The 1,142,589-nt window shown below is 40.4% G+C and overlaps 24 protein-coding genes and 3 long non-coding RNA genes across 40 annotated transcripts; 12 read left to right on the forward strand and 15 right to left on the reverse strand.

The window, feature by feature from the left end:
- Positions 1-11,079: 11,079 nt before the first annotated feature.
- On the forward strand, positions 11,080-51,079 carry col5a2b (collagen, type V, alpha 2b; the record flags this gene model as incomplete). Its single annotated transcript, XM_083988237.1, has 51 exons — positions 11,080-11,087; positions 11,210-11,349; positions 11,957-11,973; positions 12,073-12,105; positions 12,189-12,221; positions 12,529-12,582; positions 17,011-17,103; positions 17,203-17,277; positions 17,359-17,438; positions 17,561-17,614; positions 17,736-17,789; positions 17,884-17,902; positions 18,433-18,486; positions 18,596-18,649; positions 18,751-18,795; positions 19,025-19,069; positions 19,168-19,221; positions 19,893-19,991; positions 20,857-20,955; positions 21,881-21,934; positions 22,025-22,132; positions 22,247-22,300; positions 27,179-27,277; positions 27,393-27,446; positions 27,634-27,732; positions 30,546-30,599; positions 30,702-30,755; positions 30,841-30,894; positions 31,075-31,128; positions 32,520-32,618; positions 33,191-33,298; positions 35,739-35,792; positions 35,882-35,935; positions 36,029-36,082; positions 37,210-37,263; positions 37,394-37,501; positions 37,627-37,680; positions 39,376-39,429; positions 39,533-39,694; positions 39,774-39,881; positions 41,269-41,376; positions 41,890-41,943; positions 42,515-42,622; positions 42,724-42,777; positions 42,886-42,993; positions 43,613-43,666; positions 43,772-43,879; positions 46,198-46,564; positions 48,016-48,206; positions 49,594-49,836; positions 50,933-51,079. The coding sequence occupies 51 exons, from the start codon at positions 11,080-11,082 to the stop codon at positions 51,077-51,079; spliced, it is 4,245 nt and encodes a 1,414-aa protein (XP_083844363.1).
- Positions 51,080-68,499: 17,420 nt separating this feature from the next.
- On the reverse strand, positions 68,500-81,572 carry LOC310998886 (calcitonin gene-related peptide type 1 receptor-like). The gene is made up of 13 exons (XM_083989136.1): positions 81,385-81,572; positions 79,122-79,199; positions 78,363-78,537; positions 77,527-77,634; positions 75,264-75,376; positions 74,744-74,835; positions 73,972-74,086; positions 73,715-73,868; positions 73,566-73,626; positions 72,303-72,369; positions 70,612-70,830; positions 70,358-70,399; positions 68,500-69,025 (listed from the first exon to the last, which is right to left on the reverse strand). Exons 2-13 carry the CDS (start codon positions 79,188-79,190, stop codon positions 68,816-68,818), a joined length of 1,425 nt encoding a protein of 474 aa, XP_083845262.1. The 5' UTR covers positions 79,191-79,199; positions 81,385-81,572; the 3' UTR covers positions 68,500-68,815.
- A 2,267-nt stretch (positions 81,573-83,839) lies between these two features.
- On the forward strand, positions 83,840-91,369 carry zswim2 (zinc finger, SWIM-type containing 2; the record flags this gene model as incomplete). Its single annotated transcript, XM_083988250.1, has 10 exons — positions 83,840-83,989; positions 84,076-84,152; positions 84,246-84,286; positions 85,183-85,420; positions 85,791-86,042; positions 86,169-86,253; positions 86,353-86,435; positions 87,473-87,641; positions 87,865-88,203; positions 91,286-91,369. 10 exons carry the CDS (start codon positions 83,840-83,842, stop codon positions 91,367-91,369), a joined length of 1,518 nt encoding a protein of 505 aa, XP_083844376.1.
- Positions 91,370-92,745: 1,376 nt separating this feature from the next.
- On the reverse strand, positions 92,746-105,486 carry fam171b (family with sequence similarity 171 member B; the record flags this gene model as incomplete). The annotated part of the gene is made up of 9 exons (XM_083988262.1): positions 92,746-94,093; positions 95,437-95,560; positions 95,655-95,768; positions 95,857-96,036; positions 96,130-96,288; positions 97,289-97,381; positions 100,856-101,089; positions 103,136-103,384; positions 105,375-105,486. The coding sequence occupies 9 exons, from the start codon at positions 105,484-105,486 to the stop codon at positions 92,746-92,748; spliced, it is 2,613 nt and encodes an 870-aa protein (XP_083844388.1).
- A 9,714-nt stretch (positions 105,487-115,200) lies between these two features.
- On the forward strand, positions 115,201-119,931 carry LOC311000576 (retinoic acid receptor RXR-gamma-like). The gene is made up of 2 exons (XM_083991314.1): positions 115,201-115,562; positions 119,120-119,931. Exons 1-2 carry the CDS (start codon positions 115,316-115,318, stop codon positions 119,149-119,151), a joined length of 279 nt encoding a protein of 92 aa, XP_083847440.1. The 5' UTR covers positions 115,201-115,315; the 3' UTR covers positions 119,152-119,931.
- Positions 119,932-124,037: 4,106 nt separating this feature from the next.
- Positions 124,038-133,359, forward strand: LOC310999110. Its single transcript, XR_014596032.1, has 5 exons — positions 124,038-124,115; positions 125,510-125,570; positions 128,597-128,668; positions 133,149-133,216; positions 133,313-133,359. It is a non-coding gene; the product is annotated as an uncharacterized lncRNA (long non-coding RNA).
- Positions 133,360-135,420: 2,061 nt separating this feature from the next.
- On the reverse strand, positions 135,421-155,345 carry cep70 (centrosomal protein 70). The gene is made up of 16 exons (XM_083988275.1): positions 154,612-155,345; positions 153,954-154,053; positions 153,735-153,858; positions 152,365-152,545; positions 150,927-151,108; positions 150,781-150,840; positions 149,666-149,747; positions 148,829-148,920; positions 148,579-148,659; positions 147,375-147,414; positions 147,129-147,287; positions 145,666-145,833; positions 144,371-144,539; positions 142,996-143,095; positions 140,191-140,270; positions 135,421-135,831 (listed from the first exon to the last, which is right to left on the reverse strand). The coding sequence occupies exons 1-16, from the start codon at positions 154,618-154,620 to the stop codon at positions 135,770-135,772; spliced, it is 1,689 nt and encodes a 562-aa protein (XP_083844401.1). The 5' UTR covers positions 154,621-155,345; the 3' UTR covers positions 135,421-135,769.
- An 8,051-nt stretch (positions 155,346-163,396) lies between these two features.
- On the forward strand, positions 163,397-170,053 carry LOC310998803 (ankyrin repeat domain-containing protein SOWAHC-like). Its single transcript, XM_083989003.1, has 4 exons — positions 163,397-163,732; positions 164,340-164,735; positions 167,820-168,079; positions 169,163-170,053. Exons 1-4 carry the CDS (start codon positions 163,480-163,482, stop codon positions 170,015-170,017), a joined length of 1,764 nt encoding a protein of 587 aa, XP_083845129.1. The 5' UTR covers positions 163,397-163,479; the 3' UTR covers positions 170,018-170,053.
- Positions 170,054-177,147: 7,094 nt separating this feature from the next.
- Positions 177,148-188,515, reverse strand: dhrsx (dehydrogenase/reductase (SDR family) X-linked). Of its 2 annotated transcripts, XM_083988964.1 has the most exons (7): positions 188,357-188,515; positions 182,911-183,018; positions 182,571-182,639; positions 181,425-181,526; positions 180,463-180,670; positions 178,470-178,677; positions 177,148-177,548 (listed from the first exon to the last, which is right to left on the reverse strand). In XM_083988964.1, the coding sequence occupies exons 1-7, from the start codon at positions 188,454-188,456 to the stop codon at positions 177,375-177,377; spliced, it is 969 nt and encodes a 322-aa protein (XP_083845090.1). In that variant the 5' UTR covers positions 188,457-188,515; the 3' UTR covers positions 177,148-177,374. The 2 variants fall into 2 exon arrangements, with proteins under 2 accessions (XP_083845090.1, XP_083845089.1); XM_083988963.1 differs by lacking the exons at positions 177,148-177,548; positions 178,470-178,677; positions 180,463-180,670; ... (1 more) ...; positions 182,571-182,639; positions 182,911-183,018 and adding an exon at positions 183,449-185,913 and having other exon boundaries at positions 188,357-188,488.
- A 14,389-nt stretch (positions 188,516-202,904) lies between these two features.
- On the forward strand, positions 202,905-217,038 carry cd99 (CD99 molecule). 2 transcript variants are annotated; one of them, XM_083988420.1, is made up of 14 exons: positions 202,923-203,020; positions 203,058-203,171; positions 205,644-205,676; positions 205,784-205,843; positions 206,380-206,412; positions 206,517-206,582; positions 206,668-206,697; positions 206,862-206,909; positions 207,799-207,879; positions 208,495-208,527; positions 208,643-208,669; positions 212,911-213,027; positions 213,130-213,180; positions 216,145-217,038. In XM_083988420.1, exons 2-14 carry the CDS (start codon positions 203,108-203,110, stop codon positions 216,171-216,173), a joined length of 672 nt encoding a protein of 223 aa, XP_083844546.1. In that variant the 5' UTR covers positions 202,923-203,020; positions 203,058-203,107; the 3' UTR covers positions 216,174-217,038. The 2 variants fall into 2 exon arrangements, with proteins under 2 accessions (XP_083844545.1, XP_083844546.1); XM_083988419.1 differs by having other exon boundaries at positions 202,905-203,171.
- Positions 217,039-218,750: 1,712 nt separating this feature from the next.
- On the forward strand, positions 218,751-238,181 carry gyg2 (glycogenin 2). 2 transcript variants are annotated; one of them, XM_083989184.1, is made up of 8 exons: positions 218,751-218,918; positions 220,607-220,745; positions 227,153-227,327; positions 229,937-230,099; positions 231,676-231,802; positions 233,676-233,961; positions 236,420-236,542; positions 237,808-238,181. In XM_083989184.1, exons 1-8 carry the CDS (start codon positions 218,912-218,914, stop codon positions 237,994-237,996), a joined length of 1,209 nt encoding a protein of 402 aa, XP_083845310.1. In that variant the 5' UTR covers positions 218,751-218,911; the 3' UTR covers positions 237,997-238,181. The 2 variants fall into 2 exon arrangements, with proteins under 2 accessions (XP_083845310.1, XP_083845311.1); XM_083989185.1 differs by having other exon boundaries at positions 220,610-220,745.
- Positions 238,182-246,755: 8,574 nt separating this feature from the next.
- On the reverse strand, positions 246,756-262,123 carry mxra5a (matrix-remodelling associated 5a). Its single transcript, XM_083988655.1, has 8 exons — positions 261,894-262,123; positions 261,422-261,631; positions 260,572-260,701; positions 258,943-259,333; positions 254,058-257,873; positions 252,462-253,380; positions 251,493-251,819; positions 246,756-249,727 (listed from the first exon to the last, which is right to left on the reverse strand). Exons 2-8 carry the CDS (start codon positions 261,601-261,603, stop codon positions 248,146-248,148), a joined length of 7,347 nt encoding a protein of 2,448 aa, XP_083844781.1. The 5' UTR covers positions 261,604-261,631; positions 261,894-262,123; the 3' UTR covers positions 246,756-248,145.
- Positions 262,124-287,777: 25,654 nt separating this feature from the next.
- Positions 287,778-333,185, reverse strand: prkx (protein kinase X-linked). The gene is made up of 8 exons (XM_083989205.1): positions 332,497-333,185; positions 323,138-323,306; positions 319,525-319,788; positions 311,050-311,169; positions 301,236-301,331; positions 295,902-295,959; positions 291,007-291,084; positions 287,778-289,349 (listed from the first exon to the last, which is right to left on the reverse strand). The coding sequence occupies exons 1-8, from the start codon at positions 332,666-332,668 to the stop codon at positions 289,224-289,226; spliced, it is 1,083 nt and encodes a 360-aa protein (XP_083845331.1). The 5' UTR covers positions 332,669-333,185; the 3' UTR covers positions 287,778-289,223.
- On the forward strand, positions 331,958-687,495 carry LOC310999124. The gene is made up of 3 exons (XR_014596034.1): positions 331,958-332,021; positions 354,492-354,598; positions 687,430-687,495. It is a non-coding gene; the product is annotated as an uncharacterized lncRNA (long non-coding RNA).
- Positions 507,930-770,924, reverse strand: pudp (pseudouridine 5'-phosphatase). 2 transcript variants are annotated; one of them, XR_014596025.1, is made up of 5 exons: positions 770,827-770,924; positions 769,611-769,829; positions 767,182-767,411; positions 730,520-731,440; positions 507,930-507,969 (listed from the first exon to the last, which is right to left on the reverse strand). XR_014596025.1 is itself a non-coding variant. In XM_083989309.1 (4 exons), exons 1-4 carry the CDS (start codon positions 770,903-770,905, stop codon positions 731,264-731,266), a joined length of 705 nt encoding a protein of 234 aa, XP_083845435.1. In that variant the 5' UTR covers positions 770,906-770,924; the 3' UTR covers positions 730,176-731,263. The 2 variants fall into 2 exon arrangements, 1 of the variants encoding a protein (XP_083845435.1); XM_083989309.1 differs by lacking the exon at positions 507,930-507,969 and having other exon boundaries at positions 730,176-731,440.
- On the reverse strand, positions 567,747-654,449 carry nlgn4xa (neuroligin 4 X-linked a; the record flags this gene model as incomplete). Of its 4 annotated transcripts, XM_083988917.1 has the most annotated exons (6): positions 567,747-568,650; positions 577,021-577,810; positions 582,748-582,933; positions 632,073-632,225; positions 642,278-642,334; positions 653,999-654,383. In XM_083988917.1, 6 exons carry the CDS (start codon positions 654,186-654,188, stop codon positions 567,747-567,749), a joined length of 2,280 nt encoding a protein of 759 aa, XP_083845043.1. The 4 variants fall into 4 exon arrangements, with proteins under 4 accessions (XP_083845043.1, XP_083845042.1, XP_083845044.1 ...); XM_083988916.1 differs by lacking the exon at positions 642,278-642,334 and having other exon boundaries at positions 653,999-654,449; XM_083988918.1 differs by lacking the exon at positions 642,278-642,334 and having other exon boundaries at positions 653,957-654,329.
- Positions 770,925-805,436: 34,512 nt separating the features above from the next.
- On the forward strand, positions 805,437-853,218 carry pnpla4 (patatin-like phospholipase domain containing 4). Of its 2 annotated transcripts, none has more exons than XM_083989289.1 (7): positions 805,437-805,563; positions 848,798-848,978; positions 849,578-849,672; positions 850,653-850,788; positions 851,376-851,441; positions 852,072-852,224; positions 853,020-853,218. In XM_083989289.1, exons 2-7 carry the CDS (start codon positions 848,799-848,801, stop codon positions 853,149-853,151), a joined length of 762 nt encoding a protein of 253 aa, XP_083845415.1. In that variant the 5' UTR covers positions 805,437-805,563; position 848,798; the 3' UTR covers positions 853,152-853,218. The 2 variants fall into 2 exon arrangements, with proteins under 2 accessions (XP_083845415.1, XP_083845414.1); XM_083989288.1 differs by lacking the exon at positions 805,437-805,563 and adding an exon at positions 847,693-847,945.
- Positions 853,219-856,407: 3,189 nt separating this feature from the next.
- Positions 856,408-866,952, reverse strand: sts (steroid sulfatase (microsomal), isozyme S). Of its 2 annotated transcripts, XM_083989043.1 has the most exons (10): positions 866,805-866,952; positions 864,907-865,062; positions 863,806-863,927; positions 863,556-863,678; positions 862,700-863,111; positions 862,484-862,620; positions 859,661-859,798; positions 859,343-859,502; positions 857,981-858,102; positions 856,408-857,160 (listed from the first exon to the last, which is right to left on the reverse strand). In XM_083989043.1, the coding sequence occupies exons 2-10, from the start codon at positions 865,053-865,055 to the stop codon at positions 856,808-856,810; spliced, it is 1,716 nt and encodes a 571-aa protein (XP_083845169.1). In that variant the 5' UTR covers positions 865,056-865,062; positions 866,805-866,952; the 3' UTR covers positions 856,408-856,807. The 2 variants fall into 2 exon arrangements, with proteins under 2 accessions (XP_083845169.1, XP_083845170.1); XM_083989044.1 differs by lacking the exon at positions 857,981-858,102 and having other exon boundaries at positions 856,408-857,018.
- Positions 866,953-883,667: 16,715 nt separating this feature from the next.
- On the reverse strand, positions 883,668-913,316 carry anos1a (anosmin 1a; the record flags this gene model as incomplete). The annotated part of the gene is made up of 14 exons (XM_083988286.1): positions 883,668-883,720; positions 884,799-884,940; positions 885,905-886,131; positions 887,542-887,710; positions 887,826-887,914; positions 889,099-889,206; positions 890,346-890,472; positions 891,135-891,340; positions 892,428-892,557; positions 893,368-893,552; positions 894,939-895,161; positions 896,453-896,518; positions 905,380-905,427; positions 913,131-913,316. The coding sequence occupies 14 exons, from the start codon at positions 913,314-913,316 to the stop codon at positions 883,668-883,670; spliced, it is 1,959 nt and encodes a 652-aa protein (XP_083844412.1).
- A 9,267-nt stretch (positions 913,317-922,583) lies between these two features.
- On the reverse strand, positions 922,584-924,913 carry LOC310997154. The gene is made up of 3 exons (XR_014595928.1): positions 924,812-924,913; positions 924,488-924,610; positions 922,584-922,891 (listed from the first exon to the last, which is right to left on the reverse strand). It is a non-coding gene; the product is annotated as an uncharacterized lncRNA (long non-coding RNA).
- A 1,581-nt stretch (positions 924,914-926,494) lies between these two features.
- Positions 926,495-934,900, forward strand: LOC310995822 (protein NLRC3-like). 3 transcript variants are annotated; one of them, XM_083984972.1, is made up of 14 exons: positions 926,495-926,543; positions 928,389-928,568; positions 928,654-928,755; positions 928,843-928,962; positions 929,060-929,128; positions 929,306-929,372; positions 929,500-929,728; positions 930,062-931,847; positions 931,943-932,116; positions 932,224-932,397; positions 933,007-933,180; positions 933,304-933,477; positions 933,780-933,826; positions 933,911-934,900. In XM_083984972.1, exons 2-14 carry the CDS (start codon positions 928,438-928,440, stop codon positions 934,456-934,458), a joined length of 3,795 nt encoding a protein of 1,264 aa, XP_083841098.1. In that variant the 5' UTR covers positions 926,495-926,543; positions 928,389-928,437; the 3' UTR covers positions 934,459-934,900. The 3 variants fall into 3 exon arrangements, with proteins under 3 accessions (XP_083841098.1, XP_083841097.1, XP_083841099.1); XM_083984971.1 differs by lacking the exon at positions 926,495-926,543 and adding an exon at positions 927,474-927,529; XM_083984973.1 differs by lacking the exon at positions 926,495-926,543 and adding an exon at positions 927,490-927,529 and having other exon boundaries at positions 928,389-928,582; positions 928,665-928,755.
- Positions 934,901-936,317: 1,417 nt separating this feature from the next.
- LOC310998315 (protein NLRC3-like) lies at positions 936,318-941,341 on the reverse strand (the record flags this gene model as incomplete). The annotated part of the gene is made up of 8 exons (XM_083988297.1): positions 936,318-936,907; positions 937,035-937,081; positions 937,194-937,367; positions 937,565-937,738; positions 937,825-939,632; positions 940,282-940,443; positions 940,535-940,610; positions 941,256-941,341. 8 exons carry the CDS (start codon positions 941,339-941,341, stop codon positions 936,372-936,374), a joined length of 3,063 nt encoding a protein of 1,020 aa, XP_083844423.1. The 3' UTR covers positions 936,318-936,371.
- Positions 941,342-943,407: 2,066 nt separating this feature from the next.
- On the forward strand, positions 943,408-958,152 carry gucy1b2 (guanylate cyclase 1, soluble, beta 2; the record flags this gene model as incomplete). Its single annotated transcript, XM_083988309.1, has 18 exons — positions 943,408-943,475; positions 943,576-943,670; positions 944,982-945,142; positions 945,562-945,661; positions 947,163-947,335; positions 947,409-947,505; positions 947,637-947,740; positions 947,842-947,943; positions 948,260-948,353; positions 948,439-948,635; positions 949,549-949,672; positions 950,412-950,560; positions 951,231-951,377; positions 952,734-952,888; positions 953,774-953,952; positions 954,994-955,189; positions 956,343-956,403; positions 957,931-958,152. Exons 1-18 carry the CDS (start codon positions 943,438-943,440, stop codon positions 958,150-958,152), a joined length of 2,394 nt encoding a protein of 797 aa, XP_083844435.1. The 5' UTR covers positions 943,408-943,437.
- Positions 958,153-969,173: 11,021 nt separating this feature from the next.
- On the forward strand, positions 969,174-995,856 carry chrm4a (cholinergic receptor, muscarinic 4a; the record flags this gene model as incomplete). The annotated part of the gene is made up of 7 exons (XM_083989074.1): positions 969,174-969,228; positions 988,233-988,831; positions 989,170-989,324; positions 990,083-990,275; positions 991,513-991,602; positions 992,976-993,245; positions 995,611-995,856. The coding sequence occupies 7 exons, from the start codon at positions 969,174-969,176 to the stop codon at positions 995,854-995,856; spliced, it is 1,608 nt and encodes a 535-aa protein (XP_083845200.1).
- Positions 995,857-1,020,246: 24,390 nt separating this feature from the next.
- Positions 1,020,247-1,032,999, reverse strand: LOC310999062 (midkine-B-like). Its single transcript, XM_083989369.1, has 5 exons — positions 1,032,921-1,032,999; positions 1,024,314-1,024,390; positions 1,023,384-1,023,551; positions 1,021,425-1,021,585; positions 1,020,247-1,020,770 (listed from the first exon to the last, which is right to left on the reverse strand). Exons 2-5 carry the CDS (start codon positions 1,024,387-1,024,389, stop codon positions 1,020,729-1,020,731), a joined length of 447 nt encoding a protein of 148 aa, XP_083845495.1. The 5' UTR covers position 1,024,390; positions 1,032,921-1,032,999; the 3' UTR covers positions 1,020,247-1,020,728.
- Positions 1,033,000-1,041,683: 8,684 nt separating this feature from the next.
- LOC310998602 (diacylglycerol kinase zeta-like) lies at positions 1,041,684-1,119,650 on the reverse strand. Of its 3 annotated transcripts, none has more exons than XM_083988733.1 (36): positions 1,119,580-1,119,650; positions 1,103,303-1,104,527; positions 1,098,785-1,098,893; positions 1,097,671-1,097,766; positions 1,095,524-1,095,601; positions 1,095,145-1,095,207; positions 1,093,867-1,093,923; positions 1,093,042-1,093,110; positions 1,092,837-1,092,908; positions 1,092,625-1,092,741; positions 1,092,441-1,092,512; positions 1,091,434-1,091,532; positions 1,091,248-1,091,330; positions 1,091,113-1,091,173; positions 1,090,741-1,090,854; positions 1,090,515-1,090,652; positions 1,090,228-1,090,306; positions 1,090,082-1,090,137; positions 1,089,632-1,089,694; positions 1,089,473-1,089,546; positions 1,088,405-1,088,516; positions 1,088,161-1,088,247; positions 1,087,940-1,088,052; positions 1,087,129-1,087,229; positions 1,082,455-1,082,534; positions 1,070,853-1,070,919; positions 1,066,017-1,066,057; positions 1,065,790-1,065,923; positions 1,058,042-1,058,131; positions 1,054,029-1,054,085; positions 1,052,620-1,052,672; positions 1,047,670-1,047,710; positions 1,047,439-1,047,559; positions 1,046,638-1,046,674; positions 1,046,168-1,046,267; positions 1,041,684-1,043,151 (listed from the first exon to the last, which is right to left on the reverse strand). In XM_083988733.1, the coding sequence occupies exons 2-36, from the start codon at positions 1,104,352-1,104,354 to the stop codon at positions 1,043,035-1,043,037; spliced, it is 3,903 nt and encodes a 1,300-aa protein (XP_083844859.1). In that variant the 5' UTR covers positions 1,104,355-1,104,527; positions 1,119,580-1,119,650; the 3' UTR covers positions 1,041,684-1,043,034. The 3 variants fall into 3 exon arrangements, with proteins under 3 accessions (XP_083844859.1, XP_083844860.1, XP_083844861.1); XM_083988734.1 differs by having other exon boundaries at positions 1,103,303-1,104,558; positions 1,119,580-1,119,620; XM_083988735.1 differs by lacking the exon at positions 1,095,145-1,095,207.
- Positions 1,119,651-1,119,658: 8 nt separating this feature from the next.
- On the reverse strand, positions 1,119,659-1,123,888 carry LOC310998334 (uncharacterized protein; the record flags this gene model as incomplete). Its single annotated transcript, XM_083988320.1, has 2 exons — positions 1,122,616-1,123,888; positions 1,119,659-1,119,797 (listed from the first exon to the last, which is right to left on the reverse strand). Exons 1-2 carry the CDS (start codon positions 1,122,864-1,122,866, stop codon positions 1,119,659-1,119,661), a joined length of 390 nt encoding a protein of 129 aa, XP_083844446.1. The 5' UTR covers positions 1,122,867-1,123,888.
- Between the last annotated feature and the right edge of the window lie 18,701 nt (positions 1,123,889-1,142,589).

Here is a 1,142,589-nt window from a genome sequence, read left to right on the forward strand (position 1 = left end):
GACTGATATCGAGTCTGAAGTGTTGGCTGACACACAATCTCGATGTGGTTTTTCCCTTTCAATCACATTTTCTAAAATAAAATGTCCCAATGTGATGTGATTCTAGGTCAAAAATACTTCTACCCCCCCTCCTCCTCCTCCTCTTCCTCCTCTCTCTACATGCTGCAGTGCACGCTAAAGAGCGAGCACGGCCTGCTGGGCTATTTCAGTGCGAGGCCGAGGCTGAATGAAGGGGTTCGGAGCTCCACGGCTATAATGATGTGGCCTGCGTGGATGGGACGGACAAAAGCAGGCCACTAATTTTGGTCAGACTTGGGGCCAAAGGCAGACAGGACAGGACACACCCAGAGTGAGAGGAACGTGGGGTTTGAAACGGGCCTTTTTTTTTTTTACCCCAAGAGTGATGCTGGACTACATCCAAGCTACATGGCTGGGTAGGAGATGAGGGGTGGCACGGCAGCCATCTTTAAATTCAGTTGGTCTGTAGTGTGGACTGACAGGTGCATCAGCGCAGCCAATAAGAGATGATACATACCAGAATAACCAGTGACAGACTCTTTTATGATGTGTTATGGCTTCACTCAACAACACACTACTAATTTTACAGCCGCTTTTATTTAAATGCTGTTAATGACCACGGGAAAAATTATTACGTTAGATATAAACAAGTAAGTTAAGATAGTTAAGTTAAGTTAAGTTAATTAAGTTAAGGTAAGACTGGGTAAGGTAAGGTAGGGTAAGGTAAGGTAGAAAACCACATGTATAAACTGCTTTCTGGCCACAGCAGCTGAGGTCACTATTAGTGTCCTGCCCTAAAACTGAAGACTGAGTCTATCTGGCTTTACATTCCCATGATTTTGCAGCTTAATTGTGCATTAAACAATTTGAACGAGACGTATTGTATATGTCAAGACGTCCTCGAACTGCTCCGATAAAAAAAAATCTGTGTAAATCGTCTCCCGGCTCAAACTAATTCAACGAAAAAGACAGAATAAATGGTGCACGTCTGTTCACAGCTGTAACAGCAGCTCTACATGTGTTTACACTGCAAAAACTCAAAATCTTTCCAAGAATATTTGTCTTGTCTTTTATTTCTTGTAAAAAATGTCTCATTTCTAGTCAAAACTAAACTCTATAAGACTCATCACCTAAAAATGAACTTGTTTTCAGATAATTTTCATTTGTTTCAAACTAATTTTCACTTGAAATAAGTAGAAAAATCTGCCAGTGAAAGCAAGTTTTTTTGTGCTTGTAATAAGAAAGAAAAACTTGCTCCACTATCAGATTTTTCTACTTATTTCAAGTGAAAATCTGCTTGAAAGAAGTAAAAAGTGTCTAAAAACACTTAGGGTAAGGTAAGGTAAGGTAAGGTGAAGTAGGGTAAGTAGAGTAACGTAAGGTAAGGTAAGGTAGGGTAAGGTAGGGTATAGGGTAAGATAAGATAAGGGCCAAATTTATGACTGGAGCCAGAGGCCTGTTAGCGTAGCTTAGCATAAACAGTGGAAACAGAGGGGGAAATTAGCCTGTCTCTATTAGAGAATCATAAAATCCACTATAAAGATGTGTAATCCATAAAAAGCACTACTATAATATTGATTTATTGTTGCACAACATTAAAGAAAAGACTCATGTGTGAACTGAGCACAGATGTCAGTCAGTCACTCTGCAGCAGCCCGGTCTCAAACCAACGGGACGACGACTTGTGTGTTTCTAGGCCGCTGCTGCTGCTGCAATACGACCTGTTGTGAAGGGAATTAATATAAAGTATCATCATCTTCAGCTGGTCTGTGTCCGCAGAGAAACATCAGTGTGTTCAGGTGTTTTCAGATGAATCCAGAGGCCGCTGTGTGTGTGTGTGTGTGTGAGCTTATGAAGAAACAGTCTGCTCAGATTTACGACTTTGGCTGTCAGCTTGTTAAGACGCTGACCGGCCATTTAAGAGTTTAGTGTGCTGTTCTTGGCCTCGTGTGTGAGTCTGTGTGTGTTTGTTTAAATGGGAATATTGGAGAGAGACCCAGCAAACCTGGTCTTAAAGGAAATAAGATGTTGAGATGTGATTCTGGATGAAATTCTTCCTTGATGATTGTTATTATCACTTTAACCAAAGTGAGTTTTTTCCTCCTTGGATTGTTTCGTTTGATTGTTAGAGGCCAAATAAGAAGAAAAAACATCCTGTAATTCACAGAAAGAAATAGAAAAATTAACTTTTACTGGAACAAAAGTAAGAAAAACAAACAAAATTTAGTTTTTTCCCCCTTTAAATGTATAATAAAGAGGGATATGGGATAAGAAAAGTGAGAATAGTTCCTCTTTTATTCCATGAATCACCTCAACAAGCCTCAGTCTGTAAACCTTTAGTCTAAGGTGCAGTTTATGTGGTTTAAATATAATAAAATAAATAAAAAGACTGTGTCCAGCCAGAGAGAGGAAGTCGACTCGTCGCCCACAGTCAGTCGAGGTAATTGCTGTCATTCTGGAAATCTGAGCCATAATCACACAAACTACAATCAGCTTCCCCCGAAAATGTATAAATTGTTTAATGTTTATGAATGTTCCGCTGAAAAAAAAGAAGAATAAAAGGTGAAATATTCAAAAAAGATGTGTTGCAGAGGCAGTAACTGAGCTGCAGCAGGTTTTCGCAGCAGGAGGCTTTAGTTTTCTCCGGGTGTGGCACGCAAGGCAAGCCACAAGTTCTACCCAAACCCAACGTATAATACAGCCGCTGTGGTTTCCCCTGAAATAACTCGCCTTTTCTGAGCGCCGAGCGTCTCTAGCGGGAGAGGCCCCACCACATAATTAGTACGTAGAGATGTCACTGACTGAATTGCCTGGGTTGAAATATGCTCGCACAGCCTGCAGCAGGTGGCCATATTTGCTTTTTTTCCTTCTTTTTCTTTTAGTTTTGCATTTTTGTCTGATGCTTTCTTTCACAGTAAAGTGCAGGATTGTGAAATGCGAAATAGAGAAAGTCAGGACACAATTTATAAGAAAATATACAGTAGAAAATCTAAGTCTTTTTTTTCCTGCTGGAATTTATGTAAAACTCCACATTTTTCACACCAGGTAAAGTTAATTCCTGCTCTGTGATTTATCACTCGGTTCATCCAAAGTATAATTAAGATTTATGCGAACATGAAAACTATCGGTGTCTTCTTGTTTAATGTTTGGAGCTGCAGACGGGATGATTGCGCAGACACATTTACTCACAGCCAGGAGCTATAGGGCTCAACCACAGTCTAGTCGCTACCTGGCTGTATGATTGTAGTGCCTCATGTACACTCTTAGAAATAAGGGTTCTAAAAGGGTTCTTCTAGAAAGGCCGGGGTCAGGGCCGTTGTACAGGGGAGAAAGGTGATGATAACTCTAGGGGCCCAGCGCCCAGTGGGGCCCATAAAAAACCCCAGTAGTCTAATCTTTGTATGACTGAATTATTCTGCATAAGACCCTGACTAATACTCATAGTACACTGTAAAAACTCAACATCTTTCCAAGAATATTTGTCTTATTTCTTGTCCAAATGTCTCATTTCTAGTCAAAACTAATCTCTTTCCACTTAAAATAAGACTCATCACCTAAAAATTAACTTGTTTTTAGATCATTTTCACTTGTTTCAAACAAATTTTCACTTGAAATAAGTAGAAAAATCTGCCAGTGAAAGCATGTTTTTCTGCTTGTAATAAGAAAGAAAAACTTGCTCCACTATCAGATTTTTTCTACTTATTCCAAGTGAAAATATGCTTGAAAGGAATAAAAAAGTGTCTAAAAACAAGCTACTTTTAATATGATATGTCTTATTTTAAGTAGAATGATATTTGCATTTTGACCAGAAATAAGACAAATATTCTTGCTGAGATACTTGAGTTTTTGCAGTGTAATGCTGCATTAGCATCAAAACAAGGTAGGCTAAATAATAAATGATAATACATATGTAGTCTAAGAAAAAAAAACTGGAAAAGTTAGGGGGAGGGGCCCACTTTAGTATTCTTTAAGGGGGCCCAGAATTCCTTAGAAAACCTTATATGGTTCTACTTAGCACTTTTATTTCTAAGAGTGTAGGATCAGGTGTAGCAGATTATCTTTACTGTTCAATATTAAGTAAAATACACAAACTTTGGTGATTTGTGAGAGACAGATCTTGACTTTTTGTCTCCAGTAGCCTATGGGTTAAACCTTATATGGTACCTGGACACTACACTTCCCATAATGCAACAGTGCTTACAGCTCCACACCCACAGTTTAACATAGTTTCTCCTGTATAATTGCTGGCTCTTTGCCCTGTAACATCAACAGGATTATTTTTAACGCTCCACAGACACAGACGACATAATGAAACTAATTGACTAATTGACGTGTAAAATCTGTGGAATTCCCCTTTAAATCATGAGCCTTGATTTGATACTCCTGGGTTTATTGGCTTTCAGTGTAATTTATGGCTTTTTAATTTCAATCCTGTCAAAGAAACAAGTCGCTGTGTGAACTGTGACACACAGGGAGGTCGACAGTCGCTCTGTTTACATCAGTTTTACAGATTTGAGGTGGTTGTTCTTTGTATTTTATTCTTCTTTATACTTTTTTACGTCTATATAATCCACATTTACTCTTTATTATTCAAACTATATTACATAAATGCATTGAAACTCAGCAAATAACTGAAAACACACTTTGCTCCTTGAGGTGTTTGGCTGACTTAAAGGGATAGTTCAACATTTTGGCAAATTGGCCCATTGCCATAATCCCTATAATCATAGCAGTAGGTTCGTTACCTTTAATTGTTGGTGCAAGCTGTTTTTAGAACGGCGGAGCAGAGCCGCGAGCTGCTCAGAGCTACGCTACGGAGGCTAATGGGATTTCTTGGTTTCCCTCATCAAATACACAATCCAACAACTCCACAACGCTCTGGTGGACAAGTTGTGACCTGCACATTCACCACACTATGAGATAATAACACAACGTTATGAGACAGAGTTGTTTTAGAGGGAAATACAGAGACTGCTTGATGAAAAACTGCCCCTGAAGGCAACGTGCATCAGCGGTTTTGCATGAATTTCCCTCTAAAACAACTCTGTGTGGTAACGTTGTGTTATTATCTCATAGCGTGGTGAATGTGCAGCTCACAACTTGTCCACCAGAGCGTTTTGGAGTTGGAGTATTTGATGAGGGAAACCAAGAAATCCCATAATGAGCCTCCGTAGCGTAGCTCTGAGCAGCTCACGGCTCTGCTCCACCGTTCTAAAAAGTAGCTTGCACCAACAAATAAAGGTAATGAACCTACTGCTATGACTATAGGGATTATGGCAATGGGCCAATTTGCAAAAAATGCTACTATCCCTTTAAATGTAAAAGATTTTACCCTTACATTTGATGTTATTATGAAAAATAATAACATTTTATGTGTAAAGAAATAGTTTTGTGATGTGGAAAATCACTATGAATGAACATTTGGACAGTTGGAGATCCCCTGCTGCAGACCGCTGCTCTGCTCGACTCCGACGGCTGTAGAGAAAACGGAGAGTTCTACTCCGACGGTCAGATATGGAGCCCGGCGCCGTGTCGCGCGTGCGTGTGCGACGCGGGGACCGTGGTGTGTGAGGACGAGGTGTGTGAGGAGCTAAGTGACTGCCGCACGGCCGTGACCCCCGAGGGCGAGTGTTGCCCCGTGTGTGTCGCCGCGGCACCGGCGCCGACTCACAGCACAGACACTAAAGCAGGTAAATGGACATTAACATTAACGCTGCTGTGCCCTCAGTTTCACACTACACACAGTTTGGCTTCTTTTCTTATTTCTACACTGTTTTACTGCACATTTTGATGCTGGAGAATAGGGATGGGAATTGATAAGATTTTTACGATTCCAATTCCATTTTCGATTCTGCTTAACGATTCGGTTCTTTATCGATTCTCATTTGGAAAAAAAAGGACAACAAACTTTGTTCACGTTTGTACTAGGGCTGCCCCCAAATAGTCGACCAAGCATTATCGACCAAAAAGTCTTTAGTTGACCTACAGTACAGGCCAAAAGTTTGGACACACCTTCTCATCCAATGTGTTTCCTTTATTCTCACTGAAGGCACCAAAACTATGAATGAACACATGTGGAATTAACAAAAAAGTGTGAAATAACTGAAAACACCTCTTTTCTTCTTTGTCTTCTCTTTCTTCTTTTCTTCTTCCTCTCCTTCTTCCTCCTCCTCCTCTATCTCTGCCTCCACCAATTCTAGTTTCTTCAAAGTAGCCACCCTTTGCTCTGATTACTGCTTTGCACACTCTTGGCATTCTCATGATGAGCTTCAAGAGGTGAACCTGACCTGAACATGGTTTTCACTTCACAGGTTGACAGCCTTGTCAGGGTTCATTAGTGGAATTTCAGTGAGAATCTACAATGTAAATAGTCATGAAAATAAAGGAAATGCATTGAGTGTGTCCAAACTTTTGGCCTGTATTGTAAATTTCAACATTTGGAGGCGTGGCTTGTCAAAATTAAGTCAAAATCAATATGATTGAACCATGTGAAAGGTTGAAGGGCTTTTAATTTGAAGGGCCACATACAGGAAGTCGTGACACTCAATCGCTGTCAGTCTTTTTTTTTTTTTTTCTCTACGGCAGGTCCCTGCGGCTGCGATATCGCTGTTTTGAGCAACTTGCCAACTTAGCACTTAGGCGACGTAGGCGATAAAATTGATAAGGGAATCGTTTGCAAAATTGGCAATACGATTCCAAGGAATTGAAACACTGGGAACCGATTCTCAACAAGAACCGGTTTTCGATTCCCATCCCTACTGGAGAATAATATCCTGCAGAAAAAAAACCCATAATGATGCACACACAGGCTCGGTGTCCACTCCACTCCACACTGACACGGCTGCTGTTCTGTTTCATGAAGATACCTGCACTGAAAATGACAAGACCTACTCCAACAATCAGATATGGAGCCCCGAGCCGTGTCGGGTGTGTGTGTGCGACACGGGGACGGTGGTGTGTGAGGAAGTGGTGTGTGAGGAGCTCGGGGACTGCCGGGCGGCTGTGACCCCCGAGGGCGAGTGTTGCCCCGTGTGCTCTGCAGCTTCTGCACCCCCTCCTCCTGAATCTGGTAACACACAATTCAAGGACTAAATGAACATGTTTTTAATGAGTTTGTATAAATGTTATATCCACATTTACATATTGATCCTGTTAGTATGGATTTTTATGTGATTTAAAAATACAGATTTTCATGTTTTGGCACCAGTAGTCACTACAATGCATCATTATGGGAACAGTGCACAGAGCTACACAGGCATGATTTCATTCCTTAGATAATAAATACAATCTTCCAATGGGATATTAATAAATATTCATATAATTATGGTTACAAAAATGCCATATTTTCCCTTTTGTGCAACAGGCTAGTCCATAAATTGATGTGCATCACTAAACTGGGTTAAAGGGATACAGTAGTTCAACATTTTTGGAAAATTGGCCCATAGTCTTATAGTCGTAGCAGTAGGTTCGTTATCTTTAATTGTCGGTGCAAGCTATTTTTAGAACGGCGGAGCAGAGCCGTGAGCTGCTCAGAGCTACGCTACGGAGGCTCATTATGGGATTTCTTGGTTTCCCTCCATCAAACTCATCAAATACACAATCCAACAACTCCACAACGCTCTGGTGGACAAGTTGTGACCTGCACATTCACCACGCTATGAGATAATAACACAACGTTACCACACATAGTTGTTTTAGAGGGAAATTCATGCAAAACCGCAGATGCGCGTTGCCTTCAGGGACAGTTTTTCATCAAACAGTCTCTGCATTTCCCTCTAAAACAACTCTGTGTGGTAACGTTGTGTTATTATCTCATAGCATGGTGAATGTGCAGGTCACAACTTGTCCACCAGAGCGTTGTGTAGTTGTTGGATTGTGTATTTGATGAGTTTGATGATGAGGGAAACCAAGAAATCCCATTAGCCTCCATATAGCGTAGCTCTGAACAGCTCACGGCTCTGCTCCGCCGTTCTAAAAATAGCTTGCACCGACAATTACAGGTAACGAACCTACTCCTAAAACTAGGGATTATGGCAATGAGCTAATTTCCCAAACTGTTGAACTATCCCTTTGAATAATGGGCTGAGCATCATCTTAGATGTGGGTGAAAAAGGATCTAGGGTCCATGAATGTGATGTTGTATCAGCAGACGAGGAACGACCCTGATGTCGGCTGCTTGTTTTCCATAAAGATTCCTGCTCAGAGGGCGGCCAGGTCTACCACAACGATCAGATATGGTACCCGGACCCGTGTCGAGTCTGCGTGTGCGACTCGGGCGCGGTGTTTTGCGAGGAGGTGGTGTGTGAGGATGTAGGTGACTGCCAGGACACCGAGGTCCCGCAGGGCGAGTGCTGCCCCGTGTGCTCGGCCACAGACCGTCACACCGGTAAACTGCTCTGTTACCTGCAGCTTTTCTCTGCGGCTGCATTCTCGGTTGTTTCGAGCCTGAAGCTGAAGCGTGTTTTCCCCTCCGACTCAGCGGCCGCTTCATCTCCTTCATCTGTGTCAAGGACGGTCTGAAGTTTTCCTCTTCAGGCCTCTCCGTCCTGTGTAAAGAAAATGTTGCTTTTTAAAAATCTGTGTCTTTGTGCTGTGAATTTCCCTTTGACTGTTTTATGTAAGTTTGCAAAGGGAATACATGGACTTTTTGGAAAATAAGCTCACTTATTTATCAAATAATGTGTATTCCTCTGGGAAATTGTAAAGCCTCCTCCATCCATGTCCTGTGTTATTGTTTTTTGCACTTTATATGCACCATGACTGTGGGTATTGTCACTTCTGCTGGTGTCTGCTGCCTGTTTCCTGACAAATGAGACTGAATATTGAAATCAAGCTGTTTCTTTGTTTAAAAACAGATGTACTGTTTAAAGCTGCTGCTGTGGGATTTTAAAGTTTGTGACTTTGGCAGCTCCATGTCATTATATTAAGAAAAAAAAACACTACTAAACACTGAAATGACTGCATTAGTTATTTGAAAAACTTTGCAAGATGCTAAAGTCACAAAAAAAAAAAAAATCTACACATGAAGCTTTGAGAAACAGGACTGTGTCTGTCCTTGTGTGTAACTGCTGAAGGTTCAGCATGCCAACGTGTGTCATTACACTGCAAAAACTCAAAATCTTACCAAGAATATTTGTCTTATTTCTAGTCAAAATGTCATTTCTAGTCAAAATAAATTTAATTATACTTAAAATAAGACTCATCACATTAAAAAGTAGCTTGTTTTTAGACACTTTTTACTTTTTTTTCCAGCAAATAAGTAGTTTTCTACTTATTTCAATTGAAAATTAGTTTGAAACAAGTGAAAACTGTCTAAAAACAAGTTAATTTTTAGGTGATGAGTCTTATTTTACGTGGACATAGATTAGTTTTGACTAAAATTGAGACATTTTGACAAGAAATAGGACAAATATTTTGAGTTTTTGCAGTGTAGCAGTTCAAGGAAAAGTTTGACATTTTGAGAGATGTGCTTTCAGTAGTAACACCATACTAAATATGAAGCTACCCTCAGCAACCAGTTAGCTTGACATAAAGACTTTTGAATAAAGACTTTTCTTATTTCTATACTGTGCAAAGCTAAGCTAATCAGCCTCTGTGGTAGCTTTGTATTTAGTGTGCACACATCTTTAAAAAATGTTAAACTTTTCCTTTAAGCTCTTCAGAAAGAAAAACCCCAGATGCTGATTTGATTTTTTGTTTCTCAAAGACACCTGCACGGAAAATGGGAAAGTCTACGCCAACAACGACATGTGGAACCCCGAGCCCTGTCGTATCTGCGTGTGCGACAACGGGACGACCGTGTGCGAGGTCGTCGTGTGCGAAGACCTCGGTGACTGCCAGGAAACCGTGACCCCCGATGGCGAGTGCTGCCCCGTGTGCTTGACTCCGGCTTCGGCATCACCTTCCGCCACCGTCGACTCCACAGCAGGTAACACTACACTACTATGATATCCACTACCATGCATTTTCACAGAGTCAGACCTAACACAAACCTCGAATTTAGCAAAATATTAGGATTCCAGGACTGATATATGGTACAAGGAAGCCAGTGAGTAAGTCCATGGGTCCAAATTTGGATTCTACATAGTGAAAAATGTAATATTTGACACCAAGATCATTCAAATAGGACAAGTCTTTGCGATTGTATTCCGAAATGCCATATTACTGTATATTCAATGGCGGCCATCTTGAAAAATGGCCGCCATGTTTAAATTTTAGGTGGCTAACGGGTTTTATCAAAAGAGCAATCCCCAAGGAGTATGTGTGCCAGTTTTGGTGCTTGTTTCCAGAAGTGAACGATTATTACAGTTATCTGCCCCACTACAAGGGAGATAGAGCCGTATCGCCCGTAATTAGCTTAGCTCAAACACTGGAAGTGTATGGGTAGTGTTAGCCTGCCTCCACCTAAAGTCATCAGAGAAACTCTTCAGCAACTCTAAACGGGCCGATCTTCATCTCAGAGCTGACAAAACTCTCCGGTAAGGCATCTTGAGCGGTCAAATGCCGCTTACGGGACGAGATCGGTCAAAACGGAGGGTTCAAGCAAAGACGCTTTATTTTGGTTCAAGCTAGCTACATCGAGGGTAGGTTAGCTTCCTATTTCAAAGTAAAAGCACAAATTCTATCATCATGGTTTTCTGTATGTAAAGAGCAACGGGTGTTTTATTTTGTAACTGTAACAAGTAACTGGAAGTGTGTTGGTCACAACGGCTAGCTTGAGTAGCGCCGAATTCGTCCGAACAAAATTGTAAACAGCTGGCATTTAGACAAATTAACGACACACTGCTGATCTAAACGGCTACTTTCTCACCTAAACATGTTTGAAATGTTGATAAAGTGATATATTTACAGAGTTTAGAGCTAAAATGAAATCATCTTCTGACTGCTGATTTTGGCTCGGGTAGCAGGCAGGCTAACACTACCCATACACTTCCAGTGTTTGAGCTAAGCTAATTACGGGCAAACGGCTCTATCTCCCTTGTTACTGCACGCACAGTTGAAAGGATGGTGTCTATCTGCTGGTCATGGACTCGGGAGTGAGGCAAGACACGAAAAAAATAAATGTTGGAGTATCCCTTTAACACATCCTCTCCGACTGTGTTGCAGCTGCAGATGGGAATAACACGGAGAGCTGCGCAGTGGAAGGAGAGACCTACCAGCACAACGACATCTGGAAACCGGCGCCCTGTAGCGTGTGCGTGTGCGACAACGGCGTGGCCATCTGCGACGAGGTGCAGTGCGAGCTGCTGCCCAACTGCGAGAAGGTCGTCACGCCCGAGGGAGAGTGCTGCCCCGTGTGCGACAGCTTCGCCAGCGCCAGCAGGGTGATTGGTGAGACAGTCCACATGCACCTGTAAACACACACACACACAACAGTGATGGCACATAATACGATTATAGATTTTCTTGGTACGATTATTGTCAGAGAAATAATCACAATAATAATCACGGTATTACGATTATCACGATTATTATGCATTAATTAATTTCACAACACTATGTATGTGTAACATCAGATATAGTCTAAATAATCACAATGCTCTATTAATAAAGGACCAATTATATTCCCCAGGGGAATTAATTGTCATCTTTACCAAATGTTTAAGTCTATTTTAATAGTTTTTTTTGTTACAAATGACACACAAACTTTTAAATTCTTACCAATTCAATGTTATATTAGGTAAATGGACCAGTATCTGTACATTTACCTTTACTTTGGTGCACATTTGTAAAGATGGTTCTGACATAATCTTTTTTGGAAAGTGACGGTATTTAGGAATCTTTGTGATTAATTAATTGTGGCGTTTAATACCACGATTAATTGTGAAAGCAAGTAATCGTGACATCCCTACACAACAGTGATGTCACATAATAGTTAATATAATATTATAGGAGAGAATATCATCTAATTAGCCTTTTTATTTCTCTTTTCCCCAAGAACTGATGGGCTTCAAGGTAAGTCATGAATCATTTTAACAGAGGTTCATTTAAGCAAAAGTGAAAACTACTGTATTGTTCGTTTTTTAATTAAAACTCATTTTGTTTCCTTTACAGGGACAGAAAGGTGAACCAGGTGATATTCCATATGTAAGTGAACTCAACAGTGGTTATCTCTAATTGCAGCTTCCAGTCGTTTGCTTTTCCTAACACCTATACATGTTTCCTCTTAGGTGGTGGGCCTTCCCGGACCTCATGGACCCCAGGTGGGTTTTTTTTTTTTACTACTTTCACTCTTGCTGTTGTGGTATAATTAAATAATCTATAAATGTAGAGTCTAATTTACATGCAGCAGGTTTTTAGAATGGCTGCAGTGCCCAATTTTGACACAAGAGGGCACCAAATGTCAAGACAAATGTGTGTTTTGTAGCCTATGTGCTTGTGGTTGAGATGCACCCTGGCCCTGCACATTTAATAAAAGATGTGTGCAATGAATTAAGAACAAAAACATCTTGGCTCGTCAAATCATTGAAATTGGATGTATTTATGATGATATTTGTCTGCATGGTTCAGGGGCCTCCTGGAGCTCAGGGCAACACTGGACCAAGAGGCTTCAAAGGCAGACGGGTAAGTCTGAATCACAGCTCACTGATGATCTAATAATAACCTGAAGAAAAACATAGATTAAAATATCCAGGGCATGCTGAGTCTCAATTTTGTACATTCTTGTGCACTGAATCCAGTTTGGCACTTGCCAGCTGTTCAAAATATGCTGTTATAGTAGGGTGATTATTTCATTTATCAATAAAAAATATTATTTTCTGCGATGATTCGATAAATATAAGGCTTATTTTCTTTGCATATACTTACCAGTAATTAATGACATTTCACATGACTGAGTTCCACCCTCCCTATTGATAGCTTTCACTGACGTCACTTCCCAGGGACCTGGCGGTCAAAAAGCAACATTCCAAAGTGGCCCCGCAATGGACTTTCTATGGACAAACAACCGAGTAATGACTTAAATCATCTGCCAGCAGCCGAGAAAGAAAGATATAAAAACAACTTTGACGTTTTGGGCACTTGTGACCCATATTCAACACCAGCTGCTGTATACGAGCTGTTTAAAATGACCAGTTCCCTGCCGAAGCTCCAGTTGGGCGATGTTTATTACCTGGTGGAGAATCCATCATCCTCCACCGCTTGCAACCAATACCTCCGGTGTTATGGCTCAACTGGTTTCTGATTAAAAGCCCCATTTTGTAGTTTTTTTATTATCTTAAAATAATGTTTCTGAACTCATTGAAGTGGTAGAGATGTACCTGTAACCAGGGATGCAAACAGCGCGCCGAAAAGCGAAACTCGCTTTTTTCATGACCAATTAGGTGACTTGTGTGAATCGTTCAGATCCGAAGAGTTTTTGTTTTTTGGGGGGGGGGGGGGGGTCTCAGCTGGGGTCAGTAAAATGTTTTTCTAACAGGCTGACAGTGACAATCACGTGAAACTGAGGCGAACTCATTCATGGTTGTCTCTGGTTATACTGATAACTGCCGACCTCCAATGTTGACGCGCGACGTATCCGCGTGGTATCCGCGTGCATTCGGTCGTTTTTCCCCGTGCATGTCCGTTGCTGTGTCAGGCAGGTGTTTCCCACGGAGCTCTGCCCCGTTTCAGAGGTGAAGGAGAGAAGTCGCCTCCGCGATGTAGAATGTGTTCAATTAAAGTGAAACTAACACATTATATAGGCCTATATGTCCATTACACACTTTTAGGCCTTAAAATGTCTTAAATTTGTTGAATTATTGTGTTCAAGACTTAAATAAGACAGCTCTTAAATTTTCGTATGCCCACCATGGGCGAGCATTTCGCTCGCATTTGCCCCTAAAAAAAAAAAAACATGTGTTAACCAGGAAAATCACAAAAAAGAAAGAGCACAACCTGCGATTGGTCAAAAACTACAAATCCCACAATCCTCTGGCCTCAACAATAACAGTAGTTGTGTAAGTAAGGGAGAGTGGAGCTGTCGGTGAAAAGAGGAAACAACGCCACGTCTGGTCCTGTTCTATGTTGTTCGTTCACACCGTCACCGTTTATTCGTTACGTCCGCGGTGTAAAAGGCCGTGACGCAAAGACGCGATTAGGCGCGAGACGCGGTAGACGCGACTTTTTTTTTTTGCGACGCAATACACCCGATTCTTTTATGGCGACGGGACCCTCGCGTCTTCGTCTATTTCATCGTGTTTGGTGGGAAGACCCAAAGGGGCTTCCCACTCAAACACGAGGAACGCTTTTTTTTTCGCGCGAGCTTTTACGCGCAACCAAACGCGAGATACGCGAGATACGCGAATTAGCGCTCGTTTTCACTCGTTTAAAAAAAAAATTTCACTACAACAATTTTTTTTTTTTTTTCTTCTTTTTCAAAGGAGGTTAAATCGAAAGCAACTGGACTTAGTTATTTACTTATTATAACTAAGTCCAGTTGCTTTCGATTTAACCTCCTTTGAAAAAAAAAAGTATAGGAAGACGTTTCACCTCTCATCCAAGAGGCTTCATCAGTTCATGTAGCATCTGACCAGGCTGGGACTGGTCCAACTATCTGGTGTGGAGACTCAGTATAAGTCCAGTTGCTTTCGATTTAACCTCCTTTGAAATACTATGACCTGGACAAATGAGAATATGCACAGGCCTACAACAACATTTCTGCTCTCACCAACCATGGTTGAGGCGATAACGTGACGCACAGTATACTGTTATGAGACACATTATGCATCCCAACTGTCTTTTTTTTTAGAGGATTTTTTTTTTAACTACTGGAAATAGACTTTTCTGTGATATTGTTAATGGTGAACCCCCCCCCCCCCCCCCCCCCCCCCACGACAATTCCTCTCTTTTTTGGTCCTGACCCGTTTGCATCCCTGTGTAACTTTCCTGTGTGGGAACACCGTCCTGGTACCGCAGCTCCGCTGAGCTCCACAGTCTGAGCTCCAGCCCACTGAGCCCAGGCTCCCTGCTCCTCTCACCCACAAACCAGAGCCCTTAGCTGGGCTGCACGGTGACCAGCTGCCCCCCCTTTACCCCCCGGAGCTTTGCTACGCACCGCTACCGACGGCAACGATGACGGCGGTCCGATAGCAGCAGGACCGGCGGCGGCGGCGGCGATGGTAACCCGGCGGGACCGCCCGCCACCGGACACCGGCAACAGCACCGCCCGCGGCGGCAGCGACACGGTAACGGGGGTCGGGACCGACCGCGGCGCGGCGAGGACGATGACCGGTGTTGTTTAGCGTATTTTCAGAGTGTTTTCCATTAGTTCGTAACTTTAACATGACAGGCTTTGTCATACTGTGCAGTATTGTGCAGACTAGTGAGAGTAGTGTGGCGCTGATGTCTGTAGATTGGAGGAACAGGTTCACTCACAGACGCATATTGGCTGCAGTAACATGTGAACTGCGGCTTTATTTGTGAATTTGTGACAAATCTGCGGACGGAAGTGCAGCACAGCTGTTGTTCGGTTCGGTAACCAGTTAAATCAGACACCAGTTGGGCCATAACACCGGTATTTTTGAAGCAGCAGGGAGCAGTGTGTGTTTTTCTGCCTTGTCCTAATCCGCGGACAGCGGGGAAGTGGATTGTTTTGACCGCCAGGGGGGCGTTCCATACGGGCCGTGACGTCACATGAAAGCTATCAATTGGCTGCTTGCCAATTAAGCATCTGCTGCTGCTGGCTAGCAACTTTTTTCTCTATAGCGACCAATTTAAAAGACTTTTCCAGACGACTACGTTACTTTTTTACGGATTAGAGTAAACAGCAGGGATTGACTTTATAAGTTAGTAGAATAATTTTCTATTTCTGTCCATTTCTTTCTTCAAATACGTGTTAATTATTGTGACGGTTAGCTTTCCTGTTGATATCTACAGTAATGAATTTACACGGCACAGAGTTCAGCTCCACGATTGGCCAATCACGTACCACGTGACTGAAATGGCGCTTCCCCATTGGCTGTTTGCCAATTTAGCCATTAATATGCTGCAAGCTAGCAACTTTTCCCCACAAACAAATGTTAATATTTTTGGACGAGCCGTGGCTACTTTGTACAACAAGAAGTTATTAATAGGTAAGAAAATCAGTTTCTAAATAATGTATAACGACACAGAGTCAGACCAGATACTTAACAGTTACAAAAACAACTTTGTGAGGAATTCTCGCGGTTCTTGTTCCTCCACTGTTGAATGAGAGTTTGGCAGTTGTTTAAGAATTAAACATTTCATGTCTTTATTTATTCAATTTATTTTAATTGTACTAATTATGACTAACGTTAATTGAAGACCTATAATTCAGTATCCCCAAAAATCTAAATATTACAAAGGACCAATAAAAAAAAAGCATTTTTAATAGGCTACAGAAATGTTGGCTTTACTTCTGGAAATTGACTTTTCCATGATATTATAATGTATTGAGATGCACCTGTATATAATTTGTTAATGGTGAGTGTCACCGCCCTAAGCACACACCCCTAACAGGTAACAGGTACTTGATTTGAATTGTAAGCATTTGCCTACTACACTTAGTCACTCAGAAAGTTAAGTAAGAAAATGACAGTAATCTGTTACTTTATAATTAGTTACCCCCAACACTGAAGTTCGACAAGTTACCACTACAGTTGCACCTCGAAGTCGTGTTGGTATTAAAAAATATTGTGACGGTATTAAAAAAGTATTAAAAGGTATTAAATTCAACTTAAGAATTTCTGTATAAACCCTGGTCTTCAATCACGTCCACAAGTTCGACCTTTGACCCCTTGTGGATAGAAATATTTTCTACTCCTTATTGTTTTCAATTCGCTTCTATTGCAGCTCAAAGAAAAAGAAGCTGAAAACACTCACCGTACAAAACACAATTAAATTATGGACATTATCTTTTTGTATGCATCATTTACAATAATCTGTTAAATTTCCTACACAAATCAGCTAAATTAATCAGTTAGAGTCGTTTATTATCGTGTACACAGCCAGATAAAGGTGTCCTCCCTCTCTCATTTCCCATTCAACCTACAGGGATTCCCAGGGCCTCCAGGATTTGACGGAGAACCCGGTGTGCCAGGAAATCCAGGTGAAGCAGGACCTCCCGGCCAAAATGCCGCACCTGGGGTGAGTTGTTTTTTTTTCTCAGTTTCAGTTTGCTTGATCATTGCAGTACCGGTAATTATATATTTTGTACATTTATCCCAATTAAATCTCTATTTAAAGGGCAACCTGGTGTCACAGATGGCTTCAGGTTTCAGTGAGAAGTCTGGCTGGGCTGGGATGGTGTCAGGGTCCAGGGTGAGTGCTGAACAGCTGTACAGATGAAATGACGTATTTTACATTTATTATTAATTTGTTGTGATGTAGCCTACACTACAGTTCAAACTACAGGGAATGAAATGTTGCTATTTCAGGGTGAAGCAGGACCACGAGGACCAGCAGGGCAGAATGGAGCACAAGTAAGTTTTGTCCATAATTAAAGTTCATTTAATTAGATTTGATGATAAACACTTAAACATTTGAAATGTCTGTAACTATTAGTCATTTTCAGAGAAATAACTCTCCCGCTTCACTATGTTAGGGTCCAAGTGGTGGTCAGGGAATCCCAGGAGACTCTGGAGATCCAGGACAAGTGGTATGAACATGTTTATTATTATTTTACACATCCAGTTGATTCTTTAAGAGTTTAATCTAAATTCACCTGTGTTGAGTTTAGAAAAAGTTGTAACACGCTCCCTGTGTTTGTCGTGTTGCAGGGTGAGCCGGGACATCGCGGACCAGATGGGCTACCGGGAAAACCTGGGCCTGATGTGAGTCAAACACAGATTCTAATATAAGTTACTGGTATTGACAACTAGTTGCATCATAATTAGAAACTTTAACTGTCTCATTTGTTGTGCATAGGGAGGATCTGGATCTCCAGGTGCCACAGGAGAACCAGGATTTTCAGGATCTGTGGTAACTAAGCATCTCTCAGTCTTCAAATCTATTGATTACAAACTATTAATCAAAACCCTTTCGCACATCAAATGCTTCTGTTTCCCATAAAATGTAAAATCTATCGTTCTTGTTTTGTTAAAGTGTAAAATGGGAACCCACACGGAAAAAACCTACAGGTTTTAATATAGGGTTGAATATATGTGACATGAAATTGGCCGTTTTTGCTAATATATATGGTGCATATGCAGCATATATGCACCATATATGCACAGATAAACTGCATATAGGTTTCATATGCGCATATATCCTCATGAGGATATATAGGATATACATACAGTATAATTATGCGCATATATGAAACCTATATGCAGTTTATCTGTGCATATATGCACCATATATATTAGCATATATGCGTATATATGAAAACGACCAATTTTATGTCACATATATTCAAACCTACAGGTTTTTTCCGTGTGGGAATTCATGATGGATTTCACTGTTTCTGGTCTTTAGGGTTCAAGAGGATTCCCAGGACTCCCAGGTCTTCCAGGACTGAAAGGTCACAAGGTCAGTCGCACATTTTTTGCCTTGATTTGACTTTTTTTTTTTTTTTTTTTAATTTCCCCTTTAATATCCAGAACTCACCTGTTTCTGTGAATGTGAATCTCTCCAACAGGGACACTCTGGTCTTCTCGGGTCGAGAGGAGAGTCTGGAGCTGTAGGAACCAAGGTACGAAGGTGTCAGCTTCTCAAATTCTCAAAAAATCCACTATGGAAATTAAATATTGGCGAACAAACCTGCATTGTTTCTGTGTGTTTGTATTTTTGCAGGGATCATCTGGTACTCCTGGTGCTATGGGTGCTCCTGGGCCCCTGGTAGGCAACACAACACACACACAGTAAAACCATCAACACAGACGTCAGTCACACACACCGTTACTGAGCCGGTTCTGTGTTTCAGGGACCAGCGGGTCAGCAGGGAGAGAGAGGCCGAGCCGGTCCAACTGGGCCTGTGGTGAGGAAATAAAACCCTCCGGTTGAGAAAGTAAAATGATGTAAAAAGATTTTGCCAGATCGAGACATTTTCCCTTTCCTCCTGTTTTAGGGAAAACGTGGAACTTCCGGACACGTCGGCAAACCAGGTCCTCTGGTAAGAACGAGTATGACAGATCAGAACATGAAATAAGACCACAGTAAAGTGTAAACCACAGAAATTGAGAATTTGTTATGTTATGTATTTAATTCCAGGGTCCACTGGGAATCCCCGGTGTGCCAGGATTCCCAGGCAGCCCAGGAATGAAGGTGAGTGTGTTTACAGCAGGGGTTCTCAACTAGTCTCACTCTGGGCTCCACATCTTCCCATGGTCATTAAGTCACGACCCACTTTTATAGAATTCAAACCAAGATTTTTTTTTTAAAGCCTTTAAAAACTCATTTAGCTCTTTATTGAGCAAAGTGCATTTCAGAGCACATGAATGAAACTGAGGAGTTACCATGACAACTGCATGTACGGAAGTGAAGAAAAAAATATCAAACTGCACAAAATGGAGACCAACAAAACGATATATTTGACTTCTAATGCATCTCTGCATTCAGAGCATGTTCACAAAAGTGAATAAATATCAAATTGCACAAAATAAAGACCCACAAAACAAAACAAGATTCACTGCATTCAGGCCACATTAATAAGAAAGTGAGGAGGAGCATTACAACTGCATGTGTTCACATGTCTCGTGCCTTTCAAAATAAGTTATTTTTCAAAATAAAAGACATGTCCAACATCAGATGTGCATTAAATATTATTTACTTTTTTGACCAGCTGTCCGCGACCCATCCAGAACGGGTCTTTTGGGTCAGGACCCACCAGTTGAGAACCACTCCTTTACAGTGTATAATGTCCTCTGGTGTGGCAGTGTTCACATTAAAGTTGTTCACATTAAAGTTGTCCACATTGACCGTGTCCTCTGGTGCAGGGTGAAGCCGGACCCACGGGGGTGAGAGGAACGCCGGGACGGCAGGGAGTCAGGGGGGACGGCGGACGCGGAGGACCAGCTGGACCAACAGGACAGCAGGTGTGTTGTACACTGCAAAAATTCAAAATCTTACCAAGAATATTTGTCTTATTTCTAGTCAAAATGTCATTTCTAGTCAAAATATATATAATTATACTTAAAAGATAAATAAGACTCATCACATTTTTAAAAAGTAGCTTGTTTTTAGACACTTTTCAAATTTTTTCAAGCAAATTTTCCACTTTAAATAAGTAGAAGAATCTGACAGTGGAGCAAGTTTTTCTTTCTTATTACAAGCACAAAAAAACTTGCTTTCACTGGCAGATTTTTCTACTTATTTCAATTGAAAATTAGTTTGAAACAAGTGAAAATGATCTAAAAACAAGTTAATTTGTACGTGATGAGTCTTATTTTAAGTGGAAAGAGATTAGTTTTGACTAGAAATTAGACATTTTGACAAGAAATAAGACAAATATTCTTGGAAATATTTTGAGTTTTTGCAGTGTAGTCAAACTCTCACTTTTGTTGTTGTAGTTTTTCTTTTCTTATATAATTATTTTATATTTTAGTTTATATTATTATATTATTATTAATTAGTTGTTGATTTAAATTTTGAACAGGGTGCAGCGGGAAATGATGGAGCTCCAGGTGCCAGAGGACAAACAGTAAGTGGAACCAATTATGGATAATTAATATGATGATTGATTGATTTTTCTTTTTTAATTATCGATTATTGATTTTTTAAATTATTGATTATAGATTAGGAGGCAGGGAAAATACTTTGTTTTTTCATCCTTCTCCTTCCCATGCATGGATAGTGTAAATTATAACCTATTGTCATTTTGTCAGTAATATACAATATGAATGGAAAATGTCCATTTATGGAACAACAAAAATGAGATGTGTGGTTGTGTTTCCTCCCCAGGGTCTAGCAGGTGTTCAGGGTCCATCAGGTCTGCTGGGCCCCCCCGGACCCCCCGGCCCCCAGGGAACTACAGGACTACCAGGACCCAAGGGCCAACTGGTACGAGCTCTTATTTAACTTGTTTAACGCAGTGGCGGCTTTAATTTTCATTTTCATTTATTTTTCATGTATTTATGTAGAAGTCAGGACAATGCACATTAATGAACATGTACCATAGTACCTGTAAATGTGCCAGATTTTCCATCTGGAGTCCTCTATCTATCTATTTTACCATCATATATTAACTCTCTAGTATCTCTTAATGCTCCTAAACTTTGGAACAGCCTGCCATTCCCAATCAGAACAGCTCCAAACTTAGTACATTTTAAATCTCTATTGAAAACCCACCTCTTCTCCCTGGCTTTTAACCCTTGACCGATTGTTTTATCATCACAGTTTTATTGTATGTTGTGCTTTTATCCAATGTTTTATCCAATGTTTATTTTATTTATTGTGCTTTTATTATTGTGTTTTTATCTGATGTTTAAACTGTAATTGAAATTGTTTTAATTGTAAAGCACTTTGGTTCAAGGTGCTATATAAATAAACCTGACCTTGACATTGACCTTAATGCAGGTTCCCATTGCACACGCTCAAAAGACTGGCTCACACTGCAGCTTCCCTCTGTCACACACCGAACTTGGAAAGACTAGTTTTTTTTTCTTACTGTTGCACCTTCAGCCTGGAACTCTATGCAAAATCATCTGAAACTTACCTCACTTTTACCAATAGGGCGATTTAAATCCACAATTACATCATATTTTACCTCTAACTGCTCCTGCTGTTAACTACACTTATGTATTCCAGTTATGCTTATGTATGTTTGTTATATATGTATGTATGTCTCAATTGTTTTGTCTTCTGTCTTTATATGTTCTGTGCTTCATCTCGGCTAGATTGTAAATGAGGTTGCTCCTCAATATATCTCTGAGTTTAAATAAAGGTTATGAAATGAAATGTGTATAATGCTGTTAATGTGTTGCAGGGCGACCTCGGCGTTTCCGGATTCAAAGGAGAAGCTGGACACAAGGGAGAGAGAGTGAGTCCCAGTTGGTTTATTGCCTTAAATATTTCAACCGTTTTCTTTATGTTTTTACTGATTATTATTGATTGATTGGTGTGATGTTAGGGAGACCATGGCACTCAGGGTCCATTGGGCCCAATGGGAGAGGATGGGAAGCGTGGACCACGAGGTGACGGTGGGTCCATTGGGCCTCCAGGACCTCCAGGAGAGACAGTCAGTCAATTATTGATTAAATTAAATTATAATTAATAAAAACTATTGAACATTTCTTTCATTTTTCTTCATCAAACCGTTGATTTTTAAAGAAATGTCCTTCATCCGTTGTAGGGAGCTCCAGGAAATCGAGGTTTCCCCGGTGCTGATGGTTTACCAGGCCAGAAGGTGAGTTCAGTTCAGGTCACTTCCAAAGAGCAGAATGCTTGGCAGTATGGCATCATGTGACATCTATATCGAGTTTAAACAAGAGTTTAAGTTAGAAAAGTATTTATTGTGTTCAAACCAAAAGTATAGACAGGCCATCTGCCACTTTAGAGTAAACAATACAAGAATACCAAAAGTTATTGGAAGGTATAAAGGACTCGATACAGAAATACAGTCTGATAAAACAAAAGTTATTAAGCTCTGTGCTTTTCTGAAATGTTGTTCTTCCTCTGTTTAAGTGATAGTTTTTGCTCTGTCCTGGTCAGAGATGTATGTATGTACAAAGTATGTACAGTACAGCCCCACTGCCTCTTGCTATGTCTGATTATTTGTACTGTTTAAGTAAAGAATGAAACTATATCTTGTTAACTACACTGCAAAAACTCAAAATCTCCCAGAGAATATTATATTTGTCTTATTTCTTGTCAAAATGTCTAATTTCTAGTCAAAACTCATCTCTTTCCACTTAAAATAAGACTCATCATCTAAAAATGAACTTGTTTTTAGATCATTTTCACTTGTTTCTAACAAATTTTCACTTGAAATAAGTAGAAAAATCAAAGAAATAAGAAATAAGAAAGAAAAACTTGCTCCACTGTCAGATTTTTCTACTTATTTCAAGTGAAAATTTGCTTGAAAGAAGTAAAAAGTGTCTAAAAACAAGCTACTTTTTATGTGATGAGTCTTATTTTAAAGAGCATATTGCAGGTTAGACCCCCCTTTAAACCAATGCTTCGAAAAATAATGTAGGAACAAGTTTTTATCAAAATTATATTTATAAATACACTATTTAGGCTTTCGGAGCCGTTTTTGTGAGAAAAACGTACTTCCGCATCGAAAACCGCTTGACCGGAAGTGACGTAGGGGGAGGGAGACCAGTCGATTTGAACAATAGAAAAACAGGATTCTGGTGCTGGTTCTGACCCCGAGGAAACTTTAAATGTGTATAATTACAAATATGACGGACCACAACCGTATAACTACGAGTCCATTGTGCACATTAGAGAGCAGAGAGAGACCTGGGGGAGAATTAATGGCCAGAGGAGAGAGAAATTGAGCTGTGGTGTCAGGACAGTCAGTGGAGAGTTGGTCAGAGACCGGTGGCTTAGCAATACGCATTAGCTACGGATATAAATACTGCGCTCACATCACAACATTGTACAGAAGATTAGTACTATCATGTATCATAAATGATAGTTTAAAAACTAGTATTTATTATCTGATACAGGTCGGGGTACTACTTACCAATGACAGAAACTAAAGAGCTTGTTTACGTCATGTCTCATACTCGTTAATATCCGTGCACACTACGGGAGCACTTTACCGTCACCGTCCGTGAGAGAGAGAGAGAAGGGCGAGATAAACACTGTCCTAAATACACCTATTACTTACATGCACTGCAGACAGGAGTATGGACCTCTCCAGGCCAGCAGACAGGAGTACGTTTGAGGCAGACATAGTTTATTACTCTGAGTTCTATTTTATGACTTTCTACTGAATGTTTATTACTGATATCGTGATAGTGTTGTAAAGGTGCAGTATATTGAAAGAAAGTTATTCCTAATATTTTGTTCACTCTGTAATCATAGGCCAGGTGCAAAATATTATTGACTAGTGTCCCTAATATTTTTCACCTGGCCTATGATTACAGAGTGAACAAAATATTAGGAATAAGTTTCAGTTGCACATGTACACACACACACACACACACACACACACACACACACACACACACACACACACACACACACACACACACACATATTTAGGTCACAGACTTAAGACTTTTATTGACATTTAGTACACAAGTGTAACACAACAACATTTTGCAACAGCATAAATATCTTTAAAATACTATTAGTGCAAAAAATAAAAATAAAGGAATACCATTACACTGCATACAGCAGACAGATTGTCCACTGGGCCGAGCCCATATAGGGTTTTCTTTCTTTAACACAAGGGTACCAACAGTCAGATCTGCATTTGATGGTTAAACCTGCATGCAGCAGCAGTGGCAGCAGCCTAAGACTGCTAACAACCATGTCCTTCATAAATGATGTTCTTGAATTAAAGTTAACACAATTAAGCACATGTACAACACATGTTAAGTGTTAACTTACCAAACACTGCAACTATTATGCAGATGTGCCAAATGTTATTAATAATCAAAAAGAAAAATATACCATCTGACCCATTAAAAATATGGGGACAGCTCTCCACTCCGACACACCTCCACTTCGACACCCCGCTGTTCCGAAATACCCCCACTTCGAAACACCGCTACTCCGACACCCCCTCCTCCCCCCCGCAGCTGTCCAAGGTGCTGAACCGCGTGATGTTGTTTACATTCTGCTTTGTGGCTTGTCTGTGAAACGTGCTGCTCAGAGACTGGGCAGATCTGTCCCACTTTCTCCCCGACACAGTAAAAGAAATACACTTTTTTTCTTTTTCTCCACCCCTCTGCTCCGCTCGAGCGCGGCTGAAGCCGGCTTGAGCCCACACGGGCGCGAGGCTGCTGCAGCCGCCGCTCGCGCTGACAGCTGACTGAGGGAGATGCTTTGGTTGGGCTTAGGCAATGAAGAAAGGAGTTGGTTAAGTTTAGTAAAAAGACCAGGTAGAGGCTAGACAGGCTAGAAGCATAATGAACGTTATATGTCATTAATATGAAGTATTTGCTTGTTTTGCAGTTAATTATGCACATGATCCGTTTGACCCCAAAAAGGAAAAAAGGATCAATGCGCACTGCGCACTGGGGGTTTCCCCATAGACTGTAAAAGGGTTTCCCCCACTGGCCTTTTCGGAGTAGCAGGGTCTTTAGAAAAAATAGAAAACCCCGCTATTACGATGAATGGAAGTCTATTGTCGGAAAGACGGGGCTTCGGAAAGGCGGGGTGTAACCTAAAAATATATAGAGTGTTATGAATATGAAAAGCCTCTTGTGAAGATGCCAACAGCTTCCTCCTTGTTGATCTTCTGGATGGATGTGGAAAGGGGAGCAGCAGCAGAGGAGGACAGGACAGTGTTGCACTCTCGTAGAGTCTGTGATGACCTAGAGTATTCCACTCTCAGAGAACCCATGAGGAGCCAAAAACGCTGACAGACCTGAGAGACACATGTGAAAGGCAGAAAATTACAGTACATTAATAACACAAGACATACAAACTAAAATACAAGTTATGATACTTTTCCATCAGAAATCACAATAAGACTCTTACCTGCTTTATTTTTGCACAAGTTCCCTCCTGCGTCTCAAAGTTTCCTTCAGTTTCCCCACAACAGGCCGGCCAGTTAGTAAACAGAGATCAGCTGGGTTTGGCACACTGTCAGCAGCCCTGAAAAAAGAAAATTACCTATTAATTTGAACCATGACACATATTGGGCTGTGCCTGGAAAGCTAGGATAATAGGTAAATGGTTGGTTTACTATACCCTGTCCAACCTGCAATCCCATACAACAGCTCTGTCACAGAATGTATTAAAACTGGAGGTCAGATAAACAAAATGTATTATTATTATTAGATAGTGTTGGAGTAGTACCGCCTGTATGCAACAGTATACATACGTAGCATATATAATTAATTCTCTATATGTGTGATGTTATACTACAGTACCTGTTTCACAATGAGAAGGTCTGAGGCTGCACTGTGAGCTGCAGTGGGGCACTGAGGAGCCAGGGAAAGCCTGTTGCTGCACCTCCCAAATCCTTCAAAATATAACACATTAAAATGCATTAGGGATTTTTTAACTATGCAAACAGGGTCACTGGGCTGTAACTAAACTTGACACTTATTATATTGGCAAACCGAGTGCCTTTTCATAAGATAGATTGAGGCAAGGCAAGGCAATTTTATATTGAGCAAAAAACGTTGCTAACGCTAGCTAGCATCAGTTAGCATTGCTCGCTTATTAGCAAGCTAACGTTAGCTGCGCTGCTCTACAACAACCTACATGTCACGTTGCTTCTCATGAATTAAATCACTACGTTCAGTAAACGGGTAGTTAGCAAATAAAGCAAGACTTACGAGTGGCTGTTGACGTTTATGTCCAGCTGAGTCTCTGCTGATCCGTGTGTCTCCTGCCGGGGGCGGCAGCACCTGCTGCTGCTGCTGCTGCTGCTGCTGACAGACGGCGGTCCGTCCGGATGAGGCTGTCGGCACCGAAGGCACCGCATGGGGGGGCAGATCGCTGGAGTGATAATCCTCTGGTAAAGTGAGCAACAGACTCGTGTTTTCCGTAGCTGACGCAGAGGTGAAGCCCCGTCTCTTCAGCTGTAACTTACAACACGCAGGCAGGCACGAAGATAGCACCGGTTTTTTTCTGTTAGGAAACCGGTGGACTCGGTGTCGTGACAGGCTGGAGCTTGCGAAACCACCACAAACTCAATAATTTACCATGTCCATGATAAATCAACGCAATCCAAACCTGCTGTAAACACACTGACTCACGATAACACGACCACTCTGACAGACAGCCATTTGCTCCCACACTAATCTATGGCAGCGGCTAGCATACGACTCCCTCACGTGATGTAATATGACGCGATGTTGAAAAAAAGACAGTTTTTAGGCACTGTGCTCAAAACCTTCACTTTTTCGGTTAAATTTGTGCCTTTGTGTCTTGAAAAACATTTTAAATCCTCACTCAACTTTTCACGTGGTATTTTTCACACAAGATTACATATTTATTTTGTAAACAAGTAGAACCTGCAATATGCTCTTTAAGTAGAATGAGATTTGTTTTTGACTAGAAATAAGACAAATATTCTTGGTAAGATTTTGAGTTTTTGCAGTGTAATATGTTTTAATGTCATTGTTAATATTTTGATGTTTGGCTTTAACAGGGAGCTCAGGGTGAAAGAGGCGTGGGAGGGTCAGCTGGTGCCAAAGGTTTATCTGGAGATGTGGGACGTCCCGGAGAGCCAGGTTTAACCGGCGCTCGGGTAAAACACACACAGCTGATTATCCAACATTTTCATTATTATTTATTTGAAACCTGATTGAGTCTTTTAAGATATTATTCTAAAACCTCCTTCCTCTGTTTGTCTTATTTCCCAGGGTCTGACTGGACTCATCGGCGCTCAGGGAGCAGAGGGAAAACTAGGACCAGTGGTGGGCGGAAAACCTTTTATCTCTTCTCCTCAACATGTGACAATTTAACCAAAACAACCAAAAAAAGGACTTGTTTCTCTCTCCCCGGGGTCTGGAGCGAAGTATGTGTGGTATTTTGTGCTCTGCGATGGCATGAATTAATTAAATGTTCTTTCTTTCTTTCTTTCTTGTTCTTGTTCTTTTCAAGGGCTCGGCGGGAGAGGATGGCAAACCAGGCCCAGCTGGTTCGACTGGGAACAGAGGTTCAGCTGGACCCATGGGCCTGCCAGGACCGAAGGGCTTCGCTGTCAGTACAAATGTGTTTGAGATTAGCTGACAAACTGTTTGTGTTCAGGCGATAACCAAGCAGAGGACTTAGCATTACCCTCAGAGTGGAGGAACCTAGATGTAAAAAAGCTCCAGAATGACAGTAAGATATAACAGGGTATCCGCAGGGTCTTGAAAAGTATTAAAAGGTGATAAATCAATTTTGTGAAAATTAAGACCCTTAACCCTCTGGGCCCTAGTTTCGTCGACCAGGTGAAGTCTAACGTCGGGGTGTGGCCCAGGTCCATTTCGCAAGTTTGGTGGGCCGCGCAGTCAGACTTACGCCAGCGCAATCCCTCCCCTCGTCCCTCCCACCGGCGCAAACGGCAAAGAGGGAGGAGAGAGGGCGGAAGGGAGACAGGAGGAGGAGAGAAAGGCGTGGAGTGGGTTTGACACAGCCGAGTCAGATCTTCACCAATCAAAGGAGCTCCTCTCCTCACCTTTAACTGCGCGGCGGGTGATGCGCGCTGCAAGTTTGTCATTTTATACTTTGACATGGACGGAGGAAACAGCGACGCCAGAGGCCGAACCTCTCCCCGGAGGAAACAGCTGTTTCCCCGGAGGTCCGAGCTCAGAGTGACCAACAATGAGTTTACTAATAATAATACAAATATCCTTAATCAGGTTTGATCTGATACACTGAGAACCCCTGCCCAATATAAGAAACAACAACTAATAAACTAATAAAGAAACTCACATTTATTCAAACCCTGTGCAAGATGATGAGACAAAGATAAACAAACACCATGCGTAACGGATGAAATCCGCGTAAAGGACGCTCTCTCTCTCCCTCTCTCTCTCTCTCTCTCTCTCTCTCTCTCTCTGTCCGTCTCTTTTTTTCTCTTTTTCTGTGATAGAGATGCTGAGTACTGTAGTAGGCTATATACTGACTGTCTGATACCGAGGCAGTGGTGGTGGACTAAGAGAGATGAAGATTTGTGTTTTGTTTTTCATTACGGCTGCGTGATGCGGTCGCACGCGGTTATGAATTAATAAGTAAATAAATAAATAAAGCGATCATCACAAGGGCAGAGTGGTATCTCAACACGGCAGCGACATGCAGTCATTCACCCTCAGTCCTGCTTTTGGGACATCCACAGCTGCTTTTCAGTGCCAGTTCGTCCCTGCTGTGTTAATTCAGGTGGAGTTTCCATTACGTGTGCCACAGCCTTTGATCTCTGCTTTGATCTGACGTCAGATGTGACGGGACAATCTATATAGATATAAATTCACGTGTTGATTCCATTAGTTGCATTAAATAGTGGTTATTGTGGATATTTATTGCATTGAAATGTGTCTGGAACTGTGGAGATCTGCCTGTGAGGTCTTGGTGACGTGTGTGCACTGCAGGTCAGTCAGTCAAACTTCCACTGCACCTGCTGCGCTCCGCGCTGCGCTGAGAGTAGACCTGGTTGGAGGTGGCGAGCTTTCAGCGCAACTTCGGCGGGACATTTTCGGACGAAACTTCCACTGCACCAAGCTGAATCTGTGACGCCTCCCCCTGCTGCGCGGCCACGCCTATCTCAGCGCAGCGCGATCTGCCAATCTTCCAATCTGACTTTGCGCTAGGCTGCGCTGGTCGAAACTTGCATTAGACCGGCTGCGCTACCTTGCGCCACCTGCGCTGCGCCAGCAAACTAGGGCCCTCTATGGTACCATGTTGCCCTCAGGCAACATACCACTTTTTGGCCTGTCAAATCTCCACAATTCATCCCATTTAATGCTGTTATACTTTAAAAAAGAGAGAAGACCTTAGAGAACCAATAACAATGCTTTAATTTATCACATGACTTTCAAGAAGCCACTGAAACCCTTTTTTTCAGACCTTTTCAAAGGAAACAGGTTGGCCATTTTTGCTCCACTAAAACGGTCTGAAAACATACAGTAACTTCCTGGCCCTTTTTCATCTGGAAAAAAATATATTTACACTAATAGATTAGTAAAGTTTAATTTTTAATAGTTCCATGCAATTTATTTACTTATTACATAATGGAAACTTGTTAAAATGCACCTGTTGCCCCAAAGCAACAACGTACCATTATAGAAAATTGCAGTGTTGCCTTGAGGCGACAGTGAACCATTATGGAATCAACATTGCATTATGAGACTATGGTAGTGTGTGTTTAGGTGTAAATATAATGTTCAAAAACATATAATTCATCATAATTTTGTTTTTTATCCTTAATAAATGTGATTTTCGATGCAGTAAAGTAACATCAGGCTATTATGATGATGATGAGGAAGATGAGAATGAGGCCAGTGAAGGTGAAAGTCTACAGAGACTGGTGTTTCTAATACAGTAGATGATGAACCGTAATGGTACAATGTTGCCTACAGTCAACAAATCCCAAAAACTTCCAAAAATAAATATTTTTTTTTAAATGTCTTTAGATTATGTTTATTTAGTCTATTTTGAGACATAAAAACACTCCAAACATTTTTTCCCCCACTGGCATCATGATGCAGCATACCATAGAGGGTTAAAATAAAATAAATAATAAAAGTTATTGAATATATCTGAATTAGCTGTCCAAGAGTTTGAGTCCTAAAAACATTGTAAAAGTGTGTTAATTTATTCATTTCATTAAAAAACAGAGATGAACCGGTACATAAAAAAAGAAAAGAAGATTTTTTTGCCTTTGATTTATTATTCTAGCCTATTTTGAATTCTGTTGTATTGAGATGGTCTTGAAAAAGTCTTAAAAAGGTATTAGAATTAGCTTTAAGATTCCTGTATAATATACCCTGAGATAAAATATATAGAAACAATGGATGCTGATGTGGGTTTTTCAGGGTGATGCTGGGAAGATCGGAGAGGCTGGAAGTCCTGGAGCTCCAGGTGCCAGGGTAACTAACTATCACGTTTAAAATAATCATTCATCTTATTAAAATAACTATAAAGTACAAATCCACTCATAAATACTGTGTTTTAATTGTTTAATTCTCTAGGGAGTGAATGGAAAAGACGGAGAGGAAGGAGCAGCTGGACCAGCGGGCCCGGCCGTAAGCATCCACACTGTGTTGAGAGAGTTATCACAGATTTTAAGAACATTTTGGATTGTATTTACTGTAATTTGCTTCTTTCCAGGGGACCGCGGGGAAAAGAGGAGAGCAGGGACCTCAGGGACTGCATGGTTTCCAGGTAAACTGCACCCTTTAATTATAAAATTAGATTATTTATATAATAATTTGCTTGATTTCCATTGTTATTCCATCTTGTAGCTAAAACCTAAACTCATTTTCTATACTAGAGTTGATATTCACCTCTATTATTGTCATTAGCATTAATTAAGGGATTCTTCATTCATTTTTCGTTTTTCAGGGTTTGCCGGGACTGCCGGGTGGACCTGGAGAGTCAGGAAAACCAGGAAATGAGGTAAGATAGAGTGACCTAAGGCAGTGGTTCTCAACGTGGGGTCCGGGGACCCCGAGGGGTCCTTGAGAGATTTGAAGGGGGTCCCCGATTTTTTCTTGAAATTTTACCACTTTTTTCTAGAAGTTTTTTTTATTTTATTTTTTTTATTTTACCTCTTTTTCTAGTTTCTTTTTTACTTTTTTTGGAGAAATATTAACACTTTTTTCTAGAAATTTTTTCCAATTTTATTTTTAACATTTTTTACGTGAAATTTTACCACTTTTTTTTCGAGAAAATGTTTACTTTTATTTTTATTTTTTCCTTTTTTTGAGAATTTTTTTTACCACTTCTTCCTAGAAATGTTTAAATGTTTTTGGAGAAATTGGACCACTTTTTTCCAGAAATTTCTCTATGATATTTCCAATAATTCACGCCATTGGCCCTAATTTAAATGTATAAAAAAGAAATGTTCTGGTGTTTACTTCTAAATTTGGTCCAATGGGGGTCCGTGGTCTAATTTGTGTCTATTTAGGGGTCCTTGATGTACAAAAGGTTGAGAACCACTGACCTAAGGAATTATTGAGCTTCAGTTTGGTCTTTGTATGTATCTATGCTGTACAACACTGAGGATAACGTTGCTGTGTTTTTCAGGGTCTTGCTGGAGAGGCCGGTGCTAATGGAGCTACTGGTCCAAGGGTCGGTCCATTGATTAATTGAAAAATAATATTTTGTACATTATTTTTTATTTTATTTAATTATTTTCTTCTCCTATCGTTGGTTTACCTGCTTTTGCTGTATTACATAATATTTTTATGTACCGTAATCTTTTGTTATTGTATCAGATGCACAATGCTTGTCATTATCATTTGATTTGTCATTGCTTTAAAAGGAAACAATTTTTTAAAAAGGGTAACACTTTACTTGAATAGGTATTCATCAGATTGACATAAAAGTGTCATAACCATCAATGAATACTTATGACAGCTGTGGTTAAGTGTCATTCAGTAAGTTATGTCACTTTTGATGCAAAGTTGACATTCTTTGAGATGTTCCTTGTTATGAGAACTTGACATAATGTTTAAAGTTTGTCCATTAGGTCTGCTATGACAGTTTAAATTGTCTTTATGTCAAGTTGTCAGAACAAAAACATCTCAAACAATGTCAACTTTGCATCAAAAGTGACATAACTTACCCAATGACACTTAACGACAGCTGTCATAAGTATTCATTGATGTTTATGACAGCTGTTATGTCAATCTGATGAATACCTATTCAAGTAAAGTGTTACCAAAAACGTATGAATGGAAAAAAAAAAAGACAAAACATATTTTGACCATGAGGAAAATAGAATAAAATAAAACAACACAACAGATAAGCAGTCACTAATCACCTGTGTGTCTTTGTCCCTGCAGGGAGAGCGCGGCCCCCCAGGAGAGAGAGGCGAGGTCGGACCCAACGGGCTGCTGGGACCCAAAGGAAGTCCAGGTTCACCCGGACCAGACGGTCCAAAGGTACGGTAACCATCAGACCAGTGACATGAATTTTTTATTTTTATTTAACCTTTATTTAACCAGGCAGAATCAATTAAGAACAAGTTCTAATTTACAATGATGGCCTGACAAGAGGCTTAAGCTTCTTGAGGGGGAGGGGGAGGGGGGCTAAAATATGCACAACTATACAAACATTCAGCAGAAAACAAGGCATAAAAGTTAATAACAAGGATATTCAAGCATAAAAAGACAAGATTTTTACAAGCATAAAAAGAGTGAATGTCTGTTACAGATATTACAGGATTCTTTAGAGAGCAGTGTGTCACAGAAAGTGGCCTAGGCCGACGGCGGCAGGTATGGGCGTTCAACAAGCAGAAAACTGAGGAAAAGGGTAGTTAAATAGTTAAATAGTAGGGAAGCAGCTGCAAGAATCTGTAAAAAGGTGTGAGATGGCATCTTTGAAGGCCAGGATGGAGATGAAGTTATCCAGTTTAAGGTGTTTTTGTAATGCATTCCAGTCCATGTAGACTAGAAGCACCGGGATGAGAAGAACTCTGCATGTTAAATCTGTGGGACTTTGTCTGATATTCCAGGGAAGCTCTGGTCCAGCCGGTACTCCTGGAGAGCCGGGAGGTCCAGGACTGCAGGGGATGCCGGGGGAGAGGGGCATCCCCGGACCCTCAGGCCCAAAGGGAGATGCAGTAAGTTTATATCACGATCAGAATCAGAAATGGTTTTATTGCCAAGAGCAGTAAAGGTCACATTACAGCACAAAGGAAAGCTTTCTGCTAAATTTTACAATTTTTCAATTTTTACAATTTTTCATTGTCTTTTCTTAACTTTTCTTAAAGCAGAAGTGAGTGATATATTTGTGTTAATATAAGTCTTAAATAGGTATATCTTCCGACAGCAATCACTTACATAGAGTGTTTGGACTGAAACACGGGTCTCTCAGTCCCTCTGCTCTGCTCTGAGCCGAGGAGAAAACATTTATCGTATCCTACAGTTTTTATCCAATGAGGAGAGAGAACGGCATGCAGGGCTGTGTGTGCAGCCAAGGAACGCCGTGAATGTGGTGACGTAGGGACGAGGACTGTTATGGTGCGTTCAAGGAAACTCGGATTTTTCCGACCGTGAAGTGGTACCAGTTCGATCTGGTACGAGTTCACGGGTCGGAAGTTACGAGTGGCCGTTATAGTGACTTTCACCGGTAAAACAGGTCGGAGAAACACGAGTGGGTTGCCTGGAACGCTACAAAGTCGTAAGTCGTGACTTGAAGCTGTAATTTACGATTTCAAAAGCCTGCCTGGAACGCAGCATTAGCGAAAACGACCGGATCACTCACTTCTGCTTTAAGTAGGAAATAGCATAAACACATACAATATTACAACACATTACTAGTACTAATATATGTTAAGACAGTACATTATAAGCATGCAGTTAGGACATTAAAGGTGATTACATGTTTGGTTGGCTCTAAGCCACACCTTCAGGTGGCTCTTAAAGGTAGTCAAGGTAGGGCATTCCTTTATGGGTAAGGGTAGTGTGTTCCAGATTGCAGTTCCTTTCGTAGACAGGGCATTTCGACTGAAAGAGGTTTTCCTGTATGGAACCACACAGTCCCTATTAGTAATTGATCTGGTGGTCCTCGTTTGTTTAAATGCAATAAACTCTTTAAGTGGAGATGGCGCCAGGCCATGAAGTACTTTATATATTAAAGCAGAAGTAAGTGGTCCGGTCGTTTTCGCTAATGCTGCGTTCCAGGCAGGCTTTTGAAATCGTAAATTACAGCTTCAGGTCACAACTTACGACTTTGTAGCGTTCCAGGCAACCCACTCGTGTTTTTCCGACCTGTTTTACCGGTGAAAGTCACTATAACGGCCACTCGTAACTTCCGACCGGTGAACTCGTACCAGATCGAACTGGTACCACTTCACGGTCGGAAAAATACGAGTTTCCTTGAACGCACCATAACAGTCCTCGTCCCTACGTCGCCACATTCACGGCGTTCCTTGGCTGCACACACAGCCCTGCATGCCGTTCTCTCTCCTCATTGGATAAAAACTGTAGGATACGATAAATGTTTTCTCCTCGGCTCAGAGCAGAGCAGAGTGACAGAGAGACCCGTGTTTCAGACCAAACACTCTATAGAAGTGATTGCTGTCGGAAGATATAACTATTTAAGACTTATATTAACATAAATATATCACTTACTTCTGCTTTAAGCATACAGAGGAGAATTTACAAAAAATAGGAAAACTCAGCAAATTATATTTCACTAGAATGTTACAATGATGGTAAGAAAACGTTTTTTTGTCTAAGATTTTGAGTGCTTTTTTATACAGAAGCTCAACTGGTTTCACGATAGTAGAGCCGGTCATGGACCAGCTGGTAATGCAGTAGCTTAAATGAGAAAAAATCATAGAGTGCAGATACTTTTTTTTATATATATATATATATTTCAATCAGGACAGACCATTTACGACAAGAGAGCCAGCCAGGAATGACGGCTGGATGACAGGAGAGAGAGAACTTTAAAATTTTACGCTAATGACTCATTGGTGGAAGGGAAAGAGGATGGCAGACTGTGATTGGCTGAATTGTGAGAATACGGGTGGAGCGAGAGGATAGGGAAAGGGAAACAGGGAAAGGGCTTTGAGGCGTGCTTAAAGAGATAGTCTTCCGGTCTGAACTTTCGCTTCGCTTCATTTTAGTGCAAAAAATACACATATGCTGTATACAATTTTATATTAATACACAATAGAATAAAATTTAATAGAATAAAGATAGATTTATACCGAATACAGAAAAGTTTTTGGCAAATTCCGACTTGCTCATCACATCTAAGTCACTGCACTTGTTTTATTTCATTTCATTGTTTTTTCCTTGGTGCTTTATGCTGTGTTTTTAATATTTTATATGTGCTGTTTTTTATGCTGTGTTTTTTGCAGTATTATTATGAGATGTTCTGATGTTCTGTATGTAATTATTTTCTGTGAAGCGACCTTGAGTGCCATGAAAGGCGCCATACAAATAAAATCTATTATTATTATTATTATTATTAAATTGTTAAAATAAAATAGAAATAAATGAAAGAATCCGATCAGACTGTTGTGTAAAGAAACCGATGTCTTCTAACAGGGTTCAGTCGGAGAAAAAGGACTTGAGGGCAAAGCTGGAGCTGACGGCGCTCGGGTAAGTCGGCATGGAAACGCCAGAACATTTCCTCTGTCAAACCATCATCGATCCCATAATAATAAGTCTTCATCTGTTGATCTAAACAGGGACTTCCTGGTGCTGTTGGACCTGTTGGTTCCAGTGGACCCAACGGAGAGAAGGTGATAAATAAATCATCTGTTACTTTATATTACTACACATGTTGTTGCTGTGGTAAATTAACTTAATTAAACTGCACTGTTCCTTTATCTCAGGGTGAAACCGGCCCACCGGGACCTGGAGGACGCCGAGGCTCCAGGGGAATCGCTGTCAGTACAAGATTTTATTTATTTAGTGACATAAGTGACATAAAATTGACTTTAATGGGAATATTCCTCTTGATAAAGTGTGTTTTGCGTGTGTGTAGGGATGTCACGATTACTTGTTTTCACTATTAATCGCGGTATTAAACACCACAATTAATTGATCGTAAAGATTCCTAAATACCGTCGCTTTCTGAAAAAGATTATATTGGAACCATATCTGCAGCAAAGTAAAGGTGAATGCTCAGATACTGGTCCATTTATCTAAAGTAACACTGAATTAGTAGGAATTTAAATGTTAGCGTGTCATTTGTATTGTGAAAAAAATGATTACAGGGTATCCGCGGGGTCTTGAAAAGTATTAAAAGGTGATAAATCAATTTTGGGAAAATTAAGACCCTTAAAAAGTATTAAAAAGTCTTTTCACAACTTTATAAAGTATTAAATATTGAAGGTATTTTTTTCTGAATTAACTGTCCAAGAGTTTGAGTCATAAAAAACATTGTAAAAGTGTGTGAATTTATTTGTTTTATTAAGAAACAAAGATGCACCGGTTCATAAAAAAGAAAAGAAGATTGTTGTTTTTGTTTTTTTGAGAGTTGAGCAATGTTTTTTTTTATAAACTTTGCCTTTGATTTATTATCCTAGCCTATTTTGAATTCTGTTGTATCATGGTCGAGTCTTTATCACAAAAACTAAAACTGTTGCGTAAAGTGTCACTGATGTAAATGGTTACAGCTTGAAGTGGCGGTGAGGTATTAAAAAATATTGAGATGGTCTTGAAAAAGTCTTAAAAAGGTATTAGAATTAGCTTTAAGATTCCTGTATATACCCTGTGTGCACCAAAGTAAAGGGTAAATGCTCAGATACTGGTCCATTTATCTAAAGTAACACTGAATTAGTAGGAATTTAAATGTTAGCGTGTCATTTGTATTGTGAAAAAAATGATTAAAATAAACGTAAACATTTGGTATAGAGGACAATTAATGACATAAATATTTCAAACACTTCCCCCTGGGGATTAATAACTGGTCCTATAGAGATTAGTAATGTCATTATATTTAGACTTTATTTGATTTTACACATTCATAGTGTTGTGAAATGTATTGATGCATAATAATCGATATTTTCAGGGCTCTCGTGGTGAGAACGGTCCAACTGGTGCTGTTGGTTTCCCTGGAACTTCTGTAAGTACACACACACACACACACACACACACACACACACACACACACACTGGGCAGCTACTGTACATCCAAAATCACCAACAAGATCAGTAATCAATCAGCTGATTTAACCCTCTGCGCTCCGTCTCAGGGTCCTGATGGTCAGCCGGGAGTGAAGGGTGAGACCGGTGAGCCAGGTGCCAAGGGAGAGGTCGGACCATATGGACCACAGGGCACAGCCGGGAAGCCAGGATCACAGGTAGATCACAGAGCAGATATTATATTATGTTATATTTTGTCTTATATTGGCTTTATTGGGACATTTGCATAGAATATATAGTATATAAAATAGTTATCTGATCTAACTTTGTGTGTGTGTTTTAGGGACCTGCTGGTGTAACTGGACTGAAAGGAGGCAGAGGAACCAAGGGACCAACTGTGAGTTACTCAATAATAAAAATGATTTCCTTCCTCATATTACTCATATTACTAAAGAGGTTAAGTCCTGCATCAATAAGAAGAAGCTGGCCTTCAAAAATAAGGACCGTGCGGGCGCGGCTTCCGCACAGAAAGAAATTAACACATTGCTAAGGAAGGCCAGAGAAAAGCACAGGACTACTAAATTAGAGCAGAGCCTGAGCTCTATGAACAGCAAATCCCTGTGGGACTCTATGAAAAACATAACCAACATGAACTCGAATAAGAAACAGCTCGTCACTTTGACTGGGACAGAGCAAACAAGTTCATTTGTCTTCTTCTCAAGGTTCGACTCTCAAAACACTGCCTCGAAGACGGGCGAGGCCTTCGACACTCTTAGTGACTTTTCAGAATGTGTGGTACTGTAATAGACCCTATACTTGTACAGTCCATTTTTAGAAATGTATGTGCTAAAAAATCTAAGGGACCAGACGGGTTGCCCTCCATTATACTGAAACACTGTTCTGCCGAGCTAACAGATGCATGGTGCCCCATCTTTATCAGGTTACTTGAGAGCCACACTGTCCCCATACTTTGGGAGAAGTCAATCATTGTTCCAATACCCAAAGTATCTTGCCCTTCTGATAACAAAGATTTCAGACCGGTAACATTAACCTGTGGGGTCATGAAGTGTTTTGAGAGGGCAATTTTAAACTTGTTAAAACCAGTAATCTCTCTTTATTTGCAGATTTTAGCTCTGCTTTTGATACAGTTCGCCCCCATCTACTGGTACAGAAGCTCATGGACATGAATGTCAATTCTTTAATAATAAAATGGTTTTATTCGCTTTTAACTAACCGGATGCAACAAGTCAATGTGAATGGAACACTTTCTGAGGTTAGGTAGGGGTACCCCAAGGAGCTGTGAGCTCACCTCTCTTATTTACCTTGTACACTGATGAATGTCGTAGCAATCACCGAAAAAATTATGTAATTATTATATATATATATTTTATCTACCATATTTTTATGTATTTGTGTGAATGGGAGAGTTGTGTGTATGTGAGAACTGTGCGAAGAATGTCAAATGTACTTGGTTTTTTATCTGTTTTGCGTACTTATGTAATGCAGTTACTTGCGGCACATGACTGTCCATGACAAATTTCCCTGCAGGGACAATAAAGTTGTATTGATTGATTGATTGATTGATTGATACCAGAAACTTCACTTCTGAACAGGAAAATCTTTTTAAATCATTGACATATCCCAGATTGTAACTATCTCCCCCTGACAATTCTACTTGCATTCCATATATTGGAAATACTGGCACCTTAAATTATAAAACTAGCACTTAAAGCATTCAAATTGGCATCTAAAGGGTTAAATATTTGAAAATAAATTAATATTTGGTAGTTATGATCAGGGCTGACGTGGAATAAAAAGATTTATGGAAAAAAAAAGTGGAAAAATATCTCAACATACGATATTTTTAGAATGTGAAGGGGACAAAAATGTCCTTTTTCTTTAATTAAGGTGGTACTTAATGAAGTAGGCTATAGGATTTGTGTTTGAAATTCAAAAAATAGTCAAAAAATGCACAGCTGGACCAAATATGACAAGGAACACCATATCCAGCATGAAATTCCCCTTTAGTTATTAGGATTAAACTGTGTAATATGTGATACGTTGGACCTAAGTGTGTTTCTTCTTCCTGCAGGGTTCACCTGGTTTCCCTGGGTTACCCGGAGGAGTTGGATCAGCCGGCAACGTTGTGAGTTTGTCATAAAAACGATCATCAGGTGTGTTAACATTCGTATAGTTTGTACATTGTTTCTGAACCAGGAGGCTGTGTGGTTGTGGTTGTTTTCTTTCAGGGAGCTGTTGGTGCCGACGGCCCCATCGGCGCTCCGGGGAAGCAGGGACCCGGAGGAATCAGAGGAGAGAACGGAGCGACCGGACGTCAGGGAGAGGCCGGACCCGCGGGAACGCCGGGAAGCCCCGGAGAGAAGGGAGACTCGGGCGAGGACGGTCCACCGGTCAGAGACAGTCCAGACTGATGTGATGTTGATAAACGAGTCCCGAGCTGATCAAACTGTGTGTGTTTCTCTCTGACAGGGACCTGACGGACCCCCGGGACCCTCTGGCACCGCGGGACAGCGAGGCATCGTGGGAGGACCTGGACTCAGAGGAGAGAGAGGCATGATGGGACTGCCCGGTCCTGCTGTAAGTCTTCATACTGATGGATTCATCTGTGGAGAGTTCTTCAATAACATAAGTAACAGGAGTTGGGTTTCCATCCAAGTCGTATCGAATTTAAAAGCAGATTTTGTGAAAATGCGCAAAAAGCAAATGCGAATTTATGCCCGTTTCCATTCATTAGTGTTTTGCGATTAGGAGGAGTGCACCGTGAGATTACGTCATAAGAGAGCGTGAATGTATCCATGACAACAGTTGACACTCAGCTGACACTCAACATCATGGACAATTTACGTACTTTCCGGACTATAGACGCACCTGTATAAGCCGCACCAGCTACATTTGAAAAGAAAATACATATATAGGCCGCACTTAAATATAAGCTGCAGGTTTTCATGTTGTAACATGAGATATTTACACAGAAAGACAGTAGAGAACTGTCCAAGTCCGCTCGCTTTTCCGCTGTTTTGGTTATGCTCCTCTCCTCCATGTGCATCTGTTGACAACAAAGCCGGCGAAAAATCTATAAATGTAGCGGTGGATAACGTTACATAACGATGTTACGGCGTGTGTTTGTGTCGTCTTAACCGTCATAGACAAAAGATGATGGGTTACGGAGTGCGTTTGTGTTGCGGTGCAGAGAGGAGAGCTGGGACACCGAGGCGTCGCTGGGTGAAGTCCAGCAGCTTCACCCACAAACTCTGCCTCAATGAGCATGATCTGTTTCCATAACAAAAAGTTGCATTTTCCTTTAATCGATACGCTGACAAATCCACCCCCCCCCCCAAAGCGTAAAAACTTTTATGCGTATTTACTGCCTTTTTTCGAATTTCTGGCATTTCCATTCAAGTATTTATTCGCAATTTTTGAAAATGCGAATAAAAAAAGGTGGATGGAAACGCGACTACTGACTGCGTTTACATGCACTTCAGTACCCCGGTTTTAATCGGGTTTTTTAAGTACCCCGTTTTTTGATTACATGAACTTAGAGAAACCCAGTTATTCAGTATCCCTGTGTATACATGATAAATACAGTATCCTGGTTTCTGAATACTGCGTACAGTACATGCGTGTTGTTTACAACAGGAAGCGCAACTACTAGGAAATATGTAGGTCAGAAAATTTGCAAATTAAAAATGCTGCCATGTTATATAACTTAATAAAAGAAAAGACTGATCGGTTCATTGTAAAACATGCATTTATTGATGTGAAAGTGGTGATTTCTGTACACGCGTTAGTAGTTAGTGTTACATGCTCCAGTATCCTGGTTTCTTTCGGAGTTCTCCAGGCAGCAAAATCGGGTTTCTCAAAATCGGGATATGGGCTTATCCCGATTTCTGGAATCGGGAAATGGTGTTTACATGCGCAAACACAAAAACGGGGTACTTAAAAAACCCCCTCCTTTGTTTCTCAGGGTCCTCCAGGAAAAGATGGGACCCCTGGAACTCAGGGCGGCGTCGGGCCTCCCGGGGTCGGTGGACTACCAGGAGCTACGGGACCAAGAGGAGACGCTGGACCTGAGGTTCGTCCTGTAGAGATGTGGGGCGGAGGTTTACGCTCTTTGTGTTGCAATGATACCTGTTCATTCATTCATTCATTCATTCATTCATTCATTCATTCATTCATTCATTCATTCATTCATTCATTCATTCATTTCCCTTTGACTCATCCATGGGGTATAAGGGACAAAAAAAAGAAAACAAGGACAACAGATCCAGATAACGTACACATTAACAGTTCACCCTGACACTTTAGATTTTCTTCAAGAGTTTAAACAAATCTAACAAAACCTTCATCATCATTACAGGATGACATAAGCTTTTTAAATGTGTAAAAATGTGGATTTACGCTATAGAACCTTCTGATGAGCTCTTTTCTGTCTTTATTAAAGAAAGGACAAACAAGCAAGTAATGGTATTCATCCCCTCGGTCAACAGACGAACACTGTTGAGGATTATTATCCCGGTCATATGAACCTGTACCTGTGTTAACAAACACAACGTTGTCAGATTTATTCTCTCCTGTGATTCTTCAGGGTGTTGCCGGAGCAGAGGGCTCTCCTGGTCAAGACGGTCTTGTAGGAGAGAGGGTAAGAAACATGTAGCCTACAGTATGATGTGTTGTTTAGGTTTCACTATTTTATAGGTTTCACTATTTTATTAGTTTTCCTATCAATTTATTGCATTTATCGATTTTTACTGGTTATTACATTTTTTTATTATTATTTTATTTTATTTTGTTCTGTATTCATTTTTACTTTTAATCTTTTTAGTCTTAGCATATTTACGGTATAATTTTAGTTATTTTTTATAATTTCATTTAATTATTTTGTTTTATCCAGTCCCTAGTGTTTCCTCACGGCAAATTGTAGAGTAAGATAGCGCTTCAGTTGCCTTCTTTTAAAGCTTTATAAAGTGTGTGTGTGTTTGTGTGTGTGTGTGTGTGTGTGTGTGTGCGCGCACGCGTGTATCTTTGGGTTTTTATTTTTGCTTTGTTTTGTCTGCTTTTATCGTGTAAAGCACTTTGTGCTACATATCTTTTGTATGAAAAGTGCTCTACAAATAAAGTCTGATTGATTGATTGATTGATTGTTTTGGATAGTTAATTAGTTAGTGATAGCATCAGTGTATTTATTCACTGGCCTGTGTATGTGTCTGCAGGGCGACAGAGGAAACCCCGGTCCCGAGGGTCTGGCCGGTACCACGGGGTCTCCAGGAACTGAGGGTCCAGTGGGAGTTACCGGCGGTCCGGGACAAATGGGTGAAAATGTGAGTTTGACAGACAAAAATATAATTAATTTATATGTAATATGTTATATTTATCAGTAGGCCACAGTTACAAACTGTTTCATCGTTTGGTTTGACTTCAGGGTGCCAGAGGCGCCGCTGGACCTCAGGGACACCCCGGAGTTCGCGGCAAAGCGGTAAATACCAATTTTTCACTTTTTTTCACCATTTTTGACAACAACACTTCATCATTTACATAAATACATAATTTAAGTATTGAATTCTAACCCTTTGTTGGATTTCAGGGCCCTCAAGGACCACAGGGAGAGAAAGGAGCAGCTGGAGAGCAAGGAGAGAGGGGTCAGAAAGGTCACAGGGGCTTCACCGGTCTCCACGGTCTCCCAGGAATCACTGTAAGCAACACATTTGGATGGATGGAGATGGATCTCTCTTTCTTTTTTTACTGCAAAAAACATAATTCTGCACAAATATACACCTCCAAGCCATAAATTAAATAAAGCATTAATTAAAATAGCCCAGGAATATAGGCAGTAGCACGAGACCAAACAGCTAATGTCTCAAGTTTTGCACCATTAACTTTGGCTGTAGAGTTTTCCAACAGACAAATATCATAAAACAATGCAACCCAGACTTTATTCATTACAATACTTGGTTCAAACCAACTTTTAAGAATAGTTTTACTTTTTTTCAGCCGTTGAGGCGGCAAGAATGATTCGTTTCTGTGTATATGGTAGTATTACGTTTGGGTTGTAACCAAAAAGCCAAAGGGCCGGGGCAAAATGGGAGATGTTTATCCAACAAATCTATCACAAAGATCGCTGGCAGTCAGTTTGAGTCTAAACCTACTGTATGTTTGGGAGAGAAATAAACTCTATGAACAAATTTAAAATGAATGAAAACATAATTCCAAATCTTAGGCCAATCCAATTTGAGAAAAAATAAAAAAATCAATTGTCTTTTTATTATGATTTTCCATGGTTCACATTTTTCCTTCTTCTTTTCTGTTTCCAGGGGGCCACAGGTGACGCAGGGGCCATTGGTATTGTTGGACCAGCTGGTCAGAGGGTAGGTGTATATGTATAATCCTGCAAATACAATCACACCTGATAGAAATATTGATTCCTTAATATTATGAATGTAAATCTCTCTTTTTTTAATATCAATACACAGGGACCTCCAGGAGTGATGGGTCCCCCTGGAAAGGAAGGAAACATCGGACAGCCGGGACCCATGGGTGCTCCGGGGACAAGAGGAACCAGTGGAGAAGTTGGAGCACAGGTGACACAGAATATCATTTTATTTCAACCAGCTTTAAAAAACGAAATTAACCAAATTAAATTAGAGTAGATTTAGATTTAGATAGATAGATAGATAATTACATTCACTTTTTTTGTGATCAAATGTTTTATTAGAATTTGAAAGGCATCTTCATACATTCAACAGTGTTAAAAGGATAGTTTCAACATTTTGGCCCATTGCCATAATCCCTATAGTCATAGCAGTAGGTTTGTTACCTTTAATTGTCGGTGCAAGCTATTTTTAGAACGGCGGAGCAGAGCCGTGAGCTGCTCAGAGCTACGCTACGGAGGCTCATTATGGGATTTCTTGGTTTCCCTCATCAAACTCATCAAATACACAATCCAACAACTCCACAACGCTCTGGTGGACAAGTTGTGACCTGCACATTCACCACGCTATGAGATAATAACACAACGTTACCACACAGAGTTGTTTTGCCAAACAACAAACAAAAAGTGTTGAACTATCCCTTTAAAACACTAAACAACATCTACCACAAGAAGTACGTACATAGTTTCCCACATAACTTAGGCAACACATATAATCATACACAGACATATACAGGCCTACTGTACATACAACCACATAGTTACAGTAAGGGATACCGTAAAACTTCAAATAAGGGCCGAGTCCCAAATTGCCGCCGGTCCCAATTAACCGCCGGGTGTAGCAAAATATTTTTTATATTAAACGCCCATCCCAAATAAACGCCGGGTCAAACATTGTTTTTCTGGTTGTCAAAAAATATTCTATGCAAATATAGCGGGTGTCTCGTGACGTTAAAGACGGCCGAGGACCGACGAGACGTCAGCTGGTTGCTCCTGCCCGGTCTGTCCACTCCTCTCATCCGCACTTCAGCACCTGTCCTGGGCTGCACAGTGTCGGCTCGGCTCGGCTCGCTCCTCGTTTTAAATAATAATAATAAAAAAAAGGACGGTGGTGCGAGCCAACACAGGTGCTGAAGTGAGGGAGAGGAGTGGAGAGACTGGGCGTCCGCAGGGTTTTTGCAACTTGCGGCGGATCAAGAAGGGCGGAGGACCGACATGACGCGGGGGTCTCGGTCTCCTGGTACCTGTGCGGGCCAGGACCGCGGAGGTCAGCGAGAGAGAGAACAAGTCCGCCCCGGCCGTATTTACAGTAATGCCTTGAGAAACGCACGTAGCCTATCATTCCACCGCCGCCTGCCGCCACAAAGTGAAGCCTCTTTCCCCAGAAGGAGGTCCAGGTTGAACACTATTAATAAACGCAGGTCCCAAATAAACGCAGGTCCCTAATAAACGCCGGTTGATTTGAGCGATTTAAGCAAATAAACGCCCGGGCCCTTATTTGGTGTTTTACGGTAGTTGAATGAGGCAGCAAAACAGAACAAACTATTTTTTAGATTTCTTTCATTTCAATCTGGGCTAAGTTTTGTGCAAAAATCATGAAAAACAGAGGAGTTTTTCTGTGCTGTGGCTTCACAAATTACAGTAAAGAGGTGAGCAAGGAGCAATCAAGCACATTAATCTGTCAACGTCTTTAATGAGCAGCTACAGTAAGAGAGGAGAACATCTTTTATCTATTAGTGAACAGAGCAGCCTCTGAAAGGCTCTTATTGGTTACTAAAAAGCGATGTAAAGGCTAAAATTGAGGACAGAAAGCCAGCGCAGAATGACATTTCATGATACAATCTCATGATACTTAAAATAAGACTCATCACGTTAAAAAGCAGCTTGTTTTTAGACACTTTTTACTTCTTTCAAGCAGATTTTCACTTAAAATAATCTGATAGTGGAGCAAGTTTTTCTTCTTTATTACAAGCACAAAAAACCTGCTTTCACTGGTTTTTCTACTCATTTCAAGTGAAAATTAGTTTGAAACAAATGAAAATTATCTGAAAACAAGTTCATTTTTAGGTGATGAGTCTTATAGAGTTTAGCTTTGACTAGAAATGAGACATTTTTTACAAGAAATAAGACAAATATTCTTGGAAAGATTTTGAGTTTTTGCAGTGTAAACACATGTAGAGCTGCTGCTACAGCTGTGAACAGATGTGCACCATTTATCCTGTCTTTTTCGTTGAATTAGTTTGCACCGGGAGGCGATTTACACAGATTCTTTGGGAACAGTTTGAAACAAGTGAAAATGATCTAAAAACAAGTTACTTTTAAAGGTGATGAGTCTTATTTTAAGTGGAAAGAGTTTAGTTTTGACTAGAAATTAGACATTTTGACAAGAAATAAGACAAATATTCTTGGAAAGATGTTGAGTTTTTGCAGTGCATATATCAAAAGTAATTTACATTTACTTTTCACCAGGGTCCAGAAGGTGAGCCCGGCCCCCCCGGCCCCCCCGGTCCCCCCGGACCCCCCACCGCGGCCGTGGAGGACCTGCTCTACATCTCCCCGGCCGATTACGACGGGATCGGCGACGTGCCCGAGGCGGCGCACTACTACGAGGACGACGTGGCGGCGGCCGAGCCCCCCCCCCGGCCGGAGGACGAGTACAAAGACGAGGCGCTCCCCAACGAGAAGGCGGCCGCCCTGCGCGCCGACACGGGGGTCCACGCCGCGCTGAAGACGCTCAGCGGACACCTGCAGAACCTCCGCAGCCCCGACGGCAGCAGGACCAACCCGGCCAAGACCTGCCAGGACATCAAGCAGTGCTACCCCCACAAGAAGAGCGGTGAGGGGCCGGTTTCTCTGCTGTAGACCAGCCATAGGCGGACTTACCTAGTATGTTTCAACCGTTTCAATTGAAACGGGCCCCAGCCACCAGGGGGGCCCCCAGCTGCCAGCCACCAAGTAAAAGACAGTACAGTAATTCATCACCTACACTGCAAAAACTCAAAATCTTTCCAAGAATATTTGTCTTATTTCTTGTCAAAATGTCTCATTTCTAGTCAAAACTAAACTCTTTCCACTTAAAATAAGACTCATCACCTTTAAAAGTAGCTTCTTTTTAGATAATTTTCACTTGTTTCAAACTTATTTTCACTTGAAATAAGTAGAAAAATCTGCCAGTGAAAGCAAGTTTTTTTTGTGCTTGTAATAAGAAAGAAAAACTTGCTCCACTGTCAGATTATTTTAAGTGAAAATCTGCTTGAAAGAAGTAAAAAGTGTCTAAAAACAAGCTACTTTTTAATGTGATGAGTCTCATTTTAAGTAGAATGAGATTGTTTTGACTAGAAATAAGTCAAATATTCTTGGTAAGATTTTGAGTTTTTGCAGTGTAGGTTTCACCTTAACATACACACACACACAGGCTACATCCACCACACACACAAACAGCTCTGTCCACCGTGCGGTCACACACTCGACCCCTGATCTGCTCTACAACCACTGATGCGCGTATCATGCCACATCGCGACGGTACTAATCGCTCCTGATTAATAATACGGCAGGAAGTATCAATAACAACTTGTCTTACCTTTGAAAACGGCCCGCAAACTATCAATAGACCCTCGTTTTCCTTCTCTCAGTATTATTCCTTTTCTCTTAGCGTTTCTAATGTCCTTTTGTTTTTCCTGCTTTCCTCCTGACGTGCGCCCAGTTGCGTAACCTGATGATTGACGTCTGTCGATCACTTTCCTCCTCTTTTCTTTTTTTCCTCGGGTTAAAATGCCTCCAAACAGGCGATCTATGAGTAGGCTACGTCCTAACTTAACAGAGAAATAAAACACAGCGAGAGCACAACTAAAATGTGTTATTATTGGCAGCTTATTTACAGATCATTACTTTTGTTGCCAATTCAAATTCAGAATATTGTTAAAGCCTGTAGTTTTTGATTGTGTTAAGATTCCTGTTCATGTCTGAAAATGTACATAATGATTTTGCTTTTTGATGAAAACCAACTTCAGTCCTCGTTTTTTCTGCTAAATCCTGGTTTCTTGCCCTGATAGTGATTTTAACACTTAATGTGTTGTGCATAGCTACCTGGGATGCATGGATAGTGCGTTTACTGTGTCCTTTCAGGGTTTAAAGCTCATAGCTGGCAAATAATGTGATGTTTAACAGGGTAGGGCCTCATATGAGATATATAAACGGGCCCCCAGATGTCTAAGGCCGCCACTGAGACCAGCAGCACATGTGGACCCCAGTGGTTTAGACTCATCCAGGTGTTTTCCCTCCATACAGGTGAATACTGGCTGGACCCCAACCAGGGAAGCACTAAAGACGCCATCAGGGTTTTCTGTAACATGGAAACCGGTGAAACCTGCATCTCGGCCAATCCCGCCACCGTCCCCCGCAAGTCCTGGTGGACCAAGTCCACTCCCACGGTCAACAAGCCCGTCTGGTTCGGGGCCGACATCAACAGTGGAACTAAAGTGAGAAATAAGAGCTTTATTTTATTCTGATGCATGATGCGAGGTTTAGAAACTGCTAAAGCTCAGGTGTTCACAGGTTTAAATTTAACATCACACCAGTTTTAAAGTCTCTGCATTGGTTGCCTGGTAGTTTTACAATCTTCTCTTCCTGGTTCATAAAACTTAACGGTCTTGCTTCCTCGTGTTTATCAGATTTGCTTTTATTATATGAGCCTGTGAGAGCGCTCTTTTAGTCGTACCAAAAGTCAAAACTAATATATATGTTGAGGAATCTTTTTTAATACTATGACCCCTGACTTTGGACTTTGCTACCTGAAGACCTGAGGGCAGCACCCCGTGTACATCGTTTTAAAAGCAACCTCAAAATCCTTTTAGTCTAACTTTTAGCTGAATTTTATTTTACTTTATTTTATTTTATGTCATGCCATTTTACTTTGTTTTTATTTGTAGCTGTATTGATTTTTTCCGTATTTATATATCTATACTCTCATTTATTGTTAGATTTATTACACATTTTATAGTTTTATTTCTTTTGCTTAATTTTAGGGATTACCGGTAGCTTTTATATTTGTTTTTTTTTACTTCCTGTGTTTCCTCATTATGAAGTAGCGACAGAGTTTCCTTAAGTTGGTGATGAAAGCACTGTGGGATGACGGGTAGGGGGTTGTGTGTCTCTGATGTCTCTGTATTAGAGATGTTTGATACCACAAATTTGCTTTCCGATCCGATACTGAGTAAAATTCAGGCTGGTATCGATCGGCGATACCGATCCGATACCGATACTTTGTGCAAATACACCTAATGTGCCTGGTAAATCTAATCTAATAAAAAAAGTAGTGTATTTCAAGTCATAGCTTCCTGATGCAAGACTTCAGAGTAGCCTAACGTATTTATTTTAAACTCTGAACTATATTGAGGTAGTGGCCTCGTTTAGAATATAGCCGAAAATAGTGTTTCAAACACTAAAAAAAGAACATAAGTAAAATAATAAAACCATGAATTAAATAAGAAAATAATAAACAAACATATATTTTTTTTTAATTCATGCATTTATAATATTATTCATAATTTTCCCACAGATATTCCAGACTTCATCTTCACTGTTTGTGGCACTGAAATAGCTCCACACCTGACTCCTTTCCGCTCCACCTACTTTCCATGTTAATGATATGCATAACCACAAATGACTGAAGTATCAAAAGTATCGATATTTTCATTTGAGTATCGATTCTAGAGCATACAGAGGGTTTATCACAAGTATCAATATTTCAGTATCGATCTGCACATCACTACTCTGTATATGTAAAGCACTTTTGGTTACAAATCCCGTATGAGAAAGTGCTACACAAATAAAATCTGATTTGATTTGATTTGATTTGAATTCCAGTTCACCTACGGGAACAGCGAGGAGCAGCCCAACGCCGTGGCCGTGCAGATGAAGCTGCTGCAGCTTCTGTCCCGGGAGGCGCAGCAGACCATCACCTACCACTGCAGGAACAGCGTCGCCTACAAGGACGAGCAGAGCAGCAACATGAAGAAAGCTCTGGTGCTCCGAGGCTCCAACGGCCAAGAGATGAGAGCACAGGGCACCGGCCGCCTGCGCTACACCGTCATCGAGGACGGCTGCTCGGTAAGTGTAGTGTATTTTCCACCTGAACATTTTTGCTTTAATATCTTGAATTATCTTATGTTTTTCATGGTGTTTTCTTAACCTAAAAGTTAAGGGATATGTCAGAGGTAATTCACCATTTGGATAGGAACTTCATTTGTGATAGGTAACAGTTTATAGTTAAATGGAATAAATATAAATAAATTCAGGTGTTACAAGAGAGAAAGGCACAAACATACATTTACAGCAAGATGTTTAGATTAGGTGTCTAGTAGTAGTGTGGAATGTACCCTGAGAATTGTGTTTCTTGTCATCTACCCATCTCTGTGGGTCATAGTTTCTGGGGATACTGGACACTATCTATTCTTAAGTTAGCTTGGTCTAGAGGTTAAATGTCAGAAAGCATAGGTTAGATTCTGTTTTTAGATCCTGTCTTTGTCTGACCATCCTGGTCAGTTATATCCTTCTGTGGGAGAAGGTGGAGTTTTAGAAAACGTATATAAGGTTAGAGCTTTAGGCCAAGAGAGAGAGATCTCATATTGGACCAGAGATGCTCCACGATTCGGCATTTTTTTACACTGTTCACATGAATTTGCCTCAGAAACAACTCTGTCTGGTAATGTTGTGTTATTATCTCATAGCGTGGTGAATGTGCAGCTCACAACTTGTCCACCAGAGTGTTGTGGAGTTGTTGGATTGTGTATTTGATGAGTTTGATGAGGGAAACCAAGAAATTCCTTTAGCCTCCGTAGCGTAGCTCTGAGCAGCTTGCACCGACATTTAAGGTAACGAACCTACTGCTATGACTATAGGGGTTATGGCAATGGGCCAATTTGCCAAAATGTTGAACTATCCCTTTAATTTATGTTTTTGTTTAATGTCCTGGAAACTCATGAAATTCCTGTTTATAATTGCTGCACATATTGATGTTATTCCATTAGGAATCCATTATTGTTTAAACCTCTGATCAAGAGAACCAGGGGTAAAACACCTGTCATAGGCTATCCACCAAATGAAAACATTTGTTTCTTCTCTATCGCCAACAATGAATTTCTCTTCCTTGTACAAACTGTTCTAAATTCTACCTATTAACAAGGTTTTTTTCTTTTTCCTTTAGCAACCAAACGGACAGTGGGGAAAGACAGTGATCGAGTACAGGACTCAAACTTCGGCCCGGCTGCCCATCGTGGACGTAGCCCCCATGGACATCGGAAAGCCCGATCAGGAGTTCGGCCTGGACATCGGCCCCGTGTGCTTCTCATAAAACACAAACACAAGATGGACTCAGACTGGCCTTAGTAGAGGAGTTTTACACCACCAGCAGCAGATAATTATAGCATTATAATTCCTCTCCTCTCTCTGTGAGTATACAAGTCGATACAGATTCTTCACACATGGCTGCATTTCCCACGGGCCGTACGGCGTGCCGCGTGACGGGTGGGACGCTGACGTAATTTATTCACCATGTCAATAGATTTATACAAGTGCTCTACAGGGAAACGCATGTGGGAGGATGAAAGAAAGAAAGAAAGGTGCTAAATAATAAAAAAAAGAAAGAAAGAAAGGATTAAAGGAAGGTGGGTTTAGATTTTAAACTTGCATGAACTGGAAAAACAGCCAATAACTTTAAATCTTAAAGAGATGCAGTGTATTTTTTTTTATTTTTTTTGGAGAGTTTGTTTGCCTAAGAATTAAAGGTTTATTTTCTTTTTTTTTTACTCATGATGGCTTTTTTCCAGTAAATGCACACCCAGAGGCCTGAATAGGGCAACAACTAGTAGTTCTTAATTTTATTAATGGAATAAAAAAACGAAAAGAAAATCATGCTTGAACCTAAATTATTCAGTTCTGTGCAGGAACTCATTTACTTTTACTTTCAACAGGAAAACCTTTGTATTATCCGTTTAAAAGAAAAGAAAAAGAAAACTGTAAATGCAACATATGGCTGTATGTAAATTGCAAATTATGTGTTTGTTGTTGACTGTGGATGTGGAATAAATGTCTCTCTTTGGAACGACTGTGCTGGGAAAAAAGATTTTACTTTGGAAGTGAATGTGAGTGAGCTCATGTCACCACTAGAGGGCGACAGCGTGTTTAGCAGCAGGTATTAACACACAGGTAACTGCTTTTACCAGATGTTTCAGGTGCAAATGAACACACACTGTTGTGTTTTTCTGCATTGGTGGTGACTCAACGCACTGTTTTACTGCTTCATAAAATCTCCTTTTGTGTTTTCCTCCACCGTTGCAGTGTGGGTGTACATGCACATAATGGGTGTGTGAGCCTATAACCAAGATGAAAAAAAAGAAAATAAAGAGGCAGAGAGAGAGAGGGAGCGAGAAGGCGCCCTGACAGGAAGAAAAAGAGCCAAAGTTCAGGCAGCACATGTTTCTGGGTCGACCTCTCCTCTCGGCGAGCGCTGAAAGACGTGACACTCTCGCCGTTTCCTGCAGCCCCGGGGCCTCGCTTCACATCTGTCGAGGTGGTCATTTTTAGCCAGGGCTGCTATTTTCATTTCGGCAACATGGAACAAAAAAAAAAATCTATCTATCAGCGAGGTAAAAGAATGAGCGAAGGAATCTAACCTGTGCTTCTGAGTGAGCTCTGTCTGTGTTACATTTTTACACAGTGCAGCACTTTCTCTTTGCCAAAATGTTGAACTATCCCTTTAAAGTCTTTAGGCGCTAGTTCAAAGATACAACAGTTGAGATTTAAATTTCTTGTCTTATCACATCCAACGCTAGCAAATGTGCAATTAATTTTTGGATTTGAATGCCTTTATTTTAAAGGGATAGTTCAACATTTTGGCAAAGTGGCCCATTGCCATAATCCCTATAGTTTTAGGAGTAGGTTCGTTACCTTTAATTGTGGGTGCAAGCTAATTTTAGAACGGTGGAGCAGAGCCGTGAGTTTAAAGGTACTGTAACAAACCTACTCCTAAAACTAGTATAGGGATTATGGCAACAGGCCAATTTGCCAAAATGTTGAACTATCCCTTTAAATTAAAGACATAAGACTGTTTATTCATCCCACACATAGTAAATGTGGTTGTTACAGTAGCATACAAGTGAAAAAAGTAGGAAAATATGCAAATATAGCAATTTGAAACTATATAAACAAAAAAAAAGGGACATTCTGTACAATTATTTTCCAAAATAAAATAAAATAATACTGTATATACACAGTGTTGATTGTTGTAATGTAACTATTGCACAGATAGGAGGGTGTATGGGATAAAGTGTGCAGTAATGTGAAGAAAAAACATTAATGCTGCTATAATTGTTGCAGATACTTGGTCACTACTCAACTTCGACGATGTACGTACGTCTGAACCAACACGTCCAGATATTTCTAGTCTGGACTAAACCTTTAATGAGCTTCCTGTCATCTCAGAGAATCCACTTCCTGAGGAAATATACAAGTCTAGAGGCTGAATCCTCCTCTTTCTCCTCCTTTCATCCCTCTCGCCTCTACGCTTTAAGGTCACTCTTTCGGTTTTCTGTCACATTACAAGAACGGATTTCATTTGTATAAGTCTAACGTTTATTTTTGGGTCTAAACTTGTCTAAAAGTTGTTGAAAAGGGTGATTTTTAGAGGCTCATCTATTCACCGTAGGGATTTTAAGACAGGTGAAGGTTGTCTTAAAGTTAAGAAAAAAGTAAAGAACAAATTTGAGAACTTTGATTTCAAGAATACCATTTGTTCTTAAGTTTTTTCTTGAGAAGAAACTTAAGAACAAAGTTGAGAAAATACTTAAGAACTTTTTTGGAGAATATGACTTCTTCTCTTTTTTCTTCTTAAGACAGAAGTTAAGAAAAAAATGACACTTAAGAAGATTTTTTTTACTTAAGAACGTTTTGTGAATCTGGCCCCTGGTGTGTTTTAGTGTTTTAGCGCCCGCTTCGCGCCGAGTCTACGACCCTGAGATGACTTGGCAGCGACGCCCAGTGTCTCTCTTGTCGATGAGATTTCCCAGCTACTCCTTTTCCTTCCTGTGCCCCCCCCCAACCCCCTTCAACCCCCCCCCCCCCCCCCCCCCCCCCTCACCCTCAGAAACACTTGAAGAACACGGGGAAAGGACCATGAGAAAGGAGCATGCCAAGCCAAATGCCATTCACCTAAATTATTCTCGCTGGCATCAAACCACAACACAACAGGCCTGAGAACAGATTCTCACAATCGAGGGGAAGACATAAATTCTTCTGGTTATATTATTATGGGATATGTTGGGTCCTCGAAGAACACGCGCTGCTGCCATTCATCATGTAAAGATACACAACATATCCATTCATGACTTTATGGAGCTTTATCACAGATCTTTGGTTCTTTATTTATTTATTTATTTATTTATTTATTTATTTATTTATTTATTTATTTATTTATTTATTTATTTATTTATTTCTTTCTTTCTTTCTTTCTTTCTTTCTTTCTTTCTTTCTTTCTTTCTGTGGTATACCATTAACTCAGGTCTCTTTCTTTCTTTCTTTCTTTCTTTCTTTCTTTCTTTCTTTCAGTGGTATACCATTACGTAACTCAGGTCTCTTTCTTTCTTTCTTTCTTTCTTTCTTTCTTTCTTTCTTTCTTTCTTTCTTTCTTTCTTTCTTTCTTTCTTTCTTTCTTTCAGTGGTATACCATTAACTCAGGTCTCTTTCTTTCTTTCTTTCTTTCTTTCTTTCTTTCTTTCTTTCTTTCTTTCAGTGGTATACCATTAAAGCAGATATCAGCTTCACGGCCGTTTCGGCTAATGCTGCGTTCAAGGCAGGCTTTTGAAACCGTAAGTTACAGCTTCAAGTCACAACTACGACTTGGTAGCGTTCCAGGTAACCCGTAGCTCGTGTTTTTACCATCCTGTTGTCTGTGAAAGTTCCCTATAACGGCCACTCGTAACTTCCGACCCGTGAACTCGTACCAGATCGAACTGGTATGACTTCACAGGAAGGAAAAACACAAAGTACGAGTTTCTTTGAACGCACCATGAGTTAGCAGCCCCCGCCCTTGTCAGGCATCAATTGGTCCTCGTGCTACGTCACCACATTCACGCGCATCCCTTGGCTGCACACACAGCCCTTCATGCCGTTCTCTCTCCTCATTGGATAACACTTGTATCCCACAAGGAAAATTTTCTCCTCGGGTTACAGCAGAGCAGAGTGACGGAGAGACTCGTGTTTAGGCTGAAATACTTCATGTAAGTGATTGCTGACGGAAAATAGGACTATTTAGGACTTATATTAACAAAAACATTCCACTGATATCTGCTTTAACTCAGGTCTCTTTCTTTCTTTCTTTCTTTCTTTCTTTCTTTCTTTCTTTCTTTCTTTCTTTCTTTCTTTCTTTCTTTCGCTCTTTCTTTCTTTCAGTGGTATACCATTAACTCAGGTCTCGTTCTTTCTTTCTTTCGCTCTTTCTTTCTTTCTTTCTTTCTTTCTTTCTTTCGCTCTTTCTTTCTTTCTTTCTTTCTTTCAGTGGTATACCATTACAGTAACTCAGGTCTCTTTCTTTCTTTCTTTCTTTCTTTCTTTCTTTCTTTCTTTCTTTCTTTCTTTCTTTCTTTCTTTCTTTCTTTCTTTCTTTCATTTGTATACCATTAACTCAGGTCTCTTTCTTTCTTTCTTTCTTTCTTTCTTTCTTTCTTTCTTTCTTTCTTTCTTTCTTTCAGTGGTATACCATTAACTCAGGTCTCATCTGCATATACTTTATCACAACTTTAAGCTCATTGTTTGGCTTCAACTTTCTTTCTTTCTTTCTTTCTTTCTTTCTTTCTTTCTTTCTTTCTTTCTTTCTTTAAATGGTATACCATTAGTTCACCAAAGATCTTCTCGGATCAGGTGTGGCATCATTGGATTTACATTGATTTTAAATCTGTGAAATGGTGATACCTATTTGTCATCTCTTGTGAAAACAAGTGGGATAGAAAATAATAATGTGTGTAGGGAAAGTGAAGTAAATTATAGGCTACACCACGTCCTTTTGAGTCAGATAAGAGCTGTTTAATGATTAAATTGACAAATCCAGAGGAGGTAGTCTATATATATATATTAATATAATACTTTAAATTTATACTATGTGTATTTTTCTGGCTTTGGTTTTTCCCACAAGATCCTGAAATCACAAATGAAGTCAGAACTCCCACCCTTCCTCCACACAGAGAGATTAGCTGCACTTGAAAATGATAGTCGAGCTCTTCACATGGGTGCTGCCTCTCTCTCTACACACACACACACACACACACACACACACACAGAGGCGAGGACACACACACACACAGCTGAGGTCGAAGCCGATCGAAGGGGAAATGGGCCTGGGCTCTAACATCCCACCTTTTCCCAGATCCTGGGAGGAGCGAGCGGCCGGTGGCAGCGAGCAGAACAATGGCAGGAAACTGGGAGAGGAGAGAGGGAGTTCCTGTTGGCAGGACGATGCTGAAGACAGGAGCAGCAGCGGCGGCACCGCACCTCTACAAGTGGACACTGGCCCGCTGCCCCGGGCAACAAGGAACTGGGCTCTTTAAAAAAAAAAAAAAAAAAACGTAATAGGCTTATTGTTTGAAATGTTTTGAAGAGTTTTGATTCCAAATGTCTGACGCTTGAAGGGAACGCGTCTTAGATGTTCTGATCTGACAGAGGAGTGTCCCAGGGAAAACTGCTTACAAGGCAGATAAAGTTTTCATGTTTTCACATCCCAGCTCCTGATGTCACGTTTATATGATCAGATATCAAATCAAATCAAAAAAAACTTTTATTTGTCCCGGGAGGGAAATTTGTCATGGGCATATAATACAGCTGCTTTGTACTTGCAAAAAACATACATACACCATACATACATTACAGTAGTAACACTGGCCCACATATGAAAGAGAGAAAAAGTGCAGGGAGTGCAATAAATAGTTTAAAATACTCATAAGACAAGTTCAAATAAAAAACATACTAAAAAACTAAAAGAGAACAAGGGATGTTAAATAATTAAAGCTAATATTAAAGATATATTGATCCTGTAGGGGAGAGTGGGGTAAGATGAGCCACTTTTCCCCTTAGCAAAAAGTGTACTACAAGTATACTCATTTTATACTAAAACTGAGGCAGCATACTTGGAAATGTACTGTTTCTAAACTATATTTTAGTAAAGTGAAGTAGGCTATACTTGGCTTGTACTGAAAAGTATAAAGAATAGACGAAGCCGGCGAGAAAGCAATCTATAGAGCGATAGATAACGTTATGTATCATATACGATGTTACAATTCTCCCTTGTAACAAGCCATTTATTAAACCATCACAATTACTCCAAAGCTGTTTATTTAAAGGGACAACAAGGAGTTTCTATTTGGTTATAAAAAAGTCTCATATTAATGTGGATGAATCTCCGCTACCACTTGTTAATGGTCCATTTTAGATAAATCTATGGTTTTGTCTCTATGGTTATTTTGTTATTATTAGTGGTGGTGGAAATGCTGGGCGAGCCGACCAGCGTTTCTTTACTTTCGGTTTCGTGGCGAGTCATGAGAATAACGCCGCAGAATCTCCGTTTATGGTGGGAACTACGACGGTATGTGATCGTCTTCCAACCTCTGACTTTAATTCTTGATGAATGAAAACATGAGTCTGTCTTGCACCGGTCAAAGAATTTCACGTATAAATGTAGTGTGAAAACACTTTGCTTTTCCAAAACTCCTTGTTGTCCCTTTAAGGTAAAAATGTTGCATAGTTCAGCTACAAATCCTGCATAGTTCTTCTTTAAATATCTAAAATCCTTGACCTTGTTTCTGTTTTAGCAGCCAGGGTGGATAGTGATGAGGTCTACATTATATCTGCAGGGGATATAAATGTAAAAAAGCGATCCCAGACCCAGAGCGGCGTTCGTTCCCTCGAGGTCTTCCTCACCGCGGCCCTGCCCAGCGCTTTGGACATGAACCCTGTGTGTGTGTATGTGTGTACTGTATTCTCACATTTTGCTCCAGAAACAAGTAGATGACCAAGTGTTGACACATCATCACAGCGCGATGAGCTGCTCAGATAATTCATGACCCCGCTGTACTGAGCTCCCTGAAAAAAAAAAAGGGCCGAGCATCGAGCAGCGAGCGGCAGACTTCCTGCTGGTCCCACCCAGACCCGGGTCACATCCATACGGCACCGGGCCACATCGCTCACCCCAACGCCCCCCACGCCCCTGCAGCACGGCCAAGAACTCATTCCATTGTTCTCCAGAGTGAGACATCCCCATGTTCAAGTGGCCACATCATCACAGCTACTGGTGGAACTGCAGATGTGGGGATGGTGTCGGTCTGTCATGCAGAGGTGGGGACTTGGACTCGAGTCCCGATTTTGATGACTTAAGACTTGCTTGATCAAATCAAAAAAAGACTTGGACTCGTTTGGGACTTGATGCCAAAGACTTGAGACTCTACTTGGACTTGAGAGCAAAGACTTGAATTCAAGTCAAGTCACATGCAGCAAGCACAAAGATTAAAATATTTTAAAAAGTGTCACAAGTTTTTTCTTTCCAAAATTAGGCCCTATGTTCCCACATTTCCTTTATGATCAATTTGCATCAGATTTTATCCCCATTTCTCCCAATTTGGTAGTCAATTACACCCAACCTATTATCCAGTAGCAGTTGACTACAGATGTAATGTAGCGTTTAGCTAAATCTGGGAACATACTGTAGGGCTGACCCCTTCCAACACTGCTACTCCAACATAGGGTTGAGTGATGAACCCTTATACCGAAATTAAACTCACCTCCATGAGTTAGTGCAATTTAGACAACAAACTTCTACAGTAGTACAAATAGTGTTAGTAGTAGTAAACAAAGCATTAGGAAGTTTGTAGGTCATGGTGCAAAGGACCCTTGTTTGAAATAACTCCGAATCATCCCTTTAAAATAAAAATGACTTGACTTAGAGTTTCATTTTGAGAAAATTCTTAGAAATAAGAAAAAGAAAAAAGAAATGAGGCAACATAAACCTGAGGGAACATAGGGCTGTGGGAACATAGGGCTGACCCCCTGTTCTGTTATCAGTCTTGGCTGTATAATTAATGCCAACACACTAAAGCCTACCACACACATAAACACATAATCTGGCTGTTTTTGCCCCGATTTCCCCCCTTCCGACCAAAGACAAAAATCACCCGATTATCTTCTAGGCTCTTGAGATTATTTTATGAGATTCTCCTGTAGTGTGTGGTGTTTTAAGATTTAAATTCTCCCGACAATCGACTTGTAAAACGGTCGGCGGCGACAATCGTAAATATTAAACATGTTCAATATTTACGATTGTTGGCCCCAACAATTGTCACGTTTGATCAGGTAAGATTTCTGGCGTGTTACTGTACGTCAATTTTAAATAGCTTTATTGGCATGAGAAGGCAGTGCTTATATTGACAAAGCATATCACAATATAATCGAAAAGAAATCTTAGGACTTGGTTGGGACTCGAAACAAAAATCTTAGGACTTGGACTTGACTTGGGACTTGAGAGCAAAGACTTGAGACTCTACTCGAGACATAGGGACTTTCTTTCTCCCACCTCTGCTGTCATGGCAAAGCATTGTTTAGACAGAGACAGAAGGAACAGAAAGTGTGTGGTTTAACCAGAAATGTGACGCTTTCTACTGAAGTTTACAGGAAATTGATTCAACATGTTTGAAGTTTGAGTCATTCGACCTTAAACGGCGTTAAAAAGTTACAATAATGTGTTTCTCATCAAATTTGCTGCTTTGTTTCTGGTTGTTTCTGGCGCCTGATGTGATGAGCTGCTCCTCCTGGTTGTTTTTTGTATGTTTTTCCTCCCAGAAATCACAAGTCACAGGTCACATGACCCGACCCAGGCTTCTGCTGCTTCTTCTTTCATGACTCTCCCCATGTCAGACCTGACCTCTCCTGCATTCCTCACATACCACATACCACATACCACCCCTCTGCTGCTGCTGGGAAGGTAAAGTGCATCATGGCTTGTGTAACCGAGGGAGGGGGGGGCTTCCTTTTATCAGAAAAGGAAACATCCTTCCACGTCCACATCCAAACCATCTTCCTACGATTACATCTACTAGTTAAAACACTTTAAATCAGTGTAATAGGTATAGGAACCAGCAGATGTAGTAGTGTAGTTTGTACAGGTAACGAGGAGTGCTCTAATTAGGCCGCACAATTGAAAGCACCTGTGTGTTGATTAGAGCAACAGTTAGGTGTTTGGTGTGCACATGTAGCCTCTCCTAACAGGATACTGAAACACTTTTACTTATATACAAGTGTTTTTTTTCTGGTCTAATATGAAAAACAACACTTTTAAGGTGCATTGTGAGCAGGGGTGTTCCTAGACAATCTGGGGGCCCCAGGCGAGAGCAAACCCTGTATCCGCATATAACTACGCGGGCGGGAATACATCATCGTGGCGCGAAAACAAGCTAGCCTGGTGGATAGCAGCAGCAGTCAACGTCGGAGGCTACGGGAAACATTGTGGATATTTGTGGTGAGTGAGGATGTCTTCTTTCAGTTTGTTCAGATGAGAGTGTACAATGTGGTCACTGGAGACGCATATTAATCCGCCATCAGTGTGTGACTGTGTGTATAGTAAAGCGCTATATAAATACAGTCCATTTACCATTAAAGCAGAAGTAAGTGATATATTTGTGTTAATATAAGTCTTAAATAGTTATATCTTCCGACAGCAATCACTTCTAAAGAGTGTTTGGTCTGAAACACGGGTCTGTCAGTCACTCTGCTCTGCTCTGAGCCGAGGAGAAAACATTTATCGTATCCTACAGTTTTAACCAATGAGGAGAGAGAACGGCATGCAGGGCTGTGTGTGCAGCCAAGGGACGCCGTGAATGTGGCGACGTAGGGACGAGGACTGTTATGGTGCGTTCAAGGAAACTCGTTTTTTTCCGACCTGTGAAGTCGTACCAGTTCGATCTGGTACATAGACTGTACAAAAAGACGTACTGGTACGATTTCACGGGTCGGAAGTTACGAGTGGCCGTTATAGTGACTTTCACCGGTAAAACAGGTCGGAAAAACACGAGTGGGTTGCCTGGAACGCTACTAAGTCGTGACTTGAAGCTGTAATTTATGATTTCAAAAGCCTGCCTGGAACGCAGCATTAGCGAAAACGACCGGACCACTTACTTCTGCTTTAATATAAGTCTTAAATAGTTGTATCTTCCGACAGCAATCGCTTCTATAGAGTGTTTGGACCAAAACACGGGTCTGTCAGTCACTCTGCTCTGCTCTGAGCCGAAGAGAAAACTTTTCTCGTATCCTACAAGTTTTATCCAATGAGGAGAGAGAACAGCATAAAGGGGCAGTCCTCTCTGTGTGTGCAGCCAAGGGATGCGCCTGAATGTGGTGACGTAGGGACGAGGACCAATAGATCCATGACGAGGGCGGGGGCTGCTAACTCCATCGGCTGACAAGACGTTATGGTGCGTTCAAGGAAACTCGTAACTCGTGTTTTTTCGACCTGTGAAGTCATACCAGTTCGATCTGGTACGAGTTCACGGGTCAGAAGTTACGAGTGGCCGTTATAGTGACTTTCACAGGTAAAACAGGTCAGAAAAACACGAGTGGGTTGCCTGGAACGCTACAAAGTCGTAAGTTGTGACTTGAAGCTGTAATTTACGGTTTCAAAAGCCTGCCTTGAACGCAGCATTAGCCAAAACGACCGGATCGCTTACTTCTGCTTTAATGCCAGGTGTAAACGGGGTGAATATCCAAGGTGGTTTCAAGTTGTGTCATTGATATGGATGAAATGTAGTACCAAACCTAAGTTCCTTCTGGTCTGTGGAAATAACTCCAGGAGCAGGTGTTATGTACAAGTGTTTTTTTTGTTGTTTTTTTCAGTCTAAAACTACATTTACATCTAAAAATAACAACACTTTTAAGGTGCATTGTGGGAAATGTAGAATCCAGCTTGGCTAAAATCTGGGAAATATTTGCTGCTCTTTAAAACTTTACTGTTGATGGCTGTTACATAAGCTCATACTGGTGTGTGGGAATTACTCCAGGGGTTGGTGTGTTTGTTTTTCTACATCTTTGTGTTTGTGTTTGCAGGACTGTCACCATGCAAGGGGAGCACATGTGTGTGACACCGTGTCTCCATTTCCAGCTGTGTCCTGTGGAAAGAAGGGACTGGGACTCGTCTGTGCATGAAACATCGGCTAAATGCTTTAAGTTTCAGCAGCAGCAGCGATGCGGAAGTGAAGGCAGTAAACAAGTGTTAGTCATGAGACCGAGGAAGTGTTTACTACCAGCAACACAAGAGCCGATGGATCAAGAGTTCAATGGCGATGTATTCTTAGAAACAGGAAGCCTGCAATGCAATGCATCCGGTGTGATTTCCACAGAGGTAAATAAAGGGCGGTGCGGTGGGGTTTATCAGATGCTGTTGTGGTAAAAACAAAACAAAAAACAGTTGGGTTAAAAAATAACCCAATTTTAACCCAACTGCTGGTTCAAATAAAGACAAACCCCTTTTTGGGTTATTTTAACCCAACAGGTTATTGGGTTATTCTTTTTTTACCCAACTTTTGGGTTGAATATTCAACCCAAGAGTTGGGTTATGCTAACTACAACGATGGGTTATTTTTAACTTAACTATTGGGTTGTGTATAAAGCGCTTGCTCGACCCAATTATCCACCACTTTATTTTCCCATGATCCATTGCGTCACACTACAACGGAAGTCGGTTTTCAACCCCGTAGTAGCATTCTAGCGAGCAGCTAACTGGTAGCGCTAGCCACCGGTGTAGGCACCAAATGTGGGGGCTCCAGGCTGCCAAAACCGTTTAGACTAAATCTGATGTTTGTCAAGTCTACAAAACGAATTACCGAACAAACACCACCACTTCTGTGTGCACGCCTCTGCAACTAGTCATGGCTATCGTAGCCGTTAGCTTCGTTGCTGCTGACAGCTAACAGCGGTAGCTAAGCTAACATCAGGACGTCAGCTGTTAAAACCCTCCCGTTGTGGGACACGACATGAAACTACTCCAGTTAGCTCAGTCATGTTGGAACTAGGATATGCGCTGGAAAAAATATTTTTTCATGGGCTGTTTATTGAGTTATTTAAGACACTGCTAACGGCTAACGGTTAGCCCGGCTAACGTTAATCTAAAATGTAATGAATGGAGTGTCATGGCGACACCCAGCGTCGTTCTCCGGAAAGTGGTGGATAGCTGTGGTGGCGGGTGGAGACACACAGAATTGCCCAACCCTTAACCCAACAAACGGGTTACTCACTGAAAAATAACCCAATTACTTGAACAACCCAGAAATTGGGTTAAATTCATAGCCCTATAACCCTGAAAATGGGTTACACTCTGGAAAAATAACCCAAAAATGTAACTCAACACCAATAACTCAGAAATTGGGTTACAGAGATAACCCAACATTTTTTAGTGTGTAGGTAAACAACCCATAACTCTGTTTTTCTCACATTTACAAACTCAAGTTTTCTGCTTTTTTTTTTTTTTTGATCTCTGCTTCAAAGGAAGCGTGTGCCATCGCAACTCACACAGGATACTACACTACACTATCTCCCGTGGCGATGTGACAGGATGCAAGTGTGGTGAAAATATCAGATGTTCAGTTCAAGCGTGTTGTGCACAAAGTGACATGGGGAGGGGGAGGCAGGGCCGTTGTAGAGGGGAGAAAGGTGATGATAATTTTAGGGGCCCAGCGCCCAGTGGGGCCCATAAAAAACCCCAGTAGTCTAATCTTTGTATGACTGAATTATTCTGCATAAGACCCTCAACATCCCTCAACATCTTTCCAAGAATTTTTGTCTTATTTCTTGTCCAAATGTCTCATTTCTAGTCAAAACTAATCTCTTTCCACTTAAAATAAGACTCATCACCTAAAAATTAACCTGTTTTTAGATCATTTTCACTTGTTTCAAACAAATTTTCACTTGAAATAAAATAATAAAAAATCTGCCAGTGAAAGCAAGTTTTTTGTGCTTGTAATAAGGAAGAAAAACTTGCTCCACTATCAGATTTTTTCTACTTATTCCAAGTGAAAATCTGCTTGAAAGGAGTAAAAAGTGTCTAAAAACAAGCTACTTTTAATATGATGTGTCTTATTTTAAGTAGAATGAGATTTGTTTTGACTAGAAATGACATTTTGACTAGAAATAAGACAAATATTCTTGGTAAGATACTTGAGTTTTTGCAGTGTAATGCTGCATTAGCATCAAAACAAAGAAGGCTAAATAAAAAACGATAATACATACGTAGTCTAAGAAAAAAAAACTGGAAAAGTTAGGGGGGAGGGGCCCACTTTAGTATTCTTTAAGGGGGTTTCTGCGATGATGTCGAGCAAAACCGCACATCCCAGAGTCCTCGGTGGGTTGATGTCACGACGTGCAAGTAGCTCGTAACCAGGCCCTTTTTATTCCCAGTGATTAATGAGCACACATGCTTTTGATCATCGGCTGGCACGTTAAGCTCTTCTGCAGCTTGTTGCGTTTTTTTTTAGTTTTTTTGTGTGTGTGTGTGCACTTGATAGATGATGCACTGAGAGGATGGATATAGCACTTTTCCTCTGGGACTTCCTAATTGTACCTGTTAGTCCCTATATGTTTTGGACGAGGAACAGACACCAGAACGCCCTTCTTTGTCTGGAAACAATATTCACTTCAGTGGGAAACTTTTTTTTCCTGAGGTCAGACAAGGAAATCCCACCCTTAATTAGATATGTACGGGAAAAAATACAATTACATAGGCCTATTTCTTCCCTTTGTCTTTGTCTGACGGGAATGAAATAGAAACAGAAAGATGCGATCGCTGCATGGCTGAATCTCAGTTAAAACACCTTATCTTTTATTTACAGAAATATTACGTCAGTATGAACAAGCATCATCAGGATTTTATGACGAAACTATGATACAAAACTGAGAATGAGCTCAAACCTCAGGAAACTATACACATTTTTTTCACTATCAAGGTTCATATATGATGATGACATTTAAATATTTCAGTAGATTAATGTGGAAAGCTATTAAGTGAACCTTGAATTTATACTATTTTAATACAAATATATATATTTTTGTCAGACGTGAGATGTCGCCTCCACATCCGGGCCGACTTTGGTGCGGCTTGTCAGCCGACGTTGGCAGATAACAGCCAGAATCAGGCCAGATGCTGGCCAGACATGGGCCAGAGGACCCAGAATATACTGTGAGTGGAACTTACACTGCAGAAACTCCAAATCTTACCAAGAATATTTGTCTTATTTCTAGTCAAAATGTCATTTCTAGTCAAAACAAATATAATTCTACTTAAAGGGATAGTAGCATTTTTTTTAAAAGTGGGGTTGTATGATCTACAAATTAGCAGTTAGCCCGTTAGCAATGCGGGCTAACTCCCGTTAGCAACGCCAGCCCATAATAGCCCTGCCCAGAGATTTACAACATACAGTGTTGTGAACAGACCCAAAGAAACAGTCTGTTTTCACGGCCTAAAAGAGGTTAAAACACCGTTTTTATTTGGACCTAACCAACTGCTGATTCGCGCGCTAATAAAAACTGTGTTTTTCCTGCACTTTGAGGGGCTGAAAAAAATTATATTATAGTGAACAATGGAACTGTGTATTTTTTTTCAGGTAAAACCTCTTTTAGGCCGTGAAAATAGGCCGTTTCTTTGGGTCCATTCACAACAATGTATGTTGTAAATCTCTGGGCAGGGCTATTATGGGCTGGTGTTGCTAACGAAAGGAGTGCAGAGAGTCTTCTAGTACTTAGGGGCTATTTGTAGATCATACAACCCCACTTTTTAAAAAAAAATGCTACTATCCCTTTAAAATAAGACTCATGGCATTAAAAAGTAGCTTGTCAGACAGTTTTTCCTTCTTTCAAGCATATTTGCACTTGATATAAGTAGAAAAATCTGATAGAAGAGCAAGTTTTTCTTTCTTATTACAAGCACAAAAAAAACTTTCACTGGCAGATTTTTCTATTTATTTCAATTGAAAATTTGTTTAAAACAAGTTAAAGGGACAACGAGGAGTTTTGGAAAAGCGAAGTGTTTTCACACTACATTTATGAGCCTCCGCACCGTGAAATTCTTTGACCGGCGCAAGACAGACTCATGTTTTCATTCATCAAGAATTAAAGTCAGAGGTTGGAAGACGATCACATACCGTCGTAGTTCCCACCATAAACGGAGATTCGGCGGCGTTATTCTCATGACTCGCCACGAAACCGAAAGTAAAGAAACGCTGGTCGGCTCGCCCAGCATCTCCACCACCACTAATAATAACAAAATAACCATAGAGACAAAACCATAGATTTATCTAAAATGGACCATTAACAAGTGGTAACGTAGATTCATCCACATTAATATGAGACTTTTTTATAACCAAATAGAAACTCCTCGTTGTCCCTTTTAAAGCAGAACTATGCAGGATTTCGGCTGTAATTATTGTGGCTCAGAGACACTGTGATGGTAGAGTGACCTGTTATGAGGTGAATGGGGTCTAGGCCAATGCGCTCACCCCCCCCACTGGCTGAAAACCGCACTTGCAAGATCAGTCCTCCGTCTCGGTGTAAATCTCATCAATGGATAGAACTATCGCGAGAAACTGCCTTACGGCAGTACGAGATAAGAACGCAGATGACGTCATGCATGTCATGAATCGTGATTGGTTTGAGTTCGGAAAGTCGGAGGAAACCATGGAAACATGTTTGTACTGATGAAGTTCGGCTTGTGGCTAACACGGAGCTAATGCTAACAGACACACACACACCATGGATCTTTTATAAGATAATGTAATACATCATGACACACACACACACGCCTTCGCGTTTTGGAACCTTTATTCATGTGTGTGTGTGTATGTCTGTGTCTTTGTGTCTTTGTCTGTGTGTGGCCGTATTAGCGTTAGCTCCGTGTTAGCATTAGCTCCCTGTTAGCGTTAGCTCCGTGTTAGCATTAGCTCCGTGCTTAGCAAACACCGCTCTCTACCTTCAGCAGTAAACACAAGCACGTGTAGGGAGGGGGTGGAGGAGGTGGCGGGGCGAGTTTTTTTTTTACGACAGTGACATGTGCCTCCCAGAACTGTGGGGGAGCTCTGGAGAGGGAAAAAAAGAGAAACCAACGAAGGAGCGAGCTATTTCCGGCCAAGTTGCATAGTTCTGCTTTAAAATTGACTAAAAACAAGTAAATTTTTAGGTAATGAGTCTTATTTTAAGTGGAAAGAGATGAGTTTAGACTAGAAATGAGACATTTTGACAAGAAATAAGAGAAATATTCTTGGAAAGAGTTTGAGTTTTTGCAGTGTATCTTATCATCTAACTCTCTGCAAGATTTAATATTATAGGTTTATTTCCAGTAATTTCAAACTATTGATCTCAGAAGAAAAAACAATGCCACCAATCTAATCAGACGCTAGAGCAGAGACAAAGTGACACATACAGTATGTAGCTATGTCCAGTGTAACAAACAGTAAATATCTGACTTGTGTACCCACTGCTGAGCACATCTATAGGTCATATCAGAAGCTTTGAGATATCGAGAGTGTAGAAACGTAGAACTCATCCAGTTAATGATAATCAATAAAGCTAATGCAGGTGTCCTAAACTGTCAGATTAATTGTTAAAGTGATCTATAATTAATTAATAATTAAGTTTGAAGGCTGAAACCAGCAGCGCTTCACTCTCTGTATCTCTGTAGTTAGAGCAGTAGTTCTGGTGCAATGGTTGTAAATGTAAAGTGTCAAACCAGTGAGTCAGTTCCAGCTGAATTTACAGACAAAAAAATAATAATCTAAATCTAAATCTATGTAAAATGAAAAGTCTACATGGCTGACAGTGATGTGCCCCCGAAAATACACATGTGCAGTGTAAATACAAGGTAGATATTTTAGGTTGTGTCTTGTACTGTACTCATACACAATCAACTACATGCACAAACACGTGCACTCTTCCCTCCCTGCTCCCTCTCACAATCATCTCTCCAGCATTTTGGAATAATGAGATATGAAGTGAAAAACAGTGACGACAAAAAAAAAAAAAACCTCATTATTTGTTTAAAGGGATAGTTCAACGTTTTGGCAAATTGACCCTTTGCCATAATCCCTATAGTCATAGCAGTAGGTTCGTTACCTTTAATTGTCGGTGCAAGCTGTTTTTAGAACGGCGGAGCAGAGCCGTGAGCTGCTCAGAGCTACGCTACGGAGGCTAATGGGATTTCTTGGTTTCCCTCATCAAACTCATCAAATACACAATCCAACAACTCCACAACGCTCTGGTGGACAAGTTGTGACCTGCACATTCACCACGCTATGAGATAATAACACAACGTTACCACACAGAGTTGTTTTAGAGGGAAATTCATGCAAAACCGCTGATGCGCGTTGCCTTCAGGGACAGTTTTTCATCAAGCAGTCTCTGCATTTCCCTCTAAAACAACTCTGTGTGGTAACGTTGTGTTATTATCTCATAGCGTGGTGAATGTGCAGCTCACAACTTGTCCACCAGAGCGTTGTGGAGTTGTTGGATTGTGTATTTGATGAGTTTGATGAGGGAAACCAAGAAATCCCATAATGAGCCTCCGTAGCATAGCTCTGAGCAGCTCACGGCTCTGCTCCGCCGTTCTAAAAATAGCTTGCACCGACAATTAAAGGGAACGAACCTACTGCTAAAACTATAGGGATTATGGCAATGGGCCATTTTGCCAAAATGTTGAACTATCCCTTTAACTTAGCATCAAAACATAGTCAATTGAATAGTGGCTATAGCAGAAATTTGCATCTTAGCAACATATTTTTACTTGTACGCTCCAGAGAGATGTGACTTCTCTCTTCTGTCGGCTCGACTGAACAGCTTCTCGTTCAAGTTTATTCCACACGATGTGAAGAAAAAAGAAGAAAAAAAGCATTAATTCCTTATTTTGATGCCGAATATTGAAACTAGTTGATTCATGTGGTCTTCCTCGGGTCCATCAAAAGTCAAACTCCTTCTGTTTCAGTGATTTGATAAAAAAAAAGAAAAGAAGAATGCAACCACTGCACCTTCAAACAAAAGGGCTGTCCGATCTGAATATGTCCGGGTAGCTGGCCTTGCCGTTCAGGTGCTCGGTGTGGCTCTCGATGCTGTAGCAGCGGTGGACCTCGGTGAGCGACGACGCCACGTACGAGGCCGAGCGGAAGAAGTCGGCGTTGGCGAAGGTGCCGGCGAGCTGCATCCGCTGCTGGTTCCAGTGTCTCCGCAGAACACTCTGCACCTGCAACACGAGACAAAAGACACCAAAAAAAAGACTTGAGAAGGAGCAGTAGAGGTCAAAAAGGTCACACAATTGTTGAATTAAAGGGATAGTAGCATTTTTTTTTAAAAGTGGGGTTGTATGATCTACAAATAGCCCCTAAGTACTTTAATTGCAGTAGAAGACTCTCTGCACTCCTCCCGTTAGCAACGCCAGCCCATAATAGCCCTGCCCAGAGATTTACAATGTACATTGTTGTGAACAGACCCAAAGAAACGGCCTATTTTCGTGGCCTAAAAGAGATTTTACCTGAAAAAAAATACACAGTTCCATTGTTCGCTGTGGAATGGAACTGTGTATTTTTTTTCAGGTAAAATCTCTTTTAGGCCACGAAAATAGGCCGTTTCTTTGGGTCTGTTCACAACACTGTATGTTGTAAATCTCTGGGCAGGGCTATAGGACGAATCGCCTTGTTGTTTACAACTACTTCCGGGTAGAAAACCAGCATTCGAATAGTGACGGACAAGAGTTTCGCTATATATATCTAATTTTTCATGTTACTATATCACCGTTTAGACTAATCTGATGTTTGTAAAGTCTATAAAACCAATGATTGGACAAACATTACTATTTATGTGTGCACATTTTTGTAATTAGTCATGGTTATCATAGATTAGCCGGGCTAACGGTTAGCTACCTGTTTAACTTTAATAACTCAGTGACTCAATAAACGCTCCATGAAAAAATATTTTCTCCAGCGGATATCTGAGTTACAACATGACTGAGCAAACTGGAGTAGTTTCATGTCGTGTCCCACAACGGGAGGGTTTTAACAGCTGACGTCCTGCTGTTAGCTTAGCTACCGCCGTTAGCTTAGCTACCGTTAGCTGTCCCTGTCAGCTGAGCCACTGATGCTTTCTAGACACTGTGATTCCCCCAAACTGAATAAATACAACACATAGCAACACAAAACACACACACAGAAACAGTAATGTTTCTTCAATCATTTCAGATTTGTCTAAACGGTGATAGGGCGTGAAAAATATGATATATAGCTAAACTCTCGTTTGTAACTATTGATCTCATTCAAATTACGTGCTGGTTTTCTACCCGGAAGTAGAATGTAAACAACAAGGAGATTCGGTCTATGGGCTGGTGTTGCTAACGGGAGGAGTGCAGAGAGTCTTCTACTGCAATTAAAGTACTTAGGGGCTATTTGTAGATCATACAACCCCATTTAAAAAAAATGCTACTATCCCTTTAACTAAATGTGGCTAATTTCCAGTGGATTTTATCATATAAAATGTTTAAAAATTCACAATCCAATCCTAATAAACAAAGCTGATTCCTCACCTCCCCATTGAAGAAACAGAATATAGTCGAAACCAAGAGACCCTGCATGTGGGAAAAAAAAACAAAAAACATGTGTCTTGAGAAAATACACAAGGGGAGAAAATCGTTTAAGCTCAGACAGCTGCAGAAGTCCACAATATCTCATGCTCATGCTCCTATCCTGAAAATATTTGTAATATTAAACCACTATTGCGTCATTACTGAAGATGTTTCCAGTCTGTTTACAAATGTGAATCCAGATTTCCAGCACTGACCTGGTAGTGCATGAGGATGTTCATGATGTACAGGTAGATCTCCGAGGCCCAGTGCTTGTGGGGTTTGTAGGGAACCAGGACGAACTGGATGCCCAGCAGGGGGATGAGGATCAGCGTGGCCCTCACGGCCCTCATGTAGAGGCTGGACTCGGCCTGGTGCGTCACCCTCAGCTTGGTGATGAGCACCCGCACGATGTTGAGCAGGAAGAAGAGGTTCACCTATACAGACAAGACAGAAGCTGCTTTTAGTTTTTCCACTAAAGCTAAGAAAACAGATAAAAAACCAAATACACACTAAGAACAGTTGGGTTAAAAAATAACCCAATTTTAACCCAACTGCTGGTTCAGATAAAGACGAACCCCTTTTTTGGGTTAATTTTAACCCAACAGGTTGGATTATTCTTTTTGACACAATTTTTTTGTTGAATATTCAACTGTTTCACTGAAAAATAACCCAATTACTTGAACAACCCAGGAATTGGGTTAAATTCATAGCCTATAACCCTGAAAATGGGTTACACTCTGGAAAAATAACCCAAAAATTTAACTCAACACCAAAAACTCAGAAATTGGGTTACAGAAATAACCCAACATTTTTTTAGTGTGTATGAAAGTGAAACTAGAGAATGCATTTCCTGAAGGGATACTATATATTTCTAACATAAAACTTTGGGGTACTCAACATTTCCGGGTTCACAATGGGGCCCTATGGGCTGGCAAGTAGACTATAAGTGTAAAAAAGAGTGTGTAGATATACATTTATAAATGAAAAATGTGAAAGTCCTTAAATGGTTGAGAAATGGTCTGAATTGTTGGAATTAATGAGAAAAAGTTCAAAGTAAAGGGTTAAAGAGGTGGAAAAGGCGAAAGTCAGGACATGAAGAAGCTCCAAATCCTGAAATTTCCATTACGAAAGTGAAATTTTTTCCATTGTTGACGTTTGGGAGGTGAGGGAGATGAATCGATCATCTGTCCTCAGTCCGACTGATAACCTGTCTCACTCTCACAGTGACTGGCCTGGAGGTAAAAACAAGCCAGAGGTGCAAACGGCAGCATACCAGCAGACCAGACTGGGCTGATTACGACTGAGGAAGTGAGTCTCCAGTCTTCGCTCCAAGGCCGTAGGTCAAGTGTTTATTATTATTATGCCCTGAACATGCAGCTGTAATGATCTGTTGTTTCTCAGCCAAGTTTTGCACAATGCTGCTTTTCAGTGTTATAGATTTCTGTCCAGTTTCCAGCTTTTTCTTTTGCTTAGTCTGCATATTGCACTTTAAATACATTGTTGCAACCTTCTATTTATTTTTACTACATGTTTTTATCGTGACCTTCTATTTATTACATGCTTTTCTATTTGGCCTTTCCTGTACAGGGTACTTATATGCATTTGAAATTTCCAGATTCCATACTTTTTCCAGACTTCTCGGTAAAAATGCAAATAGATGTGCATAATATTAAAAAAGCAATTAATCATTTCTTTTCATTATTCTGAATGCCATTATGTGGAGATTGTAGCTAGGTATAATAGCACATATACAAAATAATTAACCCAATTAACTTCAGATAAGACCAACCCCAGATAAGTATTAAGATAAATATATTTCCATACAATAGTTTCCATTTTTAAGAGACAAAATAAAGAAAGGTTTGACTTTCAAGGAGTTTTCAACTGCTTTCAGTTCAGCACTTACCACCAGTGCAGCACAGATGGGGCCATGGATAATGTATAGTAAAGCTGTGTCTGAGCTGACCCAGCATCTGCAGAAAAATGGATCATATCATCACTTTATAGCAGTTCATCCACAATGGAGATACAGTAGCTAGTGAGCACTTAAAGCAGATATCAGTGGAATGTTTTTGTTAATATAAGTCCTAAATAGTCCTATTTTCCGTCAGCAATCACTTACATGAAGTATTTCAGCCTAAACACGAGTCTCTCCGTCACTCTGCTCTGCTGTAACCCGAGGAGAAAATTTTCCTTGTGGGATACAAGTGTTATCCAATGAGGAGAGAGAACGGCATGAAGGGCTGTGTGTGCAGCCAAGGGATGCGCGTGAATGTGGTGACGTAGCACGAGGACCAATTGATGCCTGACAAGGGCGGGGGCTGCTAACTCATGGTGCGTTCAAAGAAACTCGTACTTTGTGTTTTTCCTTCCTGTGAAGTCATACCAGTTCGATCTGGTACGAGTTCACGGGTCAGAAGTTACGAGTGGCCGTTATAGGGAACTTTCACAGACAACAGGATGGTAAAAACACGAGCTACGGGTTACCTGGAACGCTACCAAGTCGTAGTTGTGACTTGAAGCTGTAACTTACGGTTTCAAAAGCCTGCCTTGAACGCAGCATTAGCCGAAACGGCCGTGAAGCTGATATCTGCTTTAAGCATGTAGTGTTATCCTTTTATTTCATTGCATACATTGTGTTAATTGCATTCACTGTTAGTCATCATCCTTGATGTTGATTGGAGTGTTTTGTGTGTCTCTTCACTGCAAAAACTCAAATATCTGACCAAGAATATTTGTCTTTTTTCTAGTGAAAATGTAATTTCTAGTCCAAACAAATCTCATTATACTTTAAAATAAGACTCATCACCTAAAATTAACTTGTTTTTAGAAAATTTTCACTTGAAATAAGTAGAAAAATCTGATAGTGGAGCAAGTTTTTCTTCCTTATTACAAGCACAAAAAACCTGCTTTCATTGGCAGATTTTTCTACTTATTTCAAGTGAAAATCTGTTTGAAACAAGTGAAAATGATCTAAAAACAAGTTAATTTTTAGGTGATGAGTCTTATTTTAAGTGGAAAGAGATTAGTTTTGACTAGAAATGAGACATTTTGACAAGAAATAAGACAAATATTCTTGGAAAGATTTGGAGTTTTTGTAGTGTTCTTGTCTTGTTGCAAAACAAAAGGAAGTTGAAGTCAATCTTTAGTAAAGATAGGGAAGACTCACTTGTCGTTGTAGTAGAAGTGGCGTGATATTGCATGTATCACCGATGGCACGAGTGGAAAACCTGTAACGTCAAATCATCATCAATCGTCATCTGTGTTCATCTACGGTAAGATGTGCATGATGAAATCTGTGCATGAGTCTTTACTCACCCCATCCCAGCAGATAATACCATATGAGATGCTGTTTTTCTGCAAACACGGCCACGACGATGAGAGTGTGCAGGTAGATCCCCTCGCACAGCATCCAGAAGTAGTTACAGCTCATCAGATACATATGGATGAACATGATGATCTTACAGCTCACCTGGGAGGAAAAGGCAACCGGAGCATCTCTTTATTCTACCGGGATATCTGGAATATTATCAGCCTTATTGAGTCAGATGCAGGAAGTCAAAAAAATCACTCACAGAATCGTTGTCCATGTATTCCTGTTTTTTCAGCCACACGACGGTGATGATTGAGTTGAGCACGAATGAGAAAAAGAGGTTTTTGTGGAGCGTTATCCTCTGGCAGCTCAGACTCCTGGGAGCAGCAGAAGAGGAGAGACACATTAAAGACATAACAGGACATTTTATCAGCTTATCAGTCACAGAATTATGTCAAAATTCAACATCAAGCACAAAAAAAGATACTCGAGGATTATTTCAACAGAGGAACCCTTTAGTAAAGGTGTCTCTCTTTTTCTATTATTAAAATGTCAACTGAGTAAGCAATATGACTATAAATAGGTGGTAATAGCCAGAAAGGATTAAAAAATAACCCAATTATAACCCAACTGCTGGTTCAAATAAGGACAAACCCATATTTTGGGTTATTTTAACCCAACAGGTTGGGTTATTCTTTTTGACCCAACTTTTGGGTTGAATATTCAACCCAAGAGTTGGGTTATGCTAACTACAACATTGAGTTATTTTTACACCCTTAACCCAATGAATGGGTTACTCACTGAAAAATAACCCAATTACTTGAACAACCCAGGAATTGGGTTAAATTCATAGCCTATAACCCTGAAAATGTGTTAACCCAACACCAATAACTCAGAAATTGGGTTACAGAGATAACCCAACATTTTTTAGTGTGCACATCTTCTATATAGTGTGTCAGTATTTGGTAAACTACCAAACTTACAGCAGCATGTTTTATAATAAAGTACAATAAAGACAGCTGTGCAACACTTACTTGAAATAGAAGAATATTCCTAATGAAATCAGCAACGACACCAGAGACAGTCCTTGACCAATCATAACCAAGTAGAACTGAGTCATCACTGCCTGCAACACAATTAATACAAGTTCACATCTCTCTTTCCAAACAAACTTCTAGTTTATGCATCTATGCCCTCTTACCAGGGCCGTTGCTAGGAATTCTGGGCCCCCTGAAAGAATACTGAAGTGGGCCCCCCAACCCTGACTTTTTATTACCACTTTTTTCTTGGACTACCGGTATGTATTATCTTTTTTCTTTTTTTTTCTTACTCTATGGGGGTTATTGCTTGGAAAATGAAATGTATTTTCATAAATATTGCATGTTTTCTGGCTTTATTTGATTCTGATGCAGCATTAGTATGAAGATTAATCATGGTTATATCTGCAGAACTATAATTTAACCATAGAAAGATTAGGCTACAGGGGGTTTTGTGGCCCCTACTGGGCTGTGGGCCCCTATAACTGTCATCACCTTGCAGCGGCCCTGCTCTCACCTTCCCGTGATGTGTATTGTTGGTTTTGCAGTTGGTGAAGTTCGTCCACGTCCTTTTGCTCTCCGGGTGGTGTCCCCACTCCCCCTCCTCTGTGCAGACCTTGGTGGCAAAAGCTGTTGACATTTTTTTATTAGAATTAGTAAAGCAAAAGGTAAAAACATGCCGCAGATACAGGGGTCGGTACTCGACAGTGTTGGGAACGTTACTTTTAAAAAGTAATTAGTTATAGTTACTAATTACTTCTCCCAAAAAGTAACTGAGTTAGTAACTCCACTACTTCACTATAATAGTAACTAGTTACCAGGGAAAGTAACTATTGCGTTACTTTTTCTTTCTTTTTTTGAAGTTTAAATATGTCGAAGAATTTGGATTTTTTCTCTCTCATTTTTAAATTGTATTTTATTGTTTTCATATATTTCACTGATCGCAATTATGGAATGCGAGTGTGTGTTTTATTGAAAGCGAGGCTGGTGTGCCTATGAAAATAGGTTACAGTGGGTTTTTTAAGTGCTGTGGCTACAAGCAAATCTCATATTGTCTCTGTACAAAGACAACAAAGACCTTTTTAAATGTGAAAACAGCGGAGACCTATTCAAGATTTGCGTTTAATAACAGGCGAAACATCGAAATTAATTAATTCATGGCCACATTAAGTGAAATTATTAACTTTACCGATTATCCATCTGATTATCTGTCCTGCTGCGAGCGCACAACAGGGTATCTGCGGATCCTTAAAAAGTCTTAAATTCATGTATCTAAAATTAAGGCCTTAAAAAGTATTACATTTATTAGAAAATTCTAAGATGGTCTTAAATATATAATACACAGCATCATAAAATATGTATGCACTTAAACTTTTATATGAAATAACAGGGTATGCGCGCGGGGTCTTAAAAAGTCTAAAATGTGAAAATCTAAATTTTAGGTCTTAAAATGTCTTAAATTTGTTGAATTATTGTGTTCAAGTCTTAAATAATTTTAGACAGGTCTTACATTTTCTTATGCCCACCATGGGCGAGCATTTCACTCGCATTTGCCCCTAAAAAAAACAAACATGTGTGAACCGGAAAAATCACAAAAAGAAAGAGCACACGATTGGTCAAAAACTACAAATCCCACAATTATCTGGCCTCAACAATAACAGTAGTTAGTGTAAGTAAGGGAGAGTGGAGCTGTAGGTGAAGAGGAAACAACGCCACGTCTGGTCCTGTTCTATGTTGTTCGTTCACACCGTCACCGTTTATTCGTTACGTCCGCGGTGTAAAAGGCCGTGACGCAAAGACGCGATTAGGCGCGAGACGCGGTAGACGCGACTTTTTTTTTTTGCGACGCAATACACCCGATTGTTTTATGGCGACGGGACCTTCGCGTCTTCGTCCTTTTCATCGTGTTTGGTGGGAAGACCCACAGGGGCTTCCCACACAAACACGAGGAACGCTTTTTTTTCGCGCGAGCTTTTACGCGCAACCAAACGCGAGATACGCGAGAAATGCGATTTATCGCTCGTTTTGACTTTGTGTAAATTCGCGTCTTCACGAGCCCGCCCATTTTCACTACAACAACATTTCTGCTCTCACCAACCATGGTTGAGGTCACAACGCTGCTGTAGCTGCTCTGGAAGAGTTCCAGCTGATGAGCTACAGAGACTTTAGGGTCAAGAGGAGCAGTGCGTCGCTGTGTCGGACTGTTTGGATTTAATGAAGAAGCTGCACAGAGTCAGGTGAGCAGAAGCTCAGGACAAACACTTCGCTCCGGGACATAATGTAGCTACACCTCACATGTTCTTGTCTTTTACCTCAGGGAGATTAAAGTAATGTCTGTTTCCACTTTCCCTCCGATCTCGGCAGCTTCCCTCTGCTAGTTTGTGTGTGTGAGGCTAAACTGCGTGCGTGTGTGGTTTGTGTACAAACTGAACACTGCCTCTGATTGGCTTAGCATGAAACCTTACTCTGCCTCAACCAATCATCATCACTTATGCGGTTGTCTCGTCCCTCCCTCCTCCCCCCTCCCCTCACCAAAGGAGAGGAGGAGAAAAACAACAGTTTAGCAGCTTCTGTGTCTGAGATGAGCCAAGTCGGAGGACAACGGCTTCACTGAGTAGTTTGTAACGCGCCTCATTTAATTGTCGGTAACGGTAACGGCGTTGTAACGGTGGAAATAGTAATTAGTTAGATTACTCGTTACTGAAAAAGATAACGCCGTTAGTAACGCCGTTTATTTTAACGCCGTTATTCCCATCACTGGTACTCGAGAAGCAATTTACCAGAAGTGTCAAAGTCATCATAGTAGTCCGGGCAGTTCTGGTTGGTGAGGCCTGGTTCAGTTGCGTCCCAGCACAGCCATCCATCCCATGTCCTGTTACACATGGGCTCTGCTGACAACAGAGGGAGCGATCAGTAGCAATAACACTGGGGCTGATGGTTGTTGTATGTGCACCACAGATTTTAAAGGGATAGTAGCATTTTTTTTAAAGTGTGGTTGTATGATCTACCAATAGCCCCTAAGTACTTTAATTGCAGTAGAAGACTCTCTGCACTCCTCCCGTTAGCAACGCCAGCCCATAATAGCCCTGCCCAGAGATTTACAACATACAGTGTTGTGAACAGACCCAAAGAAACGGCCTATTTTCACGGCCTAAAAGAGGTTTTACGTGAAAAGAATTACACAGTTCCATTGTTCGCTATAATATAATTTTTTCCAGCCCTTCAAAGTGCAGGAAAAACACAGTTTTTATTTGGACCTAACCAACTCACGTATCCCTCCGCCCAGGGTTAGCGCCCACCGATCAGCAGTTGGTTAGGTCCAAATAAAAACTGTGTTTTTCCTGCACTTTGAAGGGCTGGAAAAAATTATATTATAGTGAACAATGGAACTGTGTATTTTTTTTTCAGGTAAAACCTCTTTTAGGCCGTTTCTTTGGGTCCATTCACGACACTGTATGTTGTAAATCTCTGGGCAGGGCTATTATGGGCTGGCGTTGCTAACGGGAGGAGTGCAGAGAGTCTTCTACTGCAATTAAAGTACTTAGGGGATATTTGTAGATCATACAACCCCACTTTTAAAAAAAATGCTACTATCCCTTTAAAACGTTCTCCTCACCTATAGTTTTTGACGGCCGGTGCGACTCTTTTATAATGCGCTGGAAACATTCGTACTGGGCCGTGGCAATTTTGTCCCGCGTGGACTGATGCTCCTGATGTCCACCATGTGTCTCATGCTGGTTCTCATGTGTCTCGTGTTGTTTTTCCTCCGGGTTTGCCACCACCACTAGCAGCTGGGAATATTAAAGTGCAATTACAACACTCATGCAATGGTGACCAGGGCCGTTGCTAGGAATTCTGGGCCCCCTGAAAGAATACTAAAGTGGGCCCCTAACTTTTCCACTTTTTTCCTTAGACTACGTATGAATTATCATTTTTTTATTTAGCCTACTTTGTTTTGATGCTAATGCAGCATTACTATGAGTATTAGTCAGGGTTTCATGCAGAATGAATCAGTCATACAAAGATTAGACTACTGGGGTTTTTTGTGGGCCCCACTGGGCGCTGGGCCCCTAGAATTATCATCACCTTTCTCCCCTATACGGCCCTGGTGGTGACAAATTCTACATCTAACAACCTTTGTGGCTTGATTTCACACTTTTGACCAGTTTTGAAATGCAGAAACCCAAACAACTAAAGGAATATATGATAAAATAAAATAACATCACATAACTGAGTAGTTTTAATTAAAACATTGCAATTTCTGATCTAATTAAAGAAATTAAAGTACAAGAATGTCTTTCCTGAATTTGTGAAGGTGATTTGCAGTATACTACCGGGTATGTATTAAACTGTACATTTCATATGCAGCTGTTACCTTATTAAAGGAGCACAACACCAGGAGAAACAGGACGCAGTTGAGATCCATCTGTGCTCTGATCTTCATGATTAGTTTCTAGTTGAGAAGACAAAAAATGGAAAATTGAATATTAATACTCAGTTTTCTGCACTTTGATGACAGAAGTAAAACCAAAACCTGAGGGTCGGTTCAGTCTGTCGTAGGTGTTATTTTTAATATCTAACACAATGTTATTTTTACATGATCTGGAGGAACAGGTAAAGGTTTCAGCACTATCCTGAATAATTTCCCCCAGAGCTCGATGAAAATAACGCTTCCTGATACAGCAGCTGCTGACATGATCCGACACTCGCCGCGTTGACAGCAGCTGGATTCAACCTCTGCTTCACGTGGTCCAAACTGTCACACCCACACAATCTGTATTTTTTGTTCTTTAGAGAATTTAAAAGATTTATCCACCCTTATGTTATATTTTATACAACCTCAGCTTCTCTGGATTTATTAATGTGTTATTTGCTTACAGAAAAATAACAATTTTACTGTCAAAAATGAGGTCCAGTTCTGTGACCTTTGCCCACATTAAAGGGATAGTAGCATTTTTTTTTAAAGTGGGGTTGTATGATCTACAAATAGCCCCTAAGTACTTTAATTGCAGTAGAAGACTCTCTGCACTCCTCCCGTTAGCAACGCCAGCCCATAATAGCCCTGCCCAGAGATTTACAACATACAGTGTTGTGAACAGACCCAAAGAAACGGCCTATTTTCACGGCCTAAAAGAGGTTTTACCTGAAAAAAAATTACACAGTTCCATTGTTCACTATAATATAATTTTAGAAATCTCTGGGCAGGGCTATTATGGGCTGGCGTTGCTAACGGGAGGAGTGCAGAGAGTCTTCTACTGCAATTAAAGTACTTAAGGGCTATTTGTGGATCATACAACCCCACTTTAAAAAAAAATGCTACTATCCCTTTAAAGTTGTGTAAACAAAACAGAGGATCTATGTCTCCAGTCCCATGTTTTTATTTTGTAATGGCAGGTCTCTCCTTTTGTACATGGGGGTTACAGACGTGACCTTCAGCTTCCTCTGCTCGCAGCTTCCTTCCTGCATGCTTATTATGCCTGTTTAAACCAAGGTGAAGCCAGAAGTTGTCAATATGGCAAATAGCCTCCAGTAATAGCATATGCTGCAAACACATTTACAAAGCTTTTTATCAACTCTTTAATGTTTGGATGTAACTGTGTGATGAATCCATAGAGAAACAACACACTTTCCACTTATCTCTTATCAAATTGTACTGTTTTATTATATAAATCTGTTATATAATCACTATATTAAAATTGTAAAGCTCTAAGCCAGTCTCAATTCTGTTAAAGCATCATCTTTTTCCTCATCTAGAAATTAACCTTGTATCCTTGAAGTCCAAATCTATCTAACTTTAGCCACATTGCAGTGTGACAATGCCCCCTAATTCCCTCTCATCTGGAAAGATAAACACGTATAAAATAGGATTGTGACACAGAATAACAATCTTTATTCCGTTCCAGATCCCCTGCCTGTTAATTCAGGAAATCTGTGTCAGTTTATATGCGATTATTATCTTCTTGAACACACCCAAAAAGCACACATTATAGTATCTCCCTAATGGCCCACACAGACACTTAATAACTCATAGGGAAGTTACTCCCTTATTACGTGGGCCATCTATGACACAATATGAGGATTTACACACTTTTCCCGAGAAGTACCCTTTATTAGAAACACATTGGCTTTACTTAGGAAATCCCTAATTCACCGTTTTATCTTAGCCATGTGAGCAGCTTTTTGTTGTTAGGTGTGACAGAACTGTGAGTGGGATGGACTCGTTCCATACTGGAAACATTCTTTAGCTTTTGGGAAAAAGCAGGAAATTTAGGAAGTGTTGCTAACCCTTGATATATTAACACTAGATTCTCCTTACTTTACAGATGGAGTGCCCCGAGGCCTTCATATAGCCTATCATGTTGCTATGTGACAAAGATCGGATCAAGCTGAAGGATATTGCTTTAAAATCTAACTTATAGATGTACTGGTTATTGTTTTTCCACCTGCCAACTTGATATATATATATATAACTGTACAACATATTTTGATCTATGGTTATGTTTCTCTATGTTTGCATTGATTCACCCTGACCTTAAGTATGAAATCTCAATTGAATATGAGACTAAAAAATAAACATGTGACCACTCTTCAGCGCAATCATACGGCCTTCTTGCTGAAAAAGCATTAAAGAAACTTACCTTTGCAGTAGCCTAGTAGAGAATTATTAAATTATCAAAGTGATTAAAACTCAGTATTTGCCGGTGCTCAAAGAATAATCCTCCAGTCTGAGAGTTTGCCTTTGCAAGGAAAAGAAAAACCATGCGTCTTTGTGGTTTGGTCCAGAGTAGCTAGTCCCTAGTCCAGCGTGTGTGTGTTTCGCACCAGAGTCAGATGCAACACTGAGATGTCCTCATAAAAACTGAAGGGGGCTGTGGATGACATCACATGCTTGTCTTTTGTGGAGCCACACAGACAAAAGGACATCCCTACAGAGGAATGGACAGCACAGCACGGAGTGTTGTGAAATAATGCTTTAAATTGTCTATATTTTGTTGAGTTAATCATCTAAATCAACTTTAGTGTCATACTTAAAGATATTTCTGGGGGTCTCAGATCTAGAAAGCAACTTTTTTTATTGGAAAAAGTGACCTATGGTTTCTTTAGATGTATTAAAGTTGCTATTTTAATTTTTATATAGGCCTAACTGCAGATTTATGACAAGTGCAGAATTAAAAAAAAAAAAAAAAATGTGATGCTGACTTATAACTTAAATTTACTCAAACTAGCCTACTAGAAGTTGTTTCTTTGGAGCAAATCAAATGTAATCTGCTACTGTTTATTAATTTTAAAAAAAAGAAGAAAAAAAAGATAACAATGCTATTACGAGTTATGTGTCAGATGCAGAATAGTTATAATTTGCATGTTATTGAGAAAGAAAGAAAAGAAATCGCCTTGTGCTTGTACTGCAAGTAGATATTCAACCATGTTTCTATCTCTTAGCAACGGCGCCCTCTGCAGTTCGAATTCTCCTCATCCTTCTTTTCAAAGATGATGCCCCCTTAGGAATGTCAAATTTGTTGAATATAGTATTACTTTTGGGCAAATACCATATACACTTTTGTAAATGGAAAAGTAAATCCCCGTCAATAATCTGTTTTAAAAATGAACCAAACAAACATTTTAGTTCCTTATATTTACTGGCAGATGGAAATGAAGAAATTAATGGTATGATGGAAATTGCAATACGATGTAATTTGTTCATTTGTGAAGAGTCCTTCAACTTGTGTTATATCTTTTATTTTATTTTTTATTTTTTTTCATGCATTTAAAATAGCTGTTTATTATTCAGTGCCAAGCCTTGTAGATTTAATTTTCTATTTTTTTATTGTAAGAATAGTAATGTCTTTGGAAAAAGAGAATGCAACAGTTTTCCTGTTTGAGAATGAATGTACATTTTGAAAACAATAAAGTTTGAAAAAAAGAAAAAAAAAAAAGTTCGAATTCTCCATGGCAACAGTCAGGTTACCATGACGCTGTACTGTCGTTCCCCAGGCGACAGGGGCAAAACCAACAGTTGCGGCTGGTCTTTTAACTTTAACATGGACGATTTCAATTAAAGACAGGTGTTTTCTTTTCTCAGGTGAGTAACGTTACATCTCGACAGGTTAAATCGATCAAACGGAAGTGTTTCTATCAAACTACTGAACCCGGAAGTTGTCGAAAGTTGTTGGTAATAAACTCAATGGACAAACTAGCAACGGGAAGTCCAACTAAAACGTGCTTTGCTGTGGTTAAAAGTGGATAAAGTAAGTTAACGTTAGTGGATAAACATTTTAAAATGCAGTGTTACATTGTTGATACCGGTCGTTATGAGTAAAGTGGAGTAGTAAGTAGCTATAAGTAGTTAATTAGCCATTCTACCGTCACCTGTTAGCTGCAGGGCTAAAAACAAGGTGTGTTGTGTTCAGGTGCATGCTAAAAGGTGGGATATGAGAAAACTATCTATGTAAGTTAGTCTGCCTTTGTGATATATATAACTAACAGTCTCTTTTTCTTTCTAACTATATGTTTTATCTGTGTTTTTAACGGCATTCTTAACTGCTGTATGTTTTTAATGAAATTTTGCATTTTTACGGTGAGCCGAGGGCAAATTTCCACCATGGTGGATAATAAAGATTTATTGTATTGTATTGTATTGTATTGTAACTTTAGGGGTGTTTTTGTGAACTGCACCGCTGACTAAATTGCAGTTAAATACTTTTATTGCTGTTCATATTTTTTATTTATAGAGTGTAAGTGAAAGAAAGTGGGTGATGGAGAGGGCCACAGCACCTTGTTGTGCTCTCATTTTCATTATTGCCTGTTAGTTAGTTTGATCGTAAATCACCTTGTCAGCACTTTAATCAATATGCAGTAGGCTATGTCTGTGTTTTTCTTCCCTGTTGTCCTTGATTTTTATTTTATTTTTACTTTGTTTTACTGTGTCTGAGGAATGTCTGTTTCCTTTTAATATGTTCTGAGCCACGCCAAAGATGAAATTCTGTGACAAACAGACAATAACGTTTTTCTAATTTAATCTAAACCAGAGCTTATTGATATACAATATTATACATATATATTCTATCTAAACTAATGCACTTCTGCACTGACAGGATGTTCAAGAAGAGTGCCTGGAGGAACACAGTCAGTGATGCGGTGAGTGCCCACCAGGACCAAGCCCTCAACACCACTATATTCCTCCTCAAATCCTACGGCCCCACAGGATTTCTGCTCAAAGAAGACGGAGAGGCCAGAAGCTTCAAGGTAAATCGTTCTGTGATTCAGGATGCATATTGCTCAAATTTCCCCAGGATTATCTGGATAATGTGTTCTGTTGTTCTTATTTGCAGGTGTGCTTGGGTGACCCACATACATGCTCTTGCCCCGGGTTCACCAAGGAGCAGGAGCCGTGCAAACACATCTGCTGGTATCAATAACACACAGAAAGCACCATTGTATACAGTAATTTTTTTTAATTCTTAGTTCTGAGAAACAAAACTAAAATGCATTTTCATTACAGGGTTTTACTGAGGAAATTCAAACTACCCAGAGAGCATGAATGTAAGTTGTTTTGATGAATAGCGTTTCTTCAGATATGAGAAAACTGCAAAAACTGCAGACTTGACAAAAGTATTTCCCATTTTTAAAGGGATAGTTCAACATTTTGGCAAATTAGCCCATTGCTATAATCCCTATAGTCATAGCAGCAGGTTCGTTACCTTTAATTGTCGGTGCAAGCTATTTTTAGAACAGCGGAGCATAGCTGCGAGCTGTTCAGAGCTACACTACAGATTGGGATTTCTTGGTTTCCCTCATCAAACTCATCAAATACACAATCCAACAACTCCAAAACGCTCTGGTGGACAAGTTGTGACCTGCACATTCACCACGCTATGAGATAATAACACAATGTTACCAGACAGAGTTGTTTTAGAGGTAAATTCATGCAAAACTGCTGATGCGTGTTCCTGTTGAGGGCAGTTTTTCGGCAAGCAGTGTCTGGATTTACCTCAAAAACAACTCCGTCTCGTAACGTTGTGTTATTATCTCATAGCGTGGTGAATGTGCAGGTCACAACTTGTCCACCAGAGCGTTTTGGAGTTGTTGGATTGTGTATTTGATGAGTTTGATGAGGGAAACCAAGAAATCCCATAATGAGCCTCCGTTGCGTAGCTCTGAGCAGCTCACGGCTCTGCTCCGCCGTTCTAAAAACAGCTTGCACCGACAAATAAAGGCAACAAACCTACTGCTATGACTATAGGGATTATGGCAATGGGCCAATTTGCCAAAATGTTGAACCATCCCTTTAAAGATTGTTTAAGATTTCAAATTAACACTGAAACATTTGTGTTATAGTCTGTGTATTTATAGTTCATAAAGGCAACTTGAAAAAAAATGTCCCACTCTTGCACATATCCTGCTCTTGACATGTGATATTAAAAATAACTCTGATCCAGATTCATTTCAACATGGACTTGTGGAGAGACAGATCTCAGAGGTGCTCGATGGTTTACACCAAACCAAAGTCAACCGGATGGAAAATGACTCCTCTGCTGCTGCTTCTGGGACCTCGAGCCAACCAGTCGCAGGCCCCGAGGCTGGAAGTGTCTGCCGGAAGACGATCCAAGCCCAGGATGTGTGTCCAATCTGTCAAGAGGACCTGCTGGAGAAAAAACTGCCCGTGTCTTTCTGCAGGTGTGTAGGCGGCCGTGGTCAAGCCGGGGTCGGGATTTCAGACTGTTGTTTCAGTACCGTCGTGTTTCAGGATGTTGTAAAGATGCTCGAGTCAACTTTTGTTGCACTGCTGGCCAGAACACGACCCCATTATATTTACAAGGTACAGAATAATAGTCAATCCCTCTATAGCATGATCTGTTGACAAAGAGCATGTTCGGCGGAAACCACCGGCACAGATTGTAGGAAGTAATAAAATTAGATTCAATTCTCTGGACATTGTCAGAAGAGGACATATCCTTCAAACAGAACAAAATGATGCGGAAAATCTTTATTTCCTGACAGAAATTCTATCTACGCTCTCACCACGTGCTGTCCTCGTTTCTCCCAGGTTCAGCTGCGGCAATAATGTTCACATCTCCTGCATGAAAGTGTGGGCAGATCATCAGAGGCTCTCGGAGAAGGAAGAAGCGGTGAAGTGCCCTCTGTGCAGGGAGGACTTTGCCTCTTTGAAGTCGCTCCAGGAGCAGGTGAAAAATGCAGCAAAGCTCTTCACTGCTGCTGAAAGAGAGAAGCCAGACAGGCACCTGGGAGTTCTCTGTAGCAGCTGCCAAGTCTCTCCTATCACTGGCAAATGTTTTAAGTAAGCTTATGCTAGTTCTATTTGTATTTGATATAATTTAATACATTATAACTGACCATATTTAACAGCCATTTTAGATTTTTTGATGAATAATTCAGTAAATTTCCCACATCTGTGTTGTTTCAGATGCATGGTCTGCAGTTACTTCTATTTGTGTGAGGACTGCAAGAAGAAAGGCTGCCACCCACAGCATCAGTTTGCTTCACGGACTGTAAGATATATGCATTCTGCTGTCAAACACATGTCACAACAGAAATGTTCAAGCATCTCAGATCAGAAAGACACTGAACACGTTCTGTTCTTCACACAGAAAAGAAGAGATCAGTGGCGTCTCGCGGCAGAAGACCTGAGCGATGAACCAGAGGGAGCTGCCTCTCATTCAGCAGATGACAGGTGAGTTGTTGGAGACAAACTTTGCCACTTTAACGCTGAACATTGATGGTTTTCTGAGGGTGATAATGAGATTAGAGAGGAGAAAGGCAGCCTGTTGCTGCAGACAGTCACAACCTCAGACTTTCTGTTTGAAAAAGAACTGTAGCTATTTACTATTAGGGTTGCAAAGGGGTGGAAATTTCACTTTCCATGGGAATTATGGGAATTTATGGGAATTATTGGGAATTTATAGGAATTATCTGGAAATTGTGGGTAATTTAAACAAACTGTATCATATCCAAACATAAATGTAAATATTTTGTTTTGTCATAACATAAGCAGACATCCATGCAAAATAATACAATTAAAAACATGACATTTCAACAGATTTATTTGTGAGTAGAACTTTATCAAGTTTTAATTCTTGTATGAACAATCAATTATTTTACTGAACAACAAAAACATGAATGTTGAGTAAAATATCATCTTTGGGCTCAAAAGTGTGGCCTCCAAGGTTCAAGAAATCATCTGTGCATGTGATGGAGGAATGCACAGTGCACGTGGGGGGCGTGGCCTCAATAGCCCTGCAGTAAGCATGTGATTGAAGAATAGAATAGCATTCAGGTGTACTTGCATTAAATCCGGTTGTTTTAGCCAAGATTATGCTACAATATATTTCCCCTAACTATATATAAGTTCCCTGTTAAGAGCCAACCTTCAATTTTGTAAATTTCTGATTTATTCCTGTTTATTCTCGTTAATTCCCATATATTCCCGTTAAAGCAGAAGTAAGCGGAATATTTGTGTTAATATAAGTCTTAAATAGTTGTATCTTCCGACAGCAATCACTAATATAGAGTGTTTGGTCTGAAACACGGGTCTCTCAGTCACTCTGCTCTGCTGTAAGCCGAGGAGAAAACTTTCCTTGTATCCTACAACCTTTATCCAATGAGGAGAGAGAACGGCATAAAGGCATCATTTTGCAGCCCTATTTACTATCAACATAGTCGTATTTCTAGAAAATATTGCCACTCACTATTTCCCATCTGGATCCCCAGCAGCTTCCTGGTGCCTGCCGACCCTGTACCAGAACATGTGCTGGGCTGTCTTCCCTCTGTGAAGGTCAGATCAGGGTCTCTGCTCTTGGACGAGGGGCAACAGTGTCGACTCTGTCTGCAGACTTTCACCCTGGGTCAACGTCTACGAACTCTGCCTTGTAAACATAAGGTAAGACTGATATTCGGTTTAAAAAAAGGAAAACAATCACATCATAACACAAAATCATAGAAAAAATACTGATAGTGGTTGTTTTTATTTTTGCCAAACATCTGCAAGTGACTAAATTTAAAACCGAGTGAACGAGTGAAACAAATGTAATACAACAACAAAAAAATTGAGCTCCCACTGTGTGTGTCTTCCTTTCGTCCTCACATGCTCACACACACTTCAGTTCCACGTGGACTGTGCGGACGAGATCCTGCGGAAGTTGAACTCCTGCCCTTTGGATGGATATGTCATTTATAATCCTTTGACTTGGAGAACCAGTGAAAGGAAGACATCCCATGATAACTTGGCCTCTTGCCTTTCCAGTGACTCGGCCAAAGCAGGTCGCAGCTTGAAGGACCTGTTTGTCCCCGGAGTGGCACTGCAGGACAGGAACACGAAAACTGCCCCTTCACACGGCTCTCTTAACTTAGAAGTGCTGACAGCCTCTTCAGATACTTTAAACATCCCACAAAAGCTAACAAGCGACCCGTTTGTTGGCCGGGGCTTCACCACGACAGATGCTGTAACAAAGGGAGGAAAGGGAGTGTTGCAGAAAAAGCGAAGTTTGAGTAAATTCGAGTCGGGTCACGGTCAAAGCACCTGTTTCTCCAAAGAGACTTTAACTCAGTGCAGCCCTGTCTCACCTGATATGTTTGTAACTGTGACCAAAATCAGAGAGCAGCAGCAGCAGCAGCAGCAGCAGCAGCAGCAGCAGCAGCAGCAGCAGCAGCAGCAGCAGCAGCCACAGGCGAACCTTTCTGTAGGTTTGTGTAGACCAGAGCAAAGTGACACAGCTACTTTGGCCTGTTCTGCTAGGCGAACTAGACTGCAGCTTAAAAAAACTTCTCCAGTAACTAGTCAAGACACGAACAAGAAACTTACTCCAGAGCTGAGAATGACCGGCGTCTTGATAAACACACACTATCGCAGGAAGACAGACACTTAGCTCAGTGTATCTGCTAAGTTTATATCGAAATAAATCAATATATGAAGAATTGGTATCAAGTATGTTTATTAATTTAGTGCACAAAAAGGCAAGACTAATAATAACACTACCATTATTACAGAGGTAAACACAAGAGGTGCCCATTTTGGAAGAAACAAAAGCCTGTGAGGTTCAATGGCCGGACACAAGAGGAGCACACTATAGAACACATTGAAATCAATACAAATACATTCAGAGATCACTTTGAAAATGGGAGTGGCAGTAGGTTTGATTTGCTTTCGAAAAATTACCAGCACAAAGTGTTTTACAAACTACTCCTCATGTTGCCGTTGAAGCTGGGATATACCGCGTGTTTTCAAGCCGATGGAGAGCAGGAGAAAGTATTTTCATTTGTTAGCATACTGAATGATTAAGTGCTCGACTGGTTGCTACATTTAAAAAATACAAAGCTCGGGCTTGAAGTGGAGTTCACTCCCAATGAAAAGACACTCACTCTTCTGGCTAACCTTAAACGAAAAGTCACATTGATATTTAACACGTCTAAAACAACAGTTGCTTAAAAACTTTGTCATTCAACCATTCAGTGAAAAGCACTGATGGACCTCGCAGACCTTTGCTGATGGAAGAACAACACAAATCAAATTAAAAGTCACAGTTATAATACATAAAATGTTGCCATACTATATACATAGAAACAAAAACACACCATAGTACCATGATGGAAGACTAAATATGGCGAAATTGTTGCTGCAGAGTTTGCTTTTAGATTGTAATTTCTGATAAATATTGCTAGTGTATTTGTTTTCTGGTAGTCATGGTGAGTTTTTTTCTTGCCAAACTTAATTAATCACATAAAGGCAATGATATCAGGTTTTCTTTGTCGTAATCGTTGTGATATTTACACGCTGAAGTTTTTTTTTTTTACAAGTTTCTGGGAATGTTGCGTGCCGGTGTAACAAATGGGCACATATTATTAAAGTGTAATGTGCTTTATTTGACTCAAGACAAAAGCTGCCATATCAGTTAGTAGAGAACGGATATGAAAGGCAGGCATACACGTGACTTTTTTTCTTCTTTTTTCTTACCAAAGTGAAATATGTGTCCGTATAAATAGCTGTTGAAGATGTGTTGGACTACGTGTCGTGTCTACAGCCATGCCAGCAGCTCAGCCAGGCTGTTTTTTAGGCAGGATTGGTGCTTTGAGCTAAATGCTAATGTCAACATGCTAACGTAAGGTTCACCAGGTCTTCTTCCAGCATGTTAGCTTGCAAAACCATCTGCTAATTAGCACTAAACACAAAGTACACAAGACTAAAGATTTCTAGTCTAATGGGAATTAAATATTCACTGAAATTTGTATGATGGTAGCACTAAATGAGATGTAAAAAAAAAACAACAGCAATTCCTCCTGTGTGGGACATGAACAAAATTTGACAATCAATCATGAACCAACTCTACAGCCATATGTTAAGCACAACTGCTTTTTAACTTTCCTTTGAAAAATATGTTCAAAACTATCGTTCTTTTGCAGCAAAAAGGAGTAGCTAAGCTAATCTGCAATCAAAAACGTATATATTTGTTCAGTTTCAGGCGGTCAAAGCAAACTGGAAGGCACCAGCTGTTTTCGTGTCATGTTGTCAAGAAAATAGTTGCAAGGGATTAATACTGTTCACGACAAAGTGTCCAGTAATTAAACACTAAAGTGATAACAATGAGGTTTTCATATTCTTCTTCCTTATTGACGATTGTTAATTGTGAATATTGAGTTTGATGCAATTTAACTGCAATTTAGCTTGTTGTATTTTAGTGCGTGTTCTTGTGGTGCCCATGAATGTGGGTAATAATTTTATTATATTGTATTGTGTCATTCTTGCAGTGAACAATTCCCGGTGTATTATTATTGATGCAATTGTTCCTCTCAATTGGCAGCACAGCACAGCACTGAGTCTCCCTATAGTGAAATGATTCACCCAATCACCAAGTAATCTAACAGCTACAATGACGTAATGTTAGCCCTAAAGGAAACCGCAAAAACATTTTTCATACACACGAGGAAAAACATCCATTGTCATGCATTCTTAAAACAAGTGTAGGCTTACAACCTTGAATATCAAGAGTGATCAACTGGCAGCTTAGCTTTACAATGTACATCGGTGTTTTTACTCCAACATCCATCAGGGGTCCGGGGAGTCAATCAGTCACAGAGGGAAGTGGAGATGAATTATTTTACTCAAGTCAGACGAGTTAGTGAGTTAGCAAATCTGATACGAAGCATTTGATGGCATGAAAGCTGATTCTGACAGTGACATAACTCATAAGTCTTTTCATCGACCTCAGAGTGAAATGAGTCTGGATGATGATAAAAAAAACTAAACAAGATAACCGGGAAAAGCTTCTGTGTCTTATTTAATTTACAGCAGGCATTTATGGTGAGGATAAGTGCACTATACACATTGACCTGTATCTGTGTCCATCCATCCTGCAAACTCGCCAGATTTTTTTTTACTAAATGTCGACAATTACCGTGCCTTATGTAATCACGCTTAATGACCACAGAGGCAGTAAGAAGGCACCCTCTTTAATGCCAGTACCAGGGGCTTATGGGATAACGTGTTCACACGGACATTTTGCTGTGAAGAATCTCGCTGGTGATCTTCAGATTGAGGGGAGGGTGAGGAGAACATGGTGCACGAACTCGTCTAACAGCAGCTACATGATGCTTGAACATGACGTACAGGAGTAGATCCTGCTTTTTTTTTCTCTCTTTTTTTTTCTTCAGCTAGCTTATGCAATCTTTGGCAAAGTTGTACAATCACATAACTTAACAACAACAATGCCTGTGTGAGCACGGAGTGGCAAAAAAACTAATTTGGAATCAGCGCTTTTGACACCGTGTGATGAAGCTGGATGTCAAATGACTGATGGGATGTATCAGAGGTGGGAGAAAGTCCCTATGTTGCAAGTCCAAGTAGAGTCTCAAGTCTTTGCTCTCAAGTCCAAGTCCTAAGATTTTTGTTTCGAGTCCCAAACAAATCGATTATAATTAATGATACGTAAAGATCATGACCACGCCTCAATTGTTATACTCGAATTTCAAGTCAAGAGGGTTAAGTCCAAGTAGAGTCTCAAGTCTTTGCTCTCAAGTCCAAGTAGAGTCTCAAGTCTTTGCTCTCAAGTCCCAAGTCAAGTCCTAAGTCCTAAGATTTTTGTTTCGAGTCCCAACCAAGTCCTAAGATTTTTGTTTCGAGTCCCAACCAAGTCCAAGTAGAGTCTCAAGTCTTTGCTCTCAAGTCCCAAGTCAAGTCCTAAGTCCTAAGATTTTTGTTTCAAGTCCCAACCAAGTCCTAAGGTTTTTGTTTCGAGTCCCAACCAAGTCCTAAGATTTTTGTTTCAAGTCCCAACCAAGTCCTAAGGTTTTTGTTTCGAGTCCCAACAAAGTCCTAAGTTTTTTGTTTCGAGTCCCAAACAAATCGATTATAATTAATGATACGTAAAGATCATGACCACGCCTCAATTGTTATACTCGAATTTCAAGTCAAGAGGGTTAAGTCCAAGTAGAGTCTCAAGTCTTTGCTCTCAAGTCCAAGTGGAGTCTCAAGTCTTTGCTCTCTAGTCCAAGTGGAGTCTCAAGTCTTTGCTCTCTAGTCCAAGTAGAGTCTCAAGTCTTTGCTCTCAAGTCCAAGTGGAGTCTCAAGTCTTTGCTCTCAAGTCCCAAGTCAAGTCCAAGTCCTAAGATTTTTGTTTGGAGTCCCAACCAAGTCCTAAGATTTTTGTTTCGAGTCCCAACCAAGTCCAAGTAGAGTCTCAAGTCTTTGCTCTCAAGTCCCAAGCCAAGTCCAAGTCCTAACATATTTGTTTCGAGTCCCAACCAAGTCCTAAGATTTTTGCTTTGAGTCCCAACCAAGTCCAAGTGGAGTCTCAAGTCTTTGCTCTCAAGTCCAAGTAGAGTCTCAAGTCTTTTTTTGATTTGATCAAGCAAGTCTTAAGTCATCAAAATCGGGACTCGAGTCCAAGTCAAGTCTCAAGTCTCGAGTCCAAGTCAAGTCTCAAGTCTCGAGTCCAAGTCCCCACCTCTGTTGATGTGTGAATGAAAATGTGTATGTGACGATGAGCCGTTCTCTAACTCCTCTTCGTCAGCGGCCTCCCCTCGCGGACGTGCTTGGCGCTCCTCTTTTCCGTCTTCCCCTTCTCCCTCACCTTCCTCAGGCGCCTCGGGGGCGGGGTGCCTCTGGACTCGCTGTCCTCCTGAGCGCTGGACGTGTCCATCCCGTCCCGCTCCTCGGGAATGTTGGGGATGGCCCCGCTGCTCCCGTCTAAAATGTTCCTCAGGTACGGGTCCTCGGGCGTGCAGGTGGCCGTGGTGCCGCTCTCGCTGCTGCTCAGGTCCTGCTCCTCGCCGCCGTACCGCGCCGCCCGGCTGTGGTGGTGCGGCAGAGAGGACGCCCGGATGGAAGGCCGCTCGCGCTCCGTCTCGCGGATGCTCTGCTGCGGCTCGTTCATGTCCACGCCCGAGTCCAGGCTGGTGTCGTTGCTGCTCGGCGGGCGGTGGCGGCCCTGCAGCTCGATGATGGAGTGGCGGACCTGCGCCGCCGGCTTCCCGTCCAACGACACGAACCAGGCCCGCGGGTGGTGACCCGACGAGGACTTGCCCCGGGTCAGCTCCAGCAGCGTGCGCTCCGAGATCCCCTGCAGCTCGCTCGGCACGTTGCTGAACGCCGCCATACCGGCCGCCTCGTTGAGAGTCCCGGGCACGGACACGGAGGACTCCAGGAGGTTGCTGTAGCGACCCCACACCGCAGCGTTGGGGCCTTGGCCTTGGGGAGGCGTCTCCAGAGGCTGCGGCTCATCCTGGCTGCTCTGCTGCGGGTTGCTTCCACCCTGGGAGTGGTGGTGCGGGACTTTGGGTAGCGTCTGCGTGTAGCTGTCTTTACTCGCAGGCTCAGAGTGAGCGTCGTACTCGCCTCCGTTCCTCGGGAAAGTGGCGGACTTGCAGCCCGAAGACAGCTGCTGCTCCTGAGCGCCGAAAAGCTCCGGGGCCTGAATAATGGCCACCGGCTGGTTGTAGATATGCACCAGCTTGTCTTGGAAGAAGTTGTCATTGTTCATGTTGGCGCGGTTTTGCTCCGATTTCTCCCGGATGCGAGCCACCTCTTCGCTGTTGATGTAGTGATGCGGCGGCGCCTGGTGGGGGCCTTTCATGCGGTCCGAGGCGATGTTCTCGTAAAGAGGGGCCACGCCGGAGCGGCTCCCCGGGTCCTCCACGTAGATGTTGTAGTTGTTGGCTTTGTGCCTCGGCGTGGACGAGGGCTCGCACTGGACGCTGCAGGAGGCCAGGCTGTTGTCGCCGGACCTGAAGAGCAAACCTTCCTCCATGTGGGTGGACGTGGTCTGGTCTTTCTTCACCACCGTCAGTTTGGAAAAGCGCGCTCTCCTCCTCCTCCTCCTGGGCTCTCGGTGAGAAGAACCTCTGCGTAACGGGGGAAGAAACAGAGCCACGTCAAGATTTTTTACAGATTTGTTCGAATGATAGGGGTGGGCGATATGGCGATATTAGATCGTGAAGGATTAGAGTGTGTAGACGATCTGCCAAAGTGCAGAGATCGTAGGATCGTCTAGGGCAGGGGTTCCCAACCTTTTCCAACTCGGGGCCCACTTGAAAATCTAAACAATGTTCGCGGCCCACCTTCATCCCTACATTGACCAAATGATGCGTTCTCAGAGCTTTTTTAAATTTAATTTAATGATAAAGATTCAGGACTAAACTGAAAGCAGGGGGCATTTAGGAAGCTCCACAGTCACTACTGTAACACAGCTGATGCTGCCAGTTGGAGGAGCATCCTGACCAAATCCTGAATAACAGAGAAGGCTTCAGTTTGGGAGAGTTCACTTTCATGTTCACTGAGAGTGAGACAGTTCACAAGTCCACAGTTTGGTTTGATTTACATAGTTGTTGTTTTCCTATTTTTTATCTCTCCAGAAACACCATTCTGTTAATTTCATTTTAAAGAATATTCATATTTTATTTTTATTTTATTCTTTTTTTATTATTATTATTTTTATTATAATATTTTCATTTGTGGCGGACTCGTCTCATGTACCGCTCCACACGCACCGTGTTCTAGGCTACTACACAGTCGCGACAGGTGTCTGTCGCATTAATTTCTGCCGTGTGATATCAAGGAAACATGTCCATAGCTGATAATCATAATCGCGGTCCCGATTAGAGATCGTTTTATCTCCCAGGCTTATTTTTTATACATATAATATCTTTTAAAAAAAATTTCCACAAAAATCATACTATTTTGAAAATGATTTGGCGGCCCACTTGCAATACCGGCCCACAGGTTGGGAATGACTGGTCTAGGGCACATTCTATAAATTGCAGTTCTATGCTGCAAAGCGCAAACAAAGGACATTTGCAAAGTTTGCTAAAAGAGATAACAACAGTTACTTTATTTGACCCTTTTCAATCAGCTATTTAGTGTTTTGATATACTTAAAATCCTGTTAAAATGACTGTGTTGAATAAAACAAACAGTAATGTCTTCATTGATATTTTACTTTCATGTTAATTGAAAGCTACCCTGTTTACGTTATTTGCACATGTTGGCAAAACTGCAACTATTTAGATTAAAATCTGTTCAGAAAGGTTCTTTGGCCTAAATTGTCTATTTTTCCTTTTTTCGATTTAAGATCGTGATGAAATCGAAATCGTGACTTCATTTTCAAAAAATCGTGATATGATATTTTTGCCATATCGCCCACCCCTATTGAATGATTTCCAAAATGTAAACTAAACCTGACTTCTTACCCGCAGTGACACAGCAGCAAGGAAAGAAATCCGATTACGATAGCCAGCGTTCCTCCCAGTATTCCAATTAACAGATAGGTGTGGTATGATATGAAATCCATCGTGCTCCCATGTCCAAAATAATCTAAATGGTTAGAATTTGAATAAACAAACATACTTATTAATGAAAATTCCAGCAAAACACTCAACAAACTGTATTTACATGTAAAAAATCGTACCATTTGAGGGCAGTGGTGCAGCAATCCAGTATCCCAGATGGGAAGCGGTGTAGGTCCATACAAGTCCCTCACCAACATTCTTCACTATTCCAAGTCCCTGATTCTCCCAGGCACCTTCAGACAATGAAAAAAAAAAAAAAATTCCATCACAGTAAATCAAATCAGATTAAATGAAACTGCTTCTCTGTGTTCTTCCTTGTACCTGTCTTTAGGTTGAAGGCCCAGGCCGGCACGGTGTCCGAAGCCCGGAGGTGGCTGCTGCTGCTGCTGCGTCCTAGCGGCAGGCTGATTTGAATGGGACCGCGAACCTGGAGCTCCTCGTCGCCCGAATACAACAGGACGCTGACGGCCGCCACCGCCTTCAGCTCGATGCTTCTAAACCCTGGAGAAGAGGTACAGCATTTTCTCTTCTAATTACCACTCAAAAGCCCTTAAACTTTAAGAATAAATGCAATGAGGCCTTATTAACACTTACCTGATTTGTTGCTGATGATGCCTGGAGTGCAGTTGGCGCAGTCTTTTGCTAAGTAGTGCTGTGGTACAGTCAGATACGCTGTCACTGAGGAGATGTTGCTGTTATCAGAGATTGTGAGGAGGCTCTTGGGGAATTTCACCTTCGGTTGGGATGAACTGTCTGTGAAAACAACACGGCATAAGATTAGCAAGACAATAGAACGAATCGCCTTGTTGTTTACAACTACCTCCAGGTAGAAAACCAGCATGAGAACAATAGTGACGGACGAGAGTTTCGCTATATACATCTCATTTTTCATGTCACTATATCACCGTTTAGACTAATCTGATGTTTGTAAAGTTTATAAAACCAATGATTGGACAAATGGTCCATGAAAAAATATTTTCTCCAGCGGATATCTTAGTTACAACATGACTGAACTAACTGGAGTAGTTTCATGTCGTGTCCGACAACGGGAGGAGTTTAACAGCTGACGTCCTGGTGTTAGCTTAGCTACCGTTAGCTTAGCTACCGTTAGCTGTCCCTGTCAGCTGAGCCACTGATGCTTTCTAGACACTGTGATTGCCCCAAACTGAATAAATTCAACACATAGCAACACAAAACACACACACAGATAAATAGTAATGTTTCTTCAATAATTTCAGATTTGTCTAAATGGTGATAGGGCGTGAAAAATATGATATATAGCTAAACTCTTGTTCGTTACTATTGATCTCATTCAAATTACGTGCTGGTTTTCTACCTGGAAGTAGAATGTAAACAACAAGGAGATTCAGTCTATAGTAATTATAGAAATATCTGATATTAATAAAGAAAATACTTAAATTTAAAGGTCCAGTGTGTAAAATGGGGGGAAAACCACGACATGCAGCGTTCAGATTATAGATTGCAGAGCTCGCTCACACTCTGAGCCGTACAAACATGGCAGTACGGTAAAAATAATTATAAGGCTACGAAAACCAAACAAAATTTATTTTATAGCGATTATACACTTGTACAAATATATTCATGGGTAGTATGATTCTGCCAATAAACCTAGCCGATTATTACACACTGGACCTATAATTAATCCACGATCTGTGACATAAGAAACAAAAATAAAATGAAATCACTGGTAATGATGGATGCTAATTAAGAAACATAAATAATGTAAACATACCAGGTAGCTTCCTGGTGATGAGCACTGAGTCTTCAAACAGCCAGACGTTCCCCTGACTGTGAGGGAGCAGCAGCAGCGTCACAGCAGAGAAAACTGCAGGGGCACAGACAAAGGTTAAAGGTCAAACACAAAACAAAAACTGTTGTTTCATCATGTTTTTTTTTCTTTCTTTCTAATTTGCATTATTCATATCTCCCCCTGCTTCTTTATTCTTCATTCACCATATGCCTCAGAATAGACAGATGTAAAACTACAACAGATATAGTGTAAGATATTAAATTATATCCTGTTTTATGAATAATCAGAGATGGACAGAGGTCAAAATTTACTCCGTTTCAAGTAAAAGTAGCTCAGTCCACATGTTACTCGAGTAAGAGTAAAAAAGTATGCTTTTAAAGGTACTTAAGTATCCAAAGGTTCATGCTTTTAAATTTACTTTAAGTAATAGTAAGAGTAAGAGTAAATTTCTTATTTTTCACATCAATGAATGACTCTAATTGTTTCTAAATTAATGTAAGGAGCTTTTAACTCTTGTTTCTGAGAATTAACTCTTTGAAACCACCTGCACTGATGCACCACAATGTTATATAAAGCCTTCAGAAACACCTATAAAAACAAATAAAATGAATGAAATGAATAAGAGGACAGCAGTTGTCATTTTCACGTTTTGTCCAATAGTATTTTAGAAAAAAAAAAAAAGAGCAGACCTGAAAGTAACCAGTACTTTTCAGCCTTCCTAGAAATTAACTCGAGTAAAAGTAAAAAATATTTGTCTTGGAAATGTATTCAAGTAAGAGTAATAAGTACCAAAGAAATCTAATACTCAAGTAAATTTACTTTGTTATTGTCCACCACTGTGAATAATACAGAATGTATCAAGAGACAGAGGTCAGGCTTTCTCAGTCTCTCTGTGTTTAATTTAATTTAATTCAGTTTATTTGATAGGGACGATGCAGGTTAACATAGTGACACTTCCACTCGTTACAAACAAGTCAATGTGACTGATGTTCTGCAGACAGAGATTATAGCTAATGCTAGTTTAGTTTCCAACTCCCGTCCCTAGTTCGGCTTTTAGTAGAAAAAAAGAAGGTAAGAAGAAAGACATCAAAGTTACATACAACACTATAAAATGTACAATACATCTAAAATCATACCAAGTCATGACACATTAAAATGCATACAGTTCTGTTGTTGTTTCAGCCAGATTTTAACTTTTGTATTAAAAATTCTAATGTCTCGGGTTAGTTTTATTTCGGTCGGTAGTGAATTCCACATCTGGGAAGGAACACTTTATAGAGAAGGCTGATTGAGATTTTACAGTTGCCACTTGCCGTACCTCTGGTGATCCTATCACTATTTTGTTTTCTAAAACGACTACACAGCACACCTGGAGCCAAGTTCTGCAAACATTTAAAAACCAGTTTGACAGACGAAAATTTTAAGAAATTGTCAAAACTAAGCAAATTATACTGCTTCAAGATGAGACAGTGACAGTGTTGCAGTGACTTGTAGAGCTGTGTTACCACCAGCAGATGGCAATCACACTTCAAGCCTGCTGTTATAGGGTTCAGCAGCACAAAAGGGAGGCGCCTTTGACAATGCAGAGCCGAGCTGGTCTCGACAGACAGACAGATGACTCCCTTTCCTCTTTAAAAAAAAATAAAACATCCCATGTTACACCTGCTCCATCTTTTTTTCATTTTCATTTTCAGGGTGGTTCAAAACAAGAGGAAGTAGGAGGAAGTAGCAACACAGACAATAGAGTCAGCACATCCAGGCCCCCTCTTTTTCTTTTCTTTTTTTCTTTTTCTTTATTACCCCAACGTGTGGCTAAAGAGCCCCCACCCCCCACTCCCCTCTCTGCCATCTGAGTCCGTGCAGGACAAAGACAGTCTCGCTGAGGCAGGGATACGTTTCACTCGACAGTAACATATAGGAACAATCAATGCGACGCCGCCTATGCAACGCAGCGTTCAGTTACACTTGACTGCACCAGCCAGTGACAAGTTGTATGTTGTTGCAGACACTTCATTAATCTTTAATGAACATAAATAATGCATCAGATCAGAGAGTGTGAGTTAATATGGTAAATATAAGTGCAGACAAATGGTGTTGGAGCATATTATATAGATGTTCCTTTACCTCATTATGCCTCCAGTATACACATCTTTTAGACTGTGAACCATTGTTACATTTTATTCTTAGCTGATTTATTCATTTATTTTTCCTGTTGGCCACTCTTGTGTGTTATTTTGTGTGTATTTGTCAATTACACCTGAGGCCACTGGTTGTATTCTTATTTTAAGAATGACAATGAAGCTTAAAAAATTAAGAGACCACTTGAAAATGATTAATTTCTCTGGTTTTTTACTATTTATAGGTGTGTGTTTGAGTCAAATGAAGATTTTTAGTGTATTCTACAAACTAGTGACAACATTTCTCCCAAAATTGAAATAAAAATATTGTCATTTTAGAGCACTTATTGGCAAAAAGTGACAACTTAAAAAAATATCAAGTCTTTTCAGACCTTGAATAATAAATAATGCAACGAAAACATGTTCTTATTTATTCTTAAATAACACAACATGGATATTTTGACTTAGGAAGTGTTGGTGGGATAATGTCAATGTTTAATCCCAGCAGTGGTTTTTTTAAATCTTCCTATAAAACTAGATGTGGTTCAGGTGACGACCTCATCAGTGTCTCATTAAGTAGAAGGAGTTGTGTTTGTGTTGGTGACTGCATGTAGAGAAGCTTTTTAACCCTAGAACACTAACGTCGGGTGATTTTCACCCATGAAATTATTGTTTCATAATTTTCATGATGTTGCTGTTGTGTGAGTTTCATGGGTCCCTGTAGCTTCATACTGCTCACTGACGTCATTGAAGGTCGGCATGTTACCCTGCTCCCATCCCTAGTTTTTTCAGCAGGATTTCACCCGACGTTAGTGTTTATGTATTAAATCTGGCAACTGTTTCTGGTGATGCTGAAAATGTTTCTTTTTTCTTTTTACTCCACCAAATAAGTCTCAAATGTCCCACAAATGGGTCTGAAGGACAAAGTCCCAGCTCCATTAGTTTTTTTTTTAAGGAAGTTTTTGTTAAAAAAACAAAATAAAATCACAAATTTTGGACATTTTTTTATAGGGTCACTATGATCTTTTTTTCATTTTGTGAAACATTGTATAGTGGAAAATTAAGGAAGTGTACTTCAATTTGCCATGTATTGTTGTATTTTAATATACTTTGATGAGAAATATTTTTTTATGGGTATATTATATCGGGTAAAAAATACCCGGCGTTAGTGATGATGTTACTATTTTAACGTTAGTGTGAAACATTTGTGAAAGTGGACTCTTAATGTTTTTCCACAGCTGTATAGAGAGAGAGTGAAGCTCAATCTACTCGTCTCTATTCAAGTCTCTTCAGGGGGAAATGACTGAGATTTACATTTATATTCAGTTTTCAAAAGAGTTTCTGACTTTTGCTTGTGTTAACTGGTTGTTTTCACTTCACATTGATTGATTGTCGTCCAGTCTAGGGCAGGGTAAGTGTATAAGGGACTCACTTGGTCTCTTGGCGGTGCTCCATGGCAGCGGGCTGGGGACGTAGCCGTCCATTTTGCCCAGCAGCGTCAGACTGAGTCCGGGGCTGTAGGCCACCCAGAGCAGCACCTCGCCTCGATCCCCCGTCCGGTCGGAGCTCCTCAGCGTGTGGTTCACGTAAACGTCCACCGAGGCCCCGGGCACGGGCTGCCGGGTCACCGCGTCCCTCACCAGGACCTTCAGGGCAAACTGGGGCTCTGGAAAGAAGACGTTCGGCAGATCAGGAGGGATATTATCAGGGTTCTTACGGATCCTTAAAAAGTCTTAAAAGGCATTGAATTCATTAATCTAAAAACAAGGCCTTAATTGGCATTAAAATGTCTTAAAAATGTTAACACATGGTAAGTGGTACAGTATTTTATGGTGTAATTAGTCTCAAATCTCAAAATAATTGGTAACAATCCGACATAGAGAAGTTAGTGGCGGCCGTCAACGCTAAATTTCTCACTGCCACCAGCTCCCGAGTCAGTGTTTTGTTTTATCCGGACTTTTTATGCTTTTATTTTGAAAGGACAGCTGGAAAGAGACACAATCCAATGTTCATGTAGCAGTCACTTTACCTTGGATCACATAGGAAAGTGGGTAAAATTGTCTCTAACCCTATTATGTAATTGATGAGGTGTTTTTTTTCTTATTTTTTCTGCATTTGTGTTTATTATGAAGTCGGTCTTAAATTTCATTTCAAGTGGCTTTAAAAAAGTCTTAAAAAGTCTTAAATGTAACTTGGCTTAAGCTGTAGGAACCCTGTATTATGTACATGTCTGAAACACGTGTCTGCATCATGAACTCCACCACATCCTCTCTCTCAGCAGTCCTCGGTAACCTTTCTCTCAGCATGAAAAAGTGATGAGGCAAGCAGCCGAGGCGCTGGGAGAATGAAAAATACATCAAAACCAAGTGGCAGCAGAGAGGGAAGAACTTCACTTCTCCCCTTCCAACGCTAATGATCACTTTAATATAATGTAGAGGCACATGTAGTTAATATGCAGCAGCAGCTCCTTTATTTTTATAATCTAAAATATTCCTCAACTAGTTTCTGCCTTTTCCTGCCTATTTTTTTGTATCATATTTGTTTTCTTATTGTGCATTTTCTTTAAAGATTATTACTGTGTCAAATGACCATACGTGCTCATAAGCCCGATGTAAACACAGCAGCGAGGCCATCAGCGCACACTGACTTACCAGCTGTATCAGCAGAGCAGCACAGGATTACCGCGGTCCCCCATTAGAGCATCACCTGCTCAGGCCAAACAGATAAAAAGCCTAATCCCTCAAACCTCCATAGTATACATCATCCTATTAGTCTGTTGGCCAGACTGGCTGCAGATTATATCCAAATAGCTTATTAATATAAATATGAGACTTATATCTTAACAGTGTGGGAATAAAATTTGATAATTCTTGATTTATCAACTTTTTAAACTTAATAAGCGTTTACTTTCTATTTAAATATCATGTTTCCCGTCTTATTATGGGCCTACGTGGTGATATGAAAGACTGCAATCTTGCATACAAAGCAGATTCAGGCTGTTAAAAATGGGTCATATATTATTAAAGGTAAACACAGCAGGTTAAGATATGATCTAAAGAAATTGCATAGCCTATATATAATTTTATTGCAGAACTATGAAGCCATACATTGGGTTCAGTGTGACAAAAACAAACATTAGCTACATAGACAACACTACCTGATTCAATCATGAGTCACACAGTTCCCTGTGTTGCAGCTCATTCCCATTTTCCATAGCCCTAACAATAACAATAAGAGAGAACAGACGCCGTTGTATAGGGGGAAAAGGTGATGATAATTCTAGGGGCCCAGCGACCAGTATGGGGCCCCAAAAAAACCCAGTAGTCTAATCTTTGTATGACTGAATTATTCTGCATTAGACCGAATAGGGTCATCAAAGAATCACATGATGGCTGTAACACTGAGAACACCATGTGTCTGATAAACACCCAACCCATACAAGTTTTATCAGATAAATTTGCCTTGATTCATTAAACATATATTATTAAAGGTAAACACAGCAGGTTAAGATATGATCTAAAGAAATTGCATACAGTAGCTATATAATTTTATTGCATGCAGCTATGAAGCAACATTGGGTTCAGTGTGACAAAAACAAACATTAGCTACAACACTGCCTGATTCAATCCTGAGTCACACAGTTTTCCTATTTTCCACAGCCCTCTTAACAATAACAATAAGAGAGAACAGATGCTTTCTGGTTGGTAATCACCTGCTGTCGGCGCTGGGGGAGCTGGGGGGTTCTCCGAGGGTCCGACCGCGGCGATGCCTCCATTGTCCCCGGGTGAGGAGGAGGAGGATGGGGGCAGGCCGCCGCCCTGCGCCGCTGCTCTCACCGGCCCATCCGGGCAGCAGAGGAGGAGCAGCGACGGCAGAAGGAGCAGCAGCGGCGGCGGCGGCAGGTGGCGGTGAGCGGCGGGCGGCATGGCGACAGGGGGAGCAGGGGGAGCATAACGGAGCTCTGGAGGGGGGGGAGAACCGGGGAGAACCAGGCGGGGTTGGTTGGTCCTGATCACCACCAAGGCCTCAACCTCATCCTCATCCTCATCCCGAACACGGCTTCTTCTACCTAATCTTAGTGCAGAGAGGAGAGGAGAGGGGGCAAAAAAAAAAAGAAAACACACCACGTAGAGAAAGGATGGATGCGCTGGTGCTGAGGCTGGGCGTGTGTGGCCGAAGATCGTCTTTTGAACAAAGCGATGCGTCACTCTGTGAGAAATTACAATACCCACCCACCCACTGGCATGTGGTCACTTTGCTGTTTTTTGTTTCTTCAGTGTCTTTCAAACAGCCAAACCTTATCCGGCCCACAAATAATAAATAAAAATACTGTATAGGCTTACATAAATAATATTTTACCATGTGTTTCAAATCCAAACTTCAAATTTCATTTAAATGTATAGTGGAGTTCTTCATTTGTGGAATGATCAAAAGTGTAATTTACTCTATCACAATGGCACGGTAAAACACATTTTCTTTATAACTAGCGAAAAAACAGAAATTTCTTAAATAGCTACAATTGTTTTTTGGACATTGCACTCGAGCTGTTTTTGAATCCACTGATGAACTGTGAAAAACAAAAAAACAAAAAAAAAAACCACCCACTGGCCCTCAATGTAGCCTAGGCTAAATAAACTATTATTAGTCAGGGCCATTGCTAAAAGAATACTAAAGTGGGCCCCTTGCCCCCTGACTTTTCCACTTTTTTTCTTAGACTATGTATTATCATTTTTTATTTAGCCTACTGTGTTTTGATGCTAATGCAGCATTACTTTGAGTATTAGTCAGGGTCTTATGCAGAATAATTCAGTCATACAAAGGTTAGACTGCTTACCCAGGGGGGAAAGCAAAAAAACAGACACAGAGCGTTGTAAAAGGTTTGACACCAGAAATGATCTCTAGGAACTTAAAGGATTAAAACCTGGGTGGACAACTGCTGGAAACCCCTCTTCTTGGGTGATTTTGCTGGCAAAATTATGTAAATGCAAATATTTAGGTACTACAATGGCATAAATAGTCAAACAACTATGCAATTTGGCAGAGAGTATCTTGACACACAGGGGAAGGCATGAAAAAAAAGATTCTGGGGTTTGTTGCAACTGGATTTTAAGATATCACCCTCAACATCCCAAAAAAGACCCAAAAAAAAGTACCGTTCGCCTGACAAATTCTTGTGAAAATTATTATTTTTCAGCAAAAATGTCTGGGGCATTGAATAGTATACACTCTATTTCTTTCAGTACGCCACAAAACACCTCTGGTTTTTATTACAACCACGAAAAAATGCTTTGAACAAGGAAATATTGCATTTCTACTTCTCCCATCAGTACTATATCTGTGTTAAAGTGCAACAGCACAGAATTCCCACATTCAATACACTTCTGATTATATGTAACAGTGCAAAATATTAATTTTTGCATCCAAATAGGAAAAGGAAATCCCGCAAAACAATAGAAAAAATTTCATTTCTTGTTTTAATATCTGAACACACCTTGTCTGTGTTTTTTGGGACACAACAGTCACATTGCTGGTAGATTTTATAGCAAAAAAAGTCAATTTTATTAGTTTAATTTGCTACAATTACCATCAAGGGACAAATCAACCATTTGATTGAGCATGTTTAAGAAATATTCAACATTTAATTTGGGTTTTTAGATGATATCAAGTGACATAATTCTGTTTAGTAAGGACTCTAAAACACATATATGTCAGAAAACTATCTGTACCTTTCAAATTTTGACTGAAAACAGTCAACATGATTTTAGTGTTTGGGATTTCCTGGTTGTAGGGGGTGTGAAGAAGAATACCTACTATTTAAGAACAAAGTGGATTTCTTTATCACAGCGTACCTCAACCGAGTGGTGGCTTAACCAGGTTGAACCAAGTTAGGAATTAACTCCTCTCATTGAGATATATGACCCAAAATGCAGGCAGTTAAAGGGTTAATGTACCAGCAAACAGCTTCAGAGTGAGACATCCGTATGTGTTGTAGATCTTTGATGAGACGGGTGATGCTGTTACATCATTGGGGTCTGCATGGGCCCTCTGTCGGTAAACTGACATCCCTATTTTTTTTTTTTTTATCTCCACGGCTCCACACAAGTGTTTTTTTGTGTTGTGATTATCTGTCAATGATTTTATATTGATGTGATCTGTGTTGTGATTATTATATTGATCTGATACATTATTACTACTACTAATTAAACTAGTGTTTAATTTAATGTAGACCTAATGGTGTAGAGTGTATAGCAGTAGAGTTGTCTAGTATCATTGTTTCGGGGTCTCCCTGGCCAACTTTTAAGATCAGAAGTCATCATGAGACATTTTTCTGCTGTTATTATGAGAAACACTCTAACTCTAAATTGCCATTGTGTGTTTTTGGGCTGGATCTGTATTTAAAGCTGCTAAAAATCAATTGTTTTTTGTTTTTTGCCGTTTCAAGGCCGAGCGTTTGGAGCAGCAGAAGAGACGATGGCGGTGGAGCTTCTGCAGGGACAGGAAGAGCCTGTGAGTGAAATTCATTTGCACCCAGGTCCCCAAAAAAACCCAGTAGTCTAATCTTTGTATGACTGAATTATTCTGCATAAGACCCTGACTAATACTCATAGTAATGCTGCATTAGCATCAAAACAAAGTAGGCTAAATAGAAAAGTCAGGGGGGCAGGGGCCCACTTTAGTATTCTTTCAGGGGGCCCAGAATTCCTAGCAACGGCCCTGTTTGCACCAACAGTAAAGACTGTAAACCGAACCACATGATGGCTGTAACACTGATAACACCATGTGTCTTGATTCATTAAATGTCTATTAATTATATATTCAATCTTTTTATGACATGCACCCTTCAATAAAGGAGTGACATATGCTGACTTCCAGACACTAGGAATTATTCCAGTTTCTATAGTCAAGTTGAAAATATATGTCAAAGGTTCTGCAATATGTTCAGCAGCAATTTTCAAGAAGTATGGGTCTAACCCATCAGGACCAGAGGATTTCTTGGTATTTAACTTAATGAGAGCATTGTATACCTCCTCTTTAGTAATGAGAGCAAGATCAAAATCACAAAGTACATTTTCACCAGACAGAGAGTAATCCACTTGACTCGTATCTTGTTTCATTTCCTGCTCAAACAACAAACCAGAAGATATAAAATGCTGGTTTAAGGAATCTAACATACTTTTCTTTTCTGTAATGATCTCATCATTCAGCTTTAAAGTATTCGGAAGTACAGTGTCCCTTGTGCCTGAAGACAATGATTTAATCATCTTCCAGAATTTAGAAGGGTTGTTTGTGCTATCACATATTTCATTAACATAAAAATCTGCTTTAGCTTTACGTATTTGGGAGACACACTTGTTTCTCAGGTACCTAAAATGTTGCCAGTCTGACTTATTTTTGGATATTCTTGCAGTTGCCCAAGCAAGGTCTCGTTCATGAATTAGTTCAGACAGTTGCTCTGAGAACCACGGGTTATCACGTCCTTTAATCTTGTGTTTTCTAAGAGGAGCATGTTTATTTATAATGTCTAACAATAATGATTTAAAGTACTGCAATGCTATCTCGGGCTCTGGGATTAAATTTATTTTGGTCCAGTCACAGAGATAAAGGTCATTTAAAAAAGCTTGTTCACAGAACAATTTAAAATTTCTCTTTAGTATAATGCGTGGTTTACACTTTGGCAACTTTGTGTCTCTCACACAAGCAATTATGCAGTGATCGCTAACATCATTTGCAAAGACAGCAATGGCTTTATATTTCTGCGGAACATTTGTTAAAATCAAATCAAGGAGCGTTGACTTCTCAGGATGTTTATTATTTGGCCTGGTTGGTGAGTCTATAATTTGGGTCAAAAGTGCTGAATCACAGAAGCATTTAAAAGAATCAGATGCAGGAGTTAACCAGTCCCAATTTAAGTCCCCCATTAAAACCAGTTCATTATACTTTATAGATGATAAACAGTCAGACAATGAGGATAAAGTATCCTTTGATGCAGAAGGGGGTCTGTAGCATCCTGCAACTGATATAACACAGCTCTTTGTGGATTCAACTTTCAAAATAAGCAGTTCAAATTGTTTAGGCACAGACTTGGATAATTGTACTGTTGCCTGAAAAGTATTTTTGATATAAATAGCCACCCCTCCACCTTTAGCACAGCGATCAGTACGAAAAATATTATACCCATCCATATATATATAACTATCAGGAGTGGAACTACCCAGCCATGTCTCAGATAAAACCATAATATCAGCATTGGTTGATTTGGCCCAGATTCTAACCATATCAATTTTGGGCAAGAGACTTCTCACATTCATGTGTACAAAACCAATACCGGACCTATTTAAAAAATCAGCAGGGGTTTGCAGAGATATCACATCAGGCACAGGACCTGGGTTAGGCTGCACATTTCCTGACATCAGCAACATCAACATAATAATACATTTCAACATGCGTGTATAATAAAAATGCTTCTTGATTTTCTTAGAGTCACTGCTCATAGTGATTGACCAAGAGCTGTTTGATGGGATAAAACAGTTACTTAGGAGAAGAAGGCTTAGGAGATGTTTAAAGTTTTTGTGTTCTGAAACCAGGCTCATGCCAAACATCCAGCACCCTTGGTTGCCGACATAGTTCTGTGCACAGTCAGTAACCTTTGAGCGTGATGACATGTAACGTGTATAAAACATGGTGTTACAGTCACTCAAAGGGGTCTCCTGGTTAACTTCATACTCTGAGAATGTTGACAGACAGAGCAAAACTAGGAGGGCATGAATAACACTTGCCATGATGGAGTTGGCCCAGGTGTAGAGCTGGGTGGATGGAGGTAGGCCTCAGGCTGCAGGGCTGGATGGGTGGAGGTAGGCCTCAGGCTGCAGGGCTGGGTGGATGGAGGTAGGCCTCAGGCTGCAGGGCTGGATGGGTGGAGGTAGGCCTCAGGCTGCAGGGCTGGGTGGATGGAGGTAGGCCTCAGGCTGCAGGGCTGGGTGGATGGAGGTAGGCCTCAGGCTGCAGGGCTGGATGGATGGAGGTAGGCCTCAGGCTGCAGGGCTGGATGGATGGAGGTAGGCCTCAGGCTGCAGGGCTGGGTGGATGGAGGTAGGCCTCAGGCTGCAGGGCTGGATGGATGGAGGTAGGCCTCAGGCTGCAGGGCTGGGTGGATGGAGGTAGGCCTCAGGCTGCAGGGCTGGGTGGATGGAGGTAGGCCTCAGGCTGCAGGGCTGGGTGGATGGAGGTAGGCCTCCGGCTGAAGGGCTGGGTGGATGGAGGTAGGCCTCAGGCTGCAGGGCTGGGTGGATGGAGGTAGGCCTCTGGCTGCAGGGCTGGGTGGATGGAGATAGACCTCAGGCTGCTGTACTGCTGCAGTTCTAGGCTGAAAACTAGCCACACTGCAGCAGCTCCCAAAGTCTGGGAGCAGAGCTGGGTCGATGGAGGTAGATCTTAGGCTGCAGGGCTGGGTGGGTGGAGGTAGGCCTCTGGCTCCTATACTGCTGCACAGTGGCGTGCACAGGGGGGGGGCAGGGGGGGCGGTCGCCCCCCCTCGTGGCCCAATTGTTGAAAAACGCGTGCTAAAGTGCCCTCTTGGAAGCCAAAACACGTGCTAAAGTGTCCTCATGGGGGGCAAAACGTGTGTTAAAGTGCCCTCTAGGAGCTAAAACGTGTGCTCAAGTGCCCTCATGGGGGCCAAAACGTGTGCTAAAGTGCCCTCTAGGAGCCAAAACGTGTGCTAAAGAGCCCTCTAGGAGCCACAATGCGTGCTAAAGTGCCCTCTAGGAGCTGAAACGCGTGCTTAAGTGCCCTCTTGGGAGCCAAAACGCGTGCTTAAGTGCCCTCTAGGAGCCAAAACGTGTGCTAAAGTGCCCTCATGGTAGCCAAAACGTGTGCTAAAGTGCCCTCTAGGAGCCAAAACACATGTTAAAGTGCCCTCTTGGAAGCCAAAACACATGTTAAAGTGCCCTTGGAAGCCAAAACGTGTGCTAAAGTGCCCTCTAGGAGCCAAAACGTGTGCTAAAGTGCCCTCTAGGAGCCAAAACGTGTGCTAAAGAGCCCTCTAGGAGCCACAATGCGTGCTAAAGTGCCCTCTAGGAGCTGAAACGCGTGCTTAAGTGCCCTCTTGGGAGCCAAAACGCGTGCTTAAGTGCCCTCTAGGAGCCAAAACGTGTGCTAAAGTGCCCTCATGGTAGCCAAAACGTGTGCTAAAGTGCCCTCTAGGAGCCAAAACACATGTTAAAGTGCCCTTGGAAGCCAAAACGTGTGCTAAAGTGCCCTCTTGGGAGCCAAAACACGTGTTAAAGGCCACATCGATGTTTTTTAGTCTTAAGGTATTGATATTATAAAACAGGCCAAATCAACGTTTAAAAAGGCCAAATTTTTTTCCTTTGACCTGTGGTCGCCGGCCAAACACACCATGTCACTACAGTCTCACTCTTGTCATTTTCTGAAACTTGGCAGCCCTGAAAGTGCCCTCTAGGAGCCACATCTAGGAACCAAAACATGTGCTACAGTGCCCTCTTGGGAGCCAAAACACGTGTTAAAGTGCCCCCTTGGAAGCCAAAATGCGTGCTAAAGTGCTCTCTAGGAGCCAAAACGTGTGCTAAAGTGCCCTCTTGGGGGCCAAAACACGTGTTAAAACAGGCCAAATCGACGTTTTTTTAGTCTTAAGGTATCGATATTAAAACAGGCCAAATCGATGTTAAAAAAGGCCAAAATTTTTTCGCCCCCGACCTATGGTCGCCGGCCAAACGCACCATGTCACTACAGTCTCACTCTTGTCATTTTCTGAAACTTGGCAGCCCTGAAAGTGCCCTCTAGGAGCCACATCTAGGAGCCAAAACATGTGCTAAAGTGGCCTCTTGGGAGCTAAAACACGTGTTAAAGTGCCTTCAGGGAAGCCAAAACGCGTGCTAAAGTGCCCTCTTCAGTGGCGAGGACGCGCTATTAGGTGCCCCTTTTTTTCCTTTTCGCCCCTGCCCTTCAAAAAGTCTGTGCACGCCACTGCTGCTGCAGTTCTAGGCTGAAAACTAACCACACTGCAGCAGCTCCCAAAGTCTGTGAACAGGCAGAGGAGGCTATCTATGGTAGCCCATAGTAGAGGCCAGTCCTAGGTACTGACTAGCTTCAGCCCCATGGAGTAGTCAGACAGATCATGATCTATTCAGCTTCATGATGAGCTTTTGTCCACATGCACATCCGGCAGACTTGGTAAATGTTCATCCCTGAGATGATTGTACATGCAAAGTCATTTCCACAGCTCTTTGTTCACGCCGCTGGTTGTGTTTTTTTGCAGAAGAAGCTCCGCAAGGACCCGGAGACTGTCAAACCCCAGGCAGCAGCTACGGTCGTCGGTGGCAGACGGCCTCCTCTGGCCTCTTCCCGGGCGCCGATCTGTGAGTTACCTGCTCCAAATTTAGTCTCAGAATATTTCAGTTTTTCACAAAGACCAGAAAATGCACAAAACATTTCATGCAGGGATTTCTCAGGATTTGTATCTGGTGTTATTCATCTCTGGTAACATTTCAGAGTCGGCACAGTTTGATCTCTTTTATTTCTCCAAGCTTGTATAGTTTCCTTTTATATCAAGATTTCTTTTTGCTGTTATTAAACATGGTTCTCTTCATCTCTTCATCTCCTCGTTGTCCCTTTAATATAAGTCTTAAATAGTTATATCTTCCGACAGCAATCACTTCTATAGAGTGTTTGGTCTGAAACACGGGTCTGTCAGTCACTCTGCTCTGCTCTGAGCCCAGGAGAAAACTTTCCTTGTATCCTACAACCTTTATCCAATGAGGAGAGAGAACGGCATAAAGGGGCAGTCCTCTCTGTGTGTGCAGCCAAGGGATGCGCGTGAATGTGGTGACGTAGGGACGAGGGCCAATAGATCCATGACGAGGGCGGGGGCTGCTAACTCCGTCGGCTGACAAGAAGTTAGACAAAACCACCGGATCGCTGACTTCTGCTTTAACTGGCCACATTCAGATGAATCACCGGGTGTCATCGGTGTTTATTGAATTCAAAATGTGACAGAAGTTGTTTGTGTTTTGGCTCCAGATGAAGATGTCCGTCCAGGAGTCGACTCTGTCCCGGGTGCAGGCGACGCTCGGAGACGCCGAGCAGGAGGTCCGTTCCCTCACCGAGACGGTTGCCCAGCAGCAGGACGAGATTCACGCTGGAGAGATGGAGCGACGGCGGCTCCACAACACCATCCAGGAGCTCAAGGTGAGTCCTCGAGTCCTCGAGTCCGGCCCCTGGGGGGTGATGATGAGTCGTTGTTCCGACGGGCGGGGGGGGGGGGGCGATATAGCTCCGCAGCTGAGCAATTAGCGCGATATAGCGCATTTAGCGTGCGCCCCTGTCTGTGTATCTATGTGTAGGCACAGATCAGAGATCAGAGATGGTGTTTTAAATAACCATGCTACCGTTTCACCAGCTCTCATCTCCGCCAGTCAGCCACTCAAACTGTCGCCTCGCTCGCGTGCGGGCGCACCGCACGTAGACACACGTGAGAAAAAAAAATATATATATATATATATATTTTTTTTTTTTTCTGTGAGAGACTGTGGCGGGCCCTTAATTAATGGGAAACACTGGTGTTTTGAACGTTGTTTCAAACTATGTGGGTTTGATTGAACATCTTTGATGTTTAAATATATATTTATATTGCCGCTTAATATATTGCTTTACTCCTCTTTTTATTGTGTATACCATTTTTACTGTAGGACAGGCTCGGACACCGTTTGTTTACTGTGGTCACTTCCAGGGCCGGCCCTGTACATCTGGGGGCCCTAAGCAGGATAAAATTGGGGGCCCTGCCTCACAATGTATATATGTACCATCAAATATTCATAAGCTACCATATGCAACCCTTGCATATTTTATTGTACCTCTATCAACATGATGGCGAGCAGATATTTTATTACTAATTAGAGTCACTGAAACACTTAAAGCTGTCTAATTGCACTTGTCATTTTTTCTTCTACTTTGTTTTTGTCTGAATGTTAATGTTAATATTGTGAATGGCAATAGGTGGCTCCAAACCTGCAGTATTAAATCACTACTTTTGATGTAGCAGAAAGATAAAAGATTCTACAAAAGATTACAGTTTGAACAGATTTATTTTCTTTAAATTATCTGTACAGCTAAATTCTAGAACCCTTAAAACAAAACTTCAGTTGAGAAGAAGATAGAGGATGTTGGTTGGTCAGCAGCATCATCAGCAGTAACCATTGGAGCTGTGGAGAAGATTAGTAGAATTTTTTTAGCCACTTGTGTACACACAATTTAATTTTCCAACAGAGATAAACATATTGTGGCAACAAACAAGAAACTTACCAACTGTATGACTGGAACCAGCCACAGGGGATGAGGATGTGGCAACATGACATATCTAATCAGCCATTAATAAATGGGTGATTGATCCTTTATCCCCTCACAGGAAAACAGCTGTTATCTTTTCACTGTAAACAGACCTTAAAATCAGCCAGGACATGTGAACTGCAGCAGGCTGGTACATGTAGCAGCTAGCCAGCTAAGTGAGCTAACACAAGCACCGACATGTTTTTCGGCTAAACGTACATCTGGTAAACATAACATTAATTAGCCTTACCTTGTCCTTGTTTTTTTTTCATCCTCGACCTTCTTCTTTTTCCTATTTTCCGCACCTGACGGATACATCCTTTTGGACATCGTCGCTGTCCAAAAGCTAATCACCTCCTCGCAAATCGCGATCTCAGTGAGTGAGTGAGGGAGGGGGCCAGGGGGGAGAGGGGGGGGGAAGGGGTGGTGCACGCTCGTTACCGGACAACGGCCACAGTCTGCGTGTCACGGTCTATGGTCACGTTGCCAGGTCAGAGAGGACAAATGATTGAGCAAAGTTTGGGGGCCCCCTAGTGGCTGCGGGGCCCTAAGCATCTGCTTAGTTCGCTTATAGGGAGGGCCGGCTCTGGTCACTTCCGTCCCTCCCACACACTGTGCTGATTCGCTTAGGGCACCGCCAATCAGAATCGCCATAGCTAGCACACAGCCAATCAGAGTACCCGACGAGTCTACTCTCCCGACGGCCGACGAGTCCCGACTGAGCATGTTCAATCGGTGTGGTGAATGTGCAGCTCACAACTTGTCCACCAGAGCGTTGTGGAGTTGTTGGATTGTTATTTGATGAGGTTAAACCAAGAAATCCCATAATGAGCCTCCGTAGCGTAGCTCTGAGCAGCTCACGGCTCTGCTCCGCCGTTCTAAAAATAGCTTGCACCGACAATTAAAGGTAACAAACCTACTGCTATGACTACAGGGATTATGGCAATGGGCCAATTTGCCAAAATGTCGAACTATCCCTTTAATTTCCTCTAACAACATGCAATACAATAATGTTGAATAAACAGTTTTTATAATGTTTCATATATTCATGTTGAAGCTAAATTTAAGAATTGATACCAAAGTTTATTTTTGACATAAAACACTTTGAGCTGCAGTTTATGTCATGAAAGTTAAAAAGTGTATTATTATAATTAAATATAAACCATCTTTAAAGTAACATTGCGGAGTTTTTTGGCCTTAAAATAATGTTTCCAGACTCATTGCAGTAATAGAAAAATGGTTAATAGGATGAATGGTGCTGCCGCCGCAGCCTGAGCCGGGTCGCGTCGGCTGAAACTGCACTATGTAACTTCCCTGCACGGGTACGAAACACCCCCCTCCATTCATTTCAGTCTCATCTAATATTTATTGTGCTGTTCTCCATGTTGTAGGTATGAAATAAATAAATGTCATGTGTGATTGTGTCATTCACCGTGGCTCCTGTGGCTCTTTCAGATCAACTCGACCGTGTCCATGTCGGAGCTCCACGCCGTGAGCAGCTCTGACGACGTGGAGCCTCCGCTGGGCCTGAAGCAGCTGTCGCCCCACAGACCCGGCGGGCCCATGCTGTCCCAGAAACACCTTTGTGCCATCTGCGGTGACATATCCACTGGTGACCACACACCTTAGATACTACTCCTGTTTTCCTGTTGTTTTATATATATATAAACTAGGGGTGTAACGGTACACAAAAGTCACGGTTCGGTACGTACCTCGGTTCAGGGGTCACGGTTCGGTACGGTTTCGGTGCAACAGAGACTATTGAATGTAAAACTAAAATCTGTCTTGTGTTATAAAAGTAAAAAAAAAAAATAGAATATAAAATTAAACAAGTGCATTAGGAGTGTTATCATGCCATTCATTAATTCTAGAGGGAAAAAAAACTTGCACTTGACAACTGACAACTATTACAAACAAAACAAACCAAGAAACTAACATCAATGTTGGTTTACACAGTTAATTTAGACTAGATGCCAGTTGCTATGGTGATGTTTGTGGTCTGTGTTCATGTCAAGAGGCTTAAAAGCAGCTGGATAAGTTGTTGCACACAAGTTGTCTTTTTTCTTGCACCAGTGATTGACATGTGGGAGGGCGGAGGAGGGCGGAGGAGGGGGGGGGGTGAACATGCGCTAACGTGTTTGATGCGTTTCTAGCGACGCAGTGCGCATCCATGAAACATCACCGACGGACTTTGTCCGGTCGACCAGTCGCGAGCTGCTTTCTATGGTCGCGAGCCGTCGCCATCGGCGTTGTGTTTCATGAGAAGACCGACGGTGACATAGATGAGGCAGCAGCTCCTCTAACTTCACACTCTCAGGACTTCCCTTCCTCGTCTGTTATGACGGTTGCTGCAGCTTCGAGGCTCATTACCGCCACCTAGATTGGAGTGAGGACTCGACTTTTTTTTATTTTTTATATATATTCATTCAGGCGTATTCGTCGTGTGACTGTGTGCACCGAACCGTGACCTCCGTACCGTGACGGCACAGGACGAATACATATACCGTTACACCCCTAATATAAACTGTAAAGAGTTGTGAGATGTGTCATGGCTCTGGTCTTAGTCGTCTGGCTCTTCTCCTCCTCTCAACCTCCAGGTAAATGCTACGGTGTCTACTGCTGCGAGGGCTGCAAAGGCTTCTTCAAGAGGGCAATACGCAGAGAATTGCCCTACACGTGTTCGGGCAATAAAGACTGTATTGTGGACAAGGAGCAGAGGAAATACTGCCAGTACTGCCGCTACCAGAAGTGCCTGGCCATGGGCATGAAGAGAGAGCTGGCGAGAGATAGAGAAGGTGAGCGGCGTGAACCACTCACCCTCAGCCTCTTCTGCTCATTTAACACGGCTTTCCCACACATTGTTGAAGGCTTTAACGCAAATTATGATTTATTTCATGTAAGTAGCTGAGCTCTTTAACTTGATTTAAAAAGGTTATTGCCAACACAGTAGCTGTGGTGTTGTGTGTTTGTTAAGGACAGACACTGAAGGCTCACATTGATTCAGTCTTGCAGCAGCAGCGCTCTGCAGACATAATATACGTCATCCAGAACAAATCAGATTTTAAGATTATCCTGTGGTAGTGGAGGAAAAAAACCCATACCCTGCATCGGTACAAAGTCCCCAGTGTCAGAGTCCCTAGAAAAAGGCAACACAGAGCTCAAAATGTATGAGTCATGTGCAGCTGTATCTCTCAAGATTTTTACCGGCACACTGGTACCTCCCACCAGCGACACACGGCCTTCGGACATGAATGCTGAAAAGTCAGGTCCTCTCCCACACTTGAGCTGCTGAGAAGACACAGAGACAGGAACCACAGACACAGCACAAACACCTGAACTTGACTGGCCCCCGCCATTTCCCCAGCGAGCATTAGCTTCTGGGCATTCAGATTTCCAATGTCCCCTTCCTTTACAAAAGTTACAAACTTTTGAAATGTCAGAATGAAACTGTCCCCTTGTAGTGTACTCAGACTTACCATGGCGTGGAGGCCGTTTCTCTTCCCACTGGCTGGGGCCTCGATACACACCAGACTCAGGAGTTCTGAAGTCGCCCCTGTGTGTCAACACGTACTCATCAGCCAATACAGCGGCCTCGGCGGCCGTCTTCACTTTGTGCTCGCTGATGTACACTGCAATATGGCCGGGAACAGAATCTTTAAATTTTTCCAACACCATCATATCACATAAAGCGCCAAAAGTGTCCACCTCTGAAGCCACGCACCACCGACCAAAAAACGTGACCAGATCCCTGGCAAATTCAACATGGCTTTGCTTGCCCGACTTCTCCCAGGATCTAAATTTCTGGCGGTAAGCTTCAGGAACCAATTCATAAATCTTCAACACTGCAGCTTTAACAGTAAGGTAGACCCTACTTTCCGCCACTGACAGCGCTGAATAGGCTTCCTGTGCCTTACCTGTTAACACACATTGCAGCAAAAGAGTACATTCGGAGTCAGACCAGCCCCTGTTCTCAGCTACACGCTCGAATAAAGAGAAAAAAATGTCAGGGTCTCGTTCACTGAACTGAGGGACCAGACGCAGGCTACCACCAACATCAAATGACGAACTGGAACCACCAACGAGGCCACGGCCATCTCTAGCATGCAACGTCAGCCTCCGCTCGTCTAGCTCCAGCCTTTTCAGTTCAGTCTCACGCTTCAGTTTCTCCATCTGCAGACACAGCAACTCTTTCCTCTGCTCAAACGTCAAAGTCACATCATCACGGTCAGACACAATACTGCTCCCCACAGGACCAGCAGCCGGTGCTTTGAAACACCCCTCGTCAAACAAATTAGCTTTGAGAATGTTCTTCATATTTTCCCTCATTCTCTTATCACCAACATCCAAGTCAAAATGTTCCGCAACACGGATCAATTGTTCACGTGACAAGTCCTCCAACAACTCCTCTGAAGGCTCCCTCAAAAACACGTCCGCACTCGCCATTTCTCATCCACACTCACTTTCACTGCGCCCGCTGCTTAATTGGCCAAAAAACAAAACAAACTCGCAGCACGCGGAGTCCAACACAGCCCAAGCGTCACCGTAGCACCGTCCCTCTAACTGCCTAACCAGACTAGCTAACTCCCCCCCTAGTCTTCAGGCGTTAGTTGCGGTGGGTATTTATGCACTTTTTACCAGAGACCCGGCAGAGCAACCAGTAATTGGCGACCTTACCTGCAGCCTCGGCCGTGCTCCCGAGCCAACTGCTCCAGCCACTTTCACACCACACTACAACCCCCCACTGCGAACACCAAAGGGAGTCCGCACTTCAGCCTAACAGGGACAGAAACAACGGCAACTTACGATGGCCGCGGCTGGCCGTCAGGTCCACTGCCACAAAGAAAAAAAAGAAAAACTGACCAACAGGCCCACAATTACCTTGTTGCAACAAGCAGCGGCTTCACAGACATAACCACTTCCCCTCGTCAAACGCTACTCCCGCGATCAGCTGAGCGTTCACTCAACACTGTAACCAGCAACAGCTGTGTGCTGACGTCACACTACAACCGCTACGGACTTCATTCACAAAACCCACGAAAATCTGCCCACAGGCCTCACCTGCGCTCCTGGGTCAACGAAAATGGACGAGCCCCCACATGTTACGGTCCGGCTCTGAGACGGTAACAAAGGATGGGAGAGGAGACGAGGTTCCAACGCAAGTGATTTATTTTAACATAAACAATGATAATGAAAAAGGTCAGTATCAGTGATCAGTGGTGTAGGCGTGTGTGGATGCATGTGTGCGTGTGGGTGCGGAACAAAAGAGGAAACGAAAGAGCCAGCCGCGCCGTGGCGTCCTCTGGAACGGCGTGGAGAGGAGTGTCCCCGTGATTCCCACGTCGGGTCAAATACGCTCCACCGGGCCCAGGTGTAGCGCATTCCCCCTGATGGCAATCCCAGCTCCGCTGAACCTGGACACAAAGCAGACCAACCAGCAGCCTGCCAAAGACCAGCCCACACCCTAGGGGGCGGGGTCGTCACACCCTCATCAAACTCATCAAATACACAACCCAACAACTCCAAAAGGCTGTCATGGACAAGTTGTGACCTGCACAATCGCCACGCTATGAGATATGCTATGAGACGGAGTTGTTTTAGAGGTAAATTCATGCAAAACCGCTGATGCGCATTGCGTTCAGGGACAGTTTTTCAGCAAGCAGTCTCTGTATTTACCTAGAAAACGGCTCTGTTTCGTAACATTTCATTTATCTCATAGCGTGGCGATTGTGCAGGTCACAACTTGTCCACGAAAGCGTTTTGGAGTTTTGGGATTTTGTATTTAATGAGAAACCAATAAATTCCTTTAGCCTCCGTAGCGTAGCTCTGAGCAGCTCACGGCTCTGCTCCGCCATTCTAAAAACAGCTTGCACCGACAATTAAAGGTAATGAACCTACTGCTATGACTAATTTGCCAAAATGTTGAACTATCCCTTAATCAAGAGTATTTTGCCCAAGTGTGACCAAGTCCAACATTTATGAACTAACACAAATCTAGACTTTTGTATGAATGTGTGTGAATGCGTAGCTCACATGTGGCAAAGCAAGCCACAGACGTTGACATCGACAAACATATCATGAAGTGGGCTCGAACGAGCGTTAAACACAGGTAACAGACTGGAAGCAACTGATTTAAACATCAGTTGCTTCCAGTCTGTTACCTGACTGAACATTTTGAACATCATGAACATTTTCTACTAGGTCTGCAACGATTAATCGACTATTTTTTTTTAAAGAATAAAAAGTCCAAATTCTCTGGTTCTGGCTTCTTAAATATGAATATTTTCCGGTTTCTCTAGTCTATGACAGTAAAGTGAATATCTTTTTTTTCTTCTTTTTCTTTTCCACGTCCAAGGTTCCGAACAAGAGGCTGAGGATGACCTGTGATGATGATGATGATGATGATGATGACCGGTGATGTCACTCTCCCCTCACTGCTACCCCTCTCTACAACCTTCACACATATGGCCAGCAAAGGCCTGGTTAATACTCGTGCTGCTGACGTTAATCACAAAGGCGTATCAAGGATCACAATGCACGCCTCACCCATCTATATGCATACTTAATGCTAGAGACTGTTCCTCCTGGATGAGCTTGCCCTGTTAGCAGGTTAAAGGGTGTCTGCCTTGTTCTCATGTTTATAATCAAAATGTATTCCCTTGTACAACATTTGGAGGGGGAAATTGTTCAAGTTCAAAACAAATGCCATGCTCTATTCAAGGACTGTTCACTTTCTGGATGCAGAAAATTCAGTGAACTTTATTCGATTACAATATTTAAGGCCAGATTACAATTGTTAAATTCAGATTGCCTTAAAGTTGTATGTTAACATGTTTTAAATACTTTGTCAGCAATTGTTGTTCATTCTGTTTACATATGTTTGTGCACTGGGCAATATGTCAGTAGCATGCTTAAGCAGGCAGGGGTGTGTGGGGACCATAAAACAGTGGCAAAAGAGAAATAATTTATTGGTCCTTTTCTGATTTTTCAGGAAATGACACTTTTCTCAAATCAAAACATGATTTTACATGTAAAGAAAGCAGCAGTTTGTAGCAAAACAGTGAAATTAAAAAATAAAAATAAAAAAGAGAGAGAAGAGATTTGACGTGTTAAAAACCAAGCCTATTTTTTAGGCCTTTTCTCAAAAATTGCATATCCATAATAAAATGAGTAGGGGAGACTGGGGACAGTTGCAACAAGGGACGGTTGCAACAAGCCTTATTTCTCCAATCAGAAACATGCTAGAGTGATGACACTCACACTGCACATTCACAGTTAGACCCTCTACCCACCAAGAATAGAAAATACATATTCAGCATCTGCTCCTGCTTGTACTGAGATAAAGTTGTTTTAAGGGTATGAAAGTAGCTTTTTTCATGAGCTGTATTTTTGTCATACTGTCCTGACCTTTTGTATGAATTAATCCAAACATACCTAGTTTGAATCACTGTTTTGTTGACTATCAAATGACATGGTTAGCATGTGTCAGTGTCATTGTGTCTAGCTAGTACAACAGATGTTTTGGCATGACTGACAGGGTGGGGACGGTTGCAACAACTGCCATTTGAATATGGAAGCACATATGCAAATGAAAATGTATAAAATGAAACATTTTTAGCTTAAAATAGGCACAATATATCTATTTTTTTCCACATGATGAACAGAACAGCAAATTATATTAAACCATGAGAGACTAAGATTTCAAAATAATTCCCCAGATAACTTCCTATAATGAAATACGCAATTTGTAGTTGTATCTTATTCTATGGGACAGACGTATAGCCACATATATTTTCCTTTGAAAATTAGAGAAAAGTACATTTATTTGATGTCATACAGTGAATAAATCATCCAAAAGTAGAGTACATGTTTATAAAAGTTTCTTGTATTGCAAATAGTTCCATTCTTCTTGTCTCACACTGAGCTATTGAGTTTTATTACCACTGTTAACCTCTGCACATTGACTCAAGGCCTATGTTCCACGCTGGCAAAACTCCAACAGTTCTCTGATAAATATTACTAAATAACTAAATAATACTATAGTATTATTGTAAGACAATGAATATTTTAGGAATACTATGCTTATTGAGACAAAAATCTAAAGTTAATTAGTGAAATTTAATGTATATTTAATATGTTGCAACCGTCCCTGATCCATGTTGCAACTGTCCCCACCTTTGGGGTCAGTTGCAACGTCTGGATTCTTCCATTCAAATGAATATTGTGATTGATGTGTCATATGTAACCATCTTTAAATGGTATGACTAATTAGCTGACAAATGTATGTTTAATCTATAAAAGTTTGGTGAGCCTAGTCCAAATAGTCTCAGAGTAACTGAGAAAAATGTAAAAAGTGTTGCAACTGTCCCCAGTCTCCCCTATATCTCTGCAACCACAAGGTCTATTTGAATACTTTTGGTGTTATAGTAAAGGGAAAAAATTGAGAAACTGCCGAGATGTGTACATTTCAGTATATGTGTTACTGGTGAAGAGTAAATGAAGACGACACACAGCAAAAATTAAATAAATTAATTTATTAATGATTTTTTTTCTGGGATTCCCTTTTGGACCTTTTGTCTGGCCTCATTTTGTAACTGTGCTTATTCTCTGTGTATCTGTTATGACTCATGACATGAAAAAAAATGTATATATTATATTTATGTAACTTTGTATTTATTAAATTATATTCATTATTATCCTGGCTCCCCCCCTAGCCATAGCTTCAATGCATCATGACCACATGGCTGGTCTTGAACCTACAACCTTCAGCTCCAACAGCAGTTGTGTAAACCTCTCGGCTACCCAGCTGAACTGTCTCTTCTACTGGCTCCTGGTGGATTTGAGTTCCACATTGAAAGGAAACACAGCAGAGAAAAGAAATGTGTACTATATGTACTATAATAGTAAAGCTGTCATCCAGATCAAAATGAAAAAGACAAACATGTTGGTGAAGAACACTTTGACTCATGACATGAAAAGGTAACAACATACAACAATCAGTCTGCACTAGGAGTTGGTTGGTTGGAGCTGGATTCGAACCTCCAACCTCTGAGTCCTCAGACAGGAGCATCTTCCACTAGACCACCACTCAACCTGAGGAGTTGCACTTGGGAATTTCTACTGTTTGTCACTTTTGCTGTGTTTGCTTTCTGCTGCTGTGCTGTACCAGTCGTCACAAGTCCCACATCTTCATATCCTACATCCAGTGGTGGTCTAGAGGATAAGATCCTGACTGTGGACACGGAGGTCACTGGTTCAATCCCTGCTCTTGCCAACTTACTTTTCTCTGCTGTGTTTCCTTTCCATGTGGAGCTCAGATCCACCAGGAGCCAGAGGCAACAACAGCTCGGCTGGTGGCTGAGAGGGTTACACCACTGGTGTTGGAGTTGGAAGTTGTGAGTTCAAAACCGACCGTGCGGTAAATAATACATAGGTAGGAGGAGTCAGGACGCCAGGGTTAGGGGGGGGTCTTTCCCCCCCACACTCCAACACCATAGTTATAGATTATAGTAAAAGCCTAGATGTAGCAGTGATAGTATGTAGATTACAGCTCTAAGATCGTAGTAGAAGAGGTGTTCGCCTGGAGAAGAGATAGAGATAATTCATGGCCGGTCTGGACCCACAACCTTCAACTCCAACACCAGTGGTGTAATCCTTTTTTTTCAAAGCGTAATAATAGTATGTATTATAATAATTATTCTAATAATAATAATAATAATAATAATAATAATAATAATAATAAAATGTAAATTTTATATATATCATATATATATTTATACATATTATATATTTATATATATTATTATAATATATATATATAATATATATATATAAAATATTATAATATATATATATATAATATTATAATATATATATATAATATTATAATATATATATAAAAATATATATATAAATAATATTTATTAAATATTTTAATATATATAATATATTTATTAGAAATTATTATTTTTATATATTATTCAGCTACATACTTATTTTTTTTAATTATATTTTTTGTTATCCATGGTTCCCCTTAGCTTCAATGCATCATGATCACATGGCTGGTCTTGAACCTACAACCTTCAGCTCCAACACCAGTAGTGTAAACCTCTCAGCCACCAGCCGAGCTGTTGTTGCCACTGGCTCCTGGTGTATTTGAGTTCAACATTGAAAGGAAACACAGCAGAGAAAAGTAAGTTGGCAAGAGCAGGAATTGAACCAGCGACCTCTGCCTTCATAGTCAGGAGTTTATCCTCCAGGCCACCACTGGATGTAGGATGTGAAGATGTGGGACTTGTGACGACTGGTACAGCACAGCAGCAGAAAGCAAACACAGCAAAAGTGACAAACAGTAGAAATTCCCAAGTGCAACTCCTCAGGTTGAGTGGTGGTCTAGTGGAAGATTCTCCTGTCTGAGGACTCAGAGGTTGGAGGTTTGAAACCAACTCCTAGTGCAGACTGATTGTTGTACTTTATTACCTTTTCATGTCAAACATGTTGGTGAAGAAGTTCACCAACATGTTTGTCTTTGTCATTTTGCTCAAAAACAATATTATTAACAATGATGACTTTGTTTAGCGGAGCAGCTCTAGGATCAGTCTGATTTTGTTACTCCAAATAAACACTTTTTAATCCGTTTGCACTCTGTTTATTCATTTTTTCCCGGTTACACAGTATAGTTTTTTTTTTTTTAACGTTTTTTTTTTCGCTTTGAGGTACTTACATCTGTTGATGAAATGTTTTCCAAGGGAAATTAAAATGTTCACCAAAAAGTCCAAGTTCTTATCCTTTAACTGTTAGTAGTCCAACCATGATCGACATCCAATTTAATGGGGGCAAAATAATGTGTTTAGATAACAACCAGTTTTGAAATGAAGTCCAAAATTGTACAACACACTCGCATTCAAAGAAAATATGTTCTACTGTTTCAATATCATTCTCACAAAAACCACACATATTATTATTATCCAAATTAAATCTAATATGTAGGAAGTGGTTTGATGGATAAATGTCATTCAGTATTTTAAATGTGATCTCTTTTGTTTTCTGAGGGACAGGATAAGACAAATATCGCTTTCTAATCGTTCTTGCTTCCACAACATTGTAATCGTTCAAAAATACATTTTCTTTTTAGTTGACAAGGGTAATATAAGTGTGACTCTGGACTGTAGTGCTGTAACTTCGCAGTGGTTGTAGCTGGGTGTCTCTCCTCCTCCTCGCCGCCAGGTGGCGCTGCTGCCTGTCACAGCCGCAGCAGCTTCCGCTTCCGGTTCACTTCCTGATTCACCTGCGAGCGGTAAACACACCTGAAGAGACCACCTGAGACGCCGTGAACGTCGCTCAAACTCACAGTAAGTGAGATAAAATAAAAATTAACCTCCACTAGTGAAAAGAGATAAGTTTATGAAGCTGTTGAAACCGCGGAGACGTGTTGACGTAGAAAGAGACGTTAGAATCTGCTCCGTGTCGTCAGCGGCAACGGTCACTTAGCAACTAGCAGTTAGCAGCTAGCAGCTAGCGACCAGTTAGCAGCTAACTGTTAGCAGCTAGCAGCAGGCTGAACAGGAAGCTGTTCCTCTGTCTTTGTAAACTTCACTCAGAGTCAACATGAATTAGTTGACTTTTTTATGTTTGTGCCCAATACGAAAGGAGTGATTTGATTAAACATCTGGAAATGTCTTTACTTTACATTGTTTGTAACGTTAAAGACAAAGAGGATGAGTTCACGATTCAACTCTATACGTGGTTTATTTACGACGCTGAAGTTAGCCTCCGATTCAGAAGTTAAGAGGAAATTAACGTAACGTGCAGTGCGACTGTTTGTACACTGATTGTCTGTTTTTTGTGACACTTTTTGATGTAAAAACATTTTAGGGTAGCCTATAGCATATACAAGTTGGTTATTCACAGTGAATTTGTGTGGAGCAATTTGTTTCCCACCTGCGTTTGTTTCAGGGGGACAGGTGATAATGTGACGGAGTAGAAACAAGTCGTGTTAACTGTGTTTCAGCAGCATGAATGTATTGAGAACTAGTTTCCAGGCAGAAAGAGTAATATTAACTCTCTGTTAGTTTGTTTTACCTCGCCAGTCCAGGTACTAGACAACATAGACATAATACACTGCTCAACTAACGCTTAAGCTACTAACGTAACTAGCTACTAGCTACTGCCCATAGATATACAGTATACTGCCGCTAGCTTTGCTGCTCACTGTGGTTTATTTTGAATATATATAATGCATGAGTATATATATGTATGTTTATGTTTAAGTGAAGGATATTTGACAAGAATATCCCTATAAAAAGTTGATGCTACACAGTGATATTCTATCACGATAGAAGGATGCAATGGTCATTTCTTTATCTCAGACAAAAGCTAACAACAGTGGTGGTTATAGCAGAGAGTTGTCTTGGTCTCATGATGTCAACATGGTGGAGAGAAGAGGAGAGGAGAGGACTAGTGTCTAATTACAATCCTGCTTGTGATGTTGGTGGTTAATCAGCTTGTTAGAGAACAGCATGTTATTCAATAAGGACTGAAACATTGAACAATTGGACGTGTGCATTCAAAAGTTGAGAAGTGAAGTTCACATGTAAAAGGTTCTAGTGCATTGTAGGTGCATTCTGAAATTTAATCCTAAAACCAAACATCCCTAACTTTTAGTGAGTAGCTACACCTGTCACATGTTTGTAAATATTGTATAATATCTTTTAACACTGACTCTGTCTTGTTTCCTTTATTCTAGGAAAAGGTGCAGGACAGGCTGAAGACTTCCACAGTCAACATGCTGAGGAGTTCCATGCCAGGTAAGTCACAGCTGACAGAGCCTTTCACTGTAAAGGGATAGTTCAACGTTTTTGGCAAATGGTTGCTTCTTTCATGAGTCGGTGTTTTATATATTCATTGTCAGTTTTTCTACTATGAATATTGCACTTTAAGATGTTACTATACCCATCCTATATGACGGCTTCTGGTCTGATGGCATTGTTTGGTTAGGAACTTTGTTCTATTGATATTGATATTGTTATTGCTATTATTATTGTCATCCTATTTCATTACGGCCTCTTGTGGCCTGAGGTAAAATACTTTTATATAGTGTTTTGATTGTGTGACACAATGTACATTTATTTATATGCACCGAGAGGTTGCTTGCTGTCTTCTGTGTTTTCTGTTAATTCTGTTAATTCTGACACCTGTAACAGCTGCATGCTATCTTCTCCTGATCAAGTCATGTGACTAGTAGTATTTAAGATGGCTTCTGATAGCTATCCTACTGTCTGACGAAGAGCTACACTGCTCGAAACGTACGTCACTACAATAAATTGACACTGAGTCCTGCAGAGCTGCGAGTGCTCTTGTTTTTTCTAAATTGGCCCATTGCCATAATAGTAGGGAGGTTAAGCCCAAAAAATAGGCCTTTGACTTCAAGTTCCCTTTGGCATGGAAGTACTTTAGGGTCCTACAAATAAATCTATCCTAAGACACAAGTGAGATCACACTTTGTATCTGAAATAAATGCCTTTTTTTAATAGAGAAATCCCTATCTGGGGATTTATATACCTATATAAATCCCCTAATGCCTTCAGCTCCTGGATGTGATTTACAGCTTCTATGACAACATGCAGCTGCTTGTGTGACAGGATATTGGGTTTTATTCATGTAAAAACATTAATAAAACTATACTGATACTGATTTGTTGAACATCAGACAGAGTGCAACAAATATAGCCTACAAGTAGTTAAATATAAGATGTAATTCATATCACAATAGTGTCAGGAAAGACCAATTAGCCAAATATTGTGTTGGTCAAAATATAGGCCTACCTAGAACTAGTTACTGCTTGTGTATGTTGATTTAAAAAAGTTGAATTTACATGTATGACCCATTAGAAGTCAACTTAAAGTCAAAGGAAAAATGTTTTTACTGTTCTCAAATGTAAAAATGGGTCACATTGGACCCTGTACATTATTTAAGGCTTATATAACCTGATACTGAATATATTTAACATTGTGCTCCTAAAGTAAACTGACAGATGTTAGTGTAGAGCGCCCTTAATAAGCAATGTTCAGCTTTTATGTACATATAGGGAAGTTTAGGTTCGCAGCTCCCACATAAAGCATATGATTAGGACTGACTTATTTCACCAGCGCAGTATAGAAACTGGTAAGCTTCATTATTTTGGTAGATTTTTACTTTTGTGAATGCTTGTTAGTGCTCGTCTTATCAATCTCATGATGTTACAGTATCTTTATTTCTTATTTCAAATTAGCCATAATGGAATGTCATGACTGGACTTTATGCTTCTTATGTCAGTCCACCCTGCAGATTGAAAAACATTAGATCCCTGTTCATCATTCAAACTGAGAAACAATCCTGAAATATTGCAATCATGTTACAAATCAGCTGTAGATAACATCCAGGAGCTGAAGTCATTGTAGTTCATAGTGGACATTGTAAATGGAATGTGCTTTTAACATGTGTTTTCTCAATGAAAAAAAGGCATTTTAAAAACGTGTTTATTTCAGATACAAAGTGTGATCTCACTTGTGTCTTTGGATAGATTTATTTATATGACCCTAAGGTACTTCCATGCCAAAGGAAGTACCTTTGCATCATGACTTGAAGTCAAAAGTCATGACTTCATGAAAGGAGTGATTTGATTAAACACTGTTTGTAGTGTCAGTGAGGTCATGAGTTCACGATTCAACTCATACTCACTGTGGTTTATTTTGAATATACAATGCATGAGTATATATATTTATGTAGACTATATATTATTCACAAAAAGTGAAGGATATTTGACAAGAATATCCCTGTAAGAAGTTGATGCTACACAGTGATATTCTATCACGATAGAAGGATGCAATGGTCATTTCTTTATCTCAAACAAAAGCTAACAACAGTGGCTCTAGCAGAGAGTTGTCTTGGTCTCATGATGTCTCCATGTGAACATGGTGGAGAGAAGAGGAGAGGTTAAGGATATTTGACAAGAATATATTGTCTAATTACAATCCTGCTGGTGATGTTAGTGGTTAATCAGCTTGTTAGAGAACAGCATGTTATTCAATAAGGACTGAAACATTGAACAATTGGACGTGTGCATTCAAAAGTTGAGAAGTGAAGTTCACATGTAAAAGGTTTCTAGTGCATTTTAGGTGCATTCAGAAATTTTATCCTAAAACCAAACATCCCTAACTTTTAGTGAGTAGCTACACCTGTCACATGTTTGTAAATATTGTATTTAGAGATGTCATGATTACAAATTTTCTTGGTCCGATTATTGTCAGAGAAATAATCACAGTGTTATGATTATCACGATTATTATGCATTAATTAATTTCACAACACTATGAATGTGTAAAATCTAATATAGTCAAAATATAATTACATTACTCATTGTTTACACAAAATATTTCAAGTATCTATTAATATAGGACCAATTATTAATCCCCAGGGGAAGTGTTTGAAATATTCAGGTCATAAATTGTCATCTATACCAAATGTTTAAGTTTATTGTAATCATTTTTTGTTTTATTTTGTGTTTTTTTTTTAATACAAATGACACGCTAACATTTAAACTCCTACCAATTCAATGTTAGGTTAGTTAAATGGACCAGTATCTGAGCATTTACCTTTACTTTGGTGCACATCAGCCGATATGGTTCCAACATCATCTTTTTCAGAAAGTGACGGTATTTAGGAACCTTTACGATCAATTAATTGTGGCGTTTAATACCACGATTAATTATGAAAACAAGTAATTGTAACATCCCTACTTGTATTCTATCTTTTGACACTGATGATATAACTCTGTCTTGTTTTCTTTATTCTAGGAGAACGTGCGGGACAGGCTGAAGACTTCCACACGTCAACATGCTGAGGAGTTCCTGAGTGACACATGTGGGGTGAGTCACAGCTCACAGAGCCTTTCACTGTAAAGGGATAGTTCAATGTTTTTGGTAAATTGGCCCATTGCCATAATAAGGGATTATCAGCAAGAGCTGCGATCATGTCTTATTGTGCTGTTAGTTGCACTTATGGTTTTGATAAAAATAACAAAACGTGCAAATTTTACAGAATACTGTCAACTCGCATTAATTTGGAGCAATATAATGTGTTAGACACGTTGATTTGAACGGTGATGAAGCTAAATGCCTGCAATGTTTACTATGACAGTAGAGTATTAGATCAGTCATTGCGCTCCGGCATAAATGTGTTGTGTAAATTGGCAGGGCTAATGGTTACCTGTTTAACTTTAATAACTCAGTGACTTGTCCATGAAAAACAAATTTCTACGGTACTTTTATTAGCTATTCTCTAGATTGAATTTTAATGAACCGCACTGGGGACATGGCAAAATTCTGTAACATCCTTTTAACAAAAGTAAATTAAATTTAAAAAATAGAATTTGGGAGCCTGTACCCTTGAATTTATAATAGAGGACAATTGACAATACACCAAAAAGCAAATTGAATGAGTATTTGTCCAACTTTAGTGAAAATACAGCTTAATTTATACCATGTAACAACCAAAAACGTAATAATTTTGGCCATTTTAAATGTAATAAAGCCAATAATGTAATAACGTGCCAATAATGTAATACAACTTTTGAGCTAATAATGTAATAATTTGTTGCCAATAATGGTAATAACTGGTGCTGATACTGTAATAACACATAAATATGACTGCAGTTCTTGGAAATAAAAGGCTTTTTTTGCAGTTTTGTGCAGTTTGGTAATCAAAAATAGGCATAGTAGATGACATAGTCGTCATATTTATTCATCCAAGATGTACTATCTTCCACCTCTCTCTCTCTCTCACTTCTACCATGCTTAATGATATGTTTGCAAACGGAACAAGTAAGCATTGTAGGCTATCAACAACCTCCAAAACATAACCAAACTTGTGTATTGAAAGGTGTCTGCAGCCAGTTTATGTTTCAGTCATGTAGAACTTCCTGCCTCAGATGTGAAGTGTGATAATCCCAGCATGGCTCGGAGGAGCAATGGCATTGATTTGGTTTTACATTCTCTTTCTATTTGAATTTTTTTTTTCCAACACATTGAGCTTAAAGGTCCCATGTTGGATAAAGTGACGTTTCAATGTTTTTTTTTTTTTTTTTTTACAGTGATGATAAAGCAGCTTTAGGTTCTATATTAATACTGTGAAAGTCTAAAGGTAGATGTTTGTATTGCTCCAGACTAGGGATGTCACGATTATACATTTTCTTTGTACGATTATTGTCAGAGAAATAATCACGGTATTACGATTATCACGATTATTACGCATTAATTAATTTCACAACATATGAATGTGTAAAATCAAATACAGTCAAAATATAATTACATTACACATTTTTACACTAAATATTTTAAGTATCTACTAAATCCTCCAGGGGAAGTGTTTTAAATATTCAAATCATTGTCATCTATACCAAATGTTTAAGTTTATTTTAATTGTTTGTTTTTTATCACAAATGAGACGCTAACATTTAAATTTCTACCATGTTACGTTAGGTAAATGGACCAGTATTTCTTACATTTACCTTAACTTTTGTGCAAATCTGCCTCTGTGTTAACAAAATAATCTTTTTTGGAAAGTGACGGTATTTAAGAATCTTTACGATTAATTAATTGTGGATATAGAACCTAAAGTAAAAACAAACAAACATTGAAATGTCACTTTATCCAACATGCGACCTTTAATCTCAATGTGTTGATGTAGTTTTTAATTGCCAAACATGAAAAACAAGGTTAGACGTGTGAAACCTGCAGAGATTTCATTTTAGATCTCCAACAGCTGGTTTGATTGGTGCTGTGAAAGAAAACATTTCTTTGAGAGAGAGGATTTCTGAATGTGTTACATTGGTGCTGCCACTTCATTTAGAACATCAGTTGGATGTTCTTGGACAAATGAGGGCTAAATATGTTACTTTAAAAAAAAGAAATCAATGGTAAAACCAAAGCAACTCCATTGCTCCGAGCCATGCTGGGATTATCACACTTCACATGACCTATTTCACATGGTTTCTCTGAGGCAGGAAGTTCTACATGACTGAAACATAAAAGGGCGATTACTTGTTTTCACAATTAATCGTGGTATTAAACGCCACAATTATGTAATGGTAAAGATTCCTAAATACCGTTACTTTCACAAGAAGTTGGAACCTTTGTGGCAGATGTGCACAAAAATAAAGATAGATGTCCATTTAACTAATGTAACAATTTAACTAATGTAACATTGAATTGGTAGGAATTTAAATGTTAGAGTGTCATTTTTAATTAAAAAACAAAACAAAAAACCATTGAAATAAACGCAAACATTTGGTATAGACGACAATTCATGACCTGAATATTTCAAACATTTCCCCTGGGGTTTAAGAATTGGGTCATATATTAATTTTTGTGTAAACAATGAGTAATGTAATTATATTTTGACTATATTAGATTTTACACATTCATAGTGTTGTGAAATTAATTAGTGCATAATAATCGTGATAATTGTAACGCTGTGATTATTTCTCTGACAATAATTGTACCAAGAAAATGTATAATCGTGACATCACTAGTGGCTGGCAATACACAAGTTTGGTTATGTTTTGGAGGTTGTTGAGCCTACAATGCTTACTTGTTCTGTTTGGTGAAAGATAATACATATTGGATGAATAAATATGACGACTATGTGATCCACTATACCTATTTTTGATTAGCAAACTGCACAAAACTGCAAAAAAGCCTTTTATTTCCAAGAACTGCAGTCATATTTATGTATTATTACATTATCGGCAGCAGTTATTACATTTTCAAAGGTTTTTTTAATACTATAATAATGTAATTACTTATTACATTATTGGCAAAATGTTATTACGTTATTGGCTCAAAAATGTTATTACTTAATTGGCTTTATTACATTTAAAATGGCCAAAATTATTACGTTATTGTCCGTTATTACATTTGTGTTTACAACACATAGCAACACAAAACTGCTTTTCTCGTGCACACAGAAATATAATGTTTCTTCAATCATTTCAGATTGGTCTAAATGGCGATAGTGGTGTGAAACATTTTGAAACTTTAAAAACTTTATTTTTAAACTTGGCTGGAAACAGCTGTGATGTTGCAGGGTGTTCGGATTGTAGTTAAATCTGTTAAGTGAAGTTGTGCAGGGAGTAGGGGGCTCGTTACCTTTATTTGTCGGTGTGAGCTATTCTTCTCATCAAATACACAATCCAACAACTCCACAACGCTCTGGTGGACAAAATGTGACCTGCACATTCACCACGCTATGAGATAATAACACAACGTTACCACACAGAGTTGTTTTAGAGGGAAATTCATGCAAAACAGCTGATGTGTGTTGCCTTCAGGGACAGTTTTTCATCAACAGTCTCTGAATTTCCCTCTAAAACAACTCTGTGTGGTAACGTTGTGTTATTATCTCACAGCGTAGGTCACAACTTGTCCACCAGAGGTGTTGTTGAGTTGTTGGATTGTGTATTTGATGAGTTTGATGAGGGAAACCAAGAAATCCCATCAGCAGCTGAGCAGCTCACCACTCGGCTTGGCCGTTCTAAAAACAGCTTGCACTGACAAATAAAGGTAACGAACCAACTGCTATGACTATAGACCGGATCTCCTTGTTGTTTACATTCTACTTCCGGTAGAAAACCAGCTGTAATTTGAATGAGATCAATAGTAACGAACGAGAGTTTAGCTCTATATCATATTTTTCACGCCCTATCACCGTTTAGACAAATCTGAAATGATTGAAGAAACATTACTATTTCTGTGTGTGTGTTTTGTGTTGCTATGTGTTGTATTTATTCAGCTAACGGCGGTAGCTAAGCTAACAGTAGCAGCTAAGCTAACAGCAGGACGTCAGCTGTTAAAACCCTCCCGTTGTGGGACACCACATGAAACTACTCCAGTTAGCTCAGTCATGTTGGAACTATAGATATCTGCTGGAGAAAATATTTTTTCATGGAGCGTTTATTGAGTCACTGAGTTATTAAAGTTAAACAGGTAGCTAACCGTTAGCCCAGCTAATCTATGATAACCATGACTAATTACAAAAATGTGCACATGTAAAATGTTTGTCCAATCATTGGTTTTATAAACATCAGATTAGTCTAAACGGTGATATAGTAACATGAAAAATGAGATATAGAGAAACTCTTGTCCGTCACTATTGTTAATGCTGGTTTTCTACCTGGAAGTAGTTGTAAACAACAAGGCGATTTGTCCTATGGCAATGGGTCAATTTGGCAAAATGTTGAACTATCCCTTTAAATGAGCACAAATGACAGGAGTTTTTGTATTAGTACAAATCAACAAATCTATCGAATGTCAAGTATAATTGATCTTTTCTTGTCTTTTTTTCCACCAGTCAGAAGCGGTGATTGCAGTCAGAGGAGCAGCGAGGGAGGAGAAGAGCCTTCACGTCAGAGTTTTCAGGTTTGTATTTGTTAGTTTGAGTGATTTGATTTGTTTTAGTGATATTTTCTTTGTGTCACTGTTGTCTAACGTCTCTCCTGTCTGTCTTGTTTGCAGCGCTGTGGCCTGAGCTAAGTGGCTAATGATGGTGGCTGCCCTGCGCTTCATGTGGTATAGTTGCATGCAGCACACATGTTTAGGAAGCAATTTGAGTCCAGTTATGCTTTTAACTTTGAAAGTGTGCAAAACGTTCCATGCTTAGCATGGAAGTAAAGTTCCAAGTAGTTGAATGCTGCAACATGTTTGGGTTGCAGATGGGAATTGTGGAGGTGTTGTTGATTGTGTGGCTGAAGAACAAATGCATAGAGACTTGATGACTGGACATGTGTGTAAAGAGTTGTGGATGTACAGACTGCAACTGTGTTTGGATGTTGTAGTTTGTGGACAAGGATTTGTTGAGCTGCTTTGTGGGCGGCCACCAGCCACTTAGTGGCAAGAAAGGTGGTTGTCGGGGGGGGGGGGGGGGGCTGGGAGGGAGGAGGAGGAGGAGGGGGGCTGGCCCCAATCACCATCATTGGGTGTTTCTGGAAAGCAACTGGACTTAGTTATTTGTCTAGGAAGATGCACCTCTCATCCAAGAGGCTTCATCAGTTCATGGCTGGGACTGGTCCACGCTTGTGTGGGCGTTCACAAGGGTGACCCTTTTTTTTTGTGTGCTCCAAGTGCCAACGACATGGGAAGTTGGTTTTGACTTCGTTCTATTGTGTTCTAACGACAGTCGGAGTCACTTGTTCTTTGAGGCTAGATTGTTGAATCTCCTGGGAGGGATGAGGGGCAGCATTGAATTTACCAAGTGAAGCCTGAACTGGAGGAGAGGAAGGGGGGAAGTGGGGGGGGCTGGAGGGGTGAAGTCACAATCAATCTTATCGGACGACATCTTTCGGGTCCCATCACGCTCCACCTCCCCGACGTTCCAATATGCCCTATTTTTTTTCTATAAAGTCAACCCCCAGATTTTACCCCAATTTTATATATAGTAAGTCAAACCCTTTTTTAAATTTTTTTTTATATATATATTATAAGTTTTTTTTTTTTTTTTTTAAACCCTAACCCCCCCCACACACTTCTCCCAAAACTTCCAACTCTCCCAAACTTCAACTCCCCACAACTTCAACTCACTCCCACTTTGGAGTTGGACTTATAAAATAAAAATAAAAATAAAAAAAATTCTTCCTCTTTCTTCCTCCTTCTTCTTCTTCTTCCTCTTTCTTCCTCCTTCTTCTTCTTCTTCCTCTTTCTTCCTCCTTCTTCTTCTTCTTCCTCTTTCTTCCTCCTTCTTCTTCTTCCTCTTTCTTCCTCCTTCTTCTTCCTCTTTCTTCCTCCTCCTTCTTCTTCTTCCTCTTTCTTCCTCCTCCTTCTTCTTCTTCCTCTTTCTTCTTCTTCTTCTTCCTCCTTCTCTCTTTCTTCCTTCTCTTCCTCTTTCCTCCTGCTCTCCCTCTGCTACTCTTCTCTCTTCTTCCTCTTGCACCCCCTGGTGGTGCCCGCACACCACCCTGTCCTGGGTGCTCTTCCTGCTCTGTGACTGGCTCATGAACTCTGCGCTGCGGGCCCTCAGCACAGGGAACACTTCACCAGCCACCTACTCTACTCTGTCTCTCTGTACCTGCCCCCCACACAGACTGTACCATGAGATGCATTGATGACTTTGGAACTGAACCGCGGGCCCTCAGCCCAGTCTTCAGCCATCAACCCATCAGACCGTCCAGTCTGTGCCAACTAACCTGCCGCTGCCCCGACTCACCGACTGTGCCATGAGATGCATTGATGACCTTGGAACTGAACTGCGGGCCCTCAGCCCAGTCTTACAGTCGATCAACCCATCAGACCGCCCAGCCTGTGTAACTAGTTTGTATCTCGTCACCCTGAGCTCCCCATGGCGGGTCGTGAACCGTGTATCATTGGCTCCGCAGCCTCGGTCACTAACCCCACAGCCACGCTCCGGGTTGCCAACTCTCTGTTTTTCGCTCGTACTTAACCTTCACTTTGACACCAAACGCTCCAAAGAAAAGCAACGCACGACCCACACGCGCGTGGGGGATCGATCCCTCGACCCTCGGCTCCATAGGCAGCAGCTTTACCCACTGTGCTGCTGCTGCTACAGGTTGACTGTGTTGGAACTTCTACTGGCCCCTGTTTTTGTACCAAAGCAGAAAAAAAACACTCCACACACTCACTGGTTTTTATTTACAAGAAAATTACACACTCACACACACATCAATGGACATTCAGAGTCAAAGTAGCAGTCACATGCTGCACTAATGCATTGTGGGACATGTAGGAGCACCTGTGTCAACCTGGAAAGGCAGAAGCACAAACATCCACAGCTCTTTTACTACATATCCAAAGTACAAAAGGACACACACACACAAAGACACTTTTTTGCACAGAGTGGTTAACTGTCTCACATTCACTGGATATATATGGATATTACACTTTGTAGCTTGCAACCAACTCATGCACTTCACACACACTTATTTTAATCATAAAAAACTCTCTCTCTCACACACATACATATCAATAAACACTCTGTTTCAAAGTCCTGACAGCAGGGAGGACGTCGTCCAGGCGACTCACTCCTGAAACACACAAATGCACAACGCAATCCATGAAAAACACATCATCAGGAAGCAACACAACAATCACATCACATGCTCTTCACAACAGAGTGAAGTGTCAAACTGACCCAGGATCAGGAACATGTCCATCATCAGCATCTGGAACGGTGTGAAGAACTCGTCGTGCTGCTTCACTTTGACAATAATGCTGCAAAACACAAAACACAGGCATTTTAGATTTAGTCTTAGTCTTTTTGACCAAAATACTTATTAGTTTTAGTCAATTTGAGTCATTTCTATATGTGATCATTTTAGTCTAGTTTTAGTCGACGAAAACTCAAAAAGGTTTTAGTCTAGTATTTTAAATATAATCCAGCAGAAAAACGACTGACTAAAACTAGACTAAAACTAGACTGAAACTAGACTAAATCTAGACTGAAACTAGACTAAAACTAGACTAAATCTAGACTGAAACTAGACTAAAACTAGACTAAATCTAGACTGAAACTAGACTGAAACTAGACTAAATCTAGACTGAAACTAGACTGAAACTAGACTAAATCTAGACTGAAACTAGACTGAAACTAGACTACAACTAGACTGAAACTAGACTACAACTAGACTGAAACTAGACTAAATCTAGACTGAAACTAGACTGAAACTAGACTGAAACTAGACTAAAACTAGACTGAAACTAGACTAAAACTAGACTGAAACTAGACTAAAACTACACTAAAACTACACTAAAACTACACTAAAACTAGACTGAAACTAGACTAAAACTAGACTAAAACTACACTAAAACTACACTAAAACTAGACTGAAACTACACTAAAACTAGACTGAAACTAGACTAAAACTAGACTAAAACTACACTAAAACTAGACTGAAACTACACTAAAACTAGACTGAAACTAGACTAAAACTAGACTAAAACTACACTAAAACTAGACTAAAACTAGACTAAAACTAGACTGAAACTACACTAAAACTAGACTAAATCTAGACTGAAACTAGACTAAAACTAGACTGAAACTAGACTAAAACTAGACTGAAACTAGACTACAACTAGACTGAAACTAGACTAAATCTAGACTGAAACTAGACTAAAACTAGACTAAATCTAGACTGAAACTAGACTACAACTAGACTGAAACTAGACTACAACTAGACTGAAACTAGACTAAATCTAGACTGAAACTACACTAAAACTAGACTGAAACTAGACTAAAACTAGACTGAAACTAGACTAAATCTAGACTGAAACTAGACTAAAACTAGACTAAATCTAGACTGAAACTAGACTAAAACTAGACTAAATCTAGACTGAAACTAGACTGAAACTAGACTGAAACTAGACTAAATCTAGACTGAAACTAGACTAAAACTAGACTAAATCTAGACTGAAACTAGACTGAAACTAGACTGAAACTAGACTGAAACTAGACTGAAACTAGACTAAATCTAGACTGAAACTAGACTGAAACTAGACTGAAACTAGACTAAATCTAGACTGAAACTACACTAAAACTAGACTGAAACTAGACTAAATCTAGACTGAAACTAGACTGAAACTAGACTGAAACTAGACTAAATCTAGACTGAAACTAGACTGAAACTAGACTGAAACTAGACTAAATCTAGACTGAAACTAGACTACAACTAGACTGAAACTAGACTAAATCTAGACTGAAACTAGACTGAAACTAGACTGAAACTAGACTAAATCTAGACTGAAACTACACTAAAACTAGACTGAAACTAGACTGACACTAGACTAAAACTAGACTGAAACTAGACTGAAACTAGACTAAAACTAGACTGAAACTAGACTACAACTAGACTGAAACTAGACTAAATCTAGACTGAAACTAGACTAAAACTAGACTAAATCTAGACTGAAACTAGACTGAAACTAGACTGAAACTAGACTAAATCTAGACTGAAACTAGACTAAAACTAGACTAAATCTAGACTGAAACTAGACTGAAACTAGACTGAAACTAGACTGAAACTAGACTGAAACTAGACTAAATCTAGACTGAAACTAGACTGAAACTAGACTACAACTAGACTGAAACTAGACTGAAACTAGACTGAAACTAGACTGAAACTAGACTAAATCTAGACTGAAACTACACTAAAACTAGACTGAAACTAGACTAAATCTAGACTGAAACTAGACTGAAACTAGACTGAAACTAGACTAAATCTAGACTGAAACTAGACTGAAACTAGACTGAAACTAGACTAAATCTAGACTGAAACTAGACTACAACTAGACTGAAACTAGACTAAATCTAGACTGAAACTAGACTGAAACTAGACTGAAACTAGACTAAATCTAGACTGAAACTACACTAAAACTAGACTGAAACTAGACTGAAACTAGACTGAAACTACACTAAAACTACACTAAAACTAGACTGAAACTAGACTAAAACTAGACTAAATCTAGACTGAAACTACACTAAAACTAGACTGAAACTAGACTGAAACTACACTAAAACTACACTAAAACTAGACTGAAACTAGACTAAAACTAGACTAAAACTAGACTGAAACTAGACTGAAACTAGACTACAACTAGACTGAAACTAGACTACAACTAGACTGAAACTAGACTAAATCTAGACTGAAACTAGACTAAAACTAGACTAAATCTAGACTGAAACTAGACTGAAACTAGACTGAAACTAGACTAAATCTAGACTGAAACTAGACTAAAACTAGACTAAATCTAGACTGAAACTAGACTGAAACTAGACTGAAACTAGACTAAATCTAGACTGAAACTAGACTGAAACTAGACTACAACTAGACTGAAACTAGACTACAACTAGACTGAAACTAGACTAAATCTAGACTGAAACTAGACTGAAACTAGACTGAAACTAGACTAAATCTAGACTGAAACTACACTAAAACTAGACTGAAACTACACTAAAACTAGACTGAAACTAGACTGAAACTAGACTGAAACTAGACTGAAACTACACTAAAACTAGACTGAAACTAGACTGAAACTAGACTGAAACTACACTAAAACTACACTAAAACTAGACTGAAACTAGACTGAAACTAGACTGAAACTAGACTGAAACTACACTAAAACTACACTAAAACTAGACTGAAACTAGACTGAAACTACACTAAAACTACACTAAAACTAGACTGAAACTAGACTGAAACTAGACTGAAACTACACTAAAACTACACTAAAACTAGACTGAAACTAGACTAAAACTAGACTAAAACTAGACTGAAACTAGACTAAAACTAGACTAAAACTAGACTGAAACTAGACTAAAACTAGACTGAAACTAGACTAAAACTACACTAAAACTACACTAAAACTACACTAAAACTAGACTGAAACTAGACTAAAACTAGACTAAAACTACACTAAAACTACACTAAAACTAGACTGAAACTACACTAAAACTAGACTGAAACTAGACTAAAACTAGACTAAAACTAGACTAAAACTACACTAAAACTACACTAAAACTAGACTGAAACTAGACTGAAACTAGACTAAAACTAGACTAAATCTAGACTAAAACTACACTAAAACTAGACTGAAACTAGACTGAAACTACACTAAAACTAGACTGAAACTAGACTAAAACTAGACTAAAACTAGACTAAAACTAGACTAAAACTAGACTGAAACTAGACTGAAACTACACTGAAACTAGACTGAAACTAGACTAAAACTAGACTAAAACTAGACTAAAACTAGACTAAAACTACACTAAAACTAGACTGAAACTAGACTGAAACTACACTAAAACTACACTAAAACTAGACTGAAACTAGACTAAAACTAGACTAAAACTAGACTGAAACTAGACTGAAACTAGACTAAAACTAGACTGAAACTAGACTAAAACTACACTAAAACTACACTAAAACTACACTAAAACTAGACTGAAACTAGACTAAAACTAGACTAAAACTACACTAAAACTACACTAAAACTAGACTGAAACTACACTAAAACTAGACTGAAACTAGACTAAAACTAGACTAAAACTAGACTAAAACTACACTAAAACTAGACTGAAACTACACTAAAACTACACTAAAACTACACTAAAACTAGACTAAAACTACACTAAAACTAGACTAAAACTAGACTAAAACTAGACTGAAACTACACTAAAACTAGACTGAAACTAGACTAAAACTAGACTGAAACTAGACTAAAACTAGACTGAAACTAGACAGGTCCTGACAGCAGGGAGGACGTCGTCCAGGCGACTCACTCCTGAAACACACAAATGCACAACGCAATCCATGAAAAACACATCATCAGGAAGCAACACAACAATCACATCACATGCTCTTCACAACAGAGTGAAGTGTCAAACTGACCCAGGATCAGGAACATGTCCATCATCAGCATCTGGAACGGTGTGAAGAACTCGTCGTGCTGCTTCACTTTGACAATAATGCTGCAAAACACAAAACACAGGCATTTTAGATTTAGTCTTAGTCTTTTTGACCAAAATACTTATTAGTTTTAGTCAATTTGAGTCATTTCTATATGTGATCATTTTAGTCTAGTTTTAGTCGACGAAAACTCAAAAAGGTTTTAGTCTAGTATTTTAAATATAATCCAGCAGAAAAACGACTGACTAAAACTAGACTAAAACTAGACTGAAACTAGACTAAATCTAGACTGAAACTAGACTAAAACTAGACTGAAACTAGACTAAATCTAGACTGAAACTAGACTAAATCTAGACTGAAACTAGACTAAATCTAGACTGAAACTACACTAAAACTAGACTGAAACTACACTAAAACTAGACTGAAACTAGACTGAAACTAGACTGAAACTAGACTGAAACTACACTAAAACTAGACTGAAACTAGACTGAAACTAGACTGAAACTACACTAAAACTACACTAAAACTAGACTGAAACTAGACTGAAACTAGACTGAAACTAGACTGAAACTACACTAAAACTACACTAAAACTAGACTGAAACTAGACTGAAACTACACTAAAACTACACTAAAACTAGACTGAAACTAGACTGAAACTAGACTGAAACTACACTAAAACTACACTAAAACTAGACTGAAACTAGACTAAAACTAGACTAAAACTAGACTGAAACTAGACTAAAACTAGACTAAAACTAGACTGAAACTAGACTAAAACTAGACTGAAACTAGACTAAAACTACACTAAAACTACACTAAAACTACACTAAAACTAGACTGAAACTAGACTAAAACTAGACTAAAACTACACTAAAACTACACTAAAACTAGACTGAAACTACACTAAAACTAGACTGAAACTAGACTAAAACTAGACTAAAACTAGACTAAAACTACACTAAAACTACACTAAAACTAGACTGAAACTAGACTAAAACTAGACTAAATCTAGACTAAAACTACACTAAAACTAGACTGAAACTAGACTGAAACTACACTAAAACTAGACTGAAACTAGACTAAAACTAGACTAAAACTAGACTAAAACTAGACTAAAACTAGACTGAAACTAGACTGAAACTACACTGAAACTAGACTGAAACTAGACTAAAACTAGACTAAAACTAGACTAAAACTAGACTAAAACTACACTAAAACTAGACTGAAACTAGACTGAAACTACACTAAAACTACACTAAAACTAGACTGAAACTAGACTAAAACTAGACTAAAACTAGACTGAAACTAGACTGAAACTAGACTAAAACTAGACTGAAACTAGACTAAAACTACACTAAAACTACACTAAAACTACACTAAAACTAGACTGAAACTAGACTAAAACTAGACTAAAACTACACTAAAACTACACTAAAACTAGACTGAAACTACACTAAAACTAGACTGAAACTAGACTAAAACTAGACTAAAACTAGACTAAAACTACACTAAAACTAGACTGAAACTACACTAAAACTACACTAAAACTACACTAAAACTAGACTAAAACTACACTAAAACTAGACTAAAACTAGACTAAAACTAGACTGAAACTAGACTAAAACTAGACTGAAACTAGACTAAATTCATTCAGTAAAGGAGGGTTTTACATGTTACTTGTTTCCACCCAATAGCAAATACTTTATGGCCTAATTATGCATCAGCCTACACACAGATAAAGTGGTAACAGTAGCCTAGTGCATTCAGTTTTCCTCAGTCGCTTCGGTGCTTTTCTCACATCACTCTTAACATTTGCACAACAGTTAGTGCATTTCTCTAAACAATTATTACAAACTGTAAAACCTAGTGGATAACCTGCAAAAGCGCGTCACTTGCTCAAAATGGATTGTCCATCCCTCAAAAGCAAAGTATTCATGTCAATGAAACTGTCAGTGTCGTCAAAACGAGAAGTCTTCACACCATCGTTTATGAACAAGATAGAGAATAAACTGTCATAATGAAAACATGACAAAGCCAATGCAAAAAAGTCATGACACTACCTGAAAATACTCAAGACAGCACAATGAACTACTTGTACAGCCATGTGATAAATACAGGAAAACGTTATTGTATTTAGTTAAGTAACTGATACTGAATATGTATGCTTTTTTTTTTTTTTTTTTTTACTGCATATGCTCTTTGCAAATCTGATTTGTTCACAACATTGTGCAAAAGAAAAATACATTACAGTCTAGTGACAGTCTATTGAAGCTGTAAGTCTAAATGTAAAAAGTTCTTGTCCCACTGTAACTTACATTAAGGCCTGACACAATGACAGTAATGTAGTGCAGATTGTTTAGTGCTGAATTACTGTCCAATACAGTCCAATTACCTGCTCTCCCTGAAATGTTTGAATAATTGAATTCACAGTGCTTCTCCCAACATTTAAAATTACTAGTTCAACAATTTTGTATGTAATGACTCAAGCAATGAAATGAGGACTATTAGTTTTATAGGGAAAGACTATTCAGCGTTGATAAGTATAGTTCATTTTGACTGACATGACATAAACAAATGATAATGTTGTAAAACAGCATTTGCAGTTTGTTCAGAGGAAGGAGAAACTGCTGCTATGATGTGGACAAATGAACTAATAGTTATGAGAACTTTCATTCTGATCTGAGAAAAAGCACCAAAGCAATTGAGAAAAAACTGTAACACAACCTGCTGCTCTGCTTCAACAAACGTCTCACAACTCTGTGTGTGTGTGTGTCTCTTAGCTGACCTGTCGATGTCGGCGTCTCCTAGCAACTCATCCACCTTTGACCTGGAGGAAACCAGCTGGGACGCCTGCTGCACCACCTGGGCAGCTGAAGCTCTGCTGTCTGACAAACATCAACACAACAACGCTCTCATTACACACACATTTTTCGATACTTTTCCAAATACAAAGAGAACACAAAAAATGTCATTATTGGCTTTATTTTAATAGAAAATCTTAGAACTATAACATATGTATCAGTAAATCAGTAAACAATCACTGCTGCTGCAGGATTAAAATTGAAATTTCCATCTATATTAATCTGAACTCTTCCTAAATTAAATAATTAGTGGTCTGTTTAAAAATGAATATCAACTTGTTTTCTTTGCATTATTTGAGGTCTGAAAACACTGCATCTTTTTTTGTTATTTTGACCAGTTGTAATTTTTGGGAGAAATTGTTCTCAGTAGTTTATAGAATGAAACACAACGTTCATTTCACCCAAACACACACACACCTATTGTTTCCCATACGTAGACCAATGTGTGGTGCAGCGCCACAGAATCAAGACCAAGACACAAATCGACAAAATGAAAGTACCGGTCCCATCTAAGCGCAGTATAGTATAGTACCTTTTACAGTTTTTCTCAATCACTTTGGTGCTTTTTCCAGATCAGAATGAAAGTTCTCATAACTATTAGTTCATGTAGTCATTTGTCCACATCATAGCAGCAGTTTCTCCTTCCTCTGAACAAATTGCAAACCGTTTTGGACATGTATCAGTTGCTTTCATACAATTCTCTGCTGTTTTATAACATTATCATTTGTTTATGTCCTGTCAGTCAAAATGAACTACACTTTTGAACGCTGAATAGTCGTTCCCTCATTTCATTGCTTGAGTCATTACATACAAAATTGTTGAACTAGTTATCAAAATAAATGTTGGGAGAAGCTCTGTGAATTCAATTATTCAAACATTTCAGTAAGGAAGAACAGGTATGTATGGTATTGGACAGTAATTCAGCACTAAACAATCTGCACTACATTACTGTCATTGTGTCAGGCATTACTGTAAGATACAGTGGGACAAGAACTTTTTACATTTACTGTACATTTAAATGACTTTCGGCTTCACTAGAGAACAGATTTACATAAAGTTGTACCCAAAGAGTGTTTCTTATGTTTGTTGTAGATGACTGTAGTGTATTTTTCCTTTTGAGGGATGGACAATCTATTTTGAGCAAAGTGACGCGCTTTTGCAGGTCATCCACTAGGTTTTTGCAGTTTGTAATAATTGTTTTGAGAAATGCACTAAACTGTTGTGCAGATGTTAATAGTGATGTGAGAAAAGCACCGAAGCGATTGAGAAAAACTGTAAAATGAGGACGTTGTGTCGTACCGAGGTGCAGCAGGTCTCTCAGGTTCTTCATGGCGGTGCTGGTCTCCCCCAGGCAGCTGTACACCTCGTTCATGCGGGGGAACACGCCGCTGAGGGACGACACGTCAAACAGCTTCTGGAAGTGAGACACCATGGACGCCAGAGTGAACTTGGTGGGGCTCCGCAGCACCTGGACAGACACACAACACACACACACACACAGAGTGAAGACGGTCTTGCTGGACTCAGCTCAACTTAAAAACACTTAAAAAGCCTTTGGATAGGGACATTTCAGATGAGATATGGGAGAATTGTATCAAGAATATTCATAACACATAAAGGACTCAATTTTCAACAACTGACCGAAAAACGGTGTGTGGGAGGGACGGAAGTGACCATAGTAAACAAACGGTGTTCTATTCTGTCCTACAGTAAAACTGGCACATAAAAGAGGAGTAAAGCAATATATTAAGCATCAACGATGTTCAACCAAACCCACATAGTTTGAAACAACGTTCAAAACACACACAGCCAGTGTCACAACTAAGCATATCAAGGTAGTACATAGACTACACTATTCTAAGTGTCAAAGTGAAGAAGGGACACTATCCCACTTATTTCACAACTCATTCACTGCAGTTCTACAGCTGTGCCTGTGGGCATATCCAGCTTTATCACCATTCAAACCAACGTATCTAACACGTTATTGCTCGAAATTCATTGCCAATGTAACTATTTTCTCTCTCGTTTGCCTTGAAAGGGGTGCAAGTTGACGCTATTCAGTAAATTTTGCACGTTTTGTTATTTCTATCAAAACAATTAGTGCAACTAACAGCACAAAAAGACACGATCACGGCTCTTGCTGCTCTCTTTCTGCAGGCGACATGCGCAGTAGAACGTCAGTGACGTAGGCTGATAATCCCTCTATAGTTGTATAGCTATTTCCCTTTCTACATTGTTAGCCAGAAAGCTAATTTTACAGTCTTGGAAATCTTGGAAAGTGCTCCTACATTTGAAATGTGGTTGAAGAAAATCAGGTATATTATATTATATTATCTGCCAAAGAGGAAATATTTTTAAAACTCTGGCAACCTTTTTTTCAATTTAATGTCTATAAAAACTGAATTAGTGCTATTCTGCTGTTGTGCCATTTATTTTATACTATACTATATGTCCTGTTTGTCTCATGTCAGAAGAAACTGTCAAAAAAAAACCTGTTCTGTTTAGCACCAGATATAGCAAATATGGATCTATTTTTTTCTGTTAAAAAAACAATAAAAATATAGTTTAAAGTTAAGTTAAAAAAAGAGGTCAACCTTGTCATCCTCAGCAGCAGCAGCAGCAGCAGAGATGTCCTCCAGCATCGTGTCCACCAGCAGCACCATGTCCTCCACCTTCACACCTCCTGCGTCGTCGTGGACGCCGTCACACAGTTGCCCAGGAAACATTCTGGCTGCCAGTCTCCTCAGACCTCGCTGCAGCTCCTGAACACAACACAACACAACACAACACCACTCACTTCTACACATTGTCCACAGAGTCATTGGCTAAATAGTCAAAAACCAACAGTTAAAGTCAGATTGGTCATTTTCTTTGTTCGTGAGTCTTGGACACATTTGTGCCAGTAGGTGGCAGCATCTGCTTTCAAATCTATATACTAGTAGGTGGGTTAATCAGCACAGGCGCGCGCACTGGGAAATCCATACAGTTATTGCCACAAGTCAGTGGTAGTGGCAATAACTGTGTGTTATTGTGATTGTGAGTATATTTTTAGAGTTGGTTGTGTGTAGCCTAATAAATCTGCAACAAAATAAAAGTAATGCTTAGACATTTGCTGTGTTATGCACATAGACCTACACTGGCACGTGTACAAGCCCTTTAAACCACCAGCATGCACAAGCCACTATACAATGTAAAAAAAACTGTGATTAGGATAAGATCGTGATTTTACTGTTAGAAAAAATTCATATGATATTTTTGCTACATCGCCCACCTCTAGTTCTAATATTATAACTTCACCAAGCAAGTTGACCTGAATAACTGAAAGTGTTACTCATTCTGTTGCCCCCAAATAGTCAACCAAGCATTAGCTGACAAAAAGTCATTAGTCATTAAACCACATTTTCATTGGTCAATTGGTCACAAAAAAATAAACCCGAACGTTTGAAGCCCTGTCTTGTCAAAATTACATCCAAATCAATATGACTGGACTGTGTATCAAAGGCTATAGGGCTTTTAATTTGAAGGGCCAGATACAGGAAGTCATTACACTGTCCCTGCAATTGGGGAGGGTCAATTAGTCGACTAAATGCCTCAAATGACAAGAAAATCTTTGGTCAGGGCAGCCATAATAGATTTAAGAACAGTTTCTACCCCAAAGCAGTGACTGCACTTAACACTGAGTAATGATGAGTGGTCAATGTGTGTTTTATGCTTTTTTAAAAAAAATGTTTTTATGAAATTTTGCACTGCAGGAGATGCACTTTTTAATTTCGTTGTTGTGGAAATGACAATGACAATAAACGTATCTATCTATCTATCTATCTATCTATCTATCTATCTATCTATCTATCTATCTATCTATCTATCTATCTATCTATCTATCTATCTAATTGTAAACTAACTATTTAGTAAGTTAAAGATGTGATGCTAATGACAACTTGAAGTGGTGATGAGTGCTTTAAGTTTTTTTGGAAGGTCTTTAAAAAGTCTTAAAAAGGTTTTGCAATTAACCTCAGGATACCCTGTACATATACACATGTGCTTGTGTGTTTGATACCTTGAGCAGGTGCAGCTGCTGGGACCAAACCTCCAGTCTGGGCATCACGTCGTCAAACCCCGTCACATCTGGAGCGACAGCAGCTGGTCTCTGTCTGCAGCGTGGTCCTGATGGAGCGCCGGGGGGGTTCATCACCATGGCGCTGACCTCTGTCAACAGCTGGAGCGACACAGGGGACTCGTGTTCACACAGGAAAGTTGAGTAAAACACACACATGCTAACACACTAACACACGGTGAAGCTTACGTTGTGATAGTGAGCACACAGCTGATCCTCTCTGGACGACCTGCAAACACACACACACACACACACACACACACACACACACACACACAGTCTCTTCATCACCTCATTTCATTTCATGTTCCAGTTGGAAAAAAATTGAAGCTTACATTCATTCATTTATTGTTTATTTGTGACGGGACTTTGCATATTAATGAACATTATAAAAAATGTAAATACACCAGATTTAGCTCAGGGCTCATCACATCACATTCCAACATACCAATTAATTTAAATGCCAAAGATATACTGTTATACTATAATAATAAAGATAATGCAGAAAATGCAACACTTAATTAACCTGATTATTCTAATTGCAAAATTCCACATACATAAAACCAAATTTTCCAAAGGTCGACCTTTCTTTCCTGTTTTTGAAATTGATTTCAAGAACTACCTTGAATGTATTAAAAGAATTGATAATAAAAAATGTACTATACACACTGTTAACATAATTGAAGAAATATTTGGAGAAATGTAATATGTCCTGCAATTTTCTTTCTTCTTTTTATTTAAATTCATTTATTGTATTATTATATTTATGTTACCTATGTAATGACTTATGCACTTCATCCACTTTATGTGTCATACTGTATTTGTTTATTTACTTCCTTGATGCCTGACTGTGATTGGAACTTTTAAATAAAGTTTTGAAAAAATAAAAATAAAAATTCATGTGCCAGTTATAGTTTGAATCTTTTTTTTTTTTACACAGTGCATCATTTCACTGCTGTGTTGTATAACTTAACAGTGTTATTTTGGATTTTGGATTCAGTGTTTTAATGGTATTTCTTATATTTTATCTCTTATATGATCACAATTAGTGAATATTCTATTTATATTGTTATTTATAATAATGCATCTCTATGTCACTATACATACTGTGTTGTATGTTTTTACCTTTATGTGATTCTAGGACCTGCAACCCAAATTGCCCTTTGGGACATGAAATGAAATAAACTCAACTGAACTATATGATTTCAATTGTTTTCATATAACCCAGAAATACATTTGTAGATATATTTTGTGTTATATATTATGTCATATATTCTTATATTTCCTCTTTAATTTACTTTTTTGAATTTTAAACCACATTTCTGTTTTGTTTTTTTTAACAGTGTATAATCAAATAAACAGTGACACCTGAAGGCACCGCTCCTCTTCCCACCTGGTCTTACTTCGTCTCTTTAATCCGTCCACACCGCAACACACCGGGTGTTTGTTCAGCTTGGCTTCCTTCACTGTGGTCCTGCACACACACACACACACACACACACACACACACACACACACACACACACACACACACACACACACTCACACACACACACACACACACACACACACACAGTCCACATCAACACTGACATTAAAGCCACATCGTGCACGTGTTTCAGCAGATGGACCGACACACTCACTGTGTGTGCAGCAGCTCCTGCTTCAGCTGCTCCACCTCCTTCTGCAGCTCTTCTATCTGACCTCTGCTCTCCCTCTGCTGCTGCTCGTACACCTACACACACACACACACACACAATGTGGTGAAACAAATGGGGAAAATGTTATTATTGGGGGAGATTTCAATCAATTAAGAGACCTGGCCCAGTTAAACATTGCTACAGTAAGTCCCAAGTATCCATTGACTTTTTCCTAATATCCAAACAGTTAGTGAGTGTAACTATCACTGCTTCAATTGGTAACATTGTTTTATCAGATCACGCTGCAGTTGACGTGTTGGTGTTAGGTTCTGGATCTTCATCTGAAACTCCTACAAGTCCTTGGAGATTCAGAACCTCTCTACTTCGAAATGAAAAATCCCCTAAGTTCATTAGAGAGGAAGTTCTTGAGTATTGGGATTCGATGAAGGAACAACTTCTAACCCAGGTCTAGAATGGGATGCATTTAAAGCCTGCTTGAGGGGTTGCTTAATACAACACAGCTCCTATCTGAAAAAATAAACTACTATTCAATTAGGCCTACTGGAATTGGAGAAAACGTCACAGGAAGGAGGAGATTTTCATATTAATATTGATGAATCTACATTTGTTAATGGGTCCATTTTCAATAAATACTGTACATTGTTTTGTCTTTATAGTTACTTTGATATTTAGTGGTCAACTCGCCCAGCATTTCCAGGTTTGCAGAGGCTGCATCTTTTGTTGATGCAGTTATGAACCTGTGTGTACAGGAATCAGCTGCATCTCTGCTTCACTCACACACACACACACCACACTCGGCTCTAACTCTGCAGCTTTTACCTTCAGGGCGGTGTGAAAGGATGAAGCAGCGCTGTTGGTCGTCCTCTGTGTTGGTCTGGGATCAGTTTCTCCTCTGATGGACCTGATGGATGGACGGGACATCATCAACACCAACAATGATCAGGGGGGTTTAGTCCTCTTTGGATCAAACACAGTAAAGCTACAGTTAAAGAGGAACTGTCACACTGTGCACACCCCAAGGTACAACAGAGTTTCTCTCATCTAGAGCGGCTTCTGTTTATAAACAGACACAAATCATTCATCAACTGTTGAATGAAATATTAAAATCCTTTTCACAACTTAAACAAATCCATCAATTCAACATTACATCACAAACCACACAGACCAGGACAGTCTTAAAGAGAACTGACCGATATCAAGACTCATTTATGTAGTTGAGCAACTTGTATCAACAGATTTCCAAAAAGTTAAAGCAGAAGTAAGCGCAATATTTGTGTTAATATAAGTCTGTCGAATTTCTACCATATAAGACCATTTCTCACCTCCAAGAAAAGCTAAAGTCTATATGCATGCCATGATATTCTCACACATAAATTATTGTTTTACAACATGGACACACACAACAGAAAGTATATTGAAACCCATCAAGTCTCTCTTCAAAAAGACAGTTAAGATTCTGGACAGGAAACCTCCTCATTTTCATTATTGAAATGTTTTACAAAAGTTTAACATTCTTGACTTAGACAGTTATCAGATTTTTATGGATGTCTGTCTCATTTTCAAAGTTTTAAACGCACTTGCCCCACCACCACTGAATACATTCATTCAGAAAAAAAATAATGAAGGGCGAAGAACCAGAGCCTTAACAAGAGGTGACTGTAATGTACCGAGGCGTAGAACAAAATTTTGTCAAATGGTTATTTCTGTAAAAGGAACTCAGTACTGGAACAAGTTACCACCACACATCAGAAACTGCGACAACTTTAAAGAGTATATACGGTAAGTGATTGCTGTCGGAAGATACGACTATTTAAGACTTATATTAACACAAATATTCCGCTTCCTTCTGCTTTAAACTTGATAGTGAATGGATATAAAGTAAGAAAAACAAACCCTATATATATAAACACATAAACTAAGAAAGAGTTGTGTACCTGAGCTCGTCCTTCAGCCGAGTCACTTCAGCTTCATACACCATCATCACATCCGACAACCTGCACACACACAGACACACAACATGACACAACGCTCTACATTTACCACCAGCTCAGCTCTCTCCATCATGTAGAACAGGTCTCACTCCTGGTCTGCTGCTGCTGCTGCTGCTGCAGAGTTGTGTCGACTCCTCCTCTCCGTGTGCAGCTGGCTGCTCTCGCTCCGTCGCTCCTCTTCCTCCTTGATGGTGAAGTAGAGTTTCCTCTGCAGCTCGGCCGACTTCTCCTTCTCCCTCCACAGCTTCAGCTGCAGCTCCTCGCTCCGTTTCTGGACACAACATCACAAGGTCGGTGTACGGTTTTTATTAACCTAACTCTGTTAACTTAATAAATCCTGGCGAAACAGTGTCACACTTTCGGGAAAATTACGTTTCCCCAAACTCCAAATGTGCAATTTAAAAACATTAAAACATTTAAAAAATTCAACATCCATTTACCACACATACAGTACATAACATAAAAGCACAGATATACTGACAGAGGCCTATATGATGTTGTGGGGAGATAATAAAGTGCAAAGTGCAAAGTGCAGAGCAGCAGAAACAATGGCCATGATACTTTGATGAGATACTTTGACATGATATTTTACACAAGTTGCATCACTTTTACACATCAACTCACCAGCTCAGCTTCACCGGTCAAACCGAGTCACAGTAATAATGACCGCCGACGAAGAAAATACTAGGTATACTGCCGCTGCTAGAGGGCGCTATGAACTCCCAACAATATAAAATAATATCACACTGTACTATATTTTGTTTTCAGTTTGGTTTCGTTGTGTTCCTAATCCGTTCTAGCACAACTCCATCAAGAAACCCTGTCCTGGTTTTGCATTGTTGCATCCTCATCCATCTTATCCATCCCATAAACAGTCGTACATAATGTTATTTCAGTGTACGTCTTTTTTGGTTCTAGTAGTATTTACATAATCACAATTATGTATCACATCTCTTGCAATATCTACACACTCCTGCTTGTGCAACTGTGTGTACGGGCATCGTGCAACACAATCTGGCACTCTAAACCGATGTGCACTTAAGGGCTTGGTTCCCATGCACTGCTGCACTTTAGCACTTGTCACTTTGGCCCGGCACCTTTGCACTTTTGCACTTTATCTCTCAGAAACTCTTTTGGTCCCCCTACCATTGGAAGTGTTGTCTAAATGTCAATGTTTTATTTCATTAAAGTTGTGTGTTGTTGTCTGCATTACATTTGTTATAATACTAAACATAGTATTATAAAGTATAGTAACATAAAAACAGTACAGTGTGTTCTGACACTGTACTGTTTTTATGTTTTGGGACTCCGGATGGAAACTAGCACTAGCTGCTACAATCCGGCACATTTACATGTTTTTATATGTCCATTAATGTGCATTGTCCCACCCAAATAAACCAATAAATAAATTAAATTAAATAAATAAATAGTAGGAGACTAAATAACATGTTTGAAAACAGAAAAACTCCACACAGTCAGACTGGATTCTTCACCAGTCATTTACAGAGCTGTGTGTTGCAGACCGACCTGTTCTTCCTCCTTCTCCTGCTGCAGCTGCTGCATGCGGCTGCCGTGCTGCAGCACCTTGTCCAGGTGTCGCTCCTCCAGCTCCTGGACTTGGACCCTGACCTGGTCCAGCAGCGTCTGCAGCTCTGTGGCTCTCTGAGACTGATGAGCTGCTGCTCTCATCTGCTGCTGGGCCTCCTCCCTGACCAAGCACACAACATCTTCACCTTCATCTACACCTGGCTTCATTACAGCAGCTTCTGTGGAGCTACAATCAGCTGGTTAAGGACCCGACAATCAGCTGGCTGCACATTTCCATACACCTCAGATTGGATGACAGCAGGACAGCTGGCTGCCACTACACTGCATATACATTATTGAATAGTTGCTTCGATGTTGTATCTGATCAGTATATGGGCACAGTGACACTCACTGTACATATTTCAAATTGTCATAAACCTTCCTGCTGATTGATAAACACAATTCCAGCACTTCTAAGTGGAATTTGAAACCCTGTGGACAACGCAAGAACTACTTTCCCCACTCATTTAACCGTGTAAAGTGATAGTTCACATCCTCAGTAAAACAACAACAAAAAAAACCCATCAATACCAGTTTATATTAATGCACTTGTTCAATAGAAAGAGGCTGTAAATGACAGAGCTTTTGACACAAGTGTAAATAGATAAAAAGATAAATTCAACACTTCACTACAGCTGACCAAAAAAAATACCCACAGAGAAAAGCTCAAGTGGCTAACAAGCTACTGTATATTTATCATTTATCTCTAAACCAGCAGCACAATCATCTGAATTTACTGCAGGTAAAACACATCAAACATCCACAACTACAATTTTATAAGATTGAATCAACTCACAAAAAGCATCAGATTTGTTGAAATGTACATTTTTGGATTCATGTTTTTTTTTTAACCATTAGTAAGACAGAAAGCCCTGAAAATGTCAAATGGTGTAACCAGAAAAGAATAATAGATATTAAATATTTTATCCACCTACAGTAGATTTAAGTGGACTTATAAAAATATACTTTCATCTGAAAACATTAAATTGAAATAGATTTTTTCTGTGTTTCTATAATTTGATTTTAATGCATTTTAGCAACTCTGGTCCTAAAAATAAAAGGCTTTTCTTCTAAATAATGTGACAAATGTTGTATTTGTTGTAATAGTGTTGCACTGCAAAAGTGAATTACATTTATTTCACATTTCAGTCCAGATTTACATGAAAAAATACCAGTTACACCACCTGCATCACGTCATTGACCCATTTACAAGTAAAAATTCCATGTTTCCAAATGGATAAATGAGACTAAATGGTTGTATTTTATTCTTAACTCCACACTGTGTTTGTGGTGTGTGTACTGTAGCTCACTTGAGTTCCTTGTTGGACTTGATGAGCTCCTGTATCAGAGCTTGTCTCCTCTCAGAGTCCGTGAGCATCGTCCTCAGCGTCGCCCTGATCTCTCCGGCTGAAGCCTTTCCCAGCAGAACCAGATCTAAACACACATATTTTACAGTGCTCAACATCTCCCCTCAGTGGTATACACATACACAGTCCTATAATGGTTATATTTGCTAAAGACACTCTCACCTGAAAGGTTTTTATTCTCAACAGGATCTGCAAAGCACACCGGTTTAAATCCATGATACTGGAGGAGTTTGTTCACGTCGTCCCACTCCACCTGCTCCTGCTGCAGCACAAACAGTCAGTGTGTTACGTAGGAAAATACAAGTTAAACAAACACGGCAGAAGAGTGTTAACCTGAAAAAATGTAAAATTAAAAGGTTTTCAAGTAAAATTCCTTCTCAGTTAAAATTGTCTAGCCCTGCCTGAAAGAAATGTATTGATTCTTTAGTGTTTGTTGGAGTTATGCAACCCACAATAACCTCTAAAGGGCAATGTTGTAAAATAGAGAACCTCTCCTACCTGGAACTGTCTACATGTCCACAGGTAAACATATGTCTTATCTGTGGACTGTAAAAAGGAAGATCTCCTCTCCATTCCTGTGTCCATTCTTCAAAGTCCTACACACTGACACTACTACACTACTGATCATGACAGGAGGAGGAGGAGGGAGGGAGGCTCATGTGTCAGACTCAGACCCACCGGGGATCAGGTTTCTGCTAGACCCCACACAGCTGACAGGACCAGGACCCGCCCCCCACCGTGTTACAATAACAGCATGGAAGTGTCTGATAACACACCCGCACACAGACACACACCCACACAGTTTGTCAATGTCACTCACCTGCTCCATTCTCCCAGTCTAACAATTACGTTACGTCAGTGACCACACATTTACGGCAGCTCCTCAGCTCCACTGGACAGGTCCAACAAGTCACTGTAGCAACTTGGCTTCAGCCATGTTGTAAACTAATGCAGTTTCTAAACAAGTACAAGTGTCTACAAACTGCAAGCTGCATTAGTTTACAAGATTGCTGACTTACCAAGTAAAGCACATGTCAGACAGGGAAACACGACGAAACTTTATCAAATTATACCCATTTTGGAATAACTACCTTATTCTTGTAACTTCGGCAGGCAGCAAAACAGAGAGGAACGCTTATTTCGAGGGGGAAACAACACAATCGAGAGGCTAACGCTGCTCGGTTAGCTTCTGGCTAACCGTTAGCTTGTGGCTAACCGAGTTAATAGTTGTTGTCACCGCTACAACTACTCGAGTATCGACAACTTCCGACAGTTAATTAGGGACTTTGCACCTTAAAACCCGTAAAAGACACGACGCTAACTACGTAGTAAATGAACAGTATGTGTTATTATCTCCTTACTTCAGCGACAGTGCAAAGCTGCTGCAGCCGATTCATGTTTTGTTTGTTGTTGGTTGGTTGCACCACGGCGTTTCTCTTCCGCAATTCAAAAAGTGCGCTCCTACGTCATCGACGTTAACCAATGGAATGGCTGGATTTGCTGCTCGTCACCAGAGCCAGAGCCAATCATCGCTCTGCTCGTCACTCACGCAGGCTGCTACCGTTCACTACACTACCCACAATCCTTAGCACTGTCTTGTCTTGTCTTCTTTTTACAGTCTATTTGTCTAGCATGTACATGTACACTGCTCAAAAAAATAAAGGGAACACTTAAACAACACATCTTAGATCTGAATTAACAGTTTAAAATTATTATTTAGCTGTTAGCTGCTAAGTTTTAGCTGCTGTCTCTGTGACCGTTGACGCACGGAGCAGATTCTAACGTCTCTTTCTACGTCACCACGTCTCCGCGGTTTCAACAGCTTCTTCATAAACTTATCTCTTTTCACTAGTGGAGGTTTTTATTTTATTTTATCTCACTTACGGTGAGTTTGAGCGAAGTTCACGGCGTCTCAGGTGGTCTTCAGGTGTGTTTACCGCTCGCAGGTGAATCAGGAAGTGAAGCGGAAGCGGAAGCGGAAGCTGCATACGGGTACTCTTGCGGCTGTGACAGCAGCAGCGCCACCTGGCGGAGAGGAGGAGGAGAGACACCCAGCTACAGGAGTAACACAGTCAGACTGGTTCTAGAGCTGCTCCGCTGGCTGTGGACTGATAACAAAGTCATCATTGTTAATAATATTGTTTTTGAGCCAAGACAAACATGTTGGTGAAGAAGAGTTTGACATGAAAAGGTAACAATGAACAACAAGGACTTGGTGTCAAACCTCCAACCTCTGAGTCTTCAGACAGAAGCACATTCCACTAGACCACCACTCAACCTGACGATTCCTATTTGGGAATTTCTACTGTTTGTCACTTTTGCTGTGTTTGCTTTCTGCTGCTGTGCTGTACGAGTCGTCACAAGTCCCACATCTTCACATCCTACATCCAGTGGCGGCCTACAGGATAAACTCCTGACTGTGGACACGGAGGTCACTGGTTCAATCCCTGCTCTTGCCATCTTGCTTTTCTCTGATGCCTTTCCTTTCCATGTGGAGGTCAAATACACCAGGAGTCAGTGAAGAAGACAGCTCGGCTGGGTGGCTGAGAGGGTTACACCACTGGTGTTGGAGTTGGAAGTTGTGAGTTCAAAACCGACCGTGCGGTAATAATACATAGGAAGGAGGAGTCAGGACGCCAGGGTTAGGGGGGGGTCTTTCCCCCCCACACTCCAACACCATAGTTATAGATTATAGTAAAAGCCTAGATGTAGCAGTCATAGTATGTAGATTACAGCTCTAAGATCGTAGTAGAAGAGGTGTTCGCTTGGAGAAAGGTAAAGAGATAGAGATAATTCATGGCCGGTCTGGACCCACAACCTTCAACTCCAACACCAGTGGTGTAATCCTTTTTTATCCTTTTTTTTCAAAGTGTAATCATATGTATTATTATATATAATATTATATTTATATATTATATTATATTTATATATAATAATAATATATATAATATTATATATATATATAATAATATATAATTATATATAATAATATTATATTATATATAATAATATAATATATAAGGATAGATAGATATATATAACAATATATAAAAATAAAAATATAATATATAATATTATATAATATATAATATTATTTATATATATTTATAATATATAATAATATATATAACTATATATATATAATTTATATATACTAATATAACTATATATATATATATAATTTATATATACTAATATAATATATTTTATATATATTATTATATATATATTATTTGCATTATATATATATTATATATAATATATATAATATTATATAATACATATATTAATTATTATTAATATATATAATATTATATATATTATTATTATTATTATTATTATTATTATAATACATACATACATACATACATACATACTATGATTACACTTTGAAAAAAAAGGATTACACCACTGGTGTTGGAGTTGAAGGTTGTGGGTCCAGACCAGCCATGATTTATCTCTATCTCTTTACCTTTCTCTTCTCCAAGCGAACACCTCTTCTACTACGATCTTAGAGCTGTAATCTACATACTATGACTGCTACATCTAGGCTTTTACTATAATCTATAACTATGGTGTTGGAGTGTGGGGGGGAAAGACCCCCCCCTAACCCTGGCGTCCTGACTCCTCCTTCCTATGTATTATTACCGCACGGTCGGTTTTGAACTCACAACTTCCAGCTCCAACACCAGTGGTGTAACTCTCTCAGCCACCCAGCCGAGCTGTTGTTGCCTCTGGCTCCTGGTGGATCTGAGCTCCACATGGAAAGGAAACACAGCAGAGAAAAGCAAATTGGCAAGAGCAGGGATTGAACCAGTGACCTCCGAGTCAACAGTCAGGAGTTTATCCTCTAGGCCGCCACTGGATGTAGGATTTAAAGATGTGGGACTTGTACTGACTGGTACAGCACAGCAGCAGAAAGCAAACACAGCAACAGTGACAAACAGTAGAAATCCCCAAGTGTGACTCCTCAGGTTGAGTGGTGGTCTAGTGGAAGATGCTCCTGTCTGAGGACTCAGAGGTTGGAGGTTTGAAACCAACTCCTAGTGCAGACTGATTGTTGTACATTGTTACTTTTTCATGTTATGAGTCAAAGTGTTCTTCATCAGTATTCCTTTGTATTGATATTTATGGCAAAATATATTTTGAAATGACTTATAAAACATAATAATTCCACATTTTTTAACCTTAATTATGATACGGAATCAGATTATTATAAGTTATGCATATTTCTTTGTGTTGTACATAAAGTAGTTGATTGTGTAATTGCATATAATTTCATTATCAGTCACAGTATGTTATTTGTTATATAAATAGGGTGTAGTAGAATGTAGAATGTAAACAGAAAAAAAATGAACAAACAGAGTGCATATGGATTAAAAAGTGTTTATTTGGAGTAACAAAATCAGAATCAGACTGGTCCTAGAGCCGCTCCGCTGGCTGTGGACTGAAAACAAAGTAGGCACATGAACTCACCACGGCTGGTGACAGGTGTCAGTAGCCATGTTTCCATCCAAAGTGATTCGATTTACTGGGAAATGCGCGTTAAAAGAATTGGTCACAGGAGCTCATGTGGTGATGCTCAACTGTTGTAACATTAAAATACATGCACACCAGGGTGATTATATGCTACTGGCCTGATGAATAAATAACAAATAAAAATGAACTGACTTGCTTTTCCTTATAGTAAGCCTTTATTTTGCCAAACATATTTGTAGCTCATTGAATTGATGAAGCCCAATGGTTCATGTGCAGTAAGACATGTGTGTGGTCTAAAACTGCAGAGTCTCATCAAGGCTAAAGAAACATTTCCACACAAGTTTCTTTGAACCAAACAGTGAAGTTCTTCCTTCTAGAAACCGTCATCCACCACTGAGCCCAGAAGAACATGGAAAGTTCAAGTGTTTAGACTATGCAACCAATTACGGCCACTTGTTCTTTAACTTTCAGACTGAGAAAATGGAGGCAATTGTTTTTGTGAATGAAGTTGTACGTTTGGAAAGACACAGATTAGAGTGAAACACATGAGCCACAGATTTGTCACTTCAGGTTTACTTTATTTTGCACTTTTTGAACAACTTTGTTTTATCCTTGACCCATTCTTGTTTGTGCCAAGTAGCTATTGCTAACATGTAATGTGCTTCTCGTCAGCCATCTTGGAGACTAATGCAGCTTGCAGTTTGTAGACACTTGTATTTGTAGTTTAGAAGCTGCATTAATTTACAAGATGTTCTGAAGAGAAGCACATGACATGCTGGCAGTAGCCACTTAGCTAGCTGGGATCAAGGCTAAAGAAACATTCCCACACAATAAAAGTAACATTGCATCAGTGTCTTTGTGCCAAGTTCTTCTATGGTGGAGTTGCAGCTTCTAGAAGAAACATGGAAAGTTAGTGTTTGAAATGCAAAACAGATGCATGACTAAATTCATTGCATTAACAGCGAGAAAACATGAGGATAGTTGGACTAATGTTTAGTGAAAGAAACAAACATTTGTGTGCATCTTACCAATTAGCGGCAGTAGAAGCACATGGTGGCCTCCATTAGCTGTAGCCAGTTAGCTCAGGGTTGAACACATGCAGAAGTAGAAAGCAGACAAAGATTAGAGTGAAACAAAGTACAAAATAAAGTAACCTGCTAATAAAACATGCTAATGTGGCCATTACCGTTTGTGCCAAGTGGCTAGTACTAGAATATAAGTCTGACATGTGCTTCACTTGGTAAAGTCAGCAATCTTGTAAACTAATGCAGCTTGCAGTTTGTAGACACTTGTACTTGTTTAGAAACTGCATTAGTTTACAACATGGCTGAAGTGCAGCACAAGGCAGACTCCATTGCTGCACTAGCCACTTGGCACAAAACCAGAAATGGACCAAGGCTAAAAAACATTTGACTCAAGAAAAGTAGTGACGTGTGTATGTGTTGTCTTTCTTACCAAAGAGAGGCAGCTCATAGAAGCATATGGTTGTTAGCTGTAACCAGGTACTGTAGCTCAGGATTGAACACATGCAGAAACAGAACACAACGATTAGAGTGAAACAAGTACAAAATAAAGTAAACTTGAAATGAAATACGAGCCAGGGCCAAGAGAGTCGGCCATCTTGAAAGTAATGCAGCTTGCAGTTTGTAGACACTTGTGTTTGTAGTTTAGAAGCTGCATTAGTCTCCAAGATGGCCGACTCCATTGTTAGCACTAGCCACTTGAATCAACACTAAAGAAACAATGAAACTAACTCTTCAGTGTCTTTGTCTTCTTTGAACCAAGCAGTGAAGTTCCTCTGGGCTCAATGGTGGATGGCAGTTTCTAGAAGAATGACGACTAAGTGCAATTAATGTATCCGTCTTTAATAAGAATGAAAATGGCGGTTTCACTAAATGTTTGTCAAAGAAAATGAAGAGTTGTGTGCATGTCTTGCATCTTTCTTACCAAGTAGAGGTATTGGGAGCACATGGTGGCCTCCATTAGCTGTAGCCCATTAGCTCAGGGTTGTAGCCCGTTAGCTCAGGGTTGTAGCCCGTTAGCTCAGGGTTGTAGCCCGTTAGCTCAGGGTTGAAGACATGCAGAAGAATAAAGGAGACAAAGATTAGAGTGAAACAAACAGGAGTCATAAACAGCATTTCAAACAACTTTAAGCCTCCATCCATTACTGGTTTGTGCCAAGTGGCTAATGTTAGCGATGGAGTCTGCCTTGTGCCTCACTAAAACCATCCTGTAAACTAATGCAGCTTCTAAACAAGTACAAGTGTCTACAAACTGCAAGCTGCATTAGTCTACAATACCTGAAGCACATGGCAGACTCCATTGCTAGCACTAGCACTAGCCACTTAGCACAAACCACAAATGGACCAAGGTGAAACAAACATTTAATGACAATAAAAACTAACGTACAGTGTCTTCAGTGTCTTTGTCTTCTTCAACGGTGGATGGACGGCAGCTTCTAGAAGGAAGAACAGGGACAAAGTGTTTAACAAGACTAAATGTAGCCAACTTACTCATGTGTTGGTCCTGTGGTTTAGGTGTCTACCTTGTGTCTTTCTTACCAAGCGGACCGATTAGGGTGGAATACATGCAGAAGTAGAAAAAAGACAAAGATTAGAGTGAAACAAAGCACAAAATAAGGTAAATCTGAAGTGAAATAAAGCTGCTAAGTGGCTATAGTGCTAGCAATGGAGTCCGCCATGTGCGCCACTTGGTAAGTCGGCCATCTTGTAAACCAATGCAGCTTCTAAACTACAAGTACAAGTGTCTACAAACTGCAAGCTGCATTAGTCTACGATGACCGACGTACCAAGTGAAGCACATGGCAGACTCCATCGTTAGCACGAGCCACTTAGCACAAACAAGAAATGGGAAAGTCACAAAACATGTTAACCTGAAGCGAAAGACAGAAGATGAGCAGCAAACTCTCCTCTCATCCCTTCTGCTGCAGCTCCATCAGCCTGAAGGAGAATTTAAAGGCCACTGCTCGTCACCACACACCTGCACACACACTGTGCGCCGACCAATGGAGACGCAGCTCGGCCTTCCTGGGGGGCGTGGCCTCGTTGAGACTGATTGTTGTACATTGTTATTTTTTCATGTTATGAGTCAAAGTGTTCATCAGCATCTTTAAGTTCTACTCTGTTTCCTTTGATATTTATGGCCAAATATATTTTGAAATGACTTATAAAACATAATAATTACACATTTTTTAACCTTAATTATGATACGGAATCGGATTATTATAAGTTATGCATATTTCTTTGTGTTTTACATAAAGTAGTTGATGTGTAATTGCATATAATTTCATTATCAGTCCCAGTATGTTATTATTTGTTATATAAATAGGGTGCAGTAGAATATAAACAGGAAAAAAATGAATAAACAGAGTGCATATGGATTAAAAAGTGTTTATTTGGAGTACCAAAATCAGACTGGTCCTAGAGCCGCTCCGCTGGCTGTGGAAACATAGAAAGCATTAGTTCATACATTGATTGAATTTCAGTGTGAAGGCTAATTGACACCACATTTATCCATTAATGCCATTAATATAAAGCTCTATATAACAATGTTTTTACTATATCAGAGAGTATAACTGCACAACAGGCGCCACATATATCTGTTAGAATTAGTTCACTTCTCATGTTTCAAAGTAAAAGTCTTCAGCTCTGACTCATTCAACAGTTGTAATTGTTGCATTCTTCAGAGGCTTTTACTTTGAAAGTCACTTTGAGTCCTACTTTACTTTATTCAAATGAAATCTAAAGACACTGATTGTGTTGCTCTCTGATACTGTGTGTGGTTGTGTGTGTGTGTGTGTGTGTGTAAAATACAACATTAAAGCATTATGGCGAGTATTATGGGCTGTTGCAGCTTGTGGCCACTCGGTCCGACACACCAGATTCCTGTGAGTGCACCACCTTTCTAAAATACAGACACAGTGAGTAATACGAGTGAATCATTCAGGCCAAAAGTTTGTGTAATGATGTGGTGAAATGATTCACGTGAACGCGCAGCAGGCTTCACGGGTACACTTGTACGCTCTGGTTGCTAGGAGGCGGAGAAATAATATTTCAGGGTTAGGTTTTGTTGTTACACCTTTATTATTATCTTGTTACAAAATGGCAATTCCTGCATTTACTATAGTCTGTTGCATTTACACTGTCCATTGTATTATTATATATATTTTAAAAAGATGTTTATCTCGACTGAACTAGTTCACCATAACTGTGTTTTTTCATTTTTCATTTACCACATAAATGCCATTTACTATTTCTATGTCTATTTCAACACCAAACCGCTGCTGTGAGTGCACCAAAATACAGTGTCATGTGACATGTGTCCTTCCTTCTTTCCTTCCCTTTTCCCTTCCTTCCCTTCACTTCTTCATCCTTCCTCTTTTGATCCAATTGACCCTCCATCTTTCTTTCCTCCCTTCTTTCCCTTCTTTCCCTTTGTCCTTCCTTTCTTCCTTCCCTTCGTCCTCACGTCTTCTTCCTTCCTCTTTTGATCCAATTGACCCTCCATCTTTCTTTCCTCCCTTCTTTCCCTTCTTCCTTCCTTGAACGAATCTGTACCCTCCCTCCGTATTTTTGTCCTTCCTTTTCCCCTTCCTTCTTTCCACAATCCTTTTTCCCTCCCTCCCTCCTTCCCCTCCTTTCTTCTTCCTTCCTTTTTGACCCAATCAGTCCCCTCCTTCCATTTATCTTCCATTCCCTTTTCCCTTCTTTCTTTCCTCCCATGTTTCCCTTTGTCCTTCCTTCCTTCCTTCCTTCCTTCCTTCCTTCCTTCCTTCCTTCCTTCCTTCCTTCCTTCCTTCCTTCCTTCCTTCCTTCCTTCCCCCATGCAGGTGGACAACAGGAGGGTTAAACTGTTTCCCCACTGCAATTCTTGAGTCTGACAGTGAGTAATACGAGTGAATCATTCATGCACAAAAGTTTGTGTGATGATGTGGTGAAATGATTCACGTGAACGCGCAGCAGGCTTCACGGGTACGCGCTCTGGTTGCTAGGAGGCGGCGACGCGCCTGTCGGGTAGAATAAAGAGCGGAGAGCAGCAGCTTTACCTCCCACACTGACCCCCGGTCGGTCAGCTCGGTAACAGCTCGGTAACAGCCGAGAGGTTTAATCCGCTATGAGCCGCTGCGACCGGGCTGTGTTTATTATTCACGACACATTAAAGCAAAAAAGAGAAAGAGTTGAAGTTGAACATGGAGTTTTCCGAGCAGGACATCGTGGAGTTTGTGCAGCAGCGCGGCGGCAGGGTGACAAACAGCGAGTTGACGCAGCGGTTTAGAGACGTTTTCCCCGAGGAGAAGCAGCAGCTCGCGGCGGCGCGGGACCGGTTCAAGAGCTACGTGGACAACGTCGCCTTCGTAAAAACCTCCGAGAAAGGAGTTAAATATGTCTGTCTGAGGAGGAGGCACCGCGGGAAGGAGGAGAAGGAGGAGCAGCGGAGTAACGGTGACGATAATAATAAAGTTTTTTTTTGGAAATGTCCACCTCCGCCTATGGGATTTTTAATGTATTTTTGAAAAAAAAAAAAAAAAAAACTAACAGGTATCACCATGTAACGTTCCAGTTTTATTACTCACATTTAGACAAACATTTTTTGTATTAGGCTACAAGTTTTCTGAAATTTTATGTTTAAATATGTAAATGAGGCGATATCTAATGAAATATGCACTGATTTATCCTACATTTACATTCACAATGTCATAGGCTACATTCCAATTGAACTCATTTGAGGAAAAAAAAAACATTTGCTTGCATTCAAAACAGTACAAGCTTAGGCTACAACATATCAAAAGGGAAAATAAAATAAAAATAATAATTACAGGGGTTGACATTTCAATAGTGCAATAAGAGACTCTGACATTGTTTCATACAACTCATTTATGGACTAGTTTTCCTCCGATAACACCTTTATATTAGGGATGTTATAGCCTATAGGTTTTGATTTCATTCTTAAAACAGTTTATGTTGGGCTGCTTGCTGTTATTCCATTTAATTCTTGTGTATATGATACTTTGCCATAGTGAAAATAATGTTTGGATACCTTTTTTGACAGACCATCCATATAGAGGTGACGATAATAAAGTATGCGGTGAGCAAACAACCACCACCGCTGCCGGGCAACAAACCCTCCCCGGCTCAGGTTACGGAAGTGACAGCCAGGTGAGTTCTCCATGTGACGCCCCCACGGAGACGAAAACACCCGTGTTTGTTTGCACGGTCGAGGAGGTCGAGGAGGTGGACGGCGGCTCAGGTGAGATGGGCAACGCGGAGAGTTTTTGGAAAGGAGGAGAGAAGAGGAGAGAGTCCAAGAAGAAGGAGAAAGAGAAAGAGAAAGCAGCACCTGAAATACCTGAGATCGCAGTGATCGAAGCTTCACCTCTCCCCGTCCCTGCAGAGGAGTCTGTGTTCACCCTGCCTCTGCCCGGGCCTGTACAAACCGGTACTACAGGTAAGATTGAGACACTTTACATTTTTGAACAGACTGCAAAAAAAACAAAAAAAACTATAGCCTACACTGAAAATAAGTTATTTGTTTGCAGTGATGGGAATAACGGCGTTAAAATAAACGGCGTTACTAACGGCGTTATCTTTTTCAGTAACGAGTAATCTAACTAATTACTATTTCCACCGTTACAACGCCGTTACCGTTACCGACAATTAAATGAGGCGCGTTACAAACTACTCAGTGAAGCCGTTGTCCTCCGACTTGGCTCATCTCATCTCAGACACAGAAGCTGCTAAACTGTTGTTGTTTTTTCCTCCTCTCCTTTGGTGAGGGGAGGGGGGAGGAGGGAGGGACGAGACAACCGCATAAGTGATGATGATTGGTTGAGGCAGAGTAAGGTTTCATGCTAAGCCAATCAGAGGCAGTGTTCAGTTTGTACACAAACCACACACGCACGCAGTTTAGCCTCACACACACAAACTAGCAGAGGGAAGCTGCCGAGATCGGAGGGAAAGTGGAAACAGACACTACTTTAATCTCCCTGAGGTAAAAGACAAGAACATGTGAGGTGTAGCTACATTATGTCCCGGAGCGAAGTGTTTGTCCTGAGCTTCTGCTCACCTGACTCTCTGCAGCTTCTTCATTAAATCCAAACAGTCCGACACAGCGACGCTCTGCTCCTTTAGACTCTAAAGTCTCTGTAGCTCATCAGCTGGAACTCTTCCAGAGCAGCTACAGCAGCGTTGTGACCTCGACCATGGTTGGTGAGAGCAGAAATGTTGTTGTTGTAGTGAAAATGGGCGGGCTCGTGAAGACGCGAATTTACACAAAGTCAAAACGAGCGATAAATCGCATTTCTTGCGTATCTCGCGTTTGGTTGCGCGTAAAAGCTCGCGCGAAAAAAAAGCGTTCCTCGTGTTTGTGTGGGAAGCCCACCAAACACGATGAAAAGGACGAAGACGCGAGGGTCCCGTCGCCATAAAACAATCGGGTGTATTGCGTCGCAAAAAAAAAAAGTCGCGTCTACCGCGTCTCGCGCCTAATCGCGTCTTTGCGTCACGGCCTTTTACACCGCGGACGTAACGAATAAACGGTGACGGTGTGAACCAACAACATAGAACAGGACCAGACGTGGCGTTGTTTCCTCTTTTCACCTACAGCTCCACTCTCCCTTACTTACACTAACTACTGTTATTGTTGAGGCCAGATAATTGTGGGATTTGTAGTTTTTGACCAATCGTGTGCTCTTTCTTTTTGTGATTTTTCCGGTTCACACATGTTTGTTTTTTTTAGGGGCAAATGCGAGTGAAATGCTCGCCCATGGTGGGCATAAGAAAATGTAAGACCTGTCTAAAATTATTTAAGACTTGAACACAATAATTCAACAAATTTAAGACATTTTAAGACCTAAAATTTAGATTTTCACATTTTAGACTTTTTAAGACCCCGCGCGCATACCCTGTTATTTCATATAAAAGTTTAAGTGCATACATATTTTATGATGCTGTGTATTATATATTTAAGACCATCTTAGAATTTTCTAATAAATGTAATACTTTTTAAGGCCTTAATTTTAGATACATGAATTTAAGACTTTTTAAGGATCCGCAGATACCCTGTTGTGCGCTCGCAGCAGGACAGATAATCAGATGGATAATCGGTAAAGTTAATAATTTCACTTAATGTGGCCATGAATTAATTAATTTCGATGTTTCGCCTGTTATTAAACGCAAATCTTGAATAGGTCTCCGCTGTTTTCACATTTAAAAAGGTCTTTGTTGTCTTTGTACAGAGACAATATGAGATTTGCTTGTAGCCACAGCACTTAAAAAACCCACTGTAACCTATTTTCATAGGCACACCAGCCTCGCTTTCAATAAAACACACACTCGCATTCCATAATTGCGATCAGTGAAATATATGAAAACAATAAAATACAATTTAAAAATGAGAGAGAAAAAAATCCAAATTCTTCGACATATTTAAACTTCAAAAAAAGAAAGAAAAAGTAACGCAATAGTTACTTTCCCTGGTAACTAGTTACTATTATAGTGAAGTAGTGGAGTTACTAACTCAGTTACTTTTTGGGAGAAGTAATTAGTAACTATAACTAATTACTTTTTAAAAGTAACGTTCCCAACACTGTTTGTTTGTAGCCTATACTAATTGATGAATATAATTAATTATTTGTTTATTTTTTTCCACAATCAGGTCATAAACATGAGGTGCATTTTTACCATCTGTCTCAACCATATCAGGGCCGTTGCTAGGAATTCTGGGCCCCCCCCCTTAAAGGGGTAAACTCAAGTGGGCCCCTATACCCCCCAACTTTTCCAATTTTTTCTTCTTAGCCTACTTTGTTTTGATGCTAATGCAGCATTACTATGAGTATTAGTCAGGGTCTTATGCAGAATAAATAAGTCATACAAAGATTAGACTACTGGGTTTTTTATGGGCCCCACTGGGCGCTGGGCCCCTAGAGTTATCATCACCTTTCTCCCCTTATACAACGGCCCTGACGTGTATAGTTGAGACGGTACCATGGTACAGTTGAGACACCTATTGAAACCCATTAATGATGACTGAACATCAATTATATAACATAAAATTATAACATTAATAGTTTATATTAATACAACACTGTTCAGGTATCACAAATATTAGTTTTTTTTTCATTTTCTTTGTTATTATGACTTCTAACATGTTATCATTAGCCTACACTGCACAACTTGTGTCTCAACTGTACCCCGCTGACCACTTTGTGTATTTCTCTAGATTGTGCAGTGACCTAACATGCTAGGATAGCATGAAATATGTGAGTTTTTAGGGCACAAAATAACGTTTGCAATGATGTAAGTTATGTTTGATGGTCACAAAAGGATAATACCGGTAAGCTATTTGTTGTGGAAGGGACATGGTAAAGTGAAATTCTTACCCTAGTAAAAAGACTTTTGCTGATATCTTTGGACTGGAGATGCTAAAACTCTTCAAATTTCCCACAACCAAAGAGGATGCTAATACGCATGTGCTGAGTAAAAATGGTGTTTCAACTGTACAAATGTCTCAACTATACTCACTCCCTTACAGGACAGGTAGAAGAAGCTGCTCCCACAGAGGCTGAGACTCAGGCTGAAGCCGAGGAGACCGGACACCTCGACCTCGTGGTCCGACGCAGAAGGTCCAAGGAGAGGATTCCTTCTGGGGAACTGGACTCGGACTCGGACGATGAGGAGGGGGGGCGCTTTGGCTTCGACACTCAGAGTGTGGGCAGCGAGGGCAACAACGCCGCCACGCCTAAAAGCAGCCGCAGACACTTCATCGAGCTCATGATGAACTCGTCCCCCCAGGTGAGGCGCAGCACTTCTAACATGTTATCATTAGCCTAACTGCACAACTTGTGACTCAACTGTACCCTGCTGACCACTTTGTGTATTTCTCTAGATTGTGCAGTGACCTAACATGCTAGGATAGCATGAAATAAGTGAGTTTTTAGGGCACAAAATAACGTTTGCAATGATGTAAGTCATGGATAATAAGCTATTTGTTGTTAAAGGGACATAAAGTGAAATTCGTACCCTAGTAAAAAGACTTACTGTATCTTTGGACTGGAGATGCTAAAACTCTTCAAATTTCCCACAACCAAAGAGGATGCTAATATGCATGTGCTGAGTAAAAATGGTGGCTCAGCCTTGCAAGATATTAAAGGGATAGTTCAACATTTTGGCAAATTGGCCCATTGCCATAATCGCTATAGTCATAGCAGTGGGTTTGTTACCTTTATTTGTCGGTGTAAGCTATTTTAGTCTACTTGCCAGCCCATAGGGCCCCCTTGTGAACCCGGAAATGTTGAGTACCCCAAAGTTTTATGTTAGAAATATATAGTATGGGTCCCCAGTATTCAGAAACTGCCGGATGCTAACTTATATATATTGGGCAATTAGCATAACAGACATAATTAGCATAAATTAGCATAATTGCCTATATGGGCAATATTTCCACTAAATTGACTTGGCTGATCTGGGCAATATTGGAGGGGTTTTAGGGGTTATTGATGATGCTGAATCCATTTCTGACATTTTCAAAATCCAAAATGGCTGTCTAAACCGGAAGTGACCAGATTTTGACCGCCAGTTTTTTGATGGATTTCAAAATCTGGTCACTTCCGGTTTAGACAGCCATTTTGGATTTTGAAAATGTCAGAAATGGATTCGGCATCATCAATAACCCCTAAAACCACTCCAATATTATGCTAATTTATGGTAATTATGTCTGTTATGCTAATTGCCCAATATATATAAGTTAGCATCCGGCAGTTTCTGAATACTGGGGACCCATACTATATATTTCTAACATAAAACTTTGGGGTATTCAACATTTCCAGGTACTCATTGTTGGCAAGTAGTAGACTCATGATGAACTGGTCCCCCCAGGTGAGGCGCAGCATGGTTCTCCGCCGGTCGGTCAACTTGTCCTCCAAGAGCGACACCAGTGAAACGGCCTCGCTGGCGTCCTCCAACCCGGACGAGGACAGCGGCCCCTTCGTCACCCTGGACCCCCTGGAGCACGAGTGGATGATGTGCGCGTCGGACGGGGAGTGGTGCAGCCTGCAGCCGCTCCTCGCTAAAGACCCGAGTCTCCTCCTGAGGAAGGACTTCGTCACGGGCTTCACCTGCCTCCACTGGGCGGCCAAACACGGGAAGCCCGAGCTCCTCGCGCTCATCATCAACTTCGCCAAGCAGCGGCACGTTCCCATCAGCGTGGACGTGCGCTCCAACTCGGGCTACACGCCGCTGCACATCGCCGCCATGCACGACCACATGGAGGTGGTGAAGCTGCTGGTGGGGGCCTACAGCGCCGACGTGGAGGTCAGGGACTACAGCGGGAGGAAGGCCTGCCAGTACCTCACCGACAGCGTGAGCTTGGACATACGGGACATCATCGGAGCCTACGAGGAGTCGGAATCGGAGAATGCAGCAGCAGATCGGAGAGAAGGAGGACGATGGAGGTTTTCCAGAGTGATCCAGTCCAACCTGAAGCCTCTCAGGCTGCTGAATCCACCGGCCGACTGTGGCGACTCGGCGGTGGACGGCGGCGGCGGGGAGGGGGTTCGACCCAGAGAGAAGCCGCTCAGGAGGAAGTCGTCGCTCAGCCAGATGAAGCCCAAACTCCAGAGGCTCCGCAAGAGGACGTCGCAGATCGTCCACAGCACCTCGTTCCACAGCGTCGAAGATCTACAGGCCCGGGGCTCCTTCAAGTCCAGACCCAAGACGCATTTCTTTGGATGAAATGGACTTCCTCGATTAAAGGGTTAGTAGCATTTTTTTTTTAAAGTGGGGTTGCATGATGTACAAATAGCCCCTAAGTACTTTAAAGCAGAACTATGCAGGATTTCGGCTGTAATTATTGTGGCTCAGAGTCACTGTGATGGTAGAGTGACCTATTATGAGGTGAATGGGGTCTAGGCCAATGCGCCGACCCCCCCCACTGGCTGAAAACCGCACTTGCAAGATCAGTCGTCCGTCTCGGTGTAAATCTCATCAATGGATAGAACTATCGCGAGAAACTGCCTTACGGCAGTACGAGATAAGAACGCAGATGACGTCATGCATGTCATGAATCGTGATTGGTTTGAGTTCGGAAAGTCGGAGGAAACCATGGAAACATGTTTGTACTGATGAAGTTCGGCTTGTGGCTAACACGGAGCTAATGCTAACAGACACACACACACCATGGATCTTTTATAAGATAATGTAATACATCATGACACACACACACACGCCTTCGCGTTTTGGAACCTTTATTCATGTGTGTGTGTATGTCTGTGTCTTTGTGTCTTTGTCTGTGTGTGGCCGTATTAGCGTTAGCTCCGTGTTAGCATTAGCTCCCTGTTAGCGTTAGCTCCGTGTTAGCATTAGCTCCGTGCTTAGCAAACACTGCTCTCTACCTTCAGCAGTAAACACAAGCACGTGTAGGGAGGGGGTGGAGGAGGTGGGGCGGCGAGTTTTTTTTTTTTTACGACAGTCACATGTGCCTCCCAGAACTGTGGGGGAGCCCCGGAGAGGGAAAAAAAGAGAAACCAACGAAGGAGCGAGCTATTTCCGGCCAAGTTGCATAGTTCTGCTTTAATTGCAGTAGAAGACTCTCTGCACTTCTCCCGTTAGCAACGCCAGCCCATAATAGCCCTGCCCAGAGATTTACAACATACAGTGTTGTGAATGGACCCAAAGAAACGGCCTATTTTCACGGCCTAAAAGAGGTTTTACCTGAAAAAAAAACACAGTTCCATTGTTCACTATAATATAATTTTTTCCAGCCCTTCAAAGTGCAGGAAAAACACAGTTTTTATTTGGACCTAACCAACTGCTGATCGGCGGGCGCTAACCCTGGGCGGAGGGATACGTGAGTTGGTTAGGTCCAAATAAAAACTGTGTTTTTCCTGCACTTTGAAGGGCTGGAAAAAATTATATTATAGCGAACAATCGAACTGTGTATTTTTTTTCCGCATAAAACCTCTTTTAGGCCGTGAAAATAGGCCGTTTCTTTGGGTCTGTTCACAACACTGTATGTTGTAAATCTCTGGGCAGGGCTATTATGGGCTGGCGTTGCTAACGGGAGGAGTGTAGAGAGTCTTCTACTGCAATTAAAGTACTTAGGGGCTATTTGTAGATCATACAACCCCACTTTAAAAAAAATGCTACTATCCCTTTAAAGGAGAGACTGACACAATGAGTTTGGACAAACCTGGCACATTAGATGTTTAAACATATGGTACTGACACCTGTTGATGGTACAAGTCCAAGCTGCTTCTCTTTATCCGTCCACAGCACAGCTGACATGGGACTTTGTAATCTGGATCACTACAAGCAGAGGGTTCAAGCAGCATTAAGCGTCTGTTGAATAGTTTTTTTGTCTTTAATTTAAAGTCGTCCACAGGACATTAAGCACTGTGGATAAAGTTATGTAGAGTATTCCTGTTATGATTCAATCTGTAGTACATCCTGTTTTTTGGATGTTAAAAGGCTAAATCTTAGAACTGGATCAATCCCACTGATGTTTACATATGATTCACAGGGATTTAGAAAAATGTTGTTTAATATAAGTCTAGAAAAGAGGGCCAAGAAATGAAATATATTGGAAAAAATGTAATATAAAATATACATATATCCATAAATTAAAGTTTTTAAATGTTAAGAATGTGTAATTTCTCATGTTAAACTAAAAAGGCCTCTTGTACACTGCAAAAACTCAAAATCTTACCAAGAATATTTGTCTTATTTCTTGTCAAAATGTCTCAATTTTAGTCAAAACTAATCTCTTTCCACTAAAAATAAGACTCATCACCTAAAAATTAACTTATTTTTTAGATCATTTCCACTTGTTTCAAACAAATTTTCACTTGAAATAAGTAGAAAAATCTGCCAGTGAAAGCAGGTGTTTTGTGTTTGTAATAAGAAAGAAAAACTTGCTCCACTATCAGATTTTTCTACTTATTTCAAGTGAAAATCTGCTTGAAAGAAGTAAAAAGTGTCTAAAAACAAGCTGCTTTTTAATGTGATGAGTCTTATTTTAAGTATAATGAGATTTGTTTTGACTAGAAATAAGACAAATATTCTTGGTAAGACTTTTTTTTTGTTTTTGCAGTGTAATTTTGAGTTTTCCAACTGGGCCGGGGTTGGGATGGGAACCACGGGGTTTAGAGCTGGAAACATTGTGTAATTACAGAAACATGGTTGTGGCTTTGCAGCACAGCGGAGTTATTATGAATCAGACATGAAAAAAAAAACAACAACATGCTGCTTCATGTCAGAGAGAAACTTCCGACGCTCCACTGCACAGGCATCTGGTTCTTTAGCCCCTTTGCTGTGTTAAGCACAAGTTAAACCTCTCAACCGTGTTCCTAGTGCTGCTTACTAATGAAGCTCTGACCGTTCAGTATCCTAATCAGTATTTCAGTGTTGTGCCAATCAGTTTTTTTTTGGGTCGTTTCCGTCCGTTCATCTCAGCTTTTGTGAATGCGAGACCTTGAAGAAACTTCTTACAGTTTGTCACAGATGTTCAGTGATAAGCTGAAAAAATGGGTTTTGGTTGAGCAAAGGTCAAAGTTTATGGAAGTTTTTCTGTGCCATCTGAGTTTGAATATGAATTTCTAAGACTGATTTTTTTTAGCATCAAAATCAGACTCTGAATTTTAAAAACCATCAAATTTCTAGCACTGAATTTTTTTTTGCCTCTTGATTTTTTTAAAATGTTGAAATAAATTCAGTGTAAAGAAAATCAATGTCTCAAAATATTCTGTTTTTCAAAATTCGACATGTAAAAAAAATTCAACATAAAAAAATCTGTATTAAAAAAAAATCAGTTTCTAAAAAAAAATTCAACATCTCAAAAAATTCAGTGTCCAAAAATTCAACTACAAAAATTCTTCCATAAAAGTTCAAGTCCAGGGTGACCTCAAAAAAGGGTCACTGTTAGGGCACTGATGCTTTCAAGCATAAATTAATTAATAAAGTTTCACATTCATGTTTACCCAGCACTGTGTGGATTACTATGGTTAAAGATGCAATAATAAACTGATAAACTGACTGATGAGTGGGAAATATCTTGACATGTTAAAGGTCACAGCAGTGTTTTTGTTACAGAGAGTACAGACAAATGTATGTTTACACAAATAAAACATCTCTCACTACAATTTTATCTTAATAAAAATGTTTAAATAATAACCTCTACTTTTTTGTCTTGTATTTTATACTTTTTTGTATAAATATTTGTATTTAGCTCAGAAATTCTGTATCAATTTCGCAATGAATCTGCTCTCTGAACAGTAATAACAGAACAGTGATTGCTTTGTTGTGACATCACAAAGTTACAAAAGTCCTGACGGTCTAATACCCAGGACATTGAATTGTCATTTATACCAAGGTACAAATGAAATTGAAATTGCAAATCCATGTGGTTAAAAGAGACAGTGAAGGTTATCACTTTTTTTTAATTATTGTTTGACTTTTTTTTAGAAATTTTACCACTTTTCCTAGATTTTTTTTTGAGAAACTTAACCAGTTTCTTCTCAATTTTTCTTTTTTACTTGTTATTATTTTTTTCCAAGAAATTTTTACCCCTTTTTGTATTATCGTTTGCCCCTTTTTTGAGAGAGAAATTGTACCACATTTTTCTACATTTTTTTGTGAAATCTTACCATCGCTTTTCTAGAATTCTTATGAGAAATTTTACAATTTTTTTCTCAATATTTTAAAAACCTTTTAACTTTTTTTTTTTTAATTTTACCACTTTTTTCTAAAAAATCTTAAACTTTTTTGTATATTTAAAAAAAATCTTACCACTTTTTTCTAGAAATGTTATTAAAAACACAAAGCAAACAACAATAAAACAAATTCAGTATTGCACAGTCCTCTAAAGAGTCTAATCATTACAAATCCATCACATTCAGTTACGCCCCACTGTTTGTTAGCCAACTGCTGCTCCCACTAGTTACGCAAGAGGAACTACTGTACCGCAAGGAAAAACAAATCACAAAACAAATGTTGATTCACTGACTCACAACACTACAGGTGAATAAACACAAAGCACACCATGTAAACCAAATACAATGTTGCTATAGTCTATATCCCAGTAGCAACACAAAAGACGCAACTAAAAATGATCTGCCATTATTACCGTGACATAAATAGCAACCAATGAGTGACCCAACAAATGTGGTGTGCAGATATATAACAAGTCACATCCCATAAATTACGGTTCACCAAGTAGGAAAAAAAAAGAAACCCACAAGAGATTGACATTAATGTGTTGTGTAAAGTGCAAGATTACAAGACAAACATGTTGCTGCAAGGCCAAGACTGTTATTCCCACACCCAAGTGTAGCTACCACCATAAATTAAAAAAATTAAAAACCAGAGTGGTAAGATTATTTCTACCAGAACAGGAGCAGCCGGGACCCGGGTGGAGCTGCAGCGGAAAGAGAAGAGGGAAATATTCAAACATGTGTTGGTTTGGCCTCACAGCCGGTTTATTAGCACTTCTCCATATGTCAAAATTGTCACATGACTATAGAAGAACCTGCAGGAATAAGGCACCGTTCACATTGATCATGTTCAAAACATTCGTGTGCAATATACAATCAATATTTTTGGACATGTGACAGGAAAACAGTTTCTAACTGAATTGTATACAGTGCATGTGAAGGCTCAGAGTTCACAACAGACCAGGCTGAAAGGTAACACCAGAAAAGGCACAGTACATTCAAATATAAGTAGCTTACAACCGTAATCATTCATAAAAAATAATATAAAGCAGAAATTTTACAGAATCAAGCACCTATTGAATCATATATACAGTGTAGTGTGGAAAATACACAAAATTCATTGGATGTTATAAATGAAATTGATCAACACTGAAAATGGCAAGAGATAAAATACATTACATTATAGACATTATTTGAACATCATATTGTCGACAAATCACATAAAAAGAACCCAAAGCTAACATTTGCTAGTGCATTTGTTGGGGAGCATCAATCACAGTGGAATATTTGATATTGTGCGTGATTCTGTCTCTTTTCATGGAGTTGCCATGACCACACATTTACAATCAATAATACTTGAGATGATAAATAAAGTTGCTCTTAAAGCTTCCACACATTTCCTGTTTTATTTTGGAAAAAAAAAAAAAACGGTTTTCATTGGATGACTGCACCAAATAAAATTATAGCAGAATTTAGGTAATAACTGAAATCTTATAACTCTTCTAGAGTTCAACAATCTTGCACTTTTGGAAACTTTAAATAACCCAATGTTTCATTCATTTCATGTAAACATCACATTAAAAAATGTAAATATGGGGAGAGCAGCAGAATATTAGACTTAAAAGGCACTTCTAAGGTATTTTAAGGCTGCTCAAGATGATATAATATGACCATTCTTTTAGAAATGCTTGAAAGAAAACATGCAGATCACAACTTCAGCAAACACGCAGTGGAAACAGAAACAATTCTCCGTGTGGTCAAAGAGCAACTCACAGTTTGCACTGTATACACTGTTGGCCTAGTGGGGGTTTTGGGTCATGTTGGACTCCCAAAGCCAACACTGACAGAGCTAACTATTTAGAAATCACATTTAGAAATCACACAGGGCTTTTTTCCTTACAGTTTTTCTCGATTGCTAAGACACATTATTTCTCTAAAGCTTCTCTCATTTTCTCTAAACTGTGAACACAAACCACAATTTTCAAGCTACATTCACAAAACCTCAGACTCTTCTTGCAAAACCAAACTTTCACCTCAAAACAGTTCAATCTGCGCCCAAAACTGAACTATGTTGAGTCAATCAAAATTAAAACCACAACTGAGCAGTCACTAAACACTACATAGACAAATAGAAAACACAACGCTCAGCACATGAAGCTGTAGAAATAAATGTTTATCGTTCACTGTAGCTAAATGCATGTTGCAAAACAAAAAACCTGTGCATTTACTGTAGCACTTCTCTCCTTCCCTTTCTTTCACCCTCCTCCCTCCCTCCCCTCTCCACATCCATTTCATCCCCTTTTCCTTCCTTCTTCTTTTTTCTTCCCAGTTCATCCCTCCCTCCCTCCCTCATCCTCTCTTCCTTCACCCTGTCGTCTCTCATCTTCTCCTCTTGCAAAACAAAAAACCGTACAAAAACCAGAAATCCTGTGCATTTAGCACTTGTATACAGTAAGCCTACGTAAAAATAAAGTACAAAAATATAGAAATGAGAAGTGCATACAGTAACTCAGCCACAGCATCATTTCTCTGTACTGGATCAGGCCACAGGACTTCATCCTGAACTGGCTTACAGTATATGTGTCCTCACATCATTAGCCACAAGTGTTATCAATTTTGAGTTGTTGTGTTCAACCGGTGAAACTTGTGCTTTAGTTGTGTTTGACTTTTGCCACCTGTGCTCAGCATTATGCAACACAGGTGCATCACAATGAAAATGTGTTGACAAGTTGTGTCTAAACAGGTGAAAAGTGCTGATGGAAGAGTGACTGGTTCAATCAGTGGGTTCAGGCAACTGAGAATTTGGTTCAGACAACAGGGTTTAGTGTTTTAGCAACTGAGAAAAACTGTAAGAGTTCACACCCTAACCCTAACCCAAGGTTTTTGGCGTTTGCTCCTGAGAAAAACAAAGTAGTCTAGAAATCTGGATCACACTGCAAAAACTCAAAATCTTTCCAAGAATATTTGTCTCATTTCTAGTCAGAACTAATCTCTTTCCATTTAAAATGAGACTCGTCACCTAAAAAATAACTTGTTTTTAGATCATTTTCACTTGTATCAAACAAATTTTTACTTAAAATAAGTAGAAAAACCTGCCAGTGAAAGCTTTTTTTGTGCTTGTAATAAGAAAGAAAAACTTGCTCCACTATCAGATTTTTCTACTTATTTCAAATGGAAATCTGCTTGAAAGGAGTAAAAAGTGTCTAAAAACAAGCTGCTTTTTATGTGATGAGTCTTATTTTAAGTAGAATGAGATTGTTTTGACTAGAAATAAGACAATCTTGGTAAGATTTTGAGCTTTTGCAGTGCACTGAGTGTTGGAATGGGATAAAGCGAGGCGAAGGCGCCGTACAGCATACAGTGTTTGAGTGGTGTCAAGCCACCTAAAGGCCCACCAGCTCGCAGCTCTTCTTCCACAGCTCGGCCTGGAGCTCCGAGTCGTAGGACGAGTCCGAGGACTTCGTCTTCTCGCCGTTGTACAGGTAACAGCCCCCGACACCCTCCATCTCCGAGGCCACGGCGGCGTAGATGGCAGTGGAAGCTCCTTCAGCTGGAGTCTGAGAAGGACAAACACAAGAAGAACTTTAACTATGTTCAGAGACACTGAGGCTTCAACAGTAGACTCAGTAGGTGGTGTTCATCTCTTTCCACTTAAAATAAGACTCATCACCTAAAAATTAACTTGTTTTTAGATCATTTTCACTTTTTTCAAACAAATTTTCACTTGAAATAAGTAGAAAAATCTGCCAGTGAAAGTAAGTTTTTTGTGCTTGTAATAAGAAAGAAAAACTTGATCCACTATCAGATTTTTTCTACTTATTCCAAGTGAAAATCTGCTTGAAAGGAGTAAAACGTGTCTAAAAACAAGCTGCTTTTAATGTGATGAGTCTTATTTTAAGTAGAATGAGATTTGTTTTGACTAGAAATAAGACAAATATTCTTGGTAAGATACTTGAGTTTTCTTGGTTTCCCTCATCATCAAACTCATCAAATACACAATCCAACAACTCCACAACGCTCTGGTGGACAAGTTGTGACCTGCACATTCACCACGCTATGAGATAATAACACAACGTTACCACACAGAGTTGTTTTAGAGGGAAATTCATGCAAAACAGCTGATGCGCGTTGCCTACAGGGGCAGTTTTTCAGCCAGTTTTACCTCGAAAACGGCTCAGTTTCGTAACGTTCCATTATTATCTCATAGCGTGGTGAATGTGCAGGTCACAACTTGTCCACCAGAGCGTTGTGGAGTTGTTGGATTGTGTATTTGATGAGTTTGATGAGGAAAACCAAGAAATTCCTTTAGCTTCCGTAGCGTAGCTCTGAGCAGCTCACGGCTCTGCTCCTCCGTTCTAAAAACAGCTTGCACCGACAATTAAAGGTAACAAACCTACTGCTATGACTATAGGGATTATTATATGGCAATGGGCCAATTTGCCAAAATGTTGAACTATCCCTTTAAACTAGAGACGTACCCTGAACAGCGTCTTGGCCACCGGTTTCTTCATGGCCTGCGCGAGGCTCCACAGGTTGTTGTACAGCGCCGTGTCCACCATGCCGGGGTCGACGGCGTTGGCGACCACGCGGAAGCCGCCGGCCGTCAGCTGCTCCTGCAGGTGGTAGGTGAACAGGACCAGACCCAGTTTGCTCTGAGCGTAGGCGCCGTGGGAACTGTAGCACTTCCTGGAGAGAAAAGAAAAGAAGGGAAGGGTGGTTGAGTTGTCCTGAAGCATTGTACTGTAGGCCTAATGTACTGAATGTGATTCTGGACTGGAGGTTAGTCTGATGGTCACCTGATGATGGCGCCAGATAGTTCACGACTTGGTCCTTTATTGTTAAGTGTTTATTGATATATTTATGGTTTTAACTTTTAACCCTCCTGTTGTCCACCTGGGTCAAGGAAGGAAGGAAGGAGGGAAGGAAGGAAGGAAGGAAAGAAGGAAGGAAGGAAGGAAGGAAGGAAGGAAGGAAGGAAGGAAGGAAGGAAGGAAGGAAGGAAGGAAGGAAGGAAGGAAGGAAGGAAGGAAGGAAGGAAGGAAGGAAGGAAGGAAGGAAGACAGGGAGGACGAAGGGAAAGAAGGAAGGAAGGAAGGACAAAGAGAAAGATGGGAGGAAAAAATGAAGGACAAGGGGAAAGGAGGAAGGAAGGAAGGAAGGAAGGAAGGACAAAGAGAAAGATGGGAGGAAAGAAGGAAGGAAAGATAGATGGAGGGAGGGAACAGATTGGGTCAAAAAGGAAGGAGTGAAGGAAGGAAAGAAGGAAGGAAGGGAGGGAAAAAGCATTGTGGAAAGAAGGAAGGGAAAAGGAAGGAAAGAAAGATGGAGGGAGGAAACAGATTCGTTCTAGGAAGGAAGAAGGGAAAGAAGGGAGGAAAGAAGGAAGGAAAAAAGGACAAAGAGAAAGATGGGATGAAAGAAGGAAGGAAAAAAGGAAGGAAAGATAGATGGAGGGAGGGAACAGATTGGGTCAAAAAGGAAGGAGTGAAGGAAGGAAAGAAGGAAGGGAGGGTGGGAAAAAGGATTGTGGAAAGAAGGAAGGATGGAGGAAGGGAACAGATTGGGTCAATTTGACCCAGAAGGACAACAGGAGGGTCGGTGCAGTTTTAAATCTCCTTGTGGGTCTAGTCGGGGTAGGGAGGGGCAACTCGTTTTGCATTTTTACATTTACCCTTTGACACTTTCACAGTATTAATACAGATCCAAGATAAGATGTGAACAGGGCCGGTCCTAGGATGTTGGTGGCCCCCTAAACAAGGTTTTTGTTTGTGGCCCTGCACTCTAAGCGCAAACACCAAATCACTGGTTAAAACTGAATACAGACGTGTTTATTCCCTCTGAGGTTTGAGGCCATTTTCTCCACTTTTACATATTTTCTTACATTTATCTTTTTAAGATACTTGCAGATGTAACAATACTCAAGTGTTTTATGTCTAAATATTAGAACCTCCGCTGTAAGCACACTGAGGCCAGTTTGTCCTACAACACTGTAGAAAGAAATAATTTAGACCAAATGCTGGAAATTTGAGGTCTGCTTTTTGAAAAATGTCAAATCCCTTGTGAAAACACTCCTTCAGTCATGAGAATGAACTGTTTTGGTGCTTGAAATAGGATATGAATACAGTAATAGATCAGTGTAGAAGTGCTTTTTGCTTTTTGAGCACAAATGTTGTCATTCTGCCGTTCTGTTTTCACCAAATGTCTCAAATGTGAGATAAAAGAAGCTGAATATTGACTTCACATTACATATAAAGCTCATAGCTGCACGTGCAGACCTCAGGATGTTTAAATGACTTGATGAACCCCGGTACCTTTCTGATCCTGTGGCCCCCCACCTAACGGCTGTGGCCCTAAACAACCGCATAGAGGGTTTATGCCAGGGACCGGCCCTGAGTGGGACCCTTGAAATAAATACTTCCCAGAGCAGAAGAACACAATTGGTAGGATTTTAGACCTTCACTAGTCTTGTACCTTCTGTTCAAGTCTTCCATGTCCATGACTCCTGCGTAGTGCGTAGCGGAGGACATGTTGACGATCCGAGAGCAGCTGTCCTGCCGTCCCGACCTCTTCATGACGTCCAGCAGCAGGTTGGTCAGCAGGAAGTGGCCCAGGTAGTTCAGCCCGAAGTGGAACTCGTAGCCGTCCACTGTCTGCAGCTCAGGAACCAGCATCGTCCCGGCTGAATGATGATGGAAAACACAGAGAGAATCTTTAGCAGATAGCTCGACCCTTTCAGACGTGTAATGTTAAAGGGATAGTTCAACATTTTGGCAAATTGAGCCATTTACATAATCCCTATAGTCATAGCAGTAGGTTTGTTACCTTTAATTGTCGGTGCAAGCTATTTTTAGAACGGCGGAGCAGAGCCGTGAGCTGCTCAGAGCTACGCTACGGAGGCTCATTATGGGATTTCTTGGTTTCCCTCATCAAACTCATCAAATACACAATCCAACAACTCCACAACGCTCTGGTGGACAAGTTGTGAGCTGCACATTCACCACGCTATGAGATAATAACACAACGTTACCAGACAGAGTTGTTTTAGAGGGAAGTTCATGCAAAACCACTGATGCGCGTTGCGTTCAGGGACAGTTTTTCAGCAAGCAGACTCTGCATTTCCCTCTAAAACAACTCTGTCTGGTAACGTTGTGTTATTATCTCATAGCGTGGTGAATGTGCAGCTCACAACTTGTCCACCAGAGCGTTTTGGAGTTGTTGGATTGTGTATTTGATGAGTTTGATGAGGGAAACCAAGAAATTCCTTCAGCCTCTGTAGTGTAGCTCTGAGCAGCTCACGGCTCTGCTCCGCCGTTCTAAAAATAGCTTGCACCGACAATTAAAGGTAACAAACCTACTGCTGTGACTATAGGGATTATGGCAATGGGCCAATTTGCCAAAAATGTTGAACTATCCCTTTAAGTAGAAGCACATACCGTTGTTGACCAGGACGTTGAGGTCGAGGCCTCGGGATTTGAACGCATGAGCAAACTGTTGCACCGACTTCAACGAGGTCATGTCCACGAACACAAACTCAACTGTGATAAAAAGATGATAATGTTTAATAACACAAGTCACAGACACTCAGTAAATATGATTTCATTTGATTTGAGTTTTGGTTTTTAAAGACTCAAGAGGAACTTCACACTATATAATGTAACATGTGAGTTTATTATGAGATTACATGATTGTGCGATCATTTTGGAGGCTGCAGTTTGTCCTGCTGTGCAAAGTCAATGATGCTTCAAGTAAGCACGTTCATATCACACAAAGTTAAATGGATTAGTGCGGCTTCGATATTATTTAGAGGACAATTTAAGGGTAAAACCAGCAGACAAGAGGGATATTATTTCTAACCATCTGTGCTCAATGTGGCCTCCGGGATTAAATCCTTGAACAGCTTTGGATCTACAATGTGCTCTTTGTGTAGTCTAGTGCTGTCTTTGTCTGTCGAGCTGCTGCCATGTTATTAGGAAACCCCTAAGCACTGCCTTTGGTTTTCTGAACTGGCCACTCAAGCACCAGATTGAATCAATTGAACCGTGCTACTGTATATGTTGAGGAAGATTCTTTGGCCTCAGGAGTTTACTACTCAGTACTTGGAATTAGTTTTCAAACTAATCTCTACTAGATGTTTACACACAGTGGTCAAGTCCTTAGGGGGAGTGTTACAGCTGCTCTGAACAAATCGCTTCAACTCTGACCCAAAGAGCCGTGTGTTTCAGAGTTACGTCCTCTAAGAATTTCACCACTGTATATATTACTTCATAATGAATCGCTGTCTTATCTAGGTTACTTTCGTGCCAAAGAAGTTCAAGCATGATGGAATTTTAATATTTAAAGAAGATTATTTGTTTATTCCACCAGATTACCACCTCAAATATCGGTAAAGTGTAAGATTTGGGAGTTTTAATTAACTTTTTTTAATCTATGTTTTCTAGAAAATACTGGAGAACCAAATCTGTGCTGTACCAGCTTGGACTTGGCCCAATGACAGGATGTTACTAGAATATTTTAGGAGCTAAAAAAGTTGTTAAATTGACAAACAGTCAAGAAAGTAGAGGGGACATTCTTATAATTACCTTTCCCCGCGCATCCTTCCTCTTGAATCTTCCTGGCTGCTGCTCGGCCTTCTTCTCTCTCGTTTCCAGCTGGAGATGATGAAGATCAGAGAGACTAAATGTCATCTCTGTCACACTTGTAGGTCTTACAAATACTCCACATAATTACTATTAACTTGAAAAAAAAGTAACTACTGTAATCAAGCTTTCTGGCTTTAATCAATCCAATTTTAGATATAGAGGGGAAAAGCAGTATAATTTATTGAAGCTGGACTGCAGAGATGCATTAAGATGGACTAAGAAGGAAAGCAGGATGTGTGATACAGTGAATAACTAACATAATATTGGACAAGACGCCTACCTATGATAACATGCATGCCAAGGCTTGCCAGGTGTTTCGCTGTGGCTAAACCCATTCCTCTGGTACCCCCCGTCACAATGGCAACCCTTCCATTTTGCTTGGGTAAGACTGTGTGGAGGAGAGAGGGCACCACATGAGAACATAACACAATCAAATCAGTATCAATATGTTGTTTAGAGTAGAGTAGCAGCACCAAATCCAGGTAGCGAGGCCTTATCGGATGCAGTTCCTTTTAAACAAACAGTCAATTCAAATGGGCCAGAACTTAAAGCAGGACTAGTAATAAAGATATGTTGCCCCTGTGTTAGACAAACTATTCTCAGAAAATAACAACATGCATATTACTGAATTAATATCGCAATAAAAACATGGTCTAAGCATCACCCAGTAAGGCAAAAGTCTTTACTTTCACAAAGTTATTTTACATCAAATAGCACACGAGCCAGTGTTATGCAGAGTAATACATCTTAACATAGAGTCTCCAAGCCTGATATTAGATATGGCCAAAAAAGATAAAGACCTCAGCACAGGTGGAGTTTTATAGAAGACAAGGATAAACAGAGAAATATATTACTGTTTCAGTATTATCATATGGCAGATTTGTTTGATCCAACCGGAAAATATCATGACTGCATTTGTTGTTATGTTTATCACAATAAACAGCACTTAACATACATTTTTTACAAAAAACAACTACTATAGGAGTTACCCGGCAAAAGTAAAACACATTTTTTAAATAACTATTATAACACCCTTACATCTTTTTCTTGATATTGGGTTTAAAAGATTAATATCACTCCCAGTTTTTTACAGTAATTAGTGAAGTGCTTTGATTTTTAATGCTTCAACAGGTCATGCATGTGCCTGTACACGGACTTTATACATCCAAAGTCACTCAAGAGGTTGGCTCAGAGTACAGCTTCCTTCCAAAACACTGTCCACGTCATCCTCGCAGGGTTCTCCTTCGTAGTAGCTCCGCGTGTTTTCGTACAAGAAAATCTGCTGATCTACTAGAGCCGGAGCGATGCGGTTCCTCTTCCCACTCAGAACGGTTCCAGAGGAGCTGAACAGCCTGTGACAAGGTACGCTAGTGGCTGGAACACACCAGTACTTCTGCAGGACCTTAGGCAAGGTGGGGAACAATGCCGCATGACTGGTCCACCACAGTAAAGGGTCTTCGTTCAGACCGAGGACCCTCTGAGACTTATAGTTGCTCAACTCTTCGACTACCTGGGCATGCAGCTCCTCTTGGCTCTGGTCGGCATCAGATTGACAAAATATGGCAGCCAGAGGGTTGTCTTGGGTTGTGCTACTACTCGTTGAAGCTCCTCTTTGGGATGCTTGTTTTTTGGCAGGAGGCTCCTGAGCCAACAGGGAGAAATCGTCGAGGCACGACTGGTCCGACGCCTGCTTCTCGAGGATCGCCTTCGCCTCCTCGATGATGATGCTCTCCACTTTGGAGCGTTCCTGGGTGGACAGGAAGGGCAACTTCTTGTACCTCGGGTCCAGGAACGTGGCGACGTTGAGGAAGGTCGAGATCTCTTGCGACGGCTGCAAGTTCTGGGAATAGGTGCTCGACAGAACCTTAGAGATGACCTCTTTGGTCATGCTGATCTCTTTCACATCGCCTTCTCTGACCTTGAGGTTGGTGTTCAAGAGCATATGGAGGATTGGCCTCACCATGCTAATGGTTGGGTACTTACAAGAAGTGATCATGTTTGCTACAACTTTAAAAGGCTGGAGCACGTCAATCAAACCCTCCAATAAAGTCCAGTCAGAGCCATCAAGGCTGAAATGATAGCTGTTGGAGCTCTCTGAAAGCGTTGCGGTTACAGCAACCCGTTGCTCCTTCAGCCTTTGCAGCATCGCTAACGTGGCCAACCAAGACCTACCCCTGTCTGTGATGAGTTCACACTGAGTGAGACCGTGCTGCCTCTGTTTTTCCCGCAGCAGATACAGCGTAGGTTCTTTGAAATGATCGACAATTTTGCGGCAGCACCCCAAGAAGCCGTCCACGCGGGGCATCCCGAAGGCTTCGTCCATCGCGCGATTGACGGTGTGTCCGAGGCAGGGCATTTCCACCGACAGCTCCAAGAGCGAGCACGCTTTGACGATGTCCACCGAGCCGTTTGTGGTCGCGCCGCTGACTTTATGAGTTATACCCCACTCGACGAAGGTTTCATACATCGCTCTGGTGATATTCTCGGCCGTGTTTTCCTCTTGCACTTCAAAAGTTTTGAGGCACTTGTTGGTCATGGAAAAGCCACTTGCACTGCTGTAATTCACTGAATGAATAGAGAGTGAGATGTATGTTCTGTTCTGGGTTGGACTTTGCCAGAGATCTGTAGTAACACCGCAATTCACGACCCCGGTAAGCTCACTAAAAACCTTGTCCCGGGCACGGCAGTACATTTTAGGAACCATTTTTACAGCCAGTTCGCTCCGGGTGGGTGGAGAGTACCCGGGGTCGATGGTACTCATTAAAGTCTTAAAGGTACGCTCCTCAACTACGGATACAGGGTGCAACCCCTCACAGATGAAATTGATAACGGCTACGGTAAGATCGTTGTGTCGCCTGCTGTCGTAGTCTAAGCTCTGCCTTTGTAAGTTTGTGTCCTGGGGTTGCTGCTGCGGACCGTGGAGACCTACTACAGGCTCAGATTTGATCCGAGAGAACGCCGTGGCGTACGCCTCGCGCATCTGATCCGTGTTGCTCTTCACAAACTCGCTGAACTCCCCCGGGTGGTTCTTTTCGAGGTGGTACGACAGATTGGAGGTGTTCCCGGAGTAGGCGATTTGACTCATACATACGCGACAGTATATCCGTTTCCAGTGCAATATGCAGCCGTCTTCATCTGTGTCAAAGCCAAAGTATTTCCACACTTTGCTTTTGGCTCGAGGGTGTGCGACCAGATTGAGGCCAGAGCACGACGGTCCTGAACTTTTACCCTCCATTGGTTCCTTTGGCAGTGATCCACTTCGATGCCTTCAATTAGTAAACACCTAACAAGAATAGTGAAATAAACATTATATCTACAGATCAACGAAACCAACACAGCTATTTGTGAACCTACAATTTTGAAACCTTTTAACATCAGTTCAATCCTACCAGGTGAAATATCTCATTCCTGTACAATGCTTCAAGACAGATTGCTGTGAGGGATGAAATAACCTTATTACCTCACATTAAATAAGTCTTAAGGACAGCATTCTCCTACCTGTGCATTATTAAAAATGAGAGACAACCAAGGATGCTGAAAAATAAATCTATGCAACTGTTAGCTCAACACAAGACTACCACAATTTATCTATTATCAAGATGCCCCGATAGCTCCCTATAGCTTCTCTGTTTGGGTTTCTCTCCATATCATAAGGTCTGTAAAACACCTTCTGGTAATTAAAAGGTGTGATTTGGTGCTTTACAAATATAAGTTTCAAATATTTTTATTGTGAAGCAGACAGTATATCAAATATACATCCATCTTTGGTTTATGCAACGCTTCAATATTTTGTAATATAAGTAACAAAGGTGTCCTAAAAACAATAGATGGGAGACAAATTAGAAAAATATACAAAAATAAGGATACATTAATTGAAAGCTTTACAAATATAAGTTAATTGGATGAATCATGAGGCAGTCTGTGTTTGTTGTGGTGCTGGACACTCAAGAATCAAGAACAGGAATTTAGCAAATCCCTGCACAACCCACTAAATGGCCTACATTCTTTGAGAGATAATAAGATTATAACTCCCTTTTACGGTCTTGGAGGCATAATCAGCTCTTTGTCTCCAAGTACAATGTATTATTTCTCACACTCGTGTCACATGCTTCAACCAAAAAATTCCATTTTTGGTTCATAGCTGTAATTCTAACAATCAAAGACTATTGACTATTGACAAAGAGCACTACAAAACAAGGGGATGCAACTGTTTCCACAGCTTTTGAGCACACCCTGTGGTTTGCAGCAGATTGTGTTAAACCAAATCGATTGAGCAAACTCCTGTAAAATAGACACGGAGCTTTTTGTTTTCAGCAGTTTCACACAAAATTGAAATTTTACACTGAGCGATTAAAATAAAAAAAGGATTAATGGGACAAGCCACCCCTTCCTGTGGAAAGTCCAGAGTTGGAATTTCCTTTGCTTTTCCCCATTTTAAAAGACAAACAGTGAAATCCCACAGATGAATAATAACATCTATTTTGGATGCTTAATGCAGGGGAATTTCCTTCAATGATGACGTTCACACTCACTTGACGGTTTGATCAATGGACGGTATTTAAAAAGAGGCAATGAATCAATGAATCACACTGTGGGTTGTTCAGCTCCAAAGTCTAATGATAAATGATATTGATTAATTGTTTTATGAGCAAAGCAACACGTGTCAAGGGGTCAAATCATTGAACAGTGATGATAGCAATGATATAACCTCATCCTACAAGGATAAAGCTCTGAGTCAGGTTAGACACACTGAGAGATGCACACTGAACTCAGATCATCCACTTCTAAACACCTTGATGGACCAAAAAAAATAAAAAAATAAATTAAAACAGCAAACATGGATTACTCCTCCCTCTGCGCTACAAGATGGATACAGAAGATCCTTCATACCTTCTTCTGCAAATGGTAGAGGAGCTAACTTAACAGACAGAGATTAATTTCTCTATGAGGATTAGGCTAATAAAGTCATTCTTAAATATCTGAGATTAAAATGAATAATTGATGAGGAAACCGTGATTAAACCTTATTTTTCTACACAGTTACACACATTGCACATTTTCTTCTTGCACTAAAATCAACGCTGCCAATTTGTTTTTGTAATTTTGTACATCACATTTTATCTTATTTGCTATAGCTATTCTATTATGTAGCCTATAGTTTGTTCTTTATATTTTACTATTTTATTATCTATAGTTTATATTCTTATACTATATGTTGTTATCGTCACTGTGTGTCTGTGTAATGCTGCTGCTGCACTGTCATTTCCCAGATTGGGATCAATAAAGTCTATCTATCTATCTATCTATCTATCTATCTATCTATCTATCTATCTATCTATCTATCTATCTATCTATCTATCTCATCATATAACATCTCAGTTCTCTGGCTAACTTATACAGATACACACATGCAGCATTTATTTTTTAATACATTCAATATCATTCTGAAATGTCACCTTCGCTGGTTAACTAGAGCAACAACCAAAACCAACCTAACTCCATCGGATATAGGCTATTACCTTTAAATTTAGCGTTTCTGTTGTCATTTAGTGTTTACACAGTGATCTGACTTCAGCTTTTTCACTTTTGTGCATCAATTTAATTTAATGCTGAACTGAGCAGAAGATTCAGACGTTTACAACGACGGAAGCCGTTTGTATCAATGTGAAATTCGCCTTTAAATAACACTGTTTTTTATGCAAATGGCGAAATATAAATAAAGCTTACCGGGCATAGCGAAGGAACTGTTGAACATCTGATAGATGAGCACTTTGATTCCGCACAGGTAGAGCCTGAGCAGAGGCACCAACACTTTCTGCAGCCACATCTTTCTTTTTCTGTCTTTGCGTCCCACTGAACAGCTTCCGAGTCCCGCGGTGCTGCACCGAAATGAGTCCGGGTCGGTGACGGCCGCAGCGAGATAATAAGTCTCTCCGTGGGTTCCGCCCCCCTCGACGAAAACTGCGTCATAAAATCCCACAAAAATCCCACAGATTAGCTGTTAAGACCAGAAACAGGGCCGGTTTTAGCTATGGGCAATATGGGCGACCGCCCAGGGCGCAATCTTTGTGAGGGCGCACAAGCGCTCTCCAAACAACAAACAAAACTCGCCGTCAAGTTAGTGGAGTGGTCGCTGGGGCGCCCCTATGTCACGTCAACTTGCTGCTGAGAGTCATAGGCCTACTACAGGTTGTGTGTGTGTCAGGAGAGGCGAGGGGGGAGGGGGCGGGGGGTATCAACTTGCGACTGCTGAGGTCTCACGTCGGATGCTCCGCCGGCCCAGAGGGCTCTCATGCGGGGAAAGAAAGGAGGGTTAAGCGCTAAACTCCTCGCCCTGAAGTTGGCTTCATTTTGGTAATGTTGCTATGGGATGCCCAGCAGCAATATTCCTCTTCTTCCTCTTCAATGTCCGGTCTCTGGTAAACAACATGAATGAACTGTGACAGGATCATGTGTTAAAAAGGATCCTGGACTGTCGTGATGTTTCTAATGAGCTGGTTTAACAGCAACGTCACGCTGTTACCAAAACCACACCGACTTCAGCAGAGAAGTGAGTTTATGCACATTTTTAGTTTAGCCTACAGATGGAACAGTGGTTCCTTCCTGTCATTATTTTATATTGAAAATATCATCATGTTGCTGGCCCTACACTCACAAACAAAAACTATTTTAAATTGTGTATTTTTTTTAGAGGTTCAGAGGTAGTCAAGCTGCTCAGTTTTAATATAGCCTAAGCCTATAATTTTATGTGATTGGCTATTTTAAAAAATCATTTAAATATGGCTGCATGATCAATAACAAATTAAACTGTGGTTTGACAAATCAAACACATTTATTGATGATTTAATTTAAAGGAACCACGGTAGCCTATAAAATCATGTGTAAGATCAAATTCAGTGTTAAAGGCGCTCAGGCAGGTGATTTTGAAATACGCTAAACGTAGTAATCCAGAAAGTACTATTAGTATTACTTTACTTGAGTAATCGAAATGCATTACAGATGACAGATTTTGGGACATGTAATCAGTAATCTGTAGGGGAAGACATTTTAAAAGAAACCCCCCCAACACTGATTATAATATATTCTTGTGTTTGTTCGTTGGTGTGTTTTTTTTTTTTTTTTGGGGGGGGGGGGGCACCAGGGGATGGTTTCGCCCAGGGCGTAAAACTAGCCAGGACCGCCTCTGACCAGAAAGCTTGGTTTTTTTTGTTTTTTGTTTGGAGGGAGACGCTGTTTAGTAATGTATTAAACCTTAGGCTAAAACTGTAGGTTGTAACAGTACAGACTGTAGGCTAAATGTAGGGAAAACTAATTTAACACACATTTGCACAGCTATACAGTAATATCTGCGTATTACAGTGGTTTTCAACCTTGGGGTCGGTTTGAATAAGTAAATAAATGAAACACAATGGGAGAAAAATTAGAAAAATTAGAAAAATATACAAAAATATACAAAAATATACAAAAATAAGTAAATAAATACATTAATTGAAAGCTTTATAAATATAAGTGTAAAATTCCAGGCGACCCTGCCTGGAATTCAAATGGGGTCGTCTGAAATGTCTAGTAGGCTAATTGATAAATAAATAAAAAATACTGCTAAAAAATGTTTAAAACTAATTATTACTCTTTTTAATTATGATTAAAAACACCATGCACAATCTTTAACAATAGTATTCTATTCTTTCACTTATATAGCCTATATCGTGTTCAAATAAAATGCAACATCTAAAAATAAATCCCTCTCCACTGGTGTAACAGATTGTGTATAGATGTAGTGTGGGGGTCTTCATAAAGTGCTAACGAGTCCTAAAACCTGGAAATACAGATCGCATTTCCCAATTGTTCTGTTGGATTCTTTTAGGGGGGGGAAAATAATTATTGTTTTTGGTTTATTTAGGCCTATATATGTTTAAATCACATCTGTATATAATGTTGTTTATTGATGTGTGAGCTTGATACTACAACTGAAAAAAAAAGACCTAAATTAACTCACCAAACTAAACTATTTCTTAATTGTAGCACCTTCCAATAGTCTGCATATGAGGCATTTAGGGACCAAAGGGGCACCAGATGCTCATGAACCTTCAGTTTCTAGTAATTTCTACATCTCTCAATAAAAATACGTCACAAATTCGGTAATCGTCAATATATCATCTTCCCATCTGATTTCCTACACGATAAAGTGTAATGTTTTCCAGTTAATAAACCCCGACTCTGAGAAAAGGAACGTAATGAATCAATACTGAATCCTTTGAGTGGGGTCTGTGTTTAGGCTATATGGCATGTCTAATAGATAATTCGCTTATAATATCAAGATCAAGTCTCTTTTATCGAACAAATGAAGTGCTTCATTTATAGAATAGATACCAGAGGGAGGGATGGAGGACAACAGCTCGTTGGTTGAGATTTGGGAAAGGATAGTTCGGTTAAAAATAAAGAGGGTGAAGTCACTGTACTTTTTTATGTTAACAGCCCCAGATTGTTCAAAGATAGATTCCCATGTCTTGATTATAAAGCAGGTCCTTTGTGAAAACTTTTAAAGAATAAAAATAAGAGGTTGATAGTATCCAAGAAGGTTTAAGGTTGACCATATGTCCTTTTGGTGCATATATATATTATATTATATTATATAAGCTATAGTTTTGTGGTGGGAAATGTACATAATCAAAATTTCATCCGCTTTCATCTTCTAAACTCGCCAAAGTCTTAACTTCCTCAATGCAGCCACGACGAAAGGACAATCCCCTATAGCCAAATATTAAAATGGTGGTTGGGAAATTCCAATTACAAGCTCGTTATCTATTCGACATGCTCCCAAATGTCAAATGTAGCCTAAAAACATACATGATGCCGCTTGATCACGCATCTTTTCCAGCTGACCTCAAGAATTCATGTGCTGCCATTGGATCACGCCATGACCAATGATTGAATAGCAGACATTGATTCATCCGGATGGACTGTACGTTCTTTTTTTGGAGAATCTACACTGCAAAAACTCAAAATCTTACCAAGAATATTTGTCTGATTTCTAGTCAAAACAATCTCATTATACTTAAAATAAGACTCATCACATAAAAAGCAGCTTGTTTTTAGACACTTTTTACTTCTTTCAAGCAGATTTTCATGTAATAAGAAAGAAAACCTGCTTTCACTGGCAGATTTTTCTACTTATTTCAAGTGAAAATCTGCTTGAAAGAAGTGAAAATGATCTAAAAACAGGTTGATTTTTAGGTGATGAGTCTTATTTTAAGTGGAAAGAGATTAGTTTTGACTAGAAATGAGACATTTTGACAAGAAATAAGACAAATATTCTTGGAAAGACTTTGAGTTTTTGCAGTGTATGTGGCATTCATCCTGGGAGATCTACAATAGAATAGAATAGAAAGCCTTTATTAACATTATACATCAGTATATCAACGAAATTATGTTGCTAAAATAATAATTCAAAGAACTCAAAGAAACATACCTACGCCAGAAACTGTCCTTTAAAGCAGCACCAATCAAGTTTTCAATCAAGAATGGTTCAAATCGATTAATCAGTAAATCATTGTGATTGGTTTGTAGCTCTATAATGTATTATTTCACAATCGTATCATTATAGTTTAGTAATTATAGCCTGTCATTGGAGGTCTTAATCTTTATTTTCCTTCTCTGGGAGGCTCCTGGTTATATTACAGTAAAGCAAAGCAGACATAATATTTACCTCACTCACCACTAATTGCTCAGGAATCACAGGAGGGTTTAAACTAATCACCTTGGTTCAGGTTGGTTGAAAATATGATTTTGCAATGTATCTAATGTAAAGCCGGACGGACACACCCAGGCTGTCTTTAAAAGCTGCAGGACTGTTGGTGCTGCTACATAGAAACTTAATTCTACTGTGGACATGATGGAGTTTGGTCTGAGGGTCGTTTTGTGTCTGCTGCTGGTCTCTGGGACAGTCACAGTCAGAGGTAAGTGTAGTGTCGAGTTACCTTTTTGTGTACTGTTGCCCATTAAGTTGGAATAATTTTGTTATATACACTTTATCAAGAATAAATCACATTGCCACAATCATTTCATGAGAAGAGGTAAAAAATAATAATTTATTCCAACTTTATGGGCGTATTGCATATTGTATTTTATTTGCTTCACCTGACTAAATCTGTTTTTACCATGGCAGCAGATAACTGAATATAATAAGCAACAAATAATAAGGAAAAAAAATGGTGGCCAAAGTTCAAGAAATGGTTTCACAAAATAAAACAAAAATATAATAAATATATTTTTTGTGGAGCAGATATTTATAATTCCAAGCTATTATAATTTAATTTCACTCATTGTATTTCTAATATTCTTAATTAATGAATATAATTTAATGAACATTTTGACAAAGAGCATCCATCCAGTATAGTAGCCTACAGCATATTTGGATATATATTATATCATTAACACAAGCTGTTATTGCAGTGTTTTTCAACCTTGGGGTCGGGACCCCACGTAGGGTCGCCTGGAATTCAAATAAGGGTCACCTGAAAAGAAATTACTGATAAAAATATTTTTCTAACAAATTATTTTTCTTTTTAAATTATGATTAAAAACACCACACACAATCTTAAACAACTGTATTCTATACTTCCACTTTATCGAATAAATCATAATGATCATAAGCCTTTATTAATTTTTATCTACTTATTTTATTTATTAGTTATAGGTTACCTTTTTTGTGTGCCTTGTCGTGTATCTCTATTTGCTGCTGTGACAAAGTGAATTTCCCCCTTGGGAGGGATATATATAATAAAGTTTTATTCATTCATTCATTCATTCATAAATAAAGTTCAAATTAAATATCTGAGCTAAATCCGAGAGCGCCTGTTGTTATGTGAAGTAACTATGATTGTTAATGTCACAACACAGCCTCACTGTCACATGGGTAGACTGCAGCGTTTCACAATATCTTGGCTGAGAGCCGAGGTGTTTCCCTGTTAGGAAACGACTCATAGCTTCTCAAATTATCAGTCAGCGTTGCCATAGAAACCAGAAAATAAATAGGCTATATCCCTACTGTACAGTACGACGACTCCCTGTGTTGTTATAGCGTCCTGTTGCTACCTGTTTTTCTCTGCAGGAACTGATCCGTCTGATGCCAGCGATGACCACGGTGAGATTTCTACTTCAACTTAAAGGGATAGTAGCATTTTTTTTAAAGTGGGGTTGTATGATCTACAAATAGCCCCTAAGTACTTTAATTGCAGTAGAAGACTCTCTGCACTCCTCCCGTTAGCAACGCCAGCCCATAATAGCCCTGCCCAGAGATTTACAACATACAGTGTTGTGAATGGACCCAAAGAAACGGCCTATTTTCACGGCCTAAAAGAGGTTTTACCTGAAAAAAAAATACACTCCATTGTTCACTATAATATATTTTTTTCCAGCCCTTCAAAGTGCAGGAAAAACACAGTTTCTCTGGGCAGGGCTATTATGGGCTGGCGTTGCTAACGGGAGGAGTGCAGAGAGTCTTCTACTGCAATTAAAGTACTTAGGGGCTATTTGTAGATCATACAACCACACTTAAAAAAAAACGCTACTATCCCTTTAAAGACACCAGGTCCTGGAGGGTGGAGGATGTGGATTCCTATTGTGAAATGGAGAGATTACCGTCGCTCATTATTAGTGTGAATCACACTGTTCACGGTCCTGCTCTCTGGATTAGAAGAAGTTACATGGAAACCTCCACTGTTGTTGTGTTGTTGTTAGCTAGCGGGGTTGCTAAGGTTAAAGGTTAGGGTGTTTTGTAGAACTGCAACAATTAATCGATTAATCGCACAATAATCGATTATTGAATTAATCGTCAACTAATTTGATAATCGAATAATCGGTTTGAGTTGTTTTTTAAGAAAAAAAGTCAAAATTCTCTGATTTCAGCTTCTTAAATGTGAATATTTCTGGTTTCTTTGTTCCTTTATGACGATATTCTGAGTATCTCTTTGGTATGTGGACAAGACAAGACATATGAGGACGTCGTCTTGTGGTTTGGGAAACAGTGATTGACATTTTTCAACATTTTATTGACCAAACAACTAATCGATTAATCGTTTAAATAATCAACAGATTAATCGATAATGAAAATAATCGATAGTTGCAGCCCTAGTGTTTTGAACCTGAAAGTAGCTCCTTATGAATTATAATGATAAGTTAAGTTATGATGATAAATACTGTGGGTAAAGCTGGAGTTGTTGGTGCTATACCCAACGCCCCCCAGTAATCTTTGTATGACTGAGTTATTCTGCTTAGACCCTGACTAATACTCATAGTAATGCTGCATTAGCATCAAAACAAAGTAGGCTAAATAAAAAATGATAATACATACGTAGTTTAAGAAAAAAAGTGGAAAAGTCAGGGGCCCACTTTAGTATTCTTTAAGGGGGCCCAGAATTCATAGCAACGGCCCTGTGCGTAGTGCAAGTAGGCCCAACACTGAGATTATTATGTGTTTGTGACATCACAAAGTTAAAACGTTTTTGTTTATACCTGAATCTGACAGTTGGTACAGAGTATGCCTTAGTAAAACTGCTTTCTGTTCTTATTTCTATGCTCACAAATCCCCATCATGCACCAGCTGTGAAGAGACCAAAACGCTGGAGTGGTGAGTTTGCAATTCTTTTGATTCTTTTCTTCCCCTTCCCCATTCACAACATGCTCAAATTTAGTCCTGGGTCATTTCATTGTTGTAAATCTTGATGTTTTTCTCAAACAGGACTCAGTGTGTTTGATTCCCTGCGTGGCAAAGGTCAGTGAGTAGGAATATTAGAACGTTTCACTGTCTGAAAAACTCCACCTGCAACTATTTATTCATCTTTATCTTCCAGGAACCCCCTCTTCCACTAAACCCCCGGCAAGAGGTAAATGTTCAAAGCTGAACTGTATAAAATCAGTTAAATAATCGGGAAAATGTGCATTTAAAAAAAAATATTCTACCTTTTTAGATGGTGCTGGATTCAACCTGGAAGATGCTCTAAGTAAAACCTCCAACCCCTTTTTGACTTTTGGTTTTCTGCTTTTGCTAAATTACACAAGTTACACAATTATTATTCATAAAGTTATATTATGTTTTTGAATCTGTCAGTATGTTGCATGTTTAATATTCTTTCTATCAAATCCATAGATCCCAAACCTGCCAAGCCTGCTGGAGGAGGTGAGTCCACAGAACCTTAGTATGTTAATGTTATGTAAGATGGGTGACAATAAAGTTTTAATGATAATTTCATGTTGAATGTTTTACTCCTAGATGATTCTCGATTCAATCTGGAGGATGCTCTTCGTCCAGGTAAATTAAATCACTTATTACCTGATTGGCGATGCAACACATGTCTATATACTGCCTTAGAAATTGCATAAAATCTATATATTGACATAGATGTCCACTGAACTAAATCAAGAAGACAATGCATAAATAGGCTTTTCTACTAAATCCAGTGGGAACTGGTGATACATTAGAAACAGGACAAGTTAAGTTTCATTATCGTTACTCTACAACTCATTATTGCCATGGACAAACAGACTTGTGCTTTTTAAGAAATTAACTTTAACTTTTCTGGTTTCCTCAGTGGTGAAGCCAACTGATAAACCCAATGGAGGAGGAGGTGAGCCAACAAAAACCCAATACTCCCGTCTTCTAGATGATGATAGAATTTTTCAACAGTTTTAGGTTCAACTTAACTTAACTTAACTTAACTTAACTAATATTGTGACCTACCTCCTCAGAGTGTCAGGCGAATCTGGTCCAGAAACTGGGCACGGTCATCGAGAACCAGCGTCAGCAGATCGGCCTCCTGCTGCAGCTGATGGCCCGGTCGCCTTCGGCCACTTCTCGCTTCATGCGCTCTAAGTGAGGTCTCTGGGATCCCTAGGTGAGGATGGAGATAAAGGAAAAGATTTAGAAAATAAAAGTAGGCAGGTGACATACAGTACATCCTCTTTTCGTTTTACCTGACTCAACCTTTGTTGTTTTTTTCAGGTATGGAGGAAGTGGGTCAACGGCTAGAAACCTCTGAACTTATTAATCCTTTTACTAACCAATAAACATTTATAAAAATACTAATGTTTAACGGGTAATGAGACTCTGATGATACTCTGTGAATCAATAAAGATTAATCCTGACTCTTGTGTTGTTTTATTTGCATTAACTTTAATAATGCAGAGACACAGCAGAACTTTTCCAGATGTAACGCAGCAAAGACAGGAAATGACTGTCATTGCTGCATTGTAGAGACACTTTTCCGTAGGTTTCGACCTCCATGGCGATAATACAGAATCAAATTTGGCCATTGAATTATTCACCGACGCAGCTCCTTTTGTGGGTTTTGGGGGATTCTTTGATAACTACTGTATTTCTTATTTAAATGGATTACATTTATTTCCAACTCAGATAGCCACCTTTGCCGGTGTGGTCGTTTTGGGAGGTTTTCTTTGCTGCTGCGCTCCCTGCTTATGCCGTTCATGATGGCTCATAAAGGGCAGGAAGGTGGAAGAGCAGGGGGTCCCAGAACAGTAGTACCATACCGCCAAATAAAACTTAAATAAATATTATTTGGACAAAGTGTTAGTTAGTTCTGGCAGGCCACGATGCAGAGACACTTTAAATTGCGTCATTAGTGAACGGAGTTCGGAGTCAAGCTACCTCAAAGACGAAAACTTGAGTCGACCTAGCATAAGCTTTATGAAAATATGCGCATGTTATTGATAAAAAATAAAATTTTAAGGGGTTAATTTACATTCTTGGGGCTGACACACCCAATGTTCTTCCCTGGCAGTGTTGACTCATGCAGTGTAAGACACCGGTCTGGACAAGAAGAAAACCTTATCCATTAATCGGCTACCTGCTGGCTACACACACACACGTGAAAATTAAAACTCAAGCAGCTACGCAGATAGAAAAGAAAAGAAAAGAGTCACCATGAAGTTTTGCTTGAGGATAGTTTCACTTCTTTTTCTCGTTTCTGGGATTTTAACAGACTATGATGGTAAGTGACAAATCTTTTGACTGTTATCATAAACTTACATTTCGTGTTATGGCTATATATGCTGCGTATTTTTGTATAATAAAAGGTCGCCGCCAGGCTCGTGTCTAATTTAAGAAAAAATAACGTATTTCATGGGAAGATGGTTGCAAACTTTCCTCGAGACAATTTCTTTGGAGGGAACTGCTTCTAAACTTATGGAAAAGTGTAATGAGGAACAGCTCTTATGGAGAGAAATAATTAATATGATACGTAGGCTACCCTTTTTCCAGAATTAAGTGCCTTAAGGTTGAGTTTGAGCTCATATAGACTCTATACGCCTGGTCCTCAACTGCCTACAAACTGTTTTTTTTTCTTTTGGACAAGTTGTGACCTGCACATTCACCACGCTATGAGATAATAACACAACACGTGGTTGTTTTAGTGGCAAAAGCAGAGACTGCTTGATGAAAAACTGTCCCTGAAGGCAACGTCCATCAGCGGTTTTGCATGTATTTCCCTCTAAAACAACTCTGTGTGGTAACGTTGTGTTATTATCTCATAGCGTGGTGAATGTGCAGCTCACAACTTGTCCACCAGAGCGTTGTGGAGTTGTTGGATTGTGTATTTGATGAGTTTGATGAGGGAAACCAAGAAATCCCATAATGAGCCTCCGTAGCGTAGCTCTGAGCAGCTCACGGCTCTGCTCCGCCGTTCTAAAAATAGCTTGCACCGACAATTAAAGGTAACAAACCTACTGCTATGACTATAGGGATTATGGCAATGTTGAACTATCCCTTTAAGGTGTTAATCATGTGTTTAACACTGATCCTTGTGTCTTTTCCCTCTCAGGTTTTGATCTGTCTGACACCCTCTTCGATGATTGTGAGTGACTTTCACTATCGTTGCAGGTTTAACAATCAAATAAAGAACTGTGTTTATTTAAAGGAGTGGTAATACTGATGTACCTTTGTGTCTCTTTGTTCCTATATACAGTAGCACCAACAGACTCATTTCCTGCAGGTGATCTCGACCTTCTAGATCAGGGGTGCTCACACTTTTTCAGCCTGAGAGCTACTTTTAAAGTGACCAAGTCAAAATGATCTACCAATTTTTGGTCGTCCAGTTGGTCGGACTATGCGGCGGGGGGGGGGGGGGGGGGGCAGCTGCATTTACCGTGCGCCCCTGTCTGTATGTGAACCTGGTCTGCACGTGCATAATTAAGTAGCCATGTGCGCTCTGGAGCGGCAACAAATTAACAACAAAGACAACGGGCGGAGAGCGTGATTCACCCGGAATGATGCTTCGGCGGACCTGCCCTCGCTTTTGAGGTCGGTTCTTTTACAGTCTATGGGTCGGTTGTGAGAAAAATGCCTGCTGTCCAGACAACTGTGTTTTTAATTTTTTTTTTTTGTTCTTCATCACGCGATCGACCCAAATGTCTTCGCGATCGACGTAATGAGCACCCCTGTTCTAGATGCTTTCGGAGATGGTAAAATAGACTCTTTTTTTGCAGTTTTGCATAAAAAGAATGTTTAGGATTCAACCAGATTGCTGGATGTCATTGATGGCACAAATATATCTTTCCATCAGATTTGCCACCGACTAAGACACCAGAGAAACCAGAGAAACCAGAGAAACCCAAGAAACCAAGTTCTGGAGGTTCTGGTAGGTTGTTTTCCTCACATAACTTTAGCGTTTTTTGATTTTAGAGACGAGGCTTATCACGTGTTCTCATTCTCATGTGTTACAGGCCTCGACCTGGAGGACGCACTGGGTCCAGGTAAAGCTGACGGCGACTTTTTTTTGTTGTTAACTATGTGTATGTGTGTGTAACTATGGGTTTTCAAGCTTCAGATTTCCCCACATGGAGAAGTTATCTAGTGAAAATGATTCAGCATTATAACGATAATGTCTCTGTGCCCACAGACCCCAACCCAACTGAAAAACCTGCTGTCAAGCCACCAAAAAGTGGAGGTGAGTGAGTTTCCAGAGGTTTACTTCCTATTTCTCCGACCATAGCCTACATTTCTATATTTTTGCGTCCATTAGGCTCCTCTAACCATAACCGTAACCCTCTAGAACAGTGGTTCCCAACCTTTTTTGGCTCATTACCCCATTTTGACATCCCAAATTTCTGGCGGCCCCCGTCAATATTTTATATGTTGCATTTTATTTGAACTCGATTTATATTTGCGAATGTGAAAGTATAGAATACAGTTGTTTAAGATTGTCTGTGGTGTTTTTAATGATAATTTAAAAAGAACAATAATTAGTTACAAAAATGTTTTTATCGTCTTTTTACATTTTTTTTTATCAATTACTAGACATTTCTGGTGACCCCATTTGAGTTCCAGGCGACCCCACGTGGGGTCCCGACCCCAAGGTTGAAAAACACTGCTCTAGAATAAGTCGGATGGAACTTTATGCCCATTCATATGGGAAACAGCTGAGGAATACAATATAACGTACGGTACAGTGTATGTTAACTTTCTATACAATCTCTTCTTCATTTCTCACAGGTGGTGGAAAGCTTGATGACTTGGACTTATTCGATATTGCAGGTGGGGACTACAAACCTCATTGGGGCAAGTCAGGAGGTAGGTATCTTCTCTTCTGATTGGCTCGTTGCTGTCTCTGTAATTGACACAGAAAAGTATTAGAATATCAGGCACACACCTCCTACAGCTTTGTGTTAACTGTCCGATTAAATTCTGTGCTTTTATTCTGAAAACCACATGCATTCCTTCCAGAATTTTAAAAAGAACAATAATTAGTTACAAAAAATATTTTTATCGTCTTTTTAATTTTTTTTCCCCATTAATTACTAGACATTTCTGGCGACCCCATTTGAATTCCAGGCGACCCCACGTGGGGTCCCGACCCCAAGGTTGAAAAACACTGCTCTAGAATAAGTCGGGTCGGAGAAATGGGCGGTTGGACTGACGTATTCTCCCCTTAAAGGGCAAAGCTGGAGATGTTGGATATTTAGCAGGGCATCAAACCAACAAAAAAAGTCTTGACTAGTGATTATTCCTCCTTTTCAGGCGTTGTTTTTCCGCAAAAACTTTGCAATTTTGCTGAATCAGACATCTTTCATGCAACTAAATCAAGAAGACAAAGCATAAATAGGCTTTTATACAACATCCTACATTAGAAACAGGACAAGTTAAGTTTCATTATCGTTACTCTACAACTCATTATTGCCATGGACAAACAGACTTGTGCTTTTTAAGAAATGAACTTTAACTTTTATGTTCTGGTTTCCTCAGCGGTGAAGCCAACTGGTAAACTCAAACGCAAAGGAAGAAGTGAGTCAACAAACCCAATACTCCCCTCTTCTAGATGATGATACAATTTTTCAACAATTTTCGGTTTAACTTAACTTAACTAATATTGTGACCTACCTCCTCAGAGTGTCAGGATAATCTGCTCCAAAAACTGGACATGGTCATCAAGAACCAGCGGCAGCAGATCGGCCTCCTGCAGCAGCTGATGGCCCGGTCGCCTTCGGCCACTAAGTGAGGTCTATGACTGGGATCCCTAGGTGAGGATGGAGATAAAGGAAAAGATTTAGAAAATAAAAGGCTCCGATAAGCCTTTCAGCTACAGTGACATACAGTACATCCTCTTTTTGCTTTACCTGACTCAACCTTTGTTTTTTTTCCAGGCATGGAGGGTTAATACTGATGTTTGACGGGTAATGAGACTCTGATGATACTCTGTGAATCAATAAAGATTAATCCTTGTGTGACTCTTGTGTTGTTTTATTTGCATTAACTTTAATAATTAATAGTGAGGAGCAGAGCCACAGCAGAACTTTTCCAGATGTAACGCAGCAAAGACAGGAAATGACTATGATTGCTGCATTGTAGAGCCACTTTTCCGGGAAATAAACCATTCATAATAATAATAGTAGCCTCTCACATCCTCAGCTCTTGTTTTGCACATTAGATTTTGACCCAAAAATATATAATTGTGGATACAAGCAGCTGAAATGAGCTTTAAAATATTAAATTTATATTTAATATTAAATATTAAATATGTTTGATAGGACAACTAACCAAAAAGGGGACAGCAAGCTTTATAGGATACTGATAGGAAGGTTTCTAACCTACACTGGACGACAGCCATCTTTATCAGTTCTCCTTCACCTCAATTCCTCCTTCCTCACGCTCATGATGTTTTCTGTCATTATCAAGGAAATGTGAAGGACATTAGATTGTTTTTTCTTTACTTATCAGAAGGGATTGTATTTTTTTTTTACTTTGGCAGAACTGCAGGAAGGAATTTAATCTGTCATCTGTCAAGAACAGGGATATGATATCTCTTTAAATTGGAAGTATTTGAGTAAACCCCTCCCCTGTTTTTTCCCCCTTTATTTAGCATGATTAATGCTACAGTAATTGCCCATAAACGGAAAATGATTAGTTCAGTGGTGTCTGTGAGATAAGATTTGAGTGTGAATGTGATAAGATTCATGGACACTAGAGGGCGCACATGCCTCGCCTGAAACTGTTCTCTCTACTGACTTGAAGCTTGAAACCTGAGACAGGCTTGGACTTCTTATAGCCTACACAAAATTTCCATTGTTGTGAGTTTAATAACTTTATTTATATTAGGCCTAGTTGATAAGGTGTAGACTATCTCTCCTCTAGCATTTCAGTTTTAGAAAGGATTAAAAGGAATTGCATATGACAAATAGGCGAGGCGACCATTCAAATAACAGGCTACTGTTAAAGGATGCTCTTCCTCTTCTTAGCATCCACACCCCATAGGAAATAGGATATCTTTATTAATAATATTAATGTGGAAGCCCTGCTGGTACATTCGGCTAACACCTAAGCTAATTTAAATGGCGGGTTTTTGTTTTGTTTGTATGTTTTACAAAAGAGCAACTGTTCGCTAAAAAAAAACATGAGAATGAGTTACATTTGATTTTTTTTATCGCACTTTTTTTTGTGGAAAATATGATTTAATCATACGCCGAAATGACTAACATATGTGTAGTTAATATGTTTACTGTTTTTTTAAACAGTGTTATGAGGTCTGTGCTTTTGCTCACGCGCAGAGAGACTTTAAATTGCGTCATTAGTGAACGGAGTTCGGCGTCGGCGTCGACCGAGCTACTTCAAAGACGAAAACTTGAGTCAAATTAGCATAAACTTTATGAAAATATGCGCATGTTATTCATAAAAAACAACACTTTAATGGGTTAAGTTACATTCTTCTATAGAAGGGTGTGTAACGCCCCTCTGACAGGCTGCTGCTGCTGCCACACCCAGGCTGTTCTTCCCTGGCACTGTTGACTCATGCAGTGTAAGAGGACACCGGTCCGGACAAGAAGAAAACCTTCTGCATTAATACCTGCTGGCTACACACACACACAGACACACACACACACAGACACGTGAAAAGAAAACTAAAGCGTAGCGTTTAAAAAGTAGCTTCACACTCACGCAGCTACGCAGATAGAAAAGAAAAGAGAAGAGTCACCATGAAGTTTTGCTTGAGGATAGTTTTTCTTCTTTTTCTTGTTTCTGGGATTTTAACAGACGATGGTAAGAGACAAATCTTTTGACTATTATCATAAACTTACATTAACATTTCGTGTTATGGCTATACTGTAGCCTATATGCTGCGTATTTTGTTTTATATAGCTACTTGCCTTTTAAAAGGTCGCCGCCAGCCAGGCTCGTGTCTAATTTAAGACAAAGTATTTCATGTTTTGCTCGCGCGCCCCCCGGCTCGAGCGCCCATTACCAGAGAGACCGCGAGCTCACTTTCTTCCAGAGAGGAGACTAACTAACTAACTAACTAACTAACTAACTAACTAACTAACTAACTAACAGGGCTGTGGTTTTGCTCATGGTGCTGAAACTTGTCCCATTTTCCATCTTGTGGACACTGTGTTCCTCCGCTTCACAAAAGATGGGGAAGATGTGTTGCCTTAAATAGTTATGACGTTGTAATAACTCTAGTTTTTTGAGTACAGGGACTTGAATTATAGGCTATAATAAAAAAAAAAGTATAAAACCATACAGATACAATGTCTAAAGTTGCATCTGAGTCCAGGCTATATGGTTCATAGGGTCTATTCTAATGATTGGGGTTATACAGGGTCATGATGAGGCACTAGCTACAATGGAGACTATAATAAGGTCCACTCCAACTCCCAGATACTTTGGGAAATACACAGATTACACAGTTTGAGTTGTCCCAGAAACAGATTCTAATAGGATGCGATCAAAAGATGAAATGGGATCAGGATAAGACTGAGTCCACGTGAAGGGTTTTTCCACACAAGGCCTGCAGCAGCTCATGATGATTAGTTGGTTTATTTAAATAACCAGTCGATTGTTTGGTTTCTTACAGTAAAGGTCAGATAATACTGAAAAATGTTTGATTAACAAAAGGTGCAAGTGTGAAAATAAAGATAAGATAAAATAAGATTTAATTATAAGTTTCAGTCCTGTTGAATTGTGTGTTTTTTTGTCCTTTGTGTGCCTGCTGCATCTATTTCCGGTATTGGAGGGTTAACTACTATTCAAATCAAGATGGCACACTGTTTGATTGCAGGAGATTTTTACATTTGGGCATGGTTTATGGGCTGGCATTTAGAGATTCATTCTGAAACAGCATCTGAAATGTGGTTAGAAACTGGCAAAAGAGAAGTGTAAAGAAGGTTTTTTTAATCTGGTTTCACATAGGAAAGGAAAAAGGAAGGAATGCTAATGGATTTTAATGACAGCAACTGTCTAGAAACTGGCACTAATTAGATTCACATGCCTTTAGCTGCAACTCCAGATTCCTTTATCTGGAAGTATAAACATTTCCATCTGCAAGGTGGATAGTTTATTTTAATGTGGTAGTAGGTAGCTATATTGCTTACTATTACACCAAATTTAATATAATAGGTGTTATTATAATAAGAGTTAGGCTTCATTGTGTCCTTTAGTTGTTTTTGGTGAAGCTTTTATTTTGAAACTGCTCCTATTTATGTAACAGTCTCCTGGGCAAAAAAGTGCTGGCATGTGCCCTTTTTTTTTCTTTTTTCTGTGCTGAACCAACTCCCCAGCTTCAGTCATGACTCATACTTCAACGCTGCTCAAGTGTGAGTGAGCTGGCGGCGTCATAGCAACCAGCAAATAACACCGTTTCACTCCCTGCAAACACCCAAACACAGAGCACATGTGTTTCCACTATGCACGGCCGTAGAGTCATAGGTGGTTAGCGACAAGCCGATAAACACACAAGTTGGTCATCGGTTTTACTTCTCTGCTGGTTGTTTGAGAGGAAAAGATTTAGACAAAGTCAAATCCTGTTGTGCTTTTTTCCTGATTTTCCGCAAAAACTTAGCAATTTTGCTGAATCAGACATCTTTCGTGCAACTTTAAAGAGATTTCAAGTGATTTCTTATTAGAATAAAAGCCCTAAAACCCTCAGTGATCATGTTAAGGAGGAGATGTCGATCTTAACTTAAAGGGATAGTTCAACATTTTGGCAAATTGGCCCATTGCCATAATCCCTATAGTCATAGCAGTAGGTTCGTTACCTTTAATTGTCAGTGCAAGCTATTTTTAGAACGGCGGAGCAGAGCCGTGAGCTGCTCAGAGCTACGCTACGGAGGCTCATTATGGGATTTCTTGGTTTCTCTCATCAAACTCATCAAATACACAATCCAACAACTCCACAACGCTCTGGTGGACAAGTTGTGACCTGCACATTCACCACGCTATGAGATAATAACACAACGTTATGAGACCAAGTTGTTTTTGGAGTTGTTGGATTGTGTATTTGATGAGTTTGATGAGGGAAACTAAAAAATCCCATAATGAGCCTCCGTAGCGTAGCTCTGAGCAGCTCACGGCTCTGCTCCGCCGTTCTAAAAAGTAGCTTGCACCGACAATTAAAGGTAACAATCCTACTGCTAGGGATTATGGCAATGGGCCAATTTGCCAAAAATGTTGAACTATCCCTTTAAGGTGTTTATCATGTGTTTAACACTGATCCTTGTGTCTTTTCCCTCTCAGGTTTTGATCTGAGTGATGCCCTCTTCGATGATGGTGAGTGACTTTCACTATCGTTGCAGGTTTAACAATCAAATAAAGCACCGTGTTTATTTAAAGGAGTGGTAATACTGATGTACCTTTGTGTCTCTTTGTTCCTGTAGCACCAACAGAAGCCCCCAAGCAGCCACCGAAGGACCCAGAAAAACCTAAAACTGGTGGCGGTTCGTATCACATTTATGTTTTGGGTCTGTCACAAAAAGTCTAGAGTTACTACTTGTCTCTGTGATGGGCACTTGAGGACACTATCTGCGTGTTAAAGCTCAGCGCCGCAGTCAGGATGTGGTTAGCCCCGCTTAGCACAGAGTAGACGCTGCAACATTAAACCAGTGGTGTGCCATCACGACACAGGCAGAGCTTCCCCTGTTAAAAATAGACCTCAGTCAGAAAGAAAGACACGGGTGCTGTGTGAAGGATCTGATATTGTCAGTGCCCCGATTGTGCAACACAAAGTGATACCTCAGCTTATAGTGACCTGACAGGTTTGAAACCGGTTTTTACCCTGTTATCAAATCAAAACCATGTATTTGAAATGGCACAATCCGATCCGATCAATCATGCAAAGCCACTTTTTGTCTTCGAGTTCAATGTTTAACTGCCATATGAGTGATTATTGTGTTAAACACTCTTAATCACATCAGATTTGCATAAGGTGGTTTGTTTGGACTAATCCAATACTTGTTCCGTCATTTTCCTACAGGTGATCTCGACCTTCTAGATGCTTTCGGAGATGGTAAAACAGACTCTTTTTTTTTGCAGTTTTGCATAAAAATAATGTTTATGTTTCAAACCAGATTGATGGATGTCATTGATGGTGTAAATATATCTTTCCATCAGATTTGACACCGACTAAGAAACCAGAGAAACCAGAGAAACCCAAGAAACCAAGTTCTGGAGGTTCTGGTAGGTTGTTCTCCTCACATAACTTTAGCGTTTTTTGATTTTAGAGACGAGGCTTATCACGTGTTCTCATTCTCATGTGTTACAGGCCTCGACCTGGAGGACGCACTGGGTCCAGGTAAAGCCGACGGCGACTTTTTTTTGTTTGTTGCGTGATTGTCCATTTATTGCGTAGATTAGAAGCTGTAACTATGGGTTTTCAAGCTTCAGATTTCCCCACATGGAGAAGTTATCTAGTAAAAATGATTCAGCATTATGACGATAATGTCTCTGTGCCCACAGACCCCAACCCAACTGAAAAACCCCCTGTCAAGCCACCAAAAAGTGGAGGTGAGTGAGTTTCCAGAGGTTTACAAGGGTTTTAGACTTCCTATTTCTCCGACTTCCCATTTCTCCGACCATACATTTCTATATTTTTGCGTCCATTAGTCTCCTCTAACCATAACCATAACCCTCTAGAACAGTGGTTCCAAACCTTTTTTGGCTCATTACCCCATTTTGACACATCCCAAATTTCTGGCGACCCCCGTCCATCAAGATGCACCAGCTCAGATTTTATATGTTGCATTTTATTTGAACTCGATTTATATTTGCGAATGTGAAAGTATAGAATACGGTTGTTTAAGATTGTCTTAGGTGTTTTTAATGATCATTTTAAAAAGACAAAACAATAATTAGTTACAAAAATATTTTTAAATAAATACTTTTTTTAAAACTTTTTTATCAATTACTAGACATTTCTGGCGACCCCACGTGGGGTCCCGACCCAAAGGTTGACAAACACTGCTCTAGAATAAGTCGGATTAATGGGTAGTTGGAGAAATGGGCGGTTGGACTGACGTATTCTCCCCTTAAAGGGCAAAGCTGGAGACGAAAAAAGTCTTGACTAGTGATTATTCCTCCTTTTGAGGCATTGTTTCTGCCAATCCAAACACTCGCTATACTACAGAACCAATTGTGGATTCATCCACCGGTTGACGCAGTTGCTCATTTTACATTGATCATCTTATTTTGAAAGTTTGTATAAAATCCGGTTTGTCCGTCTTGTGGTAACACCCTTTAATTCACTGTTTTTTCTGTGAACAAAATGCACTGTAGCTTTTGTTTGTTCTGTGTCGGATGGAACTTTACGCCCAGTCATATGGGCAGCAGCTGAGAATACAATATAACGTACAGTGTATGTTTACTTTCTATACAATCTCTTCTTCATTTCTCACAGGTGGTGGTGGAAAGCTTGATGACTCGGACTTATTCGAAATTGCAGGTGGGGACTACAAACCTGATGAGGGCAAGTCAGGAGGTAGGTATCTTCTCTTCTGATTGGCTCGTTCCTGTCTCTGTAATTGATACAGAAAAGTATTAGAATATCAGGCACACACCTCCTACAGCTTTGTGTTAACTGTCCGATTAAATTCTGCGCTTTTATTCTGAAAACCACATGCATTCCTTCCAGAATTCCGTTAACTATCTGTAACTGTGGAAACACATGGGGAATAATCTAAAAACAGCATATGATGAACCGTGGATAGTCTATATGCATGTGTTTTCATACAAGGCCTATTGTTCATCTACAGTTTCTGCCTCTCTCTGTACTGTTGTGTAGCCCCAGCATGGAAGGAATTAGTTGTTCTTATACCAAAGAAAGAAAAAGGGAAATAAAAATCCCACAGGATTTCCAGCGTAATTAGAACCACATGATCCTGCACGATCATATACAGCAGCTAGAGTAACCTGTTATTAACTGCAGCTCGCTGAATACTGAGGGTCCCTGTCCCAGATAGACGCTGCTGCTACACTTCTGTTGTGTCTATTTCTGTTGTAAATGACTCAAACTCACAGTTTCACTTCAGCTTCCTGTACAAACACCATTACAAAATCTCTAATTTGATTTAATTTCGTCTTCCCTTGAATCCAGGCCATGCAAAAGACTTTGACAACGATAATCAAGGTACGTTTGTATTCCAACAAATTCGTACCAACTTAAAAAAAAATGCATTTCCCATTTATGGTCTGGTTTTATGAAGTAAAAATATGTTTCTGATGCGTTCATGTGTTCCTCACAGGTGGTGGTGGTGGGGATCAGCCTCAAGGTAAATCCACATTCTCTACTCTTTCCCCGTGCTATCTCCTTCCTCTCTTTGTGTGTTTCTGCATTGTCAGCGTCACCTTGGGCATCGTTGTGTCTCGCTGTAGAGCCAGCTGGTTGGAAATTTCCTGTTTCCCATCTCAGAGGAAGCCCACTGCTCACTGCTTCTGCTTACCAATGAGTAGTCGTTGCTGTGTTGGTGTTGCGTTTACTTCTCTTTCCACCGTCTTGTATCTCTCTAGGTTTACTCAATGTTTGCCAGGTTGTATTTGAATCGTCTTGGGAGTGGAAGTTTCAGCCGTAGACTGAAGATGCGCTTAATGTAACTGCATCTGACGAATGTTTAGTCTTTAAGAACTGATTTCAGTTTCAGTTCAGGTTGAGTTCAGTTCTTCACATGGAGGGGTACCCATGGTCTGGTTCTTACGGCTAAAACCCTGCTACGATTGTGTCGTTGCAGATCCAGACCTCCCGTGGGGCCAAATCCTGAAGATACTAGATGCTAACATGCCAGAGGAATTCTATATTTGGATGTCCAACTTAAAGCAAATGTTTGCGCCTCTGCTTGAGAGGGCTATGGACTTGCTGCAGGCTATGCCATGATGAGCCATTTGTCCCTTAACCTCCTGACTGGCTCTTAGAGTCTTAGATTGCACTCAATTAACGGTTTACGAAATATCTGATGGACTTGATTTCGAGGAAAAACATTGTAGAAAGCTCTGATGCTCTTTCACAATCACAAAAAGTGGATCATATAACTGAAACGGTTAGGATACGATTCAAACATGGGACCTTTTGGAATTTTTTGAGAATTGGTACGTCTACGGAAAGCGGCAGGGGTTGGGTGTACGAGGAATTCCATCAATTTTAGAAGTTTCAAACCAAACCCAAGTGTAGTTTTGTGCCATAGCTAATATGTTATTGTCATTTAACATAAAAAAAAAACATTCAACGGGCTTTATAATGGGAATTTTGGCGCCCAGTTCTTGGCTATCACCGTTTGGTAAGCCTTGGGTAAAGATCGCATACCCTGTTGGACGGTATGTCCTTAGATTCCCATGGCAAAAAACCACACCACCTTTTTTGATCATATACAGTATGTAATGAACCGCCTTCTCTTATGGTTTAGGACAATTAACGGTTCTTAGCTAGCTCCGTTTGGTAAGCCTTGGGTAAGGATCGCATACCCTGTTGGACGGTATGTCCTTAGATTCCCATGGCACTTAAACCTCACCACCTTTTTTGATCATATACGTAATGAACTGCCTTCTCTTATGGTTTAGGTTTAGGACAATAAACGCAATGTCCAAATATTGATTTACCAATATATAACAGACATGAATGAATTGAATATTGGTAAATTATCAAGTGTTTCTGTTGTTTTGTCCCAAGACCAGAAACCTTGTACCTTCTTTCTCTTGTGTTTGGGCCATCAACAAACAGTAGCTAGTTGCAGCATGCAGGTTGGTGTCAAAGTTTACACAGAAACAAGAGAATGCAACACTCTCTGACCTTTGAACTGGTTTACTGTCAAGAAGAATCACAGTGTTTGTCTTTGACTTTTTTGATTGTGATTCCTGACTTGATTCCCTAGCTGTGTCTGGGTGTGGACATACTTTACTTTCTCTACACTCTCCACCCTTTATCTACTTCTCATGCAGTGTCATGACTCAATCATTTGTAGTTCTTACCTAACAAAACAGTGTGTGAACACCTGTTGCTGGATGTTTGAGATCCTATTATGAAAATAGAGTTTAAGTTTGTCGATGTCGGTTGTGTTTTTGGTGGTGGTAGGTCACTGTTTACTTGGGACTTTATCTCCCACTAAATAAGCTCATTGGAAGGGAAATGGCCCAGAGTGACTTAACGATAATCAGTATCCGTTCAGTTAAATGAAAACAACAGATGTTTGGGAGCGTTTTTGCTGTCACACTAGTTCATGTTTTGACAGGTTTTTGCATTGGACCCTGTAAACATTCTTTACATACCCAGCATTCATAGCGCTCTGCTGACAGATGTAGAGGTGTGAACCTCTGAAGATGTTTATTCTTTCCATTGTCCAGAGTTGTCCGATTAGAATATGTTTTTTTCTCCCTCTGTTACTTTTCAAATAGTTCTTTGGTTGTGTATTTATTTCTGATGAAGCTTTTCTTATCTTTTTCTTGAGTCTTTAAACAAATTGTCCCATTGTTGAAGCAACAGGATGTCAATGAATAAAACAAACCTGTGGAATGGTTGGTGCAGTATATTTTTTTATGAGGAACAACTGAGCAAAGGCCAAAATATATAAGTGATTTTACTTATGTTAAGTCTTTTGGGGGGTTTTTTGCATACAAGATTTGAGTCAAAATAGGCAAATTTTATATTTCGTATTGCTAATGAGACAAAATTAGCTGCATATTTTGTCCAATTTAAATTAACACTGTTGTGTGGTCTGTTTTCATTTCATATCAGCCAGGACAGAACCAGAACATCATGTACTAGCTAGCCACACTGACCTTGACTCATGCTAACTATCTCATTTCTACAAAACAATGATTCAAACTTTAAAAAAAATAAAATAAATGATTCACACAAACAGCAGCTCATAAAAAAAAGAAGAAAAAATTGGAATCAGACTGGTTGCAATCCCCAGAGGGAGGGGCGATCACGCTATCGCAAACACACGTTACGCCTACAGTCACAAACCCCTGCGGCGGGACACACATGGTAGAATCCAATGATCCCTTCAGGTGCTTTGCATGTGTGTGGGAAAGCGGAACGCCACCCACACACATGCTTGCTATAGGCTGGCATCCTGTCTATGTAGCTCCTCTTTTTTTCTGCTTTAATGCACAGGCAACGACAACGCCCTGTTGAAGTACTGTAGGCTACACCATCACAAGACACACACTGACTCATGACTCACTGTAACAGAAGAACAAGCCTTTTGATCCCTGCAGTGTGTTCGTTAGTGGTGTGTGTTGTGTTTGTGTCCACGCTCCACCCTTCAATCTGGGCGTGTTTGCGTTCTGCTTTTAATCTATAGATTTCTGCGCCGTGCTTTATTTCTTTTATTCATGGTTTGTTTTCACAGTGACATTGTTGTGTTTGTCATTTGCACTGCATGTCTTTGTGTTGCCATTTTTGTTTGGTTTGTTTGTTTGTTTGGTTTTGTTTTACTTGACAAGTTTTTACAAGTCATGCAGTGTGTTCTGAAGACTTTGTCCCAGGGCCAGTCAATCCTGGCTGTTATTAAAAGTTGTTGACTGCCACCCTGAGGAAATCTGAGGTTATGGCAAGTCACAGAAACAAAAAAGAAAGACACTAAATTGTGTTTTTCTTGCAATTTTTTGTGTTTTTGTGCAAACTTTTGCATTTTCCTTGCAATTTTTTGTTTTTTTCTTGCAATGTTTTTGCGTTTTTCTTGCAGACTTTCGTGTTTTCGTGCTAAATTTTGTGATTTTCTTGCAGAACTTTGTGTTTTCTTGCTGAATTTTGTGTTCTTGTGCAAACTTTTGCATTTTGCTTTATATTTTTTGTTTTCTTGCAAACTCTTGTGTTTACCTTGCAATTTTTTGTGTTTTTCCTACAATTTTTTGTGTTTTTCTTGTAATGTTTTTGCATTTTTCTTGCAGACTTTCGTGTTTTCTTGCTGAATTTTGTGTTTTTCTTGCAGACTTTCGTGTTTTCTTGCTGAATTTTGTGTTTTTCTTGCAAATTTTGTGTTTTTCTTGCAAATTGTTTAGTTTTTTTGTGGTAAATTTCTCAGTTTTGGTGAATGAAGGGTTCTTTACACTCAGAACACTTTTAAAATAAAGAAAGTCATAAGCAAAGAGATGGAATGGAGGCCCCAGCTAAAATAACAAGGAGTAAGAACACCTGGGCCAGCCTCACAATGGGCCATCGAACCCAGAAGTCCTCACCAAACTGACCCTAAAGAAAAAAGAAAACCACAAAACTAATTCAAGACCAAGACTGAAAACTCGACCACCAGAAACCTCCAACACAAACTAAAACAAGAAAAGTCTCCACATGCTCAACTGCCTCATGGACAGAGCGGTGGGAGAGACTCAGACTGCTTCTCTCAGGCCTTTTAAAGACTTCCCTTATTACCTCCCTCATTAGTCTAATGTGCTTCCCCTGCTGAGGAGGGAAAACCTCCAGGAAGGGCGAGGGAGTAAGAGGAAAACACATGACAAAACACATGTATACTGTATCCCATAATACATACCATTTGGTCCATGTGTGTGTTTGGTTCTACAGAAGCCGGGTCTGGACAGATCGCAGGAATCGCCAGCGCCATCGGCGTCGCTCTGCTGGGAGCAGCGTCCAGTTACTTTGCCTACCAGAAGAAGAAGCTGTGTTTCAAGCTGCAGGGAGGTCGGTATCTTTTTCTTTTTTTTCATTCATCCATCCTGAAAGAGTCACAAATAAACAGGAAGTTTCATTTTCATGCTCACTGATGAGAGGTTCTTTGTACAGGTCAAGATCCAGAGATGGGTAAAGGACAGGGAACTCACTCAGATCCTCAAGGTAAGTTCCTGCTTACAGTATAGATTCCACATCCCTTCATTAAATAAAATTTAAATAAAAGCAGAAGAAACAAACATAAAAGTTGAATTCTAGTTAGTAAAAGTACAGAATTAACATCAGATACATTCACTCTAGGGTTTTTAATTCGAAAAGTACTCATTAAGCAGTGGTAGGCCTACACACTAAAAACAGTTGGGTTAAAAAATAACCCAATTTTAACGCAACTGCTGGTTCAGAAAAGGACAAACCCCTTTTTTGGGTTATTTTAACAGGTTGGGTTATTCTTTTTGACCCAACTTTTGGGTTGAATATTCAACTGTTTAACTGAAATTACTTGAACAACCCAGGAATTGGGTTAAATTCATAGCCTATAACCCTGAAAATGGGTTACACTCTGGAAAAATAACCCAAAAATTTTACTCAACTCCAATAACTCAGAAATTGGGTTACAGAAATAACCCAATTTTTTTAGTATGTATATATATATCATTGAATTTCTAATTCTATTGAAGAATTGGCAGCATTGTCATCATGTTGAGAGAGAAAAATATTTCAATTATTTATACATTACAAATACATACAGTTAAGGTCAAAATTATTAGCCCCCATGCAACTTTTTAACATTTCCCTAAAATAATGCCCAATGTTAGCAATATTCATAAAATTTTATTTAGTAAATCATTCATCAATGATATGACCCCATTTTGGTACACTTTGGAATGTGAAATAAATATTCGAGATTTATTTATGAACAATTTGGTAAAAATTGAGATGGTCAAAATTATTAGCCCTCTATGGGATTTTTTGCTTGCTTTTTCTGCTAACTCGGTTTGAAACCACACCTGAGCAGTCAAAAAACACAAGATTTCCAAAACTTTGGAGCGCAAAATAATCAGAGATGTCAACAAGAAACCCTGGAGCTCTGCAAAGACGATTGTTGCTGAACTGGCTTCATCTGGACATGATGTTTCATGCAAGACTGTTGTGAGGGATCTTCATCGTGGTGGACTTAATGGTCATCGTCCAAGAAAAACCCCTTTGCTCTCACGGCAGCACATCAAAGTCGGACTGAACTTTGCCAGAGACAATTTGAAACATTAGGGTGAGTTTTGGAAGTCTGTGCTTTGGTCTGATGAAACCAGGGACGTGCACATGACTATAGAGGGGCAGGGGCTCAACATCAGAAAAGGGCAGTATGTACAATTTTTTTCAGGCCTTAATATCAAAATAAATAAATAAAATTAAATTACAGTTACTATTTAGTCGGTAGAGAAAGCCTGCATGCCTTCCGACTGCAATCAACCTGCTGGACCAATTTCCCAACTTCCTGAAACAGAGTCATGACTACTGAACTGGTAGGCTAAGGCCAATATTGTTGGGGGTAACATGGCTTGCAGAAAAAAATCATGTGAGTGCAAGTGCAAAATAGAAGTAGGCGAAGCCTACAGGCTACACATCTATGACAAAACCAAGAAATGACTACTGTGACTGCTACTGTGCATGTTTCAGAACAGCAGCAATATTTACAACAGCAAAGTCACAATTACCGGTAACTCAACATCTGGAAACAAATTCAAATAGTCAGTGAAATCAAGCTGAGTGAGTGATTCCTCCTGTTGCTGTTGTTCACTACATTCAGGTGATGTTAGAAAGGAGAGGGGGCGGGGCTTAACTCTTAACAAGCAGTTAGCTAAACAAACACAAATGGGCACTTTTCTGAAATATGACTCATATAAGCTGGTTGAATAAGTGGAAGGGGACTTGTCAGAACTGACAAGGGAGTGGTGTTTGTGGTGTTGGTGGCAATAACTCACAATAACTCACAAGGTTCTTATCTATGTGCAACACACGGAGTTATCGATGAGGCAGCAGCTAGTATCTCTCTCTCTCTCTGGACGTGCATGTGAGGGAGCGCGCACCACGGGGCAGCCCCGCCCCTCAGTGAGAGACGGAGCGGAGCAGCAGCGGACAACACACACAGGAAATGCGTATGGTAGATAACCGTGGCATTTTTACAGCGCCGTTGTTTACATCCCCATGCACAACAGGAATGTATTTATTTATTGGGGGGGGGGGGGGGGACAAAAAAAGGGCACTTTTTAATACGAGGCAAAAAGGGCAGGGGCTCAAGCACTCCTTGGGCCCTATGTGTGCACGTGCCTGGATGAAACTACACATGAGCTGTTTGGGCATGCACCACGATGAAGAGCCCTCACAACAGTCTTGCATGAAACATCATGTCCAGATGAAGCCAGTTCAGCAACAATCGTCTTTGCAGAGCTCCAGGGTTTCTTGTTGACATCTCTGATTATTTTGCGCTCCAAAGTTTTGGAAATCTTGTGTTTTTTGACTGCTCAGGTGTGGTTTCAAACCGAGTTAGCAGAAAAAGCAAGCAAAAATCCCATAGAGGGCTAATAATTTTGACCATCTCAATTTTTACCAAATTGTTCATAAATAAATCTTGAATATTTATTTCACATTCCAAAGTGTACCAAAATGGGGTCATATCATTGATGAATGATTTACTAAATAAAATTTTATGAATATTGCTAACATTGGGCATTATTTTAGGGAAATGTTAAAAAGTTGCATGGGGGCTAATAATTTTGACCTTAACTGTACATACATTATATAATTTAAAACAGTGAAAAGTGAATGGGATACTCAAGTATTACCAAAAATGATTGTTAATCCTTTTGTACAGGGAATGCAGTGCACAGTGCTGCACCATAAAGACATAAAACATTTTTGAAAATTAGATGGAAAAATTATGAGATAATAAATAATTTACATAAATGAAATGAATTAAAGTTTGTAAATAATTGATTACATTACATGGAAAGCATACAATCAATAAAACATCAAGTCTTAGTGCAGCCTGACATCTAGTGGTGGAAAACAGGAAGTTCAGGTTTAGTTGTTCCTCCATTGAAAATAATGTCTTTTTCTTCTTTGCACCCACAGTTCTCAGCAACCTGCTCAGGACACAATAGAAGCACAAGACGAGAGAACTTCAGTCGACTTCCTGTCATCTCTGGTCCAGATCAAAAAGACTTTCTCTGGCTCTTTCTGCCGCCCGATTATAAAACAACTAAAGCATAATTTATACGTGGTTAGTTTTTTATCGTTTTATTATTTTCCTGTTCAGTTTTACTAATCTCTCTCTCGTGTCTAAGTGCCTTGTCTGTGTGTGACGACGACTACACACAGCAATGATCCTCTGAATGAAACTCACTGTAGCAGAACAAACCTCTGATTGTCTGTTCGCCACAGAGTCCATGTAGATCTCTTTTTGTTTTGCACCTTAAATGTTAAAGTGTTAGTTCACCCAAGTAACAAGAAAATGCAAATATATTTTTTCTATGGAGCTTTATTTGTCCACATTTTGAGGGATCAGTGTCAAATTTCAAATCTGTGTCAAATCAGTGGAAGTGAATTAAATTTAGACTTTTTTAATTGTAATATTTGACTCTAATTGAAGTTCCTTTCACCTCCATTCAGCAAATAGTAACTTAACTTCCATTTTTGTTTTATTTACAATTTATTTTAGTTGTTCAGTTGTTCTTTCAAATTAAAGGCTTACCAGAGAGTAGGATCTGTTGCGGGAAGGCTTTTATTGTGAAAAATATGTAAAAAGAAGTGGTGAGTTTGACTGACAGAGGCAAAAACATGATTGTTATTCAGATGGAGTTTGTGCTGTGGAAACTGACTTTATAGCGAATGAATTCAAACATGTTGAAGTGTTGAATTTATTTAAACCGAATCTCAAATAAATTTTACTTAAAGGTCCCATATTTTTAAGAGATGCTGGTGTTTGTTTTGTTTTATATGAAGATGTATTTGTGGTTTTAAGAACTTAGTACCATCTCCTCTCTGAGGCCAGCCAATCTGAGGAGAGGATTCTCTGAGCCTCTCCTCTCATTGGCTGATTATTTTCTGAGTGATGCCATTAAAATATAGCAGATTTCAGGTAAATATGCAAATCAAACTCATGCTAGGTTGGATGCTGGACTTCAGTGGGCTGGTTGTGACATCACAAAGTTCAGGAAGTCCTGACGGCGTGTTTCAAACCTCAGTTTTGGACATCTACCTTCATACTGTATGGGACCTTTAAATAATTGTTTGAGAGCTGGTATTGGTCGTTTCTTCAGCATAACACCACCATGTGTCAAGTTGTGTTTATCACACTTATCCAGAAGAAGGAGCTTTGTAATCTTTAACGCCGACTGCGAGGAGATGAATGAAGGTTTTTGGAAAAGGAGAAAGGAGAAACTTACTACATGTACACAACTTACAGTAGTCTCATGAATGACATTGTAAATGTAACATAGACGACAAGTTTTAACGTTTAACTTGTCCTTAAAGGGCTGCACTAATCAATATCTTTACATTTGTAACACTAAAATTGTGTGCCAAAAGCTAATGAGCCTTTATTAGCTCATTATTTTGGTTTTACAGTGTGAAAGATAGATCACAAAAAAAGCACAAAAAGTGTCATAAAATCAGAACTATTGCATTTGGGAGGGGGAAGTTATTACAGTTGTTGATATGATGCTGACGTATTAGAATGAGCTGCCTCCTTGTTTGCTGTAAATACTCGAGTATTATGGTGTATAGATGTGTTTTTGTTTGACGTTTGCTTTTTAGGCTTCGATGCTGCAGTTTTTTTGCTTTCAGCTTTTCAACATCAACAATCATGATCATAAGTTGAATGAGTGTATTATGGGATTTTTTTTTCTTTCTGTTTTTAATTCAAGTCGTTACAAGAGTGGATTCAAAGTGCGTGTACATGCTTTCAATAAAGTGCTGTTGTACAGTTTATGAATGTTTTGACGTTATTTTTATATTTACCTCATAACCAGTAACCAATTTTTCATTTTTTTTTTCAATTTGTCATTTATTTTCTCCAATTTTTCATTTTTTTTCTTCAATTTTTCATTTTTTTCTCCCAATTTTTCATTTTTTTCCTCCAATTTTTCATTTTTTTTTTCAATTTTTCATTTTTTTTTTCAATTTTTCATTTCTTTTGTACCATATGCCTGGTTTATTATAGTTCAAATAAACCTGACGTCATGTGTTTAGTAAAGACAAACAGAAAGTCTTGATCTTATAGTAAAAAAAAAAGCTCAGGTCGACTAACTTTGGTCCTTATCACTTTCTTTTACCTTTGAGCCAACATGGCGGAGAAGTCCTACAGGTTCACTGAACTACAAAGCTCACGTGTCAACAGATAGATCTCCATCACTGATGAAGAAGACCATGTGGTAGCTCTGAAATAAACTGAGTTTGGATAGTTTTGTGAACATACAACAGCATCTCCGTGCTGCTACTGTAGTATGTGTGGACCGGTGATTTCCTGCAGCTCTGTCATGGATAAAAGTGAAAGTGATGAGCTGCATGAGGCAACAACTCTGGATCTCCACACTGTTGCACAACACAAGGCACAGATATCTTTCTACTGGTTGAACAAATAAAGCTAACACAAACACACACACACACACACACACACACACACACACACACACACACACACACACACACACACACACACACACACACTCCCCCCTCTCTACTCTCTGCTGTTAAAAACAGACTTCATGTGTGGCGTCACATTGGAACTCATCCTCTCGGTATATAAGAACGGTTTCGGTGCGAAGATGCCACTGTTTTCAAAGCCGACGTCTTCGGAGGAGCTGAGCTTCTAGTTTTCTACTGGATTTAAGGCAACAACATGTCAGGTAGGTGACTTTATGTTGTATAAAAGATCTAAATCTGAACACAAACTGTTTAAAAGAACCTGTTAGTTGACCTCAAGTCTGCACAGATTCATTACGTTTAATAAATAAGAAATAAAAATGTTCCAATTCCCCCTGCTCTGAACTATGGGATCACTGATCATTGAGTTTTTGAGGTGATAAAAACAAACCAGTGCAGTGACCCAGTCCGACTTTTCCACACTCTGCCCATTGTAACACTACACTCAACCCTGAGATGACGGCAAACAAAAGGTTACATACCACTGCAGCAGACAGCAGGCCAGGGAAGTGACACTCTGACACACTAGAACAAAACATAATGGAAATAAATACATTAAAAGAATTCATTCAAAGAGAAATTAATTATTAATAGCATGGCTACTGTCACAGATAATCTAGTGCTGGATAAATATTAAAGGTCCCATGAATAAAAAAGTTCTGGTTTAATACTGCGGAAATATTAAAGAGCAAAGTGAACTGAGAATACATACAGCTTGTATTCAGAAACTGATCAATAAAATCTGCTGTCAGGATTTCTTGAATTTTGTGATGTCACACCCCCAAGCCTAGCCCACCATCCATCCTCGCAGGGTTTGGTTGGGGCGTTTACACTACAATCTGTGATATTTTTTATATTGGATCGTTCATTAAACAGTCAGCCAATCGGCAGGGCCGTTGTATAGGGGAGAAAGGTGATGATAATTCTAGGGGCCCAGCGCCCAGTAGGCACCCCACAAAAAAACCCCAGTAGTCTAATCTTTGTATGACTGAATTATTCTGCTTAGACCCTGACTAATACTCAAAGTAATGCTGCATTAGCATCAAAACAAAGTAAATAAAACATGATACGTAGTCTAAGAAAAAAAAGTGGAAAAGTCCCCCTGACTTTTCCACTTTTTTTCTTTAGGGGGCCCTCTTTAAAGGGGCCCACTTTAGTATTCTTTCAGGGGGCCCAGAATTCCTAGTAACGGCCCTGGACTGACCTGTTGGGATGGTTTTTAGTTCTTAAAACCACAAAAACATCCTGGATATATGAAATATAAGGATCAACATGTCAAATAAATCAACTTTTGTTGCTTGTTCTCTCATTACAGTTTCCTGTTTGAGCCTAACCCTTTTTTTTTTTCTTTAGATGATTGCTCTTTTACTATGGATTGCATTTCAATTTCGTTGTTTTGTTCAATGACAATAATGGATTCTATTTTATTCCTAAGATTCAAACAAAGAATGATTGTTGCAGTAAAAGTGTCACCAACATAGTAGAATATATTTTCAGCTCCACATCCTCAGACAAGCACTGATGCATCAAACTCTGACTATGTGTTGCCTATTTTACACTACAATCTGTGATATTTTTTATTGGATCGTTCATTAAACAGTCAGCCAATCGACAGGGCCGTTGTATAGTGGGACCCACAAAAAACCCCAGTAGTCTAATCTTTGTATGACTGAATTATTCTGCTTAGACCCTGACTAATACTCATAGTAATGCTGCATTAGCATCAAAACAAAGTAGGCTAAATAAAAAATGATAATACATACGTAGTCTAAGAAAAAAAAGTGGAAAAGTCAGGGGGCCACTTTAGTATTCTTTAAGGGGGCCCAGAATTCCTAGCAACGGCCCTGCCAATCGGGAGAAAGGCTCAGTGTGATCTTCTTCCTCTCTCTAGCAGGTGAGGCCTTTGTCACCCTGGCAACCACAGACTCCTACTGCATGGGCGCTACAGTCGTGGCGAGGAGTTTACGACGGCACGGGACGAGCCGCAGCGTCGTCGCCATGGTCACGCCAAACGTCTCACAACAGTCAAGGTGGGTGTCGACCTGATGATATTGTATTGCGGACGATCATCTGACTTAGATATTAAAGGGATACGCCAACATTTTTTTACAAGTCTTGCCTCACTCCCGAGTCCATGACCAGCAGATAGACACCATCCTTTCGACTGTGCGTGCAGTAACAAGGGAGATAGAGCCGTATCGCCCGTAATTAGCTTAGCTCAAACGCTGGAAGTGTATAGGTAGTGTTAGCCTGCCTCCACCTAAAGTCATCAGAGAAACTCTTCAGCAACTCTAAACGGGCCGATCTTCGTCTCAGAGCTGACAAAACTCTCCGGTAAGGCATCTTGAGCGGTCAAATGCCGCTAACGGGACGAGATCGGTCAAAACGGAGGGTTCAAGCAAAGACGGTTTATTTTGGTTTAAGCTAGCTACATCGAGGGTAGGTTAGCTTCCTGTTTCAAAGTAAAAGCACAAATTCTATCCTCATGGTTTTCTGTATGTAAAGGGCAACGGGTGTTTTATTTTGTGAAAGTAACCGGAAGTGCGTTGGTCACAACGGCTAGCTTGAGTAGCGCCGAATTCGTCCGAACAAAATAGTAAACAGCTGGTATTTAGACAAATTAACGACACACTGCTGATCTAAACGGCTACTTTCTCACCTAAACATGTTTGAAATGTCGATAAAGTGATATATTTACAGAGTTTAGAGCTAAAATGAAATCAGCTTCTGACTGCTGATTTCTTTTTCTTTTTTTTGTCATTTAAATTTTTATTGACAAATCAACATAAGTAAATACAAATACAATCAAATATAACAAAAGCTGCCTGGGAATACAACTTATTCTTACTATCTTGTGGGTTAGAGTATTCATCAGTTACTGTTCCTGTTCGATACTGTCTTGAGTCTTGTATAGTGTCCATTTCTCCCATTTCTTGTCCAGTTGAGCTTCTTGTAGCCTCAGTATATGTGTCAGTTTTTCCATTAGAAATATTTCTTCCACAATTGACAGCCACTGATCTTTCGTTGGTGTTGTTTCTTTTCCCCAGTTTCTAGTGATGGCTTTCTTGCCTGCTACCAGCAGTATTTTGATCAAATAGCCATCACTAGTGTTAACGGTCTCATCTGAAAATTTACATAGATAAAGCACTGAACTGGTCTTCGACACACCATATCCTAATATTTTCTGTAGCTCCTTACATACTATTTCCCAAAATACAGTTATTTTTTGACAATTCCAAAAGACATGAGAATGGTCTACATCAAAAGATCCACATTCCCGCCAACACTTTTGACGACTGCGTAGCTGTTTACTTTTCATTTTCGGTGTAATAAAAAAGCGGATTAGATTCTTCCATGCGAACTCTCTCCAGATTCGTGAATAAGTGGTTGAGTGATGTACCTTCCACATTTCGTGCCATTCCTCATTTGAAATTTCTAAATTAAGTTCTTCCTCCCACTTCATCTTAATATATGTAGTTGAATGCTTATTGTTATTGTTCAATCCTTGATATAATGATGAAATTATTCTTATGTTTCTTTCCTGATATGCTTTTACTAAAATTCGGATGACATCATTCACTTCCCTGGAGGAATCTGGCTTGATCTCCTTTTTATAGTAGTCCCTTACTTGATAATATCTGAAGAGTTCACACATATCCAATTCGTACCTTTCCCTGAGTTTTGCAAAACTCATCAGCTCACCTTTGTTTTCTAACATACACCAAGCAGTTATTCCCTTTTCTGTCCATTGTAAAAATCTCGGATCATATTTTGCTGGATTGAAATTGTTGTCGTAAGTTATCCATTTTAATATTTTTGCATCATTCTGAATCTTGTACATTTTCAGTATTTTAAACCATATATCTAATGTGTGTACTGTAATTGGATCCATATTAATTTTAAGCTCCTTATATAACTGGTTATCACCAATCATATTTTGAATTGGAATTTGGTTTACTTCTTTCTCTATATCTTTCCATTTTGCTCTAAATTCTGACTTACACCAGCAATATACAGGTCTCAGTTGAGCAGCGAAGAAATACTCCCTTAGATTCGGAAGTCCCATTCCTCCCTTTTCTTTAGGGAGCTGGAGCGTTTTGTATCTGACTCTAGGCTTTTTGCCCCCCCAAACAAATCTGGAGATCATTCTATCCCATCCTACAAATTGGCCTTGGGGGATATCTATTGGCAGGGATTGAAACATGTATAGAAATCTGGGTAATATATTTAGTTTAACTATATCAATTCTTGAATTAAAGTCCAGTGGTAGGGTAGACCATCTTGTTATATCTTTCTGTATTTCTTGTTTTAAAGTTTTATAATTTGCACTGTATAGCTCTGAAAGGTTTTTAGTAATCATGACACCCAAATATTTGATTGCTTTTAAGTTCCAATTAAATTTGTATGTTTCCTTGATTTCTCTTGATGGGTAATAGTTGAGTGCTAAAATCTGAGTTTTAGATACATTGATTTTATATCCTGAGAAATGCCCATACAGTTCTAGTAGCTTCATCAGATTAGGGAGTGTGGTGTTCGGTTGCTCGAGGAAAGCTATTATGTCATCAGCAAAAAGCCCGATTTTATGTTCTACATCTTTAATTATGACACCTTTAATTTCTTTATTTTGTCGAACTGCTTGAGCCAGAGGTTCTATAAATATCGCGAATAGAGTCGGCGACAGACAACAACCTTGTCTGGTTGATCTTTCTAATAATATTTTTTCTGTCAAATTTCCATTAATTTTTATTCTAGCCGAAGGCTTTTGGTATAGTGATTTAATTAGATGTACAGATTTATTATTGAAACCAAATCGTTCTAGCACTAGATAGAGAAATGTCCAATTTACGCAGTCGAATGCTTTTTCCGCATCGATACTAACTAGCACTGTACTTTGTTTTCTTTTTTGTGCTTTGCTGATTATTTGTAAAGTTCTTCGAATATTGTCCTGTGTTTGACGGCCTGATATGAACCCCGTTTGGTCCTCATCTATTAATTCTGCTATAAATGTATTTATTCTTTTAGAGATAATGGATGTATATATTTTATAATCTATATTTAGTATTGAGATCGGTCTGTAACTTTCACATCTGTCTTTATCTTTGCCTGGTTTTAAAATTACTGAAATAATTGCCTCTGTCCATGTTAGAGGTATTTTATTTTCTTTCAGAGTCCAGTTAAAGGAGGCCTGGAGTGCTGGTATCAGCTCTGTTTTAAAAAGCTTGTACCATTCTGCAGGGTAACCATCGCTCCCTGGAGATTTGTTATTTTTCAATGAGTTTATTGCTTGAATAATCTCTTCTCTTGTAATATCTGCTGTTAATCTTTCATTTTGTCTAGAGCCAATTGATGGTAAATCTAATTGTTCCAAAAAATGTCTTACTTCCTCCTCATTTGCTGCAGGTGGCTGCGTATATAATTTTTTATAGAACCCCTTGAATATGTTCTCTATGCCCTCTGGTTCGTGTATTAGCTCATTGGTATGAGGGTCTCTAATTTTTTGAATGGTATTCAGTGCTTGTTGTTTTCGGATACGTTTGGCTAAAAGTTTGGTCGCTCTGGGGCCAATCTCGTAATAGTTTTGCTTCAAATATGTGTTCTTCTTGCCATATTCATCTAGTAGTAATTCAGTTATCTTCATTTTGGTTTCCTTGATTTGTTTCTTTATTTTAGGGTCATTTGTCTTTTGGTATTTTTGCTCTAGTTCTCTCAATGTTAGAGAGTGATTTAAATATGCCTCTCTTCTTAATTTTTTTAATAATGTGGTTCTAGCTATTAACTTTCCCCGAACAACCACTTTTAAAGCATCCCAAATAATGTGTGGGCTCATTTCTCCCGTGTTATTTTCCTCCATATATTGTCTAATATCTTCCTTCAGATCTTTCACCAGTCCTTTATTGTTTAGTATTCCTACATTTAATCTCCAGATTGTTTGTCTTCTCCTGGCATTAAGATTTATTTTTAGAAATAGCCCATTATGATCTGATATATCTGCACCTCCAATCGTACACTCAGTCACTCTATGTCTATCCTCCATATTTATGAAATAATAGTCTATTCTTGAGTGGACGTTGTGTGTTGCCGAATAGTGTGTGAAATCCTTTACAAAAGGATTGAGGCTCCTCCATATGTCTATCATTCCTAATTCTTCTAATGACACCTTTACAAATTTTGATATCTGTTTTTTATTCCCTTTTAGACTTGTTGTGTCCAAACTATAGTTCAAGATTATATTAAAATCCCCCCCACAGATTAAAGTACCTTCCTTTTCTGTTGCAATAAGATTAAACAGAGATTTAAAAAAATGTTTACTACTTTCTGGAGGTGCATAGACACTTATCAACGTAACCGGTTCATTCTCTAATTTTCCCTTTACCAGCACGTACCTACCCTCTTTATCTTTGATTTCCTTTTCACAGACAAATATAGTTGAGTTTGGGATTAATATCATAACCCCCCTCCTACGCCCTTGTTTATATGTACTATAATACGAATTTCTAAATCCAAATTTTTTTAATTTTTCATGTTCTGTCTGGGACAGATGAGTTTCTTGTAAAAATATGACATGTGGTTTTTCTTTTTTCAGTTTAGTTATAACTATTCCTCTCTTTTTAGGTGTGTTTAGACCGTTTACATTTAAGGACAGTATATTCAGATCATTACATACCATATTGCTTCACTATTATACATATGTATTTTCCCAAGCAACTCAAAAAAATATGAACATGAACATGAACAGAGTTAAGAACATTAGAACTTCCACAGGAGGAATCTTCTTCTCCCCAAGTCCCTGTTGGAGGGTGGATGGGAAATCCTCCCGTTGAGGGCCCACCCCTAGACCTAAAGCTACTTAGTCTAGAAAAGTCCAACATTGTCTCTCATCCAGTCGGTAGGCTACTGTTTATAAAACTGTAATATCTGAAGCCTTTTCATATTATTTATCTCAACCAAAGGACCATGCCTTGTTTTGTTTTTTTAAATCATTAACCCAGGTTACTATTATACGAAGCCATGTTATGTTTTCCAGACATGATGTTACTTATCAGATTTTCTCTGGTATCCTTGTAACTTCTCCCTCGCTCGTTGTGCCGCCGTATGGCTTGATCTGTGACTCGCTCGTTGCCATCCCGGGTCACTTCCAGTCCTCCCCGCCGCTCGTCCCGCGTCCTCGTCTGATGCGTCCACAGTTAATCCCCTTGCTCTCATGTCCTGCGCTGCATCCTCCGCATTGTCATAGCTCTTCACACCGTTGCTCCAGTGAATTCTTATTTTCGTGAATGGCGTCTGGAAACGGATCCCATTTTCTTTCAATACTCTTTTGATGCTCAGATATGTTTTGCGTTTTTGTACGATTTCCGTGGGGTAGTCGTGGTCGAATTGGATTTTCTTATTGCCCACCTGTATCCCCTTCTTCTGCCAGACTTTCTGTAGGACCATCTCCTTTGTTTCAAACTTTAGGAAGTTTACCACCACTGCTCTCGGAGCGCCGCCCGGACCAGGTCTTGGAGCGAGAGCTCTGTGGGCGCGTTGTATTTGTAGATTGGTTCCGTCGGGCAGCTCCAGCTCTTTTTTAAGGAGTTGATCCAAGTAATCTGTGATGGAGCTTCCTTCTGTGTCCTCAGGCAATCCGAAAATCCGGACATTATTTCGGCGGGACCTCGCTTCAAGGTCTGTTAGTTTGTCTTGCATCTGGTCTGTCTGTTTTGTTAATTTGAGTAACAGGTTGTTCGTATCCATGTTATACTCCTCTAGCTCCGCTATTCGAGCCTGCGCCTCGGTTAGGCTCGCCCTCTGCTCCTGTAACTCTCTGTGGCTTTCTGTAAGCTTTTGCTCTATGTCTTGTCTTAAGGAAGCGATTTCTTGTTTCATTTCACCTTTGAGTTCCTCTTTGATTGTCGTCAGCTCGTTGTGGAGTTCTCGCTTGAGGTCCCGTATATCACCGCGGATATCAGCGAGTCCAGCTTTCAGTGTCTCGGCGTGGTCCATTTTCTCTGTCGCGTCACTTTCAGGTTCACTTTCGTCGGTGACTTCTTCTCTTGTAGTTCGTTCTGGAGTTTTCTGCGGGGTTTTATTTTTCCTCCGGCCTCGTTTGCCACTCATCTCAAAGTTTGTGACGGTTATATGTCGAGTTGTTCACATTGAGTGGTTTGATTTTACCGACTTGGGCGAGCTAAAAAACTATGCTGCTAACCCGTCCGCCATCTTGCAGGAAGTCCTGACTGCTGATTTCAGCTCAGGTAGGAGGCAGGCTAACACTACCCATACACTTCCAGTGTTTGAGCTAAGCTAATTACGGGCGATACGGCTCTATCTCCCTTGTTACTGCACGCACAGTGGAAAGGATGGTGTCTATCTGCTGGTCATGGACTCGGGAGTGAGGCAAGACACGAAAAAAAAAATGTTGGCGTATCACTTTAAATAAGTAATTCTTCTCCAACAGGCTGGCCCTTGAGAGTGTGTTTGATGAGGTCATCGTGGTGGACTTGATGGACAGTGAGGATCGTTTCCACCTCTCCCTGCTTGGACGTCCTGAGCTCGGCATCACCTTCACCAAGATCCACTGCTGGACTCTGACCCAGTACAGCAAGTGTGTCTTTCTAGATGCTGACACACTCGTGAGTCCGCGTAACCTACAGGTTGTTGACTGCGTTATTAAAGGGATAGTAGCATTTTTTTAAGTGGGGTTGTATGATCTACAAATAGCCCCTAAGTACTTTAATTGCAGTAGAAGACTCTCTGCACTCCTCCCGTTAGCAACGCCAGCCCATAATAGCCCTGCCCAGAGATTTACAACATACATTGTTGTGAATGAACCCAAAGAAACGGCCTATTTTCACGGCCTAAAAGAGGTTTTATGTGAAAAAAAATACACAGTTCCATTGTTCGCTATAATATAATTTTTTCCAGCCCTTCAAAGTGCAGGAAAAACACAGTTTTTATTTGGATCTAACCAACTGCTGATCGGCGGGCGCTAACCCTGGGCGGAGGGATACGTGAGTTGGTTAGGTCCAAATAAAAACTGTGTTTTTCCTGCACTTTGAAGGGCTGGAAAAAATTATATTATAGCGAACAATGGAACTGTGTATTTTTTTTCAGATAAAACCTCTTTTAGGCCGTGAAAATAGGCCGTTTCTTTGGGTATGTTCACAACACTGTATGTTGTAAATCTCTGGGCAGGGCTATTATGGGCTGGCGTTGCTAACGGGAGGAGTGCAGAGAGTTTTCTACTGCAATTAAAGTACTTAGGGGCTATTTGTAGATCATACAACCCCACTTTAAAAAAAAATGCTACTATCCCTTTAATAAGAAGCAAACCGGTGAACAAGCCGGTGATGCACTCTAAGCTATGTCCTTCACCCAGAACATCTGGACTCATCACCCAACCTAAAATTTAGGTGGACATAAGGAAAATCTAGCTGACATCTGCTGTATTTCTATTGGATAACTCAGGAATAGGTTAGCCAATCAGAAGCAAGGCCTAGAGCCTCCTTTCTCCTGATTGGCAGCCTGAGAGTGAAGCCAGAGAGTTTAAGTTTAAACCAGAAATATATCTTTAAAGATGTCAATACTTCCAATAAAACTACACTAAAAATGACAAACAGGACCTTTAATGAAGTAATTAACTATAAATCCTCAATAAAAGATTTCCTTATTACCAGAAATGTTAAGGAATAAAAAGTATTACTACGACTCTAGTCGGAGAACAAAGTGTCTGGAAGGTTTCATGCTTCCAACAACACAGAGGAACAATAAGCTTCTTACCTTAAGGACAGATAAATCCTCCATTCATTCCTTTATACTGTGTTTTAAACATTTCAAATTACAGCTTTGATCACTCCTTAGTGGAGGATTTTTTTTTAGAAACAAACACAAAAATCTGCTGAGCTTCAGTGGATTTTGCGCAAATCACTGCAAAATGTGAACTAACTCACTGTTCAAACAAGAACTAGAGTCAACAGAGAAAAGTTCATGCTACGTTCATGTTCTGAACTTCTGGCCAAAGCCACGCATGTTTCCTTAAATCCATACTGTACTCATGTTAGAGGACATGTCTTTGTTTAGTCAGGGCAAACATGTTCTTATGTCATCCTGAACACGCATGTTCAAAGCTCAGTTAGCATAGATTAGATAGTCATGGACTGAGGTGCATGCACATGTATGTTGTGGTGACATCTAGTGGTCATAGTAAGTAATTATGACAGGAGCAAAGGGAACAGGTGCAGTGATGGTTCATTCATAATAACTCTACATATTAACTACATGTAGAATGTGTTACGTAATGTATCCAGAGCTGGAAAGCAACACCAGTTAGCATGCTATGCTAGTAAGCTAGTAACATTTTCCGATAGCGAGTCAGTGTAGCTTCCTATTGGCCTCGAAGGTAAAGCACTGCTCAGATGTGTTTTTTTTTTATAACTTCTTATATAATAAAGACAAGAATAATTTTGGTTAACCCTCCTGTTGATGAAGGGATAGAAGGAAGGAAGGACGAAAGGAAGGAAGGAAGGCAGGAAGGATGAAGGGAAAGAAGGAAGGATGGAAGGAAGGACAAAGGGAAAGATAGGAAAGAGGAAGGACAAAGGGAATGACGGGAAGGAGGAAGGGAAAAAGGAAGGAAAGATAGATGAGGGAGGGAGGAAACAGATTGGGTCAAAAAAGAAGGAAGAAGTAAGGACGAAGGGAAAGAAGGAAGGAAGGAAGGGAGAGAGGCAAAAAGGATTGTGGAAAGAAGGAAGGAAGGAAGGAAGTAAAGAAGGAAGGATGGAAGGAAGGACAAAGGAAAAGAAGGAAGGAAGGACAAAGGTAAAGATGGGAAAGAGGAAGGGAAAAGGGGAGGAAAGAAAGATGGAGGGAGGGAACAGACCAAGTGAATTGGATCAAAAGAGGAAGGAAGAAGAAGTAAGGACGAAGGGAAGGAAGGAAGTAAAGAAGGATTGTGGAAAGAAGGAAGGGGCAAAGGAAGGATGGAGGAAGGGAACCGATTGGGTCAATTTGAGGGTTAATCACATTCAAAATGTGTAATATCCCTTTTTAAATCTGAGACATTAGCCATTAAATAGACTCCAAAACAAGGATATTCAGGGGTAAACCTCTAGAGGAAAGTCGACATGTTTTGTCTTTCAGGAGGAGAGTGACCCGTAGAAAGAGAAAGTGACTTGTCTGAGGCCAGTTTCAATTTAGCAGCAGTTTGACCTCTGACCTCTGACCTTCCGTTTCCTCTCAGGTTCTGTGTAACGTGGACGAGCTGTTTGAGAGGGACGAGCTGTCGGCGGCCCCCGATCCCGGCTGGCCCGACTGCTTCAACTCGGGCGTGTTCGTCCTCAGACCGTCCCTGCACACCCACGCCGCGCTGGTAGATCACGCCCTGCAGCACGGCAGCTTTGACGGTAACACACAAACATCCTGAGGTCTGCACGTGCAGCTATGAGCTTCATATGTAATGTGAAGTCAATATTCAGCTTCTTTTATCTCACATTTGAGACATTTGGTGAAAATAGAACGGCAGAATGACAACATTTGTGCTCCAAAAACAATCTTACAAAATGTCATTTTAGACTTGTTTTCTACACTTCTCTATTACTGTATTCATATCCTATTTCAAGCACCAAAAAACTGTTCATTCTCATGACTGAAGGAGTGTTTTCACAAGGGATTTGAATTTTTTTCAAACAGCAGACCTCAAATTTCCAGCATTTGGCCTAAATTATTTCTTTATACAGTGTTGTAGGGCAATGGTTCTAATATTTAGACATAAAACACTTGAGTATTGTTACATCTGCAAGTATCTTAAAAAAATCAATTTAAGAAAATATGTTAAATTCGAGAAAATGGCCTCAAACCTGAGAGGGCATACCAAAATCTGGAGGGCCGGCCCTGGTAACACATGACAACATGTTCAGACTAACAAGCAGGGCAGCGCCGGCCGTGTGCTCCGAATACTGACGATATGAATAGCAGAGGAGCGGGAAAAATGCACTTGTTTTCCATTTGAATCTCATAATAACTCACAACTCAGCGGTACAGTGTGTTTGACAGCTGACACTACGGGACGACTGAGCAGTTTTTAATGTTTCTGACTGACAGTCTATCATGAGCAGGCTGCAGCATCTTCCCTCTGTCTCTCTGAGGCCTTGTTTTTCCACTTGACTGGACAATCTGTTCTCAACCAAACACAGACATCACACAACTACAGTCTTATAATCTGACTGTCTGCTTCAATGTCCATATATACTCTATTTATTAATATTTTCTTGAATATGTTTTTCTTTTTTTTACTGAATACATACAGTAGAATTCAAAACACAATACTCTTACATTAAAAACTATTAAAACTATCTTGTTTTATTTACATTTTTTAATATATATCTTTATATTGTATATTTCAATTTTGCAGTTATTTTGAATAAAAGAAAAACTGAAATTTTACTATTTTATTTCAGCATAATCATTTTTATTCTACTTCCGTAGTTTTGTATATAACAATAAAACAATTGTTGTTTTATTTATATATCTAATATTTATATATATTTTTTTGTTTTTTCTAATAAAATGAAATTAAAAAACAAAAAAACAATCTTGTATAATCTTGTTTTATGTTTATGTTTTCAATTTTGTTTATTTGTACAATTTTTTTTAGTAGAATTAAATTCAAAGTAAAACAGTAAGTAAAAATTAAGTAAAAAATGAAAATCTCTTTTTTTTGGTAATTTTTTTCCAGTGGAAACTTTTTGAGTGTCAATTTTTACTTAACTTTTTCTATTACAATTTTTTTATAAGTGCAACATGTTTTCTGATTTACTTGGTTTTGTTTTCATGTCAAAATGTATTTTCAATGACAACATTTATGTCACTGTCCTAGCCCTGTATGATTTCCCCTTGTTACCTTCAAATCATCTATAATATTTTTTAGTTTGTCCTCCTAATATCTGTCCTTTATCCCCCCTCCGCCCTCCCCGGCCTCAGGAGGGGACCAGGGCCTCCTGAACTCCTTCTTCAGCGGCTGGCCAGTGGAGGACATCAGTAAACACCTGCCGTTTATCTACAACCTCAGCGCCAGCTCCATCTACAGCTACCGCCCGGCGTTCCAGCAGTGAGTGTGTCTGTCTACTCTACTCTACTCCAGTGGCGGACTGGGACAGAAAATAGGCCCTGGCGTTTTTGACAGAGAGAGGCCACACATTATATATATACATATACATATACACACACACACATATATATATATACAGTATATATATATATATATATATATATATATATATATATATATATATATATATATATATATATATATATATTGCTTGAAATAACAGCAATATGAATGGAAAGCATAAGGAACATCCAGATCTGGACGTTTCTTATGCTTTCCATTCATGGTATTACAAAATCAGCTGACAGAGGGAGAGCAGCCTCGTTTGGTGATAAGAAGAACAGGTTCTTTAGTGTAGGAACATGAGGAGAAAAAACATGCAGGTTTTCTGTAACATTATAATTAAGACTGCGCCACTGCGCCACCCCCCCCCCCCACACTCTCATCTCCCTCCCCAGGCTGAATGAACAGGCGATTGGGGGGAAAAAAACAAAAAAAACAATTGCTAGTCGAAGCGGTAAAAGCGTTAAAAGCATTTCGCGTTACCGCTTTAACTTTGACAGAGTGATCATAATGATGGGGAAAGAAAATGCATTATCCAAACTCAGACGGTTATGGAGGGATTCGATCCCACACAGGAGCAAGATTTTTGATTACAAGGTTAGGTGCTTTACCAGTTGAGCTACACTTCACACTCACTTCTCACCGTCAACGGCTGAGTGACGAGTGACCTTGCGCATCTATGAGCCTGCAGGCGCGTTGTTGCCACCTATTGGTCTGGACATGGAACAACAGTAGATGATAAGCAAGAGAAAAAAAAACTGTGACGGCTGCGCAGCGGCCGGGTGCGGCCGTCCTGCCGTACCGGCCGTTCTGGTATTCTCCAGAACGTACAGATGGCCAGTCCGCCCCTGCTCTACTCTACTCTACTCTACTCTACTCTACACCCCCGTGGCTGTTTTCACATTTACACTCAGAGGAGAACAGACACATCTTGGTTCTTTCTGTTGAGAGTTAACCACAGTTTCAAAACCGCCTTAGTCATAAAAATATATCCCAATTTTTTTTTTTAATATGGCTATGGAGTAAAAAGCTTTGAGGTTTTCAGACCTAGCATACACACTAAAAACAGTTGGGTTAAAAAATAACCCAATTTTAACCCAACTGCTGGGTTGGGTTATTCTTTTTCTCTTAACCCATTGGGTTAAAATAACCCAAAAAAAGGGGTTTGTCCTTCTTCAAACCAGCAGTTGGGTTAAAAAAATTTTTTTTTTTAACCCAACAGTTTGGTTGTTAAAAACTACAGAGAGTGCTCCAAACCTTTCTACCAAGTGACACCACTGTCACAGAAATGAATGGCAGTGGTGTCACTGGTTAACAAGTTTGGAGCGCTCCCTGCAGACCTAGATTGAAAAGTGGTTAAGTGGTCCTTCAAGTACAATTACTTATCATTAGTACCTCTTCAAAAGAGAAAGAAAACTTTCTTAATTGATTATCTTATGTTTTAATATAAACCTATTAAAAGTAAACTCTTGTAAAAAATATCCAATTACTTGAACAACCCAGGAATTGGGTTAGATTCATAGCCTATAACCCTGAAAATAGGTTACACTCTGGAAAAATAACCCCAAAATTTAACCCAACACCAATAACTCAGAAATTGGGTTACAGAGATAACCCAACATTTTTTAGTGTGTAGTCTTTTAAAAATGAAAATATGTCTCCTTGCATCCATTCGCATCTTTTCATTGACTTTGTATGTTACTGACTGATGCTTGTTTGATATTTCTTCATGGATTTGGTAAAGATCAAAGCAGAAAATCAACAAAAATTGCAATGACAATCATGATTTTTCTTTTTTTTGTACCTTCAGGTTTGGTCACAACGCGAAGATTGTCCATTTCCTGGGACCAGTGAAACCCTGGAGCTCCGACAGCCGGGGGGGGGACGATGTCGCCGACGACTCGCACACCATGGGGCAGTTTGTGACCCTGTGGTGGAAGGAATACCTCAGTCACACAGCAGCTTCTACATCAGGGAAACAGCTCAGTCAAGACCAGGAGAAACCACAACAGGAAGTCAGGAGGGACTTTACAGAAAACCTGGACCGCTCCGAGTCGCTGCTCGCACATTTCTCAGCACCGACTGAACCTCAGATGGTAAACACACACCACATTATATTGGTCTGTGTAGCTTCATCATGTCTCTGTTTGGATAAGATAGTTAGAAGTTAGTTCATTTTCTAATAAACAGTATCAAACAGTGTCGATCCAAGAGAAGATATACAGTATTTTTGGTTTTAAATACCCAAAAGACACTGCGTTATGACATCACAAAGTTAAAGAAATCCTCATTTTACAGCTCATTTTAAAGGAATAGTTCAACATTTTGGCAAATTGGCCCATTGCCATCATAGCAGTAGGTTTGTTACCTTTAATTGTTGGTGCAAGCTATTTTTAGAACGGCGGAGCAGAGCTGCGAGCTGCTCAGAGCTACGCTATATGGAGGCTCATGGGATTTCTTGGTTTCCCTCATCAAACTCATCAAATACACAATCCAACAACTCCACAACGCTCTGGTGGACAAGTTGTGAGCTGCACATTCACCACGCTATGAGATAATAACACAACGTTACCACACAGAGTTGTTTTAGAGGGAAATACAGAGACTGTTGATGAAAAACTGTCCCTGAAGGCAACGTGCATCAGCTGTTTTGCATGAATTTCCCTCTACAACAACTCTGTGTGGTAACGTTGTGTTATTATCTCATAGCGTGGTGAATGTGCAGGTCACAACTTGTCCACCAGAGCGTTTTGATCGTCTGAACCTCAGATGGTAAAAACAAACAGCACATTATATTGGTCTGTGTACCTTCATCATGTCTTTCCAACTGTGTCACTGTTTGGATGAGATACTGCAGCTTTTTAAGCCGTTCACTCCCTGGTGGCTAAACCTGGTAAAACCATGTTGACCTACTGTATCTGTCTATTCAAATAAAAGCAGAAAAAATAGCTTAATTCAATGATATAAACAGAAATAATTCACAACACCTCTGTTGTCCTAAAGGTAAAAAACAACCCGTCTCTACTACACCTCCAACATAAAGCAGATTAATTGAATTTTAAACCAAATTCTATCTTAACCCTCTTGTTGTCCTCCTGGGTCAAAGAAGGAAGGATGAAGGAAGGAAGGAAGGAAGGATGAAGGGAAAGAAGGAAGGAAGGAAGGAAGGATGAAGGGAAGGAAGGAAGGAAGGAAGGAAGGAAGGAAGGAAGGAAGGAAGGAAGGAAGGAAGGAAGGAAAAAAGGAAGGGAAAAATGATTGTGGAAAGAAGGAAGGAAGGCAGGAAGGATGGAGGGAGGAAGGAAGGAAGGAAGGCAGGAAGCATGGAGGAAGTTAGGAAGGAAGGAAGGAAGTAAGGAAAGAAGGAAGGAAGGAAGGAAGGAAGGAAGGAAGGAAAAAAGGAAGGAAAGAAGGAAGGAAGGACAAAGGGAAGGAAGGAAGGAAAAAAGGAAGGAAAGAAGGAAGGAAGGACAAAGGGAAGGAAGGAAGGAAGGAAGGAAGGACGAAGGGAAAGAAGGAAGGAAAGCAGGAAGCACGAAGGAAGGAAGGAAGGAAGGAAGGAAGGAAGGAAGGAAGAAAGAAAGAAAGAAAGAAAGAAAGAAAGAAAGAAAGAAAGAAAGAAAGAAAGAAAGAAAGAAAGAAAGGGAAAAATGATTGTGGAAAGAAGGAAGGGAAAAGGAAGGTAAGAAAGATGGAGGGAGGCAACAGATTGGGCCAATTAGATAACAAAAGAGGATGGAAGAAGAAGTAAGGACGAAGGGAACGAAGGAAGGATGGAAAGAAGGAAGGAAGGAAGGAATGGAAAAATGATTGTGGAAAGAAGGAAGGGAACAGATTGGACCCAGAAGGACGACAGGAGGGTTAAAATCATCATTTATTTTATGAATATCTGGGGTTTCCCTCTTCAAAATGCAAAACGACTGCATTTAATCAGTGGACACAACTGTTTTTATTACAACACACCTTTTATAGCGGTATATTATCATTGCTAAAGTAGGCGTAAGCACCTTTAACAAGGAACTTTTATAGCATCTAAGCTAATAGCACCCAAATAAATGTATAAAGCTAAAAATTAGCATAGCACGTCCTCTTTAATTTAAAATCACACATTCACTATGAAGCTAAGTAAGTACTGTAGTCATTAGAAATATTTGCTAATCAATCCATTAATTAGCCTAATGAATGACCTTATTAGCATAGCTGCTGGTGTTTATAATCTATCATGGAGATTATTATGGTGTGTTATTAGGCAGCTCGAGTGCCTCTTGTTAGTTCCAGTAGATGAGACTGTTAATTTATTATGAGTGTTTCTGCTCGACTGCGTTTGACATCGGGCAGAAAAAGAAAAAGAAACACAGGGACACACACACAGCCCATTATCTAGCACAGGACACCGAGCCTCGCGTTGCATTTCTTGTCATTTGTTTCATTCATTTCCAGCCTGATGCATTGTGTTTATACAAGCTTGTAAGATTAGGCCGAACAGCAATGTTTGAACATCACTGTCACTGTGTCGTGTTAGAAAATGCGTAACATGACTTCTGTGCCTTGTAGCCGTCGCAAACAGGTGACGCAGCAGCAGAGTGTGAAGAAGAGTCCACATCATCTGAGAGGACAGAGAACCTGGACTCAGCTCTGGGAGCGATGGGGTTGGAGGACAGCGATGAGGCGCAAATTGTACGTATAAACCCTTTAATTCCAGTTGATCAATATTGATATGCTAAAAGTTAGTTCATTTTCTAATAATAAACAGTATCAAACAGTGTCGATCCATGAGAAGATATATTTTTTTTAGGTTTTAAATACCAAAAGTCACTGCGTTATGACATCACAAAGTTAAGGAAATCCAGGAAACAGCTCATTTTAAAGGGATACTTCAACATTTTTGGCAAATTGGCCCATTGCCATCATAGCAGTAGGTTCGTTACCTTTATTTGTTGGTGCAAGCTGTTTTTAGAACGGCGGAGCAGAGTGGTGAGCTGCTCAGAGCTACGCTATATGGAGGCTAATGGGATTTCTTGGTTTCCCTCATCAAACTCATCAAATACACAATCCAACAACTCCAAAACGCTTTCGTGGACAAGTTGTGAGCTGCACATTCACCACGCTATGAGATAATAACACAACGTTATGAGACCAAGTTGTTTTAGAGGTAAATACAGAGACTGCTTGATGAAAAACTGTCCCTGAAGGCAACGCGCATCAGTGGTTTTGCATGAATTTCCCTCTAAAACAACTCTGTCTGGTAACGTTGTGTTATTATCTCATAGCGTGGTGAATGTGCAGCTCACAACTTGTCCACCAGAGCGTTGTGGAGTTGTTGGATTGTGTATTTGATGAGTTGATGAGGGAAACCAAGAAATCCCATAATGAGCCTCCGTAGTGTAGCTCTGAGCAGCTCACCGCTCTGCTCTGCCGTTCTAAAAATAACTCGCACCGACAAATAAAGGTAACGAACCTACTGCTATGACTATAGGGATTATGGCAATGGGCCAATTTGCCAAAATGTTGAACTATCCCTTTAAGGAAATCCTAACAGCTCATTTTAAGGCTCAGTTTTGGATTTCAGGTTCTGCACATTTCTATTGTACATATGCCTTCAGAAAGCTTTTTAAACGACACTTCATTGCTTTAGTGAAGTATGATGATATTGTAATATCTATTATCCATCTAAGATTAAGATTCTATCTGTTCAGGGTTTAAAAGATGATGCCGAATGCAAAACCAATCAGACTCAGGTTGGTTGCAAAGTAAAGAAGACCGATGAGATATGAAAGAAAATTGAAATGAAAATCTACAAATTCTGAACTGCTTATTCTGTTTGTGCGAAAAGATGAGAGCTTGAACCTTTAAATTCAGCCCTGAAACGAGAGTCTGATGTTCCCTGTGATGAATTCTCTTTGAAGACTGATTTGTTATTCTCCCTCCTCGTCGTGGGGCAGAGGGCTGCAGACAGAGAGCGGGAGCAGCGAGAGGAGCGGGAGCAGCGAGAGCAGCGAGAGCAGCGAGAGGAGCGAGAGGAGCGGGAGCAGCTGGAGCATCGCAGGCGGTGGGAGGCTGGTCAGGCCGACTACCTGGGTAGAGACGCCTTCGAAAACATCCAGAGGAAGCTGGACCGCTTCCTGTACTGAGAAGAGAAGAGCGTAGATAAGATAAGAACACCTCAGTGTAACCACTCCGGACTTTCTGCACCAAATCTCACTGTGACTGTTGAAATCCGCTTCAAATCACCCCAAAAAAATGATGCAATCGGAGAAAAATCTCTTATAACATTGATATTTTGAGCCACTGTCAATAAACTAGAAACCACTACTGAGTACATTTTGGTTTTTTTCCCCCCAAGTGGAACATCCTCTTATCGAAAACCCACCAATACCTCCAAAATCTTAAAGGTCCCATATTTAACACTTTGTTGACCCACAACAAAATACATTTAAGAGCAAAAACCCTCTCAGGCTTCACAAAAAATCCCAGTAGTCTAATCTTTGTATGACTGAATTATTCTGCATAAGACCCTGACTAATACTCATAGTAATGCTGCATTAGCATCAAAACAAAGTAAATAAGACATGATACGTAGTCTAAGAAAAAAAAGTGGAAAAGTCCACTTTGTTTCTTTAGGGGGCCCTCTTTAAAGGGGCCCACTTTAGTATTCTTTCAGGGGGCCCAGAATTCCTAGCAACGGCCCTGGACTGACCTGTTGGGATGGCTTTTAGTTCTTAAAACCACAAAAACATCCTGGATATATGAAATATAAGGATCAACATTTCAAATAAATCAACTTTTGCTGCTTGCTCTCTCATTCTTTTTTTTTTAGATGAATGCTCTTTTACTATGGATTGCATTTCAATTTTGTTGTTTTGTTCAATGACAATAATGGATTCTATTTTATTCCTAAGATTCAAATGATCATCTAATTAAACAAAGAATCATTGTTGCAGTAAAAGTTCCTTATAATTGTCCACATAGTTACTGAAAAAGTGTAACCAACATGGTAGAATATATTTTCAGCTCCACATCCTCAGACAAGCACTGATGCATCAAACTCTGACTATTGTGTTGACTATTTTTCTTCCCTACATTGTGGTTCCTAGTTAAACTGTCTATTATGACATGATATTTACCATTTCTTATGTATTTTCAGTTCATGCAGATACATAGAAACCATCTAATAGACACAGACAGGCTTTTATTCTGCATGCTGTGTGTTAAATCCACCACTAGGGGGCACTGTGTCTCTTCTATCAGAGCTCTCCCCATCATGGCAGCAAATCAGAGAGGCAGAGACACAGATTAATAGATGTTTGACTGCAGTCAACAGTATGCTATGTGATCCTTATCCACTGGGCACACGGTGCATGTCATTTTCATTGGCATTCCCATCATAATGTCATGACACAGCGATGGAGGATACTGTGTCGAATACAAAGCAAAAAATGTCAAGAGGTGAGTTCCGGGTCTGGGTTGGAGCGTCGGTGGAAAAGGCCTTGTGATGATTGCTTTGAAAGACAACTTGGCGCTGCGGCTCTCAGCTGAGCGGCTCCCGCTTGACTCTGATTCATCAAGATTAAAGAGCGAGCACCAATCTGGGATGAGCTGCCGGTTTCCCCGCGAACGCCTCGTTCATTATAAGCTCGGAGAGAGGCAGAGGGAATCAGAGATCAGTCCCTGCAAGGCGCTGACGAAGGATTCTACAGAGGCTGAGGGCTCAGCAGCAGGTAACACTAATCTTTAGGTCAAAGGTTTGATTCCTTGTCTGATCAAGGAGCTTTGCAACAAAAATTATTCGACGATATATTTCCCATATTCATGTCTTTAGACGCCCCTGAGGTGGACTGTAACATATCACACCTTCTGCCTGCCTCATTGTGCATTGCACAGGTAAAGGTAAGTGGTAGTAGCAGTAGATATCTAGCTAACTTTAGCCTTAAAGAGGAACTACACTGCAAAAACTAGAAATCTTACCAAGAATATTTGTCTTATTTCTACTCAAAACAATCTCATTCTACTTAAGACTCATCACATTAAAAAGTAGCTTGTTTTTAGACACTTTTTACTTCTTTCAAGCAGATTCTCACTTAAAATAATCTGATAGTGGAGCAAGTTTTTCTTTCTTATTACAAGCACAAAATGAATGAAATTTGCTTTCACTGGCAGATTTTTCTACTTACGAAAATGAAAATGTCTTTGAAACAAGTGAAAACGATCTAAAAACAAGTTAATTTTTAGGTGATGAGTCTTATTTTAAGTGGAAAGAGATTAGTTTTGACTAGAAATGAGACATTTTGACAAGAAATAAGACAAATATTCTTGGAAAGATTTTCAGTTTTTGCAGTGTATGCTTAATTTTTACCCTAATTAAACAGCTTCAGAGTAGCCTAATTGTGATGGTTTAATAAATGATATGTAACTAGTTCCAGGGAGAATGGAGGCTCTAAACCAACCTTGTAAGATCAGAGCCTCCGTCACCACAACACAAATATGCCCCATAACCCATAATCTCTTGTTTAAGACAGATAAGACTACACAAATACACAGCGTAACATCATATATGATAAATAATATCCACCGCTCCATCTTAATGAAGCTGAAAACAAATGCACATAGCCGGGAGGAGGGTTAGTAACAGCGGAAAAGCGACCAGACTTGCATAGTTCCCCTTTAACTTACTCAAGTTAGCTTGTTTTTAACTCTTCTGTAACTTTTAGCTAGGCTAACATGTTAGCTAGTTGATAGCTCGCCATTTCATTTCCAGTGTTAGCTTGTCCTTTTATTGCTAATATGAAATGTCAAATATGACCTAATGTTTGCAAAGATTAAGGATTAATTGTAGCTGCAGAGATATATTTTGACATCAATATATAGTTTATTATTTCATGTTAATTGTCTTTTGTAGCTCAGGTGGTTTAATTAGCCTTTTACTTTTTGACAGTGTTTGTTTTCAGTTACGTGTGCTGAGATCTTAGTACTTGGATTAGCTGTGTTTAAAACTAATTAAGTACATTTTCTCTGCTGTACTTGTACTTTATTTCAGTATTGCTACCTTCGCTGCTAGATTTTCAGGGAAAGAAACATTGTATTTTCTACTCCGCCACATTTATTTGACAGCTTTAGTTAAAGTAAGATACTGTCACGACTGTTCCCTGAAGCACACACGTTCCCTTTCACCTTGGAGAAAAAGTTGACCGCCTCATTGTCAATGTATGTTTCAGACTGATAAGAATAGAATAGCTTTATATAAGTGCAGTCCATGTAGAATTAACACTGTAAAAAAATCTTTAAGCCAAGTAAACTCAAACAGAAAGGACAGTGATCTCTGTATTTCAGAATTTAATGCACCACAGCCTGCAAGATTTTATTCCCTCAAATAATCAGCAGCTGAGTTAATGTGTATAAATCTTTGCTGTAACGATTAGCCGCATTTTTGTTAGCATAAATATGACCTGTCAACCGGGAGAAGCCAGTCATGTCAGCCTCACTGTGGTAATTACAAGTCTGGGCTTGACAAGGTGTGTCAACACACGCAGCAAACACTGATATTAATTAACCAAGGTGCCAGTCGAAGATATTTAAAGGCAAAATTAAATGTTATATAATCACAGTAATATTGTTAACCAGTTTGAAGTGTCAAGATTAGTCGACTGCATTACGAAATGGAATTAAAGTTGGTCAACATGAACTCCTCAGGGACATAAACTATAAACTATATCAGTCTCAGCTGGACATTATACTGTATTTAGAGTTAATATGGTAACACTTAATATAATTCAGCCATTCTTCGCTCTATCAAAGCCACACCCCTTTTCCCATTTAGTTACATAGATGAAGATGGCGCACACACTCCGGGCTTTAAAGTCTAAACTGGTAAAAAAAAAAAAAAAAGATGCTGAAATCCAATGTCATTTCTACCTACAGAGCAACTAAACCACATATGAAAGTTTGAAGAAAACTAAATTCTGCCTTCAGTCTTTCTTGCAGAACCAGCGCTGACCCCTCAAAGAATTCATCACACAAACCCAGTCTATTTGTTTTGACAGTGTGGGAATGACATCCGTACGTGCTTCCAAGAAATTCCACTTTTGTTGGGCACATAAGTGCTAAAAGGAAGATGGAACTGAACGCCACACTTGGTCAAAAAAAAAATCAGGAACTGTTTTGTCTAAGTTGGCGAGGCACCTGGGTTTACTCAGCGTCCTTGTTTACTCTTTTTTTCCAAGTCGGATTAGATGAACAAATAAAGCAAATAATGTCCCTGTCTGGAACTTCACTGACACACTGCAAAAACTCAAAATCTTTCCAAGAATATTTGTCTTATTTCTTGTCAAAATGTCTCATTTCTAGTCAAAACTAATCTCTTTCCACTTAAAATAAGACTCATCACCTAAAAATGAACTTGTTTTTAGATCATTTTCACTTGTTTCAAACTAATTTTCACTTGAAATAAGTAGAAAAATCTGCCAGTGAAAGCAAGTTTTTTTGTGCTTGTAATAAGAAAGAAAAACTTGCTCCACTATCAGATTTTTCTACTTATTTCAAGTGAAAATCTGCTTGAAAGAAGTAAAACGTGTCTAAAAACAAGCTACTTTTTAATATGTTGATTTCTATTTTAAGTATAATGAGATTTGTTTTGACTAGAAATAAGACAAATATTCTTGGTAAGATATTTGAGTTTTTGCAGTGAACTCGTCTGTGTCTTGATGAGCACACAGCTTTCTGCTTGAAGAGGAAAAAGTAAAGAGTGTGCAGTGCACCCAGGTGTGGCTACACACTCCACGCCAGTCGACCCTTTGTGAGATTGCCTTACGATCCTTAAAGAGCGGAGGAGCGGGAAATGTGATAACTGCCCCATATGTTTTGGGTTAACGGCTCTGAACCGCCTCCGCTCATCATTTACATGAGGCGTCGCATGACTATTTTGATTCATGCTTTGAGCCACTCAGCTAATTCACTCGGCGGTTCAACCAGAGGTTTGGGATTCTAATGACCCTATGGTTTTGTTTTTTGCGATCAGGCTAATTAAGGATTCCCGGAGTAATGACAATCAGCTGCGGCGGGGGGATATCGAGTGAACTCGTCTCAAGGCCCATGATGGGGTGGAGCAGACGGGTGGAGTTGGGGCGGTGGACCCACTGAAACTGGGCCTCAAACCAAACCAGATTCCCACAATTAGACGAGTAAGCACACTGCATTTCAATTTCTAACGTCATTGGGGTAAATATCTCGGCAAGCTCCAACTTATTCCCACAACAGGAGGTGATATGGGTCTAAAGTTTTGCTATTTTTGAGGTGTTTGTACCGGTTTATGCTTTACTCAACACCAACTCCCCAACGCTGCACCAGAACCCCGACTCCCAGAGTCAACAAGAAATGCTGCATTCACCTGGAGTTTGGCCGATGTCTGCTGTCTTCTGTGAATGCAGCATTAGTAAGGTCATTGCGTCAACTTCAACCAAAGAGTTTTCACCACAACTACCCAACTTGCGTAGTGCAAACTAAAGAACAAACAAGAAACCAAGCAGAGTTGGAGGGTATACTGTATATACTGAGCAGCAGGCAGGTGATTGGTCGAGGATGCTCAGGTGAAGGTAGTAGTACTGATGGGGTGGGAGTTATGGAGGCCCGGAGGTGCAAACCAACATTACAAAATCTGAAACACTTTTACAAAGCTTGAGACAAATTTACATTTTAGAAAAGAAATTAACAAGAAATTAACGAAACAAATGTACAAATAACATCAACCCGGAAAGGGAATGTACCAACTCCAGGGTTGAACCGAAAGTGATAATGGGAGCAGCCAAAACGAGTTGTTGTGTAGCTCGTATTGGCCGCTCCCGTTATCACTTTCGGTTCAACCCCGGAGTTGGTACATTCCCTTTCCGGTTGATGTCATTTGTAAATTTGTTTTGGGACTTATAAATGTGTTATGGTAATGATATTTTGTTTTATGATATGTAAAAATGTTTTCTAAAATGTAAATTTGTCTCAAACTTTGTAAAAGTGTTTCACATTTTGTAATGTTGATTTGCACCTCCCGGCCACCGTAGGGAGCGGCCAGCAGGTGGACCAGGAAGGAGTCTGGGGAATGGAAATACCGGGCAGAGAGCGGTACCATGAAGGACGATTCAAGATACGGACCGGACGACCTCCAACCTGCCGATTAACAGAAGTCCGGATCGACCTCAGGCAGAAACTCTGGGTTATTATTAAAAGAATTCTCCAACTACAACAACAAAGCACACTCGGGGCCTTGATGTTCAGATATAAATATTAAATGGCTTTAATATATTTTGGATACTTTGATCGTTTTCAAAGATGTGGCTTGACTCTAAATTCAGAAATTCCCAACACACCCTCCATCCTCCGACTTCCTGAAGCCACTTATGATGAGTAATATTTCAGGACTCTACTTTTTAATTTAATGTCTCTATAAAGTATTAGTTCTAAATCTTTAAGTCTCTCTCTGTCTCATCACTCAGTGCAGTGTTTGGCTGAGCTGGAGGCATGCCTCACACCCCCGGGACAGACCCTCTGATTGGTGTATGCTGGAGAGTAATGGGGATGTAAATCCCCCCCGCTGCGGCCCTCAAATCCTCACCTGCAGTCTTCAACCAGTCTGGGCGGAAATCCCTTGGAACCAGGCGGAGCGGAGAGCGCTGAAACATCCTGCGGCTCGGCTGCTGGTAGAAGATCCCAAAAATACAATAAGTCAGAGATTCTTTCACAATATGGGCAAAATTGTCATGGAATTATTTTTGTTTCATCTGTTTCTCTCTCTCTCTTGGCCCCCACCCACCCATCCCTGCACCCTGATACTGTTTCTCTCTCTCGCACTAAAGCAGCATATTTCTCTAACTTAATCAGTAACAATAAACACAAATCTATATTTCATCTTGACACTGAGCTAAATTTACTTACTTGATTAAGCCCAGCTTCTGCAGCCCTGGAACCAGCTGCGCATGATGCATTCTGCTGGAATAAACTTTGAGACTGCATCAATTTAAAATGATCATCTAAACTGGTATTTGCTTCCAAACACATCACCTGCCTCCTCGACGCTTTGAAAATCCTGAATTCTCATGTGACTGTGTGAGTATTGGTAGATTGAACTCTCAGCAGTCACATTCCTGAGCAGGGAACACAAAATACCATCAAGGCCAGGAAAGTCAGAGTGTCATATCTTTCCAATTTAGGAGCTTATTTACTTACGCTGATGATCATATGATTTATGTTGAGGAGAGCTCGGCGCTGGTGCGAGCACGCTGTGAAAAACAAGCACGGCATCACACATGCACGCCTCTAATTTGCTCAGAGAGCTAAAGCTGAGCCTGATGAAAACGTCAACATCACAGGAGCCACAGAGGAAGACAGGGGTTAGCTTTCATTACCACGGAGTCTCCACATCCACGCTGTGCTCTCATGCGCTGAAGAATGGAGCAGTCCTTTCAATTTTCCTTCAAAATTGCAGTTGCTCCGTTGCACAGACATGAAGTGCCTTGATGTTTCCAGATGTATTGATCTGGTTGCTGTAGGACACAGATTCTCCGCAGCCGCAGCTTCCTAGTAACGTCTTTGATTCATCAATCAGCTGCAGCAACATGTAAAAAAAAATCTCCAGTCATTCACAGATCAGTCGCTTCTCTCCCTGAAGCTGCTCTTCATTTTGCTGCATCTGAGCAGAGGAGCGTGTGATTTGATTACAAGTGATCTATTAAAGTGGGACTTCATTTTCAGTTTCCTATGATGTCAGTTTCTCAAGTCAGAGCAGTGACACACACAGGGAAGTCATTCCAAGAGCATAAACATGTGAAGACTTAGCCTTAGGATTGGGTATGAAGTCAATTTTATTGATTCTGATTCAAATTTTAAACCTGCTAATCAATTCTGGGAGTTATTGATTACCTATTTCAATTCCAAAATGGTTAAAGAGGAAAAGAAAAATTCTCAGTGGTAGTTAAATATGAATATGACATAGCAGATCTGAGGTAAAACCCTCAGAGAGACCAAATCCAGCAAGCCTGGGACGGCAGGGCTTAGAATTATTATGGCCACTGCTTCGTTATGACATCACAAAATAAAAACAAAACAAAAAAACAGCTTTATAATTAAACTTAACATGGACATCTACCTTTAAATGACATGGGACCTTTAATTCTGATGACCTATTGAGTCATGAGAGTAAACTACAACCACGCATTGGGGAAGACAGGTGGGCGCAACATGCAGGTTTTTTCCAAACTGCATCAACACAGGTTCTGGGTTACAAACACACGGCTTTATAACAAAATTAGGTCATGGCAAATCACCGCTAATCACTGCAGTCTAATCAGTTTTCATCATGGAAAATGTTGAGTTCATCTGCAAGGAGATCATTCGAAGGAAGTTACATGACCGCAGCACCGGTTGACCTCGCTCCCCTGACTGACTGGCTGACTGACTGACTGACTTCCCAAGAAGTGACTCTTGCAGGTCGTATGTGCTGAACTAATGGGGGATTTCCTCAAGGCTCCAGATGTTTCTTCTTTCTGGATTGCAGCTACATTCCCAAAGCAATGATTTTAATGATACTAGGCTTAAAGAGAGAGTGATGGTGACCTACTTGCTTCATCCAAAACGATGAAGTTGAATATTTTTTCAGGTGTTTAGCTCCTCTGAACAAAAACTACACTTAATTTGAATAATTTTATTACGTTTGTTGGTTTATTTAAGCATTTTTGGCTTTTTTTTTTAACCTTCTTACCATAACCCATTTAAAAAACATTATTCTCACTCATTGGTGTCATCTATAGTACGATGACAAATACTCTTGAATCATCATTTTTTTTTACCCTGCCTCAGCAATAAAGAAGTTTTTTGTTTTTAACTCGGATCTTCGTAGAAAGGAATGGAAATCTTTTCTTAAACTATTTATTAAACTATGAGAAAACTGCTTTGCATCACAGTCTGTCAAAAATATAATTTACAAATGAGGACAGAGAACCTGCATCAGCACTTTTCAGACGCAGATACAAAGATGGTGCACACCAGTGGGAGCAGGGAACAAGCAGTTATTGAAATATCTGACTCCAGTAAAGGCAACACAGGAGATACTTAATATAGACATTTGTACAATGCACACAACATCCACAGACTTAAAAATCCAACATTAGACATATTTTCCATCAGTTTTGTAATTAAGTTAAACAATATTTCCCTGTTAAACTGCTTAATATAATCGTTTCTTATCAGAAACTGCCTTGTGTTATCAAATCAAAGGTACATGATTGGATCTTAAAGAGGCAAATGCTGGTGTCGTTTTAAGCTGGAGATGCCACTTTCCCCTACTCAAACCTTTTTAGTGTTGGGAAAAAATCAGGTTGTCAGGTTGTTGAGAGTAAAAAGCATCTCAAAACTAGTGAAAACGATTTGAATGTAATGGGACAACAGGCATTTATTTACATTAAAGGTCCCATATTGTATAAAGGTTGATTTCATTTAGGGTTTTAAAGCAGGTCTAGGTTCTCTATCAGCACTATGGAAGCATAAAAGTGCTCTGTGCACAGAAGAATGCACACAACATATATTCAGTAACTGCTGTCAGGACTTGTGTAACTTTGTGATGTCATACCCATCTAGACCCGACATCTATCCTTATAGGATTTATCCTTAAAGGATTTGGTTTCTCTGAGTGTTTACCTGGAATCTACTAGACAGCCAATCCGAATATTTCTATCTTCTCATGGATCAGCACTCTAAATAAAAAAAACAGAAGAAATGGGACCTGAACAGGACAATAAATAGTGAAAATTTGATAACCTATTAGTTAACGTTAGCATTCAAGCACTTAAGGGTAAGCAGAGTTGGAATACTTTCAATCACAATAAAGTTAAATCAGCATTGTCTTTGGTAAGCTATACTTTTAAAGTCATTACAGAATTCCATAAGTGAGACACAGAGGACTAGTGGTTAGTGGACTTATTGATTGCATTGCATTTTTCAACATTAAAGTAGAATGATTTGGTAAAAGCTGAAGCATTCTTTAGCCAAAACCAAATTGCACAACAAAGCAATTTAAACCAAAAGAGGAAGGTCAAGTGACATTCCCAATCTATGGGCTGAACTATGGTGCACAAAATACCATCAACTTTTGACCTTTGTGCAGTATTGAATGCACCACTCACCAATCTCATCATTGTGACAGCAGTTTTTTTAAAACATTTGTATCAATACAACATTAGCTGCTTTCAAAGGGCAGTTGCTTGGGCATACAGTATGGCATTGACCACGATGAACAGTGAAATTCCTCAAAACACATTTAGAAATGTGGCTTTAGAGTCTACACCAATGGCGTTCCTGGCTGTGCACCTGTAGACGCCGGCATCTCTTTGCGTGGGGTTCTGGATGATGAGGGAACCTTGCGGATGAAGGTACTTGTTCCCAAAAACACGTGGCTGCGCGCTGACAGCCAGGCGGGCTTTGTCCGGAGTTTCCCAAGCTACATCCACTCTAGGAATCCCTGTTGCTACGCAGTTTAGCTGAACAGCAACTCCACGTTTAGCATAAGTCACAGAGGGAGGGCCGTTGGTAATTTGCGGTGGGTATGCAATCACAGTTACTGATACAGGGAGCAGAGAGCTACCATACTCGTTTGCTGCGCGGCATACGTAGGATCCCCGATCATAGACTGTCACTTGTTGAATTGCTAGCGTCCCATTGGACAGTATGGAATACCGTCCAGCTCTCTGCGGTGTGTTGAGGACAACTCCACTGGGTAGCGTCCATGTTAGCCTGAGGGGTTTGCCACTAGTTAAACAATGAAGCCAAAGTGTTTCCCCATTCGTAATACTAACTTGAGAGTTGTATTTGTTGATGATCTCTGGCTTTCTCCCCGGGGACAATGTGATTACCCGTTCCAGAAGCCCTACAGAATTCCGGCCCAGGCAGCGATACATACCGGCATCACCAACAGACGGGTTGTTGATGATCAAAGAGCCACCGGGCTGATGGAAATACTTAGAAAATCGAGCACCACTTCGTAAAGGCGTTCCATTGGGTAAGATCCAAGTGACGTGAGGTAGTATTAAGCCCTCGAAGGAGCAATTCAAAGCCATAGCGTTTCCCACAGTCAACGACAGACTGTCCGTTTTTGGGCCTCTAACTCCGACAACCTCTCGAACATCCAAATTAACCACCAGCCTAACCTCGCCTCCTTCGTTACGAGCGATGCAAACCAGCTGCCCCGAGTCTGTCCTTTTGGGGGATCGGATTTCCAAGGTACCGTTGAGGTGAACAGACATCCTCTTGCTGTAGTACGGCGCAGGTAGGATCACGTTTCCTGGAAGAACCCACATGACGCGAGGGGTGGGGGTTCCCTTCGCCACACAGTCCACCATCTTCTGCTGATCCTGGATGGCCGTTACCTTGACAGCACTGGTGGCTTCTCTCAGGCCGTTGATCATTGGAGGAGTTACCAGGACGTCCAACTTGATGACTTTAAGGTCTTGTCCTGCACCGTTCCTGGCAATGCAGGTGTAGTTACCTCCATCAGAGCGTTGGGCCTTTTGAACAACCAACGTCCCGTCATCCAGGACCTGGTATTTGTCTAATTCGGGGGAAATCACTCTATTTGTAGGGGATATCCATGTTTTCACTGGTATTGGTTCCCCTTTGACAATACATCTCAACGTAACGGTCTCACCGTAGAAAACCCTGACAGCCTTTTGATCTTTATCCTGGATTTGCGGTGGCGAAGCCGCAGCCTTCACTTTGACTCTGACCTTCATTTCGTCTTTTCCGAGTTGGTTCTCGGCGTAGCAAGTGTAGTCACCTTCTTCTGGTATGCCCACATCGTTGAAAATCAGTGTCCCGTTGTCAAACACAAGGTACCTTCAGGAAGCAAAGTGGAGGCAGATACAAATTGTTATAGTTTGATGGCTGTATCTGTCAGTTATGACATGTATTGTGTGCAATGTGCATTAAAGGAGAATTCTGGTCATTTTTGATCCCTAAATCGTTTTCCTGATGGTCACCCAGTGTTGGGGGGAGCAAAAAATGCGACTTAAATCGATACAGGCAAACCGGAGTTACGCCATGGCTAGACGGCGCTAGCGCTAGCGACAACGCTAAACTATGGGGGCAATTCTTTCAGCCACAACAAAGACTCAAAAAACAATCAAATACCTATGGTACATGACTCGAATCATGATATTTTAGACATTACACTATGAGTTCAGTGGTGTGTCATAAGGATTCGAGTCATGCACCATAGATATTTGATTGTTTTTTGAGTGTTTGTTGTGGTTGAAAGAATTGGCCCCATTGGTTAGCATTGTCGCTTTCGCTAGCGCCGTCTAGCCATGGTGTAACTCCAGTTTGCCTGCATCAATTTTAGTCGCGTTTTTTTCTCCCCCCAACACTGGGTGACCATCAGGACAACGATTTAGGGGTCAAATATGACCGGAATTCTCCTTTAATGGAATAAAAAAGAACATTTTAGTAATATACAGTTTAGTATTTTAAGATTAGATGGCATGCAATATGACAAAGTTTTCTTTAGGTGGTGCACTTGGATGTTCTGTCTTGCTGTGGTAAGCATAGTATTATTTAAATTCTGGTTGTTGGTGTTTCTGTGTTCGTCTGTGTTGTTTTGGTACTCTGTACCCATTTACTTTTGCTGGTACTTTTAAGCTTATTTGCTGTCAAACACTGGAACAAGGGAAGCAATTGTCACTGCAATAGTACAAAAAATTGGGAGAAGAAAGTGTTAGGTCACTTTAATCCAAAGCTATTTTAGAAAACAATGCAATATTGGTTTGTCATATTGCTTTATTCTCTACCTGGTTGTTTCAGGATGACCATGTGAGTGTAAATGACTGCTCTTAAAGAGAGCTGAATTTGCTTCATTACTGTATATGAAATGACCCAGAAACACAGCTGCCTTCCCTTTCTCCCCCTGACTCACTCTCTCTCTTAATATTTGGTTGCCCAACCCCAAAAGACTGACAGGTCATATTTACAGTTTACAGTTCCATGTGTCGTAGCAGGAAGCAATAAATACAGCTGAAATACTAAGGGCTTTTTGTACTGTAGTAGCACATGCCAGAATTGGTTCATGAAGTAATTTTCTGTGGAAGTTGAGAGTCATTAATCTTTGGGTTGTGTGCTGCCATTGTAGCTCAGAGTAAGGAGGTACTTTCCAGTGATAATAATCAACTTGGCTTTAATTTGATGAAGTAATAACATATGGACATTTCTAATGGTCTTTAAATGTCTTAATTGATAAATTGCAGGGCTGTTGTTAAATAACTTAAATGATCTGAGTTTTTTAAAGGTTCCATAGTGTGTGAGGGTAAATTTCCAGTCCTTTTTTGAGCAGCAGGAAAATATATGCTTTGAACCTCTCTTGTGAGTGGATGAATGCAGATTTCCAGTAAACTAAGAGAAACCAAATCCTGCAAGGCTGGTTGATATGTCCAGTCAGGTGGGGTGAGTGATTTGTTGTGACATCACAAAGTTCAGGAAATGCTAATGGCTTATTTTACATTTTTTTATATGGAAATTTGCCTTGATACAACACTGTCCCTTTAATATCCCCATGCAGTCCATCCCAAACAGTGATATACAATGTTATTGAATACCAGCCCAAGCCTACCTGCGACTGCGTCCTCCACTGACACGGTCCTTCTGCTTGACCGGGTTGACCATGGTGCCATCTGGCAGTGCCCAGCTGATCTCAGGGTTGGGGAACCCAGAGGCCACACAGTCCACCTTCAGGTCTCCACCATACACCACCTCCTGACTGGATCGCTGCTGCTTCTGCTCGATCTTGGCTGGCCTGGTCAGCACATTGACCCGCAGCTGGACGTAGTCATCGCCGATCTTGTTACGTGCCACGCACATGTAGTCGCCGCCATCCTCAGCTCTCACAGATTGAATGGTTATAGTGCCGTTCAGGTACACCTTAATTCTGGGGTCAAAACTGAAGGAATAAAAAACAAAACGATCAGAAGTCATTAAACCAAGGTATCTATTAAAAAAAAACTGTTTAAACTGTACACACTAAAAAATGTTGGGTTATCTCTGTAACCCAATTTCTGAGTTATTGGTGTTGGGTTATTTTTCCAGAGTGTAACCCATTTTCAGGGTTATAGGCTATGAATTTAACCCAATTCCTGGGTTGTTTAAGTAATTGGATTTTTTTTTTTTTTTTTTTTTTTTTTTTTTTTTACAAAAGTTTACTTTTAATATTAAAACATAAGATAATCAATCAAGAAAGTTTCCTTTCTCTTTTGAAGAGGTACTAATGATAAGTAATTGTACTTGGAGGACCACTTAACCACTTTTCAATCTAGGTCTGCAGGGAGCGCTCCAAACTTGTTAACCAGTGACACCACTGCCATTCATTTCTGTGACAGTGGTGTCACTTGGTAGAAAAGTTTGGAGCACTCTCTGTAGTTTTTAACAACCAAACTGTTGAGTTAAAAAAAATAACCCAATTTTAACCCAACTGCTGGTTCGAATAAGGATGAATAAGGGGTTCGTCCTTATTTGAACCAGCAGCTGGGTTAAAATTGGGTTATTTTTTAACCCAACTGCTTTTAGTGTGTAATTTTTGCTTCACCTGTACTGAGCATCAACCAGTTTCTTTGAGGGTGTCCTCCAGATGATCCAGGGATCTGGCTGTCCTGTCGCCACACAGTTGAGCAGCAGTTTACCCCCATATATCACATCTGTCCTCTGGGGGGATGATGAGATGATACTGGCTTTTGATGAGTATAGATGCCTCCTTGTGGTCAAGAACACGGTTCTCTTGCTGGATGCGACCGCATTACTGGCTGAACACTCATAACGGCCAACATTGGCTGGGCCCAGTCCCCGTATGTAGAGGGTCCCATTTGGGAAGACAACAAGGTTGCGTTGGGTAAAGACCTGGGAAGCAGCGAGTTGTACGCCATCGGGTGTAACCCAGCGGATGACAGGTGGAGGCGTGCCCGTGGCAGTGCAGTGAATGTAGGCATTGCTGCCCTCTGGGACGGTGGTGTTTTCTTGTTGAGTCTGTTGAATCACAGGTGGCGACCCTGACACAGAGAGGTGGACTGAGATACTATCAGCTCCAGCTGTACTGCTGCCAGTGCACTTATAAGTCCCTCGGTCCGTGGAACTGGCCTGGGTGATCCGGAGGGTACCATTACTCAGGACCACTACACGCTGCTGAAGTGACATGCCAATTGGCGCAGCAGCCATGTGGACCTGGTTCGGGAGCATCCATGTCACTCTTGGCGTCGGATACCCCTCTACTTTGCACTCCAAATCCACTTTGCCCCCCAAGGGCACTGTGATGTCTCTATTCCGAGGCTGGAGCATCCTTGGATGCTGAGACATAACCACAAGGTTGACCACTAATTTGTCTTCTCCATACTGGTTCTGGACCATGCACAAGTACTGGCCTTCATCCATGGGTTGTGTTTTCCTGATGATTAATGTACCATTGGCGTGGACCTCAAACCTCTGGACCCTCGTGTTCTGAGCTATACTTGTCCCTGTGTGAATGAAAAGACAGACAGACATTTCACATTTAAAGAGAAATATTGAAAGCAGAAAATAAAATAAACAAGGTCAAACTGTGATTCATTACTGCAACATAATCTGACAAAGGAATAAAACACCAACATTTTAGACAAAGTTGAGTTGGAAAGCTTTGAGAGGCATTGCTGTAAGTGAAATTTCTGTTGTATTTATAAATATAATCCAGCTGGTGCTTTATATATGAAAGCCATGAAAGGCAAGTGAATGTTTTTATTCTTTTCTGGATATTTTTTAAAGAAAAATGTTGACTTGCCTTTCAGAGCTTCCATTCACTTATCTGACATAGAAATGTGAAATATTTGATTGTGACTGACACTAAAAGTAAATAGATCCTCAAAATTAATAGACATATATTAATTTACTTTATGTTGTTTCCATTAAAGGTAATCTTATATTACAATATATAATGCTTATGCAAGTCAAGCTTATCTCTGATATTTGACAATGACATCACGTTAGAGATACAATATTTCGTATCACATACTGTCGTATCAGCATTTTTACAATATCAGACTATTCATTGTGGTTTTGAAAAAATAATCATTGTTCAAATATTTGAATTATTAGACTATTTCAGATTTTCTACAATACTGTTTGTAAAGCTTAATATCTGAGTTTGAGCCATACATACCACTAGCAACATTAGTCCATGACAGGAAGGGCTTTGGCTCGCCTTTGGCCTCACAGGGAAGCTGAGCATCTGTTTCAGCTTTCACAGTGAAAGTCTGGAAATTGCTCTTAGTTATCCTTGGCCTCTCTCTTGGAAGAGATCCTGGTCCAGGTAGCTGGAGCATTGTGGAGACTTCCTGAGTGCTTGTTAGCGGCGTCACTGTGAATGGATTAGTTTGGATTGGAGTAATCATCGGGGCAGGGGTGGCCGTCTGCTCGGTTGTCTGCCTGCTGGTCGGCTTTAAGGCTGGGGAGGTTTCTGTGTTGTGAGGTGTGGGGTGGTAGTCTGATACTCTCCTAGGCTCTGGTGTGGTGTTGATAGGTACAGTTTGTTGGTCTTGATTGGAAACCTCCTGGGTAGTGGCCTCCAACAATGGTCCCATTGTAGTTCCTGTAGATGTTATGGATGGTGTGGCATGTGATGCCTCTTTGGATGGGACCTCAGGATTAGGCATTGATGATACAGTGGGTGGAGGTGTTGTCATAATCGTACTTGTGGTGGGATAATCAACAATTACTCCCATATTTGCAGCTTGATCAAGATCTCTGTCCACTTCTGACTCAGAGCTTTGATATTTGTCATCTTGAGTAGATGTCTTTATGGTAACCTGTTCGGTCTCCAGATCACCCTCAAAATCTCTACTTGGGGCTGTAATTAAGTCACTTGAAGCATCTCCAAAAGTCGTACTGATTTCATGCTCGACCGGAGAAGCAGTTGAAGCAGGCGCGAACATCATCTTTTCATCGTTCTCGTTGGGCGCGTATTCATAGTCCGATAAGTTGTCTTCAACTTCTGTTGGCGCTGTCGGAGTGATGCTTGGCCTTTGTGTCTCCAAAGGTCTTACAGGTGGAGGAGGGCTGTTTGTAGACCTTTGCTGAATGGTTGAAGCATCCGTTTCCAAGATGTCTGGAGAAGATGAATTCTCTACAGTACTTAAGGTTGTTTGAGAACTTGTCTTTCCGTGACCCACCCCTGGAAAGGCTGTTGGAAACGATGGTGCCTCCGATGTGCTTCTGAATAGTGGTTTGGCCGGGGTAAAAAGGCTGTCCTTAGTTTTGGCTGGTAACGAAGAGGGTTTGGTGGCCGCCTCACTGTCGTGCATGGAGACTGTGCTTTCTGTATGACTCAGTCTGCCTGATGACGCCGCCTGGCTGCTGCTGAATGGAACAGTGGTATTGAATTTGGCGATCGTAACTTGGAATGGGTCTATTATTAGCCGTGTGGAGGCAGTGGTCCTGGGGGCTTTTGTAGGTGTGGTGGTTGGTTCATCCTGCTTTTGTTTCCTTCTGTTTGGTCTTTTCTTGCCTTTACCATTTCTTTTTCTGGAATTCGGCGGTCGTTTTCGCGAGGCTCTCCTTGTTGTAGGGGGCGAGGTTGTTGTTGTCGGGGATGCCGTTGTTAGCATTGCTTGAGGCTCCAAATAATCAAGTGCTGTATCCTTTGGCTGAGTGTGGAGCTGTGGTGTTGTTGCAGTCTCACTAAGATATTTTCCATTTTCTTCTTGGCCGGTCTCTGAATCATTTGGGTCAACCAAAGGGATAATTTTACTTCCACTTGAAGAAAGCTCTCTGTCATTATTAGTGCTGGCAACGACATCGGGTCTTGCAGTATTCCCGATCCCCTCTGACGCCTTGGACCAATCAGCTGTTTTGACTCCATCAACATCTGTGTTTGTGCTGTGGTTCTCTTGTAGAGAAAATGTACTGCTGCTGCTTGCGCTGTTTGTGTTCGCTTGCCAGAAAGTGACAACATGGAGGGGAACAGATGTGGTCTGTGGGAAGAAAAGTACACTATTTGGAGTTGTATACAGATCCAAGTTTGCATCATGGGTTGTGTGCATTGTGTGTGGCTCTGTTGTAGGATGTAGATGAGTTTCTACTGTATTATCTGTGGTGTGGATCTGGTTTGATGCCACGTCGCTTCCCTGGCTTTGTGTATTTTGTTTATTAGTCTCTATTTGTGTGCGTTGTGTTGGAATCTGTGGTGTTGTTAGGTAATCCTGGCCATCTCTCTCTGCTGCAGTCACGCCATCTGATGATCCTTCAATAGTTTCCTGTGACGGCGTTGTCTGCTCTGTTGGTCTCCCCTCTGTTGTGTGTTGACCTGGAGTCGGGGTCACAGTAGTCTGAGCGTTTCTATCTCGTATCTTTGCCAAAATGTCAGCCCATTTCTCTGGATCTATTTTACTCTTTGTCATATTAATCCTCCGCCTGCTCTCCACTATACTCTTCCTGTCTTCAACGCGAGACGTCATCGGTTTTCGTGGAACTTGCGGCCTCCGCCACATATTCCTTGACGGATGGATGCCCCTCCTTCCTGGGACCACACCCTCTGGGATTCTTCTCCTTGGAGGATTCAATGGAGATACCTCTTGGGTTACTTCAGGGTCCCCTGATGCCTCCTCCATATTCTCCGTGGGGACTTTAATCTGAGTGTTCACGCCTGAAGCTGACTGAGGTCTTGGTAGAAGCTTCCTCAAAGGTCTAACCAGCCCTTTGCGCCTGATAACAGTCACTTTTGCAGCCAGTGTATCCACACCATGTTGATTTATAGCAATGCATTTGTAATAACCGTTGTCCGATAGCTGAGTCTGTTGGATATGTAAAGTCCCATTGGAATAGACCAAAGCTCTGGAAGATTTGGCTTGAGGACTAACTATATTGTTGCTTGGTAGAATCCAGTTAATCTCAGCATCAGGGGAGCCGGAGGCCAGACAGGGAAGAGAGATGGGGGTCCCAGCAAATCCCTCAATGGGGGTAATTGAGGTATCCTCTCCTGAGAGGGGACTGGAGGATTCTTGAACTGTCAGATGGAACGGCAGGACATCCAGGTCTCCGTGAACCTTAGCGATGCAGTAGTAAATTCCTGCGTCTTTGTGGCTGACAGATTTAATAATCAGCTGTCCATCACTGGACACAGACACCCTGTTGTCTGGACTGCTGTACGGTGCCTCCACCTTGGAGCCATCTGGAAGCATCCAGTGAATGACTGCTTGGTCAGAGCTTTGCACACTACAGTCAATTTGTCTCTGGCTTCCCACGATAGCGCTCAGTGCTTTTTGAGTTTTGTTTGTTGACTCGATTAAGACCCAAGTCCTTCTTTGTCTCCGCACCAGCTCCGCCTCCACAATCTCTGACAGCTCTGTACTCAGGGTCAGTTTCACCACCTTGGCTGATGATTGAAGTCTGTTCAGTTGGAGGTCTGCAGTTGTCTGCATCAACCAAGCCGGCTGGGCCATGACGTTTGCTTTAACACCTGTGTAGTAGAGTGCATCTTTCTCAGAGTCTTGTCGATACACATAGGTTGGATGAGGCTCTTTGCTGAGCATAATCTCCCTTTGTAAGTGGGCTGGGACATTGCTGTAGTAAGCAATCAGCCTCCACAGTTGCTCATATTTTTCTCTATCAACGGGACATTCCAGATCCACTGACAAAGTGATGTTGGAGGCCAGCTGCAGCTGGTCGACCTGCTCCCAGTTGATCTTGGTTATATCGTTGGGCTCGCCAATACTACAATCCAGAGCCACCTCATTTCCATGTTCATCAGACAGGCCCAGTGAAATGTTTCCAAAAGGCTCCCTGAAGTTGTCTGCAGTCATGACCTCACTTTCAGTTTCCTCAGGTGGGGAAGCTCTGTGAGGAGAGCTGATGATGGGACCAGTGCAGACCAGGTTCTCCACAGCCTGAAGCTCCTTCATCTGGAGGTGCCTGGGGAAGGAGCACATGGGGCAGAGCTGACCACCAGGAAGGGCCCTGTCCTTCTTACACTTCAACACACCTGGGGCAAAAGAAGGCAAAACAAGTCTTAGTTCACTCATCTGAAAAATATGATGTAAAAGTTAAAAAACTGCAGTGGAGGAATTAAAGGGATAGTTCAACATTTTGGCAAATTGGCCCATTGCCATAAGCCCTATAGTCATAGCAGTAGGTTCATTACCTTTATTTGTCGGTGCAAGATATTTCTTGGTTTCCCTCATCAAACTCATCAAATACACAATCCAACAACTCCAAAACGCTCTGGTGGACAAGTTGTGACCTGCACATTCACCACGCTATGAGATAATAACGAAACGTTACCAGACAGAGTTGTTTTAGAGGTAAATTCATGCAAAACCGCTGATGCACGTTGCCTTCAGGGGCAGTTTTTCAGCAAGCAGTCTCTGCATTTACCCAGGGGCGTAACCAGACATTTTTGATAGGGGTGGCCCAAGTGGGGCACTGGCTTATGGTGGGGTGGCATGAAGCGTGAGCACGTGCACACACAAACACACACCCACACAGGTTTTGGCCATATACCCATTTTGTCTGCAAAACCCATATCTACTTAAATTACTATCACTGCAAGAAAAACTAGACTGGGAAATGCAGAAAATGCAAAATACAAGAGTGGCAACATACAATTGTGATAGAAAACCTCAATGAGAAAAGAATTACTTGACAAAAGCCAGTATAAGCAATGTATAAAATGCCTCTGACTGGCCATATAGCCCATTATATTTTGGGGTGGCCAATCAGATTGCAGGGGTGGCCCGTGCCACCCAAGGCCACTCCCTGAAAGCTACTGCATTTACCTCGAAAACAACTCCGTCTCATAACGTTCCGTTATTATCTCATAGTGTGGTGAATGTGGAGTTGTTGGATTGTGTATTTGATGAGATGGATGAGGAAAACCAAGAAATCCCATGAGCCTCCGTAGCGAAGCTCTGAGCAGCTTGCCGCTCTGCTCCGCCGTTCTAAAAATAGCTTGCACCGACAATTAAAGGTAACGAACCTACTGCTATGACTATAGGGATTATGGCAATGGGCCAATTTGCCAAAATGTTGACCAATCCCTTTAAAGGTCTCACCTGGTGAGGTTTTATCCCAGTTATGGATCCATCTCATGTTGCAGTCACAGGTCCACGGGTTCCCATGGAGATACAGATTCTCCAGCTGAGGCATGGTCGCCACCAGCCTGGAGGGAAGCGAGGTCAGTCCATTGTCCGACAGGTACAGGTGCCTCAGCGTGGAGACGTGGAAGTGGCCCATCAGTGTGAAGGTGGTGAATGTTTCCGGGTGCAGCTGTTGGAGCTGGTTTCCCTCCAGCTGCAGCAGCCGCAGCGAGGTGAGGCCCTGGAAGGCGTCCGGGTGGATGAACTCCAGTCGGTTGTGGTCGAGGTGCAACCGGGCCAAAGACCAGAGACCGTGCAGCGTGTGTCTGTTGAGCTCCTTCAGCTTGTTGTAGCTCATCTTCAACATCTAAAGAGCAGCAAAAGAAATACAAAGAATTTTCAGTATGTAAAGAAATGAGTGTGTCTGACAACCACAAGGTGCTTATTATTATTTATTTGGGTATTATTTACCGACTTAGTTTATTTGTTGCTCTGTTCAGTTTGTCTTTGTATGTATGAATGTGTTTGTATATGTTTTTATATGTATATGACAATATAGAGAGATAAAGATTAGTAATCATATGTTAGAATAAATCTATATCTATATAAATATAATAATATATTAGAATAAATCCAGTTAAATAACTCATTGTATAGACTATAATGACTAGATAACTTGATAATTTATGAATAAGGGGTGGGAGTAAATAAGTTTTACTTCTTCCCACTCCTTTTCGGATAAAAAAAAAAAAAAATCAAATTATCTTTATTTTCAATTATTTTATTTTATTTTGTTCATATGTTGTCTTTGCAATGTTTTTATTTGTTATGTCTGTCCATTTCTGTATTATGTTTTATTTCTTTTAACATGTCCGAAATAAACTAAAACTAACTAACTAACTAACTAACTAACTAACTAACTAACTAACTAACTAACTAACTAACTAACTAACTAACTAACTAACTAACAGCAAGGAAAAAGGAAGTCACAGTAATCTAATATCTTTTACGTTGCCACACCCAATTACTGACATATTTCATAAATTCCATATTAATTTATATGTTTTTTAGCTGTGAAATGACCAACGTGCTCAGTCCACAGAGAAATTCACACAGCCTGTATTCAGAAACTGAACTTTAATATGAGTTGTCACCACAAAGCGGTCACCATCCTCAGCTATGCCCCAAGCCTCTCCCACCTGGACCCTGGACCCTGGACCTGGGTTTTCAAAGTGCTTATGCTTCCTCAAAATCTGCTATAGTTTCACTAAATCACCAAGCCAACCGTCAGGCCAAATACAGACCACAACAGCCCACAGACCTGTTGTTGCTTGAGCTCCAGAGAGAAACCTGAGACAGTAGATAAAACCGCAGCACTACTCTTGAGATGGTTTTTGGTTCTTGAAACCACAAATATATCATATTATGGACAGCACTTCAAAATAAAACACATTGGGACTGTGAAATATGGGATCTTTCATATATTCATTATTCTTAAGGTTACATTTTTAGAGGACGTGGTCATTCTAGAAACACAACAGAGCTATAATTGGACATTTAATGGTCCGGACAGGGTGATTGTGGATTGATGATGAGTCAGCGTACCTGCAATGAAGCGAGGTCCCTGAACGCACCATCAGGTAGAGTGTGGATGTCATTTCCATGAACCATCAGCAGCTCCAGCTTCCTGAGACCAGCCAGTGATTTGTCTGTGATCGTATTAATACTGTTGAACCTGAAACAACAAAAACCAGAATAAAAATTGAACGCAATAATACACAAGCCTGGATTTGCTTTATCAACTACACATTTACATACACATGCATACATACATTCATATACACTGCAAAAACTCAAAATCTTACCAAGAATATTTGTCTTATTTCCAGTCAAAATGTCATTTCTAGTCAAAACAAATCTCATTATACCTAAAATAAGTATATTTATACATATACATACATAGTTATACATAAAAAGTAGCTTGTTTTTAGACAATTTTTACTTATTTCAAGCAGATTTTCACTTGAAATAAGTAGAAAAATCTGATAGTGGAGCAAGTTTTTCTTTCTTATTACCAGCACAAAAAACTTCCTTTCACTGGCAGATTTTTCTACTTATTTCAAGTGAAAATTAGTTTGAAACAAGTCAAAATTATCTAATAATAAGTCAATTTTTAGGTGATGAGTCTTATTTTAAGTGGAAAGAGTTTAGTTTTGACTAGAAATGAGACATTTTGACAAAAAATAAGATAAATATTCTTGGAAAGATTTTTTTTGCAGTGTACATATAAATGCATGCATACATGTTTGCATATGTGTATTATGCATGCATGCATATACACACATGCAGACATAAAGGGCTTACACACATACATGCATACAAACAGACAATCAGATATACACTCGCATACAACACCCCCCCTCCCTCCCTTTTTTTTTTTTTTTTTTTTTTTTACCCTAGGTTAATGCGCTCCACGTGTTTCGGCACAGCAGCCGGGATGGTGAAGAGAGAGCGGAAGGTGCAGTGGAGCTCTGTGGGCTGGGGGCAGGAGCAGGGCCGGGGGCAGGGGACAGGGGCAACAGGAGCCAGCAGCGCCACAACCAGCAGCAGCAGAGTCCGCAGGACGCACATCTTCATCCTCGGGGGGAGCACTGACTCACAGCAGCTGTCCGAGGAACGAGAGCAATAATCAGCATTTTGCACACATGCATCTTAATAAAAATAATAATTATAAACAGTTCCATAAATGCTGTGAGATGTGACCCGAGTTGGGCTGCAGTTTCTGGGGTATTCTCTGTCCCCATCACCGGTGAACTCCGGTAAATATGCGCACAGCGCGGCGCAGCGGGGCTTCAGCCAAAGTGCTCTTTAAATATTTAATTTCAACTTCAGCTTATTTCGTTGCTATGAAATATAGATGCTCTTACCTCAAACCCTTGATAGCCTTTCTCCTGGGAAATCCTCATATTCCATTTCAACATGGATTAAATCAGGAAACCGCACAGTTGGAGCAGAAGTGGAGGAAAAAGTTAAAACTTCAAAGACAAAGGAAATAAAGTCGGCTATAGGTGTTGCAAAATAAGAAAGAAAATGACAGAAAAAAAGGAAAGAATATGATCTCTGGGTTAATGTAAAATCCTAAATGTCAGTGCGCGCTGTGGATCTCCACTAAGGACTGAGACAGACTGTGCAGCGCGCGCTGTGGAGACGCAACAGGAGGAGCCACGAGGACATATGAGGGTGAAGAGACTTTCAGTGGGAGTTCTACTTTTTTTTTCTCTTCTCCTTCTTCTTCTAGTGGGACTTGACTGAGAATATGATCCTGTAACGGAGCCAAACACACTCTCATGCTGCTGAGTGAATGTTGATGTCGCTGGGATAGACTCTCAGTGAGTCACACTCAAACCGCTAGAAATTAGATTAACCTCAATAGCTGACAGTTAGAGGATGGGAGAGGCTGGAGGTAATCTGAAGCTGAATAAACTTGTGGCATCAAGGGGGGGAGGAAGGGGGGGTGTTCAGGGACCCTGAATTTAACCAGCCTCAACAGCTAAATGAAACTTATGGCTAATGACCAGGGCCGTTGCTAGGAATTCTGGGGCCCCTGAAAGAATACTAAAGTGGGCCCCTGACTTTTCCACTTTTTTTCTTAGACTACATAGTATTATCATTTTTTATTTAGCCTACTTTGTTTTGATGCTAATGCAGCATTACTATGAGTATTAGTCAGGGTCTTAATGCAGAATAATTAAATCATACAAAGATTAGACTACTGGGTTTTTTTATGGGCCCTACTGGGCACTGGGCCCCTAGAATTAACATCACCATTCCCTATACAACGGCCCTGTCCATGGCCCTCCACATCTGGACTGATTCCAGCTGTTATCCTCTATCCAGCTGGAAGATAGGACCAGATCTGGACTATGGTTTGGATTTATTTTGCCACCTATACCTTTATCCTACGGGGTGGAGCTGCAATTATATGTCACTACTTAACCTAATATGTGGCTTTGAATGTAATTAAATTGATTAATTGTAGGGTTGTGTTGTGCAAGTAGATGTTTTAAAGTCCCATATGAAAAATAAATGTCCGTGTCTCTCTTGTGATTGGCTGAGTGATCTAATAAAAACAAAGCAGATTTCAGGTAAAATAATCAAAGAAAAAAAAACAAGTGGGCGGGGCTGAGAGCGGTGTGACATCACTAACTTTAGGAAGTCTTTTATGATGGCTCGTTTTAAAGCCCTGTTGTTGTTGTGTCCATTCCATGATGCTTTCCCAGTTGGGACTTGAAGAAATTTCCTAATTCCATTTTTGGGAAAATTAATGAACACTCATTAATTCAATTAATTCATTATTAATTCTTATACAGAAGAAGCCCTTGGCAAAAAAAATACTAATGAAAACGTGTTCTTCCTCAATGAAATCTTTACTCCGAGAAGTTGTGAAATCATAGTCCAACAACAACTCTCCTAAACGAGGCAGTTAAAGTTTAATTGGTCGACTATTAAACAGAACAAAAAAGATACGAGGGGATCCTTAGGCCAAACAAATAACACACAAGCCAAAGCCAAGGCGCTCATTGTAAACACAATTGGGACGGCGTTGCGTATTAGATTGAATAGAGCATATAGGACGGTTATCGTTCAATCACGGTCCTTATATCCTGACAATGACACCAGTTGCAGGAAATTAGTTCTCATCGATGTTGAACTTCTCCTTGTCCCAGTTCTTGAAACATGACCTGTGGTGTTAGCTTTGGCTCCTCTTCTTTGGAAGTCTCCATCACCTATGTGCCGTGGTGCGGATGCTGGCGTTCCCTGAGTCCCGGCTTTGTGACGGTTGTTTAATTTGGATGGAGGCGGGGGTCAGAGGTGAGGGAGGCATGGAGAGCCGAGGGCCTCCCGTTCTCGCTGCTGTACTGAGAACCTCCATCTGTCATGGTGTCACTGTGGGCCCTGTAGCACTACTGCACCAAAACCACATAAAAGGAAGGTCAGTGCAGCTATGTGGCCTGTGGTAGGCTCGGAGGAAAACCCCTGGGCATCATCGGAGCAGCATGAGTCACTTTAAGTGAAGATTGATCAACTGAAACAATCCACATGTAGATGTTAAACTCATACAGTTAATTCAGACTACAGCCTCCCTTTGGGTGTCCCTCTATTTCATTCATATCATCATTCATTCTTTAATTTCCTGCTTTAAACTCACAAATGTGCACTAAACACCTCACATACAGACTGTTGGCAGACATTACAATTTACACATGTACCCTGGATGCCTCGCAAGCACGCATAGGTAGAAACTTACTACACCACACATCATCAGGCAGTGTTTTCAACCTTGGGGTCGGGGACCCACGTGGGGTCGCCTGGAATTCAAATGGGGTCGCCTGAAAAAACATTACCGATATATATATTTTAAACTAATTATTATTCTTTTTAAAATTATGATTAAAAACACCACACACAATCTTAAACAACTATACTTTCACTTTCTCGAATATAAACTGCGTTAGAGTGCAGTTGAGATTGATGCGGGGTCGCCAGGTGTCAAAATGGGGTCACAGGCCAAAAAAGGTTGGGAACCACTGTTATAAGGGGCACTTCAGGGGCTTTTGGGGCAACATATGACTTTATGAGAGGTTTAAGGAGATTTAGAGTTATTACTGCAAAATTGGGGGCCCCCCTTTTCCCCCTTGGGGATCCCAAACTATTCCCAGGTTTGCCTCCACTAACTGCACTGCGGCTTGCTGTCATGACATCTAGTGACTAAGTCATTGACTGTCAAAAAACATCCCAGTATGCCCAATCCCAATATGGTTGAGCTAACAGGAAGTAATGTTAGCTTTTATTTGCAACGTTATTATAGCAATGAACACACACATCCTAACTCTTCTGATGCCAGAAAGATGGATATCATCAGTGGTGCGAATTCCAAAACAATCCAGCATTTGTGCATACCTAAGATGTTCTCTATGACAACAAGCCTTTTACCTCTGGCTACAAAGGACAAGGAAAGACGCTTGCTGGCACTGACAGCTGCTGATCACATGTTATCGTCGTCCCTTCAAGAACATCCTGGAGAAATGGTGCTGAATCGTCTTTAGTCGTTTTGGTCAAGCCATGGAATATGTAAGGTACAAGAGGCCATTATGTACCGAAGTATCTCCAACAAGTAGCCTTTTGGCCTCTTCCAGTTCACAGACTGTTTTGGTAGAGGGGAGAGGAAGAGAGGGGGGAAGAAGTGGAGAAAGAATGTGTGTAGTGGTCAGATTTTAAGAGTGTGGTCACACTGTATAGATGTTATTCACACCTGGCTGAGATCAGATCGCAGTGTAAGCCCAGACCACCTCCAGATGTGGCCTGACCGCCTCCAGATGTGGTCTGGTCTGATCCTGATCCGTTCTGTTTGTATTTACACCTACATGGACACGCTTTTCTTCTGATCCAGATTCTCCTCACATGGGTGATATTAAATATGAATAGGATCCTTCTGTCGGCTGTTTATCCAGCTGATCCGAACTATTTTACTTGGATGCCACGATAAACCCTCATTGCAGACCAAAACCACAAATGCACCTGACTGTGGTAAGTATTATAAACTGTGACGGATCTCTGACATTTCCACATGGGTAATGGAACTCCACCTTCAGCTTTAGTTTCTCTAAGGGTGCATTCAGACCTGTGGCTCGTTTGCTTTGTTCCAATTCAGGGACTTTAACAGATACAATTGTTGCATTTTTCATGTGGGTTGTTTGTGTTCACACGGTAACAGCCCCAAGCGGTCCAAAGTTGTACACAAATGCCATGTGCGAACCAAATGTTCTCTCATTGGTGAGAGATCTTACCAGGATGGAGGAGAAGGGTACCCATGAAAAACAAAAACCACGGAATAGAGGTCTCGATGGGCCTAAAACGGGTCCAAACTGCGGTTGAAGCCTGGGTCCGACCCGATCCGAGTTGTTTGTCTATATTTTCGGCCCAAACCCAACCCGAACACAGCCAGAAAAAGAAGAAAAAAAGGAAGCCAACCTGAGTCACCCTAGGTATATATTTTCGGTATGAATCAGCCTCAACCATTGCAATGCTTTTCTAGCAGGACTTCCTTCTTGCAAAGTGAAACCCTTGGAGATGGCAGCTCATCAGGGGTCTCATTTATAACCGTTGCGTACGCACAAAACGGGGCTGAAAGTGGCGTACGTGACTTTTCACGCCAAGGTTGTGATCTATAAAAAACAAACTTGACGGGAGAATGTGCGCAGCTCTAAGCAAACTCTGACCCAGGCGTACGCATGGTTTGGAGGAAAAGGGGAATTAACGGCACAGACGGTGTGGTGGTGAACTGAAGTCAGACTCAGGAAATGATGATTGAGAAGAACGATTATGTTTTTATTATCGGCCGTCACACATTTAATTTCAACCCGTATGCGTTAGATCCATGTTGCCATGGTGATTTAATTCAACAGCGCCCTTATTTTGCATCGGACTGGTGTTTCAGAAACATCTTCTTAGAATCTAACTTAAAATTCAAAATCTAAATTCCTTCTCTATATTTAATCACCACCATCTCTCCGTCATGTTGTCCACTCCCAGAGCGCAGGAGGAGGAGAGGAGGCCGCGGCTGCATGGGATAAATACATGGTGTAAATAACTACATGTTCCTATGATACTGTGTGAACATATGATCGAGAGTCAATTAAATCTCAAACCCTGGGGAAAAAAATCCAGTAATCGTTCCCACAATTGTTACATTCTGTTTTCTTGTTATCAAGAGAAGTGTCATGTTTGATCATTCCTCAGAATGTAACTGATTCCGCTAATTATTCAAAGTTTTATCGATCAGTCTAATTACTGTAAATAATACAGCGGTGAGCCCCGTGCGTAATTCTGCACCACGGCACCGCTGGAGGAGAAAGGGAGGAGAGGGAGACCATGATGAATGGTTAATAACTCGTTTCAGATTAGAACTGTTGTCATTGTTGTAACTATGTGCCGAACCGGGTCCAGCATGTGAGAGGGCAGCGCACCAAAACAACACCGCGTGCGCTCTGAGCCGCTGACGCCGCTAACAGCTGCGGCAACACGTCACGTCGCCACTTTCACACCTGCAGCTAATTCACAACACCGACAGAACAACAGCACGTCAGGCTCATTGACATGCAGATCACATTCATGTGGTGGTTTGCATTGACCATCTACGGTTAAAACAGGGCGTGTACAGGGCGGAACGTGAAGCGGATTCAGCTGCGCACACTTGTAGGAACTCTGTGATTTATAAAGGGAAGTTTGCTTGCAAGTGTGCGTACGCAGGGTTTTATAAGTCTGAATATTTACTGGCGCACGCAAAACTTGGCTTTTGGGCGTACGTACACTTTTAGTAACAATCCCACGCACAGTTTTATAAATGAGACCCCAGGTCTTTAGTCAGGCCAGAAGGTCTACCCATTGCCATCCAAGTCCAATTCAGATCACTAATGCTTGACTTCAGAGTGACTTGTTGCTCTGCACCATCTATTGGAACTAAATCAATCAGTCTTAAGCTCCCTCTCGGCCACTGAGCTCCTCCAAAGAATGTCATCTGGCATTGCCATCTCTGCACATAAGGAGACCTCAGTCTAGACTGTTTTTGTCTGGAGTTCCCTGGAATAAACTGCTGAGTACTATCAAAGCAGGGGCACCCCTCTTTATCCTCAAAGATCTCCTGAAGACTTATTTCTTTTGCTATCGTGGGTTTGTCTCATGGTTTGTTTGTACAGCGGTACAAAGATAAAACCCAACTATTGAGGGTAGTTTGAGGTGCTTTTGATGCTCCTTTCCATTCCCAGCCACCTGATATAGATCATAAATGTCGAGCAATGATGTGCATTCAATAGATTGGTGGTCAGTCTGAGTGCACAGATCCTCATCTCTCACCAAGTGATAAGAAAGGGAGCAAAGAAGTGTCAAATCACATTATAGAAGGTGTTGCATCCTAAATGGATTATGAGCAGAACTGTACCATTCAGTGTAAAGCTGGCCAATTTCCAAATTAGAATCCAATAAACTGGACTTCAACATTTCACAGCCACCAGTTTAACTACAAGTAAGAACTCCTTATCCACTATTCATAGTTACTGCCTGAGAAGATGAGAAAGTGATTACTTTAATGACACTTTTCTTTTCAGTTCCCAAATTAGATACTTTATTGGTGTTATTTGACATATTGAACCATACAAAGAAGATATATTTACAATTTTAAGGCCAATAAACTCATATCTGTGTTGTTTTACATGTCCTCTTTCAGGCCTCTCTGGTCAATCAGCCAATCAGAAGAAAGGAGGCTCTGACAAACGTCTCGGCTAAACTTAACAGCTTTTGTTTGAGAGCAAGGGCTTGATTTGATTAGAGCCTTTTAATCAAAACACTATTAGTTTTTCTGAGTTCTCTATGTTTCAGCATTTACAAAGTGAGGGATTCCTTCCGTGATGCTCGGTCTCTAATGAGGGGGTCATGGACCACAGGCATCTGCCTCAATTGCTAAAAGTGCTCACAGCCTGAGACCCAATCTATAAAAACCCAGAGAGCAACACTGGAGCTGGAAAATTCTGACAGCAGTGAATTTATCTCCCCAACGGAAGAGTGGTCATTTTAATAGAACATAATGAATCAGAGGAGTTGCTCATGTCCTCTTAAGAAAGGATTTATTTCATTGCATTGAGATTAGAACATCACTAAGTTCCAATTTGAGTTTTTGAACTTCACCAATGGTCCTGAACATTTATCCAAAATAGGCCAATGTTGTAATAATTTTCCAGGAGATTTGGATTTTCCTGACATTTTCCATGACTCGAAAATTAGTCAACTGTTTCCATTATTTTTGTTCAATCCATGGGGAACCTTACAAGACCTGCCTCAGAATCAGTGGCGTGCACACGGGGGGGGCAGGGGTGGCAGTTGCCCCCCCTCGTGGCCCAATTGTTGAAAAACGTGTGCTAAAGCGCCCCCCTGGGAGCCAAAACACCCGTTAAAGTGCCCCCTGGGAGCCGAAACGCACATTAAGTGCCCTCTTCGAAGCCAAAACGCGTGCTAAAGTGTCCTCATGGGGGCCAAAATGCATGTTAAAGTGCCCTCTAGGAGCCAAAACATGTGCTAAAGTGCCCTCTTCAGTGGCGAGGATGTGCTATATGTGCCCTTTTTTTTTCTTTTCGCCTTTGCCCTTCAAAAATCTGTGCACGCTACTGCTCAGACTTTGTCATTAAGGAAGTATGCGTAGATGTTTTTAATACTTTTTAGTGTGGGAAAACCATGTTGAACAAAACATTTTACAAGATTACAGATTGTAATCAGGAAAATTGTCATCAAGATCAATGGTAATAGTTGCAAATGAAAAGATGTGTTGGAAAAGAGATTGTAAAGATGACAATATTCTGTATTTCAGCCATCAAAAGCCTCTCTCAGTTCAGTATTATCTCTGTCAGATGAGGAGATGGGCTGTGGATGAGTAGACCCTCTGTATCCACCCAGCTACCGTGACATATCTGAAAATAAACAGAGTTTAAAGTCTGAATGAGTTTCTGTGTGAGGGAGAGGCAGACCGAGTGAAAAGGGCAATAAAAGAGCTGAAAAGAGAGTTTTCCTGCTTTTACACTAAATCTCTCTCAGTCACACATATGGCTTTCGTATGTGCTCAGGGTGACTCTCCGCGATCTAATGACGATGTGCTTGGAAAAGTCAGCAGAACTCCAGCCAGAAAACGCTGGGATACAGCTCTGACATTACGTAAACACCAAGGGAAGCCTAACGCCTGGAAAGTTCGAAAAAGATGAAATCCTCAACATCTGTAGATGCATCCCCGGGCCGCCGGGTTCAAGGGTGATGAGGCAGCAGAAGGTAAAAGGATTAGCACTTCATCCTTCTTCCTCCCAGACTCTTTTCAGTGAGAGAGGCAGCGCGAGGTGAAGCTGGATCCCTCAAGATTTAATCACACATATTGCTTCGGCCAAGCCAGAAACAGGGAAGTCATAACGTACGGCAAAGGGAAGTTTTACGGAGCGGGGGAAAAGCTTAAAAGCGTCATTATGTGTCAGTCTGTGCAGCCCCGACCCCCATGTACTCCTCACTGGGAAAACATGACCTCATGTATGAGTCTGACCCACAGCAGATGTCAGCGGTTTCAGGTCATTGTTCATCTGTCCAGACACAACTTTGCTATTCTGGTTCACTCCCAGGACTCAGGACTCTCTCAGCCTGCAGCCAAAGCAGCATTGTTTATAGGGGAACAGCTAATAAAAGTCACTGTCCATTACCTCTTCTGCAGCAATCAGCAAGACAACACTGGCTAGTTAAAGACCCAGATTGTATACTGTAACATACTAAAACAGCATAGTTTTGTAGGCAGTGGCGTGCACGGGGGGGGGGGGGGGGGGGGGGGGGGGGGCAGGGGTGGCAGTCGCCCCCTTGTGGCCCAATTGTTGAAAAATGCGTGCTAAAGTGCCCCCTGGGAGCCAAAACGTGTGCTAAAGTGCCCTCTTGGAAGCCAAAACGCATGCTAAAGTGCCCTCATGGGGGCCAAAATGTGTGCTAAAGTGCCCTCTAGGAGCCAAAACGCGTGTTAAGGTGCCCTCTAGGAGCCAAAACGCGTGTTAAGGTGCCCTCTTCAGTGGTGAGGATGTGCTATATTGTGCCCTTTTTTTCCCTTTTCGCCCCTGCCCTTCAAAAATCCATGCACACCACTGTTTGTAGGTGTAATTTTCAGTAACTCCATGAGCTTCAACAGTTACACCAGGGTACTGACCTGTTCTTGCTTTTTTTTTGCTTTAAGGAGCAAAAGAAGAAGCCAAAGCCAAACTTTGGTCTGTTGTGTCAAGAAACTCAATAGAAATGCTAATACATGCATTAATCTCCTCTGAGTTAGACTGTTATTCCCCTCTCACTGGACTTAACAAATCTTCATTACTCTGCCTACAAGCCGTTCAAAAAGCTGTTGCCAGGCTCCAAACCCAGTCCAACAGCTGCTTACAAATTTCACTCTTCTTATCCTCGTTGCACTGGGTTCCTGTGATTTTTTAGAATTCACTTAAAAACCGCCAACTTGGCTCCACAAACCAAGTCCTTAGGTTATTATTATTTTCAGACTTCTTTCTCAAAGCTTTAGATTCATCCTTCATGACACATTGTTATTTATGTTTTAGGACGATTTTAGGAAATGAAAAATCTAGATTTTTTTTTCTCCTCCTCCGCCTCTTCCTTTGGGCTTCTGTAGTTCACTCCCTCCCCCATGTTTACCCCCTACAGAGACTCCCACAACAACAACAACAGCTAAATGAAGAGTTGGTTCCCAAAAAAGGCTCAATCCAATTGTCTGGAACTGGTTCAGTTTTGCACTTGAACATACCTCAGTCTGCTGGTGTGATACGTTACATGAACGCTTTCGCTAGGCAACAACTAACAACAAAATGCCACAGAACGCCAACGTTGAGCTTGTATCACCCAGCCCAACATTGTTGTTTAGTGTAGGATATGTCATATAGATTAGTATGTTACAGAATGTCATAGAGTTAGCCAGGGTTAGTATTAGAGTGCAGTAAAGTAGTATAGTGTAGCTAATGTCAAACTGGACCTCTGCATTGTATTTGGTAGGCTACGGACTGCCCCAGGTGGGGTTCGAACCCTGGTCTCCCCCACGGCGGGTGACGATGCAAACCGTTGGCAGTCTGGTTTGCACGTCCTTTATGGGTGAGTGAGTGCACCCGGACCCTCCGTTACAATAGCATAGCATAGCATAGTAGGCTACAGTGTGTCCAGCATAGCATAGCATAGCACAGCACCAATCTTGCACAGAATAGCATAGTATAGCATAGCAGAGAACAATTTAGTGTACAGAGAGTAGGCTATTAGAGTTTAACACAGCATAGCATAGCATAGCATAGCATAGCATAGCATAACATAGCACAGCATATAGCGTATATATAGCAAAGCATAGTATAGTGCAGCATAGCATAGTATAGCATACAACTGTATAGCGTAGTATAGCGCAGCATAGCAAAGCATACAACTGTATAGCGTAGTATAGCGCAGCATATTATAGTGCAGCATAGCATAGCATAGCATAGCACACCATAGGAAAATGTAGCACAATAGCATACCATAGTATAGTAGCTATAGCATAGCACAGCATGCAATTAGAAGAGCACAGCATACCATAGCATAATGTAGCACAGAACAGCAAAGCACAGCAGCATAGCATAATGTAACAGAATAGCATAACACAGCAGTATAGCACAGTACAGTAGCAAATCACAGCATAGCATATGACAGCATATAGTTCAGAATAGCATATAGCATAATATAGTGCACTATATTCCAGTCAGTAGGTATAGCATATTATGATATATCCATCACACAAAACTGCGTCTATAAATAGTTTGTATGTGTCATACTGTCAACCAAGCACACAGAGTGTGTCCTTACTGAAGGACTGTCTGAAGGTATCATCCTTACAGCTCTTGATCTCCCCTCAGCACTGAAGTTTCTAAGCACACACACACAAACACACACACGCATGCACGCCGAGGGACCAGGACCAGGAATAACATCTGTTCTTCTGTTCTTCAGATGCACCTAGCAGGCACTGAGCTGCACAAAAACAAACTGCACACTCCACATATAACCACAGAAGACCCAACACAAACACTCACATCCCATTGTAACTAAATATCCACTGCATTAATGTGTCAAAACCATAACACATGTTTATGGTCCAGATTTTTTTTTTTTGCCATCTCTCGGCCCGTCTGAAGTATCTGTCCTGTAATGAAGTGGAATGATCTTTTAATACGGCCACATACAATCAGTAAATGTCGCTCAGTAGCCCGGGGGGAAGCTGCTGGCAGATATTTTCCCTTCTCGTATCTGTAGCCGTGTGTGCTCAGCCACAGGTTTCTAGGTCAATCCCTCAACTGCGAGTCTTTTCACCATTTTGTATTCTGCTGGCCTGCAGCCTCACTTCAGAGAATAAACAGCCTCCTCCTCGCCTGCTGTGCTGCAGCTGTGCTCACACCCAACACACACATACACACACACACACACGCCTCACATCGACTGAGAGAATGGCAGTGCCACGAACACGCACAACCAACCTGGGGCAGCACCTGAGGAGCAAGCGGGTCAGACTTTGGGGGGCCGCGCGACTGGCTGCCAGGTGTCTGGGAACCCAGGCAGTCGTTAAACATACTAATCACAGGAATGTGGAATACACATTCAACGCCCACATGCCTACAGACATGTACAAGAACGCTGACACACACAGGAACGCATGGGATCAAACTCTTGGCAACACATTTGGTGCTGATAACAACATGCATCAGTAGCCTATAATCCCACACATAAAGCCAGATATGACAACTGTGATGTATCTACACTGTAAAAACTCAACATCTTTCCAAGAATATTTGTCTTATTTCTTGTCAAAATGTCTCAATTTTAGTCAAAACTAAACTCTTTCCACTTAAAATGAGACTCATCACCTAAAAATTTACTTGTGTTGAGACAGTTTTCACTTTTTTCAAACAAATTTTCAATTGAAATAAGTAGAAAAATCTGCCAGTGAAAGCAAGTTTTTTGTGCTTGTAATAAGAAAGAAAAACTTCAAAAACTCCACTATCAGATTTTTCTACTTATTTCAAGTGAAAATATCCTTGAAAAAAGTTAAAAAGAAAAAAGAAAAAAGGTGTCTAAAAAACAAGCTACTTTTTATGTGATTAGTCTTATTTTTAGTATAATTAGCCTACATTTGTTTTGACTAGAAATGACATTTTAACTAGAAATAAGACAAATATTCTTGGTAAGATTTTGAGTTTTTGCAGTGTACCCAATAAGAAAAACACACAGACTTAGAGAATAAAGTCATAAATTTCTGAGAATAAAGTCGTAAATTTCCTACGAGAAAAAAGTCATAACATTACGAGAATAAAGTCGTAAATATATTCTTGAAGTTTGTGATTTTTTAATTTGTCAATGTGGCCCTTATTTACCCTAATTTGCCCTAAATTACCCATCATGCACTAGCCTACTATCAGAATATAGAGTTCCATGAGTAAATAACTGTTGCCCACTATATCTTTAATCTAAATGCAAAGAAACACAAAGAAACACAAATCATGATTTAGTAGCAAGCATTTTTTTTAACGTTTGCTAATATTTTTGCTGAGATGTAGCCTCCAATTTTTTTTTTTACAGTGTACTAAACAAGCTCATTCCTGTTTCTCATCTTGAAAACAGTGGTCATCTTGAATTTTAAAGTTTTATCAACAGATCAACACCCAACAAGGATTTCTAGATGTTGAGTCATATATTGCACTAGCTCCCAGACCCTTGTTAGCTTGTTTAGCTCCAACTAGCCATCATCCACTTCTGGTATCAGCTGAAGTCTAACATGTAGGCTACGGTGGGTGGCTCCATGGGGGGAGGTCTTTCAACACACGAGGGAGCAACACATCAACTGTAAATTAGCCCTTTTCCAGCGAACAGTGATGAGTAAGGCAGCTAGATCATGGGAAAGCTATGCATGGGAAGAAAGACGTCCGAGCTAGAGTTTCATGAGAGAGCAGCTAGGGCTTTTTAGTGGCCACCTGTTTTTGTTTTTTTTCCAACAGGATGCTGCATGTGTTCTGTGATGTTAGGTTGTCTCATTGTTGACTTGACAACTAGGGCTAACGGGGGGAATGTTGCAAAGAAGTTGTCCCTGTGACCTGAATTGCATCATGCACGTAGAGCCAGATCATAGAGATAAGCCAGACGCCATTATGATATCCCTGCTTCTGATGGTCCCTGTGGACCTATCAATAGCAGGGAGCATAATTTCAAATCTAAGGCACGTCCGCTCATACGGCAAATCTCCTCTCCCTCGAGCGTCTCCCTCTCGGCAGCGTCTGCTCTCCTGGGCACGAGCCAGCCACTCTGTTTCCTCAGCTGGGGATGGGGGAATTCAGCCAGGCCCATTTGTCTCCATCAGCGGAGTGATCTGTCTCCAGAGAATAATGCTCAGCTATCCAGAACGGCTCATCCAGCTCAGAGTTTGCAAAATAACACACTTTGCAGAGCTGCTGGCTGTTTTAAAGCAGCTCACACTGAAAGCCGGTGTTTAGTTCAATTATACAGTAGCTTGAGTGTTGGATTGAGGGTTCGCTGAGAGGCAGCGCTTGTTGTGGGCAGAACGCAGCGCCGTTAAAGTGATGTGTTAGTTTGCCAATATTGGCTTCGCAATAAAAATTGGGCATCAGTCGGTAAATTGTTATAATGGAAGAGATGATGGGGAGCTTCAGGACGTAGAACATCACTGATACTCTCGTGCTGTCCATTTTAGTGAATAAATGTACCAGTTAGAAGTTAAGGACTGTGATTCAGTCAGGTCCAGCTTTTTCAGTAGACCAATAGGATTTGTTTTTTGCAAAATCTATGAAGAAAATATGGAAATGAGCCAATCCAGGAATGCAGAGGGAAGAGTTTACTCTTGCTCAAGGAGCCGATGACTCACCTGCAACATTTAAACTTATGATTCCCCACCATGCCAAAAAAAGATCCGGAAAAGATCCATTAAATTTTATGACTTTTGGATGATGATATATAAATATATCTTCTATAAATATATCATCTACCGTATTAGCCTCCCTGTACTCACAGAAAAATCCCCCTTACATTCAAAATACCTATGGTATGGTACATGTGGTGGCTTTGGGAAGCCTATTGTAATCTTTAGGGTCTTTGGGGATCAATGCTCCTGTAGCCCTTATAATTTAGGGTCACAGTACAGCTGATTGGGCCCTTTTCTTTTAGGGGTCCAGGCAATACAACTGGTAGAGCCCTACTGGTTTCAGGGGTCCAGGCAATACAACTACAACTGGTAGAGCCCTACTGGTTTCAGAGGTCCAGGCAATACAACTACAACTGGTAGAGCCCTACTGGTTTCAGGGGTCCAGGCAATACAACTGGTGGAACCTTACTATTTTCAGGGGAAAGCTGTTAATCTCTCTCTTTTTTTTAATCACCAAATTTGAGGACTTGTTTTTCACTTGAAACAACTGAAATGCTCATCACAAACATGAAATAACTTGGTTCACACCACTGCTCACACAGCTCTTAAGGGAAGTGTAGCGCAGAGGATGGATATTGCATTAATGTGTTGTGAACAATATCTGCAGTGCTGTTTGCTAATAGATGTGGATTAAAGAGCCCGATTAAGCAGCACTTAATGCTTCCATATGTGATATGCGTACAGCACTTAAGAGTGGCCCCTCATCCTCCACCGTTGCTCCCCAGTTGTCTCTCTTTGCTAATGGATCAACGGGGCCGAGGCGAGGGAAGTCACACCTGAGCAGAGCCGATGAAAGCAAACACACCATACACATTTTGAAGCATGACTCTCATTCCCAGGTTCCACATTTGACAAGGCCACGAGCAGCAGGACCTCGTTATGAAAAGATGGAGGCCTTTGGGGGGTGCATAAAAACAAAGATGGACTTTGTAAAGAAAACATAAAGACTGCTAGTGAGATCCCAGAGTGAAAAGCTATGAAGCAAAAATCAGAAAAATATGTCTTACTGTAATGTCCCAGGGCTGTGCCTGACCTGAAAATGAACAAACTTCTTCTATGAGCACAAGGTAAGAGACAATGAAAAACTCCAACGAACTGAGACCACCCCATAGGGATAAAGTAAAAGTTCCTGTTCCAATTCTTGCATTAACTGTTTACTTGATGTTGAGATGCATTTACAGTTCAAGAAAGTATAATAATACATCATCTGAACAGTGCTACTTCATCAAGACTAAGCTAGTCTTGACCCACTGCTCAGAGTCTTCATTTTCCGATACCGAGTCAGTCTGGACACTATACTGACTCGGTATCGGAAAATCTCTTCATTTTCCGATTCCGAGTCAGTAGGTCAAGACTAGCTCTCTAGGGTTGCTTTCAACCCCTGAAGACAGCTCTTGGAGAGTAAAGGAATGAAGTTCGATGCTGAACTGAACTCACCATATGGCTCTTATCAAAACAAACAGCTGTTAACGCTAACACGAGCTAAGCAGCAATAGCAAAACAAATAGCTCCTTATACAGAGGACTGGCAAGCAGGCTCAGCTCAGGCCCACTGTGAGACTGTCATTGACAGTTGTGGTGATAAAAGCCTGTTTGTGTAATGACTAATGAAATGAGAGTTATATTCTCGCTGAGGCCACTTCACTGGAAACAACGCAGTCAGCCAAAGGTAGGAAATAAAGCTTGTGCTGTTAAAGGACCCCTTTCTCTTGGAGTTACATTTCCATACAACTCAACTACCACATCAAATACATCCTATGGTTCTGCTAATACTCTTGAACCACTTGGTAATGGTTAGGGAAATATTGTGTTCTGGTACGAACACTAGAGAAAAAGTTCTCGTTCAACCAAAACCACTAACTTTCAGTGACAACAACCAAAGCCCCTTTTGTTGCACAAACCACAAACAGGACTCTGGAGGCGAACTCGAGTCTTTGCTGCAACAGTCTTCAACCACAACCACCCACTAGCAAACTGCAGTTGTTAAAGAGATACACCAACATTTTTTTTTCGTGTCTTGCCTCACTCCCGAGTCCATGACAAGCAGATAGACACCATCCTTTCGACTGTGCGTGCAGTAACAAGGGAGATAGAGCCGTATCGCCTGTAATTAGCTTAGCTCAAACACTGGAAGTGTATGGGTAGTGTTAGCCTGCCTCCACCTAAAGTCATCAGAGAAACTCTTCAGCAACTCTAAACGGACCGATCTTGGTCTCAGAGCTGACAAAACTCTCCGGTAAGGCATCTTGAGCGGTCAAATGCCGCTAACGGGACCAGATCGGTCAAAACGAAGGGTTCAAGCAAAGACGGTTTATTTTGGTTCAAGCTAGCTACATTGAGGGTAGGTTAGCTTCCTGTTTCAAAGTAAAAGCACAAATTTTATCGTCATGGTTTTCTGTATGTAAAGGGCAACGGGTGTTTTATTTTGTGAAAGTAACCAGGCTAGCTTGCCAAATTCGTCCAAACAAAGGAACTCAGGTAGGAGGCAGGCTAACACTACCCATACACTTCCAGTGTTTGAGCTAAGCTAATTACAGGTGATACAGGCTCTATCTCCCTTGTTACTGCACGCACAGTCGAAAGGATGGTGTCTATCTGCTGGTCATGGACTCGGGGGTAAGGCAAGACACGGAAAAAAAATGTTGGCGTATCACTTTAAAAAATGTAACAAATCATTCATTCCTCCGAACTTAATTCAACTAGTTGTTGGAGTTTATTTATAAAAAATCTGATATGGGAGATGTGATTTGTTCTAGGTCTCCCTGAGGACACTTGAAACCATTGTAATCTACTTTACTTTAAAGCTGCACTCATCAATATTTTAATTACTATGATTAATGTAACGTAATGCGAACATTCAAAGGATCATCACCAACTCAATTACTAAAAAACCCTGTGACAATCCACTGTGGAAACAGCAGTTCACGTTTCCACTACTTTCAATGCAATCATTATCATAAAAATAAGAAGTGATCTACAGTAAGGAGGCATTATTTGCCCTCCGTATTGTTGAGGCGTTGGATGTGGGCTGCCAACATTTCTGAGATTTTCAAGTCAGACATGAGGTAGAAAAGGTTTGGAACGACTAATGGAGAATAAACCTTTTGGGGCCTCTAACAGTCCGGGGCCCCTTGGCAGTTCCCTGGTTGTTAATCCTGCCTTAGGTTAAGGTAAAGTTCCTACTGCCTTGGCTCAGAGAGTCCATTAATAAACTCTTTGCGCTGGGAGGAGAAAGAAAGCCAAATACAAGAGACAAAGTGCAGATGACTCCAGATTCTCCTCCTCCCAGGTGAAATGTTAAAGATTACAGCGGAGACACACTAGCATACCTGCGATGAAAAACTGATACAGGCAGTGCACCGTGAAAGACTACGGCATGCTTGCGAGGAAGCAGATGGGGAGTTAAGCGGATGCATCTTTGAAACAGAAACGCATGAGCATGTTGTGAACAGTGGATGAGCATATGGAGAGGGGATCACAGGGACCGATGCCAGACAGAGACATGGAGACGGATAGAGGAGAAAACACGCTCCAACAGCTCGGCAACAACACCTGCCTCAGGTAGGAAACTCCACACTCACAGTTGTGTCACAATCAGGTTCACCGTCTTTATACATTTGAATAATTAGCATATAATTCACAAGCTGTTCCAGTCACAAATAAGAGCTCAGTTCAGTGTCTGTCTACCCCAAACACCTGCAGTGTCTGGAACTACAAATTCAACAAGCACATGTAAAACGAATAGTAATCTCAATAGAGAAGCTGAGAGAAAACATTCCCCCACTGTCACGGAAATCTTGCACATTGTGGGAAATGCTGGGGCTGAAGTGTTTTGAGGTGATGTACACACTAAAAACAGTTGGGTTAAAAAATAACCCAATTCTAACCCAACGGGTTGGGTTATTCTTTTTTTCTTTTTCTCTTAACCCATTGTGTTAAAATAACCCCAAAAAAGGGGTTTGTCCTTCTTCAAACCAGCAGTTGGGTTAAAATTGGGTTTGTTTTTTTTAACCCAACAGTTTGGTTGTTAAAAACTACAGAGAGTGCTCCAAACTTTTCTACCAAGTGACACCACTGTCACAGAAATGAATGGCAGTGGTGTCACTGGTTAACAAGTTTGGAGCGCTCCCTGCAGACCTAGATTGAAAAGTGGTTAAGTGGTCCTTCAAGTACAATTACTTATCATTAGTACCTCTTCAAAAGAGAAAGAAAACTTTCTTGATTGATTATCTTATGTTTTAATATAAATCTATTAAAAGTAAACTCTTGTAAAAAAAAAAAAAAAAAAATCCAATTACTTGAACAACCCAGGAATTGGGTTAAATTCATAGCCTATAACGCTGAAAATGGGTTACACTCTGTAACCCAAAAATTTAACCCAACACCAATAACTCAGAAATTGGGTTACAGAGATAACCCAACATTTTTTAGTGTGTAATCTCAATAGAGAAGCTGAGAAAAAACTTTCCCCCACTGTCACGAAGGTATTGCACATCGTGGGAAATGCTGTAGCTTCAGTTCTGAAGTGTTTTTGAGGTGATGTAGGTTATGAGCTCAGTTTGAATTCTTCGAGCCTGAGTCCAAGTGCTCAAGTCCAGGTCATGTTGCAAATCCTGCAAATCAGGACACCAGTTGGACTCGAGCCTGAGCACAGATTACTGGATACGATCTGATCTGACCTCACGTAGAATTGTCCATCATCACCAGATACGTCCGCAGATAACAAAGGACTCCATGTTTAGCGTAGGTGGGTCGTGTGTCTGATTCATGATGATTCATGACGGGATAAATGGGGGATGGCAGAGCAATAAGTTTCTTTCCTGGCCCTTTCGCAGGGTAAGAGTCAGCACACACTCCCTGGCAGTTTGGCTGTTTTTCTCGTGACGTTCTCACCGAATCAGGCCAACCGATGCTCTGCACATGCTCCAACACGGCCCAGGTTTGCAGTTTTGTAAAGAAGACACATTAACTGTCAGGAATTAGGATGATTCATTGACTTGCGGTCGGCCAAGCGAGCTCGGCATCGGTGTCTGGATGTGTTCCTGGCCAGCGGGGATGATGAATCTCTGAATCTCTCCCCCTCTCTGTTGTCTCACGGCCATCAGCTTGTGTTTAATGTTTCCTTCTTGCGGTGCCAAGAAGATGTTTTCAATAGCACCGAATCCCCACATCGTGCTCGACAGCGGAGCGTCTGCCGAGCACCAGGGCACCGGTAAAACACTCAGCCTGCGTGTCAGGGGAGGGTCACGAGGCTAAGTGGGCTTAATGTGCAAACAAGCATGGTCGAACAGCTAAGTAGTGTCAAGGGGGAGGAGGGGAAAGCTAATAGTGCTTCCTATTTTTATGTAGAGCACTTTGGATTGCCTCTGTGTCTATATATAAATAAACTAATATGAAAATCCGTCAATGAAATAAAAGGTTTCCAGGGACACCCCCAACTCCAGAAACTCCAGAAAAACGTCAAAACACTTGGGAGGTTTGTGAGTGATTGAGCTGCTGCTTCTGGTGCCTTGAAAATAGTTCTTCCTCCAGAGGTTTGGTCTGATGTAAGAGAGACAGCGAGGCGAGACTGTGTGAGAAGCTGAGTGTGCGTTTCTGTCTCCGGAGGACTTAGGGACGGTGCAGAGGACGCTCAATCACATCCAGCTGTTGAGCTTCATGTCGACGGTTAGGAAGCGTCAGGCGAACACAAGCACAAAGCCTGGCTCCCCCACTCCGGCCGAAAAAATTTGGCAAAGTCCGACGAGGAGTGGAAAAAAAAAGTTTCTGTGCAAAGTCAAAGCAGAAGAAAAGTTCTGTCGGGTTCAGATGTTTTGGCAAATGCAGCGACACGGAGTCATGCTAATGAGGATCTGAAAGACTTATGGCTCAAAGAGGTTTTATTTACAGCATCATCAAGCAACATTTTGGTCCAGATCGGTTTTCCCACATCAGAATAAACTTTATTTTTTGGAAATTCCGTCTGTGCGGCAGATTTTTTTGGTGGCAAATTTGGTAAAATATTTGTGTCTTTTTTTGTTTTTTTAACCCTCCTGTCGTCCTTCTGGGTCAAATTCACCCAATCTGTTCACTTCCTCGACCCTTCCTTCTTTCCTTTCCACAATCCTTTTCCCCTTGGTTCTTCCTTCCCTTCGTCCTTACTTCTTCCTTCCTCTTTTGATCCAGTTGACCTGGTCTGTTCCCTCCCTCCATCTTTCTTTCCTTCCCTTTTCCCTTCCTTCTTCCCACAATCCTTTTTGCCTCCCTCCCTTCCTTCCCTTCGTCCTTAACTTCTTCCTTCTTTTTTTACCCAATCTGTTACCTCTCTCCATCTATCTTTCCTTCCTTTTTCCCTTCCTTCTTTCCTCCCATCGTTCCCTTTGTCCTTCCTTCCTTCTTTCCCTACGTCCTACCTTCCTTCCTTCTATCCCTTTGTTCCCTTTATCCTTCCTTCTTTCTATCCCTTCGTCCTTCCTAACTTCCTTCCTTGACCCAGGAGGACAGCAGGGGGGTTAAGTCTTAGTGACGGACAAGTCGGCCCTGGAGCACAGGATGGAGATCTGTAAGTCTGTGGAGCTTCAAGCCTTTGGCCTTGGATCAGACACAACACGTCGGGGGGTGGGGGCTAGTCCACCTACAACAACAGGGGCAGGGTCAGACCAGGTCCTGGCCGAATGAACCCTGGGTGGTGGTGTCATTAAAAGGACAGCCGTGCCTGAAGGCGCAATAGAGATGTCGTTTGTCCGTATGTAGCCTACATCGGCCCCCAGCAGGTCGGGGGTCTTGCAGGGATGGCCTTAGGGCATCAATGACCTGGACCGGACAGGTTCTTAAATGATCTCCCTCTCTAATTAAAGTGAACCACACTTTGTCCTCTCTAATTAAAGCAGATTAAGGCAGATCCATCAGGACCCATCGTAATATTTCACCACGAGAACAAAAATGTAGCCTACCTCCCCTAAAGCAGCAAAGACCTGATGGAAACCTCTACATCTCTGGTCATGCTGTCCCATGTGGGTATGTGGTGCACCCTTGTTTTTTTTTGGATTGATTTGATTTATTCGTCCATTCCACAAAACATAAACATCCACAAACAAGTCAAACTTTCATGATCATTATGGGCGAAAGGGCGAAGGCAGAAAGGCGAAAATTACAATAACAAAACAAAACAAAATTTGTAGGAAGATTACACTCGAAGAGTAGAGTAAGTAAAGTGAATAGTATCAAAACAAAACAAACAGAACCACCATTAAGTAATAATAATTAACTTACTGTATCCTAGTGTTAAATATTTATTCAATACATTGATTTTAAACATCCTTTTTAAATTGGGTAATAGTTGTAATAAGATTTTAATTCATTGTCAAGGCTATTCCATAATTTTACTCCAATAACAGAAATGCATTTGGCTTTAGTATTTGTCTCTCTAGTTGAGAGCAGCTTTTGTATGCAGGGTGGAAGTAGGTTGTTTATTGCCTTATAAGTTATTACAGCAGTGTTTAAATTGACCAGGTCTTCGTATTTCAATGTTTTGGTACTGATGAAGAGCGGATTAGTTGGTGCTAAGTAATCCTTTTGGTGTATAATTCTAATGGCTTTCTTTTGCAGTATGAAGATAGGATTAGTAATTGTTTTGTATGTGTTTCCCCATACCTCAACACAATATGTTAAGTAATATGTTGGGGGATGGGGCGGTGCGTCAAGGTGTTTCCCACTTGGAGGAGGGGGTGTGGGGTGCATTCAAAGCCTGCACTGATGACAGGAATCCCAGATTGGGGAGCTGCTGACTGCCGGGCCGCCGAGTGCCGACCTGTCATTAGGGCGACATCACAGGGCATGTAACCCAGCGCACCCTGTGGTTTGACGGGTGCGGCTTCGCTTCACTAATGTGCATCCAAAGCCTTAAATGTCGGAAGTGGCATTGTCATTTGTCTCACATCAGGTTACATCATCGCTGTCATCTCATAGTGACTTGATTGAGCGTAAATGAGTTGAGTTTTGACGGAGAAAATTAATCCGATAATGTCAGAAGTGCAGATTTCGTAATTGACGTTAGACGGGTATGACTTTTCATTACCTCCTAATTTCAAGCATTTTCTTCGACCTTCTGGGAAGTAACCCTGTACTCCCACTGCCTCTGCCGTCACTCCACCAAATTCACCTTGAAAGCACTTCATAAGGCATTCATTATAGCCGACTATTAGAGCCGTGCAGCTTTACAGTCCTGACTGTCATCAGTTAGAGCGAGACTTGCAGGAAACTCCAGACAAAACATGACTCATTTTTCCACTGTAAACATAATAAGCCTCCATGAAACACCGTGTTCAGCACATTAACACCAGGCCTTCCTTTGGAATCAGACATACAGCAAGGAAATTAAAGCTTATAGGACTTAACATAATCCACAGTAATAAAAAGTCAACTGATTAGATTTAAGGAGCTACAGCTACCGGGAAAACAAGCCACACCTTTGTTGGAAAACATATGGCAAAGACTTGGAAATGCTACGTCATTTACATATGTTCCTCATGAGGCAAGATAAAAAACACACACACCACCAACACCTTGTCTTTGTCAAAAAAGCTAAACTTTCTTAATATCAAACATGTGAACATGAGAAAAAAAAGCTCTGGAAAAGCAAAGAAGGTCCACATGGTTCATGTCTCTGCAGAATCAGGTGTCACATACGAGCATTTTCCTGGTTACTCATGGTTTCCCCCCCACTCCACCACATGAAGATTAACTCTGTGGTCAAAACAGTTCATGCACAACTAAATCACGTATGAAGCATCTTCTTAGTCACACAAGAGAAGACAAACACTGACCTCCTGGAGTCTAGACATTGCAACTTTAGTCATGATGACCCTCCCCAATGCCATAACGCCATGAGAATGTTTAAATTCTCTGTAATCAGATTAGTATTATACACAGCTGCTAAAAACACACTGGGGAAAAATTAAAGCTGCACTAATAAATCTTTTTACCAAATGTAAACATAGCAAAAAATATTGATTAGTGCAGCTTTAATTTTCCTTCTGAACAATGCATACTGGGATTCATATAAAAATGTATTATTACTAAATGTAATAATTAAATGATTTGAAAGTCACATATTGCACAATTACTTTTTGATTATAAAGCAGCTCTAGGTTCTATATTAATAAACTGAAAATATCAAAGTGCTCCTTTAACATTGTGTTCAGAAACTGAGCGGCGAGAGCTTCCTGAACTTTGTGATGTCACAATGAAGCACCACTGTCGGCTTTGTCCGAATCTTAAATCTGCAATACAAATATATATTTATTTTGTATTAGATCACTCCAGCCAATCAGAAAAGACACTCGCATCCGATCGTTTTGGGTTCTTAAACACACAAAGAAACAATCAGCACAAAGAAACCACTGGAAAAAAGTTAAATTATGGGACCTTTAAGTATTTGTAAAATTGTTACTGGCAGCTATGGAGAAGTTTTTTTGCTCTTGCCCTTTAAAAGCAGAGTCAGAGTTGATGAGTAAGCAGATAAGCTTTTAGACTGAAGAGTGTCTTTTTTTTGGTTATGTTTACTTTTTCAGGCCAGTCTGATTGGTATCCATGGAAATAGAAGGGAAGCAAAAGATTACTCACTATGAATATGTTGTTGTGGCTTCCTTTGTGGAGCTCACTGTCTGCAGATGATAGCATCCCGTTGTCTGAGCCCTGTGCCGCCTGCTTTGGTGCATATTGATGCCTCGCAAGCGAGCTTCGGGCTGAAAGAAATCCGAACCACATAAGCTCTGAACATCAGAAATGAAGGAGTTCATTTCCCCCCAAATGTCAGATTTCCATTTTGTAAATATAACGGCTTTGCTCGACTGGGCAGTGCCGGCCGCTGACCTTCAGCAGCTGCTCAGTGACTGGAGGACAGGAAAGGACCAGGCAAGACACTGCAGGAAAGAGAACATTTTCTTTTTTTTTTCTTTTTTTTTTATCATTTCAAGTTTCTGAAACACTTTCAAAGACCTTTCAGTCTTCGTACAAACATGTGCCATTGCTTACAGTTCCATAGGTAAAGGAATAAAGGGTGTTACTGTACTAAAAGGCATTGTGATGCACTGGGTAGAAAACAATGAATGATTGCACCGACAAAACAAACATTTTCAAGGCAAAGGCTGACGTCAGGTTATAAAAACATATTGCTGAGGGGGGTCGGAGGTTACAGACGACACATGCATCGTACAAAAAACTGCTAACTGAGAACAGTCCAGGTTCTTCTACTCAGCAGAAAAAGCTTTAAATACAGTGTGGAGTATGATATAACAGGCATTGTAGAGAGTGATGATTCTTTTCTTGTTCTTTTTTTTTTACATGATAAAATCTACATACAAAGAGCAGACAGAGTTGAATATGAGGGGAATACATACTGATGTCTCATGCATGCCCACATTGACTATAAGGTGTGTACTGACCAATTTCCAGAAGTAACATCGTCAACCATCAGTGACCAACCAAGTAAACATATTTAGCTGTTGAAAGCAACTTTTAAAGGGATACACCAACATTTTTTTTTCCATGTCTTGCCTCACTCCCGAGTCCATGACCAGCAGATAGACACCATCCTTTCGACTGTGCGTGCAGTAACAAGGGAGATAGAGCCGTATCGCCGTAATTAGCTTAGCTCAAACACTGGAAGTGTATGGGTAGTGTTAGCCTGCCTCCTACCTGAGCTGAAATCAGCAGCCAGAAGCTGATTTCATTTTAGCTCTAAACTCTGTAAATATATCACTTTATCAACATTTCAAACATGTTTAGGTGAGAAAGTAGCCGTTTAGATCAGCAGTGTGTCGTTAATATGTCTAAATACCAGCTGTTTACAATTTTGTTTGGACGAATTCGGCGCTACTCAAGCTAGCCGTTGTGACCAACGCACTTCCGGTTACTTTCACAAAATAAAACACCCGTTGCCCTTTACATACAGAAGTGCCTTTACTTTGAAATAGGAAGCTAACCTACCCTCGATGTAGCTAGCTTGAAACAAAACAAACCGTCTTAGCTTGAACCCTCCGTTTTGACCGATCTCGTCCCGTTAGCGGCATTTGACCGCTCAAGATGCCTTACCGGAGAGTTTTGTCAGCTCTGAGACGAAGATCGGTCCGTTTAGAGTTGCTGAAGAGTTTCTCTGATGACTTTAGGTGGAGGCAGGCTAACACTACCCATACACTTCCAGTGTTTGAGCTAAGCTAATTACGGGCGATACGGCTCTATCTCCCTTGTTACTGCACGCACAGTGGAAAGGATGGTGTCTATCTGCTGGTCATGGACTCTGGAGTGAGGCAAGACACACACAGAAAAATTTTGGCGTATCCCTTTAAGAAGCAATAGTGTTTCTTGAAGTCTGATCTTGGATAAGTATTTACAACACAGGTTTGGAGGGCATTGAATGGTGAGGTAACGTTTCCAAGATCGGCTTCTGGGATTTCAATTTGTTTCTGTTATTTCATCCTACTAAACCCACTCCCATCAAAATACTCAAGTCATGACAATAGACGTTTGACAATGTACACTGAAAATGAAGATTCAATAAAAACAACTGTAAAAAAAAACAACTGTAAAAAAAAACAACCACAGTATCAGACTGCTGCTTAAATGCGCAATGACATCATCCAATGAGGTGCCGAACTGGCCAATCAGCGCACATCTTTGACATGCAAGCTGAGATTTGATATCGAACTCATCAAAACATCTGTATGACAATCATTTGTAGAACATAAAGTAAGATCATTAGACACTTCATCGCCCTCAAGTGTTCGCTTTGCTTCAAGTATTTTTTTTTTTTCAGTTAAATGCACCTTTAAGTCCACTTAATGGTGGACAGGCGGCAAGTTTCAGGACAATCTTCCATTACAGTCCCAGTAATGTAAATAACTGACATCTGAATCTAAATGTAACCATTTAGTTTTAAAGGTCCCATATGGTATTAAAGGGATAGTTCACTATTTTTTTGGCAAATTGGCCCATTGCCATAATCCCTATAGCTTTAGCAGTAGGTTCGTTACCTTTAATTGTCGGTGCAAGCTGTTTTTAGAACGGCGGAGCAGAGCCGCGAGCTGCTCAGAGCTACGCTACGGAGGCTAATGGGATTTTTTGGTTTCCCTCATCAAACTAAATAGCGTCGCTCTGAGCAGCTTGCGGCTCTGCTCCACTGTTCTAAAAATACCTTGCACCGATGATTAAACCTACTGCTAAAACTATAGGGATTACGGCAATGGGCCAATTTGCCAAAATGTTGAACTACCCCTTTAAGGGAGATTTCCATGTCCTTTTGCATTTACCAGCAGGTACTAATTCTATAGTAATACTGTGAAAACATCAATGCAAAGAGGAAAAAAACACATAGCCTGTGTTTTGAAATGAGCCTCAAAACGAGTTTTTTGGACTTCCTGGACTTTGTGATGTCACAACGAAGCAACAAATCCTCAACAATTCTCAATCCTCTTCTGATTGGTTGTTACTTGAGCTCCAGAAGCCGCACAGAGGAGACGTAAAACTACATGATGTGGTTTTAAGTTTCAAAAATTCAAAATAAGAGACAGGAAAAGTGTAAAATATGGGACCTTTAAATGGCTGAATATGATGCTAACTAGCTAACACAACACTGATGTAGACGAACTGCGGGAGGGTTTTAGGACTGGTTTGGGATGCACTTAACGTTAAGGACTCATAGGTTTAGGTGTCTCCTGTAGCTGACACCACTGGTTTTAACTGCAGGGAACAAAATGGAGAAATCAATGTGAACATATATATTATTCTGAAGGCCAATATTGTCGACTGGATGAGCCGAAAACGCATGAATACTGATATTGACGACCTCACATCCCAGCATCTTTCTCCTTCCACGGCTGGGTTTTGAAAGCACGACAACAATGACAGTGATAGTGATGATGATGATGATGATAAAGATGATAAAGATAAGGGTTTTAACAGTGATAACAAGGTCCCGGCTGAGAATAAAGCTGCACCAGGAAATAACAAAGACACCTCACGTTGTCTTCCACTTGTCCCATGATTCAGCTTCCAGTAGCGCCGGAGCATCACGGGAAAATCGCAAAAGACATCATCATGCCCCCATCAAATTGTGACGTAAGGCACCTTTTTACAAGCGCTACCGGTCACACATTGTTCAAATAAAGTGTCTGACTCATCATGACTACTCACTTACTTACAGTACACGGTTAAGTCGAAAAAACTGCACTTTAGTGACGGCTGGCCCGGCTGACCGTCACAGCACCAGTCTGGAGTCACGATAAAACATGATCATTTGAAAAAGAGAGAAAATATAAAACATGACAATATAAAAAAAGACCTGATCGTTCTCTCTTTTTTCTTTTTTTTCTTCTTTTTTAAAACCTAGAAAGTAACAGTCTTTGGGTTTCAGAGGAACCGCATTGTTTTTGCATATGAGGCTCATATCAGAGAAACAAATGATTAAAAACAAACAGCAAAATGTCGACTTTAGTCAGATAAATTAAACATATAAAAAGCAAAATCATCTCTGTAGTTATGATACATGTCACAGCATCGATCGTCTGGAGTTTATCTGGAGGGAAGTCGCTTCCCCGCTTCAATAAATACGTGTCGTGTCGTCTCCTTGATAGTACCTGTAACTGTAAATTTAAAACCATCTGGGTCAATTCTCAGGATATTCTAATCAATAAATAAACCGGCTGGACTGATCAGAAGTTCTTGAAGATCTCCAAGTCCTTCGGAGGCACGGGAGGGTCTTTCTTCCAGTCGTCCTCGGGGTACACGTCGAAGTTGGACGTGTCGCCCTCGTGGGAAACTTTGGGGACAATAGGAGGCTGTGGAGACAGATTACAACTCAAGATGTGAAGAATATTCTCATTGCTGATGCTGCATTAGTCAAAAAAAAAACAGGAGATGAAAGTTTGCAGAAAAACAGATCGTTCAAAGCTCGATGATGCCAAACACTTGCAGCGAATCAGTTACTCAAAATTAGGGATGTCACGATTACAGATTTTCTTGGTACGATTATTGTCAGAGAAATAATCACGGTGTTACGATTATCATGATTATTATGCACTAATTACTTTCACAATACTATTAATGTGTAAAATCAAATATAGTTAAAATATACTGTACATTACTAATTATAAAATATATCTATTAAAATATGACCAATTATTAATCCGCCAGGGGAAATGTCATCGATACCAAATGTTTAAGTTAATTTTAACCTTTTAAAAAAAATAATAATTACAAATGACACTCTAGCATTTAAATTCCTACCAATTCAATGCTACGTAGGTAAATGGACCAGTATCTGTGCATTTACCTTCACTTTGGCGCAACATCTGCCGACACGGTTCATACATGATCTTTATTTTTTTAAAGTGACGGTATTTAGGAATCTTTGCGACCAATTAATTGTGGCGTTTAATACCGCGATTCATTGTGAAAACAAGTAATTGTGACATCCCTACTCAAAATGAATCTGCTCCAATTTCAGATAATGGATCGGGTCAAATCTTGAAAATTGATTCAGATTAGATTGTGTAATCCAATTTTGGATTTAATCTGGGATTAACACTCAGTTTTTGCATTGTTTGAAACTATTTTAGTAGAATTGGTAGATTATTCTGATTCCAGCAGTAGAGTGGATCCAGGGTCGATGTCAGAAAAAAAAATGTAATTTCAACTAAATTTGATTCCTTTATTTACATATTAAAGGGATAGTTCAACATTTTGTCAAATTGGCCCATTGCCATGATCCCTACAGTTTTAGGAGTAGATTCATTGTCGGTGCAAGCTATTTTTAGAACGGCGGAGCAGAGCCGCGAGCTGCTCAAAGCTACGCTACGGAGGCTAATGGGATTTCTTGGTTTCTCTCATTAAACTCATCAAATACACAATACAACAACTCCAAAACGCTCCCATTAGCCTCCGTAGTGTAGCTCTGAGCAGCTCGCGGCTCTGCTCCGCCGTTCTAAAAACAGCTTGCACCGACAATTAAAGGTAAGGAACCTACTGCTATGACTATAGGGATTATGGCAATGGGCCAATTTGACAAAATGTTGAACTATCCCTTTAAACCTGATATGTCCTAACCATTACAGTGGTAAAAAAGAAATTGTACCCCTAGAATAATCCTACAAATACCAGTCAAACTCTAACTAGTTTACAATTAATTCAAATAAGTGATTCAATTTGAACTTCATTTGGCACAATCACACAACTAAAATTGTTTTTAACACATACGCACACTGTAGCACATACTTAATCTGGATTTGGTTATCTTGAAAAGCTTGTTTCTGGATCTTAAGTGATTCAATCCACTTCTGTTTTGAATAAAATGAACAAATCCATACTTGACCCAGATTAAACCTCTTTAACAACTGGGTCGTTGTGTAAAAAGTGAGCACATTTAAGTCAATTATCTCACATCCCATACAGTAGATCTTTGGAATGGAAATCAAACTATAATCGTTGATCTGTCACCTTCAGTTTCCTCACAGGAACGGCATCCCAGTCGATCGTCTTGAACCAGCGATGCTTCTTGACGTCGTCTGCTCCGTTCTGAAACACAAAAACATGGCTGAACCAGTTGTGACAACCGCAAAAAAGTGTTTTTTTATTGTCCTTTTTGTTGTTGTTTCATGGGTTGCGGTGCACTGAGGGGATTTATAAAAGCTGCAGTGAACGCTGCCTGAGGGAGCGACTAGAGGCCTGTCAGCAGTCTGCCCTTCAGAGGGGAATCATCCATTTAAACCATCCTATCCTCACATGCTTTAAACGCTGCTTCAGCACTTCTCCCAGCCTAACAATAAACATCTGGGTATTCGGTATTCTTTTTTTATTTTTTATTATTCCTTATTTTTCTGGCATTTTATGAGAGAGAGAAGTGAGACTGGAACGAACGGCAGAGAGGTGAGAAACAGGCCACCGGCTGCAGCGAAGGAGTCGGCCTTTACACAAGCAATTCAATAGGTCATCATTGTGGTGTGACACTGGACGTCCTGTTTGGAGAGATTCACTGAGGAGAACAAAAACACTGACATTATTCCTCTCTCCCATAGGTGGTTTACCACCAGTTTCCTTTATTTGAACAAATACCAAAAAAAAGAAGGAAAAAACATCTGTTCCTGCAGAGGAGAACGTTTGCCAAACACATAAAATCTGGACGTATAAAATGAGGTAAAAGATATTTTAATTTGATTAAGTAAACACCACCACAGGATACATTTATGAAGTACAAAAGTTTGTTTCTGCTTCTTTAAAATGATGAACTAATGTTTGAAATTTAAAACGGACGTTCTATAAATGAAATTAAATCAGAACTGATGCTGCTGCTCAGTGGCTTTTATATGAAAAGAAAGTGAACTTCTATTTGAAGCAATTCTACATTCAGAAAAGGAAGTAATGTATTATAAGGAGCACTTTATAAGCTGTAACTCTTTAAAGTGATATGCCAACATTTTTTTTTTCGTGTCTTACCTCACTCCGAGTCCATGACCAGCAGAAAGACACCATCCTTTCGACTGTGCGTGCAGTAACAAGGGAGATAGAGCCGTATCGCCCGTAATTAGCTTAGCTCAAACACTGGAAGTGTATGGGTAGTGTTAGCCTGCCTCCTACCCGAGCCGAAATCAGCAGTCAGAAGCTCTAAACTCTGTAAATATATCACTTTATCGACATTATAAATATTTTTAGGTGAGAAAGTAGCCGTTTAGATCAGCAGTGTGTCGTTAATTTGTCTAAATACCAGCTGTTTACAATTTTGTTCGGATGAATTCGGCGCTACTCAAGCTAGCCGTTGTGACCAACGCACTTCCGGTTACTTTCACAAAATAAAACACCCGTTGCCCTTTACATACAGAAGTGCTTTTACTTTGAAATAGGAAGCTAACCTACCCTCGATGTAGCTAGCTTGAACCAAAATAAACCGTCTTTGCTTGAACCCTCCGTTTTGACCGATCTGGTCCCGTTAGCGGCATTTGACCGCTCAAGATGCCTTACCGGAGAGTTTTGTAGCTCTGAGATGAAGATCGGTCCGTTTAGAGTTGCTGAAGAGTTTCTCTGATGACTTTAGGTGGAGGCAGGCTAACACTACCCATACACTTCCAGTGTTTGAGCTAAGCTAATTACGGGCGATACGGCTCTATCTCCCTCGTTACTGCACGCACAGTCGAAAGGATGGTGTCTATCTGCTGGTCATGGACTCGGGAGTGAGGCAAGACACGTAAAAAAAAAATGTTGCCGTATCCCTTTAATGTCTTTGAAACTCTTGAATTGCATTCCTTCGTCACAGCTGTTGCATAGAACTGAATGCAGAATTGGATCAAATGTATCATTTCAATTAAATAAATAGATATCTATGTGAATGTTTCAGTTCTGGTGGCACTGTTTAGCCTCCATACAAAAGCCTGTGTGTGCGACGCAGCATCAGTGTTGTGTTAATGAGCGATGTGACTGCTCTGCAGATAAGTATTGGCAGCCAAAAAAAAAAATCAATATCATCTTGTCTGGGATTATGTGGAGTTAATCATGGGGTTTAAGAAGTATTTGTTTTATTGAGAGCAGCTTTCAGTCTCTCTGTGTTCACTGAAACTCAGCAGTTTGACTGAGAATCTACACAACACAGTAATTGTACGACAAAGTGGGCGGCACCCAGTTAAAATGTAAAATGTACATATTGGTTTTTGGCTTCCAATTCTTCCAAAGAGATTACTGAAGAAATAACTGTCAGGTTCCTGAGGCTGCATGCAGGCAGGGAAATTAGTCAAAGTGCTTTTCAGAGCTTCTTTTGTGTTCAGATTCAGATAGTGGAGCTTTAAGAGAAGCCAAATGAAGCAGATTTGTGTGTTTTGATATAATCAGGGGGCAGAGTCGATGCGAGGGTATCAGGGACGTTCATTCACTCCAGAAAAACAACTTCTCACTTTCCTGAAGACGCCTCCCCGCACATGAATCAGCAGTGGGATTTCTGACAATTGGGGTCAGTTTGAGGTGAAACTTCTTAGCTGAGAAATTATTGTTGTTAAATTGATTATTAGACAAAGAAACATTCATGCAGGACTTGTATAACCTCCTTATGAGTTTGGTAAGGAGGTTATATAATCAGGTGAAGACTGACTTTACACAAGTTTGTCAATTACTAAAATGATAAAATTACTATGGCAGCAAACGACACCAACAGAGAAGCCAAGGATAACAGTTCTGGCTTTCGTTAATGCCAAAAGCCTTAAGACTTAAAGGGATAGTTCAACATTTTGGCAAATTGGCCCATTGCCATAATCCCTATAGATGTAGCAGTAGGTTAGTTAGCTGTCATTGTTGGTGCAAGCTATTTTTAGAACAGCGGAGCAGAGACGTGAGCTGCTCAGAGCTACGCTACAGAGGCTAATGGAATTTCTTGGTTTCCCTCATCAAACTCATCAAATACACAATCCAACAACTCCACAACGCTCTGGTGGACAAGTTGTGAGCTGCACATTCACCACGCTATGAGATAATAACACAACGTTACCACACAGAGTTGTTTTAGAGGGAAATTCATGTAAAACCACTGATGCACGTTGCCTTCAGGGACAGTTTTTCATCAAGCAGTCTCTGTATTTCCCTCTAAAACAACTCTGTGTGGTAACGTTGTGTTATTATCTCATAGCGTGGTGAATGTGCAGCTCACAACTTGTCCACCAGAGCATTGTGGAGTTGTTGGATTGTGTATTTGATGAGTTTGATGAGGGAAACCAATAAAAATCCCATAATGAGCCTCCGTAGCGTAGCTCTGAGCAGCTCGCGGCTCTGCTCCACCGTTCTAAAAACAGCTTGCACCGACAATAAAAGGTAACAAACCTACTGCTATGACTATAGGGATTATTATATGGAAATGGGCCAATTTGCCAAAATGTTGAACTATCCCTTTAAGTTTTGAAGGTTGCTGGGCGACTGGAACCTTCCCTTGCAAGCTGAAGACGAACGACTTCCTGTCTTGACTGTTGCTGCCTTCTCTCCAAAGTCTTTTCTCAAGAATTTTGGACGAAGTAGTCTGCTGAACTGCATTAAACCTTGAAGTGTTTCCAATATTCAGTGTATTACAAACTGCAAAATAAGTCAATCTTTAAAAACAAAGAAGAAAAATGGAGCTTCCCCTGGCTTGAGTGTTTGACCATTATCATTAAGATACTGCAGACAATAAGCTGAGGAAGCATTACTGTATCTGGCCTTTGTGTTGCTACTGGGTCGGATGAGGCCACCAACAGTTTGGAGATTCTCCAGTGGGAAATGAGTTGGACGAGGTTAAGATCCACTGTATCAGACTGCATTAGTAGAATTGGCAGCTGTTTGTGCATCTCAAAGTTAACAATTGAAAAAGCAGAATCCATCCAGCACCTGCACAAGCCAACAGTCTGATACAGTTTGAATCATCTGAGGACAGATTGGACGAAGCTGGGAGTTGTTTTGCTCCTGAGTCATGACTTAACTTCTAGAACTCTGAGTTGCTGAGAGAACTGGGGAGGAGCGAGGATGCTGTTTTCATTAGGGAATAACAATATTTAGATTGCAAGACATATTATAAATATCAGCGTCCGCAGACTGACAATATAATTTCTCTTTAACTGGAACCATGTGCAGCCTCGGTCACACTGCGGACCCTGTCCTGTCCTGTTTCTGCTCTGTGGCTGCTGACGTCGAAAAGAAGAAATATGGCGAGCTGCCACACACTAAAAAATGTTGGGTTATCTCTGTAACCCAATTTCTGAGTTATTGGTGTTGGGTTAAATTTTTGCGTTATTTTTCCAGAGTGTAACCCATTTTCAGGGTTATAGGCTATGAATTTAACCCAATTCCTGGGTTGTTCAAGTAATTGGATATTTTTTTTTACAAGAGTTTACTTTTAATAGGTTTATATTAAAACATAAGATAATCAATCAAGAGAGTTTTCTTTCTCTTTTGAAGAGGTACTAATGATAAGTAATTCTACTTGGAGGACCACTTAACCACTTTTCAATCTAGGTCTGCAGGGAGCGCTCCAAACTTGTTAACCAGTGACACCACTGCCATTCATATCTGTGACAGTGGTGTCACTTGGTAGAAATGTTTGGAGCACTCTCTGTAGTTTTTAACAACCAAACTGTTGGGAAAAAAACAAAAAACAAAACCAATTTTAACCCAACTGCTGGTTTGAAGAAGGACAAAAACCCCTTTTTTGGGTTATTTTAACCCAATGGGTTAAGAGAAAAAGAAAAAAAAGGGGTTTGTCCTTATTTGAGCCAGCAGTTGGGTTAAAATTTGATTATTTTTTTAACCCAACTGTTTTTAGTGTGTCGAAAAGAAGAAATATGGCGAGCTGCCATGTGGGCTCACGGAGACAGGAAGTCTAACCAACTCACCTTCATGTTGCCTAGCCGCCTGGCTCGGTCGATGACCAGAAACTTCTTGATGAGGTCTCTGGGGGAAAAAGGAAAAAAGAAAAGAAACAAGTCAGAGTGAATCCACAGTCGTTGCAGCATGTCTCGCTGTCAGGAGTTCCTACCTGTCAGGCTGTAAAGGGGAGTTGTGCCTTTTTGACAATCTCTTAATTGAGGAAAGGGAGCACTTTTTCCTTGCAGACGGCAACTTTCGGAGACTATAAACTTGCGCACGTGATGTCAGGGTCCGCGTTGATTCACGGGGGTCTTAAAAACGGAGTGTGGGGCTTTCTGATGAAATGTGATAGCTGCCGACGACCAGGGGGAAGATCTCGTTGTTAGTCGCCGTATCTCACATCCTACGAGGCCGCTGACAGGCTCATAAATACGGCAGCTGGATGGTGACAAGTCAGCTTTTTCTTTTTCAGTTTTTGTCTAAATCCATCCTCGGCATTAAGACAGGCCTTTATGTAGAGTGATTTGTCACAGAGAAATGTTTTAATTAGCACCGAGGGGAGAATACCTGCTTTTAATGCAAAACCATTCATCCAAGAAGTAAGAAGGTCAAAAAGCTTGGTACCAGATAGATTCAGTTCTTTATCTTATTGCTTCTTTCCTTCTCTCTGTGTGCAAATATCCAGTTTTTCCATCCATCTCATTGACAAGTAATAGTGACGAAACATGGTCCAATAAAGGGATAGTTCAACATTTTGGCAAACTGGCCTATTGCCATAATCCCTATATAGTCTTACGAGTAGGTTCGTTACCTTTAATTGTCGGTGCAAGCTGTTTTTAGAACGGCGGAGCAGAGCCGTGAGCTGCTCAGAGCTACGCTACAGATGCTAATGGGATTTCTTGGTTTCCCTCATCAAACTCATCAAATACACAATCCAACAACTCCAAAACACTCTGGTGGACAAGTTGTGTCTCTGGATTTACCCTGAAAACAACTCCGTCTCATAACGTTGTGTTATTATCTCATAGTGTGGTGAATTTTCAGGTCACAATTTGTCCACGAGAGCGTTTTTGAGTTGTTGGATTGTGTATTTGATGAGGGAAACCAAGAAATCCCATAAGCGTAGGCCAATTTCTCAAAATGTTGAACTATCCCTTTAAGGCAAGACGTCATTTCCAAGTCCTGACTTTATAACCGTTGACAAAAACACCAAATATGTGTTCTATTCGCAGCGTTAAATGTCAAATTCTGAATGTGTTTGTCTTGAGCAATTCAAAGCCACCGTTAAAAACTTTATTCAGTCCGACTCTCTTCTCACTTTGCTTCCTATTCTTACACAAATCTGCCGGTTTAACTCTTGGCAGGTCGGCAGCAGCAGCAGCAGCAGCAGCAGCTGGGGGCTGACAACGTCCTCACCGTGACACTTGCTGCAAAGGGAAGGGGAAGGGAAAATGCTTCAATTCCCTTCATGAACCTGGATTACTGACCTGTCTGATCTGTCAAGTGCCAAACCTCCGAGGCTGGAACAGAAAGCCAAAGTGCTAAAGAGTGAATGGTCTCTGAAAGGGGCTCCAACTGTGAGTCAATCCCATTGTTGACGTGTCCAACTTTACAGCAGAACTGAACATGTTTATAGCCGGGTATGAAAATGGTTTGGTCTTTATAGCTAAGTCTATTTAATGCCTTCAAATTAACTGTATGGGGAATCATTTAGGGGAACGCTCCTTAGCTGTGGTAAAATGAGCATATATCACGTACTGAAGTGATGTACTGCTTTTATAAAATGGTTCCCAATAATGGCAATATGATTTCATGTAGGTTTGATTTAATCAGAAATAAATTTGATCTAATTTAGTCTATTTGTTAACATCGTCAAAACACCGGCTACCTTTTGCTAGCGACTGTAACAGTTTGTTCAGGTTCAGGTTACATTATTCGTACCCATAGGTAGATGTGTTCTTTAGTGAGTTCACATGTAAAACATTTAACATTTTATCATTCACATATAATAGACCAGAGACAATGATAAAATGATAAAAATGCTCCATAGCTTAAGGCTCGACCAATAAACACACAGATTGCTTAGAACACAGATGAAATCAGTAATAGGGATAAAAGAGCCAGAGCGATGGATATATGACAACAAACTTCCATTCATACTTCCCTGATGTGGAGTGATATGCTGTGATAAGGCTTCAGAATAGTAGCTGTGGTATACGCGCATTATATCACGGTTAAAGGGATAGTTCAACATTTTGTCAAATTGGCCCATTGCCATAATCCCTATAGTTTTAGGAGTAGGTTCGTTACCTTTAGCAAGCTAGTTTTAGAACGGCGGAGCAGAGCCGCAAGCTGCTCAGAGCTACGCTACGGAGGCTAATGGGAGCGCTTTGGAGTTGTCGGATTGTGTATTTGATGAGTTTAATGAGGGAAACCAAGAAATCCCATGAGCCTCCGTAGCGTAGCTCTGAGCAGCTCATGGCTCTGCTCCGCCGTTCTAAAAATAGCTTGCACCAACAATTAAAGGTAACGGATCTTAATCTACTCCTAAAACTATAGGGATTATGACAATGGGCCAATTTACCAAAAATGTTCAACTATCCCTTTAACAAACAACCAGATTGCCGGATTTTACCTTTCCATTTTCATTATTTTGAATATCACACCTGCTTTAATTTAGAGACAGCTGCATATTTGGGGGTGTGGCTACTCAAATGAGGTAGATACTGACACGATTTTAGCCATTTTTTATACAACTGCAGCTAATCTAGTGCTAATCTGTCCATACACCATATATGGTCATGAGAGGAACACATGGGGCCGGTGCAGAGGCCTTCAGGTCAGGTCACCACAGTGTCACTAACAACTCTACTTAACTAGTAGCTAATTTTATGACCATTGTTTTATTGCCGTAAAGCCCTTAACGGCGGTGGGGCGAGGGGTCACCCGGTGTGTGTGGATTCTCCGGGGTCACGGGGTCAGGACTGACTGAGCACACACACACACACACACACACACTGATGTAGCCATACGTCAGTTTTGGGGACATCACACACACTTATATATAGAACATTTCCTAGAGATTTAGCCTAACAGTGACCACCGACTGCAGCCAAACCCTTCAACATGACTTCTGTCCCCGTTTGGACAAGCCGTCGCCTTTTTACTGGTCTTCAGTCTGAAATGTGTCCCCAAAGGTAGCCTATGGCAACAACACACACACACACACACACAAACACACACACACACACACACACACACACACTCTAAGTGCACCGAGCCTGTGATCTTGCACATTCCTCCACACTCCAGCTGGTCTAATGAGCGGTGTGTGTGTGAGTGCCGGGGAACCGGTCCAAATCAGCCCGGTGTTGCCATTAGCGACTGCAGGTCCACCTGAAGCTCATTGACCCCGGTGTTAAAGGGACATTGCAGCACTAAAGGGACCGCGTCCAGGAGCCCATATGGCCCCCACAAACGTTTCAACTATGATGCTTAAATAGTCGTTTAAGGCGGAGGAGAGGAGAGGGGAGGAGAGGGGAGGTGGCTAACCTCTCCTGACTGGTCACAGAGCAGGAAGAGGTTCAGCACATTCAGCAGCTTTGTTAAAATTATTTTAATTCCGTTTTCCCTCATTAATCTGTTCCCAATATCACACAGTGAAAACTCAAGTTTAGAAATTATAGAAATCTTAAATATGAAATTGTCAGAAGTATTCAGACAAATTTGAGCTTTTTCACAATTGGTTGAGTTTGGACTAATGAGGGAAATTTATTTTATTCTAATGTCAAAAAGTGAAAGAACAAATCAACATGTTGTATTTTAGTGCCACAGTTTTCATACAGTTCAGCCATTAGCTTCACAGTTTTACCTCCATTATTCAAATAAATGGTTGATTTGTTCATTTTTTTTCTGATATTATAGAGTGACAAATAAAAAAGTTGTGATAAACCTTATTTATCCTTAAAGGGAGAGTTCAACATTTTGGCAAATTGGCCCATTGCCATAATCCCTATAGTCATAGCAGTAGGTTCGTTACCTTTAATTGTCGGTGCAAAGCTATATTTAGAACAGCGGCGCAGAGCCGTGAGCTGCTCAGAGCTACGCTACGGAGGCTCATTATGGGATTTCTTGGTTTCCCTCATCAAACTCATCAAATACACAATCCAACAACTCCACAACGCTCTGGTGGACAAGTTGTGACCTGCACATTCACCACGCTATGAGATAATAACACAACGTTACCACACAGAGTTGTTTTAGAGGGAAATTCATGCAAAACCACTGATGCGCGTTGCCTTCAGGGACAGTTTTTCAGTTTTTCAGTCTTGCAGTCTCTGTATTTACCGCTAAAATAACTCTGTCTCATAAAGTTCTGTTATTATCTCATAGCGTGGTGAATGTGCAGCTCACAACTTGTCCACCAGAGCGTTGTGGAGTTGTTGGATTGTGTATTTGATGAGTTTGATGAGGGAAACCAAGAAATCCCATAATGAGCCTCCGTAGCGTAGCTCTGAGCAGCTCACGGCTCTGCTCCGCCGTTCTAAAAACAGTTTGCACCGACAATTAAAGGTAACAAACCTACTGCTATGACTATAGGGATTATGGCAATGGGCCAATTTGCCAAAATGTTGAACTATCCCTTTAAAATAAAAAAAAGACCTTGCAGCTAAGGTTTGCTAGGCTCGTTTCTATGGTAACTTATGATCTGGACGTTCCAGAGGTGAATTATCACAGAGATCTCCTCCTTTACAAGATATATGGACCTTGTGGATCCAGTAAAAACACCGAGTGAAGCCGTTTCATTTTCAAGTTGGATTTTCTCTCCGATGCTCCGATTTCTCCGACAGCAGCTAAGTTCCTCGGGTCGTTTCTCTGATCAATTATGAACCAGAGCTGAATTCAACAGAGATCCTCCTCTCCGAAAACCAAAACCAGAACCTGGTTATTAACCCTGATAAAAATCATCCAGAATGGTGGACAGAGGAGGCCTCGATGGGTCTGGGAGTCAAGGTTTCTCTCATCTGATAAATACTTCTCACAAGTCCATGTTCAATAACACAAACTATCATTTTCCAGCAGATGTTTCATTACTTGATACAGTTTCAATATGCAGTTAAAAACACTCTGTATCTTAGAAAGAAATGAATAAAAAGTCAATGTTGATGCTTCTAACAGACGGCGATTATGGACAAAGGTGCTTCAACAAGATGTTATCATGATTCAGATGACAGATAAAGGACATTTTAATGTGGAATCTGGTGGCAAGCGAGGCCGTGAAGGATTAAATCTGATAAACACACACACAGAGTCTTGGCTTGTTGCTATCTAAACCGTGACCCGGGGTCCAGAAAACTTACTTGACATAGAAATCCAGATGACGAGGGAACTCCAGTTTTCCGGCGAGGATCTTCTGGTAGATTCCGAAGGGGTTGTCATCAAAGAACGGCGGGTACCTGCGGAGAGAGGAGAAGAGCAAATGTCATCTGAAGCTGCCATACGCAAACACAATTTGTGCTTTAGTGGGGGGAAAAAAGACGAAAACCCAGCTGTTCAATGAGAAAACACCTCACTGAAATGATTAAAAACGTGCAGCGTCGGTCGCCACCGTCACGTGATATTGTGAACAGACCAGCATGAAGGGAGTGACAAAGAGATTAGAGACAGAAACGGACATGACGGCGTTAAATTTATGGGCTGAAATAACCACTTAATAATAATAATAATAATAATAAAGTTAAATTTGATACTTGTTAAGACTTTTTAAAGCCACTTGAAATGAAATTTAAGACCGACTTCACAATAAACACAAATGCAGAAAAAAAATCAATTACATAGAGTTATAGGGACAATTTTACCCACTTCCAAGGTAAAGTGACTGCTACATGAACATTGGATTGTGTCTCTTTCCAGCTGTCCTTTCAAAATAAATGCATAAAAAGTCTGGAAAAAAAACAAAAAACACTGACTAGTAAGAAATTTAGCGTTGACGGCCGACACTAACTTCTCTATGTCTGAATGTTACCAATTATTTTGAGATTTTAGACTAATTACAACCATAAAATACCACTTACCATTTTTAAGACTTTTGAAAAACTGATTTAAGTCATTTTAATGCCAATTAAGGCCTTGTTTTTAGATTAATGAATTCAATGCCTTTTAAGACTTTTTAAGGATCCGTAAGAACCCTGCCCCATTATGAAATATCGGCGGTGATAATTAAGAAGCAGCGGCAGCCGTAACTAAATGTAGCGAAAACGTGAGTAGGCTTAGTTATCGTCCATTTATCGTCATCGAGGCGAACTGCTGCTGAATATGTCGTGATATTGATTTTAGGCCACATCGCCCAGCCCTATAGTCTACTTGCCAACAATGAGTACCCCCAATGTTTTATGTCAGAAATAGATAGTATGGGTCCCCAGTATTCAGAAACTGCCGGATGCTAACTTGTATATAGTGAACAATTAGCATAATTGACATAATTAGCATGCATTAAGCCGGAGCATATTCTCATTTGTCCAGGTCATAGTATTTCAAAGGAGGTTAAATCGAAAGCAACTGGACTTAGTTATTTGTCGTGTTAGCATGCATTAGCATAATTGCCTATATGGGCAATATTTCAACAACTGCTTGGCTGATCTGGGCAATATTAGTGTGGTTTAAGGGGTTATTGATGATGCTGAATCCATTTCTGACATTTTCAAAATTCAAAATGGCTGTCTAAACCGGAAGTGACCAGATTTTAACCGCCAGTGGGCCGATTTTGATGGATTTCAAAATCTGGTCACTTCCGGTTTAGACAGCCATTTTGAATTTTGAAAATGTCAGAAATGGATTCAGCATCATCAATAACCCCTAAAACCACTCCAATATTGCCCAGATCAGCCAAGTCAATTTTGTTGAAATATTGCCCATATAGGCAATTATGCTAATTTATGCTAATTATGTCTGTTATGCTAATTGCCCAATATATATAAGTTAGCATCCGGCAGTTCCTGAATACTGGGGACCCATACTATATATTTCTAACATAAAACTTTGGGGTACTCAACATTTCTGGGTACTCATTGTTGGCAAGTAGACTACTAGTAAGAGCTGCCATGAACAGAGTGGCGAGTGGACATGTGGTGAGGTCAACGTTTAGAGGAGGGGGAGGTTATGAAAACTTTCTGCTGTGGACAGAACAGGCTTTGTTTACAGCTATTTTGGCAATTCTCAGTGTGTGTGTGTCTCTACTCTCTGTACCACCCACGGGCCTTCTGCTGCTGCTGCTCCACTCGGCTGAACGCTTCCCCAGCTCTCTCCTTGTTCTTCTCCTCTCTCCCTCTCCTCTCCTCTCCTCTCCGGCTTCGGCCTGGACAAGTCATTACCCACAAATTACATAATGGGACGGGGCCTCTGAACGCATTACGCAGCGAGCAGACAGGCGCGTAATCGCACCAGTTTGTCACATGCCGCTTTGCCTCGCCGGTGAAAAGCTCCAGAGTCAGGAGAGACGACGGTGGTGGTGGAGGGGAGGGAGGGGAGTAGAGTCTGAGTCTGGCAGCAGGGGCAGCGCACCGCAGACTCCACTCCCGTGCGCGTTGCTTTTTTTTTCTTTCCAAAATTGATGCTGTCATAGCCGGAGAATCTGGGTCATTTCAGCAGAAATAGGGAGGAGGGGAGGGGGGTTAGGATGTCAAGTTTTCTGACTTGAGTTGATGCAAATGAAGTGATATTATTCCTCAGGGTTTGTCATCATATGGATAGAAAAGACGCCATATTTTACACATTTCCTGTGTTTTATATGAGGTGTTAAAGGGATAGTATCATTTTTTTTTTAAAGTGGGGTTGTATGATCTACAAATAGCCCCTAAGTACTTTAATTGCAGTAGAAGACTCTCTGCACTCCTCCCGTTAGCAACGCCAGCCCATAATAGCCCTGCCCAGAGATTTACAACATACAGTGTTGTGAATGGACCCAAAGAAACGGCCTATTTTCACGGCCTAAAAGAGGTTTTATGTGAAAAAAAAGGGCTATTATGGGCTGGCGTTGCTAACGGGAGGAGTGCAGAGAGTTTTCTACTGCAATTAAAGTACTTAGGGGCTATTTGTAGATCATACAACCACACTTTAAAAAAAAATGCTACTATCCCTTTAAAGATGTATTCTTGTGCTGTGACTAGGGTTGCAAAGGTGCAGAAAATTTCCAGTAAATTTCCGGGAAAATTTCCAGAAGCTTTCCATGGGAAGTTAAGCTGGGGAATTTTGGAAATTTTCAAAATTGTAAACTTTCCATGGGAATTATGGGAATTTATGGGAATTAACTGGAAATTGGGGGTAATTTAAACAAACTGTATCATATCCAAACATAAATGTAAATATTTTCTTCAGTCATAAGCAGACATCCATGCAAAATAATACAAATAAAAAACATTTCAACAGATTTATTTGTGAGTAGAACTTTATCAAGTTTTAATTCTTGTATGAACAATCAATTATTTTACTGAACAACAAAAACATGAATGGTGAGTAAAATATTACTTACTATATTGGATTAAATCTGTTTTTTTAGCCAAGATTATGCTACAATATATTTTCCCCAACTATATTTAAGTTTCCTGTAAAGGGCCAACCTTCAATTTGACAACCATTGCAATAGTTAGTTCCGGTAAATGCACAGCCACAGTAACACTAACTGTCCAAATTGACGCTCTGCAGAATTAAGTAGGCTACATAGTATACTACATAACACTAATTGGAAGTATTCAAATTGACACAGCTTTGGTTTTAAGAAGCAAAATCCACCTCAGTGTAGTTTCCATCTCCTCTCTGCAGCTCTAGTCACAACTCTGAGTGATCTATCTACTGTAATAAAAACCCCGACGTGATAAAGTCTCTGTGAAGTTGATCTTTTGTGGACATTTGTGTTTCAGTATCATAATTATCATACAAGTTCTTGAACTCTGGCGACCAAATTCTGATCAGTTCATCCTTGAGTCCAGATGAATTACGGTGCCAAACGTAGGGAAACTGTGAAAATATGGTATTATTCACAAGAATGGGGCAGAAGCTGATAACACACAGCCACCGAGCTTTAACTGTCGCCAGCACAGATGCAGGAAAACTTTTGGTCCTTTGCCAGAGACGTAATTTAGGAGTTGTTGATGTCTGACTGCTTTGACACAGTCTGAATTAATCAGCTGAGACAGGTTTTAGACGCGTTATGTGAAAGGCGGGGGGGGGGGGGGGGCGGCTGCAATGACACTGGCAGCTTAAGTGCAGAGCATAATGAATTATGTTTTAAACGGCACAGCGAGGAGCAGCGGAGAGTAAATGTCTTTACTGTTTGATGACAAAAAATGTCACTTGTGTGCTTTAGTTACAGGAAGTAGCTGTTCCAATTGGTCTCAAAAAACAAAACAACTGTTCACACCAAAACCTTTATAGTGTTCTAGTGGCTGAGAATATGTCGCTTGTTTTGTTGGATTTTTCCTCGACTTTAACCAACACTTAACTTTCTTTGGGTTTGTGCAAATAAATTAAGAAGATGTAGCTGTGGTCCATCCAAGTCTAGGTTCTATATTGATTATTGACTATTTAAAGTGATACGCCAACATTTTTTTTCATGTCTTACCTCACTCCCGAGTCCATGACCAGCAGATAGACACCATCCTTTCGACTGTGCGTGCAGTAACAAGGGAGATAGAGCCGTATCGCCCGTAATTAGCTTAGCTCAAACACTGGAAGTGTATGGGTAGTGTTAGCCTGCCTGCTACCCGAGCTGAAATCAGCAGTCAGAAGCTGATTTCATTTTAGCTCTAAACTCTGTAAATATATCACTGTATCAACATTTCAAACATGTTTAGGTGAGAAAGTAGCCGTTTAGATCAGCAGTGTGTCGTTAATTTGTCTAAATACCAGCTGTTTACAATTTTGTTCGGATGAATTCGGCGCTACTCAAGCTAGCCGTTGTGACCAACGCACTTCCGGTTACTTTCACAAAATAAAACACCCGTTGCCCTTTACATACAGAAAACCATGACGATAGGATTTGTGCTTTTACTTTGAAACAGGAAGCTAACCTACCCTCGATGTAGCTAGCTTGAACCAAAATAAACCGTCTTTGCTTGAACCCTCCGTTTTGACCGATCTCGTCCCGTTAGCGGCATTTGACCGCTCAAGATGCCTTACCGGAGAGTTTTGTCAGCTCTGAGACGAAGATCGGTCCGTTTAGAGTTGCTGAAGAGTTTCTCTGATGACTTTAGGTGGAGGCAGGCTAACACTACCCATACACTTCCAGTGTTTGAGCTAAGCTAATTACAGGCGATACGGCTCTATCTCCCTTGTTACTGCACGCACAGTCGAAAGGATGGTGTCTATCTGCTGGTCATGGACTCGGGAGTGAGGCAAGACACGAAAAAAAAAAAAAAGTTGAACTATCCCTTTAAGCGAACACACCCTGTATTCAGAAACAAGAGTCTAAAAATGAGCAGTCAGGACTTCCTGACCTTTGTGATGTCACAAACTCCACTTGAACCAATCAGGATCCAATCAAACCTTGCAGGATTTGGTCTTCATGTGAATGCCAATCAGAAGCCAATCAGAAAAGAGGAAGTTCTGAGGCTCTTTTCTGATTGGCCCGCTGTCGTGTAGTTATTAGAGCTCTGGAGAGAAGATGTAAAACTACACTGACATGGGTTTTGGGTCTTAAAACCACAAATATATCTTCTTATACATCAAAACGTCAAAACAAAACAGAGAAAGCTTTTTTCACTATGTGACCTTTAAATGTCTATATGGAGGTGGTTGTTTTTCCTTTAAGGTATCATATATTACACTGTAACAAGATATTTTTGTGGTTTTGATAACCAAAAACCATCTAAATACTGTTTAATCTGATTGGGCTAAGTGTTTTGATATTCTAACAGGATTAATAAAGTACCTAGACTGGCTTTACAATAATAAAAAAGTAAAAAAAGACTTGGACATCTCAAGTTTACACAATATGTGACCTTTAATGTCACAGCTCTCAGAATAACAAATGATGAGTGCTTCGTTTAATCCTGTTACCAGCACTGTGTCATGACTGTTGCAGAATCTAGGAGCCAGTGGAAGGTTTATACTCTGGTTTGATTTATGGTAAAGGGCTCTACAGATGTCCTTACGTCAAAACTACTCTACCTTTAAAGGGTTAGTTCAACATTTTTGGCAAATTGGCCCATTGCTATAATCCCTATAGTCATAGCAGTAGGTTCGTTACCTTTAAAGGGACAACGAGGAGTTTCTATTTGGTTATAAAAAAGTCTCACGTTAATGTGGATGAATCTACGCTATAGTTCAAATTTTTGGCAAATTGCCCCATGTGTTCCTCTGATGTCCATATATGGTATATGGACAGGTTAGCACTAGATTAGCAGCAGTTGTAAAAAAAAAAAAAGGCTAAAATTGTATCAGTATCTACCTCATTTGAGTGGCCACACCCCCAAATATGCAGCTGTCTCTAAATTAAAGCAGGTGTGTTATTCAAAATTATAAAAACGGAAAAGTGAAATCCAGCAATCTGATTGGTTGTTAAAGGGATAGTTAAACATTTTGTCAAATTGGCCCATTGCCATAATCCCTATAGTCATAGCAGTAGGTTCGTTACCTTTAATTGTCGGTGCAAGCTGTTTTTAGAACGGCGGAGCAGAGCCACGAGCTGCTCAGAGCTACGCTACAGAGGCTCATGGGATTTCTTGGTTTCCCTTTAGCAAACTCATCAAATACACAATCCAACAACTCCACAACGCTCTGGTGGACAAGTTGTGACCTGCACATTCACCACACTATGAGATAATAACAGAAAGTTACGAGACTGTGGTTTGATTTATGGTAAAGGGTCCTTACGTCAAAAACTACTCTGTGGCTCTGTGACACTTTGACTTTGTGGGTGACAGGACAAAAAGCATTTCCCCTCAAGGATCTCAATCTCTAATCACCGGCACGACGCTCCACTGAACTGAGGAGGTGGACGAGGACCAGCCGGAGAGCCAGGGGAGGTGAGGATACAGGAAAAAGGGGGTCAATTTCATTTTAATGCAGTCAATCGAAGCCGGGCCTGGGAATAGACACGCTTTGATTAAAGTTCCATCCTTCATTTGAAATACTTTTTGATGCAATAATTAACATGAAAGTGAGTGGAGGTGGGGGGGGGGGGGAGCAGGTCTTCATCTGGGAGGTGAAACCGAAATGCATGAGGCAGGTTTGCAGGTTTTCAGCGTGAGGGAAGTGCACGGGGGGATGATTGGTTTCCATTAAGAGCAGAAATCTGGCCCTGGAGGCAGGATCACAGAGAGAAAAGCCATTCTTTCGCTCCCTCTATTCCTCTTCCTCCCTCGGGGGGGCCGCGACCCTTCTCTCAATGTTTTCACAACTTGTGTGCTTCACCCCCAAGAGGACGTCGATGATCTACCGCCGCAAACTTTTCAAAAAAGCGGCCGCCACATCCTCCTCTGACGACGACGACGAACAGTAATACATAACGACGGAGGGAGCTCTTTATCTGCGGGGGTCTTGGAGAGTCTGGTGATGTAATGAAAATGCTGGGAAAAGGTCAGATTCCTGCCACTAATCCAAAGCCACATAGCTTTTCCTACCAGGGCATAAAGAAGATGGATGTGGGGGGGGGGGGGGGGGGGGGGGGGGGTGAGGGGGGACTGGGCTCACACACAGGTGACCTTTCAGGCGGGAGTGAAAGGAAGCTGCTCCGTATTCAGGAGTTATTGCAGCTGCCGCGATGTCCCGGAGTCACAATTACACGACTGTGCGGAAGGGGCCTTTAATTTAAAAAGACAGATAAAGTCGAGACGGACGACCACGTTAACGTCCGGACTGACCATCGGGACAAATACCGGTGGGACGTACAGAAGGAAAATCCATAAATTGTTGCCGTGCCTGTCAATCAGGGCGCCCGTCGCCCAGGTGAAGTTCAAAGCGAGGACACAGACTTCTTGGATTAAACCTGTACAGTTTGATATCCAGTCTAACTGGACTTTGTGACATCACAAAGTCCAGGAAGTGCTGACAGCTCATTTTATGATTCAATTTTTGAATATAGACTGGGTGCACTTCTCTGTGAACTGATCATTTTGATACTTTTACAATGTTAACGTACAACCTAGATAGATGGATATATACTTATATATACTACTTTATTCATTGCCTATATGTCTACCTTTAAAGGGATAGTTCAACATTTGGCAAATTGGCCCATTGCCATAATCGCTATAGTCATAGCAGTAGGTTCGTTACCTTTAATTGTCGGTGCAAGCTGTTTTTAGAACGGCGGAGCAGAGCCGTGAGCTGCTCAGAGCTACGCTACGGAGGCTCATTATGGGATTTCTTGGTTTCCCTCATCATCAAACTCATCAAATACACAATCCAACAACTCCAAAAAAACGCTCTGGTGGACAAGTTGTGACCTGCACATTCACCACGCTATGAGATAATAACACAACGTTACCACACAGAGTTGTTTTAGAGGGAAATGCAGAGACTGTTGATGAAAAACTGTCCCTGAAGGCAACGTGCATCAGTGGTTTTGCATGAATTTACCTCTAAAACAACTCTGTCTCGCAACGTTTCATTATTATCTCATAGTGTGGTGAATGTGCAGGTCACAACTTGTCCACCAGAGTGTTTTGGAGTTGTTGAATTGTGTATTTGATGAGGGAAATCAAAAAAATCCCATTAGCCTCCGTAGCGTAGCTCTGAGCAGCTCACAGCTCTGCTCCGCCGTTCTAAAAACAGCTTGCACCGACAAATAAAGGTAACGAACCTACTGCTATGACTATAGGGATAATGTTGAACTGTCCCTTTAAGAATACCAGATGCTACAGAACTGGCTCAACTGATAAGATATTACACATGGGTCCCTGACACAAAGTCTGAATCAACATTAAAGTAAATTTGAACCTTTAGGGCAAATTCTCTCTGAAGAATTCACTGTGGGACATTAGAATAAAAACCCGGGTGCTTTCTTTCTAAAGGGGATCAACGCCATTGTTCTTCATCTCCAACAATGATTCCCATTCACAGATTAATTTGTCGCAGCTCTGCAGTATCCAATAAGCACACAATGAATAGATTTAGCACACTGAGACAATAACAGCAACACGATTAATAGAATAATTCCTCTGCTCGGTGTACACAGGCTCCTCCAGCGCTTCTTCTGCTCTCTCTTGCAGGGCTGTTATGGTGGATTGCATCACTATTATAGCTCAGGTGTTATTATTGTGTCCACCCCCCGTGTTCGTATATGTGTGTGTGTGTGTGTGTGTGTGTAGCTGATTGTTTAGAGAGATTATCATCAAGTTTTTCCAGTCGTGTCTGTGCTTCAAAGACTTTTTTTTCCCACCTGTGTGTGGCTGCGACATAAGACTCCCTCCTCTCTGATCTCTCATACAGCACTTACTTCTCAGCAGCTTGTCGCCCTGCACCTTTACACTGCAAAAACTCAAATCTCAAATCTTACCAAGAATATTTGTCTTATTTCTAGTCAAAATGTCATTTCTAGTCAAAACAAATCTCATTATATATTTAAAATAAGACACATCATATTAAAAAGTAGCTTGTTTTTAGACACTTTTTACTTCTTTCAAGCAGATTTTCACTTGAAATAAGTAGAAAAATCTGATAGTGGAACAAGTTTTTCTTCATTATAACAAGCACAAAAAACTTTCAGCTTTCACTGGCAGATTTTTCTTCTTATTCCAAGTGAAAATCTGCTTTAAAGGAGTAAAAAGTGTCTAAAAACAAGCTACTTTTTATATGATGAGTCTTATTTTAAGTATAATGAGATTAGTTTTGACTAGAAATTACATTTTGACTAGAAATAAGTGGATTTTTGCAGTGTAAAAGGTAACAACTACAGTAGTCCTATTAAGAAGTCTTATTTCTAGTGAAAATTTGTTTGGAACAAGTGAAAATGATCTAAAAACAATAATTAATTTTTTTAGGTAATGAGTCTTATTTTAAGTGGAAAGAGATTAGTTTTGACTAGAAATGAGACATTTTGACTAGAAATGAGACAAATATTCTTGGAAAGAATTTGGAAAGTTTTTGCAGTGTAACACAATGGGAGCTGCTGGTGCTGCTGCTATGGAGGAGACTAGTGCCCCCCGGTGTTGCACTGTAACACACTGCACCACTTACCCAGCCAGCATTTCAAAGATGAGGATGCCCAAGGCCCACCAGTCCACCGCTCGGCCGTGACCTTTGCTTTGGATGACTTCGGGGGCCAGGTACTCGGGAGTGCCACACAGAGTCCAGGTCCTAGTGGTCAGACAGAGGCAGAAATATGTGCTTGAAATATATAAAAAAAACACTTTTCTTTTATTGTTTTATGTCTGGTTGCAGCTACTTTTCTCTTAACTTTGGAATCTGGACAGATATTCCAATAAAACACACTATTTTCTGACAGTTTTATACAAATGATGCAAGGATAAGTCATAAACATGATGTATTTCTAAACGAAAAGTTGCGGAATACTCAAATAACTTAATTAGGATGTGAATTATATGTGAGAAACAATTATTTAAACACATGTTGCTATTGCGTATTTCATTTTCACTTAAAAATGTATTATTTTAAAGGTCCCATTTTGCATCAAGTAATAATAAATAATAAATAAATAATATTTCCACTTAAAGATAAATTATTTTAAAGGTCTCATTTTGTATCAAGTAATAATAGATAATAAATAAATAATATTTCCACTTAAAAATAAATTATTTTAAAGGTCCCATTTCGTATCAAGTAATAATAGATAATAAATAAATAATATTTCCACTTCAAAATAAATTATTTTAAAAGGTCCCATTTCGTATCAAGTAATAATAAATAATAAATAAATAATATTTCCACTTAAAGATAAATTATTTTAAAGGTCCCATTTTGTATCAAGTAATAATAAATAATAAATAAATAATATTTCCATATCTTTTTGGATTATAACACAAGTCAAGGACATCATGAAAAAAATATCAAAGCCTTGCCCCGTGTTCAGAAACTGAGCCTTAAAATGAGCCGTTGGGACTTCCGTGACTTTGTGATGTCACAACAGGGCACCCTCAGCCATGACCCGAGTGTTAGCTTGAAATCTGACACATTTTTCTGATCGTCAGCCAATCAGATGAGAGACTCTGAACCTCTGTTTGCCATTGATGGTGTTTGACCTGTTTTTTTTCTGACATTCATTCATTTAAAATTCAACTCAATCATCAGAAAGTGGCTGATTAATTAAGCTAATGCTAACGTGTCGTCTTCTCTCTTACACGCAATGACACTTCTCAAACAGGAAATCACAAAGATTAAAGGTCCCCGTCTCAAATGTCTTGTAGGACAGGTATTGTGTCAAAAGACAGCTGTCCACATTAATATGTAATGCGGGGTGTGAAACTAATTTTACGGAAACAAACAGCGCAATTCGATCTCAAGTGGGCCGGACAATTAAAATAAGAGCATAATAACCTATACTGTAAATAATGATTCCCTTTGTTTTAGTGCAAAGAAGTACAAGCATAAGATGTTTACAGTTAATAACTATTATTTTACAAAATAGTTTTTTTTTTGGTATATTTTTTGGGCATTTTTTGAGAAAAATACTGTACATGCAATTTCAACAATATTTGAGGTTTGACACCCCAGATGTAACGCATAGACCTCTACTTCTGCTTCCCTGTGATTTGTATTGTGAGTTTTATGTTGGGACTACAGATGGAAATTAGCCCTAGTGGCTAAATCTGGTACAACCATCTCTTCTTTGTTAAAAAATTGATTAATGGTATTGTACACTGTCCTGTGATAATAAACTTAAAGCAGAAGTAAGCGATCCGGTCGTTTTCGCTAATGCTGCGTTCCAGGCAGGCTTTTGAAACCGTAAGTTACGGCTTCAAGTCACGACTTACGACTTTGTAGCGTTCCAGGCAACCCACTCCTGTTTTTCCGACCTGTTCTACCGGTGAAAGTCACTATAACGGCCACTCGTAACTTCCGACCGGTGAACTCGTACCAGATCGAACTGGTACCACTTCACGGTCGGAAAAACACGAGTTACGGGTTTCCTTGAACGCACCATAACAGTCCTCGTCGCTACGTCACCACATTCACGGCGTTCCTTGGCTGCACACACAGCCCTGCATGCCGTTCTCTCTCCTCATTGGATAAAAACTGTAGGATACAATAAAAGTTTTCTCCTGGGCTCAGAGCAGAGCAGAGTGACTGACAGACCCGTGTTTCAGACCAAACACTCTATGTAAGTGATTGCTGTCGGAAGATATAACTATTTAAGACTTATATTAACACAAATATATCACTTCCTTCTGCTTTAACTAAACTAAACTAAACACTGACAGGTGAGAAGTTTTATCACCTCTGTGTTGATTCCGTGTGTGGAAGGAAGGACACTTGTCGGGTGGAAGACGACACCCGTGGGTAAAGCGATCCGCCTGCGCCACCTGAACCGCCTCGTGTGTTAAGAAGTGCAATGATACGACAAGCTGCTTGTTAAAGGGATAGTTCAACATTTTGGCAAATGTGCAGGTCACAACTTGTCCACCACAGCGTTTTGGAGTTGTTGGATTGTGTATTTGATGAGTTTGATGAGGGAAACCAAGAAATTCCTTTAGCCTCCGTAGCGTAGCTCTGAGCAGCTCACGGCTCTGCTCCGCCGTTCTAAAAATAGCTTGCACCAACAATTAAAGGTAATGAACCTACTGCTATGACTATAGGGGTTATGGCAATGGGCCAATTTGCCAAAATGTTGAACTATCCCTTTAAGGGTTGGACAGTAAAGTGGCGTGCGGGAATCGTTTGATTGACGCTCTGCATGTGGAACAAACACGCACGCTTGTTCCCTCTGAAAGCCACTTGTACTCTGATGAAGAGCACTTGGCCCTGCGCCAGCCTCTGTCACCGATATCACCTGCATGATGGGATGACCCCCCCCCCCCCCCCCCCCTCCCCTTTTTTTGGTCCGGTAGCCCTGGCAACGGTGATTTGCATGGAAATGATGGTGGGGAATAGAGGCAGGGAGGCGTGGCCACGGAGGGAGCAAGAGTCGACACATGTGTTAGTGTTGAAAGGTGCTGAGGGCTGTGTCTGCCAGCAGGGGGCACTGTGGCAGCATGTGCAGACCCGTGTGTGTGTGTGTGTGTGTGTGTGTGTGTGTGTGTGTGTGTGTGTGTGTGTGTGTGTGTGTGTGTGTGTGTGATGACACTCCATCACACCCCGAACATGGAGAGAGCACAAGCGAGCTGGTGGCAATGAGGCGGTTGTCTTTCCCATCCCCGGCAATTCTGCTGCCCTCCATTTATATAAGTGGGTCACTTGCACATCACAGAGGTATCTATCTATCTATCTATCTATCTATCTATCTATCTATCTATCTATCTATCTATCTATCTATCTATCTATCTATCTATCTATCTATCTATCTATCTATCTATCTATCTATCTATCTATCTATCTATCTATCTATCTATCTATCTATCGACTCCCCATCTGCTCTGCTCGGCCCAGTCGGAGGGAAAATGTAATCTTACTCCATTATGTTTACATGTCAGCGGGGGTCAACGCAGAAACACTGCAGTCTCTACGACAACAGTGCATCTTTCCACTTCTGCAGCGGTTGCAGAGAGAGAAAGAGAGAGGAAAGAGAGGAAAGAGGAAGAGAAAGAGGAAGAGAGGGATAGAGGGCCCCCCGAATCTCTGCGGATCAGATTCAGAGTAGCTGACATCAGTCGAGGGGGAAGTTTGTCCTTCGGTGGCGCCGCCGCCGCTGGAGTTGGGAGGATTCCCTCCGATCCTCAGAGGACGGGATAAGACTTTCAAGGACATTGAACTCACACACACACACAGACACACACACACACACACACACACACACACACACACACACACACACACACACACACACACACACACACACACACACACACACACACACACAGAGGACACAAGGAAGACGGCTCCTCATCACTCAAATGCTGTTTTTGTCTACTACTACTACTTCCTGAATCGATTCACAGGGTCCAAGGCGACAACACAATGCTACAATGCTATAAATTGTTCTACAATACACTGCAAAAACTCAAAATCTTTCCAAGAATATTTGTCTTATTTCTAAGATCTAATCTCTTTTCGCTTAAAATAAGACTCATCACCTAAAAATTTACTTGTTTTTAGATCATTTTCACTTGTTTCAAACTAATTTTCACTTGAAATAAGTAGAAAAATCTGCCAATGAAAGCAAGTTTTTTTGTGTTTGTAATAAGAAAGAAAAACTTGCTTTCACTGGCAGATTTTTCTACTTATTTCAAGTGAAAATCTGCTTGAAAACAGTAAAAAAAAAGTGTCTAAAAACAAGCAACTTTTTACGTGATGAGTCTTATTTTAAGTAAAATGAGATTTGTTTCGACTAGAAATAAGACAAATATTCTTGGTGAGATTTTGAGTTTTTGCAGTGCAGGGTAAATTCCCATAATTCACATGGAAAGTTTCCAATTTGGAATATTTCCAAAATTCATCATCTTAACTTCCCATGGAAAGCTTCTGGAAATTTACAGCCCCTTTGCAATAGCCTATATTCTACAACCTGGTGCATTATTAAAAATTCTTACTAGTTTTTTTACTGCCACTTTATGCACCTGAGTGGAAAATTTAATTCTTTTCCTGTAAAAGCAATTTTTAAAATGGCAATAAATGAACCTTGAGAACATTACATTATTACTCAGTATAACTAACGGTTAAGACATGCAAGTCAAGACGTAATAAATCTAATAGCTACACTGTGTGAACAGCTTCTTTTCTACATCTTACTTTCTTTTCTACACAATTCACTTAATCGCGTTTAAATTCAAAATGTCAGGACTTAGTCATATTAGTATTCAGCCTGCTGTCTGCTGGTTTCAGCTCTTTATCTGTTCGCTTCACTCCTCTGCACAGTGCTCACCTGTACGCTATTTTAATGTACAGACATGTCCGTGTTTTTCTTTTTCCCTTCCAGACTGCCTATTAATTCATACTCACTGCCGAGCTTCCAAAATCAGCGAAAGGCCGAGCTGTGATTTAAAGATAGAAGCTAATACTGGAGACTATGTCTTTTATAGACAGTCGCAAAGGTGCTTTTTCAGACAAAACTCAAACAAACAAAACCCATATGGCTGGTTCTTGGTTTTATAACTGTGACATTGTCTGATAAAACGCTGTATATTGTCTCTCACACAGATCACAACCTCCATCTGGGTACCACAAAACTTTAGCTTAGCTTTGGTTTCCTTTCAGCTCTCCCTGCTCGGTGTATTTTATGTGTAGGCCTCGTTCTTCCTCTGCCTCCTTTAGTAAAAGTGACAGTAAAAAGTGAAAGTAGTTTGCACCGAGTCTTGCCTCTGTAATGGAGGTTGAGGCTCTTGGAACCAGAGCCCATCATCGCTCTATTGACCAGTGTAAGAAGAACTACCATCACTCAGTCAGTCAGTGACATGTGTGATTATGGAGCTATGGCCCTGCTGCTGTGCTCCAGCTAAAAGGTCATTATGGTTGTTGTTAAGTTGTCAGCTGTTGCTTGTTTACGATAAATGATTTTGATGTGAAAACTCCAACAGCAGCCGACCAATAGGGTAACTTTATCACTCAGTCACACAGTGAGCTAACACACACACACATACACATCTATTTAGTTAGTGTGCAAGCATCACTGATGTGAAAATATTAATCTAAAAGTCAGTGTTATGTTCCTACAGACTGAGCTGGGGTGACTTTAGCTTGCTACCATCACGTTGTTAGCGTTAACGAGCTAAAGTTATTCCAAACAAGCTAGTTACTCTAAACAAGCTAGCATTAGCTTCAACAAGCCAACTCGTGTTAGCCTAAACTGGCTAGTGTTGGCCTACACAAGCTAATGTTATTCTGAACCAGCTGATGTTAGCCATGTAAGCTAGCTTTAGCTTAACCAAGCCAACATTAGACTGAGCTGGGGTAACTTTAGCTTGCTACCATCACTTTGTTAGCGCTAATGAGCTAAAGTGATTCCAAACAAGCTAGTTTTACTCTAAACAAGCTAGCATTAGCATCAACAAGTGAACTCGTGTTAGCCTAAACTGGCTAGAGTTAGCCTACACAAGCTAATGTTATTCTGAACCAGCTGATGTTAGCCAAGTAAGCTAGCTTTAGCTTAAACAAGCCAACATTAGACTGAGCTGGGGTGACTTTAGCTTGCTACCATCACTTTGTTAGCGCTAATGAGCTAAAGTGATTCCAAACAAGCTAGTTTGACTCTAAACAAGCTAGCATTAGCATAGCAGTAAAAGCTTCTTCTAAAGGGATGTCAATACACCAGATAGCCTATGTGGAAGTTGGTATGAAATTTCACAATTGATAAAACAAAAGCTGCTGCTAACACAGTAAGCTAACACACACGCACAAACCTATACATCACTTTGTTAGCATTAACGAGCTAAAGTGATTCCAAACAAGCTAGTTTTACTCTATAAACAAGCTAGCATTAGCATCAACAAGCCAACTCATGTTAGCCTAAACTGGCTAGAATTGGCCTAAACAAGCTAATGTTATTCTGAACAAGCTGATGTTAGCCAAGTAAGCTAGCTTTAGCTTAAACAAGCCAATATTAGCCTTTGTGAACATTGTGTGGCGCCGATTTAAATGATTTTGATGTGAAAACTCCAACAGCAGCCGACCAATGGAGTAACTTCATCACTCAGTCAGTCATTAATAAAAAAATGGCTGAAAAATAGCTAATGAATTGTAGCTGTGGCCTGAAACTGATGCTAAGCTACATCTCAGCGCAGGTAGCTGGGCCTGTCCTGTGGGTTGTAATGTACAGTAGGAGATCAGACGTACAGAGTGCAGTGACAGCTGCTCTGTCATTCACTTTCTACTGACAATCAATCACGCATCAAACACCGAGAGCTGTGTGAGCTGAGTATTCCCAATTGGCATTCAGCAGCAGCCACACACTCACAAACACACTCGCCGAGTCGGGAGGAAGCTGAGGATGCTGCACACGAAGAAAAATTATATAACTGTGCTGTCAATGAATCTGCTCGGTGTATAAAATGATTTTCCTCTCACAGAGCAGTGCATGGAGTAAAAAATAGTATGCAAAGCAACTCTAAGAGCTCCGGCTTCATATCTTTCTACGCTTGTTCACTGTCAGAATTGATTTTATTAAAATGGAGAATCTCTCTTATAACAAGTGTCCTGCCACGTTTCAAATAAAGAAAAAAACTTTTATGTAATGTAATGTCTCTGTGTGAAAGACAAATAACCACCACTTTAAGGTGGTATTTCTGAAATGAAGTATAGATCATCTGTAAAGCATGATACAGTATATCATATGTATGTATTTTATCTATGACCCAGTTGCTCTGAAACAGAAGACAGCAGCTCAGAGTATGACTGAAACCAAAGAGGCATTCGATTTAATTAATTTAAAGGTCCCATATATTGTATATTATGTTAACTTTAATCATAAAGCACTTTAGTGCTCAGTCCACTGAGATATGCAAAAAATCTATATTAACATTTTTTGACCTAAAATGAGCCATCAGGACTTCCTCAACTTTGTGATGTCACCACAAAAAACTAAAAAACAGCCACCATCCAACCTTTACCATCTGTATAAATTACATTGTATTAAAGTGTTAAGTCTGTTAACCCTCCTGTTGTCTTTCTGGGTCAAATTGGCCCCATTTGTTCCCTTCCTCCATCCTTCCTTCCTTCCTTCCTTCCTTCCTTCCTTCCTTCCTTCCTTCCTTCCTTCCTTCCTTCCTTCCTTCCTTCTTCTTCCTACCTCTTTTGATCCAATTGACCCTCCATCTTTCTTTCCTTCCTTTTTCCCTTCCTTCTTTCCTCCCTTCTTTCCCTTTGTCCTTTCTTTCTTCCTTCCTTCCTTCCTTCTTCTTCCTTCCTCTTTTAATCCAATTGACCCTCCATCTTTCTTTCCTTCCCTTTCCTTCTTTCCTCCCTTCTTTCCCTTTGTCCTTTCTGTCTTTCTTTCTTTCTTTCTTCCTTCCTTCCTTCCTTCCTTCCTTCCTTCCTTCCTTCCTTCCTTACTTACTTCTTCCTTCCTCTTTTGATCCAACTGACCCTCCATCTTTCTTTCCTTCCTTTTTCCCTTCCTTCCTTCCTTCCTTCCTTCCTTCCTTCCTTCCTTCCTTCCTTCCTTCCTTCCTTCCTTCCTTCCTTCCTCTTTTGATCCAATTGCCCCTCCATCTTTCTTTCCTTCCCTTTCCCTTCTTTCTTTCCCTTCTTCCTTCCTTGAACAAATCTGTTCCCTTCCTCCATCTTTCTGTCCTTCCTTTTCCCCTTCCTTCTTTCCACAATCATTTTCCCCTCCCTCCCTTCCTTCCTCCCATCTTTCCCTTTGTCCTTCCTTCCTTCCTACTTTTCCTTTGTACTTCCTTCCTTGACCCAGGTGGACAACAGGAGGGTTAAGACAAGAAACAAAGCCTGTATTCAAAAAGTGCCTTAGAAAGAGCTTTGAGGACTTTTTCAACTTTGTGATGTCACAACGAAGCAGTTACCGCCGAGGCCCAGACCACCTGGAATTGTTTGGTTTTGTCTTTTAGTTATTTTCACATCTATATATAAATGATAGTTTCTTTATACCTGTCGGAGAGCTTCTTTGCGAAGCCGAAATCCGTCAGGCGCATGTGTCCCTCGCTGTCCAGCAGGATGTTCTCCGGCTTCAGGTCGCGGTAGACGATCTCTTTAGAGTGGAGGTACTCGATGGCGCACACGATCTCCGAGGTGTAGAAGAGTCCCGTGCCGTTGCTGAAGCGCCCGCGGCTGCGCAGGTAGCTGAACAGCTCGCCGCCCGGCACGTAGTCCATCAGCATGTAGAGGAAACGCTCGTCATGGTGAGTCCAGAACCTGAGAGACGACAGAAAAGACAATTGTTCAGCAGCGTGTCCACTTGGGAGGTACGGGCTTTTAAAAAGGACCGTGTGTAGGAAATCGGATAAAATGAGATACTGGATCAGTGGCAGGGTGTTTTATCCCCTGGTGTGGTTTGGAGCAGTGTGTAAAGTACTATTTCAGCTGGAAGGCACTTCAGAGAAATAAAAACAAGAGGCCACTGTCACTGATGAAGATGGAGGAGGCAGCAGTGTTTTCCATGGGTCCTGGCTGTTGGCCACTCTCTCCTACGCTGCTATTGTCTCCACATTTCCTGTTCTTTTTCTCTTCCAAAGCCACTATCACTTCAATCTGTGGTTCTATTTCTTATTATACAAGATGTACAGACAGTCCTAGAGGTTCATTATCAGTCTATCAGGATGCACAACCTCACTTTGTGTCGTTGATTTAATTGTAAATGGATAAAATCTACATTTTTTTCCCCCGTCTGTAAAAGCTTCTTCTAAAGGGATGTCAATACGCCAGATATGTGGAAGTTGGTATGAAATTTCACAATTGATAAAACAAAAGCTGCTGCTAACACAGTAAGCTAACACACATGCACAAACCTAGCATCACTTCGTTAGCATTACAAGCTAAAGTTATTCAAAACAAGCTAGTATTAGCATCAACAAGCCAACTCGTGTTAGCCTAAACTGGCTAGTGTTGGCCTACACAAGCTAATGTTATTCTGAATAAACTGAGGTTAGCCAAGTAAGCTAGCATTAGAATCAACAAGCCAACTCGTGTTAGCCTAAACTGGCTATAACGCTGGCCTACACAAGCTAATGTTATTCTGAATAAGCTGATGTTAGCCAAGTAAGCTAGCATTAGCATCAACAAGCCAACTCGTGTTAGCCTAAACTGGCTAGTATTGGCCTACACAAGCTAATGCCATTCTGAATAAGCTGATGTTAGCCAAGCTAGCAATAGCATCAACAAGCCAACTCGTGTTAGCCTAAACTGGCTAGCGTTGGCCTACACAAGCTAATGTTATTCTGAATAAGCAGATGTTAGCCAAGTAAGCTAGCATTAGCATCAACAAGCCAACTCGTGTTAGCCTAAACTGGCTAGCATTGGCCTACACAAGCTAATGTTATTCAGAATAAGCTGATGTTAGCCAAGTAAGCTAGCATTAGCATCAAAAAGCCAACTTGCGTTAGCCTAAACTGGCTAGCGTTGACCTACACAAGCTAATGTTATTCTGAATAAGATTATGTTAGCCAATAAGCTAGCATTAGCATCAACAAGCCAACTCGCGTTAGCCTAAACTGGCTAGTGCTGGCCTACACAAGCTAATGTTATTCTGAATAAACTGATGTTAGCCAATTAAGCTAGCATTAGCTTAAACAAGCCTATTAGCCTTTTTTAATATTGTGTGTGGAGCTGTCAGAGTTCAAACATCTCAGGATTTGAACATAGTGACAGCATGTTGTTTATTTTAGGTTAACAACTGTTTGTTCCACAGCACACGCTTCTGCTTGGTATGTTAAAGCTTTAAAGAGGATAATTAGCGATACAGTAGTACAGCCTGGGGTTCAGTTTACAGAGTTTGCATGTTTTGCATGATTCTGTATTTTTAACCAACATTGTTGTGGCATTCTTGTAATGTTTCCGGTGTTGAAGACATTTCACTGTTCACCACTGCACAAGCTAGAGGTATTAAGTCACCTTTCTGTCAACACCACCGAGCTGATTAATGAGCTATCAATCAATCACACACAGCCGGCGATGCCTTAGGCGCAGCAGGTTTCCACTTCACAAACTGTGAGGCTGGAAATAAAATACAGCAGCAGTGAAAGTAACAACACACACCGACTACAAACTGAAGCTGAGGCTGCAGCAACATGTTTTGTTAAATTCCAATCTGCAGCACACAACAGACTTTGTGTTTGCTTAATTTAATTCAATTGTTTAATTTGATGGAGCTTCTCATTAGACTGGGACACTTTCTCACAGCGATGCAACCTCACATGTTCAGTAGGGCTCACTTAATAACTGAGTGTAACCTAACTTCATATTACACTGTGCTGTTTAATACAAGGCTGATGTGAATTGTATTTTTTTAATGTTTTTTGTTTTAAAGGTCCTACATTGTGTAATATAACACCTACCCCTTGCTACCGGTCTTTATGCTAAGCTAGGATAACCACTCAGTGATTTCAGCTGTAAAACATTAAACTACTCTTTAAAAACAAAAACAAAAAGATATTTTCTGACATCACAAATTTACAAGAAAGAAACTCACAAATTTACTAGAAATTATTGTGAACATCATGGTGCCTGTACTCTTTTAACTTTACAAGTGTAGATAGTGTAAATAAGTGTAGATGTGTTTCTAAAAAAGAAAGAAAAAAAAACACACACACATTTGTGATTTGTTTTTCTTGCAAATTTGCATTTTCCCCCCTATAAATTAGTGTGTTTTTATAAGGCTAGAGAATTTTCAACCTTTTCCTTGAAATTTGCAACTTTAAATTTGAAGTTTTTGAGTTTAGAATCTCCAATAGTTACTCACAGTCTTTAGGTGGCTTTTTTAAAATTCATTTATTTCTATTTGTTTTATAAACTATGAATTGTCGGGCCACTCTGCCTATAGCCCAGATTGGTGGAGGGCTGCAGCAATGGTTGTCTTTCTGTAACTTTCTCCCATCTCCACACAGGATCTCTTAGCCAGAGTGATCGTTGGGTTCTTGCTTCCCTCTCTATCCAAGCAGCCCCCCCCCCCTCCAAGTGTTCACCCAAACTTCTCCCATTTAAGAATGATGGAGGCCACTGTACTCTTAGAATCACTAAGTGCAGCGGATTTTTTTGTAGCCTTTCCCAGACTGGTACCTTGCTACAGTTCTGTCTCTGAGCTCTGGATCTCATTTTGCTCTAAGCACTATGAGCTGCACGGCTTTATATATATATAGACAGGTGTGTGGCTTCCAAATCATATCCAAACTATTTAATTCTCAAAGATGAAGAAACCGCCGGTGCCTGAATGACCTACATGAGTGTGACAGCAAAGGGTCTGAATACTAATGTTCACGTGAAAAATGTCTGATATTTTGGGTTTGTAGAGTGATGAGGGGAAAACATAACGTAGAGCTGCAGCATAACAAATGGTGAAAAATTGAGGGGTCTGAATACTTTCTGTACGCCATACACACCAAACTGTATGATCTACCAACAGACCTTTGTTTAGTATTGAAATCAACACGTAGAGATTCAGTGCAGACGCTGAACTTTGCCCCGTCTTCATTAGAAATGTTCACCCCCCCCTACCCACCCCCCCCACCGAGTGTGTGTGAGGGTGAGTGAGCCTGGCGTGTTGACTCACAGGCGGATGAGGAAGGGGTGGTTGACCTCTGTCAGCACCTCCTTCTCGTTGTGGACGTGCTGCTCCTGCTTCAGTCGGATCACGTCGGGGATCTTCATTTGCTTCAGGGCGAAGAAGGCCCGGCTCTTCTTGTCCTTGACCAGGAAGACTCGGCCGAAGGTCCCCGTGCCTGAGGGAGGGGGGAGAAACAGACCATAAGAAAAAAACAAAAAACAAAGACTTCACATGCATTGATCATGAAAAGAAAGATGCTTTGATTTATCAGGCTTATCAACATCGCCTATAACTGTAATGAATGCAAATGACTTCAAAGGTTATCCATCAGAACGACTGTGAATCAACTGAATGAAAAACATGTGTATGTATGGCATATGCATGACATGACTGCATGAATGATCTGTTTGTTATCTAATATATCTGTGGATTTGATTTCCATTCATCGATCATTTTGTCATCATTTATTTGATCTATAAACTATTTAAATATAATGACGTCTTCAAATCTCTCCAACGTTTCACAGCCAGCGATGACCCAGAGTCAGTTTAGGATGATGTAATAATGATGATGAATAACCAAATAAGCAAGAATAAAAAATAAATAGCGCTGTCAAAGTTCATTTTGGTGATTTTTTTGAAACATAAAAAAAAAAATTAACGCAATTAACGTGTTGATTTTTCATAAATAAATATTTGTTAAAAGCTTCAGTCTTTGTGGACAAATGTCATTAATTCATTGATAAATTAATCGCAATCAATTACAGAAAATTGTGTGATTAATTAGTTAATTTTTTTAAATCAATTGACAGCCCTAAAAATAAATAGTTATGGCTTTAGCCCAGCACGATATCGGCAAAAAGTACGATATGACTTGCGATAAAAAAAAGTAAATACTCAGGCTGTATATTAAAGGGGAACTATGCAAGTCTGGTTGCATTTCCTCTGTTTTGCGAACCCTCCTCTTGGCCATGTGCATTTGTTTTTAACCAAGCCGGCGAGAAAGCAATCCATAGAGTGGTGGAAAACATTATTTATACGTGTTACATTATGTATATTTGTGGACTTTGTGATGTCATAACGAAGCAGCCAGGGCTCTCGGGCTACACCTTAAACAAAAACGGGACAAGTTTCAGTATGGGACCTTTAAAGGGCAAGTTCGGTCACTTTTCCATTGTTTTGCTAACCCTCCTCTCGACCATGTGCATTTGTTTTTATCAAAGCCGGCAAGAAAGCAATCAATAGAGCGGTACATAACGTTATTTATCATATATGATGTTACGATGTGTATATTTGCATAGTCTAATCTGTCATAAACAAGAGATTACGGGTAATTGGGTGCATTTGTGTCGCAGTGCAACAGAGAAGAGAGCTGGGACACACCATGAATTTTAAACAGTGTCCACAATTCTTGTTTAAGTTGTATTTTGTGGAATGAAGATTAAAAACACAAAATCTTTCGAGTTTCCATTGCACATAAAGGAAATCTACTTGGGTCAAAGGTCAAACCTCTGTGCCTGATTCCCTAACAGTGGCTGACAGAGGTGCATTTAATGAATAATTACTTTGATGTTTATTGGTCTCTTCAGATTTATATTTCTCCCTATTGTTGTGGCTGTTCAGTTCTGTTCTGATGTCCTTTAAATAAAACCTGATATTCCATTTCTTCATGGAGCGGGATGGTCGACGACACCGACTTTCCACGGCCTCGCATCACCCTGAGCCGCGTGTCGCTGTTTTCCTCCTAAAGACGAGGACTTTAGCGTTTGGCATTTCATTCCCGCCGAGCTGATGAGCGGCGAGGGAAGACGATAAATGGCCGATGACAACGTGTGATACAACAACAGCCACTCTGAGTCAGACGTGGAGTCGAGCTGCTGCAACTTCCTAATGAAATGCCGGCTGTCTCGTTCCTCTGCTTTTACCTACAATGAACCTTTGTCTCCGAGGCCGGCGGGTGTTTCCATGGCAACGGCGAAACAGCAGCTCTCAGTTTCTGTCAAGTGAACACCTCATATCTCCATAATGTCACACAGGAAGCCTTTTTAAGAGGAGCTCCACATTCTTCACTGAAAATCTGGATTTTAAAGGTCCCCTTTTTGGATACTGACTTAAAGGTCCCATATAGTATTGAGGTGTGTATATATATGTGTATGTATTTTGTGATTATAAAGCAGGTCTAGGTTCTATATTAATACTGTGAAAGTATCAAAGTGCTCAGTCTGCACAGAAATGCACACACCCTGTTTTACGACAGATGGCTTAATACGAGCTGACAGGACTTTGTGATGTCACAATGAAACGATCCCTGGCCCAGCTCACCTAAACCATCCACCTATGAAGGAATCAGTTTCTCTGAGTGTTTTACCTGATTGCTTTACAGAATCTTTATCACTTCTTTTTATTTATTTAGGCTATTTATTTTACAACTTTATCGATAATTTTAGCAAAAAACATTGGTTAAGCATTTCTTGATAAAACAAAAGCTGCTGCTAACACAGTAAGCTAACACACATGCACAAACCTACCATCGCTTCGTTAGCGTTAACGAGCTTAAGTTATTCCAAACAAGCTAGTGTTACTCGAAACAAGCTGGCATTAGCATCAACAAGCCAACTCGCGTTAGCCTAAACTGGCTAGTGCTGGCCTACACAAGCTAATGTTATTCTGAATAAGCTGTTAGCCAAGTAAGCTAGCTTTAGTAAGCTAACACACATGCACAAACTTACCATCACTTCGTTAGCGTTAACGAGCTAAAGTTATTCCACACAAGCTGGTGTTACTCTAAACAAGCTAGCATTAGCATCAACAAGCCAACTCGTGTTAGCCAAGTAAGCTAGCTTTAGCTTAGCCAATATTAGCCTTTGGTTAAGCATTTCTCACAAAAGTTGTGAACCCCAGCCCCCTGCCAGGTGGCAACTCCACCAACACACCCACGCACATGCACCAAACAGGCAACAGAACACCAAAAGATACAAAAACAGATACAGACCAACAAAAAAGACCCAAACCAATCTGTCTTGACCATTATGGTCATAACACAAACAATCTGGACCTCTGGCATGAGAAAAAGAAAAAAAGAGTCCCAATAATCACAATCTGGGCTGGAGCTTTGCTGCTTCTAGGTCTGGATAAGTTGCCGTCATCAAACCGTTAATCAAGGGCTCTCGCAGGATAATGTCAGGGCGGCTGAAGCTGGTGGAGCAGCATAACAAAGGCCCAGCACTTCAAACTAAATCGACTACAGAGAGAAAATCCACCTGTTGAAGTGGATTATGAATTATAAATTATATTTTTCATGCTTTGAAATCCAGCTTCTAGAGTAGCCCAATCAGAATATAGACCAAAGAGAGAAATCAAACCTGGTTATTCCCTTTCTGCCTTAACAACTACATTCCCCACAATGCAGCCTGACCACTGATAGTTAATGTGTTTTTCCAGTAGCTAATAATGGGAAATAGGCCACTACAGAGATTTTTTATGAGTGCTTGAGCTAGGTTTGGATATCCCGAGATTTCCTACTTATCAAAATGGATTTTCACAGTCTCCTAAGCTGTACATTGGTATAAAATGTATAATATCATATATTGCAAGATTTGGGATATTCAATTTTGGATAGTGCCTATAACTTATTTGAAAGCATGCATTAAAAAGGAGAAAAACTAGTTCTTCTCTTCACACGTTGAGTGTTATAAATCACAGAGCTGCTGCTTTGCTATTTCCTGAGCCAAAGTTGTTATCAAAAACCAAGCAGGAACTGACAAGTGAGACAGAGGCCCGATAAGGCTGGCTGATTTCAGAGGGTAATGTGCTGTAACTGATATTTACCCCTGTGGAAACTGGGTCATCCCGGACTCCTCTTCCACCTGCCCCTTCCTAAAGCTCGGGAAAAACAACTTCACTCCTGCAACTCTGGAAATTCCTGTTGTAACTGGCAGAACTTTATAGGACTGACAGATTCTCACAAGTCACACCGACACAATCCCTAAATCCCAAGTTTGGGACAGTACCTTTCCCAGTGATATTCTCCAGGTCATATAGGCTACGTGACGGCAGCAAATAAATCTAATGGCGCAAGAGAGTTGCCTCATGATTTCAATGACAATTAAACAACAGCGGGCAGATAAAGAGCTTTAGTTGATTTGTTTTAGGCAGCAAATCCCTCTCATCAGACAAAATGGCTTGGCAAATTGGATTTTTATGCGGGGCTGAGGCTCAAAAGCTCGGAGCTCCCCCCCCCCCCCCCCCCCCCCCCCCCCCCCCCCCCAAGCACAGGATGAATACTGTTCCCCGCTGCACACCTCCCTGATAGACATTAAGCTCAAGCTTTGTTGCCTCGCGTGTAGCTTAATGCAAACTACTGAGCTCCATGTTGGCCAGAGAAGTGAGATGATGGAGAGTGTATGTTAAATCGGAAAAAATCTACAATTAATGAGAAAGGTTTGAGGGACGCGGTGTCATCGGTGGTTGCTACCAGTCCCTGAACCATCTGGCCTTCTGGTTAGTCTAGTCATAATCGCGCGATATAGCAGGTTGTAGTCTCTATAAAGAGAACCGCAAAACCAAAAACAGTTCATCTAAACCAGAGGAGTTGTAGGAAAACAACTCTATTTTGTGATTTTACAACCAGTATCTCCTCGTTCATGGTGTCTGGAAACCTCTGACCTGTTGACTTCAGGCCTCTGCCCATTACCAAGTCTTCAAGGTGTAGTGCGGGAAATATGATCTGCTATAAACACGGTGTATTTTATTTTGAAAATTTCCTGTCCCGCTAAATCTGCTCTGTGCTGAATTTATGCACCGTGCTCCACCGGAGTCGCATCCAGTGGAATTTGCCCATAAGCCGCTGCTTCGATGCTGTCGTGCACCTTTCGTAGTTCTGCGTCACTGTGCAATTGACCGCTATTCAATTAATTTGCGAAACTTTGTTTATCTTCCTGCTTTGTTCTTCCAATGGCGACCGAAGTGGAAGGAGTGTTTTTGGAGTTGGAAACGACCATGTGGAACAACAAATGCTATGATCACTTTAAAAATGACCCTATAGGGGCGTCCTCGATATATTGAATCCCGACTCAGCGATGTGACGCGATGGTGAAGGGGTTCGCGGCTCTGCTACGGTCAATTGACACAGAAGCATAAACCTGGCTTAAGAGTCCAGCACAAATGGTGTTATTGTACAAACGGATGTACAGTTGAAAGTTTTATCTGTTGCATGAAAAATACAGTCAGTAAAGGAGTGAAAAGAGAAGTGACTGTTGGACAGACTGCGCAAAATCACAAAAAAACGTTAAATAAATCGCATATGGCAGAAAATTACTAAATTTTTTTGAAAATCCTTCCTGGATGAAGGCGTTACTCAAACCTTTCTTACGTAGACAAGTCCAAAGTACAATCTAGCCAAAATATTGCAGTAATACTACGCAGTACGTTAAGGCTACTCAAAGTTTTACTTATCGGCCTACACAGGACTTTGAGTGTTTATCTTGCAAATGTGTTATTTTTGAATGTTAGAACAGCAGTTCCCAATGTTTTTTGGCTTTTTCCGAACTGAATACAGTTGTTTAAGATTGTGTTTGGTATTTTTAATGATAATTTTAAAAAGAATAATAATAAAAAATGTATCAGTAATCAATTACTAGACATTTCAGGCGACCGCATTTGAATTCCAGGCGACCCCACGTGGGGTCCCGACCCCAAGATTGAAAAACACTGGTTTAGAAGAATATCCAAGTTGTTTCTCTGTAAAAAAGAAAAAGAAAAAAGAAAAGAAAGTACGCTTTAAACTGCCTTCCTCTCTTTCAGCTCTTTTTCTTAAAACTTACAATAGCCCCGGTGCACCTTCCTGTATTTCACTTTTAAAACTTCAGCATAGATGATTTTTGTTTATCTAAAGGTTGTTTTGGAGATGGCTCTTGAGTAATCCCATGACGCAGGCGTCACCCAGAGTTTTATCATGTAGATGAGTGAGACAGCGATGACTAACCCTCCCTGAAGGGCAGGTTGGTGCCTGATCAGGGACAAACCTCGGCATGTGAAGTCCTCTGAACGCTGCACACTCAGCGACTGGCCGGTTTCCACACCTCTGCTCTACGGAATATGACTTTAGGCCATTTCTGAGGAGTCATTGTCTTTCCCTGGAGTTGGCTAATAACTGATCCATCAGGCGCCGCGTTTCCAAAAGAATATGAAGTGGTTTAGCGGCGCTGGTGGCTAAGGCGAGACGTCTGTGATTCGCTGATTTACGAGCCGCGCGCTCATTATGACGAACGCAGCTCGTATACAAACTGAGCTTGATGAGTTATTATGTGGTTTGGATTCACCGAGGGCTTCGACATTCAAAAACAAAATACTTCATCTTCAAAATCACCCTCAGCTAAACAATCTTGCCATATACAATTAACATGATCAGTACACACTACACACTAAAAAATGATGGGTTATCTCTGTAACCCAATTTTTGAGTTATTGGTGTTGGGTTAGGTTTTTGGGTTATTTTTCCAGAGTGTAACCCATTTTCAGGGTTATAGGCTATGAATTTAACCCAATTCCTGGGTTGTTCAAGTAATTGGATTTTTTTTTTTTTTTACAAGAGTTTACTTTTAATAGGTTTATATTAAAACATAAGATAATCAATCAAGAAAGTTTTCTTTCTCTTTTGAAGAGGTACTAATGATAAGTAATTGTACTTGGAGGACCACTTAACCACTTTTCAATCTAGGTCTGCAGGGAGCGCTCCAAACTTGTTAACCGGTGACACCACTGCCATTCATTTCTGTGACAGTGGTGTCACTTGGTAGAAAAGTTTGGAGCACTCTCTGTAGTTTTTAACAACCAAACTGTTGGGTTAAAAAAAACAACCCCAATTTTAACCCAACTGCTGGTTTGAAGAAGGACAAACCCCTTTTTTGGGTTATTTTAACCCAATGGGTTAAGAGAAAAAGAAAAAAAAGAATAACCCAACCCGTTAAAATAAAATTTGGTTGTTTTTTAACCCAACTGTTTTTAGTGTGTATCGTCATCTATTTATAGTGATTTTAAAAGGCTAAAAATACCAACAATATCATGGTTTCCTCCTCGCAGTAATGACAGTGCAGATGGGAAGAGTTCAAATATGTGCAAGATGATCCAGAATCACAATAACTACCCTGGGGCACTTTGTATACTCGAGCTGAGGAACGCCTTCTTCTCTTTTCTCTTTTCTCTTTTCGCCTGACAGTGTTTGGATCACAGCACAAGAACTTGCAGTTTTTTTCAGAGAACAACACCAAGTCTTGCACAGATTGTCGTGGAACAACCTAAGCCAGCAGCGGCAGTTAAACAAACAATATAAAGCGGAACGATAAAGGATTAAGTAGGTCAGGTGGAACTGGGTGACATTGATTAGATGCCGATATCCCCACAGATAATTTTTAGATTTTTGTTGCAGCCGAAGGAGTTTAAAGATATGATGTAAAAACCTACATCATATTTATCTCTCCTCGTCTGTACATGACCCAGTTTAGCAGCCTGGACGACACACTGTGTGATAACTGAGTCTACAGTTTATTAAGTTCCCTGACTTAATTAAAAAATACTTTTTATAAACAAGATAAAGGATTCAGGGAAGCATTAACAAAAGTGAATTAATTAGTCTATTAGTTGAGCAGCAGAAAAACAAACAAACAAGTATTTTGATGGATTTCTCCAGTAAAAATGCTAAACATGCCGTTTTTCTGGGTGGTCCACTGATAGTAGAGCAAAAACAAGAATTTTGCCAACGGGGCCACTGCTTTAGTCATTAATGAAGTGTCATAAAGTCACAATTACGCAACTGTGCCAATGGGTGTTGTGTGAACGAGGGGATCTTTAACTTCTTTCCAGTGTTTTGTAGATCGTCATTTACTTCAGCAACTTCTTCAGGTTCACCAACTTAAACTTAAAGGATTTTTTAGCTTAGCTATCCTACATTTTTACCTTAATTAAACAGTTTCAGAGTAATTGTGATGGTTAAATAAATGACTTGTAACTTGTTATAGGGAGAATGGAGGCTCTCTACCTTCCATGAAGTGTCTCTTTGCTGAAAACCAACCTTCATCTCTGTGGCACCATGACACAAACGCACCCCATAACCAATAATCTCTTGTTTATGACAGATTAGACTATGCAAATATACACATTGTAACGTCGTATATGATATATAACATTATGTACCGCTCTATTGATTGCTTTCTTGCCGGCTTCATTGAAAACAAATGCACATGGCCGGGTGGAGGGTTAGCAAAACAATGGAAAAGTGACCGAACTTGCCCTTTAACGGTCCCATACTGAAACTTGTCTCGTTTTTGTTTGAGGTGTAGATCCATAAGAAGAAAATTAAAAACCAGCGGACAACAAGCCAGTCGACATTCCCCACTGCCTTCTAAATTATGTAATATAAACTATAGCAAACTTCAGGTAAACACTCAGAGAATCATTGAAGGGTGGGTGGTGGGTCCAGGTGGGCTGGGTACAGCCCAAGAGCCCTGGCTGCTTCGTTATGACATCACAAACTTTGATATTTACATAAAATTAAATAGAACCTGAACTATAGGCTATATTTTATACAATCTGGACCTTTAAACGCAACCTCTTTAGCATCACATAGCCTATTCTTCTGAAGTGAAAGTGGTAACTACAGAATGCATTTCCTGAAGGAAATACGGGTGAATGCTGAAAGCTGGAAGCTGAATAAGCTGAATAAAGTTAAGAAACTGCTGAAGCTATCTTGAAGAGATGAAACAATATATGAAATGGTTGGAAATTATTTGAATTGTTGAAGATCAGTATGAAGAATTTATTTAAAACTGATAGTTTGAAACAGGGCCGTTGTATAGGGGAGAAAGGTGATGATAATTCTAGGGGCCCAGCGCCCAGTAGGTCAAAAAAACAGTAGTCTAATATTTGTATGAGACCCTGACTAATAGGCTACTCATAGTAATGCTGCATTAGCATCAAAACAAAGTAGGCTAAATAAAAAATGATAATACATACGTAGTCTAAGAAAAAAAGTGGAAAAGTTAGGGGGTTAGGGGCCCACTTTAGTATTCTTCCAGGGGGCCCAGAATTCCTAGCAACGGCCCTGGTTTGAAAACATTTTTGAACCATTACTAATATAGATTAAACAATAAATTAATTTCAGCATTCACCCAAATTAGAGATTTCTGAGCTACAAAACCTTACAATATTACTTCACAGTCTTTAAGACCAGCTAGAAAAACAACTAATAGAGTTTGTAGAAGGATTTGCAGACTTTAAATAGACTTGAAGGAAGGAGAACTCTTGAAGCTGTGCTGTGATGTTAAAAATAGATACAGTACAAGTTAATTTTGGACATGTTTGACAACTCACCAACTGTGGCAACGGTCTCCAGCTCATCCAGGCTGTATATCCGGTGGTTGGGAGTCGCTTCTCCTGCGGATGGACATGAACCACCACCGCTGCTGCTGCTGCTGCTGCTTTTACTTTCTCTCAGGGAGTTATTAGTCTCACTCACTCCTACTTTTGCTTTGGAGGACGCCATGTCTTCTTTAGTATCTAGATTATTAGAATATCTTGGCTTTATTATAGGCTATGAATATCCGACGGGACGCAGACACAGTTCGTGTTGTTGGAGCATTTCTTGTTTTCAGTCCATTATCTTCTTCTTTGTCCCTTTTGTCCTTTATTCTTGCAGGCGAGGGGTCGAATAGCAGAAAGTAAATAAATACCGTGCAAAGTCAGTTTACGTGAAGTGAGACAAAGCGGCTGCAGACAGGTGCTGTGACATGTAAATTAGCGTTAGCAGCTAAGTTAGCAGCCCATTGCCAGCCAATGGGGAAGAGCAGCACCGCAGCATGTTGGGTAAGAAAAGAAAAGAAAAGGAAGCTCCAGAATAAAGCACCGCCAGCCCGGGAAAACAAAATAAAAATAAGAGTTGTATAAAGCTTAAAGCGGCTCTAACTTCATAAATCTTTCCGCTTCTCGTCCTCAACTTTGCAGCAGACTTGCTCCATTATTATTTGCTATTCCAGCAGCTACAACAACAGAGCAGACAGACCTCACCCAGCAGCAGCAGCGGCTCTATCTTCTCTTCCTCCTCCTGTCCACATCAACCAGGAAGCGACCCGGAAGTCAGCGCCGGATTTCAAAATAAAAGCAGCAAAAGCGGTCGAGTTAATTAAAACAAAGCCCAAGAGAGACTGTCGTTATATACCGTCACTATGGATGCAATTAAATTCATATTGTTATTAGAAAAAAAAAACATTTAAATCGGTGGATGATTGTTAAAAGTAAACTAAAATAAATATATAGTTTATGCAAAAGTTGTCAACTTCCGGTCTGTGCAGCCTGACTGCAGATACCTTGACAAGTCTGGAAGCTTATGGGCTGTGTGTTTACAAAGCCACGCTGGGCTGCATTAACCAATGATGTGTCAGGAAGGGCGTGGCAATAAAGGCAGGTATGATTACGTCACTTATCAGGATATAAACAATTAAATATTTAATAAATAGATCAATTTTTGTTAAAAACTAGTTCACTTAGCACAACATTAAAATTGTAATTGTCACTGAAATGGAAATTGGCAGTTGAGGTCTCATCTATAAGGCAAATTCAACATTATCCAGGATAAGTTTGAGTTATCTGGATTAATTGATCCTTACATTAGCCATCCTAGATAACCTCCAGATATCAGTTTTAACAAATTGTGACTCTAATCCTGAATTCTGAGATGGAAACTAAGATTTCAGTTCTATTAAAATAATAAATCAATAAAAGAAATAAAATAAAATAAATTTTCAATAGTGGAGCTCCACTTCCACTATTCACTATGGCAACAGGTAAATAATAAAAAGCAGAGCCTTGATTTTAACCCAGTGGGACCAGAAATATGAGCAACAGTGAAACACTTATCTTAAAAAAAACAAAAAAACAAGAGCAGAAGAGTCTGAGCTGGAGAAAAGAGCCAATAAATTCCAACTATTACATTTTATTACTGTATGCATTGTTTAGTAGTCTACATTATTTATCAGGCTGATTTTCTTGTAAAGATTTGCAATCTACTTTTTGATAGATTATTTGTTAGATTTATTCACCTGCAGGCTGAGACAACATTCTGCGACAATGAAAATGTAGGTTATATATAATTGTCTAATCTCAACGTAAATTCATTTCACTAATTAGGCTACACTATATCCAATGTATAATATATAGAAATATAATGACATTTAATATGTTCTGTTTCATTTCTATGTATTGACTTTTACTGACGCGCTGTTAAACAGTCCAGCAAATCATGTATCGGTCTAACAAAGCTGCAACAAATACTGTATATTTCAACTCAGATTTCACCTTCCAAAAAGGTTTTTTTTTTTAAATCATCTATCAAAACTCTACACACACAGAACCACTGGCAAATTAACACAAGGCTGCAGATAACAGGATGACCCTGACTGATGACATATTTGAAGTACTAATGGTCACTTTCTCACACTTAATGAAGTGATATAATATAACCAGGGCCGCTGCTAGGAATTCTGGGCCCCCTGGAAGAATACTAAAGTTGGCCCCTGCCCGCTGACTTTTACACTTTTTTCTTCTTAGTCTACGTATGTATTATCATTTTTTATTTAGCCTACTTTGTTTTGATGCTAATGCAGCATTACTATGAGTATTAGTCAGGGTCTTATGCAGAATAATTCAGTCATACAAAGATTAGACTACTGGGGTTTTTTATGGGCCCCTGGAATTATCTTCACATTTCTCCCCTATACAACGGCCCTGCTTAGTAGTAAAAGTAGAAAGTGTTTAAAAACAAGCTACTTTTTATGTATGTATATGTATAAATATACTCATTTTAGGTATAATGAGATTTGTTTTGACTAGAAATGACATTTTGACTAGAAATAAGACAAATATTCTTGGTAAGATATTGAGTTTTTGCAGTGTAGAGATCCAACTCAAATCAACGTTGGATGGTATTTTCCCTCTGAATTAAGAAATCTGCCAGGGACAATTGGAGGACTTATTCAAAGACACAAACAAAAAAATGATTTTCCCTTTGTGTAGCCAGAGGTTTTTGTGTCTAAAAGAAAGTGAATAAATTAAATCACTACTACTGGTCGCTGGGCCCCTAGAATTATCATCACCTTTCTCCGCTGTACAACGGCCCTGGATATAACAGTCATATAGTGAAATTAGAAAGTGAAATTAGAAGAAATAAAAACTGGGAACAGGGAGGAAAGTAAAGTGGTGGCTGATGGGAAAGTTGCAGGAGCGTTCAGTTTCCTCCCTACTGTCAGACTGCAAAGGTCCTGATGCTGTCGCTGCTTGAGAGTTATTAATTCAAACATGGCTCGAGGTGGAGCAGCTCTGCTCACTTTGAAGTCCTTTTAGACCTACAAATGTGTATTTTACACCGACACAACTCCCCTTCGGTGTGACATTAGCCTCCCCTGGACTAAATAAATCACTGTAATTCTCAATATCACAGCCACTTAAAGCGCATACAATGTGTGACATAATAATTATAAAATAAATAAATCATAATTCAGATTCCCCTGATTTGCACATTGAGTTATTTCACAGCTTTAAAGTTTTCGGACCACATTAGCAATGCAAAGCAGAGCAGAGGGGGGCTGCTGTTGGTATTCATGCCGCAGCCTGTTTCTTTCTCTTTTTTTCTCAGACTGTCTGCAGCGTGAACAGAATAAAGATGCGTTTGATTTAGACAGAGGTGGCCTAACATTTGCACTTGTGTCCTCAAGCTGTGAAACTATTTGGAACTCTGCTATGATATTGGCAGAGCTCCTCTGAAGCTGCCTGTCAAACAGAGAAAAGGAAGATTTCACACGGAAAGATAAAGATAAGGTTTTTGTGTGTGTGTGTTTGTGTGAAGAGCCGCCTCTGCTTGAGTTGTCTTGATGGGTGAGGCTTTAAGTAATTATACTAACAAAGAGATATCTGCTAACGATCTGCTTTCATAGAGTTCATTAAAACGACTTCAACGATCAGGGGAGAAGAAGACTTTCTGATATGACATTATTCTGAAACACATTAGGAATGAAAGAGTGAACGACTCGTCCTTGACTGAAGTGTTTGAATCTTATCTTTGTTATCCAGGTGAGATGCGTTCACCACTTAAACAATTAAACCAATTTCTATACAGATTTACTTCTTGAATTTTTAAAGGGATAGTTCAACATTTTTGTTTTGGCCCATTTCCATAATCCCTATAGTCATAGCAGTAGGTTTGTTACCTTTAATTGTCGGTGCAAGCTATTTTTAGAACGGCGGAGCAGAGCCGTGAGCTGCTCAGAGCTACGCTACGGAGGCTCATTATGGGATTTCTTGGTTTCCCTCATCAAACTCATCAAATACACAATCCAACAACTCCACAACGCTCTGGTGGACAAGTTGTGAGCTGCACATTCACCACGCTATGAGATAATAACACAACGTTACCACACAGAGTTGTTTTAGAGGTAAATACAGAGACTGTTGATGAAAAACTGTCCCTGAAGACAACGTGCATCAGCGGTTTTGCATGAATTTCCCTCTAAAACAACTCTGTGTGGTAACGTTGTGTTATTATCTCATAGCGTGGTGAATGTGCAGCTGCTGGGAAACCAAGAAATCCCATAATGAGCCTCCGTAGCGTAGCTCTGAGCAGCTCACCGCTCTGCTCCGCCGTTCTAAAAATAGCTTGCACCGACAATTAAAGGTAACAAACCTACTGCTATGACTATAGGGATTATGGTAATAGGCCAATTTGCCAAAATGTTGAACTATCCCTTTAACAAAAAAAATAAAGCAATACAGTACACAAATCCCCAAATGTGAGTTAGATATTGCAAAAGGATGTAATGACATCAAGATAAGAATATTGCAAAACAAACACGTTGGCGTACACATGATGCTGATGAATGAGACAGATGTCCAGTACAGATATAGAGTGGGACACTTTGAAGCTCTCAGATGATATCACAGTTTTGATCAGTTCCAGGGAGGACGCAAGCTTGTTTGATTCTACAACTGTGGACGACTATAGCTTTCCATTCAAACAACAAAACGACCATCAAAAATGAATGAAACTGACCAGAATATGAGTATATTGAGTGTTTTTTGAGTGTTCATTTGGAATTGCGCTGGATGCAGGGCCGTTGCTAGGAATTCTGGGCCCCCTGAAAGAATACTAAAGTGGGCCCCTTTAAAGAGGGCCCCCTAAAGAAAAAAAGTGGAAAAGTCAGGGGGACTTTTCCACTTTTTTTCTTAGACTACGTATCATGTTTTATTTACTTAGTTTTGATGCTAATGCAGCATTACTATGAGTATTAGTCAGGGTCTAAGCAGAATAATTCAGTCATACAAAGATTAGACTACTGGGGTTTTTTGTGGGGCCCACTGGGCGCTGGGCCCCTAGAATTATCATCACCTTTCTCCCCTATACAATGGCTCTGGCTGGATGTATGGCTTCTGAAATGTGCTTTAAATCATCTGTTTAAAGACCCCACATAGTAGCCTATAAGGGTAGATGTCCATGTGTTGTTTGCTTATAAAGCAGGTCTAAGTCCTACAATAATACTGTGAAAGTATCCCATAGAATTTCAAATTATAAAAGGATTATTATTTCTTCTATCTGTTGTGGGTCACATAAAAGGGTAAGGACAAACAAATTGGAGGCCAATTTAAAACCTTACTATGAACACAGCTTGAATGCAAAACTGGTCCCAGGTATGGTTTTAGAGTAGCGCTTTCCCTAAGACCTTCACAGTTTTAAACATGACAGCATGAAAGGCGTAAATAATTGCATGAACGATGGTTAAGCGTTGCGCCATCGCTAGGGTCACACGGCCTATAAGCTTTCTGGCACAGAGCTGTCATAAGGGGAAAGCAGAAGCAATGAAGGTCATAGCTGAATATAAGAAATTCATACAGACAGTCAGAATCAGAGAGAAAGAGAATTATCCTCGCTGAACTTTTGCCAAAGCCTCTTTAAACAAGACCACAATCTTTTCCCTGAGCTTTACCGAGTGTACAGAGCTGCTGACACGGAGCTATGCAAACATTCATCATGTTTTAGTCATCAGGTACATAAAGAAAGGAAATACATTTGTAGAGAGTATTTCTTCAGATATGTTTGGTATGAGCGGTTTTTGTGCTGACAGAGAGCAGCGGTGGCCCCGGAGGAAAAGTCGTTTGATCACTGAATTGATCAGGACTCGTTCTCTGGTGGCCACGAAAATCATATCAACTTTCACTGCAGTCTGACCAGTAGTCGTGTAGCTTCTATGCTAATAAAGACAGATTTTAAAGGAGCTATTAGTAAGTTTTGTCAAGTCTTTCTAGATACCCCACATTAGCCTTATCAGCTGTTTTCTTAAAGGAATAGTTCAACAAAAACATGAAATTCAGTCATTATTGACTCACCCCCATGCTGATGAATACTCTGGAGTAGTTTTTTATTCAGTGCATCTGGAGATCCGGGAGGCGGGTTCGTAGTCAAATGAAATCCTTCTATTAGTCCAGGCAATCTAGCTCATTTTGGACCCAAAAATAGAATGTTTTTCACCATACATCATTTCTTTGAGGTGTCAGAACAACATACTAAAAGTCCTAAATTGGGGAAATATGTTTAGAAATGTTACTTTTCATGTATACTTTCATTGTGTACTAAATTTTTATTGTGGTAGGAGCAAAGGAAAAAAAAAAAAAGCCTATTCGGATGTATTTTGGACATATTCCATTAGTGTATTGCTCATTTGCATATTCAAATTCATTTTCAAAGAAACTTGTAATACAAAAAATGTTACATTTCATAGATACTTTCATTGTGTAAAGTTTCATTGTGATAGGAGTAAAGGAAAGAAATTGCGCCATTGGGATGTATTGTTGTCTGGCCTTATTGGCACCATTGACTTTATACAGTAAATCAATCTTGGATTGATGAGAATTAAACATATTTCCCGAACTAGGATTTCTTAGGACTTTTAGTATGTTGTTCTGGACACCTCATAGAAATGATGTGTGGTGAAAAACATTCTGTTACAATTAGTCTGTCGGAAAACGCTATTTTGCCTGGATTATATAAGAGTCAATATAGAATGAGAGTCAAGAGTCAAAAAGGTCCATAAAACTACACAAAAACCTTGTAATATTCCTCCACACTGCTCGTCTGCTGCAATCCAAGTGTCCTGAAGGGATATAGTCCAGAGTTTACTCAAAACAACGTCATTTAGGACATTTTTACAGCCTAAACAGTCCTGTATAGGATTTGCCTGGTGCACGCTCTCACGTTCATGCAATGTGTGCATCGTGCCCAACACAAAAATGTCCTAAATTACGTTGTTTCGAGTAAACTCTGGACTATATCCCTTCAGGACACTTGGATTGCAGCGAACGAGCAGTATGAATGAATATTACAAGGTTACAATGACTGAATTTCATTTTTTGGCGAACTATTCCTTAAAGCCCCCTTAGCACCGGCCAAAAAACCCATTTAAACCCGCTAAATATCGGCTTCAAAAAAACAAAAATTTTTTAGCATTAGCATAGCAACACAGGCCTGGTATATACAGTGTTTTGAGTCGTTTTTGGTGGATCCATGAGTACGTAGATATTTCTTGAAAGGATTGGTTATTTTTTTCTCAATGATTAAAGGGATAATTCAACATTTTGGCAAATTGGCCCATTGTCATAATCGCTATAGTCATAGCAGTAGGTTCGTTACCTTTAATTGTCGGTGCAAGCTATTTTTAGAACGGTGGAGCGGAGCGGCGAGCTGCTCAGGGGTATGCAATGGAGGCTAAGGGAATTTCTTGGTTTTCCTCATCAAATACACAATCCAACAACTCCAAAAGGCTGTCGTGGACAAGTTGTGACCTGCACATTCACCACCCTATGAGATAATAACACAACGTTACGACAGAGTTGTTTTAGAGGGAAATTCATGCAAAACCGCTGATGCGCGTTGCCTTCAGGGACAGTTTTTCAGCAGCAGTCTCTGTATTTACCTCGAAAACGGCTCCGTTTCGTAACGTTCCATTATTATCTCATAGCGTGGTGATTGTGCAGGTCACAACTTGTCCACGAAAGCGTTTTGGAGTTTGGGGATTTTGTATTTGATGAGTTTGATGAGGGAAACCAAGAAATTCCTTTTTTTTTGCCAAAATGTTGAACTATCCCTTTAAGAAAAATACCATTTTGGGTGAAGCTCCGTTTCCGTGTGAACAAGGCCTTAAGTTCTTAAAGAGGCTAGCCTGGTTAGCATTATCATTTTGACAGTTGGGGACAGCCCTTGGCATGTTATGCTAATGCTAATGCTAAATTCCCCATGTTTCCTCCAGACTGGTACTGTAGGTTAACAGCTGTCGATGCTGACGACGTCGTATAGCGACAGTAAAACGTAACGGCTCCTTTAAAGTCACAGTGTGTTCTTGGTCAAAAAGTATTTCTCTAGCATGTAACGCCTGAGCAGGCCCGGCTCTTGCCATTTTGGTGCCCTAGGCGAGATTACTCCCAGGCGCGCCCCCCCCCCCCCCCCCCCCCCCAACAATGATCAATAATGATTATAATGATAACGTACCAGTGTATCTGTATGTCCCCTCTGACCCCGAGATACACAACTTGCACAACAATCAGTAAAATGTCATTAAGTAAATCCTGGGTAAAGACATGAAAAAAATGAGTCTACAGTCATGAGAATAACCTGTTGTGATGCTTGAAATGGGTATACGAAAGTCTGGGCTTCACAAAAGCAGTGGAATATACTGTATGAATAAAAGCTAATAGATACGTGTGGAAAACACGTCAAAATGACATTTTGTGAAATTGCTTTTTGAGCATAAATGTTATCTGTCATTCTATTTTCACCAAATGTCTCAAATGTAAAATAAAAGAAGCTAAATATTAACTTAACATTACATTTCAAACTTCATGACATGTGTGTAGCCCTAAATGAGAAATTAGCTTTTTTTCTCCAAACAAAATATCAACTAAACAGACAAAAAACACAACATTTAGGCTACAATATTTAACCTATATAATGTACCCTAGCCTATATATGTCACTGTGGTGCTGTTTAAGAGGTAAAAAAAATGGTTTGAGAGCTCAGCAGGTCTGGAGCTGGAGCTGTGGCCCTGCTGTCTGAGCAGGCTGAAGTCTCAACTCTCTCTTCTTTTTTCAATATCTTCCTCATCAAATGAGTCAGAACTTTCAGCCTCTGAAGCACCTTCATCCTCCTCACTGCTTCTCTCTCTCTCCTAACGATTCTGCGGGTTCGAAGCGCTTCACAGCTGTTCTTTTGATTGACAGGTCGTCAAGGGCGGCGTAAAATGACCGAAATATAAACAAAAACATATCGAGACGGTCGCGCAAACGAGCCGGCATTTGTGCCGACTTTGAGGATTAATGCAACCAAGTATCCACACATCTAATTAAAAATGTGGCGTTTCTAACAAGAAAACGGCTTGAAAGCATTCCTACTGCAGACAGGTACCTCTGCTGTGTGTGTGACTGCGGGGAGAGCGGAGGGCAGTACCAATGGGCATGTGGGGGAGAGAGGGGGGGGGGGGGGGGGGGCGACTTAGTAATAATGTTGTAACATATTATATTATTACTTTTTAATAGGTATTGCTTTACATTTAAATTAACGTGGGGTTATTTTTTGTATTAAGAAATAATAGTACCAACTAGTATAAAAATAGTGAAAGTTACACTTTTTTTTCTTTCCCATTTGTGGCGCTGGCGCCCCCTGGATGGACGGCGCCCTTAGCATTTGCCTATACGGCCTATGCCACGGGCCGGCCCTGCTCCTGAGTGCTGCTCCTCTCTGCTCTGCGGGGGTCGTAGTGTGCTGCCACCACCATTATCAATCTCATAAGTGCTTCTCCCATCTGCTGAAGTCAGTCATACTGTAATATGACCATCCGACTGTGTCATTTGCCTTTGCAAACTGTTCCCCTCTGATCCCCCCCCCCATACTCATACATCCCCCACCAGATTTCATGTCTCTAGAAGTTTTCCCTCCTGCTCTTAATGTTGCCTCCTGGCCAGCGTTTTAACTGTAGCGCTATCAGGATGGTGATGGGGGGGGGGCACTGTGAAGTGTAGAAAGTGTCGGGCTTAAGCCGCTTGATATCATAATGGTCTCCTCATAAATCTGCCCAGTGGTCATAATTAAAGTTGGCTCTCAAATGAATTCTCATCGTCCCTGTCTTAACAAAGCCTTTTCCTGTATTCAAGGAGGAATCAAAGAGAGAAGGGGGGATATAACAGACTACTGCAAAACCTAAGCTTTAATCAGGATTTTGGAAGAATATTATAAGTGGAGCTGTTAATAACAAATGTAAGAAAGTAGGAACATGACTCTGTGCCCATAAAAAAAACTATGTGAACATGTTTTCACTAGAGGAACCCTTCCTATCTGTAGAATTTTATTACAACCCATGAGAAGCCTTCCATCCTCGATCACAGTTATGACATTCAGTGTATTAAACATGGACTTGCAGGGCCGTTGCTAGGAATTCTGGGGCCCCTGAAAGAATACTAAAGTGGGCCCCTGACTTTTCCACTTTTTTTCTTAGACTACATAGTATTGTAATTTTTTATTTAGCCTACTTTGTTTTGATGCTAATGCAGCATTACTATGAGTATTAGTCAGGGTCTAAGCAGAATAATTCAGTCATACAAAGATTAGACTAATGGGGTTTTTTGTGGGCCCCACTGGGCGCTGGGCCCCTAGAATTATGTTAGTCCCGATTCTGTCCACACATGTTCTCAGAATGTGATAAGCAACATGTGTGTGTGTGTGTGTTGTTGTTCAGGCATGTATCTAATGCAACAGACCTCACTGACAGACTAAGAGAACTCAGCAGTTACATTATGTCCTTGTTTATCAGGCTAGAGTCACACTATCTGGCTTCATGTTCACACACATCAGTGCGTTCAAGTACTAAATTAGAATACATGATATCTCAAAACATACATCACGTCATTCAAGTATAAAAACAGAGTACATAACGTCCCAGAACATATCCAACTGTAACAATCCCCCTTTTGACACAGTTTTATTATGTAAATCAAATCGAAGTAGGGACGTTATCCCTGTATTGTATCACATCTACTGGCGGTCGCCATCCCAGCAGGCCCCCAAACTGTAGGTGACCACATTCTTTAAGATGTAACACAACCAGGCAGGAGATTTTTTAGGTATCCCCCTTTTGATATAAATCAGTCATATCAACGTCAAGAGTTGATATTCCTGTGTTTCTGACACAAACGGGAGCTTTCCCACTGCACCTGAACACACCGCGTACGGCAACTTGGGTCTAGCGCAAGACTTTGAATTAGATTGAGTTTTACAAACATGTCAGCTTGCTAGAAGTAAATAAACTTCTGGGTGCATGTTTGAGTCTCCATCTGATGCTATCTGTGGCTTTGAGGGATGGAAACAGCCTAAGCAGCAGAACTTGCATCCGCTCCCATTCATTGCTGCTGTGGCGATGCGGGGACAGACACAACTACCGCAAAACAGGAGCAATTAAACAGAAAATCTTCAGAAATCTTCCTTCTTTTAGACCTAAAATGTTAGGAAAATAGCCTACACCCCCGAGTTGAAATTGCCCGGAATTGTCCTTTAAAACTGAAAACGATAAGATCAAAGTCATAATTATGAAATCAATGTCAACACAACTATAACTTTCCATCTCATAATATTAAGATTTTTGCCGTAAAATCTCTCAGTTGCCGATACAGGAAACACCCGCATGGTGAAAAGTCGACATGTGGGTAAAAGCGAGGAGGCAAACATCCACATGAGGTCTTTGACTGAGGTTAATTAAAGCTGGATGGACTTCATGTTTGCATGAGATCCAGATATTGACTTTATGGCCTCTGATAAAATGTCAAGAAACGAGGCCTATGGGTTACGCTCCAGTATTAAAGGATGAAGCTTTGGCAGCCGTCCACTGGCCTAGTGTGATTCTAAATACTTCTATGTGGGCGTCAAACCGCTCTGTGCTTATTTCGTTACACAATAATTCTCATTTATATCAACAACGTGCAGATTTGTGAGGGCAACGCTGCTAATAGCATCAGATCCAGAGTATTTTAGCTTCAAATGAGACAGAGCGAGAGTGACTCCAGTGTTTTCAGCACCATCAAAAATGATACATCCATAATAGTAACTGGTGCCCTGAGTTTACTTGAATTGGACAGACTGTGCTTGATCTCCCAACAAACTGATTTGATGTTCTCCCGCTCTCTCATCTCCGACCAGTGAACGCAGCAGGACAGAGTTGTCAGGGCTGCGGAGGAAAAATAGAGCAGCCCTGACAACTGAGCGATCCAGACTGACAAAGCCCGAGGCCAGCCAGCCATTCTCATTATCCATCTGCCTCAATTTGGATGAAAACCCAACGTTTCTGTTACACTGTAACCCTCGTTTTTTACAAGAGGAACAGACAGAAGAGATGTAATCTAATCCAGGCTAATTATACCGTGTTTGCTAACTTTTGGAATCCAGAAACAATAAGCAACATTTTAACATGAAGATAATAATAGATGACATTTCCTGCATTCTCTGTATTGCAAGGATATTTGTGCTTATATACCATTCAAAGCTAGGTAATGATCTAAAGGTCACAGCTCCAAGGGCCATACACAAACTTCCTATCTTAAAGGTCCCATATTGGATATTTAAAGCAGCTATAGGTTCTTTATTGATACTGTGAAAGTATCAAAGCACTCAGTCCACAGAGAAATGCGAAGTCTCTATTCAGAAACAGAGCTTTAAAGGGATAGTTCAACATTTTGGCCCAAATTGGCCCAGATTCTCTCATCAAACTCATCAAATACACAATCCAACAACTCCACAACGCTCTGGTGGACAAGTTGTGACCTGCACATTCACCACGCTATGAGATAATAACACAACGTTACCAGGCAGAGTTGTTTTAGAGGTAAATTCATGCAAAACCGCTGATGCGTGTTCCTGTCGGGAGCAGCTTTTCGGCAAGCAGTCTCTGCATTTCCCTCTAAAACAACTCTGTGTGGTAACGTTGTGTTATTATCTCATAGCGTGGTGAATGTGCAGGTCACAACTTGTCCACCAGAGTGTTTTGGAGTTGTTGGATTGTGTATTTGATGAGTTTGATGAGGGAAACCAAGAAATCCCATTAGCCTCCGTAGCGTAGCTCTGAGCAGCTCACGGCTCTGCTCTGCCGTTCTAAAAATAGCTTGCACCGACAATTACTGTAAAGGTAACGAACCTACTCCTAAGACTATCGAGATGATATGTCAATGGGCCAATTTGCCAAAATGTTGAACTATCCCTTTAAAATGAGCCGTTTTAACTTTCGTAACTTTGTGATGTCACAACAATGATCTGGTTTGCATCTTTCTTACTAGTCTTTCCGAAAGGTTTGATCGCTGTTGTAGGCTATACTGTATCTTGCCAGCCATATGACTTGCTAGCTGGTTAGCATGCTAGCTAAGAAGCCAAGCTGAAGTGATGCTAATGTTGACTCTGTGTAGCAACAGCAAAACTAGACATGATATAGTTAGCCTACAAATAGTTAAGCCCGGTACTAATGTTATTCATCACCCTGTACATAGTGGTGCCAGGCTCTGTATTTACCTACTGAGGCTCCACCATTTTAACTGGAGTTTGTTTTTTACATCACAAATAACTGCTTATACCAGGGTTGCCAACTCTCACGCATCTGGCGTGTGTCACACGCTTTTAGGTCCTGTCTCACGCTCTCACGCCAAAATCAAGCGATTTGGCAAAAAAAAAAAAAAAAATTTTAAAGCAAGCTTTGGCACTCATCAATAGGCTCTCTGATTGGTGTGCGCGATGCTTATCCGCGTGTCGATTGGACGGCTGCTCAAGCCTGTGATCACAGCACAGTAGGACGGGGAGTTGTCGATCCGCGACCCCACCCCCCCTCCCCCAACAGCGGCACGGTGCTGAAGCCTGGACCCGACTTGGTCCGAATCCGATGGCCAAAAAAAAGAGGGAGAGAGCGAAGCCCGAGACACAACCTGACCTGACCGAGTTATGTTTTCGGACTGAACGCGGCTCGAACTGACGCCTGCGGTCGGGCTGGTTGGGCCAGTCCGGTGAAAACTATAAAATCAAGATGCAGACTGGGTAGCCCAAAAGTACAGCCAAGCAGCTCAGTCCAGAGAGCAGAGGAGAGAGAGACAGCGCAGCAACAGGTGTGTGTGTGTGTGTGTGTGTGTGTGTGTGTGTGTGTGCGCAACTGCGCATGCATGCACGTGTGCCATACCTGCAAACTCCGAATGGGTAGAATGTTTATTACAGAAGAGAAACACACATTTCAGGACCTGACTTGTATCATCAGGCTGTAATAGAAGACTGAAAATCACAGGACGTGTCTGTTCTGTCCTTTCATATATTAAAAGGCTCAATAGGCTGGTCCAGGCCAAAAGCCAGAGCTCCCCACTAGACCAGTTTCATACACTCCAGCCATACAATGATAGGAACCACAGATCTGCTTTTTTCCCTGTTATCTGAAGCAAATGTTGTGTTTTCCCTTTATTTTCTTCTCAGAGTACACCAGAATGCTTCAAATACATGTTAAAATCACAATTTTTTCCTGGGGGGTGCCCCCAGACCCCCCTAGAGGGATAATGTATAATGTATAATGTATAGGTGTGTGTGTGTGTGTGTGTGAGAGAGAGAGAGAGAGAGAGAGAGAGAGAGAAAAAAAAACTACAATAAACATAACTATTATTATTATAGACAACCCCCCCCCCCCCCCCCCCCCCCGCCAACAAAATCTCACTCCAGCCCAGGACCAAAAGTTGGCAACCCTGTTATACTCTGGTGCATCCTAACAAACCGTGAATCTTGAACAGTTTGCAAATGCGTACATGGTTTGGTCATTTTACATCTGCTTGCTCTTGTTCTAGATCAGAACGACTTGCTTTTCAAAGACTACCCAGCTCATTTTGTATCACCCAATTGGAAATTTTCAATTTTCCTGCAATTTGGCACTTGGAGAGTTTTCTGCACTCAGAAAACAATTTGGCCCTAAACTGCTTCACTAAGCTCTTTTTTCTTGCTGCTGCAAACAACAAAATGGAAGAACAGCAGCAGTAGCACCAGTCCCATATTGTGGCCTGGACGTACAGAATACAACAGCATATACAGCAATGAGTTGAATACAGATAAAAATCCCTATTCTCTTATCAAATATAGAGAGATAACACAGAAGATGAGCTGTGGAGAAGCCACATGGGAGGTCCAGGAAAGAAAAAGATGTCTTTTCATACATTTTGTTACTTTGTCTGAGGCTCATCAGAAGATGATTGGTCTTTGAAGAGAGCAGTGTTGATCTCTAGAGACATAGCCATGTTATAAAAAAAGGAAAATACTGATTCCCAATGCAGATGGGAAGTGGCTACATGTCAGTAACAATCATATTTTTTATGCCTTTATAATACAAAAAGGTGTAAAATGTCCTCTGAGCATAGACACAGTCGGCAAGCAAGGAAACGTCACTTCCGGTCAGGGCCGTGGGGGAAAACAAACCGTGTCCCCCATACACACTCATGCAAAAACGCGGCATTTTAAACCTTTGTCAAAGGCTTTTTCGCCGTCCTGTCTTAGTTTTAATCACATGTATATGCTGACAGAGAGCTATATTTTTAGAAACTCATCACGATCTGGGTCGATTGTTGTCCGTACATTTAAAAATATTAGGTATTTCACAGTCAGTCATATTTGTCTTCCCCCACGGCTCTGACGCTCTCTTAGTCGCCGCCGGCGGCTCTAGACACTCGTAGACACTGCCTGAGTTATTGTGTATTATTTTGCACCGCAAATAAATTCAAAAACCACAACCTGAACTTTTATATCGGAACTTCGCTCATCTTCTCCAAACGTGTAACGCTCTGACCGGAAGTGAAGGTTGCCGACCCTGCTGACTCGGTGTAGGCTATGGCTGTGAAAACTTTATATTTTAAGATGTACGGACAGCAATCGACCCAGATCGTGATGAGTTTTCTAATATATAGCTCTTTGTCAGCATATACATGTGATTAAAACTAAGACAGGACGGCGAACAAGCGTTTGACAAAGGTTTAAAATGCCGCCTTTTTGCATGAGTGTGTATGGGGAAAACGGTTTGTTTTCCCCCACGGCCCTGACCGGAAGTGACGTTTCCTTGCTTGCCGACTGTGTCTATTGCTATGTCTTCAGACCAGATTACTTCAGTGACTCGCTATCGGAAAATTTCAAGATGGGCAGGGCTAAAAAATCTTTAAAGTGATATGCCAACATTTTTTTTCCGTGTCTTGCCTCACTCCCGAGTCCATGACCAGCAGATAGACACCATCCTTTCGACAGTGCGTGCAGTAACAAGGGAGATAGAGCCGTATCGCCCGTAATTAGCTTAGCTCAAACACTGGAAGTGTATGGGTAGTGTTAGCCTGCCTCCTACCTGAGCTGAAATCAGCAGTCAGAAGCTGATTTCATTTTAGCTCTAAACTCTGTAAATATATCACTTTATCCACATTTCAAACATGTTTAGGTGAGAAAGTAGCCGTTTAGATCAGCAGTGTGTCGTTAATTTGTCTAAATACCAGCTGTTTACAATTTTGTTCGGACGAATTCGGCGCTACTCAAGCTAGCCGTTGTGACCAACGCACTTCCGGTTACTTTCACAAAATAAAACACCCGTTGCCCTTTACATACAGAAAACCATGACGATAGAATTTGTGCTTTTACTTTGAAATAGGAAGCTAACCTACCCTCGATGTAGCTAGCTTGAACCAAAATAAAGCGTCTTTGCTTGAACCCTCCGTTTTGACCGATCTCGTCCCGTTAGCGGCATTTGACCGCTCAAGATGCCTCACCGGAGAGTTTTGTCAGCTCTGAGACCAAGATCGGTCCGTTTAGAGTTGCTAGGCTACCTTTACCCACCTTTACCAATACACTTCCAGTGTTTGAGCTAAGCTAATTACGGGCGATACGGCTCTATCTCCCTCGTTACTGCACACACAGTCTAAAGGATGGTGTGTGTCTATCTGCTGGTCATGGACTCGGGAGTGAGGCAAGACATGAAAAAAAAAATGTTGGCGTATCCCTTTAAAAAAAAAAAAAAAAAGCTTTGGCGTATAATGTAATACCTGTGCTCAGTCTGCAGCTATTTTTGTTTCAAAGCTGTGATCTCAGTGTGAACACTCTGCTGCATTGGCACCACACAAAAAGAGCCATCTATGTCATTTTAAGGGCAATTTGTGTCGGCCTATTTCTGACAAGCACCACTTGGTCGCCGCCGAGTTGCAAAGTGGACATTGTTTCAGTTACACAGTGAACGTCTGACCATCTGTCGCTATATACTGCGGGGCCCGGCCAGTGCTGAAGCAGTGCCCGTGATGTTTAATGAATAAACCCGGATCTCTGAGCCATGCTGAATGCATCCCCTTCCCTCCTGAACAGCCAGGATGGCTCGAGGGCCAGGCGTGCTCTCCAGAGCGTATACCCGCTATCCCACCACCTCTCGAGACGAGCGTTTCAGATAAGCTCCGAGTGTTTGATGGGAAAAACTGTCACCCTCCCTTTATCAATCTCAAACAGAGAGCTTTTTTTTTTTTTTGCACCATTATTCTGCGCTCTAACTGATAAGGTGTGGAGAGCCCAGAGTTGTGTGAAAGACATATTGTGCAGGCTTGCGGTTTGCAAAGATAAAATGGGAGTGAAGCACAAAGGTCAAAGGCATCCCAAGAAAACACCGACTGAGACCCGCTATCGGAAACATGGTCCTGGATAACATTCAGCAATGTTGTTAGCGCATTAATGCTAATTTAGTTTCAGTAATGATGTTAGATTCAGGGAGGAAGAACAATCCTCTACTAAATCTGATTTTTCCGGTGTGTTCAAATGACACTCAGTTGACTAAATACTTCAGAACTCAAATAAAAGCTATTTTGCAGTCGTATTACCCACTAAAGCCAACTAGAACTTCTAAAGACCATAGGAAGCCTAACTCTATCTCATTGCTATAGAAGCCCATGTTAAAGGGATAGTTCAACATTTTGGCAAATTGGCCCATTGCCATAATCCCAATAGTCATAGCAGTAGGTTCGTTACCTTTATTTGTCGGTGCAAGCTATTTTTTAGAACGGCGGAGCAGAGCGGCGAGCTGTTCAGAGCTACGCTACGGAGGCTAATGGGATTTCTTGGTTTCCCTCATCAAACTCATCAAATACACAATCCAACAACTCCGCAACGCTCTGGTGGACAAGTTGTGACCTGCACATTCACCACGCTATGAGATAATAACACAACGTTACCAGACAGAGTTGTTTTAGAGGGAAATTCATGCAAAATAGCTGAGTCACGTTGCCTTCAGGGGCAGTTTTTCAGCAGGCAGTCTCTGTATTTACCTTAAAGGTAACAATTAATTCAAGGTAACAATCTATACTAGAGTAAACTATCCCTTTAAAATGCTCAACTTTACAGCAGAGATAAACATCTTTAAAGCCTGCTTGGTCCCTCATAAAAACTTTAAGAAAGGTGAATTTTTATACAACTCACCTGTTTAAGGCTTAAAGTTTTGCATGATTGATGCTTAGGCACCGAAACGTATTGATTCAAGAGGTACTGGACTGGTAAATTTGGCTTCATCTAGGAGGAGGGTTATCCAGATTGCAAATCATAATCAATTAATGTGATTTTCTGTTATTTATATTTTATTTTTTTGTATTTTTTCAGGTATTAGAGCAGAAAATGGAGGCTACATGTGCATCGTAATGTCTTAAATGCTCAGAACAAGGGTCAATTAAAAACACATGACTGATATGGGTACTTTAACCGATTCCCACAGATCATTTCTAGTATAAATTACTTGCATCAAAAGGCAAACTCACAATCCAGCAAGGCAGGCGTCATATACAGACTCAGACAACTCATTATCATGGCTGGCTAAGTTGACCGTTCTCGGTGCCAAAATGATCCGGGAAATGTCCCGCTACTCCTGACAGCCTGTCCGCCACTGGTCTTCCATATGTCCTTCCCCCCAGCTACATCATGGTGGTGAGCATCTGGTGGCCCAGTCTGGACCCACAGCACAGGCCATAGCATGAAAAAGAAAACAACACGGGGCTCCGAGTATATGATGATGAAACCACTCCCCACGAGGAAGGGAATGGAGTTGAGGTTAGAGGGCAAACAACTGAGTAACCCTTAAAGCCAAGTTACCAGTCACCAGCAGGGGGTGGGTGTGTGTGTGTGTGGGGGGGGGGGGGGGGCACAAAAGTGATACGCCAACATTTTTTTTTTCATGTCTTGCCTCACTCCTGAGTCCATGACCAGCAGATAGACACCATCCTTTCGACTGTGCGTGCAGTAACAAGGGAGATAGAGCCGTATCGCCCGTAATTAGCTTAGCTCAAACACTGGAAGTGTATGGGTAGTGTTAGCCTGCCTCCACCTAAAGTCGCTAATTAGCTTAGCTCAAACGCTGGAAGTGTATGGGTAGTGTTAGCCTGCCTCCACCTAAAGTCATCAGAGAAACTCTTCAGCAACTCTAAACGGGCCGATCTTGGTCTCAGAGCTGACAAAACTCTCCGGTAAGGCATCTTGAGCGGTCAAATGCCGCTAACGGGACCAGAGCGGTCAAAACGGAGGGTTCAAGCAAAGACGCTTTATTTTGGTTCAAGCTAGCTACATCGAGGGTAGGTTAGCTTCCTATTTCAAAGTAAAAGCACAAATTCTATCGTCATGGTTTTCTGTATGTAAAGGGCAACGGGTGTTTTATTTTGTGAAAGTAACCGGAAGTGCGTTGGTCACAACGGCTAGCTTGAGTAGCGCTGAATTCGTCCGAACAAAATAGTAAACAGCTGGTATTTAGACAAATTAACGACACACTGCTGATCTAAACGGCTACTTTCTCACCTAAACATGTTTGAAATGTTGATAAAGTGATATATTTACAGAGTTTAGAGCTAAAATGAAACCAGCTTCTGACTGCTGATTTCGGCTCAGGTAGGAGGCAGGCTAACACTACCCATACACTTCCAGTGTTTGAGCTAAGCTAATTACGGCGATACGGCTCTATCTCCCTTGTTACTGCACGCACAGTCGAAAGGATGGTGTCTATCTGCTGGTCATGGACTCGGGAGTGAGGCAAGACACGGGAAAAAAATGTTGGCATATCCCTTTAAAGGCGTGTTTTAGAATCACTCCTTTGCTGCTGTTTGTTTACAAGCGCAAAAAGAAAATAGTTCTGTGGTCAGCGTTGGCACAAACTCGGCCTCATTTGGTGTCGTCACCTCTTAGGTGAAGGACACTGCTACATATTGTTACAGACATTTTGAATAAGTTTTCTAATTAGGGCCATCGCTTGATTAAAAAAAAAAAACTAATTAATCACACAATTTGCTGTAATTAATCTCAATGAATCACTTTTCTCCCTAAGATAAAATCACAGCAGTAATGTAGAATCAACTAAAGGAAGTATATTTAAATTCAAGTACAGGTTTCCAATGAAACCATCAGGGCCAACAAGGCGATTAAACACATCAGGTTAGATGGGCATTATTCCTTTAATGCATTTATATATGCAAAGTCATTGAAGGTAATTATGTACATTAACAGTGTGGTACAGTTCTGAGTGAGTATTTACATTTTACACTACTTAATTCTTCCACTGGAGTACATTTCAGAGGGAAATATTGAACTTTCTGCTCCACTACATTTATTCGGCACCTTCTGTGAACTATGCAGAATACGGTGAGGACTGTAATACTTAAGTTCACTGAAGCATGCACCTCCACTGTACTGGCTTCCCTTTTGTCAATTTTTATTGTACAATTCCAACTCATTATATTGGATTAATACAGGACTAAATGGTCGTGCTGTGGGAATCTGTTGAGTTATTTGGTTTTAAGTGTCATTTTGGGACTTTTATGGCATTAGGTGGAGGGAAGATGTGACAGGAAGTGACAGAAGTGAGACATGAACTGAAGCATAGTGATCACAGTACTTCTGAAAACACTGGGCCACAATCATTCCCACTGCTGAGTGTGTTGTTTCCCCTCGTCTGAAAACGGTTCTGCAGTTGTTTCTGAATGAACTGTTGCCGGTTTGAGTTTGGCTTGTCAGTGTGATGTTGGTTTTTTAGCCTGCAGTAGCCACCGTGAGGATGAAAATGTTTGCAGGGCTTTTCAAACCTGTAGAACCTGTTTAGAGGATCTATTTGAGGTTTTAAGAACCAATCTCAATGTGTTTTTACATACAGTATCTTCTCCCAGGCTTCTCCCTGGAGCTGTATAACAACAAGTTTCTCAGAACGACAAGTTCAGAAACTCCTGACGTCTTGTTTTAAGGTGCAAGTGTGTTCTTTTCCTTTATGGACCTAGTACTATTCTAAACGTCCCCAGTCTTACACTGCAAAAACTCAAAATCTTACCAAGAATATTTGTCTTATTTCTAGTCAAAATGTCATTTCTAGTCAAAGCAAATCAAATTATACTCAAAATAAGACTAGTCACATTAAAAATTAGCTTGTTTTTAGACACTTTTTTTTTTACTGCTTTCAAGCATATTTTCACTTGAAATAAGTAGAAAAATCTGATAGTGGAGCAAGTTTTACTTCCTTATTACAAGCACAAAAAACCTGCTTTCACTGGCAGATTTTTCTACTTATTTCGAGTGAAAATTAGTTTGAAACAAGGGAAAATCATCTAAAAACAAGTACATTTTTAGGTGATGAGTCTTATTATAAGTGGAAAGAGATTAGTTTTGACTAGAAATTAGACAAATATTTTGAGTTTTTGCAGTGTATCTTCTCCCAGGCTTCTCCCTGGAGCTCTATAACAACAAGTTTCTCCGAACGACAAGTTCAGGAAGTCCTGACGTCTTGTTGTAAGCTGCAATTGTTAAAACTTCCCCAGTATCACATTCAAGTAAAGACCTTAGGTAATAAAACACACATTGTACAGTATGGCACCTTAAAGAATTCTTCAATTATGTTCATTTTTGCAAACACCTCTTAGCCCCCTTGAGCTTTTAGAACTTGTAGCTTAGGTTGTAAAATTGGACCTGAACTGAAGATACAGTAGAGTCCTTTTAAAGGTTTCTGGGTTGCTGGTCCAGTTCCTGGCGTCAAATGAGAGTGAACCACAAGCCTCAACCTGTATCTGGACCTGTTTCCAGCTCTCAAAGAACACAACACAGATTAAAAGCCCCACAGCAGATTTCAGCTGTCCTCATAAATCTATATGCTCCTAACATATACGTCACATCACTCTTGATAGTGAGACATAAATGTAACATTCAGGGCCGTTGTATAAGGGGGGAAAGGTGATGATAATTCTAGGGGCCCAGCGCCCAGTAGGGCCCCACAAAAAACCCCAGTAGTCTAATCTTTGTATGACTGAATTATTCTGCATAAGACCCTGACTGATACTCATAGTAATGCTGCATTAGCATCAAAACAAAGTAGGCTAAATAGAAAATGATAATACGTGTAGTCTAAGTCAAGAAAAAAAGTGGAAAAGTCAGGGGCCTACTTTAGTAGTACTTAGGCGCTATCTAATGTGATTTAATTTACTCACTTTCTTCTAGACACAAAAACCTCTGGCTACACAAAGGGAAAATCACTTTTTTGTTTGTGTCTTTGAATAAGTCCTCCAATTGTCCCCGGCAGATTTCTTAATTCAGAGGGAAAATAGCATCCAACGTTGATTGAGTTGGATCTCTACACTGCAAAAACTCAAAATCTTACCAAGAATATTTGTCTTATTTCTAGTCAAAATGTCATTTCTAGTCAAAACAAATCTCATTATACCTAAAATAAGTATATTTATACATATACATACATAAAAAAGTAGCTTGTTTTTAGACACTTTTTAACTTTTACTACTAAGCAGGGCCGTTGTATAGGGGAGAAAGGTGATGATAACTCTAGGGGCCCAGCGCCCAGTGGGGCCCATAAAAACCCCAGTAGTCTAATCTTTGTATGACTGAATTATTCTGCATAAGACCCTGACTAATACTCATAGTAATGCTGCATTAGCATCAAAACAAAGTAAATAAAACATGATACATAGTCTAAGAAAAAAAGTGGAAAAGTTAGGGGGAGGGGCCCACTTTAGTATTCTTTAAGGGGGCCCAGAATTCCTAGCAACGGCCCTGGTAACATTACACTGTAAAAACTCTAAATCTTTTAGAGAATATTTGTCTTATTTCTTGTCAAAATGTCTAATTTCTAGTCAAACCTAATCTATTTCCACTTAAAATAAGACTCATCACCTAAATTTTTTTTTGTTTTTGGATCATTTTCACTTGTTTCAAACTAATTTTCATTTGAAATAAGTAGAAAAATCTGCCAGTGAAAGCAAGTTTTTTTGTGTTTGTAATAAGGAAGAAAAACTTGCTCCACTATCAGAATTTTTCTACTTATTCCAAGTGAAAATCTGCTTGAAAGAAGTAAAACGTGTCTAAAAACAAGCTGCTTTTTAATGTGTTGAATCTTATTTTAAGTAGAATGAAATTACATTTTGACTAGAAATAATAGAAATAATATTCTTGGTAAGATATTTGAGTTTTTGCAGTGTATATGTCAAGAAACAGTAAAAAAAAAAGCACAGACAATATAAGCAGATTAAGCGATACCATTAACAGTCCGCGTTTGATTAATGGTTAAATGAGGGATATTGATTGGTGCAGCTCCGCTCAGAGAGACCGACACCACATCACACTAATAACGATGTTGTCAGGAGGAAGAGGATGAAAGCAGCTTCACATCCACCTCGGGTTTTGGTTCTGCGCGGGGTTGTGTGGGGTCCCTGTCAGCCTCGGCTCTGTCTGTCTGCCCAGTAGGGATGTCTATAATCATACCTCTGATGCTCTCCTCCTCTTCTCCCCTCCCCTTCTCCCCTCCCCTCCACTCCACACACACTCATGCCAGCTGTCTATCACCGGACGGGAGCGGGGGGGAATTGGAAAGAACGTAATGACAACTTACATAATGGCTTCTTCCTGACTAAACATAGCAAAGCCCCTCTGGCTACGGCTGAACTGCGCCTGCTGCGCCTTGCACCTCCTTAGCAAACAGGAGGCTTGTCTCTTCTCCCTGTCTGGCCAACGGGGGCAACATGGGGGGGCAATCCCCCTCGCCTCCATGTGGGGGCGCTGTGGAACTTCGAACTGCTTGCAGGTGGGACACACACTCTTGTTGATTCTGACTGTTCTGCACTGGAGGTTTAAATTAAACATTAAACACTGAGGAAAATGAGAAGAGGGGAATGGGAGGATGACAGGAATGGAGGGATGGAGAGAAAGAGAGATTCTATTCATGAAATGTCTACTTTCTTTCTTTGCAAAAAATCTGACATAACACAGTGGGTGGATGATTCATTGCTCATGAGGGACGATCTATTTCGGCAAAGGAAGAATATTTTGGCGCCTTGAGACCTTTTACTAACAACCTCTGTTGTGTTATAATGTCTGAAGTCCCTGGGGACTGATTTAAAACACAGATAAGTTACCACACAAGACATTAAACATCAAGTGTTTTTGGATTAGGGTTCAAATGTGAGATTCAGATTTTTGGTGATAGTTTTATTTTGGAATTTTTAGTACATTAAAGGTCCCATATGTTGCACTTTTCTGGCATTGATGCATAAGAAGATCTATTTCAGATTTAACTGTATCTCTATAGTTTTACATCTCCTCTACCAGGCTTTTCCCTGGAGCTCTACTGTATAGCAACAGGTTTTCTGAATGATTTATGCAATCTTTGTGACATCACAAATTCAGAAAGTCCTGATGTCTTGTTTTATGACTTATTTGTGTGCATTTGGCAAATTTATCATTATTAAAGCACCTAGATAATAATAATAATAATGAAAAAAAGTCCTGGCATTGTTCTAATGGTCGACCTTTCTTAGCTGTGTTTGAAACTGAATTTAAGAACTAACATGAATGTATAAAAATGGTTGACAATAAGAAATGCATACTCTAAACATAATTCAAGAACTATTTAGAGAAATGTAATATGCCTTGCCTGTTTTTTTTTTTTTAATTATTATGTTAACTTTATACCTGTATTGACATATGTACTTATTTTGTTCACTTTATATGTCTCATACGTATTTATTTATTTTCTTATTGTGAGATGCCAGACTTTTCTGACTGTAATTGAAACTTTTTCAATAAAGTGTTTAATGAAAGAAAAAAAAAAGTCGTGGCATTGTTTTAAGGCTCAATTGTATCACGAGTATCAATACAGAACGTAGTTAATAAAAAAAACACAATTTTGCATGGCATAGTATTGCACTTTTAAGACTTTTGTGATTGGCAGGTTGTGCTTGTGCAGGATTTTTTGAAGGTTAAGGGTTAATCTCAAAACGGTTGCAGAAATGTTCAAGCTCTCTTCCCCATTTGAGGACCAGATGTGATGTAATCGAGTGGCTGAAATGTCAAAAGTGGGCGCAGGCAGGCGGAGTGAGGGGATTAATGCAGTGGCTGTGAGCCATGCAACCAGTTTTGCTATCATGACCTTGTCGACTGACTGCCAGTCAACTCAGACCTCCGAGGGGGTTTCTGCTTCCTTAGCCCAGGCTGAGGCCGTGTCTGTCACACCAAAAAAAAAAAAAAAAAAATCCTCCTCCCCGGCGCCCCCCCGGAGACGCCACATGGCAGGTAGGCAGCAGTATGGAAAGAGCTTTTTCTATCAACTCCAAGTCCCCACCACCACCCACCCACATTGAAAACAGACAGATTACACTGCAAAGACTCAAAATCTAGAATATTTGTCTTATTTCTTGTCAAAATGTCTCATTTCTACTTTCTTTCCACTTTAAATAAGACTCATCACCTAAAAAATGAGTTATTTTTTAACTTATTTAACTACTTTTCACTTGAAATAAGTGAACCAGTGAAAGGAAGTTTTTTGTGCTTGTAATAAGAAAGAAAAACTTGCTCCACTATCAGATTTTTCTACTTATTTCAAGTGAAAATAGGCTTAGTAGCAGGGCCGTTGCTAGGAATTCTGGGCCCCCTGAAAGAATAGAGGGTATGCACATGACGTCACGGTACTCGGAAGTCGCTGTGGAACGTCCACTGAGTGGCAAAAAGACGAGTGGCAGAGCCGCCAAAGTTTAAAAACGAGCAAGTAACGAAGCGATTTTCTCCGAGCCCACACACGTCTGACATGTCTAGCTTTGCCAGCATGTAAAGCAGCAGCATGACCTAACAGAGCTGCTAAACATCTAGAGGATACGTCTCACTTTGACCGAGTTACATTCAAGAACCTGTTCTCAATGACGGAAAGTAAATTCACTGGAGCGGTCATTTTTTTCGATCGATCAGCTGTGTTTACAGTTTCAGGTGTCATAGTTATGATGTTTAGACAGATAAATTAGTCCTCTAACACATCCTACAGTTTGACTGGTCAAAGTTTTTCCAGAATAAAAGCAGCGCGCAGGTTTAAGTGTGTCAGGACGACAGTAACAGCTGTAATCTCGTCCCTCTGCACAGTAACAGCAGCCTGTCAGTCACTCTGCAGGTACCGCGGTCACACTGTGTTACAGGAAGTGTCCGTGGAGCAGACGGGTTTGGGGAGCTGGTTGTCGATTCCTTTTGACATCAATTTGTTTTGATATAAGATATTTTATCCAGTTTATGAGTCCACCGCTATCCGCCAGCATGTTGAGGGACGCTTGTTTTGCCACTCAGTCCAATCGAACGGGGCGTTGCGAGGGCAACGTGACGTAAACGCATACCCTCTATACTATAGTGGGCCCCTGCCCCCTGACTTTTCCACTTTTTTTTCTTAGACTATGTGTCATGTTTTATTTACTTTGTTGTGATGCTAACGCAGCATTACTATGAGTATTAGTCAGGGTCTAAGCAGAATAAATCAGTCATACAAAGATTAGACTACTGGGGTTTTTTTGGGGGGCCCCACTGGGCGCTGGGCCCCTAGAATTATCATCACCTTTCTTCCCTATAACGGCCCTGCTTAGTAGTAAAAGTAAAAAGTGTCTAAAAACAAGCTACTTTTTTATGTATGTATATGTATAAATATACTTATTTTAGGTATAATGAGATTAGTTTTGACTAGAAATAAGACAAATATTCTTGGTAAGATTTAGAGTTTTTGCAGTGTAGAGATCCAACTCAATCAACGTTGGATTGTATTTTCCCTCTGAATGAAGAAATCTGCCAGGGACAATTGGAGGACTTATTCAAAGACACAAACAAAAAAAAAAGATTTTCCCTTTGTGTAGCCAGAGGTTTTTGTGTCTAGAAGAAAGTGAATAAATTAAATCACATTAGATAGCGCCTAAGTACTTGACACCAGTGCCCAATTAAGATGTGTAAGGCCTGGGGCATGGAGCACAGAAGGAGCCTATAGCGTTTTAATGGCAAATATATGACAAAAGTGCTATGCTATGACTTTGATAACCTTGTTTTAATTACGCAATTACATGGCCGTCTTCTAACCCCCGCTCTCTTTGGTGCATTTAAAAGCAGCCTCCACAGTCGGGGCCATTTGTTCAGCATAACGACAGCTTTGAACTTGCGGGAAATATTATGCAAAAATCTCTCCTTTGATGCAGAGCAAAGTGCGCTTATTAAACAATTAGCATAGTTATTCTGGTGGTAATCACCCAGAGAGACTGCAAATTGGCAGGAGAGTTTAAAAATAGTCTTGTTTGAAATATCTGTGCAGGGTGTTTAATACCTGACTGCATGCCCAGAGGCGAGACATTGCTACTGTGTCTCTTGTGTACCCTCAGAACGCAGATACACATCCGTAAAGTCAAAGTTTATACTACACATCTTATGCTTTTTGACGGGTTCTGTCACCTGTTTTGTCGGAAAAAGCTTAAGGATGCAGATGAGAACTATGCTGATGTGCTATTAGTACCTCGAGATGCCGGGGTTGTAGCCATCAAACACGCGCTATGTTAAAGTGCCTGTCCTTGAGATCAGTGTTTTCCTATACAGTGCGTTATTCTCTCTATAGCACTAAGAGTAACGCTGCTTTGGTGAGGGAATGCTGCACATCTCACAGATCAGCTGTCTGTCACAGGGTTTGTTCAGCGCCTCAAGTGCAAACTCCAACTGGTTGAGAAATCTGAAGGATTTGCTATTTTCTATTTTCTCAATGTGATGTAAAGGAAGGCAGAAGGTAGTATGGCATATCTCTACCTACAGGTATTTCTCAGAAAAACCAACAACTGAGATATGAACGTATAGAAAAATGATGAAGTGACCTAAAATCATCAATCATGGGAGTAATCGCAAATATTTGTTATTTTATGTTAGGTTCAATTGAGTTGGGTTATGCCATCTTAGGTTAAGTTGGTTTATTTTAGGTTAGGTCGAGTTAAGTGGTGTTAATTTAGGTCAGGTTTAGTTATGTTAGGTTAGGTTAAGTTGAGTTATGTTAAGTTTGGTTAGTTAAGGTTTAGTTATGTTGGGTTATGTTAAGTTTAGTTAGGTCAGGTTTAGTTATGTTAGGTTATGTTAAGTTGGGTTATGTTAAGTTTAGTTAGGTCAGGTTTAGTTATGTTGGGTTATGTTAAGTTTAGTTAGGTAAGGTTTAGTTATGTTATGTTAGGTTAAATTGGGTTTTGTTAAGTTGGGTTAGGCCAGGTTGAGTTTTGTCATGGTAGGTTAGGTTGGGTTAATTTAGGTTAGGGTTAGGATTACATTTGGTGAGGTTAGATTAGATTATGTCAGATAAAGTTAGGTCGTTATCGTAGGTTAGATTGAATAGAATTAGGATTACATTGGTTAGTTTAGGTTGGATTGAGTTATGTTAGCCTGGGCTAGGTTGAGTTACATTATGTTAGGATGCAGTGGGATATGTAATGTTGGTTATATTAAGATGGGTTCGGTTATATTAAGTTAGCCTGAGTTTGGTTAGGTAAGGCTAAACTATTAGATTAACTGTTAGTTGTTAGTTACAGTAGGGGTTAAGGTTGTCTGGTTATGTTAGTTTTGATTTGCTAATATGTATTCAAGAGGCTTTGTGTGCACATACATAAATCTACCTCTTTTCAGACACTTATCTACTACAGTATTACTATTATTTCATCACTGCATGTTGTGCAACTGTAAACAAAGCAATTTCCCTGGGGACATCAATAAAGTTTTTCTAGCTGTGAAAAACACAAATACTCAGGAAACAATGCTGAACCTTGGCCTTGCTTGCTGCGACGCCTACTCTTCATTGTTTCTGCTCTACGAGGCACGGTGGCGGCGATGATGATGATGATGATGCCAAGGCTAGAGCCTCATCTCAACCACGTCTCTTAGAAATAATGTTACCTTCGACTCATTTGCAGCCATGATGTTCTGTCATGGCTGACAGCACGGGGATGGCTGCAACAAGTTGTGGTTATCAACTCACAAAGGACCAAACAATAGCGTTCGTTTAAGAATAGAACAGCGATAGTATGTTCATTCTTATAGGAAAACATTTATATTTACTGTATATAGCAGAGCAAGCAGATGGATTACATTAACACTGTGTATAATTAAGGCAATAAAGGCATATTTCTCCTCACACACACAAACACACACATAGTGAGGCACTCTCTAGTCATTATCACATTCACTGATTTCTTCACTGCATTGGAGCTAATTTTATCCTGTATATTTTTATTTCCTGTGTGATCTCCTCTGCTTCAGTTTCCCACCATGCTGTTTGTTGTCATCATTTGGATTCTGCTGCAGATGCATCTGTCTCAGCCTGTCATCCAGATTTTTACTTTCTTTTTTTGTTTGCAGCTGAAGATGTTTCCTATTTTTTTTTTTCTTTTTAAAATTTCACTGGCTTAGATGATCGATTGCATCTCTTCTCGGTCTTATTTTGCCACCATCGCATTTCATCAGCTTTATTCTCTCTACTCAGGTGCTGTTTTATCACCCTAAGGTATAGCAATGTCCAAACTGAAGCTAGTTTTGTTGCTAGGTGACATCTGGTGGTCATAGTAATTAAGACAGAAACAAAGAGATGGTGTCATGGCCAAGTAAAGAGAGAGATGAGATAAAATCTGCTTAAAGGGATTGTTCAACATTTTGGCAAATTGCTCCATTGCGTGAGGCAATTAGCGTGGTGAATGTGCAGGTCACAACTTGTCCACCAGAGCGTTGTGGAGTTGTTGGATTGTGTATTTGATGAGTTTGATGAGGAAACTAAGAAATCCCATAATGAGCCTCTGTAGCGTAGCTCTGAGCAGCTCACGACTCTGCTCCGCTGTTCTAAAAACAGCTTGCACCTACAATTAAAGGTAACGAACCTACTGCTGATTTGAATTTTGTATTTAGATTTTTAGTTTGACTGACTATCTATTGCAGTAACACTAATTACAGCAATTGTCTTTGCTATATTTAAAAGTAAGACCAATATATGTTGAACTATCCCTTTAAATTCAAGGTGGGGGTAGATGGATGAGTCATTAAAACCCAGGATAGTTTGCTTGGTAGGTTACTGCGTCACAATCATAGTAACCATTAGTGTTGTCGTCAAGACCACCTAACCCAAGACAGAGTCAAGACCAAAACCAAGGGGGGGCAAGACCAAGTCTGAGACCGAGACCATTTTCAAGACTATTACTGTATTCAGTACCAGTCCTCATAATAATCATGTGGCTTTACATTATTCCTTTAGCTAAAATAATTACATGATTTTATATCAAATCTAAACCATTTAATTGAAACAATATTTGGATTGAACAGAACCTGCTAAAGTCTCCACTCCACTGTTGACACTGGTGCACCCAAGTTTTTGAGATATTTACACATGCTTATTCTTTTGTAGAACAATTTTAATTATCTTAAAGTTATTGAATTACAAAACCAAAGTGAGCAAATGACAGAGAGACATTTGTGGTTAAAAAGAAAAGATATCATTGCAGCGGTGGTTTTGAGAGACAAGACTGAGTAAAAATGTAGTCGATTCAGAGAAAATGTGGTCTCAAGACTGGACTTGAGTACCACAACACTAGTAACCATGACAATAAAATCAAATGTTGAAAAGTATTTATTTTAAATCGTGATCTTTTTCTGAACCTAACCAAGTATTTGTGTGCCTAAACATAATAAACCTAAAGACGCAACTGCAATGATGACAATCGGTACATTAACCCATGGTAATTCAATGGCCAGTCACCACATTTCTCCATCTACATTCAGCTTTATGCTTCTTCCTCCTCACACACAACCATCTCAGTCCAAACTCTGAACATCTGAAGTTCTAAGATTGGAGAACAAGCTACCAAATCATATCGGAGCAAGAACGTCACTGTCTAAATTCAAGAATCTACTCCAACACCTTCAAAAACCTGACACAGCTTTCACTTTACTTCTTAACTTGATCTCCTTGCTAAAGCTTCCTGCTGAATTGAAGCTTCAGTAGTGTTCCTCAATTGAGTGTAGACACTGACATATATATTCAAGATATTCAAGAATCTCTTAAGAACATCTGCTCAAAGAGCTCCTTCAACACAACTAACAAGAACATGTAAAGACGACAAAAGGAACATCTGGATCTTCTCCATCTACATGAACTCAATTCTTCAGCTTTTTTGCTTCTTGTTCCAGCATTACCATCTGAAGGACATCTCTGAAAGATCCGTAACATGGATAACTTTTGGTTCACTAGGCTACTTAACTTGATCTTGATGTTCCTCACTTCTAAGCTGCTTTGGGTAAAAGCATCTACCAAACAAGTCCATGTAAATGTAAAAGTAGGTTCGATATAAAAATGTTACCATCTTGGTTTTCCAGATTGTGTTTCTTGTATCTTTCTGCAGCAATAGCACCTCATCATAAAAAAAAAATACAGAAATCAACTCAACATCAACTCTGAGATGTGAATTTGTGCATTCATTTTGTCCCTACTTTCTATGTAGCAGGTAGTAAACAATGCAGCGGTGGAGTCATGTTGTTTGCCTCCGAGCTGGGACTTTCACAGTGACAGAGAGACACATCAGTTATTGATTGCAGCTATTACCGAAACCTCAAATGGGTTATTTCTGAAATCAACATGGGATAAACGGGCTCCAGAAGGGCCCTGCAGAGTGGCTGCCTTTGTTTTCCGAGGCTGCGGTTCTGCAGAAGGAGCCCCAGGGTGCAGCCAACACCTGTCGCTTGATGCATTAGCACCTTTAAACAACAGTCTGCTTTAAATAACCAGATCGTCATGCTGCTCACTTGAGAGGCACTTTCCGAATTTTTTTTTTCTTTTCTTTTCGTGATGCCAATGTGTCATTTCAATGTCAAATTTACTTGGGTTAACTTTTTTCTTTTCCTTTCTGGAGCTTTCAACCAAATCTCATAGTCTTAAGTTGACTGAGTAGAGATGAAAAGGTAGACATACTATTTCCATACGTATAGGAAAATGATTAAGTGACTTAAAATGATACCATTTTATTAATACATGGGAGCAATTATTTGTTATTTTATGTTAGGTTCAATTGAGTTTGGTTATGCCATCTTAGGTTAAGTTGGTCTATTTTAGGTTAGGTTGAGTTAAGTGGCATTAGTTTAGGTCAGGTTGGGTTATATTAGGTTAAATTGGGTTATGTTAAGTTTAGGTCAGGTTTAGTTATGTTAGGTTAGGTTAAGTTGAGTTATGTTAAGTTTGGTTAGTTAAGCTTGAGTTATGTTAGGTTAAATTGGGTTATGTTAAGTTTGTTTATCTTAGGTTTAGTTATGTTAAGTTTGGTTAGTTAAGCTTGAATTATGTTGGGTTATGTTTGGTTAGGTAAGGTTGAGTTATGTTAGGTTAAATTGGGTTAGGTTTAGTTATGTTAGGTTAGGTTAAGTTGAGTTATGTTAAGTTTGGTTAGTTAAGGTTGAGTTATGTTGGGTTATGTTAAGTTTGGAAAGGTAAGGTTGAGTTATGTTAGGTTAAGTTGAGTTATGTTAAGTTTGTTTAGGTAAGGTTGAGTTATGTTAGGTTAAATTGGGTTAGGTTTAGTTATGTTAGGTTAAGTTTAGTTATGTTAAGCTTGGTTAGTTAAGGTTGAGTTATGTTAGGTTAGGTTAAGTTGGGTTTTTGTTAAGTTTGGTTAGGTCAGGTTGAGTTTTGTCATGGTAGGTTAGGTTGGGTTAAATTATAGGGTTAGGATTACATTTTGCTATTCTGGAGTTTTCAACCACCATCATATAATCTGGAAAGCAGTTGGAATTACCCTCTAAAGGATCCAGGCTTCTGAGTGTCTTTCCTAGCTATCTGACTAACTTTTAACACACACTGACTTTTTACAGCTCCTTGGAACAGTATGCATTAGCTTCTATGGGAGCACTGTGCGCTTTAAATTATTACACTGAAACAGACATTAAAGGGCTTCTTCAAATAGCTGAGGCTGATCGTTCTAAGAAGGAAATGCAGGGAATATTATATCACACACACACACAAATGCACACACACACTAATATGCCTCACACTGCTTTAGAAGGGCTCAGAGGCAGGAGAAGAGAAAGTTGATTAAATAATATGCAAATCGGTATGAGATTTTACACTTGACTTTTAATGTAACTCTGAGACAGTGGGATGCAATTGCCTCGTATTAGTATTCAGTTGAGCACAGGCTTGTGATTATAATGTTCCTTACTGCATGACTACAGATAAAGCTGGAAAATCATTTCTCAGCATGACTACACATGAGGGAATGTCAACTGGGTGACAGGTCCGCACCGAGCGCTCACTTTCCCTGCATCATTATTTACAGTCCATCACTGCAACATGCTAATATTTGGAATCTTAAGTCTCCGCTTCATTTGTGCCCCCGGAGAGACCCCCATTAGTGAATCATCAGCTGGCGGGGGCGCCATTATTCTAGATGGGGAGCAGGATTATGGGGGTAATAGCTCAAAAGCCACTCCTTACAGTTTTTGGGGTCAATGTATGTACGGTCGACAGGGGCCGTTGCTAGGAATTCTGGGGCCCCTGAAATAATATTAAAGTGGGCCCCTCCCCCCTTACTTTTCCACTTTTTTCTTAGACTACGTATGTATTATCATTTTTTTATTTAGCCTACTTTGTTGTGATGCTAATGCAGCATTACTATGAGTATTAGTCAGGGTCTTACGCAGAATAATTCAGTCATTCAAAGATTAGACTACTGGGGTTTTTTATGGGCCCCACTGGGCGCTGGACCCCTAGAATTATCATCACCTTTTTCCCCTACAACGGCCCTGATGGTCGAATGCATACATTAGTTAAGGATTTAGCTATGGACACAACAGCAGATGTCCACAGTGCAATACTGTCCAAGTAACGTAAAAAAGTCAATTATGCATTAGTTTCTTATACATTTAGAAGGAAATGAAATTGAAACACATTACTTATTCTTTTTTTTTAGGGTTTCTTGTTTATAAATGTCTGTTGTTGGGTAGGAAGGCTTACCTCAGTCCTTCAGACCTTTTTGTCCGATTGGCTGACAGTTTCTGAGCATAAAGATATAAGACAACAAAGTCCCTACTTTTCAATGATAGCAGCTGTTTTCTGCATCTCTTTGGAGCCAACCACAATTCCTTTTGTCTTTTCTAATTTATGAAAAAAAAGAAAAAAACAAAACAAAACAAATGCAACTTAATCAAGATTTCTTCCACTAAATAAAATTTTTAAAGAACAAGAAATCAATTTCTGCTCCCGAATCTTGATTGATTCCAGCGGGTGCATTTCCCTTTGTTAAGTGGAAATATAAAGTAGGAAAGCTGGGTTTGATTCTCATTAGGAAGAGTTTATGTTAACAGTGACTATGTTGAGTAGTACTTATTCTAACCAAAATCACAATCTTTTTTTTAGATCTAATCAAGCTAGGACCATTATTTTAGTAACTATGGAAATTAGCATAAGTACGGTCCATGATCATAAAAATGGAGGTCTGGAACTCTTAGAAAAGGGGTAATTTAGGAGAGATGCCTTAAAGGTTGTATCAGATAGTTGAGAAAACGTCAAAAAGAGAGAATTTAATTACATTTATAAAGTTCTAAACCTCTCAGATTCATAATGAGGAGAAATATACTGTCCAGTCGTCATTTTTTAATGAAAGTTTGTGGTCTAATTTCTACAACTTGCCCTCAAGTGGTTGGAGTAGCTCAAGTGCAGTGTTTGAGGTTAACTCTCGGCTTGATAAGGGCACTGTGGGGTTCCCTGGTCTAAAATGAGCAGAGCTGTTCATTTGTACTTTGACCTAAAAAGACCAGATAGAGGAGAGCTGGGAATGGAGGTACAGGGAACTGAGCGAACTACGTTGGGGCAATGGATGATGAGCAAAGGTGTAGGACTGGAAAAGGCCTGTTTTTGCACTCAACCTTCAAACTCCGAGGGAAACCATGAATAAACCAATCAAGGACATCTTAGGGGAGGCTGGGAAGGCTCTGAATAAACAATATAAAACAAAATATTATGATAAAATGGAATGATCTAGAGGATCGAGCCATTAAGAGGCTGCTTACACCGACTGGCCTGGGGGTCATGTTGCTTCTAATTAATGCTCGCCAGACTCTGGATGGGGCAATGGCTGCTAAGGGTTTAAAGTAGTTAGCAATATTTGTGAAGTGACAGCCACAAGAGGCGTCGTGAAAACATAACAACAAATCCTATGACCTCACAAGTAGATAATTGAGGCTAAAATGAGTCCAACCAAGAAAACACCTCTAGCTTTGCCAATAGACTCTGCATGATTGCCCCAGCTACGTTGATATTCCAGATAATTAGCTGTTTACTTGAAGAAGTTGAAGAAGTGCTACCAACATATCTAAATAGCACCTTTATTTTCCTTTGCATATACAGTATGATCAAGATATTTAGTGACAGATTTGGGGCTAAGATTAAACTTTCCACTTAATACTCAAATTGACCAAGAGGCTAATCTCCCTAAGCCTCACACTTTTGTGTTTATTGAGTGTGTTTGATCTTCTGTTCATGCGGAGCCCCTGGGTGATGATGGTATTTCGTGGCTTTTCACTGCTTCCCATTGCCTGTTGCTGCCCTCCCCCCCTCTCTGAAGTGAGTGCAGTGCTTCATTTCTCAGTAATAACCCAGAGTCCTGAAACCAAAAAATAAAAAGGGTGAATCCTCAGAGTGTGTCCAGCCCGAGGCGCATTCTAGCCACCGCTCTCACATCACTAAACAATTGCTATCTGGGTCTTGAAAGGAAGCAGAGTCCCTTTGGCGCAGTCACACACGGCTTCCAGGGAGTCAGTGACCAGCAATTAGCAAGAGGGTAGGCTAATTAAAGTCGGACATTTCTCACTTGTATTAAGCTTGTAGGTTACACATCAAAATGTCTAAAGATTATACTGCAAAGGCAAAGTGCAGTATCTGTAAAAAATAATGCCAAACTGAAACAGCTTTTTGTGTTTTTCATTGTCAGGTTTAAGAATCAAATAATGAATAACTACCAAGTCTAATTGAATTAAATGTATTTTGTAGTTTGTCTTTCTGACCAATTTTGACCGTTTTATGGCAGATAGTGATACTGCACTTTGGCTTGGTTTTACTCCAATGGAATTATAGACCGAATCGCCTTGTTGTTTACAACTACTTCCGGGTAGAAAACCAGCACGTAGGCTAATTTGAATGAGAACAATAGTAACAAATGAGAGTTTAGCTATATCATATTTTTTAGAATAAAAGCAACATTACTGTTTCTGTGTGTGTGTTTTGTGTTGCTCTGTGTTGTATTTATTCAGTTTGGGGGAATCATGGTGTCTAGAAAGCATCAGTGGCTGACAGGGACAGCTAACGGTAGCTAAGCTAACGGCGGTAGCTAAGATATCCACTGGAGAAAATATTTTTTCATGGACCGTTTATTGAGTCACTGAGTTATTAAAGTTAAACAGGTAGCCTAGCTAACCGTTAGCCCGGCTAATCTATGATAACCATGACTAATTACAAAAATGTGCACACAGAAATAGTAATGTTTGTCCAGTCATTGGTTTTATAGACTTTACAAACATCAGATTAGTCTAAACGGTGACATAGTGACGTGAAAAATGAGATGTAGTGAAACTCTTGTCCGTCATTGTTCTCATGCTGGTTTTCTACCCGGAAGTAGGCCTAGTTGTAAACAACAAGGCGATTTGTTCTATTAAGCTTGTAGGTTACACATCAAAACGTCTAAAGCTTATAGACATTTATCAGATCTTTTATGGGTAAATTGCCATGGAAAGATATTGTAAGAGGCTACAATTGATAGTAATCCAACATTTTGTGGACCGGTCTTGAAATGTTGGACTGGACCCTACACCAATAGTTGCTTACTGTCCAAATGAGTTCCCCAAGGATCAGTGTTGGATTCTGGAGGGATAAGCTTCCTCCCCACCTCTTATTTTCCAGTTTCCAGTATGATCTATATGGCAACCGGTTGATTGATGCACTCCAATTTCGAAAACATCATGTCCAGGGCATTAGATCAGTGCAACAACCTTCACTATGTTCTGATAGTATCTCTGTGTACTGCACCTGGTGGCAATTCAGAGACCTGGCCCATTTCCCCTTGGCTGACTCCTGCTCCATTGCCTCACTTGATCCTGCAAAGTTTTCTGCACAGTCACAGTGTGTCTCTTTCCAGCTGTCAAACTCCCACTCTGTTATATTTCTCTGTTGCTTAGCATTTTTCCCTTCAGGGTACAAGCGTGACAATACGAGAGCACGGGGCTTCGTCGTCTATCACCGCCGGTCCCGTAAGGAGGTCAACAAAATCATGAGCTAAAGCTTCCTTCTTGCCAGGTGCCATCAAAAAAAGAACATAGTCGTGTTTCTGACGGCATTTGCATTCTCCCACATCTGGGTCAACATCTGCATAAGGCTGCCTGATCTGCCCCCGTGGTTCTGTGCAGTGACTCCAGGCCTCTTTCAGATTCGAGCACTAAAAGGGAATATCGTGAGGATGAGAGCAGAGCCAGTTTTGACATATAATAAATATGTATTTTGGAAAGGACAGAGGAGCAAGCCAAAGACGAATCCTGATGCTAATGCCTTTGGTCAGTACATTACAACACCACACAACACAACAACATAACATCCGTCACCAGTTGTTCCAAGGCCACAGGTTGGGGATTGCGAATGGGCCAACGAAACATTTGCAAAACTGTGCCAATTAAAAAACATTGTGACTTACAGAGGCCCTGAAAGGCAAGTGAAAGGATCATGCCAGGATAGTTTTACCAAGTTTTCTCTATGGAGAAAGAAAGGAAGGTTAAAGAACAACTACCAATTTCCCTCTCAGAGGTAAAGGTCAAGAAAAACTTGAATGCATTTTAGATCAGTGTTCTTGTTGTAATAATTTCTTAACCTCAGCAGCAGTGGTCTTCCATATTTCTGCCCTACAAAGGCAAAGTGCAGCATCTGTAAAAATGCCAAACTGAGAAAACAGCTTTTTGTGTTTTTCATTGTCAGGTTTAAGCATCAAATTATGAATAACTACCAAGTCTATAATTGATTAGATAAAGGTGGACTGAATTAAATGTATTTTGTAGTTTGTCTTTCTGACCAATTTTGACCGTTTTATTGCATATTTTGTGACCAATTTTACAGATACTGCACTTTGCCTTGGTTTCACAATGCTTTTTTGGATAGACAGCAAAATATCTCTAAATTATAAATAAAATACATTTTAGCAATACCAATATTAAATTCTGAAGAGAATATGCCACACTTTTGACTGGTCAAAAAAAAAGAAGAAAAAATGCAGATACCGCACTTTGGCTTGGTTTTTCTCCAAATTCTAGAATGTATAGTACTCTTTGCAGATACTGCACTTTGCCTTGGTTTCACAGTGTTTTTTTTTGGATGGACAGCTAAATAAAAAGCCCAATAACAAATCAAATTCATGTCAAATTCTACCAGATTGAAGATAATATGCCACACTTTTGATTGGTCAAAAAGAAAAAGAAATTGCAGATACTGCACTTTGACTTTGTAGGGCAGATCTGCCCCGTGCCTAAGGAAGTAAAGTGTTTCCAGTAAAGCGAATCTAAGTGAAAGCCACTGCTGATGGATTTTTTTTTCAGACCCGGGTCCTCCTCGGTTCCACTTCCAGGACAGTAGTAGTGAAGCAGCTCGCCGCTAATGAAGGCTTTTGTGGTTGATCGTGTCTTTCCTTCCCTAACTGAGCGTGGAGTAATTTCTCTGATCCATTGCCCCTCGGTCCCCTGCGTCTGCTTGGACGTTTGGCAGCTTGTGCTTTAATCTGTTGGATGTGAAACATTAACTCACGCAGCGCCTCCCACCCCCAGGGTGCCTCTAATCCTCTCACCCCTGACCAGGAAACACAAGTAAACACTGAACTGATACTCCCTAACACTACATTAGCCCCTGGCATTCAGAGCTAGTGTGTGTGTGTGTGCGTGTGTGTGATGTGTGGGAGTGGCTGGTGCGTCACAATGATTATTACTACAAGTCACTCAGCAGAACTGTGGAAAAAAAGTGTGTTTTTGTACTTGGACATGAGGACCAAACACTCACTGAGGTCATGGCCCCTGGTGTTTGGGGGATAACTGCAATGAAAAACTAAGACTTAATGGATCAATTATGGGCTGATTTGTTATTTATTGTTTCGGTATATTATAATATGACCACTGCTTTTTACTTCAGGCCAACGGGAAAATAAATAATTATTAAAGATTTTGTATTTTCATATCAACATTTTTAACTTCAACTGTGGAAAATATATTGGATAAATTAAAAGTCAATTCAATTACCTCACAAAGTGTTTGAACTAGTGTTTCAATTATTTTCACAAGTGGGCATGGATGTGCCTTCTGTCATTTTTAAGCATTTTCGAGATTATCAAACCATCAAAACATCGTAGAAGCATTGTAATATGTGTATCTTGAATGAACATATCTTGATATTTGATATGGTGTCGGGTACAGGTGCGGTAATATTGTTATAGGGTGCCAACTAGAAAGCTTCAAGAGTTGCCCTTGTGCTATGTTTCAGTCTTCAACTAAACCTCCTGGGGCAATACTCTTAACCCAACAGGAAGTTTTAGAATTTAGCATGTAATTTTATTATTATCATTTTTATTTTTTTATTCCTGATTTGACAAATGTACTACTGTAGTACACACCATAAAGATAAATTATAACTTCAGGGGAGGTGTAGAGTGGTTGCCAGATACCATAACTAACACATTCCCAGTTCCCACCAGCAGGTGGTGCTGTATCTTAGGTAGGATTCATTTTCACAAAATTGAGAAATATGCAAAACCTATAGTCAATCACAGATTATATAACAAGTATCTTTTGCACAACAGGAATTGTTGCACATCTTGGCAACAACCAATCCCATTAATACAAAATGTTGGTACTTTGCAAACTATGACCAAAATTTCCCACTGGGTGACACTTTCCATCCAAAATTGTGGAATATGCAAAATTATTATTATTTTTTTACAAACCGCACATTAAAAATGAACAATGTGTCTTTCTTTGATGTAATTTCTCTACGTAATTCTACTAATACCAAACTTAAAGCAGCAGCTGCGCAACAATGAGCAACTGTGCAACATTTGATGTATATTAACCACCACGTGCCACTTTTACACAAAGTTCAAACATATTCTATAAGAGTTAATTGAAGCATATGATATTTAACAGCCAATCAAATTGAGGCCACGTCACATGACCCGCATTAACATCTTGGCAATGACTCCCACACAAGCTCAAAGTGCAAGGGCCTGACATTTTGAGGAGAGGACGCCTTGACACTTGTCTTGTTGGGATCTCATTAATCCAATGTGAGGAGAGTCCTCATCACCGAGGCCTTTTCTCTCATGGAAATCAGTAATACGTAAAAACCCACAAGTATATCTTGTCCATCAGTCATAGCCTCACATTCCCTTTGTCAGACCATTGAAGCATCAGAATCATTTTGCCTGACAGTCTGGATTTTTCAGACCTATGTCTTTTTGAGTTCATCGTCCCTGACAGCTGTAATTCTTGGCTGTTTGACAGATTTGCTTCCATTTTTGTAGATGACTTTGTCGCACTGGCTTCTTACAAAAGAATATCTCATGTTGTCATAATTATCTTGGACTCAAATAGAAGACAACCCATGAGGCAATACTATATTTAAAACACTTCAGAACTGCATCCATCAAACGGTTTCTAAGAAAGTTTCTCACATGGTGCCAAATATACCAAATGTTCACCTTCGACCTTCAGATTAGACTTTTAAGCAAGAAACCAATTCCTTCAGTCAGTGTTTTTATTGGATATTTTGACCTATTAATTTTAAATGTGTCATCTTAAATGACTAAAAGTAGCCTGGTTACCTCAGGGCCTGAAAAATAAAGCTAATGCCGAAAATGCAGTTCCCTGGATGACCACTTCAGGGAGACTCCAACAGTGAGTTGATCCCTACTCGCTGTAGTTTTTAACAACCAAACTGTTGGGTTAAAGAAAAATAACCCAATTTTAACCCAATTGCTGGTTCAAATAAGGACAAACCCCTTTTAGGGTTATTTTAACCCAACAGGTTGGGTTATTCTTTTTGACCCAACTTTTGGGTTGAATATTCAACCCAAAAGTTGGGTTATGCTAACTACAACATTGGGTTATTTTTAACCTAACTATTGGGTTGAGTAAGTGCTTTATACACGACACAACCCAAAAGTTGGGTCAAAAAGAATAACCCAACCTGTTGGGTTAAAATAACCCAAAAAGGGGTTTGTCCTTATTTGAACCAGCAATTGGGTTAAAATTTGGTTATTTTTTAACCCAACTGTTTTTAGTGTGTATAGACTCTCAAGTTAAAATAACAACTTTACTGTTCTGATACAAGTCAGCTTCAAACCAAACCCAAACATTTGGCTAATTTTGGATTAGCTAGGACAGGAGAATTGCAGGATTGGGTTTCTATGAGTGTTTGACTGAAAACTTAATTTTTTTTATCCTGTCAGTCAGAAAATAGTCAGCCAATCAGTAGAGACGGTCTGAGCCTCTGGCTTCGGCCCAGGGCATCTTTCTTAGAGCCCATTTACCCCCCTCTAAGAGGCTGACAGGGGGTTAAATGGGCAGCCTCTCCTCAAGTCCTAAAACCCTGATGTGCCTTGAATTGTAATTGGTCAGCTGACCAACAACATGCACTCCACTTCTACCGGGTAAACAGAGCTGGAGATCAGCAAAAAGAAGAGAGAGAAAGGTGGAGCAAGGGAGGCCAGACTTTAAAAGAAACGAGCGCTGGAGGTGGAAGAGGTGCAAAAACCACTGATGTACTTTGAACATCCAAAAGATGCAGCTGGTGAAATAAGAAATGAAGATGTTACAGATGTCCTTGCGGTCCTGAGGCCAGTACAGGATCGCAATCACAAAACTAGGTGGGTTTGGACCCTAAGCCCAGGTCTACTACACCTCAAGATCTCCTGGTGTCCAACTCAGAAATGACACCGGAGAGGACAAAGTCGGCAGAAACCCAACAAAAACCTGCAGTCCATTTGTGCCTTCATTGCTAACCACTCTTCTCAGTTTGTCTCTGTTATTTTTTTAAATAGATGCAAAGGATGAAGCATCAACTCTGCAGCTTGAGCTCCACTAACTGTTAAGATCTTGACCAGACCAGCCACAGTTAAAGTGGTTGGCACAAAACAAATAGAAAAATGTCTAAAACTGTTTACATCCACTATCATCTGTCAGGGTATTGTAATTAATTTGGCACTGATGAACTGATGTTTGAAAAACTCATCAGGTTGCACCCAGCTCAGCCTGTTTCTGTCATAATGAAGGAAAAAATACAACTATTTTGTCAGCGCGCTTGGCAGTTTCACAGAACCTTTAATGACTTGATTCTCAAAAAGAGCCTGCAGTGACTACAGGCTCTTGGGGTAACATGATAATTATATCAAAAGTAGTTGGAATATGAAATAAAGTTACAACTAAAGCTTTTACAGACTGATTCTTGGTATTCTAACCTCTCTTGGTGCTTCACACTGAGTATGTTTACACAGTGAAGTTGAGCTGTAATTGGACGACTGTCCTTGTCCCAGGATACAAGGACAGGAAGGGAATCGATTTATTGACTTATGTATGTCCGCCTTGCGACAATAGGTGGCGATATGCTGCTTTTCAGCTTGTTAGCATTGGACCTTTTTTTCCTGTTGACCTATTACATCACAGGACAAACAATTGACAAACAAGCAGGGCCGTTGCTAGGAATTCTGGGCCCCCTGAAAGAATACTTAAGTGCCCCCCCCCCTGACTTTTCCCCTTCTTTCTTAGACTACGTATGTATTATCATTTTTTATTTACTTTGTTTTGATGCTAATACAGCATTATTATGAGTATTAGTCATGGTCTAAGCAGAATAATTCAGTCATACAAAGATTAGACTACTGGGGTTTTTGTGGGGCCCTACTGGGCGCTGGGCCCCTTTCTCCCCTATACAACGGCCCTGCAAACAAGTTAGCACCGACTCCCGAGTCAAAGCCTGGGGATGGGAACTATGGAGACCGTGCAAAGCGCCTAAGCCAGTTGGTCTCTGATTGTGGGAAACATGCAGGATTAAATGGACAAAATGTATCATCTAGATGTATTAGTCTGACTTTGATTTAGCACAACTTGAGTCTGGTCTTAGTTGGAAGAACATAATGTCATGTCCCTGTGCTTGGATGCACTCTTTACTACATAGACATTTTTAAGGTGGTCCATGTGAGTTTTGTATTAAATATCAAGGCCTAGAGGCCGACACAGCACTCAGAATCAGTTTGATAAATCCCTTAATAAGGAAAAAGTTGGAGGCCAGAACGCTGGAGGATGGTGAGGGGACAGAGCTTAGGTCTGAGGCATCTACAAGAAAACACACAAAGACGAAGCGGAGCAGTAAAACCGAGTGGCCTTGGAGTGGAGTGTTTCTCCTGGCTGAACAATCTGAGGATGAGTGGGAGGACTGGAGTGATTGAGATGTGAGTGATGAGTCGATTGAGCACAGGCAGGGACACAGAGAAACACAGGGGGGGGAGGAGAAAACAGTCCAAACAGAGATCATGTGGACTGTTTTGATTCAAAAGCCTAAATGTCAAAGGTCAAACTAGGCCAGACCCTGCTGGAGCTGAAAGCTGCCTCCTTTTAATATCACATCATCATATTGCGCTTGGATTTTTTCAATCTCCTGATAAACGTAATAGTGTATGGGTATCTTTCCATCCATCTATTGGCTATAGCTTATCAGGGTTGGAGCCAATCCCAGCTAACATAGGGTGAAGGCGAGGTACATCCTGGACGGGACGCCAGTCTATCACAGGGCCGACATACTATAATCTAGCAGAAAACCTGGAGAGAACCCATAATCCACACAGAAATGCCCCAGGGAATCGAACCCAGTACCTTCTTTCTGTTCAGCAACGGCGCTAACCACTGGATCACTGCGCCAGACCATGAGTATAACTCTCAAGACTCAGAAGTTTTCATATCAAGGACTTCTAAGCTAATCGATCAATCTATCTATTGCGTCGTCGTGACATCACAAAGTTCAGGAAGTCCTGCCAGCTTGTTTTAAGGCTCTGAATACACTCTGTATGCAATTCTCTGTGGATTGGGCTCTGATAAGTTCACAGTAATGTGTGGCGGCCGGGGAAAACCCATCGGAAGTCGCTGACGTTCTATTGTGGCAAATAGCCAAAATAGGTGGCTAATTTCCACGATTTTGATATTTTGTGTGATTCTGGTACTTTGAACTCCCTACTACATCGTGGTGAATAAATATTTTAAGAAAACAAAACGCAAAGTAGCCTACTTATTTTTATGTTTTTGTAGCGAAAAGCATTTCATTTTCAACGTTCGGTTTAGCATCAATGATACGGTCGGTTTAGCATCAATGCTATGTTCATTTTAGTGTCGATGCTACGCTTGGTTTAGCGTCTGTTCCCGCACCACGTGATTACACGCACCCAATACAGTCCCTTCTTGTCATAGAGGCACCATTCAAGGACCCTCGGAAAGCAGAAAATCACACGATTCAGATACAGTTTACAGCTCCTCTCTATCATAAACGGTTCAGAGGCTGTTTAATGTTTTGTAAAACACTCGTCTTTAGATGGTTAAAACAGCAACGTTCCAGTTTTTTGGTCATAATAGATGAAAATGCCCATAACTTTTGATCTGAAATGGCTATCTCAGTTATTCAAACAGTTATGAATAGCTGAAAATATCTAGTTTATGGAAATATCAAAAAATGAAAATGTCAAAATCCCACCATGTGAAGGCATAGCTATACAGTAGAACCTAGACCTGCTTTATAGTCCAAAAAATGACATGGAAATCTACCTTATTTCAATGTTGGACTTTAACATCCTCAGTGAAGCCCATTCTGTTCACTCACCATTCAGCCCTGTGTAAAGAGGCACAATACAGCGGTGAGGCTCCTCAGTGTCCTTTATGCGGGCAGGGGACTATGATTCATAGCTTTTATAGCCCAAATAAAGTTTTCATGTTCACAGTATCACACTCCCCACCCTCCCTCCCCTCTCTTACACGACTTCCTCCTTGTCAGCCAGTTTTCCGCCAGCCTCTTTTGACACCACTAAAGAAAGCGAAGGAATAATGTCGACTTATCAGCAAAGCGGCGCCGCGGCAAAGGAATCAAATCAAAATGTCACAAAGAGTTTTCAAGGCTGCTTCCAGCCCGGCTTCTCCTCCTGCTCGTGCATCTTTAGATGGTGTGATAGCGGAGTGACAGACCCCAAACACCCCCCTCCCCTCCCCACCCTGTGCCACCCTGACTGCGGCGTCTTGATCAACTTTTCTTCTGGTCAAAAGGTCAATTTGCCGTGGAATGATCCGCGTTGCTTGGCAACATCCAGACAATGCGTGATAATTAATCAGAGCTGACACAGATTTAAATGTCAGAAATATTTTATTATCGCCGCCTCCCAACAATCGCACTCAAATGATCCTAAAATTGCCCTCCCAAGCTTTGTCAAATAAAACTGAAGCATGCATGCTCATTTCGACTGTAACTGAAAATATGTTTTTGCACCATCACACTCCACTCACTAATGAAACCAATTTATGAAGCCCAATTAAGTTCAATTGGATCTGCTTACTGTTTGCCAGAATTAATTCATTCTCATTAAAAAAGTCAGTGACGTCAGGCCATTTGCTGAAGAGGTTTATAATTAATCTCTCATTATGTTGATAATGCTTAGTATTATTTTTTCTATGTCCATGAAAATGTCTACCTTACAATGCTTAACAAGGAAAACACTCCAGAGCACAAATTGATCTTTGGAAAGTCCCATGTGGCAAATGATAATAATAATAATTTGAAACCGCAGAGGGATGACAGCATCACCGACAATACATTAAAAACAGGTGAATCATTTCAAAGAATATCCTTAAAATTATTGTTTTTTTTTAAGGTTTTGCTGCCAAGCCTCATGTCTGCACGCTTGTTATTCCACTGTCAAGGAAAAATCCCCTTTTATCCACTTTAGATCAAGCGAGAGAATTTTCAAGGGTACGAGGTGTTGTAATGTGCTGATGTGGAACTACTTAAAAGGTCCCATATTTTATACTTTTCCTTTGTTTTATTTGAAGAATTGACACTAAAAAAATATATTTGTAGTTTCATGATCCAATGCAGTTAGGAATCCACACTTTAAAGTGATACGCCAACATTTTTTTTCATGTCTTGCCTCACTCCCGAGTCCATGACCAGCAGATAGACACCATCCTTTCCACTGTGCGTGCAGTAACAAGGGAGATAGAGCCGTATCGCCCGTAATTAGCTTAGCTCAAACACTGGAAGTGTATGGGTAGTGTTAGCCTGCCTCCTACCTGAGCCGAAATCAGCAGTCAGAAGCTGATTTCATTTTAGCTCTAAACTCTGTAAATATATCACTTTATCGACATTACAAACATGTTTAGGTGAGAAAGTAGCCGTTTAGATCAGCAGTGTGTCGTTAATTTGTCTAAATACCAGCTGTTTACAGTTTTGTTCCGACGAATTCGGCGCTACTCAAGCTAGCTGTTGTGACAAAATAAAACACCCGTTGCCCTTTACATACAGAAAACCATGACGATAGAATTTGTGTTTTTACTTTGAAATAGGAAGCTAACCTACCCTCCATGTAGCTAGCTTGAACCAAAATAAACCGTCTTTGCTTGAACTCTCCGTTTTGACCGATCTCGTCCCGTTAGCGGCATTTGACCGCTCAAGATGCCTTACCGGAGAGTTTTGTCAGCTCTGAGACGAAGATCGGTCCGTTTAGAGTTGCTGAAGAGTTTCTCTGATGACTTTAGGTGGAGGCAGGCTAACACTACCCATACACTTCCAGTGTTTGAGCTAAGCTAATTAGCGGTGCGCCAGCTCTGCCCGTATCTCCCTTGTTACTGCACGCAGTCGAAAGGATGGTGTCTATCTGCTTGTCATGGACTCGGGAGTGAGGCAAGACACGAAAAGAAAAAAGTTGGCGTATCCCTTTAAGGCTTCTCTCTGAAGTTCTAGTAACAACGAGTCAATGAGCCAATCAGAAGAGAGTTAGCATGAAGATTTCAGGTAAAAAATCCAAAGAAACAAAATCCTGTAAGTTTCAATGGTGAGCCCAGGTGGGCGTGGCTAAGAGTGGTGGCTTTGTTGTGACATCACAGAGTTCAGGAAGTCGAAACGGCTCATTTTGAGAACTCAAGCTGCATGTAACTCTCTGTGAACTGAAGCTTTGATACTTTAATATCATTAATATAGAACCTAGAAATGCTTTACAACCAGAAAACAACATGGAGTATTCATCAACCATTTCACAATATGGCACCTTTAATTAAATATTGGCAGTCCTAAAGACATGTTCCAACTGTTTATTTCCCCATGTCGTTCTCTCAGAAGTTGGATGGGATTCAGGCTCCCTGAGGTGCAGCTTGAATGCAAACTGCAGTCAAGTGAAGTACACATGGGAAAAAAGGCTGAACACGTAATAAGGATATTATCTACGAAAGGTAGGGACACAAATACAAAGTACAATTTTATCAGCAGCTTTCGTTTGACATCACAAGCGAGCCGGTGATCTTTTGGAGAGAAATGAGCAATCTCCTTAAAAGACCAAGAGGGCACAGCTGCATTTACAGACTGCATAATCATAAATGAGACTCCTGAGGTGCATGAGAAATGTCCTCAGAGGGACAAATGCAGCTCAGATTCTTGGGCACAGTTGATGCACATATGGCAAAAGGCCAGAACAAAGAAAGGTTGAAGCCATCAAACACATCCAACCATCCCAGGACACTACCGGTGTTCACAGAGTGTTGTCACAACATTAAAAAATGATTTGCAACGGTTTTGAAAGCACTGACAGATGATGTGGTCCCGCTGATGGAATGTGTCATTCCACAGGGCACGGACAAACAACGTATTTTCACATTTAATTTGGAGGACTTGCTGTCACAGGTAAATCCATCACATGCAATAGGCTGATAAGAAATCCCACAGGTTATAAATAATGGAGGCTGGGAATAAACTCCACAGATAAATGCTTACATGGGTTTATTTACAAAGAATAATAAAACAAAGTGTCACAGCATGTTCCAAAAAAAACAAACAAAAAAAACGTGGAACTCATTATGGAGATAACGCCTTACTGAAAGTTTATTAAATGACAAGTCCTCTGGATTTCAAAACAAAAGGTCTTTTTGACTGACATAGAAAAAGTGTTTTCTGATCCGGGGGCCCTATCAGCAGTTTGTCATTATCTGCCTGTGCCTTCCAAAGCTGTCACAAATCACTGTTACAAGAATAAAAGTCTTTTCTAAGATCTAAGATTAAGGCACAAAAACAACTTGATTAAAGGCCCAGCACACTCACGCTTTCACTTATTGTGCCTGAAGAGACATTCTCTCAGCGCTTGATTTACATTTCTATGATTCTGTTTGCTGAACGACTGATATGTATATTCATTTTCTTCTGTACTTTCTCCTATTGTTAACTTCTTCCAGCTGCAGAAACTGTCCATCAAAATGTTCAGCTTTTAAGGTTTTGCGCTATAGTTCACAATTTTTGGGAATCAGCTTTTCCTCATAAAAGTTATCATTGATATGATAGAGATTTAAGGATTTGAGGATTTTAATGGATTTTTAAGAATTCATCAAGTAATAAATTCATACACACTAAAAACAGTTGGGTTAAAAAAATAACCCAATTATGACCCAACTGCTGGTTCAAATAATATTCTTTTTGACCCAACTTTTGGGTTGAATATTCAACCCAAGAGTTGGGTTATGCTAACTACAACATTGAGTTATTTTTACACCCTTAACCCAATGAATGGGTTACTCACTGAAAAATAACCCAATTACTTGAACAACCCAGGAAATGGGTTAGATTCATAGCCTATAACCCTGAAAATGTGTTACACTCTGGAAAAATAACCCAAAAATTTAACCCAACACCAATAACTCAAAAATTGGGTTACAGAGATAACCCAACATTTTTTAGTGTGTATTTCAACTCTGAACTTGTCACAAGACTTTCAGCTATTGTTCAGTTTTTTGATACCTTTGATATTTTTGATTAATTTCTGTACATGTTATACTTGGTTGAGTTTGTAATGAGTACAAAATTTAGCCATTATTCCTTCAGAACATTTTTGGACTATGCTCATCTTTCATGTCTCACACAAATAGTTTGAGTCCATGATAATAGGGCTGACCCCTTTTGAAACATCACTTCCTGAGCGATCATTTTTCCTTAAGCTTCCACACTCTTAATTCACAAGTAATTTTTTCAGCACTTTTCAGTCCTTGTCAACATTTGTCAGCAATTTTGTTGAAATTGTCCAAGTTTAGCTTTAATATTCAGCAGTTTCAGCAATCATTTTTAGACAATTAAGCCTTTCATCTAAATTTTCCTTTCATACTGAGCTCTTTCTTCTCCAGAAGCTTCTTTTCAGCCCTTTTCGGGATACATCCAGCTGGTGCCTTAAGATTTCATGGCCAGATTTTGCTCTACTGTAGAGTTACTGTCTCTTTTTTTATCAGTCAATGTCAGGTGTTATATGTCAGTAATTTCTGAAAACCTTTATTCATGATTGGCACATGTGGTTTGGTGATCTCAAATAAAACTTCACCATGCAGAGCTTCAGCCTCACTTGATATCAGCTTGAATAAAACACCAATGCAGATAAGTAAGGCCTTTGGGGTTTAAGGAAATTACTATTTCTCATGTGGTTACAACAAAACCAAAGTTGACATTATATACATAAGATTACAGGATTAATGGATAATATGACTTTTATCTTGATCAGTAAATTAAATTGAATATTTTCTTAATTTATTTCACAAGTAGGAATAATACATTGGTTTTCTGTGGATGTTACAATGCAACATTTACCTCTGTGCACATAAGCTGACCACTTACACTCTTTTTTGATTTTGATTGTGTTTGTTTCTACCTCATTAATCTGCAGATCAAAGACTTCACTCTTCCTTCCTTCTTCTTCCTTCCTTGAACGAATCTATTCCCTCCCTCCAACTTTCTTTACTTCCCTTTTCCCTTCCTTCTTTCCACAATCCCTTTTCCCTCCCTTCCTTCCTTCTTCCTTGAACGAATCTGTTCCCTCCCTCCATCTATCTATCTTTCCTTCCTTTTCCCCTTCCTTCTTTCCTCCCATCTTTCCCTTTGTCCTTCCTTCCTTCCTCCCTTCCTTTCTTCCTTCCTTCCTTCCTTCCTTGACCCAGGAGGACAACAGGAGGTTAAACACTGTGATTCTTCATGATATTTTCCCTGATGCCAGTAAATATAAAGAAAGGAGTCATGGAGCCAGCAAGGGACCTGATGGGATCCTCATATGTTATTAATAGCATAAGAAACACACACACACATACACACTCCCTAGACTGAGACTGGCCTTCAGGACATAAAAGATTTAAACCAATCTAACACACGTCCTAAGAGACCGACAATGTTTTAAGCCTCAGCATTAAATTATGATGATCTTCTGTATCAAAAACAGCAATTAAATCCAGCTAAGCAAGAAGTGACATTGTCAGGATACATCTAAAACAAGATCTGCTGAGAGTGGCCGAGGCCGAGGCTCGCGGTTTAATAGGCAGATTTTAGAATAGTTTGTCGAAGAAAAGTTGGACAAAGATTCAATGTTAGAAATCTTTGCTTCAAAGTAAAACACAGCTCTAGAGAGTGGTCTTCCAACGAGCCGGGAAGAGGACGGCTCTTAAAAGTAATTTGACTGAGTGTGCACCATTTGCATGTTGTACAACCGATGATATTCAAATGACCTTCGGCGGTCCAGAGCAGAGGCTGGTCCTTCAATCATGAATACATTACAGAGGTGTAATCATCACGAGGCGGAAAACTGCACAGCAAGACTAAACGCTCCGGATTCGTGATCACCTGATGATTCTGAAGGATCGCGGCCGTTTCATCTTACTCTCAATAGTCTCGTTCTGCATGAAGAGGTTGTACTGTTTGTTGTTGCTAGAGGACACTGCTCGGTTTACAGTAAGCCGACTCCCGTTGGCCAATGTGCTTCCAGAAATAGCGAAAGCAGGAAAAAAAGAAAAGAAAAATGGGGATACAAATACAAATGTGCTGCTGGTTGCGTGCCAACGTTGTGGACGTGCTGAAGATACAAGGCACATATTCACAAAAAGCATTTATATGGTAGCTCTAAGAGCAAGTTTGGAGCTAAAAGTTTCCTCAAGAGTCCTATTCACAAAGCTGCTGAGACCAACTTTTATTAAGGAAGAGAGAAAACTTTGTCTGGACTGCTTGGGCTGCAGTCCTCTGAAGTTCTTTAAATTAATTCATTGGGACATACCCTACATTTTTAGGAATGCCTTTCACACAGGATGTCAGCCATGTTTCTTTGGAGTTCATGTGTAAAGGCTATTCTTTTTCGTAATGTACCTCACTGACAGTTTCGACTACATTCGGCACGGAACACTTTTACAAGCGCCGGGACAAACTTACAAGTGGCAAAACAATTCTACAAGTCCCGAAACAAATTCACATTTCAGAAAACAAATTTACAAGTCCCGAAACAAATTTACAGATGACATCAACCGGAAAGGGAACATACCAAATTGGAGTTGTTGTTGTCATCAATCAAGTTCATGGTGATGTTTTCCTGGTTTTATATTGCAGAAAGGCCTACTCCTCTACCAACACCATAGTTAGGGCCACCAGAACACATCAATCGCTGTGTGGTAAGTGTTTCGGTACTTGTAAATGTGTTTTCTGATATGTAAATGTGTGTTTCGGTACTTGTAAATGTGTTTTCTGAAATGTAATGTAAATGTGTTTCGGTGCTTCGAATGTGTTTTCTAAAGTGTAAATGTGTTTCGGTACTTGTAAATGTGTTTTCTGAAATGTAAATGTGTTTTGGTACTTGTAAATTTGTTTTCTGAAATGTAAATGTGTTTCAGTACTCGTGAATGTGTTTTCTGAAATGTAAATATGTTTCTGTACTTGTAAATGTGTTTTCTGAAATGTAATGTAAATGTGTTTCGGTACTTACAAATGTGTTTTCTGATATGTAAATGTGATTCGGTACTTGTAAATGTGTTTTCTGAAATGTAATGTAAATGTGTTTCGGTACTTACAAATGTGTTTTCTGATATGTAAATGTGTTTCTGTACTTGTAAATGTGTTTTGTAATTTTGTTTTGCACCTCCCGGCCACCGTAATAAACTCTGAAACCTTTGCTGATATGTTTGTACTAAAGCTTGATATTGCAATCATGCTGTTAAGAACAGTGGAGCGTACTGCAGAACTCTTACTGGAGTTGACCCCGAACCCTGACCCCAAACCCTGCATGGACCCATGTGAGGCGAACTCAGGAGGTTAAATGTGAAAGCACCCCCTCAATTTAACAATTTCACCTCTTATTGGCGTTTTCCCACAGCTTTCAAGTGCGTGTCGTGATCTTCCTCAGCAGAGAAACACTTAATCCATAGAGAAAGGCCGAGGAACGACAAGAAAAACCCGCGGCCATGTACTGTTTCAACATGAGCCTCTGTGCAAAATGTAATTAAACTGCCGCCTATAGCATGTGTGCGCTGTTCTAGCAGAGTAATTGAAGGCCACAGTACACATATATAATGTACAAAGAGTAGGAGGTGGGGGTCACTAGTGGCACACAGCTTATTTTAGCCCAAGCCTCCCCTTTAGCGGTTTGCTCTGGCCTTGAGCACACAGACACTTCTGTGATAATCCAGCCAATACCCCGACACGTCCAAAGCCTTTTTTTTTTATTTCTACACTGGCTCACATTCAGGAACTGGCTCGCTCCGACCATTGACTTCAGCTCACAACACATTAACTCGACTCGCTGTTCTCTGCAGGCGACCGACATAGAGGCTGCACTTGTACCTCGCTTTCCCATCATCATCACAATCTGGTTTATTGCCAAGTGGGCGTTCAAGAAGAACACGGCTCAAGTGTCTTGATGCTTAGCAATGAAAATAAAGACAGGTAAGGGAGATAAGTGTCTATAGAGGTTGGATTGTATCTTAAGCTGTGATTCTTATAAAGTTATTCACAGTTAATGATGTTCCTCGTGCATAAGGATGGGGAATTGGCTGGACATCATTGTGACTGACAAAGACTTAACCAGAGGCTTTAAAGGGATGTGTGGAAAGATAATATAGCATAAATTCAACATCATTCAAGCCATTTATTCAATGAGACTTACCCCAATTATAGTCCAAATCCTTTCTTTTTTTCCTATTTCCTTTCCTTTTTCCTTTAGATCAGTGGTTTTTATTGGAATTGGTCTGATATATCCTTTGCAGTAAAGTACAAGTACAATTTCAGACTGTATTTCAGTTTTATTTTGTTGTTAGACGACATCTAGTGGCCGGAGTTATTATGGCAGGAGCGAAAGAAAAAGTGCAAAAGGAAATGTTCTAAAAGGAATAATTGGGCGGGGTATTTTGGTTGTTTTGGGGGAAAAAATGGCCAAAAATGGTCCTTTCTTTCTTTCTTTCTTTCTTTCTTTCTTTCTTTCTCTCTTTCTTTCTTTCTTTCTTTCTTTCTTTCTTTCTTTCTTTCTTTCTTTCTGTACCAAGGCCAATGATAGGAACTTTTTACATAATTACCAGCCAGACCTCTTTGTTTCCAGACTTGTTCCCTTAGATCAGTAGCTGTGCTTTAATGTTTTCTGAGCCCTCAGACTATGGAACATTGTTCCTATTGAGATAATAAACGCAAGATCATTAGCGTCTCTTCTTAAAGCAACCTTTAATAGGAAAGCTTTTATGACATTTGATATGCTGCTGTCTTTTTCTATTTTCCCACTACACAGACAAGTTATATTCTTGTGTAACTTATCTCAGTTTTTATGATGTGTTTAATTGCTTCCCTTCCCCTTTCTCTCTGTATAGCACTTTGTAACTTTGTTAAGAAAAGTCTATAGATATAAACTGTATAGTCATTTTATTACTCTACTGCATCTGTTCCCTCCCTCCTTCTATCTTTCCTTCCTTTTCCCTTCCTTCTTTCCCTTCATCCTTCCTTCCTTCCTTGACTCAGGAGGACAACAGGAGGGTTAAATGACATTTATAACATTTTCGAACCCAGAGTCAATCATTACAATTCAAATAAAAAAGGCAATTTCTAGTGCTATGTAATAAGAATTTGGGCCTCAACTTATATATATATATTTTTTTATTTTTAAGGTGAAAAAAAATGCTCTTTTAGGGTCATCAGAAAAAACTGAATAATTTGTCCTCATGTGAATTCCTTGAGTTACTGTCAAATGAAGAATCCAGCAGTGCTGCTGTAGATCTTGGCGCACAGCAGGGTCTAACTCTCTGGGGAGTGAAATCTATTAGATAAGTTAATAATTGGACGATGGCACAGTGGGTCCCAGATACCAGTCAATATCATGGAGAATGGAAGACGTGTCGTGTGTATTCACAGTTGTTTCGAGCACACACACTAAAAACAGTTGGGTTAAAAAATAACCCAATTTTAACCCAACTGCTTGTTCAAATAAGGACAAACCCCTTTTTTGGGTTAATTTTAACCCAACGGGTTGGGTTATTCTTTTTTTTCTTTTTCTCTTAACCCATTGGGTTAAAATAACCCAAAAAAGGGGTTGTCCTTCTTCAAACCAGCAGTTGGGTTAAAATTGGGGTTGTTTTTTTTAACCCAACAGTTTGGTTGTTAAAAACTACAGAGAGTGCTCCAAACTTTTCTACCAAGTGACACCACTGTCACAGAAATGAATGGCAGTGGTGTCACTGGTTAACAAGTTTGGAGCGAATCCCTGCAGACCTAGATTGAAAAGTGGTTAAGTGGTCCTCCAAGTACAATTACTTATCATTAGTACCTCTTCAAAAGAGAAAGAAAACTTTCTTGATTGATTATCTTATGTTTTAATATAAACCTATTAAAAGTAAACTCTTGTAAAAAAAAAAAAAAAAAAAAAAAAAAATCCAATTACTTAAAAAATAAATTCATAGCCTATAGCCTAACCCTGAAAATGGGTTACACTCTGGAAAAATAACCCCAAAATTTAACCCAACACCAATAACTCAGAAATTGGGTTACAGAGATAACCCAACATTTTTTAGTGTGCAATCTCCAAGTTTGCCGTGGTTGGACAGGTTGGAAAAAAAACAACAACAAAATTTTCAGATTTAGAAAGGCATGCATATTTCATACACAAGCAATAGTCTCTGCCACACGGCATCAACAGCGGGGATATTGATTCAGTTTATATTCTCATCTCAGAAATGCACCATGGGGCCCGTGTCTGTCAGCGCTCCTGCCTCACTGTCATCTTCCCGTTGAATAGAAAAGAGTAGCCATGAATAATTCTGTCATTTTTTTTTTTTGCCCATCTTGTTTTCATTGCTGGTGATTTAGAGCCACAGCTTTACATTTCACACTACTGTACAAACACACACACACACATACACATACACACACACACAGCACCTGCATCCATCCAGCCTCTGCAGACGGTCGCAGCTGGTTGTCGCTCGCCGCCCCTCGTCACTGTCAGCCGCGACACGAGCTCCATGTAAAGTTGTGTTAACACAACATTGAGACACGGACGTGGAGGAGCTGCCAGTGACGGAGATGGAGCAACACACACACACACATGCACATACACATACACACACTTACAACGAAGGACCTGTCAGCACCCCCACAGGGCTCCAATTCCATTCAGGAGCCAATAACAGAGCGATTTTCCCGCGGCCGTACCCGTCTTTATCTCATGTGGCTGCACGGGCCGGCTATAAGATTGCATGTACATTACTGTTGGTTTTCTCACTGTGCACGGCAGTGAAAAAAAAAGTTAATTGAAACACCATGAAGGCAGCACTTTTTCCCCTCTGGTACATTCTGTCTAACCTGGAATAATCTACAAAGCATCTCACTTTTCCTACTACACTGGAGTAATCCATGTGGAAAAAGAAAAAAAAGAAGAAAAAAGCCCAAAGTTGCTCGTGTGTAACTGAGAAATTATTTCTAATCGCAAAAATGTAAACCTTGTTCAACCTTGCTAAAACTAATGCAGCCCTGGTGTTTTAGCCTTCCCTCATGGAAATAAATGATTTGGCCAAATTGATAGAAACATTTCTTAGTGTAAATGATGCAATTAAAAGAATTATAAACATTTAAAGGCTATATTGTTTAAAGGTAGATGTTCATATCTTCTTTGATTCTAAAAGGTCTAGGTTCTATTGTTACATATATTGAAAGTATCAAAGCTTCACTCTACAAAGAAATGCACACAGTCTATATTAAGAACCTGAGCCTTAAAGGGATAGTTCAACATTTTTGGCAAATTTGCTATATTGCCATAATCCCTATAGTCATACGAGTACGTTCATTAACTTTAATTATCAGTGTATGTGCAGGTCACAACTTGTCCACCAGAGCGTTTTGGAGTTGTTGGATTGTGTATTTGATGAGTTTAGAGGGACAGGGGACCTGTACCATTCACCTCCATTGTGTTCACTGAGCAGCTCACGTCTCTACCCCACTGCTCTCAAAACAACATGCACCCATAATTAAAGGTAATGAACCTACAGCTATGACTATAGAGAATGTGAAGTTACGTCACGCCGTGGGACGTTGGGCACCATCTTTGGAGGATCGCGAATGTAAACACTTGCTCGTCTCCCTAAAAAAAGTTCCCCAAAGTCGCTTAAAAGTAATCATGGTGGGACAGTTGCTGCGTAAAAAAATGCCACAGTAGTATATGCACTAATACCAAAACGAGATAGTTCACGATGTCTGGATAAGTCAGTGGAGGGAGTAAATCTGGGTCTTGAATCCAGTCCCCACTCTCTGTTTACGTTTGCGTTCCTCCAAAGATGGCGCCGACGTCCCACAACGCAAAGCGGCGTGACGTCAGCTTCACATTCTCTATAGGGATTATGGCAATAGGTGAATTTGCCAAAATGTTGTACTATCCCTTTAAGGCTCAGTTTCTTAATATAGACTGTGAGCATTTCTTTGTAGAGTGAAGCTTTGATGCTTTCACAATGTTAAAATATCCCTTCAAAATGAGCTGTCAGGACTTCCTGAACTTTGTGATGTCACAACAAAGTAGTCAAAAGGGGCATTCCGCAGCGAAGGGGAAGTAAAGAAGAAATAAAAACTTTGCCCACCTAGCTAGGAAATAAGTTAGCAGCAGGATGTGGATGCTAATTTTTATTTGATCACACAGCCAATCAGGAAAGAGGCTCACAGCCTCCTCTCTTCTGATTGGTTGATACCAGAGAGGACCCTAAAACAATTAAAGCACCTGAAAAAGTGCAACACATGGGGCTTTTTTTTTTTACTGCATGTCCCCCAGCATTTTTTTTTTATTTTTTTTTTTTATCAACTATATGATATAAATCTGGATGCCTGTGCACGGTCCAGTGTGAAGGCGGGTGTGTCATCAGATTGCCTCGGCTGTCACCCCCAGCTGAAGGTCAGACATCATGCTGAATTATGATAAGCCTGTGATTTTATGCAGTAATACAGTCCAGCTGGGATTATTAATAATGACACTAATAATAGGCAATCTTGTAAAATGCCCCTCCCTCCTTTAATGTGTATGTCTTGTAATTAGTATCTTACTGTGTGAATGATTGTTGGCTTAATAATCCTTTTGATAGATGGTTTAAATAGGCCATTCTCCTGATGGTACAGATACCGATGAGGAAGCTACTTAATTCCTGTCATGTTCACTCTTGGTTATATTAAAGCATGTCTTCCACAAATAAGACAAATATGTGACAGCTATTAGGGTTATGCAGTGTAATGAAGGTGCCTCTCCTGCTGTCGATCTTTCAAACAGGAAGTCTCAATGTGGTTGACGGGTTGAGGTAATGACAAACAGAACTGTGCAGAGTGTAATCCAGGCTGATAATGAGGTAAAAATGAACCTGAGCATAATCAAGCTATTTCAGGCCACATTACAAGACGATCACACCCCGTGCTCAGACTTAGCTTTCATGATAGAAGAGGAATAATCAGCCGACGGAGATAAAGGCGGGGTAATCTATCATCAAACTGCAGGGAGCGCAGGGTTTCCAAGCCGCGAGGGGTACGGAGGGCCCTTCTACTCCAAGAGGACGATCCATCATTTAACATACTAACAAGGCGAGGGGTTTTAACACGGAAGATAACGCAGGTGCGGTATTATCGGGTGCTCTCAGAGACCTCTGCTAGTGCTGATGGGGAATGCTCCCTTATCTCAATCCAAGAGAAAACTGACCTTGTGACACTGAGAGGGAGCAGCTGAAAGAAAGTATTCAGCGTCCAAAGTGCTAAACTTAACATCTAGTGTTTAATTAGTGGAAAGATTACAGGGCAAGGTCAGTGTATTATTTCTCTACAACCACAAGAATTGGCAAGTAAGTGCCAAATCTCTGAGAGGTACACAGATTTTCACTCTAAGGAGGTGTTAAACATGTTAAACGGTAAAGACAAGTTCAAGTTAGGTAGTTTTATTTTTCAGAATCTAGAAAAGTACCAAAGTTTCCAATACCAAGGCGAACTAAGTCTATTCTAGGCACTTGGCCCTAGGCCTTCATGGCCCAATTGTTGAAAAACGCGTACCAAAGTGCCCCCTGGGAGCCAAAACGCGCGTTGAAGTGCCCTCATGGGAGCCAAAATGCGTGCTAAAGTGCCCTCTAGGAGCCAAATGTGTGCTAAAGTGCCCTCTAGGAGCCAAAACATGCCCTCTAGCAGCCAAAACGTGTGCTAAAGTGCCCTCTAGGAGCCAAATGTGTGCTAAAGTGCCCTCTAGGAGCCAAATGTGTGCTAAAGTGTGCTAAAGTGTCCACTAGGAGCCAAAATATGTGGCATTGTGCCCTCTTGGAAGCCAAAACATGTGCTAAAGTGCCCTCATGGGGGCCAAAACGTGTTCTAAAGTGCCCATAGGAGCCAAAACGCGTGCTAAAGTGCCCTCTAGGAGCCAAAATGTGTGCTAAAGTGCCCTCTAGGAGCAAAAACGTGTGCTAAAGTGCCCTGTAGGAGCCAAATGCATGCTTAAGTGCCCTCATGGAGCCAAAATGTGTGCTAAAGTGCCCATATGGCAGCCAAAACGTGTGCTAAAGTGCCCATATGGCAGCCAAAACGTGTGCTAAAGCGCCCTCTGGGAGCCAAAACGCGTGCTAAAGTGCCCTCTTGGAGCCAAATGCGTGCTAAAGTTCCCTGCCTAAAGTTCAAGGTCTGCCAAAGGGTCTCCTTCCCCAACTGGACAGTTCTTCCATCTAATATTATCTCCTGATCTAAAGTACACAAAACCTGAGCGAACACTTTGTATGCACGACTTCAACAACACCTACTAACAGCATGGAGGTAGTATTTCAAGGACATGCTCCGGCAAGAGTGAGGGGCTACCCGCCAAGTGGTGTTTGGTTTCCCTCGCCTGTATCCGATCGATGCTATATCACAAATCCAGTTTCTGTCCGTTCCGTAGATGGACCAACTTTTCCCAAAGTCCACCAGGGAAGAGATACTCCCCATCTCCCTTTCCCTCCCCCGCAATTTTGCCTCTCAAGGACAGAACAGCGAGGAGCAGATACGATGCCGCAACCTGATCTATATTCTGGACGGAGAGTGTACTATATAAAGAAAGTGATGAGCCTTTGTAAGTCTACTTGTCCCACTTTCCTCCAAAAACTTCCTGAAGCCTTCCACTACAAGCTGTCGTCAGATAAGGCTTGCTGTTGGGAGAGGTGAGGAACTCTGAGCACAAAACTCCGTCGTCTGTTCGGTTATTCAAAGGCAGCGCTCGCCGCTCCTGTCCCTCCACTCCTCTATCTACTCAATTGATATTGCAATACATTTCCTCTTACTATGCTTGTTTGATATCATCGTGTGTAATACCAGATGGAACATTTTTGAAAATTCAACCTGGTCTCCAGTCATTCCAAGTTCGGCATAGGAATATAGAATACATACTAAAAAAAGTTGGGTTAAAAAATAACTCAATTTTAACCCAACTGCTGGTTCAAATAAGGACAAACCCCTTTTTTGGGTTAATTTTAACCCAACAGGTTGGGTTATTCTTTTTTTTCTTTTTATCTTAACCCATTGGGTTAAAATAACCCCAAAAAGGGGTTTGTCCTTCTTCAAACCAGCAGTTGGGTTAAAATTGGGGTTGTTTAACAAACAGTTTGGTTGTTAAAAACTACAGAGAGTGCTCCAAACTTTTCTACCAAGTGACACCACTGTCACAGAAATGAATGGCAGTGGTGTCACTGGTTAACAAGTTTGGAGCGCTCCCTGCAGACCTAGATTAAAAAATGGTTATTGTGGTTAAGTGGTCCTTCAAGTACAATTACCCACAATTTAACCCAACACCAATAACTCAGAAATTGGGTTACAGAGATAACCCAACATTTTTAGTGTGTACCAAGTTTCTAAGGAAACACTTTATTTTTTAGAATTGTATAATAATACAGATGCAGAAATACCCAAAGTCGGAGCTGAGTCTTGGAGCCTTAACATTAATTATAGGCTAAATAAATATATTATTTTTGTTCTATCACAAATTAAATAATAAATAATTTGCAGACATTTGGACATTGTTTATCTTCTGTACAGTACAATAAATCAAGGAATGACAAAGCTACAAACAAATAAAGGTTGTTGTCACTCTTGATTAAACAATTGATTAATTAACCATTCAAATTAGTTCTTTAAATGTCTTAACATTGCTGTTTTGTATCTTTATCCTTTTGTAAATTCCTCAGGATTCACTAGAACTGCTGAAATATGGTTGGAACCACCTTCCTTCTCCCTAAACGCATCACGATGCACTGACAGTTGGGGGGAATCCCTTACAGATCTTTTGTCCGTAAATATGATTAGAGGAGCGCATACGGCACGCTGCCACGAGCAACTGACGTTTCTTTCAAGTCGATTTCCGCATTGGAACGGATTTTGAAGGCGCTGAGGATGTTAGGAGCGTCATATCTTCTGTGAGTAACGGCACGTTCTTATTCATCATCCCAGAGGAGAGCTCGCGATGTGTCTGGGAAACTATTTGATTCTCGGAAATCAGTTGCTTTAATGTAACTGTCAGCCTCTGCTGCTGTCAGGAGGGATGTGGTAAAGTGCCACCTAGTGATTTGATTGTGCTGACTAGAGACTTTGTCAGTGTAATAACTGGATTAATGGAAAGTAGAAAAAAATAGTGATATGGAAGTTTGAGTGAGGAAAAATGAATGCAAGGATAAAATATCTTATATACTATAGTTTCTGTGCTTTACCAGCTTTATTTATTGCTTAAAGCTGCTATGTGTAGCCTACATTTTTCTCTTCTGTCAAATAAAAGAGATTATAGAGACAAGAGTTAGCATTGATGCTAAAGTCTATATTGGTATTAAACAGCTTTCAATGCTAACATAGCTATTTAGCAATCTCTTTTGAAATGATACATCTATCAAGTACTGGGCCTGTAACTGTTACTATTACAGATCATTGTAATATTATAGATTATTATAATTGTATAATAATCCCTTGTTTTTATTAAAACAGGGGGCCACTACAAGGAGGTAAATACATGCAAAACCGCTGATGCACGTTGCGTTCAGGGACAGTTTTTCAGCAAGCAGTCTCTGTATTTACCCTGTATTTACCTCGAATACGGCTCCGTTTCGTAACGTTGTGTTATTATCTCATAGCGTGGTGAATGTGCAGGTCACAACTTGTCCACTAAAGCGGTTTGGAGTTGTTGGATTGTGTAATTGATGAGTTTGATGAGGGAAACCAAGAAATCCCATTAGCCTCCGTAGCGTAGCTCTGAGCAGCTCACGGCTCTGCTCCGCCATTCTAAAAATAGCTTGCACCGACAATTAAAGGTGCACCTACTGCTATGACTATAGGGATTATGGCAATGGACCAATTTGCCAAAATATTGAACTATCCCTTTAATCATTATGACTTTCAATGACTTTCTTACTGTATCTATTGTGGTGTTAGCTACTTCCGGGCCCAGTCTGCCTCCTGCCTCTTTGATTAGCTGCTCTGCACTGATGTGTTGCACCTCTCCAGGTTCCTCTCACTCGTTCCCCAGAGACCTGTGAGTTTGGATCATCTGATCTGCATCCATTCTCTACGACGGCTTCTCGCCTGTCAGCTGCAGAAACCTGTAAGGCTGTCTCACTGTTGCATCATCCAGCCTCTGACAGTCTGGATTCGGGTATTGTCCCCTGTGTTCCTTCCTTCATTGTAACACATCTGAGGTCTACCCTCAACGTTTTCCCGTCAGCTCGCAAGGTTTCCTTCAGAATAAAGGGGGTGGGAAATTCCCATGAATTAAATAACATTTTCTGCATAAGTCATGTTTTTTCCTGCTTGTCAGCAATGCATAACGCTCCATGGAAGAAAGAAGAGCGGCGAACACATGTCTGTACATTTATGATTAGAAGCCTTCTCATGAAGCGTCTCAGTCTGCGCGCCCTGCAGCTCTACTCTCCATGTGTTCGACCTGCTTTGGAACCATTCCGCTTTTACACTGATCACATTACATGACTGTCAAACACTGTTTCACTTCTCTCCTTCTGCTCACACACACACAATTCCTCTGTTTCCCTTGCCACTGTGTTGCAAATATATAGTAGGCTAAAAACAGAGCAGATTTCAGGTAACATACATTAGATAGTGGGGTCCAGGTGGGCTGGGCTCCGAGGCTTGCTTTGTTGTGACATCATAAAGTTCAGGAAGTTCTGATGGGTCATTTTAAAGGGGTAGTTCAACATTTTGGCAAATTGTCCCATTGCCATAATCCCTATAGTCATAGCAAGCTGGAACGATCTGCAGACGGATCTAGGACTGACTGAACTCATTGGCCTAGGGGAATTCAGATCAGTCCTAAAGGATAGAGAATGAAGATCCATTGACTCTTGTGCTTGCCCTCTGTAATTTGTCATTTGTAAATGTGTATACCGTTTGTACTGTATAATTCTATGTGGTGGTGTTTTGCGCACTGCTTTCTTAGGCAGGTCGCTCTTGTAAAAGAGGTTTTTAAATCTCAATGAGTTTTACCTGGTTAAATAAAGGATAAATAGCAGTAGGATTGTTACCTTTATTCATCGGTGCAAGCTATTTTTAGAACGGCAGAGCAGAGCCGCGAGCTGCTCAGAGCTACGCTACGGAGGCTAAAGGAATTTCTTGGTTTCCCTCATCAGCTGTTTTGCATGAATTTACCTCTAAAACAACTCTGTGTGGTAACGTTGGGTTATTATCTCATAGCGTGGTGAATGTGCAGCTCACAACTTGTCCACCAGAGCGTTTTGGAGTTGTTGGATTGTGTATTTGATGAGTTTGATGAGGGAAACCAAGAAATCCCATGAGCCTCCGTAGCGTAGCTCTGAGCAGCTCACGGCTCTGCTCCGCTGTTCTAAAAATAGCTTGCACCGACAAATAAAGATAACAGACCTACTGCTATGACTATAGGAATTATGGCAATGGGCCAATTTGCCAAAATGTTGAACTATCCCTTTAACAAAAATTAAGTGACCTCAAGATTTTAATAAAGAAAAAAAGCTTAAGAGCAAATGTCTAGGTTATAAAGAAATAAAATATGGTTGTATCACTATGTAAGATACTTTGAAAAAAGGAGACCAAGCCTTAAAGCAACACAATCTATAGTTGAGTGGAGCAAACAGCATTCAAACATCCCAGTACTTCTACCCAACATTGCCAGAGGTACAGTACCAAGCATCCAAGCAAGACAGCACTCAACTCCACTTAAAAGAAATATCTGATGCTAAAACTAATCAAACAAACATGAACACAGGTTTTCAAGGGAGGAAAGGACGGCAATAAGATTTGGTGAAACACTGCAGCCCTAAACCCAACGCTGATTAGGGAATAGGATAGGAAAAATCTGGCACTTATCCTTCCTCACCACATAAATGACACCAATTTGATTTAACCAAGCATCTATTTTGTTTAAGAGCTGTATTAAAGTCAGTAATGAAATATGGAGTGTTGTACAAATGACCTTAGGGTTATTACTGGTGATAATACCGTGATAGTCCTGAGGAGGCTTTATTTTAACACCATATATATATTCATGCCACTCAGCTGAGGGTCTTAATAAATTAAAAGAATAATAGTAACAACAGCAATTAGAAGCACGGCAACAGCAGTAATAATTACCCAGAGACTAATTGTCTTCCTGAGATTCCTAGCAACAGCAGGACTGATCCAGAGGCAGTTCATAAGGCCACAACATAAGCTGCAATGGCAGTGTAGGCTGTAGTCTGGTGGCTCAGTGCAGACCATATAATCCTGTTAGAGATGGGGATGTGATTCATGATCTTTAGAGGATGTCATCCCTTTCTCTTTACCATTTTTCATGTCACTGTCCTCTCTATGCAGCACTGAAATAATCTTACACTCTAAGACTCCTCACTAATGCGCAGTGTGAAATCCAGCCGTGTTCAGAGGGATTTCGCTCCGACGGGAGGGCGAGGGAGGGATGGGAGGGGGGAGGGGGTTGTGGAGGGAAAAGTGCAGGAAGTTTACACTCGGCTTCGGCGCCGCGCTCGGAGATTAGACTTCATTAATTACAAGTGGATGCAAACAGTGTTTTCAGGGTCCAGTAATTCCAGTGATTTAATTTGATGAGATGCGTTGGAGGTAAATGGCAGAACCTTGAATGGCCACTTGAGGGTGGCTCCAGAAGTGAGTCAATCTCCATAGACTCCCATGTTAAAGTCCCCAACTTGTGGAGGGTGAATTTACCATACCTAATTAAAAACATGTTCAGATTTTATTACAGTTTAAAGTATTGCCGACAGTTAAACATCAACTCATTTGGAACTCCCTCATGTGGCCATTTGTAGAAGTGCAGGTTTTGATACTTCTATGTTGGATACCTTTTTTGGAAGAGGATTAGGGCCACTGTAAAAAAAAAGAAAAAAAGAAAAGTGAGCTGACTTTTTAGTCAGAATTCTGACATTAAACTCAGAACTCTTTTATTTTTTTATTTTTTACAGTGACCCTAACCCTCTTCTGTACTTTTTCAGTCCCAAAGGTAAAACTAAAGTCACCCATGCCACACCCCAGGTGCAGTAAGGCACTGTCAATAAGAAAAACACTTTATTTTTACATTCATATTGGTTCCATCAGTTGTCTGATTGCTTAATAAAATAGGCTACACGTATATATGTGGTTCATATTCTTTTTAACATGGTTTTAAAATGGCGTTTGAGTTCCCTTACTGTTGTTGTAAACTGTAAAATGTATGCACTATGTTTTAATGTTAGTATCTCGTCTGTATTTGCCTTTTACTGTACTATTCTTTTAACCTGTAAAGCACTTTGGGCTGCACTTTGTGCATGAAAGGTGCTATACAAATAAACTATTATTATTATTATTATTATTTTGGTAACAGCACAGAAAAAAATGCAATGATAATAAACTTTCGAAAGTTGCATTAAATGAAATAAAGTAGCCTGAGATTGACCAGTATTCACTTTGAATGAGTAAATGTGTATATTAATAAATTCTAAACTGAAATTGAATGAAAAATGAAGTTTAATTTTGAAGAGTTACAACGAGCAAATGGCACTCTTATGGCGGAATGACCTAATTGCTCTTCACAAGCCAATAGGTGATCTACCGGACAGTATGTCCCATTTTTATAATAAAGTCTTTCGGCACATTTAGTTCAGCTGAAGTTCTGGACCAAGGACAGAAAGTACCAATTGTGTGATGCCTTTTCTGTCTGGTCAATATCACTTCTACACCGACTTTTAACAAAAGTACCAAGGACTATCAACATAACACCACATCCACTGTCCCCCTTCATGTTCAGCACTAGTCTTTCCATTCTGTGATACTCGCAGGAACTGTCCACAACAAGCACAACTTGTACCTGGGTGAAAATCGAATCTACCCTGGAAACGGACAATAGAGAAACTACTCCAGAGAGAGACCAGTTCATGAATGCACACCTCCTCTTTCTGTATTAAACTTTAATCCAGTTTAAAGTAGGACATCAACTGCATTATTACAAGGACAAACTAGCCAAGCCATATCCCAATGTCACCCCCAAACCACCTAGATGCGAGTATTCCCCACATAGTTTCCCTGGGTCTTATGTTTTGGCTCATGTCAGTCCCGAGCCAATTTTTGGACTTTTGTTTTTGAAGCCCTTTCAGCCTTAGATGATAAAACTGTTTCCCCTCATCCTATAATTGCAAGGGGTCAAGGAAGGGAAAGGGCTTTTTTTTTAAACCTACTTAATGACGCAAGTGCTTCCATCACTGGTTCCTTATGTCTAACTATTAAATAGATAGGGAGAGAGTTCTTTGACTTACAGTGCATTTGGAAAGTATTTAGGCCCCTTGAACATAAATTCTGTTTTTCATTGCACTGCACTGATCTCAGTTTTATGTTCAAAGCTGCTCCACAGTTAAGGACTCTGAGAAACAAGATTCTCTGCTCTGATGGAACCAATATTGAACTCTTTGGCCTAAATTGATTGTCCTTCCGAAAGTTCCTTCATCTCCATTTAGGATCTCTGGAGCTCAGCCAGGTTCTTGCTCACCTGGTTGCTCCAAACTTCTTTCATTTAAAGAATGATGGAGGCCTCTAAGATCTTGAGAAGCCTTCCATAGAGCAATCTCTGCAGGTGGTTCCTTCATGTTTGGGTTTGAGTAGACCCACCGGGTAAATTTAGGTTTTCATCAGACCAGAGAATCTAATTTCTTATAATCTGAGAGTCCTTCACTGAGGAGAGTTTTTTGTTGGACCGGTCCGTCATCAAGGTCATTCCAATGGAGCGCTGCAAGGAAAGAGTGAAATCTAAAATTCAGTTTTCACTACACGATTGATGAAAGAAAGAAATGAAGTGGGGGATGGTTACAGTCATATTATTATACTGGCACCCATTCTGTGATTTGTAATGGGAAAGAAATGAATCAGTCTTTACATTATATACTGCTGCCAATTCCACTATAAATACCATTATTTTATATAATTATATTAATGTACTGTATTTTATATATTATTATATTTCAATCAGGACAGACTATCTCATAATTTTGACTTGGCTATGTCATAATTATGACTTAGTTATGTCATAATTTTGACTTAGCATCTCATAATTTTGACTTAACTATCTCATCATTTTGACTTAGTATCTCATACTTCTTTTTCATCAAGTGGTGGAAATGGGCTTCCATAGTATAGTATATATATATATATATATACTATATATGTGTGTGTTTGTATGAGTCTGATATAGGGACATTAGCAGTCACAGTCACAATGGCGGCCATCTTTCAGTACTTAATTCATTGCCAGGACTTTTGATCAAATAGGTTTCTGCTGAATTGAAAGTTGCCCTGAGTAATCTTGTCTTTTCATCTATCCACCTATTAAAACATTTAGACCTGTGAGGGAATCCACACAGGGTTTCGGGAAGAAGTAAACAGAACGCCTCACTCCCACTTTAAAATGTCTTGTTTGCTTTTAGCGCCTCAGCAGGGCTTCCACGCCGGTGTGCCTGTCTGCTGCTAATGTGCTTCCAGACAGTTAGTCGGCGAACGCCCTCTAATATCTACCCCACGGATCCTCAAGTCTTAACTGAATTGCACTGCCTTGCCTGTCCGGTGTGAAGCCCAGAGCGATTGTCCCTTAATGAAGAACAGTCCAGAAGCAATCTAACCCGGCAGCGGAATAGCATTGTTCCCCTGCAATATCCAATTTGCACCGGATTCATCTTAATGCGGGAACCCTTGTAGCTCCGGATTAGTGATATAACTGCTGTAGCGAGAGCTTAGCGTCGCAGACAACGCTGATTGATTGAGCTTAAGTCAGGTGCACGTCCGCGGGAAGAAATCTACACACTAAAAAATGTTGGGTTATCTCTGTAACCCAATTTTTGAGTTATTGGTGTTGGGTCAAATTTTTGGGTTATTTTTCCAGAGTGTAACACATTTTCAGGGTTATAGGCTATGAATTTAACCCACTTCCTGGGTTGTTCAAGTAATTGGGTTATTTTTCAGTGAGTAACCCATTCATTGGGTTAAGGGTGTTAAAATAACTCAATGTTGTAGTTAGCATAACCCAACTCTTGGGTTGAATATTCAACCCAAAAGTTGGGTCAAAAAGAATAACCCAACCTGTTGGGTTAAAATTAACCCAAAAAAGGGGTTTGTCCTTATTTGAACCAGCAGTTGGGTTATAATTGGGTTATTTTTTAACCCAACTGTTTTTAGTGTGTACCTTATTTGCTGTTTTCCGAGCCAGCCTGTCGGTTATCTCTGGACTTTTTATTTTTCTCAAAAAGAATGCAGCACAAGAGCGCAGTAGAGAAGAGACTGTTATCTGCCGCTCCCCCCCCTCCCTCCGGGCGCCGACTGACTAAACGCTCCAGCTGTGTGTTGATAGACTGACCTCAGGTGGGCCGCGCTGGGACAAGGTCGCCGCATTGAGGGAACCAACTGCGGTTCAATAGGGAGACAATGACGGGGGGAAAAAAACGAGCGTCTTTTATCTTGTGAAGGTGAAGAAGTGTTGACAGGGACCAGAGCACAACCCTGACACTGATTAATAGCGTTACTAGAGACAGATTACTTAACACACACAATCTAACTAACATGTGAATGTCCTTTTTCTGTATTTTCTTTTTTTTTCTCTCTTTTTAAATGTTTCCTCGAATTGGATTTCTTTGTTTTTTTTTTCTTTTGATGGACTTTGTGTAGGTGGCAGGTTTTTCTATTGCTGCCCTTTCAGGTTGCCTTTCTATTTCTATCTATTGGTACTGAACAAAGTACTGCAGCCAGACACAGAAAGCATCCATTTATGTGCTTCCGAACAAAGACCAAACAGACACTTTGAGATATTAACAATGGAGGTCAGAAACCCCAATGATAACACACTGTATTGGTTGCAACATACAATGAATTAAAGGTCCCTTATTGGATAAAGTTAGATATCCATGTTATTTGATTATAAAGAAGTTCTAGGTTCTATATTCATACTGTGAAAATATCAAAATGATCAGTCCAAAGAGAAATGCACACAACATATATTCAAAAACCGAGCTTTAAAACGAGCCACCAGGACTTCCTGGAGTTTGTGATGTCACAACAAAGCAGTCACCGCTCACAAGTCAGCTTACTGAACTCTTATCATTAGAGAAAGAGTAAATATAAAACTGCATTCAGATGTTTTTCAGTTCTATGAACCACAAATATATCCTCTTTTGAAAAACACTTCAAATAAAGCACATCAAAAATGCCTTTTTGCCAGACAGGAAGCCAGACATCTTGGTTTTGCCCATACACATTTTTGAAGGCAAAAGAAAAACTAACAAAACTTTGCACAAGTTGTATTTCTGCTAGTGAATAGTTTGATTTAGCTGCCTCTAATTACTTTTAACATTTTTGATTTATTGTTCAGATTCATTGTTCATTCCTGCTATGGTCCTTTAAACATGCCACCGACTCATTAAATTTGAGGAATTGCAATTTTTCACACATTTTCCCCACGTTTTACTGCTTAGATTTGGATTTCAGATTAAATTTCCTGTTTGTGTTGCTACTTTACATAACAGCTATTTGAATGCACAGGATTAAGAGCTCCAAGATACAAAGGGAAATGTCAAAAAATATTCCAAACTCCCCTGGATATCCATTAATGCACGCACCTGACAATATTACTGAACACAATTATTGTACTTCGCCTATTAGAGCAAACAAGATTCTCTTCTCTGCTGCACCTGGCATTGTAATTAAAGCTGATGTGTGAATTTCCTGTCATATTTTAGCTGATGAGGACGTGCAACATTACAGTGCTTGCAAGAAAGTATTATTTTCAATATCCTTCACGTATTAAAGGTGGTGCAATGAGCCCTGTGAAACCCTAATGTGTGTTTGCATAACATTACATCGTCTTTGCATTGAAACTCCTGCTGCAGGAGAGTGTGATTATCATTCAGGCTGACTGCGGCCTTGTGTCGAGGCTGGGTTGATGCGTACACGGCATACTAATGAGCCCAGACAAGGGGCTCTAATGTGACGCTTTGCTTTATCTGACTATGACGTAATTAACACCAGGTAAAAAGAGTTAAAAGTTCCACGAGTCGGAGCAGGGGATGCAGTGGCGTGCAAAGATTTTTGAAGGGCAGGGGCGAAAAGGAAAAAAAGGGGTACATAGCACATCCTCGCCACTGAAGAGGGCACTTAAGCACGCGTTTTGGCTCCAAGAGGGCACTTAAGCACGCATTTTGGCTTCTAGAGGGCACTTTAGCACATGTTTTGGCTCCAAGAGGGCACTTTAGCACGCGTTTTGGCTCCAAGAGGGCACTTTAGCACGCGTTTTGGCTCCAAGAGGGCACTTTTGCACACATTTTAGCTCCTAGAGGGCACTTTTGCACACATTTTGGCATCTAGAGGGCACTTTAGCACGCGTTTTGGCTTCTAGAGGGCACTTTAGCACATGTTTTGGCTCCAAGAGGGCACTTTAGCACATGTTTTGGCTCCAAGAGGGCACTTTAGCATGCATTTTGGCTTCTAGAGGGCACTTTAGCACGCATTTTGGCTTCTAGAGGGCACTTTAGCACATGTTTTGGCTCCAAGAGGGCACTTTAGCACACGTTTTGGCTCCAAGAGGGCACTTTTGCACACATTTTGGCTCCTAGAGGGCACTTTAGCACGCGTTTTGGCTTCGAATAGGGCACTTTAACGCATGTTTTGGCTCCAAGGGGGCACTTTAGCATGCGTTTTGGCTCCAAGAGGGCACTTTAGCACGCGTTTTGGCTCCAAGAGGGCACTTTTGCACACATTTTAGCTCCTAGAGGGCACTTTTGCACACATTTTGGCATCTAGAGGGCACTTTAGCACGCGTTTTGGCTTCTAGAGGGCACTTTAGCACATGTTTTGGCTCCAAGAGGGCACTTTAGCACATGTTTTGGCTCCAAGAGGGCACTTTAGCACATGTTTTGGCTCCAAGAGGGCACTTTAGCACATGTTTTGGCTCCAAGAGGGCACTTTAGCACACGTTTTGGCTCCAAGAGGGCACTTTTGCACACATTTTGGCTCCTAGAGGGCACTTTAGCACGCGTTTTTGCTTCGAATAGGGCACTTTAACGCATGTTTTGGCTCCAAGGGGGCACTTTAGCACGCGTTTTGGCTCCAAGAGGGCACTTAAGCACGTGTTTTAGCTGCCATGAGGGCACTTTAGCACGCGTTTTGGCTCTTAGAGGGCACTTTAGCACGCGTTTTGGCTCCTAGAGGGCACTTTAGCACACGTTTTTACTCTTAGAGGGCACTTTAGCACGCGTTTTGGCCCCCATGAGGGCACTTTAGCACACGTTTTTCAACAATTGGGCCATGAGGGGGGGGCGACTGCCACCCCTGCCCCCCCCTGTGCACGCCACTGCAGGGATGAATTCAACAATCCCAATCTCTGATGCAGCCCACACTTTAGTAAGTGAATTAACAGACTTCCACTTTCTATTTGGTTTGTGCGACGATGATGCCGGATCGCTGTGTGCGTGTCGTCTGCAAATTGCGGCGCCATCGAGGATCAAACGATTTCTGGGAAATATCGCCCGCAAATGAGGCTCTCCTACCTGTCTAATTAAAAGCAAGAGGAGTAGCGCACCCGGCGGAGACGCTCACGGGGACGTCCTGAGGGAGTTGTAACTTCGCGGATGACCAGATGTGAATCTCACTTTCATCCCTCTCTCGCTTTTTCTTTTTTTTTTACTGGACCGATGCCACATTTTTGCCTCGCAGCGTAAATAACAGATCTGAGGCACGGCACCCAGTGACACAAGAGGGAACGGGAGGGGGGAAAAAAACACACATACACACACATACTACGTCTCACAAATATCGGTACACAAAGACAGCATAAAAGCTCAAACTTTGGCTGGTTTTTAATTGTGCATCTTTCGTGGCTTCAAAAGAGCTGCGACTGGCGGAGCCGCTTTGATGTTCCCGCCGGAGATTCAACTCCGAACGAGGAGGAGGGTGCTGCTGCTGCTGCTTCCCCAGCCAGCTAGGTGAACAAACAACTCAGCAGTTGCCGGGGTGACTGACTGGGGGGGATTTATTCATTTCAACTACATGTTTTGGCCTAAGGTGATTTACAGAATGTGTAAGAATCAAATAAATTAACATCATGTTCAATCAGTGAAAGTAAAAGGTCCAATTTTTGCGCTTTTGTTTTGTGTTGATCCATATAGTATCTGTGATCTACATCTCATTGTAATTTTACATCTCTTCTCTCAGGCTTTTCTCTCTGGAGCTCTAGTAACAACAGCTTGGTGAGCCAATCAGAAGAGAGCAGGCGTAGAAACTCACTTCTGATTAGTCCACTGTTTTCAAGTCAAATATATGTATAGCAGATTACATATAAACATTGTGAGATACCAAATCCTGTCCAAGTAGATGGGACTTGGGGCGGTGACTGTTTTGTTGTGACATCACAAAGTTCAGGAAGTCCCGATGGCTCGTTTAAGGCAAATTTCTGAATACAGGTTGTGTGCATTTCTGTGCTTTTATACTTTCTTAGTATTAACATATAGGACATAGACCTGCTATATAATCAAAAATACATGAAAGTCTACATTTATATCATATGGGACCTTTAATAGAAGATACTAAGTTGTACAAATTGGACATAGAAGCTCCCAAATATATATTTAAGCACAAATTATTTAAGCGCAGGTGAGGATAAAATATCTCTCATCATTTGAATTTCATCTTTTTTTTAAAATAAGAAACTCTATCTACAAAAGAAGAGAACAGCCATAGAGACTAAATTTATCTTTACAATAATGAAACTAACCCAACTCTTGCCACCTCACATCTTCTGCTGGAGATAAATTAATTATGTTCTTAGGAAGTTTTTTAGAGAAGTTTTACTTCTTTTAACAGACAAAATTATCTTTTTTTAACCTTGACATGTTTTGACTGTTAAAAATAAGTAAAAAACTCTAAATGAAAAAGAAGAAAATGAACGTAATCACACTAATTCCTCCAATATCTAAATGGAGAAGCGGTTACTCTGCTCAGTGAATTACAACATGGATACAGTAAATTATCCGGATATCAAAGTTGTTACAAACACTAGCAGATTGACTTCCCATCTGTTCACCATACACACTTGCATGCAAAGTTTGACATGTTAGTCAATTAATGCTGGTCTTAAGCCCAACAACCTTTCAAGCACTTCCGAGAGTCTTATATTTTTCCAGTAAAAGGAAAAATGTTTAATATGACACTTTCTCCACGACTAAACAGGAAACTAGGTATCAACGAAACACAACGAAGGGTCATGGTAACCTACCGCATGGAACATTACTAGACAGTGAAATAAATATAGGGGTTTAATCATGTCGTAAATTGGAAAAAAAAAAGAAAAAAAGAAGTAAAGTAAGCTTGGAACTGACCTTGGGAAGCCGGGGCAGGAGGAGGAGGACTCTGTAGCCGAGCTGACCTGAAACACAAGATTTATACGTGCTGTAAAATGTGGCATAAATCCAGAGAGTTTCATTTGGTCTTTATGAATGGACTGTCTGAGTAAAGATCCGGTAGGTTTCTCTTTCTAAGACTTCACCTCCTCTTCTCATTCACTTCACTGCCACGTCCATCCCCACCTGTTCCCACTTATCATCAGCCCTGCACTCACTTGAACCTGCCTTCAGTTCTCTTTGTAACTACAGAAAGTTTTTTAATTAATTTTTTTTCAGTACACAAAACAATGTGAGACACAACATCACAAACAAAAGAAAAGTTACATCTAATTTAATTTAAATAGAACGCCTTATTTTTTACTAAATTAAACTAAATTAAATCAACTCAGTTTTAGTTTAGTTGAAGTTTTTAAGATTTAATTGAATTTAAAATCTGGGCACAAAATTAGCAAATAGTACAGTGAGACAAAACTGTAGACAAATGGAAATGCAATTACAATAGGGGGCACATTGTGTATACCAATAATAGGGATAGTAAACATTAAAAAAAAAGAAGAAACTGACACAAAATGTAATGATGTCAATGTCAGAAGCCTTTTGATGATAACAGTATTTAGGCTTCAACAGAACTTGGTGCTCCAGGCTGTGATTGGTCAGTTTTGGGAGCTGTACGTTTACTTGTGGACCTAATAACTCAGATCACGATGATTGCATTGTATTAACCCTCCTGTTGAAGGCAGGCAGGAAGGATGAAGGGAAAGAAGGAAGGAAGGAAGGAAGGAAGGGAGGAAGGAAGGAAGGAAGGACAAAGGGAAAGAAGAAAGGAAGGAAGGCGGGAAGCTCGAAGGGAGGAAGGAAGGGGAAAAGGATGGAGGGAGGCAACAGATTGGGCCAATTAGATTTTAAGAGGAAGGAAGACGTAAGGACGAAGGGAACGAAGGAAGGAAGGAAGGAAGGAAGGATGGAAGGAAGGGAAAAGGGAAGGAAAATAAAATGGAGGGAAGAAACAGATTAGGTCAAGGAAGGAAGCAGAAGGATGGGCGAAGGGAAAGAAGGAAGGAATGGAAAAATGATTGTGGAAAGAAGGAAGGGAGAAAGGAAGGAAAGAAGGAAGGGAACAGATTTGACCCAGAAGGACAACAGGAGGGTTAAATGTATTAGTAGATTTCTTAAAATCCTTTAATTTAGTTTGAATTTATATAATGCTCTATAAAGGCATCATTTGGCCTCCATATTGTTGTTAAACGCTTTTTAACTCCTTGGGATTCGTTAGATATTTATAACTACATTTAGCATGAATTAAGGTACCTGCAAGGGTCAATAAATTCTGATAGTGTTCCCCATACATAAGAAGACCATGGTTCAACAATAGAAACAATGTTTTGGCTGATTCAGGTCTTGTAAGCTGTAATACTGCAGGAGAGTTCAGCTGTGTGTTGACTTCCTCCAACCCCTCTATTGCTCCACAGGGATGTGTCAAACATGGCTGCCGGGTCCACACGTGGCGGAACCACAGATGTTTAGTCGGGATCGCTCTGGAAGTTCATCAACACTTAATGACTGCACGAATAATTAAAAGCAGCCCCTGTGAAGGGAGGAACCCTCCCGCCGACACAGACACCTGAGCAGTTTTCAGCACGCAAGTTTATTGTCACTTTAGGTGCAATTAATGAGGGCGAGGGGTGGTGAGGCAGCAGAGATCCAGGTTTACGCTGCGTTGGACACCAAATGTTGCCTTGGGAGAGATAAAAAATACACAGCAGCAAAGGGCATGCAAATTTATGTTTAAATGATGGGATTGGCTTTAAATGGAATGCTGTAATATCTGGTAGGTTACAGCTTCCATCCAAAAACAAAGGCACTACTTTTTCTGGCATCTTTATTCTATAGTAGACGACTTCAAAACCTATAATTTGCCATTGTGTGCTGAGTTGAGTGAGTATTACTGCATAATCACAAAGAGGAAGATTCTCCTGACTCCAAGGAAAGCAGTTATGGTGCCTTAAGCATCGGATTGGGCGCCAACATCCAACTAGTAGAAGACCCTGGACTTCCTGGAGGGAACAACTGTCCAATCTGGCCTGGGAATGCCTTGGGAGGAGCCACCCTGATTCCAACCCCAGAAAAGACAAGGGAGGGGGGCGCGCTTGAGCATGCAAAGTGAGTAGACGTGTCTTCCACAGCTCCCGCAGAAATGTGCTAAATTTATACATTTTGGACCTCGTAACCGTTCAAACTTCGTTGGAAACACAGATTAAGTGACTTTATTGCCTCACGAGTGGACAAATGCCTCCCAAACCGGCCAAACAACAACAGAGTGGGAGAAACAACTCAATGCAAATTCTAACAATATGAAAGCGCTAGCTAATGCAGTTACTGCTGTGCAAGCCTCCATCAACTCATTTCGGGAGGAGAACTGGGGCGTCAGTTGCCTCTCTACATTCGATTCTGAGTGTTTATGGCCAAAGAATTACTGATGTAGAGGAAGGTATTAACGAGTTCGACAAGAGACTGAGCAACGTGGAAACTTCTCAAACTTCACAGGCTAAAGAAAACGATGCTTTGAAGGAGAAGATAGCGTACTTGGAAAACTACACCAGACGGCAGAACATTCGCATTGTGGGGATACCAGAAAATGCGAAGGGCCCACGACCATTAGAATTCATTACCAAACTACTCATTGATGTGTTTGGGGAAGACAACACTGGTGGACAGAGCCCACAAACCAGTAGATGGCGACAATAGACCACGGCCGTTTATGGTCGAGCTCCATCACTTTCAGAAAAGACAGGGGAAATGGCCTGAGTGGGGATTAACACACCTATTTGCCTTATTATCCCTAATTTGGTTGGTTCATCAGCAGATGTCAATCAATCTGGAGCTAGAAGTCCCATTGGATCTTCAACTTGTTGTTCTGAACCACTTAAGGTGGTATGTCCTATACAACAACTCCTCCAACTTGAACATCTTTTGCACAGGAGTGTCCCCTAAAATAGCGCTCTCTGGCTTGGTGTACCAACACTTCCTCAAAATTAGAGGTTCTTTGTTGTTGTGGTTACAACGATAATATCCTTAAAGGTATAATATGTAGGAATTACCCCCATCTAGCGATGCAGTTGCATATTTGAACGTATTCTTGATGTTGCATTCACGTGAAATCGGGCAGACGTCAGACAGACAACAGACGCTGCATGTAACAGGATAAACAAGTGGTCCGCCAGCTAATAAAAAGCCAAATAAGTTACATACTGGGGCTTTAACTTTGCTGAATAGTCGTGGATAAACAGCTACTTCCAAAACACAGGTTATAAACCAGAAGCCACACTTGACGGTGACTCAGCGATCTTGGAGTTGGCCTCCAGCATGGTGCTCCATGGTGTTCTTGATGAAGAACGCTGCTTGTTCCACTTGTTTTCATCTTGTCCAATTGTAGCTTGCTCACAAGCTGAGCATCTCCTCAGTATTCCACTGTTTGTCTCTTGTGACCTTCCAGGCAGCCATTAGTCTCCATTCATTACATCAAAGCAGGAAAATCAACTTGCAATGAATGGCAATTTGTCAGCTAATGCATCGGAGTGAGCATAATGTGCGCTTTTATCCTTTTGTCAAACTTGTCTAAACTGTGCACACTGCACACGGATCGAACAGCCTGTGCAGGGAGAGTCATACATTATGAGTCTCTTGGCGGTTTAAAACTGAATGGCAAATCAATTGACCCGCAGGAAACTGCAGGATCGTTTCAAAGGTATGCAAATCTCATTACATCACATGTAAAATGAATCTCATATTTGCACAGAGTCACATTTCTCCCACACTTTGAAAAGCCACGCTTGATGCCTGCTTCTCCTCATCAGCACGGATAAACAAGGAGATCTCCTTCTAATTGGATAGCGGTCGGGGCCTGCCTTCCATAAATCTTTGAAATAGAAGCCTGCCAAAGCACAAAGTAATTAAAACAAAAATAAAACATGATGGTCTTCTAAAAGCCATGCCTTTAATGAACAAAAAGACTAATTAATTGCACTGTGTCAAGGAGCGCACTCATACTGAATTATAGATGAGCTGAGAGGGGTGGCAGAGCTCACAGAGTAATGGGAGATATATGGGCTATGGCACAATTAAAACAGGCACAAACACCGAGTCCTGCCACAGTACAGACCGCTCTACACTGGTGTGGTCCTTTCCTCAAATGAGTTCAATTAAACTCACTTTAGTCCTAGGATATGCTCATTCAAAGGTGTTGATTTAGTAAAATTCAAATTCAGCACATCCAGTCTACTGGATTTTACTTATACTGACCTTTTTTTAAATGTAATAAAAAAGTGCTCTAGGAAGGCATTATTTGGCCTCCGTATATTGGAATACAGGACACCAACATTATGAAGTTTTGAGTTGGAAAGGATTGGGAACAGCTGGATAGTGTCTATACTATGAATATGATCTATATTTATCATATAGTCAATATAAGTCTAGTCTTTATTTCCAAGGAGATCACAAACTAACATCTATTATCTACAGCCAAATGCCCAGAGGCTCCAGACCCTCAAGGGCCCAAAGCCTCTACTACCTGTGTAGCAAGTATTTAGTGCTAATTTGATCAAGTCCCCAGTGGGTTCGTCTGGTGCTAATTACTAAAGTTCTGCTGCTGCTCTGTACACCAACTACTGAGGATAGAGGACATAAATTGTTACACTCAAATTACACATGCTTGAAATATGTTGTATGTGAATTGCATTCTCAGAGGACCAGGGAGTGTCTGAAGGCATGTCGAGATATTGGTATACTGTACTTCAAAGGAATAATAAAATGTTTTTCTAATGGCAACAATGTCTACAATTCAAACATAATTGAAACTATTACTGCAAAAACGAATACTTGTGACTATTCAACAATTTTGTAAAAGTAACCGAATTTGTACTTCTTAAATCCTATACCATTTTTAAATTTAAAACTATAAATATTAAAGAATGAAAAAGAGTGTGACATGAATTTGAAATGTTCAATCCTTTAAAAAAAAAAAAAATTGGGTTGCAGTTTCAATTTAAAATTAAATTATTAATCCTACATTTAGACAGAACAAAACTTAATTTAAATGTGGTAACAGTCTATTAACAATGTCAAAAAACATTTTTAATTGCGAAAATGAACTATTTTCCCCCTAATTCTCCTTCTTAAATCCTATACCAATTTTACATTGCAGTGCACATGAAATAAAACTATAAATATTAAAGAATGAAAAAGAGTGTGATATGAATTTGAAATTTTCAATCCTTTAAAAAAAAAAAGTGTTGCAATTTAAAATTCAATTATTAATCCTTCCTTTAGACAGAACATTAATTTCAAAACTTAATTTAAATGTGTATTAACACCCCATTAAAAATGTCAAAAAAGTTTTTAATTGTGAAAAGAGACAATTTTCCCCCCAATTTTATTAAAATAGCTTAAATTGATGACAATTCTGTGACAGATAATGAGACATCACTTAAATTAGATTGTTACACTATAACCCAAAATAACTTTTGCAGTGTTGCACCTTACAATTAATTACTCATTGTTGATGACTTCTGCTAAAATCCTAAAAAACCTAAATCAAGGCAACCTCACATGCACCCTGCACTTGCAGTGAAGCACCAAAGCGACCCATTTCTCAACGGTTTGTAGTCTTTCCAGCAAAATTATTCATCTATCTGACTCAGTTCTTCGCACACAGCACAGGAGCCTTTCATCTCTGATGTGCTGCTGCTGGAAGAAGAAGGGGGCTGGCAGTGGAAAAGTGGTGAAGCCGGCCACACTAGGATGACCGTTCTGAAGAGGGCGGCCCGTTGCCAAGGACTCCACATCGCTCCGAGCTACGCCTAAGCACTTCCTACTGATAAGCAGCCATTTATGCGGTGTGACTTTCTCGCTCTCATCTGCAACAGTGCTGAAAAAACAAAACCAGGACATGGAGACAAGAGAGAGAAACCAGCTCTCCTTTTTTTTTTTTTTTTTTGAATATTGATAAATCGGCACTGTTTATGCAACAAACAAAATGCTCCTCTGAGTAGTGGCGACATTTCCATATATTAACACCAGTGATTGTGGCACATTCTCCACTTACTGCCACACATGTTCCGCCGGCTTTGAAATGCAAATATCAAAAGGGCCCAAGAAAAAACAGCTCTTATCACATTTGACTGTGTTTAAATGGGAACAGATAAGTACAGTGCCGTGGAGTTGGCCGGATGCTGGCGAGCTTTTTGAACCTCCCATCATTGTGCTGCGCTGACATGGCGGCGTGCCACACATCCAACCATGTCAGCGTCCATGACACCTATGTGATGGCTTCTCGGCGGGGGGTTTCCTCTGCTCACTTTACATCAATGGGGATGAGCTCAGAAGCTGGTTCTCAAAGGGGAGCGGGGGGGAGGGGCGGGGGTATAGTGGGCCCTTTGATGGGTTTGATTCCCCGTGTCCCTCTCCATCTATGATGTGCTACTCGCTCTGAGGCCTCGTCCGAGCCGGTGGAGGTAATGTGCCCACTGAAAGGGATCAAATAACAATCTGGGATTAATAATTGACCATACGAGCTTCGTGTGGCATTAAAGAGGTCTATGAAGTTGTTTGTGGTCTCAGATGCAAACCTGTTCTGGGTTCTCAGCTCACATCAATCAGAGCTGTTCTCACTTGATATGCTAGTTGTTATGTATACGCCCTAATTTACTATAAGATTTATTCCATAATTAAAGGTTATGCAAGCAATTTTTGCTCTAATTGGAAAACTGGAAATAATAATAATTTTGGTTCCTAATATATCATATATGTCATGTCATATATATATATACTGTATATATATTATGGCATGCCATTCAGGAAATTAATATTTGAATATATTGAATGAAACTCTGAATATAAGGAATGAAACTCTGAAATTCTGAATATAAGGAATGAAACTCTGAATATATTGAATGAAACTCTGAATATATTGAATGAAACTCTGAATATAGTGAATGAACCTTGAATATATACTATACAGTATATACATACATATACACAGTATGTATTTAATTTCATATATTGACCTCTAGTAATATAAAAATAGATACTCTCATAAATGTGGCTATATCATAAATATATATCTAAACATATCTTGCATATATAATACATGTGGTTTAACAATTTTTCCAAAATAGAAATTCATCATTCAGATGTTCAATTTTACTATGGATATTTTAAACTGATATCATCATATATCCAGAGGATGTATGGATGTCATGTTGATATATTTCCCTCTAAGTGACAGATGTGTCATGTATCATATTCCTGTACTACCGCCACAGCGATGTTCATCTTCAAGCACCAGTCTCAATCTCCACATCGCAGACATCAACAGCAAAACAGGAAAAATGTATTAATAAAAATGATGTTTTTTTCAAATATGAAGATCCCAGACACACCGGCAGAAATCCACCTGTCACTCACATGACCTCAATGTCGACTGCATCCAGACACTACTCTATTAGATTTAAGTGAGCATATGATTTCCTGGAAAACAAACTGCGCGAACACAAGCATGCAAATGAGCTCTTTTCACAAAACCTATAAAATGAGACATGATGAAGTGATTTCAGTGCAAACCGCTCGATAAAAACTGAAACCCACAGTCAGTGTTGTGCTGGGAACAAAAAGAAAGAAAAAAAAACACTGCCTCCGGTGCTTTACAATCCATAATATGATGCAGCACTGATGCAAAGATTGCGCTGCCCCCCCCTTTAGAATGGACCTCCTCTGCATGTTACTGCATTTTCATTTTGTGTTCAGCTGAGCGGAGGTGAGAGCGTTCACCGAGCGTTACTGCTCCATTACATGCTCACCGGAGCACATTTGGATGCGCGGCTCTACATCTCCAGCTTGAGTCTTTATCAGGCTCCTCACACACACCTGGATATAGTCTATGCAAACAGATGCATCCCAGGACATGCACAGAGAAAAGCATTTAGAATAAGAATGAATGTTACAAATGTCTCTACAATCCAACAAGTGTTGTATTTCCTGTACAACATAGCGCATGTCACCTGTATGAAACATACACAATGGCCGTGTCCTCTCCTTACAAGATTCACATAATGAGACTAATGCATGACAACAAACCACACAAACTTACACTGCTGCAGCTCCTTATAAGGCTTGTTCGTCTATATTGAGCGCTTGTGATTATCAACAATGCATGTCCTGGAGGATTCAGGGAGGAAACGGTGTTCGGTTAGCTGATGAGCAAACAAGAAGGGCTCTTATAGCTTCTATGTTCAACAGACATGTGCTAAGTCAGGATTCCTCAAAAGAGGCAGAGGCTCTGCGAGATAAGCAACTTTGAATAATCTGACATGAAACTTTGCTCCTGTACTCCACTACCCAGGTGCCAAGGACCAGCTTTGGCACCCCCCTTTGGTTGGGGTGTAAGAGGGTGGACTGTAATTGGCTGCTATTCATAGGCCAGTGCTGCCCAACTTGTTGGGAGGGCATTGCAAGTGGGCCAAAAATTCAGTTACATGGTTGGATGAAGGCCGTTTTGGGAACTATTGCTGTAGGGTTCTAGGGTTTACTGTTGCTCCTAGGTGCTGGAACAGCCTGCCATGGAACATCCAGAAGTCAGACTTTCCGAGTTCCCATTCAGAAATTTCATCTGGAACACACCCTGAAGTCGGAAATCCGACTTGGAAAGTGGGACGAACCTCACCAACCCCAACTTGACCACAATGTCATAAAAATGTCATTCAAAATGGCCAGTGAAAGCTCTTGTAATGTATTATTTATTAGCACGTCTGTTTTGTTGTTGTGGAATTAAATAAGTGGTACATGTAGTACTGTCCAATGTCTATCTGTGGACATGGTACGATACGGTTTAAATACTGTTCTATGCGTTGTTTTCAACTGGTATTGCTAACAACGGCTAACAACAGCTAACAACAACAACAACAGGAGGCGTCCATGTTTTCCAACTTGTTTCCTGGAATACCGTCAACTTGGGTGTGACATAATTCCCAGCTCCGACTTCCAACTTCCGAGGTTACTGGAACACACCATAAATCCTCCTAAAACCCAACTTTTTTCTCCATGGCATTCAGTTGAGTTGACTTATTTGTCTTTTACTTGTATTTTATTTGTTTATTTGTCTCTTATTTGTATTCTATTGCACTGAATTTCAATAATGGTACGTTTTCATCGATCTGTAGGCTACAGCACTCTGGTTGTTTCAAAAGTGCTAAGGTTCTTGTCAAAGCCAAAGTCTTTCTAACAGTAAAAATAAAGAACCCATTGACTTTTCTATCATCCTGTGGTGGCCCTGTCTCAATTTTACAATCAGTACATACAGTATGTTTGATCCAATGGAAGCTGAAAACTCCAAACCAGCACAGCGTAACAGCAGGAAGTAATTACTTAGGGCTGAAACAAGGTCAGAAGGAAAAGGCTCAGGGACGATGGATGGATGGATGGACGGACGGATGGACAATATAGGAATCTACAAAAGTCAACGGATCAAATAGGGATAGGAAGAATTGAATAAGAACTCCGCAAGACCGGTGGAAGATTTCACCCCTGTGCCACCGTCCGCTCTGCAGCACTCCTATTAAAGTCTTAGACCAGCATCTGCAGAGCTTACAGATATGACTCCCATTCCCTCCAATGATACTTTGGGCCTGGGACACCGAAATCCTTTTTGTGCCTTAACAAGATAATTAAACATTTCTGACACTCACGAGTACCAAGTGTGTTTTCCTCTTTGGTAAGCGCCACAGCTGGGGGTAAAGGACAAAGCTCCTTGCTTAGCTGCAATATGGGATAAGAGACGCAATATCCCCCAAATGAGGTCCTCAACCCCTGCATCTTGAATTATGCAGTAATCTTTTTTCTGCTTCTCGCTTCATAGCGGAGCTCGGAGGAGGAGAGAGGGAGAGGGAAAGAGATAACGAATGACAGACAAGGTCTCCAATATTATGGCTCATTTCAACCCGGGGAGGGAGGGGCGGCGGAATGGGTAGTGCCGGCGGAATGGGTAGTGCCGTAGAAGGCCCCGTTGCATTCAGAATCATTTGAATTGAACACAATTGAGGGTGACCTCAATAAAGCAAGGTCCGCAAAGATTGTTTGACTCAATTGTGCAATAGGTTTCTTTTTATTTTCCCCCCTCCTCAAACAGAAACAGATTCCTTTATAACCTCACAATCCACTGTGGCCCATGCAGAACTGTGTAATCCTGTTAGACATAAAACACCACAACATGCCATCATTTCAAGAAACAGGTTTTTATATTTTAGGTTAAGGGGTGGTTTGCATGCACCCTCTATGCCGGATTACTAATTGATCTTGTTTTACATTGCAAATGAGTCATTCATATTAGTGTTGGCTCTCGCTCAAAGGGAGGGTGCAGTGGTCTTATCCAGCCGCTGCAGGAATTGATTAGCATTGCACAGAGAGTGAGTCTTGGCAGCAACCAGCATAACCATGCAAATGTGAATGAATAGCTAATGTATCATGGGGAGCATGTTTGTTTGTCTCATGTTGGGGATTTCCGAGGGGAATGCATTTCCAGGACGGCAAACACTACCGGTCCTCATCTGTTCTATTTTGGGGAAGAAGAGGAAAAAAAAAAAGAAACGCACCTCTTGAGCGGTGTGTTACAGCGCAATACAAATGCAAAGCGCATTGTGTTTCGGTGTCTGAGCTGTTCGGCGAGTCAGTCAGTCATGTGTGTGCGACTTTGGCCTCTGCGAGAGAGAAGAAACAAAACGGAAGGAAGGAGGAAGGTGCTTTTCATTCTTTTTTTCCCCCGCTTTTGCTGCATCTTTATGACAATGGCGCAGGCCTCTGGGCCCCTGTCGCAGACTCGAGCCGTTGTTTCCGGCGAAACGAGGCGTGCCAGGTTGTGTCTGGATGCGCGACGAGCCGCTGTTATCAGTCATGGTGAGCAGACAGTGGCCTCCACCACGGGATGCTTCACAGTGGATGTGACATGTAAATAAAAACCCGCAGACCTTATTGTTGAATCATAAACCAGAGCTAAGAGGAAACTGAGCCTTTTTTGCCTTACAGTCAATCATTAAAGGGATAGTTCAACATTTGGCAAATTGGCCCATTGCCATAATCCCTGTAGTCATAGCAGTAGGTTACCTTTATTTGTCTGTGCAAGCTATTTTTAGAACGGTGGAGCAGAGCGGCGAGCTGAGCTAAGCTATGGAGACTAATGGGATTTCTTGGTTTCCCTCATCAAATACACAATCCAACAACTCCAAAACGCTCTGGTGGACAAGTTGTGAGCTGCACATTCACCACTCTCTCTATTTTTATTCAATCACTCAGAAAAGTTTCAGAGATTCAGAACATTCCTCTCTTCTGATTGGCTAAGCCTGATAGGAGATGTAAAACTACACACTAAAAACAGTTGGGTTAAAAAATAACCCAATTTTAACCCAACTGCTGGTTCAAATAAGGACAAACTCCTTTTTTTGGGTTATTTTAACCCATCAGGTTGGGTTATTCTTTTTGACCCAACTTTTGGGTTGAATATTCAACCCAAGAGTTGGGTTATGCTAACTACAACATTGAGTTATTTTTACACACTTAACCCAATGAATGGGTTACTCACTGCAAAATAACCCAATTACTTGAACAACCCAGGAATTGGACTGAAAATGTGTTATACTCTGGAAAAATAACCCAAAAATTTAACCCAACACCAATAACTCAGAAATTGGGTTACAGAGATAACCCAACATTTTTTAGTGTGTACCTTGAGATGGTTTATTAAAACATCATTTCATTCTACTGACCAACACTTCGCATAAAGGTCTAGTCTTAAACCTTTAGAGGTCTTTGCCTAAGTTTTACAGACATTCGACCTTGATGAACTACAAGTTTTAAACTTTTGATTTGAATCTCATTATAAGTATCGTTAAAAGAAATTTAACTAGACTTCAAAATATATTTTAAAAGTTTTCTACCAAGGATGTAGTGGCAACAGCCTACGAGCAGTGATTACTAAATAAAGTTAAAGCAGAAGAGATATAAGGTTTTCAAACACCCAGACACCCGGGCCAACTCAACCATGGGACCTTTAACCCTTTGTGTTCCCAATCTACTGCACTACACAGGATCATGTCTGTCCTACATTGTACTGAAGTCCACAAGGAAGGACATTTCATCTTCCTATCAGTTCAGGACTGAATCTGAACTTGCCGCAGTGAGTATTTGGGGCAGGATGGTGCATATGGGACTGAATCAAAATAAACGCGTGTGTGCGCTTATGGTAATGAAGGAACATGTCTCCCAGTACAACTGTGTGGCTATGTGATGTGTTTTTAATAGTTTTTGGACAACAATGGAGCTGTGTGGCCCAGAGGAGTAAGATATGTCAGACTGTGACATCCACACAGTACTTATGACACATTTATTGTTGGTTTTGCTCGGCACAGGGGATTTGATGACAACAAGAAAAACAGAACAAAACCAGACTGCCCTTAAGAAATATAGAGAAAACTGCAGTTGTTTATAAAACATATGTAATATGTATATATACAATGCATTTTGATGTATTAAATACGGTAAATGAATATATAAATGTAAAGCCTGCTAGAAATTAGAGCTAATTTAAGTATTTAATCTGGGTAGTTATGTTGTCTAACCTTGAATATCTGTATAAATTGTATGAAGTATATAAAAAATTTAACAATTTCATATATTTACTTATATATCTAGCCTGTGTAAGTACGTATGTGTGTTTATATTGAGATACATTTAGCTAACAAATGTAAAGACGTTAAGTGTAACCGCATGTTCTCTGTTGCCATAGCATTCCTGCACACATAGTGTGTGCATTAACAGTTCATGGCTTCCTGCCAAATGGTTTTATGCTTATTGAAATCTGATCCTTGGTGGGCGGAGAGCCAATCACATTTCACTACATTGTTTTTTCTTTTCTTTTCTTTTTTTCATTTTGCCCTCAAGGGAAGAGATAAGGTTTGTTTCCCATGTTATTAAAAATACATTTTAATTGTGCGTTTTCCAGGCAATTTTCACCACAGCCTTAATCATGACATGTAGACAAAGGCACAGCATGTAATGAATAAATCTGCCTTCAACATTGTTATTGGGTTATTTCAAATAAATCTGGAACTAATTGTCTTCAGTGCCTTGGTCAGTCATAGAAAAAAAAAAGTAGGCTACACACCGCACAGACACTATAAGATGTCTAAAGACTCATCACTTATTTGATAAATTAAACATCAATTTATCAAAAATACATTAAAGGGGACGTATTATGGAAATATCACTTTATGAAGGCTCTTTAACATATATTTGGGTGTTTTTCTTGCCTTTCGGCCTCCAAAATAGGCTGAAATCCACGTGGTTTTACGAGCTGTTCCCTCAGTTGTCTAACAGACATGTTTTTAAGACACCTGGGAAATATTTTAATTCATGGAAAAGGGGCATAAATGTCTCCTTTAAAGTACAATCACAAAGTATCATGAAGAAAGGTTAGGAATTGAAATGCTGCTAATCTCAAAAACTGAGATTTTCAAAGTTGGAAACTTTCCATGGGAATTAACGGGAATATATGGGAATTAACCGGAATATATGATTTTTTAAATCATATTTTTACAAAATTGAAGGTTGGCCCATAACAGGGAACTTAAATATAGTTGGGGAAAATATATTGTAGCATAATCTTGGCTAAAACAACCAGATTTAATCGAATATAGTAAGTAATATTTTACTCACCATTCATGTTTTTGTTGTTCAGTAAAATAATTGATTGTTCATACAAGAATTAAAACTTGATAAAGTTCTACTCACAAATAAATCTGTTGAAATGTCATGTTTTTCAATTGTATTATTTTGCATGGATGTCTGCTTATGACAAAACAAAATATTTACATTTATGTTTGGATATGATACAGTTTGTTTAAATTACCCCCAATTTCCAGCTAATTTCCAGTTAATTTCCATAAATTCCCCCAAATTCCCATAAATTCCCATAATTCCCATGGAAAGTTTCCAATTTGGAATATTTCCAAAATTCCCCATCTTAACTTCCTATGGAAAGTTTCTGGACATTGACCAGAAATTTATTGGAAATTTTCTGCCCCTTTGCAACCCTATACGTAATATAATAGAAGTGTTCTAACATTTTCTCCCAATTGTCTTTATATATTATAATACAGTATCTTAATAGATTCAATTATACAAGATAAACCACATGATACAGATTGATTGAAAACACTCCCACCTATCTGGATAAGCATCAGAGTGAGTAGCAATTTGCAGAGAAAACAAAAAGAGAGTGTGTGTCTTGGCCTGGAGAGGTTTGTACATTCTCTATTGATTAATCAGTAAGATATCAGCTGGTGGTAACTCCCTGTTGTTAACACACACAGAAAAAAGAATAGAACAGATTAAAATACTACAAGAATTGATGTTCAAGTACTGGTCCCAGAGGATGCAGTTGTTTAGTACTGGTTAAACTGAAGCTATATGAAGTCTGAGCTGTTTTTCATATCGCATCAGGAAGCAAACAGCCGCCTCTTTCTGCTGACACTCACCAAGGACGAGACCTGTTTGTAGCGCGAGATTGAGACGGACTGATAATGACTGCTGGGGCTCTGGACCTTCCTTTAATAAGTGAATTTAGATGATGCCAGAGCCTCTGCATTCATGTCAGGAGCACCTCGCCAGTTGTTATCATTTGGCAATTGCATTATGTGCTGCTTGTGAAGTCCCTTTGGCACTGTTACAATCTTGAGTCTCACAGCCCCATGTTTATGGCGCGTCTACTGTCCTTGTCTTTAATATTTGGCAGGAAAACATCTGACTTGGATGACACGAGCACAGTCATGAGCATATTTTGTTTCCTTCCTTTTCAATCTCAGTTTGCCTTTTTTCCCTATGCAGTCATCGCGGAAGGGGCATTATGTATGAAAATCAAGTTGTATTGTGCTGACTCTGCATGACATTTCATCATCTATTCACCCAAATAATCACATATACATCACAAATGTACACAGACTTATTTTATATTCATGCATGCTGTGCTCTCCATGGTAATAGTCAAATTTCAAGTGATTTTCTACCATTTAAACCGACTATGATCCTTAAAGTTGCCATATTTCATATTTTACTGTGTTAATTTTGAAGCATCGATCCATGAGAGTGGACTTTGAAGACAGGATCAGAGACTTTCTTTGGATTTTCTGAGTGATCTAATAGAAATATTGCAGATTTAAGGCTAACACTTAGAAAAACCAAATCCTGCAAGGCTGGATAATGTAATCGGTCTAAGATCCACGGCTGAGATGTCATTGCGTCGTTGTGACATCACAAAGTTCAGAAGGTCCTGACAGCTTCTTGCACAGTATTAATACAGAACCTCTGTCTTATAATAAAACAATACATGAAAAGCTATACCTTTGTACAATATGGCGATCTTGCAAAGTGAATGCATTGATGCTGACCCTGTTGCAATTGATTGGGTTTTTCACTTTAACAGAAATATTATTGAATATTGACATATTATACACTGCAAAAACTCAAATATCTTACCAAGAATATTTGTCTTATTTCTAGTCAAAACTAATCTCATTATACTTAAAGGAGACTCCTCACATTAAAAGTAGCTTGTTTTTAGACACTTTTTACTTCTTTCAAGCATATTTTCACTTGGAATAAGTAGAAAAATCAGAAAAAAGCACAAAAAACCTGATTTCACTGTCAGATTTTTCTACTTATTTCAAGTGAAAATTTGTTCGAAACAAATGAAAATGATCTAAAAACAAGTTAAGTTTTAGGTGATGAGTCTTATTTTAAGTGGAAAGAGATTAGTTTTGACTAGAAATGAGACATTTTGACAAGAAATAAGACAAATATTCTTGGAAAGATTTTGAGTTTTTGCAGTGTATTGCAGTTTCCAATTGGCCATATTGCCAAGTTGTTGCCATGTGTACATGCAAAACTTTGAAATTGGTAAAATTGCAATATCTAGGTGACAAACCTAAGAGAAAATACATGGTGATATAATATGTTTTCCAATAGGAAGTAACACTTTAAACCATTTTTGAAAATGGACAAGGTATTAAGGATAAATAATGCAAGACACAATTTAATTTGTGTGTACGTTCTTGCAAGAACAAAAAAAAAAAAAGAGCTTGTTGAGAATGTCTTCCATACTGTTGTACTGTCCGCCTTTGCATTATACCATTACTTTAGTTTTGTTATGGTTACTCCTGTCATGTTCTGTTCAAAATAAAGCAGGACAAACTGACAGTCCCAAGATGTTGGCATTTCAGTCGACAGATTCATCTTGTAACTGCAATAAATATTAGATTATTGATGTAAAATATCAATACTGACTCTAACGAACCACACTGGCTTGGTTATCAAGAAATTAAACCGTTTTTTTTTTACCGATTCCAACTGACCTGCTGTGTTTTTCTACTGTCCAGATCAATTTCACAGTTTGTAGTTTGAATAACTAAGCAGGCACTTTTTTCCTTGTACAGTAACTTAACTCTGACCTCTGAATCAGCAGCAGAGAAAATAAAACAGCCTCTAAACACATTATCAATCCTCCCTGATCCTGCATTTTGAGAAAAGTTCACTGGAGGACTTTATATTTGTTTCTTAATCCCTCGCACTCTGTCTTTGATTCGCTTCGGCGCCGCTCCGCCTGCAACTTGCAAGCGTGGCGACTCGGGGCCGCGCTTGCTACAGGTGTGAAATGTCGAAACTTGATTTAGGTACCTTATGAGCTGTGAAAACAATACCCCCCCCAAAATGTCAGGAGTAATCCAGCAATCTGATGCCTTCTCATGCCTGGCTGCCCGGGGCTCTGTCACCACCAGCAGTTTCCAACATGAAATGCCGGTTGCTGCATTTCAAATGAGCCCCAGTGCTGACAGCATGGATCCTCGTGTTAGATACTGTTATAGCCTCTATATATTTATGTCTATTACAGAGACAGCCTATGATCATGTGTTACTTCAGCAACTTTCTATTCCCACACAGCTACAGCGATCATTGGCGGTGTATTTTGCGGTAATGATACACAATAACACGGCTCTTATTCAAGAAATATAGAGGTTTCATATCATGGGACATAATAACAGTGGCCAACCGTGTCTACCTTCATTGCCCAGCTGAGTGGTAATCGGTGAAGGAAGCAGGGTGTCCTTCATGTAGAAAGATTAAAAGGAGGTACACACTAAAAAATCTTGGGTTATCTCTGTAACCCAATTTTTGAGTTATTGGTGTTGGGTTAAATTTTTGGGTTCTTTTTCCAGAGTGTAACACATTTACAGGGTTATAGGCTATGAATCTAACCCAATTGCTGGGTTGTCCAAGTAATTGGGTTATTTTTCAGTGAGTAACCCATTCATTGGGTTAAGGGTGTAAAAATAACTCAATGTTGTAGTTAGCATAATCCAACTCTTGGGTTGAATATTCAACCCAAAAGTTGGGTCAAAAAGAATAACCCAACCTGTTGGGTTAAAATAACCCAAAAAAAGGGGTTTGTCCTTATTTGAACCAGCAGTTGGGTTATTTTTTAACCCAACAGTTTTTAGTGTGTAGCTATAGCTCAGTAGAGGAGATAGTCATTTGATGGTACAACCAGGCTGGCCCCATCAAAGCCAGTGAAGGACTTCTTTTCATGCTAGGCCAAGGGATGCTATTTCCGCAGGTGGCCAAGCCAGGTACTTGAGTGTGCTTGATTCCAGTTGCTCATCAGTGTTGAAAGTGTTGGTGTCATCTCAAGTATGGCTTTTTTTTTGTGTGTGTGTGCCTTTTTTGAAAGGAGGCCGGCCACTGTTTGTTTTCCTGATAAGTGGCTTTTAATACCCTGGGTATAGATTGGTTTCTTTTGAGCTCAGAACAAAAAGTCAGCCTCAGGTGACTTCACTATCTCTTGACTCGATCCTTTTAACTCTCCCTCTCACAGGTTATTTTTACACTACAGCTTTGACCAATGAAACTGAGATAAATATATGACTTTTTAGAAATCCTTAGATGACCTTAGAAAGACTTTTGTTTCTGTTGTTTTACTTACTGTCTTTATCTTTTTTAGTTCTTAGTACCTTAAACAGTTTAAGGTAGTGGTTCTCAACGTGGGGTCCAGGGACCCCCAGGGGTCCTTGAGAGATTTGAAGGGGGTCCCCGATTTTTTTTTTTAATTTAACCACTTTTTCTAGATTTTTCTTTTTTTTTTCTTTTACTTTTTTTGGAGAAATTTTACCAGTTTTTCTAGAAATTTTTTTACTTTTTTTATTTTTATTTTGAACATTTTTTATGAGAAATTTTACCACTTTTTTTGGAGAAAATTTGTACTTTAATTTTTGAGAATTTTTACCACTTCTTCCTAGAAATGTTTAAATGTTTTTGGAGAAATTGGACCACTAAATTTGGTCCAATGGGGGTCCGTGGTCTAATTTGTGTCAATTTAGGGGTCCTTGATGTACAAAAGGTTGAGAACCACTGGTTTAAGGTATTAAGGACTAACCGTTAAGTTTAAGTTAAACTTGATAGTTTGTAAAGATAATTTGGGGTGTTTAGATCGGGGATTTGAACTTCTTTGAGAGTGGCCCCGGATTCCCCCGGATGCAAATTCACACATAATTGTGCAATATAGCGGGATGTAGAACCACAGAACCAAAAACTGTTTATTTTATCCAGAGTAGGAAAAAAAATGTGTGCTGATCCGCCTATTTTGTGATTTTGGACCTCCACAATCGGCATGGTGTCAACGGGGTGAAATTATGTCGGAAAACCCCTGACCTGTTGACCTCAGGCCTCTGCCCATTACAATGTTTTTAAAGTATAGTGTGGGAAGGGAAATATGATCCGCTGTGAACACAGTGTATTTTATTTTGAAAATTAACCAGATATTTTATCTCATGGCTGTGTACAACTTCCTGTCCCGAGGGAAACCAAGAAATCCCATTATCCTCTGTAGTGTAGCTCCTAGCAGCTCGCGGCTCTGCTCCGCCATTCTAAAAACAGCTTGCACTGACAATTAAAGGTAATGAACCTACTCCTAAGGGATCCTAAGGGCCAATTTGCTGAAATGTTGAACTCTCCCTTTAACCAATAGTCCAATCCATTAGTCGCTTGATGTCTACACAATCCTGAGTGGGAAGTTTAGCCTTTCAATCCTGTCAAGCTAAGCACATTCCAGAGAACGTGCTGGTAAACTGGATCATGGATTTCTCTCGGTTTGAAGAAAAATCTGGAAACGTTCCAAACCAGAAGAGGCTTCCAGCCAACGATGACAAACACAACAACCCCCATGATCCCTCGCTGTTACTCCTTGATGCCGCCAAAACGCTCTCTTTTGTTATTCTGTTGACTGGGAGATTAGTGGGGGTTAGGGTACAAAAAAGATTAAAAGAAATTCTAACTTTCTACCTCTCAGCGTTGTGAGAAAGTTCACCTCTGGTCAATTCCTCAGACTTTTTCCCTTGTTGCCGCCTTCTTTTTTCTTTTTTTCTTTTACATCACAAATACAATCACTTGAAGGGGGGACACCGAGGCAAGACAATGTGCTAATGTGGAACAGAATGCAGTCTATTATAGATCCATCTCACCTTAATGGTGGTGTGTGATGTTATCTGATGCTTGTTTGGCTATTACAGAGAAACCTTCTGCCTTCTAGCTCCCTTTATGGCTCAGTGACATCAGTCGGATCAACAAACATGCTCGGTTTATCAGTATTGTAATTTGTCTCTGAAGACAATTTAATGGTCCCTTTACAAGGACACATCAAGAAAGCAAAGAAAAATGGCCTATTAAACTGTTTTCTTTTTTATTTTCTATCTCTGACACACAGTCAGCCACAAGCATATTATACCTTTTATCAGAGATAAAAAACTCCAAGAACCTCGAGGAGCCATACGCCTTTGATTGAAGAAAAAAGCAGCTAATCCGTCAACTTTAAAGATACACAACTGAACTGAAGGTGTTTTTTTTTTTTCCCCGGTCTGGTAACACATCTTCAGCTAATTCTGACAGACCCTGCTGTGAAATATATTTTCTCTGATTTGGAGGGTCTGGCTTGACATGCCAGTTTGAAGGTAATCAGCTCCAACAGTCCTTTGTCAGTGTCTACCAGCTGGCTGCCGGATCAAACAGAGCTCAACAACATTTCCGGCGCGCAGCTGAAAGCCTGACAAATGGAATAACCAAAGGGTGTTTTTAGAAAATAACGCTCATTCTTCTCATGCTATGAACTTGACTCAAGACCAAGCCAAAAACATTTAAGTGAAAATGCCCATAAGCTCTTCCAGCGTTTGATTGGTTTTGTGTCTATTGTCTGAGGAAGCATGAATCACTGCACAGTTTAGAGAAAAGCATCCTGTGGTGAAACATCTGAAACACTGAAGAGATTCTACATTAGAGGAAAGAATTTGTCCTTTTATTTGGAGTTTAAACCAAGATTTCTAATGACGTCCCAATTTGTGGACATCTGAAGAATCAGCATCTCAGATTGGCACAACTAGAAAAAAACACAAAAAAAAACATTTGAAGGTGAGGACACAATGCCATCTTCACAATGTCAAGTCCTCAAAACACCAAGGTATTCCCACAAATCCAAAAAGATGCTCCTACAATGTCAAACTGCCCTCATACAACAATATTTTCTGCAGCTCTAGCCCTGTGTCGCCATTTGTGAAAATACTTGAGTTTTTGAGGCCTCTACATCCTAACTGAGATTTTTTTTCCTGAAAAACCTAATGTATGCAATCAGATACATGCAATGATGAGGCAAAACGTGTGCTAAAGTGCCCTCTTCAGTGGCAAGGATGTGCTATATGTGCCCTTTTTTTTCCTTTTCGCCCCTGCCCTTCAAAAATCTGTGCACGCCACTGGGACATCCAATATGGCCGCTGTCAGTCAGTGACCCAATGTGTTTTCTCATGGATATTTTTGCCAATTTTGAAAAAGTTAAGGCAAGAAAAACTTTAAAATTGTTACTGAAACTTCAATAGGAAAATTGAATAATATAAAATGTAATATTAATATTTCATAACTTATCTTACAGTAGAGCCGTGTTGAAAATGTGTGTATCAAAATAGATACAGCAGGTATGTAAGGTCATTTTCTGTGCAAATTTGATATGCAATTATATATATATATATTTTTTTACATTTTTTGTCAGAAGGTCCAATAAAGGTAGCCTCGTAAACCAGCCTCTCCCAGAAATCCATTTCAGAAATTAAATGAAATGCATTTCCTGAAATGCATTTCCAGGAGAGGCTGGTTTACGAGGCTACAATAAAGGCTCCAGTTTCAAAAAAGATTTATTTTCTGACAATTATTTCATGGTTCAGGCTTTACAGGGCTAGAATCTTACCTAGTTGAACCTGATGGTGTCACATCTGAATCCTCAACCCAAGCTACATATTTCTGGCAGTATATACTCAACCAATATAATGAAATGCATCGGGAACAGAATGTTTTGTGCTGTCGTGACTTTGAAAAAAAACCTAACCAAAGCATAAAGCGCTACACTAACAGAGCTACATGAAAATGACCCGCAGCCCAATCCTTTTTTCAGGAACCAACTACGTTTTTTTTTTTTCCAAACTCTCCGATAATGTGAAGTACATTTACTTTCTGTTTCACTTCCCAATAAATGGCCTCAGGCCAAATATTGTGTGACACTGTGCACAGCAAGGCCATTATTTCCAATGGAGCATGCACTACCGTCATTTTCTGCCAGTTTTTGCACCAAAGTGCTTTCTCTTCTCTTTCCTCATGTCACTTGCTGCAGCTTCTCTGCCTGCAGGGCTGTAGAGTCTGGATCTGTGATTGCAAACCATGTAGCTACTGCCTCAATGATCCAGCTCAACACCCACTGCTACAATCATTATTATTACCTTTAATACCAGTCTCATTATTAGTCTTCTTATTATTTCTGTACAGCTCTGTATGGAACCTCCATTGTACTATTATTTTTTCTTTCAAATAGCTCTCCCTCCATCACAAATATGAGCCAGGTTCTATTCAATGTTTTTATACTTGTTAAAAGGGAGTTTTCATGCACTGTAGTACTCATGGGTGGATGTTATTCTATATAAATAATCTATTAATAATATATTCCAGTCCAGCTCTGTATGAAAACTGCCCGGAGTTCAGTTCTGTTATGATTTGGTTATGTATGACAAAAATTGAAGGACGTAGGAAGAAAACCTTGAATTGAATTGGAAAATCTTCAAGGACTCAATGAAATACAAGTGACAGAAAAGCTCGTTCAGACAGGATACAATTCAATTCTCATGTAAAACTGTGGATGAGTATCTATGGAGCTAAATTGGGGTCAAATGTTTTTACTTGAAAAATAAAATTGAAAAATTTGAAACTGAAATTTCAATTTTTGATCTTCAATTTTGAAAAATACATCAACGTATTTAAAATATATAAATTAATTAATTATGATCAACTCTAGTAATTCTTTTGAATAAATCATTTATTTTCATTTTTCACTTTCATATGTTTTGATATTTAGGATCCTATTTTCTTTCAGTTGCATGTTTTATCTTTTCAGATTCAGATCTTAGTTTTTTACAGTTTCAAATCTTTTTTTTTTCAGTTTCAGATATTTCTTTTTCAGCTCAACCAAAAGGCTAGAGACCATCCCCCTTTCACGTTGCCTTCAGGGAAGATAGGATCTAAAATGATTCATCTCCACACGTTATGGCTGCGAAGGTATTTCAAGTGGACCGCCAAATCATTTTCAAGAGTATGATTTTTGTGCAGGAATTAAACAACAAGTACATTATAATAGGGCTGGGCGATAAAACGTTCTCCAATCGGGATCGCAATTACGATATTTAATCAAATCAGATATCAGGAGTACATAAAATTCCACAGGTCCATTGGATATTAACAGGGACAGCTGGAGCCTATCCCAATCATACATTGGCCTATGTGAACCTCACATTCTCACATTCACACCTATGGGCAATTTAGCAACTCCACTCCACCTATTGTGCATGTCTTTAGAATATCACAGGAAGCCGACAAACACTGAGAACAGGCTAATTCCACCTAGAAAACACCAAGAACCTTGTTGGTGACAGGAAACAGCGCCAACTACAGGACCACTCTGGCCTCAGAATGACTCAGCAAATCTGTCTGTGACATGATTTTTGTTTAGTTTCACCAGCAACCAGAGGAGGAGAGGACTAAGGAGTTAACAGAAAGGCTACGGTCACTCAGGTAACCAGTCTGTATATCTGTGGAGCAGAAAAGCTCCAAGAACAAAACTCTGAAGCTGCATTGGACACTTTGGACAGTTGCAGTGGATTTGTAGCCTTTTTGTAACCGTTTGAATCTGGATATCCGCCTGGTCCTGATGCTGCACTGAACTCTCACATACAACCCATGTAAAAACAAGCAAAAAAAAAGCACATTTCCTCTGTCAGGTGGGTTCGTCTCAACAGGGTAGAGGCGAGGTGGAGAAAATCCATGTCAATCTGCCAGTGAGGCCACTGATGCTGAAATGGCAACTCACTCCAGCTGGAATTGCTGTAAATTGTGCGCACACATCCTGTCAGCAGGCGGCCGCTTCACACCTCCACAGGTGGAGGAAGTGACTCCACTCACTAACGCACCGGATATGCTGATTGCTTTGAGGGATAAGAAAACTATGACGCAAATCTCCAATGTCTGGATTGAACACATCGCTGCTGCTCAGTTTGCCACACGTCTTTGTGAAAACATTTCGGGGCACATGTCAACCAATCATTTATTAATACCAAACTTTCAGCTTTCCAGGGCAATGCCCGATCCATTTTCTTTCTCTTTGTCCCATGTTTCCCCTCTGAATTATAATGATCTGATTAAAGTCTAATCAGATCATTAATTCTGTCCTTTAAAATCTGGCCTTTAAATTTAAAAAGTGTTGATCCATGTGAAGATAGATTTGTGGTTTTAAGAAGCAGAAACTATGGCAATATATAGTTTGACATTTCCTCTCTTTAAGGCTGTTTTCTGGAGTTCTAGCACCAACAGGTTGAAACAGATGGTTTGGAAATATGAACTCCACCCAGATTCCACCTGGGCATCACAGCATACACATATTTGACCTATTTTGGGCAATGAAACCAATCGACGAGTCCCCATCCACCCAGCTACTGTAGAGTATTGGCAGGTGTACTGTTTTGCTGGGGTTCCCAGAATGCCCTCAATGGGCAAATCCAATCCAAAAGCACAATTTAAATACACACAAAGGTTTCCAAAGTGCTGTACAGTAAAATAAAAACCATAAAACATACTAAAAAGGCAAAAATACCTTTCCACTTGACCACGACTGTTTGCTGTACTTGATGTAGGATCTATGCAGGGCCGTTGCTGGGAATTCTGGGCCCCTGAAAGAACATTGAAGTGGGCCCCTGCCCCCTGACTTTTCCTCGCCACTTTTTTCTTAGACTATATGTATTATTTTATCATTTATTATCATGCACTTTTCTGTTACTCTTTGTTCTTGACAGTGCCTGATGCAATATACCCAATTATTATTATTAGTTTGCGGGGAGCTACTCTTACTCTAGCATGGACTAAAACATTTTTATAGGAAAGTAGGGGGTTATTGCTTGGAAATATGAACCATATTTCATGAATATTACATGTTTTGTGGCTTTGTTTTGAATTTTAGTCAGGGTTACACGCAGAATAATGATACTGGGGGTTGTTGGGGGCCCTGCTGGACTATGGGCCCCTTCTCCCCTATGCAACGGCCCTGGATCTATGCATCTAGTACACACAACAGGGATTTTAACACAACATACTCCACATGTGAGTTGCTATTGGTTCTGTGAAAGGAGACGACAGGATCGCAGGGGCTTTTTATAATGAAAACGTTAGCTTGTACTGTAGCTGCTGGTTGCTATTACTGTTATTAAAAGTGAAGATGCATGCGGTGATGCTTTTACTTCCAGGGTCCCAGCAACCTGCCTGTAATCTGATGGGTAAACAGCGTTTGGGCTGCAGCCCAGTCCCCGCACGGCATTTTGATCAGACTCCTGTGACAGGGAACACCTGTGGACGACCGCTGGAGATAAGACTTGTCAAGCGTGCCGAGGAAGTCGCGACGCTCCCTGCATACCAATGGCCCGGGAGGACGGAGCGACGTCTCGAGGCGATTCTATCCCGACGGGGCCTTCTTCTCGCCGACGTGGGGTGCAGAAATTTTAATTAGCTCTGTTAATATGTCTGATTAAATCAACCTGGCATGGGTAATCTCTGAGCGAAGAAAAGAGCAGGAGTAATCTGACAGTTTCTGTGGCGCCGGGAGTGCATACTGTATGTCACATTTGGATTCAAGAAAAGCCAAGCCTTTATTTGTCTCAGCTTAGATAGCAGGCACCAAATGGAATGAAATGAGACATAATTACCAGATAAGAATGTCTGTTTTCCGCTGAAATCCTGCTCCTATCCGGATCTGTCTCGTTAATGTACAGTAACACAAGGTCACCACAGCTTTCAGGCCTTTAATAGGAATATAATTTTGTCCCATTTGAATGGCATCAAAGGCAGGCTTTTAGAAGCAGACAAGGAGAGTGCTACATGCTGTGTTTCACATTTCTAATCAAATTCATTGTATTGCACTAAAGGGTCTAGAGCAATTAAAACATGTAGAAGTGGACAAAAAGGATAAATGTTAAATCTATTAAAAGAACAACACTTAAATGCATTACCATGTCACTTGGAATGTGTTTATCAATACTAGATTGGCAACAAAGAATCTAACTCACCTTGTTACACAGCAAACTGAAGCTGTCAATGTGTTTTGAATTCACTAATACTGCTTCAAACTTTGTGATGTTAACACTAATTAATCATTTGAATTATATATAAGTTTTAATTGCTATTGTTCAGCAGTAAAAATCACGTATGTATAGAGGCCGGATGACATTAGTGCTGGGTACACACCTATAGAATTCTTTACCATCATAAATTAAATCCCAAACTGAATTAAAGAGGTTTAGTGTTAAAGTTAAATATTGGCTTAAGCAGCAGCAGAAATGTGAACATTAACTTCTCTCAAGTCATTGTCAACACAACCCTTTATTAATGTTTAATGTTAAATTTAACGTGTGTAATTGTTTAATCTGAATTATTTATTCATGTTACCTATTCCTATTCACTTTATGATCCACTGTATTTGTATCATTGCATTTATTGTATTCAGTATATTTTATCCTACTCTAAAGCCTGACCAGGGACAAAGACTGAAAATTAAAGCTAGACGTCTTACATGCATCGCATTTTCCATTTTTTATGACAATGTTGTATGTATTGTCCCTGTTAAATAAACATTAAAATAAAAATAAATTAAATAATTATGAAATCAGTTAATAAAAAATGTACTAAATATACTATAAAGATCATTAAAGGGGACATCTATGTGGTTTTATGAGCTGTTCCCTCATTTGAATTTGCAAAACACCACCCATACCTGGTACCAGTAGAAGGGGCGGGGCAAGCAGTGGTTCATTTGCATTTAAAGGGACAGGCACTGAAAGCAGCCGTTCTGAACAGGGCAGGATGAAAAGAGCTGTGATGTTTGATCCTTGGGGGATTTGGACCAAAGCATGTCACAGACAAGTCTTTAAGACACCTGGGAACTATTTTAATTTGTGGAAAGGAGGCATAATATGTCTCCTTTAAAGGGAAGTAAATTTGTGGGAAATTTAACTAATTTATACATTTTTTTTTAATGAATCATCAGGAAGGAGGATGACATAACTGACATAACACAAATAATAATTTTCATTTTTGAGAGTGCATAGAGGAATTAAAATGCATCTAGAAGGAAGCATTGATGCATTTAGTCCTATTTACATTATACATCATTCATTAAACAATATGTTATATTATGATACAAAAAGCTTAATGATGGTCACACAAGGGACTATCGATTTGATTAAATAAGCTATATAACAATACAGTAACACAACTTTGACTTAATTTCCGATTAAGACTTCAATGCCCCTATACTGGGTACAGCTCTTCTACCTGAGGAGGTATCTGAGCCACAGCCACATGAGTTAGACGGACTGGCCTATTGACAGCAGCACTTTGTTTGGCAGGACTTACTATCACCTCGATCCACCTTATCCTCCTGTGAGGAAAAAAAGATCTCCAAAGAATGCCAAATTATTCATTCCATTACTGGCCAACTCCCCCTGTATGTAAATCCAAAGATACATTCTCTCCTCATTACTGATAGTGGTAATGAGAAACAGGGAAAAGAGCATGTACTTGTCACTATTGGCTGGAGTGTGTTGATAAATAGTCCCAATTAGCCGTAACCTTCAAGGAGCTGCTCGAGGTTTTTACCACGGAATCAGCTTTGTTTGCTTCAAATGAGCCCTTGTGTTCAAGTGAGTGAACGCCTGAAAACTGCAAAAGAACTAAGTTTCTCCCCGGTTTCGCGCACACCCGAAGAGTTTCTACCCAAGTTTGTCATGAAGAATGGGTCTCTTCACTAGTGGCTGGTTTTTTGTTAGAGATTTATTGCCTAGGGAAAACTGTATGGACTCCACTGACATTGGTTTTTGAAGAAATCTGAGTATTTTATACCAATTTCTGTAGAATCACTTAAGAATGTTACATTTGAACTGGATATACTTTGTCAAAGACAAGAGAGCCCAATAGGGCCAGCCTGGTTGTACCATCAAATGACTATCTCCTCTACTGAGCTATAGCTACACACTAAAAACAGTTGGGTTAAAAAATAACCCAATTATAACCCAATTGCTGGTTCAAATAAGGACAAGTCCCCTTTTGGGGTTATTTTAACCCAGCAGGTTGGGTTATTCTTTTTGACCAAACTTTTGGGTTGAATATTCAACCCAAGAGTTGGGTTATGTTTTACACCCTTAACCCAATGAATGGGTTACTCACTGAAAAATAACCCAATTACTCATTACCCAGGAATTGGGTTAAATTCATAGCCTATAACCCTGAAAATGTGTTACACTCTGGAAAAATAACCCAAAAATTTAACCCAACACCAATAACTCAGAAATTGGGTTACAAAGATAACCCAACATGTTTTACTGTGTACAAACATTTAAAAAAAGGTACATGTGGTCAAAACTATCTGCTGTTTGCTGACTTTCTAGATTTTGCCACATTGCAATCTCAGAATCTTTGACAGCCTTGTCATCAAGACTAAGGTGTGCCCCGTCCTAATCCTAGGAGGACTGACTCTTGCCCCCCATTGTGACCCTGCACGGAAACCCAATGTTTATCCGGTCTAGTCCAAATAATCTAACTGGGGTCAACGCAAACACTGTTGCAATCGTCCCAAATCTCCTCTAAATTTGCAATAATTCAGAGTTTCCTTGCGTCTTTGGTCCTGTCACGTCCGGCTTTCATCATCTCCATCCAGAGCCTTCGTCATCCGTCCTCCACCCCCCTCCACACCAAGGACTCGGCGCTGCATAAAGCTGCTCTGCCATCAGAAACCTTGGTGATGCCTCAAACCTCAACCCTGATTATCCCGCCTGCTGTAAAACCTGTTGTTGTATTTACCAAGGCCTCCCACAGACAGACACCCACTTTGGTATTGATCAATGGTAATGCCTGACTCATCCGATTGCAAATGAAAGCCAGAACTGGCATTTCATTACTTCAATAATCTATGACGGTACCGAGCATCCACTGTTGTTGTTTTGTACGACTAAAAACGACACTTCATCATATTATCCACCGTTACGGGGGAGTTGTACTTGTGGAACACGGGATGCAGAGTTTCTTAACAAGCTCTTAAACTGAGGGCTCCTTGAGATGTTCGCACATCAAAAGTAATTAATTCCTCTAAAGTTGATAATCGCAGCGTTAATTATTCTTGTTTACATCTTCAGAGGTATAATCAGAAGGCCCTATGCGTATTCATGAGCCCTTGATTATAGATGCAGTTTAACATAGAAGTGAGTTTAGTCCTGAGGCACCTGATGGGTCTAAAAGCAAAATGACATTAATGCATGATTAATGCTGTTAAAAGAGCAATCAACAGTTTGTCTAAACAGGAAAGGATGATTCTGTTGAAAGTAAAGATTAAGTCTAATGCAGCAGTCTCTCCTCTGATGTACGTATATGTATATTAAAGATGCACTGAAGATGTATTTATCAAAGAGAATGGTTGGATTTTCTACAGTTTGTACTTTAAAGGGATTATCTTGAATTTAAATTCAGTCTTTTTTCTAAACACTGACAGCTCTGGCTCCATGGTTTACACACTCCACCTGCATTGTAGAGGCTGTAGAGCAACCTGCACTAGTTTAATGAGAGCTTTACATTAATTATATACAAGCAGCAACCTTTCAAAACTTCCTCAAATGGCCACTTGAGGCCGACTAAAAAAAAACTTAAAGGGATACACCAACATTTTTTTTTGTGTGTCTTGCCTCACTCCCGAGTCCATGACCAGCAGATAGATAAAGTGATATATTTACAGAGTTTAGAGCTAAAATGAAATCAGCTTCTGACGGGTAGGAGGCAGGCTAACACTACCCATACACTTCCAGTGTTTGAGCTAAGCTAATTAGCGGTGTGCCAGCTCTGCCCGTATCTCCCTTGTTACTGCACGCACAGTCGAAAGGATGGTGTCTATCTGCTGGTCATGGACTCGGGAGTGAGGCAAGACACGGAAAAAAAAAATGTTGGCGTATCCCTTTAACAGGTGAGTTTCATAAATGGCCAACCCTGAAAATTAGCCCTAGGAAACAAACATTTTTTTAATACCAGGCTGTGAACAGGTTTATTTCTGCTGTCCACAGGGGGCCAACAAGTATTGCCCTTAGACTCCATCACTGATTAATCCGGCCCTGTCTATGGTTATCTTTGGAAGTCATGCCACAGATTGATGGACTGTGTATAAGGGAATTAATTCAGCCACCACCCCGATTAAGGAAAGATGAGCCCAACACTGTTTTCAATGTGCTTTGTTTCATAGTTAAATTAGTGAAACAGCAGTGAGACGACATTCCGCACGACTTTAAGAGTCACTGATCTATAACTGTGAGATTTCTGCCTTTTAAAACTCACTTTCAACCCTGTAGTGTACATTTCCATACAGTATGGACAATCTGGATGCATTGGAGAAAAAAGCGGCGATAAAAGTCAAATTAGGCGTCCAACATTATTAAGCATCTGCCTCGCTAAGCTTCTTATATACTTATAGCTATTCAATAAATCTACAGCTCTGGAAGTGTGAGAGGATGGTGAGAGCAATTTCTTTTAACTTTGTTTTTAAATCTATTTATGCTTTGTCCTCGCGCTCGCACAAAAGATCGGCAATCCACAAACTGCTGACAGCGACGGGCGCATCGTGCAGCCTCAGCAACTCACAAACAAACTGTGGCCGTAACTCTCCCAAAACAGCTGCGTATGAAATTGGAAAGCTCAAATTAAAAAAAAATCACCATTTATTTACTTTTCTCTTTCTCTCTCCTCTTTTTTTTTTTTTTTTTGCTTATCCAAGTCTAACAGTGGAGCTGTGAGGATGTGTGTAGACAGAAGTGCGCCAGTCATTTAAACCACTTAGGTTGTTGTGTTTGTTTTACTGCATCATGCTTCAGAGAAACACTCTAATAATAATAATATAGAATAATGTGTATTATAATTACAAATGCATTGATGCGTGATCATTTTAATGTTGCATCTAGAAAAGGAATTGCTCATAATAACTGTAGCTGCGTTAACTTTCGGTCTCACCCAAGAATCAATAAAAGCTTTTCTTGTAATGACACATTCCAATGAATTAATTGATTATTCAATATAGTGTGTAATGATAATAAATCCAAAAGATTACACAGTGAAGCTTTGAGTTTATAGATTCTATACTGTATGGTGTATGGTTGTTGTGTTAGTGAAACTGAGTGGGAGCAGCAGGAATACAGCTCACTACAGGTGTTTGGGAACCAATCAGGCCTCGCCGCCATCCCAGCCGGCCAATCAAGCCTGTCTCAAGCTTGTTCCTCATCATATGTCAAAAGCTGTTTCTGCTTCACCACTTTCACTCCCAGTCTTTCTGTCCTGCATTACTGCCACTTCCTCTTCTTCATCCACCTGCAGTCGTATCCAATCAGGCCAAGCTCGTCACCACATCCACATCTTAAACTTTGACTCTTCCTATCGTCAAGACTCCACAACGCTCTGGTGGACAAGTTGTGAGCTGCACATTCACCACGCTATGAGATAATAACACAACGTTACCAGACAGAGTTGTTTTAGAGGGGATTTCATGCAAAACCGCTGAGTCACGTTGCCTTCAGGGACAGTTTTTCAGCAAGCAGACACTGAATTTACCTCGAAAACAGCTCCGTTTCATAACGTTGTCTTATTATCTCATAGCGTGGTGAATGTGCAGCTCACAACTTGTCCACCAGAGCGTTTTGGAGTTGTTGGATTGTGTATTTGATGAGGGAAACCAAGAAATCTCATGAGCCTCCGTAGCGTAGCTCTGAGCAGCTCACGGCTCTGCTCCGCCGTTCTAAAAATAGCTTGCACCGACAACTAAAGGTAACAAACCTACTGCTATGACTATAGGGATTATGGCAATGGGCCAATTTGCTAAAATGTTGAACTATCCCTTTAAATGGGTTTTTTGGGAGTTTTTCCTCAGTGGATGTGAGGGTCTAAGAGATGTTGTAATGATGCCATGTAAAGCCCTTTGAGACAAACTTTGTAAAAATGATTGGACTTGGAACTCTTGGCAGAGTCCATTTCAGGGTTAGTCGCTTTTGCAGGTACGTTTTTGCCGAATATGTTTTATTTTCCTGCTGTCTTGGTCCCTGATGAGCTTAGACGTGGGACACCTTAACGCAGGATTTGGTTGATTCTTGTCCTGTTGTCACTAGCCCGATACTCCTTCCCTCTTTTCCTGCAGAGCAGAACCTGCTGGCCCGGCTGCACCTGTTCATCTACACCGAGGACCGATGAGATACGAGCCCGAGCTGATTTATGTCGCTTCTCATGACATGCAAGCAGGGTCTGACACTCACCTGGGAGGGTGTGTGTGTGTGTGTGTGTGTGTGTGTGTGTGTGTGTGTGTGTGTGTGTGTGTGGACGGCTCATTTTTGTGGCAAAAATGGATGAAGCAGGCTGTAGGTTTGTTTGACCTTGGCAGCTGCTCTCCTGAGAATTACACGTTTTTTTTTTTTCTGGTTAAGGCAGATTGGTTAAATGTGAGATGAAGTAACTCCTGTATGAAGGAGAGTGCCGGTACTTCTCAAAGTCATACAGTGTGTGTAACTATACATGCAAAACTCTAACGGCAACATGAAAAGTACTACAACCATCATTTGATAGGCTGCAGGGGCAATATACACTGCATTTGCCTTTGGTATTGCCCCCTCTACTAACCTAAGAAGTGTAGCCTGGGCCGTACTCAACAAAAACAGCAAATCTGAGGATTTACCTGCAGCAACAACCCAAAATAGTAAAGGTTATTTGACATGGGGTTTGTATGAGGGTTTCTCTTTTTGCCAAACAGGCCTTTCTTTCCTTTTGGCAATTTGGCAAATTTGCCAAAAACCATTCAATCTAAACTTCGGTATATGATACATAAGCACAATTAAAATGTTTGAGTTGCAAAACCCAACCGTTTTTGGCAAGAAAAACTTGCAAAAATATTCATTATATAATTTACACTGAAACTTTTCAGTGGTTAAAGTAGCATTATCGCAAATACAGCAGTAGTAGCAATAAAAAAACTGAAATATGCAACAAATAGGTCTAGGGGAGCTATAACTATATGAACACAATATATAAGCAAAAGACTCAACTTGCTGGGAGACCTTACCCCGTACAGGTAATAAACCATAACCTATTGATAAGAGCTTCATAAAACCCAACAATGAATCAGCTGAACCATCCTGTTGAGTGCTGTAAAGGTACATTAAAAAATCAATTTGGTACGTGTTTTGGTTTTAAAGCCGCGGTTCGTTTTTTAACATTGTTAATTCATTCGTTATGAACATTTTTCAGTTCTTAAATTAGACATTATAAAAGATAAAAAATATCAAATTCTGCTGCTGATGTAAATTAAATTGAGAATAAAATGAATGGGATTTCAAAGAACTTAAAAACAAAATTATGTTGTCCTCCTGGGTCAAGGAAGGATGAAGGGAAGGAAGGAAGGACAAAGGGAAGGAAGGAAGAAAAGAAAGAAGGAAGGAAAGATGAAGGGAAGGAAGGAAAGAAAGAGGGAAGGAAGGAAGGACGAAGGGAAAGAAGGAAGGAAGGACGAAGGGAAAGAAGGGAGGAAAGAAGGAAGGGGAAAAAGATGGAAGGAGGGAACAGATCAGGTCAATTGGATCAAAAGAGGAAGGAAGAAGAAATGAGGACAAAGGGAAGGAAGGAAGGAAAGAAGGAAAGGAAAAAGGATTGTGGAAAGAAGGAAGGGAGAAGGGAAGGGAAGGAGGAAGGGAACAGATTGGGTCAGTTTGACCCAGAAGGACGACAGGAGGGTTAAGTACCTCATATCTATTCATACAGTTCTGATTCTTTCACATTATCAATATAGAACCTATAGACCTGCGCTAGAATAAAATATACAGCATCTACCTTTATACTTAATGGGAGCTTTAAGGATTTGTTGCAAAGTGTAAAAATAACTGAAGAGTCTTAAACTCTTAAAGCTTTACATCGCTGTTTCCTTTCCATTGCTTTCATGTTCTGACAGTCTTGTACGTTTTCCTGTAGATGAAAACAGGAAACTTCTCTGCTACTGAGCTGCATTAAAAGAAGCTCCTCATTATAAGCGTATACGTACGTGCTTCCGCCTGGGAAAGTGCAGCCCGAGGACGAGGGCGCTTGAATAAATGTACTTAATGCAGTTATCCGAGAGGCGCTCGAGGAAAGAGACGTACTTCCTGTACCGATCATGACGGAATGAAGAATCGTACAAGATTCAGATAAGTCGCTGTCAAACCACTGCCTGGGATTCTACACACTAAAACATGTTGGGTTATCTCTGTAACCCAATTTCTGAGTTACTGGTGTTGGGTTAAGTTTTTGGGTTATTTTTCGAGAGTGTAACCCATTTTCAGGGTTATAGGCTATGAATTTAACCCAATTCCTTAGGTTGTTCAAGTAATTGTAGTAATGCAAGTAATTATTTTTTTTTTTTTTTTTTTTTTTTTACAAGAGTTTACTTTTAATAGGTTTATATTAAAACATACGATAATCAATCAAGAAAGTTTTCTAAGAGGTACTAATGATAAGTAATTGTACTTGGAGGACCACTTAACCACTTTTCAATCTAGGTCTGCAGGGAGCGCTCCAAACTTGTTAACCAGTGACACCACTGCCATTCATTTCTGTGACAGTGGTGTCACTTGGTAGAAAAGTTTGGAGCTCTCTCTGTAGTTTTTAACAACCAAACTGTTGGGTTAAAAAAAACAACCCCAATTTTAACCCAACTGCTGGTTTGAAGAAGGACAAACCCCTTTTTTGGGTTATTTTAACCCAATGTGTTAAGAGAAAAAGAGAAAAAGAATAACCCGACCCGTTGTGTTAAAATTAACCCAAAAAAGCAGTTGGGTTAAATTTGGGTTATTTTTTAACCCAACTATTTTTAGTGTGTAAATAACAAAATGGGTAAAATATCCCATTCGCACTTATCAAGATTCAATCCTGTCACCAAATAGGAAATTGATATTGATCAGTTCTTTGGGTGATAGTCGGCATCTTCGCTATTTTTACTGAATCCCATGTGCAGAGCCAAAACCGACACAGAATGTATCTAGAACTGCATCAAGGTAATTATAATGTGTACCAAAGCTTGATGTATCTTATTGCTCTGTCGTTCTGAGAAACTATTAAAAACGCATCAGTGAGTCACAGTGTTGCAATGAGTGACATGTTCCTTCATCACCATGAACACACCGTAATTCATTTTGACTCAACCGCCCACGCACACAATCCTGCCACTCCAAACACTCACTAGAAAACCAGATGTAGAATAATCCGCAAGTAAGGTTTGATAGAAAAGAAAGTAAGTGTCTTAATAATGTTTTTCCCTCTTTATTTTATGTCTTTATCTGCTTCGTAGGTTGAGAAATCCAAGTTTTAGTGATGACATTGCATCAGGTTGATCTTTAGCAGGTGGTGATGCTAAAATACTTAAGTATTCAAAGGTATATTTAGATTTTTATTTATTTTTTTAACATTGTTCTGCAGTACATTTGCAGAATTGAATAACTCCCACACACCCCACTGAATGGCTGCCTGTTAAACCTGTAAAATAAAAAGCCTGGAGGATGTGATGAAACTGCCTCCAAAAGAGATTTGAATCAACAAAATGAGTCATTGTCATCTTCACAAGTTTGTCTGTGGTAAACACTGCCAACATTTAAAAAGAAGGGATTTTTTCCCCCTATTAGACTTCAGATGTGATTTTGAGAAAAGAAAAGGCCTGTTTAGTTCAAAAGTGCAGTAAGATTTGTGAGGAATGTTGACGATGAGTCCGAGCTTATTACTCAACATCTGTCTTGGACCTGATATAAGTTGATGCTTTTAGGTTTTCGGTTTCTTTTTCTTTTTGAGCTCTTGCAAATCCAGAGGTTGTGCAGGTTTAATTTATTCAATTTTATTTCATTTTTATTTCATCACTACCTTTTTTTTCTTTTTCTTTTATGTACCTTTTGTGTTTACACCTGACATCACACCAAGTTCCTTGCCCTGTAAAGTGAACTTTATTACTCTTGGTACTAAAAACCTTTCTGATTCTGATTGTTTTGGCCTGATATTGATACACTGGGTTTATTGCAAATGTAAAGGAACTTACCTCTACAGTAGCTATAATCCTTAGATGTGATGTACCTATTTCTTAGATTCAGCAGAGTTTAAAAATCCCTCAAGAGATGTAGAGAAATATTTCATTTCTTAGAAGCTCTTTGATATACAAAGCCAAAGCTACTGAAGGAAATTACGTGTGATTTCCATTTATTGGTCTTTGTAGTCTCAGAAACGTCGCCACAAATGGCTCCATAAAAGCCGAATGAAGGAGAAATTATGGCCTCGGTGAACCTAAATAATAGTTATTACTCTCATGCAATCTATCGCGTTCACTTTGCAACATGAAGTGCACAGTGAGACGGAGAAAACAGAGGCACAGCACGCGGAGAAGGCGGCATTAGCGCTCAGGCAAACTGCAGTCACTTCTTTATGATGCACGCTCCGTTTGTTGGCCTGTGTGTGAGAAGGAGGCTCATTGCTCACTGTCATCCCCCCCCCCCCCCCCCTCCCCTTTGCTCAGCTCTTAGTGGATCAGGGGCCTTTTCCCCGAGACAAACTCCACACTGGCCGTCCGCTGTGTAATTATCGACAGCCGCGACAACCGGCCCGTGATTTATTGTCATTATTTTTAGCGGGAGATAAAATGTAAATCCGGATAATGGCTGTCATTTTCAGGATCAGCGCAGGGAGACTTAGCATACATATTGATTCTTGCGTGTTGCCTGGTCAGAGTCAGGAAATTAAGCGGCCGGCGAGTCTTTTTTTTTTGCCAGGTGCGATGTTGGATGCTTTGTGTTGAGCTCGTCACGTCACGGCCCCACAGACGATTAGGAGGAGTGATTATGTGATTAAGTTTGTGGCCTAAATTAGAGGGATGTGAGTATTACAGTTCAGATATAGACACACATGTGCAGGTCAGCTGCTTTAAGTGGTAATGGAGGAAGTTTGAAGTTTATCATACTGTTGAGGCTCATTTAAAATTGTAAGTCACAAATGTTTCAAGGTTTCTTCTTTTTGCAGCTGTAAGACAGGACTAAAAGTGTCATTAAATCATTAAAATCATTAATGATTGAATTTTGGTATTGAAATATACTCAGTTACAATACAATTTGGCAATGAAAAAAGGCATTGAAAAGAAAAATAGCTGGAGAAATAAAAAAAAATTGGCTTGAAGAATAAAAATTTGGCATTGAAATGAAATTTTAAGTTACAATACATTTTAGTAGTGAAATAAAAAAAGGCATTTGAAATAAAAATTTGGCTTTAGATATTCTGTCTCTGGTGTTCGGGTCACCAGTGACCCATTTTCAGGTTTTAAATGCATACAAGTACCACATAAATTTGTTTATAGCATCAAGCTTTTTGACTTTGTCAGGAACCTCAATTTAAACAAAAGAAAACATTTTTGTTTTTTCACAAAATTCTAAAATGCTCTGGTGAAAATTATGACATTTGTGGTGTTAGGGTCAATTTTGACCCGGTTATAACGATAAGAACAATAATGAGAGTTAAAACTGAAATCATAAGTGCAAAACCAACCTTTTCATGCATAAGGAGCCTAACAATGTAACAAAGAGATGAGAAACAAATGGGATGATAAATAATTGTTTTAGTGTGTTTTACAGCTGATCAAAACTGATCCTAACACCAAAGATGGTAGCAGAAAGCTAACACAAGACAAAGGGTACATAAAACATGTGGCATTTAGAAGAACATTTGTAGGCTACTATTTGATATTTATGGCATTGAAAAAGATGGTGAAAAAATGTTTTTAGAAAATTGGGATTTCAAAAAGAAATTGAAAGTATAATTCATGAACAGAGAGACCAATCATTGCATCATTGGAGTAATTCCAGTAGGCCTATTCCTAACCCTTCACCTGAGCAGGTCTTAACTTGAAGCCTGGTCAAAGAGGACATCTCCATCCCATCTCTTAAAAACACAGCAAACATGCATTTCTGACATACACCACTGTTGTAGCCTACTGCTTCTGACTCCATAAACTGGCAGCAGCCACTGCAGATTCACATACACACCATCATTCAGTAAGAAAGCAAAGAACAAGCTGCCTGCCAGCTCTCATTTCTTATAATCTGCTCTATAGTCATGTTTGATAATGAAAATTATTGCATTATTATTCATAACTGTGTTATTCTCACTTTCATCACTGCGGTGGGGGAATATGGAACATATTATATTGTGTATTAGCTCATTAAGGAACATGACTTGCTCTTCATTAGATGAGATTGGTTTAATAGGAAACAGACAGCAGACGATGCTGTGTCTTATGTGCGGTAGCAGCAGTATGTTACGATGCTGTGTCTTATGCGCCGTAGCAGCAGTATGTTACAGCACAGATGCAGACACGATGATGATGGGGCACTAAGGAGAGACAATTATGTCTCAGGTTCTACTCAGCATCACCACATCATGCCTGACTTCCAGCTGACACACTGCAGTTAGCCTGCTGTAGGTTACATCTAGGTCAATTTTACACATTAAGATCATTAGCATGGTCAGTGCAGCTTAGCCCCCATGATGCCACAGTGCATGTCCTCCGGAAATAACCTTTCTATGTAAGTTTCTACTATGAAGCAATCGGTGGGAGTTCATGCTGCTAATAGAAGAACATGCTTCCTGTCTACAGTACTGGTCTCGCGCCTAAATTTCAAGCTAGTGTTAGCTGCTGGAGGATGTTGCTGTGGCTAACTCATCAGTTAGCATTAGCAAGAACCTGAAACTGAAACTGAACCTGATTCTGGCCCTGGTTCAAATCCAACATGTGGTTTATCTCCATTTAAAGGGGACCTATAATGAAAATGTTACTTTTTGGAGGCTCTTTAAAAGGGATACGCCAACTTTTTGACAAGTATTTTGAGTCCATGACAAGCAGATAGACACCATCCTTCCGACTGTGCGTGCAGTAACAAGGGAGATATAGGCAGAGCTGGCGCACCGCTAATTAGCTTAGCTCAAACACTGGAAGTGCATGGGTAGCGCGCCCTTCGGTCTAGTTTCGTGTATTTCTTTCGGAAAATTACATTATCTGCTAATATTAGTCTAAAAATAGCTTACATAACATAACGCGAGTCACAACGAGCACACCGGACCGTTTAGAGTTGCTGAAGAGTGTCTCTGATGACTTTAGGTGGAGGCAAGCTAACACTACCCATACACTTCCAGCGTTTGAGCTAAGCTAATTAGCGGTGCGGCAGCTCTACCCGTATCTCCCTTGTTACTGCACGCACAGTCGAAAGGATGGTGTCTATCTGCTTGTCATGGACTCGGGAGTGAGGCAAGACACGAAAAAAAAAAAAGTTGGTGTATCCCTTTAACATGTATTTGGGTGTTTGGCTTGCCTTTCGGCCCCCCAAAAGTGAGAAATTCATGATGTTGGTTAAGGGCACTCCATTTATTAGAAATTTTAAAGATTGAGATTAGACACTTTGGTTGCACTTTATGGCCTTTAACTTCTCGGCCATTCAACAGGGACACCCCGAACTCACCAAGCTACTCTGAGATTTTGGGGAAAGACAAGCAGAGGGATTGCCAGTGAGGCTGGAAACAAACTGCTGCTCATCCAGATGATTTAAACCTCGTCATTTGGAGGTTAAACTGAAAGTCGGCTCACCTGAAACGTCATTAATTGAACAGGACAACTGTTTGAACAGCTGCACTAAGTACTGCGGAAGTGTTGCCATGCTAATTTTAGCTAATTAGCAGTAGACACAAAGCACAGCCGAGGCACAGGGTGGACGTCGTTAGCGCTGGATGAAAATCAAACTAATGATGGAGCTGAGATGAAGAGTCAGAGGATCAGCAAAGTGACAGGGAGACGATCAGATTCCATCACCACCGTCCAACTGCACTTTGCAATTTCACATTTCCATGAAGTAGGCTAGTATACTTTATAAGGTCATTTTAAGTTTACAAAAGTACACTTTTAAGTATACTGCATCAGTTTTAGTATAATCAGGGCCGTTGCTAGGAATTCTGGGCCCCTTTAAAGAATACTAAAGTGGGCCCCTCCCTCTAAATTATCCAGTTTTTCTTTCTTTGACTACGTATGTATTATCGTTTTTTATTTAGCCTACTTTGTTTTGATGCTAATGCAGCATTACACTGCAAAAATTCAAGTATCTTACCAAGAATATTTGTCTTATTTCTAGTCAAAATGTCATTTCTAGTCAAAACAAATCTCATTATACCTAAAATAAGACTCATCATATTAAAAGTAGCTTGTTTTTAGACACTTTTTACTCATTTCAAGCTGATTTTCACTTGGAATAAGTAGAAAAATCTAATAGTTTGAAGTCTGAAAGTTTTTCTTCCTTATTACAAGCACAAAAAACTTACTTTCACTGGCAGATTTTTCTACTTATTTCAAGTGAAAAATTGTTTGAAACAAGTGAAAATGATGTAAAAACAAGTTAATTTTTAGGTTATGAGTCTTATTTTAGGTGGAAAGAGTCACCAAGAGTCTGAAGCATCCTGCTACCAACTGGTTCCCAAGACAACAAGTCTCTGATTCAATTCAATGTCGCCTTGAGCTCTGAGTGTCTACTGTGTTTCCTGTTACATGTCTGAAGAGTGAGGGATTAGACAACTGACAAAAAAAAAGCAAAAAAGGGAAAGTGCGAGACACTGTCACCAGGAAAGAATGTAATGATTCACCCGAGTTCAACTTCATGCAGATCTCACCTCACAGCGGAGGTGAGGACGCGTTGCGATCATTTCCAAGTCAAACAAAACAGCAAGATTATCCTGAATAAAATAGCTACACACATAATAAAATGAAATAGAAATAACACAAAAAGGACCACAAACTTGAACTCGCTCACCTCCAGTGCTTTTTCGAGGACTAACTTGCCGAGCATTTATATCTTATTTCATGCTTCTGTAATTTTGTTTCAGTTGGAACTTGGAGCTGAGGATTGCTGCACTTATTCTCCAAAGCTTGTTGATCTGCTGCGGAATGGACACCTCGTTTTTGTAGAAGTACCCTACGAATATATATTTATATTTATATTCATAATAAAAACTCAATGGAGAGAATTATATTCCAACTAAGAAACCAAACTGATATTTTAGAAGACAACTGGTGACAAATGGCTCAGCTACGTGCCAACTCTAAGACTTGATTCCATATAGATCTCAAGAAGCATCTTTATATTCTAATGTATGATGTGCTTATGTTTGACTCTGCTGTTTTACTTAAAGGGATAGTTCAACATTTTGGCAAATGGGCCCATTGACATAATCTCTATAGTTTTAGGAGTAAGTTTGTTACCTTTAATTGTCGGTGCAAGCTATTTTTAGAACGGCGGAGCAGAGCCGTGAGGTGCTCAGAGCTACGCAACGGAGGCTCATGGGATTTCTTGGTTTCGCTCATCAAACTCATCAAATACACAATCCAACAACTCCAAAACGCTCTGGTGGACAAGTTGTGACCTGCACATTCACCACACTATAAAATAATAATGGAACATGACAAGACTGAGTTGTTTTTTTCGAGGTGAATTCATGCAAAACCGCTGTACAAGAAACAGCTAAAAATCAAACTGCTTAATTATTATACAGTATATAGAGAGCTGCAACCATGCAGCATCTGATCTATAGGAAATTGAATGTAAATTGTATTGCCAACTGTTTCACTGACTTAGTGACTGTAATTGATTAACAGAGGAAATGGCTGACACTTACATGTTTTGAGAAAGCTCCTGTTGGTACGTAAGGGGTCCATGTTGTCTAATTTCCCTTCAGCTTAAACAATGACCACTTCTACATGCCAATAAGTTGTGTGTGTGTGTGTGAATAAACTAAATATGAAATATTGCTTGCTCCCTTCGGGGGCAGTTATTCGGCAAGCGGTCTCTGTATTTGCCTTGTGTGTGTATTATGTATTTGATGAGGGAAATTCCATTAGCCTCCGTAGCGTAGCTCTGAGCAGCTCACAGCTCTGATCCGCCGTTCTAAAAATAGCTTGCACCGACAATTAAAGGTAACAAACCTACTCCTAAAACTATAGGGATTATGGCAACGGGCCAATTTGCTCAAATGTTGAACTATCCCTTTAATGAACAAATCCTCCCCTTGTCATATTATGTTGTTATGTTGTATGTTTTGTTCCCAGTTGGCACATATATGTGAATATTACTAAATAAATGAATAAAAAGTAAATTATAAATAACTAAAAACTCAAATGATTTTGCAATAGCAGCATTTGAGTGTGATTAGTTAAAGCTCCAATTGATCCACCAGCTCCTTGGGGAAATATCTGGCTCTTTAGCTGCTAAATGGTCCACTGTCTTCCCCAGTTAGTGTCTGTTTTTGTCCCTTTTTTAGGTTTTCAACCCTCACATCCTGCTGCAGAGTTCACTTTGGGAAAAGGAATGTGTCCTACCTGAGAAAACCGAGCAGCGAGGACCTTTATCAACTCACCTGAGAGGGGCCCCTGCAGACGCAGCCTATCTGCTCGGCGCTGACATGATTTGCAGAGCGGCTAAAGATAACACACAATCAACTCTGGATCCGTGGCAGTGTTCCAAAATGTGTCCACCCCCCAAAAAACAAAAAAAAAGGCAACACAGGGAGCTGCAGGCCTGGTCACAACACCTATTCCATTTTCTCCAAATAAGAAAACTCGACTTCCTGTGAAGGAATTGGCCACACCTTTGATTTTAAAAGCTATTGAAAACATCTGACAGTAACTATTTGCCTTCTTCCTGGCTGCTGCACAGCAGGGAGCAGCAGGGTAAAGATGTGTATTTGTATTTCAGAGAGCGGTACTACAGAGCTGCCTGACAGCCCACGTGCAATGATACTGGAGAGGCTTTTTTACTCATTATGCACAGACAAGGATGTGAATTGAGATGCTACTTCAGCTGATACTCAAAATACTAAACTGTATATTTATTATCTTAATATGTTTTTAAGGGTAAATCTGACTAAAAAGTGAGGAGCCTCTCTGCCCAGCGTTAGGCTTTGGTTAAAGGGATACACCAACATTTTTTTTCCCGTGTCTTGCCTCACTCCCAAGTCCATGACAAGCAGATAGACACCATCCTTTCGACTGTGCGTGCAGTAACGAGGGAGATACCGGCAGAGCTGGCGCACCGCTAATTAGCTTAGCTCAAACACTGGAAGTGTATAGGTAGTGTTAGCCTGCCTCCACCTAAAGTCATCAGAGAAACTCTCCAGCAACTCTAAACAGACCGATCTTCGTCTCAGAGCTGACAAAACTCTCCGGTAAGGCATCTTGAGCGGTCAAATGCCGCTAACGGGACGAGATCGGTCAAAACGGAGGGTTCAAGCAAAGACGCTTTATTTTGGTTCAAGCTAGCTACATCGAGGGTAGGTTAGCTTCCTATTTCAAAGTAAAAGCACAAATTCTATCGTCATGGTTTTCTGTATGTAAAGGGCAACAGGTGTTTTATTTTGTGAAAGTAACAGGAAGTGCGTTGGTCACAACGGCTAGCTTGAGTAGCGCCGAATTCGTCCGAACAAAATTGTAAACAGCTGGTAATTAGACAAATTAACGACACACTGCTGATCTAAACGGCTACTTTCTCACCTAAACATGTTTGAAATGTTGATAAAGTGATATATTTACAGAGTTTAGAGCTAAAATGAAATCAGCTTCTGACTGTTGATTTCGGCTCAGGTAGGAGGCAGGCTAACACTACCCATACACTTCCAGTGTTTGAGCTAAGCTAATTACGGGCGATACGGCTCTATCTCCCTTGTTACTGCACGCACTGTCGAAAGGATGGTGTCTATCTGCTGGTCATGGACTCAGGAGTGAGGCAAGACACGTAAAAAAAAAATGTTGGTGTATCTCTTTAAAGTGCAGCACTCTACAAGGGGCATGGGGTTTAGTGATCGGTTGCATCCGTCATGCAATCCATTTCATAATGTTCTGCAATTGATTTTCTGACAAGGAGTGTTTGTGACGGTGATGTTTTGATTGATAGGTTTCCAATAAAATACTGTCATTAGTAGCTATGCCTGGTGTGGTAAATCCCTTTCATGTGGGTTGGGGGTTCATTGGGAATAACCAAGAAGGTTTTACCTCAATAATCCACAAAGATAAGGTAGGATTAAATGAAAATGGATTGTCAGCCGATATTAATTAACTTTCAAAACGTAGGGGGACGATCTAGCAGGAGGTCCTGGGGTCTTCCCCTATTTCCTGTATTCTACTGATACATTTATCTGTCTATATTACCATGAGAAAAATTATTGGCACATTCTGTAATTTTGCCCAGAGGAAGTGGTTGGCCCCAAAGCAGATATTTGAAGATATTAAAAGAGTTAAAAGTAAAAGAAATTGATTTAATGACTATTTCAGAGCCACTATTATTAATAATCACACATGGTTTCTTTTAATTTAGTGATCTTTTTATGATTTTTTGCAGTTCCAATTTCTGTTAAAAACATTTTTGAGCCTCCATTCCGACTGCCAGGGCCACAGGCATTATGCTATCAGCAGTTTAGCTGGAAGGCCTTGAAGGAACTTTTTCAAATTTGGTTCAAAGATTCCTTTAGACTCAAGCATGCATTGATTTCGATGGTCAAAGGTCAATGTTGCAGATGCCTCACAAAAATCAACTCCTACAGGAGAATCGTCAAATTTGGCGCAAATGTTCATTTTGACTGAATTTTGAACTAATAAGTTTGGAGGTACAAGGTTAAAGGGCAGGGTTACAGTGAATGAGCTTTGTCAATGCTATGTCTTCATACAGGCACAAATAAAAAATATTTTGGTGGTCAAAGATGAGGTCAAGGTGGCGGTGACCTAATTAAATCTGGTTTTGGCCTCTTTGGGAACTCCTCAAAGCAATCCCTTCAAATTTGGCACAAATGTCCATTATGGCATTGATATACAACATGGTCACATGCCTACAAAAAAGAGGGTTGGGGTGAAACTTATCTATTGAGAAAGAAAGCAAAGAATAAAGAAAGGCGATGGCTGTAATGTTTCAGTTTACTGGTATCAACTATAGACCGCCTCAGCAGAATTCTTGTTGAGATTTATGAAATACTGCCAAACAGCACAGAACATTTACTGCAGTGGTAAAACAGAAATCTATACCTGGGAGGTAAGCCAAACAAAGCTCAGGAACAAAAGTCTAAACAGAGGAAAATCCAGGAGGTAAACACGAGGCGTTGGTACACAGAGAGCACTAAGCGACACCAAGGAACCCAAAGCTCAACTCTAGGGAAAACAAACCGCAAAAGACACACAAGGAAAGCTGCTTCAAAATAAAACAGGAAACAATCAAATGAAATTAGAACCATGGCCTTGCAATCGTATCCCTCCACCAATCATTCAAGTCTCAGGATATATAGTCCCTATTCTGACAATCATGTTAAAGTGTTTTATCATTAGTGTATAAGATTTAGGTTTTAGCCAAATGGCATTCCTGATCTACTGAAATCATCATGACCTTGAACTTTGAGCTTTGACCAGCCTGAATGAATCTTGGGATAGTCTGGCCTTAAAGGGATATTCCGGCGTAAATTTAACCCATGGTCCAACGCACCGTAACACCGAGTTAGACCCCCCCTCGAGAGATGAAGTCTGCTAACCGCTAGCTTCTCTAGTTGTAGCAATGGCCGCACCGTAACAAACAGCGCAGTATATGGATCCACTATCAACCGATCAAAAAGCCACTTACAGCCACAAATGTGCTGGACGCGGAAAGTTGCTGCATAGCGTATAACTGGAAGAGAGTGGGTGAGTTGTTTTTGTCTCTTTTCAATAGAAACCAGGCTAAGCTAACAGATGTTTGATGCCTCGTATTATAGGCTGGGACCCTCAGAGCCGTTGTATAGGGGAGAAAGGTGATGATAATTCCAGGGGCCCAGCTACCAGTAGGGCCCACAAAAACCCCCAGTAGGCTAATCTTTGTATGACTGAATTATTCTGCTTAGACCCTGACTAATACTCATAGTAATGCTGCATTAGCATCAAAACAAAGTAAATAAAACATGATACGTAGTCTAAGAAAAAAAAGTGGAAAAGTCCCCCTGACTTTTCCACTTTTTTTCTTTATAATAATAATATAATAAAGTTTATTTATATAGCACCTTACATTTACCTTAGGGGGCCCTCTTTAAAGGGGCCCACTTTAGTATTCTTTCAGGGGGCCCAGAATTCCTAGTAACGGCCCTGGGGACCCTGTTTGTACTGTTGATGACGTTTGGTGCTGTTCTGAGCATTATTTGTGGCTGTAAGTGGCTTTTTGATCGGTTGATAGTGGATCCATATACTGCGCTGTTTGTTATAGTGCGGTCATTGCTAAAGTTGCTACAACTAGAGAAGCTAGCGGTTAGCAGACTTCATCTCTCGAGGGGGGGGGGGTCTAACTCGGTGTTACGGTGCGTTGGACCATGGGTTAAACTTACGCCGGAATATCCCTTTAAAGGCCCCATGCTGTGCACTTTTCTCTGGGTTTATTTACCTGCTGATATCCCCAACAAGATGTATCATTGGTTTTGAGTACCTGTGATCTGCTTAATATGGTTTATACTGCCCCTTTCTGTTGCCTCTTTCTGGAGCTCTAGCAGGCACAGGTCATTTGGCCAATCAGAAGAGAGAATGAGAATCTCTCCTCTGATTGGCTGACTGTTTTTGAGTGGCATGTGGTCAGGCCAATCACAGGCAAGTAACTGGAACCTAAGCTGCATTCATAAAAATTGAAAAAAAAAAAAAACTGGTCACGGTGGGCGGAGTTACCTTGTGTGTGACATCACAGAAAGGAGGAAGTGCTATCTGCTCGTCTTAAAGAGACAGTTCCTACAAATGGGCGGTGTGTGTTTCTCTGTTTATGACCAGTTTGATGCATGGGGCAGTATATACGTGGCCCAGAGACCCCCCCAAGCACGAAAAAATAACCAAAATCAAATTTTTCATGCCATGGGGCCTTTAAGGATGCACCTCTGGGTTGATGCTAATGGCATAAAACCTCTATTGTTTAACATGCAGATCAATTCTTCAAGGATTCAGCCTTAGTCCACTCCTGTTCCCTTTCCCTTGAACCACTGGCTACATTGATTGACTGCAGGAGCTGAGTATTTAAGGAGTTATAGGAGGTTGCAGAGAACATATTATTTATTTACTCTGATGCCATTTGATTCTGAGTCGACACCCTGCCAACTCCATCAGCGCCGTCAGAGGTTATTGAAGCATCGGCCTACAAAATTAACAGGATTGGTTTTTAAGTGGTTGCCATGGTCGAACTGAACCCAGATATAAGATAAATGATTCAATTTATGTAAACTCTATTTATTAAAGCTAATCCCTACAATCCTTCTAACAAATCTTCATATCATTGTTTTTTGTGGATGTTTATTTATACAATTCCATAATGAGCACTTGTACAACAAATCATTTTCTTGGACTCAATAAAAGGTATTATTGTTTATCTAGATTAATTAAGATTGATGTTACGGGGGAGTGAGCTCAAATGGCTAAAGCTCCGTGGATAAATTATCCAACTTTATGCATTTTGAAGACAATTATGACTAAGAATTTCACTGGTTTGGAAGAAAGCCTATAGACTTAATATGGACAAGCTCTCTTAGCCAAAAAGAGGAGGAGGTCTATCATTACCAAACATAAAATATGTCAGGATTTCTTTTGAAAGGTCAAGCACAGCACAAATTTTATAAAAGTAGTGAAATGAATGCCACTCTGGCACAGTTAAGACAGATTGGCAGGAAAAAAATGTAAAATCTCTTAATAGTAGCAACAATAGGTACTAAATGCTCAAATTCTCAAGGAAGGTATCGATGCACTAAACTGAAAACATACTCTAAAAAGTAAGTATGAACATTTTATGCTGCTGATTTTGTCGAGTAAAAGCAGAGCCAGTGGAACAATATGTCTGGCCTTGGTCCTGGGCCTGAGTCTGGCTCATATTTCTACATTTGTGCCGATTTTTGTGTGTGAGTCCACCAGAATTGGTCTAAATGTGAAAGCAACATCTGACAATGGTGGTGTATATGGGCCAGATTAAGGTAGAATCAAGCATATGGCCAAAGTATGGGGCATTTATTTTGCTAACTAGGAAAAGCACCATAACATTAAAATACTTTACAATAGCACAACCCTCTTGTTACAGCATTTGTGTTGGCTTTGCCTCATTTTCAGTGAGTCTAAAATGCAGTTGTTTTCTTACTTCAGCTATTGCTTGTCCGACACGGAAACAATATGCTATATTAATATTGCTATATCACCTAATAGAGGGCTGAGAGCGTCATTTTCTCCCAGAGTCCCCTTAATAAAGTCTCTTTACCTCTGACAACCTGTTTCTGCTTTCAAGATATTACTGCGGCTACGACAGACACACAGCCTCATCTGCCCCACTTTTATTTGTGCCCGGTCCTCCCTTAATTCCAAAGATGGAAATGCAGAAAACAAGGGAGCTATAATGAGTGTGCATTCATTTCCTCCCCCGCAGATTTTCCATGCATATCTATACATCCATTGTTATTGGACTCTGTGTGACCTCTGGCTGTTTGAAATTCATCACTGTGCAGCGGAGCTATTTAGCACCACCTAATATCACCACACATATTTCAGTTCAATAACTCCCCCCCCTTGTTTAATGATTAAAACAAATAGAGTTTTATTCCTTGCCACTAAATGGACTGTTTCGGCGCGTTCTCTCTCTCTCCCCAGTGCATCTGTTGGCAAATGATAATGCGGGCTGTGAAAATGTGCCATCTTCTATTTATAGGCTGGCAGCCTAATAACTTGTGTCTGACATTTCTCACACAAGTATGATTGTCGTTTTACGGCTCAAACGGAGCACATGGCCGGACCGAGGACGAGGCTGTGGAGGTCCTCACCCAATTTTAAACACAGACATACCCCCTTTTATGCAGACATTTAAAGGGATAGTTCAACATTTTGGCAAATTGGCCCATTGCCATAATCCCTATAGTCATAGCAGTAGGTTTGTTACCTTTAATTGTCGGTGCAAGCTATTTTTAGAACAGCGGAGCAGAGCCGCGAGCTGCTCAGAGCTACGCTACGGAGGCTAATGGGATTTCTTGGTTTCCCTCATCAAACTCATCAAATACACAATCCAACAACTCCACAACGCTCTGGTGAACAAGTTGTGAGCTGCACATTCACCACGCTATGAGATAATAACACAACATTACGAAACTGAGCCATTTTCGAAGTAAATACAGTGACTGCTTGCTGAAAAACTGTCCTTGAAGGCAACGCGCATCAGCTGTTTTACATGAATTTCCCTCTAAAACAACTCTGTGTGGTAACGTTGTGTTATTATCTCATAGCGTGGTGAATGTGCAGCTCACAACTTGTCCACCAGAGCGTTGTGGAGTTGTTGGATTGTGTATTTGATGAGTTTGATGAGGAAAACCAAGAAATCCCATGAGCCTCCGTAGCGTAGCTCTGAGCAGCTCACGGCTCTGCTCCGCCGTTCTAAAAATAGCTTGCACCGACAATTAAAGGTAACGAACCTACTGCTATGACTATACAATGGAACTGTGTTTTTTTTATAAACACTCATAAAGCTTTATAACAATAAGCATAACACATTATAGAGCATTTTATAACGGCTTATAAGGTCAAGTATTATAATACTTCATGATTGCTGGTAAGAAAAGATCATAAAGACCCAATAGGGATATACCACATTGTAGTAATGAACTGGAGACATAAAGGTGTTCGATAATGTTGGTAAACCATTAGCATTGACATTGGATTTGGTGAATTAATTGTATTGGTCTGAGATACTAGTGGCAACATGTATAGACACTTTAACATATAATGAGTATAGGAGTATATCTTAACAAAGAAGTATGACATAATGTACTGTAGCTTAAATTAATTCAAGTCGTCTTTTCCATCTGTCTGAGAGTGATTACATTAAAAGTAGCAGGTCTTTCACCAGTTTAGTAGTGAACAGATCATTCAATGGCATATGGAAACTTGCAAGCATTATCTCTAGATTAATTGGCGCGGTAATCATATGCCGCCTTTAAAATGATGGGCTGTGTGATAGGAAGGTCATTGAGGTTTTTATGCAGATGAAATGACAGAGAAAAGAGGAGCTCATCATGCGGAACGGCTCAGAAAAAGAGGAAATGAGTGGAACAAGCGCGGTGTGGCCATTACACAAGAGAGCCTTTGATAGCGAAATGAAAATCCTTGTAAAGTCAGCCGAGGAAGAAACGGGGTACAATATGTGTTTACGCTCCCGGACCTTTTTCACGGGTTTGTGTTTCGAAAGTCGTCGTCCTTTCAAGAGGCGAGACAATGCTGAGAAAGTGACAGAAACAACACATTTCCTCTCCTTTCAAAATCCATAAGTGATTATGACAGGGTGTGATATTATTGTAGCACCAGTCATTTGCATCTCAGTGTGGTGAAATGAACTCATTTCATGGTCTGCTGGGTGGTTCTGAGGGGCCCCCGCAAGTAAGTGAGAATTGCCACTTGCCCGGTGTAAGGATGGCCTGAGCACCAGAGATGGAGGACTTTGGAAAAAAAAAAGAAGTGAAAATCAAGCCACACATTAGTGCTCAGAGATTTGCATATTGCTTTCCTTCACATGCGGTAAAAAGAGACGCATCATATCCCGGGGCAGTGGCGTGCACAGATTTTTGAAGGGCAGGGGCGAAAAGGAAAAAAAGGGCACATATAGCACATCCTCGCCACTGAAGAGGGCACTTTAGCAAACGTTTTGGCTCCTAGAGGGCACTTTAGCACACGTTTTGGCCTCCAAGAGGGCACTTTAGCACGCATTTTGGCTCCCAAGAGGGCACTTTAGCACGCATTTTGGCTCCTAGGGGGCACTTTAGCACGCGTTTTGGCTTCCAAGAGGGCACTTTAGCACACGTTTTGGCTCCTAGAGGGCACTTTAGCACGCATTTTGGTTCCTAGAGGGCACTTTAACATGCATTTTGGCTCCTAGAGGGCACTTTAGCACGCATTTTGGTTCCTAGAGGGCACTTTAACATGCATTTTGGCTCCTAGAGGGCACTTTAGCACGTGTTTTGGCTCCTAGAGGGCACTTTAACGTGCGTTTTTCAACAATTAGGCCACGAGGTGGGCGACTGCCACCCCTGCCCACCCCTGTGCACGCCACTGTCCCAGGGTTTTAATCCCATGAGAGGCAACGACTCCCCTGTCACTGATGTCAGTCTTGGCCTCCCCCCCCCCCCCCCCCCCCCCCCCGCCACCCCCCAGACTGAGCTGAGATCTGCTAACTCATGCCAAGGCTCTGGCAATTCAATGAGTCAAGGTCATTACAAGCTGCTACTTTTAGCATTCATCATCAATAAATCATTGCTGTATTAATTTTGAGACAACGGTATAATTACTGCAGACAAATGAGGCCAGGGCTGATGAGAGTGGCAGCTTGGACTGGATTCACAGGGTGATACAGCACCAGAGGACAAATGGAGCGTTGCTTTACAAAAGACAAGAGGCAGTTTTTTTGCTTGACAAGAAGAGTTCTTTCCCAGGCTATATTCACATTACAACATTTTCTATTTAAAGGTCCAGTGTGTAAAATGGGGATGAAACTGTGCAGCGCTCTGCAAAGTGACGGTGGCCTCCGGGGACAAAAATACTTGTTTACCACAACTGGGAGTATTTCATGAGGTGAAGATTTCAACTATTTTACAATATGTCTGCCGTTTCCTCCTCCTTCTTCTTTCCTTCCTCCCTCTTCTTCGCAAAACTCGTAAAAGCTGCTCTCTGACTGGCTGGATTTTCCGTTTGGGCGGCCGTACAAACATGGTGGCGCAAGATGAAGACTCTCTCTACTTATCTGGACTCTATCTATCTGGTCTGTCTAGCCTCTACCTGGTCTTTTAAATAAACGTAACTCTTTTCTTGATTGCCTAAACCCAACCAATGTGTGGGAACATATTGGGAACATAGGAATGGCCCCGCTATATAGATATAAAAGAAGAATTATGAGGCTACGAAAACCAAACAGATTTTATTTTATAGTGATTATACACATATGGATTTAAAAGAGGTAGAAATACCAAAATAATACTATTTAATGTGAATGATTTGATTATGATTATGCATGCCATTCCAGTTGTTCCAGCATGTTAGCATTAAGTGCAGCTGAGGCTGATGGGAATATCATTAGTTGTGTAGGCAGAAGGCCATACTAACAGAAAGTAACATGACCTATATGATCGGTACATACATTACTATTGTGGTTTAGTTAAGTTAGCATTGTCAAGTGCAACAAAGGCTACTGGGAATAACAGTACTTTAGCGTGTTTAGCATAAAATGTCCTCAGGGAAATGAACTGGATGAAAACTTTCAGTAAAGGAAGCTTTGCTTTGTCTTTCTTGTATTGATCCAATAGTTCTGCATTATTTACATCAGTAACAAAAGGACTGCACAATATAGAGTAAGTTTGAGCAACCCCACACTATTGGAAACTTTCACTCGCAACAGTCTCCTGTTACTCATTCTCACTCTGTCTCCACTGATCTGAGTTTGTTTTGCCGAGAAAAAAGGAAAATCCCATGATTAAAGAGTGAGTGAGTGTTGTTTCTTTCATATCTTATCTGGCTTTGTAGGGGGAAAGAATGAGCAAAAACAGAGCAACACAGAGAAATGGAGGCGCGGAGGCAAAGCAATGAATAATAATCAAAAGAAACATGAGACAGCATAGACGTCTGAGTGACCTCCGCTTCACTTTCAGACATATTTTAGATGTAAGTAGGCGCAAACTAATTAGTGCTGATCACAACTCCATGACTTAGAAGAGTTGGAGGATTGCAATCACTGCAGGGCAACTTCACACAGCTCCCAGCAGAGCAGCCATTACGATAAAGGTGCCATGCAACCGAAATAGCGCCGGTGTTATTGGCCTCTCACTGGCTCTGATGACCCAGCACTTTTGAAAAAAAGTTGTGTCCGAAAATGGACGGCGATGAAAAAAAGGACGCCGAGGTGCCTACAGTACACGTGTAGGAGGCGAAACCCACAGGAGGCGGAGGAAGTGAGAGCGCAGAATGTAAAGCACACACTAAAAACAGTTGGGTTAAAAAAATAACCCAATTATAACCCAACTGCTGGTTCAAATAAGGACAAACCCCTTTTGGGGGTTATTTTAACCCAACAGGTTGGGTTATTCTTTTTGACCCAACTTTTGGGTTGAATATTCAACCCAAGAGTTGGGTTTGTACACCCTTAACCCAATGAATGAAAAATTGCACAACCCAGGAATTGGGTTAAATTCATAGCCTATAACCCTGAAAATGTGTTACACTCTGGAAAAATAACCCAAAAATTTAACCCAACACACACCAATAACTCAGAAATTGGGTTACAAAGATAACCCAACATTTTTTAGTGTGCAGAGCAGTTATTCCCCGGCAAATGGCACCCTGGGCTAGAGTTTATTTCAGAATTGTGCGAGCGCAGCAGTGAGTGAGGATTTCAGCACCACGGACACCGCGCGTAAAAAGATTTGACAACCTTTTAAACGTACAAATTCTACATAATAAATGAAGACAGTGATATTTCCAATAAAAAACAATGAGTTGAACGCTCATTTCAACAAATTTCAGAAATGTGCGAGTGTTTCATAGCCTATAACCCTAAAAATGTGTTACACTCTGGAAAAATAACCCAAAAATGTAACCCAACAACAACAATAACTCAAATTTGGGTTACAGAGATAACCCAACATTTTTTTAGTGTGCAGGACAGATGTGGCTCTCGAGGTTCACAAACATCTATATCTTCCCTTGTAGGAGTCTTTGATATTCAAAACTCAATAGGGATTTTGGGCCAGCGAGCATCACTGGAGATAAGGCCTTCTTAAACCTTTTCAGCCCCGGGCCTAAATGAGATACTTATTAGACATTAAGCTTTTCAGTTTGGCTTTGGGCTGGAAGATTCAAGGAATAAATTACATCCCCTTTGCCGTGGGACTTATGGAAACACACTTTCTTCTGGTTCTCCAAAACTAGACTGCTGACCCATTTTTTTTTTGGAGGTCTGGAACTGGCTGATTGAAAGTGACTGCTGTACATGCTGCTCTGTCACTTCCATTCCCACCCAAACCCCAGCACCTTCTCGCTGCGTTCTCCAGATCCTCTTGTCCTCGTCTTGCTAACAACAGAAGCCCCATGCGGGCGCCGTATCGGTGTGGTTGAAGCCGGCGAATGACAACAGAGCTTACTAGTGGAGCTGATGGAGATGTGTCGCAAAGGGAGGCAACATGCCGCCGCTTCGGACAAAGTAACAGCGGCCAAGCAGGCAGAGTAGAAGTTCAGTGCCTGAGTCTTTTGAACTTACTTTAAAGGTCCGTATTTATACGGTATAAAGGTGGATGTAAGATGTATAGAGCATTATGTAAATGTTTTGGAATTATTAGAGCTTCAGTAAACAGAGAAAGCACATAGACTGTATATAGACATTCAGCTTAACCCTCCTGGGTCAAGGAAGGAAGACTGGAGGAAAGAAGGAAGGGAAAAAGGAAGGAAAGCTAGATGGAGGGAGGGAACAGATTGGGTCAATTGGGTAAAAAAGGAAGGAAGAAGTAAGGACGAAGGGAAGGAAGGAAGGAAGGAAGGGAGGGAAAAAGGATTGTGGAAAGAAGGAAGAGGAAAAGGAAGGAAAGAAAGATGGAGGGAGGGAACAGATCAAGCCAATTGGATCGAAAGAGGAAGGAAAAAGGAGTAAGGATGAAGGGAAGGAAGGGAAAAATTACTGTGGAAAGAAGGAAGGGAGGAAGGAAGGAGGGAAAGAAGGAAGGATGGAAAGACATTCACATTCCAAGATTTGTGTTTTCTAAGTGTCAACCTGTGATCTGATATATTATTGACTGTATATTAAATGACCCAGAAAACAGTCAGCCAATCAGGGCAGCCGGTCACAGGTCCCTCTTCTCTGATTGGCTCAACTGAGAAGATATAAAATGACACTGAGATGGTTTCTGGTTCTTACAACCACAAATCAAAGTCAAAGTTTTATTTTATAGCCCATATTTATATAAACACATCACATCACTGCTGGTTTTTAAACCGGAGATAAGCAGAATGTCCTCTGAGGTCATGATTTTGATCAGACTGTTAAAGCCGGAAGGGACAAATATTTGTGGAGCAATAAATTATTTGCCTTCAATCTAAAGAAAAAAAAGAAGAAGGGAAAAAAAAATGAATCTGGCATCTGGAGATGGAGCAGGCTTCCTTGGACATGATAGAACCCATTATTGCCCTTGATATATCATCAGCGTGAATGTAGCTTCCATTATAAAGTGCTTTGAGTGATGAATAAGTCCATAAAAGCTCTTTGTAAGTGCAGTCAATTTACCAAAGAACGACAGAATGGCTCAAGTTCACCGGACAAAAAGCTGAACCTTCGGACAACTAAACGTCCATTATATCCGAGCCCTTTGCCAAACAAGTTCACACAGAGCTGATTGAGCCTGTCAGCTGCAGGTAAATCTCTTTGAGTCCCACAGCACATTAAAGTTTAAATCTTCCAAAGAAAACCCATGGGTACACTGTAAAAACTCAAAATCTTTCCAAGAATATTTGTCTTATTTCTTGTCAAAATGTCTCATTTCTAGTCAAAACTAATCACATCCCACTTAAAATAAGACTCGTCACCTAAAAATTAACTTGTTTTTAGATCATTTTCACTTAAATTCACAATAAATAGAAAAATCTGCCAGTGAAAGTAAGTTTTTTGTGCTTGTAATAAGAAAGAAAAACTTGCTCCACTATCAGATTTTTCTACTTATGTCAAGTGAAAATCTGCTTGAAAAAAGTAAAAAGTGTCTAAAAACAAGCTGCTTTTAATGTGATGAGTCTTATTTTAAGTATAATGAGATTTGTTTTGACTAGAAAAGACATTTTAACTAGAAATAAGACAAATATTCTTGGTAAGAATTTCAGTTTTTACAGTATAGGAACCTTCAGTATGCTGTACCCTGTTGCCTGGGGGATGTGTTCCCAGGAAGTCCAGGAAAGAACACGGAGTGGTCTGTTGGGTGTTGAACATTGTGTCAGAAGGATTATAGCGCAATTATTTTTATTGCAAATCTAATTTTGGTTTTATAGTGCATCTGTTCTGCTACATTTTGGCCGTCAGTCCATGACATGAAAATTGAATGCAGCTTTAGATTTTTATGTTGCGTTGTTGTCCGGACAGGTGGAAATAGATGTGGAAACAGTGAATAGTCGAAATAAAAGTGTTACTATGATGTCTTTGATAACAGCCAGGGTTCAAACTTCACCTTTTAGCTCCCTAGCCAAGTGGCTAGTGAGCTAAATCTACTGGCCAGAAAGATTTTCTACTAGCCAAAATTGTAAATAGCCATTTGGTATGTGTTATTACTGTAATACACTTTTCAACAAATATCATAGCAATTAGCATCATTTTGTGTGGAATTAATCAGATTTGACCGTTGGAAATTTAGCCTTTGAAAACTCCACGGAACAGGAAAACAACAGAGACATTCTTGATTTAAAATGAGGTGGTGGTGGTACCTGATCATGGGCTCACACATGTACAAGTAGGCTACTGTTTAAAAGCATATTTATATATTTTTGTGCTCTGTCCAGCATGTTCAAACAATAACATTTCCCTGGAGACTTGAAGAAAACCTCAAATCCTCCATTCCAAAACACTGCTGTTCGGAAACCCCCCCACTCCGAAATTGATTTTCAAGTCTGAAATTCGCTGAAATGAACGTTCAACTCATTGTTTTTTTATTGGAAATATCACTGTCTTCATTTATTATGTAGAATTTGTACGTTTAAAAGGTTGTCAAATCTTTTTACGTGCGCTGTCCGTGGTGCTGAAATCCCCACTCACAGCTGCACTCGCACAATTCTGAAATAAACTGTACTGTATGACCGCGCTGATCATTCATTTTAACATAACATGTCCAAGGTTAACTTTGACTTCGTGGAGGGTTGACAATGGAGGAGTGGACTGAGCAGCATGTCGAATGTCCATCTTTATTTTCCAAGTTCCAGTCCTGTTATCCATCAATTTATTTCCAGAAAAAAAGTTTCTGACCTACATGTCACGGCTTCAAATGTATGTAAGCCGCAGCCTGCGATTGTTTGCGAATCGCGTAAGCTGCTGCTCTGTCCCACTTGCTTTCTCCGCCACTCTGTTGGGGGGGGGGTCTCCCACTCTCCCACAGAGCAAAAGAAATGCACCTTTTTTTCTTGAGCGCGGCTCTGGTCTGTCAGCAGACCAGGGGAGCTGCTTTCAGAAAATAACCAGGGTTAGGGTCAGAAAGAACAGTCTGTAACAGCAGGTCTGTGTGTCAGGGCATATCAGGCTGTGTGATGCATTAGGAGCAATTTCATACAATTTCGGACATTTAACAATCAATTCAACATGGCCATTTGCTTACACACTAAAAAATTTCTGGGTTATAGGTGTTGGGTTAAGTTTTTGGGTTATTTTTCCAGAGTGTAACCCATTTTCAAGGTTATAGGCTATGAAGTTAACCCAATTTCTGGGTTGTTCAAGTAATTTGATTTTTTTTTTTTTTTTTTTTTTACAAGAGTTTACTTTTAGGTTTATATTAAACATAAGATAATCAATCAAGAAAGTTTCCTTTCTCTTTTGAAGAGGTACTAATGATAAGTAATTGTATTTGAAGGACCACGTAACCACTTTTCAATCTAGGTCTGCAGGGAGCGCTCCAAACTTGTTAACCAGTGACACCACTGCCATTCATTTCTGTGACAGTGGTGTCACTTGGTAGAAAAGTTTGGAGCACTCTGTAGTTTTTAACAACCAAACTGTTGGGTTAAAAAAATAACCCAATTTTAACCCAACTGCTGGTTTGAAGAAGGACAAAACCCTTTTTTTTGGGTTATTTTAACCCAATGGGTTAAGAGAAAAAGAAAAAAAAGAATAACCCAACCTGTTGGGTTAAAATTTACCCAAAAATGGGGTTTGTCCTTGTTTGAACCAGCAGTTGGGTTAAAGTTGGGTTATTTTTTAACCCAACTGTTTTTAGTGTGTAATTTTAGCTAAGGGCCTATCTATGGATAATTCAGCTGCTGTAAAAAATAAAAAAATAAAAAACCTCCAGCATGAATTGATGATAAGTTATCAGAGAAAAATAAAGTCGGCCAGCTCATCCCTGACATCCTCTGTTGGTTAAAACATCCGTCCGTCCTGTATCTGATCTGGGATTTGGTCCGAGTGGAAGCAGGTCAACCAGAGTAGACCAGACGTCCCTCTTCCGTGTGATGGTTCCCAGCCTGGAAGGTTTCCAGTAACGGGTGAAGAACGACATCATCAGAGGAGTCAAAACTCACATTCTGTGTTCTACTGCAGTAGAAGTACAGATACTTGTGTAAAAAAATAATCTGGTGACGGGATCAAGTCCTTTACTCAAGTAAAAGTAAGAAACTACAGGCTCTGAAATGTACTTTAACCTCCTGTTGTCCCAATCTGTTCCCTTCCTCCATCCTTCCTTCTTTCCACAATCCTTATTCCCTACCTTCTTTCCTTCCTTTCTCCCCTTCGTCCTTCCTTCCTTCCTCCCTCTTTTGATCCAATTGACCTGATCTATTCCCCTTCTTTCCCTTCTTCCTTCCTTTTTCCCTTCCTTCTTTCCACAATCCTTTCCCTCCCTTCCTTCCTTCCCTCCCTTCGTCCTTACTTCTTCCTTCCTTTTTGACCCAATTAACCCAGTCTGTTCCCTCCCATCTTTCCCTTTGTCCTTCCTTCCTTCACCCAGGAGGAAAAGTAAAAAGTAAAAATGAATTTTTGCCATCAATGACACACAGAGCTCCCTCCGTCCAGCTTGGACCAAAACACAACACGGACGGTTTGGAAGCAATTTGGAACCAATTAAAAGCATCTAATAAACAGACAAAGTGGTGTTTTCACACAGGAAGCGTTCAGACCGACCCAGCTCAGTGTAGTGCGCACCAAAATAAATTATGTACACATTTGCAAGGGTGAATTATACTAAAATAAACACACTCTTAAGTTGGCAATATAGAATAAACAAGTTGCACAAGCCAGAACCAATCATGGGAGTCAGTGGAGATTGATTAGCTCCTGTGGACAGCAGTTTTTGGTACCTCAGGGTCAGCTTTATTTTCCAGCCCTACAACTTCTGATGATTAACACATCTTTAATTTATCTGCATATAACTACAGTGTGATCCCATGTATTTAATTTATGTGTGGTAATTTCTTAATAAGACGACAGTGACAGCTTCTAAGTGGAGTCAAAGGCCGTATTCACCGCACGCTCGCTCATTTAGCTGTATGTTCGTCTCTGCTGAGGGGACTTTTATGTCCAAATCAATAAACTAAAGTCAACATTTAGACGCAGAGATTTTAATGCCTGATGTATTGATTAATAACTAAGCATCGAGTTTTATGGCCCCGGTTAGTTTCCAGACTCGGAGACAAATAATGCAGTGTTTAGAATAAACTCAATAAATAAAGGCGACAGCTGCCATCTTCAGCCAGCTTGTTGGCTGAGGCACATTTACAGCATCTCATTCCTCCGCCGTGTCTGCCCCTTCTTCCGCTCTTGTCGGCGGCTCAATATCTTTGCGAGATATTGGCAGCGCAATCAAAATGCATTTGGCGTAACTGAACAGTGCCGTCTTATCAAGCAAACACACGAGCAAAAGCAGATGAAATTGTTATTGAGCATCATCAGAGACCGAAAGTGGAGCAGCCGCGGCGAGAAAATGATTTGGTCGGTGGCGGAAACGACTCAGCAGGAATAAATCTGCTCATCTGTTTATAAAAAAAAAAGTCTGATTGTATTTATTAGTGTGTTCATATGCAGTATGTAATATCATAATATATCACATTTTCTGCTTTATATTGGGTGGCGCTGTCATTTGAATATTGTATCTGAGAAGAATGACCAAATTCTATGAAGACATTCCAGCTCAGCTCAGGGACATTACACCGAGACAACTTCAGACTTGTAAGAATCACTTTTCTACACTTTTGGAAAGTTTCAGTTCAAGGTTGGAAAGTTTCCGTTAAAAACAACTGTTTTCCGTACATGTCCTCCCCAGAGAGACATCTTATCCCATAGATGTCTTCTCCATGGACCTCCTCTATGTAGACATCTTCACCTACACACTAAAAACAGTTGGGTTAAAAAATAACCCAATTATAACCCAACTGCTGGTTCAAATAAGGACGAACTCCTTTTTTGGGTTAATTTTAACTCAACAGGTTGGGTTATTCTTTTTGACCCAACTTTTGGGTTACTTGAACAATCCAGGAATTGGGTTAGATTCATAGCCCTATAACCCTGAAAATGTGTTACACTCTGGAAAAATAACCCAAAAATTTAACCCAACACCAATAACTCAAAAATTGGGTTACAGAGATAACCCAACATTTTTTAGTGTGCATGTACAAAAAACAGTTGTTTTTTAATGGAAACTTTCCAACCTTGAACTGAAACTTTCCAAAAGTGATTCTTACAAGTCTGAAGTCATCTCAGTGTAATGTCCTTGAGCTGAGTATTCTTCCTTCCTTTTTGACCCAATCTGTTAGTAGTAAGAAACATCATTTTGATCTAATTATCTATTGAACACAAGTCAAGACAATCAAGTGAAATCAGTCATCTGGTTCTGCTGAACAGTCAGATCACTTAGCTACCAAATACTAAGGACTTGGACTTGACCAGAGAGAACGAGAGAGGACGAAGTGTAACTTTTGAAAGGGCAAATTCTCTTACTCATAGACGTGAGAAACAGACGTAGACGAACAACAAGTACGACAAAATGTCACTCTGGTCTCCATCTTGACACGTCAATCGTCGGCCAACTGTGCTGCTCGCGGCGCTGAAGAGTCAGCCGTGAACTCCAGTCCTTGACGAAGCTCTGCGTAAGCATCTCCCAGCATGCACCAGGAGGCCAGCGAACAGCAATCTGGCCTTGCCCCCCCCCACCACCACCATCATGCTTTGTGAGTCTGTTGTGCATAATGCATCGCAGCAGCAGGACAGGTTTAATTACCACAATCAGAGTAGAGGAGCATCAATTTCAGGTGAGCCACGGGGAGTAAATGAAGCAGAGAGGAGGAGGAAAAGAAGAAGAGAAAGATGAGTCTCTGCATGAGAAGGAGAGACAGAGGGAGGTGGAGAGGGAGAAAAATGAACTCCACTTTGTTGGTTCCCCCAAAACTCCAAGGTTTCCTGTCAGAAAATTGCCACCTGCATAATTAATCACAGCGAGAAAATCTATTTATCTACCGTCTTTCTTTCTCTCTCTCTTTCATCCTCTCCTATACATCCCCTCTCAAACCTTCTTCTCCAAGCACAGTCCCTTTATTCCTCTTCAACTCTCCTCTTTTTACTGTTTTCCTTTGTCACTGCAACTCTATTAAATTGTTAGATGTCAACCACGACTGACGCCCCGAGGGATTTATGTTTTCATTGATCGCCTTATGGGACCTTTAAAGACCCTGTAAAGCAGATTTGCGGAATTGTTCGTATATATTTAACAGAAATATTCCTGAAAATGCATTAAAAAACACTGAAGCATGTAGTGCTGAATTACAGAACTGGACTAGAAAACTGAATTTAATCATTTTTGAGTTGAGGTTTTTTTGGGGGCAAGTCCCAAAACCGCGGAACTGCTGATGCACCTTATACCCTAGTTAGCATATCCCTCCGCTAATGATATAATAACACAGAAATATATACAGCACTAGCATCGATTTCCAGTTATTGCTAACCAGATTGTCATATTGCTAGTCAGCTCTGCCTTCTATTAGCATTATAATAACCAGTATGTCCAATCAGGGCCGTAGCTAGGAATTCTGGGCCCCCTGAAAGAATACTAAAGTGGGCCCCTGACTTTTCCACTTTTTTTCTTAGACTATTATCATTTTTTATTTTGCCTATTTTTTTTAATGCTAATGCAGCATTACTATGAATATTAGTCAGGGTTTAAGCAGAATAATTCAGTCATCAAAGATTAGATTACTGGGTTTTTTGTGGCAGTACGTTTGTTACTTTTAATTTCCCTCTAAAACAACTCTGTCTGGTGACGTTGTGTTATTATCTCATAGCGTGGTGAATGTGCAGGTCACAACTTGTCCACCAGAGCGTTGTGGAGTTGTTGGATTGTGTATTTGATGAGTTTGATGAGGGAAACCAAGAAATCCCATTAGCCTCCGTAGCGTAGCTCTAAGCAGCTCATGGCTCTGCTCCACCGTTCTAAAAATAGCTTGCACTGACAAATAAAGGTAACAGACCTACTGATATGACTATAGGGATTATGGCAATGGGCCAATTTGCCAAAATGTTGAACTATCCCTTTAACAAATCTGCTGATGTAGAAACTGGAGGTCATTGAGCTGCTATTGTCCAACCCCCAGCTTACAACCCAACTCCACCTGCTATCAACAATTGCAAAACTCAAAGTTACATCTGCCCAAAAAAGAAAAAGAAAAGTAAAAATAAGAATCAGGAAAAAAAAACAGAAAAAACCAAAAGTGTTATTTATCCCTCTGAGGTGGAGTGAACAGATATTGAACTGTCTTTGAGAAGCTAAAAAGGCCTGTTTTTCTGGACTCTGCCTCCCAAATAGTTTAAAGTGAGTATCCATGGGGAGCAGAGGGAGTTGGAATAGAGATTATAGAAGCCGGGCTGAAAGAGGAGAGAAAAGGCAGAAACCATCACCCAAAGCCTAATGCACCAGCAGCACCCCGGGGAGCTGCAGCCAGGTTTATATGGGCCACTTACTCTATTATGGCGAGGAGGGGTGAGGAGAGGTGTAGAGAGAGGGGAGGAGAAGAGGGAGAGAGAAAATAAATCAAAGGAAATGAAAAAAAAGAGGAGAAAAGGTGATTGTGGACTTACATTAAATGTCTTATAAGATATTTCCATATGGAAACAATGCTCAGGGACTTAGACACCATTCTGTCTCAGCTAAGTTTTGTCACTTTAACTAACACACACCCAAACACACACCTCTGTCAGACACAGTTCGGTTACATAAACCCATTGGGGAGTTGTTTTTTTCCCTCCAGTAATGTATAATTGTGCGGCGGTGCTCCCTTTTTCAAGTGTACTTCTATTTGTCATAATGAGGAATTCATAATGGCTGCGCACCTGCTGGGGCTGAATTATGAGACAGAGGCTGCAGTCAACATTTCTCATACAGTCTTTTATCCAGCGGTCCACGGCTGGCATTTTTATTATCTGGCCTCCATCGATATTCAAAAAGACCAAAGCCCAGATTATGGTGCAAAGAAGCCGGACGTTATATTATATAATTATGTAATGGAGGTTTAATGAGAACAGTACCAAAGGTAATGTTTCTCACCAGAATTGAAGGTCAGGCTTTTTCAGCATTGTGATGAAAAGTTGTTTTTTTTCTCTGGTTTTCATTTCAACAGAATTTAAGTTCAACATCAATTTTAATCAGTTTAATACATTTTGTCATCACCACAGTTTGTTTGATCGTCAGTAACAAAAAATGTGCACATTCTACGCTAGCTAGTTAGCTAGGTAGCATGTACCTGTGTAACAAGTAGCTACCATTCACTACTGTAAATTAATTCAGTTGTTGGGTTCTTCTGTTCTACTCTGTTCTATATTATTCTATTGTATTCTGTTCTGTTCAGAATGTGGTTTCCCAACCAATGTTGTAGTTAGCATAACCCAACTCTTGGGATGAATATTCAACCCAAAAGTTGGGTCAAAAAGAATAACCCAACCTGTTGGGTTAAAAATAACCCAAAAAAGGGGTTTGTCCTTATTTGAACCAGCAGTTGGGTTATAATTGGGTTATTTTTTAACCCAACAGTTTTTAGTGTGTAAGGACGAAGGAAGGAAGGAAGGAAGGAAGGAAGGAAGGAAGGAAGGAAGGAAGGAAGGAAGGAAGGAAGGAAGGAAGGGGAAAAGGATTGTGGAAAGAAGGAAGGGAAAAAGGAAGGAAAGAAAAGTGGAGGGAGGGAACAGATTTGTTCAAGGAAGGAAGAAGAGGGAGGAAGGAAGGAAGGAAGGAAGGACTAAACTAAACTAATTACAACCATCCCCAGTCTCCTCTACTTTAGATTCGTTCACAGTATCAATAAGGAAAGTATTGCCACCTCCATGATAAGGATTATTATGGGATAGCGGGGCTTCTACTGTAGAAATAACAGCATAGGTGGCTCAGATCAAGATGAAGCTTGGACCAACTGCTACAGCAAACCTTAGTTTTCATTAAAGGGACAACGAGGAGTTTTGGAAAAGCGAAGCGTTTTCACACTACATTTATGAGCCTCCGCGCGCACCGTAAAATTCTTTTGACCGGCGCAAGACAGACTCATGTTTTCATTCATCAAAAATTAAAGTCAGAGGTTCGAAGACGATCACATACCGTCGTAGTTCCGACCATAAACGGCGATTCAGCTGCGTTATTCTCATGACTCGTTGCGAAACCGAAAGTAAAAAACGCTGGTCGGCTCAACCAGCGTTTCTACCACCACTAATAATAACAAAATAACGATAGAGACAGAACGATATATTTATCGAAAATGGCCCATTAACAAGTGTGGGTAGCGGAGATTCATCCACATTAACGTGAGACTTTTTTATAACCGAATAGAAACTCCTCGTTGTCCCTTTAAGTTGGACAACACCAACAGAAACTCACAGGAACTAACGGATGCTTGATTGACGACCTTTTCTTTTGGGTGGCATCGTTGTCGCGGGGGATCGTTGGGTATTGACAGGATGTCGATCACCTAAAGGTCCGGTGACTCTGCTGGAACCCAACCAGACGGGTTCAGAGGAGCCCAAAAACTAATTGTGACAGTTCTCTGGAAACCTTGAATGTCAGCCAGGTTGCTCCAAAAGTTCCTTCAATTAAGGAAGACAGCGCCAGTCAGCAAAATGTAGATGTTTGTTCTAATATTCAAAAGCCATTTGGTGTTGGGTTTGATCCCATCGATACCATTGATCTGTGTGTGTAAGGAGCCGATTCGAAGCTTTGCCTCTTAACGGTAAAAGATCTCAGTCTGCAAGTTCAAAAGTTCGAGGGCGCCTCAAATTCTTGAGACATTTGCATCGGTAACGAAGGAGCTGACCCTGGGACAGTTGGCGTGGACGAGGCCCCAATCGCCGTCTCGTACACACTTTTCCTTTCTGCTGCATTGCAGTTTACAAAGATCATTATCAGCACATTTAACACAATTAATGTATGAATTCATCTCTGGGGCGAAAGCTGGAGGTCGCTAATTATCATCACTTCCACTCTGTTGTTGCTTTATTGAGAGGGAAAGGAACTAGTGTAGAGAGTAGAGTTGGAGGTTTCACATGAAGCTGGAGACTGGCACAGTAACAGGTCTGAGATCTGTAGATCAAAACACTCTGGACTGAACTCTCTTTCCTCCTGTTGTCCTCCTGGGCCAAGGAAGGAAGGAAGGAAGGAAGGGAAAAAGGAGGGAGGGAACAGATTGAAAAGGAAGGAAGAAGTAAGGACGAAGGGAGGGAAGGAAGGAAGGGATTGTGGAAAGAAAGAAGGGAAAAAGGAAGGAAAGAAAAGTGGAGGGAGGGAACAAATGTGTTCAAGGAAGGAAGAAAGAAGGACGAAGGAAGGAAGGAAGGAAGGAAGGAAGGAAGGAAGGATTGTGTAAAGAGGGAAGGGAAAAAGGAAGGAAAGAAAAGTGGAGAGAGGGAACACATTTGTTCAAGGAAGGAAGAAGAGGGAAGAAAGAAGGAAGGAAGGAAGGGAGGAAGGGAAAAGGATTGTGGAAAGAATGAAAGGAAAGATGGAGGGAGGGAACACATTTGTTCAAGGAAGGAAGAAGAAGGGAGGAAAGAAGGAAGGGAAAGGGAAGGAAAGGAAAGAAAGATGGAGGGATAGGGAACAGATCAGGTCAATTTGATCAAAAGAGGAAGGAAGGAAGGAAGGAAGGAAGGAAGGAAGGAAGGAAGGAAGGAAGGAAGGAAGGAAGGAAGGAAGGAAGGAAGGAAGGATTGTGGAAAGAAGGAAGGGAGAAAGGAAGGAAAGAAGGAAGGATGGAGGAAGGGAACAGGTTGGGTCAGTTTGACCCAGAAGGACGACAGGAGGGTTAAATCTTGTCCCTTTTAGTTCTGTCCTTAAGACTATTGTAGGCGCTTATGTATGTTTTTACAGAGTTATATCAGAGGTAAAGGTGTGACTCACTGTTGCTATGACGTTGGTAAAGCTTGTTCTATAATAAATACAAGAAATAATGGATAAAGCTACAAAAACAAGAGCCAGAATGTGAGACAAGAGCAAGCACAATGCAATTATCAGGATTTTCAGGTACACAACCCATGCTGTAGAGCAAATACATTCACACCCATGTAAGTGTTGGTCTATCGCCACCACCACTGGGTTTGAAGTCAATTTACTTGTTCACTTCAGTGCTCTTGGCACCTGCAGTCAGCTTTGATAATAGAAATTTACCAAAGTGGGTGTACCTTGGTGACCTTTAAAGCAAGTCCCTTCAGCTTTGACTTTTTCTAAAACTACACACTAAAAAATGTTGGGTTATCTCTGTAACCCAATTTCTGAGTTATTGGTGTTGGGTTACATTTTTGGGTTATTTTCCCAGGGTGTAACACATTTTCAGGGTTATAGGTTATGAATTTAACCCAATTCCTGGGTTGTTCAAGTAATTGGGTTATTTTTCAGTGAGTAACCCATTCATTGGGTTAAGGGTGTAAAAATAACTCAAAGTTAGCATAACCCAACTCTTGGGTTGAATATTTAACCCAAAAGTGGGGTCAAAAAGAATAACCCAACCTGTTGGGCTAAAATTAACCCAAAAAAGGGGTTTTTCCTTATTTGAACCAGCAGTTGGGTTATAATTGGGTTATTTTTTAACCCAACTGTTTTTAGTGTGTATGCAAACGACACTTGGAGCAATCCAATTTCAACCTCATGGGGGTGCTAGAGGGAAAGTCAGTTGGTCAACAAAGTTAATAGGTGGCATTTACCTATTTATTTATCCCAAAATCTGCTAAGATGGTTCACTCTGGTCAACAGACAGAACATGACTTGCATGTCTAACACATTTGAAGTAGTTTGCCTCATGATCCAGCAGAGGGAGCTCTTAAGACTCATTATCAGCTTGACCTATTGCTGCCCCACTGACCCAACAATAAACCAATCAATACAAAGAGGAGGACACTGCAGGACCTGGATGATTGTGTTTTTTTTTTCTGGACTCTATACAACCTCATCTCCACATTCCATGCATTTTTTTTTAAAGGGCACTGATGACAAGATAGCAAGGATTATTATTTCTTTGCAAGGATGAGCAGCCTTTTGGCAGCGTTTCAGTTGCAGGATAATAACACAACTGTAGCCTCATTATCAAATTCCAAGGTGTGAGACACAACGGAGGGGGTGGGGCATGGGGGTGCGTCACGCTCTACGGGTTCAGGTTGTGTTCTAATTATTTGAACAAGTTAATTATAATGTTTGGATTTACTCAAGAAGAATCATAAGAAAAATGATGAAGTGGACCTTTAAACGGGGAGAACTTCATCCCAGGCAGCAAATGGGTTTAACACAACAGAGGCAGGTGAGTAAACCTCCCGCGTTTATCCACAAATAGAAACACACAGCGACAGAATGTTGATCCAGTCTGTTTGTTTGCCTCTCGACATATTGGAATTCTCCACCGAATCAAATGATCCTCGACAGAAAACCTTGAAAAAAAAGAACAATCGCTCCACGAAGAGACTAAAAGTTCAAAGGTTTCAGCGATGCAGTCTCCATGGGAACAGCTGTTGTGGCTTGTGTCAAGTATCAGACTCAAGCTATAGATCTACAAATGACTATCTGCCACTTACTATTATATTAAAGTTACATAATAAATGGTTTATAGGGAATTATTATTCGGTAACACTTTCCAATAAGGGTCCCTTAATTAAGATTAGTTAGTACATTATTAAGCATTAATTAACTGTTTACAGATATATTAACAATCATTATTATGTATTACTTAGGATTATGAAACACATTAATTAATGTAGCCTATTAGTAAGCAGTTAATTAATGTTTACTACTCAAAGTTAGTTAAATTATTAAGTAATAATAAAAGTTGAATAATGCAATTAGTTATCATTATGTATGCATTAGGCTACTCCGCATTAATTAACACATTAGTTTATATATTAATGCTTTATTATGTACTAACTAATGTTAATTAAGGGACCCTTATTGTAAAGTGTTACCTAAGTAACACTTTAGATTAGAGAACACATATTCACAATTAACTAGGTGCTTATTAATATGCATATAAGTAGCTTACTAGTAATTATTAAGCACGTATTAACACCTTATTCTACCTCTATTACACCATGAATTAAGATTTTTCCTGATATTAACTCCTAATTATCGCTTATTCATTGTAAATTAATGCATTGTTGTTTCTGAATAATGATGTGAATAGCCAGTGGGTTATTGGGGCCTTGTACAGGGTTAACCTAAAAAACAGTAATTATGCCTTTATCACTCTGAATTAGTATAGCATTAATGCATTCATTTACAATGAATAAGCGATAATTAGGAGTTAATATCAGGAAAAATCTTAATTCATGGTGTAATAGAGGTAGAATTACTAATAAGGAGCGAGTAAGACACTTATATGCATATTAATAAGCACCTAGTTAACGGTGAATATGTGTTCCCTAATCTAAAGTGTTACCGTTATTATTCTAATGTATGTAAATATGCTAAATTATGATAAGTGTTTTCACATATCAAAATAAAAGACCGCATAAGTGTAAAATGGAAAATTCTTATGTGAGATGTGACCTCACACGACCTCAGTCATTAGCTAAGATAATGACACCGGCCTTACAGTACAGTACATGACGCAGCTTTAAAATATGCGCCCACTTAGAAATTCACCTCTACCTCCACTTCCTCATAATCATGCGAGCCCACGCGCTCTCAGCAGACAAATTTATATATAAGGAAGAACAGAAAACGATGATCAATCTGTGCATCTAATCCAGCTTTAGACAGTGGCATTATATGTATAATTAAAAATATGATTAATAGCAGCTTTAAAATGTGACCTACACGAGGGCCTGTCTCTGTAAACACCAGGCCACTCATAGTTCCGCTCTACTTAGTGTATGTTAATGCACAGACCTTGTAATTAATGGGGAGCGTCGAGCTTCTGCGTGACCTTGCAGTGGCGGGAAGTTAACCGAGGACATGTTTCCTCCGTGAGGGGTAAAATAATGTGCTGACACTCTGATGCAACCTCTACCCCCACGTGCTGTCTGGAATAATCAGATTAATATATTAAATCATGAATATGCATCCCGTCTGGGGTTGTGTGTACATAACGCCGCAAAGCAACAACAAGCGGCGGTGGCGGTGCTGTCGTAGGTGTTTCATACTCTCATGCACATTAAGGTTGAGTGTCGTTTTAATGGTTTAACAAATATTGGCTCATTTGTGAGAGGCGTTTGGACTGATAACCGACCCCGAGACGGAGTAAACTAGCGCCTGACGGGAGGAGGAAGGTGAAGGCTGATCTCAGCTGACAAACAAAAGCATAATTTTGTTTGTTCAGATTTTTAAATAGTCCATCCCAACATTATTACATAGGGAGCAGGGCTGTAGCAAGGAATTCTGGGGCCCCTGAAAGAATACTAAAGTGGGCCCCTGACTTTTCCACTTTTTTTCTTAGACTACTAGCAGACTTGCAGAATTGTTCGTATATATTTAACAGAAATATTCCTGAAATGCTGAATTGTGGAACTGGACTAGAAAACTGAATTTAATCATTTTTGAGTTTTTTTTGGGCAAGTCCCAAAACCGCGGAACTGCTGATGCACCTTATAGGTACCCTACTTAGCATATCCCTCCGCTAATGATATAACAACACAGAAATATATACAGCACTAGCGTCGTTTTCCAGTTATTCCTAACCAGATTGTCATAATGCTAGTCAGCTCTGCCTTCTATTAGCATTATTATAACCAGTATGTCCAAGCAGGGCCGTTGCTAGGAATTCTGGGCCCCCTGAAAGAATACTAAAGTGGGCCCCTGACTTTTCCCCTTTTTTTCTTAGACTACGTATGTATTATCATTTTTTATTTAGCCTACTTTGTTTCGATGCTAATGCAGCATTACATATGAGTATCAGTCAGTTTCCTACTGTAGCCATGACAACAAAGGTCTGGGGCACTCCTATGGGTCATATTAAGAGTTCCAGAACAAACAAGCCAATAGCCAATTAAAAGACAGACTTAGAGCTGATTGGCCATAGACCTACCAGAGCCATGACTATTCATTATTGTAACCATAACAACAGAAAGTATGGGGTACACCAAGGGGCATATTAGAGGGTTGGAACAAACAAGCCATTAGCCAATTAAATTACTTGGAGCATCTCTTCTGATTGGCCAAAAACACTTTGGCCATCACAACTTAACTTTTTAACACAAATCTGTAGCATCAATGTTCATAAGTGTTGTGACATCGTTATGAAATCTTCAGGCTTCTTGAAATAGCTCATAAAAAAGATAATACAATACACACCAAAAAATGTTGGGTTATCTCTGTAACCCAATTTCTGAGTTATTGGTGTTGGGTTAAATTTTGGGGTTATTTTTCCAGAGTGTAACACATTTTCAGGGTTATAGGCTATGAATTTAACCCAATTCCTGGGTTGTTCAAGTAATTGGGTTATTTTTCAGTGAGATTCATTGGGTTAACGGTGTAAAAATAACTCAATGTTGTAGTTAGCATAACCCAACTCTTGGGTTGAATATTCAACCCAAAAGTTGGGTCAAAAAGAATAACCCAACCTGTTGGGTTAAAATTAACCCAAAAAAGGGGTTTGTCCTTATTTGAACCAGCAGTTGGGTTATAATTGGGTTATTTTTTAACCCAACTGTTTTTAGTGTGTATAAAGACTGGACTGTTCCTTTAGCCAAGAAGCTTTAATAATAATAAAATGTTAAATATACAGGCAGATCAGAGGACTTGTACAAGACCTGCTGATCCATGGTCATCACCCACATTAGCCCTGGTGCTGTAGTTTGTGTCGCTCCCAACTGTGCTGCTTGAAATACTGTCCTCGCTTCATGCGCGGCCATCTTTACATCCGCCGGTGTAAATCTGCCAGTAAAATGCTGAGCCACAAGCTCCCAGGAAAAAGAGAGACCTTACACTTAATATTCAGGCCCATAAATAGTCTGTCTGTTGCCATTTTTATGTGAGCTCCAGAAGCCAAAGCCGGAGATGAGTCCCTGATGCTGAAAACTGATGGATCCACGACTGGATGACTGTGGTTAAAACTGATACACTCTGTACATGCGTGTGCATTCCTAGTGGTGACTGTATGTGTTCAATAATGCAACACGACGCTCACAGTCCTTATCGTCCAATAGAAACGAGGCGAGATCTGAGTTCAGTCTGAGCTCAGAATGAATTGAGACAATAAGACAGGAAGCTCATATCGTATCATATTTGCATTAATTTATAATACAGTATTTGTATTGAGTATGCAGCAGGCGTCAACCCACTGTGATCACTAAACTCACAGGAAGCACACTTTCATTTCCCCTTCCAGCATCAGTAATGCCTTTTCCCTTTACTTTTACCAGTGCAGACTGAATGTTCACAAAATACTGATCATACAAACTCTACAGTATCTATATTTTATGTATCTATTATTAACATAGCAGCATCAGCAATGTTCTTTTCTGCTTTTCTGCTTTATTTCATTAATTACTCTAATTAATTTCTGACAGTGCAAACAAAATGTTCACAAGATAATAATATAACACATTAAAATGACATGCATAGCACTAATATTTAAACTGACACACACAGAGAGCAAAACCTCTTCTCAAATTTCCAAAACTTTAAAAACATATATTTTGCGATTCAAAATGGCACTTTTTATATGAACTGAACACAGTTCTCTGCATAAGACACAACAATCGACATTAAGTCACATGTTGGTCATTTCAAAACACTGCCATAACACTATACTACACACTATAGTACATGAGCTAATTGCTAACACCTCAATGGTTAATTGTTGCCACTTTAATCAGGAAGGAAGCACTGAGCAACTTTTTTCTTCTTTTTCTTTCACAACAACAATGGAAGATGTTGCAGAGAGAGGAAGAGGAAGAGGGAGGGTGAGAATGAAGGAGGGAGAGTCAGAGTTTTTCTATTTTTTTTCCTGCGATTTCCTTTTTCAGTTTACTGTTTTGTTCACTCCAATGTAAATATATCTGCTGTGCATATCTTGCTCAAGAATTCTCTTCAATTTGAACTATTTTAGTATTATGGCAAAGCATGCTAAAGATGAGAGTGCGTTTTGTGCCCAACAGTGTGTTGGTTAGACAAAAATCTGGTAATGAATGAAGTGTGTGCCATTTGGTGTAAAAGTTTGATTTTGATAATGCTATATGTAATTTTGGTTTGGGTGCTTCATTTTGCAGGATATATGAGGCATTTTGCAGTTTGGGTGGGTGGTTTTGTGAATTTAATTAAGTATTTTGATGAAAACCAGCATAGTTTGTTCAAGTTTGCAACGTTCTCATCACCAAATGTTAGTACCAATAACAACCAACAGTAGCCATAAGCTTCTTATGACAGGTTTTATTATTAGAAGGGGTTTTAGTATTACAGAAGTTCACATTTAAATAATATTGGTTTAAATACAAAGTCAAGGACGTGGTGCATGAAAATGTAACTGCATTTATGGCAACATCCACAATATTTAAACCAACAGTTAGTTACCTGTGTTTGTTAATTTGTCAGAAGAAATCTGGGATCAGGGAAGATCCTGTTAAATCTTGTTTAAGTTATAAGTTTCCTATATAAATTTGACTTTTTTTCTATGAAGTTTGGTATATGTTGTTTGACATTAGCCCTAGCAAAGGAAGGAAGTGAGTGTCCTACTTTTTGGTGGAAAAAAACATGGAAATCATCACTTTTTTCTTTTCTTTTTTTCCCGAAACTGAAAACACAAGTGAATATCCGGACCGTTTCTGGGTTAGTGCCACCGCAAAGATCTGGGGCATCTGCTCACCAAGATCTGATTGAATTGAAGCAAGTGCATTTCAGGCTTGTGATGGCCCAGAGCCAGCACAAAGGGTAGCAGCACCTGTTCCTTGGAATGAGTGTTTAACAACCAGCTAGCAGCCAAATCACAACAGGCAAACCACTACGCTAATGGCTAATGTGGCAATTATTGGTAGTATTGCCGCTAGCAGGCACAGTTCTTATCTATGACATCTGCCCTGACTGTAGAATATGGAGTCATGACAACCAGCACCACAAGTCTATTTTCTACATCTGTCTCGACACTACATGAGCAAAATACCCCAAAAATAAGTTTATTCCCACAATGAGGGACTTTATGGTTGTGTTGGGAGAGCGACAGCAGGCGTCGTGCCCTTTGTCATTGCACCAGGAAAGGCGTCGCTTCATCTGTGTATTCTCCAGCTTGGTTTTAATATGAAGGCAATAAAACAAGATGAACGCTTCCCGCAGAGGCAGGTTGAGGACGGAGAGGGGGCGATGCACTGAAGGACATTAGCTGCGTGCTCTGCGTGGACGAGTAATGGCTGAGATTTTACAACAACGTGCTACTTCCGGAGAAATCTTCGTTGATGCCCTACCTCTTCAACCAGTTTGGTACTTAAGCTTGGTATTAAAGAAAGATATGGTATGAACCATATCTTACCTTACCAGACCTAGCAAGAATAGCACTAATCAACTGGTATACCTTCGTCAAGGTCAAAGAGTTGTAGGCTACATTTCCTCGTAGACCAATGGGTCAAATATCAGAGATCTTAACTTAATTCAACATTTTGGGCAAATTCAATCCCTACGTCATCGCAGTAGGTTCATTACCTTTAATTAGCTTTCAGCATTCATCGTATTTCCTTCAGGAAATGCATTCTCCAGTTGGTTTGTTACTGTCCCAAATTGATTGTGAAATGAAATTTTCAGATGTCTTAGATGTTTTTGAAGCCAAAATTAAAACGGATACGTTTTAAAGTAACATTGCGGAGTTTTTCGGCCTTAAAATAATGTTTCCAGACTCATTGCAATGGTAGAAAAATGGTTAATAGGATGAATGGTGCTGCCGCTGCAGCCTGAGCCAGGTCGCATCGGCTGAAACTGCACTATGTAACTTCCCTGCACGGGTACGAAACACTGCCCCCCCTCCTCCCCCCCTCCCCTCTGCGTCGAGGGAGAGACGTGGTGGGTAAAAGCGAAACTACGGTTCTCCTCCGGTCGTCGTCGCCGTTGTCGCCGCCGCCGCCGCCGCCTGCAACTATTCAACTTAAGATATATCAAGAATGGAACAAGGTACAAACAAATGTTTTTTTCCCTAGTTAAATAGAGAGTCTCCTCTTTCCTTTGAGCTATTTGGTGTTTTCAGAGTCATAGTACAAAATATTTGTTGGGTCTTGAAATATTACTCAAAATGCCCCGAAACACTGGCACATGGCACTGACCATTTTATAAAATGAGCTAAGAACCTTTGATATCATGTCATAACAACAAAGTTTGGTCAAATGTTGAGAACGTACCTACAAGCCGCAATCACCTTTATTTCCTACACCTAAGTTTAGAGCTTTCTTCCGTATCAATACGCCAGTAATGTGGTTTGTTTACTATGCCAACTAGGGCAACATAAAGTAGGTCCATTACTTGTGACGCTGTTGGTATATTTCAGCAAATACTCAAATTTGGTCCAATGAAAAAACCGGAACTCTAACTTATAATATAAATATAATAATTAGGACTTGTTGTAGCAGATATCAAGTGCAAACCCAAAGTGTTCAATTGACAAAATGCTTTTTAAAACCATTAAATTATTTACACATGGGTGGTTGGTTAAAATTTCTAAGAAATCCTTCAATTTTCTGACATATAATTGAGTCCAATTCTTCTCAGTCCAAGGCAAACCATGATAAAGACACGTCTGCGCTTCATACACCCCGTCCACCCCTCCTCATGCAAGGTGCTTGTGTCACAGTGGTCACATTGAGGAATAATGCCTCGGAACATGTTGTGACTGCTGACTGCAGCACAGCAATAACTGTCATGACGGATGAAGATAAGGTTGGACGCGATGAATAATTAAAAACACGCTCAATTATAAATCCACAATCCAGGAGGGCACAGCGAAAAGATTTGACAGAGTAAATTATGCAAGTGGAATTCTGTTAATGTAAAAAGTACTTCACACTAATAATCACATCCCCTCATTGAAACACACACTGATACGGCACTTTCCCATTCACACACTCTTGATACATGAGTGTGAACAATTGGGACACTCATGACATGAGGACTAAAGGAAGGAAGGAAGGAAGGACTGAACCAATGAGCTTCAAGTAGGACATCACTAGAATTATGTTTAATTAGCAGAACTGAAGCTTGAGTTTGATACTAAAGCTTAAGAAGTCTAAAGATAAGAGAAAGAGGAGCTGAATATATGAACATATATGAATACATCAACACCCCTATGGTGGTAGGTGTATTGGACCTTACCAAGAGTGGCATACTGCAATTAATTGCCATGGTAGCAATAAAATGCAGCTTTTCTTCTGGAGAGGTTGTAGTTTGGTCAAATTTTGGTACAAAAACTACTTTTGGTTTGGATGGAACCAAGTTTTTGCAATATTTGGGCTGTCTTAAAGGAGAATTCCGGCCATTTTTGACCCCTAAATTGTTGTCCTCATGGTCACCCAGTGTTGGGGGGAGCAAAAAACGCGACTAAAATTGATGCAGGCAAACGAGAGTTACACCATGGCTACCCGGTGCTAGGGATGGTGACAACGCTAACCTATGGGGGCAATTCTTTCAACCACATCAAACACCCAGAAAACAATCAAATATCAATGGTACACGACTGGAATCCTTAGAGACACCACTGAACTCATATATTTGTCTAAATACCAGCTGTTTACTATTTTGTTCAGACGAATTCGGCGCTACTCAAGCTAGCCGTTGTGACCAACGCACTTCCGGTTACTTTCACAAAATAAAACACCCGTTGCCCTTTACATACAGAAAACCATGACGATAGAATTTGTGCTCTTACTTTGAAACAGGAAGCTAACCTACCCTCGATGTAGCTAGCTTGAACCAAAATAAAGCGTCTTTGCTTGAACCCTCCGTTTTGACCGATCTCGTCCCGTTAGCGGCATTTGACCGCTCAAGATGCCTTACCGGAGAGTTTTGTCAGCTCTGAGACGAAGATCGGTCCGTTTAGAGTTGCTGAAGAGTTTCTCTGATGACTTTAGGTGGAGGCAGGCTAACACTACCCATACACTTCCAGTGTTTGAGCTAAGCTAATTACGGCGATACGGCTCTATCTCCCTTGTTACTGCACGCACAGTCGAAAGGATGGTGTCTATCTGCTTGTCATGGACTCGGGAGTGAGGCAAGACACCAAAAAAAAAATGTTGGCGTATCCCTTTAAGAACGATAAAAATCCATCCAAATCTATCCCTAAGCAAAACACAGGTGTATAAATGGTTTGATATGAACCTCCCGCTATACAGTGGCTCCATCTGTTCACACTGACCATATGGTGCGTTTGACCCACGTAATATGAAGACAGTAGATACAATCAGTGTGTTCCAGCCAAAACATCTTCATCTCGTGATGACACCGTCCTCTCCTCCGGCTTGATGGCTCTATTTCATAGCCATTTACCTCTGCTTGTGCGTCATTAGAGCAGATTTCTGTGGAGTCGCGATCGAGTTATCCCCGGGGAAGCACATGATACTTCAAAATACACCAAAGTGGCAAAACAACGGGGGCAACAACAACGGCAGCACACGCCGGCACTTGGCAGCGAGAAACGTGATATCAGGATGCAGATTGTGCCGTGGCGACCACACACTAAAAACAGTTGGGTTAAAAAATAACCCAATTTTAACCCGCAGTTGGGTTAAAATTGGGGTTGTTTTTTTTTAACCAGTTTGGTTGTTGAAAACTACAGAAAGAGCTCCAAACTTTTCTACCAAGTGACACCACTGTCACAGAAATTAATGGCAGTGGTGTCACTGGTTAACAAGTTTGGAGCGCTCCCTGCAGACCTAGATTGAAAAGTGGTTTAGTGGTCCTCCAAGTACAATTACTTATCATTAGTACCTCTTCAAAAGAGAAAGAAAACTTTCTTGATTGATTATCTTATGTTTTAATATAAACCTATTAAAAGTAAAATCTTGTAAAAAAAAAAAAACCCTAATATTACTTGAACAACCCAGGAATTGGGTTGAATTCATAGCCTATAACCCTGAAAATGGGTTACACTCTGGAAAAATAACCCAACACCAATAACTCAAAAATTGGGTTACAGAGATAACCCAACATTTTTTTGTGTGCACAAACAAAGTCCAACCTGCTCAGCCTGGGCTGTTGAAGTCAGAATGGAGAGTGTTTACGGGGGCCAGTCATTTATTTATGAGTGTTTGGATGGGGCATGGCCACTTCCCTGGTCCAACCTGGTTTTTTATTGTCCGTTTATTTCCCCCAGGATGGAGGGAGGGATGGGGTTCTCTGTGCAGAGGACCCTGTATCTAAGAAGCAGACGGTCAGCACATTTTGCATGATAGATGAGGAGCAAAGGGACTAAGTATTCCCTGTTAACCGCAGCTCTGCCGGTGTTTATTCTACACAGGTTGGTTTTGCATTTATTGGGTGAAAAACTGCTAGTTCACATGCACTTGTGGGGGGAATGACATTACCACAATATTAGCATGAAATTTCCCCGCCACGCTTAGAGTAGTTTGGATTTTTAGGCTCTTTCTGTCCCCTGTCAGCTACCTGCTGAGCAATAAATCTGCTGCAGGCCTGCAAATTAGATTGAAATATATTATCCAGTGCCTGTATTGTAACGGAAAATTGAATTTTTGTCACTGGATGCCTCACGTTAAGCTTCCCTGACTGACAAGTGAACAAAACTTGACATATTACACCTGTTTTCACGGGTGCAGCAAAAAGCAGGGGAATATGAATATTGGGGAGTATGTGCTGTACTGTATGGCAGCTATCTAAAGGGCAGTTCACACCAACACTGCAGTTACTGTTTGGTTCTAGCTCAAAATCTAGACCAGGTCCTGGCAGAGCCTCAATGCAGATGAGGCCTCGTGTGTTGTGTTGTGTCTTGACATTGCTATTGTAGTGGTCAATTCATTATACGGTGTGTCAGAGACTATATTAAGCTGCTTGTTTGTCTGGTCCAGTCTCAATTATAATGATGCTGCCCTGACAACGAGCTGTTCTTGTTCTAAAGTCTGCAAAAAAAAAAGGAATAGTTTAAAGGGATAGTTCAACATTTTGGCAAATTGGCCCATTGCCATAATCCCTATGTTTGTTACCTTTATTTGTCGGTGCAAGCTATTTTTAGAACGGCGGAGCAGAGCGGTGAGCTGCTCAGAGCTAAGCTACGGAGGCTAATGGGATTTCTTGGTTTCCCTCATCAAACTCATCAAATACACAATCCAACAACTCCAAAACGCTCTGGTGGACAAGTTGTGAGCTGCACATTCACCACGCTATGAGATAATAACACAACGTTACCAGACAGAGTTGTTTTAGAGGGAAATTCATGCAAAACCGCTGATGTGCGTTGCCTTCAGGGACAGTTTTTCATCAAGCAGTCTCTGTATTTACCTAGAAAACAACTCTGTCTGGTAACGTTGTGTTATTATCTCATAGCGTGGTGAATGTGCAGGTCACAACTTGTCCACCAGAGCATTGTGGAGTTGTTGGATTGTGTATTTGATGAGTTTGATGAAGAAATCCCATTAGCCTCCGTAGCGTAGCTCTGAGCAGCTCGCGGCTCTGCTCTGCCGTTCTAAAAATAGCTTGCACCGACAAATAAAGGTAACAGATCTATTGCTATGACTATAGGGATTATGGCAATGGGCCAATTTGCCAAAATGTTGAACTATCCCTTTAAGAAATACATAACGCATAAATAAAATGTGGATTTAAATAAGTTAATGAATGATAACAATCCCAGTGAGTTGGGGAATTGGGTGCTAAAGCTGCTGAGAAGATGGGAGGCCATACCTCCTCTCTGTGCTGTGCCGTGGGCATAAATTGACACATCAACTGATATTCGACACCGCTGATATAACTGCTCTTTGCACTTTCCCTCTCAGGATTTCTTGAGTAATGAGGTCTCCAAAACTCTAAGAAATTCCCCCCGCTGCCATTTTTACACCGGTCTTGTGAGGCTTTAATTGGACTCCTCTATGTCTGAGTAACTGTCGTGTGTTGTTGTCTCCCTGGTGACTCAGAGTTCTTTCAGGGTCTTCCTTTGTACCAGCTGGGATTTTTTAAAACACGATGCCTTGTGATAAGTTTTTGCTTTCATGACCATGATCACTTTTATTCTCTTCACCCGACAACACAAGAGAGCTGAGGACTTCTTTTTTCTATCCCTGAGTTATGTCTGCAGATGTTCTATGGTGGCTTTTTTGCGTCTAAAGGGTGAAACCAAAGCCAGGAATCCAGTTCTAACTGCTTGTAAAGAGTTTCTAACTTTTGCATTTTATTAGATGGGCAAGCGACAACCCTAGAACTGTAAACCTGCCACATATTACTGTTGGGTTTCTTACACACTAAAAAATGTTGGGTTATCTCTGTAACCCAATTTCTGAGTTATTGGTGTTGGGTTAAATTTTTGGGTTATTTTTACAGAGTGTAACACATTTTCAGGGTTATAGGCTATGAATTTAACCCAATTCCTGGGTTGTTCAAGTAATTGGGTTATTTTTCAGTGAGTAACCCATTCATTGGGTTAAGGGTGTAAAAATAACTCAATGTTGTAGTTAGCATAACCCAACTCTTGGGTTTAATATTCAACCCAAAAGTTGGGTCAAAAAGAATAACCCAACCTGTTGGGTTAAAATGATCCCAAAAAAGGGGTTCGTCCTTATTTGAACCAGCAGTTGGGTTATAATTGGGTTCTTTTTTAACCCAACTGTTTTTAGTGTGTAGCAAAATTGTTTCAGTTTGTAAGCACCTATGAGCTCAAAAGCTTAAACCTGTTCGCTCAGGTCCCCTAGTGGTTCGGACGCCGGCGTCCCAAATTAATTAACATATGAAAGGCGTCCTTTATACAACGAAAGTAGGCATGGTGTAATGAAAATTTCAACACGGACATTTTTGATTGGGCAAATCTTAATCCTACACCCAGGTGGTTCCTTTGTTGCCTTGCCTCCCAGTAAGCAATAGAAGTCTCCACAAAAAGTGGGTTTTTACTGCCCCAGTTTTAATGTAATACTGAAAATAATAATAAAAGACAATATATGAACTATTTCAAATGTCCTTGTTAATTTAAGCCATCACTGGTGGTTGTGGGATGTTTACTTCTGGAGTTATAAAGCAAAATAACAATATAAAACAGGCAAAAATAGGTCAAATTCATGTTTGGATGGGTTTTGGACATCCCTAAATTAAAATTTCAAATGGCATTTTACTCATGTAACTAGTGTTCCTAAAAGCCATCAAATATGTGATTGGCCCCAATAGGTTATCTGTTGGGGAAAAAAATCTCACTAAAATCTTGCAGTGTGCATTTTAGCCAAATTGGAGCATTTTTGATAGGTTTGGCACACTGGAGATCGCCAAGGGACACCGTTTGCCTCCGTAGTTTTACATATCAACCTAAAATTTGGTACACATGTGGACCAGGAGTGTGTGAACCATATATGTAAAATTAAACCTGTTTTATAATTAGGATTTTGAAATATCACCGTTTCACCAAAAATTTCAAACTTGTTTTTTTTTCTTTTTTTCAATTTTTTTTTTATGGAATGACTCAATTTAATATTTCATAGATATAGATTTAAAGGGACAAATGTTTTCTTTCCTTTAAGCCATAAACCATAGTTGTGGGATTGGTACTTCTGTAGTTATAAAGCTGTCATTGCAGTGATACAAAAACAGGCGGAAATTGCCAAAAATGGCCTCTGCATGAAGAGGTGAAGCCAGAACACACGGGTTCTACAAGCTTAAGCAGTGTATTGCAATCAAAGGATAGTGACTGTGGAAGATTAAACAAACATTTAACAAAATCCCTTAAGGATTTGTAAAGATAAAACCCCTTAAAAGCAAATTTACTGTAAGGTCTAGCAATGACACAAAAACCCCTTAGGGATTCTTGAGGGTTCTGACCTTTAGATACAGATGTATCGGGGCCTTGCTTCTCGTCATCAAGTGTCCTCATGGTGTTTCGAAGGCCTTCCCACCTGCAGCTCCAATTCCCCTCACTGATTGGCTCTTTGGTCTGCTACCCCTGGCTGATGATTGGCTGTTCTCAGGTCAGCATCGGCGCTCAATCAGCTCAATTGTCCATCCGCCCTCTGCTGCACTTCCCTTTGGCAGAAAGACAGAAAACTATATATGAATACATGAAACCACTGGATTCATAAATATTTCAAGAAGCAAATACTATAAAAAGAAGTCTAATTAAAGGGATAGTTCAACATTTTGGCAAATTGGCCCATTGCCATGATCCCTATAGTCATAGCAGTAGGTTTGTTACCTTTAATTGTCGGTGCAAGCTATTTTTAGAACGGCGGAGCAGAGCCGCAAGTTGTTTTAGAGGTAAATTCATGCAAAACAGCTGAGTCACGTTGCCTTCAGGGACAGTTTTTCATCAACAGTCTCTGCATTTCCCTCTAAAACAACTCTGTGTGGTAACGTTGTGTTATTATCTCATAGCGTGGTGAATGTGCAGGTCACAACTTGTCCACCAGGGCGTTGTGGAGTTGTTGGATTGTGTATTTGATGAGTTTGATGAGGGAAACCAAGAAATCCCATTAGCACCGTATACCGCGTAGCTCTGAGCAGCTCACCGCTCTGCTCCGCCGTTCTAAAAATAGCTTGCACCGACAACTAAAGGTAACGGATCTACTGGTATGATTATAGGGATTATGGCAATTGGCCAATTTGCCAAAATGTTGAACTATCCCTTTAATTAGACTTCTTTTTATATTATTCATCATTAATCATTAAACATAACTGTGAATAAATATACATCAAATCAAACATCAACATCCCACTGCCTAACCTTGTATGAATTATGACCTTGATTAAGGGGCGTTTTGTTTGTATATTCTAAGAAAAAACACACAAAGGATATAAAATTAAGAATTGAACCTTCATGTGATTAAGTGGTGGCCACCTCCTGACCCTCAACAATGTGTCTTCCATTATAAAACAAGCTGAAGTTGATGTAAACCAATCCTGCGACCCCTGAGTCCGGCTTTACTCGTTTATGAAACATCATTTGATATTTTATCACTCTGCGGTTCTCACATTTGCATTTTCTTTTTTTAAATAAACACGCCCGCAGCGCTGAGTCCCTCCCACCTACAGACCTTCGACCCCCCGTCCTGTGGAGGAGAGAAAACCCCGCCAGAGCTCTGAGAGATAGTATCTGGGGCGGGCGGCCTCGGGCCTAATTTGCCAAGTGTTTATTATGACTCAGAGCCGTCTAATCAGAAGTTAAAATGGTTTTGATTGCATTTAATTTGTTATGCTGTAAATGTGCAAATCTTTGTTTTCCTGATGTGATAAATCCATCTTATTCCATAATCACAATCAGAATCAATCAGAGGGATGCAGACACGCTTCCCATTCTTGTATTGGACACATTAAAGCTTAATTATGAAGCTGAAGTTCTTTCTTTTACATAGTCATGAAATAAAAATACATGAACTGTTTATACAGATATTGTAAATGAAAACAGATTGCAGGATTTAGGTTCTCTGAGTGTTTAGTATTAAATATAGAGATGTTAATGTGCATAGATGTGATTCTACATGTCACCCAACAGTCAATACATTTATATTTCGCTAAGTATGAAATTATATCAGTAAAGTAAATATTCAGTATTTAAATACTTTTTGAGAATTCAAACAGTTTGTCTTATTATTGCTGGATATTATGTTATATTTTCTTTCAAATGACATGTCATATTTAATTAAATTCAAATGAAACTATCATACGTATAATTAGCAGCCATTAAAATACAATCAAAGCATTTTTAAAAAAATCAAATTTAAAGCACAACACTAAGAATTATTTTCCATAATTCTAGTTCAAAGTATTGGACATATTGTTTCTTAATTACAAAACACTACATTGACCACACAATATTAGCCTACAATATCATATTTTTTTGTCATATCTTTTCAAGTCTGAACTTTGTGGATTTATTTGAACATTCTTCCCGTGCAGTGTTGTGAAGCCCACATGAAGTTCCAGCCGTGAAAGGTCAGGAAAGAACAGTCTGACATTTTGGGGGGAAACACACTCGGATATCTCACTCAGAACGAGAGGAACACACAGTCTCTGTTTGTCCAGTACGGAAGATGTGTAAATAACACAACCTTCATAAAGGGAATGTTGTGGAAGCAACAATCAGTCGGAGGTTTGCAGCATCCAGCCTGCAAGAGAACGCTGTGTTTTCTCAACAACATGCACCTGCACAGACAGACAGAGCTGAGAAGGCGGCTGGAGGCTGGAGCACCTGCCGTTTGGCCTCCTGGGGGGGAAGTGCCCTTTTTCTTTTCTTTAATAAATAAATAAGTGAGTTCCTCTTTACCACAGCCTGCCCTGCTGAACAGATAGTGTATTAATTGAATCAGGTCGGACGATGCCCTAGCTCTACCCTCCCTTTGTTCTGGTTTCCTGCTACTGCACATTACAGACTTTGCATGAATAAACACAAACATGTGAAATTGCAAGCAAATGTGCTGGAAAATAGTGTGGTACAGAAGTTTGAAGTAAAACAAAGTAAAAAGCACAAGTTAGTTTGGTTATGTTGATGTTTCTTTGACAGGAAACATCTATCCTTTAGCTAATGTTTTGTTAGCTAAAGGATAGATAGGCCAATAAGTTAATGTTTTGTTAGCTATAGGCTAATAAGCTAAAGGACAGAACTACAGAGCTAGAAGACAGAGCTCATGTCATAACAAATGTGTAATGCATTTTTTCAAGGGCATAACTTTGGGTTTAACCACAACAATCTCTCCCCATATAAGGAAACTTTAAGCAAAAAAACAAAACAAAAAAACATCATGTGTCCTAATGGGGGGTGTGTGGGGGGGGGGGGGGTGTGTGCAAAATCATGACCAAAAGGACTTCAACATAGTACACCCCACCTTCTCAATAATACAAAGTAGGCTAAAGACCAAAACTAGCAACCAGCTACACATTGTCAGATTATTAAAAATATTACTTCTGGTTGCTTACAAATTAAAGTGAATCAATAGCCTAAAAGCGACAACTTCTTCATACTAGCTTGTAGATTTTTATTCACTGCAATTACATGATTATCTGTGGTCAGCTGTGGTCACTGCTCACAGGAATTATTACAATGTTTCTAGGCCTACTTCATGGTGTCGGTGCATCTGTTGACTATTTTCTGTTTTCATAACATTGATTTACACAATTACGCCCATGTGTTGGGTCACCAAGGATCCATCTGTTGGAGCTTTGTTGCATAGGAAATAAAGGCTGGACACAATTGGTTGTCAACTGTGGCCACTGAAGGAAATGGGTCCAAACTAGCTAGCAAGCAAACTATCTTTTGGCCTTAACATGTAAATTAAAGGCTCTATGTGTGCTGATCATTGGGATCCAGTGGTGTGCACAGATTTTTGAAGGACAGGGGCGAAAAGGAAAAACAAAAGGGCACATATAGCACGTCCTCGCCACTGAAGAGGGCACTTTAACGCATGTTTTGGCTCCCAGGGGGCACTACAGCATGCGTTTTTCAACAATTGGGCCACAAGGGGGGGCGACTGCCACTTTCACCTTGAACTATAAAAGAGACATTAAAAGCCACTCCGATTGTAAATTCTCTTTGAGATACACAGATTTACGAAAATGTTGGATCTCTCAGTTTATAAGCATAGATTCAGACAAAGACCATCAAATGTTATTGATGACTTGATGTCCCTTGTAAAAGCTTGCACTTTTCCAAACAAAAGGCTTTGGGCTCTAACCTCAAATCTCCCCTGTAAACGCTTTTATTGGGAAAAGGCCTTTGAAGAAATCCACGCACTGTGTCGACACACAGCCAGTCTCACACAGGTAAAGGTCACGTCGGTGCAAGCACTCAGTCAGCAGCTGTGTTGGCTTTGTCTTATGAAGCTAACGGTGAATGACAGTGGGCCGCTTTGGTCCTGATGGTGTTTCTGTCTCTGATGGGCTCAATTCACCCAGCAGCTCCCCGGGCAAACAACGGAGCTCACAGAGGCCGCGGCTTGAATGATGTAGCCATTCAGGTGATTGCATCAATAGACGGCGGAGCACAATTTTCACTCCTCGCTCCCGCAGCACAAAATGAAACCATTATTGCCATTGTTAGCTCTTTGTCCCGATCCGTAGTCGAAAAGGACAGAATGTGCCGATAGCGATTGTTAAGTCGACGGCGTTTTTCACATGACCTAACCTCATTTAAGACTCGATAACTTAAAATTAAAAGGAAAGTGGGAGTTATTACCAAGTGTCATGGTCTGTCATGCGCTCCCTGAGTGGGAATCAGTGTTGACGGAGTCAGATCTGAATGGGAAAGTGGAACAATTTCCAACAACACGCCATCCCGAGGGTGACCGAAGGATGCATGATAGGAACAGACACTGCTCCGAGTGCCACTGAATTAAAGCAGCAAACCACTTGTTTCAATGTCAGAGTAAAGTCATGAGTCTTGCTCTCATCATTTTACATGAAGCTGTCATTTTCATCTTGACTTTCCCCAAAAAATTAAACATGTTTAATACAATTTTAAATTTTTAATTGCCTAATGGAGATAACCCGAATGACCTCAATGCAAGAATGACACAGTGTACATTAAAGGTCCCCTATAATAAAAAGATAAAGGTCCATAAGTTATTCAATTATAATGCAGATCTAGATTTTTTATTAATACTGTGAAATTATCAGAATAGTCAGTTCACAGAGAAATGCACACAGCCTGTATTCACAAACTGAGCCTTAAAATGAGCTGTCAGGACTTCCTGGACTTTGTGATGTCACAAAAACACAATCATCTCACTAAGTAAACCTTCTCCTCTGAGGACATTGAGCTAAAACTTAAAGGGATAGTTCAACATTTAGTCAAATTTTGCCTTCAGGAACAGTTTTTCAGCAAGGAGTCTCTGTATTTACCTCTAAAACGGGTCCGTCACGTAACGTGGGCCAATTTGCCAAAATGTTGAACTATCCCTTTAAGCCACTGAGCTTTGCTTTAACGGTAAAAACCTTAAATATACTGTACATGCAGAACCTCAAGACAGGAAGTGAAACATGACCGCACAGAACTGCACTTGACCTTGAATGACCACTAGGGGGCGACTCAGGAAGCGAGTCAATCCCCAAAGATGACACGCATTCTGCCTTTTCCTGGTCTTAATTTGTCTTTATCCTTTATATCAAATGAACCAGTCTTTTTCTTGCGGAACAGCCTCAATTCAGTTCTTGGCCTTTCGACCTCATTCTACTTCTTTAGATTTATTGCTTTTAAAATGAAGCAATGAATTGATTCCTGAAACCTTCAACTGTGCCTCTGAGTCTTGATCTTGTGGTTTCACTGCATGAGATACTCAACCATATTTAGGTTATGTGAATATAATGGGTAATTTCTCTCGTTCGACAGTGAAGCACTTCAATGCATCTGACTCTACAACAGCCTGAAGAGTATGAAAGAAAATGATGACATACACATAAGGCATTTTCCTAGTAAAAAGACAAATGCAAGGCTTTCTGAGGACAAAATCTCTCTTGGGACAGCGACTGCAATGCAGGGGAACTTTTAATGTGTAATGGCTGTATGGGGAATGCTGCTTTCCCCTACTGTAGCTTAGCAGTAATCTAAAAAAAGAAAACATAGGTGGGATGAATGAAAGCAATATATTTGTTGGCAAAGATAAAGTGCGAGAGTGAGAGAGTGAGAGAGTGTGACATGACACTGATGGAAGTGAACTGATAGAATTAGCTCTGTGCAAATTTACATCAGTGTAAAGAAACGTAAGACGGGAAGTGCTGAGTCTGAGAGGGAAGAAGGGTTTAGATGTTTATATGCACTCAAATTAACAGGATTTATGGGTAATGGAGTCTTTAAAGGGATAGTAGCATTTTTTTAAAGTGGGGTTGTATGATCTACAAATAGCCCCTAAGTACTTTAATTGCAGTAGAAGACTCTCTGCACTCCTCCCGTTAGCAACGCCAGCCCATAATAGCCCTGCCCAGAGATTTACAACATACAGTGTTGTGAACAGACCCAAAGAAACGGCCTATTTTCACGGCCTAAAAGAGGTTTTACCTGAAAAAAAAATACACAGTTCCATTGTTCACTATAATATAATTTTTTCCAGCCCTTCAAAGTGCAGGAAAAACACAGTTTTTATTTGGACCTAGAGCGAAACTCTCGTCCGTCACTATTGTTCTCACGCTGGTTTTCTACCCGGAAGTAGTTGTAAACAACAAGGAGATTTGTTCATGTAGAACCTTGACCTGTTTAACAAAGAAAGAGATAACTTCTACCTTTAGGTTTTCACCAATATGCAGCTTTCTTCTATGCATTTTACATTAAAAGGCAGTTTACTTAGGCTTCCATTGTCTCCATATTTCTCTGCTAATGGTATTCAAGCTGTGTTAGTGCTGTGTGGACTGCAGACTGCTGATGTTAATCACAAACTGTGCCAAGGTTGGTGAGCAACCCCCATAACACAAAGGTCACCTTTATGCTCTCACAGGGGATTTGACTTTGGAGCAAATTCAACCTGCACGAGTCCCACAGATCATTAAAGTTTATTTAGGAGCTGATTTGCATTCCGTACATTCACTGTGAAACAGGTTCCGATGCACCTTAAGTTAAGTTAAGGTAAATTAAAAATACAGGATGAGGATTATGGTCATAATTAATGTACAACATAGCTTGTTTATTTTAAAGAACCTATTAAACTCCCACTAGTGGCTTCATCTTTACAAACAACTGCAATGCAATCAAACTCTGTTCAACCTGAAAAGAATATGTTTATAGTGTGTGGGTGTGTGTGTGCAAAGTTTATATGTGATAGTCTGAACGATTTGTGTTATTGTGTTTTAGTCCAGTCATGCCTCTGCTTTTGTCCTGAAGGATATTTAAAGGGATAGTTCAACATTTTGGCAAATTGGCCCATTGCCATAATCCCTATAGTCATAGCAGTAGGTTCGTTACCTTTAATTGTCGGTGCAAGCTATTTTTCGAACGGTGGAGCAGAGCCGTGAGCTGCTCAGAGCTACGCTACGGAGGCTCATTATGGGATTTCTTGGTTTCCCTCATCAAACTCATCAAATACACAATCCAACAACTCCACAACGCTCTGGTGGACAAGTTGTGAGCTGCACATTCACCACGCTATGAGATAATAACACAATGTTACCACACAGAGTTGTTTTAGAGGGAAATTCATGCAAAACCGCTGATGTGCGTTGCCTTCAGGGACAGTTTTTCATCAACAGTCTCTGTATTTCCCTCTAAAACAACTCTGTGTGGTAACGTTGTGTTATTATCTCATAGCGTGGTGAATGTGCAGCTCACAACTTGTCCACCAGAGCGTTTTGGAGTTGTTGGATTGTGTATTTGATGAGTTTGATGAGGGAAACCAAGAAATCCCATTAGCCTCCGTAGCGTAGCTCTGAGCAGCTCACGGCTCTGCTCCGCCGTTCTAAAAATAGCTTGCACCGACAAATAAAGATAACGAACCTACTGCTATGACTATAGGGATTATGGAAATGGGCCAATTTGCCAAAATGTTGAACTATCCCTTTAAGAAGAAGAATAACTTTCTAATATAAAACATTAGATTGGTTTAGCTTTTTAGTCCAGCAGTGGTGGACACTGTGACACTAAGACTTTAATGTTCAAATCACTAGATTTTGTTTCTTCTCAATAAAACATCAGCAGAGATTCCTGTTGTTACAACGAGGACTCGTTTGGCATTTACTAACACTCTGGAGACGTGTTTATCAATACGCCACTTGTTCCCCCAATCATTGTGCCATTCACGTAAATTTATCGACGGCCCGGTAGGATCGGGAGGCCTCCGAGATACTTTAAACTGATGATGGCTCAATTTGGTGGCCCAGCCCAGGTCAGGGCACGCAGCTCGATACGTCAATACGGCAGACAGTCCTCAACGGCACATGCATAGAAAAGACTCAATAAATGAGCCGGGAATCACACATGCAAGGAGATAATATTCCATCCATAGCAGGGAAATGGATCAGCCATTCATAGTAGATGAGGGTAACACAGATACTGTAGGATAAGAGTTTGAAATATTGTTAATGAAGAGTTCATGATGTGGTGTAATTTAGAGAGCAACAAAGTCCACATAAGGATGTGGTCACGTATCACATGACCATAGGGCGATTGACCAATGGGATCGCCTTACAATGTCAGAAACACTTGTTAATTCATGTTCCATGTTTTTTAAGCTTCTCTAGAAAACTACAAACTCCAAAAGCATAATTTATGTAGTTAACCTAAAATAAGTCCATGTTGCAATTAGCTTGTACTGTATGTTACCTGGATTCACTCAATCACACTACATATAAAGGAACTTAAAGGAACATGCTAACCAGATCACACTAAAAACAGTCGGGTTAAAAAACAACCCAATTTTAACCCAACTGCTGGTTCAAATAAGGACAAACCCCTTTTTTGGGTGAATTTTTACCCAACAGGTTGGGTTATTCTTTTTGACCCAACTTTTGGGTTGAATATTCAACCCAAGAGTTGGATTATGCAACATTGAGTTATTTTTACACCCTTAACCCAATGAATGGGTTACTCACTGAAAAATAACCCAATTACTTGAACAACCCAGGAATTGGGTTAGATTCATAGCCTATAACCCTGAAAATGTGTTACACTCTGGAAAAATAACCCAAAAATTTAACCCAACACCAATAACTCAGAAATTGGGTTACAGAGATAACCCAACATTTGTTAGTGTGTACTTTTAGATACTTCCTGACTCTGAAGGTTTATCGCAGTGGTTACATTGGTTGAAAGACTTGTCGCACTTTTCAGTTTGTGGCTAGATACTCTAATTGGCTAAGGTCCATAAATATTAACTCTGAAATTACACTGTTAAATATTTGATGATGTAAATTGCCCGCAGACGGTAAACACAATTCTTCTTTTAGGGGCAAACATTATATTTAAGAACCAATCAAAAAGGAACTTGAATCTTTTTTCTTTTTAAATGAAGTGCAAAGCCAGTTTCTTTTGGAAAAAATGAACACAACAAACCGAGACAAGGTAGAAAAGCACAACTAAAAATATGGAAAAATGTATGTTTGATTAAATGTATAATTAGGTTTACATCCTTTTTATTTTGTTTTGTTTGTTTGTTCTTGTCAGTGGTGTTACATTGTATGTATTTAAGTTTAATAAAATAAAAAAAAACACTTGTCATTGCACTTTTCTATTGCATATAGCTGCTGCATTATGATTATTATACCTGATTAACAGAATTACAGCCTCACATAAGCTCCGCCCACACAAGCCAAACCACTGCCAACAAACAAAGATCATTTAAACCTAAGGACATAGCATATTTGTAGCGGGGCCATTTTAATGGATTATATTATATGATTGTGGCCCCTGAAGTCACATTGCAAATGCACTCGCCCACCTGGCGAGCTCATAAAACTGATTAAGGAAAGCGCCGCGGCGGGGCGAGAGGAAGAGTTTAACTGAGAACACTACAACCTGAGGGACACTCCAGTAGCTGCAGTCGATTTTTACCCAGCAAATCTTTTGAATCCTGTAGGTCCCATTTTAAGTATTCCTTTTGATGACTTCTTTTATATCTCCCTTCATTACATTCCCTCTCATATAAGCTTTTTACATCTCCAGTGGGCACGTAATTACCCATGAATCCACGGGGAAAATAGCCTCGGTGCAGTATGAGCGTCTTAAGTGTTGTGAATATTTGTCTCATCCATTTTCTAATTCAAAGAGTCAAAGGCCCCTTCGGAACTCCCACCTCCATCCCTCATTCCCTCCATCCCTCGTTCCTTTACACACTCTTTGCCCAAGGTTTCTTTTTTCTTTCCTCTTTAATATTTTTGCCATTAACCCTCCTGTTGTCCTACTGGGTCAAGGAAGAAAGGAAGGAAGGATGAAGGAAAAGAAGGAAGGAAGGAATGACAAAGGGAAAGATGGGAGGAAAGAAGAAAGGGGAAATAGGGGGGAAAGATAGAAGGAGGGAGGGAACAGATTGGGTCAAAAAGGAAGGAAGAAGGAAGGACGAAGGGAAGGAAGGAAGGAAGGAAGGAAGGAAGGAAGGAAGGAAGGAAGGAAGGAAGGAAGGAAGGAAGGAAGGAAGGAAGGAAGGAAGGGAGGGGAAAAGGATTGTGGAAAGAGTGAAGGGAAAAAGGAAGGAAAGAAAGATGGAGGGAGGGAACAGATTTGTTCAAGGAAAGAAGAAGGGAAAAGGGAAGGAAAGGAAAGAAAAGAAAGATGGAGGGATAGGGAACAGATCAGGTCAATTGGATCAAAAGAGGAAGGAAGAAGGAGTAAGGATGAAGGAAAGGAAAGAAGGAAGGAAGGGAAAAGGGATTGTGGAAAGAAGGATGGATGGAGGAAGGGAACAGATTGGGTCAATTTGGTCAAAAAGGAAGGAAGAAGTAAGGACGAAGGGAAGGGAGGAAGAAAGGAAGGAAGGAAGGAAGGAAGGAAGGAAAGGAGGGAAAAAGGATTGTGGAAAGAAGGAAGGGAAAAAGGAAGGAAAGAAAGATGGAGGAAGGGAACAGATTTGTTCAATGAAGGAAGAAGGGAAAGGGAAGGAAAGGAAAGAAAGATGGAGGGATAGGGAACAGATCAGGTCAATTGGATCAAAAGAGGAAGGAAGGACGAAAGGAAGGAAAAAGGATTGTGGAAAGAAGGAAGGGAGAAAAGAAGGGAAGAAGGAAGGATGGAGGAAGGGAAGAAGGAAGGATGGAGGAAGGGAACAGAGGGTTAATCTGACCCAGAAGGACGACAGGAGGGTGAAGTTCACCGCCGGCCGTTGTTCCTATAGCGACACATCTGACAGTAGATGAGGGGAGTGAAATCAGAGAAAAACTGTCACAACAAATCCCAAAGCGCCGGAATGAAGATTAATGATTCCCTGACCCAGCCGAGCCTGAAATCACAACAAAAAAAAAATCTTAAAGGAAAGTACAAAAAAAAAAAAAAAAGATGAAGACGAACTCCTGAGACATTTTTGGCCAAATGTTCCCAAACAGCCGGATATCTGGGATGAAGTTGAGAGGTGAGGCATCCGGCGTTCACCTGCATGCGGGAGATTAATTTTGCTACATGATTAATTATGTAAACAGTGTTATCAGATCGCTACGGTGGAGCATTTGGATTCTGTCGGCATCGCCTTGTTTACTTTCATCAATGGAGAGAGAGAGAGCCAGCGTCCGGCTACAAGGTTGTCCAAGGTTGCAGCTCCTCTGTGGGCTCTGATCAGAGTGTGAGTGTGTGTGTGTGTATGGGATAGTAGGTGGTGGTAATGGTGGTGGTGGTGGTGTTGTACCGGAGGCAGCCTCATCCATATTCCTCACTTCACCATTACACAAAGTTGTAATCATGAAATGAAACTGAAAAGCTATTCTGAATGTTTTATAACCTTGTCAGTTTCAAATGAGAATAAATGAATATCGGTGTCAGCAGAGAGATGAGGTGGGAGCTTCTACTTCTACACTGTGGACATATAGTGTGTTCACAACCTTAGAAGTCTTAGGATTAGGGATGATGGAGTCTAAAGGACCGTTGGGGGGTTAATTTACACCAGCAAACGTTTGATATCTTTTATTTTTCTTTATTTTCATCACCAACCAATCCACTGATTCTTCTTCACTTTAAATTTTGAAATTGGATTTGAAAAATGATGTTTTAATTGTAACCACATGTTGCTTACACACTAAAAACAGTTGGGTTAAAAAAAAACCCAATTATAACCCAACTGCTGGTTCAAATAAGGTCAAACCCCTTTTTTGGGTTAATTTTAACCCAACAGGTTGGGTTATTCTCTTTGAATATTCAAAAAAATAAAATGAAATGAAATAGAATAAAAATATTCCAGTGCAAAAAATATGCATATACAATATACAATTTAGGATTTATATACAATAGAATAAAATAGAACAGAATAAAAATAAATACAAAGATATAGATATATAGCATTAATATAGAACCTACATCTGTATTACACACTAAAAAATGTTGGGTTATCTCTGTAACTCTCTGTAATTTCAGTTATTGGTGTTGAGTTAAATTTCTGGGTTATTTTTCCAGAGTGTAACCCATTTTCAGGGTTATAGGCTATTTATTTTAAACCAATTCCTGGGTTGTTCAAGTAATTGGGTTATTTTTCAGTGAAACAGTTGAATATTCAACCCAAAAGTTGGGTCAAAAAGAATAACCCAACCTGTTGGGTTGAAATAACCCAGAAAAATGGGTTCGTCCTTATCTGAACCAACAGTTGGGTTAAAATTGGGTTTTTTTTTTTTAACCCAACTGTTTTTAGTGTGTATGATCTAAGAACACATTATCATCTACTTTTGCACACTTAACTAGTAACTGATCATTAAGAAATACTTCTAGTGCTTCTAAATGTCTATTACATGACAACTGCACCATCCAGTCAGCACTAACAAATGAGTGACTGCCAATCAAACTATAAAAAGACATCTCAAGCTAACCCGAACCCAAATCCAGACTTTATCTCCATGTTTGGACCTGTATGATGACTAAAAAGCAAAAATAATTTTAAAAAATCTAATTTTTAGAGGTAATTGGAGTTGTCCCTTCAAACACCCTGATGAAGACTCAACTGCATGATTGAAAGCTCCATCCCTCTCAATGAAGACAAGCCCACCTCGCCGTGACAACCGCATGACACAGAGACAATAACGGCGCCGTGGCGGAGGTTCATATATCTGCGCCGGCTGCCATTCATCTGCACTGACACGTCGTTTGTCAGATGTCAGCGTAGCAGTCAAAGCCACGGGGCCACACGCCGCTAACAGCACCACGGCAACTCAACCTTCCATCCCATCATAACGACTGCTGTGTAAAATGATCAACTGCTACTGTTCTGTAGGATTACAATCTCTGTAAACAACGTCCAGCTGCCAACCAGCAGATAAAGGAGGAGTTCACTCTAATGAGCTTTAGCAGCAGTGTAACCCTGTATCAATGACACTATATAATATATACGCTGATAGGAAACTCAAAGCAAATATGTAAATAGTAATAAGTTGTCCTTCCCAATCTGTTCACTTCCTCCATCCTTCCTTCTTTCCTTCCTTTCATCCTTACTTCTTCTTCCTTCCTCTTTTGATCCAGTTAACCTGGTCTGTTCCCTCCCTCCATCTTTCTTTCCTTCCCTTTTCCCTTCCTTCTTTCCACAACCCTTTTTGCCTCTCCCCCTTCCTTCCCTTCGTCCTTACTTCTTCCTTCTCTTTTGACCCAATCTGTTCCCTCCCTCCATCTATCTTTCCTTCTTTTTTCCCTTCCTTCTTTTTTCCCATCGTTCCCTTTGTCCTTCCTTCCTTCCTTCCTTCCTTCCTGCTGAATGTTTTAGAGTCATATATTTTATCTTATGGATCAAGATTTCAAAAATAAAATACAGGAAGAGTAAATTATTACAAATTTTTTACCTTTTACTCAGTGACATGAAATAAATCAGTGAATACCTTAGTTCTAATATTTTTATGTATCTTAAAAAAGGCCAGCTTCTGACAAATGTTTTTTTTTAAAGATAGCAAAAACCATTAACATTCCTAATAATACAACAAATGCTAAAAGATATAATCATAAAATAAACTCTCCTCAAACAGGGGACTATTTTCAATCCAAATTGCTGCTGTTGGGTATTAGGAGCTTTTCAACCACATGTTTATGTATGTAGATACCTGGAGTTCCACTACACCACCGTGCACCGCTGAGCTCACCAAAATAAAAGCCAGTCCTTCAAAACCCCTTATTAGTCTCCCCGTTGTTACTTATTATTATTTTATAATTTGCCAAACAAGACATGAAGAATCTCTGCTGCCTTTTCAATCGGCTACACACTCAATAGATGGATGAATTCATTAATGTTGGAAGGAAGGAAGGAAGGAAGGAAGGAAGGAAGGAAGGAAGGAAGGAAGGAAGAAAGGAAGAAAGAAAGAAAGAAAGAAAGAAAGAAAGAAAGAAAGAAAGAAAGAAAGAAAGAAAAAGATGGGAGGAAAGAAGGAAGGGGAAAGGGAAGGAAAGGGAAAGATGGAAGGAGAGAGGGAACAGTTTGGGTCAATTGGGTCAAAAAGGAAGGAAGAAGTAAGAACAAAGGGAAGGAAGGATGGAAGGGAAAAAGGAAGGAAAGAAAGATGGAGGGAGGGAACAGATCAGGTCAAATGGATCAAAAGAGGAAGGAAGAAGAAGTAAGGATGGAGGAAGGAAGGAAAGAAGGAAGGGAAGGATGGAGGATTCGGGTCAATTTGACCCAGAAGGACGACAGGAGGGTTAAAAAAAAAAAAAAAAAAAAAGAACTCACCAAAATTATTATTTATTTAAAACCGGCTTTTAAATTGCAGATTATCCTTCCTTCATCCTTCTTTGTGTTTGAAAGTCTTAATACCTCAAGAGTTCCTAAAACATTTTACTCAGTGCATCATAATCGCCCGAAAATCCCAGATGTCCTTGGATTTTTTTCCTCTAAAATAATTGATGTAATGCTGCTGATCGTTTTGTTACATGGAAATGAAATAATGAGGATCCTAGCGTCATTAATATATGATTCAAATATGGTATTTTTTTATTTCTTTCACACCCCAGTGGCTCTTAGGGTAGTTGCTCTGGAGGGGAGAGAAGTGTGTTTTTGTGTTTGTGCATGTGTGTGATTGTCCTGTGTGCGGAGCAATTCGGAATAAATGTGTTGTGAACAAAAGAGTGCCGCGGATCGTTGGTCAGAGTGGAGTGGCGGTAATGGGGTCCTGTGATGTTTAACGTGGGGGTCTCGGCTCAGCTCAGCTCGGGTCCGGCTGTGGGTAAATACAGGAATCCTCCTCACATCACATCACAGACTCGGCTATCGGGAGGAGAACATACCAAGGGCGCGTTATCTAAACAGCCAGACATATCCTCACCTCTGCGAAACGCTTTGCCTCGACCTGAAAGATACCGAAGATTTCATCAGGCCGAGCGTTTCACACCTCGGCTCGGTACACACTCGTCCGTCTCAGTTTTCCCTCTGTCTCAAGTCTAAAATGAAACCAGCTAATAGAAGTATAAAGGTCGAGGACTTATTGCGAGAAGTGACGGCACAATTTAAACAGTGCAGTTTAAAGTCTCGAAAAATGTCTTTAACCTCTGCACACTCAAAAATGTTGGGTTATTTCTGTAACCCAATTTCTGAGTTATTGGTGTTGAGTTACATTTTTGGGTTATTTTTCCAGAGTGTAACCCATTTTCAGGGTTATAGGCTATGAATTTAACCTAATTCCTGGGTTGAAACAGTTGAATATTCAACCCAAAAGTTGGGTCAAAAAGAATAACCCATGGAAGGATGCTGGAGAACCCACACAGGAAGTCCCCCCATAGAGATGGTGGTTTACTTTCATTTTTATATTTTGTAAAATGTTTATTTATTTTAAGTCTTAGCTATAAAGGGATAGTTCAACATTTTGGCAAATTGGCCCATTGCCATAATCCCTATAGTCATAGCAGTAGGTTCGTTACCTTTAATTGTCGGTGCAAGCTATTTTTAGAAAGGCGGAGCAGAGCCGCGAGCTGTTCAGAGCTACGCTACGGAGGCTCATTATGGGATTTCTTGGTTTCCCTCGTCAAACTCATCAAATACACAATCCAACAACTCCACAATGCTCTGGTGGACAAGTTGTGACCTGCACATTCACCACGCTATGCTGGTTCAAATAAGGACAAACCCATTTTTGGGGTTAATTTTAACCCAACAGGTTGGGTTAAAATGGGTTACTCACTGAAAAATAACCCAATTACTTGAACAACCCAGGAATTGGGTTAAATTCATAGCCTATAACCCTGAAAATGGGTTACACTCTGGAAAAATAACCCAAAAATTTAACCCAACACCAATAACTCAGAAATTGGGTTACAGAGATAACCCAACATTTTTTAGTGCGTAGTGTGAAAACACTTCGCTTTCCAAAACTCCTCCCTTTAACGCGATAAGGACTGAGGGAAAATTGATAATGCACTAGAATGGTATTGGTTTGAAGCAGACAGCCTAATTCCCCCCATGTTGATGCCTTCCCACCGTCTCTCAGCCCCCCCCCCCCCCCCCGCTGTACATCCAAGCCCCCCAGAGACAACGAGTGCAAACTGCAACAGAGTCTATAGACAATCACAGCAGCATTTTAATTTGTCCCCTCGATATCTTATTTGCCGAGGACGGACCCTGGAGAGGCTTGGGCCCAAAAGAGCGCACAGCATTATTGAACCAGCCAAGGATCACATAAAGGGCTGGGTATTGATGCAGACAGGGTGGAGGGGGTGACAGAGAAGTAAAAGCCTGGCTGGAGGAAGACAGAGAAGATGGAGGAGGGCGGGAAAGGAGGGATGAAGTATCTGGAGTAGGAGATGGGCTGTGGAGTGGGAGGAGAGTCTCTATAATGAAGCAATGTTCCAAAAAAGACGAGGAACAGGAAGAGACGGTCGGTAAATACGATGTAATTGTATACACTGATTACCATGGAAACCTCTCAGGAGCAGAGCGGTAAATGTGGGGGTGGGAGGAGGTGGGTAACGCTCTGGTAATTTACAAAAATAGAAAGTCAGAGGACAGGATAGGAAAGAAGATTGGTGGCGTTACCTTTCAACACCTTATTGTATGGTTTAGGTGAAAAGGTGTTATTATATATATATATTTTTTTTTTTAACTGGACTGTTCCTGGACTGAACAGTCTATATACAGTCTATATGTGTATATATACAGCTCTGGAAAAAAATAAAGAGACCATGTTCAACCATTTAATGAGGAAAAAAGATTATAATAAATTTAAAAAAAACACTGCTGTGATTAAAAATTGGGATTATTCCACCAATTTTGATTTCTAAACTCTTCCTAAGTTTAAAAACTAGTGTTGTGTTGTTTTAAAATGAATATGAACTTGTTTTCTTTGCATTACAAGGTCTGAAAACACCATTTTCTGCAAATAAATAAATGCTCTAAATGACAATATTTTTATTTCCAATTTGGGAGAAATTTTGTCAGTAGGTTATAGAATGAAACAGAAGTGTTCATTTTACTCAAACACATAGCTATGAATATTAAAACCAGAGGGACTGATCATTTTGAAGTGGTCTCTTCATTTTTTCCAGAGCTGTATAAAGGGACATTATACATTATATAGGAGCATTGCATATATCCAAAAAGGAACAGTCCAGTTAAAAAGTAACCAGTACACCTGGTGCCATATGGGTGATATTTCAAGAGACACTCATAAGAGATTGGAAAGTAATAACTTTGATTGATTATTCAGATTGGGTGACTAGTTGGTGTTTCTGTCTTAGTTCATTGTTGGACAGAAGGAAAAGCTTAGGAACAACCAGGGCCGTTAAGGTGATGATAATTCTAGGGGCCCAGCGCCCAATGGGGCCCACAAAAAACCCCAGTAGTCTAATCTTTGTATGACTGAATTATTCTGCATAAGACCCTGACTAATACTCGTTAGCATTAGCATCAAAACAAAGTAGGCTAAATAAAAAATGATAATACATATAGTCAGGGGCCCACTTTAGTATTCTTTCAGGGGGCCCAGAATTCCTAGCAACGGCCCTGGGAACAACTGATGTACAGCATGAATCATATTTTACATCTCTGAATATGAAAGTAAGTTGTAAAATGTCATGTAAATCTTTTAGAGGGATGAAGAATTGATATTGGTTAAAGGGATAGTCCAACATTTTGGCAAATTGGCCCATTGCCATAATCTCTATAGTCATAGCAGTAGGTTCGTTACCTTTAATTGTCGGTGCAAGCTATTTTTAGAACGGCGGAGCAGAGCCGTGAGCTGCTCAGAGCTACGCTACGGAGGCTAAAGGAATTTCTTGGTTTCCCTCATCAAACTCATCAAATACACAATCCAACAACTCCACAACGCTCTGGTGGACAAGTTGTGAGCTGCACATTCACCACGCTATGAGATAATAACACAACGTTACCAGACAGAGTTGTTTTAGAGGTAAATTCATGCAAAACTGCTGATGCGCGTTGCCTTCAAGGACAGTTTTTTGACAAGCAGTCTCTGCATTTACCTTGGCCAATTTGCCAAAATGTTGAACTATCCCTTTAACTTGCAGTTTTCCTGCAGCAACAGAAATAAATGAAGCCTCAGTCCAAAGACGTTGTGGGAACAAACTGTGTCGCAAAAGGCCTCTGATGTATTATTAGACAACACTGTCCTGCAGGAAGTAGCACTATACAGTTCTAATAGAACAAAGGAAGACAGACTGGTGGACCAGGGCTCTGTCCTACAGAGAGATAATGAGCCACAAAGAAAGAAAAAAACAGACAGAAGCTTCAGAAGATGAAGACGAGCACAGGAACCCCATGATGGAGCCGGTTGGGGATGAACTGGACAGTAGGTGAGAGTCAAAAGCAGCACCTCTTCAGGGCAGCAGGACTATGTTATATCTGCAGGTGTTCCTTTCAAGCTGCACAGCACTGATGTAGGATCAACTGTATGTAGCCTGAGAGGTAAAACACAGGGCAGAAAGTCCAGAACCTCCTGGAAACTACACCCTTTCATGGCAGGAGGCCCAGAAGAATATTAAGTTGGCCTATGGGGTCGTGTTTCACAATTCAACATTAAAGGGATAGTAGCATTTTTTTTTAAAGTGTGGTTGTATGATCTACAAATAGCCCCTAAGTACTTTAATTGCAGTAGAAGACTCTCTGCACTCCTCCCGTTAGCAACGCCAGCCCATAATAGCCCTGCCCAGAGATTTACAACATACAGTGTTGTGAACGGACCCAAAGAAACGGCCTATTTTCACGGCCTAAAAGAGGTTTTACCTGAAAAAAATTACATACTTCCATTGTTCGCTATAATATAATTTTTTCCAGACCCTCAAAGTGCAGGAAAAACACAGTTTTCATTTGGACCTAACCAACTCACATATCCCTCCGCCCAGGGTTAGCGCCCGCTGATCAGCAGTTGGTTAGGTCCAAATAAAAACTCGCTGGAAAAAATTATATTATAGTGAACAATGGAACTGTGTTTTTTTTTTCCTGGTAAAACCTCTTTTAGGCCGTGAAAATAGGCCGTTTCTTTGGGTCTTTCAACATTGTATGTTGTAAATCTCTGGGCAGGGCTATTATGGGCTGGCGTTGCTAACGGGAGGAGTGCAGAGAGTCTTCTACTGCAATTAAAGTACTTAAGGGCTATTTGTAGATCATACAACCACACTTTAAAAAAATGCTACTATCCCTTTAAACCAGCTGCTTTGAAGTGTCTATGACAAAGAATTATTCAGCTATTGACAAAAATCGATAGCTTAATTACAAAACATTAAAGTTAATGCTAACTTGCACTAACAAGATAATTACTTGTATCTTGTGCGGACAAGATCAAATAACGATAAAAAAAAAAATCTTTGCAAACTTCAAGGGCTGCGCAAAAAAACTCTCTTGGCCATTTTGTATGCACTTTTATGATGTCCTCTAACTCCAGTGCTTCGGTTTCAATCTGCTGTCGAGTTGTGAAAAATCATCAAAGCTCCATGTTTCAGTATGGGATAATTAAGTATTAAAAAAACAGGAGCAGAACATGCTGAAAAACAAATCAATGAGAGGTTGTTGAACTTGAACCAAACAAATATTGAGGGATGAAAATGTATGTGTTGCTTCCTAAGAGGATAAAAAAGGTATATCTTCTATCTAGCAAATACCACAATGAATGGTTTTGTATTGTAACCATGGTTTCACTAAAGAATCTGGTATCCTCAAAAGACTTGTTTAGCCTCGACCTGGTCAAGTGTTTTCCACAAGGGAGGGAAGAACACACATGAGTTTAAATGTAAAAAAAAATGTGTTTATTTTACATAATTATAAGGGAACTCAAGCTGAAGATGGACACAATCAAACCTTGTGGCAGCCAGGGGAGAATAAGTGGCAGGTTGACTGCTGTATACTGCAGCCAGACTGAGTGAAATGAATCAGTGATGAGCAGACTCCACAAACCTCACTTCCTAAGGCCCTGTCCACACAAAAACGGAGCTTCCAAAATGATCTTTTTCTTCTTGTGCGGTTTCACTGAAACCTGACTCCATATAACCCAACAACCGGTCCCTGACCACCTGGCACCAACAAAATGGGGAGGGGCACCAACCTCCACCATCACAACTTCCAAAGTGCATAGAGAAGACCAAAAGGTACTGGAGTCTGTCCAAAACTAAGCCTAAACCTGAAGCTCAACCCCAGTCTTAAAGCAGATATCAGCTTCACGGCCGTTTCGGCTAATGCTGCGTTCAAGGCAGGCTTTTGAAACCGTAAGTTACAGCTTCAAGTCACAACTACGACTTGGTAGCGTTCCAGGTAACCCGTAGCTCGTGTTTTTACCATCCTGTTGTCTGTGAAAGTTCCCTATAACGGCCACTCGTAACTTCCGACCCGTGAACTCGTACCAGATCGAACTGGTATGACTTCACAGGAAGGAAAAACACAAAGTACGAGTTTCTTTGAACGCACCATGAGTTAGCAGCCCCCGCCCTTGTCAGGCATCAATTGGTCCTCGTGCTACGTCACCACATTCACGCGCATCCCTTGGCTGCACACACAGCCCTTCATGCCGTTCTCTCTCCTCATTGGATAACACTTGTATCCCACAAGGAAAATTTTCTCCTCGGGTTACAGCAGAGCAGAGTGATGGAGAGACTCGTGTTTAGGCTGAAATACTTCATGTAAGTGATTGCTGACGGAAAATAGGACTATTTAGGACTTATATTAACAAAAACATTCCACTGATATCTGCTTTAACCCCATACTGCACACTAAATATAGTTGGGTTAAAAAACAACCCAATTTTAACCCAACTGCTGGTTCAGATGAGGACGAACCCCTTTTTTTTGGGTTATTTTAACCCAACAGGTTGGGTTATTCTTTTTGACCCAACCTTTGGGTTGAATATTCAACTGTTTCACTGAAAAATAACCCAATTACTTGAACAACCCAGGAATTGGGTTAAATTCATAGCCTTTAACCCCGAAAATGTGTTACACTCTGGAAAAATAACTCAGAAATTTAACTCAACACCAATAACTCAGAAATTGGGTTACAGAAATAACCCAACATTTTTTAGTGTGTGTTGGAGGTTCTGGAAAGCAGAACGAATCACTGATGACCAGACTCCACCTATCGACTCTGCACGACTCTGCAAAGGAGTACAACTTGGATGTCATTGGGTGTAAATACCATCGCAATTGAATGTATCGACATAAAGCATCCATATTTAGTTCTAAAGTTGATCACCTACACCCTGAGATGTTTTGCAATGTCATACTTCCTGTGTTTCCTTGAAAGTAAGTGTATTGCTCTTGTTAATTCAAAGACAGCCAAGCCCTAATCCTTTAGTTTAGGCCATACACTATAGCTGAGAGCCATTAGGATGGACAGGTTGCTGACTCGACGCCTGCCTAAATCACCCAGGTAAAGCTTGTGCCGTCTGTTTCGTTTTATTGGGCAGATACATCAGTTTAAGCAGGTAGGAGGACCAATCACGCGGCTGACGGATGAGCCCGAGCAGCCCGAGCTCTGTCTGCAGTTTGACAGGAGGAGATGCCTGATCATAAGCCGGCACATCAACCCCGGATTTAATATCCAACCAGATTTAACTTTATCTGCAAAACTTGTTCACAAAGATCAGTGGGCGCAGCAGACAAAGAAGATAATGGTGCAATTTGGGATGATTCATCTCTTTCAGACACTCTGTTTCTCCATGTTAATTATCTCTCATTCTCAGTGTACACAATATCAAATGGCAACGAGGGAAAGAAAGACATTTTCAGATTCTGTGATTGCACTAAAATGTCTTTTTTTTGTAAACATGATTTGGAGTGATTTAGTAGCACTCACCCGAACCCCAAACAAACCCTGTTGAGACTGCACTATTAAATTGGATGATGCAAGACCTTTTTATTTAACTCACTGAGTGCCATTGACGTATACTGTATATACGTCAAACGCAAGAGATGAAAGAGACGAAACTGCAGAGTAGGACTCCGACTTGTTGTATTTTAGTTTTTTTTTTAATTGTACAATGAAAAAAACATGTGAAATGAAATTTCAGATGTCTTACATGTTTTTGAAGCCAAAATTAAAACTGATAAATCATTGTTTTTCTTGAGAGACTCTTTTTCACAAAAATGCATTTTTCTCAGCTTTCTAGAAAAAAAGTGGTCTTTTTGGTGCAACCAGGCTCTATTCAACTTAAGATAAATCAAGAATGGAACAAGGTACAGTCAAATGTTTTTTCTCCTAATTAAATAGAGAGTCTCCTCTTTCTTTTGAGCTATTTGGTGTTTTCAGACTCATAGTACAAAATATTCTGTGGGTCTTGAAATATTACTCAAAATGCCCCAAAACGCTGGCCCACGGCACTGACCATTTTATATATAAAGGGGCTGGCACTCAATGAGTTAAAGGTACACCTACAAAACAGGACAGGTGATGAAGTATAATGTTGAACTATAAGCATTATTTCTCTTTCTTATCAAATTTGGACCTATTTAATAGAGTTTACCAGCCTACTAGATCCCTCTGCTGGCCTGAAGAGGGTGTTACCCGAACTTTTTCTGTGTCATCTGATGGTTTTATAGGAAATAATTCAACCAACAGGGTTGCATCCTACTTGCTATCGCTCCATGAGCTACCAAACCCAGCCAAAAGTACCTTTAGTCTTGGAATTGGACCCAATGGGAGATAAACTCTTTGGTCAAAAGGACAATAGGTTCAAACTGCTTTCTGCAATGGCTGTTTTGCGTATAAATGATGTTTCAAAATGTGCAACAGTGGTACAGTAACTAGAATATCAGCCTTCACCGAGGCCAAACAATCCTACTAAATTGTATGTCAGATTTTTAAGCCGTCATCCAAAAACAATTTCCAGTTTCGGCAATTGAGGATTGAGGAAACTGGGAATCAGTAAAGCTTAAGTCAGAAGCCTCTTTTCCACCGTGGACAATCTATTGTACATCACGCACCAACCAAATGATACAAACAAATGCCAGTCATGTTGTGGGGAATACGGACACAGCAAATGCCATGGCAATCCATCCAACAGTTGTTGAAACATTTCACTGATAAGCAAAAAGGTCAACGTGCTGATGGAGCTGGATGTAGCATTAGGGCAACATCAGAGTCATTAAGATTCATTGTCTGGGAAAACCATTAAGGCCGGTACCAAAGTCAGGTCAAGTAGATAAGATGGTAAGGGTTTGTGGTATTGGTATTCACTAGAACAGTGGTTCTCAACCTTTTTTACATCAAGGACCCCTAAATTGACACAAATTAGACCACGGACCCCCATTGGACAAAATTTTCAAGCAAACCAGAAATACACAAATATTTGTTCTGAGACTGAATAACGTTGTACATTCAAATTAGGGCCAATGGTGTGAACTTTTGGAAACATTATAGCAAAATTTCTGGAAAAAAGCGGTACAATTTCTCCAAAAACGTTTAAACATTTATAGGAAGAGGTGGTTAAAAAAAAATCTCAACAAAAAGTAAAAAAAAAAAAAAGGTTAAAGATTTTCTACAAAAAAAGGGGGTAAAATTCTCAAAAAAAAAAGTGGTAGAATTTCAAGAAAAAGTAGGGGACCCCCTTTAACCCTCTCAAGGACCCCTGGGGGTCCCCGGACCCCATGTTGAGAACCGCTGCACTAGAATACCAGTCCAAAATTGTTGAATCTTTAAAATAAAAGTGATTAGAATCAGTTCCTTAGGCAACACAATCTAGTTTATGGAGACATAATTTGAATACAATCCATCCAGCGATTTATTTAATCCCCATTGAATATAAATAAAAATCAATGTTTATCTACATCTAGTTCTAAAAGCTGTGAAAATATTTGTTGTCCAACAGACAAATCTTTAGAGCTTGATGATTTTGAATGTAGAGGTATTTCCCAAGGACACTGAAACTATTACTTCACTGGGACCAAATTACCAAGCCCTCTTTCTTTCCATTAGAGATAAGTAATTATTCACTTGGCACTGTAGCAATCTCACACCTGTATGAAGATATTACACTTTAGGCCTAACAAGATGCATTCAGACTTTTATGCATCCCCTTCTCTCTGGGAGGACGACACTAGTTTGAAATACTCATCGACAAAGCAAATCAATATCTAATTACAGGCCGCACATTACGGTGCTTCAGCAGGGGAATGGAGAGAGGCCTTCCCTTCCTCCTTAAACCAAGGGCTCAATAACACCTTGTAGATTATTTCTTTGCCCGTCATTTGCATGCCGCCCCAGTAATGGCCCCTCACTTTGAGAATCTATTACCATTTTTTGCCTTAAAGTCAGCACTTTTCAGAGGACAGAGATTTGTCTTGCCTCGGTCCATCACTCAGCCTCGGCTGCATTCGATTTACACCACAAAAAGGTAATAACATCGCCACTGAGAGTGTGTTTGTCTTGCAGAAATTTAAGTGCAATCCTTTTGGCTCCAATTGTTTAAAAAGAGGCAGGATTTTGTGCATCACAATGACCCATCTTCACTCACACTTACCATAAAGAATACAAATGTGGTAATACACTTCCTAGAAAATGACTTACCTCTGCTTTTTTAGCCCTAAAGAGCTTCAACTGAGGAGAGGTGGAGGATAATCACTGTAATTAACATAATTCACGGAATCTACAGTTCATCTTGGAATTGACTGTGTGCTGTCGGCTTTTAACATGTCAGAAGATGTAATCGCAATCGGTTGCTAATGGTTACTTGCTCGCTACCAGAAATAGAAATCCAGACCTTCAGACTATCCACTAACCAGCGGCTTCCCACCATCTTTAGGAATCGTCAGTGAAGTAGCAACGTCTAAGTCAACTAATCAAATGTCGACTCACTCCGTAAAAGGACATTGCATTTACCAGACTCATTGGGACGACAGCACACCGACAAGCGCAATAGGTCAAAATTGGACCACAAAGTCGATCTGCAAACTGTAGAAGATTTAGAATCTGTTTACACACTGTTTGACAGCCTCGATGGACATACAACATACTATAATATGTACCTGTCACCACAATGACACCGAAACCCAAGTTGTAATCAATCATGTTTGAGTTTTACATCAATCACAAAGTCTGTTTAACCCCTTAAAGGGATAGACGGCACAGTTTCCAGACATATAACGTCTACACCATGAATGGGCAACTTAAATGATGGAGGGGGCCACATAGGACCCCAAACTTAAGCAGATATGATAACATTTTCTGCCATTTTAAATATGTTTATTGAACCAACATACAGTGCAATAACTTAAAGGGATAGTTCAACATTTTGGCAAATTGGCCCATTGCAATAATCCATACAGTTTTAGGAGTAGGTTTGTTACCTTTAATTGTCGGTGCAAGCTATTTTTAGAACGGCGGAGCAGAGCCGTGAGCTGCTCAGAGCTACGCTACGGCTAATGGGATTTCTTGGTTTCCCTCATCAAACTCATCAAATACACAATCCAACAACTCCACAACGCTCTGGTGGACAAGTTGTGACCTGCACATTCACCACGCTATGAGATAATAACAAAACGTTACCACACAGAGTTGTTTTCGAGGTAAATACAGAGTCTGCTTGATGAAAAACTGCCCCTGAAGGCAACGCGCATCAGCGGTTTTGCATGAATTTCCCTCTAAAACAACTCTGTCTGGTAATGTTGTGTTATTATCTCATAGCGTGGTGAATGTGCCGCTCACAACTTGTCCACCAGAGCGTTGTGGAGTTGTTGGATTGTGTATTTGATGAGTTTGATGAGTTTGATGAGGGAAACCAAGAAATCCCATTAGCCTCCGTAGCGTAGCTCTGAGCAGCTCACGGCTCTGCTCTGCCGTTCTAAAAATAGCTTGCACCGACAAATAAAGCTAACGAACCTACTGCTATGACTATAGGGATTATGGTAATGGAAATTTGCCAAAAATGTTGAACTATCCCTTTAACCCCCACTGGCCCTTCCTGTGGGTGTTACCAACTGCATTTAAATTTAAACCGTGTATGTTGTGAGTGTGGAATAAATGACCCCTATTTTATTGGATCATCTTTAGATACAATCTAAGTTATTGCTTTATTGAACGCAATCACAGCTACGACCACCTCCTTGAGAGAAACAAATGACACCTGAATGTGACATATAGAAGTCTGCAGAATGAATGAACGTTTCGAGCCTCATAAATCCTCCGCACCTGACCGAGCAGCAGCCAAAGGTCACCGTGAAACCTCTGCTGAGACGCAACCGGGGCTGAAGGAGAAAGGACGGAGGAGTTTCGACATTTCCAATAAGTCACCGCTGTCGATGGAGAAGGCGTGCGAAGTCCGACGCGAGTCTTTGCTGCAGGATTAAGCTGGGTACAGTTGTGTTTGGACGGCTCCATCTATCAAGCGCTAAAAGTGAAGCAGATATGCAACGGGTCATCCCTCTCTGCTGCGTCGCACCGTGGGTGTACATAAATCTTCACCCCCTTTGCCACTGAGAATTAGCGCGACGCTTTGCAATGATCCCACGGCAACAGACGCTTCTCTTGATATTTATAAATCAATGATTATACACGCTACATCATCTGATTATGCATGTCAACTGTTGCTCTCCACAACACAGGCGAGGAATAATGTTTATCTGAATGAATGTCAAATCCCCGCATGTACAATATGAAAATGTACATACTGCATAAATACACAGCAAATGTTTGGTGATAAACTTTCCCGGTATCCTCTACACCGCTGTGACCTTTTGTATCAGTCCATATTTGTATTTTTTGTGGGCGGGAAATCTCATAGAAAATAAATCATTATGAATGTTGAGCTGTTGCTGAATCCAGGTGGTGTTTAGGTGGCAGCAATACTGTGTTAAAGGTCCCATATGGGATAATATAAAGTGTTTTTTTCCCTTTTTAATTAACAGGACTAGTTAATGAAATTGGCTGTTGCACTAAATATAGCACAATAGTGCAATGTGGAGGTGAAGCTGAGAAGGCAACACGCTGTTGGATTTAATATAGCAGCTATGGAGGTCAAAATATTAATTATTCAATAACTACTTAAGACACTATGAAGCCTGTAATTATTTCAATAAAAACCGATAAAACCTTAAAATTGAAATTGGAATTGAAATTATTACAAATTAACTTGAAACCATGAATATCTCTGGATGTTTCATGTCATTTTTTTGTTTACAGACAGCTTTTCAAATTTCAATTCTATTGCACATAAGTCAGACAAAACAAAAGTATACAAACATGATAATAGCAGAATGTGAAAACGGGATGCTAATGAAAAAATACCTGAATTCTACATAATAATCCTACAATATCAAAAAGGGCATTGAAAAGAATCCCCAAAAATCTATTGCCTCAGTTTAACATGAGTTCAATAGACAAAAACAATTAAAAAAACAATGTTATCTAGTCTTTAGTTCAGTGTTTTTCAACCTTGGGGTCGGGGCCCCACGTGGGGTCGCCTGGAATTGAAATGGGGTCGCCAGAAATGTCTAGTAATTGATTTTTAACTAATTATTATTCTTTTTAAAATTATGATTAAAAACACCACAGACAATCTTAAACAACTGTATTCTATACTTTCACTTTCTCAAATACAAATCAAGTTCATATAAAATGCAACATATAAAATCTGAGCTGGTGCATCTTGATTGACGGGGGGTCGCCAGAAATTTGTGATGTCAAAATGGGGTAATGAGCCAAAAAAGGTTGAAAACCACTGCTTTAGCTTTAAAGTCTTTCAAAAGATTAAATTTTTTCCTCGTAAAAACTTAATTAAAATCACATAACTAACATAATAATGAGATTATTACTTCTTTTTTTTTTAATATTTGTTTCACTGTAGTATGTTTTTTTCTGTCATTGACTGCTTTGGGAGTCTGTAGCTCCAGACTGAAAACAGCTGCTGTCAATCCAAGATCTAGGTGTTGAGCTGCAAAACACCCATAAATCTAAATAAACACACACCTCTAGTTCTGTATAGCTGTGATATTCAGCGAACAGACATAAACCATGAGGTGTGGGAACTCCTGTTGGAGAGATGCAGGTTACCCCTTACTGCCAAGCAAGGTTACAGCCCAATGGTTAATGTTACACCTAATAAAACCTCTAAATAATGACATCATTGGGTAAAAAGTGGCGCTGACAACCAATTCTCGCTCCCCCTTGACATGATTTAGCAGCAGTGGACGCAGCAAACACAATATTAGGCTCTTTTAAAGCACACTGCCCCCGGCGTGATGACTGACCTTGTTTTCACCGGCTTAAAGACTGCTTCTGGTCAGCACTTCTCACTTGATACACAGTCACAGCTCCTTATAATAGCCGCCGCCGCCCGTAGACATGTGCACGGTCGTCTTTCTTCATTGGAGGGAAACTGTGGCAAGATAAAAAGAGAGTAAACCTTAGATTTCATCTGGGCTGTGAATTTGCCAATTTGCAGCAATTAATCCTGATCTTTTAAACATGTCCAGCACTTAATGGTTAAAGGGATACGCCAACATTTTTTTTTTCATGTCTTGCCTCACTCCCGAGTCCATGACCAGCAGATAGACACCATCCTTTCGACTGTGCGTGCAGTAACAAGGGAGATAGAGCCGTATCGGTAAAAAAAAAATTAGCTTAGCTCAAACACTGGAAGTGTATGGGTAGTGTTAGCCTGCCTCCTACCTGAGCCGAAATCAGCAGTCAGAAGCTGATTTCATTTTAGCTCTAAACTCTGTAAATATATCACTTTATCAACATTTCAAACATTTTTCGGCGAGAAAGTAGCCGTTTAGATCAGCAGTGTGTCGTTAATTTGTCTAAATACCAGCTGTTTACAATTTGGCGCTACTCAAGCTAGCCGTTGTGACCAACGCACTTCCGGTTACTTTCACAAAATAAAACACCCGTTGCCCTTTACATACAGAAAACCATGACGATAGAATTTGTGCTTTTACTTTGAAACAGGAAGCTAACCTACCCTCGATGTAGCTAGCTTGAACCAAAATAAAGTGTCTTTGCTTGAACCCTCTGTTTTGACCGATCTCGTCCCGTTAGCGGCATTTGACCGCTCAAGATGCCTTACCGGAGAGTTCTGTCAGCTTTGAGTTGCTGAAGAGTTTCTCTGATGACTTTAGGTGGAGGCAGGCTAACACTACCTATACACTTCCAGTGTTTGAGCTAAGCTAATTACGGGCGACACGGCTCTATCTCCCTTGTTACTGCACGCACAGTCAAAAGAATGGTGTCTATCTACTGGTCATGGACTCTGGAGTGAGGCAAGACACGAAAAAAAAAATGTTGACCTATCCCTTTAATTCCTAAGAAGGGGGTATTGTTATCTGTAAAGGACCATAAACTAGATTAGGCTCTAGCTAAACAGTGTGACAAGAATTACACTTAGTGCGGACTTGCTAACATGCAAATGCAAACCCCTTCTGTGCTTGATTTCTAAACAGCTTCTTTAAAAAGACATTCCATCTGAATTATTCATGTTTTACCAAATGTCATTTAGATGCGAGACAATTTGGCCACTCTTCCGGGGTTTTTTGAATGCAGCGGCGGTCTGAGTGAGTGAGTGATGCATAGATGATTAATGTGCATGAGTGGAAGGTGCAACAGTAGCACCGTGGGTGTTGATCACAGGCGGTGGATGATTTACACGATAGAGACGCATCCAAGAAACAGCTTTTTCCAGCTTAAATTATACATCTAGGGTTGATAGACACCATTAATCGAAATCCCATTTAAAGCAGACTAGCTAACAGTTGTATAACAATGAAAAGTCCTGCTGCTTTTCATGAGAAAATAACTCAGCTGTTACAGTCAGGTAAATACCTGTGAACGCTCTCTGAATACACATGTATGGATGTGTTTTGTAGCTGGGATGAAGTGGGATGCTGCTGCTGCTGCTGCTGCTGCTGCTCCATATGCACACAGGTCAATCACAATCTGAGGGGGAAAAAAAGAAAGAAAAAAAATCTCTGTTCAATCTTTCCCACTAAATTACCTTGGCAGATATCAAACAGAGTCCTTCACTGCTGCTAAATGATAATTGTAGCCGGCTCAGCTGCCAGGACCAATACTCCGGGGGTCAGCGGTGGCAGAGAGGCTGGACGCCGTGAAGAAATTACCACCGGCTTTTATTCTGTCTTTTCTCCTTTAGCTTCTCTCTCTCTTGCTCTCTCTCTTTTTTTTTTTTTTTGAAGATTCTTCATCTATACATCCTCCAGCTAAAGAGGTAATGACTCACAGGTGTGATATGGAGATCAATGGGCTTATATTTATCAGGCATCTGGAGGAAATGAATCCTAATTGATCCGGAAATCTTGAAGCGCCACATCAGTTTTACTTTAAAAGTCCTATGAAGTTAGATTACTGCATCTTTTCTTTATTATTGTAAATCAGGTTGAGATTCTGTATTAATACTGAGAACCCTCCTGTTGTCCATCTTGGTCAAGGAAGGAAGGAAGGACAAAGAAAAAGTAGGAAGGAAGGAAGGAAGGAAGGAAGGAAGGAAGGAAGGAAGGAAGGAAGGAAGGAAGGAAGGAAGGACAAAGGAAAAGTAGGAAGGAAGGAAGAAAGGAGGGAAGGAAGGAAGGACAAAGGGAAAGATGGGAGGAAAGAAGGAAGGGAAAAAAGGAAGGAAAGATAGATGGAGAACAGATTGGGTCAAAAAGGAAGGAAGGAAGGAAGGAAGGAAGGAAGGAAGGAAGGAAGGGTAAAACGATTGTGGAAAGAAGGAAGGGAAAAGGGAAGGACAGAAAGATGGAGGGAGGGAACCGATTTGTTCAAGGGATGAAGAAGGGAGGAAAGAAAGAAGGGAAAAGGGAGGAAAGAAAGAAGGGAAAAGGGAGGAAAGAAAGATGGAGGGTCAATTGGATCAAAAGAGGAAGGAAGAAGAAGTAAGGACGAAGGAAGGAAGGAAGGAAGGAAGGAAGGAAGGAAGGAAGGAAGGAAGGAAGGAAGGAAGGAAGGAAGGAAGGGAAAAAAGATTGTGTAAAAGAAGGAAGGAAGGAAGGAAGGAAGGAAGGAAGGAAGGAAGGAAGGAAGGAAGGAAGGAAGGAAGGAAGGAAGGAAGGAAGGAAACAAATTGGGTCAATTTGACCCAGAAAGACAACAAGAGGTTTAAAACAAGCTGTCAAGACTTCTGCGACTTTGTGATGTCACAACATCTGCCCCACCCACTTGATGTGGTTTCTTTGGGTGTTTACTTGAAATCTGCTATATTTTTACTCAGTTACTCAAAAGGCCCAGAGCTTTCTCTCCTCTGATTGGCTTACTGACCTATTGTTGAGATGTTTTTTTGTTTCCACATCACAATAATTTGACCAATTTCTAGAAATTAAATAAGGGAACAGTGCGACATTTGAGTAGAATATGCTTACAGTGACAGTGTGATGTTGTTACTTGCAGATATTAGATAGATACACAAGAGCTTTAATACTGTGAATGTGCCAGAAATGATATTACTGACTTCATAAATCAACAAGCTCTCTGAGAATGCACGCCATTCATTCTTTTGATTTGCTTCAAACGATAAGCCAGAGCATAATTTGCATATTGAGATGCTGATAAAAAATGTGGATGGAATGCAGAAATGCCAGGTGTAGCTAAATATAATCAGATGTTATTATCCAAAGATAATACATCGAGATACAGATCACAGGTTAACACCAGGTAATGGAGTTGGAACATATCTGAGTCTCAGAACATTAAACAGAAAAATATCCTTAAAGGGATACGCCAACATTTTTTTTTTCATGTCTTGCCTCACTCCCGAGTCCATGACCAGCAGATAGACACCATCCTTTCCACTGTGCGTGCAGTAACGAGGGAGATAGAGCCGTATCGCCCGTAATTAGCTTAGCTCAAACACTGGAAGTGTATGGGTAGTGTTAGCCTGCCTCCACCTAAAGTCATCAGAGAAACTCTTCAGCAACTCTAAACGGACCGATCTTCGTCTCAGAGCTGACAAAACTCTCCGGTAAGGCATCTTGAGCGGTCAAATGCCGGTAACGGGACGAGATCGGTCAAAACGGAGGGTTCAAGCAAAGAAAGTTTATTTTGGTCCAAGCTAGCTACATCGAGGGTAGGTTAGCTTCCTATTTCAAAGTAAAAGCACAAATTTTATCGTCATGGTTTTCTGTATGTAAAGGGCAACGGGTGTTTTATTTTGTGAAAGTAACCGGAAGTGCGTTTGTCACAACGGCTAGCTTGAGTAGCGCCGAATTTGTCTGAACAAAATTGTAAACAGCTGGTATTTAGACAAATTAACGACACACTGCTGATCTAAACGGCTACTTTCTCACCTAAACATGTTTGAAATGTCGATAAAGTGATATATTTACAGAGTTTAGAGCTAAAATGAAATCAGCTTCTGACTGCTGATTTCGGCTCAGGTAGGAGGCAGGCTAACACTACCCATACACTTCCAGTGTTTGAGCTAAGCTAATTACGGGCGATACGGCTCTATCTCCCTTGTTACTGCACACACAGTCAAAAGGATGGTGTCTATCTGCTGGTCATGGACTAGGGAGTGAGGCAAGACACAAACATTTTTTTTGGGCATATCACTTTAAAGATTTTTTATCTTGAGCCTTCATCTGTGCCTCAGACATCTACAACACACAGGCATATTCGACTCAACCATGACTCATCATCATTTGTTTCATGCTATACTTTTGAGTGATGTCCTTCACTTGCTCAGAGTTCACGCAGGACGCTTCACAAATAACTGTGACTCTGAGGAAGGAATATTTTTAGTCCCTGTCAAACCTTCAGCAGCGTTCCTCTGAGGGATCCTGAGTGGACCAGAGTGGATATGAGAAGAGGAGCTAAAGGATAGAGTCGCATATTTAGAATGACGGTGACCAGTGACGAGATGTCATCAAGACAGCCGGTGTTAAAATAAAAATCTCCTTTCATGGTTTTTATAAAGTACCTCTGAGCCTTAAATGATCCTGCAAACTTGAGCAGAAAAGAACATCACAGGAGCCACCAACTTCTCCGTCCTTGTAATCCGTCTTGATTTGTATGCCTCTCACACGCTCCACCTTTTAGATTTCACTTTCAGCCATATTTAGCCAACTTTAAGTCGAGCTGACAGAATGAAAAGGGGTTCTCATTTCGACGATATAATAGGAAGAGACCCTTTCTAAATGGCAAAATGAATCTGCGATCGACCAGCCGCACATTAGCGCTCACACATCCAGTCCTGTAACCAAGCCTGAAACCAAACGTCCATACCTGTTACAGATGCAATTTATACACATCAGTTCAGTTCACCCTGCCGGTCAATAGAGAGCTCAGGATCACCTTGTGACATGTAAATGAGGGTCCTTTAGTGTCGCGAGACAGGCAGGACTAAATGAGCCTTATGATTTTCTACCCACCTCGGTCTGACAGTCCATATAGAAACCTCCCGGCCTCTGCTGCTGGAAACTCATTATGCTTCCACTGAGACCAGTGCACTATTGATCTAACACATAAGGCTGCCTTTATTTATCTGGTTTTCAGTACTATACTTTTGAACCTCTGTTTTTCTATTTGACTACAAATCCTTCCACATATATGCCCGATGTGTGTGTTTAAAGGGACAGGTGGATATAAGCATCTTTACACAAACTCTTAAGACAGAACCAGAAGCTATTGTAGTTTAGGTTAGCATCAAGACTGGAAACAGGGGAAACAGCTAGCTTAGCTTAAATAACAAAGTGTAGCCTACTTAAAAGCACCACTAAAGACACAAATTCTCATAGACCTACATTTATATAAGCATCTTTACACAAACTCAGAAAGAACCAGAAGCTACTGTAGTTTAGGTTAGCATCAAAACTGGAAACAGGGGAAAAAGATAGCTTAGCTTAAACAACAAAGTGTAGGCTACCTAAAAGCACCACTAAGAACACACATTCTCATATACCTACATTTAAAAATGCCAGATCATGGTTTTACTATAGGGTCTTGATGCTAAGCTAACCGATAATAAGATAACTGACAGCTAGCTGAAACAGCTTAATACAGGCTTTGTGTTTCGTCTCTTTGGGCTGTTTTACAGTGTTACTTGAAAACCTAGACCTGATTTGTAATTTCAAAAGATAATTGGCTTCCATTTGTATCTATATACACAGCAGTAACAATGAGGATAAAAGTCTGTCAACAATTTCCAGTATTAAAATATTATTCATGAAAACTAAAACCCATACAGCTTCATATAATTTTCCTATATAAATGTATAGCTATTATACTAATGGGGCCTTTCCGTATAATAGAGTCTATATATCATAATTATTTCCAAGTGGAAACAGATGTTTCACATCATCTGCCTAGATATAATTTATTCGAAGACTTTACAAGTGCCTTTAATCCGGCTGTCCGAACCCATCTGCGTAATGACAACTTTCTCTTACTCTGTGATTCAACGGGTGGATCATTGCCGCCCAACATGATAGCTATCATCATTTCAGTCCTGGTATGCATCCATTATGCAAAAGTGTTTTTGTAAATGTACAGTCATTAACACCCCAGAGTGTCTGTCATTGACTTTATTCCTTATATTAACTGAGTTTTTAGCAACTACCTTCACTATAGATGCCGTACTGTATATCTTAGACTGATATTTATGATCATGGGAAACCAAATGACCATTAAGGAAGCATTGCAAGGTCAAAATACAAATGCCGTATTGAAACATTATGTACACACTAAAAACAGTTGGGTTAAAAAATAACCCAATTTTAACCCAACTGCTGGTTCAAATAAGGACAAACCCCTTTTTTGGGTTAATTTTAACCCAATGGGTTGGGTTATTCTTTTTCTTCCTTTTCTCTTAACCCATTGGGTTACAATAACCCAAAAAAGTGGTTTGTCTTTCTTCAAACCAGCAGTTGGGTTAAATTTTTTTTTAACCCAACAGTTTGGTTGTTAAACACTACAGAGAGTGCTCCAAAAGTGACACCACTGTCACAGAAATGAATGGCAGTGGTGTCACTGGTTAACAAGTTTGGAGCGCTCCCTGCAGACCTAGATTGAAAAGTGGTTAAGTGGTCCTTCAAGTACAATTACTAATCATTAGTACCTCTTCAAAAGAGAAAGAAAACTTTCGATTGATTATCTTATGTTTTAATATAAACCTATTAAAAGTAAACTCTTGTAAAAAAAAAAAATCCAATTACTTGAACAACCCAGGAATTGGGTAAAATTCATAGCCTGTAACCCTAAAAATGGGTTACACTCTGGAAAAATAACCCCAAAACTTAACCCAACACCAATAACTCAGAAATTGGGTTACAGAGATAACCCAACATTTTTTAGTGTGTAGTAAAGGTAATTGAGCTCAATATCCAGTCTGGCGAATACATCCCACCCTCCAAAGAAATCATTCCCCAAATAAACAGCCAACTTTCAAAACACAAACACCGTCATACACAACTGACGCCTCACCGTGTATAATTAAAAGGGGAAGTGGATTAAGGAGAGTGAAAAACTGAACAAATAACCCGTCAAATACTGTGTCCGTTCGGATTACCTCCGCCCAGAGAAGCACATCTGCTCTTGATCCAATCGATTTGATTTCTAATTAAGTTTGAAGGTGAGGATCCGCACCAACCACATGCAGATAAATCTCCCAAACACCTGGCCGATATCAAGTGACACGCAACCCGAGACAAAGCCAAACAAGGCGATGCTTCGTTGCCTCCTTTTATTCGGCGGCGGCGGCGGAGGTGTGGGATATTCAGCCTCACACCTCCGGCCTCTGTTGCTTTGAAAAGACTATCTAATCATCAATAATACATGGAGGTAATGCTTCCTTTTGAGAATGAACGGGGAAAACTAGGCCGCAGAAGCCTCGATTTATGCTCCTTTCTGTCCAACTTTAAAGACACTTGAAGATATTTAATTTAAAAGCAGAACACACCTCAGTCTCTACTACAGAATATATTTTGTAGCGCAACTCAGCGTCTCCTGATTTCCCCCGAAATCAGTATTTGCCTTTCATCTGCTATTTCCCCAAGGCCTTCTTCCCCCCCTCCCTTTCACACCCATAAAATATTGATCTTTAAATATTTATCCTGCAAACATCCACAGGACCTGACCTGTATTCCCAGTGTATGTGAAATATTCACCTTTTTGCTAAATAATTGATGGTTGCATCCATGTTTCAGCACCTTTGCCAACCTTTTAGCGGGAGCCCCGGCCGAGCTGCTTGAGCATGTTTTATTGGAAGGATCAAGCCTCGGCGGTTTCTCGACAGCGACAAAGCAGCGCAACGGTTTTAATTGGGCCCTTGGCTGAGACGGCAGTAGAGGGGGGGGTTTGGAGGGCTTTTGTTGAAGGAGTTGGAGTGTCACAGACAGTAAGGAGGTTAACGTAGTGACCTCTAAGATGCTGATGGGATTGTTTTCTAGGTAGGTAAGACAGCATAGTAATGGGATGGGGATGAGGCCATGGGTGGGTGGGGGGGGGGGTATGTGCTGACTTACAACCTCTGGCTTGTCCTCCCCATTGATCCACCGCCTCTTTCGGCAACTAGTTAAGACACGGTAACACGGGAACACGGCCTACCCACCTTCCCTCAAGCTGCTCGGTAGCAGCAAAGGTCGTGGTAGCAGCAAATCCCGGTAAATCCGAATCCGAATGTCTGTTCACTTCCTGCTGTAGCAAGGAGCTGAACAACATTGTGTCGTGTGAATTATTAACGGGTGCCTTGAGAGTGGAAAGGAGATCTAACTTCAGAAATAACATACTGATACTGCATTGGAATTCAGAAGGTTTTGTAGAGTTACAGTTTGCTGACTTTTATTAGAACTGTATCCATCCATCCATGCTTCCTTTTCTTCTGCTTTTCTAAGGTTGGGACGTGGTGGTAGCAGGTCAATCAAGGTAGACCAGACATCCAGCTTCTATAGCAATGTTATTTAGTTCCTCAATGGGCAGTGGCGTGCACAGGGTGGGAGCAGGGGGGGCCCAATTGTTGAAAAACGTGCGCTAAAGTGCCCCCTGGGAGCCGAAACGCACGTTAAAGTGCCCTCTTGGAAGCCAAAACGCGTGCTAAAGTGCCCTATAGGAGCCAAAACGTGTCTATACAATGGTACACAATGGATGCAAACCTTTACTGGCTTTACAGACAAGAAATCTACGTTGCCAAAAGCTGATTGTACAATAATACACAAATAAATTAATTACATTAAGACAACCCCTTACCACAGAAAAAAGGTCTGTCTGCAACATACAGTAACACTGTTACAGATGTAATCACAGAGAAGCTTCAATACAGGGCTGCTTCTCTTAGTGCTGCAGCTCATACTGCCCACTGACTTTTCCCTCTGTTTCTGAAGATCATGTACAAATGGATAAACTCTGAAAATATAATATTGCTGATTTTTTTTTTCACAACAAAAACCCTCTCTGAAATCCTTAGATTGTATTCCTCACAGTATTGTAGGAGGTGAGATTCTATCTCAACGCTTTTATGACAAAGCGCTGTAACAGCCCATACGGACGCTGTGTCAACTTAGTCTGTATGTCTTAGTCCGAACTGATTGTCAAGCATACTATATGCTTTTATGTTCTATTTGCTTTTTATCTCCGAGTATGAATTTATTTTTTATCCAATTTCTTAAAGGTCTGGGTTTTTTTCCCCCATGTTTCCTGATAGTGTCCATGTCTCCAGACTCTATTATGAATAAGACACTCTGGAACTAAGGAAACAGCAGAGGCAGGGTATGAATTTATACATCTAGAACAGAAAATATACAAGGCAGTAAAGTAGAGAAAATAAAATAATAAAATTCAATTATTACTCAGCATCTTGAGTTTGCTTTTAAAGACCTCAACTCACTGTGCTGCCCTCAGGGCTTCGAGGAGGCTGCTCCAGAGACCTGGACCACAGTAATAAAAGGGTGTTTTGAGCTCTGACTTTAGGTTTAATTAAAGGGCCACTATGAGAGGACCTAAGGGCTCCAGAGGGTTCATAAGATAAAAACAAATCTGATAAATAGATAGGAGCACAGCCATTAAGAGCAATAAAAGGATATTAAAATCAATTGTGAGCCAGATAGGCAGCCTGTGCAGAGACTCTAAGGGTGGTGTAAAGGGGTTTTTTGTTCTGGTTGTAGTCAACACACACGGAACCAAGACTTATGTGACTCCAAGGCTGTAATTGTCACAATTAAATTGAAATTTTATTAGAGGAAAGCCCCTTGAGATGAAGCATCTCATCTTCCTGAAGGGTCCTGAACACAGACACATACAGGCACAAATACAACACACCGGCACTTCTAGATTTTAACCCCTGACTTTTTACGGCTTTTTACTTCTCATGAGTAGGGATGTCACGATAATAGATTTTTTTGGTACGATTATTGTCAGAGAAATAATCACGGTGCTACGATTATCACGATTATTATGCATTAATTCATTTCACAACACTATTAATGTGTTAAATCAAATATAGTTAAAATATACATTACTAATTATTAAATATTTTAAATATCTATTAAAATATGACCAATTGTTAATCTGCCAGGGGAAGTGTTTGAAATATTCAAGTCATTAATTATCATCGATACCAATATTTAAGTTAATTGTAATCTTTTTTTTAAATTACAAATGACACTCTAGCATTTAAATTCCTACCAATTCAATGCTACGTTAGATAAATGGACCAGTATCTGTGCATTTGGCACACATCTGCCAACAAGGTTCATACATGATCTTTTTTTTGGAAAGTGACGGTATTTAGGAATCTTTGCAATCAATTAATTGTGGCGTTTAATACCGCGATTAATTGTGAAAACAAGTAGGCAAATTGTGACATCCCTACTCATGAGCTCATAGTACCCTGTCCTGTTCTTTTTCTCTCTCACCAATTCGTGATAGTTACACTCCTATGGCTATACTACATTACCAAGAGTGCACTAGTACGCCTGTACTTTTACTCGCGAGAGATTCACGCGCAACGAGGCCTCGAGTCTGCCGAAAAGGACGTGACCGCACCTCAAGTACTGTGAACTGTTCAAAACCCTGACATTTCTGTTTACCCCATACAATGTTTGCATTTTTTTTATCCATCTACTGATATGGGAATGGTTAGTGCCAGTTCAAGTTCCCTTGTTCATCCTCCTCCTAGTGCAGCTACTGTACTTGAAGACCCCCTCTGAAGACCTCCAATGGGCCAGTATATTCAAGTGCACAAACATTGAGACAAGCATTTTCAATAGGATTCACCATCTACTGTATGAAGTGGGTTAACTTCAAATGATAAAACATCTTCAAAGATGGATTTCAACAAGAAAATACTCGTTAAAACTCTCTGTGGAAAGTTCAATAAAACATTTTTTTTTTTTTTAAATCAGCATCATGATTGAATGTATCACTTAATGATCTGCTCACCCACCGCCTAATTTGCTGCCAACAGTTGAATAAGATTTCTTTTCCCCCACTTAAAGCACTGCAAAGAACATATACAGATTCTCACTGAGGCTCCCACATTCCACCCTGCCGGCCTGCCCTTAACCTCATCATAGGAACAAACAACCAGAGGCAATCATCAGAGATGTCAAAAATAAAAATAAACATTAAAGATACAAGGGGCAAATTATGTTAAAGAGATGTGCAGTTGCAGTCAAAAGGAGCTTTGTATTTAAATGCATGTCTATACCTATTTCTTTGGGAATTCTGGATATAAAAAAAAATTAATGTGTGTGCCTGAGGGAGTATGATAATTTGTATGGAACTAAATATTATTTTAAGTAGGACTGATAATTAAAGTGGACACATTGCAAGATACAAGTGTCATCTGAGATTGAGTGGTAGCCAATTGAGTGTGTGATAAGGACATCTTACTACAAATCTACATTAAGAGAATAAATATGCATCTCAGAAGTATGTCCCTTTTTTTTGTTGCTTTGCTTTTGTTTGTCTGCAGTTACAGTCTCAAATATCCTGTGCTATCTGTATTTGATGCAATTTTACACAACACAACAAATCTCAAGAGCAATCCATTCAGTGAATTTGCACCACTCTTGTTCTATCATGTCACAAATATTGTTTTCTTTCAGAAATGCCTTCTACTCAGTGTTGGGTTTGAAACCTAAATGCAGAAAGCTAAGAGGAGGGTACTTACATGAGCTGCGAGGGGAAGACACTGAGGTAAAATACACAACGAGACACAGGTGGAGCAATCGCACACAGGTGAAACACATTAGGTAATAAGAGAAAGGAGAGCACTCGGAGACAAGACAGGGGTTTTCAAAATAAAACAGGAAACACAAAACCCACAAATTGAGTCATTATTTGTTAAATATTACCTTTTATTTCATAATTAATGGTTTTGCACATCAAGTTTTAAAGGGATAGTTCACCCAAAATTCAAATCGAAACTGCCAAGTCTAAATGATTCAAGAAAATTAATTTTTCATTTTAGGCCTTCATTTTTATTCACTTTCACTTGATTAGACTTTAAAGGCATAGTTCACCCAAAATCCAAATTTCAGTGCAGCAGTATTTGTCCATATAATGGTTGTCAATTGATACCAACTTTCTTCGTCCAAAAAGACACACCAAAAAACATCCAAATACCTCCATACTGCTCATCTGTAATGTCCCTCTTGTATTGAAGCCCCGACATGAGAAATTGTTCCGCCGGTCAGTGCAAATCACGCGAGGTTTGCACGGACACAGGAAGCTACAAACAAGCTTAAAATATAGACTTATTTAATTTTTTTCGGAACAATTTCTCATGGTGGCCGCTTTAATACAAGAGGGACATTACAGACGAGCACTATGGAGGTATTTGGATGTTTTTTGGTGTGTCTTTTTGGACGAAGAAAGTTGGTATCCATTGACAACCATTATATGGACAAATACTGCTGCGCGGACCCCCCCGTAACTCAGAGAAGGCACGGAGGACTCTGACAATTCTCACAGCTCTTAGTCGACATGAGGGTGAGTAGATAATGAGTGAAATTTGAATTTTGGGTGAACTATCCCTTTAAAGTCTAATCAAGTGAAAGTGAATAAAAATGAAGGCCAAAAAATGAAAAATTCATTTTCTTGATTCATTTGGACTCGGCAGTTTCGACTTTGAGCTCCTTCTTTTAAGGTCAAGAGGTGTGAAAGTGAAGTCTTATCTCTGCACCGACTCCCGCCCCGACTTACCCTACATGCATATTACTGCTTATTTATAGCCCCCTCTCAGAGCCACTCGTGTGTGGACAAGGAATCTATTCCATTATAGGTGGCGGTGCTCGGCTGCATACCGCTCCTCTATTATGTGCCATCATATGTGTGCCTGTACACCTTTCTTTATGAATGTAAAAAGGCAGCTAATGGATATATGAGTTGACAGCAGGGCCAATGTGGACAAGCTGTCACCCTCAGCTCCCTGAAGGGCACGACCAAAACCAGCCGAGCGGCTACCGAGACCCCCGGTCCCCCGTGAGAAGAATCCAAAGATTACCTCCTCATCTGTTGGGAAGACAGCAAGGACAAGCCCACCCCTCCATGAAGAAGGAAGGGTCCAGCTGTAGACATACCCAGATTTGTGAGGCACTGAGCAGAGAAGGATTATACATGCTAGTTTGTTTTGGTGCATAGCTAACATAGCTAACACACACTAAAAAATGTTGGGTTATCTCTGTAACCCAATTTCTGAGTTATTGGTGTTGGGTTAAGTTTTTGGGTTATTTTTCCAGAGTGTAACCCATTTTCAGGGTTATAGGCTATGAATTTAACCCAATTCCCAGGTTGTTCAAGTAATTGGATTTTTTTTTTTTTTACACAAGAGTTTACTTTTAATAGGTTTATATTAAAACGTAAGATAATCAATCAAGGAAGTTTTCTTTCTCTTTTGAAGAGGTACTAATGATAAGTAATTGTACTTGAAGGACCATTTAACCACTTTTCAATCTAGGTCTGCAGGGAGCGCTCCAAACTTGTTAACCAGTGACACCACTGCCATTCATTTCTGTGACAGTGGTGTCACTTGGTAGAAAAGTTTGGAGCTCTCTCTGTAGTTTTTAACAACCAAACTGTTGGGTTAAAAAAAAAAAAAAAAAAAAATTTAACCCAACTGCTGGTTTGAAGAAGGACAAACCCCTTTTTTGACTTATTTTAACCCAATGGGTTAAAGTAAAAAAAAAAAAGAATAAGTTAAAATTAACCCAAAAGAGGGGTTTGTCCTTATTTGAACTAGCAGTTGGGTTGAAATTGGGTTATTTTTTAACCCAACTGTTTTTAGTGTACAAATACTGCAAAAAAAAAAAAAATCATTATTAGGGGTCACTATGGTCAATAAATAAATGGAAATTAACAAAAATCAATACTACTCTAAGGATTATCAGAACAAACATGTCCACCATTATCGGCCATATTGTTTTGATTGCCTTTAAATGAGTAATATCTGAAAAATAATGAATACAGAAATGAAACTTATCAGACAACTGACCCATGATGCATTTCTTTATATTGTGAAATACCATTGTAATAGCGCCACCATGTGGACAGTTATTGATGTAGGCCTACCTTTATTTTTTTTTGCCTATATGTTGATATCCATTTTTATTAACTTTTTTTGGATTCACTCAAAGTGATAGGAATTTAATTAGATTCTATTAGAATTATATAGATATATTGCATAATAATGGGTTTGAATGTATTGTTTTTTTGTTTTGTTTTTTTACATTTCAATATATTTGTAAAAAGATGTTTTCACTTCATCATTGCAGGTCATTCAGTGCAAACTGTCATCGGCCATATTGTTTTGATTGCCTTTAAATGAGTAATATCAGAAAAATAATTAATACTACAGAAATACTACAGAAATTAAACTCATCAGACAACTGACCCATGATGCATTTCTTTATATTGTGAAATATAACAGTTATTGATGTACCTTTATTTCTTTCCTATATCATATCCATTTTTATTAAGTTTTTTTTGGATTCACTCAAACTCATTTCAATATATTTGTAAAACGATGTTTTCACTCCATCATTGCAGGTCATTCAGTGCAAACTAAACAATTTACAATTTGAATCAAAGAGAAATGATCTGAATACTCCCTAAAGTTAGTCTTTATATAATTGCTTGAAGAAAACTCAAAGAGTTTGTTTGCTTTGATTTCCTTAGATATACTTTTTGCTCAGCAGGGGTGCCAGCAAATAGACTGTGCATCTGATTGTAGATGTTAAAACTAAATGTTTATTCATTTTCTATGAACTCTCCTATGCGTTTACTGTAAACAGTGAGATATCACCTGGAGAATCACGAAGCAAAGACTCGATTTACAGATCTGTCAAACAAAGAGGCAGATGCTCTGACAGCTTCACAGTTCCCCCCTATAAATACACCCACCCCCATGGAATAAGCCCGACTCTCTGCTTAATGCACCTCAAATCATGGATTAAGTAGTCTTCAGAAATTTATGTGAAAATGTAGTGTTAGTGAGTTTATTGTGAGTGAGAGCTTTTGGACCCAGGAGCACAGTTCACATCAACACACAAAATATGGATGTGGAAAAAAGGGTTGACAGACTATAATACTTGTTCTCACACAGTTAATTTAAGATGAAGCATTGAGGTTGTGTTACCTTGTTGTTGCCATAGTCACAGCTTGCCTGTATAGCCTGTGGGCGTCTTGTAATGACCGTCAAAAATGTGCGTTTGACCGTTTTCCATCAAAAAAAGATGGACAACATCACAGTTCCCCCCCAAAATGAAGCCAAAACATCCTGATTGCTCCTCATTGGCTGGTTGGAATGCATTTTAAAACCCCCACCTGGTCTAAAGGCTGGCATGTGGGTGGGCCAAATTAACAAATCAAATCAAATTTTCCAAAGACGGATTTCTATTAGTCTCAGTAGGTCCCATTACATGACACCATGGCTCCAACCCCCTCCAAGATGCCCGGTCTGGATTGGATTCTGGTTCCAGGTCCTGTCAGATCCAGAAATACCTACTGTGACCTGTATCAGGAACAGGAAGTAAGAGGAGTACAAGGATCTGACAATGGCCAACAAGAAGATAGTCATTGACTTCCTATTGCTTAAAGGGATAGTCCAGTTTTTTTTAAGTGGGGTTGTATGAGGTACAAATGGCCATTACTATCTGCAGTAAAAAGGTCTCTGCCCCCTCCCCCTCACTGAGAAACACTGGTGCATTGTGCACCAAGATACAATTAATCAGCGTATTTTCACCGCCTATGAGAAGTCCCGTCTCAAAATAATACACCAGTTCAAGAGTTCAAAAAAGCTGGACTATCCCTTTAAAGGCTGACCGTTAATCAAGTCAGGCAAGGGAAAGATGTTAAGGTAGGTGGACACCTGGACTGGTCCCTAAATATGGACGCCATCTACTCAAAGGATGGAGCCGTTTTCAGTTTAACCCTCCTGTTGTCTTTCTGGGTCAAATTGACCCAATTTGTTCCCTCCCTCCATCCTTCCTTCTTTCCTTCCTTTCTCCCTTCCTTCTTTACACAATCCTTTTTCCCTTCCTTCCTTCCTTCATCCTTACTTCTTCTTCCTTCCTCTTTTGATCCAATTGACCCTCCATCTTTCTTTCCCTCCTTTCCCCTTCCTTCTTTCCCTTCTTCCGTCCTTTTTCCTTCCTTGAACAAATCTGTTCCCTCCCTCCATATCTTTCCTTCCTTCTATCCTCCCATCTTTCCCTTTGTCCTTCCTTCCTTCCTACTTTTCCTTTGTCCTTCCTGCCTTCCTTCTTTCCTTCCTTCCTTGGCCCAGGTGGACAACAGGAGGTTAAGGAGGCTCCGGTCCTTTGACTGTTCACCCAAGCTCCTTTTACAATGGTCAAATAACCCAACATAACCTGCTAACAACTGGCTTTTATTGGCAACTGGCAAGTGTTTAATTAGCTTTTACTGCCAGGTCAAGTGACAGCAGAAGACAGATTTTTATTGATATTCAATAGGTTCTGATCATCATCGATGAGTTGTAAATCTGTCTATCTTTATGGACACTTATGAGCCATCAATATTTATAGAAGATGCAACGGTGCAGGAGTTTCAACATCTGCAAGGAATGGTGTCACAATCACATGTTGGACTTTAACATGTGATTGGATGGCTCAGGTGAATTCCTGAAGATTTTGACCTGGTAAAGGAAGATCCTCAATCGGCTGAAATCGTCAGAAGTGGCAGCAGCTCTCTGCAATGTGACGAGCGGGATCGACCGAGGGGGGAATAACTTCAAAAGCGCAGACCGCTAAGCTGCTGCTCATCACCAGCTGTTGGCCGCGGCCAGCAGAGTAATCAACAGCCAAGACGGTGAACTGAATGGCCTTGGACCGTTTTCTGCATTCTCCCCGAGGAGCGGCAAAATGAGAGGAGGGGGGTGGGGGTGGGGTGGGGGGGGCGGGAGGAGCAGTGGCTATGTGATGGAAAGCACAGATAGCAGAGGTAACAAGAATAACAGCTGGTCCAGTCCAGCTGGGGAAAGCTTCAGGATCCATGTAAGGTAAAGTCAGTGATATAACAAGGACTTAGTGTTTCACATGACCTTAAAGTGTCATAGTGTTTATTTATATTCACAGGCCAGGGGCACAAAACCTATTAGGTATAATAGAGTGGATTTTATTCTGTTCCAGCCTTATGTTAAAGGGATACACCAACATTTTCTTTTTGGTGTCTTGCCTCACTCCCGAGTCCATGACAAGCAGATAGACACCATCCTTTCGACTGTGCGTGCAGTAACAAGGGAGATAGAGCCGTATCGCCCGTAATTAGCTTAGCTCAAACACTGGAAGTGTATGGGTAGTGTTAGCCTGCCTCCACCTAAAGTCATCAGAGAAACTCTTCAGCAACTCTAAACGGACCGATCTTCGTCTCAGAGCTTCCAAAACTCTCCGGTAAGGCATCTTGAGCGGTCAAATGCCGCTAACGGGACCAGATCGGTCAAAACGGAGGGTTGAAGCAAAGACGGTTTATTTTGGTTCAAGCTAGCTACATGGAGGGTAGGTTAGCTTCCTATTTCAAAGTAAAAGCACAAATTCTATCGTCATGGTTTTCTGTATGTAAAGGGCAACGGGTGTTTTATTTTGTGAAAGTAACCAGAAGTGTGTTGGTCACAACGGCTAGCTTGAGTAGCGCCGAATTCGTCTGAACAAAATAGTAAACAGCTGGTATTTAGACAAATTAACGACACACTGCTGATCTAAACGGCTACTTTCTCGCCTAAACATGTTTGAAATGTTGATAAAGTGATATATTTACAGAATTTAGAGCTAAAATGAAATCAGCTTCTGACTGCTGATTTCGGCTCGGGTAGGAGGCAGGCTAACACTACCCATACACTTCCAGTGTTTGAGCTAAGCTAATTACGGGCAATACGGCTCTATCTCCCTTGTTACTGCACGCACAGTCGAAAGGATGGTGTCTATCTGCTGGTCATGGACTCGGGAGTGAGGCAAGACACGAAAAAAAAAAATGTTGGCGTATCACTTTAAACAAGTCATACCCCAAACCCAGTCCTTTTGGACCAACCGTCCAATCCTGCATGTACATTTTGTCCTTAACGGTTACCTTAGCTCAACCTTAAGATTTCTCTTATAAGGAGAAGAAAGGGAATGCTTTTTTGAGAATCTGATCAACTCTTGTTTAATGTCACCTTGCCACAGATCTCATCAGACAATCCAAGCAGGAGTGAAATGACATGCCTTAATGACAGGACCCTTGTGTCCACTTAAATTACCATGCAGAGAGCGCTCCAGCCCACTGCGGTCCTCCACTCAGATGCCGGTTTACCTCCCTCCTCCAGGCCTGTTGGAGTCCAATCTATGCCTCGCCGTCTCCTGTTCCTCTGACAACTTATTTAAAGGAAATTATTCATGAACCTTTCTGATGTACAGTAATCACTCCTTTCGTCCTTCAATTTGTTGTAAGGGACTACAAATGGATTTCTCGACGGGTCTTAGGCTACGCAGTCGCAATATTTGATGGAAAAATCTGTATGAAGTGGTGAGAGACGTCTTATTGTCGTGTTTCATTGAAGAATTGAATGTAGTTCTATTTTAAAAATATACAGAAACCAGTATCTTGTTTTACCCTCAATACACAGCTAAGAAAGAGAAAGTCAATGGATTCTGATAAAGGAATAAAACCAGAGAGAGGAGGGAAGGAAAAGGAGAGGAGAGGAAAGGAAGTCTGCATGTTAGAAGTAATGAACTCTAAATGAATAAGAACAGAAATAGAAGCGCAAAATTGGAAAATCACATATTTCTCAAGGGGGAAAAAAAGTGCAGAGGAGATGACAGATCAATGCCAGAATCTTACAGGAACATGTCAAAGCCCCCGTACACACTGTGCGATAGGAATGGTCCTACAGGTTCATGTCATGTCACACTGGAAGAGGTGTCTAATATAATCTGGACTGGAAATTGTTAGGAATTGGAGCACAGCACTGCAATGGAAATAGACTATACAGTTTAGTCATTATAGGGTATTCATGAAGGGCAAAATTAATTGAAACGTTGTTAAAGTGATACGCCAACATTTTTCTTTCGTGTCTTGCCTCACTCCCAAGTCGATGACCAGCAGATAGACACCATCCTTTCGACTGTGCGCCTTTAAATCACTTTGATAGTTTTACAGTATTATTTATAGAAATCAGATCCTAATGAATGATTAAAGGTATAATGTGGAGGAACTACGTAGTAACCGCACCGCTAGATGGGAGCGCTGCGGTTGCATATCGGAACGTATTCTTGATGTTGCATTCACCTGAAATTGGGCAGACGTCAGACAGACAACAGATGCTGCATGTTAACAGGATAAACAAGTGTCTATGTAAACAAGTGGTACCTGACCCACATTTTACCGTCTTTCTCTCGTCGAGTAAAATGACATCCGGTTGGTTTGCCAACGGCCGTCTGCCTGACTGCACCTGAATGCAACATCAGTTCCAAATAAGTTACATGCTGGGGCTTTAAGCACCTGATAATGGAGATACTGTATGTGTTGGCTGAACTGCCAAAACTCCTAAGCTAACCTTTAACCGTCTTAATGAATAAAAGTGTAAGAAAAGCTGTTATACTTAAATTAATCCATAAAGTTTGTCTTTGTTGAGAGTAAGTGACTGAAGGTAAAAAGAAAACAGCTCATTTATGACACTCATTTGTCCCAATGACTCCCACTTCATTGTGTGTATAAACCATTACCCACCAATAAAAATTTGGCTGCTTTAACGGCATCCTAAAAATCTCGTTTGAATTCCTAAATGGATCGTCAACACTATGTCCTTTTGACTTTTTTAATGAACTAACAGTCAGTATTTCAGTTTGAATGGGTATCATCAGTAATGACAGCTCAACCTTGTCTCCTTAAAGTAAAGACATCATAGAGGAATGTTTGTCTCGTACGGTAGGACTATTATCCGTTGCTACTTTCAAACCTGGAGCGATTCCGTCAAACAAACAGAAAGAAAGGGAAAGTTTGAGCCACCGTTGGCAGTGATCAAGGAGAATAAAGCAATGTGATACTGAGGCAGGCCGTCCAATAGAAAGGTCAAGGGAGATGATGAAAAAGATAAAATGAGGAAGGGCTGCTCGCCAGGAAGTGACAAGACATAAAGACGAGGAGGAGGAGGAGGCCAGGCAACCCACCACCTACACTACACCCTTTTATCCATCCTTCCATCTCACACACATACACACACACACTCTCTTCCCCTTCGACAATTGGCAATTATCAGATATGCTGACTTGGTTCTATTCACTTAAAGCTGTCAGTCACTGCAGATGGGTGGTTAACAGGCCCATTTATCCAACATTGTCAGTTCTGGAGGTGGGATAGAACTCAGTTTCTGCTGCCTTCACCTCCAAACACTTAACTCTTAAAGGTGTGCTGCCAATCTGTAGGCTACCTAGAATACACCCACGTTTTGTTGCAGAAATGTGTTTTCATCATGGTAAAGTGTCGACCCAATGAGCCACTTTAATTATTCATAGGGTTGCAAAGGGGCAGAAAATTTCCAGTACGGTAAATACATTTCCAGAAACTTTCCATGGGAAGTTAAGCTGGGGAATTTTGGAAACATTCCAAATTGGAAACTTTCCATTGGAATTATGGGAATTTATGGGAATTATTGGGAAATTATGGGAATTCACTGGAAATTGGGGGTAATTTAAACAAATTGTATCATATCCAAACATAAATGTAAATATTTTTGTTTTGTCATAAGCAGACATCCATGCAAACATATACAATTAAAAAACATGACATTTCAACAGATTTATTTGTGAGCAGAACTTTATCGAGTTTTAATTCTTGTATGAACAATCAATTATTTTACTGAACAACAAAAACATGAATGGTGAGTAAAATATTACTTACTATATTGGATTCAATCTGTTTGTTTTAGGCAAGATTATGCTACAATATATTTTCCCCAACTATATTTAAGTTCCCTGTTAGGGCCAACCTTCAATTTCGTAAATTTCATATTTTTTCCCGTTTATTCCCATATATTCCCATTAATTCCCATGGAAGGTTTCCAACTTTGAAAATTCCTGGAATTTTGCAACCCTAATTATTCATCAAGTGTCATCATAATAAAACTGAAAAAACTGTTGAGGATCAATCAAGATTATCAAATTTTGGATTGCAACAAAAAAAGATAGTTACAAATCAGAGTTTCTACCTCCACATTTCTAGATCCACCTCTTTAACCAGATCTGCAGATACTTGGGACTTTCACATCTGACTTGCTCTCACCTCTGCTAATTACTAACGAATTCATGAGGTTCTAAAATGGTGATTTATGCCGACCATTGGCGTCGGTCAGTCCTTCAAACCGCTTTGATTTCTTGGAGCTGTGTTGTCTCTAGAGGCCACTAGCCAGGCTAATAGACCATCTGGCGTGTCTTATCAGATTTGTCATACATCTTGTACATTGGGCTACTTTGCTAGGCTTTGGGTTACTTTACTTCCATCTATCACCATTATTTTGATATAGCTGAAAATTTAAGTTTGACTCATTTCAAGAATATTCTTTCACACCACAGAATGTCTGGAGACCTACTGCATAATTGAGAATTATACATGGAATATGGACTCTCGCTGTCTCTGAAACTCCATTATATCACTACAACAGATGTCTCTGTAAATTCAAACCCACAAGCCATCATGGGAGGCTGCTGGTGTCTATACCCAAACAGCTACCTTGTTACTTTCATGCAATTGCTTTGGGAACAAGCAGCAGGTCAAGCAGTGTTTGGATTGTAAATTGCTGAGAAGTTAACAGCATAGTTATTGCTGAGAGTGTCTGATGTAGATGCTTATACTTTTCACTTTAATCAGTTCTCCTCAAGGTCTACAAGTAATGGGCTGTGACATTACTGCTGCCTTGGCCAGAACACGGTAGAATTTTATTTTATTTTCTTCTCTTCAAGTTCTTTAAAAATCAACTCTGAACAACTCTGACACTGTAAAAAACAAACACTGTTTGCCTCACAACAACCTGGGTGTTTTAGCATTAGCTTAAAGATTGAAAAAGTAAGGAAAAATGCCTATGCTATGGTTGTCAAGGAATCGTTCCGTATTTTAAAATTAAATAGTGCGTTAATCAGTACCTCCAGGAATTCGCGATGTCACAAATTCAACCAATCCCCTTGAATTTGTGCGATCTTGCAATTTTGTACAATCACCGCAACTTTTCCGCAAATTGGACCAATCGTCGGTGCTTTCTGCGAGTTACAGCAAGGAGCAGTTGTTTTACCGCGATTTTTAAAAAGCAAAACAACTTTCAACTCTATGTAATTTTCCTGTGCCTTTCTTAACAAGTGGAAAATTGCTGGTATAACAGGACCTCATTATTTTGTGACAAAATTTTCAATTTTCCTTTTATTTTTAATTATTCAGAACAAAACTGCAACTTTTTTTTTTGCAACTTTCACTGTCTCCCGCAATTTAATCGCAACAAAAGCACTTAAAACATTGCAACATGCACCCCAATTTTTTCAAAATGTGGCCGCAAAATCAGGCATTTTAGGCCGCAACAATCACAAAAAAAAGCCTGCCAAATCATGGAGGGACTGGTTAATACAACAAATAGAAAAAGTGTTATGTTCCTAAAAAAACAGACATGAAAATACAAGTGTGGCCTAGGTTTTAACACCTGTCTCTTGTAAGCCTATAAAACAGTGGCTAGGTTAGCCAGATTATGCTAGGCTAACTCAGTGTTTTTCAACCTTAAGGGGTCGGGTCCCCATGTGGGGTCGCTTGGAATTCAAATGGGGTCGCCTGAAATGTCTAGTAATTGATAAAAATAAATAAAAAACTGATAAAAATGTCATTTTTAAACTGATTATTATTCTTTTTAAAATTATGACACCACACACAATATTAAACAACTGTAGGCCTGTTCTATACTTTGACTTTCTTGAGTTCAAATAAAATGCATCATGTAAAAATATCTGAGCTGGCACATCTTGATTGACGGCCGCAAGAAATTTGTGTTGTCAAAATGGGGTTACAAGCCAAAAAATGTTGGAAACTAGGCTACTGTGCTAACTCTAAACACAACAGTGGCTAAAGCCCTTATGTAAGCTAGGTTAGCCAGATTCTGGGAGTTAGCTAATTCTCAACAAGAAAAACAAAAACAAAAACACATAATAAAATCACATGTGGGGTATTATATGATAAGAAATGTGTGTTGACAGTGGAAAACAGTCGAGTGCAGTTCCTTCTCCACGGCAAACACTAAACTGGTTAGCTGCCATGCTCTTCAGTGGAATTAGCTTGGATATAAAGGTATTAGCTTTCTTCTCCAGCAGTCTTTGACACCTTCTGTACAACAACGTTTTAATCCCTGACACGGAAATCTCCATCTCTTTCCCCGCAGCATCCCGACTGCACCACTCAAATGGCTGAGCAGTGTGTGTGTGTGTGTGTGTGTTTGTGTGTTTGTGAGTGTTGGTATAAAAGAAATAACATCACAGATCATCTGCCACTTCTCAGACTCGAGCACTGCGGTGTTGTCAGGGCAACGAACAAAGTGAGAATTTGCATACAAAACCACTGCACACATACTTGTACATGTAGATGGAGACAAGACAGAGAGACAGAGATGGACTCTTGACACCACACACCCCAACACACACACACACACACACAGCTCCTTCCTCTCAGATATTGTTTGCTGTGAAGTAGATTATATTAGCCACCTGTTGCTGCTTGGCATTTTGACAGCGCCTCGCGATGAAAACGGCGCCTCATATAAACTGTGTCTTCACATCACCTGCTCTGGTCCGCCGAAATGAGAATTAAGGCGAGACACTACAGGTAAAAACACTGTTTTTTCATGCACTGATCGATTTTGAGATTTATTCTCTCAGAAAAGTCAAAAGAAATGTTAGAAAATCCACATTAAGGTGGTTATTTTACTTCATTTTGTCTCTTTTGTTGGTAGATTTCTCCTAAATTGTCATTTCCTTTGTATCCGCAACCAATCGTAAAAGTATGACTTACATTGACAATCTATGGAATTTTAGTCTACCCCATTAAGTCTTTAAAGGGCGATTTCTCAGACTCTGGGCCCGAAATATCCAATTCAGAAGCACTAACAGACAGGGCCGTTGCTAGGAATTCTGGGCCCCCTGGAAGAATACTAAAGTGGGCCCCTGACTTTTCTGTTTTTTTTTTTCTTAGACTACACATACCGTATTATCATTTTCTATTTAGCCTACTTTGTTTTGATGCTAATGCAGCATTACTATGAGTATTAGTCAGGGTTGAAGCAGAATAATTCAGTCATACAAAGATTAGACGACTGGGGTTTTTTGTGGGCCCTACTGGGCGCTGGGCCCCTAGAATTATCATCACATTTCTCCCCAACGGCCCTGCTTACAGACACCAAACCTTCCAGTTTTATTCCTGTCTATATTCTGAAGGTTTTTACAGAGGGGATTGTTGATATATCATTCACAGCCTGATTTATACAATGTTTTATTCCTAAAAACATGGCGAAATTGGATTTTTTAAGGCTGGTGACAGTATTTTCTCATTTACAAAGTGATAAAAAAGAGATAATCAAAATCCCCTCTGTAAAAACTTCTGACTCTAATATGTCAACAAAATAAAACAAGAATTTTGAAAGTGGCTTTATGCATTTTTCAGATTTTGGTTCTGGAAATGTATGCAAATTATAGCGCATATATATTGCCTCATTTACATATTTAAACAAAAAATTTGACAAAACCTGTAATACAAAAAATATTTGTCTTAATGTAAGTGATAAACTTGGGAAGTTTCCTGGTGATATCTGTTATTTTAATTTTTTTACCCTATTCACCTGTAGTGTCTCCCCTTAAGGAGATTATTTCCAAAGATCAATCACTCAGTCTGGTGCTGTTTTTTATATATATATTTTATTTTTACACACACTTCCCTCTTTCACCTGTCACTCTGATGCTTCGTTCTATTTGCACATGGCGTGTCAAAAGTAATTGATCAAACACCAGATGCCATGGACTGTTAATGGCGGTCTGTGCGTTGACAGGGATACCAGGCTGTGATAATCACCGACTTGGCAACAGGGAAACAAAACATATACGTGACAGCCCCATCAAACATCACGCTTCAGACCCCGGACCCTGTAATTATCTCACCACGTATTAAATATTAATATTCTAGCATGTGGCAGAGGCTATTAGAGACACGGGTCTTTGAGGGAGGATGACAGGTGGGGTAATTGTAGTAACGGCGCTTTCCGAGGGACGGCTGCGTAACGACTCCGACTGTTGCCTTATTATTCCTGCTGGGCCGACGCGCAACCCACTCCGCCGGTGTCCCAGTGGGACTAATTTACCGCCGCGTTACTTTACAAGACGCTGCAGCAAGAGGAGGCGTAAGCAGCAGCAGCAGCCGCCGACTCACGACCATCTACCTAGCGCTCCGATCGATGATTGATTAGCGGATTGATTGGTTATGACTGGCGCGTTTGCCTGCTGCGTTCTAGGCCCACCGCTGGCAGCTCATTTGTTAACATTAGAAGCTGAATCAGGGTAAAGTTACTTTGCATTTTAAACAGACAGCGGTTGCCAGGTCGGATCAGCTGCGGCACAGTGGTTGGTGTTGTTGGTGGGTGGGCCGCTGCCTATGGCCAAACATTTTAACATTTAAAAGCCAGACTGGATATGTGTTGTAGATATCTGTAATTCAGTTTTGCCGAGTCAAAAAGAACATTTCAGATATCTGCAACTACATTCTACCTAGGACAAATGACGTCACTTTAACCATTCATGTGTATGGGGTTTGTCATTACAGATATCTACAATTCAGTTGCAGATATCCGCAATGTGAATTACAGATATCTGTAACTTAATTACGACTAGTACTAATTCCAGTTTGAGATATCTACAATTTGATTCTGACTAGTCATAATTCCAGTTCAAGATATCTTTAATTCACCTCAATTAAAGATATCTACATGTCTCTTTTCAGATATCTTAAGTTAAGTTTTGACTAGGTGAAATGACGTTGTAGATATCTGTAACTGGAATTATGACTTGTCAAAATGACGTGACTTACATACATTTTTAAAAACAAATAATGAAAGTAAAAAATTACTTTTAAACAATTGTTTTTTTTTCTTTTCTTTTTGTGACTGAACAGAAAAAAATGCATTAATTTCTGCAATGCTAATACAAACATCCATCAATGTCCATAATCAATCAATGTCCAGCTTTGGTTCATTTATGCAAGCATTTGTATTTATATTTACTTGTTATGGCAGCTTAAGTCCCATGTAAATGGTTTGCTTTCATACTGATCAGGGATTTAAAAAAATAAAAAAAAACATTTTGAAAATCTTTGTAGTTTAAGAAATAAAATCTATGAATGACTGCATCATGTTTCTGCAGAATATGGTCAATTCCTAACCAGACTCATATTACTGCTCTCTCCTTCTCTTATTGGATGTTGCAAACTCATCTCCATGGTATTGGACCTACAAGCATCATTTCTGGCAATGATGACACCAAACATGTTTTAAAATTGATGTATAGCCTTCAGAAGCCCATTATGATGGTTTAAATTTGGCCTGTTCTGGATGAAGCCATGTAGTCTGCACCAGGATTTAGTGTGAGAGCAAACCCGAGACTCATCTGACTCATCGCTGGATTATTTGAGCAGCAGCGGAAATCTGCTCACAGCTGTGGAAACAGAGCTAAATCCACAGTTATCTGAGTGTATGAATTAGACAAACAGTGAAAACAGTGAAACAGAGCCGGCTGCTGGACTCACATTAGGTTGCTTTTGATAGGATTGTGTGGTAATGTCAGCGCGGCCATCTCTCCGGGCCATTGACTCAGACGGCCTGGGTGCCCTGAAATCTGACCTTTCAAGTTCTCTGCATCACCCTCTCATTAATTGTCCCGGTGAACTTTGAGCTGATTCATTATTCCTCTGCCTCAGTGCTGTGGAGCAGCAACTTCCCTCTTTACAACCACAATTTACACTGTTTATTTTCAGACCAAAGCTCAATAAACTGTCTGCAGCAATTCCGACAAAATTCAGACATTATCTTTTGATAGGCAAGCTCACCACCATGGATGCACTAAGAAACCACTGGATATAAACCTGGTATATAGTTGGGCCACCATCCATGGACACTAAAAACAGTTGGGTTAAAAAATAACCCAATTTTAACCCAACCGCTGGCTCAGGACGAACCCCTTTTTTGGGATGATTTTAACCCAACAGGTTGGGTTATTCTTTTTGACCCAACTTTTGGGTTGAATATTCAACTGTTGTTCACTGAAAAATAACCCAATTACTTGAACAACCCAGGAATTGGGTTAAATCCATAGCCTATAACCCTGAAAATGGGTTACACTCTGGAAAAATAACCCAAAAATTTAACTCAACACCAATAACTCAGAAATTGGGTTACAGAAATAACCCAACATTTTTTAGTGTGTATTGTCTAGAAATATGGGGGAATGCATATTCTACCCATATACTAAACCGATCTTTATTCTTCAAAAAAAAGATCAAATTACAGAGAACCATCAAATGGATTATTTATTAAATTAAGGACTTTCAAATTCATGGATTTAGTGGACTACAAAATTGTATTGATAATGTACAAAGCGAAAAAGGCGAAAATAAGCGTTAGCTTCAGCCTATGCCTTTTCGGTTTGGTTATTTTTTAAGTTAAACTAATATTTTCTATTAAACTGTGTAATTTAAATGACCTGGCCGAAATAAAACAATTTTCATTCATTCATTCACAACCCCAATCAGTCCAGTCTCAATAGAGTTCCACCAGACTGGATGTGACCTACATATGTGGAAACAGGTGGTTGTGTATAGACGGAGATAATCCATCACTGTTCAAAGGGAGTCTCTTGTGCGGGATGTAAATGTCCTCTTTGATCTTTACCTGGTCTCCACTGACACACGCTCCAGACTGAAGGTAGATTTATAGTCAGTGTAAAGGGTTAATTGAAATCCGGAGACTTCCATTAACCAGACCGCAGATACCTGTGGTAGGCTACAAGTTTTGATTTGTAGGGTCTTGGATTTCACATTACGGTTGCGAAAAAGAATAAATCAGCTGTTATGTCTGTTAGAGTGACGCTTGATATTTACAGCCTTATGTCTAGATCTGACTGGGGTTCAAATGGTTGGTCATTGTGGGCAGGGCCGTTGTATAGGGGAGAATTCTAGGGGCCCAGCGCCCAGTGGGGCCCCAAAAAACCCCAGTCGTCTAATCTTTGTATGACTGATTTATTCTGCTTAGACCCTGACTAATACTCATAGTAATGCTGCATTAGCATCAAAACAAAGTAAGCTTTTTTTTTTTTTTTTTTTTTGCATTGTATTACGAACTGACGAAGTCCAGTTGCCTTAGATTCAATTTGCCCAGAAAAAAATGATGACCTGGATGAATGAGAATATCCATAGACAAAGTAGGCTAAATAAAAAATGATAATACATACGTAGCCTAAGAAAAAAAAAATCGGAAAAGTCAGGGAGTAGGGGGCCCACTGTAGTATTCTTTCAGGGGCCCCAGAATTCCTAGCAACGGCCCTGATTGTGGGACAGGTGGTTCCTATTGATAGCTTTCACTGACGTCACGTCCCAGGGACCTGGCGGTCAAAAAGCAACATTCCAAAGTGGCCCCGCAATGGACTTTCTATGGACAAACAACCGAGTAATGACTTAAATCATCTGTTAGCGGCCGAGAAAGAAAGATATAAAAACAACTTTGAAGTTTTGGGCACTTGTGACCCATATTCAACACCAGCTGCTGTATACGAGCTGTTTAAAATGACCAGTTCCCTGCCGAAGCTCCAGTTGGGCGATGTATTACCTGGTGGAGAGTCATCATCCTCCACCGCTTGCAACCAATACCTCCGGTGTTATGGCTCAACTGGTGTCTGATTAAAAGCCCCATTTTGTAGTTTTTTTTTTTTTTTATCTTAAAATAATGTTTCTGAACTCATTGAAGTGGTAGAAATGTACCTGTAACTTTCCTGTACGGGAACACCGTCCTGGTACCGCAGCTCCGCTGAGCTCCACAGCTGAGCTCCAGCCCACTGAGCCCAGGCTCCCTGCTCCTCTCACCCACAAACCAGAGCCCTTAGCTGGGCTGCACGGTGACCAGCTGCCCCCCTCCTTCCCCCCGGAGCTTTGCTACGCACCGCTACCGACGGCAACGATGACGGCGGTCCGATAGCAGCAGGACCGGCGACGGCGGCGGCGATGGTAACCCCGGCGGGACCGCCCGCCACCGGACACGGCAACAGTACCGCCCGCGGCGGCAGCGACACGGTAACGAGGGTCGGGACCGACCGCGGCGCGGCGAGGACGATGACCGGTGTTGTTTAGCGTATTTTCAGAGTGTTTTCCATTAGTTCGTAACTTTAACATGACAGGCTTTGTCATAGTGTGCAGTGTTGTGCAGAGTGAGAGAAGTGTGGCGCTGATGTCTGTAGATTGGCGGAACAGGTTCACTCACAGACGCATATTGGCTGCAGTAACATGAACTGCGGCTTTATTTGTGAATTTGTGACAAATCTGCGGACGGAAGTGCAGCACAGCTGTTGTTCGGTTCGGTAACCAGTTAAATCAGACACCAGTTGGGCCATAACACCGGTATTTTTGAAGCAGCAGGGAGCAGTGTGTGTTTTTCTGCCTTGTCCTAAGCCGCGGACAGCGGGGAAGTGGATTGTTTTGACCGCCAGGGGGGCGTTCCATACGGGCCGTGACGTCACATGAAAGCTATCAATAGGGTAAGGAGTTTCATAGTCTAAAGGTGGGAGGCCATGCAGTCTTACTTTTTACTTTGGCTATTCAGAATACAGAATAGTTGAGCAGAATAATTAATTATTCTCAGTGTGTGTGACATTATTTTCAAAGAGCAGCGGGCTCCCTCAGCAGCTCGGCTTTACAAGGCGAGATCGCTCCCTGCATCACGGCCTGTGCGAGCTTTATTAGCAAACATTTTTCACAGCTAACGATGACCTTGATGCTTTCCGCTCGCGGGGCCGAGGCTGTGCTCCAAAAAAATGCCCACGGGGGCGACATAAAAAAGGCAAGGGGAACACAAGAGAGGCCTCGACACGTGGAGCGATGTAAACGATGAGTGGTACAAGTCAATCAATACAAATGGCATCTTCTGCACCAGCACTTGTGCAGAGGTGGAGGGGGTGGGGGGTGAGAAGAGAGGGGTCAACAGGAAATGTAGAACCAGCAGACAGCAGCTCTGCCTCAGCAGAGTCTATTTCAAAATTAAATTCCATACACATTTCAGTTGAAATGCTGCAGTACAGTGTGGTATGTAAAGTCTTCAGACCGTTATGTAAGGGACAACCATTGTACAATACAAAATATACAAAACACGCTGGTTCAACATATCTTTTACCTTGTATAATATGGCAATTGATTTAGCTAATTTTGATTTGACATGATTAATATGCATTTTCCAATTCAGTTTATGGTCCATAATTACACCTAAAATGTTTAATTCAAACACTCTTTCAATTTCTGTATCCTCTATTCTCAGTTTAACTAGTATATCTGTTTTACGGTTCCCAAATATCATAAATTTGGTTTTACTTGGCTTATTTACATCAAACTATTTCTTTACAAGTTTCATATCATTTTCGACAGTAGTTATTATATCAGTTAACTTGTGACTGATGATCAAATAATATGAAAAGAACATGTTGTTTTAATGAATAAATAATATCTAATAGCAATTGCATTTATGTATAAATATGGTATTTTTATTTAATTTACAGCTCACATACAATACAATACACTCTGCAGAATTGGTGAGGTGGATCTATGTACAAAATAACAATGTCTTATATTATTACAGCTATCATACTGTGAAAACACTAATTAGTTGTTTATAAAGTCTCATTGTATTAAATTGAATCACTTTTTTTATGAAATGCAAATCATACTCAGAGGCAAACCAAAGGAATTCCAGAGAGGAGAGTAAATATAGTCTGACAAGTGATTGTAAGTTAATAAAAGTCGTACACAACCATTAGTCATTAACAATAAACCACATCAAGTGAGTTTATAAAGTCGTCCAAATGAATCCAGTACAGCTAGTTAATACACATCAAATAAAAAACTAGAATAAACTAGTTTTTATTTCGGAACTCTCTCAATTATTTAAAGACCTGAAGTTATTCAGTTTCAGGGCTTTGGTTTCATTTTTAGATTTCTGTTATGGCTGCATGTTGCATAATGTCAGTAAAAAAGATGGTTTTAATGATCCCAGAGAGAGGCCTTCTACTTGTGGCCAACATCAAATGCGACTCTAGTGACCCTTTGCCCCATCTGATATACTGATGGGATGGCAAATCTAACCCAAACACACATCACCTCTATACCTACATGACTTTCTTTGTTCCTGTTGCTGAATATTTGTTCCCTCTCTACTGAAACCACGGCCGTGTGGCTGACTGCTGATCAGTAGGTCAGAGGGGCTGACTCACAGTCAGCTGGTCAGGGAGGAAGAGGAAGAGGAGGACGGGGGGTGTGGGGTGGGGGGCTTGGACTCTTTTCTCAGCAGGGGGCAAGAGTCGGTTTCTTCCGGCGGTTTTCGTAACCTTTCCAAACCTGACAATCTGCCAAAAAAAAAAAAACGCCTACTTAACACAGTGATTGTGTGTGTGCAGAGGCAGGGTTTGGACATCACTCTCAAGCTTTTCTTTTTCCCTTCATTACTCAACACTCAACTCAAAGTGGTGGTCTTGCCTCGGGGTATGACGGCAGTGTTTGTCCCTGACATCTTTAAGGATCCCATATTTTACTGTTTCCCTATGTTTTATTTTAAGGGAGAAGGTATAGTAGTGGTTTTAAAGGTGCTATATCTAAGTTCTCCATTTAACCTATTTTATTGTTGGGAGTAATGCTACACTAGCAGTAGACTATATAACTATTGCAAAATGAGTTTAAAAGACTTAGTGGACTGGTTAGCAGAAATAAGAGCTAAAGTTAGCATTGCTTTCCACTGATAGTAAGGAACATCTGATTTATTTCTTCTAGACTGCTGTTAAAGGGATACAACATTTTTTTTTCATGTCTTGCCTCACTCCTGAGTCCATGATAAGCAGATAGACACCATCCTTTCCACTGTGCGTGCAGTAACAAGGGAGAGTCCATATCGCCCATAATTAGCTTAGCTCAAACGCTGGAAGTGTATAGGTAGTGTTAGCCTGCCTCCACCTAAAGTCATCAGAGAAACTCTTCAGCAACGGACCGATCTTCGTCTCAGAGCTGACAAAACTCTCCGGTAAGGCATCTTGAGTGGTCAAATGCCGCTAACGGGACGAGATCGGTCAAAACGGAGGGTTCAAGCAAAGACGCTTTATTTTGGTTCAAGCTAGCTACATCGAGGGTAGGTTAGCTTCCCATTTCAAAGTAAAAGCACAAATTCTATCGTCATGGTTTTCTGTATGTAAAGGGCAACAGGTGTTTTATTTTGTGAAAGTAACTGGAAGTGCGTTGGTCACAACGGCTAGCTTGAGTAGCGCCGAATTCGTCCGAACAAAATTGTAAACAGCTGGTATTTAGACAAATTAACGACACACTGCTGATCTAAACGGCTACTTTCTCGCCTAAAACTGTTTGAAATGTTGATAAAGTGATATATGTACAGAGTTTAGAGCTAAAATGAAATCAACCTCTGCTGGGTAGGAGGCAGGCTAACACTACCCATACACTTCCAGCGTTTGAGCTAAGCTAATTACGGGCAATACGGCTCTATCTCCCTTGTTACTGCACGCACAGTCGAAAGGATGGTGTCTATCTGCTGGTCATGGACTCTGGAGTGAGGCAAGACATGAAAAAAAAAAGTTGGCGTATCACTTTAAAGCTAACATCGACTATGTAGCATTAGCATACATTACCAATAGCACCTTAACCAACAAAAACCATTGCAAAACCATTTTGCATCTCCTTCCTCTGGCTTCCCTCTGGAGCTCTAGCAACAACAAATTGGTGAGCCAATCAGAAAAAAGGGGAATATCCTTTTCAATATACAAAGGAGCACATGACTGGTATTAATGTGTGCAAAGCCTGTTTGGGTCTCGACCTGTAGCACCCTGATAAGGGTACACAGGCAAAATATGCTAATGGTTTAATTCTTCCTTGGTCCCCTTTGTAGTGTGGCAGATGCTGCTTGTTTAGTATGACAGACAAGGCTGTAGTGAGGCAAAAAACGCCAAGGAAAACACTTGACACCGCTTAGAGTACGTCAGAAGTCGCCATCAAGGCCCTTCTTGAAAGGTTGGCCGAGACCCAGCCTGACTGATATCTGTTACCATTATCTAATCATGAAATACATGAATCTGAAAATGCAGAGTGCAGCTGTGTGATTGCAGTTTGCAGTGTGAGGTCATTTCTTCATACACTGAAAATGTACCCTCACAGTTTTACATCTGAAAAATGGTTTGGACGATAAAAGGGTTTAGATTTAGCAGGTTGGCATCAGTAGGAGGACAGAAAGACTGACAAAGACAAGCCAGGGCACACAAACTGAATACCCAATGGAGCTGCAGGGTGATTGGATCTTGTCAGGGTGGGGCACACCCTTAACAAAGAAGGGAAACAAGATGGTAAAGGACAGGAACTGAAAGGACCAAACTTGTCATTTTCGGGATTGGTCCAAAATTGGTCCCGATGTGAAGGTAAGATCTGATAGCAATGCTATGAGCAGTGGCGTGCACAGGGTGGGGGCAGGGGGGCCCGTCGCCCCCTGGGAGCCGAAACGCACGTTAAAGTGCCCTCTTGGAAGCCAAAATGAGTGCTAAAGTGCCCTCATGGGGGCCAAAACGTGTGCTAAAGTGCCCTCTTGGAAGCCAAAACGTGTGCTAAAGTGCCTTCTAGGAGCCAAAACATGTACTAAAGTGTCCTCATGGGGGCCAAAACGTGTACTAAAGTGCCCTCATCAGTAGCGAGGACGCGCTATATGTGCCCTTTTTTTTCCTTTTTGCCCCTGCCCTTCAAAAAGTCTGTGCATGCCACTGCTTATGAGCCAGACTTTGACCTTGGAACTGGGTGTTTATTGGGCTGGACATATCTATTATCTGGTAAACTGTTGAGTTACGCACTGAATAATTTCAAGACAAAGACCAACATAACCTGAAGCTGGCTTTTGCATGGTTTTGTGCTGCTCTTCTGGCCACTTTCAGACAAACGTATTTTTACATTCCCTTATACATGAGTTGGCTGTTGTTCTGACAAGCCAGGTGTTGATTAGGACCCATGCTGTGCCACTGTGTCGCAATTAGCACATGACTCAAGCTGTTAATTACTCTTCTTTTTGACCCTCTCTGAGCTGCATTCCTGTCTGCTAATTGTCTAATGTATGCAGGAGGTTTTTCATACAAATCCAAAGGGTGCCGGTGAAATGAAAAGGACGGGACAATCAATCGACTCCCAGTACTCTAAGCATGCTGGTGCTGCTGCAGAGACATGTATTGTATTGTCGCTGCTTTTTTGTGTAGTCAGAATAGAGGTTTTAGAAACACAATAATCAGTTTGGAAACTGCTGAGGAACGATCCGGTGATGTTGAATCGCTAGAACCTCAAATGTTGGCGCTGTAACACATCACATTCTTCATACAGGAGCTTTGTATTATGTGAATAGATAAAGGCGCTATAAAGCATCGTTTTCTAGAATCCAGATACAGCTGCTTTCCATTTACAGAGAAAAGGATGTGACTTAAAGGACTTCAGTCCCATTTTTTCCCCTCAACTTTAACTTATTGGTCTTATGTCTTAGTCTGCTGGCAAACCAATGAGGCGTTTTTGAAATCTGGGGAAATATGTCTTCATTTTCAGCCACAGATGATAAAGCAGGGTGTATATACGGATGTGGCTGATGTTTGATGGACACCCAGAGACCCGCCCATCAATCCGCAAATCGTAACTTTTTTGTTCTTAAAAATCTCATATATGTCTTTCAAAGCTTCAAATAAAAACACCGGAAAATATTGTAGGTGGCTGTTTGCTGTGAGGCTGCTGTTTGGTTGTTAAATTGTTATTTGCCAAGTATCCAAGGGTTTGTGTTTTGTCTGGTTTTCATTGATTTTATGGCCTAGCTCGACAAGCAAAGGCTCAGGTGGAGGTCTCAACATAAAAGGATGCCACACAGAAATTTCAAGGTGAATGAAGGTGTATTTTTTAAAAGTTATAAATTAGAATTCACCTAGAACTCCAAAAAAACCAATGAACAACAAGAGGGAATCCAAAAAAATCCCCCAATCCAACCTACAGCAAGAGAAAACACTACAAACAATTAACAGTCTCAACATTTTGGCACAGCTTTGGACTGCTTTCTTTAACATCCTTTTAAAGATTTTCCATGCTAAACAATTATTGCTCGCTGTTGGTCACATGATTGTCTCAGCCTCAGCTTCAGGCCCCACAGAAGCTGCCAGTGGTTAATGGACATAACGTATATTGATTTTTTTTTCTTCCAAGCAGCCAACCCTGATGAAATCCCGAGTAGGAGTCAACATTTAAATATCCTTCAGCTATTCACTGCTTGTTTTTATGGCATTAAAGTCGCTGCTAGACTTGAAATTGGATTATCATGGTATTTGCTTGACTATAACTACAGCCAGCGTAACAGAGGCAGAAACCAAGTCGACTTATAGGATCAGGAACTTAGTGAATTTCACAGCAAAGAGAAAAAAATACCACCAGCAAGGTTTCCTGTGTGGTAAGGCTTTCTCTGTGACAGAGCTAAGAGAAAAGCTCAGCGTGCTGCAATGTCATTAATGAAGCTTAAAAACATGTAGGCAGCCATTTGAATCAGTACTTTTCTACATTTCACCCAAACACCAACGCTTTGTCCATCAGCAGAGAATTTGCAACTCCCATGCACATGCAGTTTAGCCTTTTATCTAGCAATGATTTAGGCCTTGTATTGTCCTGTGTGACAACGACTTGCAGCTGTCGGGCAGGGTTAATTCATCACACCTGTTAGCCCAGTTTTGGAGGTGGGGAAAAAAAAGACGATAAGAGTATCTTCTAATGTAAAAAAAAAAAAAAAAAAAAAGAGAGAAAAATGGCATGTATGTGTTTTGTAAAATTGACTTTTCTCAGGTATTTGTCCAAGGGACAAGAAACTGTACGCTAAAGCCAATTTTAGCTAGGTGTTCCTATTAAACGGCCTAAAGTTTGTTTCTTTTCTTCTTTCTTTCTTTGTTTTTTCCTGATTAAGACTTGGAACTTCCCTAAAAGAGACTAAATAAAATGTTGCAGGGGCTAAAACATTTAAATATCCTTCTTACCTGTACACCCAACCTTTATGCTAGCTTAATTTTTCATGTACCTGCCTCATTCCCTCCAGATTCCTAAATGCTATGCTAACCTTTTTCAGCTTGACACTGTAGCAGTAGTTCTATCCCAATTCTTGAATAAACATTTTAGTTTTTACCATAAGTGTGTTAACATTGATTCTGGTAGATGGCCTATGCACAGACAAAGGATAGCTAGCTGGGGTTCTAGCTAACTAATTTTATGCTAGTTTCTAATTTAGGCGTTAAATTAGCCTACCGTTTGGCTAACAATTTGATTTTATCATATATTATTGGTTTGTCATTTCAATCCTGTGACCATAGTGCAGGATAAGCGGTATAAAAAATGAATGAATGAATGTAATTTCAATACCAATGTAAAAATGTCATAAATTACCTAACGAGCAAACATTGAGGATTAGTTGTTGTTAGAAGTTTAGTTGGTCTTTTCCCCTTCCATCATGATATTTGTAATTATGTACTAAAGAATTCCCATTATATGCTACTTTAATATCCCACTTCTAGATTTCCAGGAGGGAAATATTGCTTTTTCTTCTCCACAACATTTATTTGACAGCTTTAGTTGAACAAGTGAAATACTGTCAGCATTGTAACACTTCAGTTCACTGAAGCACTTGCACCTGCATTGCACCGGGTTCTCTTTTTGCCCTGGAGAAGGTGGTTGATGAATAAATGACTAAAGTTGAAATTATGTTCTCTCCCACATACATACATGATTACATTTGTGAGCAGTGATTTTAAAGAGTAAAATGAATATAAAAAGGCAAATAAAACCAAGACTGATTAAGAGATTAAATGAACTGTGGCTCTGGAATGAGAGACTGACGTTCATCTGGAACAGCAGCCTCAGGGACTAAAACCTCCTTTAGGGTAGGTATAACAAGGTAATTTTCATATTGCATGCACTGGTCAGTGACTACATTCCCATAATGAGGGCCTACGTCTAAAATGTTTCTACCTCAGGCTCTCCAAGCCCTTAATAATAATAATAATACAGCCTTTTGGAATCATGATAGGTAAAATATTTGGACATTTTTTGTCTTTGAAATGAAATCTCTGAGACTTTCTCTAAGCTCTCGAGATGCGCCTTTCTTTGAAATGTTTTTGGAGCTCATCCATCCATCTGACAGGTGTGGTGCATCAAGACGCTGATTGCACTGCATGGTGACTGCACAGGTGTGCGCCCTTAGCTGATCACCAGGAATATGTCACTGCGAAACCACACAATAGACATATTGAATAAAGTTTAAATACAAAAAGGAAGATCTGAATCTCAAATTTCTGCCCAATCAACAAATATCGGATGAGTCGGATATCCTTAAAGGGATAGTTCACCCAAAATTCAAAATTTCACTCATTATCTACTCACCCTCATGTCGACTAAGAGCTGGGAGAATTTTCAGAGTCCTCCGTTCCTTCTCTGAGTTACGGGGGGGTCCGCGCAGCAGTATTTGTCCATATAATGGTTGTCAATGGATACCAACTTTCTTCGTCCAAAAAGACACACCAAAAAACATCCAAATACCTCCATGCTGCTCGTATGTAATGTCCCTCCTGTATTGAAGCCCCGACATGAGAAATTGTTCCGCCGGTCAGTGCAAATCACGCGAGATTTGCACGGACACAGGAAGAGCAGTGAACTGAGACACTGGGAGCTTCCGCTACAAACAAGCTTAAAATATAGACTTATTAAATTTTTTTCGGAAGAATTTCTCATGTCGGGGCTTCAATACCAGAGGGACATTACAGACGAGCAGCATGGAGGTATTTGGATGTTTATTGGTGTGTCTTTTTGGACGAAGAAAGTTGGTATCCATTGAAAACCATTACACACTAAAAAATGTTGGGTTATTTCTTAAACCCAATTTCTGAGTTATTGGTGTTGAGTTAAATTTTTGGGTTATTTTTACAGAGTGTAACCCATTTTCAGGGTTATAGGCTATGAATTTAACCCAATTCCTGGGTTGTTCAAAGATATTTGAATTTTGGGTGAACTATCCCTTTAACTCACTATCCGGGAGAGAAAAGTGCTGCATTATGCAAATAAATTCCACACCGTCCCTACGCATGGTCTCATGGTATTTACTGATGCCATGTGTGCCCTTGCTGATGCATGACACATTCTGCTCTGTGTACATTAACTGTGCTGCGTAGGCGTTGAGCTGGGAATCAATGCAATCTCTTCTAGTTGTCACCGCCGAGCGTCTTCTTCCCTCCTGACAGATGAGCTGCGCGCCCGTCTTGCTCTTTATGTAGCGCTGATTAGATCCAGCGGCACCTGCATCGCCATCCAGGTCACATCGGCTCACAAACAAACAAGCAAGCAGGTGGAAAAATGATTCGGGTCTATTTAAGAAGTCAAGATGGCCCATTTTGTCATTGTAAGAGGTGCGGTGATAATTGCATCACATGCAGTCGCATTGAGACAGTTTGATTGCATTCAGATCGCTTTAGGCTAAAAGGGCAGGACGGGCTGGATGTGCTGTAGGAGCTGTTCAACTGGTCCAATCCACCTTCTGATGCAGACAGGGTTGCAAAGGGGCAGAGAATTTCCAGTAAATTTCCAGAAACTTTCCATGGGAAGTTAAGATGGGGAATTTGGGAAATATTCCAAATTGGAAACTTTCCATGGGAATTATTGGGAATTTATGGGAATTGACTGGAAATTGGGGGTAATTTAAACAAACTGTATCATATCCAAACATAAATGTAAATATTTTGTTTTGTCATAAGCAGACATCCATGCAAAATAATACAATTAAAAAATTCTTAATTAATTGATCAATTCTTGTATGAACAATAAATTATTTTACTGAACACCAAAAACATGAATGGTGAGTAAAATATTAGGCTACTTACTATATTGGATTAAATCTGGTTGTTTTAGCCAAGATTATGCTACAATATATTTTCCCCAACTATGTTTAAGTTCCCTGTTAAGGGTCAACCTTCAATTTTGTAAATGTTGTATTATTTCCCATTTATTCCCGTTAATTCCAATATATTCCTGTTAATTCCCATGGAAAGTTTCCAACTTTGAAAATTCCTGTAATTTTGCAACCCTAGATGCAGATTTGTACTTAAAAAAGAGGCTTTTTTATAGTATTTTTTATGGTCTGCACACCAGTTATTGTATCATCTCATTCTGTAGGATGGTTGCTTCAACCGCTTCGCTTCAGAAACCGCTGAAAATGCTACCCAACAAATATACTAGTTCCTTATGTTTGAGTAATGTTGGTGGATGGAAACCATAGCGAGCAGCTGTTTCAAGACATTACCCACCCTTTTCAAAAATTAATATCATGTTTATGAGCCCCCTTTTTAAAGATGTATATCTTCAGTAGAAAGCAAGAAGACTTGACGCTCAGAGCCTAGTACAGGGAAAGCAGAAAATAGAGCCGTTCAATTGGTCCAATCCACCTTTTGATGCAGATTTGTACTTCAATAAAAGATGCTTTTTTTAATAGTATAGCTTCCAGAACAACTGTTGCCGATCTTATTGGGGTCTACACACCAGTTGTTGTATCATCTCATTCTGGGTGGTTGCTTCAACCGCTACGCTTCAGCCACCGCTGAAAATGCTACCCAACAAACGTACTAGTTCCTTATGTTTGAGTAATGTTGGTGGATGGAAACCATAGCGAGCAGCTGCTTCAAGACATTACCCACCCTTTTCAAAAATTAATATCATGTTTATGAGCCCCCTTTTTAAAGATTTATATCTTCAGTAGAAAGCAAGAAGACTTGACACTCAGAGCCTAGTACAGGGAAAGCTGAAAATAGAGATATACTAACATATACAGTATGTTCTCAATAAGACAATGATGAAAGACACTAAGTACACAGTGTATTTCTCAGATAATGTCAAGTTTTACATTTTTAAAGACATAGACTCTCTCTTTTTTTTCTTTAACATCATAATCCACAAATTCTTCCCCCCAAAAACAACCAATACTCATTTCCCATCCATCCATCAAGTTAGGCGAAAATCATTTCATTTCTTTTTGTGTAATCCTGTTGACAAGTGCGGTTTGAGTTTAGCACCTTAGTTTCAAAATGAATTGCAACATCAGGTATGGTACTTCTACAGCTCATACCAGCTGCCAATAGAGACTCAAATAGATCACATGTTGTTCTCATTTATCTCCGTTTCTGTAGCTCTAAAGAAAAATCCTGAGGGAAATATCTGGAGCTTTAGTGGCTAAATGCTCCGCTGTGTTCACCAGCTGGTCTCTTAACTGTGTCTGTCTGCTGTCTGCACTAGTGGACAGTGGCTCTTTTACAGCTGTTTCCTCTGAAAACAGCTGCCTACTGTGGCCGAAAATGACACAACGAGAGCGGCGAGACCCGTAACGCGTCGTTCAGGAAGCTGAAACTCAACGTAAAGCTCCGTAAACCTGTGGGGCCTGCAGATTTATCCAACAGGGATAGGACAAATATGTCACTCTGATTGGTTTAGGAGGATAAACAAAAAACAAAAGACATCAATCAAACTAAACAGAAATCAGCTAATGTGAACAAAGTGTCCACCTGAATAAATAAACACCAATTAAAAAGGCAGTTCAGTCTCATTATCAAGGTAGGAGGATTTCTACAATCTCTGATCTGACTCTTAGGGTTTCCAGGTTGTAAAAAATCCTCCTTCTTCACTTCTTTTGTCTTTCAAGCCCTTTATTTATCACAATGAGGCCTGTTAAATGGACCATCTGACCACTGACCTTCAAGAAAATCTGCTCCGAAATCCATTTACTAACAACATTAGGTTCCACTACACCCTTAAAAATCTAGTATCTATCTCAAAGAAGCATTGGTGTTGGTATTACAACCTAGAACGTGACCAGATATGTCGTCCGTTACCACTCCGACACTGACATTTAGCAACAAATAAATTACTGTCGTCGTTAAAGAACTGTAGACTGAACTTTGGCAGTGAGATGACTACCCTTTTTCTTACATTTCAAAGCCGGATTCTGCCTTTAAACCTTTGATTTATGCTCCAAGCCAACCACACACAAAAAAAAACAACAACTCCCACCCTCCTCAGAGAATGCTGTGTTTGTGCTGCAGCCGCATTGACAGGACTACATCTGTGTCTGCTGTAAAGAGGCAGGGAGGGATGAGAGACCTCTGTAATCCAGCGGTATTAAAACAACCTGCAGGGGAGGAAAGCCATGATTAAATTTGTTAGTCTGAGACAGACCTTTTACATTTTGTGAGTAACCCAATTTTGGCTGTGTCTGCCGGGGCCAGTGAAAACACTGCTCCATGCACTGATGCCATCCAGCCAACCAACCAACCAACCAACCAACCAACCCCCCCCTTCATTGCCCATAAATCATCTGTGCTGTTTCATCTGGCGACCAAGTGGCAGGGCAAAATATCATCCGGCGTTGACCTCCACGTCCTACATGCTGTGGTTTCCATCAGACTCCCTGTGTTTTCCTACACAGACGAACATTATTCTATGTATAGAGCACTGAACTCAATTTTACCAAGGATTATGGTGCAGGTAATTGTGGATACATCAAATGTTTTGTTCCAGCACGAGGATAAGACTGTTGTGGTGTTTTATGTTTAAAATATTTAAAGGGATAGTTCAACATTTTTGGCGAATTGGCCCATTGCCATAATCCCTATAGTTTTAGGAGTAGGTTTGTTACCTTTAATTGTCGGTGCAAGCTATTTTTAAAAAGGCGGAGCAGAGTCGTGAGCTGCTCAAAGCTACGCTACGGAGGCTAATGGGATTTCTTGGTTTTCCTCATCAAACTCATCAAATACACAATCCAACAACTCCAAAACGCTCTGGTGGACAAGTTGTGAGCTGCACATTCACCATGATATGAGATAATAACAGAATGTTACGAGATGGAGTCGTTTTTTAGGTAAATTCATGCAAAACCGCTGATGCGCGTTGCCTTCAGGGGCAGTTTTTCGGCAAGCAGTCTCTGCATCTCCTAAAACTATGGCAATGGGCCAATTTGAGAAAATGTTGAACTATCCCTTTAAGAAAAAATATGTAATAAAAAGTTATTTTCAATGAATCCCAGCAAAAATTGGTCCAATTGTTTTGTTTTGTTTTGTTAAATTGGTCCAATTTTCTTGGAGTGGAAATTTTACCTGAATCATTCCACTTATACATTCTCTCATTTTATACATTTATACTTTTTATACATTCTGTATAGTGTCTATGCCACTACTGCAATATAACTGTCAGACTCCATATTCAACCAATTGAAAAAAGTCTTCAGTCATGAAGTCCAATTTCACGCGGTGCCATCACTCTTTTACTTTTGCCAGCATATTTGACACACAGCATCATGCATATGGAAACAATTGTTGTGGCCGGGCCAACCAATAAGAAGAGAGGAATCGTGAACTGAATCCTACATCTGCCATCAGAAACGAGGTAGTAACGCTGGACGAGTTCCACCGTGTGACAGCTTAGCGCACAAGATGGCAGTGCATCTGCTCGGCAGTCACTCTGTCGCATTCGGTGGCATAATTACACCACAACCCCCTCCCACCCCCACCACCACCAAACCAAAGGCACACACTAAAAACAGTTGGGTTAAAAAATAACCCAATTTTAACCCAACTGCTGGTTCAAATAAGGACAAACCCCTTTTTTGGGTACATTTTAATCCAACGGGTTGGGTTATTCTTTTTTTTCTTTTTCTCTTAACCCATTGGGTTAAAATAACCCAAAAAAGGGGTTTGTCCTTCTTCAAACCAGCAGTTGGGTTAAAATTGGGTTGTTGTTTTTTTTAACCCACCAGTTTGGTTGTTAAAAACTACAGAGAGTGCTCCAAACTTTTCTACCAAGTGACACCACTGTCACAGAAATGAATGGCAGTGGTGTCACTGGTTAACAAGTTTGGAGCGCTCCCTGCAGACCTAGATTGAAAAGTGGTTAAGTGGTCCTCCAAGTACAATTACTTATCATTAGTACCTCTTCAAAAGAGAAAGAAAACTTTTACGATTGATTATCTTATGTTTTAATATAAACCTATTAAAAGTAATCTCTTGTAAAAAAAAAAAAAAAAAAATCCAATTACTTGAACAACCCAGGAATTGGGTTAAATTCATAGCCAATAACTCAGAAATTGGGTTACAGAGATAACCCAACATTTTTCAGTGTGCAGACTTTCTCATTCATTCCCCGCCCCCGTTGCTCTCCATGGTTCACATTGTTGACTGTAAACATTTTAATTGAATGGCATCAGTTTGATGTTGTGATGAGACAATGGGAAAGTGAAGAGAAATGAGAACATTAGAGCGGGCCAGCTGCTTCCCCCAGATGCCCCCCAGCTTACAGCATTAGTCCATCTAGGATCACCAGGGTCCTGCTGGCCAGTCCATTACACACAAATGAGGCCCACACAATGGAACGGATCACAATCCAATTTTGCTGCGGCAAATTGCAAATGGCATATTTTTCTAATTGAAGTCAACATAGATGAATGGATACCTTAAACTATGCCTGCTCCCCGGAAAAAAATATGTCTGCACACGCCTCTAATTTGCATATAAAAATAACGATGTAACGTCTATGTGTATGTATTTATGTTCACTAGCAAGGTGTGTTGTGCTACAGGAACTGTGTCATCCTTAATGGCTCATTATAATTGCAATGAACTGCTTTGAAGAAATTGTTCTTCTAAGGGCAGAAAAATGTTCTAAGTATCCTTACTCAAAAGTGGGGTAGGGTGTACTAATGGACTAAATGGAAAACAGTTTGATGCAAAGTAGTTTGGGTAAAATGGGAAGAAAAACAGTGTCACTCATTTTAGTACACCTTAAGGATTGGTTTTTGACCCGTCTCTTTTTTTTTCATTTATCAGTCTACCAATACTCAATGTATAAAGAAACTTGATGCATTTATCAATTTACTTCCAGGTGTGATTGATGCATAATAGACTATACACACATTTGGAGACTGCAGTGTAAAGACATTTAGATGTTGCTTTTAAATACAGTATTTATCCACCTACTGGCAGGACAGCTGAAAAGTTGACTTTTTTGCTGAAAAGATTTCATAGGCTAACTTTTATTTTATTTTTTATATTTTTCTGTTTGGGAGCTTTGTAAGAAAATGATTTCCCTGTGGGGCTTAATTGTGATTCTGATATCACATGTTGAAAGCAGGTTAAACAACATCATGACTGCGTGTAATTAAATTACCACAACAAACTGTATTTTTATATTTCATCTTCAGTTGCTGCCAAGTTCATTTGTGCCTGTTGAGTTTCACCTGCATGCTCAAACACATATACGCTAGAATAAATGTTGTTTGAGTGAAACACTCGACATGACCCATGGTCAAACTGACTCAGAATTGATTGAACTAACTGTTATCACCTGTTCTGAAACCCAAAACTCAGGATTAGTTTTTTATTATCACCTGTGTACAATACACTTTGCTTCATTCACTCCAGTGTCTTTTGGTTTTTCATTCTAATTCTGTAGGCTACCTCAGAATTATCTAGTCCTCCCACTTCATCTTCTGATCAGCCTATACATTCAATTTAACTTAGCACTTGCTACATTAGCCAACCCAGAGTTCAGGTTTTAACTTAACCCTGCTTTCTGAAATGGCGCCCATTAGCTGGAATATTCCCCAACATTTTCCAGATAGTTCTTAAGTCAACCTTTATCTAACCATTCAGGTGCCACCTTTTGTGTGTTTTGATAGCTAGCATTAGCATTCTTGCCAATGTAGAAGAAACAAAACAAGTTCAGCATCAATCTTCATTCCTTTATTCACCCAAAAGATGCTTCCTGTTTCTATCAGTTTCTTTCATTTCCAAAGTTAGCATGCTAACATGCTAGCTTGAGCAGGCCAGCCTATATCGTCACTTTCTGATTGTGAGTCACTGTCACACTCAGTCTGCTCTTGTAAACACAACATTGGCTGAAGCGCTAGGATGAGTGTTATGTGTGCTGTGGAGGTGTTGGCGCCGGGAACGCTGAGCCGAGCCAAAAGGATGTCACTAGATTGAAGGGCGAGAAAGCAAATGAAGACGTGGCCTAGTTTTTATAATGTGGAAGGCCCAGGTGAGCAGCATCAGCCGACGAGCCTCACATGTGAATTGATTCACTGCTGATTGCCCAGGACAACCTCCAAGACAATGGGAGTGTCTTCACCCTACCTATGTCCCAATGAAACTTATACACTGCAAAAACAGAAAATCTTACCAAGGATATCTGTCATTTCTAGTCAAAACTAATCTCATTGTACTTAAAATAAGACTAATCACATAAAGAGTAGTTTGTTTTTAGACACTTTTTACTTCTTTCAAGCATATTTTTACTTGAAATAAGTAGAAAAATCTGATAGTGGGGCAAGTTTTTATTTCTTATTACAAGCACAAAAAACCTGCTTTCACTGGCAGATTTTTCTACTTATTTAAAAATTTGTTTGAAAAAGTGAAAATGATCTAAAAACAAGTTAATTTGTAGGTGATGAGTCTTATTTTAAATGGAAAGAGATTAGTTTTGACTAGAAATGAGACATTTTGACAAGAAATACGACAAATATTCTTGGAAAGATTTTGATTTTTACAGTGTAGATACTTTTCTCCAAAGCCCTTAGCAAGTCAATTACATTCCTGAGCTTAGTAACCAAGTAACCATGCAACCATACAAACACACTGATACAGTAAACATTGAGCTTAAAATGGTAGCACCTAAGGATGGTACAAGTACTGACACCTTGGTACCAAGTCCATGACAAAATTGTAAAAACATACAATACAGTCCAACAGTTTGTTGAATGGCAGCAGCAAATGCAGGTCCAGCAAACCAAGACTGGTACCCAAAGTCCTCCATTTGGTGGACTTGATCCATGCAGAACAACCACAGAGCCACCACTGCACTAATTATGAAAGAATATAGCCATATGTCAAATTAGACAGCAGAAGCTGGCCCACAACGTGTAGAAACCTACCCAAACACAGCCCAAACACTACTCAAATACGGCTACACAGAAGCACGGCAGAGAGAGAAGACAAAAACCAGCAAAGTGCAGCAAACACAGACACTGCTTGGCCAAAACATGGTTGTACATTTCCTCTTACCTTTGCTGTTTTGCTGTGAAAAGTTTGTTTCATGGGTAAATCCACAATATTTCCAGTTTGAACTTTGACCGGTGTTACATCTAAATCGGTCCGGGCGGGCTTTAGGAGCGGGGGGGAACCTTTGTGAGCACCGTAACAGGCTGATTCTGATTGGCTGCCAGTACTGTCAATCACATCAACGTGGGTATAGCCTCATTATATTGACTCTAATGGTTCGAATGAGATAGAGCCAGGCATAACTGCACCCAAATAAGCAGGTCAGGGCAGCTTTATGCAGAGGGACACAGAGGGCTTAGAAAATAGTTGTTATTTAGTCCCAGTTGATTCTTTTTCAGTTAGTTTATGCACATTGTGTGAAAATAAAGATTAAACAATGGTTTATAGTGGCAGGTGGTTCCAAGCTGTGCCAAAAATGGACATTTCAGAAAGCTTGTCTGAATATTTTGTAGTAAAATCTCAAGAATTTTGTACTGCTTCAATTTATCAGAATCAACCACTGCAGAGACAATGTTCATACATTGCACAATCAATTGATAGAGCTTTGGAGCTTTAGCAGCATCATTCTGAAGGACACTCGAATATTAATTGTATACATTTTTTTCTGTGTGAAATCTTCATTTACTCTTCACCAGTAACACATACACTGAAATTTACACATCTCAGCAATTTCTGAATTTTTTTCCTTTACTATGACACCAAAAGTATTCAAATAGACCTTGTGGTTGCAGAGATATACTCATTTTATTATGGATATGCAATTTCCGAGAAAAGGCCTAGAAAACTATACCAAATGTACACAGACTTACATACACACCCTTGTCTTGATGGGGTTTCGATGGTAGTACCAGGTTGAGCTTGGTATAATGCTGCCTGCTGGGTTGGTTTATGGAGATCTGGACCGCATACAGTATAATGAGGTTGTGTTTGATGTGGACTAATAGGCTACATGATATTTACACATTCCATTGAGAGTGTGGGGGGAGCAGGGAGATGAGTCGGGGCTTGGAGCTCGATCTTACTCTGCGACCCCCCTCCGTGTTAATCCAGCCCTGGGTAAATGATAATGTATTTAAAAAAAATCTCTAGATATGACAAATAACCTGCTGCCACCCTGCCACACAGGGTGCCAAACACACACATACACACACTGGGTTCATTAATACCAGGCAGCCATTTTTAGAAATTGTGTGGGGGCGCAGCGTTGCAGAAAGGGGATTTAAGAAAATTCACCTGGCATGAGTCCCATGATCCTTTTGCTGCCATCACCTCCGAGTCACTCATTTACATGGACAACAAGTGAGGTAGAAAATTCCTCCGGTCGTGTTGTTCGTGCCGCATCCGATGAGGAAAAAAGTATAGAAGAGGCTGAATGTGATTTGGGGAAAATAGTTTCTAAAAATAATAGATGTTGAGGGGATTTCTGGAGGCCATTACTGCTGCCTCGCCACTTAACTGCATATATATTGTCTCAGAAGGTTTCATATTCATCCATTAAGGCTCCAGCTACCCAGGGAAGGGGGAATGCAATCAACTGGCTTTGCTGCTGAGGTATTTACCTGCATTTTAATTCATGTATCAAGACTGTCGGTGGTGTCCGCAGATGGTCACAGTGTGGTTTTTGCATGCAGTCCATATAGCGCCTATATCTCAAAACCACACGCACACAACCTTCATCTCTGCCCAGTCCCATTTGGTGCACTACCTTGTCACCGTGACAATCAATACGCCTCGGTAATGGCTGCCTGGAGAGTGGTGCACTTGAATGACAGTTCTGGGATTGTGGTTGAGCGATGGAGCACCGGTGCCAGCTTAATTAACTTCCAGTCGAGTCTCCATTCTCTCCAACACCACATACCTGCATCCCGAATCGCCCCCCCACCACCCCACACCCCACACCCCACCCGCTCCCCAACATACTCAAAGCATAAACAACACACCAGTTAAGAGGCTAAACATTTATCTCAATGTCTGTTGGGTCAAGGAAGGAAGGACGAAAGGAAGGAAGGGCAAAGGGAATGACAAAGGGAAAGAAAGAAGGAAGGCAGGAAGGACGAAGGGGAAGATGGAAGGAAGGAAGGAAGGACAAAGGGAAGGATGGGAAGAAAGAAAGAAGGGAAAGATGAAGCAAAGATAGATGGAGGGATGGAACAGATTGGGTCAAAAAAGAAGGAAGAAGAAGTAAGGACGAAGGGAAGGAAGGAAGGGAGGGAGGCAAAAAGGATTGTGGAAAGAAGGAAGGGAAAAGGGAAGGAAAGAAAAATGGAGGGAGAGAGCAGATTCGTTCAAGGAAGGAAGAAGAAGGAAGGAAGAAGGGAAAGAAGGAAGGGAAGAAAAATGAAGGGAGGGAACAGACCAGGTCAATTGGATCAGAAGAGGAATGAAGAAGAAGTAAGGACGAAGGGAAGGAAGGAAGGAAGGAAAGAAGGAAGGGGAAAGGATTGTGGAAAGAAGAAAGGGAAAAAATGGAGGGAGAGCAGATTCGTTCAAGGAAGGAAGAAGGGAAAGAAGGAAGGGAAAAGGAAGAATGAAGGGAGGGAACAGACCAGGTCAATTGGATCAAAAGAGAAAGGAAGAAGAAGTAAGGACAAAGGGAAGGAAAGAAGCAAGGTGGAAAGAAGGAAGGGAGAAAGGAAGGAGAGAAGGAAGGGAGAAAGGAAGGAGAGAAGGAAGGATGGAGGAAGGGAACAGATTGGGTCCATTTGACCCAGAACGACGTTGTGTGCTGCGTCATATAACAGATCAAGCTTTTTCACCAAGGACAGAAAGTTTTTCTTGAAAGTTGTCCCATGAAAAGAATCTTACACATCAGCCCTTAGCTTGCAAATGTCACAGAGGACTGTATGGAGACATCCACTGTGCCTCAGTAGCCGCAGATTACTATTAAAGATTTCAATTTCCCCTCTGTCACTTTTGTTTTGCATCAAAAGCTAATTTGCTTGGTTTGTTGCAAAGCGGATCAATAGATTGAAGAGTGAGAAGGGAGGAAGGGTGGTGGTGGTGAAAGAGAGGGTGATTTCAAGACAGTTTTACTGAATACAGCATGCTCCAATTGTCAAGGGAGATGCCCCGTAACCACGGCAGCAGCACTCTTTTACTATTCAGCTCGCCGGCGTATCTTGTTTTCCCTTACGGAGCACAGTGGCAATTCACAAAGGCCAAAAACAGTCAGAGGAATCAGCTTAGCTAGCAGAGAGCAAACTGTTTGCAGATGCAAGTCAATTCTTCAAAAAAAGTTTCAAAGTGCTGGAACTGATTGAGTCTGGGCTCAATAAGCACCGCAATGCTGCAACGCTGAACTGCTGAAACAAGTATGCAAGCTAGCATCTTTGAAAACAGACTTTTGATTGCATCATTGGGGATCATCCCTATGTTCCCCACTTTGTATGGGACCGGGGAACATAGAACCCTTTTTCTAAAAAAGGGTCCTATGTTCCCCACTTTTCCCCAAAAGGACCCGGGGAACATGCAAGTTTTGTACCCATACCTGGAAGTGGAGTTGTGAGTGACTTGGCATATTTGTGCCTATTTTTGTGTGAGAACATAGGACCCTTTTTGGTAAAAACGGGGAACATAGTACCTTTTTTGGTAAAAACAAGGAACATAGGACCCATTTTCAGAAAAAAGGGTCCAATGTTTCCCAGTATGTATTGCGACCGGGGAACATAGGACCCTTTTTGGTAAAAACGAGGAACATAGGACCCTTTTTCAAAAAGAGGGTCCTATATTCCCCGATGGGGGAACATAGGACCCTGGAAACATAGGTATGCTCCCGCATCATTGTGCTATAAACATTTAAGCTAACAATGACTCATTACTGTTATACTGTGAATTGGAAATGTATTCAACTAATAAATGTGTTTTTGTTTTCCCCAGAATTTTCTACTTTTTAAAGTATTTTTTGTGCTTTAACCCGATCAATCTATAACTAATATTTTGGTAACCACTGCAATGATCGGTAGACCAGTAGAGAGGCATGTTTATGATGATATTCTTACTACTTTGGTGTTTTTTTGATTTCTAACTAGTTCTTCATTTTCACTGAAATTGACATTTTTCCAAGCCTTTCCAAACCTTTTTTGCGCTTAAACCCATACTTCTTTACAATAACCAAATGAAGCCATTTTAGAATGGACAACAGTGATTGGAACACAAGTACAATGTGTAAAAAAAAAAAGAAAAACACAAAAATAAATTATATTAAAAAGGAGGCTCATTCAAAAAATGACTCACATTTGCCCACACACCACAACACAAATTAATTCGCAAACACAACATCCAATCAATCAAATCCAATTAAACGTTCTTTGTTCCTTTCTTTTTTCTTTTTTTTTCTTTTTTAGAAAATACTGTGATATTTTATTAAAAATGTTGCAGAAAAATTTTATACAGGTGTCCAGCCAGAAATATCTCTATCATCACTTAAGGCAAAACTGCAAACATATATAAGACAAACTAAGGATTTTAAAACTCTACATTAAAACCCTTGTTATCTCGACTGGTTTAGGGACCAAATGGCAAGAATATATCTTTTATAGAATTTACAAATGTTGCTTAAAATCTTCTGGATGTTCTTCCATTTTTTTTTCTCGTAATAGGATGCAAAACAGAAAGAGAGTTAATGGTTACTTTGTTATAATTTTATAATAATTAATATCATTAATATTTACACATTCACTTGCTTTTGTAACCCAAAATATCACAAGCCTGGCACAATACTTTACATATTGCTAGCATATGACAATTTGAAATATCTAACATATATTTCTTTACAAACATATCCAACTAATATTGATACAAAAGAAAAAGAAAAGAAATAAAAATCACTGCCTTTTTTTATTTCTAAATTATAAATTGCTGGTCACATCATAAGCTCAGGCAGTGCTGAGATTGCAAGACAGAAAAGAAGCCCACAAAGAAAACTACTGGAAGCATTAACAGGATGACAGCAGGTGATGAGATCCAGTCAGTCCTCATTCCTATTCAGGACATGTCTGAAAATACAGAGTAAAGCTCTTCCTGGACATGCAATGTCTAAGAGAGTGGACACAAAGCAATGCACGAGACAGTAACCGTGTGTTATGACCTGCAGACGGAACAATGTGCAACTCGTTGAGGATGGGATTGTGTTCGCATTTTGGTCGTTGTGTGAGAAATAACAAAACGCAGGTTTGTAATCGGGGCGGAAAAGAATGAGGAATGTCTGATTATATTTACACAGAAAAAAACAAATAAAAAAAATAAATGGGAAAAACAGAAGGAGCTCTTTTAATATCATTTTTTTTCTTTTTTTTAGATTTTGAAATTTCCACACACAACTATATACCTTTTTTTGTTTCTTTGTTTCTTTTTTTCTTTTCTTACAAAGTTTTCATAAATACATTTCAGGCTGGGGTGTAGAACTGTGTGCCCAATTCAGGTGCGTGAAGGATCATGAAAGATGATGTTCCAGATGCTCATTAAGTTGCCACTATCTTCCCATTGTTGTATATATGGCACAGAAGCCTCTGCAAATTGTCCCACAGGAACGGTCCATTTTGTGTCGTAGGAATATTAACAGTCATCCCCTGGTTGCCTTTTTCTTTTGGTAAAACTCCGCAAAAACCTTCCATGAAGCTCAGCTCCAAATAGAGTTATTACTATAGTAACATTCACTTTGAATATTTTCATGAGTTCATGATCAATTTATACTGTTTGTACATTTCAAGAAGGCATGGTAGCAAAATAGCATCTGCTAAGACTTTGGAGTCTGTGCTTCACACAGTCACTTGTGTTGTGTTTGCCTTTTGGAGGAATCCGGTGCTATGCGAGAGCTATACCCGTGTGGTGGAGTGGCCGTGGGGTAAGTTGGTACTGTTCTGGCTGCCACCGAAGGTATTGAAGTTGTGCAGAGGCTGCATGCCAGCCAGGGAGTTGGGGATCATGGTGATGGTGCTGGGGGTCATCAAGGGTATGTCGTCGGGCGACCGGCGCAAGGTGAGGGTGTAGTCCGGGGGGCAAGTGAGGCGCAGGGTGTCGTGCGTCTGCAAGGACTCGCACTCGTGGTGGTGCTCGTGCTCGTGCTCGAGCTGCTGCTGCTTCATCTGCAAGGACATCAGCTCCTCGCTCTGCAGGTGCGCCACGTCGTTGGCGGCCGACGGCGCGTTGCTCGGGTTGGTCGAGTTGCGCTGCGGGGTCGGGACGCGCCGGTTGGACTCGTGCCGCCGCTTGTCCTTCTTGTAGTAGAGCGCGGCGAAGGCCAGGATGTTGAGGAACAGCAAGGAGGCTCCCACGGCGATGGTGACGCTGAGTTCGGTGGAGTAGTCCCGCTTGGTCTCGATCACCACCGTGGACTCGTCGGTGAGGTCGCCGCTCTTGCGCTGGTCGGTGGTTTGCTTGGTGTTGGCCGGCGGAACTCCGGGGTGTCTGGTGGTGGACGGCCAGTTGTTTTTACCAGGGAAGCGTTTGGTGTAAGGGTAGGGGGTGGTGTCCTGTGGGGGTATCTTGGTCGTGGTTGATACGTATTGAAAAAACTCATTTATATTATGGAGGTGCGGAACCAGTTCCAACCAGAACGCGACCTTGGTAGCCCGGTAGTGGTCACGGACTCGAGGTTTGAGTCCGATGTGGAGGTACAGCTGGTCTTTGGGGTTGTACTTGGTCCAGGCGACCTCCTCAAACCTGTTGGGCTTCGTGTGGATGAACTTTGTATCCTGGGGAACTGGCTGGTTTGGATCCCTAAGAGAGTAAAACAAAGGAAACAAGGGATTAGATCAGACAATCAAACCTTTCTTAGGTATCTGTACAATCCGGTCGAGAATGCGACTTCATTGCCATTTAACCCTCCTGTTGTCCTTCTGGGACAAATTGACCCAATCTGTTCACCTCCTCCATCCTTCCTTCTTTCCTTCCTTTCTCCCTTCCTTCTTCCCACAATCCTTTTTGCCCTGCTTCTTTCCTTCCTTCCTTCCCTTCATCCTTACTTCTTCTTCCTTCCTCTTTTGATCCAGTTGACCTGGTCTGTTCCCTCCCTCCATCTTTCTTTTCTTCCTTTTTCCCTTCCTTCTTTCCTCCCATCGTTCCCCTTGTCCTTCCTTCCTTCTTTCCCTTCGTCCTTCCTGCCTTCCTTCCTTCTTTCTTTCCCTTTGTCCTTCCTTCCTTTTTCCCCTTCCTTCTTTCCTCCCATCGTTCCCTTTGTCCTTCCTTCCTTCCTTCCTTCCTTCCTTCCTTCCCTTTTCCCTTCCTTCTTTCCTCCCATCGTTCCCTTTGTCCTTCCTTCCTTCCTTCCTTCCCTTTTCCCTTCCTTCTTTCCTCCCATCGTTCCCTTTGTCCTTCCTTCCTTCCTTCTTTCCCTTCGTCCTTCCTTCCTTCCTTCCTTCCTTCCTTCCTTCCTTCCTTCTATCCCTATCCTTCCTTCCTTCCTTCTTTCCCTTTGTCCATCCTTCCTTCCTTCCTTCCTTCCTTGACCGAGGAGGACAGCAGTAGAGTTTTAAAAACCCAATGAAATGACTAAAAACATGTTTTTGATGTGACTCTGTAAATGGCATTTCCCTTGGTTTAAAAGGAGCATGATAATACAAATCAACAATGTAACTGTCCATTAGATTCACTTAGCAGTAATTTGTGACACTTCCAGATGAGTCATTACTCAATAAAGCTGAAGCCTTTCTTCTATTTCACCGCCCTCTGTTCAAATCTAATGTGTTTCGAGGTCGCTCGGAATTTGAATGCGGAGGCTGACGAAATGTTCCGTGGCCTTAATACACCGCTGACACGTCTCCAGGTTTGTTGCTGTCGCATGCCCCCCCCTCCCGCCTCCCCACCTTCGTCTTCTTTTTTTGTAGTTTTTGGATACAGCTGCCTCTCCAGTGACATTGTGTGAGCGATTTCATTAAATCTGGAGAGGTGAGGAAGAGGAGGGGGTGGGGGTGAAGGCGAGAAAACAACCTTGGAGCCAAACACAATGCGTTTTTATGTTTCTATGTGTCTATATCTGAATACCCAATAGGAAGGACTCATCCTGACTCACGCATTGTATTTATGAGTGGCAACAATAATGATGCATTTCTGTATATGCAGGTACAGATGGAGATGTTTACCATTTGGATGCACTCATCACTCCAAATTAATGTGATGTATTCATAATGGTATTTCTATTTGTGTGAATGTGTATACAGGGGGTTAAACAAGATGAGTCAAGCTCCAGCGATGGTTAATTATCCAGGAACATATAAAAAGCTGTGTTCATGAGGTTGTTGAAAAATGAAAATCAGCTCTATAATTGATTAAACAGGCTAGAGGAATGCACTTCTGGTGTGAACACCCGTATCGAACCTATATATGAACATGTATGGAATCAAAAAAGTGTCAAAATTTAAATTCTCATATTCAAATCTGGAGAACCCTTAAAGAACCCTGGAAGAACTTTACTTCATTTCATTTTTTCATTTTTCATTATCTTTGTTTTTTCTTTCAAAAAAAAAAAAGGGGGGGTACCTGCCCCATGTTTTTAAATACTGTACTACTCAATGGAAATTAGCTTTTTAGCTAGAATTGACATTTACATTTTATTTAAAATGTTTATCAATGCACATTGTCCCTCTTTATCAAATAAAAGGAATTGAAATTGAAATCATTATTATGTTGTTTGTGCTGTCTAATCAATGGATTATTCAGTCATGCTTTGAGGGTTGGGGTTTCAAAATGCTAATGGAAGAGTTGTATATCACACCTACAGTACAAACAAATTACAAAGTTTGTTTTTTAATAACTACATTTCAGATTTAGCCTTTGTTGTGTTTAAGTAAAGGGAAAGCTAATCACACAGACCACAGACTTCCATAACAGTAAAAGAAAAAGGGGGGTAAAAGTCAGATTACAACCTTATCAAAAGTGATAAGGTGAAATGTAAAGTTGGTCAGCTCAAATAAGACCGACAGCTTCCTCTTTGAGAAGTAATTGATACCCAGCTGGAGATAAGTTTCACAAACAAACAGCTGATCCATACATCCTGGGAAGGTCTGAGCCAAACCATTGGCTCCGTTTCAGTAGAATCATCCAGAGGATAAGGAACTGAGTTTTTGGACGGTTGTCTGATGCTGAAGTACTGAGAGATCAGACTTGCAAACACAACAGGCCTTCACATAAACACCATCTGCTTGGTCATCTTTGTAACATTTTATTTTCTTTTGATTCTTTTCCTATGATTTCTATTTTCTAAAATAAAGCAATTCCATATCTAAGTACAACGGGTGCTGTTTTCATAATGGTATTCCTATTTGCGTTTAATCATCCAGCATCCATTAAAAATATCATGTTTGACCAATTATATTATATTTTCCACCTCTGTATCTATAAATTGTACATTCTCTACACATACAGTTCCACAATTCTTCACTGGGGGAGGGTTTACAATGTGGGACTGCTCAGTTGACAATGACCTCAGCTGTAAAGTGACGATTTTTGGTCAGATACCTAAAGATTTTTACATTGACTAAACTAAATTTCCTTCCTTCCTATCCTTAACATGTATTCTTTCAGAAAAGTCGAAAGAAATGGTAGAAAATCCACATCAAGGTGGTTATTTTACTTAATTTTGTCTCTTTTGTCGGTAAATTTCTCCTAAATTTGCCAAAAGTTAACATGCTACTGCAACATACTGTGCTGTGCTTGTTGTCTGACCCATGTCATGTCAGGTATCATTGTAAAGTTCTCTCTCTCCTGAACAATGATGTAGGCTCCAAAAATTGTCATCTCATCCGTATCCGCAACCAATCGTAAAAGTACGATTTACATTAACAATCTATGGAATACAAGTCTTTAGGCCGTTTTCTCAAAATGAGTTTTTCCTCAGACTCTAAACCCAAAATCTCCACTTCAAAAGCACTTACATTCACCAAACCTTCCAGTTTTATTCCTGTCTATATTCTGAAAGTTTTTACAGAGGGGATTGTTGATATATCATTCAAAGCCTGATTTATACAATGTTTTATTACTAAAAGTACATGGCGAAATTAGTAAAAACTTCTGACTCTCATATGTCAACAAAATAAAACAAGAATTTTGAAAGTGGCTTTATCCATTTTTCGGATTCCAGTTCTGGAAATGTATGCAAATTAGCGCATATTTCATCAGATATTGCCTCATTTACATATTTAAACATACAATTTGACAAAACTTGTAATACAAAAAATATTTGTCTTAATGTCAGTGATAAACTTGGGAAGTTTCATGGTGATATCTGTTATTTAATTTTTTTTACCCTATTCATGCTCCCCTTAAGTGTCTTTTTTGCACACCACATACCTGGATGGGTAATAACCGGATAGCATCCAGGTTTGGGGACTTTGGAATGCCGATCTCTGGAATCCCGGTGAATTTATCCCATTCTACAGTAATTTCATTAATATGGACCCCAGGACAAGTCGCTGTTGCCAAGATGACAATTGATCTGTTAAAGGTACTGCAAACACACTGGTCCAATATGTCCCCTACTGCGTTTTTTTCCCAAGGTGCTTTTCTCATTAAAAAGCCTGGACTCAGCTGTAATGAAAGGTCTGCCCTCCAACTGGTGGCTACATATGGAATTATACATAAGGCTCTGCTAGCATGTGGTGGGGTTTCACTTAAGGCCTGTCATCTCAGCTGTAGCATATGCTTGAACAATATGCCACACACACACACACACACACACACACACACACACACACACACACACACACACACACACACACACACACACACACACACACAAGAAACAAACAACACTTGAGGTCTTTGATGCTCTTGAACTACACTGTATCTTTCCTTGCGTATGTTTCCATCAAGCCTTTAGTCTGTTGAGTCTGACACCAGAGCAGCTTTAAAGCAGCCAGCATCCAACACGATTAATTAAATTGTCCATCTGCTAATTAATGTTACGTTAATTAAATTATCTCATATTAATCATATGTTTTCCAGAGACTAAAGTTGTCTAATGGCTAATGAGTATTCTCTTTCTCGACTTAAAATTTAGACATCAGTTACTCCCAAAGTATTTGTGATACATATAGGGCTGGGTCTTGACTAAACATGAAAATCACTTTTGACATGGGTTTCAAAATGTTTAACCCCTTCCTGGCCAGTTGTTTTTGCTGCAAAAACACAAAATTTCTATGGGGCTCTATGGGCTTTATGGCTGGTGACAGTATTTTAGTGATAAAAAGAGATTATTTCTGGAAATTAGCGCATATTTCATTAGATATTGTCTCATTTACATATTTAAACATAAAATTTGACAAATTTTACTTTAAAATACCCATAAAAAACCCATAGGCGGAGGTAGACATTTTGTCATGGATGTGGTTAAAATGCATTACGGGTCCAAAAAATGGATTTTCATTCTGAAATTTGGGACATCCAAAGTTTACCCAAAGAAACACCTCCTTGCCAAAATTCAGGCCCCAGTGACTTTTCATTTGACCGTGGGGGGGTGGGAAAGTGTGAGAGGCGGTGTAACAGGAGGGTACCCTAGACCTATTTTACAACCAAAGAACACATGGAAATCTACAGCTATACAATATGGGACCTTTAACACATAAAATATCAAGACATTACTATTCAATGAAATGAAGGAAGGGTGAAATGCTGAAAACAATCACCTGAATACCTCAACTTACACCTTACAGGATAAGTACACCCTCAACCCTACTGTAGAGGAGGGACAGAGCAATCACTGTCCTTAAGGCTCGGTTGGAGCGGCCTTTGCAGATGTTCCTCGGTAAAGCTGTAATTTCTCTCGTCAATCTGGTGACGACCTTGTCTTGTTTTTTTCTCTGGCCACCAGTTGTAGCTGTCAAACCTGCCCCTCACACTCTCTGTCATTGCCTCCCTCACTGCTCCACCGGCTCTCGCGCCCTGCCTCCAAGTTTCTGCCGCCCTTTTCCCAAAGGCGGTATTTATATCCATTCATTCACCTCTTTCCAGGCAGTTTTCATTTCCTTTCCTGTCACCAACTTTGGACTCACTCACTCTCTTTCAACCAGATAACTGGATTCAACTGGAGACTTGCGCTTGGACGTTAACCTTGTCCTGTTTGGCCTCAGAGCTCTCCAAACCGCCCTACAGCCTGCTGTTGGATTTTATTTCTCTGATTCCTCTCTGAATGCTGTTCTGAATGCCCCAAATGTACATTTGTCAGTTGGACAGGGCAGTTATCAATAGAGAAAGAATATATGGATACATTTCTGTGGAAGTGGTATTTAAAAAGGATTAAATTTGACAGATACTGTCACAGTGTTGCAGATAAAATCTGAGACCTGTGGCCAAAAAATTGACACTTTCCAGACAGGTGAAGAGAACCTCTATTCTGATTGGCTGACTTTTCTAAGTGATCAAATAAAAAAGTAGCAGATTCAATGTAAACACTCAAAGAGAGGCCAAATGCGGATAGAGTGTCCAAGTGGGTCAAGTAGGGATGTCACGATAATAGACTTTTTTGGTACGATTATTGTCAGAGAAATAATCACGGTATTACGATTATCACGATTATTATGCATAAATTAATTTCACAACACTAGTTAAAATATACATTATTAATTATAAAATATTTTAAATATTCAAGTCATTAATTGTCATCGATACCAAAAGTTTAAGTTAATTTAAATATTTTTTTTTCAATTACGAATGGCACTCGGGCATTTCAATTCCTACCAATTCAATGCTACGTTAGATAAATGGACCAGTATCTGTGCATTTACCTTTACTTTGGCGCACATCTGCCGACACGGTTCATACATAATCTTTTTTTGGAAAGTGACGGTATTTAGGAATCTTTGCGATCAATTAATTATGGCGTTTAATACCGCGATTCATTGTAAAAACAAGTAATTGTGACATCCCTAGCTTCGTTATGACATCACAAAGTTCTGTAACTCATTTTAAAATTCAGTTTATGTGCATTTTTCTTTGGATTGAATGTTTAGATACTTTCACAGGATCAATATAGAACCCAGACCTGCTCTATGATGAAATAAGTCATGAAAATCTAATTTTACAATATGGGACCTTTAATATTTACATCCAAGATCTATTAAGCTGCCTGAAAGCCACAACATGTTGCCAGACGGAACAGCCAATACATAATCACCACAGCCACACTCCATCATATTGTTGTGTACATCCAAAGCATCCAATTCTTTTGTACTGGCATCGGGGAAGAATTTCAAAGAGCATCAATATGTTGTGATTCACGGCGGGAGACCTTTTGCAAAGAGTGGAGGAGACTTGTTGAAAAATGGCCACGCTCCCAGTGATGAATTGGCTTTCAATGAGAGCAAAGAGCATTCGCAAAGTGTCCCCCGCTGATCAGACATCTACTGGGATGGGAGCCAAATGGGGAAAAGGGGAGGGCATGCTGCAGCCTATGAAGCTGATCAAGACTTTATTTATTCAACCTAAAGTGAATTTTCAGTGTGACTGGCCTGCAAACACCTAGATACCTAATCTCAAGGTGCATGAAACAAAAAACATGATCCAAATATACACAGCAAGCAAATCCTCTCATCAAACCCAGCACTTCCACAGCACCGAGGGAGGATTTGGCTTGTTTTATTAACCTCCACTTGATCTCTTTGACTCATCTGCTAATCATCAAACCGCTATTCACAACAAAACTTTTTGTTGGTGCGGAGGAATTTCTTCCTTTGAGTCCGTAAGTATCGACACACGAGGTCCATTATGTGTAGATTGTTTGGATCTCGCCTCGTGAATGTGCAGCCGCTCTGCTATAATACACAGTTGCCTTAGTAACCAAGGTTAGTAGAGCCCACGCTAATAGAAGTGGAGGAGGATACACATATCTGAGCAAGAGGTGCCTCAAAGTCTGAGAGACAAATGGAATCCATGTCTTTACTGGGACAAAAGTTAGGTAAGATCATATAAACCTGATATTACACCTAACCTCAGTCACATTACGCATCAATGGTAAGTTGTAGACCTATTTGGGAAAATAGGCTACTGTAGAGCAGTGCTTCTCTACCTTTTTTACAGTAAGGACCCCTAAATTGACACAAATTAGACCATGGACCCCCATTGGACAAAATGTTCAAGAACCAGAAATACACAAATATTTGTTCTGAGACTGAATAACGTTACTTTTTTTTTTACATTCAAATTAGGGCCAATGGTGTGAATTTTTGGAAATATTGTAGAGAAATTTCTGGAAAAAAGTGGTACAATTTCTCCAACAACGTTTAAACATTTGTTGGAAGAGGTGATTAAAAAATAAATTCTCAAAAAAAAAGGAAAAAAAAAAAAGTGGTAAAATTCTCAAAAAAAAACAAAAAAACAATAATAATAAAAATTCTCAAAAAAAAAAAGTGGTAGAATTTCAAGAAAAAGTTGGGGGCCCCCTTGAACCCTCTCAAGGACCCCTGGGGGTCCCCGGACCCCACGTTGAGAACCACTGCTGTAGAGGACATCACTATGCAATAAATAAATAAATCTGCATAAGGTTTGGGGCAACTTCAACTTCCACCTTCAACGTGACCCCTAAAATCTACAATTGGGCCATCAAGCACTTACACTCTTTAGACTCTAAAGGTAAGTTGATTGTAAGAAATTGACAGATTAAACAGAAAAAAACAAGGACCAACAGTAAGTTGACTGGAAGAAAAAATATAAAACAATAACCTACAGTTTATAAAAAGATTCCTTCAGTGGTACTGAACCCTGCGTCTATAAGTCCAGACCTCCATACTTGGATTCAACCACTCCATCAGTAGTTGTAGTTAATTTAGTTCCTCATGATGTTTTATAGTGTGTTTTTTTGCTATATATTTTTATATGGGTATTTATCTCTTATGATCTGCAATCAGTGTTGGTTGATTAGAGTGGGACTGAGCAATGCCATTTACATAGCTTAATGGACGGTTAAAACCTTTGAACCTTGAACGCATTGGGTATTTTGTCACAGTGATGAATTTCAAAAAACATCAACAGAAGATGGGTCATTTCAAGAAATGGTTGGCTATCATGAAGAACAACCTTATAAATGGTCGAAGAGATTTCTCAATGGACGGTGTGTGGATGCCAAATCATAGAATTGAAATTAAACAAAGGGGCACTCACCCTGTTTTTGCAAAGTTAGTCCAGTAGGTCATGACCACGGCGCTCAGCATCACGTCGTTCTTGGAGAAGTTGCAGTTGAAGAGATCGGTGGGTCCGATCATGGGGATCCCGAACACGTACGGAACTTCGTCGCCGTGGGCCGAGTCGGCCCAGCTGGGCTTCATGTCGCTCTGACAGTGGTGGTAGAATGCGTAGAAGTAGGTCGGCGACCCGTACTGGGCGTGAAGGTCGGCGGTGGCTACTGCCGGCGCCACCCACTGGTGGTCGGTGAACAGAGCAACCAGAGTCTTGCGTCGGGTCTCCGGGTTCTCCTTGTCCGCCCAATCCGTGTACATGAATTTGATGGTCTCGCGCAAAGTGTCCTTGCCTTCTGGGTAGCCGTACAGATGGTCCACGAAGTCCGACACGGCGAAGTCGAAATCGTTGGCGGACACCCCGTCCTCGCTGTCCACAATGCCATCGACAAACTTAAACCCCTCGCCTTGATTGACCCCTAGCATGATGTCGTAGTTGAGGAACTCCCCTTGTTCCATCAAGATCTGGGGATCGTCAGGGATCACGTCCCCGTCGATCACCGGCCCGAATGCGATGTGGTACTTGGCCGGGGTGATGTACTGCTCGATCAGCTCCTTGTAGTTCTTGTTCTGCAAACACTCCACCAGGTCCACGGTGTCCAACATGTTGCAGCCCACCTTCTCGGCCAGGGCTCGCGTGTACTTGGCAGGCTGGTAGTTGACCGCCCAGCTGGAAAGCGCCGTGCCACTCTGGATGATGGCCTTCTGGAACAGATCTGAAATTGGAGATATAATAGTATTAGAGAATGACACACATACAGACAGCACTGGCAGCAAAGGGTTCGTGTTTGTGTTGGGTGAAAAGCAGCTGTAGTATATTATACTCCTTAACTTTTTTACTTTAATATCTTAAAACTATTGTATGTTCTTCTTTGTATGTATGTAGGCCTTTTTTGGACAGATGCTCTACTTCATGGGTTCTATAATTTGCTTAGAAGTCATCTGACCTAATGGGATATGCATGGTTCAATATGACTGGATGATCTTGTTGTCTTCTCTAATGGGTAAGAGACATGAGTTACAGGGCATTGGGTTCGTTCTAGCCTAAAAGTTAAAAGGTCAAGTCAGAGGTCATTGGCCATCTGGACGGGAGAGATTCCTCTCTGTCTGGAGATGGGGGAGTCAGAAAAGGTATATAAGTCAGAACTCCGGGCCAGTCGCGGGAAGATCTCATATTGGCACCTGAGATGTTCCAGGATTCGACATTTTTTGTACACTGTTCTTCTTCTTGTTAATAAACTTGTTTTTTGAATACAAGCGAAGACGTGTCAGCGGTGATCCCTTCTTTTCATCAACACATCAATATACCACACAGCAAACATTTGTTTTTGTGGAACATGGAAATGGACAAAACATGGAAATGGACCTTTTGTACAGCTTGGACTGAGTTCAGAAACAGGCAGTGCACACTTACTTGATGGGTGCAGTGATTTTCAATAGTATGAGCAACATCATCATTTCAGCTAGTTCAAGTACAGCTCATTTAGCTAATCACAACCCTGAGTCTCTGCTGTAGCGTCTCACTCCTTTTGTCAATGTGACCATCAGCCTCATTCAGAGTAATACGTTTACACTTCAATTATATTATATATATATATTCAATTATATTTAGACTGACACTATGGAACAAGTTCATGAGAAGCTCCAGGGTGCACCTTTTTGTGTTCTGATGCTTTCAACTGGTTAATAATATGAGACTAAGTGCTTCTCTTCAGCACTTCACCTGTGTGGTTCCATCTTTTTCCCTCATATAGAAAATCTTTGGCTGAACAATACATTTCCTCTAAAGTGTTTTTTTTTAGTTGCTTAAGTTTATAAGTTATATGATGCATCATGTAATTTGTTCTATCAAACTTTGTTGTAAATGAGTTAAAAACCCTTTTCATCCATCACAGTCCTTGATAAATTGCAATTTTATAAAATCTTTTACAATACACCTATGCACAACTGTAATATATGTACGTATTGAATTTCAAATTCAAATTGTGCATAGTGGCATTAAATATAATATATGCAAAAATATAACCAATCAGAAATAAGAATTATTTCTTTCAAATATTAGCATCTGTCTTGCCCATACAAATATGTATGTTTGCATATGTATTAATGAGAAATTGAAATGTATAATGTTAACATGCATTGTTACAATTATGTTAAATCATATAAATATAAATAATTTCTCCATGAACTACTTTTGCCATAGATATTTCATACATCTTATTATCTCCAGATGATTTATTTGTGGTTATAATAATATACCCCACACATTGACATGTCTAGTTACTTACCTATATGTCTCACATTAAAAAAAAATCCCCATTAAAATGCATCATTTCCTAATATAGGATTCTAATAAATGATAAATTGGCCAGTTTACAAATATGGCTTCATTTCAGTCTCTCTTTATACCAGTGTAAAAGACATCAAGACAAAGAAATGGATGATTCAGAACAGTGATGTTACAGTTGTGTGCCTCTAATAAACAAACTGGAACATTAGAGATATTTGCTGCTTATAGCAACAAAACCTTAGGCAATTTCCACATCCTCAAATAGGTAGCAGGGCTTCACAAGCTGCCAATCAGCATGTAGGCCACAGGAAGACTGGAGTTATGTGTGTTTATATAAAAATATAAATATATATACTTTTTTTTTGTTTCAGAGAGCGCTATTTATACTCATGCAAACATGCAGTGGTGATGACTCAACCAGGCCAACTTGAAAAGTATGTTTTGAGCGCAACGAAGACATTTCCCACAAGGCCTTGGTGCAGCCGCGGATGGGGTTTCACTCAGATGTGGAGCGTCGGTTAAACCTCAAGTCGGATGTTAACTTCAAAAATATACATACAGAGCTTTTTATGACCTTGGCGTGTGACTCACTGATGGTACAACTGTCTTCATAGGAGCTTTACAACAGAGCTAAAGGCAGCATTACCCCTTTCATTGATGTATTATACATCAACAAGAGCGCTCGGCGTGTTTGTCGACTCTGTCAGTCATGATTGCTGCCCTTCAGAGCATGAGGACTTTTATCTACATGTAAAGTAAACCCTTCCTACTCCCTGAAGTGCAAGATGAAGAAGAATGAAACAGACCTAATAACCGCAATGCAAGACCAAAGGGGAGATCGGAAGCCTCCCTTGCTAAGGTAAACCCAATGGACTTCTACCGGCAGGATAAAAAGGTTGATTTTGATTTTTGTGGGAAGGTGTGTTTTTCACAAAGCCTGTATTTGTCCCACATTCTGGGGGAAAAATGGCCTGAGAATTGCAGCAGCGTTATTTCCTCCCCTTTTTTCTCTTTCTCTTTTTCCTCTAAGTCCCTTACAGATGGGTCGGCCTGATTTTTCCCTCGTCTTTTGTATAAATTTGCGTTGCACAAAACTATTCATTTGTGAAAGCCAGGAGTTTCTGTAAAAGATGGGGAATATGATCTCTCTGGCTGCTCTGTTTAAGTTCTCTATTATATAAATACAATATGGTAATCGGGAATATGTGCCATTCATTTCCTCACCTCCAAGAGAGCTGGAGAAATGTTTAAAAAATGAGGCATGAATGAACATATACTTTGCCTGTGGTGAACACAGTATTTTGTTGCTGGGACTGTGTTATATTTTCGTGCTGTTTGTGGTGAATAAATCAAATGAAATAAATTACCACTATGTGCAAAAACATTTTTAAGGAAAAAATGAATCAAATCTGCAATCTAGTAAAAGAAATGTAATATTTCACTTTAGAAAATGTAGGTTTACAACATACAGAATATGAAATACACATGTGTATGCATATGTTAATGATATACATTTAATTTTATATGCAAGTTCATTAGTGTAATACACAAAAAAATCTACATGCTTATATACGTATTCCATTCTGTCAATTTTACATTAATTGGACATCTTCATGTTGATGATGAGAAATAATAATATTGATGTATAATATCGACACACACAAGGAAGGAAGGACGGACGAAGGGAAAGAAAGAAGGAAGGAATGACAAAGGGAAAGATGGGAGGAAAATAGGAGGGGAAAAAGGAAGGAAAGGATGGAGGAGGGAGGGAACAGACTGGGTCAAAAAGGAAGGAAGAAGTAAGGACGGAGGGAAGGAAGGAAGGAATGGTGGGAAAAGGGAAGGACAGAAAGATGGATGGAGGGAATAGATTCGTTCAAGGAAGGAGGGAAATAAAGAAGGGAAAAAGGAAGAAAAGAAAGATGGAGGGAGAGAGGGAACAGATTTGTTCAAGGAAGGAAGAAGGGAAATAAGGGAGGAAAGAAGGAAGGGGAAAAGGATGGAAAGAAAGATGGAGGGAGGGAAGAGATCAGGTCAATTGGATCAAAAGAGGAAGGAAGAAGAAAGGACAAAGGGAAGGAAGAAAGGAAGGAAGGAAAGGAAAAAAGGATTGTGGAAAGAAGGAAGGGAGAAAGGAAGAAAAGAAGGAAGGATGGAGGAAGGGAACAGATTGGGTCAATTTGAAGGGAATTGTATATACGTATGTACACATATTTTACACAGAACTAAATGACACCACACAAACTAATTCTTCTTAGTTGAAAATATAAAATATTAAGGTTGGTAGCAAATCATTAACTCCCCAATAGTGGAGAACAGTTTGGTTCTATTTCAGCCTCAAGTTCTGCCTGGAACAGAGTACGTAATGGAGGTACAAAGTACAAATTAATGGAAGAAAAATGTCTTGAAATTGAAATAGTAATGGTGATTTCATGAGTGTTACAGCAGTAAGATATGAACTTCCTGAGGGTAGTACTCATTGAAATGTCCCGAGGTCATTTAAAATTTGAATTCTGAATATTCTCATCACATTTTTTTGTTTTAAAGCTGTATTTCCAATGCTCCCTGGATAACAAATTACATTTCATGACAATTTCTTTGATATATTAAGGGTCAAATTGACCCAATCTGTTCCCTTCCTCCACCCTTCCTTCTTTTCTTCCTTTCTCCCTTCCTTCTTTCCACAATCCTTTTTCCTTTCCTTCCTTCCTTCTTTTTCCTTCCTCTTTCGATCCAATTGACCTGATCTCTTCCCTCCCTCCATCTTTCTTTCCATCCTTTTCCCCTTCCTTCTTTCCTCCCTTATTTCCCTTCTTCCTTCCTTGAACAAATATGTTTCCTCCCTCCATCCATGTTCCTTTCCTTTCTTTTCCCCTTCTTTCTTTCCCTCCTTCCTTGAACGAATCTGTTCTCTCCATCCATCTTTCTGTCCTTCCCTTTTCGTCCTTACTTCTTCCTTCCTTTTTGACCCAATCTGTTCCCACCCTCCTCATCCTTTCCTTCCTTTTTCCGTTCCTTTTTCCCTTCCTTTTTTCCTCCCATCTTTCCCTTTGTCCTTCCTTCCTTCCTTCTTTCCCTTCATCCATCCTTCCTTCCTTGACGCAGGAGGACAAAGAATATCTTGCGTACAACAGTCCATGTCCATGATGGTGGTCTGAGATTAACCAACTGCACACCTCTTCTCTGTAGTCAAACATCAAACGGTTGCATATGCGAGGTCCAGAGTTGAGAGAAAAAAGAAAAGAAAAACTGACATCCCAGACAAGCACAGTAGCAGAAATGACAAAGAACGAAGCGGAAGTCCCTTTTTTTGTGCGAGCGTGTCTTGTGTGCTTGTGCATGCCTGTGAGCGAGGACACGTACCTTCTGAGTAATGCGAGAGGGTGAGCAGGCTGACGCACGATGCTCCGGCGCCGGAGCCAAAAATGGTCACCCTCTTTGGATCTCCTTTGAAGGCCTGGATGTTTTCTTTGATCCACCTGAGAGCCTGAATTTGATCCAGGAGGCCGTAGTTGCCCTTGGCTGCCTGGTCTCCTGTGCTTAGAAACCCTGGATTGATGAAAACAAACAAGAAAGGGGGGGGGGGGGGGGGGGGGTAAGAAAAACATATCAGAAACAGCCTTACTGGGGAGCGTCTGAGGTGTTTGGCATTGATTTCATGTAGACTGACAGTTAAAAAACAGAATTTCTCTTTAATCTGTTAACTGAAGCGCAGTCCTCCTTCACTGTCAAAGTGAGATGAATTGATGAAATACAGATGGGATCATCAGGATTTTAAAAAATAACCAGGTTGCAGTGAAATATGTCCAAAAAAGTTCTGAAAGGTCATACATTTCATCAAAAACAACCTTTGAGGGTATTAAAGTTAAATCTAAAATGCCATTTTCAACAATAATTTGTATATTTCTGTCATCTGCTGTAGACAGTACACACACAAGTGCAACTGTGACAGTGGATTGATTAAGGCTTGATTAAACAGTTAGCTCAGAATGGGTTTATTATTGGTTATTGGTTATCAATCCATCCCTTTCCTGTTGCTTATCTTGGCCAAGGTCATTCATTGTATCTATAATCTCATTAGGAACTATTCCCTTTCAGTTTAGTCAATACAGAGTTGTGACCATTTAAACAATGACAATGACAAATACTAGAATACTGGCTGGGTTATGAAATACCAAACACATTCGAGGTAACTTCACAAGGAATAATGCCCATCACGAATACTGATTCTGATTAAAATTCTAAAAGCAGCAACTACATAACAACGGGCAAAGACGACTTTTGAGAGGATACTGCCCTCTAGGATCTCGAAGCCAATTGGTTCCAACTTAAGATTTGTAGTTTGCACATTTTGTTATACTGCTGGATAAAAAAAGAAATGACTTGGCATCCAAAAAGAAAGAGGCCTTAGGCTTGACTATGTAAATCATCTGGCCTGGGTGACCTGACCTTCAACATAACGAGTTGGAATGGATTGATGAAGGACTGCTTTGCTTGACCGAGGGTGGATGGATAGATGGATGGATGGATGGGACTCCATTATGAATCTACACTCAATACCTCATTACCAAGCAAAAACATGGCCTTATAACTGAAATATCACACCAACATAAGTATCCAGACCCTGTGCCAAGACCTACTTGAACCTACAAGATGTTTCTACAGCTTAATTGGACAGGATTCGTAAAGACATGCAACAGAAACAAGGGACATGTTTTTATATTTGTACACGAAGACAGTTGAAGTGAGAAAAAAGGTGCATTGGTACTGAACTTCTACTTTGGCAGGATGGCTGCTTGTAAAATTTACACTTCCCAACTCAAACGTTAGAGATGACATTTATTGGGAATTGGACTTAAAAGAAGAGTCGGGGGTGAGATTGGGTGGTTTCCATTCCACATTCCAATTCCATTAATCATCACCAGACCAATATAAAAGAAGTTATTTACTTTCTTCCCTCCTGCACTGAAGGAGTCACACTCCATTAAAACCCTGGACAATAATGATAATTAGTCGGTACACCAGATCGTTTGTAAGACTGAGTTCAGCAGTCCCCGGAAGCGCCAACACAGATAGTCAAGTATGCAAGGCCTTTTAATTTGATCTCACTCGTGGCTCCAGAAACGGTCTGGGCCAACAGAGATCCCTTCCAGTCAAGAGCCAGACCGACCGGCCTGGCAGCGAGCGCCACATCCGAAACTTGTTGACAAATTAGCAAATGCGCCTAAACCCATTAAGTGGCTTTCTAAACGCTGCCGCTGGGGGAACTGGTGGCTCTTCCTTGCCAGGACCCGGGAGCTCGGCGGCCAAGCTTGGCAGCAACGGCAGGCGGCCTGACCAAGACCGAGGCGGTGTAAATGACAAATGGGATGAGGACCACTGGGTAAGAAAGAAAGGGAAAAAAAGAAGGGGGGGTGAGAGGTAGCCTGTGGCTGTTTGATAGAGAGCAGATCCGGTTTGTCATGGTGAGGTGGAGGGGATGATAGAGAGGGTGACGGAGGGCAAGGCAGGGGTGGGGGAGGATTACAAGGCCTCTGGCAGCAGCATACACCCTGTAGGATGACCACAGGCCTTGGCATTGCCCTCGGTCTCTTCACCCCACCTTTCCTGCCCTCGCTCTGTCTCTTTCCTCTTCCCATGTTTACCCACCTCGTCTTGAACCGAGCCACAAAGGAGCAGAGGGGGGGGGGCTCTCTGAGATTTAGTCAAAGTTTCTTTTCAAAAGGACTCAAAAATAGAGTGCATACATAACTAAGTCCATCGCCTGGAGATACGACTAAAGAGACTTAAAACAGGGCTGTATATGTCAAATCATAAGAAACGGTTGCAGGTGCTGAGGGATCAGATTAGCATTTCAGAAAATTAGCAAGACCTGTGATTATATCAAACAAATGGCAAGTGAGGATTTAGTGGTACTAGTTGGTAGCAACAGTGCCCCATAATGTCTTTAAGGGAGGTTTAAAGTTGCATATAGTAGTTGTCATTGCTAAATATGGCAAAGTAAAGCCCCCTTTCCCCTTGGGACCCCAAATATTCGCACAATCCGTCTTAATTACTGGAGACGACTTGGGTAGCTACTAGTACTGGCGCCTACTAGTGGTACTAGTAATGTTTAATGGCTTTAAATGAAGTTTAAAGGTGCATTTAGTTGTCAATGCAAATTATGCTAATGTGAGGCCCTTTCCCACCTTGGGGGCCCCAAACATTTGCCAAGTTAAATGCCTTTGGTTGTGAACTGAGTCTGTTTAGCCATTGCTACCTTGTCCTGTCAGTGGTAACACTTAAGTGCCAAAACCTGTATTTCCTCAAATGGCCACTAGACTCTAATGTTAAAAATATCCAATAATTCAGCATAAATAAATATTTTTAGAATCTACATTTAGCCATTGCTACCTTAGCCTGTCAGTGTTGCTAGCCTTAGCTCAGGTTCAGACTTTCTAATTCAACTTCATAGCCTTGACAGATTAACAACGTAGCTAACCTGGGTATCCTGTCCTGATTTCTTATATTAATACAGCTATCAACAATACTACTTTTGTATATCTTAATAAAAAGTAGAATTTACTCCAGTTATATGAAAGAACTTGTGCATTACTCAAAAAAGAAATGAGATGAGTCACAAAAATGAGTCACAATGTGTGCAGGTGTAATCAGATGGATGACAGGTCTTGACACGCTCAGTATTTCGGTGTCTGTTATCACACAAACACATCCTCTGACAAAACCATCCGGGATAAATAAAATAACCTCTGACATCAGACTGGTATTTTCTAGGAGAAAGAAGATGTAAAACATGACAGGTCTTTGACGAATGGGAAGTCATATAAACTGCTTGTCCTTATTTATATCCTGTGAAATGCAAGAGAGGGAAAGAGCAGCAGTCGTCACGGCGAGTGGCTCATACTTGGCGCTCTGACGGCCATTCATTCCACTGACAAGGTCGTGATTTAAAAAGACTGTCAGAGCCGGAGGAGAGCTGTCAATACTGAAATGGAAAAACACTCTAATGGTACATATTTAAAAATACTCTGCAGGGTGAATTATGTGAATAAAATGTTGTCTACCCTTTCAACCGCTCCGCTGACAGGAAATTCAAACAAATGGTGTCAGTTTTCACAGTTTCACTTGACAGCCACAGATAACTGCTCGGTTAATGTAATGCAATAATAATAAGACTTGGATTCCCTTTGGGAAACGGTGAGAAATGAAGACAAATTGTCTTCATTTTAAACATGGTCTCCATACGATTTCACAGAAAGAGGCAAATGTTTTGGAAACTCCCAAAAAAAAAAGGATGCAATTTCATCCTATGTGTGCCGAAGAGACAGCAGCGCACAGCAGGTTACAGGTTTCATCCGGAAAAGTCTTTGTAACTGTGAATCACAACTGAAAGAAATATAAAGACTTTCTTTTCTTTCTTTTAAGAAAATTCCTCCAGGAATAAGTGACTGCTTGTGACACAATATTCTACAGATTTTTCAAAAAGAGAAACAATCTCCATATCAGCAGTGGAAGTACCACATGTAGAGAAGCCCAACCAATCCAATACCTATGTCCCCACAGTCCTATGTTCCCACATCCCTATTGATGTGGCTCAGCAGTGAATTTTGTAATTATTTTGTAATTCCTTGCCTTTCTATTGTTTGTTAACGTCACATGGGTAAGGTCACAGGTCAGATCGGCCATATTAACATAGGGCTGTGGGAACATAGGGCTGAGGGAACATAGGGCTGTGGGAACATAGGCACGCTCCCGGCTGCATATAGCCTACGTGATATGAAGCACCCAACTTGCATGCCTTTTGTTATTGTTGCATTTATTAATTATTTTGCTGCTTTCAACCCTGGGTTGCACCAAGAATGTCTGAAAATCAACTCAAAGAAATCAGGAGAAAGCAGCATATATTCAACTTTTGACCTTTGACCACCAGAATCCGCTCAACTCAGCTCAGATAATATGGGAATATACTGTAGGATATATGCACAGACAACCTGAAAACATAATGCCTCAGCACTGGGTTGCAAATGGGACCTGTCCTTCAGCTCCTACAAAACAACCATTAAATACTTCCATCAAATACATTCCCTCCATCAGGGGAGTTTTCAGATGCCCATGAATTTGATGTGCTGTGTAATGTTGAGTCAGTGCCGTATTATATAAATTGTTGACAGTGTGGATATAATAAGGTCACAGTGGTTTATTTCAGCCTCTAACATTTATGTTTGGGGGAAAAAAATACCACGTGAAAGCCTCTGTAAGATGTAACAGCTATTATAGTTTTTGCTAACTGATAGAGGAGCTCGTTGTTGTTTCCAGATAAGGTTTTTTTGCTGTGCTGTTAGTGACACTGTGATCTCTCAACTGAGCCCAGAGGAAGCACTTCATCATCAGCAGCGCTCCCACTGCTCTAGGGAGGAGGAGGGGGGGGGTGGGGGTGGCATTAATCCCTCCCCTCCCCTATTTGTATTAATGCTGCCTTGACAGGGACTGGGGAGCTTAATGTAGGTCAGTCATGAAAAGCACAGAGTGGACACAGGCACAAGGTTTGGACAGAACTGAGACGGGAGGTCTAATGAGAGTCTGCTCTGACTGATTTTTATCTATTTTAAGTAAGGCAGTGACTGGGAGAAGAGTATTGTTTTTTATTTATAAGGGTTTTCTTTTTCGATTTTGGGGATTTGGGGTTATCTGACATCTGGTAGGACAAAACAGGCTGTTGCATTATGCCAATGGTTGTGGAAACATTGTGATGGATTATTATTATGAGTTTCTATCAACATTATGAAGATATACTGCTTATTAATCATGCATCCAGCTCTGAAAATGTATTTTATGTGCATTAGTTAAACATACAGTACAGTTGGTTTCCTTAAGTGGCCAACACTTAAAGGAATAGTTTTGGCAAATTGGTCCATTGCCATAATCCCTATCGTTTTAGCAGTAGTTTCTTTACCTTTATTTCTCGGTGCAAGCTATTTTTGGAACGGCGTAACAGAGCCGCGAGCTGCTCAAAGCTACGCTACGGAGGCTAATGGGATTTCTTGGTTTCCCTCATCAAACTCATCAAATACACAATCCAACAACTCCAAAACGCTCCGGTGAACAAGTTGTGACCTGCACATTGACTACGCTTGATACGGAGCCTCCGTAGCGTAGCTCTGAGAAGCTCACGGCTCTGCTCCACCGTTCTAAAAATAGCTTTCAAAGACTAATAAAGGTAGTGAACCTACTCCTAAAACTATAGGGATTATGGCAATGGGCCAATTTGCCAAAATGTTGAACTGTCCCTTTAAGTGCCAAAACTTGTATTTCCTCAAATGGCCACTAGAGGGGAACTCCAAACGTGACCCCATAGAAATGTCCAATAAATCAGCATAAATACATAATTTTTGGCCTCTAGAGCAACTACATGTGTGGGTGGGGTTGATTTTTAGTTTATTGGGTTTAGTCAGTATTGTCTCAACTTTTGGACTTTGAATGCAAATACTTGACAAATAATTTAGCTGGTTGTCCACCCCTACTTACCAGGTATATGTGTCTGCACTTACCACACCTTGCTTGTTAGCTTTGCTTGTCAACAAGCTAATTAGCTTGCAAAACGTTAGCTATAACGTTAGTTATAACTGTGCTAAATATCATAATCGGAATGTATGCTTGCATGCAACAATGTCTTGGGATGTTCTCGCATAATTTACATTTAATTTGCAGTTGGAAAATGTGCAGAAACTATTTTGGGTGCAATGGCTAAGGGAGGAAATCACCCAGTGTGGTCAGTACCTCATGGTACTCATCCAAACCTGCAACCCCCACTGGATAAAGTCCATGTGTTAGATTTAACAAACCGACGAAACGCTGGCATTTCGCAGCCACAGGAGATTTCCACTTGACAACAGAACTGTGTTTGCGCAGCCAAATATGAGCACAGTCAGTTTAACTGACTTAATCTGCAGAAAATATCTGAGCTGAAATTTAAAATGATTTTTTTTAAGTCCTGAAAATACCATCACAGTGTTATCTAAATGCCACAGTGTGTTCTCGTTACACAGCTTCATTTTAAAAAGTAGCGGCATCGGTTGACAGCGGGAAGCGGCGTGAGTGACACAAATGACACAGAGTGAAATGGCACCGCAGCTCTGTGGAGGGACAGCGACCCGGCAGAATGCCAAGTGCTTGAGCTTTGGGCACAAAATGTTCACAGGCCGGAGCCATATGAGTCAATGCATGTGTTTAATTTCATTACATCACTCACGCTGGAATGGGAGGAATGTCTGGGCTGCTATCCTCCTCTGAACTCAGAATTTGTAGAAAGCAAAGCGTAAAAAGCATCCAAGCACTCACAGTGACACCTTATTGCACTTTCTCTGCCAAAGCCTGGACCTTCAGGGCAACCGTCTGCAGTGCAGAACTCACAGGTGAGTCCAAAGAAGTAGGGGAACCCTTTACCTTCCCTTGAAGGCTCAAGAACCCAATGTGGACTTCTGGGCATGTTGTTCAAAGGTAATCTGTTGGGATTTTTGGATAATGGATTGAATCAAATCTTGAAAATGGGTAGTTCAAAAAAAAAAAATGGATTCTGAGTTTGGATTAGACCATGCAATCCAATCTTGGTTTTAACCTAGTAGCCTCCAGTGTATGTAGTCCCATTTGGAGCACTCATTATCCAGATTTGGTCATCTTGAAAAGTTTGCATCTGAATCAGATTGATCCAATCCAATTTTGCTTTGAACAACTGGGATAAAAGTAAGACAGATTACGTGATCCTGGATGGCAAAACAAGGGATTTCAAAAATACAATACACCTTTTGAACAACTGGGCCCTGGAGATTCTGTTAAGTCAAGTCATTTTATTTAAATGGCACCAATTCACACCAAAGTTATCTCAATGCACTCTATAACAGTATTTACAGAGGCCCAACAGATCCGACCAAAGGATCTAGGTCCAAAGACCGATGCAAGACAGTCTGTTTGGGAACATAAGGATTTGAAATGTGATGATCACAATAAGTTCTGATTGGCTACACCTCGGTAAGTAGATTTTAATTCAGCAACTTTAAGTGACAAACCAAATTAAGAATTGCGACTATGGGAACAGCTTGCGAAATTGAGATGAATGAGCCGAATCAAAGCCCTCTGAGGATGCTTCTTGAGATGCTGGAGCCGTACCGTCATATCGCAGCGTACTCCAACTGAAGGACCCAAGAGTAGAAGCGCAAATAAATCCACCGTTTGGATGCATCAGTTCCCTCATGGGGGACTGCTGGCTTTGGATCGGGACTTGATTATATATATGAAAAGAAAAACAGAAAACGCCCACATCATGGTTGTTCACATCCCTGTCCTGGTACATGGCATGAGTCTGGGCAGATTCTGGCTTGTAGGGTTGAAAAATTCCAGGAATTTTCAAAGTTGGAAACTTTCCATGGGAATTAACAGGAATATATCGGAATTAACGGGAATATATGGAAATAAACGGGGAAAAAATACAAAATTAACAAAATTGAAGGTTGGCCCTTAACAGCTAACTTAAATATAGTTGGGTAAAATATATTGTAGCATCATCTTGGCTAAAACAAACGGCCGGATTCAGAATACACTCTTAGAAATAAAACCATATAAGGTTCTTCGGCTTGTCCTCATAGGAGAACCCTTTTTGGCTCCAGGTAGAACCTCAGCCCTTGTTGAAGAACCCTTTTGGAACCCTTATTTCTAAGAGTGTAGGAAACAACCCTATGGCCCAAGTATGAGTGAGATTTATTTTGCAACCTTATCACTCATATTATAATTATTATTACTGTTGTTGTGAAAAGTGCCCTGTGATAATTTGTGTTATGATTCTGCACTGTATAAATAAAACTGACTTGACTTAATGGAGGTGAAGTTGCACTGGAATTAGCCGTCATTCTTTTGTCCCTGTCTCATTAAAGCGGTGGGAGAAAGCAATATTACACAAGTCACACCGAGCTGCACTGATCCCCAATCAGCTGAAGGATGCGTGGGTGATACCGAGAGCCTGTGAAGACAATGGAACATTTGTCTTGCCTTCTAAGTCCATAACTATGATTTATCCACGTGTTTGTGTCGGGTTATGGATCGCTGTCAGCAAACTGTTAACTGTAATTGTTGTAATTAAACTGATGAAGTGCCCAAGTTCAGTTACCAAGGAGCTACATGTCTGTTACCACCTCCTTCCCAACTTAGCAGCCAACCCAGGAAAACCAATATGTTATCAATATGAGGTCCAGACTGGCCAGACACCATTATAAATGAGGCCAAGTGTAAATAAAACTGTTATATTGTATTCATATTTTATCAAGATATGAGAGAACAGTTCATACAAGTTGCCTTAAAGGTCCTAAATTGTATAGAGATAGATTTACATTTCCTTCATGGTCATAAAGCAGGTCCAGGATCGGTATTAATACTGTGCACAGGGCCGTTGTATAGGGGAGAAAGGTGATGATAATTCTAGGGGCCCAGTGCCCAGTGGGGCCCATAAAAAACCCCAGTAGTCTAAGCTTTTTATGACTGAATTATTCTTCACAAGACCCTGACTAATACTCATAGTAATGCTGCATTAGCATCAAAACAAAGTAGGCTAAATAAAAAATGATAATACATACGTAGTCTAAGAAAAAAACTGGGTGGGGGGGGGGGGTCACTTTAGAATTCTTTAAGGGGGCCCAGAATTCCTAGCAACGGCCCTGACTGTGCAAGTATCAAAGCCTGAGTCCAAAGAGAAATACACACAGTCAATGTTCAAAACTGAGCCTTTAAAATGAGCCGTCAGGACTTACGTGACTTTATGATGTCACAAATAAGTGTCCAAAGCCCCGCCCACTCAGATCCACCATCCAACCTTGCAGGGTTTGTTTCCTCTGGGTGATATATCTGAAATCTGCTGTATTTCTATTCAGTCACTCCTAACAAAAAGTTAGCCAATCAGAAAAGAGAATCATAGGTCCTCTCTCTCCTCATTGGCTCCCTGGAGCTCCATAGAGAAGCCTGATTCAGACGAAATAAAAAATTCCAGTGCTGGATAGAGAATACTCCATCATCTGAACATCTAAAGTGTTTTTACCTTAATATAAATAGTTCGCATTCGTGAAACTTCAAAATAAAACACCTGTCAAGTGCAACATAATGGGACCTTTAATTTTTTGTCATCATTAACTGCAGTACAAATTCTCCTCCATTTCCTCTTTAATGCTTTGTGGGCAGATTGCAGTGACGTGGATGCACTTTTCTGGTTCGCTGCCTTAATGCGAGACATCATCATTTGGACATAAAGGCTCAAACAAACATCCCGCGAGTTCACACTCAACTGTCAGCAGCGAAGCAGCTGCAAATGGAGCTCGTATCTCACTCTGGGAAACAGATGGTTGCAATCGGAAAAAAAAGTGGAAACCGGCACATTTTTCCTCATTTAAAATTTTAATAAAGATGCAATGAAAAAAATGGAGCTCCTTTATCATCCTATCATATGAAGAGAGGCAGGACACACTGACAACATGACAGTAATAGTAGTTAATTGTGCTCTCTGTTGAGAAGATAATCTCTCCAGCAGCTCCGAGATGAAATGTTAATTATCAAAGGGAATGATGGGAAGGGAATGGTTTGGGATTAGCTCAGATGAAGTCCCCCCACACACCCCACTCCTCCCGTCAGTCGCCCACCAGCGCAATCATAAAAGGTGAAGAGAAGACGATTGATAATTAAGGACGAAGCAGGAAGCTCCCATGGGGCAACGCCTGGTGTTCAACATAACCTTCCCCACCCTCACCCCACCCTGACTGACAGCGCAGCGAGCGAAACAAACACACCACACAGCTGTCGGCCCACGCCAGATCATTTGAGGGTCACGTCCATGCGGCAGATCCTGGGTGACAGCAGAGGAACGAGTTTAGCAGGGCCGGCCCTAGGATTTTGGTGGCCCTAAACAAGATTTTTGCTTGTGGCCCCCTCTAAGCGCAAAAACACCAAATCACTGCTTAAAACTGAATACAGACATTATGGCTGACCCCAAAAAATCGAAGCTTCGTTGCCATGGTAATCGATCATGAAGTCCGTGATAGATTTTGATCGATTTTATGTCCGCAAATATTCGATTATCAAAATATGATAATCGGGACAGCCCTAACAGACATGTTTATGCCCTCTGAGGTTTGAGGCCATTTTCTCGACTTTTACATATTTTCTTAAATGTATCTTTTTAAGATACTTGCAGATGTAACAATACTCAAGTGTTTAATGTCTAAATATTAGAACCTCCGCTGTAAGCACACTGAGGCCAATTTGTCCTAGAACACTGTATAAAGAAATAATTTAGGCCAAATGCTGGAAATTTGAGGTCTGCTTTTTGAAAAAAAAGACAAAAACACACCTTCAGTCATGAGAACGAACTGTTTTGGTGCTTGAAATAGGATATGAATACAGTAATAGATAAACAAGTCTAAAATGAAATTTTGTAAAATTGCTTTTTGAGCATAAATGTTGTCATTCTGCCATTCTATTTTCACCAAATGTCTCAAATGTGAGCTGAATATTGACTTCAAATTACATATAAAGCTCGTAGCGCACGTGGCGACCTCAGGATGTAGTAGCGAATCGAAAATAGTCCAGAAGATGAGGAAGAATAATAAGTAGGAACAAATCCACACAATAACAGTAGTGCCCGGGGCAAAGCAGCTATTTCATAGCTGTAGGGGCCAGTGCCCGGTGCGCTTGCCCCGTGGCCCTAATAAATGGACATTCACGTCCAATCAGATGAAGTTACCACTCTATTCAATGCCAGTGTGTTATTGGGTAAGCAGTAAGCGCACTTGTATTTCAAGGTATTTCAAATTATTACACCAGAGTCTTTTTTTCCTATCATCATCAACACTGTATTTCCACTACAGCACGTTCTCCCTACCTTCACAAAGTCCCAGAAATCCATTTTACAGACACTCCACTAATGCCATCCATCATGTTCAACAACACGTACTCTCCAGTTTTGTCTTGCTGCGACTTTATTACGCAGCTAATTACCAATTTAATGACACTGTTTTAACTTCTTTTTTCTCCACCATTACTGTGCTGTGTTACTTACTCCTGGTGCAGGAGGCCAAGGAATGCTGGAGGCACAGGGGAAACACACAGTGACCTCTGCACAGAATGTAAGCGTTATGTTATAAATAGAGATGTAATGGCTGTGCCCTTGTAACACTGTGTTGAGAAAATAGTGCTACAGGTTTGATGACCTGAGAGAGGCTAACCCAGATGCTAGCATGTGTCAGGTTCATGCCACAAAAAGTCAATCGGTTTTTACATAAATTAAATCATGGCACTTACATGTTTTGTTCTGCATCTGTAGCCTACTATATATATCTATGGTATTGAATAAAACATGAAAATGTATGAAGCTCGTGTTAGCCAAATCAATAATAACAAACAAACAATGATGCTAAAATGCTAGCAAAATTCTGCAGGCTATGGATAGGAAAGACAGAAAAATGAAATAATATTACAACATCATATTATGAACTCAGAATGACCTCATTTTGCTATGACTGAATTAGCAGCCCTAGCTCACAAGATGCAATTTTCAAAACCTCAATCATTATTTATCACTTAAATAAAACAAGAAATGAATATTTTTGCTCTTATATATTATTCACTAGCCAATCCACCAAGAGGAAAGTGCAAATAAGCTAACATGTGCCACTAAAGTGAGTCAGCAGGGTCTCCTAGTCAGGTCTACAGGGGCTCTACCAGTGGGACCATTTATTCCCCTTAATGAAGCCTTATTGTAACTTCATAAAGTGCTTAGCTAACATAATAAATGTATAATACAATCTACATCAGTATGAATTTATGAAGATCTTATTACCTGTTACTTGACACTTATTACAAAAACTCATAATATCATCCTTTATGAATTGATTTTTTGCATGATTGAAAGTAAAAATGTCATTTTTTTTCAATACCAAGGTCGTTCGTTTGTATGCCCTTTTTTTCTGGATTATTTGAATTCAAACAATCAATTATGCGTTATATAAATGTGACCTCTAGACATGATGGATTCAAAGCGGAGTGTAATTGCATGATGTTGTCTAGGTGATTAAACTCCCACATAAACATAAATTAATTCACTCCGAGGCATGACCTTGGCTTTCCTAATGGAAGCTGTGGCCCCACTGTGGCTCTATGAATTAGTTAAATAAAACAAAAACATGTTGGCTGTGTTAATGTAACCTTGATAACAACAAAAGCTATGGACTAATTTGCAAAACCGGCTGGAATATAATTATCTGCACCTTCTGATCACAGGGTTGGGACTTTTCACGGGTTTTGATAGTGACGGAGGGAAAGAAAACAAATATATCTGTTAGGGTCATCTCAGATCGAGCCTTAAAGGGATAGTTCAACATTTTGGCAAATTGGCCCATTGCCATAACTGCTATAGTCATAGCAGTAGGTTCGTTACCTTTAATTGTAGGTGTAAGCTATTTTTAGTACAGCGGAGCGCAGCAGCAGGCTGCTCAGAGCTACGCTATGGAGGCTAAGGGAATTTCTTGGTTTCCCTCATCAAACTCATCAAATACAAAATCCCAAAACTCCACAGCGCTTTTGTAGACAAGTTGTGACCTGCACAACCACCACGCTATGAGATAATGACGGAACGATACGAAACGGAGCCGTTTTCGAGGTAAATTCATACAAAACCGCTGATGCGCGTTGCGTTCAGGGACAGTTTTTCAGCAAGCAGTCTCCGTATTTACCCTGTATTTACCTCGAAAACGGCTCCGTTTCGTATCGTTCCGTCATTATCTCATAGCGTGGTGGTTGTGCAGGTCACAACTTGTCTACAAAAGCGCTGTGGAGTTTTGGGATGTTGAATTTGATGAGTTTAATGAGGGAAACCAAGAAATTCCATTAGCCTCCATAGCGTAGCTCTGAGCAGCCAGCTGCTGCGCTCCGCCGTACTGAAAATAGCTTACACCTACAATTAAAGGTAATGAACCTACTGCTATGACTATAGCGATTATGGCAATGGGCCAATTTGCCAAAATGTTGAACTATCCCTTTAAGAACACAGCAAGCAGCCAGCTAACAATAGACTGAAGCTTTGAAGTGACGCACTCATCGTGTGAATCTTTCTCTCTTAATAGTTCACACAGAGCCGAACAAAGAGAACAGAGACGTTGCCCTGCTTAATTATTTGGGGACTTTATTCTTTCTTTTCTTTTCTTTTCTCTTTTTTTAAGCAGGTAAACAATATGCATCTGTTGTCTGGGTTTTTCCTCTTTTTTTTCTAGTAAAAAAAAAAACCCTTTGATGAGATGTGACTTCCCTCCCAATAACAAGAGCGCCGGTCTTCTCCTTGTTGTTTACTTTGACGATGAGAGATGTCTGCTTCGCGGCATCAAAGGGAATAACGGGGAGTTCATTTGCTGATCTCGGCGAGCGAGCTTTGGGCAGAAAAAAAAAACACAGATCTATGCATATATTCTGTGTTTGTACATCGGGGTGTGTGACAGTATCAACAGTTCTGTTGAATGCTACATGAAAAGCAAGTCATTTAATGTATGACAAAGTATTGCCATATTACAAAAGCAGGTAGTAAAAGTAATAGTTTTTATATTAACTCTTCTACAAGCAACAAAAGTGTATTATCACTATATATAACTATACACACTGAAAACAGTTGGGTTAAAAAATAACCCAATTTTAACCCAACTGCTGGTTCAGATAAGGACGAACACCTTTTTTAGGTTATTTTATTCTTTTTGACCCAACTTTTGAGTTGAATATTCAACTGTTTCACTGAAAAATAACCCAATTACTTGAACAACCCAGGAATTGGGTTAAATTCATAGCCTATAACCCTGAAAATGGGTTACACTCTGGAAAAATAACCCCAAAATTTTACTCAAAACCAATAACTCAGAAATTGGGTTACAGAAATAACCCAACATTTTTTAGTGTGTATATACTGCAAGTACTTGTAACTGTGATATAAACTGCCATGGGAGTCAAGATCTATAGAGGCCCTAAAGGCTGAAGATTATCCAACTGCAAAGTGAAAATTACTTTGTGGTAATTACATTAATTGCTTATCACTATGGTAACATGCACCAGATAAAATTAAACAATAAACCCTGAAGTGCTTTTGTAGCTTCTATAAAAGAAAAAAAGATTGTGTATACACGCAGCCTGGTTCAGGATTCAGATTTAAAATGAGCCGTCAAAATTTTTTGGTAACTTTGTGATGTCACAGCAAACTTTTGTAACTTTGTGATGTCACCATTAGCTATGCCCTCTAGCCAATCCCAACGTCTGATTTATTAGAATTTGGTTTCTCATAGTGTTTACATGACATCTGTTTTACTTGTAGCCTATTGAATCATTCGGAAAACAGTCAGCCAATCAGAAGAGTAGAACAAGCCACAAATCTTCTGTAAAACATAGGGACCTTTAAATTTATATCAACATTTTTGATATTAATGCCAGAATACAATAGGCTACTGTTTCATACTAAATAATGCAATCATATGTTTAAAGTCAAAAAGAGAAGGGCTAAATACAGCTGTACGAAGGATTTCAGATTTCAGTGCCTTTAATATTTTAACTCCTACTATGTGAACATGGTGCATATTCACTTGTATTCTATTTAAAGGGATACTCTAGTGAGTTTGTGGCATTCTTAAATAAAGTAGAGGGGCGGCGGCACATGGGAGACAAATCAAAAAAAGAATCAAAGGAACAGAGAGTAGGAATGGATAGTGCTGGATCAATGCTCCAAAACAATGGGTCTTATTTTTCCATAGTGCTTTTCATCAAAGTTTAAACTCCAAAGTCTTTCAAGGCGCACACACCCTGTCTTTTGATACACTTTCTTATTTAGGCTACATGCTGTCTCTAAGCTAAGCTAAACTAAGGTAAGCTAAGGTAAGATAAGCTAAGATAAACTAAACTAAGCTAAGGTAGGCTAAGGTAGGCTAAGCCAAGTTAAGTTAAGTTAAGTTAAGTTAAGTTAAGTTAAGTTAAGTTAAGTTAAGATAAGATAAGATAAGATAAGATAAGATAAGATAAGATAAGATAAGATAAGATAAGATAAGATAAGATAAGATAAGATAAGATAAGATAAGATAAGATAAGATAAGATAAACTAAGCTAAGCTAGGCTAAACAGGTCCTTGATCTGAATGTCTCTACTGGACTGGGTCAGCTATGATTGTCCCATTAAAACTAAAACTTGACTGTTTTCCTCCACATGCACCTGAGCTGCATTTTTAACAGGTGGTGTAAACATAATCCAGATCCACCTTTTTTCATGTGAACCGAGGTGGTGCGTGAGATCGGCAGGGGTGGGGGTGGGGGGGGACAGACGGTGCTGCAGGTGGTGGGACTGTTAGCGTGTCGCCGCACTGTGACATTTGATTAACTTCAAGAGCTGAAAACGGGGGTCGACTGAGGTAAATCAATGTGAAAATCAAGGACAAGGAAGACAGAGACAAACCCCACATCCGCACACACACACTACAGATGTTGAAAAGTTGAAACTAGTGAAACAAGCTTTCTGCTCGCTTGCCCTCGGCAAAATGTTGAATATGCAGAGTGAAAGTCATCGATATACGATGTAGGGGGGTAGAAAAAAAAAAGTGGAGTGTAGTGGGACTGTGCCAGGGCGATATTCTGCTGCAGCGAGCCGCTCTCGACTGTGGAAAAGTGTGATTGGTTACACATCCATTCAGCCGGGGTGCTACCCCAGTGATCCGCTGGCGTATGTTCATTAAATTCTGCAGAGCTAATTAGAATCTATTTGACATCCGTGGGGAGACATTTGCACAGCTTGCAGAACTGCACAAACAATTCACGGGCACAAGCAGCCGTGCACACTGCAGGCATTTTGAAAATGGGGAAAGATGCCGTTCCGGCACGCGAGGTAGGATCGCACGGTAAGTAAATAAAGCCGGCGTCTTTACTTGACTTTAAATGTCTCATTAGCCTTAGCTGCGCGTGTAATGAAAGCACGTTCCTCCTTAAACAATACAAACAGCCAATATTCATCATGGTTCATTTGTAAAGACTTACTATAAGGCCATCAGAATGTTAAATCCACAACTCTATACATTTCAATTGGTAATATTCTGTTACATTAACCTACAGCTCAGGGCCTGTTTTGCACCAAGGTCCTGTTTGTGTTAGTTGTGTCAATCAAAAATCCAAAGAAGCATAGGCCTACCAAAGTCTTGACACAGGTGAGAATACAATCAATATTAAGACTCACTGGAGGCTCATATGTAGCTAAATTAATTAATCCAATGACTATAAACCAGCTGAAAGGTTTTCCTGAGGTTATTCTAACCACAGCCAATCCCAAAATAATCTTTATATAATCTTTATTCATTCTACCTTATTGTGAACATATAGTACCATCACTATGAATGTCATACATCGCATTTTTGTAATGTAGAATCCAGTGGATGCCAATAACAAAATTGTAATAATTAATTATTTGGTAAACGCACATCAATGAGACATAATCAAAAGTCCATCATCAGCGTAAACAAGCACAAACGTGCACGACTTCACCTTGAAACCCAAACCGCACGCTCGTTTTATCACATCCCATCACGGCGGGGGCCCGAGGCGTGCGACACCGCGGCGGTTTGTCACTCCGGTAAAGTCGTCAGACTCGGGCCGTGTGTCAGTCCCACTTCCCTTCCACTCCTCCACCGCCTTCACTTCCATCAGTGATGGCAGGGAGGGGGCAATGGTGGGGGAGAGGGGGGGCCCACACACTAAAAGCAGTTGGGTTAAAAAATAACCCAATTATAACCCAACTGCTGGTTCAAATAAGGACAAACCCCTTTTTTTGCCTTAATTTTAACCCAACAGGTTGGGTTATTCTTTCTGACCCAACTTCTGGGTTGAATATTCAACCCAAGAGTTGGGTTATGCTAACTACAACATTGAATTATTTTTACACCCTTAACCCAATGAATGGGTTACTCACTGAAAAATAACCCAATTACTTGAACAACCCAGGAATTGGGTTAAATTCATAGCTGAAAATGTGTTACACTCTGGAAAAATAACCCCAAAATTTAACCCAACACCAATAACTCAGAAATTGGGTTACTGAGATAACCCAACATTTTTTAGTGTGCAGGGCATGGGTGCACCCACATCATTAAAGCCTCATCACCACGTGACGACACACACAGAACAAGTGAGAGTGACAACAAGAGCCTACAGGATGCGTTCCCCTCTGGAATATTCCGCCTTTTCCTCCAACACTCCCCCCCTCCCCTACACCCCCGTCGTCATTTGGCTGAGCTGAGTGGGGATGTCAGCCCCCCTCTTAGTTTTTCAAATTGCTCCCGAAACCTAGCCAGCCATGGCAGATCTGCATTCGGCAGAGGACGGAATGAGGACACATGGAGAGGAATAAGTTTTTCCTGAAATGAAACATGCAGATGTTTCTGTGCGTGATGACGGCCCTCGGGAAACGGGCTTTTTAAAGAGGGTGAAGGAGTCACTTAGTCATACTGGCGGATAAAAGCCGACCTTCAGGATACTCGCGGAAGGACGAGGAGGCGATTTTCCAATGATTTGATTATTACCGCGCCGATGTATGTGGACGTTTTCATGTGTGGGGGGGGAGTCTCTTTGATGAGGATGCAAATGAATTAAAAAGCAGAAATGAGAATTGGAATCAAAGTCAGGAGTGAGCACACGCACCAACATCAGAGGTGGGAAGGAACCAGAACTTCTTCCTCTATTTCTCCTGGCTTGTTTCCTCTTCATTATCCTTCCTTTCATCTCTCTTTCCTTATTTATTTCCCTGCTATCACTCTCTTCCTGTTTTCTATATGAATCCTTTGACCCTTCATTGGGTACATAACCACATTCAGTAACTTATTTGTTAACAAATGAAACAAGTTATGAAAGTTAAAGGCATAATACTTTTTTCTCCACTCTTTTTTTTCATCAATTTCTTCACTTAATTCAGCATTGTTTCAACAATTTATTCAGCTTCCAGCTTTCAGCTTTCAGCATTCACCCATATTTCCTTCAGGAAATTGTTCTCTAGTTTAAATAAATGTTCCTTTAACTTTATCAGTGTTTTTTGGAAAAAGTATTCAAAGGTTGGAGAATCATATCTGGTTACTTTAATGACCTTAAAGGGATAGACACAAGTTTGAAATATAGACATATTACATTTTTTTCAGGACAATTTCTCATTTCGGGGCTTCAATACAAGTTAGTCGACATGAGGGTGAGTAGATGAGTGAATGAGTGAAATTTCAATTTTGGGTGAACTATTCCTTTAATTTGCAGTGTGTGTGTGTGGGAGGGGGATCAAAAAAGTAAAAAAAAAGAAAAGAAAGTGTAATTATGACCAACTTCATTGTAGGTTTGTTTCCCATTGATCCTGATTGAGGCCAAATTAAAAGTTGCAAACTTAAACCCAGTAATCGGAACACCTGTATTTAAAGCAGAAGTGAGTGATCCGGTGGTTTTCGCTAATGCTGCGTTCCAGGCAGGCTTTTGAAATCGTAAATTACAGCTTCAAGTCACAACTTACGACTTTGTAGCGTTTCAGGCAACCCACTCATGTTTTTCCGACCTGTTTTACCGGTGAAAGTCACTATAACGGCCACTCGTAACTTCTGACCCGTGAAGTCGTACCAGATCAAACTGGTACGACTTCACGGGTCGGAAAAACAGGAGTTACGAGTTGCCTTGAACGCACCATAACAGTCCTCGTCCCTACGTCGCCACATTCACGGCGTTCCTTGGCTGCACACACAGCCCTGCATGCCGTTCTCTCTCCTCATTGGATAAAAACTGTAGGATACGATAAATGTTTTCTCCTCGACTCAGAGCAGAGCAGAGGGACTGACAGACCCGTGTTTCAGTCCAAACACTCTATGTAAGTGATTGCTGTCGGAAGATACAACTATTTAAGACTTATATTAACACAAATATATCACTCACTTCTGCTTTAAACAAAAAAAAAAAAGCATCTGGTGTTATTGTAGCATAACGGCATATCATTGGAAATCCGTCAAACCAAGCTTCACTCACACAATTCCACTCAATAGAACAAAAAGACAACTCACAGTTGCACAAACCTGCAATGGAATGACATCATAATGCTCTGCAGAATCACCTCTGGCGATTACACGGCATTGTAATTCAGATTGTGTGCTAAAAAGTTTTTTGCCTGTTTTATTCTTATGCAGTGTTTCTCTTTCATTCTTGATCCTGAAAACCTTCGTCTGCGAGAGTTTTAGTATCAGATAACTTTTCCAGGCCAAATTCAAACACTTTTCAACACCTTACAGCTGTGGTTATATATTATATAATACATAACCACAGCTGTTATGTGTACATCTATTATGGACTGTACATAAATATGTATATATCACATTAAAAGAGATAGTTTTATGCTAAAAAATAAGGAAAATTGTGTTTTGCAGTAGAAGGATGAAGTTAGTAGAGGTCAATATAGAATTTATTTTATGCTATTTGCTGTGAAATAAATATGGTCATGTTTGCAAGCATTTTTAAAGGGATAGTTCAACATTTTGGCAAATTGGCCCATTGCCATAATCCCTATAGTCATAGCAGTAAATTTGTTACCTTTAATTGTCGGTGCAAGCTATTTTTAGAACGGTGGAGCAGAGCCGTGAGCTGCTCAGAGCTACGCTACGGAGGCTCATGGGATTTCTTGGTTTCCCTCATCAAACTCATCAAATACACAATCCAACAACTCCACAACGCAGGGCCCACAAAAAACCCCAGTAGTCTAATCTTTGTAAGACTGATTTATTCTGCTTAAACCCTGACTAATACTCATAGTAATGCTCCATTAGCATCAAAACCAAGTTAATAAAACATGATAATACATATGTAGTCTAAGAAAAAAAAGTGGAAAAGTTAGGGGGGAGGGCCCCACTTTAGTATTCTTTCAGGGGGCCCAGAATTCCTAGCTACGGCCCTGCTTGTCATTAGAGGGAGTGGAAGACGACACCGTAGGAAATTGGCAGAAACTCAGGGGCTTCAGTAGCAACAAGAGGCTTAACAAGCTTCCCGGTCTGACCCCAGCTGTGCCCCCCACCCCCCCGACCCCCCCACCCCCCCCAGGCTCGGACTCCTCTGCGTACGTACAGCAGGGGGGTGTGATGTGTGACAGAGCTGTCACAGGTATCATCAGGGCCTGTGTGCGGCGGCAAATCCACCGAGTGTGGCGAGGTAGCGCTGGGGAGGACGGGCGGGGGAAGTAATGTAATGGGAGGGGCGGGGGGGCGGGGGGCGGGGGGGGGGGGGGGGGGGGGGACGGGGATCTCCGTCGGAGTGACAGCTCGTCCAGGTGGGGGACAGCTCGGTGACAGTGATGGAGGGGGAGTAACAGCAACGCACGCTGTCATCACATCCCTACGGTCCGCGCTGTTCTCTGCCGAAAACCCACGAGTGTTTGCAGATCTGTGCAGTCAAAAGCAGATAATACAGTGTGTATGCACAGTGTACAGTACACACAGGCGCACACACACACGCAGAGGAAGACTTACATAGAGCTGGTCCTGCTTCATTTTTGTCTTCACAATATATTCTATTACCAAATTAAAACGCTTCCTTAGCGACACCTTCAGGGTCAATTTGTTGTTCTCCATGCTCAAATGCTATTAGTCAAAAACATAATGGAACACAATATTTACATAATGACGGTTCTATGATAATTTTCCGCACTATAATGTATGAATGTTAAAGGGATGGTTCAACATTTTGGCAAATTGGCTCATTGCCATAATCCCTATAGTCATAGCAGTAGATTTGTTACCTTTAGTTGTCGGTGCAAGCTGTTTTTAGAACGGCGGAGCAGAGCCGTGAGCTGCTCAGAGCTACGCTACGGAGGCTCATTATGGGATTTTTTGGTTTCCCTCATCAAACTCATCAAATACACAATCCAACAACTCCACAACGCTCTGGTGGACAAGTTGTGACCTGCACATTCACCACGCTATGAGATAATAACACAACGTTATCACACAGAGTTGTTTTAGAGGGAAATTCATGCAAAACAGCTGATGTGCATTGCCTTCAGGGACAGTTTTTCATCAAGCAGTCTCTGTATTTACCTCAGTGTTTACCAGAGTGTTGTGGAGTTGTTGGATTGTGTATTTGATGAGTTTGATGAGGGAAACCAAGAAATCCCATGAGCCTCCGTAGCGTAGCTTTGAGCAGCTCACGGCTCTGCTCCGCCGTTCTAAAAATAGCTTGCACCGACAATTAAAGGTAACGAACCTACTGCTATGACTATAGGGATTATGGCAATGGGCCAGTTTGCCAAAATGCTGAACTATCCCTTTAAAATGTAGCAAATTTCATGCTAACACGCAGAGAAACCAAATCCTGGAAGGGCTGGCTTGTGGGTCGAGGTGGGCGGGGCTTCAGAAAGTCCTGATGGCTATGGACATAAGGACCTTTTTTTTTTTTTTTCTAGAGATACACACAAATGTATTTATTGACATATGATACTATACCTTTTTTTTTTTTTTTTTTTACATTAGGACCTTTAACTTCATACTCCACCTTATATATAAATGACATAAATGTCATCACTCATTTGAATGATATAGGGTTTGTTGTAGTACACAAAAACCCTTTAATATTGTGAAAACATACTCCTATTAAAAGCATACTAAAAATATTATAATTATTATTAGTAGTAGTAGTAGAGATAAGTAGGCAGCTAGTGTAAAATATCATGATGCTGTGGAAACACATCCACCATGAAACTACTACTACAACAATGAACACAGGACACACATCACTGCTCAAGCTGGATCTGGGTCACAAGGCATTAAATCCCCTTGTTCATCAGCTGACCTCACACACACACACACACACACACACACACACACACACACACACACACACACACACACACACACACACACACACACACACACCACAAACACTGCAACCCACTCCCGTCACCTCGCTGCATACCATCTGTCCTCCAAAAGCCGGGCTATCAAATCCATCAGGGTCCAACAGGTCAACCTCCACAGAGCTGTTGGACGCACGTGAACCAACCAGCTGACAACGCAGCGCACACACAAACACACACACACACACACACACACACACACACACACACACATACACACACATCTGTGCTCACAGCATAACACACAGCCAGAGGGAAGAAGTTACAAGACGCTGCTTCTATCTGGCTCAAACATCATCGGGCTGCGGCAGGAGACAATTTCTCTAAATCATGCATGCTTCTACTTGTGATGTATATGAATTATAAATCACAGAAAATGTTGTTTTAATGGTTATGAATTCAGCTTGAATTCCAAACTTTTCTCTTCTGTGTGACACTACGGGAGGATTTTTGTAGTAATAACTCTGTAAATATGGTGATTTTATTTTCACAAATGCCCCTAAACCCCAGATTTCAATCTCTTTGTGATCCCTCTTAAAACCACATTACAGCAGTAGAGCCAGCCATCATTGTGGTGTAATTACATTACATAACTACCCACTCTGCATCTTTTTTTTCATTGTTATACATGGTGAAGTTGGTACGACGGAGTATTAGGGCCACACTGACAAATAAAATTAAAAAAAACACACAGACTTTGAGAATAAAGTCATAAATTTAGGAGAATAAAGTCGTAAATTTGCGAGAATAAAGTCGTACATTTCCTACGAGAATAGTCGTAAATTATGAGAATAAAGTCGTACATTTCCTACGAGAAATTTAGTCATAACATTACGAGAATAAAGTCGTACATTTCCTAGGAGAAAAAAGCTCATAACATTATGAGAATAAAGTTGTGAATTACGAGAATAAAGTCATAAATTTGTGAGAATAAAGTCGTACATTTACGAGAATAAAGTCGTACATTTCCTACGAGAAAACACTACGAGAATAAAGTTGTAAATTACGAGAATAAAGTTATACATTTATGAGAATAAAGTCGTAAATTAATGAGAATAAAGTTAGTCATTTCATACAAGAAAAAAAGTCATAACATTACGAGAATAAAGTCGTAAATTTACGAGAATAAAGCCGTAAATTTACGACTTTATTCTCAAAGTTTGTGATTTTCTTATATGTCAATGTGGCCCTAATACTCCATGGTAAGTTAGAAATGTGAGGGTTTAACTTTAACTATAAGCATGTGTATTTAATTTTTTTTTATATAATAAATAAAATGTGTTTGTTTTTTTAATTATTATTTTTATATGCAATTTGCATTTCAGCACCCAACACTTAATTTATGTTAGAAAAAACAAAATGAAAACACTGTGTTACATTCTTATATGGGATATAGTAGCCTATGTATTTTCTTGGCAGCAATGATCCTCCATACAGTGACATCTCCAGCCTTACCATTCTTGGTAAGGCGGCTGGAGAGCACAGTCAGGCAGACTGATGGTAGTGACCATAAAAAGAAGAACAAGCAGGTCAGAGAGACAGATGGGGAGAGACAGGGAGGAAGGAATGCTTTTTGTAGAGTATGAAAATACAGCACAGCTTGTGTGTGTGTTTTTTTTCCCTCTCCGCTGTCAGACTAAACAATACGATGCTTCAGTTGTTCTGATGTTCACTCTGACTCTAGAAAATCAATCAAGTGAGATGAGGAAACTGACCACTGCCAGCAGATGCTCTGCTCAACCAAGCATTAGCCTGCATTTATTGGTTAAGATGCACCTGAACAGGTACGGAGCAAAATTCAAGCCCTGACAGGTTTACACACTAAAAAATGTTGGGTTATTTCTGTAACCCAATTTCTGAGTTATTGGTGTTGAGTTAAATTTTGGGGTCATTTTTCCAGAGTGTAACCCATTTTCAGGCTATGAATTTAACCCAATTCCTGGGTTGTTCAAGTAATTTCAGTGAAACAGTTGAATATTCAACCCAAAAGTTGGGTCAAAAAGAATAACTCAACCTGTTGGGTTAAAATTAACCCAAAAAAGGGGGTTGTCCTTATCTGAACCAGCAGTTGGGTTAAAATTGGATCATATTTTAACCCAACTGTTTTTAGTGTGTAGTACAGGGAGGAGGGGGAAGCGGCGGAAAAGGAAGGGGGTGGGGGGAATTCTATGTAATAAACAATCAATATCTGTGATTGCACATCAGAATGACCTCAGAGGCTTTTCCCCTGACGTGCCGTTTCTTTTTCTTTTTTGCCGGCTGCGTTTCATCACTTCAAACAGAAGTGGGTCGCAAAGCAGGATGGGAAAAATAAATAAACAAACGCGAGTGACATAAGCAATCAATATTAAGCAAACATACAGGCATGTCAGAGCAACCGCTAATCCTCTTTGTGGAGACCGCCGTGGCAGCAACTCCTACAGGGGAGCTGACAGGGGGACGTAAATGGCACCCCCGAAAAACAAAGTGTGAAATCAATGCTCTATTAGTGGAATATGTAAAACATGGTGAAATGCTTGCCACAGTGCACAGCGCCTCAGGAAACCCGCTAAAAGTGATTTACAGTACTCTTAAGTAACCGTCAGAGTGGTGAGCCTCGTGCCTTTTAATGCATTACAACCGTCGTTGTTTCTATTATAGGAGAGGATATGTGCATATTACATTTTGACCTTTACAGCTGTTGGAGCTTGCATGGCTGAAATATAGTCTCGCTTTAAGTTCTCACTTCAGCTGGCTGCTTTTGTAATTATCACACATGAACGCAGCGGTGTGACACCCAGGTCCTCAGGGTGCACAGGGAGAACAGGACTTCGCTCATCTCAGTTATATGGGATGTAATCCAGGTAGCAGGGCTGATTTAAAAACCATGGGCGTTCTGTACAGATACAATATTGAAAAGTCACATTCAATCCAATGTGTTGTCAACAACTAGCTAGTTTCCTACGTAGCTTGGCCAAACTACCCATAATCAGCAGCTTGGTGGTGTTGCACTTACAGCTACGTTAACCTATGGAAGAAGCTAGGTATCAGATTGAAAAACCATGGATGTTCTGTACAGATACAATATTGAAAAGTCACATTCAATCCAATGTGTTGTCAACAACTAGCTAGCTAGCTACGTAGCTTGGCCAAACTGCCTATTATCAGCAGCTTGGTGGTGTTGCGCAGGCTCAAATCGTACTTGGGCCTCTTATTAGGGCCACGGGCAATCGCACCGGGCACTGGTCCCAACAGCTATGAAATAGCTGCAGGGACCAGTGCCCGGGCGAAGCCCGGGCACTACTGTTATTGTGTGGATTTTTTCCTAGTTAGTGTGAATGCTGGAAGCATTCACACTATTGTTATTCAAATCTTTATACTTATTATTCTTACTTCTTCCACCCTTTTTCAGCAGTTTTCTGCTCCTTCATACTTTGTGCTATTTCAACAATTCATATATCAAAACGTGCAGCTTTCTCAGGACAATATTGCTATGACTTTTCTCTTTCATACTATTTATACTTTTTAAAATATTTAACTTTTTCTGCAATTTTTCTCTCATAGGAAATGAATTGAAACAGTCTTCAAACTCTTCAAATCTTCTGCTTCATTCAGCCTCTAATAGCTTCAGCATACTTTCAGCTACAGACTTCATTCAACTTTTAAACTGTTCACAAACCTTTCAACTATTCAGCTATATCTCAGCTTATTGATATCTTCAACAATTTCAGATATATATATAGTTTTAAAATCATTAAAATTTCTGACAAAATTCCAATTTAACATGGAAGTCAATGGGACGGAATGTTCGGACGTTGGCAGTTGGTAGAGTGACAGAGGGTCTAAAAATCCTCTCACATTTTTCTCTCTATCCTGTCAGCACGGCCACAGATTACACTCTACACACATAATTTCCGCCACGTTTGTAGACAAGCTCATCCTCGATCTCTTCATGTGCTCAAAAAACCAGAGAGACGAACACAATTTAAACTCGGAGCCTCTGAGTGCGGCCAGTTCCCTCTCTTCTCTCATTGACTCCCATTCAAAAGTAGGCGCTGATTTTCTAAACGTCCCAAAGTTTCCAACCTGCGTCACAATCAACAATTTTTACTCTAGAAACACCAAAGTGACATGGACGCGTTCAGCAAGGTCTTATGGTTCGGAAAATGTAAACCTTTTGCTCGTACTAAGTACAGATTTGTCGTACATTAGATCTGTTTGAGGGTGTCACAGAGCAGTTAAAGCCTATGGTTAAAGCTGCCACCATGCCTTAAAGCCACCAGCCACCAGTTACATGGTAACCTCAACATGGCAACCTCACCATGGTAACCTCACCATGGCAACGTCACCATGGCAACGCACACACATTCTCTCTATTTGACTGTCTGTCGGTCACACACACACACACACACAAATGGACACACACTAACTACCACACACACATATACACACACAAATGGACACACATAAACTACTACACACACACACACACACACACACACACACCATACACACACATCCAACACACACACACACACACACACACAAATGGACACACACTAAATACTACACACACACACACACACATATACACACACACACACATCCAACACACACACACACACAAATGGACACACACACACACACATCCAACACACACACACACACACACAAATGGACACACACTAACTACCACACACACACACACACACACATCCAACACACACACACACACAAATGGACACACACACAAATGGACACACACACACACAAATAGACACACACTCACCATACACACACATCCAACACACACACACACACACACACACACACACACAAATGGACACACACTCACCATGCATACACATCCAACACACACACACAAATGGACACACACGTAATACTACACACACACACACACACACAAATGGACACACACACACACATCCAACACACACTCACCATACACACACATCCAACACACACACACACACACAAATGGACACACACTAACTACCACACACACACACACAAACACACACACACACACACACACACACCCAACAAACATACAACCACTTACCAAACACATACACAATTTACACAACTACACACAAACAGACACACATGCACACACAACAAACACACACACAAATGGACACACACTAACCATACACAAACAGACACACACGTCCAACACACACACATTTCATACAGTTGTCAGGTCAGAACTTTTTGTATATCTTCCACACACACACACACACACACACACACACACACACACACACACACACACACACACACACACACACACACACACACACACACACACACACACACACACACACACACACACACACACACACACACACACACTTTTCCTACAGTTGTCTGACTGTTTTGTATGTACCTCTCTATCTTCCTGTTGTAGTTAATGGACTCGTTGCTGTTAATTTTGTTCTTTAGCTATTTAAACTGAAAATATACATTTCCCCATTTTGGTCATGTTGAACACATTGTTTTACACGTATCCTAAACTACTGAGGCTCTTCTCAACCATTTCACACCATTAAACCCGCTGTTTACATGTTCTACTCCTCAGCTAATGCTCGATCTATATTCTTCAACAATGTTCTTCTGCTGTCAGTTTACAATGTATTTCAGTAGGCATTAACTTTTTTCCTAATTCAGGAATTTTTCAAACTCTTCTTTGACAATTCAAGTAATTTCCAGCCATTTCATACAAAGTCTCACATCTTCTACTTTTAAATATATTCTCAGCCATTGCTTCGGCTATGTTAGTGCTGGTTCATCAGTTGTCCTTCCTGTCAGGTTAGCTGCAGATTTCAACTATCCATTACATTTAAACATGCAGAATTTCAATGTTTTCTTCTCCCTTTAGCATTTCTACTGCTTTTTACCTTTAAAAAGGCATTCATCTCACACTACAAGTTACATGTTTCAGCTTTTTCCCTCCTAGGGATGAATAAAGTATTACTCTACTCTACTCTACTCTACTCTACTCTACTCTACTCTAGCATTAGTCTTTTCAACATTGCTTTAGCAGTTTCGTCAACTAATTTAGCATTGATTCAACAATTTCTTCAGCTCATTCAGCATTGCTTCAGCAACAGCGTTCAGCTGCTTTCAGCATTCACACGCATTTTCTGCAGGAAATGCTATCTTTTTCTAGTTTTTATTATTTTTCATCTTCCGGACGCTTTTTCGATTCACGACTAGTCCTGCAACTCGAAGAGTTGCAGGACATATTATATATCAAAACGTGCGTCTTGATCGGGATCGCTATGCTTTTACTTTTTTCAACAGTTTACGAATTTTTCGCGACGTAAGTCGCGAAAAACTGCGCAAAATTTTGCATGTAAGTCAATGGGACGGGCGGGAAAAAAAGAGCGAAAAAGACCAATCATTGGAGTTTAACAAACGTCTACTGCTCAGGCATACTTTCACCTAGAGACTCCATTTAAACTTTAAACAGTAGACACAAGTCTTGTGTATTGTCGTATTACTCCACGTTTTGATAGGTCATATAGTTTTTGATCAATCCCTGTTCAATGACCATGATCATTTTTGGAGAAATTATGAGATTATAATGGGTGTGTATTGGACGGAATGTTCGTGTCAGAGTGCGTGACATCATCGGTTAGAGTGGGAGAGATGCCAGAAAAACTCCAGATTTTTTCTCTTTCCAAACTCGGCCCGGCCACAATTTACACTCTACACACAAATTTTTTTCAGAATTTGTAAGACAAACTTGTCCTGTCACTCATCATCTGCTCAAAATATCAGAGAGACTTACAGAATTTAAACTCTGAGCCTCTAAGTGCGGCCACGTCTGTCTCTGCTCCTCATAGACTCCAATACAAATATTTTCTGAGAGAAGCAGAACGGCCTGATGTTTTAAAACTGCCAGCGTCGCCAAAATATTTACTGTAGAAACACCAAATCGTACCAAAAGTTTCAGGAAGTCCTTAGAGCAACGTTGATCTGTGTTTTGTTCTGATAGGAGTTACCGTTTTCTCATGCTAAGCCTAATTGTGAGGCCGGTGCAGAGGCAGAAAATGGCTCTTTTTCTCCACGTTTCTGTCTGTCTCAGCCTGCGGGGGCCCCTATCGCTGTGGTAACCACCTGGAGTTGCCGTGGTAACCAGGCCAGAGCTCGTTAACTTCATAAACAATCCACCTGGCGCTCGTTTAAATGTTTATAAACACCGACACAGCTAAATCAGACTGACACAGGATGCAGCTACTAACTAACTATGTGTCAAGTCTGTCACACACACACACACAGACTCTAGAGCCAGCTTCATGTGATTACAGTCACACACACACACACACACACACACACACACACACACACACACACACACACACACACACACACACACACACACACACACACAGTTAACCTAATGTGATTACAGCTCCTCCATATCAGTGCTTATAGAAAGATGATCATGTGTCTGTCTGATCAGCTCTGTCTTGACCTTAAGATCGTGGGTTTGATTCCCATGTTGACAGAGATGGCACAACCCGCAGTAGCTCCCGTGGCCCATTCAAAATTTCCCGAGAGGAAATTTTCTAGTTTGTTTGCTAACATTGTCAAGCTAGTTACATAACTACCTCAACCCTTGATCGTTAACCTATGGAAGAAGCTAGGTATCATTATTTCAATCGTTGCCTGAGAGTTTTCATAAGGGATGGAAACATTACTGCAGTTGTGCAGAAGTAAAATAACTATTGCTTTAAATTCTTTCAGTTAGAGGTGAAATTGCACCGAAGCTAACTAGCCTCATTTAGCTTGATTTGGGGAGTTGTTGATCCAAAAGGATTAGTCTGTTTTTTTGATAGGAACCATGTCTGTTAATGAGCAGCACTGTAAAATAATAGTGGATCCATAGTGGATTACACACAGCATGTATCAGAAAACACCAGCCAATCAGAAAAGAGCCCACTCTCCTCTAATTGGCTCACTGATCTGTTATAACTACAGCCCCACAGAGAAGCTTGAAAGAAGAGATGTAAAACTACACTGAGATGTTGTTTTGGCCTTAAACCCCAAAAATATATCAACACCTCAAATAAAACATAGAAGAAGAAGTTAATACTAAGTAAATGACTGTGTATTTATAGTCACAATACACTGATTCTTGTCCCAGCCTTTCATATTCATAGGACGAAGAGAAGCGATTCTGCCCTCTAGTCTGTGCTCCTACGTTATGTGAGTGGAGGAGCCACATTCATTAGGATTCAGATGGATTAATTAGGGAGAGAGGCAGCAGCCGCCGCCTCCACGCTCGTGTCTTTCGGAAAACATCAAAGCAGTGCTGGCCCGCTTGGTGGTCAGCCATCTCACTCCTCTATTTCTTTGCCCACAAGTTGTTGAGGGACATCGCTCTTTAATCAGCCCTTTTTGCATCTGGGGAGCACTCTGCCCCACAGATATCATGCAAATGAGCCCACCTCTCTCTGTGGTGGAGGCCCAGTGCATTCTGGTGGTCTGCCGCTTCGCAACTTGGCACTGGAACACTCCATCATTACATAAGATCGAATTTGTGCCGGGCTGAGCCAAGCGAGCGCTGCTTTTCCTGCAGTCTCGCAGGAACAAAAAAGAAAGTTTACCTCTTAACCCCCCAATTCAGTTTTGGCAAGAATCTAGTTGTTTGTGTGGGCTTCCAGATGGATGGAGTTGGAAAGTGATCCTTTCTTTTGGCTCATGAGGTATCTGTGGGTGTGCACCTGGGTCACTGCATGTGTTACTTCTGGCTACATTCAGCTGTTTAACAAATTCACAAAAATTTCTAAAACTGTTTTGGCTTTGTCTTTATGGGATACTAAGGTTAGACTGATGGTTTTATCCAAGGCCTACAAAAGAGGACATCTGAGTACTTTCTATTGGCCCTGATCAAGCAACAATTCGAGAAAATTCATAAGCTTTTGGGAAAACAAAAATTAGCATTAGATTTCAACAAAAAACTTGAAGGATACATATTAAAGGCAATGTGTTCTCTTCTGTATCATGTACAGAAAATTATTTTGCAAATCACAAAAAAAAGTTTGGTCAGATTTCGTTTAAAGAACATTTCTGTCAGTTTCGGTCGAGCTGAGGGATCCCCAACTTCCTCATCACTCCCATCACTGTCCCTATCTAACTGAAAACAAATTGTATGCCCCAAACACTTTGTTTCGAGGCAAACATATCACATACAACATTCGAGGTAGCCCAGGTAAAAAATACTTTTCGCATTGCAGTACACCCTAAAGATCAATGGACACTATTTCTTGAGGCTTTCAAAGATAAAAGCATTGCGGAATTGCTTCCTGTTTCTGATTATTTGCGAGAATATATTTTTGATCTGAAAATCAAATGTGACAATTTAAAGGAGAGTGAACAAAATAGCAAAAACAAAAAGGAAACCTTTTTACCAAGTCGGTCCTCAAAGTGCTGCACACCCCTTAATTTCCACCTCCCTAATGAATTGGCCAGAACGTTGATGAGTTGATGAGCTCTGTTGGTCCCTGTTACCTGACTGACCTCTCACTGATCTTTCTGAGCAGCAATCATTCAGGGTGGTACGTGGAGAAACCCTTTTTTTTCCTCTTCTGTCTAATTTAAAACACTTGGGTGTGATCTTTCCCATCCTTATTGATTAGTGCAGTTATTAGCTCCGTAGATCCTCAGCCTGCTAGGACTCTTGTGAATCAAGAAATTAAGCCTATCAGTGAATGATAATTCCAGAGGGCACCAGTTCCTCAACAAGTACCACATAGACATAGTGCTAACCACAGTGGCAATGGGTTTGAGTCCAACCCACCGTCCTTTGCTGCAAGTCAAGCCAATCTCTTTCACTGCCTGTGTCTATTCTGTATCTAAATCAAGGCTTGATGCCCCAAAAATATCTTTAAAAATAACATAATTCCAGAGGATAACATGCAACTAGTTCAACCTGATTGATCTTTGACCTGGATATTACCAGATGGTCAGTCGTAGCGTACAAAATTCATGGTTTTGTTACAACCGGTGCAGAGCTGTTATTACCCCGTTCAGACGAGTCCCTCCCTCACCACGCACATGCAACCCGGGGCATTTAATTTTGTTCCGACTATAAAACCACTTGTTTCACCAAATTTGCAACACACAAGCTGTGATTAGCAACATGAGTTCATTTTGACATGCAGCCCATACATGAGCATGTGAGAGCCCAGCAGGAGAAGCGACACTCCCACCATCTGTGCTATGCACATAAGCAGCCCCCCCCTCAGGCTGTGTATATTATATATCTGAGCCCGTTCAGCCTCTCCATCATACCCCTTTTGCCCCAGCTGAGGGACCCCGGAGCGCATCCCGAGCCGCTCCCCATGGTTCCTGCTGCTGCTGCTGGTACCATAAGCGGCTGCTGTAGGCAGTGGCACAGCACATCATATCAGACATCAGCAAAAGCAAAAGCAAGTGCTGCTGGGAAGCATATTCCTATCCTGAAATCAGCTGAGCAGCAGAGTCCAGAGAGGGAGAGAGAGCAGCACTAACTCTAAGTGACTGACAGCTCGTGGGCCTGGGCAGGCTGCTCCAGCTCCGTCACAACAAGAGAGGCCTCTTGTGTTTGTAGTGACTAGGGTTGCAAAATTCCAGCAATTTTCAAAGTTGGAAACTTTCCATGGGAATTAACGGGAATACAGTATATGGGAATAAACGGGAAAAAATACGAGATTTACAAAATTGAAGGTTGGCCCTAACAGGGAACTTAAAGATAGTTGGGGAAAATATATTGTAGCATAATCTTGACTAAAACAACCAGATTTAACCCAATATAGTAAGTAATATTTTACTCACCATTCATGTTTTTGTTGTTCAGTAAAATAATTGATTGTTCATACAAGAATTAAAAACCTGATAAACTTCTACTCACAAATAAATCTGTTGAAATGTTTTTTAATTGGATTATTTTGCATGGATGTCTGCTTATGACAAAACAAAATATTTACATTTATGTTTGGATATGATACAGTTTGTTTAAATTACCCCCAATTTCCAGATAATTTCCAGTTGCCCAATAATTCCCCTAATTCCCATGGAAAGTTTCCAATTTGGAATATTTCCAAAATTCCCCATCTTAACTTCCCATGGAAAGTTTCTGGAAATTTACCGGAAAATTTCTGCCCCTTCGCAACCCTAGTACTGTTCTAAGAAGGCTGCACTGAAGAATCCAACCACAGCAGAGGTGGGATAAGGAGGAAACTTGTTCAGCAGGGGCCTGAAGATCAGGATAGAAGATCAGGTGGTAAGATAAGTTGTCGTTTGAGGTGCTGCATCTCTCACCTTGACTCAACTGTTGGGCATTTGGGAACAGGGGTAAAAACTCAACTCCGACACTCTACGGGGAGTCCTTTTCTGACACGGGATGCGACTGCAGTGCATTCTGGTCTATTTCATCTTCAGCAGGTGGAGGAATTGGTACCTGTCCCCTCGCGTGACAGCTGAGCATGATCCTCTTTAGCAATGACAACAAAGCCTCAAATTCACTGTTTATCATTTAAGATAAATGATAAATGATTGCTCTTGTGTTGGTAGTGACTGTTTTAAGAAGGCTGCACTGAAGAATCCAACCACAGCAGAGGTGGGATAAGGAAGAAACTTGCTCAGCAGGGGCCTGAAGATCGGGATGGATGATCAGGTGGTGAGATAAGAGTGTCGTTTGAGGTGCTGCATCTCTCACCTCGACTCAACTGTTGGGCATTTGTGTACAGGGGTAAAAACTCAACTCCGGCACACTACGGGAAGTTCTTTTCTGACACGGGATGCGACTGCAGTGCATTCTGGTCTATTTCATCTGCAGCAGGTGGAGGAATTGGTACCTGTCCCCTCGCGTGACAGCTGAGCGTGATCCTCTTTAGCGATGACAACAAAGCCTCAAATTCACTGTTTATCATTTAAGATCTCCGTAACAGTGGAGGGCTGAGCTGTCTCAGCTGACCGGGAGGGAAATCACCGAGATGAAGAAGAAAAAGTAGCTGTTTTAAAGGGTTTCTGGGTCTGTCGCCAGCACTGTCACCGTTCGCCGGCTGATCATATAATCCCTGAGTGGCAGCTAGGAGAAGGAATGTCCATCCTCATCTCTTTTCCCTCCATCTCTCTTATTTCCATACCTTGAGCGCAGGATGTGACGGGCCGCAGATAAGAAAACGTCAGTAAATATCCTCCGACGGCGGCGGCTTTTACCTTTCTGCCTCCTGTCTCTGATGCATCGAGTGTATGCAGGCGCCGGATGAAGGCGCGCGGAGCCTTTGTGCAGACATAACACAGCGAAAGTGTGATTTTAAACCTAACACTGACAGCTGCACATTCGCAGACACCTCTCGAGTCATCTGAGACAAAGCTGTCGAGCCGGTCGCCTCTCATCAGTGATGTTTACTGCTTCGTATTATTGCTCCCACCTCAGTTGTCATTCAGATTCCAGGGCCTGGGCTCAGCTCCTGGTTCCTGTGCAAATGAGTGATGAATGTGCTTTGAAATGCTAATGCTAAAAAAGAAAAAAAAAAACACAATAATATTGAAGATAAAGGTTAACCACAGGATAAACTATTTTGATGAAATCAAAGCAGCACAGCATCAAATCTGCATGACTGTGATATGAGCCTCTGAGTATTCTGGAGATGAATTTGTATATTAAAGCCAAGCAGAGGGAAGATTCAAATAAAAACATGGATTTGCAATAATGTTACAGAGAAATCTCTCTGACCTGACGCCTCCATCTGCAGGACTACATCATCTGTTTGTGCCCAACAAAACTGGGACACATCACTTTAGGAAAATGCGTCTGTTTTATGATGTGACAGGTTTTGTTTGGCCTAAGTGAGTTCAAGGGAACATCGCCCACTGTATGTTTTTTTACAGTACTAACCATGGAACAATGGTGTCATAGCAAGAAGATACCAATGGGAAATGAAAAGAGGTGCTGTATTTCAGTGGATCACAGCAATTCACCTGCACATAGAATAGAACATGTGCAGGGAGTTGTAAGTAAAAGACACAGACAGTCGCATGCTGTATAGGTTCCACATTACAAGGGCAGTGGTGCAGATGTGAATATGCCACATTCCAGTTTAAAGAGCTACTCAATATTTTGGTTTTCATTTCCCCTTCATCAACATTTTTTAAAGAATAACAGAATAAAAATACAAAAAGGAACACATGGTTCTTAGATTTTATATAAAAATGCAAAATGAAATGTTGCTTTTTCAGTAAAAATAAGGAAGAAATAAAGAAATGTTTTCTGTTTTCTCTTCAACTGAAATCAACAGAAAATGGAAACAAAAAAGTCAGATGGCACTGAGTCCTGTAGGAACAAACTAAAGAAATGACACTGTCATTATTTCTATGGTGCAACTAGAAAACAATGCCAATCTCTTATTGTATTTACATTAACCACACCACTCTACATTTTGTGGTTGTATCTTTTGGTCATTCAATTTTCCCCTTCAGAATTTTGTAAAACAGAAAGTAAAATAAGCAGAAAATGAAAAAAAAATCATTTAAATTCCTATTTGAAAATTCAAATGGTAGGCTAATAGTTTAGTAATGAGTGAATCCAAATCAATCCATATTAATCCATACATTCTTTCAGTATTTCATTTATTTTGACTCTTGATAAGGGGGATTATGTTATTTTACCAACATTATACTTGGGGCTTTTTTTCAATAAACTTTCAGCTACAATAGAAAAGAGGGAAAAAATATGTTTTCATACCCACAATATAGGTCTCGGCCCCTCTGTGCACACTGCAGCACATAGGAAATAGGTAGCCCATTATGTTAACAAACACATGGCATGCCATTTGGAGGAAATTATATGTGGGCATCAGATTTTCCATTTTGAAGGCGATGATTGAATGGAAATGTGATGAGGGGGGTCACTGGGAGTGACTCATGCACTTCCCAGGAGGCAGTGGGGGAAATGGACTGCACTGATATTCAATGAGCGACTGTAACTGCTAAGCCAATAAAGACACCGGCTCTGTAAAGCTGCAGAATAACAAATCAACCCGGTGACACGCTGCTGTCAGAGATTAAAAGCTAATGCAACTATCTTTGCTGTCATTCTGCTCCACTTAGCTGTCTCTGATTTAGATGTTTTTTGGGGAATATTTGTGTGTGTGTGTTTGTGTCGGTGTGTTTTGTTTTGTCAAAGTGACCATTTGGATGAGCTATTTTGCTGTTTCCTTTCATTATCCTCCAGACCTGCTGTGTTGCTTTTCAATTCAGGCAAAACGAGCCCGCCATCTCGCCAACTGTAATTGCCGAAAATTCATTTGTAGCCTGCAATTATCCTGACTACCCTTTGCTTACAACAGCATCTATCCAAAAGGAAGTATATCGCACTCATCTAACACATTCTCCTGGAAAACAGACTGGTGGAGGAGGGGGTGTCAAGGGTGGTTGTTGCTGCTGCACTGCAAAAAATTCAAGTATCTTACCAAGAATATTTGTCTTATTTCTAGTCAAAATGTCATTTCTAGTCAAAACAAATGTCATTATACTTAAAATAAGACACACCATATTAAAAGTAGCTTGTTTTGAGACACTTTTTTACTCCTTTCAAGCATATTTTCACTTGAAAAAATCTGATAGTGGACAAGGTTTTCTTCCTTATTACAAGCACAAAAAACATGCTTTCACTGGCAGATTTTTCTACTTATTTCAAGTGAAAATTTGTTTGAAATAAGTGAAAATGATCTAAAAACAAGTTAATTTTTAGGTTATGAGTCTTATTTTAAGTGGAAAGAGATTAGCTTTGACTAGAAATTAGACATTTGGACAAGAAATAAGACAAATATTCTTGGAAAGATGTTGAGTTTTTACAGTGTGGGCGATTGAGGGAGATTGAAAACAATACAGCCGGATCAGGGAGATTTACTGACCAAAAAAACCCAAAAAACCTTTTAACCACTAGTCTACTTTCGTCCATGTTATCAGCTGTTATTAGACGCGAACAGCCGTGTCCATGTGCAGGTTGAGGCCGACAGGGACGTCCATCTCCTCCAAGGGAAAAACCATCTGGACTCTCAAATCCCTCCAGTGCATCTGTTGCATTCTGGGTCTGGATGGAGAGCAGCTCCTAAAGCTAATAAACGCTTCAGATTGCGACAAAACGAGTCCCGTGAGCAACAACGTTTTTGTTGTGAACGCATGCAGCCCTCCCGGTTATTTCAGACAGCTAGAAGCTGGGCGAGGATACACAGCTTCAACATGAATATCAATACAATTTAGTTTTTGTTTGGAATCACAATGAAGGCTGCTGAGCACAGAGCCGTGACAACGCTGACCTTTAAAAGCCAGGTTTGGTTAGAAAACACAAACGCTAGGCTTATGTAAGAAGAAACTGTCCAGCAAGTTAGAGTTCACCTAACACAGGGAGTAAGATGAGAAGAGAGCCAGTTAGCCTAGCGTAGCATTAAAGGTAACATATTATAGTACAAAGGATTTCTATCTTTTCTTTGATAATTAAGCAGCTCTAGGTCCAATATTAATACTGTATGTAAATTTTAAAAAAGCATCAATCCACGGAAAAAACCTGTTGTTACTAGGGCTCTAGAGAAAAACCTGAGAGAGGAGGTGTAATACAACACTAGGATGTTTTTTTGGCCTTAAAGTGATACACCAACATTTTTTTTGTGTGTCTTGCCTCACTCCCGAGTCCATGACCAGCAGATAGACACCATCCTTTCCACTGTGCGTGCAGTAACAAGGGAGATAGAGCCGTATCGCCGTAATTAGCTTAGCTCAAACACTGGAAGTGTATGGGTAGTGTTAGCCTGCCTGCTACCTGAGCCGAAATCAGCAGTCAGAAGCTGATTTCATTTTAGCTCTAAACTCTGTAAATATATCACTTTATCAACATTTCAAACATGTTTAGGAGAGAAAGTAGCCGTTTAGATCAGCAGTGTGTCGTTAATTTGTCTAAATACCAGCTGTTTACAATTTTGCTCGGACGAATTCGGCGCTACTCAAGCTAGCCGTTGTGACCAACGCACTTCCGGTTACTTTCACAAAATAAAACACCCGTTGCCCTTTACATACAGAAAACCATGACGATAGAATATGTGCTTTTACTTTGAAACAGGAAGCTAACCTACCCTCGATGTAGCTAGCTTGAACCAAAATAAACCGTCTTTGCTTGAACCCTCCGTTTTGACCGATCTCGTCCCGTTAGCGGCATTTGACGGCTCAAGATGCCTTACCGGAGAGTTTTGTCAGCTCTGAGACGAAGATCGGCCCGTTTAGAGTTGCTGAAGAGTTTCTCTGATGACTTTAGGTGGAGGCAGGCTAACACTACCCATACACTTCCAGTGTTTGAGCTAAGCTAATTACGGGCGATACGGCTCTATCTCCCTCGTTACTGCACGCACAGTGGAAAGGATGGTGTCTATCTGCTGGTCATGGACTCGGGAGTGAGGCAAGACACGTAAAAAAAAATGTTGGCGTATCCCTTTAAAACCAAAAATATATCAACACCTCAAATAAACCAGTAAATACTGAGTTTTAACAGTATATTTATAGAGAAAATCTGTGCACAAACTGAATCTAAACAGTTGTGATGATGAAAATGAAACCATAATGGTTGGACCAATTATATTCAGCCAAAAGTGATAGTATGGAAGCTTTGAAGGACCATATTTTTTACCCAGAGGCAAAATAAAAACAAAAAATCAAAGACACAACAGAAAAAAAGTCAGACAATTCATGTTTGCTGTTGTTTAAAGGTCTGTTTGTGATCATAGTACAAAGCGAAACAAAATCATGCAAAATGAGCCCCTCAGCGGTGATTAGGCAGGTTTTGCAGCTTTGAAGGCAGTCAGCAAAGCAAAGAGCCAGGCTAGCTGTTAAGCATGGCTAACCATGTCCTGACTAAAGCTCTGCACTCAACAGATCGATCTTCTCATCTCACTGTCAGAAAACAAAGTAAACGGGCATATTTCTAACCCGAATCGACGCGAGAGATGATGTCAACATGTGGGCCGAGGAGACGGGGCTGAAGCGCTGACAGCTAGTGGACGCCACTGATTAGTCAGGACCATGTCAGTGGCACGCACTGTCACAGGCACACACAGAGCGCCATTTGTCATGTTAATGACTGTTTTGCCAAAGCGACAGATGACTCCGCTCACCCTCCTCCTCTCGCCCTCATCATGTGTTGCCGGCCAAGACGAAGAGCATGTTTTTGCAGAGTCTCTTTTCCTTTTTTTTTCTTCTTTGCAGCAGCAGCAGCAGCAGCAGCAGCAGCAGCAGCAGCAGCAGCAGCAGAAGCAGCAGCAGCAGCAGCAGCAGCAGCAGCAGCAGCAGCAGCAGCAGCAGCAGCAGCGGGGTCTGAGCTGCAGCTGCAGCCCTCTGCCTTTCTGTGTCATGTCAGAAGGCATCACCTCATCGTCTGACTCATGACTAGAGTGGATATATCCGCCGCTGACTATTGTCATGAGATGGCTACAGCGACGGCACATTTCCCTCTTGCCCCTCACGTGTCGTCACTCGTCACTCTGCTAGCTAGGGGGGGAGTGGGGTTAGTGGAGTGGGGGTGGGTGGGTTGGGGGGTTTTGGAGGGGTAATGACCTCCTCCCAGCCACGGCTGTCCTTGCAGGCACGGAGGAGTCATAAAGGAGAAGGAAGTGGAGGCTGCTGGGAGGCTGAGTACCTGCCCTGCAGCTACTAGAGGGGCCACTAACAGACCAGAATAGAACAGAGCGAAGCAGAATGAAATAATGGAAAAGCAGAAAGAAGAAGAATAACATGGATAATGGAGGGCAGGTGAGGATAGGCGTTTAGTTTCAAAGTACCAAACAAAAGTTTGAAATTAAAGCAGAGGGACAGATTCAAAAGCGCAGCAGTTTCCCCGTCTTCTGGCTCTACTTGGAGTGTCCAGTTTTTTTTTTGGATTAGCCAGAAAGTAGGCGGAGTCAGGGACTGCCAAGATGGAGAAGTTGGAGCAGCTTCAAAGCAACCTCTGTGACATCAGCGACAGGTTGCTGAGGAGTCCATCTTTATTTACGGAACACCTTAAGTTAAGACTTTCCAAAGCAGTTGCTTGAAACCTCCCTAAGTCCTCTTAAATTCTTCCTTAAAATGTTCACTTAAGTATTTATATTTTTCTCATTATCTTAGTCCCAGTCTTAGGGAAATAATTAAAGTCAGTTAAACTATTCCACAAAAGACCTTAGCGGCCAAATTAAGGGGAAAACTCGGTACTTTTTGGGGTTATAAATGAGGCAAATGGACAGATTCTGTGAAGATGACAACAATGTCTCATGACCAAGAGGCATCCTTGAAGACACAGTAGACTTTCAATGCTGTAACACAAAGTAACTCCCTTCGCTAAGGAAAAATTTAACCTCAAGAATAATATTCAAGTGGAAAACTCTTGATTTCTGTTTTGTAGGGGTGTAACGAATAACCGATTTGAATCGGAAAATCTGTTTTGATTAAAAAGATGCGAGTGCATCGGTACACGGACTAATGAATCGGTCTCAATGTAGCTTGGACCGGCCGATGGCCCGATTACAAAGTTATGAATCGGTGTGACCGTCTCCCTCTCCCTTTTGCAGCGCTCGCTCAAGCTTTTTTTTTTCTTCAACACACATGTGGACTTCCACTCGTGCCTCCACTCATATTTTGCAGCAAAAAGTTACACAGGAGGACTTACAGTATGTGCCAGTTAGCAGCACAGTCCCCCTGAAGGAAGATCAGAGGAACTAGCAACGAAAAAAAGAGCTCTGCTGTCCCTCTCTCTTCAGCCTGGTGTTTGGTTGCACTTTGTGTAAAAGCAGTTCAACATAGGAAGATCTAAGTGCCAATGCTGCTCAGCTGTAGCACCGTGTGTGTGTGTGTTTTATAACGGGAAAAAAACAACATAAAAAAACAACAGAAGATGATGAACCTCTGTGCAAAAAGAAAAAGAGCAGTTGTTTGTTTGCTCTTAGTTGTTTCTTTGACTTTAATTTCTGCCAACAAAACTTTAATATTGTTTATTTTTTCAGCCAGAAGGGCTTTGGAGAGCTCTTACATGTTACACTATACACTTGTTCTCTAGCCTTTGATAAATCTGCAATAATAGGAACTATCATTGCATCATACAGTATCGAATTGAATCGCATCGAAATCGCATACCGAATAACCTAAACAGCCCATAACCTCACAGTGCTGTGTGTTGATGAAACTGAGACGCTGTCCGTGGTGCTGAAATCACAGACAGAATCATACAAACTCTTCATCTGATATTAAATTGTCCTCTCGAGCTAATATCAATATCTCTCAGGCTATTTTAAAAGACATATTGTGGCAATGTTCTGAACACAATAATTCTCCCGAAGTGAAGTAGTGAAGCAGCCATTAGAGTTAAATGTTGCGTAGGTTCCTTTGATTTTCCATTACTACAGCTATAGATGTTGGAACATATACAGGCGCCAACACTTCAGCCATCAATGCTCAAAGTCTCTAATAGATATCGCAAGAGCTCATGGCAGCAAATCAACTGTCTCCATGGAAACAGTACAACTATACTGCTGTAAAATATCTTTTATTGCTGTAATTTACTCTTTTTTTCCTACTTTACCTTGAGTACCTCCATCAGCTGAGGATAAGTTGCATTTTAAGTAGAAAATATAAAAAGAATTCTGCAAACTAAAGTGGGGCCCCCCCCCCCATAACTTTTCCAGTTTTTTTTATTTAGCCTACTTTGTTTTGATTCTAATGCAGCATTACTATGAGTATTAGTCAGGGTCTTATGCAGAATAAATCAGTCATACAAAGATTAGACTAGCCTACTAGTCGGGGGGTGGGGGTGGTGCCCCTTTTCATTTTTCCTTTTCTTTTTCTCTCTCCTTTTTTTTAACTTTTAATTTAAAAAAAATCATTTTTATGCACATTTGTTTTGGTTTTTCTTGCACCTTATTGAAGTGCAAGGTTAACACTATTACACTATTACTATTATTATTTTGCAATTTAGTTGTTATAGTCAGTTTTGTTTTGTACTGTCTCTATTGTCAATTAATGAGTCATGTTTCTTGGTTGTAACTTGTATTTTCGTTAAATAAACATTTGATCACAAAAAAAAAAAGATTAGACTACTAGGGTTTTTTGCGGGCCCCACTGGGCGCTGGGCCCCTAGAATTATCATCACCTTTCTCCCCTATACGGCCCTGTCCCAGCTATTTCCCATTTCTCTTCATTGGTGGAGACCAAACAGCTAAAAGAGATTAGAAACGTATCTACTAGGTGACTATGCAGCTCTTTAACAAGAAGTACATGACATAATGTTTTATTTCACCTTGTAAACATGATGAGGCGAGATCATGACAGGTGAATAAAACAGAAACATCTGATGAATAAAGAGGGCAACATGGTGCATGTGCTGAGGTTTTAAGAGCAAAGAGGCAACACATCTCTGGGCAGGCGGCAAGCCATCGCTAGTCATCTCACGTCTGGTCACAATGGGCAACAGTGGGGGGGGTTGAGTTGAGTTGAGTTCGGGGGGGGTTGGAGGAAGGGAAAATGGAGAGCACCATGTGCCTCTGACAGATCCCAGTGCAGCGTAATGAAGCTCACCGTCGCTCTGGCCCGGGCAACAGCTTCCTGTGGCCAGATGGCGCTCGCTGTTTTCCAAGAGACCTCATCCTGGCACCTCCGACAACTAAACCCCACTGCTGGAAATGAAATCTGGACAACGCTGATGGACAACACTGCAGCTCCGGTACTTAAGACATTGCCCCGCCACAACTAGTGCAGCATTCAAAACCTTCAACTCTGCAGAAGTACCCCAAGCCGAGCATGAATAATTGAGGCCGAGACTTGAAAAGTCTGGCGAAACCAAAACAATAAAAAACAAGCTGACATGCATTAGTACAGCTCTGAATTTGTGTGGTTTTTAATGGTTTGTGTTCGGAGACTTTAAACACTTTGTAATTTGCGGTAAATGCCTCCCCTTTAATAATTTAAAAGACGTTTCCTGGAAAGAACTCTGTAATTTGGTGCTAATTATAAGGAAAATAGAGACAGTGTTCAATTGGTTCACTTCCAATTCATTAATTCTCATAATTGCTGGTATAACCCGGAGAGTCTTTTAGCCGGCGCGCAACAGACGTTCGCAGTGCTGGACATGGAAAATATGAACTTTGAATACGAGTGTGGTGGAACACATGTGAGCAATAAAGTTTCCAGTAATTAATGGAGCTTCCTACTTTCTTCATAATTACTATGTTCCTTGCAGCAAACTTCCAACGAAATAAGAAATTAGGCAATTTACTTGACTTAGACCTGCAGTAAAGCACCCGACACCAGGCCCGCCTTAAAGGTCCCATACTTTACACTTTTCCTGAGCTTTCTTTTAAGTCTTGACCTAAAAGGAGATAGATCTGTTGTTTTGAGAACCAAAAACCATCAGATGAAGCTTCACATCTCTTTCAGGCTCTAATGAAAAAGACACTCAGTCTTCGGTGATTGAGAGGGGGCTTGGTTTATGCGACTGTTTTGTTGTGATGTCACAAAATCCAGGAAATCCTGATGACTGGTTCTATGGCTTCTGAACACAGGCTGTGTGCATTTCAGTATTGATTAAGCACTGTAATACTTCAAATTTCATTTATTTATGTGCTTACTTCACAGATTTGTTAATTTGTTTTGATAAGGACATGCATACAAAACACACTTTAAACATATTGGATTATAACAAAAAATATATTGTAGCATAATCTTGGCTAAAACAAACAGATTTAATCCAATATAGTAAGTAATATTTTACTCAACATTCATGTTTTTGTTGTTCAGTAAAATAACTGATTGTTCATACAAGAATTAAAACTTGATAAAGTTCTACTCACAAATAAATCTGTTGAAATGTCATGTTTTTTAATTGTATTATTTTGCATGGATGTCTGTTTATGACAAAACAAAATATTTACATTTATGTTTGGATATGATAGTTTGTTTAAATTACCCCCAATTTCTAGTTAATTTCCAGTAAATTCCCATAAATTCCCATAATTCCCTTTTTTTCTGACTCAAGACCTCCAATAAACCATAGAAGAAGAGTAAAAAATGGGACTAATTCCTCCTCCGGCCGTCGGCGCTGAAACATGAGCTTCCATTGACAGCTGTGTGAGGCTGAAGTGACGGGTGATGAGTATCCGATGACTTCTCTCTCTCTCTCCACTCACACTCCTCTTCTCTCATCCTGACACCGCCTGCGGAGCTCGCCGTCCACTTCACACGAGATGTCAGCGCTACACACTCATGCACACACACACACGCACACACACACACATGCTGCACTGTTGCACGTTAGCACCTAGCAAACTGTCTCTTGTTCAGTCACAAAGATGTTTATCGATGGTTAAATATTGGGATTAACGATTCTTTGTTTAACAGATTTAACAAGTGATGATTTACTGTATTGATGGTCTGTCAAAAAAAGGAATCCAAAATGGTGGTGAACATTATTTTCACTATGGCAAAGTATCATATACACAAGAATAAATGGAATAACAGCAAGCAGCCCAACATACTGTTTTAAGAATGAAATTAAAAACTATATAACATCCCTAAAGGTGTTATCTATCGGAGGAAAACCAGTCCATAAATGAGTTGTATGAAACAATGTCAGAGTCTCTTATTGCTCTTTGAGTTTACAGTCCTATGTTCATAAACACGCTTGACCCCTCCTCTGTTGCTCACCCTGAGGTTTCTCCTGGTTTTCCCTGTTAAAAGGGTTTTCCATGGAGTTTTTCCTCAGTGGATGTGAGGGTCTAAGGACAGAGGATGTTGTTACGATGCCATGTGAAGCCCTTTGAGACATACTGTTTGTAAAAAAGGGCTATACAAATAAAATTGCCTTGCCTTGATATGTTGCAAATGTTTTTTTTTTCCTCAAATGAGTTCAAATTGGAATGTATGACATTGTGAATTTGAAATAAAGCTTTGAAAAGCTTGCGGTATCTGTTAGAGACGCAATGACCACACTACAGCGCTACTTTTATTTCAATCCAGCAGTTTTGCTGACTTTTCCACCAATCTCTCCAACTTGCTACACAGAAGTCTGCATGGCTGACGTCTGCTAATCTGCAGCTCGGGGCTCCAGGTGTGCTGCTCCGCTCCGCCCCGCCGCCTCGTCTGCCCCAGCCAGCACATCTGCATCTCATCATCTCATCAGCACCACTCCTCCACACCCAGGCTGCCAGCACGGTGCAGCATCCAGACCTCATGGTGAACTCGAGTCCTGACTAACCTTTATCCCCTCAAGATCCCACCAGCTGGCCATCCTTCCCTCCATCCTTACAGCTCAGTTATCGACTTGAACAGTTTCCTTCCCCCGGACCAACCAATGTCTAACCCAAAACAGGTTTCTACCTCACTTTCCCGCAGTTTCCCTGAATGTAATCTTCACATTTCCTGCAGCTGCTGCTTCACAGTAAAAGCCTTCCACCGGGGGAACCAGCGGGAGGCTTTTATTTTGCAGCAGCTGCAGGAGTTGGATGTGGAAGGTTGTTTTGGTGACCGAGTTGGCAGAGCCGTCACTTGGCCGAGCCATTGTTGGGGCGGAAAGTGGTGACAAAACACCTCCAGCGCTGTGTAGTCAGCTTATCAGCTTAAAACATTACAGCCACGGCCTGATTGATGCATTAAAGGCCCCCCGTTGACCCAAACATGCACCAAAACTCAGAGGTGTGGGTGTGACACAAAACATATGTTTCTACGGCAACGAAAAAGAAAAGATCGACATTGGGTGTTTTTTTTTCATCATTCAGCAAACACCATTTCTCACAGGTCAGCTATGGGTTATGGTTAGTTCAATGTCTCTTATAACAGCTGTATGTGTGGTTAGTTCAGTGTTATCCCTTACAGAAAAAGCACATGAACTTCACATGTGATTCACATGTGCAAAATTTTGCAAATGTGTAAAAAAACATGTTTCCACATGTGGAAAATGGGTTCGGAGAGGAATTCACATGTGATTCACATAAAATTGGGCCAAAACCACATGATTCCCAATGTGCAAATAACATGATTCCCATGTGCAAAATTGTTCACATGTGAAGTTCATGTGCTTTTTCTGTTCACATGTGAAAAATTTAGCAAATGTGTAAAAACACGATTCCACATGTGGAAAATGGGTTCAGATAGGAATTCACATGTGATTCACATAAAATTGGGCCAAAACCACATGTTTCCCATGTGCAAATAACATGATTCATATGTGCAAAATTGTTCACATGTGAAAAATCCCATGTGAAATTTTGCAAATGTGTAAAAACATGTTTCCACATGTGGAAAATGGGTTCAGATAGGAATTCACATGTGATTCACATACAATTGGGCCAAAACCACATGTTTCCCATGTGCAAATAACATGATTCATATGACAGAGGAGTGCATGTGGTTAGTTCGCTGTCTGTAATAACAGTGGGAAAGTGGACTATCTGTGGGTAGTTAAGTGTTTCTGATAACAGTGGGACAACAGATCGTCTCTGTCTGTAACAATAGCAGGACAGTGAACTATCTGTGGTCAGTTCATTGTTTCTGATAACAGTGGGACAATGGAGCGTCACTGTCTATAATAACAGCAGGTCAGTGAACTATCCGTGGTTAGTTCAATGTTTCTGATAATAATGGGGCAATGGAGAGTCACTGTCTGTAATAATAGCAGGACAGTGGACTATATGTGGTTAGTTCAGTTTTTCTAATAACAGTGGGACAGCGGGGCGCTTCTGGTTGGTTAATTGTCTGTAATAACAGCAGGACAGTGGAGTGCCATTGCAATTCATTCACCCGCTCACTGCCTGATGCCTTTTTACGCGAACCAGCGATCCGGCATGTTATCAAGGTATCTATCTGTTCTCCTCATTCTCTCTATCTGTGTTCTCATCTGCATTCCTTCTCTCTCTCCTCCACTGTGCACACTTTTCCAGAACACCTTCTCCCCCCGGCTCTCCGGCGACTAAATATAGCGACTGGTGCAGACAGCTCGGCCTTATAACGAATGGTAAGCAGAGCAAAGCGGCAGCGAGTAGTGTGGCTTTCACATCCGACAGACAATGAACCACATGCAAACAGCAGAGGAACCGCATGAAACCACATCGCAGCTCCAGATGAACTGAAATCTACCTCTAATACCGAGATCGGTGTCACGGACTTCAGCTCGCGGCTAAATCTAAATCCGTGAAACATGATCATGGAGGTGCACTTAGTATCAAGGCAAATATCACTGGCTTATAATGGGTGTACAGCTTTAAATACACAGATTTACATCGAAGACTGGGACAAAAATCTTTCTGCAGCTCTGTCTCCCTGGAAATTATTTTTTGGGGAACATAGTGCTAGCATTTGGTTAGCTAAACACGCAGTCACAATCTGTTTTTTTAAATTCAATAGAAAATGTTAAATTATGTCATTTGATAATTGGTAAGCTTGTGTTAATCAGCAAGCTAACTGGCGAGCTAACTGTTGCATTAATGCAACAGTTAGCTCGCCAGTTAGCTTGCTGCTAGCCTACGGAAGACGGAAATCATGGTTAGCTTGCTAGTTCTAGCAAGCTAACCATGATATCCGTCTTCCATAGGCTAGCATTCGGGTTGCAAGCAGGATTAAACATAAAATGGGTGGCTTGAAAATGTTACCATGGTAATGAATTAATTTATATTTTGAAATTAAACTGTAAATTACTAGGCTCATTATGGTCCATCCTTTTCTGATGTTAGCTTGTACGTTTTTAAAACGACACAGGAGAGTTTCTTAAAGTTTTAGTCAACTGTGAATAGTTTGATTAGAATATAAAGACATATCTTAATGCAAATTAAGATATTATTTTAACAGTAGGGGTATCAAAACTTCCAAAAACTGCTGAAAACTGTACAAATATAGGACCTTTAATTGTCACTGATGTCATTTCCACAACAAACGCATGTTCAGCTTGAAGAAAACAAGCCACAGCTTTGCTCCTTCCAGAAGAATTTCAATATAAAGAGGCTCAAACCTCGAAACTCCTTCCCCCAAAAAAATAAACATTTGATGTTATCAGCCTCTGCTCATTTTCTTGGACATTCAGAAGCCAAACCTTTATGTCAAAGGCAAGATAAAGTATCCCTGCGCCAGCCAGAAACAGCTTTCATCTCTTAGACAGGGACAAAATAAGATGCACACAGCGGTGTGGTGTCGATACCAGCCCAGATACCACTTTTCCCTGAGTTTTTCAGGCTGCTTGATGTTCGATGCTGCAGGATGATTAAAGTAATTGAAAAAAAGCACAAATGTAACAGCCTTTGTTTAATTTGCATGTGCTTATCTGGTGCTGTGTGGGTCGTTCAAGGCTGCTCTGCAATACAACCATTTGAAATAAAGAGGAGAATGCCGGAAAATGCAAAACACCTCCTACGCAACCATTAGCAACTGACTGGCACAGGAGGTGGAAAAAAAATCCTAGGAACCACAAATGCCGTCAAGTATAGATGGATTAACCTGCTTGATTTGCTACGGTGAAATCGTATGGTAACAGCCAGACCATGAGCACTTCCAGTTTAATTAAAGACATCAAAGATTCAAAAATCTATTTAAAAAAAATGGATCAACACCCAAACTTGAACGTGAGTTTCGTAGCCCCATTGACCCCCCACTTCCAGCCAGTTGGTGAACCAGCAGGAGCCAATTAGTCATTAAATCAATAACTGATTCAATCGGCTTCCTCCAAACTAATTAAATGGGCCCAGACTCACCAAGCACCCCCAGTCGGTAGTTGATGGTGATGACGATGACGTTCCCATAGCTGGCCAGGATGCTGCCGTCGATCATGTTGCCAGTTCCCTCCATGTAGGAACCCCCGTGGATGTAAACCATGACCGGCTTCAGCCCGTTCTCGTCGTGGATATCTGCAGAGAAAAGGACAAGATGGGCGGGAATTTAGGGCATGAAGATGAACAAAAGGCGTAGATCCGCAAAGTACAACGAATGCACAGATCATAAAGGGCCCCAAAGGCTCCATCTTTACTGAGTGGCAATTCAATTAACTGCACAAGATAAACTGATGTTTTAAGGGCCTTACGGTGGCACCTACTATATATTTTAATCTTAAAACCCTTGAGCAGACACAATGTCACAATCTAGATTTAGTTTTTTAAATATTTAAGTCACTATAATAAACTTGCATATGACATTCCTTTTGAATAATTTAGCACTTTATCAAATTAAATGAACAGTGGAAACCTGTGATTATTGCTCCTTCAACCAAACAATCTGACATATAGTGAATATATTCATTATACATAATGTCAATATATGCTCTAGAGCAAATGAGGATTAAAGGTCCCTCCATTATTCTTCTTATTTATTTATTTTTTACATATGTAGCCAATACAATAACTATACAGCTCTTATAAGCTACAGTAATGCTTGTCAATACATAGGCCTGGCTTTTTTACAACATGGTCTCTAGCAATTATGTATTTGAGGGAAAAAAAATCAATATGGAGAGTGAGATTTTTTACCATCTGTGAAAATAATTACATTTTGTTCCGGGCTCAATTTTTAGTTTACTTTTTCTAAATTTGTTTAATTTTCCCCCCTCTTCCACTCCTTTTAATGGCCACAGATGAAAATAAATATATAAATTATTCTCACACAAAAACTGTTTTCACAGATGGGAAAAAAGACAAAATTATCCTGGCAAAATGAATGAATAAATAACCAAATCAACTGTTTTCACAGATGGACACAAAAGAAATACTTTGAAAAACAATCCTGACCAAAAAAAAAAAAGAATTAATACATTTCACTTGGCTCTCAAGGCTGAATATCCTAGCAGGAGCATTTAAAATATACTGCACTTACAGTTAAACCTCCATGATATCCTTTCACTACGGTCTGGGGCTTAGATGAAGCTACACACTAAAAAATGTTGGGTTATCTCTGTAACCCAATTTCTGAGTTATTGGTGTTGGGTTAAATTTTTGGGTTATTTTTCCAGAGTGTAACCCATTTTCAGGGTTATAGGATATGAATTTAAGCCAATCCCTGGGTTGTTCAAGTAATTGTATATATATATATATATATATATATATATATATATATATATATATATATATATATATATATATATATATTTTTTTTTTTTTTTTACAAGAGTTTACTTTTAATAGGTTTATATTAAAACATAAGATAATCAATCAAGAAAGTTTTCTTTCTCCTTTAAAGACGTACTAATGATAAGTAATTGTACTTGAAGGACCACTTAACCACTTTTCAATCTAGGTCTGCAGGGAGCACTCCAAACTTGTTAACCAGTGACACCACTGCCATTCATTTCTGTGACAGTGGTGTCACTTGGTAGAAAAGTTTGGAGCTCTCTCTGTAGTTTTTAACAACCAAACTGTTGGGTTAAAAAAACAAAAAAACAATTTTAACCCAACTGCTGGTTCGAATAAGGACAAACCCCTTTTTTGGCTTATTTTAACCCAACGGTTTAAGAAAAAAAGAAAAAACAGAATAACCCAACCTGTTGGGTTAAAATAACCCAAAAAAGGGGTTTGTCCTTATTCGAACCAGCAGTTGGGTTAAAATTGGGTTATTTTTTAACCCAACTGTTTTTAGTGTGTAGCCTACGCTAAGCTAGAGTCATCAAGCATGCTAACAGCTTGGAGCAAATCTTGGTCACACACATGGACAACATTCTTAATTGTTGTCCTCATGAACAAACCAACAGTAAACACCATCAATCTCAGCTGAAAATGAGATTAATTTCACTTTCCTTGTTTTAATTTAACGTTGATTGTTTTACAGTGCAACAATCTTAGATGTATAGCTTGACACTACACCCTCATGCAAACCTTGATGAGAGTTTCCATGGCTTTAACCCTACAATCCCTGCATCTGTCTCCTCTGCCGCCTTCAATTGTTCTGTGTATAATGCTGCAATTAGGCCAGATGAATACCTTGTTTATGAGGCTCTCCAGTTGTGATTAAGCTGGGTGATTAGTACATGTGTAGGTGGTGATTATAAATTAAGACTAGGTCATTTGCATGACAGAAGATGGAAGGAGATGATATAAATCCTTAGAACAAGCAGAGTTTACAATAAATCAGCCGGCAGCGTCTTCATCATCTACATGAAATCCTCTGGGTGCTCTCTACCGAGTGTGATGCATAAATACTGTCTGAGCACATCTTTCTGCCGGGGAAAAAAAAAAAAAAAAAGCCAAAAGAAGTATCATTATTGTCCTCGCACGGCGCTGAATCTCTCAGATCTCCTGCACTACAGTAAGCCTCGATTGCCTGGAACCAACACGCTGAACGAAACCATTATCCCCGGCCCCGCCGACCGGGCTCGCTTGCAAGTCTCTCAAATGTCACTCTGGATGAGAGCATCTGCTGAAGAAAATATCAGAGTGAGAGAGGAGCTGGCCGACTCCTTCTCCTGCTAGTGCAAAGACACGCAGAGCCAGCTCCACTTTAGCACCACTGCAGAGGAGCAGGATGTTGTTACTAATTTAGCTGCTCTGTTTTAATTTGCTGCTAATGCACTTACACCATTGGTGCAACAGTCATGCAATACCACCCTGCTTCTGTGTCTTTAAATCATTCCTTTTGTTCATCGCTAATAATAATTTTAATTGGACACATTTTTTTTAGGGCTAATAATGTTAGTCAGACAACAATTCCTCAACAGACGTATAAAATCTGACCTTAAACCTGAAAAAATACCAAAATAAACCTGAAACCAATAGTCAATACAGAGATTAGCATTAGCACAACACAGTCACTCCAACCTAAGAAAGAGCACAGGTGCTCAATATACATAAGTTGGCCATTAAGAAAAGATGCAAAGTGGACTAACGGTTCTGAAAAGATGCTAGCTCTGATTCAATTCTCAAAATGCTAACCATTTGAAAAGATGATTATTTTACTTGAAGTTCCGAAAATATACTAGCTTTCCAGACGATTAAGAAAAGATGCTAAAAATGCTAATGGTTCTAAAAAGATGCTCGCTACTGACCCTTAGGTTGCTAAAAATGAAAAGATGCTAGCTCCGCTGACCATTAAAGAAAAGATGGTACACTAACAGTTCTAAGAAGATGGTAATAAGCTGACCATTCAGAAAAGAGTCTTATTTTACTAACGGTTCTGAAAAGATGCTAGCTCTGCTAGCTGTGCAGACCATAAAAAAAATGCTAAAAATGCTAATGGTTCTCAAAAGATGCTAGCTCTAGCTACTGACCATTGTGAAAATATACTAACCATGCATACCTCTCCAATAAGAAATATAGCTACATTGACTGTATTTTTAGGCCTCTAATTTTGTCTAAACAAGCTGTCAGGACTTCCTGAACTGTGTGATGTCACAAAACCTTTAGATTCATTATAATAAGACATTTATTTTTGGTTCTTATAAGCAAAAATATGGATCAACACTTCATATGTGCCTTGATTCTATGTTGAGAGCCATTATTTGAACACTGGTGAATGATGATGATGAAAAATGATGCTTGTTCAAGAACACCCATGCTGTTTTAAACACCTCTATTATGAAGGGGAAAAGCTAGGTAAAGAGCTCCATTCTGTTCTGTGATTGGCTTAAAGAGATTGCCAACTGCCCACACCGATTACAGGTTTCTCTTCCAGTTGCTGCAGCAGGGAATCTGGCTGCAGCACTGTATACATGTTGCACCTAGGCAAGCTTGGCAGGAAGCAACACACCAGGAGGAGGGGGAGGTTATGGTGGGCAGGAGGAGTGTATCATTCTCCTCCTCCGCAAAAGAAAACAGTGAGGGGAAGGAGTGAAAAGCAAATCTCAGCGGCAGGTTATTAATCTCCACTGTGCTCGAGTGGAGGCTCGGGCGCCGCTAATGTGCCTGCGCCTCAGGTAGAACCGAGGGGGTGATGGGTTCTGAGCGGTCAGGGGTCTGCAGCACCCTGGACCGGCTTCGGTTAAACACAAACCTGCTGATTACAGATGCAGCGAGTTCCGGTTTGTTATTTAGCTCCACATTAGGTGGCAGCCGGAGGGGAAAAAAACGGCAGCGTGGGCGGCGGCGGGAACAACCTTGAAGAGGCAGACGCTCGTAAAACAAAAGCGCTGCCATTAAGTTGTCATAGACTCTAACTGATACACATCTGATGGTCGCTGCAGGCCTCAGACACAACTATTCAGCTGGCTCTCCATCAACCAAAACAGGCAAATTGACTGTTACTACCCGTGTCTTTTGTTGCCGTGGAGGGGAAGGGAGGGGAGCGCGTGGCGCCGAGATCCCCTGCAAGATTTAGAGCCGTTGCTTTACAGCGAGGGGGAAAAGAGGGTGGTCTCAGGGTGCCGTGTCCCCATCCTGTCAGTGGAGTGAACTTAAAGGGATACACCAACATTTTTTTTTGCGTGTCTTGCCTCACTCCCGAGTCCATGACCAGCAGATAGACACCATCCTTTCGACTGTGCGTGCAGTAACAAGGGAGATAGAGCCGTGTCGCCCGTAATTAGCTTAGCTCAAACACTGGAAGTCTATGGGTAGTGTTAGCCTGCCTCCTACCTGAGCCGAAATCAGCAGTCAGAAGCTGATTTCATTTTAGCTCTAAACTCTGTAAATATATCACTTTATGAACATTTCAAACATGTTTAGGTGAGAAAGTAGCCGTTTAGATCAGCAGTGTGTCGTTAATTTGTCTAAATACCAGCTGTTTACAATTTTGTTCGGACGAATTCGGCGCTACTCAAGCTAGCCGTTGTGACCAACGCACTTCCGGTTACTTTCACAAAATAAAACACCCGTTGCCCTTTACATACAGAAAACCATGACGATAGAATTTGTGCTTTTACTTTGAAATAGGAAGCTAACCTACCCTCGATGTAGCTAGCTTGAACCAAAATAAAGCGTCTTTGCTTGAACCCTCCGTTTTGACCGTTCTCGTCCCGTTAGCGGCATTTGACCGCTCAAGATGCCTTACCGGAGAGTTTTGTCAGCTCTGAGACCAAGATCGGTCCGTTTAGAGTTGCTGAAGAGTTTCTCTGATGACTTTAGGTGGAGGCAGGCTAACACTACCCATACACTTCCAGTGTTTGAGCTAAGCTAATTACGGGCGATACGGCTCTATCTCCCTTGTTACTGCACGCACAGTCGAAAGGATGGTGTCTATCTGCTGGTCATGGAATCGGGAGTGAGGCAAGACATGGAAAAAAAAAATGTTGCCGTATCACTTTAAAACTAAAGAAATCAAACCACTTCAAGTGCTCTCTCTTCCTCTTTCTCTTTACTCCGTCGTTCTCTACACTCCACGGAGCTGCCTGGGTGACTGTGCAGCGAGTTTGTCCCACACATTCATCACTGCCACCCGAGCCGGAGGGATAATATATTCCTCTGCTGGCTGCACACATTACTCATCTTTATATGGGAGAACAGGGGAGAGGTGGTGGTAGAGGACAGGGGGGGGGCTTGTTTAAAAGGGGGCGAGGGGCTCTATCTGAATTTTTCCATTGCTTTCAGTTAATGGAAGTCCACTCCAACACTGTCCCATCATGCTCGCCGCACTTCCCGTTCAATACACTTCTACCGACAATACTGACTTTCCACAGAAAGTCACTATTAGGCACCGAGCCAGGCACAAACCTGTCAGGAACTGCTGAGCAACTCCGGAAAACAGTATAACGACTGAAAAATCAAAAAATGAACGTGGATATTTAGCAACCGTCTCATTTTTCAGCTTTTCAACGTATCTTGCAATTCTCTGTTACAACAACACTGTTGGGACTAAACCAATTATCAAAGTGACATGAGCGCTAATTAATCATTCAATTTCAATATTCGTTTCATTCAGACATGATTCAGTGGAAGAATTCAGAAGAATACCATAGAGACTGTTGCAATGCAGATCAGTTGCAACAAATTGAAAGATTGCATTACGTAGCTCCAATATCTTCATAATTTGATCCAATTTCAGCTTTTATTTTGAAGGAACTCTTTTTTGAAATCATAGACTCTAATTACGTCTTCTCAATGCAATTTAATTAGGATTACAGTACATTTAGATATATATTTGAGCATGTGTATATCTGAATGGAAAAATTCAAATATTGCATTTCTCTTTATACAACTCTAGTGGGACTAAACCAGATATAAAGTCACAAGTCATAAATAACCTAGCCAAATAAAGAGTATTTCATCACCCTTTTTCTAATACCTATTTGAATTAAATATTCAGAAAATATTGCAGTGTTGTTGCAACTTACTGAAAAATTAAATAATCAAATTTCCAATTTCATTTTGTTGCTATAACAGACAAGGGATGCCTTTTTTACTTCTATGGCAGTTAGCCTACTCACAGACTTTTTGGACTGGACCAACCAAACTTTTATCTATTAAATTATCATCGGTTTCCTAATTAATTAATTAATTCTATCTAATTAATTAGATAACAACCAATCTGGGAACGGTTGCAACACATTCAAGGTAAACTCATTAAATACTCATGAGGTAAAAAAAAAAAAGCATTCATTGAGTTTTCTTTTGGATGATTGGATAAAATAGGCTAAACGTTTAATAATGCCACATGTGTTAAAGTGTGTTAAATTACCATATATTATCTTTGGGATAATAACTCTTACATTAGCACTCATACAATACCAAATTAAAAGCATCAAACATTGATGTACTAATTTGGCTAATATGTTGCTTTAAAATTAATAATCTAGCACAGATTATGGTGCTGTATTCTGCTTCATGAACAAAGAGTTTACCCTACTCTTTCCCTCCACCTACTGTCCACAATCAAGTCTAGCCAAGAGTGGATGCCCAACTTCCTATATATACATAATATATTTATATTTCACAAAGAATATGTGCTTTGAACTCCCCATACTCTTCCATCCTACAGTACTGCATCTCTTTCCAAATGAAAGGAAAGAACAACACAAGTAATACCCTTAACACTGCATGTTCTCGGTGCATAATTGAATAATTATAATTGAGTTGGAATCAAATAGCCGTCTTAAGGCGAGCACTCCCGACAAAGGCTCCTTTAAAGGTATAATGAGCAAACTTCCAGGAGCGAGTGATGAGCGTGGGGGAGGTCTGAGAGCTGCTGTCTGCAGTGCCGGCAGCTTTCTATGCAGCAGCGGCAGTCGCTGAGGTATAGGTGGAACCACAAGGGAGCCACACGAGTAATTCATTGCCACTGCAGATGTTCAAACAGTCAGAGTGCATCGATCCCAGGCGAGCCGAAAGGGGGGGTATAGGGCCTCTTTACCCAGACCGTTCTCCAGGTATGCAAGCGTTGGCCCTTTTTTTTTTACCGTAGACCATCAAAAGCTGACACTTTTACTCTTCTTTGGCTTTTATCTTCATCTCTATTACACTAAAACTCAGCTCGGTAGGAGCACACTGCAAAAACTCAAAATCTGTCCAAGAATATTTGTCTTATTTCTTGTCAAAATGTCTCATTTCTAGTCAAAACTGAACTCTTTCCACTTTAAATAAGACTAACCTAAAAATTAACTTGATTTTAGATCATTTTCACTTCACTCAGTTTCAAACAAATTTTCACTTGTTTCAAACACATTTTCACTTGAAATAAGTAGAAAAATCTGCAAGTGAAAGCAAGATTTTTGTGCTGAATTAGATTTGTTTTGACTAGAAATAAGACAAATATTCTTGGTAAGAGTTTGAGTTTTTGCAGTGCACTTCTTCCTGCATAATCAAAAGGCGTTAGATTTCCTCTCACAGGTCTGAGGTGGAAACTGTCTCTTCCCTCACACCTGCTGTGGGCAGATGGTGTGTTTTTTAATCTACTTTAACAACACAGGAGCGTCTCTCTCGGTGATCTGGCTCTTGTAATTTGAGGTAACTATGCTACATCTGTTCGATGCAAATCCAATATATGCCGGTGTTTCCTAACCAGGCCTTTAGAAGATCCCACCCTAGACAACAACAACAACAACAACAACAAGACAACTTGAACAAGTTTCCTAAAGAAAATAAAAGGTATTGTTTTATAAAACTGCGTCCGGCAGTAGGCTACACATAGGAAATTGAGATTCGTTTCTATGCTGATGACTATCTTGTTTTAAGGACCAAGGAATCAGGCAACAAAGAACCAATATCCAGCATTTAACTCTTGGATTAAAGGGTCACTGCACCCACTTTACACCTAAACAACAGTCCACACACTAAAAACAGTTGGGTTAAAAAAACAACCCAATTTTAACCCAACTGCTGGTTCAAATAAGGACAAACCCCTTTTTTGGGTTAATTTTAACTTTTTTTTCTTTTTCTCTTAACCCATTGGGTTAAAATAACCCAAAAAAGGGGTTTGTCCTTCTTCAAACCAGCAGTTGGGTTAAAATTGGGGTTGTTTTTTTTTAACCCAACAGTTTGGTTGTTAAAAACTACAGAGTGCTCCAAACTTTTCTACCAAGTGACACCACTGTCACAGAAATGAATGGCAGTGGTGTCACTGGTTAACAAGTTTGGAGCGCTCCCTGCAGACCTAGATTGAAAAGTGGTTAAGTGGTCCTCCAAGTACAATTACTTATCATTAGTACCTCTTCAAAAGAGAAAGAAAACTTTCTCGATTGATTATCTTATGTTTTAATATAAACCTATAAAAAGTAAACTCTTGTACAAAAAAAAAAAAAAAAATCCAATGACTTGAACAACCCAGGAATTGGGTTAAATTCATAGCTTATAACCCTGAAAATGGGTTACACTCTGGAAAAATAACCCAAAAACTTAACCCAACACCAATAACTCAGAAATTGGGTTACAGAGATAACCCAACATTTTTTAGTGTGCACTTGTTATGAATAGGAGACCGTTGTCGTCATAACACAGTTTATATTATGACAGATGGTTGTGTTTTGTTGCCATGTAACATCTAATGGATCTTGTAATTATGGGCGGTAGCAGCGGGAAAAAGGTGATTTAAAATATATAACAACCAAAGTCCAGGTGAGGAGAAGGTTGAGATGGGTCAACAAAACACGGGAATATCACACTATATTACTACCGTTACCATGGCAAAAGACACTGGTAACTACCAAACCAAATGATGTGTTTGAGTTTCATTTACTTGGATGATTTGAAGGACACAAAATGACATTCTGGGCAAATATTAAGACAAATATGCTACATCACACATTATTTCTCTATTATGGTTTGATAGAGTGGCTTCTGCTAACTCATGCAGAAGAATGCATAGTGGAGATTATATCAAAAACGGCACTCAAGAGCAACATCCGTTAAAAAAAAAAAAAAAAAAGAATAAAAAAAGAAAACAACTCGCCATAATAACCTGATTCAGAAATGTCACTGCCTTTTTTTCTTGGCACTTGTGTGTTGGACGCCCGGAAGACAAATGGTGTCCTTTTACTGTAATGTCTCCTGTGGCTTTGTCAACCTCCAGTCATGTGTCAGTCCCCGAGGAGGGGAAAAAAAAAGAAAGAAAAAACGACTGCAGTCTTTGGTTATTATCATGCAGAGGAGTGAGATGTTAATAGAAGGAAGAATAAAACATGTCGCCACTGATGAACAAATTTCTACTGTCAAAACAACACGGGTTAGCGCTCATGCTTCGCCGAGCAACGGAAGGAAATGTAGAGAGTGGGGAGAGGGACATTTAAAAAATGTAATTCATCAGAGGAGGTAAACTAACATGCAGCGCTGAACTTAGATCAGTTGGCAGAGAAAAAAGAAAAAAAGGTGAGAAAAGGATTATTAGGCCCTCCTTCACGTCAAGAGGTGCCCTTAAGCCTCGGAAAAGATCCTTTGTAACAAAAATGAAAAGCTTAGAGGAGTGCACTCAATGCACTTCAGGGGAGGGAAAAAGAGAAGAAAGCGGAATAGAGGGGTCAAATGAAATTGATTAAAAAAAGAGGTTTTATGTCTGCTGTCATGCACAAGTGGCAGGCTTTTGTGTTTTTTGGGGGGGGAATTATGTAAAAAAATACCTTTATTTTGGTCACCATTACTGTAGAAATCTGCGCCTTGTCTGTTTGTGTTGGCCCCTGGTGTTGAGGAGAGAAGTAGAGTAAGGGGAAATGTTTGAAAAGAAAAAAAAAGTTTGTTTTTGTAACAAAAGGGGGAATAATAAGAAAAAAAAGGCTATCGTACGGTAGCCTAGAGGGGCAAAAAAGCAAAAAGTTGTTGCTATTTCATAAACTTACTTCCCAGATAGAGGATTTCCATTTTCTTTTTTATGTGTAAATGCACAGTGCTAGCATCATTTCACCTAAAAACTAGTCACTACCAGACGCCTATTAGCCTAGCTTAGCATTAAAAAAAGGAACCAGCTAGCTTAGCCCTGTTCAAATTCTATGCATCAATGCCATGTAAATCAAAATATCAGTTGCAAAACATCAATTCAAATAAAAAAATAAATAAATTTGCAATGTCTACTAGCATCATTTCACCTAAAAACTAGTCACTACCAGAAGCCTATTAGCCTAGCTTAGCATTACAAAAAGGAACCAGCTAGCTTAGCCCTGTCCAAATTCTATGCATCAATGCCAAATAAATAAAAATACCAGTTGCAAATGGTGTAAATATGCAATGTGTATATAATTTAATGACTCCATTAGAATGAGTGCAACATGAAGTTCAAATATCTGAGATTGACAGTCTGAACTGACTGTGGTGTTTTGAGTGTTTTGTTATAAATTACAGGTGGATGGTGTAAAATAGGCAAAAGCAGTTATTCCAAGTTGAGTATAAAGACATCTGGGCTAACAAAAAGATATATACAATATGTATGCGTGTATATTTATATATATAGCCTATAATATACTGTAGGCTACTATAGATTCTCCCCAGCAGCTCAAGGCTGACATCTTACAACTCAAACCTGTGACACGTTATGCAAGATTAATGGTGAGTGCACATATCCAAGGAGTGAGCCTTTAAAGTAGAAGACGTAATATGTTCTTATTACTCCAAGTGCTGCTTTACTATAATGAAATGAATCAATTGTGATCAAATTGAGGGGTTTTGCTGCAGAAACGCAGCCCATTATCTGTGCTATACCCAACAGCCAATGAGCTCTTAGACCATTCACAACGTGGAAGTAGCAGTCCTGTGGCAGAAAGTGTAGAATAACGAACAGCACGGCTCACAATGTGACAACATGGCTGAGACGGTGACATGTTCACACAATAGTCCCGCAGACACGGACCGACATCATATCAGTGTGTAATCCAGTCGACCGTGAACGGCACACATCTGCTCAGGCTGGTCGCACATACACACACACACACACAAGCAGATAAATGCACGTCAACGACATACATGCAAGTGTCAATAAATCACAACACACTCACACCCGTGTGAAATCAATACTTCATAGTGGTAATAATATATAAACCAATTTTATACAGCCAGAGTGCACGTGGCTGTTATCAGCTCAGATGCTGACTGGCACGACGACCTTTGCAATAATTTAATACACAGCAGCTACAACAGGCAAAAAAAAAGGCCCATATGTTACATTCTAACAGTGATTGGTGTAAATACAATAAAATAAGCAGCAGTAGTAGTAGTAGTCATAGTAATAGTAGGATCCCTGTGCCAAAACACCATCTGGTCTCTGGTCAGTTAGTAAGAAGCATTTAAGCTTAGCGTCATTTAAATACAGGCAAATCTCAGATATGGAGGATTTCAAGTGTCTAAATGAAACCAATCAAACCAAAACGTATGAAGAAATGACAAATATCCTCAAAAAGAGCAATTTCTTTTTAGAAAAGTAATTAAATTATTATCATTTTTATTGTGGGTTACCAATTAACAATGTTTTTATAGCAGTAAAATTAGCATTATTATTATTAAATTCATTAACTGATATGTTAACCAGCAGGAAGCAAGTTAAAACAATATTTTTGATCTCATTCATTAAAGCCTTATCATTAATTATTCATGGCAACAAAAACTAAATTGTTTTCGGAATATCTAAAAGCACAAATTAAACAAAATCAAATAATGAAAGGGATTGAAACATTTGCTAAAAGGACAATTACTTCATTTTTTTTGACATTTGGACTTTTTCTTTTTCTTACAGATTAATGCATTTTATTCTTACCAATTCTACAACTCTTTATGGCAACAAACCCCAAAACCATGAATTCCTAAAGTTGATGTGAGTTGACCTCACTTCCTAGAACAGATCTGGACAGCAGCCGACACAGAATCAAGCGGAAGTGCTGACTTTACTCTACACCCGACAAAAATTACATAATCACTCGATGTGTTTGGCAGCGAGATGCGAGTAAATAAAAGTGAGCAGCGGTCGGTTCAGAAAAATGCACTCTTCAAGCTGCTCCCTCTCTATGTTTCCCTTGGTTTACTTCATTTTATCATTGCCCCTGTAAAGTGCTGCGGAGAGTGTTTTAATTTCAGGAACAGCTTGCACAAAAAGCTTGAAAAATTCACTCTAGCTTTTGGAAGCTTTGGAATAAATCACGGTCGCTGCTGAAACATTAAGCCGTGGTGGAAGAGCATGCGAAGGGAATAGGCTGATTTTTTCTTTTAAACATCCGAGTGTTGAGACGTAAATGCTGGAGATGTCGACAATTAAAAAATGGAGGCGAGGCAGCCTTGGTTTTGTATTATAGCCCCCTGAGGAAACATCTTCTCTCTGATTAATTCACTATCCAGCTGCATGCCGCCTCCCCAGTCAGCCCTGCTGTTCCTGCAGAGCCTGATAAAACCAGCCTTAGCACCTCGACACTCTCATAACTAGCTTCTCTCTTCATGCACAGCAGCCAGTACCTTGGTTCGTCAGCTTGGCCCATGCACTGAGGTGAGATCTAAATGAACATTAAAGGGATAGTAGCATTTTTTTTAAAGTGGGGTTGTATGATCTACAAATAGCCCCTAAGTACTTTAATTGCAGTAGAAGACTCTCTGCACTCCTCCCGTTAGCAACGCCAGCCCATAATAGCCCTGCCCAGAGATTTACAACATACATTGTTGTGAACAGACCCAAAGAAACGGCCTATTTTCGTGGCCTAAAAGAGGTTTTACCTGAAAAAAAAAAACACAGTTCCATTGTTCGCTATAATATAATTTTTTCCAGCCCTTCAAAGTGCAGGAAAAACACAGTTTTTATTTGGACCGAACCAACTGCTGATCGGCGGGCGCTAACCCTGGGCGGAGGGATACGTGAGTTGGTTAGGTCCAAATAAAAACTGTGTTTTTCCTGCACTTTGAAGGGCTGGAAAAAATTATATTATAGTGAACAATGGAACTGTGTATTTTTTTATCAGGTAAAACCTCTTTTAGGCCGTGAAAATAGGCCGTTTCTTTGGGTCTGTTCACAACACTGTATGTTGTAAATCTCTGGGCAGGGCTATTATGGGCTGGCATGAGTGCAGAGAGTCTTCTACTGCAATTAAAGTACTTAGGGGCTATTTGTAGATCATACAACCCCACTTTTAAAAAATGCTACTATCCCTTTAAAGGCAATTTTAGACAAATGTAGGCAATTCTGAGCAAAAAGAGACAAAAAAGGACAAGAACATCAACATTACAATGTTAATTTCACTTTAGCTGAGGTTTGAACTCATAACCTCTGACACTAACAACTATCTCCTAACTCATGGAGCTAATAGGCAGAAGGTGAGATTTGCTGTGTGGCTGTACAAATGTATTTAGCCAGTCACTGTGTTGACAGCAGCTGTCAAGGCAGATTTCAAACAGCTGTCAAAATGTCCAAAATTCTGTTATCAAGACAAAAATCTGAAAATACATATTTTGCATTTTGACAGCATGGAAATGTTGGTCACTTATAAGCAGGGCCGTTGCATAGGGGAGAAGGGGCCCATAGCCCAGCAGGGCCCCCAACAACCCCCAGTATCCTAATCTTTTTTTGACTAAGTTATTCTGCATATAACCCCGACTAATACTCTTACAAATGCTGCATCAGCATCAAAACAAAGCCACAAAATATGTAATATTCATGAAATACGGTTTATTTTCCAAGCAATAACCCCCTACTTTCTTATAAAAATGATTTAGAGCAAGAGTAGCTCCCCACAGACTATAATAATTGGGTATACTGCATCAGGCACTGTTAAGAACAAAGAGTAACAGAAAAAAGAATGATAATAAATTATAAAATAATACATAGTCTAAGAAAAAAATGGCGAGGAAAAGTCAGGGGGCAGGGGCCCACTTCAGTGTTTTTTCAGGGGCCCCAGAATTCCTAGCAACGGCCCTGCTTATAAGTGTTATCGGTGAAAAACTGATGTTTAAAAATGCCATTCTTACACATTGACTGCAATTGTTCCCATTCAAAATGTTTTACAAAATTCACTTTTTTGAGATAAAATTCTGATATCTTGCAAACGTTATCAACCATTTTGTCAATTTTTTTCAGGAAGATTGAAAATGTATTAAACAAGAATTGGCTCAGTCAAACGTTTTCATGCACTGTAGGCACAGTTTTTCAAATATCAAAAAGCCGGGTGGTATTTTTGTGGAGGACAGTCTGAAGATGCAGAGTAGCAAAATTGGTGTCAATTGAGCCACATTGGATTTAATCGTACAAAAGCTTCTCAAGTATTGGGGCTACATTTTGGTGAAAGTTGCAAAACTGTAGCAGGTATAGTTGGTTTGTTACGACTTTTCAAAGTTTTTTAATTTAGAGACTTATTGTGAACCACCCACCCACGAGGATTATGACATGTCTGTTCTGATATCTGAGAATATCTGGGGACTGGACCTTTGTGCAAAGTTTGGTCATTTTTCATGTATGAGAGGTAGGATTTCTTAGGAAGAAAAAGAAGAATAAGAAGAAGAATACTGACGATAATAACAATAGGGTCCCAGCTGCATAGGCGGCCTGGCCCCTAAACAGAAACGCAATGACAATGGAGTGGTTCGAGAGTGCTCAGAACCAGACCGTAGTGGATTTCCTCTTTCAACTTCAAATCAGATGACAGACAATAAGCAGTCTCTTAATCTGTCGACCCACTCGAGGTGCGGTAAAACTATAAATCTGTCCCTGATCCTCGGCTGGCAGGATATTTTGACATTACACCAGATTTCTGAAAAGGCCAACTTGGGGGATATAAAGATGACGGGCGGCGAGGGGGAAGCTCTAACTGGGATAGACTTGTCACTCCCCACAGAGCTGCGGAGATATTATTATTATGACTCTTTTCTCCCATCGCTCTTCAGACTTTGTGTTTCTCTATTTGCAATAACAGGAAATAACGGGATGACTGCAGCAGTACATTATCTACATCTACAAAGTGCTCTTTGGTCCATTTAACAAGCAAGGAGTGTTGAGCAAGCCTCACATTTTCTTTTTTTTGTGATGGACAAAACCTCGTAACTCCACTTGAGGTGGTTTTAATGTGTGTTTTTCCTACAGGTTCACCTCACCTCCAGCACGCACACACACACACACACACATACACGCAGGCGCCCGTTGCTTTCAAAAATCCATTAAAATAGCTTAGAGACGTAGCACTGCCTGGACTAATGTAGTGCATCATGTTTCACAATGCCGGCTCTGATGAAAACCTTTCAAAAACCCTGTTGGATAAATGGATGAAGTCATGGTGGTGATGCAGAACAGCGGTCTATTTTGGAGGCTGCGGGAAAGTTGCCATTTGGGGACGCACAATAACAACCTATTACGAATTTAAGTACTGCCGCGTAAAGGATTTGTACACAGATTGTAATTAAGTTGGTTATTTTAAACTTTATAAATCACAAATAAGATTAAAAACAAGTTAAAACTGTTTTTTTTTTCAACATAAATGACAGCTCACCAGGGCCGTTGTATAGGGGAAAAAGGGGGGGCCCAGTGCCCAGTAGGGCCTCCCAAAAAACCCCAGTAGTCTGATCTTTGTATGACTGAATTATTCTGCATAAGACCCTGACTAATACTCATAGTAATGCTGCATTAGCATCAAAACAAAGTAGGCTAAATAAAAAATGATAATACATACGTAGTCTAAGAAAAAAAGTGGAAAAGTCAGGGGCCCACTTTAGTATTCTTTCAGGGGGCCCAGAATTCCTAGCAACGGCCCTGGGGCTCACTATTTAGTAAGATAAAGCTAAGGGACGCTATTCTGCTACTAATACATTAAATGAGGGCTCACTATTTAGCAAGATAAAGCTAAGGGACGCTATGCTACTATTAATGAGGGCTCTCTATTTAGCAAGATAAAGCTAAGGGATGTTATGCTACTACTGTATTAATGAGGGTTCTCAATTTAGCAAGATTAAGTTATGGGTTGCTACTCTACTGCTAGTAAAATGGAGTCTTATTACTCAACAATCGATGATGTGTTTTTACTCTTTAATGCTAACCATTCTGTCTGGTAATTTAAAGTCATAATTTGAGATGTCACAATTTGATTTACCAAATTAAACAGTTTTCCCATTCAGATGCTAATCGTGGCTAATTGCTAATAACTTGACAATTATATTTTTTTATATAACGTGTTAAAACTGCTTACAAATTATATATAGAGTGTATAAACCATCCATCAATCCAGTATAAGGGTAGTCTAGTTGTAAAGTGGTACCACTTTTTCAATGGAGATTACACCAATTTGTTATGTGTATGTTACGTTTATGTACATTGGTGCATAAGAAATGACAAATACAAAGTGTAAATATTGTAAATATGTGAGTAATTTCAATAATAGTTATGCTATTAAAAACCACATATAGTATGAAGATAGATAACCATGTTTCTACATATGCTATATACTACTTCATTTATTTTTTATTAACATGATTAGACCCATCCACTGGAGAGAAACTCCATCAGTGCAACCACCATTGAGAACATTACAGGTTGTTTCGTTCACTCATTTATTTTTGAAATGAAAAGCCTATAATTGCATGTTGAGCTTGCATCAGGGAGCAGAGAAATTAGAAATTAGAAATAAAGTCTTTGCCTCTAGTGTGGGCCTGCTTCGGTAAGCCTGCTTCTCTCTGTCATTCCGGTAAATAAAGCCACTATTAGAGAATTCATTGCTACGGTTTTCAAGTGATGCTCCCTGCAACAGAAAAGTGAAATTATATTGGGACATTTCGCATGCTGCTGCCTTATTAACAGTAAAAAGGATTTTGTGTTTGCAGCCCATTTATTTCTCAGACACCTTTTATGTTTAGACTCCACTGTTACAGAGGTTTTCATCACTGGGTGGAATTTACTCGACGGAGTATACTTAATTTAATAAGGCAGCTGAGCAAACTACATCTGAAAAGTCTAAGATGTGGTTGAAAGTGAACTTTAAATTGCTTATATATCTTTGTCAAACTTCTAATATATGTTCAAGGTCAAACACTTTACTGATATAATCATTGCAAACTTAAAGGCTCAATTGTGACAGCAGCAGAGACTACGGATGGTTGCACTTTTTCTTATTCATGTTCTTATATTTTTTTGATCTATTTGGACTGAACCATTACAAATTTTTACATATTACACTTTCATCTGTCATCTGTCTTTACACATGACTACATACAGTATATAATTCACAATATTTAATTAAATGGAAGAATTCAGAGGTGCAACTGGCATCAATCCTATAGATGGTTGCAACACAGATCAGCAGCAATTGCGAAATATGAAAATACATTAAATTTAAGTTATCTTTAGAATTTAGAACTCTGAAAAATATGCATTATATTCTTTATTTATACCACAATTTTATAGTAATATTTTGGAACAATTAAAGTTCAGATGTTGCAACTGATCCCAGCCCTGGGTGTGGTTGCAACATATTAAAAAGACATTACATTTCAAACAGCAACAAGTGTAATTTGGAAAATGTGCATTTCTTCAGTCACGTATACAATAATGAAGTATTACTGTTGAAAATCACTGTTGCAGGGTGTGTTTTGATTTGATTTTAACTTCAGGAGTTGCAACCTGTTGCAAGTGCCCCCACGCTATCGACTATGATGCAACATCATGTGCTAGCTATAGGCTCTCTGTCCTTGACATATGCTAAAGAATGATGCATCAAAACAATGATTCAAACTAAATCAGTATTGACTCATTCAAACAAAAGGTCAGGACATAGCATGTTTGCAATTGGATGAGTAAGATTTGTTGCAACCATCCTCAGGACAACACAGGACTGAAACTGAACTCCAAAATGCAGCTACAAACGACAACAAACCCACTTTTGGCTGGGGCTAGCCCTGCAGGATCACAGAATGGCAGTGGTGTGCACGGGGGGGGGGGACAGGGGTGGCAGTCGCCCCCTTCGTGGCCCAATTGTTGAAAAACGTGTGCTAGAGTGCCCCCTGGGAGCCAAAACGCACATTAAAGTGCCCTCTTCGGAGCCAAAACACATGCGAAAGTGCCCTCATGAGCGCCAAAACGCGCGCTAAAGTGCCCTCTTGGAGCCAAAACACATGCTAAAGTGCCCTTTAGGAGCCAAAGCGCGTGCTAAAGTGCCCTCATGACAGCCAAAACGTGTGCTAAAGTGCCCTCTTGGAAGCCAAAACGCGTGCTAAAGTGCCCTCTAGGAGCCAAAGCGCGTGCTAAAGTGCCCTCTTCAGTGGCGAGGACGTGCTAATGTGCCCTTTTTTTACACTTTCGCCCCTGCCCTTCAAAAATCTGTGCACGCCACTGCAGAATGCAGCTCTGCGTAACTATTCTCTGCTGTGCAGCTTGGCCAGAGCGGAACGTAAAATCCTGATTACTGACTTGCTAATACTGTTGGAAAAATGCACATAAAACAAATTGCATTACATGTACTGCAGTCAAGTACAATAACTTTTTCTTTTTTTTCGGGAGATTCTGAATCATTTGAGAAAAGCCCACTGGTGCAGGATTGTGAGATTATCCTTCTCCTGCACTTTTTAATCTAACATGTACTCAAGAGCTCAACCTAAATTTAGCACGGAGCTGTCAAAGATCTCAGCCAGACACACATTTAATGCGCCGCGCTATCCCACACTGTCCTGCACTGCTTCCTAAAACAGCCTGCTCCCCCTGACCTCCCACCACTCGGGGTTATGTTTGACACACACTGCGTTTTTACGGGACACACTCCGAGGCCGCTGCCGGGTAAAAAAAAAAAGTGCTCGGCTGTTACGAGTGTCACACCCACTCCAAGTCACAAGTGCTCACTCAAACAAGGGAGTGCAGAAAACAAGCCATTACGGACGAGCCTTCAACCTGAGAGCAATACAAAAGCGTACACTCTGAGCTTCTTTTTATTTTAATTTTACATCGCTCTTGGTTAACAGCACTCCTCTCAGCCGTAGCACAAAGCAAAGCTCTCAGCACTTTTGACGAGAGCTTTCTGCAGCTCCTCTGTTTTTTTGGCTGAACCATTGTTCGCTGATTAGACTGCTGGCGAAATCAAGGGATCCATGAAGAGCTCCCATGTAATTACGAGGCAACAAGTTTAATTCTACCATCGTGCTCACCGCAAAAGGTTACGACACATCGATTCCTGAAAACACAATAAAAATACACTGTAAAAGAAAAAGGAAGCTTTCACATCCCTGAATGAAGCTCTGTCATGTCAAAGTGATTTTAAGAATTATTCTATTCAATAGTTCATCATTTTTCATTATTTAAAGAAACAAAAGCTCTTTGAGGTAGTGTCACAAATGTTCAGCCTCGTGTTGGTGTGCACATTTGATTGACAGCTGCAGAGAATAACAACAGAATGACTACACCATTAACCAATAAAATGGTATATATGTTATAAATAATTATGTTATATGTCATCACAAAGTTAGGATGTGCTTATGGTTAGTTTTAAAGCTCAGTTTCAGAATACCGGCTGAGTGCATTTCTCTCTGGATTCAGTACACTGCACACTTAAAAAATGTTGGGTTATCTGTGTAACCCAAATTCTGAGTTATTGGTGTTGAGTTAAATTTTTGGGTTATTTTTCCAGAGTGTAACCCATTTTCAGGGTTATAGGGCTATGAATTTAACCCAATTCCTGGGTTGTTCAAGTAATTGGGTTATTTTTCAGTCAGTAACCCATTTGTTGGGTTAAGGGTTGGGTAATTCTGTGACTTAACCGGTCGGTTAATTTGAAAAATGCTGTCCGCACACTTTCTGTCTCCGCCCGCCACCACATCCGTTATTTACTCTTTTTTTATGTGACGGCCGGAGCGCTGTCACAACCGGAAAGCTGCTCTATAACCCAATATAAATAAATCAACCTGTTGGGTTACAATAACCCAAAAAAAGGGTCCTTATTTGAACCAGCAGTTGGGTTAAAATTGGGTTATTTTTTAACCCAACTGATTTTAGTGTGTGATTCCTTCACACTATTATAAAGGCCATAGACCTGCTGTTATATATAAAAAAGCATATATCTAACTCAACAATATTGGACCTTTAATTCCCCCACCCACGTATACCCATGTGATCAATTCTTTTATGTCCTATAAGGGTTCCAGAAGGATCAGTTCAAGATAATACCCTATATTATGTTATATTCAAGCTTAGACTTATTTATTATTACACCACTTCCCAGCATCACATGACAATAAATCCTAATTATAGAAATAATTACAAGATGCAACCTTGACCCAGATTAGTGGCAGAAAATGGATTTAGCCATTTAAAAATGGTACACTCGCTCATCTTAATGAAGACATTTTCCTTAGATCAACATTTACCATGCCGAGCTATCACTGCAATCGTAGCAGTGGTGACAGTGTTTGCAACAAGCCTGACGGTGTCGAGTATTAACTGCAGCATGATCCTCCTACGTTTCGATAAAAGATGTAAAATGTTTCTCGACAGCCATAGTCACAGACACAAACATTTTTCAACTAATTTTAGATGTAGTTAAAGACTTAATGTTAACCAAATTATATATGGCTTATCATCTTCATATGTTATATTGTTCTGGTGGAATCAGAACAGGTCATTTAAAGGGATAGTTCAATATTTTGGCAAATTGGCCCATTGGCATAATCGCTATAGTCATAGCAGTAGGTTCGTTACCTTTAGTTGTCGGTGCAAGCTATTTTTAGAACGGCGGAGCAGAGCCGTGAGCTGCTCAGAGCTACGCTACGGAGGCTAATGGGATTTCTTGGTTTCCCTCACCAAACTCATCAAATACACAATCCAACAACTCCACAACGCTCTGGTGGACAAGTTGTGACCTGCACATTCACCAGGCTATGAGATAATAATGGAACGTTACGAGACGGAGCCGAAAAACTGTCCCTGAACGCAACACGAATCAACGGTTTTGCATGAATTTCCCTCTAAAACAACTCTGTGTGGTAACGTTGTGTTATTATCTCATAGCGTGGTGAATGTGCAGGTCACAACTTGTCCACCAGAGCGTTGTGGAGTTGTTGGATTGTGTATTTGATGAGTTTGATGAGGGAAACCAAGAAATCCCATTAGCCTCCATAGCGTAGCTCTGAGCAGCTCACCACTCTGCTCCGCCGTTCTAGAAATAGCTTGCACCGACAATTAAAGGTAACGAACCTACTGCTATGACTATAGGGGTTATTCCAATGGGCCAGTTTGCCAAAATATTGAACTATCCCTTTAACTATGTAAGTCGCTACCATAGCACCAGTCACTTAACTCAATCTTTCTCAGTAATGCGTGTTACTTGTGACTGATGTTCAAGGTAGATTTACACAAGTTTCACAACAGGAAACAATACAATGACATAAAGAAAAGAGGAACAAGACAGGAAGTGACCTACCGTCTTCTGTTGGGACATAGATGTTCAGGTAAAGGCAGTCCTCGCTCTGCTCCTGCACGTAGGTTACCAGTGTATCCAAGTTGGCGGTGAACCACACAGGGAGCATGTCGTTGAGTAAAAAGCGGTCCTCTAAGAACTGAGGACAAACCGGAGCAAACTGAGTAGCATTCCTGATCCCAGGCCAGGACATGGGCGGCTCGGGAGGCTGGAACCTCCGCTCACCCGTTGGCGCCAATGCATAAGGGATTCCCAAATACTGTTCCACTGGTCCCAGGATCTCGTTGGGTAAAGTAACCTTCACACCTCGCAATTTTCCATGATTGGTGGTGACCACTGGCTGCTGCTGGGCGTGAACCGTCGCCACACATAGGGACGTCAGCCCAATCCACAGCAGAAGGTTGCCCTTGGCGGCGAAGCAACACATCCATGAGGGACCTCTGGGCGCCGACATGCTCCCGCTGTGCTGAGCCTGAGTCTGGCAGGTCGTGGTTATGGCACCAACCTCGGGGTCCTCGGTGAACCCTCTGCCCCCCTCCACCAAAAACGCTTCCCGCCCCTCCTCAGGCTGCGAGCTGAGAGAAGGAGCCCCCGCGAAACAAAGTAGGTTTCTCAAAGCTCCCCATCCTGAGAGCCGGCATGGAGATCGCTGTCGTGAGACTCCCTTGTCCCAAACAGGAGAGAGCCTAGGATGCACTTAGGTTACCTCGGCTCCAGCTTGATGGGAAATCCTGAAAATAAGAGAAAAAAGAGTTGTCAAATCGATTGCTAAGACATTTTATTCATCCATTCATTGTCCCTTGAGTTGTTGGGGGCGGGACTAGATAAGCTTTTGCTTCTCCCGCTTTCCCTTTCGGCCATGTGTATTGTATTACTCGAACTAAGATGAAGTGTGATGATGATGATTTAAATTGACATGCCCGAAATAAACAAATTGATTGATTGATTGATTGATCTATTGGGTAACTTTGGAGGTAACCCCCTATTTTTCCCAATTCTACCACAAGTCCTGAAACATCCCAACTACTTTTGGATGAACTGCAATGGAATTTGATGTTTGCATTGACTCCCAATGGATGAATCCAACACTTGTGATTTCCCACTTGTGATTTTCCCACATTTTACTCATCCATTCATTGTCCCTTGAGGATCTATTGGGTAACTTTGTAGGTACCCCCCTATTTCTTCCAATTCTACCATGAGTCCTGAAACATCCCAACTACTTTTGGATGAACTGCAATGAGATTTGATGCTTGCATTGACTCCCAATGGATGAATCCAACATTTGTGATTTCCCAGAGGCGCAAACAAACTCTCTTTTTTTGTTCCTTATGAAACTGTCTGATGGATTGCTGTGAAACTTTACATGGACCTCAGAGGGCACTCAACGTGAACATATCTCACATATCCTGTCATGTCTACAGTTGGATAAAGTTCACTCACTAGTTTTGAGAACTTATACCCCACATGACCTGAGATGACAAAAGTGAATTTGAGTACCAGTATATGAACTCGGCAGGTTTTGCCTTGTACCCTTGTATTAGCATCTTTTTAGATACCACTACAATATGGTAATTGCTGACAAAATTAGCATTAAAGCGCTATCATTATGTTGTTACACAGTGAGGAACATTCTCACATTGCTGCTAGCATGAATGAAAACTCTTGTTAAAAGGATTGTAAAAGGCCACAGTGAATTATACTTACTTACTTGAATTATACTAGATTTTCAACATTCAACCTGATAACAACAAACAATTAAACTCAGAATCTTTTGTTTTGGGGAAAAAATGTTCAAGGGCTAGTGTAGGCCAACTGAGGCATGAAGATTGGTTGACATAATTTGATGGCAGTTAATTCTCAGGTTCCTCTCTGAGGGTTTTTTTGGAAAGCCCTTTGAATTAGAAATCTGCTCTGTGGGCTTGGAGGCGTCTCATGGACATTTGTGTCAAAACCAGATGGCAGGCAAAACCGTTAATTCAATTTCCTGTTGGAGCTCTCACCCCATTCCACTGCCCCCAGGTCTTAAGACATTTTTTTAAATATTTTTTTTTTCATATTTTAAGTGGTTGGGTTGAGGAAAATCCCACGCCTGACTGCTCCAATCCAGAAATGTTGATTAATTACCCTCTCACTCAAAAAAAAAAACACTACATGCCACTCAAAGTCAGGCCAAATCAATTATTAAATCTCACGCTGACCAGCACTGACTCCTTTCTGATATCAAATATAAATGAAAAAGGCTGCATGAATAAATGAGTTGAATTCTGCTAATAGAGTCAAAGTACATGCCAATCTTTGTGAGCACGATTTTTTAAAACTAAACAGTTTTCAAACAAGGATTAGTGAAACAGAACAGAGTGGATTCAAGCTGTTCCCGACTTGCAGCTGCGAGGATCTGTCATGTCGGCCTGTCTGCCTGGGAACACATCAGCAGAGAGACAGGAAAGTGGCTAACACGGTGTCATATTAGGGTGGCATCATAACCAGAGCTGGCTGAGTTTACTATCACCCAGAACAAGCTTTATTATGGGCTGTTATCTGCTAGGAATAGGATGTCATAACATTGTGAGGCTACGATCATCAAAGGTTATCTACAGTAGTTTCTGCTGTAAATGCAGCGATGTGACCGATACAATATTTGTATAGTATTTGTCATGTAAGGAAGTTATTAAATTTAGACTTACTAGACGACAATAGATGGGGAATAGTATTGTAATATATGAGAGTGAGGGACAAATATACACAACCCACGCAAAAAGTCTATAACATAAATGAAATAATCATAGAAATCTATGTATGCACAGATTTAAATAAAATCTATGAATATTTGTTATAGTATAACATATGATAAGATACATTTCTATAAATACATTTATTAAAATGCATATAAAATTATGTTTGTATGTTACCGTTGGATTAAATGTATACATACATTTATGGGTTCTAATAATTTAAATACATTTCACACAATATTTCTGTTTTGCATAAGTTTCTTGTATTGAAATGTAATATAATTACATATATGACATTTGCTGATGATGATGGTGATAAGTATAAACTTGTTAATTTAATATTTACAAGTACTGTGCACACAAAACATTGCCAGCTGTACGGTGGCCCCAGCAGATCAAAAAAGTATAGTAAGTGGATGCACAACTTTTCACATTCACTTTAAGTTCCAAAGAAACTACTGCACCTTTAATCTGTTGGACTAGTTTTATAAATAACAGACCAACTTGTTTGTAATTCCACATGCAAAGCAAAACCAAGCAAACCAATTACATCATAACCATATAGTTGCCACGTATGCTACAATACCATAACTCAGTCCCACAAGCACAATCCTGCTGCACCAAATACTTACTTTAAAACCAAATGTGTATTAATTTGCCACAAAAAATGGTCCTCCCCTCCTTTTAAGCAACATTCTCTTTTAAAAACAAGTACGTTTATAAGATTTGAACTAGCAATTGTACATTTTGGTATGCAGTGGGGTCAATGGTAAAGTCTGAAACTGTTAATCCACATTAAAATATGTTGGTTTTAGTATTCATTTCATCACATCAGCGCCTGCATCCACAAAGCCAGCTCTATAAAGAAACTGCTCTGGAGGAACTTACACTAAAACGGACACTGAACAGTGTTTTGGGAAAATCACTCAGCCGCAGTCAAACAACAAAGATATCTGTGAGGGTGTTTCCAAAATTGAAATTTGTAGGTACAGAGGTCAAAACGTGTTGACAAAGAGACCAAAAGGCGAACAGAAATTCAGAAACAGGCACAGTAGAACAAAGATGTGATCTATTGACTCACAAACGATACGCTGGGGAACACACAGGTGGAATGAACGCAGACAAACCAGCAGAGGGCAATGGGAAAAAAACACTGAGGTAAAGTACAGAAGGGGGAAACGAGACCCAGCTGGGGCAATCACACACCGGTGGAACACATGAGGTAATCACAGGGGGTGGCGGCACAGACACACAAGATGCAGGCAGTTTCAAAATAAAACACTTTAATTGTGGTTGAATTTTCCCCTGGCTTAACTCGGAAATGTGTCTTTTTTTTTTTTTTTTAAGTTTGCTATCCTACCCCCAAGGCTCATTTCAGACCTCGCAGGTGTTTCCATGGTAACAATCAATGACACCTGCTGACAACTGGCAAAAACTTGAGCAAAAACAAAACCAAAAAAGAAAGTCTCAAGTTTCTGTTTTCCTAACAATGCCGTGGAGCCGACAATGAGACGATACTGCAGCAAATAAACTCTAAAGAAACGAGCAGAACGGCCTCTATGCTGCTGTCTCATCTCCGAATGCCCTTGTAACTGTCTTTCAAAATTCTTGAAAAGAGAATACCCAGAATACACTGCAACGCTGAAATGCCTCAGAATGAATTAAACCGACATTTATGAGGTCAGGCTCAGCTTTCACTGTGATGCTACAGGGTTCCAGAGCTAGTGCACCTCATCATATTAAAATCTATATTTGAGCTGATGTTTGCTGGGTTCTGTTTACACTTCCACACATTCTGTAAACTCTGAAAATAAGCGTACTGTCTGAGAGAGGAGATTTGTTCATGGATGACCATAACAAAGAGAAATACAGCCTGGACAAAAGTACTGCCAGGAGGCAAAATAAAGCACACATTCTCTCCACAAAGGCCAAGGATGTTGCAACCTCACAACACCTGGGAACAGATCTAACGCAACCGATAAATCAATCTTGTAAATCTTGGTTACGTTTACCCCTTTTCATATATTTCTTTTTGATATGATCAATTATATACAAATTTAAAAAGTGGTACCATTTTCGGGGCACGGTTGCAACACGGGACGGTTGCAGCACGTCATATTCCTGGGATTCATATTAGAATTTTGTATGTACTCAGTTGAAATCATTGTTTTGCGGACTTACAAGTTTAGAGGGTGGCAACAAAGTAAGCAGTCACATTAAAACATGTTTAGATTTTTTAAAAGCAATATACGCGTCTAACAGCGCAACCGGTGCAACAATAATTGCAAAACAACTATAATTAATATTTTAGAATTTAAATAAATGTGATGATCAAATGTGATTTCTATGATTTTTGATTCAAAAAGAAAAGTTAATCAGTGGAATGTAATGAATTTTTAATATGTTGCAACTGGTTGCAGCTTGTGAGTGTTGCAACCGTCCCTAGTATTGGGGTCTGTTGCAGTTGAATCCAATTTCTTCCATTCACATAAGCAGTATAAAAGACATCTTTAAATGTGATGGATAATCAGAGAACAGATTTATTTTTAATATGTAGCAACTGGTTGCAGCTTGTCAGTGTTGCAACCGGTCCATGTTGCAACCATCGCTAGTATTGGGGTCTGTTGCAGTTGAATCCAATTTCTTCCATTCACATAAACAGTATAAAAGACATCTTTAAATGTGATGGATAATCAGAGAACAGATTTATTTTTATAATAGTTTAGTTTGTCCAGTCCAAATTGAGAATAAAGCAACTTTTTTTTGCAACCATCCCCCAATTCCCCTACTTTCCACTGACAAATACAAACCACTAGCCAAAACCAAAGTGCCACTCTTACTCAATGATGTAAGTACAGGAGGCTTCATAAATAACTGCAAGTGCCACTCTGATGTAGCCCAGGTTGAATTTTTAGTGGCATTCTGAGAGCTTTGAAGAACAACTGACATTTCAGAGGCGGTACAGTAAACCCATGTGATTGTGTCATTGTGAATAAAGACTATTGGGTTGTAAAAAGTCAAGCAAACACGGTGTGAGTCCACCAAGTCACGGTCTGATACACCGTTAATGGAGCGACTCTGCAAAGTGTCACTAGCTCTGGGACAGAGTTGTTCATGTATTGATTGAACTGACTGTGAAGTAACAGTCACTATCACTGCTGGGTTTTCCATGACCAGGAATACACCACTGATGCCTGGGCAATTCTAGAGTTTAAATGTGGCTTTACAGTTTATATTATGATGTGGTGGCGGATGTAGTATTAGCAAACACATTTAGAATGAATTCAATTATGGTAAATTAACTGAATAATGGACTTGGAGCTCAGGGGGGGTCAAATATATTGGCCTAACTAATCCAGCCTCTTTACTATGGGTAAACTCTTGGGATAGAAATGATATATATTTGCTTAGTTAAGCCACAAATCATCAAATTTAAATGTACAGAGTCTACAAGTGCAGAAATAAGCATGCGAAATACAAATATTTGAATTTTGAATGAATAAATCTAGTGGTAATCTAGATTTTACTTTTTGTTTCCAATAAGAATCAAAGTGTATTCATTCGCCACTGAATATAGTTCCCTAAAAATGCACTTGCCTTTTATTTTAACAGTTTGATTTTGTTGTTTTCATCACATTTGTCACCAGCAACATTTTTTTTTGATGCTCTTGTTTAATAATAAAATAATGCTGACTGATGAATTGTATTTAAATACATTCTATGCAGTGTTTTGTTTTTGTCTAATCCTGTTGAAACTGTCATTTTGGAAAATAACATAAAAACACATGAACATCAATAAAGAACTAGATTAATTATTATTGTAGGGAGAAAAAAGAAACTTTAAGTCACTACTACACAACATTCACATTAGCATTGTCACCACTCATGGTTATTTTAGGTTACTGAACATGCTAACCCAAGAATAGAACGTAATAAACACCACAGCTTCTCCTCTAAGCACTGATCACATTAAACTCATTTACATATTAATTAATAGGGAATAAGAATAAAAACACAAGAAAGAAACATGGCTCTACTGATTCATTAAACAGCTTAATGCATACAGCTTTGTAGACTCCACCACTGGACATGAATTACATTTTAATTACCCTAATACCACTACATATCCACATCCTAACAACAGGGGATATGTGATATTGTAAGTAAAGCAATTATTTAACGTGTAAAGTAAATGTACTATGATATGAACGCAGCTGCCTCAGACTGTAAAAAATAGAAAATAAAAAAAGGAGGTTGGGTAGACACGGTGACGCGGAAATTGTTGCTCATTGTTCACTATGAGGTTATATAGGCTTGTAAACGCTCCTGTGATAAATTGACACGGCGTACTGTATCTATAATAACGTGGCGTTTTATGATAAACCGTCCTTCAGGCAGGGAGGGGAGGGGGGGGGGTTGCGCCGCATACAGAGTGCGCTATTGGCAGTAGCACACTCAACACACCAAAGGTAAGGGGGGTGGGGTGTGTGGGGGGTGACGGTGGTAGTTGCGAACATTGTTCTCACTCTTAATGATTATAGGAGATAAGTCTTGTGAATACCAATGAAGGTGCTCACTGTCATTTGCATTTCAATCATTATGAAATGATCCTGTCAGAGGCACCCTTGTCCTCTGGACGAGAAAATGTCCCCCGCACTTTTGAGTGACTGCAAATTTACACTGTGCACTGGTTGCGAGTAGAATTATTCTGCATAAGACGCTGACTAATACTCATAGTAATGCTGCATTAGCATCAAAACAAAGTAGGCTAAATAAAAAATGATAATACATACGTAGTCTAAGAAAAAAACTGGAAAAGTAACGGGGGAGGGGCCCACTTTAGTATTCTTTAAGGGGGCCCAGAATTCCTAGCAACGGCCCTGCACGCATGCACTCTTCTAATCGGTTTCAGCAGCTGTTTGAAGGCCTCATAATGAGACTGACATTCATTTTCTAATAGAGATGTCAATGTTTTTTCCTCTCGATTGAAAGAAATGTGAGGAAACAATATTGCAACTGCTTTTAATGTAGCTAATATTAATAGAAAGCAGACTAAAGTGTAAGCAAATAGCATTGGTGTGATGTATGCAAAACCTGGAGATGCCATCTTTAAGATTCACATATAAAAGCACTTTAAAGGTCCCATAAGGTATAAAAGTAGATGTGTGTTTTTAATTATAAAGCAGGTCTAGGGTCTAGATTTTAACAGATTCGTATCTGTCAAAGCCTCAGTCCACTGGGAATAGCACATACTGAGCCTTAAAATGAGCTGTTCGGACTTCCTGAACTTTGTGATGTCACAAGAAACAAGTTCAGCTCTCAGCAATGCATCAAAAATGGAACCACTACCAAAATTGCAGGATTTTCCTGAGTGTTTACCTTCATTCTACTTTTTCTCTGTCATGTTTCTGCCTTTCAGTGTTTAACTAATAATTATTCTTTTTTAAATTATGATTAAAAACACCACACAGAATCCTAAACAACTGTATTCTATACTTTCACTTTCTCGATTATAAATCAAGTTCCAATAAAATGCAGCATATAAAAATATCTGAGCTGGTGCATCTTGATTAGCGGCCGTGATCACATTTCTGATGTCAAAATGAGGTCACAAGCCAAAAAACGTTGGATACCACTGGTCTAGATTCATACAGATTTATATCTGTGAAAGCCTCAATCCACTGGGAATGGCACATAGTCTGTGCTCAGAAACTGAGCCTTAAAATGAGCTGTTTGGACTTCCTGTACATTGTGATGTCACAAAAAACAAGTCTAGCTCCCAGCAATGCATCAAAAATGGAACCGCTACACACTAAAAAATGTTGGGTTATTTCTGTAACCCAATTTCTAAGTTATTGGTGTTGAGTTAAACTTTTGGGTTATTTTTCCAGAGTATAACTTATTTTCAGGGTTATAGGCTATGAATTTAACCCAATTCCTGGGTTGTTCAAGTAATTTCAGTGAAACAGTTGAATATTCAACCCAAAAGTTGGGTCAAAAATAATAACCCAACCTGTTGGATTAAAATTAACCCAAAAAAGGGGTTTGTCCTTATCTGAACCAGCAGTTGGGTTAAAATTGGGTTATTGGATTATTTTTTAACCCAACTGTTTTTAGTGTGTACCGAAGTTGCAGGATTTGGTTTCAGATTTGGTGTTTACAGTAATTATACTTTGTTGTGACCACTTTGTTGTGACATCACAAAGTCCAGAAAGTCCCAACGGCTTGTTTTAAGGCTCAGTTCCTGAACACAGTTATGTGGATTTCTCTGTGGACTGAGGCTTAAATACTTTAACAGTATTGACAAAGCACCCAGAGCTGCTTTTTAATTCCCCAAAATGCACATTTAACTTTACACTTTATGGACCTTTAATGTTTAGTTTGACCTGGAGGCAAAAGCAGCTAACAGACAAACAAAAGCTAAACCACACACACATGACGAATGTGAAATTAACCAAGCAGATTCACTGCAGATGTTGGCAGGTTGCTGCAGCGAACGTACACTACACACAACAAAGGAATGATGGGGTAATGAGTGTGTATGACTCACACACACACACACACACACACACATACACACACACACACAAACAACAAGGACATCTTACTGTGCAATAATCCCTCCTTCACAGCTCCAGTAAACAAAATGAAAACGCATCAGCGTCAACACTGTTACGCAGCGCTCCTGCTGTTTCTACCTGTTAGTCGCATGTTTGTGTTTGTGTGCATATGGCTTGGACAGCTGCCTGCTCAGCATCCCAGTGTCGTCATGCCGACCTCAACAGAGGTGTACAGTACGGAACGACCAGAGGCCTTCGTGCACGGTGGGAAGGATTCCTCACTCCTCACGCGCTATAGAGCTGTGACGTTTGGGAAAAGTATTGGAAAAAATACAGTAATTTCCTGCATTTGTTCCCGTGTTGACGTGTTTCCAAGAATGTTGGACTTCCAAGGATCAGCACTGCAAAGCTGGGATGGAAACATGATGATTGTGCACCTCGGTGGAAGTTGGAGTTCACACCTGCCAATCAATTCAGTTATCAGTCACCAGGGCCGTTGCTAGGAATTCTGGGGCCCCTTAAAGAATACTAAAGTGGGCCCCTGACTTTTCCTCTTTTTTTCTTAGACGACGTATGTAGCCTATTATCATTTTTTATTTTGTCTACTTTGTTTTGATGCTAATGAAATAAACCTTTACACCTTATAGGACCTTTAAAGTGTTTTTATATGTGAATCTTAAAGATGGCAACTCCAGGTTTTGCATACATCACACCAATGCTATTTGCTTACACTTTAGTCTGCTTTCTATTATTATTATTAGCTACATTAAAAGCAGTTGCAATATTGTTTCCTCACATTTCTTTTCAATCGACAGGAAAAAACATTGACATCTCTAACAGAAAATGAATGTCGGTCTCATTATGAGGCCTGCTGAAACCGATTAGAAGAGTGCATGCATGCAGGGCCGTTGCTAGGAATTCTGGGCCCCCTAAAGGAATACTAAAGTGGGCCCCTGACTTTTCCACTTTTTTTTCTTAGACTATGTATGTATTATCATTTTTTATTTAGCCTACTTTGTTATGATGTTAATGCAGCATTACTATGAGTATTAGTCAGGGTCTAAGCAGAATAATTCAGTCATAAAGATTAGACTACTGGGGTTTTTGTGGGTGCTGGGCCCCTAGAGTTATCATAACCTTTCTCCCCTATACAACGGCCCTGCACACACTTATACACACATACACAAGGTCATCTCACGTTATAGCATCATCCTGCATGGAGCTGCAGTGCAACCCCCCCACCACCACCTCCCCCCCTTGTTGCAGAGGCTGCCTCGAATGCCACCCAGTGTGAATACAAGCTTAAAATCACAGCATTAGCAGCGGTGTGGCTGTAAGAAGAGGTAAAAAAAAAAAAAAAAATCTTCAATCTTCAATCCTCCACCCCCCCCCCCCCCTCCCCCTCCCCCTTTCCCCACAAATCCACATCCAGAAATCCACACCACCATCTTGTGGCTGCCTGGATGGAGATGCGCCCAGCAGACAGCAGCTTCTACCACCACCGCTGCTGCTGCTGCTGCTGCTGCTGCTGCTGGAGGAAGATGCCGGTCTCTGTTGCACCTCACACACTGTGTTTGAGTTGTGTTGCAATGAGTTTAACGACACCACACCACAGCCCCTCCATTCGTTTCCATTTAACTTCATCGAGCTGTTGCTTTTTTTCTCTCTCTGTCTCCATAATTTGGCACCGAGTTTGGCTGGAGCGCCGATTCCCCGTGCATAATCACCAAGCTGTTCTGCTGTTGTGCTTTGCGCTGTGATCACTATCTATCTCCCCACTTGTCTATGTTTTTATCACGATTCATTTCGCAAAAAGGAAAAAAGAAACAGAAGCTGGAGTCGGATGAAAAAAGTGCGCAAGACTGATCCCCGACCCGCTGCTGCTGCTGGCTGCTGATGATGCGGGTTTTTTTTGGATGAGAAAACTCCACGTTACGCGTGTTTATGATGGTGAAAAATGACAGACGCAGCTCTGAAATGGCCAGGATGATGAGAGGATGGAAAGATGGAAGGATGACAGATAGGACTACGGTTGGAAAACGCACAAATTCGCGCTACATCTGTCTGGAAGAGACGCTGGGAAAGCTGCGCATCCCATCCCGCTCGCAGCGCACTTACCTTAGCCTGAATCTCCCAACCGTCTGGCTCCCTCCTTCTTCTTTTTCTTTTTTTTCTTTTTAATGTATTATTATCTCTGTATAAGTCCCGACTTGAGGCGAAATCCAGACCGCGTAGGTGTCAAAAAGCAAAAGCAAAAAAGAAAAAAAAGCCCAGAATAAAGTCCACGTCCAGTCCGCAGCTCTGCAAAATCCAAAGTAAGATGAAGAAGGAGAAGGAGGAGAAGGAGAAGCGCAGTCCCGGTGTTGCCACTGAAGGCAGCCCCCCCAACTATACGTCCTGGGCGCGCGTCCGTGCGTGTGCATGTGGGTAAAGTGTGTGTGAGTGGGAAATGTGTGTGTGTGTGTGTGTGTGTGTGTGTAGGGGGAGGGGGGGTGGGGGGAGTGGGAACAGAGATGCGGCTTTATCAGCACAGAAGATGTTTCAATGAGTCATTGCAGAGGCTCTAGAAACGGTTCTGAATCTAATTGCTCTCATAGTGCGAGTGTACTGCGAGGACAAGATTAGTGATAGAGAAACCAGGTCTTTCTCTCCTCCTCCTCCTCCCTCTCTCTTTTCCTCTCCCTCTCTCCCTCTCTCTCTCCATCTAGCTTGCCATTGGACTACACTGACTGAAATTTACCAAGCCTGCAGCCAATGGATTGCCGCATTCTCTCCATCACCCTTAAGCAGCTGCTGTGTTGTGGCAGCTCTGGCATGGAACTGGGAGTCCCGGGGCCCTAACCCATAGTATAGGGGCCCCTCTGAGTAAGCCCACTGCTAAACTTCACAACTAAATGTATAGAAAGCAGTGGACTGAGGACCCAACTTCATCATCAGTACGCTGAAAATAGTCGAGGAGTTTTTGCAGGACAGTGGCTTCCCTTCATCAACATGTGGGTAGTCGCCATACGGAAGACAAACAATGCCAACTAGGGTTGCAAAGGGGCAGAATATAAATTTCCATAACATTTCTGGTAAATTTCCAGAAACTTTCCATGGGAAGTTAAGCTGGGGAATTTTGGAAACATTCCAAATTGGAAACTTTCCATGGGAATTATGGGAATTATTGGGAATTTGTGGGAATGAACTGGAAATTGGGGGTAATTTAAACAAACTGTATCATATCCAAACATAAATGTAAATATTTTGTTTTGTCATAAGCAGACATCCATGCAAAATAATAAAATAAAATAAAAACATGATATTTCAACAGATTTATTTGTGAGTAGAACTTTATCAAGTTTTAATTCTTGTATGAACAATCAATTATTTTACTGAACAAAAAAAACATGAATGGTGAGTAAAATATTACTTACTATATTGGATTAAATCTGTTTGTTTTAGCCAAGATTATGCTACAATATATTTTCTCCAACTATATTTAAGTTCCCTGTTAAGGGCCAACCTTCAATTTTGTAAATTTCGTATTTTTTCCTGTTTATTCCCATATATTCCTGTTAATTCCCATGGAAAGTTTCCAACTTTGAAAATACCTGGGATTTTGCAACCCTAATGCCAACTCACATGACTTTATATTCAAATAAAAAACATCAAATGTTTCCATCAGTCCCCTTTAAACACCAGTCTTTAACATTTGTCTCTGCTTGACTGTATAAGTGATTCCCAACCTATGGGTAGTTAACATACGGAAGACAAATGATGCCTTTTTGCCGTCAAGCATTCAAGCCAAATTATTAGTTGTTATTTACCAAAGAAAATAAAGAAATCTGCAGATTTTCCAGTGCACATAGTTTGGTCCAACTATCTTCACAGCCAAACAAAGAAATGTCATTTACAACATCTAAAATTGATGCTCCAGAACATTATTTGGTCAGTGATTCCAAACCTCTGTGTTGAAGGTATTTCTAATGGACAAGCAAGTTTGATCGGCAAAAGACAATGTAATCCATATTTGGAGATGATTATTTTTAACATTTAACATTCATTGAGACTAAGATTGGACGCTAAAAACCTGACCAGACGACTGGGACTTTGCCTTATATGGGAACAATCTCCTTTCTTTTATTAGCGCGTGCTGCCATGTTGACGTTTCAATTGTGTCTGAGGGGAATTTACGGATTGATCCAACTACGGAAGCTCATGTAGCTCATAATTAAGAACAGTATATATAAGCAATATATCACTCCAGTCCGTGGTATATGCTCATTATACCACGGCTAAGGGGCGTTGTTCGGCCCGACGCGAAGCGGAGGGACGACAACCCCCTTGGAGTGGTATAATGAGCATATACCACGGACTGGAGTGATATATTGCTTTTATAAAACGGTTACGAATAAAGGCAATATAAAAGAGGGATACGCAATCAATTTCATGTAGTTTTATTCAACCAGAAATACATATTATCCAATAAAATAGCCTCACTGTGAAAAAATAGTCCCACCTCTCCAGACGTTAGCTCCAAGTAGCTCTGCATTTCGTCTTTTCCTCCGCTTTTTTTCAGGTGAAAGTCACTGCTCAGTCCCCTCTACCATTGTTAACCCTCCCCAGAGGTGAAAGTTCACCTTCAGCATGTGAATTCAACTACTTTAGTCCGTTTTTTAACATCGTAAAAACATCAGCTGTCTTTTGCTACGGACGGCAACAGTCCGTTGTCATGGATACATGACAACAACTTCCATTCATACCAGTCATGCGTGCCTGACGCGGAGTGATAGCCTGTGCTGTGATAAGGTTTTAGAATAGTAGCCGTGGTATATGCTCAATATACCACGGTTAACAACCAATCAGATTGCCGGATTTCACCTTTCCGTTTTATAAATACATATAAAAATACATATAGACTGGTTATTTGCTATTTCGGTTCAAGATGTCCTAATAAGCAAAACCAGGACTATTAAATTTGATAGCTGGTTAGCAACAAAGAATTAAAAGTATGCAAATAAAAATAGCTCCGAGGAGGCATCGTTTGGCCTCCATATTTTTCCTGGGTCACACAGTTTTGAGATGTTTAAGTGGGACATGAGCTGGAAAAGATAAGGAACCACTGCTCTAAGTCTTCTCTAGCCCTTTCAATAACATGCTTGTCTAGTGTATTTGTAGTTCACAGTTCACACTAGTTTCATTTCAATAAATCAAGGACAAGCACATTCAGAACCTCCTCCCTTCAACGGGATGTGTTTAAATTTAGATAATGATAAAAGGAAACGGATGCTAAAGCTTTTTAAAGTTGCAGTAGGCCTCCCTGCAATATCAAGGTCACGTTCGGGGGGAAAAAATCAACGCTTCTCATCATCGTCGTCGTCCGTGGAAGCGAGCAAAGAGCGAGCGGCTTGGAGGACGGCGGCTGCACAGAAGGCAGGCCCGGCTTTGATATCGTCATCATTTATTCCCTCTCCCCACATCATAAACCCTCAGCGGTCGGGGGTATCCACCGTGCCTCTGAAGTATATATCAGGCTCAGTCAGCGGCTCGGCCCCAGTGTGACTGGGTGACTTTCACCAGGCCGATGAGACGGGACGTCACCGCTGCTGGAGTGAAGCCGAATCAAATGCTTTTGCAGGATTGTGAATCCACCTGTAACCTCCGGGTGTGACATGTATGACCTTCATTAGCAATAATTTGACTCAGAATTGTAGAATATTTCTCATCTCTAGGACTAGTGAAGAGAAAAAATGTATCATTATTCAAATTATTATATCATCATTAATCATCAGTCCGCTCAAAATAGCCGAGGAGTTTTTGCAGGACAGTGGCTTCCCTTCATCAACATGTGGGTAGTCGCTATACGGAAGACAAACAATGCCAACTAGGGTTGCAAAGGGGCAGAACATTTCTGGTAAATTTCCAGAAACTTTCCATGGGAAGTTAAGATGGGGAATTTTGGAAACATTCCAAATTGGAAACTTTCCATGGGAATTATGGGAATTTATGGGAATTTACTGGAAATTGGGGGTAATTTAAACAAACTGTATAATATCCAAACATAAATGTCAATATTTTGTTTTGTCATAAGCAGACATCCATGCAAAATAATACAATTAAAAAACATTTCAACAGATTTATTTGTGAGTAGAACTTTATCAAGTTTTAATTCCTGTATGAACAATCAATTATTTTACTGAACAACAAAAACATGAATGGTGAGTAAAATATTACTTACTATACTGGATTAAATCTGTTTGTTTTAGCCAAGATTAAGCTACAATATATTTTCTCCAACTATATTTAAGTTCCCTGTTAAGGGCCAACCTTCAATTTTGTAAACTTTGTATTTTTTGCTGTTAATTCCCATATATTCCCGTTAATACCCATGGAAAGTTTCCAACTTTTGCAACCCTAATGCCAACTCACAACACTTTATATTCAAATAAAAAACATTGAATATTTCCATTAGTCCCCTTTAAACACTAGTCTTTAACATTTGTCTCTGCTTGACTTTATAAGTGATTTCCAACCTATGGTTAGTTAGTGAAGAGAAAACACCCAAAATCCACATTTTCTCAATTTATTCTACAACGTTTTGTATGATTTCCCCTAAATCCACCAATGCACCAACACAATCATCACCGGTAGCATTGTAAAACACTTTCTCTGTCCTTACACAATGCCGCATCCAAACCTGGTTATTTGTATCAGACATTCTGTGTGTAAATAGCAGTTTCCGATAAAAATGCATGGAGCTTTTCAATCCGCTGTTTCCTCAAAATGAGTTTTGTTCTGCTGCTCTGAGCCAGAAATCTCCAATAAAGTACAGTTTTATTCCATATGATATTATAACTCTCTACTCTGTAGGTTTTTAGAGAGGGGTTGTCCACCTATATCTTTCATTGTCTCATTTATATATTATTTTCTGCCTAAACCTTGGAAGAAAATGATTTGTCATGACATTGGACAATGACAAAAAGAACAATCCAAACTTCCCTTGTCAAAACCTTTTAACAAGTGGAAGGAATTTTAATGTGTCAACAAAATGAAACAAGGCACATTTTCAGTTCTGGAAATGCATGGAATATAGCACATGTTAAAGGGATAGTTCAACATTTTGTCAAATTGGCCCATTTCCATAATCCCTATTGATAGCTTTCATGTGACGTCACGGCCCGTATGGAACGCCCCCCTGGCGGTCAAAACAATCCACATCCCCGCTGTCCGCGGATTAGGACAAGGCAGAAAAACACACACTGCTCCCTGCTGCTTCAAAAATACCGGTGTTATGGCCCAACTGGTGTCTGATTTAACTGGTTACCGAACCGAACAACAGCTGTGCTGCACTTCCGTCCGCAGATTTGTCACAAATTCACAAATAAAGCCGCAGTTCACATGTTACTGCAGCCATATGCTTCTGTGAGTGAACCTGTTCAGGCAATCTACAGTCAGTCAGCGCCACACTCTTATTAGTCTCACTCTGCACAACACTGCAGTGCACACTATGACAAAGCCTGTCATGTTAAAGTTACGAACTAATGGAAAACACTCTGAAAATACAATAACATCGTCCTCGTCGCGGTCGGTCCCGACCCCCGTTACCGTGTCGCTGATGCCGCGGGCGGTGCTGTTGCCGTGTCCGGTGGCGGGCGGTCCCGACCCCCGTTACCGTGTCGCTGCCGCCGCGGGCGGTGCTGTTGCCGTGCCCGGTGGCGGGCGGTCCCGCCGGGTTACCATCGCCGCCGCCGCCGCCGCCGGTCCTGCTGCTATCGGACCGCCGTCATCGTTGCCGTCGGTAGCGGTGCGTAGCAAAGCTCCGGGGGGTAAAGGGGGGGCAGCTGGTCACCGTGCAGCCCAGCTAAGGGCTCTGGTTTGTGGGTGAGAGGAGCCGAGCAGGGAGCCTGGGCTCAGTGGGCTGGAGCTCAGCTGTGGAGCTCAGCGGAGCTGCGGTACCAGGACGGTGTTCCCGCACAGGAAAGTTACAGGTACATTTCTACCACTTCAATGAGTTCAGAAACATTATTTTAAGATAATAAAAAAACTACAAAATGGGGCTTTTAATCAGAAACCAGTTGAGCCATAACACCGGAGATTGGTTGCAAGCGGTGGAGGATGATGGATTCTCTAATAAACATCGCCCAACTGGAGCTTCGGCAGGGAACTGGTCATTTTAAACAGCTCGTATACAGCAGCTGGTGTTGAATATGGGTCACAAGTGCCCAAAACGTCAAAGTTGTTTTTATATCTTTCTTTCTCGGCCGCTGACAGATGATTTAAGTCATTACTCGGTTGTTTGTCCATAGAAAGTCCATTGCGGGGCCACTTTGGAATGTTGCTTTTTGACCGCCAGGGCCCTGGGACGTGACGTCAGTGAAAGCTATCAATAGTCATAGCAGTAGGTTAGTTACCTTTATTTGTCGGTGCAAGCTATTTTTAGAATGGCGGCGCAGAGCCGTGAGCTGCTCAGAGCTACACTACGGAGGCTCATTATGGGATTTCTTGGTTTCTCTCATCAAACTCATCAAATACACAATCCAACAACTCCACAACGCTCTGGTGGACAAGTTGTGACCTGCACATTCACCACGCTATGAGATAATAACACAACGTTACCACACAGAGTTGTTTTAGAGGGAAATTCATGCAAAACCGCTGATGCACGTTGCCTTCAGGGACAGTTTTTCATCAAGCAGTCTCTGAATTTCCCTCTAAAACAACTCTGTGTGGTAACGTTGTGTTATTATCTCATAGCGTGGTGAATGTGCAGCTCACAACTTGTCCACCAGTTTTTGGATTGTGTATTTGATGAGTTTGATGAGGGAAACCAAGAAATTCCATTAGCCTCCGTATCGTAGCTCCGCCGTTCTAAAATAGGCCTACACCAACAATTAAAGGTAACAAACCTACTGCTATGACTACAGCGATTATGGCAACTGGCCAATTTGCCAAAATGTTGAACTATCCCTTTAAACATTCAGAACATTGTGTAATAATTAACAGGTAGAGTTTATCATTTACTGACTTGTGACTTAGTGACTGAGTGAGTGATCAAGTTATACCACTGGGGCCGCTAGCCATTTTTGGAGTTTCCCAATGGATTGTTGCTCTTTCAAAATCAATTTGCACAAACTACGAGTTTCATATTAGCATGTTTGTTGCATTTTACCTATTTTTCAGACCACTTTACCAACTGTTTTTCTTCAGCTTTAACTGATGTTTTTGGTGATATATTTTGGTTATAGATGTATAGTCTATGTGAACACAGAAGAGAAGCACACACATTTAAGGCTAAAAACTAGCCAATGCTATCTTGAATGCTAATGCTAACATCAATTTTCAACGATTCTGATCATTTTAACTCATGATTTCAACATCAAGATCAGCTTGTATATCATTAAAAAAATGCAATTATCTACCACTAATAATATTTAAATATTAATAGCCTGTTTAACCTTGATGAGGATTTGGCAGAAACAAAAATACCCATGATTCCCAGTGTAGATCCCGGGTGTGCAGCAGCTGTGTGGTCTCCTTCCAGAACGAAGACACTGTCAGACCTGCAGACTTACAGATGAGGGCGAGAAGTGTGGCGTTTCATACTTCACAGAGGACAAGCTCGCCTCTGATGATTTAGACAAACAGTGGCAGTAACCACATGCAGAGAGAGACAGAGACAGAGACAGAGGAGGGTGGGGGGCGGTGGGGGATCTAAGTGGCGAGAACTCCTCTCTTCCTCTGTGTTTAAGCACAGACGATCCCTGTCGCCTCGGGGTAGCAAACAGATACATAAAGGCGGTAAAGAGGCCGCTGAGGCATGACGATGGGATTCTTCAGGAGCAGCCAGCTCTCTGGTGTTGACATGCGAAGACGAGGACGAGGACGAGGTCTCTGCAGCGAATACTTAGCAACAAGTGCACTTTGTCTGCCTTTATTGGCTTTTTGACATACAGTAGTCTCTGCCTTGATGCAATAGAGATGAAGCAGCTAGCTTCTGTTCACTCTTTTTTCTCACAGGGGCCTTTAAAGGAGATGTTTAGACTTTTCAGGCTTGGTAAACAGGCAGAGACTTGGTGTGTTTGCTTTCCCGCTCTCAGGACACCGGAGTGTGGACCCTAATGAAACCTCCCTCAGATACTCTGATTCTGGTTCAGTTCACCCAAATTATTAAAGGGATACACAAACTTTTTTTTTTTCGTGTCTTGCCTCACTCCCGAGTCCATGACAAGCAGATAGACACCATCCTTTCGACTGTGCGTGCAGTAACAAGGGAGATACGGGCAGAGCTGGCGGACCGCTAATTAGCTTAGCTCAAACACTGGAAGTGTATAGGTAGTGTTAGCCTGCCTCCACCTAAGGTCATTAGAGAAAGTCTTCAGCAACTCTAAACGGAAACTGGAAAACGGAGGGTTCAAGCAAAGACGGTTTATTTTGGTTCAAGCTAGCTACATCGAGGGTAGGTTAGCTTCCTATTTAAAAAAAAAGCAAAAGCACAAATTCTATCGTCATGGTTTTCTGTATGTAAAGGGCAACAGGTGTTTTATTTTGTGAAAGTAACCGGAAGTGCGTTGGTCACAACGGCTAGCTTGAGTAGCGCTAAAATTCGTACGAACAAAATTGTAAACAGCTGGTATTTAGACAAATTAACGACACACTGCTGATCTAAACGGCTACTTTCTCACCTAAAAATGTTTGAAATGTTGATAAAGTGATATATTTTGCTTCTGACTGCTGATTTCGGCTCGGGTAGGAGGCAGGCTAACACTACCCATACACTTCCAGCGTTTGAGCTACGCTAATTAGCGGTGCGCCAGCTCTGCCCGTATCTCCCTTGTTACTGCACGCACAGTCGAAAGGATGGTGTCTATCTGCTTGTCATGGACTCGGGAGTGAGGCAAGACATGAAAAAAAAAATGTTGGCGTACCTTTAAAGGTCCCATATTATGCTGTTTTTCAGCCATTTCACATAATATTTCGAAGTGGTCCAACCACATTGTATTCGGAGCTCTCCTGAGAACGGTCCTTTTTCACGTTCAGGCGTCATAGAAAGGCCACGGGAACACATATAACCTCTACAAAACCAGTATAAAGTAGAATTTGCATAACATGGGCCCTTTAAGACAAAAAAAACATCAAACTCACCAGTTTTTTTTCCAATCAAGGCTCCACCAACGTCAATGCCAAACAGGAACTTAAGGTCCTTTAGTGTTCTTGGCTCACTGTAGAACTCTCCACGCTATCCTGCCCAGAGAGACAGATATTGATTAGAAAATGTATTCAATTTCAGTCCATAGAGAAATGCACAAAGCCTGTATTGAGAAAAAAACAACTTTAAAATGAGCTATCAGGATGTCCTGCAAGTTTACGTACTTACTTTATCGCCTATGTTTTTGTTAGATCATTCAGAAAAAAAGGCAGCCAATCAGAGGAGAGCCACTTTTCTGAAAAAACAAAATTCAGAAGAGAGACTCCTTTCTGACCTGTTGTTGCTAGAGCTCCTACACTGAGCTGCTTTGCTTCTGAAAAGTGTAAAATATAGAATCTCTAAAATAAAATATACATTGTGTGTCCTGTAAATCCAATAGTTTGACTGAATTTAATGTAGGACATGTTTCTCCTGTTCAATTCAGTCATTCATTTCTTTTTAGATTCATATGGTAGAGCTTGGCTTCGTCACATAAACAGACATAGTGGGTACTGCAGTTTGTTAGAAAACGGATTAAACAGAGAATTGGTGGTTTTGAAAAAGGACCCAGGATATTGGACTTGTCATCCTTTACTGCTTCATGATATGTGGACATGAGTTCTGTCAGAATTTCATATGACCCCACCAGTCCGTCTTTTTCCATATTACTCCTCCGAATGTCCTCCTTATTCCCCTGGTGTTATTATTCAGCCCAGACGTGTTACGAGTCAGTTTGACTCCTGGTTTTTGTAGGCGCAACAGAATCGAGAATCATTTTACATAAATGATTACTGCAATTTCGCTCATGCAGCTGTGAGAGCTGTCAACAGAGTGGAAACTGGGGGGAGCAGGACCTTGAAAATAAGAGTTTTGTAAAGCTTTTCCTCTCAGATATCAACACTATCACTAGTGAAAGCAGAGGCGAGAATGATGCCCAGTGAGTTCAAGATTAAAAGAATCCAGGAGGCAGCAGTGACGTTAACTGAGATCCATGAGCTGAGGGTATTGTATTTTTGTTACATATATTGTATACCTCAAACAAAAATCTTGTCAAGACAAATCATTTGTGGAAATTTTGTGACTATTTCACAATCTGCAGAGACTGGATTGCATCCAATAACATCATCCAGGTTATTTCTTTCCGCCTCCGCCACAGAAATCATTTCACAGCACGGTGATGAATAAAGAGATCTTAATGTATCCCCGATAATATCCATCTGTGTTGACCCAAATGACAAAACATAACACTATAATGTAATATAGCATATAAGCTTTTCTAAAGCATCACACTAAAAACAGTTGGGTTAAAAAATAACCCAATTTTAACCCAACTGCTGGTTCAGATAAGAACAAACCCCTTTTTTGGGTTAATTATAACCCAACACGTTGGGTTATTCTTTTTGACCAAACTGAAATTACCCAGGAATTGGGTTAAATTCATAGCCTATAACCCTGAAAATGGGTTACACTCTGGAAAAATAACCCAAAAATATAACTCAACACCAATAACTCAGAAATTGGGTTACAGAAATAACCCAACATTTTTTAGTGTGATCCAATCTGTTTTAAATACCAAATGTCCAATATTTATATTTCCTTTATTAAGTGTCTCTCTGGAGCTATTGTCAGTGAGTGGTGACTGTCAACAGAAATTAGCTTTTTAGCTAGAATTGAGTACATTTACATTTTATCTTTAAAATGTTTATCAATGTACATTGTCAAATTTTTAAACTGAATATTTAATTGTCACAGTTGGTGTTGGGTGTTTTTTGAATTACTACATCAAGCTAGGGGTTGGTCATTAAGAACAGGGTCAATCACCAAGACCCCGTGGAACCAGACTGTACGTTTTGACGTTTCTGTTCCCGTCTAAGAACAGAATATAATCTCCTGGAGACATACAGTACAGGACAGTATATCATTGTGAAGCAAGACTGTCTGTTTAAATGATGATCTGCAGCTATGTACTAAGACAGAATGTCTAGACACTGACATCGCTTCTGTGGAATGGTAAATGGACAGCATTTATATAATCCCTTTATGCAAAGCACTTAAGAATTTCCCTTTCATTTAACCTATTAGGACAAACTAGCACAATGACAGCAGCAAACGACTTGCTCATCAAGTGGAAATTGGGTTCAGTGCCTTGCTCGCACACTGACCTGCAGACATTGTAAATGAAGGACAACCTCAACTCCAGCTGAGTCCTCGTGTGCAAAACCTTGCGTAGAATTAATCCTGAAAAGTACAGTACGCACACAGGGCCGTATAAGGGAGAAAGGTGATGATAATTCTAGGGGCCCAGCGCCCAATGGGGTCCACAAAAAACCCCAGTAGTCTAATCTTTGTATGACTGAATTATTCTACATAAGACCCTGACTAATACTCATAGTAATGCTGCTTTAGCATCAAAACAAAGTAGGCTAAATAAAAAATGATAATACATACAGAGGGTTGCAAAATTCCAGGAACTCTCAAAGTTGTAAACTTTCCATGGGAATGAATGGGAATATATGGGAATAAACGGGAAAAAATACTAAATTTACAAAATTGAAGGTTGGCCCTTAACAGGGAACTTAAATATAGTTGGGGAAAATATATTGTAGCATAATCTTGGCTAAAACTAACAGATTTAATCCAAGTAGTCATGTTTTTGTTGTTTAGTAAAATAATTGATTGTTCATACAAGAATTAAAACTTGATAAAGTTCTACTCACAAATAAATCTGTTGAAATGTCATTTTTTTATTGTATTATTTTGCATGGATGTCTGCTTATGACAAAACAAAATATTTACATTTATGTTTGGATATGATACAGTTTAAATTACCCCCAATTTCCAGTTAATTTCCAGTTTTTTCCCATAAATTCCCAATAATTACCATAAATTACCATAATTCCCATTTCCCATTTGGAATGTTTCCAAAATATCCTAGCTTAACGTCCCAATGGAAAGTTTCTGGAAATTTACCAGAAATTTAATGGAAATTTTCTGCCCCTTTGCAACCCTATACATACGTAGTCTAAGAAAAAAAAAAAAATGGAAAAGTTAGGGGGGGGGGGGGGCACTTTAGTATTCTTTAAGGGGGCCCAGAATTCCTAGCAACGGCCCTGTACACACAGAAGAATTCAGATTCCACACACCTTTTCTTTGTATACTTCATCTTTCTAACTTTCCCTCCCCTTGAACTACCTTTTTTTTCTCTTTTGCATTTATATTTCCACCCTTCCCTGTCCTTGACCCTGCTTTGCCAAACCCAGAAGCGCACCTCGCAGCTGTCCCACGTCACCCATGACTCTCATGAATTTGGATTGATGTCGCCCACAGTACGTCCCCGACCTTAGACCGTGCAAATTTCAGAGCGATCCGCTGACCAAACCGGGGCTTTTGATCCAAATTGTAAACGGCAGCTGCCATAACGCACAGGCAGACGGACAGATGGGGTGTCATGGATCGCAATATGTACAGGATATCATAAAGTCTGCGGCGAGGCAGGGTTTTTTTTTCCCAGCGCCGCAGCTGGTGTTTGTTGTGTATTTTAATCAAAGTATGTCATCATTTGAGGTATAATCAGTGCATTTGAGTAGTATTCAGCTGTCACAAAGCTGTCCTGTTGCAACAACTTTCTCACTGGCTTTTCTGTCTTAACATATAAGCCTTAATGTCATTCAATTCTTTTTTTATTCTGCTTTTCTTTTTCTGTGCCGTTGCATCACAATTACCCGACAACGTCTTGGCTTGTCCAAAAGCACTCAGTTGGCTTTAATCCCAGCATCTGATGGAGAGGCTGAACAGGTGTATTGATGTTATGAAAAAAAAATAGGTGTGGTTACCATGGCTACCAATGTCATAAAGTATCAAGTCTTACAACAGAAAGCCAACCAATTTACAAGCAATTTAACCCGACTGGAGTCTGTAAATAGAGCCTATAGACGACTTGATTTATTAAGAATAGACCTAAATATGTTGCTTTTAAATGTCAAAAATGACACACAAAAGGGCTGAAGTTGTGATATGTCTCTGTTGAAGTGTTGCCGTCTTTTGGCTGCATTGCATCATGGTCCACTGAGACTACTGTCAAGGAGGGGGGAAAAATGCATCTTTGCCTTTTTTTTCTTCTTTCTATCAGATACCGGAGTCCTTAAACCTGACAGGTAAAGCTGAAGTTTCAGGTAGCTTAACTTTTAAACTCAAACACAGCATCTGCTGGAGATGTCTCAGCATGATGTCCCCCCGTCTGTTTGGACAGACAGTATTATTGTCAGCGCTCGTAAATTTAAGTGAACCCAGTGATGTGGAATGCGGCTCGTTGAAGGCTGTTAAACCTTAAGGCTGTGTTGCATTTCTGAGAGGCATTCAAAACAGCCCATCATTCTCTTTTTGGCTTAGTCTGAACGCATCCCTCAAACAAATTTGGGAGATCCTGTGAACACAGGTCCCAGGATCAAAGAGATACATAAGAGACTATACCATGCTAAGGTGTTAATTCAAGGACTTTGGGACATGGAATTTCTCTGGAAGAGCTAGAAAGTGTTCTAAGGGAAAGAGAGTTCTAGTCTTGTTTGATAGGACGTTGGAGTTACTAGAACTATTCAAAACAGCAACAAGGGGCAGTGACATTTGGCCACAACAATAATAGTTCAAAGTACAACTTTGTTCCCTTGCGCATACCACACGGTTGATAGTTTGTGAAACATTTCTAATGGCTGGGAACCACCCGTTCATTTTTTTGTATTTGAAGCGTGGTTTACGAAAGCTCAGAGCTGTTTATTGGGCGCGACGAATGTCTATCAAATGTGTCTGTACGTAGCTTATAGCCAATCGTATCAATCATACCCGATGACGTAGATGTAGAGCGACAGAAATCTGATGAGGCAAAAAACACTAAACTGGTGGTCTAAACTACTTAAAACACTTTCTAACGCTGCATCGAAAGCTATCAACAAAGTCGCTTTGGTGTGTCGTCATCGTCTTGCTGCCCCCTCCCCCATTCTGTGATTGGGTCCGTGGTTTCCAGGCTGACTTGCAGAGCGAATAAAATCGTCTGCAAAGCAGCATGGGTAAACCCAGGCTAAATGGCTTTTGTTCTTTAGGTACTACTTGCAAAATGCCTATGAATCATTGTTCCTTGCACTACGACTATGCATCCATTGGGATTCATGTTGCTTTGAGAAGTTGGACTATAATCCAGACAATTTAAAACAAAGATCTTGGGGCTTTTTACCAAATGCATTGTTGTTTTGGGGCCAACTGTTCTATGTTGTATGAGACTTTAAGTCGTCACTCTTGACTTGGACATCCAGAAGGTCAGGGTGTTGAGGTGGTCCAGGTACCTCGTGGGCAGGCTCACCTTTAAGTCTTAAAGGCTTGTCCAACCAGTCCCAAGGGTAGGCCCAGAACACACAAGAAGGACTATATATCACATCTGACCTTGGACCACCTCAGGATCCCCCAGGAGGAGCTGGAAAAATCTGGACTACTACTACTGATTGATTTGCTGCCACTAGAGCCAGACCTGGGATTTGGAAAATGGATGGATGGATCAATACATCCGTGTTTTTTTTCCGGTTTATTAGGCTCAGCTCAAATCATTTTATTTAATACTTCTGGATTAGATTTGCTGACTTTTAGGAAGCTATACCATCCTGGAGTCTGAGAACAACAAAAAGCAATCACATTCTTTTACATGATGTAAAATAAGAATAATACTCTATATGAGGCTTAGGGAGGGAATTCCCAGAGGGGTGAATTTGTCTAGAGCGAAAGTTTCTCTTAGTGCACAGAGACAGGGAGGGGGTGGGGAGTGCCCGCTTTTGCCAGGAGGGTCCTTTTGGACAAGTTCCAATAAAAGCATGCAGAGTAAGAATAGACTACTTGGTCCTCCAGCCAAGAGAGGTAATGGAAAGTCCTCATTAATAACTTTAAACAAATTGGTAAATGAGTCCTCGGTTTCTTGAATAAGTGAGTTTTTCCATCTATCTGATTTCAGGATGGGGTCCCCTCCCCCCCTCCCCTTTCCACATTGGATGCTCTGTCTCTTATCTGTGTCAGTTGAGTTCTCTGTGTGTGTGTCAGCCTACACCCTCCCCTTGCTCCCTCTCTTTCGTTCTCACTCTCTGTGCTGTGTGTTTTGTTGTAGCGTTTCAAATTGGCTTGCCTGTGTGTGTGTATGTGTGTGTGTGTGTGTGTGTGTACTGAAATTGTACAGAAAGAAGTGCTTGTTGCCGGTCTGGGGAGAATCTGCACTGAAAATTGCATTGAGTTCGGTCCTATTGTTTTCTATGAGGTTTTACCTTTGATGCCCTGAAGAGTACTGGTGTTATTTAGTTTGGTAGTTGGAGGTGAATGCTATTTGTAAAAAAAAAAAAAAAAAAAATCTAAGTACACCAATCCATGTGATTTTGGTTTTTTTGTGGGGTTTTTTGGTCATGTAGGGTGTAGCGCTGTCCATGGTCCTGAAAACCAGAATGGATGTCAATAGACTCTGGCAAAAAAAAAATGTAACACATAAGACATCCATCCAATTAAGATGTCAACATTTTTGCATTGCAATATCATATCAGAGTATTGTATTTGTTTTTATGTATAATTGTATTATTCATAATATGTATATTTAAGGGGAGACACTGCAGGTAAATGGGGTAAAAAATTTAAATAACAGATATCACCATGAAACGTCCCAAGTTTATCACTTACATTAAGACAAATATTTTTTATATTACAAGTTTTGTCAAATGTTATGTTTAAATATGTAAATGAGGCAATATCTGATGAAATATGCGCTAATTTGCATACATTTCCAGAACCGAAATGGATAAAGTCCCTTTCAAAATTCTTGTTTTATTTTGTTGACATATTAGAGTCAGAAGTTTTTACAGAGGGGATTTTGGATATCTCTTTTTATCACTCTGTAAATGAGAAAATACTGTCACCAGCCCTAAAAAAATCAAATTTTGCCATGTTTTTAGGAATTAAATGTTGTATAAATCAGGCTGTGAATGATATATCAACAATCCCCTCTTTAAAAACCTTCAGAATATAGACAGGAAAAAAACTGGAAGGTTTGGTGTCTGTAAGTGCTGCTGAAGTGGAGATTTTGGGTTCAGAGTATGAAGAAAAACTCATTTTGAGAAAACGGCCTTTAAAGACTTGTACTGTGAAATTCCATAGATTGTTCATGTAAATCATACTTTTACGATTGGTTGTGGATATGGAGGAAATTACACTTTTTGGAGCCTACATAATTGTTCAACTATTAGCAGTGGATACAAATGTAGGTAGTTTTTATAATTTTCATTATGATATAAACCAATTAGATCAACAAATTATGACAGACAAGACGTGGCTTTACTGTCCACTGTCTTGGGGAGATTTTCAGGACAGGGACTCCCTGGGTAGAACAGTTAAACAAACATCCAACCAACCCCCAGAACGCAAAGCTGGACTATTAGGACCAAAATGAGTCCATGACCTTGACCCGTATAAAAGCGAGCCGTGCCTCGCAGCAGTCTGCTCACTGGCTGCAGTCACAGAGAGCCCATTAGTCGCTGGCAGGTGGTGCGGATGCTGCAGCTCTCTCTGCCTGGGTTTAGGAACTTTGTTTAATCACAAAAAAAAAAAAAAAAAATCATAAGCTGTGGGCATTAGTTTGTGTAATCATGCATGTCTGCAGGCTGTGTGAGTTAGCAAGTGAGGAAACAGACCACTGTGTGTCAAATGTTCAGTAGAAGTTGCATTTAAGCTCTATCCGTTGGACAGTAAGTGGCAGGGTGGGAGGCCGCGGCCACACAGCTGCCATGTTGGATTAAGATGGATTATTTGTTTGGCAGAAAAGTAATGGATTATTTGTTTGGCAGAAAAGTAATCCCACGCGATCGCTGATTGGCAACAACCTGGCTGTGCCGGTGCTTTGGTTCCTTCAACAATCGTGGAAATGCCGCTGTGTTTCTATTTATTCCACCTCAGCTGCCGGTTAACTTTCAATGCTTCCAGCTCATTTGAGACTGAAAGTCAAAGAGTGTGTGGGGAAATCAATGGAGCACCACAAGGACATGTGTTCAACACTTGGCTGCTCCTTAAGTCAATAACAACACTGCAGTTCTAGAAGGGCTGAACAACTCCTAACTGTTTGGTATTTAAAGTGCATTTGTTTTTGTAATTGTTCCTATTCCAAATCACCTAAAAACAATGTCTGTTTTGGTTTTCACTTATATATTGTGATAAGACTGGAAGGGTCACCATTTTGTTAGCTTAGTACCAGTCTCAAAGACACAACAAACTTCAATCATTTGCTTCTATTTCTTATTTTCTATTGAAGTTAGCGTGCCAGTTTATCTCATGACTTTCCAACACTGTAGCATCCAGTGACTGGAAGGGTCACCATTTTGTCATGGGAGCACAATGCTATTGCTACGTAGCTAATATTAGCAGTATTAGCTGTTTAGTACCAGTCTCGAAAACACAACAAACGTCAATCCTTTGCTTCTGTTTCTTATTGTCTATTGAAGTTAGCGTGCTAGCGTGCTAATTTGTCTCATGGATTTCCATCACTGTAGCATCCAGTGACTGGAAGGGTCACCATTTTGTCATGGGAGCATAATGCTATTGCTACGTAGCTAATATTAGCCGTATTAGCTGTTTAGTACCAGTCTCGAAAACACAACAAATGTCAATCCTTTGCTTCTGTTTCTTATTTTCTATTGAAGTTAGTGTGCTAGCGTGCTAGTTTGTCTCAACACTGTAGCATCCAGTAGACTATGTCCTGAGGAAATGCCACTGCTTAGACATTGTACTATAAACACAAAGCATCATCACCATCCACTTCCAACAAGAAAGCACCTTTGGAGAAAATGTATATATAGCCCCTTTAATATGCTGGAAAGAGCTGCTTTTATTAAGTGAAAGATAAGATTCAACCTCCCTCCCTGCTCACAATCATTTTCATATAGTCCGAAAGAAAATGACTATATTAGAATATGGAGGATATCAGAAAAATTTGATTAATTCACTTTTCATTTTTAAAGCTGAAAACAGAACTGATAAAAAAGGAATATCAAATAGCAGTTACACAGGAGAGGCGTTCACATGTGTCAGGAGTTCAGCATCTATTTTCCCTTAACAAGTTACCGGAGTTAGAGAAGCGAACCAAGCAACAGCACACATTGTGATCCGCTCATTTAGAGTCTTGCTGAATCAACTCAAGGTTTATCAACAGAATAGCTGCAGACTGGGTGGCATTCAGAAAGACAGGAATCATTTTCCAAGCAGACATCACAAACAGCTTTAGAAAGAGAAGTCAAAATCAGTAGATGAAATATCAAGAGAGTAGATAATGTAAGATAGACGGTGACTGTTGGTTTGATTTAACTGACCTCATTCATTTACCATATAAGCATTTGTATTTATGTCATAAATATTTAATTTTTTAATAAGGTAATATATTATCTATACCTCTTATAGTATGAAACATCTGATCTGACATCACAATGACCACACCACTTGACTATTACAAAATACATAAATCTTTAAATGTAGCTCAGATATAGGCCTAGTTAAGGCTTGCTAAGAGTTTCTCACTAAAGTTGGGTTTTGAGAAAGATCAGGACTTAGACTCAGCTTATACTTTAACGACTGGACCAAGCGTAGAACATAAATGATGGTGTCATCTTGGGAAGAGAGTTTTCAGAATTTTCTGCTCCATCAAAACTTTGACAAACAATAGTTTTGGCTTCAGATTTTGGTTCTAATCTGTTTCTGCATCTCTGCTTAAAGTATCTTGTTGTTTTATGATGTATCACCACTATAGTTAAGGTTTGGTGGGGGTCTTCTGGGGATCAGGACTTGGGCTCAAACAATATAGCCTATAGGGTTTGATTGACTACCTCACTAAAGGCCTGAGGAACCTTCAATGAGATCATGTAGAGAACATAACGATGGTATCAATTGTCTTGAGGATGGTCAGAACTTTTTTACTTTACTTGGTGAGAGTTTTACACTAAACTAAAAAGTTGGATCAGGACTTGGGCTCAAATTATACTTTGATGACTGCTTCACTAAAGGTTTGAGGAACCTTTAATGAGACCAATCGGACAACATAAATGGTGCCAATCATCTTTGGAGGACAATCTTCCGAATTTGCATATTTTTGCTTCCTCAACTTGGACAGATGAGATGATTGGCTTCAGATTTTGGTTCTAATCTTCACCAAAAGTATCTTGTTTTCATCTTAGGTATGAAGCTCTCAGAGAAGCCAGATCCTCCGGGTGTATTTTCAGGGTCAGGAAGGCGAATTAAGTTAAAATCTAAGAGGGAGAAATGATGCTGCTGGGTGGAACTCCAGTTCAGGAATAGTTCAGCTTTTACGGAGGTTTGCACTCTGAGTGCCTTCTCATTAGCATGAGTGATGGAAACTCCTTCTGATTTTACAGTTGGCCTTGAATTCATTTTCACTGCCTCTCCATGCAAATGCTGTTTTCCGCCCCCGTTGAACTGTTTGGAGAGCTTTTCAGGCATTTTTCTAAAAAAAAAAAAGCGGGAGGGGGTCCACAGGAGGAGTGTGGCGACACACAGTTTTACAGCGCTGCAGTGTTGACCTCCACCATGGAGTCACAACACACACAAGTAGCTACAAATCAATGAAACAGATACAAAATAGAGAAAACAACAGCAACCTGCTGAGCACCTCTGTTTTTTACTTCTCTTTCTGCTGCATTGGTTTTTAAAGCAATGGCTTTGTAATTTCTCATTATTTTTTCTCAATGCTTTTTAATTGGTACACATTTCAATTAGCTTTTCCATTCCGATTAATTACCTCAGTAATATAAAATTCTTGGGGATCATCTTTTAGTTTCTGGGCCTGGTTCCAGAACCAGGGCCGTTGTATAGGGGAGAAAGGGGCCCAGTGCCCAATGGGGCCCACAAAAAACCCCAGTAGTCTAATCTTTGTATGACTGAATTATTCTGGATAAGACCCTGACTAATATTCATAGTAATGCTGCACTAGCATCAAAACAAAGTAGGCTAAATAAAAAATAATACATACGTAGTCTAAGAAAAAAAAACTGGAAAAGTTAGGGGGGAGGGGCCCACTTTAGTATTCTTTAAGGGGGCCCAGAATTCCTAGCAACGGCCCTGTCCAGAACATATAGCCTAAAGAGATTGACTGTATAGCAGCAAGCTTCATCCATCTCATGCAGTCAGGTTCAGAGATCGGGTGACTGAGGGGGAAACCCTTGGGGGCATCTGGCGGACAGGTGTAGAATGGCAATGAGTGGGAGGCTCCATTAATAGATGGATGTACCAGGCAGTGATTCAGAGGTTGTGTCCGTACAGAATTCAGCAGGGAAGCTATTATTCCTTTGTGGACAAGCCATTTAAATCAAACCACTGACCTGCATCTGCATAAAAGGACCAATGCTAACAGCTGCTAACATCCAGACAGCGGCTTTAATCTGACACAAAAGCAGCTTCACACATTAGCTTCCTGACTAATGTCTACATCTTAAAAATAACCTGAATCTGGCAGTTGTTTTAGCTAAAATGACCTTGCTTATTTCTCTGTAAGATAGTTAGCTTACTAGCTTTAATATCAGTTGATTGGCTCTTACTGTTAGCCAGTGTTGGGTACGTTACTTTGAAAAAGTAGTAGTTACTCGTTACTTTCCCCAAAAATGAATTAGTAAGTGAGTTTCTACATTATAAAAGTAACTAATTACCAAGTAGCTAACTATTGCGTTCCCCCTCTAACTCCCCATACTGAGCGATTTAGTTAGTTCCAGATAAACTGCTTCTTCCGACCAGTTGATGGCCTAAAAATGTAACGTACACTGTGCTATTTTGTGATGGGACTTCTTGAGTCAAGTAACGGCGAGTAACGGCGCATTTTATTGTCAGTAGTATCATTAGTGAGAAAAGTAGCGCTGTTCGTAGCACTGTTTATTCATAACGCCGTAACCGTTATTCCCATGTTGTTAGCACCATTAGCTTGTATGCTGTAAGTGCCATTAGCTTGTTTTGGTCCTTATTTTTTTAGTTTAGCTGTCAGTCAAACACTAAAAGGGACGAGGAGGGGGAACTCTCCTTTTAGCTTCTTACTTGGTGTGACTTCAGTTGAACAGTCGGCGTTGGGTGCCCTCCTTTCCAAGGAACAACAAACACTCAACATGTTGCAGAGAACACACTCTCTCCCTCTTTCTCCCTCTCTTTTCCTTTCATCCAGTTGAGCTGCTCTCTTTTCCGCTATTAGTGAGTCTCCACTCGTGTTGCCAGATGTGAACTTATGTAACACTTTGAAAATGATCGTTCTATATCGTGAAGCAGAGCATCCCGGTCCCCCTGAATAAAACACATGGTGGTGGCTGCACCCTGTTTGTCCAGATCCTACCAGTATTTATATGGATGTCAGTCTAATCTTTGTATGACTGAATTATTCTGCTTAGACCCTGACTGATACTCATAGTAATGCTGCATTAGCATCAAAACAAAGTAGGCTAAATACAAAATGATAATACATACATAGTCTACGAAAAAAAAGTGGAAAAGTCAGGGGCCCACTTTAGTATTCTTTCAGGGGCCCCAGAATTCCTAGCAACAGCCATGTAAATAACAACTAATAATTTGGCTTGAATGCTTGATGGCAAGAAGGAATTATTTGTCTTCCGTATGGTATAACTATCCATAGGTTGGGAATCACTTAAAAAGTCAAGCAGAGAGACAAATGTTAAAGTTTAAAGGGGACTGATGGAAATATTCAATGTTTTTTATTTGAATATAAAGTGCTGTGAGTTGGTATTAGGGTTGCAAAATTCCAGGAACTTTCAAAGTTGGAAACTTCCCATGGGAATTAACGGGAATATATGGAAATAAACGGGAAAAAATACTAAATTTACAAAATTGAAGGTTGGCCCTGAATTATTCTGCTTAGACCCTGACTAATACTCATAGTAATGCTGCATTAGCATCAAAACAAAGAAGGCTAAATAAAAAATAATAATACATACGTAGTCTAAGAAAAAAAGTGGAAAAGTCAGGGGCCCCCTTATATTCTTTCAGGGGGCCCAGAATTCCTAGCAACGGCCCTGTGTCAGCTACAACCAGCTGTTAGGGACCTCTTTTAGTCAGTATATCCAAAATAAAGATGAATACGCAAAGTGTTTCCAACAGGAACTAAAAATCTGGTTGCTCAGAGAAGTATTTCAAAGAACTACAACAAACTACATGTTTGATGATCACATCTTGTAATCTCAATAAAAGGGCGTGTGATCGCATCTCCCTTCTCTTACTTTTGCATCTCCTTCTATGGAGTCTGAGAGGGAAGACCACAAATTAATGAATCCAGATAATAAGACGATCATGGGAAAACTGTATCTGATATACGAAGATAACATTGTAATTAAATCCTGCAGAAAAGAAAAAAAAAAAAAACTTAAAAAAAAAGGCTAAATTTGAGCCCCATTTGTTATGTTTGAATAATGAGATAATTAAGCTGTGATCTCAAGATAAATGGGGCCAAAAGAAATTAGAAACCAGATTCAGTGATATTGCAGCGCTCGCTGTGCACAAGAGATCCAACATTCAAACACGTGCACTTGGGAACAAGTGGAACGTTTGGCTGCTGCTCGGCTCAGCCTTAAGAAAGCGCTGTCATCTGACACTTTGATCTGAGCCGCGCTGGGATTTACCTGACTGTTGAAGCCAGACTGTGAATTGGTTCAAAGCGGTCTGCACTGACCCCATCACTTTCTGCACAAAAGGAAACACAGACTGGAGATGGAGCTGCTTAGTATTCACTCAGGTCCACTGAAATGTTTTCCCCTCCGCCATGTATTTTTTAAGCAGCGGCATCTTTTTTAGCCAACTTAAATTAATTTTTCTGAAGGACTCTGAACTCCCGCAGCTAGCTGCTGCCTGGTCTGCTGCACGGAGGGTTATTAAACCACTTAAGTTTAGCAGGCAGTTGTAAACCTACTGAGACTATCGGAGATGCCGAGGCGAAGGTTTTCAGTCGAGCCCAAAAAGAGGGTAGACAGCGCAAATAGTGGAGGGGAATAAACAAATTATCACATTAAAGATCGTTATAACAAATGCAAAGCAACTGAAAACAGCTGGAGAACCCAAAGGGAAATCAAAAGGCAACAAGGAAATAAGGCAGAAAACTAAAATGAGAGTATTGAACACGATGAACCAACAAAGGGCAATTTGAGGTGAAATACACAAGGGTGGAGACAAGACACTGTGCAGCAAACACACACAGGTGAGACACATTAGAGGTAGAGCACATAGGCAGGACACAGGGAATTTCAAAGTAAAACAGGACAGGAAATACAAAAGACAAACCATGACAGGCAGTGGCGTGCACGGGGGGCAGGGGGGGCAGGGGTGGCAGTCGCCCCCACCTTGTGGCCCAATTGTTGAAAAACGCGTGCTAGAGTGCCCCATTGTCGTTTCTTAAAGTATTTTTTTATACCTTAACACAACACACTTTGATGGAATATACCAATACTGAAAGCATTATAGTCCCTTTGTCTAAATATATATTTTTGAGCCCAAACGCTGACCGAAAATACAATTTTTATAATTTGGCAATTTGATCCTAGAAAATACTTAAAGATGACGATTCACTGTGAATATATGTGTTTGTTGTTGTTGTTTCTGTTGTTGTGGAATGGCATTGTCAAGGTGATACAGTACATTTTTGCTTTTCATTGTGCAGTTGGATACTTAATGTGTAGCTACTTGTTGTGTGGACTCTGGCAATTAAGAATGCAATGAATGTTCTTCAAGGCCAAACAGTTCAGTTGACTAACGTCATTAGTTACAGTGAAGACTGTGGAACACTTTACCAGAGGGTTTAAAGGTGCTATGTGAAAGTTTTAGTACATCCAATATTAGCATTTAAGTTGAATTTGACGTGTCAAGAGGTTGTAATACATACTTTTAGCAGACGGAATTTACAGTGTCAGTATTGTGAAACTACCAAATTCAGGCTAGGTGGTTAGCATGCTAACTAGCAAAAAGGGGGTTGCTTTCCACAACTCTTTGTTCTAAATGAACTCGCCAATATCTAACTTTACCTCAACTTTATTGTGTCTAAAAAACTGCCATTGCTAATGTTAGCACTTAACTCATTGAGTGCCGCGCTCCTTTCCAAAGTTTTAGTCAAGTGTACCGGCAATTTAGACCATTTTTGACTTTTTATGTAGAGCCACAGTGTATTCTATATTATTGCCACCAACACATACTGTAGCTCAATTGAAAGGTTTAACTTAATGCTTCAAGTGGCCACAAACCGTTTGTTTCTACGTGCCTCCGTTCCTGAGAAAAGTCAAGCTAAACATGGCTGGGTTTCACCAAAATCCCTCCTTTTTTTCTAGAAAAGGAGATAGAGCGTCTTTTATGAAAGGTGCTCTGTTTGTGTCTGTCGCTCTTCTGACACTCGCATTTCTGGATCAAAGGGCTCGTATAAGATAAATATATACAACAATGGTTGTTCTATTCACAAAACCACCAGCGGGGGCGGGGGGGGCGCCACTAAACAACAATAACACAGACGCACCGTGCCGTGTCACAGCTTCTCCCCGCGGAGCGTGAGGGTCTGTCGGCCACCGCGGCTCGGGAAGACCGGTCCCGCCGGTGGTCGCGGTCCTTCTGTGGTTCGGGTCGGTGATGCCGGTCTGCTTTGGCCCAGAGACCATCAGATTTTACCGCGGGAGGACTTTGGGGAGGACACGGTGTTGCTCCAGCTGAAGACCGGGCGGACTGTCGGCTGAGAGCTTCCTGGTTCAGCTCGAGCAGCTGGAGCAGCTGGAGCAGCAGCGCGGGTGAGAGCAGAGCAGCTGCGCTGCAGCAGCTGCTGCATCTGCATGCAGAACTCGTTTGCAGAAGCCGAGTTATGATAAAAACTTCCAGATCATGAGCTGTCATGTGACTTTGATCGTCATCTATTTCAGTTCTCCTCGTCGTAGAGTCCCCAAATTTACATATAATGTGTATTAAAGTGTCTATTTTCATAATTTAAAAAAAAAGCAAAAAACGTAAAATTACGTTGTTGGCACTCAACGCATGGGAACGAAAAACGAGAAATTACGTGGTTGGCACTCAATGAGTTAAACATTAACACTTTTATCACCCTTAATTTCTACTTAATGGGTGGTGTATCTGTCTCTTTTTTAAATTACATTTCTATCATATTTGTTATCCTCATCAATGTCCTGGTGTGTCATTGTTAATTCTATGAATGTTTAATGTTGAAAACTTTATTCCAAGCATAACTTGCACAATGCATTTTCTTCTTATTTGTAGTTTATTGTAGGTTTGAGGAACATTAGCCTATAGCTACAGTGTTTACATTGATATGTTTTTTTTATTAGACTGAAATTGAGAAATTTTAAATAAAAAGAAGAAACAACTGCATATTCAGTGTATATTTGTGAATATGAGATGTATACATTTTGGCAGTCGCTGATTGATCGCCCCTTTAGCGTTGAGGATAATGAAACAATTGAATGGTTTGTGAGTTAATGCAGCACTGTAATGCAGGCAGTCCCCGGACACTCTCTGAAACAGCCTTCGACAGACAAATTAGCTGCAGATTGCTCTGTGCAAACAGAAAGAAAAGATCAGAAACAACAGTGTCTCTCTGTGGAAAACCCAGGCCCACCGTAATGTACCTTCATCTGTATGCATTAACATCACAGTGCTTTACTATGCTATGAATGTGCTTGGCATCACAAGGAGGACCACCTCATGTTACCAGACTTTTCATATCTGTAAATTTACACATGTGCATGGGGGAAACTTCAAATATCCCAGAGCTACAAGCACAATATTCCACATGTATCCACTATAATAACATTAACTCCCCTTTAAACCTTCCATAAACACTATACAGTGCACTGTTGTTGCTTCAACAGCATATCACAATTTAAAAGCAGCCTCTGGGAGTTTATGCCGTATATCATCATATATCTCTTGAGAGCATTCATTTCCCAAGAGGATACTAGTCTAGATGCTGCTATAACCACAGTTAAAAATACAGCTACTGTATGGACATTGCTGTGAAAGCAAAGGCAAAGAGTTATTTTGTCTGCTTGGTAGCTGATTTAGCTCAAAAATGAGCATCTCTTTTCTCATTGTCTTAAAGGGATAGTAACATTTTTTTAAAGTGGGGTTGTATGATTTACAAATAGCCCCTAAGTACTTTAATTGCAGTAGAAGACTCTCTGCACTCCTTTCGTTAGCAACGCCAGCCCATAGCCCTAACGCCCTAACGTGAGTACTGCAGAGAGTCTTCTACTGCAATTAAAGTACTTAGGGGTTATTTGTAGATCATACAACCCCACTTTAAAAAAAAAAAATGCTATTATCCCTTTAATACATTCCTTCCTCCACTCTCTAATCAGGTACTCCTGCCTAGATCTAGTAATTTTAAAGGGACAACGAGGAGTTTGTATTTGGTTATAAAAAAGTCTCATATTAATGTGGATGAATCCACATGGGGTCACATCGTACTGGCTAGTTAGCTAGTTAGCACACTAAGCTAAAAGACACACACTAAAAAATGTTGGGTTATCTCTGTAACCCAATTTCTGAGTTATTGGTGTTGAGTTAAATTTTTCGGTTATTTTTCCAGAGTGTAACCCATTTTCAGGGTTGTAGGCTATGAATTTAACCCAATTCCTGGGTTGTTCAAGTAATTGGGTTATTTTTCAGTGAAACAGTTGAATATTCAACCCAAAAGTTGGGTCAAAAAAAATAACCCAACCTGTTGGGTTAAAATAACCCAAAAAAGGGGTTCGTCCTTATTTGAACCAGCAGTTGAGTTAAAATTGGGTTATTTTTTAACCCAACTGTTTTTAGTGTGCAGGTGTGGTGAGTGCAGCCACTGCTGCTGATTAGCAGTGTTGCCAACTCCTCAGTAAGGAAAGTCGCTATTGGCTGTCGTGAAAGTCGCTAGAAGTCGCTTTCAGGTCCGAGTCTCCAAACCAGAAACGTTTGTAGCTAACAGCACCGGAAAAGTTCGCTAGATTTTAGTCAAAACTATAGTCAAAACTAATCTCTTTCCACTTAAAATAAGACTCATCACCTAAAAATGAACTTGTTTTCAGACAATTTTCACTTGTTTCAAACTAATTTTCACTTGAAATAAGTAGAAAAATCTGCCAGTGAAAGCAAGTTTTTTATGCTCGTAATAAGAAAGAAAAACTTGCTCCACTATCAGATTTTTCTACTTATTTCAAGTGAAAATTTGCTTGAAAAAAGTAAAAAGTGTCTAAAAACAAGCTGCTTTTTAATGTGATGATTCTTATTTTAAGTATAATTAGATTTATTTTGACTAGAAATTAGACATTTTGACTAGAAATAAGACAAATATTCTTGGTAAGATTTTGAGTTTTTGCAGTGTACCGTCTGTCTTGATGGAGGAAATGAGCAATAAAGTCTAAATCTCATGTTTATTTCTGCTGGGGGGAAAAAAAGGACAGAAAGTTTCTGACAACTTGTGGAATTCAAACTTTTTCCGCCCTCTTATGTCGATGCAGCGGTTTTGATTAAACACAAAAAATGGCCCCCACCTGCCAATCAGTGTCGGCACGTCGCGTGGGACGAGAGCGCGCTTGTGTAACCGCCACGGTTCGTTAGATATATAACAGGGACTTCCAACCGCAGGAGCCGAGGCTTGTTATTATCTGCTGACAAGATCAAGGAGGGTTGAAACATTATAATTAGAGCCACACAGGCAAATTTAACAAGAAAACAAAGATGAATGGATGTTTTACACAGGCAGAAAATGGACGAAAATTACATTATCTCAAGTTCATCACCTTTTAAATAAGTACAGCAGCTCCTTAGATTAACAGGGATTTAGGAATAAAAGTAAATTACAGCTATTACATTATTTGTATCCAGTGTTCCAATGGTCGATCAGAACTCTTCTTTTGAGGCAGTTTTGGTTCAGTCCTTCGAGTTTAACCCTCCTGTCGTCCTATTGGGTCAAATTAACCCAATCTGTTCCCTTCCATCTTTCCTTCCTTTCTCCCTTCCTTCTTTCCACAATCCCTTTTCCTTCCTTCTTTCCCTTCTTCCTCCCTTCCTTGAATGAATCTGTTCCCTCCCGCCATCTTTCTGTCCTTCCTTTTTCCTTTCCTTCTTTCCACAATCCTTTTTCCCTTCCTTCCTTCCTTCTTTCCTTCCTTCCCTTTTCCATTCCTTCTTTCCACAATCTTTTTTTCCTTCCTTCCCTTCGTCCTTACTTCTTCCTCCCTGTTTGGCCCAATTGACCCAATCTCTTCCTTCCTTCCTTCCTTTTTCCTTTCCTTCTTTCCACAATCTTTTTTACCTTCCTTCCTTCCTTCCTTCCTTCCTTCCTTCCTTCCTTCCTTCCTTCCTTCCTTCCCTTTTCCCTCCCTTCTTTCCACAATCCTTCCTTCCTTCGTTCTTACTTCTTCCTTCCTGTTTGGCCCAATTGACCCAATATTTTCCCTCCCTCCTTCTATCTTTCCTTCCTTTTTCCCTTCCTTCTTTCTTCCCATTTTTCCCTTTGTCCTTCCTTCCTTCCTTACTTCTTTCCCTTCGCCCTTCCTTTCATCCTTCCTTCCTTCCTTTTTTCCTTGACCCAGGAGGACAACAGGAGGGTTAAGTTTATTTATAAGCAAACACAAGTGAATCTGGTTTAAGAAAATACTCAACAACCCGACCTCTGAATGTGTAATGTCTATAACATTTACGATTTGCCCTTTTCCCAAATGATCATCTGTCTGAATGTCAAGCAAAACTGTGTCTTCCTTCCTGTCATACCTTGTACCCTCGTTTCCACCGGCTGAATCTGAGTCATGGATTCAATGGTGATATTTGAAGAAAAAAAGCAGAAGAAAACAAGCAGTTGCTGAGTGCATGACCCGTACAATCAATGTTTTACAGCCAGTTTCCTGGAGTCAGGGAGTGTGCAGTGTGCAAGAGTATATTAAGGAAGGGAGCAGGCATGAGGGATAGGGATGGGGATAGGGATAGGGATGGGGAGTTGTGTGTGTGTGTGTGTGAGGGGGGGTTAATCAGACACAGTAAACAGGACTCAGGGCAGAACCATCAGTGGCATTCAGCTGCCCTGCACTTCCCATGTGAGTGGCATGCAGCAGAAGTGGCCCACTTCTCCCCACTGAGAGACCATTTATGGGCCTCGCGACAGGAAGAGGACATGCATAAAACAAGGCTGCGCCCCTGGGGTTAGTGTGTGGACGGGAGGCATGGGTGCAGAAAATTCACTGACACAGAAAGCCTCTTATGAAACCGGGGAGGGCAAACAGAGAGCAGAACTGCTGGACACGCGGAGGGAATGATGGATTCACCAGTTGGGTGTTTCAAAGTGGGATCCTGGGATATTCAAGAGGCCCTGGTGGGTCCTCAGGAAAAATAATGAATGGAGTGTAGAGAATATTGTTGAGTCAGGAAGTGTGTAAAATCAAAGATCATCCTCCAACATCCACACACTTAAAACAGTTGGGTTAAAAAATAACCCAATTTTAACCCAACTGCTGGTTCAGATAAGGACAAACCCCTTTTTTGGGTTATTTTAACCCAACAGGTTTGGTTATTCTTTTTGACCCAACTTTTGGGTTGAATATTCAACTGTTTCACTGAAATTACTTGAACAACCCAGGAATTGGGTTAAATTCATAGCCTATAACCCTGAAAATGGGTTACACTCTGGAAAAATAACCCAAAAACTCACCAACACCAATAACTCAGAAATTGGGTTACAGAAATAACCCAACATTTTTTAGTGTGTAGGGGATTTGTGTTCACATGGTTTTCTAACATGTGATATTCCGATTTAGTCCCATATCTCATTCTTGAAAGATGTTTTTATTTATATGTTTTGTTTTGTTTGCTCCACCGTTCTAAAAACAGCTTGCACCGACAATTAAAGGAAACAAACCTACTCCTAAAACTATAGGGATTATGGCAATGGGCCAATTTGCCAAAATGTTGAACTATTCCTATAAATAATATTAATAGAGAACCTAGACCTGTCTTGTAATTATAAAAGATCTCACTTTGATCACAATGGAGCTTTAAAGTTTTAAAGTGATGACTGTTGGCAGCTTCCCAGCCTTCATCTTTGGGTTGGCATCCCATCCTCAGCAGCACTACACTACATCTGAATGCTATCACTGTGGTAGAAAAAAAGAGTTTGCAACAGGAGTTGCTGACAAATGCCAGCGCCTGCCCTATGGTTATATGACATATAGCTGTAGATTTGTCATTAGCCACCCATGAGGGCTGAGTGGACTGGCTGTCAGATCCATCGGACATTTTCTTGGAATGGCTTGATGAGTTTTGGGGCGCGATCAATACGCCCACTGCCTTCCATCCATCTGTAATGCCTCCCTCGCTTCATCCCTCACGTCCAGAGGTCTGCATGTTTCCCACTAACTGTGCCACATCTCCAGACGAGAGCTCTCCATTTTAATAGATTCTAACTTCCCCTCCAATAAGGCTACAGAGGATGAGGGAAAGGGGAGGGTATAGGCACAGAGAGCTTTCTTCATTAGGCAGCCAGGGAATCTTAATCAAAAAGCTATTTGCCCCTTGCAATTGATTTGTGTCTCAGCGTTGGGATATTACTGTGAAAATTCCCCCTGAAATGGGTGTCCTCCTTTGCATTACAGGTGATGAGAGAAAATGGAGAGTCTAACTCCATAAACAGAGAAATATAAAGTCTCAGAGAGAAGTTGCAGCCGATATACAGCGAGGAATTATCCTAAAAGCATCAATAAATGAAGCAATATCGCGGAATAAACTTCTTGATATTGTTTCCTCTCCGATGATAGATTAAAATAAACCCGGGACATGAAGATTTAATAAGTTCTCACATTCATCTTCCTCTGCTTTGATGTTTTTCAGCTCATCACAAACTTTTTACCTCAAGGTCCTTTCACTGCACTTTTTTCTCATGACGTGTAATCAATCTAATGTTCTGTCTGCTGTATTGTAAGGAAGCAGTCGTAGTTGGTTGTATACGCATTTGAAAAGAGTTAGTAGACTTAGACGTAAACAGCTCAAGGCTGTGGGTAAGGCTGAGAAAATTGATCCTTTGCTCCTCTTTTTACTTGAGCAGTATATCAACACTCGGAGAAATTACATTTCTCTACAACTAAATTGTACAAAAAACACATTTAGAGAGAGGCTTTTTTTTGGAATGAATAAATAATGTGCTGCCGAGTCGACAGATCACACTAAGAACTGGACAAGTAAAGCAATAAGAACTGATAAGGCACTAAACAAAACGTTGTGTCTTTGCTAGTTTCAGACCAACTCAGTCAGAGGTAGGCAGAGTTACATGAAAGTCTTTTAAAGGACCACCAACTGGGTGAAATAGATTTTTCCCACATTTCCAAAACACTGATGCCCATTGACGACTTTTTATTTTTGTATTGTCTTGATTGTGTCTTTTATCTGTTATTTTTTATTTCAACAATTTATTATTTGATTCTACTTTTATGTAATTTTAGCTTTAGCTGATGTAAATTTAGCTTTAGCTCTACTGTAGCTGAGTGGTGGAGGTGTGAAACTCAATGTTGTGACCCAAAACGGGGATCAATCAATCAATCAATCAATCAATCAATCAATCTTGGTCATGTCTTTTACTGATTTGACTTGCCACTAAAGAATACTACTTCTCTGGACTGATATTTATTATTGAGTAGAAGGTTTACCCCAAACTTTCAATATATGGAATTAAACTCTGAATATATTGAGTGAAACTCTGAATATCTTCACTCAATATGTTCAGAGTTTCATTCAATATATTATATGGTGTTGGCCAGTGGGTGTTATGGGGTTAACTCATTAGATTCATTACTTTTGGTTACACTTTAGTCCTACAGTATATAAGTCTTGATGGAAAGAGACCAATAAAGTCAAAACACTCCTTAACTATTAAGTTGTATAAAACAACATTTGGTAAGCAGTATTTCCAGATACAAATTCACCTTTAAATTGATGTTCAAAGTGTGTTACATATTGTATTTTAATAATAATAATAATATTTCATTAAAATACTAATAAAACATTAGTGGAGCCTTGTTGCCTTGTTGTGCATGCGAGGTATTTCTATCAATGCACAACAAGGCTCCTCAGAGAGCAAAATCATCACAATATTGGCGCCTGAGCTTCACTTTGCATTTTGATCAATTTCATTATAGTGTAAATAATGAAGTCATTTTTGGAAATGAAAAAAATCTGTATTTGAGCACATGGTTTATGAGTATGTGCTTTCTGTGTGTGCGGTGTGGCTGTGCCTGTTGCTCTTGAAATGTAAATCAAGTCGATCTTTGATTGATCTATCATTTAAGACAGTAGAGAGGGAGGTTAAATTAGGTATTGAACCGGCCTCGGGCTAATATCATCCATCGTTTTACTTGGCTCTGACAAGCCACACGGAAGATGATATAAATGACTTTATCATCTGTTCGGAGCTGATCCCTCAGCAGGAGCAGCGTATTGATAAAGAGTTAAGCTGTATGAGACCAGAATGAGCTGCGCTTCGGCCCTACAATCACTAGACGTCACCAGATGCTGTTAATGTAAAGGCTGAGCGGAGCTGAGTAAAGTTAGTGGAAGAAGTTAAGGCTTCATGCTTCATTTATCTTTATTAAAGATCATTCAGCCGTGATTATTAGGATGACACACTCATGCATGTGCCACGGATTCATTCTGAAATCATTCTTTTTCTAATGAGCTCATTTGATTTAACAGCCCAGCAACAAAACTCTCACTTAGCTGGTGACCGGTTCGCACTCTAATTTAGACATGGGTGCTGATTCCAGTTAAAGGGATAGTAGCATTTTCTGTCAAATCACTGTCACAAGAGTGTGTATGTTTGAATTTAAAGGGATAGTAGCATTTTTTTTAAGGGGGGGTTGTATAATCTCCAAATAGCCCCTAAGTACTTTAATTGCAGTAGAAGACTCTCTGCACTCCTCCCGTTAGCAATGCCAGCCCATAATAGCCCTGCCCAGAGATTTACAACATACAGTGTTGTGAACAGACCCAAAGAAACGGCCTATTTTCACGGCCTAAAAGAGATTACCTGAAAAAAAAAATACACAGTTCCATTGTTCGCTATAATATAATTTTTTCCAGCCCTTCAAAGTGCAGGAAAAACGCAGTTTTTATTTGGACCTAACCAACTGCTGATCGGCGGGCGCTTACCCTGGGCGGAGGGATACGTGAGTCGGTAAAACCTCTTTTAGGCCGCGAAAATAGGCCGTATCTTTGGGTCTGTTCACAACACTGTACGTTGTAAATCTCTGGGCAGGGCTATTATGGGCTGGCGTTGCTAACGGGAGGAGTGCAGAGAGTCTTCTACTGCAATTAAAGTACTTAGGGGCTATTTGTAGATCATACAACCCCACTTTAAAAAATGCTACTAACCCTTTAAATTCAAACATACACACTCTTGTGACAGTGATTTTCCACGTCTGCAGGCTTCCGTGTCAGATACAGAATCGATACACAACTCCATGATCCATGAGGGACAGTACTGTATGTTGCCATGACACCCACATATTCACATGCAGCTGATATGAAGCATCCGCCACAAGCTGTCAACATGACTGACATCCCGTACATCAATCAAGCAATAATGCCCCCTTATGGATGGTGCTCAGGAGAAAAAGCTTCCTGTATGACCTTACAACAGCTACATCGCATTACAGCCCAGGTCTCGGTTCTGCACTGATGAAATTCTGCCACACACCATCATCATCATCTTCTGGCCCATTATACACCCAATTATCAGATAATATTCCCAATGCTCTTGACCTTCAAGTCTCCAAGGCCTTACACTGGTAAGATGCTACTGGAGTCAATCAAAGATCCATACATTCTTCTCTGATTGGGCGAAACATGCAACATCAGACCCCAAGCTAAGTAACCCAATCAAAACAGGCCATGTTTCACCACTTTTAGCCCAAATTAGTCAAAATTCTTAATGGTTACCTTCGGGCCAGATTCACAAAACCTTCTTTAAAAAAATATTCTTAAGTGTCATTTTTTCTTAACTTCAGTCTTAAGAAGAAAAAAGAGAATAAGTCATATTCTCCCAAAAAAATCTTAAGTATTTTCTCAACTTTCTTCTTCAGAAAAAACTTAAGAATAAATGGTATTCTTGAAATCAAAGTTTTCAAATTTGTTCTTAACTTTTTTTCTTAACTTTAAGACAACCTTGACGTGTCTTAAAATTCCTACAGTAAATAGGTAAGCCTCTAATATCACCTTTTTCAACACATTTTATACAAGTTTAGACTAGTAGGTCATAGTAAGTAAATATATTTTTTTTAATTAATTACACAAAGAGCCTATTAACTGTTAGTTAGCATGTTAGTTAACTGTTAAGGCTGATGACACAGCTTCAGCCACTTTGGCCCACCCTCTTGTCTTATTTTCCGCTGTTATTCCCATATTATTAATTTTCCCCGAGAGTATTTTTTCATACATTAATTTTATTCACCACGTATTTTAAGTTCTTACGTAGGAAAAATAAGACATTTGTAAGAAATGACTGTTCTTAAGAAAATATTGAGGAATTGCACTTAAGAACTTTCTTATGAACTTCTTAATTTTCTTCTTAAGATATTTCTTAAGAACCTTCTTAATGTGAATCCGGCCCCTGGTCTTAAATAACTGGAATCAATTCAGGATCACATGAGAAGACAGAAGACACTCATGAAGGTTCTCCAACAAGTTACCTACCAAGTTCCTGAAGAACTGTGCCGGTTCAGGGTTGGACGGTTCCAAAAGGTCTTGATACATCGTTGATACTCATGTTCAGCTGGAAAGTCCAAAATCCTGCAATGTAGAGGAATTTGTTTGAATAACTGTTTTGATGCCATCCAAGTCGTCTTCACTGATACAGAAAAAAGTCCAACCACAGACCCCAAGCTATGCAACTGAATCCTGTCTGAACAGTTTTAGCTCAAACTAGTCACATTACTGTATGGCACTACTGTTGCCTTACAGCAAAACAGATACAACAATTCCTCATTATCATGAACTGTATAAGAAAATACAAAAAAAGTCATTTTTGGAAAAGGCAAATATATCATAATACCATGAAACTAAATAACAGAAGGAACAAAAATGAATAAATTGACCTTCTGTACTCTATTTCTCCACAACTGTCTGGTATGTGTAATTAGCAGAGAGATGTAAGTTCAATACATAGAAGTTTGTTTGCTCTAGTGCAAAATTGTCTCCAAGTATCTGAGAGAAATGAGGATCATTAGAGCTGTATCGCCTGTAATTAGCTTAGCTCAAACACTGGAAGTGTATAGGTAGTGTTAGCCTGCCTCCACCTAAAGTCATCAGAGAAACTCTTCAGCAACTCTAAACGGACCGATCTTCGTCTCAGAGCTGACAAAACTCTCCGGTAAGGCATCTTGAGCGGTCAAATGCCGCTAACGGGACGAGATCGGTCAAAACGGAGGGTTCAAGCAAAGACGCTTTATTTTGGTTCAAGCTAGCTACATCGAGGGTAGGTTAGCTTCCTATTTCAAAATAAAAGCACAAATTCTATCGTCATGGTTTTCTGTATGTAAAGGGCAAAGGGTGTTTTATTTTGTGAAAGTAACCGGAAGTTCGTTGGTCACAACGGCTAGCTTGAGTAGCGCCAAATTCGTCCGAACAAAATTGGAAACAGCTGGTATTTAGACAAATTAACGACACACTGCTGATCTAAACGGCTACTTTCTCACCTAAACATGTTTGAAATGTCAATAAAGTGATATATTTACAGAGTTTAGAGCTAAAATGAAATCAGCTTCTGACTGCTGATTTCGGCTCGGGTAGGAGGCAGGCTAACACTACCCATACACTTCCAGTGTTTGAGCTAAGCTAATTACAGGCGATACGGCTCTATCTCCCTTGTTACTGCACGCACAGTGGAAAGGATGGTGTCTATCTGCTGGTCATGGACTCGGGAGTGAGGCAAGACACACACAAAAAAAAAGTTGGTGTATCCCTTTAACGACTGTTTCTATGGAGTGACGCTGAATGTGCTGTTTGACGTACAGCCAAGATATGAGTCTAATTCCACCGAGGACTGGGCCCCATATGGTAGGAAAGCCTCAGAGGATGAAGCGTGGAACTGTTCAGTGTCCGAGGCGAGTCGTACGTCGACCTCGGGCCACAGCACATCAGAGAGACATGGGCAGCTCATCCAGACCCCGCTGCGAGCTCATCAGCCAGAAAACCTCCACAGTTCAAGAGACCGGCCGCTTCCTGCCGGGGGGTCACAATCAACTTGGGTTTTTTTTTTTTTCGCCGATTTGGCTTGAAAGCGATTCCACGCCTTCTCTCTCTGTCGCCGCGAAAGCTGCCGACATGCCACCACAGTAACCCCCCCCCCGGTTAGTGGTGATGCTGCTGCAGCTGGTACCCACCACCCCGATCCCCCTTCGCCTCCTCCGCCTCAGCGACTGACAGCAATCAGCTGCAGGGCCAATTAGCACCGCACGATTACCCCGGGATAAATGTGACCCTGAAATTGATTTAACACCAGTTGCGATGATGACAATGAGCAGAAATTGACCTGAATTGTGGCACTTGGATGATGAGGAGGGTCCCCGCTGTGAGCCGTGGGACCTCGATCTTCATCACACAGGGGGTCATGATGGTCCAAATTAGAGTTGCACAATGCTGTAAAGACATGAGGACAACAAACTATTTGAGATGATATTGTAATGTCGTCTAAACTGATACAAAGTCTCAAAGAAAAAAAGACGAAAAGATGCTTTGTATCTGTGGCAAACAGAATACGCAGGAAAATTTCTGTCCTTCAGGCTGATCATGGTTGATTTTGTTTTGATTCTCATTTGGCAGAGTAGGCTGTTATAAGGAGCTAGATTTTATAATCCTCTTAGCCTTGAGAATCCTTTGAGAATTGAGCCCTGGTTATCCAAAACTGGATGTTACAACAACACGGCTCAAACTTGCTCCTCTACTTTGGATTCTCTGCATCTCTTTGTTTTTCTGTTTGTGATTGGTAAAAGGTCATTGTAGCCATGCACAAAATCTCCAAGAAAATAACTAGGCCTACAGCATTTGCATTTGTGTAAAGACATTTTTTGTGTATTTGTATATCAATTCACTATTGCTCATGATGACTAACCAGTGGTCAGGGTCTGCATTTGCAAGGTCTAATTATGTAATACAATCCACATTAATATGAGACTCTTTTATAACTAAAAGCAAACTGGGTCTCTTTAATGTTGTTTTTTTAGAATTACATTACAAACATACATCTCCAAGGCTAAAAAGTTAAGCTAACGTTAAAGTGGCAAAACAGTTTTTCCTAATGGCCTTTAGCCTTGAGTGACAGTTGCTTGCCAACTGGAAAATGTTGGCTACACACTGCACCTGGCTTGTTAGCTTAGCTTGTTATCTCGCCAACTAGCTAGCAAACTAATTAGCTTTGGAATGGCCTTCAAGTTAGATACGCGGACTCCAACCTGTGTTAGGAATGCTGATAGTTATTAAACAAGCATGAATGAATGAGTGCCACACATTTCTCACCGATTTTTGGGTTAGCAAGAAAGTAAGCGGAGTCAGACACAACAAAAATCACATCACAAAGGCTGCATACAAATATATTTCCAGTCTATGATCATGAGGTAGCGTATTAAAACAGTGTGTTCATGGTTGTCAATACAAAACAACATCAGTGTCAGAGTGAAGATAAACTGTTGGTGTGTTTTCATGTGAATTTTGTTTTTTTTCTATTACAACTGCTGCTGAGTTTTGTTGCCAGGCAGCCTCAGTGTAAATGGGATTGCACCTGGAACCAGTGGAATCTGCATGCCTTTTTACTGAAAGCTCTCATTTCACTTATCTGAAGCGTGGCACGCGGAGGTGAGGGGCTGGGGCACTTGTCAGGCGACTCTAAGCAGGGTGGGGGGGTAATCGTGTGCGGTGTTGTCACGGCACATTTTGCAAATCTTCCATTAGCTCATGAATGTAGTGGAAATACTTCTTAAAAAAGCAAATGAGGGGGTGAGTCAAAACTAGGGTTGCAAAGGGGCAGAACATTTCCAGAAAGTTTCCATGGGAAATTAAGCTGGGGAATTTTGGAAACATTCCAAATTGGAAACTTTCCATGGGAATTATGGGAATTTATGGGAATTAACTGGAAATTAACTGGAAATTGGGGGTAATTTAAACAAACTGTATCATATCCAAACATAAATGTAAATATTTTGTTTTGTCATAAGCAGGCATCCATGCAAAATAATACAATTAAAAAAACATGACATTTCAACAGATTTATTTGTGAGTAGAACTTTATCAAGTTTTAATTCTTGTATGAACAATCAATTATTTTACTAAACAACAAAAACATGAATGGTGAGTAAAATATTACTTACTATATTGGACTAAATCTGTCTGTTTTAGCCAAGATTATGCTACAATATATTTTCCCCAACTATATTTAAGTTCCCTGTTAAGGGCCAACCTTCAATTTTGTAAATTTAGTATTTTTTCACGTAATTCCCATATATTCCAATTAATTTCCATATATTCCCGTTAATTCCCATGGAAAGTTTCCAACTTTGAAAATTCCTGGAATTTTGCAATCCTAGTCAAAACAATTCCGGTGGGATTCGAACGACGTGACTTCATCGAACATACACTCACAGGAAAGATGATTTCTATCTTTTAATGGGTGGATGTTTTCACCTTGGGAAGTTTACCGCCAAACTTGTGCCATGTAAACAAACTTGTGCAAAGTGAAACACATTAGGAATGTAATTACTATTGATCTCATGCCTGTCTTCGTTCTCGGAGTAAAATTAATTTGGCCGGCACTGGGTGCTCTGCCAGCTTGTGGTATAAAATACTTTCAGCCCCGGCGATTTACACAAAAGCCAGTGGCTAGTTTGAGCTTTGGAAGGCATGCAGCCCTCAGAGCTCAGCACTCCATAGCTTCACATGTGCTATCCAATTACAGCAGCGCTCAAGTGATGTACTTTTTTAATTATGAGTCATTAGGCAGCCTAGATTCTCCTCATCTGAATATGTTTTCAACCCTCCGCTCCGTTTGAGGTTGCTGCAGCATTGTTCTACATGCACAAAGCCTCTTGAAATTCAGTTCTCTCCACAGTGAAGCCTGTCTAATTCAATCCCACTTCATACTGAAACATTAAGCACTGACTGGAACACTATCTCCTGCATGCACACCAGCAGAGCAGCTCACTTTTTTTCTGTCTTTACCTGCAACCGTGGACGACAACTTCATCCTCTTTATTACAAATGGGCTGAGGCCACGGCATGACGTTCGGTGAGGGTTAGAGTGGCATCGCTGTGACAGGCAATGAAGAATCTGTGGAGAAGGAATAAATGATTGCAGTCATTAAACACAGACTAGCTGGGAGAGGATGGCGCCGCTGTGCTTTCAGCAAGCATGGAACTGTGACCAAAAATGTCAGAATTGTGTTATCTAATCTTGCCAGTGTCTTGATTATTATGTTGTACTATTTGTCCATTAAATGTATTATTTTTTTGAATTTATTAAAGGGATTGTAGCATTTTTTTTAAAGTGAGGTTGTATGATCTACAAATAGCCCCTAAGTACTTTAATTGCAGTAGAAGACTCTCTGCACTCCTCCCGTTAGCAAAGCCAGCCCATAACCCTGACCAGAGATTTACAACATACAGTGTTGTGAATGGACCCAAAGAAACGACCTATTTTCACGGCCTAAAAGAGGTTTTACCTGAAAAAAATACACAGTTCCATTGTTCACTATAATATAATTTTTTCCAGCCCTTCAAAGTGCAGGAAAAACACAGTTTTTATTAGGACCTAACCAACTCACGTATCCCTCCGCCCAGGGTTAGCGCCCGCCGATCAGCAGTTGGTTGGGTTTTTTTTTCCTTATATCAATTTCATTGAAAAAAAAATACTTTTAACATTTAAACAGACATTTTTTTTGTGGCATAGTATGCATATTGCACTTTATATTGTTGTACCCTAAAATTTATTTTTACTACATTTACTACATTTATTGTGACCTTTGTTTATTAAAAAATATTTATTATTAAAAAAAAAGAAAGAAAAAAAAAGGCCTTATGACTTTCGTGTATGTGTAGCATTCCCCTTCTGTCCGAGACAAATAAAGAACTTTGACTTTGCCTTTGAAAAATGATAATCAATGCACACACAAAAAAAAAAAAAAAGGTCTAAAGTTAAAGTCTGTTACTGTGATAAGCCTCTGACTTGGGTGTTTGGTCAATATCATTGAAATAAAAAAAAGTTCAAAATGTCAATATTTAGCTTCCGTATGGTTAAAGGTTGGATGTGGGATATCAATATTGTTTAGGTTTGCAAGTCAGATTGACAGCTGCTGGTTCAGAGCTCGGTCATATTTAATGGCTTCAGTTGTTGGGCGGTTAGAGAAGAATGCAAACTCAACCTGCAACCCAGACGAGCTGGACTGAAGTTCTAATTACGACCGTTTGATTGGACGAGTCAGGTAAGGTCAGGTCTGCTGTTGCTGCCTCATTGCCTGCTGGGACTTTTCCTGCCTCAGCACAACGTCCACACCGCTGCTGACACCACGTCGATACATCTGTCCATCTCCTGCATCCCTGGGACCAATCCGTGACATCCATCCATCCATCCATCAATCCAACCATCAATCCATTATCCTCTGCTTAACCGCGGTTGGGTCGCGGCCGAAGCAGGTTAAAGAGAGGGTTCTAGACATCCCCTTTCTTCAGCAATAATTTCTAGCTCCTTCTGAGGGGTCCCAAGGCATACGTTTTGTGTCTGCTCAGGGGTCCCCTCCCAGTTGGACATACCTGGAAGACCACCAAAGGTAGACACTTAAAGGGATACACAATTTTTTTTCGTGTCTTGCCTCAATCCTGAGTCCATGACCAGCAGATAGACGCCATCCTTTCGACTGTGCGTGCAGTAACAAGGGAGATAGAGCCGTATCGCCCGTAATTAGCTTAGCTCAAACACTGGAAGTGTATGGGTAGTGTTAGCCTGCCTACCGGAAGTGCGCTGGTCACAACAGCTAGCTTGAGTAGCGCCAAATTCGTCCAAACAAAATTGTAAACAGCTGGTATTTAGACAAATTAGCGACACACTGCTGATCTAAACGGCTACTTTCTCACCTAAACATGTTTGAAATGTTGATAAAGTGATATATTTACAGAGTTTAGAGCTAAAATGAAATCAGCTTCTGACTGCTGATTTTGGCTCAGGTAGGAGGCAGGCTAACACTACCCATACACTTCCAGTGTTTGAGCTAAGCTAATTGCGGGCGATACGGCTCTATCTCCCTCGTTACTGCACGCACAGTTCAAAGGATGGTGTCTATCTGCTGGTCATGGACTTGGGAGTGAGGCAAGACATGTAAAAAAAAAAAAAAAAAAAAACGTTGGTGTATCCCTTTAAGACAAATCTTAACCAGATGCCCAAACCACCTGAGTGGTGAGTCCAGACCACAGTACGTCTATCTCCAGGAGTGGGCCCCATGCAATTTCCCTTTTCCAGACAAGGTGCTGCAGCTCTTACTGTGCCGATCCAGTAGGATTTATGCTAATATAGAGTTACACAAATAAAACTGACTTGATTTGAATAATTTCCCTTGGCAGATAAGAAAATATTGACATTTTTTACTTCTATTGTTTGTTTCTGTGTCATCTTGCAGTACTTTGAACTGGGAAAAGTTTGTGAAGAACCATCTACACAGGGGGTAAAGATGCTTCCACGCGGCAAAGCTCCTAGTCCCAGTGACTGCACGGGTCCCCTCATTAATCCATCAATACGCTCGAGTATTAAATATTGCAATATTTAATTCTAGCACCTTTGATTAATAATGAAAATCCAAAATGATCTTGTGTTTACGCAAAACGTGACTCCATGGATGCAAAACCAGTCTTTAACCCAGTGTGTGTGTCATCTCTGAGAATGTGACACATCTCCTCATGCAGGCTGTGTGATAGTCAGGGCCACAGCAGGGTGCCAATTACTTCACTGCAAAGTGGAAAGGAATCTCAGAATATTACAACTTGTGTTATCTTTAATGATTATTGCAGAGAATTGCTCCCATTTCCTCGCTGATACATCCAGCGCATGCATTTTTTATATTTCCTACTGTATCAACTTGGTGTTTCATTAATGTGAACCTCCGTTCTTTGTGGGGTTTTGCGTGGAGAACAGTGCTCCGTTTCTGGATTTCCTATAAAAGAGGAGCTTTTAGAGCGAAGGAGACAATCCTGCAGGAAACGCGATTTCAGATCTGTGTCAAAAAAAAAGGAAAGAAAAGAAAAAAAGAACCTTAATTCCTTCATTTGTTCACTCAAGCAGCTGCAGGTTTCTATGTTTTATGACGAGTGTGAGTCCCAGGGAGCTAATGCTGAAACCGTGTAGGGTTAATTGATGCAGCAAGGAACTCTCACTAATGGCTCCGTCACGTTAGGCTAAGAGAGCCTTAATAAATAATTTAGGAATTATCTTAAATGCTACTGCACGGCGATCTGTTTAATTGGAGCGATTAGACCTCGCTTCATGGAATCTAAGAAGGAACACGGCCAAGACTGAAGCTGACTGAAGTGTTAACCACGACACGAACAGGCTTCAGGCCCACGGATCAATCCAAGAACCTTCTTTCTGTGAAGAAACGGCGCCATCAACGGGGTAAAGACAGGGATTCTTCACTAAAAACGCTTATCACATGTGTTGTGGCTAGGATTGCAAAATTCCAGGAATTTTCAAAGTTGGACACTTTCCATGGGAATTAACGGGAATATATGGGAATTAATGGGAAAAAATACAAAATTTACAAAATTGAAGGTTGGCCCTTAACAGGGAACTTAAATATAGTTGGGGAAAATATATTGTAGCATAATCTTGGCTAAAACAAACAGATTTAATCCAGTATAGTAAGTAATATTTTACTCAACATTCATGTTGTTGTTGTTCAGTAAAATAATTGATTGTTCATACAAGAATTAAAACTTGATAAAGTTCTACTCATGTTTTTTTAATTGTATTATTTTACATGGATGTCTGCTTATGACAAAACAAAATATTTACATTTACGTTTGGATATTATACAGTTTGTTTAAATTACCCCCAATTTCCAGTTAATTTCCAGTTAATTCCCATAAATTCCCAATAATTCCCATAAATTCCCATAATTTCCATGGAAAGTATCCAATTTGGAATGTTTCCAAATTTCCCCAGCTTAACTTCCCATAGAAAGTTTCTGGAAATTTACCAGAAATTTACCGGAAATGTTCTGCCCCTTTGCAACCCTAGTTGTGGCTCAATTGGCATCGGCATTGATGTTGTTGCTTTATATTTGTGCATTTTGTTGACCCATCTGGGCCACCATACCATTGTGGCAGATTAAACAGGGTCATTCGATTGGTTTATTTTGGTGTTCCTTTTTTAATCTGTGGACTTGACAGATTTGTGCCAGCAAAAAAAAGAAATAATAACTTGGCACCTGTGTTGTCACCTCGAAATACGACGACTAAGACGGTTCATTAACTCATATGATTCAGCGTAAACTGACAAATCCTCAGCCGGCGGGGCTTGGTGGTGATTCACTGTACACACAATGAAATATTCACAATATTGGCTAAAGGAAGACGACGCCTGAAGCAAAATCAGCAGAATCGTAGCAGTAAGTCTCCGGCCACAAAGGAACAGAAGTTCCTGATCCAGATCCAGAGCAGATGGTTGATTTAAAAGGCAGGAATATCCACAAAGTTGCATAAGCGACTCAAAGGGGGACTTTGTGTTTGAGCCCCGATGGTGTTGCAGCGTCGCTTTTTGACAGCTCTTTGCAGATCTGCACAGTCAAGAGCCACAGATTCACCCCCATGTCCTCTTAAGGTCTGCACGCTCTGCTCTGCCAGCTCTAAATTGTCTGACAAGTCTGTAGCCTACTGGAGAAAAAGGACTGTACACACTAAAAAATGTTGGGTTATTTCTGTAACCCAATTTCTGAGTTATTGGTGTTGAGTTGTTAAATTTTGGGGTTATTTTTCCAGAGTGTAAACCATTTTCAGGGTTATAGGCTATGAATTTAACCCAATTCCTGGGTTGTTCAAGTAATTGGGTTATTTTTCAGTGAAACAGTTGAATATTCAACCCAAAAGTTGGGTCAAAAAGAATAACCCAACCTGTAGGGTCAAAATAACCCAAAAAAGGGGTTCGTCCTCATCTGAACCAGCAGTTGGGTTAAAATTGGGTTATTTTTTAACCCAACTGTTTTTAGTGTGTAACAATGAACCATGTGTAGGGTTTAAACTTTAATCTACCTTTAAATTAAACATAAGCAGCCAGGGGGATTCAGTGTTTGACCAGAAAGGGCCGAATGTGATGATTTCTGGGGTACAGATTTGTACGAATCATGTTTGTTTGATGATGATGATGCATTAAAATTGAATTTTTGGCACAAGCAGCAGCCTTGTTGTGTCGGTTGCACCCACTTCTTTGCAGAGATACCAGTCAAGAATAGAGTGCCTCTCCATTATATAAAGCTATGTTTATTTATAAGGCTGTTAGTATGTAGGTTAAGCCAGCCATGTGCAGCATGGTACAGTATCAGAAACATCTCAGCAGCAGAGCTTCCCTCGACACTCGACTCCTTTAAAGGATGGTCCATTTTCCAGGGAGCTGAAAGAAACCGCCTCTGAACGAAGTCGTGTTTGCGATAATTCACCTGTCTTCATGTTCGTTTCAAGCAAATTGAAAACACATTAAGGGTAATCCGACAGAAAATCACGGGGAAGAGGAAGAAGCACAACAATCAAGCGCTAAACATGTGGTTATCCTGATTGGGCTTTTGTCAAATCTGAAAGCAGGTCAACCAGGAACAAGAATACAGGCACGTGACTGGGAGAGAACTCACAAGAAGTCGGAGGAAATCAGATAGGAGCGTGAGGAGAGGAAATTCTGGCCATATCTTGCACATAGCAAGCTTATTACTTCCTGTTTAAAGGGATAGTTCAACATTTTGGCAGATTGGCCCTAATCCCTATATAGTCATAGCAGTAGGTTTGTTACCTGTATTTGTCGGTGAAAGCTATTTTTCGAACAGCGGAGCAGAGCCGTGAGCTGCTCAGACCTACGCTACGGAGGATAATGGGAGCTTGCGGCTCCGCTCCGCCGTTCTAAAAATAGCTTGCACCGACAATTAAAGGTAACAAACCTACTGCTATGGATTATGGCAATTGGCCAATTTGCCAAAATGTTGAACTATCCCTTTAAACTCAAATGTCTTAAATTTGTTGACTATATGAACATAAAAATACAATTATATTCCTGATAGCTTACTATAAGACAATTACAGTATATTATATTATTGGATAGGATTGATCAATAAGAGCAAAATCTATATGAAAAGGTAAACCTGTTATCATTTTTAGGGCTATTTTTTCTTTACTCTTCTGTGTTTTATTGAAGATTTTGAGTAATTTCTGAGTTATTTAATGAAAATATATCAGATTTCAGTGAAATACTCAGGAAAACCAGATCTTGCAATGCTGAATCGTGGACTGTTTGGTTGTGACATCACAACGTTACAGAAGTCCCGTCAACTTATTTTAAAGCTCAGTTCCCAAACACAAATTCTGTGGACTGAGCACTTTGATATTTATGCACACTAAAAAATGTTGGGTTATTTGCTGTAACCCAATTTCTGAGTTATTGGTGTTAAGTTAAATTGTTGGGTTGTTTTTTCCAGAGTGTAACCCATTTTCAGGGTTACAGGCTATGAATGTAACCCAATTCCTTGGTTGTTCAAGTAATTGGGTTATTTTTCAGTGAAACAGTTGAATATTCAACCCAAAAGTTGGGTCAAAAAGACTAACCCAACCTGCTGGGTTAAAATAACCCAAAAAAGGGGTTCGTCCTTATCTGAACCAGCAGTTGGGTTAAAATTGGGTTATTTTTTAACCCAACTGTTTTTAGTGTGTGAGTAGTATCAATATAGAAACCAGACCTGCTTTATAATCAGTAAATTGGACACTTACTTTTATGCAATATAAATTTTTAAATATTCAAATATTTATGTATATTGATTAAGGAAGCAGAAAAAGGAGAGGAAAAAAGGAAGGATGGAAGTTTTCTACCAAATGAAAGAATTAACTCCACAACTTTTCTGCATTCAGCAACACTTTGAACTTCTTGCAGAGAGAACGACTGGGTAATGTGCACAAACGAGGAGCAGAGAGCCTGCTCGCACTTGACAGTCCGTCAAGCTAAAAAAGAGGACGGATGCTCTGTATGGAGATGATGCCGTGAGAGCGGGTGTGTACACAGCTAATCAGCCAGGCAGAAATAAGCAGGAGAGCTTCAGAAATGTGGGGAATTGTATATTCCCCTCATGTATGGGACGAGGTGCCGGCGCATTTTTGCTCGAATTCATCCCATTCGAATTTGTCCTGCTCCCTAATTGAAACCCCTCTCCTTGGGTAGGCATTACATTAATTCTTCCAGACAGAGGTTCTTATCAAAATGCAGCAGGCCTACTCGGATAAATAAAGGTCTGGGAGGGGGGTTCGGTTGTGGAACGCTAATGTCGATCCGTGGGCGCATATAAAAAAGATATTAGATCCATTCCAATTATGCTTTTGGAAACAAGGCGACTCGGTTTTACCCATGTACAGTAGAGGTCAGAGACAAGTGATTATGAAATCGATACTCTCCATCGAAGGGCCGACTGGTTCTAAAAGGCCAATTATCACAACAGCTGCCTCAGCAGTACATGGGATTTTCCCGCTGCAACAATCTGATAGTTCTCAACCAGATGGAGATACACAAATTCAGCAGAGTTGACTGGCATATTTGTGTCCTCTTCAGGGCACCGTACAGAGTCTCAGGCTGTTCAGATCTAAGCTATGTTGTAAATTGCCCCCTATCACGGATGTAGTGCAATATATAGTGTTCTCGCCATTTTGTAGTGTTGTTCGAATTCTCCGTCCGGACCAAACGAAGTAGGTAGTGACTTGCATGATCTTTTATTTATTTATTTATTCATTTTTGACAAATTTTTACTCATGCGCTATGTTTTAAATTGTTCTATTGGTTTTATATAGTGTTACTTTAAAGCAGAAGTAAGCGTTAGTTTTGTGTTAATATAAGTCTTAAATAATTCTATCTTCCGACAGCAATCACTTACATAGAGTGTTTGGACCGAAACACGGGTCTGTCAGTCACTCTGCTCTGCTCTGATCCGAGGAGAAAACTTTCCTTGTATCCTACAATTTTTATCCAATGAGGAGAGAGAACGGCATGCAGGGCTGTGTGTGCAGCCAAGGGATGCGCCTGAATGTGGTGACGTAGGGACGAGGACCAATAGATCCATGACGAGGGCGGGGGCTGCTAACTCCATCGGCTGACAAGACGTTATGGTGCGTTCAAGGAAACTCGTAACTCGTATTTTTCCGACCTGTGAAGTGGTACCAGTTCGATCTGGTACGAGTTCACGGGTCAGAAGTTACGAGTGGCCGTTATAGTGACTTTCACAGGTAAAACAGGTCGGAGAAACACGAGTGTGTTGCCTGGAACGCTACAAAGTCGTAAGTCGTGACTTGAAGCCGTAACTTACAGTTTCAAAAGCCTGCCTGGAACGCAGCATTAGCCAAAACGACCGGATCGCTTACTTCTGCTTTAATGCATTTTTATTGTTTTTGTTCTGTTTCGTTTCATGTACATTTTGTGTTTTATGCCGATTGTATATTTTATGTGTAATTTTGTACAGCACTTGGTCCACTGGGTTTTTAAAGTGCTTTATAAATAAAGTTGGTATTGTATGGTATGGTATGATCTCACCACTGACTAAAAATCTAATCCACAACACAACAAAGTGCAAAGCGTGAAGGGGTCTGAAAACTTTATGAAAGAAAAAACACAAAAAAAACACCTCCTCCATTTAGGAGGACTTTTGAGGACCAAAGGGTTCTTAGTTTAATCCCTGACCAAGACCCATCTTGTCTTTTCTTGTCAGTCAGTTTCATCTGCACGATTTTACCAGTGAATAAAAATCAAATCGACAACACAACAAAATGAACTTCATGATGCCGGTAAAAGCACAATTATGTAAGGCTATAATTTAACACCAATCTCCTCTCCACAGCTTCATTATTTCAGCTTTTATTCTTCATTACCACACAAATATGCAATCAATCAACCTATTGTACCGTAAACCTTCGCTCTCGAATCTATTACTGCGGCTTTAGAATAATAATACAGTATCTTTGTGCTCCTCAATGTCAGACTTATACAGGTGATATGAAATTAGATGCTCTCTCTACTTCTGAATAGTTCTTAGAATATGACCAATATTTCTTTGGTGCCATTAAATCTGATTGCACTATTTCTCCGGTCAGAATCTGCACTGGGGCCAACCCAGTTCTCTCATAGGTCAATAATGTCCTAAGGCTAGAAGCAGCTCCTCTCTTCTCGGGCCAACTTCCCCAGCAAGAGGCTTCAGTGCAGGATCCCTTTGATGAGCACAGATCCTGTCTAATTAATGAGGGGGAAATTAGGGGATACAGGGATATTTTTTTTTTTTTTACTAGCCCTAATTCTTCTGATGTCTCATTAAAATCAAGTCTGGAAGTGAAGTGGCCTGTCCTATAACTGCCTCGGCTCGGTCTAAAGGGAGGTGGGTGGGCGCTCCGGCTCCCAGAGGATGTGGTATCTGATGTGGTAGGAGGGTCTCGTCTCTTTGGAAGGGCAAGCGGATTTCCCTGCAGAAGCCACCAAACGGGCGAAAGGAAAAGAAGCCCAGAGAAATGTCAGTCTGCTGGGGCCTTGACTTTAATTTGATTCTGTAATAATTCCATTTTCTAAGGATACGATGTACTGTACCTCCTCAGGGTGCACGCAGGGGATTTGTAATTGCCTCTACTTCCACTACAGCCTCAGTGTAGGCTACCATATATGACCACATGAAGAGCTCTCAGCCTTAGGTGGATTCCTCTTCCTGATTTAGATCAAGTTCTATTAAAATAGTGATGTGATTTAATTTAATCAACGTGTACCTGAATATGTTAATAATAAAGACAAACACTTCAATCTCATACATTGTGGCTATAACATGCTGGATGATAACAACAACAGAAAGTCTCTATTTATATTGCAATAATGCACAGAAGAAACCAGCCTCTCAATTTACAGAATGAAAAATACAAAGCCACTGCTACTCTGCTTGGTCCCTCATCGTTCTATCACTGCATTAGCTCAATCAACTGTTTTCAAAAGCAATGAAACAAAGTACATATTTGTTTCATTCTACAATGTGAACTGTTCATTTTAGCCTTCAGGTTCAGCTGTGAACTTGAGGTTTTCTGTTTTGACAAATAGCGTGAAAGCAATTGAAAATGTAGCAGTTACATCTGTTGTTGTGGTCTTATTTGAGCTTGTGTGTCAAAAAAACTAATTTTAAATGTGTAAAATGTATTTTGTGTCAAAAGAACAAGGTATGTGTTAATTGCATAGCCCACACAGGCTGATGTTGTGATAACTGTGTGAAGAGTTAAAAAAAAAAAAAGTGTTAGAGGTATAGAACAACGGGTCAAAGTGATAGTTGTTGGGAGTAGATTGGCAGTCTCTACCTAAAATCTGCAGTATTTATATTTATTCACTCAGCCAATCAGAGCAGAGGCTCAGAGCGTCCTCTCTTCTGATTTGCTCACTGACCTATTTTTAGAACTTCTGCGAAGGAGATGGGAAACTGCACTGAGATTTTGGTTCTTAAAACCACAAATATACAGTATCTCCTTCATCTCAGGAATAAAACTGCAAAAGCCCTGAGTGAATTCTTTTTTTTTCTTTTTACAATAAATTTTAATTCAGGGCAATTTTTAAAGACAAGATTCTGTATGAATCATGATCACATGACCTTTGAAGGTTCAGTATCCTTAGAAATACACTCCTGTTTTACACACATCACATCAACATCCTGTTTTCCATCTCCAGCTGCTGACTGACCTCCACTCAACCCTCCTCAGATGTACTATATTACAAGATTATTGTAGTTTGAGTGACTCAAAGCCAAAAGGAAAACACCCACTAAAACAGTGTTATTCAACCTTGGGGTCGGGACCCCACGTGGGGTCGCCTGGAATTCAAATGGGGTCGCCCGAAAAGTCTAGTAATTCATTAAAAAAAAAAAAATACTGATAAAAATATTTTTTTTAAATAATGATTATTCTTTTCAAAATTATCATAAAAAATGCCACACAATCTTAACCCTCCTGTTTGTTTGACCCAATCTGTTCCCTTCCTCCATCCTTCCTTCTTTCCTTCCTTTCTCCCTTCCTTCTTTCCACAATCCTTTTCCCCTTCCTTCCTTCCTTCCTTCCTTCCTTGACCTAATCTGTTCCTTCCCTCCATTTTTCTTTCCTTCCTTTTCCCCTTCCTTCCGTCCAGATTTCTTCTTCCTTCCTCTTTTGATCCAATTCACCTAATCTGTTGCCTCCCTCCATATTTCTTTCCTTCCTTTTTCCTTCCTTCTTTCCACAATCCTTTTCCCCTTCCTTCCTTCCTTCCTTCCTTCCTTCCTTCCTTCCTTCCTTCCTTCCTTCCTTCCTTCCTTCCTTCCTTCCTTCCTTCCTTCCTTCCTTCCTTCCTTCCTTCCTTCCTTCCTTCCTTCCTTCCTTCCTTCCTTCCTTCCTTCCCTGACCCAGGAGGACAACATTAAGTGTATTCTATACTTTCACTTTCTCAAACATAAACCGAGTTCTGCACTAAAGTACTGTATAGTTTCACACTATATAAGAACTTTGTTTTCTTTTGGGAATAAATGACAAATACAGTGTGATAAATAAAGACTAAATTAGCTTATTTTGCATTTGGTGGTAGTTTGCTTGCGCCTGAGGAACTGGACCTTTCGTATCATGGCAACAATAATAAACAACACGCTTAAGGTCCAATCCATAAATCTATAAACGTGCGCTTTAATGTGACATCTCTTGTCTCAGTTTCCTCCTCCGCTCCCCGGCCTATAATCAATGCATTAGCTCCAAAGCACCAGGAGACATGAGTAATTCATCATTTTAGTAATTCATAATTAAAGTGGTGCTGCGGCACTGATGCAAACACGGCTCTCGCTGCACACCCCCCCACTAGTACTGTCTTCTCCGTCCTCTGTGAATTTGTCATGAGTATTGTGTGCTGAGTCATGCCTCTGCCGACCGTCGGTAAACACACACTGTTCACACCGCTGCAGCAGCTTTAAAAAAAAACAAACACAAACACACAATACACAAGGGTCAACAGTGACTGGAGAGCCTTCAGATATTGCAAAAAAAAATTCAGGGTCTGCGCTAGTTTGTTTAACACTGTAGTTTCCCATCAATCAATAAGTCCCCGTCGCTGGTTTATCAAAGACTTTGCCTCTGCAAAAAACGCTGTTCATCAAGCAGGATGAAAAAACAACACTGCAACTGTTACTGTAATTCAGAGTGCATATTTTTCTCCCTTCAGAAAAAGCACAGTCTGTGTCCTAGTTTGTGCTTATCCATGAAACATAATGTTCTCATTTAAAACATCACAATTTAAAGTGTCTGTTTCTCTAGCAAAAAAAAGAAAAAGAAAAGGGATGCTAATGCTAATCTCTTTGTTTCTGTTGTCTTCCAAAGTTAAGTTTGGAAGTTCTGGATAGATGCTTATTTTGCCTCTCTGTTTGACTGAGAACATCCAAACCTTCATGTGTTGGGTTAGAAAATAAAGAATTTATCAATACACTCATTGAAATGAGCAGCACCTAGACTGTGATTACGCATGTATGGGACTGGGATCGCGGTTTTTATGCTTGGTGTAGATTCAGTGGGTTTTTCTTTTAAATAATCCATAAAATTATATATAATTTAAAACACCAAACACTGCAAATGCAATAATTTTACTGTATATCATTTGAATTGAGTGTTGGACTTCATCAAGAGGCAGGGCCATTGATGATAATTCTAGGGGCCCTGCGCCCAGTGGGGCCCACAAAAAACCCCAGTAGGAGTCTAATCTTTGTATGATTGAATTATTCTGTATAAGACCCTGACTAATACACTCTTAGAAATAAAAGTGCTAACTAGAACCATATAAGGTTTTTTGGCTTGTCCTCATAGGAGAACCCTTTTTGGTTCGTGGTTCCTGGAACCCCTTCAAAACAGGCTTTTTCAGAAGCAAATGGTTCTGGGTAGGAGCTGAGCCCTTCTAGATGAACCCTTTTGGAACCCTTATTTCTCAGAGTGTAATCATAGTAATGCTGCCTTAGCACTAGTAGTCAAATTTCCCAGTACGAAATACAACATTTTCTTCACGGAAAGATCATACATTTGCATATTGTGAATTTCCCTTCGGACCTAGGAAGTGATCTTTGCTGATAGAAGACGGGGTTTTACTCTCTCTTGCCACCCAGTATTCTCCAGCCAGCTGGGAGATGGGTAACGAAAAGTTTTTCCGACATAAAATCTGCTAAAGCTTTCGTTGTAGGAGGGACCGTGGGGAGTTGCTTCCATTTCTGTCTTTGTTTTATTTGTCACAAAGCAAAGCAAATGCTTGTATAATTTAAAGTGTGAGCTATCAACGCTGAAACTCTCCTCCTCCTCCTCCTCCTCCTCTGGGGATCTCGTCCAATTGTCTATAAATGAACGAGCAGTATTCAGGAGCCAGGACCTCCTGCTGCCAACAGCCTGGTGTCTGTGGCTCTGCACCTGCTGACATACATACAGTCTACGTACGCTGGGTAATCAGCAGCAGGTGCACGTCACCGTCTCCATCTGACCCTCCATCCTAAAATGACTTTGGAGTAGAGCCACTACAACCGGCTCGTTGCAGAATAACAAAAGGCTGGTTCTATAGTCGTCAGTGAAGCTTATCTGTCCCTTGAAGATGTTATAAATAATCCATGGTCCGTGATCCATGGTATCAATATATTGGTTGGTGTGTCTGAAAAATGAATGTATCTCCCCAGGACATGAGTAGTGGACCATTGATTCTCTCCCTACTTGTTTTCTAATTCAGCGAAAGTCAAGGATTATATAGTATCTATAGAATGGATGTCCACAAGTATAGTAAGACATTCCTTAGTGCTGTTGATAGTCAGAAATGTGACTAGTCTACAGTCAGTCATGAAAGGATGACTATAATTCAATCTGGGACCACGGCTCCACCTCCAACCAGTTTGTGTATCAGTTTAAAGGGATACACCAACATTTTTTTTCCGTGTCTTGCCTCACTCCCGAGTCCATGACAAGCAGATAGACACCATCCTTTCGACTGTGCGTGCAGTAACAAGGGAGATACGGGCAGAGCTGGCGCACCGCTAATTAGCTTAGCTCAAACACTGGAAGTGTATAGGTAGTGTTAGCCTGCCTCCACCTAAAGTCATCAGAGAAACTCTTCAGCAACTCTAAACGGACCGATCTTCGTCTCAGAGCTGACAAAACTCTCCGGTAAGGCATCTTGAGCGGTCAAATGCCGGTAACGGGACGAGATCGGTCCAAACGGAGGGTTCTTTTCTGAAATCTGATTGGCCACCCCAGGTGCCACCCCAAAATATGCTATATGCCCAGTCAGAGGCGTTTTATACATTGTTTATACTGGCTTTTGTAAAGTAATTCTTTTCTCATTGAGGATTTCTATCACAATTGTATGTTGCCACTCTTGTATTTTGTATTTCCTGTATTTTCCTGTCTAGTTTTTCTTGCAGTGTTAGTAATTTAAGTAGATTTGGGTTTTGCATACAAAATGGGTATGGCCAAACCCTGTGTGGGCGTGTCTTTGTGTGTGCACGTGCTCACGCTTCATGCCACCCCAACATAAGTCAGTGCCCCACTTGGGCCACCCCTATCAAAAATGTCTGGTTACGCCCCTGCAGATAACAGCCAGCAGCCTGTCAGTGGGCCTGGATTCCAGCAGTTTAATAGTTCCTTCATGCACTACTGTATATGTGGACAGTTGGAGGTAACTGTAAATTGAAGAGCTGAGACACAACTCCTTCTGTTGTCATCTTTTGCTCACCTCTGTCATCTGCTGTCCGATAAAACCCCCAAAAAAGAAATATGAATAAAATTAAACTGCCAATACTCCGATTCCAAAGGGAGTGTGCAGCACAAACAGCTGGAGTTGTTTAACACCTTGTGTTGTCGTAGTCTGAGTGCTATTGATGTCTTGGCGGGTGATGGCCTCAGAGGCAAACACTCCCATCGACCCGGCCGGCCCCCACAGGGCCGACGTGCCGCTCGGTGCCTTATCAGAGCGCAGGGCTCCCAGATCAACTGACAGAGCTCGGAGGTTCCTTTCCTGGCCACTCAGCAGAGCGCTGATACGGCCATTTAAATGGAAGGACAAGGGCATCCCTCACTGTCCATTAGGATCCCAGGGGGGGCCTGGAGCACGGGTCATTAAGGGCTGCTTTTAAAACAAGGGCTTGTAAACGAAGGGTCTCCTGCTAATTGGGTAGGGGAATTAGTCATGTGTTAAATGATTTGGTATTAATCCTGCTGTAAATATCAGAGTGGTTACCAGCCAATAGGACATGGTATTGCCCGGTCGATATCATCAATGCTCATCAAGTTCAGGAATATTGCAAATGTTATGGAGTTTTAACAGGAAATGCATAGGAAATTTGGATAACCACAACTGTTGGAGAGAAACGTTGGCTTGTGGGCCACCAAAAGTGAACACTTGGCAGTATAAGACTGGAAAAACGAAGCCTGGTCTGATGGATCAGGATTTCTTCCGATGCAGCAAATGGCCTATCTTGTGCTTATCACCTTGCCTCACCTTGCGCCCTTTGAAAATCCCATTCAATTTACATAAATAAACAATGAAGCTTCTCAGATCTAATGATTACTCATTTTTCTCTTGCCAGACTGCAATTTTGCTATACCTAGGTCCTTTCATACTTACTTTTTTCAAAATTAAAGGTGCCATATACTGTAGCTGATGGCGGTGACTGCTTTGTTGTGACATCACAAAGTTCAGGAATTCTTAACAGCTTGTTTTAAGGATGTGCATTTCTTTGTGGACTGAGCACTGAGCATACTTCCACAGTATTAATCTAGACCAAAACCTGCTTTATAATAAAAAAAAAAGAAAAAGAAAACAGACATCTACCCTTTACACAATATTGGACCTAGAAATGGCCGTTTGTCCTGTTTGTTGTGACTTCTTCCATGAGTTTCCGCGAGTTGCCGCACGAGTTTACCGTTTTACGAGTAAGGAAAACAAATTTGATTGGTCGTTATTGAGCAGGCTGGATATTCAATGTTTGGGGCGGGACCGAGCTCGGTGTGTGTATGTGTGCGAGTGTGTTTAGCTAACGTAGCTAACTGTTAGCTAGGAGGCTTGCTACGTTATAGCTTGCTAACTTAGCTAGCGAGGCTAAGTGATTCAATTTTCTTTTCTGAATAACTTTAAGCAATATGGCCTGATGAGGTTTTTTTTAGCCACTATAGCTATTAATTGGACCCCATGTTTAGTGTTTTTGCTTCAAAATACAAATAGTAGTTATGCTAATTCATTCTAATTTAGCTTGTAAAATTGCAAGCTGATAAATTATACATAGATCTGGAGCATTAATAACATTAGCAAACACCTAAAAACAGAAAAAGCTTCATATTAGATCATTTCCAACAACTTCTAATACACTAGGCAACACTTGGTGTGAATCTAAACACAGGAGCTTGAACCCGTAATGATGCGATGATGAGGTGCACTGAGACTTTCCGTGCTCACATTGATGCATACATACATAAATCAGGAAATCAAGGGTGACTATCTTTGATGTGTTCTCCATGAAGCCCAAGGCCGTTTTACCGAACCCGCACGACCTTTACGGCATCATTTGCTTTACTTGAACCAGCGGTATCCTCTCAACAGCGCATTTATATTTTATCCCCCTTTTATTGCAGCTGTAACAGGGAGGTGTGTCCGTAAAGCACCGGGCTGCAGCTGTCGTCCTCCTGGCTCCTCCGCAGGGCCGTAGAAAGGTGATGATAATTCTAGGGGCCCAGCGCCCAGTGGGGCCCATAAAAAACCCCAGTAGTCTAATCTTTGTATGACTGAATTATTCTGCATAAGACCCTGACTAATACTCATAGTATACTGTAAAAACTCAACATCTTTCCAAGAATATTTGTCTTATTTCTTGTCCAAATGTCTCATTTCTAGTCAAAGCTAATCTCTTTCCACTTAAAATAAGACTCATAACCTAAAACTTAACTTGTTTTTAGATCATTTTCACTTGTTTCAAACTATTTTTCACTTGAAATAAGTAGAGAAATCTGCCAGTGAAAGCATGTTTTTTGTGTTTGTAATAAGGAAGAAAAACTTGTTCCACTATCAGATTTTTTCTACTTATTCCAAGTGAAAATATGCTTGAAAGAAGTAAAAAGTGTCTTAAAAACAAGCTGCTTTTAATATGATGAGTCTTATTTTAAGGATAATGAGATTTGTTTTGACTAGAAATGACATTTTGACTAGAAATAAGACAAATATTCTTGGTAAGATACTTAAGTTTTTGCAGTGTAATGCTGCATTAGCATCAAAACAAGGTAGGCTAAATAAAAAATGATAATACATACGTAGTCTAAGAAAAAAAACTGGAACAGTTAGGCGGAGGGGCCCACTTTAGTATTCTTTAAGGGGGCCCAGAATTCCTAGCAACGGCCCTGTTCGGGGGATGGAAGAGGTATTTTGTGGAACACTTGTTCACACACATTCTGCTGGCTTCAATGGGAGCTTTAAGCCACCACAGAAGAGGAGAAGATTAACAGCCAGAGATAAAAAAGAAGTGGAGAGAAGACTGAAGAGAGTGTGAGGACCGTGGAAATGAGATGCTGATGCTCTGTTAGCTCGTTTGTCACTGTTCTTCTGTCTGCGTAAAGTATTCATGGGCTCCCTTTTACTTTACATTTTCCTTTCTGCATTAGATCACTATTGACTCTTGTTGCCGCAAAAGAATCTTTGAGAGAGCGGGGCGGTGATGTGCCAAAGTGTGATATCGCAACCGAGGCAGAACGTCTGCTGAGGCATACCAAAATTACTATTCCCTCGTCAGATTAGCGCCGGCTGTGTCAAACAAGTGGAAAGCAAGGTGGAATAGATAGATGTGATTGTGATATAGATGCGATTAAAAATTAAGTCAGGGAATCAATTCCTGCCATAAATAATTCAACGGACCGGCGCAGAGTCGAATTAAAAGCGCACAATATTATCAATGTTTGATGGAGTAATTTTAGTTAAATAAATAAATAAAACTGGCTGGAGAAAGAAAAAAAAAACACATCCCGCCTTACATTTCTTTGCAACTTAACTGTAACAGCCAAAAAATAAATAAAAAATTCCACAGATATTTCTGTAAATCCACTTTCAGCATCCTCACAATATGTCTCGAGGTGATAGAAAGGTGATTTCTTATTGATTTAGTGTGATTGCTGAAGTTCAGCTTTTACTTTTCAATGACTGCTGAACTGAAGTGACTCTGAGTCTTTCTTTAAGTCTATTCCTTTTGACAAGAGACAATACATTCTTTTTTAAAGGTACATTGTGTAGGAATTACTCCCATCTAGCGTTGTGGTTGTAGTATATCACAAGCAACTCAATGGTATTTTTCATGCTGCATTCACATGAATTGGGCAGACGGTGTAAACAAGTGGTCCGTCAGCACCAGGCAAAACAATACACGTGACAATATGTTGTCATGGCGATGTGGTATTGTTTACCTGACCCACGTTTTACCGGCTTTCTCTGGACTTCTGTGACTAAAAGTAACGCAGTGAGGAGGAATGGAGCGTTACACTGATGCTGCATTCACCTGCAGTCGGGCAGACGGCCGTCGCTAACAAACCAGATGTCATTTTAGTCACAGAAGTCGAGAGAAAGTCAGTAAAACGTGGGTCAGGTAAACAATACGACATCGCCATGACAACATATTGTCACGTGTATTGTTTTGCCTCGTGCTGACAGACCACTTGTCGTCCGTCTGCCCAATTTCAGGTGAATGCAGCATGAAAAATACCATTGAGTTGCTTGCGCTATACAACCGCAACGCTAAATGGGAGTAATTCCTACACAATATGAGATTATTAAACATACAAAGTATGTGTTAATTAATGATCTTCATTTTAAACTATCAAATTTGACTAATCCCACACAAAATTATTCTAATTGCTATGACATTTGTTGAAAATTGCTCATCATGAGTGTATTATAGTAATAATAGGTAAGGCATTGGATAATGGGTGTAGAGATAGAACAATAGAGGTCCTAGAATCAGTTGGGGGCTTTATTTAAGTGTTCTCCAGATTCCTAAACACACCAAACTTGTTACTCCACTGGTCAGACCCAATGGTAGACTACAGGAGAAGTTTGTAACCTCTTCTCCAGAAGATAATCTAGGGTTCTTAAGGAGCTGCTGTTCCATGACCTTGGGTTTGGCCCTAAGCCTGGCGCTGGCGTCCCATTGGTCAGCGCTCCTGCCTCTGTGGTTACAGAGATACCAAGCGAGCGAGTCTTGGTCCCTCGGCTCTTTAATTGTTTTCTAACTTCCACAAAATCACAAATATTAACTTCACGATGACAACGGAGGATTACTCAAGAGATTAGGACCTATAATCCATTGATTAGATGTGGAATGCGCTAGAGAGAGACTTCCCATCCCGATTCCAGTAATTACACTGAATATAATTTGGACTTCATTTAGGGTGTATATCAGGGTTGTTCAGTGCAGTACTTTGCTGCAGGTTAATGGATTTTCCTTAATCCTACCACTGCCCTTTGGCTACCTTAAGCCCCTTGGCTCATCAACCCTCTGGTCAACCCATTCCACTCAAAGGTGGACATCTCAGGTCTATCTATATAACCTACTCTCCCAGGGATTGGTGAAAAGAATTGGTTTTGCTTGTCAGAGGGTTTACACAACCCCCCAAACAAAGAGCTACTGTTTAATTCCATAAAGCTTTAATGCAAAAGCATGTTAATCTCGTATTGTCTGGATTTAATTGTACATTAAAATCTTTGCATTGGCGAACCTATTGTCCCCGCCATCACCTGCTCCCGTAATCAAATTTATTCTCTCATCACTGGAAAGCTGAATAAAACATGAGCTCTATTTGCATCACTGAGGAAGCATCGAGTGCTGAAAACCACAGCGTCTGCATCCTATCTCATAACAGACAAAGTGCCTCGCACGGTCAGAGGCCTTCGATATCTTCATCTCCATAAAATCCCTTTTGGTTCAAGTTGAGGTTGCACACTTTGGCAGCGGAATACAAAATGACATCCAGCAGAACTACTTCCATCAGGTCTTGGCATTCCTCTGTGTTCTACCCTTCTTGGCAATTCAGCCATGGCCTGCGCTGTGGAGATATGCAGACTTTGAGATATGCTTTTTTCTTTTTTGCTTAGTGGTGAGAATAGAGAAATCCATCTAAAGTTCCCTCCACCTTGTTCGCAGCCCAGTTATTTGTTTTGGTCAAGTCTCAAAGAGAAGGAGGATTTTCTTAAGAGTATTAACACAAAGAAGTTGGCAGACGCAGAACTACTGTTGAAAATTTCGATACAAACTTTTGGATTATAACCATTTCTGTCTGACAAATCAATTAAAATACAGTGGATTTCCTATTCATTAAAGGGATAGTTCACCCAAAATTCAAATTTCAGAGTCCTCCGTGCCTTCTCGGAGTTACGGGGGGGTCTGCGCAGCAGTATTTGTCCATATAATGGTTGTCAATGGGGCTCACTTTTCTTCGTCCAAAAAGACACACCAAAAAACATCCAAATACCTCCATACTGCTCGTCTGTAATGTCCCTCTTGTATTGAAGCCCCGACATGAGAAATTCGTTTTTTTTGGAACAATTTCTCATGTCGGGGCTTCAATACATGTTTCTCCCAGCCCTTAGTCCAGTGGTTCTCAACCTTTTGTAGGTGAAGGACCCCTAAATTGACACAAATTAGACCACGGACCCCCATTGGACCAAATTTAGTGGTCCAATTTCTCCAAATACATTTAAACATTTCTAGGAAGAAGTGGTACAAATTCTCAAAAAATGAAGTAAAAATTTAAAATAAAGTAAAAATTTTCTCCCAAAATAGTGGTAAAATTTCTCGTAAAAAATGTTCAAAAAAAGTAAAAAAAAAAAAAAATCTAGAAAAAGTGGTTAAAAAAAAAAAAAATCGAGGACCCCCTTCAAATCTCTCAAGGAACCCTAGGGGTCCCCGGACCCCACGTTGAGAAACACTGCCTTAGTCGACATGAAGGTGAGTAGATAATGAGTGAAATTTTAATTTTGGGTGAACTATCCCTTTAATCCTCCATTTCCTTCAGTAAGGTGAGGACTTTTCTCCTTCTTTCTTCAAATCCCCTCAAGGAAAAAACACAAACCTCCTCAAAGATATGACACGCAGTCATATCTTTTGATGCCGCGAGCCCGGGACAAGATTGAAGGAAATGTACATCCGATGAGCTTCCCCCCTATCCTATCCCCCTATCCTATCCTGCACTTTCCACATTCCCCTTAAGACGAGGGGAAAAGAAATAATAACATAAAAAGCATTAATGTTTAAAATGAGGCCAGTCTTTCCCGGGCGTCCAGTGTTTTCAACTGAACGCCGATAAAATCCGGATATAAAACCTGACATTGACGATGAATGTGTCCCACAGCCACTCTCGCCTATCAGCCCCCAACACAGACGAGGACGGGGGACTGGGAAACATGTCAAGGAGCTATCTCTTCCCTTCTTCTCTTCCTGCCCTCTTCACTCACAGGCAGAATTAAAGTTGAAAAGGTTTGCGGCGAGGATAAAAGAGAAGGGTGACTGGCAGAGATGAGACAGAATGCTAATTTACTTTTTTTTTTATTTACTCGCTTTTGTCGGGAAAACAGCATAAAGGACGTCGCCTCCGGCCGGGCGCTCTTATGGATTTCCTAACAGGTACTGTATGTTCGGAGAAGACGTACCGAGCCGCGGGGGCATCTGAATGGATGACCCACGGTGTAGTCACCGAGCCGAAAGGCCCCAAAGGTAGAAAGATGCCAGACGGGGGAAAAAAAAAGATTCTCGCCCTCAGCTGGAAATCATTATCATGAAATGGGTCAGAGCTGGATTTCAATTTCAAAGAGATCTACTATACATACATGCAGGAAGGAATTAGTCACAACACAAGCTTCCTAATGGTCTCAGTCAGTTGAAACAAAGACACAGGAAATGTGTAGTAGTATACAACTGTACTGCAAAGGCAACGTGTTTTTCATTGTCAGGTTTAAGCATCAAATTATGAATAACTACCAAGTCTATAATTGAATTAAATGTATTTGTAGTTTGTCTTTCTGACCAATTTTGACCGTTTTATGGCAGATACGGCACTTTGGCTTGATTTTACTCCAATGGAATTATAGAGTAAACTAGAAAATGCATTTCCTGAAGGAAATACGGGTGAATGCTGAAAGCTGTAAACTGAATGAGATGATTACAATGTTGAAACAATGCTGAATTAAGTCAAGAAACTGCTGAAGCAATCTGATGAAACAATATGACACTAATATGTACTCTTTGCCTTGGTTTCACAGTGCTTTTTTTGGATGGACAGCAAAATAAAAAGCCCAATAACTCTGGAAATGTTAGCAGTACCACTATCACATTCTACCAGATTGAAGAGAATATGCCACAGTTTTGATTGGTCAAAAAAAAATGCAGATAGTAACTGCCCTACAAAGGCAAAGTGCAGTATCTGCATATTTAATCCCAGTTGAGTTATGGAGAAGGAGTGGGACCATAAATTGAAAATAATCATTCATTCACTCCAACTAAAAGTGATGTAAGGTAAGTGAATTTTTCCTTTTGAAAAAAAAAAGACTGATAAGTACTTTAAAAAAAAGAGAGGTATTCATTATCTTAATATTCTAAACGTGCATTTTATTCATTTCTTAAAAAAAACAAACTTTAACCACTAAAAACATAATGCACATCTACAAAGTTTTGTATTGTTGTTTTTAATCTTCGTGCATTAGTCTCCATGTTATTTTTCTTGTTTTATCGCCTATACATATATATACTTTTTCAATCAAAATGTAAAGCACTTTGAACGGCATTTATTTGCTTTGAAAGGTGCTATACAAATACAATTTGATTGATTGATTGATGAAAGGCAGACAGGTGAGTAGGAGAAGACCAGCGCGGTCAAACAATACGATTAAAAGGAAGCTTTTGCACACTGTCCAAACTTGCATTGTAGTTTTAACACAACGTTTCGGTCCCTTGGACCTTCGTCAGGTTCTGTTATGTCATGTAACCTGACGAAGGTTCAAGGGACCAAAACGTTGAGCTTTCATTAAAACTACAATGTAAGTTAAGACAGTGTGTAGGAGCTTCCTTTAGTCCTAAAAAAACTTGAAAACTATAGTATTTTTGATTTCTAAAGCAAATTAATTACTAAATATTTGAATTTATTTCATATATAGAAATACATAGTGTATTTTTTTTTTTATTCTTAAAAAAGGACATAAAAAAGATGTGTAAAAAAGATTTATATGTATTCATTTCCCTCCCTTTTGTGAAATTAAAACCTGCTGGGCAAGAAAGAACATGTATATATATGTTTTTCATTCAGTAGTTATGCCTTTTATCCTTTGCCTAGCACTTTCAAATTCCACACATGCAAGTTATTCCATGATATGATACGCAATTAACCCCATCCACAAAATAGTTTTTTTTTTTTTTCCTTTTCATTTTTTATTTCTTTAAAGCAGGGTAAACCCTCAGAGTGTGTAATTGGTCCTCAGCTGACTGTATACAGCCAGAGAACTGTACGTGACATGTTTACTAATGCTATATGACTTATGCGGTTTGTGGAATAAATTAAAAATGAAGCCACACATCTGCTGAACATTCACCGGTTGCCTTTTTCTGAACATCTGAGAGGTTTCGAAATAAATATGCAACATGGCTGAAAATAACCTGTAGCCTGATTAGATCTGAATGAATCATGTGAACGCAGTCATTTAGATCCGGGTTTTGTTTTTCAATTCTAAACCTCAAGGAAGGAAGGAAGGAAGGAAGGAAGGAAGGAAGGAAGGAAGGAAGGAAGGAAGGAAGGACAAAGGGAAAGATGGGAGGAAAGAAGGAAGGGGAAAAGAAACGAAACATAGGTGGAGGGAGGGAACAGATTGGGTCAAAAAGGAAGGAAGAAGGAAGGAAGGAAGGAAGACGGAGAGGGAAAAAGGATTGTGGAAAGAAGGAAGGGGAAATGGAAAGAGGAGGGAGGGAATAGATTTGTTCAAGGAAGGAAGGAAGAAGGGGAAGAAAGGAAAGAAGGGAGGAAGGAAGAAGGGGAAGAAGGGAAAGAAGGGAGGAAGGAAGAAGGGGAAGAAGGGAAAGAAGGAAGGAAGGAAGGACAAAGGGAAAGATAGAAGGAGGGAGGGAACAGATTGGGTCAATTGGGTCAAAAAGGAAGGAAGAAGTAAGGATGAAGGGAAGGAAGGAAGGAAGGCGGAGAGGGAAAAAGGATTGTGGAAAGAAGGAAGGAGAAAAGGAAGGAAAGAGGAGGAAAGGAATAGATTTGTTCAAGGAAGGAAGAAGAAGGAAGGAAGAAGGGAAAGAAGGAAGGGAAAAGGGAAGAAAAGAAAGATGGAGGGATAGGGAACAGATCAGGTCAGTTAGATCAAAACAGATAGGAAGAAGAAGTAAGGACAAAGGGGAGGAAGGAAGGAAGGAAGGAAGGAAGGAAGGAAGGAAGGAAGGAAGGAAGGAAGGAAGGAAGGAAGGAAGGAAGGAGGAAGGGAACAGATGGGCCAATTTGACCCAGAAGGACAACAGGAGGGTTAATCCAACTCAAAGACACATGGAAAGAAATGAGCTCGGAAATCGGTGAGCGATGTGTAAGACTACAAAGTGATGAGTGTGTAAGCAGGAAAAAGAGAAAAAAACCATCTGAGGAGATTACCCCTCCTCCTCCTCCTCCTCCTGGAGGATGAAGGGCCAGGAAGCCACAGAGGGGAAGTGGATGGGAATGTGGTGAAATCCTATTTGAGCAGCCCGAGGGAGCGGTGGCGCGGGGCTCCTCCAGCGGGGCCCCGTTGTTAGAGCCCGCTGCAGGAGAGGACCGGGGACATGTGAGTCGTAGTAAGAGTAGAAACAGACATGACTGAGGACATCTCACAGCCTCTTTACTGGATTACATCGAGGAGAGGACGAGTGTCTTTTGGCAACACAAAAACCGATCCACTCGAGTGTGTTCGAGTCGAGAGCTGCCTGTCGACTTCCAACCAGAAAAAGCCTTCTGATTGGCGTCCAAGTGACAAACCAGAACCAGAAATGGCTACTGTGGTTTTGACAATTCTGGCACAACAACAGCGCGACCGAAACAAAACCCCTTGAAATGTTGGTTTCAGCAAATGCAAAACCTCAATTTCAAGGACGGCATTTTTTTTTGGAGGCCTGATTTTGTGTTTTTCTGGTCAAAGCAGAAAAAGACGGAACAAAAACATTGAGAAGATTCTGATTTCCTCATATATTGGCCCTAACCTGGCAAGTATGAACCTCATTGGTACCAAAAAAGCTCAAAGACAAACACACAAATCCTCTTGAAATAAAAGTTGTAACCAAATTTTGTTCATTTTTTTCAGTGTACATCTACAGTTTTTTATCTGCATATCAAAAACTTAATTAAAAACCCTTGAAAATCAATTGAATTGAACATGCACATTTATTATTGACAGTGAAGCCATTGACAGTGGAGCTTTACAAGCTACGGTACAAGATTTGATGTGTTGAAATTCGGACACAATGGAAAGGACAATAATTAAATACGTAATCTGATATACTAAACCAATATTGGTAGCACAAGCTGTTGTGGCAGGAAAACAAAAGACCATCAGAATGTATCTAGAACATCGTAAGGCATCCAGGAAAACAGCTGATTCACCATTTCCTGTACACACTAAAAACAGTTGGGTTAAAAAATAACCCAATTTTAACCCAACTTCTGGTTCAGATAAGGACAAACCCCTTTTTTGGGTTATTCTTTTTGACCTAACTTTTGGGTCGAATATCCAACTGTTTCACTGAAATTACTTGAACAACCCAGGAATTGGGTTAAATTCATAGCCTATAACCCTGAAAATGGGTTACACTCTGGAAAAACAACCCCAAAATTTAACTCAACACCAGTAACTCAGAAATTGGGTTACAGAAATAACCCAACTTTTTTTAGTGTGTAAAGACTGGATTACACAATGTGGTTTACGGTTTGGTTTCCGGCTCAGTCGTACGCCGTAGCACAAGCTGTTGTGGCAGGAAAACAAAAGACCATCAGAATTGATCTAGAACATGGTAAGGCATCCAGGAAAACAGCTGATTCACCATTTCCTGTAAAGACTGGATTACACACACTGTAAAAAGTCAAAATCTTTCCAAGAATATTTGTCTTATTTCTTGTCAAAATGTCTCAATTTTAGTCAAAACTAATCTCTTTCGACTTAAAGTAAGACTCATCACCTAGAAATGAACTTGTTTTTAGATCATTTTCACTTGTTTCAAACTAATTTTCAATTGAAATAAGTAGAAAATCAGATTTTTCTACTTATTTCAAGTGAAAATATGCTTGAAAAAAGAAAAAAGTGTCTAAAAAACAAGCTACTTTTTATGCGATGACTCTTATTTTTAGTATCATGACATTTGTTTTTGACTAGAAATTACATTTTAACTAGAAATAAGACAAATAATCTTGGTAAGATTTTGAGTTTTTGCAGTGCAATGTGGTTTTGGTTTTGGTTTCCGGCTCAGTCGTACGCCGGCAGGCCGAAGAGCTGCGGCGCGAACTCCTCCATGCTCCGGAGGCGCAGCGTGGCCTCCTGGGTAAGGCTGGGGTCCAGGTTGTCGTCGGGAACCATCACCACCTGCATCCCCGCGGCCAGCGCCGCCTTGACGCCGTTGGGAGCGTCTTCAAACACCAAGCACTGAGACAAGGACAAGAGAGAGGGAAAACAAAGTGATATTATCCTATAAGCCTATTAGGTCTACAGGATTTCACCCCCGTGCAGACGCCGCGGAGCTGAGAACAAAAACAAACAGGGGGAAAATAGGAAACAAGAGCACCATTTCCATTTTCATTGTGATGAACTTGACATTCCTCCGAGGAGTCCTGTTTACTTCTGCCAGGTAAAATATCCATTTAATCTACAATCTGAAGAACGGTGCCCCCTCTAGCCCCACTTCATCGCCTTTGTTTATATTCTTATTCTAGATGAGGCATGTTATTTCACTACCGCACTGATTGGAGATGTTGCAGGATGAAAATAAAAGCCACACTTGTAATATCGACGACGGGAAAATTCTTTAATAATATTCTGATTCTGCTGTCACCGTCAGAGAGATGATGACTCGTATCCTTTATTTTCCCTGAGGCCACGGGAATGCTTTAGTAACCCTTGCTATCAGGTCTGATGAAAATCAACAGTCGACCAGGGCCGTTGCTAGGAATTCTGGGGCCCCTTTAAAGAATACTAAAGTGGGCCCCTGACTTTTCCAGTTTTCTTAGACTACGTATGTATTATCATTTTTTATTTAGCCTACTTTGTTTTGATGCTAATGCAGCATTACTATGAGTATTAGTCAGAGTCTTATGCAGAATAATTCAGTCATACAAAGATTAGACTACTGGGGTTTTTGTGGACCCCATTGGGCGCTGGGCCCCTAGAATTATCATCACCTTTCCCCCCTTTACAACGGCCCTGCAGTCGACTACGAAATATTTTCCTCTTAGAACCAAAGAAGACTTTTAAAGAACACTTTGGCTTAAGCATTAATCTCACCTTTGTTGCTTGTCCACATTACATTTTTTTGTGTGGCATCTTCCTCGCTTCATTCGTTGGGGTTGGGACTCGTTACAGTCCCTGGAGTGTCAAATGGACAAGTACTTGAGGTCTGGTTAGATCTGCAATTATGGCGGATGTCGTTTTTTCTCTCAATGGCCACAAGAAATTTGAGCTTGAGACTTGAAATGATGCGATAATGATTATATTACCACATAATAAGAGGGTAGATAAGGAGATAATGGATTGAAAAGAAATCCAGCTCTTCCTGGCCTCGACACATTTTGCTGTTGTTACAAGAAATGTTATAATTTCCATAAAATGTTTGGTTGTGACCTAACTTCAAGTTAAATTAACTATTTAAAGGGATAGTTCAACATTTTGGCAAATTGGCCCATTGCCATAATCCCTATAGCCTTAGCAGTAGGTTCGTTACCTTTAATTGTCGGTGCAAGCTGTTTTTAGAACGGCGGAGCAGAGCTGTGAGCTGCTCAGAGCTACGCTACGGAGGCTCATGGGATTTTTTGGTTTCCCTCATCAAACTCATCAAATACACAATCCAACAACTCCACAACGCTCTGGTGGACAAGTTGTGACCTGCACATTCACCACGCTATGAGATAATAACAGAACGTCAGAGCTTGCACCGACAATTAAAGGTAACGAACCTACTGCTATGACTATAGGGATTATGGCAATGGTCCAATTTGCCAAAATGTTGAACTATCCCTTTAAGATATGAAGAAGAAAATAGAAGGAAAAACATATATCCCACCATTGTATGTACATTTAGAATAATATATAATATTATCTGACTATAGAATAGCTAAAAAGACTAAATCTGACAAAGTAATGTCGACATTCATTTGTAAAGGTGATTATTATTATGGATAGAACAGTATCTTATTAAGAGTCAAAGAAAAGTGTTCTTTTTAAACAAGCTGCTGCCACAGTGAATCCTCTCAATGAAGTCTTTGGAAATGGATGTCATTGTGACAAGCGAAGAGAAAATATATTAAAAAAAACATGAGGCTAATTGGCATTTGAAATACTTATCTGTGCACATGTTCAACAAGGACATTCCAACAGCTGCAGTAAATTAATAGGGCTGAACCTTCACCAGGAGGTTAATCAGTTTTCAGTATCCAATAATCACATTCAGTCGAGTGCAGACAGGAAGAAAGGCAGGCGTGGGGGGAGGGGGGGGCTCGGTGCTCCCAGGGTTCAGTGGAATAGTTCATACCAACTACTCAACAAGACTCTGAGTTGGACGCAGAAGCAGAGACATTAATATTTACTCAGAGATCTATTCAAGCAACTGTGTGCGAGTGAAAAAAAAAAATCAATCTCAAATAAACCAAAGCCTCATGTATGGATAAGATGCTGAGAAATCATTGTGCGTCAGAGTGTGGCCTTATATCAATAGAGGAATACCTAATGTTTATTTGCACTTTAGCACTAAAATCGAGGAGCTTCCAATGACACAAGCAAGGGAGGTGGCAAATAATAAAATAATAAATAATAGTTGTAGCTGTGGTAAAGCAAAAGTGCTGAGTAGAGGAAATACAAAAGGAAAACCAAAGGACATGGAGTTCTGGTTGGGAGGCAAGATATGGATATGATTTCTTTTCTTTCAGACAAAAAGGAGGCTAACGATCTGTATGAAATGTACATTTTTCTACACATTTTCCCTTGTGAAGGTCTGAGTTCCAGAAGAAATCAAGTCCAGAAGGTAGATGAAAAATGTATAGAATGGATCTCCTTGTTGTTTACAACTACTTCTGGATAGAAAACCAGAACGTTATTTGAATGAGAACAGTAGTAACAAACGAGAGTTTAGCTAGGCTATATATATATCATGTTTTTCACGCCCTATCACCGTTTAGACAAAAATAAAAAGATTGAAGAAACATTACTATTTCTGTGTGTGTGTGTTTTGTGTTGCTATGTGTTGTATTTATTCAGTTTGGGGGAATCACAGTGTCTAGAAAGCATCAGTGGCTCAGCTGACAGGGACAGCTAACGGTAGCTAAGCTAACGGCGGTAGCTAAGCTAACAGCAGCAGCTAAGCTAACGGCGGTAGCTAAGCTAACACCAGGACGTCAGCTGTTAAAACCCTCCCGTTGTGGGACACAACATGAAACTACTCCAGTTAGCTCAGTCATGTTGGAACTCAGATATCCGCTGGAGAAAATATTTTTTCATGGAGCGTTTATTGAGTCACTGAGTTATTAAAGTTAAACAGGTAGCTAACCGTTAGCCCGGCTAATCTATGATAACCATGACTAATTACAAAAACGTGCACACATAAATAGTAATGTTTGTCCAATCATCGGTTTTATAAACTTTACAAACATCCGATTAGTCTAAACGGCGATATAATGACATGAAAAATGAGATATATCGAAACTCTCGTCCGTCACTTTTGTTCTCACGCTGGTTTTCTACCCGGAAGTAGTTGTAAACAACAAGGAGATTCATTCTATAGTAAAGTGAAGTATTAAATTCAAGGCCGAATTCACTAGGAACGCAAAGAGTCAATATCTTCAAAATCTTGTACAACTGGTTGCTGTCTAAAAAACATTCCAAGAGAGCTAACAGGATGTACTGCAAATCACAAGCCAGACCAAGACTCTTCCAAATTTCGAAAGCACAAAGGTTATAAGATCTCATTATGTCATGGTACTAAGATTATGACCTCCATTCAAAGATTCCAACTTTTTCACAAGTAACACACTGCTCTTTTTTCCCCTTTGCTGTAGGGAAATAAAGGTTTTCAATGAGTCAAGTGAGGAGGACACTATCCTTTTATCATATGCTGAGGGGCTGCTTGATCTTTCCTTGACAGATGTGACAGAGAAGTTAAATCACCTGAACTTACATTTGGATGGCAAAGGCGAAACTATATTCTATCACTGCTGTTAAGGCTTTTGAAGCCAAACTGTCATTTTTTCCTTCAGCAAGTGAAAAATAACAGACTGCAGCACTTCCCCTGAGTTGTAGAGGTATCGGTGGATGTAGCTACATTCTGTAAGTATTGTGACCTCTTGTCCCAAGCTTGGGCCGGACTTTGAGGACAGGTTCAATGATTTTTGTTAAACTTGAGCCCTGTGTGGTATTAACTGCCAACCCCTTGATGGAGGCAGTCATAGGTGAGATTTCAGAACAAATGGCTGGACTGTTCCGTGTCAGTCCAGTGGGGATGGAGAAGGAGGTCAATGAATCTACAACCTTAAAGGGATACGGCAACATTTTTTCCTGTCTTGCCTCACTCCCGAGTCCATGACAAGCAGATAGACACCATCCTTTCGACTGTGCGTGCAGTAACAAGGGAGATAGAGCCGTATCGCCTGTAGCTCAAACGCTGGAAGTGTATAGGTAGTGTTAGCCTGCCTCATACCCGAGCTCTAAACTCTGTAAATATATCACTTTATCGACATTTCAAACATGTTTAGGTGAGAAAGTAGCCGTTTAGATCAGCAGTGTGTCATTAATTTGTCTAAATACCAGCTGTTTACAATTTTGTTCGGACCAATTCGGCGCTACTCAAGCTAGCCGTTGTGACCAACGCACTTCCGGTTACTTTCACAAAATTAAACACCAGTTGCCCTTTACATACAGAAAACCATGAGGATAGAATTTGTGCTTTTACTTTGAAACAGGAAGCTAACCTACCCTCGATGTGGCTAGCTTGAACCAAAATAAACCGTCTTTGCTTGAACCCTCCGTTTTGACCGATCTCGTCCCGTTAGCGGCATTTGACCGCTCAAGATGCCTTACCGGAGAGTTTTGTCAGCTCTGAGACGAAGATCGGTCCGTTTAGAGTTGCTGAAGAGTTTCTCTGATGACTTTAGGTGGAGGCAGGCTAACACTACCCATACACTTCCAGCGTTTGAGCTAAGCTAATTACGGGCGATACGACTCTATCTCTCTTGTTACTGCACGCACAGTCGAAAGGATGGTGTCTATCTGCTGGTCATGGACTCGGGAGTGAGGCAAGACATGTAAAAAAAAAAATGTTGGGGTATCCCTTTAAAAACAGTCCAAACACTTCTGTAGGTGGGTATACCATAAAGATGTATGGACATTCACCCAGGCCTTAAGTATGAACTATATTTTACTCAACCTTCTTCTCATATGAATGACTGACAGATGATGCACATATCTATACTAAATGCCTTTAGTCAGCTGGTTTAGAGTTTTGATATGTTATGTGAAATAAATGCAATATAATACATGAGTAGTTCTCAGCCACTTTCAGCTCTTCAAAGTAGCTCTCAGGTGAAAAAAAAGGTTGCAGACCCCTGAAGTACAAGTTAAGTAATGTCAATAGAAGTCTGGAAATGTAAGAGGCAAGAGCTATTGAAGAACTCCACTGATATCATTAGAGCTACATTAGAAAGCTGATGATGTCATTGTGGGCTGAAGAATATTTCTATGCACACACTGTCAGTAAGTCCAAATAACTTTAATTATTAAAAATGGCTTTGGCGTAGCACTGTAGTTAACTCTTGCCGCCTGGTGAAAATAAAATAAATGCAAAAAGGGCAAGCTAATGATGAATAATTACACACTTACTCACTCTAGTCACACTTATAATGTTGTGTGGGGCAAACCTATAGATATAAGGTAAACTGAAAATAACACAAATATTATTTTCTTTAGTGTACAACCAATGTACGGACATCGTTTCAGTTTTAAGGCAGGCCCTAGTTTGAAATGTCCTTCTGTTCTTTGTTTCCTTTTCATTACTAACATTGGATAGTGAATTCATTATTTGGTTAAAACACAGCTTTAACTTTGTGTTTGAGAACAGCACTTGAGCGTGAATAAAGGAAACAGCCATACAATGAGTCGAAAGCTCTGCAGAAGAAACCAAAAGCTAAGTCTCGGAAAAAGCCTTAAGGACCTTTGTTCATCTCAACTCTAATACTCAGGTAGAACAAAGAGGCCTCCTCGAGTCTCTTTAAACCCTAATTGACTTCTGTGATGTCACTAAGCCTGAAACTGGAGGATGTGGAACAATGACGACAGAAACACTGTGAATGCACAACGGAGGGCCCGTGCTAATTCCCTTGACTGAGAGCAATTAAAACTGGTAATTACCCAATGAGGTAGCGAAATGACCCTTTAATCTGCTTCCAATATGCTGTATTGAAATTGATGAAAACAGGCACCGATGCATTGCAGCTCACAGTGGATTTATAGCCCAGGTGCATTACAAGTTATGGAAATTAGAAGTTCTTTAACGCCAAATGGATGGCACTGTATGTCTGTACCAACACACTAAAAACAGTTGGGTTAAAAAATAACCAAATTTTAACCCAACTGCTGGTTCAGATAAGGACAAACCCCTTTTTTGGGTTATTTTAACCCAACAGGTTAGGTTATTCTTTTTGACCCAACTTTTGGGTTGAATATTCAACTGTTTCATTTGAGTTAAATTCATAGCCTATAACCCTGAAAATGGGTTACACAATGGAAAAATAACCCCAAAATTTAACTCAACACCAATAACTCAGAAATTGGGTTACAGAAATAACCCAACATTTTTTTAGTGCGAAGTGTATACGCATGGTCAAATGACAAGACGTGCAGATTTCTCCCAAAAAATGGCTAATTATTAGGGCTGTCAGAGTTAACGCGTTAATCGCGATGCGATTAATTAAAAAAATAATCGCGATTAAATTTTTTAATCGCGGTTAATCGCGGCACATTTTGTCCTCTGTCTGCTGGACTGGAGGACTGGAGTGTGGGACCTCCAGTCCAGTAGGTGGCGGTAAGGCACCTTCAAGTTGGTTGCTACACAAATATACACAGTCTAACATATATCCACAGCTCCATCCATTGATTTTTTGACGGCTTTGTTGTAAACAAATGCACGTGGCCAGGCAGAGGTGTAGCAAAGTAACGGGCAATTTCCACTGGATGCAATTCGTTTCAATTCTGTGTGAGTTTCATGCATCATGTGTTATGATTAGGTACTAGGCCTACTAGGTCTGGTCTAAAAGTTGTTTGTCTAGAGGTTATAACACTTTGGAGTGTTGAAAGTCCAAAGCGCCATATATAATATTTTTAATGGAGATTAATCGCGAGTTAACTATGGAAAAAATGCGATTAATCGCGATTAGAAAAATTAATCGTTTGACAGCCCTACTAATTATAAATTAACCATATCTGTTCTGGATTGAGAACCAACAAAAACCCTGCCATCGTAGCTTCCTCCTGTACCTATTGGACGGAAGATTTGATTTACTGAACCCTATCAGTTGGTACAAAGTTACCAGCTGTGCTGTACTTTATGGGCCCTTAAAATAAAGTTTGCAAGGCCAACCCCCAAGCTTCCTTGGCGCCACAGCCAATCTAGGTGTCATGCTTTTACACTACCTGTGAATTTTTAGCTGGATAACAGTTATTTGACATAGTCTGTTCGGGTAGTAGTGATCCAGCAGCATCAATGGTGGAGGACTGCTGACTGTAACCCAAGACCGTTTCCCAACAGTGGCTGTCACACAAAGAGGAGGTGTTGTGCTTGTTTAACAGGCAGCCACAGAGCAACAAAGCCTCATAAAAACGTAATGAGGTAAACCCACTGAAACTCCCTTTACCGACACCTTAGACGGAGGACAGTTTAAACACTTCACGCCAACACAAACCCTCGTAACACATCAGAGACATGTAAACGGGAAAAAAAACCTTTATTTTTTTTTACTTTAAAGGGATAGTAGCATTTTTTTTAAAGTGGGGTTGTATGATCTACAAATAGCCCCTAAGTACTTTAATTGCAGTAGAAGACTCTCTGCACTCCTCCCGTTAGCAACGCCAGCCCATAATAGCCCTGCCCAGAGATTTACAACATACAGTGTTGTGAACAGACCCAAAGAAACGGCCTACAAAAAAATTATATTATAGTGAACTGTGTATTTCTTTTTTCAGGTAAAACCTCTTTTAGGCCACGAAAATAGGCCGTTTCTTTGGATCTGTTCACAACACTGTATGTTGTAAATCTCTGGGCAGGGCTATTATGGGCTGGCGTTGCTAACGGGAGGAGTGCAGAGAGTCTTCTACTGCAATTAAAGTACGTAGGGGCTATTTGTAGATCATACAACCCCACTTTATAAAAAAATGCTACTATCCCTTTAACTGTCAAACATGAGAATTTTTTGTTTTTGTTGTTCTAAGTCAAGCTGCTGTAGGTAAATTAGTGGTGCTAATCAGGCTGTGGCACTCAGGGAAGAATAGGATTAACCACGTATTGTCTGAAGTCCATGGTTCTAGTCCCAGCTCTGTTAGTCTGGGTTTTAAAGTGTCCTTAAGCAAGATACTAAGCGCAAAATTGCCTCCAACTCCCCATCAGTCATAGAAAATGGGTATATCTGGCTTCCATTGTGAGGCGCTTGGAGTGGTCGATAAGGCTAGAAAAGCTCTATATAACTGAGAGACCATTCACCATTTAACTACACTCATGATGTGGTACTGTGGTGAAAGCAGAACTGAAACCTGACAGGGAAAATATGCTAAGGGATATTCAACACTGCACTTTTTACTGTTACCTTGACAATCGTACAACAAAATATTAAACTGACTGCACAAGGGCACTCACCCAAGGAAAATCTATTTCAACAGGTATGCTGTGCCTGTAACCTGTGGTTTAATATGACGGAATAATGATGAAGTGATTATTCTTGTAATATGACTGATAGCTGAATGAAAGTCATTCATCTTCAGGATCATTTCTGGCATTCGAGTGTCCAAAATGTTTCTGGGCTTTGATTTTAAAACAGGTCTAGGTTCTATTATTGATACTATGAAATTACCCAAGTGTTCAATCCATTGTGAAAATGAGTCTTAAAACAAGCGGTTAGGACTTTAAGGTTGTTTAAGGTTACCTTAAGGTTACCTTAAGGTTATAGCTACAACTTTTTCATTAAAATGATTAATTTTTCAAAAATAACACATCCACAGAACGTTTAGAGGAGTGCAGAATAAAAGTATTAATTTCACTGAAAAAAAATGTATAGTGTAGAAATAACTTTTATAAATTTTGACGTGTCGAAAATATATAAATTTGGTTACATTGGCAACGTTGACAGGAAATGATCTCTGCACCAACAGCATTAGTACGTTGATGTGATGTGAGTGGGGCTTAGGGGGTGCCAGATCGCGTTGTCACTAGCATTAGCATTGTGCTAATGCTAATGCTAACTAACGGTCAGCTGGTACTGTCAACACCAGAGCTGCTGCTCGTTAAATACGGTTAGCGTTAGCTTAGCTTTAGCTACTAGCCGAGCGTTAGCTTAGATTTAGCTGTTAGCCTCTTCGTATTGGCATACCTGGCAACCAGTACAATTGAAGGTTTGAGCGAGACTGTGCGAGTGTGAGTGCGACACCTACTAACCCCTTTAAATCTGCTACATTTGTTGGCTAGTAGGATCATTCAGAAAACTGTCAGCCAATCAGAAGATTGCTCTTTATTAACCTTCATATCTCAATGTAAAATCACAATGAGATGGTGTTTGGGTCTTAAAACCACAAATATATCTTCTTATGGATCAACAATAAATTAGTGAAAACTATGCAACCTTTACCGTGATGCATGCTGGGTATTTTGCCACCCCAAACCTTGGAAAGCTTCCCCAAACATTGCACAATGTAGGGACTATCAATCACTGTAAAATATAATATGAGGATTGGATTATGTGTCTTTTTCAGGGAAAAAAACAACATGGAATTTAATATCAGTTGAGCTTTCAGTGTCACTCTTTAATATAGAACTGCTTTGCTGGGATTGAAGGAATAAACAGACTTGTTTCAAATAAAAGAGACGGAGGTTATGTTAGTTCTTGAAATATACAGTACGAAGCCGCCAGTGTTGGTTTCCCGCCACGACGGCAGGTTTCTTGACTTCACTTCCCTCTGGCTCAGACTGTGAGGAGCTGCAGCACCTGCTGGTCCCCCCCCCCCCCCGCTTCAAAAGGTGTCGTGGAAGATTTACAACCTGTCCTCAGGCCCCGCGCCCAATCTCATGCAAGATTCATCAGAGCCAGCAGAATCTGGATTCGCCGCGTACCCGATTTCGACGAATGAGACGAGACAAAAGGGGATGCGGGCTGTGTCTGCCGTCCACACATACGGTGACTTAGAAGAAAAGAGTGAAGTCCGCACACTCGAGTGTTTATTATAGATCAACGTTTCAATCCCAGTGGATCTTGGAGATAAAAGAAACATTTCGCTCATATAGGCGACAGGTCCCACCCCCCAAAATCAAGCCCAGGATGCAACTCAGGTGAAGCAACACAAAGACATACACAACAGTCAATTACTATATAATCTGAGGCTGTTAACTCATTGAGTGCCAACCACGTAATTTCTCGTTTTTCGTTCCCATGCGTTGAGTGCCGAAAACGTAATTTTACGTTTTTTGCTTTTTTTTTAAATTATGAAAATAGACACTTTAATACACATTATATGTAAATTTGGGGACTCTACGACGAGGAGAACTGAAATAGATGACGATCAAAGTCACATGACAGCTCATGATCTGGAAGTTTTTATCATAACTCGGCTTCTGCAAACGAGTTCTGCATGCAGATGCAGCAGCTGCTGCAGCGCAGCTGCTCTGCTCTCACCCGCGCTGCTGCTCCAGCTGCTCGAGCTGCTCGGAGCTGAACCAGGAAGCTCTCAGCCGACAGTCCGCCCGGTCTTCATCTGGAGCAACACCGTGTCCTCCCCAAAGTCCTCCCGCGGTAAAATCTGATGGTCTCTGGGCCAAAGCAGACCGGCATCACCGACCCGTACCACAGAAGGACCGCGACCACCGGCGGGACCGGTCTTCCCGAGCCGCGGTGGCCGACTGACCCTCACGCTCCGCTGGGAGAAGCTGTGACACGGCACGGTGCGTCTGTGTTATTGTTGTTTAGTGGCGCCCCCCCCGCCCCCGATGGTGGTTTTGTGAATAGAACAACAACTGTTGTATATATTTATCTTATACGAGCCCTTTGATCCAGAAATGCGAGTGTCAGAAGAGCGACAGACACAAACAGAGCACCTTTCATAAAAGACGCTGTATCTCCTTTTCTAGAAAAAAAGGAGGGATTTTGGTGAAACCCAGCCATGTTTAGCTTGACTTTTCTCAGGAACAGAGGCACGTAGAAACAAACGGTTTGTGGCCACTTGAAGCATTAAGGTAAACCTTTCAATTGAGCTACAGTATGTGTTGGTGGCAATAATATAGAATACACTGTGGCTCTACATAAAAAGTCAAAAATGGTCTAAATTGCCGGTACACTTGACTAAAACTTTGGAAAGGAGCGCGGCACTCAATGAGTTAAGGGGAAATGAGCCAATAAATAGAAAACAATAAACACACAATATATAGATAAATAACAAGTATTTGGCAAATATTCAACAACTTTAGCCTACTTTGTTTTGATGCTAATGCAGCATTACACTGCAAAAACTCAAGTAGCAAGAATATTTGTCTTATTTCTAGTCAAAATGTCATTTCTAGTCAAAACAAATCTCATTATACTTAAATAAGACTCATCATATTAAAAGCAGCTTGTTTTTAGACACGTTTTACTCCTTTCAAGCAGATTTTCACTTGGAATAAGTAGAAAAATCTGATAGTGGAACAAGTTTTTCTATTACAAGCACAAAAAACTTACTTTCACTGGCAGATTTTTCTACTTATTTCAAGTTAAAATTTGTTTGAAACAAGTGAAAATGATCTAAAAACAAGTTAATTTTTAGGTAATGAGTCTTATTTTAAGTGGAAAGAGATTAGCTTTGACTAGAAATGAGACATTTGGACAAGAAATAAGACAAATATTCTTGGAAAGATGTTGAGTTTTTACAGTGTACTATGAGTATTAGTCAGGGTCTTACGCAGAATAAATCAGTCGTACAAAGATTAGACTACTGGGGTTTTTTATGGGCCCCACTGGGCGCTGGGCCCCCATCACCTTTCTCCCCTATACAACGGCCCTGTACACACACCTTTGCTGTTGCCTAAAAAAACAACTGGCCCACTAACACAGACACAGTGGAGGCCTTTGGGGGGACAGAAGCCGATGCCTGCGTGCTGTGATTTGGAGAGGGTCCAGGCCTTGTTTGGCTGCAAGCGGCGCTGCTGGCTGTGGACAGCGGTTCAATACGGGACGCTTTTACAATGAACCTCTGCCCAGGAGAGGAGCCCGACTGAGCGGCATCCTGTTACATTTCAGCCGGTGTTCAGAGCCGCTTGTAATCACAAGGATCATTTCTTTACAGGCAAAAAATCAGACGTGGGATTTTACCCTGAGGGGGTCGCCCTGCCTGCTATCTTATCTGCGTTTTCCCCAAAGAGGTTTGATGTCTAGATGAGTCGACACTCTAATGAAAGCAGACAATCAGAGCTGAGTGGTTCTAGTTGAACCTCTGTTGGCAGTCCCATGGAAATGTAGCCGCTACTTATCCAGGCTGTACCCACAGGAGGTGAAATCAGATGAAGTGGGCATTAAGCAGCCTTTAGTCTGTCACATTCCTGCTAGAGGAGCCGTGAAATGTCCAATTGAAAGGAAAGGAAACAAAACAAATACAGTACAGCCTCATTCCACATAGGATGTAGGCTTTTTCTTATCTTATTTTAATTATATTAACAGTGCATAAAATCCACAACCTCACTTCTACAGTATTCCATCAGCTGGCAACATGGACGTTTCATGACAACATGGCAACAGGTGTCGAGCTTTCCGAAAACAGACGATTTCGGTGAAGACAGACAGAAAATTTGTTTAAAATTAAAACACGATAATTCACAATTGTAGAATTCAGATCCACAAACTTTTTTTTTTTGACAAATAGGAAATTCATTCACTGATGAAAGTGAATTTTAACTCGTTTCAAACCAATTTTCAATAGCCCAAAATCTGCCAGTGAAAGTTTTTTGTGCTTGTAATAAGAAAGAAAAACTTACTCCACTATCAGATTTTTCTACTTATTTCAAGTGCAAATATGCTTGAAAGACGTAAGAAGTAAAAACTGTCTTAAAAACAAGCTACTTTTTAATGTGATGAGTCTTATTTTAAGTAGAATTAGATTTGTTTTGACTAGAAATGACATTTTGACTAGAAATAAGACAAATATTCTTGGTAAGATTTTGAGTTTTTGCAGTGTAGCTGTTCAGAATTAGCCTTATAATATAATTCAACCAAGAATTTTGTAAATATGAACTTCAGTTGCCCTCAACTCATGTTGAATTCATCTACAGGGCATCTTAACTCATTATCCAACGCATGTAGCTGTGCTGTAGTGGCTGTACAAGAACTGGCATTCACCCTCTAATACTTTTTTATAATGGCCTTTGCTGGTGCAGAGCCATTACTGGGAAGTTGTTACAACAGTGTGAAAATGGCTGAGAACTGAACCTTTTCCTTTGAATTACAACATAAACTCACGGTTAACTTTGCCAGCATGTGACACTGAGGTGAAGTGTCAGCTGTACAATAAACACAACTCGTGTTATGTCCTATTATTTTTTACACCGACACTCGATGAAGCCGTTAAAAGAAACAACTATCCATCTTGAGATGTTGTTGTCTGGAAGTCTGTCACCCGGCTTTCAGAATGACGGGATTCAGTTCAAGACGTGGTGGATTGTTTGATGCAGCTGCCATGTTTTCATCTCTAAGCACCAGAAAGAGATGGCTCTGGAGTGGACCTGCAGTCTGCAGATAACATGAGGCTGAGTTTAATTCTTAAAAGATATAGTCAGATGTTATGGTGAGTGCTGCGCAGCTCTGATTCTGGACTATGAAGTCGTCGGGGTGCACTAGTTGTTCATTCAATACATCAAGGCTGAGTCTTTGTTGCAGTGGCGCTGGTTTGAATCTGATCTTTTGCTGCATTGACGTCATTTCGGAGCTCAAAAATAAAAAATAACATGTAAAATTCTTCACATAAATCTGCTCTGGTAATTTTGTATAATTTTGTTTTTTTTATTATTTGTTAAAGCCACAAGAGAAATATTTGATTTTACTTTAATAAAACATTCATAATTAAGAAATAATTTGGACCAATGTTGTCCAATTTAAGGATAAAAGGATCATAATTTGATAATTTCAAATGGAAGAAAATAAGTTCCAATGAGGCTGCACGGGATTGTGGATATTAAAAAGTTTGCCTGTGCAGCAGCAGGTTATGATTCATGGTTATGTTTCATTACTAGGCAACATCTAGTGGTTGTGGTAATTATGACAGGAGCAAAGGGAAAAGTTCACATCATGTAGGCTACTTAATTTAACCTGAATCACAGAAGATATTTTCAATTAAAATGTCATTTTTCAACGTGGTTCTTTTTGTTGTGTCATTTGTGTTACTTTGATTTGCGCTATAATGAAATATTTTTATGGAAAAAAAACATTTTAATGAGTATAATTTATAGATTGGTGTTACACCAGTGACAGAAAACTAAATACATATGATAGATTAAAAAAAAGAAGAAAAATATTCTAGTTGTCCATTATAGTTGGTAACATGGTCAACATGCAAATAAATAGTTCCCATTAAATAACATTTGTGAAAACTGAATGAAAATGTGGTAACACTTTACTTGAATAGGTATTCATAAGATTGACATAACAGCTGTCATAACCATCAATGAATACTTATGAGAGCTGTGGTTAAGTGTCATTCGGTAAGTTATGTCACTTTTGATGCAAAGTTGACATTATTTGAGATGTTTTTGTTATGAGAACTTGACATAATTTTTAAAATTTGTCCATTAGGTCTGCTATGACAGTTTAAATTGTCTTTATGTCAAGTTGTCAGAACAAAAACATCTCAAACAATGTCAACTTTGCATCAAAAGTGACATAACTTACCGAATGACACTTAACGACAGCTGTCAGAAGTATTCATTGATGTTTATGACAGTGTTATGTCATGGTTATGACAGTTTTATGTCAATCTTATGAACACCTATTCAAGTAAAGTGTTACCGAAAATGTTTAACTTTTTTGACTCAGAAAATCACTGTATTTTGATAATGACCCCTAAAATAATCCATAAATAATCAATAACACAGAAAAAGATGCTATTTTGCATTTTGAATATTTTATGCTAATGAGGTATTTGGCTAACAAAATAAATGCAAAGATTTTATTAAGGGTGATATTACAAGGTTAAACTACTTGTAGTGTAATGTAACATATAGAGTTTTTATATAATGCCTATGTGTGCGCTCATGTTGCAGTGCAGTGCAGAACTCCACATTCTATCTCACTGACAGCTCAGGTAACTGTGTAATCCACACAAATAACAAGCTGTTTTATATACAGAGTGAAAGACACATTTCACATCGTATAATACATCACATTCTGAGTTTCCTATGATTGACTGACTGACTCGCTGTGTAAAAGGATCATGTGCTTCACTCAGACACGTCGCCGCGGTCGCTCCCAACAGAGTCGTTGGTTGGTGAAAGGAAGATAGAAGACAACGGCGGTAATAAAACACCGGCCGTTATTACAGCGGCTGATGCACGATGTGGAACGTTAACAAGCGTTGGTACGTGTCACACACACATATGAGCGCTGCTCCGGGTGGAACGCGTGTGCGGACGCGTCATGCATGCGTCTTGTGTATCCTGCGTGCAGCGGCGAGTGAATAAGCGACAGTGACAGATTGCCCCGACAACATATCTTCCAAATGATCCCCGAGCCTGGGGCAACTCCAGCAAAGGGACGTGTAACATTTCATCATCTCTGCTGTGGAGAGCGGAAATAAAAGGCGGCGTTGATGATGGAGTGACCCTCGCGAGCGACGGAGTGTGTGTGTTTGTCTTGGCGTTGTTGGACGCAAAAGGTCACGGTTCAAGGTCAACTGACTCTGAGGACTTTGTCTTCCCCCTCCCCTTCCCCACAAGGCCGAGTCGGTAATGATGACTGGGTAAGCAAGGAAACAGAGAGATGAATGATGGATAAATGCTGCAAATGTTATGGAAGTCAGACCGTTTTATTACCACGGTGACCAGTGTACAGCTTACTAGAGGGATGGCAGAAAGAAAATAAAAAACAGTGAAGGGTTTGTTCCCATGATGCACAAACCCTTGTCTCCGATCCAACAGGTAAATCCTCTGCAGCCCAAAGTATCCGAAGATTTATGGATTCCACCTTAAAATGTATTGGGTTTCAGCTTAGTTCAATACTTAAAGGGATAGTTCAACATTTTGGCAAAATGGCTCTGTCATAATCCCTATAGTTTTAGGAGTAGATTCGTTACCTTTATTTGTCGGTGCAAGCTATTTTTAGAACGGCGGAGCAGAGCCGTGAGCTGCTCAGAGCTACGCTACGGAGGCTCATTATGGGATTTCTTGGTTTCTCTCATCAAATACACAATCCAACAACTCCAAAACGCTCTGGTGGACAAGTTGTGAGCTGCACATTCACCACGCTATGAGATAATAACACAACGTTACCAGACAGAGTTGTTTTAGAGGCAAATGCAGAGACTGTTGATGAAAAACTGGCCCATCAGCGGTTTTGCATGAACTTCCCTCTAAAACAACTCTGTGTGGTAACGTTGTGTTATTATCTCATAGCGTGGTGAATGTGCAGGTCACAACTTGTCCACCAGAGCGTTGTGGAGTTGTTGGATTGTGTATTTGATAAGTTTGATGAGGGAAACCAAGAAATCCCATAATGAGCCTCCGTAGCGTAGCTCTGAGCAGCTCACGGCTCTGCTCCGCCATTCTAAAAATAACTTGCACCGACAATTAAAGGTAACCAACCTACTGCTATGACTATAGGGATTATGGCAATATTTGCTATTTGAATATCACAGAACTGGTCAGAATAATGACAGCTGCACCGGTCTGAAACTTGCAAAGGCTTGCATCAGTCTTTGCGTTGAGTGTAGGATGCAGATGTGTTGCACTTTATTGTGGTTTTCCTCCAAAATTTCTTCAGAAGAAAACTCAAAGATCTGAATACCGTAGTTGCTTTGTTTGCAACAACCCTCTGTCGTTCATCAACAGCTGCTTTTTGCGCATTTCCTTGCAGAGAGACAGCAAATCCCGTCTCCATCTCACCCTCATTTTGATCTAATGTAGCAGGGAGCTTCGATTTTGCAGCCGTCCCTGAACATGACTCTGCTCCTGACTCTGACCTTTCGTCTTCATCATCTGTGATGGGTTCTGTCTCCGATGGCATTAGACCCCCCTTACTGCTAGATGATCTGATCCAGGGATAGAAGATTGCTGCTTGTCTGGGCTGCCTCCTTTCTGTCTGTTTTCTTACCTTGTGCTTTCTTGACATTATGCTGCCATTGGTAAATGAGCAAAATCAATCCTATGGCTAATAATTAAGGTTTATCTCTAAAAAATACTAACAGAGGGATATGATATTTATTTGGCAAAGACTTCCTTGCTGCCACGCCAAACTGTAACGGTCAGCAGCCAAGCTATACGGCTACTTTTCTGAAGCCAAATTTTAATGGGGATTTATCATTTGGCAATGTTTTCATAATATTTAACATAAATGCATGGTATACATTACTGTAAGTGTTGTAATGTAGGCCTAATTTATATGAGGGTAGTTAAACTATATATTCAACTCAAGTAGCTCTATGTCTGATTGAGACTAGTGTGTAGTAAATTTGCCGTGTCTGGTACTAAAATAGATCTCCAAAATAAAAGTATCCATGTGCTTCATTTTTAGCTGTTGTACTCTAAAAAGTTCTAGCAGGAAGTTTTTAAGTGCTTTGCTTGGATATAACCCTTACAATTAACCATATCATGCATGTTTTTTTGTTTCAGTTGCCTGAAAAAGGAATTCATCTCCAATTCACTTGTTGGTATTGACCAGATTAGCTTGCTGCTTGAGCTAATTAGGGCCACGGGGCAATCGCACCGAGCACTGGCCCCTACAGCTATGAAATACCTGCAGGGTCCAGTGCTCGGGGCGAAGTTGATTGAGAATTAACATCATGGGCCAAATGTGTTACATTTATATCCACACACTAAAAAATGTTGGGTTATTTCTGTAACCCAATTTCTGAGTTATTGGTGTTGAGTTAAATTTTTGGGTTATTTTTCCAGAGTGTAAACCATTTTCAGGGTTATAGGCTATGAATTTAACCCAATTCCTGGGTTGTTCAAGTAATGTGGTTATTTTTCAGTGAAACAGTTGAATATTCAACCCAAAAGTTGGGTCAAAAAGAATAACCCAACCTGTTGGGTTAAAAATAACCCAAAAAAGGGGTTCGTCCTTATCTGAACCAGCAGTTGGGTTAAAATTGGGTTATTTTTTAACCCAACTGTTTTTAGTGTGCAGATAAGAAAAAGAAATCTGGAAAAATAAAAAAACTTCAACAAAAAAAGGGTTTTTATGTGCACGTGCCTGACTTGAAAGACGTGAAATTCCTTCTATCGTGTCCGTTACTGTACTTTACATATATGTCTGAAGGGAGTAGTCATTAATGTTTGCACTTTGATCATCGATGAAAGCTCTGTCTTGATGCAACGGGCCTCTGCATTACTATGTATGATATTAGTCCGGAAAAACTGAAATTACTGTTAGATTATAGCTCATTACTTTTCACAACCAAAGTTTATCAATCAGAGGAATTGTGTGAAGTTAAATCTGCATGTTGTGCGGAGTCGACTGGTGTGACTTTCAGCTTAAAAGGTTCTTTGTTGGAAACTGGTGTGAGGGAAACGGCGCCTGACGTGTTTACTGACTGACACAATGCAATCACAACAGAGGCAGCTATTACTGAGCACATTTTCATTAGGAGATAACGCTGTGCTGTGTGTAAAGAGATTGCAATTGGCTCAAAGAAAAGCCTGTGGACAGCCCAAGGACTTAATCAAAAAAAAATCACCATTGAGCGAAAATGAGTGTCTGGAAATCTCATAGCCACCCTGCCTCCCTTTGCTGTGCTTGTGATCTAAGGAGGACCCTGCAGCAGGCTTAACCCACACATTTGAAGTCTGGGGTGATAAAGCATCCAGCCAGGAAAATACAAACAGGGAGAAGGGACGGAGCTGTGTATCCGGCTGCAAGTTGAGCAAGTTATACGCTACGCTAGATAAGACGAATGCAGACGGCTGCAGAGTGTGGGCTAAGTGGTTTTAAATCAACTTGGCCATCGCTGCACTTTAAACCATTCACCAACCCACAATATTTTGTCAAATATTTATCCCAGCGAGCTAAACTAACCACTTTGAATATTCTAGAGACCAGATAAGATGTATAAAGAGAACCTCTCGGCTTGAATACCTTCTGAAACCTCCTGGGAGGTGTTGTCGAGTGTCTTTTCAAACCCTTTTAAGGCACCTTGCATCATTTTCAAAGCCTCGCTCCGTCACAACAGATGCATCAGTGCTACGAGTGGCCCTGGCCCTGTGGCACAATCAAGCATCAAACCGGAGAGGAAAAGAAAAAAAGGAAAGGAAAGGAAAGGGAAGAAATGATAAATGGACGATTGGTCTGACTGCACCTTTTTCCCCTTCTCGTTTTGGATCAGAGTGCTGATTCTTTATTATGTGAACCCTTGTAAACCCCTGACGGTTTCCGAGGGATGAAAGCCAATAAAAGCGCGGGAGTGGGGCCGCTCCTGAATTATAGTTGCCGTGTTGTTGCAGCATCATTATCCGCACATCCAAAAGTTCCTGTGGTCAAAAGGGAATTCACCGACTCCATCCAGCCAGTGTGAGAACCTCCGCTTACCATTCCTCACTCCTCTCTTTTACTTCACTGCTCCTGTACTTAACAATAAATGAGGTCAAAACTCTTCATCTTTCATTCAAATTAAACTAGCTGGAGAATCACTTGTTACTTTACAAATGATTCCAAACCTTCTAAACCTGGCCATTGTTGTCTATGAAGAGTTCCTTTAAAGGGATACGCCTTTTTTTTTTTTCCGTCTCTTGCCTCACTCCCGAGTCCATGACCAGCAGATAGACACCATCCTTTCGACTGTGCGTGCAGTAACAAGGGAGATAGAGCCGTATCGCCTGTAATTAGCTTAGCTCAAACGCTGGAAGTGTATAGGTAGTGTTAGCCTGCCTCCACCTAAAGTCATCAGAGAAACTCTTCAGCAACTCTAAACGGACCGATCTTCGTCTCAGAGCTGACAAAACTCTCCGGTAAGGCATCTTGAGCGGTCAAATGCCGCTAACGGGACGAGATCAGTCAAAACGGAGGGTTCAAGCAAAGATGGTTTATTTTGGTTCAAACTAGCTACATCGAGGCTAGGTTAGCTTCCTATTTCAAAGTAAAAGCACAAATTCTATCGTCATGGTTTTCTGTATGTAAAGGGCAACGGGTGTTTTATTTTGTGAAAGTAACCGGAAGTGCGTTGGTCACAACGGCTAGCTTGAGTAGCACCGAATTCGTCCGAACAAAATTGTAAACAGCTGGTATTTAGACAAATTAACGACACACTGCTGATCTAAACGGCTACTTTCTCACCTAAACATGTTGATAAAGTGATATATTTACAGAGTTTAGAGCTAAAATGAAATCAGATTCTGACTGCTGATTTCGGCTCGGGTAGGTGGAGGCTAACACTACCCATACACTTCCAGCATTTGAGCTAAGCTAATTACGGGCGATATGGCTCTATCTCCCTTGTTACTGCACGCACAGTCGAAAGGATGGTGTCTATCTGCTGGTCATGGACTCGGGAGTGAGGCAAGACATGTGAAAAAAAATGTTGGTGTATCCCTTTAACTTCACGTCTTGGTTTTCATCCCCAACACACAGAAAAGGTAGGGCCCGAATGCAATCTTTGGGTATAAATTAGCATTTAAAAAGTGACCTCAAACACTTATCTCAGTATATTTAACATTTTCAAATAAAAACCTTATTTCACAGATAAGCATTTGGGCTGGAGTGCATTTGATGAAGGTGAGGGGTGAATATGGTAAGCTTTATCAGGGTTGTAATGGGCCAATTTAATGTTCCGATGGAAAAGTTCATGTCTTAATTGTACCTGATTTGAATATCTGGATTATTAAGCTTTCCCCAGGTGTAATGTCTTGTATGATTAATGACAGGAGAAGAACTAGTTCTCCCTACCGCTCCCTCCCTATCGGTGTGAGCATGAACTAGCTCACTTTCATGTTTCATTAATCTTATTCAGGCTGCCGAGCACACCTTTGGTAAAATCTCCTGTCTCATCAACGGTGTTACTTTGGAGTTATGAAAAATGTCTCTGCTCTCCATGGAAAAGAGAACAGTGCTTTTTCTTTCACTTTTGGTCAGCTCAGACAGCGGCGTCGACACCACATTACTCACCTGTGAGGCCAGTGAACTGTGGGGTTCGCAGTGAGGGGACATAAGGCTTCCTCTGCTCTGCCTCTGGCATTCCGAATATCACATTAAATCACATCTTGTAATATATTTGCTTTGCCGCGGGGAACGTTTTCATAAAATCATTCTAACAGGACACACTTCACATTTTGCACTCCTCAGCAGTGATGTTTTAAATCCCGGATACTTGTCTGCCAGACATTACTATCAATATTCAAGCAATAAATCAACATCCCTGTGTTTGACTGGATGGTATGGATATAAACCCCCCAGAAAACGGATACAATTCAACCTTTATTCTTATATAGGTCTGCATGGCAGAGATCTGCAAACCTTGGACCCCATGAATGCACACTTACAACTGATGTAAGCTGTCACTCAAGGTTTCTCCTTACTACAACAGTTGTATCCATGACAGGGGCCGAATGAAAAAGGACAGCGAACTGATCTGTGCTGGCGGTTTCTGTCTGTTCATCAGGTAATACAAGTACAACAGTGTCCCCTCTGGATAGCTGATACTAGCTAGCTAGACTGCTATCAAGAAACAAACAGCAAAATGACATGAACTCGTACTCACACACTAAAAACAGTTGGGTTAAAAAATAACCCAATTTTAACCCAACTGCTGGTTCAGAAAAGGACAAACCCCTTTTTTGGGTTATTCTTTTTGACCCAACTTTTGGGTTGAATATTCAACTGTTTCACTGAAATTACTTGAACAACCCAGGAATTGGGTTAAATTCATAGCCTATAACCCTGAAAATGGGTTACACTCTAATAACCCAAAAATGTAACTCAACACCAATAACTCAGAAATTGGGTTACAGAAATGACCCACATTTTTTTGTGTGCAGTCGCCGTCAAACCACATGGAGATTATGAAGAAGGAAAGATGGTCTAGGAACAGCTGAAGAGCTGAAAGTCTGAAGAATAAAAACAGGCTTGGTTTTAATTTGGTCTTTTGGGTGTTTTGCCAATTTCCTTTCTTAATTCTCGTTGTGCTGAAAGGTTAACCGTCACCCCAGTCACATGTATCAGCAAGGGTCTCTCTGACCAATTCCCCTGTGCTTTCCACTAAGAAGAACCTCCTTCACCTGAGGGTACGGCCACCATGCTTCACTGGAAGTGGTTTTAGCCAATGCCAGACATGGTGTCTGAAGTTCTATCCAAAGAATGTGCTCTGAGTCCTTTTTTAATGCTGGTTGGCAAACTTGAAGTGGGCCATTGCATGCCTGAACTCAAAGAGGCTTCCATCTATTTGCTCTACCATAAAGGCCTAAATGATGAAAGACATTTAGTTTGTGAAGATGGCATCCTGGTTCCCAAGACCTCTAACAAGAAAAAACATTGGCATTTGGCATAAAAACATTGTCACTAAGGTGATACTATGTTTCGCAGAATTATCCGGTATCATTATTCTTGGGTGATAGGGTCATATCTTTTAAAAGCAAGCTAACAACTACTCCAGAGCAGCTTTTTCCTGGTTCGTGCACCTTTGGTCTCTCTGCAGCTAGGTGTATGAGACATAGCTGATGTGCTGCACTTAAGAGTTTGCAAGGGTCTCTCCAAGCCTGACCCTGCTAGCCAACTGTTTATCACCTATTTAGTCCATTCACTTGTCCTCGCTAACACAACAAATCTAAAGATGAAGGACCAGGACTGCAACTACAACTAGAGAATGCATTTCCTGAAGGAAATACGGGTGACATTGACAAGAAAACTATCTAGTAGTGGAGATCCTCTACTGCTGAGTCGCTAACACAACAAATCTATAGATGAAGCAATACAGTGCTTAAAATGATACATAGGGCGTACCAGGACTGGAACGACAACTAGAGAATGCATTTCCTGAAGGAAATACGTGTGAATGCTGAATGAGCTGAATACATTTTTGCAAGAAGGAGGCTCTATGAAATGGTTGGAAATGAATTGAAGATTACATTGACAAGAAAACTATCTAGTAGTGGAGATCCTCTACTGCTGAGTCGAGGTCTTAATGGGTGACATGCATCTGTCTACAGCCTGCTACTGCGACTCACATCTTGGTAACTAAAAATAAACTGTGCTATTTTTTGCATCTGATTTGAATTAGGGCAAGAAGAGCTGACAATTGGATGTATGTTATTACCATACAGCTGCTTCTCTTCCCTGTTTACCTCCTCTTCTCCGCCCTGCACCCTCTAGCTTTGCCTCTGTCTGCTCTTCTCTCCCTCTTTCTTCCCTCTGTCTCGTGTCTCTGCCGCTCACCCCTCCTCCTCTCCTCTGTCACGGAGCGGGAGCCAGGGAGTGACGCATCATCATTCGTTATTCCACTGAACACTCTGTCGATTCCCCCTCTGAGCCGCAGTTTCATATCTCATCAAGAAAAATGCCAGCCCTAACCGTGGCTGGCTCCAGATTAAAAAATCAGGTGTGCCGTGCCACGGGCAGACCTATTTGCAGCAAAAAGCCTTTAAAGTGAGAGGAGAGGAGCGGAGTTAGTGAGAATATATCCATCGGATGCCTTAAATTTGCCTGTTAAAATAGGCTCTAAATGTCCAAATGCAGAGTGATAAAAATGCCATCAACGCGCACCTTTTGAATAATATCTCTCTGACTGCACCTTGGGTTTTATACTACCCAGAAACCTTACAAATGGGAGATTTTATAGTCAGATTATGTATTGTCCTTTGTCCCAAGGGTTATCAAATCAATGATGGCAGCCCTGTGCAATGATAGGCATGATACATAAAAACTTAAAAGCTCCAAGGATCATAATGTATCAAGCATAACACGTTAGATATTGCCTATTTTAAGTAAAAGGTACAACTAAACACCCAACAGAAGACAAACTACTCCCACTACTACTAGAACATGCACAGGAGGTTGTTTGTAATTGTCTACTAGTTGCTTCTTTCTCTTGGCTTGGTAACCAATACAACTGTACCTGCTTATCAATGGTATTCAAGCTAGGAAGTTTGTACCATTGAACCTTTAGGGGTGACAGTTGGAGGCCTCTGCAGCAAAGGGGGCTGAGATAGTCAAAAAGATCTTGGACTTGGGAGGCATCAAGGTTACCCCAGTGACACTAACTAGCGGATTCGGTTATAGTTCTAGCCTTAAAAGGATACGCCAGCATTTTTTTTCGTGTCTTGCCCGACTCCCCAGTCCATGACGAGCAGTAAGACACCATCCTTTCGACAGTGCGTGCAGTACCGTTAATTAGTTTAGCTCAAACGCTGTAAGTGTATGGGTAGTGTTAGCCTGCCTCCTACCTGAGCTGAAATCAGCAGTCAGAAGCTGATTTTATTTTAGCTCTAAACTCTGTAAATATATCACTTTATCGACATTTCAGACATTTTTAGGTGAGAAAGTAGCCGTTTAGATCAGCAGTGTGTCGTTAATTTGTCTAAATACCAGCTGTTTACAATTTTGTTGGGACGAATTCGGCGCTACTCAAGCTAGCCGTTGTGACCAACGCACTTCCGGTTACTTTCACAAAATAAAACACCCGTTGCCCTTTACATACAGAAAACCATGACGATAGAATTTGTGTTTTTACTTTGAAATAGGAAGCTAACCTACCCTCGATGTAGCTAGCTTGAACCAAAATAAAGCGTCTTTGCTTGAACCCTCCGTTTTGACCGATCTCGTCCCGTTAGCGGCATTTGACCGCTCAAGATGCCTTACCGGAGAGTTTTGTCAGCTCTGAGACGAAGATCGGTCCGTTTAGAGTTGCTGAAGAGTTTCTCTGATGACTTTAGGTGGAGGCAGGCTAACACTACCCATACACTTCCAGTGTTTGAGCTAAGCTAATTACGGGCGATACGACTCTATCTCCCTTGTTACTGCACGCACAGTCGAAAGGATGGTGTCTATCTGCTGGTCATGGACTCGGGAGTGAGGCAAGACACGAAAAAAAAATGTTGGTGTATCCCTTTAAGAAGTACTGGAGCCATTACCATCAAAATGTCCAGTACATTCCGTACAACCAGACAGGAAGTCAAGTACATTTCCAGCGTTGGGCCTGGTCTGTTTGTAATATTTGTGCCTCCACATTGTGTTCACCAGACCATGACCTCCACTGCGTACCAGGATGGTTTGCAGCAAAATGTCAAGCAGCTGTGATTCATTCTTCATTGTGCAGCCCCCAATAGTTGGTCTACCTGAACCTGTCCCCATGCCCTGAAGGCAAAAACATGTAATGTTCTTTAAAAACTATAAATTATAAATGTCTTATCATTAATCTAGCTAGCACTTTATAGATCACAAATAAACAATTATCAGATTATAACACAATTTTAATACACTGATGAATTAATGCCCAAGACTTGGCAAGATCAAGTTCGTGCTTACTACTACAGTAATGGCAACCCATTAATAAATGATGATGGGTTTTACACTTAACAATAAGGCTCCATTTTATACCTTATGAATAATAGAAACTTATTAATAAATGGTGATGTGTTTTACACTTTAAGCAAGGCTCCCTTTTAACGGTTATAAATGGCAGGAACTCATTAATAAATAGAGAATAATCAACTCCACTATGAAAATAAGTCAATATTTTGAGATTATGAGACAAATAGTCTAAAATCTCATCTCATTGATGTATTTGTGGCAGCCACACACTGGTGGCCACCATGTTTCTATTTTCTTTTTTATCATTTATGGTCACAATGCTTGTCTGTCCTCGACTCTCTGGGAGAACCAGGGATCCCATGATTGAAGATTACTGGAGTTGACACAAGTATTATTGAACTTCACTGTCAGTGCAACAGAAAGTAAAAAACCAATAAGAACTTTGTCAAAAGGCAAGTTCACCAAGCAGAACGATGGATTTTCATCTAGTTTGTCACAATTCTTTGGTGTTGCTTTATACGTAATATGGTGCTGGTTAAGATAACAGTTAATTATTAGGTAAAGCTAAACTGATTATCTTTGTTTAAAACACCCCAATCAATTCCTTCCTTCTTTCCACAATCCTTCCTTCCTTCCTTCCTTCCTTCCTTCCTTCCTTCCTTCCTTCCTTCCTTTCGTCCTCACTTCTTCTTCCTTCCCCTTTTGATCCAATTGACCCTTCATCTTTCTTTCTTTCCTTCTTTCCTCTCTTCTTTCCCTTTGTCCTTCCTTTGTTCCTACCTTCCTTCCCTTCGTCCTTACTTCTTCTTCCTTCCTCTTTTGATTCAATTGATAGCTTTCATGTGACGTCACGGCCCGTATGGAACGCCCCCCTGGCGGTCAAAACAATCCACTTCCCCGCTGTCCGCGGATTAGGACAAGGCAGAAAAACACACACTGCTCCCTGCTGCTTCAAAAATACCGGTGTTATGGCCCAACTGGTGTCTGATTTAACTGGTTACCGTACCGAACAACAGCTGTGCTGCACTTCCGTCCGCAGATTTGTCACAAATTCACAAATAAAGCCGCAGTTCACATGTTACTGCAGCCAATATGCGTCTGTGAGTGAACCTGTTCAGGCAATCTACAGACAGTCAGCGCCACACTACTCTCACTCTGCACAACACTGCACAGTATGACAAAGCCTGTCATGTTAAAGTTACGAACTAATGGAAAACACTCTGAAAATACGCTAAACAACACCGGTCATCGTCCTCGCCGCGCCGCGGTCGGTCCCGACCCTCGTTACCGTGTCGCTGCCGCCGCGGGCGGTGCTGTTGCCGGTGTCCGGTGGCGGGCGGTCCCGCCGGGTACCATCGCCGCCGCCGCCGCCGCCGGTTCTGCTGCTATCGGACCGCCGTCATCGTTGCCGTCGGTAGCGGTGCGTAGCAAAGCTCCGGGGGGAGGGGGGGCAGCTGGTCACCGTGCAGCCCAGCTAAGGGCTCTGGTTTGTGGGTGAGAGGAGCAGGGAGCCTGGGCTCAGTGGGCTGGAGCTCGGACTGTGGAGCTCAGCGGAGCTGCGGTACCAGGACGGTGTTCCCACACAGGAAAGTTACAGGTACATTTCTACCACTTCAATGAGTTCAGAAACATTATTTTAAGATAAAAAAAAAACTACAAAATGGGGCTTTTAATCAGAAACCAGTTGAGCCATAACACCGGAGGTATTGGTTGCAAGCGGTGGAGGATGATGGATTCTCCACCAGGTAAATGTAAACATCGCCCAACTCGAGCTTCGGCAGGGAACTGGTCATCTTAAACAGCTCGTATACAGCAGCTGGTGTTGAATATGGGCCACAAGTGCCCAAAACTTCAAAGCTGTTTTTATATCTTTCTTTCTCGGCCGCTGACAGATGATTTAAGTCATTACTCGGTTGTTTGTCCATAGAAAGTCCATTGTGGGGCCACTTTGGAATGTTGCTTTTTGACCGCCAGGTCCCTGGGAAGTGACGTCAGTGAAAGCTATCAATTGACCCTCCATCTTTCTTTCCTTCCTTTTCCCTTCCTTCTTTCCGTTCTTCCTTCCTTTTTGACCCAATCTGTACCCTCCCTCCATCTATCTTTCCTTCCTTTTTCCCTTCCTTCTTTCCTTCCATTTTTCCCTTTGTCTTTCCTGCCTTCCTTCCTTCCTTCCTTGACCCAGGTGGACAACAGGAGGGTTAAAATACCCCAATCAATTCAAATCCTGTTCCTGATGAATACCTGTGATAAAAATATTGATAGATCTTGAAGATAATGGTCTCTACTGTTTTTTTAAAAACTAAATATCCAGTACATTTTATTGCAAAGTGGTTCCACAGTGGTTTGTGGGATTTCGATGGGGTATACAGTATGTGGCAGCCCCATTTCCCACTGTCAGAGATAATTCTGAACCACTGTAACGGTGTTTAAGGCCACTTGACGTCTACAACAACAACATTAGATCTGTGTTGCCACTTATGTACTTGGGTTTTCAAGGGTCCATCAAAGGAAATGACACTACAAATGTGCTACCCTGAAAAGTTAGGTGCTTGTGATGCGATGCGATGTGATTCAGCCCATCCACTTTGGCAACAGATAACATCAGTTCCAGGATAGATAGATACAGATTATATAAGTATCTGAGCTTTATGTGTGAAAAAATATCATGGACTTTCAAAGACGGAGAGGAAAACTAGACAATTCCTGAAGAAATGTGGAATGCCCCTGCTGCTTTTTGAGTATCATCACTCATGTTTCAATCACAGCAGAGCTCATTACATCAGGTTTTGCTTGTCTTAGAGACTTATCCTAACCCTGACCTGAGTCGCTACAGTTATCCCACAAAAGGCCCTTTGAAGTTGCAAAGACCGGTCAAAATGAGCTGAAAACGAACTGAGACGTGTCCTCAACACCCACAGAAAGACAAATATCCAAAAATATACATAGACATAAATTGATCTGCAATAAAGCTACTGTTCTGCTAGAACAGAACAACCAAGATGATACCACTATTTACCCACTAGGGGGTGACATGGGACAAAAACATTCCTGTCCCATACAAAAATTGTAAAACAATGAGGTAAAATAATTTAATATCAAATAAATACTACAAAATGCAAGTCGATATACATTGCTTGACATTTGCAACGGTATGAGCCATCAGCGATTTTAAAGAAATGATCAATGATAGTTAGAAATTTGGAGATTTGACTGTTAGAGAATATTTATTTTATAAATATTTATATATTTGTGAAAACGGTAATAGCTAACAAATAAAAAACTGACCCGAAAAAGCCTCAAATCTTGTGAACCATTTAACATTTTAACCATGTTCCCATGTTACAGCACAAAAGTGCAGTGTCGCTACAAATAAATGGGATACTATGGCATTAGTTATGTTCACACCTCTCCATTCATTCTCTATGGAAACATTTTTTTAATCATTTACTTGAAATTGTTACTTGAATTGCTATGAAAAGTCATACGACACATTCTGATGTATTCTAGTGAAGATTAAAAAGAGGTAGAGAGGAATCCTTACATATATAAAGACTGTACATAGCAGTATAGCAGGGATATATTGAATGTGAGTTTTGTTCACATGTCTTGTTTGTATTAATGTTGAATCTAGTGAGTAATGTGAGTGGGCAGCTGTTTAGCAAGAAAGACTCAAATAAAAGTTACTTTTCATGTTCTTAAAAATTCTAGTTATTTCTCTTTTTTAAAAGGATCCAAGTTCCAAGGGCATGTTTCCGATTCAGACTTTGTGCGCGGCTGTCCTGAACAAAAGTGAATACAGAGGATGTGCTAGTTGAAGGCCGCTTAGAAAAAGACATGAAAAAGTCTGTGGTTTGGTTTGAGTGACAGAACAAAATGAATAAACCTATTCACAAGCAAAGACCCGCTCTGAATCCTGACAGCACAAACTGAGCAGTCTGTTTAAAAATTTAGTAAAAATGCTCATCAGCATACAAATGTGTCTTTACCACTAGTTGTTCTCAGGTGCTACCGTCAAAGCGGTATGAAGAGAGTGCAAGGATTTGTGGTGGGTGTGATAATTCTTACATTTTCTTTTTCAAACTAGATTTATCAGTATTAGAGGTATAAACTAGGATTATGTTAAACCACTGTTCTGCTAGTCATACTTGGTTTGGCAGCGCCCGGTGAACCTTTAGCACCACCGTGGTTCAGGTGCTGGCTCAATCAGTCTTTTACAGTATAACAGAAAGGAGAATTTTGTGCATTTAAAGGGATAGTTCAACATTTTGGCAAATTGGCCCATTGCCATAAGCAGTAAGTTACCTTTATTTGTCGGTGTAAGCTATTTTTAGAACGGCGGAGTAGAGCCGTGAGCTGCTCAGAGCTACGCTACAGAGGCTCATGGGATTTCTTGGTTTCCCTCATTTCCCAAACTCATCAAATACACAATCCAACAACTCCACAACGCTCTGGTGGACAAGTTGTGAGCTGCACATTCACCACGCTATGAGATAATAACACAACGTTACCACACAGAGTTGTTTTAGAGGGAAATGCAGAGACTGCTTGATGAAAAACTGTCCCTGAAGGCAACGTGCATCAGAGGTTTTACATGAATTTACCTCTAAAACAACTCTGTGTGGTAACATTGTGTTATTATCTCATAGCGTGGTGAATGTGCAGGTCACAACTTGTCCACCAGAGCGTTGTGGAGTTGTTGGATTGTGTATTTGATGAGTTTGATGAGGGAAACCAAGAAATCCCATTAGCCTCCGTAGCGTAGCTCTGAGCAGCTCACCGCTCTGCTCCGCCGTTCTAAAAATATTGCAGCAACAATTAAAGGTAACAAACCTACTGCTATGACTATAGGGATTATGGCAATGGGCCAATTTCACAAAATGTTGAGCTATCCCTTTAAGAAGACTGACCATGATTGGATACATCGGCTACTGTTGATTCGCCAACAAACAAATAGAAAATAATAATGATACTTTGGTGGTATAAGATGATAAAAACGGCACAAATTCCAACTAATTCCCACTTCTAAATGAGAATGCACATTTACATACCTATATAGCCATATTCTTGCTACAAATATCAATGATCAACTTTTGAAGCTAAAATATTTCTATAATATTGTGTGTTCTGTATTCCTGTTTGTATATCATCCTTTTATCAAACCTACCCAAACAAACTCAAAACCTCCATTAAAAAGCATACCATCTGTTTTAGTAGTACTGTATAATAAAAGCTGAATGATCAAGGTATCCATCAGTATCAGTGGTGATTCATGCATCCTGGACTTTCAGTTGCACTTAAAAGCCGCCTCATTCATTAGCATTAACCGACCATATTACTAAAATTAGAGCAGAAGCAGAGTATAACAATAACTACCGTCTCTTTTCTCCTTCCTCTCTTTGTCAACCGTTTTGAAACAGCTGAAGGATTGACGTCACCTCGTCGCTATTAGCTGTTTCACGAGCTGTTACATCGAGCATTAATTTCATCAACCTCAAGTTAAAAACAAAGACACTGAAGCTGATCGCAATTAAGAGTTAAGTAGATTTGCTAAATTTAGCATACTACCCTTTTTTTTTTTTTAACATATGATCTACAGTGCAACTGTTTTTATTAAAGTAGGTCAGGCGTCACACTGTTAGTGAGATATTTGGCAGCTATTTTCGACTGACTCAACACTGCGAAAGGCTTCCAGAGTGTCTGAAAATATATCTTAAACAGCCCGTGAACCCTGAAAACTCACCACTTTTGATCAAAGCGTGTGTCTGTCTGTCAGACCCGGCCTGTATTACTGTGAATGGAACACATTAGCCCGGAATAAAAAGCCACCGGGTGACACGCAGGCATCTGAACACCATTAAATATAGGACATAGTGTGCAGATTGTTTGACATATTGTTGACATGTATTCCCACATCTCCTCTACCTGCTGCAACAAGGCGGTTCATCTGAGCTCTGAGCTCTCTAGGGTCATATTAACTTCTAATGTTTGTCTAGTGTGTGTAACGCTAACGCTAACGTCGGAAACACATTTCAAGCACACAAGGCCATACAAATCGTTAAAGATCAAATATTTTATTCTTTTCCTGTGTTTAATATATGTGGTTTTAAAGGGATAGCTTAGCTTTTTGAAGTGGGGGGAGCAGAGACCTTTCTACTGCAGATAGTGCACTTAAAGGGATACACCAACATTTTTTTTTTTGTGTGTCTTGCCTCACTCCTGAGTCCATGACCAGCAGATAGACACCATCTTTTTGACTGTGTGTGCAGTAACAAGGGAGATAGAGCCGTATCGCCCATAATTAGCTTAGCTCAAACACTGGAAGTGTATGGGTAGTGTTAGCCTGCCTCCACTTAAAGTCATCAGGGATGACTTAGCAACTCTAAACAGACCGATCTTCGTCTCAGAGCTGACAAAACTCTCCGGTAAGGCATCTGGAGCGGTCAAATGCCGCTAACGGGACGAGATCGGTCAAAACGGAGGGTTTATTTTGGTTCAAGCTAGCTAAAAAATGTTGGCGTATCACTTTAATGGCCATTTCTACCTCATACAACCACACTTCAAAAAAAGCTGAACCTTCCCTTTAAGGATCAAACCCTATCTTCTCTTCTCTCTGGAGCTCTAGCAACAACAGGATGGCTAACAAATCAGAAGAGAGGAGGGAGCCAATTAAGAAACAGCAGATATCAGGTAAAAAAAAAAAAAAAGATAGATAGATAGATAGATAGATAGATAGATAGATAGATAGATAGATAGATAGATAGATAGATAGATAGATAGATAGATAGATAGATAGATAGATAGATAGATCTGATAGACTTTTAATTTGAAATATCGTTAAGAGATTTTGAGTTTTATTTAAAAAAGTTAAACACAAATCACAAAATAATGGAACCATTTGGAAAATAATTTAGCCGCCACAGTACCAACATTGATTCGCTGGGACCCTCTTTGTCCTGCTTTGCTTTTATTTTTTCCCTCACTCTCACAAACACACTGACACCAGCCCTGTCTGTCATAGTTGGGCTGCCCTCAAGGACCACCGGGGGATATCCCGCCACATCGATGGACCAGTGGAGTGTGAAAACATCCATGAATTTCCTCCCTTTCCTGTCAGTCTCTGCACTGGAACCCTCTGTGTGCCTGTCATTCAGGGTGCTCAGCGTGGGCAAGGCTGGATTCCCTGGCCAACCACGATATGTAATCAAACCTTAACCCCTGGCATTAGCTTATATAAGGGATTACTTAAAGGGATACACCAACATTTTTTTTTCATGTCTTGCCTCACTCCCGAGTCCATGACAAGCAGATAGACACCATCCTTTCGACTGTGCGTGCAGTAACAAGGGAGATAGAGCCGTATCGCCCGTAATTAGCTTAGCTCAAACACTGGAAGTGTATGGGTAGTGTTAGCCTGCCTCCACCTAAAGTCATCAGAGAAACTCTTCAGCAACTCTAAACGGACCGATCCGACAGAGCTGACAAAACTCTCCGGTAAGGCATCTTGAGCGGTCAAATGCCGCTAAGGGGACGAGATCGGTCAAAACGGAGGGTTCAAGCTAAGACGCTTTATTTTGGTTCAAGCTAGCTACATCGAGGGTAGGTTAGCTTCCTGTTTCAAAGTAAAAGCACAAATTCTATCGTCATGGTTTTCTGTATGTAAAGGGCAACGGGTGTTTTATTTTGTGAAAGTAACCGGAAGTGCGTTGGTCACAACGGCTAGCTTGAGTAGGCTAACACTACCCATACACTTCCAGTGTTTGAGCTAAGCTAATTACGGGCGATACGGCTCTATCTCCCTTGTTGCTGCACGCACAGTGGAAAGGATGGTGTCTATCTGCTGGTCATGGACTCGGGAGTGAGACAAGACACGAAAAAAAAATGTTGGTGTATCCCTTTAAAACTGATACTGCCTCTATTTCCCTCATTTATTTCCTTCTAATGCAGTTAGCATGCTGACAAGCTAGCTCAGAATATATTCTGAAGGTGCATCCTTACCCCTGTTAATAACCCAATACACACTGCAGTTGTTGACATTAATACAGTGTAAACCAGAAGAAGAGAAAATGTTGCAACAGTTGTATGGGAACTGAACCGCTGGTGGAGATGAGTGACAGTTTGTGGTTCACCAGAGATCTTCTCACTGTGTGTTTTTTCTCAGTGCATTAGGCAGACTGACTCCAGTTTGAAAATGCACTGACATTTAAAAAGTATAAATATAATTAAGGCTGCAAGCAGTGATGAACGGGCCCTCGAGCTCCTGCGCTTTGCAGGGTGGGGGGGGGGGGGGGGGGGGGTGAAACAGCAGCAGATCTTGGGATGCAGCACTCAAGATACCACTTCACTGCACAGCATCATAACGTTCTCATGCATCTTGAGACCGAGGTTAGAGGGGGTGTGGTCAGAATTAGTCGTAGTATTAGAGTTCCTGCCTGGGGGTAGGTACTCAGATCGGCACTGAAAAAGTCCCGGTGGGGCTTGAGATTTACTCTGTGCTGATTGGTCAGACTCAAAGCAGGATTTATTACCGGCCAAGGGACTGCGGATGCAAATTAGCAGGCTGCTAACTCCAACGCATTTACATCTGTACACCTGTACTGATTTTCATTAATGTGTATTGTACCTTTAAAAAAAAAACATGTGACGCTAAGAGAAAGCCCTGAAATAAGCGGCATTTTTAAAACCCAACGTTACTAAAAACAGAAAACCGGATGGAAAAAAGAGAGAATAAGTGCGAAATAAATACTGAAATAAATAAAATACTGAAATAAAGTCATTAAAAGACAAGAGTGGCAGTAGGCCCGGTAAAATAAAAAAAATACTTGTGGTAAATACGCGATCGCGGTATTACATGACGAATCGAGGCGGCATTTTTTTAATTTTTTTTTTACAAAGCATCTATAGCTACTGCCAGAAAAAAACAACAAGAGCAGCAAAAAAAAAAAAAAGAACGGACCGAACTGGCCGTGAACGGGCGGCCAGAAGCCCCCTGATCACACCATCACGTAACCATAGCAAACAAGTGTCTCATCAAACCTATGAACCCCGGTTGAACCCTTTGTTTTCATGTAATCAAAGTCACGATATCAAAACAAACTGGCTCTCTCACAACATGAACGCATCTTGCCCAAAGAGAGTTCTGCTTGAAAATGTCTCCTTCACTTTAAACCTGTTTTTCGCAGAATTATCCTCTCAGAATGCTGAATTTGGAGAAAACACGCTGTATTCAGATGAGGATAACTAAAAAGTGGAACATGCTACGAACTCACTTTTTTTCCGGGTGAAAGTAGAGAGTCTCCCCTTTCATTTGAGATATTCTGTGTCATTTTAGTCAAAGCACAACATATTCTGTGGCTTTTTGAAAAGTAGTAGAAATCCTTTTAGGGCTGGGACAATATGCTTTTCTCCCGATTCGATTCTTCTACGATTTCTTTGGATAGCGATTCGATTTAAAGTGCGATTCTACGATATTGCCGATTCTCTCGATTTTTAGTCTTTAGCATTTTTAACATTTATCTGCACACAAATACTGTAGGAGCCTATAAATTAACATACTCCATTATAAAGTGAACTTAAACCCTTTTCAAAACCTGGACTCTCTGTATGTAAAAAGGCGAACAAATGCACATTGCACAATATTTAAAAAAATAAATAAATTTAAAGGTGGTAAAGGTTTTAAGGATCCAATATCAGTGGCTGATGAATCGTGAGCAGGCTGACGTATAATCCGTGCGCCTGCATTATCAAATGCGGGGAAAAAAATACACACTTTCATCCCACATTTACTCAAAAATAAATTTTTGCACAAAGTTTGGGCTCCATTGTCTGATAGATGAGTTATTACACTAATTTTATGACCCAGAGTGGGCTCAAATTCAATTTTCTTTTCTGTACACCTTTAAACCTGTTTTTTTTGCAGAATTATCCTCCCAGAATGCTGAATTTGGAGAAAACACGCTGTATTCAAATGAGGATAACTAAAAAGTGGAACATGCTACGAACTCACTTTTTTTCCTGGTGAAAGCAGAGAGTCTCCCCTTTCATTTGTGTCATTTTAGTCATAGCACAACATATTCTGCGGCTTTTTGAAAAGTAGTAGAAATCCTCAAAAGTGCAGATACAGTAGCTTTCAATAGCTCCAGTGATATCAAAGTTTACAATCTTCATCTAGTTCTAGTTCTTTCAAATATTCTAATCTCTAGTACCTATCCAATAATCTCTCGTACCTATCTAATAATCTCTCGTACCGACCTTCTCTGGAGCGGCGGCCGGCTTGAATCTGGAGGCGCAGACCAGGAAGGAGTCCGGCTGAGGTTTGGAGTTCTTCACGTCGGGATCGTCGCCCAGGACGATGTGCTGGAACAGGCCGAAGAACTCCTTGTGCCGGCTCGTCTTCAGCTGGAACGTCACCCCGGCCGAGCTGGTCGCCACGGCGATGGGGACGTTGTGCTTCAGCAGGTGGCGCACCAGTTTCTCCACGCCTGGTGGAACACATGACGCTTAGAAATACATCATCTACTTTTTTTATTATATATTATTAAATGACTATATAATAGGGATGTCACGATTACTTGTTTTCACAATTAACCGTGGTATTAAACGCCACAATTAAAGGGATAGTAGAATTTTTTTAAAGTGGGGATGTATGATCTACAAATAGCCCCTAAGTACTTTAATTGCAGTAGAAGACTCTCTGCACTCCTCCCGTTAGCAACGCCAGCCCATAAGAGCCCTGCCCAGAGATTTACAACATACAGCTGTACTTAGGGGTTATTTGTAGATCATACAACCCCACTTTAAAAAAATGCTACTATCCCTTTAATTGATTGTAAAGATTCCTAAATACCGTTACTTTCACAAAGTAAAAATAAAGGTAAATGCTCAGATACTGGTCCATTTATCTAACGTAACATTGAATTGGTAGGAATTTAAATGTTAGCATGTCATTTTTAATAAAAACATAAAGCAAAACAAAACAAAAAATGATTAAAATAAACGCAAAAATTTGGTATAGATGACAATTTATGACCTGAATATTTCAAACGTTTCCCCTGGGGATTAAGAATTTGTCATACATTAATAGATACTTCAAATATTTTGTGTAAACATTGAGTAATGTAATTATATTTTGACTATATTTGATTTTACACATTCATAGTGTTGTGAAATTAATTATAATCGTGACATCCCTACTATATAAATATAGATTTAAGTTATTTTGGAAATAAAAAACGCTATTTTTGCATTTACTCAATGACTTATTGTCCATTTATCAATGTATAAATGCAGGAATAACACTTGAAAGGTGTAAAATGAATAAATACATTCAGAAATAAAGCAAGAAATGCAGAAATTCAGTCATAAATAAGTAGAAAAACAGGGACAGAATAACAAATAGCACGACAGCAGCACCGGGGAAGGCTGCTGACAAAAACAATGAGCACCTGCATAATGGCTCCTGTGCTAAGTCGACCCTGACAATCAGTGGCTGCCAAACAAATGAGTTGCTCTCAATTGTAACTCGACGGTGACATGACATTCTGAGGATGAAAAGACATCAGCTGATTGCTGCCGCTGCCGCACCTGCACAATCACCATCCATCCCTGTGTGTAACCCAAACGGACACATTTACAAAGATGCGCTTTCATTCTATGTATTGTATTGTATTGTATTGTATGGCCTGCAGAGCGTAGACACGGACAGAAGGAGCAGCACTCCTACGTGCAGGAAGAAAAGAGGACTGCAGCCCACGCAAGAGCTAATGATAGGCCACCCTCCAGTTGAGAATATAGCAGCATTTGAGTTCATGATGCATTTGTGGTTTTGAATTTGATTGCTATTTGGAGTTTAACTGAATTTTATTATAAGATTTATTATTGTTTTAATTGTTCTTGTGTTTCATTAGATCTAAACTTTGAGTTTATGCAATATCCTTTTTTTTTCCTTTGAATAATTTATATATTAAACATTTATGTTTTATTTCATCTATATATTTTTATTTCATTTCATTTTGTTTTATTTTATTTTTATTTAGTGTTTCCCCACTGCAAATTACAAATTGCCGAGTGTGTGTGTGTATTCTTATTTTTTATTTAACCTTTATTCACCCAGGTGAGCAATTAAGAACAATTTCCCATTAAATGTACTCTCTGTTTTTATTATTTTTCATCATGTAAGGCACTTTGAGCTGCTTTTTTTTTTTTTTTTGCACAAAGTTAAAAGAATACAACATAAAACACAAGTTTATGAAGTATCTCCATTTTTATTCCTTTGAATAATTTACATATTAAACATTTATGTTATATTTCATCTATATATTTTTATTTCATTTCATTTTGTTTTATTTTCTATCCACTCTCTAGTGTTTCCCCACTGCAAATTACAAATTGCCAAGTGTGTGTGTGTGTGTGTGTGTATTTTTTATTTTTTATTTAACCTTTATTTACCCAGGCGAGCAATTAAGAACAATTTCTCATTAAATGTACTCTCTGTTTTTATTATTTTTCATCATGTAAGGCATTTTGAGCTGCTTATTTTTTATTTAAGTAAAAAGAATACAACATAAAACATGATAGGTAACAATAGGACAGTGCAGGGAGAGGCAAAAAGCCACAATGCGTCCTGTATGAAAAGTGCTCCACTAATGAAGTAAAATAAACCAAAAAGAAAAAAGAAATACCTGGCAGGAGTTTGGCGGAGGGAAAGATCTTCTCCTGTATTTGTCTGGTCTCAGCGAGGAGTTCCTCAGCGGTCATGGGAAGTTCGAGAGCGTCGCGGATCACATGGGCAGCATCCAGAGCCTTCTTCCCCATCACCGAGGACTTGATGTCCCATGTGTACTGCTTCCCAAAGCGGTCGCACACCTCCTGGAAGGACACGGTGTAAAGACGCTCCGTGTCTGAAAGCAGAAAATAAAATAAATAAATACGTAAAGAAAGCACTTAGGTAAATGCCATTTAGGATTAGTCTAAAGAAAATATATATATTTGGTACATAAATCCAGACTAGCCTGCAGGGCCGTTGTATACGGGAGAAAAATGATGATAATTCTAGGATATACTGTTCCCTGTATACTATTTGTACTTGTCAACTTCTTTTGAATAAAGCTGTTGGGAAAAAAAAAAAAATTCTAGGGGCCCAGCACCCAGTAGGGCCCCACAAAAAAAACCTAGTAGTCTAATCTTTGTATGACTGAATTATTCTGCTTAGACCCTATTACTCAAGCTGCATTAGCATAAAAACAAAGTAGACTAAATAAAAAAATTATAATACATACGTAATCTAAAAAAAAAAGTTGAAAAGTCAGGGGGCAGGTGCCCACTTTAGTATTGTTTCAGGGGCCCCAGAATTCCTAGCTACGGCCCTGCTAAGCCTGCAAAGGAACAGAGGAGCTGTTCCTTTGCCAAACTACAGCCAAACTCTATTGAAAAATTAGCTAATTTAAAACATTCAGGCTTGGGAGAAAGTGTAAAATGGTTAAATATGATAATTTCCACTTCAAGTATAATTAGTAGGTGGTCATCTTTAATTCGGCATATCTGTGTCTTATCAACAAAGAAGCTCTGTCACTGAAATCTCAACTTTAAAAAGTCTGTCTTTATCACAGCCGCTTTTCCTCCTCAACAAATACGTAAAATGTTAACGTTTCTTTGTTTATTTTATTAGTGTTGAATGACGCCGAATTTTCCAGCACTTAAAAATGTTCTAAAGAGACTAACTTACATAAACAATGTTCAGTGTGCGGGTTAATTAAGTTATGAAGTAGGAATGTGTTAACTTAATTCGCCGGTTTTCTCTACGGGATTCAACAAGGGAAGCAATGAATTCGCACGCACGGACTCAAAAGTTGCCGAACGTAATTGAACATAAAACATAAAGACAGTAGGTATCAACACCTAATAACAATCCATCCATGTCGAAGAGGACATGGCTCACAGGTTTGTAGCTGCCGCTGCTGCTGCTGCACGTTGACATGTTTCACTGGCGAGTTGTTACTTCCGCGTTGGATGTTTAAACGGAAGTGGACAAATAAAAACTAACACAGACAAAACGGTGACGGTGTAAAAAGCAGATAATGTTGGCTAATGTTCCGAATAATTGCTAAAAGCATTTGAGGCTACATTGTTTGAATAATTCAATTAATACAACGCATTAGTATTGCATTAACGTATGAAGTGTGGATGTCAATGTGATTTTTGTCGTCCCAACGTGGTGGCTTGTGGGAAATGAAGTCCATACACGAGTTGCAGGTCCTTTTTTTACTTTTCCCAAACCCTGCATGAATCTCAATCTATGTTTTATTTGTATTCAATATAAAATACACGTGCATTTTTATTATTTTTTATAAAATGTTTTAAACTTTTTATTTATTTATTTTTTACCGTACCAGCTGCCAGATGATCCTGTTTCTTAAAAAAAAAAGTTCGTTTTCTAAAAGAAAAATAAAGTAAAACCTTAGCATGTGAATGTTTAATTCAATGCTTTATTAATTTTTATTGGTATAGTGACAGGTGAGCTGTAGATTACAGACAAATATCTTTATTTTAGCAGATTTCTACTCACTTTATTGATATTGCTGTGCACTGACAGCAGTTGTGTTCTAAAGCAATGCACATATTACTTAGCCAGGCTAGCGCCGCCTACTGGTTCCGGCAAATTTCATTTGCCTCAACAATGTAGTCAGGACACTAGCAATGCGTTTCGGTTTGCTCCGTCCGCCAGAGCGGACGGACCAATCAGCGAACAGACGGGTAAGTGAAGGCGATGACGTTGAACTCAAGCGCTCAAGATTAACCTATGAGCTTAACCGGTGTATAGCACACGTGACCACCAAGCAGCAGCGATTAGTTGAAGCAAATGTAAGCAACCGCCTCCCGGAAGCAAACGAATCCCTATGGCTCGTGTTCAGACGCTATATGAAATGTAATGAAGTAAGCGGCTGATGCATCAGGCTACATATTACTATCAATATTATATGGATTTTGACATTTTCACTTGGAAAAAAGAAGGTGATAGCCTACTCTGCTGTTCATGCATAGGCTAGTGCCAGTCTCACATTTCCCATGATTTCTAACAAGCTGGGGACCTTTGCACCATGTCTGGCTCATAATTAACACATGCAGTCTTTTATTAACTCACCAAACAACACCTAACACAAACTGTGATAACAACCTTTACCCTAACAAACAACACACACACACTCATATCAACACCTACAGGCAATATAGAATCACTAATCCACTTATTGCACATGTCTTTGGACTGTTGGAGTACCCACAGGCAGGGCCGTTGCTAATTCTGAGGCCCCTGAAAGAATACTAAAGTGGGCCCCTAACTTTTCCACTTTTTTTCTTAGACAACTATGTATTATCATTTTTTATTTCACCTACTTTGTTTTGATGCTAATGCAGATGAGTATTAGTCAGGGTCTTATGCAGAATAAATCAATCATACACACTAAAAACAGTTGGGTTAAAAAATAACCCAATTTTGACCCAACTGCTGGTTCAGATAAGGACAAACCCCTTTTTTGGGTTATTCTTTTTGACCCAACTTTTGGGTTGAATATTCAACTTTTTCACTGAAATTACTTGAACAACCCAGGAATTGGACTAAATTTATAGCCTATAATCCTGAAAATGGGTTACACTCTGGAAAAATAACCCAAAAATGTAACTCAACACCAATAACTCAGAAATTGGGTTACAGAAATAACCCAACATTTTTTAGTGTGTACAAAGATAAGACTACTGGGGTTTTTTGTGGGCCCCACTGGGCGCTGGGCCCCTAGAATTATCATCACCTTTTTACAGCCCTGCCCACAGGCACGTGGAAAACATGCACAATTCCCCCCGAAAGGCCCGAGGCCCGGAAAATCAAACCCAAAACCTTCTTGCTGAGAAGTAACGATGCTAAATTAATTTAAATGAACACCCAAAACATTTGAGTGTCCTCACTTAGGTTCTCAGAACAACCTCCAAATTCCAAATGGTTTTATTAAGTTGAAATTCAACGTATTACATCTCCACCCTCCAGAGTGCATCTCTGGTGCAAATTACTGACAAAAGGCTGCCGGCTGCATTGTTACCGGCCCCTGCCACATTTCTCTGAATAATTGGAGGCTTCATGCTAACCAAGTTTGTCTTGTTAGTGTGAAAGAGATGTCAGGGGAATGAGAGAACCCCGTAACCTGGACGATCTAATGAGCCTTTGGCTTTCAGGTCTAATTGGGGGACAGTGAGAGTGAAATGGAGGGTTTGAGTTCTGCCAAACTGTGTAGTTTAGGGAATCGGCTCTAAACAGGAAGCAAAAACCTTTTGTTTCTGGTGGTGCACTAAAGAAAAGTGAAGATATATATTGTTGTTTGTGTTAATACAAGACTGACAGGATGAAAAAAAGTGTATTTTTATTCTTGTTCCAGGAGGATCATGAGTGCACAGGAAGCAGCGGAGGAAAGAGAGTAGCCTGATGATGCTTCCAATCCCACAAATCAATGCAACAACAAACAAGATGACAGTGTGGAAGACGCACCTGGAGATTGCTATGAAGCTAGCCCAGAGCGACACTTTGCTGTCTGACTGAAACAGCATGTCAGTAGATATAAATAGTGGAGAAGTAGAAGAAAAAAAGAAAAAACACACACGCACACACACACACACATCTAGAAAACACAGTTAGTTTGCACCGCTCCCTTTGGAGTCGGTCTGATGCTGAGACGCCGCCGCTACAATTAGACTCAGACGGTTTTTGTGCTCGTTGCTTTATGTTGCTGCCTAATTATTACACTGAGATCCAGATATAAACATCTGGCTTCTCTTTGCAACTCATCAACAGTCAGTCGGGTCTGTGATGAAATGTGTAAGACGTTGTATCTAGTGGATTACTGTAACTCTCCTATTATCCTCCTGGGTCAATGGAAGGAAGGAAGGAAGAAAGGTATAAGGACGAAGGGAAAGAAGGAAGGAAGGAAGGACAAAGGGAAAAATGGGAGGAAAGCAGGAAGGGGAAAAGGAAGGAAAGATAGATGGAGGGAGAGAACACATTGGGTCAAAAGGGAAGGAATAAGTAAGGACGAAGGGAAGGGAGGAAAAAAGGAAGGAAGGAAGGGAAAAGGATTGTGGAAAGAAGGAAGGGGAAAAGGAAGGAAAGAAAGATGGAAGGAGGGAACAGATTCATTCAAGGAAGGAAGAAGAAGGAAGGAAAGGAAAAGGATTGTGGAAAGAAGGAAGGGAAAATGGAAGAAAAGAAAGATGGGGGAGGGAACAGATTGGGTCAATTCGATCAAAAGAGGAAGGAAGAAGAAGGAAGAACGAAGGGAAGGAAGGAAAGAAAGAAACATATTGGGTCAATTTGACCCAGAAGGACAGGAGGGTTAAATGTGGAACCAATGAAGACACTGTGTTAGGATGAACTAATTTTGAATCCCCCTTAAAAGTGTGTATGAAATGTTCAACAAGAACTTAAAACAAGCCACTAAGACTTCCTGAACTTTGTGATGTCACAACAGGTCAGCCATTCCCAGACCACCTGGACGCACCATCAAACCTTATGCATCATTTGGTTTCTTTGGTGTGAACCTAAAATCTTCTATCTTTTTATTGGATTAATTAAAACACTGGTCTGACCCTAAGGCCTTAACCCTTTGATTCAGAGTGTTTATTTATAATGTCCAGGGACCTCTTCACTGTTTTCACATTTAGACTTTTATGCTAATGTCCTTGTTTTCAGTCGATCTTCAATTCCCTACGGTGCAGCGAAACAAGAGGCTGTTATTCTTATTCTTTATAAAGGATTCAAAAGCACATTGATGTAAGTATTCAGACGTTTTGCACAGTGATTACATCCTCCAGTCTTCACTCCTCAGTATCTCCTGGTTCCATCAGACCAGAGAATCCGGTTTCTTGCAGACGCAAATGTCCGATCATCCTTGTGGACACCAGTTAAAGGGATAGTTTGACATTTTTGGCAAATTGGCCCATTGCCATAATCCCTATAGTCATAGCAGTAGGTTTGCTACTTGTATTTGTCGGTGTACGTTATTTTTAGAACGGCCAAGTCGAGTGGCGAGCTGCTCAGAGCTACGCTACGGAGGCTCATTATGGGATTTCTTGGTTTCCCTCATCAAACTCATCAAATACACAATCCAACAACTCCACAATGCTCTGGTGGACAAGTTGTGGGCTGCACATTCACCACGCTATGAGATAATAACACAACGTTACCACACAGAGTTGTTTTAGAGGGAAATACAGAGACTGCTTGATGAAAAACTGCGGTTTAGCATGAATTTAGCTCTAAAACAAGTGATAACAAGTTTTGGAGTTGTTGGATTGTGTATTTGATGAGTTTGATGAGGGAAACCAAGAAATCCCATTAGCCTCTGTAGCGTAGCTCTGAGCAGCTCGGCCGTTCTAAAAAATAGCTTGCAATGACAATTAAAGGTAACGAACCTACTGCTATGACTATAGCGATTATGGCAATGGGCCAATTTGCCAAAATGTTGAACTATCCCTTTAAGGTTCAGTATCTTGTGTAGGACATTAGGAATCAAACCACTGACCTTCCACTATAAGGACAACCCATTCTTTACTCCCCGACTGTTGTTCCCGATGAAGCTTTGTATGTTTTTTTTATCTATTCTCTGTTGCAGTGTAGATCCAGTCTCATCCTCAGAAGATTATTGATGAATTCATACACTTTTATTTGCTAGAGAGGAATCAATGTGAAGTGCGTTTTGTGTTATTACTCCACAAGCAGAGGCCCGGGTGATAAATCTGGGTTTCTTACAGTATGACATCCTTTAAAGCCGACGCCGTCACATTCCCCGATGACACCGTTATTTGTAATTCTCCTCCGGTTTATCCTTTGATTACAAACTGTGACACTTCAACACAAGAGGGACAGTCGCTAAAGCAATCAACACACATATACACACATGCACACACACCACTATTTACATTGTGATGATAAGCTCGTTAACTCTCCGCGGCTGATCGGTATCGCCCTCAGCTGCAATTCCCCAGCCAACCATTTGTCCTGGGTGAGATATCAGCAATCACCATTTTAAATGAGGAAAGGTGATATGAAATGCTAATTCAGCAACTAAGATCAATACCGTTCACCCAGGAGAATAAAGTAAAGCGGAGTACCTCGCACAGGCAGCTGTCCTTAAGCACTCAGTGAAAGACATTTCACTACAAAACACAAGGACTGACTGAGCAGGGCTTTTCTGATTGGCTTGAAGTTGTATCTCAGAGATGTGAGCACACAAAACTATATTATTCTGCAAAGGTGAATCTATTTATTTAATCTATTAAATTGTGGCCTAATTGTTGAAAAATGCATGCTAGAGTGCCCTCTAGGAGCCAAAACGCGTGCTAAAGTGCCCTCTAGGAGCTGAAACGCGTGCTAAAGTGCCCTCTAGGAGCCAAAACATGCGTTAAAGTGCCCTCTAGGAGCCGAAACATGTGCTAAAGTGCCCTCATGGGGGCCAAAACATGCGTTGAAGTGCCCTCTAGGAGCCAAAACGTGTGCTAAAGTGCCCTTTAGGAGCCAAAACATGTGCTAAAGTGCCCTCTTCAGTGGCAAGGACATGCTATATGTGCCCTTTTTTTTCCTTTTCGCCCCTGCCCTTCAAAAATCTGTGCACGCCACTGCATTTGGATTTCTCCTGCAATGTTTGTGTGGTAAGTGGCGGTTTCAAAATGTGAGTAGTGTTTCTATTGATTTGCATTATATTGCAGCAAAGTGTGTTCTTCATTAAACCACAACAACTCCCAAACAACAAACCCCATCGTCCAGTTTTGGATTAGGGATATAAATGTCAGGATGGAACAAAGTAACCAATGGGTACACAATCGTATTGTGAACACCTTGCACTATCTGAAGTTCAATAGCAAACTGATGGCTAGATTGCAAAGTTAACATATTAGACATATTCCAATTCAAATATATAATTGTTTCTTTTATCTAAGTTACACTTCCGGAATTTTTATTTTGGAAATGTTGCCACTTCTGTCTGTGCCTCTTCCCCCTCCTTCCAGCACTGTGCAGTTGACAGGCAGGTCCACAAGCATAAAAGAGTAAAACACACACATTGCCAGGAAAGACTCAATAATGAGACGACAAAAGACCCGACAACTGCCAACAAAAAGAAAGCAAATCGAGAGTCCTATTTAATTTACGGGTTCATTGCAACAGGTTATTCACTTGCTCCAAGCTCCACTGTGTATAATAATAAATGTGGCAACTGTCTGTCCACCACTGTTGCTGATGTAGTTTAGCTTAGTTGACGCGTGCATGGTGCTAATAAACCAATTGCCACAACGAAGTTTACCATAAAAAAGGGATTTATTCGTACAAACCAGTGGAACAATACCTTCCTGGCACAGCACAGCATGTCACGGTCAAAGGATTGTTTGCTTCCAATCAGCAACACCTGCCGATATCTCAGCTCAGTTTAAATAAGCACCTCACTTCCTGTGTGAGCGGACGTTACAAAGTAAACACTAAAATACATACCAAAATAAAAGCCGAGAATGGCTCCTACAAGGGCTGTCAATCGATTAAAAAAACAACAACTAATTAATCGCACAATTTTATGTAATTAAAATGTTGGTTTATCAGCCTCTTGATGAGGTAGGAATTGAACCCATGACCTCATGATTAATAAACCTTTACTCTTCCACTAGGCCACAGAGAGAGTAGAGTTAAAAGAGTTCTATACTGACATAAATCAAAGCTGTTGAATTGAATGCTAGCTGAAAGTCTTGTGAACATTTTACAAGTTGAATCGAGTGTGTAGCTGAAAATAAGTTAAAGTAGTAAAATTTGAAAGAGGCTTAAGTTTTAAAGACTATTGTCATTCATTGCAATGAGCAAGTACATGCAAGAAACATGTCCAAGGTAGGAATTGAACCCATAACTGCATGATTGGTAACATGCCACACTAACCTTTTGGCCACAGAACACCTGAGTTACAATGAGCTTTATACTATCAGGATCAAAGACTGTCTAATGACAGCTGAATAATTGGAAGTAAAGCAATGATGTGACATGACTAAGGCGGGAATCAAACCCATGACCTCATGATCAGTAAACCTTTACTCTTCCACTAGGCCACAGAGAGCCTAGAATCACATGAGTTCTATACTGACATAAATCAAAGCTGTTGAATTGAATGCTAGCTGAAAGTCTTGTGAACATTTTACAAGTTGAATGGAGTGTGTAGCTTAAAATAAGTTAAAGTAGTAACATTTGAAAGAGGCTAAAGTTTTAAAGACTGTTATCTTTAACAACTATCACTTGGTCTGTCTTATTTTCTAGCCATCATTAAATAACATCAGATTGATAAAAGTGCAAAACGCCTTTTAGATGAGTATCACTATAGCTCAGTCCATATGGCGTCCGCTTGGCAACATCAAGGTTGTGGGTTTGTATCTTGCTTCAACAACCTTGTTGAGGCATTTTCCACCTGATCTGTCTCTTTACCTCTTTGTCTTTCTCTCTTGGTTTGTGTTAACATGTTTCTTGTTTATACCGCTGCTCTCAGATAGAAATGCACTGAAACTTTGAACTTCAAGTCAGTGGCCGAGACAAAGCACAGCTCTTGAATGATTTGCATTCAGACATTGTGTCATTTCTTGTCCTGCGCTGCCCTCTAGTGGATGTCACAGGCAGAATTCACCTCCTAACCCACGTTATTTAATGATGGCTGAAAGCCAAGTAAAATACTCGAAAATGAGAAAGACCAAGTAGTAGTAGTTTAAGTTCAAAGAGACTGATACACTAACAAAGATGTTCGGGTGGGGTTCGAACCAGCGACCTGGACTATAGCAATACTTGAAGTTAACTTTAACTCATTTGAAGCTACACATTCGATTCAACTTGTAAAATGTCCACGAGCTTTTCAGCTAGCATTCAAACAGCTTCGATTTATGGGAGTGTAGAACTCCTGAAAATCTACTCTCCCTGTGGCCTAGTGGCAGAGTAAAAGTTTACTGATCATGAGGTCATGGGTTCGATTCCTGCATCACTCATGTCACATCATTGCTTGACTTTTAACTATTAATCTGTCATTGGACAGTCTTTGATCCTGATAGTATAAAGCTCATTGTATTTGAGGTGCTCTGTGGCCAAAAGGTTAGTGTGTCAGGTTACCAGTCAAATAGTCATGAGTTCAATTCCTGCCTTAGACATGTTTCTTGCATGTCTTTGTTTCAACAACTCCATTCAACTTTTACATTTTTCACAAGACTTTCAGCGAGCATTCAATTCAACAGCTTTGATTTATGCCAGTATAGATCTCAGGCTCTCTGTGGCCTAGTGGAAGAGTAAAGGTTTACTGATCATGAGTTTGTGGGTTCAATTCCTACCTCACTCATGTCACATCATTGCTTTACTTCCAACAATTCAGCTGTCATTGGACAGTCTTTGATCCTGATAGTATAAAGCTCATTGTATTTGAGGTGCTCTGTGGCCAAAAGGTTAGTGTGTCAGGTTTCCTATCATGAAGTCATGGGTTCTATTCCTACCTTGGACATGTTTCTTGCATGTACTTGCTCTCTTTGTCAATTTATTATGCTAATTCAGCGAGCTCCAGTTTGTAACTCGCTGTAAATGGCATTATACTTTGTTTAAATTCACTCAGAATAGTCACACCTCACACAGAAGTCCTCTACTTCTACTTCTGGCTTTTTTATTTTATTTTACTATTTTGCCAAGCTTTCAGCTATGATCGAATAATCTCACATTCATGATAGTCTCAACCTCCAGGTTCCCCAAATGTTGCTATAGTGCAGTGGTAAAATGGCTGCTTGCCAATCCCAAGGGCACTGGGTCGAATCCCGCCTCAGCAGTCTTGTTACTGTATCAGCCTCTTTGAACTTAAAGTACTACCACTTGGTCTGTCTTACTTTCTAGCATTTTGCTTGGCTTTCAGCCATCATTGAATAACATCAGATTGGTGACAATGCAAATCTCCTCTAAGTGACTATCACTGTAGCTTGGTGCATAAGGTTTCTGCTTGGCAACACCAAGATTTTGGATTCAAATCTTCCCTTAACAACTTTGTTGGTGCATTTTCCACCTGATCTTTCTCTTTACCTCTTTGTCTTTCTCTCTTGGTTTGAGTTAACATGTTACTTGTTTATACCGCTGCTCTCAGATTGAAATGCACTGAAATGTTGAACTTCAAGGCAGTGGCCGAGACAAAGCACAGATCTTGAATGTGTTGCATTCAGACATTGTGTCATTTCTTGTCCTGCGCTGCCCCCGATGGATGTGACAGGCAGAATTCACTTCCCCTCCCCCGCCTTCAATTAATTGTTGTGCCCGCAGCTCATTAGACACATTGATCTCTCGTGCCACAGTTTGCAGCACATTATCACATTGCAATGAATGACAATAGTCTTTAAAACTTTAGCCTCTTTCAAATGTTACTACTTTAACTTATTTTAAGCTACACACTCCATTCAATTTTTAAAATGTTCACAAGACTTTCAGCTCGCATTCAAACATCTTTGATTTATGGCAGTATAGAACCACTGTGGTTCTAGGCTCTTTGTGGCCTCGTGGTAGAGCAAAGGTGTACTGATCATGAGGCCATGGGTTCAATTCCCATCTCAGTCATGACACATTATTGCTTTACTTTCAGCTATTCAGTCTTCGATCCTGATAGTATAAAGCTCCTTGTATTTGAGGTGCTCTGTGGCCAAAAGGTTAGTGTGTCATGTTAGCAATCATTAAGTCATGGGTTCAATTCCTACCTTAGACATGTTTCTTACATGTACTTGATCTCTTTGTCAATTTCTTATGCTAATTCAGCATGGTTCAGCAATGGCTTTCAGCATTCACAGGCTTAGCAAGAATTGCTATAGTCCAGTGGTAAGGTGGCTGCTTGCCAACCCCAAGGTCACTGGTTCAAATCCCACCATGGTAACTTTGTTACTATATCAGCCTCTTTGAACTTAAAGTAGGCTACTACCTCTTCTGTCTTATTTTCTAGCATTTTGCTTGGCTTTTAGCCATCATTAAATAACATCAAATTGATCACAGTGCAAAACTCCGGCTAAATGAGTCTCACTGTAGCTCAGTCCATATGGTGGCGGCTTGACAACCCCGAGGTTATGGATTCGTATTTTGCTTCAACAACCTTGTTGGGGCCTTTTCCACCTGATATTTCTCTTTACCTCTTTGTCTTTTGGTTTATGTTTTTTTTTGTGATCAATTTTTTTTATTAATTTTTATCTATGTCAATCTATGTCTTTTGGTTTGTGTTAACATGTTTCTTGTTTATACAGCTGCTCTCAGATAGAAATGCACAGAAATGTTGAACTCCAAGGCAGCAGCAGAGACAAAGCACAGGTCTTGAATGATTTGCATTCAGACATTGTGTAATTTATTGTCCTGCGCTGCCCTCTAGTGGATGTCACAGGCAGAATTCACCTCCCAACCCACGTTATTTAATGATGGCTGAAAGCCAAGTAAAATACTCGAAAATGAGAAAGACCAAGTAGTAGTAGTTTAAGTTCAAAGAGACTGATACACCAACAAAGATGTTCGGGTGGGGTTCGAACCAGCGACCTGGACTATAGCAATACTTGAAGTTAACTTTAACTAATTTGAAGCTAAACATTCAATTCACTTTGTAAAATGTCCATGAGCTTTTCAGCTAGCACTCAAACAGCTTTGATTTATGTCAGTATAGAACTCATGTGATTCTGGCTCTCTGTGGCCTAGTGGCAGAGTAAAGGTTTACTAATCATGAGGTCATGGGTTCGATTCCTGCCTTAGTCATGTCACATCATTGCTTTACTTCTAATTATTCAGCTGTCATTGGACAGTCTTTGATCCTGATAGTATAAAGCTTGTTGTGTCTCAGGTGCTCTGTGGCCAAAATGTTAGTGTGTCAGGTTACCAATCATGAAGTCATGGGTTCAATTCCTGCCTGTTGTTTGCATGTACTTGCTCATTGCAATGAATGACAATAGTCTTTAAAACTTTAGCCTCTTTCAGATTTTCCTACTTTAACTAATTTTAAGCTACACACTGGATTCAACTTGTAAAATGTTCATGAGCTTTTCAGCTAGCATTCAAACAGCTTTGATTTATGGGAGTGTAGAAGTAAACCTCAAGGTTATCTGTGGCCGAGTGGCAGAGTAAAGGTTTACTGATCATGAGGTCATGGGTTCAGTACCTGCCTCAGTTATGTCACATCATTGCTTTACTTCAGCTGTCATTGGACAGTCTTTGATCCTGATAGTATAAAGCTCATTGCGTTTTAGTTGCTCTGTGGCTAAAAGGTTAGTGTGTCAGGTTTCCTATCATGATGTCATGGGTTCGATTTCTACCTAGGACATGATTCCTGCATGTCATTCCGCATGTCTTTGTCAATTTCTTATGCTAATTCAGCATGGTTCAGCAATGGCTTTCAGCATTCACAAACATAGCAAGAAACGCTATAGTCCAGTGGTAAGGTGGCTGCTTGCCAACCCCGAGGTCACTGGTTCATATCCCGCCTTGGCAACTTTGTTACTATATCAGCCTATTTGAACTTAAAGTAGGCTACTACCTCTTCTGTCTTATTTTCTAGCATTTTGCTTGGCTTTTAGCCATCATTAAATAACATCAAATTGATCACAGTGCAAAACTCTGACTAAATGAGTCTCATTGTAGCTCAGTCCATATGGTGGCGGCTTGACAACCCCAAGGTTGTGGATTCATATCTTGCTTCAACAACCTTGTTGGGGCCTTTTCCACCTGATCTTTCTCTTTACCTCTTTGTCTTTCTCTCTTGGTTTGTGTTAACATGTTTCTTGTTTATACCGCTGCTCTCAGATCGAAATGCACTGAAATATTGAACTTCAAGGCAGCGGCCAAGACAAAGCACAGCTCTTGAATGTGTTGCATTCAGACATTGTGTCATTTCTTGTCCTGCGCTGCCCCCGATGGATATGACAGGCAGAATTCACTTCCCATCCCCCGCCTTCAATTAATTGTTGTGCCCGCAGCTCATTAGACACATTGATCTCTTGTGCCACAGTTTGCAGCACATTATCATATTGCAATGAATGACAATAGTCTTTAAAACTTTAGCCTCTTTCAAATGTTACTACTTTAACTTATTTTAAGCTACACACTCCATTCAATTTTTAAAATGTTCACAAGACTTTCAGCTAGCATTCAAACATCTTTGATTTATGGCAGTATAGAACCCCTGTGGTTCTAGGCTCTTTGTGGCCTAGTGGTAGAGCAAAGGTGTACTGATCATGAGGTCAAGGGTTCAATTCCCATCCCAGTCATGACACATTGTTGCTTTACTTTCAGCTATTCAGTCTTTGATCCTGATAGTATAAAGCTCCTTGTTTTTCAGGTGTTCTGTGGCCAAAAGGTTAGTGTGTCATGTTAGCAATCATTAAGTCATGGGTTCAATTCCTACCTTGGACATGTTTCTTGCATGTACTTGCTCTCTTTGTCAATTTCTTATGCTAATTCAGCATGGTTCAGCAATGGCTTTCAGCATTCACAAGATTAGCAAGAATTGCTATAGTCCAGTGGTAAGGTGTCTGCTTGCCAACCCCAAGGTCACTGGTTCTAATTCCACCTTGGTAACTTTGTTACTATATCAGCCTATTTGAACTTAAAGTAGGCTACTACCTCTTCTGTCTTATTTTCTAGCATTTTGCTTGGCTTTTAGCCATCATTAAATAACATCAAATTAATCACAGTGCAAAACCCTGGCTAGATGAGTCTCACTGTAGCTCAGTCCATATGGTGGCGGCTTGACAACCCCAAGGTTATGGATTCGTATCTTGCCTCAACAACCTTGTTGGTGCATTTTCCACCTGATCTGACTCTTTACCTCTTTGTCTTTCTTTCTTGGTTTGTGTTAACATGTTTCTTGTTTATACCGCTGCTCTCAGATTGAAATGCACTGAAACTTTGAACTCCAAGGCAGCGGCAGAGACAAAGTACAGATCTTGAATGATTTGCATTCAGACATTGTGTCATTTCTTGTCCTGCGCTGCCCTCTAGTGGATGTCACAGGCAGAATTCACCTCCCAACCCATGTTTTTTAATGATGGCTGAAAGCCAAGTAAAATACTCGAAAATGAGAAAGATCAAGTAGTAGTAGTTTAAGTTCAAAGAGACTGATACACTAACAAAGATGTTCGGGTGGGGTTCGAACCAGCGACCTGGACTATAGCAATACTTGAAGTTAACTTTAACTCATTTGAAGCTACACATTCAATTCAATTTGTAAAATGTCCATGAGCTTTTCAGCTAGCATTCAAACAGCTTCGATTTATGTCAGTATAGAACTCATGTGATTCTGGCTCTCTGTGGCCTAGCGGCAGAGTAAAGGTTTACTAATCATGAGGTCATGGGTTCGATTCCTGCCTTAGTCATGTCACATCATTGCTTTACTTCTAATTATTCAGCTGTCATTGGACAGTCTTTGATCCTGATAGTATAAAGCTTGTTGTGTCTCCGGTGCTCTGTGGCCAAAATGTTAGTGTGTCAGGTTACCAATCATGAAGTCATGGGTTCAATTCCTGCCTGTTGTTTGCATGTACTTGCTCATTGCAATGAATGACAATAGTCTTTAAAACTTTAGCCTCTTTCAGATTTTCCTACTTTAACTAATTTTAAGCTACACACTGGATTCAACTTGTAAAATGTTCATGAGCTTTTCAGCTAGCATTCAAACAGCTTTGATTTATGGGAGTGTAGAAGTAAACGTCAAGGTTATCTGTGGCCGAGTGGCAGAGTAAAGGTTTACTGATCATGAGGTCATGGGTTCAGTTCCCGCCTCAGTTATGTCACATCATTGCTTTACTTCAGCTGTCATTGGACAGTCTTTGATCCTGATAGTATAAAGCTCATTGCATTTTAGGTGCTCTGTGGCTAAAAGGTTAGTGTGTCAGGTTTCCTATCATGACGTCATGGGTTCGATTCCTACCTAGGACATGATTCCTGCATGTCATTCCGCATGTCTTTGTCAATTTCTTATGCTAATTCAGCATGGTTCAGCAATGGCTTTCAGCATTCACAAACTTAACAAGAATTGCTATAGTCCAGTGGTAAGGTGGCTGCTTGCCAACCCCGAGGTCACTGGTTCAAATCCTACCGTGGCAACTTTGTTACTATATCAGCCTATTTGAACTTAAAGTAGGCTACTACCTCTTCTGTCTTATTTTCTAGCATTTTGCTTGGCTTTTAGCCATCATTAAATAACATCAAATTGATCACAGTGCAAAACTCTGACTAAATGAGTATCACTGTTGCTCAGTCCATTTTGTGGTGGCTTGACAACCCCAAGGTTGTGGATTCATATCTTGCTTCAACAACCTTGTTGGGGCCTTTTCCACCTGATCTTTCTCTTTACCTATTTGTCTTTCTCTCTCGGTTTGTGTTAACATGTTTCTTGTTTATACCGCTGCTCTCAGATTGAAATGCACTGAAATGTTGAACTTCAAGGCAGCAGCAGAAACAAAGCACAGCTCTTGAATGTGTTGCATTCAGACATTGTGTCATTTCTTGTCCTGCGCTGCCCCCGATGGATGTGACAGGCAGAATTCACCTCCCATCCCCCACCTTCAATTTATTGTTGTGCCCGCAGCTCATTAGACACATTGATCGCTCATACCACAGTTTGCAGCACATTATCACATTACAATGAATGACAATAGTCTTTAAAACTTTATCCTCTTTCAAATGTTACTACTTAACTTATTTTAAGCTACACACTCCATTCAATTTTTAAAATGTTCACAAGACTTTCAGCTAGCATTCAAACATCTTTGATTTATGGCAGTATAGAACCCCTGTGATTCTAGGCTCTTTGTGGCCTAGTGGTAGAGCAAAGGTTTACTGATCATGAGGTTAAGGGTTCAATTCCCATCTCAGTCATGACACATTGTTGCTTTACTTTCAGCTATTCAGTCTTTGATCCTGATAGTATAAAGCTCCTTGTTTTTCAGGTGTTCTGTGGCCAAAAGGTTAGTGTGTCATGTTAGCAATCATTAAGTCATGGGTTCCATTCCTACCTTGGACATGTTTCTTGCATGTACTTGCTCTCTTTGTCAATTTCTTATGCTAATTCAGCAATGGCTTTCAGCATTCACAAGCTTAGCAAGAATTGCTATAGTCCAGCAGTAAGGTGGCTGCTTGCCAACCCCAAGGTCACTGGTTCAAATCCCATCTTGGCAACTTTGTTATTATATCAGCCTATTTGAACTTAAAGTAGGCTACTACCTCTTCTGTCTTATTTTCTAGCATTTTGCTTGGCTTTTAGCCATCATTAAATAATATCAAATTGATCACAGTGCAAAACTCTGACTAAATGAGTCTCACTGTTGCTCAGTCCATATGGTGGCGGCTTGACAACCCCAAGGTTATGGGTTTGTATCTTGCTTCAACAACCTTGTTCAGGCATTTTCCACCTGATCTTTCTCTTTACCTCTTTGTCTTCCTCTCTTGGTTTGTGTTATCATGTTTCTTGTTTATACCGCTGCTCTCAGATTGAAATGCACTGAAACTTTGAACTTCAAGGCAGCGTCCGAGACAAAGCACAGCTCTTGAATGATTTGCATTCAGACATTGTGTCATTTCTTGTCCTGCGCTGCCCTCTAGTGGATGTGACAGGCAGAATTCACCTCCCAACCCACGTTATTTAATGATGGCTGAAAATACTGAAAATACTCGAAAATGAGAAAGACCAAGTTGTAGTAGTTTAAGTTCAAAGAGACTGATACACTAACAAAGATGTTCGGGTGGGGTTCGAACCAGCGACCTGGACTATAGCAATACTTGAAGTTAACTTTAACTCATTTTAGGCTACACATTCGATTCAACTTGTAAAATGTTCATGAGCTATTCAGCTAGCATTCAAACAGCTTTGATTTATGGCAGTATAGAACCCCTGTGGTTCTAGGCTCTTTGTGGCCTAGTGGTAGAGCAAAGGTTTACTGATCATGAGGTTAAGGGTTCAATTCCCGTCTCAGTCATGACACATTGTTGCTTTACTTTCAGCTATTCAGTCTTTGATCCTGATAGTATAAAGCTCCTTGTTTTTCAGGTGTTCTGTGGCCAAAAGGTTAGTGTGTCATGTTAGCAATCACTAAGTCATGGGTTCCATTCCTACCTTGGACATGTTTCTTGCATGTACTTGCTCTCTTTGTCAATTTCTTATGCTAATTCAGCAATGGCTTTCAGCATTCACAAGCTTAGCAAGAATTGCTATAGTCCAGCAGTAAGGTGGCTGCTTGCCAACCCCAAGGTCACTGGTTCAAATCCCATCTTGGCAACTTTGTTATTATATCAGCCTATTTGAACTTAAAGTAGGCTACTACCTCTTCTGTCTTATTTTCTAGCATTTTGCTTGGCTTTTAGCCATCATTAAATAATATCAAATTGATCACAGTGCAAAACTCTGACTAAATGAGTCTCACTGTTGCTCAGTCCATATGGTGGCGGCTTGACAACCCCAAGGTTATGGGTTTGTATCTTGCTTCAACAACCTTGTTCAGGCATTTTCCACCTGATCTTTCTCTTTACCTCTTTGTCTTCCTCTCTTGGTTTGTGTTATCATGTTTCTTGTTTATACCGCTGCTCTCCGATTGAAATGCACAGAAACTTTGAACTTCAAGGCAGCGTCCGAGACAAAGCACAGCTCTTGAATGATTTGCATTCAGACATTGTGTCATTTCTTGTCCTGCGCTGCCCTCTAGTGGATGTGACAGGCAGAATTCACCTCCCAACCCACGTTATTTAATGATGGCTGAAAATACTGAAAATACTCGAAAATGAGAAAGACCAAGTTGTAGTAGTTTAAGTTCAAAGAGACTGATACACTAACAAAGATGTTCGGGTGGGGTTCGAACCAGCGACCTAGACTATAGCAATACTTGAAGTTAACTTTAACTCATTTTAGGCTACACATTCGATTCAACTTGTAAAATGTTCATGAGCTATTCAGCTAGCATTCAAACAGCTTTGATTTATGGGAGTGTAAAACCATACCTCAACGTTATCTGTGGCCGAGTGGCAGAGTAAAGGTTTACTGATCATGAGGTCATGGGTTCAATTCCTGCCTCAGTCATGTCACATCATTGCTTGAGTTTTAACTATTCAGCTGTCATTGGACAGTCTTTGATCCTGATAGTATAAAGCTCTTTAAACTCAGGTGTTCTGTGGCTAAGAGGTTAGTGTGTCAGGTTACCAGTCAAGTAGTCATGAGTTCAATTCCTGCCTTGGACATGTTTCTTGCATGTACTTGTTCATTGCAATGAATGACATAAAACTTTAGCCTCTTTCAAATTTTCCTACTTTAACTTATTTTAAGCTACACACTCCATTCAACTTGTAAAATGTTCACAAGACTTTCAGCTAGCATTCAAACAGCTTTGATTTATGTCAGTATAGAACTCCTGTAACTCTAGGCTCTCTGTGGCCTAGTGGAAGAGTAAAGGTTTACTGATCATGAGGTCATGGGTTCAAAACCTGCCTTAGTCATGTCACATCATTGCTTTACTTCTAATTATTCAGCTGTCATTGGACAGTCTTTGATCCTGATAGTATAAAGCTCATTGTGTCTCAGGTCCTCTGTGGCCAAAAGGTTAGTCTGTCAGGTTACCAATCATGAAGTTGTGGGTTCAATTCCTACCTTAGACATATATCTTGCATGTACTTGCCCTCTTTGTCAAATACTTCATGGCTTCAGCAATGGCTTTCAGCATTCACAACTAATCAATGAGACCAATATTTATCTCCTAAAAAGAATTAAACCGGCCGGCGGCAAACCTCTAAAGACCTCTGGGTAAGTTCATCAGAGCAAACTTACAAACAGGCTTCATTTGGACGTTTACCTTAATTTTTTTTAACGCGTTAAATGTTTAAAATTATTTGCCAGAATTAAAGCATTAACTTTGACAGCACTAATATATTTCATATGTGTAATGTAAACAGAAGAACATACGTACCAAAAGTTACATTATGGCAAGGTTTTGATTTGGCCCGCTTACAGTCTATGAAAGCTTCAAATGGCCACATCTTGAATAATTAGGTGTTCTTTAGATCAAATCCAATGAAGGAAGAAGACCTGCTTGATCTACCACACTTATTCTTCTACAGATTAAAGGGATAGTTCAACATTTTGGCAAATTGGCCCATTGCCATAATTGCTATAGTTATAGCAGTAGGTTCGTTACCTTTAATTGTAGGTGTAAGCTATTTTTAGTACAGCGGAGCGCAGCAGCAGGCTGCTCAGAGCTACGCTATGGAGGCTAAGGGAATTTCTTGGTTTCCCTCATCAAACTCATCAAATACAAAATCCCAAAACTCCACAGCGCTTTTGTAGACAAGTTGTGACCTGCACAACCACCACGCTATGAGATAATGACGGAACGATACGAAACGGAGCCGTTTTCAAGGTAAATTCATACAAAACCGCTGATGCGTGTTGCGTTCAGGGACAGTTTTTCAGCAAGCAGTCTCCGTATTTACCCTGTATTTACCTCGAAAACGGCTCCGTTTCGTATCGTTCCGTCATTATCTCATAGCGTGGTGGTTGTGCAGGTCACAACTTGTCTACAAAAGCGCTGTGGAGTTTTGGGATGTTGAATTTGATGAGTTTAATGAGGGAAACCAAGAAATTCCATTAGCCTCCATAGCGTAGCTCTGAGCAGCCAGCTGCTGCGCTCCGCCGTACTGAAAATAGCTTACACCTACAATTAAAGGTAATGAACCTACTGCTATGACTATAGCGATTATGGCAATGGGCCAATTTGCCAAAATGTTGAACTATCCCTTTAACTGTTCGTCTTTTCAAACTTTAACCCCTAACCCTTGTTTTCAATATGGTTGCTGACCTTTTCTATGCTGCTATCTGCATTAGAGCACCCCTTTATTCCAACTGTGGTACTTGTACTTGTCCCAGAGACATAGGACCACTTCAGTCGTGACACTGAGATCAGAGGTGTACTCTAATGATTCACAGCTAAATGTATTTTATAATACCTCTGCCATCTATACTGAGCTTTTAAGACAAAGACATTCCCACACAGCTCTCAGCTCGAGCTGTATTTACACAAGAATTAGATCGGTACTGGAGCGGACTGTGGTATCAACATGATCTGTATGTTGCACACCTCCTCCTTCTCCTTCTTTATCCCCCCAAAGGAACATGCTTCAAAGGCAGGAGGCTTCAGAAACTTTCTCAGACTGCTTTTGAAGTCTTCGTTTTGCTCTAATCAGACAGTAATTAGAAATTAGGAATAATTAAATCAGCAGAAGTAAACCTGAATAAACTGATAAACTTGAACAAACGTGTAAATGGAAATATGATGTTAGCGATGAGGATCGGGACAATGATGATAGTTTAGTTAATATAGTGCTGAGTAAAAATCCCTCCCACCCTGCTTTTACTCTGATGGACCAAATTAGTCAGAGAGAGGCTGTAAGCACTTGAGACTGAAGTGTTTATGAAGAGGCTTCCCCTCACTGATGATAATGATAATTATGGCACTCATTTACAGGCATCTCCATTTTCAATTACAAGGTTGATTACAAGAAGAGTGAGTTTATGTGAAGAAGTTTAGTATTTTGATCTTTATGAGTGAGTGAGTTTAGAAGGACTAAAACTTGTACCAAATCCATATGAATTTTTATCACCATAACTAGATAACATTGAGTTTGTGTTGCAGCTGGTACAACCAAATACAGTCTAAAAAGGGTTTAATTATGAGATGTTCAAGTGCTAATGAGTCAGAAAGAGTTGGGAACCCCCACTGTGGTGAAGATATCTGTCCAAGAACTCAGCAGGATCTTCTGTCCTTCTGTTCTTCTGGACTTTTTCATCCAAAAGTATTTTCAGCTTTCTTGTTTTCTTGGATCTTTTGGACTTTTTGGACTTTGGACTCTGTGTTTTCCTGGACTTCCAAATGTGTTTCTGTAATTGCTCTCAGCTAGGGTTGCAAAGGGGCAGAAGATTTCCAGTAAATTTCCAGAAACTTTCCATGGGAATTATGGGAATTTATTATTATTTATTTATTTATTATTATTATTATTGGGAATCTATGGGAATTAGATGGAAATTAGCTGGAAATTGGGGGTAATTTAAACAAACTGTATCATATCCAAACATAAGACATCCATGCAAAATAATACAATTAAAAAAACATGACATTTCAACAGATTTATTTGTGAGTAGAACTTTATCAAGTTTTAATTCTTGTATGAACAATCAATTCTTTTACTGAACAACAAAAACATGAATGGTGAGTAAAATATTACTTACTATATTGGATTAAATCTGGTTGTTTTAGCCAAGATTATGCTACAATATATTTTCCCCAACTATATTTAAGTTCCCTGTTATGGGCCAACCTTCAATTTTGTAAATTTCATATTTTTTTCCCGTTTATTCCCATATATTCCCATTAATTCCCATGGAAAGTTTCCAACTTTGAAAATTCCTGGTATTTTGCAACCCTACTCTCAGCCATACACCAAGCCATGTTGATGGCTTGGTGTATGGCCACATGGGAGATGGATAAATTGTAACTTTGTCACGATCCTTGCAGATTGCAGGAGATATAATTGGGGTTCTATTGCACAATTGACTGTTGCAGTGTTTTCCTTCTCATTTCATTACTCCATCGTTGGGGCTTTAATTGAAACATTTATTCATCTCTGTCTCAAGAATGCTAAGTGTGCTGTAAAATATTCCGTTAAGCCTCTTGTCATTTCCACTTTCATTATCTTTGTTGGCTTCAGCCTCATCCCTCATCTTCTGTCATTTGCATCGGACTGGACGTAATTATACAAGGTGCATCGACGTAACCCGGGGCGACCTCGTTCGGCAGCCGCAAGTTCGGACGCGTAGATGCATTCATGGGAAGAACAAAAGGCTTGGCGTGTTTACCAAGGCTGCTTTGAAGCCGAGCGCTGAAAGGTTTGTTCTTCAACAGTTGAGCATTTAAAAAGCTGAAAGAAAGCAAATCAGAGCTTTTTGCTTCACTTCATCTCTACAACACAACTCGTGTCAGCTTTAAAGCTTCAGTATTTCAAACTGTAACACCAATAAAACAAACACTATCCAGTCTCTGTGTGATTCTTTGTGTTCACACTTCAGTCCTCTTTATCTTCCTCAAAGGGTTTCAAGGTTGTGTGATGTTTGCATCGAGTGTGTAGTGTGGAATGTGGAGGTTTTGTGACACTGTTGTGTCAAGTTAAATAGTTTAAGACTTTATTATGTGAACATAGAACTTGGTAGAAGTAACGTTACTTTAAGCATGTATATTGTTTAATTATTATATAGCCTAAGTTTAATTGTGGGACTGTAACTTTAACTAGAGAATGCATTTCCTGAAGGAAATACAGGTGAATGCTGAAAGCTGAATGAGCTGAATAAATTGTTGAAACAATGCTGAATTAAGTGAAGAAACTGCTGTACCAATCTTGAAGAGATGAAACAACATATGAAGAGTATGAAATGGTTGGAAATTAATTGAATTGTTGAAGATCAGTATGAAGAAATTGAAAGGCTAAAGTCTACTCAGATTTATTTAAAACGGACAGTTTGAAAACATTTCTGAACCATTACTTCCGTTTGAGAATTCACTAACATTTATGAGGAAAACTTTGAGAAAGTGTTATTGAGATTTATTTGAAACTAATCCATATCTTTTGTTTGTGTATCTTTAAGGTTATCCAGTCCCTCCAGGAATTCGCGATGTTGCGATCGCAACAATTAACGCAAATTCAGCCAATCCCCGCGAATTTTTGCGATCTTGCAATTTTGTATAATCACCGCAACTTTTCCGCAAATTGGACCAATTGTCGGTGCTTTCCGCGAGTTACACAGCAGAGAGTGCGAGTCTGGACGGAGCGGTGGTTGAAAGTGAGTCCACGGAGGAAGGCCGTGGCTGGGCTGACGGCAAGAAACTTGATACAACAATGTGCACAAAGTGATAAGTAAAGGAACACAAGCTGAGTTGAACGTGTTGAGTGTGTGAGTTGTCCTGGTTGATTTAAAAGCTATGCTTCGTCCATCCCCTTTTCAGACCAGGTGTTGTTGTTTTCTAATTGTGCTGTTGCTGTATTGGTATTGGTGTCTGTAGTTTGTTCTGTTTGGTTACCACCCGAGGCTGTGTCAACCCTGCAGCACTCGCCGAGGGGGAATCCAGTGAGTGCGCCACTGCAGGGCCGGAGCGGAGCAGCCGGCGGCCAGGTGCCCCTTCCCCCATCCTAAGGCCCTGACACTGGACTTGAGTAGCCACCCTCCCCTTTTTATTCAAAGACTGGACTGTTTTAATGGCATTTTAAAACAGTTCTTTTACCACGATTTTTAAACAGACATTTTAATTAAAAGTAAAACAACTTTCAACTCTATGTAATTTTCCTGTGCCTTTCTTAACAAGTGGAAAATTGCTGGTATAACAGGACCTCACATTATTCAGAATTTTCAATTTTCCTTTGATTTTTAATTATTCAGAACAAAACTGCAACTTTTTTTTTGCAACTTTCGCTGTCTCCCGCAATTTAATCGCAACAAAAGCGCCTAAAACATCGCAACATGCACCGCAATTTTTTCAAAATGTGGCCGCAAAATCAGGCATTTTAGGCCGCAACAATCACAAAAAAAGCCCGCGAAATCCTGGAGGGACTGGTTATCAACCTATTCCGATCAAACCATCTTCGAGAAAATGAAAACTCAAAGAGTGAACACATTTGAGTTTAAGGCAGTTTGGGCAGAGGTGTGGTCAGTCACAAAAAACACACAAAACTTGACAGACATTCACAAATCAAGTCTTCTTAGGTCACATTCTGGGATGTCTAAACCTATTAAGTTAGATCCAGATAAGCTTTTCCTGTTTTGTCAAGCCCAATATTTTAATTTGTTGAATTTTGAATGTTATTAATCATCCGCCCAGCTGTACTTCCTGTGACCTGAGGAGAATTTGTCAGAAAGATGAATAGAGCTTTACCCACAAGCTCTAACCGCTTCCATTGGGAATGCTAAATGCTTTTGGAAATGACACATTTTGGTTTTTGATTATCAGTGAATTAGCAGAAAAAAATTTAAAATGATGTTTTTACCTTATTATCATGGATTATTGAGTGAATACATCCTGTAACCAAGGTATGGTCAAATACAAGCAAAGTTCCCAGAGTTTTATCTGTTTGTTGTCAAAAGATTTATTACCTTCATTTAGTAACCATTAGTACCTTTAATTAATCAGGTTGTCTCATTAAGATCAAGATCTTCTTTGCCCTTTCTTCTCTTCCTGAAACCAAGAAACATTAATAATCAACCGGTTTGCCAGACCACACAACCAACAATTAAGACAAGTAGAATTCTATTATCAGATATCTATGGAGGATGATAAGATCCATAAAATGTGAAGGTAGACCTCAATTTCATCCTTCATTATAAAACAGTTCTTAATTAATATTGTTAAAGGGATACGCCAACATTTTTTTTTACGTGTCTTGCCTCACTCCAGAGTCCATGACCAGCAGATAGACACCATCCTTTCCACTGTGCGTGCAGTAACAAGGGAGATAGAGCCGTATCGCCCGTAATTAGCTTAGCTCAAACACTGGAAGTGTATGGGTAGTGTTAGCCTGCCTCCTATCTGAGCTGAAATCAGCAGTCAGAAGCTGATTTCATTTTAGCTCTGAACTCTGTAAATATATCACTTTATCAACATTTCAAACATGTTTAGGTGAGAAAGTAGCCGTTTAGATCAGCAGTGTGTCGTTAATTTGTCTAAATACCAGCTGTTTACTATTTTGTTCGGATGAATTCGGCGCTACTCAAGCTAGCTGTTGTGACCAACGCACTTCCGGTTACTTTCACAAAATAAAACACCCGTTGCCCTTTACATACAGAAAACCATGACGATAGAATTTGTGCTTTTACTTTGAAATAGGAAGCTAACCTACCCTCGATGTAGCTAGCTTGAACCAAAATAAAGCGTCTTTGCTTGAACCCTCCGTTTTGACCGATCTCGTCCCGTTAGCGGCATTTGACCGCTCAAGATGCCTTACCGGAGAGTTTTGTAGCTCTGAGACGAAGATCGGTCCGTTTAGAGTTGCTGAAGAGTTTCTCTGATGACTTTAGGTGGAGGCAGGCTAACACTACCCATACACTTCCAGTGTTTGAGCTAAGCTAATTACGGCGATACGGCTCTATCTCCCTTGTTACTGCACGCACAGTGGAAAGGATGGTGTCTATCTGCTGGTCATGGACTCGGGAGTGAGGCAGGACACGAAAAACAAAATGTTGGTGTATCCCTTTAACATATTAAAATTGTAAGTTCACAGCAAAAATTAACAATTAGGCTGTCAGGATTGCTGAACTTTGTGATGTCACAATGAAGCAGTGATTGCTCAAGGTCCCCCAACCGCCACTTGGCCTTTCAGTAATCTCTTCCAGGGTATACATCATGTTTTGGGTGTTTTAGTTCATTTATTTCATGCGGAAATAAACACAAATATGTTGATAGATGAGGCCCATCATCTTCAGTCCTGTTGCCTGCGTGCGTCACCAGCAGAACGGGTCACAGTCCCTCCGCATCACCAGTCCGCTGCACCTCAGAAACATCTTCCCGCTTTGATACGGCTCTTGATTTATGTGGCTGTCATGACTGACGTGCAGTGACCCCTGAGCAGCGCCAATAAAATATTCATATCTGTACGGTAACACGCTACAGCCCCCCCTCCCCACTCGTTTCCAAACAAGAAACACCACCGGCCTTCAGAGTAAATATAAGCATCGTCCCATGAAGAGTGTGGTTGGAAATCACTACAGCCTCAGGGTTTGGACAGACTATAATCATTTGTGTAAATTGAACCCTGTGGAAAGCTGGAAATAATGTGTGCCTAATTGGCCGTGACTAACCAGGCCTTGAGGCAGCGCTATGCATTGTGTTTACAGCAAGAAATTCATAGGGCCCCCTTTAAAGCTCCTCTTTAAATTATGTTTTTAAATTTAATGCTATGATGAATGCTTGGTTTAACATGCTTTTCACAATAAACCTAACTTTTAGCTTTTTAGACTTCCTGGTTATCTATGGCATTACTTTATCTTCATTTTTCTAAAAAGCTATGATGTAATTTTTTTGTGTTTACAGTTAGGTGTGAGAAGGGGGCTTTTACTTTGAAGGACATACAATTTATGAGGTCAAATGACCAAGATATCCTGTTTGCCAGTCCCTTTTGCTCATGGACATTTTTTTTTAACATTTAATTCAGTTTTGATGTAATAGTATTTTTGTAATATGTAATACATTTGTTGCCATATGGCAACAGTATGCAAATATGGAAAATTCCTGGTGCATTCAACGTAATGGAGTCCCATTGACTTACATAGCATGAACCCTCTCTGAGACTATGTTTACAACTTTTTCTTATATTTTAAAGGTAAAAACATTATATCTTTTTATATTTTGTGATTAAAGGTATTTTGTAACATATTATCTAAATTGACTTGCACTTATATCTTCTACATAACTGAATGAAATGAAATAAAATGAGTGATTCAATGTACTTCATTGAGACATGTTAGATAACTGTTGAAATTATACTATGTTTTTACTGTATAAATGTTTGTTTGTTAGTTTTGGTTGAGTATGAGATGGATTTGTTGAGTTTTGCTTTAAATAAAATTAGTTTTTGTTCAAAAATGTTGATTTTATGGGACTTTCCACGATTGCATATTGTTGCTATATGGCAACAATTTACCAACGACCCCCCCTTTAAAATAAATTTTAGATTTTTTTTTTTATATTTCTGTTATTTAGACAATTTTAAGTAATAAAAACATGCAAAATATATATATATATATATATATATATATATATATATATATATATATATATATATATATATATATATATATATATATATATATTTTACCATTTTTACCATAATATTTCATGCAATAGAGGGTTAGACAGTCATTTTTGCATCAATTTTCATAGATTTTTTGTGTGAAAATGTATGTACATACAATATATAAAAATGTTTGTGTATATATGTGTGTGTGTGTGTGTGTGTATATACATACTGTATATATAAATAAAACCATGACAGTGATCAGATTTTTCTTCGGTCTTGTACCAAACAAGAACGAACCTTTCTGTCTGGGGAATCTGGTTTTTAGGTCAGAGTCTTTGTAGCACATCATTCCTGTGATTATATTTCAATCTAATTTAGCAGTCATACTTTATGCTAAGCTAGGCTAATGATTCGAGCAAACACATTTCCTTTGGGATTGTTGAAGTTGTAGAAAATAATAATAATAATAACAATGATAATAATTAAGAATAAGCATATTCCCCAACATTTCGCGCTATCCCTTTAATCCCGTGTTATCGTTGCAGCTGCTCTACTGAAACAAATGCCGGGGCTTATTGTGGAAACTTTAAGTATTTGTCTGAGCTCTCACATTCAAATGAGCTTCATTTCATTGTACTTGGTAGTTGTGGAGCAGAAAATGTGCACACACATCCCAGAAAATCACCTTGGATACCGCGTGTGCCAGCTCATTCACTGGCAGCGGAGCAGCTTCCAGAAAGTGTTGCTTGATGGCAGAGCTCCGTCTTGGCTCTCTTGTTTTAGTGCCTTGGAGGAGACTTGTTGATATTTTGCAAATTACATTTCCCTGCGTGTTGAATTCCATTTTTCCCGATAACAGAGTGTTATGTAAAGCAATCTATTCACACGTTGCCAGACAAAGAGAACATTTCGGGGCCGACTATTCTCCGGCTGCCAGTTTACTGATCAGAAAAGGATAGTGTTTATCTGCGGGCGTGTCGATGAGGGGCTGATGTCATTGTGTTTGATTCCCATGGCTTACCAGGATACTGTAGAGTGATTAACAGTCAAAGTCGGCCTGATGTACGTCTGCCTCATTAGCCTTCCCACAGAGGAATGGATCAGTCTTGTAACATTACTTCACATATTTACACTCCAGTAATTAGAAATTACAAAGTCAGATCCTCATCGCTGCATCTTTTATCACTGATATTAATTGTCTTGTCACAAGTGCATAATTTTATTGGCTAAGTGGGTAGGGCCACGAGGATGGAAAATAAAGGGAGTTGAAAAAGGCAATTAAATCAACTGACACACACAGAACACACACACGCACAATAAGGTCGTGCCAACCTTATTTGCATATCAAGATCCAATCAAAAACAATATCACTGTCCAGATGATCTACTATGATGTACTATAGTAAACCCTTATAATTTATTGGTGAAGTTTCATATCCATAAATGCAAATTTCAAAACTCTTCACCATCATTTAAGTTGTTTTTGATTGAAGTTGATTATTATTTTAAGTCTCTTAATTTAATTACAAACAAGAAATGTATATCAATAATGAACATACATTCAGAAATGTAGTTCAAAATAATATTTTTATTGGGTCAATTACAAATCAGTAAGCCAATCAGAGGAGAGGCCCACTGCCTCTCTTTTGATTGGCTAACTCAGCTGTTGTTGCTAGAGCTCCAGGAAGAGATGCAACACTACATCATTCTTTAAACCACAAATAGCCTACTGTATATCTCTTAATAGATGGATATTTTGAAATTGAACACCTGAAAATAGTGTTACATATAGGACCTTTAAAGTGATACACCAACTTTTTTTTTCCGTGTCTTGCCTCACTCCCGAGTCCATGACAAGCAGATAGACACCATCCTTTCGACTGTGCGTGCAGTAACAAGGGAGATAGAGCCGTATCGCCCGTAATTAGCTTAGCTCAAACACTGGAAGTGTATGGGTAGTGTTAGCCTGCCTCCACCTAAAGTCATCAGAGAAACTCTTCAGCAACTCTAAATGGACCGATCTTCGTCTCAGAGCTGACAAAACTCTCCGGTAAGGCATCTTGAGCGGTCAAATGCCGCTAACGGGACCAGATCGGTCAAAACGGAGGGTTCAAGCAAAGACGCTTTATTTTGGTTCAAGCTAGCTACATCGAGGGTAGGTTAGCTTCCTATTTCAAAGTAAAAACACAAATTCTATCCTCATGGTTTTCTGTATGTAAAGGGCAATGGGTGTTTTATTTTGTGAAAGTAACCAGAAGTGCGTTGGTCACAACGGCTAGCTTGAGTAGCGCCGAATTCGTCCGAACAAAATAGTAAACAGCTGGTATTTAGACAAATTAACGACACACTGCTGATCTAAACGGCTACTTTCTCACCTAAAAATGTTTGAAATGTTGATAAAGTGATATATTTACAGAGTTTAGAGCTAAAATGAAATCAGCTTCTGACTGCTGATTTCAGCTCAGGTAGCAGGCAGGCTAACACTACCTATACACTTCCAGTGTTTGAGCTAAGCTAATTACGGCGATACGGCTCTATCTCCCTTGTTACTGCACGCACAGTTGAAAGGATGGAGTCTATCTGCTGGTCATGGACTCGGGAGTGAGGCAAGACATGAAAAAAAAAAGTTGGCGTATCACTTTAACTTCGACATATAGGACCTTTAACATCAACCTGTTGGTTAGAAAAAAACCTTACTGACGGTACAAACCACTAAGGAGGTCAGACGCCGTGGACCAGTAGTGAGTGGATGACTGGCTGACACCTCAGTCCAGAGACCATCTTTAAATTGAAACAGGGGTTAGCATCTTATGTGCTGAAGTTACACGATGACAGCTGAACCACAACCATTACAACTGACCAGAGTAGAAAGCCACAGCATGTAGGAGAATATTTCTAAGGGAGTGAACCTTTTATCTAAGAAGCTGCTTCCTCAAGGACAAAAATAAATCTTCAATCTCAGATCTGTTTGGCTGCTTTCTCGTTAAATGGGACCATAACGGTTGCCAGAGGCCTCGGCTGTGGATTACTTACTTCCACCACTGTCTCGGAGTAGAATTAAAAACATTTCGAAGCTTTACCTTGTGTGTCTGGCGAGCAGGTCGACGGTTGTTCCCGGGAAAACATCTGATTAGCTCTGTCAGGGTTTGATTCCACTGCTGGATGATCAAAGACGTAGTACTGGGGGTAGCAGTCATAATCTGTGAATCACAGATTTGAAGGGTAAAGTCAGAATAACCTCGGCGGCGGCGGCGGGGGTAGCACTGTGGGCAAGCGCGCCCTCGCCTCGTCACATGCCATCTTCAGCTCTTCCCATTAACTTTTAATCTGGAGTGGTGTGAAAATTCATCACACTGTAATGCTGCATGTTCCATGCTCTGCTTCTCCTCTGATCTCCTCATAAAAATGTATAATTTCCACTGTCACCATGGGAAAACTAGAGGACAATATTAATGTATTCTGTAGGAATTGGAATGCATGAAGTGCTCGGAGCGTTGCCCACTGGAGCAAGTACCACAAGCACTGTGATTGCAGCGCTTATCCCTTCAGGAATAATTCAGCACAATACAAGCTTTCTGTGCTGCATTTACTTCTGATAAATCATATTTACAACGAGCTGCACGGTCCTTTATATGCGATCCATCAACACTCAGCAGCCTGGGGCAGTCCACAGGGAGCGCTGCTTACCCAACAGTCCTCCCAGGTAAATAATGGTCCGTTTAAATCAGTCTGAAGAGAACGCCACGAGGAACTAGTGTCACCGGAATCACAACTACAGTGACATTAAAGGTTCTGGGAATGATTGTTGCTGACACCAGAGGTCGGACCTTATAATAATAATAATGAAGAATGTGTTTGCCGTTTCAGGTTGGAGGTTCCCCAAAACTATGGAAATCTGAACTGGTAGCTCCAAAACTTTCTAACTTTTTGAGCTACCAATTTACAAATAGTAGCGTAGTCCAGGCAAAATAGCGTTTTCTGACAGACTAATTGTAACAGAATGTTTTTCACCACACATCATTTCTATGAGGTGTCCAGAACAACATACTAAAAGTCCTAAGAAATCCTAGTTGGGGAAATATGTTTAATTCTCATCAATCCAAGATTTATTTACTCTATATAAAGTCCATGGTGCCAATAAGGCCAGACAACAATTTCCTTTACTGCTATCACAGTGAAACTTTACACAATGAAAGTACACATGTAAAGTATCATCTTTTGTATTACAAGTTTCTTTGAAAATGGATATGAATTTGCAAACAAGCAATACACTAATGGAATATGCCCAAAATACACCCGAATAGCCTTTTTTTCCCCTTTACTCCTACCACAATGAAACTTTACACAATGAAAGTACAATTAGTCATTTTTTGGGTCCAAAATGAGCTAGATTGCCTGGACTATAGTGTTTTTTTTTCATTCTTTTAATATACATAAACTCCCTCTAATGAATCTGTTGGCTTTAATTTATCATATCTGAATATAGTTAATTTAAACCAGGACTTTCTGGGACTTTTTAAACACCTAAACAAGCCCTTGATGATAGATCAAATCCACCTCAACACATATGTCAATAGCAAACATACAACTTAAGGAAGATATCTCAACTTGGAACTTAACCTAAAAGGGAATTGGAGAAAGTCCGATTCCAATGCATGATCAGACACATTTTTGTAGAAAGAAATATTTAGAAACTAACGTTAATAAAGTGTTAAATGAATGTGGTCCACAGTCGTGGAGAATTATCCAGTATCAACCTTATCTCCAGCTAAAGGCTTGGAAGAAATGATTATCAATAATATTGAATTATTACAGTGAAAGTTTTATATTGAGCAAAACCTTTTCTCTAAAGAGCAAAGACAAACCAATTCTAAGAACAGAGAAAAATAATTTAATTGTTCAAACAGTTTTTAGTCCGATCATCCATCAAGATTTGCCAGTTTGTTCTTGAAGATCTCAAATATCTGCTCCAGTGAAGGCAGAAACCTCCTGACAAATCTGCTGCAGGTTCTTAATGAATACATTTAGGCCTAATCTTGGATGCAACATGCACTTTCAGTGTTTTCAGTATTCAGTATTCAGTAACCGTTTCCATTTGTTTCCTGGAAAGTGGAAGTAGTTGTCGAATTTTCTGAGTCCGTGAGATTGAACAATGGCGAGACTTGGCCTAGTGTTCTCAACCAGCAGGAAGCCGGTGATTGTGGAGCATGGATACCAATTAGCTAACGCTAATCTCCATTCACTGCAAAACAATTTCCCTGTGGGGACAACGAAGCTGCCTTTGACCTTTAAAAGTGGGTTCATTGTTGGGGAACAAATAGGCGGAACTTCACTAGTAAAGACCTCAGCTAACCCTCAACCAGCTGGTGTTCAATAGGAACAATACCAGTTTGATGTCTACAATTGACCCCAGGAAAAAGACGTCAATGTCTCAGGACTCAACCATTTCAATGTACACACTAAAAACAGTTGGGTTAAAAAATAACCCAATTTTAACCCAACTGCTGGTTCAAATGAGGACAAACCCCTTTTTTGGGTTAATTTTAACCCAACAGGTTGGGTTATTCTTTTTGACCCAACTTTTGGGTTGAATATTCAACCCAAGAGTTGGGTTATGCTAACTACAACATTGGGTCATTTTTTTTAACCCAACGAATGGGTTACTCACTGAAAAATGACCCAATTACTTGAACAACCCAGGGATTGGGTTAAATTCATAGCCCTATAACCCAAAAATTTAACTCAACACCAATAACTCAGAAATTGGGTTACAGAGATAACCCAACATTTTTTAGTGTGTAATTTTTGGTTTTGAGGAACTGAGAACCATCCTAATGTTTATGGTACAGACATTTCTGCATATTTACATTGATGACACATCGTTGGCTGCAGCGAGCTGTCTGATGATATATAACCACCTTATGAAGAAACTGCTAAGTTTTCACAGCCACTTTCAAGTCTGATACTGAACAGACTGTGGGTCACCGTTATTGTCACCTTTTGTTCTGCCAATACAACAAATTGCAGCATTTGAGGGAAATAGCTCCCGCTTCATTCTGCACAACAGACTTCATATTTCTCTTTTATTTTTGCCTTCCACACAACCAGATAACTGGAAGCTGCCATCTAAACAGAAACTGAGCTGGAAGCTGGTCGTTACTCACTGTGGTGGAGGGTCGGTGGTTCTGTCCCGAGAATGTTGAAAAGTCCTGGCAAGACATTGAAACTCAATTGTCTCTCATTTATCACTGTATAAAAAAACTGTATGAATGTGTGAATTTGGCCTGTAGTCTAAAGACCTTTGAGTGGTCGATAAGACTTGAAAAGTGCAATCCATTACCATTTACTAGAGGCTAATGGCAGCTAGCTATCGCTAATTAGCTTATATCACTAATTAGCTTAGCTGTCAACACTTAGCCTACTGAGAATTCATCCATGAGGATCCTTCTCAATGAACACAATTCATCCCAAAACTACAGAGGTCATACCCCCCCTGTTCAAACTTGTATCATTTACTGCCCTTACATTTTCTTTTTCCCTCAGTCCTATGTTCCCTCAGCCTTATGTTCCCTCATTTCTAAGGTTTTTTTCTTTCTTTCCAAAACTAAGCCCTATGTTCCCACATTTCCTTTATGATCAATTTGCATCAGATTTTATCCCCATTTCTCCCAATTTGGTAGTCAATTACACCCAACCTATTATCCAGTAGCAGTTGACTACAGATATAATGTAGCTTTTAGCTAAATCTGGGAACATAGGGTCCTGGGAACATAGGGCTGACCCTTGGTAACGTTAGCGCCATTCGGTTGCAAAGGACCCTAGGTTGAAATTACTCTGAATCATCCCTTTAAATGCAGTATAAAAATAAAAATGACTTGATTTAGAGTTTCATTTTGAGAAAATTCTTAGAAATAAGAAAAATCTTTGAAATGAGGCAACATAGGGCTATGGGAACATAGGACTGAGGGAACATAGGGCTGTGGGAACATAGGGCTGACCCCCCATTGACTAGAGGCTAATGGCAGCTAGCTATCACTAATTGGCTTATGTAACTAATTAGTTTAGCTGTCAACACTTACTGAGAATCCCCCCCCGTTCAAACTTGTATCATTTACTGTCCTTACATTTTCTTTTTGTTTGGTTGGTTTTGTTCTGTTTTGTTCCAAAGATAGTCAATGCATACATGAAGAGCAGATACAAATAAGGATATTCTATCCTGCCCGTCTAGTGGGGGCCATGGCCCAACAGGAATACTCCATCTTCCCCAGGTCCCACGTACCAACAAATAATAAATTGCAAGATTTATCAAACCGGTGTCTTTATTTACTGAGCAGAGTGACTTATAGCTTCAGCGTGGACAAAGGCCAAATAACAGACAAAACAAAGTCCACCCGAAAACAAAACTGCAATAAAACTTGCCCAAAGGTAACCAAACCAAAATACCTCATCTGAGCTTCCTATCCAATAAAAACAAGACAAAAATTGAACAGAAGAAGAAAAAAAAACGCTACTTTTCAGGCTGGTTGGGAATAATTGTCATCTTGGCTGTAAAAGGCTTGGTGGACATCTGACAAGACCCTATCACCATGTTTGATCCTTTATATGATTTCAGTCTTATTGTTTCCTGAATTTAAAAAAATGGGTAACACTTTATTTGATGCCTATCTCTATAACACATTATAACCATACTTATAATGAGTTATAATGCAGTTATAGCACTGTATAACTATAGTTATAAACACTCATGAATGTTAATAATGCTTTATAACAATAAGCATAACACACTATAAAGCATTTTATCATGACTTATAAGGTCAGGTATTATAGTAGGTTATAATTGTTCGATAATGCATTATAAATATAGTTATAATGTGTTATAATTGGCTTATAAACGTGTATAACTACCATTATAAACACTCATTAATTATCATAAGGCTTTATAACAATAAGCATAACACATCATAGAGCATTTTATAATGGTTTAAAAGGTCAAGTATTATAATAGAGTTATAATGCTCTATAATGTGTTATGCTTATTGTTATAAAGTCTTATGTGATTTATGAGTGTTTATGATGATAGTTATACACGTTTATAAGACAATTATAACACATTATAACTGCATTATAAATGTGAGCATTGTCAGCCAGTTACTAACAATTATAACATATTATAATAATATTTATAATGCATTATAAATGTGGGCATTGTCAGCCATAACGTATTATAATACCTGACCTTATAAGTCATGATAAAATGCTTTATAGTGTGTTATGATTACTATTATAAAGCATTATGATCATTTATGAGTGTTTATAACTATAGTTATACAGTGCTATAACTGCATTGTACCTCATTATAAGTATGGTTATAATGCGTTAAAGAGATAGGCATCAAATAAAGTGTTTTGGAGAACTTTATTTCCCAAGAAGTAATTGAAAAGCAGTATAAACCCCCGTGATTTCAGAATAAATTGAGGTCCAAGGTTAAACAGCCCACAACATTAACAGTCCATGCTGCACCCAGACACATCACTGACATACAATAGTGTTTCTCTGTGGTTTGTTCCAGTCATGTGGGAGCGAAGCTGAAATCAATACAATCTTCTCTCCCAGGAGTTCCTCCGTGACTGACTTGGCTCTTTTTCTTTCTGGCCGTCCAGCTCGGCGTCTAATCTATCTCCCACTTTAGTCAAAGAGTGTCCGCTGGCCTTGGAAGTGCTGGGTGTCATGACCCTTTAATACCCCGACTTCGCAAGATGTTTGAGCAGCTTCTTCTCCCGCTAACTTGTAAGTGACATGGCAGCATGTGCTGTTCCGTGCAGAGAGGAGGTAATTTTGCAATGTGCTGCATCGACCTTAACTCTAAACCGGGGCCACTTAAACTTGACACCGGCTTCTGGTTTTTTGTGTGAGTGGCCCGGGTCTCTCCCAGTGCTGAGCCGCTCTGAGTGTTGGAGCGCTGCAGATGGAATGACCTGTCTGTCTCTACCACGGCAATTTCTACTGGAGCTGTGGGAGAGAGCTGCTGCTGCAACTCTGTGATGCTCTAACTATTCTGAGGCAGCGGAAAGCAAAGTGTTCTTTTACACTTTGGGCACCGTGCTGCACTCAGTCTTCAGCCATGATATAACATGTATGTGTTTCTACAACAAGCTAACCCCTTGCCTTTCCATTGCTGTTTGGTCAAGATGATTGCGTTTTCATCATAGGCACTTTTTACTCCTTTCAAGCAGATTTTCACTTGAAATAAGTAGAAAAAATCTGATAGTGGAGCAAGTTTTTCTTCCTTATTACAAGCACAAAAAACATGTTTTCACTGGCAGATTTTTCTACTTATAAGTGAAAATTAGTTTGAAACAAGTGAAAATGATCTAAAAACAAGTTAATTTTTAGATGATAAGTCTTATTTACGTGGAAAGAGATTAGTTTTGACTAGAAATGAGACATTTGGACAAGAAATAAGACAAATATTCTTGGAAAGATGTTGAGTTTTTACAGTGTACTATGAGTATTAGTCAGGGTCTTACACAGAATAAATCAGTCATACAAAGATTAGACTACTGGGTTTTTTTATGGGCCCCACTGGGCGCTGGGCCCCTAGAGTTATCATCACCTTAACGGCCCTGTCCAGTTCTGTTGGGCTGCTGTCAACGAGTCACCTTAGGACTGAGTGGTGAAGGTGTTAATTCTAGTTGGCTCCTAATATCAAAAATGTGTATTTTTATGGATATAAAAAAAGTGAAAACATAACACCAGGTCTTGTTTGATAAAGTCTTGCAGCTACTTTGCCCAAATGCGGTTTGTCTGCAAACAAAGATCGTTCTGCTCTCTGCACCTACGTAGCCTGGAGCCTTCGGTCTCAAGCAGAGATGAGATACTACACCCTGGAAAGAGAATTATTTGTTGTATTATTGTGTGGAATGAAAGCTGTAGTATATGTGAGGATGAGTAATTACAGGTTTTGATTGACCTGCCTTTTATTCTATCTAATGGTGATTACTGGTGAACACAGAGGTGTGTGTACTAATGGTTACGAGGCCGCCCCCACAGTGTCTGTAGCTTTGTGTTTGATTTGGAGAATGTAGGACAGAGCCTCCTTGGACACTGCAGCTCTGTGCAGACAGACAGGGCTGGAGGAAGTCATTACACACATTGTAATTAACAGCTGGAGCTGAATTATTATGCTTTCTTTATCTCCAAGAATTCTCATTTTCATGGAGAGTTTAGATACAGGGAGCGGGAAAAATATATTCCACATTAAGTCCTGCCAGAAACACAGGAAGTCTATTTATTAATGAATTAGGGAACACAATAAAAGGCCGACAGTAAAACTCAGCCTCTTTAATAGAACATTTTGAAATGAATTTGGACACTTAAATGATGTTGTTTTTAAAAGAAACGCCAGACATTTTACCAAAGGTCCGAAGAGATATGACACTTATTACATGAATTCGGCAATTAAACACATTTCTGATGCGTGGCCATCAATTTGCATATATTATGTAAAAGAAAGTGGATTCTTGATATAAAAAATAAAAAAAACACAGCGTGAGCAACAGAGAGAGCCGAAAGAGCCCGCGGAAATATTTAGCAAGAGCTTGTGATAAGAATTTGCAGTAGCGGGGAGATTCTGTCTTCAACATTTAACCCTGAGCTGCCAGCTGTCTTATGAGGAACTAGACATCATCCCTTCACATGTGAAGAGAATTTAAGTATAAATATAAAAATATGTTCAGACTTCACAACTGGACCAAAGAGAGTAGCTGTAACATCACTTGAAACAAGTGAAAATGATCTAAAATATCTAAAAACGAGTTCATTTTTAGGTGATGAGTCTTATTTTAAGTGGAAGGAGATTAGTTTTGACTAGAAATTAGACATTTTGACAAGAAATAAGACAAATATTCTTGGAAAGATTTTGAGTTTTTGCAGTGTAACGTGCAGCCTAGGTCTAGTCTGGTTTCACTGCCTGAACCTGGCCCATTTGCAACATGATTGCCAGATGCTGCTTCCACATCTGGATCAATTTTGGCATACATACAAAAATTTTGAATGTCATTCAATATGGAATCGAAACAAAATGGGCCACATTTCGACCAGTCCTTTTTTTTTTTGCTATCTGTGGTTGCAGGAAAAAATATTGCTTCGCTTTTGTACCATTTTACTCAACGTGCTTGAGCTTGGCTGGAAAAATGGTGGGCTCTCCAAACCTTTTGTCTGGCAGTTTCATTTCTCATTCAGTACGACGGCAATAAACTTGGAAGCTGGGTTGTTGCGCGCGGATACATGAGCGGCCGTTCAAGGGCGTCCTCTAACTCCACTGCAGAGAATAGACCGTTAATGTCTTCACTCTGTGTTTTATTCAATACAAGACAGCTCCCCTGAAAACAATATTTACACACTAAAAACAGTTGGGTTAAAAAATAACCCAATTTTAACCCAACTGCTGGTTCAGATAAGGACAAACCCCTTTTTTGGGTTATTTTAACCCAACAGTTTGGGTTATTCTTTTTGACCCAACTTTTGGGTTGAATATTCAACTGTTTCATTTGGGTTAAATTCATAGCCTATAACCCTGAAAATTGGTTACACTCTGGAAAAATAACCCCAAATTTTAACTCAACACCAATAACTCAGAAATTGGGTTACAGAAATAACCCAACATTTTTTAGTGTGAAGTGTATACGCATGGTCAAATGACAAGATGTGCAGATTTCTCCCCAAAAATGGCTAATTATAAATTAACCATATCTGTTCTGGATCTGGTTCAAATAAGGACAAACCCCTTTTTTGGGTTAATTTTAACCCAACAGTTTGGGTTATTCTTTTTGACCCAACTTTTGGGTTGAATATTCAACTGTTTCACTGAAATTACTTGAACAACCCAGGAATTGGGTTAAATGCATAGCCTACAACCCTGAAAATGGGTTACATTCTGGAAAAATAACCCAAAAATTTAACTCAACACCAATAACTCAGAAATTGGGTTACAGAAATAACCCAACATTTCTTAGTGTGTACACATTTGCTAAACCAACAGTCAGGTGTAATCACTTAAAGCCTTTAATGAGCTTTTCCTGGTTGCTTGTATCAATTCCGCCTACGCACAGGTACGGCGCTCCGCGGAGACACAAGCGATGGAGTTCAGTCAGCGGTGTGTGTTGAACAGAAGTCTGTGGGCCGTCGTCGCTGCTGCCAGCCCAGTGGCATCCGATCCCGGTGACAAGTTCACTCTGCCTGCTCTGTTTCACCTTGTTTACTGCGGGAAAATAATTCCGTCTGCCAAAAGCCTGGAGAGACTGATGCCATCATATTTACACAAACGGGAGCTCCTGTTTTCCTATTTCGGCACAGCGTGTCACATGTCAGGGCTGCCTTTCAGTGTCAATAGAGTGACACGGAGGGGAAGAAAGTGCCAGCGGTTACAGGATTTCCTATTGAGAGGGAGACAGCAACACTGCAGATGGGACAAGTTAGTCCAACCCAGAAAACAGACAAGTTTCTAGACGGATGTTGTTGTTATTTCTGTAAACTAGGACTATGCTTGTCTAGTATAAAAAGGTAGATGTCCATGTCTTTTGTGAGTATAAAACACGTCTAGATTCCATCTTAATACTGTGATGAAGTGAAATGCATACAGTCTGTAGTCAGAAAGCCTTAAGAAAAAGCAGTAAGGACTTCCTGAACTTTGTGATGTCACAACAACACATCAACGTAGACCCACTATCCAACCTTTGTCTTCATATGAATAGGTGAATTTCATATACATAAAGTTAAAATGTCCGAGGCAACCTCTTATTCCCATTATTCTTAATTTAATTCAAAATGGTGACACTTTAGATTAGGGAACACATATTCACCATTAACTAGGTGCTTATTAATATGCATATACATAGCTTATAGCTCCTTATTAGTAATTATTAAGCACGTATTAACACCTTATTCTACCTCTATTACACCATGAATTAAGATTTTTCCCGATATTAACTCCTAATTATCGCTTATGAATAAGGGATAATTAGGAGTTAATATCAGGAAAAATCTTAATTCATGGTGTAATAGAGGTAGAATAAGGCTACGTAGAATAAGGTGTTAATACGTGCTTATTACTAATAAGGAGCTAGTAAGCTACGTATATGCATATTAAAGCAGAAGTGAGTGATATATTTGTGTTAATATAAGTCTTAAATAGTTGTATCTTCCAACAGCAATCACTTACATAGAGTGTTTGGTCTGAAACACGGGTCTGTCAGTCACTCTGCTCTGCTCTGAGCCGAAGAGAAAACATTTATCGTATCCTACAGTTTTTATCCAATGAGGAGAGAGAACGGCATGCAGGGCTGTGTGTGCAGCCAAGGAACGCCGTGAATGTGGTGACGTAGCGACGAGGACTGTTATGGTGCGTTCAAGGAAACTCGTATTTTTCCGACCGTGAAGTGGTACCAGTTCGATCTGGTACGAGTTCACCGGTCAGAAGTTACGAGTGGCCGTTATAGTGACTTTCACCGGTAAAACAGGTCGGAGAAACACGAGTGGGTTGCCTGGAACGCTACAAAGTCGTAAGTTGTGACTTGAAGCTGTAATTTACGATTTCAAAAGCCTGCCTGGAACGCAGCATTAGCGAAAACGACCGGACCACTTACTTCTGCTTTAATAAGCAACTAGTTAATGGTGAATATGTGTTCCCTAATCCAAAAATATATTTTGAGTCTCTGTCAAATGTTGAACCCAACAAAAAATGCGTATCAGCTATTTAATTTTATTCAAATTACATTCAGTGAAGTTGTCTGTCATTTTAATTTGCCCAATTCTATATTATTTATCTAAATAATTTGATAATCTTTGTCCTTATATCATTTCTATTCAATGTGTGCCTTCGTCGTGTCTTGGAATGTCTGTCTTTGTTCTTTTGCTCTTTTTTCACTTGTTCATACCATGTGATTATGTATTATCTTATGATAAATAAAGTTTAAAAAAAAAATCCAACCTTTGCAGGATTTGCTTCATCTGTTTTTTTTAAAATCCAGATCCAAAAGTACTGTCAACTGTAGCCTATCTATCAAAATAAAACACTTTAAAAGTGTCAAATATGGGGCTTTAAATTTGGTAAGTGGAAACTCATGATTTCCAAAGGACCTATAGAGTTGGACAGCTGTGGATTGCGTCGTTAAAGCGCACAACTAATGTGATTTGTTGCATTTTGACCCCCTTCAGAGGGTTTGTGATGCTCACATCAACATAACCAGGAGAATTCTCTCTCTTCAGTAGCTGACGATGCGAAATGATGATGATGGAGAGCAGTACATCACACCAACAGAATGTATTAACACATTTTCTAAAGGTCACTTAGTGTGTGAACACTTATGTTGAGTAATGCATGAAACTGTGAAAGCTAGAGAACACTGTGCTCACTGTATACTGCAAACAGAGAAAAACACAGAGTCGTATCGCCTGGGAACAGGGCCGGAGAAAGGTGATGATAACTCTAGGGGCCCAGCGCCCAGTGGGGCCCATAAAAACCCCAGTAGTCTAATCTTTCTATGACTGATTTATTCTGCATAAGACCCTGACTACTCATAGTACACTGTAAAAACTCAACATCTTTCCAAGAATATTTGTCTTATTTCTTGTCCAAATGTCAAAGCTAATCTCTTTCCACTTAAAGGGACAACGAGGAGTTTTGGAAAAGCGAAGCGTTTTCACACTACATTTATGAGCCTCCGCGCGCACCGTACATTTCTTTGACCGGGCGCAAGACGGACTCATGTTTTCATTCATCAATAATTAAAGTCAGAGGTTCAAAGAGGTTCACATACCACCGTAGTTCCGACCATAAACGGCGATGCGGCTGCGTTATTCTCATGATTCGCAACGAAGGAAACGCTGGTCGGCTCGACCAGCACTTCCGCCACCACTAATAATAACAAAATAACGATAGAGACAGAACGATATATTTATCGAAAATGGGCCCATTAACAAGTGTGGGTAGCGGAGATTCATCCACATTAACGTGAGACTTTTTTATAACCGAATAGAAACTCCTCGTTGTCCCTTTAAAATAAGTCTCATAACCTAAAAATGTACTTGTTTTTAGATCATTTTTAGATTTTTTCTACTTATTCCAAGTGAAAATATGCTTGAAAGGAGTAAAAAGTGTCTAAAAACAAGCTACTTTTAATATGATGAGTCTTATTTTAAGTATAATGAGATTTGTTTTGACTAGAAATTACATTTTGACTATAAATAGGACAAATATTCTTGGTAAGATACTTGAGTTTTTGCAGTGTAATGCTGCATTAGCATCAAAACAAAGAAGGCTAAATAAAAAATGATAAGAAAAAAAAACTGGAAACGTTAGGGGGAGGGGCCCACTTTAGTATTCTTTAAGGAGGACCCAGAATTCCTAGCAACGGCCCTGCCTGGGAAGAGGCTGTCTCTATAATCCTGAACATATACATTAAAATCCTCGGCCTATAGCTGCGTTTTCTCATTCCGTCAGGCACCGGCTTTTGTCAAATGCCAAGCGAGAGAGCGAGAGAGAGAGAGATAGAGATAGACACGGCGGGATCGTAAAGCCCTGGCATCCCACGTGAAAACCTGAGGCTTTGTGCGAGGCCTGCTGAGGGGCACCGGCATCCACCCTCTGAACCAATCCCCGGAGACCGAGCCCAAACATGCGAGAGCCGCGGCTCATCCCTCATTATTGATACGCAGAAGAACCCCGCAGGCCTTCTATTCACGCTGCCCTGTGATTCCTCACTGTCAGTTTTTCTTTATGTCTGCTATTTGCATGATCCACCGGGGACGCTGAGGCCTGAAGGGGAAAACATGAGCGTCGCACTTGTCTTTCTGCTGCTTGAATATCAAACTGCTGCGTCTCTCTCTCTCTGTGTGTGTGTGTGTACTGTAGTGAGGAACAATGAGGGGAAGATTATAACGCGGCGAGTGGAAGTTCATGTTGGAATTGAGGTAATTAAGAGAGGCCGACGACGGTGTAGTTTGCATAAATTAAAGCTTCGATCATCGATTATTATTATGTTGAGTAATGCATGAAACTGTGAAAGCTAGAGAACTCTGTGCTCACTGTATACTGGGAACAGGGCCGGAGAAAGGTGATGATAATTCTGGGGGCCCAGCGCCCAGTGGGGCCCATAAAAAAACCCCAGTAGTCTAATCTTTATATGACTGATTTATTCTGCGTAAGACCCTGACTAATACTCATAGTACACTGTAAAAACTCAACATCTTTCCAAGAATATTTGTCTTATTTCTTGTCCAAATGTCTCATTTCTAGTCAAAACTAATCTCTTTCCACTTAAAATAAGACTCATTACCTAAAAATTAACTTGTTTTTAGATCATTTCCACTTGTTTCAAACAAATTTTCACTTGAAATAAGTAGAAAAATCTGCCAGTGAAAGCATGTTTTTTGTGCTTGTAATAAGGAAGAAAAACTTGCTCCACTATCAGATTTTTTCTACTTATCCAAGTGAAAATCTGCTTGAAAGAAGTAAAAAGTATCAAAAAACAAGCTACTTTTAATATGATGAGTCTTATTTTAAGTAGAATGAGATTTGTTTTGACTAGAAATGACATTTTGACTAGAAATAAGACAAATATTCTTGCTAAGATACTTGAGTTTTTGCAGTGTAATGCTGCATTAGCGTCAAAACAAAGTAGGCTAAATAAAAAATGATAATACATACGTAGTCTAAGAAAAAAAACTGGAAAAGTTAGGGGGGAGGGGCCCACTTTAGTATTCTTTAAGGGGCCCAGAATTCCTAGCAACGGCCCTGGAACTGGAACTGATTGATCAAAATAAGTTCACATGAGCGTCGCACTTGTCTTTCTGCTGCTTGAATATCAAACTGCGTCACTCTCTGTGTGTGTGTGTGTGTGCAGCGCGGAACAATGAGGGGAAGATTATAACGCGGCGAGTGGAAGTTCATGTTGGAATTGAGGTAATTAAGAGAGGCCGACGGTGTAGTTTGCATAAATTAAAGCTTCGATCATCGCTCGTTGGGATTTGTCTGCGTTCGGTGGGAGGGAAGGAAGGAAAAAACTTCCTCGGCAGCGTTTTTTGACAAGGCCTCGAAATCAAAGCGCGGCAACGATTACTAAAACATCAATAATAGTTTAAAGAGCACATTCCCTCCGCTAATTAGCATGCTAGTGTCACCTTTTCTCCGACTCAATAACGTGACTGTGTGCATACAGATCATGTGTGGGAGTGCAGCTCTCTGCTAATGAGAGCATGCCGTACCGCAATTAAAATCTCTAGATCTGTTCGCAAGCCCCAGTCCATACATAATTGTATATCATCACAACGCACGGTTGATTAAAACTGTGACCGCGGTGGTTAATGTGTCATTACAGTTGAACCGAACGCCGCTGAGTGTGACCTTGTTGACCATCCAGGCAGCGCAGAGCACAAAGTTAATGTGGAATTAATTGAATAAGGGTAATGGGCAAATATGTATGTTCAGGCTTTTCACATTTATCTGTAATGTGCCCGATCAAAGTTTTTTTTTTCTCGTGTAGGAAGTGTTAGATTTAAATTAACAGTCATTAAAAGTGCAGGGTGTTGCTATTGGAGACGGAGATTATACTTGTAGAAAAACACATGGAAGTTGAAAATCGCACATGCTAGATTTAAAGGACCCGTGTTACATTTTTTCAAAATGTCAAATATTGATCTATATTAAGATGTATTCACAGGGCCGTTGCTAGGAATTCTGGGGCCCCTGAAAGAATACTAAAGTGGGCCCCTGACTTTTCCACTTTTTTTCGTACACTACGTATGTTTTATCATTTTTTATTTAGCCTACTTTCTTTTGATGCTAATGCAGCATTACTATGAGTATTAGTGAGGGTCTAAACAGAATAAATCAGTCATACAAATATTAGACTACTGGGGTTTTTTATGGGCCCTACTGGGCGCTGGGCCCCTAGAGTTATCATCACCTTTCTCCCCTATACAACGGCTCTGTGTATTCATATTCATTTATTTAGATTTTACATATCATACCAGGTCAAAGGGACAGTTAACGTATACAAGATTTCACGTAAACACTCCTGCAAGGCCAGTCCAGGTTTGTTGTGACATCACAACGTCCAGGAAGTCCATAACTGAAATTCAAATGGGGTCACCTGAAATGTCTAGTGATTGATAAAAAAAAAATACTGATGAAAATATATATATATATATATATATATATATATATATATATATATATATATATATATATATATATATTACTTTTATTTCTTTAAACATTTTGATTTTATTCTGTTCTCTATAGATCACTTTATTATATTATATTTATCTACATTTTATATTGATACAGTACTTAATCAAAATATTTTCAAAATAGCTTTTACATTTGGGCTAAAGCCCCTTTTATTTTTTTATTTTTTTTAATGAGCATCAACAATATGGTACTGTACATAGATACACATACAGAAGAATCACAAGGCTCCTCTTTATATAATATAATAACCCCCCCCCCCCCATGAACATGATGGACACCAGTCCAGAAAAAAAAACAGTTATTAATTAATTATTATTCTTTTTTAAATTATGATTAAAAACACCACACACAATCTTAAACAACTGTATTCTATACTTTCACTTTCTCGAATATAAATCAATTTCAAGTTAAATGCAGCTTATAACAATATCTGAGCTGGGGCATCTTGATTGACGGCCAGAATCAAAAATTTGTGATATCAAAATGGGGTCACAAGCCAAAAAAGGTTGGGAACCACTGCCAAGGCTTTTTTTAAGGCTCAGTTTCTGACTACATGCTGTGCATTCCCCTTTGATGCTTTAATCATCACAGTATTACACTTTTTAACAATTGTTAAAAGAGATTTCCTGAATCCCTTTATTGAATCTCTCAGTACAGTCACAAAATCTCTGATTCTTTTTGCAAAATCGAGCCATCGCCTCAAAATAGTTTTATCTGCACTGAACACCGAACATTGTTTTCAGATCTTGCACTGAGCGGTCAAAATAGAAACACTACACATACACAGTGTATTTATGGGGTCTCTCCATGGCATCTAATTCAAACGTTCTCTGCATGTAGACAGACATAGTTTTGTAAGTGCTTCAGAGAGACAGGCCTATGCTGTGAAGTACAATATATAAGATAAGATAATCCTTTGTTCGTCCCACAGTGGAGAAATGTACAAGGTTGCAGCAGCAGACAACAGTAATAGCAGCAAAAGAAAGCAGTTTGTAATAGAGGATGATTAATGAATAATAAGTATAAGGGGAAAAAATGCATTCTTCACTTGCATACCGTACACTCACTGTATGTAATGTGATGCTATTGAACTACGTGTAATGTAATGTTTTGAAATATACAGTATACAGTTGTACTATACACACTAAAATGTTCAGCTTACTTAAAGGGATACACCAACATTTTTTTTTTCACGTGTCTTGCCTCACTCCAGAGTCCATGACCAGCAGATAGACACCATCCTTTCCACTGTGCGTGCAGTAACAAGGGAGATAGAGCCGTATCGCCCGTAATTAGCTTAGCTCAAACACTGGAAGTGTATGGGTAGTGTTAGCCTGCCTCCACCTAAAGTCATCAGAGAAACTCTTCAGCAACTCTAAACGGATCGATCTTCGTCTCAGAGCTACAAAACTCTCCGGTAAGGCATCTTGAGCGGTCAAATGCCGCTAACGGGACGAGATCGGTCAAAACGGAGGGTTCAAGCAAAGACGCTTTATTTTGGTTCAAGCTAGCTACATCGAGGGTAGGTTAGCTTCCTATTTCAAAGTAAAAGCACAAATTCTATCGTCATGGTTTTCTGTATGTAAAGGGCAACATGTGTTTTATTTTGTGAAAGTAACAGGAAGTGCGTTGGTCACAACAGCTAGCTTGAGTAGCGCCAAATTTGTCAGAACAAAATAGTAAACATCTGGTATTTAGACAAATTAACGACACACTGCTGATCTAAACGGCTACTTTCTCACCTAAACATGTTTGAAATGTCGATAAAGTGATATATTTACAGAGTTTAGAGCTAAAATGAAATCAGCTTCTGACTGCTGAATTCAGCTCGGGTAGGAGGCAGGCTAACACTACCTATACACTTCCAGTGTTTGAGCTAAGCTAATTACGGCGATACGGCTCTATCTCCCTTGTTACTGCACGCACAGTCGAAAGGATGGTGTCTATCTGCTGGTCATGGACTCGGGAGTGAGGCAAGACACGAAAAAAAATGTTGCCGTATCCCTTTAAGTTTACTTTAAATCTAGTTGAATTCACTTAATTTTGTGAAGTTATTCAAATTTAAAAATAGCAAGCATAATAAACTTGATAAAACAGTACAGTAAAACACGGTATAGACCCTTTCAGAGAGTATAAACAAAGACAGGTGTGGCTCATTAGAAAAAGCTCTGGTACACTAAATTGAATGGAGCCTTAATTAGTATCCTTGGTAACACCTGTATTTGTTTATACTCTCTGAAACGGTCTATACCTCCCCGAACTGGCTTATACTGGTTCAAAAACAGCTGTGATTCATTTTGAGTCATTGTGTTCAACAGATGACACATGTTTTATTTGTTTTTATGTTTTACCACTTGTTACCATTATGCATCACAATTGCATCACAGTAACAACTGAGTTTTATTGCATGAGAATGTGTTTAGAGGTGAGATCTGCAAATAGGTGAACATTGTTTATGGTGTTGTCAAAAAGATTCAGTAAATGAGATTAGACAACTGTGCAACTGATTCACACAATAGAAATTTGTGTTTTAGTTATTCAGAAAAATGTGATATGGAATCTATAGACAGTTGTATCCACCTTTGGACAATGGGGACCTTTAAAGTCTGGAATAGTTTCTGAGCATACCCCTGAAAAAGTTCAATCATGCTCAAATTTTACAACTTATATCATCATCTTTGTTGCTGCCATTCACTGTTTCACAAACTGTGTATCCTCTTCCTGGCCTCTGTTGGTGCATTGCAGTGTTTCTTGGTGTGAAACCACTGGTACACATTTTTCAGAGGAAGGTTAAGACCTTCCAGTGGTCCTGAATGTTTCCAGTATCAACAGGAAAAATAAAAATTGACGGAAGTCCAGCTTTACTCGATCTGTGCACGGAGCCGCGGGTTCAAGGTTCTTGTGGTCAGAGATGATCAAACTCCATTAGAGATTGGAGGAAACTGCTCTCGCCACAATCAAAAACACACCTCCCACCTTCCAATCAGAAAGCCTGGAGCTTTTTATCTCGCATCTGAGATCAGCGGCTCGACACTCCTCCTCCTGGACCTCCTCAAAGAGATAGGCATCTAAAACCGTCTGTTTTATCTGCAGCCGCTGTTAATGTGGCTCATTACTCCCCCAGACCGGCTTTTAGCTGTAGGGGTTTGGGGGGGGGGGGTAGGACATCCTTCAGATCCTGCAGCTCAAACCTCCGCTTCTTCCTGTGGACGACGTCAGCAGAGGTGTGAGTTTTCAGAGCTGGCGAGAGGATTTGTCAGACGTTGAGACTCTGGTTTGCATCAACACCTGGGAGCTGCTTTTAACCCTCCTGTTGTCATCCTGGGTCAAGGAAGGAAGGAAGGAAGGACAAAGGGAAAGATGGGAGGAAAGAAGGAAGGGGAAAAAGGAAGGGAAAGATAGAAGAAAGGAGGAAAGGAACAGATTGGGTCAAAAAGTTAGGAAGAAGTAAGGATGAAGGGAAGGAAGGGAGGGGGAAAGGATTGTGGAAAGAAGGAAGGGAAAAAGGAAGGAAAGAAGGAAAGATGGAGGGAGGGAACAGATTCGTTCAAGGAAGGAAGAAAGAAGGAAGGAAGGAAGGAAGGAAGGAAGGAAGGAAGGAAGGAAGGAAGGAAGGGAAAAAGGATTGTGGAAAGAAGGAAGGGGAAAGGGAAGGAAAGAAAGACGGAGGAAGGGAAAAGATTTGTTCAAGGAAGGAAGAAGGGAAAGAAGGAAGGGAAAAGGAAAGGAAAGAAAGATGGAGGGATATAGAACAGATCAGGTCAATTAGATCAAAAGAGGAAGGAACAAGAAGTAAGGACGAAGGGAATGAAGGAAAGAAGGAAGGGAAAAAGGATTGTGGAAAGAAGGAAGGGAAGAAGGAAGGATGGAGGAAGGGGACAGATTAGGTCAATTTGACCCAGAAGGAAAACAGGAGAGTTCTAATTGTTTAAGTGGCAAAATATCAGCTAATATCAGTCAAATATCCACCAGAGTCGAATCAAATGTCTTGAAAAACCAGATTACATTGATGACCAAAGGCTTCTTCAAACGTCCGACCATCCAACTGGAGGATCCTTCGGGGCTCGACCTCTCCTAATATTCATCGCACACCCGTGATAAATCACTTTTCCACAAGACAATAAGGCGGACCGCACAAATAAAGCAGCAGCTGAAGACAAAACGGGATATCCTCCAAAGACCGGACCATGTTATTTTGGTTTGACCTTTGAGGTCGTTGCGGTCTTTGGGGGTTATGTATTCGTCGATGCGTCCTCTTGCAGGAATCAGGATGTTGCTATTATGATTTTCATTCTCATTCCCCGTACATCACCGACAATGCGCCCCGACCGCTGACAGTTTGATTGGGTTGCTAGAAGTGGTTGTAAAGGTAATATATATTTTATTTCCAGAGGATTTTGTTTCTAAGCCCTGTGGATGGACCAGGTACTCCTGGAACCGACGGATGCTTGGCAATCCCTTGAGCCGGGTTTTGATTTCAACTGATTTAAGATACCAAATAGACGCTGACAAAATCTAAGCCAAAATACTTTAAGGGATGATAGTTTTTATTCATTGAACACCACAGAGGAGTCCTTTCAGATACACTGTCCTTCTCTACCCCTCAGCTCCTGTTCTCAAACTTGAAAAGCAATCAAACATCAGCTGGCGTTAAAGAGTTTAAATTGGTATCCTGGTCAAGATGAGGCTTCAAAACACATGAAACGCAGCGAAGAGTCAAACAGATTTTAGAAATATTGAGGTCAAGAGTTCAAGTCCCCTTTAAACAGACCCCGAGGAGTTTTCTTTTGGTTATAAAAGAGTCTTATATTAATGTGGATGAATCTACGTTACCACTTGTTAATGGATCCATTTTCCATAAAGATATCGTTTTGTCTTTATAGTTATTTTGATATTATATGATAGTACTACTTTCGGTTTTCCCGGACGCTGCCCGGCGGGTCATGGGAATAACGCCGCCGAATCGCCGTTTATGGTCGGAACTACGACGGTATCTGATCGTCTTCCAACCTCCGACTTTCATTCTCGATTTGAAAACATTCTTGGCAAATGTTTTCGCTTTCGTCCGTCTTGCGCCGGTCCAAGAATTTCACCGTGCTCGCTGAGGCTCATGGGAAATGTAGTGAAAACACTGCGCTTTCCAAAACTCCTCGTTGTCCCTTTAAGCATCTTACGATCTTTTATCCATGGTCCTGATCACCAAACCTTAAAGGATAATTACCATTTTTTACAATCTGGACCTTATTTCTAGCATAAAATACGATTATTCAGAGGGGAATAACACTAGCATATCATAACAAAACATTGGTGAAATGAACAAGTTTGGCGGCGGATAATGTGTTATTTAGGACACCAAAGTTATCTGGGTGAGTAAATTATTGTATTTTATGCTAGAAATAAGGTCCAGATTGTAAAAAAAAAACACTTATTATCCTTTAAGAAACCTTAAGGGGGTCCTTTTTTAGACCCTTCCATCTTTCACAGCTGTCTATTCTAAATGTGTTTTCTCCAGACCCAGGCAGACGTCACTGCACACTAAAAAATGTTGGGTTATTTCTGTAACCCAATTTCCGAGTTATTGGTGTTGAGTTAAATTTCTGGGTTATTTTTCCAGAGTGTAACCCATTTTCAGGGTTATAGGCTATGAATTCAACCTAATTCCTGGGTTGTTCAAGTAATTGGGTTATTTTTTCAGTGAAACAGTTGAATATTCAACCCAAAAGTTGGGTCAAAAAGAATAACCCAACCTGTTGGGTTAAAATAACCCAAAAAAATGGGTTCCTCCTTATCTGAACCAGCAGTTGGGTTAAATTTGGGTTATTTTTTTTAACCCAACTGTTTTTAGTGTGTGTGATGGTCGGACTTGACAAAGCTCCAGAACTACAGATGACATTACAGCTGGAGCATCCCATCATATTTCTCTCAGTGCATATGCATCAGCCTGATGAATGAATCAGTCCGATCTGATGAGGGTCAGACACCCTTCTGTCTTCTGACTCTCCGGTGTTATACCAGAGGAAGTCTGAAATTGGGGGGGGGGGGGGATCGCACCTGAGAGTGTAAAAGCCTTTTTCACACCACAGCGCACAACAAATAGTCGCTCACACATGTGTGCGCCTGAACGGACAGCTAACCAGAACGCTCGCCACCGGCGCCCGGCAGCAAACAGCTGGAACACACTTTATCACACCACGCACATCCTCCGACCTTTACACTTTACACTGTATTATGGTTCATAACTCGTAATGGAGACCTGTGGGAATAGAGTCTACACCCCCTACCCAAAAAAAAAGAGGAAGGAAGAAGTAAGGACGAAGGGAAGGAAGGGAGGGAAAAAGGACTGTGGAAAGAAGGAAGGGAAAAGGGAAGGAAAATAAGATGGAGGAAGGGAACAGATTCATTCAAGGGAAGGAAGAAAGAAGGAAGGAAGGGAAAAGGAATGCAAAGATAGAAGGAGGGAGGGAACAGATTCGTTCAAGGAAGAAAGAAGGAAGGACGAAGGGAAGGAAGGGAGGGAAAAAGGATTGTGGAAAGAAGGAAGGAGCAAACAGCTGGAACACACTTTATCACACCACGCACATCCTCCGACCTTTACACTTTACACTGTGTTATGGTTCATAACTCGTAATGGAGACCTGTGGGAATAGAGTCTACACCCCCTACCCAAAAAAAAAAAAAGAGGAAGTGGTTGCTCTGCCCCCAGGAGGAAGTGTTATTACTTTTGCTAAGTCATGAATAATGGATCAAGTTGCTGTATAATCCCTGGGTGATAACTACGCTGATCAGCGCGGAGGGAAAAACGGCTGAAAATAGACAGAAGGAAGGAAACAAAAAAAAGAAAAGAAGGATGACCTCTTTTACCGGAGCATAAGCACAATGCAGCTGCGACCGCCCTGTTACACACACACACACACACAACATCTATTTTGCCGTTTGCAAAATCCATCCACCTTGACAAGGTGTGCTCATGGGGTCCGGCCGGGAGATGTGGGGGGATTGCTATAGCAACAGCGACCATGGGATATTTTATGTCGGCTGCCAAATCTGCCTCCTATCTACTGCAAAGATGGATATCGGTAACATCTCTTAGGTAAGTGATTGTATTACAGCGGCTGACGGGACTAAAGCACATCTATTTCAGAGCAAGGTTCTTTGGATTGTGTTAGAGAGCTGAATAACAAGAAGAACCCAAGGAGCCGCAGCTGCAGAGCAACTGCTCCCCCACATGGCAGCAGGCGGTACTGCACGGCTCAAACACAGTCAAATCTCAGCATATTGTCTGAATCTACCTCCAAGGAGGAAGTAGCAGCCGTTCGTTGCAACCATGGCTGAACGGATGAGGATGGAAAAGCCTCGAGCTGTGTTGAAAAGGCCTCGCGCTTCAACATAAGTGTTGGGACAATGTCTCTACAGCTGCTGCACTGAGAGACGCTGCAAATAACAAAGTCAGGTTGTGTTTACTTTCTTTCCACTGCTGGTTTAGAGAGAGATTTCTTTGAAAGGCTAGAATTTGTTCTTCTAAAATTCTAAATTTGAAATAAATGTGCCTAAAAAAGAAAAAAAAAGGCACAAATGAGGCCTTAATGGGTGAATTCATCAGTCAGATTGTTTTAACCTTCCTGTTGTCCTCCTGGGTCAAGGAAGGAAGGAGGACGGAGGGAAAGAAGGAAGGAAGGAAGGGAAAGATGGGAGGTAAGAAGGAAGGGAGAGATGGAGGAAAGATAGATGGAGGGGGGGCAGATTGGGTCAAAAAGGAAGGAAGAAGTAAGGACAAAGGGAAAGAAGGAATGGAAAAGGAAGATGGAGGGAGGGAATAGACCAGGTCAACTGGATCAAAAGAGGAAGGAAGAAGAAGGAAGGACGAAGGGAAAGAAGAAAGAACGAAGGGAAAGAAGGAAGGAAGGAAGGACAAAGGGAACGATGGGAGGAAAGAAGGAAGGGAAAAAGGAAGGAAAGATAGATGGAGGGAGGGAACCGATTGGGTCAAAAAAGAAGGAAGAAGTAAGGCCGAAGGGAAGGAAGGGGGGGAGGCAAAAAGGATTGTGGAAAGAAGGAAGGGGAAAAGGAAGGAAAGAAAGATGGAGGGAGGGAACAGATTAGGTCAAGGAAGGAAGCAGAAGGATGGATGGAGGGAAAGAAGGGAGGAAAGAAGGAAAGGAAAAAAGATTGTGGAAAGAAGGAAGGGAGAAAGGAAGGAAAGAGGGAAGGATGGAGGAAGGGAACAGAAGGACAACAGGAGAGTTAATTGAAAAGCATGAACCCATTAAAATACTGTATGATGACTGCTGATCAATTATATATATAGGCTAGCATATTATTACAATGACTGTAATAAGGTACAGGAATAACTAATGAACACAGCCAGACGTCATGCTAACAAGTTGTGATTCACTTTAAGCTATTGTTATCTAGCATTCAAGCTAGCGAGCTAATTTTAGCTGCAACTAGCCATGTAGCTAGCAATCTGCAAACAAAACATTCAGGTAGTAGCTTCTTCTTTTTTTGCTGACACCTAACTGTTGACAAATTTCCCTCCAATATCCACCAACTGCTCCCTATGTTGCCCATGGCAACTACTAAGAGTCGCTAGTGACATTATTAAATTATTGCATATAATAATATACTCTAGGCAAATACATAGCTACAATATATTAAATCCAATAAATCATAGCAAACTTGACATTCTAGTGACATTTCCTAGAATTTTTAATTCCCTATATTTTTTGATAGGCAGTGAACATCACATGTTTATGTTTATGTTAATGCTAATGCTTGAAGTTTAACAGACATTCAACTTGTAGCTAACAAATGTGTCTGGCTGTGTATTGACCTGCACATCCACCACGCTGTTGTATAATTATGTAACATTACGACACATGAAGCAAATACTCAGAACTACTTGCTTTTGAAATCACTCCGCCTATAGCAGCCGTGTCTGGGATGTAGTTCCAGCTACACATTTGCCTCATAAACAACTCTGTCTCGTAATGTTACATTATTATTTCATAGCGTGGTGAATGTGCATTTGGATTGTATATTTAGTTTGATGAGGGAAACGTTGAAATACGGTGCGCCTCAACAAGTAAAGGTAATTAACCTACTGCTTGCATATGGGGATTATGGCAACAGGCGAATTTGCCAAAATGTTGAAATACCCCTTTAATTTAAAATCTTGATATGTAGTTCTATGCCAAAGCAGGGTAGCAGCCCCCCGCTGCGAGAGGAGCCGGTGTAATCTCCACTAAGGCTCTCCAGGGCCGTTAGCAGTCTCTAATTAACTCAGTCTCGTCTTCTGACTCATCCAAAAATACTTGTCTAGAAATGCAAACACCAGGTCGGAGCAACTGCAACTGCAACTGGCCTCGGAGGCACCACCTCTCATCACTCGCTCTGTCTTTTTTTTCCTTCTTCCTTCTAAGTGGTGAAAGCAGAATTAAGTTGTCTCCAATTTTACAGTTTCTACTCTGGGAAAAAAAAAACGAAGCGCGCTGCTGACACTTTTGTTCTCGAGTTTAAACGCGGTGAGTGGCAGCTAATTAGAGAGCAAATTGTCCCGTTGGAAACACAGAATATGTCACAAATTGTTCTGCTGTTAACAACAAGGTTTTCATTTCAGGTCAGAGTGGAGGGAAAAACTCAAACACACACGCTGCAGAAATGGTAATATATCAACTGGCAGAGTAAAACAAAATCATGTCAAGCCAAAATGCCACTTTTTAAGGAAAACTACAACACTGAGTGGCGGTTTGACTTTTACGGAACGGTGACCTAACCTTTTCAGGTCGGATTCTCCGGGGGAATGGGAATATAAGTGAGAGAAAGGGCATCTGCATTCCGCTCGCTCTGACACAGCAATGTCAAAACTCTGTGACGACTCTTGAACTTCATTTAAAAACGCTCTCGTTGGATTGAGCTTCGAGCTGAGGGGCGAAGGACGAGAGACCTCGACAGCGGTGCTCGACTCGTGGTGCGAACATACAGTCGTTCTGTCTCGGTGATTACTGAGGGCACAGCAGCATCATGCAAAATGAAGAAGATACTTAAGATGTGACTCAAGTCAATTTGCTCTTCGGACGACACAAACCAAAACTTTTATATATCAAACTTACATCTAACTAGAAAAAGATAGCATTTTCCTGCAGAAAATGCGTGTGAATGCTGAAAGCAGCTGAACGCCAATGCTGAAGTAATGCTGAATGAGCTGAAGAAACTGTTGAAAGAAAGAAAGAAAGAAAGAAAGAAAGAAAGAAAGAAAGAAAGAAAGAAAGAAAGAAAGAAAGATGAATGAAAGGGACAGAGAGAGGGGTAGTAAGGAAGAAAAAAGTAAAAAAGACAGAGAAAGAAAGAAAGAAAGAAAGAAAGAAAGAAAGAAAGAAAGAAAGAAAGAAAGGGACAGAGAGAGGGGTAGTACGCGGTGCGCTGGCACTCATCCCGTTCCCGTTCTTCCCACCAGGCGAGGGATCACACCCGGGGTCCTGGTGTGGGTGGCGGGGTGGCTGAGCTGGCTTGCCCCCCTGAGGACCGAGCGGTCGCGCCCACAACCCTGGTCATCGGGGACTCGATTGTGAGGCACGTCCGCATGAGGGGGGCGTTCACCATGGCGTTTCCCGGAGCCACCGTTGCGGACATCACCGGGAAAATTCCGGACATCCTGAGCTCCCATCCGCAGACAAGAAGGATTATCATCCACGCAGGGGCAAACGACATCGCCAGGCAACAGTCCGAACTTTTAAAACAAGATTTTATCCACCTTTTTAACTTTGTCTCACAGTCCCAGGTGACTGTTTTTATCTCCGGCCCCACCCCCACCTGCGGCAGAGGGATCGGCAGCTTCAGCAGGCTGCTCAGCCTCAACACCTGGCTTTCCTCTGTCTGCAGCTCACACCAGGTAGGCTTCATCAATAACTTTGACATTTTCTGGCAGCGGCGACATCTTTTTGGGTCGGACGGGCTCCACCTGAACAGGGCAGGTGCCCGCATGCTGGCTGCCAACCTGGCATACGGCACACAGCATGCCAATCACCCCAAACCCGCACCAGCTGCTCTGTCCCCCTCCGATTGATGTCCCCCTGGTCCATGCTCCTACGCACTCAGTTCCACCTTCCACCATACACTCAATACCGGACTTGGACCTCTGCACATCAACACTTCACCCATTCCCGTTATCATTACACACCATCACCACATCAGACACTACCACACCCACTCTGTGAACTTTCACAATCTCAGATCACTCACACAACAATCCACCTCTCCCATCAACAAGCCACCTGTCACCATCAACATGGCACTTTTTAATGTTCGCTCTCTTTTAAACAGAACCTTTTTAATGAATGATGTGATTTTAGACAACAAGTTAGACTGTCTTCTTTTAACTGAGACATGGCTTGGCACTGACGCACCTGCTGTTCTCACTGAGGCTTCCCCAGCAAATTATAATTTTTTATTCTCTACTAGAGAGGGTAGAAGAGGAGGAGGTACAGCATCAATTATAGAGGATTCACTGAACTCAAATGGAGTGTTTTTTAACAGTTATGCATCATTTGAATACCATGCCTTTACTTTTAGCAGTCCTCCAATTCTTGGTGTTACTGTATACAGACCACCCCATTACTCGAGCTCTTTTATCAGTGAATTTTCAGAGCTTTTATCTATTATTCACACCTCTTTTAGCAGGATTTTAATAACTGGTGATTTTAATTTACACGTTGACAACACCTCGGATCCAATATCCAGAGAGTTTTTAAATCTTTTAAGTTGTCTTGATTTTAAGCAGCACGTCGCACAGCCGACTCACAACAGAGGACACACCCTGGACCTGGTCATAACCCATGGCCTGTCCATCGGTGTGTCCTCTGTTGTCGACCTGGCTGTGTCTGACCATTACTGTGTGTTTTTTAGCATCACCAGTTTTAACCGAGAGGAGGCCCCAGTGAGAACAGTGAGGAGGCGCTATCTTACTTCTGAAGTGGCTGCAAATTTTATGGAGATTTTACAGAGCACTCCTGCTGAAATTTTACCTGCACCTTGTGATTTTATTGTTGATAATTTTAACAGTAGACTGAAGTCAACTCTGGACTCAGTAGCTCCACTTTTAACTAAAACAGTAAAAAGAAAACCAACACCCCCGTGGAGAAAAAACAATGAAATCAATGAACTGAAAAGAAAATGCAGGAGTGCCGAGAGAAGATGGAGGAAAAGTAAACTGACAATTCATTACGAGATTTTATGTCAACAACTCAAAACTTACAATAATGCAGTCAAAAAGGCACGAATTTCCCATTTCTCACAACTCATCACCATTAATAAAAACAACCCCCGGTTCCTCTTCTCCACTTTTAATGTTTTAACAGGTGCTAACTCTAATAACGTTTTTAAGACACCAACAGACGATCTTTGTGAGAACTTTGCAGACCACTTCAGAACCAAAATCAAGGACATCAGATCCTGCCTTTTATCCCATCAAGTTTTATCTGTTGACACTGAACTGTTGTCCTTGCCTGAGGAAACACTGGAGAGTTTTGCCCTGGTTGATGCAAGGACACTTGGTCGAGTTTTCTCCCAAGTAAACCCAACAACCTGCCTTTTAGATCCCATTCCCACATCACTCTTAAAATCGTTTTATGGATTCTTCGAGGAACAGTTTTTAAACATCATGACTTGCTCTCTTCAGACGGGTGTCTTCCCCACCGCCTTTAAAACAGCGGTGGTGAAGCCCCTTCTGAAGAAGAGCAATTTAGATCCAAGTGTTCTTAATAACTACCGACCTGTATCCAACTTACCATTTTTAAGTAAAGTTTTAGAAAAACTGGTTTTTAACCAAGTTAATGACTTTTTAAACAGAAAGAACATTTCAGAAAAGCATCAGTCTGGTTTTAGGAAATACCACAGTACCGAGACAGCACTTTTAAAGATTTTAAACGACATCAGGTGGAATTTAGATAATAAAAAGCTCACAGTGTTGGTTCTACTGGATCTAAGCGCCGCTTTTGATACAGTAGACCATCACATTTTATTAAATAGGCTTAGACACCTGGTGGGCCTCTCTGGTACTGTTTTTAACTGGTTTTGTTCTTATCTCACAGACCGATGCTTTTATGTAAGTATGGATACATGTTCCTCGGAAATCCATGAAATTGGATGTGGGGTTCCCCAAGGGTCAATTTTAGGTCCTCTTCTTTTTAATCTGTACATGCTGCCCCTTGGGGACGTCATCAGGAGGCACGGCATCAGCTTCCATAGTTATGCTGACGATACGCAACTGTACATCGCCGTGTCTCCTGATGACACAGGGCCAATTGATGCCCTTTTTAACTGCATTTTAGACATCAAATCATGGATGGCAGTGAATTTCCTACAGCTCAACCAGGACAAAACTGAGGTTTTAGTCATTGGTCCTGAAGGCCAGAGAGAGAAACTTTTACCAAAACTACAGGATCTTAAACCAACACAGTCAGTAAAAAATCTGGGCGTGATTTTTGACTCTGAGCTGAATTTTCTTCCACATATCAAAAATATGACAAAAATAGGTTTTTATCATCTTAAAAACATAGCCAGAGTCCGCCCGTTTCTCTCTCAGGCCAGTACGGAGGTGCTGATGCATGCTTTTATCACCTGTCGATTAGATTATTGCAATGCCCTGCTCTCTGGTCTTCCCAAAAAGAGTATTTTTAATCTCCAATTATTACAAAACTCAGCCGCACGAGTGCTGACGAGGACCAGAGGGCGGGAGCATATTACGCCAGTTTTAGAGTCGCTGCATTGGCTCCCCGTACGCTTCAGGATCGATTTTAAGGTTCTTTTAATAGTTTTTAAATGTCTTAACGGCCTTGCGCCCTCTTATTTATCTGACCTGCTTTTACCATATCAACCCTCGCGGAGCCTGAGGTCCTCCGGCACCGGCCTTTTATCCATACCAAAACCCAGAACCAAAACCCATGGTGAGGCGGCATTTAGCTATTATGGCCCCCACCTGTGGAACAGCCTGCCGGAGAGCCTCAGGACCGCAGAGACAGTTGATATTTTTAAGGGAAGGTTAAAAACACACCTTTTTAGTCAGGCTTTTAACTAGATCTTAAATTCTTCTTATGGTTCTATCTTATTTTTCTGCTTCTATCTTGCTTTTAAAGATGTTATTAACCTTAAATAATTTTACTTGTTTTACTTATTTTATTTATTATCTTACATATTTTTATCTTTTTAAACTGTTTATTCTATTAACTAATTTTTTCAATGTTTTTATCCTATCTTATGTTTTTAGTTTTTAGCTTTAACTCCAGTGTTTCCTCAGGGGGGTCTTCCACGCTGGGAGCTGTGTCTGGGCTGCTGCTGGGGGCGCTGTCCCTGGGTCCCTTCGGCTCCGCTGGCTGTGGTCTGTCGGGGTCGGGGGGCCTGGGCGCTGGTGCCCCCTGTGGCACGGCCTGCCACTCCTCCCAGTGTGGACGGCCCCAAAGATAGCGCTTCCTCAATCCTCAGTGTCATGCCATGTCTCCCTAGTGTCAGTAGTGAGAGAGAGTGTGTGTGTGTGTGTGTGTGTGTGTGTGTGTGTGTGTGTGTGTGTGTGTGTGTGTGTGTGTGTGTGTGTGTGTGTGTGTGTGTGTGCAGTATGGGGTGTGGGAGGGAGGGGTTTTTACTTGTAATTTGTTTTTCTGTTTCTATTTTTCTGTGTGTAAAGCACTTTGTGTTGCATTTCCATGTATGAAAGGTGCTCTATAAATAAAGATTGATTTGATTTGATTAGTAAGGAAGAAAAAAGTAAAAAAGACAGAAAGAAAGAAAGAAAGAAAGAAAGAAAGAAAGAAAGAAAGAAAGCGACAGAGAGAGGGGTAGTAAGGAAGAAAGAAGTAAAAAAGAGAGAAAGAAAGAAAGAAAGAAAGAAAGAAAGAAAGAAAGAAAGAAAGAAAGAAAGAAAGAAAGAAAGGGACAGAGAGAGGGGTAGTAAGGAAGAAAGACGTAAAAAAGACAGAAAGAAAGAAAGAAAGAAAGAAAGAAAGGGACAGAGAGAGGGGTAGTAAGGAAGAAAGAAGTAAAAAAAAAAGACAGAGAAAGAAAGAAAGAAAGAAAGAAAGAAAGAAAGAAAGAAAGAAAGAAAGAAAGAAAGAAAGAAAGAAAGAGGGGGATGGATAGATAGAAAGAGGTACATAATAACGATAACGATAGAGAGGGGTAGAAAGAAAGAAAGCAAGAAGTAAAAAGATGCAGAGAGGGTAGAAATAAAGAAAGAGAGAGAAAGAAAGAAAGAAATACAGAGAGAAAGAAAGAAGTAAAAAGACAGAGAAAGGGTGTAGAAAGAAAGAAAGGAAGAAAGAAAGAAAGACAAAAAAGACAGAGAGAGAGGGGTAGATAGGAAGAAAGAAAGAAAGAAAGAAAGAAAGAAAGAAAGAAAGAAAGAAAGAAAGAAAGTAATTACCCACAGAATTCAAAGATCATTACATTTGATATATGATTCATAATTTGTATTTGAATGCAGGAATTCAGATGTTGCAAATTGTTAATTGATTCTGTAATATTTTTTAGAAAATATTTACTGAATTTATAAATTGTGCAACAAATTGGCTAAATCTATCTATTTTATTGCTTATTATGAACAAAGCAGGATAAAATATATTATAAAATATATACAATAAGCTAATTCAATTGTGGTTATTTTAGGAAATACAATGTAAAAAGAGCAATTTTTATTGCATCTGTTTCTATGGGTAACAATTAGCTACATATTAGCTTAATTTGAGGCTAACGCAGGAACTTGTTGCAACCACCCTCACCCCTCATTAGGCTTGTTTCTGATTGGAGGATTAAGACTTGCCGCTTATCCTACTAGCTGGATGTGAATATCCCAAGTCCGATATCTTGGGAATTACATTCATAAAGGCTGATTATGCAAATGAGAGGTTACGACTTCTGACTATAAGATTGATGGATTGGTCAATTGAAGGTGGTGCCCCAGATTTCAATATGTTCCAATGTACATTTAAAGTGTGGTAGTAAGATACAGATACAGATCTGAAACTATCAGTGGATCATAATGGTCGTTAATTAAATTTCCTACAAGATCTGTCATATCTGAGTAAAGCTGCAAGGAACATTAACGCAAAAGACACTTATATCTGAATCATAAAAAGCATTAGAAGATAAATGAAGGCAGTAATATTATGTAATCTACATCTAAAAATGGCTTAATGTGCAGAAGTGACATTTTTGAGTCCCTGAGGATCTGCTACTGTACCTTTATGCATATAATCAGATTTTTTTGCACAATATATTGAAAATTAATGAACTGATGACTGTAGAATTTGCTGACTTTGATGAACGTCGCAAGACGATGTAGGTAGAGAGTGCATTGGTTGTCTTCTACCATCAACCAGTTAATGTTTAAAAGCGCAAAAGTAACAGTTACATTGTCGTGGGAGTTCCATGGGGTTGACTCACTTCTGTGCTACGGGAATAACAAGCGTCACATTTATATTTCAAGTGTTTTGATTAAGCATCTCCGTGTACGCTCGTGTGGTTTGACTGAATACTGTTTTTTTTTTTTTCGACTTGACACTTTTATGTCAGGAAAATACTTGGAGATCACAGAGGAGGAAAGACCTGCATTTAGACTAATGGAAATCTCTTTTAGTAAGAGAATCCCAGTGAGCACCCATGTTTTAGAAAGCTTTAAAGGTCCCATGTTGTGCAAAGTGTTATTTCCATGTCTTCTTTGGTTATAAATGAAGTTTTATATTAATATAGTGGAAGTATCAAAGTGCTGAGTCTACAGCGTTTCTGAATACAGACTGTGTGTGTGGTTTTCTGAGTCATGAAATGAGCTGTCAGGACTTCCTGGACTTTGTGATGTCACAACAAAACAGTCACTACGGATTTGGTTTCTCCAGGTGTTTATCTGAGTTCTGATAAATATTTGCGTGGCGGCCTGGGAAAACCCATCGGAAGTCGCCGACGTTCTATTGTGGCAAATAGCCAAAATGGGTGGAAAAGTACTATTTCCACGATTTTCACGAGAGCCGATCGGTTTAGCATCTGTTCCCGTACCATGTGATTACACGCACCCTATACGGTCCCTTCTTGTCACAGAGGCACCATTCAAGGACCCTTGGAAAGCAGACAATCACACGATTCAGATACAGTTTACAGCTAATCTCTATCATAAACGGTTCAGAAGTTGTTTAATGTTTTGTAAAACACTCGTCTTTAGAGGGTTAAAACAGCAACGTTCTAGTTAAAGCCATTTTTCTCACTTTTCAGTTTTTTGGTCATAATAGATTAAAATGCCCATAACTTTTGATCAGTCATTCAAACAGTTATGAATGGCTGAAAACTTCTAGTTTATGGTAATATCAAAAAATGAAAATGTCAAAATCTTTTTGATTGGTTAACCTACCAGCCTACCAACCAATTGTGTCTTAGAGTCTCAGTAATAGATCTCCAAAGAGAAGCCAAATATATACTTTATTTACAGCACTGAGTTGGTTTTTTTGGTTCCTAAAACCACAAATAACATCAAATCTATCTTAAGGATTGTAACTTCAAAATAAAACACATGAAAAATGTCAATATCGACCTTTAATTGGTCAATATTCTATTCTTTTTGTTTTAAATTGGTGAGGATATGATACAGTCCAACCACCTTATTTCCCAGCAGAGCTTCAACTGCAGAACTGATTGGAATCCACCAATAGGCAGATAATATACTGCAATGATATTATATCTGTGCTGCTGTAATTATTGTGAGGTGTCGCAAACCAAACCCCCGTTGCCTGGCAGTGAGAATTAAACGGACGAGTTCTGCAGACTAAATGAAATATACCGCGAGTTGTAAACTTGAGCAACTCAATATGAACTTTTGTAAGTTACTAAATAATAACAGGCTGACTGGTGGTGGTGCCTGAGAGCCAGCGGAGCCCGGGGAGCCTGCCAGCGGCCGCCATATATCACATCCACATAAGAGCTGCTGTGTTAGTGCAGTTTAAAAAGAGAAACACTGAATTTAATCATCTTATATTGTAAAGGGTGTTGCTACAGAGAACTGTACACCACTGCTGGCTCGGCCTCAATGTACTCAATTAGGTTTTCATAATTAGAGGTTCAATATTGATACTGAAATATCAAAGCTATCAATCAATAGTATAGCGGGATGCATGCAACCGTGTTCAGAAACAAGCCGTCAGGACTTCCTGAACTTTGTGATGTCACAACGAAACAGCAAACGCATCGATTTGATTAAATCTACTATATTTTAATTGGTCACTTCAAATTACAATGCAAGAAAAGAAAATAAGGGCTGTTGATATACATTCACTGCTATTATTTTTACACAGTAAGTTGCTTTAATGTCCATCTGCCGCTGACTAAATGTAACTTTGGATGAATTTATTAATTATTCAATTAAGGGGACATTTAAATAATTTTCTGCTTAGTGTTCTTGCAACAGAAGAGAAAAAAGCTGTAGAGGAACTTAAAAGCTTGATGCAATAGAAAAAAGCATCTCATTAAATAGTGAAAGTATTTAATGAGAAACTATGCTAAATGTAATAAATAATTTCTACCATGATATTTGTTTTTCTGAGCAGATAAGAGTCGGCTGGGTGCCTTTAAATACTGTAGAGTCATGAACGCAGTTTGAGTGTAAGTTGCGGTTCCAAAGCAACAAAGGGCTTGTTAAAAATCAATATGTATTTAGAAAGTACAAATTATCAGTTAGAATCCATGTCAAGTCCTGTGGTACACTGTAAAAATAAATAGAATTAAAAAATACAGCCGTGCAGCTGCTGAAATGTATCCAAATTCATAGAGCAATAACAATATCTATCTTTCCAGTGAAGGAACCTTATTCTATATTATTCAATTATTATAAATCAAAGCCTAATTTACATGTTTCCCACTGTTTACAAAAACTATTACTACTTATTGACAATAAGAAAAACATAGCGATTTAAAAAATGAGGATTCAAGCAAAGACGGTTTATTTTGGTTCAAGCTAGCTACATCGAGGGTAGGTTAGCTTCCTATTTCAAAGTAAAAGCACAAATTCTATCGTCATGGTTTTCTGTATGTAAAGGGCAACAGGTGTTTTATTTTGTGAAAGTTACCGGAAGTGCGTTGGTCACAACGGCTAGCTTGAGTAGCGCCGAATTCATCCGAACGAAATTGTAAACAGCTGGTATTTAGACAAATTAACGACACACTGCTGATCTAAACGGCTACTTTCTCACCTAAACATGTTGGAAATGTTGATCAAGTGATATATTTACAGAGTTTAGAGCTAAAATGAAATCAGCTTCTGACTGCTGATTTTGGCTCGGGTAGGAGGCAGGCTGACACTACCCATACACTTCCAGTGTTTGAGCTAAGCTAATTACGGGCGATACGGCTCTATCTCCCTTGTTACTGCACGCACAGTCGAAAGGATGGTGTCTATCTGCTGGTCATGGACTTGGGAGTGAGGTAAGACACGAAAAAAAATGTTGGTGTATCCCTTTAAAGAGATGATACAGTAGAAAAACCCTAGCATTAGCATTGCTGTCGTTCTGCTGTCTGGAAGTAATTGAATAGAGTTTGATGCTGAATTTCTTGCAGCTGAAAATGCTGTCGTTAGCTAGCGATAGCAGTAGCAAAAACTTGGTGTTAAGAATTACCCAAACAAACAAATTAGCAATGCCTTTATCTCAGTCTGAACACTGCAGCAACTGCCCTGTTGTTTGCATTTCAATAAGTTGCACGGACTCTGATGGTTAACATGCTCTTGGTGTTTAACCTGTTCACGCAGGCCCCCTAGTGGTTGGGACGCCGGCGTCCCAAATCAATAACACACGAACGGCGTCCTTAATATAACGAAAAGTATACACGCTGTAATGAAAACTCCACCACAGACCTTTTAAGGACACTTTCAGCAACATGTAGAAAAAAAAATGAAGTTTCTAGGTGCTACGGTTTTTTTCACAGTCACTGAAAATGTCTCAAACAATATCAGACTACGGCAGCCCGCAAGCGACGTCACGTCAACAACGAAGGTGATTTTAACATATATGTACCATCTGTACACCTCTTCTTTCACCACCAAAAAATCGTTTTCTGTCATATAAACAAAAGCAAAGCACAAAAATGCAGTTTTTACCCCATCAAAGGTTTAAACCAGCCTGCTCACTCAACTCAAACAAACCCGGAAGTCATTTTCGAGTGCCGAAAAAGACGGACAATAATCAATAATAGACCCACTAAAACACTGAATAAAATTACAAGCTTACCCTTTTTTAAAAGCTGAACATGTGCTCGAAAATAATCCATTGATTGATTTTATCCATCGTGACCAGATATTCCACGGCGTTTTACGTAACTCCGCAGTTCTAATACTACTCGCATTCTCCGGCAGACTGCGCACCCGGTTTTGCGCATCTCTCGTCGCCTGTCAATCAAAGTCACGGGGGTGAAAACTTTTTGGTCCAATAGCAGAGACTCTAAGGTGTGACCTGATATATAATGATCCCTGATTGGGCAAAGCTTAAGCCTGCACCCAGCTGGTTCATGTGGTTCCCTCTCCCCCTAGTGTCAACATGTAAGCAATACAAGTCGACACAAAAAGTGTGTTTTTACTGCCCCAAGTTTAATTAAAAATAATAATAAAAGACAAAATGAACTATTTCAAATGTCCTTGTTAATTTAAGCCATCACTGATGGTTGTGGGATGTTTACTTCTGGAGTTTTAAAGGAAAATAACAATATAATACAGGCGAAAATAGGTAAATTCATGTTTGGATGGGTTTTGGACACTAAATATTCATCCCCAGAAATAAAATTTTCAAATGGCATTTTACTTATGTAACTGGTGTTCCTAAAACCCATCAAGTGTGTGATTGGCCCCAATAGGTTATCTGTTGGAAAAAAAAAAATCTCACTAAAATCTTGCAGTGTGCATTTTAGCCAAATTGGACAATTTTGGACAGGTTTTGCACACTGTACATCGCCAAGGGACACTGTTTGGAAAAACTCTATAGTGCCTCAGTAGTTTTACATATCAACCTAAAATTTGGTACACATGTGGACAGGGAGTGTGTGAACCATATATGTAAAATTCAACCTGTTTTATAATTAGGATTTTGATATATCACCTTTTCACCAAAAATTTCAAACTCGTTTTTTTTTTTTCCAAAAAAAATAGCAATTCCAGAAGCCCATTTTTTTATGGAATGACTCAATTCAATATTTTATACATATAGATGTAAAGGGACAAAGGTTGTCTTTCATTTAAGCCTTTAAGGCCACTTCTAATGAAACGACTGCTGGAGCTAATTATACAGGCTTCCCTAGCTCAGCATTTCCAAACCCAACTGGGATCAATGGAATTATCCGGAGAGCATCCCACATTTTAACCAGGGGCCCAAACAAAAACACTGGAATGGCTAATGTCACTCTGTGGATGTCTCTCTAGGTATCGATCACTCTTTACACTGCGCTCCGAGGGCACCCATGCTGTGATCGTGGATAGAAATTGAAAACACAAACGCCTCACACACCCCCCCACCACCTCCTTGTTTATAATCAGGTTGTATGTTGTTCAAATTAGTCAGGACATGGCATCTGTCTCCTAAGAGACTTGCCAGCCCTGCAGCATACAAGCATGAAACGTTGTTATGTGTGTTATGTGTAATGCAGGGGAAAAAAAGAAAATTAGACGCGCCGCAAGAAATGTGACAGCAGCGAACAGGACACACAAAACATGTCGGTTCATTATAAATAAGATTCAGTCATGACAGAAAACAAATCCTACCTGTAGCAAGACAAATCCCTCATCCCCGGAAGGACTATTGGATTTCAGGGACTGGCGTGTTTGTAAATCAGTGCGAATACACAATAACACGATCATATGATATTAAACATCTAAGCCAACCAATATCAGAAGCTGTAGTAGTTGTGGTTTATTTTTCACAGTGATTAGGTAGAGATGAATGTGGATTTATGTGTTTTTTGTTAAATCAACCACAACTCTGAATATACTTTGATAGCTTCAAGCAATTGTTTGACATACATATGCAGAAGATGCACCTATAAAAAAAAAATCCCTTATATAGTTTACACCTGCAAAGCTGTAATGATGGATGATGTGATGTGGAGGTGTGGAACCAGGCTACTGGCACCAGGTTGGCTACTGAAACTCTTAGATCATGCATGTTTCTTTTTACAGTGCTGCCAACTTGCTGCTACTGGTTAAGTTCAAAAATATTTGCTTGTTGGGAAAACTTGGGCTCTTTGTGATTACACTCCGCCATAGTGGCCAAAATTAGTCACCAAGGGACCTCTGATCCATTTCTAATCCGATTTGAGAATCTAAGGATAGAAGTTTTTAAGTACTGCACTGACTTAAACACAAGTTTGTTATATGCAAATAACGTTCATTTAATTGATTAAAATTCTAGAGTTTTCCTTTAATGTTGATATCCAAGACTGAGGCTGGTGGTGATGTGTTTTTGTGGAAAGATGAAGTTACAACATACCTTCTGATCAGCGCTATTTCTTCATCTTCAATATAAAGTATCAATAGAATAGAATAGGATGAGATGGGGGCAGGCCAGGGCTAGCTGGTTAGCATGTTCTTCACCTGAATAAAACCAGAAAATAAATAAATAGAAGAAACACAATAGTTGTGGTGAGAAAAGGCAAAAAAGTTTTAAATTGAACTCACAAAGTTTGTTCCTGAATGGCTGGCTGCTAATGCTAATGCTAATATTAGCTTACAACTCAGTCTATCAGATAGTGTCTTTAAGTAAGTTGCCCTCGGATTAGTTCTAGCTAGTTAGCATGCTAATTTGGTAACACTTTACAATAAGGATCTCTTATGTTAGTTAGTACATTATTAAGCATGAATATATAAACTAATTAATGCTGAGTAATGCATACATAATGATAACTAATTGCATTATTCAACTTTTATTATTACTTAACTAACTTTGAGTAGTAAACATTATTTAACTGCTTACTAATAGGCTACATTAGCTAATTAATGTGTTTCCTAATCCTAAGAAATACATAATTGTTGTTAATATATCTGTAAACAGTTAATTAATTTACCCTTATTGTAAAGTGTTACCGCTAATTTAAGTAGAAAGGAAAAACATTTGCATTGCTCTGTTGGAATGAAGTTTGATGCTTAACTTGCAGCATTTCCTCTTGACTGGTAAGAAAACAACAGTATTTGTAAAATTAGCAATTCTCTATGTAGAAGCAAAACTTCTCTGACATTGTTCTGAGCATAGAGGACACGGGGGTGGATTTTCTTTTGCCTGTCTTACACCAAAATGCCAAATATACTGGGAGCCTATCTTGAAGATCAGGTGTGAAGCAGAGAACAGAGCGAGCTCATCTCAAGCTTGAGTCTATTATTGATTAGATTTGTAAGGAAATCCTGGAGCGGTGTGCAGTAGTGGAGTGTAACGTCATACGGACACGGAGCAAAAAGGTGAGATGAGAGTCGGTTTCTGGGCGAATAAATTATGCCGCTGAAGCCCCATTGTCCTTTTTTTTTTCCTTCTCCTCCCGATTCAGAGATGGATTTTCAGCTTTATTTTTGGAACAAAACATAAATTTTTAATCAGACTGAAAACACAGCACACACACAGCCTTGTAACTCGCTTCAAGGTTTTGGCGAGTAGCAATAATTCATGACTGTGGTATTTGATGTTTGTAATTTTAACAGTAAAAGAAGGGACATACTAGGCCTGTGATCAGAATGCAGCTAAATTACATCCCATGGTGGTTGGAGATCAACAAGTTTGCACCCCTAAAGGAATCTTTTTTTTTAACAAATCTGCTTTAATTTAACATGACGTTCAACTACACACTAAAAAATGTTGGGTTATCTCTGTAACCCAATTTCTGAGTTATTGGTGTTGAGTTAAATTTGTGGGTTATTTTTCCAGAGTGTAACCCATTTTCAGGGTTATAGGGCTATGAATTTAACCCAATTCCTGGGTTGTTCAAGTCATTGGGTTATTTTTCAGTGAGTAACCCATTCATTGGGTTAAGGGTTGGGTAATTCTGTGACTTAACCGGCCATAACCCAAGAGCAAAGTGGATTAATTAATCGAGCAAGCGCTTTATACACGACCCAATAGTTTGTCCTTCTTTGAACCAATTGGGTTAAAATTGGGTTATTTTTTAACCCAACTGTTTTTAGTGTGTAGAACATTCATTTTAATAGCTTACATGGCAATGCAGTTCATACATTTATCATCTCTGCATCTGTTGGGATAATTACAAGTGCCATTAATAGCATGTGTGACGAATCTAGAGACAGATAGCACATACTTGCGTTTCAAAATCCAAGGAGAAAGAGATTACAGCGAGGATAAGACGGATTCTAGTTCACGCCGAGGCCGAACAAACCTGTGTTGTGTGTATTGGTTATTTGCTGTGGCATGTCCAAATGGAGGGAAGGGTTTTTAGAATGCCGCTGCAGTCCTGTAGTTGGATGTGAAGTTGTGTCCAATTACAGCAAGACCCTGAAACTTTTAGCCCTTTTCTTTCAAGTAAACTTGTCCCATTGCAGAAAGTGATTGAGTTTCGACTGGACCTAAATGTGATACGGTACACTGTCCTTTCTTTTTTCTCTCTCTCTTCTTTTTCTTCCAAGCATCCGCTCCAAGAATCGCAATCACCGTTCCCCCTCCTCCCTCCGCCTGAAGGATATCCAATTTTCCCTTCCTTTAAATAGTTTGTCCTCTGTTTTCTTGAGGGGACACAACAGTACACTGTAAAAACTCAACATCTTTCCAAGAATATTTGTCTTATTTCTTGTCCAAATGTCTCATTTCCAGTCAAAGCTAATCTCCTTCCACTTAACCCTCCTGTTGTCCTCCTGGGTCAAGGAAGGAAGGGAGGACAAAGGGAAAGATGGAAGGAAAGAAGGGAAGGGAAAAAGGAAGGTACAGTAAGATAGAAGGGGGGAGGGAACAGGTTGGGTTGATTGGGTCAAAAAGGAAGGAAGAAGTAAGGACGAAGGGAAGGAAGGAAGAAAAGGGAGGGAGGGAAAAAGGAAGGAAAGAAAGATAGAGGGAGGGAACAGATTTGTTCAAGGAAGGAAGAAAAATGAAGGAAGAAGGGAAAGAAGGGAAAGAAGGGAGGGAACAGATCAGGTCAATTGGATCAAAAGAGGAAGAAAGTAAGGACAAAGGGAAGGGATGAAGGAAGGGAATAAGGATTGTGGAAAGAAGGAAGGGGAAAATGAAGGAAAGAAAGATGGAGGGAGGGAACAGATCTGGTCAATTGGATCAAAAGAGGAAAGAAGTAAGGACGAAAGGGAGAGAGGAAGGAAGGAAGGAAGGAAGGAAGGAAGGAAGGAAGGAAGGAAGGAAGGAAGGAAGGAAGGAAGGAAGGAAGGAAGGAAGGAAGGAAGGATTGTGGAAAGAAGGAAGGGGGAAAACATGTGCTAAAGTGCCCTCTTCAGTGCCTTTTTGTTCCTTTCCGCCCCTGCCCTTCAAAAATCTGTGCACGCCACTGATGCAGGGAAACAACTTCCTCCGTTGTCTGTTAGTAACTAATCTTTAATTAGTCTCTCAGGATGAAATGCCTCCAACACTGAGCTGGCATCATGATGAATCATGTAGCGACGAGGTGAGTAATCCTCTTGTTCTTCCACGTCGCTGTGAAATGACAGCTACATGTTTGCGGCGTTCATGCGAATGTCCTAATGGCCTTTTAGCGAAGCCGTCACCTTTCCCATCTCATCTGTCACCTTCGCTATTTTTTCATCACACTCAGCCTCTCTGCTCTGCTTTCAATTTCACTTTGATTTCTCCCCTCTATTGCCTCCACTTTCCTTTTTTTTCTCTCTTTCTCGATCTATAGGAACTATTTGATCTTTTAACAGATTCACTTTATCTGTGTGACCTTGCGATGTCTTTGCGACTGCACTTGTGTCGAGGTGGGGGTTTGCTTTCCCGTCACTCTACTCCCCCCAAAAAAGAAAAAAAATGCCTTTAGGCCTTTATCAGCCTGAGCCCTGAGAAGTATAATTACCCCCCACCCCATTTCCACACAAACACAGAAACATTCAGCCCCCTCCTCACTCAGATAATGTTCCCTCCATCATTTTTCTGAAAGTGCCTCTTAATTATAACTTTGCTCTGGATAATGACTCTGATATCTGAAATTGGACTTCTTCATTTCTTTTATCCATGAATTTCATGGACTCTGGGATGAGAGTTTGTCCCACACATGCGTCTGTTTCTCAGTTAAGCTTCGTCGCCAAAGGCTCTTGGCTGAATAACTACCACCCCCTTTATCGAGGGGAATAATTAAATCACGGCTCGATGCTAAAGCATCATGAGTTTGACCTCTGCTTGTGCTAGAACAATGTTGAAGGAGTCAGGTTAAAGGGATAGTGGCATTTTTTTTAAAGTGGGGTTGTATGATCTCCAAATAGCCCCTAAGTACTTTAATTGCAGTAGAAGACTCTCTGCACTCCTCCCGTTAGCAACGCCAGCCCATAATAGCCCTGCCCAGAGATTTACAACATACATTGTTGTGAACAGACCCAAAGAAACGGCCTATTTTCACGGCCTAAAAGAGGTTTTACGTGAAAAAAAATACGCAGTTCCATTGTTCGCTATAATAAAAAATTTTCCAACCCCTTAAAGTGCAGGAAAAACACAGTGTTTATTTGGACCTAACCAACTCACGTATCCCTCCGCCCAGGGTTAGCGCCCGCTAAAAAATTATATTATAGTGAACAATGGAACTGTGTATTTTTTTTCAGGTAAAACCTCTTTTAGGCCGTGAAAATAGGCCGTTTCTTTGGGTCTGTTCACAACACTGTATGTTGTAAATCTCTGGGCAGGGCTATTATGGGCTGGCGTTGCTAACGGGAGGAGTGCAGAGAGTCTTCTACTGCAATTAAAGTACTTAGGGGCTATTTGGAGATCATACAACCACACTTTAAAAAAAAAATGCTACTATCCCTTTAACGTTGCGCCGGTACATCTGTCACTCTCCCGGCAGCAGGGACATCAATCATCAAGATACATCCTGAAGAAGCCAGTTTATTGTCTGCACTACAATACATTTTAGTTAAAGTAAAATGCATCTTTTTTGCTAGAATAAAAAGGATTTTATTGTAGTCTGGGTGTTCAGAAGCAGAGACCTTTCAAAACAGTGGTGAGCCTTCGCTGATTAGGTCTCATTAGCCTCGACTACAGGTGGCCAGAGCAGATAATATGAAGCTGAAATTATCATGGAATTGAAAATGCTGTGTGGACAAAGCTTTCAACTGATGCTGTGACTGACATTTTATCGCAGAAAAAGCACTGGTAGGGTGCTAAGGAGGAGCAACCTCATCCGAGTCCTTGGCATTATTTCCATGGCAACACCATCATCACCGTTCACCAGCTCCCACCACTTTTTCTCTGTTTTGTTGTGGCACATGTTCTTAAAGGATATACAGAAACTGCCAAAACAAGGTTATCCTCCATTTCCCTCATTATCAGGAAGTCTGAGTCAGTAGCAGCGCTGTGGACTAAATATAAAGCTGGATGTAGCCTCCATGACACCACTTAGTATGTTTACATGAGGAAAAACTGAATTATGGCCTTAATTCGACTATATAACTAAAGTGCATGTAAATTTACATTAGTCTAATTCTCCAAATCTGATGAAAACACCCTGCGACTCGAAACCGGTTTTCTTCTGCATGTATACGCCTTAAAGGGATACCGTAGTTCAACATTTTGGCAAATTGGTCCATTGTCATAATCCCTATAGTCATAGCAGTAGGTTTGTTACCTTTAATTGTATCGGTGCAAGCTGTTTTTAGAACGGCGGAGCAGAGCCGCGAGCTGCTCAGAGCTACGCTACGGAGGCTCATTATGGGATTTCTTGGTTTCCCTCATCAAACTCATCAAATACACAATCCAACAACTCCACAACGCTCTGGTGGACAAGTTGTGAGCTGCACATTCACCACGCTATGAGATAATAACACAACGTTACCATACAGAGTTGTTTTAGAGGGAAATACAGAGACTGCTTAATGAAAAACTGCCCCTGAAGGCAACGTGCATCAGTGGTTTTGCATGAATTTCCCTCTAAAACAACTCTGTGTGGTAACGTTGTGTTATTATCTCATAGCGTGGTGAATGTGCAGCTCACAACTTGTCCACCAGAGCGTTGTGGAGTTGTTGGATTGTGTATTTGATGAGTTTTGGAAACCAAGAAATCCCATTAGCCTCCGTAGCGTAGCTCTGAGCAGCTCGCCGCTCTGCTCCGCCGTTCTAAAAATAGCTTGCACCGACAATTTAAGGTAACGAACCTACTGCTATGACTATAGGGATTACGGCAATGGGCCAATTTGCTAAAATGTTGAACTATCCCTTTAAGTAACAAAATTAAAAGTGTCTCTTTATTAAAAATAGTTTCATTTTTTAATTTTTTTTAATCGATTTTGGGACATTTTATATCGATTCTGAATCGTATTTTGCGATTCTTATGTGAATCGATTTTTTAGCACACCCCTAATAATCAGTCGTATGTAGCTTTAAGTTTAAAATGACAATAGCAAGTAACTGCCGATGCCCCCACTAAAAGATAAGTCAGCCTATGTAATTATTTTCATGCTTACAGATTTATGTAGCCTTTAGTATCCCTTTTATTACACCCTTTTCACCATTAAGCCTCTGAAACTATTTAGACATCATGAGACACTAAAAAAGTTTCCTCCCAAACTCAGACTAATAGAAGAGTTTTAGACGAGTCAGCAGCTGCTGGAGGCTCAGTGAGGCAGGTTTTATGAACTGTTAAATAATCTCCTCTCACACCACACTGCCTCTGAGTTGCTGCTCATGCTACAGAGGTAATAACAGCACAGTGACCAGTTGTGGACTGTCAGGAGCTCCATCACACCACACGCTGTTTGCTGAATATGAAAGCTTATACTGGTACCTATTTTTACATAAACACACAATTAGCTTTTGGTAATAATGACTCAACCGAACAGTAAATTAACAGTGTGGAAATACTAATTCTAAACTCTTAAAGGTCCATATAGTATAAAAGTAGATGTCTATGTGTAGTGTGATTATAAAGCAGCTCTGGGTTCTATATTAAAGGGATACACCAACATTTTTTTTTACGTGTCTTGCCTCACTCCAGAGTCCATGACCAGCAGATAGACACCATCCTTTCGACTGTGCGTGCAGTAACGAGGGAGATAGAGCCGTATCGCCCGTAATTAGCTTAGCTCAAACGCTGGAAATGTATAGGTAGTGTTAGCCTGCCTCCACCTAAAGTCATCAGAGAAACTCTTCAGCAACTCTAAACGGACCGATCTTGGTCTCAGAGCTGACAAAACTCTCCGGTAAGGCATCTTGAGCGGTCAAATGCCGCTAACGGGACGAGATCTGTCAAAACGGAGGGTTCAAGCTAAGACGCTTTATTTTGGTTCAAGCTAGCTACATCGAGGGTAGGTTAGCTTCCTATTTCAAAGTAAAAGCACAAATTCTATCGTCATGGTTTTCTGTATGTAAAGGGCAACGGGTGTTTTATTTTGTGAAAGTAACCGGAAGTGTGTTGGTCACAACGGCTAGCTTGAGTAGCGCCGAATTCGTCCGAACAACAATGTAAACAGCTGGTATTTAGACAAATGAACGACACACTGCTGATCTAAACGGCTACTTTCTCACCTAAACATGTTTGAAATGTTGATGAAGTGATCAGCGCCGTAACGTAACCGTGCGGGGCCCCCCCGCGGCCGTCCGCCGCGGATGACGGCGGCGATGGCGGCGGCGGCGGCGGGGGGGGGGGGGGGGTGACAGCGGCGACAACAGAGCAGAACAATCCTGCCTAGGAGCTATCCATGGTAACTTAACCAAAAAGTCTCTTGAAATATCAAACAAAGAAGAGAACTATGGACTGTGGAAGCCTGAATGGCCAAAATACAGAAGGTATCATGACGTGAACCATATGTTGCGGTGTAAAAAAAAAAAAAAAAAGACCGTTGATTCGGTGGAAACCCGGCTTAACGGGCGGGGGCGGGGCCCCCCCGCCTCGCGGGGGCTGCGGGGGTATACTTTACGGCCCAGGAAGTGATATATTTACAGAGTTTAGAGCTGAAATGAAATCAGCTTCTGACTGCTGATTTCAGCTCAGGTAGGAGGCAGGCTAACACTACCCATACACTTTCAGCGTTTGAGCTAAGCTAATTAGCGACTTTAGGTGGAGGCAGGCTAACACTACCCATACACTTCCAGTGTTTGAGCTAAGCTAATTACGGCGATACGGCTCTATCTCCCTTGTTACTGCACGCACAGTGGAAAGGATGGTGTCTATCTGCTGGTCATGGACTAGGGAGTGAGGCAAGACACGGGAAAAAATGTTGGCGTATCACTTTAAGACTGTGGAAGTATCGGAGCCTCAGCCCACAGAGAAATGCACTGCACACAGATGGTAATCAGAAAATGAGCTGAAATACAGTATGAGCTGTCACAACTTCTGTAACGTTGTGATGTCACAACAGAAAACTCACCAGTAGCCTCCATGTTTCTGATTTGATCACCAGTGTGTTGCTGCTTGAACTCCAGAGAGAAACCTGAGGGAAAAAATGTAAAACAACAGTGAGGTGAAGGAGAATATCTGAATCCATATTTGTTTTTTTGTTTTTTTTGTCATTTATTTTTTGTTCTTTCTACATCCTGTCCATTTGTTCATGTATTATTAGTATAACATACCTCATATTATACCACAAACTTCCATTCAGTATGAATTATCCAGAGCAGTAGGCTATTGGAAGTGACTGTACTCAAACACTCTAGGAGTATTAAGTAGCCTACTTCAATTTAATATTTTATGTGAATAATAATAATTGTTATTCTACATATTTACATTTAAACTATGCAACAATGTATAAAATAGTTGAAATTAGCTTCACCTTAGTGATGCATCACAGCACAAGGTTGTGGTTTTGGATTAATTTGAATTTAGCCTAGCATTAATACCACATAACATAGTACTATATCTAAATAGTTTATATATGTCATAATTACTACAGCCACTAGGTGTCACCTGACAACAAAACATAACTTGGGGTCATTATAACCTGCTGATTCCTGATTGGTTCACCCTTTCTTTCTTTTTTTCCCATGCAAAATAATACAAAAAACATGACATTACAACAGATTTATTTGTGAGTAGAACTTCATCAAGTTTTAATTCTTGTATGAACAATCAATTATTTTACTGAACAACAAAAACATGAATGGTGAGTAAAATATTACTTACTATATTGGATTAAATCTGGTTGTTTTAGCCAAGATTATGCTACAATATATTTTCCCCAACTATATTTAAGTTCACTGTTATGGGCCAACCTTCAATTTTGTAAATTTCATATTTTTTCCCGTTTATTCCCATTAATTCCCATATATTCCTGTTAATTCCCATGGAAAGTTTCCAACTTTGAAAATTCCTGGTATTTTGCAACCCTAGTAATGCTGCATTAGCATCAAAACAAAGTAGGCTAAATAAAAAATGATAATACATACGTAGTCTAAGAAAAAAAGTGGGAAAAGTCAGGGGCCCACTTTAGTATTCTATCAGGGGCCCCAGAATTCCTAGCAACGGCCCTGATAATAATAATAAAATTCCTACATAGGTTGGATGTGTGATCATGATTCGGAGCTCCATCCTCCATCACTCCAGCTCTGCTTCTTCTCCACACTAACCCACACTAATCCACTTTGGGCTATAGCTACATAATCATAAGCAACACTAAAGGAGCGGGAAATTTGTGCTGACGTGCCAGGAAAAGAGGAAGGCGAAGAGCAAAGCGCGAGAGGAATCCGATGGCAGGGGGTCCAAGGGAAATAAATGCTGACTGAAGAAGTAGCAAGAGGAAGAATTGCACTTCAGGGACACTGCTTAAGGCGCACAAAAACAACAAAGTAGGGCTAATAATAAAAGTGCACTCCATTTTATCATGTTATTGTATGACAGGGGTATCAGACATCCTGTGGGAGGAGTCTGGGTGCAACACAGTTCTCAGGATGATACAGGCTTTCCCTCATTAGAGAAGACAGTCGTGTCATCACTGTCACATATATGTGTGTGCGTTTTGTTTCAAACAAAGCTCGGGTCTTACCTTGTAAGCTTCCAACAGCATCAGACGTAATTGGACATTTGGAGCTGGACAAGTTGTTGTACTGTAGCCTAATGTGTTGTCAAGAAGACACTGCAATTAGGCCTCATGGGTTTCACCTGTCAGCCAGGACAGCAGCCACTCCTCATTGGTGCAGACAAATGCAGCTACAGTGGCTGAATGAGCTCATAATGAGACTGTAAAACCTGATTGTACACATAAAAATAACAATAAAGAGTCATTAGACAAGTAAAAAGGTCAAACACCAACATCTGAATGTCTTGAAATAACCTTAAATGTTTGGAGTTACAAAATAAAAGCCCACTCGCCAAAACTATCATTTTTTTTCATATTTTTTCCACATGTATTTTGTAATAAAAGAAAGAAACTCAACACTAACATATTCTGCAGATGAAATTTGACTAAAATTGACTGAATTAGGCGCTTACCACAACCAAAGACGGTTCGCCACAACACAGCGGCTCGTTGGGGCTCTTATTTTGAAATTCGAAAACGGAAACGCCGTTGTTTACTTCCGTCGCTCCGTCAAACGAAGCTTCGGTGCAGTTTTAAGACCAAAAACTTCACATTTTATCCTTAGTTTCTGTTATTTAAATTCATAAACTAAATTCGGAGACATTTTTGGGGCCTGTCAACATGAACTACACCAGGAAGTGTAGTTTGTATTGGCTGTGAACACGACAGTCCTCTGCTCCTCTGCTTCAACTTAGCTTGTTCAGCTAACGTCAGCTAGCTCTGTTCTGTAGCCTAAATGCTAACCAGGATATAACACCATAACAGAGGTATGCTAAGCTAAGGTGTTTTCATTCATTGAGCCATTTAATTGTTTTATAGTTTTAATTCTCTTTTATTTAAACTCTCAGTGTTATTGACAGACATATACAGATAATAAAGACACTGTTTAAATACTAAATACTATACTTAAAAACTCGTTTTATAATGATCAACGATGGTGTTCTATGAGGGGAAATGGAGAGTGCATAATGCTGAAACTTGTGTAATATAATAATAATAATAATAATACAGTTATATATGCATACTATTTTGCATAATAGTAATAGTATGCATATATAACTGTATTATTATTATATAATATAATAACAATACAGTTATATATGCATACTGTTACTATTATTGTTGTTATGAATTGACTTATTAAAAGTAGTAACGTTAAATTCAGGGAGATGGGTAAGCATATATAACTAACTATAAATGCAATAGTATGCATATATAACTGTATTATTATTATATTACGTAATATAATAAAAAAATACAGTTATATATGCATACTATTGCATACTAACCAATTTGGTCTGGTTATATTGTCTTTTCCCTTCCTATAAACACAGTTAGATATATATAATATAATAATTATTATCTAACTGTGTTTATAGGAAATGAAAAGACAATATAAACAGACCAAGCCATAACATAACATAATATAAATAGAAAAGGACACAGTAACACTGATCATAAAAGGTTGAAGAAAAAAGACACCCAGTTAACACCCTCCCCTCTTCATTCTTTTATCCCAAGAAAAAACATCCTTTGTATTTCCTGTTAAACTGTTGAAATGAAAAATCAAATGAAACGAAATGCAGTTCATATTGTTGTGTTTGTTTGCATCCGTTCAGAATGACGGTCCTGAATCTGTCCTTCGCTGCCTGCGGCTTCATGGGCATCTACCACCTGGGCGCCGCGGGGGCAATCCTCCGCCACGGGGACCGGCTGCTGGGGTCCCTGAGGGGCTGCGCGGGGGCCTCGGCCGGGGCGCTGGTGGCCGCTGTCATGGTCACCGCTCCTGACAAGTTGGAGGTAACTGGAGAGCAGCGGTTCTCAAGCTTTTTTACATCAAGTCCCTATATTGACACAAATTAGACCATGGACCCCCATTTATTTGGACAAAATTTTGAAGCAAACACCAGAAATACACAAATATTTGTTCCGAGACTGAATAAAGTTTTGTAAATTCAAATTAAGGCCAATGGTGTGAATTTTTGGAAATATTATAAATTTCTGGGGGGAAAAAAGTGGTACAATTTCTCCAAAAACATTTCTAGAAAGAAGTGGTAAAATTCTCAAAAAAAAAGTAAAAAAAATAAAAATAAAAATAAAACATTTTCTAGAATAAAAAGTGGTAAAATCTTCTTGAAAAAAAAAAGTTAAAAAACAAAATCTAGAAAAAGTGGTAAAATTTCTAAAAAGAAAAAAAGAATTCTCAAAAAGAAAAAAAAAAGTTTAACAATTCTAGAAATCTGTGGAATAAGCCTTTAGGATTTTTTGTGGGCAAATCCTCTAATGGAATTGGAAACATGACTGAAATATAATTTAATAGAAATTCATAATGTATAAACCGTCAGTGTGTATGACGTGTGTGTAACTATGCGTCTTGTCCCCTCTCTCCTCTCTCTCAGCTCTGCAAAGACTTCACCTACAGGTTTGCAAACAGCGTGAGGGGGCAGAGGTTAGGGGCCGTCACCCCTGGATACGACTTCATGCTCACACTACGGTAATCATCCAGCAGGTAACACACACACACTGCAAGGACCTGACTGTATTTTACACTATTTTGATTCTAAAGTGGTCAAACAAGTCAGATGATTGGAAAATAAAGACTTAACAACTAGATCAAAACCTAGTATCTGATTGGACTGCATTTAGGCGGTGTGCAAAATTGAGGACATGCTTAAAAACAGTTGAGGAACCATTGTAAACAACTGCAGTAACCATGTTAATGTCTCATACTTAAAGGGATAGTTCAACATTTTGGCAAATTGGCCCATTGCCATAATCCCTATAGTCATAGCAGTAGGTTCGTTACCTTTAATTGTCGGTGCAAGCTGTTTTTAGAACGGCGGAGCAGAGCCGTGAGCTGCTCAGAGCTACGCTACGGAGGCTCATTATGGGATTTCTTGGTTTCCCTCATCAAACTCATCAAATACACAATCCAACAACTCCACAACGCTCTGGTGGACAAGTTGTGAGCTGCACATTCACCACGCTATGAGATAATAACACAACGTTACCACACAGAGTTGTTTTAGAGGGAAATACAGAGACTGCTTGATGAAAAACTGTCCCTGAAGGCAACGTGCATCAGTGGTTTTGCATGAATTTCCCACTGCTATGACTATAGGGATTATGGCAATGGACCAATTTGCTAAAATGTTGAACTATCCCTTTAACTATTCCTCTCTTTCCTTTAATTGTGTCAAGTAGATTATTTGCTGTAATGGAGTCGAGGCTCAGTGTAAGGGAAGCACTCCTCTTTGCTGTATTAACTAGCTAGCTCATGCTACACGTGTATTAAAATGTATATATATATATTTCTTTGATAAATATTAAAAAAAAATACATAAATAACTAGAAGAAAAAAGACAATGATCAATATTTTAACATTTTAACTGAAAAAAAAAACATGTTTTATTTAAATGTTCTAGTATAAACATGAATCTGTTTGTCTTATTTTACCTTATTTGCCCCCTGCAGGGAGGGAATCGAGGACATTCTGCCCAGCGACGCCCACAGTCTGGCCACAGACCGACTCCACGTCTCCATCACGCACTACAAAACCGGCAGGAACCACATCGTGTCCACGTTCACGTCCAGGGAGGACCTCATACAGGTACGCGCCCACCCTCACTGGCACAACAGTATAGCCTATTAGTGATTAAAGGGATAGTTCACCCAATATTCAAATTTCACTCATTATCTACTCACCCTCATGTCAACGAGGAGCTGTGAGAATTTTCAGAGTCCTCCGTTCCTTCTCTGAGTTACGGGGGGGTCCGCGCAGCAGTATTTGTCCATATAATGGTTGTGAATGGATACCAACTGTCTTCGTAACAAAAAGACACACCAAAAAACATCCAAATACCTCCATAGTGCTGTCAGTTCACTGCTCTTCCTGTGTCAGACCGGCAGAACAATTTCTCATGTCGGGGCTTCAATACAAGACGGACATTACATACGAGCAGCATGGAGGTATTTGGATGTTTTTTGGTGTGTCTTTTTGGACGAAGAAAAAGTTGGTATCCATTGACAACCATTATATGGACAAATACTGCTGCACGGACCCCCCCGTAACTCAGAGAAGGAACGGAGGACTCTGAACCTTCTCCCAGCCCTTAGTCCACATGCGGGTGAGTAGATAATGAAGTGAAATTTGAATTTTGGGTGAACTATCACTTTACACAACCCCCCCACCACCAGGCTCTGCTGGCGAGCAGCTTTGTTCCGGTCTACGCTGGACTCAAACCTGTGGAATTCAGAGGAGAGGTAAGAAAAACACAAACAGATTTCAAAATAAAAGTCTCATATTGGCTACATCTAATGTCGACATTCTTCGAAGACAGAATCCATTATTTCTGACACTTCTAGATAGACTTCCTTCTAGATAAATTTCAAAATAAAAGTCCTGATAAGTACTAATAATAACCTGAAGTGACTTTTTTGTACTTTATAACAGGGCCGTTGCTAGGAATTCTGGGCCCCCTGAAAGAATACTAAAGTGGGCCCCTGACTTTTCCACTTGTTTTCTTAAACTACATATGTATTATCATTTTTTATTTAGCCTACTTTGTTTTGATACTAATGCAGCATTACTATGAGTATTAGTCAGTTAGTCTAAGCTGAATAATTCAGTCATACAAACAAAGATTAGACTACTGGGGTTTTTTGCGGGCCCCACTGGGCGCTGGGCCCCTCACCTTTCTCCCCTATACAACGGCCCTGCTTTAGAAACACACAAGTCGGTGACAATTTGCAACTAAATGCACAGTGTCAGTCTGCAGAAATGTCAAAATAAAAGTATATTTTGAAACTCTAAATGCTTCATACAGCATTAGGCTTTTCACAGGACCTTTCCACAGCAGACATGATGATGACTCAGTGGTTTTGTGTCACCAGATGTGGATCGACGGAGGATTCACCGACAGCCTGCCCATCCTGCCGGTGGGACGGACCGTCACCGTGTCGCCCTTCGCCGGCCTGCAGGACGTCTGCCCCGTCCACACGGGACGCTTCAGGACGCAGCTCAGGCTGGCCAACATGAACATCATGGTGAGAACTGGACCCAGAGGCAGAATCAGGGCCGTTGCTAGGAATTCTGGGCCCCCTTAAAGAATACTAAAGTGGGCCCCTCCCCCCTAACTTTTCCAGTTTTTTTTCTTAGACTACGTATGTATTATGGTTTATTATTTAGCCTTCTTTGTTTTGATGCTAATGCAGCATTACACTGCAAAAACTCAAGTATCTTACCAAGAATATTTGTCTTATTTCTAGTCAAAATGTCATTTCTAGTCAAAACGAAATCTCATTCTACTTAAAATAAGACTCATCACATTAAAAGTAGCTTGTTTTTAGACACTTTTTACTCCTTTCAAGCAGATTTTCACTTGGAATAAGTAGAAAAAATCTGATAATGGAACAAATTTTTCTTTCTTATTACAAGCACAAAAAAATGTTTTCACTGGCAGATTTTTCTACTTATTTCAAGTGAAAATGTGTTTGAAACAAGTGAAAATGATCTAAAAACAAGTAAATCTTTAGGTAATGAGTCTTATTTTAAGTGGAAAGAGATTAGTTTTGACTAGAAATGAGACATTTGGACAAGAAAAAGGACAAATATTCTTGGAAAGATGTAGAGTTTTTACAGTGTACTATGAGTATTAGTCAGGGTCTTATGCAGAATAAATCAGTCATACAAAGATTAGACTACTGGGGTTTTTTATGGGCCCCACTGGGCGCTGGGCCCCTAGAGTTATCATCACCTTTCTCCCCTATACGGCCCTGCGGTTAGTTACCAGAGCTCCAGAGTCTTGAATCTTGTTCCCTCTGTTCCCTCTGTTCCCTCAGTTCACGGTGGAGAACCTCCGGCGTCTGAACCGGGCTTTGTTCCCTCCGTCCGGCAGCAGCCTGCACATCCTCTGTGACGACGGTTTCCACGACGCCCTGAGGTTCCTGAGGAGAGAGTCCTGGATGAGCTGATGCTGAAAAAAAAACGAAAAGAGAGTGGATTTTATTTTATTTATTTGACTTGTTTTTATTTCCTGCAGGAACCTGCATCATCATTTACTGAAGATTTTATAGTTTTTATCCATTTTAAAGCTTTAAAGTTTCATCAAAATGACATTTGTTGTAAATGTTACAAGATGAGAGTGAGAATAAACATCTTCTTTCCCCTGCACTTCCTGATTATCTGTGTTTATTCATTATTAGGGTTGCAAAATTCGGGGAATTTTCATAGTTGGAAACTTTCCATGGGAATTAACAGGAATATATGGGAATTAACGGGTATATGGGAATAAACAGGAATAAATCCGAAATTTACAAAATTGTTGAAATGTCATGTTTTTTAATTGTATTATTTTGCATGGATGTCTGCTTATGACAAAACTAAATATTTACATTTATGTTTGGATATGATACAGCTTGTTTAAATTACCCCCAATTTACAGTTTATTCCCAATAATTCCCAATAATTTCCATAAATTCCCATAATTCCCATGGAAAGTTTCCAATTTGGAATATTTCCCAATTTCCCCAGCTTAACTTCCCATGGAAAGTTTCTGGAAATGTTCCACTCCTTTGCAACCCTAGATATGATACAGTTTGTTTAAATTACCCCCAATTTCCAGTTTATTCCCATAAATTCCCATAAATTCCCATAATTTCCATGGAAAGTTTCCAGTTTGGAGTATTTCCAAAATTCCCCAGCTTAACTTCCCATGGAAAGTTTCTGGAAATGTACCTACTGTACCTACTTACCTTTGCAACCCTGTTCATTCTGCATAGTGCGTTTACAGCTACAGATGTGTTTAAATTCCTGTGTTTTACAGCAACAACACAACACACCCACATAACAGCAGCAGCACGTTGATGTCGTGCAGCATCTTTAAACACACAGATGTGTTTAACTGAGCCCACCTGCTGCTTCTCCTAATGAGGCCTAATTAGGACTTCCCCTTAAACTCCACTTCCCATCCGGGGGTCACAGTTTCCCCTCAGTAAGGAAACAGTGACGGGGCCGGTTTGTTAAAGTCTAATTACCCCCCAACACCTGCCGCGTGTTTCCACTCCGATAAGCACGTGTCTGTCAGCTGCATGTCGAACACTGTCCTGAGTCATTGTGAAGTGCACACACACACACACATGCACACACACACACACACACACACTCTTCTCACTTCTCCGGTGCCTCTGCCCACGTCTGAACTCATTCTGGGGGAACGTGATTACAGCCTGTAAGCACATACACACTGCAAAAACTCAAAATCTTTCCAAGAATATTTTGTCTTATTTCTTGTCAAAATGTCTCATTTCTAGTCAAAACTAATCTCTTTCCACTTAAAATAAGACTCATCACCTAAAAATTAACTTATTTTTAGATAATTTTCACTTCTTTTAAACAAATTCTCACTTGAAATAAGTAGAAAAATCTGCCAGTGAAAGGAAGTTTTTTGTGTTTGTAATAAGGAAGAAAAACTTGTTCCATTATCAGATTTTTCTACTTATTCCAAGTGAAAATAGACTTGAAATAAGTTAAAAAGTGTCTAAAAACAAGCTACTTTTTATGTATAACTATGTATGTATATGTATAAATATACTTATTTGAGGTATAATGAGATTTGTTTTGACTAGAAATAAGATAAATATTCTTGGTAAGATTTTGAGTTTTTGCAGTGGTAGTAGAAGCTGCTGCTGCAGGTAGAGAGCCGGCGCTAATAACTAAACAAACCAGCTCCCACTCTGAAAACACAACCCTCTGTGTCCTCAGCCCTGAGGCAACACAATTTAGTTTACTCTGAAGCAGAAACTCTGTAACCTAATAGCAACTTAATGATTATTTTCTGTACTGTGTTATGTATGGACAGGGCCGTATAGGGGAGAAAGGTGATAATTCTAGGGGCCCAATGCCCAGTGGGGCCCACAAAAAAACCCAGTTGTCTAATCTTTGTTTGTATGACTGAATTATTCTGCATGAGACCCTGACTAATACTCATAGTAATGCTGCATTAGCATCAAAATAAAGTAGGCTAAATAAAAAATGATAATACATACGTAGTCTAAGAAAAAAAAGGAAAAGCGATGGTGCGGATTGATACTCAAGTATCGACACCTCCGATACCAAACATGTCTGTTCTGATAGCATCAATACTATACCAGTCTGCACTAATCTGAGGATAACAACTATTTTCATAGTGTCTCAGGTTAACAATCATGAAGTCATGGGTTTGATTCCTGCCTTGGACATGTTTCTTGCATGTAACTTGCTCTCTTTGTCAATTTCTTCTGCTAATTCAGCAATGGCTTTAAGCATTCACACGCATTTTCCGTTAAGAAATGCTCTTTCTAGTTGAAGAATAAGAAAGATAATCTGTGATTTATTCACTGCTATCTCAGAGAAATTTCAGACTATTCCTTTAAATGTGAACTCAAAAGGTTAGTGTAGTCCTCAAAACTACTTTCTAAATTAGCACATTTTCATATATTAATGCTATAGAATTGTGGAAAATACACATTAAAAACAATTTTGGGGAACACCCCACTGATTAATATTGTGGAATAACTTTGTGGATTTTATCTGAAATCTGATATATCTGTATTAGATTATTCAAAAAACAGGCAGCCAATCAGAAGAGAGCTTCAGAGTATGCTGTCTTCTGATTGGCCCGCTGGCGTGTTCTTACTAGAGAGAGAAACCACATTCAGATGGTTTTCAGTACTTTAAATCATAAATGTCTGTTATGGCTTGACACTTCAAAATAAAACAGAGGTAATTAGCATGTTAGCAGTGTCGTTGTGTCATTTGGGATTTATAGCCTTCAGAAATACTGTCCTTTTCAGAATAAAGTCACAGACTAATTATAAGAACGAGTCACTGCCTCTTTATTAAGAGATTGCAAACATATTTCAGGTTTTGTGTAAACATACAGTTTTAGTCGTAATACCGTGCAATTTTAAAGTATCTAGCACCAGGTTGGTGAAAACAGTGCAAGTAAGAAAAATGAGGTCTTGATGATGAGGAATACGTATTTTTTTAAATCATAAAATCTTTGTTTTTCCTGCACTTTGAAGGGCTGGAAAAAATTATATTATAGTGAACAATGGAACTGTGTATTTTTTTTCAGGTAAAACCTCTTTTAGGCCGTGAAAATAGGCCGTTTCTTTGGGTCTGTTCACAACACTGTATGTTGTTAATCTCTGGGCAGGGCTATTATGGGCTGGCGTTGCTAACGGGAGGAGTGCAGAGAGTCTTCTACTGCAATTAAAGTACTTAGGGGCTATTTGTAGATCATACAACCCCACTTTAAAAAAATGCTACTATCCCTTTAAGAGATTGCAAACATATTTCATATATTTTGTGAAAACAACACATTTTTAGTCATAATACCGCACAGTTTTAAAGTATCTAGCACCAGGACTGTGAAAACAGCGCAAGTAAGAAAAATGAGGTCCTGATGATGGGGAATACGTATTTTTTTTAAAATCATAAAATCTTTGTTCGCTTGTATGCTGTCGTGTCACTTCCAGTTATTTGTTGTTGTTGTTGTACGCCCCCACATCAGACAAAAATGAGGTCTCAGAGTCATAAAAGTAGTGCTAAGCTCCCAGATGCTGCCGTCTTACTGGTCCTACTGGTCTTACTGGTCCAGTGAGCACTGACAGAGCTGTCCCAGCGTGGAGCAGCAGGGCTGCAGCCACGGCTTCCACAGAAGATTCCCAACAGACATCTGGCTCTCCACCGGCTCCACGGAGCGGCGGTGAGCCTCCACGGCCTCCTCCATGGCGGCCAGGACGGAGCGGAAGGCCGGCTCGGTGTCGGGGCTCAGCGGCGCGGTCTCGGACGGGTCCCTGGAGAGATCGAAGAGCAGCGGAGGATCGTGATAGGTCACGTAGCCCGGCGTGCAGAAGCAGGCTAAGGTGTGGACACAGGCCGTCCCACCTTCTGGGGAGAAGTTGGGTGTGAAGTAAAAGGCCTTCCACACTGAGCTACCTGAGGAGATTCACATATAAAGAGCACTGTGAACTAAGCTTAAAGGGATAGTTCAACATTTTGGCAAATTGGCCCATTGCCATAATCCCTATAGTCATAGCAGTAGGTTTGTTACTTTTATTTGTCGGTGCAAGCTATTTTTAGAACGGCGGAGCAGAGCCGTGAGCTGCTCAGAGCTACACTACGGAGGCTCATTATGGGATTTCTTTGTTGGTTTCCCTCATCAAACTCATCAAATACACAATCCAACAACTCCACAACGCTCTGGTGGACAAGTTGTGAGCTGCACATTCACCACGCTATGAGATAATAACACAACGTTACCACACAGAGTTGTTTTAGAGGGAAATTCATGCAAAACCACTGATGCTCGTTGCCTTCAGGGGCAGTTTTTCATCAACAGTCTCTGTATTTCCCTCTAAAACAACTCTGTGTGGTAACGTTGTGTTATTATCTCATAGCGTGGTGAATGTGCAGGTCACAACTTGTCCACCAGAGCGTTGTGGAGTTGTTGGATTGTGTATTTGATGAGTTTGATGAGGGAAACCAAGAAATCCCATAATGAGCCTCCGTAGCGTAGCTCTGAGCAGCTCACGGCTCTGCTCCGCAGTTCGAAAAATAGCTTGCACCGACAATTAAAGGTAACGAACCGGCTGCTATGACTATAGGGATTATGGCAATGGACCAATCTGCGAAAATGTTGAACTATCCCTTTAACTTAAAAAACATCTGATTTATTTGGGTCAATTTTCACTGATTGATATATTTCTTTTACAGTGCATTCAAGTTTGCACACAACTGGCTGGCCGTGTGGACTCACTGTTGCGAGGATGCCATCGGACGGCGTTCAAGTAGGCGTTGCAGTAATGGAACAGAAACTCGTGCTCGGACCTGTGGACTCTGTTCTGAAGCAGATCCATGAGGTCGTGGCCGTCGATGTCCCTGCAGACCAGAGACCAGAGAGCAGCAGTGGATCAAAGCTTCTGGATTACCCCTAACCCCCCCTCTTCATCAGCAAACACTGCTCACATCCTGAGCCTTGTGAATCACTTGTTTGGACCAACATGTGTCTCACCTAGGGTTGTAAAATTCCCTATATGGGAATTAAAGGGACAACGAGGAGTTTCTATTTGGTTATAAAAAAGTCTGATATTAATGTGGATGAATCTCCGTTACCACTTGTTAATGGTCCATTTTAGATAAATCTATGGTTTTGTCTCTATGGTTATTTTGTTATTATTAGTGGTGGTGGAAATGCTGGGCGAGCCGACCAGCGTTTCTTTACTTTCGGTTTCGTGGCGAGTCATGAGAATAACGCCGCCGAATCTCCGTTTATGGTGGGAACTACGACGGTATGTGATCGTCTTCCAACCTCTGACTTTAATTCTTGATGAATGAAAACATGAGTCTGTCTTGCTCCGGTCAAATAATTTCACGGTGCGGAGGCTCATAAATGTAGTGTGAAAACACTTCGCTTTAACAAAACTCCTTGTTGTCCCTTTAAAGGGAATATATGGGAATAAAAGTGAATAAATGGGAATAAATGAGAAATTTACCAAATTGAAAGTTGGCTCTTAACAGGGAACTTAAATGTAGTTGTGAAAAATATATTGTAGCATACTAAAACAACCAGATTTAACGCAAGTACACTTGAATATCTATGGAAAGAGAAGTGTTTTCACTACATTTCCCAAAGAGGGTTAGGGTAAAATAATTGATTGTTCATACAAGAATTAAAACTTGATCAAGTTCTACTCACAAATTAATCTGTTGAAATGTCATGTTTTTTTTAAATTGTATTATTTTGCATGGATGTCTGCTTATGACTGAAAAATATTACATTTATGTTTGGATATGATACAGCTTGTTTAAATGACCCCCAATTTCCAGTTAATTCCCATAAATTCCCAATAATTCCTATAAATTCCCATAATTCCTATGGAAAGTTTCCAATTTGGAATATTTCCAATATTCCCCAGCTTAACTTCCCATGGAAAGTTTCTGGAAATGTACCTACCTACTTACCTTTGCAACCCTATTCATTATGCATAGTGAGTTTACAGCTACAGATGTGTTTAAATTCCTATGTTTTTATAGCAACACACCCACAGCATGGAAAGTTTCTGGAAATTTACCGGAAATTTACTGGAAATTTTCCGCCCCTTTGCAGCCCTAGTCTCACCTGTCCTCTGGGACAGTCGCCCCACTCAGCTGCACCACAGTGGGAAACAGGTCCATGTTGCTGGTGGGCTCGTCCACCTCTCCTCCTCCTGGGATTCTCCCCGGCCAGCTGAGGATCCCCGGGACCCGGATGCCTCCCTCCCAGTTGGTGGATTTCCCTGCTGCTCCGCAGAAAAACAAAGTACAAGGAGTGAAAACACTAGTGTGTCTGCTGGTCTGGAGTCAGTGCTGGAGGCTCTTTATATTTAATTATCTACACTGTGGTTCAGTTCTTAAGTTCCATCCATCCATTATGTCCATGAAATATGTCGCCTAGTACCTTTATATATCCCGTTCCACCCTCTGTGGACTTCCCCGCTGGCAGAGATTTCTTCTAGGTGAGCCCCCTGATCTGAGGTCAGGTAAACCAGAGTGTTTTCTCTCAGTCCAAGTCTGTCCAGAGTCTGGATGATCTGACCTGAAAACAGACACAATACAATGTACACAGCCAGTTTATACATGTCTGGGCAACTGAAACTGAAACTGAAAGTAAACAAAGAGTCTGAGTTTATTTGTTTCTACTGCCTCTTAAAGGGATAGTTCACACTTTGGGAAATTGGCCCATTGCCATAATCCCTATAGTCATAGCAGTAGGTTCGTTACCTTTATTTGTCGGTGCAAGCTATTTTTAGAACGGCGGAGCAGAGCCGTGAGCTGCTCAGAGCTACGCTACGGAGGCTCATTATGGGATTTATTGGTTTCCCTCATCAAATACACAATCCAACAACTCCAAAACGCTCTGGTGGACAAGTTGTGACCTGCACATTCACCACGCTATGAGATAATAACACAACGTTACCAGACAGAGTTGTTTTAGAGGGAAATACATGCAAAACCACTGATGCACGTTGCCTTCAGGGACAGTTTTTTAACTCAAATTTACCTCTAAAACAACTCTGTGTGGTAATGTTCTGCTATTATCTCATAGCGTGGTGAATGTGCAGCTCACAACTTGTCCACCAGAGCGTTGTGGAGTTGTTGGATTGTGTATTTGATGAGTTTGATGAGGGAAACCAAGAAATCCCATAATGAGCCTCCGTAGCGTAGCTCTGAGCAGCTCGCGGCTCTTCTCCGCCGTTCTAAAAATAGCTTGCACCGACAAATAAAGGTAACAAACCTACTGCTATAGCGATTATGGCAATGGGCCAATTTGCCAAAATGTTGAACTATCCCTTTAATAAAGAAGAAATGGCCGCAGCTAAGAAAAGCATATAATGCCGCAATTTCATAACTGATCTCAGCAAGCTAGCAAGCTGTAGCTACCTTGACTGAAGCTAGTCACCCATCAAACACCCCAGGATTATCCTCAATGCACAGACGGTCAAACAAAATGCTAGCTAATAAACCAAGCTAGGTTCCCGAGATATACCTAAAGTGGGTTTAGAAAACAACAAGTACACTTTAAACTACAGCTAGACACAATCAAACATCCAAAAAATGCTGCATCTAGCCTTCGTCAACGGTACGTACCCACAAAAATTAGCATCTAGCTAGGTAAATTACTAGAAACCTTGAAAGGAAGAGGCTAAAGGTGGTCAAAGGTGTTAGAAATTAAAGTGAAATTTTCAGTATGATGATCTTTCCAGATTCAAAACTCTTTGGCCCCAAAAAATAAAAAAAGAGTCACAAAGAAAGGTGGAGTAACACTTCTTTTCCATGCAGCAAGCAAAAGGCAAAGCAATTACCGTCCTCCTGCTTTGTGCTGATACAATACTCCTCCAGCAAAATAATTGGGCTAATTACACGTTCATTAAGGAAAACAGACCCCCCACATTCAGTCCATTGTGGGGTGTTGTTGTGCAGAAACTGAACAGCAATTAGAGAAGAGAGAAAGAGGCCGACTTCGACAAAACCTTCTAATAATGAGGGAGTGGCTGAGGTACTTCAAGTGAACCAATGGCAGATACAAACAAATAGGTAAAGAGTTGGTCATGTAAGCACTTTCATGGGTTTTGCTTGATGTTTAAATAGTTAGTGCTCACTGTGCAATTATTTGAGTTGAAGTTGGACTTCTTTTGGAATCAGATATTTACCCAGCAGAACATAGGAGATAAAATACCAAATTAACTATACAAAGCTTTACTTTGTGATCATCGAAACCTGGGCTCTAAATAAGACTAGAACTGTCCAATGTGTCAATAAATCTCATGTGCAGACCAGAACTCATGCTCAATCTTTGTCCAGAAACTGTTACGGCCACTGAGCCACAGCGATTTATTCTAGTTTAGCCTCACATAGAGAAATAGCAGCACTAAAGATCCTTAGATGATTAATGATGATTCACATCTTCCTCCTACCACCAGGATCATCCCTTCCCCGCTTTTCCCCTAAAGGACCCGGGGAACATGCAAGTTTTGTACCGATACCTGGAAGTGGAGTTGTGAGTGACTTGGCATATTTTTGCCTATTTTTGAGTGAGAAGTTGAGTTGTGACTTTGAGTGAGAAGTGTAATTGTCCCATTGGTTGGGTTTAGGCAATGAAGAAAGGAGTTGGTTAAAGAGATAGTTCACCCAAAATTGAAATTTCATTTCATTATCTACTCATCCTCATGTCGACTAAGGGCTCGGAGAAGTTTCAGAGTTATCCGTGGCTTCTCTGAGTTACAGGGGGTCTCGGCGTAGTAGTGCATGTCCATATAACGGTTGCAAATGGATACCAACTGTCTTCGTAACAAAAAACATCCAAATACCTCCATGCTGCTCGTATGTAATGTCCCTCTTGTATTGAAGCCCCGAAATGCGAAATTGTCCCAAAAAAAATTAAATAAGTCTATATTTCAAGCTTGTTTGTAGCGGAAGCTTCTCGAAGCTCCTCTTCCCGGTTCGTCAAATTTGGACGAACTGGGAAGAGGACAGACCCTGGTTCGTCCAAATTTTGACAGTTGGTATCCATTTGCAACCGTTATATGGACATGCACTGCTACGCCGAGACCCCCTGTAACTCAGAGAAGCCACGGAGGACTCTGAAAATTCTCCCAGCCCTTAGTCCACATAAGGGTGAGTAGATAATGAGTGAAATTTCAATTTTGGGTGAACTATCCCTTTAATGATGAGTCATCCTCCTCCTCTTCCTCCTTCCACCTCCAAGGCTCTGCAGACCTACCCACGCTCCAGTCTACCTCATGGACAGCATCTCCATAGATGCCGTGACGACTCGTTCCCCTGAAAGCCGCCGATGCAAACATGGCGGTGTGCACTTGAATGAAAGCAAGGTAGAGCAGGAATGGCCCCTCGGAGTTCCTGCAGAACCAGGGGGTATAGTTTAAAAACCGGCTTTACCCGTACACCGCAAGTTCGCTGATCCATGTGGACCACGTACCTCTCTATGAAGTCAACAGCCTCATGAGTCATCCTTTGCGTCAGATTCGTAGATATGAACGGTTGCTCTATGATCCTGTGGTCCCTCATGAGGACACAGTTGAAGTATGGGATGACCATCCGGAACAGTCCCAACAAACCACACACCAGGAAGAGCAGAAACAACAGGCCCAGGATCAGCCCCCTTCGGATGGTGACGAGACCGGCGTAGTGGAGTAAAGCTGCTGAGACCAGGACTGCAGCCAGGGAGTTGTACGGTAAATACTTCTGGAACTGGAACACGGTGCCGTGTCCAGGTTGGCAGTCCCGCAAGTTGGTCAGGGGGATGCCAAAGAAATAGTCGAAGCCATGGACGTTGGGGTGGTGGCAATGATCATCGTGGCTCTCACAATTTAGTCCGAGGTGCCATTTTCCTGGGACAATTACAAAGAAAGTTGTAACTGCACTGAAACAAGACAAAGACCCAAAGACCTGAAGGACTAGCTTGCTTGTGGAGGACCCAGATATTAGGCCTTGTCCACACGGAAACAGAGCTTCACCCAAAACAATCCTTTTCTTGTCCGTTTTGAATAAGTTTCCTGTAAACACGGTATCGTTTTCAAGAAATATTTAGTTAGGGTCCTAGGGTTTCCCACTGTAGGACCCGTTTTGCCTCCCTAAAATGCCATTTGCGTCTTGACAAAACGCCCAAACCATAGAGAACTTATGCAAATTCACTTAAACCTGTATCCGTGTGGAAGGGCACTTGGTTCTAGGGACCAGGCCACCACATTTATTAGGACTCGTCCTTTAGCTCATGATTAGACGTAGATTTACAATGTAAATGCAGAAGAACCACAGATTTACACATTTCATACCTACAAGTGCAGTCTCGTAGCCTTGCTGTTTGGCAATCTTGGCGAAGGTAAGCTCTCGGCTGGGAAGGCCTCCAGAGGCGGCATTAAATATGAATACACCAGGTCTGTTGTGACCTGCAACGCCTGGTGAAGGGAAATCAACATTCCAGAGCTGCCACAGTTTAAATGAAAGTCCAACTCCAGTGTAAAGGACTGAATCTCTTATAATCAGTCTGGCCAAAGTTTTTTGTGTTGGCGTCTTTGAACTCACCTGATCGTATCGGGTATCGTCCGGTGAGGAACGCCGCCCTGCTCGGGGCGCAGAGGCACGCCGCAGCGATGTGGTGGGTGAGCTTCACCCCTCCCTCTGCCAGCTGGTCAATGTTGGGGGTCCTGGAAAATCAAATCACACAAACACCGATCAAAAGTTGAGGTCAACCTTTGGAGAGACCAACGTAGGGCCTTTAAAGACGACAAAGAAACTGAACAAAGCTTTTGGTACTTGTTTGGTAAATTAAGTGTTGATAAAAATGGACAACATCTGACAGCAAGATGGATAAACCACAATAATAATTTATCTAGATCTAGTTAGCTAGATCAGTGGTTCTCAACCTTTTTGGGGCACTGGACCCCCTTTACCCCCCACCACTATGCCTACCCTGGTGTGAGGTGGGGGGCAAAAAAGATAGCCTTTTTAATTGCATCATTGCATACTCATTAACCATTCTGAAGGCAAATATGGGATTTTAAAAGTCACTATTAGTGAGTAAACCATCTTTCTGTGCAATATTTCACAATAAAAACCCAATTAAGAAATTAATGGAGACTGTCTAATATGGGATTGGGAAATATGTCTTATCTTAGCTTAGCTTCTGTCGTTTAGGCAATAATGATGGCTCTGGTCACTATTTTAGTAAAATGATAAATGTAAAATGTAAAAGTCACTCAATAAAATGATATTTTACCTTTTTAAGTAACCCTTGCAGTTACACCAAGTACCACTAGGGGGTCAGGGCCCACAAAAAAACCCAGTCTTATCTTTGTATGACAAATTTATTCTGCATAAGACCCTGACTAATACTCATAGTAATGCTGCATTAGCATTAAAACAAAGTAGGCTAAAAAAAATGATATTACATACGTAGTCTAAGAAAAAAAAGTGGAAAAGTTAGGGGGGAGGGGGGGGGCGGGGGGGCCCACTTTAGTATTCTTTCCGGGGGCCCAGAATTCCTAGCAACGGCCCTGGTTGAGAAACACTGAGCTAGATAGACAATCTGTTCTGCTGCCAATCCAAGACCAAGCGAAGTGAACTTTGAACTCATATATAGCATCATGAGCTATCTTGACTTGGGTATCCATTAGCTCAGGTTACCTCAATGTTTTATTGCCATAGCAACCCAGGTCACCGATACCCAGGTCGTCCACCATCATCAGCACAAAGTTGGGCTTTCTGCTTTCCTGGAGAGAGACACAGCTCAGCACCGAGAACAGCAGCAGCAGCACGGAGAGACTGGACTTCATGTTGCCACTGGGGAATCACAAAAAAGAAGTATTTATTCATTGGTATTAGGGTTGCATAATTGCATAATTGCATAATTGAAAGTTGGCCCTTAACTGGGAACTTAAATATAGTTGCGTAAAATATATTGTAGCATAATCTTGGCTAAAACAACCAGATTTAATCCAATATAGTAGGCCTAAGTAATATTTTACTCAACATTCATGTTTTTGTTGTTCAGTAAAATAATTGATTGTTCATACAAGAATTAAAACTTGATAAAGTTCTACTCACAAATAAATCTGTTGAAATGTTTTTTAATTGTATTATTTTTGCATGGATGTCTGCTTATGACAAAACTGAATATTTACATTTATGTTTGGATATGATACAGTTTGGTTGAATTACCCCCCATTTCCAGTTAATTCCCATAAATTCCCAATGATTCCCATAATTAATAATTTGTATTAATTGTTTTTCCTGGCATTTCCCAACAAAGCTCCCAGTTCAGCTGCTAGTTTCCACTCTAACACTCTAACACTGCCCCCTACTGGCCAGAACAAGCTGACCTTCATTTATTCACCACAGGGCAACAATACAAACTTCATCACTGTCCAGTCTGAATACTAACTTAGTGTTAGTGCATATCAGTGTCGGCCAGACATTAAATATCTTCTGTTCTGCTCTGTTTATTTCCCACAATGAGCTCAGTTTTATGCATTAAAAGCATTATTGTTATTCATCGCTTCCTGTTTGGGCTTGACTTTAAATATTATAATGTCAGAACAGTGTTGGGTCTTTATTGTGAAGCCAGATTTCTTCCCTTTTCCATTTGACTTGATCAGTATAAATAATATTTCATAATATCAACTGTGTCGTTATATTATTGATTCCACCAGTCGGTCCAATAATATTCTTTATAACTCCTCTTAACAACTGTCTGTGTGTTTCCTGTTGTTCTCCTGGGTCAAGGAAGGAAGGAAAGAAGGAAGGAAGCACAAAGGGAAAGATGGGAGGAGAGAAGGAAGGGAAAAAGGAAGGAAAGATAGAAGGAGGGAGGAAACAGATTGGGTCAATGGGGTCAAAAAGGAAGGAAGAAGCAAGGACGAAGGGAAGGAAGGGAGGGGGAAAGGATTGTGGAAAGAAGGAAGGGAAAAAGGAAGGAAAGAAAGATGGAGGGAGGGAATAGATTCGTTCAAGGAAGGAAGAAGAAGGAAGGAGGAAGGGAGGAAAGAATGAAGGGAAAGGGGAGGAAAGAAAGATGGAGGGATAGGGAACAGATCAGGTCAATTGGATCAAAAGAGGAAGGAAGAAAGGACGAAGGAAGGAAGGAAGGATTGTGGAAAGCAGGAAGAATGGAGAAATAGAACATATTGGGTCAATTTGACCCAGAAGGACAATATGAGGGTTAAGCTTTGCATTTTCATAGTCAAAGTCAGTTTAAGAAATTGTGTTTCTCTCAGACCCTCAGTGCAAACAGTAGACAGACAGACAATAAACATTTTAAAAAAAACAATAAAACAATATGTGAATCTAAAATACCAATCTAAAATAAATATGAACAAAAAAACTAAGCCAAACAAGTGATAAAAAAAATTAAAATAAATAAACAGAAGGCACAATAGTTTTCATAATATTTTAGAACCAAACCAAATAGAACCAAAAATATAACTAAACGAAACACAGTTGTGCAGTTTTCCCTCAATGACTTACAACTACGTGAACTACTCCGCGGTACGACTGTTTACAAACAATGTAGCCTACACACTCACCTCCGCTACAGGAAGTAGACCGTGACCGTCTTGACGTCAAGTCACGTTGACCGTCACATTCAACGCTGCTCTTCTCTCCGCTGAGCTGTCCGTCAGTGTAAACTGACCTCAGTTCAGCCAAAGACTCTCTTTAACCGTGTTTGGTTCAGCTCCGTTGACTCTCCTTCGCCTTCCTTTCAAAACAAACTCAAACTTCCCGGAGTGGTGCTGTCCTGTCCTGTCACTCACAAATCTCGCGAGACTACGGAACTGAACTTCCTCTAGGTCCGAGTTACAGCAGCACTTCCTGTCTTGGGTTTCAGAATAAAAGCAAAGAACTCTTCTAAAAAAAAAAGATAGAAAGGAAAATTATTAAATTAAATATTATTTTTCAACCTTTAGAACTTGGAAACAGCCTTTAATAACATCAGATAAAGCAAACACATTGTACAACAAAAAGTTTTGTTTCAAAACTCCATGTTGCCCATAGGTTGGGTGTGCAGCAGATTATATTTTGTTGTTAGGTGACATCTAGTGACTTGTGTAAGTATTACAGTGGCGAAGGAATTTTACATTTTAACTATTACAATTAAGAGAATCTATATTAAGGATATAATTATCATAACCAAGACCTCCCCTGCATATTTTTTAGCAACCCTGAAAGCCCCCCACCACTGAGTTGGGGCAAAAAAGTGAAGCCTTTCTAATTGCATCATTGCATATTAACGGTTCTAAAGGCAAATATGTGATTTCAAAAGTCGCTGTAGACACCGAACATTGCACGTTAGTGAGTTTTACACCATCTTCCTGTGTGATATTTCACAATAAAAGCCCAATGAATGGAAACTGTCCACAGAAACACTAGTTTGAAGGATAAACGATAGTCAAAACCATCAAAATGTGGCTTCTTATTAAACCAATTGACCAATTTCCCACTAAAACAGATGGGATTAGTTTAGCTCTGCAGTTTAGGCAACATTGATGGATCTGGTCACTATTTTAGTACAATGATAAATGTAGCTATGTAAAAGTCACTCAGTAATAAAAATGATATTCTATCATTTGAAGTACCCCTTACTTACACCAAGTACCACTAGGGGTCCAAGTGACACACAAAACACCCCTTCCTTTTTTTCCCTAGCTACACAAATGTACAATGAAAGCCCCTGGATGAGGTCAGTGTGCTTGGAGGTCGGGGTTGTGTTTGGGCCGTGAGCGCTCAGCTGTAGACGCAGGTCAACAACCTGCAGTAACCCTCTCACCCTGACTTGTCCTACCGCTGTGTCGGCCTCAGATAGAGACGTCACACACCTTGTGGAACCTGTGGGTGTGTGTGTGTGTGGGTGGGGGGGGCTGTAATGTTCTTAACAGGTATCCAAATAGCAGAAAATACTGTCAGTGCACAGGAGCAGCAGGTTCTTCTGGATCACTGAGCTCCACTGGTCTTTACTCAGTCAGCGTGACCACCAAGCCAAACTCAGCAGGTAAACAGAGATGTAATAGCTGTAGTAACTGAATGCCAGATATTCTCTGGACAGTTTTTACTTTTGCACTGGAATTGCCTTTGATTGACATTGGTATTATGGGTAATATATAGGCACCAGGACAAATTAAACCTGCAAATAATTGGAGATCTTGGTTTTTAGTGCTGAAAAGTCGATATCAACCCAGTTAGAATCACTGTAAAATATACAATACTGTGTGTACTGTGTAGGACTTTAACCCTGTAACAACAGCATCTGGTGTTTATCTTCAAGTGTGGACAAAGTTCAGATTGCTGCAACAGGAAATTTTTCTAAAGTACATAAGAGTTTGAAAGTGGAATTTTTTTTTGTTCTAATGCCCATGATGCTTCACACTTTCTGAGAAGGTCAGAAAAAATGATGATTGCAAGTTTTGAAAGTTGGTACTTCTCTCCTGAATGAAGGCAAAATCCGTGAGTTTGTGTTGAAAAATGCATTAGACATTTTTCTTTCATTTGTTTTTGCCCAGGTTGATTTGAATTTTTAGGTTAAAGTTACAGTTAATTATTCTCACACTTTGCTTATATTAGTATATACTGTAGATATATGACGTGTGTGTCACATTTCATTCTTATGATCCTCAAATTCCTGTTTTTTAGGTTGCAATTGCTGCAAATGCATGGAATCAGTGCTTTTATTTTGAAAGTACGCTCCTAATTTTCCATGTAGCTGCTTTCGGTTTATCTTTTAGTTTTTTTTCACTGCCTCAGCTTCTCTAGTTTCTCCTCCTCCTCATCATCGTCAGTGCAGGACTGCTGGAACCTGACTAATTAAAAAAAACACACACACACACACTCACACACAGCAGCTATGGCGAGAATGAATGGGGGAGCGGGACCGGGGGTACTGCCCTGTCACCAGCAGGGAGCAGTGTTGTAAAACAATCCCAAAGGGTATTTAACAGCATCACTGAGTCAGGAGGTTGAGGCAGACAATGGTCTATTACAAATATTATACACATTACTTATAATAATAATCATAATCATTATTATTATAAATAATTATATCATATAATTGATTTAGAATTATAACAACATGAAAGAGAATCATGTTTAAAATAAAAGTTGTGATTTAACTTCAGCACTTTTTCTTTCAGCAGTCAACACTGCAAAAACTCAAAATCTTTCCAAGAATATTTGTCCTTTTTCTTGTCAAAATGTCTCATTTCTAGTCAAAACTAATCTCTTTCCACTTAAAGTAAGACTCATCACCTAAAATTAACTTGTTTTTAGATCATTTTCACTTGTTTCAAACAAATATTTAGGCTACTTGAAAAAAATATACTTTAAAGGAGTAAAACGTGTCTAAAAACAAGCTACTTTTTATGTGATGATTCTTATTCTAGGTATAATGAGATTTGTTTTGACTAGAAATGAGACAAATATTCTTGGTAAGATATTTGAGTTTTTGCAGTGAATGCACTGACATCTTATATCCCACCTTAAATCCACCTTAAATTGCAATAATCTTCATTACATTAGTTAAAATCCTATTTATTTCAATTTATTTATGGTTTTCAGCAATTAATTCATATTTTTTCACTGCTACACCTTCACATAAAAGGGATAGTTCAACATTTTGGCAAATTAGCCCATTGCCATAATCCCTATAGTTTTAGGAATAGGTTCGTTCCCTTTAATTGTCGGTGCAAGCTATTTTTAGAACGGCGGCTAATGGGATTTCTTAGTTTCCCTAAAGATAATAACGGAACATTATGAGACAGAGTTGTTTTAGAGGCAAATGCAGAGACTGCTTGCTGAAAAACTGCCCCCGACAGGAGTTGTTGGAGTTGTTGGATTGTGTATTTGATGAGTTTGATGAGGGAAACCAAGAAATCCCATTAGCCTCCGTAGCGTAGCTCTGAGCAGCTCACGGCTCTGCTCCACCGATCTAAAAATAGCTTGCACCGACAATTAAAGGCAACGAACCAACTCCTAAAACTACAGAGGGATTATGGCAATGGGCCAATTTGCCAAAATGTTGAACTATCCCTTTAAAACATTTATAATCTAAATATATATATATATATATATATATATATGTCAATTTGTAATATATTTGTCTCTTATTTTGACACTGATCTCATTCTATATGTCTTTAGCCTTGACGGACCACATCATAGCAGCATCATAACTATGTGTGTTAGCCAATCACTGCTCAATAAGGAAATCCAAAAGTGAGACAATGAGTTGTTGCCACTCAACCAACTGATAAATTTGTTGCTGTTTTTTCATTTTTTAGTGGCATGTGAAGCACAGCAGACGGCCGATGGCTTTGACTTCCCCTCACAACTTCATCAATCACTTAATAAAACCTGACTGGAATTATGAGAGTTTGCGGTATACTCACCACTCTCTCTTTCTCTCACACACACATGCACACATACACATACACACACACTCTAGGTCAGAGCCATGAAAGGCATCCTCGCCCTGCAGCGGTTTCGCGAGTGCTCTCTGCGTTCACCCGCGCTCTGACAGCAGAATTAGGGCAGAGCGTGCATGTGACAGCGGGGTGCATGCACGTGGTGAGCCTGGTAGCACAAAAAAAAACAAAAGACACAATAAATAAAACAGACTTGATCAAAACTCCTCTGGGTTTTCAGCCATGCAGGGAGAAACACTTCAAATTCTGTCTTACACACTAAAAAATGTTGGGTTATTTCTGTAACCCAATTTCTGAGTTATTGGTGTTGAGTTAAAGCAGAAGTAAGCGGAATGTTTGTGTTAATATAAGTCTTAAATAGTTATATCTTCCGACAGCAATCACTTCTATATAGTGTTTGGTCTGAAACACGGGTCTGTCAGTCACTCCGCTCTGCTGTAAGCCGAGGAGAAAACTTTCCTTGACGTAGGGACGAGGGCGGGGACTGCTAACTCCATCGGCTGACAGGAAGTTAGCCAAAACCTGCGGATCGCTTACTTCTGCTTTAAATTTTTTGGGTTATTTTTCCAGAGTGTAACCCATTTTCTGGGTTATAGGCTATGAATTTAACCCAATTCCTGGGTTGTTCAAGTAATTGGGTTATTTTACAGTGAAACAGTTGAATATTCAACCCAAAAGTTGGGTCAAAAATAATAACCCAAACTGTTGGGTTAAAATAAATCCTTATCTGAACCAGCAGTTGGGTTAAAATTGGTTATTTTTTAACCCAACTGTTTTAGTGTGCACAATTGCCGCAAAGCAAAGATCGGCGATGACTGAAAATATCTCAAAAATAAAGCAAATCATTGTTTTCTCTGATCGTGCATATTTACATTTAATTAAATTTTGTATCCGCGTGTGTTTGTTGATTGCACAGATCACAGGAGACTGTGATGAATCAGACTAATTAGGCGGCGGCTGCTTTGAATTTCATTTGGCTGCAGGAAGGTTGCACGGCACGCAAAAGGTTGGAGTCGAGGGGTCTGCAATCAATTTTCGAATGGTCCGACTGGTAATCCACACAGCTGGGGGGCAGTTTAGACGGTTGGACATCAGCTGGTGAGGAGAATTACCAGTGGCATCAAAGATGGAAGCTTTAGGCCGGGAAACACCAGCTTCCTGTTTCCTGCTACTGTTGACATTCTCAGTCTTGACCACAATCCTTATTAACCGCCATCTTTTATCAACCTTTACAGAAATGATGTGGGCGTCCAAACAGATGTATAGGCTACCCAATGTTATTCATGCTTCATTGATAGAACTATCGAGGTATACAACCAATGGCGAAGGAAGGAAGAAGGGAAAGAAGGAAGGGAAAAAGGAAGGAAAGAAAGATGGAGGGAGGGAACAGACCAGGTCAACTGGATCAAAAGAGGAAGGAAGGAAGGACGGACGAAGGGGAGAAAGGAAGGAAGGAAGGAAGGAAGGAAGGAAGGAAGGAAGGAAGGAAACAAAGGAAGGAAGGGAATAAGGATTGTGGAAAGAAGGAAGGGAGAAAGGAAGTTGACCTGGTCTGTTCCCTCCATCTTTCTTTCCTTCCTTTTCCCCTTCCTTCTTTCCACAATCCTTCCTTCCTTCCTTCCTTCCTTCCTTCCTTCCTTCCTTCCTTCCTTCCCTTTGTCCTTACTTTCTTCCTCTTTTGATCCAATCGACCTGATCTGTTCCCTCCCTTCTTTCTCTTCCTTTTTGATCATTTTGAAGTGGTCTCTCTATTCTCTTTTTATCTTAAATAACAAAAGACCAGTTAGCCAATCAGACGTGACCAATCATATTGACCATTTGGGCATATGTGACATCATTAAGTCCAGGAAGTCCTGACGGCTTGTTTCAGGCCTCTGTTTCATAATTAATAAAAGCCATGTGCTTTTTTTTATGTGAACTGAGCGCTTTGATATTTTCAAAGTAATAGAACCTGTATCTGTTTTATAATGAAAAAAACACATGTACATCTGCTTTCATGCAAAATGGGACCTTTAAAGCTAAAATCTGATGATGGTGTTTGATAAAACGAGATCTATGCAAACACTCAAGGCAATTCATCTGATACATGTTGAAAAATAATAACAGTTCCAAGATATTTAATATCAGTCCATGAATATTTACACCGGATTCCACAGCAAATCATCTAACATGTTTTGATTTAGCAGCTCTAAACAGTCACGAGGAGAAAAAGCCGGCGCTGAGCGTGTGAATTTATGTGCAGAGCTGTTTACTTAACAGACTGTACACACACAGGATACAGTAGGGGCGTTTGGGCAGACACCTCATATCATTACATTTTTAAAGCGTCACAGATGTATCATAAATTCATTCACAGCCTCCTGCTGTCTGAGGTGTTGAAAGCTTAATGGCATCTGGCGCAAAAAAAAAAAAAAAAAAGAGAGAGACAAAGTCTTTGTGGTGAAAAAGAATCAACGGTGTCATAATGCTTCGGTGCAACATGAATAATTTACAGTTTGCACGAAGCTGCAACATGGTAAACTACAAAGCCATCAATTCACACCCCCACTGCTCTAGTGAAATGATGAAGTTGTTTTTTCCACCATTAGGTGTTAATATGTTCTGATCCTCTCCTCAGGCTGTGCTTTATACTCACTCTCTCCCTCTTTCTCACATCTCCACATTTTAGTGCCATTCTGTCTGGAAGTGCAGCTAAATCACATATAAGTTGTTTTTCAGGCAGTGCGAAGCCTTTGTGCACAGGTGAGCGCTGAGTCCTACAAGTTCCTCCTTCAGAATCTGGAGGAGAACTTCAAGCTGATTGAGAAACATAAAATAAAATATCACAAAGGTGTGAGTTACATTTTAAAATCCAATAAAGGGCTCAGTTGTCGTTCATGTTTCCCGTTTTATTTTGAAATTTCTCATGTGTTTCATTCAAATGGGGTCGCCTGCACACTAAAAAATGTTGGGTTATTTCTGTAACCCAATTTCTGAGTCATTGGTGTTGAGTTAAATTTTGGGGTTATTTTTCCAGAGTGTAACCCATTTTCAGGGTTATAGGCTATGAATTTAACCCAATTCCTGGGTTGTTCAGCTAATTTCAGTGAAACAGTTGAATATTCAACCCAAAAGTTTGGTCAAAAATAATAACCCAACCTGTTGGGTTAAAATTAACCCAAAAAAGGGGTTTGTCCTTATCTGAACCAGCAGTTGGGTTAAAATTGGGTTATTTTTAACCCAACTGTTTTTAGTGTGTGAAATGTCTAATCATTGATTAAAAATATTACTGATAAAATATTGGAAAAGTTAGTGGGTAAGGGCCCACTTTAGTATTCTTTAAGGGGGCCCAGAATTCCTAGCAACGGCCCTGATGATGAGCAGCTGTTAACCACTGATAAGGCCTTTGTTGATCACCTTAATTGACATCATCAGTCTAAATCCTGAACGTCAGGAAGTGAATTAAGGTTTTATCAATAATATCTGCAGCTGATTAGCTGGCACCGATATCAATAAACACTCTGCTGATGTATGGTATTAGTGGAGTGTCAGAAATATCAATAATCACCCTCCATCAGCAGCACGTGGAGGAGGCAGAGAGCTTTTAATCAGCGACTAAGAGACAACAACAACGTTGGCATGTTTTGCCTTTTAGATTTGATGGAGGTTGTATTAGTGGTGACAAGAGCTGATGAAATCTACACCTCCGATGCTCTAATCCCACCGAGGGGGGGGCCGAGCGAGGGCGAGGCTAAATGAAGTGGACAGGTTGTAATTCACAGACCCTACAGGAGAACACAACATTAGCATTTTGGGAACGAGAACCCGCCGAGAGGTCGATAAAGACTAGAAGAGGTGCAGTTTGGTTGCAATTATTTATCTTTCTGTAAAAAGGAAGCATCAATGTCATGTATCCACCACTTTATTTTCCCATGATCCATTGCCTCACACCACAACGGAAGACGGTTTTAGTAGCATTCTAGCGAGCGGCTAACTGGTAGCGTTAGCGGCTAACTGGTAGCGTTAGCCACCGGTGTACGTACCAAATGTGGGGGCTCCGGGCTGCCAAAACCGTTTTGACTAAATCTGATGTTTGTTAAGTCTATAAAAAGAATTATTGAATAAACATTACTATTTCTGTGTGCACGTTTTTGTAATTAGTCATGGTTGTCGTAGTTGTTAGCTTTGCTGCTGCTGACAGCTAACGTTAAGTTAACAGCAGCAGCAAACTAACATCAAAACCCTCCCGTTGTCGGACACGACATGAAACTACTCCAGTTAGCTCAGTCATGTTGTAACTAGGATATCCGCTGGAAAAAATATTCTTTTCATGGGCCGTTTATTGAGTTATTGTTTATTGACACTGCTAACGGCTAACAGCTAACGGTTAGCCCAGCTAATCTAAAATGTTTGTTCTACAATTCGTTTTATAGACTTCATAAACATCAGAGTAGTCGCAACAGTGATATAGTGACGTGAAAATGTGACATAAAACTAAAAATTACGTGATGATTATGAATAAAGTCATCACGGCCAGTGTCTATCAACCAGTCTATGCTATCAACAATACAGTAACGGTGGAATGGAGTGTCATGGCGACACCCAGCGTCCTTCTCCGGAAAGTGGTGAATAGGGGAGAAAGGTGATGATAATTCTAGGCTAAATAAAAATGATAATAAATACGTAGTTTAAGAAAAAAAGTGGAAAAGTCAGGGGCCCCCTTTGGTATTCGTTCCGGGGCCCCAGAATTGCTAGCAACAGCCCTGCTGATGGTACAAACTGGGGCCTACAATATTTAAGGGGCCCCTGAGGACAAACCTGGCCCATTTGAAGGGAAAGAAAGAAGGTTTCATGAATAAGAACAATGGCGTTCCTCTTCCTGTAGCGCTGTCGTGCTCTGGAACATTTTCAAAGGGCAGTCAGCGGCTGCGGCTGAAATCAGCCTGAGAAGGATCGATTTCAGTGCGAGTCTCCTCTCAGAGGCCTCTTTCCTCCTTTCTGTAGCGCCGCGTAGTGATTCCGGCGCATCCCAGAGGAGCTGGAACCATGTTGGAGCTGCCGCGGAACACAAATCAGCATTAGGAAAAACTGCCAGACAGCACTTCTTCAAAGACCCCATCGTTTGGGATCTTGGGGGGATTACTGCACGCAACTGTGGTGTGTCTTTATGCGTGTGTGTGTGTGTGTGTGTGTGTGTGTGTGTGTGTGTGTGTGTGTGTGTGTGTGTGTGTGTGTGTGTGTGTGTGTGTGTGTGTGTGTGTGCTTTCCACGTTGCACACTCTCTTAGCTATATTTCACAGTCCATCTGCTTAACACTCCACACTTGGAGGAAGCAGCTGATGAGGAGGACGGAGAAGCGAGTGTCACCGTTTATCCAAGTTAGCGCTGTCTCCTTAGAGCCAGACAAATACTCTCATAAATATGATAACCTGTGTTGTAATAATGTGTTGGAATCAATACCCACTATCTAATGAATAGGCTATACACTCTTAGAAATAAAAGTGCTAAGTAGAACCATCTAAGCTTCTTCGGCTTGTCCTCATAGGTGAACCCCATAGATATATACACGTAGATGCCTCTGACGCTGCTGCCCATTGGAACGGATTGTCGCTGCCGCCGCCATCTTGAGCAGGAGGTGTCTAACTTTTATTTACTGTAGTCTACAGAGGCAGAGGTCTATCACTGAATTTTCAACCGATTTTCAAGCTGTTTGTTTTAATATAAATACTACAATTCAGGTACATAACTAACGTTAGCAGTTAGGGTTAATGCCATGAAACTGATTTAATATGGCCTAGCACAATTATATAGGTAGTCTACAGTGGTTTACACTCGCTCGCCGGCCTCATCACCATGGCAACCACAAACTCACAACTACCACAGCCTATAGCCTACACATACAGGCAACATAATAACAAACTATTAATATATTAACTAGCGGTATATGCACTAAATGTAACACATATCCCACCCTATGATACGTTAACGTTAGTTTCATCTATGTCAGATAACTCACCTACAAATCAAATTCAACAAGTTCATAACAGTTATATAATATAAAACAACTTTACTTGAGAAAAGTTATTCCATGTCTCTTCGTTTTGACGTTTCTTTCATGGGAACATCCGTACGCGGCACAAAAGTTTGGCATTTTGCCAGATTCACAGCTGTCAAACCCGGTCTGTTGACTGCTTGTCAGGAGGAACTACTCCTCAAGATGGCCGCCGTGAGACATTCCAAACAAGCCTGAATGCGGCATCTACGTATATATATCTATGGGTGAACCCTTTTTGGCTCCTGGTAGAACCTTTTATAAAAGTTCTCTTGATCAAAATGGTTCTTACTGGAACCCTTAGTGTTACCAAGAACCCTTTCTTCAAGAAAGGGTTTTTCAGAAGCAAATGGTTCCAGGTAGGCAAGGCAATTTTATTTGTATAGCCCATTTTTACAAACAGTTTGTCTCAAAGGGCTTCACATAGCATCATAACAACATCCTCAAGGTACCCTCAGGTAGAACCCCGGCCCTTCTAGAAGAATCCTTTTAGAACCCTTATTTCTAAGAGTGTACAAAAACACAGGGGGCTGCATTATGGGAGGGTAATTGGACAGATCAATGGGCCCAAGGTTGTTCTCAGCTCTGTGGCTCACTCTGCTGGCCAAGAACTCACATGGGAGGTGAATTAAGAACGACAGAGGTCGACGTTCATTCACGGTGCGTTACCTTGAGTCCGAGCGGCACAGCAGCAGCCAAAGCCACCACTGGTTTCCATTAAATATCAGCTTATTATCCAGCTGGTGTAGGAGGATGAGTCATTTCTCCTATCTGAACCTCGGTGTCTGTGTTCACTGTTGACAGCCGAGTTAATCATCTCAAACAGTGTTTCACAATAACAGGAGGGAACGGAAGAAAGTTGTCAACTTGTAATTTCTGATAGCTGCTTTGATGATCTGTAATAAGAACACCCAGATAGTAGGAAATGAAGCGCCACATTAGAAGTATTTAGAGGTACCAGAAAGTATTGCCAAAGGTAGCAGGTCAAGGTTCTAGAAACTACAAACCGCATTGATTCAGGACAACAAAGCTAACTGAGCTAGCATGCTACAAGACAGAAGAATGAGGAAATGCTGCCCAGTCAGGAAACTGGGATAGAATTGCTGAGTCATAATGCTAACATGCTGAAAGACACGATGCTAACGTGCTCACGACGTCCCAATGCTAACATGCTGAAAGACACGATGCTAACGTGCTCACGTCCCAATGCTAACATGCTGAAAGACACAATGCTAACATGCTCATGCTACAGAAAATTTAAAGGTCAGGAACCCATCATTAAAGGTCCAGTGTGTAAAATGGAGGTAAAACCGTAATATCTAGATTAGCAGCGCAAGATGGCGACACTCTCTAAAGCAAGACCCTGACTATATGTATAGAAACATAGAATTATAAGGCTACAAAAACTAAACAAATTTTATTTTATAGCTATTATACACTTATACAAATATATTCATGGGTATATTCAGATTTTGCCAATAAACCTCGCCAATTATTACACACTGGACCTTAAGTATGAGATTTGTTTTGACTAGAAATTACATTTTGACTAGAAATAAGACAAATATTCTTGGTAAGATACTTGAGTTTTTGCAGTGTAATGCTGCATTAGCATCAAAACAAAGTAGGCTACATAAAAAATGATAATACATACGTAGTCTAAGAAAAAAAAAAACTGGAAAAGTTAGGGGGAGGGACCCCCTTTAGTATTCTTTAAGGGGGGCCAGAATTCCTAGCAACGGCCCTGGTCACAATGCTAACATAGGGTGTTGTACGTACAAAGACAGATAAACAGGAGTGAGAGGATGTCACTGTCCATCAAATTAAATTAGAAATTAAATTTCCATATCAAGGTCTTGTGGCTCATTAGGAACAAAAAGCTCATCATCAAATCTCTTTGTCCTGTTTGTCCTTGTGAACCGCTCACACCACCGCTAAGCCTGCGTGCCGTATAATCAATAAAACCATAAAGTGAGGGGAGCTAACTAATTCCTCTCATGTATTGCATTATTTTGAATATTGTTATCATTAACAATGCAGAGTAAGTGGAAGTACGGGTGGTGTGTGTCTGGCAGATGCGTGCGATCAGATTAAAGTGCAGAGTCATAATCAAAAGAATGCATTTCTAACAAACACATATAGACATAAAACATTTTCCGCTCGGCCCAGTTCCGGCTCGGACGCAGCGGGCCGCCGTCTCATTCCCATTCCTTTAAATGCACGTTTCACACGGCCCATTTCAAGGAGAAAATAACACACCACGTTTGATGTTTAACACATCAAGAGTCCAATTTTTTTCTCCCTGAACGAGTCCTCTCGACCGAGGCCAACTTCCCTGAGTGTCTGTGGAGGGGAAGAGAGGAAGAAGAGGGGAAGAAGAGGGGAAGGGGGGGCTTCTGAGCTCAGGCCATGCATGAGTTGTGCAATATTTCAAAACCCTCTCTGGTGCACAATCATTTAAGGATGCAGAAAATGAAACACACATTTTCTCGGCAAGTGACCCGGAAAGTTCCGGCAAAAACAACGTGACACAAACACAACTCAGTCGGGGGAACGGCTGTTGCAAAGACGTAAAGGTGACATTGTTTATAGGCTATTTTTATGTGCACATATATACGAATGTAAATATGTATTTTATATGACTCATTGATTTTAAACATTGTCTGGCTCGCTACAGGCCGAGCTGTACCACCCAAATGGCTTCACGTTGCTTCTAGATTCTCATTTTAGGAGCTGTAAACAGGGATGAGGGAGGCGTAGAGGTCAAAGGTCAGTGTGGGGTCACTAGTAAAAGAGCTTTAAATGTTTTTCAGTGCAGTTTTTCCCACACAATTACAACCAATTGACAGCTTCAGTTTCTCACTTATAGCCCCCAATAGAGTCCTTAGACTCAGAAACTAGCTAGCGTTTTAGCACTTCCTGAAGTCCAAATAAGGTCTGTGGTAAACACAAGACCTTTAATTCTGGAATTTTAAAATACCTCAGTAAATAATAGAAATGCACAGTCTGTGTTCAGAAACTGAGCCCAAATGAGCCATCAGGACTTTGTCATGTCATAACGAAGTTGTAACCATCCTCATCCTTTAAAAAAAACAAAAAAATCTACCCCGACTTCTTCAAGAATCAGTTGTCTAACGTCACACAACAATCACAACAATGCCAAAATACATTAAAACGCTATGAAATATACAATATTTACTTACGGTTAGAGATTACCTGCTGCTGATATTGTGGAACACAGTAAATTCATGTTGTTATTTCTCTTTGATTTTAAATGATCTGTTTCATTATTTTAAAATACTTCTTTTTTAATTGTTTTTGTGTCCTTTGTAATGTTTAAATGCCTTAGCTACGGTAGATGAAGCACTGTGAATGCAAAGTTTGTCCCAGTCCGCCATGTTTTTGGTTATTCTGGCACAGTGGCTGTATTCAAAACCGCATACTATACTGCTAGTATGTACTGATTTGGCCAAAATGCAGTATGCATGGTGGTAAACCTCTAAAAATCTGCGGGTAAGTTAATTAGCGTTCGTTTTATCCCCCGAGATGACGACGGAGGTTGGCCGGCCGAGCAGCTCTGCAGATCGGCTGCTGCCTCTGTGATGTCCCGGTCGCTGCAGAGCTTCACTTCTCCGAAAAACATCGGAACAAACTTCTAAACAGCCTTCATTTGGATAAACTGGCCGTACATTTGGGATCTAAACAGTTACTTTCTCGCATGAAAAAATATTATAACTTAATAAAGTTACATAATAACAGCGCTAGAGCGAGAAATAAAACAGCTTTTAGCCTGTTTTACAGCTACCGCTACGGTTGCCGGGAACGCATTGACATCACAACGTTACAGAAGTCTTGGGGTAAGCCTATTTAAAATTAAAACAACAAATAATTATTATTTCATTGTCCTGTAATCTTTCAAACATGACTCCAATTTGTGACACATGCTTTCTTTCTGTTATCATTTCCATCTTTTTCACTGAGATAAACTCTATTCTCTGTTCTGCTGTCCTCCTTTCAGTCCCCCACTGCACTGTGGTAAACACAGTCTGAGGTGGGGGTCTTGAAATGGTTATAAATCCTCGGTAAACATGTTTTCTATGCCCCAGGCTGAGTTATTCCTCACCCAGATACACTACCTGCAGAGCGGCTGTGTGCAGTCTCCTCCATCACCGAGATACACTTCATCCGAGCCTCATTAACATACACAGAACATTAGGCCGACTAAACATGGCCGAGGATAAGAGCAACTATGTGTTAGAAAAGAGCAGGGGAAAGTGTTTTGTGTGGATGTGACTCACACCCTCAATCAGAGAGACCATCGGTGTGTGGATATGCATAGGAATGTGGCGTGATGCAATCATTGCTGTGCACTCATCCTTATTTCCACACACCGCATCCCCAGGGGTTGCTTCAAACCTTTTGTTTGCACACCAACTTCAGAATAATGGAGGAAGAATTAGAGTTTCTCCCCCCACAGGAACTCAGCTCATCATTATAAATCCTCTCAGTGGACAAAGGTCAGTACTGCATACACTCTTAGAAATAAGGGTTCTGAAAGGGTTCTTCTAGAAGGGCCGGGGTACTACCTGAGGGTACCTTGAGGATGTCGTTATGATGCTATGTGAAGCCCTTTGAGACAAACTGTTTGTAAAAATGGGCTATACAAATAAAATTGCATTGCCTACCTGGAACCATTTGCCAAGGGCATCTTACCAAGAATATTTGTCTTATTTCCGGTCAAAACAAATCTCATTATACTTAAAGTAAGACTAATCACATTAAAAGTAGCTTGTTTTTAGACACTTTTTTAAAAACCTATTTAAAGCATATTTTCACTTAAAATAATCTGATAGTGGGGCAAGTTTTTCTTTCTTATTACAAGCACAAAAAAAACTTGCTTTCACTGGCAGATTTTTCTACTTATTTCAAGTGAAAGTTTGTTTGAAACGATAAGTGAAAACAATCTAAAAACAAGTTAATTTTTAGGTGATGAGTCTTATTTTAAGTGGAAAGAGATTAGTTTTGACTAGAAATTAGACATTTTGACAAGAAACAAGACAAATATTCTTGGAAAGATGAACCTTATATGGTTCTAATTAGCACTTTTATTTCTAAGAGTGTAGTGGGGGAAAAAAATGCTGATGATGGAGCATGAACAAAAAGGATCAAATAATCCGGAATGAAAAATGTGCAAAATAGGCTGTACACATATTGGCATGGAATTTATCTTCAGTTAAAAAACATCTTTGTACAGGATCTCTAGAGGTTTACAAAAGGCTGAGCACACACACATACACACACATATGGTACAGTACAGTTGTGTTTTAGAGTAGACATTCATACCACATCTAATAAATACAGACAAACAGTATGTACAGCATTTACAGAATACAGGGAGCTACGAGTCATTTACACACAAACACACAGTCGCTTCAGTAAATCGGCTACGGGGAGCCGTTCAACGACACTGACATCACTATAAACAGTCGGTGTTGGCATGCAGCAGGGAGTTAGGGCTGGGTATCAAACTGCTGAGAGGGAATTGTGTCAGTGCAACAGAAAAGTAAATGGAAAAGAAGATTAATTTACTTAGAAACTGTAACTGTAAATTTCTTAAAAAGCAAGCCAGATTATTAATTGATTTAAAGGTAGTTTGACATTTGACATTGGCAGCAGCATTTGTATGTATAAGGTTCTAAAACTTCTGGACTTGTATTGGGGCAATATTCAGTGATATCAATTATCGCAATGTTTGATAATATAAAACATTGCAAGGTTGATAATGTAATATATTATTATGTTTAACAATACAAATTGTTGCAATGTTATTGAACGTCACAATAGTCAATATGATCAAATATCACAATATTTTACATTATTGAACATTGTTATATTTGATATAATTAATATTTAATATAGCAACAGTAATAGCCTACATGCTATTGTACCACTGTATGTCACAAATAACTGAAAAAATAAATAAGGAAAAAAATAAATTATATTATAACCACCTATCCTCAATCTTAATGATAACAAAATTGTACATTGCAATTTTTAAACTTATGGGCATACTGTAGGATAATATAAAATATTGCGATATTAGATCTCAAAAAACAATTGTAGCGATATTTGATAAATTAAATATTTGATAATATCAAATATCAATATAAACGATATTGAGAATATAGCAACAATATAATAATATAGCAAGTTATACAATCCCATATTTTTAAGATTATTGTATTGTACCTCAGCATGTGCCAAATAACTAAAATATAAATAAAACAGAGAAATTATATTATAACTTCCACCCTCAAACACACCTTAATTATAATATTGTATATTGCGATATTTAACTTTGGATATTGCCTATGCTCAGATACATTTAGCTGTCCTACCTTTGGTATAATTGTCACAACAATCATGTCTTATACAACACAAACAGCTGCATCTTTAGGGATTATGCTCATTTGTCATCTGCCTGTATTGACGTAATAAAACTATTTTTTGAACCTCTTCATCCGGTTTAGGTTTCATTCTTACATTTTGCTCTAAATATACCCAGCCCTACAGTGAATAAAAGTGGCACAGCTACTGTATCTACGTGCTATTATGATGCATATAATCACCTACAGGTCACAAACAAGTGCAAAGATCTATCTCTCAGCTCGGAGTCAAAGGAAAACATATTGCATAAAGCTTTGCTGCACTTTCAGAGCAATGCAGTGGCTGAACTGTGTTTATTAAAGGTCAAATTAACTGTATTGCTCTTGTTAATCAATGAGATTGGAATTGATTCTTAGAGTAGCCTACTGTTATTACTGCGGCTGTTGCAGTGTAGCAGCTTTTACTGTGGTTGTTATGGAGAATTGATCTGGTTTATGAAGCTGGATCGTTGGTCATCCTGAGGTCTGGAGAGGCTTCATGCTGATTGGCTGTCGGGACTCAATGCCTGTTGATGATTGGCTGCTTGTGGTGATGCTTCCTCAGCCTGGATCCTGAAAAGTACAATACAAGAAACTTTGGTTAGAGCCGTAAATGCCCCCCAAAAAACTTCAGTTGTATTGCAATTAGGGTTGCAAAATTCTGGGAATTTTCAAAGTTGGAAACTTTCCATGGGAATTAACGGGAATATATGGGAATTAACAGGAATATAGTATGGGAATTAACGGGAATAAATGGGAATAAACAGGAATAAATTAGAAATTTACAAAATTGAAGGTTGGCCTTTGTTTTATTTTGCATGGATGTCTGCTTATGACAAAACAAAATACTTACATTTATGTTTAGATATGATACAGTTTGTTTAAATTACCCCCAATGTCCAGTTAATTCCCATAAATTCCCATTATTCCTATAAATTCCCATGGAAAATTTCCAATTCGGAATATTTCCAAAATTCCCCAGCTTAACTTCCCATGGAAAGTTTCTGGAAAATGTCCGCCCCTTTGCAAACCTAGATATTAACAGTTGTTTAAATTACCACCAATTTCCAGTTAATTCCCATAAATTCCCATTATTCCCATAAATTCCTATAATTCCCATGGAAAGTTTCCAATTTGGAATATTTCCAAAGTTCCCCAGCTTAACTTCCCATGGAAAGTTTCTGGAAAATTTCCGCCCCTTTGCAACCCTAGATATGATACAGTTTGTTTAAATTACCCCCAATTGTCAGTTAATTCCCATAAATTCCCAATTATACCCATAAATTGCCATGGAAAGTTTCCAATTCGGAATATTTCCCAAATTCCCCAGCTTAACTTCCCATGGAAAGTTTCTGGAAAACTTCTGCCCCTTTGCAACCCCAGATATGATACAGTTTGTTTAAATTACCCCCAATTTTCAGTTAATTCCCATAAATTCCCAATTATACCCATAAATTCCCATAATTCCCATGGAAAGTTTCCAATTTGGAATATTTCCAAAATTCCCCAGCTTAACTTCCCATGGAAAGTTTCTGGAAATTTACCGGAAATTTACTGGAAATGTTCCACCCCTTTGCAACACAAAGGGGAGGGGGGGTCAAAAACCACTAATTGCAATGGATGTTTTTTTTTTTTTGTTTGTTTCCCTTACTGTGTTTGGGGGCACTTTGGTATCCGGGGGTCTGGAAGGTTCGGCTGGTTGCGGGACCTTCCCCCTCGGCTGTGATGGCCTGGACCTCCAGCCGGTACAGACCGGCCGGGTGCAGGCCTGAAACCACCAGCACGTTCCCATCCTGAGAGAAGGAGAGAAGGAAGACAAATAGTGAGTAAGGGAAGGAGGGGTTCAAAATGCTCAAGGTGTGTGAAATTGTGCGAATGCTGCAGACGAAACCGTTTTTTTTTTTTTTCTAAAGTGTTTGTCAGCTCAGTGGACCCTGAGATTCGTCTGCCGGGGAAAAAATACATATCTGAATCTGCATTAAAAGTCAAATATTTCACAGAGAACTTCAGCCGGGGGGAAAATAACAGGGAACATGGTGGTTTTACCGTATCGCTGGTCTTTCATAAATGTTAAAATGGAATGAAATCAAACTTGCAATAACATTTCTAGGTTTCAAGTGACACAAGAAAAAGGAAAGTTTAGAGGGAATATTTCCTGTGTCATGGTAGCAGTTTCTTATTTTTTTCTTTCTTACTTGCTATTAATTGATTTCAACATTTGGACATCAATTTTTTTTTCTTGTTTAAATGACCTCACACAAATTTTCTGCTAATAATTATTATTGCTACAAATTAATTTCTTCTACTTATATAACTCTAACATAGCATATCATTTTTTTTAATCTATATTTCTTTCTTAAAATAATCCAAATGTAAAAAAAAAAAATAATAATAAAAATTGACGATATTTGTATATGTAGTACACGTCATGCACAGAAGCAATTCAAAGTGTTTTATAAAACTTGATCAAATGAACACAACATAGAAAGTATTATATAAATGCATAAAATAATAAAATACATTTTAATGGCATGTTAAGAAAATTTAATTGAAATTGTTGACCTGATGTGGCCTAAATTAACTGGCTGAACTGATCGAAATGGCAATAATTGGGAATTAACGATTTGGACTATTTTTATAAAAGTAATCATTATTTCCCGGGGGAATGGGAAATAAACCCACAAAACTAATTATTATTATAATTGGCAACAGGAAAACAAACTTTAGCCACTGTAATTTATTTATTCGGGTACTGACCGGGGGTAAGATCTGGGCCTGGGAGATGAGGCTGTGGGGCAGTTTGTTGTTGCTGTGGTGGTTGCTAGGGACGACCTCGGCCCAGGTCACCTGGTAACCGGTCAGCTGCTGGTGGAGCGGCGCCCGGGACAGATCCCAGCTGAAGACGGCCGTCACGTTCCCGCCCAGAACCTCGAAGGAAGCCGTCAGGTTGGCCGCCTTCACCAGGACCTTCTGAGGGGACGCTGCTGGAAGACGAACAGGCAGGGAGGGGGGGGGGGGGGGGGGGGGGGGGGGGGGTGTTAAATGAAGACCGTAGTCTAATCTTTGTATGACTGATTTATTCTGCATAAGACCCTGACTAATACTCACAGTACACTGTAAAAACTCAACATCTTTCCAAGAATTTTTGTCTTATTTCTTGTCCAAATGTCTCATTTCTAGTCAAAACTAATCTCTTTCCACTTAAAATAAGACTCATCACCTAAAAATGTACTTGTTTTTAGATCCTTTTCACTTGTTTCAAACAAATTTTCACTTGAAATAAGTAGAAAAATCTGCCAGTGAAAACATGTTTTTTGTGCTTTTAATAAGGACGAAAAACTTGTTCCACTATCAGATTTTTTCTACTTATTCCAAGTGAAAATCAGCTTGAAAGGAGTAAAAAGTGTCTAAAAACAAGCTACTTTTAATATGATGTGTCTTATTTTAAGTATAATGAGATTTGTTTTGACTAGAAATGACATTTTGACTAGAAATAAGACAAATATTCTTGGTAAGATACTTGAGTTTTTGCAGTGTAATGCTGCATTAGCATCAAAACAAAGTGGGCTAAATAATACATGATAAAACATACGTAGTCTAAGGGAAAAAAAACTGGAAAAGTTAGGGGGAGGGGCCCACTTTAGTATTCTTTAAGGGGGCCCAGAATTCCTAGCAACGGCCCTGGGGGTGGCGACTGAGTTATTACGACATGGTCTCGATCCGCATGAAGAAGCTCACAGGAGGTTGGAGGCACCGAGTAGACCGCCAAGGACAAACTAGAACATGCTGATGGTTTCTTTTCCATTTCAAAATCATTGACTTTGTTGTCCATCTCTCTTTAACAAATTAAATATATTAAAATGGTTTCTTTAAGTGATTTTTGAAAAGTCCAAAAAAGATTTATGGGGGAAAAAATGCCTGTTGTTACTTAGCATACCTTAGCACCAGGGCCGTTGCTAGGAATTCTGGGCCCCCTACTAAAGTGGGCCCCTCCCCCTAACTTTTCCAGTTTTTTTTTTCTTAGACTACATATGTATTATCATTTTTTATTGAGCCTTCTTTGTTTTGATGCTAATGCAGCATTACACTGCAAAAACTCAAGTATCTTAGCAAGAATATTTGTCTTATTTCTAGTCAAAATGTCATTTCTAGTCAAAACAAATCTCTTTATACTTAAAATAAGACACATCATATTAAAAGTAGCTTGTGTTTAGACACTTTTTACTCCTTTCAAGCAGATTTTCACTTTTACAGCAGGACAAACAGGACACAAACAGGATATATTTGGGTATTTTACTGTAGCTTTAACCTGAAATTAATTTGTGCAATATGATGCAGCTTTAAACCACACTCTTGAATATCAGTTTTCAGCACCCAAGGATTCCGCGTCTCACCTGTTTCTCCACAGGAGATGGATTTTGGACTCTTGGCCTGAATGGCGGCACAGGAAGGAGTGAAGAAGCTGGTGCTTTCCGCCAGAGGACGACTCTTCTTGCTGATTGGCTGCAGGAGGACCTTGTACTTACAGGCAAAGAGCAAACCCTCCAGGCTGACAAAGCTCTCCTGGATAAGGAACAGAAAACCATCAATGGCGGATTGGAGGATGACTCCCAAAATGTCATTAGTACCCCGATCAGATCAATAATAATTAATCAATGTAACCTTTTGTTTGTGTTACCTGTGTGCTGGTCTTCTCCTGTGGTCTGGTCTGATTGTGTGCACAGTACTCTGGACCCCACTGGATTTTGTAGAATTCCACTGAAGGATCTACGACAAGAAAGAAAATGTCAGGGGGTTCGGTTTCTGAATTCAGGCTGTGTGCTTTTCTTTGAGGGTTGAATACTTTAAAGGGATACGTAAAGATTTTTTTTTCGTGTCTTGCCTCACTCCTGAGTCCATGACCAGCAGATAGACACCATCCTTTCGACTGTGCGTGCAGTAACAAGGGAGATACGGGCAGAGCTGGCGCACCGCTAATTAGCTTAGCTCAAACACTGGAAGTGTATGGGTAGTGTTAGCCTGCCTCCTACCTGAGCCGAAACCAGCAGTCAGAAGCTGATTTCATTTTAGCTCTAAACTCTGTAAATATATCACTTTATCAACATTTCAAACATTTTTAGGTGAGAAAGTAGCCGTTTAGATCAGCAGTGTGTCGTTAATTTGTCTAAATACCAGCTGTTTACAATTTTGTTCGGACAAATTTGGGGCTACTCAAGCTAGCCGCACTTTTGGTTACTTTCACAAAATAAAACACCCGTTGCCCTTTACATACAGAAAACCATGACGATAGAATTTGTGCTTTTACTTTGAAATTTCTCTGATGACTTTAGGTGGAGGCAGGCTAACACTACCCATACACTTCCAGCATTTGAGCTAAGCTAATTAGCGGTGCGCCAGCTCTGCCCGTATCTCCCTTGTTACTGCACGCACAGTCGAAAGGATGGTGTCTATCTGCTTGTCATGGACTCGGGAGTGAGGCAAGACACGAAAAAAAAAATGTTGGTGTATCCCTTTAAGAGTACTAATACATAACCTAGACCTGCTTCATAATAAAAGAACACAGTGATCTCTACGTTTATACAACATGGGACCTTTAAATCCTGTAAGTACATGGTACTTGTGCATCTCTGGTGTCCTTTAACAAGGTGCTTTTGTGTTGCATCATGAGAATCAGCCTTTGAAGCACACACACCTGTCTTTGTGCGAACAACACACAGCTTTTCAGTGTGTGTCAGAGGAGGACAGACTGTTTATCTTGATGGCAGAGACTCACAACAGCTCAGGGGCATGTACTATGCTGTACATCGGGGAGGGGAGTCTCTGGCAGCCTAAACCGTAGTCTAATTAAGAACTCCCCCTGCTCTCATGGTTGGTTACATAAATTCAGCCAATCACAGACTAATCAATCCCATTCACACAATACAGACTGCACGTGCACATGCAGGGTTTACCGGTGCTGCTCTGCCAGTAGACATGAACGTGGAGCTGTCCGTCCTGGTAGAACGGCGTCCCCACATCCAGAGTGTCGCCTGTGGGTTTTTTTGGAGCCACACCGATGTCTACAGACAAACAAAATATAATTAATGGAGAAAAACAACAGTCTGCATTTCATAAGGGAAGCATTAAACTTTCAGAATACACTCTACACTGCAAAAACTCAAAATCTTTCCAAGAATATTTGTCTTATTTCTTGTCAAAATGTCTAATTTCTAGTCAAAACTAATCTCTTTCCACTTAAAATAAGACTCATCATCTAAAATTAACTTGTTTTTAGATCATTTTCACTTGTTTCAAACTAATTTTCAATTGAAATAAGTAGAAAAATCGGCCAGTGGAAGCAAGTTTTTTGTGCTTGTAATAAGAAAGAAAAACTTGCTGCACAGTCAGATTTTTCTACTTATTTAAAGTGGAAATTTTGCTTGAAAAAATTAAAAAGTGTCTAAAAACAAGCTACTTTTAAATGTAATGAGTCTTATTTTAAGTATAATGAGATTTATTTTGACTAGAAATGACATTTTGACTAGACATAAGACAAATATTCTTGGTAAGATTTTGAATTTTTGCAGTGTAAAACCCTAAGATTTGATTTTAGACAACAAAAATATTTGCATCTCACCTCTGGGGACCATGAGTGTCCAATATCGCCAGCATTACATCATGTTTATCTTTGCAATGAAGCAATAAAGATGTCTAGCCTAATTGTTATGGGACTTTTACATTGTAGCAGAGGAAAGGTCATCAATACTATGAGGGTGTGTCCTTTGGAGACCTTGAAAATCAATCCTCTGGGGAACATGACCATCAACACAAACTTTCATGGCACATCTCTCTAGACCAGAATGCAAGATGTGGCCACTAACAAATCAATTCTATTGTTTCATAACGAATGAATCTTTATGAAACTATAATTGTTGAGAACTCGTCTTCTTTATTTTTTCTTCTTCTTAATGTCAGCCTGTCATTTTGGAAGGAACACCGTGGCATTTTGAATTTAAGTTAAAAGATTTTTCAGCTCTAAGGATCAAACATTTAAAGATGCACTTTTAGATATTTAAAGCCCAAAGGTGATTTCTTTTTCAAATATCACCATGAAAAAGCTAAATGTAAAGTTCATACAGTAAGAAAGCTTTTTCAAAACTTTTAAGTGCTACTGCAACATGCTGCGTGCGACGTGTTTTAAAGTGTAGAAGAGACGTACTGCGCTGCGTGGTGAAGTGCAGGACGGCTCGCGGCCCCTTGAGCTGGGTTTGTCCCCCGTAGGACACAGCCTGGACCTCCACGCTGTAGCTCCTGTTAGACCGCATGCTGTCCAGCTCCACCTGGCTCTACACACACACACACACACACACAGGAGATTCAGTCATGTGCATTATTGTTCTCTGGAGGAGAGTTTTCAGTTTAAAGGGATAGTTCACCCAAAGTTCAAATTTCTCTCATTATCTACTCACCCTCATGTCGACTAAGAGCTGTGAGGATTTTCAGAGTCCATATAATGGTTCTCAATGGATACCAACTTTCTTCGTCCAAAAAGACACACCAAAAAACATCCAAATACCTCCATAGTGCTCGTCTGTAATGTCCCATTGTATTGAAGCCCCGAAATGAGAAATTGTTCCGCCGGTCAGTGCAAATCAGTGAACTGAGACACTGGGAGCTTCCGCTACAAACAAGCTTAAAATATAGACTTATTTAATTTTTTTCGGAACAATTTCTCATGTCGAGGCTTCAATACAAGAGGGACATTACAGACGAGCAGTATGGAGGTATTTGGATGTTTTTTGGTGTGTCTTTTTGGACCAAGAAAGTTGGTATCCATTGACAACCATCATATGGACAAATACTGCTGTGCGGACCTCCCCGTAACTCAGAGAAGGAACGGAGGACTCTGAAAATTCTCACAGCCCTTAGTCGACATGAGGGTGAGTAGATAATGAGTGAAATTTGAATTTTGGGTAAAACTATCCCTTTAATGTCCATCCGTCCTCACCTCTCGCACCGTCTTCCTCCTCTTGGTCAGGGACGAAGCCGAGGACTGTCCCACTGCAGTCCAGCTCCAGCTGACCTTGTAGTGGTGGATGGGAACGTCCAGGTCATCGGGAACGCTCCACTGCAGCCGGGCCGACACCGTCCGGCCGGGGCCGAAGGTCATGTTGGCCACTCTCAGATCAGAAGGAGCCGGAGGACTGGAGGGGTCTGAGGGGGAGGGGACGGGGATATTATCACGTATTATTGGGGCACGACAATTGTTTTGAACATAATGTCAATCAAATCACAACAACTCCGCAATAGACTGCAACTGCACGAGTCTAGTCCTGAGTAAACTCCAGAACATCCAGAACTCTGCTGCTCCTGTGACCACACCACCAATATCCCTGATGAATTACTACTGACCCTCCATAACCACTTGTCCTCCTTCCTACCTACCTACCAATCTACCAACCAACCAACCAACCAACCAACCAACCAACCAACCAACCAACCAACCAACCTTCCTACCTACCACCAATCTACCAACCAACCAACCAACCTTCCTACCTACCACCAATCTACCAACCTAGCAACCAACCAACCAACCAACCAACAAACCAACCAACCAACCAACCAACCAACCTACCTACCTGCCTTCCTACCTACCTACCAATCTACCAACCAACCAACCTTCCTACCTACCCACCAATCTACCAACCTAGCAACCAACCAACCAACCAGCCTTCCTACCTACCTACCAATCTACCAACCAACCTACCTACCTACCTTTGGTGGAGATGAAAGAAAGACAATTTATTGTATTGATTTGTGATTGAACTGTCATCCAATCAGATCCAGATGTAAAACTAGGCCAAAACTCATGTCTTCTATCCAGGCAAAATCATACTCAGACTTTAAGTTTATTGTATCAATCTTTGTCATTGTAGCTTTTTGCCTTCTTCCTTCTTTTTCTCTCTGTTGCTTGTTTGTTGTGTTTTTCCTTGTTTCTTTCCCTCTTTTCTCTTCCTAAGGGGAGGATTTTATATAAGCCTCTTGGGCTTCTTTTCCTCTCCTGCGCAGTTATTTCCCTTTTGTATTATGTAATATAATTTTAGTTTCATCATTGTGCATATGAATAAATAAAATAAAATAATATAAAGTCATGCTTAACTTCAGGGGCACACACAGCGTGGGAACTTTGAGCACTAATTTGTAGTCTTGTCTCAGTGGCCAGATGTTTATTTTTTATCTCACTTTTGGCAATCATGCAAACAAGCACATGATCTGTGCTCTCAGAGGGTGAGTGTCTGACCTCTGCTGGACTGGATGTGCCTGCTGGGCGTGGTGAAACCTCTGGTCCCATGTGTGTTGACAGCTGTCACTCTGAACTGGTACCAGCGCCCGGGCCTGATGTCGGACATCCTCGCTCCCTGCTCCGTGGTCTGTGGTGATTCAGGTGGAGGTGGATTAAAGAAAAGAGGCATGAGCTGTTCTGTCTTTCTTGGTTCCTTGATGGATCTGGATTTGTGGTGAGGTCATTAAAGGAGACACCAACATTTTTTTTAAGTGTTTTGCCTCACTCCCGAGTCCATGACCAGCAGATAGACACCATCCTTTCGACTGTGCGTGCAGTAACAAGGGAGATAGAGCCGTATCGCCCGTAATTAGCTTAGCTCAAACACTGGAAGTGTATGGGTAGTGTTAGCCTGCCTCCACCTAAAGTCATCAGAGAAACTCTTCAGCAACTCTAAATGGACCGATCTTCGTCTCAGAGCTGACAAAACTCTCCGGTAAGGCATCTTGAGCAGTCAAATGCCGCTAACGGGACCAGATCGGTCAAAACGGAGGGTTCAAGCAAAGACGGTTTATTTTGGTTCAAGCTAGCTACATCGAGGGTAGGTTAGCTTCCTATTTCAAAGTAAAAGCACAAATTCTATCGTCATGGTTTTCTGTATGTAAAGGGCAACGGGTGTTTTATTTTGTGAAAGTAGCCGGAAGTGCGTTGGTCACAACGGCTAGCTTGAGTAGCGCCAAATTCGTCCAAACAAAATTGTAAACAGCTGGTATTTAGACAAACACTACCTATACACGTCCAGCGTTTGAGCTAAGCTAATTACGGGCGATACGGCTCTATCTCCCTTGTTACTGCACGCACAGTCGAAAGGATGGTGTCTATCTGCTGGTCATGGACTCGGGAGTGAGGCAAGACACGAAAAAAAAAAGTTGGCGTATCACTTTAACCATGGACTAACCTGTGCAACCACCTGCCAGGAGGTGGCGGCATCCTCGCTGGGCTGGATGCCAAAGTTCCACCTCCTCTGGAGGATGTAGACCACGGGCTCGGCAGAGATGTTGAATCGGGAAGACCAGCGGACCTCCAGCTGACCGGAGGAGAGCTCCTCAAAGCCCAGCTCTTTCCTCGGCTTTAGAGGAACACCTGTTGGTCATTGAAAAACCAAACATTATCGTCATGGGTGAAAAGATCTGGAGAGATCATTATAAATTTATGATTGAAATTTGCTCCCCACAAACAGGGAGATCCAGCTTTCCTGCTCGGTGTCCTGGGAATAGCTTACACAGTGTTTTTGTGTGAGAAGGCAAAATCAGTTTCTTCCTCTTCCCACCACTTGTGTTACCTGAACATCCCGCTGCAGGCTCTCAGAATCTACTTTGCTTTTGCTCTCTTTGATCCCTCCTCTGACAATGAAGACCTAAGTAGGCCAAGCTCCACCTGACTCAGAATCAGAGCCGTCAGCGGGAGATTTTCCACCCGGACCACCTCGCCTCATTTGTCTGAGGAAAGGCCCAGGGGAGGCTGGTATAACATCTTATTCAGGCTGACAGGAAGTTCATAGCAGTTAAAGTATGCCACGGTGAGTAAAGCTCAAAGAATTAAATAAAACTGCAGTTTTCTGATATGATAATATGAAAAGATTCAAACAAATAAATACTCTGCAAGGCCATTTACTGCTTTAAAATGTGTTATTCTTTAACATTATGATTTGATTTGAGTTGGATATGAATCCTGTGTGCGTCCTCTAATAGCTGCTATCAAGATTCCATTTTATCTAGGAGCTAATTTAATTTCTTTGACTTTTGACCTGTTGCTGTGTATAGATTTCATTTCAATGTAAATAAAAAGAAAAAAGATCCTATATGTAAAAGAAGTATTCAGCTGTTGTTGTTTCAGAGGGGTGATGATGTTGGTGCGTCTCTACCAATGATGACCCCCCAAATTGACACCCTTAACCCTCCTGTTGCCCTCCTGGGTCAAGGAAGGAAGGAAGGAAGGGAAAAACGAAGGAAAGATAGAAGGGTCAAAAAGGAAGGAAGAAGTAGGACAAAGGGAAAGATGGGAGGAAAGAAGGAAGGGGAAAAGGAAGGAAAGATAGAAGGAGGGAGGGAACAGAAGGAAGGAAGGAAGGAAGGAAGGAAAGGAACAGAACAGAAGGAAGGAAGGAAGGAAGGGGAAAGGGATTGTGGAAAGAAATATGGAGGGAGGGAACAGATTTGTTCAAGGAAGGAAGAAGGGAGGAAAGAAGTAAGGAAAGGGGGAAGGAAATAAAGATGGAGGGAGGGGACAGATTCATTCAAGGAAGGAAGAGGAAGAAGGAAGGAAGAAGGCAAAAGGGAAGGAAAGAAAGATGGAGGTAGAGGGAACAGATCAGGTCAATTGGATCAAAGAGGAAGGAAGAAGAAAGAAGGAAGGAAGGAAGGAAGGAAGGAAACATATTGGGTCAATTTGATCCAAAGGACAACAGGAGGGTTCAATTAATGACTTGCTGAATAAATGTGATTCTGCTGGGCCAGTTCTGGTTCTTACCCTTGTAGAGGTCTTTGGGAGCCTGGCAGGTGTGGCCACAGCCATTGGAGCAGCATTTCTTCTGAGACGAGCACTCCTGGTCGTGGTCGCAGCTCTCGACGCAGGCGGCCGCGAAGCCGCTGGCTCTTTCTGGAGGCGGACAGCTGCCTTGTTTCGTCGCCTGCACCGACTGGAGGAACTCGCAACTGGTGACGCACTCCCAGTGCTTCTTGGGAAATACCCTCTAGATAGGTGAGAGGAAAATGGGTTAGCATAAAGATGTCAAGTCAAATGTCAAGACCTTCAAATAGATGTTAAGATTTGTGTTAGCTACAAGTTTAATTCCTCCCAGCCGTCAACTGTACTGGTTGCTAGGTACGCTGATAGGGAGCGGCTAGTAGCTAAAGCTAAGCTAATGCTAACCGTATTTAACCAGCAGCAGTTCCGGTGTTGACAGCGGACTGGAAACACATCTGAATCATTTCACACTAACTCACCTGCAGACAAACCAGACAAACCTGCAGCATCACGCCTGCACCGGAAACATTACAGTATCGGCTGACCGTTAGTTAGCATTAGCATTAGCATGATGCCATTTTCTCCAGAGAGCTATCAGAATCTGGCTCCCCCTGAGCTCCGCCTCACGTGACATCAACGTACTAATGCTGTTGATGCAGAGATCATTTCATGTCAACGTTGCCAACGTAACCAGAAGTAAATATTTATATATTTTGGACCCGTCAAAATTCATAAAAAAATTATTTCTATACTATAAAGAAATGTCTGTAAAATTAATACTTTTATTCTGCACCCCTCTAGACGTTCTGTGGATGTAGCCTATTATTCTTGACAAATTAACCGTTTTGATGAAAAAGTTGTAGCTATCACCTTTAATATGAACCCTGAATGACTGGTGGGCCGAGAGGGTTGTGACTAAGACCAGGTTCAGACTAGGCTACACAGTTTTTTTGGCTTCCACAATGGTCACCATGTCAGATCCTTGTCGTGTCTTGGTTGGGGGACTGGCAACACTACAAGTATTACCCCAACCAATCCTCGTTCACAACCAATCATGAATTCCGAGCATGAGTTCATACGTCATGAACTTGTGTAGTCCGATCCTGCCTTTAGGCCACCAGGGACGATCAAGGACTTTTTGAGGGTCAACCAACCCATGAATCATTGATGTTGAGGTGTTTGCATTGGATTCCTATCACCTATGGCCATCTCCAGCTCTGCTTTGTGAAAACAAGTTCATGTGCACAGGGGAAATTTGTAGGTGATAGGTCCTCCTGGTGGTGCTACATCCTCAGATTGAAGTTATTACCAGATATGATGTGATTGGACAAGGCTAGCTGGTTAGGATGTAAACATAAGCAGAATACAAGAGGTGATATAGAAAACACTGGAACTACTTTTTGCTAAGGGAATGTTAGCTACATAAACGTATCTATAGCTCCCTTAACAGATTGCATGTGAAATCAGTCATTCCACATATAGATAAAAAATCCCGGTTCCCATCCCATCCGTCATACCTCACACATCTCTCTGCAGCTGCTTTTCCTTTTCATCTCCCAGGAATCCTTGCAGGGCTCCAAGCACTGCGGAAGCAAAGGCAACAAGTGTGAGTGAGAGTCACAGTCAGATATGAATAAGAAGATTTAAAGGTGAATCTGTCTCTCTGGATTGATTAAGAGTAAAACACTTCACTCTCAGACAGCTCCTCTTACCACCGAACACTGAAGTGAGTCAGGGAATCTCATCCACTTTAACATCTCTCACAGGTAACAATAACTCCTGCGGCATGCTAATATGAATCACTCAGACTGTGAGTTTATTATTAAAGCCTGAAGCGCTGAGCAGACTTTCACCAAAGATAAGCCTCGGCTGTCAGATTACGATCTGTCAAACCACAGTTTGCTTTGGGGAGATATCAAGATTTGAAAAGAATAAATTCTGTCACCTGCAGATCATGTTAATGTGAACCTGTTTTTTGTTTTTTTAATAAGCAGGTACAACCACCAACAGATGCAGGTTGTTAGCAGTGATCCAAAAGTCCGAGGATGAATCCTCAAAAATCATAGACACATTTCCAAGGACTTGGCCTTGGTGTGTGAACATGTGCGATTCTGAGAGCGCAACACTTCCTGAATTAGAAGAAGCTGAACATATTAGTTGTTCTAGGTCCTAAAGTTGACACTTTTACAGTGTTACATTTGAAATATTGGCCTGAGAAGGAGTTATATTTGTGATTTAAAGCTCTGTCTGGCTCTATCTGGCTTAAAGTCCCTTTAAAGGGATAGGCCAACATTTTTTTTTCATGTCTTGCCTCACTCCCGAGTCCATGACCAGCAGATAGACACCATCCTTTCGACTGTGCGTGCAGTAACAAGGGATATACGAGCAGAGCTGGCGCACCGCTAATTAGCTTAGCTCAAACACTGGAAGTGTATGGGTAGTGTTAGCCTGCCTCCTACCTGAGCCGAAACCAGCAGCCAGAAGCTGATTAAATTTTAGCTCTAAACTCTGTAAATATATCACTTTATCAACATTTCAAACATGTTTAGGTGAGAAAGTAGCCGTTTAGATCAGCAGTGTGTCGTTAATTTGTCTAAATACCAGCTGTTTACAATTTTGTTCGGACGAATTTGGCGCTACTCAAGCTAGCCGTTGTGACCTGCGCACTTCCGGTTACTTTCACAAAATAAAACACCCGTTGCCCTTTACATACAGAAAACCATGACGATAGAATTTGTGCTTTTACTTTGAACTAGGAAGCTAACCTACCCTCGATGTAGCTAGCTTGAACCAAAATAAAGCGTCTTTGCTTGAACCCTCCGTTTTGACCGATCTGGTCCCGTTAGCGGCATTTGACAAGATGCCTTACCGGAGAGTTTTGTCAGCTCTGAGACCAAGATCGGTCCGTTTAGAGTTGCTGAAGAGTTTCTCTGATGACTTTAGGTGGAGGCAGGCTAACACTACCCATACACTTCCAGTGTTTGAGCTAAGCTAATTACGGGCGATACGGCTCTATCTCCCTTGTTACTGCACGCACAGTCTAAAGGATGGTGTCTATCTGCTGGTCACGGACTCGGGAGTCAGGCAAGACACACAAAAAAAAATGCTGCTGTATCCCTTTAAGGCTCTTGTGGCACTCACTACTCCCTATACTATAGTCCACTGCAGTGATGCGTCATGTAAAAGTAATGTACAACAAATTAAGCAGAATATCCCATCATGCATTGCACGTAAAGAATGTCATCCTATGTGCTTTCAGGCTGCTTGTGAACAAAGTCACCGATTAGCAGAGTGGCCCTCTGTCCCCCCCCCCCCCCCAGGGGAGCGGGTGGCCACTGATTGTAATTTCATGCTGTAGTGGGAAACAGTGGGGAGCGGAGGAATGTACAGCGGCTTCACAAGGACGAGAGGAGCTGAAAGTTTGACTGAACAAAGTCTGCTCTCGATGTCCTAAGCATTATGTTTTTTTGTCTATGTTTTACCCTTAAAAAGCACAACGTGAATTAAAATCAGCGCGGCGTGACAATCCCATTATATTAAGTAGTCATGAAGTACATAACAAGACTCCATTATCTCCGCACTATTATTTGACATTAATTAACACAATCAAAATAAAAAGGGCTGATAGCGAGAAATATTTTCTTTAATGGCACACTGGGATTATCATCTAATTAAAAGCATGACCCAGTTGCTCTAAAGTGACTCTGATATGACGACTATAACAGTGATTGACCAGGATTTTGTCAGCGTGTATCAGTCACATTTGTGTAATTATATTACAGCTATGTGAGAAAAACAATATGCAGTTATGACCACATCACCACACATCAGGAGTTGAAATCTAACATTACAAAGGTTATCTTATACCCACCACACACTATAAGACTCTGGAATGACACCTAAGACTAAAGTCTGACACCCGTTCACATCTGAAGACGATGGGTCATACTGTACATCACAGAGTTTTTTGTCTCTTAAATAATAAGATTCTGTCAAGACTGGAGATCTTAAAGGATCGGTATTTGCAACACTAGATAAGATAAGATAAGATAAGATAAGATAAGATAAGATAAGATAAGATAAGATAAGATAAGATAAGATAAGATAAGATAAGATAAGATAAGATAAGATAAGATAAGATAAGATAAGATAAGATCAATTAAATGAAAATAAGATAGGATATGTTAAGATAAGATAAAATAAGTTAGGATAAATTAAGTTAGGTTAACTTCAATTAAATGAAGATAAGACAAGATATAAGATCAAATAAGTTAAGATAAATTAGGTTAACTTCAATTAAATGAAGATAAGATATGTTAAGATAAGATAAGATAAGTTAAGATAAATTAGGTTAACTTCAATTAAATGAAGATAATATAAGATGAGTTAGGTTAACTAATGTTAAGATTAGATGAAATAAGATAAGATAATAGTAGCAAACATCAATGAAAAAAATGAAGAACAATAAATAGACACAAAACCAAAAAAAAAGTGATGTGATAAGAAATGTATATTGTGTTTTCCTTTTTGTTTTTTGTGTGTGTGCAGCTCTTCATACCAATGATGTGTGCAGCTCTGTTGTGAGAGTGGAGAATAAAAAGGAAAGTAAAAGTTGCTGCCAAATGGAAACGGTGCACGTGGACCATCCACAGCTCGTCGCGCCGTGCAGGCAGGAATGTCTGGGAGCATGTCTGATAGCCATGCAGCCCTGCCTGCCATCTCCGGCGTACACTGCGCCACCCGTCCGCTAATCCAAACTGACGTGACATTCCCATTGTACCTCGGCGTCGGTTAGTTTTCCGCCCCATTTCAACCTCAAATCAAGCATGGCCCACGTTTTGCAGCGGGAGAGGTATTTTGTCTCGGCTGAAGAATTTAAGGCGGGATCAGGGCCGTTGCTAGGAATTCTGGGCCCCCTTAAAGAATACTAAAATGGGCCCCTCCCCCTAACTTTTCCAGTTTTTCTTTCTTAGACTACGTATGTATTATCATTTATTATTTAGCCTACTTTGTTTTGATGCTAATGCAGCATTACACTGCAAAAACTCAAGTATCTTACCAAGAATATTTGTCTTATTTCTGGTCAAAATGTCATTTCTAGTCAAAACAAATCTCATTCTACTTAAAATAAGACTCATCATATTAAAAGTAGCTCGTGTTGAGACACTTTTTACTCCTTTCAAGCAGATTTTCACTTGGAATAAGTAGAAAAAATCTGATAATGGAACAAGTTTTTCTTCCTTATTACAAGCACAAAAAACATGCTTTCACTGGCAGATTTTTCTACTTATTTCAAGTGAAAATTTGTTTGAAACAAGTGAAAATGATCTAAAAACAAGTTAATTTTTAGGTGATGAGTCTTATTTTAAGTGGAAAGAGATTAGTTTTGACTAGAAATGAGACATTTGGACAAGAAATAAGACAAAAAATTCTTGGAAAGATGTTGAGTTTTTACAGTGTACTATGAGTATTAGTCAGGGTCTCATGCAGAATAAATCAGTCATACAAAGATTAGACTACTGGGGTTTTTTATGGGCCCCACTGGGCGCTGGGCCCCTAGAGTTATCATCACCTTTCTCCCCTATACAACGGCCCTGGGCGGGATAAGAGCCGGTTTGATCTGAGCTGATCTTTCAGGGCACGGGACACGACTTCTGGCAGTGTGGATCTGTGTGTGTGTGTGTGTGTGTGTGTGTGTACCGCTCCTCCATGACAAACCAGAGATAATGGAGCGAACCACTTCTCTGCTGACCGTGCAAAATGCTGTTCTTTTCCGTTTTTTCCAGAACGCCGTTTGGTTTGATTTGCTGCCCGGACAAACAAACTCCCCTCGGAGAGGAAGCAGCCCCCGTGTTTCCCCGTTTCTGCGAGTTTGCGTCGTCTTTGAAAACGCTCCAAACCTTTTTTTTTTTTTTAATAAACGTCCTCAGACAAGGAGACAAGGAGAGAAGGACCTTGGCCGGCTTCTCCCAATGATTTCACAAGTACTTTTCTACGCCGACGATGTTTGGCTCTCAGTCAGATGTCACAGCGAGGCTTTGGGGAGTATTGAAGCCCACTAATGACTGCCAAGTGCCACTGAAAGACGGTCGTTACACCACGCTGGGTGCCAATTGTCAAGGTTGCGAGCTGAGACACTGTTAGTGTCAGTGCATCTTCGCTATCTTAAGCTTTTTTTTTTTCCCTCAGAGCTGCATTGAACCGGACTGAGTGGGAGTGTGTGTGTGTGTGTGTGTGTGTGCAGCTAATCAACACTGGCAACTTGCAAATGGTCCGTCTGCCTGGAGGAGATAGTGACAGAAGGATTAACAAGCGCTCATTACCGCCGGGGCCCCGCGAGGACTACAAGTGGCCAAGTGGTCGCCGGGGCCAACGAGATGGGCTGTCTCACAGCAACAGGCTCCTCGGCATCAAGCTAAAGACCAGGACCAGGAAGAATCAATAGATAGATCTGGGAAAAAGTCCAATTTCTTTACACTCAACCAGGATGTTTGAGTTTTTTTTTACCCTAATCAAAATCCCAAGCCAGATTCAGCAGAGCAACATTTTTACCAACGTGAAGATGAAAGTGGGAATAAACGGAACAGATGTAATAAGGCATAAACATAAAATCCTAATACAAACAAACAGTGGCCAAGTCTCAAAACGACGATAATCGCGATGATAATAAAAACGCTGAGGGTGTGGAATCACCTGAGCGGCCCAGTGCAACAATTAAATTAAGTGTCATGTACATTTCCAAATGACTAATTCAATCAGTGCAACAACAGACTGGTGTTATTATACCACAGGAATGAGATTATCTATGTTAAATGACTGTTTAAAAGGAGCCATGTTTAAAGTGACACATTGAGGCGACTAACAACATAAATGTCAACATGTCTCATGTTCCCTGATACAGGAAATTACATAAAATATGTCAATTACCCTTTAAAAAACAGACATTTTTCATCTCCTCTCATATAGTTTTATAGTAACATATGTGTATTTGATTGAAATTGTATCCAAATTACACACAGGACAGCTTTATGTTATTATGGTTGCCCATCAAGCTGGAATACAGTTTGCCTTATTCCAACTTTATGAGCAACCGTGTATATCCTACATCTTTAAGATATGCGAAATTTTTCATTTTTACCACTGTTTCGTTCAGGACTGGGGTAAGTAGGCTATATGTTTCTATGTAATTGTATGTATTCCATGCAATATATGTGTGTATATATAGTATGTATATACTGTACGTAATGTCTACACATATGGAGGTAAACATACATATAGACATATGTCAGTATCTGAAATTGTTCCAATCTATCATAGTTTTCAGTAATTATTAAGCCCATGTTACATAGTATTTTTGGAATTTCAAAATATATAGTCTACATATATTTGAGAACATTTTACTTTTCAATATATTTGTATAACTTCTTTATAATTAGCTATTTTATAATTAGGAATTTAATTATGTTCATAAGTGATGGGCATGTAAATGGATTTTGTGAAATGATGGCTATCCTTTATTAGTATATCAATTTAACACAATATTAACCCTGTTGTCCTGTTCCCTTCCTCCATCCTTCCTTCTTTCCTTCCTTTCTCCCTTTTGTCCTACTTCTTCTTCCTTCCTCTTTTGATCCAATTGATCTGTTCCCTCCCTCCATCTTTCTTTCCTTTTCCCTCCCTTCTTTCCACAATCCTTTCCCCCTTCCTTCCTTCGTCCTTGCTTCTTCCTTCCTTTTTGACCCAATCTGTTTCTTCCCTCCTTCTATCTTTCCTTCCTTTTTCCCTTCCTTCTTTCCTCCCACCTTTCCCTTTGTCCTTCCTTCCTTCCTTCCTTTTTTCTTTGTCCTTTCTTCCTTTACCCAGGAGGACAACAGGAGGGCTAAATATTATTTTCTTATGTATATTCCACATTCACCACCAGTCAATGCGCTGCTGTGTTCCCCTGCTATCCTGATCCAATCCACACCGTCATGCCAACACTTCCTTCCCTGCGATCTTTCATTAAACGGGCCCAGATATCTCACTTTACAAGCTCTTAATAATGCAGCTGCAGAGACGTCTGATGCGCTAACATGTCATCACAATTACCCATCGCTGGGATCTCCGCGGTTACCAAAGCGAGAGAGGCTGCTCGGGCCTGTTAATATCTCACAAGGAGACAATCATTCTTGTGGGGACCCTTAAATATCGAGACTCGGCGGCTGCAGCTGTGAAATAAAAGGATGTGAAAGTTACCAGAGGGAAGTTTGGATGTAATATCAGAGGAGGAGGGGGTTTGCAAAGCATGCACAGGGCCGTATAGGGGAGAAAGGTGATGGGGGCCAAGCGCCCAGTGGGGCCCATAAAAAAACCCCAGTAGTCTAATCTTTGTATGACTGATTTATTCTGCATAAGACCCTGACTAATACTCATAGTACACTGTAAAAACTCAACATCTTTCCAAGAATATTTGTCTTATTTCTTGTCCAAATGTCTCATTTCTAGCCAAAGCTAATCTCTTTCCACTTAAAATAAGCATAAAACCTAACCATAACCTAAAAATTTACTTGTTTTAGATCATTTTCACTTGTTTCAAACTAATTTTCACTTGCTAATGCATCATTACACTGCAAAAACTAATCTCATTATACTTAAAATAAGACACATCATATTAAAAGTAGCTTGTTTTAGACACTTTTTACTCCTTTCAAGCATATTTTCACTTGGAATAAGTAGAAAAATCTGCCAGTGAAAGCAGGTTTTTTGTGTTTGTAATAAGGAAGAAAAACTTGTTCCACTATCAGATTTTTTCTACTTATTCCAAGGGAAAATATGCTTGAAAGGAGTAAAAAGTGTCTAAAAACAAGCTACTTTTAATATGATGTGTCTTATTTTAAGTATAATGAGATTAGTTTTGACTAAAAATTACATTTGGACTAGAAATAAGACAAACTTTCTTGGTAAGATACTTGAGTTTTTGCAGTGTAATGCTGCATTAGCATCAAAACAAAGAAGGCTAAATAAAAAATTATAATACATACGTAGTCTAAGAAAAAAAAAGTGGAAAAGTTAGGGGGAGGGGCCCACTTTAGTATTCTTTAAGGGGGCCCAGAATTCCTAGCAACGGCCCTGCTAGCCTGCATACCATCAATTATCACCTGCCTCCTTCATGAGTGTCGGTGCATTAGCCGGGAAAGTATGTTGATGTATGGGATGTCCGAGAGCAAAAGGCACAGTTTGGTGATGAATGGCAGAGCGGGGATGTGGGTAATAACCACTGCAAGCGCACAATCAGGCACACACGTAAAACAAAACACAAAACACAAGCTGTCACCACTTTGCATGTGGGGGTGATTTATTGCAGCCAAACACACACACACACACATACACACACACAGGTGCCTGCAAACATGCATCCAGGCATGTACAAGCTCACACACACACACACACACACGTGCGGGGAGAGTGATTTATTACACCTGAAAACACCTTCACTCCCACACAACTGTCTCTGTAGACTGATGTGAAACATTTAGCAACACACACCGGGCCACAGGCATGTGTGTGTGTGTGTGTGTGTGTGTGTGTGTGTGTGTGTGTGTGTGTGTGTGTGTGTGTGTGTGTGTGTGTGTGTGTGTGTGTGTGTGTGTGTGTGTGTGTGTAGTGCTGATACATTTTAATAATAGCCTATCTTCATTCATTCATGTGGGTTCAAACATAGAAATAACCACATTAAAAAAAAAAAGAAAAACAGAAAATGATTGATGCTGGTTGTCATAGTAACGCAGCATCCGCTAAAACTGGACCAGACTTTTCCTGGTTTCAGGAATGATGTCAACAGAGAAAACTACACAGTCGTATATTATATTATATTATATTATATTATATTATATTATATTATATTATATCTTATTATATTATATTATATTATATTATATTTTATTTTATTATATTATATTATATTATATTCCCCTAAATTGACACAAATTAGACCACAGACCCCCATTGGACAAAATTTTCAAGCAAACCAGAAATACACACTGAATAAAGTTTGTACATTCAAATTAGGGCCAATGGTGTGAATTTTTGGAAACATTATAGAAAAATTTCTGGAAAAAAGTGGTACAATTTCTCCAAAAACGTTTAAACATTTGTAGGAAGAAGTGGTTAAAAAAAATTCTCAAAAAAAGTAAAAAAAAGTAAATTAAAAAAAGTTAAAGATTTGCTACAAAAAAGTGGTAAAATTCTCAAAAAAAATCTAAACAATAATAAAAATTCTCTCAAAAAAGTGGTAGAATTTCAAGAAAAAGTTTGGGACCCCCTTTAACACTCTCAAGGTCCCCTGGGGGTCCCCAAACCCCACGTTTAGAACCACTGTATTATATTATATTATATCCAGAAGCCAATAGACAACATAATCAATCAGTGCCTATCCAGAAGTGTGTGGTCACCGTTGGATACCTACCTTTGCACACTGTTTATGATTCTGACACCAGCCCATGGATCCATTATTCTAAAGAGGAGAAAGAAGAAACAAGTTAGTGTGATTGAATTAAGTGCAGAGGAACCATTTTAATTCCCTAATTATAGGTTCCTGCGCTATAATTACAGTTTGTCAGAAGAACATCACAGGGTTGCAGAGTTCACACCGTATACCGACGTTTCTCTCCCTCTCTCTCTCTCTCTCTCTCTCTCTGTCTTTAGTTTGTGGGACTTGCTGTCCTTCATGGCCCCCTGCTGGGAGCCTCGGGCGGTTTGCTGAAAACTAATGAGTCCAGATCCAGGATCAGCGGTCCGCTCACACGAGACAGTGCTGGTGTAGTAGATTAATCAGCACTTTGATATCTTGGACTTATTTTAAGAGTGTTCAATAAAGAAACAGCAGTGTATTCCTAATCTAACCCGCTATATAGCTACTACACAATGTCTCATTTCTATTGGTTAGTGGTTCTAAGGCTGTTTGTTTATATACAGTATATCATGTTTAATTTCAAAACTAATGAGCATTTTCATTGGTGGATTGATCCACGTTTGCCAACCCTCATACAGTATATGACCCATATGGTCTAAAACTAAAGCCATAATGTCCTACAAAGGTGTCCGTATGATGATCTAGTCTTTAAAGGGATAGTTCAACATTTTGGCAAATTGGCCCATTGCCATAATCCCTATAGTCGTAGCAGTAGGTTCGTTACCTTTAATTGTCGGTGCAAGCTATTTTTAGAACGGAGGAGCAGAGCTGTGAGCTGCTCAGAGCTACGCTACGGAGGCTAATTATGGGATTTCTTGGTTTCCCTCATCAAACTCATCAAATACACAATCCAACAACTCCACAACGCTCTGGTGGACAAGTTGTGACCTGCACATTCACCACGCTATGAGATAATAACACAACGTTACCACACAGAGTTGTTTTAGAGGGAAATACAGAGTCTGCTTGATGAAAAACTGTCCCTGAAGGCAACGTGCATCAGTGGTTTTGCATGAATTTCCCTCTAAAACAACTCTGTGTGGTAACGTTGTGTTATTATCTCATAGCGTGGTGAATGTGCAGGTCACAACTTGTCCACCAGAGCGTTGTGGAGTTGTTGGATTGTGTATTTGATGAGTTTGATGAGGGAAACCAAGAAATCCCATTAGCCTCCGTAGCGTAGCCCTGAGCAGCTCACGGCTCTGCTCCGCCGTTCTAAAAACAGCTTGCACCGACAAATAAAGGTAACGAACCTACTGCTATGACTATAGGGATTATGGCAATGGGCCTATTTGCCAAACTGTTGAACTATCCCTTTAAATTGTCGGTCGTTCATGGCACCAAAACAGCAAGAACCCATGATTCCTTGCAAATCATATCTGTTTTTTTTTATTTATATAACATCTTACAAAGCTGTGATTTCATCATATATGCGGCCATACTTTGAAATATATAGCCGACTAAATCTCTGGATTATGGATGATTGTTGGTTTCTTTATTTTGTTTGTTTGGCCGCACTCCAATCTGAATGTGTGACATGAAATAATCCACCTCTCAGAGAATATGTAAAGAGGCTGAAACGTGGAGTGGATGCAGGCTGCTGCTGCTGCGGGCGCTGCCGATGAGACCAGAGCATGTGGCCTTTTCAAACACTCACATTTTCGCTCTGTCAATAAATAAATAGAGCGTGATTGATGGAGGGCTGAGTTAAATTGTCTCCTCTGGGGTTGTGGGTGGATGGGTGGGTGGGGAGGGGGTGGGGAGAGGGTGGGTCTACTCTGTCTGAACTTCCTCAGGACTAACTGGGCTGCACATGAGCTACACCATTACACTACGCCTCAGTGGAGCTGCAGTAGAGGCAATGATATCATGCAGGGACAATGTTTTATAAAGATATCATCTACCATTCTTAACTAAAATTTGTTTTAAAGGTCTGATATGATATAAAAATAACTGTTCATGTGTTTTTATATTATAAAGCAGGTCTAGTAGGACTGTGAAGGTATCAAAGCCGGAGTCTAAAGGGAAATCCACGCAGCCTGTTTTGAGAAACTAGAGCCTTAAAATAAGCTGTTAGGACTTCCTGTGACTTTGTGATGTCATAACCTTGGAGGATTTTGTTTCTTTCTTAGTGTTTAAGAAACACTAAGAAACCTAAAATAAAGTAAAGTACCACAAACTAAAGTTACCTACAACAAATTACTGTGAGGAAAATGGATGATGATGATGATGCCAATTATGTTTTCTATTATAAAATAACAGAAAATGATAATGTTGACTGAATATCTGGAAACCCAATAAAGGGTTACAGGCCTGATACAAACAGGTTTGATAGGTCTATTTATGACTATGAAGGTGTAAAAGGGATAGTTCAACATTTTGGCAAATTGGCACATTAGCCTACCATAATCCCTATCACTACCTTAATTTGTCAGTGCGAGCTATTTTTAGAACGGCGGAGCAGAGCCGTGAGCTGCTCAGAGCTATGCTACGGAGGCTCATTATGGGATTTCTTTGGTTTCCCTCATCAAACTCATCAAATACACAATCCAACATCTCCAAAACGCTCTAGTGGACAAGTTGTGAGCTGCACATTCACCACGCTATGAGATAAATCCAGAACATTACCAGACAGAGTTGTTTTAGAGGGAAATTAATTGCTGAAAAACTGTCCCTGAAGGCAACGCGCTTCAGCGGTTTTGCATGAATTTCCCTCTAAAACAACTCTGTGTGGTAACGTTGTGTTATTATCTCATAGCGTGGTGAATGTGCAGCTCACAACTTGTCCACTAGAGCGTTTTGGAGATGTTGGATTGTGTATTTGATGAGTTTGATGAGGGAAACCAAAGAAATCCCATAATGAGCCTCCGTAGCATAGCTCTGAGCAGCTCGCCGCTTGGCTCGGCCGTTCTAAAAATTGACAATTAAAGGTAACGAACCTACTGCTAGGACTATGGGATCATGGCAATGGGCCAATTTGCCAAATTGTTGAACTATCCCTTTAAATTTAACGTAACTTAAAGCAGATATCAGTGGAATGTTTTTGTTAATATAAGTCCTAAATAGTCCTATTTTCCGTCAGCAATCACTTACATGAAGTATTTCAGCCTAAACACGAGTCTCTCCGTCACTCTGCTCTGCTGTAACCCGAGGAGAAAATTTTCCTTGTGGGATACAAGTGTTATCCAATGAGGAGAGAGAACGGCATGAAGGGCTGTGTGTGCAGCCAAGGGATGCGCGTGAATGTGGTGACGTAGCACGAGGACCAATTGATGCCTGACAAGGGCGGGGGCTGCTAACTCATGGTGCGTTCAAAGAAACTCGTACTTTGTGTTTTTCCTTCCTGTGAAGTCATACCAGTTCGATCTGGTACGAGTTCACGGGTCGGAAGTTACGAGTGGCCGTTATAGGGAACTTTCACAGACAACAGGATGGTAAAAACACGAGCTACGGGTTACCTGGAACGCTACCAAGTCGTAGTTGTGACTTGAAGCTGTAACTTACGGTTTCAAAAGCCTGCCTTGAACGCAGCATTAGCCGAAACGGCCGTGAAGCTGATATCTGCTTTAACTGTTGACTGACTGTCTGGAAAGCAGTTTGGCTGACGGACAGTTACGCTTTAACTGCTGCATAACAAACTAGGAGTGGATGTGATTGATAACCCCACGGCCAATAGAGAAAGAGGAACTTTCTGGACCAGTTGGATGCTTGGATCGGCTTCATGGGTCCAGTCACAGTGTGAATATAGAAGTGTAAATGAGACTGTGATCTTGGCGCCATCAGAAATGTCGGGGGTTTCTCCACAGCTCTATCACACAATAAATACCCATAAACCCCGGCATGCTCCGAGGCCCCTGTGGCCCCCGGGATCATTCAGTCACTGTCTGGCACAAAGATGGTGATAACTTCTCCTCTGAGTAATAAAACACAGCGGCAACAGAGGCATATTGTCTCTGGACGCATCCATGAGGTCTATGCGAGTGCGTTTCACACGTCGGCAGCCACTGATCTGACATCAGCGCTGCACAACACCACTGTCCACTGTTAGACATAACACTGAGCAGGGCCGTTCCATTCATTACATTTTAGATTAGCTGGGCTAACCGTTAGCTGTTAGCCGTTACCGGTGTCTTAAATAACTCAATAAACGGCCCATGAAAAAAATATGTTTTCCAGCAGATATCCTAGTTCCAACATGACTGAGCTAACTGGAGTAGTTTCATGTCGTGTCCGACAACGGGAGGGTTTTGACAGCTGACGTCCTGCTGTTAGCTTAGCTACTGCTGCTAACAACTACGATAACCATGACTAATTACAAAAACGTGCACACAGAAATAGTAATGTTTGTTCAATAATTCGTTTTATAGACTTAACAAACATCAGATTTAGTCAAACCGGTTTTGGCAGCCCGGAGCCCCCACATTTGATACCTACACCGGTGGCTAACGCTACCAGTTAGCCGCTCGCTAGAATGCTACTACGGGGTGAAACGGAAATTGAAAACCGACTTCCGTTGTGGTGTGACGCAATGGATCATAGGAAAATAAAGTGGTGGATAGGGGAGAAAGGTGATGATAATTCTAGGGGCCCAGCACCCACAAAGGGGGCCCACAAAAAAAAAACAGTAGTCTAATCTTTGTATGACTGATTTATTCTGCTTAGACCCTGACTAATACTCATAGTAATGCTGCATTAGCATCAAAATAAAGTAGGCTAAATAAAAAATGATAATACATATGTAGTCTAAGAAAAAATGTGGAAAAGTTAGGGGCCCACTTTAGTATTCTTTCAGGGGGCCCCAGAATTCCTAGCTACGGCCCTGTACTGTATCTGAGGTGCAGTTCGGAGGACTCGGAGCTCAAACTGGAGCAGCGTGCCACGTGGTTTCGATGGAGATAGTAGACAATCAAGACGTCTACTCGTGATCCGGTCTGATCTCTGGACTGTATCGTCATCCCGCGCGGTCAGAATCGCTCTAAGTGAGTGTTTAGGAAGCCTGGAGCGCCGAGCAGTGCACTGGATGTGTGTGTGAGGAGATAGTTACTGACAGAGGGGGGATCTGAATGAATTATAGAATCACAATGACAAGCCTTATGGTCTCCCCTGACCCTTATCAGTCAAAAACTTTTAGCCTCCCCCTTGAAAACTGGATTTACATCTTCACAGCAGCTTTAAATGGATAATTCATATACACTGGGTACGGAAAGTATTCAGACCCATTCCGATTTTTCACTCTTTATTTCATTGCAGCCATTTGCTAAAATCAAAAAAGTTCATTTTATTTCTCATTAATGTACACTCAGCACCCCATCTTGACAGAAAAAAACAGAAATGTAGAAATTTTTGCAAATTTATTAAAAAAGAAAAACTGAAATATCACATGACCATAAGTATTCAGACCCCTTTAAATTTTTCACTTTGCAGCCATTTGCTAAAATCAAAAAAGTTCATTTTATTTCTCATTAATGTACACTTAACACCCCAGCTTGACAGAAAAAAACAGAAATGTAGAATTTTTTGCAAATCTATTAAAAAAGAAAAACTGAAATATCACATGGTCATAAGTAACCCTTTGCTGTGACACTCATATTTAACTCGCATGCTGTCCATTTCTTCTGATCCTCCTTGAGATGGTTCTACTCCTTCATTGGAGGTTACAAAAGAATTTCTGCAGCACTCAAGGTTCCTAAGAGCACAGTGGCCTCCATAATCCTTAAATGGAAGAAGTTTGGGACGATCAGAACTCTTCCTAGACCTGGCCGTCCAGCCAAACTGAGCAATCGTGGGAGAAGAGCCTTGGTGAGAGAGGTAAAGAAGAACCCAAAGATCACTGTGGCTGAGCTCCAGAGATGCAGTGGGGAGATGGGAGAAAGTTCCAGATGGTCAACTATCACTGCAGCCCTCCACCAGTCGGGGCTTTATGGCAGAGTGGCCCGACGGAAGCCTCTCCTCAGTGCAAGACATATGAAAGCCCGCATAGAGTTTGCCAAAAAACACATGAAGGACTCCCAGACTATGAGAAATATGATTCTCTGGTCTGATGAGACGAAGATTGAACTTTTTGCAATTAATTCTAAGCGGTATGTGTGGAGAAAACCAGGCACTGCTCATCACCTGCCCAATACAAAGGGCTGCAGTGATAGTTGACTTTGTGGAACTTTTTCCCATCTCCCCACTGCATCTCTGGAGCTCAGCCACAGTGATCTTTGGGTTCTTCTTTATCTCTCTCACCAAGGCTCTTCTCCCACGATTGCTCAGTTTGGCTGGACGGCCAGGTCTAGGAAGAGTTCTGGTCGTCCCAAACTTCTTCCATTTAAGGATTATGAAGGCCACTGTGCTCTTAGGAACCTTGAGTGCTGCAGAAATTCTTTTGTAACCTCCAATGAAGGAGTAGAACCATCTCAAGGAGGATCAGAAGAAATGGACAGCATGCGAGTTAAATATGAGTGTCACAGCAAAGGGTTACTTATGACCATGTGATATTTCAGTTTTTCTTTTTTAATAAACCTGCAAAAATTTCTACATTTCTGTTTTTTTCTGTCAAGCTGGGGTGCTGAGTGTACATTAATGAGAAATAAAATGAACTTTTTTGATTTTAGCAAATGGCTGCAAAGTGAAAAATTTAAAGGGGTCTGAATACTTATGACCATGTGATATTTCAGTTTTTCTTTTTTAATAAATTTGCAAAAATTTCTACATTTCTGTTTTTTTCAGTCAAGATGGGGTGCTGAGTGTACATTAATGAGAAATAAAATGAACTTTTTTGATTTTAACAAATGGCTGCAATGAAACAAAGAGTGAAAAATGTAAAGGGGTCTGAATACTTTCCGTACCCACTGTATAATAGTCCTTATTATAATAACCTTATTTTAGATATGAATAGACCCATTAGTGATATTTAAATCTCTGCTGAAACCCTGATTAATTTTATCTAAATCTAATTATATACCTAAAGCTGATTTCATATAGGACTATATCCTTATTTAAAACAGACCAGCCACTGAAAATAATAGAGGATGAGGATGTAATTAAAGACTGCTTCTCATTTATTCTGCCCTACAAAGGCAAAGTGCAGTATCTGCATTTTTTTTTTTTTGGACCAATCAAAAGTGTAAAGGCATATTCTCTTCAATCTCTTAGAATTTGATCTTGGTACTGCTAACATTTCCAGAGATATTGTGCTTTTTATTTTGCCGTCCATCCAAAAAAGTACTGTGATACCAAGGCAAAGTGCAGGATCTACAAAGAGTAGCCTACTTTACTCCCTACATTCTATAATTTACTTTATTGGAGTAAAACCAAGCCAAAGTGCAGTATCTGCCATAAAACGGTCAAAATTGGTCAGAAAGACAAACTACAAATACATTTAATTCAGTCAATCAATTATAGACTAGGTAGTTATTCATCATTTGATGCTTAAACCTGACAGTGCAAAACACAAAAAGCTGTTTCTCAGCATTTTGTAGGGCAGTATATTTCTAATAGAACTCCCATTGAATTTCAATGAGTCCCTCTTCCCAAACTCCAGCAAGTTTCCAAAAGTATAAAAACATCCAAAGCATAATAAAGGCAAAGGTGATTTGCAATTTAATAAAGACATTATAAGCACTGGTAGGGCCCTTTAAGGTTATAAACGTATTATTTGCTCCTAAAACCTGTTGGCTTTTATTATATTTTAATGGCTGTGAAAAGTTGAGGTCTGAATCACTTTGTATGGTGCGCACCGGTGCCATAGACGTCCTTACCTGCAGCGATGTGGTGCGCGCGGCCACGCTGTGCAGGCTGAGGCACCGAGACGCGCACCTCGCCTTGGACACGCTCTCCGGACAGGAGGACATGTCCCCGTCGTCGTCGTCGCCGCTGTCCGCGCGTTGCTTCCTGGCGCAGACGCCGGAGCAGAGGAGGAAAATAATCCACAGGGACAAAAGCATCGCTCTTCTCTTCAGCCGCTGCAGGAGGAAATCTGATGGGAGTCCGGGATGAAGTGGGAATTATATAGCCAAGGGAGGAGCTATAATGGGATCTAGGCGGACGCAGTTAGGGGTCAGGATGCGGAGTGTTTGCTGTGATCTGCAAAAGCACCTGATGTAATGCGCGTAAACACGACTGTTGGCCTATCTTTCCACTGTTTTGGAAAGATAGAATATAAATATCATAAAGTAGTGCAAAGCAATAAAATATCAGGTGTGGGTATAATAAAAGTTAAAGAAAAAAAAATTTCAGAGCCCTAAAGGCAGAATCTCATCAGGAGCACTTCCATTATTCAGCACTTGATTAAAGAGGAATCCATAAAAGCTGATTTCTTTATTGTTCTTAAGTTGTTCCGTGTATTTCGTGTCATTTTATGACAGTAAAATGAATTTAAATGAGTCAGGCTCCTGTTATTTGAAAGTTTTTTTTTTTTTTGTACATTTCCTTCAATGAGCTTCAGTGAAAACACATTCTAACCTTTGCTTTATAGTTATTTCTAATGGAAAAGACATTTTACAGTTCCCCCAATAGATCATGCTGCCTTTGTGATATATGGTAAATGGTAAATGGACTTGCACTTATATAGCACATTTCTAGTCAGTTGTTAGAGGTAAAGGTAGTTGAAACCTTTCTCTTGATGCTTTCAATGGCTTTAGTCTTGCAGTATGTTACCTGTGGCAGGGCCGTTGTATAGGGGAGAAAGGTGGTGATAACTCTAGGGGCCCAGCGCCCAGTGGGGCCCATAAAAAACCCCAGTAGTCTAATCTTTGTATGACTGATTTATTCTGCATAAGACCCTGACTAATACTCATAGTACACTGTAAAAACTCAACATCTTTCCAAGAATATTTGTCTTATTTCTTGTCCAAATGTCTCATTTCTAGTCAAAGCTAATCTCTTTCTACTTAAAATAAGACTCATCACCTAAAAATTCACTTTTTCTTTTAGATCATTTTCACTTGTTTCAAAAAAAATTTCACTTGAAATAAGTAGAAAAATCTGCCAGTGAAAGTAAGTTGTTTGTGCTTGTAATAAGGAAGAAAAACTTGTTCCACTATCAGATTTTTTCTACTTATTCCAAGTGAAAATATGCTTGAAAGGAGTAAAAAGTGTCTAAAAACAAGCTGCTTTTAATATGATGTGTCTTATTTTAAGTATAATGAGATTTGTTTTGACTAGAAATGACATATTGACTAGAAATAAGACAAATATTCTTGGTAAGATACTTGAGTTTTTGCAGTGTAATGCTGCATTAGCAACAAAACAAAGTAGGCTAAATAATAAATGATAATACAAACGTAGTCTAAGAAAAAAAAACCTGGAAAAGTTAGGGGGAGGGGCCCACTTTAGTATTCTTTAAGGGGACCCAGAATTCCTAGCAACGGCCCTGAGTATGTTACCTGTGGTACCGTGGTCTGCTGTCCAAGGTCCGAGCTCTGGCGTTGAATGGGAGTTCCTTGAGTCCAGGTCTTAAGTCATGGCGCAGTGGCTCTGTTTTTTGTTGGATTCTTGTTTTGGACTCTTGGTTTCTTTCATTCCCCTGTTTAGTTAAGTTAGTTCCTGTTGTATTTTGAAGTTGTGTTCCTGTCATCATGCGTGTCTTGAGTTCCTCCCTGTCTTGTCTTCCTGTGTTCTCCCACCTGGTTGATTACCTCATGTGTCTCACCTGTGTCTGATTGCACCACCTGTGTGTCGTTTGTAAGTCGTTTAAAGTCTTTTGTTGCAGTTACCTGACTATCTGTATTTGCTGATATTAGGTGAGAGAAAGTAGGTGACGCCATCCTCATCTTAGCTGCAGTAACAATCCAACACAATCCAACACAATCCAACACAATCCATTTTACCCAATAAAGACTCAAATCGCTGTTGTTCCTGTCTATATTTGAACCATTGTTCAAAGATTCTTTGGGTAGGTTGAACCTCTCAACCAAAGACAGGAACTAAAGTGAAGTGGACAGTCAGCAATCAGAATATGTTAGTACCCCTTTTCCTAGGTTTCCTTAAAGGGATAGTTCAACATTTTGGCAAATTGGCCCATTGCCATAATCCCTATAGTCATAGCAGTAGGTTCGTTACCTTTATTTGTCGGTGAAAGCTATTTTTAGAACGGCGGAGCAGAGCCGTGAGCTGCTCAGAGCTACGCTACGGAGGCTAATGGGATTTCTTGGTTTCCCTCATCAAACTCATCAAATACACAATCCAACAACTCCACAACGCTCTGGTGGACAAGTTGTGACCTGCACATTCACCACACTATGACATAATAACACAACGTTACCACACAGAGTTGTTTTAGAGGGAAATTCATGCAAAACCGCTGATGCACGTTGCCTTCAGGGACAGTTTTTCATCAACAGTCTCTGTATTTCCCTCTAAAACAACTCTGTGTGGTAACGTTGTGTTATTATCTCATAGCGTGGTGAATGTGCAGCTCACAACTTGTCCACCAGAGCGTTGTGGAGTTGTTGGATTGTGTATTTGATGAGTTTGATGAGGGAAACCAAGAAATCCCATAATGAGCCTCCGTAGCGTAGCTCTGAGCAGCTCACGGCTCTGCTCCGCCGTTCTAAAAATAGCTTGCACCGACAATTAAAGGTAACGAACCTGCTATGACTATAGGGATTATGGCAATGGGCCAATTTGCCAAAATGCTGAACTATCCCTTTAAGACTTCCTCCAAAAGTCAAGGAACTTTAAAGTCCCTTGTCAAACAGGTGAAGAAAGGAACAAGCACCAACTTCTGCTGTTGTTTGATTGATGGGGGTATGGATAGATACTGTTTCCCAACTATCATGCTCATATTTGACTTTTTTTTTTTTTGTGTGGTTCTAATAAGCTCCGTAAGAAATCCAAAGAAATTACCAATGCGAGTCCATTAATATCCTACTGTAACATTAGCAGTACTTGTTATGTTGCAATAGTCCATAAACATCTCTGGTATATTTCCAGTTCTTTTATTTTGTGGTGAGGCCAGATGTTGTAACACACAGGCAAACTCACACCTCGTGCTGTTCTATTAATGCAGAGGAAACATTTTTGTTGGAGAATCTGTGATTTTTTACACACAGGTGGAACTTTTTTTCCAGGAGAGTGAGAGTGTTTTCAGCCAATTTCAGAGGGGAGGTGAAGGGGGGGGTGATGTATTTTCCAGGGAATCCCAGCTGTAATGTTCTAGCTAGTAGCTACAAAACAACAGCATTTTTATGGACTCCTCTATTAAAGTAACCACAAACATATCTCTCATAAGCAAGGCGAGGCACCGCTGCTTTCCTCGCCCGAGGGGGGAGAAGAAAACATGACGTTTTGGAAACTCTGAAGAGATCCTCTTCTCCTCCTTCGGGTTGTCAGTTCTCTCATGGCTGGCACACGGGGCCCCGTCCGCGCTGCTGGAGCATCCCGCGGTGTTTAACAAGACGCCTGTATTTCCCAGCCGCATCGCTTTTACAAACACACTGTGGTGCTCCCTCTCAGGTTTTATGGCGCTTTGCCTTTAGCTCAAAGGGATAGTTCACCCAAAATTGAAATTTCACTCATTACTCACCCTCGTGTCGACTAAGGGCTGGGAGAAGTTTCAGAGTCCTCCGTGGCTAATTTAATGAATTATGCCATTATGTCAAGAAATAACCAAAATGTAACAATTAATTGCATAGTAATGTCAAGAAATAGTCTAGAAATAACAGAAATAGCCTAGAAATAAGCTTCTCGAAGCTCCTCTTCAAATTTGGACGAACTGGGAAGAGGACAGACCCTGGTTCGTCCAAATTTGACGAACCGGAAAGAGAAGCTTCCGCTGCAAACAAGTTTGAAATATAGACTTATTTAATTGTTTTCGGGACAATTTCTCATGTTGGGGCTTCAATACAAGAGGGACATTACAGACGAGCACTATGGAGGTATTTGGATGTTTTTTGGTGTGTCTTTTTGTTATGAAGACAGTTGGTATCCATTGACAACCATTATATGGACATGCAGTGCTACGCCGAGACCCCCTGTAACTCAGAGAAGCCACGGAGGACTCTGAAACTTCTCCCAGCCCTTAGTCCACATGAGGGGGAGGAGAAAAATGAAATTTCAACTTTGGGTGAACTATCCCTTTAATGAGGCTTTGCAGGCAGCTGAGGGTTTTTACCTCTGATTCCGAGAGAGTCAGGTTGATTACACCTCTATAAGTACAATCTTATAGACTAGAAGGCAATAAAGTGTTGTCAAATCAAGGAAAGGAACCAACTGACAAGGGAGCCAAACAAGCAAATCTCTGACGTCTTTTTTTTTTTTTGTGAATGAAGCAAGTGTCTTCGGATGTGTGGGGAGCTGATGCTCTGGTGGTCCACCCACAACAGGAAGGAGAAAATCCCTCAGAGCGCCCCGCTGCGAGCCCGACTTACTGTTTCACAAATAAAAACAAAACACTATGACGTGGTAATTGACTCATTGTGTGTTGGGTTGTGTGCCAGTTCGCTGGGGCTAACACACTTTTTTTTTTGTTTTTTTTTCAAAATGTCAAACATAGTTCAGAGAAGGCAACCGTGAGCTGACAGATCATTTGATAGTAGCCAATTGAATGTCTTTCCTAGGGGACTAGAGATGAGCTTTGAGATTGGAGGATAGATTCCACATTTCTTCAGCTGTTCTTCTCTATTTCTTCAGCTGTTCTTCTCTTCTGTTCTGGAACTTTGTGACTTTCTAGTCACTTGTAAGAGGTAAAGGTAGTTGAAACCTTTCTCTTGATGCTTTGAATTGCTTTAGTCTTACGGTACTGTATATTACCTGTGGTCCCAGCTGTTCTTCTCTATTTCTTCAGCTGTTCTTCTCTTCTGTTCTGGAACTTTGTGGCGGAAGAACATCGGACTAAGTTGAGTGATAAATTAAACAAAATTAAACAAAATGGTGACAAGAACATGAAGCTGAAGGTATAGTCCCGAAAAGTTCAGAAGATCCAATGAAGCCCAAAAGGACAGTCCAGATACCACTGAAACGGGTAGAAACAGGGAAACATCTAGTAAACGCAAATAGGGAGAACGGAAGAACATCGGACTAATACTAAACTGAATGAAGACCTGTGATTGGTCAGCTTGGGTTGACAAGGAAAGAATACAATGCAGGAGAAATTGAACAATCCTTTGCACAACTTGGGTATCAAATGACCTATTGACAGCCTTAGCCACCATTCCACACCACTTAAGCTTCTACTTTAAGTTTTACCAATACATAAAGTTATTTGGATAGTCTGGATAAGCTGTAATTTTGTTAACAGTGAATCTGAACATCAGACTTTATTGTCGTCATGTCACTGTGTACCAGGATGTCAAGTTCTTCAGGAAGTTCTTTCTCCAGAATCCAACAAGTTCTTCAACCTCAACGACCCCAATCTTTGCTTGTCAAAAGGAAGCTCAAGGTATTCCCCAAGGGTAGACGTATGAGTGATAAATTAAACAAAATTAAACAAAATGGTGACAAGAACATGAAGCTGAAGGTCGTCCCGAAAAGGCCAGAAGATCCAATGAAGCCCAAAAGGACAGTCCAGATACCACTGAAACGGGGTAGAAACAGTCTAGTAAACGCAAATAGGGATATAACATAATCCTTCTCTTATAGAGGATCTACACAAAGCCAGGAAGTTCAAACACATATGGTGAGTGGTTTCAAAATAAAACAGGAAACACTACAAAGAATCCAAGGAGGAAGTCACACAGAGGGTCAGATCATGACATTGTTTGATATGACCTGTAGGAAAGTCTTGAAATAGCACCACGCCTTTATCATCACATTAAAAATGATAAACATATTCATTTTTTTTTATCATCACATTAAAAATTATGAACATATTCATTCATTTTATGGAAATTAATAGGTTTTAGTGAAGGTTTATGCACAAAAAAGACTTTGTGAGGCTTACAGATAGATTCTGATGGCCCCTCTGATGAAAGTAAACTGATGAAAATAATATATGTTCCTTTATGACAGATGAATATTAGACAGGAGTTGTTTCCTAATGTGTATTTATAGCAGCCGTAGAAAAAACCCACAGGAATCTGTTGCTGATTTCCCATCACGTTTTCCATTGTTTTTCCATTGTGTGCGTGTCTTCATCCTCTCTGCATGAGTTTCTGGTGGAATCCCAGTTTTCAGTGTGGGGTCCTCCAGCTGAATGGTATTTCCACATCGCTCTCAGGCACTTGTTACAGAAGGGAAGCCCCAGTTAACGGGGGTGCACCTCATAAAGAAGGAGTTTGGTCATTTTCCTGTGGTTTTACTGAAGGAGCGAGTCCAGATTCAGGGATTCCTCTCCAAGTTTGTGTGCAAGGATCTGTTGCACACGAGGAAATAGCTGCAGGTGATGAGTTGAAGGGATAGTTCACCCAAAATTAAAATTTCACTCATTATCTACTCACCCTCATGTCAACTAAGAGCTGTGAAAATGTTCAGAGTCCTCCATTCCTTCTCTGAGTTACGGGGGGGTCCACGCAGTAGTATTTGTCCATATAATGGTTGTCAATGGATACCAACTGTCTTCGTAACAAAAAGACACACCAAAAAACATCCAAATACCTCCATGCTGCTCGTATGTAATGTCCGTCTTGTATTGAAGCCCCGAAATGCGAAATTGTCCCGAAATTTTTTTTAAAAGTCTATATTTCAAGCTTGTTTGTAGTGGAAGCTCCTCTTCCCAGTTTGTCCAAATTTGACGAACCGGGAAGAGGAGCTTCGAGAAGCTTACGCTACAAAACAAGCTTGAAATATAGACTTATTCAATTTTTTTCAGGACAATTTCACATTCGGGGCTTCAATACAAGACGGACATTACATACGAGCAGCATGGAGGTATTTGGAAGTTTTTTGGTGTGTCTTTTTGTTACGAAGACAGTTAGTATCCATTTGCAACCGTTATATGAACATGCACTGCTACGCCGAGACCCCCTGTAACTCAGAGAAGCCACGGATAACTCTGAAACTTCTCCCAGCCCCTTTTAGTCGACATGAGGATGAGCAGATAATGAAATTTCAATTTTGGGTGATCTATCCCTTTAATGTGGTATCACAGGTGGGTTTTCCGAAGTTCTTTGGTGGAAAGCCTTTCGTTTTGGTTAAGCAAACTCAAAAACTTCCAGGTCATCCATCCAAACATCCATTTTTCTTTTTTTCTTCATGTGGCTAGTTGCCGTGGCAGCATGCAAAGCAGCTCAGCCCAGATGTGCAACTCCCACTCCATCTGCTCCTGGTGAATCCTGAGACAGTCACAGGCCAGATGGGAAATGCACTCCCTTCAGCTCTGCCGCAGGGCCCTCTCCCCAATGGACGTGTTAGGAATATTAGCACATGGAGGCGTCCTGATCCTGACCCATTCCTATAAGATTTTTCTGGAGATCAGGGCCGTTGTAGGCTATTGGGGAGAAAGGTGATGATAATTCTAGGGGCCCAGCGCCCAGTGGGGCCCATAAAAAACCCCAGTAGTCTAATCTTTGTATGACTGAATTATTCTGCATAAGACCCTGACTAATACTCATACTACACTGTAAAAACTCAACGTCTTTCCAAGGATATTTGTCTTATTTCTTGTCCAAGTGTCTCATTTCTAGTCAAAACTAATCTCTTTCCACTTAAAATAAGACTCATCACCTAAAAATTAACTATTTTTTTTAGATAATTTTCACTTGTTTCAAACTAATTTTCACTTGAAATAAGTAGAAAAAATCTGCCAGTGAAAGCATGTTTTTTGTGCTTGTAATAAGGAAGAAAAACTTGTTCCATTATCAGATAATTTCTACTTATTCCAAGTGAAAATCAGCTTGAAAGGAGTAAAAAAGTGTCTAAAAACAAGCTACTTTTAATATGTAATAATAACATGTCTTATTTTAAGTATAATGAGATTTGTTTTGACTAGAAATGACATTTTGACTAGAAATAAGACAAATATTCTTGGTACGATACTTGAGTTTTTGCAGTGTAATGCTGCATTAGCATCAAAACAAAGTAGGCTAAATAAAAAATGATAATACATACGTAGTCTAAGAAAAGAAAAACTGGAAAAGTTAGGGGGCGGGGCCCACTTTAGTATTCTTTAAGGGGCCCAGAATTCCTAGCAACGGCCCTGCTGGAGATCGAAGGTCTTTTCCCTCAAAGACGAGGCCCAATCGAAGATCCATTTAGCCCATCTCTCGTCTCATTTGCATGTTTTTGCTTCAGTCACCACTCAAAGCAGGTGGTTGGAGGATCTGCCTCGCAACCAGGACTCAACCGAGCCTATCTTTTAAAAATGACTCTCCTGAACAGCTAATCAATACCATTAAGGAGGCGACTGATTGGTCCTTTAGTTTATTATGCGGCATGGCAGTGAGAAATAAGAAGAACAAACAGTCTGATCTCAGCACCGCGGAGCCAGTTAACAAAAATAGCTAAGGCTGGTTCGTCAAGATGATTACACCAACAACAACCAACCTCAGGGGATTTATTCCTGGCTTTATTTTTGAAAGTGACCTTACTGCACTTGTAGTACCTGAAATTGTTGTACATTTTCTTTATTACAGATATCATACTATCCTTGTCTGAGTTTTTGTCTTGTCAAAAACTCAACATCTTTCCAAGAATATTTGTCTTATTTCTTGTCCAAATGTCTCATTTCTAGTCAAAGCTAATCTCTTTCCACTTAAAATAAGACTAAAAATTAACTTGTTTTTAGATAATTTTCACTTGTTTCAAACAATTTTTCATTTGAAATAAGTAGAAAAATCTGCCCCCACCCTGCATTAGCATCAGAACAAAGTAGACTAAATAATAAATGATGATACATACGTAGTCTAAGAAAAAAAAATGGAAAAGTTAGGGGGGGGGGGCACTTTAGTATTCTTTAAGGGGGCCCAGAATTCCTAGCAACGGCCCTGCTTGTTGTCGCCCGTTTTTTTTGTATTTCTAGAACGTCATCAAGCGTATACACTGACTCTATCTGCACTACAGAGTTTAGCCTTTAGATCCTAAATCACTCCTTCAAGTGACAGGCTGAGCCATCAGCCAATGAGAGCAGCTGCCTGCACGAGGGAGAAGACATTTATCTCTATTTCCACTGATCTTTGCTTGTGACTGGAAAATATAGATACATTTGCATATGTTCTGCTCAACAGATAATCCATTATGAAACTGCAGGTTAAATGACTTGGCTTTAATAAATGATAAGCCATTCAAATTCATCATAGAGAGAAGGAAGGTATCAAAAGTGAGATATACAAATGTCATTCAGTTTCATTATTGGTCTTTTAATGAAGATACAACTGCTGCAGTGTGGTGGTCCTCCATCCCCTATAGCAAAGTGCTCCACTGCCATCTAGTGGCTTTAATGAGGCATTGCTGCAAGGTCACCACTTTACATTGAGAGGGAACAAATTTACATTGGTGTGAATGGGCAATATAAAACAGGATAGAAAAGTAACAGTAGAGGAGCTTCAGTTGCAGAGGTCCGTGCTGCAGCATGTGGCAAACGCTCCCGGTGTTTGGATGTAGCCCTGACACACAGCCATGTTCATGCACTGCCGGAACGAGGACTCTAGAACAACAGATATAGATGTTAGGTAACTGTTTTATACAAAGACTCACCTAAAGTCCTAAGAGAACATCTTGTGGTTCTGGTATTGGTTGTTCTTCCTTCTCATGTGGTCAATCAATCAATCTAATTTAATTAAAAGATTGGGTAACCCTCTAATTTACAGGCCGTTAATTATGTCATAATGTCAAGAAATAACCAAGAAATAACAATTAATTGCATAGTAATGTCAAGAATTAGCCTAGAAATAACGGTCAATTTCATAATGTTGAGAAATATAGCCAGGAAATAACTTAATTGTGTAGAAATAAATACTTGAAAAAGACCTGGTAGGAGCGCACACCAGAATTGAAGAGCAGCCGGACCAAAAACAGTGAAAGAAGAAAAAAGCAGTCGCTCAACTCATAGCCTCGATGTAGAAAAATATAATTTATTAAAAGGACCGACGTTTCGACCTCACACAGGTCTTCCTCAGGGTATGGTGACACAAAACACTGATGAGGGATAAATAGATACAGGTGTGTGGGACACGAGGGGGGCGGGTCCATCCACAACATAGGGAGTCAAGCCAAGGTAACAACAGTATAAATAGGATAATTAACCCCATCAATGTGTCACAATGGATGCAACGACAATAATACAAAAATGTATATTACATTAGAAATCTAATGGACACCCACATAACGTGATGCCATTGAAAAAACACAACACAAAAATGCAAAAATACAACCCGAACACATAATACAGAGAAAAAATTACAGAGATGTCTATGTAGGCTACGTGAAATACAAGACACAATCTATAGATAGAAAAAATAGCAGTAAGTTGAAATAGGTGTCTGCTATAAACGATATAAAAAATGTGGAGAAATATGAGAAAACAAACTCCAAAGGGTAAATAAAGTGTCTAGCAGAACCAAAACCTGGATTTTCATGCCAGGGTATCAAATGGGCTCTATGCACAGCTCCACTACTTCCTGAACTTATAAGGCAACTCCTTTATTTCCTGTCTTTCATTATTGGACAAACTGATTAATCCAGGTGTGTCTGAGTAGTCACAATGGTCAGATACACCTGGATTAATCAGGAAGTAGTGGAGCTGTGCATAGAGCCCATAGGACCAAAAAAAAAAAAAAAAAAAAAAACCCGACAACGGACATGTTTTGTCCTACAGTCAAAAGTTGCACAGTCAGGAAGAGGGAGGGTCAAAAAAACTTAATTAAACATATTTATATTTAGTAGAAATAAATACTTAGCAGTAATTCACCGCAGTTCTACGACTACAACTTGTTTATTAAGTCTATTTTACTAGACTGTTATTTCTGGGCTATACTTCTCAACATTACTGCACAATTGACCATTATTTCTAGACTATTTCCACGCAATTAAACATTATTTCCTGGCTATATTTCTCGAGGTTACTATGAAATTGACCATTATTTCTAGGCTATTTCTTGACATTACTACGCAATTAATTGTTACTTTTTGGTTATTTCTTGACATAATGGCATAATTCATTAAATTAAAGGGTTGCCAGATATATCTTTCTCTATTATTACCAATTGCTTGATAAATAATGAGTTAAAGTCTTCAGACTTACGGACAGGATATGACAAAATGACAGCGCCACAGGCATTAGCTCTCCCAGAACAGGTCTGCGTGGTGGTGGGTGTGCACAGGTCCCCACCCTTGGAGAAACAATAGTTGCACTTCAGTGCTTCACCTGGAAACAACACACACACATACACACACAAGTGTTTGCAAGTGTACCTTTGTCAGTTGGGAACCACTGGCCTAATGACTGCAAGGTCCAGAACATTACTTATAATGCAACTTAGACAAGAAGATCAACATCTAACTACATGTGATATTACCAATATGATCCAACTTTGTTTATACATGCAGGGAATAAAAAGATGCATACCTTGACATAAAGCCAGCAGGAGAAGGAAGGAACACACGGCAGCTCGCATTTTCTTGTCTGGAATTCAAAGAACACAAGAAGGAGCATAAGTTTCTGGTTGAGACAAGTTTAGACCAGCAGTTCACCAGAGAAGTGCTGCCTTTATACCATTACACAGTCATGTGATTGGTCAGGGCTGACACAATATAGCAAAAAAGTTCCGCAATGTCACAACAGGGGAATCTACAAGGGGTCTCTGTTTACTCAGTTGCTGACAGAGCTCCTTTCAGCCTCAGGGTAGCCTACTTAATCACTCCAGTGTGTCATTGTGGACACATACACACACATGCCTTCACCAACCTGATCCCTGTAAAATATGCCCCTAATTGAGGAAGTAGGGTTCCTTTTTGCAGTTCTACTTCCTTATTAGTGGAGTTCCCATGTTAAGCATTGACCAGCACCAGTTCCAAACCTCACTCACCATGACCAAATCCTTAAATGTGTCTAAAAACACAGACGGAGTGTAAAATATGAGACATTTTATACATTTGAAGACACAGGATTACGATCAGCATGCAGGACTGTGTGGCTACTGAGTCCTTCTCGCACAGTTGTGGCACAAAGAGTTGCCAAGCACCCCATGTATCAGAGTTGTAAGTGAGGGTATGCATGTCCAGTCCTATACACTAGGAAGACTTCTCATTGATTTAATATTCTGTAGAAGAAGGCAGATACCAAATATCAGAATACAAAGTCATCAACATCATGTTTCCCCAAGGGAGCACCCTCTATGGAGTTCATCCAGAAGGTTCCTTGACAGTGGTCTTTGTGCATTTTATAGTATACTTGTACCAAGTGATGTGATACATTTTTATTTGGTTGCCACACAAGAACAAGGGTCCAAAAAAGGCACAAATAGTACAAAATTCTGCCAACACTGCTTAAATTCCTGTCATACCCAAGTAACTTACAGAGTACTTGGAAGTTCTAAAGATCATTACACGGTCTCCATTGTTTCTTACCACTTCTTTCTTTCTGAATGTTTGTAAGAATTCATCATCCATACAGTTCTAAAAACAAGACTAAAGAGTCTTTCTGTCAAACTCACAATGTGGATCTTTTACCACCAGAGGGTGCCACTGCCACATCATAAAGAATATAGAGTCAAAGCTCTTCCACTAGAGCTCTGCTGACTTAGTTGTCACAGACAATGGTGGCATAGTCTGCTTCTTGAGTTCTGGTTTATTGTTTCCACAACTACAAGAAAGTGACATTAAGTTGCATTTTCTTATGCTGTTCAGGTTTGATTAATTTGCATCACTTTGCATAAACCAAATGCTCAGATTACTCAATCATTTTTTGTATCTTTGCCTGGTTAAAGTTATCTGGTCTCTAGAAACTCTTCTGAAACTGGCTGCAGATGTTTGGTTGTTTCAGAGCATTTGGTCTCCAAACAAAGTTAAACTACAACTCAACATGTCATTAAACTCTGAGTTCAGTGTAATAAATTTGCCAAACTCTGTCTTACATCCTCTTTTTGTCTGGTATTTCCTCCTTCACTTCCTATCACACGGCTTTGTTTTAGATCAGTCAACAACAACTTAACGTTAGCCAATCAGTGGCACTTGGAGCACCATGTGATCAAACAGCTGTGTGATCACAATAAACGTGATAACATTGCCCTCTCCCCTCATAAACAATAGAAGTTCCTCTTCGAACAACCACGGTGACGCAGTTTTTTTTCCTTCTTAAGGTAATGTTTGCTGTTTTTAATGTTTATTGTGCAATCAAAATGTTGCTGTAACTGACAAGTCTAAATGGACTTTAACATTTAAATACATAATTGCGCATACATCTAGTTTGTGGACAACTCAAGCTTTTTTTTTTTTTACAAATAACCTTTACTGAGACCGGCACTTATATTGGAATTGCCTGCAAATGTTACATTTTTTAGCCCCGATTAGTCAGCAACAGCTGATGTTTAAGGTCTCGCCAAGTTAGCCAATCAGCAGCACTTGGAGCAACATAAACAAAGAAAAGTTAAGTTTGTGTTTGACCAACCACTTTGATGCAGAATATTTTCTCTTCTGAAGGTAATGCGAGCAGTTTTTTTTTAAGTTTTATACTTGTTAACACAGTCTTTACCTGAGTGGCAGTAGAAACTCTAGTAGTAATGTGCAATCAAAATGTTGCTGTAACTGAAAAGTCTGGACTTTAAAATTTAAAGGTCCTCTTACAGTCGTGTGTGGAGTAGTTCACATCCAACAGTAATTTGCACTTGAACATAATCAATTTTGATTTACGTCAAATTAAGCTTTGATACAATTAAGAAGCCTTATGGAGACTGACCTATATTTTGGAATTGTCTGCAAATGTTACATGTTTGAGCTCCTCTCTAAACTGAAGCAACAATAAGTATTCATAAAGTCGATGTTTTATGATTTCATTAAGCTTTAGAGTAGAGTATAGTTCAAAACCCGAGATGTACTTAGTAAAAAAAGAAAAGAGTTTTACTTTTACTGAGAAAAAGAAACGAAATGTACACAGATTTGGATTCAGGGAAACAAAGAAAACGGAAGTGAAGTGAAGCTGGAAGGGTAGCAACAATCAAGCAGCCAATCAGCACTGAGTGTTGTATCACGTAATCACACAGCTGTTGAGCACATGCACTTCCTGCAACAAACACTAGTTAAGTTTCACTTTGATGCAGAGTGGCGCAGTTTGTTTTCTCCTCTGAAGGTAATGTTTTTGTTTCTGTTTTTTAACTCATACTCTGTAACATCGGTTGTTATCTAACTTGGATTCAGTAGAAAAGAAGTCGAAGTTGCTGAAGTGTTGTTTTGTGTTATTGTTAAGTTACTGTAACCGACTGAGTCTGGGCGTCTCTTTAATTTTTAAAGGCCGCCCTGTTGTGTCGATGTTTACAATAGTAGCGGAAGAAGAGGGATTGTTGGTAGTTGAATACGGTCACAACTTCTTGACAAGGGACAATGCACATTAATGAAAACATTTAAACAAATGTAAACGTGCCAGAATTAGCCAAAAGGCTATTTTACATCTGTTGTCCCTGGACTGATGTTAAAAGTCACCCTAAAAGAAAAGAAAATTATTTAACTAAGTTTGTTGCATATAATTTACAGGAATGTAAAACTAAACTACCATGGTTCCCACAGCTGTAGATTTATGAGGCAATTTAGACATGCTGTTATATGTCTTATAGACAATGTATTAATTTTATAGTAGTTCTCTGGGGGTGAAAAAAATATTCAGATCCAAGTAGCAATTACTGGAATTAAGAAATACTATCCTTTGTTTTGTGCCTTATTGTGTTGAGTATGTTCTCGTTGTGCATGCATGGGCTCCAATTCCAGGAATATTTACAGACGATGATCCAGATATTATTACTTTAAAAAACTTTTGACTTCAGATTCCTATTTTTATCTTCAGAATCAGTCCATGAATCCTGTGCCAGTTGAGCTGCTCATACTTTTAGCACCATCTAGTGGACTGGTCGAAGTACAGCAGCTGATGGCACTGATAGAAAGCAGGTCATATTTACATTTCTTTTGATGCCCTGATTAGTTGTCTCTCTGTCTAGATGTCTAGGTGGAAAGTGTGCGAGGGGATGTGGACGTGAATTCATCACCATGACTCAGTGGGATGACATAGAGTGTTCAAGCAAAGAGCCAGGACCTGAACTTGCATCCAGCCCTGTGTCCCTGAAGAGCAATGCATCCATGGATCCTCCTCCTGTAAAATTCAGACATGTTGGTGGAAGGTAACAGTTAGAAAGTTTTGTTAGTTGTTTTGTTCAGTAGAAGCTAACCTAATTAACTAAAATCTCTATTTGTATTGGGTTCAAGTAAAGAGCCAGGACCTGTTGCACCCAGCTGTGTGTCCCTGAAGAGCGATGCATCCATGGATCCTCCTCCTGTAAAATTCAGACATGATGGTGGTAAGAGAAGGTAAGAGAAAGTTTCATACTAAAAGTTAGTTGTGTTTAGTTCAAGCTAACTGAGTTAACACATAGCTCGGTTTGTGTTGTGTTCAAGCCCAAAGCAGCTGCACACAACAGACACTGGTGAACATGGATCTGGGCCCAGCTGTTTGTCCCTGAAGAGTAACCAATCAAAGGATATTCCTTATTACTTCAGAAAGTCTGTTTATGGGAGGTAAGGATTTCAATCTAATAGAAACATATTTCACATGAAAAGTTATTTGTTGTTTATTGATTGGACTAACCCTAAGACCAACATCTTTTGAACACAGCTGTCCGTCTCCCAGGAGCAACCTGTCAGAGGATATTACCACTGAACAACAGCCATCTGCTGATCAAATGTAAGCTGTCACTTACTCAAGACTTGGGCAATTCTAAAAAGAGACCAAGTTTGTATGGCATCTTCTACCAAACCTAGAATCACACTAGATTTACCTGTACAATTCTGCACACCCTGCATCTGGCATCCAGGATAGTTTACTGTTGACCCTAATGGACTTTTCGTAATTTCTCCACAGAATCGACCAGAAGAGCTCAAAGGCTTCCAGTGGTCAGTCTGCTCAGCAGCTGGACTCCATATTTGAGGTCTGCACGTGCTACTTTTACATATGTTCACTTCCATGTTGCACTTTTACACCATTTAATTTTTATTCTGTCCCAGATATAGATAGATATAATGAGTGAGGTTGAAGGTGTAATTCTTCTCTTCCAGGTGCTGGAGGAAAACATGTTCAGTTTTTTTAAGGACGAGCTGAAGAAGATCAAGAGAGGTCTGAGTCCAGAATGCCCAGAGGACTTTCAGAGTGAGAGGGAGGATGAAGATGTACTGGACAGTGAGGAGGAAGAGCACAGGAGGAGCAGCAGAGAGGCACTTCTGAAGATCACAGTCAACTTCCTGAGGAGGATGAACCATGTCCACCTGTCCGACTGTCTGCAGAGCAGTAAGACGTTTTTCTCTAAAGATTCTATAGGATGGACAAGAAAGACATTTTTTAACATCAACACATGGGGATAATATGGTCAAATAGTTATTATATTCTTTGGAGGAATTCACATTTCTTCATGATTAAATCATTTTCTGCATGAGTCAGTTGTAGATTGGATTTCTTTACTCTCTTGCCTGAAAAACTACCTGGGGTTCCATTGTCCATTTGAGGAATGTTCCTCAAAGGTTCCTGGTTCCTGGGAAATGTTCCTGAGATGAAAACTCCTTTACCAACAGATTTTTTTTTCATGAATAAGTTATAGATTTGATTTCTTGTGTGTTCATTCAGGAGCTCCTGCAGCATGTCAACACAATCTCAAATCTAACTTAAAGAAGAAGTTCCAGTGTGTGTTTGAGGGAATCGCAAAAGAGGGAAAACCAAACCTACTGAATGAGATCTACACAGAGCTCTACATCACAGAGGGAGGGGCTAGAGAGGTCTATGATGAACATGAGGTCAGATTGATTGAAACAGCATCCAGGAAATCAGATAAACCAGAAGCAACCATCAGACGACAAGACCTCTTTAAAGCCCTCCCAGGAAGAGTTACTAAGCCAATCAGAACAATGATGACCAAGGGAGTGGCTGGCATTGGGAAAACAGTCTTAACACAGAAGTTCACTCTGGACTGGGCTGAAGACAAAGACAACCAGGACATTCACTTCACATTTCCCTTCACCTTCAGAGAGCTGAATGTGCTGAAAGAGAAAAAGTTCAGCTTGGTGGAACTTGTTCATCTCTTCTTTACCGACATCAAAGAAGCAGGAATCTGTAAGTTCGAACAGTTCCAGGTGGTCTTCATCTTTGACGGTCTGGACGAGTGTCGACTTCCTCTGGACTTCCACAACACTGAGATCCTGACTGATGTGACAGAGTCCACCTCAGTGGACATACTACTGACCAACCTCATCAGGGGGAACCTGCTTCCCTCTGCTCGCCTCTGGATAACCACAAGACCTGCAGCAGCCTATCAGATCCCTCCTCAGTGTGTTGACATGGTGACAGAGGTCAGAGGGTTCACTGACCCACAGAAGGAGGAGTACTTCAGGAAGAGGTTCAGAGAGGAGCAGCAGGCCAGAGAGATCATCTCCCACATCAAGACCTCAAGAAGCCTCCACATCATGTGCCACATCCCAGTCTTCTGCTGGATCACTGCTACAGTTCTGGAGGAGGTGTTGAAGACCAAAGAGGGAGGAGAGCTGCCCAAGACCCTGACTGAGACGTACATCCACTTCCTGGTGGTTCAGTCCAAAGTCAAGAAGGTCAAGTATGATGGAGGAGCTGAGACAGATCCACACTGGAGTCCAGACAACTTGAGGATGATCAAGTCTCTTGGAAAACTGGCTTTTGAGCAGCTACAGAAAGGAAACCTGATCTTCTATGAATCCGACCTGACAGAGTGTGGCATCAATATCAGAGCAGCCTCAGTGTACTCAGGAGTGTTCACACAGATCTTTAAAGAGGAGAGCGGCCTGTACCAGGACAAGGTGTTCTGCTTCGTCCATCTGAGTGTTCAGGAGTTTCTGGCTGCTCTTCATGTCCATCTGACCTTCATCAACTCTGGACTCAACCTGATGTCAGACAAACCTCCGAAGTCAAAAAGAGAAAAATCCAAGACCTACTTCTACCAGAGTGCTGTGGACAAGGCCTTACAGAGTCCAAATGGACACCTGGACTTGTTCCTCCGCTTCCTTCTGGGCCTATCAGTGCAGACCAATCAGACTCTCCTACGAGGTCTACTGACACAGACAGGAAATGACTCGCAGACCAATCAAGAAACAGTCCAGTACATCAAGAAGAAGATCGATGAGGATCCCTCCGAGGAGAGAAGCATCAACCTGTTCCACTGTCTGAATGAACTGAATGATCGTTCTCTAGTGGAGCAGATCCAACAGTCCCTGAGATCAGGAAGGTTCTCCACAGATAAACTGTCTCCTGCTCAATGGTCAGCTCTGGTCTTCATCTTACTGTCATCAGAAGAAGATCTGGATGAGTTTGACTTGAAGAAATACTCTGGTTCAGAGGAGGCTCTTCTGAAACTGCTGCCAGTGGTCAAAGCCTCCAAGAAAGCTCTGTAAGTGGTGTCCTGGTATTTCTAATATTTTGTCTACCTCATTTATATCAATGAAGATAAATTACAAAAACTTGACACCTTTATTTCCATTTCAGACTGAATGGCTGTAACCTCTCAGAGAAAAGCTTTGAAGCTCTAGCCTCGGTCCTCAGCTCCCAGTCCTCTAGTCTGAGAACACTGGACCTGAGCAACAACAACCTGCAGGACTCTGGAGTGAAGCAGTTGCTTTCTGGGCTGGAGAGTCCGCACTGTACACTGGAAAATCTCAGGTGGGTTCCAGTTATGGTTCATTTTCAAATGACAACAATGTAATAAAATTAAAAAAACTTAAAATGATGACTATCAAATGCCTTCTTGTTCCAAATTTCCATTTCAGACTGAGTGACTGCAACCTCACAGAGAGTAGCTGTGAAGCCCTGTCGTCAGTTCTCAGCTCCCAGTGCTCTCATCTGAGAGAACTGGACCTGAGTAACAACGACCTACAGGACTCTGGAGTGAAGCACCTGTCTGCTGAAGTAAAGAGTCAACAATGTACACTGGAATCCCTGAGGTTAGATCAAAGCATAATTTGTTTTAAATGTCTGGACATACAGTCCAACAGCCTCTTGTTATTGTGTGTTAGTCCCGATTCAACTGCAGTCAATGTAAGAGTGGCATTTTTAAACATTAGATTTTCTCTTATAAAGCAAAACACTTATCGTTAAAACAAATCACTAACATTTCCGTGATGTCAAGGTGCAATATATGTATTGTTAGATTTTTGTCTTGATAACAGGATTTTTTACACTTTGACAATTTTGAAATCTGCCTTGACAGCTGCCTGTCACCCAGGGTACTGGCTTAGTCCATTGGTGAAGCCACACACCAGGTCTCACTTCCAGTCAATTAGCTCAATGAGTTTTGAGTCAATACAACAATGTGCATGTTTGAAAAGGAGTAGGAAGAAGCATTAGTTTATTAAGTCCTACCGCTTCTCCACTTAGTAACTTAATACCTGTTTAGCCTACTTCCTGTGTGTCCTGCTTCTTTCTTTTTTTGTTGTTGTCTTACTATTTTGTCTCTTTTTACTTAGAATTACCTAAATGTGTCCAAAATTGCCTGGCCCCAACCACTGCTCCTTTAATGTTGTTTGTCTTCTCGTTCCTAATTTCCATTCCAGACTGAGGGGCTGCAACCTCTCAGGTAGATGCTGTGAAGATCTGTCCTCAGTTCTCAGATCTCAGACCTCTAGTCTGAGAAAGTTGGACCTGAGTAACAACGACCTGCAGGACGCAGGAGTGAAGCAGCTGTTTCCTGGACTAGAAAGTCCACACTGTTCACTGGAGACTCTCAGGTCAGGATTCATTAAACTATTGAACTTTTTAATGTGTAAAGAAAAGACCAGAATAACCATTAAATACACAAGCAAATCCAAGTCTTGACAGAGGTTCCTGTGTGTTATATTGTCTTTCTTCAGTCTGTCAGACTGTCTGATCACAGAAGAAGGCATTGCCTGTCTGGCCTCAGCTCTGAGCTCCAGCCCCCCACGTCTGAGAGAGCTGGACCTGAGCTACAATCATCCAGGAGACTCAAGAGTGAAGCTGCTGTCTGCTGGACTTGAGAATCCAGACTGGAGCCTTGACAGTCTCAGGTATGGGGAGACCTCTTAGGAAATGTGTGTCATACTTGGTCGTCTGTCCATGCCAAGTGAGTCTGAGTCCGGCAGAAAAGGCATCATTGTGATTTGGAGCCATTATAGCAGGGACAAGAACTAAAGGCTCATGCGCTCATTGTGATCACATGATAGGCAAGTAGGCATAGGAGTAGGAGGATGGCCAACTACCAATTATATTACTACCGATAGTAAGTTGGGGATGAAACAAAGGGTATGCAAAGGATAAATCTTTACTGTTGGAGTCTTCAGTGTTGGATGTGCTTGTCTCCTCTTTTCAGCTTGGAACCTGATGGAGTTCGTGGGCTGAGAACAAACCTGAGAAAGTGTAAGTGTTTTATCATTATGGAACTGTCAATGACTAATTGGACTATATATCTATAACTGCCGCTGTCTTGTTTTATTCCATCAGATACCTGTGAGCTCACACTTGACACAGACACAGTGAACAAAAAGCTCAAACTGTCTCAGAACAACAGGAAAGTGACACGGGAAAGAGGGGATCAGCCATATCCTGATCATCCAGACAGATTCGGACACTGGCCACAGCTGCTGTGTAGAGATGGTCTGACTGGTCGTTGTTACTGGGAGGTTGGATGCAGTGGAGGGGTTTATGTGTCAGTGAGTTACAGAGACATCAGCAGGAAAGGAAACAAAAAAGACAGCGAGTTTGGCGGCAATGATAAGTCCTGGAGACTGCACTGTTCTGACGCTGGTGGTTACTCTGTCTGTCACCAAGACATAAGAACAGAAGTCCCAAAAACAGAGGTATTTTCAACCCCCTCCTCCGCTGCCTCTAACAGAGTAGCGGTGTATTTGGATGTCCCTGCTGGCTCTCTGTCCTTCTACACAGTCTCTGCTGACTCACTGACCCACCTCCACACCTTCAACACCACGTTCACCGAACCACTGTATCCTGGGTTCGCAGTGTGGCGGGATTCCTCAGTGTCTCTGTGGTGAATGTGTCAGAAAAACTGTGGAAGCTTTGTTTATTACAACATGAAAATGTTTACTTGCACACTTGCTGTTATACAATCATGGGTTATATTGTGATTTGGCACATAAGGGAGCCTTCAGATTAATGGGTGCTAATATCAGTACAACAATGTATTGCAAACTAATAGCCTGGCTGTACATCACTGAAGCGCATTTCTCTCTATTTTACTGTAATCACACACAGAGTTGAGCTTTATAATAACCTCTTGATTAATATAACAGTGTATAAGATGTATAAGTGTACCGTGTATAAGCTGTGATGTTATCTTTAACAAGATTTATTTTTCATACAAATACATTTCACGTATTTGCTTAGAAGCTTAAAGGATCCAGAAAAAAAGCATATATATTTATATATTTATATTTATATTTTTGTATCGTATTCAAATATACATATAAATAAAGGAATTTGAAAAACAAAACATTTTTGTTAGTCTTTTTCCAGTTTAAGACCCAGAGAAAACTTAAGACTTGAAGAAACAATGATTCTGGTTTGACCCCGAATGACTAAATTAATCCAGAGAGTAGTTTTGAAAGACTTGAAAGCGCTAAGAAATTAAATCACCAGACTATGTCCATGTCGCTCGAGCTGGTAGATGATTCCCTTGAAGTCTTGCCATCGGTGGCACAATCCCGAGTAAACCATATGATTTTAATTGACATTAAAAGAAATTAAACATTGTCTTTGGGCAGATGATTCAAGAAGTTCCTCCTCGGAAAACTGAGAACATCCTGTTTTACTCCAAGACCAGAAGAATTACTTGTATGTGAAAAAAAGCAAATATCATTATCATTATTATTATACATTACATTAAATGCAATCTTAACATTAGTGAAACTGTCTCATGTGCACTCCCCTTAAACCAATAAAAGGACAAATGGAGTGACTTGCCAATCAGGATTGACTGTCACTGTTGGGACTCCTAGAAAACCTACGTACCTTCAGTCCTATTTCATGGTAAGTAAAACATGTAAGTAATGTTTTTGTCAACATGGCTAAGCTATATTAGTGAAACTTTTTGGACTCAATTTAAATTTGAGCTAAATCTTTTGTGTTTTCCAGCTTTCTGAATTCAAGTACTAAATATATGGATTTTCATGCATGTCATACAAAATAGTAGACAGAGACAGGGAGCATATGTCCAGTCTGTTATTTGTGTTTAAATATTTGACTTCAGTTATAAATTTTGACTTTTTATGTTGTGTACCCTATGTTTTTTTTTCTTGGTTCTTACTCATGTATCAATATGTTAAAGTGCTCTCTGTTTAGATTAGGATTAAATTAAGAATTTACAACACAAACGTACTTCCCTAAAGGTCCTGAGTTTGATTAAAAAACAAAACAAAAAAAGCTGTGTGTCAATGGAATGGGTAGTAAAGTCTCAGCAATTAAGGAAAAAAGACAAAATAAATTTAAGCAATGGATGGAATGTCACAACAGAAGTCCACCAAAAAGTCAAAATTTTAGTTTGATCTTTGTTCAGTAAAGACAAACACTGATTAATAACAGAGATTTTTTTATTGCGGAAATTGCAAGAAAATGATGATCACAATCTTAAAAAGCTGATTCTTATTTTGTGTCAATCATAGTTTGGGTCTTTAAAGAATTGAAGGAGAAAGTTGTTTACAAAATGAACACAAGAAGTCCAAGAGAGAGACATGTACTGTAAGGCTACTGGTCGTTGAACTGGCACTTACCCCACCCACCCACCCACCCACCAACAAATCTGATTGCTCCCCCATCTGCAAAATCACACTATAACCCCTGTAGCAAATCTAAGACAGCAATTAAACAACATTTTATCCTGTATTATGGCACCAATATTTGGTAGAGAAAGAGGGCACAATGTCTCTCTAACAGGAGGTGACTCTCCCAGTTAAACTGAACACAGAGTTACTGAGGAACCACTGCAGACTCCAAGCCCTGGATACAGAGGCTGAGTGAATGTGGTTTTGTAGGTGTGGATGTGGATCAGTGAGTCAGAGGAGACTTTGTAGAAAGACAGAGTACCAGCAGGACAGTCCACATACACTGCTACTCTGTTAGAGACAGTGGAGGACTGGGCTGGAAATACGGGTGCTTTGTTCTTATTGTGACAAAAAAAGTAACCCTCATCACAGCAGGTCAGACACCAGGACTTATCATTCAATCCAAACCAACAGTCTTTACACTCTCCTCTACTTCTGCTTTCTCTGTAACTCACTGATATATAAACCCTTCCTCTCCACTTGACTTCCCAGTAGCAGCGGCCAGTCAGAACATCATTACAGAACATCTGAGAACACTGTTCAAATCTGTCCGGATGATCAGGATATGACTGGACCTCATCCACAAATGTCACCGTCTTCTTGTTGTCAGACAGCTTGAGCTTTGTGTTCATTGTGTTTCTGTCGGGTGTGAGTTCACGGAAATCTGATGGAAGACACAATATAGCTTCAGTTATTGGTCTATCAACAGTTTGATGACTCGTGATATCAATGATGTCAATGAAACAGTTTGAAGCTGGTTGAATCATGAATTAAATTTCTAGCACACTTACACTTCCTCAGACCTGGTCTCAACCATTGGACTCCACCAGGCTCCAAACTGAAAAGAGGAAGGTGTCAGACCACAACATTCTGTCAGCACAGTTTGACTGACTGACAGTCAAAATTCTGCCTCTCAAATATTTTCTGTACTAGCAGAAGGACTCTCCTACCTGAGAGTTTTCAGGCTACGCTCTGGATCTTCTTGTCCAGCAGACAGCAGCTTAACTCCTGAGTCTCCTGGATGGTTGTAGCTCAGGTCCAGCTCTTTCAGATGGGAGGGGTTGGAGCTCAGAGATGATGCAAGAGAGACACAGCCTTCCTCTGTAACCAGACATCCTGACAGACTGAACACATGCAAAGACAAGCAACTGTGAAAAACAGTAGCATACCATTGTCTGAGGAATGGGTCCTCACTGTTTGTGGAACCAATATTGTACACTCAACTGTATACTTTTGTTTGTTCAGGCACACTGTGGAGTCAACAATATTCACAATCTATACACAATCCTAGATGTAAATGGTCAAAAAGTTGAATCATGACCTGAGACTTTCCAGTGAACAGTGTGGACTCCTGAGTCCAGAAGACAGCAACTTCACTCCTGAATCCCACAGGTTGTTGTTACTCAGGTCAAGCATCCTCAGACTAGAGGACTTGGAGCTGAGGATCGGGGACAGAGCTTCACAGCTTTTCTCTGAGAGGTTACAGCCATTCAATCTGAAATGAAAATGGAATTTGTAATTTATCTTCACTGATAAAAATGGGGTGGACAAAATATTCGAAATACCAAGGGCACGCCTTACAGAGCTTTCTTGGAGGCTTTGACCACTGGCAGCAGTTTCAGAAGAGCCTCCTCTGAAGCAGAGTATTTCTTCAGGTCAAACTCATCCAGATCCTCTTCTGATGACAGTAAGATGAAGACCAGAGCTGACCACTGAGAAGGAGAAAGTTTATCTGTGGAGAACCTTCCTGATCTCAGGGACTGCTGGATCTTCTCCACAAGGGAAGGAGCATTCAGTTCATTCAGACAGTGGAACAGGTTGATGCTTTTCTCTACGGAGGTATTCTCATTGATCTTCTTCTCGATGTACTGGACTGTTTCTTGATTGGTCTGCGAGTCATTTCCTGTCTGTGTCAGTAGACCTTGTAGGAGGGTCTGATTGGTCTGCACTGAAAGGCCCAGAAGGAAGCGGAGGAACAGGTCCAGGTGTCCATTTGGACTCTGTAAGGCCTTGTCCACAGCACTCTGGTAGAAGTAGTTATTGATTTGTCCTCGTTTTGACTTCGGAGAAGTTGGCTGTTCGTCTGACATCAGGTTGAGTCCAGAGTTGATGAAGGTCAGATGAACATGAAGAGCAGCCAGAAACTCCTGAACACTCAGATGGACGAAGCAGAACACCTTGTCCTGGTACAGGCCTCTCTCCTCTCTAAAGATCTGTGTGAACACTCCTGAGTACACTGAGGCTGCTTTGATATTGATGCCACACTCTGTCAGGTCTGATTCATAGAAGATCAGGTTTCCTTTCTGCAGCTGCTCAAAAGCCAGTTTTCCCAGAGACTCAATCATCTTGCTGCTGTCTGGAGTCCAGTGTGGATCTGTCTCAGCTCCTCCGTCATACTTGACCTTCTTGTCTTTGGCCTGGACCACCAGGAAGTGGATGTACATCTCAGTCAGGGTCTTGGGCAGCTCTCCTCCCTCACTGGTCTTCAACACCTCCTCCAGAACTGTAGCAGTGATCCAGCAGAAGACTGGGATGTGGCACATGATGTGGAGGCTTCGTGATGTCTTGATGTGGGAGATGATCTTCCTGGTCTGCTTCTCATCCTTGAACCTTTTCCTGAAGTACTCCTCCTTCTGTGGGTCAGTGAACCCTCTGACCTCTGTCACCATGTCAACACATTCAGGAGGGATCTGATTGGCTGCTGCAGGTCTTGTGGTTATCCAGAGGCGAGCAGAGGGAAGCAGGTTCCCCCTGATGAGGTTGGTCAGCAGCACGTTGACTGAGGTGGACTCTGTCACATCAGTCAGGATCTCAGTGTTGTGGAAGTCCAGAGGAAGTCGACACTCATCCAGACCGTCAAAGATGAAGACCACCTGGAACTGTTCGAACTTACAGATTCCTGCTTCTTTGACGTCGGTAAAGAAGAGATGAACAAGTTCCACCAAGCTCAACTTTTTCTCTTTCAGCACATTCAGCTCTTTGAAGGTGAAGGGAAATGTCAAGTGAACGCCCTGGTTGGTTTTGTCTTCAGCCCAGTCCAGAGTGAACTTCTGAGTTAGGACTGTTTTCCCAATGCCAGCCACTCCTTTTGTCATCATTGTTCTGATTGGCTTGGTAACTCTTCCTGGTGTAACTTTAAAGATGTCTTGTCGCTTGATGGTTGTTTCTGGATTGGTTGGTCTCCTGGATGCTGTTTCAATCTGTCTGACCTCATGTTCAAGATTGACCTCTCCAGTCCCTCCCTCTGTGATATGGAGCTCTGTGTAGATCTCGTTCAAAAAGGTTGGTTTTCCTGCTTTAGTAATCCCCTCAAACACACACTGGAACTTCTTCCTCAATGTGGATTTGAGATTACCCTGGAACATGGTAGCTTCTGTGGAAACAGCAAACTATTAAAAGATTGTTTACATCTAAGTCAATTGGAGTGAACCTGAGGTCAATTGAAGAGTGAGCTGAGCAAGAAGACCAGGCTCCTTCCCAACCTTCACTTATGGTTGTGAGCTTTTGGGTGCTAAAGAATGTGACAGTAGATACAAGCATGAAGTATAGCCTCTGCTTCCTCACAATTCAGCTGGCAGAAGGCCTCAGGGTGGACAAGGAATATTTAGCAGAGATTACAAGTAAGACAATGTCATATTTGTTTGACCTGCTGTCCTTCCAACTTGTTCTTAGAGAGTGGAAAAAAAGAATGGATAGACAGAAGACAAGAATTGCATTGGCTTTGACTTCCTGATTGTTCCTTGCTGCTTGTGACTGTGGTATAGTCTCTGGATTCTGTTTCTAGTCACTAAATAATTTCTTTGACAACTGTTGAAGGTTTGATATTTCGGGATCTGCTAGACTTGAGTTAAAATAGTGCCACAAGAATAATAATAAAGGCCAATATTGCTTGTTGAGGGCAATTCTGAAATTTGAGCCCCATTTAAGCCCCATTTATTTATTTTGTTAAATCTTTAGAGGAATCTCCTTACTGCTCTGCAGACAGTCGGCCAGCTCCTCCTGCTTCATCCTCCTCAGGAAGTTCAACGTGATCTGCACCAATGCCTCTTTGCACCTTCTCCTCCGCTCTTCATCCTCATTGTCCAACACCTCCTCATACTGCTTCTGCTTCTCCAAGTCTTCTGTGTTATCTGGACAGAGAATTCTCTTGATGTCCTTCAGCTCATTCTTCACAAAAGTGACAATGTTCTCCTCCAGAAGCTGAAACAAAAACAAAACATGATATCTTCAAACTAAAACATCTGATCCTTGTTGAATGTGGCAGTAGTTGCTATGTATCTACACTACAGACCATAAATATGGAGTCCAGGTGTGTTTGATGCTGCTGCACAGACTGACCACTGACCACTGAGCTCTCCTGGCCCACTCTGTGGAGGAATCATTAACAATGAGCTCACAGATACAAACTAAAGTTCCATGGAGTCATGTTTGGGTGTGAACAGTGACTCGGATGATTCATAGTAAAGGTTTACTAGTCCTGTTGATCCAGCTAGTTGTTGTTTTTAGCTCAATGTGTGGTTTGAACATGGGAGAGGTTATGTCCTAATGTTTACCTCCATTATCTAGAATGGACAAGAAACACTTTAGACATGGCCAAAGAACAACTTGCACAGACTTTTTCTAGCTTACATTTGATCAGCTGATGGACGTTGTTCTGTAAATAAAATGGGAGCAGCCTTTGAGTTGTTGCTTTTGAGCGACAAACAGCTGGCTTCAGGAGGGTCAGGTCTCTGCTGCTTGATACTGAAACAAAAACACAGTAATGTGCACATTAGAAGAAGACAGATGCAAAATAATTTAGAATAAATGTCTTTCTGTCAATTTTAAATTCTGACCTCCCATCAACAGATTGTCTGAAATTCTTAGGATAACCCATTTGTTGGTTGCTTTTCAGGGACACACAGCTGGACCCAGATCCATTTGGGCTTGAACACAATACAAACAGAGCTTTGAGTGTGATTAAAGATGGAGCACTTATCTGAGTCACGCTCAATTAGAGATCCTCATCTCACCTCTGAGATCTGGTCTCACACTCTTGTTCCCCATGGGTGGTTTTAGAGGAAGGGTGTCCCTCCACTCTGGGTTCACAATGATCCATGCTGCTGAGTTCACGTGCACATCAGCTTACCTTCACATGGAAGACAAATCATTCATCTACACATCACCTGAAATCATCATTTGTCCTGTAAATGTAGTCACAGTAGTTCCTTAGCAGTGGAAAAGAGGAAGCAGCCATCAGCTGCTGTAGTTCCACATGTAGGCCACAAGATGGCATCATGAAGCTTTGCTGAAGTGAAGAGTAACAGCATTCATGGACAAACATTTATACCCACTGACCCAAAGGACTAACATCGATGGAGTTTATCTGATCTCAAACCTCCCCCTAACCCTCATGTAGAAACTGACTTAAAGAAACAAGCTACAGTTGATTATTTCACACAACAAATGGAATTAAATGTATTTCACTTCAGTGCTCCAACTTCAGACTTCAGACTTCAGACTTTCTTTATTTGTCATTGCACATAAAAACACGAAAGTGATTTAACGGCAACGAAATGTGGTTGCTACGGGCCTCCGGACAACACAGAAATTAAAATTAAAACACAGAATAATCATCATGTTGTTTATAATTGAACAAACTAAACTGAATAGAAAATGAAATAAACTAAATCAAAACAAACAAATAAGATAAAATCATGTAGCTATATTATAGTTATACTCACCTTCAGCTTGAAATCACATGAGCTCCCAAGTCGATGTCAGTCATATGACATGGTGAACCCACTCCTGATGCTTACCGTTATCTGTATGACAAGAGTCTTGTTACCTGCAAGTGGCAGATTTTCAAGCAGATTTCTTTTTGTTTCTAGTGAAAAAATCTGACTGCAGTTAGAGTTGACAACACAAAAAAGGTGTCGTTCAAGAAGAAAAGACTGATTAATGTTGCCCCTACTGCCTTAGAATAGAGGAATGAACACAACCGTGTCACACAAGGACTATAGGAACTGAAACTGCATTTTAAGCAGGAATTTGGTTGGTATGAAAAATAGTTTTTGTGTGTCTGTCTGTCTCCAAAGTCACATGGGAAAATCATTTGACTCAATGACGTACATTGACCAATGTCTGTGGAACAAGACTATATGTTTGTCTGCTTGCTTTACTGTTTTTTTCTTTATTTATTTAGAACATTTATTTTAAGTACAAGATTGCAACCAGTTCCTTTTGTATTAGGAAGGTGTTGAGTGCTGCAAGTGGTGGGGAGGTGCTATAATGGTGGTAAATGCACATTCATGTACCCATCACTTAATATGCCTTTGTGCAAACCTGATTAAACTTGATTCTGACTCTGTGCCAAGAACAGAAAAGGGTGACACAAGGGAAGCTATGGGAGGGGGTGGGAATCTGGCTTTGTGTATCTGGGGAGAGAGGGAGAGAGTGAGAAAGGGAGGGAGAGAAAATAGAGGGTGGGAGCACAGTGTAAAATCTGTTTCACATGTGCAACATTGTGCTAAGTTAACATCCAATACAGTCATGGTGAGTATGTTTTCCTATTGAAGATAATATAATATAATATTAGCATTACTATATTCTTCCAGAGATGTAACATTATCTGTAGTTGTGCAATGCTTTTTGACTGTAATGTTTTAGGTTTTGTTAAATAATTCATCAGTGTAACCAATTTTTTGTGTTGTTGGGACTTACTTGAGTGGAGGTATGGGGGTTTTCTACTAGCCAGGTCCAAAAAGTTGTGTATTTCCTTGTGTATTTTTTTTTCAAAGTTATTGATATATCAATATATATATCTGGCAGCAACACAAAAAGATGTGATGTTACAGAGTTTGCCTATATCTGACTGTTGGAATGGTAAAAGTTCTTAACTATTAATTGTTTTTACACATTAGGCTACCCAATGAGGTCTACATTTTGTGTTTTAATGCAATATTCTTTTTCTGTTACAGTTGCAGGTGTATATATCTATTATATTCTTAAGTTTATTTTATAGGATTGGCATTTGGCCATTTCTATGGATGATTAATGAATTTGTTAATTTGCTAATTCTATTTATTTATTTTGTGATTTGCAATGCTAGTTTTGAATTTTGAAATTGGGTTCAATTTTAACATTGGTGACCAGATCAAATGTTTCTGTTCTTCACAGTATGGCTTCATCAACAGCTGCCTTCAGTCTCTGGTGATGGAGAAATTTGGCCAAGAGACCTGGGACAAACTAAGGTTTGTGCAAAGATGTACAAAGTTTACAAAAGTCTATTTGAATGAATAGAAATGTTTTCCAATCCTCCTGTTGAGAACTTTTTTTTTTTTTTGACCACAGCTCTTTACCAGGAGTGCAGGATACCTTCATGACATACACCGTTTATGACGATATCCTTACAATAAGACTGGTGCAGGAGGTCTGCTCAATGCTGGGTAAGATTTCAAACCTCTATGTTCTAGTTAATGGTGGAGAACCACTGATAGTGTTAGGGACAATCTGTTTTTGAGCCATTTTACAATCCAATCAAGGTGTAGAAACATCTTGTAGATCTATGGAAATGGAGGCACTTGAGCCAAATGTATAAAGTCATTCAAGTGTCTTGCAATTTTTTTCTATTTAATATATCTGCAAAACTAAAATACGATTGATTAGAAAAAATTAATGAAAACAATATTCACATGAGGCTGAAACTTAACAAAATGTGAAAATAGTGAATGGGTCTGGATACTTCTTAATCGCTTTTTATTTTATAAGCACTTTGGTCAAAAAAAGATATAGTGACAAATTGTTATAAATCGAGGGAAAACAAGTAGGCAGGACTAAAGTAGGGAATCTAATTGTTATGAAAGCATGTAGGTGTCTGAGGTGTGAGCCTGTATAACCCAGGTGTTAACAATGTCCCTAATGAAATCCACAGGTTACACCCAGTAAAGTCTTGGGCCTCCATCAGATGTGTTGTTTTATCAATGCTGTAATGACTATATATAATTATTTCTCTCTTAGTACAACCAGGAAAGACAAATTAATGAAATTGTTAACATCTGTAAACACCTTTATTTGTTTGTGCTACACATGCTTTAGTATTAAGTATTAGTACAATTATGTTTAGAAAGTTTCATTTTTGCAAATGTTGTCTGAGAGACTGAAAAGTCAGCATGGATGGTTGCTAAAACGATAAAGGTTCCATAATAACAGCTGCTTTCTACGCCAGTGGTTCTCAACGTGGGGTCCTTGAGAGATTTGAAGGGTTTTTTTTTAACCACTTTTTCTAGAATTTTACCACTTTTTTTTTTGAGAACATTTTTACTGTATTTTTAATTTTTCCTTTTTTTTGGATAATTTTTACCACTTCTTCCTAGAAATGTTTAAATGTTTTTGGAGAAATTGGACCACTAAATTTGGTCCAATTTGGTCTACTTTGTGTCAATTTAGGGGTCCTTGACATACAAAAGGTTGAGAACCACTGTTCTACGCCACAATTAAATGATTTATATATACATGACATTTTGTAGGCAACAGTGGAGCCCTGAGCACAACAAGAACTGTTTATTCCACACAAGTCAACAGGTTACTAATCTCTTCCTAAGGGTATGATTATTTACACAGGGCGTGCTTTTGGGAATTGGCTGTAATTGAATGTCTGCTGTAATAACAACACATGCACTAGGAGATCAGGATAATAACTGGTATGGTGCAAGAATATCTATCATTTCAATGACTCTTTTCTTCTTTTTGCGTTGCAGATGTTTCCGCTGAGGTAGTTCTGAAGCTCTTTGGGGAACATTTCTTTATTTTCTGTAAGCAAGCGGGCTATGACACCATGCTGAGGACTCTGGGAGGAGATCTAATTGAATTTATTGGAAATCTGGATGCTCTCCATAGTTACTTGGCCCTGTCGTATCAGGTATTTTATTTGTATTATTTATTAAAGACAAGTTGATATGGTTGACCTTTGCTTTTCATCCAACCTGCTGTCAATTACAAAGAGCCTACCGAGCTTGGACCAATGGGGGGAGGGGAATGGTTGGAACATTACAATCAAGTTATTGGAGTAGTTTTCATATTGATACCTGAAAATAAAACCTAAAGCAGAAGTATTAATATTCTTGTAGATTTGGGGGGGGGTCAAAGGTCATGGTGACTTCACAGAATGCAGTTTTGGCCTCGTACTTCATAACACCTGAAGGGACTTCTTCAAATTTAGTAACAATATTCAGCAAAGATCATATCACAAAGCAAATTTTAGCCATTATTCTAACCTTAAAGAAATGAAGGGGTAATTCTGGTTTTTCATAATGAGATTCACCTATTTTTTTTCCCCAGGAAATGAATGCACCATCTTTCCGAGTGGAGATGACAGATGATGGGAGGATGCTGCTTCACTACTACTCTGACAGGAAGGGCCTGCACCATATTGTACCTGGTATAACTCCATGCTCTTGATACCAACAAATCCGTTTGAACTGTATTGTGTATTGACAAAGTATTGAAAAGGCCAATTGTAAAAGTTAGACGTTGCTCAGTGATCTTTGATTTCCACCAGCTGTCCTGTCCCAATCGTTGGTGACAGTCCAAGCATCAAAACAGAACCTGGAACTCTCCGGTTCATCGGCACTTGACAGATTAGGAAACGCTCATCCACACAAAGAACAGCTGGTTGCTCTGTCAAGCCTGATGAGCATCAGTGGAAAAACAAAGTCATTTATGGATAAGATTTATTTCCACTCATTACAGAAAGAAACCCCAACACATGGGCCTGCTGTAAGAATTGCTTAATCACACACTTAAACGCAATTCAGCAACACCCAAAATACAAAAATACATAAACTCAAACACACAAAATCGAATTTGACAAACTTAAAGGGATACGCCAACATTTTTGTTTCGTGTCTTGCCTCACTCCCGAGTCCATGTCAAGCAGATAGACACCATCCTTTCAACTGTGCGTGCAGTAACAAGGGAGATAGAGCCCGTATCGCCCGTAATTAGCTGGAAGCGTATAGGTAGTGTTAGCCTGCCTCCACCTAAAGTCATCAAAGAAACTCTTCAACAACTCTAATCGGACCGATCTTCATCTCAGAGCTGACAAAACTCTCCGGTAAGGCATCTTGAGCGGTCAAATGCCGGTAACGGGACAAGATCGGTCAAAACTGAGAGTTCAAGCAAAGACGGTTTATTTTGGTTCAAGCTAGCTACATCGAGGGTAGGTTAGCTTCCTATTTCAAAGTAAAAGCACTAATTCTATCGTCATGGTTTTCTGTATGTAAAGGGCAACAGGTGTTTTATTTTGTGAAAGTAACCGGAAGTGCGTTGGTCACAACAGCTAGCTTGAGTAGCGCCAAATTCGTCTGAAAATTGTAAACAGCTGGTATTTAGACAAATTAACGACACACTGCTGATCTAAACGGCTACTTTCTAGCCTAAAAATGTTTGAAATGTTGATAAAGTGATATATTTACAGAGTTTAGAGCTAAAATGAAATCAGCTTCTGACTGCTGATTTCGGCTCAGGTAGGAGGCAGGCTAACACTACCCATACACTTCCAGTGTTTGAGCTAAGCTAATTACAGGCGATACGGCTCTATCTCCCTTGTTACTGCACGCACGGTCGAAAGGATGGTGTTTATCTGCTTGTCATGGACTCGGGAGTGAGGCAAGACATGGAAAAAAAATGTTGGCGTATCACTTTAAATGACAAATACCACATTTGTGTTTAACCTGTTGTGCTTCATCTTTGGTCTTGCCAATGAAGAGGCTTCTGCTGAAGAAAATTGCTCAAATGTAGAGAAAAATGTGCAGAACCACAAACATTGTTGAAATAAACGTTGATTTTTCTCCATGAACAATCATCCAACTCTTCTCTTGCCCTTGAGTTCTCAATGCCTCCTAAATCAATTAAATGCCCTTAACCTCTTTCCCTTGCAGGTATCATGGAGGCGGTCGCCAGAGAGTTCTTTGACAGCGAAGTAACCATGGAGGTTCTCAACCAATCGGAGGAAGATGAGCGGACAGGAAAGAAGGAGCATGTCGTGTTTCTGGTCAAACAGTTCAACCAAGTCCACAAGACTGTAGACCTCTTCAATCCTAGAGAGGTGGGCGTCTGTCCGTGATTGTATTTGTACTGTATATGTTGGACTGTGTATGACATGTGTGTGTTTGTTTGCTCCCCAGAAGGTATTTTGGAAAAGAATGAAGGATAGAAGTTTGTCACTGGCTGGACAGAAGAGTGGCTGGGACCTGATAAGAGCTGTGGTCCTTCCAGAGAAAGGTTCGGCAAGTTTGTTGGATTCCCAACCAGGGGGACTACTTATCTTCAACTATACCTCTGTATAAAATGAGATTATATAACAATAGCTTATCCAACAGTGATTGGATGTGTGTCTTTTGTTTACTTCCCAGGCACCAATCAGTGCACATTCAGACCATGTTACCCAGACAAGCTGTGGATGGAAGAGAAGGTTTTCTGCAATGCCTTTCCCTTCCATATTGTCTTTGATGAAGATGTAAGGCTCAGAGTGTCTCCAAGTCTAGGAATATGTTTTATTAAATTCACTGGCACACTTTTGGATGAACTACCAACTTTTCTCTGTTTCTGATCTCACAGCTGAAGATACGGCAAACGGGGGTGAATGTACAGAAGTTTGTCCCTGGTCTTCAGGACAAAGATGCTACACTGGACCAGTTCTTCACTATTGTGCACCCACAGGTAAAAACATACTTACAAGCTTAATGTGAGTTTGTGTAGATTAAAATTCACTAGCAAGACTGAACTGAGCAGGTTTGGGTGGTCTAAGGTCAAGGCTACGTTGACATTTTGACTTTTTGAATGCAAAATCTCCGTATCACCTTGATGGAGGTATTTTGAGATTTGTTAAAAATGTCCGCTTTGGGCAAACCTATTCAGTTTTGGTAGCTAAAGGTCAAAGGTCAGGGTCTTGGTGACCTTTATTTCAAGAACTTTTCAAGGAAATCGCTGAGACGAACTGACCTTTTGACTTTAAAGCCTTTCTCGCTCTCCTCAGGTGACTTTCACCATTGAAAGCATCCAGAAATTCATCAATAGTCAATTTGTCTTGAAGAGCTACAAAGACCAACATTCCACACTCAAACTAAGAGGTAGAACAGCACTACATACCCACAAGCACTAGAAATAACTGTCATATGTTCATCTGTCACATGTTAATCCGGGTTTTATCTGCAGGTCAGATGTTGTGGATGGACTCTCTCGGCTGTATGTTGTACCTCTGTTCTCCAAAGCTCCGAAGCCTCCAGGAGCTTCAGGACGTCGGCCTTCACCTGGCGGACCTCGCCCAGCACGACGTCACCCGGGACCTGGTGCTCCTCAACCAGCAGCGTCTAGCGGAGATGGAGCTGACCAATCAGCTGGAGAGAAAAAAAGTAAAGCAGCCTTTTAGTTTGTGCTCAGTATTTCAATTGGTTCACTGCCAAAATACACCATAGTTTAAATGTAAAGCCTTTTTATCTTTTATATCTGAATGAATGGTTTAATATTAATTGATTATCACAATATCACATCAAATTATAACCACAACACAGAAAACCAATTGTGCAGATTCTCACTGGCGTCCAGAAGAGGGCAGCAAACACCTACCTAATCTAAATACACTGTTAGACTTGTTTCCATAAGGACATGCAATAAACTGTCCAGTCATTGGTTTACATTTAGTTGTATGTAATGGACGAACTGGTCACTGGCTTGTTTAGGGAGAAGGATGAGCTAATGCTAATAGGTTTCTGCAAGGTATAGCTAGAATTGCTTATAAGTGTCCATACAACCGTATGAAAGCAAATTGTGTGTTCCGTGATAAGAGTACACACTCTCTGAAATAGACTTCAACTATTCTACCTCTTTGACTCAACTAAGTGCTTCCATATCTTTCATCTCTCTTTATTTCTTTGCAAGTGCTCACTTCACTAAGACGCAGGGACTCTATAAACAACTTTTTAAAAAACATGGCTCTTTCTAGTTTTATGTGATGTGATGTTTTTCTGAATGACATGAAACAGGGGACAAGTTGTTTGGTAGAAACTAGTTCACTGTGAAGTCTGATGAGTAACAGGTCAGTCCTTTTGAAAGGCTTTGAAGTCGCTCTCTATGGCCCAGTTTGGAAAGCTTTCTTTTCCCCCTACTTCACTTGATGTTTGAATCTCGATAGTATGTGCAAGGTGTTTTAACGGTGAGACAGCAGTTATTTCTATGGTGTGTGTGTGTGTGTGTGTGTGTGTGTGTGTGTGTGTGTGTGTGTGTGTGTGTGTGTGTGTGTGTGTGTGTGTGTGTTCACGCACACAGGAGGAACTTAGAATCCTGTCAAGGCACCTGGAGGCTGAAAAACAGAAGACAGAAACTCTGCTGTACGCCATGCTTCCACGCCACATCGCTAATCAGCTTAAAGATGGAAAGAGTGTAGATGCAGGTCAGTCAGTCAGTCAGTGTCTTTATTATATTTATATTTATTAGGTTTCTTATCTTGATCATTTATTTTTTTCTTTCCTTCCTATGAATATAGGCTGAATTGATATATATTTGAATGTCTATGTCAATGTCATTGAATCAGGTAAGCCACACATACAGTGTTCAAGTGTCTGTTTTTGTTTAATTTCAATTTTAAGTCAATAATCCCTATTTCTATGTACGACGGAGTATTAGGACCACATTGAGAAAAAAAAACACAAACTTTGAGAATGAAGTCATAAATTTACGAGAATAAATTCATAAATTTACGAGAATAAAGTCATACATTTACGAGAATAAAGTCATACATTTCCTACGAGAAAAAAAGTCATAACATTACGAGAATAAAGTTGTACATTTCCTACAAGAAAAAAAGTCATAACATTACGAGAATAAAGTCGTACATTTACGAGAATAAAGTTGTACATTTCCTATGAGAAAAAAAGCCAATAAACACAAGTTTGTGATTTTTTTATTTGTCAATGGGGCCCTAATACTCATCATATCTAAGACTGTTATATATTGTGTTTGTTCTCAATTTAAAACACCAATAAACTGGGCATTGAATAAAAAGCTGAAATCACAATTGAATCCAATATATAAATGAATATTTCCTGTTTCTATTTCCCATGGTCAGAAAAAAACATATGTAAAAACATATTGTATCTTAACCGTATCTATTTGATATCTGTCTTCTTCAGGGGAGTTTGAGGTGTGCACCATTTTGTTCAGCGATGTTGTCACCTTCACTAACATCTGCGCCGCCTGTGAGCCCATCCACATCGTCCACATGCTCAACTCCATGTACTCCAAGTTCGACAGACTCACCAACATACATGACATCTACAAGGTACTATCTCTGCCTGCTGTCAGCTCCACAGGAGGGTTAGAGTACGTTGGTGTTGGAGATGAATATTTATAGACGCACTTGCTAAAGGTCAGTCATGTTGAAACAAGGAAGATATTGTGTACTGTGTGAGGATAAAATGCATTATTGTACTGGATGAGACTATAAAAGAAGCTGTGGTTTAACTCAAAGTAACTTCCTGAACGTGACATTCATTTAATTGCATATAAACGCGTGAGGAGATAAAATGTCTCTTCATTATTTATCAGTCTGTTCAAGGATGGAGCCCTAACTTCAACAAGTTGGTGTTTGTTTGCCTACTTAGTACGCCGGCCCTTAGAGCTAAACGCACTACAACTTCAGAAAACATCATCAATTCAACAACACATACGCTGGGAAATCAAACAACACAATAGAAGTGTTTCCAGGGGACACTAAAAAGTGATGAACCTGGCTGGGACTTGTTGTTCAGCGCCCGGCTGCAACTTTTGAAGTTGAAAGCATCGAACATCAAGCGTATCCCAACAGGTTCATCACTTTGTTCTTTTAAAGTTACTTTTTAACCTTGATTTGTCTGTGTTTTGAGCCTTCAGGGTTGTCATCCGTAGATTATAAGATGTGTGCAGAAAAATATTCCTACATAATCAAATATTTTTCCATTGGTTACATAAAGGTGGAGACAATTGGAGATGCTTACATGGTGGTGGGTGGAGTCCCAGTCCCAACAGAAACTCACGCTCACAGAGTTGCGAATTTTGCTCTTGGTATGAGGATAGCTGCCAAAGAGGTGACCAACCCTGTAACAGGAAAACCCATACAGGTGAAGACTTTTAGTTTCTCATCTGACCAAAATGGGCCTTAAAGGAGAATTCTGGTCATTTTTGGCCCCTAAATTGTTGTCCTGATGGTCACCCAACTCCGGTTTGCCTGCATCAATTTTAGTCGCTTTTTTTGCTCCCCCCCAACACTGGGTGACCATCAGGACAACAATTTAGGGGTCAAAAATGACCGGAATTCACCTTTAATGGTTGTGTTCTAAGGCCTCATTGTCATCCATCCATTGTCTGTTTCACTTATCATGGTTGTAGGAAAGGCTAGAACCAATCCCAGGTGACGAAGCAATAGCACACCTATGGGCACTTTGGAATCCCCAATCAATCGTGGAATAAAGTTGTTCCCTGTACCATGGCTGGCCCAAAAAGTTTGCTCTGCAGATATTCTGACTTTGGAATTTGGAAGTCAATTTATGGAAGGAAAGGAACAGTTGGTGCCTAACAGGCCAGAAAAAAAACTGACGCATACCCTCCTCCTACCACAGCAGTGATTACCTCCTATTTAGAATGGTAGTTCCAGTACCACCAACCCTAATGACCCTTTAAGCCCCTAAACAAGAAGCAAAGGCCTCGGGGGACATCATTTAGGACTTGGGTTTATGTCGCACTGCTGTCGTCTTGTATTCTTGCTTACATGCTTACATGGTGGTGGGTAGAGTCCCAGTCCCGACAGATACTCACATTCACAGAGCTGCGAATTTCGCTCTTGGTATGAGGATAGCAGCCAAAGAGGTGACCAACCCTGTAACAGGAAAACCCGTACAGGTGAGGACTTTTAGTTTCTCATCTGACCAAAATGGGCCTTAATGGTTGTGTTCTAAGGACTCATTGTCATCCATCAATTGTCTTTTTCACTTATCATGATTGTAGGAAAGGCTAGAACCAATCCCAGTTGACTTAGGGCAAAGGCGGGAACACCCTGGACAGGTCGCCATATATCACGAGGCAATAGCACACCTATGGGCACTTTGGAATCCCCAATCAATCGTGGGATAAAGTTGTTCCCTGTACCATGGCTGGCCCAAAAAGTTTGCTCTGCAGATATTCTGAATTCTGAATTTGGAAGTCAATTTTTGGAAGGAAAGGAACAGTTGGTGCCTAACAGGCCAGAAAAAAAACCTGACTCATACCCTCCTCCTACCACAGCAGTGATTACCTCCTATTTAGAATGGTAGTTCCTGTACCACCAACTCTAATGAGCCTCTGCACCCCTTAAGCCCCTAAACAAGAAGCAAAGGCCTCAGGGGACATCATTTAGGACTTGGGTTTATGTCGCACTGCTGTCGTCTTGTATTCCAGTAAGTATATATATGCCAACATTGCGTTATGTGTGTGTATTTTAGATCCGTGTGGGTCTCCACACAGGCCCAGTGTTAGCTGGGGTGGTCGGGGAGAAGATGCCTCGATACTGCCTGTTTGGAGACACGGTAAACACCGCCTCCAGGATGGAGAGCCACGGACTACCCAATCACATTCACCTCAGCACCTCCACATACAGGTGTGTGTATTACCGAACTTTTGAGACCTTTAGCAGTTAATTATTCAGGACTAATGATGCACTGATGCAAACTGAAGTTGCCTTAACTAACAACCACTACTGTCATGCCATAATTCGGGGAGGGTTTCAAACCTCGAGCTGTTGGTTCTTCAGCAGACTTTGTGTTAATTGTGGTTGGAAATGTCACTTTGTTGACAAAACCACACTGGCATCTGTTCCCCTGTGGTTTTAGAAACTCTTCCTGGTCTAATTTATGCTTTAAACCCCAAACTTTCTCACTTTATTTTGTTGACAGAGAGTCTCTGAGTCCTCTTGGAGCTAGAAAACTACAACCTGTATCACTTTTCACAAGCACTGAGACAGTTCTGCTGCTTTTGATTCAGAGGACAGACGGGAGTAATTTCCTCAATCTGAACCATGATGCATAATTAATAACATGTTGAATAAAACACCACACTGTACCAGGAAATTATCGTAAAAGTTTAAAGCCTCATTGTTGATGGTTTCATGCTTTTACATCCATGATGGAGGCCTCGAGAGCAGGGGTTTAAATATCCCCCGTCAGTTGTTTATGGTGTTTTAATTATTTAGACACAAGCTCCAGATTTAACTAAGGGCAATATTTTTATTGGAAAATATAAATCATACATATGTATCCACAGCAGCTGCCCTACTGACAATAGAGTCCACACACTAAAAACAGTTGGATTAAAAAAAAAAGATGGTTCAAATAAGGACAACTCCCTTTTTTGGGTTAATTTTAACCCAACAGGTTGGGTTATTCTTTTTGACCCAACTTTTGGGTTGAATATCCAATATTCAATATTCTTCTATCTCCCGGTGTACCCTGCCCTCCACTTCCCCACTCCCACCTCCTGTCCTTAGTGAGCTAAAGGATTCAGGGTTCAACATCCAACCGCGTGGGCAGATTGAGGTGAAGGGTAAAGGCCAGATGACCACTTACTTCCTGCTGGGGAACCCGGCGGCATCAGAAGACAGCATCATGGGCCGAGACGGAGGACAGAGTCTTTACAGGGACGACTTTGATCACCCAGAAAAAACAGGTAAAGAAGAAACGGTAGAAAATAGAAATTGTTTTAAACACATGTGATGGATGATATAATATGTAAACATGAATATTTAAGCCTGACCTTTGAAACAAGGAGTTAAAACATGCTCACCAAACCTACAGAGGCTGTAACCTTCCTTCTGTAACCAAACTTACCCTTTCTGTGGGGCAGGAACACAGTAGGGTAGTTATATAGGGCAGTGATATGATGTATCAAGGAATAAGTAAACAGCTGTGTACAGTTCTGTTCTACTTTAATATTCTCTTTGAAAACCCCGGTGAATTGGTGAGAACTATGACCACCAACGTTTAAACTCTAGAAACCCTTGCCTGGAAGGACCCTAAACTGGACTAACCCTAATCTCTAGAGGCCCCACCCCTAATTTACCCTAAACTGTACTGACCTTAAACTCTAGAGAGACCCTAACCTGGACAGAATCTAAACTGGACAAACCCTAAACTCTAGAAACTCCAAGCTGGACGGACCCTAACCTGGACTACCCCTAACTCTAGAAACCCTTACCTGGACTGGACTAACCCTAAACTCTGAAGACATTAACCCTCATGTTGTGTAGATTTCATGTTGAACAATTTTGTGTTCCCGGTCAAAAATAACCGTTAAATAAAATCGTAATAATAAATATTATTTCTTAATCAACTTAAGTTCTTGTGAACATACAGGTTTTTTATTTCTATCTGTTATTTATGGCCTGTATGCCTCATTCATCTGAGCTAATGGCATCTGACAAATGAGGATGTACTTGAGCTCAGTTTTTTACACTAATTGTAATTCCCCCATTCATTCTAATGGCTGTTTTTTTTTTTCTTCTTTTGACCGGCACAACAAGAGTGTACAAAAGTTGAATAAAAAGCACAAAGTTGTAGCCTATGCAAATAATTATAATTCATTGTGTCTGTTGAAATCCTCTTTGTAGACAAAGTCATGGAATCTTAGGTTTTTTCAGAGGTAAAAGTCCTAACCTGGTCAAACCCCTCACCAGCAATTACACTAACCTCGACTAAATCTTTCATTTAGAGTCGGACAGAGAGCCTGATGTGAAAACTGAACCTGATGTGAGACTGGACCCTGAACACAGAGACACATCCTCAGATGGAGTTCCCGCCCCGGATCCTTCCCGTTTTCACTCCCTCACCCCTTTTGCCTGGGACATCACCCCCCCACATGAGACCCAGAACCACAACACACCTTTAAACAACGAAAATAGCAAACTGTGTGTCTTACTGTGACTGAGGAACCCTTCAGCCTCCCACAACTCACTGTGGTTTAACCAGGTGAGAAATCAACACACAGGAATTCACTTCAATAGCCTACAGCTAAACAAAGAGTGAGGGAAAATAATATAATATCATTATTGAGCCTAAATATATATGCAAGAGGATAAACATACATTTGAGTACATATATTTTAGTTTCAGCATTGGTTAATTGAGAAATAACAGTGTGTGGTTTGTTCTGTCTCAATAAAGTGTATCACCAGTTTGCTTGCTAATTAGTGTGAATGTAACAGTTAATTGAAAAATTAAACAAAAACACAGTACAGGGTCACCGCTGAAAGCTCTGCCCAATAGACCGAATCTTCTTGTTGTTTACAACTACTTCTGAGTAGAAAACCAGCACATAATTTGAATTAGAACAATAGTAACGAACGAGAGTTTAGACGTTTTTCAGGCCCTATCACCGTTTAGACAAAGCTGAAATGATTGTAGAAACATTACTATTTCTGTGTGTTGTGTTGGTATGTGTTGTATTTATTCAGTTTGGGGGAATCACAGTGTCTAGAAAGCATCAGTGGCTAAGCTAACAGGGACAGCTAACAGCAGTAGCTAAGCTAACACCAGGATGTCAGCTGTTAAAACCCTCCCGTTGTGGGACACGACATGAAACTACTCCAGTTAGCTCAGTCATGTTGTAACTAAGATATCCGCTGGAAAAAAATATTTTTTCATGGAGCGTTTATTGAGTCACTGAGTTATTAAAGTTAAACAGGTAGCTAACCGTTAGCCCGGCTAATCTATGATAACCATGACTAATTACAAAAATGTGCACACATAAATAGTAATGTTTGTCCAATCATTGGTTTTATAAACTTTACAAACATCAGATTAGTCTAAACGGTGATATAGTGACATGAAAAATGACATTTATATAGCAAAACTCTCGTCTGTCACTATTGTTGTCATGCTGGTCAAGTAGTTGTAAACAACAAGGAGATTCGTTCTATAATTTATCATTTCAAATGTTAAGATAAAATCCAGTTGTGATGTCTCTCTCTGTTTTATATCTCAAATCTGATCTGTGTTGTTGTTCAGTAACTTTAACCTAAACCCTCTTTAAGCGATAGTAGCATCATCCGTTGTGTGTCAGACTCACACCTCATGAGCTCGGCAGCCCCGCTGACAACGAGGGCCAGAGGCTGATAGACACAGTGCTGCTTTATTAGCGTGCAATTTTAGAAATGACTTAAAATGGCCCATAAGCACATGACTAATGCGAGTGTGCGCACACACATGCGCGCGCGAAAAAGCACATGCTCTTCACTCTAGTGGGTTGTGTAAGAAGATAATGGCTGAGCCAAAACCAGCCCACTTCAGCCCGTAATGACACACGGTGTGTGTTTGTGTGGCAGAGGTGAGGTGAGATTTCTTATGTAAGCTTGTCGGCTCCAACACAAACACACCGCTCTATTCTGCAGGTAAACACTGCAATGTGTGTGTATCATATTATAAATATATATACATAAACGGGTCAGATAGCATGTCTCTATGTCTTTTTTCTCTTTTGAACAGTGGAAAAAACTGCCCGAGATAGGTGTATGATTCAAAGACTTATTTAATCTCTCAATTACTCATTGGTGTATTGCTAAACACAATGGCACCGAGGTTCATGTATTTATTCTATTCTATTATCTATAGATCTATAGTGAATTAAGGGGAGACACAGGTGAATAGGGTAAAAAAAAAAAAGTTTAACTAACAGATATCACCATGAAACTTCCCAAGTTTATCACTTACATTAAGACAAATATTTTTTGTATTACAAGTTTTGTCCAGTTTTATGTTTAAATATGTAAATGAGGCAATATCTAATGAAATATGTGCTAATTTGCATACATTTCCAGAACTGAAATCTGAACAATGGATAAAGCCACTTTCAAAATTCTTGCTTTATTTTGTTGACATATTAGAGTCAGAAGTTTTTACGGAGGGGATTTTGGATATCTCTTTTTATCACTCTGTAAATGAGAAAATACTGTCACCAGCCCTAAAAATTCAAATTTTGCCCTGTTTTTAGGAACAAAACATTGTATAAATCAGGATTTGAATAATATATTAACAATCCCCTCTGGAAAAACTTTCAGAATATAGACAGGAATAAAATTGGAAGGTTTGGTGTCTGTTAAGTGCTGCTGAAGTAGGTGCTACTGTAACTTTTGGCGAATTTAGGATAAATTTACAGACAAAAGAGACAGAATGAAGTAAAATAACCACCTTAATGTGGTTTTTATACCATTTTTTGTGAAAGAATACATATTAAGGAAGAAAAATAGCCCAAAATCTCAAAATTGATCATGAAAAAACGGTTTTTGCCTGTAGTGTCTCACCTGCACAAATCACAATATTAGAAATATCTGGTGTTATAGGATGAGGGGTGTGAATAAATTATGATAATGAGCTCTGTAATTGTGGCATGTTGCTTCTAAGTTATGTTGGGCCCGTCGGATCCTAGACAGGCCAGTGGGTGTTAAATGGGTAAAACTAAAAGAATTCTTAATTTCTGAAACTTAAAGATGACAGAATGTTCAGCTTCAAAGTTTGAGTTCCTCATAGAAATTCAGTGGAATCAGAGTCAAATATTTGCCTTTGAAGTGTAGAGGGGTAAAAGAAAAAAGAAAAACGAAGGAAAGTCCAGATATTTGTGCGATCCTGCCCAGTTCAGACCTCCACCTCTCCAGACTCCCTTCAACACCTCGCTGCAGATCACCGTGTCACGTACAAACATCATCGTCCACGGAGGCTCCTGTCTGACCTCGTCTGTCAACCTGTCCATCACCACTGTAAACAATCCTCCATGTAACACCACCTCCACCTTCAACCCATCTGTCATTCCTGCACCAGTCTTGCACTTCCACTCTAGTGATGTCAGGATAACAGAGTTCTGGTGCCAACGCCAATGACATTTGAAGAAATTCCTTCAAGCCTTCACCAAACGGCGGAAATTCGGTTTTGTGAGGTGACTGTGACCATGATCTTTCACCCTTGACCACCAAACTTTGGTCATTTTGGCAGTAAGTCCATGTTAAAGTGATACGACAACATTTTTTTTTCATGTCTTGCCTCACTCCCGAGTCCATGACCAGCAGATAGACACCATCCTTTCGACTGTGCGTGCAGTAACAAGGGAGATAGAGCCGTATCGCCCGTAATTAGCTTAGCTCAAACACTGGAAGTGTATAGGTAGTGTTAGCCTGCCTCCCACCTGAGCCGAAATCAGCAGTCAGAAGCTGATTTCATTTTAGCTCTAAACTCTGTAAATATATCACTTTATCAACATTTCAAACATGTTTAGGTGAGAAAGTAGCCGTTTAGATCAGCAGTGTGTCGTTAATTTGTCTAAATACCAGCTGTTTACAATTTTGTTTGGACGAATTCGGCGCTACTCAAGCTAGCCGTTGTGACCAACGCACTTCCGGTTACTTTCACAAAATAAAACACCCGTTGCCCTTTACATACAGAAAACCATGACGATAGAATTTGTGCTTTTACTTTGAAATAGGAAGCTAACCTACCCTCGATGTAGCTAGCTTGAACCAAAATAAACCGTCTTTGCTTGAACCCTCCGTTTTGACCGATCTGGTCCCGTTAGCGGCATTTGACCGCTCAAGATGCCTTACCGGAGAGTTTTGTCAGCTCTGAGACGAAGATCGGTCCGTTTAGAGTTGCTGAAGAGTTTCTCTGATGACTTTAGGTGGAGGCAGGCTAACACTACCCATACACTTCCAGTGTTTGAGCTAAGCTAATTACGGGCGATACAGCTCTATCTCCCTTGTTACTGCACGCACAGTCGAAAGGATGGTGTCTATCTGCTGGTCATGGACTCGGGAGTGAGGCAAGACACGAAAAAAAAATGTTGGCGTATCCCTTTAAGGTTTTCCTGAGAAATTATCTTCAAGGATCAAAAACCTATAGGTCTAACAAAAGAAGACCGCACATAAAGAAACATTCATCAACCTGGACGTCACTGAGTCCGGTGAATATCCCGAGCGCTTTAACACTCCACTACTCAGCTGAAGAGTGTGACTAGTTTGTGCGGAGATGGTATAAATAGCATTTTTGTGTATTTGTGAACATGAACTGATGTGAAAGCCTCTCCTCCCACCTCACTCTCTTCTCTGCTGCTCTTCTACTCCTTCTTTCCTAACAGGATTAATTGACACTTTAGTGGAGTGACAGTGACAGGAAGCTAAAGTGTAAATATCAGTATCAGAAAAGAGACAGAATAGATAGAGACCGTAATAATTGTTGTAATTATGAGTTGTGTCTTGTTTCTGAGGTTGTCAAGTGATTAAATTGATGGTTGAAGAGCCAGAGAAGAACCCATTAAGTGCTTCTAATCTAGTTAAAGGAGTAGGTCCATGGATTTTTCATCTCTTCCTTGGCGTTCATTGGTGAGACAGGGCATTTTTTCAACATTTTGGTGCCGCAAGTGCCACAAGAATTAAGAGAGAGGGGGTTAGGGAGTTGCCTTTTTCTCTGGTAATCCAGTTTTGGACCAAACAGCTGTCCTTAAAGGGATAGATCAACATTTTGGCAAATTGGCCCATTGCCATAATCGCTATAGTCATAGCAGTAGATTTGTTACCTTTATTTGTCGGTGCGAGATATTATTAGAATGGCTGAGCAGAGCCGTGAGCTGCTCAGAGCTACGCTACGGAGGCTAATGGGATTTCTTGGTTTCCCTCATCAAACTCATCAAATACACAATCCAACAACTCCAAAATGCTCTGGTGGACAAGTTGTGACCTGCACATTCACCACGCTATGAGATAATAACACAACGTTACCAGACAGAGTTGTTTTAGAGGGAAATACAGAGACTACTTGATGAAAAACTGTCCCTGAAGGCAACGTGCATCAGCGGTTTTGCATGAATTTCCCTCTAAAACAACTCTGTGTGGTAACGTTGTGTTATTATCTCATAGCGTGGTGAATGTGCAGCTCACAACTTGTCCACCAGAGCGTTGTGGAGTTGTTGGATTGTGTATTTGATGAGTTTGATGAGGGAAACCAAGAAATCCCATAATGAGCCTCCGTAGCGTAGCTCTGAGCAGCTCACGGCTCTGCTCCGCCGTTCTAAAAACAGCTTGCACCGACAATTAAAGGTAACAAACCTTAACCTGAGGCAATGGGCCAATTTGTCTGACCTGGATGGTCCTGGTCTTGGTGGAACTTCCAGATGATTTCAGATGTAGGCTCAGATCTTATGGAGGACCTTGAACAACCCCCCAAGGCCGCAAAGCGAAGGAACAGCCACCACAGAGCGGGAGCTGAGGCCACAATGAGCTCGGAGGGTGAGTTACAGTTGAGTTGCTAGGCAACAGGAGCGCACGGAGAAGTCGGCCTGCAGTTGCGGCGGAGGAGAGAGGTTTGAGGTCGTGAACAGAGGAGTCCAGAGGCGTTTGTTGAAGTCCAGAAGTTTTGGAGGGGTCAAGAAGGGTCTGAAGGACTTTAGTAGAAGTTCAGTTGAGTCCAGATCAGTCCAGAGGGTCCAGAAGGTCCATCTTTACTTGGTGTGGGTTCTTCCAGACTGTTGAAGAGTTATCTCACCAACAAACTAATGAACTAATAATATTATTGGCTACACTGCAAAAACTCAAAATCTTACCAAGAATATTTGTTTTATTTTTAGTCAAAACAAATCTCATTCTACTTAAAATAAGACTCATCACATAAAAAGTACCTAGTTTTTAGACACTTTTTACTTCTTTCAAGCAGATTTTCACTTGAAATCATCTGATAGTGGAGCAAGTTTTTCTTTCTTATTACAAGCACAAAAAACTTGCTTTCACTGGCAGATTTTTCTACTTATTTCAAGCGAAAATTTGTTTGAAACAAGTGACAATGATCTAAAAACAAGTTGATTTTTAGGTGATGAGTCTTATTTTAAGTGGAAAGAGATTAGTTTTGACTAGAAATGAGACATTTTGACAAGAAATAAGACAAATATACTTGGAAAGATTTTGAGTTTTTGCAGTGTAGAAGGGGTGTCACTTTTTGGAGCATGATGTGTATCTCTTTTTATCTCATTGCTTTTATTAATTTACTTTTATTATTTATTTTTAACCTATATCTGTAAGGAATTTAACTAACCCTTTTTAGTTTCATGCTTTTAATTTCTATATTTATTTCATGAATCGCAGCACTTTCTGTCGAGTATAATTTGTTCCTTGTTTTATGTGTATGTGCTCTTTTCAATGTCCTGTTTCTGATTCTGATTGTCTGACTCTCGGCTGTAAAACTAGTTTACCCCCTGGGGTACCAATAAAGTAACCTGAACCTGAACCTGAACCTGATCTACAGACAGTTTCAGAGCCCTTATGTTCAAAGGTGGTTGGTTCTAAAGCATTAATTGTGTACAAACTTTATTTATTTGATGTTAACTGATGGAATGAACAGAGATACACAGATTTCTCATAGCAGCCATTAAACAATATGAATATGGACGTATGAGCACATACAGTTATTAACTTCATATCACAAAGAGGTCTTCTGAGAAAATGTACAGATGTTGGTCTAAATTAATGCATCTTCAAGGGCTCAGTAATAATAACGCACAGTTTGATACATCCCATATAACCTGTGGCCCAAAGCTCCTTTAATGTGAATGTTTCCATCTCTTGTTCTAGAATCTGACAAGATCATTGTGATTGGTGGTTTTAATTTTGACCCTCTCCAGATCATTAGCTGTCTTCATCCATCCAATATCACAGAAGACAATTTGTATAGTGTTAGATATGCAGGGCCGTTGCTAGGAATTCTGGGCCCCCTTAAAGAATACTAAAGTGGGCCCCTCCCCCTAACTTTTCCAGTTTTTTTTTTCTTAGACTACGTATGTATTATCATTTTTTATTTTGCCTGCTTTGTTTTGATGCTAATGCAGCATTACACTGCAAAAACTCAAGTATCTTACCAAGAATATTTGTCTTATTTCTGGTCAAAATGTCATTTCTAGTCAAAACAAATCTCATTATACTTAAAATAAGACTCATCATATTAAAAGTAGCTTGTTTTTAGACACTTTTTACTCCTTTCAAGCATATTTTCACTTGGAATAAGTAGAAAAAATTTGATAGTGGAAGTTTTTCCTCCTTATTACAAGCACAAAAAACATGCTTTCACTGGCAGATTTTTCTACTTATTTCAAGTGAAAATTTGTTTGAAACAAGTGAAAATGATGTAAAAACAAGTTAATTTTTAGGTGATGAGTCTTATTTTAAGTGGAAAGAGATTAGTTTAGACTAGAAATGAGACATTTGGACAAGAAATAAGACAAATATTCTTGTAAAGATGTTGAGTTTTTACAGTGTACTATGAGTATTAGTCAGGGTCTTATGCAGAATTAATCAGTCATACAAAGATTAGACTACTGGGGTTTTTTGTGGGCCCCACTGGGCGCTGGGCCCCTAGAACTATCATCACCTTTCTCCCCTATACAACGGCCCTGTAGATATGCATGGAGAGAGACTTTCTCACAAAGAAGCTATTAATAACATTCATCAACAAGAATTGGATTTTGCTGTCCAACCAAAAATAACAAAAGACAGCAGGTTTCTGTTTAGCATGTGACAGAGCAGGATTCATTCCAGACTCCTTCCCACCTCCACCTGCTACTTTCCAAGTTTTTCTTTTTCTTTTTCTCTCTTTTTTATGGAAAAGTATTCTTAGTTACAAATATCGAGAAATATATCCACTAAATATAAATATAAAGATGCTGGTGTACACAAGTCCAGTCAATCATATCTAGTAATGTCCCACAGAAAAAAAAACCTTAGCAAAAAGTAGCATACTTGACGTTTATTTTATTAAGTATGCTTGGTATAGCAAGTATACTACACACTAAAAAATGTTGGGTTATCTCTGTAACCCAATTTCTGAGTTATTGGTGTTGAGTTTAATTTTTGGGTTATTTGTCCAGAGTGTAACCCATTTTCAGGGTTATAGGGCTATGAATGTAACCCAATTCCTGGGTTGTTCAAGTAATTGGGTTATTTTTGTGTGTGTCAAAAAAAAAAACCCAACCTGTTGGGTTAAAATAACCCAAAAAAAGGGGTTCGTCCTTATTTGAACCAGCAGTTGGGTTAAAATTGGGTTATTTTTTAATCCAACTGTTTTTAGTGTGTGGACTCTATTGTCAGTAGGGCAGCTGCTGTGGATACATATGTATGATTTATATTTTCCAATAAAAATATTGCCCTTAGTTAAATCTGGAGCTTGTGTCTAAATAATTAAAACACCATGAACAACTGACGGGGGATATTTAAACCCCTGCTCTCGTCAATCATCAAGTTTTGGTTGGGGTTGTAGGACGCAAAAATCCTCCCCCAGACCGTGACTTGTCATGGACTCGGGAGTGAGGCAAGACACGAAAAAAAATGTTGGTGTATCCCTTTAAAGCTCATCTGGACCACCACCACCCTTCATACCTTTACCTGGCCCATGTGAGGCCAGTTCTAGAGCCCACTGCAAGTGGTACCTAAGAGACCTATTGGCCTCCAACCAACCAGGGGCCTCATGAACCATAAAGTTAAATTTGATTTATCTATCTATCTATCTACCGCCTTGTGGCCCCCTGGTTGGTTGGTTGGAGCTCAGACCATGACAGACTTGTGCTTATCATCCATAACGCTCCTCTACGTTCCGCTACAGCAGCAGATTCATCCCCGATCCCGTCGCTGTGCAGCTCTGAGTTCTTCAGACCATCGAGGTGAAACTGAGAAATATCCACAATCTGTTATTGTAATTTATTCCCATGATGCTCCTCGGAGGAGTCGGCGACTCTTCTGGCAGCAGCATCCCTGGCTCCTCAGGTGGGCGTGCGAGTCGGTAACCATGGCTACAGCGACGCTTATCTGTGTCTCTGAAAGTTTCCCATGATTCAATAATAGGTTTTCAGGTTAGTGTGTCTTTACTAAATCATGTAATTATGACGCAATACTGCAATTTAGTAATGTAACATAATTGTATGTTAATAGCTAAGATTATGGGCTGCCTACACATCTTCATCAAGACATGTAATTATATTTTTCATAGAATGGAGTTGGTATTTAGCCTTTCTTGTGCTATCCTGGTAGCACGGAGCTCTCCATGGTGCTGATCATGATCTTTTATTCCTCTGTTCATCATGTCTTCACATCAACAACCAACTCTAATCCAGTTTTAACCCAATCATAATATAAATTCTAGCACCTTTTAAATGTCATTTTCACTCATTTGCTGATTAGCCACATAACAGAAGCCGAAGGAAGAAGCAGAGTGAAGTTGAAAGACGAGTAGGGAACACTTTGTTTGTGAAATTACATCAGCGATATTGTCACATTTGATCATAACCAGGATAAAGTTTATACAAAAACGATGAAAATCATCATAATCCTTCTACATTTGATCAAAATTTGCTGTGGGAAGCTCGAAGCCTCTGGGCCCAGGAGCATTATGGGAGCTAATGACTTTATTATTGACTCATTTTTCACTGGTGCCCGTAAACAGTTCTAAAAGCAAAACTGGAAGAAGTCTTTAATCTGATACAATGGAAAACATCCCCATCCCATTATATTACTGGTTGTTTGATCTCATTGGTCGGGGCAGATGTCCATCTATGGAGGCAATAACCAAATCACTGTCTGAACGCACATCTCTTATCTTAATTAACAGATACATCCATTTTGTTGCCAGAAAGTTATTCAGAACGGCCCTTTTTACTCACATTGCCTGATAGTCTTCTGGTCAGGATTGTTATGTTGTGTTGCTTGTGCTTGTAGTTTTTGGCGTAGCACTTCCCTTGTAGGAAGAATTCTGGGAATTTGAGGCACCTGGCCACTGATTCTAATACGTAGTACAAACCCAGTGGTGGACAGTAACAGAGTAAATTTACTTGAGTACTGTACTTAAGTACATATCCAGAGGATTTGTACTTTGCTTTTGTATTAGATTTCTTTGGTACTTATTACTCTTACTTGAATACATTTCCAAGACAAAGCTCATCAGTGCAGCTGCTTTCAAAGAGTTCATTCTCAGAAACAGTTAAAAAGTCCTTAAAGCAGAAGTAAGCGATCCGGTGGTTTTGGCTAATGCTGCGTTCCAGGCAGGCTTTTCAAACCGTAAATTACAGCTTCAAGTCACGACTTAAGACTTTGTAGCGTTCCAGGCAACCCACTCGTGTTTCTCCGACCTGTTTTACCTGTGAAAGTCACTATAACGGCCACTCGTAACTTCTGACCCGTGAACTCGTACCAGATCGAACTGGTACGACTTCACAGGTCGGAAAAACACGAGTTACGAGTTTCCTTGAACGCACCATAACGTCTTGTCAGCCGATGGAGTTAGCAGCCCCCGCCCTCGTCATGGATCTATTGGTCCTCGTCCCTACGTCACCACATTCACGCGCATCCCTTGGCTGCACACACAGAGAGGACTGCCCCTTTATGCCGTTCTCTCTCCTCATTGGATAAAACTTGTAGGATACAAGGAAAGTTTTCTCCTGGGCTCAGAGCAGAGCAGAGTGACTGACAGACCCGTGTTTCAGACCAAACACTCTATAGAAGTGATTGCTGTCGGAAGATACAACTATTTAAGACTTAGATTAACACAAAAATATCACTTACTTCTGCTTCTGTTTTGTCCATCTCTGTACAAACCCCACCCGTCCTTGTTTGAAATGTATGACTTATATTTGAAATGAAATGATCAATCTATCGATCTAATCCGTATCATGTCTTTACTTGCTATGGTCCCATAACATACAAGTACATATGCACCGCAGCCCTGCAAGCGTTTTATGTAGATAACCGAGACTGTCAGACATCTTAGAGATAAGATGAGATCCCTCCTTTGCCAGTGGGATTGTTGAGATAAGACAGTGGGGGCCAGCGATGTGCCTGAGGTTATCTCCCACCGACCCAAAAGAGGCCGAATCGACAGGATGTGAATCGTGGCTGACAGCTAACAAGAAGACCAGAGTCCTCACTTGATTTTCCTGTGGCGATTCAGACATTCAGACAAACTCAGATACAAGAAATGTGCCATTCTTTACTGGCAAGTCAGTCAATCCATCAATCCATTAGCGATGCCACTTACACATCGCTAAGACAGGGAAGGCCTTAGGCAATGGGATGTAGAAGCCTTGTTCCCATCAACTTATGGACATTTGGAATGCTGGTTACCAAAATGTACAATAAATTGTTTTTAGCTTTCTTAAACAGATCTATAATTGTTTTTTGGGGTTTTTTTTTTTAACATTGCTCTAATTGTATATTTTTGTTCTCCATGGTAGCCCCAACTTTTTCAATTGAAATGGTGCTGAGAGACGGGATTCAATGTCCATCCATATCACAGTAGACAAAAGAAGACATACTGTATGACGGGCATGAATGTGAAGCATTAAGTGTCCGTAAAGGAGATAATCTGCCTCCAAAATAAACAAGAGGGAAGCAGTAATGTCACGTTCTCTGTTTAGTTGTTCCCCTGTTTAGTTGAGTTTAGTTCCTGTTTTATTTTGAAGGTCTGTGTCTTCGTCCTAGTTTCCTGTTTTTAGTTTGAAGTCCTTGTCCTGTCTTGATTTTTGATTGATTTATTTATTTAGCACAATTTTAAAAACAGTGCAAGGAGGGAACGAAGCCTCGAAGGCTTGTACAAAGTTCCACTCCCATTCATCATAGAATTACATTAACTCAAGATAAACAATGAGAAATACAGAAAAATAAAATTAGAAATGAAACATTAACATGTACAGTGCAACACAAACAAACAAAAGAAAAAGGATGCATAATTAACATTAACAGAAAAATAACACTGAAGATTATGACATGAGGTGTTTTTTCAGTAACTTTCTAAAGGATGTATAAGATGTTGTTGACCTCAGTACCACATCTAAACCATTCCAAAGTTTTGGACCTCTAAAAGTAATATTAACTTGATGCCCAGATGTTCGGCAGAAGGGTAAATGAAGATTGCCACTATGCCTAGTTGAATATGAATGGAGGTCAGATGAAAAAGAAAAAAAATGTTGAAAAGTGTCAGGAAGATTTTGTTTAGCGTTGATAAACTTATGCACAAACAAGCATGAATGGAAGACATTAAGTTTATGAATGGGCAATATTGAATATTTCATAAATAGGGGTGCAGATGGTTCTAGTCTACTGGAGCGAGAGATCGTTCTTAGAAATCTTTTCTGAATTAACAGTCATTTGTTCAGGTAAGTTGGATGAGTTGCAGACCAGACAATATTACAATAATTCAAATATGGAAATAAAAAACTATAATATAAAGTCACATGAGCAGACGAATTGATCAGAGGAGAAACCTTTTTCAGTATACCAAGCATTTTCATTGATCTTTTGCAAACTTGATTGATATGATTATTCCAGTTTAGACCTTCATCCAAAGTAACACCTAGAAAAGTGGTGTAAGGTACTTGGAGGATTTCAACTCCATTAATTAGTATTTTGGCTTCTTCTTTTGCGTGAGATTTGTTTTTGTTGCAGAAGATCATGAAGTTACATTTATTTACGTTGAGAGTTAGCTTATTGATCTGGCACCACAGTCTTCCTGTTTGCTCCCTGCTTGTGATTACCTGACGTGTCTCACCTGTGTTGATTGCACCACCTGTGTCTCGTTCCCTCGTGTATATTTATTAACCTCAGTGTTTCCCTTAGTCTGTGTTCATGTCCCGTGTTCCTTGCTCCTGTGTTTCCTGTGGATTGTGAGTAACAACAAATCCCTTTTTGTCACCGAACAGCTGTCTGCATCTCCCCAACCTTGACACAAGCATAAGAAGTTAAAAACAAGACGAGCTTAAAGGTCACCTACAGAGAAATCAACACTTGGACTCTGACAGGGTCGTTGTATAGGGGAGAAAGGTGATGATAATTCTAGGGGGGCCCACAAAAAACCCCAGTAGTCTAATCTTTGTATGACTGAATTATTCTGCATAAGACTCTGACTAATACTCATAGTAATGCTGCATTAGCATCAAAACAAAGTAGGCTAAATAAAAAATGATAATACATACGTATAGTCTAAGAAAAAAAAGTGGAAAAGTCAGGGGCCCACTTTAGTATTCTTTCAGGGGCCCCAGAATTCCTAGCTACGGCCCTGCTCCAGAGGAAGAATCAGTGGTATTCTCATTTTTCCAGTTGTCAGCAGGTAAAGCTATCTGACTATCCCCAACTCACCTGCATATACAAATCCTATAATCCAGTTTAATCCAGTCATATTTTAGTTTCTGAATATATATGAGAAAATTAAAAATTTGGCTTGCTTTCGGTGTATTTCTGTTAGTCAAATTAAAAAAAGACAGAATGGCAGAATGGGTCACCTTAAAACCTGCCCTATGGATAAATACATGTTTTTACCCAAAATACATCAATCATCACTGATTGGCCGATGAAAATGACATCACCGCCCCCCTTCCCGTGCATGTGTATGTGATGTGTGTATATCTGTATATGTGTGTGAGCGTATGCAAGTGTATGTGCGTGTGTGTGTGTGTGTGTGTGTGTGTGTGTTTCTCGCTCCCTCGGAATAAACGCTGCGCTTTCTGGTGGAGAGACAACACGCGCTGAGGAGCCGAGCGCGCAGATTTCTGTATTTTGGGAGAATCGATATAGGTGATTATCGGATCAGCTGCTGTTGCATTATTAATTCCTCCTTCTTTTTCCTCCTCTTTTCTTGTTTTTTTTTTTTAATTACAGTAATTCCTTTTTTTTCTGTCTATACCCTGGTAGTGGAAACCAGCGCTGCACAAACTGGTTCTTGCGGAGCCAGAGGAGGAGAGCGCAGGAAGGAAGGGAGGGAAATAAAAGAAAAAGAGAGGGATACAGAAACGGAGGACTACGGAGGAATTCTAGTCCGGGAAAAGTTGCAGCAGGAGGAAGAGAAAGTGGAAGTGGGATCAGGGGAAAGGTCCGGTGCTCCGTCATGCAACATGAGTAACGACAGTAACGGAGTCGGGGGGCTGCAGCCCCTCTGGAACTTCAGTGGTGAGTGGACTCAATTCCTATTAATACATGAGCTATGTCCTCATTTATGAATGAATGAAAATGAATGAATGAATGAATGTAGATATAAACAGATCTGAATGAAGTTTTGACCATATGATGCTGTTGTAAATAAGGCTCGTGAGTTCATTATGACCCAGATAGAGAAACTATAATGAGCCTGAGGTGAGTTTGACATCCTGATACAGAGAAATAAAAATGCAAAATTGAAAAATGAAAAATGAAAATTGAAAAATTATTAGCAAATTTCTGTTATTAAAGAAAAAAACATGAGCAAAATTTGATTTTATTCTCATAAAGGACAAATATAAATGAACTGACAGTTTAAAAATATAGAACATGGTGTGTTCATGTGAATTAAAGATTAATTTCTAATATGTCGAAAATGCTGCAGGTTGAGTTCGGATTTAGAATTATCATAATTAAAAAAAAGAAGAAGATTGGTGCCTTTTTAAATGGCGGAGTGGTCTGTGTTTGCGTTTTCTTTTTTTCTTTCTTTTTTTTAAGCAAATCAACCACCCCCCAACAATGAGAGAACAGCAGAGGATGAGGATGAGGATGTTGACAAATGTAGAAATAGAGGAGCGGAATTGACCAAAAGACATTCCGTCGTTTTTTGTTTGTTTTTTTTACTTTTTCCATCACTCCATCCTTCTTTTCACATCTTTAACTAATTATAAATATCTCAGCGTGAGTCCATAGACAGTAAACTGACTGTATAATAATAATCATCATCACTCCTTCCTCACTGCAGTTGATTGACAGGTTGCTGAGAGGATTTTTCCCCATTTGAATTGAATGATTGAATGAATGCTGGTTTTGATAAGTCGTTTAAAGTTGCATTGACTGATGGTTTATTGCTACTGGTCAATGTGATGGATCAGATATGTGTTGACATTTTGGTGGAAATAACCTCCCTTCCTCCGCTGACGGATTGACTGACAGCTCTGAGGTCTGGATGAAACATCAGGGGGTTGATGTTATACCCCCATCCCAACTCCCCCCTCTTCTCCATTTTCTCTGATTCCTCCCCCTGTCTCCTCCCCTCCATCAGCATCTCGTCTGTTCCCTCCCTCCTTCACCTCTCATGTCTCTCCTTCCTTCTGCTCTAATTCTATCTTATTTACATACCTGCTCCTGCAGAGGACAGATGAAGGCGTGTTTGTTTGTTTTGTGCGTGCGTGCGTGTGTGTGGATAAAGAATTTTGGATATGGGCGCATGATTTACATGATTACATGAACATAGCATGTAGGAGGAGATGTGTTTGTTTCAGTGGGCATGTGTGTGACTGTGGATTTTTGCCTTTTGCCAAAAATAAAGAATAGAAATGCAGAGCGATTTCTTTTTTAATCCGCATCTCATATGTGAATCTTTTGCGGTATTTTCACAATAAAACACCAGTCTTTTATAACCACAGTGCATTATGTAACATTCATGTTCTATGTGTTGTATATTGCAGGTGCTTGATGATATTTCAATGCATTGAATTTTAAGTCCTTTACTTCACCAGCAGGGGGCCACATGTAGATTTAAATTTCTTTCAGTATTTCCTTCTTAGGATTCAAGTTTCATGCACATTGAAACAGTGCTCAGTAAACAACGCATGGATGAATGAATTCAGTGTTGGAAACATCAGATGTATTCATTTTTTACACAAATAAGCTCATAGTGGTGGAAAAAAAGTCAGTGAACCCTTTTAATGAGCTGTCAAATCAAGTCAGTTTTATTTATATAGCACCAATTCACAATGTAAATGATCTCAAGGCCCTTTAGAAAAAGAGAAGGTCTTTTTAATTAACCACTTAACTGTCAACTGACAATAGACTGGCAAGTTTGAGAATAAAACAAGGAAATTTAGCCTAGAACAAAAAGCAGAACTTAGGAAACACTGGAGCACACGGGGAAATGTAGAGATGGGAAGAACAAATCCAGAGGAAATAACTAGGTGAGAACTGGGGAACACAGGAGTGAAACAAATGAACTGACAAAGCACATTGGGAAACTCAGGGCTGTCTATGGAAGATCTGGAAAAGGAGGGAGCAATCTGCTGACTGGAACAGTGGCGTGCACAAGGGGAGGGCAGGGGGGGTGGTGGACCCCCCTCGTGGCCCAATTGTTGAAAAACGCGTGCTAAAGTGTCCTCTAGGAGCCAAAACGCGCGTTAAAGTGTCCTCATGGGAGCAAAACATGTGCTAAAGTGCCTTCTAGGAGCCAAAACGTGGGCTAAAGTGCCCTCTTGGAACCAAAACGCGTGCTAAAGTGCCCTCTAGGAGCCAAAACGTGGGCTAAAGTGTCCTCTAGGAGCCAAAACGCGTGCTAAAGTGCCCTCTAGGAGCCACAATGTGCGCTAAAGTGTCCTTTAGGAGCCAAAACGCGTGTTAAAGTGCCCTCTTCTGTGGCGAGGACGCCCTTCAGTGCCCTTTTTTTTCCTTTTCGCCCCTGCCCTTCAAAAAGTCTGTGCACGCCACTGGACTGGAAACTAGGAGATGATGTTGACCAGAATGCTGGATTGGGGGCTAGACTTAGCCAGACCACCAACAAGTGGCAAGCAGTTGTAGGCCAGATCATTAACTGAGACCCAGGTGGCAGCAGTCTTTGGACCAGAACAGGACCAGAAGACAAATGGCCAACCAATGAGACACGATGAGCAAGTCCTCCTCAGTTGAGCTGAGAGGCGAGAACACAAACCAGATCTCAGGAAACACTGGAGCGTGACGAAGAGGAAACACAAAGACAAACAGAACGAGTCCACAGGAAAACACTGGATGACAACTGACTGGGGAACTCCGGAGCGAAACTGATGAACTGACAAAGACAAAGAGGAGCACGGAGACTAAATAGACACGAGGGAGGCGAGGGTGATTGAACACCAGTGAAACACATCAAGGCAGGGCAGAGAGTCACAAGGGAGGGAATCAAGAGGCAAAATAACAAGAAACACAGGTTTTTCAAGGTATAATCCTTAATTCCTAGAAGTGTTTGCCATCTTCTAAACCTTGTCGGTTAATGGTTAGTCATCCATTTTACGAGTGAAGAAGATCGTTTTTCAAATCCCTGGTCTCTAAGCTAATATCACAGTCAACAGTTCTAATCGTTGTGTCTTTATTGGACAATAAACTTTCTCAGCTCTGATGGAAACAGTCAGTTGGATTTAATCACTTTTTGCCGTTCCTTCGGCTCCAATTACCTGACGCTCCTTCATCAGGTGCCGATCCCACCTGCTCAAAGTTCTGAATCCAGGTCTGGATTGGATTGTTCCTGGTGTACGGAGAAATTTGTGTCTTACTCTGTGGTCCCGGCCAGTGCTCCATGCACCATGGTGAGTGTATAGTGGACTCCAAAGAGTGTTTAAAGGGATACACCAACTTTTTTTTTTACGTTTCTTGCCTCACTCCCGAGTCCATGACAAGCAGAAAGACACCATCCTTTCGACTGTGCGTGCAGTAACAAGGGAGATAGAGCCGTATCGCCCATAATTAGCTTAGCTCAAACGGGTAAAGTCATCAAAGACACTCTTCAGCAACTCTAAATGGACCGATCTTCGTCTCAGACCTGACAAAACTCTCCGGTAAGGCATCTTGAGCGGTCAAATGCCGGTAACGGGACGAGATCGGTCAAAACGGAGGGTTCAAGCAAAGACGGTTTATTTTGGTTCAAGCTAGCTACATCGAGGGTAGGTTAGCTTCCTATTTGAAAGTAAAAGCACAAATTCTATCGTCATGGTTTTCTGTATGTAAAGGGAAATGGGTGTTTTATTTTGTGAAAGTAACCGGAAGTGCGTTGGTCACAACGGCTAGCTTGAGTAGCGCCGAATTCATCCAAACAAAATTGTAAACAGCTGGTATTTAGACAAATTAACGACACACTGCTGATCTAAACGGCTACTTTCTCGCCTAAAAATGTTTGAAGTGATATATTTACAGAGTTTAGAGCTAAAATGAAATCAGCTTCTGACTGCTGATTTCGGCTCAGGTAGGAGGCAGGCTAACACTACCCATACACTTCCAGTGTTTGAGCTAAAATAATTACGGGCGATACGGCTCTATCTCCCTTGTTACTGCACACACAGTCGAAAGGATGGTGTCTTTCTGCTTGTCATGGACTCGGGAGTGAGGCAAGACATGAAAAAAAATGTTGGCGTATCACTTTAACTTCTCAGCCCTCTGAAAAGGCCTGACAGGAAGCACACTGAAGCTATAACTTGTGTTTTTTCCTGGGTCTTCTTTTATTTTTATTACAAAATGACCACAGGTGACACAGGTCATAAATAATGAAAGTCTTGACAATTAGACCTCTGACCCCGAGCTGCTTTATTATGGATTCTGTTACTCTAATCATCTCAGACAGGCCAAGAGTCAGCTCCAACCTCGACATCCAGCATTGTTGGGTAGTCACAGCTTTATCCAGACGGGTTTAAAGGAGGTGGATTGGACCGAGAGAAAGTTTTCTAGGAGCCAATGCTCTTCTGGCATGAGTATGGTGGGATGCATCCAATGAAATTTGATTGTGATATTTTGAATTTCAGCTAAACTTATCATTTTAAGCCTGGTTTATTCATATTTAATGTCATTTGAACTGAAATATTAACCCTTTTTTGGGGAAATGACCACATTTAGCTTAAATTTAAGATAGGTCCTTCAGACATTTTTATGTTTTAATTGATGTTCCTTTAACTTTATCTGCCTGTTATTTTAATATATGTATTTTTATATAAATATATACACTTATTACCTTTGAAGCAGAAAGAACCATATATGGTCATTTAATTTACCTTGTTTTCATCTTCTTGTACCCCCCAATAACAATCCAGGGTTATATTTAGAATTTCCTACTGTTTCAATGAATATAAAGGGTTGAACATTTGGGTATTTTTCATTAGTTTCCCAAGTGAATTGTGAATTTTCTGATTAATGAAAGAAATAATCAGCACACTAATTGATGAGTAAGAGATGAAGTTAGCTGCAGTGAAGTGGATAGAAGAGAACTGACGGCTGCATGAATATTTAGTCAAATGAATTCGAAGGGAAAACAGATTGTTGTGTTTTTATATTTTTCTAGGATAAGGACAAAGAAGGACAGTGTGAGGAAACAACAGGATATCATACTGAAGCCTTCACAGTGCGACGACGATACCACTATAGTCCCCCATTGTCATCATTGTCTTGTTTCCACTCTGTCATGGCCCAGTTTCTCTGGAGTTTCCATGTTGTGTGTGCATGTGTGTGTGTGTGTGGATGTGTCAACCCCAGATGTTGTTACTGGCACATTCCCCGTGAGCTGGCATGCGAACGGGCGCAGAGGGATATGAAGTTGGAGAGAGAGAGGGGAGGATGCAGAGGGGCGATAGAGGAATTAGGAGGTAGGGGTTTGACGAGAGGCAGATGAGGATTTATTCCAACTGTTCAAAGCTGGAGAGGACAGCTAGTCTGCTAGGATTAGAGATGATTGTGCTAACAGTTCTAATATCTTTTTAATTCCTTTACCCATCATTAACGTTAAAATACTCGAGAATGAGCTTTATGAAATTTGAACAATAATTACTATTGTAAATTCTTAAGTACCGACAGATTCCTCAGCAGCCTGACAAAGGCTTATATTGGAGCCTTCATTTCTTCATATCCATGTCTAGAAGAATCAATCATCGTCTTTCAGAGAGAAACCTCAGCAAATATAATAACGTTAACCGCAACAGATCTGAGAACACGACTATGTAAATCCAGAAACGGCTTTTGGAAACAGTGGATTCAACGAGCATCCACAAAATTGATGGAAGTTCTCAATGCTGATGACAGTTGTTGACAGTGTTGTACGCATGATCTTCAATGATCCAACGAACATCCACAAAACTGACGGAAGTTTTTATTTATTTATTTATTTATTTCAAACCAAACAAAAATTTGAAGTTGTTGACGGAGTTGTTTTTGAGGTAAATTCATGCAAAACTGCTGATGCGCGAGCAGTTTTCCGGCAAACAGTCTCTGCATTTCCCTCTAAAACAACTCTGTGTGGTAACGTTGTGTTATTATCTCATAGCGTGGTGAATGTGCAGGTCACAACTTGTCCACCAGAGCGTTGTGGAGTTGTTGGATTGTGTATTTGATGAGTTTGATGAGGGAAACCAAGAAATCCCATTAGCTTCCGTAGCGTAGCTCTGAGCAGCTCGCGGCTCTGCTCCGCCGTTCTAAAAATAGCTTGCACCGACAAATAAAGGCAACGAACCCATTGCTATGACTATAGGGGTTATGGCAATGGGCCAATTTGCCAAAATATTGAACTATCCCTTTAAACACCTTAGGCTACTTGTATTTAGTCAGTCTGGTGAACTGTTTAAGAGATATGCAATTAAAAGACGGATGGACAGAAGGGCCTTGCCTATAGATAGATAAATGTCATATATATGATTCAGCAATAGCTCAGCACTCAACTGTTGAGTTACACTTACAGCAACTTTACATCGACTGCAGTGGAAATAATTCAAGCAGGAAAAAACTGTATTTCTATCACCAGAGAGTGAGTGTGAACACATCATAACAGTCCACATTATTGAATATAAATCATATTGCCCCTGAGGCAGAGCATTAGATGGTGCCCAAGAACTTTGACTGTATAATGTGGATGCTGATGTGCAGTGATGGAGGGTGAGGTGTGTTGAGGACACATACGGATTGGCCAGTTGGATGAAATGCTGATGAGATGCAGATGAGCTGATCTTTGGTGGAGTCTCATATGACAGAGTGAATTCATCCCGAACTGTCGACAGGTTGAATCATGGATTTTTAAATATCATTGTGATTAATTACCATAACCTGAGGTGACATTTCTACAGGACCAGGTGTAGGTGTAGTTCAGATAGCCGAACTTCAGAAATCTACATTTTAAAATGTATAGAAACGAGACAAAATGAATCCAGGTTTGATGAAGACATCTCTGTGTTTTAAAGGGATACGCCAACTTTTTTTGTGTGTGTGTCTTGCCTCACTCCCGAGTCCATGACCAGCAGATAGACACCATCCTTTCGACTGTGCGTGCAGTAACAAGGGAGATAGAGCTGTATCGCCCGTAATTAGCTTAGCTCAAACGCTGGAAGTGTATGGGTAGTGTTAGCCTGCCTCCACCTAAAGTCATCAGAGACACTCTTCAGCAACTCTAAACGGACCGATCTTCGTCTCAGAGCTGACAAAACTCTGAGCGGTCAAATGCCGGTAACGGGACGAGATCGGTCAAAACGGAGGGTTCAAGCAAAGACGGTTTATTTGGTTCAAGCTAGCTACATCGAGGGTAGGTTAGCTTCCTATTTCAAAGTAAAAGCACAAATTCTATCATCATGGTTTTCTGTATGTAAAGGGCAACGGGTGTTTTATTTTGTGAAAGTAATCGGAAGTGTGTTGGTCGCAACGGCTAGCTTGAGTAGCGCCGAATTCGTCTGAACAAAAGGTGAGGCAAGACACGGAAAAAATTTTGGCGTATCACTTTAACTTAACTCACAGCTAAAGACCGTCACTCAGTTTATCCAAGGAAACACAGCTTCAGTCCAGACAGTGACGGATTTAATTAATGTAGATGAATGCTGCTGAATGTGTTCACAGAATAACTGGATATGCTCATGATGTCTGGAGAAACCCTTTCAGAAAATTGGCAAGCTGCAACGACACTACAGTGATGGCTGGGGTTATGCTCTCTCTCCCCCTCTCTCTTTCTCTGTGAGTGTCAGAGTGTGTGTGTATGTGTGTGTGCATGGTGAGATGTGGTACTAGAGACAGGCCGGACCTACCACAGAGGTGTTTTGGGAAAAAAGGCTTTGGCAGGTTTTATATGTCAACCTGTCTGCTGTCACCACAGCCTGGCAGGCATACAGGTGTGCGGTGGAGAGCAAAATGAGTTTCACGTTTGGTGTGGTGATGTGGTCATGTGATCATGTAGTAGTAATGAGTGAGTAATAATGATAATGATCATAATGATAATAACCAGTTGAGACTGGATGTAAACCAGCTGACGTTTAAACCAGTTGAGACCAGGGTCAATGATAATACATTGTGAGGACATTTTCAACTATGATGTCTGGAACAGCAAGCAGGTGACTGAGACCAGCTGACAATAGGTTTAAACCAGTTAAAAGCAGACCTAAACCAGATGACAATAGACTGAAACCAGCGGACTATAGGCTTAAATCAGTTGATGGTAGACGGAAACCAGCTGACTATAGACTGAGACCAGTTAAAACCAGAAAGTTACCAGCTGACAACAGATTGAAACCAGCTGCCAATAGGCTAAAACCAGCTGCCAATAGGCTAAAACCAGCTGACAATAGGCTAAAACCAGCTGCCAATAGGCTAAAACCAGCTGACAATAGGCTAAAACCAGCTGACAATAGGCTAAAACCAGCTGCCAATAGGCTAAAACCAGCTGCCAATAGGCTAAAACCAGCTGCCAATAGGCTAAAACCAGTTGACAATAAGTTAAAACCACCTGCCAATAGGCTAAAACCAGCTGACAATAGGCTAAAACCAGCTGACAACAGACTGAAACCAGCTGACTCTACACTGAGACCAGCTGACACTTGACTGAAACTAGTTGACATTAGACTGAAACCATCTTACACCAAACTTAAACCAGCTGACATTAGGTTGGTCACTGATGGTAGACTCAAACCAGCTGAGAGACCAGCGTGTCTGCATCTTTGCAGCCTTTTCTGCCCAGTCTCAGTGTGATCTGTCTGGTTTTATTCTCTAATAGAATGCAGCAAAGTGAAGCCAGTGTAGAAGACGAGCCATGTCCAAATCAGCTTTCAAAGAAGCTGCTATGACCGCAGGGAAAGCCATTGTGTTGAGACATTGTCCCAATTGTCTCACGCCCCCTTGTGGAAGCGGAAAAAGAGACGGAGAGAAAATAAAAGTATTAGGCTGCAGAAAAGAGAGCGATCATAGAGAGGTTGAGAAGCTCGATTACAGTGTGAATGTCAAACAGAATGGCTAATGTTGCTAGCACACACACGCACGCACAAACACACACTCTCGCAGAGCGCTGCTGGCTCTGCACTGTGAAGTATGGATTGGCAATGCTATGAAGTGCTTGGGGGGTGTAAAACAAACTCTCTCTATATCTCTCTCTCACACACACACACACACACACACAGTCACACACACTATTAAACTTCAAAGTGGAACAAGAACAAACCAGTGGCTTGACCAGAGGGATGGAGAGATGAAGAGATGAAGAGAGAGGGAGGAGAGAGGAGGACAGAGGGAGGGAGGGATTTGCAGATTCCTGATCAGATTTATCAGGCTTCCTTTTGACCTCTGTTACATTTCACACAGGTTTTCTTCTTCTACTAAAAATTGGCGGCGGATTGCTTTTATTTGGACCCTCACCCTCAACTAAGCCGTGAGGCATCATGTGGGCGTTAGATTATTTGTACCACTAAAGACAGGATTTACTGTCCAAACTCTCCGGATTAAACATCCTAATGATATATCCAGTGGCGTGTACGGGGGGTGGGCAGGGGGGCGGTCGACCCCCCTCGTGGCCCAATTGTTGAAAAATGTGTGCCCCCTGGGAGCCAAAACGCGCATTAAAGTGCCCTTTTGGAAGCCAAAACGTGTGCTTAAGTGCCCTCTAGTAGCCAAAATGTGTGCTAAAGTGTCCTCATGGGGGCCAAAATGTGTGCTAAAATGCCACCAAGGAGCCAAAACGCATGCTAAAGTGCCCTCTAGGAGGCAAAACGTGTGCTAAAGTGCCCTCTAGGAGGCAAAACATGTGCTAAAGTGCCCTCTTCAGTGGCGAGGACGTGCCATATGTGCCCTTTTTATTCCTTTTCGCCCCTGCCCTTCAAAAAGTCTGCGCACACCACTAGATATATCTCATTGGTTTCCATAACGATACTGATGATGTTATCGATCAGGATGCAGGATGCAGACTATACATCATGTAGAGACAAAGCAAAAAAAAAAGTCCTCTCCTCACCTCAGTTGGCTTTCTAACACACTCTGATTTATTTCCTTCCTCTTTTGGGATTAACCAACATCACTGAGCTAAACCCAAGTATCTTGTGTGTAATACTGCGCTGACAGCAGAAACTCTCCGGAGGTTCCCCCTCGCGTTACTGAGTTTGCACCGCCTTCAGTCGGTACAGCAGCACTTTCGGGGATTACGGCTGTTAGAACAGTCAAGTGCACCCAAAGTCACAACTCATTCTGTACAAAGGAGGAAGCTGAAGTCTGGCTCTAGAATCCAGATTATGACAGACCACATATGTGAATGAATTTGAGAAAACCCAAATTCATTTATTCATTAATAATTACACTCTATATTGACGCTGAACGCCATGCCACCAGCTTTGTCTTGACTGATCCTGAACCAGTACAGGTTTTACCAGTTGGAGGCAAAGAGGCTTATATTTCCTCGTTGGTTTATCACTACCGCTGTTGAAGTAAAATAATTTTAAAAAAACAAAGTTATTACAGCTGTAAAATAAGATTAAGGCTCCAAACAGATGTAAAATTCTGCAGTTTCTGCCTCAGTCGTAACTCCCTCGGTTTCTTTTAAAGTGAGAGACCAGTCTGATGCTGTTTCACTTTGAACTGAAGTTTCGCTTCACTTCATGTTGAGTCCTTTTAAATTCTACAGTGCTTTTATCGAGGGCTTGATCGCAGGGCTTCCAGACCTGGTCCCACAGAGTCACAAGGTCTCAGGACTTCCCCAAGTCCCTGAGTGGTCTTTACAGACAGCACATTTTCCATAAGAAGGAAATTACCCACAGTTCATTAGAAGTAGAACATTTAATAGGAAATATGCTATGGAATGGAAAAAGGAAGCCTGAACTGTAAGTAGTTGATGATGATGACAAACAGGGAGCAAAGGGAGGAAATGAAATGTGAAATCAAAATGTCCCAAACCCACAGTACAAAAAAACAAACATTATTGCCATCGAGTTAACTTGATGTGTCCATATCTGTGATCTGTGGTATTGCTATAACACTATGGCATTGTTATAATAAACAGAGGTGTTGTTATGATAACCGTCCCATGTCATAATGATAACCAGTGATGTTATGACCATCCCATAACCAGTGACATTATAACTTTCATAGAACCAGTGATGTTGTTGTTGCTATAACAACCAGTGATATCGTTATAGCAATAACTGCCACATAACCAGTTATGTTAGAATTACTGTCATACGACTAGTGATGTTGTCATGGTAATAGGTGTTGTTGTTATGATAACCACTGACTTAATATAGCCTATAGTAACCAGTGATTTTGTTATGAGAAGCATATGCGCTGTCCATGGTCCTGAACCAACAGCTCAGTTGTCACCACATGTTTGTCAGCCAGTAACTTTTGTTGTGTTTGCTGTTTTCACCTGATTGGTCGACGTCTCGTTGTCTCTAATTTTCCGCACTGAAAACTGGTCGCATGTTGATTTCGGAATGAACTGATTCAATTCGAGGGGGTCAAAGGTCAAAGTCTTGGTGACCTCATACAGTGTTAGCCTTGTTAATATATTTCTCATTGACACTTAGACTCAAGGACAACTGATTACATGTGGATGGTTTCAGGTCAAAGCCAAAATTTCATGGTCATTGTGACCTCATGAAACCTGATTTTGTGCCTGTAGACCTAATGTCTCCGGTACCCGTCAAAAAAATGTCTTTGATTAGATTAAATTTGGGTGAACAAAGACCTGAATAGCAGCATGTTGACAGGCAGAGCTACTGGGATTATATATCAGAACTTATAGACCGAATCGCCTTGTTGTTTACAACTACTTCCGGGTAGAAAATGTTTTTTATGGTTTTTATGAGAGATCTTTTAGTGCGAGTTTTTATGTTGGTGTCTGTATGTTTAACTGAGCCCAAACTGATGACAATTTTCTGTCCTTGTGACAGACAATAAAGTTTTTTGAATTCAATTCAATTCAATTCAATTGAAACCAGCACTTAATTTGAATGAGAACAGAGAGTTTAGGTCATGCTTTTCACGCACTATCACCGTTTAGACACATCTGAAATTATTGAAGAAACATTACTATTTCTGTTTTGTGTTGCTATGTGTGACCGTTTATTGAGTCACTGAGTTATTAAAGTTAAACAGGTAGCTAACCGTTAGCCCGGCTAATCTCTGATAACCATGACTAATTACAAAAATGTGCACACAGAAATAGTAATGTTTGTCCAGTCATTGGTTTTATAAACTTTACAAACATCAGATTAGTCTAAATGGTGATATAGTGACATGAAAAATGAGATATATATAGCGAAACTCTCGTCCGTCACTATTGTTCTCATGCTGGTTTTCTACCCGGAAGTAGTTGTAAACAACAAGGAGATTCGTTCTATAGTTCCACAACTGTAAAAACTGACCTGAAATTGACTCTCAACCTTGTTACAGCACTTGTAAGTCAACCAGAGCTTTTATTTTATTTTGTTAATCATATTAATGTGCTTTGAATATGTAAGTTCCTTGCTATTAAGTATAACATAATTATTTTTCTTGTTCTGGCAGAAAAATAATGAGCTTTAACACTGGTCTTTAAGGTTTGCTCCACTTTAGTGAGGTCTGCACTCCAAGACCCAAAGGGCCGATCATTAGGATGATACTGTGGGCTGTGTGTGGATTTGCTCAAGTCCATACTTAAGAAAAAAACCCAATAGTCCCCCCACAGGGGCTTGTTTGCTAGAAAACTGCCGGACCAGCTTTTATCCCTCAGGATCACTTTGTATTTCTGCTTCTGTTTGAGCTGTTTGTTTGTTTTTTTCCAAAATTTAACTTATATTGTCTTTGCAGCGTTGTGATATAAGATGAAGGTCGCTTCGTCGTTCACCGCCGTCCTCTCCAGGGACGAGATTGGGGAAAAAAAGACCAGAAAAAAGAGACAGGGAGGAATAATAGAGTGCGGTGCATAAATAATACAAACATGGGAAACACAGACAAGAAAACAAAGACAGAGACAGACAAGAGGAATCAAAACAGACCGAGGCAAAAAGAGGCAGACCAAAGAGAACAGGGACAGACAAAGACGATCCAAGACGGACAATGACCACCAAGATGGAGACAGATCAAGGCGAACTGAGACCACCAAGACAAATAGAGATGGAAGAAGACAAACCAAGACAGACCAAGGCCACCAAGACAACAAACAGGGACAGAATAAGACAAATGAAGACAGACTGAGACCTCCAAGACAAACAGAGACAGAGAAACCAAGACAGGGACACTTAAAGACAGACCAAAGCAAACAGGGACAGACAAAGACGATCCAAGACGGACAATGACCACCAAGATGGAGACAGACCAAGGCGACCACCAAGACAAATAGAGATGGACGAAGACAAACCAAGGCCACCAAGACAACAAACAGGGACAGAATAAGACAAATCAAGACAGACTGGGACCTCCAAGACAAACAGAGACAGAGAAACCAAGACAGGGACACATACAGACAGACCAAAGCAAAGTGAGACGAAGACAAACGCAAAGATCTGGACAGACCAAGGCCACCAAGACAACAAACAGGGGCAGAATAAGAGTCCTGGCAAGTCCTGGAGACAGAATAAGACAAATCAAGACAGACTGAGACCTCCAAAACAAACAGAGACAGAGAAACCAAGACAGGGACACATACAGACCAAAGCAAACTGAGATGAAGACAAACACAAAGATCTGGACAGACCAAGACAAATCAAAATGAACAAAGACAGACCAACATTTGAGACCACAAAGTCGAATAAAGACAGACCATGACAAAGCAAGACAGACATGAGGGCATACCAAGACAAATAGGGACAGACCAAGACAAACTCTCAGATCTGGACAAACCAAGACAAATCAAGATGGACAAAGACCAACATTTGATCATGACGAACTGAGACCACAAAGACAAATAAAGACAGTCCATATCAAAGCAAGACAGACATGAGGGTGTACCCAGACAAACACTCAGATCTGGACAAACCAAGACAAACACTCAGATCTGGACAAACCAGGACAGACCAAGACAAATCAAGACAAGCTGAGACTTCCAAGACAAACAGAGAAACCAAGACAGGGACACGTATAGACCAAAGCTAACTGAGACAAACACAAAGATCTGGACAAATCAAGATGGACAAAGACCACTAAGACAGAGACCAACACTCGATCGCGACGAACTGAGACCACAAAGACGAATAAAGACAGACCATGACAGAGCCAAGACAGACATGAGGGCATACCAAGACAAATAGGGACATACCAAGACAAATCAAGACAAGCTGAAACCGCCAAGACAAACAGAGGTGGACTAAAGAAAACCAGAAACAGACCAAGACAGACAGGGACAAACAGAGAGACAGGAAGTCACAGTGGCATCGTGTTCCTCACAGGATTTCCACGTGCTTTTATTTTGACATGCTCCATATTGGAGCAGGTGAGCTCGTTATCTGGAATAGATTGAGATTTTCCAGTAGGTAAAATGAGAACATCTCCAGTTGTATAATTTAATGTCGATTTCAGATGAATATTTCAGCAGAGCGCTGGCTGCTGGTTGTCTGTTGGGCTGTGTGCGTGTGTGTGTGTGTGTGTGTGGATGTTGGGGAGATATAAATGTTGCAGCAGTGTGCTGTGCTCAGCTTGTTGCTGAGATGCCGTTCATGTATATATGAGAGTGAGAGACGCCGCTGCTGCTGATGAAATCAATGGTAATGGCGCCTCTCATCTGCCACTGTTGTATATTTCATAGAAGATCTGAGCCAATTCTTCAGTGTCCTGGAGACAGAATTAAAATGTTTTCTTCCTTTTCTCACAGAAGAAAATGTTCCACATATTCCGGTCCATTATGCATAAGAACATACGGAGCGAATGCGAATTGTGTCATTTGCTGTCATTAGACCAAAAAATGTGGACAGCACAAGAAAAAGGTTAGCTAATAATGAACTCTTAAATATGTGCTGATTTACTTGTGCTAATGTGCTTTATTTCGGCAGCTTGTAAGCAGGGCCGTTGCTAAGAATTCTGGGCACCCTGATAGAATACTAAAGTGGGCCCCTCCCCCCTGACTTTTCCACTTTTTTTTCTTTATGTATTATCATTTTTTATTTAGCCTACTTTGTTTTGATGCTAATGCAGCAGTACTATGAGTATTAGTCAGGTTCTTATGCAGAATAAATTCAGTCATACAAAGAAAAAATGTTTTTTTGTGGGCCCTACTGGGCGCTGGGCCCCTAGAATTATTATCACCTTTCTCCCCTATACAACGCTTACATCGCTTGTAAGAAAGAAAGAAAGAAAGAAAGAAAGAAAGAAAGAAAGAAAGAAAGAAATCAAAATCACAATCTCCACTGGAAATGTAGCATGGCTAATTAGCTAATGCTAAAATGAGCCCTGTGATGAATGGATGATGCATTTTATTTTGAAATACAGCCAATTCTTTCAGGATGTGAGGATTATTATGTAGTAAATATGATATAAAAAACGCACCTGTTACACATCAAATAAAAATTACTTAAATTTTTTTTAATTCAAGTAAATTTTTTAACAATTAACTCCTTAATGCCCTCTACAAATCTGGTGGGTCCAGCAATAATTTAAAGAAATACGACACACAAGCCAGTGGGTGTTAAATAATACTAAAGTGCATAATCATGTATCCCTTCTTTACTGATTGACTTTTAATTAATGCTGTTTACTAATGTGTTATTGCGCTTGTTAAAGGTTGAAATGAAGATTTCCCTGTAATAAAAGTCAATGAAAATCTAATTTTATATTACTTGTATTGGTTTTATTTGTTTTTTTACATAGATATGCTACAGTATAGAAGTGAATGCAACCTTTTCTGAATGAGGCCGGATACACATACATGATTCAAACACTGCAGATACATGACATGCATGTTTAAACACAGACTCTCTCTCTCATCTCTCGCTGTGTCTATCTGCGTCATGTATGTTTTATGGTTATGTGCTGATCAGCTGCTAACGAGGTGTAAATGTATATAGCCTATGCATGTGTGTGTGTGTGTGTGTGTGTGTGTTTTACAGTATGTGCTATACACCCCCCCACCATCTTTTACTCTCTATGCTGTAGATTTCATTTTAAATTGATATAACTTCAATCCTGGACTTGGCTTGGCAACAGTTCTAGTTCTGTCCTTTTCCGACTGTAGAAACTCTGATCCTGGATCTGGTCAGTCCTGTGTTGGGTCAGGGAGGGATCGGGTCCAACTAGACCGTCCTATTTGAAAAGCTCTTTAAAACGAAGCCTCCTTTTCCTGGACAACCTACTCAAAGATTCATTGTGTGCTGACAGAGAGCCACTTTTAGATACAAGGATTGGGTTTCAGATGAGTTCAACCGGAAAGATACAACTGTTAAAACCAAGGGCCTTAAAACCTTAAGTTTTTTTGTGAAAAAAAAAGAAGTTAGGCTACATATTGTCAAGAAATTGGGCTTTGTGATGTAGGCTAACAATAAAGGTAGATCCTCCAGCGTTAGTGGTCTATCTACACAACTTCCTAGATCCTTCCTCTTTTAAAGATGCAGCCCCTGAACTTCGATGCAGACGTGTTTGAAGTTCAGAGTTCCTCCTTCTCCCCGCTCTCCCATCTTAAATGCTGTCAGTCAGATTCCGGCAGGCTTCTCATGTCTTCCCCTCTCGGTGTCTCTGTCTCGTCTCTTTACCGTACAGACGGTGATGGATGGAGAGATGCTGAGATACTCGTGCTTCCAGCAGCTTCTCTGCCACTACAGAAAACTAAAGACTCTTAAAGATCTATTCCAGGGAATGTTGAGGTTCTGGGTTTCTTCAGTTTACTGAGGTCACTGGACTCTGGGACCTGATAGCTGACCACATGAGCCCCTAAATCCTTTCATTTTTAATTACTTTTCAGTCATGAGCTTAATCCACATTTTCAAATTTTCATATATCTTGACCTAGAAGTGAAGTTAAATTAAGTTAGGCTGAGGCTAAGACAAGTTAGGTTAGGTTAGGCTTGGTTAATCTAATCCAATACAAATTAGGTTAGGCTAGGCTAGGGTAAGCAAAGCTAAGATAGGCTAAACTGAGCTAAGCTAAGATAAAATAAGATAAGATAAAACAAGACAAGTTAGGTTAGGTTAGGCTTGGCTAAACTAATCCAAGACAAGTTAGGTTAGGCTAGACTAGGCTAGGGTAAGCAAAGCTAAAATAGGCCAAGATAAGATAAGATACAACAAGACAAGTTGGTTAGGTTAGGTTAGGTTAGATTAGATTAGGTAGCTAGGCTAAGATAAGCTATGCTAAATTTAAATCAGTTCAGTTTCCAGTTCACTTGATCCAAGTTGTAGGCTATTCACCAAATTCTGTTGCAAATGAAATGCCTCATTTTCGACAAGACAAAATGAAAACCTCATGAGGAGGTGTGAGTAGCTATATTTCATAAAAATGTCACGGAATAACAAAAGGAAGAATTTCACTCTGTGGAGCCTCGTGTCAGTCAAACATGTGGAAAATGTTAATGGCGATGGAGGAAAAAAAGGAAATTTGATCCATTTAAAATGAAATCTGCAGCACAATAAAGTATAAAACGTAAAGACATTTTCAACACTTTCTGAAGGATGCAGTGAATTTGCATTCATTTGAATATGTATACATTTGGCAAGGCATGCATGCATAAATGAAATGACAGACAATACAGTGTAAGGAATGTAAATCCTTATATTGTCATGTGTAACTTAACACTTTCTTATCTGAAGTGACAAGCCGTATGTTTGACAGCATGAGGACGTGTGTTTGTGGTTGAAAGCAGCACTTTAAAAACATGCTACCTCTCTGCAGCTTATAGTATCTCAAAATAAGAGTCACATGTGACAAACTGAGGGATGTTCTTACAGTCTCTTTTGAAAAGTATGTGTTGGTTTCCATGGCTATGGTCTTTATTTAACCTCGATTGTCAAGTTTTACCCAGGAAAAAAGGGGGGGTGTTAGAAAATACTAGTCTTTGAAGGCAGCGTCAGTCCTTCAGATCACCTGTCCAGTACCAAAACAATTCAATCACCTACAATAAACAGCATACAAGATTAAAAGGGAAAAAATACATGATATCCAAACACTTTGTTCCGACAAATAAGGATCAGCTAATAAACACTTTTAAAAAAGTCCTGGTCTTGGTCTGGTCCTGGTGTCCAATCAGGATAAAACCAAATAACAAACCAGCAGTCAGATCTAAACTCTGTAAATATATCACTTTATCCACATTTCAAACATGTTTAGGTGAGAAAGTAGCCGTTTAGATCAGCAGTGTGTCGTTAATTTGTCTAAATACCAGCTGTTTACTATTTTGTTCGGACGAATTCTGTGCTACTCAAGCTAGCCGTTGTGACCAACGCACTTCCGGTTACTTTCACAAAATAAAACACTCGTTGCCCTTTACACACAGAAGTGCTTTTACTTTGAAATAGGAAGCTAACCTACCCTCGATGTAGCTAGCTTGAACCAAAATAAAGCGTCTTTGCTTGAACCCTCCGTTTTGACCGATCTGGTCCCGTTAGCGGCATTTGACCGCTCAAGATGCCTTACCGGAGAGTTTTGTCAGCTCTGAGACCAAGATCGGTCCGTTTAGAGTTGCTGAAGAGTTTCTCTGATGACTTTAGGTGGAGGCAGGCTAACACTACCCATACACTTCCAGTGTTTGAGCTAAGCTAATTACGGGTGATACGGCTCTATCTCCCTTGTTACTGCACGCACAGTCGAAAGGATGGTGTCTATCTGCTGGTCATGGACTTGGTAGTGAGGCAAGACACGAAAAAAAAATGTTGGCGTATCCCTTTATGGACATTATGACTAATCACAGTTGCTGCATCAACAGAATAGGTCCAGTTCTAAGATATATCTGATGTTGAAGTGAACAGTTTGGTCTTGTAGTCAACACCAACTGAACCTTTTTTGACTAGGACCAGATCATTAAGACCAGAATCTGCATCGGAACATCCCTAGTTGTTGTACCACTGTCTCTTATCTCTCTTTTCTTTCAGGTTCTCCGGTCAACCAATCAGCTGACCTGTTCTCCAACACCACGTGCAACGGGTCCACCAATGACTCAACCTCCTGTTCGAGCGTGGACGATGGGATGGGGACGGGAAGTCCATACAAGGCTCTGGAGATGTTCTTCATCGCCCTGGTTACAGGCTCTTTGAGCTTCGTGACTGTCACGGGAAACATTTTAGTCATGTTGTCCATCAAAGTGAACCGCCACCTACAGACTGTCAACAACTACTTCCTGTTTTCATTAGCATGTGCTGACCTGATCATAGGTGTTTTCAGCATGAACCTGTACACAGTTTACATCATCGTGGGCTACTGGCCGCTGGGGCCCGTGGTCTGCGACCTGTGGCTCGCTTTAGATTACGTCGTCTCCAACGCCTCGGTGATGAACTTATTGATCATCAGCTTCGATCGGTACTTCTGCGTGACCAAACCCTTGACGTACCCCGCGAGAAGGACCACTAAGATGGCCGGGCTGATGATCGCAGCCGCGTGGATTCTGTCCTTCATCCTGTGGGCGCCCGCCATCTTGTTCTGGCAGTTCATTGTCGGAGAGCGAACGGTGCCACCTGGGGAGTGTTACATTCAGGTACCTAAGACTTTATGTATCAGCTGTGGCTAGCAGGAGAAATCATATGATCAGGGCCGTTGCTAGGAATTCTGGGCCCCCTTAAAGACTACTAAAGTGGGCCCCTCCCCCCTAACTTTTCCAGTTTTTTTTTCTTAGACTACGAATGTATTATCATTTTTTATTTAGCCTACTTTGTTTTGATGCTAATCCAGAATTCCTAGCAACGGCCCTGTGCAGGGGTATATGACCTCCCCTGCTGCCACATGATTGGCTGATTGGATAGCTACATGAATATGCAGGTGTCCAGGTAGAAAAAAAGATGTTATGTATGATGATGTGTCTCTTTCTTCCTACAGTTCCTGTCCAACCCTGCTGCGACCTTTGGGACAGCGATAGCAGCTTTCTATCTGCCTGTCATTATTATGACAGTCCTGTACATCCACATTTCCTTGGCCTCCAGGAGCAGGGTCTCCAAACAGAAACCAGAGAAGAAGGAAAAGAAGGGAATAAAGTAAGACCATCAAGGCCATTGAACAATAATATTGTACTTGTTGAGAATATTTAATGAGAGAGAGAGAGAGAGAAAGGCCTTTATTGTCACCACATTAAAATACACTGCAAAAACAAGAATATTTCTTTTATTTCTAGTCAAAATGTCATTTCTAGTCAAAACAAATCTCATTATACCTAAAATATGTACAGTTATACATAACACATACATAGTTATACATTAAAAAGTAGCTTGTTTTTAGACACTTTTTACTTCTTTCAAGGATATTTTCACTTGAAATAAGTAGAAAAATCTGATAGTGGAGCAAGTTTTTCTTTCTTATTACAAGCACAAAAAACTTGCTTCCACAGATTTTTCTACTTATTTCAAGTGAAAATGAGTTTGAAACAAGTGAAAATTATCTAAAAACAAGTAAATTTTTAGGCGATGAGTCTTATTTAAAGTGGAAAGAGATTGGTTTTGACTAGAAATTCGACATTTTGACAAGAAATAAGACAAATATTCTGGGAAAGATTTTGAGTTTTTGCCCATCACAGTGGTGGAATACATACTTAAAATCATACACATCACAAGAGCAGGAAAACAGAAAAACAAAGGACAAGGTAGGTTAAAAGAAGATAAGGAGATAAATACAACATGGCAGGTTACGTGGGATAAAGTGCTTCTAAGTGGTAGTGAATGGAGTTGTGGCTTTGGGGAAAAAACTGTGCTGCATCATCATCATCAACTTCATCATCATGCACTCTGTTTTTCTTTAGAACTCCAAGCCTGATAAAGAGTCACTTGTTAAAGCAGAACAACAACAATGAGACCAGTCCTCAGCAGAGTCCCCGATCCACCGCCAAACTCAGTCTGGACTCGACCACCACCGCTCTGGAGACCGTGAAGAACGGCCGAGTGGAGGAACCAAAACCTGCTCCAGCTCCGGCTTCTGCTTTGACGCAACCACAGGTACGATACCACCCTGCACTGCAAAAACTCCAAATCTTACCAAGAATATTTGTCTTATTTCTAGTCAAAACAAATCTCATTCTACTTAAAATAAGACTCATCACATTAAAAAGTAGCTTGTTTTTAGACACTTTTTACTTCTTTCAAGCATATTTTCCACTTGAAATAAGTAGAAAAATCTGAAAGTGGAGCAAGTTTTTCTTTCTTATTACAAGCACAAAAAACTGCTTTCACTGGCAGATTTTTCTAAGTAGCTATTTGAAGTAAAAGCAAAAATCTTTGCACATCCACTTCTCAGGCAGGTGCGTCGGAGGGCGACAATCAAGTCCAAATTAGAAAAAGAAGAGTTCCCGCACACATGGCCAACTTGCTGAATTTATTATGCAACGTTTCGGTACTAGACCTTTTTCAAGCAAATGTTTGCGCCACCACAGGAAGCCATCTTAAATAGGAGTGGCTGTGTGACACAAACCAATCACTTTCCCACACGTCTGGATGTGGGGAATTCAAATATTAAGTATCAACATATAAACAATAGAAACAGCATCAATGTAGTACAAAGGTAAAGAACAATGAATATACAATAAATACTAAGCTGCCGTGACTGGATACATTAGGTCCTAATGGAAGGTAATAGCAAATAATCACAGTCAGAAACAATAAATACGACAGATACAATAGAAAAATAGAAGACAGAGGGACTTGCAATAAAAAGTGTGCAAGGCTACAATAGAAATCTGAAACAGTCTGAACAAATCATGCAGAGTCTACCTACATATGTAAATGAGCACAAGACCAAAGGTCACATATAGATTCATAAGTCTGGTGATGTGGACATAAACATACGTGGCTGCATCTTCTATAGCTGGACAAAACCCCACCAATAGACATAAAGAATCTTATCAATAGCAATATTAACATGAAAAATGTAAAGTCTGAGGGATCACAGGAAACAGGTGAACAACATTTCATCATTAAGTCCCTTAGGTGCCAGTGTTTGGAGGGTGCACCTAAGGGACTTAATGATGAAATGTTGTTCACCTGTTTCCTGTGATCCTAAAATAAAATAAAACTGCAAATATATAAACTGGAATTATCATCATCAATTAAAATGGTATTAATTTTGGTTTAATGTGGATGATTTTTAAAAAATTTCAAGCATTTGTGTGTCTGGAAAATGCAGGGGCATGTTTTTCACCGTATTTTGAGAATGACCCTTTACTCTCTATCCATCCAGGAGGAAAAGGAGAGCTCCAACGACTCGTCCACAGCTTTTATCCCTCCGACAGAGCCGAAAGACAACGCCAACAACAAAGACACATCTGAGGTTGGTCTTCAACACCTCCACTTCCTGGTCCTCACATCAGAAATAGTACAAATCGCACTACTCTTGCTTCAGGTCTCAGAACAGTTAATCATTTCCACACACACATTAATATCTTTCATTGTGTTTGAAGGAACTTCAATTGTGTCCACAAAGTTCACAACAAAGGATGATTTCTCATTATGTAGATGTATCCCTCAAAGCGACAGTTCTTAAAAGAGCTGAATTTGCCGATTAGAAGACATTGAAGACTCTTCTGAACGTTCGGTATTTAGCACTAAAGCAAGTTTAACAAGTTCATATCCCTGAAGCAAACTGATTATTAGGCTACATGAAGATGAAAGTTAAAGAAGCAGAGGAAATAGTTATCACACACACTAATACCTGGTCTAGGATCATCCTCAATTATTGCCCTCATAGAGGTGTGGGTAAGAATTTTGAAAGGTTCTCTATTGACTATGAAAGGCTTCTTTGGTTCCAAATGTTAATATCTGATTATTAAAGGGATACGGCAAAAAAAAAAATTGTGTCTTGCCTCACTCCCGAGTCCATGACCAGCAGATAGACACCATCCTTTCCACTGTGCGTGCAGTAACAAGTGACAAAACTCTCCGGTAAGGCATCTTGAGCGGTCAAATGCCGCTAACGGGACCAGATCGGTCAAAACGGAGGGTTCAAGCAAAGACGGTTTATTTTGGTTCAAGCTAGCTACATCGAGGGTAGGTTAGCTTCCTATTTCAAAGTAAAAGCACAAATTCTATCGTCATGGTTTTCTGTATGCAAAGGGCAACGGGTGTTTTATTTTGTGAAAGTAACTGGAAGTGCGTTGGTCACAACGGCTAGCTTGAGTAGCGCCGAATTCGTCCGAACAAAATTGTAAACAGCTGGTATTTAGACAAATTAACGACACACGCACTAAACGGCTACTTTCTTGCCTAAAACGATTTGAAATGTCGATAATCAGCTTCTGACTGCTGATTTCGGCTCGGGTAGGAGGCAGGCTAACACTACCTATGCACTTCCAGCATTTGAGCTAAGCTAATTACGGGCGATACGGCTCTATCTCCCTTGTTACTGCACGCACAGTCGAAAGGATGGTGTCTATCTGCTTGTCATGGACTCTGGAGTGAGGCAAGACACGGGGGAAAAAATGTTGGTGTATCCCTTTAAACCAATAAAAACCTATGTACACCTACAAAGGCAGACGGGTGTGTAGGAGAAGACCAGCACGGTCAACAATTAGATCAAAGGAAGCTCCTGCACACTGTCTTGCTTTAACTTGCATTGTAGTTTCAATGAAAGCACAATGCAAGATCAAATCTGATTATAAAAATATGAATTTAAAGTCTTGATGCACTTTCTTTGTTTTCCTTCAGGCTGCAACAAATCCCACCCCGGCTGCCACGACAGCAGAAAACCCCGCCCTAGCCAAGCTGAACGCCTCCTCGAGGTGGTCCAAGATAAAGATTGTGACGAAGCAGGCCGGCGACGAGTGCATCACGGCCATAGAGATCGTCCCGCCCGTAGAGGGAGCTGAGAGCCATTCCATCCCCATCAGTCGTCCGAAGACGGTGGCGAGGAAGTTTGCGAGCATCGCTAGAAGTCAAGTGAAGAGGAAACGACAGATGGCCGCCAGAGAGAAGAAGGTGCGTGAACATAGGTCTGGACTTGAGGTGTATCACCTGAGCAGTTTCTTCGACTCAATTGATCAATAGTCAGAATATAGTTAAATCGATTCCTTCTAGGTTCTAGGAATCACATTTTTCCCTATATGGAAGAAGCTCGGCCCCTTGCTTCATTCAAAACAGTGTTTCTGATTACAGATATTGGAATTTTTGCCAATATTCGATATTCCAATGCTGTCCAACACTTAATTTCTGATATGCAGGCTTTTTTTCCTCCCCAAAACTAATTAATAGGATATCTCCTATCGGAAATTAACACAATATTCCTGCTTTTATTGTGATGTCCCACTGGATGCATTCCACAAACGGCCTATTATATCACTGGATGATATAAGTTACAGGCAAACAGCCAATCATTTAACAGCTGTGAAAAGCGTCTGAAGCAGCAGCGGCAATAGTTAAGTAGCGACAGTCCACTGCTACCTAAATGGCTATGAAATCCAGACAGGGTTGTCATTATTGGCAGAAAAACCGATAACAATATGGACAGATATGACATTTTTATGCTAATATTGGGCCGATATTATCAGACATCCCTCAACAGAGCCAATGTTAAAATACAAATTATGTTACATCACATCTCATGATTTCAATACACGCCTTACAGTTAAAGGGATAGTTCAACATTTTGGCAAATTGGCCCATTGCCATAATCCCTATAGTCATAGCAGTAGGTTCGTTATCCTTAATTGTCGGTGCAAGCTATTTTTAGAACGGCGGAGCAGAGCCGTGAGCTGCTCAGAGCTACGGTAAATTCATGCAAAACCGCTGATGCACGTTGCCTTCAGGGACAGTTTTTCATCAACAGTCTCTGTATTTCCCTCTAAAACAACTCTGTCTGGTAACGTTGTGTTATTATCTCATAGCGTGGTGAATGTGCAGCTCACAACTTGTCCACCAGAGCGTTGTGGAGTTGTTGGATTGTGTATTTGATGAGTTTGTTGAGGGAAACCATGAAATCCCATGAGCCTCCGTAGCGTAGCTCTGAGCAGCTCGCGGCTCTGCTCCGCCGTTCTAAAAACAGCTTGCACTGACAAATAAAGGTAACGAACCTACTGCTATGACTATAGAGATTATGGCAATGGGCCAATTTGCTAAAATGTTGAAATATTCCTTTAATGTCCCTCTACTAAAGTACTGAAGATCAAATGTCACAAGTCATAACTACATAAATGCCATATGCCTGCCTGTCACATCCTCCACTTCTCTCCATCACAATCTTCACCTCCCTCCATCACAGCCTTCAGGTCTTTCCGCCACAGCGCTCCTTCTCATCAGTCTGTTCATTGTCTTGTGGATGATGGAGGATGATGATGGGAGGATGATGATGGAGGAGGACAGTGGTGACAGAAACTGTCAGACGTGCATCAGTCAGTTTCATTTCCAATAGACAAGACAGCCTGCTGCTAATGAATGATGTGATAATGAGTTGATGGTTTGTTTTTGTGTAATGGTCTATTGTTTGATGACTCATTTCCCATCAAACACCACTCCGTGTGCAGCCTCTGGAGCGGGAGAAGAAGGAGAAGGGGAAGAAATTCCACCTAGCTGTCCAGACCTCAGCTATTTGTATTTGTATTTATTTATTTGCACCATAATAAAAGATAATTACAAAAAACTGAAATGAAACAAGAATAGTAAGTGCGGGAGAGGTTAAAAAACCCTATATGGGCTTATAAAAAGCTCCTCCCCAAGAAATACTATACAAACATTTAGAAGATAAATCAACAACAATAGGAGAATACACAGTTCCATTGTTCGCTATAATATATTTTTTTCCAGCCCTTCAAAGTGCAGGAAAAACACAGTTTTTATTTGGACCGAACCAACTGCTGATCGGCGGGCGCTAACCCTGGGCGGAGGGATACGTGAGTTGGTTAGGTCCAAATAAAAACTGTGTTTTTCCTGCACTTTGAAGGGCTGGAAAAAATTATATTATAGCGAACAATGGAACTGTGTATTTTTTTTCACGTAAAACCTCTTTTAGGCCGTGAAAATAGGCCGTTTCTTTGGGTCTGTTCACAACACTGTATGTTGTAAATCTCTGGGCAGGGCTATTATGGGCTGGCGTTGCTAACGGGAGGAGTGCAGAGAGTCTTCTACTGCAATTAAAGTACTTAGGGGCTATTTGTAGATCATACAACCCCACTTTAAAAAAATGCTACTATCCCTTTAAATGCCAGCTCAAATACACACTGTGGTATTCATGGATTTATGGATTTATGCCTCCTTTGTTTCCAACGTATGTACAGTTCCATCATGAAACACATGTGACTCAACCTTTCCCTCTGTTCATCCTTTTCTTTTTCTCTCTTTCCTCTTTCAGGTGACTAAAACCATCTTTGCCATCCTGCTGGCTTTCATCCTCACGTGGACGCCGTACAACGTCATGGTGCTGATCTCCACCTTCTGCCAGTCTTGCGTCCCCGACACCGTGTGGATCATCGGCTACTGGCTGTGCTACGTCAACTCCACCATCAACCCGGCGTGCTACGCGCTGTGCAACGCCACCTTCAAGAAGACGTTCAAGAACCTGCTGCTGTGCCAGTATAAGAACATCGGCACTAGATGAGATGGGAGGAGAGAGAGGACCGAGGGTGGGATGGATGGATGAGGGGGGGGGGGGGGGGGGGTCGGGGGAAACCATGGAAAGAATGGTGTGCAGAGGAAATATTGCTGAAGGTGAGTGAAAGAGAGCTGAAAGGAGAAGATGGCAGAAAGAGAAACCACTGTTTATCACAGTGCACTCTTAGAAATAAGAGTGCTATGGAGGACCATATAAGGTTCTTTCGGCTTGTCCTCATAGGAGAATCCCTTTTTGGGACCCTTTTGGAGGAATCATATCCGACTTCTTACGGTTTCATCTAGAACCCACACAGGGAGTTTCACCAAGAACCCTTGAAAAACCATTTCTTTGGGGAAAAGGTTTTTAAGGATTCTCTGGATCAAAATGGTTCTTACTGGAACCCTTAAAGCAGAAGTAAGCGATATATTTGTGTTAATATAAGTCTTAAATAGTTCTATCTTCCGACAGCAATCACTTACATAGAGTGTTTGGTCTGAAACACGGGTCTCTCAGTCCCTCTGCTCTGCTCTGAGCCGAGGAGAAAACTTTTCTCGTATCCTACAGTTTTTATCCAATGAGGAGAGAGAACGGCATGCAGGGCTGTGTGTGCAGCCAAGGAACGCCGTGAATGTGGCGACGTAGCGACGAGGACTGTTATGGTGCGTTCAAGGCAACCCGTAACTCGTGTTTTTCCGACGTGTGAAGTCATACCAGTTCGATCTGGTACGAGTTCACGGGTCAGAAGTTACGAGTGGCCGTTATAGTGACTTTCACAGGTAAAACAGGTCGGAGAAACACGAGTGGGTTGCCTGGAACGCTACAAAGTCGTAAGTCGTGACTTGAAGCTGTAATTTACGGTTTCAAAAGCCTGCCTGGAACGCAGCATTAGCCAAAACGACCGGATCGCTTACTTCTGCTTTAATGTTACCAAGAACCCTCAAGCAAATAGTTCCAGGTAGAACCTCAGCCCTTGGAGAAGAACACTTTTAGAACCCTTATTTCTAAGAGTGTGGTGGGACAGCAGATGGAGGCAGGGGGAAAACAGATGAACAGAGGGATGTATCTGAATGACAGTATGTGCTGATGGATGGCAACAATTAGCAGAAAGTTCCTTCCAAAGAGAAGACACATTTGCATAGATTATCCTACAGATGATTGTTAGTCACAGAACTTAACCGAGACAGCACCAATTATCTGACTTCCCTCTGTTTTTTTTTAACATACGCTACAGGAGTTAAGGAACAAGCTCCAACACCAATTAAAAACTCCACTGCGGTCGTCATGACTAATGCTGCTGCAGGCGCGGCAACAGGAATAATCTTAGCTACAGTCTGTCACAGTCGCAGCAGTGATCATTATCTATCAGTGGTGCTCGGTCGCTGTGGGTTTTTCTTGACCTCACAGTCACGTTTTGTTGCTAGGCGACATCTAGTGGTCGTAAGAATTATGACGGAGGAATTACGTGAGGATGAATATGGAGAACAGTGTTCGATTCCCATGTAAAATTTGCACTTTATGTTACCGTTGCTATTGTTGTTACCGTGACAACAGCGAGATTGTACAATATTGAGAGGAGGTATTTATTTTAACCACATTTTTTTCCTAAACCTAGCCAAACAATGGCGGTTATCATAGTAACCATTAGGGGTGGGAGAAAAAAATCGATTCACGTAAATATCGCGATATCTTTTTTGACGATTTTTTTATTGATTTTTTTATTATTACTGATTTTTTTTTGGGGGGGGGGGGGGTTTTAAATATTGTGCAATGTGCATTTGTTAGCCTTTTTTATATACAGAGAGTCCAGGTTTTGAAAAGGGTTTAAGTTCACTTTATAATGGAGTATGTTAATTTATAGGCTCCTACAGTATTTGTGTGCAGATAAATGTTAAAAATCGAGAGAATCCGCAATATCGTAGAATCGCAATTTAAATTGAATCGCCATCCAAAAAATCGTAGAAGAATCAAATCGGGAGAAAAGAATATCGTCCCAGCCCTATAGTAACCATGGTAACAAAGGCAGGTACGCATGGCACATAGAGCAGGGGACACTCGGATGCAATCAGATCAATAACCGATCTTTATCATTGTTTCTATGGATACAGAGGCCATAAAACTCATTGGATAAGACAATCAAAACATCAAGAAATGATAAATGAGATCAATTAATATGCAAATAAAACAGCAGATAAACTGATCCACTTTAATGTTATCTGTTTATGGCTAATTCTTGGAGTGGGAATGTGCGTGTGCATCCAATTTCTAAATGAGGTGAGATTGATAAAGCAGAACCATGCAACAGCACGGCTTGATCATTTTCATGGAAAGAATGTGAATCTGAGTTTTATTCATGGCCCCTGGTGAGGAGGAATGACCAACATGCTTAGAACATCGGCCAATCAGATAGCAGCAGTATTGATATCTATGTATTTGTTGTGAAAGTAGAAGCGGTCTACATAATGAGGACATATTCCATGAGGACCAGGACTGGATAAACTGTTTATTTCTGATAGCACTTTGGCAACTCGTCCTCAGAGTGATGCCAAAGGAATCAGTCATTAAACCACACACAGTTCATCCTCCAAGGAGTTCAGTTTGCCAGTTAATTCTGTGGCAATCAGCCACACAATGCTCTTATATTTGTTAAGTGTGGGCGGTAGATGAAAATACTGGTCATTCATTGGTCAGACTACTGACCGGTTGTCCTCAGCCGGCGCCACAGCAAAGAAACATCTTGACACCATCTGTTCACTGACAATGTTATTTCCTGTTTCTAAAGTTCTTAGAACTATTAGTCAACAGTTGGGTATTTATTCATCTTTTTCTGAGGATTATTGAAAAGATAAACCAGAATAACATATTTCTATGAAGGCTAACGATCATCATAGTTTATAAGGGTCTAGTTAACTTTCCTATCCGAACAAAATTGTAAAGAGCTGGTATTTAGACAAATTAACAACACACTGCTGATCTAAACGGCTACTTTCTCGCCTAAAAATGTTTGAAATGTCGATAAAGTGATATATTTACAGAGTTTAGAGCTAAAATAAGCTAAAACACCACTAAGCTAATTAGCGGTGCGCCAGCTCTGCCCGTATCTCCCTTATTACTGCACGCACCGTCGAAAGGATGGTGTCTATCTGCTTGTCATGGACTCGGGAGTGAGGCGAGACATGAAAAATAATGTTGGCGTATCCCTTTAAAACCTCTATAGTTACAGCAGAAAAAACAAGTATACAGTCTGGTACAGCCTCGACATCTAATCGCCTCCTTCATGGCAAGTTTTGGGGGTGTAGAAAAAGAACAGCAAAGAATAAACAGCTTGTTTAGACAACAGCGCAACAAAGAAGGGAGGAGGGAAGTGAAGTACAAGGGAGTAGAGAGACTGAAGAAACGAAATGGAGGAGGAAGTCACACAGGGAGAAGTTGAAGGAATGGGGAGGACAAAAAGTAGGACACGATGGAAGGAGGATAGAGGAAAACGGGAATTCTTTGTTCAGTCCCCATCTGCCTGTTGGAGATAGAGTCAGTCAGGAAACAGAAGACGCTATAATTGATCTATAATCAGGATTATTTCCTGTTTATCTGATTTATTCCATGTGTGTGTCTGCAGAAGCACTTTGACTCATGGGAAGTGATGTCATCTTTTAGGTACTGAGTGGTTTGAGGACACGTCAGGTTTTACGCAGGCTTTAGGTCTTTAAGGACATTAGACGCTATTCATGTCTAACCAGAATTTGTCCCGTCCTGTTTGAGAAATGAAAACTTTGTCAGCCAAAGTGCAAACAAATCTTCTGTGACTCAGCAGGTTTCTGCTTCTTAATGTGACTGTGTCGGCTTAGTGTGGATCAGGGACCTGTCAAGAACCTAGGGGGGAAAAAAATAATGACATAAAATTCATCCACACAGGGCCTGAAGCATCTGTACTTGTACTTATGATATTCATATTGTCCAAACAGCCATTGTACAGCAGCAGATCCAGCTGAGGATCTCAGAAGCTCAGATTTTCATGATTTTTGCCATTAAGATACAGCAAAAGCTGATCCCTTGTATTTTCACACTGTAGACTTTGTAGTTAAATGGAGCACCAACTAAAGTTGAGCATTTTTGTTGATGATATAAGTCACAGGGAAATGGCCAAAAACCGAGCTCACAGAAGGTCTACAGTCACTCAGATAACCACTCTGTGTCCTTTAAGGCCATAGTTTACCATCTTCTAAAGGCTACTTCCAGCAGGATAGAGATCAAAGTTCTGAGTTTTCTTAATGTTTGTTGGTGCACTATAAAATATAAGAAAAAGTAATTAAATGTCAAAACCTATGTTAAAGGGATAGTTCAACATTTTGGCAAATTGGCCTATTGCCATACTCCCTATAGTCATAGCAGTAGGTTCACGTAGCTCTGAGCAGCTCGCTGCTCGGCTCGGCCGTTCAAGAGATAGCTCGCACCGACAAATAAAGGTAACAAACCTACTGCTATGACTATACCGATTATGGCAATTGGCCAATTTGCCAAAATGTTGGAACTATCCCTTTAAAAACTTTGACTCCAAAGTTGCATTGCAGCTAAAAAACACCCAACCAATGTTGTGGCGTCTTCTCAGGGTTGATGATATTTAAGTAGTTTTATATATATGTCCATCCATCCATCCTGGACCAGCCTACATTGTCTCAGGTCTCTTGTAACAAGTAAAAATTCCACACAAAAAAATTCCACAAAATCCAACAATTTACGTCTCTAGAATCTCTAGAAGTTTGTTTAAACTCATGAATGGAGTACATAGATAGTGGTTATTATAGGGATTTTGAATCAGTTCTTAAAATTCTGATGGTTTTCAAAGAATTGGTTTGGCTGAGTGACAAATCATGAAAAAATTATCTGGAATTTTGTTATTTAATTATCGTTTTATTTGTTCCAGTGTGTCACCGTCTCTGCTGCTCCTTTACCGAACTGAAGGTTTGCCCTGGTGGCCTAGTGAGGAGAATACACACCACATTCTGTGATTACATCATCTCTGGTTTGAATTTAGGTCATGATCTTTGCTGCAGAGCATTCCTCGTCTCATCTCACTTCATTTCATCTATCTGTTTTTGCAGCATGATTTCAAGTCGAATCCACCAACACCTATGGATTCCTTTCTCAACTCGAGTTAATGCATTCTGACTAAAACCTAAAATTTGTTCTCATCTCTATCAGCATGTTTTGTCCCTGCAGAGTGCGACTGCAGTTTCTAATATGACTGTATGATTGTCACAACATGCAGAAACAGCAGAAGTGACTTCCAAAGAGACACAATAAGTGAAACATTTCCCTTTTTCTTGCTGTCAGTTGTTGTTAGTGAGCCACTGGAGACTCTGCAGGAAATTTTCAAAAAGCTTGTGGAGATTCATTCTGTTCTCTTCCCTGCAGCCTTTCCTCCTGTAGTCATTATTCTTCATGCTCTCTATCACCTCTGATCACTTTCATTTTCGCTGTGTTTCTCTCTCTTGGAATATCTTTGCTTAGTAAATGATTGAAAATTGTTATATAACAACCAGTAGTTTCACCGAAATGTTATATATAATAATTCAGGACATTTGCAGATATGAACATCCTCATAAGAGTGAATTCCAAAATTCAAGTTGACTTATTCCCTTAGTTTTGGCTCTTCTGTTTCTACTGTTTGTCCTGTATTTTGAACTGCTGCTGACTACTATAGAGAAAAATATCGGCTTGATGTTGGGCAGAAGTTGTTGCCTCTTTTCATTGTGCAATGCTATCTACATCCCATTTGTTATTTAGTGCACTTTTCTAGTTAGCAGAACCCAAGATGCACTGTTACATTTGAATTATGGCCGTTCTTGAGTGATTGAGTTACAATAAGCATTACTTTCTGTGGCCAACTGATCCAATCACACTTGGTATAAACCTCCTCTCATGGACTGTTGTTTGATTAACCATCAGGGAGCAGCCTTAATTGATATAGAAAGAGGAAAAAAGAAAGTCAAATATTCTGAAAGTGTCAGATATTACAAATAGACTACAGGGTGTGATCACAGAAAGTGTCACTGGTTAATTAGCTGACACACTTACTTGGTGTGCAGAATGGATGACTGGACTGACTGCATGACTGCTTTACTGACTAAAAGAATGAAAATCTTCACTGAGCACAGCATTCACAAGAATGTTCATCTGACTAACCTAAATTGCCAAACTGGGACATAACAAAAAAAAAAACAAGTCTGTTTTAGTTTTCCAAATGCAATCTCTGCATCCTGGCAAAGCTTCTGGGAAATTTATGTTTTCAATTTTGTATTCAGGACATGTCCCTTAAAACTACACAACAAAATGTTTATATAGCAGATAAGAACAAGAATGTAGCAACAACATAGATGTGCTGTGCCAGGAAAAAGAAAATAAGTATTTTAGAGAACCCCAAAACATTTTTAATGAATAATAATGATGTCGGACCAAGCACAACTGAGATAGGCCCTCAAGTAAGGCTCTCTTTGCTTGGAGCCCAAACTTACAACCCGCTTATGGTTGAGGAATCATCATGCTCATGGTATCCTGGTGGTGTGAGGGTCGATAGTCTAACCACATCATCTCCTAGTCCAGTGTTCAGTTTTCAGAAGGTCTTCTTTCTGCCCTTATCTCCTGTCAGCTCTCTTTCCTCCACAAGGCCATCAAAGATCACAGAAAAACAAACTCCTCTCCAGTTGGTTTTTGCAATCACCCCTCTGTGCCTCTGACAGAGTGGTACCACAGTAATAACCAGACTCTCACCCAAAGGGAACATTGAATCTGTGGTCATACAATAAGTCCAATAAGTATGATTGATGTTTCCAATGGAACAACCTTCCTCCCACTTCCAACAAACACTCTCCAGCTCTGTGTAGATTGGTTTTGTTGTTTCTGCTAATGGCTACAGGTGGGTATAAAATGTGAATATTTGGCTTCATTGACCAAATTGCTTCCACTGCACCAAATCCATCCAATCCAATCCATGGTCTTCTTCTGGTTAGTTTTGAAAATACATTACCTTAAACTACTTACATTGTGGTGTTTGTATTGGAAGGACTGTAAAACCATACCCATGCTTAGAAAAGAGGTTGGTGGAAACAGTTTGAGACAACTGTAGCTTAGTAACATCCTGCTGGAAGTAGCCATTAGAAGAGGTGTTTCCTGCACAGACGGAGTTGTTCTTCCTTTAGGTGGTAGGAGAAACATCTAGAGATGTTCACCTGCAAAAACAACAAAGACCTGCAGATTAAAAGAGAACAAACAACCAAAGTAAATTACCGTGGTGTTGAGATTATTATAATATCTGACCCTAAAAATTCAAAGGGCAGCCCTGAGGAGCATGCCCTCCTTAAGGTTTTCTCAGTTATGGAAAGTGGCCAATAAACAGCCAATGCATGGCTTAGTACACAGATGGTGATGATAAATATGATGAGTAATGTTTTGTTATGACAATTCAACATGTCTTCAGGACTAAAGGCTGCACTCTGTACAGCTGTAAGACTAAAAACACCTGGAGGAACCTCCCTGACCTTTCATTTGATCTGGTATTTTAACCGTCAAACACTGTCAAAGCATTTTTAAACATTTATAAATAAAACTCACTGTAATGTACAAAACACAGTCGGTAACCAGTCACTAGTATGTTCAGTTTCAAGTGCATTGCTGTAAATACACAACAATAATACCACAGTATTTGAGCTTCATGTATCACTTAATACTGAATCATTCCAACTGCTGGGTCTCAGTTCACATACCTCCACATTGACAGCAACATGCAATGTAATAATAATGGCGATAATGGTAATACTGAAGCCCCTGGATGTTTTTTTGGGAAAATATACAAATACACAAACTATAAACTAGTACACTGTGTACTTTGAGTGATTTGAGACACAGCAGAGACCTCATATAAATGAAATATATCCCCCTCCCTCTGTACAGAGCATGTACTGTATAGTGATCTAAAGAAATTGTGAGTTTTAGTCTTATTTTGTCAGAATATTGATAAAGTTCAAACTCAGTGACATCAAGTGACGAAACATTTCCACCATATTGAAGAGAACTGATTCATCCCTGTATAATGGAAGCTGGAGATCTGTAATATAAAACTAAAGGGACATCACGTCCATGTTTCCTTTATGACCATCTGTACATGTACTGTATATGCTTTAAATTCAAACTGCTACTCTACCAGAGTTGGGTTCCCAATGTCTCACAGGATGCAACGAGGGGGACTCTTGAAAGGGGAAATCAACTGTACCTGTTTCCGGTGTTCTGAATTATTCTGGACTCTGGAACTGGACTCTGGAACTGGACTCTGGAACTCTTGGAGCACATAGAACATTTCCAACCAATGACTCTCAGTAAGCACATGAATGAACCTTTACAGTTCCTGGATCTACATGTTGGTGCTGCCATGATGGTACTAGCTTAATCACGTTTCCCACTTACCTTTGGTGTTTTTATGTGAACATGGGTCAGATTTCTGTCTCTGAAATGATTGTGCTAATCCTATACAAGGTTCTTCACCATCATCTCTATGTCTGTGCAGCATAGAGTTGATGTGTCCTTTAGTCCCAGGGACAAACCAACTGTTGAGAACTCACCGGAAAGGACTGTCCATACCAAAGGTATGAACGTACTCTGAGACTCAATGGTTTTTCTGTTACGCCCCAAAAAAATTTTTGTGTCTTGCCTCACTCCCGGGTCCATGACAAGCAGATAGACACCATCCTTTCGACTGTGCGTGCAGTAACAAGGGAGATACAGAGGCAGAGCTGGCGCACCGCTAATTAGCTTAGCTCAAACGCTGGAAGTGTATCGGTAATGTTAGCCTGCCTCCACCTAAAGACATCAGAGAAACTCTTCAGCAACTCTAAACGGAAACCGGCGGGCCGATCTTCGTCTCAGAGCTGACAAAACTCTCCGGTAAGGCATCTTGAGCGGTCAAATGCCGCTAACGGGACAAGATTGGTCAAAACGGAGGGTTCAAGCAAAGACGCTTTATTTTGGTTCAAGCTAGCTACATCGAGGGTAGGTTAGCTTCCTGTTTCAAAGTAAAAGCACAAATTCTATTGTCATGGTTTTCTGTATTTAAAGGGCAACGGGTGTTTTTATTTTGTGAAAGTAACAGGAAGTGCGTTGGTCACAATGGCTACCTTGAGTAGCACCGAATTCGTCCGAAAAAAATTGTAAGACAAATTTGTATTTAGACAAATTAACGACACACTGCTGATCTAAACGGCTACTTTCTCACCTAAACATGTTTGAAATGTTGATAAAGTGATATATTTACAGAGTTTAGAGTTAAAATAAAATCAGCTTCTGACTGCTGATTTCGGCTCGGGCAGGAGGCAGGCTAACACTACCCATGCACTTCCAGCATTTGAGCTAAGCTAATTAGCGGTGTGCCAGCTCTGCCCGTATCTCCCTTGTTACTGCACGCACAGTCGAAAGGATGGTGTCTATCTGCTTGTCATGGACTTGGGAGTGAGGCAAGACAAGAAAAAAATGTTTTGGCGTATCCCTTATCCCTTAAAATAGAAGAAACTCTAGAAAAACCACAGAATAAGAAGTTGTACCGAACTTTTAAGGTAGAACTGTATCTTCAAACCATTGAGGACAACGAGACAGAATCCGGTTTCAACTTAAATGCCGCTGAGAAATCTATGTTCTGCATTTCAAAAACCCAGTCCTACATATTCAGTCTGCATTCTCGTGTCCTTGTGGAGTTGAAACATGTCGGTCCTGCAGGACTCCTGTCAAACCGGCCTGTTTGACAAGAGTCCTGCAGTCAACCACATCGAAGAAGAAGTAGAAGTCGACTTCACACTGTTGTTTCCACTGAGCCCCGAACCGCTCTCGCTTCAACTGTGGTTTCTGACGTATTGAGTATCATTTTCATACTCTGATCTATTTTTAAAAGTTCTTTACGTAATAGTAGTGTAAGTTGTTGAATGTCAAAATAAAAGCCCTCCGGTATCAGTAGCTCAAACATCAGTTTACTGCTCCATATCAATTACAGTTGATTTACTCTTTAAAACGGTGAGCTTCCTTGCTCTGTTTCCTGTGGTGGATTCTGGGAAGAAGAAAAAAAAACACACACGACCCTCTGGTGGTTTAATTGTCTGTAAAATGCTTTATGGCTGTTTGTACTTTCTATTACAGTATACTGTTTCATGTAAAACGTAGATGCATCATTTTCAACATGGCCTGAAACAGTACACAGCTAGTTATACTTTTTAAATACAATGTACTACAGATATATCAGAAGCAACTTGTGTTGATACAGATCTGTGATGCTAATAAACACCTGCTCTTAAAGGTTCCATGATGTGTGTGTTGCCTGAAACCAACATTTTTCAAACCTTGAAGACAATAATTTTATGTTTTTCTTCCTCGTAGGGCTTTATTTTATACCCAGTGCCAAGCGCTTATGGATTAATCTGTGCAACCACGGGTTGGTTGGTCTTAAAACAAGCAAAAAAACTGGTCTTAAGTCAGCTGCAGAATAATTCATTGTTATTTTAAGGAGTATTGTCAAGAGATGATATGTGTGGAACATATACAGGCGCATGCAGCACAGTGACTTGAACATGTGCTTAGATGTTGGGATAAAGCAGATGAAACATTAAGATAGAGCCTCAGAAGATCAGAGCTCTTTTGTGACATGTGAATTGTATAACAGGTCGACAGTGTTTTGTTTCACCCACATTTGTCCATAATTTTACAATGAACTTCAGATTTATTATATTATTTATCATGACAGCAAATACGTATATCAAATATTGTGATTTGTGGTGTTTCCTTAGACTTCAGATTTTGTTTTATTTTTAAAATGGGAACAGTACATATGTGTTGTGTAAATATGTGGGATTGTAGCCAAGTGGCTAATTTCCATCCCGACTCCCATTGGCAGGTTGATGTTCTTTCATGGGGCCCAGAATTCCTAGCAACAGCCCTGCTTGTCTTATTGAGTAACATGTTGATTCAGTCACTCTTTACCATGTGATTGGCTTATTGAAACACTTTTTTTTTTATAACCATGCCCCTGTCGCAGCAACCAGGTGTCCATATCACCTGTCTAAGCTTCAAAGTGGAGCATGATTGGCTCCAGTGAGTTGTGATGTCACAAACCCTACAGTTACACATCCAAGTCTTTTAAAGCTTCATCGAATCTACAAGCTTCCACACCTGTTCCTATAACCTTGATGCTATGTAAACGAGGATCAGCATTGGACATCTCCCAATCGATGGCCCCTCCCCTCCGGCGCCGCATGGCCACGTCACGCCAGTAACCATGGCAACACAGATAGAAACTCCGCATATCATTTATTGGAGTGTCGATTGCAGTCAAATGGAACAGAGATCAGAACAAGAGAGCTGACCTAGATTAGGAGGAGGGAAGTCGTTCAGAGTCAGACTCAGAAACTAAAGCAGACAGACAGAAAGCTCCTCGTTATTATTATTATTATTATTATTATTATTATTATTATTATTATTATTATTATTATTATTATTATATATTATATTATATATATTTTCATACTTGCACTGAGCCAAATATTTACAGACATAAAAGAGAAAGAAGAAAATAATGAATTAAAAACAAATTGATGTTTCTCACACAGCTGGAACTCAGTGGTATTTAACAGTCACTCACTCACACAGACAAAAGTAGGGAGGCGGTGTGTTGCCATGGTGAATGTGTGATCATCATTACAGTCAACTGAGGCATCTCTATCTCACACAAACACAACGACTTGTCATGCCCCATTATAACCATATGTTAGTAAGTAAAGAGTCAATTCACTGGATTTCCAACTCTTATTTTGGTAACAATAATATTTAAAAGCTTCATATTATAGATAGTATTGTGCATAGAAGTATTTCCTTTGGTTTCCTTTGGTGTCTTTCTGCACTGAGCGAACCATGCCCACAAAACACAGCAGGATAGAATAATCCTATCAGGCATTTTAGGCATATTGATAATGTTATTGATCGACTCTGAAGAACAAGCTCCTAGTCTAAGAGAAGCAGTTTATATCAGGTTTGTAAAATTAAGACTTTTATGTATCTGACTTGGATCATACAAAACAAGCAAGAACAAAGTTCCTCCGTCTATAGAACAAATAACCACCAATGTGTTGTGTTGTATCAACATTATTTTGTCAACGTTATGTCATTCAATCAATGTTGGACTTGACCTTGATTTTAGATCAGTTTGCACCATTTTTAATATTGAAACAATGTTGATTTCCTAACTAAACATCAACGGCATTTCAATGGTATTTCTACCAACAACAATGTTGAAATTTCAACCATTGAACAAGTTGGTTTGGGTTGGATCCGAACCTCCAACCTCTCAGTCCTCAGACAGGAGCATGTTCCACTAGACCACCACTCAACCTGAAACTTCACACTTGGGAATTTCTACTGTTTGTCACTTTTGGTGTCTTTGCTTTCTGCTGCTGTGCTGTGAGCCATCCCGGTCAGTACAAGTCCCACACCTTCAAGTACCATATCTGGTGGTGGCCTACAGGATAAACTCCTGACTGTGGACTTAGTGATCGCTGGTTCAATCCCTGCTCTTGCCAACTTGCTTTTCTCTGGTGGCTTTCCTTTCCATGTTGAGCTCAAATACACCAGGAGCCGGTGAAGAAGCCAGCTCGGCTGGGTGGCCGAGAGGGTTACACCACTGGTGTTGGAGTCAAGAGTTGTGAGTTCAAAACCGACCATGCGGTAAATAATACATAGGTAGGAGGAGTCAGGACGCCAGGGTAGGCGGGGGACTTTCCCCCCCGCAATCCAACACCATAGTTATAGTAAACATAGTAACCATAGTAAGATCTAGTAAGTAGATCATGTATGAAGATAGTATGTAGTAGTATGTAGATTAGCACTAGCCGTAATAGAACAGGTGGTTGGTAGGACAAGAGATAGTTAGTTCATGGCCGATCTTGAACCCACAACCTTCGGCTTCAACACCAGTGGTGTAATCCTTTTTTTTCAAAGCATAATAGAGATTAATAATGTTTTATATTCATTTATATATAATAATATATATATCTATATAAATAATAATAATAATATAAATATATAAATAAATATATAATATATATATTATATATATATATAATATAATATAATATATATATAATATATAATATATTTATATATATATAATATATATTTATATAAATATATAATACACATAATATATAATATATATATATATATATATATATATATATATATATATATATATATAATATATTTATATATGTATATATATATATATATATATTTAATTTATATATATATTACATATATAAATACTTTAAATATACAATATAGTACATACTTAATATATACATATATATTTATATGTATGTATAGATATCCAGATCTATGAATATAATACTTTAGATTTAGATTATACAACTACTTCCACAACCACTTCAACACCAGTGGTGTAATGATTTTTTTCCCCAAAGCATAATATACAATAGTAATTTTATATATGTACATAACATTTATGATATCTCATGAATGATATATGTGGTAAGGTGAAGAGGGCCCAGGCGGGGATTGAACCCACACCTCCCAGGTAAGAATCTTGCACGCTTACCAGTCACCCAAAGGGACATCTTCAGCCAAGTAGCCAGGGCGCATCATCAATTGGAGGCATTGTGACAGGACCCTCAACTGTCACATATATACATATATATCATTGAAGCAGTGTTGTATCAACATTATTTTGTAAATGTTATGTTATTCAACCAACATTGGACTTTTCCTTGTTTTTAGATCAGTTTGCACCCTATTTTAACATTTAAACAATTGTGATTTTCTAACTAAAGAGCAACAGCATATCTACCAACAACAATACTGAAATTTCAATCCTTGAACAAGTTGGTTGGAGTTGGTTTTGAACTTCCAACCTCTCAGTCCTCAGACAGGAGCATGTTCCACTAGACCACCACTCAACCTGAAACTACACACTTGGGAATTTCTACTGTTAGGGTTATGGTTACACTTTTGGTGTCTTTGCTTTCTGCTGCTGTGCTGTGAGCCATCCCGGTCAGTACAAGTCCCACATCTTCACGTCCCGTATCTGGTGGTGGCCTACAGGATAAACTCCTGACTGTGGGCTTAGTGGTCGCTGGTTCAATCCCTGCTCTTGCCAACTTGCTTTTCTCTGGTGGCTTTCCTTTCCATGTTGAGCTCAAATACACCAGGAGCCGGTGAAGAAGCCAGCTCGGCTGGGTGGCCGAGAGGGTTACACCACTGGTGTTGGAGTCAAGAGTTGTGAGTTCAAATCCGACCATGCGGTAAATAATACATAGGTAGGAGGAGTCAGGACGCCAGGGTAGGCGGGGGACTTTCCCCCCGCACTCCAACACCATAGTTATAGTAACCATAGTAAGATCTAGTATGTAGATCATGTATGAAGATAGTATGTAGTAGTATGTAGATTAGCACTAGCCGTAATAGAACAGGTGGTTGGTAGGACAAGAGATAGTTAGTTCATGGCCGATCTTGAACCCACAACCTTCGGCTTCAACACCAGTGGTGTAATCCTTTTTTTTCCAAAGCATAATAGAGATTAATAATGTTTTATATATATATAAAATATTTATATATAATATATTTATATATATATATATATATAAAATATATATATTATATTTATATTATATATTTATATATATATATATATATATATATATATATAAAATATATATATTATATTTATATTATATATTTATACATATATAATTTATATATATATTACATATCATATATAAATACTTTATATATACAATATAGTACATACTTAATATATACATATATATTTATATGTATGTATAGATATCCAGATCTATGAATATAATACTTTAGATTTAGATTATACAACTACTTCCACAACCACTTCAACACCAGTGGTGTAATGACTTTTTTTTTAGTGTTTATTTAGTGGAAAGTATTAAAAATGGTGCAAACTGATCTAAAATCAAGGTCAAGTCCAACATTGATTGAATGACATAACGTGTAGTTAGGAAATGAACATTGTTTTGTTTTTTTGTATCATCTCGTCGTGGTGCAATGGAGTTGTTCCTTGCCTGTAAACGCAGTGGTCGCGAGATCGACACCATGCACAGTTTTCATCAACATCAACATCATCATCATCCTGCTCCAAAACAATCTGATCAACAAAGACCAACCAAACATGTCAATGAAGGAGACTGTCAAAATTATTCACTTACTCATCTTCATGAGACAACTACATCTCTTCAGCTCAACATTCAAACACTCTGCAGTACAAAGTCCACATGTTGACACCTGGAGCTGCTGGTGGTCTGGTGGCGCAGAGGAACATCTCATGTTAGTGCCTGCGGAGGTTCGAGCTCTGGTGTTGACTTCTTGGTTTTCTCCTTCTTTGTATGTGCTGCTTTGACGATGTCAGATACACTATGACCAATGGCTCTGTCACACCGATTAATGGTACAGTGGGTTGCGCTGCCGCTTTGGGTGCAGCAGACCACGGGTTCGAGCCCCAGGGTGGACAGAGAGAGGTTTTCTCCTTAAGTTTCTTTGTAGCTGCTTTGACGATGTCAAATACACTATGACCAGTGCATTGTCTCGGGCTCGGTGGTCGAGTGTGTTGCGTTACCGCTTTGGGTAGCGAAGATCACGGGTTCGAGCCCCAGTGGGAGCAGTCCCCTCCCCTCCCCAACGGTGGGACAGAAGAAGGCCGGACAAGGGCGTTACCGACTAATGACCGGCCCCTACCGGTCACGACCCGACCGGCCCCTACCGGGCCTGACCCGACCCGACCGGCCCCTACCGGTCCCGACTTGACCCGACTGGGCCCGACTTATGTGTCGTTCGTCTCGTTCGTCTCTGTGTTGTGTTGTTCGTCTCTGTGTTGTGTTGTTCGTCCGTCTGTATGAATGCGTGAATGAATGTGCTTAAATAGGTCCTAAAATAGGAACTAAAAGTAGAATTGACTAGTTAAAAGTAGAAAAATAAAAGTAATAATAAGTAACTAAAAGTAAGTAGTAAATAAAAATAAACAAAAGTAGAAACTATTATTAACTATTATTGTATTTTGGAGTAATAAAGTCAATAAAATCCCACTTATTTACTCACTTCTCATGCATCGCTCCAACCAGCCTTCTTCTTTTCTCTCTGTCACCCCTGGGGATCGAACCCATGATCTGCTGTGCCCAAAGCGGCAGCGCAACCCACTGTACCATTAATCGGTGTGACAGAGACAATGGTCATAGTGTATTTGACATCGTCAACGCAGCACATACAAAGAAACTTAAGGAGAAAACTTCTCTCTGTCAGCCCTTGGGACCGAACCCGGGGTCTGCTGCACCCAAAGCAGTAACGCAACACACTGTACCATTAATCGGTGTGACAGGGACAATGGTCATAGTGTATCTGACATCGTCAAAGCAGCTACAAAGAAACTTAAGGCGAAAACTTCTCAATGTCCACTCTCGGAATCGAACCCATGGTCTGCTGCACCCAAAGCGGCAGCGTAACCCACTAAACCATTAGTCAGTGTGACAGAGCCATTGGTCATAGTGTATCTGACATCGTCAAAGCAGCACATACAAAGAAGGAGAAAACCAAGAAGCCAACACCAGGACTCGAACCAACAATCTCTTGAGTCCAAAGCCAAAACGAGATCCACTACACCAGCGCTAGATCTAAGATGAGGTGAGATGTGTTGGAACTTGTACAGACTCGTACGGCTGCACAACACCACATAACAAAAGCTGTCAGCTGTGTTGACAGGCAAGTAGCCGATCCACTGCACTACTATCCACTAACAACTGACTCGTACTGTGGCTCAGCACCATATACAAACCATGCACAAACTAAAGTCAGCGCATAGTCTCGATCCAGCGACCTCCGCGGCCATTAACATGAGATGTTCCTCTGCGCCACCAGACCACCAGCAGCTTTAGGTGTCAACATGTGGACTTAGTACTGAAGAGTGTTTGAATGTTGAGCTGAAGAGATTAAGAGAATAAGAGAATCATTTTGACAGTTTCCTTCATTGACATGTTTGGTTGGTCTTTGTTGATCAGATTGTTTTGGAGCAGGATGATGATGATGTTGATGATGATGTGATGAAAACTGTGCATGGTCTCGATCTCGCGACCACTGCGTTGACAGGCAAGGAGCAACTCCATTGCACCACGACTAGATGATACAAAAAAAAAAAAAAAAAACGGGAGTGATGATCGTGAGAGGATCCTGGTGTTCAGGGACCGACCTCAACCTTTTCTAGCATCATGAGAACAGCATGACGCTGATCTATGCTGTTTGACTCTATAGCTAGTTTGACTCATTTTCCAGCTAGAGGTCTAGAGATCTAGAGGTCTAGAGATCAATCAATCAATCAATCAATCAATCAATCAATCAATCAATCAATCAATAAATCAATCAATCAATCAATCAATCAATTTGTTTATTTCGGGCATGTCAATTTAAATAATAAATAATAATAAACTAAACTAAAAAAAATAAAAAATAAATTAAAGAACACCCTTTCTTGTAATTGGCGATTGGTATTTGTAGCTAGGACTGTCCTGATGGGTTGTGTGTGTGGAATCAGTAGCAGGTCCACACAGCTGGTAATCAACTTTTTTTTTTTTTTTAACTTCAACTTTTTTTTAGCTATACAGCCAAACAGCATAGATCAGCAGCATTTGTTTCTAGCCGAAAATGAGCCAAACTAGCTATAGAGCCAAACAGCATAGATCAGCAGCGTCATGCTATACCTGCAGATATACATACACACATGTATTGTTGACCATAGCTTTAGTATGTACAGTTACAATGAACTGGTCATATATAAACCTACTGAATACACAGATGGCTACTGAGGTCTCAAAGGGAACCCCAGAAAAACATTTAGAAATGCTCATTATTTACTCTTTGTATATACTTTTATATATTGCTCTTCCCCTGGCACAACAGTATTGATATGTACATAAGTGTTAATAAAGTTAAAAAAAAAAAAAAAAAAAAAAAAAGGGGAAGAGCAATATATATATATCCACACACACAACCCATCAGGACAGTCCTAGCTACAAATACCAATCGCCAATTACAAGAAAGGGTGTTCTTTAATTTATTTTTTATTTTTTTTAGTTTAGTTTATTATTATTTATTATTTAAATTGACATGCCCGAAATAAACAAATTGATTGATTGATTGATTGATTGATTGATTGATTGATTGATTGATTTATTGATTGATTGATTGATTGATTGATTGATTGATTGATCTCTAGACCTCTAGATCTCTAGACCTCTAGCTGGAAAATGAGTCAAACTAGCTATAGAGTCAAACAGCATAGATCAGCGTCATGCTGTTCTCATGATGCTAGAAAAGGTTGAGGTCGGTCCCTGAACACCAGGATCCTCTCACGATCATCACTCCCGTTTTTTTTTTTTTTTTTTTTTGTATCATCTAGTCGTGGTGCAATGGAGTTGCTCCTTGCCTGTCAACGCAGTGGTCGCGAGATCGAGACCATGCACAGTTTTCATCACATCATCATCAACATCATCATCATCCTGCTCCAAAACAATCTGATCAACAAAGACCAACCAAACATGTCAATGAAGGAAACTGTCAAAATGATTCTCTTATTCTCTTAATCTCTTCAGCTCAACATTCAAACACTCTTCAGTACTAAGTCCACATGTTGACACCTAAAGCTGCTGGTGGTCTGGTGGCGCAGAGGAACATCTCATGTTAATGGCCGCGGAGGTCGCTAGATCGAGACCATGTGCTGCTTTCAGTTTGTGCATGGTTTGTATATGGTGCTGAGCCACAGTACGAGTCAGTTGTTAGTGGATAGTAGTGCAGTGGATCGGCTACTTGCCTGTCAACACAGCTGACAGCTTTTGTTATGTGGTGTTGTGCAGCCGTACGAGTCTGTACAAGTTCCAACACATCTCACCTCATCTTAGATCTAGCGCTGGTGTAGAGGATCTCGTTTTGGCTTTGGACTCAAGAGATTGTTGGTTCGAGTCCTGGTGTTGGCTTCTTGGTTTTCTCCTTCTTTGTATGTGCTGCTTTGACGATGTCAGATACACTATGACCAATGGCTCTGTCACACCGATTAATGGTACAGTGTGTTGCGTTACTGCTTTGGGTGCAGCAGACCCCGGGTTCGGTCCCAAGGGCTGACAGAGAGAAGTTTTCTCCTTAAGTTTCTTTGTATGTGCTGCGTTGACGATGTCAAATACACTATGACCATTGTCTCTGTCACACCGATTAATGGTACAGTGGGTTGCGCTGCCGCTTTGGGCACAGCAGATCATGGGTTCGATCCCCAGGGGTGACAGAGAGAAAAGAAGAAGGCTGGTTGGAGCGATGCATGAGAAGTGAGTAAATAAGTGGGATTTTATTGACTTTATTACTCCAAAATACAATAATAGTTAATAATAGTTTCTACTTTTGTTTATTTTTATTTACTACTTACTTTTAGTTACTTATTATTACTTTTATTTTTCTACTTTTAACTAGTCAATTCTACTTTTAGTTCCTATTTTAGGACCTATTTAAGCACATTCATTCACGCATTCATACAGACGGACGAACAACACAACACAGAGACGAACAACACAACACAGAGACGAACGAGACGAACGACACATAAGTCGGGCCCAGTCGGGTCAAGTCGGGACCGGTAGGGGCCGGTCGGGTCGGGTCAGGCCCGGTAGGGGCCGGTCGGGTCGGGTCGGGTCGTGACCGGTAGGGGCCGGTCATTAGTCGGTAACGCCCTTGTCCGGCCTTCTTTTGTCCCACCGTTGGGGAGGGGAGGGGACTGCTCCCACTGGGGCTCGAACCCGTGATCTTCGCTACCCAAAGCGGTAACGCAACACACTCGACCACCGAGCCCGAGACAATGCACTGGTCATAGTGTATTTGACATCGTCAAAGCAGCTACAAAGAAACTTAAGGAGAAAACCTCTCTCTGTCCACCCTGGGGCTCGAACCCGTGGTCTGCTGCACCCAAAGCAGCAGCGCAACCCACTGTACCATTACTCGGTGTGACAGAGTCATTGGTCATAGTGTATCTGACATCGTCAAAGCAGCACATACAAAGAAGGAGAAAACCAAGAAGCCAACACCAGAGCTCGAACCAACAATCTCTGGAGTCCAAAGCCAAAACGAGATCCACTACACCAGCACTAGATCTAAGATGAGGTGAGATGTGTTGGAATTTGTACTGACTCGTACTGTGGCTCAGCACCATATACAAACTAAAAGCAGCACATGGTCTCGATCCAGCGACCTCCGCAGGCACTAACATGAGATGTTCCTCTGCGCCACCAGACCACCAGCAGCTCCAGGTGTCAACATGTGGACTTTGTACTGCAGAGTGTTTGAATGTTGAGCTGAAGAGATGTAGTTGTCTCATGAAGATGAGTAAGTGACTAATTTTGACAGTCTCCTTCATTGACATGTTTGGTTGGTCTTTGTTGATCAGATTGTTTTTGAGCAGGATGATGATGATGTTGATGTTGATGAAAACTGTGCATGGTGTCGATCTCGCGACCACTGCGTTTACAGGCAAGGAACAACTCCATTGCACCACGACGAGATGATACAAAAAAACAAAACAATGTTCATTTCCTAACTACACGTTATGTCATTCAATCAATGTTGGACTTGACCTTGATTTTAGATCAGTTAGCACCATTTTTAATACTTTCCACTAAATAAACACAAAAAAAAAAGTCATTACACCACTGGTGTTGAAGTCGTTGTCGAAGTAGTTGTATAATCTAAATCTAAAGTAGTATATTCATAGATCTGGATATCTATACATACATATAAATATATATGTATATATTAAGTATGTACTATATTGTATATATAAAGTATTTATATATGATATGTAATATATATATATAAATTATATATATATAAATATAATATATATATTTTATATATATATAAATATATGATATATAAGTATTATACATATATATATATATATATATATATATATATATATAAAAAACATTATTAATCTCTATTATGCTTTGAAAAAAAAGGATTACACCACTGGTGTTGAAGCCGAAGGTTGTGGGTTCAAGATCGGCCATGAACTAACTATCTCTTGTCCTACCAACCACCTGTTCTATTACGGCTAGTGCTAATCTACATACTACTACATACTATCTTCATACATGATCTACTTACTAGATCTTACTATGGTTACTATGTTTACTATAACTATGGTGTTGGAGTGCGGGGGGAAAGTCCCCCGCCTACCCTGGCGTCCTGACTCCTCCTACCTATGTATTATTTACCGCATGGTCGGTTTTGAACTCACAACTCTTGACTCCAACACCAGTGGTGTAACCCTCTCGGCCACCCAGCCGAGCTGGCTTCTTCACCGGCGCCTGGTGTATTTGAGCTCAACATGGAAAGGAAAGCCACCAGAGAAAAGCAAGTTGGTAAGAGCAGGGATTGAACCAGCGACCACTAAGTCCACAGTCAGGAGTTTATCCTGTAGGCCACCACCAGATACGGGACGTGAAGATGTGGGACTTGTACTGACCGGGATGGCTCACAGCACAGCAGCAGAAAGCAAAGACACCAAAAGTGACAAACAGTAGAAATTCCCAAGTGTGAAGTTTCAGGTTGAGTGGTGGTCTAGTGGAACATGCTCCTGTCTGAGGACTGAGAGGTTGGAGGTTCAAAACCAACTCCAACCAACTTGTTCAATGGTTGAAATTTCAACATTGTTGTTGGTAGAAACCTTATATCAACCTGGTTTCAACCGGAAATCAACGTTGAAATTCCGGTTTGTGTTTGCTGGGATTTGGGATACCAGGAAACCACAACGGTGGATTTCCTTTGAGTTCCTTGTGTTTGCTCTGATGTGAAACTTGTGTGAAATGTACAACAAAAGCTCATTAAATCATTAACGAGGTCCTGCTCATTAGTAAATGAGATAAAATGTCCTTTGGGTTCCTGTATCAGTCTAAGTCCTGTTTCCTCTGAGTCCCTGTTGAAGACTCATCCCTGTAGGTTTTTATATCGCTTTGTGCTCTTCTCCTTCTGTCTTTATTCTAACGGCCTTGAATATCTTTTCTCATTTACCTCTGCTTTAAGTCATGTTGTTACCCTTGAGTCACAATAGTTATGACATAACAGCTGCTGCAGGGATCGAATCATAGAATTATGTCAGATTTTTTGTGAATGTTTCGAGTAAATGTAACATTGCTGAAACCATTACATCAATCACATCAGCTCTTACTGTAGGTATACATACATTGCCAAACAATGGTCCTTTGTGTTGTGGCCATTTATATTGTGTCAGCTGTCAATAATCTGATTCTGCCATTAGAACATTGTTTGTGTCAGTTTAAAGGGATAGTTCAACATTTTGGCAAATTTGTGTTATCTCATAGCGTGGTGAATGTGCAGCTCACAACTTGTCCACCAGAGCGTTGTGGAGTTGTTGGATTGTGTATTTGATGAGTTTGATGAGGGAAACCAAGAAATCCCATAATGAGCCTCCGTAGCGTAGCTCTGAGCAGCTCACGGCTGTGCTCCGCCGTTCTAAAAATAGCTTGCACCGACAATTAAAGGTAACGAACCTACTGCTACTGTATGACTATAGCGATTATGGCAATGGGCCAATTTACCAAAATGTTGAACTATCCCTTTAATGTCTATTTCCCTTTGTTGATATGCAGAGTTTATGAAAGTAATGTGTACTGGAAGTGCTCCTCTGCTTCAGCTTTGGAGGCTGCAGCTTGTCATTCAGGAGGATGTCAAGCCAAAAAAATGATAATGATAATAACAAAAAAAAAAGCTACTGACTATTATAAGAAAACATGTACAGGTATATAGAGATCAGATAGTGATGATGAACACTGAACTTCACAAACATCATCATCTCCATGCGTGCAGCCTGAACCACATGTGAATCCAAGAGATGAAGACAGCAGAATAAATCAGTGCTGCAGGGAGCTGCTCATTTATTGATGAAAGCGTTCTTCCTTCTCTCACCTACATCAAACGCTCGGCGACACGCTCGGCGTGCGGAGGTATGCGCGCGCGAGAGAGACGATGAGCGTGACGTACGGGGTTTTTGACAGAGACAGACAAATCAGGTCATCGGATCAGAACGAGATCAAAGTGACATGACACCCACTCATCAAGATCACAACACACAGATCTCTTCCGTGTCAAACAAGCTCTTTATACAACTGCTGAGAAGTGTGTCAGCTGTTTATTAAAGGAACAAAAACAGGAGCTGTAATACAATAGACCAAGTAACATATAAACAGGAAAATGGAAACTGGTTCTGGTAAAAGACAGATGTTGTCATCCGAAGGGTTAACTCTTAAAGGGTAGATCAGGGATCCTTTAGTACTATGATGACAGCATCTTCTTTTTTTACCTGAGACACTGTCTTCACAACTTTTTCTAAGTACTAAGGACACCTTTTCTCCATGTGCTAATTCTATGTTACTTTCTAAGTGTAAACTCTTAGAAATAGAAGTGCTAAGTAGAACCATATAAGGTTCTTCAGCTTGTCCTCATAGGAGAACCCTTTTTGACTCCTGGTAGAACCTTTTATAAAGGTTTCACCTAGAACCCAACATGAACAATTACACCCAAAACCCCCAATGAGAGCAAAACCAAAAAAGCTTACTTCAGGCACTCCGACGAGCCAAGGAATTTCCTTTAAGTCATCTCTGATGACTTTAGGTGGAGGCAGGCTAACACTACCCATACACTTCCAGTGTTTGAGCTAAGCTAATTACGGGCGATACGTCCCTATCTCCCTTGTTACTGCACGCACAGTCTAAAGGATGGTGTCTATCTGCTGGTCATGGACTCAGGAGTGAGGCAAGACATGAAAAAAAAAGTTGGCGTATCACTTTAAGGTTATAATTACAATACAGTTTTTTTAATTATTTGTTGCTATAAGCAATGACAGCCTCAAGACTCAGCCTGATCATGATTTTTAGTCATAAAGATTAGCTGAACCTGCTGGTTCTTTTTAAACCTTATCTGTGCTCCTGTTCACCTGTTCTCCTGCCTTGTCCAGCCTACATTTTATCAGCCAATCAGGATTCATGACTTACAGACTTTCAGCTTTCTATAATCCTGAAAAACAACACCCTCTGTGTTGTTCATTGCAATCTGGAACCTCATTTATACATTGTTTTGACCACGATAACCTTGACAATGCTGTAAAACCTAGGGATAGCACACATCAGACAGTGTAAAGTGAAACAGAGACTCTATGTGTAGATTCTCCAGTGCAACAAAGAAATATAGAGTCTGAAATAACACAGACACACAATGTGAGAGTGTGTTCTTTATTTCAGTAAACAAAGAAAAATGTAAATAACACTGTATCAAGAGAAAGGGTGTTCAAATTCAAATCCAAAGTGTCAGATGTGCTAATGGAAGAACTGTGTGGTCCTACAGGAAGTTGTAACTGTGGTGGTTAGAATAACTGAGGATGTTTCTGAGCTGTTTGCTGGCTCCAGCAATGCAACACTGTGTGTGTGTTTGTGTATGTGTGTGTGTGTGTTACCGACACGTCCAACATGATCCAGGATTAATGAAATGATTTAGAGCCACAGCACAGATGATTTAAACCAGCTCCACTGCTGCTACAGTGAGGGGCCAGATTGATTTATTTGCTGAGGTTTGGTCCTGGTCGCCAGAAACTGAGGACATGTTTCAAGTGAAAAGAGTTTGTGTTGACTTTTGTGTTTTGTGTTGACTCAGAAACAGTTGTGTGGAGATCAAACTATAAATCTAAAAGTGTTCGGGTCGTTGTCCAAAGAGACTCTTCTTTACACCTTGTTTCTGGTGCCCTTGGTCTTCTCTCTTCTCTCCTGGAAAAGACAAAGACACATTTATTACTAAACCAAATTCAAAATGGTCTGTATGTGGACAAAAAAGTGAAGGAGATGGGTAATATCATTAGTAGCGGACACCTTGAAGGGGTCATGGTGAGCCAATGAACCTGCCCTATCATGTTTAAGACAAACAACTTTAGATCCCCTTGATATTGGAACACCTTGGTCCTCCACCTTTACCCCCAATTTCCAGTTAATTCCCATAAATTCCCCTGAATTCCCATCATTTCCATGGAAAGTTTCCAATTTGGAATATTTCCAAAATTCCCCAGCTTAACTTCCCATGGAAAGTTTCTGGAAATTTACCAGAGATTTACTAGAAATTTTCCACCCCTTTGCAACCCTAGATATGATACAGTTTGTTTAAATTACCCCCAATTTCCAGTTAATTCCCATACTTCCCATGGAAAGTTTCCAATTTGGAATATTTCCAAAATTCCCCAGGTTAACTTCCCATGGAAAGTTCCTAGAAATTTACTGGAAATTTTCTTCCCCTTTGCAACCCTAATCCAGCCTGAATCCACTCAGGCACTAATAAGTAAATGAATTAAACTTTGTACGTGTGTTCATGGTCTCTAGAGGATAAGCCACATATGGTGGCCATATGGTCATGAACCTAGTTAGACTAACCTTTGGTTTTTGTCTTGGTTTTCCAGGACAGGGTTTGGAGACCGAGATGGTCTGTTGACACTCTGCGTTGTACAGTGCCTTCTTCAATGTCCCTGTTCTGGTCCGTGAGCCAGAGCTTGGATCGCACTCTCCCCAACTAGCAAAGCGGTACTTACAGTCAGCTAGAAGAGAAGACAGAATAAAACACATTTATATACATTCATCATCTCCATGGTTACATTATTATCTGTTCATAAACATTTCATAAAAATAGCTTGTCTAAACGTTTGACATTTGGAGTACCTCAGGGTTCTACATGGGGTCCTCTGATATTTAACCATCAGATGACTCTGTTTGATGCTGGGGTTTGATTTTAATTACCAAGATACATATTAATCACAGCGTATTACTCTATGGCTTTATTTTTCTAAGGCATCCACTCTTTTACCTCTTTGCTGTTTAAATTTTTTAAAGGGAAAACTAAAAGACTGGAGTCGAGTTTTACCAAACTACAATAGAAGTACAATGGTTGTACTTCGTCGTCATCTGAACCATATATCCCTGGATGGTTTCCTTTGTTCTGGTAATGGCCAGGGCCGTTGCTAGGAATGCTAGGAATTCTGGACCCCCTTAAAGCAGTACTAAAGAAGTTTCAGTTTTGGTTGAGTTTGGCGGCGCCTGTGGACCAAAGCGGTAGTGTTTTGCCTGAAAGAAGACTCCATTTCTCATGAACACTAGCGTGAAGCCCTGTAAATATCCTGCATTCAAATTGACATCAAAACTAAGTTTCTGTTTCCAGTGGATCATTTCAAAGTGAAAACACAAACATAATCCATTGCTAAAGTGCCGTTTTGCCTGTTCCCTCCTTGTTGTGACTCGCAAAAGTGAAAGTGAAATTAAAGTGAGAGCCGGTGTCCTACCATGCTCCTCAAAGTTGCTTAGTGCCAGAGAAAGAGATACAGACCCCCTCAGACCATGACAGAGGTGTCATTCAACTTGTTGTAAGTCGATGTATCATCACAAAAGTTATGAAAATATTTTATGAAGGTTGAAAAGTTCCTTAGTGTTGGTTTAAAGAATACTAAAGTGGGCCCCTCCCCCCTAACTTTTCCAGTTTTTTTCTTAGACTACGTATGTATTATCGTTTTTTTATTTAGCCTTCTTTGTTTTGATGCTAATGCAGCATTACTATGAGTATTAGTCAGGGTCTTATGCAGAATAAATAAGTCATACAAAGATTAGACTACTGGGGTTTTTATGGGTCCCACTGGGCGCTGGGCCCCTAGAATAATCATCACGGCCCTGGTAATGGCAGAAGGTCTTGCATTGCAGAATCCCTTCATCTTTGTGAATCATAAAGTCCAGACTCAGAGATTGCTTCTACTCTCTCCTACAAATGTTTTTCTTATATAAGTAAAAACTCATCCGTTCTACTGTCTGATAGCCATCTTCTTTGTCTTTTTTTTTTTTTTTTTTAATGTTTGGAGACTTTGAGAGATGATATATCCTGACAAGTCCAAACCACTTTACAAAAGTTTAATCCTCCACTGATCTACACTGGTAATAATCAGTTAATTCGATGCAAGCTGCGGGCAACAACACAGACTGTGTGACAAATATCCAGGCAGAGAGGATGGTGTGATGACAGATTCTCAGAGATATTCATGCAGAGCTGCTGCACTCAGTTGCATCATGCGTTACAGGTGCTTGTGATGTTGTTGTTTTCAGTGGAGTCATACAGTTAGAGTGGAGAGGTTTGTGTGATGAAGGCTCTGGAAAATATACAAAGTTCACATCCACTAACTCTATCTGCAGATCCCTTTAAAGTTTAAAGTTTCCTTACGTTCAGATGGTATCTATGACTTTGAAGTCCATCTCTCTATCTCTCTCTCTATGTGTGTGTGTGTGTGTGTGTGTGTGTGTGTGTGTGTGTGTGTGTGTGTGTGTGTGTGTGTGTGTGTGTGTGTGTGGTTGTGTTACCTCCAAAGTCCTTTTTCCAGTTGCATGGTACTTTACATTTCATCTTCTTGGTTTGCTGGTCACATGACCCTTCTCTAAACCCCGCTCCACAGTCCCCGTTGCTAGGCACACAGTTGCCATAGCGCCAGTCGGCACATTCTGACCCGGACTGGGAGGGTTTGTGTTTCTCTGAGGACAGAATGAAGGAATATCAACCAGTCATTTTACACATAGTGTCAGTAACCATGGCTGCGATGGGATTACTACTGGTGGCCAGTTCAGCCTGGGATTCCTGTCCACAGTATAGTTTTAAAGGGACAGTTCAACATTTTGGCAAATTGGCCCATTGCCATAATCGCTATTGTCATACCTTTATTTGTCGGTGCAAGCTATTTTTTAGAACGGCGGAGCAGAGCCGTGAGCTGCTCAGAGCTACGCTATACGGAGGCTAATGGGATTTCTTGGTTTCCCTCATCAAACTCATCAAATACACAATCCAACAACTCCAAAACGCTCTGGTGGACAAGTTGTGACCTGCACATTCACCACGCTATGAGATAATAACACAACGTTACCAAACAGAGTTGTTTTAGAGGGAAATTCATGCAAAACCGCTGATGCACGTTGCCTTCAGGGACAGTTTTTCATCAAGCAGTCTCTGTATTTACCTCTAAAACAACTCTGTGTGGTAACTTGTCCACCAGAGCGTTGTGGAGTTGTTGGATTGTGTATTTGATGAGTTTGATGAGGGAAACCAAGAAATTCCATTAGCCTCCGTAGCGTAGCTCTGAGCAGCTTGCGGCTCTGCTCCGCCGTTCTAAAAATAGCTTGCACCGACAATTAAAGGTAACGAACCTACTGTTATGACTATAGGGATTATGGCAATGGGCCAATTTGCCAAAATGTTGATGAACTATCCCTTTAACTGGTATAGCAATCAAAGATTTGTACCTTTTTTATTTTTCCCTCCAGCCACAGATTGGATGGTGAAGAGAGAGACCAGCACCAGCAGCAGCACAGACCTCATCCTGCACAAACACAGAAGAGGGAAAATCTCCATGAACACAGGTCACAACAAATAAACCATTAAGTGTCGATCCCCAACCCGAGGTCAGAGCATGTGACATCATTATCTACCACTCTGAGCATGTGACATCATTATCTACCACTCTGTACCGTTACGGTTAACAACCCAACAAGGGATTCACTGGAAATATTGGACATCTTTCAACCACCACAACAACCACAACATCAGAAAAAGAGTAATGTCAGCTGTGTCTCAGTTCAAAAGGTCAAATTCATCCTTCATAGGACTCATCTGTAGATACGGACCCCCATTGGACAAAATTTTCAAGCAAACCAGAAATACACAAATATTTGTTCTGAGACTGAATAACGTTACTTTTTTTTTGTACATTCAAATTAGGGTCAATGGTGTGAATTTTTGGAAACATTATAGAGAAATTTGTGGAAAAAAGTGGTACAATTTCTCTGCCTCCCATCATGGCTTTTGTTTGTGTTAGCTTATGTTTATCTTGTTTGTACCTTTATGTTGTGGATTAAATCCTCTTTTAGTTAACTTAGTGTCTTTGTGTTTTTGTTGGGGTTATTGGTTGGGTCCATTGTTAATGCTCCTCCGGGCCAACAAAGTTCTGGGGCGTAACAATTGGGGGCTCGTCCGGGATCGGAACAACCATGATGTGCATCTAACATGTACCAGTGGTGCTGTGGAGAACCTTCAACCATCAACCTTTTTTGGCTGCAAATCAAGGTCAATGAATTAACCTTCGAGGGTTATACATATCCCAAAATATTTTTACAAACACACAGATAAAGTTAACGGAAAATTGATTAAAAAGCATAAAAATGTTTGGAAAAAAATACGAACAATTCTTATTCCAAACTTAAGTATTTAGCTTCTACGGTAACACTTTACTTGAATAGGTATTCATCAGATTGACACAACACTGTCATAACCATGACATAACAGCTGTCATAACCATCAATGAATACTTCTGACAGCTGTGGTTAAGTGTCATTCGGTAAGTTATGTCACTTTTGATGCAAAGTTGACATTGTTTGAGATGTTTTTGTTCTGACAACTTGACATAAAGACAATTTAAACTGTCATAGCAGACCTAATTGCCAAACTTTAAAAAAATTATGTCAAGTTCTCATAACAAGGACATCTCAAACAATGTCAACTTTGCATCAAAAGTGACATAACTTACCGAATGACACTTAACCACAGCTGTCATAAGTATTCATTGATGTTTATGACAGCTGTTATGTCATGGTTATGATAGTTTTATGTCTTATGAATACCTATTCAAGTAAAGGGTTACCGCTTTTACTAATTGTATTCGTCACATATAAGTTCCTGAATGTGGTTACAGTTAACAGCTGTTTCATCTATACTGTGAATAAGAACAACACAGTGATTTGTGTAATTCCTTAAATTTGATTGCGCTTGTTAACGGTGGTAAAATAGATGCATAACAGATGATATTTCATACATAAACGAGGATGATTACGGAGGTTCACTGACTGTGCAGTGTCAGTGTCCCTGTGAGCAGCTCAGACTAAAGACTGTGCATGTTTCCTCGGCTTCCCTCCTCTCAGTCGGTAACACACAGAGCCAGCGGAGCTGATGGAGCATGGTGAAGTGGATGTTTCACACACCAACCGGGCTGCAATTATGCACTGCTGCTCTAATGGCCTGTCCAGGGACTGGAGCTGCAGCTTCCCATGAGGAAACCCACTCTGAGCTTCTCCTGGATCAACTGAAGCAGCAGCGAGAGGAGTCAAAATTATTCATGGCAATAAGCCATCTTCATCATTACTGTGATCATCCAGAGCATTGTTTGTGTTTCATTTATTTTGTACCAGAGGCTGTAGAGAAGGTTTTTAAATTATGTGATTATAGTAAAACAGATAGTTCCTATACTGTTATTCTTCTAATTTATTATCATTCACTCTTAGAAATAACTCTTTTGTGAATAACAGAAGCGTCTGTGTTTTGTTTTGCAGAAACAGAGTGAAGGTCAAAGGTCAATACTGATGACTGCAGTCGGTGTTAAAGGTGAGCCAGAGGTCTAGCAGAGGTCAGAGGTCGTCAAAAGTCAGCTCAAAAGTAATGAGCTACTGACTGAGGAAACCAGGTTCACATTCAGAGACCCGTCAGACAACAAGTCTTTGGTTCAGCCTATTTGCAGAAGATGATTTAGTTATTTAGCTAATAAACTGAACATGAGAGTCTGTGGATGTGATGCATTCATGTGTCCAACATGGAGGTGACAGTCAGGGCCGTTGCTAGGAATTCTGGGCCCCCTTGAAGAATACTAAAGTGCTCCCCCTCCCCCTAATTTTCCCTTTTCACTTGGAATAAGTAGAAAAAATCTGATAATGGAACAAGTTTTTCTTCCTTATTACAAGCACAAAAAACATGTTTTCACTGGCAGATTTTTCTACTTATTTCAAGTGAAAATTTGTTTGAAACAAGTCAAAATGATCTAAAAACAAGTTAATTTTTAGGTTATGAGACATTTGGACAAGAAATAAGACAAATATTCTTGGAAAGATGTCGAGTTTTTACAGTGTACTGTGAGTATTAGTCAGGGTCTTATGCAGAATAATTCAGTCATACAAAGATTAGACTACTGGGGGGGTTTTATGGGCCCCACTGGGCGCTGGGCCCCCATCACCTTTCTCCCCTATACAACGGCCCTGGTGACAGGTTCTCCACAAAGTTTTGTATATTAGTCTATTTAATTGTGTTACTGTGGCTTTAAATTCTGAAAACATAATAATTCAGGTTGGTAATAAAAGTATAAAACACCACAGATGGTCTTTATATAAATATATTAATGTGATTTTAAAGATGTGATATTTGTGTTGTATGAATTCTTCTGGATCTACCCCGGTCATCACACAGAGCAACTCGAAACTCCCTGGAGAGACTTTCTTTTCTCTGCTCTAAATATCTTAGTAGGAGCCTCCAGGTCCATCTGTCATAAGACACAACAAGGAAAAACAACATCAGTCCTGAAACCACTCTGACTTCCTCATCAGCAGACAAAAAAGAGATTCCTCCGGGTCAGCGGTTATTTCCAGTGGAATAAGTGTGTCAGGGAAAAGGAACAAATGCTTCTCCACTGACTGTAGAGAGTAAAACTGGATGTACCCAATGGGCAGTTGTCATCGCCTTTGGATTTACTGTAACTCAGGAGGATAAATCCATGTACATCAAAATAATGCTGATTCTGCAGGGTTATACATAAATATTCACAGGCAAACTCAGGCCAGAGATGTCAGAATGCCAAAAAATCACAGAATTTGGACGGACATACGGAAAAATCATTAGAAAGGACAGAAGATTACTTCAGGAAACTTAGTTAAAGATGTGTTTAAGTGCCAAGGGAAGTCACACGAAATCCTGACTCTAGCCTGTTGAAGACATTTGTGTCCAAGTTTCTGTTGTATCTTAATATGCAGACATGGATGGTTATTAAAACCTAAAAAAGATCGAAGTCTTTTGCACAGTACTGAACTGGTAAATTGTGTCTCCAGGAATTAGACACATCCGGAGATGATGCTGCTGGACCTGAGGGCTGTGGTTCTCACTTCTCTCCCACTGACTATCACCTGTTGCCAAGCTAAAAAGTTATATAACAATAAATGATGTTACACATTCACCCCAAGACTGTAGCACTTCTGGATTCAGGTACAGTTTGGCCCTCAGGGCTTGCCGTAGTAGCCGTAGCTGTACTCACTAACTGGACTCTACTGGACCTGACGCAACTCAGCTGCACTGTGATCTGTACACTGCAAAAACTCACAATCTTACCAAGAATATTTGTCTTATTTCTAGTCAAAAAATGTCGTTTCTAGTCAAAACAAATCTCATTATACCTAAAATAAGTATATTTATACATATACATACATAGTTATACATAAAAAAGTAGCTTGTTTTTAGACACTTTTTAACTTATTTCAAGTCTATTTTCACTTCAAATAAGTAGAAAAAATCTGACAGTGGAACAAGTTTTTCTTTCTTATCACAAGCACAAAAAACTTCCCTTCACTGGCAGATTTTTCTACTTATTTCAAGTGAGAATTTGTTTGAAACAAGTGAAAATGATCTAAAAACAAGTTAATTTTTAGGTGATGAGTCTTATTTTAAGTGGAAAGAGATTAGTTTTGACTAGAAATGAGAGATTTTGACAAGAAATAAGATTAAAGATCTAAGATTTTGAGTTTTTGCAGTGTAGAACACCCCAGAGGTCACCTGGGGGCTTGGCCACATTCTTTCATGCAGTGAACTGATCCTGTTTCCTGTGGCGTCTGTCTAACTGCTGCAGTTTAATTGATAAATCACCTGAAGTTTAACGAAGCGTAGAATTCACTGCTCAGCATGTCTCTCTCTGCACTCTGTGACCTGACAGGTGAGCAACACCTGAAACCTCAAGATAAAATACTTAGTCTGCTGACAGTACTATTAATGAGAGGAAACCTGCATGGTAGATATTTCAAAGATGCAGGATTCTGTCTTCTTCCAAACACATAAAGGTACAACACAACATTTTTGCTCATTTCTGACTGACACTGTTGTTATTTTCCCATCCAGCACACATCCTGTCTGAAAGGGAGGTATACTTGCAGCCTTGTCCACTTAAGAGTATACTTGGGCCCTTGTCCACTCTAAAGTATACTTGCGTCCTTATCCGCTTAAGAGTATACTTGTGTATTTGTCCACTCAAGAGTATACTTCTGCCCTTATCCACACTATAGTGAACTTGTGCCCTTATCCACTCAAGAGTATACTTGCGTCCTTGTCCACTTACAAGTCTTTGTCCACTCAAGAGTATACTTGTGCCCTTGTCCACTCAAGAGTATACTTGTGCCCTTATCCACACTATAGTGAACTTGTGCCCTTATCCACTCAAGAGTATACTTGTGCCCTTGTCCACTCAAGAGTATACTTGTGCCCTTATCCACACTATAGTGAACTTGTGCCCTTATCCACTCAAGAGTATACTTGCGTCCTTGTCCACTTACAAGTCTTTGTCCACTCAAGAGTATACTTGTGCCCTTATCCACACTATAGTGAACTTGTGCCCTTATCCACTCAAGAGTATACTTGCGTCCTTGTCCACTTACAAGTCTTTGTCCACTCAAGAGTATACTTCTGCCCTTATCCACACTATAGTGAACATGTGCCCTTGTCCACTCAAGAGTATACTTCTGCCCTTATCCACACTATAGTGAACATGTGCCCTTGTCCACTCAAGAGTATACTTCTGCCCTTATCCACTCGAAAATACAGTAGACAAATATACTCCAGAGGGGATAAGGGAACAAGTTCACAAGTCAGCGGAGCAGTATTGTGGAGTTATTTTAGGGATGCATTATCTAGAAAGTATGTGAGTGCATACACTCTGAAGACAGAGTGACCTAGAAATGAGCTGCAGCTTCAGTGGAACATCACAGCACAGAATATGCGTTATATTGCGTGACACTGACTTGTGCTATTACTTATTGTGCCATTAAGCATGGTCTGAATTCTGCACAGCGACTTTGTTTGGAGGCATTCGATGCTTATTTGACTTCAGTGAAATTGCACAAAAAGGTTTTACAGTGTATGATATAGAGCTGTGTTCAAAACCTGTGTTCAAAAGGTGTTTCAAAGTCAAAATAAAGATGACAAACGTGTCTTTTGGGAAAAAAAGACTTATTTATTCCTGAAAAATCCCTGGTTTACCGTTTTATGTAACTCTGGTTACAACCTTTAACTTCTGCAGAGCTGGCATTTAACAGTTCTTGTCTGACAGGGCAAAGAGGCCAAACATTCACACACACACACACGCCTCATAATAATAAAATGTGAAATTCTGTGGCGTGTTCATGTTTTAATCGGAGAAGCTGGAGAAGCTTTAATCTTGTGCTTTGAAAAAGACAAATTTTTCTCCCCCAGACACTAAGTTTGAGTCTGGATTCTGTCCAACTTATTACAAGTCAGCGAGGCTGAGGGCTGGAGACACGGTGTGTGTGTGTGTGTGTGTGTGTGTGTGTGTGTGTGTGTGTGTGTGTGTTGCTGTTGACTCTGTAATTAGGGATTTTGAAAAGCAGCCGAGCGGAGACGACTTTTTATTGGTCCTTGTGTGACCTACTAACTACACCGCAGAGCTGGACCGGACTGCAGGGGGGTGCAGATAGTTAGGGAGAAACTACACACACACACACACACACACACACACACACACACACACACACACACACACACACACACACACACACACACACACACACACACACACACACACACCTCATGTCATCGTACGTAACACCCTATTTACACACAGGACACAGGACATGTTTCATTTCTGCAGACTGCACACTGCAGTGAACCGTGCACAGCGGTTGTTGTGCAGAGACTACACTACACAACAGACTACACAACACAACAGACTACACAACAGACACACAACAGTGACTGCAGCAGTGCGGTCAGAGTCTGAACCGGATCGAATGGACCCGGTTCAGAGAGATAATCCACCATGAGCCGTGAGATTATCACAACTGCAGTCGCTACATTTGTTCTACTTAACAGGAACAAGACATAAACACTGTGTGTGTGTGTGTGTGTGTGTGTGTGTGTGTGTGTGTGTGTGTGTGTGTGTGTGTGTGTGTGTGTGTGTGTGTGTGTGTGTGTGTGTGTGTGTGCGTGTGTGTGTGCATATATCTACAGTATTTGTATATATATAGTTTTTATATAGTTTCTCTGAAGTTATATATAAAATCATATATACTGTAGTAATATATCATTCATTTTGTTCTTTCTCTATACACACACACACACACACAACTATATACATATATAAAACCTAATAAATCATATATGATGATATATATATAACATATCTTAAAGAGAAACAGTATATATAAACTATAGCTATATAGCTAACTAACTATATACATTTCTCTTGAAGTTCTATATATTATTATTATTGTATATAGTTAAATATATATAGATAAATATATAATTCCTTTTTTCTCTCTCTCTATAATATACACACACACCTATAGAAAAAAAACAGTACATAGTTATATGTGAATATAGAACTTCAAGAGAAAGGGTATATATATATATATATATATATATATATATATATATATATATATATAATGTACCGTAGATGGCACTTGGCACTTGACTCAGGTCATTTCCCCTAATCTACCGTGAGTCAACACTTCCTGCAGCTTTTCACATTAAAAGCATGGCCAAACTTTTTTTTTTTTTTTTTTAAATAAGAACGACAACAGCGATGGAGGCAGCGAAGTGGAAACAAAACAACCAAGGCAAAGTATCCCCCCGGTTTACTGTGGTGATAATTATGTATTTTAACAATATGCAGTTCATTTTCAATTGTACTTATGACAAGAGATTAGCATCAGATTATCATCAGTCATTGTGTGTGTAATTAAAAACAAAGGCAGCGTGTTACTTAGAAGATCTGAGTTAAATACAGAGGTGGTTGGAGATGAATGAGCCTCATCTGTCTTCCTCTTCTCTGCTCAGCAGTTTGTTCTTCAAGCTAATAGTATGTAATTCTCTCCATCCTGCACCCAGCTGCTGCTACACCACACACACACTCACACACACACACACACACACATACCAACACAGCTACTCGCGCAGGAAGCCAACACACATCTTTCTCACATTCTTAATCAAATCCTAAACTATGCTACGGTATCTTCTGTACACACACACACACACATAAAGTGGCATATAGTGGAGATGTGGAGAATCTGGCACAGGAAATGGGACAATTACATAAAGACTAATGAAACCCAGCGGGCAGATGAAGAACACCAAACACAACTAGTTAGAGACACAGCCACAGTGGAGTTTTTTTTATTTTTTATACATGTGTTCATTTTAACACCTAATTCTGAACACACAGTAATTACAACACTAATTTTCTCAGTGGAGACTCTATCAAAACCACAAATTGTGCAATAAAAACCAATTCAGGAGCTGGTAGCAAACTTTTTTTTATATATATATATATATATACACTGCAAAAACTCATCTTACCAAGAATATTTGTCTTATTTCTAGTCAAAACTAATCTCATTATACATTATTACATATTACATTATACTAATAAGACTCATCACATTAAAAGTAGCTTGTTTTTAGACACTTTCTACTTCTTTCAAGCAGATTTTCACTTCTATCAAAACTGATAGTGGAACAAGTTTTTCTTCCTTATTACAAGCACAAAAAACTTGCTTTCACTGGCAGATTTTTCTACTTAGTGAAAATTTGTTTGAAACAAGTGAAAATGATCTAAAAACAAGTTCATTTTTAGGTTATGAGTCTTATTTTAAGTGGAAAGAGATTAGTTTTGACTAGAAATGAGACATTTGGACAAGAAATAAGACAAATATTCTTGGAAAGATGTTGAGTTTTTACAGTGTATATATATGGAAGTTTGTATTAACAATTTGTTCATTTGAAACAGTTTAAACTGAGATGTAAAGAGGACTTACTTGTTTACAGGCAGTCGACTCAGTGGAGACTCAGAGGGAAACTTTCCGGCACCACCTCCTGCCCCTGCTTTGTCTCTCAAACCAGTTCAGTCTGGTTGCATTAGCCCCACTCACCCCACACCCCTAAACACTATCTACACACACACAAACACACACACACACACACACTAGAGAGAGACAGAGAAGCTACAGGCCTTCAGTTCCCTGCTGAATCTTTTCCCCCACATCCCACTTTAAACTTTCTCTTCTGCTCCCCACCCCCACCCCCACCAACCCAAACCCCTGTTGTCATTTCTTTTGATCATTGTGTATCTCGTCTTATCAAACTAGACTGAATCGATTTATGCATCATGCTTTCATCTTACACCCATAATTTGGTGTTGATCTCCATCAAGGGAAAGCAGATAGAAAATAACAAATCATAACAAATCAAAGCTATAATATACCAAAGAGGCTCCAGTGGTTATTTAGTTTCTTCAACCACTGGACGTAACATTTGTTTATGGGGAACTCAGAGGAAACCAGTAAACATGTCATGTGCAGGGCCGTATAGGGGAGAAAGGTGATGATAATTCTAGGGGCCCAGCGCCCAGTGGGGCCCATAAAAAAACCCAGTAGTCTAATCTTTGTATGACTGATTTATTCTGCATAAAACCCTGACTAATACTCATAGTACACTGTAAAAACTCAACATCTTTCCAAGATTTTTTGTCTTATTTCTTGTCCAAATGTCTCATTTCTAGTCAAAACTAATCTCTTTCCACTTAAAATAAGACTCATAACCTAAAAATTAACTTGTTTTTAGATCATTTTCACTTGTTTCAAACAATTTTTCACTTGAAATAAGTAGAAAAATCTGCCAGTGAAAGCATGTTTTTGTGCTTGTAATAAGGAAGAAAAATGTGTTCCATTATTAGATTTTTTTCTACTTATTCCAAGTGAAAATATGATTGAAAGGAGTAAAACGTGTCTAAAAACAAGCTACTTTTAATATGATGTGTCTTATTTTAAGTACAATGATATTGTTTTGACTAGAAATGACATTTTGACTAGAAATAAGACAAATATTCTTGGTAAGATGCTTGAGTTTTTGCAGTGTAATGCTGCATTAGTATCAAAACAAAGTAGGCTAAATAATAAATGATAATACATGCGTAGTCTAAAAAAAAAAAAACTGGAAAAGTTAAGGGGGAGGGGCCCACTTTAGTATTCTTTAAGGGGGCCCAGAATTCCTAGCAACGGCCCTGACTGTAATATAAATCCCTGCAACCAGAGTAAATAACACAAGTCATGAATCTGTTCTCAGGACCTGTGTATAACAGCGTTGTTCCAGGAGAAAATGTGGTCTGATTAAGTTTTGTTAATGAGCGTAAGAGCGGTTGGCAGAGTCAAACTTGTGATCAAAGGCCCAGAAACAGCCTCCTTCATTATTCACCAGCACTCAGCTCGTCCTCGTCAATGAGCGAGTGAATAGAGATTTCTCAAAGTGAGCAGAGCAGTGAATATGATATTGTTTCTTCTGTTAATGAACCCTGTTTATTCACACAGTGTGTGCTGCTGTGTCTTTGTGTTGTTTTAAAATAGAAGCGTGTGAATGTTTAGCAATGTAATGTAAGCATGTAAGTCCTCCTAGACCACCTACCTACTGCAAAGTCCTCCTAGACCACCAACCTACTGCAAAGTCCTCCTAGACCACCAACCGACAGCAAAGTCCTCCTAGACCACCAACCGACAGCAAAGTCCTCCTAGACCACCAACCTACAGCAAAGTCCTCCTAGACCACCAACCTACAGCAAAGTCCTCCTAGACCACCAACCTACAGCAAAGTCCTCCTAGACCACCAACCCACTGCAAAGTCCTCCTAGACCACCAACCTACTGCAAAGTCCTCCTAGACCACTAACCTACAGCAAAGTCCTCCTAGACCACTAACCTACAGCAAAGTCCTCCTAGACCATCAACCTACAGCAAAGTCCTCCTAGACCACTAACCTACAGCAAAGTCCTCCTAGACCACCAACCTATACTGCAAAGTCCTCCTAGACCACCAACCTATACTGTTAAGTCCTCCTAGACCATCAACCTACTGCAAAGTCCTCCTAGACCACCAACCTACAGCAAAGTCCTCCTAGACCACCAACCTACTGCAGAGTCCATCTGAACCACCAACCTACTGCAAAGTCCTCCTAGACCACCAACCTACTGCAAAGTCCGTCTGGACCACCAACCTACAGCAAAGTCCATCTGAACCACCAACCTACAGCAAAGTCCTCCTAGACCATCAACCTACTGCAAAGTCCTCCTAGACCACCAACCTATACTGCAAAGTCCTCCTAGACCACCAACCTACTGCAAAGTCCGTCTGGACCACCAACCTACAGCAAAGTCCGTCTGGACCACCAACCTACAGCAAAGTCCATCTGGACCACCAACCTACTGCATATCTGTCCAAACCACCAACCTTCAATAAACTCATCCTGGACCACCATCCTATACGGCAAAGTCCATCTAGACTACCAACCTACAGCAAAGTCCTCCGGGACCACCATTCTACATTCATCTTCACCAGGACCACCATCCTACAGCAAACTCCTTCTAAACCAAAATCCTACAACAAATTCTTCCTGGACCACCATCCCACAGCAAGCGTCTCCTGGACCACCAAAGTCACAAGGACTTCTGATTCGGTGGTGGATTTCCTTGTCAAAATAAAAGTCTGGTCTGTGTGGGCTGCTGTTGTGTTTCCTGCTTGCTGATGTTTGACAAGTCTTTTCAGGATTACTGCAGGATTTGGGTTTCCCCTTCTGAGGTTTACACAGACACTTTATTTGTTTCAGTGTTAAACTAAACTGAAATAATACCGTGTACTGAAGCCAGACAAAATGAATGATTGTAGATGTGTTAGACAACAAAGATGTGACCCGTCTTGGATTACCAGTCTGTTCTTCTTCTCAGTTCTCATTGGTGAATTTATAAGCTCTGCTCTGGGGATAATTATGGGAGAGGAAATGTCAGAGTTATGTACTTGACCCATTCAAACAGCCATTGATTGTCATGATCGATCAAAACCACTGTGCAGCTGTAGTTAAAGTGGCATTTCACAATGTCCCATTTCAAAAACCTTCACTCCGAATGACATCAGCACTGTACAATGCTTTCTGTATATTTTCTGAAAGTAATCCCTAACACAAAGAGAGATGCATTAATGAAAAAATAGACTTCTACTGACAAAGAAAGATCTCTTAACAAAGACATTGATCTCTACTAAAAAAAGGAGACTTCTACCATGAAAAGCCTCGACTAAGAAAGAGAAACGATAGAAACATGTACCATGAGAGACATCCTCTAACAAAGACAGAGATCTACTAACAAATGGAGAAGGAGGCGCCTTTACTAAAGAGACCTTAATGAACAATAGAGATCTCTACTCAAAAGACTGGCTGCCATAAAAGGAGAAACCTCCATAAACAGAGAAGGACTTCTACTAAAGACATAAAAAAAGACTTTTTCTTACAAAGAGAAACTAAAAACAGAGAGGAACATCTATTAAAGCTACCTTAACTAACAAATATAGACCTCTACTCAAAAGGTCAAACATTTATAACAAGGACAAACCTGCAAGTGCACTGCACTGCATTGCACTTTACATTATAACTGCACAGTACCCAACATGTTGCTGCCTAACAGTGTGTTTTATTTATTTATTTATTTATTATATAGGTTTTTAATTCCTCATATTGGTTCTTAGGTTATTTATTGTCTTATTTTATGTAGACGGATAAAGAATCTGAATCTGAAAAACAACTTGAGACGTCCACTATAGAAGGGAGACTATTTCTTAAGAAGACAGACCTCTATGACAAAGAGACAAACAGGGACCCCTATAAAAGAGACCTCTACTAACAAAAAGAGGCCTCTACTCAAAAAGACAGACCTCCATAAAAGGAGAAACCTACAAAAACAAAGAGGTATCTCCACTTGAGAGACCTCCACTAACAAAAGAGACCCTCTGCTAAAACCTTAAAGGGATAGTTCAACATTTTGGCAAATTGGCCCAGGGAAATTCATGCAAAACCACTGATGTGTGTTGCCTTAAGGACAGTTTCTAAATGTACCTCTAAAACAACTCTGTGTGGTAACGTTGTGTTATTATCTCATAGTGTGGTGAATGTGCAGGTCACAACTTGTCCACCAGAGCGTTGTGGAGTTGTTGGATTGTGTATTTGATGAGTTTGATAAGGGAAACCAAGAAATCCCATAATGAGCCTCCGTAGCGTAGCTCTGAGCAGCTCACAGCTCTGCTCCGCCGTTGTAAAAATAGCTTGCACCGACAATTAAAGGTAACGAACCTACTGCTATGACTATAGGGATTATGGCAATGGGCCAATTTGCCAAAATGTTCAACTATCCCTTTAAAGAAACTGAGAAACCTCTACTCACAAGAAGATAGCCCTACTAGAGAGACCTTTACCAAGAAAGACATCTCAAGACCTATACTGATGGACCTCCACTACCAAAGAGAGACCTCTACAAACAAGAAGCTACCTAGTTACCTATACTACAAAGACCTTAATTCACAATGAGGCCTCTAAAAACAAAGGAAGACCTCTACTAAGAAAGACCTCAACTAGAGAAACCTCTACTAGCAAAGAAATACCTCTATTTACAAAAGAGAGACCACTACTAACAAAGAGGATAACCTCCAGTGGGACCGTTACAAACTAAGTGAGACCTCTCCACAGTGATCTAACAGTGTGGTGTATTAATCAATGAGCAGAAGGAAAATAAAAACCAATGCTGGCCATTTGTTCCCAGAAAACAATCCAGCTACTCATGAAGTACTGACAAGTCCACAAAGGGATCAATACATTTGATCTGGAGGGAGCGGCTGAAATATCATCCTGATTGGGTGTGTAGTGCGAACAGCGGAAGGCATATCATCCTGGATCAACTCAATAGGAAATCTATTGCTATTCACAGCAAGTGGTATTTAGACCATGTTCTTCTAAAGGTGAGTCATCTATAGAGTAGGACAGAATTCAAAAATACAGAAGGAATTATTATAGTCTGGAGAATAGTGGAACTGTATTACATAATCAAAGCATTGTTTTATCTGTGATATAGACAGGGAATCTGCTAATGCTCAATGGAAAAACAGTTCAATTTCTTTTATTCAAAACAACATTGGAGCTTCTAAGGCTTCACAACTTTAGGGAATAGGGGACTAATGTTAAAAGAATTATATCTGCTTTCTCAGTGAGCAGACCAGTATTTGGGACTGTAATGTTTGTGGGGGAATATTAATAATTCATGGAATGACTCAAGTTCATTTAGTGGAAATACTTTGCAATCATCCCCATTGACTCAGACCAGAGAGGATGGGACTAACTGTTATTGATCAGAATGCCATCGGTCACGATGTACCAGCTGGTGTTAACAGAAGAAAAACCAGATTACCTTGTTTCAGTTGGGGGTGTTGAAGGAACAAGGGATCCAGGATACCTTCCGAGGTCCTTCCGATCCACAGGGGTGGTTCCATCCAGCCTGGACACCAAACAACAAGCAAAAGCATTGAAAGTAGTCCTCATTGTGATGCAAATTGTGTGAATAGTTCGTGGTAGTACTGAGTTACCTACTTGTATGAACTTCTGATAACATCTAGGCACGTTCCTGAGGAGTCCATGGATGGTGTGTCCTTGGGGATCTTCCCCCAAACATGGATTTGGGCATCATGGAGTTCTTGAACAGTCTTGGAGGTGTAGGCTGCACCAATACATGACATCCTAAAGGTGCTCAATTGGATTTAGGCCAGGAAAACATCAGGCATGGCAAGTCCACCACAAGCAAAAGCATTCCCTTCTTGGGGGTATACTGCAAAATACTCAAAATATGTGTCTTATTTCTTGTCAAAATGTCTCATTTCTAGTCAAAACTAATCTCTTTTCACTTAAAATAAGACTCATCACCTAAAAATGAACTTGTTTTTAGATCATTTTCACTTGTTTCAAACACATTTTCACTTGAAATAAGGAGAAAAATCAGCAAAAAGCAAGTTTTTTGTGCTTGTAATAAGAAAGAAAGACTTCAGATGATTTCAAGTGAAAATATGCTTGAAAGAAGTAAAAAGTGTCTAAAAACAAGCAATTTTTTAATGTGATTAGTCTTATTTTAAGTAGAATGAGATTAGCTTTGACTAGAAATGACATTTTGACTAGAAATAAGACAAATATTCTTGGTAAGATTTGGAGTTTTTGCAGTGTAGTCTTGCTTAGCATATCTAGCAGTCAGATAGGCAGAGGTTTCCAAAATCGAGAGGCAAAAGGCAGGTCAAAGGGGCAAACAAGGTCGTACACAAAACAGGCTATGGCTTGGACAATGACATAAGCTGGGACGAGGACTGTGAGGTACAACGAACTGGCAACTAGACTGTGAGACACACAAGGTAAAGTACAAGAGGTAACGAGGGAAGATGGGAAACAGGTGGGGAGAGCAATCAGGGAGCAGGTGTGACGGGACGGGGGAAGGGCGTGCAGGAAGTAACTCTAGAACAGAGACAGAGGGTTAGTGATTTCAAAATAAAACAGGAAAGACAAGACATAAACATGAAATGTGCAAAAGCAAAACAGAAACTTGACAGACATGACATACGTACATTTCATACACAAAAAGAGCAAAGGGCTTTTCTCATTTATGCATGAGCTGCAGTATTAAAAAAAATAACTGTATGATCATCAGAACACACACTCACACACTTAATGGATTAATTTTGGATGCCCCATGAGGAAAATGCCCCAGGGAGAATCTATGCCCGGAGAACAGGCAGATGGGGGAGCAAGTGGAGAGAAAGCTTGTTGCTAATTGGAACATGTCGCTACCACAACCAATATTCTAATTGATGCACATCAAACCTCTTTCTGCAACACAATACGTCAGCTATAGTCTGACTCGGAAAACATCTGTATTCATCTGGCGCTCTCATCTGCAGACCTCAGACAGCGATTGAGTCCTGGCTCCGGGAGTAGACAGACCATCAGGCTGATGATCGTTTCATTTTCACTTGAACTGCTGACACACCACATTTCACTCAGACACAAATCAGAGGCTGGAGGCAGGAAAAACTGTGTTTTTTTCTCCGCTGCAGATGCTGAATGTTGAGTCTTTACCAGTGGAATTAGTAAACATGGAAACCACCGTTAGCTTAGTTCGTTTTAGCAAAGTTTTAATGACCGTCCATATTATGTTTCCATCCTTTTATTACGACAAACAGAAATACAGGAAATAACTAATATTTCCAGAATAAAATGACTTCCTCAGGCTAAAGTCAGATTTTAAAGTGTCCTCCCTCGGCTCTTATCACATCTTTGACTCTGTCTGGATGTTTTCTGAAGTAATCTTCCGACCTTTCTAATAAAATTATGGTTTTATATCTGTCGGATTCTGTTATCTTTGACATTTTGAACGGAATGATGAGTCTGAAAGTTGGTTTAATGCATATTACTGTATATAAAGGTCCAGTGTTCAAAATGGGGAAAAACCGTGATATTTAGCGTTCAGATTCTAGAATGCAGTGCTCACTCGCTCGTTCGAACTCACCCCTCCCATCGGCAAAGAGACGGTGGCCTGCAAGGACAAAAAACTTCTTCTTTCCTTCCAACTTCTTCTTAATTGGTTTATTTATGAATGCGAAACGCGCTCTCAATCTGGCTGGATTTTCCATTCGGGCTGCCGTACAAACATGGCGGAGCAAGATGGCCTACAATTATAAATATATTTATATTTATTTTATTTGCTTGCTTTTATTTGCTATTGCTTCTTTATATTTTGCTATTTAATTATGTATAGCTGGTTCTTTATATTCTTATACTATATGTTGTTATCGTCACTGTGTGTCTGTGTAATGCTGCTGCTGCACTGTCATTTCCCAGCTTGGGATCAATAAAGTCTATCTATCTATCTATCTATCTATCTATCTATCTATCTATCTATCTATCTATCTATCTATCTATCTATCTATCTATCTATCTATCTATCTATCTATCTATCTAATATACAACATGTGTTAACAATTACATTAATTAGGGTTCCATTGCATTTAGGTTGAGATACTTGTTCCTGCTAGTACAAATACTATTTACTTTATATATGTAGACTGTGAAATATTATAAATTGTAATTATAGTATTGATAAACTGAAGACCTTTTGCATAATGAGACCAGTAAATGATTCATTCACTGTGATAACGTGTGTTTACCCAAACTATTTTTTTAATTTTCTAAAAAATATATTTTATTGAATGACAAATTCACGTAAACTAATATTGTAGAATTGTAACTTCCTGTATTTTAACATGAGGGATGATGAATTACAAAAAAACACAAAAAATGAGGCTAAGGAATGAAGATTAATCATATTTACAGTATATTTTTGAATTAAAGAAATATATTATTAATCAAACCTCCATGAACAATTTACTGCACAGCTCAGTAAACAAATATGTCTGATTTAAAATGAGATTTAAAGTGTATCAGTCTCCATTAGAGGCTTCAGGGTGAGTATTGTGATATCTGTTATATTTAAATGTGACCTCTGAACCCTCTGTTCTGCTTCAGATCAACATCAGCTTGTTTACAGAACTTAGTTTTATTCATCACACACATTACCTCGAGGCAATTCACAGGTCAACACCTTCAAATATAATCGGTATTAATACAAAACTGAAATAATGAAATGCTAATCTGCGATCCGTATCAATGAAAACACCTGCAGTATCAACTTATTATCTTCATCTTTTATTATCTTCATATTGATCTCAAAAACAAATTATACAAATATCCAACAACTGAAAAACAAGAGCAGAAAGAAAAATAGAAAATTTAAAGCATTCATGTCAAAATCAGATTGGCCACAAAAAAACAAGACGGTTGTATTTTACATCTTAAATCTGATTGGTCAGCTGGGTGGAGGTTTGAGATATTAGGTGATGATCCAGATGTGAGGATTTCCACTGTTTTTTGTCCCTTGCTGCTTGCTGTAGTTTACGGTCCACGGAATGTCTACAATACATCCAGGTGAGGATGATGATAATGCCTTCGTCAATAAGTTTGGTTTAGGTTTTCGCTGTAAAACGTGTCTCTTAACTGTTACAACACTTAAAAGTTTGGCACAAACAAAATATATTTGAATAGAATTAACAAAATTTCCAATATAATTTCAAAATAAAGGACATGAACACCTCAACATTTAAATCAAAGTTATTTAACAGTGATAAGAACGTATTTACCGATCCTTTTGGATTTCAGGGTCGCTCAATGGAACTCAACACCAAGGATAGGACTTAAAGGTCTTGTTCATGTTCGTGATCCTCTGAGGATGAACCCTGATTGGTCTGAATCAGGTTGTACTCAAGGGTCAATGACCTCACAGCTCATTTTAAACCATTGACCAATTGAAAACTCATAAAGGTCATTAGCAATGTCAAGGCAGTTAGCCGTTTCAAGCTAGGTCTAGTTCATGTTCATGATCCTCTGAGGATGAACCCTGATTGGTCTGAATCAGGTCGTACTCAAGGGTCAATGACCTCACAGCTCATTTTAAACCATGAGACCAACTGAAAACTCATAAAGGTCATTAGCAATGTCAAGGCCGTTAGCCGTTTCAAGCTAGCTAGCGTCATTAGGCTAAGTTTGTTAGCCTGATTAGCCTTGTAACACTCATTAGCCTCGTTTGTCTCATCAGACTCATTAGGGTTGCTAGTCTGGTCAGGCTTGCTAACCTCGTAGGCTGGTTAAGTTGTTAGCATTGTTAGCATTGTTAGCCTTGTTAGGCTAGGACATTGACATTGGAGTCTACAGCGATCCAGCCTTCTGTTTGAGATGAATTCACTCTTCAGTCTGTTTCTGTTCCAACATATTTTATTACCGGGCTGCTCAAAATGACCTCATGAACATCATCTTCGTCAGTTATCATCATCATCATCGTCCTCGTTGCCTTTTTCATCTTTTAAACCACGTTCAGATCTTGGCTCAGTTTCACTTCTCATGAGTCCAACGTTCAAGCGTCTCCAACCTCTGTTAAAAAAACAGCAGCGTCTTCATCCTCGTCTTCCTTGGGACAGAGTCAAACAGCTGTTTCCTGGTCTTCTCTCTGGATCATCTGGTAGTGCTGCCGGTTCTCCAGGTAAGCTGCCAGCTCCGCATCCTGAGCCTTCTCCGCTCGGTTCTTGGGAGTGTCCCCCTGGAGGACACCAAAGACTCATGGTTAGTGGGTCTTTAGTGATATGAAGACTCAAACACAAAGAGTCACGTGATCTCCAAAGGTAATCTGATGGGAGTTTGGATCATCGATTGGACCAAATCTTGAAAATGGGTTAAAACTAAAAACGGATTCTGAGATCGGGTTAGATCGTAATCCAATCTGGGTTTTAATCTGGATCAAACCCTCAGTTTGTGTTGTCCAAAACTTTATAGGATCGGGATAACTTTGATCCAAAAAATCTGGATTATTCTGACTCCATCAATTTGTTGGATTCAGGAACAAACTGTCGTTAAAATTAAATGCTTAAAACTCGTCAAATAAACAACATTTATCATGTAGTATATATAAATACATTTATTTATTCTTGTTTAACACCTGATATTTAAACCATGACAGTGATAAAGTAAATAAAATTAACTTTTGGTCATTCAACAAATTAAGAAAAATGTTTTTTTCCCAACTACTGGACATTTAACCCTTCTGTTGTCCTACTGGGTCAAGGAAGGAAGGAAGGAAGGACAAAGGGAAAGGAGGAAGGGGAAATGAAGGTAAGATAGATGGAGGGAGGGAACAGATTGGGTTAATTGGGTCAAAAAGGAAGGAAGAAGTAAGGATGAAGGGAAGGAAGGAAGAAAGGAAGGGAGGGAAAAAGGATTGTGGAAAGAAGGAAGGGAGAAAGGAAGGATGGAGGAAGGGAACAGATAAGGACAACAGGAAGGTTAAATGACTGGTTGATGATACCTTAGTGTCTTTGTGATTTGATATGAATGGAAGTGATTGTGTTAAATCACATAGTGATGAAACTTGTGATTAACACCCCCAGAAATTATGGGATGTAAATCCTGACATGGTGACCTGACGGTGGCTTTCCCCTGCAGTCGGTTGTAAAGCTGCAGTTTAACTGAGCTGCAGAAAGTTTTCTCTTCCACACTGAGTTAACTGCGGCTTTGTTTTACCCAGTGGCAGCAATTAAAAGTGATGCATAGTGGAACCGCTTCATAATTCTATTAATTTTCTATGGGAGCAGTCGTTTCTCAGGGCGCTGGATGACGTATCAAAAACAACGGCGGCTTTTGGCTCCTCTCAGCCACCGTACCTTCTATAAACAATGTAATGTAATGTGTGCTGCCAAGGCCCATTTAATCTGGATCAAAATGATCCGGATTTTGAAATCCCTTGTTTTGCCATCCAGGATCACGTGATCTATCTGACTTTTATCCCAGTTGTTCAAATTGGATTTATTGGCTCAGTCTGATCCAGATAGAAACTTTTCAAGATGACCAAATCTAGATACTGAGTGCTACATGGAGGTCGAGGTGTTTTCTGTTTCTTCATTGTCTTTCAAACAGCCAAACTTTATCTGACCCACAAAAAATGTTAAAAAGCAAATATACATTAGTCAAGTAGTGTGTCAAGTGTTTCAAATTCAAAATTAAAATTTCAAATTTCATTTATAAATGTCTGATTTATTGACTTATTGATCACAGAACTGATATATTGATGTGTTGTTTCACTAAATGTGAAATAAACAACATGTGTTCCAGGAAATAAACAACACAACACAAATAACCAGACTCTAATTAGTGGAGTCCAATGTGTGTGTGTGTGTGTGTGTGTGTGTGTGTGTGTGTGTGTGTGTGTGTGTGTGTGTGTGTGTGTGTGTGTGTGTGTGTGTGTGTGTGTGTGTGTGTGTGTGTGTGTGTGTGTGTGTGTGTGCAGCTTTGGAAACGCTCCCACAGAGAGAGAGAGGGATGAAAAGAGAGAGCGAGGAAGCTGAGCTTTATTTAAGACCAGTAACACAACACAACTGGTGTTAGAGCCTCCAGTTTACAACCAGTTTATATCACACAAACACACACACACACACACACACACACACATATGCATGCAGAGAGAGAGAGAGAGAGAGAGAGCTTTGTAGCGAATGTCAAACCGCAGTCTTTTGTCTCTGTCTACTCCGCTCTCTGTATCTAGGTCACTGCCGAGTCCAGACAGCGAGGAGCTTTTCTACATGGTTGAAACCTCCATGGAAAACTACACACACACACACACACACACACACACACACACACACACACACACACACACACACATACACACACACAAATGCAGCAAGTCTTCAGGGGCCATGATGGTAAAGCTGCACCGCTCACACTGTCACTGTCACATACAGACACTGTTTAAAGGTCTCCATAGCAACGGAGACTTCACACCTGCACAGGTGAGTGAGGCGTAGGGTTGGAAAATTCTGGGAATTTTCAAAGTTGGAAACTTTCCATGGGAATTAACGGGAATAAATCTGTAATTTACAAAATTGAAGGTTGGCCCTTAACAGGGAACTTGGGGGGGGGGGGGGGGGGGGGTAATATTTTACTCACCATTCATGTTTTTTATTGTTCAGTAAAATAATTGATTGTTCATACAAGAATTAAAACTTGATAAAGTTCTACTCACAAATAAATCTGTTGAAATGTCATGTTTTTTTAATTGTATTATTTTGCATGGATGTCTGCTTATGACAAAACAAAATATTAACACTTATGTTTAGATATGATACAGTTTGTTTAAATTACCCCCAATTTCCAGTTAATTCCCATAAATTCCCATAATTTCCGTGGAAAGTTTCCAATTTGGAATATTTCCAAAATTCCCCAGCTTAATTAAATTAATTATTTCCGCCCCTTTGCAACCCTAGATATGATACAGTTTGTTTAAATTACCCCCAATTTGAAAATTGGGGGTAATTTAAACAAACTGTATCAATCCCATAAATTCCCAATTATACCCATAAATTCCCATGGAAAGTTTCCAATTCGAAATATTTCCAAAATTCCCCAGCTTAACTTCCCATGGAAAGTTTCTTGAAAATTTACGCCCCTTTGCAACCCTAGATATGATACAGTTTGTTTAAATTACCCCCAATTTTCAGTTTATTCCCATAAATTCCCATTTATACCCATTCCCCCCCCCTCTGCAGCTCCGGTGAGGCTCCTACCTGCAGGTCAGTCTTCATCAGCGACGCTCCGGCCTCCACCAGGAAGTGACAGATGGTCCGGTGGCAGAGCGACGCCGCCCGGTGGAGGACCGTCTCTCCGCTGGACCGGGGGGAGGGAGGGACAGAGGGAAGAAAGAGAGACAGAGAGAAAGAGAGAGAGAGAGCATCAGCCAGCAGCTTCTCTCCTCCTCTGAGAGTCCAACGCTCTCCGCTGCCTCTGTTTGCTTTATGTTTATTCTCTTTATCGTCACTCTGAAGTCCAGACCACAGACAGACCAGGACCCAGTGGACCAGGATCACAGCTACAGAAGTTTTCTCAGCCTCAGTCTGTCTATACAACTCATTTCATCATCATTATCTTCATCATCGTCATCACAGAGAGAAGATGGCGACATCATCAGCCTCTTTGTCAGTGTCATGTTTTTTTGAATATTTTCGATTGCCACGGCAACAGTGGTGACAGAACTTACTTGAGTTTTTCGGTGACGTCCAGCAGGTCGGCCGGAGCTGGAAGACAAGAAGACCGTCAAACATCTGTCTGTTTCTATAAAACATCTGTCTGTTTTCAAACATTTATCCATTTTCAAACAAACATCTGTCTGTTTTTTTAACATCTGTCCATTTACAAACATCTGCTTTAAATTAAATATGTATTTATTCAATCAGACATCGGTTTGAATTTAAAGCAGAAGTAAGTGATCCGGTGGTTTTGGCTAATGCTGCGTTCCAGTCAGGCTTTTGAAACCGTAAATTACAGCTTCAAGTCACGACTTACGACTTTGTAGCGTTCCAGGCAACCCACTCGTGTTTCTCCGACCTGTTTTACCTGTGAAAGTCACTATAACGGCCACTCGTAACTTCTGACCCGTGAACTCGTACCAGATCGAACTGGTACCACTTCACAGGTCGGAAAAACACGAGTTACGAGTTGCCTTGATTACAGTCCTCGTCCCTACGTCACCACATTCAGGCGCATCCCTTGGCTGCACACACAGAGAGGACCGCCCCTTTATGCCGTTCTCTCTCCTCATTGGATAAAACTTGTAGGATACAATAAAAGTTTTCTCCTGGGCTCAGAGCAGAGTGACTGAGAGACCCGTGTTTCAGACCAAACACTCTATAGAAGTGATTGCTGTCGGAAGATACAACTATTTAAGACTTAGATTAACACAAAAATATCACTTACTTCTGCTTTAAACATCTGTCGGAGTTCAATCAAACACTTGTGTAATTTGGTAAAGTCAAAATAAACACCCGGTTGCCACAGTTACCGTTGTCAAGGATGTAGCGGACGATCTCTTTGCTTCCTGTACTGACAGCGTGGTGCAACAAGCTGCAGTCTGATTGGTCCAGAGCAGTGAGGTCCGCCCCCTTCAGGTGCAGCTCCTGGAGCTTCAGGTCAAACATGAAATTGAATTTAAAGACAAAAACGTGACATGTATTCAAATCATAGATGAAGATGATGATGATGAAGGTGGCAGAGTAACAAAAGTGTTTCTCACCTTCTTCAAATCTTTGTTCTTCACACACTCAATTAGCATCTCTAGAAGCCAGAGAGAAGAGAGAGGTCAGAGGTCACAGGGATGAACACGTAGCCTTCTTCTTATCACCGACATATTTTTCACGGTGTCAACTGATAATTATTGTCTAGATGAGTGGAGAGCAACACACACACACACACACACAACCAGAGGCAGATGGTGTGTGTTTCTTTATCTGTTAATGAGAGCTGTGACTTTATTTATATATCTATTTATTATAAGTTTGCTGAAGCTGTTTATTTGTAACTCTATGTGTGTGTCAGTGTTATAGAACTATATGATTATAGTGTATGATCTAAATGAAACATGAAGTGAAGTGAAAGACAGATAGCTGATATTATAGCCGGGACAGGGACAGACAGAGACTTGTGGACCCGCTCATCTGTGACAACAAAGTCTGTCGCTGTCTCACAGGGCGGGACAAACGTCTGAGCTCACTGAGGTTCAACCAGACATGTGCTTCCTCTAGAAAAGTAATAATAATAGCAATAATAACAACTGATAATATGATGACTACAAGCACAACTAATGAGAAAAACAGGATTTTATCATGGTCAAAGCATGCAGCATTCAGCAGCATTCAGCTTCCAGCTTTCAGCATTCACCCGTATTTCCTTCAGGAAATGCATTCTCTAGTTGCATTATTATAAGAGCTAATTCACTGGATGCATTTGGAGGAAGTGCTGCACATATCTACAGCTTAAACAATCCACACCCATTATTAGCTGTCCAAAAAGCATAAAATGTTAACTGCAACAGGTTGAAGAATGTACAAGATATCTGAAGGTTGATCAAAAATATAAAAAGCTGAAGGTTTTGTTATTTGTTTAACTTTTAAATGGATTCTCTAAGTCAAAGTATGTTAAATTTATTAAAGTTCCAAGTGGGGAAGTTTCATTAAAATGTATTCCATGTTCTATGTAACAAAACATGTAAAAAGCTTAATATTTCTAAAGGTATAAAAGCTGAAGGTTTGGACATTTGAACTTTTCTGTTGCAAATTATATTATGAAGAAGGAGTTAGTGACTGAATGGAAGAAAAAAATGGCCGCCAAAGACAATAATAAGTACCCAGGACAGCTTTAGAGAGAAGGTTTGTATGTAAGAACTTAGTAATCACTTTATTAAGGAAAACCCAGGTGACTGAATCCTGATTCACCTCTGTGATATTTGCGGAGCTTCATGTGTTGTGTTGTGAGTCGTGTCAATTAGCGGTTGTCTAAAAATACCTCTCGATTAAAACGCCATCTTCATAACGTCTTCATCACACTGTTCGTGTCATGACACAGGCTGTGTGTGTGACTGCAGCAGGCTGAGTATGAGATGAATGTTTATTAGGCTGACCTCAATACTCGCTCTCACTCCGTCTCCCTCTAAATAGTCGAGTCCTAATCCAGTTACGTTGGGCTTAGTGTGTGTGTGTGTGTGTGTGTGTGTGTGTGTGCGCGTGTGAGAGTGAGAGAGAGAGAAAGAGAGAGAGAGAGAGAGAGAGAGAGAGGGAAGACTTCAAAAAACCTCTAAGAGCTTTTGTGGCTGCAAGACAAATCAAAAACAACACACACACGACAAAACCCAACACACACTCTCAATGTAGGAATTAAATGAATTTAGCCCAGGGAGGGAATTAAGCTAACCAGAGAAAATGAGAGGGAGTCTTAAGACATGAGAGGAGGAGGAGAGAGGAGAGGAGGAGGAGAGAGGAGAGGAAAGAAAAGGAAAGGAAAGGAAAGGAGGTTTGGTTTTAAAAGTCCTTTTATTAACCCTTTATGTGTTGAAAACCGGCATCATCAAAACAGTTGGAAGATCAAACATGGCTAATATTCAGCAATCCTGTCAACAAAACCAAAAGTGTGTTTCTCTTATCGCAAATTTCCCACAATACAAGCTCGTCCATCCTCCCCCGCAGAGCGCATGTTACTGAAAGCCTGCAGTCTGTCCGTCATCTGATAATAGGCATGCTCCATTCTCAAGACAGTCCTTCAGTAGTGCCTCCAAAACCGGCACAACTTCAGCACTGCCAGGGTTTTCAGCCTGGTTCCTGGGTGTCAGCCAAATGGCAAAACTTGACCAGAAGCAGATAAAAAAAAAGTTCACGAGTGGGAACACAGTTTTCTTAGGAGATTATTTTGAGCAAAAATATAGAAACCAATGGAGAAAGAAAACTTAGACCAAATCCTTGGAACTACTTTTTTTTTTAAAAAGGTCAAAACAGCCAAGGACAGTCAACAAAAAGACAAAAAGGGCCGGAAGGAAGTTGCCTTTCAGGGAAATGTCTTCACCAAAGAATTCAGTACACCTTGATTCCTTCGTCCTTGCCAAAAAGCAGAGGTTCTAAACCTTGATGCAGGTTCAATAGATGCCTTTTTACTGGAAGTTTAAGGGTTGTGAAAGACAGCAGCTGACCTTCTACCTCGTACAACTCCCTGTTTATCTGTTCTGTTTTGGACTGCCTTCACAACCCTTTTGATCAGCCTAATGGAAGCGTTGATCTTCTTTCAGATGTTGCTATCATCTTTATTGGGCGGTCTTCATTGGGTTGTTCAAGGTTCCTCAAATAGCCACATACCCGGAGTCTCACTAGTTTGATGTTGAATTTGAAAAAAATCTGGGCAGAACTCCTAAATGGTGTCAAGAAAAGTCAGAAACCTCTGGTTGTAGCTAGATGAGATGTTCCTGATCAGTTTGGACCACAGTTTAGAGACTAGATCAGACTGAATCCTCATCAGTCCCCTCTTCAACCACAGACCCAGTTGTGGTAAGACCAGAAGAAGTCCAGGATGGCTTTTCTGAATGACCTCTTGATGGAGGCGACCAGCTAGAAGGACCTTTCCCCTTCGACAACTGGGGTACCAACCATTTCCATTTAAACTACCTACCGTACCCTTTCTTTCAACCTACCCTTCTCCATTCCCTAGGGCAGACTGGGAACTGCCTGATCCCTCAACTGTCCAACCAACAAAGCTTTACTTTTAACCCAGCTCTTCCATGCAGATGAGGCCTTTGCATACAATAGCCGCGTTTCCACTGCAGGAGTTCCTGGTAAAGGAGGGGGTAGGAACTTCTACAGGAACCGTCCTCTCACTCGGGACTCTCAGTGGCCATGTCTCCACTGCAGACAGGACCCACCGGGCCCTTATGGCCACGTGCAACAGTTTCGGTCATTGCGTGGTCGTTGTGCAGCGTTTTTTTTTTTTTTTTTTACTGCTCTTGTTGTTTTTTTCTGTCAGCTTTCTTTAAAAAAAACACAGTTTTTCGTTTTAGTAACGTTGGGTTGTAAAAATGCATCTTATTTTGGGGCTTTCTCATCACATGATCCTGCTTTGAGTCTGACCAATCAGCACAGAGTAAATCTCAAGCCCCACCAGGACTTCTTCAGGGCCGATCTGAGTACCGACCCCCAGGCAGGGACTCCGTTCGGCCCCGTAAAGGTTCCTGTAAACAGCCCTTGCCCCGTAAAATTACCCCCCAAGTTCCTGCAGTGGAAACGCGGCTAATTATAGGGAATCCTAGCAGTCATCAACAAAAACACCAATATCGTCTGCATACAAAGAAACCAATCATATCAATCAACCGTTCCTGTGTGACCGATGTGGTTTTTTCAAACCCCGATCTTCCGCACTGCGGGTGACGATGCAAAACCATTTCACCAAGAGGTCAATGACCACTTGGCGGTTGGGTTGGCACGTCTTTTATGGGTGAGTGAGTTTAACTTCAGTACCACTAACCGCCACAAGTCGTCACTTCACCTCCGTTACACCCGGGCTTGAGGCAGGACTACCTTGAGTACTACAACCTGGACAAGTGACAACCTACACCTTGTCTAATTTTTTACCGTACAGGGATTGGCTAAACTCGACCACGCCCCCAACTTCACTATACACTGAGAACTATTACAGAATGAACCGATCCAAGCTAGAAAACCATCACCAAAACCAAACGCCTTCAGCGCAGAGAAGGATTTTCCCTGGTCCGAAGAGACGATACAGACATTAACAAGATCAATCCATAACATCCTGAATGAGGAAAATATTGATGAACATACGGAGAGGAGATGAGAAGAGAGGAGATAAAACCACAGGAGCAGTGTCTCCATCCTTCTATCTTCCACAGACTTATAAATTAGGCCACACACACACACACACCTCCCATAAGGGTCAGACAGGTTGACTGCATCAAACTGAGGAGTTCAATGGAGCAAATGACATGCGGTGCAACCGTGTGAGTGCGAGTGTGCGCGCGTGCACGTCTGGAATATAAATGATTTCTTGAATAAATCTGCTTCTTTTCAAAACAAATTATGCAAATCAATGAAAACAGTCTTATTCATTCTAAACTTCAGCGGTTATGAGCTCTGCAGTGTGTCTGCATGTGGTCACAGTGTTGCAGGCAGTTTGTACAGCACACGTACTAAATGTGTTTGTTAATATCTTTGTGGGTCTTTATTATTCAGTTAGTCAGGTGACAGTGTTGATGTGCGGACATCAGAGCCTTCAGAATAAGAGCGGCTGATCTAATCACCGGCAGCAGCAACTGGACTCAACGGCGACAACAAAGAGACACAAGTGAACCAGATACAAGAGAACAACACAACAAGCTGACAGAAAACAAAGCTGCCGCCCCCAGCATGCAAAGCGACGGCGAGGAGACAGGTGGAGAAAATGTGTCTGAGAGTGAAAAACACAAAAGCTGTCTCACATCTTCGTCTCAACACCCCCCTCTCTCTCCTTCACACACACACACACACACACACACACACACACACACACACACACACACACACACACACACACACACACACACACACACACACACACACACACACACCTCTCAGTTTGTGTTACTATCTCCGTGAGGCCAGTTTCAGTTTTAAACTGAGGACATCAATGTCACCATCGATGTGCGGCGCGTTACCTTGTTCTCTCTCTCTTTCTGCCTCACTCGTCGTCTTCTGGCTGTTTTCTCTTCTGTACACACAACACAACACAAAATACACAACCTGTTCAAATCTGGTGTTAACATCTGTCTAGTGTGATCTGATCACAGTTGGATATTGCTGTTGGAGATAAACATGTGCGTATATATAGGCGCTATATATATATATAGGGTTGAAAAATTCTGGGAATTTTCAAAGTTGGAAACTTTCCATGGGAATTAACGGGAATATATGGGAATTAACAGGAATATATGGGAATTAATGGGAATAAATGGGAATAAACAGGAATAAATCCGAAATTTACAAAATTGAAGGTTGGCCCTTCACAGGGAACTTGGGGGGGGTTCATTCCCATAAATTCTCATAATTCCCATGGAAAGTTTCCAATATTCCAATTCGGAATATTTCCAAAATTCCCCATCTTAACTTCCCATGGAAAGTTTCTGGAAAATTTCCGCACCTTTGCAACCCTAGATATGATACAGTTTGTTAAAAGTACCCCCAATTTTCAGTTAATTCCCATAAATTCCCAATTATACCCATAAATTCCCAAATATACCCATAAATTCCCATAATTCCCATGGAAAGTTTCCAATTTGGAATATTTCCCAAATTCCCCAGCTTAACTTCCCATGGAAAGTTTTTGGAAATTTACCGGAAATTTTCCACCCCTTTGCAACCCTATATATATATATATACATATACATATACACACACACACACACACACACACACACACACACACACACACACACACACACACACACACACACACACACAAACAGATAGATGTATACCAACTCTTTAAACTCTGAACAAACTGTATTTATATGTTTTATAGCTGTTTGACTTAAATGAAGATGAAGTTCTCACTGTTAACATGTGGAGATAAAACACACAGAAATACACTTATCCAAGTGGACATGTGACCTCACACACACACACATACACACACACACACACACACACACACACACACACACACACACACACACACACACACACACACACTCACACACACACTCAGACTGGCCTATGTGTAGTCATTTGTCAGTGCAGCGTTTTAATGAGCAGAGAAGTGTTTTACTTTAATGAGCAGAGAACTGTGACGAGAGACCGAAACTGACAGAATCAAAAAGAACTTCACTCGTTAATGAATTAAAGTCTGAGCAGATCCACCACAGCTGAGACTCAGTGGGAACTGGACATATGAATCATCCTGGAGCTGCTCCTCATCAGCAGAACTCACTGTGTTCAGTTCATTAGCTACTTGGTGATGATATTATGTCCTGTGGTACTGATTCTACTGGTTTTAATAGAGGAAAACTTCACTTCCTGGTTTTCTACACTGTAAAAATCGATATGAAGTCAGGTTGTGTTTACTGACCTTAGTCTCGGTTTGAAATCAGCTGCAGTGGTGTTGGACCGATGGATACACCCGGCCCTGTAAACACAATGGCAAACGTCATTCAGTCAGAACAAATATCAAACTTAACGCTAACTACAACAACACAAGGGAACATTTAGATCAGTGCGACTTTGCAACTCTGAAGGCCCTGACCTCAATCTATCATTAAGTTTTTATTAGTGTAGATAGTTACAGTACACATCACTGCCACCTGTACACCAAGGTGGGCGGCCTTCTCTTTCTGTAGGGCATGAAAGTATATTCATTTATAAAGTTCTTATTGGTCTTTTTACCCCCTTTATACCCCTTATACCCCTCAAACTTTGACACCTTAATTATCGTTAAGGTTTGTACTTGTGGTTTTTAATATTCTATTTCTTGACATTGTATGATTTGATTGTGTTTGAGTTGGTATAACATTGGTATTTCTTGTATGTAGGACATTAAAATGTATCTTTTTCTTGGCTATATTGTTTTATAGTGTTTTGGGGGCTTTTTTTTTGCCCCGTATTTGTTAGGATTGGTAAGAGAGACAGGAAACGACGCCCTTCTTGGCTATATTCTAAATTAGGTCTAAACCGCAATGTATTTCCAAGTTATAACAAAGGTTTAATGAACTAATGAAGAACCTAATAGTGTTTTTATTTGATTGGCTTGTAAATGAGTTCTTTAAATCTGCCATATCACTTGTGATGCTGGCTGTCAAAGAGACAGATTTCTATTTCTTCCATCCAGTATTCCCTCTTTTTCAGCTCCATGTTGGGTCTCCACCAGGCCCAGAACAAGGACGACTGTTATAGATTTTAAAAAAAGACCAATAAAAATAGAACAATAAAAACAGAACTGGGGGAAACATTGTTTTGAATCTCATGAATTTGTAATGAGTCAATCCTCTCCAGGCTGATCACACACAGAGCTCTGGTCTCCTGCAGGCTGAGGTTCTACCACTACAGCAAACTGTTTTAATTCTGTAGCATCTGTCTCTGCTGGGTAATGCCCTGAATGCCCCCATCAATTGTGTTTATGATCAAACTTGCTGTGTGAAATTTAACTCAGGAATAATACAGATGGGCTTGAATCCAGTCTGTAGCTCCATCTACTTGGTCAAAGAAGCTTCAACATAGTCTTAACTGTCATATGGACACAATCTTTAAAGCCAGTTTTCTATTTTTAAACTTGCACTGGTAAATGCATGAAAGAGGAAGAGGGTTCACCTTATAAAATGTCCGGAAAAAAAGAGAATGCATGTGAGCACTGTAAAAACTCAACATCTTTCCAAGAATATTTGTCTTATTTCTTGTCCAAATGTCTCATTTCTAGTCAAAGCTAATCTCTTTCCGCTTAAAATAAGACTCATAACCTAAAAATTAACTTAGATCATTTTCACTTGTTTCAAACGAATTTTCACTTGAAATAAGTAGAAAAATCTGCCAGTGAAAGCAAGTTTTTTGTGCTTGTAATAAGGAAGAAAAACTTGTTCCACTATCAGATTTTTTCTACTTATTCCAAGTGAAAATCTGCTTGAAAGGAGTAAAAAGTGTCTAAAAACAAGCTGCTTTTAATATGATGTGTCTTATTTTAAGTATAATGAGATTAGTTTTGACTAGAAATAAGACAAATATTCTTGGTAAGATACTTAAGGTTTTGCAGTGAGAAACAGGGGCAAACATTTCAGCAGAGTACAGCAAGGTCCGGTCTGCAAGCCTGACAAACGAGGACTCACCTGACCCGATCCGTCTCTTGCACTTATCTCTAACTCAGTCCACACCTGACTCAACCATGCGATATGACACTCGGGGTGAGACATAATGAAATGTGAGCGCAAGAGCTGCTGGACGGTAAGAGCTAATGCTCTGGATGCTGGATAGTGCAAGAGCTAATGAACGATAAGAAGATATAAAAAAAAAAAAAACTTAAAAAAAAACACTGACAGTGCAGGTTGCCTCCAACAGAAACAGCTTCTATAATTTCAGAGGATTATATTCACCCTCTCTGCTCTACTCTCTGCTGGCACTGTGGATTCCTTCATTAACTATTTAAACCTTTTGATTTAACGTTCACTGACCTAAGGCGTTTTTCTCAATAGTAACAAGCAAATATCCAAAGCCTGTTTAATAATTGTTTGTTTAAAGACGGAGGGGCTGTTTAATTTTTATTTCTCCACTGGATAAATAAGGACTGACATTTAATGTCCCGGTAACCTAATCGTTTGAACAACCCTCAGACCTCAGCCTCTCTTCATTCATTAGTGCCTTTTATAGTGGATGAAAGGAGCCCTTAATGGTCATAACTGAGGCTCCAAAGGCTCCACCTGCTGATTCTGTATTCTTGTCACTACTAATGTATTCAGCCTCTATGTCACATTGTACCAGGCTGCACCTCATTGATCCTGGTGTGTGTTGATCCTGTCTTCGTCAAAATGTCAAAAGAATTTCTAGTTGTGCCCAGGTGTGTTTGTGTCTGCACCCCGTTTCAGTAAAATACAGCCCACAGTCACGTTTTAAATAACATTGAAGACACAGTCCTTGACAAGTCTGGAGTCTCCACAAAATGCAACAGTCAACTCCGAACAATGCTTAGTTTCAAAACATCGACCTGGAAAGAATTCAGGGTACGATCATTAAGAAGGAATAATCATAGGACTACTTGTTGGACCAATCACAGGACTTCTCGATGGACCAATCACAGGACTTCTTGTTGGACTTATGACAGGACTATAGTTCGACTAATCAGAGGACTGCTCATTGGACCAATGATAGGACTACTCGTTGGACTGATCATGGGACTACGCTTTGGACCAATAATTGGACAATTCATTGGACCGATCATTGGACTACTCTTAGGACCAATCCTAGGACTTTTCGTGGAACCGATCATTGGACTTCTCCTGGGACTGATCTTAGGACTACTCATCTGACGGATCAGAGGACTAAACATCGGATCAATCGTACGACTACTTGTTGAAACAATCATAAGGACTACTCGTTGGACCAATCACAGGACTTCTCGTTGGACTTATGACATGACTATAGTTCGACTAATCAGAGGACTGTTCATTGGACTAATACCAGGGCTACTCATCAGACCATTCATAGGACTACGCATCGGACCATTCATAGGACTACTCATTAGACCGATCATAGGACTACTCGTTGGACCAATGATAGGACTACTTGTTGGACTGATCATGGGACTACGCTTTGGACCAATAATTGGACAATTAATTGGACCGATCATTGGACTACTCTTAGGACCCATCATAGGACTTCTCCTGGGACTGATTTTAGGACTACTCATCTGACGGATCAGAGGACTAAACATCGGATCAATCGTACGACTACTTGTTGAAACAATCATTAGGACTACTCGTTGGACCAATCACGGGACTTCTCATTGGACTTATGACTATAGTTTGACTAATCAGAGGACTGCTCATTGGACTAATACCAGGGCTACTCATCGGACCATTCATAGGACTACTCGTTGGACCAATGATAGTACTACTCGTTGGACTGATCATGGGACGACGCTTTGGACCAATAATTGGACAATTTATTGGACCGATCATTGGACTACTCTTAGGACCGATCATAGGACTTCTCGTGGGACTGATCTTAGGACTACTCATCTGCGGATCATAGGACTAAACATCAGATCAATCGTACAACTTTTTGAAATAATCATGAGGACTACTCGTTGGACCAATCTTAGGACCAATCACATGGTTAGATCCTAAGACAGTGTGTAAAGGGTGAAGAGGTCCTAACACCTTCTGCAGCAACCTAAGTCATTGTGGTTGATACAACCCTCAGACACATCACTATTGCCCTCTATCTCAAAACCATGCAGATCTTTGCTTACCTTTGTGCGTTATTACATGTCATAATATGTCAGTGTTGTCATACTTGTGTCTTATTTCACAGATAAAACAGAGGCTAACACATGAAGACACACCTGCAGTCCACAGTCTGACAGGCTCAGATCATACAAACCTGGTGAGTTTGCTGGTCACAGGTGTTGTGTTGTGTGTTAAGGCTTCAGCTGCAGAGCTGTCACTGTTCACTCGCTGCCTCTGGGAGATGCTGCAGCAGAACACAGAGGAAACACAAGTGAGAAAACAAACAGCAGTCAGAGCGGAGACAGCTCACAGCCAGGACTGCATGTTCCCTCCACCGAGGTCAGATAGTGACTGACAGACAGCTCTGGGGGTGAGGGGATTGAGATGTTCTGTAGAGGCTGTGAACCATGGGGGTCTGTCCGTTCACCTCACACACTTACAATGACATTCTGATTGAAACCCCTTACGACCACTGGTTAAATGTAGTGGTGTAGAACCACTGTAGCGATGCCTATCAGCCAGTACAAGTCAGAACTATCAGCCATAAGCTTTGTGTGACCTTATGTGATAAGTTTGGATTGTTGATAGATAAAGAATCAAAGAGCTGAACGCCGAGATAATGAGCTTGATGAGATAAAGGCGCTGGCAGAAAAAAGAGAGCGAAGCATTATGAAGGGTATTAATGTAGGACAGACTGAAGACACAGCAGAGGAGGAGGGTTTGTGAAATTCTCTCTTAATCTTGAACACATGATGAAAAAAGGGTGCAGCAAGGACATCGATAAAAAGCCTCCAAAAAGAAAAAGAGACAGGCTGCAGAGGACACACTATGATAACCTAATTGATTTATGCTACTGAATGTGAATGTTTCTCCATCACCCAGCAGCCTGTGTTCATGTTAAACTGTCGAGCTAACAACTGTGGTAGTTAATTTATTGATGAATATATTTTGCTTTTATTCTTTAAACCATGATCATCTTGTGAACCAACAGCTTTCATTTCCTTATAGAGGTCAAAGGTCAGAGCTGGCTGCCAAGGTAGACGCTGCAGCTTTATTTGTCATTGTGCGCTACTGTTTAAAGCAGGCATGGGCAAACTACAGCCCATAATCTGGACTGCAAACTTTAATGCACTGGGGGAAAAAAGGGTGACCAACAACACTGCTACCTCTGAAATTGAATATAATTTGAATGAAAGCCTCTTTTTTACTTTAAGGCCTTTAGTTCACACAAATAATCTTCATCCATCTGATACTGTCCCGGCCCATCCGTCAAATTTAAAACTCATTGTTGCCCCAGAGACAAAAGGTTTGCCCACCCCTGGTTTAAAGTGCACCATAGCATGGTAACAACATTTTTTTACCTACAGTGCAGTAGTCATATGCTTGTGTTTGAGACATAATCTTGCAGTTGAAATCTCTGTTACGACTTCAAAGCGATCTAGACGCACCACCAGAATAACCAAAACCATGACGGACCGGGACGAACTTTGCATTCAAAGTGCTTCACGTTAAGGTATAAAAACATTACAAAGGGCACAAAAACTATTTAAAAAGAATACTTCAATGTATTTAGGCATTTTAATGCATTTTAATCAATGTTTAACCGTTGACAGTGTGGTTCTGCATGGGTGCAGACTGTTCTGACTCTTGGAGAATTCAGGTTTTTTTTTTTTTTTCTCCAAGTTCGCCAGTCCAGAGCTCCGACTTGAGGTGGCGTTCAATTGCACTTTTTCAAGTAGGAGGTCCGAAAGTTCAGAGTTCTGACTTGTCTCGAACGCAGCAATAGTCTGTTGGCTACTCTGTTACCGTGGGTTAGCTACATGGTAGCAACAGTGTGTTAGCTATTATGTGATGATTGTGTGAACACCAGTGTATTAACTGTAAGCTATGCTAACAGTTTGGGTAGCTACAGTATGGTAGCCACTGCATGGTAGCAACATGTTAGCCATGTGTGTGGGTAGCAGACAGTGTGTTAGCTACAGTGTGTTATTAGCTACATATTTTCTACAGTTGCTATATTCACTATCATTTTTATAGAGAACAAACAGGACGGTGTAGGATAATTTCATATTAATAATACTTATAATTAATCTACTCAATGTAACATATTCATACACTTTCTTCAGAGAGTCCACGGACAGGGCCGTATAGGGGAGAAAGGTGATGATAACTCTAGGGGCCCAGCGCCCAGTAGGGCCCCACAAAAAAACCCAGTAGTCTAATCTTTGTATGACTGAATTATTCTGCATAAGACCCCGACTAATACTCATAGTAATGCTGCATTGGCATCAAAACAAAGTAGGCTAAATAAAAAATAATACATACGTAGTCTAAGAAAAAAAGTGGAAAAGTCAGGGGCCCACTTTAGTATTCTTTCAGGGGGCCCAGAATTCCTAGCTACGGCCCTGCTTACGGATTCAGAACTTTTCACCTGTGTCACATGGTATTCCTCAGCAGGATTAACTTAAGGTTAGCTGCTCCGTGCAGTAGTGGATAACAACAGACAGTGACAGTTCACCCCCATGGCACATGAATCCAAGCGCCTTGACCTTTGACCCCCACGACGCGCGAGAAAGCACTCGAGTCATTCCTTCCTTCCACACTCCTGCCTGTGACTGTGACACCGGCAGGTTTCTCTCTCAGTGATATTATTGAGTTTCAGCTGTTTGGCTGAGTGTACGCTGACTACACTGTGTGTGAGATCATCAGTGCAAACATCATTTAAAAACAAACTGTTTTGTGTGTAGGTGTGTTTTCAGTTTTCAGTGTTTGTCAGAGACACTGGGGGAGAGAGAGGCCGAGCAGAGAGAGGTAATTACAGTGGGAGGGAAAACGGTCACCTCTGGCCCTGCGTGGGCAAACCGCTGCACTGTTTGCGTGAGACGATGTGTGTGTGTGTGTGACTGTGTGTGTGACTGTGTGTGTGTGTCGGTACAGTAGATTGGTGTGACTCTCGAGTGCATTTCATTTCTCTCCATCCGTCCTAAACCCAGCTCTCCCTCTCTCTGTGCCCCTGCCTCTCGGCCTCATCTCTCCTCCTCATCCTCCCACTCGCTGCACTCAGCATTGCAAATCAGCCCACCAACACACACACACACACACACACACACACATACACATACCCACGTGCGCACACAGACACACACACAGCCAAAGGGAAGTGATATTAGGATCAGAAGGTTGAGTTGTTCTGCTGTTCTCACATTGTACCTGTTACTTTATTTATTCTATTCGCAATGTTAATCTATGTTTACATTAGTTTACATCAGCCTCATCTAACACTGTTGTTATATTCAACATATTCATCATATTCATCACATCATTAAACCAGAGAGATATGAGCCTTAAAGCAAAAACCCCCAGACTTTCAATACGGCTTATTTAACTCTGTATATAAAAACAAATTCTATTAATATGGGAAACTGTTAGTTAGCATCACTGTTCAGGGATCAGTCAATTATAACGTATACATCAGTCCAAATTCTTATTTTGGTAACACTTTACAATATAAGAGTCCCTTAGTTAGTACTAGGGTTGCAAAATACTGGGAATTTTCAAAGTTGGAAACTTTCCATGGGAATTAACAGGAATATATGGGAATTAACGGGAATAAATCTGAAATTGACAAAATTGAAGGTTGGCCCGGAAATTTACTGGAAAATTTCCACCCCTTTGCAACCCTAGTTAGTACATTATTAAGCATTAATTAACTGTTTACAGATATATTAACAATCATTATTATGTAGCCTATTATTTAAGATTAGGAAACACACTAATTAATGTAGCCTATTAGTAAGCAGTTAATTAATGTTTACTACTCAAATTTAGTTAATAAATTATTAAGTCATAATAAAAGCTGAATAATGTAATTAGTTATCATTATGTATGCATTACTCAGCATTAATTAACACATTAGTGCTTAATAATGTACTAACTAACGTTAATTAAGGGACACATTTATGCGCATAAGCAGCCAATCATTTTTAGAGCCTGGTCCGAGCACGCTGCTAGCCGATTGGCTCATTTCACTCATTTATTCTGGATTCAAATCCCCTCTTATTTTTGAGAAACACACACATAGGGAAGTCAGACAGTGTGAAGAAGCCGCACTAACACACAGGATCAATGAGGCGAATGTAAAATAACAGCAGACTTATAGAGAGAAGAGAAGAGAGGAGAGTCTTCCTCCTCTTCCTCCTCCTCCTCCTCCTCCTCTTCCTCTGTGAATCAGCTTCTGAGTGTTAAAGAGCATCAACAAACAGCTGCTCTAACAGGTTCCTGTAGGTGAGGATTAATCTGTGTGAGGATGGTTAAAAGGATTTAACATGGAGGCAGAGGAAATGTGTCACACACACACAAACACACGCACACACACACACACACAAACACACGCGTACACAAGCAGAGCTAATGTTATAGTAACACTTGGCTGTTTGTGAGAAGGAAAACAAACTGTGGAAAATATTATTCATGCATTTATACACCTACACACACACGCAACAGCAGTGGATTCAGATGTGTACGGACTCATCGGCCAATCAGGATCAGTCCCGTACTGTACATCGCTAATGGTGACGATGACCCTCACACTCGTTATCCTGTTGTTTCTCAGTGTTTTTGTCTGTTATTATTCTGGGATGTTGATAATAAGTCTCTGTTGTTGTGTTAAATTTAAAGTGTCGACCTCTAAACTGTTTTAAATGGCTGCTCCAGGCTCCGACAGTGAGTTAATCCCCATAGACTCTCATGTTAAAGTGACCAACTTTACAGCATAGTAAATATGTTATGTTTACAGTCTAACTAAGTTAAAAAAGCTAATTAAAAAATAAAGTTTTTGAGACTTATGCTGCGATCAAGACAACTCACATCTAGGAGCTCGAGCTCTGAATTGTAAAAAATGAATGAAACAGCATCAAACTCGGTAATTACAAGTCGGAAATTCGGATATCATCTCTGAGCTCCTAAACAGAAACATGGCGGCCCTCATCGTTAATGGTAAGAATGGAATTGTAACAAAAGTTATTTGTCGATGTTTTCATGCATCTTCATCTGCATCACAATGCGGGGGGGGCATGCACGATTCAGCATCGATGCAGCAATGTGCCATAATTGACACTGTTTATTTTCTGGCCTCGAATGGACAATAAAGTTGTGAAGTTTCAATTACTTCCGGGGGCATTTCCGGCAAAGATACAGGAGAGTGATAATACACACATAGCAGCCAATAAAATCTGTTGTTCAATATCTGACTGCTTGTTTTGCCTCATGACTGATGAAGAATTTGCCTTGTCGTGTGCAGTAGAATTTTGATGCATCGCAATGCATCGTAGAATCGAATTGAATCGAATCGTTACCTGGTGAATCGTAATCGAATCGAATTGTGAGGGCAGTGCCAATGCACACCCTAATAAATATGCCGCCGATGGAAGATATCACATTAAACAGAGGTTGCACACCTGACGTCAATGCATTTTCTGTCACATACGGTGACGTTCAGGAACCTAAGAGACAGTTTTCCTCAATATGGAAACCAGACATTTTGCAAATCACGAATAATCAGAGTTTTGGTGTGGATGAAAAATACATTATATTCGGCTAAATGTGTACACGGCCTCTGATTTGAGTAAGTTTCTGGCTATTTGGAGACGAATGTTTGCAGTAAGGACCATTTACTATCAATAGCTATACACCTAAAATTTTCTGTGTCCAAACAAATGGTCAAAGACGAACCAGAAGACCCTAATTGTAGAGAAATTGGTGTTTCCCAGGTTCTCCTGAGGTCCAAACGAAGCTGCCGTGTCAGAGGGAGATGGGAAATGCCGGCTAAATTTACTTTTTTACCTCGTTCTTCCTGCCAGTATGAAGTGTGCGCTCACAATCCTTTGTGTCTTCAACGAGCCACAGAGTATGTCTATAGCTTTGTTCTGATTTAAGGGCTGTATCCCACTCCGCTGCTGCTTGTCTGACATGAACGAGGCTCTGCACAGAAACTTCTTTCTCGCTACTTTAACAGAGTCGGAGTGTTGACACGGAGCTGAGATGTTAAAGGGTGCGAGTGCGAGTGTGAGTGTGTGAGTGTGCGTGCAGCAATCGATTGAAAAGTTAAGTGACTTCTCTGTTGTGTCTGAACCGACTACGACTTCACACTCTTCACACACACACACACACACACACACTTTATCGTTTGTCTAAAGGGTGTGAAAACTGACCAGCACCTACCAAGTCCACACATTGAGGAAAAGGATATTTAAAAAAACACATACACATTGTAAATACATGTAAAAATAAAACATCTGTCTTCAGAATGTCCATGAACATCTGTTCAAAATGTAAATCTACCGTAAAAATTAAATATTTTCTGGTTTTATTCCATATATTCTTTCATTTGTTCCAGTTTCTCATGTGGAGAGGAGGAAAGATTGTTAAGATGAGCTGTATTTACACACCTACACACACACACTATGAATATGTAGTTCCACTTCATGCAGCTTTACCCTCTAACAGGCTCTATAGGTTCCTGTGAAGCAGAAAACTCTCATCCAATCAGAGGAAGCCCAATGATTTCACAGACATTTCTGCTATTCATGTTTAATTAACCCTCCTGTTGTCCTCCTGGGTCAAGGAAGGAAGGAAGGAAGGACAAGGGAAGGGAAGAAGGAAAGAAATAAGGTAGGAAGGACGAAGGGAAGGAAGGAAGAAAAGAAGGAAGGACGTAGGGAAGGAAGGAAGAAAAGAAATAAGGAAGGAAGGAAGGACGAAGGGAAGGAAGGAAGGAAAGAAAGAAGGAAGGAAATACAAAGGGAAAGAAGGAAGAAAAGAAATAAGGAAGGAAGGACGAAGGGAAGGAAGGAAGGAAAGAAAGAAGGAAGGAAGGAAGGAAGGAAGGAAGGAAGGAAGGAAGGAAGGAAGGAAGGAAGGAAGGAAGGAAGAAAAGAAATAAGGAAGGAAGGACGAAGGGAAGGAAGGAAGGAAGAAAAGAAGGAAGGACGAAGGAAGGAAGGAAGGAAGGAAGGAAGGAAGGAAGGAAGGAAGGAAGGAAAGAAGGAAAGAAGGAAGGACAAAGTGAAGGAAGGAAGAAAAGACGGAAGGACGAAGGGAAAAAAGGAAGGAAGGAAGGACGAAGTGAAGGAAGGAAGAAAAGAAAGAAGGAAGGATGAAGCGAAGGAAGGAAGGACGAAGGTAAAGAAAGAAGGAAGGAAGGACGAAGGGAAAGAAGGAAGAAAAGAAAGAAGGAAGGAGGGACGAAGGGAAGGAAGGAAGAAAAGAAGGAAGGACGAAGGGAAGGAAGGAAGAAAAGAAAGAAGGAAGGAAGGACGAAGGGAAAGAAGGAAGAAAAGAAATAAGGAAGGAGGGACGAAGGGAAGGAAGGAAGGAAGGAAGGAAGGAAGGAAGGAAGGAAGGAAGGAAGGAAGGAAGGAAGGAAGGACAAAGTGAAGGAAGGAAGAAAAGAAAGAGGGAAGGAAGGTCGAGGGGAAAGTAGGAAGGAAGGAAGGACGAAGTGAAGGAAGGAAGAAAAGAAAGAAGGAAGGATGAAGGGAAGAAAGGAAGGAAGGATGAAGGGAAAGAAAGAAGGAAGGAAGGAAGGAAGGACAAAGTGAAGGAAGGAAGTTCGAGGGGAAAGAAGGAAGGAAGGAAGGAAGGAAGGAAGGAAGGAAGGAGAGAAGGAAGATTGAGGGGAAAGAAGAAAGGACGAAGGGAAGGAAGGAAGGAAAGAAAGAAAGAGGGAAGGAAAGACGAAGGGAAGGAAGGAAGGAAAGAAAGAAAGAGGGAAGGAAAGAAGGAAGGAAGGACGAAGGGAAAGAAGGAAGGGAGGGGGAAAGGATTGTGGAAAGAAGGAAGGAAAAAAGGAAGGAAAGAAATATGGAGGGAGGGGACAGATTCGTTCAAGGGAGGAAGACTTACCGACTTCCGGGGGCGGGGTTGACCAAGTCGGGAATGGACGAGGGGGAGGTGCCTACGTTCGTCATGACAACCAGCTCCGGGTCCAGGATGAAGATCTCCTCCTGGGAGATCTCCGAGACGTAGTTGAGATGTTCCTGACAGAAGAAGCATCAAGGTTCAACTAAGGTACAAGAATCAAGATGGCGCCGTAGGAGAAATCACTCAGAGTGGAGGTGAGTGGGACTTACCTGAGCTCTGTCTATCCTGTAGAAACGATCCGCTGTCGTAGCTGCACAGATAAACACACACAGACTTGAGTTAGCCAATGAGACGTTGCGTAGTTTTCTATTGGTTCGCCTTCAGTCTGGATCATTTCATAAAGATTCTCTTCTTGCACCTTGTGAGTTGGCAATGTGACGTAGTCCTGGAGATACAGAGGTTGTATCAAATATGATAACGCACTATAAACGCGTGGTTTGAATGGGACGCACTTCCTGTTTCCTGAGTAGGGGCGTGGCCAGGATCACATATTGTCAAAACATGACAACAACACGCAATATTTAGTTTGAATTTGCACCTTATGCTACGTGTTATTACTAATAGCTAGCTATAATCTTGTGTCAGATAATAACTTATTAGCTGACACAAAATTATAGCTAGCTAGCTATTTAGCTAATCTTGCTAGATAGCTAGGTAGCTAGCTAGCAAGATTATAGCTAGATAGCTAGGTAGCTAGCTAGCAAGATTATAGCTAGGTAGCTAGGTAGCTAGGTAGATAGATAGATAGATAGATAGATAGATAGATAGATAGATAGATAGATAGATAGATAGATAGATAGATAGATAGATAGATAGTAGCCTAATGTTGTAGTCAAGACCACCTAACCCGAGACCGAGTCAAGGCCAAGACCAAACCAATGCTAGACAATTTTCAAGACCAATACACAGTGTATTCATATTTAGCTACAATATTCCTGAGCTAAAAATGGAAGATAATTTTATATAAAAATTTATAGGCTACTATAATTAATTGAAACAAAGTTTGGATTGAACAGAATAACACAACATGCTAAAGTCTCCCAACCAAGTTTATCAGATGGTAGAACCATTTAAATTATCTTGAAGTTATTGAATTACATAAATCAAAATGAGCATGCATAAGACCCCGACTAATACTCATAGTAATGCTGCATTAGCATCAAAACAAAGTAGGCTAAATAAAAAATGATAATACATACGTAGTCTAAGAAAAGAAAGCGGAAAAGTTAGGGGCCCAGTTTAGTTAATCTTTCAGGGGCCCCAGAATCCCTAGCTACGGCCCTGGTCTTGAGTACCACAACACTAGAGAGTTTGTTCCTGTGACAGGTTGGTGTCAAACAAACTTAAACTTTCTCGTGATCTGTGGGTTTTCAAATGTGTCATTCTGATGTCAAAATGTTTGGCAGATCTGTGGCCTGTGAAATAGTGGATTCATTATTTATTTATTTCGGTGACTGTGACACTGAAAGAATCACGATGATGTGCCATCCCATCATGTCTGCTTTTGAAATGGATACACTCAGACCTGCCGCTACCTAAACTGTCTGTGGCACTTAGAGAACGGTGGCAGATGAGGGACCAACTTATATAACTTTACTGTTGTAACTCAGATTGAAACGACCAGATATCAGATGGGATAGGTGAGAACTTGAGTCACCATGGCAACGCTGTTCATCAGATTTTAGTTAAATGAGTTGTTGAAAGAAAACATTGACAGGACGTACGGTGGATACGGTTTAACCCTCCTGTTGTCCTCCTGAGGGAAGGAAGGAAGGAAGGCAGGAAGGAAGGAAGGAAGGAAGGAAGGAAGGAAGGAAGGAAGGAAGGACAAAGGGAAAGATGGGAAAAAAGAAGGAAGGGTAAAAGGAAGGAAAGATAGAAGGAGGGAGGGAAGAGATTGGGTCAATTGGGTCATAAAGGAAGGACGAAGGGAAGGAAAAAAGGATTGTGGAAAGAAGGAAGGGAAAAGGGAAGGAAAGAAAGACGGAGGGAGGAACTGATTCATTCAAGGAAGGAAGGAAGGAAGGAAGGAAGGAAAGAAGCAAGGGAAAAGGGATTGTGGAAAGAAGAAAGGGAAAAGGAAGGAAAAAAGATGGAGGGAGGAACAGATTCATTCAAGGAAGGAAGAAGAGGGAAGGAAGGAAGGAAGGAAGGAAGGAAGGAAGGAAGGAAGGAAGGAAGGGATTGTGGAAAGAAGAAAGGGAAAAGGAAGGAAAGAAAGATGGAGGGAGGAACAGATTCGTTCAAGGAAGGAAGAAGAGGGAAGGAAGGAAGGAAGGAAGGAAGGAAGGAAGGAATATAGGAAGGAAGGAAGGAAGGAAGGAAGGAAGGAAGGAAGGGAAAGGGGATTGTGGAAAGAAGGAAGGGAAAATGAAGGAAAGAAAGATGGAGGGAGGAACAGATTCGTTCAAGGAAGGAAGGAAGGAAGGAAAGAAGGAAGAGAAAATGATTGTGGAAAGAAGGAAGGGAGAAAGGAGAGAAAGAAGGAAGGATGGAGGAAGGGAACAGATTGGGTCAATTTGACCCAGAAGGACAACAGGAGGGTTAATATTAAAACACAGAAACAAATGGACACTGCAATTATAGAAACAATGTTATTGAGTTCACACATCGTTTCTACCTGGTGTGATGTGGCGTCATGGTAACAACAGACCTTCTCCTGTGTGGCTGTGAATCTGAAGTCAGCCATGTTTAGAGAAGAAACACCATCTGTGCTTTAAACTAACTGAGCATTGTGCAGCAGCTGCATCTTTCCCCGATTCCACTTCTCTGCTAATTCCACCAGGACTACTGTATAATGTGTGTGCATGCATGTGTGCGTGTGTGTGTGTGTGTGTGTTTGTGTGTGACTGGAGAACTGTTTCTCTCTGTGATATTTTTGGTAAGCTGCCGTATGATATTAATATTCATGACTTTCACCGGCAAAGAGAATCTGATGAACGCTGCTTTCCTTATTCTGAAGGAAAACCCCAGAGCAAAACCTGTTCACCGCCGAAACCTGTGACCTTTAATTCAGCGGTCATTGTTGCTATTGGTTACAGTAACACAGCGGGTTTCCGAACAAGTGTGTTTCTCAGTGTCGGGTGTTACTGAGGTTGTGTTTACACAGAGCCGTGATCTGTGTGGGTGACACACTAAACCTCATCACACCGGTAAAGTTTCAAACTCCTGTTTACTAGAAAAACTGAACAGATGCTTGTGCCGACAGTTCAAACTAATGGTATCTCTGTTTATCTTTATGTTTTAGCACAGACATGAAAACATGTAAGGGAGACACTTTTTACATTTTTCTCAGTTCCTCTGAGACTGTTTGGACTCGGCTCACCAAACTTTTATAGATTAAACATACACGTGTCAGCTAATTAGTCATGCCATTTAAAGATGGTTACATATGACAAATCAATCACAATTAGGGTTGCAAAATTCTGGTAGCAATATTTTACTCACCATTCATGTTTTTGTTTAGTAAAATAATTGATTGTTCATACAAGAATTAAAACTTGATAAAGTTCTACTAAATAAATCTGTTGAAATGTCATGGGTTTTTTTTTTATTATTATTTTGCATGGATGTCTGCTTATGACAAAACAAAATACTTACATTTATGTTTACTGTAGATATGATACAGTTTGTTTAAATTACCCCCAATTTCCAGTGAATTCCCATTAATTCGCATTATTCCCATAAATTCCCATAATTCCCATGTAAAGTTTCCCATTCGGAATATTTCCAAAATTCCCCAGCTTAACTTCCCATAGAAAGTTTCAGGAAGATTTCAGCCCCTTTGCAACCCTAGATATGATACAGTTTGTTTAAATTACCCCCAATCTTCAGTTAATTCCCATAAATTCCCAATTATACCCATAAATTCCCATAATTCCCATGGAAAGTTTCCAATTTGGAATATTTCCAAAATTCCCCATCTTAACTTCCCATGGAAAGTTTCTGGAAATTTACTGGAAAATTTCCCACCCCTTTGCAACACTAGTTAGTACATTATTAAGCATTTGCACAGTATGTGCTTCCACATTCAAATGGAAGTTGTTGCAACCGTGCCACCATGACAAAACATCATGTACTAGCTAGACACAATGACACTGACACATGCTAACCGTGCCATTTGCTAGAGATTATGATGGGAAATTTCAGAATTTTTTTAATGATATAATCATTTAGACTCTGAGCGCTCTGTAGAGCTCCGCGGGACAACCTTCAGGTAATCCATGTTGCATCATTACACAACGGACCTGTCCCGACCTCCCTGAGAGAAAACACAACTCTCAAACAAATCGTTTTAATGCGACTTGGAGTTCGCCGGGGTGATGCTGAAAAACGTTTCTCTCTGCTACTCGTGCCAGGAATGGATCATGTCTGGCAGGACGGAGGTAAACGCCGTGTGACAGGCCTCGCTGACGTTTACAGGGTCTAAACATGTGGACTCTGCAGGGCTGAGAAACTATTAGAGAGACATGTGTGACAGGCTAAAAGATTCATGACTCAACTGAGTGCAATTGTTTAAAAAAAGACAGAGATAGAGGGTAAATACTAGGGTCCTGGTAAAAGAATATGGGACAATCGAACTGTTTTCAGTGTTTGCAATTCTGTAGTATTGGAATAATTCATTCCAATTCACTTTGTTGTCCTTCAATCTACTGTTGCATGAAGTTCCTGTAAAATGTTTCACAATAAAAACCCTGTCACAAAATTAAGGGTTTTCTGACTGATGGAATGCTCTTAATTTGATATATTACAGGAGGTTACATGGGGAGCATTAGTTAAAATTTTAACATTGTAAAGCACTTTGTGTTGCATTTTTATATATGAAAGGTGCTATATAAATAAATAAAGTTTGAAGTTTGAAATACATGTTACCCATTGCAGGTAAACGGAGGCCCCTACTGTTTGAGGAAACTTAACACTTAATCAAAGATTCCTGCTTATTTATGTCATTATCCAACCAGCCAATCACATAGCAGTGATGCAGCATATACAATGCAGCAGATCAATGTCAGGAAAGCAAATGAATAATGATGTGATGTACTTACAGTCGAGGAAACACCACTTTGGAGATAATCTCTGAGAAGAAAGGATCTTTGGTTTGGCTGCCTCCTCCTAAATGACAGACAGACAGAAGAGTCAGTGAAGCACCAGTAAGGAGAAGCTACAAGAACTGCATGAAGCGTGTTGGGCCTCCTAGGATAACTGAAAGTGCATTAGAAAAACTACAAGAAATGAAAGCTAGTGTGGCTAGAAACACTTAGGGAATGGCTAAGAAAGAAGGGGGTCATCCCTATGTTCCCACAGCCCTATGTTCCCTCAGCCCTATGTTCCCTCATTTCTAACTTTTGTTGTCACTGACAATTAGGCCCTATTCCCACAGCCCTTTGGTCCCACCATTGGTTGGGTTTAGGCAATGAAGAAAGGAGTTGGTTAAGTTTAGTAAAAAGACCAGGTAGAGGCTAGACAGGCCAGATAGATAGAGTCCAGATAGGTAGAGAGAGTCCAGAGGGAACATAGGGCTGAGGGAACATAGGCACGCTCCCGAAAGAAGCAAAAGAATGGCTAACAAAATGCTAACAGAAAAGCTTACAGCATGGCTAACAGAAACACTAAGGGAATTGCTAAAAGAAAAGTAAAATAATGGCTAACAGAAAAATAAAAGAATGGCTAACAGAAAAGCTTAAAAAATGCTAACAGAAAAGCTAACAGCATGGCCGGCAGAAACACTTAGGGAATGGCTAACAGGAAAGTAAAAGAATGGCTAACCGAAAAGCTTAAAAAATTGCTAACAGAAAGGCTAACAGCATGCCATGCTGTTAGCTTTTCTGTTAGCAATTTTTTAAGCTTTTAAATTATTATTAAATTATAAATTATATTATTATTATTCTTTATAAATAATGGCTAACAGAAAAGCTAAAAAGTATGAAGGCCAAACAGAATAAAAAAGAAAGGCTAACAAAAACACACACCAGTCCTACATTACCATATTATTAAGCTGTAAAGTTTCAGTGTGTGTGTTTACCCGACAGCAAATAAAGAAAAACTGCGGTACTGAAAGAACAGGGATGAAAGACATGAACTGATGTCCCGGAGCTTTCTGCATGATCTTCAGCCTGGACCTGCTGCGTGCTGGTGGTAAAGACGCCTGGACCCATTCCCTCACTGTCTATAGTAGTTTTAACTTTTTTACTTCCTCTTTCTGTACCCTGAAGGGATCATTAAAGTTTTTCTGACTCTGACTCCAAGTACGATGAGGATGATGATGATGTGGGGGTCAAATGATGTGTCGCTGTGCCAGAGTTAACGGAACAAATGATTCTCCTCTCAGCTTCCTCCATATCATAATGGTATAAAGTTGTATAAATAGATAAAAATCAGCTGTTTACTGTGTGAAAACCTCAGGAGCTCCACGTCTTTGACCACCGCAGTCGTCCTCGCACTCATTACTGCATGTTCTTGTGTTGTGGTTCAACCCTGATGTTTCTTTACCCAGACTCTAATTATCCCTGAACACTGCAGCTCAACTTTACCAGATCAAACACACACACACACACACATACACACACATCACATCGCTGATACTGCTGCTGTGTGCTGTGCACTGAAGCCAAAACCTTCTTGTTTGTTCACACACCACTAAATGGCCTCAGCTTTGCGAGGGTCTCTGAAGTCCTGCCCCCGGACCAACCTTCTCAGAGTGTGGTCGGTCCACAGATCAAGGACCGAGCACAGGGATGATGGAGCAGAAATCCTCCTCCTCCATCAGTTTGTTCTTTCTAATGTTTCAAACACACATGCGCCGACTATTAACGGACTTTATGTTGTTTCCTCTCTTTGAGTTATCTTTGACGTGTCCTTGTCACAGTGTGATCTACCTGTCCTATAGAAAACCTGTATAATAACTTCCGGTTAGAACTTTTTCACAGGTGAGGATGAAACTTTCTGGTCATGAAGGCTGTGGCTTGTTCAGCATTGGGGAACAGTGACGCAACATGTTATGATGCTACTATGTGAACTTCTGAACACTCTCTGGAGGATCTGAGGACTTCATTAAGGATCTAAGTATTCCCCGTAGGGTCCTTTAGAAAGGGGTTGAAGACACTTTAAAGGGTCTGAAAACTCTGAAGGGTTCGAATACTCTCTGAAGGGTATGAAAACTTTATCAAGAGTCTGAAGATTATTCCCTAAGAAGGGTCTGAATATTACAAAGGTTCTGAAGGCTTGGAATACTCTGAAGGGTATCAAGACCTTGCCAAGAGTCTGTAGACTACAATGGGTCTCAAGACTTTGTTAGTAGTCTCTGAAGTGTCTGAAGACTTCATGAAGGGTCTAAATCTGCTCTGATGGGCCTGGAGGTTTTATGAAGGGTTAGGAGGTAGGGTTAGAAGTCTGTCAGAACAAGTATAAAGACTTTATGAAGGGTCTGAAGACTCTCTGAGGGGTATCAAGACCACACCCAGAGTCTGTAGACTACAATGGGTCTCAAGCCTTTCTTATGTAGGGTCTATGGAGTTTCTGAAGACTCTCTAGTGGTTCTGAGTAGTCTCTGAGGTGTCTGAAGACTTCATGAAGGGTCTAAATGTGCTCTGGTGGGTCTGGAGATTTTATGAAGGGTTAAGGGTTCGGGTTAGAAGTCTGTCTGAAGGGTATAAAGACTTTATGAGGGGTCTGAAGACCTTCTGAAGGTTTTACAGATTTTATAAAAGGGTCTTAATGCTCTCTGAAGGTCTAAAGATGTTTGACGGGACTTTCTGGAAGGTAGTGGGACTTCCTTGAGGGTCTGTGTGGACTTTCCGAAGGGTCAGAAGACTCTCTGGAGGTCTGAGAAACCTCTGATACTCTCAAAAGGGTATGCCAGACTTTATGAGGTGCTCTGAAGACTTTACAATGGATCAGAAGACTACGTAAAAGGGTCTAAAGACTTCCTGGATGCTCCAAGTTTCAGGTCAACTCTGGAAAGGGAAAGGAGGGACTGAGTGTAGAAATTCACAGTCTCATAGATGTGACAAGAAGAGAAGACGCCAGAGAAAGTGAAGTGATTCTCTTTTGATGCTCACAGTGACAGGGAGGCTGGCTGCAGTAAACACCTCTCCTGCTCTGTCTGTATTTATCTATCTGTGCTGTCGACTTCACGGCGCTCGGCAGCTCAGTCAAACGCCCCGGGCTGTTACAGCAGCTACAAACACTGAATCAAAAGCTGAACTCGTCTGACTGAATCCTTTCTTCTTCACCTTCTTTCTTCTCCTGTCTCTTCTCCATTCACTCCTGCTCGTCTCCTACACAAAAAACTTCCCACTCGGCAGCAGCCAGGAGACTCTGAGCCTTCCTGCTTGTTCTTCCTCGTCCGTCTTCCTCCTCATTCTTCTTCCGCACGTGTCATTCTCCCTTCCTTCTTTCCACAATCCTTTTCCCTTGCTTCTTTCCTTCCTTCCTTCCTTCCTTCCTTCCTTCCTTCCTTCCTTCCTTCCTTCGTCCTTACTTCTTTTTCCTTCCTCTTTTGATCCAATTAACCTGGTCCGTTCCTTTCCTTCCTTTTTCCCCTTCCTTCTTTCCCTTCGTCCTTGAACAAATCTGCTCTCTCCCTCCATCTTTCTTTCCTTCCCTTTCCCTTCCTTCTTTCCACAATACTTTTCGCCTCCCTCCCTTCTTTCCTTCCCTTCATCCTTTCTTCTTCCTTCTTTTTTGACCCAAGCTGTTCCTCCCTCTATCTATCTTTCCTTTCTCCTTTCCTCCTATCGTTCCTTTTGTCCTTCCCTCCTGCCTTCCTTCTTTCCCTTTGTCCTTCCTTCCTTCTTTCCTTTCATCCTTTCTTCTTCCTTCTTTTTTGACCCAAGCTGTTACCTCCCTCTATCTATCTTTCCTTTCTCCTTTCCTCCTATCGTTCCTTTTGTCCTTCCCTCTTTCTTTCCCTTCGTCCTTCCTGCCTTCCTTCTTTCCCTTTGTCCTTCCTTCCTTCTTTCCTTTCATCCTTTCTTCTTCCTTCTTTTTTGACCCAAGCTGTTCCCTCCCTCTATCTATCTTTCCTTCCTGCCTTCCTTCCTCCTTTCCTCCTATCGTTCCTTTTGTCCTTCCCTCCTTCCTTCTTTCTTTCCCTTCGTCCTTCCTGCCTTCCCTCCTTCCATCTTTCCCTTTGTCCTTCCTTCCTTTCATCTATCCCTTCGTCTTTCCTTCCTTCCTTCCTTCCTTCCTTCCTTGACCCAGGAGGACAACAGGAGGGTTAAATATAGTTACTCTTTCCCCAGCAGGTTCAGCCAACCACAATAGGTGCTAAAAACACAAAGCTTGCATCACCAACAATTAACAATTTACCTTATGTGATGGATATCATCAGAAATAATCTGAATCAGTGAGCAGATCAAACACAGAAACCATTGTTACATCATTCCGTTGCTATGCAACACCAAGTCTGACAGCTTCTTCACGGCGTTAGTGATGTAACTGATGTTCAGAGGTAGTGTAGATCAGTTGAAGGATGTGATGATCCTTGACAACAACATTATAAAGACACACACCGAGCTTCATCTGATCCCGTTCAGTTACTCTCTCATTCACAACACTCTGCTGGATTAAAGGGATAGTTCAACATTTTGGGAAATTGTCCCATTGCCATAAGCCCTATAGTCATAGCTATTTTTAGAACGGCAGAGCAGAGCTGTGAGCTACTCAGAGCTACACTACGGAGGCTCATGGAATTTCTTGGTTTCCCTCATCAAACTCATCAAATACACAATCCAACAACTCCAAAATGGAGTTGTTTTCGAGGTAAATACAGACTGCTTGCTGAAAAACTGTCCCTGAAGGTAACGCGCATCAGCGGTTTTGCATGAATTCACCTCTAAAACAACTCCGTCTCATAACGTTACATTATTATCTCATAGCGTGGTGAATGTGCAGCTCACAACTTGTCCACCAGAGCATTTTGGAGTTGTTGGATTGTGTAATTGATGAGTTTGATGAAGGAAGCTAAGAAATCCCAGTAGCCTCCGTAGCGTAGCTCTGAGCAGCTCGCCGCTCTGCTCCGCTGTTCTAAAAATAGCTTGCACCGACAAATAAAGGTACTGCTATGACTACATGGATTATGGCAATGGGCCCATTTGCCAAAATGTTGAACTATCCCTTTAAAGACCGTTAGTTACTCTTCACTGGGTTAATTAGGAGAGGAAATATTTCTTCACAGAGGGAAACAAAAGGCAGTTGGGGCTTAAGGAGTGTAACGGCCTGTGTTTGCTCAAGTTTTGACTCTATATTCTGTCCTTTCAGAATAATAATAAAGAAATGCATCAACAGTTTGAGACAAAGTAGAGAAAACTTTACTTTAATTGGAACTTTCACTAGAGGAAAGCTGGGTCCACAAACTATACTGTCGACATCACACACTTTAACACCCAGAGACTTGACTTATCAGGCGCCTTCTTTGACTTAGTTCTGTACTCTACACCCAGGCATCAGTGTCTTCGTCCTCCTCTCCCTCTCTGTTCTGTAAATACTGTCTGAAGAAGGTTTTTCGGCCGCGTCTCTCCGGTCCCAGTGGAGTCGGTGTAGGAGTGGAGCTGACAGTTTGATCCTCGCTGCCCACACTGATTCCTCCTCACTCTGAAATCTTCAACTAAAGGCCAGCGCCGCCACCACGGCTGAACCGGTTTCTCCGTCAGCTGGGTAACACCCACAAAACTGACCCATACAGTGACAGAGACCAGAGAATCGCACAAACACAGACACACAACCCACACACGGCAGTCAGAACCCAGCTGGAACACCACCGCAACCCAGTCTGATGGTTGTAGTATAGGTCCAATCATTAAGATTTTAACGATATGGCTAATTTTAGAGATATCGGGTATTTTATCATTTTTCTTATAAGAAAAGTTGTAAATCCATCTTTATCCATCTTTATGTATTAGGGCCACATTGAGAAATTAAAAAAAAAAAAACACAGACTTTGAGAATGAAGTCATAAATTGCCGAGAATAAAGTCAGAAATTTCCGAGAATAAAGTTGTACATTTCCTACGAGAAAAAAGTCATAACATTACGAGGATAAAGTCGTAAATTACGAGAATAAAGTCGTACATTTCCTACGAGAAAAAAGTCATAACATTACGAGGATAAAGTCGTAAATTACGAGAATAAAGTCGTACATTTCCTACAAGAAAAAAGTTGTAACATTGCGAGAATAAAGTCGTACATTACGAGAATAAAGTCGTACATTTCCTACGAGAAAAAAAGTCATAACATTACGAGAATAAAGTCGTAAATTGCGAGAATAAAGTCGTACATTTCCTACGAGAAAAAAAGTCATAACATTACGAGAATAAACTCAGTTGTAGTTTTAAATGCAGACAAAACTCTATTTATACTTTTCTCCAGTGCCAGAAATAGTGACTTTAACAAACTCAGAACTGACTTTTGTTTTTAAACACCATCCACCTGGAACTCCTCAAGGGCATTTTAGATTTTTATCCCTCACAATTTAACTTACGTTTGTACCTACTTTAATTGATTCTTGTTTATTTGATGTCTTTTCCTTACCGTTGTAAATAACCCTCGATGATCTTTCAATTTGCATAATACAACGCCAAATGATATTTTCTTGAGAAACTTCAGCACCCATTAAAAAATCATGACTATGGACTGATTTTGTTGCTCTGGGTGACTTGAAAGTGGATTTCTTAACAATTTAGATGATGCCCTATACATTTCAGATTTGGAAAAAGCAGCTAGATAACAATTCCTTTTCATCAGTAACTCATGTTTGTATAATTCAGTCCACTGTGTGTAATGTAGTTACCTCTGGCTGTGGGCTTCGAGTACATAAATGCATGTTTTATGCAATGCATAATAAATATATTTTCTTAATTTCTCTAATACTGAACTGATGCCGTCTGAGTTTATCGATACACTAGTACCCATCACAGTATAAGGTGTTAATCTGCAGTGATTGGTCCATATTCAACTACTGGAAATGAGCTGTAGTTGGTAGAACAGTTACTTAGATGCATCATCTAGCATGAAACTTAATGTGTTAACTTTACAGAGCTCACAGGGACTAATTACTGTTAATCTATGAAATCAAGTGAAAATGATGAAATAGCCTTTGTCTTGTTTTGATGGCACTGATATTATTGAACTAAGTCTGATCAATAATGAATCAGAGGAGTGGAAGAACTGGATGGTGACTTCATTTCTCTCTAAAGAAACAAGCTCTTTGAGTTTCTCTTCGTCTAGTAAGTTATAAATATTTCTGTCTCGGAGAAAGAACAAAACGTTGAACTTCAAACATCAGAGCTGAGTGGTCGTTGTCAGGTGTCAACTGATCCACCTGATTAACCCTGTAATTAGATAACGGGACATTAAAGCTGATCTTCTTCAGACCCATCAGCTCTCAACACAAACAGCGCCGCAACTCATTACAGCTTCCACAGCAGCTCACACACAGCACGGTTCACAGCTGCAAACACACACACACTTAACCCTCCTGTTCCCTTCCTCCATCCTTCCTTCTTTCCTTCCTTTCTCCCTTCCTTCGTTCCTTCCGTCCTTCCTTCCTTTCGTCCTTACTTCTTCTTCCTTCCTCTTTTGATCTAATTAGCTCAATCTGTTGCCTCCCTCCATCTTTCTTTCCTTCCTTTTCCCTTCCTTCTTTCCACAATCCTTCCGTCCTTCCTTCCTGCCTTTCTCCTTTCGCTTCGTCCTTCCTTCCTTCGTACATCCTGCCTTCGTACTTCCTGCCTTCCTTCCTTCCTTCTTTCCCTTCATCCTTCCTTCCTTCGTTACTTCCTTCTTTCCCTTCGTCCTCGACCCCGGAGGACAACAGGAGGGTTAAGATGCCACAAACACGCAATCAGTACACTTGACAGCAACACCCACACACACATGCACATGAACACAACAACAGTCCATGCATCATGCTATAACACCGAGACACATGAGGGAAACTAATGGGTGTGTTTGTATCTAACCCTCTAAGGTCCATGGTGTGTGTGCTGGTCCCATCAGGTCTCAGGGTTTCTGTTGTGTTGTGTTGTGTTGTGTTGCCGCTACCTCGAGTTCTTACATAAAACTTCTGGAGCAACGAGCTCATCTGACTCATCGTTCAGATGATCCTGCCAGAAATGCAGCGTTGAGCTCATCCCGTATCACACAGACTACCTGGACTTTCAAAACCGCGGTACCTACCTACCATCTGGACAACTTTAAAGGGATAGTTCAACATTTTGGCAAATTGGCCCATTGCCATAATCCCTATAGTTATAGCAGCAGTAGGTTCGTTACCTTTAATTGTAACAGAACGTTACCAGACAGAGTTGTTTTAGAGGGAAATACAGAGACTGCTGATGAAAAACTGTCCCTGAAGGCAACGCACATCAGCTGTTTTACATGAATTTCCCTCTAAAACAACAACACGTTGTGTTATTATCTCATAGCGTGGTGAATGTGCAGCTCACAACTTGTCCACCAGAGCGTTGTGGAGTTGTTGGATTGTGTATTTGATGAGTTTGATGAGGGAAACCAAGAAATCCCATAATGAGCCTCCGTAGCGTAGCTCTGAGCAGCTCACGGCTCTGCTCCGCCGTTCTAAAAACAGCTTGCACCGACAAATAAAGGTAACGAACCTACTGCTATGATTATAGGGATTATAGCGATGGGCCAATTTGCCAAAATGTTGAACTATCCCTTTAGGAACACAACGTAAATTGGTGGTACTGGGGTTGAGAAGGGCAACTGCCCGCTATATAATCCCCAGGATAGATTAGGTGTACCATGAAAAGACCTGCATCTATCAACATGGAACCCAAACACAAGATTCTATGACCTCAAGGATTCAAAAGGAAGACCAATCACTTCTCCTAAAGCCTGGACAGCATTACCTTGTCCAGGTTCTGGATCTTCTTTAGGAGTTCTTGATTACCCATGAAAAGGAGCTGCTGCAAGTAGGACCTCCTTGACCAGGCTGACCATGGTGTCTCAAAGACTTACCCTAACCCTAAGAGCAAGGCTTGGTAAGGTTCCAAGACTTCAATAAAACCCAAGACAGAGGGAAGACGATATATTTCACGACGAAGGAACAAGTAGAAGCAGAAAAAGGTGACTAGTGGTCTCGGCAAGATCAGGAACAAGTCCGGAATTGCAAGACAGGGTCAAACCGATCCGATCCTACAACCTTTTCTCTTTGCAGTAGAATAAAAACAGATCTACAGGTGCTGAGATAAACACAGTGGCATCTTATCTGCTGCATATTATTCCCACAAATGAAGAAATGTAATTATTCGATGTGCACAAAGGAAGAAGAAACCACAGACTCCACAGATGCATTTTAATTAGAGTCGGTCTCGGTGGGTGTGCTGAATAGAGATGAAACGGTACAAGAATTTCATGTCAAGATTAGAGTGACCATTGTTATTATTAATGCATTTATTCATAAAAATAATAACATGGATTCATTCCTCCAGACTGGAGCTGAACAAGAGGCCAACTGGACAGGGTTCAGCTGAATATAGCCCTGTTCCGACATATGATCCATAACATTACTGGATTCATTTATCTATTAAAGTAATGACTTCTAAACACGGCTCCCCATTTAGGAGCTGCTGAACATCAAAGAAGCAGAATGGATAGAGCTGCAATGCTCATGTGATATTTAGGGTCTGACACAAAACTCTAATGGCCTTTTCTCCTGCTCACCACCGATCCAGCTGCTGTGAGCTGCAGATTAATGACACCACCAGAGGAGAGGTCCTACTGCAGACACATATTAAAACTTACTGTGGAGTCTGTGAACTTTCGGGCTGGGTTTCAGAATGTTTTGTTTACTTTAAAGTGATACGGCAACTTTTTTTTTTCGTGTCTTGCCTCACTCCCGAGTCCATGACAAGCAGATAGACACCATCCTTTCCACTGTGCGTGCAGTAACAAGGGAGATAGAGCCGTATCGCCCGTAATTAGCTTAGCTCAAACACTGGAAGTGTACAGGTAGTGTTAGCCTGCCTCCTACCTGAGCCGAAATCAGCAGTCAGAAGCTGATTTCATTTTAGCTCTAAACTCTGTAAATATGTCACTTTATCAACATTTCAAACATTTTTAGGCGAGAAAGTAGCCGTTTAGATCAGCAGTGTGTCAAGCTAGCTAACTCAAGCTAGCCATTGTGACCAACGCACTTCCGGTTACTTTCACAAAATAAAACACCCGTTGCCCTTTATATACAGAAGTGCTTTTACTTTGAAACAGGAAGCTAACCTACCCTCGATGTAGCTAGCTTGAACCAAAATAAACCGTCTTTGCTTGAACCCTCCGTTTTGACCGATCTCGTCCCGTTAGCGGCATTTGACCGCTCAAGATGCCTTACCGGAGAGTTTTGTCAGCTCTGAGACGAAGATCGGTCCGTTTAGAGTTGCTGAAGAGTTTCTCTGATGACTTTAGGTGGAGGCAGGCTAACACTACCCATAAACTTCCAGCGTTTGAGCTAAGCTAACTACGGGCGATACGGCTCTATCTCCCTTGTTACTGCACGCACAGTGGAAAGGATGGTGTCTATCTGTTTGGCATGGACTCGGGAGTGAGGCAAAACACGAAAAAAAAAATGTTGGCGTATCCCTTTTTTAAAAAAAGCACAATCAACCAACGAATCAAACACTTCCTGTTTAATGGTGTCTCTTTTGTTTACATATCTATATGAATCTGAACCATCAGCGAAGGGTTCAGGAAGAATCCTTGGCAGGTGATTGGACAACTCATCAACATCAATATCTGACTTCAACCAATCAGATAGTTCCCTTCTCATGTTTTGTTTCTATTGGTTACATCAGGCTCTTTGTGAAGAGTTAAAATACTCTGCAGCTCTCCAAAAACGATGCTAACTTCCACCCACTACCAGTCAGTTGTAGCTCCTCCCCCAAATGTGGGAGGAGCTACAACTTTTACATCACTAACTCTGTCTTGATTTGTCAAAACGTCCTCATGTTACACAGTGTTTGCTATTTCTAAGGTGATTTTTTTTTCTTCTTTTTCAAATTGAACTTTATTCAATAAAGTGTAAACGATAAATCTTATGAAGAACTTTGTTGGTTGTAGTTTTTTATTATTCCATCTGATTTTATATGAATGTTTTATATGTTTTTCAAGCACTTGGTGTAATTTCACTTTCGCTACTTCTCAATGCCATAGAAAAAAAAAAGTTTATCATTGTTATCACCATCTTCTCTTATCTCTCTTTTCTCTACAATGACATTCAGGGGAGGTTTCAGTGTAGCAGAGACCTTGGTGTAAGGACAACACCGCAGCTACTGAAAGGAATAGATAATGAACAAAGGGAAGGTTCGGATTCAAATCCGTTGTAACTTTCGCAGTGTGTATGTGTGTATAGCTGTTAGTTTCCCTGGTGCCTCTGAGCCAAGCAAAAAGAACAAACATCCAGCTACCAACCTGCAGGGAGGGACGGACAGAGCAGAAGTCCTGAAGAGGAGGACGGAGCAAAGGAGAGTCCACACACACACACACACACACACACTTCTTAATTAGCTTTGTTCAATGTTTCTAAAAAAGATTTTCTGCCTTGTCTCTTTTTCTTCCGTTTCTAGTCTTACACTGGCACAACACCGTGACCTTTTCATCCCTCCCTCCCTCCCCCACTCCCCTCTTCTCCCCCACTCACCTCCTGCAGACGCTGGATCTGTTCCCTACAGGTCTCTAAGTCGCTGTCACCGGGAACCACGATCAGACCCAGAGGAATGGCTGCAGACACAGAGGAACAGGACAAGAGTTCAGATGCTGCTGGTCCTGGTTCTTGCACATATAACAGGGGCTAACAGCTGAACATCTGGCCACAGCTGTGTCACTTTGTGTGTGAAGGACAGACTGTCCACATTGAGTCCAGAGCCAGGCTGAGTATCTGATCCTGACCCAGTGGCTCATCATCAGTCAGTCTGTTTCCCAGGCTGGACGCCCACAGCGCCAACACAACACAACACAACGCTGCTGACTGTACATCACACAACTTAGAGTGCTGGAGGAGCAGCTCCTGAACCCACACACACCTCTGATCTGCCTGATGGATTTGAACACATCTGATTTATCCAAACACCACAAATGTATCCACCTATTAGGGACTTTGTAGGTTTTAAAAAAGTCTTTCTCACACTGTTGCTAGAATAAAAGCATTTTTTTGAAAAACTGAGCCGGAAGAGATGGGAAGTTGTTTTGGCATTATAAAGTATTACATTTGCAAGAAAAAAATCGAAATATTTTGTAAAACCTCGCAAATTTGAGGAAAAACTGGAAAATCTTCTGTAAATATTTAAAAACTTTTGAGTAAAAACTAAAAAGGAGAGGGAAAAACTTGAAGATTTTGAGGGGAAACTCACATATTTCCAGTAAAAAATATTGAAAAATTTGAGGAAAAAATTTAGAATGTTCAACTCTCAACTCATTTGGAAAAGAAACAAAAAAAATCTGTGGGGGGGTTTTAATCAAGGAAATAAAACATCGTAGAACACCTATTTATCGAAACACTACTGATTTATCTTAAAGGGACTACGAGGAGTTTTGGAAAGCGAAGTGTTTTCACACTACATTTCCCATGAGCCTCCACACGCACGGTGAAATTCTTGGACCAGCGCAAGACGGACGAAAGCGAAAACATTTACCAAGAATGTTTTCATTCATCAAGAATGAAAATGAAAGTCGGAGGTTCAAAGACGATCAGATACCGTCCTAGTTCCGACCATAAACGGCGATTATTATAACGCCGTTATTCCCAGGAAACCGAAAGTAGGAAATACTGGGCGAGCCGACCACTAAATGATAATAACAAAATTACTATAAAGACAAAACGATATATTCTATATGAGACTCTTATATAACCAAAAGCAAACTCCCTTTAACGGGGTTCCTTTAATACCTCTAATTTCATTCCTCTTCATTGAGGCAAACACTCTGGGAATTAGCTTCAGGAGCCTCACACACTAACAATCAATCAGGTTTAGGAGAAGAGACCCTCAACGCACCACTTGACTGAGTCTCTGTCAAGTACCACATGATTGGCTGCTCTGCCTGGTGATGTCATGTACAGAAAATAACGACAAAATGAGAAAAACTGACATATTTCACAATAACACACAATATTTGAATGTCATCATGTTACATTTGATGTATCAGTGAATCAACAGTCAGGCTCTGCACATTTTTCCCCACAGCTGAATATAATTGGCTTTTAATTAATTTCCTCGCATTGTATTATTCTCAGTGGTTTCTGTATTTATTCTCATTTGCATATTTTATCATCTTTTGTCTTTCCTTTGACATCTGCAGTGAAATGCTGCACATTTTATCAGCCAATGCCTGTCTGTCTGTCTATTATTATCATCTTTCTATTCAAACTTATTGTAGTGCACTATTCCATTGCTGCTGTATAAATAAAATACATTATTATTATTATTATGATTATTAGACTTGCATCCATCAAATCTCCCTTTGAGAACCAGACAACACAACACAGATTCTGGTTTACTGCAGTTGAAACCAGTAAAACCAACGCAAACACAGATCCAAAGTATGTAAAGGAGATTAAAAAAATAAAAATAAAAATAAAAAGGTTCACTTTGAAAAACAAACTAGATGTTTAAGGGGAAATCAAAAGATAGTTCTCTCCTGTAAGACTTGAAAGTGGTAAACAACCAGAGGGGATGGAGCATGTTTATCTTCCCTCTGTTTAAGGTGATGCTGAACTGTATGACTAACTCTGTCATATACTTTCTATTGACTTTGGCTTTGAACACTGGGGAGACGTTCAGAGACACTGTGTGTTTTCTTTTCATGCCTCCGAGGCGCGATGTTTACAGGGTTGTCCGTGAAACGTGATATCTCAGGAACTTCTTGCGGGAACTTCTTGAAACGATCGGATTGGATTATAGTGCCTTAAAGGTCAAATGTCAAGGTCGTGGTTAAAACACTATCTACTTTGACTGAGGTATGAAATGATTAGAATTTGGAGGTCAAAGTTATTGTGATCTCACAATACATCATTCACAGATTCATACACTAACTAGAAAAAGATAGCATTTCCTGCAGAAAATGCGTGTGAATGCTGAAAGCAGCTGAACGCTGTTGCTGAAGCAATGCTGAATGAGCTGAAGAAATTGTTGAATCAATGCTAAATTAGTTCAAGAAGGCAAAAGGCTAATCCCAAAGCTGAAACATAACTTGTAGTGTGAGATGAATGCCTCTCTAAAGGTAAAAAGCAGTAGAAATGCTAAAGGCAGAATAAAACATTGAAATCCTGCATGTTTAATCGACAGTTGAATAGTTGAAATCTGCAGCTAACCTGACAGGAAGGAAAACTGATGAACCAGCACTAACATAGCTGAAGCAATGGCTGAGAATAGATTAAAAAGTAGAAAATGTAAGATTTTGTATGAAATGGCTGGAAATTACTTGAATTGTTGAAGATGACGACACGAAGAGTTTGAAAAATTCCTGAATTTGATTTTTTTTTTTTTTAAGTTAATGCCTACTGAAATACAGAATAGCAGAAGAACATTGCTTTCAGCATTCACACTAATTTATTAATAACACAATTTATCTCAAATGTCAATAAGGATAAACTGAAATGATGTCATTTTATATCCAAGAAGCCATTGGTCAAACCTCATTGTATAGCTATTCTCTGGTAACATTTTGATTACTGTAACTGTTCTTCTATAATGTCGAAATAGTTTTTTATAAAATATATTTTTTTTTATAAAATATATATTTTTCTATATCTTTCTACATATATTTTTTCTATTGATCTTCTCTATATTAGCGTACATATATATTTGTATCTCTTGTTACTGATTGCCTCGTGTTTAGTATCTGATAATATTGTGGTTATGTGTAGACTATATGTGGGTCTCATTTCATTGCACGGATTTTTGATGTACACAATCCATGATATGTCTTTTGATGTTTTAATTGTTTCAGGCCTGATATTTTGAACAGTGACCTGTATATGGATAGTTATGTAAACATGTGTTGATGTAATTACTTTGATTATGCTGGGAGGGCAACAGGTGACACCAATTACTGGCATCCTCCCCCTATTTATGTGCCCCACCCCCCTACACATCAGATGACCTGATGAAGACCCAAGTGGTCGAAACGTTGTCCTTACAATAAATTCTTGGGAGCTCGATTATAGCAGTTGTGCGGACATCGTTTGTTTTTTCAAACCTCATTGTGACATCACAATGTTCAGCAGAACGGTTCTTCTCATTATTCAACACTCTAACTAAGGAAGGTGAGACTGTTATGTAAGTGTATTATCTATCTATCTATCTATCTATCTATCTATCTATCTATCTATCTAACTATGACAGCCTTTAATTTAACGTTTCCTATCTGCGCCCTAACAAACTGTTTATGAGGATCATTTATCAGTTGATTTGAATTAAGATGCACCTTCATCATCCTCCTCATCATCGGAGACAATGACTCACACTGTGATCTCTCCGCTGCTGATGAACTAATCATCAATCGCTCGCTATCTGAGCAGCGGAATGTCACTTTGCCACGTAAACTTCTGTACTTGTGAAAAAAATAAAAAATAAAAAAAATAAAAACCACCCGTCTGTCTCGGGGAAGCGCGGAGCGACGGCGTTGAGGATGATGATGATGTAACCGCTGCGCCTCGGGGCGTCAGACATATTTTTACCATCTCCCCGAGTGTGACGCATCCACAAGTGGAGATGGGTGATTGATTTGCATAACGAGGAAACAAGTGAAACTTCAGAGTGAACAAAGGAGGATGGATAGGAGATCGACTATGAAAATCATTCTAAACTTATAATAAAACACAGGATTATGAATAATTAATATGGATTAAACATGCATCTATATTTATATGTGTATTTCTATCTTTACAATTTACAATAACACATAGAAACACATATAAAAGGGAACAGTGCCACAGTGCCACCTTGTGCCCAAACTGAGAAATACTGAGAGAGTGTGTGTGTGTCTGTGTGTGTGTAGAGGATGGAAATCTTCTTGTTGACCTTCATGCCGCTGCTCATCCTCCTAATCATAGAGTATCTACTTGAGCCTGTAGATGAAGATGATGATGAGTTAATACAGATGATGCTGCTGCTGCTGCCAATCAGCTGCCTGCGCCTGTAGCCAGCAGCCAGAGGAGTGATGATGTAACTCCTCTTAGTAACAGCGTGGTTGTGTTGGATTCTTTCATTAAAACATTGAAACTCAAAAAGGGCTTTTATTTTGTTAGTTCGCAATCAGAGAAGCAGCAGGTCAGAAGTGTGTGTGTGTGTTTGTGTGGGTGTGTGTGTGTGCTCACATGCTTGTCGTAGTTTGTCCTTGTCGTAATGCAGAGCCTCGTAGTCCGTCATACTGATCCTGCTCACTCTGATCCGGAGTCTCTCTGGGACCGGCTGCTGACTGAGGCACAGAAAAGACCGAAACCAGGACAGTGTTAGGACATGATACGACCAGTAAGACAGGATTAGACCAGTATTAAAGGGAAAGTTCAACATTTTGGCAAATTGGCCCATTACCATAATCCCTGTAGTCACAGCAGTAGGTTTGTTACCTTTAATTGTCGGTGCAAGCTGTTTTTAGAACGGCGGAGCAGAGCCGTGAGCTGCTCAGAGCTACGCTACGGAGGCTCATTATGGGATTTCTTGGTTTCCCTCATCAAACTCATCAAATGCACAATCCAACAACTCCACAACGCTCTGGTGGACAAGTTGTGAGCTGCACATTCACCACGCTATGAGATAATAACACAACGTTACCACACAGAGTTGTTTTAGAGGGAAATTCATGCAAAACCATTGACGTTTTCGCCCCGTTATTATCTCATAGTGTGGTGAATGTGCAGGTCACAACTTGTCCACCAGAGCGTTGTGGAGTTGTTGGATTGTGTATTTGATGAGTTTGATGATGAGGGAAACCAAGAAATCCCATAATGAGCCTCCGTAGTGTAGCTCTGAGCAGCTCACGGCTCTGCTCCGCCGTTCTAAAAAATAGCTTGCACTGACAATTAAAGGTAACGAACCTACTGCTATGACTATAGGGATTATGGCAATGGGCCAATTTGCCAAAATGTTGAACTATCCCTTTAAGAGAGGCCAGGACTTGTGACTCACTCGTTGAGGTGTGGTATTGAGGTCCGTCGTTTGGTTTTCTGGATCATGTTGGCCTGGTTTCTGAGACTGATCTGGATCACAGAAGGCGCCAGTCTACACGGTTCACCATCCACCTGTCAGTGACACCATCCCATCAAACCATCAACCAACCGGCCAATCAGTGGGTTACATAACATACTGATCAACAAAACAGTGTGGTGGGATGTCGAGTCACAGTGTACCTGGACTGGTAGAGGTTTGGTGGTCGTCAGGGTAACCTCTCTGCACTGGTTCAACCTCTCACCGTGACCTCCGACCTGCAGAGTGGCCTGCACACACACACACACACACACACACACACATTTCTGGTTATATAATATTCCATGTGTATTTTTAAGACTTCATCTAAAATCCGGTCCTCCCCCCCTCCCTCCCTCCCCCCCGGTTACCATGGTTACCAGGTACAAGTGAAAGCTAATCGCGTACCAGAGAAGTCATAGTGAATCCGATGACCTCGATGTATCCGTCGTCGTGACGCTGCGGCTCAAAGTCGTGATGCTCGCTGGGGTTTCCCCACGGCGTGGTCCCAGCGCAGTACCTGAACACAACATCATCACTGTCAGTACCTGAACACAACACATCTACGGCGTCTACGGTTCCTCAGTTGCAACAGAAGCAAACTCAACTGATTTTGTATCCTCAACATGTCCTGAATGAGGGGGAAAAAAAGCCCAGAAGAATCCCATCAGGGGAAAGTTTAGAAAAAGACCCAAATATATCCCATTCATACGCCTGTTCATTATTTTTCTCATGTGAATAGGGTAAAATTTTTAACCTTTAGATATCTCCATGAAAATGACTGAGTTGATTACTTACATTAAGACAAACAAAAAATGTATTACAAGTTTTTTATAATTCTTTGTTAACATGAGCAAATTTGCATAAATCTGCATACATTCCACATAAAGGTGCTGTGGTGGTACCAGCTTGAAAATTGGAATGAGTTGACTCCATCGGTCAACCGACAAGAAACCACTTTAAATTTCAAGATGACTCCTTTAATGATAGATAGAGAGATATTTGTGAAAGGGGGGGGGAGAGATGGAAGGACTTGCAGCAAAGGACGTGGACTGGATTTGAAAAATGGTGGAATTTATGCAAATTTGTTCATGTTAACAAAGAATTACAAAAAACTTGTAATACATTTTTTGTTTGTCTTAATGTTTGTAATCAACTCAGTAATTTTCATGGAGATATCTAAAGGTTAAAAATTTTACCCTATTCAGATGAGAAAAATAATGAATTAATAGGCATATAAATGGGCTATATTTGGGTCTTTTTCGAAACTTTCCCCTAATGGGATTCTTTTTTTCCCCTCACTCAAGACATGTTGAGGATACAAAATCAGTTTAGTTTGCTTCTATTGCAATTTGTTCAACCCCTTTTTTGGCTTAAAATTACTGGACTAAACGCCACCCAGAACCTGGTTTCCTCTGGATGGGACCCAAGAAGAGGTTCCTGAGATCTTCAACCAGTGACACAAGGTCCATTTACCTGGGGATGTTGAGGAAGACCAGACACTGAAGCTTCAAGTCCTGGACCTTGGATGTTAAATCAGTCCCATCACACTGGAGACAAGAGAGACAAACAATCATTCAGAGAGAGTGACGCAGTGTTTTCATAAAAATGACAGTTTAATTGACGGCTACTCACCACCACCTTGATGTGCTTTGACAGGTCTTTGGAGCTTCCCATCAGGAAGTCTGAGAACGCTGTCTGTGTGAGACAGAGAGAGAGAAAGAGAGGTGAGCTGGAGAGCTGTAACTCTCATAAATAAGATATCTCAATGATGATTCCATTAAGCTTCTTCATTAAGTCACTAGATCTAAAGGAACAGGACAGTAGTTAGTGCTTGTCAATGATGAGTAAAACATTTTTAACTGTGTTTATAAACTACATACTAATGAGCATTCATGTGTTATAAATTATGAATTCAGTATGTGTTACCAAGAATATTTGTCTTATTTCTAGTCAAAATGTTATTTCTAGTCGAAAAAAATCTCATTATACCTAAAATAAGACTCATCACGTTAAAAAGTAGCTTGTTTTTAGACATTTTTTACTACTTTCAAGCATAATTTAATTATAGGGGGGTGTACTCACCCCAGCATAGAACATCTTATTCCTGAAACGACTGTTGAACTTCTCCGGGTTGGCCTCTGAAACAGACACACACACACACTGACAGTGAATAATCGCATCGTCTTCACCCATCAATAATATCCATTTCCTATCGATCCGATTGCTACCTCTTGATTCGTGGAACTCCAGAGTCACATGGGCATCAAATCCGAGACTGAAGTAATTGTTGAAAACATCTAGAGGAAGCTGAGAGAGCACACACACAAACACACACACACAGTGAGCAGTTACATCTGTGTTAAATGTCTTATTTTGTTCTGTGCTTTGCTGACACCTGGTGGTTTGTTTGCGTTACTACAGCGTCATCACTCAATTGGTCCAAAAAGGGTATATTCTTATTTTGAATGGTTAAAAATAAAGAGAATATGATGATAAAGTGTTTATGTTCACTGACCTTATCAGTCTGTTGCTCATCCACCTCAGCCCCTGCGTTGGGGTTTGGTTCAACCTGTAGATTCCACCTGTCTAGCTGGACCACAGCTCCATCCTCCACATGTGATAAGATCTTTGACAGTGGTTCATCTGTGTAGCCCTGAAATAGTCGGAACACAATCCAAATTACAACCGCAGGTGACTAACTTAAGGTGTGGACATGGGTTGTGTTGTGTTTTTGTACCCACCCCTCCCCAGTTCAGGGTCCTTGCAAGGTCATTTCCTGTCCCGAGGGGTAAGACGGCAACAGGAGGCTGAGGGTTTAACGCCTGCTCGTCAAGACAGGACAGAATCCAGCCCACCTGGGTCAACAGATACAAACAGACTTAAGACTTCCACCCTGGGGTCTTCTCCTTGACCCCAATGGAAAACATCAGGAGGTCAAGGAAGGGCAATTCATAAGGACATTGGTATGGACGATAAATCCTCCACAAGAAACCATAAAAACAAAGCACACAGGATTGATATGTTGAAGTAGAAGTAGAAAGAACTGTCCTTTGACTCAGTTAGAACCTTTTCTAAGCACTATTGAATATCTGAATGTCTGTGTTGGTCCTTACAGTGCCGTCCCCTCCACAGGCCAGGATCCTCAGGTTGTGGACTTTACGATACAGCTCCAGGCTGGAAGACGTACAGGTGTTAGTTAATGTCCAGTTTGTGTGTGTGAGGAAGTGAGATGAGGAGGAAAGACCTACCCCTCCTTTGGTCCTCCCTGGCTCAGGTCAAACACCTGTCTGGGGTTTAGATACCACATTAAGGACTGGAGGATCTTTGTTCCCTGTTAGAGACACAAACAGGACAAGTTCAAGTTCTGGAGCTGCTTGACTGACTGTTTTACTGACTGTTTCCCTAAAGTTGTGCCTGGTTGACCGCTTCGTTACCTGGTTTCCTCCACTCTTGGGGTTGACGAACACCAGCAGTGGTTTCATGAGCGGTGATGGAATGGGGCGGATTATGAACGGCCTCCACAGTCGACCTTCCTGTAAGAGAAGAAGAAGACCTGAGTTTATGTTGTTCATCCAAACCTTCTGACCTCAGACTAGAGTCTTGTGACCATGGACTCCCATCTTCTGTCCTGAGATTAGAGTCCTCTGACCTTGGAGTCCCATATTCTGTCTTGCGTCTAGAGTCCTCTGACCTCTGTCTCCCATCATCTGACCTGTCACACCCATCGTTGGTCCTGAGACTAGAATCATCTGACCTCGGACTCTTATCTTCTGTCCTGAGACTAGAGTCCTCCAACCTGGGACTCCCATCTGTCTTGAGACTAGAGTCGTCCGACCTTGGACTCCCATCTTCTGTCCTGAGACTAGAGTCCTCTCTTCTGAGACAACCATCCTATGTCCTGAGACTAAAGTCCTCCAACCCAGTACTCCTGTTCTCTGACCTTAGACGCACATCCTCTGTTTCGAAACTAAAACCCTCTGACTTGGAGTCCACACATCTGGGACTAGACCTGGAACTGGAGTCCAATTTGCTGTGGATCTTGCCCCTTAATGATCTGCATCTGTCTCTCATGATGCCCCTTCCCCTCGTGTATCTAGTCCACATGCTCCCTGTCTTCTCTGCCTACTTTGACCCAGAGTATAGCCTGATCCCTCGGCTGATTCCTGTGTATTGTCCCTGCTTGCATTAAAGAAACTCAACCACAGCTTTATTTTTCATGGTGACCTGTTGTACAGATGAAACCATCCCTGCTGCCATGTGAATATAACACATTTATCTGTGACCGTGTTAGAACAGGTGTGAGATAAGTCGTCCTCAAACATATGAAGGTGTTAGAACGGGGTGTCACTGTTGGGAGAATATAACACATCTGTTTCGTGTATGGAACTGTGACATGTGACCACACCAGACACAGAGAGTCAGAATAAAGTGCGTAACTGACCTCTGCTCCTTTCTTACTGCTCTTCCTCTTGAACGACGTCCTCTTCTTCTTCTTACTGGACTTCATAGAAGACTGTAAGACACAGAAACACTGTTTTTCTTTCTCCAAACAACTGTGGATTCATTATATGAACATAAAAACAGTGATTAAACATAAGGCCCATTAATCAGCACAGCAGTGTTACCTGATTGCGTCGGATGCGGACGATCCATGTGGGCGGAACTATGAGGGCAGCATGAGCTCCTATTGGACACGGCTCCTCAATCTGCTGCAGCATGAAGCAGGAAACCTTGTTGTGGTACTGAAGGAAAAACAAGAAACACAACTTCATAATGTAGTTCATCATCATCATTAGCCTGGTTGTCTTGTCCCAGAGCATATCAGTAACACACTTACAGCTTGTTTGCACCAGGAACAGCTGATGGCAACAATCTCTTTACTGTGGAAGGCAAACTTCTGCTGGAAGCCCTGCGCAGATAAACAAGGGAAATAAACTGCTGGTTTAATCTCTGCTTTAAGAACTTTACTGTGCTTACTTCCATACATTTCGAGGATGTTTATACTGAAGGACTCTATGGTCAATATAAAAATCTCTACCCACCTTCCCACACTGTTTACATTTGCCATCTTGTCGTCTGCGATGAACCCAGTGATGACGCACGACAATGGGCTGAAAAGACACAAACACAACATATCTGTTGGTTGTTTGATTTCCCTTCTAAACTCATAGTCCAGGCAATCTAGCTCAGTTTGGACCCAAAATAGAACTAATTGTAACAGAATGTTTTTCACCATACATAATTCCTACGAGGTGTCCAGAACAACATACTAAAAGTCCTAAGAAATCCTAGTTGGGGAAATATGTTTAATTCTCATCAATCCAACATTGATTTACTGTATAAAGTCTATGGTGCCAATAAGGCCAGAAAACATTACACCCCAATGGGGCTATTTTGTACCATAAGTCAATTAGTGTTGAGCTAATTTGCATATTGAAAATACATTTTCAGAGAAACTTGAAATACAGAAATGTTACTTTTCATGTAGACTTTCATTGTGTAAAGTGTCATTGTGATAGGAGTAAAGGAAAAAATATCCCCATTGGGGTGTATTGTTTTCTGGCCTTATTGGCACCATAGACTTTATACAGTAAATCAATCTTGGATTGATGAGAATTAAACATATTTCCCCAACTAGGATTTTCTTCTTTTAGTATGTTGTTCTGGACACCTCATAGAAATGATTTATGGTGAAAAACATTCTGTTACAATTAGTCTGTCGGAAAATGCTATTTTGCCTGGACTATCATAAAGAAGAAGAAGAACAACAACAACAAGAAGGACAGCAGCAACAAGAACAACAAAAAAGAAAGGACCATGGAGGATTAAGAAGAAGAAGTAGAAGATGAAGAATGTCCAGAACTCACCTCTCTAATGTTCCTCGAGCCTGATTCTCTGAAAGACGGTTTACACCTGAAGTTAATCTGAGGAGAGGAAACGACATAAGAGGTAACAACATTTGGTGACACCTGAGACCACACCGTGCACTAGAGGAGGTTAGACAGAAACCACACCAGGAGAACCATGATCAGCAGCTTTGTCTCGGTTACACCAGTAAGAAGAGATCATAGGCTGTAGCAGCGACGGCGGTCTCCATCTCCACAGAAACAGCAGTGATTCAGTGAAGTGACAGAAAGCAACAGAGCAGGACACCAGCAGTCTTTTTTAGGCTGCCACGGTTAGGCCAGAGTTTAGCCAGAGTTAAGCCGGAGTTATGCCACAGTTAGGCCACAATTAGGGATGTAGCTGTCGACAATTAGATTATAATTGGACCAAAGTTATACCACAGTTTGGCCACAGTTTGGCCACAGTTTGACCACAGTTTGGCCACAGTTTGACCACAGTTTGTCGAAAGTTATGCCATAGTTAGGCCAGAATTAAGGATATAGCTGTCTACAATTAGATTATAATTGGACCACAGTTATGCCGCAGTTTGGCCACAGTTATGCCGCAGTTAAACCAAAGGTAACCACACCAACTACACTGATCTGTGCCTTAGACATTGCTCTGGTTCACTGTAAGCTCTATTTAGCTTCACACATCACAGACCAGATTGTGTTATTTTCAGCTAATACTACGTCTTCAGATCTAGAAGCTTCCAGCAATATCAAATACTTTACATCTGACTTTAAGACATGTGGAATATTTCCATGCAAGAGTCTATTAATGTTCCACTTGCTAGTTTCATCTAAACAGGAACAGGTGCATCCTGATCAAACCAAATGTTAGCTCATAGCTCAGATGTTAGTTAATTAGAGCGTCTTGATTGATTTCAGCGGGTCAGGATCTGGGGTATCAGTATATTTGAGGTCAACATGTAAAGATCTGAACTATTTTGATCAACGAGGAAGTTAGAAAAAGAAACAGAAGATGATTGGATTGAATGAAAAGAAAAGGACCCTGTTATAATGTTGATTTTTCAGAGGGTGTCTGACCTAGATTAGATTAGAGTTTAATTCACTAAAGGGTTTGTCTCTAGAAGTTAAATGTTCTCCCTTTTATCAGCATTACTTCCTCCTACACCTGTTTAAATGAATGGTGGTTTTTCATTGTGAATGATTGCAGCGATCCAGACACCCCCTCTGGTCCAAGGACTGTTAGATAGATGGAGAACAGAGGACAGGAAGCAGGACTGTGTATCTCACTCTAAAGGTGGGGTCATTGAGGGGCAGGGTGGTCTCCAGGAGAATGGCTCTAGAGCTGGGGAACTGGAGGACAGACAGGAGGGACATCAGCTGAGAAACAACCTTCCTCTGATCTGAGGGTTTAGAGTAATCCTCCTCTTCACTCCTCTTTGATCTTGAACTCATCGCTGAGGACTCAAAACTTTAATCCGCCTTTATTCTTCCTCCATCATCACATCCGGAACGGTTTAACTGTCCCTTTTTAATCCGACCTACCTTTATCTCCCTCTGATCGCTGCAGATCTATACCTGAGCCTCTCTCTGTCTCCAGGGAGGAGCTTTTTACCGAGTGAATGTCAGTCCAGAGGTAGAATAGAGTAGTAGATCATGGTGACGTTACCTTCTCCAGTTGTTCTATACAGATGGTGTGGGCGACGATCTTACAGGCGGCGCACTTCCTCCTGCTGACAGACTTTTGCTGGAGACAGAAACAGAAACAGAAACGATGGAGGAGGAGTTGAGTTTTACAGTTTTTCTCAGTTGCTAAAACACTAAAAACCCTGTTGTCTGAACCAGATGCTCAGTTACCTAGAACCCTCTGATTGAACCAGTCTCTTTTGGCAAAACCATCAGCACCTTTCACCTGTTTAGACACAACTTACCAACACATTTTCATTGTGATGCACCTGTGTTGCATAATGCTGAGCACAGGTGGCAAAAGTCAAACACAAGTAAAGCACAAGTGTCACCGGTTGAACACAACAACTCAAAATTGATCACACTTGTGGCTAATGATGTAAGGGAACATATAGTCTAAGCCAGTTCATTTCATGCACTTCTCATTTGTATATTTGCACAATATTTCTGTTTGTTTTTGTACTGTACAAGTGCTACGTGTAAAATGCACAGGATTCTGTTTTTTTGCAATCAAAAAAAAAAAAAAGTACAAAAAAACCACCGCTTTTTTGATTTGCAAGAGGAAAAGATGAGAGATGACAGGATGAAGGAAGAGAGGATGAGGGAGGGAGGAAGGGAGGGAGGGAGGAGGGTGAAAGAAAGGGAAGGAGAGAAGTGCTACAGTGCTAAATGCACAGGTGTTTTGTTTTGCAACATGCATTTAGCTACAGTGAAGGATAAACATTTATTTCTACAGCTTCATGTGCTGAGCATTGTGTTCTCTATTTGTCTATGTAGTGTTTAGTGGCTGCTCAGTAGTGGTTTTAACGTTGATTGACTCGATTTGACAACACAGTTCAGTTTTGGGCACAGATTGAACTGTTTTGAGGTGAAAGTTTGGTTTTGCAAGAAGAGTCTGAGGTTTTGTGAATGTAGCTTGAAAACTGGGGTTTGTGTTCACAGTTTAGAGAAAAGGAGAGAAGCTTTAGAGAAATGTGTCTTAGCAATCGAGAAAAACTGTACAGTAATTCACAGGAAGACGGAAGTGAAACAACTGGCTCTGTGATCCTCAGGAGCAGTGATGCCATCTCACCACTAGGTGTCGGTATTGCACTGTTGTGAACTGACACCACAACCAGCTAGAAATCCAATCCACAGTTGAAAGCTAGTTCACACCCTTTAGACATTATTTTCTCAGGCAAAAACATTGTTTTTTCATGCACTGATCAATTTTGAGATTTTGGGCTAGGCTATTTTTCTTCCTGAACATGTATTATTTCAGAAAAGTCGAAAGAAATGGTAGAAAATCCACATTAAGGTGGTTATTTTGAGTTTTTCCTCATCTGAGCCCGAAATCTCCACTTCAGCAGCACTTACAGACACCAAACCTTCCAGTTTTATTCCCGTCTATATTCTAAAGGTTTTTACAGAGGGGATTGTTGATATATCATTCACAGCCTGATTTATACAACATTTTATTCCTAAAACAGGGCGAAATTAGATTTTTTAGGGCTCTTGTGACAGTATTTTCTCATTTACAAAGTGATAAAAAGAGATATCCAAAATCCCCTCTGTAAAAACTTCTGACTCTCATATGTCAACAAAATAAAACAAGAATTTTGGAAGTGGCTTTATCCATTGTTCAGATTTTGGTTCTGAAAACGCATATTTCATTAGATATTGCCTCATTTACATATTTAAACATAACATTTTACAAAACTTGTAATACAAAAAATATTTCTCTTAATGTTAGTGATAAAATTGGGAAGTTTCATGGTGATATCTGTTAGTTCATTCTTTTTCCCCCTATTCACCTGTAGTGTGGACACTGTTGGGCCTTATATTGAATCAATGACCAGTAGGGTAAAGGTCAAGTCCTTGACCCACTGAGCAGAAGACCTAATCTACATCCATCTGTTCCTGGTGGGTCCAACCAGCCTTCTTCAGCTGTTCACTGTTGTCAATCAAAAGTGTGTGAAAGTTCAACTGTTCAGTCCAGTTTGTATTAAAGGTTTGTCTGTCAGCGTCACTGCTGCTGAGTGCTGGCTATTTGCGTTTATTCTGACCCTTTTTTGCCATGCGCCTATACATGGACGAGGACTTGAGCTGTTCATGTGGCCTGATAAAGAGCAGGAGGACGGAGATACTCACCAGTGCTTTGGCAATACAGTGTTGTTCTCCAACATAACAGTAATCTCCAGATGCATTGGTCTCAAACCAGATGTGGTCTCCATATACAGCTGACTCCTGCAAGAACAAGACACAGAGAGATATATACAGTATATGCCCTCTACCAACACAGAGAAGATTCAGTTGAAGATCTTAAGGCTTCCTCATTTGAAGACCTTAAAGTGATACGCCAAAAAAATTTTTTCGTGTCTTGCCTCACTCCCAAGTCCATGACCAGCAGATAGACACCATCCTTTCCACTGTGCGTGCAGTAACAAGGGAGATAGAGCCGTATCGCCGTAATTAGCTTAGCTCAAACACTGGAAGTGTATGGGTAGTGTTAGCCTGCCTCCACCTAAAGTCATCAGAGAAACTCTTCAGCAACTCTAAACGGACCGATCTTCATCTCAGAGCTGACAAAACTCTCCGGTAAGGCATCTTGAGCGGTCAAATGCCGCTAACGGGACCAGATCGGTCAAAACGGAGGGTTCAAGCAAAGACGCTTTATTTTGGTTCAAGCTAGCTACATCGAGGGTAGGTTAGCTTCCTATTTCAAAGTAAAAGCACAAATTCTATCGTCATGGTTTTCTGTATGTAAAGGGCAACGGGTGTTTTATTTTGTGAAAGTAACCGGAAGTGCGTTGGTCACAACAGCTAGCTTGAGCAGCGCCAAATTCGTCCGAACAAAATTGTAAACAGCTGGTATTTAGACAAATTAACGACACACTGCTGATCTAAACGGCTACTTTCTCACCTAAACATGTTTGAAATGTTGATAAAGTGATATATTTACAGAGTTTAGAGCTAAAATGAAATCAGCTTCTGACTGCTGGTTTCAGCTCGGGTAGGAGGCAGGCTAACACTACCCATACACTTCCAGTGTTTGAGCTAAGCTAATTACGGGCGATACGGCTCTATCTCCCTTGTTACTGCACGCACAGTGGAAAGGATGGTGTCTATCTGCTGGTCATGGACTCGGGAGTGAGGCAAGACACAAATAAAAAATGTTGGCGTATCACTTTAAGGCTTCCTCAGCTGAAGAACTCCTTTTCCTTTCCCTCAGATCCCTGTTGTGTCACCCTGATCCCAGACTTACAGTCCAGTCCACGGTACTCCGGATCAGAGCCTCTGGGTCGGTCCTGGTCAGCGACGAGGTGCTGGGCTGGCAGGGCAGGTGGTGCAGTCCAGACTTGGCGATGGCTTTCCTGAAAACACAGACAGGTTGAATATTTAATATGAATCTAAAACTTCCTCACGTCAGACTGATCTTTTATCCTGATCAGAAAGCAGCAACATCTAGTTTTTCATCAATGCAACAGCATCAGTAATCAAATTCACAATGTACTTTTATTATTAGGAGTCCCAAGTCCTTTTACCTGAAACTCAAGGTTTATGTTTATGACATTTATCATTTTAAAAGCAGTTAAAACCTTTCCACACGTATTTTCTTCTTTTAAAATGAGTTTTATCTGACTTAACTTATTCAATTTTTTTATTACCTTATAGTTTTAGTGTGAAGGGAAACCAGCAAAGCAGGAATGTCAGTGTAACCTCTAAACCATTGTGTTTTACTGTGTGCATATGACAATAAACTTCTTGAATCAGGTTAAACATTAAACCATCAGAGCTGCTCTTCTGTCTCATTGTCAATAATGTCAGGTCTAAAACAGCTGTCATACAGGAAGTCCAGTGTTGTGTTGAAGTGTCAGGGAGGATGAGACAGAGGAACTGAACTGGAGTTACATTAAACTAGTTTAATTACTTAAACCTGAGTTTCCATGAGTCTTTATTGAACGACTGTCATGTTAAAGACATAGATGTTTCTTTGAAGGGATGGTAACTGGTCTAGAACTCATTCATAACATCATCCTTCACTCATCATCCACCGCTTACAACTTCATTACTCCCTCACAGGGCCGTAAAGGTGATGATAATTCTAGGGGCCCAGCGCCCAGTGGGGCCCATAAAAAACCCCAGTAGTCTAATCTTTGTATGACTGATTTATTCTGCATAAGACCCTGACTAATACTCATAGTACACTGTAAAAACTCAACATCTTTCCAAGAATTTCTGTCTTATTTCCTGTCCAAATGTCTAATTTCTAGTCAAAACTAATCTCTTTCCACTTAAAATAAGACTCATCACCTAAAAATTAACTTGTTTTTAGATCATTTTCACTTGTTTCAAACAAATTTTCACTTGAAATAAGTAGAAAAATCTGCCAGTGAAAGTAAGTTTTTGTGCTTGTAATAAGGAAGAAAAACTTGTTCCATTATCAGATTTTTTCTACTTATTCCAAGTGAAAATATGCTTGAAAGGAGTAAAAAGTGTCTAAAAACAAGCTACTTTTAATATGATGAGTCTTATTTTAAGTAGAATGATATTTGTTTTGACTAGAAATGACATTTTGACTAGAAATAAGACAAATATTCTTGCTCAGATACTTGAGTTTTTGCAGTGTAATGCTGCATTAGCATCAAAACAAAGTAGGCTAAATTAAAAAATGATAATACATACGTAGTCTAAGAAAAAAAAACTGGAAAAGTTAGGGGGAGGGGCCCACTTTAGTATTCTTTAAGGGGGCCCAGAATTCCTAGCAACGGCCCTGCTCCCTCATAATCATTCACTCATTACTTCATCACTTACTCATTCACTCAACATAACATCAGAACAGACATGATCTACAGGGAGCAAATTAGTCAATCAGATAAATGATCAAAGAAAAGCTTGTCAAGGAAGAGTCCAATAACACAACATCCACATAGACATAGACTGTGGATGTATAGGCCTAATGATGAAAAATAAGAATCAGAAGCCTCATGGTCTATTCTTAACATTGACAGACACGCTGGTTCCTCTTTCTGACAGTTTAACAGGAAGTTAACCGCAAACCGCAAAATAAAACCATTAACCAACAGAGTGAAGAATATTTAACTGAATGCATCTGATAGAGAAGCAGCGTCACCTGGAGTCGGACTATCGCAGCATCTCTGATCTCCTGTCATTAACATCAGCAGATCCTCATTATCTGAGGAAACACTTAACCATCTGTGTAGACTTCCTCCTGATGATGATGATGGTGATGATGCATGGTCACTTCCCGATAGAAGCTTAGAAAACGCCGGTCATTTCCCCCTTTTCTTGTTATGACATGATAATGACCTGATGATGATGAGACTGATGAGACATCACATCTATTCTCAGGTCATTCAGTCAAGTCATAAATGACATCAAGCCTTGGTAATAAATGGTGGATGTGTGGATAGACTACTATTTAGCTGAGGAGTCCATAGTAAATCCCCATTAATCACAAATAAATCAGTTGTTTTGGGTTTTTTTGGACTATTTTTTGCATGTGTTCGATAGTTGATAAATATCAAAATGTTACTTTATTAAACATTAGCCAAAAATGATGACAAAAACCTCACTGCTCAAAGAAGCACAAGTTGGCGCCATCCAAGTGGTAGGCTAACTGTTAGCAAAAACGGTTTGGGTTGCGATTGCTAGCTTATTCATTAATTCAGCCCTGGTGGATGCTAAGTAACATCATTAAAGTCATTTCTACTGTGAAGTAAATAAAAGAGAACCATGAGTATCTCCATGTAGCTAAAAGCCTGAATGCAATCTGCTAATGTTAGCATAATTGAGTGTTTTTAGCTTGTTAGCTGACTTTGTTCTCCAGGGCTAAATTAGCAAACAGGCTAAAGTTAAAAGATTAAAATATTGAATTGTAAACAACCACAGAGTCCATAGTAAATCCCCATTAATCACAAATAAATCAGTTTGGGTTTTTTTTAACTATTTTTTGTGTGTGTTCGATAGTTGAAAAATATCAAAATGTTAGGCTACTTTATTAAACATTAACCAAAATGACAATGACAAAAACCTCACTAATCAAAGAAGAGCAAGATGGCGCCATCCAAGTGGTAACTGTTAGCAAAAACGGTTTGGGTTGCGTTTGCTATCTTATTCATTAATTCAGCCCTGGTGGATGCTAAGTAACATCATTAAAGTCATTTCTACTGTGAAGTAAATAGAAGAGAACCATGCGTTCTTGTCCATGTACAAGACTGAACACCTACAATCAAGATAACGCTAAATTATGCTAACATTAGCAGTTAGCATAATTTAGCATTGTCTTAATCTTGTTGCCCAGACAGCTGACTTTGCTCTCCAGAGCTAAATTAGCAAAAAGGCTAAAGACAGTTCCACCTAATGCATTTCGGCTGGTTTACGAGGCTAAGTTCCACCTGGGTTCAGTTTACATGTAGGCTACCAGCAAAATAGCCACAGTTAACATTCATGTACACTCTTCTTTTAGCTAATGGTCAACTGAACTAATGCTGAACATGTGTAAATTTGCAGAAACACTGGCAACTGATTCAAACTATGAGTCGAGCCAAAGGTCAATAAGGTGTTGCGTTAATTCAGAGTCAAAACAACAGTATCGTTGAAAGGAATTTGTGTAATTGTCATGAGTCGTTCCAGAATATTCACATAATCCCATATTATTCAATCCGTTTTTGCTAAACTGTTTCCTCAAATCTTTTTTGGTCTGAACAATGATTTAGTCATTTACACAACACATGACTACCTGAAACGCATCACAGACAAGGACGGCTGCAGAGAAAGAAGTCTCTCAATGTCTCTCAAACTTTCCACATTTGCATACCTCTGTTCTGTCTGACCCGACAACAACACAACAGACACAACACAGTGGGATCTCATCCAGAAGTTCCAGTGGTGTCACATTCTATCTATAGCACTTTAATAGACAACAGCTGACTGCTTCTGGTACTTTGAAGAACATGACACATCTTGGTGCTGTTGGTCGGTAACACCATCATTAATTACACCATTACACTTATAGCCTATATCCCATCCTACACTGTACAATGTGTTCACTTTTTTTAGCCTTATCTAATTGAATTATTTCCTCTCTATTACAGTAATTAACAACAAATAATTAATTCTGTTCAATACAGAATGAAAAATCACTGCCATTGTCTCACTTTCTTACACTATTTTTATTTGTTCATTTTTTGGCCCCCACAAAAAAAAACCAGTAGTCTAATCTTTGTATGACTGAATTATTCTGCTTAGACCCTGACTAATACTCATAGTAATGCTGCATTAGCATCAAAACAAAGTAGGCTAAATAAAAAATGATAATACATACATAGTCTAAGAAAAAAAAACTGGAAAAGTTAGGGGGAGGGGCCCACTTTAGTATTCTTTAAGGGGGCCCAGAATTCCTAGCAACGGCCCTGGTCATATACACATTTATCGCTTTCCCACGCCCACAAATGAGACAGGAAGTGACATCATATCATATCAGCACTGCTGGTAATGCATCATGTTGGATCATCTTTATAATTGGAGATCTTTGGTGACAAATTTTGCCTGATGGCATCGCTGCAGAAAAGGTCAGAGGTCAAAGGTCACCGAAGATACATAACGACGTTAACCGGCAGGAAGAAAAACCCTGATCCACCAGGACCAGTCCAGATCAAATTATGCAGTAAACTCTGTTAGCAAATTAGTTTAGTCTGCAAGTACAAGCCTGTGTGTGTGTGTGTGTGTCTGTGTGTGTCTGTGTGTGTGTGTTACATACGACAGGAAGCTCTCCCATGTGTCCAGATAAGGATCGTAGTATATGGTTCCCTCCTCGTCCCTCCCCAGAGGTGAAGAAGTGCTTTTATGGACTTTTACATCTGGGTCGTCCGCCGCCGCGGGACCAGAACCAGGACTCAGACCTGCTGAGCTCAGCTGAGCCAGACTGGGGCTGGTGCTGGAGGTCTGGATGGGTTTCTGTACGATCCAGTGAGCCTGACCCGAGCTGCGCCGGTGGTACCGACCGTAGATCCCGTACCCGGCCACTCGGCTGTGGAACAACGCGTCGGACGGGAGCAGGTTGGAGGAGTTTCTCCTCAGGCAGCGAGGCGCGAGGCGGAGCAGCGGGCGGGGCTTAATGTTCTCCATGACCACGGCTTGAGTTATGTGCATCCGAGAAGGATCAATCATCCCCCGTTTGGTTCTGGTTCTGCTGCTCTCCACCTCTTCGTTGTCTTCGTCGCTCCCTTCTTCGTCTTCTGACTCGGAGAAGGAGTGCAAACCGAACTCCTCTTCGCTCCCTTCCTCCTCTCCTCCTCCTTGTCCTCCCATCTGGACCAGGCTGGCGAGCAGCATGGACGATCCGAGCAGATGAGGCTCGATGGACTTCACCTTGGAGGGACGGCGATGTCGCGCCGCTACATAGGGGGCGGCGCCCGAGGCCCAGCGGCCACGGTGCGGTTTACAGTGAAACGCTCTTCTTCCTCCTCGTTTCACCGCCGGTGCGTTCACCTCTCGCTCCGTCGCCCCGCCGCCCGTTGCCCCGCCCGGCGCCTCTACGACCGACTGCCGCCTGGGGCCGCTGGCCACCAGTTGCCCCGCGCTGGGACGCCGGCGCTGCTCTGGAAAGGCCGCGGGTAAACCGACAGAGGAGCGTCGGGACTGCATCAGAGCAACGGAGGGTAAACCGGCGCTGGAGCGTCTTCGGGCTTTGCTGGTCTGGACCGCGAGTCCCGGTCCCGGTCCCGGTCCAGGCGGACGCACCGTCGTCGATTGACGCTTCTGCCTCTTGCGTCGGCGGCCGAAATGGCGCTGGAAGAAGAACTCCATCATCCTCCTCCTCTTCCTCCTTTTCAAAGTTCACACATGTTTTAACGTGTTTTAATCCAAGATAACTGGTTTGTCAATCCACCACAAACCCAGAGTCATCGGATGATGATGATGATGGTCCTTCTCCTCCTGCTGCTGGTCTCTACTAGTCCAGCTCTGGTCTTCCTTTAGAAACTCTAAAGGATGAGTAGGTGGTGTCAATCAGATCTACAACCAAATCTCTATTGACAAAGAAAAGCGTTTTCTCAAAAGTGAATAAATAACCAACTGAAATGAAATGTCATCTTTGATTCATTAACTAATCAACCAGCTCATTAACTGATGCAGTACTGCTCTCTTCATTAAACTGATATTAACTAGGGGTGGGAGAGAAAATCGATTCACATAAATATCACGATATCTTTTTTGACGATTTGACGAGTGTTTTAATTTTTTATTTTTTGATATGAGATAATAACACAACGTTACCACACAGAGTTGTTTTCAAGGTAAATTCATGCAAAACCTCTGATGCACGTTGCCTTCAGGGACAGTTTTTCATCATCAGTCTCTGTATTTCCCTCTACAACAACTCTGTGTGGTAACGTTGTGTTATTATCTCATAGTGTGGTGAATGTGCAGCTCACAGCTTGTCCACCAGAGCGTTGTGGAGTTGTTGGATTGTGTATTTGATGAGTTTGATGAGGGAAACCAAGAAATCCCATAATGAGCCTCCGTAGCGTAGCTCTGAGCAGCTCGCGGCTCTGCTCCGCTGTTCTAAAAACAGCTTCCACCGACAATTAAAAGCAATGAACCTACTCCTAAAACTGTATGGATTATGGCAATGGGCCAATTTGCCAAAATGTTGAACTATCCCTTTAAGGACAGAATTAGGGTTATTCAATGCAAAACCTAGGAATTTGCCTAATTAAATGTAGATGCTGGTTAGCAGAGTCAAAGTCTGAGGTGAGGACGAGTCTGGAGGTCTTTCGGAGCTGCAAGGGTTCTGGACTGCCTGTCAATCTGAATGTTTGATCTAAACTGTGTCATTACACCTTTAGTTTGACAGTCACAATGACACAGAGCAAGGAGGCGGTATCTGATCAGTGAAGCTAGCGTTGTACAGTTGTCCAAAGACTGGTCTGAAGCTTTTTACCTCAAGAGTAAACGCCCAACACTTGACCTTAACCTAATGGAACAGGAAGAAGGGGAGGCAACCTTTCACAAGCACTACACTCTTAGAAATAAGGGTTCTTCTAGAAGGGCCGGGGTGCTACCTGAGGGTACCTAGAGGATGTTGTTATGATGCTATGTGAAGCCCTTTGAGACAAACTGTTTGTAAAAATGAGCTATACAAATACAATTGCCTTAAAAATACAAAAAGGGTTTTTCAAGGGTTCTTGGTAACACTAAGGGTTCCAATACACTGCAAAAACTCATAATCTTACCAAGAATATTTGTCTTATTTCCAGTCAAAACAAATCTCATTATACTTAAAGTAAGACTCATCACATTAAAAGTAGCTTGTTTTTAGACACTTTTTACCTATTTAAAGCATATTTTCACTTAAAATAATCTGATAGTGGGGCAAGTTTTTCTTTCTTATTACAAGCACAAAAAAACTTGCTTTCACTGGCAGATTTTTCTACTTATTTCAAGTGAAAATGTGTTTGAAACAAGTGAAAACGATCTAAAAACAAGTTAATTTTTAGGTGATGAGTCTTATTTTAAGTGGAAAGAGATTAGTTTTGACTAGAAATGAGACATTTTGACAAGAAACAAGACAAATATTCTTGGAAAGATTTTGAGTTTTTGCAGTGTAAGAACCATTCTGATCCAGAGAACCTTTAAAAAAGGTGTACCTGCGCTTCATAACAGGCTGCCGTACGGTGAATGTGATAAGAAACATGCACAAAACGCAACATCCTCCTCCTCCTCCTCCTCCTCATGACCTGTTACCACCGACACCAGGCAGCTGCACTTCCAGGACGCTCACAAACCGGCAAAAAAAGTTGGCTAAGCTGAGCTGTACGCCAAAACCAACAGGCTGAGGAAGTCAACACTGCACAAGGCTGTGAGGCTTTACAATGAAACTGTCTCGACATGATTTGTTCTGTCATTTTTTTTGTATCCCCTTCTTCTTATCTGCTTGAGGGCATTACTTCAACTTGAAATGTCTTTTTTTGTCTTGTTTTATCTGTAAAATTCCACATTTTTTTCAGTGGGTCTTTCTGGCACCACTGCTAGCAGCAATCAATAAATCAAATGTAAATACCAGCAGACCTATTAACCTATTAAGCTATTAACCTTCAGAATAAAACCCAACAAGTCAGAATAAATGAAATTATTGAGTATCATCAGACCTGACATGTTTTCACCTTCTCCTTTACAAACACAACAACAGTAACTGAGTCATTCTGTCTCATCGATGAAGCAGTAGGTTTGTTACCTTTAATTGTCGGTGCAAGCTGTTTTTAGAACGGCGGAGCAGAGTCGTGAGCTGCTCAGAGCTACGCTACGGAGGCTCATTATGGGATTTCTTGGTTTCCCTCTTCAAACTTATCAAATACACAATCCAACAACTCCACAACGCTCTGGTGGACAAGTTGTGACCTGCACATTCACCACGCTATGAGATAATAACACAACGTTACCACACAGAGTTGTTTTAGAGGGAAATTCATGCAAAACCGCTGATGCACGTTGCCTTCAGGGACAGTTTTTCATCAAGCAGTCTCTGTATTTAGCCTACCTCTAAAACAACTCTGTGTGGTAACGTTGTGTTATTATCTCATAGCGTGGTGAATGTGCAGCTCACAACTTGTCCACCAGAGCGTTGTGGAGTTGTTGGATTGTACATTTGATGAGTTTGAAGAGGGAAACCAAGAATTCCCATGAGCCTCCGTAGCGTAGCTCTGAGCAGCTCACAGCTCTTCTCCGCCGTTCTAAAAATAGCTTGCACCGACAATTAAAGGTAACGAACCTACTGCTATGACTATAGGGATTATGGCAATGGGCCAATTTGCCAAAATGTTGAACTATCCCTTTAAGGTCTTGATGAGGCATCAAAGCGAACATTTAATCCCCGATCGAGTTCTCAGGTGGACTTGCTTCCAGGATCTATCTGAACATGAGAATCATCTCTCCACCTGTGGCTGTGAATCTTGAGGTATTGGGTGAAGCCGGTTCTGCTGAGTCGGCGCCGTATCACTTTTTGCTGAGAGCGGCAGAAGCAGAAGAACTATCGGTAAACTGAGTCTACGTCTGAGCAGGAACACTGAAACTCTGCAGCTTCGCATTACTCAAAGATGAAACTAACAGAGCAGATGCGTCACTTTCACCCCAGTCCACTGATTTACATCTTGACAGTCACTTTCAATGTTGTATCACTCAATAAGAAGCAGTTATGGCTATTAACTAGACAGAATCCAGCATCAAAACAAAGTAGGCTAAATAAAAAATGATAATACATACGTAGTCTAAGAAAAAAAGTGGAAAAGTCAGGGGCCCACTTTAGTATTCTTTCAGGGGCCCCAGAATTCCTAGCTACGGCCCTGGTCATATACACATATTATATGTCAATGATATCGCTTTCCCACGCCCACAAATGAGACAGGAAGTGTGTTATTACGTGCTTAATAATTACTAATAAGGAGCTAGTAAGCTACTTAAATGCATATTTATAAGCACCTAGTTAATGGTGAATATGTCTTCCCTAATCTAAAGTGTTACCCCTGAAGGAAATACGGGTGAATGCTGAAAGCTGGAAGCTGAATGAGCTGAATAAATTGTTGAAACAATGCTGAATTAAGTGAAGAAACTGCTGAAGCAATCTTGAAGAGATGAAACAATATATGAAGAGTATGAAAAAAAGTGGAAAAGTCAGGGGCCCACTATTCTTTTAGGGGCCCCAGAATTCCTAGCAACGGCCCTGCTCTCAACAGGTGTCAACATGAACGTGAACAAAAGCTAACATCTGCTAGCTTAACCGAAGGTGCACACGGACAGGGCCGTATAGGGGAGAAAGGTGATGATAATTCTAGGGGCTCAGCGTCCAGTGGGGCCCATAAAAAACCCCAGTAGTCTAATTTTTGTATGACTGAATTATTCTGCATAAGACCCTGCATAATACAGGGTTCCTACACATTTGAAATGTCCAAATTCCATACTTTTTCATGACATTTGAGATGTGCATAATATAAAAAAGCATGTAATTAATCATTTGTTTTCATTATTCTGAATGTGTATGCCATTATGTAACCAAATCATTTCCAGGAGATTGTAGCTATAGGTACAATAGTACAAAATAATTAAACCAAATAACTTCAGATAAGACCAAAACCAGATGATAAATATATTTCCAGACAATATTTTCCATTTTCCATACATTTCCAGACCTGGAAATGTATAAAATCAAATTTCATACTTTTCCATACTTGCGTAGGAACCCTGCTAATACTCATAGTAATGCTGCATTAGCATCAAAACAAAGTAGGCTAAATAAAAAATGATAATACATACGTAGTCTAAGAAAAAAAGTGGAAAAGTTAGGGAGTTAGGGGCCCATTTTAGTATTCTCTCAGAATTCCTAGCTACGGCCCTGACCACGGTGAAAATAAAATATGGCCTGGAGCTAAATATTTTGTTGGATAAAACGGAAGATACCTCGATGTTTCTCTCTCTGTCTTTGCGACTTTTGGGCTTTTAAATAATCTGGAGTAATGGAAATGTTTGGTAATGTTGCTTAAACATGTCGTGTGTGATTCTACTAATCTATTTTCAGCCATTTGTTCGCTCTGAACAGAACATTTAAATAAGTTGAATTAAAGTAGGCTAAATAAAAAATTATAATACATATGTAGTCTAAGAAAAAATGACCAAAAAAACAAAACTGGACAAGTTAGGGGGCAGGGGCCCACTTTAGTGTTCTTTTAGGGGCCCTAGAATTCCTAGCAACGGCCCTGCTCTCAACAGGTGTCAACATGAACATGAACATGAACAAAAGCTAACATCTGCTAGCTTAACCACAGCGTCTCTATCATCACATCTGTTATTTCCTGTTGCAGACACAGTTGAACACAGCGCCACTGACCCTCACAGCTCGTCACTCACTCACAGCGTCACTAAAATAAACAGTGAAGACACATCTGCACATCTGCCACCTGCCTGCAGACGGTTGAATGTGTCGAGAAGCTCTGCGGTCTGCAGCCGAAAGAGGCCAACGAACCCCAAGTTACCAGAAACACAACGACTGAGTCAGAACCCGACCGCAGCCAGCGCAGCGCAGCGCTCCATCTCCAGCGGACGCCGGCGTGATGAGTCACGTTTCTGACATATGAAGTGTCGAAGAGGAATATCTATCATCATGTGACATCAGATGAGAACAGGATAAATGTGCGTGCAGCTTAGAGAAACCACCACAGAGTGACAGGAAGTCCCATCATCACACAAGCATCATCGGCGCTGTGAAACCTCCACTGCTCACTTTAATCCCCCGCCTAATGCCGCCGTCACAAAGGTCAGGGGTCGGCACCGTAACGGCTGGCTGGCTGGCTGGCTGGCGCATGCAGAGCCACGGTGAACTTATACACATCTGTGGGGTGGGGTGATCTTTATTTAGAACCAGATCACATCTCAACTTATTTAAATTTTCTGTTCAGAGCGAACAAATGGCTGAAAATAGATCAGTAGAATCACACACGACATGTTTAGGCGATATCACCGAACATTTCGATTACTACAGATTATTTAAAAGCCCAAAAGTCGCAAAGAGAGAGAGAGAAATATCGAGGTATCTTCCGTTTTATCCAACGAAATATTCAGCTCCAGGCCATATTTTATTTTCACCGCGTTTGCAGGGCCGTAGCTAGGAATTCTGGGGCCCCGAAAGAATACTAAAGTGGCCCCCTGACTTTTCCACTTTTTTCTTAGACTACGTATGTATTATCATTTTTTATTTAGCCTATTTTGTTTTGATGCTAATGCAGCATTACACTGCAAAAACTCAAGTATCTTAGCAAGAATATTTGTCTTATTTCTAGTCAAAATGTCATTTCTAGTCAAAACAAATGTCATTCTACTTAAAATAAGACACATCATATTAAAAGTAGCTTGTTTTTAGACACTTTTTACTCCTTTCAAGCAGATTTTCACTTGAAATAAGTAGAAAAAATCTGATAGTGGAACAAGTTTTTCTTCCTTATTACAAGCACAAAAAACTTGCTTTCACTGGCAGATTTTTCTACTTATTTCAAGTGAAAATTTGTTTGAAACAAGTGAAAATGATCTAAAAAAAAGTAAATTTTTAGGTTATGAGTCTTATTTTAAGTGGAAAGAGATTAGCTTGAGTATTAGTCAGGGTCTTATGCAGAATAATTCAGTCATACAAAGATTAGACTACTACACATACAGAAGGGAACGGCCTCTGGGCTAAAACGGGGCAGTTTACCGCATATTCACTAAAAAAATGGTTATTTAATTGTTCTAAAATTTTAGTTTGGCATCTGAAAGGAGAAACTCTACAGGAGGTTTGTGATTTATTTTAACATAATGTTTCTAAACTAATAAAAATAAGAATCCATGGATGGTTACCATGGAGATGGATAAAACAACATGACATGGCGGAGTAATATGTTTAGTGATGAGTTACTGTAGGCATGCTGTCATGCTGATTTGAGCACGTTCTAAATGTCTTGTTGACCAATCAGATTGCTTAGTCGGAACTACTTGTTGTATAATGGGAAATAAAATCCAAGAAACAAGCTGGTTGATGTCTGGCCTTTATCTTGCAGTTATCTGGCTGCTGATTGGCTGGAATCTGGCTGGAGTCTTTTGGACTCTGGCTGGAGACTGGGGGGAGCCTTTTTAGACTCTGGTTGCACCAAGGGGGCAGTTGTCGGTCTGAGAAGTGAAGTCACTTCCTCGTTCAACAAACTGCAATCCCCTCTTCTTCCTCTGGGGGCTGGTGTCAGAAAGCAGCATTCTCCATAGACCCCCATGTTAAAATCGCCGACTTTACATCCTCAGTAAACATGTTAAAAGCCTGGTGTCAGAACGTTTTTTGTCTCAATCGATAGTTTCTACCCCCGCACACACTCTGAGGGGTTTTAACTCTAGCGTTTTACTGTTATTAGGTTAAAACTCTGGCCAATTAGGGCGCGGAAACGTTGAGTGACAGGTCCGAGCAGCTCCGTGGACAGCTGCTTCAAGGCCAGTGGGCGGGTTCTCGGCCGGTAAATCCAACATGGCGCTGTCCAGGCCGCCATGTTGGAGTCACAAAAACGACTCCCCACAACCAATGGGTGACGTGAAAGTTGAGTTTCAGTAAACTAAGATCAAATGTTAGTTAACTGCTGAGTTTGTGTGAACCACCACCTGATGACATCACCGTTAACACCCGTATGAAAAACACACGGCTCTAGCATCATGGTGGTGGCCTGCTGCTGCTGTCAGCTCAGCCACCTATAAACACCACGGAACTGATCAGGGATCAGATCAAATCCTCTGAATCTGATCGTCAATACCTCCCATACTGACATCATCAGCCTCGTGCACATCTGTATGAACTCACTTTAAAACAGCTGTTCTCTAAACCCCGCCCCCGCCGCCCGCCCCCGCCCCCGCCTCCATCCTCTTTGTCTCTTACATCTCCATAATGACCCTGTGTTTCTCCAGCTGTTACGTAACAGCTGCCGTTTACAATGATAATCCCTGACCAGACCATAACGGGGCTGAGAGAGAGACAGAGAGAGCACTGAGTGATGATAACACATCACCCACCTGAGTGCGTATTTGCATGTGAACACGGCTCTTTGTTTCGACAAACATCGTCATCCACAAACAGGGTAGGACTACTGACGACAGAGCAGCGAAGGTGCACACGGACAGGGCCGTATAGGGGAGAAAGGTGATGATAACTCTAGGGGCCCAGCGCCCAGTGGGGCCCATAAAAACCCCAGTAGTCTAATCTTTGTATGACTGATTTATTCTGCATAAGACCAAATGTCCAAATTCCATACTTTTTCCAGACCCTAATTTCCAGACTTCTCGGTAAAAAAAATTCTAATAATTTGTGACATTTGAGATGTGCATAATATTAAAAAAAGCATGTAATTAATCATTTGTTTTCATTATTCTGAATGTGTATGCCATTATGTAACCAAATCATTTAACTAATCAAACAACTTCAGATAAGACCTAAACCAGATGATAAATATATAGTATATAGTAATGCTGCATTAGCATCAAAACAAAGTAGGCTAAATAAAAAATGATGATACATACGTAGTCGGAAAAAAAGACAAAAAAAAAAAAAAAAACTGGACAAGTTAGGGGGTAGGGGCCCACTTTAGTTCTTTAAGGGGCCCCAGAATTCCTAGCAACGGCCCTGCACACGGAGCAGACAGTCAGGAAGGAAGCTCAAGTCAAACAAAGTGGTTTTCACTGATGAATGAAGACTCCTCGTTATGCTGGAACTACTCCTGTCCTCTTCATTCTAACTTGTGTTGAGTTTTTTGACAACACCAGTAAATAAAACCCTGTCACAGAACAGACAGAACTAGAGCCGGATGCTTTAGGAGTTCAGGGGTCTGGTTGCTAGAAAATATTATTATCAAGAAAACCGCAACAGTAAGACATTGTGATAGGCTAAATTATCGTAATATTTTATTCTTTGAAGCGCTGAATCGATATGATATCAATAGTTTACATGGTGACAGTGGGTTTGCATTTGCAATAGCAATATAGGAGTTTAGTTTATTATTATGGATCCCCTTAATTAATTAACTGTTTACAGATATATTAACAATCATTATTATGTATTACTTAGGATTAGGAAACACATTTATTAATGTAGCCTATTAGTAAGCAGTTAATTAATGTTTACTACTCAAAGTTAGTTAATAAATTAAGTAATAATAAAAGTTGAATAATGTAATTAGTTATCATTATGTATGCATTACTCAGCATTAATTAACACATTAGTTTATATATTGATGCTTAATAATGTACTAACTAATGTTAATGAAGGGACCCTTATTGTAAAGTGTTACCAAATTAAAAAAAAATATATAGCTCAATCTGAAAACATATAAAGTATAGTATAAAATTGGGAGTTTGGACCTACCAATGGTAAGCCCATTGTTAAGATTGCATAAAAAGGGGCACCGTGTGGCGCAGTGGGTCTATGCAAAGGCTACAGTCGGCCCCGGTTCAAATCCCACATGTCATTCCCCTTCTCTCTGCCCCTCCACTTCCTGTCTCTCTCAAGTATACTGTCAAAAAAGACAAAAAAAAATTGCAGAAAACGTACTATGATGTTTACTGTATTATAAAAATTAACTGTATTTGTTTGTTCATAAAACAATGTGTGTTCTTTATCTAAAAAAAGGCTTTGAGAAGGGGAAAAAAAGTATTTAATAGCCTTGCATCCAAATTCATTGCAACGTACCATATCGTCACATAATCTCAATTTCAAGAAGCAGCTTCATTTATTTAAAAAAAAAAAAGGTCCATTTCATCACCATCAGTGACTAACGCTGTGACCTACTGATCAAAGTATTATAATGTTCACACACCCTAGCCTTTATCGGGGGTTTCAATGTCTGTTTCAAGCTGAATGCTTTAGGTTGTCCCACAATGCACTTGGCAAAAGACGGACCACCGGCTGCATGTGATACAGCATTTATACATACAAGGCTGAGAGGCTGTACTGTCCATAACACCTCACAAGATCAACACAACGCACAGAACAGACAACACGTTGATGACTTCCTGTTCTGAGGACCTTAAAGTTTATCATGTCCTGAGGAGGAGGAGGAGGTTGTTCAATCTCAAGGGGTTTAGTCGTCTATCAGGAAATAATATCAGCATTATCTCTTGAAAGAGGCTGCGTTCATCTTCGTCAAGTCTGCTTGTCACATTGTGTTCTGTTCCTGTTTGTTGTTCAGCCTCTACTCACTGGTATCAGCAGGGTGGAAGAACTATAGAAACCACAATGAGCATAAAGTTCTACAAAACCCTCATAAAGGAACATGTTTTAAAGGGATACACCAGCATTTTTTTTTTCGTGTCTTGCCTCACTCCAGAGTCCATGACCAGCAGATAGACACCATCCTTTCCACTGTGCGTGCAGTAACAAGGGAGATAGAGCCGTATCGCCGTAATTAGCTTAGCTCAAACACTGGAAGTGTATGGGTAATGTTAGCCTGCCTCCACCTAAAGTCATCAGAGAAACTCTTCAGCAACTCTAAACGGACCGATCTTCGTCTCAGAGCTACAAAACTCAATGGGTTCAAGCAAAGACGCTTTATTTTGGTTCAAGCTAGCTACATCGAGGGTAGGTTAGCTTCCTATTTCAAAGTAAAAGCACAAATTCTATCGTCATGGTTTTCTGTATGTAAAGGGCAACGGGTGTTTTATTTTGTGAAAGTAACCGGAAGTGCGTTGGTCACAACAGCTAGCTTGAGTAGCGCCAAATTCGTCCGAACAAAATTGTAAACAGCTGGTATTTAGACAAATTAACGACACACTGCTGATCTAAACGGCTACTTTCTCACCTAAACATGTTTGAAATGTTGATAAAGTGATATATTTACAGAGTTTAGAGCTAAAATGAAATCAGTTTCTGACTGCTGATTTCAGCTCGGGTAGGAGGCAGGCTAACACTACCCATACACTTCCAGTGTTTGAGCTAAGCTAATTAGCGGTGCGCCAGCTCTGCCCGTATCTCCCTTGTTACTGCACGCACAGTGGAAAGGATGGTGTCTATCTGCTTGTCATGGACTCAGGAGTGAGGCAAGACACTGAAAAAAAATGTTGGCGTATCCCTTTAAGACTGTGTAAGCTTCATTTAGGTGTACCTAGTACAATCTGAGACGGAGGAGCAGGTTCCATCCTCTGGAGACCATGAGCAGGAAGGTTTTCAAGCACAACAATGTGGTGTTGTGGGTGAAAACGATCGCTTTATTAAGGTAAAGGGGTCATTTTGGTGGCAACAATCACATTTTCTAGGTCATGGATCAGGTGTGGTTTTGAAGAAATGACACTGACATCTCATTGGTGGGACACTGACAAAGAAGACCAGATCTCTGTGTTGACGGAACAAGTCCAAAAGTCTGGAACTAGTGGTGCTTTTCATGGAAAGAATAAAGACTATGTGTGTGAGAGAGAATCCAGAGCTCTGTGCTGCTGGATTAAATATTTACATAGAAAATAGTAGCGTACTATGCAAATACACAGCCGTCCACAGCAATGTGGTTTTCCTCTACTGGGGAAAGACCCAACCTTCTAGATATAGAACGAGTGGGAGCCACAGGTGGACCGGTATCATTTCCATTGAACAAACTCTGAAGGTCCATTAATTTGACTTTGCCTCAGCACAGCTGGATTCTTTGCAGTGCGTCATCAGGAGGACATCTCGCATACCGAGGATTAGCATCAGTGTTTAGACCACGGAGACAGAAACTGCCCAGAGACCTGGAAGGTTATTTTTATCGTTTCAAAGTAAAGGCCATGAGCAAGCACGGCGAGGCGGAAAACAAGGAAGCAATTCAGGAAGAGTTTAAAAGTATCCGAGTGAGCAACAGTCAGAACAGACTCGAGTCATCACAGATGGTAGGACATGGAAAGAGAGACAAGAGATCTGGTCTCTGTGGTCCACAATGTTTAGACCTTTATATGAATCCAGTCTGGACTCATTTCGAATTTTGAATTTGCATGTTGCACCAATGAATTCTAGGTAAATCAAGTCAATGGCTGTGTCCCAAATCACTCACTCATTCCCTACTCCCTACTCACTTTGTGGTGAATTCTATATAGTGGACTATACAGTGGACTCAATGGTCAAATGAAAAACACTTTCGGACACTACTCCGCTGCACAGTTAACTTTCTGCGTGCACATTTACCAACTATAGCCTACTTCATTTACCAAGTCCACATTTTAATTATGTCGCATAATTAAAACGCTCCGACCGCGACCGTGACCACAATGCATGATGGGATATCTTTCTCCGGTTAGTGCCCATCGGATGTTCACTACATTTCGCGGTGAATTGCGGGATACATTCAGTGCACTAGATAGTGAACATTAATAATCACTGAACATTCAGACACCACTACAACATGGCGTGGTCACTATACAGTATAGTGCACTATGTAGTGAGTAGGGGGTGATTTCGGACACAGCCAATCAATCCAAAATAAAAATAAAAATGGCCGACCGAGGAATCTCCAAGGTTGAGTGAAAAAAGTGAAACACTAAAAAAAGAAAGATCAGATTTTGGTCTCTAGAAACACTTTCCATAACAACGTCAGCAAAACTAATTATTAGCCATGTTTGGTCGATCGGTACCATGGTAACGATCTTAGGCCTTGGTTAGCCTCAGTGGCTTTTTGTGAAACCTGCTCTATGAGAAAGCTGAAGACTACGTGATGAAACACCCGTGTGAAACTGGCCCTCGGTGGTTCAAGACCTCAGGAACCTGCTTGGTCCTTGACCACAACCTTCAACTTCTCTATAGTGTTCAGCCATCGATTCACTTGCATGCAGAAACGTCACATTAAACCAACATCAGACGGTTTGCATTAAAGGGATGGAGTGCAGAGAGTCTTTTAAAGTACTTAGGGGCTATTTGTAGATCATACAACCCCACTTTAAAAAAAATGCTACTATCCCTTTAAAATCAGACCGATGGTGTCTGGTTTCATGGGGATTAATACGTAAAAAATACATTTTTTATATCCACCCTCTGTCTAAGTGGAGCTGTGTTTGGGCTCTAGGTTACCGCCCTCCTCCTCTGTTATCAGTGTAAATGGTGACATGTTTTTACCCCAAACAGCTGCTTTTATTTTCAGCCTAATGCGTTGGACTTTTATACACAAGTGCTGCTCAGACCAGACGGACCAATCCCATCGCTTCGGTCTAAAGCTCTACTACAACACGGACAGAAACAGGATGTGAGAATCACACCAACATGAGAATAAACTGGTGTGAAAAAGGATGCCTACTACGAATGACTGACAGTGTCCAACTGTGTAAGACTGTATCTTTAACTGTGTCCAACTAGGCCTACATCTCTATATCTCTAACTGTGTCCAAGTGTGTCTTTGTGTATGCCAGTGTCTCTACGTGTCTCCAACAGTGTCTCTAATTGTGTATGACGTGTCTCTAAGCGTGTCCACTTGTGTCTCTAACTGTGTCCAACTGTGTAAGACTGTATCTTTAACTGTGTCCAACTCAAGGGTGCAGTTGTCGGTCTGAGAAGTGAAGCTCACTTCCGCGTTCAAAAAGCTGCAATCCCCCCGGCTGTCGCTGGGGGCTGGCTCCAGAAGGGAGCAACTCCAATCGAGCCCCATGTTAAAATAGCTGACTTTACAGCTTAAAAAAACATATTTACAGCCTGGTACATTTTATTTTTTTGGTCTCAACCGATAGTTTCTACCCCCGCACACACTCTGAGGGGGGTGAATTTTTTTTAAACTCTACCGTTTTACTATTATTAGGTTTAAAGTTCTGGCCAATTAGGGCGCAGAACCGTTGAGTGACAGGTCCGGCGACCGCTGCTACGAGGCCAGTGGGCGGGCTCTCGGCCGGCTAACCGCCGCACCGCTCCAAATATGGAAAGTAGAATCCAACATGGCGCAGTTCAAACCCCCGTAGTAGCGGCACAAAACAGACTCCCCCAAACCAATGGGTGACGTCACGGTGCTACGGCCGTTCTCTTTACAGTCTATGGTTCAACTACATCTCTATGTCTCTAACTGTGTCCAACTTTGTCTTTGTATATGCCAGTGTCTCTACTGTAGGTGTCTCCAACTGTGTCTCTGTGTCCAACAGTGTCTCTAATTGTTTACGACTTTGTCTCTAATTGTGCCCAACTGTGTCATTCGCTGTGTCTGACTGAGTTTGACTGTGTCTGTCCCTCCCCGGCTGCGTCCCTCTATCTGCACCAGTAGTCCAGAGTCTAGAGGGTTTCCAGCTGCTGAGCGTCCAGCTGTGCTCTCTGCTCGTCCCCTCGTCCTCTTTCACGTTGTTTAACCCCCACAGGTCACGGGGCTTGTGGGAAACGGTGTACGACAATTTTTGTAATTCTACGATCCACATCTTTACATCTGAACATACGCAACACGGACTGATAAAGCCTCCGCTGTTGTTGTGTCCTCCGCTTAATTATCACTATGGTTACACATATCAGTGGTATTTTAAATGTGGTTTTCTGAAACTTGACTTTCAAAGGCACTTTGTGATGAGTTAGTGAGATCTACTGGATTCTACTGAACGCTTTAACACCCACCGGCCCGCCGAGAATCCAACAGGCCCGGATTTTAAAAAACAAGGCGCATTTTCTTAATTTCATAATAAAAAACTCAACATCTTTACAAGAATATTTGTCTTATTTCTTGTCCAAATGTCTCATTTCTAGTCAAAGCTAATCTCTTTCCACTTAAAATAAGACTCATAACCTAAAAATTAACTTGTTTTTAGATCATTTTCACTTGTTTCAAACAAATTTTCACTTGAAATAAGTAGAAAAATCTGCCAGTGAAAGCATGTTATTTGTGCTTGTAATAAGGAAGAAAAACTTGTTCCACTATCAGATTTTTTCTACTTATTTCAAGTGAAAATCTGCTTGAAAGAAGTAAAAAGTGTCCAAAAACAAGCTACTTTTAATATGATGTGTCTTATTTTAAGTAGAATGAGATTTGTTTTGACTAGAAATGACATTTTGACTAGAAATAAGACAAATATTCTTGGTAAGATACTTGAGTTTTTGCAGTGTAATGCTGCATTAGCATCAAAACAAAGTTCCAAATACATACGTAGTCTAAGAAAAAAAAATGGAAAAGTTAGGGGGAGGGGCCCCACTTTAGTATTCTTTAAGGGGGCCCAGAATTCCTAGCAACGGCCCTGCATAGGCTACAAAGCTGTGGGAAACGCTTCTGTAGTCCAACCTCACAGGGGTCATTGCACTACGGCTGGCCAGACCCTCGCCTTATTAGTCAGGGGAGCTTCAGCTTTCTTTCTTTCTTTACATCTGAAATGACTGAAAACTATAGGAAGAACACAGCACTGCATCAGCTGCTACAACTATACTTCATTTACCAAGTCCACAAACTGAGCTGGTGATCATTATTCTTTAACAGCAATCCTGATAAATTATTATTATTAGGCTATTATTATTGCTAAATTCTCTTATTCATCTAATAGCCTAAATATCCAAAAAATACAAATAGTAAATTTTGAGCCAACCTGAAAAAGGAGAGGGAAACTATCCATCCATGCTCCACTCCTCTCTCTCTCATCTATCTATCGTCTCCGAGCTATAACACTAACCCCGGCGTAGAGAGAGCACCGAGAGCACTGAGGGGGAGAGAGGGGAGGGGTGAGAGACACAGTGGCACAGTGGTGGGAGGGAGGAGAGAGAAAGAGAGTGGGTGTGGCCCAGAGAGCGAGCTGCGAGCATGAGCCTGAGAGAGAGAGAGAGAGGACTAAAATAACTTGGTGTACTTCCTTGACAAGCTGAGTGCAAAAGTATCTGATAAATGTACACACACACACACACACACACACACAGAGAGAGAGAGAGGAAACAGAGATCGTGACTGTGACATTGTTACATCCTTTCGTACTGTTTATAATTCAAGAGGGAATTACAGGAAGCACCAGTGTGAATTAATGAGCGTCAGCCATTTGAATCTGCAACATAATAATTAACCATGTGTGAGATACTGAGCTCACCTTTGACATTTTGTCCTTTTCTTTTACATTTTCAAATAATTACAAGCATTTCATAGGCTACTGTAAAATTATTTTAAAAATTAACAATAGGCCTAATATAATTTTTTTTATTAGAACTTAATTATTTACACTGCAAAAACTCTAAATCTTTCCAAGAGTATTTGTCTTATTTCTTGTCAAAATGTCTAATTTTTACTCAATACTAACCTCTTTCCACTTAAAATAAGACTCATCGCCTACAAATAATCTTATTTTTTTAGATCATTTTCACTTGTTTCAAACTCATTTTCACTTGAAATAAGTAGAAAAATCTGCCAGTGAAAGCAAGTTTTTTTGTGCTTGTAATAAGAAAGAAAAACTTGCTCCACTGTCAGATTTTTCTACTTATTTCAAGTGAAAATAGACAAAAGTGTCTAAAAATAAGCTGCTTTTGATGTGATGAGTCTTATTTTAAGTAGAATGAGATTTGTTTTGACTAGAAATAAGACAAATGTTCTTGGTAAGAGTTTGAGTTTTTGCAGTGTAGCTATATGTTTTTATGAACATGAGTGATGAGCAAACTTGGAAGTTGGTTGACTCATTGTCCGAGCCCTTTACATTTAGCTTACTATTAGCCCTCCTAGGCTAATTAGCTAATTAGCTGAGCAATATTTTAAAAGACATGCATGCTAAAAGTAGCTAGCCCTGGCTGTTAGACTCAGGTGAGCAATCCATATAGATGCTACGTAGACCGAGCACTTCACTATGACGACAAAAGAGACCACCTCAAGCTAACCCATTGCTAGTTGGTAGCTAGCTCTGCAGCTAACGTGAAAAATTGTCAACAGTATCAGGGTTTCAAAATGTAGTCATGAGACAATGCATGTTAGCCATCGCCGTTACCCATAGCTATATGGTGAGCTAACAAACACAAGCCAGCTGTCCTAGCTAATAAATGTAGATGTTACACTGAGACTTTGAACATATGGTGTATGTGTTTACACCAAGCACTTTTCACTATGACGACAAAAGAGTAGGCCACCATGTTTTGCTGGCTGCTGTTGTTTTGAGTGTAAATGTTGGGCAGCTAGCTAACAGTGGATAGTTGTAAGACTCAACAGTCCAATTAATATTGTGTATATATATCAAAATGTCAATGTTTTATATCAATGAAAGAAAGAAAATGAAAGGTAAGCTATAGCTAAAAGAAAAGTGAATTGTGTGAATGCTATTAGCTTGCAGAAATCTACACAGGTATCTCATTTTTGGAGGGTCCAAAATACCTTCCCATTCACCTGAATGAGAGTCTTTCAGCTCTGTGATAATTAATCAATGGATCAATACTGACCATGAGCCTCCTCTAAAACACACACCAGTGCAATGCAACACACACACAAACACACACATGCACAATAAGACAACCAGATGAACCAATTAGCCGCCGGTGCTGCACCACGATCCCCTGCTCTCCGCACGTCAACAGCCGAGCTGGAGGCAACAACTGTCACCGTTGTTTCTGTTGGCATGTCAACCGCCACCGCCCCCGTTGCCCATGTCAACCGCAGCCCGCATTGCCGTGGGAATCGTGTCTCCCCAATCACATGACGGATGGTGACCCACTGGCAAGGTTAAAGACACACAAACACACACACGCACACACGAACACACACTCACATTGAACTAATCCGTATATCCTGCCTTGACTCACCAGTACAACAGGAAATAAAACAGATTCTGTTTTCGGATGTCGGTGGATCTGAGGTAATATGTGTGTGTGTGTGTGTGTTTGTGTGTGTATAATGTGTGTGTGTGGTGTTGTTGTTGTGATCACAGCTGTCTCAGTGTGACACATCTGTCCAGATATCTGTGAGATCAGGGCAGGATCGAGGCTCCACCTGCTGGCCCCAGTCGGTTACTGCCCCCTCAACAGGGCCGGCCGCTGGCATTTATAAACCCTCTCTGTGGTTGTTCAGGGCCACAGCCGTTAGGTGGGGGGCCACATGATCAGAAAGGTACCGGGGTTCATCAAGTCATTTAAACATCCTGAGGTCTGCACGTGCAGCTATGAGCTTTATATGTAATGTGAAGTCAATATTCAGCTTCTTTTATCTCACATTTGAGACATTTGGTGAAAATAGAACGGCAGAATGACAACATTTGTGCTCAAAAAGCAACCTTACAAAATTTCATTTTAGACTTGTTTTCTACACTTATCTATTACTGTATTCATATCCTATTTCAAGCACCAAAACAGTTCATTCTCATGACTGAAGGAGTGTTTTCACAAGGGATTTGAAATGTTTCAAAAAGACATAAAACACTTGAGTATTGTTACATCTGCAAGTATCTTAAAAAGATTTAAGAAAATATGTAAAAAGTTGAGAAAATGGCCTCAAACCTCAGAGGGCATAAACACGTCTGTATTCAGTTTTAACCAGTTATTTGGTGTTTGCGCTTAGAGTGCAGGGCCACAAACAAAAATCTTGTTTAGGGGGCCACCAACATCCTAGGGCCGACCCTGCCCCCTCAAACCCAAAAGGATCTCACTCCCCGTCTAGTCCGTCTTACCTTCTGAAGAGTTTGAGTCCGGTGAAGGACTTGGAGCAGCCGGTCAGCGCCTCCTTCTCCTCCTCCACGTTATCCGGGGGGGGCGAGGTGGAGCTGGGGGGCAGGGTGGAGGAGGAGGAGCGCAGGGAAGCGTTCGAGGATGTCGATCCAGAGCTGAACTCCCCATCGTCCCCTTTGACGTCCAGTAGCCCTGCTGCAACCGGTCCCGACCCGAGTCCTGCGCTTGAACCTATTCCCAGGTCCAAATCCATGACAGATGAAGTGTTCAATCAATCCCTGAAGGGGGGGGGCAATGTCACATTCTGCCAACTAGAATTATTATGGGTAGTCCTTCAAAAACTTTTAGGATGCCGAGTGTTTTTTCTGTGACCGAAATAGCGGATGTCCCCTGTGTGGTCCGAACATGTCCCAGAGGAGGAGGACTCTCGAAAAACGGTCTCTTGGAAGTATTCCAAATATTTCCAAAAGGAATTCCTGGTGTTTAGAGGGATTCCATGTAGAGCAGCACACTGCAGGTCCGCACAGCGTCCTAAAGGATCAACAGGACTCTACTTTAAGATCCCGGACTGGACTTGTTCCAGTACTCAACTTCTCATTGGTGGTAAATCTGACCTGTAGTCGCCCTACGACCAAACACCCGATCTCTAATAGTCAGATTAACATGTGAGGGCACTACAACACAGCAATTCCAGTTCCAGTTCCAATTCCAATTCCAACTTCCAGTTTAATGTTGTTCCCTTCCAGAATAACATTAAACTAAGACATATAAAAGTTACTGATCACTGATTATGATGGTCTGGAATGGATGAAGTATGATAATAAAAGTACTAACCTCACAATACTCACTATAGTGGAACTACAATGATTCATTACTACTCCTCTCTACCGCTCCAGGACTTCAAACATGGCCGCCCTGCAGAGTCAATAATCCACATGCCAAAGGTCCTTTACAAGACACACAACACAAGGTGTGTGTGTGTGTGTGTGTGTTGGAGTGTGTGTGTGGATTAGTGTCGAGTCCTGAGGGAGAGATAATCCTCCCAGCATTCCTCCCCACGACTCGGCTCAGAGCTGTCAGCAGCAGTATCACTGTTCCTCTCCCTCTATTTCCTCTCTCTCTCTCTTTCTCTCTTTCTCTCTGTCTGTTTGTTCTTCTGTTTAACTTCTTCCTCCTCCTCTTCCTCCTTTTCCTCCTCTTCTACTTCTTCTCGTCTGGGTTCTCTCTCGCCTCCTCTTCCTTCTTCGCTCCTCTTTCCTCTTCCTCTTCTTTAGTTTCTCGTTCGGTTTAATTACACTCCATGTGAGGCAGGCAGACGCTGACTGACACACACTCTGCTCGCTACTACACTTTGGTAAACACACACTCTGCTCTTCTACTACCCGCCCGGCTCAAACCAGGAAGTGGGTAATGACAGCAATCAGGGCCTCGGTCTTAGCTGCCCTGCTTTATGCCTGACTGAAACTCTCTACACACACTGCAAAAACTCAAAATCTTACCAGGGATATTTGTCTTATTTCTAGTCAAAATGTCTCATTTCTAGTCAAAACTAAACTTTTTCCACTTACAATAAGACTTAAGACCTAAAAATGATCTTGTTTTTAGATCATTTTCATTTGTTTCAAACAAAATTTCACTTGAAATAAGTAGAAAAATCTGCCAGTGAAAGCAAAGTTTTTTTGTGCTTGTAATAAGAAAGAAAAACTTGATCCACTGTCAGATTTTTTTTACTTATTTCAAGTGAAAATCTGCTTGAAAGAAGTAAAAAGTGTCTAAAAACAAGCTGCTTTTTATGTGATGAGTCTTATTTTAAGTAGAATGAGATTTGTTTTGACTAGAAATGACATTTTGATTAGAAATAAGGCACATATTCTTGGTAAGATTTTGAGTTTTTGCAGTGCAGCTGTTACTATAGGAACCGGTGGAGTGAAATCACCGTGACAACAACAGTCGTAGTAGGCTACACCAGCTTTATCGCATCAATAGAAACATTAACCAGCTTCTTGACCTTTGACCTGTGGACCAATGTTCCCTCTAATTTTCAAAACTCCTGAGCAGAAATTCAACTCCCCTGATGACCTGCTGGTGCTATGGCCTCACCTCTGCAACTCCAAATATACAATTGGCTAATACTATTATGATTAATAACAGATTATTTTGACAACATTACCTAGGCTACTGCATATCTAGGTCAGTTACAGTTAATGAGAACAAAATACTATATTGTTTTGGCAAAATAGAGTTTGCATTTATTGCCATATGAACAATTATGTCAAAGAATAACTAACATCAAGTTGGTGTCATCAACTCTTGGCACTGAAGCATCTTGATATGAACAGTAATAATAATTCTCAAGCAAAAACTTAAATCGTAGTTGCACTACAGACCACGGTTATTCGGTTAAGGTCATACATTTCACACTTCTAAGTGCACATTAGGGAGAAATAAACAGTAAACTAGTCGGGGATATTTGAGTGTGCAACTTTTTTTGTCTTCTGGGCAAAGAGGAGGAACAGTAAAACACCTTAGAGGGAACAGTGGTGTGGACACACTCTGTAAAAAAAAACCTGAGATTCAGAATCTTTGAAAACCAACGGCATCATGGGAAATCAACACGCGCCCCTGTTGTTGCTTTTTAAGGCTGAGAGCTGTGTTTTTGTTTCACAAGGTTTCCCACAATGCAAAGCGTGGTCTCTTTTTCTCAGTTGTGTTTTTGTCTTTGATTCTGTCCTCACTTCTGTCTCCATCTCTGACTATCTCTAGCTCCATCTGTCTCTCTGACTCTGTGTCTCTCTGACATTGTCTTTCTGTCTCTAATTGTCTCTCTGTGTCTCTTTGTCACATTAGAGCATATACGTCCAACTCTAGACACACACACACTCACATCAGCAAACACCACTGAGAGAAAAGCACAGACTGATCCCTCTTCTTTGTATTACTGTAAATGACCACAAGAGGGAGCTGTCCAATGGACATGCAAGCACCGTGTGGAGTGAAGTGAAGTGTAGTAGGCTATAGCTTTTTGTTTAATGTTACTAATGGAAGTTTAAAGAAAATGAAACAATCTGCACACCAAAAAGTATTTTACTTCCCATTTTTCACTTTTCCATGTTTCTTACGCCCTGATTTCCACTGATTATTACTAAATTTGGACGTTGGAAGATTATACATTTTAATATAACTACTTGGAGTTTACACTGTTTAATGTTACTAATAGGAGTTTATATTGTTTAATGTTACTAATAGGAGTTTATATTGTTTAATGTTACTAAAGGGAATTTATACTGTTTAATGTTACTAATAGGAGTTTATATTGTTTAATGTTACTAATAGGAGTTTATAATGTTTAATGTTATTAATAGGAGTTTATATTGTTTAATGTTACTAATAGGAGTTTATATTGTTTAATGTTACTAAAGGGAATTTATACTGTTTAATGTTACTAATAGGAGTTTATATTGTTTAATGTTACTAATAGGAGTTTATAATGTTTAATGTTATTAATAGGAGTTTATAATGTTTAATGTTATTAATAGGAGTTTATAATGTTTAATGTTACTAAAGGGAATTTATACTGTTTAAAGTTACTAATAGGAGTTTATATTGTTTAATGTTATGGGGGTTTGCCCTGTTTAATGTTATTAATAGGACTTTATATTATGAATGTTACTAATAGGAGTTTATACTGTTTAATGTTATTAATAAGAGTTTATATTGTTTAATGTTACTAATAGGAGTTTATAATGTTTAATGTTATTAATAGGAGTTTGTATTGTTTACTGTTACTAATGGGAGTTTATATTGTTTAATGTTATGGGAGTTTATACTGTTTAATGTTATTAATAAGAGTTTATATTGTTTAAAGTTACTAATAGGAGTTTATATTGTTTAATGTCACTAATGGGAGTTTATACTGTTGATACTGTTTAATGTTCAAATCCAATCCAATACACTTTAATATTACTAAAGGAAGTTTAATGTTAAAATTCGGGTTGATCCTGTTCAACGTTACAGCTGGTGGAGCTCAGACCTGCAGAAACCTGCGGAGGAGTCACAGATAGATTCCTGCAGGAACTATACATAGACTGTTTATCAAACTCCTCTTTCATCACCGTGATGTCAGCGTTACTTAACCGTTCCCTGTCCTGACTGTTGCATAAGAATAAAATATATCTGTTTTATATAGAAATCAAATAAAGTGAGGAGGAAAAGCAGAGAGCTGCTGCTGTTGTTGTTTTGGTGCAATGTGATTACGGTTTCAGTCGTATTGAAAGACAGAGTGGATCTTATAAATATGCACACACACACACACACACACACACATGCATGCACACACACATGCACGCACACAAGCACGCACGCACACACACACACCTGCTCCTCTTCATTGTGTTACCACTCTTCCCTCTCATCCCTCATCCTCCACCCACTCAGTATATCCATGACAAATAAAATGACACACATCCTTTTAACTCCCACACACACACACACACACACACACACACACACACAGCTGACCTGCTTTCTCTTCATTTTGAATTCAAACATTAATCCCGAGCCCTGACCTTCATTGTTCCTCATCATTTGGAGTGTGGACATCGGCCCGAACGCATCAACCTCAATTTAATGTTTCATCTTTATAGCCTCTATACAATAATGTGGTTATTATGGGAGTAGCTACTGTATGTGCTTCTGAATCTGCTCCACTGTTTCATTTGGCCGCGGGGGCGTCTGTTTGGGCTCAACACCCTGCAGAGGAGGGATATTTTTATTTTTAATAACACGACCAATCAAACGCGACGATGCCTGAACCGGTTGTCTTGGATACACAGCCTCCGGGTTTTAGGATTTTAATGTGACTGTAACTGTAAATATGAGGCCAAACAAGTTAACACAAGAGAAATACAAGGAAATGGGACTCATAATGTGTAGTTTGCAAAAAAATAAATAAATAAATGTGATGGAGAAGAGCAGGTAGAACGTTCTGATGTAATACTGAAGAGACTCTTTATCACCTGTGACGAGCGAACAAACAGGAAACAGGTGTGATGGCTGAGTCGCAGCAGGTAGAGGCCACACTATCTGGAGCCTGGAGGGTGTGTGTGTGTGTGTGTGTGTGTGTGTGTGTGTGTGTGTGTGTGTGTGTGTGTGTGTGTGTGTGTGTGTGTGTGTGTGTGTGTGTGTGTGTGTGTGTGTGTGAACTTGTGAGTGAGAGACATACTAAGATCTTAATCAAAAGCGCTACATGAATTGAGCCATTTTTCATTCTAATATTGGACTATTAGTATAGTATAGTATTACTGCCCTTTGCTGTGTGCATAAGTTTCTTTATGCTTTTTATTGTTATTTAATTTTTGAGTTGATTGAATTATTAGATTTATTTGTATACTGTTAAGCACTCTGTGTACTTATTTACTACACTACACCACACTACATGGCACTGTACTATGCTATGCAATGCCATACTATACTATACTATACTATATTATACATTTTGGCAAATTGGTCCATTGCCATAATCCCTATAGTCATATCAGTAGGTTTGTTACCTTTATTTGTCTGTGCAAGCTGTTATTAGAACGGCGGCGGTTTTGCATGAATTTCCCTCTAAAACAACTCTGTGTGGTAACGTTGTGTTATTATCTCATAGCGTGGTGAATGTGCAGGTCACAACTTGTCCACCAGAGCGTTGTGGAGTTGTTGGATTGTGTATTTGATGAGTTTGATGATGAGGGAAACCAAGAAATCCCATAATGAGCCTCCGTAGCGTAGCTCTGAGCAGCTCACGGCTCTGCTCCGCCGTTCTAAAAACAGCTTGCACCGACAAATAAAGGTAACGAACCTACTGCTATGACTATAGGGATTATGGTAATGGGCCAATTTGCCAAAATGTTGCACTATCCCTTTAATAGTGTTGGTCATGAGCCACTGCCTGTGTTAAACAGTAATATGAACAGTACTATAGATAACACCTCCCTTTATTTGTCTTTACCATCTGTGTTAGCTGTCTGTAAACATGTTTATTTGTGTATCGTATGTAAAATAGATACGGAGATTAGATTTTTCTCAATGAAGATATTGATTCCCTCAATTCCTGATCAGTTTTATCTGATATCTTGGACCTGGACCAGTGGGCGGAATAGAACGATGCCAGTGTGTAATCTTATTCTGCAATCTCCATCCATCTGTGTTGACCAGATTTCAGGTTGTAAGGATCCCTTCAAACTTCATGACACATGTGTTACCTCATCTGACACACACACAGATGCAGCCGATTCTTACATAACTCCTCTGGTGAGTCGAGAGAACTGACAGCTGTGCCAGCTATAACCCCCCCCCCACCATTTGCAAACACACACACACACACACACACACACACACAATCTTATGTGATTTACTGATCAAATTATATTGAGATTATGGCTCGTGCTGTGACGGCTTCACCACCGTGATGGAAAACATCCCTCCTCTGAATCAGACTCCGTGATGACACCAAAGAGAATCCATACACATTATATAATGTGACATTTAGCGCTGGGACGCGGCTCTCTGTCAGGATTCAGGTCAATATGAGAGATCCTGTTGTCTGGTCTGTTGGACAACCCTCTCCTCCTCTACCGGGTTTTAAAATGTGTGACACAAACAAATATGGATTTATTCTCAATTAGCTGATTCTGTTCAGTTACGTTTCACTGACAGGAAGCAGGATTAGTACTGTAGGCTAGGCTATAGGCGGTCTATAGCCATCTGTTGCTCACTTTAACAAGAACGGGTCACCAAGGTAACCATGTCCGACCACTTCAGAGGACCAGATCATGAAGCAACTGTGAAATAGCCTCAGGTTGACTTTAATCCAGCCTAGACCTCAGTCCACTGACATCCAGCCTGGACCCTAGAGAAACTAGCCTCCAGTCAGGACACTTGTCCACAGGGTTCCTACAGCTTAAGCCAAGTTAAATTTAAGACTTTTTAAGACATTTTTAAAGCCACTTGAAATGAAATTAAAGACCGACTTCATAATAAACACAAATGCAGAAAAAAGAAAAAAAAACACCACATCAACATCATAGGGTTATAGGGACAATTTTACCCACTTTCCTATGTGATCCAAGGTAAAGTGACTGCTACATGAACATTGGGTTGTGTCTCTTTCCAGCTGTCCTTTCAAAATAAATGCATAAAAAGTCCGGAAAAAAAAAACACTGACTCGGGAGCTGGAGGCGGTGAGAAATTTAGCGGTGACGGCCGCCACTAACTTCTCTATGTCGGAATGTTACCAATTATTTTGAGATTTGAGACTAATTACAACTATAAAATACCACTTACCATGTGTTAACATTTTTAAGACTTTTGAAAAATTGATTTAAGACATTTTAATGCCAATTAAGGCCTTGTTTTTAGATTAATGAATTCAATGCCTTTTAAGACTTTTTAAGGATCCGTAAGAACCCTGGTCCACTAGCGTCCAGCCTAGACCCTAGAAAAACTAGCTTCTGGTCTCCAGTCCCCTTGTCCATTAGCCTCAAGCCTGGACCCAGGTCCTCCCTTTGCATACTTGTTCATCCACTTCACCACATCATCTGTTGTGCCCTACCAGCCCTAGAGCTCTACTCTGTTTATTATGTCCCGGGGCCCATCTGTCTCTGCTGCAGAGTCATCAACAGATCAGTAGTGACTCCCCCTCCTACACCAGGGCTGTCACTTTTAATAAATACCAGATTTTCACTGGAACATGTGACAAAGTGTTTTGTTCAAACTGCAATAATAATAACAACAACATCATTTGAATGAGCTTTCCTGGTCTGAATGGAGTCACTGTATAAACTTGACTGACATATCTATTACATTATTAACAGGAAACAATATAACCTTCTATCTTCTATTCTAGTTGAGTTAACTCGATTAAATTTTAATCAATTTACACAATTTCCGAAACCATTTTGAAAAGCCAAGAATAGCTGAAGGGCAAACGGAGCTAAAGAGATCAAGGATGGAGGATGAAGAGGTCAGAGGTCATGGACCACATCCTTGAACAGATTTTATCATTCAAGGACCTTTGCGGTCAGTAAATCAGGCTTCACTGTGGTTGTATTTCATTTGGTTACTGATACAGAGGTGAGTCAGTGGGGGGGGGGGGGGGGGGGCGCGGTCTGATGGGCAACGGACCTGAAACACCGAGACACAATGCTGTCAAGCTCGGTGTTCAGTTACTCTCTAAATAATTCAGTCCGTTCGTCATCATCAGCATTACCGTCGGTGTGTTTACCTGTCTGAAGGGTCGGGGAGGGAGGGAGGGGGGGGGGGGGGGGAGAGACTCAGACACCCTGACAGTTCCTAGGGCAACAGACAAGCTAATACTTCAATCACATAGAGATCAAATATAGATCAACGGTGTGAGAGGCTGCTGGGACTGGGACCATGAGATCACCTGTAGCTAATGAAGGGGAAAACCACACAGGGAAACTTCCTGCATAATGAAGACTCTACGTCACCGGCCGTGGCCTGGCCACAGTCCAACGCAGTGGGACTGTACAATAAGACAAGAGAACCAGATTAATTGGTGAAAGGACACTTGCATTTTCCAGAATAATAAAAACTAGATCTAGATATTAGAACTCTACAGAAGCACTTTCCTGGACTGCGACTGCACTGCAACATTGGGGCTAGAAGCTCTGTTATCGCTGACTGACTGACTGACTGACTGACTGACTGACTGACAATCCCCCAGTTCCAATCCGCCCCCTAAAGACTCAGGCCCTGAACCCTCACTGACTAAAGTGAGATCAGCTGTAAGTGACAGAGTGTGAGAGTGTGTGAGGGTCCAGATGCTGTAAACATGAATGGAACAGCACTTACACACTCTCACGACACGTTACCTTGACAACAACATGTTGTTGACTCCGGTCTTGGACCGATAATTTACCGTACTTTCAACACTCACAAGGTGTGTGAGGGGGACGGACTCAAAACAAAATGTTCCTGGATCAGATCTGATCAAATCATCATCAATAATCACAAACTGCACGTTAACACTGACAGTAAACTTACTCTTTTCTTTTCATTTATTTCTTTTTTTTGGCTCCTGTCCATTAACAATAAAGAGAGCAGCGGAGCTCTCTCTGACTACGTGTGGTAATTTACTTTTTTTTTTTTTTTTAACACTCGCGTTCCGACGGCATCCCATGTGTTTGACTTCACAACACTATGAATTGTGGGTAATTCCCCTACCCAAAGTCAGCATCGGTGCTGACTTACGGTAAGGAGGGGGGGGCAGTAAGGGCTCATTCACTGACTCACTGACTTGATGATCTGACAACGGAACAGCCCTCACACACTCACGGACTTCCCGTGAACGCGCCTCTAAGTCAGTGAGTCCGTGAGGGGTCGGATTGGAATTGGGCCAATATGACAACAGAATTCTACACAATCAAACCCCCTTGTCCACTAGCCTCCAGCCTCGACCTTTGTCTAATTGCTCCAGCCTGAACTCCAGTCTACTAGCATCAAGCATGGACCTTATGCTGCGTTCAAGACAACTTGGAAGTCGGAAAAAAACGAGCTCCGAGTTGTAAAAAATGAATCGAACGGCGTCAAACTCGGAAATTACAGGTGGTCGGGAACTCGGGTATCGTATCAGAGCTCCGACTTTCCGACTTAACATCACGACAACATCAAAACATGGCGGCCCTCGTCTTAAACGGTTAGAATTTAGACATTTTAAGTTATTTGTTGAGGTTTTACTGCATATTTTTGTGTATTATTGCAGTAGCCTATATGAAATACGTTTATATTAAGCTGTGATTGTTGTATGGTGTGAAATTGTGGTTCCTCGTATGTGACGGAAATAAGGTTTAACTGTTATCAAGGCTGTAACATTATATGTGCACTCATCTGCAGCGTCTCCTCTCCTCCACAATAAACATCATTTACTGCTGCATTGATTTTTACTATTCAGCGATGAGCCACAATACGACAAACTTCCTTCAGGTATCCGTGGTTTTTTTTCTTCCGAGTTCCTGCAGCGTGAACGCAGTGATGTCGGAAGTCGGAAATGTCCGAGTTGGGAATCCAGACCTCCGAGTTGTTATGAACGCAGCGTTAGTCTACCAGCCTCCAACCTGGACCCAACAACAACAACAACTGGACCCACAACAGAATTTTAGATAGATAGATAGATAGATAGATTAGATAGATAGATAGATAGATAGATAGATAGATAGATAGATAGATAGATAGATAGATAGATAGATAGATAGATAGATAGATAGATAGATAGATAGATGGATGGATGGATGGATGGATGGATGGATGGATGGATGGATGGATGGATGGATGGATGGATGGATGGATGGATGGATGGATGGATGGATGGATGGATGGATGGATGGATGGATGGATGGATGGATGGATGGATGGATGGATGGATGGATGGATGGATGGATGGATGGATAGGTAGGTAGATAGATAGATAGATAGATAGATAGATAGATAGATAGATAGATAGATAGATAGATAGATAGATAGATAGATAGATAGATAGATAGATAGATAGATAGATAGATAGATAGATAGAACGATAGATAGAACGATAGAACGATAGATAGATAGATAGATAGATAGATAGATAGATAGATAGATAGATAGATAGATAGAACGATAGATAGAACGATAGAACGATAGATAGATAGATAGATAGATAGATAGATAGATACAGTAGATAGATAGATAGATAGATAGATAGATAGATAGATAGATAGATAGATAGATAGATAGATAGATAGATAGATAGATAGATAGATAGATAGATAGATAGATAGATAGATAGATAGATAGATAGATAGATAGGTACCACTCTGGACAGGAAGTAAACAAACTAAAGCATTCCAGCTGGAGGCTGAAAGAAACATATAGTATATGGTAGTCTGGGTTTACAACTAAACACAGTTGATGTGGCGGCACAGGGCTGATTCTGGAGTCAAACTTCTTTCTGCCTGTGTGGGTTGTCTGTGGAATACTCCACCTTCCTCCCAACAGCCCACACATGTGCACACCAGGTTAATTGGCAAACCTAAAGTGCCAGTAGCACTCGCAGTAATGATGAATCACTTCGCTTATTGCAACCCAGACCTCCAATCTCTCTATCCGCCTTCAAGCTATCTTTATGATATGATAAATGCGGTGTTAAAGCAAGGTAAGCTAACAAGTAACATTAGAAAACAGCTGGTGAATGTTTAAAATCCATCTAGAGTTATCCTTAAATGAGCTTTGGTTGGATAAAGCAGATGGTGCAGTGGTTTTGATCCACCAGTGCTCCATAACATGAGGAACAGGTGACTTCTGAACTGGGCTGAAGGTGAAACTGGCATGTTAATAGGAGTTTCTATTATATGATCTGTAAGCAGTCCTGTTTTAAAACCAACAAAGACGTCACAAGCCACATCAATGAGACAAAACAGACTATTGTTGTTTGACCTCAAACATCTGAGCTACAACAGTTCTCCACAGTTGTATGTTGATCTATAGCAGAGTATATACAGGAAGCTTGAAGTTAATTTTAATACCTTTTTAAGACTTTTTCAAGACCTTCTCAATATTTTCTAACACCTCACCGCCGCTTCAAGCTGTTACATCAATGACACTTAAGTTAACAGTTTTAGATTGATACAACAGTATTCAAAATAGGCTAGGATAATAAATAAAGGCAAAGTTTATCAAAACAAAAACATTGCTCCACTCTTAAAAAACAAAAACAACAATCTAATTTAATAAAATGAATAAATTCACGCACTTTCACAATGTTTTTTAGGACTCAAACTCTTGGACAGCTAATTCAGAAAAAATAGCTTCCATACGTAAGACTTTATAAAGTCGTGAAAAGACTTTTTCATACTTTTTAAAGGTCTTGATTTTCCCAAAATTGATTTATCACCTTTTAATACTTTTCAAGACCCAGCAGATACCCTGTATACGTAGTCTTGTTAGAACCAGAGGACAGGGGCAGGGTTTAGCCTAGCTTAGCAAAAACAACACGTCTTAGCTTGGAAGTTCAGTTTTGACCTTCAGAAACAGGAAACTTAACGACACAGAAACGACATAGAAACCTTCTAGAAAGAGGTCAAAGGTCACGGTGACAGACTGAGAGACTGAGAGACGTAAGGGGGTCAGCTGAAGTGATGTCGTGTGTGTTGCTATGATCTACCACACAATCAGAGTTGAGCATTTAAAAGCTAACACCTCACTTCATACATAGTCTGGGGAAAACCCAGGAGGCGTTGTGTAAACAGTGTGTTCCTGATACACACCCAGAGTTGTTGGCCTCTTGCCTTATTAAAGCCTCTGTCAAATATTTGTCATTATGTTGTTAAATATAGGCTAACAATCAGGATTAATGTGTTAAACACGTTTATATAGCCACAGCCTACTACAGTTGTTCTGTTGAATAGCTAAACCAGAGGAGGGAGACTGAGCGTAGAGCAGTGGTTCACAACTGGTGGGTCGGGACCCAACAGTGGGTCGCGGACAGCTGGTCAAAAAAGTAAATAATATTTAATGCACATCTGATGTTGGACATGTCTTTTATTTTGAAAAATAACTTAAATTGAAAGGCACGAGACACATGAACACATGCAGTTGTAATGCTCCTCCTCACTTTCTTATTATTTGCTCCATTTGCTCTGAATGCAAAGATATCAGTTTCTTATTAATGTGGCCTGAATGCAGTGAATCTGGTTTTGTTTTGTTTTGTGGGTCTTAATTTTGTGCAATTTGATATTTTTTTATTCACTTCCGTACATGCAGTTGTCATGGTAACTCCTCAGTTTCATTCATGTGCTCTGAAATGCACTTTGCTCAATTAAGAGCAAAATGAGTTTTTAAAGGCTTTAAAAAAAAATCTTGGTTTGAATTCTATAAAAGTGGGTCGAGACTTAAAGCAGAAGTGAGCGATCCGATCGTTTTGGCTAATGCTGCGTTCCAGGCAGGCTTTTGAAACCGTAAATTACAGCTTCAAGTCACAACTTACGACTTTGTAGCGTTCCAGGCAACCCACTCGTGTTTTTCCGACCTGTTTTACCTGTGAAAGTCACTATAACGGCCACTCGTAACTTCTGACCGGTGAACTCGTACCAGATCGAACTGGTACCACTTCACAGGTCAGAAAAACACGAGTTACGAGTTGCCTTGAACGCACCATAACGTCCTCGTCCCTACGTCACCACATTCACGGCGTCCCTTGGCTGCACACACAGCCCTGCATGCCGTTTATCCTCATTGGATAAAAACTGTAGGATACGATAAATGTTTTCTCTTCGGCTCAGAGCAGAGCAGAGTGACTGACAGACCCGTGTTTCAGACCAAACACTCTATGTAAGTGATTGCTGTCGGAAGATAGAACTATTTAAGACTTATATTAACACAAATATATCACTTACTTCTGCTTTAATGACCATGGGAAAATGTGGAGCCCAGAGTGAGACTAGTTGAGAACCGCTGGCTTAGAGGACGTCAGACTGGTGTTATGGGCAAAATACCCACATTAAAAGACCGAGCGTGACCAGATCGTGACCAACTCTCCTCTGTGTACATGTAAATTTCATGATGTTGATAGAGGACACATGTAATCTCCATGTCTCTCTGTTTGCTGCTCGTACCATTAAATGATTATTGCTTGTACCTGTATCAGTGATATGGAAGATATGGCAGGACCATAAACAGAAACTAAAATGAAATATATGCATTAGATGAGTCACATCAATATTTTACAATACTGTTTGTTTGTTATTCTGAAGATCACTATGTAGTCTGCAGTAAAAGCCATAATCATTTCCAGATTTTATAATTAGAATCATGCAGTCTCTCACTTTATAGGCTATGTGGAAACACTGGTCTGAAGTCAGCGTGTGGTTCACACATACTCACTGCACATTGTGATTTCATAAATATCTTTCTGTGTGGGAGGAGTGGGTCTGTGGTTTCTTCTACATCTGCTGCAAGAGCTCAGACAACAGACACAGATAGATAAAAGGTGACCATCCTCCTCGTATTGAACCAGCTATATGTAGGATAGGACGGTACAGTGTCGTTAAGATGGTAGAGATGGGATGCTAGAGTTATGGTGCTAGAGCTAGGGTGGTAGAGTTATGGTAGAGTTTTGATGGTACCAGGGCCGTTGTATAGGGGAGAAAGGTGATGATAATTCTATAAAAAACCCTAGTAGAAAGTACATCTTTCCAAGAATTTTTGTCTTATTTCTTGTCCAAATGTCTCATTTCTAGTCAAAACTAATCTCTTTCCACTTAAAATAAGACTCATCACCTAAAAATCTACTTGTTTTTAGATAATTTTCACTTGTTTCAAACAAATTTTCACTTGAAATAAGTAGAAAAATCTGCCAGTGAAAGTAAGTTTTTTGTGCTTGTAATAAGGAAGAAAAACTTGCTCCACTATCAGATTTTTTCTACTTATTTCAAGTGAAAATCAGCTTGAAAGGAGTAAAAAGTGTCTAAAAACAAGCTGCTTTTAATATGATGTGTCTTATTTTAAGTAGAATGAGATTTGTTTTGACTAGAAATGACATTTTGACTAGAAATAAGACAAATATTCTTGGTAAGATACTTGAGTTTTTGCAGTGTAATGCTGCATTAGCATCAAAACAAAGTAGGCTAAATAAAAAATGATAATACATACGTAGTCTAAGAAAAAAAAACTGGAAAAGTTAGGGGGAGGGGCCCACTTTAGTATTCTTTAAGGGGGCCCAGAATTCCTAGCAACGGCCCTGGATGGATGAGTTAGGATGATAAAGCTAGGATAATAGGGAGTTAGGATGGTAGGGTTAATACAGGAGGATATGATGGGATGCTGGGGCTCGGATTGTAGAGTAAAATGGTAGAATTATAAATTATAAATTAATTATAAATAATAAAAATTTTGGACAGTACTTAGATATTAGCTACTGTACTTTAACCAGATTTAACACCTGCTCCCAGGAATGACACTTGTCTCTACTTACCTACTTACACTTTTACCTGATACTTATCACACACACACACACACACACACACACACACACATGCTACTAAGGTAACCTAATCTTAAATAGTCAGTTCAGGAAAAACAGGTTAGCAGGAAGTGGACGACATTCCACTTTTTTGTGTGTTTTTGGAGTGTGTCGTACCTGTAGGACACCTGCTTCCTGAGATTCAGCTGGAGAAACTCCGCCTCCATCTGGGACACTGACAGCTGACACCCCCCTTCCTGCACCTCCAGTTTTACTTCTCCCTAAAAAAAGAAAAGAAAAAAATAATGATTTATTTTATTTTTTTAGGTGATGATAACTCTAGGGGCCCAGCGCCCAGTGGGGCCCATAAAAAACCCCAGTAGTCTAATATTTGTATGACTGAATTATTCTGCTTAGACCCTGACTAATACTCATAGTAATGCTGCATTAGCATCAAAACAAAGTAGGCTAAATAAGAAATGATAATACATACGTAGTCTAAGAAAAAAAGTGGAAAAGTTAGGGGGGAGGGGCCCACTTTAGTATTCTTTCAGGGGGCCCAGAATTCCTAGCTACGGCCCTGCTTGCACCACATGACATGGGTTTTTTTCTTTTCCTTATTTTTTCTAAACAGTAGTTAAAGGGACAACGAGGAGTTTTGTTAAAGCGAAGTGTTTCCACACTACATTTATGAGCCTCCGCACCGTGAAATTCTTTGACCGGCGCAAGACAGACTCATGTTTTCATTCATCAAGAATTAAAGTCAGAGGTTGGAAGACGATCACATACCGTCGTAGTTCCCACCATAAACGGAGATTCGGCGGCGTTATTCTCATGACTCGCCACGAAACCGAAAGTAAAGAAACGCTGGTCGGCTCGCCCAGCATTTCCACCACCACTAATAATAACAAAATAACCATAGAGACAAAACCATAGATTTATCTAAAATGGACCATTAACAAGTGGTAACGTAGATTCATCCACATTAATATCAGACTTTTTATAACCAAATAGAAACTCCTCATTGTCCCTTTAATGTTACATATTGATGATCAATGTCAATCAAGCCAAAACAAAAACCAGTAGTCTAATCTTTGTCTGACTAGTACTCATAGTAATGCTGCATTAGCATCAAAACAAATTAGGCTAAAAAAACAAATGATAATACATACATAGTCTAAGAAAAAATAAAACTGGAAAAGTTAGGGGGGGGGGGGGGGGGGGGCACTTTAGTATTCTTTAAGGGGGCCCAGAATTCCTAGCAACGGCCCTGCTTGCACCACATGACATGAGTTTTTTTTTTTTAACCTGAACAGTTGTTAACTATCATTTCTTTATATAACAGAGTTGAAAGGTTGAGCTTGACAATGTCAACCTCAAAATAAAAACAATAAAATATATGTATGTAAACTGGAAAAGTTAGGGGGGAGGGGCCCACTTTACTATTCTTTAAGGGGCCCAGAATTCCTAGCAACGGCCCTGCTTAGTAACACACCACCACGTTACGTACCTGTCTGTGTAGTAGCCTCACCTGTTGTCTGAGCTGGCTACTGTGTGTGTTAGCTATTAAAGGACAGGTATTGTGACACTTCCACACACACACATAGCCTACCTACCAAACCAAACAAACACACACACAAACCCACCTGACAGGTGTTTGTCCTCGCGTTTCCGTCCACAGGGAACACGTCCTCCTCTTCCTCCACGTCCTCCAGCCCGGGCTGCTCCACGGAGACCTGGTCTCTCATCATCCTGCGGGTCTTTGACTGTGTCCTCTGTCCTCTCTCTGTCTCTATCTGCACCGCTGCTGCTGCTCTGCTCTTTGACGCCGATACAGTATGTCTGATTCAACCTAGAGCTCTGTGAAAGAGAGTAAGGACAGCATTGGTCCAATGGAAAAGCGCCTCCTGGTGGACGAATATGGGTATTAATGCAAAAGCGCCCAAGAACTGACATCTCTTCTCTGCATTGTTGAGTGAGAATGAGCAAGTGTGGTATTTATTTCCAATAATTTAAAGACATTTCTAGATCACCCACGTTAATAGTGTGGTATATTGATATGTGCGTCTATCTCTCTTATAACATCTACCTCCTTCGATTCGTTTACTTCTAAGCAAAAACATGTCCATAAAGCATAAAGAGTAGGACCAATTCACACTTTCCTTCAGTTCCCAACAAAGGGCACACATACAGAGAAGAACATAATACATGATGTTAAAGCTAAAAGTTCAGGTGGATAATACACTACAATAGCATCATTGAGGATCCTTTACAGATAAACATTAACACATAGGCGAGTAAAACACAATAAAAACAGTTGTCTACATGAATGTTTCAATCTACATTTTGTAATAAACTAATTATAATTGTAATCTGATACCTAATAAGAAAAACACGGCCGTTTTCATCAATTTACAAGCCAGTGGGCAACACACACATAGGCTACATTGGAGTGAATGCGTTTTCTGGGCGCTTTTGCAACACCCATATCCTGCCACTAGGGGCGCAAAACCCTTACCATGTGAGTCAATGGAGGTGTCCTTCCTCTTTTATTCCAGTGCTCTAGTTCAACCCCCCTTATCTGTCCCGTCCTCAGACACAGACCGGATCACTCACCTCTTCGCTGTCATGAGAAGTTGTCAGCTGATGCGAGATATCAGCTGCTCTCCCTCTCCTTCCCTCTCTCTCTCATCTATATAACAAGCACTACGAATGGAATTACAAGTTTATTATAGGCTACATGTAATCTCCTCTCTGATTGGACGAGCCGTAGCCCTCAGTCTGAGAGCCCGCCCCCTCCGGTGGAGCATCACACTACAGCCACTGTCCTTCTGTTTATCCTCACAGATCAATACTCCATCATCATGATGCTCATGATCATATTTATGAAACTGGGCTGGCTTGATTGACATTGATCATCAATTATGTAACATTAAGTCCTACATCTAAGAAAATAATACATTTCAACACCACTTCATCTAGATGCAGGGCCGTTGCTAGGAATTCTGGGCCCCCTTAAAGAATACTAAAGTGGGCCCCTCCCCCTAACTTTTCCACTTTTTTTCTTAGACTACGTATGTATTATAATTTTTTATTCAGTCTACTTTGTTTTGATGCTAATGCAGCATTACACTGCAAAAACTCAAGTATCTTAGCAAGAATATTTGTCTTATTTCTAGTCAAAATGTCATTTCTAGTCAAAACAAATCTCATTCTACTTAAAATAAGACTCATCATATTAAAAGTAGCTTGTTTTTAGACACTTTTTACTCCTTTCAAGCAGATTTTCACTTGGAATAAGTAGAAAAAATCTACGTATGTATTATCATTTTTTATTTAGCCTGCTTTGTTTTGATGCTAATGCAGCATTACTATGAGTATTAGTCAGGGTCTAAGCAGAATAATTCAGTCATACAAAGATTATTCCACATTTACAAGAACTAATGCATCTTAAACAATCAGAATGAAAAGACTGTAGCCTATATAAATACCCATAAAACACTATTGATTTCACATTTTCAAGATAAAAGTTCAAAATGTATCTTTTAAGTCTAATGAAGTAAAATTCTGAGGTAAAAAATTTAAATTAAATTCAAGTACAGCAAGTAAAAGTTGCCCTTCTTTACTGTCCACTCTTGTGTCTTTGATACTGCAGTCTTGGTTATGATTATTGAGGATGAGTCACAGTTTTATTAAAAGAGTCACATCAGAGAGAGAAAGCAGGTAGCAGCAGCATCTCCTGTGGGCCACCGCCTACACCACCCACACTGCAGAGGAAGACGGGGAAACTCAATTAAATTAAATGACACAAAAACCACATCAAGACACAGAACTGGCAACACAACTGAACAACACTCAAGGATTTAAATTATCCAAAAGGGAAATAAACAATGTTGTTTTCTCAGTTACTAGTTAAACTGGTGATATAAACAGTAATCCACTTTGTTAATCAGTGACTCAGGGATGCAACACCTCAGTACTCATTTATTATTTCCCAAAAGGTCAGAAACAACAGGAAATGGTTCGGTTGGGAGAGTAAGGGTGATATAAGCAGGGCCGTTGCTAGGAATTCTGGGGCCCCTTAAAGAATACTAAAGTACCCCCCCCCCCTAACTTTTCCAGTTTTTTTTTTTCTTAGACTACGTATGTATTATCATTTTTTATTTAGCCTACTTTGTTTTGATGCTAATGCAGCATTACACTGCAAAAACTCAAGTATCTTACCAAGAATATTTGTCTTATTTCTTTACTTTACTTTACTTTACTTTACTTTATTTATTTCTCACGACCACGCAAGTGGTATGGAGCACTCTAGTTGACTAGACTCTAGTCAAAATGTCATTTCTAGTCAAAACAAATCTCATTATACTTAAAATAAGACTCATCATATTAAAAGTAGCTTGTTTTTAGACACTTTTTACTCCTTTCAAGCAGATTTTCACTTGAAATAAGTAGAAAAAATGTTTTCACTGGCAGATTTTTCTACTTATTTCAAGTGAAAATTTGTTTGAAACAAGTGAAAATGATCTAAAAACAAGTTAATCTTTAGGTAATGACTCTTATTTTAAGTTGAAAGAGATTAGCTTTGACTAGAAATGTGACATTTGGACAAGAAATAAGACAAATATTCTTGGAAAGATTGATGTTAATGCAGCATTACTATGAGTATTAGTCGGGATCTTATGCAGAATAATTCAGTCACTACTGGGCACTGGGCCCCTAGAATTATCATCACCTTTCTCCCCTATAGGCTACAACGGCCCTGTTTGTAAGTAAAGGAATGACGGCTGATGCTGAACCTTAAGTTTCCTCAAGACTTGTTTATAAATAGCCATTAATACTAAGGTTATGTAGGAACAGCAAAACCCAATGTCAATCAGAGTTCAGCACAGTTGGTGTCCAAGGTTTTGCACATGTATAAATCTGTAATTCCCCATCTGTCCACTAGATGTCGTCCAACATCCCTCCTTAGTCCTTAATC

This window comes from Trachurus trachurus, assembly GCF_905171665.1.
Source record: "Trachurus trachurus genome assembly, chromosome: 2".
NCBI lineage: Eukaryota > Metazoa > Chordata > Actinopteri > Carangiformes > Carangidae > Trachurus > Trachurus trachurus.

Bases quoted from the DNA above. Each gene is read 5' to 3' on its own strand.
- LOC310998886 (XM_083989136.1), bottom strand. From the start codon at position 79,190: ATGAAGATCAGAGCACAGATGGATCTCAACTGCGTCCTGTTTCTCCTG. The intron at 75,377-77,526 runs GTAAATTGCTTC...AAATGTCAACAG, and splicing joins TGATGACTTTGACACTTCTG to CTTTTGCCACCAAGGTCTGC. The intron at 73,627-73,714 runs GTGAGTAAAGAC...TTGACGTTACAG, and splicing joins GTATTATCTGCTGGGATGGG to GTTTTCCACTCGTGCCATCG.
- LOC311000576 (XM_083991314.1), top strand. From the start codon at position 115,316: ATGGCTCTGGTCTTAGTCGTCTGGCTCTTCTCCTCCTCTCAACCTCCA. The intron at 115,563-119,119 runs GTGAGCGGCGTG...TCCACGTCCAAG, and splicing joins GCTGGCGAGAGATAGAGAAG to GTTCCGAACAAGAGGCTGAG.
- cep70 (XM_083988275.1), bottom strand. The intron at 151,109-152,364 runs GTCGGTCTGCAA...TGTTGTGTCCAG, and splicing joins AGGAGAAGGAGGAAGAACAG to AAACGGAGCGAGGAGCTGCA. The intron at 143,096-144,370 runs GTACGACACAAC...GATGTTTGTCAG, and splicing joins GAGAGACCTGCTGCACCTCG to ACAGCAGAGCTTCAGCTGCC.
- LOC310998803 (XM_083989003.1), top strand. From the start codon at position 163,480: ATGGAGTTTTCCGAGCAGGACATCGTGGAGTTTGTGCAGCAGCGCGGC. The intron at 163,733-164,339 runs GTGACGATAATA...CTTTTTTGACAG, and splicing joins GGAGGAGCAGCGGAGTAACG to ACCATCCATATAGAGGTGAC. The intron at 164,736-167,819 runs GTAAGATTGAGA...ACTCCCTTACAG, and splicing joins TGTACAAACCGGTACTACAG to GACAGGTAGAAGAAGCTGCT.
- dhrsx (XM_083988963.1), bottom strand. From the start codon at position 185,865: ATGGAGGGTAAAAGTTCAGGACCGTCGTGCTCTGGCCTCAATCTGGTC.
- cd99 (XM_083988419.1), top strand. From the start codon at position 203,108: ATGAAGTTTTGCTTGAGGATAGTTTTTCTTCTTTTTCTTGTTTCTGGG. The intron at 206,583-206,667 runs GTAGGTTGTTCT...CATGTGTTACAG, and splicing joins ACCAAGTTCTGGAGGTTCTG to GCCTCGACCTGGAGGACGCA. The intron at 213,181-216,144 runs GTAAGTTCCTGC...TTGCACCCACAG, and splicing joins AACTCACTCAGATCCTCAAG to TTCTCAGCAACCTGCTCAGG.
- gyg2 (XM_083989184.1), top strand. The intron at 230,100-231,675 runs GTAACACACAAA...CCCCGGCCTCAG, and splicing joins GCAGCACGGCAGCTTTGACG to GAGGGGACCAGGGCCTCCTG. The intron at 236,543-237,807 runs GTACGTATAAAC...GTCGTGGGGCAG, and splicing joins ACAGCGATGAGGCGCAAATT to AGGGCTGCAGACAGAGAGCG.
- mxra5a (XM_083988655.1), bottom strand. From the start codon at position 261,603: ATGAAGATGTGCGTCCTGCGGACTCTGCTGCTGCTGGTTGTGGCGCTG. The intron at 260,702-261,421 runs GTAAAAAAAAAA...TTGTTGTTTCAG, and splicing joins GTGGAGCGCATTAACCTAGG to GTTCAACAGTATTAATACGA. The intron at 257,874-258,942 runs GTGAGACCTTTA...CTTTTGCCCCAG, and splicing joins CTGGGATAAAACCTCACCAG to GTGTGTTGAAGTGTAAGAAG.
- prkx (XM_083989205.1), bottom strand. From the start codon at position 332,668: ATGGCGTCCTCCAAAGCAAAAGTAGGAGTGAGTGAGACTAATAACTCC. The intron at 311,170-319,524 runs GTATAAAGAAAC...TCTGACCACTAG, and splicing joins GCAAAGAAGCTCTCCGACAG to GACCTGGACTCTGTGTGGCA. The intron at 301,332-311,049 runs GTAAGTGGTGCA...CTCTCTCCGCAG, and splicing joins ATCTTTGAAATGCTGGCTGG to GTACCCGCCGTTCTTTGATG.
- pudp (XM_083989309.1), bottom strand. From the start codon at position 770,905: ATGTCAACGTGCAGCAGCAGCAGCGGCAGCTACAAACCTGTGAGCCAT. The intron at 767,412-769,610 runs GTATTTCTTTTT...GTGTTCCACCAG, and splicing joins CTCCGCCAAACTCCTGCCAG to GCGTGGAGAAACTGGTGCGC. The intron at 731,441-767,181 runs GTCGGTACGAGA...TCCTTGTCTCAG, and splicing joins CGGCCGCCGCTCCAGAGAAG to TGCTTGGTGTTTGAAGACGC.
- pnpla4 (XM_083989289.1), top strand. From the start codon at position 848,799: ATGACGGTCCTGAATCTGTCCTTCGCTGCCTGCGGCTTCATGGGCATC. The intron at 849,673-850,652 runs GTAATCATCCAG...TGCCCCCTGCAG, and splicing joins GACTTCATGCTCACACTACG to GGAGGGAATCGAGGACATTC. The intron at 851,442-852,071 runs GTAAGAAAAACA...TTGTGTCACCAG, and splicing joins CTGTGGAATTCAGAGGAGAG to ATGTGGATCGACGGAGGATT.
- sts (XM_083989043.1), bottom strand. From the start codon at position 865,055: ATGAAGTCCAGTCTCTCCGTGCTGCTGCTGCTGTTCTCGGTGCTGAGC. The intron at 863,928-864,906 runs GTAACCTGAGCT...TTGATTTTCCAG, and splicing joins TATGGCAATAAAACATTGAG to GACCCCCAACATTGACCAGC. The intron at 859,503-859,660 runs GTACTAGGCGAC...TCTGCGGAGCAG, and splicing joins GTGGAACGGGATATATAAAG to CAGGGAAATCCACCAACTGG.
- LOC310995822 (XM_083984972.1), top strand. From the start codon at position 928,438: ATGACTCAGTGGGATGACATAGAGTGTTCAAGCAAAGAGCCAGGACCT. The intron at 932,398-933,006 runs GTTAGATCAAAG...TTTCCATTCCAG, and splicing joins TGTACACTGGAATCCCTGAG to ACTGAGGGGCTGCAACCTCT. The intron at 933,478-933,779 runs GTATGGGGAGAC...TCCTCTTTTCAG, and splicing joins TGGAGCCTTGACAGTCTCAG to CTTGGAACCTGATGGAGTTC.
- LOC310999062 (XM_083989369.1), bottom strand. From the start codon at position 1,024,389: ATGAGGTCTGTGCTGCTGCTGGTGCTGGTCTCTCTCTTCACCATCCAA. The intron at 1,023,552-1,024,313 runs GTACAAATCTTT...TTCTGTCCTCAG, and splicing joins TGGAGGGAAAAATAAAAAAG to AGAAACACAAACCCTCCCAG. The intron at 1,020,771-1,021,424 runs GTTAGTCTAACT...TGTCTTTTCCAG, and splicing joins AACCAAGACAAAAACCAAAG to GAGAGAAGAGAGAAGACCAA.
- LOC310998602 (XM_083988733.1), bottom strand. From the start codon at position 1,104,354: ATGATGGAGTTCTTCTTCCAGCGCCATTTCGGCCGCCGACGCAAGAGG. The intron at 1,089,547-1,089,631 runs GTGAGTAGCCGT...TCTTGTCTCCAG, and splicing joins CAAAGCACATCAAGGTGGTG to TGTGATGGGACTGATTTAAC. The intron at 1,088,517-1,089,472 runs GTAAATGGACCT...TGTTGTGTTCAG, and splicing joins GTCTTCCTCAACATCCCCAG to GTACTGCGCTGGGACCACGC.